Genomic DNA, 1153433 nt, shown 5'->3' on the forward strand with positions numbered 1-1153433 from the left:
ACTTTAGAAAGCCTCTCCCTTAACCTTGCAATAGCTCTAAAGACCTTACATTTCTGTGATTCTAGGATGTGCTGTTCTAGACCTACTCATTGCTTCATTTAGGCCAGTATTTGGTATCCATCTTCTGGTAGTATTTGGAACCCAATATTTTAAAGACAAAACAAAAACCTTAATGCCCCCAGTTTGTCATGTGAAATAAGAAAAAGCCCCACACAGTACTATTATTTCTTGGTTATTACCACAAGAGAGGAGAAAGAATCCTCTTCTCTTTTTGAATAGTGCTATGGGATCATTTGCTTCAATCTGGACAACTATCAGAGAGGACAGTTTGTATTTCCAGTGGTGCAGGACCCCATTAACTTCTATAAATTGTAAGTGATTCCAGTCATGATTTCTCCACTGCTAGGTTACATCCCTTGGCTTCTTGTTCTACATCAGGGTTTTGGTAAAAAAAAAAAAAAGTATATATATATATATATATATATATCATGGTCAAGCGCTAAAGAGAGTCCCATGGATTATGCAAGACTTGAAGCCAACCTTGTAAATCTTCCCTATTTTCAGTCTCTTCAGTGCTTAAGTAATTAGCTTTATCAGGACTAAAATATCTTAGGATCACAATGCTGATCAGTGTGACGTTAAAGAGAAAAAACTAGATGCAGAATATTCTCTCACACACACAATTGCCTGGAACTAAGCATACAAACTCCAGGATTTTATTTCTTCAGAATCTCCACATTAACTTTAGCCTCCAGGAGAAAACCTCCCTACATTAGTCTAATTGAAATACCAGTCAGATCAGTGGTAAGATGCAGACTAACATGCATGAAAAATAAGGATTCAGTGACCTAAATCGATTATGTTTTAAGGGCACTGATTTGGACTCAATAGGAAATATTTTAGACAGGAAAAAAGAGCTAAATTGGATCATTCATTGAACTGACCTGGAAAAAAAAGCAGAAATTTTGTAAATAAGAAGTTCAGTGCAAACAAATTTTATGTATCAGTTGGAGTTAACCCCCCCCCCACAGAGATTTATTATATAACAAACTAAATAATGCTCCAGATTTGTTGTGTACTGAAGTGAACAGTATAGTAAAAATCACCACTACCACCACAAAACAAGTGTAACACATTCCATTCCTAAAGATGGACGGTATAAAAAAATGTACTTCCAAATATAAACAAGTAATTTATAAGAACTCTGAAACCATACATTCTGATGAATGAAGACAACCCATATTCCTTGTGTATATGCAAAAATAAGTCATTTAATTTACAAGGACCTGAGAGGAAAGATTTTAAATTTAAGGAGATCAGAATTAAATACTGTAGCTAGAATATTTTATTAAAGTAATTAAATGTACACACAAAGATTGGGGTAATCAAGTCTCTTGCTTCAGGATGTTAAGGAATTCTTTCTGTGGATCTGGGAAGCATTCACCACTCACCCAATGTATAGCAGGATGGACAATACTCCAGACCTATATGTTAGCTACTGAGTTAGGCTGAGTAGCCCAACACTTCATGCAGCAAATATCAGCAATGCAATCCTAGCAAACATGAGTGTATTGTAAACAAAGAGGAAAGCGACTGCAATAAAAATATTACCAATTTTATTTAAACTTTATAATATTTTATTCCTACTGCACAGTTTCACAGATAATGGAGAGATTAATGTACCCTAATCTCATTGCCAGTGAATCTTTAGCTTCTTTAAAGATGCCTTGCTTGTCTTGGCTGACAATCAGTCTTTTACAGGAGAACCTCAGAGTTATGGGGATGGAGGTTGTTCATAACTCTGAAATGTTTGTAACTCTGAACAAAACGTTAGGGTTGTTCTTTCAAAAGTTTACAAGTGAACATTGACTTAATACAGCTTTGAAACTTTACAGTGCAGAAGAAAAATGTTGATTGCCCCTTTATTTTTTAGTAGTTTATGATTAACACAGTACTGTACTGTATTTGCTTTTTTTTTTTTTTTTTTTGGTCTTGGCTACTGCCTGATTGTGTACTTCTGGTTCCAAATGACGTGTGTGCTTGACCAGTCAGTTTGTAACTGTGGTGTTTGTAACTCTGAGGTTCTACTGTATGCATTTGTAAAGCTCTGTATACTCATGCAGTGAACAATAAGGTAATAATTACATGGTACTGAAAAACCAACTAAAGTGTCACTAAAATAACTCAGTATACACCTAGACAGACAAAGTGGATGAGGTAATATCTTTTATTAGACCGTCTGTTGGTGAAAGAGACAAGCTTTTGCGTTTACAGAGCTCTTCTCAGATCTGGGAAATGTATTCAGTGTCACAGCTAAATACAAGGTGGAACAGACATCTGGCCGTCTGACTGAAAACCAGATTAGTAGTGGTAGCCCTATTCTTTATCACTTTTAGAAGTTCTACTATCCAATATTTAGCTGTCCAAGGAGTATTCTTTGAGTACAGGACACATCTGGAGACACTTGATTGAGCTACCTATTTTTCCCACTGCAATGACTGAATTGCAATAGATTTTAACTATTGTGCATTCTTTTAAATGTGTCAGGTTTTACATAGTCTACTGTTTAAGGTGCATATTTTGTTGCTCCAGTTGCATAATTTCCTAATTCAGATGCATGCTTGGTTGATCTGGCAGGATGCTGTAGTTCAGTAGTTGAGATTTTGGATACATTGCCAATTGTCCAGCACGCTTTGTTGATCAGCTGCAGACTTTAATAGCTGAAATTTCATACACTTTACTAATCAGGCCACATTCTTTGCTAATTGAGGTGCATATTTTAGTAGTTGAATTTTTTAATACTCGACTGGTCTTGGGAAGGATTCTGCTCCCACTGGAGACTATGGCAAAATTCCCACTGATTTCAATGGGGCGGGGATCAAGTCCCTAGCTAGAGAGTCTGGGATTGCGGAAGACCCCTTTCATTTAATTTTTTTTTTTAATTAACACTCTTTTTGAATACAGCAAAGGAATAGCAGTATACCATAGGAGGGTTTGTATTTGGATAAATAGAGATCCTCTCTTTAAGAATTTTATTAACAGAACGGTACTTCACACAGAATTGGAATTTTGACTTCCCTGCTATCTGTTTGGCTTCAAAGTTACATTTTCTCCAAAATAAACAAACCATTGATCTGCAGATCTTGTTCCACTTGCTAGAGACAAACAGGAACAACAACCTCCACCACTTCTTCAGTTTCCCCTTCATTTGATTTTTTTAAACTCATTTATTTTTCTTGTTAATGTAGTGCTTGGTTAACATTCCTGGAGACAGAATTATATTTATCCACAACCAGATACAGGCTTTAAATGGTCCAAACTTCTCCACATAGGCTTGCCAATGTGCCTCAACTCTGACCTGGACAGACCACCTCCAAGGGTGAAAAGGCAGTTTAGTCCAATGGCTCACTCAATCCTTGACCTCTGTACTGAAACCAACCAGGAAGCTAGTTAGTGTCAATTTTGGTCATAAGTTTTAATGATGTGTACTAGACGCCACCAAACAACAATTCATTTCTTGCAGGGCATAATATAGTTTCCAGATGGGCAAGAGTTTTTGTCACTGCTAAACTGACTTGGATTTGAAACATCAGCCTTAGAGGAAAATTACAAGTCCCACCCTTTGAGAATCAGAATCCAGCCAAATAGGATAAAAAACAATGAGACTTCCAGGTTGAGGTTCATAACACAATCCATGACAATACCAAGCAAGTTCAGCTTTCTAACAAACACGCATGTTGCAAGACCATTTTCAAAGGCCTGTGCTGAGATTCCACTTCACAGGAAGCCGGCTGAACTCAATGAGACTTGAATAAATGCATAGATATCATTCTGAAGTAAATTGTCCCATACTGTCATGCAAATTTACAGACCATATGCAATCAAAAAGGGGAAGTTGACTTCACCAGATGTAAAGTCTGTGCAGGAAGCTACAACTGGATGCAGTTTGCTACCATTAAAAAGGCAGCTTCTTTAAAGGTCGGTACAGGGCTAGGTTAAACACCTTAAAGGAAATCAAACTATTGGATTTCAAAGTGTGTGAACAAAGGAAATTGATCAGTGAAGCTATTTTGCATCTACCAAAATATACAGCTTGCACAAACATTCCTCCATGCTCCACCCACCCGCAGAAGCATGTAACTCAACTAACACTAATTCCATCTAACTGTATGGAAGAAATTACAATGCCAAACTAATTCATAAGTATGTAAAAACTCAGGCAACTAGGAAATTATGTAGCTCAATAAAGAAAGCATGCATCTGGACCAGGAAGTTATGCACCTACAGTAACAAAATAGATAATAAGCTATGTACCTTGTTTAGTAAATGATGTGATTCCATATAGAGTATCCAATTAATTTTTACACACATTAGTTATTTTGCTATAAAATCCTAGTAGAGACAAGGCATCTGTAGTTTTTAATTACAAGATAGCTAAGCGAGATCAATGCTATGCCCTCCTACCCATGGTAAATCAGGCAAGGTCAATCCTGTGGTAAAATTACAGTGCCTAATCTCTATTATGATTTTACAGAAGGATAACTAACATGTATGAGTTATCCTGCATTTAAAAAGCAGAATTTCTTCACTACTTTAAAAAAAAAAAAAAAAAAAGCTTTACATGGAAGTTTTCTTATAACAAGGTGGCTGGGACAGAGAATGAAGGTTCCATACTATACCTCCCAGTTATCTCAGAGCCATTAACACTTGTTCCAAAAGGATCTAATCCTGCTCCTACTGAAGTCAATAGCAAAAGTCTTGTTAACCTCAGTGGGAACAGGATTTCATATTATTGCATCAGAATGGTTAGTGACCATTTCTTGTACAGGTGACTGTGCATGGCAAAGGATACATACATATTCAAGTTCCCCTAAGGAACCATAAACTGATATTTGTCTGGCTCTACCTATTTAATACGTTTTAGATTATACCTGTGTCCCTTTAGAGGAGGCACCATACACAGCCATTTACATTGTTTAAACCTTCTACATATTCTGGTTTACATGCACACAATTAGGGAAGTAATAATAAATGGCTAGGCAAGTGATTATACCAGTTTACCCACATGTCTCAAGTGCTTTATAAAGCACTAAATCAAAGGGTAGATTACTTCTACTAGTTAATTTCTATTATTTCTGTTGTAAACTTCATTTCATGTTATTGCTTTTATATGTTTTGAGTTACCTTTTTTTGGTAACTAAAAAAATGGGCATGTGCAATACCCTCACAATCCAGAGTCTGCGTTAGTCATGTTATTTTTTTCTAGCCCATTTTATACACAATAGTATATTATCATAAACTAATATTTCCTTCTCTTCAAGTCATCTCCAAAGGATAGATAAGAGGAAACTGCATGAAACATCTGAATACTCAGCCTTAGGGCTTGTGTGCCTGGAAGCTTTCTCTAGTTATTATTATGAAAGCACTATAATTTCTGCATGTGGACACACTTATTACAAAATAAAAGTGGCTTTTTGCAGTTTATCATAAACCCCTTCCAAAGTGACAAACTCACCTGGAAAGAGGCATTCTTATTTTGGAATAATTCCTCGTGGGGAGTTATACAGGTATAACCATAGCAGTTTAAATTCATATCTTACCTCATACCAATATAATGTCCCTGTATAAACAAACCCTTACTGTGTCCTGCACACCGCTCAGATGGCTAAGGTACAAACATGGGATAGGAATACATAATGAGTACAAGATACTTTACAAAAAGGGATTACATTTCCTTCATATACAGTGTGCTCTCTACAATCTCAAACTTCACCTCTTGGCATATCTGAGGTCAATAATTCAGTTGTGAAAGCAAGATACTACAAGCTAGATGTGAGTCTGGGCAAATTTGGATATAAAACAATGAGTTGTTGAGAATGATGGTATTCACAGTCGAGAATACGCAGCATAATATGCTGTTTGGAAAGTAAACCACATGATAGGTAAAATCTTTGGGACAAGGACTTCAGCTTTCTATTTTTCTGTACAGCACCAAGCATGTTTTGGGCAGGATAGTAATATAAGCAAGTAAACACATCCAAATATTTTTTAAATTAACCAGGAAAAGAGGTTTTGTGGCACAGGGGTTGAAACAAGCATTTGGGCTCAATGCTGAGTCCTGCTATGACCCATTGCTGCTCCTCTGGCAAACCCTGGCTGGCAGGTTAGCTCCTAGGGTAGTTTAGAGGCTACCTAGCCCCCTGCTGCTCTCAGCTTCAGCTGACTTTCTTGTGGCACCGTAACCTGAGCACCCTGAGCTCTTGGAATCAGAACACCAGCACTGGAATTCTGGCTCTGCCACCAACTCATTGTGTGACCAGGGATAATGTAGCTTCTCTGCCTCGGGTCCTGCTTCTGTACAATGGGGATAACAACATTTGTGCCATTCCAAAGGTTAGGGTTGGTGCAGCTCTTGGAAAATATGAAGTATTTTATATAAAGTCTGGTCATTGGGAGCTTGTACTTGGCATGACTTTTGTCTGGCAGGGCCTCCCAAGACATAGCCAAAGGCTGGGAGCTCTTGGTCAGTTTCAGAAACTAATTAATTGGCTCCGGCAAGTTCACTGTCATTTTCCCAGTCCCTCCCACCGAGCGAGCGCTAATCGGCCTTTCCAACCGCTGCACTCACCGCAAGGTGTGAAAAGCCTGTTAAATCTGCTGTGCTCAAACACTTGCAACTTAATTATTAATAATAATAATAATAATGAAAAAAAAAAAAGTCCCTGGCGAGAGATGCTCGTGTCCCAGAGGCACTTTCTGCACATCCCGGCGCAGTTTAGTGCGGAGGGGCGGCAGTGGGGTGGGGGCAGTAGTACAGAGGGGCGGCGGGTGTGATCTCAGTGGAAAGGAAACAGGTTCAATATCCCCCACCGGTGACAAAGCCTTGACAGCGCGGCAGCCCCCCCTCTCTCCCGTACACACGGGCACGATTCACAAATCAAAGCCTGTCTCCTCTCCCCCCGCCCAAGGCCCCCACCGACCGAGCCCCCCACCCAGCCCCTTCCAACACAGCACCAGCCAGGCGTGCCCGGGCAACACCTCCCTCCCCGCCCCTCCCCGGCGCAGCCCCGGCGCCGCACGTGCCCCAGAGCCTGGCGGAGTGGAGAGACGGGCAGATCCCGCGGGTCGGGGGGGGGGAAGGACCAGCCTCGTTTACCTTCCCTTTGGCACCCCATAAGCAGAGCGCCACTGCTGCCAGGAAGAGCCACCCCGAGCTGCACTGAGCGGAAGTTTTCCCCATGGTGGCCGCCTGTATCCTGATGCTCTGGGCTGCGACTGTGCGGCTAGCGGGAGCAGCTGTTCCTAATACCTACTCCCCCCCCCCATCCCCCCCAGCCTGGACCTCCCTCCTCTTCCTCTCTGTTTCTGTCCCACTCCTAAACGCCCTCCCGCCCCCTGCTCTGTGTTTCTCCCTCCCCCCCCCTCCAGGGAGTCACCTGCAGCGGAGCAGCTGGGGGCAGGAGCGGGGGGGGGGGTGTCTGGGGCAGGAGAGAGAGGTCTTGCATTTTCCTCCCCAGACGCCGCCCTGTGCTCTCCAAAGCAGCGGGATGGAAACCAAGCGGAATTTCAGCCTGCGAGATGCCTGGCTGTTCTCCTGCTCCCCCACCCTTGGTACACACGCGATTCTTGGGTGTGTGTGTGTGTGTGTGTGTGTGTAATTGAACTGACTGACAGCTCGAGGTGGGGGAGAGGCTAACAAATTCTGGATTTGTCAATAAAACAATTTAAGAGTAGATACAGCCCCCCCCCCCCCCAGCTGGGGTGGTCAGCGCCTGTTAGAGGTGGCGCTGCCGACGGATGGCTTGGCAGGGAAGTTTTCTGGCAGATCATTGCTGCTGTTGGGCCGACACTCCTCTGGCCCTACCAGTGCTGCCCGAGTTCTTTATATTGCAATAATCCGCTAAAATATCTGTCTGTACAGCTCTGGGATTGCTGAGGCTCTGCTCTTTCCCCACTCTCTGAAGTGGAACAAGATGGCAAGTTGTTTGAGGAACAGGAGAATCAAGCAAGCACAGACTTTTCCATCACACACACCCAACATCCCTGTGGTTTCTTAAAAACAGAGAATATAAAATAATCTTTCACCAAATACATAGCAGCAGCAGCCTCTAGGAACCCTAATTATAGACCAGAATCCCATTGTGCTAGGTGCTGTACGTACACAAAATAAAAAGTCAGTCCCTGCCTCCAGGAGCTTACAATCTAGTATAAAACAAGAGGCAACAGGTGGATACAACAGAACAGATATGTGGAGCACAAGGAAACCATAAGACAAAACTGCATGAAATGCAGTGTTACGACACACCAGCTGCATAACCATTGTCATGTTGCAGCCCACACAGCAGAGGAGAGTTTTAAAACACATAGTGTTTTTTGTTTGATGTAATTATGTTCTGTTTTCCACTGTATAGTCTCCCTACCTCCATAATGTAGACAGGGCACATAAGAGCCACTAATTTAGCTAGCACAAGTAGCAGTAGCAGTGTAGACATGAAAAAACAATGAGAGTCCTGTAGCACTTTAAAGACTAACAAATTTTTAATTTTTGCAGGCATAAGCTTTCATGTAGACATGGTGGCAAGGACTTCAGCACTTGCTAACAACTGAAGTACATACCTAAAATTCCTGGAAGGCTTGTTCTCTAGTTGCTTGTCCATGCTGTTGCCCATGCCATCTACACTGATATTATTATCTGTGCTAGCTAGATTCAGGTTAGCACCCCTATGCCTAGCCACACTATAATCACACCTTCATTTACAATGTCTACATCCCCATAGAGCCAAAGATTCTACGCTCCCTAGCAAAGGGTTCTAATGGACTCTGATAGCTAGAGTTAATGGTAATTGTCTCTAGAAAGATTTTAAACAGATTTACTTTAAAAATTAAACTCTTTGGTGAAAGACTAAGGTTCTTCAGAAGAATTTGTGGGGGGCTGTTGTAATTGTTGTTGTTTTGGTATTGTTGAATTAACTCATCATAAGAAACAGCTTTTGGAGGCTTCAGAGATCCAGGCACTAAATGGCTGGTTTTAGGGGAAAAGCTTCCACCTCTAGGCACCTTATTTCATAATTGTCCAGTAGGATGTTTATTGCACTTTTCCCTGGAAGCTCTAGTATTGTTTAATATTGAAGATAGAACACTGGACTAAATGGACCATTGGTCTCATCTGGTATGGCAATTCCTATGTTCTTAGAAGAACAAAAATGAATATGTTCCTCAGCCAACAGTGGACTCAGTGGAAAAATGAATAGACAATTAAGTTAATGGGGCTCTGCATCAGAGCAGGGGTCTGCACATTGTAGGGCTGGAGCCCAAGAAAGATCTCTTATGTTTCCCATAAAAGTAAAATGTATTAATATAAAATGTACCCCCATGGCATTGTATTTCTTTCTCTGCACAGATACCCAAGTCCTTCACTGTGTCAATAGAGAAGGTAATTTCTTTAAAATATTTTAAGTGACTTTTAGCAGGATTTGAATTAGGCACACAGGACTGGTGTCAGCAGATGTGGGTTTTAATCCTAACTCCGAGTCTGGCTTGCTGTGTCACCGACACCTGGGACAAGTTACTTAACATTTCTGTGCTTCAGATGTCCCATCTGTAAATCTGACATATTCCAAAGAGTTGTACAGACACCATCTAATTAACCCTCCCAAAATCTCTACGATGTAAATGTATCATTCCCCCACCCTGTCTGCAGGTGAGGGGAATTGGGAAGAACTATGGTATGAGCTGCCGAAGGCCATGGACAGTGGCAGTGGCAGAGCCATGGTTATGAATCAGAACTCTGTTTCATCTGTGCTCATTCTTCTACTGGATCATGCTGCCTCCCTGAGGAGAGGAGGAATTTGCATTTGTTGGTGCCCAGATATCCTGGTGATGGGCACATTAGAAAAACCTTGATAGATAAATTACCTGCCTGTGTTAAGACTGGCAATTGCAAGACTTCTGTGTGCACTGAATTATTATTTCACTGTTTTATTTTTAGAAAGATTCTGTGAAAGTGATATTTTGGTTCCTGGGCTAAGATGTTGTCAATCATTTGTTGCAGATCCATGTTGGTTTATGTTTGAATTTTAGATCTTCCGCCTCCTGTGTAATATTTCCATGAGTTACCTGTCAGTTACAATGTACTATATTACTATATAGGACCTATTCTGGATAATACACTCCCTGTCAGTTGGCAGCCCTTGCAGTATATTTTTTACAACAGAGCTCTCCTGCTCAAAGCATAGTCTGGTGTTTATCACGTAGGCCTGAGATGCACTGCTTTTCTAACACTCGCAGTTAAGTCTCAGATGTCAACATAAATACATGTTAAGCTTTCAAAAATCCTCAAACAAGGAATATATTATTTTCCACATGAAGCTCAGTGTGACAGAAGTAAATAATGAGATTCTGTCTGCTGCTTCCTTATGTTAAGGTTCAGTTGCTGAGGTTGTAAGTCAAGGGCCAGCAGAAAAGGGTATCAGAACAGTGATTTTTCTTCATTTTGACAGGACTGGAATAGTATTACAAAAAAAATATCTAAAGGAAAGGGGGAACATGCCCAAGTCTGGTTCTTTTTAAGGATCTTACATCCCTGTTATTTGGATTCCTTTGCAAGGGTCATCTGAGTGCAGGCACCCATAATCCTTTCAAGGCAAATAGGCTGCCATGTGGACTGTGCTGCAGTTCCAGACAGTAGACCTGTAGCATATACCACACACACAAACATGTGCTGTATTCAGACCCAGCTGCCCCTCCATTCCCATCACTATTTCTTTGCTCTTCCCAGCATCCTTCTGCAGCACAGATCTGTCTCCATTGCACTTTGAATTGTAACTTCCTAATGATTAAAGACTCAGAATTATAAATCTGAAGTTACACAAATCTGTTTACAAGTAGTTCATCTGGGGCTGGTGAATCTCTCAAGGTATTTTTATGTTCAAGTTTATGAACTCCCCCTCCCCAAATGTGAGTCAATTCTTTTTCTAGCCAAAGAGAATCCTCAGCTGGCCTGATGTCCACACTTGAACATCCTCCTTAGCACTCTCACTGCAAGTTACACCATGTGAGTAGAGTCAGTAGGCCTCCAGATGTGCAGTGGGTCTCCAGCGTGCCTTCCATGCAGAATAGTTTATAAGATTAAGTAAATCTTAAAATTCTTCAACTCTTGACTGTAACCCACTGTACCTAGAAACAAAAGTACTCTGCTATCTGCACTGGCTCCCAGTTGAATACTGGGTCAGACTGAAGGGTTCCCTGTTCATTGTGAAACCCCTTTACAGAACTGGCCTGAATTACCTAAGGGACCATTTTTCCTACGAGGATCATAAGCCCACAACTGTGACATTCACTTTTAGAAGAGATTGGAATGATCATGAACAGTAGTGCTCACAGAACTAAATGTAAAAACTATTGATTGTAAGAAGGCTAGGCCAAATAATGGTTGAAAAATTATTCTTATGACCTGGGGAATGGAGAAAGAGTTTACTTCTTTAAATATGTAAGGCACTCATATACAAAAATCTAACCCTCAAAACCCATGGAGATTCCAATGGAATTTACCACAGAAATTAATGTAGCTCTTTGCAGTTTCTGCATTTCAGAACAGCTGGAGCACCCATACAGCTTCTGGTTTAAACAGGAGGGGAGCAGTGACAAGATATTTTCAGTACTTGGTCCTTAGCTCTTACTTCCCCTCTTGGTCCACTAAAGTTTGGATTTGCGACCTTCCAGCCACATTATGGTACCTTTTTATTATCTATTTATTTTCCTTTATTTTATTTCCTTTTATTTCTGTACAGAGGAAAAAGCTGATTAGATCCAGTCTGATTCAACCTAGGGTTTTATATCAGACACTGTTATATCTGAGTGTCTTCCATTTTTATTGAAATGAACCCCTAAAGCTCACCATGTTTCTTTCTACACACACCCCCTGCTTCCCTTAAGAATGTCATAACCTGGAGAACAAACTTTTAAATGATCATTCCAGGCTAAAGCAGAAACTTAAAAATATCTTGTGTAGTTAGGGTGTAATCTTAAAAACATTAAGAAATAATCTACAGTAAAGTCTTTTATACAGTAAGGTTCTAAAGATTTTAATGAATTGGTTTTTATTTTCTACATTTAGTGAAAAATAAATGTTTTCTCCTTCGTGAGAGATGATGGGGAACTGGATGCCTGTGGCTGAATACAATGTACCAGGCTGGTTAGTTACTTAACCATTTGTGCTTTGTGTGTGGTCAGGGCAAGTTTCTTTTTTAATAAATAATGAGGGAAAGGTTCTTGTAGACTGCATAGCACCAAAGAAGAGGAATGTGTAAGGGGAAAAAATCTAATAAGCTCAGGGGACTGAAACACGCATATGGTGTTGTCGGTGGTTAAAGACGAAGATCTCTGTTAAGAAAATAATTAGGAAAATAAATCTAATCTAACTGGAAACGACACACGTCTGTTGGACTGTACACAGAGAGAGCCATCTACTGGCTCTGAGGAGTATATAGTTTTTCTTTGCATTTGATTTAGCTTTTTTGATGAGGGGCTGGAGGGAAAATTTATGAAACATTTATGATCTTTTGTCCTATGAGAATCATAACTGTGGCCAAATACAAACTTATTCCCATTCAGAGACTGTGGCTTGCTAGATTTCATAGTCCCTGCTTTACTAGTGCAATTTTGACTATGCATACAAAATAAAGTTATGGTGCAAATAAATATCTTCAAACAGATTGTATCTTAACATGCTTTACATGGTTTAAATAATATATTTACAGATGCAATCCTGCAAAGATTTGCATATGTGAATAGTCCTACTGAACTTAATAGGACTGCTCACCTGCCTACTTATTTGCAGGGTCAGTTCTTTAAGTAATAGGAGAAAAAAAGCAAATAGTAGTAAATAAAGAAGAGAGGTTTTCAGCTGAGATTATTGCAGTGAGTTACAACCCCCACCCAGACATTTAAGTCAACAAATGTCACATTAAAGTTATCAGTTTAATCTGCACAAAGAAGAGATATTTAAATTTGCTTTGGACACTTTACTAGTTCTATTCAGTTAAACATGAGGTTTGTTTGTTTGTTTGTTTGTTTGTTTGTTTGTTTTTTGAAGGCTAGAAGCTTGCTTTTGAAAATAAAGTAATCAAGCTTTACAAAGTAAAGCACTTGGAATAGGTTCTGGGAAGAGACTGCCCTCCACTGGCATTTCAGTGATACTTCTACGGTTCAGAAGGCTATTGTCCTAGAAGGGGCCTTTGTACCACATGTCTTTCCTGTTTTTTATGGATTTAGAGTTTCCTCCAGGTTGTTCCAAATTTTGGTATTGTAATTTATTTTGCTACAGAGGGTAAGACCATTGAATGGCAGCTAGAGGAACAATTTCCAAGGAAACGACTTCCTACTCTTATATCTTAAAATAGCAATACTTCAAAGTTTTGTGAATAGGTCAATACTTTTTATTAATGATAGAAACCGACTTCTTATACTAAGAAATAATCTTCCTATTATTTGGAGGGTCCTGCTCCTCTAGCTTTACATGCACATTCCTAATTTTTGTAATTTTTGTAGTGGTTTCTGACCCACACTCCTATTATGCTCAATGGATTAATCTATTAATATTTTAATATATTAGTATTGCACATTTATACGAATTTGACTTGCACACCATGTTTTGTCCAATAACTGGGTTTAAATTTTATTGACCTCATATTAATGATTGAGACGTGCCATTAATGAAATAAGTAGTTAGACTGTACCAACATTTTAACTTCATAAGGTATTTTAAGATTTTCTCACCTGCTCCCAATGAGTTGCACTTGTATATACATTATATTGTTACCTTATGTTTCAGAAAGTATTTGTCTATAAAAGGCAGCCCCAAACACTTGCATAAAAATTTATGCAGGATTGGGACCTATACTGGGAAACTATAGCTTTCCTCCTGTCGTAGAAAGCTCAGGGCCCTCCCAAATAATGACTTGAGTGCGAAGTTCTTTGAGGCAGTTTATTTCGAGCAGCTCGGAGAAGTGTCGGTCACCCTAAGGCTCCTGAGGACTTCTACCTTACAGACTCACATCACTAAGTTTTATACAGTATTCAGACAAAGAGAACAAAGAAAAAAATGACGTACTGCAGTACATTTCCATTAGCTCAACCTTTTCTACACTAAGATATACTAAGAAATTCCTCCATATTGCTAATTGATCAGGGCCCCTGATTACCATAACAACTATCTTTTGAAGCTAGCTAGCAATGTCCCGTTATCTACTGACGGCTGCAAAAACCTGCAACATCTGCAAAATGTACCTGTTTCAAGGCTGAGAAAGGTACTAAAAATCCAAGATGGAATCTTTAGCATCTTTAGCAAGATGGAGTCTTAAAAGCTTAATACAAAATAGAATATATAACTAGGTATAAAAGTAGAATACAAAAAATAAAGAATATAAAACTGTTCCTTCCACACTCCCCACTACAAAGTTGACCAGAAGTTCCTTTTAAAGTGATTTATTGTGATTCTATAGACCAAGGATCACTACCATATCAGAGGGCAGTAAAACAGAACTAAAGCGCCTGAATCTGTTTTAGAAAATATGAAGAGGAAACCTTCAGACCAATAGTTACTCAAATAACAAAACTGATCCACAAATATGCTGCAAATCAAATGGTTACATAAAAGGATAATCAGACTTTTAACAGATGCATCTAATCTGCAACAATCTATTGCACCACATAGATAGATGTATGTAGGTGTGATGCTTCCCAGGGGTACCCAGGGCTCTGAGACACCTTACTACCACCTGCCGTTTGCATGAGGAAGCTTTGTCTGTGCCTGCTGGGGGTCAGCTTCCCAACTCCACCAGCCACAGACAACACAAGCCTCCCCTTTAGGCTTCACAGGCCCATAGTCCCTCTACAGGTTAGCCATAGCCACACTCCAACCCATCAAGTGTCTCCCTGGAGTATCCCCCCTGTTCCACTGGACACTCACAGTATTCACAGATTTGCTGTTGCCAAAGAAACAGTACACCCTCCCCCCTTACCAGTTCTCCCTCAGACCACTGCTCTGCTTAACATACAGCACTTAGATATGTTTATAGTGAAATCAAGTATAAGTTTATTTAACAAAGCACAGAGATTCAAGTAACAGCAAGTAGACGTATTGGAAACAAATGATTACATATGAAACAAAATTGTAACATGTATCCTAGAGCCTAGACTTCATTAACATGATACTTTCATGTCTTGCAGAATATTGCTCACCCCAAATCCTTGTAGCATTAAATAAATAGCCAGGCTGGCTATGACCCTCCTTTCATAAGACAAACATACTTTTAGCTTGCCTCCTTAGTGAAGGACTCAGTGTGTTCCTTTGCCCCCTAAGACATACTAGTTCCATCATTAGCCTTCTTCATAAATAGAATGCCCCCTGCTGTTTTGTTACTTCCTAGAAATTTTCTTTCTGGCAGATTTTGCAATCTCTCAACTGGCATGTGGCACAGCCTGCAGATAGGTCTCCATTGTGAGGCAGACAATGCACAATACCTATATGATCAGACAGAGAGATTAAGTGTCTGTTACCTCCTGCCTGAAAGGAACATTTCCAAGGTATGTCACCTCTTGGTGACCTGCCTTAATTCCAAGACTTTAGGAACATAATTTTTAGTATAGATACTTCAATCCTTAAATATTGTGTTTACATACATTTCACAATAATTATGATGGCCAATGAGCTACTGTCTCTCGTTAGAGACCGCACATGCCACCCTTTGGTACACTATTACACATATATCTGACCCAGGGGACCCCTGTAAAATCCTATGACCCCCCATTGCCCTTTGCCAGTTGGCACTAAGAGGTCCTGAGTCACATTAGGAATCTAGGCCTTTTACTCCCATTGTTCATTCACTTGGACACAGAAATATATACAGAGTCCCACTGATTTTTGAAAGTCTCATCTAACACATTGGGCACTGAGGGTGCCCAGCATTCTTTTCTGCAGGCCACTCTTGGCACCTTGTAGTATGAGACTCAGAATCAGAGTTGTCAGATTAAACAATACATTGGTTATTTGAACAGGCAGAATGAATCATTGGGATAGTTAACTACCCAATAAGAGTGCTCTGAAGATTAATCCATTTGTACTATGAATGTTACATATACAAAACAACTGGACCCATGGGACAACTGGGGGAAGATGCAGCTATGTCTCATTGGCATTTTAATGAGGGAGTAGGCGTTTCTCCAACTTATTGGGACTCCTAAGGGGAGCTACTGCGAGTACCCAGAAACCACTGCAATACCTCGTATGGGAGCCTCATACCAGTTACCTGGTAATTGCCTACCTAAATATTATGAGTGAACTTTTGCACACAGTGTATGTTCTTTAGTAGTGGGACTCCTGCAGAATCTCAGTTTTCCTGCTGAAAAGTTCCAGAGGGGTAGCCGTGTTAGTCTGTATACAGCAAAAACAACAAGAGTCCTGTAGCACTTTAAAGACTAACACATTTAATTTCTGCAGGCATAAGCTTTCGTGGGCTGTAACCCACTTTGTCAGATTTTTCCTGCTGTCACCCTCATAGGCTCTGCAGCATGATTTTCTCTGTCTGAGGACACCTGAATGCAATCCATAGAGTAGCCTGCCAATACCACTTCAAACTTTGCCCATTCAGGTTTCTTTGAAAATTATTTGAAAAGCTCCCTTTCAGGAACTAAATATGGTGTCTCTAGATGATGTCTTGTCAGCACAGGGAGCTCAGGCCTTGAATTTGATGTCACAGGGAGCCACTTTGCAGTAGCACAGAGAGACAAACAAAGTGGCCCAAAAGGTCTTTTCCACTTTTGATTTTGAAGAATCTCTGCACTTCAACTCCTGTTTTATACTAGCTATATATATTGTTTTATACCTGGACTTCCCTTAGCTTTTTAAACAGCTAACTTTTCAGAGTATGTTGATACAATGTATATTACTAATAAATATTTTTCCATATGAACAATTCTCTTCCTGTTTCAATAGACTGTTAAGTTCATTGCAGCTACATGCTATTTATATACTGTTTAACTGTGGCAATATGTGTTGTCTCCAAGCAAATGGTTATTTTTGTGGCCAGAGTTCTCAGTGCCATATGACACACTAATATGTAAAGTCTGAACTAGTCAGAGCTTTACTCAAGCAATTAACTGTCTCAGAGAAGATGGCTCAAAGCCAAGAAGCAGACACTGGCAAATACTGAAACTGGTATGTTATATTAGTGACTCTCTCCAGGTTTTAATTTTTGTTACTTTGAGTGCTCTGGAAGAAGGCAACATTTTTTTTTACATTCTTACAAAAATAGCTAAATCAAAGAACTAGGTGTTCGAGTTTTTCCCACTGGAGGTTCCTTGACATCCTTCTGGACAGACATCCATCAGAGATCACTACTAAAGAATTTGAAACAAATTCCCATACACTCATGTTCTCAAGGGTTCTTCTCAAATTCATTGAGAATTTATTTGTTAACCCAGGGTCGAGTTTGCTGAGCATTTCTTTATTCACACATGTGAACTTCCCTTTTATGGTTTACAAGTTAATTGTCAAATGTTTACACACACAGACAGGCTGTAGTTCCTACTTGGTGGACATAACTAACAATAGGAATTAGATTGCAGCGCTTATAAGCATCTGGACTAGAGCACTGAGAATTGTAGTTCTACAGATTTTAAATAAAATCTGCCCATCATGTATTTGCTAGAAATCTACAATATAAAGTGGTCTACTGGTAAAAAAGGCTGAAGATCAGTTAATCTGAAATGGAACAATTTCTATATATATACTTGGTCTCTTCCTCCTTACCATCCATCTACATTAGAAAAAGTGACCAGACCTGGAGGAAGCTGCTATTCCTTGGACTTAAATCTAGTTAATTTAGACACTTTTATGGTCCCCTATCAACACTGTATTTGTGACCTTGTCCACAATAGAGGATATACCATACTCCTCTGAGTCATGCACTCATGTACCCTTATCTGGCAAGCACTTCTACCAAGATTCTGCTAAGGCACATCCTTCCCAACTCTGCCCTTCCCTACTTGACCACTCTCATTGTATTGTCCATGGTTTTGGTCTGCCAACAACATGAACCTTGTCGTCCCCTTGTCAGCATCTCATGACCACATCCCTGCTTCCATCCATGGTGCACCATATGCAGAGAATCCCCTTCCTGAACTAGTCTGAAGACAACTACTGTCTCCTCTTTCAAATCCTTCCTCAGGACCCTGTTTACTGTGATGCTTAGCCGAGACAATCTAGCCACTGTAGCTAGTTGTGTGTCAGTCAGCAATATCTCATTTAGTTTTCTATGTTAGGTTGAGGAATAACTTCTTAGGAATGTAATGGAAACCCCATTGCCTGCAGCATTTCAAACTGGACAAGACTCTGGAAAGTGTACCATGGGGAATAATCCTGCATTGGCAGGGAGATCTTTCTGATAAGACGATACAGTTTTTTGCCACCAGTCTTCCATGATAATCAGCATCAGCAACCCAGCACTCACTAGAAATCCTACATCAACAAAGAAAATCACTGTAAGGAGAGAAAGAGCTAAAATCTGCCTTTTCTAGGGGTGACCAACTGGCAGGTGGAGTGAAAGCTGAGGTGTACCCCAGGAGGTTACCCAAATTAAGGTTGTGGCCTGCAAGGAAACAGACAGCAACCACAGTGCCTGATCTAGTCTGTTCAGTGCTCGTAAAACTGGCTGAAAGAGAAGAGAAAGCCCCTACAACTGAGCTCAGGAACAGCAGATAGAAATGTGTTTTTCACTCAGTCTGCCAGAGCAGTGTGCACTGAACAAAGGGACATGACAGTATAGAATAAACTACCTATTTCCGTTAAGGGGAGAGAGATGCTGGGAAATGCCTCCTGAAGGGGAGAGGGAGCTCCCCCCAGCTTAGGGTCCGGAAGAGCTCGCTTTTCCTGGGGCCCTGGGCTGGAGTTCTGTGCCCCCAACAATTACTGGGGGGCCATGATCCTGCTTACTCCCCTGCATGCCTCTACTCCCAGGCATGTCTGACAATTTTGTTTCTGAAACCTACCGCTTAATGGTAAAGTAGATGCATGAAGCACGTTAAAAAGGCACCTTTAAAATGACTAAAATAAATGAGAGGTAGATGCCGAACATCTGTTATTATGGAAGGTGTGAAGTGCACCTTATTTGACGCCCTTGCCAAACGCCTCAGCTACACTCTCCTCCCATCTGTCAATACTTCCAGGTTCTCTTTTGGAAGATGAATAGAAAAAAAGCCCTGCATTTTCCTGGGAATTAGGCGGGGCAAGAGAGACTGAAATTGCCAAACTAGGTGAATGGGAAACTAAGCTAGTACCTTGTACTTCTTTTTGACAGCACGTGTGCACAGGTGTGTATAAACAGACACGTGTAAATTAGCTGCCGCCCCGAGGCCTTTGCCGGTGAGCGCTATTACACAGGCTGCTGTTTAATGAGCTGTAATCCAGGGGATTTCCACGACCGCGGTCACTGAGGTGGTGGGGAGAGGGGTGGAGGGAGCCGATAAATCCCCCTCGTTTAAAATGTCCGGTGCAAGGGGGTTTCCATGCACATGACTCGGGGGAAGCCCCGCTCCCTGGCAGGAGGGAATAAACTGGTGCCAGTGTTAACCGCAGGGATCCGTGGCGCCGCCCCACGGTAGTGCTGAAACCGAGCCGCCGGCGGGAGGAGGCCGAGCCGCTGCCACAGACCAAAGCCTCCAGTGCGCAGCTGCGATCATCGCCATGACACAGGGAGGGGATCGATCGATGGCAGCGGGGGGGCGGGGATAACAACGCCCCGCCCCCAGCGCCGAACGCCCCAATCCAAATAACGAGGGGGAGACGCGTCCAGCTCCTCCCGGAAGGGTCCGTCCGGCAAAGCCTGTCCCCGCAGCTGGGAAACAGCGCGGCCCCCTCAGCCGTTCCGCCCTGCCCCGCCGACCCCCGCTCCCCGAGCCCCGACCGCCCCAGGCTGGGGGAAGGAGGGTCTGGGTGTGAGCGGGGGACAGACCCGGCGGGGTCCGCGTCATCCCGGGGCCCTGCGGCCGGCCCTTCCGGCGGGGGAGGAGAAACGCGCGGTACCGTCACCCCCGCCCCCCTGGCTGAGGCGGCAGCGGCGCCACGTCTCGGGCTGGCAGCCGCAGCCCCAGGACGGAGGCTGTCGCTGACGGCCGGCCGCAGCTGCTGCCAGGTCTGCGAGGAGGGGACGGAGGCTGAGCGCTGGGCCCCGAGAGCCGCAGGGAAGGGCTGGGGGGACGGACCAGAGCCGGCGGAGGGGCTGGGGCCCGGGGCCCGGTGGGTCCTGTGTGAGGGACCCGGCGGGTTGGATTGGGCGAGCCGGGGAGTCTGGCTGCGTCTAGGCTCTGGCTTGGGCTGGGCGGGCCGGGCCGGGCCGGAGCGGGTTGTGGCCTGGGCAGGCCGGGGGTCTAGCTCGGAGTCGCCGGGGCTTCAGGCCAGCACTTTCTGCGTCCCGGCGGGCAGGCGGATTAAATCCCGTGCGGTGTGTACCAGTCATCGTGGAAACCTGCCTGCCTGTCCTGTGCGGAGGAGATTCAACCTCCCTCACCACGGCACTTCGCCCCACAGGGGTTTGCCAAGGCCAGGCAGTGGATGGCTCAGTAGCGCTGAGTGTCCCTAGGGTCTCTGCTGGGGTTGCTGGGGATGAAAGGTGCTAGGCTAATGTAAAATATTGTTCTTGTGTCCTCTCCCTTTTCCTGACATCCAGCCTTCTGCCTCAGAATCAGATAGGAGACTCCTGTCGTGTTAGGTGTCTCTAGCTTATGCTTCTAGTAACTCTTTTCCTCCGTCTCTAAGAACCCATTTTATTAAAAGCATATAAAAGCACAACACAGATTGACACCATGTGAAACTTAACCTTACACATAAGTTTTATCAGTGTGTTTTGGTCTAGCAAATGCCTGGCTATACACCCCCATCCTGCACTGCTTTCTGTGTAAGGTTTCTGTGATGTATATGTTATAAAGGGAGAGTTTATAATGGACTTCAATAGGAATTAGAAGTCAAAATGTGATTTTTATATCACTGGGAACAAAGAAGAGCCTTGGGAAGAGGGAGTATTATATAGACACAACCCTTTGTACAAACTTAGTTGTTATTTTTAGCTATGTTTTAAAGTCACTCTGTGCAATATGAATGTTTATATACAAGGCAGAGACAGGTATTTGTTTGTTGCTAAGAATGTGTGGTGAATCATATAATATTAGTCAGAATGGATTGTGTAAGGTGTAACTATGGTGATTGTAAACTATCTTTATGGTATTGCTAGAGCCAGGATCCCCATATGACTTCTGTGTACAATGTCTGTTGTAATGTCAACATTGGTGACTGCTATTATTGAAGTTTTAGTAAGAGTTTTATTTTTATATATACATATAAAACTTTTAAAAGTCCATTTCAGCAGTTATTTGTAATGTATGCATCTTTCTGTTCTGTGGAGGGAAACTCCACCCTAAAATTCCTACTGTAGTCCAGACACCTGCTATGAAAATAGTCTTGGATTAGCTGCTGGCTTTCTAGGGCCACTGCCTTTTTGTTGTCCGTGTGATATGGACATGGGTCATTGGTGTTGGGATAACACTGAGTCCAGTCCTGCACATGTTCAACTTATATTGATTTCAGTGAGAGTTTTGCCTACATGACTGCAGGATCTGATCTTAAATCTTGTTGTGTTTTTTTTTTTGAGATTACTGCTCTTGATCACCAAGAGACCAAGTGGTGTGTGGCACCCTAGAAGTTATAGATGTGTCCTGCAGAGATGTAGAGGGAATAGAAGGTTAAGTTGCTCAAGTTATCTGATTGTGTGTAGAAGTGTAATTAAAAACACCGTTACCTAAAATTTTGGTTTTTAATCAAGTGCTTTTTAGTGTCTTGTTTTTGAACAGCAATATATACATTTTGTAATCGTCTACATTTACTTTATATTGAATTAGTCTGTTGGTAATTGAAGTAAACACAATATTATATTTATAATTTGTTAAACAAATGATCAGTTTGTGTCTGGAGCCAAATTTAAACATCTGGCCATTTGACATATCATTTGCAGAATGCTGTGAATTTTGTTAGGAAATCCTCTGTAGCCTTACTGTAAGAGAAGGCCAGTCTTGACTGGCAGCTGACTCTCATTCTGACTGTCAACACAAGCTGTAATTAGTAGTTCATGCTTCTGCAAAGTGATGTGTGTCGGTTTCTGTGCAGGAACCTGAGCTACAACTGAATAAACAATAGTGCCATCATTTAAATAAAAAATTAGATTCAAGCCACTATTTGCATCCATACAGGTAATATAAATTAGACTTCAACTGGAATAACTCCCCAGAATGAAAAATACAGCACTGGAGTCCAGATTAGGAATGAGTATGGTGACTGTATGTCCCGTTATGGCCGGGACAGTCCCCTTTTTAAGCTCCTTCCTGACTTTTTTGGCAAAACTGGTCATTTGTCCCTTTTGTTCTTGCCAACTGATGATCAGTTGGCAAGTGCAAATGATACAAATGCCTAGTTTTACCAAAAAAGTGGCGCATGACCCCCAGTGGGGCATAGAGGAATGTTTTTTGGTGGGGATGAGCAGCAACGCCAAGCCCTGGGCGGCGGGGCTCAGGCAAGCGATCAGTTTCAGGGGCAGGGCTCAGGCTAGCTGTCAGCTCCAGGCTGCTCAGGCCAGAGCTCAGGTGAGCCCCATGTAGTGTCCTGTTTCAATTTTGAGAAATATGGTCACCCTAGGAATGAGTAACTACTGTAATTTGTTGTTGAAGTAGGACAGTTGCACATTCCCTAGTTTATTGGAACTGATACCAGGTTTAAAATATATATTTACATTAAAAAAGGCTTTAGGGTAATGATCTTAAATCAAGTGGGCGCAGAACCAGTTTCTGTAGGCTTGCACAGGTCTTTATACTATAAAAGTTGAGAAATATGTTGTTAAATAATGCATTCATTGTGCAGGAAAGTGGATACTTCATTTTATTTTTATTGTCTCCACTATCATTTCATGCCCTGATTCTGTATATTGAAGTAAATGGATTGAATGGGTTCAGAGCAGTTTGTAAGTGCTACTTACTGTCTGTCTGGTATCTTCAAAATTGTGAATGTTTTTTAAATAAACGTATTTGTTTTCAGTGAATGTAGCATCTTGGTAATTGCTTTTTTGGCTGCAGGCTATTTTCATGACTTTCTGGAATTTCTCAGCTGCTTACTATAAACCAGCAAATGAAAAACCCGGTATTCTGCTACAGTACATCTCGAGTAGCACTGCCACTGATGGAGAGAAACAGGACTTGGTAGTTCACTTGGAGGCAAATTATTCAGAAGAATTAATTTCCTTGGATCTCGGTCACTCTTACCATGGACTCGTCATCTGTTGAGCAAGGTGCTCTGTTGAAGAACAGAGCTAGCAATGGGGCCTCTTGCAGTTCTGAAGGACATCTGGATTATAAAGCCCAATCAGATCAGCCGACCGATGGAGTTGAAATTAATAGTAAGTTGTTTCATAAGAATTGGATCACTTTCTGATTTTACCAAGGCCTCTCTTTTACTCATGATTTTGTCATACGAAACATGTTGGCTATTATTTTGTTGGATTCAGTAGTGTATTGTGCTGTATAATAAAACAGAATGTCTTGTGAAAACTATAACTCATCTGTCTTAGAAATTCAGAAGAAATCCATTTTTTAATTAAAAATGCCTTCTAAATTTTGTGATAGGGACTGCTAAATCTGTTACATTTCTCTTCTCCTGTAATTGAAAGAGGTAGGGTCCTTAAGGCCTTCTCTACATCTGGAGTTATTCTGGATAGCTATTCCAGAATAACTCCATATATGGACACATTCTTAGTCCAGAAAAAGAATGCTTTTTTCTGGTTTAGCTTAATCCATTTTGGTAGTGGTTTAAGCTAAACCAGAAAAAAAGCACTCTTTTTTTGGAATAAGAGTGTGTCCCCATATAGAGTTATTCTGGAATACCTATTCCACTTTACAAATTAATAAAATAGAAAACTTGTTCACAAGAAGTTTAGCAATAGGCTGCCTAAATAGGCCTCCCTAGCATAAAGATTTATTGTTGAACATAAGAATGGCCATAGTGGGTCATACCAATCGTCCATCTAGCTCAGTATCCTATCTTCTGACAGTGGCCAATGCCGGGTGCTTCAGAGAGAATGAACAAAACAGGCAATCATTGAGTGATCATCCTTCAGTTGTCCACTCCCAGTTTCTGACAATCGGAGGCTAGGGATGCCCAGAGCATGGGGTTACATCCCTGACCATCCTGGTTAACAGCCATTGGTGAACCTAATACGCATACATGGAACTGAGTTAATGTTGGTTGGAAATGGTTGAGTTATGAATGTAGGTTACTGTTCCCACTTATACAGTTCTGTTTTTGTTGGTGTTTTTTTTTTCATACAGCTACAATAATGGGACTCCAGAGCCTTTATTTGCATTTGTCAGACAACCTTGTATCTGATTGCCAGGGTATAATTATAAGATGAATCATTCATCTTGCATGAAGTTAAAATTTAACTGTTTCCTATCCTTTTCTCTGCCAGACTTCTTCCTAACAATTATGGCTTGTAAATAGATTAAAAACAGTAGAAAGACATTCTATGTAATTACACCTTCCTGTGCTTTCAGGAGATTGCAGACAAATATAAAAAGTATTGCAACTAAATAACATTAGCAATAACATTTAGGGTCCTGTGTATTCTGTGGCTACAGAATTTGTCATGAAATCTTTCCCATGCTGTAGAATTGTGTTCCAGAATCTTGTTTTTTGTTTTTTTTTTTCATATTTTTAATAATTATGGTTGTAAGGATAACCTTTAAAACAAGAATCAGATGTAAACTGATGCAGTATTGTCTGCCTATTGAGAGAGACAGTCTGAAACAGTAGCTCAAAGTATGAACTGTTCCAGTCATTTTTGAGTTGTTATGGCTAAAGCCTACATATGACATTGATGGCTATTTCACTACTCACCATCGTAGTAAAAACACCCAGCTAAGATGCAAATTGCTTCCCATGCCCCAATGCAGCTTTCCTCTTGACCATTTCTGGTGCAGTTATGCATTGCCGATACAAACATCTGAGACTTATCAAATACTGGTACAGCTGTTTCAGTTTAACTTTTTAATATAAAAACCAATAACACAGGTGCTGCTGTAGCAGTTATGATGTTCATTTCAATATTTAATTTAATCCAAACTTGCATTGTTTATATTTAAATGAAAATGTTTGAGGAATTTCCAGTATGTTGCACCAGAGTACTGGCAGGTCAACACTAGATGTTTTTGCTCATATAGTAATGTTGATTAGGGTAGTAACTTTGTTTAAAAAAAATAAAATAAAATGTTTCTATACTGGAAAAAACCCTACTGTAGATAATTATACCAGCAAAAGTGCTTTTGCAAATATAAATTATTTTGTTTGAGGAACTGCTATTGCTATATTGGTAAAAACACTCTTTTGCAGGTATGTGTCTATACAAGGGGTTTTGATGGTATAGTTATACTGGCAAACCTTTTCTAGCACAGACTAGGCCAGGGATGTTGTTACAGAATTTAGTTCCATCTTACCTCAAAATGCATGGGACCATGACACTAGTTAACAGTAAATGTAGTGAAGCCCTTTTACCACAAGACATTTTATTGGTAAGCAGTGGTTCATTTAACTTGGAAATACACCTTTCACACGGCAATAAATCTCAAACAAACAGGCAACTCTCTACAAATGGAGTTTCACTATATCCCAATTTACTCCAAGCGGATTATAGTTATGGTGTGTGTGTTTCATTTTTTAGTTAATATATAGCTTCAGTTAATCTTTGTATCTTGAATCAATACATTCCTTTGTTTACTGTCTTTCTACTTTTAAACTCTTCTGAAGTGTAATTTGACTGCACTAAATTGGAAGTCCAGTTTTTCTGTAACAAAACAAAAACACTGCCCTACCCTGAATTCCCTCCTCCTCCCCCCCCAATGTATCTTGTTTAACTTCAGAGAGGTGCTGTAAAGGTCACTACATCTTAGAACTGTTATATTCCTGATTTTTGTGTAACTTCCCTTCTTTCTTGTCTGATGCTTGAAATGATCCTATTATATACTAGGGTATTTACTAGCTCTGCAGTAAGTTTCATATCCAAATGGAATAAGAAACGCCTTCTTTAATTGTTGTGATCTGTTTGCATATATATAGTTTCTGCACATTATCAATAATAGCCCTACTTTCTGAAATGATGAGTGTGTGTGGGAAACAAGTAGCAGAAACAATTCAATTTAACTCAAGTTTTTTTCAGCTCTTTTTGTTCAAATAAACTTTTTTGATGAACTGTACCAGCAAGGTGGCTATTTCAGCTTCCTTTTGGATAGACTTTTTGTATCTTGAGAGATCTAGAAACATGCATCTTAATTAATCATGAAATTCCACGACAACAATGTCTTCAATGTACATCTTTGCTCCATCAAGCAAAGGTCTAAAAGGCTGGAGGTCTAAAATATAAATTTGTATATTTTATACATAAGTGTTATGCTAGTGTTGAGGATGTATTTTTCCTCATGAAATATGCATAATGACACCACCAAACAGGGGTGAGACCCAGATTTAAGTTAGCTCTTTTTTATGTTATATATGAAATCTAATCAAAATAAATTGGGGGACTTCTGTTTTGTATTTTCTTTCATCACTATTTTGGTTCATGTTATCTGTTGTGCTGTATACATATGATGCATCTGAGGATTGGAATGATATTTATCTAACAAGGTTGTTATGAGGGGGCTTAGTTAATGCTTTTGATGCCCTTTGAGGTCCTCTGATGAATGTCATAATAGGAGTGCATTGTATATCTGCTTGTTCTGTTCTTTTTGAATGAAGAAATAAACTTCCTCCATCTAATTCCTCTTTTAAGTAGAAATCATAGCAATTTGTAGACATTCTTACAGTCCAAAGACAAGTCCTATTAATTTGTTAGGTTTGGTTTTGGAAGTGTGCGTAGGGGTGAATGGGATGACTTACAGGTGCCAGTGTGAATTAATGCAATGTAACTTCCTTTTCAGCAGCCAGTATTAATGCCAACAAAGCGCCAAATGAAGGAGAAAGTCTGGAGATAAACAGTAAAGGGGACACTTACCAGAATGGACCAGAGACATTCTATCCTGACCTCCCATTGTCTTTTGAACCCATCAGCAGTCCACATGGTCAAGAGTCTCCAGGTGTGGCTGGTTTCCATGACAACCTAAGGAAGCCTCAGGGAACTAGTGCTGAGGGCATAGTTCTTAGAAAAGAAGCTTTGCAGTCGCTCAAACTAAGTCTTCCCATGCAAGAAACTGAATTGTGTAAGCATCTGTTTACTGTAGAGCCCCTGCTTCTCTTGCTTCATAAAGCTTTTTTCTCTAAGCGTGTCCCCATGATATCACTTGGACTAAACTTCATTTTTGCAGTAAAGCTTTACTTCATTTTAGACTAAAATTCATTTTTGCAATAAACCATGCTCTATTCCCAGTAAAGCATGTGCCTTAACATTTAAGAAGTTTGGTTGTTCTGCTGACCTGCACATTATAGTGAATGGGAATCTAAATTGCATCAGTCTGTCCCATATTGGGAGTAATGAGATGACACTGAGAAATTGATAATTTTAGGTTAAATAGTAGCAAAAGCTTCTTACAGTGAGATGTCTTAGACTAGAATAGTCTCTCAAGGGAAGTAAGGGAAGCCACATTACTTCTTGAATACTAGACTGGACAAATACAAGAAAAAGTACTATAGGGAACAAGCTTACGCTACCCTCTGAGGGATGGGACTAGATAACTGAATAGATTTTGCCTATTTCTGCCATTCTGTCAGAATTCAGGTTCTAAAACAGTTGGGATTTAGATGGTAAAAATATGCTTGCTCTTACTGTGGAAGGTTTGATCACTTGAAAGAGTTGTCATTTGTAAATATAAACAATTGAATTAAGCACTCTAATCTCAATGCTTACACAAGGATACGTTGGAAGATGGGGGAGTATTCCTGAGCTGCATGCTAAGGGGCTGTCCTTGTGAATGATGCCTGCCCTGCTTGCGCATGAATGTTGTGTATATGTTGCTGAGGGAAGAAGGGGTTGACGTAAGGATGTTTTCCATCCTTTTTTGTGTTGTATTTACCTTTGGAGGTTTTCTGAGTGACTTTAGAGGTAACTTTTGTGCATAGGTTCAGCAGAGTCTTCGCTCCCATTGGAGAAAGAGGAACAAATCAGACTTCAAGCAAGAAGGCGTTTGGAAGAGCAACTCAAACAATACAGAGTGAAAAGGCACCAAGAAAGAGTAAGAACCTTGCATCTGATTCTATTTCTAGGTGATCTCTGTGTAGATGGGAAGCCAGGAAAATGAACCTCATACCTGCCCTAAATTATCTGTTCCCTGGCTGTAAAAATTCATTTTTCTCCTTCTCTTTTGTATGTGCCAAATTCTGCCTTCAATTGCATCATGATAATCCGTGAAGGTGGCAGGATCACACTAGTGTAATTGAAGGAAGAATTTGGGCCTATATTTCTTTTTCCTGAGGTTTGAATGATTATTTCTTGCTTATATTATTTTATCCTATTTACTTTGGTCCATGACTTTGAGTGACTTTCCCCACTCGCTAGGAATTTCACAAATAAATTGTTGCTTTTAGCTTTTTGATTGAAAATTTGGAAAGTATAATGTGAAGAATAATAATAAATGTTTGGAGTAATAGAAATTTAAAAAACAATTTTTACAATCCCTTGTTTTACAAGCGTAGCCCTGAGTAAACTGCCACTGCTCTCTTCAAAGAATGTACTGTGTAAAGCTTCCATTTAGGTACCATTTGCAATAACTACACACTTTTCATCAGACCATTATCACTTCATTATTGTTTATAGTGCAGTAGAGCCCAAAGCCCCCACTGATATGGGGGCTCCATTCTGTTAGATACTGTGAGTAAACCTTAGTTTGTAGTAACAGACAGGAAGAGATGGCACCTACCCAAAGAGCTTACAATCTAAAATACAAAAATAGATGAAGTCTGCGGGAAAGGGACACAATGTTCAAACAAATGTCCTGATCCTATGATGACAGGTGCAGTCTAAACCTGAACAGTAAATAGTCCCCACTGAACTCAAATGAGACACCTGACATGCATAAAGTTACTAATGGTTGTGTTTGCAGGATTGTGGGCAGCAGGAGCAGGATAATGATGGGCACATGCTTTATTTCCTTGATTTACCCAAAAAAAAAAAAAGGGGGGGGGTGGGGGGTAGGGGTATAGTGTGGGGGAATAGTAGGAGCAAAGGGGGATAATCCAGGGATAGAGAAATGGAGAAGGAGGAGGGATGGAGAGGAGCATGCAAGGCATGTTAAACCCTTTGGAGACATGTCTTGAGTAGAGGATTCTACAGTCCATATTTGGGTAATACTAAGTTGATCTTGTGCTCCTAATACTTCTGGTTATTTCTAAACTGAGTTTTTTTGCTCCTGTGCATGTGTCTCATAATGTGACAGTTTAATCTCCTATTTACAAGCATTTAATTGTGTATTTATGTAATCAGTGTAATTGCATTTGATTTATCTAGTGTCAACATATAATTGCATGCTGCAATTAGAATGTGGAAATCTGTTCTAATACATTACTGTGAAGGGGACAGTATTCTAAAGTTTAAATCTTTGCAGTTTCACTTTTTGTAGTAAATACTGAATACAGTTAGTCCCCGTTAATTGACTTTCCATAATTTTGTTTTTAAATGTACACACATCTAAATCCTAGATATTCTGAAAAGTATCTGAAAAATCCATATTCTTTGTCTTCTCATAAGGCAAAAAACAAAAAAACCCTTGAAAATCTTTTGGAAAGTTTATAGATCCTTATTCTGAGGCTGAAACCTTTATTAAGTTATGCTACTTTTTGCAATATCTTCTGATTAGCTTTCACAATTTACCTACATTACCTACATCCTGTCTGGATTGAGCCTCCTACATATCCAAATCTCAGCCAGGACTGGGCTAACTAGTTAATTAAGATTAGCTTGTTTGTGAAATGCTACGTAGTCCAACTGCTGTTATAAAAGAAAACTGAACCTTTTACACCTTTCTAAATACAATGACAAGAAAAAAATTGATGCGAGTTTAAGTGTAGAGTGTTAGAATTTATTGTTCACTTCTGGTTTCTTTTAGTCCAGCTATTCTACATCCAAAAACCGGCCTTCTAGTACACTAGATCCTGAGCTGATGTTAAATCCAGAAATCTTGCCAAGGGCCAGCACTGTAGCTATGACAAAAGAGTACTCCTTTTTGCGGACCAGTGTCCCACGGGGGCCAAAACTGGGTAGCCTGGGACTTCCAGCACCTTCAAAAGAGAGAAGAAGCTCCAACTCTTCCAAGTCAAGTAAGATCCGGTCCTTGGCTGATTACAGAACTGAAAATTCAGATCCTGGAAATGCTACTACGAATTTTGTAACTGCTGATATATCTGGTGGGTCTCTAAGGCAGAATAGAAGTGGTCTGACTTCCGTTGTATCTGAGATCATTCTCCCCTCTGAAACAGATGACCGACTGGAGAATTCCTCCATGGCAGGAGACAGTGTTTCAGAAATTGATGGAAGTGAATTAGGAATAAGGCTGGATGGAAGTGAGAGTGACAGCTCTACCTACAGCAGTGTGTCAGGAAGGGGGCCGTATAGTATTTTACTGAATGCAGAGGGGAAACAGGGTATTTCATACACAGTAAATGGCCAGGAGATTCCTCCAGATGGAATGGGGCAATTCCCTTCCATCAGAGAAGTATTGCAGGCTGCAGCAGCAGAGCATCATGCCCTGGAACAGGAAGTTAATGGGGAAGTGCGGAGTCGAAGAGACAGTATTTCTAGCAGGTAAGATGTTGCACAACACACACATTGCACTTCTTTGGTATATGCATCCGGATACTTTAATTCCCAACTACAACATTTTGGGTATAGCTAAACTTCTGTTCAGTATGCTCAAATGTGTGATAACTAATGAATCCTAATAGAAGGTCCATAAAATGACTTCAACAGAATACATTTTTTATTCTAGATATTTTTAGTTTACAGGAACTGTCCCTGATCAGTTGAGAAAAACAAGGGCATTGTAGACAATTTGTATGCTTTATCATCACGATCCTTAGAATATAGTAGAATTTGATCGTGGTATCCACTATTCACTTAGCCCTATATATAAAAAATGGCTCTCCATAACTCATTTCCTATTAGTGCTGGTGTGTTTGCCCATCCCATGCACTAATCACTGGCCATTTGGTTTTCAGTATCTGAATTGAAGTGATTTATTTGATTTCATAGAGAGGAAAGAATTTTGCACTTTTTTGAGGGCCATTTGGCTGAGACTAATAGTGTTATAATTTGTGGGAATGCCAGTTAGAGCCAGATATAACCAGATGGGGAAATTTGGTATCTCACAATAGCTATCATTCAGATAGTCACCAAAATGAGTGTGGGTGCAATGCGAGGAGAATGGTTACTCAGTTTTATTCTACTACATGCTGAACAGTGAATGAGCAGAATTTTTAAGGTGTGAATTTTTAATGGTCTAGGGAACAAATTTACCTGAACAGTAATATTTCAGATATTTGCAATTTCCTGTCATGATTCCAGGTTTTTAAAAGTTCCTAACTTCTTTTTAAACCTATAGAAAGGCACCTTTTGGTATATGCATACATACCTTAAAAATGCAGCAATATTATTTAAATTCACCACCACCAGTGATTTAGGCAACTTAAACTCAAATCTCCCTCTCTTCAAACAGTTTTTCTCTACTCTTTTCAAGTGCCTGGGGATAAAGATGAGCTTTGCTCTGTGTCCTGAAGGTTTAGATTCAGGATATTTTGGCCAAGGGTTGTGGGTTAGTGGGAGTGAATTATAAAACAATAGAGCCTTCATAGAGATTGCCTTCTTAGCAGCCCCCCTCTCTCTCTTCTGAAGCTTTCTTTGTTCTCAGACTAGTTATGTTATATATTATGTGTCACAGAATTTCATTGGATTGCACTGATAGATTATACAGGTTTAAGAAACAGTAGTACATTCTCTTTAGTCTGTTTATAGATGATTACTTGATCTGTGTCGAGAGGTGTGGTAATTTTGTTTGTTTGTTTCAATCCTCTGTACTTGGAAGATGCCAGGGTGCTTACCCTAGGTACCTGTATCCTCTTGAGACCTTTAGAATGGCATTAACTGTTCGATCCTCAGAAATTTGTGTCTATGACATCCTAATTATGTCTTAATATCTATGCCTTACAGGAGATCGAGGTTAGACTAGCAAGCAGAAAATTAGTCAAACTCACAATACTACTGTTGTCTAAAGATGCAGTTACCAAAACAACTTGTACAAATTTAGAAAATGCAATTACTTGTCTTGTCTTGTCTTTGGAAGAAATAAAAACCTCCTAAAATTCTTAGAGCAAAATCAGTTGTCATTAGATAATCACAATCTATGCCTAATCCTGAACGTGAAAGGAGAGAAAGCAGAAGTTCTTGCCCATTTTCTCTGAACTTCATGGATGTGCTGAGTAAAACATACTGGAGAAGGGGAATAAGGCATACTCCATGCTGAGTAGCTCTTCTTTCTTTTTGCTTTAGCTGTGAAAACTATCCATTCACTTTCATGTTGAAATAATTTTGTGTGTTTGGTGCATGTGACCACAAGAAATCTTTTCCTTGAGATGTGTGTAAATCTCTTGGCAAAGGGTTATTTAGATTCTGAGGATAATAAAGTCAGCCCGTTACTTTCTTTCCTAGAGAACAATGAAATGCCCATGTCCCATGATATGCCCAGTTTTTGGGAATTCAGATTGCTTCCAATCCAGTGTTTTTTGTACATAGCAGCTATTTCTCTATTTGTTGGGTGGCAGCGAAATTTGTTTAATACTTTATGGTGAGTCTTTCACAAAGCTAAAAAGACTGCTCAAAACTCTAGCTCATTTAGAACTGAGTTATTTAGTGGAGTCTGAACAGCTCGTAATTTCAGCTTCACCTCTCTATAAATAGGTAATTATAAAATCCTAACTTGTTAGATGTGTGTGATTTCTGTCTCCAGTGTGTCCATGGAAAGCTCTATCACAGGAACTCATGATGAAATGTTGCAGGTCCTAAAAGAGAAAATGAGACTTGAAGGACAGCTTGAAGCACTGTCATTAGAAGCTAATCAGGTAGAAAATTAATCTGAATTTCTGTATTTAATAAACTACAGCCATACACTAATTAAAATTTTAAAGTACCGCCCACACTGTGTTTGCAGAGAGATGGCTTTAATAAGTGTTGCATAAGATAAATAAAAAGGCTGTTTAATTTAAAATAAAGCTTTTAAATCTGAAGTAAAAAAACCATACCGAAGGGATTCATAAAAAGAATAGACAAAAAATGGTGTGTTAAGGAGAAGTAATAAATGTTGAGCCAATGGTGGGCTCAACATATATTAAATTTTTTCGCTTAAAGTGGGTGGCAGTTTCAGACTTTTTTTTTTTTTAAAAAGGAGAAATGGAATGAGAGAAAACTTAAGGAAAAGTGTGTGCCAAACCGAAGGGGCCATGAGAGCAGAGTAACAGTGACTTGCAAGCATAAGAGGAGTATTTAAAGCAAGACTGGCTGTGTCTAGCAGGCTATCTTAAGTACCAAATACCTGTGCCAATGTCTTTTTTTAAGGATGCTGTCTATTTTGTATGCACTTTTATCTACATTTTTCTTGCATATTTGAGACATTTACTAAATAGAGTGCAATTTTTTGTTAATTATCTTATGAGTAAATGTTATCTAGCATAGCAAAACATTTTTGGAGCACTTGATTGTTTTAGGCAGCGTATTGATATCTCTACCTCTCTTGCTAATGTGCTATATTTGTTTGTTAGTTTCTCCCAAAATTATTTTTTGTTGTTTGGACATTTTCAGGCACTTAAAGAGAAGACTGAGCTGCAAGCCCAACTTGCAGCTTTGAACATGAAGCTTCAGGCACAGATGGAGCACAGCCAGAGCAGCCAACAGAAGCAGGATTCTTTGAGCTCAGAAGTGGCTACCTTAAAACAATCTTGCTGGGATCTGGAACGAGCTATGACTGACCTGCAGAACACTTTGGAAGTCAAGAATGCTAGCTTGGCTTCCTCAAATAATGATCTGCAAGTGGCAGAGGAACAATACCAAAGACTCATGGGAAAAGTTGAAGATATGCAAAAAAATGTTCTCAGGAAGGATAGCACAGGTGAGCTGATGCAAACTTGAATCTTGAAAACTTATCTTTTTTTTTCTTTTCCACAAGCGATTTCATTTAATCTTATTTCTTGTGTGCACTATCAATTACTGATGTAACTCTCTTGCAAACAAGAAAGTGATTAACATGCTATCTATCATGACACTGTCTACAGGGTCTTACTGGATAGTATTTCCCTCTTAAGACAAGGAAGAAACTGGTTTCCATTTAGGTATATTCGGCATTAAAAGGAGAGACTAGGGTGGAATTATTAACTTGCATCTCATTGATACCAGATTATTATAGAGATTTGCATGAATATTTATTTTATTATTACTATTTCTTGTTTTGCATTATAAGAGTTCCCACAATGTGCCAGGCACTAACCAGGTGCAAAAGAAGGCATAGTCAGAGTCTGCAGTCTAAAAACTGTTTGACAATTCTTTAATTTTTTTTCAAAAAGAGAAACATATTTTGGTTAGCCTCAATTATCCTCTCCATCTCTCAGAAATATGCAGGCTCCCAAATCTTTTACTTATTTCTTCCCTTCCTTATGCCTCTAAGGAACTTTGAACATGCAAAGAAGTGACCTCAAAAGCCGTATTCTGCTAATGACCCTAATTCTGTGGGTACTGGAATTTCTTCTGGTGTGTGGGAATGGATGTTCTTTGTTACTTAAGCGCACTTCCATTAAAAAATGACTGTAGACATATATGTTTAATCTTCATTGATACACTTAAAACCATCAAAAATTGGATATTGAAATAGGATCATTTAACTTTTATTTTTCCTTTTTTAGTACACAATCTGCGACAGCAAATGGCCTCCTTACAGAACCAGCTTCAGCAGGCGCAGTTAGAACGGACTACACTGACCAACAAGCTAAAAGCATCGCAAGCAGAGATTGCATTGCTGCAAAATGTGCGGCAGTGGTACCAGCAGCAGTTGGCACTGGCACAGGAGGCACGTGTTAGACTACAGAGTGAGATGGCCAATATACAGGTAAATGTGTAAACTTTCCATACCTGCACGGCTTTCTTTCTTACATTAGCTTTAGCCAGTGGATAAATTGTTTTAAGACTTTTAAGAAGGGACCAGTCTTATTTCTGTATTTAGGTAAGGTGCATGATTAGCTCGGTCCCTTTTATCCTCTCATCGTTAGGAATTACTTCCTGTCTGACTCTGAGGTATAAACTTAACTGATGCACTGGCTGAAAAGCTTATTAAGCTTTCTTATGGATGTAAATCTGTAAAGGCATTAGGTGACAGCTAAGGCCTAGGTAGACTGAGTCATCTTCTCTGGAACTTTTTGTTGTCAACCCATGTTTTGAGTATTTGTATTCATCTGTGACTTTTCCTTCTTGTAGGCTGGGCAAATGACCCAAACAGGTATGTTGGAGCACCTCAAACTAGAGAATGTGTCATTGTCTCATCAGCTAACAGAGACTCAGCACAGATCCATCAAAGAAAAGGAACGTATTGCAGCACAGCTGCAAAATATTGAGGTAAGGTTGTAGGTGGCCTATGTGAATTGTGTTTTTTTTGTTCAAGTTTCATATTCCAGTTTAGTGATCATCAGATTCAGGAAGAGGGTATTTACATTGGTAGAAATGACTTTACTATGAGTATCTTCAATTGCTATCTATCTTACATGATCAAGGAGCCTTTCAAATTGTCTCCAGAAGGCAAGTGTTCTCCAAATTTTAAAACTACATGAAGATCTTTCTAGTTAAAAAGGAGACAGTCAATCTTTGTGGGTCACAAATTTACATAACATAGAGACGCTGTTGACAGGCCTAAATGTAACCTGCTCTGATGAAAATAAAATTGAGCATTATAGACTGGGACCTGGAGTCTGAGGCCATACTTTTATATCTGAGATTAGCCCAGCCTTGAGACACTCTGGAAAACTTAATGAGCCACACTTTGGCCACCCTGTTGTAAACTATATATATGAAGGAATGTGGCTCTGAATTATTTTCAGCAGATAAATTCTAATGAGACTTCAATCCTCATTCTTGCACTCTGGTATTACTAAATATTGGGAAACCCAGTTATTATTGTGGCTGATCTAAAACACCTTACTCATTTTAGTGTTAGTTATGACTTCCAGAATGTCATTCAAAAACAAAGGAAGGTGGCAAAGATTCATGTTTGCTATTGTTGAGTGACACTTATTTTATTTTTATAACACATCACAGATGGTGAAATGTAGGCGCTCCCATGAAATCTGGCTATTGGTGGGGCAGGGGTCGTGGTATTTGCCACCCTTCTGCACTGCCTTCAGAGCTGGGCGGCCAGAGAGTGATGGCTTCTGGCCAGGCATCCAGCACTGAAGGCAGCACCACTGCCAGCAGCAGCACAGAAGTGAGGGTGGCATGGTATGGGGTAGAGGGGTTTCATCCCTTTTTTTTTTGGAGGTGGGAAGGCTGGCGTTATGGGTGAGCAACATGGGCAACTGCCCAAGCCGCCGTGGTTGGGGTGCCGTCCTCCTCCTCCCCCTAACGCACACGCGCGCGCACACACACACACACACACACACACAGCGCCAAGGCCTTTTTAACTCCCAAGCCAGGGAGGGGCAGGACAGGGCTGGGGGAGCACCAGCTGGGGGCTCCCTCCATGTGCTGGGCTCTAGCTGCTAGTCTTAAATCCTGTTTTCAGAAATGACTTCGGAACCTAAGTCCCATTGAATTGAGGCAACTTTCAGACTCCAGTCACATAAGTGCTTTTGAAAATGTTATCCTGTCACTGCAAAAATATTTGGGCTTCCCTTCTGGTGCCTCTTATACATCATATCTTGACAATTTTTTAAAAATTAAAAGCACTTAGCCATAATTCAGTCTCTTATGAATGTGCAAGGTGCACACTAGTTATTCCAAGGGGTGTGTCCTAGAAGCCCAGTTCAAATACTGAGTGCATAACTTCACTGAAGGCTCCTGGAGCATAATACAGACAACTGAATAAGGTTTGTCTACTTTGTTCTCCAACAACTTTTCTAATTTTTTAATCCATTTCATCAGATATTTTTACCATTTTCCTATTTCCTTTGTAAATGCTTCCTGCTTTTTCTGTGCAGGCTGACATGTTAGATCAAGAAGCAGCATTCATACAGATCCAGGAGGCTAAAACCATGGTGGAGGAGGACCTGCAGAGAAGGCTAGAGGAGTTTGAGAATGAGAGAGAACAACTGCAGAAAATGGCTGATTCCTCAGCAACACTGGAACAAGAACTGGAACAGGTAGACTGGATTATTGGACAGCTTCCCAAGGCTTTCATGGGGAACACTTACCTGAGAGACCATAATACATGATTTTCATTTAACTTTGTTTAAAGCAGTGTTTAACCTGGGGTTTTAGAGGGGTCGCAAGTGCAGATGAAAGATTACTCTAAAAATGGCAGTTTGGAAAGGTTAAGAACCACTGGTTTAAAGTGTATGAAAGATTACTCTAAAAATGGCATGGAGGGATAAGCCTGTTGTGTGTCATTGAATTCCAGCTCAGACTGGCTCAGTTACATATAAAAAGATTCCACTTGTAACCATCAGCCCTTCAAACTACCTGAGATCGGAAAGTTAAGTCAACTTAAGTTAAGTTTATCTTTCTGGCTCATGCATCCTTAATAATAATAATAATAATAAAGATTTGGCAATTGGAGCTGAGATAGCAATTCTTTCGATGAATGAATTAGAATAGAATTGAGCTTCCTTCCTCCGTGACTTAGTTCTGTGGTGCCAAAGGGTATGTCTTCACTGTTGGCGGCAAATTTACTGCCATCAGATCAATTCTTCGGGATTGATTGAGCGGAAGTGGGGACCTGCTCAATCAATCTGGAAGTCGATTCAATAAATCCACCCCCAGAAAAACAGTAACACTCTGTCGACAGGAGGGATATTTGGCACAGCATAGTGGGAACACCGTGCTATTTAGGAATGCTGCCAAATTTCACGGTAAGTATAGACCAGGCCAAAAGAACTAAATAGTAGTAAAAGTTAGATGTATTAGTGAATTCTGCAGATAATGAGTCTGCATATGCACAAGGAGTACATTTCTGTTGTTAAAAGTTGTCCTTTTAGATAATCATTCTCCTGAGTGCAGCATCACTTTACACCTGTGTTTTGTAAAGGATTTCATTTTATGTTGTTGGGAGATGGTTTGCCAGTGAATGGAATGGGGGTCCGGTGCATGATATAGCTCAATGTTATGTCCAAAAAGAATGTTTAAGGGAAGTGGTATTTTAAGCAGAAGCTAACCTGTTTATATGCGCATGGACACTTAATTTAAAATAGAAATTAAAAAGGTCTCCGGTAAAACGTGTAGTCTTCTAGGATTGTCAGCCTGATCAGCATCTATTCTGTAGTGTTCTAGCTGTTGCCCAGAATGGCCCCCCACATTATCAACACTGAATAGAGAAAATCCAAGAAATTTAAGATTACCTTCAACTTTATTTACAGTTGTTTTCAGTTCTTCAAAGATACTAAGATATTTTAATTGTTTTTTAAAAAGTATATTCTTAAATAAAAGTGGATTTTGTAATTTAAAATTCACCTGCGATAGATTAAATTTTTAAAAAACATTTTTTTTTTTCTTCAGATGAAATTCACTTTGCATCAGCGAGATCTGCAGATTGAATCTTTACAACAGGAGCATCTTGAGCTCATGAAGCAGCTCACCTTAACCTTGGAAACATTGCACACCAAAGAGCAGTCCCTCAGTGACCTACAGACTCAATATGATGAGCTGGAGGCCAGGTTAGAGGAATTCCAAGGTGATGTTATTTCCAAGGATGACACGATCCAATATTTGCAGAATGAGAAGATTGTCCTAGAGGTAGCTCTGCAGGCAGCAAAAGCAAGCAAAGAAGAACTCGACGAAGGAGCAAAACGCTTAGGTGAAGGTACTGAGGCATCATCAGAAATCTTGGAGCAACTGAGACAAGAAATAGCTATAAAGTCAAGCCAGGTAATGAATTTCTGAAATTATTCTGTTACAAGTAACAGATGTAAGTGTTGACACAGGCCTGCAATAGAGTTAAATGTATGACTAGAACATTGCACACCGATGTTGTTAGTGTCATGTGCACATGAACTTTAAGATCTAGAGAGAGGGAATAAATCCAGATGTTCTATGACTGTTCTCCAGTAGTGAATATTGCTCATTTATTATTTTGTTTATATCAGTGGAATATTCCTCATTTATTATTATTATTTTATATCTGTCTGTGCTTCTGGACTCATGAAGTCTGTGATGTGCAACTGGGTTCTTGTATCTTAAGAATTTAATAGACAAAACTTGTTCTTTGCCAAGAGACACAGAATCACATCTGATATCAATTTTCAAAATTAATAGATTAATATTATTGCAACTTTTTGTATAAAGTACAACTTTTTGGAAACAGTATTTTTAGTACACTGTGTTCATGTGGCACTCTTGGCTAAAGAAAATTTCCTTATACACACAGTAAGGTTAGATTCTCTCTGGGTATTCCTTTTGGAAGATTTAATAGCTGCTTTCTGACTTAAAAATACCAGATCTCATTTTTGTCCATTACTGTATGCTGGCAGTGGTTCCCAGACTTTGGTTTTTTTTTTCCTGTACCCATTTACCAGACCAGGTTTACTGTCTACTCATATTCTGTTATGCATGCTCTAATCCATAACGGAGCTTCAGCAAATCGAAACTCTGTTCTCATAATCAAGTTTGGAACCACAGTTTGTGTAGAGCATCCCAAATATGAGAGCAAGGTAGAGCATCTACATTTCTACTGGAAGCTGGCACTGGGACCCAGCAAAAATTCCCATTTAAGGTAGGGAGGGGCATTCCAGAGTATTGGTCACAGAAGTCAAAAATACCTCTGCTGGTGGGTGTAGCATGAAAACATTGTTTTAGCTCTCTAAATTATGAAGCACCTGCTACTTATTTTGCTTTTTAACTTGAGCATGTAAACTTGAATCTGTATCATCTGGATACACTATATAGAGTCTGGTGTATCCTAGGACTTTCATGCCCAGATAATAGGAGATGCAGCATCCTTGATAGTGGCATTGGGAAGATTATCATTCTGAATCTGTACCAACTATTTAAGTATAAAATAATTGTATTATTTATATTATGGTAGTGTCTGATGCCCCAATCAGGATCAGGAGCCTTGTTAGGTATATGCATAGTGCTTAGACTAACAAAAAGACGGTTCTTGCTCCAGAGGATTTATAATCCAAGTAAGGCAATATGTCTGCATTTTTCTTTAATAGGTGGAAAATCTGCAGCAAGAAAGTGCCAGTCTGAAGAAACAGACCCAAAAAGTAAAGGAGCAGTTCCTACAGCAAAAGGTGCGTATACATAGCCATTTCAAAACTGAATTAAAAGTGAAAAAAGATTGTGTTGCAGTGAAGGCATGTACAAATAACTGAATGGCATCATCTTCTTATTGAAAATGTCACTATTTAACTTGCAGGCCATTATATCAAATAGAAGGACTGTTTTGACATAATTCATTATGGGAGATATATTTCTGTAGGTTATATATTGATTTTTAACTGTAATTGACAGAAAAGTGCCAAATCATGTTCCCATTGAAGTCTGGGAAATTTGCCACATGGACTTGATTTGGCTTAGAAAATGTTAAGATTTCTCTAGCTCATTTGTACTAGATGACAACTTTTGCAACAATATTCATTGTTTTAAAAAAAAAAAAAATTGGGTAGCCTTCAGGTGTCTTAAATTTAATGCAACCATATGAAATTCTTTTGGCCTGGGGAAATTAATTTAAAAGAAATAATTTGTTTTACTTCAAACCTTGTTCTGAATTCTATAGAATCTAATTCTAATTTTAAACTAGAGATGTACCAGGACTTCAGATGTCGCCTGTAAGTGGCACTATTGACTGTTACCATTTGCTTGCCTATTAGTCCAGTAACTGTTTTACCTTGCGTAAACTAATTTTTAGAAAATGCTGCTTTAAAAATATAAATTAAAATAACAGTAGTTTTTCATTATCTTTAGTCCTCATGGCAAAAGAAAGGTATCTTTTGTGGCTGGGCACATACATTTTCATGATTATTTTGCAAGGCTAAGTTTATTATAGTTATTGCATGCTAGTTATGTATCAATTTTGTACTGAACGATTAGGAAAAGAGGATAATGTAATACTGAGGATAATCTGTTTCCTCGTTATTACTCCTGAAAATATGTTTATTTTTAAAAGTGCTTGATATTTGTTTTACAATCACTATCTTACTATGTCTCCATAAAATCCCTCTTTGAACCAGTGTAAAATGTTGTGTGTTATGCTGCTGGGTTTTGAACCGTTTGGCACAAAGAGTTGGGAATTCCCAGTACACTATCCCTGAAAGCTGGAAAACTCAGAAGTTTCAAGGGGGCAGAATCATCCCTGTTGTAACTCTTTTGATTTCAGTGTTCTTCAGTGTTCTTTATTGCTACCTGTATCATGAATTTGAAATGTAAAGCTGTGATACTTTTGACAAACCACCTTCTCTTTTAGAAATTCTGCTCTGGTGGCTCTCTCTCTAATTTTGACATGTGCACTAGGTAATGGTTGAAGCTTATCGAAGAGATGCAAGTTCAAAGGACCAGCTGATTAGTGAACTGAAATCTACAAAAAAGAGGCTGGACTCGGAAGTGAAAGAGTTAAAACGGGAGCTACTGAAACTTCAAGGTGAAAAGCAATCCATTGATGTTGAACATTCAAGACTGAAGAAGGAAGTATTCCAGATTCACTGGCAGATGGTGGAGTTAGAAAGCCACCTCCAGTCAGTGCAAAAAGAACGGGATGACATGGAGACACAGCTACAGGTGAGGAGGAAATCTAGTACAGTTATCTCAAGGAATACACACATTTGAGCTGCAACTAATCCCATTAATTATTGAGTGTGTTGCAGGTAGCAATAATCTTTAAACTAAGGTTCCCAAATACATATTTACTTACTTTGATGGTTAAGCCTAATGATGATGTATTACTATGTATTGGTACTATATTAACCCATATTAAAGTTAATGGAATTACACTGATTTTATACCAGTAATAGAGTGGAGAATTAGGCTTCAGATCTGGTAGAGGAGTGCTGTGGAGGCCAACACTCTTAGACGGCAGCGTGGATAGAAAGTGCGAGTGTCTTATTTTGCTCAACAACAGCCTTTCATGTTAAGGACCTGTGTTAACATGTGCCAAAAGGACTACTGCCCAGTCTGTAGATGTCAGGATGGTTACTCTAATTAAAAGAATTAAAATAGAATAAAAGGGGGATGGGGAAGGAGATCATTGGGTACCTGGAAGGAAACATCCTTTTCCTCTCACCCCCAATCCTTGAATATGGAAAAAGGAAATCGTTCTGAAAATTACCCACATTACTTTGTTGCTAATTCGTTAAACTAAACCTTACCATAAACTGGTTGCCAAATATACACAAAAGTAGTCCTGGTTTTACCATTCGTATACATTCTTTATATATGGCAAACTGGAATGAGGATTTCTTTTGTGCTTACCCTTTTTTCTCCCTCACTCACCTTTTTTTCCCATCTAGTCTTTGCAGATTGATAAAGAACAAATGACATTTCTTGCTGAGGCAAATGAGGTATTAAAACTACAGGTAGAACAAATGCAAGAGGAAGCCAAAAAGTAAGTTGCTGTTTAGTATAGCCAAAATAACAGTAGCACTCACTATTCCTATTGTGCTTTTTGACTTCAGTGTGCTGTACAAAAATTACTGTTCTGTTTTTTCCCTACCCTTGTGGGACAGATAAATACTGTATGCCCATTTTACAGCTGGATAAACTGAGGCACCAAAATTAAGTAATGTAGCCTGGACGCAGAAGTTGGTGGTGGGACAGGAGCTCATGAGTTTTAGGTCCATAGACCTCTCCTCTGATCATTCCTCTGACTGACACACTCATGCCTTTAAAACAGCCACTGAATCAATGAATTAACTCTGAAATTAAACATAAAAAATATATAAAATAACTTTGTACAGTATTTTGATAAAAAGTTTATGGTACTGAAAAAGTTTGGGTTTTGATTTTTAAGTGGGTTTTTCTGGTTTTGCAATTTTGACTTCTTGCCTTACTGTATGATGTACTGTACATTTTAATGTCCTAACTTTTACACTCCATTTGTAGATAAAGTACAATAGAGTTAATGTTAGCATTAATTTTTAGGATGATTGCCAACATTCTGCTCATAATGCTCTTTGTTATGCAGCATATGTTGTGTATCATATGTGCTACTTTATCATTCTGTTCCTATTTACTGGAATTAATCTCAGTTCATGATCCCTGAATATCAGCCAAGACTTGTCAGCTTTTTGGAGTCATTCTATTAACTTTTACACTTGCAATCACAGTAAGAGATTTCTCATGATATGGTGACATGCACTAAGAATCTGAGATTAGACTCTGGCTCTAAAATGTTGCTACTTCATTTACTTTAGGGAAACAGTAATATTATATTTTCTTTATCTGCATTAGGATTTTCAGAACTCCAACAATGACCATTTTATACCACAAGTAGCTTTCTCAAAATGTAATTGAGAATGTTTTAGTTATTACTTAAGATTCCTGTGTTAATCTTGGAATTATTTAAGGACAAATATATTAGTGTTAACATAATTAACATAAAGCTCTATTGGCTTTAAAATAATCAGATTCTTTGTAGCAGGTAAATATTCTTTAAGGCTAGAATAAAGCTAGCACTGTCCATCAATTCACTTAGAGCTAATGTATTCCATTACCTGATACAAGATTATATTAACTTTAAAAATGGTCCTCTTTAAGCAACAAGGTACCACCGGGTGTTTATTACTTAGTTTTATGGGGTATGGCATAAGGCCAAAAGCACCTGAAAGTGTACCAATAGTAAACTAGTGCTTACCAAAAGTGGCTTTTTGGCAATTGGTAAATATTGAAACAGTTGTCATATAGATGGCAACATTAATAAGTCTCTTTTTTTTTAAACACCATCTTTCATAAGCACTAATTTAAACACCCACAAATATTAAGTGTTACCGTGGCTGTATCTGTGATGGGGAATGGGATAGAAGAAGACACATGTAAATGGATGTTGGGAAGGAGAAGGGGAGCAGTACTGTAGGCCCACCACTCTAAAAGCACAGTGGAGCCCTGCACAAAAGTGAGTTTGACAAACAAGGAGAGGCTCTCCTGCTAGAAGTTAAGCTCAGGAGTAGTTTTCCATTTAGTTATGTGTCTACAGTGATGCTACCCAAGTCATGCATTCTCTTGTTGCTGATGCACAACTGTGACATCACCAAGGACTGACTGTCAAATCAGAAAATGGCTTTCTGCAATTAATATATTGATTTTTGTTGGATAAACTACTTGGTATTGTCCTTTTTAATATTTAAAAAATATGGTTTGTGCGAAGCAAAAGCTGTAGTTGTTGTTCTATCAGTTTCTTTGATTTTGTGTATCTTTGGCTTCTTTGGGAATGAATGTCATGTTTTGGGTGTCTGCTATGACCTCTCGGTAGTGTCATGTTAATCTAAAAGTTTAATTCTTCAATATGGTTTTTAGGGAGTTTTTTGCTTTCTCATTCTAGGGCCATCACCGAACAGAAACAAAAAATGAAGCGTCTGGGGTCAGATCTGACCAGTGCACAGAAAGAGATGAAGGCAAAACACAAAGCCTATGAAAATGCAGTTGGCATTCTTAGCCGCCGGCTGCAGGAAGCCCTCACTGCAAAGGAATCTTCTGAAGTGGAGCTGAGCAAGCTAAAAGCGCAAATTGCTGATGGAGGAAATAACCAGGCTTCCCATGTAGGCTGATGTCCTGTAACTTTGTTAGTAGAGAGAGAGGATTATCTTGCATTACTACTAAATACTAAAAAGACAGCCTTATCTATAGGTTAATTTGTCCTACAGAGAAAAACTTTGATAATGAGCTGATCTTTGGGCAGGATTGGGCAGTATAAGGTTTTTACCTTATACATAGAAAAACCTGTAATATTTTCAGTATCTGGTATTAATTTATACCAAAAACAGAGCTTCATCCCTATAGCCAGCTGTGAAATCTCCTGTCAGGACTTAAGAAGTTAGTAACTATAGTTATGGTGCCTAACAATCTAAAATAAACTAGAAGATTGCCCTTTAACATGCATTGAAATCTGTAGTAACTATTCTATATGGTACATATCAATCATAGAGGAATTCAGTTTGTGTGCCTTGATTTATTATTTAAAGAAAACCCCTTCTGCAGTAAAGTATTACTTAAATATTCTGAAGATTCTGCCAGTATCCAGTTTCTAGACCCATATTCCATGTGCCAATGTCTCGAACTGAGAGAATTTACTTAGCAAAAATAAGGAAAATACTTTGGTAATCTCCGAATAGAAGAGTAAAATAAACAGCCAAACCCCTAGCTTTACCTACACTTCAGGAGGAGTGTCAACCCTAGCCCTGAATTCTTGTTAATTTTCCTGTTATTGAAGCGCAAGTTTTCAGTATTTTCTTCTTGTATTGAAATATATTGAAGCCTTTTTTACTTAAATAATAGTTTCTCCTTTGCTTGTACCAAACACTGTCCTCCTTCAAATCCCTCCTTAAATCCAGCTATTTCCATGTAGCTTTCAAATTCTAAAACACTTTTTTTGATGCTGTGTGAAGAATTGTGTATGTTGTGTCCGTCAGTGAAAGGATGCAAGCTTCTCAGGGCAGAGATGTGGCTTCATATATGTATATTGCATCTATGATGCAACATAAATAAGGGAATACATTCATTAAGAATAATTTCCATTATAGCAAAATATTAATCTGTTAAATGTAGTAAATTGTTTGGGTTTTTTTCTGACCCAAAACATTGTCCATTAAACAGTAGTAGACACTTTAAACTTATACCTGGCAGTGGAATAGACTTGTTAAAAAGAAGAATTGTTTCTGCAAAACAAGTGATTTACTAACTAGGCTTTTGATGTCTTTGCCTTTAGGAAAGGATACAAGCTCTGGAGATGGAGCTGCAGGCTGTTGGCCACAGTAAGATGATGCTGGAGAAAGAGCTGCAAGAAGTGATTTCACTTACCAGCCAGGAGCTTGAGGAGTACAGGGAAAAAGTGATAGAACTTGAGGATGAGGTAATTGCCTGAGCTTTTCTAGCAGACAGGGAGTGTAAAGACAGGGGGCAAAAGAGGGTTTGGGACTGTAATTTTATTTGAATAGTAAAATATGTTAGAATGTTACAAAGGGAAGATTGTGTCAGCCACACTTGCTAATTTTGCTGCAAGCTACCAACGCCTCAATTTTATTGGGCCCTTTATAATACAGGAAAAAAAGAGGAAGGGTGAAAGAAAAGAAGCTCTTACATTAAATAGACCAACTAAGCCTGGTCAAGAGATGCTTAGTACTCAGGACTCCCATTAACAACATCTTCACCTAAAGAAGAGCAGAATAAGAATCTGGTTCAACTAAATTTTAGAAGTATCTGTTGTGAAAGTTGGAGAATTTTTCTAACATAATATGTACAAAGCAGTCATGTTTAATGAGTCTACCTCACAACTTCTTACTGCAATAATATTGTGATTTTATTTTATTTTTATTTATGGTTTGGCTGCAGCTTCAGGAATCTAGAGGTTTCAGGAGGAAGATAAAACGTTTAGAAGAAATAAACAAGAAGTTGTCCCTCGAATTGGAACATGAACGAGGGAAGCTCACTGGTCTTGGTCAGTCTAACGCTGCTTTGCGAGAGCACAACAACATCCTAGAAACAGCACTAGCAAAGAGAGAGGCAGATTTGGTACAACTGAATCTCCAGGTATTCAAAGCAGTTGACTTTTTGATATGACATTTTAGAAGGGAAGGCTAATATTCTTCTTATTGCAAGGGGTAGAAGGACCTGATTATGTTTGTAGATTTGTATTCACAACATGTGTTTAAAGAAAAATTGGTGTGCTTTCTCCAGGTCTTTGTAGCTTGTTAGAATATTAATATAGGTATGGGAGGCACCTCATTTTAAAAAAAAAAAAAAATCTGTCTGGGTCAAATTATAAACTTCCTCAACAAAAACAGTAACAAATTTGCAAAAGTGAAAGTGGAAAATTTAATACAACTCTTGTTAACGTGTACATTGTATCACATAAAGATCTAATATTGTTGATGCTCTTACTAATTTAATATTTATGTCAATATAGCACCTACCCTTACTCCCATCTCCAAGCTACATACACCATCACTGAAATTTTGGGGTTAGATGGCAGTGTGCAGTGAGCGTGAATAGCAATAATAGGAATGGAAGTTTTGCCAAGGATTCTAAGGCAAACTTACTCTTTCATAGGTGCCATGGTATCTTTAAAATGTGCAGAAGAGCAGAAAAGTCAACACACCTAGTAAATTTCATGTTACTTACTTTTGAAGGTTTTGTGGCATTTTTGTTTATGGAAAAGCAGGTCCTGTCTGCACCATACTGTACTGAATTCTGAAAGTTAAATAACTCAGCATTTGTAATTCCCCACCACCTCCAAAGGGAGAGGTGGGGCGGGTGGTGGAGGAAGAGTATCTTCCTCCATCTCTGTTGAAACTTTGAGGATTCCCATGTTTCCCTCATTCCCCAATGCCCTTGAGACTCTGTCATGACAACAGTTCTTCCATCCAAGGGAGTCTGTTTAAAAACATCATTAGACTATCAAGGCCATGCTGAGTTGTATAAGAAGAGGCATTCATTCCCTCAATAGATAAGTGCACCCAGCTGAAGGTGTGGGTGGAGGGGAAGGTTGATTAAGGATTTGTGAATGAATTATTAAAATTATAGCTAAAAACAGAGATAATATTCAAAACCAGCTTTTTTTAAACCCAGAATCTTTATTTTTTTAAAATGCAGTTGACACTTCATGTCTTACACAAAATTGCATGCAAATGGACATCTCACTGGTCACAATTGGTATTGCTGCCTTTTTTGCCTTCTCCCCAATCTTCTGAACATTTGTGCATAGAGCATGTGTTGTGCCACTGAATCTCTGGTTTTGTGAATACTATAGGTTCAAGCAGTCCTAAAGCGTAAAGAGGACGAGGATCAGCAAATGAAACAACTTATTCAAGCCTTACAGACTGCCTTAGAGAGAGAGAAATCAAAAGTTCATGACCTTAAAGAGCAGGTAAGGGCTCAGCTTCTGCTTTATTACTTCATAGGTGATTTAAATACAAGATATTGAATAAGTAGTTTAAAGTGAAACCCATATTTAAAACAAGCTGCTCCCTGCAGTTGCCTCTATTGATGCCAAGCAATGTATAAGCATCACAGATGTTTTTGATCTTCTAATGTGCCCTGTATTTAACACAGTGATGTGTGAAAATGCTAACAAAAGGCCTCCTCAAAAAATCATAACTGGCAATGTGTGTGACATTCCCCACGTAAAAATACCCCCATCCCAGTCCCTCACAGAAAATTTAGCAAATTTGGTCCTTTCATTGCATTAATGAAGCTAATGGTAAAAATCTTCTCCTTTCATCTGAAATACTGTCCTTGAGTATTGCTTTTTCTGCCAAATAAGAGTAGTGTCAAAGGCAGACAAATCCATTTGGTAAATTCTGTTTGTGTGTGTCTCACCCATGTACCATCTCTACCTTTTTATAATGCTATAATACTGATAAGATGAAGAAAAGCTGTCTATTTTGCATCTTTAGGTTGCGGCAGCCAAAGTAGATGCAGCACATAACCGTCGTCATTATAAAGCTGCTGTTCTTGAGCTGAGTGAAATTAAGAAAGAACTACAAGCCAAAGAACTGCTTGTCCAAGCCCTTCAGGCTGAAGCAGACAAACTGCAGTAAGTACACAATAAAATATACTAAACGTTAAGTTTCTTAGAACAAGGTGGAAGAAATCTATGATCTACTTATGTATTTGAATTTTGGGCTTTGGCCCCTCTGGCCTGTGTGGAATTAGTCCCGAGTCTTAACATTTGCCACAAGTGTGCATTACTTGCAAAAATGCTTCTATTTTCTGTTTCATGATCCTTTTATTGTCTCTGGGACACACCTTCTTCAGACTGCCACCTGCACTTCTTACAGTTTTGACACAGATAAACCCTGCTTCATACACTAGATGGGTTAACTCTTCACACAGTATCTTGACTCTGTTGCACTTCCTTTTTCCACTTCCCTGAAACCTTACTTGCAGGATGACCTTAATAAGCAAATGAAATTTCAGCTGACTATCCACTTTTATGATATATACTACTTTGTTTTGTTATGTGGGAATTTGAACTAGCTGCCTGCTGTGGAATATACTAGTTATTCCATTATGTTCCAGTCTCTTCATTGGAACAACCTTAGAATGCAGGATGTGGTAATCTGAAGTAGAAGACCTCAGTGAAACTGCTAACTAGATTTTGAGCTCTTCAGAATAGTGCTTTTAAAAAAATGTCAAATAACTTCCTTAAGGCTTTGTCTAAACACGTGTTGTACTGTTTTAACTGTTCCACTATAGTTAAATCAGTGCAGCCCCTTCCACTGTGTATGGTATAGCTTCTGCCCATATGAGAAGGGAAACAAGCTATGCCTGGATAAGCACTATTATACAGGTATAATTGCGACCACATTAAGAATTGTATCAGTATAACTATTTTGGTAAGAAATCACACCCCTACTGAAATTGTGCTGGTATAACAAAAACTGTAGGTGGACCAGGCCTTATTCCTCCCTCCACTGTAGAATTTACTTGTCATCTCACAGCTTCAGTCCTGCAGGTAACACATATCAATACTAGAATGATCAGTATGGGAACTGCTTCTTTTAAGATATCCTACTAACAACTTTCCCTTCATACGAAATGTTATCCGCTATCAAGGCGTTTGTCAAGAAGTACTTAGTGATATATCAATGTATCTATCATCCTGAAATTCTGTTTTATGGCTAAAATCCTGGGGTGAGCATGTAGACAAAGCCTGTCAAAGTAATAGTTGACCATACCATACTGCTAATTTTATTAGACATAGACTATTTTGTGTCTCGCAGTAATAATCTGTGTCACTTACTGTTAAATATCTCATCTTAGCCATATCTGTTTTATATCATAAAGATGTAAAGATACAGACAATAGCAATTTGAGTATTTCTGCCATTTCCGTTCTAGGGTTGAGGATGGGAAACGTTCTCAAGAAGTATCACAGTTCCAGCAAGAGTTGGCAGAAGCCCGGTCTCAACTCCAGCTTCTACAGAAACAGCTGGATGAACAACTTAGCAAACAGCCTGTAGAAAACCAAGAGGTAAAAGCTTCATAGTTAATTCCTTACTCCCATACTAAATATGTGTTATTCAGGAGTATGAAACAGAAGACTAAATTCATACCACACTCAAAATTTTTGTATTATTTTGTGGGAGATGTTTGCAACAAATACATAACAATTAAAATACTCGTCAACTTTTTGATTGTAGTGAAATTTAAGGTACTTTTTTTCCTGAAGGTTGAAGACCTCAAATGGGAGGTAGAGCAGAAGGAGAGAGAAATTCAAACGCTGAAGCAGCAGTTGGACATGACTGAGCAACGCAGTCAGAAGGAGTTAGAAGGAATACAGCTAGTACTACAGGTACTTGATCTGGCCTGTAACACTCCTGATAGACAGGTGTTTTTCATTGAAAAGTAAAACTACAGTGCGGGACAGATGCTTAGTAGGATAACATTTAGAGCGACACTGTAAGGTTAAAAAGCAAAGTACTATACCAGTGTTACATATAAAACTGTAGATGATAAAACTCAAAATGTCTCTCAGTTTTAATCAGTTTCCATTTCGTTATTGTTTGCTTTTTGTGTTGAAACCAGCTTAGACAATGAGAATAGGCTAGTCATGTTTCTAACTGGCTTCACTTTCTGGTTCTTCTGCATGGGCACAATGCTATGGTGCCCAGTTTGCAAATAGCAACAGAGCGTGTGGGTGGGTGGGTGGGTGGAGGGGTGCTAGTAGTTGCCATTGAAATTAAAGAAATGATGAAAACATTTCTGCTGGGTCTTGTCAAAACTTACTTTTTATCAAATCTAAACTTCACGTGACCGCATCCCTTCAAGAAACCTTGCACTGATCAATTTATCAAACAAATAACTTGATAAGAGTAGGCACTGTAGGACTTGTGGGTAGATACTGGCATCATTTAAATAATTATCACTGCAAGGAGGAGCAAGAATATGCTGTTTAAATAGGTTGTCTTGTAACATCTCTTAAAAGGTAATACATTGAATTAAATGTTTCTGGTTCATATTAGTGGCATATCCTACACTGGCATCTGTCTTCAGAATTTAGCAAGTAGTTGAAATACTAAAACTAGTAGATCTAAAACCTCTAGAGTCATTCAGCTTGCAGTTTTAATGGTTTTTAGCAGTTGAAATATAAACACTGAACTAACCATAGAAGTGTAGGTCTTCTGTCCACTGCATTCAAGGCAGGACTAAGTATTATCTAGATCAGTCTAATCAGCTGGAATTTTCTACTTTAGACTATTCTTACAGTTTTTTAGCTTTTTAAGAGTTAATTTTTCATTCTTCAGAATATCAAGACCGAGTTGGAGATGGTAAGGGAAGATCTGTCAATGACTCAGAAGGACAAGTTCATGCTTCAGGCTAAAGTAATTGAATTGAAGAACAGCATGAAGACTTTGCTGCAGCAGAACCAGCAGCTGAAGACTGACCTGAAGCATGGCAAGATGAAGAAGGTATTTAAGTAGGAAGAGGACTTTCTCTTAAAATAATTGGAATGTGACATGGGATCATAGTTTTCTGCAGCATAACTTCATGAGAATCCTGGTACAACCATAATGTCAGAATTACACATGGGGATCAGTGGTTTTCTTGTATTTTAAACAGTAATTTCTGGGTAATTTGTTGGTTGGTAAATAGGGAGTTCATTTCTTTTTCAGTAGAATATCTTTCTTCCTGTGTATTGAAGCATCATGTTGCATTTAGGTGTTGATTCAATGCAACAAACCAAAAAGGAGAGAGAGAAATAATAGACCATGGGCAAATCTTGGCGCCTTTAGATAAGCCCTTAAAAGTGCATGTTTATGCAGCCTATCCAAGTCCTTTCTGGTCTCATTCACTCATTTTCAGCAGTTAATGGTTTCTTCACTAGTTCCCATATTTAGTACCTATAAAGAAAGGTACTGTAGCAGTGATTCTCTTTTCTTTTGCTGACTACTTGAGTAAGAGACTCTTTAATGGACCAACTCCCCTTCCAATCTCCCAGTACTTGATTCTCAAAATATTTTACCTTCAGAACACCAGGAAGGGTTCTGCAGATCACTGGTGATCCACTGACTACAGTTTGAGAATTACTGCCCTTCCATGTGACCCAAAATGTCCAAAAGGACTTCTTTGACCTATGCCAGCATTTTGTGTGAACTAGCCTCTTTAGTAACTTTTTTTTCAGAATAGTTAAACTTATCACCGAGGGCTAGGGGAATTATTTGAACCCTGTACTGTCTCAGTTCCCTATTTATCGGTCCTTTAATAATATGAGTTCTTGACTAGATCCTGTCCCTCTTATCCAGTATATAGAACTGAAAGAACCTTTGACTCCACCTCACTTACCTGTCTAGAATATATTTGTTTACTTACCATTATGGCTGACAAATTAGACTGAGTTAGTCTGTTACATAGCAGAGCCTACTCTTTGAGTAACCTTCTATATCCTCTGAACTCTGACCATCATGCAGATACGTAGAAGGATTTAAGACTGTTCCTATGGGGTAAGAGTGAAGTTGAGGAAAGTGGTTTATTCTGTTTGGGTTTTTTGTTTTTCCTTTAAATAGAGGAAGGAACTGAAGGGAGAGACTAATTCTTCAAATCCTGTGACTCCAGTGAAGATTCCTGACTGTCCAGTCCCTGCCGCTTTGTTGGAGGAGCTGCTAAAACCAACAGCAGCTGTGAGTAAGGAGCCTTTAAAAAACCTGAACAGCTGTCTCCGGCAACTAAAGTAAGACACGTTTTTTAAAACCACATTATGTCATCTTTAAAATATTTTAAAAAGTTGCCACTAGTCTGCATCAGCAAAGTGACCCATGTGTTAGTTTTCTCTTTGATGTGCTGCCTGGATTCCTGTCTGTTATAGAATGTTCTTTGAACAGTTCCACTTTTTGTAGCAGTTTTCATATCGCACCCTACTCATCTCCAAGTGAGCTGTATTGCTAAGAGAGCTCCACTCCCTCCCTATCCAAAGCAGACTCTGGAATGCCAGGTTGTGTGTGATGAGGTTTTGTCTGTTTCCTTATTCTGTATTATTTTCTGATCCTTCTTCCACCTTATAGCATTATTTGCTCTTCAGCATATTAGTATGTTAGTGTAACGTACATCCAAGTTGCTATCACCCAGCTGCTTGGGAGTGTTAAATGCCTCCACTGAAGCTACAGTTCCACTTTATTCCTGACCAGGGGAATGTATGGAAAAGAACACACTGCCATGCTGACTTCCTCTTTCGACTAAGTGTATCCTCTCCATGTTGCTTCCAGCTTCAAGATTCCTGAGTTTCTTGGAGACTTAAGCTATGTCTACACTTAAAACATTGCAGCTGCATTGCTGTAGTGCTTCAGTGTAGACATTCACTGCAGTGACGGGAGAGGTTCTCCCATTACTATAGTTAATCCACCTCCCTGAGAGGCAGTGGCTAGGTTGATGGAAAAATTCTTCTGTTGACCTAGCATTGTCTACACTAGGGGTTAGGTTGGCATGTTCAGGGATGTGAATTTTTCACACCGCTGAGAAACATAGCTATGCCAATGTAAGTCTTCAGTGTAAACTAACCGTCACTTCTCCCATATACAAGTGCATTGTGTTTCCGTTATGCTTTAGGATTAGGTCAATGCATTAGTCAATGTTTTTGAGACTAACTTTCAACTGATATTTCTGCTTTTTCCCCCACCGCTTTCAAAAGGCAAGAAATGGACAGCCTCCAGCGTCAGATGGAGGAACACACCATAACAGTACATGAATCAATGTCTTCGTGGACTCAGATGGAAGGGCAATTAATGGACCTTACCTCTACCTGTCCTGCAACAACATCAGGCGAGCAAGAAATTCCTTCTGAGGACATAAAAGAACAGAATCGCAATGCTGGTGACAAAGAAGTGTTGAAACAATAACCACCTCAGCTGTTTTTCATCACAACTGCTTTAAGTGTGTACAAGAATCTTTATCGTTATTTATTTTTCATTTTTTTCAGTGGAGTTTAGAGTTTTGCTTTTGCCTTTAACAAAGAGCAAATGAATGGTTTCAAGGAATCAGCAAAACATTCATTGCAGATCATGCTGTTTTAAGGTTTCCTATGAAAAACCACCCCATACCTCACTGAAGTAATGAAATCCATGTTGGGGACAGATGATAAAATTGGCTCATTTATGAGTCTAGGCAGAAATTCAGAGGGAGGATTTTAAAAAAATCTGAATTATTACTAGAGATAGGCCAAGAAGACAGTGTTGGTTCTAGATCTGGATCTTTTTAATTTAGTTAAGAGTGCACTGTAATCTTACAACATCAAATTATTTAAAATTTCCCATCATCTTGGGCTGCATTCAGATTGTATCTGGAAAATAAGTCTCTTTCCAGTTCCAACCATATATGTTGGGTCAGGCTTGGGGATCTGAATCCGAAACCTCCACTCACTTGAATTCAGGGTGCAGATGTCTGGATTTCAAATTTTGGTTCAAGCCTGTCTCTAGTTATGACAAACACCATGGACCTAGATTAAAAGAAATTGACTATAAAAGATGGTCAGTGCAGACCAGTAAATTTCTTTGGCAATGTTTGCCCAGGACGTTTTCTGGAGTGCCTGATTTCCCTCTTGCATTCTCAGGCCAGTAGGGAGCTTTGTTTCATTGCACAATTTTTTTTATTTTATTTTTTTGGTGCACCTTTTTAGTTAATTTCTGAAGTAGATATCCCTGGTGCAGGGTATGTATATAAATAATAATTATCTGACCTGAAGTATCTGTTTTAATTTGCTCAAACAGTAAGTTAAGATTGATGTGGGGGTTTTGTTACTGTCATTGTTTTAATATTATGACATTTGAGTTTGCTGTTGGAAAACATTGTACATAGGCCTTAGGGAAACTAGCCCCCAAAATCAGAGCTTTTTGACATGTAACTATTTTATTTGTATCTTTTTAAAGATAAAATTATAATGCCTATAAAATTTTTATTTTCCTAAGCTTTAACTTTCTTGTTCCCTTTTCTTATCCTGCTCCCAGTAGGTGCACATTGTTTATGAATGGGAGCATTGGCACTTCCTTCCAGAGGCACCCTGCTTAACCTAATGCAAGATGATTGAACCATTGCCTTAGATTAATTTCTCCTTTGATCATATCCCTGTCCTGTTGACAATGCAGGGGGATAGGTCATCCCTTCCTCCTTATTCCTCTGCAAGCAACATAGAGGCTTTGTTTTGCCTACTCTACACTCTGAATCACACTTAGCCACATGACAAACTTTCACCTAAATCAGTGGACACTCACATACATACATTTGTTTTTCGTTTTTGTTGAAAGATGTAGAAAATAGGGACAGTTATATGCTCTGTAGTTTGGATTTTTTGATCAATCAGTACAAGTAGATTAAATTAATGAAAAAACTGATGAGGTTCTCTTCAGATAAGGATTGTTTGGTACTTGGTTATTTGCATGTAATGAGACACGTTATCATCCTTATCTCTGTTCTGCAGGTGGCCAGAATCCATCTTTTTCTACAGAGGCAGTTATCTCTTTCCTTTGAGGGGGCTGTTTTTTTGCAATACCTTATTTAAAAAAAAAAAAAAAGCTAAAACAAACATCTGCCTTTATCTACAAATTAAGTTCTCTACACCTCTTTTATTAAAGCTTTAATTCTGTTGTAGGACAAACTGTTCAGCAGGGTCTAAACTGACTGATCGTGAAACTCCAGTACTGGATTATATCTTACTTTTTGCAAAAATAAAATATATGAAGGACTGAAGTGAAAAGTCAAGGATTTCAGGTTTGAGAGGGAAGGAATGGTTTAATGTGGCATTAGTTGCCAATCATGTAGGATTACTGAACTGTTTAAAAAAGTCAAAAGCTTTACTGACTAGCCCAGGTGTGCTAATGTTTATATACCTAAGTCTTATTTTACAGAGTAAATGGTACTGAGTAATTTTGCTGCTGTTCATGTCCTTTAAGCTGCCTGTATATTATGCTCTAAGAGGAAAAAATAAAACATACTGTATTGTTAATTGATTGAGTTAAAATTACATAATGACTAATATATTCAGTACAAAAAAAAATTATCAAATGTTCATGTTTTTAAGTAAAATATCATTTGTACAGGGTTAATGTTACTGTTCTGTGTTACAAATACATTATCTACAGGTAAGAATCCATTATGTTTTAATTTGTAAGTTTGGCAATGTTTATACTGCCAAAGCATTTATCTGAGATCAGAGAAGGCCGGATCATAGGGAACATGAATAGTTTTTCAGAATGTCTGTCTCTTTTTATATCGTACTAGTTATCATAATGTACCCTTTTTCAGGGCAGTGCTGCAACTTTCTCATGAGTTCTTTAAGACAACAGAGTGTATATTAATACAACAAAGTAGCCTTAAGTGTGTAGTTTTCCTCTTAAGAAAGATAATTATATTAAATTCTGACATAAATTAGTTATGTGAAAATTGACTTCTCCTTTACTCCACCCACCTGTCTCTGAGGGTACCCAGTTTCCTTTTTTAGACTCTTAAGATATCACACTTCCTGTTTTCTTTTATATTCACCATCCTTTACAAAATAAAAACAAAACCCATCCTCTTGACCAAAAACGGATGGATGCCATTTGAGGGGCCTAAATCCTACGAAATGATGAACACATCTTACTCCTAGTGAAGTCAGCGCATTTTGAAGAAAGTCAGCATGTCCTAGGAGATGCTCAGCACATCATGGGAGTAGACCTACACTTTAAAGCCAATCAGCCTTATTCCTTAGTTGTTCAGAGAGGTGGTGATTGTGTTTTTTAAAAGGTTCTCCCTTCCACTCGGGGGCTCAGCATAATGTCTCCACAGCAGTACCAGACCAGTAAAACTAGGAGTGGAAATAAAACAGTTGGTCTTGTCTGCTTGTATAAGAGTACTGACAAATAATTAAGAAGAAAATTGGTGCCTCACTAACATTGGTGTGCTTTCAGAAACTAAAGGAATAATCTCAAATCTATTTTTGCTGTGTTTTGCACTGCAATGGAATGTAATTTCTATTTATGTTTCCTCACTCCTAATAGTTGCTAGTTCCCCAGCCAAATTTTAATGATGAAAGAGAAATAAATGTTGCTGTATTGTGAAAATATTTACTAAGTGATAAGGTGTTAAAGGCTGCAGCATTATTTTTCAAAAGTGTATTGTTTTTGTTTTTAATGAAACTTGCACAGTTGACTGTTTTAAACCTATGTTGGAAGGAAGCTTCTATAGTTACTGAGTCTCTGGTGTTGTATTTTGCATGAAGTTTAATTTCATTGTCTTCCAGGTTACTTGGAGAATTTTGTATACCACATTAGATGGTCAACTCAATTCTTCCTCATCTTGTGAACGAAGTCTGATCCCATATTGTTCACTCAGGCAAAATACCCCTTTTGAAATCTGAGAGTTCCATGTGTGTAAGGAGTAGGATAGTGCCCAGAACGGAAATTATATTTAGGGCATATACATTCATATATTCTATATTCCTCCTTATACACTTGAAATTCAGTATTGCAGGTGTTTAACAGCAGTTAAACTACCCCACAGGGTGCATTGATGGTAATCTGGTCAATATAAATTTGATTCAAAGACGGCAGATTCACTACTGATTTAATAGATACACAAACTGGTGATGTATGCTATCTTAATTTTGGCAGTGAGGTGTGAATTCTTGCATGTCACCCCCACAGTGACCCAGAAGCAGTGTTTCATTATGAAACCAGTGACAGCCCAGAATAACTATTAATGCTAGCCAGATGGGATATGATAACATTGAACTCTCAATAAAGCGTGCATCATTCTAGTCATGGGGAGCTGTCTCACTTAGGAACTGCTTTGTCCCTATTACAAAAGCATAGATTTCTTGGGGAGAGAAACATGTTCTAAATATTGTAAAAGAAATGCTGTCATGTTTTATGTGAGATTTTCAATCTGTCTAATCTGATTGTATTTATAAAAACATTGTCATTTCACAAAGTTTCTGAGTGGATAACCCAAGGGAGGGAGGAGTTATAGTATGTACAACTAATGATTATGACCTTACAAAGCATGTTAATTAAAAAAATTAAGATGTGCATAGGAATTCCTGAAAAGTTTTGTGCAATAAACTATTTTTGGTAAAGGGTTTCATGTTTTTACTTTGATAGTGAAATTGGATTTATTTTCTTTGGGTTTTTTTTTTTGTTTTTGTTTGCAGTAAACTTTTTTGTATATAACATTCTAAAGATGCTGTACAGAAACTTTTTAAAAAAAGATCTGTTTATTTTAAAGGAATACTTTTATTGTATATTACTTTACACTGAATCTTAAAACATTTTAACTATTGATTGTATTTGTGTTTCCATTATATTTAATTTGCTGAGAGTTTGCATTGAACTTATCAGGAAAGATGAAAGAGAAGTAGGGTGCTTCATTGGCCTTATTTTCCTGATAGTTGAAGTCAAATGTACAAAACTGAAAAGCGGGGAAATGTCATCTTGATTTTAATTTAAATACAGAAATTTCAAATGAAAAGAAACTAATGAAAATGACTGTACCATCCTTTCAGCATTAAACAGTGTAAGATAAAGCAGGGATTCTCAAACTTTTTTTGCTGGGACTCCCTTTGAAAATATTTCAGGCTGTACTGACCCCTTCCCTTCTGCCATGTCACCCTTACCGGTATAAGCAGGAGCTGACAGCTCACAACCACCTCATAATAATCTTGCAACTCCCTGAGGGATCATGACCCCCGTTTGAGAACCCCTGAGTTAAAGGGATGTTGTCAACCTCTATTTCAAGGCCTCTCATTTAAACTTGTACACACAGGCTGGTTTATTGTTCTATCGTGCCTGTATAGGCCAAACTCTCAAGGTAGATATGCTGTACATAATGATAGGACGTGTATAGACTAGTTAACTGTGTTCTGAAACCATCCTACAATTCTGTTTTTTTGTTTTGTTTTTTAAATATGATTTCAGGTCTTATGGTTGTGCTGGCCAGCATGAAGAGGGCCTAACATCAGGTTTTTTTTAATTGTGTGTCATTCACACTGGAAACAGTTATATTTAATAAAATAGTCTTGAATGGCTCTCAAAGAACACGTGGATTAATTTGGTAACTTTTAAAATGGTAATTTTAGCAAAAGCGTACCTGTGAAAACACAAATTTACTTTCCATCATTGAAGAGCAAGCTAAAAACAATTGTAGAACTATAGCCCCAAGCAGAGCTAGCCACCCCTGAGTTGGTCAGGAGACCTCCAGACTCCAGGGAAGTTTATCAATCCATTTGGTATCCCTTTACCTGCAGAGTAGACCCCACCAACTAGCAGGTCCAGTAAACTCTGAGACATAGACCAAAAGTAACCCCATAATCCTAGGAGTCCACCATTACCAATACTTCGTCCACAGCTGGCTCCAACCTTTTCTTTTTTCAAGTTCTTCCTATAGTCTTGCTGCTTTTGTGATGATAAAACAAGAAACTATATATTAGCCCCTATACTGGATTTCATAGTGTCCTGGCTTGTGCCTGTGCCTAAGAGCATAAGCTCTTTTGGGCACAGATTTTCTATTTTATCTAGCTCAAGTACGTTGTTGGCACTAAAAAAACCATTGGAGCAGAGTAGGGCTTCTAAAACTAGTAGAAGAACAGCAGTCAGTTGAGAAAGATACCTAGTCACCAGGGGACACATACATGGCAGTATTTTCTGAAACTAGATGACCCCCCCCCCCCCCCCCCCCCCCCCCCCATCTGGTTCTTAACAAACATCAACTATCCATATAAAAGCGCTGGGGATCAGAGTCTGAACATACAGTAAATTTAGTAACTGAATAAAGGAATATTCTTTCATAATTATTTTGCTATAGGGCTTCTGCATTCATCTACTCATGTTTATGAATGGCTGAGTCAAGATTAGCGCCATTTCTTTTGACTATTTTTAAAAATAAATTGTTTATATCTGCATAGTCTTTTGGTGGTGTTATAATTCCCAAGTTCTTTAGGATCTAGATGTTAATGTGGCAGTGACTTACGCTAGCCTTAGCTGTACATTTGCAAGGGTTAGACACCATTTCCAGAAGGACCAAAGTTTGTTAACGGAGTGTAAAACTGAGTGATAAATCTTCAGAATAAGAGTAAAAAAATAAAAAACTGGACCAAATCTTTCAAAAGATTTTAACAAAAAGTTCTTAAAATAATGAAAGTATCAATGTTCAAACAATAAAGTACAAACAATAACGAAGCATGATACAGCCATGTGTTACTACCAGTGTTACTGACATAGTGTGGTACAAAACACAGATTGCAGGAGGGCAGTTCCAAGTATCTCTGTATCCTACATAATCTGGGGAATTTGTCCAAATGAGCTAACATTTTCCCCATTTCACCTCCTACATTTCAACCTACTATGTTTTGAGGCTGGGATAGCTTGGGGGAAATGGGCTGCAGGGAGGCAATGGGATAGATTTTAGGCAAGGGAAGGGGTGAGTCCAATCTAAATCCAGGGTATGCCCATACCTTGAATACTATGTGCAGTGCTAAACACCCCATCTCAAAAAAAGATATTAGAATTGTACCTTTTACAGAAAAGGGCAACAAAAATGATTAGGGATCTGGAGCAGCTTGTGCAGAGGTTAAAAAGACGGGGACATGGTGTGGAGAAAGAGAATAAGTAAGTGTTATTTACCCCAACACATAACACAAGAACCAGGGGTCAGCCAATAAAATTAATGGGCAGCAGGTTTAAAACAAACAAAAGGCAGCGAGTCTTCACACAAGGCACAGCCAACCTGTGGAACTTGTTGCCAGGTGATGTTGTGAAGGCCAACAGTATAACTCAGTTTAAAAAAAAAATAAGGTGATTTCATGGGCAATAGATCCATCCAAAGCTACTAGCCAAGCTGTCCAAGGATGCGACCCCAGGATCTGGGTGGCCCTAAACCGCTGACAGCCTGGGTGGCAGGGGCCGGATCGCTCGTCTCTGAAGCACCTGGCCAGGCAGGGCACAGGCCCGGAAGCACCAGTCCGTCTGACCCCGCCTGGAGGCCCTTTTGCCGCGCTCCCTGCTCCATTCTCCAGCACCTGCAGCCCGCTCGGCTCCTGCCCACGCAGCAACCCTAGGGCTTGGCCTCTGCCCCCGTAGCAGCTACTGGGCCCCAGCGGGCGCAGGACCCTCCTCATCCGCCGGCCCCACTGGAATCCCTGAGTCAGGTTCCAGGGAAGGCCACAGCCCCAGCGCTGCCTGAGGCCCCCCCGTGCGTGCAACGGGTCTCAGCCACCTTTTTCCCGTCAGCCACCGCAGCAGGTGCAGTAGCAGCCGGTAATGGATTTTTCCCATCAGGCACCGGGGCTGGGCGGGGCACTAAGGACCGTGCAGTTGTTAAATTCCCCTCAGGCAGGAGCCTGAACGGCTTATTATTGCGTGCCACCCCTCTGCTTTCCCAGCAAGCCCTGAGACAGGAGGCGTAGGAGAGAAGGGGGTGGGGGCTGTTTTTCTAGCAGGCAGCTCTGTGACGGGGGGAGGGAAGATCTGTTTTCCTGTCAGGCAGCGGAGAAGACAGACGGTCTTGCGCGGTTGGAGGGCAGCGGGGTCCTTGTAAGGCCCTGTGGGTGCGACGCACGCGGGGAAGGGCGGGAACGGTGCCCGTGAAGGGGGGGTAATGGGGGGAGGAGGAGACGGAAGCCGGGAGGCTGCCTGAGGTACTCGCTGTCGCTACGGGTGCTTGTTAGGGGAGTGGCTGGCTGGGCGTGAGGCGGGTGGGCTGAACTGGGCCTGGTCTTGAGACGGGACGGAGATGGAGCGGTGGCCAGGGGCTGGGTCGGGTTGGGGTTCCCTGTGGGGAGCCAGCTGGGGCCGCTGGCCCGGCTGGGAGCTGTTGGCCGCCTGCGCGGTGATTGGTATGGTTGGCTGGCTGCTCCGCTTGCTGGACAGGAGGCCGGGCGGCCGCAGGGCTCTGGGGCCGGGCGTGCCGCTCTCCTCCCAACCCCCCCTCTCCGGGGGGAGCCGGCGCTGCAGCGGGAGCCGCCCAGGTGAGAGACTCCGGGGAAAGAGAGGGGGATTTTTGCCTCCTGGCCTTCTGGGTGAACGGCCGGGCTCTGCCGGGGGAGTAGCCCAGCGAGTCTGGAGTAACCGGCCGACCCTATGCCCCTGCAGATCTCGGTGCCTTCAGGTGTTTCTCCCCGGTCCTTCATGGGCCCTTCCTTCCACAGACACCCTCGCTCTCTCGGGGAGCCAGCGCAGCCCCTCCCTGAAACCCCTAGTAGTCTCTGGGGCCTGCCCATTGAGCCCCTCCTCGCTGGCAGGGCCTGACGCAGCTGACTCCTCGGAGAGAGCGGCCCACTCGCGGCGTCTGTGTGCAGCAGCTGTTTCTTCCCGGGAAGTCTGCCACGCCCTTGCTCTTTGTCATCATGGCCTGCCCCAAACACACTCACTCTGGGTTTCCTCCAGATGCTGGCTAGACTTACTTGCTTGCAGGCAGCATTACTGCTTGTCTCCATGTTATCTGCACCATCCCCTGGCCCAGAGATCATGCTCTTTCTAAGATGTCCCTGCCCTGTTTTTTCTCTCCGGATCCTCTCCTGCGTTGTCTTCACCTCCTATTTTCTCAGTATCTTGTCAGGCACGCCCCTCACCCTAGTAATCATCTGCCCTTTTTTTTCTCCTACACATCTTATCCCAGATATATTTCCCAGTATGTTTTCACCACACACATTAGTATAAGACTCTTAGGTGCCATGTTAATAGGCATTTTAGAAATATCCGAAAACAGTTTATTCCCAGAGTTTCTTGGGTCATGCACAATGTTCTTCTGTTGCACACAAATCTCAGCTAATTCTTCATCTGATTTATAGCTAAAGATAGGGCTGAGTTTCAGGGTTGTGCAGGTTTTAAAGAGGGAGGAATTAAATGGTATAATGTCAGTCACATTTTTTGTTCAAACTTCAGAAACTCTTAAAATTCAGTTTTGAATGAGACAGCTGCAACTTCATGTATGTTTTGTTATTGTGTGTTCTGTCTCAATCTGTAAATTTTATTGAGGCGTGTATGTAGCAGCTAGTGAAATGGCAGAAAAGGTAGGAGTAGTCTGAGGAGATGAGGTGCCTTATCAAGTAGTTTTATTGCCTTAGAAAAAGGGATATGGTCTTAGCCTGTGGTTCGCTCATGTCAGTTTTATCCAATTTTGAGTGAATCATATGCTCTTCTGCTGTTTTCATACTGTTGTAAGAAGGAAAGAGGAAATGCTTCCTTTGAGATTTTTAGTTACTAATATCTTGGGTATGAGGAATCCCTACTTTGTACAGCTGTTAACACTTAAGTGTTAAGCTGATAATACTTAAGCCTCACTTTGTAAAGCCTGCTTAAAATAACTGGCAGGACCTTATACATTAAGCTAGAAAAGATAATTGCAGTAGTGCTAGCTACACTTCAGATGTTTCTATATTTAAAGTTGAAAACATTTTTTGTAAGATAACACATTTGCTTTTAAATTGTAAGGATAGATTTTTATCTTCTGATACCTAAATGAATTAGGTTGTCAAAGAGTAAACTTAAAGTACTATTTCTAGGGATTTAAATTTTAAATTAAATCTAATAAAATTTTAAACCCACAGATAAGTTTTTTATTTGGGACACACTTTTTGTATTCCATCCTGTATCAATGTTGTCACTATAATGATGGCAAATTTTGTGTAACTGCCAGTTTATACAACTGAAGGGATAATTACATGTGACAAGGGTGGTTATACCAAATGAAACATCAGTATCACTTTAGGGTAACTCACAAAAATTAGTCTTAAAAATAATTGATGGTGTAAAAACTTTTTTTTTCTTATAACGAAAATAGCTCTTTTGGTCTTGAAAATCCCAGTAGGTACATATATTGTCAAATTAAAAGTAAAATTTTTTTTACCGATGAGTTTACACAAATTGTCAAACCTTTAATTTGTGCTTTTTTAATGTATGACAGCCATATTGCTTAGGCTGCCTTTGGAATTACATTTCTACTTCCTGAACGTGGAAACAAAATTTTTTATGAAGACCTAGATGAGTTCAGAAGCTCAAGGAAGCAACAAATGTCAAAAAAGGGCTTTGAAATTAAAAATCTTTCATATCGGAATGGCTACAGTGTTTCTTTACCAGTTGGCTGCTCTTTTCCTACAGTAATCCATATGTCAAAAGCTCTTTTCATGCTAGGAATAAGACCTTGAAACTAATATTAATTACTATGCCTGCCCATTTTACCATTTCACACCACCACAGATTGAAGTGGTATAATGATAATAGCTGTAATGTGCACTAGTTGTTGCATATTTCAGAAAGGACTTAAAATTCTTTAGGGTAAAGACACTCAGTCTATCTGGAATGTATTCCTTCAGTATTCTGTGTAGAGACGATCATATTTGCTTTTACTTGTATTAATTTTAATTCACTCCACCAGGCAGAAGTGAATGTAGAATTTTTGCCTGTTCATATAATGCATAACTGTTTCTACTAGAATTCCATAAAAGAGTAAAGGAGTCTGGTCTTATGTAGCATTTCAGATTGGCTGTACTGGTTCTGGGGTTTAGAAGTAGGAGGAAGCGCTCTCGTGAGCTGAATTCATTCCTTCATGCATTAAATTACTAATACATAGCCTTCAAAAGTACTATCAATACATTCGTTGGCCATTAGTCTGTAATATTTCCACACTAAGTTTTGCTTATTTTTCCACTTGATTGCAAGTTTTCATCTTCATTGAGAAAGTTCAAAGGAAATACAACTAAGTGGTAACAAGTTTTAATGTGGCTCCAGCTCACATTGTAGCTGAGTTTTGTAACTTTTTAAAATTCATATTGTGAACATGCTTTGGAGAAGAAGAATGTTCTTGGAATTAAGATTCAGAATTGGGAGTGAGGAGATATGATTTTCATTTCCATTTTTGCTGAAGACTTCTTGTGTGACCTTGGGCAAGTCATTTAAGGCCTGCTGATGTGAGAATCCTGTTGAAGTGTATGCAATGTAAGGGTGCTCCATGCCTCAACAGATGGCCCTCCAGAACTCAAGAATCAACAATCTGCGCATGCTGAGACTTAGTTTTCCCCCACTGAAATAGGGGGAAATAAATAAAACTCCCCTACCTCACAGTGTCATAGTTACATTTGTTAGTTTGTAAAGCCTCAAAAATGGAGATATTTGACTGGAAAAATTATGTAAGTGTAGACTATTCTAATCATTTAACTTTTAAAAAGTGTTTCACAAAAACATTTTATTCTATTTGACAAAACACTTGTTTCAGATTCACTGATTGAACTGAAATACATAGTATTTGTTCCTCTGTTCTAAAATTGTATGGTATTTAGTGGACTGCATCATACAGAAGCATTCTACATCTTGTGAATATGGGTATTTTTGTAGCCTAAGTCTTTATTAATCCTGAAATAAAGATATACAAAATATATCTTGAAAAATGTCACACTGTGGGCTCTAGAATATGTATTTAGCATCATACAAATAGCGTCCTCTAATAAGATTTTTTTCTGTGAGGTTCTTTAGCTAGATAAATGGTTTAGAAATGCAGAATTTTTATAGCATTTGAAAATTCTTTTTAGCTGAAGCTTGGTATTTAAAATCCATCTGTGATTTTTCTGAATCTTAAACAATTCTTACTGTAGCCATGGTCAAACTTTTTGACTGGTTTTCTATGTAACTTTATTTTTAACTTGCAGGAATAATTGCAATTATTTCTTTTAAAATAGACAGACTTCTAATTCCTTAACTGGGAAATTTTAGGTAGTGAAATCATTTGAAATCAATTACGTTGCCATGCATATTTTGTCATTGCCTGTATAGTTTTACCAATGCAAATAGGGAAAGAAAAATTAACACTAAAACAATTTGAAAAACTATAGTTCTTACTCTAGGGCTGTGAGACTTAGCCATAAAAGCACCTCCTACCTTCACAATTTTCACACACAAGATAAATAGTTAATCTAAAAGAATTCAACATGCAGAACATTCCCACCCCATTGTTTTGTAAAACAAATTGATGATGTAATAAAACAGTATTAGTTTTCCATACATAGCTTGTTCCTGTTACAAAATGGAGGTTCTGATCTATACTGAAAGTTGCAGTCCTAAATGCTGTTCATAAAACACAAGGAGAATAATAAACTGACAAACATTCCCTAAACTGTCATATCAATTTGGCAGTGTTGTTTTGGGGAGATTTCTGAAAATGGGATGTTATCAAACTTCCAGCCTGGAAGATTTCCTTTGGTTACAAAGGATTAAATTTAAAACCTCTAAAATGCTGCATGTTTGGGAAATATAGTTTGCTTAACAAAATGGAGAGTCTTGCTAAACTTAATTCAGTCAGATAGCTGTTGCAGAAAACAAAGTTTTGACAAACTGGGTGGGTGAAAAATAGAATTGAAGACTTAATCGTTGCTTTAAAATGCAGTGTCTAAAAATCTAAGAGTAGTAAAAGCTTCAAAACAAACCTTTTTTGATTTTAAAAAAAAAAAGGGGGGTGGTGGTGGTGGTGGAGGGAAATGTGTGTTCTAATGACATAGTATGCAAATACAGCGTTTCAGATCTCCAGTTTTATTCCTACCTTCTATAGTGTAGGGACCTGGCTTATATTCATAGTAAACATGGTTTATAAATATGACCCAAACCAGTAGGATCTATTTATAAAGCAGTCTCAGCTTCCTCCTGAAAATAATTACTTTATCTAAATTTGTTTAATGATATTGTCACTTGAGGTGAAGTATATTTCAATTAAACTAAATTCTTTTATGATTTGTGCTGTCCTTGGTTTCTCACCCTAATGTGCGTTAAGTAGCAAAGTAAAGGGATAGTTTAATAGAGTAGTTGCTGATTAGGGAAAAAAATTCAGAAGCCAAAGCAGCCTGACAGTACAGCTGAATCTTAGTTTTGCCTTAGGAACAGACTCTTATAGACTGTATAGTAGGAAAAACCTGTAGCCCTTAGGTATCTTGTAGTATGCTGTGAGGTGATTTTTAAAGTACAGGTTTACCATTTAGCTCCTACAAAACTAATCCTACATCTTAAGTTTAGTTATGGTTTTCAGAGTAAAATCCCATGTTTGGGTTTTTATGGCAAGAAATATAATAATTTACATTGAGATCAAATTTGCTTGCAGCCTCTGCTTCCTGACCGAATGCAGAAGCTGTGAGCATGGGTATTAGATTCAGAGATAATAGACAGCATATCACAGTGGACTCCATTCCTGTTGTAAGAGAATTCCTGTGCTACCCCATAACTTTGTGGAGGACAGGTGGGAGGCAAAATGAAGTCTCTGGTGGAGATGGAGATCGGGCAAGGCGACCAGGCACATTTCCAGCTGTTTGCCCTGAGAACAGAGAGAGGGAATTTTAGCTTCTAAAAATATTTTTTGTGTGTGTGAAGTGGAAAAATATTATACTGTCTTTGTGCAACCTACATAATTCAAATAACTTATTTTAATTATGTTGCCCTTTTCCCTACATTTAATAAACCATTTCAATAGAAGAAAAGTGTTTGTAACTGCAGTTGCTGTCACTTGGTGTTTTTTCCAGATGAAATAACAATGGATACTATATTGTCTCGACTGAAGCTGCTAACCCCTGATGATCTTAGAGAAGAAATTATGAAAGCAGGACTGAAGTGTGGACCCATTACCTCAACCACCAGGTTTATTTTTGAAAAAAAATTGGCTCAGTCTTTGTTGGAACAGCAAGGAGGGTTGGAGATTAATGCTTCCACTGTTTCCGAGAAATCATCTGAAAACACTGCGTTTGGTAGTAGCCAGTCAGAAATACAAAGAGCTTTGAAATCTACTGCAGTGAACTACAACAGTCATGTAAACTTCTCTGAAGAGGGAGACTTTGGGTACAATATGGGTCTGAACCCCCCACAAGAGGAAGCTGTAACTCACAATACTTGTTCTGCATCAGTCTGTGGCACAGTAGATGTTGATTCACAAATAAATGCTCAGACACCATCTAGAGATCCTCCTCTGTACTATGGCGTGTGTCCAGTTTATGATGACATATTGGCAAGAAATGGTAATTTACTTTTACAATTTCATGTTTGACTGCTTTTGAAGGTCAAAGGCTGTGGATTTTACATTATATAGTACAAAAGAAAATGTTTTCCAGCTGGTGTGTTCCTTTTGTGGGTATAGTGTTATATCATCATGAACTGAGAGAGGTAAGAGGATATTTGGGCAAGTGGAGCCCTGTTATGACCTACGTCATCTTTCTTTTGTCTGTTGCCAGAGTTCATGACATGCTTTGTTTAGTTTGTTTTAAATAAGTAAAAATATCCAATCTCAGCAACCCAGTGTAAGGCTTGAGACTGTTTTCAGCAGGTTGGTCATTAAAACTCATGTAAATATCGAATCCTCAAGGACAATGGCTCGTGCAAACATCCAATGACCCAGGTAGCCAGACGTCCTCTTAGTGATTTTAATTTCGATAAGAACAACTATTTGCTTTTAGAATTTCTGTCTGTCTGTCACCTATCTGTAAAGATCTCCCCCCTTCTCCCTCCACCCTACCCCCCCACCTAGTGTAACCCTAGCATCCTTGATGTAAGTAAAGTAATTAAAAGTGTCTCTGCATGTATATAATGGCCATTATCACTGTTGTCTCTCCGGATGGGACAATGTCTGTATTTGCAAGTGAATAGATAAAGAATTTAAACGTGCTATGTAATCGATAAGAAAGGGTATATAATTGACCACTGTAACATCATGAAGCTGATTTCTCAGACTTCCTGGTATCGTGAATAAACCTTTCCAGTATTGTCTATGCTGCCTGATTCTTGGAGAAAGAATCCTTCATGCTTTACACCAGTAAGCTAGCAGTAATCATCTAGTTTGGGGTGGGCTTGGGGTGTATTTTGATAAACAAGAAGCTTATGGTTGCAAAGTATTCTTGCAAACACTGTTTTTAAATTATGAAAATTACCTTAACAGCAGCATTTTAATAAAACTAGGATGACGGTGGTAATTCTGCCCACCCAGTAGGTACTTGACATTCTATCATGCATGCTTGAAAATACTGGGGTGACAATTTCTACTTCTGACCACATTTTCTGTGAGGTGGTGCAACTATGGAGTAAGTATGTATGATGGTTGATAAAATAAATAAGAATGTAAACTTTCCTTGGAAAAATCTTTCCAAAAGGAAAATCAGGTGTATAACAAATGGTTAACAAGTAACTTTTCACTTTTGATGTAATTATATTAATAACCAATTTTGCCAGCCAAGGTATGATATTATGGACTCATTTTTAGCTTCAGTTATAGCCATTTGGACAATTTCAATTGGGATCCTTTGAACATAAATTCCATTTGGTTTTTCTTCCAGTTACTTTTGTGTATGGCGTGGGTTTTCAAACTATGGGAGGGGATTGCCATGAATTTATCAGGGGCATGAGAATCTGACATGAGGTAGAACTCTCCTACATCCTTGCTACTTTCAGAGGAGCTGGAGCAAGTGGAGGCAGTGCCTTTCCACTGAAAGGAACAGCAGTGGCAGCTGCTGTGCAAGGGAAGGCCCCAGGCAGAGGGGTTCGAGAACAACCCTGTCCTCATAATGGCTGGTACTGGCCTAGGATGGGAAGGAGTTAGAGAATAAGCTTGCCCCCATAGTGACTATTACTGGGCCCTACCCACCCCCACCATCCATCCTGCCCTATATGTCCCCCAGCCAGTGGGCTGATGGCAGCAGGCAGCCAGGGCTGGGCAGCAGCAGCAGTGTGGAGGAAGCGGCTGGCACCTGTGAGTGGAGTCAGCAGATGCAGCCTGTTAGGAATTGTGGCCTGGCCATGAGGGGAGAGAGGCTGTCTGGGGCTATAAAAGGGGGAAGCTGGCTGCGAGAGTAAGAGCGAGGGGGCAGGCCAAGCTGGGGGAGGAGGAGAGGGAGGCATGCAAGGGACATGAATTTCTGGGATGCAACAAAAAAAAGTTTGGAAACCTCTTGTCTAGGCCAATGATTTTCAGATTGTGGCCCTGGGGAGTCCTCAAAATGAAACACTGAGAATCGAATGGTAATAGGTTGTTAAATGGGGGAGGTAGGTCTCTGAGAAAATGTTATGAAGTAGTTTATAAAATGAAAAGACTTGATTTGTGCTGATCTAGAATAGTGTGGTTAATTTGAGATTATAGGGAAACAAGATTTGCTCTAATAACCAACCAGTTAGGAGTGTCTTGGTGAAAGTTTTCATCCCCATTCGTTCTTCCCTTCCCAGCCAAAATGCACACTAGAAATTAAGCATGTTGTTTCAATGCGAGTGGTGGTATCCATTTGAGGGAATGAGAGTAAAAATGTGATGAAACTTTTAATGTACATTCTGAGACTTTCCGAAGATACTTTATCTTCAGCTCTTAGTAGTGTAGGAATTTAAGTAATTCAGAATTAATGTATTAAATAAGTTATATAACATCATTAATTTACATTGTACTTTACGTTGAATAACACATTATTTTGCCCCAAGGAACATATTGTAAGTTATGTTGTAACTTCTGGTCTGTGAAACAAAAATTGTCCCAGGTCCTTACATGTGGTATTAAATTGGATGTGTTCACTTATTCTTTCATTTTCAGTGTAAAGAATTTATAAACAGGGCCCTGTGTAAATTGATTTTTTTTTTTTTTTTAGAAAATTCATGACAATTGTAAATGACAAAGTATTGAATTTTGCAGTGTTTGTGCGGAATGAATTTTACAAGTAAATTTAGTCAATTTCAAGGATGGAATGAATTTTACATGTAATATTTAGTAAATTTTGATTGATGTTTTCCTTTTATAAACAATTATGGATTGGGGGCATTTTTATGATTTACGCAAGGCCCTTCTTATAACTTGTCTATTTTTAACTAGATGAGATCTTTGTATGAGTTAATATTTTTTTAATGGCAGTTTGTCATTTTGGAGATTTTGCACCTTTTGCTTCTTTGAAGGTTTTGTCTAGAAGTGATGGAAGAAATAGTACACATCACTTTCAGTGTGTAGAATCATGGTTATAAGTCATTCCACTTGTTCTACCATAACACCTGGCATTCATTTGGAGTCATACTAGATGCCACTCAGGTGAAAGAAAAATACTTTCTCCTCTCATCAGGAACAAAAAAAAAAAAAAAGCAATCATAATAAAGAACCTGTCAAAACTTTTTATGTAGGTTTGAATTGATGGCACTGGTAGTTTATTACCAAATTCTATATGTTCCTTCACCTCTCATAGCCACATGATATTCCAAGGCCTAGATCATGTAATTCTTTCTTTTTTACTCATTTGATGCAGTGTACAATAAGATATCACCAAATTATTCAGTTCCAAGATGTCAAGAAAACAATTCAGAGTACCCTTTAATAGAAGATAGGGGCTCTTACATGCTGAAACAGTGCTAATTTATTCCTCCTCATAAAGAGTAGGGCATTCTTGACAAATCCGGTGTCCAACAGAACAGAATAATAATTAAAAAAAAAAGCTTTGGACATCATGTAAGGTTCTGTGTTGGGAAGTCTTCAAGTTTTGACAGTGGGTCACTTTTATAGATCTTCCTATATAAAGGAATATTGGAAAGAATTCATGACTTAATGTGTTAGCTTTCATTCTTGATTTGAGATCATTATATCTCACTTGGTGAAGATGGTAAGTCATCTGTTTTTGTTTCATTTTTAAAGAGAGAGAGATGCTCTAGTACTATTAATACCATTGAGTCTCTCCCTCTAGCAAAAGGTCCCGAAAACACTGCAGCGACACCAGATGTTATATTCCATCCAAGCTGACACTAGTTGGAAACGATGAAATTCTGCCCCCCTAGTTTATTAGAGGTAAAATTTAAAAAGATCACTTGCAGCATTAGCAGGTATGTTCTTTATAACAAATTCAGTCTAGTATATCCCGTTTGGTAGGTAAACACAATTTGGGAATGAAGCTAGAAGGCCAGTTTGAGAATTTTGTAATCCGATTCCATGATAAAATTTGATCTTGAAGTGTGCGATTATGAAAAGAACTTAATTTTGGTCCTACTGTTTCTGTTCCAGAGAAAGTGCATATTTATGAGGATAAAAAGGAAGCTCTACAAGCTGTTAAGATGATTAAGGGCTCCCGATTTAAAGCTTTCTCAAACAGAGAAGATGCTGAGAAATTTGCTAAAGGAATATGTGATTACTTCCCATCTCCAAGCAAGTCAACCTTATCTTTATCTCCAGTGAAAATAGGACCATTATTTAACAGAGGTGAGTAAAAGCATACATTTGTGTAGACTAAACTCATACATAGTCATATCATAACTTTTTGGGGAATGGAGTAGCGTTTTGAAATAAAAAAACTTGCTAATTAATCTGATGATAGCAAATGAGTCCTTCCCAAAAGCAGAGTGTAGTGTAAAGGTTTATAATCCCTTGGAATCTTAAACTAAAATTGTTTTAAAGCTTTGTTTTTTTTAAGGTAAAGGAAATCTTAACCCAGAATTATGGATCTTAATTTAGTCCATATGGGACTGCTATCATTGTGCATAGAGAAATGACAGCCCATGTTTAATCTGTCCATTAATATGAGAAAAAGCTAGACATATGTAACAGAAATCACATCTGTATTTCTTCTTTTGGAGTCTGAGCTTTATCTCAGCTAAAATGCTACTTTGTCAGCCTGAGAAGGGAGAATTCTGAAGTATCCTGCATGGTGATAGTTACCTGTTTCCAAGAAATTCAGACCAAGAATTATGTTCAGAAACAAACAAAAAAAACCCCAAGCATATTTTTGGTATATTGGCAACCGTACCATTGCTGTGTCCTTAAGAATGAGCATGGTATCGGTTTGGAGTTGTGGGATCTATTGAAAGTTGGCTGCTTCTTGATTTAAGACTAAGAGAAAAGGATACTATTTTATTATTTATTTATTTGTATTATTATAGTGCCCCCGAGCCCTTGTCATTGAGCAGGACTCATTGTGGTTGGTGCTGTACAAATGCAAAAGATCTTGGCTAGATTGCTTTCCATTGTCTTCAGTTGTTTTCCATCCATATTAGCATAACATAAATTGATCATTCTCAGAGTTGAGTTCAGTCATGCTAAGAGCCACACTGATTATAAAGCAAACTTACTGTGCATTATTTTTCTAAAGCTAAAAAAATATATATTTTACACAGCCCATATATATGTTGCCTATTGCTGTATGGATAGGTGTGGTAGGATTTTATTTTATTTTATGATTTTTCAACAAATATTTGTTCTTTTTAATCATTTTGTGTTTTTTAATTGAGAAGATATTTATAAAATCACAGTAATTGTGCATTCAAACCTTACTGAACTGACAAATAGATTCTTAACACATTCAGAAATAAAATCATTACATTTGATCATATTTCACAATATTCTTAACTGGTAGAATTGACAGCACAAGAACAAATCACTTGCAAGTTCAACATATATTTTTAGCTTTCTCTGTAAATTTCTGTTTCTTTTGCAAAAAAAATTGTTTTTTGGATGGAAACAGACTGACAATTATCAGTTTCACCAATTAAAATAAAAGCCTTGAAAATCTGTGTATACTACCTTACAGCGAAAGGAAGTTATAATCGTTCCCCAGTTACAAACTGCTAGTATTTATGAACAAACATCTGTGGTCTTACTCTAAAAGTTGAAAGTAAAAGCATATTTCAATGGCAGAGGATAAGAAATTAACATGTATTGGGGAAAATGCATCCAGAATAATATAAAACTTTTCGTTTTGTTAGATGGTTTATGCTCCCCTGAGACAGAAACAGCTAATAAAGAAAGAGCCAACAGTTATAAAAGTCCCCGTACCCAAGACCTTACTGCCAAACTTCGGAAAGCTGTAGAGAAAGGAGATGAAGCAACATTTTCAGAACTTACCTGGAGTAACCCACGGTATCTGATTGGATCTGGAGACAACCCAACAGTTGTACAAGTAAGAATGTTTTCCAGCCTTGATCAAAGTAGAATTGGAATAATCCCTCCCTTCTGCTCCCCTGCAGCCTCAAAACCAAATATTTTTCATATAAACAGTTAATAGAGCCAGACTCTGGTGTCCAACTGAAGCCTAGAATCAATCATGCTGTTCAGTTGTCAGTGAAGCTGGCAGCAGCAACTGACTTCTGATGCTGCACTGTATCTAGTCTAATTTTGATGCTTCTTTTAGCACATTGTAATTTGAAATTGATCTGGTTTTATTGACAGTACTAAGTTTTTCAGCCTTAGTGGATTTTGTAGTCTCTTGATTTTTCTCTTTGTCAGACTAGTCAGTTGCCAGTACCTCATGGTTTCAAGAATTTCGGCTCCCATTGTCTTGGAATCTTTGCGTCAGTTTCAGTGTCATACTCTCTCAATTTAAAACTTTGTGCTCTTTCTCCTTTTGGAGCTTTTATCACCTCTTGATTTTAGTCTATGTCAAATGATGCACTGGGCTTTGCATCAACAGCTTTTTTTCCTCTTTCAGAATGCGGAAGCATCCAAGGTTTCAAGAAATCTTGAACGTTGTCAGATAGTCTCTCTTTGACAGGCATGACTGTTCTCTGTCTTGGAAAAAAGACCATAGGCTGAAATCAGTGGGGGAATCTGCTCAATGTCTGAGATGCCTATACATAAATGTGAGGAATATGGAGAATAAACAGGAAGAACTGGAAATATTAGTTAATAAGATAATTTATGAGTTAATTGGTACTCAGAGACTTGATGGGATAAATCTCATGACTGGAATATTGATATAGAGGGATATAGCTTGTTCAGGAAGACAGGCGGGGAAGAAAGGGAGGAAGTGTTGCATTAGACATCAAAAATATAAACATTTGTTCTGAGATTCAGGAGGAGATGAGAGGCAGACCAGTTGAAAGTCACTAGGTAAAGGTAAAAGGGGGAAGAAATATGGGTGACATTGTAGCAATGTATTATAGACCAGGGGTGGCCAAACTTACTGACTTCCCACCCCACCCCTTTGAAAACCCCTTCCCTGCTGTGCAGAATCCAGCCCCACCACCCTGCTAATGGGCAGAAGCGCTGAGCTCCCCACCCCAGTCTGGTAGGCAGATAATTGGGGGGTGGAGGGGGCATAGAGTGCTCCATGAGCTATACTTTAACTGTAAAAGAGCTGCATGTGGCTCATGAGCCATAGTTTGTCTATCCCATCAGGAAGAGGAGGTAGATGAGACGTTTCTAGAGTAAATAACAGAAATAGTCAAAACACACAAGACCAGGTAGTAATAGGGGATCTGTAACTACCCAGACATCTATTGGAAAAGTAATACAGCAAAACACACAGGCAATGGTTGCGCTACAAAGCTTGCAGCAGCGCAGCTGCACTGCTGTAGCATTGCTAATGCAGACACTCTAAGCTGACAGGAGAGAGCTCTCCCATCAACTTAATTACTCGAGCCCCCGTCAGTAGCGGTAGCTATGTTGGTGCGAGAAGCTCCCACCAACATAGCACTGTTCACATCGGCGCTTATGTCAGTGTAACTTACGTTGCTCAGAGGGTGGCTTATTTGCACCCCTGAGCAAAGTAACTTATAGGGACTGAAGCTGTAATGAGTACATAGCCACAGTTTCCAGTAAGTTCTTGGAATGAATTGGGAACAACTTTTTGCTTCAGAAAGTGGAGGAAGTAACTGGGGGAGCAGCCATTTTAGACTTGATTCTGACCAACAGGGAAACTGGTTGCAAATCTGAAGATGGAAAATAATTTGGGTGAAAGTGATAACGAAACAATAGATTTCATGAATCTAAGAAAAGGAAGGAGTGAGTGCAGCAGAATAAGCACAGTGGACTTCAGAAAATCAGACTTTAACAAACGCAGAGAACTGATAGGTAAGGCCATATGGGAAGAAAATGAAGGGATAAAGTAGTTTAGGAGAGCTGGCAGTTTCTCAAGGAAACAATGTTGAACATGCAGCTACCAACTATTCTGGTGCAAAGGAAAGCTAGAAAAAATAGTAAGAGGCCAATATGGCTCCATGAGGAGCTCTTTAATGACCTGAAAACAGAAGAATCCCACAAGAAGTGGGAACATGGATGAATTGCTCAGAAGGAATACAAAAGAATAGCACAAGCATGTAGGGACAACATCAGAAATGCTAAGGCACAAAACGAGTTACACCTAGCAAGGGACATAAAAGGCAATAAGAAGAGGTTCTTTAAATACATTAGGAGCAAAAAAAGATGAAGGAAAGTGTAGGTCCTCTATTTAGTGGGGGAGGAGAGCTAATAACTGATGACATCAAGAATGCTAAAGTGTTTAATGCCTCTTTAGCTTCAATCTTCATTAAAAAGGTTAATGGTGACCAGATACGCAACATGATTAGCATTAACAACAAGGGAAAAGGAGCACAAGCCAGAATAGGGAAATAACAGATTAAAGAACATTTAGATAAGTTGGCTGTATTCAAGTTGGCAGGGCCTGGTGAAATTCATCCTAGGGGTACTTAATGAACTAGCTGAAGCAATCTTGGGACCGTTAACAATTATCTTAGAGAACTCCTGGAGGATAGGTGAGGTCCCAGAAGACTGGAGAAGGGCAAACCTGGTACAGTGCCTGTCTTTAAAATAGTGAACAGAGAGGACCCGAGGAATTATATACCAGTCAGCCTATATTAAACACCTTTAGGACAATAAGGTTATCAGGGAATAGCCAGCATGGATTTGACAACAAATCATGCTAAACCAACCAGATTTCTTTCTTCGACAGGCTGTGGCCTAGTGGATAGTGGGGAAGCAGTAGATGTTATAGATCTTAATTTTCAGTAAGGCTTTTGATACAGTACCACATGAGTCTCATAAGCAAACTGTGGTCTGGATGAAATTACTATAAGGTAGATGCACAACTTGTTGAAAGACAGGATCATTATCAGTGGTTCACCGTCTGTCTGGGAGGATGTATCTAATAGTGTCCCACAGGAGTCAGTCCTGAGTCTGGTACTATTCAATATTTTCACTAATAACTTGGATAATGAAACAAGGAGAGTATGCTTATAAAATTTATGCATGACACCAAGCTGGGTGCAGTTTCAAGCACTTGGGAGGACAGGATTAGAATTCAAAATGACTTGACAATTTAGTTGATTGGTCTGAAATCAACAAGATGAGGTTCAATAAAGATAAGTACAAAGTACTTCACTTTGGAAGGAAAAATCAAATGCACATCTACAAAATGGAGAATAACGAGCTAGGTGGTAATACTGCTGAAAAGGATCTGGGGGTTATGATGAATCAAAAATTAAACACAAGTCGTCAACGTAATACAGTTTCAAAAAAAGCTATGTCATTCTGAGGTGTGTTAACAGGAGTGTAGTATGTAAGAGACAGGAAATAATTGTCCCGCTTTACTCTGCACTGGAGTTCTGCCTCAGCTGGAGTACTGCGTCCAGTTCTGGGCACGACTCCTTAAGAAAGATGTGACCAAATTGGAGTGAGTCCAGAGGAGAGCAACATAAATGATAAAAGATTTAGAAAACCTGACCTATGAGGAAAAGCTTAAAAACCTTGATACGTTTAGTCTGAGAAAAGAAGACTGAGCGGGGACCTGGTAATAGTCTTCAAGTACATTAAGGGCTGTTAAAGAGGACTGTGATCAATTGTTCTCCATGTCCACTGAAGGTAGGACAAGCTGTAATCAGCTTAATCTACAGCAAGGCTTATTTAGGTTAAATATTAGGAAAAACTTCCTAACTATAAGGGCATTTATCTCTAGTGTGGTCTTCTAAGGGAGCTTTTGGAATCCCCATCATTGGAGGTTTTTAAGAACAGGTTAGACAAACACCTGTCAGGAATGGTCTAGGTTTACTTGGTTCTGCCTTAATGCAGGGTGGCCTCTCAAGGTCCCTTTCAGCCCTATATGTCTATAATTCTGTAACTTGCTTGGCTGTTAGATTTGTTCAAATATGTCACCATAAGCAGTCTTATTCTATAGAAAGCTCTTGAAGATGATGCTGGCTCTATTCTGATACTTCTGTAAGTCCAGCAAGGAGCAAGCCAGGAAGTATTAGTAGGCTATTGCTTTGAATGATCCAGCAAAGAGTCAGAACTGGGCTTTGAGGCTTAGTGGGGTTTTTGGCATCATTCCAGTGGAATAGGGCTTAAATTGTGCATACACAAACTATAGGCACCCTGCTAGACTAGATGAATCACCATCACCAAAACAGTTTGAAGCTGTTTCATTTTTGGTGTTTTGTTGTGCTACTAAAGTTGGTGTTGACTTCCTTGCTACTCTTGACATTCTACTCCAGTTATCTTTGACTCAAGCGAGTCATTATCTCTGCTGAAGAAATAAGTTTGATCCGCATCAAGAGGCGCCTATTTGATACCTATTGTGCAGCATGTTCTGCCCTAGACACTAAAAGCAACCAGAGAAGGCATCCCATTTTCCAATTCTGTTAGGGCTGGTGTTTTCCCCAAAGCATCCACTTCAGTACAATGAAGTAGTGTCGCAGTGTTGACCATGGGAGTTCACAGTGAATTAATGTCAGGGTATCTGACCAGGATAACAATGGGCAAATGAGTCAAAGCTCTGAACACCAGTACTATTGACATAGTCTGTGCCAGAGGCGTTGGTGCAGCTGATATCAATGTAGGCTTTGGCAACCTTATGCTTCCATCTGTGGTATTGATGCAAAAGTCAATGATGCCTGCTGCAGGGGATTGAGTGAAGTGTTCTTTCGACACAAGATACAGAGAATTGTCTGAAGCTATGCACATCTACACTAAAAAGAGAGAGAGAGAGCTAGTGGAAAAGAATGACACTATGAAATGAATCCTATCTAAGGTAAACTGAATCTCAAAACAATTAACCGTTAATATAAATAAATCCAGTAGCAGTGAAGGTTGTACAGGTCCGAAGCTCTGCAGTAACACTCTAAAAATACATTTGGCAGCTCATTCAATGTAGGGGTGAATCTAAGAGTTAGGTATTGCAGTACTTAATACGTTTTTACTTTTGTTTTCAGATCAGAACTGTGTGTTAAAATCCCTGCTAGTGTGTCTTATGAAATAACTGAACTCTTGAGCCATTATCTGTAAGAGTTAGGTTTGTAGGTATGGGCTTTTCTTAAAGAATGTCTGATTCAATTACCAGAATACGTAAAATGAGACACATACTTTTCCTAATATAAAAAATGGATTAGGACTTTTAAATATTCTTTATTTTTCTAAGTTCATGTTGTTAGTTAAATTGTAATGTACATGGACAGAAAGCATGAGTTTCATACTAGGAGCAGAGTTGAATTCAAGCCTGCAGTAGTGTGAACACTAAAGATGTTGCCAACAGAGAGTAATGCTGCTAGAACAGGATCTAATGTTAGTTGAAAGTGAACAGAAATCTGAGAATTCTCTAACTTTCCATAAGTATTGTGTTCCTATCTTTTCCCTTCACACATTATTAACCTGCAGAATTTTTTTTAAATGTTGGACTGTTGCTTAACTATTTTGTGAAATAAGAAATTAGCAGTTTTTATTTTGTTTTACAACTACTCTGGAAGGGCTGGAGTGCAGAAGTTGAGCACAGTCTCTTGAGGTTGGGGTTAGCTTCATATTGTTCAAAAATGATGAACTCTTACCAAACATGTAGTATTAAGGAAGGCTGGAATTGCTTGGAGCCCATTAAATGAAATGATTGTTTGTAACACAGGGCAAATGGTGGGTAGCTAAGCAGTCCTTGTGGTGTCTTGACTAAGCACTGCTTACCTGTTTTCCTCCTCTTAAAAAAAATAAATAAATAAATAAATAAAAAATTGCCAAAATGCTAGTCTAGACCCAGAATCTTTAGGACTGAAGAGATTTACCTGTAGGCTAACATTTATCAGAGTTAAATTTGTATGCAGTATACAGTAAAATCTGTAGTATATGCAGCAAACTGAATTTTAAATGTGTGGCTTTAATTTTCTCTTATTGAAGTGATCATGAAGTTCAGAATATGTTAGGTGATACTTTAATGCTCCTGTGAAGACAAACTTGCCCCTTTTGCTATTTAAATCTGTCCTAGGTATTTAGTGGGTTTAAGGCTAGAGTACTGTCAACTGTAAGGACATCTTGGATATCTTAAAATCTTACAAAATCGTGCAATATATCATAATAAAAATGTTTTGATACTAATTTTTAAACTATTTTTTCACAAAAAAATATTTCCTTAAAAAGCAAAAAAGTCTAAAAAATAAGATTCACTGATACCCTCACAGCTAGTTTTTGCTATCATATCCGTTAAGTTTAGTAAGGGAAGCAAGCTGTTTAGATTTCAAATGGTTCTTAATGTTTGTGCTTTATTTTCAGGAAGGGTGTAGGTACAATGTCATGCATGTTGCTGCCAAGGAGAATCAAGCTGGCATCTGCCAGTTGCTATTAGACACTTTGGAAAATCCTGAATTTATGCGGCTCATGTATCCAGACGATGATGAAGTAATGTTGCAGAAGCGCATTAGATATATAGTTGACCTTTACCTTAATACGCCGGATAAAATGGTGAGATTTAAATGTCTGCTAGGGCGCTCATTTGTTGTGAAAGGGAGAGCACGAGTTTCCTGGAGGATTGTTACTTCTAGTATTCTAATAGCAGAAATTAACAGGTTGTGTTCTGATTGAAAAATCAGATTTTTTTTTTAAAGAGCACGGTAGATTAATCATGATGATAATTCTATTTTTAAAACCGTGAAAAAAATAAAATATGAGTTTGATCACTTTGTTTTCAAATACATACTAATTCTGGGTAATGAATGAGAAGCTGGGAATATTCAATGAAGGCATATATATAATTTTTTTTTCTGTGTTGCAGGGATTTGATACCCCATTGCATTTTGCTTGCAAGTTTGGGAATCTGGATGTGGTTAATGTACTTACCTCACACCCAGACATTGTAAAAAATCCAAGAAACAAGTATGGTCAAATTCCAGCAGAAGTAAGTTTCTCCATCCACATTGGGAGCAGATCTGTGACAATTCCAATTGTACTTCAATACAGTTTTTGATTTTAGGGTTCAAGCACAGATCCCCTGACTAATGTAGATAGATTCTTATTTCAGAACCTCAGGTTATTAGGATTAGAATGTACCATCTCTAGTGCTGGAATAAATTTTTAGTATGGTTTGGATCTGTGGGAATGTTCTAGTTTGTGGCTTCCTAGAATTTCCTATCTCGAAATTGCATTGTGGATATGTTTAATGGTCTGTCCCACCTTGTGGACTTTTTATTTTAGGTTTGAATATGAAAGCTGCAGGTTTTGATTTGGTGCACAGCTCTCCATAATGGTGGAGGCAAAGCATACCGTTGTTATTGGAACATTGTCAGAAAACATATTTATAGGAAAGACTGAAATGTCTTTCCAGTTTAAAAAAAAAAAGTCGGAGGGGGGAATATGTCTGAAGGAGGAATGGACCCTTTTGTATCCAAAAAAGAAATGGGCATGGGACTTATAAGACAACTTTTAGGGCTTTGCTAATTAAAAGTAACATTTCTTCTAACAGGTAATCTGTGAAAGAAACAAAAATAAATCTATGGAATTGAAAGAGAAAATAAGAGAATATTTGAAAGGTTTGTATTTAATATGTAATCTTCATTGTATATACAATATCCAAAAACGTTAATTTTGTTGTCATTCTGTTTTATACTTTCATATTTATGTTTAGTAGTGTTCCTGTTGACCATTTGCCTTGGTTTTGATAAATAGTACTCTTACAATGAGAGAAACTTTAGAACTAACAAGGAGCAGAAAATGTCTTAAAGTGGATGTCCTTATTGATCAATATTTAGAGTATATAGCAGAGACAGTAAACCTCACAGCCTTGTGAGGTAGGTATTATCCCTGTTTTCTGATGTGGAAGCTGACATAGGGTATGTCTACAGTGACAGCGGCAAATTCACGGCCATCAGATTGATTTTTCCGTATCGACTGAGCAGAAGTGAAAACCTGCTCAATCGATCTAGAAGTCGATTTAATAAAACCACCTCCCCAAAAAGCATAGCTCTGCATTGACAGGTACTCATTTCCTGTCAGTGCAGTGTAGTGGAGATGGCATGCAGAAGGGAATTTAGGAAGTCGACGTAAATTATGAAAACTACTCTACGTAGCTTGCTTAACTCCCGTTGACGGCCGCCAAATTTGCCTGTCTGTGTAGATCAGGCCTAGTTTAGGCTACTCGCTTACAAAATGCTGCACAAGGAATCAACATAAAGTTAGGATTCATCTTGTTTTCTAGTGGTTGTCCTTAAATGCCAGCTCTGTGGGTCTACATTTTTGCAGGGTGTAGATTCTGAAAGTGCTGAAGATCCTTAGGAAGCAGATATGTCAGTACAGCAATTCCCTTTTTTTGTTGAGAAAATAAAACCTTCAACATTTAATAGGTATTAGAAGCAGTGAGTTTTAATTAAAAGATAAAGCCTTTTGCTAGTGAAATTAAGTCAAATTTTTAGTCATTCAGATGTACTGACATTTAAATATATTCCAGAAAGAGGCAGCAAACTACTGCAACACTAAGATCTTAAAAAAATCATATCTCATTTTATTTTTAGGTCGATATTATGTGCCACTCTTGAGAGCGGAAGACAATTCCTCAGCTCCAGTGATTGGTGCACCTTGGTCACCTGATCAGTCAGATGATAATCCCCTTACATCTTTACCTAGGCACAGTGGCAGCCCCAAGGATCCAGTCTTGTCAGTGAGAGCTTTTGCAGGCCCAATGACTCCCTCCAAGGTAAGGATATAATAAAGGAAGTCATACAATCAAATGCTTACCCAGTTCTCTTGTGGATTTCAAAATATAGTAATTTGAGCCCATGAAGATGACTCATTCAGTGGCATAACCTGTTACTTTTGGATACTCCAGTCAGGGTTCAGCATCAAAGCTCTTCTGCTTCAGAAAAAAATTTACTATGCAGAGAAGGAAAGGAGTGAAGGGTATATTTATACCTTTTTTGGAACTCTCTTAACAGATGGTTGTGGAGCACTGGTATTTGAGTGCATCAGGAAATTGGGAGAGATGGTAAAAATAAAGAAATAGTTGAAAATTCTTGTTTTCCTAGTGGGACCCTGCTAAATATTCTGAGACGCAGATGTTTCTTGATGTATTTCCTGGATCTGTACAGTCCTTGCAGATCAGTTCCCTCATTTCCCCTACCTGAAACAAAAACTGATTTCAGAGATTAACTACTAATCACTTATGAAAATGGAAACACAGTTAGAATTGGCAAACAATGTAGCATATTCTAACTAAAATGATTCTAACTAACTGATATTAAATGTTTGAATTAATTTATCACCACTTAATCTTGCTAGAGTAGACTAGTAAAATGTTTATCTAATTGAAAAAATAATTTGGAAGAATGTAATTGATTATAGGAAAACAAGCATAGTGACAGCAAACAATTAATTAAAATATCTTCATTACAAAGAAATCATTGTTTCTATTCGATTCACAGACATTTCATTAGTTTTACTGTCTGTACGTATTAAAGTATAACACCCTTAGAAGTACTAATTAACATATGTAACCCTTCTGGCAGATGTTATCGCCAGCAAGATATAACCACTGGTATGAGAGAGGTTTCTGATTCCATCTACTGATGAACTAGAGGATGAGAGCTTTTTCCTTTGATACTTTGACTAGTTGATGTGTCAGGTTTATTGAGAACCTGTGTTGTTATTCCTCTAAATAACCTTTATTGGTTAAATTTTTATTTACTCGTGTTAAATACAAAATTTATGCTCTTTGAAAGCTTGTGCTGTTGTGACATAAGTTACAAATAATGCATTATTTTAGGCCACAGGCATGTATTCTTAACAGTCTAAATGTAGTTGTCAGGTATTAATGTTGTCTGGACCGCTTGTCATGAGATGAAAATGTAGGTGACCATACAGAATTGACATTTGAGAAATTTATTCCCTTAATGAATTAAAAACCTTAATTTTTGTGTTAGCATAAGCAGCTGGATAAACTCAGAATAAATTTGGACACCTATAACATCTCCTAAGTTTGTAATTTGTTTTTTTATATATTAAATAAATAAATAAATAAAATCAGGTTTTTTCATATTAGAATAGCATAAATTGGCTATTGCCTTTAAATATAATTATAATGCTGCAAAACAAAGTTGTGTGTCTTTTTTCTCTCTGGTGTGCTCCAATCAATAGACTTCATTCTGTGCTGTTGCCTGGAAAATTAATGGAATAATTAAACAGCTTAGATGTACAAGTGTATGCCTTAGTGTCTATTTTTCTATGTTAAAAAAAAAAAATTATCCAAGGAAGATATACATTGCCTTCATTAAAAGAAAAACAGGTTTATGATTTGGAACTGTAACAAAAGATGTTGCCATTTGGCAAGAACGGAAAATGTAGAAAAATCAATGAAGCCCAGTATGTGACTCAATTTAGTACACAAATTAGTAATGGAAACTTTAAATTGTGGTAACATTTTTTTTTTTATTATTAGTTATGTCTGATATCCCTTTCAATATCTGATGCTTCTGAGACTTATAATGTACAGTAATAAAAAGTCTGTTTAGGGTAGAGAGAATTTTGTGTCTAAAATGAAAGATATAGACTGTAACTGGGTGTAGTTGAGCAATGTATATAGTTAAACTTGAATTGTATATATGCAACTGAAGAACAGCTAAATACATCATTGAACAACTTAGTGTGTCTCTTTGAAGCAAAAGCTTCTAGGTAGAGCCTTTTGCTGCAATGTATTCAAGGTGCATGTTGTATTTCTGTTGTCTACATTCTGAATTTGTTTTGAAGGCAGAAGAATTTCGCAGGCTTTGGAAAACTCCACCTCGAGAGAGAGCAGGTTTCTTTCACAATGTCAGGAAATCTGATCCAGAAAGAGGAGTTGAAAGAGTTGGAAGGTATTAAGAGAATCTCAGCATAAAAGATATAAGTGTAGCAATAGGCCAGAAAATAATTTTAAAAACTGCAGCACTAGAGGCATTACTAATAGTTAATATAAGGACAAGCTGCATAAAGCAAAATTCTTCTACAAACATTTTACAATGTATATTTTGAGTCCTTATTGTATCTTTATGTAAATAAAAAATAATTTCACTCATAAAACGAGACCTATGGAACCACTTCAGAAAGGGAAAAGAAATACATTTTTAACTGTTCCCTGCATTATGTCCAGAACTCTTTTCTCAAACGCCACCCACTCTTTTGCCTAATTTCTCAGAACATTTCAGATTAGGAAGAACGCTAATAATTGGGACTGTGTCCTTTTGAAAATCAGATTGTCAACTAATTGATTAATAGATTGAGCATTACCTATGCTTTCTGAAAGCTGGGAGATTGTTAAAAGTTTGGTTAAATGGAAAAAGATGTTAAGGTATACTCGTATCTTCTCTCCAGCCACACAATAAAGAAAGTGTCCATCTTTGTGAAAGGTGTTTGTGCGTATGAATGGGTCCTCACCACAAAGGAGATATTTTCTGTGTTGTGGTAACACACAAATGTAAAAACTTTGACATCTAAGTTTGTTAAAACGAGGGGTGGCGTCCATCTTTTCTTTAAAATTACCCTTTTTCGGGGGGGGGGGGGGGGAAATTGAGTTGATTGACTTCAACCAAGAAGTGTCTATGCCAGTAATTGATTAATTTCTCCACCTGATGCCTAGACAGAGTCATCTTAAAAGTCAGTCTGTGGTGTTAATAGTAAAAATAATACATAAAAATTTAGGGTTATTATAAAAGAAAGAAGTTGTTATAAAAGAAATTAGAGAGAACACTTATGGTGAAGGATACATATTGCTGATGCAGAACTTGCTTGTTACAGAATTCTTAAATTTGACAATTTCAGAGGCCTAGAAATGGTTCATAAAACATGTCTGACAATAAATTTACTTGAACTAATATGTTATGTCTTCACAAATGATTCGTTTTATCTTATTTATTGCAGGGAGTTAGCTCATGAGCTGGGGTTCCCGTGGGTTGAATACTGGGAATTTCTGGGCTGTTTTGTTGATCTGTCTTCCCAGGAGGGGTTGCGAAAATTAGAAGAGTTCCTGAGTCAACGGGAAATGAGTGAAAAGGCTCAGCGAGAAACAGGAGAAAATGAAACCTGCAACCGATACAAAACTCCACATCCTTCTGGTAAGAAAAGAACAGACATTATTATAAATAAAAAAGTGGTTACATTAGAAAAAAAACTTTGGGCAGGGCTTGGAGTTCACATTTAGTTCCCTCCCCCCCTTTTTTTTTTGGATTGCAGATATTAATCTATTACTCAAATATTATACTACTTTTAACACAGAAACATTAATTTAGAGAAATGGGGGAATTCAGTTAGGGTTACGAGATCATATCTCATTAAACACTCTCCATCTCTCATGCTGCTGTTCCCTGAAATACAGATTCTGGATTTAAATCCTGGCCTCTTTGAAGTCAGTGGCAAAACTCTCATTGACTTCAATGGGGCCAGGATTTCACCTGAAATGTTTGGTAATTCCCTTGTGAAGTACAGTCAATTTTCTAAAACACAGAAATAATTCAGTCCAGTTGTGGGCAGAGAACACAAACTAACCAAGGCTTAAAACCAAACTTTTTGCATCAACTTCATGGGCTGCAGGTTGTATTTCAGGATTTGCTTTTTCTTAATTGGAATAAAACTAAACATTTAAAAAAAAATTCCCACAAAATGGAAATTTGGTAGGGAGAGGCAGAAATCATTCTAAAAAATTTGTTTTGAAAAATTTTGGAAATTTCATTTTTCTTCTTACACTTTAATGACATCATTAATGTGTAGTATCACATCATGTCATATTATGACAGTCAAAACGTTCTACTTTTTTAAATATTAAAGGCAGCTGTTACTTTGTATAGATTGAAATATCTTTTCTTATTTTCTAGATCACTGTCTCCTGTTGGTTGCAATGTAACTGACATTTTGTCAGTGTTTTATTAAAACACATTATGCTGTGACTTGACATATGACATATAATTATGCATTACTACTGCTGACATATCACAAAGCAATGTAAACGTAATAAATATAATATAAAAGTGAAAAAATAAATTCCGAAACAAAATAAAATGAATTCGTTTTTATTTGTTTCTGGAAAATTTGTTCTTGCAAGAATTTTTTTTTAATTGATACAGTTTCACAATAGATGTTGGCTTTGTCAAAGTGGCATTTTCTGATGGATAATTGTTTTGACAGATTTTCTGAGCAGCTGTAGGCACAGACCCCTTTTCAAAGCAGTTTCCCATTTGAGGAAGTCTTTTTCCTGCAACCCAGGTTATACAAGTCTCACTGTACCAATTGTTCCCGTTTCTCTTCATTAGTTTGAGTGGATGGACACACAACCCATCCCTACAGAATTTCTCCTCTTATTAGTTAGCCTGCCAGGAGCTCGGGAGCCTGTGGGGCAGCCAACCTCAGAGCTGAGAGATGGGGTTGTCTGCTCCCCACACTGCCCCTCTTAGGTCAGTGAAAGCGTTCCTGGTGAGGACACGCAACAGCAATCCAAGGAGGGTAGTATGGACATCACCCACTACAGTAATTAATGCGGTGGCTGTAAGTCGACCTAATATAGGTTGACTTATCTTTGTAGTGTAGACAAGGCCTAAGTCTTCAGAGGTGCAGGAATATGGCAACTGGTCCTCCAGTGTACTTAAAGAGGTGTACCTTGAAAGAAAGAGCTGCTTTTGCTTCTCATCTTCCCCCCCCCCCCCCCCCCCCCCCCCCCCCCCAAAACATCTAAAGTTTTGCATTCTCAAGCCAACAGACTTGATGCTGAAGAAGATATTTAGGTAAAATTCCTAGCCTAATCATTGACCAAGTCAGTTGGTAAAGGTTTAAATGTTAATTTTCTTTTTCCCACACACACTCTTAATGTTCCTAATAGAAAAAGTGGACACTTTTTTCTCCAACAGTAAAATGTAAGTGTACGCTACCAGATTTCTATATATCTTTCAGTAATCTCTAATTTCAATATTGTAGTAGAAATAGATCTGCAATATTTTGTGTGCTCATCTAGATCCATGTTGATGAAGTAAATATATTCTGCAGTGTATATCATTGCCTATTGTTGAAAAAGGAGTGTATATATTTCAGTACCTATTCACAAGAGAACTTAATTCAGCTTCTTTTGTGGGGTTGTCTTTGTGCTAGTATAATGTCAATGGAATCTTTGATGTGTGGGAGGTCATGGCATATTTAATAGTTAGTTTGCATTGATATCTTTTTGCCATCATATTCTGTTTCTGATTTCATCTTGAAACTTGATCTGTTTCTGTGAATCAGGCACTTTAAGTGAGAAGCACAGGAAACATCTCTGATTAATAGGATAAAAAAGGATAATTGCAAACAAGATACATTTTTTCAATGATAGGATTACTTACGTTAACTAATAACATTGTTTAGATCAGATTATAAAAGGATCTCCATAAATGGATATATAAATGGAATAATGGAATTACCTTAAACCATAAAGATCATAGTGCTGTTCCTAGTTTATCTGATAGGACTCCAGTTGTCAAGCCGCTTATCTATATCTTTTATTAAAATTGTTTGTAGGCAAGAGTAAAAAGTGCTGCAATTCCATTTCTGTTGGAGCATTTTTAGATGAAGATGATGAGATGAGCTTGGAAGAAATTAAAAATAGACAGAATGCAGCACGGAATAACAGCTCACCTGTTGTGTCTAAGGAATCTAGTATAGATGCTATTGAAGACTCAGAGTGTGACATCCTGTCAATGGAGCATAAAGTAAACATTATAGAAACATCAGGTCTCTCCAGGCACTATGAGAAGGGAGTTACTTCCAGCAAAAATGGATTTTGCAGCCCTGTAACTAATGAGAGACTAACTAATGACAGAAAACATTCACGTGGAGGAGAGGAGTGCCTTATTTCCCCAGTCTCCAATTTAATGACAGAATTTGAAAGACTGTCTTTCCAAGACCAAGCAGTGGAAGAAGAATGTTCAGTGGAGAAATCAAACAAAATCACTGCAAAAACTAAGAGTGAGAGAATTTTGGCTGAAGGAATGAGCCAGGTCAGAGTATCTCAGGACCAGCTGGATAAGACCTGCTCAGCGCTTTCTGTGGCAAGCTGTTCTTCTGAGCCAAGTGCAGCTGGAAAGTCTGGAGATACAAAATTAAGGACAGAAAACAAAATACCACGAGAAGCTGAGAGACTGTCATTGGAGCCTGGTATCTGGGACAGAGAGCTACAGCAGCTTGGCAGTCTTGCGGTGCAATCGGAGTGTGCTGCTTATTTGTGCCAAGAGCCCTCTTCTCAGAGATTTCTTTTGAAGACTCCACCCACAAATGAAGATACTAAGAAGTTCTTCCTCTTTGGGTATGAGTTGGATCGTTGTTTAATATGTTTTTGTTTACTTTTTTGTCCATTGGTCCATACATGCAAAATTTGCTCCATACACTCTTACCCTTGCTATAAGCCATTTTTCAAAAAGTTTCAAACAGCAATTATAATCACTTGAAAAAATACCTCCTTAAAATGCTTTGCAGTTCCTACAATAAAGATGCAGTCCTTTCATGCTCTCTCAAGATTGTGTATAAAACAATCTGGGTGGAAGGAAAAGAAAGCTCTGCAGTTTTGTTCCATTACTAAGGTTTCAAACAGACTCCTCAGCCTTGTGAACTAGCTCCTGTTCATCAGGCAGGCTTGTTCTTGATTATGAAGCTTTCAATTAGATTAAGAAAGTGCTAAATAGCTTTCACATTCTCAGCATGTATGAAACTGAATTTAAGGACACTTTCCAAGCTTTCCTCTGATCCCAACAACTTGGCTTCAGGTATGCTGAATGTCCCTATGGATGGGCATTATTTCTTATATCAAATCATGCTTGAAAACAGTCCATTTGAATGTGAAGAGCAACTAATCCAGTTGGCACAACATGTGCCTGTTAGAAACATTATAATATCCTCACATCCCAATGTATATTTTGAAGTGTCTAAAAAATGTAACAACTCTGTTTTCATCTAGTTCTATGTATATTCTAGGGAACAGCCATCAAAACTGGATAGTGATGTGTTAGCAGCTATAGAAGGAATAGAGATTGACCCACAGAAATACCCCATTACTTGCAAATGGAAGAATGCTGTATGGTCCTACTCTTCTTCTGACAGGCAAAGGTATTTATGTAAATTCAATAGAATAAGTTGAAGAGAAACAGTTTCTTAGTGTGTTTGTGGCAGAACATCTTGAGTAGCTAGAATTTCAAGCCTTAACCTATACAAAAGTCTAGATTAAAAGTATTCAGTTTTATAGTATCTAGTGTATTTTAAACCAAGACTTGGACTTATTTATACCCATTGCTACGATAGCTCTGCTTACTGGTACTACAATGTTAAAGATTAGATATCAAAGCCAAGTTGCCTCACAATATCACAGAAGGCTATCCAGGTAGAACATATAGATCTTGAGAGTGTAGGAATTAATTCTGCCGAACTAGCGAAAGTCTTACAATGACAAATGCTCAGTTAGTAAACACATATTGGCTGCTACATTTGCCTACACAGTCACTGCAGTACTAGTTTCTAACCCATGACAGTCACGGGTGCAATATAATAAAATAATAGAATTGATTGGGATACCTAGATTGTGGAAGATGGCATATAAAATGAATTTTTAATTTTAGATTATGCTGTCTAGATACCTTCAGACATTTTGTTACCTGTCTCACCCCACTGCCATAGTATTTGCAGGTTTTGATACCTACAAATATTTGTTTAGATTATGTATGTGGAAATAATCTCAATGGTCTTCTTTCAAACTGAAAAATGCTAGGCCAGCAGTCTGAACAGTCAGCACTTCTTAGCATGACTACATACGTGGCACGAAGTTACAAATTTTTCATAAGGGGCCGCTGTGGTGGTGGTTTTTTATACTACAGTAGTACTTAGAGGCCCCAGCCAAGATTGGGCCCCATTATGATAGGTACAGTAGTGTGCAAACAGATAGTGGAGCAGAGCCTGTATCCCGGAGATCCTACAGCTTAAGTAGACAGGACAAAGTAAGAGTGGGAGGGGGAACAGAAGTATCGAGAGGTGAAGTAACTTGCCTAAAGCCAGGCATAGAATACAGTCCAATGCCCTTTCTGCCATGCTGATACCTGTTTTCTTCTGTCTCCTTTCCTTTTGTCTTAGTATAGCCATCCTTAAGTGCATTTGAATATGGCTGCTTAAAATGTGATTCCTATGTAAAATGGAAGTTTTTTCACTGAAATACTCTTAATATATATTTAAAAATTCTCTCTCTCAAAATGCATAATGTAAAAAAGAGCCACTTGTTGCTGGGGACAGTTTTAATGGTAATTTGACTTGTGGGAGGGGAAACTCTAGGAGAAGGGCTGAAGCAGCAGGGGAGAGGGTAGTGAGGAGCACAAAAAGAAAAACAATAAGGGAAGGGAGAGACACTGCCTACTGGCTGAAGGTGTTTGGGAGAAAGAAGGACCAGAGGGGTGGCAGAAGCTGAGAGGGGCTGCTCCCCAGCCTATTTTGTAGGATCAAAAGGCTTGCAGTAATCACCTTTGATCTCATTGAAGTCCAAGTAGTGAATTGAAATAAAGGAGTTTGGGTTTTTTACTAAAAAGATTTTTAAGTCACGAAGATCTTTCTGTGATTAAAGTAGTGTGGAAACAGGCTTTTATCATGTGGGGTTGCCAGTGTAACAGTTGTTACTTTTCAAACACAGCCAAAGGCTCAGAAATGGCAATTGTAAAAACAAACTGCATTTACAAGTAAACTCCACACTTGAGTCAAAGTGATGTCTTCCCTGCTTTTTAGTAAACTTTCAGGTATTTGGGTTGAGCAATCAACTTTTTAACTTCTGTGAATCTTTTCTTTAAGGAGGCAGATGTATTATGTAAGACCTTTTATTCTTCTTGTACACTGAATTTTAAAGGTGCAGTGACAAGTTGTTTTAAAATCCTAAATCAATAAGTGTTTAGACTCACTACAATATATTTATATTTTAAAAATATTATTAGCTTTTATGAGGCAAGGGACTATCTGCTCTTTTGTACAATGACAATCACAAAGCTGATGCGTGGTGTAGGTAAAAAAATATTTGGAAATTAGTTGACCTTTCATTTACTTGGCAAAACCAAAGTTTGCTCTGTTTTCCTTTGAAGTGGTGTTGGTGCCAGCAACACCTAAATCAGAGGCAGGGAGTACAGAATAATGCTCTGCTTCAGTATTGTCAGTGTCAGATTTTGGCAGGAAAAATGGGACCTGGCAGTACAGGTCTGGACAGGTAAGAAGAAATGGATATTCAAACATTTTGAAATATATGTTTAGATTCAGTTGCATACATATTTATTATTGATTTGGGATCTTTAAAGCTTTACAGTATGTTTGACTCTTTCATTATTCTTTTTTAAGGCTAACAGGGTTATCTTCAAAATCTATTTCTGCTTTCAATGGTAGAAAAATATACTGTCATATGAGATTATCTTTACATATGATAAATAGTAATTGGTGGTGAAACAAACGTGAGCAATCCTGGGTCGTTCAAGAAGATTAATAATATAAAAAGAGAGAATGTTGTTATTTGTAATGAAGTAAACTTTAGTGAATAGAAAATGTATTATCTATTACGTCTGTTGTATCTGGATATATTGCAATTTAAAAACAAAACAAAACTGAGTCTCTCCAATGGCCAAACCTACAAAATCACTGGTACAAAGCCACTTTTAACAAATCTCTTCTTTAACCATATACCGTGTCCATTGTCTTGTAAGTGTTCATGCATTGAAGAAGCATTTTGAACTTTACAAAACAAAGATAATCTGCCATTTCTTTGATGTTGCATGGTAGGCTGGCCATCTGTACCTAGAGTTCTGACATTTTATCACATGATCAACTGTAGAAACAATTATGGCAATAAGCAGATCCTGTCAATCTGGTTTTACTCAGTACCCTTCCTAATATATGTGGGTGTTGAACTGCAGTTGCCAGATGCTTCAATCAAATGTGCAATGCACAAACAACGCATTTTTTAAAATTAGCCATTTGGGAGCAAAAGACATTTGCTAGTTTCAGTGACACATCCATGTATGACCTACTATGCTGTTCCCTTGTTTTTCTTTCCCTCCTGTCTCTGTTCAATCTTTTCTGATGCATTTCCATCAAACTCTCAGATGCTATTGAGAGCCTATTTCTCACCCCATTAAGATTTTCTAAAATATTATACAAATGATGATTCTTTTTATTTTCCTATAGTTGGCCAAGTCCAGCATCGAAAGGAAGGTTCAAGTCCCAGTCTCTTGCAGCAGGCCCACCAAATGGTTCAGCGTATTCTAGCCCAGGAAGAAGTAGTCCGGTGATGTGCAGCCCGGGGAAATATGGCAATGTTGCTTCATTTTTTCCAGATCTTGGAAGTCCTGGGCGGTACAGTCCAGCTTATGCCAACAATGTCCTTTTGTTAAAACTTCATCACTTGTCAGAACCACCTGCCCATTAGAACATAACTCATCTTTCTGGCACTTCAATTATATTTTCATTTTAAGAGTGGAGGGAAAAAATTGTAGCATTGCTAAAGTGACATGAGGAAGTGTCCTTGGCTATTTAATTATCCTCATTTGAGGACAAATATACATTTAAAATTTGAATATTTTAAGTACCAGATAGATTACTGGTGATTTGCGAGAAGTTAGTGATGGTTACCTCTGTTATCCAGTAGTTATAAAATAAATAACCCTTATTTTTGTTAACAGTAGGGCAGTGATCTGAACCTTTCGCTTAGTGATTTCTGCTAGAAATGTTTTTTTTTATTGTAGGCCAAATGTGATTGTCAAAATGAACCCACAGATGCATTTATTTCTCCTGGATAACTTTGATGAAGCATATTATCAATAAACAGAATTCTAGGTTAGAGGGAACTCATGCAAGGAGTCAAATGCATTCATATTTCACTTACAACAGAAAAACTCTTAAGAACTGCAAGATGAACCTGGGCCATTACCGTTTCCCTATTCAGTCTGTTTATGGCCAACTCTTCCGTCTAAATAGTAAGAAATGACTAAAATGAGGAGGAGAAACTTTTATCGGTCACTTCTTTTTTCTGAGGATGATGATAAAAGCATGTCACAAGTTGAGAGTTTTAGGAAAAGGGCACTATAGAAATTCATGATCTATATTTGAAGATAAAAATCCTGAAGATAAAAGCTCAGCTTTTTCTTACAAAAGCTTTTGCCATTGCAGACTTCAGTAGTTACACAAAAGCACATCAGCAATAATTTAGTAAGTGTACCAGCGATGTATGTTAATGGGCCAGTTTAATGTAATATGATGGAGATAAATAGAAACCCATAAAGTGGTTACTTATTTCCTGTTAGAAGAGATGAATAAGGACTGAGACATTGTTTTTATTGAAATGCAAACTCTTATTATGTGTGTAGTCTAGATATAGTAACTCTTAGCTAAAATTAAAAATAATTTAATTCCTCAGTGTTTTTAAGGATGAACCCTTTGGATAGTGGAAATTGGGAATGTTCTGAAATTTGAAACAGAACACTCGGAGTATATATTTTGATAGTTGTATTGTTGCTTAAGAAAAGGCTGTGAGTATGGTAGTTCCTATTACATTTAGTTTCTTCTACAGAATAAAAAACATATCTTTATGATAGACATCTGCTCAGAAAAATCAAAGGTACCAAGGACATGTGGGTAGAAAGGATACAGATAATACTGTTTGGTAACTACCACCCCATTGTGAGGAAAAATTAGAACCTGGAGGAATTTTTGTAATCTGCATATCTATCTAAAAGAACCCTAATAGTAGATAGGATGTCATAGTATATTGTTATCTAGCTGTGGGACCTTTACAACATCAGAGGCTGGATTAAATTATACAAAACACAGCTGTATTGGTAGCTACACTGTAGAGTAAAATGACTTTCATACACACACTTTTCTGAATATATTCATTGTTTGGTAGAAACTTTAAAACTGCACTTATTGCTTTTGTAAGCTTAATAGTGCCTTTTGTAACATTTTTAAATTACCCTTTTAGTTTGTGGTTTTAAAAATGACATCCACTTACATGGGAACTTAGAATACTTTTCCATTCAGAGTCTTACAGGGGAAACTACATTCTAACAGTTCTTTCTATAGCTTACTGTTTTGATTAGATAACTATGAACTTCAAAGTTTTACAGATGTATGTTTTGGAACTGTTTACAGGTGGCTTAAATGAAATTGTTAATTGATTCCCATGATCTGAACATTAGAGAGAGCCACTACTTTCTAACTGACCATCATTCACATGTTATATGCCCAAGTTGCTTTATTGTGGGATTCTACTCCAAAAAAACTATATTATTAGTAAGTTTTCCAGTAGCTATTAATCTTTTTTGCCATAGGGTGCGTATAAAACATATATTTCTACCATTTCAGTTGCTTTCACTTCTAAATTATTAAAAATCAATTTCCCTAAACTTTCTGGGCTGTGTACTAATTATCCACTTGGTCCAGGTATGTAATTGCTTAAATGTTATACACACAATAACCTGTGTGCACAAAAGCTAAAAATACTTCACAAGTTAGTTGTACTGATGTTGAAATACGAACCTTAACACCAATTACTGCATCTGTTTTTTTCCCCCCAGTACTTCTGGTATCTGTGCCTGTCGGAGACAGCTATGGGTCTCTAGATGACAGATGTAAGTGGGAATTTCCATGATCTAATTCTAGGTATGATATATCTACAGTCCTGTTTAGAAATAGCTTAAGAAAAACTTAAGTAAAACAAATTCAGGAGACTGAGAAACTGATGCTTTATTACTGTTTTCTGTCCTTTTTCTTTTACGCTTATGTGCTTTTTTGTATTCAAATGCATATATCTGGCACAAACTTCTCACTACCAGTTTGTAACTTTTATTTGGGGGAGGAGGGTATTTGGAGAGAACATTTTTTTAGTGACAAATGCCTTATGAAATTTACATTTTAGTCCATTTGTTGTACTGTTTTTTAAGTAAATTTCTAATACACTATATTAACTTCATTTATTTAAAAATACAGCAATTTGTTCATTCACAATCTTGGAAAATCTAAGGAAAAGTCTTGAAGACACAATCTAGATTTGGACTGTTTACTTAGTTTTAAGTGGTTTCTTTTCTTTTGAGTAATAGTTCGCTGATGTAATGGGTCTTTTTATGTTATTTGTCAAGTATGACTTTAAAATACTGAGGTTTAGCTGCTACTCTTTCCATTCAAAGTAAACCGCTAATTAAGGTGTCATAGGTCACTAGGCAGATGGGCATATACATCCATGTTGTGAAACTATTAATGCAGTATTTTTGCTGTGTGATACAAAGCATCTTTCTTTTAGCCATCTTCATTTGTATGATGAAATTCAATTGGTGCCTCAAGTTGGAACTTGAGACTAAAGGTGGAAAAATAGTTCACAATCTTCAGGGGGTCGTTTGGTCTCTTGATCACTGAATTTTTGACATTTTAAAAGAAATGCCCATGTCAGGAGGGACAGAGGTAATTTATGGTGGTATAAAATCAGTACTCTCCAAACTGGGTTATTACCAGTTTTATTTTGTTTTTATATAGATTTAATACTTTTGGTTTTAACCCTGAGTGCCAATACAAATGTTGCTGATTTCTGTACATGTGCAAAGATGTGTTGTATATGCTCTGGCCTTCCACCCTGCACGTATTTATGATTCTTTCAATAGTGTATGTAATATGTGCTGGAGTAAATAAAGTGCACAAAACATTCGGCACTGGAGACTATATATAGATGATGGGGGGACTTTCACTATGCCCATCGATCAGGCTTGATCTGTGGAACTTGACCATGTACTGTTTTAGGCATTCAGAGCTGCTTTTAAGCAATTATAATTCTGAGTAATAGCAATGGCATTTTTATGCATTTAATATCTCTGAGATCATGAACCAGCCCCACTGGTTTTTTTGAAGGGGAGGTCCTTTTTAATGGTTCTGTTCATTACCAATAACACTTCTCTTAGCAGTCCTCATATTCTGAACTAACAGTGCAAGCCCGAAGTGTAAGCTTTTCTAATGTGTTGCCAAATTTTTAAAGACTTAAACTATTACACTGTGTATGTTCTGCTACAAGCCAGGCTTCCTTCATTTTGTGTTTTTTTTGGTCAGTGCTCCCTACTATGGGGTATAGTTAGGGAGAGTGGTCCACCTGGAAAACCATACATGCTTCATCTCTTCTATGCTGAGGCAGTTAATTAAACCTATCATGCAGAAGCCTATAGCATTGTGGACTTTGAAATCTGCTCAGTAACTGTGGTTCCACTCCTACTCACTCCATTTTTTTTAAAGTTGAGTAATTAATGGCTATGACAAACTAACCCTGAGTTTTATGCCTGTTCTTGGTCACTGTTTTTTCTTTCCTACAGCTGGTGGTTAAAAGGTAGGATGGTTGAGTTACAGAAAGACTGACTCACAGAAGATATAATGAAAATTGGCTGAAAATTTTGTATGGTCGTACAGGGCAACTGAAAGAGAACTCACCCCAGGGTTGTTGGGGTTTTTTAGGTAAATCAGCACTGAAGCAGGTGGACTGATAAAGAGCAAGCAACTAAAAATACAGTAGATGCTCATTAGTAGCAACATAGTGGTGTCCTTTTCCTCTAGTTTTAAGTGGCTGCTGCTGTTCTGGGGAGTGTTGACAATTTACAGTAGGGAAAGTTCCCAGGTGAAATGTTGCTCGTAAATGGGGGGTTGCTCTTACAAGGTGGTGTTGTGAACAGGTCAACTTGTAGTAGGTAATCAAGGAAAGTTATGTAATCACTGAGATTCTAAAATGCTCTGGAGACCCTAGTGACACTTAACACCAAGCAAAATTCAATCTGACAACCTAGTTTTGTCCTCACTGCATCAGAAGGCAGCTACAGTGAAACAATCCACCACCTGAAGTGTAGCTTCAATTTAATTTTTTTTTGTCTCAGGCTAAAAAGAATGGACAACTTAACATGTGAAGTACCAACCTCCAACTGAGATGCTAGATTCATTATCCAGCTTTAGCAATTTAGAAAACACTTTCACTATTAAAAGGGCACTGAGTTTGTAAATGTTAGTTAGACAGTGCCAGTCTCCAATAGTTTTTAATTTGGCTTACCTTTATTTCTGCTGCTGTCTCACTACACTAAGCATAGTGTAACAGCAGAGACAATGCCTAAGTGCTGTGATGCAAGTATCAAAGCACCATCACTTCAACTATAGCACCCCTCAAAGTGCTTTGATTTTTCTAAGGATCTTAATCCAGAGTCCACATACTCCTTGAGCAGCTGAAACTACATGACAAGACCACAAACTTTATTCAAATATTTTAAAAAGTTGATAGACAAAGTTATTCCAATTTCTTACAGTGATTGCAAAGACCTCCCTTTCCCCATAGCCACCACCTCCCCTTTTTCTTTCTTCCATATACAAAATTTAATGTTCTACAGTAAATAGCCTCTTTCACTTGTTTCTGGCTCAAACAGCCTGTTATGAGTTCATGGTTACAAATTTCATTTAGCTCTGAAAAGGGAGAGGTTAGTACCTAGAATATTCTTCAAGAAAGGATTCTGCACCATGACAAAAGTTGCTACAAGCTTATTACAGCCAGTAACTCGTCGAGCTGCTTAGCTTGATCCTTGTTCTACCCTGACTAGATGTAGGGTGAAGCTTTCAGTTTCCCAGATGTTTTTCTCTTTCACCTCTACCTACCCTCATAACAAATAACAATTTTTGCCCACACTTATTCCTAGTGCCTGGAGTGTCAAAAGATATACTGCAATTCTTACCAGCACTGACTTAGAGGCCTGTGACAAAGGTACTTTAAGGAGTTTAGTGCAGGGTGATGTTAAAAATCATTGTAGGCAAGCTGCTTGTGTTCTCAGGCAGCAGCAAAGCTTACATGCATAAGACAAGCATTTCCACTACATGTACTGCAGAGCCCTCTGCTACCAGTCTGTCACTGCCTCAAGCCCCATTCAGGCATAAAGACAAGGTAGAGTTATAAAACTGGCTTATAGGAGAAGTCCATATTAAAAAACTCCTTCCCTTCTTGCTCCAGAAGGAGTGTTAAGTGGCATAGCCCCTAGCTGCACTTCTGTAGATACAAAGACTCCTGAGATTGAGAGAGAGACTGTTGCTTAGACTAGGAGAATGAACTTCCCAAGCAGAGAGCATTAAAGTTGCCCTCCAACATTTAACACTACGGCTCCATGTTTCTCTCCTCCTTTCAATATGCCTACTGTGTGCTAAACACATACATGTACATAACTTCATCAACAGGGGAAAGCACTAGTAGCTGTACAACACCTCTATAGCATAGCAATCAATTCACCGAAAGCTCACCATGCTGAGAAATATCCTCACTTAAGTCTGCAAATCTAACCATCTCTTCTACCCGTTGCTTCTCTTTAATATCAGGTCCAATGTGATAAAAGATGTCCGCTGCAGTGCCTGTATGGTTTTGTTCACTAGCACAGGGACAGTAGGAAAATCCCACCTCAGGAGCAAACTTTGGTTAAAGAGGGCAGGGAAATTTTCACTTTACAGGCAGGTGGTGCTCTCAAATGCTTGAGCACAAAGATCCTTTCGTAAGTCTTTCCCTACTCCACCTCTCAGAGCAGGGAGAGGTTACTTGATTTTAAGAAGTGATACAAATAAAGTCCATATAATTCTGAAGATATGTAATGTCTTCTTTTCTGGACCAAAAGCAGATGTGTGAAGGAGGTGGTGGTGGGGGGAGTTGGTTAAAGTACAATTTTAAAACAGCATCATACCCTGATATTATAAATGGAAATTTAGCAGCACTGTACTTGGATGTACTAGTGCAGAAAGACTAGAGGCAGCTCCAAGATGGCCATCAAATGCAGAGACTCAGGTGCGTGTGATTTTATCTGGAGGCATGAAGCCTGTGTCTCCAAGTGTTCTAAGTGCCACTCTTCCACTAGGACGGATCACCAAGTGGGTTATACTGCCATTATTAAGGGACATCCGAAGCCAGCCTTCTGGAGGGAACTGTAATGCTCTATTAAAAAAAAAAAAAGCAATTAGTTAGTGTATGGTTTAATCCACAAGCATCTGTAAAGATAAACAATACTGCTATCAGCTACATGCTAATCATTTCTTCTATCTAGAACAGAAACAGAACCACCACTGTGAAGCTGTACACCAAGCAGCTCACATGCAGAATCTCTTGCCTATTGCTATCTTAGAAAAGTTGATATGGTGCAGTCACAGCTACAAAGTTAACGTGAAAGCATATATGACTGTTAATCTAGTGACCACTCCAGCAGGCTTTTCTAAGAGTGCAACAGATGGGTACGATTAATGTAGATAGGATTAGGTCAAATGGATATGGAAAGCTTAAAAAAACCAGGCTGCCATGGGTGCTTTATGTAAACTAATAACCTAAACAAGATGATGGAGCCAGTCCGAAGGTTTCAACTTTGATATGTAGTATTGCAGTTTCACCTCAAGGAATGTAAGACTCTCAGAGGAAACGCAGCTAACTTCACTTAAGTCTTAACTTCTATTCCTTCAAACAACTGATGCACAGGGAGGAAAGGACAAATTATATCATGGAGCTGGTGTAGAGACTCTTATTTAGCAGTCCTTTCCCATCTTTACTAGGCTAGTTTACCCCAAAATTACTAAATGAACTTTGGGCACGCTCAGTTATAGCACAATATCTGAATGCAGCAATAGAATACTATGCTGCAGCTCAAACTATTAGTGGCCACAAACATCAAAACCAATAAAAAGCATCAGTTATTTTATATTATAGCTTCCCAAAGAGTGTGGAATGCTTTGCAGCTGAAGTCACACTAATTTTAAACTAGATTTAGAGGGATAGGGAATGCAGGGAGGGGTGGAGTGAAGGGGAGCCACATCATCATTTAAGCAGTCCTCAGATGTGGAGAGTTGGTGGGTAGGGAAGGTTAAGACCTGGAGGTTCACAGTGAGAAGGACATAAGAGATGGGGTGAGCAAGTCCACTGACAACTTTAGGAAACCAGGTGGAAAAGTGGATTCAGTTGTGCCAAAAACTGGAATAGCCTAGGAGTGTTAATGATCTGATAGTATAAAACCTAGAAAATCAAGTCCTCATTTCTCAGTAATCTGTACCAGTCTTTCATTTTTGCTTCAGAATTAACTCAGTGTGGATGTTCAAAATTATTTTAAAATCCCTGTTTCATATCTGTAGATTAATCTTCTTATCATAGTTATTCTCTGAGCAGCTCTGCTTACCAGGCACTCATTCTCTCCAGTCACCTCAAACATGTTAACTAATCTCCTAGCTGTAACGGACTAGACAGTGCAATGCACTAACAATTTAAAAAGGTTAAAAGGTTTGACATTTAAACATACAGATGGGTATTTGGTCCATCATAAATTACCTGCAAACTATGTAGCGGATCACATTGGCATGGCAAACAAAAATCTCATAGCTGTCCTCTTCCTGCTTTGCATCAGCCCTATGAATATAATTTCGGAAAGCGGCCTCAATACGAGCCCCATCTTCATAATACTGCTAATAACAAGAGTAATTAGACACAATTAGTAATTGTAACTAGACACTGAAACAGATCAAACCAGCCCATGAAGTTGTCAGTGTTTCTCAGCCTTTTAAGTAGCAAGTACCCCCTAACTACTGAAAATTTTAATAAGTACCCTAACACTCAATTTTCCACTCTGAGAAATACAATCTTTTTCCGCTGGACGATTGTATTTCTTGTAAAGCAGGAGAGTTGAGTTCTGCAGTGCTGTGTGGCTGTGGCAGATCACAAAACCCCCTGCTATTTCTCCCCTCCTTCCTCTTCCCCTTCCTCCATATAGGAGCAAAGGTCAATGCCAGCCAGTCACTATGGCCTGATGGAAGGGTCACATGGTGTTCTCACACAGGTGGGAACTTATGAGGTATGAGCAGGCACTAGCAGCCCACCAGCGTGGATAGCAGCGCTCCCCATAGCCGTCCCTGGGGGGAGGGGGGACCTGGGGCAAATCACACTGTGTGGGCCCCTCTTATACTGGTAAAATCTGTGGCTGCCATAGTTGTCAATTCCCCTGTTCAACTAGAGCAGCAAAACTGATAAGTAAGCCTGCCAGTAGAACACTGCCAGATTACTAAGGGGAATTTAAAGTTATGACCAAATATTTTACATATAGGATGGGTAAAAGGTAAAAGTGACCTGAGGCCTACGAGATACAGTTCTGGCTCCAGGACTGCGCAAGCCACTGGGCTCTTCGCCTGGCTTTCTGGGCACCAGGCTTTGAGCCGAGGAGGGGAACTGCCATCTGGCTGCCAGCCCAGGAGATGGGCAACTGCCACCTGCTCCAAGCTGGGGCAGAGGAGACTTCTGCGCAGGCTGGGACTCGGGGATGTGGGCAGGCAGCTGCTGCCCATCTTCAAACTGGGGCACAGGAGGCAGTCTCAGCTCAGAGCTGGGGCATGGCTGGCAGCCACTCAGCTGCGAGCCCAGCTCACAAGGCGCAGGAGGCTGCCCCTGGGCTTCCACCTGGGATCAGACAGGACTGGGCGGCTGCCACCCGGCTTCCCAATAAGCCAGTGGCTGCTGCCCATGCCTCAGGCTGCCGCCTGGCATCCCAAAAAGCCAGCAGCTGCCGCTCAGTTTCCCAGGACTGGGCTGGCTGCCGTCTACCTCCCAGCTGGGACTGGGCAGGAAGCAGGCAGCTGCAACCTGGCTTCCCCAGAAGTCAGCGACTGGATTTTTTGCTGCATCTCCCCTGCTTGTGTCTCACGTACCCCTGGACCACAGTTAAATTACCTGCACCTTCAAAATAGGGTGCTGCTTTAGGCTATGGGACACTACAGTTTAAGTTAACATGTTATTTCACTCAAATGTGTGAATTAGCTACCCCCCCACCCCCGAGCAACAACTGATGCTGATTTAAGCACCGGTGTGGATAGCGCTATGTTGGCAGGAGAACTTCTCCTGCCAACATAGCTACTGCCGCTCACAGGGGCTGGAATAATTAAGCCAAGGGGGGAGCTCTCTTCCATTGGCTTAGAGCAGCTACATTAGAGAGCTTGCATCGGTGCACTCCGCTGGTGTAAGCTCTTTAGTGTAGCCATAGCCTTAGACAGTTATAACTCCTTTAGAGAGAAAATAGCTCAGCCTCAAACCTGGCCAAGTGGAGAACAGAACACTGCCAGATTACTAAGGGGAATTTAAAGTTATGACCAAATATTTTCTATATAGGATGGATAAAAGGCAAAAGTGATCTGAGGCCTAGGAGATGCAGCCAGCTAACAAACAATACAATTAATTAAAGACAGGGTGGAATATGCAGATTATATTTTTATATATAAATACATTTACCACAGCTTCCGGTTTCCAGTGAGATACTGGAGGGTCTGGTTCTATAGGAGCGCCCTCTCTCAGCAGGTCAGTACTAATTTTTTTGACCCCTGGAAATGAAGTACACATTCAGAAAGCAAAGTAAAAGCCACTTCATAGGCCAGTTCACAAACAGGCCTGCATAATTTCAGTCAGGTAGAAAGCCCTTTTACATTTATTCCAAGCTGCGCATTTCTTATCTTCTATATATTCAAAGAAACCTTCAGGTTACAGGCAAAAAATTAAGTCCAAACATTATGGTCTTCATGGCTTCCCATCAGGGACTGCAAACCCAATATACTCAGTTACCTATGGAGCCAAATTCATCCCTGTTGACATTAATGAAGCCAATGAATTCGATCCAGGAATACCTACATGTAGCCTGAACCCTACATGCATTTTTAAGTGCTGCGTTTATTATGTTGTGAATCTGAAGCCTCTAATTTATAGCAGAAAAATTATTTTAGTATGATCTTTGATAATTTGTCTACCAACTGAGCCATTCATTCTTGCAGTCCTCAGACAATTAAGGTTCAAGTCAACAAAGATTGGTATGCATGGAAAACCACTCATCTTAATGCATTCATTAAAAAAATGTATTCCCTGTAATACAACTGTCCTTAGTCTGAAGGAAAGTCTGTTCTGCTTAGAGCACGCTTTTCATTTTATTAGACCTACACTCAAGGACTACTATAAGATTAGTTCAAAGTCCATTCCTCTTCCCTTCCCCCTCTTTTGAATGAGTCATGCCTATTAGTCAGTGTTCCAAGATGGACTTATTTACTATTATACAGATACTTGTAAAATCAACAGGAGATAGGTCAGGTTTTGTGCGATCACCTTGTGGATTTTTTTGTTCACACATTTCAGTGTGAGGCATTAGAATAATTCTGGGCTCTCTTGCCATCAACCTAACCCAAAGGTTACAACCAAGTATCCACCATCAACAGGCAGGAGTGAAACCACACCTCAGAAAAGCCACTATCTCTATCTACTACCCTTTCAGTATGCCACTACTTCCTCCCCCTTCTTTAACTTAAAGCGGCAAGCACAGCACACAGTGGCATCCAGTAAGCACTTTCCATACAAGAGTTGCTAACCCAGTTACAACACTGTCTTGTAGCCACTCCAACATGCTCTGATAGAAATGATAGTCAACATTCTCTCCCTTTCAGTACAGATGCGCTTCTAGGCCCAGGTCTGGGGCACTCAGTAAACACTCTTGGTTACAAACTAGCTATTCCAGCTTTAGTACAAAGAACAAACTGCCAAGGTCTCCTACACAGTAATATATTCAGGTATACCCTACTCAGGAGTCAGCTCAATGTTATTTTTAATTGCAGCTTCATTTCTAGTTAATTTTTATGACCTTTTTATTTCATTTTTAAATTAAACAGTTACTTTACAAAGTATATACTGATCTAGCGAATGTCTACACTTCAACTGAACATTACGTGTCAAAAGCTGTACTTGAAGCAATCAAAAAACAGCATTATGCTATCAAAACCCACTTACCTGGAAGATGTTTGCTGATGATGTCAGTTGTTTCCGTTGCTCTGGTCATGGAGGAGTGGACAATTGTATCAAATTTCAACCCCAAGGTTGCCAGCCTGTGCCCAGTCAGCTCTGCCTGCTCACGACCTTAACAGTGAGATTAGCTCTAAGAAACTGCTGATATGTTGCTCTTTAGCTTTAACAAATACTAGCTCATCATCTTTTTTTATGCCAGCCTCACTAAGTAATGAATCCTTCCTTCCAGCAGGAGGCCATGCTTTTAGCAGTGTCACCACCAAGAGACCAAGCTCACTAGCTGCCAATTCCAAATTCATATTTCGTAGGCTAGAAGGGATTTCTGTTGATTAGGCCAGATCCAGTTCTTTTAGTTTCTGGTTCTCCACTTTAATGGGAAGCACTGAGGACAGGTGCTCACCCATTAGTCATGGTCCTTGATTCTTAACTCCCCCAGGGTAAGCCACTTCCTCACTGGGCCGATGCCAACAGCTGTTATTGTAGATAGATGTTCAATTTGCTGTTCACTTTCTATTACCATCCAGACATTCTAGGAGTGCAGAAGGAGGAGGAGTGAGTGTGCATATTTGGTAGTCCTGCCTGAAACAAGGGCTGTAGATATCTTAGCCTGGAAGGAAAGATGCATTTGTCCACTAGTTGGGCTTCATCAGATAAGATGTAAGATATGGATAAGTCTTTACCTACTATCTCAGGTTATTTTAAATCTTATAAGCAGAGGTGGATAGAAAAATAGATGGTTGTAGTAGCTTGCCCAGAGACACATGGCCAGACAATTGCACAGCCAAGAATATAAGCCAGGAATATGCTGTTATTGTCTCATCTTGTGACACTTGTATATTAAATATATTGACACATTTGATCAAATTTGCTTTTGAGCATGCAAATTAAAATATAGCAAGCATTCACATTAACATTTGACACCATGTTTTCAGTACCTGAAGCAGCAACACACATGGAAAACTCTTGGCCCCTCAGAGAAAAAGGGTATTAAAAAACACCAAGGATGTTCATCTCTACTTTTTAAATTAAACAGTTACAGAATTCTAGTCAGTACTACTTACAGTTTTTGATACCTAGACGTACATTAGCCAAGTACAGATTAATTTAGGTATCAGCATACAAATAGAGAATTATTCTCATCTCAACAAATGGAGATTTATTAGCATAATTCCCAGCAGCCTCATTAAAGATAAGGATGAAGCAAGGAGCATATATAATGCTTCTCTAATTATGAACACTCCAACAGAAAAGCGAGCCAGAGAAAAAGATCTAGTTATCAGCCATGAAATGAAATGAATGAAATGCCATTTAGTTATTTTAATCACCAGAGTCAAAAGATGTGGCCTTCATAATTAAATCCCACAGAGAAACCCTTTTCCAAGACTTTATGATCCAGAGGAATCACCCTGGGTCTTGAATTTAGCTCAAAATCTCAGCCAAGGGTAATTAAAAAAAAAAAACCACTATGAAAGTTTCACTCAAAGTCTCAAAGAAAGTTAGAAATCCAATATAAAGTTTTGGAACAGGATTACTGCACAAGTAGAGGCATCTTTGGTATATGCATAAACATGCATTTTATTTACAGGACCACAAGGGGAAAGACAAGCTTATTTTGGCCTATATATGTTCAAATAATCCAAGATCCTAAGTAGGAAGTTGGCAATGGGATCCAGAGCAGAACTGGTTGTTTTAACAAATCAGGTTAGTGGCAGACAAAGAACCTCTTTCTCTATGAAGTTGCACAGTCAAGTAGGGTCCTAGTCACACATACCCAGTTGGGTCAGAGTTCGGTCTTTATCGATCCGGCCATCCAAGTTGTACTGAGAATGGCGAATAAGGAATATGTGTCTGGTGGCTTTTGCTTTGCAGTGATGTAGGCGGGAAGCAAGTTCTTCTTCCCCAGTCTCTTCATTTTTCTTTTTCAGGTTGATAAGAGCCAATGGTTCACGTCTAAAAGTATTAAAATAAATAATTTGATATGTGGCAGAATGGCAGGAGGAAATGTTACAAACAGGGACTCTTGCCTCAATTGATTTCTGTACTTGGTGAATCTAAAGATTTTTTCCCCAATTATGTTAGCAAAAGTTTTATCAAACTTCTGTTTACGTAAGTAGTTTTACATTTTAACTCTTTTCTTAAAAAGCCAAAAAACCCATATAAACACACATTATAGTTTCCCCCCCCATCTGGCTGAAGTCACACTAGCAACACCCACCTACTTGAGACTCATGCTATCTATTAGTCAAAATATAGTATGGTTGTAATTTAGTTCTCAGGAAAAATATCCCTATAAACACTGGTAAGGGATTCAGCAACAGTTTTGACAGGATTTATGGCCTACATTAAAGTACATCCAAGTTACATTCTTCTAGTCTGGAGGAGAGAAGCACAAGTGGGAGCAACTTTGAAATATCTGATTTACTTTTGCCTATTAGGTTTTTACTGGAGTGTGATTGTCAGTTTAAATATTATTTTATGCTTAGAGAAAAAGAAATCTGAATGGAAGATTCAGCAAAAATCTTAATTTTACCTGTCCGATCTTGCAACATGATATGCCCTACCTGATTTAAAATGTATAGGTTAGCTTGAATCAAATCTCCCACTCTGTTGTATTGTCCAGCTATTTAGTGAACTAAATTATGAACTGCGGGTATGGTGGAGCAACACATACAGAATTATGATTGACAGATTGAATCATGTAAGTAGGAAACAACTCAGGAAATGCTAGTTTCAGACAGCATAACATCAATTTTTGACTTAAATTTGATTAACACAGAACAGATCTACATTTCTAGAAGAAAAGAAAAAACCCTGCTGGTTCATTTAGCTTCTAGCCAATAAAGCAGGATTGCCAAGAATATGCTGGTACATAGCAACCTGTATCAGGGGAAAAACTCAATCTTTTTTTGTAGTCATTTAATTCTTTGATCTTGTTTGCTAAAGCATTAGTTAAGAGACACATTGTGTCAAGAATCTGATTTTCTAGACCAGCTTTGAAGATTTCTTGCATCCTACTCTATTTTTACCTTTTCTTTGATAGGCTACTGTACTAAATTAAGACATAAATAATTAGACATATGCTCAATTAGTGTTCAGAGTACCTTTCAGATATAAAGGAAATTCAGAGTTGTTCCTAAACTAACTCACTTCTTGGCAGTGCAATATATTGCATCTCATTGCAGTACTTATACATGCAGGTCAAACACTGGTTGAATTCCCCTGCATAAACCAGATACAAGGGTGCAAGTAGAGCCCTGCAGCAAGATGGGATCCCACAGGACCCACTGCCATAACAGTGGGAGCAGGTAAAATGTACTTCATTGCAGGCAGGATTGGGTGGGCAAAAAAACCAAACCAAGACAGCAGTGATTTGTGGGAAAACACTTTTTTTTTTTTTTAAATAAAGGTTTTAATTCTTAAATTTAAGTGAGGGATAGAAAGATTTGAGGTCTATTATGACAGGAATTGAAGTATTTTTACATGGTTTAAGGATATTTGTTTTATTCTTTTAGTGGTAAAAATAGTTTGAATTCTGTTTAAATATATAGAATATATTAACAGACTTTTTTAGTAGCATGGGGGAATCTGTCTCTCGTGTAGGATTTGCGGGATCTAAGGTTTTTGTGGGTGGAAGGGATAAAAATGCAAGAAACAATTCAGGAGCGGGTGGGAGTGGAAGTGGGTATTGCAAGGCAGGAGCAGGATTTAAAAAAATTGTCCCATGCAGGGCTCTAGATGCAGGCAAACAATAGTTCTCATGAACCCTTGTATTAAGTGTGAAATCTTTAGAGAACAGATATAGTCTCAATTCTGAATGTTCTCACTCTCTTAGTTTTAGGTTCTGTGTATCTTGACCTGCAACATGCATTCTGGAAAGATTATTACAGAAATATGCTAATATCAGCATTGGCAGAATCATTAAGCTACTCCTTGAAGATCCAATACTACTATGGATCTGTAAAGATGCATATAAACTTATGCATTTGCATCACCTCTATGCTATAACTGCATTAGCACTCGTTGCGCCAATAGTATCTGCTTAGCCAATCAATGTGCATTATTTTAATATTATTCATATTATGAGCAGCGTGTCTATCTGTTATGGATACCAGCTACACAGGAGAGCCTGCACAAGTACTAGAAGAGTTATCTCTGAATTTTGTTAATTTATAGGGAGGAGGGGCTGTTTGTGCAAATTTAGCACTCACTGGAGATGACAGAAAGATATGCTGCAATCTAGACAGCAGCACTACAAGCTTCCCTCAGAACCTTACCGAAGTGCTTGAACCTGGACAAACCACCTTTAAGGATGAAAGGGAAGTTGTCTTCATGGCCCCATTCAGTCCTTTGCTTCTCTGCTGAGACTGTCAACAAATCTATTGTCCAAACAGCCTCAACACTGGGGTGGTGGGATTTTATTAACATGACCTAGACCAAGATAAAATTCAGATATGGAGGCAGGAGGAACAGGCTGAGAGATACTCCATTTTAGAATTACTTCAGCTATCTCCAATTTGCTTGTTTCCAGCAGTAAACAATATGAGCTCAGAAGACAGGTTTGTGCTTTCAGTTATAAGGTCAGCCAGGCCCTTCCAACAACACTTATTTTTAATTTAGTGCATCTATTTATCCTCCACACAGAGCACAGCTACTTTAAGCCTCCTTTTTTCGTTCTCTCATATTGCACGAAGTGTAACCCTTCTGCAGCTCAGACAGATTAGCCCCATTGCTATCCTGCTGCCAATACCAACATTGCACTCTATCACCATCAACCCTACCCAAATCTTCCACAAATTAATCCTCGTGGTCCTGTCTCTACATCAGACACATGGTAAACCTCTCCATCTCATACAAATCCTTTTACTACTCCTCCCTGTCTCAGACACACACAAAGTAATCCTCCTGATTCTAAGCACAGATCAGTTTCTTTAATGCATTACATATTTTGCTTCTTCAATTCTTTTGAATTAACATGATCTGTGTATTTGTTTCATACATTTTTATAAGGCATAGTACTTGGCCTTAGGCTGAATAAAACTAGTCTGGTCATAGAGAACTGCTGCTTAACTGAACTGGGTGTGATTTTTCAGTCAGCACCCCCCCCATGAGTACCTTCAATAAAATTTTATCAATATTTTGATTTGATAAACACACTATTCTACGAAATAAAGAATGAGCCTCATATGTTTTTAAAAGTTGAGAGATTTCTGAAGTTGTTTCCTGAGCTCTTTTCTCCAACTGTCAGGCATGAGAAAAAAACATGACCCATAATGAAAAGTCATGTCTGTAATATACTTTACATTACTACTTCTACTAGTGAACTGTGTTATAAAAGATGCATGGGTAAGACAAGATAGCAAGGATGGTTGTCAAAAATTTTAACAAATTTAAAAAGCTGATCCTACTGAGGAAGAAATCAGTGTGATGAAAAATACACAAATGAAAAGCCCAAAGAAATGTTTATATATTACCATAAAACAATTTATGCCTCAGAGAGCAACAGAAATATCGGTAATTTTAAGAACAAATCCTAACTAGATCTGTGCTAAGCCAGTCTTTAGGTTTTGATGCATAGGAGGCTTTTAAAATTACTCCTATAAGTTTGCAGCATGAATGGGTTCCTTTAGGCCTCCGAAGGAAAAAATGTAAGTTCACGAAGACCAATTTATAATCTGCAGCAGGGGCCATTCTCTAATAAAAGTCTTCTAAATTTGACTGGTCTTTGCTACCAGGCATGACAGTGCTGAGGCTCTCAATTCCAGCCTGACTGATTGAGTGACACGTGCTCCTGTTTCAAACACAGTTGTCCTTTCCCACTCCACCTTCCCAAGTCTACATGTCATTGAGGCCAATTAGCTATTCTGACTTCTCTAGCGAGTTGTATCTTTAAAGATGAGAATTCCTGGTGATGTACTTATTAATAAGTTATTCTTAGGAGACTTAAAGAAAGATTTCCAGACCTCACTAAGAAGGCGTCAAGTCACATACTGCCTTAAAGCACTGCCTTTAAGAAGCTGAATCAAAGCTACTGGAAACAATTTGACAATTCTGAAATGAGATTTTTCCTTAGGTTTTTTTTGCACATTAACAAGATTTGTAGTTCTCATTTTCCATTAAATAGAAGGTAACATTCTATATGCAGTAGAGATAAGGTAGTCTTATTTCAATTAAACAACTTAGTTCTTAGAGAACCAGATTTAGACCAAAATAGTTGTCCATGTTCAGTGAGATAGACTGTTTTCAAACTTTCATGTAAAAACTTACTGGAAGCATTAGTTTTTAATTAGTCTGAAGTTTCTAGCTTCAGAAACTACCCTTGAAAAACGTGGCAATTACGTTTCTGCTATTCCCCACAGTAGATGTTGTAATTCATGCATGCGATAATGAGCAATTAAATTTGCAAAAGTAAACTTTTCCTAGAAGCACTGACCAATTGTGTTGGTTGTGTGTGTGTGTATTTAGCAACTTTAATGATAGGTTAAGGCCAGCTCCACCTGTAATTAATTTCATAAATACTTAGATAGCTATAGCAAAGACTGCACTACGAGCTAGAGTCAGAAAGTTTGAGGCCAGAAGGGACAGCCAGAAGTCGAACCTCCTGTATATCATAGGCCACCACCACCCAACACTAAACAACTGAAATTAGACCAAGTACTCCAGTCAACAGGAAACTAGACTATTATGTGCCTCAAGCAGCGACAGGTAGGACCAAGGTGCATCAGTGCCTAACATCCACACAATAGCAGGGAAATGATTGAGATACTCCCAGATAATCCTGGCAAGTGACCCACACACTGTAGAGGAATACCAAAAAAAACCCCAAGGTCACTGCCAATCTGACCCAGAGGAAATTTCTTCCTGTCCCCATATGGCAATCAGTTAGACTGAGTACATGAAAAAAAAAACAGCCAGCCAAGCACCTGAGAGATTGCTCAGTGCAACCTGAGAGCCCTGGCACTCTTTGTCTATTGTCCCATCTCCAGCCATTGCTATCCCTGATGCTTCGGAGGAAGGAGATTAAAAAACCAAGAGATTTGGGGGGAGGGCGCGAAAAAAGTCCCTTCCTGACCCATGCATGTGGCCAGCAGCAACCCTGAAGCATGAGATTTTAGGAATATAAAACAAACCACAAATGAGAACCAGGGCTACTGAGCCCAGCCCCTACTGTCACAAGCTAATGAAAATGTCCTATCACATGGCTACATTAGAGAGCTTTAAATAGTATATCAAACAATGAAAATGTAGTATATAAATTAGCTAGACAATTTGTGACATGCAATTTGGCTAGACACCCATCACATCTCTAAACGATGTCTGCCCCCTTAGATGCATCAGCTACACTGCAAGAAATAATCTAGATCTCACAGATACAGATTGCCACAAAAAGATGTACTTTTCAGTAAGTCATTCCCCCATCCTAGCAATAAAGAGACCAGTTGAAAATCCAAGTATTTTAGTATCACTTAGAGGACCCAAGGAAGATCAGGAACCCCCTTGTGCTAAGTATAGTACATAAAATTTGAGAGCTCTTTGAGGCAGAAAGTGACTTATCTTTTTAGTTATTAAAAGTGACGGTGGGAGTAAAGAAGAGTTATAATCACTTTACAGTTGGGCAACTAAAACAGACACTAAGTGACTTACCTAAGGTCACCCAGGATGCCTGTCATAGACCTTGGAACTGAACCTGGATCTCCTGAGTTCAGCATCTTAACTTTTAGACAGGAAGGACAGACTTGCAGTTATCACAACCTCTGCAACGACTTGTCCATTTAGAAATGGATTTTAAGACACACAATCTTTTAGATGCTCTCTAAAACAGTTTGCTTTTGGAGCATAGCTTACCACTGTACTTCAATTTTGGTTACTACTCACATGGGCTAGATTCAAATTAGAAATCAGAGTAACCATCTATAGCTGCTTTGTTGTCTGTGTCAAGTGACTGGGTCTGGTATCAACTAAGGTTATAGTAAACAAATGGCTTCATCACAAAAAAGTTCACAACTGGCTCTTAGGATGTAGGTCTGAATAAAGTAGCCAAGAATGGATTGGGAATAAATTGATCTATCCTCCCCACTACAAACAGGCCTCCATGTCAGGGAGATGGCATACTAATGGGACATATTAAGTTTGATTTCTATGTGCTACCGTGGTTACATAGTTAAGTAAATTGATAGTGAAAGGAGGAGGATTGACTGAAATATTAGAAATACATTTCATTTGTATCCAGAAGTAAACATGGGTAATAATTAAGTGGATTCATCAGCACATGAAGTCTACAAATAGACATGCCATTTAACCCCCTGCATGAGGGTAACTAAAAATAACTATTTAAAAATGCATTATTGTTTTTAGATTTTAAATTACTTTATCTAGCACAATTTTTAGGCACACTTGATTGTATAATGCCTCATGTTTTGATTCTAAAACATTATACAATCAAAAAAGCCTGCTAGGACTTTAGTTTGGATTTAGTGTTATTAAACTGGAGTCTGGCATATAAATCTCTCTGGAGAGATAATTCCACCAGACAGGAGCTCAATGAGCCAAAGCTTGATACTTACATTTGCCCATTTTAACTGCAAAGTATTTATTATAATAAACAATACAGATGGTTAGTCATTAGCTGAATATAGTCAGTCCCCTAGAGAGTGTAGCCAAATTAAGTTTATTAGAATTAAAGAAAAAAACGTAAACCTGATTTGCAATTCCAGAGATTAAGCAAACCATATGCCTGGTATCTGCATAGTCAGAAGTTTGCTACTCATAAAGGCACCCTAATAGATTCAGTCCCATACAAACAAAGCTTTTTTTGATACAAGATATTAAGGTCATTTTGAAACAAAATGATTACCGTAATACAAGTTCTATAATCCAAACAGGTTAATTACTGCAATTTCTGATACTGCATACACTGGGACTTCACAGTCTCCCTATTCCAATGAATTAGCAGGATAAATTTATTGGGTCAAAAAGGATAAATGATTTGTATATGTCTATAGCATAGAGAGGACTTTGAATTGCATGAATTAAAAACACAGAAGGTATTGCTACAGAATGTTTAGGCCCTATAAAGACACAAATTACTTCTTAACATTGTTAATCTCAGTGGTTTAGCTTTATTTCAATTTGGATAATCCTACCCACCTACAGTTCCCCTTGAAAATTTCCATTACCTGGATTCACTTCCTGTTTTAAATTGTTGAGTAGTGCAGTGTTACTAAGAGCTATTAGTTGCCACGTTCCCCCCCCAGAGGAGGTTATATTTCCCTGGCAGCTGAGCAGACTCCTCTGAAGCCCTTTAGTATCAAATGGTCTGGGTATTAGTTATTAATTTCCCCTCCCACTCTATCCTGAAGTTGGTTATCGATCATGTTCTCCTAAAACATCCACCAGTAGACCTATATTTACCTCCATCGCAGAGGCCCGCAGTAATTTCACTTTCACTTATTATTGTCGTGAATTTGTATCAGAGAGGGGAATCATCAAGTAGCGGCTATCTGCAGTGACAGCTGAAAGATGTATCCTACTTCACGGTGACTTGTGTGCTCTATTTTTCTGTGTATTAGTCATTTAGGTTAGTAGGGGCGGTGGGGAGGTAATGTACGGTTTATCCGCACCCCTCTACTTCAGCCATGGCAGCATTTCCAGGATGCTTGTGTCATTCATAACTTACAAAGCCATGTAGGCAGGCAGGTGCTATATTAATGACACCAGCTCCCACAGCAGCTTTTATCCCGGCTCCCAGAACACGTTACAAAAGGGCAGCACGCGCTCCTTTTTTCAGACTGGGGGAAACTAGAGCACAGAGAAGCGAAGTGAGCTGGCCGCGGCAAGTCAAAGGCAGGAGCCGGCCTGGAGCCCCGACGCTCTACCGAACCAGTGCCTAGACCCCGCTGAACAGACCCGCCAGCGGCACGACACGCCCCCCTCCTCGGCACCAGCGCCCGACCCCCTTCGAGCAGGCGGACAGCCCCCATCCCGCAGGAAAGGCCGCTTCCCCGCTACGGGGCGCGGGAGGGACCCCGGGCTCCCCCATGCCTGCCCCACAGGGAGGAATCACGGTGCCCCAGTGGGGAGGGGAACCCCCGCTGAGGCAGGGCGCAGCCTAGGGGCCGCTTGCTGGGGCCCAGAGCGCGGCCCCCCCCCTGCGGGCAGACGCGGCTCGCTCCTACCTGTCCCAGTTGCTGTCCCAGTAGCCGCCGCCCCCGCCGGCGGGTCGCTCTGCCCAGCCAGGGGCTGCGGGGCAGGAGGCGGCGGCCGGGGCCGGGGGCAGGAGCAGCAGTCCCGGGCTGGGGGCGGCTGCTCCCGCCGGCCGGGGCTCAGCGTCTCCCCCGCCACCGCGGGCCGGCTGCTTGGCTACGGCCACGGCCGAGAAGAGCACGGAGCCGCCGGCCAGCCCGCACGCGGCCAGCGCCAGCGCCCGGCGGAACGACATGGCCCGGGCACAGCCTGAGGGAGGTAGGGAGGCAGCCCGCGCGCGCGCGGCCAAGAAGCGCCTTAGTGCCCAGCACCAAACGCAGCAGCGCGCCCCTCAGGTCTCCGCCCTGGACGGAGCCCGGCGCGGGACAAGCTTCCTCCGCGCACTGCAGCGCACTGGCCGCTGGGACAGGGGTGGAGGAGAAGAAAGGAAGAGCAGGAGGGGGGAAGGGAAAAGAGCAGGGGGGGAAGGAGGGTGAGAATGAGGAAGAAGGGGGTGGGGAAGAAGGGGCTGGGGAGGATGAGGGGGAGATAGGGGAGGAGAGGAGAGGGAGGAGGGAAAGAAGCAGAAGGGAGGGGAGGAGAGGGAGGTGCTAGGGGAAGGAGGGAGGGAAAAGGATGGAGAAAGTGTGGAAACATAGGAAGGGCCAGATGGTCCATCTGACCAATAGTCCATCTAGCCCAGTATCCTATCTTCCACCAGAGGCCAATGTCAAGTGCTCCAGAGGGAATGAACAGCACGGGCAATCATGGAGTGATCCATCTCCTGTCACCCACTGCCAGCTTGTCGCAAGAGCGTATAGAAAGATGAGATGGGGGCATCCCCAGAACATGTTATTAATTATGTATTTGCTTTGGAATAGCACCCAGGAGCCCAGTCATGGTTCAGGACCGCGCTGTGCCAGGCACTGTATAACCACACCATGAAAAGACAGCCCTTATCCTACAGAGCACTGTGCTTCCCTTCCCAAATGGCCCCAAGTTCAGAGCTGGTCCCTGGCCCCAGCCCTCTCCTCTGCTACCCCACTCCCTGCCATGAAGGGCATTTGTAGCTTCTCTCAGACCCCTTAAGCAATATCAATTGTATTTACATGCACAGCAGTAGTGCATCCCACTGCAAGCATGCTGCACAAGCTATTAGGAACAGTGACCACAGTATCATGAAACAGCGACAATTAAGGAAAATAAACCAAATAGATTATAATGAGTACTTGATTTACACTGAGTCAGTGGGATTGCTGATGGGATTTGGCCCTCATGTTGTATTGTTATTGGTCACCAGACATTGAAAATGTAGGCCTTGATCCGCTAATCGGGAAGGCCTTCCCGCAGGATTTACAAGGCTTAAAGCCCAGAGATCGGGGCATACCCCAACACCGACGCAGGTGGAGGTCCCTAACGGGACTACCTTCTCTCTTACTACAAAAGTAACTAACAACTATCTAACAACTACTTAACAAGTACTTATAAAAACAAAGGCTACAGCTAAGAGACACTCACCAACGCAAGCAAGAATGCAATTCCAGTAACCGTCAGTGGCAGAAAGAAGGAACAGAGGGGGCGCAGGGCTGGCAGCGCCTCATATACCGCGCCATGTGTGCGGGACTCCAGGGTGTACCGAAGCCGGCCCTAAGGGATCTGCTAAGGGGAAAAATTTTCTGGTAACCGTGCACAGGGTATGCACCTACAATGGAATGGACATGAGCAAGCACTCGAAGAAGAAACTTATTTGTGCTAAAGAATAAGATTTTCCATCTAAGTGTTTTTCCCCTGATCACCACTTTATGTCTCTGTCCTGCATTTACACCATGGCAGCTGAGTAGTCTGTTTGAATGCCTTTTAACGCCTCCTCCTTGGACATTTTACTGATCAACAGTGACTCCCAGGGGTGAGACAAGTGTATCACAGACAAATGTGAACATTTGCTGCCGACTAGGATTTTTTTTGTCTTTATCTTTCTTTCTGGCATGATAATCTTTCTGAACCATTTAGCTTAGTTTCTCCTTAAACAGTTTTAAAACTAAACTTAGATTTTGTTTCGGTTTATCATGGAACTATGAATCTAATTGTACTAAGGAACTGTGTGTATTTTTTCTTATAAATTACCTTCAAGCAATAAAGGCAAATGTATTTTACTTCAAATCTTCAACCCCATAAGTATGCCCTTCCCCCTCATCATTTTTACGCCATCTCTCGCCCCTAAAAGATGGACTCCCTCCCAGTTTCCTGAAAAGTACCCCTGAACCAACCCCTTCCCTCCCTGCTATTTCTCCTTCTCCCTGAGACAGCTATTTTCACCTCCCAGCTCTCCTCCAGCCTGGGTCCTGCTAGTTCCCTCCCAGCTCCCAGCCATCCTAACTCCCAGCTGCCACCTTTCCCATTGATCACTCAGGAATGAAGGGAGTCTGGGCAAAGTACCCCTTATCACGCCACAATCCCAAGAAGATATAATCAGTGCCACTCCAATCAGCAGCAGATGCTGGATGGGGGAAAATATTGCTCTTGCTAAAAGCCAGGTAATGGGCACTATGGGAATGGTTGCACCCAGTCCTGGTTCAGCAAAATGGCTTCAGGACCTGTCACTCCCCATCCACCATCACATCTACCTCTACAGATTTTACATTGTCACATTCAAACATTTCTCTTCAACCACTTGAGCTAAAGACAAAAGGCCTAGTTCACTATGGAATCTCAGTGCTCTTAAAGGTATGTCACCCACGGTTCTCATTAAATGTTCAAAGCTTAGGGTCTAAATTCTTCTCCTGAACAGACAAGTGTAGTTCTATTGATTTCACTACAGTAGCACCTGTTTACACCAGGGATGAACTTGGCCCATTGCTAGAAAAGGGAAACAACTGTTAAGCAGCAGGTCAAATTCATCCCTGCTGTATCTCCACTGAAGTCAGTGGAGTTACAGCCAAGGTGAACTTGGCTCAACTTCTGGATAACCTCATTGTGCTAGAATATGAAGATGGATACTATTGATCATTTGATTTACTACAACATTTAACTGTCACTCCAGTGTAATTACACTCAACCATCAGCAGACCATTTTGACGTTATGGCTCTGTCTCTCTCTGTATGGGTGTACCTGTGTATTTTATTTATAAAGCTCTTTGAGCGAACCGCTGATACTCAGCGCTTGATAAGTGCAAAATGTTATTTTGAATTAATACTTATTCTTAGTATTTTGTTAAACATATAACAGATTTGGAAAATTTCCACAAAGGGTTTCATGTATATATTTCAAATACTTTTTTTAAAGTGCCCTTCCCAGCCTGGACATGCCAACTTGCATGTTAACTAAACTTAATACATTTCTGTTTAACTTCTAATTGTTTTATTTTTTGTTGTTTATTTTGCTGCTGCTGTAACCCACTGTTCAGTGTGTTGTGTATTCTTCTCTAGTAGCAGGTCCACATAAGAGGCATGCGTCTACAATTGCCTTCAGCTAATAGAATTAATCTTTTAGCCCAAAAAGCGGAAACCTGTACTATGAGTGCTACAAGTCTAAGGTTCAATTCCCTCTGTTGGGGTCACTTTGTTGCATTATTGCTGTGGTCAGATATTATCATGTAATTGTTTCCTATTCTCCTGTCATTTTGTTTTCTTTACATTTTTAGTAAGGATCTCAGAGATACCTTCAGAGGTGCTAAGAAATGAAATTTGGCAGAAATGTTGGTCTGTGATAGAGTTTAATCATCAGTACGTCTGCAAAATTATCTTTAACCATTCAAAGTCATTGGCGTAAATTACAAAACAAAACAAAACAGAGCTTCTACTAATAGAGGGCAAAAGCTTACCCCTGCTCAGAAGAGCTATGGAGACCTAAGGTGTACTAGGGGAGAGGAACACGGAGGGTGCTGGCCATGTGGAAGTTCCCTGTGCCATCCTGCTAATGCAGGGCATGATGGCTGAGAGGGATCTGGGGTAAGCACACTCTTCAGCTCCCTTTACTGGTCCTCCAAAAAGGAGCTGTATGCACCCACACTTAGCACATGCCTCCGACTGCAGCGCACACCGGGGAGGGGGAGGCGGGGAGTGTCTAAGCCCTCTAAGGACTGGGACACGCCTGGAGGCAGATTAGTCATTCCCTAAACATACGGCTTATTTCCCACTTCCCACCCAGTGCAACTAACACAGCAACTGGGCAGGATTTGGCCCCCAATCCAGCCACTCCTAAGAGAATGGTTGTCTGAGTCTGTTCTCACACTACTGTAAAACAAGAGTAGCCCCATTTAAACCAATGAAGTTATGCTAGGGTAAAATGATGAGTACTAAAGTCAGGGTCTGAGTAGGGAAATTTTTCACTGATGGACAGCCCAGTGCAGAGGAATGCAAAGCAACCACAGGGCCCTTCCCAGGCAATAATCCCATTGCAGGGCCTATTTCCAATAAGTGCAAAGCTAGCTATTCTGGCTGTGCCCACCTCACGCTGGCATAGGGGTGGACTGGGACATAGCTTGAGTGTTCCTATACTCTGGATGCCATAAGACCCACAGAGGCAATAGCACAAGTTGTGGCAGCCCTCAGGGTCAGACGCAGGATCTGGGGCATGGCCCACTTCTCTTGGTACTTCTGTGGAATCTCCTGGACCATTATAGGTCTCAGTCAGTGTCTGGGTGTTCTACCATCCACTTAAATGGGAGAGGAAGCAGGAGCAGGTCCTTGGCCTGTAGTTTGTAAGTGGGATTTGTGAGCCTTCAGAGAAAAACTTAAAAAAAGGCAATTTATGGTAATAAAAACACATCTGAAAGAATGAAAATGTACTTTCGAAAGCACTTCCAGCTACCCCAGGCAGATTTAATCATCATCCATCATCCTCCTGGTATAACAAATACAGCTGACTATTTATCACTTAAAAAAAAAAAAGAGGAAATGGTGTCTGTGTCATTTGATCCAAATGTGTTCAAACATATACTGTGGGCTTATTCCTGGCCTTCTTAAAGGAAATATTGATGTCATTCTGGGCTGCTTCAGAGCCAGTACAAACTAAACATTATATTAGTTTTAACTGTTGGGTTATGAAATGGGGCTTGTATAAACTCATTACATTAAAAAAAAAAACCAGCACCAAGGAAAACATTGCATTTCAGCAACACTCCACTTGTGAGTCAGTCTGTCCACAGAAAGGAATTTTGGAGCTGAGGCTCGCCCTCTGACCTTATCTGACAACATCATTAAAAGGGAAACATAAGATATTTGAGCTGAGTAAAAAATTTTCCATGAATATTTATTTGCTTGCTTCAGCCATTGTCACACCACATTTGCATTTGCTTTTCATGAACACCTGAGAGATCACATTTTACTGGGGGAAAGCAAATTTCAAAGTTGCCGGGGGGGGGGGGGGGGGGGGGGGCATGTTTGTGGAAAGTGAAGTTCAAATATGCATGTGGCAGTACTTGTGCTATCCTACTGGGGGTAGAAATGATACAGTGTGATTTATCTGACCAATCACTACTAATTTCAAAGAGCAATTATGGAATGCTCATGGCTATCTGTTTGGACTCAATCTGTAGAGTGAAAATGTTTTGAAAAATAAATTCTGTCAAATAAAATACATATGTGTGGAAATTATGATCCAGTTGCAGGTGTACACTGAGCAGAAAGAGGCTAAATTTGATGGCTGCGTTATTGCCCTATCGTTGCAAGAAAAGTTGCAAAAACTGCTAGAAAGTATAATGGTGGAAGCAGAGAAGTTAGATCTAAAGATCTCATTTGAAAAGACAGTGGTGACATCTAAGTCTGTTGACAAGATGAAGATATTCCTACCCAAATCTGAGAAGATACTGGAGTGTGCTGAGCACTTCAAATACCTGGGTAGTAAGAGGCGCACAACAAAACTTAGAGATCTGACATAGAATTGGATTCACAGCTGCTGCTCTAGTGACATTCAGCCACATTTGGAGAAGCAAAAGTATTATCGCTGTAACTCCCCACTTGGAGTTTGCCAGCTCCTGGAATTGGACTAAGCCTATAGGGAGGGTCCTACCCTCTGGACTACAACAATAATGGCTACCAGCACTCTCTGACACCATTTCCCAGCATGCTTGGGGACAGAAATGACTCATAACTCCCACTAAGCCTGAATAGGGGGGCTTCTGCTTGGGGTGATATGGACAAGTAGTTTTCTGGGCCAATGATGAGCCAGAGCTGCTCAGCCCCTCAGTGGGAGAGGACAAGCCTGCCTCAGACAGAGTGGTTTTAGTTTCAGTTTGAGCTTTGAGTTTGGGAGCTGAAAGGGAAGCAGAACAGCTCAGGGAAACTCTGACTAACTCCCCACAAAGGGAGTCTTTGAACTGCTGTGTGATCTGGTGCACAGGTCAGGCAGTTCCAGCCCTGCCAAGACCAGTGTCAAGAGTGGCAGAGATCTGACCGGCACTGGCTACTGAGAGCCAGCCAAGAACTCTGCATGACTTCAAACCAGAAAGCCAGGAACCTGTCCCACTGAGGATGCAGACACAGTGTTGGGACCCTTTTTGTTTAAGCTGACCACTCTTCACAGTGCTGCAGCCCTCCTCTCTGAACTCAACCTCAGTGTGCCTGGGTGGTGCCGAGGAAAACAAGGGACTTGAGATAAATTGTGAATGTTGGGAGGTGGCTCATTTGTTGATTTGTTAGTGCTTAGTACTTGTTAGTTAACCTTCACCTTTTCCTTCCCCAGATCCTATTTTTCTATCCCCATTAAAGCCCTCCTTTACTATACTGTTATGTCTGGGTTTGTAATTTTTTTGCTGGGGTTTGTGCTGATGTACTTTATTGCTTCTTGTGTACTGGATTTTTTACTCCTTGACAACAGCGGTAGCATTATTCATTTTCCCCTAAGGACACACCCCTTGTGTCTCAGAAACAGGAGTCACCTTGAGTGGAGGCACCAGGCATCTAGAACCCAGGACCCAACCCATGCAAGAAGAGGGAAGAAGCTACACCAAGTAGCCAGCAGCAGGGAAGAGGCTTGAGCTACACTCATTAGAGGGGCTCTAGTCTGAAATGTAAAATTAAATTGCTGCAGTCTCTTGTCTTCAGCATCTTGCTACATGACGGTAAGACAAGAAACAGGACAATAATAGGCTTTCTGCCTTTGAGTTGAAATGCTACAGGCCATTGCTATGCATTAGCTATACTTCATATATGACTAACGAGGAGTGAGAGCTGAGATCACCAAGATGATCAGATGAAGAAAACTCACGTTTGCAGGAGATAGGTGTCACATGAGTGGAGGAAAATTGCCAAAGCAAGTTCTGCAGGGACTGATGCCATGGGGCACTTGCAGCAAGTATGGTTCAGAGATGAGACTGGCTGGATGTAGGGTGACCAGATAGCAAGTGTCAAAAATCAGGACAGGGGGTGAGGAGTAATAGACGCCTATATAAGACAAAGCCCCACATATCAGGACTGTTCCTATAAAACCTGGACATCTGGTCACCCTAACAGGATGGGATATGATAAGACTTGTTTTGCGAGGCTGTGTGAAGACCACGAAATGTGGATGAAGACTGCTGGCCAGTGACTCTCATGTGTTGTGTTTACCATTCTTGATGGTGTGACTCTGTGGTGCTTTGCACGATGGGAGAAGTGTGTGTATGTATGTAACATCCCAGGTGATTCATTTGTGCAGTTCTTTCAGATGTGATGACAAAGGCAGTGTATCAGCTGTGAGTCAAGGCTCCTAATGTTGTCACAGAACATCATGAGGCAACCACCTAATTTGCAGCAGAGGGCTGAGCTGCAAAGTGTCCTCTTGTGCCTTCCTTGCTCATATGAACTGCCCTGTGCCCCAGCCAGCCAACTCAAAAGCCTGTTTCATTGACCAGGACTACCCTATGAGAGTGCTCCTCTTAGAGGTCCTGTTGGCTGATTGTTGCAATAGGGCAACCTACAGGGTGTACCTTGCCTTCCAGGCCCCCTCTGCAGTCCCACACTCCTTGTGTGCCCTATCAATACTCACATATCTTACTGGTGTTTGAGATGAACTAATGAAAGGTGCTATCTACATGTAAAGTTATATTCTTACTTATAAAAAAGGAGTGTCACCTTCTCTCAGCGGACAGGGAGACTCCATTTCTCTGATTTAAGGATTCAACCATTTCTTTGCTTTAAAATCCCAGGCTCTGTGTCACAGCCACTGTCCTTCCAGCTGAGGAGGACTGGAAGGAACTCCCTTTAGCAACAGCCTTAATCAACTAAAGCAATTGCTAGCAATTGATGTGAGGCACTGCACCCTTTCCAAGGGCTGAACCAGACTCCATTAGCCCAGAAAATAAGAGATCTCCCCAGATTGTCCTGTACTTGTTGATACCAAGATTTCTGAGATAAGTGATGTCACTGTAGACTGGGTATGACTATTTCTTCTATGAGCTATTTCTTCTCACAGCTGCATGTAAATACAGTCTACTGAATAGAAGGGACAGGAATGGAACCCTACTGAACTGGTCGAGGGAGGGCTGTGGGGGCAGAAGTCCAGTTGCTGCCAGCAATCTATGATTGACCCTCTTGAATGCTGCAGAGAGGTTCAAGAGCATGAGAATGGATGTTTGCCCTTCACACATGGAGAGCAAGAGACTCCTCCCATCAGGAAAGTTATTCAGATGCATAAATGTTTACAAACTTTTAGTGAAATCATCATGGAAGGTAGCTCCTGCTGTGAGCTACTTTTCAACATCTTGGATTTCTGTCATTTAAAATTAAAATGTTTCTGTCTACCAATTATGAATCCAAGGGCTTGCCAAATTACTCTTGTGAAATGAAAGTTTTTCTTTAAGTTATACAGGTGCAAAAATAAAAACAATTCTCAATTGTCAAATGTATTATTTATTTTGATTCGCCCTCAGATTAAGTAAACACACCCATTTCTGCTTCTGAAACCTTGCTTCTGAAATTAAAGGTTTATTAGAGAGATGCTGAAAGTATGTTACTCAGTGTAATGCTCTAATACATAAGGGTGTGTCACACCAGAAGGGCTTAATTAGGAACAGATGGCCTAATGGATGGAAACATAAGCAAAGTATTTTAGTGTGGTCACTATCAGGGTGGGAGTGATTTGATTATATGATTCTCCATCAACAGTAAACATTTATTTTATTAACTAAGCACAGGTGCTGATGGTTCATAATTATACAGTTTTGTATAAAAAATGGTTAGACATTTTATAAATCTTCATTAGTAAGCACGATCCAGCTTTTGCAACAAGGTTTTATGAGCTTTTCAGAAATCAAAACTGTTGGGCTGACCCCTCTGCGTTAATTGCATCTTTAGTTTTTCCCTTTTAGAAAGAAGAAAGTTGGGACAAGTAAGATATTTAAACTTTAAGATTTTTTTCTTTCAGGAACAAATAACTTTTTGATGGTTATATATTGGTAAGTACGGCTGCAAACGATTAGATTAGGGTGCACTGCATGAGAAGGTGGTATACTGCCTAGGAGGCAGTGGTTAGACTATATGCATAGGGATCAGACATTCTAGATTCTGTTTCCAGGCAAGTAACTTAAAATCTGTCTTAGCCATGCAGTTCATGAAATGGGGCTAATAATAGCTACTTAACAGGGGTACAATGCTTAACCTTTGTAAACCTTTCAAGATTCCCAGATGAAAAGCTCTACATGAGTATATGTAGGGCCAACTGTGTGCTAGATGCTTTACAGACAAATAGGAAGACAAGATTCCAGCCCCAAAGAACTTACATTCCTTCCACTATTCCTAGCCCTGTCTCAAAGGCTAGTTCAGACGATGTCCTTCACTTCTTTACTTATTTTAAATGACTGCAGGGATGAGCTTGACTCAGGGTATCTAAATCCTGCTGTCTCTCTTTTGGAAACAAACATTTAAGTCCTTTCTTTTCAGATTCAAGCTGCAATCAAATTCTATATGCGAAACCCTGCAATGAACTGCTTTATGAGCGAAGTGATGCTAATTATGAGCCTGGAAAAATGGCAAAATATTCAGCCACATGTATGACATTCTCAGCTGGCAATATCAGAAAAAACAGCAGCTGCAGATAGGATTTAGTTAGATAAGCTTTTCAAACACTGCTCTTAATTTTCAAGAGACGAAGGTTCAGATTCAGCAAGGTGCTTAAGAATGTGCCCAAATTCAAAAACATGAGTAATCCCATTAAAGTCAATGGGGCTACCAATACTACCAAGCACAAGTTTCATATCCTCAATCGTATTGGAAATCATGGGGAGTTAGACACTTAAATACCTTTGAAGACCTGTGCCTCTGTATCTGAATAGGGATAACAACAGAGAGATGTATTTGGGCCAGTGTTTGTATGGATGTGGGTTTCTCAGCAGAAAAGGACTTATATGCATGACTGGTTGAAAGAGAATAAGTGAAAACAGACTCATTTGTATAAACCTATTAGGAAGGGAAAATAGCCCTATAGTTACTTACAGAACAGGAAATTGCATCAGACTTCCCCACGCTGCTCCTGCTGCCCTCCTGGAGAGATCACTTTCAGTTATGAAGAGTTAGTGCATTCTCTATGTCCTTTCAGTTTTTTACCTCTGCAAGCAAAATCCAAAGTTAAGGACAGATTCTGATCTCAGGTATACCAGTTCCATTAAAACCAGTGGAGTTATTCCAAATTTACACCAGTTTAACTGAGATCTGTCTTACAAGGGACCTCTGAAATCTGATTCTCCTAGCTTTGGTCTGTTTGTGTCCCACTAATGTTATTGCAACTGAGGATTGTTGGTTTCTTGTTTTTGGTTGTTTTTTATTTTTGTCAGCGGCTAGCAAATTGTAACAAGCTTATTCTTTTGTTACAAATACTCATTATTACATGTTGTCTTTCTGTCGCCCATTCCCAAGTCTAATAAGTGCAAGGCATAATTATTCCAATTTATAAATAACTTTTTCATCCCATCTCTGTCCCCAAAAAATTTGGCAGACATCCCAGACAGAAGATTTGAAATTATGTCCTGCCAAAGACAATTGCTGCTGATGAATCACAGCTCGCACGAGAAGGTTACTGGTTGCTGAATATATATAGATGTATTTTGAAGACAATTTGGAAACTCTACACAATATTTGACAAATGTATCATTAAGTCACAAGAAAAGCACATTTAGACTCAAACCAAGTCTGATGTGGGTATCTTTGCTGGTCAAGATTAAAATTTTATACAACTCTGATAGACTTCTCAATACAGCCAGATTCTTTCACACAGAGTTTTGCCCCCATGAAAGGGAAACATGTGGTGTAAATTAAGCTGCTGCCCTTATTGGGCCAAAGTTTTGCCCTCAGATATATTCACACAACTCCATATGTCATCAGTGGGAATTCTGGATGAAGAGTCAGCCCTATACAGAGAGCTAGCATGAGGTGCACATCAATAGCCTACACATCAATTATAGGACTTACACATCAACTTAAGCCCTCAGAGGGTAGGCTTCAGTGAGTCTTAAGATATGACTCAAGAAGTAGCTCTCTGCACAGAGGTAAATTTAACGCTGCGAGTGTCTATATGAGCACATAATTTGGTTGATTGAGTGCAGGGCAAAATTAAGGGTGAAATTTAACAAGGTTGCATGTGTATTTCAGACCAGAATGTGGCTCAGAAGGACAGCAGCATTTATGCTGTTTTCTTCATTTGTTGCTCTTTCCCCCCATGTCTTTGTGCAGAGAACTAGCAGGTCTAGGAGGTGCCCCTGTTTACACTTCAGTATGTGGTCAGTGTTTAATCCCTGTCAATAACTATTCACTGTATGGTTTACTGCTTACATCACTCTACTGCAGTGCCACTACTGGTTCAGCTGCAATAGTATCAATGGGAGCTTACTGTGGTTGAGGTCTCAGTGGCTTCTAGCATTTACTACTATGGCAATTAAGCCTACTAAGAAGCATGCTGCTAAAAAGGCCAGAAGCTAAAAAAACCAAATCAAACCTTTTTTTGAGGCCAAGACTCTGCTCATTGCCACTGCAGCTGAACTACTGGTAGTGTTGGTGCTCTGGAAATATTTCCTTAATTCCCTAGTATGAACAAGGCCTATGTGAATTTGTTGTGTGTGAAGAGTGACTTTCACTGGTGCTGAAATGCCTGCCACATGCCATGAATTTCTGTCATCTTTGGCCCTGAACCAGCAAAGCACTTAAGCACATGCTTAAATTTGAGCATGCAAATACTTCTATTAACATTTAAGAGTATGCTTTATTGCTTTGCTGGGCTGTGAACTATATGAGCAGATTCTATTATTTAACATTCTCTCACAGATAATGTCAGTGAAACAGAAAAATAAAATGGATAGTTGACATTTGCATGAGCAATTTTCATTGAATTATCCTTAGATTGTTTAACTGGAATGTACTAGTTGTGTTATGGTACAGGTTTAAAAACTGCAGCTTGGATCAAAGGAAAACTGTTCAACACTCTACGCAGTGACTTTTTTAGGTGAGGTCTGTGCCTGCAAGACTCGGTAATACAAAAAGATGGCTGAGATTTCTAAAACTGCCTAATTGACGTCTAATTCCCATTGAAAATTAATAGGAATTGGGTGTACAGACCTCTTAGATGGCAGTAAAAAACTAAACAAACAATACAGTCCACATGTACAAACGTAATCCCTTGAATAGTCAAAAACGTTTAGTTTAACGAATGGGAGAAAAATCCACTCACTTTTACTAGTTCTAGCAAAGATGGAGTCTAATCTTGCATGCAAGCAAATGTATTATAAATTTAAAAAAAAACAGTTAGTTTGGAAAAAAAAGTTCAGTCTAGATATCTTGGTTTTTTTAAAAAACATCATGATGGCTAGATCCAGAAAGGAGGAAAGATGGGTGCTGCTGAGATATAATTTCCAGAGAGAAATTATTTGAAAGACTTCTACAGAAATTTTCCCACTGTAACCAATTGAACACTAGCATATTGTTACAATCCAATATGATTCAACTGCCAGTGAGCCTGTTTCATAGAAACAGCAAGTATAATTTGAGGTGTAGTTAAAAATAGGCCCATTAGACAAGTATGACACTCGTTGACATTAATAGGAATTTATGAATGGCCTTGTCCAAATATTTGTCAAATCTAAAATAATCAGCACTTGCTGGAGCTATAACTGGAATATACTGAACATTTTGTGCAAGTCTTTTGATCGTTAATTGCAGATTGTCTTATGATTCTTTTATAGTTGCAAAATACAAAGTAAAGAGCTACTCTAAAGTCTGAGCTCAGTTACACCAGTGTTAATTTTGCAGGTTCCAAACAAAAATGTTGCCATTTCATGCATATCTCACAAAAACACAATTTTGGGACTACGAAATGGCCTGGAACACAAATTGTGAGTTGTTCTGAATTTTTGTGTGTGGTGTATTTCTCTCCCCACCCCTCAAGCTTTAGTTCTAAGCCTCTAATTAAAAGGGACCTGACAGTGACCCAGGACTACTGGCTGCTGCTTGAATTTATAAAAAAGATTGCCATTGGTTCTCTTTGTCCATTTTATCTGACTAGAAAATTAAGGCACTGATCCCGCAAATAGGCACAGGGATCCATCATAAAGAACCCCAGTTCTGGAGTTCATCCCTATTCAGCAAAGGAGTTTAGCACAATGCTTTGCTGAATAGAGAGTGACTTAAGTGTGTGCTGGAGTGCTTCACTGAAAAGGCCCTGGTTTTAAAGAAAAAGCCACTTATAGTGGGGAAGAATCTGGGAGGATCTAGAATAAATGAGATGCATAGAGCTCCATTAGACATTTTCCCCTCCAGCCCAGGAAGACCCACCACATCTCTATTAGGACTCTAAAGATGTATTTTGGTATTCCACTTTACATTCTTCCCTCCCCACGCACCTTCAAGACTGTACTACAACCAACTGTCTTGCTGTAAAACGATGACTGGATTCCAGCTGGAGTGGATGGAAGAGACCTTTTATGTTGTTAAGCGAGTCTTGCCCAACCAAGATAATCCTTTTCACTTTGACATAAATTGGAAGATAGAAGAGCTGTGCCTGTCAGAAATGAACCCCCACTGCTCTTAGTTCTATATTGATATTATATATTCCCTTCCCTGTCAACTTAAGATATTTCTTTTCTCCCTTGTCTTTAGCTTCTTCCCTGGGTTTTTGATCATGAACTGAATGGTTGGTTCTGCTCCCTAATACAGTGAACCTACACCAGTGTTTGCATGTCTATATTACATTCTGCCCAACTGTTAACTACGTTGTGATCTTGCTTCCGTGGCAAGCCATGCAGGACATAAAGCTGTATTTTACTTAATAAATTACGATTCAGATGATCTCTAAATACTGTTCAAAGTTGGTCAATATCATGCTTCAGAAATAGCTCCAGGGAGATGATGGGACTTTCCTAAAGTCACAAAGGGCAGCAGTGGCACAGCTGTAAATAGGACCCAGGAATACCCACACCCTTTTTTCTCCCTGGCCATTTCAGCAGTGTGGAGCTGCATGCCTGTATGGTCTGGGCTCTTATAGTCTACAGCTCCCCTTCCAGATTGCTTACCATAATTAGCAGACAGCCTCTTGCCTCTAACATTGCCAGATGTTCCTCAGCCAATTGTTCCCATGCACTCTGAAGAAGGGCTTGAGCTACTCACACTTCCCTTGTTAATTCCCAGTTCCCTGTTTGGGTGCCTATGTCCCCCCTTCATGTCACCTGGAGCTCTACAGTAACCCCCTGGTGCACCATTTGCGTGCCATCTTCCTCCCTTTGGATCCCAGTTTGGTTCTGATTTCTGTCTGGGGTATCTCAAACACTAACATTGGCTCGACTTCTATCTTGTACCCATCCTCCTCAGTTGGTCCCATATTGTGATCTAACTTAGCTGTGATATCGAGAGAGTTGTGCAGACCCCTTCCTCTTGCTATCGCTCTTCACATACAGGGGTCTTACAAATGCCAGCTAATATATTATACAGCATCCTGGCATTTGATGAATTGTTCCAAAGATCATGTCCCATTTCTGTCACAATTTAGCTTTTCTTGCCATCCTCAGACCATCGTATCCCCTCCCCATGGTGCCAATCTTCAAAAGGGCAAGTATTTTGGTTATGACCTTTCAACCCTCACTGGAAACAGACTTCGGAGTGGCTCGTTTTCCTCCTTGACGGGGTTAGCCTCTTCAGAGGGAACCCAACCTCCCTAGATGGCTGAAATAACTGCTGACTCAGAGACTGCTGCCGCTGCTGCTGGGTGGCAAACTGTACCTCCTGCTGCTTTTGTTGGCTCTGCAAAAGTTGCAGGAGGAGTGTCTTAATCTTTTGCTGATGCTCTGCAAATAGGCAGACAATTTCCTCCATCTCTTTTTATAATTACCTCTTCTATATCCCCTTCCCTCCTTGATGGGAGGAGGGTTTCGGGTTCTGCCACCTATGCCAGGTTGTAACAAGACTGCTGCATCCCCTGCCGGCCAGGGGCTCCCCTCTCTCTCTCAGCCCTGCCCGCCAAACAATATTCAGCCAAAAGCACCTGGGCAGGTGCACTGCACACACACTCTTTGTCTTAGGTGGGGGTTTAAGCTTACTCTTATAGTAACTGAAGAGTGAGTTTACAACTATCAGGTTCAATGGAGTTTTAACTCAACACATAACAAGGTTTCACCCATCTCATAACAACACCCTAATTGTTAAAAGGCTTGGTGGTGCACACTACACCGTGGAAGGGCTTGTGCAAAGCTGCACTGCACTAGAGGGAACACCAGGCGGCATTCTGCTGCAAGAATAAACTAATAAATAATGTTGATAACTGGAGAGGGTTCAGAGAAGAGCCATGAGAATGATTAAAGGTTTAGCTAATATGCCTTCAGAGTAATAGACTCAAAGAGCTCAATCTATTTAGCTTAACAAAGAGAAGGTTAAGGGGGGACTTGAGTATAGTGTATAAGTACCTACATGGGAAACATATATTGAATAATGGGCTCTTCAATTTAGCAGAGAAAGGTATAACACAATCCAATGGTTGGAAGTGGAAGCTAGGCAAAGTCAGACTGGAAATAAGGTGTACATTTTTAACAGTGAGAGTAATTAACCACTGGAACAACTTACCAAGGATCATGGTGGATTCTCCATCACTGACAGTTTTTAAAACAAGATCGGATGTTTTTCTACAAGTTCTGCTGTAGGAATTATTTGGGAGAAGCTCTCTGGCCAGTGTTATACAGGAAGTCAGACTAGATGATCGCAATGGCCCTTCTATGAATCTGTGAAAGAAGGCAGAATATTTCAAGGGCAACAGGGGTTGTTGGTGCACCCCTGAAGACCCAGGGAGGACTGGGCAGAAGGAGAGGTCATTGCGATTGTATGCAGTTTTCCCACATTGTCTTTATGAGTACATAAATAAAAACCCTTACAACCTAAATAAAGATCCTTCACTAACACACAGGGTGACCAGATGTACCAATTTTATAGGGACAGTCCCCATATTTGGGGCTTTGGCTTATACAGGTGCCTATTACCCCCCACACCTCCTGTCCCCATTTTTCATACTTGCGATCTGGTCACCCTATCAATACACAACACGGTGCTAAAATGCGACTCCACAATCTCTAGTATTTTAGATATATATCAAAAGAGCCTGTATAGATATCTAAAGAATTCATGTAAATAAAACACAGGAAAAAATTTATTTTGGAAATTAAATGAAAAGTAAAATACCCAGATAGAACAGTATTAAAAATTCAGTAAAAAACGAGGGAGAAATACAGTAAGTTACCATGGTATATTTTCTTACTTAGGGTTACAGGTTTTGAAAAATGCAGCCATTCTGTGCTTTAATACAAGTGAAAATAAATATATTTATTTTGCCTTTACAGTTAAATAAACTCATGCAAATTGTATTTACACACACTCTCTCACACACACACCTAACCAACTAGCCCTTAAAAGCAGGGTGTGTTTTCATATCTTAAACATCCTAAAGAGTTATTATTTCTAACCCTTCCAACCACTTTCAAATTATGATTAAAAACAGGATCCTAGATAAAGGACCATCTTAGCAATGGAAATATTTTGTACACCAATAGACGATTTTATTCCTTTTTTGATATCCTTCATGTGCTATGAATACTGGGTATCAGATAAATATATTTTATATGCATTTCTGTACATTAAAATGGACACAAAAAAGACAGGAAGTAATAACTGTTTTGTCATGGCAACATAGCAGCTTATTAGCTCTCAAAAGAAATAATAAAAAAGGTTGTATTTCCTCAGCAACCCACGCCATAGCAGTGGCTGCAAAAGCCCACTATCACTCTGGATTCTGTGCTACATACCCACAGCTCAGTAAGATGTAGTATTCCCTTTCTAAGACTACTTGATCTACTACAGTTTATTCTACTGTATTTCTGCTCATTGTTTGAAAAAACATTATATGTATGTACAGTCATCCCAATCAGCAGGCAAAGGAAAGCTAAATTGCTTAAGGCAGTCATGCATATGCCCTTTTGGAATAAATATAATACTGTAAAGCAGGTATTATTGGCAGAGAGATAAAGATTATCAGGAAATATGCAGGAAGTCAAGGAAAGGAGGTCAAGGCAGAAAGTTGCTTCAGATCTGTACTAACCTGGTCTTTCAAAGTCAGCATTTGAAATTAAAATTCCCATAAACAACATCCACCAGACAACCAACTTCAAAACACCACCACCAAGGAAATGGTTTAAAAAGATGCTAAAGTCTTTAGCTTAGAGTTGAAAATGCCCAAAGCTACAGAATTGCTCCCGGATACCTATGGGGTGTATTTATCTAGTCCCCATCACTGTAGGATTTGAGCCCCTTACAAAGATTCTTAACACCCTTGTGAGGTCAGGAGGTAGTATCCCCCACTTGACACAGGCAGACCCGAGGCACAGAGAGATTAAGTGACTAACCCAAAGTGGTTGATCCAGGAACTGAACCCAGTTTTCCTGAAGCCCATTGCACTGCCTTACCCACAAGATTATCCTTTATATTGACTTTATAACTACTATATCTGATTACTGCAAATCATAAAGCTTAATATTGGGAAAATGCCAATAAGATACCTGTGCAAAATTTGCACATTTTGTTATCTAATGTACATCATAATGTACAACATAACGTATGTTTGCATTTTGTTTAAAAAAAACTTATCTGAAAAATTACTCAGTTCATACCCTAACCCATCTATTTACAAGCATTTGATTCCCTATTTTTAAATCTATAATTTTTAGACATCTTCCACTGAGACATTTGGGGCTGATCCTGTGACCAACTGGATTATCAGGGTAAAGGTTGCAGGACTAAGTCCACAGTGTTATTCATTGAATTTACACAGACGTTGCACTGACAGCAATGGGAGCTATTCCTGATTAAGGGTTCAGGATCAGACCATTAACTTATATCTACAAAAATCCTCTCATCTTATGTCAAATGCCTTCTCCATAGCTTTAAAACAAACAAAGAAATGCAAAGGATAGGAATATTTGGAAAGATTTTTGCTGGTAGTCTGACGTGATATGTGATAATATGTGATCTCAAAAGAGGAAAAATCAGGACAACAACATAATAGGAGTCTGCCATAATAGAAGTTACAATATTAAATTGTGATCCCCTACTGCCTCTCATCCAAGGATTCTGAAGCATTTTAAAGACATTCTTTAACTCAGAACCATATGCTGTCATTCTTCTAAGATTGAGATTAAGAGTCTTTCAACACAGGGGTTAAATGTTATGGACCACACACAGACACAGTGTACGGACCACACATGGAATCTATTCACTTCCATTTGCACAATGCTTCTCTGCTCCAGTGCAGATGGTTTGAGGACATGGTATGGAAACTGATTTATCGGGCATTGCCGAGAATCCACAGGTATAAATTTCACATGGAGATGGATGCAGAAGGACAGCTGAGCATTTCTTTGCTGTTCCATTATCAAAACACTAGGTTGTGTAGGAAGGCTTCTTCCTTCCTTATCCCAGGCCCTCTTACATCCCCGGTACAAAGCCCTTGTACACAGGCTTTGTGCGAAAGGTGCAGCAGGGCCATTAGAAGGAGAGCTAGCCAAATATTGGGAAATATTCATGAAATTTTTCATAAAAATGTTGTCCATTTTTTGTTGAAAAATTTTGACCAGCTCTAATTAGGATCCCTAAATGTTGTCCTAATATTAGATAGTTTATGTCCTTAAGATGCCTCTTAACAATTACACATTGGGTGAAATCCAAACTCCATGGAAAGTCAACCGTAAAACTCCCATTAATTTTAATGGCGTCAGGATTTCATTGGGAGCTGTGCAGACTTCATTCACTGGCTTAATGTGTGGTATCATGACTCTCTGGAAAAGGGTACTTTCTCATCCGATATCTAAGAGAGTTACTTCTTTATCTCAGGTCACCAAGGCCTGTGGTTTGGTGTGGAAAGCCCTAGGCTGAGTCACCGCTGATGACCATGTGTGCATTTGTGGCTCAACACACACTCACCTAAAGGCACATTTTGGTTCCAAAACGTGGAAAGTAATTACAAAATGATACATTATTCAGATGGCAGTCTAGCTTTTCCTTACACAGAATACTCAGGGATCAACTTTTCCAAGACAAACCACAGGTATATTCTCTTAATCTTTTCCCTAAACTATCTCAAGGAGAGTTTTCTCAGGAGGCATCAAATCCAGGCAATAGTTTAAATGCATCCTCAGAATGGTACTCTGACCCCTGGGGCAAAAAGATCCCAGTAAGTGAGCACTGATACGGAGTGGTGGGATTTTAGAGATTAAATAAACCCTAGGAATTTCAATCGTGTCCTGAGGACCGTATATGGCAGGTACTCAACACACCCTTGTTACAAGAAAGGCTTTTAAAACATTGAAGTTTGAAAGGTGGTCTTTTTTTGGTTTTGTTTGTTTTTTACAAAGGGGAAATATTTAAAATACAAAATGCCTTACCTGCATTATTAATAATACCACCTTAAATAATTTAAAGCTGAAATAATTTAAGAAATCTACTCATCTTTTCACTCTTTGCTTGCTTTCTGCACTCCATCTAGATCTCAGAGTGAAAACAGATGGGACAATTTCATTTTTGTTTCCAGTCAGGTTCTTCATCTCGTTCTCTTGCATTGGCACAAGGATTGCATCGGATGTTGAAATCCAAGGAAGACCATGTTTTAATGGGAATTCTAAAGATAGCATGACTATTACCTTTGTTTGTCTCAACTAAGCTTAAATTTAGGCTAGGACTTTCACAGCTGCCTAAGGGATTGGACGTCCAATTCACACAATCTGCCTTTAAAAGTCCCAAACTTGGGGCATACACTAGCCAACAGAGTCTCTATCATATCATCAGATGGTATCTCAGGTAAGATGACCTTGGTCAGGGCAGGCAGGAAAGTAACTACATTATTTTTTTTTTTCAAATGAACAAGTACAGCAGAACTGCCAAAGAATTAATTTTGAGCCAAGAGTTTTACTAGTCACAACATAGAGAAGGCTGTGGGGCTCTAATTCACTATCACTCCAGTTTTACACCAGTGTACCTCAATGGAGTCACGCTGGCAGAATAAAGTGGTGAGTCAGACCCTGTGAACAGCCCCTGTGCAAATAGGGTGTTAGGAAATTAACAGTGTTGCCAACTCTCGGGATTTTATGGCAAGTCTCTTAATATTTGGCGTTTCACTTAAAACCCCAGCTCCTGGAGTCACAATTATGTGAGAATCACCGCTTTAATTTTAAAACAGTAAGTCCTTATGGCGATGAAGAAAAGCTTGAAAATATGAACTGGGCGTGTCTTGAAGGCTCAAAGAGCAGAATGCAGAGAAAAAGAACCCTGATTAAAAAAAATCTCACCATTTTTGAACTTTTGTGTTGGCTGCACTTCTCTTCTTTCATGAGGAGTCTTCAGATTCGGTCTGACTATTGAAAGGCCCAGGAACTGAGCAGAATCTGGCCCATAAATCATAACATATTCTTCTGCCATAGCACCACAAACTGGGTGCCTCCCCTGATGGGTTGTGCACAAGAAGTCCTGAGCAACTTTGATTAATGAGGAACAGATAGCTGGAGTATCTGCAGATATTGGCCACGTTCATGTTAACCAGACAGCCAATGTTTCCACATCTGCTGTTGCTGCTGAGGCCAGAGATACACTCCAGGAGAGGATTTACACACTAGATCTAACACAGGGAGGACAGCTAGTGTTAATCCTCTTTATTCTCCACAAACAGTTACTGTTGAAGAAGAACAATAGAGAACCCCAGTTCTATTCTACAGGTGTCTGAAGGGTCCACAAAAAGGAATGAATGTGAACAAAATTTAACAAGATAGCTACATGGTAGGAGACAGTGTCAGGGAAAGAAAGTGTAGAGGAAAGATAACATGGATAATGTAAGTTCTTCCTCACAATCACCAGAAAGGATGAGTCATTTATACCATGACTCACTTATCTTGCTCTGAAACAAGATCTAATATCCAAAAATATGTATAAGCTAGAGCTGAGCACATGTGTAGGTCTGTGTGTTTACTGAGGAAGAAATTGTTTGAGGTTAGTTTGCTCACATGAAGGACTAATGAAATGCTGCCAAAGTCAATGAGTGTCAAGGTGTCTTGCTGTTGCATATGAGTGCCCGCTTTTCCAAGGCGGCTTTGTCTGAGAAATTACTTCCATTTTTCTATTAGCTCATCCTCATTTAGGAAATGCAACTCCCCCTTCCACACTCACCCTGCTTTGTTCCTTTGAGCACCAGGCATGTTTCCCTTCTTTGTAGATCCAGTTCCAGGAAGAATGCTAATAGCCATCATATACTAATGAGACAGCCATATTGCACACATTTGAGGGATATGGAAACTTGCACAGAACAGAATTGGAACACAGGATTTACCATAGCAAGTCAGACCACTTGGATTATCATGTCCTATATTCTGCTTTCTACAATGGCTTTGAAAGAAGGCAAATACATAAGATGAGGAGCAATAGGAGGGTATACCAATGAGAATACATATATAGAACTAAGCTGAAGGAAAAAGTCTAAGATAATAACACTGGTTTTCCCCCAGCATTCATAACCATCCCCCCTTTTTGAATATTCCTCAAAAGAGTCTTAAATTGCTCTGCCACTTACTGGATTTTACTTTTCCAGAGCCTGCAAGAGAACCCTTTAACAGAGATGCTGTCTCTAATCTAACCTTCTATTGTATTTTCAGCTTGTATTTCAACAAGTATTTTTAGTACTATATATTGCAGCTGATACAGCCCCTAATTTTGTTTCTGTAAACAAACATCAGCTGCATTTAAAATATACCAGATAAGCAGATCTGTAACCAGTTTTCTTTGAATATATGTATGCACTTATGTATATATTATATATACACACACATACATACATATACATGCCATATATCTTTATAAGGCGCTGTCAAATGTACCATCAATTCTTTAGGATTCTTTTTAACTATGGAAGTAGATCATATTTCACCACAGAGTTTAAAATGTCTAACCGAAACATTTTAAAAATGTTTTAATGATACAGGTACACCAGCTGCAAAACGTCTTCTTTAAAAACTCCAGTTATTGTGATAAGACGAACAAAAATTATTTTGACAGTAATTCAAATCCACTTAGTCTATAATTGTTCTTCCCCTAAAAGCTATTTTCACCTGCACAAGTAGTTCTGATCTGTGTCTCTCCTTGTTTCAAATATTATGTTGTCATATCTAGGTTTAAAAATGAAACGAAATTTGACTCATGGAACTGAAAAAAAAATCAGAGAAATGAATGCTAACTTAGTAAATGTAGCTGTGTTTTACAGGAAACATATGAATAAGCTAGAATGGTTTTATATAAACTATAGTGGCTCACACCCTGAGCTGCTGTAAATCCATTTGACTCAACTGAAGTCACTGGAGCTATGCTGATTTAGACCAGCTGAGGATCTGATCATTACATATATAGCCTAATCTTTATCATTTAAAGAGACTCCAGCACACAAGCATGACAAGCATTTACAATGAGCACTCTTCATGAATGAATCCTCTCTCAGTCACCAGTCTATGCACTGCACATTATGACTTCAAAGATCCCACAGCAGCTGCTCTTAAGAGAGTTTGGCAACTGTATCAACTATAAACTAGTAGCACAGACCTAATTGGCATATTTTCACAGACTAGAAACTAATAGGGGTTGATAGAGGAGGTTAGACAGACTGGAATTTGGCTATATGTCAGATGTACAAATCCTGCTGTCCTGGATATCACACTGAATCTTTGGCAATACTAGTGCCTTCAGAGATTACCATAAGAAGTCGTCTCATCTTGTTTTCCACCCCCTTTTAAACATCTCAAAGACAGTATTTCAATACAATTACTTTCCTTTCTGTTTTACCACTGGCGGTTTTGCATTCAGATTGACCTTCTTTGTTCCATGCAAGACTACCACATTTCACAGACTTCTAAGTTTTACACATACATGGAGGCTGCTACTCAGGATTTGGTCCATGGACTGTGATGTAATCAATGGAACATTTACAAGGCCTCAGAAAAGGGGTAGAACATATGAGCCTTCTGGACAGTACTGGAGCTATACAGTCTGAGGCAGAAACACCATGAAAACTTGACACCTTAAAATACCAAAGTAACTCAAGCATTTAAAAATATATATATGTATGTATTACCAGAGCCACAAAAATGTTTACAGACAGAGCTCCACAAAGCCTGCACAGATACATTCCAACAATTCAAGGTGGCAGAACAGGTGAAATATAGACCATAAAAACATGTCAACATAAACTTCCCAAACTGTCTATATGACAGCAACATTGACCCCCCACCCCCACCCTTCCCTCTTCAAATATATCTCTCCAGGCTGGACTAGAGGTACAGTACAAAGAAAACCACATTGCAATTTCCACATCACTTAAGCATTATAGGAGTGCAGCCATCAGATGAAGAGGCTCCCTTATAGTACTCATGATGCAATTGTCCTAGGCAAAGTTCAGATAACACTTGGTTTGTATTTTCAAAACAGCAACACAAACAGCTCATTTGCTACATATCAGATTTTGGACATTAAAGCATAGGTCTGTGTAGCTCTTACAGCTGAGGTTAACCAAAGGAAATGATTGAATTTGGGTTTTATTTCATTTAAAAGGTAAATACAAGCATGTGCTGGCTGTGTGCTTCCTGTTATAGCTTCCCACAATAATGCATGGTAGAGATTTCTTTAATATACTTTCTCACAGGCTGACACTTCTCTGAAATTTTATTAGCCAGCTGCATGAAAATACAGAACCCTACGGTTTTTCCCCCTTCAGACAACACAAAACCTCTGCTCACTCAGTTACTTCTGCATCCAGTTTTCAACATACAGGGCCAAATGATAGTTGTAAGTCAGAGCAGAATTTGGCCCAGTTTTTCAAATTCATTGCTGTGTAGGTTTTCCTATTAAGTCAACACACACAAAGAAGTAAAAAAAGAAAAATTGTAAGGCTTCAAGTAAACACATCTCCCCTCTCACCCATTCATGGAGTAAGGTACATTTAATATCATGTTACTCTATTTATTATACAGTTAATTAAAGCTACAGAGTCAGCTCTCTCAAGATACACTGTACTAAAATGAAACGTGGGTGTTAAACTGGAATGAACAGTGAAATGATGCTAATAAAATGGGATTTGAAATAAAAACGTGATGTTTCTTAAATAAGAAATAGACAATATACAATCTACTGCTAAAAATAAAAACATATTAAAAAGATTTAAGACTTTTGAAGCATGTAGTAAGAAAGACAAAATAAGAGGCTACTTTAAAAACTTTTTAACCTGCAGCTGCAGTGGGTCTTCTGTTACCATCCAGTGGGTCAGATTCTCAATTAATGTAAATTGGCATAGCTCTACCCAGCCAATTACAACAGCTGAAAATCTGAGCCTTACTGTCTATACAATTTGAAAGACTATGCAGGTAAAAATAGCATGCCATTGGTAATTTGTAAACTGCTTGAAGAAGTGTCATTTTGGAAAGCTTGATAAAATAACATGGGCCAGATCTTGCTCCCAAAGTCAACAGCAGTTTTGCTAATAAGCAGGTAGGTCCCCAATCCACCACTAGGAACTGTGCAAGCAGATGCTTGTGCTCATGTGGCTCCAATTGTAGGATTGGGGCTTTAGATGGAAAGGGGGCGGAATTTGCTGTGAGCAATCTCAAATTACTTTTTAGATGACTACTTCCAGGAACAGGGCCCCCATATGGGGGAAGTGGGAGGAAGGGTACACTTTACTGGGGCCTGGAGGCATGGGAGGTTGCATACCCATGGGGGGTTGCAGCCTGGGCCAGGGCCTGTGTTACAAGTTTGTACTGGGCCCCAAAAAATTATGCTTGGGCCCTGTCCAGGAAGCAGATTACTGTTTAGATTAGATTAGTTCTGTTTAGATTTCTACTTCCAGGAAGGGTTGAAAAATTTACTTCCATCTCCAGGTCATTCACACTACTCTATATGCAAACTTCAAAACAGAATTTAATACCATCATAAGCCTATTAACATGCCAGATGAATCTCAACTCTAGTTAAAGCTCCTTCAGAAAAAGTATATAGAACTTGCACCTTAACCTAATTATTTGTATCCCCAATGCAATATTTTTTCTTCCTCTCTGCACGAGTTATAGCTAAATAACCCTGGCTATAAGTGTATGAAAAGTTTTTGACTCATCCTTGTCAGGAGTTTAGATAGTAATTTCAAAGGCCTATTTGCCCTTAAACACTTCTGTGGATTTTTCTTTTTTAACATAATAAAGCATGTTCAAAGTGTAGTGCCATGGGATGCAGATTTTAAAAGCTACATTGGTGCAGTATAAAAGCCTCACTTGGATGGCTTGGTTTTTTAATCACTAAGGATGATATAATCTGCCCCGTTCAGACTGTCAACACAAGATCTATGTTCCACTTAACCCTAATTTTGACGGTTTAAGTGTGATATTAAGTGGTACTTAAGTGATGCACAGGCTTTGTGTTACTCTCTCACAGGGATGAATTTCACCCTACAAGCAGTTAAATTTGTGCTGGAATTGCAGATGAGTAGAAATTAAAGATGGAAGAGAACTATAAGGCCTTCTAGTCCAGCCCCTTGTTAGTACACGATTGCTCCCTGTAGAAGATTTTTTAATGCTTTGTCCAATTTAGTTTGAAATAGTGTAAGTGGCCAGGCTTCCAGCACTTTTACTAGAAGACTATTCCACAACCCCTTCCCCTGCTATTCAGCTTAATGTTTTTCCTTTTAAATATAAGCCATTTGCTACCAGTGATAACCCCTTGTATCACCTTTGGGATTACATCCTTTAAATGAAATATCTGTAAATTCCCATTCTCTTAATCATTGCTCAGCCACTTACACATTTTTATCTCTTAATCTTCTTGTAAATCAGCCTCTCCAACTCTATATTTGTAGTTCCCCTCTGAACTTGATCCAATTTGTCAGTATCTTTCTGGTAATAAAGTGCCTGTAACTAAAGACAATATTCTATATAAAATTATACCAAAGCTATATAGAGTGATTATTACTTTTCTGCTCTATGATACCTCTGTGTATGTAGTTCAAAATGTCACTGCGTCTTTTTGCTGTCATACTGAACTACAAGCTTATATCTAGTTTGCTGTCCACTATCACTGCAGGTCTATTTCAGCTATGTTACTTTCTAGATTTCTCTCTTTAGATGATCTGGTTCAAGCCAAGAACATTACATAGAAGCACGATTAAGCCCACCATGCATTTCCATTCAATCTCTCAAAAAGAGATGTGATATACCAGAGACATAATAAGTAGATATTGTGGTGGCTGTCAAGATTTATTGAATAAAGAGGCAAATGTTAACTAAGGCAAAGCTGAGGTCAGTATTTTCCTCAATGGACAATAAATCTTAGTGTTCATGAAAACAAATCATCATTACGTATTATTACATAAATACTGACTGTCAAATATCTGGAGATCTCTGCATTATCAGCATGGCATGCAGAGGAAACATTACTCCCTTTGAAGCCAACATCCTGAAGGGGAAATACATTTAGATCTCCAGCAAAACCTATTTACCTCTGAAAAGCCAACCAGAAGGCAGAGATTCTATGTGCTATCTGCTTGGCTCTTTTTTGGTTCTTAAAATAATGTGGTTTCAAAACCCAACAAGGTAAACATAGTTTTGTGGGGGCAGGAGAAGGAGGAAATCCCAAAGAACTAAATGGATATAACTGATATTAAAAAAAGTTATTGACTGGAAAAAACTTTCTGCCCAGCAATATGGAAGGCTGGTGATCATTAGGCAGGCAGCAAATTTATATCCTCTAGGTATGTGCTTGGCTCAGTCATACACACTGCAAAGTCAAAACAGATCATGATAACCTCTCTAAGATTATACACACTGCACCACTGCAAGACAATAAACCATGTTACTGCATACATCCCATAAGCAAAAAGGAGAAGGAAAGATATTGTTTCCCATCTGAATTTTTCATGTCTTAGAGGCTAGTTTTTTGGTGTAAGAAGCCTTTAAAAACAGAGGAAGCAACAGGGAGGAATGGAAAATCATTACTTATGTGGCAGTCCTATTCCACAAGAGACAAACACACACACATAATTTCACACACAGGGAGGCGAATGGTGGACAGTGAGAAGCTGTTGCTATTCTTTTTCCCCTCCCCCCAGGGAGGGGGCGCGAGAGAGACTTTAAATCACTATATGATGCTTGAGGGCCACTGTGCTCTGCTTTATTCCTTTAAAGCAGGAGGAATACCACCAACAATGCTTTGGACACAAATTCTCATACACGCAGACTGCAAACAGGGAGTCTAGTCTTCATATCTATAGGAAAATAAGAGTCAGGCCTGTGGCTCATCCAGAGACTTTGCTGACCAGAAAACTTGTGGTGAGGAAAAATATGACCCCAGATTAGTTGTACTTCATCACAGCACAACTTTGACACAACAGTTTTGTTTGACAGACAAATACACAATGGCTTTTTCACTCTCTTTCATGAAAGAAATAATCTCTATGGTTGTGGTGCTAAGTGGTAGCCAGTTCCCACAGTTAGTTTGAGACAGTTTCTGATGGACTGTACAATTTTATTCCCACGAGAATAAGGCGGCAGCTCTTTTTTGGCCAAAAGAGAAAGATGAAAACAAAAAAACAAAACAAAAAGGACACTGGAAGCTGCTGCTCCTTTTGGGGTTGATGTTTGAGTCTTCACAGTGCATCTGGCTTCATGGCTGGCTTAGTGGATGGCTCTTTATTTTATTTAATTTTTTTTTCATTTTACACTGAAATTTCATAGGTTGTTCCACCAACACCAGACACCTTCTTAACATTTGTGTGTCTAGCAGGACTGATTGGGGGCCCCTGGGAACTTGATGTTGAACCCAGTCGACAATCTGCCCTGGAAATTCCTTTTGGCTGTCCATTTATTTTACTGTGAGGTGTCTTCAGCTGCATGTCGTCCCTGTAACAAAAAAATATAAAGCGATCCAGGGTTAATGATCAAAGTAAGGGCAGCCAGATAGCTTTGTTCTAGCAATTGTCCTTGTTACTTTATGTCCTGATACAGCAAAGCAGTTAAGCATGTGAGTAGCCCCACTAAAGTCAGTGGGACTGATGCAGGCCCTCTGAAATGAGAGACTACAGCTTAATTTTGCCTTTGGATCAGGCCCATTGGGATTACTCACATGCTTAAAATTAAGCATCTGCTTAAATGCTTTGCTGGATCAGATCTTACTGCATAAGAATTTGCTTTTCGGAAAGGTCTCTTCTGCATTGCTGGCCTTTCCTCAAACTACATTTTACTTATATTCAGAAGAAAAAAGAAAACACTCAGAAAAATTACCCAAGGAAAGGCAGTAGCAAAACACTCTTAATGAAAGACCAGAATGCTGTTACTAATCACTAAATGTCATAATAAAGGTAAAGCACAAGCCTCCAGAGCCAGATCCACAACTACAGATGAAATACACAGTGTAAATCAGGAAGGGTAGCTTAAAGCTTACCTTTCCACTCCCTTGATGATCCTGGAGCCATGTTAGCCAATGCTCACCTTTGTATTTCCTGGATTCCCTGTATCCAGCCTGAGAGATGCTCTAATTTACGATGGTCTGCAAAAGGCCTCAAGGTTGCTGAAACACAACCAAGGATAAACATAGCCCAGGGTGCATGCACCATGCCCCTTTTCTCCTGCTTATGCCAGCAGCAGGACAAGAGTTCCTATGTCACTCAATAACAGAATATCACCCTTCCATTGGAGTGACCCCTCCTGTGATGGTTAAGAAGGCTTTAAGGTTTCCCTGTAGAATCTGGCCCCTACAGAGCAATCTTGACAAATATGATTAAGGATCTTTATGAAAGAAATTACCATATTGAAAAGGTTAACATATGTTAAAATAGGGTGTAAATCCTTTGTTCATCATAATCCAGTAGTCCTCAGGTAAGGCATTAATGGAGCACGAATGGATTGTGCTGAAACAAACAAGGTTAGTTTCTGCCCTTGGGGCAGATTCTCTTACTTGGCTGCTCCAAATGTCAGTCCCATCAATCTATCAGTTTCTCAGCACTACCTTTCAGGGATAAGGAAGCAGATGAGACTGCTTCTTGGGCAAGGGAATGACTTACTCTTGTATAGAACCATGTGACTTTGAATTTTAAGGAGTACTCCTAGCTAATTTCAATGGGGAGTGCTGCTTAAAAAAGGCCAATGACATTGAACATGCTTACAAAGTATTTTTCCTGTCCCTGTCTAATGGCTAGTCCATGTAGAGAATAATAATCACCTTGCAGCTCATGGAGTTACTACTTTAACTCAAGTGGGAGTGATATCTGTAGTTGGTGTTGAAGTCCCAGATTCAAACTCAGCTGTCGCTAGGACTGCGTACCTGATGGTGTGTACACTTTCTGTCCTTCCCAAAACAGGGGTGGAGAAATATTTCTTGCTTTCATCAGTATTTTCACATAGGGCCTGATCCAAAGCCCATTGATACTAACTGAAGTTCTTCCATTGACTTCAATAAGCTTTGAATCACCCCACACGCCCCGTTGGTATCCCTGCTTGGCGGCTTTTTGGTTCCGGCTACACTGAAAAACATCTTATATGTGCCCACTATACAGAGGCGTAGCCAGAACTGATTTTCTGGCAGGGCTTGTGGTTGACACGACTGGGCACAAGCCTTATGTCACAAGAGAAACAGAGGCTGATAAAAACGCAGGATGAATTGCTTAAAATCTGATTGGGTGGGCCTGCTTTCCAAGTGGGTGGGCCATGACCCACCCAGGCCCACCCATAGCTACACCATTGCCACTACATGTATTTACTGTAGCAGAAGTAACCTTGTGTCAAGAACATTTTTTAAAAAGAATGCGCTGTCTACACTTGTGGACAATCTGCAAGCCAAGACAATTTGAACTGATTTAGAACATGGCCCAGTATGCATGGAAACAAAGCATTTAGATGGCAGCACAAGGTAAGATTTATTTCACCCAGCTAATGAGACTTTCCTTCACACTGCCACCATACGCTCCCAAAATAGTTTGTCTCTCTCTACTGGCCCAAAGCGTCACTGAATGTGGAAGCAGTGATTCATCTGGCACCTGGTTTGAATGCTCTGCCCTGGAGCTAAAGAAGCAGCTCCAGTATCTCATGCCAAACAAAGTTCTGCTATACACTTAGGCTGTGCCTAGACTAGAGGTAACTGAACTGGCAAAATTGCATGAGTGTTAAGTACCAGCATGTCCATGCGCTCCATGTTGGTTTGACTGAAGTTCTACCCTGCATCCACATTAATGCTGCAATGCTCCATTGCAGTCTCATTGACCTCCAGGTATCTATCCCCAGTTCTTAGCATAGCTCTCTGAAACACTGGCTCCTCAGAGATTTTAAAAGGCTTCTGGCAGCCCAGGAAATTGTGGGAGATTTCCTATAAGTCCTTGGTTACCAAAGCTATTTCTTATTACTTTTCTTAAAGTTAGGCCAGGTTGAACACTTGCTCCTGAGTCTTGCTTGTCAAGAAGCTTTTCAGAAGACCTGCAGAAACATAGATATGAGGTGATTACTGCAACAGTGTTGTCTGTTCTGCTATGGCCTAGATCCCTGTAGTTAATTATAAGATTATGTCACGGAGGTCACGGATTCCCTGACTTCCAGAGACCTCTGGGACATTTTTTGCAGGTCTGGAGCTGTCAGCTGGTGGAGGCCCTGCATCTCCCAGTTGCCGTAGGCAGTGGGGAGACCCAAGAGCTCTGAACCACCGCAGGCTGCAGGTGTTGGACCCTCTCCCATTGCACTGGGGCTCAGGGGCTCATCCTCCCCCCCTCTTGGGCTTCAGTCATCCCCCATCAGCCCTTCTGCCCCATTATTTTTAGTATAAGTCACAGAAATCATGGGCTTCAGTGAATTTTTGTTTATTGCTATGACTTTTTCTAAAAATAACTGTAACAAAATCTTAACCTTAACTCTAGTATTGGAGTGCCAGTATCTGTGGGGAGAGTTAGAGACCAACGCCATGAGTTGCAGTTCTTGTTGCAATGGTTGTGGACACTCCCATTCCCCTGGAGCAGTCAGATCAGAGTAGTACTTGCGGATGATGTTCAGTGGGTGGAGTGGTGCTTTTGGGTCAGGGCCAGGAGTGCAAACTGGTGGGACAGAGTTTGTTGGGGAAATAGGATGAGCAGCCAAATTTCCCCAGTGTAGATCTGATCTTGGATTTTCTATACATAAAGGCTATCGTTGATACAGCTAAGGCAAGGGATATTAGGTGATTACAGCCAGACTTAGCCTATAATTCTTTATAACATGTCACTTGGGATTTGGTGGTCTTGAACAAGAAAACTAGCTCCAGAAACCAGGTTTTGTGCGGTGATTTAAAGCCCAACTTCCCTGATCTCCTGTAAAAAGTAAACACAAAAGTCTTCACCTGCTCAGTAGAGCTCAGAAGTGGAGCACCGCACCAGAGGAAATCAAATTGTTAAAGGAAAAGAGAAGGAACATGAAGTGCTCACGTGCAGATTCTGCATAAGCTCATGTTTTTCCTGATAACTTCATTTCTCTGATCTAAGTCCCTTAAAAGATTTTAGCTCAGTAATTCACAGTTTCTCCCTCTTCCTCCATTCAGTTTCACTGGTCCCTTTCTATCAATATCTCCTCCTGAACCAGTGGTATGTTGAATTCTGGTCCTGACCTCCTGATGCAATTAATGCCCTATGGTTGCTCTAAAAAGGACTGCCTTATATTGACCGTTTGTGGGCCATTTCATGGGCAGAGAATAGCAGGAGTGCAGTGCATTGCAGACACGTTCCTTATGTTGTTTGCACAGTGCCGAGCACAATGGGGCCCTGCGGCCTCTTATAGCTACTGCAATAATAAAAATGGAGGAGGGGGCCAGCATAGAACTGTTACTTCAGTCCTATACTGGCCAAAGATCCTCCTCCCATGCTATGGGTTCTCTGTGGTACGTAAAACAGCAGCTTCCTAAGGCAAAATCAGGGATGTTTCCAGCATGCATTTTCCTTAAAGTTGCTTGTCAGCCTCTGAATCTCTTGCTCCCCAAAATCTGTATTACAAACTTTAGTGCAAACTACTTAGGATCCAAATTCTGCATTGATTTATACCAGGCTCAATCTTAATGAAATCCAAGGGATTGCACAAGGCCTAACTCAGCACTGAATTTGGTCTCAATAGTCCAGTTTCTTATCATGTAGCATAAGGGGTCTGTGTATCTCCTTCATGAAACATGAGAGAAAGGAGTTGGGAGCAAGTGGAGGTGGGGTATTAGCATCTGCAGTGTGGCTATCATGGGAGGTTAAGCACTAGATGCATTTGCAGTGTTACCAGCATGGAACTCCTGCTGCAGGTTTACTCTTGTAGGAGAAAAGTCTCAAATGTATTAATTTTGATGCTTAATTTTTGGGCACTATCTAGGCAACTGAATGGAAGTGACTCATTTTCAGAGGTGCTGAGTACCTGTAGCTCCCTTTAACTTCGGATGGAAGTTGCGGGTGCTCAGTCTATTTGGAAAAAAAAAAAGGTCAGGCAACTTGTACTGCACTTAGCATTTCTGAAAACTGCAGAGATCTGAGTTAGAATGAATTTACAGACACTATACTGCTCCATCCTAAAGTGACAGCTGTGTGATCAACAAGATAGCAGGGTTACTAAGAGACAGAGACCAAAATGATGCAAACAGCTTGTTGTATGAGCATCTTTCCTCCCCACCCATCATACTAATTACCATAGCAGCAACTGGCATCTCTGGCAAACTGAGGGCAGACTTGGAAGGGAAAACAGACAGTTCTTCTTACTAAAATAAACTCATTGGTTTAATATATATGAATAGGAGAGAAAAGGACAGAAGTTTCTTCTGGCTGAATATTCACTATTCTGCCACTGAGAAAATCATTTTAACAACTACAATTCACTCACAGGCTTTGGAGAAACTTTCTAACACTGGATTTTAGGGCAAGTGCAGTAATGTTTTTGCATTCAATGGCTTTCTTTAAAAGGTAAATTGTGGAACCTGGAAATTAACCAGAGGGGATGACAGAATGCACAAAGTATCAGGTATGGGGGGGAAAATGTTGAACTTCCCTGGTGCACAGAATTAGATCCTTCCAGGGTGCACTCAGCTGAAGTAATTACAGTATGGGCTGTGTATTGTGAGGTCTTTTCAAATCTTCAATCTCAAAACTCTTATTTTCGCCAAGGAAGAGAGAGAACCACACGTGATGGATGCTAGCACTTCAGGAAACTGCTCAGATACCAGTTATTCAAGTTCTTATTCAGATCAAGCCCAAACTGAAATCCTCCATTCTTCCACAGAACCATTATACCACAGGACGTGGTGGTACAAGCTTACCAGATGCTGCCTGCCAGTGAGCCTCAATTCTGTTTTACATGGACCACCTCCATGATTAAATTAACTCAGACTATGGGCCTGTTCATTTCTTGGTCTTTCTGCTGAAACTCATTGTAAGGTGACAGCTGTGATGGGCAAAAAAGGGGGATTTAATTTAATTTATTTATTTAAACCATATTTACTTAGTATTCTTAAAGAAACTCACTTTTTGCCATTCTCCCTGCCTCTTGTGCTTTCCTTTTGGAGGAACATGTATACAATAGATTTACTGGCAAGGATGTTTGCAGAAAGCAGATTTCAAAGTGGTAACTGCAAGTATTGAAGGAAGCCAAACTATAAATTCTCACATGCAAGTGCTCGCATACTCAACCAATCAGGAAACAGAAACAACATCATGTGCCTTAGCTGATAATCACAACAATAAAAAATGGTTATCAAACACAGCTGTTTACAGTCAAGCCATAGTTTTAAAAGACTTCTCCAAAAAAGCTCAAGTACTTTCAAATATATACGTGTGAGGAAATTCAATCTACAATCTGTTCAGTGATAGGCCTCAATCCAGAGGACTCTAGATTAATTTATTCCATTATTTGTTACCAATTGTTAAATCATCTCTAGTAAAAAAGTGAAGGAGGACCAATTTCACCTAGTCCGTTTTCAGAGCAAAAACATATTTTTACACAGAAAGAGATCACTACCTCCATTTTAGGTTAGAAGTGTAACAAGAGCAACATCTGTATCCAATACCTCATACAAGCAACATAAAACAATCTAATTTTAAATTGCGACACATGCAAACCAGCATTTACAAAACAGTTTGGGCAAACTGTCTGACTTGAATGATCAAGAGTCACACTGCTCTAGGCGTTTAAAATCAATGCTTGGACATCCCTGGCCCAATCAATCACTGTACCCACCTTCATGAACAATCCATTTGTGAGCAAGAGGAATGAACTAAGAATTAATAGTTCAGTAAACCAAGAGGAAAACTATTTTTGAATTAAAAGAGAAATGGCGATAGGGAGGAAACACTTTCTCTGCTTATGGACAATCCAAAAAATGTATGGCTGAAAGCATAACCGTAATATATATAAATCATAAAATACATTATGTTTTTGCACAGAATTTGTCTTTCCTAAAGGCAGGAAGAACACAGCAAGGTGTGGGTAGATTCTAATTGATCTGTGCTCTTTATTACCAATTCTACATTACTTGCCACCCAGCATAATCATTAAGAGCCAGATTTTATGAGCCTTATTCACAGCGTGTAACAAACATTTTATGCTGCAAGCAGTCTTAGAGTAGAAGTTAATATACTCAGCATAGGTATGAATGGCAGATCAGCCCCAGAACTTTTAAATAATGACCAAATTCATTCAATTAATTACCTAATTCATTCAAGTAAACAGTTGTTTATGCCTAACTCTGTAAGAACTTTACAACTTCATTCAATCATCAAGACATTTCACATTATAAAATTTAACTCGTCTCTCACCAAAAGGAGTTATACAAGCTCAATCACTTGTGTAAAATGTTAGAGTCAATATTCTACCATTTCTGGAACATGTTATCAAGAAAAAGAGGAAGGCCTTTAACAAAGCACTTCAGCCCACTGAAACTCATTACAACCTACAGACAGAGTAACAACAAATGAACAAATGTTCAGTGTTGATAAGGTTGTTATGAGACCCAGGACTAAAGACATCACAGTGCCTGCTATCTTTAGGCAAACAAGTAAGCTGGGTCCTGCCAATTAATAACTGCTATTGTACTCGCCTCCAAGCATGACCTTGTTACTTATAAGCTATTAAAGCAATCCATACCTTTGTGCTCCCACAGATTGTACCTCTGTTATTTCCACAGCATTAACAAATGAGACAGCCTTCGGACCTCCGTAAGAGGGTGATCTAGGCATCCCTGTAGGAGATGATGGGACCTGATGGCCTGGTGACTTGTAGGAGCCATTGCTCATCCTGCCCTGTAGTGCCTGATGGGACTGGACATTGTTATTGGCTAAATCGGCTTGAAGGGAAGTTGTGGAAGTCCTTGGTGCCCTGGCCATTGCACTTGAGAGGGAAGACACCGAGGACTGCAGTATAGGGTTCCTTGTGCTAAAACTGGTCGCAGTCATCAAATTGTCTCTAGAGCCATATCTCATCACCATGCTGCGAGGGTCTTCAGACAGCGCACTGACTTGCTGAAGGCTATAAGAGCTAGGGGTGTCATACACACCCGAGTCTGCAAACACCGAATCTGGGTGTGAGTGGAGGAGCTTCTCCCTCTCTTCCATTTCTTTCCTCTCCTGGATGGATGCCATGATGGTTTTTGAAAGATTGTCATAACGGACGGGAGAGGGATCCCGCTGGTGCGGAGCTGGGCCCCCCAGCACCGGGCTGAAGCTCTGTGGAACCTGGCGCTGTAGCTCACTCCCTCGTAGATGACACATTTTGGCTGACAAATATGGTGAATGGTACCCGATGGAGCCAACAGCAGAATGGGCTATGCATTTCCTCCCTGAGGGGGACATGGGGTTTAGCAAACTGTCATAAGACAGACTTCCGTTTCTGTTTGACAGAGAGTTGGGAGAAAAGATGCTTTTGTAGGGGGTGGACGCAGCCCCTTCCGATTTTATTGGATGAAGGGGCACTTTGTCTGTCCCTCTCCTGCTAGCAGACTTCAAGCTCAGGGATCGCGAATTGACGGCGAAGGAGTCTATCTGGAGTGGGGAGGACTGATAAGTCTTGTGAAGGGAGCTCTTTCTGTAGTTAGGGATGTCCAGGTTGGGCTCCGATTGGTAATCAAGGACTTGGTTGTTCTCTTCAATCAAAACTCCTTGCTTGTGTCCCTCCTGCATGGTGATCTAAAACAGAGATGAACATGAGAAAGGAAAGGCACACTATGACGGGACACAGCACACTACACTGGCTTGCTTCCCCTGGTGAGTGAGAAGTGTATAGTGAGAACAGAGCTGGGAATCAGGTTATCCCAAATTTTAAGCCCAAATCTGACAGAGATTCATTCTATGGGTTTGGGCATGTTACTTAACCTCTATGCCTCAAATTCCTTACCTGTAACTCAGTGATAATCATTTACCTCAGAGGTGAGAAGGATTAATTCATATTTGTTAAATTGTAAGTATTATTGATTGTAATAAACATGCTGAGGAGTGAGCAACAAAGCCCTTTGCAGACAGAGGTGATCAACCCTTCCAGACTGAACCCCTGTCAAAGTAGGTCAGATTTTGGCTGGACAACATTAACCTTGGAAAACTTTGTCCCTATAGTTTAGAGATAACATTTTCCAAGAGTAGCTTTCAGTTTCTGGAGTTCCTATTTCAGAGAGCCCAGCCACATACACTTTGGGCTAACTTTTTAATCATGCTGAGCAGCCCTAGATTCTGATTGACATCGATTGGTTTGACAAGTGCTCAATGATTTTGAAATATAGATCAAAGCTCTTTGAAGTTGAGCAGCAAAAAATTAAGCCGCCCTAAGTCAAAGGTAACTTTCAAAAGTTGTGGCTTTGATGCAGAAGTGAAGGAGTTTTTCCCATTGCATGTGCTGTGTGGGAAAGAGTGTTGTATCAGACAAGGAAATGTAAACACCACGTTTTATTTATACACATTGAAACCATGAAGAAACCTCTCTGTTGTAAGCAACTACTTCAATGTATATGGGAAATTGCCTATAATTTTGTTCAAATTTTACTTAAAGGCCATTTTCTGCTAAGCAACTGATTTTTGCTGGTCCCTTAAGACAGATTTCACCATAACTGACAATGAATTGGTTATTGGGACTCTGCAAAAGAAAGGTGATCAGTGAATACATATTTACTAAGAAAGGGAATCAATACAGCTCATCTTTTCTCTTTTCAGTTTTTTTTAAAAGGAAAAGGACCCGACCTCCCTCCCCCTCCCCCCCCCCCCCAAAAAAAAAAAAAAAAAAAAAGCATAACTGACAAAAGGAAGCTTTTATGCTCATTTTTACTTCAAGATTGTGTCTTTGAGCTGGAAGATAGAGAAATATGCAAGATAGCTCACCACCTTTCTCCATCATGGAAATAGATTGGATTCTTCTCTGGAAAAAGGAATGAGGGACTCTACTCAATGAGGGACAATGCTGCAAGTGGCTGGCCAATTTCCCCCCACGGGATGGTCCACTCTCCCTCCACCCTATTTGTGTTTATTGTTCATGAATGGTGCTAAACTGACAGGCTGAATACTGGTACAATTCAGGCAGTAGCAGCACAATCTTCTTCACATCAGTACTTCAAGCCTGAAGCAAGAGGATAGTTACTCCCAAACCCCTAGATGTGATTTGGTCACCATATCTATTCAGTCCTCTGAGACTGCCAGAAGGTTGCCAGCTGGCACCAGTTTTTGTGATATGGACTCTTGTCTACTATGAAGACCACTAAACTGATTTTACATGGGTCAGTCAGCTTAAGGTAACCTTGTCATTCTAGGCTAGATTTGAACAAGAAACCTAGCAGTTAAAAGATACTACACCCAATTACCAGACACCGCCACTCCCCTGGCCTGATTCGAATCTATATTGCAACACATCCCAAATGAAGAAAAAGGCTCATCCATTGGTGGTTATGTCATGCACTGCATCTGGACCTGGAATACTGTCTGTACTGTGCTACCTGCTTGTACACATCAAAATTGCAGGGTAAGTGCTAGCTGATGTGTAAATATATTTGGAACTCACTGGCGAATCATTTGCCAGGTAATAAAGATGAGATAATAAGCTTTTTGGATACAACCCGTTTGGTGCAGTACTCACGTTCTGAAATGCTTCCTTTCACAAGGCAATTTCTGCCTCATTATGGGGACAGATCTGGAAAGCATGATTTATAAGTAGTTCCTTCAATAAGACTAAAACCTCAAGTTTATAAAGCTGATGAAGAACGAGAATGAGCCCACACGGCCTTCATTTTCAAAGTTAAAAGGAAATTGCCAGACCTCCCTTTGCCATTATCCCAGGCAGTGCTGTTTAGAATAACCCCTTGGAAGCCTGAATCTGACTTCTGTTTCATTCCTCTACTATATTCCTTTCCTTGTTTGCAAGTATACCCTGGATGTTATTGTAGGGTGGAAGTTGGAGGAGCTGCTGAAATTAATTTTAAGGAAATAGCATTGGGGTATTTGTTTAAGGGAAAATGTCCATCCACATATAAACATTTGCATGGATTTTGCCAACGTATAAGGTAGAACAAACAGGCAACTTCTGAGCCAATTTTTGAGGACAGAGTGTCCCTGTTATGACCTTTTTTTTTTTCTTTTTTTTTCTGTTAACAGATAATAAAAAGGGTTAGTTTTTAAAGCTATAACCCAAGCTCTGAAAGTGTGTTAAGGCAATTCAAAAGTACCTAGTCTTGCATTCATTTTAACAATAATATGTACCCACAAGGAATTCTTTTTAAGCTCTTTTTTGTTTTGTGAGCTTACATGTTCAGGCATCACCAGAGCATATCTGTTGGCCTAAAGGATCTGATCCTGAGAAGTATTAAACAGACACAAACTCCTATTGATGTGAATGGGAACTGGCTTTCATGTCAGTTGAAGCTGATGGAAGTTGAGAGTATTCAGGATCAGATCCAAAATTCAGTAAAGCAACAGGGCACATTTTTCAGTAGGGCATCTTGTATTGGTCATGACAGTTACAACAATGCTGAAAAAAAATGATTTCACACAGAAAATACTGTACGTTTAATGTGTGAAACACCATTCCATATAAATGCTATTAATAGTAACTTCTGTATTGGAACATTCACAACAGCCTTGCAGTGAGTTCAAAATCAGATTGAAGTAGCCTAGTACTAGTTTGGAACAGGTTCCTCTAGAATCTGACTATTGTGGCATGCTCACCTGCTCAGCTGCAGCATGGTAGTGGACTTTGGGATTGTTGCTGAAAGCTGGTCGATACTTATACATAGCAGGAGTGGGGGGACTGATCAATTTAGGTGAAAGACCACTCTCTGAAAAAACAAATGTCAACAGATAGCGTGTATTAACAGTGTGTCTAAAATGGCACATTAATAAATAGGACAGAATTGTATACAAACCCCATAAATACGCATGGCAATTTACAAATTTAATTCCAGTCCTGCGAAGGGTTAAAACTCTGTGTATGCGTATTCATGCGCAGAGTCTCACATGGAAGTAGCTATACACATGGTTGTAACTCTTTGCAGGATTGGACAGATATACCTGACACAGTCTGTGGTCCATAGAGTTTACAATCTAAATAAAACAAGAAAACCATAAGACATAATAGGCCCTTGGCAGCTAAAGCCAGAGTTACTAACTTACATCTTCTCCCAACTGCAAAATGCAGATGGGTCCAAACTAAATACCACCACATTCAGGAGTGTTTGGATCTAGAAAGTTCAGACCAGGATCTGAACTTCTCAGCTGCCTCCTTTGGCTTAACCATAGCCCTAGACTAGAACATCGTGGGTTCTGGGAGATTTCAGATCCACATCCAAGCTCTGAGTCTAGGGATTTATCTCTACTGTAAAGCCAAACAACCCTCTCTCTGAAATTCCAAATTACCTCTGACAGGTTCTTTGTTGGATCTCATCCCAGTTGAAATGCAAACACATACGCATGCCTATCCAGTATCTAAGTGATATATTCTGAAACAAGCAGGGTGCAGTGTTTTCCTCTTACTGTCTGCAGTGGATTCTACATTTATATCAAATCTCTTAAATTAAGAATTAAGATAATTAAGAGCTATTCCCGAAAGAACAAAGAAATCCACATTCCATGAAGGTTCTGAAAGAACGATGAAAGCCCATTAAGGACACCAAAATATTTTCACAGCATCAAAAATAAAGTATTGATCAGGATACTATACCTTCACTGGTTCCCAGCTGCCCCTTTAGCTCAGAGTACTTGCTTGGATCTCCTTTGGGAGGCAGAGGTGGCTGGATGTCCATGGTTTTATCCTCCAGACCTTCCAGGCTAATTTTAGACTGAAAATAACCATGGACTCAATCATTTCCCTCAAGTGGTTTAGACAACAACATGTGCTAAAATGTTATAGATTCTACAGACTTGTCTACACTGGGAAATGCCATAGTGGTATACTGTGTGTTAATGAACACAAAGTTAAACACAATCTAGCACTCTGTGTACACCAAGCCTGTTATATTTAAAACCTAGGTTAACCACAATCAGGTGACATGATTGTAAACCCAACAGTCCTTATCTACACAGCGTCAGATCATGTTTAACCTCATGCTCATTGATACAAGTATACCATAGTTGGCATTTCCCTGTGCAGACAAGACCTCAGCAACTAGTGTTCCTTTATTACCAAGGAGGCCATTCCAGGAGTTCACTACATAAAGCTTGAGAGAGGATTCCTACTGTCTATAACATTTAGCACCATAGATCTTGCAGCACTTTCCCAAGGTAAAAGCACCATTGTTTCCGTTATATACAAATAGAGAGAGAGACACCAAGATGTAGAATGATCTGCTAAGGTCACGCTGCCAGAACTAGGAATGGAACCCAGTTCTCCTGGATGCCAGGCCTACGTCCGATGCACTGGACCACCGTGCTTGCTGTTGGTTTGAGGCTCAGTACGTGCCTCAAGTAAGCCAGCTCACCTAATGGTGCTAGGGTTCCTGCCATCAGTACAATCTGGTGGATTAATTAAAAAAAAAAATCAAGGGACAGGAAGTGAAAAGACCCGTGCCAACTAACTGCCATAAAGAACAATGCCTACCCTTTTGTTCCTCTCCTATTAGAGTGTATAAGGAGGACCTTCAGAGGGTCCATAGCTCTTGGCACTATTATTCCAAGTTTACTTTCTAAATTCAGGGCAGAGGACTTGACTCCCTTCATGTTCCTCCAGTGGTGTGTTATCTCTAAGAGCCTCCCAATAACAGAAGTTATTTTCAGCCTTCTGCTGGGTTTCACGTTGTACTCGTAGACAGAGAGTATTGAAGGCTGCTTTACCTTGCTTCGGTTAAGATTGGCTTGGATCCCATTGTCACTTATCCTCACTGTGATCTGTCGCTCGGATAGATCTGGTCTGAAGAAAGGAGGCTTCACACTCACAGCCTGCTTTTTCTTTGGCTCAGCCATGTACCTGATTGATTATTCAATAATAATTGTTAAAAAAAAACAACAAACCTAGGCATGCAGACAAGACAACCCCACTATTTGCAGTGCAGGATTTAAGAGATCTGGCAAAATCTATAGAGTAAAAGGACATTTATCTCAGTGGATGCCTGCCCAGGAGTGAATTCGGGAGCTGCCACCAATAAAAAAACCCAGCAATTTTGAAGCACTGGTCACCAATGCAGTTCAGATGAGGAAGGGGAAGAGGGCAGCACCCTGTCACACACACCCAGTAAGAGCATTTCCCCAGGATTTTGGAAAGTCTATAGGAGACATGAATAGTAACGTGCCATGACAACTGTGTTTTGGGAGATGACTTGGTTTATCAGCATCTAGAAGAGTTTAGTTCTATCAGGAGAAGAACCTCTCGGGGAGAAGTGGGAAAGTTAGACCCTTGCTAGGGATGATAAAATTGGAACACAGGAATGATTCTGAGCTGGTGGATTGCTCCATATTACTCTCCATCCTAAGAACCCCACATTTTATTGTGAAAGGAGCATTCGTGGGAGTTGGTTGAAAAGTGGTAGAATTTTTCATTGCTGCGGGGACCCACTTTAATGTAATTTAATAGTCGGGAGCCTGGAGACTTAATCCCATTGTATTTTTCATAGTGAATGCCGTTGTAAATATTTAGTGCTCCCTGTGAAAAGGTCCTTGTACCCAGACAGCAAACAAAGGGAAGTTTCACTGGATATATATTAAGGTTCACATCACCAATGATGGACATCATCCACCCTTCCAACCACCTTTCCTGGGATGTCCTGTGTATATTAATTATTACAGAAGTTGCTCATCTAGATGCTTTCGCAGTCATCACCAAATTAAAGTGCCTTGTCAACAATCCCCGCTTTCCCAGATGGGAAGAGAAAGGGACAGTGTCTTCCAACTTGCAAAACTGCCATGAAAATTCACCAGACTAAGCGTGATCTACTCAACTGCCCTTTGCCATGATTATGGATAATGAAAACTAATGTCATTTTAGACACTTATTAAAAAAAACCACAACCTTACTCCCCAGTTAAATGGGCGAGTAGAATTTTGCAAGGTTGCATTTACAAGGATGAAAACTTCCTCTTACATACTTGGGTAGGATCCATCAATCTGGCAGCCCCTGCTAAGAAATTAAAAAACTTAAAGGAGAGAAAGTTTACAGATAAATGGAGGTAAAACAATCTGATAAACTTAAAGGAGACAGCACCACCATGTGATACCCACTGACATATCAAAATATCTGCACTAGCTTCTTCTAATTTGGACAGTGAACTGGATATCTCAGCAGTGATGGTTTGCTTGCTGGCTCCCACAAGTTCACGAGGGAGAAGATATGTGACAGTTTGAATGGGCCTTGATAAAACACCAGGGCTATGTACACACTGATGGCGGCAAATTTGCCACCGTCAGATCAATTTTTCCAGATCAATTAAGCGGCAGTGAAGACACGCTCAATCGATCCAGAAGTCGGTCTATTAAAACCACTTCCAAAAAAAGCATAGCGTTGCGTCGATGGGAATGCATTTCCCATCGGCACAGCACAGTGGAGATGGCGCACTAAAGGGAAGTTATGACGTCAACAGGAGTTATGCAAGCTGCTTTGTGTAGCTTGCATGACTCCCGTCGACTGCCGCTGAATGTTGCTGGCAGTGTAGACCTGCCCTAAGACTGTGTTTTCTAAAAGTCTGTCTGAGGATGGCAATGGCATTTTAAAAGTGAAGATACTACTCAATACCCTAACCTAGCAAAGAGACTGGAAAGGAAAAATGACTGTCCAGTTTAGATGCCTAATAACACCCTGCTCTCCTAAAGTAGCTTGACCAAATTCAAGTGATTTTGGTCATTTCAGGAAATTTAGATTCCAGTACTATCACTTTAACACTAGAAACAGCCTGCTATGATTTGCTTGGTGTCTAATCAAGAAAAAACACATACAAGAGATAATAGCATATGTGGGTTGAGATAGCTCAGCACCTTGAAAAGTATATTCAATCCACTCATACTACAATTAAAAGGATGTGCGTGTGTGCTGGACAACTCAGCACCTTGGACGTCGATGTTCAATCTTTTTTGTTATATAAGCAACATTAATATTCACAATCATTGTTTCAAAGGGCAAAGGGACAAATAAATCCGCTGAAAAGTAAGGAACCATAAATAAAATACAAAATCGCAAACTGTAGCACCGGGCATATCTGTTTTATGATGATGGAAGATGTCTGTGAGATTGAAAGCCACAGCTGCCTTGAATTAATTATAAACCTAAGGGGCAAAAGGCTGGTTTTAGATACTTCATTTCTTTCCAGCAGTGATTAGAATCTTTAATGTGTACTTGGGAGGGGAGTGTACCACACAGAAAGTATCTTGTGTTAGGAAGATTACAGCTGACCCGGATCTGTCCAGTTATTGAATTTCACTGGATAAGGAACTCAATGAATTAATGTTAGAGGAAAGCAGGGAACGGGAATAGGCTCTCAACCACGATTATTATTTTTCTGAAAAAAAACCCAACAACCCAGCCTTATGATAAAATGGCTCAGTAAACAGAAAAAGCTGTCGATACGATATGGCCTGCTAGTCATAAATACTTGTTTTGGGAGTGAAGATTGTGAATTATATTAAATGTGAATGGCAAGACTGGTTAAAGCCATGCAAAATGCAGGTAGCACTGTACAAACTTCTCCACAGCTCTGCCAATGCACCACTGCCTTGACATACTGTACCTCTCCTCAGCAGATACTGCTAGTGGAGATGAATGGTGCCAGACCCTGGGCTGGCTCAGAATGTTAAGTTTTGTTTACCTTGTGACCCAAGTTTAAGAATAATAGTCTTCCTTACCTGGGAGCCAGAGGGCTGCAGAGCACATGTTCCACGTTACCACAGCATCCTCGAGTGAAAGGATTCACACCCCCGCGGAACTTACCCGTCACCTGGAAAAATATTCAGTGCAGCGCTCAATGCTCTAAATGTGTAAGAGGCACCAGTTAACACTTAGAACCCCAAGAATGAGTATTCCTGTCCTCGCTGTTCTGCATCTTCACTTTCCCCAAGTGTTGCTCCCTCCCTCTGCCAGCCCCAACAACATAAAAATCCTGAACACCTAACTTCCTAACCCCACACCTCCCCATTATGCTACCATCTGCATGTTGGCTGAAGGCCTCTGCCCAAAAGTCCAGACAACTTGAGGCTCCCTGTCTGCAATTCACAGTCATCAGCTTCAGCTCCCCGTGTTCTTCCTGTCCCAGGGTCCTGTCTGCCCTCAGTCTGACTGCCTGATCTGGCCTGCTTCCCTTTCATGTCCCCTGGCAAGACATACTCTAGTAGCTTCCAAAACCTATGGACATGTTCCTTCCTATGTTCCTAATATTCGATGAGACCAATGATTCATCTAGCCCAGCATTCCATTTCCAGCAGTGGCCAATCCTATATGCTTATCTGGAAGGTGCCAGGAAGTCCATAGTGGGCAGTTATGGAATTATGACATCTATTGGGGAATTGGCTATTTTCCTAACGGTTAAATCTCTCTAGATTGGTGGTATTCATTTCAAACTTTGTGTCCCTGGGACAGAGTTTCATGATAAGCGTCATTCTAGCCTTATAGAGGATATGGAATCATACTATCGCTGCACAGCATGGGAAGCCAAAAAAATAAAAATTGTCATATTTGAGTAAATATCAGTAAAGCCAGATTCTACAATACAGTGGTAGCCATTTGCAAATAACACTTTTAGTCACGGTATAGTCCTTACTTAGCGCTAAGTACAGGGAACGCCATATACACTGCTATAAATTTAATTACTTGCACGCACCAATTGTAAAGATTAAATGGCAAACACTGTGTTGGTGTTCATATTTTGTTGCTGGCCTTTATAATGCAACAGGAACCTATTTTCAAGACCAAGATAGGAGATTTTTTCTTCTGGAGATTGGAAGAATGGCTTGATAGCGAAAGCACAGTACTGGGAGTCAGCAGGTCTGGCTTGCATTCCTGGATCTGCCATAGACCTGATGCTAGACCTTGGGCAAGGCACCTCATGTATCTGTGCCTATTTCCTCATTTGTAATAGGAGGATATTCCCTTAGTTCACAGACTACACTGTCAGTTACATTAATTACGTATAAAGCACTTTGAGACCCTCAGGTGGAAGGCGATGTGGAAGTGAAGGGTATTATTCAGGAACTAAAAATACGGTGATAAAATGACATCTTGTGTCATTTTGGTCCCACAAATGACCTCCTGAGTCATTCAAAAAAGCTCATGAAAAATGTAAACTCAAATATTATACACCCCAAAATCATACCCTCTTTAGTAAGAATAATCAGAAACAGTGAAACCTGGCCTAGACCACACTAATCAAGAATTTCCAGCAAAACACCAGAAATGTGCACTATCAGACTATAAAATGTAATAGGAGAAAAGGGGGACAAATGTACCGTGTACATTTAGTCTTGGGCAAATGGGACAGAGAGATAGGAACTCCATTAGAGATAGATGAACTCAAGAGATTTGGCAGTTCAGGTAAGCATGCCAAGTTTGAATGCTTTAGCCAAAGCTCATCTGAACCTCATTGTCCTGGAACTCCTGTGAGTCTGAACTGCAATAATTTCTGACACTTTTAAATTTCAGCCTAGATGGAAATACAAGGAGGCTAGAGTTTTCTAGCATTTCACCTTTTTGGCCTGGATGAAATCCAAAAGGAGCATTTCACCCAGAGGGAGAGGGCCGGCATGAGACCTACGCACAGTGCCACCAAGTCTTGTCACATGATTTGAGCTCCTGCTGCAGACACGCTTGCCGTGAGACACAAAGCTCTGGGCCTCATGCAATTTTCAGGCTGCCATAGAGAAAGCCCGCCTCTGAGGACTGCCACTGCCCAGCCCCCTGGGGAAGGACAACCAATCATAACAGGAGTTAAGCAGAGCATTTCTTCCCTCCCCTTAGGAGTGACATGAGTTTTCAAGCAAGGGGTGTGAGAGTGTGTGAAGAAACAGCCAAATCATTCTCACAAGAAGGGAGGAGGAAGCAGAAGAAGTCCAAGCAGCATTATCCAGAAAAGTGGTGATGGGTTACTGCACCTTAGCCACTAGACCACTCTCAGATGTGGCGTTTCATAAGGATCCATTCTCTCTGCAGTCCTATTCAATGTCTACATGCAGCTACTGAGTGAACCGGTCAGATGACAGGGATTCAAATGCCAGCAGCATGAAGGTGACACACTATTCTTCTACCTATTCTTCACCACAGGTGACCATACCTCTACCACCAAGAGGGCCCAGAGCTTGGACAAGATCAGCTCATGGATGAACAGCTGGTTGAAGCTTAACCCCAACAAGACAGAGTTGATGCTGGTGGGCAGAGGAAAGCACTTTGAAGAGTTTACTGCCACTATGAAGTCTCCTTTGGTTGAAAGCACACACCCACAACTGGTCCAGATTCCTCACTGATGCTAAGCTCTCACAAAGCAGCATCACAAGTAATGCTTCCTAAGATGCCTGATTGGCTAAGAAACTCCAGCCTATCCTGTGGACAATGACTTGGCCTCCAATATTCATATCTTTGTCACTTCAGCACTTTGTTTTGACAACAGCAATTCAATATATCTGGACAATAAACTACCAGCCCTTAAGAAACTCCAACTAGTATAGAATGGTGCAGCACATCTTCTCAGCAACACAGGCTACAGTGAGCACATCAATCCTGACTTCTGCTCTCTGCCTTGGCTTCCCATAGAATAGGTTCAAGTTCAAGATCTTGGTCCTGATCTTCCAGGTGCTCAATGGCCAGGGCCCAGGATATCTAAAACAATTGTCTAAAGATCTAGGATGAGGATTATGATCAACAACTCTGCTCCTCAGGCACAATGGCACCTTCTACTACATGGGTAAACCTCATCTGTCCAGGAGACAAAGCTTTATCCAGGGCTGATCTGAGATTGTAACACACATTTTCACAGGAGCTAAGGGCCATTACAAACCCCACCACCTTCTGCTCCAAATGCAAGGTGCACTTCTTTGATCTGCCTTCTCTAACACACACAGAGTAACATGTATGTTTAAAAGGAATCCCCCCAAACAAAACCCTACCAAAACAAAACACTCCACTGCACACACACTTCTCCATCTGGAGAGAGAATGAGAGAGAGAGAACGAATCACATGTGACAGACGTGAGTCACATCTCTTAATACATTCTTGGAAAATAGTAAGACAAGACACTACAGTGATGAGGGCAGTATTAGAATCTATATATAACAGAGGACCCTATTGGAATAGCCCTCGTCTCCTCCCTGGAAGGATATGTGTGAAGAATCTCCATAGCTGCAAGAGGAGCAGAGATGTGTTGGGTGACACGGGGTGCAGAGGTGCAGGCACATAAATGATGTGTGCCTAAGGGCTGGAGTAAATGTTAGCAGGGCACAAAGATAACTGCTAGGGGTGCAGATGTCTGGCTGGGGAGGGACGATATGAATTAACTGGCATTTTGGGGAGATGCTGATAGACTCTCTGCATCATCAGGCAGCTCATTCTACACATCTGAGTAATTTTGTGGAAATTAAAGTTCCACTGGGTATTTTGACACAAGATGTGGGCGAGCACAGCTTTTGGAGAAGCAAAATGAGTGAGGATCAATACGTCTGTGGCAATGAGTTAGAGCAAAGCTGCTCATTGTTACACACATTGTGGGCAGGCAGGGGTAACTGACAGAATCAACAAAATCAGGACACAGAACAAAATGTGATTTAATCTTTTTTAAAAAAATGTAATGATTCTTTGAGTCTGACTCATGAATTTGGAACTTTTGGGGTTGGCAATACTCTATGCACCACTTAAACCCTGTTTTGAGGACTTAAGTAGGACTTCAATAGCACACAGGCCTGCGCTGTTCCTCTGGGAGCAGTCAAGCAGAAATTTTAGAATAAAAGTTAATCAACCTTTTTAGATCCTCGGTAAAGCATCAGTTTGAGCATTACTGTTAAGGTTTGGGTCAGCTGTTGCTTTACCTAACCTGATTTACCCATCTTTAAATACTGCATCTTCCCTTTATCCTGTTGTAGGAGAGAGATCCTTCTCAACACTTGCATCTCTAACAGGAACATGGAGGTAGAATTGTTTTCTTACCTGTTCATTGGTTGTGCGCCCTCGTGCCACTAGAACAATATGGAAACCTGTGAGACCAATGACTGGAATAAAGAACAATCCAGCCATGCACATGACCACCATGCTGCATCCCAGAGTTAAGGAAACTATGTCCAATGAAGGGGAAAAGGGAGATGAGGGGAAATGGAAGGGGAGAGAGAATTCCTTGAAATGGAAATCTAGTAAGTAATCCTCATCTTTCTTTAGGGTTTTTTAAAATTACACATTAAAGAATGTCTTGGAATTAAACACTAAAAATTGCTTCAGACTATCAGTGCTGTTACTTGTTTAACATGAGCCATAAAGTTATCTGCTCCTCAGTGTCCAACACCATATGAGTATTTGGAAACCAGGCAGTCCCCGTGCTTCCCTTACTACTTGACTTTACTTTAGTCCTTCTCTGGTCTCTAGTAGCTTCAAGGAGCTGGTCAGCTGGTCCATTCCTTTGCAAGCCAATGGAATGCAATCATCTGGGACTCATCATGTCCCTGAATGCCACGTTGGTAGAGTAGTGGTCTCTCTCCTGCATCTCTCAAGCTGTCCTCTCATTTTAAAATGCTCTCTGGAACTTATAGCACTGTGAAAACCCTGATCTATGAAGATGCAGGATCCTCAACAAAAATGTGCATGGAGACCTGCAATGACTATCACTGCCCAGTGGCTTGGACCAAACTTATATGTGGTGTAAGATGGTGTAACTACAAGCACTTCAATAGAGTTACTTGTGTTTACACTAGGTACAAATCTGGTTCGAGTGATGTAGATTCAGGTAAATGCAGACGCTCAGCTTCCTCCTCACTGAAAAAGCAGTCCCTTTACTAAGAAGTTAACTCATAAATTAATGGTCATTTTTTTGGGGCAATGCTAAATTTTACATCCCAGCCTCCTAGAATGTTGAGAAACTATTAGTCGGCATTTTTAGTATCATAAAACTATTTTCTAGCCTGCTGCTAAAATTCCATCCATTGCACAACATGCTGTGAACTGACAAACAGTACAGCATAATCTTCTGGGAACCTTGGTACAATGTCTAGTGCAAGCTATGGGGTCAAGACGTGTAAATAGTCATTTGACAAGAACGTCTGGATCATTACAGAGCTAGAATGCCAGGCTGCAGCATGTCATGCAAATTTCCCACAGCAGTCAAGTCGATCAGCCCCCCTTGAAACTACCATTGCAGAAGATCCATCGGATGCTGTAGAAAAACCACCTTTGGTGTATCAGCAAGGAGCCCCCTATCTATAGGCCTGATTGAGATGTTCTGAAGACCCGTAGCTCCCACTGACTAAATGCAGTGAGAAGACCAGTTTTCATTATTTCAGCCCTTAAATGGCTCCCCGAGGAATTAAAAGAAGCTGAAAAACAAGCAGAATGTTGACTCACTGATTTTAGTTGTAACCATTCTGTAAAGGCTCTATACATTTCGAGTCAATGAGAGTTACTGGTGATCAGCGCTTCTGAGGATCAGATTCCAGCTATGGTCTCTTATAGAATTGTGAAGATTCCTTTTGTTCTTCTTCGATCCCCTTAATTAATGATAATAGTAAGTCCTTGGTCCTCCCCTGGTATCCCTTCCCCTTCTAATTTTGCTTATTCCATCTCTTTAGCTCATTCAGATAAATTAAAATAGAGGAATATTTTTCTATAAGCCAAGACAACCATATAGAAATTTTTAATCCTGAAGGATCCCAAAGCACTTTACAAAACATACATAGGGATATATAGCCACCACACAAATGCAACCACTTCTGGGACAAAGCACTCTGTAGCAGTTGTTTTGAACACAGTAATATTACCCAAGAGTCTTGGACAAGACAAGTAGGAGAACCATATCCAACTGAAAATAAAGGGGGATTTTAGTGAGGCAGAACATTGCTTTCTGTTATGGCAGCACTGGATGGCAGTACAGAGATACACAGAAGCTAGGCTGCAACTTCTGAGGCAATCAAGGCTTCTGTAGGTCAGTCAAGAGCTGGTGAGAAATTGGGATGGGTTTTACAATAAAAGAACATGGGAATCAGAGAAAGGGAGGCAATCCGAAAATTTCCTGAAAGGCAAATCTGCAGACTCCATTCTTCTACAAACTGTTTCCTTACAGCACCTCGACTTCTTAAAGATTAAGAGGAAGGATACGTAATGGTGGTGTGAGCTGCCCCCAGCTTTTCCATATGGTTTAAAACATAGATCAGCCCAAAGGTGAACACTCCGACCATGTGTGTGCTTAAGGACAGCAAGAAAAGGAAAAAATATCGGTAGTTCCTCCGTCCTATGCAATTGTTGACCCATGGACAGTGATGGTCAAAGTCCTTGTAAAGAGATGGAAAGACAGGAAATAATATCCAAGCAGTGAAAGAAAAACATTGTCTTAGAATAAGTGAACGTTGTGCTACATCCAACCAAAAAAACAAACAAACAAACAAACAAACACCGGAACTTCAAGTAAGTTCAGATCAGGTTTGGACCTTTGTAGACTGGCTCCATCCTGGCATTGCCTGACTGCCCATGTAACATAACAATATGCTATACCCTCTGTATAAGATTCTCCTGGGGACTGAGGGACTCTTATGACTGTGGATGAAGACACACCTATAGGTTTAAAAGGGGGACAGAGGTGTACACCACAATGTGGGGTGAAAACAGTTTCTCTTCTTCTCTGGCAACTGCAGTATTGTATAATCATACACCAAAAGATATCATAGTAAGGTTATCATAAATTGTAGTGTCTTGAACCTGTAACATCCTTGCCAACTGTATATCGCCTCCTCCCCTCCCCATTTTATATATGTAAAAGTCCAATAAGGACCCAGAGGTTATTTATTTTGAGTTTTTGGCCGCCTGAAAAAGTATTTTTGGCAAAGCCCAGGCAGGGAGCAATAGCTGGCTAATAAGTGGGGAAAACTCTGGATGAAGTTTAAAAAAAAAAAAAAAAAAAAAAAAAAAAGTTAAACACCCAGTTTTTCCTGATCAAGAGTTCACATGTGCCACCAGGCTGGATTACTCTTAAAGAGAGACTTCTAACGAGGGCAGCTCTAGATGCCTTTAAAGCTTGTTTAACACCAGTTTTATATGACTGTAACTCTAGTGACATCACTGGGGTTATTCCTGATGTAGGCCAGCGTACATCAGAGCATACTCAAGCCTGGAGTGCACAAACCCAGTCTATTCTGTTCTCTTCACATCCAGTATAGTACATCCTTTATTCCTGTCAAATAGTGGCCTATCCTTTTCTTTGTAATAATGTAATATTTAGACAGATACCTCCCTCTGATGGCAAAGTAGGTTTTTAAAAAAAGTAACTTGTAAATTAGCTATAAATACATTGTGCAAGAGACAAGGATGTTTTAGAGCTTTCTCAAAACATAACAGAAAAAGACTGAGGCAATTTAGGAAAGATTGTTAAAGGCTACAATTAATATCTGGTTATGTGCAGTTCAAAATATTTGGAAATAAAGATATATTGATTTGAAATCTCAGCTTTGGGCACTTCCATGAAAATTTGTCCTGAAGTTTTATACTGTCACAAATTCATTTTTAGGTCCAGCTGGTCACACCAAGTTTTATATTTCACTTGGTTTTGTTTTTTAAGTGATGTGATAGAAAAGAGCACCTGTCTCTGAAAGCTTGGAAGCTGTACATTGGTTTGCAGATCTCCAAATCAGAATCAGTCTGATAGTTTGAAATCAAATGTGCTAAAAAAATCTGTCTCTAGGCTAAGAACTTTTATGGTGAGTTACAGCCCAAAAGGGAAATAAAAGATAGAAATTACAATCTTTTCCTAAAGGAGTATCATAACAGATATGCCAACAGACTTTTTTACTATAATTATGTCCAGGCACTACCAGAATGTATAGGTAAAAATAGCATCACAAGAATCAATAAGCAACTTGGCCTGAGACGGCAATTTATTAATCATTAATAAAGTCATTAATGCCTTTGCTTATATCTCTCAGTAAGCAATCACATTTTAATTATCATTAATCATATTTTAATTATATAACAGGAGGTTCCCCATTAGCCAATCAGGACAGCAAGTAATACTCAGCTGATCTAGGCATAAGTACAGCTCCTCAGAACTCGAACCCACCGCAGCGGAATCTTGCATTCTGATTTACTGAGTTACAAGCCATTTTATTTGTAATGGGAGGTTACTCTGGGATTCCCTCCCACTTTCCTCTCTTACTTCCCTGGTAGTTTGTGGCATCAATGCCACTGGAGACATTAGGGCTGCATGGAATTATAAGCACTTATACTAGTTAGTTTCAGGCAATCTTGTGCTGGCAACACTTCCTTTATTGAAAATGGAGTTTTCACACAGATGTTGAGGGGTACAGGGTGGGGAGACGGATTTAAAATTTCAATTGAAAATTTAGCTTCATCTAAACAATATTTATAAGTTAGAATTAGTGACAGTCTTTATGTTTTAACTCAAAGTATGGTCCAGTTTTCTGGTGAAAAATTCAGCTTCATGCAATAGCCTCCATCAGCTCAACAAAATGGCTGTCATGGCTGCTCCTGTCCTCTCTGAGTGCCCTCCTTTCCCCAGCAATTTCTTCTCCCATATCCTCTTTGCAACTTTCTGACTCTCCCCATGACAGGATAATGGAATGTTGTCCTACCTATTAATGGGTATTGGGCAGAACATAGCTTCCAGCTGACTAGAATTTAGGAATCTGCTCCTAGAGATAAAGTAAACGACATAAGCTAACCCGATTGCCTTTCTCACATGAGTAGCTCCACTGTGACTAGTCATATGATTACGGCAAAGAAGTTTTAGCCCAATATGGCATACATTGTATTCTGTCTGACTTCGAAATTCACTTAGTGAGTTTTAGCCAATTAGGGATTTCCATTATTTTAACTGCACAGTTGAATACATTTTAAAATGTGTTAAAGATTTAAATCATGCTAATGAAAAATACACCTTACAACAGAAATGATCCTTAATAAATGGAATTTGTAGCTCAGCAATAAAAATTTCCCATGGAAATAAACACCATGGTTACAGTCATCTGTATTTATGAGTTTGGGAGATGTTTATGGCCCAATAACATACTCCATTACTTTGGGTTTATTGTTTAAATACACTATGTGCTTCACTAAAACTTCAAATTTATCAACATGTGCCCAAGACTCATAATTTAGAGGAATTAGAAGCATGCATGAAGTCATGGCCATAGGACTCCTAACTGCAGTTTATAAATGGTATGTAGCCTTTTAATTTTAGACTCAGGAATTCTTATTTTATTCTTCCTAAAATCCACATGTTATGATTTACAATTTAAAAAAGCACACTCCTTCTGCTGGTCAGATTTATATATTTAATAGGGGTAAACCGGTTCTCATGAAGATGAGAGGCTGACAAAGCAGAGGGATCAGGAATCGGGCAAGCAGACATCCCCCAGTCTGCTCTTAAATTCTGACAGTGCACCATAGCCTTCCCCTGCAATGCTTCCAGTTTCATAAGCCCTAGGCTACTCCTGTGCAGAGACGGCTAGCAATACCAAATCATGGACTGACTTTGTGGAGAAAGCGTCATTAGTTACAAGGATGACACCAAACTTTGTTTCACTTGTGACTTCAGTCAGATTGAGGGCAGGATTCTTAGGTAGATCTGTCGACGTCAGTGGAGCTACAGCAATTTACATCAGCTGAGAATTTGGCCCTTTACCTCTAAATTTTTTAGGAGTGAAAGACAGGCTGGTCACACTGGTCCACCACCCAAATCCAAGCCAAAAGATGAGATAATCAAGGAGACTTTACCTCAACACAGTTGTCACAGATGCTGCAATGGGAGCAGCGGGGCGGACGATAGAAATGGCAGGTGGCACACCATTTCATCCGTACTTGGATTCCTTTAATCTCCACATTCTTGTAGAGTGGAGCTCGGAAGTCATCATCTTTATCCTCATCTTCATCTGCTGCTTGATGCAAAAATATAAATAAATAAAAATAATACTGTTTAGTAAAATAAAACTGTTAAAAAGTGGAAGATCTAGTACTGCCAGGGTTCAGGTATATGGACATTACATGTGTTCAAGTGCTTTTCAGAGTTACAAAGAGTGCTAGAAGGAATGTATTGCCAGAAAGGGGTGCCCTGACTGCAGAAGGCTCTGGGCTTCATTTTAGTAGCCAAGAAAATAATCCCAGTGCATGTATTACCTTGCTAGTCAGCCCACTCTTCTTACTGATTTTATTTGATTCTTGTTTTAGACAGCATTTTCTCCTGGAAGAATATAACTAGAGACCTAATGGTTTCAAAGTGGAAAGGAAATCTACAATGCATCCCAAGCACCTTGTTGTGAGAGGTTTGCTGCATGCATTAGCAGACTGAATCAGCTCTGACCACCACCCGGTCAGGCAACAAGAATTGCAATGAAGGATGTCAAGGGAAGGCTGAATTAGCTTAAAAACAAAAATCCAAACAAGATATCCCTGAGAAACTGATTATCTGACTCATTAGTACTGACCCAGAGCCACTCCAGAAATCTGCTTCTCCAACATAGTTCAGATCAATGAAACATTCCATTCAGAACCTATATACACACTATGGTACCAGTGACAGCCTTTAGCAACGGACCAGGCAATAGCATGCATTCCACTGTAACACACTCTGAATGCCATTACTTTAGCAAAATTAAATGTCTGGAAAGAATTCACCTCTCTGAAAGCCAGCATGGTCTAGTGATCTGAACCTAGGACTGAGATGGGAAGTCCTGAGTTCTAATTCTGGCTCTGCCACTGTTTCACTGTGTGGCCTGGGCTAGTCACTTAACCTCTGTTTGCCCATTTGTAATAGGGGAATGATAATACAGCAGAATCCTCTTATTTGAGACAACCCCATGGATGATTTATCAACCCAACTAAGTAGCTGCCCTGATTAAAAGACAAGGTCATTTAAAAAAAAGTAAATAAAAGCTGGTCTTGAAAAGACGTAAAGAAAATATTGTACTGAAAAAAACTGCAGAAATGAGAGTGACATTCATAGCATTTCATCTTTTGTTTCATGTTTCTTCATCTTTTTTTTTTTTGGCAACTTTCTATGTTAGAGATAAAACTTTAGAATTTCACACTTAATTAACATCTGGTTAAACATCACATAGGCACCTGGCTTTGTCCGAGTGGGTGCCAACTAGGTGGAATTTGAAAATATTGCCCCAGCACCAGTCACCACCATTCATTCATGTATTAAATTTTCCTTGGAAGACGTCCCAGTAGAGTGGCTGTCAGATTAAGTGCATCCCTATTAAAAGTATCCCATTCCCACAGAAGTAAGTGGGAGTTTCTTCTTTCACTTAGATGAGCATTTGATCAGTCCCATTTACTGTATTTACCTTGGAGGAGAGTTCTGAGGATTAATATCTACAAAATGAAGACGCAGAGCATGATCGTTGTACCAGCATTAAATGCTGGTACATTAATCTATATAAATTTCTTTCATTACTAATCAGTGGGACTTTCAATGGGACATAGGTGCCTACTCACTTAAGCACTTTTGTAAAATCCCTAGGTGCCTAGTTGCATCATTAGGTACCTAAATACCATTGTAAATCTGCCCCTAGGTGTATAATAAATATGAAAAAAGTAGTAAAGACAAGCTTGTCTTTGGATGTGGTCAAACCACTAAAATCTCACAAGGGGCACTGAATAGAGTCTAAAAACCGGGGGAGGGGGGAGTAAATGGGATGGTTATAAAAGCTTCAGTGTGAAATAAAACAAGCTCCTAGCTTAGTGGCACATGGGTAAATGCTTGTAAAGATGCTAACCTATCCGGACAAGAAACTGCATACAGTCTGTACACGCACATCTGTCCATCAAAAAAAACTCATGATGAAAGCTGGCACTTCACACGCACACACAGAGCTGTCAAGAGTGTATATAAACTGTCCATAAAGGAAATCGAAATGTTTCTGAACAGTGGTTTACATTTGGAATTGAATAGTCAGCAAATGGGCCCAAATCAAAACCTTAGGTCTGGGTCCCAGTTCATAGTTGGTGTCTGTGGTGAAGCAGAGTAACCTCCCTGTGGACCTGACAGAGAGAGACCATCACACACTGTTGGGCAGAGCCAAACTCGCCTCACTCCCTGTGCCGGGAGCACAGAGGCAGGACAGGAAGTATAAAGGGAGGACCCTGTAGCTCAACTGGGGCTGGGCTAGGGAAGGAGGCGAATATCTTGAGCCCTCTGTGAGATCCCAGTCCAGCTGCTGAGCCACACAGCACCGCGCCCTGCCAACGGAGGAGGCTGCAGGCAGTGAGGAGTTGCTAGAACTGATGCCAGACGACGACGAAGCAGCGAGAGGGAGCTCACTGCCAATGGAGCAACACGGAATAAGTGCGGTAGGTGGTAGCCCAAGGGAACCAACCTGTGATCTGGTTGGAAAGAGAGGCGGCATGTTTCAGGAATTTCTTTGCTGAGCCAGTGGTAGGACCACCTACCACTGTTAGGACCCTGGGCTGGAGTACCGATGGAGTAGGGTGGGCCCGAGTCCCCCAATCCATCGCCAGCGCCCCCAATCCTCCCCACTGGGGCTGGTGACCAACTCACCTATTCATTTACTGTCTGCCCCAGCCAGGAGACTGAGGCCATAGACCAGTGGTTCTCAACTTGTGGCCCAGTCAGCACACAGCTGTGGCCTGTGTGAGATCCTTAGGGCCCTACAGGTAGTATACATATTGTGTGGATGCAGCCCACATAGAGAGCTGCATATATGGCCCACAATGGTAAATAAGACTGTTCGTTGCTCTGCCCCACCCACAGGGCCAGAAACACAACTATTGGTGTCAGCCATGAAGAGACAAAGAGGCCTCAATCTGGATCTGAGAGGGAGGGACTATTAAGTGTCTGTATTTGGTCTACTGCTGAATACCACAAAATCAGGTCCCGATTTCAAACTTCGTTTCTGAGTGTTCAAAGCTGGGTTTTAATTCCTCCCATCAATGAGATACAAGGACTGATTTTCTTCTCACTTGTACTGATATAATGGCATTAATCGCCACAGAGCTACTTTTTCTTTATTCCAGTGTCATTACAAGACTCCTCAACCCCATAAAGCTCTGATCCAGCACTGGAGTTTGGATCTGGGGTTTGGTTCAAGCCGACCTCTAATTTTTTTTTTTTAAGAGTTTGTTTTGGTTTAGAACTGCCTGAGAACTAATAGCTTGTATTTTATATTCCACAGAAGCCTGTTCACTTCCCAGTGCTGAATAGGCTGTGTATAAGAATACACTGGGAGGGAACAATACCTTACTGTAAGGATTCTCTCATTCTTATTCACTGAGGCAATACTGCCAACTCTTACGATTTTATCACAAGTCTTGTGATATTCCTAAAGCCTCATGCAGATCCTGAAATCACATGATTATATGAGAAAGTCAGTTGTTTTTTTAAAATAAGTTTCCAACCCTTAGTGTTGTGGAATTTGTGGTGAAAATCTTGAGGCTCAAAAGGCTCAAAACCCAGAAAGCAAAAAAACCCCAAATTTATGAATTCAAAGACACTATGATGATTTTTGAGCCCCTGGTGCGGGCAATAGTATTGAGCCACTTTTGCAGGGTACAGCATGTGCACTGAAGAGATCCCAAATGGTATCTATTCTCCTTTCTAGGTTTGTTCGATAGATTGAGTATCTCTCAGCTTTTCCCCTTCTCAGTCTGCTTCTTCCACTCATCTAAACTCGCTGCTTTCTCCAAAATAATGGCAGGCAAGAATGTCGGAAACTCCTCCCACTTCCTGTTTTACTGTTGGCTGCTTTGTATTAAGGAAGCTGGCAAAGAAGTAAAGGTGACGAGTTTCCCACTTAAATGTTGCCATTTGACCTGCCTGTGTTGCTTTAAAAAAAAAAAAAAAACAACAGAGAAAAACAAAGACTTTTTCTAATGGGATAAGAAAAGCAGGACCGCCATTTAAGAGCCAAGTTCTGGTTTATCCTGTGAGGAAGGAGCACAGGGATCTATTTCTCCCCAGAGCACCCACACAAGATGCAGGCAAAATGGAGACACCCGTGCTCCCTGAGCACCAAAGAGGCGCTGGCAGTGCCATCCAGTAGATATTCAGTCCCATGTGGCTGTAGCTACAGCTCTCCTTCCTACAACATCTGGAAGCAGGTGCAAGGGGGGGGAGGTGCAGTGCATGCTGAAACTGTCACCAGAAGCTATCAGGAGCTCTATAAATATGTTGGCCAGCACTCCCTGAGGCACTACTCCTGTGTCTGTCTCAAGGTGTGGGTATACCATGGATTTATACAGTGGCATTAGGATATTTTAGGTTTTATTTTCTATCCCTTTCCTAATAGTTCCTTACATTCTGTTAGCCTTTTTGACTGCTGCTGTGGAAGTTTTCAGAGAACTATCTACAGCAGTGGTTCTCAAATGGTGTTCCGCGGAACCCTAGGGTTCCGTGGGCTGAGCGTAAGGGTTCCGGGAAGAAAGTGTACCATGATGCCGAATGTGGGAAAAATCCGGTGCCGCCGATCAGCTGTTGGGGCCGCCGAGCAGCTGTTTGTGCGCCGCCGAGCAGCTGTTGGGGCCACCGAAAACGGCCCTGAAAGCGCGGTGCCGAATCAATCAAACACTGCGCCGCCGAAAAGAAGATTTCCTTGACTTTTTGGCGGACGATATGGCATGGGCGGGCAAGGATTCCCAGGGTATGGCATGGTCGTGCAAGGGTTCCGTGGGTGGAAAGAAATTGAGAAACACTGATCTACAGTGACTCCAAGATCTTTTTCTTGAATGGTAAGTGTTAATTTAGAACTCATCATTATAGATGTGTAGTTGGGATTAGTTTTTTCCAACGTGCATTAGTTTGCATTTATCAATGCTGAATGTCAGCTGCCATTTTGTTGCCCAGTCACCCAGTTTTTTGAGATCCTCCTGTAAGTCTTAGCACTCAGCTTTGGATTTAACTATCTTGAGTAATTTTGTATCATTTGCAGACTTTGCTACTTCATCCTTCACTCCCTTGTCCAGATCATTAATGAATATGTTGACAGCACTGGCCCCACTACAGATCTTTGAGGAACGCTGCTATTTATCTCTCTCCATCGTGAAAATTGCCCTACCCCCAGAGCTGGCTCAACCCTTGCCTTCTCTTCTGAGATGAACCACAAGTAGTGGGAGTTAGGAGTCTTGGATTTTATTCCTGGTTAGTCACCATGGGTCAATTTTTCAAAGATATGCATGCACCTAAAGATGAAGATAAGCACCTAGGGTGGGACCCACAAAGGGATTTAGACAACTAAGTCCCATTTTTAGGCATCCAAGTTTTGTTTTTAGGTGCCACTGCAATCCACAAAACTCCTGCTCAGCTGCTGCCTCAACTTGTAGGCAGCTACATTTAGTTGGTGCCTACGTTTTTGCCTCTGGGCATGTGCACTGTAATCTCACTCTAGGCTACTGGGCAACTATCTCCCACCAGAGTATGTGTACATGCCTTATGACAGGTGTCCAGACACCTATCTCCCACCTAATCTCCAGAGTGATTCACAAACTGGAAGAGATAGGCACTTGGCTGCCTAAATTGCATGCAGGGGCAAGATCCAGTAGGCATACTAAGAGGCAGGGCTTAGCAGTCACCCTTCTGGTCAGCATCTCCCATTAACTAGCTTTGGTGGCTCCCCACCTGGCCTACTGACTTTGTGGATCGCAGTTTAAGGCGCCTATGTCTCTTCATTCATTGCATAGAAGTCTAGGCGCCTAACTCAGACTGTGTGAATGGCAGTATCGTTCCTGTGATTGTCTAGGTGCCTCAAAGTCAGGTGAGATGACACTCAAGGCATGTCTATACTACAAAGTTAAATTGACTTAATTTAAGTCGATATCCATCTCCCTCCCTTTCCCTTAAGGCTGCTGGTAGTAGTCACCCTGGACTTGCAGATTCTGAGGTCAACCTTGATCCCTGCCAACCAAACCACCGGCATGTTAGGGAAACCATGGTTGAGGGACCAGGAAATCGCCACGGGTGGGGGATCACATGCTCTATTGTTTGCAGTACGATCACTTGTAATGAAAACTTCCATCATCTCCCCTAGGTGAACCTATGCGATATTAGTCTCCTGTGGGTAACAGAGACAGCAAGAAAACAGATGCTGCAAGCATCTGGGTACAAACCTGGTCCTTATGCTGCTATGCTGTGTGCCACAATGATGCCAGCAGAGTTAATATTGGAGTGGTGAGAAAAGCGTCCTACCGTGGTGGAAGAAATAAGGCAGCCCTCCCCAGAAACCTTCTGCAAAGGATTGCAGAGTACCTCCATGAAAGCTTCCTGGAGATCTCCATGGAGGATTCTTGGGTCATCTCTGTGCACATAAACAGTCTTTTCTGGGAAGCACCTTCCGCGTAGCTGGAGTGGCCACTGGGAAACAGATCCGTACTACATCTCATTTTTTCGTCATATTGCACATAAAATGCAAGAGCATGTAACCTCTACAGTTTGATTGGAACTGCATACTCACCAGAGGTATCTTCCCTGGCATCATGGTCGGCCACCATGCTGGCCTGCAACTGGCTGGCCTGCTCTGGGGTTAAAAAATAGCTCCTGATTCTCATGGAGAATGGATTCCCCGCTCACCGGTCTCCCATCCTCATCCTCCTCCTTGTCCAGTATGTCCTGCTCATTGTTTCCTGAAGTGGCTCAGGACTCAGATTCCTGAGAGGTATCCACGCTGTGTTTGGGGGCAGTGGTAGGATCACTGCCAAGAATCACATGCAACTCACTGTAGAAGCAGCATGTCTCTAATACAGAACCAGAACGACTGTTCGCCTCCCTCGGCGTCTGGTACGCCTGCTGAGGTTCTTTGATTTTCACGTGGCACTGCTGCGTGTCCCTGGTGCAGCCCTTCTCCCCCATTCCCTGCGCGATCTTTTCGTAGATGCCTATGTTTCTTTGGCTGGATCGGAGCTGTGCCTGCACAGACTCTTCTCCCCACAGACTGATAAGATTCACCACCTGCTGTGTACTCCAGGCAGGAGCATGTTTGGGGCGTTGAGTCACCATGATCAACTGGGCTGGCGAGCTCTCCATGCTGATCAAACAGGAAATGGGAATTCAAAAAGTCCTGGGGCTTTAACAGGGAATGGGATGTTTCCTGTGTACCTGGCAGATGTGCAGTGGAGTTGAAAACGATCTCCAGAGTGGTCACAGCGGAGCATTGTGGGACATCTCCTGGAGGCCAATTCAGTCAACTTACACAATGCTGCGTCTAGACTGTCTCCCTATTGACCCACCAACATCGATTTAAGCACTATGCCGCTTGTGGAGGTGGAGTAATTAAGTCAACGTTACAGGCAAATTAGGTCAGTGAAAAGGATTCGGTAGTGTAGACGCATTCATTATTAGGTCAACGTAAGGCAGCTTCTGTCAAACTAAGTTTGTAGTGTAGATCTGGCCTCAGCATTGCAACATCTAATGGATCCCAATCCTATGGCTTTTCAAAAGAGCTTAGGTATCAAACTTCTATTGATTTAAATGGGAGTTAGGCCCCAGACGCTTTTGGAAATAGTATTTGCCTATTTGCATCTTTAGGAACCTAAATACCTTTGAAAATTTGGCCCCATGTGAACTTGGGGGCAAATTATTAACCTCACTGTGAGTTTACCCTTAAACGGGGTAATAACCTAAGTGGGGTGTTGTAATGCTTAATCAATGTTTGTAAAGGGCCCTGAGATCCTCAGCTAAAAGGAACTATAAAAATAGAATATATTTATCACTGGCCCCTGTCTAGGAAGAACTGGCATCACTTGCATGAGCAGCTACATCAAGATACTGAATGCAGGTGAGAAAATGCACTTTGCAAGGGACAAAGATCCATTCATTTCATGACCTCCCCCCAAGCAAGCTGTGTGTGAATGACTATTGGAAGAGGTACAAAGTGAGGCAGTCATTCTCTCATTTGGATGGCTTAAAAGAAATAGCCACATCACTGTTCCCATTAAAAAAGACAAGCAGTTTTTATCCTGTTAAATCAGCTATGCCCCAGCATTAAATTAAACAGCCATCTCTTTTACAATATATATATTTAAAAACCTCCACTCTAACACAGGCCTTAACCATTATCTGTTTTAGTGTTACTGCATTTGTTCTGGAGTGAATCTCTGTTTTAATACAGCCGCTTTCGGAAGCCCAGCCCTCCACTGCACTGTGCTCAGCTGCCTATTGTGAAGACAATGACTTAAATCCAATGTGCCAGCATCACACAAGGGATGCTAATCGCAATCGCATTAGTCAGGCTATCTTCTCAATGAGAGCTATGTTATCCCACGCCAGGCCCCAGTTTGCCAGTTCAAGCAAGTACAAGGGGAAAAAGAAAACCTTTCCATTTCAGAAACCGATAGAGCATGTCCACGGCTTAGCTACATCCCCACGTTTACAGCCAGATGAGGATAAAAATGGAAGGGGAAAGGAAACAAATGGCACACATGCTGCTTTGGAAACCCCACTGCTTGCCCCTGCTTGTTTTTTCCCCCCATTCCCCATTACCTCGTGGAAAAACTCCAGGGTCCATGAAAGTCGCCATGCTGAAGTTTGCAAGTACGAACAAGAACACGAGCCCATTGTACAAAGGGATGGCTGGAGAGATGGATCTTGTTAACCAGGGGCACCTGCAGAGAGAAATATTTATAGATGAGGACTTTTTATGATGTAACAAGCAGCAGCTTCGTGTTCACAGTGTGCAAGCGAGAAGCATCCTCGCTAGCCCCTCACAGGCCATCAAGTGGTTGAATTTGTTACCTAGGAGTTGAAACAACTGTTAGGGCAGGTTTCAGTGATCGACAGTCCATATTATCTACCCTCTGTAAAGCAGCATAGTTCTATAGGGCAGAAAGGACTGAATTTATTTGTAGGGCTCTTGTGTTATGGAGCAATCTTGTTGGCTTTTTTATGACTTGATATTTTACTTGTTTGTGTCGTTGCTGCACCCTGTCATGGCAGTTCCATTATCACTGGCAAAGATTCTGTTTCAGTCACAAAAAACAGAGAAAATTGATGCCTTCAATTGGGGTTTCTCCTGATTCCCATTGGTGTTAATCAGAACTGAATCTTTCAATCATCAATCTCCAGAAGATGTACAAATAGGAAAACGAATACTTTCCATCAAGCTCTCCTATTTCCTGCTCAGTTCTCCCCAATCAGAGCCCTTATGTCTGTAAATATCACCCATGGATATCATTGCAAAAACATTTCCTATGGGGAAAGTACAGGGTAAAAAGCTTTAGTCAAAACTAGTGTTAGCTCTGCAGGGGCCAGCAGAATGCAAGCATGGTACTTAAGATACTGTGCATGGCATCTGTCATGTTTTCCAAAAGAAAGGAGATTCTTAAAGGGTGTATAACTGATGAGTCAGACACAGGAAGGCTGGTTTAGCTGCAAAGGAGAAGGCTCTTGCATCAAGGAGGATGGGAATACCAGAGCAGAACACAGATACTTTTCATGTTACATAGGCTATACTTAAGGTGCTTTTCCTTGATAAAGGAATTTATTTATTCATTCTGCCATTGGAAGCTTAACTCTGAAACCTAAACCACATTTCTTTTTCTCCATTTTATATACAGATATTTGTCATTGTAGGGTTCCTAGGAAGCTTAACTCCTGAACAAAATACCTACTTTAAAAATGGGAGCAAAGAGGACCCAGGGAATTATAGGCCAGTCGGCCTAACTTCAATAACTGGAAAGATATCGGAACAAATTATTAAACAATCAATTTGTAAGCACCTAGAAGATATGACGAATAGCCAGCATGGATTTGTCATGGACAAATCATGCCAAACCAACTTAATTTTCTCTGACAGAGGTATTGAGTGGTGTGAAGTTGTAGACTTTATATACCTTGATTTTAACAAGACTTCAATCCCACATGACATTCTCATAAACAAACTAGGGAAATGTGATCTAGATTAAATTACTGTAAAATGGGTGCATAACTAGCTGAAAGACCATGCTCAAAGAGTAGTTATCAATGATTCACTGTCAAACTGGGAGGACATATTTAGTGAGGTCCTGGAGGGGTCACTCATGGGTCTGGTACTATTCAATATTTTCATTAATGACTTGGATAATGGAATGGAGAGTATGCTTATAAAATCAGCAGATGATTCCACGCTGGGAGGTGTTGCAAGCACTTTGGAAAAAACCGAATTAGAATTCGTAACAACCTTGACAATCAGAGAATTGGACAGAAATCAATAAGATGAAATTCAGTAAAGGCAAGTGCAAAGTACTACACTTAGGACAAAAAGATCAAATGCACAACTACAATATGGGGAATAACTGGTTAGGCATTAGTACTGCAGAAAAGGATGTGGGGGTTATAAGAGATCACAAATTAAATATGAGTCAACAATGTGATGCAGTTGCAAAAAAGGCTGATATCATTGAGGTGTTTTAACAGGAGTGTTATATGTAAGAGACGGGCAGTAACTGTCCCACTCTATGCAGCACCGGTGAGGCTTCAGTTGGAATACTGTGTCCAGTTCTGGGCAACACACTTTAAGAAAGATGTGGACAAACTTGAGTGAGTCCAGAGGACAGCAAAAAAATGTATAAAAGCTTTAGAAAACCTAACCTATGAGGAAAGGTTAAAAAAAACCTGGACGTGTTTAGTCTTGAGAAAAGAAGACTGGTGGTGGTGGGAAACTTGATAACAGTCTTCTAATACATTAAGGGCTGATATAAAGAGGATGGTGATCAATTATTCTCCATGTTCACTGATGGTAGGATAAGAAATAATTAGCTTAATCTGCAGCAAAGAAGATGTAGGTTAGATATTAGAAAAAACTTTCAAACTATAAGGTTACGTAAGCTCTGGAATAGGCTTCCAAGGGAGGTTGTAGAATCCCCATCATTGAAGGATTTTAAGAATAGGTTAGACAAACACCTGCCAGGGATGGTCTAATTTAGGTCCTGCCTCAGCACAGGGGGATAAACTAGATGACCACTCAAGGTCCCTTCTACCCAACATTCCTATGATTCAGGGAGGAGGGGGAGGAGAAGCACATTAAAAAGTCACATGGACTTTGCAAACGGAAGTAAGAAAAATACAGAACAAAAAATCCTCCTGAAAAAGTTTGAGTCCTCACAACTGACAAGACACCTTTAATCTCTACTAATCCTGACAGTCAAGCACTCCCGCAGACCTATAGCAGCTTAATGCCCTACCCCCATTAGTATATAACATTATTTATCCTAGGTTGTATAATATTTGACTGTTACTTACACCTATATTTGAGCCAGACTGTTTGCAATGTTGAACCCTGTAAAAAAAAAGTAATAATCATAATGCAACCAACCTTCCCCCAAATCTAAATCAAACTGTTCTGTTCCAGACATATCATTTTTAGCAGCTGTAAATGGTGCTGTTGACCTTGGAGAAAAACCATTAAAAAGACCCTTGTGGCTAGTATTAGAATGACAGAGCCATTTGCACGTTCCATTTGCTAGTGAATGAGCAATACACAGAGATTCTCTTACACTCCCCTTCCCTCCCCAACCCTATAACAGGACTAGGCTTCCCAGATTTTACTTCACAGAGTGCCTGTAAAATTCTTTACTAACCACTAAGCTAAAGAGACCTATATGCCTTTTTTAGCTTCAGTCAGCCTGTATTTGCCTGAGGGAATGAACCGCACAACTGTCATGCTAGAAAAAAGCAATACCCTATCACCAACAATGGACAGATGCTTCAAAGGAAGGTGTAAGAAATGCAGCAGTAAGTAGTTATGGGATAAACTCTCATCAGGGAACTTTTTTCTTTAAATCTGCTATAATTCTGTGCCATCCAGCTACTGGGGAATCCATTTTCCCCAGTGAACGAGACAAAATATCTCAGCAGTCAAGGGTTATAAAGTTGCTTCTCACTTGTCAAACAGGGAAGGGACAAGTCAGCAAACCAAAGAACAGGAAAGTCATTCTTCCAGATAATTGGCCACACAGAGCAGGTCTTTAACAAGTGAAACTGCCTTGGATGATTAATGTGATAACTGTTAATGTTCTTGTGTGTGATTTACCCTGTCATATTCCCAACCACAGCATAACACTAGGAAAACTATAACCACAAACTAAGCTGTCCATTTACCGGATGAGTAGCGCAACTGAAAGACTTCATAGAAGTTGAAATAAAGGGGATAGTGAGTCATCATAAACATTAGCCAGAAATTCTGGTCTCCTCCCTTCTACTTTTTCCTTCCAGAATTTCTATATAACATGAAATATTGTGTAAAATCAGATGTTACAAAAGTGGCTTCTGAGCTTTTCATCTGTAAATTAGAATAACAAGTAAAAGCAGAAACTGGGATCAAGCCAAGACCAATCTCAGTAAAGATATGTTTTTAAGAAGCCAAAGCTATCCTGAAACTTTCATACAACAATCTCAGCCTATTTGAAGGAGAACGGCTAGAAAAAAAAATCAGATGAAAAGTATAATTTGATGGTCAAAGGACTCCCTAGAGACAGCACATTCTAACTGTTCTTCCTTCAACCCCATTAAATAACAGAAGCCTCAACCCAAGTTTGGAAGTTTCTTTTGTAACTAATACATTGTGCAACAAGTATGACTTTTGGGATTTAGCAATTTTTATGCCTTGAGAAAAAGTTCAAAGTCATGTTTACACAGACACCATAAGAGAGATGTCCTTCTCTTCTGGAGACTTGGATTCAAATCTACAGCCAAGGCAATGAATAAAAATGTATTTTGTGGCCTTAGCTGCCTCTCTCCATCTTCATCTATTTACTTTCCAAAATATTTCAGAGCCTTGACAATCTCCTCCTTAGCTTAGAGATGAAAAGCTTCCAGCCAAGTTAACTATATACTTTGGCATCTTGGTGCTTGATCAAGGACTTTTTGGAGCTATGGCAACTCCTAGGGTAAGTGGTTTTGTATTTTAAACCACAGTCCTGAATTGAATCTGTATGGCCTCACTTTCAAGAGTGGACCAAGTCCAACACTGTTAAATTGGACATTTCTGCAAAGTTTGCACCCACTGCGAAAGTAATTACCTACAACTGCAATCCTACAAAATATGTCCCTGGACAGATTAGCTATATTAGAACTATGCCAATTGCCTGGCAACAGGTATATACTTTTTGGAATGACAGAACTATTCCCATTTAGGCGCCTCCAGTGATTGAATAGTTTTATTATTTTACCATGGACAATCGCAGGAGGGATAGCCAAGGGTGATGCCAAAGAAAGTAATCATACAACTTTACCTGGTGAGTTGCCGCACCTGTTGCTATTGACTTTTAGGGCTAAATCCTGGCTCCATTGAAGTCAATACTTGTTTTGCTATTGACTTCAATGGGGCCATTATTTCATTCTTAGACTACATTCACATAGCTTTTATGGATCAGAACAGAACTAGCCCACTACATGCATCATTACCATGTATTTCTTGTCCCTCTTTTCAGAAGCCAGCCCGATTTCCTATCTAGTTCAGTTGTCCAAATTCACTATATTCTAGTTACTGTGTTTTCTTTTAACTTCCCACTGTTTTTACTCTGGAGATACTGCATCTCCAGTACACATACTTTCAGTAGTAATACTAGCCAGGTACGGGTCAAAATTAGATGCCTTTGTTTAAACATTCCCCCCCAAAAAAACTTTAGGGATTCATATAAATCGGATCTGGATTCCAACCATCCCAGGCTCTGGATTGTAAACCTAAATCCAAAAGACACAGTTTTGCAGAACCAAAGCCACCTCACACGATTGCCTAACTCGAAGTTAGCACTATACATTTACCAACATTTGCTATTCTTCACAGCATCCCTATTAGGTGAGCAAGTTAACCCACATGTAAAAATTTACCTGTGGTTTGAATTATTATTTGTTAAATGTATTATCATGCTCTGTTTACCTCAGGCTTCAATGCTGTTGTGGCTTCTCCATCTCCCAGGCTAATGACTGCCTACAAGATACAATTTCACCCAAACAGTGTGAAGAACCAAATTCTCGAGCAGCTGCCTTTCTGGGTCACTTGGTGGAAAGATGCCTCATCCCAACACAAAATGCTCCTAAGTGGTGATAATGTTCTCACATATATACTGATACATCACTACTGTGTACCAAGCCCAGTGATAGGCCTCAGGCTGTGCCCTTTATAGCATGCACTTCCATGCATTGTGCACAATGGAACTGTGTAAAATTTGGGTACCATTAGTGTCCTAGGATCAAAGTAGTTAGACAGACCCATCAACACATTCCCCTGCCAGAACAGCAGATAGTCCCTGACGGAATTTGCAGCACAAAGTGTTTTCTCTGGTAGAAAATAAAACCAGGCATTTCCGAGGCGGATTTACATCCAGAAGTGGAACGATAAGGTTCAGGCGTGGCATCTTTGTTTCCTAAACTCTAGTCAATTTCCAATTAGAGGAAGCTCTACCTGCTTGTCTTCACAGAAACACCTAACATCACTGTCATTGGAGAAGCGGCAAGTGACCTTAGACAAGGCAAAAGGCAATGACAGATGTTTTATGTTTTATGACTTCACTTGGTTTCTGTACAAAGCAACCAAATATGCCTCATCTGGCACAACTGCAGTCTCAAAGACTCCCTACCTCCTACAGAAGCTATTCCTCACATAATAGTAAACATTTAAATTCAAGTTAACTGTGCTAGTTATTACCCTTATGGAAATAAAGGGCACAATAAGCCCAATGTTCCAAGTTTAATTTAAGTCTCTAACCCAAACCAGGAAATCTGCAGTCCATCGCTATTCTTTATCCTCAGCTGTGCTAGGAGAAATTTACCCAGAGAAGAGTCCTTTACATTTTTGTTTACTGCAAGAATTAGAGCCAGCACACAGCAGAAACACATAGTGTAGATAGTTATGAATCTCTGAACTAAGCACACAATTACACAGGCAGCATTTTCTGCGTAATTATACATCTTTGGCATAGAGCAATTCTGCTTATAACCACTTGCAGAGTAATTCAGGACGACAGATGTAATCTCATTTATCCTATTTGCACTCAGAACTCTGTCACAATAAAATGAAAAATTAAAAAGATTAACAAATACAACTTGCTAGGTGTCAGATATACTTAAGCATCATCGGCTGCCTTCCTTTACTAAATTAAACAGCTAATAATCCTTTTCAGTTGGTGCTTAGAAGTAGGACTCATCTGTGTCTTATAAATTACAGTTCACCTGTTATTAGATAATTGAAATGGGTTATTTGTTCCAATACCAAATTCAAATTTATTTAATTTAAAATCCTATAGACATTAAGACCAAAAAAAATAAAATAAATAAAATAAAATAAAAAAAGAAAATGAAAGGAACGTAGTGAACATCAGAGAAACATATTTTTAAACAATGAAACTAGTATGAATCCACTGTAGCTGCATGTGGTAGACCTGAGTTTGATTCCATGGTCATCATATGGAAGAGAAAATAAGCTTTGGTGTAGTGGAGGCCAAAAATTCTGAAAGTGCATAGGCAGAAACCATGGCCTACCATACTGACCAATATTGCCTCACTGTTTTTTTGTACTTCCTCCATATGTGTATATCCATTGGTTGTGTCTTGTCTTATACTTAGATTTTAAGTCTTTTTGTTCTGTGTTTGTACAACACCTAATACAATGGGGTCCTAGTCTATGACAAGGGCCCCTACACACTTTGGTAATACACATAATAATAAAATAATAATTAATTAGATAGAGATACTAGAGAAGGGCCTGAACCACAAAGGTTGGACCCAAACCCAACCTCCACACAAAAATTAAGGAGGGCTGTATCCAGGGTTTTGGTTTGGCTCATTTTGTGGCAGCCCTCTTGTCTTGATGGTTTTGACTAAAAAAAAAGCCCAGATCATTTCAGACCTAGCTACCTGACAAACCACCTCTCTTATCACACAATACCTTAGCAGGTAAGATCAACAAAGACACCTGAGATGACAATGCCCTGGTTTTAACAAGAGGCGGCTGCTTGCCTCTTATTTCTCAGGGTGGGACCCATGAATCTGGAACTTGCTTCCCAACTGGGCCAGACCCAGGAGGAATCAGCTGACCTTCAGGACATACTGAAAGGCCAGTGTTCTCTTCCAAGCTCTTAAGAAGGGGGTAGGGGTTGAAAGAGGGAAGGGACTGAATCGGTGTACGTGTTTTCTGTTCTTTCTTAATGGCTGATTAGGTGAGGAAGAATGTCTGACTTATTTGGTAAATGAGGGAAGAGTTTTGTTTTATAATACACCTATAGCAAGTTAAGCAGGTAAGATCTCTATCCAAACTCCTTCAATGTTCAGAGGTGCTTGGATGTTGTAGGCTCTTTACAACAGGCAAAAATAATTTTGCTGCTTCTAACAAAAAGTAGCGTAGGCAAATACTGTCTTGAGAAGCCTTCACTACTTTGTGGGATGGAGTGCGGAGCAGAAAGACAAGCAGAGCCCTGTATTTTTAGCAAATATGAAATAAAATGCAAAACAATGTATAAAATGAAATAAAATGACAAACCCACCCTGCAACAGCAGCTCCTCTGGTTCCTGTCCCATGGTGCTGGGCCTACCTCCTCACTCCAGGCGCTGAAACCTGGCCCACAGGGTCACAGTGCCATTCTGGTTTGGCTTGGCTGCCCCTCTGTCATCATGACAGGGGGCGGGTGGGCCAAATTTGAGTGAGTGGTACTGTGACCCTGCATGCCAGGTTGCAATGCCCAGAGCAGGGAACTGGGCCCTGCCTTGCAGGACAGGAGCCACGGCTGTGGAGAGAGTGTGGGTTTGGCTCAAACTGTGGGGTGAATAGAGGACAGGCCCAGTCTGTAACACTCCCTAGGACCTCGCACTCCTTGGGGGCAAGACCCAAACCCACACAGATAAAAATGAATAACACAAAATTCCCCCAAAATAATATGAAAAAATAAAAAGAATTTCACAGCGCTCTAAAGATAAGGCAGACCCGAAAAGTTCAGACAAACATCCAAACTTTGGGCTGCTTGTCCAAATCAAATCAGAATCTTCTGAGGTTTACTTATATGACTACTGCACTGAATCTAACATTTGATCTGAGATTAGCACACATCCTTCCTCAGGTGGAATGAAACAATTTCCTTCTGTGCAAAACACCAGGTGCTGGTTTACAGCTCAGAGAGAGAATATCTTTTAACTCAAATCGATTTACACAGTATTAGGGTGATGCAACAATAATGTGAAGTAATTGGCTCAGTGAGGTTCAGCCATGCAGACATAAGCAGCTCAGTAAGGTAGAGCCTAATTAGATAATAAGATGGGCCAACAAGATGGAATAATTTGTATAAGCACTGGTATAAACTTCATTGAAGATCTTCCAATTAGCTGTTTCCTTAAATTGCACCAGCCTGTTCTTGTTTGATAAAGTCAAAGAGTTTATTTTCTTACACTGTCTTCATTAAAAACAGATACTTACTTGGGGCGGCATTTGATAAAAAATTTGTACAAGAAAAGGGAGAGTAAAATATCACTGGAACCTGGGCAATGGTTTAACATAAATCATATTTCACTAGCACCTTGTAGCCTGCAACCGAGATTGGGACCTTATTATCCTACACATTGTATACATAATTCCTGCTCTGGAGCCCTTACAGTCCAAGTAGATGAGATGAAGGGTTGAAGAGAAAAAGGGTTTTGCCTCTAATCAGGCAGCAGGTGAAGTGAGACTAGAACCCTAGCCACTGGTCCATGCTGCTTTCCTTCTTTTAGGAGCACTTGTATTAGAGAGGGACCAAACCAAACAAGCTTTGGAAAAGTTAAGACCTAGATCTGAATTCTGCATGGCAGGCCCAGCCCTGCAATTAAACAGAGCAAAGCATTTGGAAGACAGAGTGTTCAAGAGTTGTTTGGGAAAAGTTTGATGTGGTATATTACTGTCTGCACCTAGTGGTGGGGGACACAGCAGAGTCATCTTAGTCATTAGTGCTGAAGAGCTGGCGCACCTCTTACATATCTCAGATCAGGAGGGATTTTCCAGTTGATACGCTGTCTTCCTGCCCAAAGTCATAGGTGAAGCAGCTTTCTGAAGATGTACAGTCAATACAGAAAAGTACCTCTATGGAATACTGACAACAAGTAAACATCTTCCATTTTTGATCCCCGCTGAAGATAGCTGGGGGATTATTGTACATCTAAATATATAGGACCTGATTTTCAAAGGTGCCAAGCACCTGCAATTGTAAACAAAGTCCTTTATTAAAAGAAAAAGGTGTTACTGGAATTTTTTTTTGAGATAAGAGAGTGTGTCTGAGCATCATGAACAATACATGGTCTCATGTCAAAAGCACAAGTCTAGGACTCAGGAGGCCTGGCCTTTATTCCCATCTTTCCCAGGCTTACTTTGATAAATTACCAAATCTCTGTACCTCATTTATAACAGTAAGGATAATACAATAGCTACCCTGGCATCACACCACTGCAAAGAGGTAAATTAATGATGGAAGGTGAAACAAATGTGGAGTATAAAACACTTGGGGCACTCCATAAAAAAGGGGGTGGGAGCAGGAGGAAAGTAGAAGTTAGAGAACTTAACAGTTCAATATTGAAACTGATGCAGAATGAACTCTGCAGGGTAAGGCAGAACCTGGCAATCTGAGGGTGTTGCAAAAATATCCACCTTGGACTACCAGGTGCAGTTATCCATCACGAAAAGGTTTTTTCATCACCTCTTTCCTAGTGAAATATAGCTGAATGCCAGAGCCAGAGGTTCAAATCCATTTCCAGCTTAACCACATTTAATTATTCAAAGGAAATGTGCTGGGCTGAAATTCACTGAGGTTGAGCAAGAGCTGATGGGGTTTCAGTGAACTTTCCATTATACCCTGGACTCATTCCAAAGGCTAGTGGTGCATGTCTGGTATAGTACAGATCAGAGGAGCCAAATCAATTAAAAAGTCAACTTGAGATATAATGTCCCTTGGTGGAAACTCTTATCTGGGCTATACATCACCATCACCAAGTAAAATATGTTCAAGGGCTTCTCACACAGCGGCTTGAAAATTCTGTAGCATGCTTCCTTCCCCTATTTAAATAGTTGGCCCCAGCTTATTTGAGAAAAGTAACTACTGTCATATGAGCTGAGCTGGTTAAATCATGGAAATAACTAGAATCCATTTGGACTATAAACAAGCAATCACAGGTAAGGAGTGCATTCTATTCTTTTCTCTTTGAAATGTGTATTGCCTTTTATGCAACAAAGGATAAAACAGATGGTATCTGTCTTCAGCAGTAGAGAACCATACTTATTCAAAAGGAAGGTTAAAGCCACCATAAAGCACCTAACTGAGCAATACTAAGGCAGAAGGAGAAAATCTTGCTTGACCTTATTTGATAATCACCTTAGTTTGTAAGCTCTTTGGGGCAGAGATCTTGCTTTACCTTGTTTGTAACGCACTAAGACACAGTTGGCACTTTAAGAATAATAATGTGCTAAATAAATAAAAGTATATTTCCCTTTATCCATTTAAAATGTGAAGCTTTTCCATTTCACCAAGCACTGAATGCATACCGCGTACTCTGGTTCTATGACATGTATAAGTCAGACCTCAGAACACACAATATCATTTCATAGTCCAATACAGGCACATGATACAATTCATATTTGTACATGCAGCAGTGAAGCATCACACCATTTACAGCCTCATGTGGGGACTGCCTGGTGAGCCACAGATGGAATAGCAATGAATTGAAGCCTCCAGTTCTGCCCAGGCTAACCTGGAACAGAACTCAGTGCTGCCCACAGTCAGATGGAATGGAGCTAGATGATCCAGTGATCAAGATCCTCCATGTGAGGCAAGGTGCAGAGCAGCATCGGTGGCTATACCAACTGACAGGGTAACGGAACACCTGCACAGAGGCCAGGCAGCCTGCCTTTAGGTTGGGATGGGTAAGCAGGGTGATTTTTCCAGATTACACACAGTTTTTGCAGGCCGGATGCATCACACACCTTAATTAGCACTTAAAATAATGTCATGATTAAAGCTCTTGAAAGAGGAGACAGTCCAGTGCTTCTCAGGTGCATATTTCTCTACTTTTAAAATGGTGTCTGTAAATATATGAAAAATCCATCTCTAAAGCTGTCATTCCAAAAACAATGCTCCTTTCTTCCTTTATGTTTTTAAAGTATTTCCCTCCACAGACCTTTAGTATTTCAACAGGTAAACTGGGCACACATCCGTTGACTCTGTGTCTGGCTCTGGAAACCCCCCTTTAGAACTATACCACCCTGGGAAAACCAGGGACTGTGGACAAAAGAGGACAATTTGCAAATTAACAAAACACTCTGGTGCATTTGTGCTGTTCAGCCTCTAAAAGTGCATCACTCAATGCAAGGCCAGTGCCCTAATATAATGACACTCAAATGTTTTCTTTATAGGGTCAGATCATGCCCACCTAACTGATATGAGTAATCCCATTGAATTCTGTGGGCCAAATTCATTTGGAAGGTAATTCCATTGCCGTTTATGAGTGGACGTTAGGGATGCGTGTAGCTACTCATGTAGCTCGATCGAGGAAGATTTAGCCCATTGTGGACCATTTCTTAAGATCCTCTCATGGACACCTCCTCTTCCAATTCTAATCCCACTCTTTCCCAGGAATCACTAGCATGTTTGGTAGCATGAAAATAATCAGAAAGTAATGAGAGAAAATGAAAATAAACTGACTTTAACTGATGGATGCTGCTACTTAACTATGTTTTTTCCTATCACCAGGTGTAGGGCTTTATATTTTGTAGCACTGACTCTGTTGATTTCAGGCCCCAATGCTTTGATAGCTCCAGATCACTCTGTAGTTTGGTTCAGTGATAACTGATCACAATTGAATTTACTCCAAAGAAACTCTGACCATGAAGCGGGGGGGGGGGGTGGTGTGTGTGTGTGTGTGTGGGTATACCTCTCTGCTTTTGACTTTAGTTGGTCAAATATCCCTTCAAAAAACCATAATGAAGTCCTAAATTAAAGATTTGATTAACCGGAAGCATCTCAGCACAAAAACTAACGTTTATCTAGCTACTTATACAGCTCTCACCAACACAGTATCACAATTATTAATGGATTTTAATCCCACCATACCTTTGTGAGGCAGGGAAGGCTTGTTACCTCCATTTTACAGACGGGGAACTGAGCATGGGATAGATTAAGTGATCACAATTGATTAAGTGGAATTGCTATGTAATCATTTAAAAATACATAGCGATAATAACATTATGAACACTGTATGTGACCTGGTTAGTGAGATGAAGTTATTGTACATGAGGTATAGGACTTTTCTCTCTATTATTGTAGTTTAATAGGGGGCTGAGGGAAAAACTAGCAAGGAAGCAACAGACTGGGTCCAGATAAGCAACCCAGGCTCCGAGGTTTGGTGCTTCAGTTTTTTCTTTGCAGTGTAGACATACCCACAGAGATTGCTCTGCAGAGGAGTCTGAAAGGGTTGTGTCTTTCCCCAAATCCAGGGAATGGTAATCTTTGGGGAAAAGCAGGCTTATTGTTTTTAAGAGCTGTTTTCTCTGAAATGCTTCTGTTCTAAATAAATAATACTTTGCTTTAAGAAGGCTGTTTAGGCACTGGATACCACTGTCATAGTTCCCAGGGGGGTACTGAACCTAAGTCAGATCCACTGAGGTGATCATGGACAGTACCTGGGGACTACAGCCTGCTCAGAGAGTGGAAGAATCACATGATTCCACCCAGCGACAGCTTGAGGCCTGACACTAGAGTAGGGGTGAGCTCAAAGGGACCAGGAGGGGTCTAAGATGCAGTTAGCTCACAGTTAGAAATTTGGGACAACAGGAGCTGTAAATAAATCCCTTTCAATATGACTAACAGCTCTTATCCTACAACAGAGAAGCCAAGAAGAGCAGGAAAGCCAATCCGCAGGAAAAGGAAAGTGAGCAAGATTTGCCAACCAACACAAAACAAACAAGACCAGAACGCAAAAATGGTCAGAGGTTTTTAGAATCTCCCAAGTTCTAATGTATTATTTTTACTACAATAGAATCTAAAAGCCCCACCTGAGAGCAGGGCCCCTCTGTGCTAGGCACTGTGCACACAAAGCTTACAGACTAAATGGACACAAGAAATATCAGAGCCCTGTGTAGTCCACAGCACAAAGGGACTAAATTCTTCAGCAATATTAATTTATTCAATTCTCATCCTTCCACTTCTAGTAGAACCATATACACACAATGGCTTAGTGACTAATTTTGTATTCAAAGATTATTTTTGACAATGGGTTTTCTGCATTATGCTCTCCAGATCTCCGCAGTCCTCAGCTGTCGTTATACTGTCCAGAAGCTCATCTAGAATGCCAAAGAAGAGGGAGCTTGTAGCAAGCTTTAGTGGTTCTCATCCCTGAACATTAAGCCTTCATGCTGCATTGTTCTCCAGGCAGCTCAGTTCCCCAGTCTACACTTCTGATTCCACTTCTCCCTGAATGCAAACTGCAGTCAAGATCTAGGTACACAAAACCCTGCAGGGAGTATTCACTATAACCCACTTAACTGCCTCTGGTGGGAAAATCTTGAAAGCAGGAGGCAGCTGGAAGCAAGTTCTAGTAGTCTAGGGAAAAAACAAAACATTGGGTGTCCAGCTGCTGCGAAGTGACCAATTCCACTTTGAATTCTGTGGAAAAAAGCAAAATTTTACAGCCATGAAACTGTAATCCATGGCATCCTAACGTAAGATTAATGTCTCAGAGCCATTGTTTCAGGCTGTCAGCAGACTCAGGAAAGCATTGGTTTTTGCTGTTCACTTTTTTAAAAGGTTATCTTAAAAACTATGAGGGCTAGAAACAATTCTTTACAAATAAAAGTTGAGATTCTGGATCATAATTTTCTGTCAAAAGAGGTGAATTCTGCAACAAGCTCCATGGCCACAGAGTACATGGATTATGATCTCCATTTTACAGATGTGAGACTGAGACACAGAGGAAGAGAACAGGAAGACTGTAACAGAACCAGGAACTCAACTCAGCTCTCCGAAGGCCTAGGCCAGTGCCTTAACTGCAAGCCCCTCCTTTCTTTTTACTTTATCAGAACAGAGTACTGGGCTACAGCACAGTAGGGTGATCTTGTGTTCTGCAGTACCTACTGCAGCAGGAAACTACTGGCTTTCTATGCATCAATGGGTAATATTGCCCTCAAGTGGATGGCTCACAGAGCACATAAAGGACCTATTACTGCTACTAGCAACAAGCATGCCTGTTTAGCTTCAGCATTAGAGTGACTTTGGTGCTGAAGAAGGAAAAGGGTTCTAGTCCAATCTCTCCATATATGTGGGTCACATTTCTATGGTAATTGTGTAACAATTAGATTCATTACTCAGATGGGAGCATGCATGTGTGTTGGAGTTGATACTATCTGAACCATAAGTCTGGTTTCTGGGGTTTCAGAGACCTTTAAAATCAGCAACTTATCAGCAACAAACAGGCCTACCACAACACAATCAAGGGGAAAAAGCACAAATTCAGTAAGGAGAGATTTTGGTTCTAGGCTTCCAAGAGAACTAATATAAGACCAGGTTTATTATTTTTAAAACATATATATATAAATGTTTTAAAAATAATAAGCCTGGGTGTGTGTATATATAAAATTAAAAACATATAAAATACTGTGACACTGTCAGGCCTTATAAAAAAATAATTTGTTTGATGGGATGACCTGGCAGCATTTTACCAGTAAAGTGAATTAAGTCCCATGCATCAAGGTGGTCAACCAGCCATGAAAAGCTGCTTTGTATGCTGGATAATCTGAAACAGGTTATGTTATAACCACGACCTGTGAAACAAAGCTTAACTCTCTGCATCTCTACAGGGATGCTAGACCCATGATGAATATCCATTTTGCATGCTGTGATTTCTAATAGATCAAATAAAACAGGATTCTATTCTTGACATACCTGGTGCATACAAGTGAAACAGCATTTTATGTCCATATTTATAGAATTACTTTTTTACTGTTCTTTGTGTGAAATACCCTTAGAAATTCATGGTGATTCAGAGAAATTCTGCAATGCCATATAACTATTTGACTTTAAAGTATCAACAGAGGCACAGCAACCAGCATTGCTTCCTTGGATTTTTTTTCTTGAAAATATAAATCTATCATAAGTGCATTTAGTACTGGGATAAATGTATAATAGATGCCATCATCAAGCCACAGGTGTTAGTCAGAATACCCTACCTCCTTCAGAGTGATGGGATGGATAGTAGAGAACAAACCTGGAGCAATTCTTTAAATATGGAGGTGTTTATTGCAACAGCAGACACATGCAGTGTTACACTGAATTTAGTCCCCCACAAAGGTGCTGAGTGATCACAGTACTATTTATTCCCTAAAGTTGTCCCTTAAAAGGAATCCTAGGCTTTTACAACGAAGAAAACTCTTACCTATGTACCCACAAAAGGCTATAGTTAAAGCTGATCTAGAGGGGAAAAATGGCTCCCTCCTTTCCCCAAATTTTGAAAGTCAAACATTTCATTCTTTACCTAATCAGAGTTACTTTAAAAACAAATTCTAAGCTTTTCTATTAATTTCAAGATTTGATAAACACTCAAAAAACATCAGACACCGCCAGTTAGCATGCTTAAAAACCACAGAATACACTTCCACCCCCATACACTACTTTCTCCAACAGAAATTGAAAGGCTGGAGAGCCTGTATTATACATGCCTGTGGACTCCTCCCATTCCCATCATGCCCTGTGAAAAGGAAACTAGTAAACAGTGCCTATGTACCTATCTCCTGCCTGAGCATGGGCACTGCTGCCTCATGATAAGTGGCTGGATGCCTATCTCCTGACTAAGCCCCCGAGTGATTCACAAACCAGGAAAGATGGGGGGAGAGGGGGTTTAGCTGCCCAAGTCACACCAGGGGGGCAGATCTGGTAGGCATGCTGCCTACCAGATCAGGCCCCTCAAGTAAGTTTAAACAAAGGTGCTAGAAGGACTTTTCCCTTAGCCCAGAGGCTAGGGAATGAAGTTGCCCTGGAGAAGGTCCCCAGTTCAACTCCCCCTCTCTCCTGGAGAGAAGAAGAAATTTGAACAAGGAAGGGCCCACCTCCTAGGTCACTGTGCAGAGCCAAAAGGAGAGTTTGCACAGTATGGAAAAAAATCTTTAGGACAATGGTTAATCTTGTGATGTTTTCTAGCGCTAGGACCCACCAGCTCCTTAAGTAGAGGGCGGGGGGAGCTCCAAGGAGGGATCGTGTGTGATCTCTGGGAACTAAGACTTGATTCTATTTCTCTCTTGCTGGACATATCCTTTCTCCCCCAGCATGACCTACTGCTGTGCCCTGCTAAGTCCTAACCGCTCCTTTAGGTTGGGAACAGTAGGTGATGGGGAGTCTATAGATGCAGCAGTGGCTGGGGGACGAGGATCCATTCACGAAGGCCTGAAGCCATCCTTTCTGTGGTGGAGGCTGACTGCATGTTGCAAGGAAGGTCTAGGGACAGAAGGTCTCTCATTCAAATGAGAGGAGTGAAATGGAGAAGTGGGGGGAGAAGAACAGGGAAAGAGTCACAGCTGTTGTTGGAGTTAGAGGGGAGAGAAAGGAACCATGTTTACTCAGCTCCCATTCCTTGCCTTATGAAGAGGAATATGTGGTTCTGATGGCTAGTATCCCCTGCTGTCCAGGCTGAATCTTCTAGATCTGTCAGCAGTCTGTAACCACAGGCTTTCATTGATGTGACTGCTGTTCCTCAGTGGGACTGTACATAAATGGTTCCATTCCTTCCTATCAGAGAAATCCAGCAGCGGTGGTGGATAACCGACCCTCTGCCCTGAGGCCTCTTTCTCATAGTGTTCTATTCCATCACTCAGCCTCATCAATGTGCACGTGAAGCCATTGGCCAGGCAGAGAGATGGCTCGGGCTGCAATGCCATCAGAATGCGGATGGGTGCATAGCTTGAAGGGGTACAGGGTTTGTATTTTTCTTCTGTGCAGCTGAGAAGGAGGTTAAAGAAGAGTGTATGATGCTGGATCAATATGAATGACCCATTAATATTATTGCTATCAATATTGCAAAATTACAATGCGTATGAGATATGCCATGTCAGGTACCAATGGAAAGGTTACAATTTGCTAAGATTGATAAGCACATTTATATGTATTAGTGTTGTACTGAGTTCTAAATATTTAATATGTATGATATATCTGTATCCAAACACTTGCGCTACGTTCTGGGTGACACCCCGGACAGGATGGCAGCAGCACTAAGCCTGCTTAATGGCCTATCAAGGGAACTCAAAGGTAGTGGGAGAACCTAGGGGCTACACCTTATGAGTCACCAGGGCTTGTAAGAACATGCCTAGGGACAGGGAACTCCACAGCTTTTCCATGCCAGGCGCTGCGTAGCTGTGTTTGAGACAAGCCACATGACAAAGGGACGTAAAAGGGAGCTGCCCCATCCCCATATTGTCTTCATTCCTGCTTCTTACCTCTGGATCAACTCCCCTGCAACTGAAGCTGTGAAAAAAAGAACTGAGACACATCCAGGTACTGGATGTACACCGGAGGGACTGTACAAGCCTGCAAACACTACAATTCTACTGAGAATCTGATATAGATGGACTTTACAGACATTTATATGTATCTGATTGCTTTGACCATTGAACGTTTCTCTTATCATTTGTTTTTTTTCCTTTTATAATAAACCTTTAGTTCAGGTACTGAAGGATGGGCTGGCAGTGTGGTATTTTGAGTAGATCCAAACCTACATTGATCTGGCAATGTGGCTCATCCTGTGGGGTCAGGAGAAAATTTTGGTAAAGGGAATAGAGTTTTAAATATCTTCTCTTTTCTGGACCTAGTTGCTGACTGGGACCCAGAGACTGAAATACAGTAAAGCGGGGCTATGTAATTTTTTTGGTTTAGCTTCTTGATAAGAAGAGTGGGGAATCAGAAGCACCATTTGTAACTGGTCGGGGAATCTAACTGCAGTGCTAGTCACCGGGTTAGGAGAATCTGCTCTCCTTTTTGCAGCCTGCCCTGCCTTTGGCATTTTCAGGTGGCCTACCCTCAGCACAGAAGGGTCACAGAGTAAGATGGCTTACGCCTAATCCATACAAGCTTGAGGTGATGCTGGTTAGCTTGCAGGAGGAATGATCTAGATAGCCTGGGAATGATGGTGTCTGCCCCCATGCTGGAAAGGGTCTGATAATGCTCGATCAAACAGATTCACAATGTAGGGAGACCTTGGGCCCCAAGAGACCATGGTGACCTGTGTGATTTTGATGGCCTGAATTCACCTTTTCATTTGCTGTGCCCACACCACACAAGGTCATATTCTTCATTGGTACAACCCCATTGTCTAGCCAAGGAGGAATTAGGCCCATTGTATCCTCATTCATTGTAACTCTCCACCATATTTTTCAAGAATATATTTTATAAGCCCTAATGGACTGAATGCATGACACAGTGTCACAGTTGTATGATGGAACTGGAGTACTTCAGTACAAGCTGTGTGGTCAGAAGTATTAATACAGCCTCATGCCCTGTTAAAAGGAGTGGTAGGGAAAAAAGGAGGAGGAGGTGGTGATATTAAATGAAAAGATACTATATGCCTTTGTTGAAAAGCTGCTCTGGCTTATTAGCTATACCTTTGCCTTGCAAGCTGCAGGGGAAAGACATTTAATTGAACAGGAGCCACCCGCTCTTTAAAGCCACAGAGGTAATTACATTTAATAAAAGCAGTGACTTCTAGACAAAGAAGTTCCCCCGTTTTGCTCAGAACTGGAATATCATACATCTGATTCGCACAGGATTTGTTTGGTATTAATTATGCATGAAGAGGATCATGCTGCATTATCTGGGCCTTAGATATCAAAGGTGCCTCAAGACCAAGCAGGGGTAGGGAGAATAGACTGGTACAGACAACCAGGGTTATTTTTTTTTTTGGTAACATAGCAGTGGCTTCACATACAAGGGAAAAAAAGCCTTGCGAGACTGCAGTGGCATTTTACGTTTTTCCTTGACTAGAATGCTGTGGGGTCTGCAACCATAAGCACAGTGCAAACCATTGGCAGGGCTTGATGAAAGCAGGCAACCTAGGACTCGATTCAGGGGTAGGGGGCAGCACAACCCGAGTTTCAGGGGGTGTGGCTCAAGTTTGGTTCAATTGTGTCTTTGCTGCTGCCTCCCACTTCCCTATCATGAGTGAGCAGAGGGGTAGCCAGCGCTGTGCCTCCCTGCCACTGCCTGGGGTTGGCTTCTGCACTAGGGCTTCCCCTGCTGCCTGTCTGGCCTCACCCCGCTTCCTGCAGCCTCTGTTCTGTTGGCTGTGCCCGCAGGACTCACCCAGCGACAGCCTCAAGCCCTGTTAAAAGTAAGGAGAGCTGCAATGAGCTGCCGGGGTGAGGCAGCAGGGAGCCCTGGAGGGGTGGATATGAATGGGGTTTGCCTAATGTCAGATAAAGTATGTGTGTGTTTATGTCCTGCTAAGTTAAAGTTAGAGTGGTAAAGTAGTGCATACCACGTGAAAAATTTCTGGGGAATCCTTGCTTGAGCAAACTCTTCACAAAATATATAACTAAATGAGAATAAGGATTCTTACTGACACCTCAGAAATTGCTTTTCCAGTCTGGAAAGTAATACCTGACTTCACCCTGAATAAGATGCATAAGCGCTGCTATGTGAGATCCATTATCCGGCATGGTAATGGGCTTGTGTGGGAAAGAGAAGCTGCTCCCAATGTGCGCTTTAGTGCTTAAAGACTTGTTGCAGTTTCTGAGGCCATGACTAAACAACAGGTGCTAGAGGCGTATAGCTATGCCACAATAGCTATGCCGCTATAACTCTGTAGTACAGATGCAGACTACAGTGACAGAAGGTTTTTTTTCCCAGCACTGTAGGAATGCCATACCCACAAGTGATGGTAACTAGGTCAATGGAAGCTTTCTTCCATCTACCTATCTGCATCTATACCAGTTGTTAGGTTGGCACAGAATTCCCGAGTGCCATAGCTCTGTCAACCTAAGTTTTAATTGTAGATAAGGTTGAGACAGAGGCGTGCAGTTGTCTTAGTAAATGCCCCTCACATCCACGCACCAATCATGGGAATGACACAGGGTATCCAGACAGATATATTGCTTTCCAACTGTATGTTGGATCTGACTCTAGTTGCTGTAAAAATTTAAGTCATTCTGAAAATGTGTAAGAGGAAAGTCAATTGAAATACAGTATTTTGAGTGGGACAGCACATCAGTAAGTGACAACTGTGACAGATATGGCAATTTCCTGCAATAATCTTGAAAAATTTTACAGAATGAAGTGAAATAGGCTGGTAGTCCATTCTATTAAAAATGCAAAGTGTACGTATTTTGGGGGGATTGTGCATAACTTCTATGGGAGGAGACAAAACCAATGCAACTCTGGGAAGAGTTATGTGCTTCAAAGGATTATTTGAAACAAGGAGAATGAACTTTTGGGAAAAACAAAGTTAGGTTGCCCAGGAAATCCCAAAGGGGAGATGAATGCCAATGTAACACCTTTGGTTATACAAAAACTCAGCCTTTTGAAGCTACACCCTGAAGGAGGGGACTTTTGTCTACTGATTACCTATTCCCAGAGTCTGAGGATCAAAGGTCCACACTGTATAAAGGAAAGACTAACCAATTCATCATTGTGTTTGCTCTAAGCTAAGGCTGTTATGAATTTAGAACCATTCAAAAACCCCTAGGTGAGTGTAACAATATGGAAATTTTCTGTAGTATGTCTATGAATCCTACGTCCATCTCCATTTCCTTCTGTACTTTGCAATGCTACCCAGTGGGTATAAAAGGGGGTAAAGCTGCTCTTGAGCAGGATGAGAGGCATGAGGTGTTTGTGTCACAGAACTGTCTGGGGTTGACTAGATCATTAAAGAACTGGTGGAAACCAACCCATCAACAGAGAGAGACAATGAGAGCCGCAATGATTAAACAGTCAACACACAACAGCAGAAAATTCTGGCAGGCAGAACATGTGAACTCAGCTACAGAACAAAGGAGAAAGGTGTAAAGGTAGCTGGATTAAGGGCTGCTCTTTGGAGAGACAAAGAGCACTCTCCTGGGTCTGACAAAGGGACAGACAGATAGAGAGTGGGAATGGATTCCCCTGCAGCTTGGCTAGCTGACTGAGCTGGACTGGCCAAAATGGATTGTCTCTTAATCTTTGCTTCTCTGTGATAACCTAAGGGCTTCCTGATGCTGTGTTCCAACCGATGTATAAAGCCCACTCTGTTCTGAAAAGGCTGCCTGGCATCACTGCAAATATTTTCTGAGGTGCATTGATCCTGAACAGTGTAAAGATCTCTCACCTAGAGTCTATCTCAGCTGGACTCACTATGCAGAACTTGTGGTGTGAAGCAGGAGTGCTGGAGCCCAGAGGCTCAGTGTGGGAGGTTTTGAGGCCACATGGCTTCCCTTAAGGAAGAGTGGGACCCTTCTGGAGTCTGCCACACAGAAAGGGTTCTTCTAAGGGACTGTTTAAAGGTGGAGCATGCACAGATCTTATGGATCGGTGACCACAGGGTTTCAAGGCCTGATCACCCACCCAAGTCTGTGTTGTAGTTGGGGGTGGGGGTGATCTCTGGTAAGCTTATTAATGTATGTAGGTTTTTTTGTTGTTTTTAAATGTGCTTTCTCTGTAATTCTTTAATCTTAAGAATAAATGTGCTTGCTTAGAAAGAGCTGTGTGGTAACTCAACTGCTGATAATTATGTTGTTCATAGTCTTCGAAGAGTAAGCAAAGTGCAGATACTGGCCTGGTTAGGCTAGCTGGCGCTCTGGGAAGAATACACTGTAGGCAGGGAACTGTGCAGTCTGGAAAAACCCCAGTCCAGAGGGAGAGAGACACAGGTGTCCATCCAAGACAAGGGACAGCTGAGGAGCAGGGAGCCTAGAGGGGGTGCTCCCACAGAGGGAGAATACAGATGCAGGTGCCTGAACTGTGACAACTACAATGCTCAGTTCTGGTAACCCACTCTTGAGAAGGGGAGCAAATTACTAGAATAAATGAAAGATTTCCACAGAAAATTAGGGACTGTATAGTTCAGACAAAAGATGTATTTGAGGAAATATGATAGAAGTGTGTGTGAAAAATGGGGTAGAGAAATAAATGGAGTGCTCCTATCTACCCTCTCTTACTACACCAAGCAGACATCCAATTAAAAGGCGCGCGCACACACACACACACACACAAAAAGTATTTTTAAAAATCCTGAATTAACCTCACGGTGGAACTTGCTGTTACAAGATATTATTGAAGCCAAGAGCTTAGCAGGATTCAGATTCATCTTTAGGCCTCATTCTCACTTATACTAAGAGCCCTTTACATAGCAAGAATGGTGTAAAGTACCCTCACTGTGTAAAGAAGAATCAGGCCCTTACATGAACAACATCCACAGTAACATAAAAAAGGATATAAACCCTCAGGCTTCAGGGTATCAACCAACCTAATTGATAGGGGTTAGGAAGAAAATTCCAATAAGTGCTGGTTATTCCATAATTATCCATTATGTGGCTTCTTGCACCTTCCTATAAGACATCAGGTACTGGCCCCTGTCTGAGACAGGGTATCAGACTAGGAGAACTATTGATCCAATCCAATCTGGCAATTCCTATATTTCTAAATCAGAGCAGTTGTAGCTGGAATGGTTATAACTAATATGTGGCCAACAAGGATTTTATGGCTGTTACTATGTTGTACATTACGTTCAACCTGAAAATTCACAGTGACAGCAGGGATAGAACTGAGATTCTCCTGCTTTGAAAGCCGGAGCCTCAACCAGCTAAAAGAGCTAAAGGAAAATTGTCTCTAGCTAGTAGCATTACAGGAGTTATGGTGACAGTAAAGCAATTCCCATTCCATCCACTAGAGGGCAGTGAGCCACATACAAGTCAGCAAATTACAATATATTATTGCATCTTCTTAACTCATAATAAGAGATCTAAATAAAACCAAGATTGCAATACTAAAGACAAAACAGTAAGTACAGCTGTTTCGGGCAGTGAAAACATTACATGATTCAATAATTCACATTATAAAATGCAGGAAAATCATAGCTGAAACTTGAGCACCTTTTTTGGTCCTAAGTATCATAATTTTCTTTCTAACGATCTTCAGCCACTACTTTCCCTGCACCCCTGCTGTGGAGTTTTGGGAAAGGGAGGTGCATGGGCAGTAGCAATATCAGAGCTGCCTATGTTTGGTAGGCAAAGTGCATTTCTCCACTGGGAGCCTGTCTCCCTCATTCCCCTCCCAAAACTCAAACTTTCCCCTTTCCTTTGGCCTCCCAGGAAATTCCTAAACCACTTTCAATCTTTGATTGTGCTTTGCCACCAGCTCCTGTCACCCAGCTGCCACACTAACTTGCAGTATAAATCTTTTCCTCCTGCAAAACAATCCCATGCAAATGTTGCAATAGGCTCAGCCATTCGACAAAATGGAATTCTTCATCGTCTCCACACATGCTTGCAGCTTCCAGCAGACTTGCTGCAAAAAGCCTGAGGCTCAGAGAGACATATGATGTGCAGCAGATTTACAGCGGTTAACACAGGTCCTGTCAGTAAGGGCACATACTAAGCAAATGATCATAAGGGCACTGAGGTGAGGTGGAAGTTGGTACTCACAGTGTCTCAGATTATTAAAGAGCAGCAGCTCCCTGGCCTAGTTTGAGTGCTTCCATTTTTAACCCCAGCACCAGAGCTGTGGCCCCAAGGTTTCCATGCCTGTAAATCAATAACTGTAGTAGCTCTGTCTCTTCAACAGAGAAAAGACAGGCTCTTAGTAGTATCTTCTCTTGGAGGTGAAATCATATGACTTTCTTCAAATGAAAATCCTTGTTTAAAAGAAAAACTGCCTGTATCTGCAGCAAGGCGTGGGAAGTGACAACTTTCGATCCTTCCCTCTGGTGAAATAGTTTAGCTTCATTTGGTAATTTTAGTCTATCAGAGGACGCTTTACTGCCTATTCTGTGCTCATATGTTAAATTAGCTGTCAACCTATTGTGAAGCTTTCTTTTTAAGTACTTTGAGATCCTCTGACTAAATGGATTGTAAATACCATGTAATACTTTCACTGATTAATAAAACTTTAAGGAAAAGCAAAGACTCTTTGCTGTCTGTGTTAATTGTACAAATCAGCACATCGGAAGTGAGAAAAATTCAACTTTCTACCACATTTTTAAGTAATTCATCAGCAATAACATTTAAATTACTTCCTTTTACTGAATCCATTTAATTTGAGTTTTAGTTTCTCTAGGACTTTTTTGAATAGCTTGAAAAATAATTACAGAAAAGACAATCTTTGATTTCATTGAAATAATGGTATTGAGTTAGGTTAAACGTAGGGCGGACAAATCCAAGCTGAAGGATTTAGTCTCCTCACGTGTCTTCGTTCTGAGTAGTAACAGATACCAGAAAAGCATTACATAGACTTGAATTGGAAAATAATTACATTCTTCACATTTTGTTCGTGCAAAACTAGACAAACTTTCATATTTATTTATTGAAGTATTTTCAATTCTTAACAAATCTCTCATTTTAAAGCAGGGAGAACACATTTTAATACATTTAAAAAACAGTCAGTTGAGAAAGTCTTCTCTTTCAAGGTCTTGTTTAACACCTGTTTTCTGAACTTTACCGCTTTCTGAGGCACACACTGCAAGTGCCACTAATTGGACAATGGGACAGCGTGTCACTTGCAGAGTGAAACAGTGTTAATAAAGCTGCTGCCTTATTTACAGCTAAGTTTGGTGTATACTTTTGGCAGAAAGATTGTCTTGGCAGGGGTGAGGAGAGGTGGTCAAAGAGAAACAAGTCCCTTTTCTGTCAGGGTTTTTTAGATAATTTGTAAGACAATTCATTGTGCGCACCTAGGAATGAAATAAACCTGTTATATATAACCCTGTTATATATAAAAAACCTTTTATTGTTCATTTAGAACTGCACAGCTGTGTTAAGAATAAGGGCTTAACACAATCATCTCACTTCAAATAGCAAGAAACAGTGTGGTGACTAACTGCTGTATCAGTCATTCATTTTTTCTCCATCAGTTCAATATACCCCACTGATTGTAGGACAGCTTTCTAGGAACACTGTGTACATCATCTGGCCAATTATCTGTACTAAGGTGTAGTATCTAGCTAACCCTTAACGGTTACAAATAACTTTCAAGCGAACAGACTGCTGTAAGACAACACTCGTACAAATTTTTGTGTCATATGTGTACATTACTTCCCTGAATAGTTCCATTGACTTAAATGGGCCTAACCCAGTGGCTCTCAATCTTTCCAGACTGCTGTACCCCTTTTAGGAGTCCGATTTGACTTGCATGACCCAAGTTTCACCTCACTTAAACTACTTATTTACAAAATCAGACATAAAAATATAAGTGTCACAGCACACTATTACTGAAAAATTGCTTACTTTCTCATTTTTATCATATAATTATAAAATAAAGCAACTGGAATATTAATATTGCACTTACATTTCATTTTATAGTATATAGAGCAGTATAAACAAGTGATTGTCTTATGAAGTTAGTACAAACTAAAATTTCACTAGTGCTTTTTATATAGTCTGTTGTAAAACTAGGCAAATATCTAGATGAGTTGATGTACCCTCTGGAAGACCTCTGCGTACCCCCAGGGGTACACGTACTGCTGATTGAGAACTACAGGCCAAAACTATGAATGATTGGTTCTCTCTAATTTAATGGCGTGTTTTGTCCAGCCAGCAAACTCTCTACTTCAAAAAAATGCTATCATGCATGATTTGCCTGTGTAATAGTTACTTATAACATCTTATTTTACTTACAAGCAATACTGTACACAGACAATTGCTTGCCCTGGCATCTGGTCTTACACTAGTGTAAATCAGGAATAATTCTATTAAAAATCAATGGAATTACACAGGGGGAAAATCCGTGCAGGATGAGAATCAGGCTCCTTGTCAAGACTTGAATCAAAAGAACAGTAAAAGATCTGCGGAGGAGAGGGAGAAATAGCAACCATCTGGGCCAGCCTTTATTTCTTCAGTGACACTTTACTGCATTTTTTGGTCACTTCTGAATTTTCAGAGGATATCCAATAGGTGAAGAGTCTTTTTTTCCCCTTCCTCATCAATTGGACATTTTAAGGATGAAAAAGGCCAGCTCTAGATCTTTCTATGAGAGGCTTTTTTCTGTGTCTTCAGCAAAAGGCAGCCACACTGTACAGCAAGTGTGTTGCGTTATATTCCATTTCCAACCTGTCACAGGTTAGGCAGTCATTTATCACTGGTCCCATTAACTTCAGTGCAACTACTTGAGTAGTAGTGTACATGAGTAAGGATATCACAGTTCAGCACTCAATAATTAGATCTAGTCTATATGAGAAAAATTGCACTAATGTAACTAAATCTAACATTGATCTACTTAGATCAGTGCAAACCCATAATGTAGACACACAAACTGACTTAAGCAGAGCCTTCATCAGTTTAGCTTCATTTGGTAATTTTTCTAATTTTAGTTTAGTATCTTCTGTTATGTGAAGAGTGGTAGGGATTAGAACAGGGGACTGAGCACCAGGAGTCCAGGGTTCTCCATATTTTACTACTGTAATAGGCAAGTCACATCCTCGAACACTTGTTTCCTCATTCAGGACAGTGAGAATAATGCTGGTCTACCTCAGAGTACTGAGAGTGTTTGTAAATTGCTTTGAATCCTAGATGAAAGGCGCTATGTACGTGGAAAACATTGCATTCCTTTTAATAGAATAGTACATCTACTAAGCAACTCATTTGCCAATGGCACAGCTTTAATCAGGGATGACGATAAAATCATGCAATTACAGATACTGAAAGACACTCCTTAGGCTTTCAAATACTCCTGATTATTTCCTACCTTAATATTTGTCTGGGTCATAGCCAGCCAGCCAAACTATGGCCTTTCAGAGTTCTTGCACCAGGGCTGCCACGCTATGCTATAGGGACTATTCCCTATTCACATTTAAGACTCAACAATAGGCTAGTGTTTAAATTGGATAGGTGTTCAGTTTGGAGTTCACTTTTAATGTAAAACAGGTGAAGAGAGAAACACCAAACTGAGTTCATTGGACCGGCAGTTTGGAGTTGATTATTCTACCTCAAGGAGAGGCAAAAAGTGGGAAGATCTGCAGGGTGGTGGGCAAGAGGGACCCTGAATATTCCTACTTTCTACACTATGATATTACATGAAGTGGTCTATGCATGTAGCGGCAGTGGCAATAGCAGGAGGGCAGGCAGCTAGAGGTGCAGTTTGTCTTTTTCTCAAAAAACACCCTCCCATTTATGATTCAGGTCAGCAGTCCTGCTGGAGATGACACAGCAAGTACAATGCATTTTCTGAGAAGCAAGTTGCTCTATTTTATTGGTCTATTTCACAGCTTAGTAGGTTATTTAAAAATCAGATTAAACATTTATAGGAATAAGAATAGCATCTGCACTGAAGCTAGGAAGGATAAAAATAAGGTGCCAGATTCTCCACAGCCTTGTGTAAAACAACCATAAACTGCTGCCACACTGGATTTCTCCACTTACTGCTGGTGGCGGCTTTTTATATCCATTTCACCCTGGTGTAAAGGACTGCATAAAGTGCAAGGCAGTGGAGAACTGGCCCAATAGCTACCAGTCCTCATGGTTCATGGCGTAAGTTGATCCCCAGCTGGAGATAGGAAGAAATTTTCCCCATATTAAAGTATAGAATAATAAGAGCCATTGGAGAGGGCGGGGGGAGGGAGTGATCTCTTCTACTACTGCATCCAGTGGAGTCAAGATACTAAATTAGTTGAATCAATGACCTGTTGCGGTATGTCAGATTCTATTAGGAAGCAAAGTAAATACTTCAAGCAAGATTTGTCAGAGCCGCTTGGTTTACAGAGTCCTGATGAGAGGGTGATGGCTTCACCTAAATGTTTTCAGGATGACAGATCAGAAGTCTGCTGGATGTAAAATTTTGCTTGTTGGTACAGGGCATAAAACAGCAAGTTATATTTTGGGTAATATTTCTCCAAATAATAGTGTTCTATAGTTCAACTTTACTTCACCTCACCCCCAATCGGTCACTTAGTTGTGCTCTTATCAGTCAGGACTGCCACTATTCCCTCAATGGCCAGTTCCTCCAACTTTTGACTTAAGACTTCTCCCCTCCTCCCCTCTGACCAGCATTTTATGGCACTTTGTGTTAAAGGCCACTTCCCTATCTACAGTGCATTTGCAAATGCCCTTGTCTGGGGGTTTTTGGAATTTCTCCCTATTTACCAAAAGTTTTGGAGAAGCTTCTAATTGGGCGTAAGTGGCTGTGGAGGCCAACAAAGGCTGAACATTATCCAGCATCTGTCAGCAGTGCGAGTCCCTGAAATCCAGTGCTGCTTCATGCACACTCATGGAAGACGAGGCTAACTGGGATGCTATTTGTGCACAATGGAAATGAAACACAATCAGGGTGGGGAATGAAATGGGAAGCAAATCAAGGACTTGTGTTGAAAACTTGCTGTTGTGGGAGCTGGGTCCTAGCTAGAGCACGGAGCCGATGGACTATATACCAGTGCCAGCTTGAAATAAAGGGAACTGTTATTTATCCATGTACTCTTTTGTGTCCCTTCCCACCTCCATCCTCTTGCTCTGTGGAAATGGAGTCAAGAAATTCTTTTCGGCCAACGCTCCAGTCTAAGCAGACAAAAATCCTTCAAACAATAAGGCATTCTGTTTAATGTTGCTGTTCTTTCACAAATCCCAGAGTTTACAAAATCTCCTAATTGCAGGTAGTCTGCAGCTGCAGAGTTGCAATCCTAGTTCATATTTATAATGCCCAAGGCCATAATTTCTCTGACTTTACTTTTTGGATTCAGATAATTGATAACACTGAGGAAAAAAGAGAAATTTGACAGCATGCGAGTTTGACCTGAAAATTGGGTCACCTATTTAGGTGCTACCATGTAGAGCAAGGAGTCCTGGTTTAGGCAACCAGCTAGGAAAGTGTTGGCCTTAGTGACTAGCAGCTCCACACTGCATAGGAGCCATTTGGGTCCTTTTTGCTTGGAATTATGGGAGTCTCTCCCAAACAGGAGAGATCATCAGTCCTAAAATAGGTTTTAATTGGGCCACTGTAGTGTTCAAACATGGATGTCTACCTAAAGAAATAATCGCTGGATGCAACTCCAGGAAAATGATGGGCATAGACAGTAACTGCAAATCAAGACTGCAATCTGAAACCCTTGCTTTCTAAGGAAGCCAGCCTGGTATGCTGGTGTTAATATCTCAATTTACTGGACAGTATCCTTCATTGTGGATGTTGGTCCTTTCACTTTTATCTGTACAGTATGTTAACTGGCTTAACCGTACTTTCTAATAATGCTGGAAAACTATTAAAACAGAGCTGTGGCTTAATATGCTATTTATTGATCTATGCCATCACTGATGTTAAGTCAGCAAACTAAATCTTTAAGGAGATAGTTGAATGGAAGAAATGTTAAACAAAGCACATTATTGTTCCACTGTCAACAATAAGATTCCATTGTCTGTCTTTAACAGCAGAGACTCAGGAGTATTACGTCTTGGATTCAATTAAGGAATGCGGGGGGGGGGGGGGGGTGTGTGTGTGTAAGGGAAGAATATGCCCATTTAAGTTTTAAAAATACATGACAGTCCATCAAAACAGAGGGCTCTGGGACATCACAAGACTAGTTTTGCTACCCAATGCAAACTCTTTCAATACACTGGTTTGTGAAGTCATCAGAATGCCTTCACGGAAGAGCAGGCTCACTGAGCAGAGCTTAGTCATTTGTGCACATGTATGAACCCTACTAATCTTTCCTTTCTCCTCCCCACAGAGGTCCCCTGAGAGGAGATTAACTGGCACTGTTGCTGGCAGACTTCAAAGGAGACAGAGAGAGAGAACCATCCTCTTACTAGAAGTGGCCTCTCTCCCAGGCATGTTTGTGTGCATTAGCAGGGTAAATTAAGGAAGCTGATACTACCAGTGCTGCAGTGTCTGTAGGTAGCACTGCAGTCTCTACCTCTTATTATTTATATTACTGTAGCACCTCAGAGCCCCAGTGGTGGACCAGGAAGGACCACATTGTGCTGCGCACTGTACAAACACAGAACAAAAACAGTCCCTGCCCCACAGAGCTTACAATCTAAATGTAAGACCAAAAAAGAAAACAAAACCAGACAGACTGATGGGGAGTACAAGGAAACAATGAGAAAGTGTTGGTTAGTATGATAGGCTGTGGTATCAGCGCACAACGTCTAGCCATGGTCAAATTGTCCCTAGGGCTGTTAGCTTGCAAAAACACTAAAATAATTAAAAGTTTTAAAGCCACACTGTAAAAATACTCCTCCCCTGGTTAACCCGAAGTACAAACCTTTCAATCTACAACAGTCTGCTCTTAGAAACCCGACTGAAAGGTCATTTCAGCACTAAGGCAAGTAAAACTTAACCTGAGCCCTAAAGACGGAGATCCCTCCATGAGCATCTATGACAGCATGAAACAGGTTTTAGTTTAGCAGAAGAGCATAAATATAGTTGACTGAAAACGTTGCGTTATTTTCAAGTAGCTGAATACACAAAGAAATGGAGAAAATAGTCTTCACCCAGGTCATCTCAAACTATGATCCCAGTCTTGCTAACACTGACTGCTAGGCGTTGTGCTTACCACCACCAAGAGCAATCCAATTTATCTTCATAATATTGCTCCTACCTGTAAGCACTAGGGCACCCTGACTCAGGAGAGCATGCCTAGTTAGGACAGCAATTCAGCTGTGTGTAGGTCCCAAATTGGGGCCTATGCCTGCTACTAAGCATTTGCTTGATCAAGACCAATTTGTATAATGCATTTGTGCTGCTCTAGAGATAGGCCCCTATCCTATAAGCACCCCTGTGCAGACACCTCTGTAGAGCCCACTGAAGTCAATGGAGGTCTCTTACCCAGATAAATGAAGGATTGGGTCCACAGCTTTTAATCCCTGGCACTTAATATGCTATTGAAATTGCTACAGACTTGTTGTGTAAGTAACTACCATAAGAAATGAAGCCACAGCTGGGGGCTCTTGTAGCAATACAACTTGCCTCCTTTCCCTTGAATTATTCACCATGCACATGGCAAATCCTTTGCTCATTCATTGACAAGTCTGCTTCCTCTGTTTGGTTTCCTGGGAGTCTATATTGGCTGCTTGTCAGCCAAATACTCATGCTGCCATCTACATAGCCAAGGGTCAGTGATGCCAATCAACTCTTGTTTAACTAGTGTTACTGTTTTGTAACACGTCATGCTTTGTGGGATTGAAAGGAAAAGCCAATAAAAGGAAAATATAATCTAGTGATTAAACACAGCACCCTTTGCTGGCTGCTGAAACTGGCAACATGCCATCGCTATCTGCTCTCTTCACCACCAAAAGGATTATTTCAGAAACTCAGGGTCCTGTGATATTGGGAACTGTGCCCTTAAGTGGCTTAGCTTCCCAAAGTCTGGGGCATGGGCACTGCAGAAGCCCCTGTTCTGTTATGCACAGGCAATTGGGACTGCATTACTGAATAAAGGGGACCTCTTTCAAGCACTTGGGGGCCAGAGTGATTTCCAAACAGCACAGCTCACTTGCCATGAATAATTAAAATGAGTAGTCTGGCAAGAAAAGCTGGCCAGCTATCAACGAAAGCTTTGGTCCATCCTGGGATGAGGCTGACATTTTTCATTTCCACGCCCAGCAGTAATCAGAATACAATTCTTTTGCAGGATTTCTGCAAAACATAAAGACTAGAGCTGTATGTGTTCACATTACAATTTATAGTGAAGAATTTATTCCATAAATGTCTCCTCCCTTCCTCCTAAGAATTATCCAATCAGAGCAAAACATTTTCAAGCTTATCTCATCAAAATTATTTGCAATATAGTCCAGCAGCCAATTCTTGAACCGCAGATCATTTGCAAACATGAATACAGAGGGCCTACATGACACTTAAAGCTTAACATCACTTCTGCATCACTTAAAACTTTGTGCAGGCCTTGGCAAAGAGGTGAGTTTCTTCTCCATTGTGAATATTTGCAATGGGTGCTGGGGTGGTTAGCAAAACAAAGGAGTATAGTTTTAGTCCCCGGAACCTATATAGCTAAGCATCAGTGTGAATTATGACTTTTACAACCAATTATACAATTTGCAATTTCCTTCCTGTGAATGTTGGAGCTTAAAATAAAACTTTGAATGAGTTCTAGGGAAGTTTGCCCAATCAAATGTTCGCAGAAAACCAGAACTAGGGTCATCAACACTATCAAAGCAGAGAGTTTACTTTCAGATGAACACTTGCAGGATTTTTTTTCTCCCTTCACTATTCACTATCCAGCTGTAACAGAGCTATGGCAGGAACCCCAATGATCTGACATGGTACCATGAGGGTCCTAAACCATTTCCTATTAACACCCCTCCGCCCCAATCTTCCTACCCACATCCTGTATTTGCCACAAACATTCCTCTTGGTTGGCCACAAAACACCTGGTTACTTTACACTCAAAATGTGGTTATGAAGTCCAAGTGAGTTGTGCCTAACATAGTGGTTCTCAAACTTTTTAAATGGAGCCTCCCACCCCCGTGGACTTTTGTCTAACAATCACACCCCCTTCCCCTGAATCGCACCCCCCCTTCACCCTTCTGAAAGGGGGGGGCCCTTTCAGAAAAAAACAGGAGAGCACTTCCCACTCTATAGGCTGTTTTTTTTCCTGAAAGGGGAGAGTTCGGGGGAAGAAGGGGCGCAATTGTTAGAGGGCATTTCCCGTGCTGTAGGCCTTGACAATTGCATCCCCCCTTCCCCTGAACCCCTCCTTTCAGGAAAAACACAGGGCCTACAGCGCGGGAAGCAGGGCGCGCAGCAGCAGCAACGCGGGGAGCAGCGGCAGCGGGGAGCAGCAGCGCAGGAAGCAGAGACAGCAGCTGCGGCAGCGGGGAGCAGCAGCAGCAGCATGGGTGCGTGCCTGGTAGCGGCAGGGGGCTGCTGTTGCTGCAGGAGGTGGGTGGCGGCTGCTTCCATCTCCAGGGAGTGTGGAGCTGGACCAGCTCCGTGCCCCCCCATGATCCATCTTGCGCCCACCCCCCACTCTGAGAACCACTGGCCTAACAAACACCCTTCCTCCTCCTAAGAGCCATCTATCCAAGTCAAAGCACAGAGAACTGATGTGAACAGCACCACCGACGCGAATGACAACAAGAAAAATGATGTTGTGAACTGTTCAAATAAGTGACTAAAATTCTATTAATTTCTGACTGTAATGGGGCTATTGATGGTAGTAAGCCCTATACCCAATAGTGTTTGCAGAATCAAACCTGTATATTCAGTGTAATGAATTATACTTACAAAATGGCCTCCTAAAAGACAGCTCTTCCTAGCTGTATTATGGGGCTGTCTCCACACAAATGTGGAAGTGTGGTTATTTCTTACTAATAAATCCTAAGGATATCACCATTTCCCAGAACAAATGTGATCTTTGTAAGACCATCTCTGTTTGCACAGTGCATTAAAATAACCCGTGCCTCACTTGAATTATGCTGACGGACAGCAGGAAAACCTGATAAATGGGTCATGAAGCAATTAATCTTGTTTTATATTGGCCATAAGAAAGTTTTTTTTTACTAAAGATGAACACTAAATAGTGATTTTTAAGAGAAACATCTTGAATTTAAAATGCTGTTGTATATTACATTGGTTTTATGGCCTACATGAATATGAAGGTGGCTTGTGTGTATAAATCACAGCATTTTAAGTAGAACGCGTCTTACCCATCTGTATTCGTTTTCTCTACTGGATAAATTGTAGCTGTTCCTTAGCTCATCAGGTAGACACCTGTGTGTGTTGATGCAAAGGTCATGAGTGTTATTGGCTGCTGCACAGAAATGGTTGATTGATAACCCTGCTGTCTGTGTAGCCCCAGTGAATACAGCCAGAGATTACCAAGCATGGTTATGGGATTTAGCAGCCTACATCTTGTGTTCACAGTTACTGAATATCCAACCTAGCTCTCCCTTTCCTGCCCCAGTCACCTTCCACCATAGTCTAAAGCCACACTTGTCACATTCCATGGATTCTGTTCACCTGTGTCCTACTCCCCAGCTCCAGTCATTCTTTTCAGTTCAGCTCTCCTTTACCAGCTGCAACACCATGATTATGGATACACTAGTTTTATTAGCAAATTAACACTAGTAAGATGGAAAGATGATTCACATTCTGGGGAAATTCTTTGCTACTTTCCTGGATGATGGCATGGAAGCGATTTCTGTTACAGGAGACAATTATTGCATTTAGGTACCTGTCATGGACAGCAGATTGGCTTTAGATTAATTCCATCAAAGCCTGCTTTATATTAGATTAGTCCAATGAGGTGAATTAAAATCAACACTACAAGAGTGGCTTTAGTTCCTTCACAGCTTGAATTCTAGTAAAAGCAGATCTTGGTAAAGAAGAACTGGGGATCTTTTAAAAAAAAATCTTACCTGCAAATAAGAGCATTAAGGTTGACACACAAAGGGAAGCAGAAACATGAACTGTCTTCACACACAAACACACATGGGGCAATAGGAAAGCTCTTCAGGTAGCACTCTATTGGCTATAGCTATTGGGTGCAATCTTGCAAATGTTACCGACAAGAGTACTTACTACTGTGTGTTGTTCTGTTGGTGTCTATTCACAGAAACAAGCACCCTGCCCAAAAACACATGTTTGCAGGCACAAGATTCAGAATCTAGCCTACAAATTCAAATAAGACAGTGGATTGGAGGACCTTTCAAGCTGATTGAACTCCTCTGATTGAACCATGCTGCTGCAGTGACTTAGTTTCTATAAAATGCCGTTTGTCTGTGGTCCCTTGCCAAAAATTAGAGGTGGGTGGAGAACCTCACAGCAGAGAGGAGCAGTTGCAAAGATTATAGGCTGGAGTACCTCGTTTTCTGGCCCTCTGCCATACACATCTATTAACTATACAACAGTAGCTCCATAGTGAAAAAGAAATGCACCATAAATATGGATTTACATAACCGACTGCAGTAACTCCTGATTAACAGGGGCAGCTGATGAACAGGCCTAGAGTAGGACAGTATTTAAGGCCTCAAAAATTTGACCAAGCCTACAGCACATGACTCAGCTCCCCAAACCTCCCTTACAAATCTAAAATATTAACGTATCAATTTCAACAACACAGCAGAGGGTAAACGTGGTGTAAGAAGAGTCAAGCCTCAGATAAATAAATGTAATATTTTATTGTTGAATTACATGTTCAAGCTACTGTGACAGGGCCAGACCGCACAGCTATGAAAGAGTGCTGGAGGGCATGTATATTAGCCCCAGGCTCCAGAAAGCCTTTTTCCCTGGGTAACCCAGCTGGGGCTAATTTAAGACAGTTGGGCCAATTAGGCCACCTGGGGCCTATCAAAGAAGCTGCCCCAGCAGATAAAAGCCTCCACTTCAGGCAGGCCAGGGAGGCTGAAGGGAGTTAACAGCCAGAGGAGAGGAGGCATGGACCGAAGCAAAGCAAAAAGCAAAGAAGAGCTGCCCTGCCCTGCCGCAGCGACAGCCGCGGGGCTTGGAGCTATCATCCGCTGCGGCTACCACACTGAGGCGGAGAAGGCTACAGGCCAGGGGGCCACGGACAGGCGACCCAGGGAAGGTAGTCGGTCTCAGGGACTGAGCAGGGTGAGACCACTCCTCACAGGGTCCCTGGGTTGGGGGCCCGGGGCAGAGGGTGGGACTGGGTCCCCCCCTGCACTCCCCTCCCAGCCGCACCACTGGCGTAGCCGGTAAAGTGCAGGATCCACAGAGTGGAGCAGGCGGACCCCGCCACACTACATAAATAATTATAAGGATATTTTGTAGTTTATACTAAGCCATTATGACAACTATGATTTATTGTGGCAGCAAAATGCCAAGAAATCCCCCAGGATTTAGCAGTATTCTGACATTACAACTCGTTAGCTACTTCCATAAGCAAATAAACTAAATGGCTGCATTGATCCCTGCTGTATTCAAGAGGAGTGTTTCAGGTTAATGCAGCCTGTTAAAGAAGAAAGTTGAAGATATATAACTAGTGGCTGATAAACGCTGAGCAGGTCTATCAAGTGGTTTGGTAGGAATGACTGCTATGCAAAAATTTATATATACACACACATGTATATGTATGTATGTATGTATATGTGTATATATTAATTTTACATTGAGGCTGTAAAAATTCTCTCTTCCAGTCATGTCAAATCTACCTGAATAGGAAATCCATATTCTTAAAGAGAAAGTTTGTGATCATGGAAGATGCCTGACTGGCTTGATTCTATGCAGTGGCTAAAGGAGAAAAGAAGTCAATGGAGTTTCATAAAAATATAAAATAAAGTAGTGTTCTTCCCTAGTTGTTGCCACTATGCGTGCTGAATGCAGCGTATCCCAGCTCCCGTTAGTGGCTGGGCCAGAAAAGCAGCTAGGCTGATGGCAGAAAAGAATGATGGCTGCAATATCCTAAGGGACAGGATGGGCACTAGAGAATACAGAAGACTGATGAGGATAAGACACTTTGATTAGAAAAAGGAAGAAAGCAGGAGTGAGAAGATGAATGAAAACATAGGGAGAGAAAGAATGAATGCAGGAAGTAGAAGCCTGAGAAGAGAGACACCAACACCATATAGCTGAAGGAAAGAGTGTGGTTTGGTCTACACTTACCTCTGCGGTTCAGCGGCAGTCAACGGGAGTTACGCAAAGTATGCAAAGAATTTGCGTAACTCTTGTCGACTGCTGTGCTTCTCTTCTGCGTGCAGTCTTCACTGCACTGCACTGACGGGAACCACGTTCCCCCTGACGCAGTGCTACGCCACTTGTGGGGGTGGATTAATAACGTCAACTTCTGGATCGACTGAGTGCGTCTTCACTGTCCGCTCAGTCAATTCAGATAAGTCGATCTGACGGTGGCGACTTTGCCGCCGTCAGTGTAGACATAGCCTCTACAAGATAGGAAAGAGAAAAACAAAAGCAAAGGAAACTATATTAAAAGTGTTGCAACAGAACACTGTGTCAGTGAATCCTGTAGAGTAATAATTTACTCCATATTTAAGGGTGTAATGAGTTACTGTTTATGTCTACAAGGGGCATCCATTCCAGGATATGTATCACAGCCTCATAAAGATACTTCTGAAGAGCAAGTGTGTCATTAGAATTCAGCAGATTGCTCTAGATGGCAGGGCTTGGCATCACCCCACTACACTGACTATTAGCATTTTCTTGGAGGTGCCCCAAGACTGCTTTTGGCCCAGGGCCAAATTCTAAGTAAATGCCAGCCATCTGCAGGATAGGCAGCTTCTCCACATTGATTTACCGCCAACGTTCCAACGCCCAGCTCTAGGGGTCAGAGTGGTTTCTTAGACTTGTAGTAGAACATGCAGTCTGTGGCCCTCATGGGTCTCTCTCAGCACTGAACCAATGTCAGTGGTAAAATCTGGTGTGGGTTAGTTTTTAACTATGGCTGTTTGTCCACTAAGAGCTGAACTGAGTCCAAACAGCTGATAGCTGTAATGCTTGGTCACTCCTGACCTCTTGTTACATCAGTAGCTGCTGTATACATACAGACACCTTGGTCAGCAGCCAACTGCTTACATGAAGCATCAAGAATAGAACTTGTGACAGTCTGCTCCAAAAACTAACTCTCTCCTTGGCAAGTTGAAGGAGTGATTGTACTCACTCATTATTTAAGGGAACTGGCTCAAACAGATGCAGGAGGCTGTAAAATAGGAGACTATTTTGTCCAGAGTTAAAGCAACAGGCTCTACCTCTTTGCATGGTTTCACAAGTGCAATTTCATGACTTTTTACCATAAGCAAAAGTCACTTTCTCAAAATATTAAAGGCTTGGTGAGTTGGCATTGGCACCCTGAGAGGTTTATGTTGTATGACTCTTGAAAAACTGAAGGTAGTTTGCTGATCAATTGCCAGACTTTATATCTAATTTGCTTCGACTAGACATCTGGCACGAGCAATGCTACTGCAATAAATAATGCAATGACTATTTATTTTGCCTTTTTAAGAAAACCCCATAACGCACACTATCAATTTTAACCTGCATTTAAGTTCTGTTGTCCAAATCCTGCTTTCAATGACTGGATCAAAACTTGCTTCACAAACTGTTGGACCTAATTTTTGGCCATATTCTTTCCTGAGACCAACAACTGGGGGCAATATGCCCTTGTTGTTCTCGAGAGCTGTCTTAGACCCAAAACCTACAATAACCTTAATGCAGCCTGCACTCAGATGATGCTAATTGCAGAATCAGGGCCTTACTGTAGACAGCAGGCTGAGTATTGCTGTACATGAATCATGCTTAGAGGCCTAAAATTTGTCAGCTAGCAGTTTTGGCTGGAAAAGGAGGGGTAGGACTTTAGATTAACCTGGAGCTGATTCGTTTCCCCACTGCATGCTGTCTGGCACCTTCCATCCTGTGCACTGAATGAGGCAAGGGAGTTTTGGGGAAAAATATTATGTGATCATGTAATTAAAGACTATCATAATGCAAAACAACAAGGGAAGAGGGTGTCAAATTAAAGTTGCACTGGTAACCTTAATTCTGGCACTTGCTATCTTTTGAGTTCTAGAATTTGCAACCTTATAAATGTTCTTTTAATGTACTGTTTGTGTATTTGTATTACAGTAGCCCCAGAAGATATCAGGGCCCCATTGTGCTAGGTACTGTACAAACACATCACTGCTAGAGAGAGAGTTTGACTGCATGCAGAACTAGTGTAGATTGTGCCACCATGGTGTGAATTCTATCTGGAAAAGAACCTTTGAAGAATAATGGCTTAAGACATCCCAAAAGGGGGGTGAAACTGTTTATTTACTAGTGACTTCACAAGAGCCAGCATCAGTGGTGCCTGATGGGAAAAACCTGCAGTTAAATAGCTAAATAAGGATAAGATGTGGTTTGTCAAAAAAGCTGGGCTAAGCCCCCAAATTAAGTGCCAAACAGCACTGCTGTTACCCTAAGTAAGGCAGAGGGAGCAACAGCTGGGCAGAAAGGCAAATATTGTTACAACTGAAGATACATAAAGGTAGATGAAATGAAGAGTGATTTGGGGACCTAATGAGAACCAGAACCAGTTGCCAAAAAGACAGGAAGACCTGCGATCCAAGACAGAACTTTCTTACCCCAGAGTCAAAATGGGAGCAATTGAGGAGCCAGGTAAGCTGGAGAGGCACTAGAGTTTACAGGATCCAAGAAGTCAGAAGCACAAGGACTCCATCTGGTAGTCTGACCCATTCTCATCACATTCCATTTCAGACAGATGTTAAGGACCAGGCGAAATATAGTGTAGAGCTACAGCCAGGAGGGGGAATTGTTGAAGCCATGAGCAAAGTGAACCAGGACCAGTGATGAACAAAGAGCCATCTCAACTGAGCCAGGTTTCAGAAGTAAGGTACATGAAGTTGGTGACTGGATGTGCTGAGCAGGGTAAATAAGGTGGTGATTCCAAATGACCATCTGGTTGGCTGCAGAGAAAGAAGTTGCAGATAAATATCTTATTGTTTTTCTAGATTCATATTTTTTGCTCACAGAAGATAATGATGTGTTCAAATTACAAGTGCCTATAATCCTAGTACTCCTGGTTAGTAAATGTCAAACATTCATTTCAGAGAAAGTCAAGGCCAACCTATGTTGGTTGATGGAGGTGAAGAATTATCAAAAAGGCAGAAGTCACTGCTTGATGGGTACACAAGTGACCATTTTGAATAGTGAAACGTATCATTGCAAAACACTAGGGTTAAAAAAAAAAAAATCTGTGCTTGCTCTGAATCCTACCTGGGTAAACCACAAACAAACAAACAAAAATCCCCAACCTTGTCTCATTCTAATAAATACATTAACATGTTGCAATAAAAAGTTTGTATCTGTGGGACTGAAAAAAGTTTACAAGAAAAGTTACTTTAAGGGCTATTTGAAATATAGACTGAAAGGAATTTGAGGAAGATATTTTTGGTTTAGAGAAAAAACTACTTTATGTAGAACTTTATATACCTAAACAGGTGCACTTACCTCTGCTGGAGCTAGAATTCCTACACCTACAAGAGAACAAAGGAACACTTCAGTGTTTCATTGCAAGGCTGAAGTTGGCATATCATAAAAGTTAAATTTATTTGCAAAAATAAATACTTACCCAATTACTGTGCTTCTAGGGTGTTGGTGTCCCTATAAATCCATTGGTGGATCTTAAAGTCAGAGATGGAGGGCAGGGAGAAGATAAATCTGCAGCTCAGATACTAAATGTTGATGTAAAGAGGCCCATGTTGAGCAATGGGTGCTAGCTGCTGTTGGTGTTAAGTTAACAATGGCAGAGTGAACAAGCTTGCACCTTGGATGACTAGATTTATGGTTAATTCTGACTATCTGGCAGACAAGATCTTGGGAAAGAGTCTAATGATGATGTCTGGTTAGGGTGTTTTTCTTAAAAACTATTAGCTCAATAGACTCGAGGACTTCATGCAGAATAAATTGCTCATTTGTCCCTTCCACATAAACCACACATTCTGTACTAAGCAAGTTCATCCAGCAAAGTTGTGTTTCCACTGGAGTGATTCTAAAGTCCTGGTGTTTTCTCCATTAGCAGTATAATATACCATTGTTTCTTCATTGTACCAAGTTTTTACAATATCCAGTCTGCTCTTCGTAAAACGTTTGCACCTATTAAAGAGAGTTTTCACCAAACAGGAATTGCACTCCTGCGAAAATATCTTTTGACCCACATTCCCTGGGATGTGGACTTGTTGTACTTGACTGAAGAAATTTTTCCAAACTGAGCCCTTTCAGTCTTTACAAGAGACCTAATTGCCTGGGATTGATTTCAAAGTTACCTTATGAATGAATTCCCATTATGAAATGTTATCCAAAATAGCTACAGAGAATGCCATGGTGGGAATACTGGCCATACTAGTTTGAAGTATAACTACATAACCAATGTTCTTCTGCAGCGTGGAATTCATCTTTCAAACAGTATGTCGAATTCAGTAACAATGTACACAAGCCACAGACAATGTTACCTATTACACTCATTAAATTCTGGATAACTAAGAAGGCTACATGCTCCAAACCCACTGCAAGTAAGCCAGTGCACTGCATGACTGACTTATGTTTATTTTTACATATGCTCTCTCTTTATAATGGTATCTATCCACTGTGTTGTATTTGTATGCTTCATTTTATAAATCCTGTCTTTGGTAGCTGCAAATTACTATTAACAGAGGAGGTCTTATTTCTATTGATACTGTTATCTAGTTTCTACCACTAAGATATTAGGCCAAGTTCATCCTAGTCTTAAAAATAGACTTCAATGAAATGATACCAAGAGGTTTTTTTAAAAGCTGTGCCAAGAAACTGCTGATGGATTGCTGAAGACTTATCCTGTCTCGCTTGCGAGTAAGCTGCTGCCACTATTTTAGATCTTTAAGGAAAGAATGTCATGTTTCAATTACAGCAAAATGAAGAGGTTGTTTTCAGGAGTGTAAAAAAAAAAAAAAATTAACCAAGAAAATTTTTAAGGCGGTTCCACAGATGGTCACACTCCAGCTAATTGTCTGTAATCACACCTAAATGAAATTCCTATTAGAACTGAATTTTTAATTAAGACTCCAAGTGATTATTTCAAGCCTTAGAGATTTCATAACTTTGCAATATATGATTATTATATCTACCAATAAAAAGATGGCTTTCTTGAGGTTATTTTACATAGCACCTGTCCTCATAAGTATTTATTTAAGTTTGTATTTGTGAAAGGTATGGGAGTCACAGCTTTGGGAACTGAAGATGTCTATATTCTTAAAATAGGGAGAATAGAGAGCAACAGTGATATTTCCTTATCTCATTGCCCTGTCAATGTGCCTCTCCCCTGCCTGAAGGGGGTGAGGGGGGCACGAGGGAAGCACTGCTTCTACACAATGGGGATTCTAGATCCATTCTATTGGTCTCTAATGAGATTAAGAACAAGAGAGCCCAATGGTTTTAAATAAGTAAAAACTTGACTGTGGAGATGAGCCAAATTCAAGCCAATAACTTACAAGGTGATGGAGACTGTCTTGGTAGCAGCTGTTTGGAGGGGACTAAGCCCCAATGCCTGAAAGAGTATTTTTGGCAGAGAGGGGAATGTTTTTTCCACCACCAACCCGGCATTGGTGCTGGGGTTTAAAGCTTAGCCTGCTCAGAGGATTCCCTGGAGCTCAACCTAGCAAGCACAGAATGCCTGGGAATCCTTGACATTTGGAGTTCTGTAAGCATGGCTTGTATGATCGGATGCCACTACTGGACAAGACAAAAGCCACTGCATCAACAGATACAAACCTTCCCAGTCAGAGAGGTGGTGGATCAACCGCCTTAAAACAATTACTGATTTGGTTCTAGGGATGAGATGATTTAAAAAAAAAAAAAAAAAATTATTATTTTGCCCTGTCGAATTCGTCAATTACTCCATCACTGTATAAGAGTCAGTAATAATGCCGATGGGAGAGTGCTCTCCCATCCGCATACAGCATCTTCACCAGACATGCTAGAGCAGCGCAGCTGCGCCAATGCTGCTGTGCTGATGTAGTGCTTCTAGGGTAGATCTGCCCATAGAGATCCTGTCAGGACTCCAGTATTAGAGCCTTCTTTGTAATGACCAAAGCATAAACAGAACATGGTCTCAGCATTGTAATTTGCAAATCCCAGATGTTCTAATCCCAGTTCTAATCCCATTTAAGGTAAAGTGAATGGCCCCTTAGAATACGTGCTAACTACTTATGCTATACAATCTGTTCAATCTTGCATTTAGTTGTGATGTTGGGAGTACCTTTCTGAGACCCAAAAAAGAGCTCAGTGTGGCTCGAAAGGATGATCTGGGCCAATACACTTGATAAATACTAGTTTTATCTACATAACACCCATGGCTCATAGGGGAAGGGACGGTTGGAGTACAGACAGGGTAGTTGCTAACACATTGAGGATGATAAGCTGGGGAACAGTTACTTGCCTCTAGTTTGGTTCAGAGCTTTCCCTTCCTTCCAGAGTAGAACTTGGTTTTGTATATAGCGAGATCTCCAAGTGACAAACATGTAATATAGCGCCTATCAGTGGCTGTTTTGCTAACAGGCACTCAACAGTAGCTCCAACCTGCTGTGGATGTGAGCTTGTTTTACTAAGAATCAGACAAGAGACTGGAGTTTTCTTAATCAGAGCAAAGAACAATCTTTAATTGTTACATGAGGAGTCAGAGTCCATCAGAAGTAAATTCCTGATGTAAGGAGAACACACCCACTAGCCATTTACGTTATGTTTTAGAGAGGGGTCTTATACCTGTTCCTAATGAACTCAATGGAAGCAGGATCAGACCCATAGTATAGATTCACTATGACTAGACATGTTTATACAAAATCGGTTGTCAAGAGAACTAATGGTAACTTATCTTTACATGCCATTTAAACAGTTAATAAGTTGCTTTTGTAATCCAGGACTGATCTGAAAGCAACACAGTAACAGTACCAAAACCCGAGGCCATCACACAGGATTTAGAAAAGAAGCCAGTAATTATGAGACAGCAGTCCAACAAGAACACTTGAATCAAGATGGGCTGGAGCCACAAAGTTTAGATTCAGATCTGAAGGTCAAAAGTGGTTTGGATCAGAGATGGGTTGTTTTTTGAATTAAATGAACTGCAGCCATTGGACTCTTGCTACACTAAGCAATGAGCACATTAGAGAAAGCAGAAACAGGCAGAACAAGGTATACTGTGGATTTAGGAATTTAGTGGCTACCTTCCCCCATCCCCAACACACCATATGAGCAGTGAGGTTGAGGACTCCTATGGACACAAGTAGTAGGACCAGCCCAAATGAAGTTTAGAGATTGACTCCTCATAACTGTGAGACAAATTTAATATGGGGAGATACAAACATAGTGGATGAAGGTAATTGTCTTCCACAACCTAGAATTCAATAGGGCCTCTCCCAAAAGCAATTCAGGCACAGAGTGGTAGACCTGAGGTTTAGTGCATTTCATTTTAAATCAAGTTCACCAGTATCACAGGCTTAACCCTTAAAAAGTTTTCTTGCCCCATAACCAAACAATATTGAAAACTGTCAGACAAATATCACAGATACAATATTGTAGACTATAAGAGGCAAGTAGTACACCCATTGTGCCTACAGAATCTAACATTTGCAATCCCAAAACTGATGGTTGCATACATGTTTTCTACATGCAGAACTGCAGCTTTTAGGAGAAAGTGTTCTTGAATTTGGGGAAAGCAAACCAATGTTCTAGATTAGTGTTTCTCAATGACCAGTCTGTGGATCAGTTCTGATCCCTGAGATCTCCCTGATGGAGCCTATGTGCAACAGGAGGCACTCATTGGTTCCTGCTATGAACTCCTGAACTGCATTTCTATTGGATTAAGACAAGGGATGCAATTTCAGAGCAAATCAACAAAACAGTGTTTTGTTTGACCCACACAAGTGAAGTGTTACCAATTATCTCAATGTTATTGAGAGCTCCATATTTGGTGATGTTTCTCTTGAAGCCCCAGCTCCTGGAATCACGTAATTACTTGAGAATCTCAACTTTTTAAATGAAAGCTAAGTTTCTAGCCCTCATGGTTGCACAGCACCTTAAAAATGGCATTTAAGTGCACCTTAGAGATTCAAAACCAAGAGGGCAAATAAACCAAAAAAACCCCTTCATGTTTAAAATTTCATGATTTTTTTTGGAGTCTAACTCTTGATTTTTGAAGGTTTGGGGTAAGTCTCAAGAATGTCCCAAATATAAACAGGATTGCCCCTCAATCCTTGTCTCATTAGTTTAAACACATTGCAGAGTCTCCTTTCTTTTGCAATGACAGTGGTTCATAAATATAGTGGTCCCTGTTCTGATAATGTGGAGGGGAAGATCCACTGAAATCTCAGAATGTGGCATGTTAGTGTTTATCGTAAATAGAAGTTCCATGCTCCCTCCTTCCACCCCGAATCCCCACATTTGATGTTCTGGAGACGGGCAAAACCAAACGTTCGGTTTGAGTGAGGTTTGTAAAATAAAAACTTGGTTTTTGCAAACAGGGGGTGCTAGGATGTGGCTCTCTCTATTTTATCTCAACCCTCCACGTTTTTGCGGAGCAATTAGGAAGCTTGATTTTGGCCCATTTCTATTTGTACATATGCAAGTTGTTTCCACTCCCGTCCATTTGACCATTTATTCTGAAGTTTACCACCTCTGCACAACGCTACTAATCAGAGAGAATGCAGAACAACACACACCCTCTACAGCAGTGTTACATCTCATTTTGAATTCTGCTGTCTGCTTCATAAAGTTTAGTGGTTCTGTGAATAGGGACAATTGAGCATTGGAGAGTATCCAGTTTTTGGGCCATTGTTTCTACACATAGCCTTTCACAGAAAGGCTTGAGGTATGTCTGCACAGCAGCTGGAAGGGTGCTTCCCAGAGCAGGTAGGCAGACACATGCTAGTTCTGTTTGAGCTAGCTCACTAAAAATAGCAGTGTGAGTGCTGTAACCTGGGTGGTGGGTCGGGCTAGCTGCTACACCTGGCCCCCGAGGTACAGAGTGGGTGGCTAGCCCGAGCTGCCATCCGCACCACCATGGCCATGTTGCTATTTTTAGCATGCTAATTCAAGCAGAACTAGAGCATATCTATCCACCTGTTTTGGGAAGCATGCTCTCAGATGCTGTGCCGCCCGAACCTTGGAGGCTAAAGTTCCTTTCAGGAGTGCAGAGTACTCAGTTCCCACCTGAGCTGGCATGAAATGGAACACTACTGCTGATCAACAGGAACTGGGTTTTTCCTGCAGACACTGAGTGTATAGCATCCTGGACTTTATCCAAATACAAAGTAAGAAAAACATCCAGAAATAAAGCTAGAAAGAAAATGTGGAACAGCCCTGTATATAGATGAACAGCACTTCCTCATTAACCTTATTTTAAAAAAGGTATGTCATCTCAGTCCCTAAATTACCAGAGACCCTGTGCCCACCCAACACTTAGCCATCACATTGCTGAATCCAGGTTCCCTTTTTAGGGCCAGTGACTCAACACCTCAACAGGAAAAATAGTCCAAGCTGAAATGTTTTATGTCCAGGGGGAAGGGAGAATGTTAAGCTCATTGCAATAAGGAAGGAAGGAAAAAACCATTAGTAGTTAGAAAGGAAGCACATTTCAATAAGGTTGCTTTTGTCCTTAGAAAAAGGGAAAGCAAACACAGAACATGTTCTCTCCTCTAAAATGTTGTGCTTCTGTGCTTGGAAAATCTTTAGTTTCATTAAAACTAGGCAGAGGAAGAAAAATTATTAATCTTCTTAAGCACAAAAACCTACCAGATATCAAAGGCAACTCAGATCTGGCCTGGAAGGGGCTTAATTTAATACTATCTCCTTTTATGTAACTAGAAAGAGTCAAGGACCACAAATGTACAAGTCAACAGGACAGGCGGACTATTTTTAGAAAACTTACACCTTATTACATATGCTTCAATAGCAGCATTAGATCTATAAGACTGATTGGGCACAACAGCCTGGACAATTCTTTGGTGGCAACAATCCCCTTCCCCCTCTTATTTGAGGGCTACCAGATTTGTTCTAGCTTCTAATGACCTAGGAACCACAGTAGGAAAAATACGTTTCCCTTCCATGATCAGACTTAATATTCTGGTATTATTTTTAAATAAACTTCTGGAACTATTTCAAAGAACTCATTCCCTCCACACAGCACTTTACTCAAGTACATGGATGCAAAGTAGCCCTATGATGGAAAGGTGTGTCACTGGTTTGATGAGAATTAAAAGAATCTTTTTATCACATCAGTAGGATAATTAGGTTGTCCGAGAACTCTTTTTGGATACTCTTTATTTTACCTCTGCAGTGGTCCCCCAGAACACCAAGACAATTGTCATTCATAGTTAGGATTTAAAGGAGAGGAAAGTATGTTTGAGGTCCGGTCTAAACAGTTTGTGCAATAATTAGACTAAGTCAGTTTAGCAATTAATTGTTAAATTGGAGCAACCCTCTTGTGCGTGCACATATTCTGAATTAGAGTGCCTATATCAACTGAGGTTAAGTCAGTAAAAAACAGACTTTAGTTGTCTTAAGAAGTGCCTTAAACTAAAATAGACCAAGAGTTTCCACACAAGGAAGTTGTATCAATTTAACTAAGTTCTGGTCTACACACAAAATTGCACTTGTTTAGGAAAGCTCTAAATGGGTTTAACTTTACGCCTTTCATTTAAACCACTGTATGGAGACAAGGCCTGTGTTTGTATATATGGGGTGTCCATCCCACACAGGATTGGAAGGGGTTAAGATGGCCAGGATGGCCAATTAACCCTCTAGGCTGCACCTGGAGGAGGAGCCAGGGAGCAAGGAACTAACTGATTGCATGCAGGCTCACCTGCATAGGAACAGATGGGGTGAAGAAAGCCAGGAAGCTGGCTACAGATGGGAGGGGAGGAGGGGGACGGGCGGCTACAGGAAGGCAGAGAACTAGGCTGGAGGGTGTTGGGAGAAGTGGAGGGTGTTGGGAGGCTGGCAAATCCAGACAGAGGGGAAACCAGATAAGTAGGAAGAAGCCCAGGGAAACAGCAGCAAAGGGGTAGGACCCTGCAGAGACATTGGCTGCTTGTTATGGGGTCTTTGGGCTGGTATCCAGAGCAGAGGGAAGGCCTGGGTTCCCCTACTCACCACTGGAAAGCAGCAAGGGTGTTGGAGATGCCAGCCAGACAGTATGTCTGAAAGAACTTTGAATTCCCTGGAAGGGGAGGACCTTAGTGGGTCCTGAAGGGCCAAGCCACGAAGAGCAGACTGCTGTCCCTGGAGTCAGAGGGGCGACAGGACGACACAGCACGAGGGAAGACGCCACTGGAGGGGGAGCGCAATGCCTGGCAGAGCTAATTCCCAGGTCAGCCAGCAGGAGGCCCCGCTTGCATTGAATGAAGCTCATGACAGTGTATGAGGAGGATACTTTAAGTAATCATGGCTCCTCTGAAAACGCCTTAGTTTCCCCCACTGTGCGCACTATAAACTCCCAAACTTCCTGAATCTAGCTAGGTGTCTTGTACGCATGTTACAACACCACAGTGTTTGCTGTGTCTGGTTCGTTAGAAATTCACAATGTTAAAATAGAGAAGTATCTTCCATGGACCATTTTATTCATTCTATATTAGAAACAAGCCCAAGCTGTGAGGTTCTGACATCAATCTGAACTACCCCAAAATGCAAAAAGTTGAGGAACTGGTGCTTGGTTTCAGACCATCTGTTTTACAAATTACATACTTAAGTATCCAAATTTACCTCCTCCTCGAAACCATGAGCACACCTCCATTTTCCACCATCACCATTTCAGCTTACAGAACTGCCAGAGCCCTTTACCACTTTTGTGTTGTGATTATCAGTGAGATTCTTCTTTTATGCACTCCTCACCTTCCTCTGCCGCAGGGTTTGAGAACCTCAAACACATTGAAAGGGCTCACTGGGTAGTTTTAATCTAAATCACAACTCTAGTAAAATGTGGTCATTACTCCCACTGCAGAAAAACAAGACATGAAGAGACACCATGTTTAAAACCTTGTTAGATTCATTATCTGTATTTGATTAACTCAGTCTTTGATTAGTCCCTTTGTTAGTTTTAAACTCCACTGAAAGCTGTTTTCTCAAAGTTATTCTGGACCTGTTTTCTGTGGCAACAAATCTGTTTATTGTAAGAATTTCCCATTTGTAGTAGCATGGGATGAATCACAGCCAATCTACATGGCATCTTGAATTTAGATCCCTCCAGCTTTCCCAATGGTCCATAGCCCATAAGCTAAAGTACTCGCCACCGATTATTTCAGCACCATTTCCCAGAGACTCAGACTAAGGAGGGTGGATTTTGCGCTAAACACCATGAACCACACCTGACGTGCACAAGCACATTGCTCACTTAGAAGCCAAGCACAAGAGCTGAACCTTGAGATTTCTAACTGCTATATAGAAAGTGGGACAAAGATGTTAGATGCATTGGCTTAATATTTAAGCAGGTTGCAATTTTAAAATCCAATAAATGCATACACAAAAATACATACATTTTAATGTACTACCGAATCCAGTTTGGATCCCACTTCTCTATAGTACCATTCCTCCACTTGTGCTGAATGTACTGCTAATGCAATATATCAATACTGTACCAGTAACAGTACATGCAGCATTCCTGGCTATTTTTGCCATGGACTGTTCAAAAAATAAATAATAAAAAACAAAACAGCTCTGTGTAAGTCTGCTCCCTGCTTCTGACAAGAAATTAGCAGCTTTGTTATTAAGGCAGCAAATTTAGTCCACCAGCATTTTCTCCAGAGGAAGCTGGAAACTCAAGAGCATCCCTCTGCCAGTCATACAAGAGAAAGAGCCATTCATCTCTTAGGGTACATGTACATTGCAGCTGCGAGCGTGCTTCCCGGTGCAGGCAGGCAGACACATTAGCTCTGCTTGAGCTAGCACATTAAACATAACAGTGTAGCCAGGGTAGCATGGGAGGCCGCGTGGGGAGTACAAGCCCACCTGGACCTCCGGCGTATGTGCTCAGGCAGCTAGCCCACGCTGTCACCGGCGCTGCCACAATTACACTGCCATTTCTAGCATGCTATCTCAAGCAGAGCTAGTGTGTGTCTGTCCACCTGTGTCGGGAACCACGCCCTCAGCTGCAGTGCAGACATCATTAGTTCTGCTCTGTGCTGGCAGTACACAAGTCACAGCACTGGATTCTTCTCCCTAAGATAAGCAGTCATCACACTAAGGCACTGAAATCTCCTGCCAGTTACCTGGTTTGCCAAGTGTAGCACATTTTATTCAAGATTTATTTTTTTAACCTTCTTTCCATACATGGTATACATTACTATATATGTAATGACCGCTGAGCTCTTCAAGTCTGGATGGCACAGGACCATTCATGCCTTGCTAGCCTTGAATTTTCTCTATGCCTGGATTTTAAATCAGAACCCTACCTGGCAGGACATCTACAAATTATTCCTCTGCCTCTCCCCAAATTTCCAGCTATCGGGGCCTCTGGAGACATGATCCATTTAGAAACTAAAATATGTTCACACAAGAGCATTGACCTCAGTTTTTTAGATACTTGATTCAAGCATATTAGTAGGGTAAGAATTAGTAAGGTACTGGTTGATACTACAGATTCATTGTCTGCAGTTAGCAAAGGCCCACCAAGGCACGTGCGAGGGTGGCTTACTGCCATTAAGATATATTGCTCAACACTTCCCCCATTTAAAAAAAAAAAAAAAAAAGAGCAATAGCATTTAACAAGAAAAACAGTTACTAGTCCAAGAGTAAGGAATAGTAGGGCAAGTTTATTAACACCTTCTCTATTTTTGTGATTATTTTCTCCTATCCATGTTCATTTTTAAAAAGCCACTTCAAGTCATCTCAGAGAAGGCCAGCTGCCCAGCCAGCAGTGTCTCTCAGTAGATATCATCTCACCAGGAAGTTCCAAACTGACCCTCAGAATTTAGCACTGGACAATCCGTTCCTCCTGAAATCCAGATTTAAAGCCAGCTGGCACTCTATAGGGGGAAATGGAGTTGCCAGATCTCCAGAGTCTGGATGGGGATTACAGCCACGAGTGTCCGTTCCCAAATAGCCATGCATGATATACTAGTACCTTGACAAAGCTGACTACAGTTGAGGTAAGTCAGTTTTGGAACCAATGTGTCATGACATTCCTACTATTAAGACAATATACACATCGTGTGCTCCTCCCTGCCTCTATGCAGCTTCTCACTGGCGTACATGTACTGACCGCAAGGAGCACTTCTGGAAGATTTGCTATTTAACTATAAGTCATCTGTATATGAAGAGGCAGGTATGCAGCATGCTGCAGTGACAAGGAAGAGTCTCACTGGGCTTGGTTGTGTGATTATGCCCCTATTGCTTGTCAGTCACACTCAGTAGATTAATAGTCACAAAAACAAATAGACAGCCAAAAGTTCAGAGTGCTAATCTCTCTTTCCATTATGTTTTCCTCTGACACTAATGCACCAGGAAGCCCTCCAGCTCACCACCCCTTCTACAGAGTGTCAGCAGTGTGCCTACATCCTCTGTCTTTGTGTTGGACTTCTTTTATTTAAAAGTAATCAGTTTATATAAAAAGGTGTTGGCTAATAGTAGTAATTCTCTTAGCAACCTGGTTTGTAATGGGCCAATGTTTTTTCAGCTTATGTCTCAGTTCCACTCCCTTGAAAAAGTTTCCTTTGTACTTCAAACCTCTTGGTCACATGAGTGGGTCTAGATGATTGGGTAGGCATGACGTGTGTACACAGAAGGGAAACCAGTTTAACAGTGGCGTGCTTAAGGAGAATGAACTGCTTGCCTACAGTTTGTGCTACAATGCATAATGATGGCTTCTGAAGAGGACTGTACAAAAAGATATTTGTCAGATATTGAAATAAAGTGGAGTTGAATACTTAACATTTTTAAAAAATGCAAGGGCTGTGACAAGCTGAGCAGAGGCACATTCTGAACAAAACCTTTTTAGTGAGGACTGAAGCAAGCCCACACATCACCATCTAAAGGCCTTCACAACAAGTTTTCAACTGAGACTTGATTGTACAGCACAGATCAAGATATTTTGCCAAAAGTCTGGGACAGTGAACGGCTCTTTAAGTTTGTAGTCATGGATCTGTGTGCAGGAAGTGCAATTCATCTAATCCCTCCACCCCCTAGGGATAGATGAGCCTTAAGAGAAAAAGCAACAATCTAAAATGCTGTCCAATGCAGAGATCCACCTCTGCTCACTTGAGAACAGCAAGTCTTAGCACACCAGCTAGGGTCCCTTTTGGGTTTTTTTTGTTTTTTTTTCTGCAAAGAGCTGGTCTCCTTATGTGGTGTCCATACTTTTGCTTAAAAGAGTTTAGCTAAAATGGAGTCATTGGCTCATTGAGGCTCAACCCTAATAGCTATTTTTAACTTGAGTCCACTCTCTTCTCTTCCCCTGCCCCCAACTTACACCCAGCATTGGTCTGAGTGGCCAGTACAGGTGTGGGGCATGGCACAGGGGTTGGATGATGAGCAGAGAGGAACAAACAACTCCTCCATGAAGGCTATTCTAACCTAGCGACTGAAAAATTTACACAGGCCCCTAGATACACTCCTCTCTGCAGGGAAGGGTTCTGTAGCAGCAGATCCTCTGGCTTCACCCTCTGCACAGGGCAGGGGTCTCATCGGAGGGCTGCACAACCTGCCTGGTCTCTTCCAGCAAAGTTCTGCCACCCCTTGCGCACAGAATCACACTAGTTCTACTGCCAGGCCACCTTATGCAGCCATTATGGCAGGGGCTGGATTATCTCATCAGATGCATGACATGATAAAATAAGTTAAAGAGGTGCACTTTATGGCCCATATTTCTGTGCCATTAATTTCTATGAGAGGAGGCTCTGCTGCAACAAGGTGTCTCAATTTGTTTATTATGAAGTTCATATTAGGTAAATGGTCCCAAAACAGTGGGGCGCAAGCATCCATGGGGGCGCAGTGGAACCTAGGCCAGCCCCAGTAGGGAGCGGAGAGGGATTGCCACCCAGCCCCACTCTGCCCCCAGCTCTGCTTCAGCCCCACTCTGGGCCCCAGCTCCTGGCCACAACTGCAGCCCCAGCTCCACTCTCAGCCACCGGCTCCCAGCCGTGGCTTGGCCCCTGACCTGGGGTGGTGTGGACATATTCTATTACAGGTAACTGGGGAGCACAAGAGGAAAAGTTTGTGGACCACTGCACTAGGGAGTGGTTTGAACACTGAGTTTGGGACTCGCAGCTCAGTGGAAACAAGCCCAAACCCCAACAGGTCAACTCATCATGAAGACCCACGCCCAAACTAATGGAGGGCTGAGACTTCAGAGAGGCTTATTCATCATTTCCAAAGCCAAAGGAGATCATTGTGATCATATAGTCTGACCTCCTGTGTAACAAAAATCACATCCACAAAATAATTCCCACAGCAGATCGTTTAGAAATACATCCAATCTTGATTTAATGATGGTCAGTGATGGAGAATCCACCACAACCCTTGGTAAATTGTTCCAATGGTTAATTACTCTCACGGTCAAAAATGTACACCTTATTTCCAGTCTTAATTTGTCTAGTTTCCACTTCCAGTCATTGGATTGGGTTATACCTTTCTCTGCTAGACTGAAAAGCCCATTATGAAATATTTGTTCCCCATGTAGATACTTATAGACAGTAATCAAGTCACCCCTTAACTGTCCCTTGGGTAAGCTAAATAGATTGAGCTCTTTGAGTTTATCACTATAAAGGCATGTTTTCTAATCCTATAATCATTCTTGTGGCTCTTCTCTGAACCCTCTCCAATTTATCAACATCCTTCTTGAATTGTGGGCATCAGAACTGAACACAGTATTCCAGTAGCAGTCGCATCAGTGCCAAATACGAAGAAAAATAACCTCTCTGCTCCTACTCAAGATTCCTGTTTATGCATCCCAAGATCCCATTAGCTCTTTTGGCCACAGTGTCACATTGGGAGCCCATGTTCAGCACAATGTCCATCATGACCCGCAAACCTTTTTCAGAGTCTCTGCTTATCAGGATAAGAGTCCCCTATCCTGCAAGTCTGGCCTGCATTCTTTGTTCCTAGACTTATACTTTTACATTTAGTTGTACAAAAGCTTATCTACTCTGGATGGATAAGACACTCCCCCCCCCCAAACCCACCCAGTATTTTGCATATGTTTTCTTTACCAAAATGACCTATGCGTGTCCCAAATTTTGTATACCAGTCTGTGTAATCATTTACTATCTTCCTCACGTCCTGCACTAAAGGTGGCTTTATATTGCTGATGCTGCCCACTAAAAACTGCATATAATATGCAAAGTGCATTTGGATCCCTTGAATTGAAAGGAGAGACAGAATTTTTTTCAAGTATTTATATCCCTACAGATAACCAAGGAACAATCATTTCCCCCCGAATAGAATAATGGATTCAAGACACACAGTTAAAAAAAAAAAGAGGGGTGTGTGTGTGTGTGTGAGAGAGAGAAATCAAAGCAGGTTATTTTCTTAGGTGTCACTTGGGAAACAAGTTGCCCTTCAGTATATTGTTGGTGATGGTGGACAACAAGGAATGAGCCCAGCTTTAATTTCAATTTTGGATTGTGTTTTAACAGGGCTGCCAGTTTGAAATGTGACTCAAACCTGAAATCTCATGATGGCCTTGTTGATCTCAGTGATTCCATATTAAATATGCTGTTCACAAGTAAAAATGTATTTTGAGTTGAACTGATTTTAAAGTGTGAATTTATCATCACCAAAATGCTTTATTTTTAAAGGAAGAGCAGGGAGTAGTCCACTCTTACATTAACAAGACTCCACAACATGTTCCACTCTACATTTATAAGACAGTTCATCTCCCCTTCCCCCATTTCATAGCCATCCAACACTACAAAGGTTCTCTTTTCACTTACATTCTTACCAAAGAAAGACACACGGTGGACTAATTTCCCCCAAACACTTTCAACAAGTACAACTGAAACTGGAGACGCCCACTTGAACATGACTTCATTTCATTGTTACTTGATTTATCATTCCCCATATTCTAGGAGCAGCTCAATTTGGATGACAGCGAATGATGAGGAATTAATTAAAGGAAAATATGACTAATCCTGCCTGACAGGAGTGGGTTTGGTCAGTTTGATTCTGGATAGATTTAAAGCTTAACTAGTGACTGCAGCAACACAAGAGTGGACACTGAATAACACACGTAGTCCACATCAAGTCATTCCCAATCCTGGGGCAAATTCTGCATCTCTCAAGTAGGTTGCAAATAGTTCATTACATTACAAAATCCATATTGAAAAAAGAATTCCTGCAGAGTCCAATGTCATTTAGTGCCAAATACTCACTTTTTTTATTTTTAAGTGTGCAAAAAAGTTAGTTGCAACTAGATGAGTTAATCTGAGATTTTATTTTTTATAAAAGAATTGAGGATTAGCTGGATTCATAAAACTCAGATGCTGCAATATGGAACTTAAACAGTATTCGGATAGTTTTCTAGTCAGATGAAGTCATTAATAAGAGCAGCCTATTAAAGTCTCCTCACTTCTTAAAATTTTATCACAGGATATCATATTGAATCCAGAAATATTCACACTATGATGCTGATGCTACTAAAAATATGTTTAACTACAGAAATGCACATGGATAACAAACCTTTGGGGGGTTTTATACTCTAGAAGAAAGGAGATAAAAGGCCCCAAATACAATGGAGTGATTGAGATCAGAACCCGATCCCACAAGTAAAGACTTAGGACAAGTGTTCAAAAAAATTGGTATTGTCCCAATATTTGGGACAAAAGGCAACCCTTGCACAGTCTCCTAAAAAGGTAATGTCCCCGGGAGGTGCATAGTGTAAGTAAAGGGTGGTCAGTAGGTTGTATATTTAAAGTACTGTTAACACAACACTTTCCCTCCTGAAGGGAGCTTATTAGTAAGTGAATTTCCACTTACCTTACTAATAAGAGCATTGGAAAATCCTAAAAGAATGGGTGCATTTACATAGCAGACATTTAAGGGGAAGGGTGGGGGGAAGGAGGAGAGACTTGTATGACAAATCCTGAACAAAAAAGATTGGAAGAGGATATCTTGAGCATTAGCATCCCACCTCTCCTTTGAGTAATAAGGCTTTAAAGTGCAATGTTTACTTAAAACGATGAGCAAGTCACTTTGATACCTCTCTCTAAGAAGTTACTCAATTTTAATACCGCATGTAGGATCTGCTGAAATGTGGCTTTGGAAAATAAGTGTTCCATATTTATACTTTTTTAGTAATGGACCAGGGAAAGTAAAAACAGAGAAACAATGTATTTGGGATATTTGTAAGAATTTTTTTTTTTTAAATAGACAGTTGGGTAGGTCCACACTGAAGGAAAAATGTACTCTACACCAGTGTTTCTCAACCTTTTAAATAGCAAGTACCCCTAACTTCTGAAAATTTTAATAAGTACCTCAACACTCAATTTTCTACTCTGAGAAATACAATCTTTTCCCCCTTGACCACTGGACGACTGTATTTCTCATTAAGCAGGAGAGTTCTGAGTTCTGCAGTGCTGTGTGGCTGTGGCAGATCACAAAACCCCCTGCTGTTTCTCCCCTCCTTCATCCTCCCCTTCCTCCACATAGGAGCGGAGATCAATGCCAGCCAATCACTATGGCCTGATAGTAAGGTCAGGTGGTGTTCTCCTCACACAGGCGGGAACTTGAGAGGTCTGAGCAGGCACTAGCAGCTCACCAGAGTGGACAGCAGCGCTCCCCATGGCCATCCCTAGGGGGGTGCAGGTCTGGGGCAAATCACAGTGTGTGGGCCCCTCTTAAGATTTTTATGCTGGTAAAATCTGGGTCTGTCATAGTTGCCAATTTCACAGCTGAGCTAGAGCAGTAAAATTGACAAGTAAACATGGGGGTAGAGCCCAGCTCCAGGACGGGGCAAGCCATTGGGCTCTCCGCCTGGCTTTCTGGACACTGGGCTTTGAGCTGGGAAGGGGAGCTGCCACTTGGGCAAGTTGCAGGCAGCTACTGCTAGCCCGGGAGGTGGGCGACTGCCACCTGCTCCAAGCTGGGGCGGAGGAGGCTTCAGCGCAGGCTGGGATCCGGGGATGTGGACAGGCGGCAGGCAGCTGCTGCCCATCTTCAAGCCAGGACGTGGGAGGCTGTCTCGGCTCACAGCCGGGCATGGGTGGCAGTCTTGTGCTCCAGCCCCCTAATCATTTTTGTTGCCCTCCGCTGGACTCTCTCCAACTTCTCCACATCCTTTTTGTAGTGGGGGGGCCCAAAACTGCACACAATACTCCAAATGCGGCCTCACCAATGCCGAATAGAGAGGAATAAACACTTCCCGCGATCTGCTGGCAATGCTCCTACTAATGCAGCCCAATATGCTATTAGCCTTCTTGGCACACTGCTGACTCATATCCAGTTTCTTATCCACTATAACCCCCAAGTCCTTTTCTGCAGAACTGCTGCCTAGCTCATCGGTCCCCAGCCTATAGCTGTGTATGGGATTTTTCCATCCAAAGTGCAGGACTCTGCACTTGTCCTTGTTGAACCTCATCAGATTTCTTTTGGCCCAATCCTCCAGTTTGTTTAGGTTCTTTTGTATCCTATCCCTACCTTCCAAGTTATCTACCACTCCCCCTAGCTTAGTGTCATCTGCAAACTTGCTGAGGGTGCAATCTACCCTATCCTCTAGACCATGAATGAAGATGTTGAACAAAACCGGCCCCAGCACCGACCCCATGGGCACTCCGCTTGTGACCGGCTGCCAGCTAGACATGGAGTCATTGATCACTATTCGTTGAGCCTTATGCTCTAGCCAGCTTTCTATCCACTTTATAGTACATTCATCCAACCCATACTCCTTTAACTTGCTGTTAAGAATACTGTGGGAGACTGTATCAAAAGCTTTGCTAAAGTCAAGGTATATCACATCCACTGTTTTCCCCACATCCACAGAATCAGTCATCTCATCATAGAAAGCAATCAGGTTGGTCAGACATGACTTGCCCTTGGTGAATCCATGCTGACTGTTCCTGATCACCTTCCTCTCTTCCAAGTGCCTTAAAATGGATTCCTTGAGGACCTGCTCCATGATTTTTCCAGGGATTGAGGTGAGGCTGACCGGGCTGTAGTTCCCTGGATCCTCTTTCCTCCCTTTATTGAAGATGGGCACTATATTTGCTTTTTTCCAGTCATCAGGGACCTCCCCCAATTGCCACGATTTCAAAGATAATGGCCAATGGCTCTGAAATCACATCAGCCAACTCTCTCAGCACCCTCGGGTGCATTGCATCTGGCCCCATGGACTTGTGTATGTCCAATCTTTCTAAATAGTCTTTGACCTGTTCCTTCAGCACTGCGAAATGTTCACCTTCTTCCTATTCTGTGCCGCCCAGTGCAGTAGTCTGGGAGCTGACCTTGTCTGTGAAGACAGGCAAAAAAGGCATTGAGTACCTCAGCGTTCTCCACATCCTCTGTCACTAGGTTGCCTCCCCCATTCTGTAAGGGGCACACACTTTCCCTAATCTTCCTCTTGTTGGTAACATACCTGTAGAAACCCTTCTTGTTCCCCTTCACGTCCCTTGCTAGCTGCAACTCCAATTGTGCTTTGGCCTTCCTGATTTAATTCCTGCATGTTCGAGCAACATTTTTATACTCCTCCCTAGTCATCTGACCAAGCTTCCACTTCTTGTAAGCTTCTTTCTTGCGTTTAAGTTCACCAAAGACTTCTTTGTTAAGCCAAGCTGGACGCCTACCATATTTGCTATTCTTTCTGCACAGACAGAACACTGCTCAGAACTAGCCAGGAACCTGGGTCTGTAACCAGCAGCTTTAATAGATGAGCCTAAAAGGAAGCTTTCCCCTGGCTAAGGTTGACTGAGCTGAAGTCACTCTTTGCGAATCTTAGGCAAGATGATAAATGCTTGGACAGGTTAGATTTATATTTGCAATCTCCTGGATGAAGTGGCTGGGCACTGTGCTGACCCACACCTCTCAGTGGACTGATGCTATTTTTGGGATATCATATCAATAAGCATATTTGCTTTTGGTAGCTTTATGATTTCTAAAATGAAAAGAATGTCAGGCTAAGATAAGCAGGATGTCAGTTCTATATATTCAGGTTTCTCATGGAGCCCTATTCTTTCCGTCAGATAAGAACTGAAAATTTCAAGAGTTAAGTTTCCTTTTTAATGCTACAAGCTCCTGAATGATTTTCTGGCAAGGTAAAGAGCATATGATCTTCCAAAGTAAAGGAGGAGAACACCCTACATTTTATTCTTGTTTGTGATAATGCATGAAATGCTGCATACAACTGGCCACATTTTCAACAGGGCTCACTCTGGCCTTTGAAGCAGCGCTGGCAACTATCTGAACCTGCAGGTGAAAATAATGGAATTATTTTGATTTGTGGAAGCAATCAGGTAGCTAGATTTTTGCACCTGGAAGTGATTTCACTTGCAAAGTTACAGATGCACATAATTAAAGGGTGCAATTTTAGAGGTTTTTTAAATGGCATAAGGAGCTTAACATTTAAATTATTCCAGTTGCCTGTGCACCATGAATGTTTACTTTTACGTCATCTTTGGGGATAACAGTTGCATATACTTTATCAGCCACCCAAACATTCAAGTTCACATTGACTTTTCCTCTGCACAGGAGGTAAACTAAAGTAGTACAAGTATTTCAGGGATATTAAGGAAAAATATTTTTCAAACAAGATGCATCTTCTCTACGCTGAACCTTCCCTTATCCTCTCACGCACTTCACACTATATGATTTCAGTGTCAACACTATTGTATTTCAGCCAGACTCTGCCAAAGCCAACTTAAAAACTGAGCAGCAGAAATTAAAAATGGAGTGGCTCCAAACTGTAGTTAAGCAAAATCTCTGCAATGTATTTATCGTAAGAAAAGAATAAGCTTCATAGCCTATCAGGATATATTACTTGGAAAACAATCAGCTGCTGTGATGAATATTCTTAAGCCTTTGCAGGCACAGGTCTGTACAAAAAGGGATTATCTCAAAACCTCCTTATCAGCAGAAATTCATATGGCCCATTTTACTGATTCTGTTTTACAGGGTTAAATTTAAGCTGTCTGCACAATACTGGAGAAAAATGTTACGTTTCTTTAAACTGCACTGATGATCCTCAGAACCCAGTTTTACCCTTGAGCAAATTTGCTATTTTATTGTTACTAATGAAGTCCTAAAGGAAAAGTCAAAAGAACAAAAATAGCGAAACAGGAGCTATTATTGCATACAGTATTTCTTGCTGACATCAAGAATGCTAATAAATTATAAAAAGATTTACCAATCCCTCAAAATAATTCTTAAATTATTGTATTCCTTGTGAAAAAAGAGAGGCTTTTTACCTTGAAATGAAGATTTGATCCACATTACAGTTTTAAGATAGTCATTCACTGTTAATACTTTACGGTTTTTATTTAGCTCCGTCCTTCTCTTACCAAAATGCATGTGAAGTATATACATATTTCTATAAAGGCCAGCACTGTGTCCTGTTTCCACTAAACACATGTGCCTCTTCTCCACTTTTCTATGGGAATACCCTTACTGATAGATACTAACCATCACAATGCCACTTTGATAGAAAATACAATAGTGCAGCAGCATGATCTTCAGAGCATCAAATGTTGCATCAAATCCAGGGCTTTGTCTACATACAAACAAATTGGTTTAGTTGAGCCAGTGCAAACTCCTGTCTTGAAACTAACTTTTGTTGAAATTTAGCTTAAGTCAGTTCTTAGACTTTAGCTAAACCGAAGAAAGCCTGCTTTAAACCAAAATGAGAATCCACACATCCTTTTGCACCAGTTTAACAACGTGTGGTTTTTTTTTTAAATCAAGCTCAGTTACAAATTAAATCAGTGCAACTCTGCAAGCAGACAAGCCCAAGGATATTCCAGAACCTCAACAGTATTCTTCATCAAAAAGAAAAACAAAGCAACTGAGTGTAACCAATTCTGCTTCCCCTCTCAAACTCTTGAGAGCAAATAGTTGTTAACAATGACGTCCCCTCTCTGAGACACTGGTACCTGGACAGCTGTTGCAACAGCAGTAACGCATGAAGATCCACTCACAGAAGTGCCATAGATCAAACTGAAATCCTTCAGAGCAGAACATATTTACACTAGTCTCTTAATTGAAAGTTTGTATGCCAGCCAAGGCGTTCCAAGATTTGTTACCCATAGGTTAAGCATAAATTGATGTGCAGTTAAGAGAGCTAGCTGGAACATTTATAAATACCTTTCTCTACCAAGGAAAGAGATCCTAGCAGAAGGCAGATTTTTTAAAGCAAATGATAAGCTATGACATCAAACACAAACCCTGGCTTTAATGGAGACAAGAGCTGACCTCTGCCTAACACTTGAAAGACAGATGAGCATTTTACAGGACTTGCTGCTGCCTCATTGGAAGTCAACATTGGATGATTTATTTAGAAACTCTTCTCTTCACACAGCACACGTTGTATTGTTTTCATATTTCCCTTCCCCCATTTATTAGCTATAACTAAGGGTCAACACATCATACGGGTTTTGTTTTATCAGCTCCTGCTACCTATTCACCACTTTGATTATAGTTTTTTGAAGTAAAGGCATAGGGCCAAGAGCCAGAGGATCCTGGTTAATTCCTCATTGTCAGACTCTGTGGAACCTTAAGTAAGTCCCTTTTCCTGGCATTTTCCTGCACACTTCCAATCTATGAAATAGGGATAATACTTATATGCTTAATGGAAATGTGTTGAGATTTAAGTGCTTCAACATGCTTAGGTGAAAGACGCTACAGTATATGGGCCAGTCAGCCTAGCTCCATTCGAGTCATTTACACTAGCTGAAGCTCTGGTCCAGCATGCCAGGTATTTATTCTGTGCATTGAAGCCATCATCACTAGGGTAGAGGGTAATTCAGTTTCCATTAGATCATGAGGTCTTTGGAATAGAGGACTTTTTATCTACTGAGCCTCATCCTGAAAAACACTTCCATGTGCATCCTCATGTGACTGCATGTCCACTCAAATCAATGGGACTATAAACAGATTGTAAATGGGTCAGGACCCATGTTTGTTAAGTGCTCAGATGCTACGGTGACAGGGACCATGTTAGTACTTAGATAATGCAGTCAGATTAGACAAACCTAAATTAGGCAAATCTAAAATGTCATCTCTCCTGTCTGCATCAAATATTAAAATTAATTTTGATATTATCTAGCAAGCAAATTCTTCAAGTAATTTTGCATTATTCAACCAGTTCTACAATTGGTCCTCAGTCTCTGCTAGTACTGCCAAAAATAGAGTGAAAGTTAATGTAGTATTTTGTACAAGTACAGATTATTACTTATTTAATCCTAATTTTTTTCCATTCATTTAAGTATTATATAGGTTCAAATACAGAACTAAATAACTTTGTATTTTGCAAAAGGCAATCAAATTTAACAAAATTAAGAAGGCTTCATGTACTGTGTCTTCCCAATAGACCTTTTGGGTTTGTCCTTGTGTGCTTAAAATTAAGTAGCAAATGGGCTAAAAATCCCTTTGCTTTGCATAATCAAAAATCTACTACATCATATTTTGCATAACTGGTGTAAAGTCATCGTATTTTCCTTTAGCAGAGTTACCTGCAGGCATTCACAAATGTGACAAGCTTTTTATATTTAACCCAATTGCTCAGTATTTGCACTACCAAGCTCTAATTTGTTATATAGGAACCAACGTAAGTATTTTACCAATGAAGCTAAGTATTTTAAGGGTTACCTAATCCAACCCTCATCATTCCGTTATCTGAGCACCTGTAAGATGCAAAAGGTGGGCATGTCATGCACAAACTTTTGAAATCCCTGTGTATTGAGAACAGAACAATGCATATCCCTTAGTATGAGGGTCTACGTGCCCCAAAGAGGATATGATAGAAGAATTTAAAGCCTAAACCAACGAAAATGGAAAATATGCCCAGAAGAAATTGAGATTTCACAAAAAGATTATCCTACCCATCTCTGATTATCCAACGCAGACATAATTACAAGTTACGGTTTTACCCCTTCCTCCTTAAAATGATATCAAAGTTCATTCCATCATCCTCTTAAAACAATAGAGAGTAATAAAATTTCCATTCATTTTCTGTATCATTGCTTACAAAGCTTTAGTCCAAAAAGCTTCTTAAAATTATAATTTAATGCTTCAAAAGTTAAAAATATCAAAGGGGGGCCAGCTAGCTAAACTGCTGAAAAGCTGAACAGTCTTGTATGGATAACTTCCTCAGAGTGCAAAGCATCACTACTGCTTACAGTCTGTACAGTCTGTGCACCGTTAATCACCCTTGCAAAAAACAGAGCAGACACAAAGAGACACGGGGGAGCAAGTTTAGTTTGTTACTGGAGGGACCTAAAAATCTTTATTTGCTATTGCACTCCCGCCAAAGATTTCATTGGTTTGTTCATTTTTTTAAACATAGCAACGGGGTGCTAGAACTAAGGATTCTGGGGTGTGGCAGCACCCCTGGCTTGAAGTAGTTTCCACCATATGCAAGGTTTACAGTTTGATTCAATGGCTTTCACCCCCACTATAAAAATTGTTCCAACACCACTGCATAGCAAGATGAGCAAAGTCCAGCAATTCAAGATCCCTCAAATGAGATTTGGATATTATGGATGATTGGTTTAACTGTCCACAGTTTCAATCACCTGCAGTGTACATGGTACATATTGGTCCTGATCCAGCCCTCCACATTGCTAATCAACCTCTTCTGTTAAGTGGCAGAGACTGCTGAAACACTGCGGAAACCATTTTAAGATATGGATTATTCTGCAAAGCTTGAGAACAGAGTAAGGATCATGTGTCAAGATTTCTCAGCTTCGGCCCATTTGTCAGTGAGTTTACAGTTCTCTCCCAAAATACGACTGTGATGGATCAGTGTCTCACTTTCATAGTCTCTTTTTGATATGTGAGCGTAATGAAGGAAGAGAACATTTGCCAAAACTGGCTGCCTAAATAAGCAAAATAGCAAGTGTTGTGTGGCAAACACAAGGACGATGTTCAACCGATCATCAAGCATTTATTCCAGAGCAGGAATATGGATGTTTTGCTTAGAAATTACAGTCTTCTTCCCTGGCACATCCACAATGCAGTACAGTTGTCTGTCTTTGCAGGACACAGTACTACACCTCTGTGTCCCACGCAAACAGCAGGAGAGAAACACACCACATTCTGAAAAGTCATGAGAGCAGAAAGTTGAACCCATTATGTACCACCTACAATAAAATCCTTCTGATCAGCTATTCTGCTTCGAATGCTGAACTACAGGAGGCTCTGAAAGCTTTCAAAGACCAGATGAACAGGCTGGTCTCTCAATCAGCTATGTCTAGGTTTGATAGTTTTTCTGACAGGGCTGGATTTGATCACATGAAGTGCCTCCCCTCTATTATAAGATCTATGAATCAAAGCACAGCACTGCATTTTTTCCCCAACCTAAAAGATTTAGACCAACAAATGATCCACTAAAGGATCTGTATTTTAAACAGAATGACAAATTAATTCTTTTTCTTTTGTTAGCAGTTAGATTCTACATTGCACATTATTGGAAAAAATGTGCCCCCCCCTCCTCTTATGGATTTGTGGCATAATAAAATAAGGACTGCTCTTGTGACGGAAAAGCTTTCACTCTACATACGGACACAAGAGAAGCACCAAAAAAAGAAACAGGTATTTAGAAATTTGGTCACCCAGTATACTCAGAGAAGGAGGGCTCCCTAGCTGGCAGGCTGGAATCTTTAGCCATTCTTTGAATATTATATATATTATATTGAATATCTTTAACCAATATCTTTGAATATTAACCTGATCATGAACACGGAATGTATTATATGGTATGTTAATGTTTTATTGTAACTTCGCCTTAATAAAAGCTTTTTCAAAAGATTTAGGATATGTCTACATTGCAGACTGAAGTCGATTTACTTTAAATGGACTTTCACCCGCTGAATTTCAGAAGTTGCAGGAGCATGATCACAGCACACTCCTTGCATCGGGCTCCTGCGTCCCCACTCCCCATGCTTGGGTCGACATTCAAAGCAGTGCACTGTGGGTAGTTATCCCACTGTGCAACTAGTTGCAAAGGCTTTTGGGAAGCTTGTCATCCTCCCATGATGCAACATGCTCCCTTCCCCTGCCTTCTTGTCCCAAATAAATTGCAAATACTTTTTCGTGCCATTTTTCTATGCTGAGCGCACGCCGTTGCCAGAGAGACACGGAGCCCGCTCAGCTCTGCACTATCATTGTGAGCATCACAAATACTTCACGGCTTATCCTGCAGTATTTTCAAAGGCGAGAGAGGAGCCGCAACATGGAAAATAGCGATGTTACTGAGGCTGCCCTGCTACAAGCCATAGAGCGGAACAATTGCCATTTGCTGCAGGCTGTCACGCATCATCTTCAGTCTGTGGAGTGCCGGTTCTAGTCCCAGGAAACAAGCACAGATTGGTGGGATCACATCATTATGAAGGTGTGGAATGATAAGCAGTGGCTGCAGAACTTTTGTATGCGAAAGGCCACTTTCTTTGAACTTTGCGCAGAGCTGTCCCCAGCCCTGAAGCATGTGAATACTCACTTGAGACCAGCTCTGACAGTGGAAAAGCAAGTGGCCATCACTCTATGGAAGCTGGCAACCCCAAACTGTTACCGGTCAGTTGGTAATCAATTCGGCGTCAGTAAATCCACCATTGGAACTGCTGTGATGCAAGTGTATAGGGCATCAATAGGCTTCTGCTAAAAAGGGTAGTGACTTTGGGAAATATATAGGACATAGTGGATGGGTTTGCTGCAATGGGGTTCCCAAACTGTGGGAAGGCAATAGATGGCATGCATATCCCTATTCTAGCACATGACCACCTTGCCACAGAGTACATAAACCGGAAGGGATACTTCTCAGTGGTGTTGCAGGTGCTTGTGGATCATAGGGGACATTTCACCAACATCAGTGTGGGGTGGTCTGGTAAGTTGCATGATGTGCACATCTTTAGGAACTCAGGAATGTCAATAAGATGCAGGCAGACACTTTCTTCCCTTACCAAAAAATAAACATTGGGGATGTGGAAATGCCAATAGTGATCCTGGGGTATCCTGCCTATCCCTTGCTCCCTTGGCTAATGAAGCCCTACACCGGGCACCTGGACAACAAGGAGTGTTTCAATAATAGGCTCATCAAGTGCAGAATGGTGGTGGAATGTGCATTTGGCCATTTAAAAGCCAGATGGAGATGTCTGCTTACTAGGCTTGACATCAGTGAAAAGAACATCCCATCAGTTATATCTGTGTGCTGTGTGCTCCATAATTTGTATGAAACGAAGGAGGTAAAGTTCTCCCAGGGTTGGGCCATGGAGGCTGATAGGCTGGCTGCAAACTTTGAGCAGTCAGATTCCAGCGCTACACTCAGAGCTAACCGTGAAATGCTTCGACTTTGGGAAGCATTGAAAAACCAGTTTTGCAATGAACTGCAGTAATGTATGTCTGTGCTGTGCCTTTATTTCCCATCCCCCACCCTCGCTCCAGCGGCCCCCCTCCCCTTCTTTCCCCATCCAAGTTATGAATGAATAAAGACCAATATTTTTTAATGCTACAAAGCTTTATTTGTGACCCGTTTTAAAGGGGAGAAAGGAGGATAACTTAACATTGTAAAACGTCACTGTGCAAGCAACTGTGGTTGTGTGCAGTTCTTAAAGGAGCCGTCGTGTCCTTTTGCTCGCCTCCACCGGTGTGGAGTGCAGCACTTACTGCACCCTGCTCAGTCTCCTCCTAAACCGCGTGGGGGTTGGGGCTGATAACAAAGCGGTAGGTGGCGGAGTGTTTTGGAGGGACTGCAGAAGGAGTCTTTTGTGCCACTGCTCTTCCTGGAGCTCTACAAGATGCCTCAGCATGTCAGACAGATCCCTCATAATACGTAACATCTCCTGTTGCATATCACGCTCCTGCACAGATCTTCTGTGTTCCATGTCCATGTCTAGTTTTTCAGACAAGGATATCCTCCAGGCTCTGAGCTCTGTGTCAGCAGCCGCAGAGGCGTTCACTGAACATGTCATCCTACGGGGTTTTTTTCTGTTTCCTAATCTGGGGAAAGTCTTTCAGCGGGAATTCGGCAAGGGGGACCAAAGGCCAAGGTGTCTAATGTAAGATAAGCAAAGCACAAAGTTGCCATTGTTAGCTGACCCAAAGTAGTAAAGGAAATGTTACAATGTAAAAAGTACTCCCCTTCATGTTCACAAGGCTAAACCAGACCCGCATTCCAGTCTGTACATCTCAGAAGTGTTGGACTGGCATTACAGACATGGTAAGCAAGGGGCCCTTGCATCTGTTATAGAGAGGCTTCATTAGCACTAAAATTCACAGTCCACACTTGAGCAAGGAGATGGATCACCAGGATCCCCTGTAAGATGCCAAGGACCGGTTTGGGAGGAGGAGGGCAGAACAGATTAGAGGACATTGCTGGTGAATTCTAGCGGCAGAAAACATAGGGCAACCAGTGTCCTGACCCATAATGCCCATTGCAACAGTACTAGGACTAGGAATAGTCTTGGAGAGGCACCGAGGGACCCCATCCATGGCAAAGGAATAAAACAGAGTGACTGTATTGGTTGGGTACTTTAAACTTGATCCATCTTCCCTAGGTGACCATATGTGATATCAGTCTCCTGAGGGTAATGCAGGCAGAAAGGGAAGATTTGCTGCAAGCATCAGGGTACAGACTTGGCCCTTATGCTGTTATGCTGTGTTCTGCGATGAGGCCTGCTCATTTAATAGCAGAGTGGTGGGGAAAAGTATCCTACCATGGCGGAAGAAATAAGGCTGCCCTCCCCAGAAACCTTCTGCGAAGGTGAACAGATTACCTACATGAATGTTTCTTTGAGGTATCCACAGAGGATTCTTGGAGCATACCTCTGCACATAAATAGTCTGTTCCAGAAGTAACCTTCCACTGAAGTTTGCCACCACCTAGTAAGACCCTCCCCTCAAAAACACAAATGCCTTTTAAGAAGCTGGACTGGGGACATAACGGCAAAAAAAGATTTGCCACACACACTCACCAGATGTGCCTTTCTCTGCATCTCGATCATTCCCACTGTGTTGTGTGTGGCTGGACTGCTCTGGGGTAACAAACAGGTCTCTGGCTCTCAGGGAGAATGGATACCCCCGTTCTCCTGAACCCTGCTATCCTCATCCTCCTCATCCACAGAGTCCTTCTCATTCATCCTGGACTGGGATTCTTTGGAGGTATCCATGCTGCGTAGGTCACAACCAAGTGGTGGGGTCACTGCTGAGATTTCATGCAGCTCCTCGTAAAAGCGGCATGTTTTGGGCGAGGAGCCAGAACAGCTGTTATCAGAAAACTAGGGAAGCTAAGCCTGCCTCAGCTCTTTGATCTTAACATGGCACTGCTGTGTGTCCCTGTTGTGCCCCTTCTCCAACATGCCGCGAGATATCTTTTCGTATATATCTAAATTTCTTTTGCTGGCTCGGAGCTGAGCCAGAACAGACTTTTCACCCCACAGACCGATTAGATCCAAGACTTCTGGTCAACTCCAAGCTGGAGTGTGTTTGGGCCATGCAGTCGCCATGAGCAGTTCAGTTACAAAGTTCTCTCTCCACACTATCTAAACTGGGAATGGAAATTCAAAATTTCCTGGGGCTTGAGGGGAGGAGCCATTTCCTGTTTATGTGGCCAAGTTACAGCACAACGGGGCATTATGAGATACCTCCCAGAGGCCAATGGCATCGATTTACGTTGCACTCTGCCTACACTGATGCAAATTCGACCCATGGAATTTGAATTCAGCACTACACCACTTGCAGAGGTGGCTTTATTAGGTCGACTTTTACCGCGCTTTAAACTGACAGAACTTATGTGCTAGTGGAGATGCATACTTTAGGGGGTCGACGTAAGCAGCGTTACATCAACCTCCACTGTCAGTGTAGACCAGGCCTTAGACTAATACAGAAGGGAAACAATCTCAGTATCATAACTACATCTCAGATATGGAATTTGACACAGCTAAGAGGTAGCCACTTTCCCATCTCACTTAAATCCATCAGAAACAATTCTAAATTTCACTGGGTTTATCAAATACACAACATATGGGAGGAAGCCCTTGACCAGCTATTCTATAATGATAAAATTATGGAAATTTATAATGGGTAATATTAATACACCAGCTTGGTCTTTTTGCAAGTAAAAGTTTCTGTCAAGTCCCATGTAGGAATCCTGAGTTTTAGGAGCCCATTTACAAGAAGAGAAACACTAATTATGGGAAAGGCCATGTCATGGGATAAGTACACCCCAACCCCACAAGTGTGAAAGTGTAGCAAGTGTGAAAAATCTGGACAAGGATTAAGGATTATAGGTGCCGATATAAGAAAAAGCCCCGAATATTGGGACTGTCCCTATAAAATTGGGACATCTGGTCATCCTAACAACCTGTCACCCACTGGGGTGGGGGCACTCAGACCCCGCGGTCAAGTTTGTTGGGCTGCCCTCACCCTCAGGATTGTGTGTCCTAGTGACCAGAGTCAATGCAGCGGCCCTGCTTTTGAGGTAGCATGGCCTAGTAGCCAGAGTCAGTACAGTGACCCCTGCTTTCAGGGCAGCATGACCTAATAGCCAGAATGGAATGGGCTAATCCAGGGCCCTGTCAGTGACGAGTAAATACCAATGAGTCAGTGGGGATCAGATCAAAACATGCTGACTCTTCATGGGCCAATAGGTAGCCCTCCCCTGGGCCACTTCCTACCCTGGTTCCTGAAGCCTCGGCCTGGGTGTCCTCAGGGTCTTCAGATCCCTCAGTGGGTGTAGCAGCCTGCAAATCTGGCCTCTGTGGGGCATCCACGGGCCTCTCTGGCTGGAGCCTCCACCACACGTCCTTCCTCTTTGGCATCCAGCCCCAAATGAGCTGAGCTACTTCCTTTTATACTAGCACACCAGTTGGAGCATGCACAGCAAGGACAGAGGGGGCAGGACTTCCTGTAGGGTTAACCACTTCCTGCCCAGTGCAAGGTAAGTACATCCCATCACATGCCACTTCAACACGCCTGATTGCCACATAGTATAATGAAATCATTATTGATGGATTCAGAAGATAAGACTAAATTTATGGAAAAACGGGAAAAGGATCTAAAAAACACATTACTTTGGAACAATGGCAAAATACTTGGAGGAGTGATTCTATTAGGTTAGCATCCAAAAGGAGGCTAATGCAGGGAAGGATCCACTGATAAACACAATTACTACTAGCAGCCAGATGTGAGATAGCTTGTTTCTGGAAAAAGGACAGATCCCCCAACAATAGTGGTACGGAGATATAAAGTCTAGGAAATTCTGTCACTGGAAAAAAGGACAGCCAGCCTTATGAAGATCAAATAGATTTTATAATGTATGGTTACCATTTTTGGTATTTGGAAAAAAAAAAGGTAAGAGGTTGATCAAATACAAATATGCCTTTAAAAGATAACAAATACAGGTTATTAATACAATTTATTAATACCTATATGGAAAATCAGTGTACAATAACAACAAAATAAAGTTTGAAGAAAATATAACATGTTAAAGTTTGACCAGTTCTAGCCCCTATCTTTTGTATGCCACCACTAGGCAGAACTCTGCTGCACCAGTCTTTGTCCATCAGCTATCATTTGATTGTATACTAACTTCCATTGGGTTGGGGCTGCTCCAAACCCCAGTTAACAAGTAAGGTTTTTTAAATGCAGGTCATCTAGTGCAACTTCTTTTGCCCAGCCAAAAGATTTGAACTTGGCCTGAAGCATTTTAAAGAGTTCCTTCGTATGCTAATGGGTAAAGTTTCTAGTGGTGGTAAATTTTGACATAACTGATGACACAGAAAAATATAACCATGAACCAGGTTGCATTGCTAACACAACACTAATTTAGGGTATGCCTGTGTATTTACACTTTGGCATTTCCATTTTCTGGTAGAGCATAGCCTGTTTTGTATACTATAAATTATGCAACTTTACAAAAAACAGATGCTGTTCTGTTGACTTGTAAGTAAACATCACTTATGCAAAATAGATTCCCATGTTATCACATTAAATGCCAGAGCTGAAAGCCCGTTATTCTTCCCAAAAGGAAAGCAACACAGGATTGTAGCAGTTAGAGATGAAACCCACTGTTTATCCCTCTTCAAGTGCAGAATACAGTCCCCAGTGATCTTTCTGTGCATTAACTGTTCCACAAAAGCTGCTAGCGATGATAAATAGCTACATTAGCAGGTCAGTTTTATTCTAAATTAAATATTCTTTTTCTCCATTTATTTTGGCTTAGTGAAAGATGCAGATATACAAAGCAAGCTACGATGGGACAGTCGAACTGACATTATAGCCAGCTATTGTGAGATCTGCATAGCCTACATACCTGGATTGCTAAATGCTGTTAACAACCCACCTCCACCACTTTTCACATCCACCACACAACAAAATAAGGGGCCTGTAACTCATGATTTCACATTTTGAAGATTATTTTAGAAACTGCCCACTTCATTATTATTAATTTATATAATTGTAGCACTCCTGGACCAAGATCTCTTGGTACTAGATGCTGCTCACTCTGAGTCTGTTCAGCAGTAATGCATACTTGCTAGGGGCCCCAATTTAGAAGTGAAGTTGCACAGGGTACAAGACATGATCCCCTTCTTGAAAGAAACTTGCCAAGGATGTAAAACTCAAAGGTTTTACTAATTGCTGTTCTTCTAAATCTTTACTAATCTCCAGTGATTTATCACTTTGGCAGATGCTATTTCCATTCCTTTCATTGAGCTAGAAGGTACTAATGGAGTCATTGATTAAGCCTGCACAAACCAATAGGAAATGTACCCAGGACAAAGGACAGAGCCATATTTCATCATCCTTCCATGTGAGACTAAGATATGAAGTTTTCTGTTTGCTCTATGACGGGGAGACAAGAAAAACCAGTGTCCTGGAGCACTTCAGTGTTGTCTAGAGAAGTGGCACTGTATTCACGTTTGTCTACTGTTCCACACCCCATAGCACTCGGTTAAGATACACGTCCCAGTGCACATCATTTAGCTACAGCACTGAGTTTTATATAATCTTTTAAGCCGACCATTCCATCTATGAAAGATCAGTTCACACACCCTCCATCTAGGCTAGGTATATCACTTCTGTAACATGAGGATTGCTATGGACAAAACATTAAGTAGTGGCTCTTCGGTAGCAGAAATGTTTTGTAGGGTAGAACTGGAAATAGAAGAACTAGTAAGTGAAGAGACTCCATCAAGCATCTGTTTATTCGGTTTGTCTCCCATCCCCAAATCTATATCCCAACCATCAACACCAACTATATCTGAAAAACTCACACCAGCTGCTATCAAGGAATTCAGGCTCTGCAATCTCCCAGCAGCATCCCTATTAATAGAATCCGATTAAACATAATCTTCAATTTCAACTCCATCAAACTGGTCACAGGTTGAAATTCAAAAGCCAATATTACAAAGCCCATCCCGGACAGAGATCCTGACTTAGTATTCAGTGACTGGCCAATGTAATATCACAGTTAGATTGCAGAGCAACAGCTTCATAAGTAAGATGAGCAATCCAGAGGTTTGGGAAAAAGACAGTTTTAGTCTGACCAGCTGCAAGTTCAGTGGTCAGATAGGGTATGTACTACAGCAGAGAGGCTCACAGAAAGCATCTAGTTCTGTCCAGTCAGCTCCCAGCCAGTCAGCCAGCTCCCAGCCAGTCAGCTCCCAGCATCGAAGCCACACTTTAATGCTAGTACAGTGCCACGTGTGTGTGTGTTTGTGTTTTTCAAAGCTGTAGCACTTACTCATCTACATCTTTAAAAGAATCCTGTTCACAGCTTCACAAATGGAATGGAAAATATTACCACCAGGCATAGTTTTTGGACAGACTGGAGACGGGATACGTTAGAGAAGGGTGCCAAAAGTGGCGAGTGCATCTGCATGCAGTTCAGATAAGGCTTTGTAATCCAGGCCGAATCAGGACTAGGGTTTGAGATGGTGCCAAAAATCCTGTGGTATTTCAGCCCACAACTACAGAAGTCCTTTGAGATTTCAGCCTCATGAGGCCACATGAAACAGATGTAACATATGCAAATGCTAGATAAAATATTTCTGCTTATATATTAATTTCAGCCCAATTCTTTTCCCATACTGGTATAATTCAGAAATAACTCTGTTGACGTCACTGAGTTACGGTGGTGCTCTGGACTTAGGTTAGAGTTTCTGGTTTTGCATGTCTCTAGCTTATCCAACAAAGCTAGAAAAATCCCATTTTGAGTCACTAGATTTTTTTGTGCTTACAAGAATTTAGTGGTATTGACTCAAGACTTTTAATCTCCCAACCCCTATAATACAGGGCAATCTACCTTTGTTGTAGAGTAAGAAATGCTAGTGATAATAGATAAGGTTCACTATGCCCTGCCCACAAAATCGAGACCCTTCCCCTTATTGTTTCAGGGATATCTTGTTTCTGATTTATTTTGCTTCCTAAGAGGAGATTTGCTGTTGACTTGTGCCTAATCCATGTTTGCATAGCATGTTCTATTACACCCTTGTGAATAATGGGTATTGTTCAGTATAAACAAAGATTAAAAATACATAGTTTAGCAAGTTATAAAACCAGGATTTGGAGGGAACTGTCAATATTGGCCAATATTCAACATATTTTGCTATTTTCCCCTATTCCTGTCGTCATGGTCTGGCATTGGCCTCCCCAGGCACCCAGAGGTGAGCAGCTGGAATGAGATAATGAAGCACCATCCAACAACAGCATCAGGGCTCACCAGAAGTTCATGAAAAGAGCCAGACCTCAATGCAGCTAGGGTGACCAGAAGTCCCGATTTTATAGGGACGGTCCCAAATTGTTTTTTCTTATATAGGTGCCTATCACCCCGTACCCTTTCCCAATTTTTCATACTTGCTATCTGGTCACCCTAGATGCAGCAGAGAGACTAGCTCTAGCAAGACAGTAGCTTTGGAGATGGCAATATCAATGAGGCCCAACGAAAACCATATTCAGAGGATCTTACTTTGGGAAGGAGGTTCCCAATAGTTAGGCCTTCCTTCCAGAATTGGATCACAAACATCAATTTATTTGCCTATCCCCAATATAATAAGAGAAACTGTATTAGTATCCTGTGGTCATCACCATAGTGTTTAAGTAGCTAAGGCTTTGCTCTTCAGATGCCATTGGCCAATTTCATGCTCAAACCAATATTTAGTATCCTGAGAAGCCACGAAAGAGCAGGGCAGAGAAAGCCCATTGAGGTGTTTTTGGCCTAACGCCACAGGTACCTCCTGTAGGGAAGATGAATCTCATAAGAACCAAAAGGAAAATTTAGTTTTATGCCTCGTAGATGGTGCAAACAGTGGTGTACATGGCATATTAGTAATTTGACCCATAGCTGCAGCAGAAAATCAAATGACATGCGCTCAGTGATCAGTAACTTGTAACACAGGTAAAAGAAGAGCTGGACTGGAAGCAGGAAGGGGGACCTGAAGGAGTGATCTGAAACCGCAGAGGGAATAGGAGGATGCTGGGATCCACTTGTCCCCCTGCTGAGTCTCACTGTCATGACTCCATTCCAACTGCATGCTGGTGCTTCCCAGCTCCAGAAACACAGGCACTCTGGAGTATAAGCACTAGGGATTTTATAAGCGTGGTGCGCCATGAGGTATTAATATTAGTCAAGCCCAAAAGCACAGTTGGAACAAAGCTGAATATGGCCACCATGTTCTTATGCATGTTCCAAAGGTTCCTAGTAATTAAAAAAGATTTAATTCCTTATAGTTCCTCTTTAAGTATCTTTCCTACAACCCGGTCTAAAGCAACTCACCCTTTCAAGATCACCATATTGCTTGAAATCTGTACCTTCCCTGTATTTGTGTTCCCCTCCCTTCAAAAGAATACTGTCATGCTCTGGAACCACTAACCAGTGGCAGCTAAAAATATACAAAGAGGAGATTAAAATACTCAGACAATCTCAGAGCTGTCTGCTACCTGTAGTCAAGTAATGCTGAAGATGATCAAGACTCTTGGTTCAGCAGAGTGAGCTGCCTTGTTTTATTTTTAAAACGCTGCATGCCAGCAAAGCACATTTAGTGTTCTGTAGATTTAACTGTTTGTATTCTTGCTGCAAAGGAAGGACTTTTGTTTTGCACATGCCTTGCATCCTGAACCTAGCTGAGCAATAGTAAGTCACAGCAGCCCTCTGAGGGAAGTTGATCATTCCGAGAGATAAACCCCCTGTCCACCTCCTTTCCTTGTACTCTGTATCTTCCCAACTGACTCTTCACGCTACTTGCTATGCTTGGAACAGCCACCCAGTGAGCGCAACCAAGTCCCTCCCCTTCTCTTTTTTCAAACCCCCTTCTAAAAACCCACCTGTTCCTCAAGGAGTACCAGCGAGAACGTTCTCATGCCTCTGTTCACTGTACTGTACCCGCTTGTGCCTTTAGACTGTAAGTTCTTCAGGGCAGGGATCTCGTTTTTTGTTTAGCATATTTTACCTGTTGTAAAGCGCAATATAAATAATGATGTTAAAAAAGGGGCATTGTCAAGTTTAGTCCGCAAAATGTTGAGTCCAGTTTTAAATTTGTGTAGTAATTTTACATTTCTTGGGGCCACCTGTGGTGTTTTGTCCTCTCCACAAGAGAGTTTTAACACACAACCTCAAATGCATAGGTCCAACAGAATGTCAGGGTGATACCTGTTGCTCATGTTACCTAGGTAGTCAGGCTAGATGATCACAGTGATCCTTTTAGCCTTAAAAATCCATCAACACTTGCACATGACCTCTAGGACCACAGGATGTGGGCCTTGGATCATCATAAATATGAAGTTATTTAGGTTTATTTGTTATTCATCAGTCTTTCCTACAATAATGTAAAAGAGACTTATTTTTTAAAAGTCAAGATTTTCCATACTGTAAGCCATTAAATGTGTGCCCTAAAAGCCTAACAGGACCTTTTAGCTTTTTCACTTACATGGGATGTTTGACATCTAAATTTTAGAAAAAAGTCTTTACCGTTCTACAAAACTGACAAATTGTAGCTTACCTCTAAAATTAAGGTGTTTAAAATCATCTTTAAGATGAGGGTTAAGAGCGCGCGACAGTATTTCAGTTAAACGGTGAACAAATCATTGCCAGGTGTAAATGTTGTTTTGCTAGAATCTTTATAAATGGCTCTGAAAGCCTAACGCAATCCAGTAATGATAATGTATGATATTGCATTGTTTACATGGTTTGTGTTCACTGGACAGGCAAGAGGGAAAAATTATGTGGGCAAAAAGTTCACCAATGGAATCTATCATAGCACTTCCTATGCTTCATTCAAAATCTTCAGTCCACCACTTTGTACAGAGGAGATGAATATATTGCCAACGACCCTTCTAGTATTCCTCTGCTTTTTACCTTACATCTGAGCCCAGGAAATCTAGAGGGGGAGGAGTGATAGTATTCAAATTGAAGAGGGAATCTCACTCTATATACCTTTAATCCATCCTTGACTTTTATCCCTAGTTCAAAAAGATGCTTTGAAAAGCAAATGTTTTATATATGGGATGTGCCTCATATCCTACAAAAAGAGGATACAAAGTAGGATGCTCCTGAAACTCTCTACAAGGGGTTCTTCTTTCCTCTACACCCTCTGCAAATCAAATTAAGGAACTGGATTGGGACTCTGGAGATCTGGGTAAAATTCCCAGTTCTGGCAGATTTTCTTTAGCCCTGACCAAGTCACCTATTATCCCTTAATTCCCCAACTGTAACATAGGAATAAAACTTCCTCTCTCCAATGCTTTGACTAAATGTTTTGGAGCAAAGACTTACTGTGTGTTCGAACAGTGCCTAGCATGACTGATCTTCAGTAGGCTACTGTAACAAATACATGGTGATATAATATACCAGCTAGAAGGAAACATATGTTTCTGACTGCAGAGATTTTCAGAAAACTGTTTTGAGCATATACCTTCATTAATACTGATGACAGCTTCAGCCTTTGCAATGGGGACCTATATCCTCGAGAAGTTTGCAGGACTGGGAAAAGGAAATCTGTTTATTCTTTTTTGTCTATAGCTTTGCAAAGCTGGCCATTGCGCCCAACTTAATTTTTATATGATGTGACTATTACAGAGTTCCGAACGCAACATATTTAGATAATAAGGCTTGGAGTAATTATATGCTGCGGAGAGAAAGTACACATTGTGCATAGTATTTTCAGATCAAATTATTGCTCTTTAACATGTTTTCCTTTTGAAATTGGGACTCAATGGGAAATTTTGTTTCATTTGGTCAAATTATTGTACCAAGAGCAGAATTTCTGAACTATAAATAGAGGGGTCATACTTTACAGACTCAAAAGACCAGACTACTGCTCCTTTAAAATGGATCCTTCTACTAAGGTTTCTTATATCTACTTTCCCATCTATTCCTTCACCAGCATCCTTAAAGACAGAATTATACTAAATTTTCATTAACCAAGCATAGGAATTTGAGCAATTTCAATCCCAACAGATAATCTAGTTCTCCTAAAGCAAAGCTCTGACTCCCATGAAGGGACCAAAATCTGCTCATTGACTTATGCAATCCTGTATTTCAGTAGGATTGCAGACTGGGTGACCCAATATTCCCTGGGTTAAGGTTCTGCTTCTGATTATCATTTGTATTATGGTAGCATCTTGTGGCCCAACCAACTCCAAGGTTTCATTTAATTATATTTCTCCAGTGCCTAGGATGATGGGGCCCGAATACAAATAACTGTGCTAAGCACAAAAGTCAGAGTCCCTTCCCCAGAGAGCTTATAGTCTAAGTAGACAAGACAAAGTATGGGATGGGAAACAGTGGCACAGAGTAGTGTGTCCAAGGTCACATTTGGTCAGTGACACAGAGTCATGAAAACAAAACAGGTCTCAAGTCCCAGTTTAGTACTCTATTCACATTGGGGGGCTTCTGGCAAAGTTCTCTGGCACTCCTCCTCCTCCTCCGCCAACTGCACTCCAAACAAGTCTCTTCACTCTCTCTTTCCGCTCCCACACAGGTCTCACAGTTCCTTCCAGGAGTTATTTGGAACTATCCTGTAGATTCTCCCCTCCATAAAACTGCAGTGAATGTGCAAGCTAGCAGATTTGCTGCTTTTCTCCCTCCACCACTAGAGTATCATGGGCCTGCTGAATTGAGAGAAGCTTCCATGGCACTTGGGAGGACCATTGGCAAGGACTGGGTAAGTGAGCCACGGTATCTGGGCGAAGGATGATATTTGAAGTCAACGGAGCTGTGAGCTGGAACAGCTGCCCCAAAGTTGAACACCAAACCAAGCAAAGATGGAGAACAGAGGGGAAATTATACAGAACCTGCTGCATCAGCATGGAAGAGCCATCCCAACAAGATGTACTGCTGAAATGAACCCCAGCCTGGGGGCCAGATACTTAAATGCTTTTAGTGAAGGGATGGACTAAGAGGGAGCAACACAGGTATTAAGACCTGAAAAGTACTAGCCCTCTTTTGAACTGCCCCCCTAAGCATCAAGGAAAGAATTATATTCTTAATTAACTGATTAAGCCATGGAGCCTAGGGTATTTGCAACATATTCTGCCAGTCCTACTTAATCATCCTTTTGTTTGAGTCACGCACCAGTATTTATTGGGACCAATCAGCATGGAAGAGCCATCCCAACAAGATGTACTGCTGAAATGAACCCCAGCCTGGGGGCCAGATACTTAAATGCTTTTAGTGAAGGGATGGACTAAGAGGGAGCAACACAGGTATTAAGACCTGAAAAGTACTAGCCCTCTTTTGAACTGCCCCCCTAAGCATCAAGGAAAGAACTATATTCTTAATTAACTGATTAAGCCATGGAGCCTAGGGTATTTGCAACATATTCTGCCAGTCCTACTTAATCATCCTTTTGTTTGAGTCACGCACCAGTATTTATTGGGACCTACAGGCCTAGAAAAAAGCTTAAGCACCCTTAACACTTGCCTCCAATTTATGGTACAAGGGACATGCTATCAAATACAGTGTCTGTCCTATAAGTTCTACCCTCCTGATTTGTCACTAGATCCCATTCCAGACTATATGGGTCACAAAGACTGGCTCTGCCTTTCATTTTTATGCTTTCAGAGGTAAAAATAGAAGAACATTTCAGGACATCAGTAGTAAATTACTAGACGCTTTTTTCTTTGAAAGTGACATTAGCTTGGTAACAGCTAATTTTATGTTGAGCATAAACTACTTTATTAATAGCAAGATTCCATCATGATTTAAAAACTTCGGCTTTCAGCAAGAAGCAGAATGACTATTTTAAGAATTTCAGTTTCCAAACCCCTGAAAATGGTAGTTTTCCCATCTTGCTAGCGTAATAAAATAAACCAAGTGAGAAACTACAGCTTGTATTAGAGGATCCAAGAACAAAAAGTCTGCTAGCCATTAGCTGCTATTTTAAAACATAAGGTTCAAGTACCCAGTAGAGACCAGTCTGTAGGTATTGACAGTTCTCATGCTATAATTTGACCTTCATAATTAGATTGTACCGATGCTGGCATGCACTTTTCTTCTGGAAACTATGCTAGGAGAAGGCCCAGTGAGTTCATGAACCGTTGGGATAGTCTCTCAATACCAAGAATAAAATGCTAAGATTGCAAAATTTGTTCTCTGCACTTTGGTCCTTGGGAGGAGATATGGGGATGAAGACCCTACACACACACTCAATGAACCTCTCTAAGGAAACATCTGGAGCAGGGAAGATAGTTTTAGCCCTTAGAAGACGGGCAGATGCAGCTGATCAGATCTTATCCATAAAATAATGCAAGATTATTTTTAGAATGGCTTAAAGATTTGTTTTCTGTAACTGCTAGTTAAAGAAGAGGTTCACCTAGTTCTTAAATCATTAAATCCTGGTTAAAGCTAAGACTGAAGCAATTACTAATAATGCCTAGGTTAGTCCTGCCAGCATTTGTATTAAGCTTTGCCAGTAGCTATCTCCTTTCTCCCACAAACCAACCTCATTCCCCAGACAAAGAAATGATCCACACAGCATACAAGATCTCTGTGAATATAGTCTCTGTAAATTCCCAAACCCTGTCCATTTATGGTTTAAAAACCACATAATCCCACTGGGCTATTGAAACTGCTCTGTGCCATTTGGGAGACATTCATTCAGTTCCTGGTTTCTTGCTATCCAAGAGCCCAAAGTTCAAAGCATAGAAGAGTACACTTAACTTTAAGCATATGCTCAAATTCAACAGAAGGTAATGGGATTTAAACGTGCTGAATAGCTTTATTAATATGATATGTACATGGGAAAACTTCCTAGTTGATTTGAGATCATCAGTTTAGCTCTTTTCACCCAAGTACTTTTGAGGGAGAATGGATTTCTCAGACTCTGACTCTTTAAAACATTACTTCTTAAAAAATACTAAAAACAGGAAATATTTTCACCCACCAGCAAATTACAGCCACATTTGGGATGGGACACAACTACCGTTTGACAACTCATGTTAGGCTGCTATCTAGTTGAAAATCAATCCATTAGCCAATTTTAAATCCATTTTGCGTGTGCCACGTTAATTTTATATCATTCGCATTTTTTAATGAGAATTGCAAGGCAAGTATTTAGAGAGGCAGAATTTTACCACACAAATTGACATTCAGCCAAAACACATTCACCCTTGGGAAAAGGGTCATGGGATCTTTAATGACTTAGCCAAGATTCTGACCATTTCTGAAGAACAGTACCTATTAGACTAGGATTAAGTTTAAAAGATGAAATAGGGCATTGATCCTCATGGATCCAAGAGGTTCATGTCAGATTAGTTAATCTAAGAAGTATAGCGGAGTTATAATGGAGTGGCCACTAAACTACCCCGCTCATAATATGCTATCATCTCGCCTATAATTAACAGTCCTGGGTAAGTAACTTTAGTATTAGCAATACTTAGGAATTGCAGTAATCAGTTTGAATCTTAGCCAAGAACATTTGCTTGAAGGATATCACTATTTACTCATAAGGAGAATCCAAAGAGTTCCAGATGCTGCTTTGCAGGTGTCAGGGAAGATTTTAACACCAATAGAATATTGCATGTAAACCTTAAAGGTAAAATTATGTCCCAAACTGTAATGAAAAGATAAAGATAAAACCATGCCATGGAAAAATTTACAACTAGCCAGTCAGAGGAGGGGAGGAAGAGTTATCAGTTTGCATAGCATACAAAATGCACTTCATCTGGATTTGCTTTGCTGCCAAGATTTTATCATGTTTGAGTGTGTGTTATGTTTTCCGTTTAAAAGATAAATGTCCATGCATATGGGTACATGGTATGTGTTTTGTTGTCGGAGAACATTTATTTGCACTCTTATAGTGCCGGGCACCTGATATTACAAACTGCTTCAAAGGTGGATCGATATTCTTTAGTATAAGTGGAAAAGATTCCAGAGGCGCAGTCAGGTAAATGGCCACCAAGCATCACATAAAGTATGTAACAGAGTCTGGAGCAGAATTTACAACTCCCAGTCCCATGCTTTAAACATTAGAGAATGCCTCTTCCCTACAGAATATAAAATGACAAATCCTTTAAGTTTTATTTATTTATGTAATTTGAGATCCATTCAAATTCTTCCACACAGAAACCCATGTGTTTTCTTTAACCCTCATACCTAAGATTTCCGAAATGGAAATAACAAGGTGAAGTGGCCCTTATATTTGCCAGACTCACAGCTTTTCTATGTTCCCCTGGATCTGATGCCCAGGGCTGTTTTCATACCTAGCCTTTTCAGTCTTATCTTGCAGCACAAGATGCTGAAATATGTTATCAGTACAGAAATACATGCTTTGATTTAGATCACCCCATTTAAATATTTGTGGGTAATTCTGAGTCTTTGCTGAAGTCTGAATAAACCTTCCTTCAAGTATTCATAGGAGATACAAGAATTGCCCATGGAGTGCCATATGTCTTGTCTCCACGCAACCCCACACACCCACCATAAGTACCCACTCCACACCTGTAAGCTCTGAAAGAATTACCCCTGCCCATGGAAGGAAAAAGCAGAAGGCAGGAACCATGGCCACAGGGATGTAAGGAAGTCTGACAGATGCCTTAGGAAGCTGTGTGTATTTAATAAAATGAAACGTAGGGTAGGAGGAGCCAGCAAGAATCAGAGGGAGCACATGGCTGCAGGCATGCCCATTTCACCCTGAGCTAACATCCCACCACCCACAACCTGCCGTGTCCCTTCTTATCCAACCAGTCCTCCTATCATACTGCTTCCCTATTGCTGGAAAAATTCTTCTAGTGTAAAAAAAGACTATGGTGTCTTGTCTGCCAGAAGCAGAGAAGATATAGTTCCTTAGGTCTGTGGGCAAGACAAGGCAGACCTCACTTTCATATAGGTTGTTGGAAATATCAGCATAGTATGAGTCAGCCCAGACTACTCTAGTGTCTTCTGCCTTTGCCACAAACTAGGGTTTACAGCGTATTAACATGTCTTGAGTCAGAGGCCTTGTCACATAAGTAGTGAAAAGAAAAGGACTGTCTGCCTAATAGTTTGACCAGCTCACTGGACCTTCTATATAGAAAAGGAAGACATCACAAGTCTTTATAAAGGACACCAGCCAGTGCCAGGATCAATGGGAACACTCTGCTTACATGCCCCACTGATGCTAGGAGATTGCTGAAGGAATAGCAGCTCAATTTGGAGAGGAAAGGCAATGGGCTTCTTCACAGAACATTAATGCTGTGTGCGGATACAATGTACTGTGTGCAACCACAGGATGGCTAGTGAGGTCTCATTGCACTGTTGAGCTCTGCACACCCAATCGCAACGGTGGAAGTTGCTTTAGTGCAATCCTGGAACACAATCAAGCTTGATGTGTCAGTACAGAAAGTCAAGCCTCAAACATCCAGAATCATCACAACATTTTCATTATTAAGAAGAGAAACCAGAGTATCTAATCTAGGATAAATGTACAGTTTTCTTATTAAAACCATGAGGTTCAGGCATATTTCTAAAGCAGCTCCAGACAGTGCTAGTCAGACATCAGAAAGTTTCAAAACCCAATCTATTATTCAGACATGGCTTTTCTCTTGCTCATTCCTGATTTGTAAGTTATTTAAAAAAATATCTATCTATAGTACAAACAGGAAACAGAATGAATTATGATGGGTTAACTATAAACAATGAGGAGGTGGAAGAAATGAATGATAGGTAAATGCTCAAAACACTCCCTGACAGTGGTTCCTGCACTGGAATAAAGGAAAATATATTTTGGGCACACCCTGTCTACAACTGGAGCGCCTCAGTGCTACCGAAATACAAATAATAAATAGAAAAAATAATTAAAATAAGTTGACTTTAATATATCTGAGCATAATCACCTGAAAATCTTGCTGGCGTTTGAATGACACTTCTGTACTCTTAATGAGACACCCCAAGAGACATTGCCATAAATGCTTTGGTTTGAATGGTATTAACATAAAAAACGTTTAGCAGTATTGATGGCCCATTACAGCTAATGGACCTAGTAGTCTTCTTCAAAGTCAGGAGAGTGTCAACAGCCACAATGACGCACAAAACCATTTTTTGTTTCTTAGTTCTACTGAGGGAAGCTGAAACTGAGCTCTGCAAAGAGGGATTTTAGTTGGTGGTGCAGTAAATCCTGGAAAGGTTTTGACAGATGTGGATTTTGTGATAATCTTTCCTTGCTGTACTTTATCATATTATCCTCAATCTTTTTTCCTTCCGCACTTCCAGTGAAACTATAGCACCAGAACAATGAATGCATCACAAGGCCTAATTTACCTTAAATCTTTCCAACAGATTCTCCGAGAAGTTAGTGAGTTTAGTCACTCAGAAGTAGTATCTTATGGAGCTGCAAATTAGTATAAATAAGCAATACTTATGCAACATTTTTGCTTCTCCAGGGCATTTTACAAACATTAATGATCACAACTCATTAGAGTTCAAAGTCTGCCAAGCTGTGATTAGACATCTGACTCCCAGTCCCACGTGTAACCCAGATCTAATCTTCAGGTGCAGATTGAAAGGATCCCATACATACACTATCTTAGCCCAAGGCCATTCAAAAGCAGAGCAAAAGATTATGCAGAGTACAGCTAGCAAGACTAACTACATCCTGTATATTCTTATCCATACCATCAAATGGGCCTCCAAAAACATGTACTCTAGAACATGCATCCATTCACTGTATATTTGCAAAAACATGCATTTACAATGGTAGATGAGCAAACTGCATATTTAATTTCCCAGCTGTGCAAGCAGATGCAGGACTTTGTGCTTGCAAATGAGGAGAGTATTTGTCAGTTCTGTAGTTAAATTTTTGGTGACTTAAAAAATTGCTCCCCCCTAATGTCAAAGCAGCAAACACTTAGAGGCTCGGTAGCCAGATGTTGACAAAATCTTTAACAGGTTAAGTTTAGGAAAACACCCCCACCCATAAACTATGATTGCTACATGTATTTTGGATTGACTACTTGTACTCTTGCTTTATAGTACACTTCAGGCTACAATAGTATTATCAAGCCTGCTTGCTGGTGGTGGTAGGGGGAAATCAAGCTTGCACCATAGAGGGTGGAATTGTTCTAAAAATAATGACATACTGTAGAACTATAAGAGGAAACCCAGATTGGAGACTGTCAGAAAGAATTGGCAAATGTTTGAGTGCTGCCCTTGAATGTAGCCAGTGATCTGTTGCTAGCAAATCATCTGCATCACTTTCACAGGGCTTTGGATCAGGTCCTCAAGTGAGTAGTGAATAAATAAGATTCCTCTGATTAAATAAGCTCAACAAGGGTTGAGACGTCGCACTCAAAGTGACAAACATCTGGCCTTTTATGCCAGAATTCTTTAGCTCAAAAGAGAGTTATCAAAAGTGAGCCAAAATCTGCATACTGCTGACTATTTCCATGCATGTCTCTAATCATAAACTGAACACAACAGATTATTTTCTATTTAAGTATTTAATGTATTCTTGCTTTGAGCATCTTTTATTGGTTCAATTTAGTAGACAAGGTAAAATCTTGTTTAAAAATTCTTCCAGAAAGGAACATGATGTAAAATCAGAAATTGATTAATTAAAAACATTGTTACATTGAGATAAATTGGCTCAATTATGTTTTAAAGAAGAGCATAAATGAAATGATTACTTTTTAAAAGTAAGAGATGATTGTCAAAGTTCTCTCTTTATTTGCTAAAAAATATTTTACAACAGAGGTGCTAGAAAGATCTGGAAAAATTGCCTCCTGTAATGCATATATTCCCTGGATTTACAAGTTTTATTGAAGTGTGGCTTTTATCTGGAATTATATTCTTTATGCTAGAATATCAAAATAATAGGGTATTGCTTTAAATCATGCCTACCCCAAGCAGCAGCAGTTACATTTCCATACACTAGGCAAAGTACAAAAGAATAGGCAAAAATCCCTACCAGGCCATTATTTAGCTTCCATAAAAATGCAGGACAACAAACTTTGTGGTGGATTAGTTCTTGCTGAGGTATATGGTCTTACTGCCCCAGATCTACAAATGTACTTAGGCACCTAAATCCCAGTTTTAGGCACCTCCGTGACCCACAAAACCGCAACTCGGGTGATGCCTAACCCTGTAGGCACCTAAATTTTCACTATAAATATCCCCTAGCCACCCAAGGTTCTTCCTTTGGGCACACACACCGCTCCCTCACTCTAGGCATCTGAAGGCCTCTCTCTAGCCTAAGCCCCTGCACAATCCACAAATCGGGGGAGATACGTGTGCTTCAACCTATCTTGCCTGCAGTGCCTGTTCAAAATCCATGAGGTGGAGGAGGAACCATCTCTCTCATAATTTTAACCCAGTTTAAAGCGCTCGTCTGGGGATGAGGTTCAATTCATCCCCCCCAATAGAGAGAAAGGATTTGAACAGGCCTCTCCAACCTCTGAGGAGAGTTCCCTAATCGCTGAGTGTGGAATATTCTAATGTGGGACTCCCTCAGTCTCTCTTGTGGGAGAGGTCCACTGCGTATAAATACAAAAATAGTCATTGGGCCATAGAGGGAGACTCCAAAATCTGGTGTTTAGGGCATTCATCTGTGAGGCGGGAGACCCAGGGTCCAGTCCCTCTGCTCCAAAGACTAAATTATTGATCCAAAGCGGAATGAGGCAGGTGCCTAGCCCATTCTTGCAAGAAACAACTTAGGCACTTAAGATGCCTGACTCCAGGAGAGGTGTTCCAGATCATGTGGCTCACAGTCAAGAGCAGAGATAGGCATCTCCCTGCAGGCCAGATTTAGGCACATAACTGAATGGGCAGAGCTTAAGACACAAGTGGAAGAGAACATTCTATCTATGCATGTGTGCACGTGCGCACACACAAACGCACACCGCATACCTACAGTACCCTAAAATCTGTTGCTTTGAGGAGGCAGAGATAAACTAGAGGATGGGAAATGCAGAGTCACCAATGCACAAGCAATCCTATGACATACTTAGCTTTCCCTCAGCTCTGAAATATTCCATTTCTCCAGTCTTTTCAGCTACAGAAAAACCACCCCTTTTGAAAAGCGTTCAGGCAGTTTATGGCCACACCTGCATATACATTTATAAGAATCGTTTTCTGTTTATTGTATGCAAGCAGATTAACACTGATTTTTTTAATTCTTCTCCAGGGATATAGTCTTACTGATTAACAAATAAGGAGTAACAGAACACTTCAAAAAAATTCAGATTGAAAGCTTTAAATTAACCTAACTGCTGGTAATTGTAGGAATTTCTACAATACACAGTTATGTAGCATTAAAACTTAAAGTGAAGAGACCTTTGCCAAGAATTAGCTTCATAATCAATCTATCGGTCTCTGATTATGTATACACATTCCTGTTAGAGGATCTACAGTGTTGAGGGGAAATTAACAATCATACACATTCGTACATAGCACCCTTCATATATTTTATTTCAAATTTGTCTAGTTAAGGGTAGTTATTCAAATCTCTACAGTCACTCCAGATACTTAAGAGTCAGTAAAATCCTGTGAATAGAAAACTGGACCATAAGACAATCTAGGTTCCAGTCCCTGTGCTGCCATTGACTTTGCTTTGTAGACCGTCACCTCTGTGCCTCAGTTTACCCATCTGTAAAATGGTGATAATACCTGCCTTTCTTAGCAAAGCACTTCGAGATTTCTGGTATTTGCAGGGCATAATCGTTTATTATCGTCTCAGAGTAAGCTGAAGGCTGCACTTCGCAGTCCAGTGGAAAGTTCTCTGCATTTAGGCCCTGATTCAGCAAAGCACTTAAGCGTGTGCTCAAGTCCCTGAAGTCAACGCTGAGCCCAAATATGCTTGCAATTTTTCCATTCTTCCAGCAAAGGCAACTGGGCGTTGCTACTTCTGGAGTCCAGCAGTTCCTCTTCTGGATTGTTCAGGCAGTAGCCTATATTACAAAATGAGGCACCACTCTCAACTCCAGAGGAAGGATTTCTTCTAGCTACCGAAGTCCCAGATAGTGGTACATTTAGCTACTGAACAGTTATGTCTTTCTTTTCTATGTACTGCAACGTTCAAACCAAGGACTCTAAAGAAGTGCGTGGGTGACAGCGTTAAACAGGGACAGACAGCCATTTTGTGTTCAATTCCATCCACGCAGTTAGATTACAAGCACACTCTGCTGTCTCATGGAGGCTATACTTGGGTTTCCTCTAATTCAGTGGGTCTGAATGCTGAAAGAAGGGTAATTCTGACCGAATTTCTGTTTTGTGTATGTAAACAAAACAAAAAAAACTTCCTCCAGTTCCCATGCAGTCAGTTTCTTTAGAGCCTGCCTTTTCTTAGAATGCCATGCTCAGAAGCAGTTACTGGGAGATCAGAGACCATGCAATGACTGACCAGAGATATGAGCCAGCTGAACAAGCGGCGCCATAACACAAAATATCCAAGGGACAAACTCTGAGCTACCTCATGTCACCTGCCTGAAATGCCCTCTGAAATAGGAAGTTTCTGCCCCACTGCTGCTGAGGGGTGGCATGCGGTTTTCACCCTCCAAGTTCAGCTGTCAGGGAAGGTCCCTTTGCTCTCAAAGTCCCACGACTGGGAACAGAAAGAAAGGGGGGGGGGGGGGAGAGTCAAGATCTAATAATCTTTTCCCATCACCATCACCCCACAGCAGAGCATGTTTAGCGTAAGCCTTCTTGAGGTGCAGCATTAAGTATTACGTGTGCAACAGAGAGGCAAAATGGATGGTCCTTCAGAGCAGTTTAGGTCCAAAGGTGAGGTTAAATTTGAAGCCGTTGGGGTTGCTGTCACTCCCACTAGCACTGAACTTGGCTCATATTTGTATTTACAAAGTCTTTTATGCATTTTGTTCCAACTAGGAGTTACACCATTTTGCAGACTAGGGGAGAGGCTATGACATGTAGCCAATGGCTCCAGAGCATGTGTCTCTAGAGAAAACAAAACGAGATGCATCCCTGCTTGGCCAGGTCCTCCAATGCAGGAGCCCTACATTGCGACTTCCAGCCCTGTGACTTCCAACAAAACAGCCTTCCTGGATTTTCACATTTTATCTTTATTTTTGAGCCAAATGATCTATGCCATCTTATGGAACTAATTAAGAGAGACTGTCTGCCATGACCCTAGGAAACTAACTTTTCCTCATGCCAAGGCTTTGTCAAGCACTAGTGCAAAAAAAAACAAACAAAAAAACCCCAACAAACAAACCACCACGAAAACCATGTGGGGGGAGAGAAGGGAGGACTGGGGACTTTAAACAATTCTACACAAAGTTTATAAGCACTAAGCATAAGAGCCGAGATTGTTATTTTACTGGAGTGTTATTAAAATATGGCTCAGTTAGTAAGTGGAAAAAGCAGTATCAAACTAGATATATTCACTATATGCTCAAAGAATATTCAAGCCTATGGGATCTTTAAGCTATATCATCCTACACTGGATTCTTTTCAAAAGCTAAGTTAGCATTTTTCTCTAGAAAAGTAGTGTTTCCTTTAATCAAGCCACTTTATGATAGCAATAAAATACTCCAGGGCATGCTGATTAGCTGTCTAATAATCACCACACCTATGCTGAACGAAGTCACCGTGCCATATCACCACATCCTGTTGTGACTATTACTTAATAAAAAGAGATGTTACCAATTTTTTATGGTGCTGAACTCAAAACAATTTTACATATATAGCACAATGTGGTCAAGGAGCAGGGGAGGAAGGGAGAAAAGAAGCTATGCATGTGTGATTAGGTCCAAATATGTAAGAAATAAGCCTGGGGAGATGATTTATAAGACGTGAGAGCAGATTTCCCCCAGACACATCAAAACAAGTCTTTCTTTTGATAAGATTACCACAACTGTTTTTTCCCCCTGCATCAGACAAGCATAAATCTGTGGAGGGTTTTTTTTTTTAAACTTGTAGACCATTACATACTGTATTTTAAAAAACAAAGTCACTGCTTAATTTAGCTCAGTAAAGAAATGGCTGTGAACCATTTTAAAGTCTTTCCTTTTCCATGCTGCTTCAAAAATGTAGTGTTTTATTCAAGCCAAGCAGCTGCAGGTTTAAAAATAAATTAAATAAATAAAAATATATGCTTCTACATTAGGCTGATGATAAACTAAATAAAATAAGGCCATTTTAAGTACATAAGTATGCCACTCTTGCATAACTAATTTCAGTACTGGGGCTAAGGGAATGAGTCACTGAAATGTCAGTTTATGTAGCAGCTGAGAGATGGAACTAGGTTATTTTGTTAGGCTTGTTTTGGGTAATGGAGTGGAATTGCAACCAGAATATTAATGTTACATAGATGTGAAACTGCAGTAGAAACAAGTTAGTTTTTTCACCACATTTACCTTAGTTAACTGCCATCTCTGTTCCAATTCCGTGGCTACATTAAATATGATAAGCTATGTTTCTTTGAATTTCCTGACTATTGCCTGTTCGCACCACACTATAATTTTAATGTTGAGGTTTTAACTTGCACCATTATGAGGGTGAACAGAAAGGCATGTCTGTGAATCAGGGCTGAAGAAGTACAATTCACTTCGGATTTCCTGCTTTGTTGGTTTGTATCACAATTTGAACATGTAAACATTTCCTTTCTTAACTCCCAAACCTCATTCTTCTATTAAAAAGAAAGGAAATTTTTTGTTAAACATCCAATTCACCTGAGTGATGGCAACTTCCTTTGGAGTGTCAGATTCTCATAGAACTATAGTCTGGGCTGTTTGTTTAAAAAATAATAAAATAATGTAACACACACACCACTCACCCTGGAGAACAAAGGGGCCAGAACTGTAGGTAATCATAAAATACTCTGCATGTATATAATGCCTTTTAGCCAAAAATCTCAAAAGCACTTTACAAAAATGGCAAAGTTTTTTTAGGTAAGAGTCTAAATCATTTGGCCTGAGAAAATAAGAGTGCAAAGCTGCTTCTGTATCATTATAGTTTATTAGACATTTACTGGTAATCCTTGATTAAAAAAAACAATTTAGGAATGTATGTATAGTTAGTAACTTGGATTTTAACACACAGAACTTCTGTTGTAAGCACTGTGCTCTTTTGGAACACCTTTGTGGGGACTTTCTGTAATACGAATTGATTATTTAACGGATGAATAGCTTTGTATGCAATAATCTGAAATTCTGGTTATTTAATTTTGCATAGTAGCTATGCTCATAATTATTTCAAAGGAATAAAAAAATAGATTGGAGAAAATGTAATTAATCCAGGTTATAAAATAAATCAGTTGCCAAGATAAAGTGGGTAGAACAACAATTTACAAGTCACAGAAGGATACAAAGAAGACAAACTTATAAATAAAATGTAAACACTTGTATGCAACTCAAAAAGAGGCCAATGAAGATTTTCTTCTTAAGCATAAGAGACAGAGTCTGGTTAGTTAAGCATATTGGTTTTATGGGGAAGGTACAATATTATTATCAAATGTCTGACATGTCACATGGTACCCTTCTTTAGAAGTGTGTGTTGTAACTGCCCAAATCCTAACTGAAAGAGTGATACTAAGACAAATGAAGGCTTAGAACCCCATAATTGCCATTTAAAAAAACCCCACGCACTAAGTTTAATAGAATTTATTACAATTTACAGGGAATTAAAAGGGAGGTTTGCACGCTTTAATATTTCATGCCTGCAATGCACACAGCTATTTCAGCCATTCGCCTGATGATCATCTTACAGTGAAAATCTGCTCTAGAATATCCCACTAGTCAAACTGTCTTTCAAATCTTGAAGTTCTTTCAATTTTCAGATATAGGATTTTCTCACCCTCTACTCCAAACTATTAATTTAGAAAGCTGAAAAAGAGCTGAGTCCTAGCAGGACCAGGACTTGCTTTGGGATACCAACTATGGAAAAATGCAGTATACATTCACTATTGCATTAAAAAAATTAAGAACAATAATGGTAGAAAGTCAAGCACTCAGACTTTGGGAAGTGCCAGAATTAAGGTTCACGAGCAAGTGTAATTTGGCCTCTTTGTACATATATTTTACAATAGTTTTTAAGTCCATGATCATACTTGTTTCCTACAGGACCCCTACCTCATTCAGTACACAGGATGAATGGTGGTCACTGAATGGGTAGCTATTCAAATTTCCTTTGTATCTTCACCATTCAATGTGCCCTCCTAGGTCTTATTACATACCATTTAAACCCTGCACTGAACATAGAATTAGTCTCCTCATGGGCTTTTCTAAGATTATGAAGCATTCATACTAAAATGATTAACATATTTATCATTACAACACCCAATGTGGTAAAATTATACTCTTTCTGCCCCCCAACCCCATTACTGGGGGTATTAAACTGGCATTAAAGCCAGAATTGTCAAGTGCTCACCTTTAAACTCTTATGGCCTGACTTTTCAGTGTACTTGGCATTTTATAGTCATTTATATGTTCAAAGGACAGCTGCCATTGACTTCCCATTAGGCTGAACAGCTAGCAAGTGTGAAAAATCAGGATGGGCGGGGGAGGGAGGGGAGAATAGGTGCCTATTTAAGAAAAAGCCCTGAATATCAGGATTGTCCCCATAAAGTCAGGACATCTGGTCACCCTACTTCATGTGGAGATGCAAATGCTCAGAACTTCTACAAATCAGACCCCAGGTATCTCAAGCTGGGCAGCCCAGAAGTTAGGCACACAGCTATTATCAAGCTTGACAAATTTGATTGAAATGACTAACTCAGCATCATGTAGGAACACTGTGACAGAAGCAGGGACAGAATCCAGCTCCCGAGCGTGGCATTCTACTGCCTTAACCACAAGACCATCCTCTTCTTGTAGAGCTTTGTGTCAATCCTCTTCTTGTAGTGCTTTGTGTCATTCACTACACACTTTCCATGTTTTGCCTGGTGAACTCCAACATGTTCTACAGCCAATAGCCTCATTCACTACACAACCTCGATTCATTCCCTGAGCACCGTCCATTTTGTGCACTGAATATGACAGGGGTCCTGTGGGGAAAAATACTATGTGATTGTGTAATTAATCACTATCATAACACATATACGGGGGGTGAATTAAGGCTGCATGAGGAGGTAATATCTTTCATTGGACCAACTTCTGTTGATGAAAAAGAGAATTTTTCAAGCTTAGATAAAGCTCTTCTTCAGATCTGGGAAAGATACTCAGTGTCACAGCTAAATACAAGGTGGAACAGATTGTTAAGCATAAGGAGTTAACACATGTTGCAAGAGACCATTTCAGGTGAAGTGGGCAGTTAACACCTCTGCAGTCATAGGACACAGGAGGGTTAGTGGATTACAGATCATTATAATGAGCCGTAAATCCACTGTCTTTATTTAGTCCATGATTTTTAGTGTCTAGCAAAAGCTCCCAGGCTCATCTTTTGAAGTTGTTATGCAGGTTTCCTTCGAGGACCAGGGCTGAGAGGTAAGCTATAGAGTGATCATTTTGTGAAAAGTGTTCACCCATGGCTGAGATGGTGATTGTGTCTCTCTAATTCTTCTGTACAAGTTCATTCAAGTGCGTAGCAATTGTTTTGTTTCACCTATATAGTTGTTATTGGGGCATTTAGTGCAGTGTATGAGCTACATCACAGGTTGTGAAAGGCATGTGTAGGACCCATGGAGCTTAAAAGGTGTGTTGTGGGAGGTTTTGACCAGCCTAGCAGCAGAGATATAGCTGTAGGGTTTGTATCTGTTGTTATGGCAGGGCCTGGTGCCATTTGAGTGCATGTGTCTTGATCTGTGGGGAGTTTGCTTCTGATGTTAAGCTTGACAAGGCTGGAGGGTTAATTGGCATTTCAAAACTTCTGAGAGCTTCGCTTTGCATCCTTAATGTTCTAATAAATGTAGGCTTTTTGTAATTTTCTAAAGTTAAAACAAACAAACAAACAAAACAAAAAAAACTTCAAAAGCCAGAAATTCTACCACATGGAACCAGATTGCCCCCAAAAGAGGCATCAGCAGGGTTGGAAACTTTAGATCCACAGCAGACATCTCATCACTTGAACTGAGTAACAGCTCTACACTAGAGGGGTGTTGTAATAATTGGGACTACAAATTTATCCTAAATGTAAGCTGAACTGTAAAAAGATAAAATAACAAGTATTATTGAAAAATAGGTCAAGTTGCTTTCAATAATTAATTTTATAAACGTGCAAGAGAACCAGCCAGACTAAATTACTTAAAAAAAAAAAGCCTCCCTGATATAGAATCATAGAATCATAGAATATTAGAGTTGGAAGGGACCTCAGGAGGTCATCTAGTCCAACCCCCTGCTCAAAGCAGGACTAACCTCAGCTATATCATCCCAACCAGGGCTTTGTCAAGCCTCAGCTTAAAAACCTGTAAGGATGGAGATTCCACCACCTCCCTAGGTAACCCATTCCAATGCTTCACCACCCTCCTAGTAAAAAACTTTTTCCTAATGTCCAACCTAGACCTCCCCCTGCAACTTGAGACCGTTGCTCCTTGTTCTGTCATCTGCCACCACCGAGAACAGCCTAGCCCCATCCTCCCTGGAACCCCCTTTCAGGTAGTTAAAAGCCGCTATCAAATCCCCCCTCACTCTTCTCTTTTGCAGACTAAACATGCCCAGTTCCCTCAGCCTCTCCTCATAAGTCCTGTGCTCCAGCCCCCTAATCATATACTTCAAGGACTATGTTGAAATCATGCCTGGTAAAAACAGAAGATGTAGAATTGGAAATTAATGAACCAAAACTGGTGGGTTGGATATTAGGCCTCATAGGAGGACAAAATAATAAGGGGATAGATGGGCTATTCCATCCACCACTCTTTTAAGGATTAAAAAAAAAAAAAAAAAAAAAAGAGAGGCTTTGGAAGTCAAAAAGGGAAGAACAAATGGAGGCTACCTAAGCAAGCAATTACAGCTGCCATCCCCGCCATCTCCCCAGGCCTTTTTCCCCTTAATCCTGAGAGATGTCCTGACCAGACCAAGCCAGAGAGATGGACACAGATAACATTGCCACTTCTACCAGCTCCAGCTGAATCCCAACCACCACCTGGGATGAAACATCATCAGGCTTTAACAGCAGCAGCTTCAACTCATCTCAACAAATGTTTTTCCTTCTCCCCAATAGGACAGTTATTCCCATCTTTGATACTATCTAAGTCTGAGACAGTCATACAAAGGGGGTTTTCCTTCTAAAAACTCTCTCCAGCTAAAGAGAACAGAAAAAAGAAATGTTGTTCAAATGAAAGCATTACTTAATACTTTATATTTGAAATGCTTTAACCGTTTTTCCTTCTTTTCTATGTCTTTAATAAAAGTTCAAAAAGACTGATAATGGCATGTTTGTAATTGTACAAAGCCGGCTGAGGTCTCTGTATACCAAACCTTATGTTTCTGCATTTTTTAAAAGAGAGAGTTAGTTGTTTTAAAGTTATTAATTTTTAAATATGTTAAATACTTTTTCCATTTTTTCTTTGATTTGGAGGTTTGTCTTTTTGTGATTAGTAATAATTTTGAAGGTTTAGTGAGAAGATATTTTTCACAAAGGCAAGAATGGTAAAAATGAAGTGTTCTAAATTTATTTTAACATTATGTTGCTAACACAGACTTCTATTAAAACAACATCTTAGGTAACCCTTTCTTGTTAGCAAAATTCCAGTTGAATATCAGGTCTGCTACTGCATTAAATCTCAAACCACCACAATCAACAACTCTTACAACTTCAAACTTTTTGGTGATTTTTCTAATTGTTTTGTTTTTGAATTTTTTCTTATTGTCAAAAACAAAATATTTTTCTTTTCTCCTTGTTGCTTTTGCCATCTTTGAGTGTCACAAATGGCTTATGAATGCAAAAATGGTTCCGAAAAACATAATTTTGTTGCTTCTTTTTAAAGAAAGCAACACACTTGAGTAAAAATGCCATCAGGGCTAAAGTTTTTCTCCAAGTAAGCAAGCTTAAACTATTAATAAAAGTTTCATTAGTGGTTATGTAAATACACAGCTCTAACTGTGAAGGCGGCAAAAACGGGGGAAGTTTTTTCCATTTTTGCCCATCCTGGGAGTACAGCCAAAGTAGTAATAAAAGATAGTTTGTTCTTAAACATCTTATAAACACATAGCAGCAGCAGTTTTAAATTTTGTTTTAACTACAAATAAAGTTGTACATTCTTAAGCTTTGTTAGCATCTAAAAAAAGTTTAATTATAATTTTTGTACTATTTAATCAAATAATATTTGTAAATACCAATTCTGGAATAAGGAATTTGCAAACTTACAAATATAACCAATTACTCACCCCTCCTTTTACTTTATATGCTCAAATTAAAATAAGATTTTTCTTTGTAACTGATTTTATGAACAAATGTCTGATCCTATGTGGAACTGGTTCATAAAACAAACAAAAAGGGATTATGCTGTAATAATTGGGACTACAAATTTACCCTAATTGTAATCTAAATGTAAAAGTTTATAATATGATAAAATAACTACAACAATAAATGTTGATGGAAAGTAGGCTGAATTGCTTTCAATAAGCAATGTTATAAACAAATGCAAAAGAATCAGACAAAGATAAATTACTCCTAACAGAAAAACGCCATGCTGATATTATTCAAGGACTATGATGAAATCATGCCTAGTAAAAATAGAAGATATGGAACCAGAAATTAGTGAGCCAAAATTGGTGTGTTGGATATTAGGGCTAATTGGTGGACAAAATATTGAGGGGATGGGATATGTCAGCCATTACTCCCTTTTTTGGGTCATTAAAAAAAGGAAAAATAAGAAAAAACAAACAGAGGCTCCTGAAGCAAGCTTCACCTTCATAGGTATTTCCTTCACTGTCTCCTAAAATCCTTCATCCTATAAAATGTCCTGAGCAGACCTGGCCCAAACAAAAAAAAGGGGGGGGGAAGGGAAAGGGGAAGAGGTGCAGGGGTACCAAACAACAAACATTGCCACCTCTGGCTCCAGTTAAATCCCAACAACCACCTGGAATAAAATAAAATCAAACTTTACTGGCAATAACAACAGCTTCAACCCAACTCAAACGTCTTCTCTATGGCCCCCAAAACAATTATTCCCATCTTTAACACCATCTAAAAGACTGTCAAACAAGGGAGTTTTCCCTTCTAAAAGCTCTCTCCAGCTAAAGAGAAAGGGAACAAGGGATGTTATTAAAATGAAAGCCTTACTTAATAATTCCCATTTCAAATGCTTTAACTGGTTTTCCCTATTTTCTATATCTTTAACAAATAGTTAAAAGGAATTTTAATGCTGTTTGCGTCATGGCACTAAGCAGGCTAAACTCTCTGTATACCAAACCCCAAACAATGTTTAACACTGTTTAATGTTGGACAGTAATTGGGTTATGTTAACATCTTTGGCCCATTTATTCCATCTAAATTAATACAACACGGGAGGAGACACTTCGCCAGCAGGTTTCATAGTTGTGGCTGACAGCAGAAGAACATTGGGACTCAGGAATCCTGGGTTACATTTCAGGCTCTACCTACCTTCCCGGTCCTAGCATCTATCTCTGCTCCAACGGCCTACAGCCTGCACTCCATACCGTCCCTGTCCATCCCATCTTGCCTACCTCTTCCTCCTGCCTCTCCTCACTCATGCAAGTAAGTTTGCTTCTTTCTCCACCACAGCAATCAGAGAAGTGAAAGCACAGGAGAGACTCCTCCTGCTCTCAGTTCTGGGGCCTGGTACCACAGGGAGGAGCAATTGCAGGAAAAGTCCTGCATCCCCTAGGATGGAGTATACTTATTTGCTCTATCGGGATGGTGCACATGCAGGCTGGTTGGTACACAGTCGCTGTATCCCCATACAGTATGATCACCAAAGCTGGAATGTTCAGAGAGTTTCACTGTCAGCCTCTAAAAAGCCTCCAAGTATCACCAAGTGCTATGTTTAGAGGTTTATAACTTGACCAAATTTGGGCAGGATTTTCACAAACACACCGAAAGACTCTGACACGAGAGCAGTCCCTCTAGCAAATTTCAAGTCCCTACTGCAAAGCTTGGAGGTGCTAGATTTTCTGAAATGAAATGGTGGTAAAAATTTACCATGGGCAAAACATTTTTCCCATACCAGATTCTGTTTTAGATTAAACTTTCCAAAAGAAATTCAGCATAAGGCTGAGCCCTAGCATGAAAATTTTCAGCCCAAATGGCTAATTTGGTAATGTTATAAACAAGTGAAAACGGTCATATAATCGCTTTATAGGCCACCTTAACAATAGGGATTGCTGCCAGGGCTACAGATAATTAAAAACACAAGAAAGTGCAAGAGAATCCTAATCTTAGTCTACTGATATTACAATATTTAGCAACTTCTACAATTTTTTCCATCCTCAGAGCACTTTAGTGTCCTTTTTACTGTTGAAAATCTTTTGTTCTTACCATAGTTACAACATCCAAGATAGATTGACTAAAAGATTAGAGGGAAAAGTCTCTATTTTCAGTTTTATTTTGCATATCTGACAGCCATGTGTGTGCACATATACACCCACGTTTTACATACATCTGTTTATGCAAGCCTATCTTTCCTTTCCAGCTGCTTTAAAGTTTTTGAGAAGACAGGAAAGATCATTGACTGAGAATTTAAACAGGTGAGCAGTGCAGATGAGGACAGCTGCAGTTTGGACTACTTGATTCGAAAGTAAGCTGTCCAGGAGCAAGTAACTTTTCTTTTCTTTGTCTTCATTTGGGGTTTACCCAATTCAGCTACACTGGTGGAAGGTCAGTGGAATCGAGGCAAATTCCCTAGTTAGATGGAATTCTAGATTTCAAGTGGATGGTGCCCCAGTCGCTAACCTTACCACCCCCCCATTTGTGAAAGGCAGTCTTCTCCACTTTCAGACAGTGAGGTGAATGTAGAGGTTATTTAACTCATGACAGAGGGGGACATCACAAAGAGCTAGAATTAGAACTCTGTAACTCCTGGCTCCCTATCTCTGGTCAGATCACAAAACTCACAACACAATTATTAAAATAATTGGTGCAGATTACTTTCAATATATGTATAAGTATATATTGAAAGCAATCTGCTAGAAGTAACAGCAACTAATTATACAATGCAACTGATTTTCCAGTAAGATTGTTAATCAATTGGAGATCTCAACTAGTGCAAGTTAGAAAATGGCATACTCCTTGACCTCAAATTTTACTACAAATTACCCACGTCTGAAGGTTATTATAATCCCGTTCCTAAAAGCAATCAATCCTAATATTCACAAGTTTTATGTCTGCCAAATGAATCAACAGGAACACTGCTTTATGCATCAGAATTTTAAACCAGAGAAGTTCTCCCCAATTTGATCAGTAAAGATCCATGTATTATAAAATGTTGTTTCAGACTTTTCTTTCTAATTAAAAATATGCAGATCAATAAGATTGCTCTACTATGTATACACACATAGAACTGGATTAATGAAATGATTTGATCCTCCATTTTGCACATCAATAGATAGAAAAACATTTTTACTGATTAACTAAGAACATGCTGGTACTTAAGAGTTCAAACTAAGATTGAAGCATTGAAAAGGCTAAGTAACGTACTAGTAAAACTGCAGTAACATATGGAAAACCAGGGTTTAATCTGAAGTCCTGTTTTTTCCTCCCTGGGACAAATGGTTCTGGAATTACTGTGGAGGATATTTTCAGATTTAAAAAAAAAAAAAAAAAAAAAAAAAAGAAAGAAAAAGTAAAGTCCATAGTAGAATACATGGCACTTTAGAGCATCTTAAAAGATCTCTTAGCACTTCTGCCCCATCATCACAATGCAGGGATGAGAGAGGACCATTTAAGAGGCTGAATTAGTGTTAAATTAGAAAAGGACAAAGTAACACTCCTGAAGTTACTTCCCTAATGAAAAATTACTCATTTTACTGGTGTGGAAATTGAACCATAAACACAATCAGTTGGCACCAGTGAACTGCTTGCAGAGCAACCCAACAGTCCTGAATCCCAGTCTCATGCTCTACTACAGAACCCACCTTTCAAGATACAGTAGTTCACAGAGCCAGATCCTTAAGTAGTTGTGGGGACCTGAAGCTGTCTGTTCAGCCTATTGCTCGATAGATTTACTTCACTGTATTATAGGCTACATTAGAAATAAAATAGCCCACTTTTAAAACAAGCTCATTTTGTTCTATATAGCACGTGTTTTAATAGGATTGGTGTACCCTGAAATACCAAATACACCCTATAAACACAAAGTAGGACAACTACAATCTCTTCTCTTCTTTATGTTAAGATTGAGTTCCATGACATTTTCAGTTCTTCAGGTGACACTGTTGTACATAATGCTGCATTTCTCTCATGAAGTGATCCTGAAGGAATTATAGTATGTATGTGCCTGAACAGTGGTTTCCACTGGAATTTCAAGTGCTCTTTTACACTAACTTTAGATTAAGTGAAATTGCTTTTCTAGGGAAAGAGCTGATGTCAGCACCAGATGCTTGAGAGATGGTTTGATATTTCTAAGGCATTTTAGAATAGCTAATAAAAGATGGATTTTTAAAAATAGCTTGGCACACGTGTACAAAAATATCAGTGTTAGGAGTGGAATTTTGATGAGCAGCTCTTTTTTGGCCCAGTGATTTTTTCCCACCTGTCTCTGGACACAGCAGGTCCCAAGAACCAAAGCAAGGTGCAACAAGGAAAAGGCCATTTCCCTTCCTCCTCCAAGGTCTTTGGAGAATGGGATCTCTGGGATCTTCCATAGCAAATAGGATCTTATGCCAACCATTTGATTGTTTTGCTTTGAAATCCTGTAAGAGCAAAGACCCTGACGCGCAAGGGTGGTGGCTCTGATCTTCCTTTCTGTCCTGCTCCTCCTCCATGACCTGCAGATATTCATCTCCCCTACAATTCTAATCATCTGACATCTATGATAGCTACAGCAATTGTTTCATGGAAACATTTTCTGACACCTGGAATTCAATAGCATGGTCATTTTTGGATAACGAAAGTGATTTAATATTTTGTTCTTCATTCCCTCTCCCCCTCCCACTGGTGTCCTGTTCTCTAGTTCTCCTCATCCCCCTGTACATCTTTCTTCTGCTACTCATTTCCCTTTACCCCCTGGAATAGCTGTGTAGTTCCTTCTCCCCAGGAGGTGGTTGTCACCTCCAGTGGTTGGCTCCTGTTTCCTTTCCTTCTCTGTAGCAGCAGCCTATGCTGGTTAGTTCTTGTTCCTAGCTGCTTCTACAGGCCTGCAGAAGAAATAGATATGAGGTATAGCCAGCACTATGTGACCTACCAGCTATTCATGGACCACAGTTTCAGAACCACTTGGTCAGCCATTCAATATAATCTATCCAGCCTAGGTGTGACTAGTTTAGAGAGTCAGAAAGGCAGGAGCAGAAATTGAGGTAGTGTGAGCAATTCTGCTGCATAAAAAACATAAGGCCTGGGGTCCACTTTGGCTAGGTGCTCCAAGGAGGCAAAAAAACTGAAGCTTCATGAGCTGCAGTCCTAGATTCAGGTTGTACTTCTGGTTGTTTCAGGAAGTTATAATCTATATTTGTAAGCACCTTAAATAAACTTGTTCTGAGTCATCTCCTACTTCTGTTTTCAGCTGGTGACACCAGTCATTTGGCTGTATAGAAGAGAAGCTGCCATTCTCCAAGTAACTTCAGTTTGAAGAAGCTTAGCAGGATAATAAGGAAAAAGGGCTTTACATTTCCATGAAAATAAGTCACAGATTATCTGGCAAGAGACTTGCAATAATGGCTCTGTTACTTATGGTACAGGAAGTATGTCCAGTGCTGTACAAAACGGATTAAGACAGTCCCTTCCCCAAAAAGTTTACAGTCTAAACCATTTATGTAGGTGCATTAGTCAGGGACATTCCAGTTCTGTAACTTCTCGGAACTGGATAGGACAAAAATCAGTATAACTTCAGTAGGAGTTTTACTGTCAAAGCACAATTGTTTTACGCTCTAATATAAGATAAACTAACTTCTTAGCAACATGGTTCTAGCCTAGCCTACTGGAACATTGTATAACTATACTCAGTTCAGGCTTTAAACCCAAGATATTCCTGCCAGTAACCTATCACACACATACAACGCATCACCACGTGCACAGAAGAGCATTACTGCTTCTCTACATATTGTGGCTCCACCTACGTTACAAAACCAAAAACAGTTATGTTTAAATACTATCGTAAAATGATTATGGTCCAAGTGTATTATAAGCATTATAAGGTAAAATTTTAAAAAGCATTTCAGTGACTTAGGAGCTAAGCTCCATTGGAAAAAACCAATAGGACTTAAATGTGTTTGCAAATTTTCCCCATAGTAGCCAGTTTAAAAAAAAAATCAATCCTATTAAGCAGAGTTGATCAGAAAGTTGACAAAAAATGTTTTTCTTAAACCAGTCAGCCCCAACAATAAGGCAGTGTGTTTTAGCTAACCATTGCAACATGTTTTTATTGTCCAAACAAGAAATTATATTGTTGGCTTAAAACCATGTTCCAGTAACTGTTTTAAACATTGTCATCTTTATAGTGTAGACAGGTCTTACGGTAAACAAAAAAGATAAGCACCCTTCAGAGATAAATTGGACATCATTATTCAATTCTTCTAATGGATATAGGTGCTTATTAGAATGAATGTCTCCATCCTCGAATTCAGTACCAAAACAATGCTAAGCCATTATCAACAAGCTGCCATTTATGTAAGACCAAATGTTTTGGAATACAACTTCAAGTTTATCAATTCAGTGCCTAGCATGCTACCAGTGATTTAATACAAGGTACTTGTATTTCACACATCTATGGAAGAACTACATTAATATTAGATTTATAGAAACCCACACATTTTAATAGCTTCCAAAATATTGATCAATTTAACTTAATGGAATAATTTACCTTGCAATCTATGTTCTCTCTTAAGAAAATCTTACCCTTCCCTCCTTCCACAAGGCTCTGCCTTGAGAAACACACACACACACACACACACACACACACACACACACACACACACACACACACACACACACACACACACACACACACACACACACACACACAGAGAGAGAGAGAAGGTAAACTCTGTTGCTATTGGAATCCTGTAAACATGTTAAGCAGCACCTTATTCCCAACCTCAATTTTCTACTGGGGCTAGTTGCACAGATGTACTCAAGCCAACGGGAATAACAGCATTGTCATGTGTCCCTGTTCTTTATGTCGACTCAAGTCATGTTAGCTGGAACATAAGCTTGAGTGCTGGCAAAAACTGACCTGGAATTCCTGCTTCATAGCCACAAGCATGGGACTAAAATAGTTTTACATGAAGCAATTAAGTTTAAATATAAATGACTTCATAATAATATAATTAGTAACATTAATATAGGCCAAGTGTTGCTAATTATATCATTATGAATCTGACTGTTGCAGCACTAAATGCATCAGTAACTGGCAGCATTATGTATCATGTACTTAGAAACAGAATTGCTGCTCAAGTTCTTAAGTTAAGTAGTATTAAGTAGCTGTCTACTCATGGCATTAGCCATTAGTTCAAACTAGTGTCTGTGAGAAACATGTTAGAGAGAGCATCAGCCAATCAAATGCAGTGGAATCTTATGGTGTCTTCACACACTTCAATGTTCTAAGTCAAACCATAACTAAATTGTGTTGAAATATTGTGTTACTATGAAGGGTTCTACTATATTTTAAACTGGTACTGCAAAAGGACAATAAAAATGGGGGGGTGCCCTTTTTGGTTTTTTAATGATGAGTGCATAAGGCCTGAAAGTTTACATTTATAGTAAGCTTAACAATTGGTAAATAAAAATATTTTAAAAGGCATCCAGAATGCTGGATCTGTTCTTCCCTGGTTTGCTGTCCCCCACCTCCAACAGTTATTGGCCTAGTCTTTACCAGGAAAAGAAGTACAGTTTTTAACCTGCCTTAGCTAACATATTAATATTCTGATATAAACTAAGCAAGCTGTAGCAACGTTAGCAGCTTGAGGTAAATCCCCAGGTGGAGCCTGCTGTGTCAGCGAACGCCCCTTTTTTTCCTCTAGTGTAGACATGGCCATTGTAAACTCATATTAGCTGAAAAGAGGGGCTATTAATCCCTGAGATCCATTTTCCCCAGTATCCATTAAACATTAAATAGGTGTTCAAACTTGAAGAGGCTGACAAAATTCCTTCCCTTCTCTGTTGCTCAGTCTCTTGTAGTATTGCAAATTCACCAAGGTCCTGCCCACACATCAACTTTTAACCATGATTTTGTGACAAATTAGGTGCACTATCACTTCAGCCGGTTATAACAGGTTTCAGTCTACATCCAGTCCACTCATGCTTTTGGCATCACAACCAAGTTTACCTGTGCACACCTACCATTCTATCTATAGTGTTTACATCAGTGCATTCTGAGATGTCAGGCCAGCTCTCAGTGCTTCAGCAGGAGACAGAGTGCCAGAAGGACATCCACACAGAGCAGCACCAATAGCATGTGAATCAAAGCACTATGGAATGTCACGAGGAAGGAAGACTAGCCAAAAAAATCAGTGAACACGTTATGGTTAGGAGTCCCCTCCACACTGGAAAAAGCACAGTATGCCAAGCCAGTTACAAGAAGGCACCCAAGTGCCACTTCCATCTCTGGCAGGGGCCACCGTTACTAACAGAATTTTAACAATGTGGATACAAGACAATTGGATTTAACATATGGATACAAGACAATTAATGCCAACCACACTATTAACTGGTTACACTTTCAGCGAAGTTGTAGTGTGGACAGAAGTAGATACTATGGCATCCTTCAGAATGGACAAGAGACTTTGAATGGCAGGGGTATGGGGAACAAAAAAAACCAAAGCCACCAAACCAAGCACAGGAAGGATCCCTATTCTCCACAGAGAACATAAAAATTCTAAAAGGGGCACAAGCTCAATTATTTTCTCTTTGCAAGTCGTCTTTGAAGTCCAATTCCGAGGCATGGTGGTCCCCCAACCATCACATCCCTCTGTGCTTCCAACCTTTGAGGAGCCATCCTTTCCCCTCACCCCTCTTTCCAGATGCAAATCTGCAGCTTTGTCTCAAGGTTTGCATAACTCAGTGTTTCCCAATTATATTTCGCTGCGGCACCCTTGCGCGGCCATGCCATACCCTCTGCCGACAAGTCCAGGAAATCTTCCCCTTTTCGGCAGCGCGATGTAGGCTGGTTTTGGTGGCGTGCTCTCTAAGCTGTTTTCCGCGGTGCGATGAGCTGTTCGGTGGCGCAATCACAGCTGTTCCGCAGCGCTATCAGCTGTTCATGCGCCACCAAACAGCTGTCAGCGCGCCACCAATTTCTGTTAATTTCGGCGGTGCGGTTCTGCTTTTTCACGGAACCCTTCAACTCAGCCCGCGGAACCCCAGGCTTCCGCGGAACACTATTTGAGAAACACTGGCATAACTGTTCCTTGCAGTGAGCAACGCAGCTTTTAAGCAGTCAGTAAAGACCACTGAAGCTGACCACGTCTTTCCTGAGAAGTCCACACTGAGCGGAAGGGTAATGTGAGGAAGGATTCTTTGCTAGGGAAAATTCTGCATGGTTCCCAAAGCCCTCACACCTTCAGCTGCTACAACTGTCAGTGCCTGAGCTTCAGCCCAAAACTTGTCTTCCTTTGTGGCCTATAGCCACTGCAGTGTTGCTAGAGCTAAGACTAGGTAGATGCTTCAGTTACATAAAGCCCAGTATTCCAGAGAACTTATGATATAGCCACTTGACTGGCGTCAGGATTAAATTGAGGCCTTGTCTACATAGGAAAGTTTCAGTATACCCCACTGTGTAATTTAAACTAATATAGTTATACCAGTGTAACACCACCACTAGCTCACCCACAGGGATAGTCTCATTCCTGTAGAAGGGTAGCTAGCTTATGTTGTGAGGGAAGGAGCAGAATGAGTGTGTCCACACAAGGGGTTATACCAGGATAACTATGTCAGTTTAAACTAACAGTTAAGTTATACCTAAAATCTTTTGCATGTAGACAAGGCCTTGGGACAAACTCTTTGCCCAGCAATCAGCTTTGGAAGGTGTTATTTAAACGTTGATGCTCCTGTGTGGGTGAAGCTTAGTCATACAAATGTCCCACCCTCTTCCTTTCAATGCTTGTGAAGCAATTGCTCATTACAGGCTGGTGCTTTTAAAACAGTTTTAAAATTAAAGTGGAGCCTTGTTTTCTGCTCTTGTGACTCCATTCAGTAAATGGTAGCCCTGATGCTCTGAAATGAGTCACATGAAACATGACACCAGGCAGCTTTCCCACCTCACAATGCGTGATTCAAATAGTCATTTTGCTGCTGACACTGAAGGGGCCTTAAGTTATTAATTTAAAAAACCTGAACAATGTTCCCCTTTATCCATATTAAGGGCAATTATACTATCCCTGTCAGTCAAAACAACACAGCTTCTCCCACTGTGAGTCCTCCTCTCCCAACTAGTAGCAAATACTATCAGAGAAGTATTTATCAACGAGATTTTGATAAAGAATAGATTTGGGACTTTTATTTGCATTCAAGTTTTTGAGGCTTTAAAGTATATGTATCACATTTTTAAGTTTTTCTTTAAACACGAGAACTAGAAGCTTTTTTAAAGGGAAAACCGAGGTTATTTTATAATCACAGGCCTCAAGAAGCTGGAGCTTTCAGTGTAAAAAGAACCCCCCCCCCAAAGTATTACTAGACTAACAAGAGAGAGTCGTGAGAGTTGGCCACACAACATTCACTATAGAAACAGGGAGATAAGAGAAAAGGAGCCGTTTGTTAAGAATTAAGGTGTTTCACATAGACATAACAGTTAGTCCAGCTCCCTAAAATCTTCTCCAACATACAATTAATTTTTCAGAAAGGAGAGTACCTCCAATGCTGTAAATACCACGGAAGAAAGCCTGGAAGACAATATTTTTAAACAATTTCAGCAGAACAAGCCTGCTGTATGCAATACCATGAAATTATTCCATAGGTAAGGACAAACTTCCCAGGACACACTTCCTGGTTCTTCCCCTCCTCCCAGTCTGATTGCCCTGGGGGGAAGAACACAAAGCCCTGGCTCACTCTTGTCTCAGGGCCCTAACAAGTAAATAAGAAGAATGAACAGGGGAGTAAAGCACGATCTTTTCTTCAAGGCTCTTTTCTAATTGCTGCCAGGGACAGCTCACTTTGTCACAATCCCCTTTACCTATATAGAAGGCTCTTACTGCTATCTAACAATAAATAAATGATAAACACTATCTAAAATTAAATAATTTACGTACGTAGCACCTTTCTGTCTGAAACACTATCAACTTCCAAATCTCCCCTTCTCCCTACTCCACATCCTTGGCAGTAGACAGTGTCGTCTTCTTAAAATTGTCCCACAAGGTGATAGAATCAGCAGAATCAAGTTGATCATTTTCAGAAACATGCTCAAGCACATGTTGAAACTTTGCACAAGTGACAGAGTCCTTCATGTTCATAATATTGAGGCAAAGTTTGCCTTTTGGCTTTGCCTGATGGATCTTTTTAAGATGTAATTGGAGCTCGTGATCCGTGTCACAATCAGCATTGCTCAAGCATGCACTATGTCGCAAATGTTTCTGCAATGGATCAGGATGAGGTCAAGCTGATGCCAGTGTCCGGAGTAGGGGTGCCTCCATGTGACCTTGCTGCCAGCAGAATAGATATTCGAGACTACCAGCTCACAAGCAGGACCCAAGCATAATTTTTTCAGGCCCAGTACAAACTCATAACATGGACCTCTTCCCACACACATACCACAATCCCTCATCCCATACATACAATCTCATGAGCCATGAAAATTTTCTTCCTCATGGTAATGGGGGTTGCAGCCTGGGCCAGGGCCCCCAGGGCCTCCAGGCCCCAGTAAAGTGTAGCCTTCCCCCCCAAAAAACCAAAACCTAGAATTTCTTTTGACAATGATTTACAACATTTTAAAAGCTTTTTGACATATGCATCAAACACCTTCAAAATGAAACAAGGCACGTTGCTGACAGTAAATGAACAAAAGTAAAACCAGAAATACTGCAATATTTAAACTGCAGCAGGTTTGCACGGCAATAAGCAGCTGTATCATATCTTTATTAACATGCTGTAGTTGATTATTTCCCTGTCTCTTTGGCACTCTACTGAGATGTTTTTCTAAATGCGATTTTATTGTATAAATAAATACATTTAATCAACCCTAAAAATTGGATACATTTGCATCCTACAAATGATCCCCTCAGGTAATCGGTGTAGTTGGGGCTCTTCTAACTCCTATTAAAATCTGAGAGGAGATTCCCTTTGACTACAATAGATGTGGGATAAGGTCCATGATATGGAGGTGGAAGATAAACATGACAGAGATAATGAGGCTGAATGGGTGCATTGGTCCTTGACTAATGTTCCCCAATCCCAAATGCATTTGGGCACAAACCCATGGCTAATTCACAGATAATCCCACTTGTCACTGGTGTTAAAATGTATCTATGTCTTCTCCCTAGGGCTCTGATACAAGGAAACATTCAAAGGATGGGGGCAAGGAGTTTATCTAAGCTTGTAATGCAGAGTTTATGAGTTGCAATCTATTAAGAGCTGGTGGCTTGGATTTACCATGGTTTTGGGACAAAAATGATATTGCATTGTTCGAGAGAGAGACCAAGTAGCCCTAATATTGCTGTTGTCGGTATGGTACACATAACTATGAAGGTATTACAGAATTTGAAAGCAGTAAACTGAAATAAACCTAAAACTTTCCTTATGTGCATAGACACCAGCCATTTTGTTCTCAGATTTGCTGCAGCTTGTTACAGGGGGACACACACACTGCTTTTTCATGGAGTTTGCTTTATTTCTTGTTGTTTCCCTTAGACTAAGAGTGAGTTGTTTTTTATATTAAATACATGTCTGCACTATTAGTGTGGAAAAACAACAGCAGGACATGTAGAAAACCTCTGTGCTGATTCACTGCCTACTCCTTTAAGAAGTTATTTCCAGAAGGCTAGAGAAGACACAGTAAAACTAGATGGCTTTGGAGTCCATTTATCAAAGACCATACAGTTCCCTTGAGGGCAGATGAAACATAAGCAGTGAGGAAAGAAAGCTAAATCTGTATGCAGAGCATTAATAGACAGTTAAAGAATTCAGTGCAGACCTACTGACTCTTGCCAACTCCTGCTTTCTAAAGATGTATCCCTTCCAGGCTATCGGGCCATGGAGCAACAACTGGCAGGGCAGATTATTTTGTGCATGTGTCACTCCTGACATATCCTTCCTTTAACAGCCTCCAGGGTGCCACAGGTACACCCAAGTTAGTAGGAGGCAACCATTTTATAAAGATGGAAAAACAGCAGCCCACAAAAGACACTGGGCTCAAAAATCAAGATCCCCCCAAAACACACACACACACACACACACACACACACACAATACAGTCTCTTCATTAGTTTATATTTTCTCTACACTTCTAAGCTAAAAAGAATAGGGAAAAGCCCAGGCTGATACCTGGCTGCTGTTGTTGCAGCCAGTCTCTCCCCATCCTAAATTAATTCCATCAGGATTTACAGGCAGTTTCCTTTGGAATTTAATGGGAGAGAGATTTGGTTCAAATCATTGCAGAATGAGTTCCTTATACAGCCTGTTGCACTAGATTTAATAATGTCTGTGGAGAGAGAAGTGACAGGAAAGAAAAGGCAGCTCACTGTGGCACTATGTTCTCCTCTCCTTCCTTGAATATGCTCCTTTAGGACACTGCCCTCCCTCCACCAGACAAAAGGTTTTTTTGATTGGAGGGTGGGGGTGGGAGAGGCATGGGAAATTGTATACATGCACTGGGACAAAATTTTCAAAAATGACTAACGATTTTCGATGTCCAAGTTGGAACACTTTAAAAGGGTCTGATTTCCAGAAGGTGGGAGCTCAGCATTTTTTTTTTAAATTACAAGCCCTTTAAAGGTAATCAGCTGAACCATGAAAAATGGAGACATCCAAAAATCACTAGTCATTTGAAAATGTAATAGTATGCGTTTGTGTGATTCTATATTATAGGTGTAGCTAGTAGCGTCTCCCACAGATAAGGTAGCACAACACTTCCCATTATAAGACATATTTACAGTTGCTTTTAACTTTGCCAAACTAACTGTTTGGACTGAAACTGTGCATGCTAGATGTCTGCCTCAGGCTGAATATTTTTGTAAAATTTCAGCTGAAATGATTCAGCCATTTCCAAGAAAGAGACTAAGAAGAACACCCCAAATTGATGTTTTACCCACGTTTCAGAAATCCTTTCAATAGTTTTGTTGAGAAGTTCTAGTACTTCTATGCTTTGGATCAGGGTCTTGAAATTTGGTAAGAGTCTCATCCAATCCTCCTCCAAAAAGACAGCCTTGAAGATAGTGAGTGGCTGAGAGATTTGAAACAGTGTGATCGTAAGAGAGGACTTCTCCTAGAAGGATTTAAAACCTGTACTCAAACATGTAATCAGCCAAATTTCACTTGAACACCTGGGATTCCACTGGGAATGTTACAAATTCAGCACCTCTCAGGATGAAGCCCTTATTTTAGATTTCTCTTGTTGCAATACAGCCTTATTCAGCTTACTCATTTTGCCAGGTTAAAAAAAAATCATGAGAAAATAAAGGAAAAAAGTTATGAGTACTCAAATACAAAAGGAGTCAGAGCCCAGAGTCTTGCATTTAATCAATCATCTATACTTAACTATAAAACCTCTTTCATAGAAAAAGCATGTTGCTTGCTGATCCACAGAACTATCTTCCAAGTCAAAAACCATCCCAAATACGTAAGTGGAACTCAAAAGCAAAATGTACACTAAAACCGGAGTTCCTCTAACCAAGGAGTTGGCAGGACCGTAAGTGTGCTTAAGGGAATCAAATCCTTCATCAGAGATGCATGCATTCATCACTGTGTAAGCACCATACATGCATAGTAGCCCATTTTGCATGGAAGTTATTGCAAAGTACATGGATGGCACCATCAAGATGTAGAAAGGTATTTTAATAACTGGAAAACAGGAGGGTAAGAGCAAAGTTGATGAGAAGAATCACCTTTTTCATTCTGAGCACAGATATTAAGAGCATAAGAATGGCCATACTGGGTCAGACCAATGCCTCATCTAGCCCAGAATCCTGTCTTCCGACAGTGGCCAATGCAAGATGCTTCAATGGGAATGAACAGAACAGGGCAATTTCAAGCAATCCATCCCATCCATCCAGCCCCAACTTCTGGCAGATGGAGATTTAGGGACACCTGGAACAGGGATTACTTCCCTGACCATCATAGCTAATAACCATTTACGGACCTATCCTTCATGAACTTATCTCATTGATTTTTTTAACCCAGTTACACTTTTGGCCTTCACGATATTCCCTGGGCAACAAGTTCCACAGGTTGACTGTGTTGTGTGAATAAGTACTTCCTTTTGTTTGTTTTAAACCTGCTGCCTATTAATTTCACTGGATGACTCCTAGTTCTTGTGTTATGTGAACTGTTATTTACCCCTTCCCACTTTCTCCAACACCATTCATGATTTTATAGACATTTAGTCATCTCTTTTCTAAGCTGAACAGTCCCAGTCTTCATAAATCTCTCTTCGTATGGAAGTCGTTCCATACCCCTAATAATTTTGGTTGCTGTTCTCTGCACCTTTTCCAATTCTAATGGATCTTTTCTGAGGTGGGACAAACAGAAGCACATGTAGTATCCAAGGTGTGAACATACCATGGAGTTATATAGTGGCATTATGATATTTTCTGTCTTATCTCTTCTTTTCCTAATGGTTCCTAACATTATTAGATTTTTTTGACTGACATAACATAGTGAGCAGATGTTTTCAGAGAACTATCCACGACTCCAAAATCTCTTTTTTGAGTGGTAACAGCTAAATTAGACCTATAGTTTTGTATGTGTAGTTGGAATTATGTTTTCCAATGTGCATGACTTTGCACTTTTCAACACTGAATTTCACCTGCCATTCTGTTGCCCACTCACCCAGTTCAGTGAGTTCCCTTTGTAATTCTTTGCAGTCAGCTAAGAGTTAACCTCTTGAGAAATTGTGTCATCTGCAAATTTTGCCACTATCTTGTTCACCCCCTTTCTGGATCATTTATGAATATGTTGAACAGCACTGGTCCCAGTACAGATCCTTGGGAGACCGTACTATTTACCTCTCTCCAGTGTGAAAACTGACCATTTATTCCTACCCTTTGTTTCTTATTTTTTAATTGGTTACTCATCCATGAGAGGACCTTCCCTCTTACCCCATGACTGCTTACTTTACTTAAGAGCCTTTGGTGAGGAACTCTGAAAGTCCAAGTACATTATATCCAATGAATCATCCTTTTCCACATGCTTGTTGGCACCTTCAAAAGAGTTCTCATAGATTGTTGAAGCATGATTTCCCTTTACAAAAGCCGTGTTGACTTTTCCCCAACAAATGGTGTTCTTCTACATGTCTGTCTGATGGTTCTGTTCTTTATTATAGTTTCAAGCAATTTGCCTGGTGCTGAAGTAACGCTTACCAGCCTGTAACTGCCAGGATCGCCTCTGGAGCCTTTTTTTAAAAATTAGCTTTACATTAGCTATCTGGTACAGAGGCTGATTTAAGTGATAGGTTACATATCACAGTTAGTAGCTCTGCAATTTCATATTTGAGTTCCTTCAGAACTCTTGGGTGAATATTATCTGTTCCTGGTGACTTATTACTTTAATTTATCAATTTGTTCCAAAACCTCCTCTACTGACACCTCAGTCTAGATCCTCAGATTTGTCACCTAAAAAGAATGGGTTTGGTGGGTAGTATCACCCCCACATCCTCTACAGTGAGGAACAATACAAAAAAATAATTTAGCTTCTCCGCAATGGCCTTGTCTTCCTTGAGTGCTCCTTTAACACCTCAATTGTTCAGAGGCCACACTGACTGTTTGGCAGGCTTCCTGCTTCTGATGTGCTTTAAACAAATTTTGCTGTTAGTTTTTGAGTCTTTAGCTAGTTGCTCTTGGCCTATCTTGTTATACTTTTACACTTGACTTGCCAGAATTTATGCTCCTTTCTATCTTCCTCACTAGAATCTGACTTCCAATTTCTAAAGGATGCCTTTTTGTCTCTAGCCACCTCTTTGATTCTGCTGTTTAGCCATGGTGGCATTTCTTTGGTTCTCTTACTGTTTTTTTAATTTGCTACTTATCTCAGAATGCCTTTTCTCATGTACTAAATAGACTATTTCTATACTACATCTGTTTCTCACCTTTTCTCAAGCAGTTGGAATAGCACCAGCCTTGACAACTTCACAGTCATGAACAAAATTTTATTCATCACAGTCATTTCTGTAAGCATGGTGCTATTAATGTGTTCAGAAAAGGATCTCCAGAATTAGTGACTACATAGACACTGCATTGCTTACATCACGTGTTGCTGCCTGGCCCTGGGGAGGGAGGAGAACCTGAGCCTCGGCTGCCTGCCGGTGAGGGATTAGTGGGGGCAGGAGAAGGAAAGCCTGAGCCCTGGTGGTGGTGCTCCAGCTGTCAATGCTCCCCACGGTCAGTGAAATCAGTGCAAGTGCTCCTGGTGAGGATGGGCACCGCTGACAGAAGGAGCATAGTGTAGACATTACAAATTGAATTAAATCACTGCAGTGGCTGTATGTTGACTTCACTCAACTTAATCTTGTAGCATAGACATGCCCTTAATCTTACAGCTGAAGTCATATTGAAGTTTATTTAAAAAAAAACCCCCCACCACCTCCCGTACATCAACTAATAACCTTGCTTTTGTTTTGGTACTTAACATTTCAGTGCTGATTATTAATTCCTTTATCACGCACTTCACTAGACCAGAAGCCTGTTCTACAGATGCCAGAACAATTAGAATTGGAATTCACAAGGTGGTACACACCTGATTATTTTCAAAGTAGGGACATCTTCCTCCCTTTGGAAGTGATTTTGAATTAATTCAGCAAGGAGCAGTTAATTAGCATGCATTTTGCTACAGAATTATCAAGACTTGATACCTTGTGAAATAACAATACTTTGAGCAGCTTCAGTCTGTTTCGGTCACATACCAGTTTACGTTCATGATTGTTTCAAGTAAGTTACTGAGGCAGTTTGCTGCTCATGCAAATGAAAAAAGCCTGTCTCCTGATTTAAAGCTGAGGCTGTAGATAATCTATGCAAGAAATCTCAGCACGTACCCTAAAATGCAGTTGGTATGAAATCTGCCCTTGCTCAGGGAGTTACCATTTTAAGTCATTGGATTTAAATGGCTTCTTAGGCCTGTGTTGACCCTCTGTACAAGGGTAAATTTGACTCAAACAGGGAACATAATCAAAGTTAAAGATTGTTGTATTCTAACAGGAAAGCCACGGTGAATTAAGAGGCTACACTACTATGAAAGGGTGCCTGGCCATATATAGAATGAGAACAAAACTGGAGTCAGAATATTCTCTTTTTGGCTGTTTAAGGCTTTGATTTCACTTTGGGGAGTGTGTTTTTTTATGTAGTACGTGCAATCAAACTAAAAAACATCCAGTTCCAGTGTTTTCCTACAGAGCAGGGTGTAAGTTTAGTATGCTGTGCTGATCTGCTGCTATGGGCTCTAGATATTGTACACGTCAAATCTTCTCCTGCTGCAATGAGGTGCCTGCTGTTACAGACCAGAGTCTACTTTTAAAAAAACAAAAACAAAAAAAATCCCACTGCTCTCTCATTGCTGATAAACCCTTGCATTTTGCTAAGAGAAGTGCTTTTTTGACAGACTGGTGGAAGACCAAGGGTCTCTCTCTCACTCTCCTTCCCCTCTCCCTTTACCCCCAATTTCCTTAGGGAGCATGAAAAAGATCAGCAAGACTGCTGCTGTTCAGCAATAGGAGAGCAGAATGGCGAACAGAGCCACCTTTTACAGAAGCAGGACATTACTGTTACCAACTTCTTGACCTTTTATTGCAACTCCTGCTATGTGATGTTTTTCTTAAAGCCCCAGCTGCTGGAGATACATGAGAATCTTTGCTTTCACTGAAGAGTTGCAAACCCTCATGGTTGCAGAGAAAGGTCTGGAAGTGTGACTTGAGTGCAGCCTAAAACGTTAAAATCGAGAAGGCAAGAGTCGAACTTATTTTTAAGAATCTTTTATTTGAGGGTTGTTGTTTTTTTAAACACTTGGGGTTGGCAATATTGATGTTGGCAGATTCATCTTCTGTTCCCCATGAAAGGAGGGCCAGACATCTCAATGCACCACATGCGGGGAGGGGACGGGCAGAAAAGAACTGTTGCTACATATTCAGCCTGCAGGGAAACAATGGCTTTATCTGTGTGTTAAGAGTGGGATTTGAACCCACACCTCTATCCAGAGATTAGGAACAAAGCCTTGAGTCTGGTGCCTTAGACCAGTGGTTCTCAAAGTGGGGGGCATGGGATGGAGCATTGGGGGTGGGGGGGGCAGAGCAGGGGACAGAGCCAGTGCAGCTCCACGCTCCCCAGAGACGGAAGCAGCCACCGCCACCCACCTCCTGCAGCAGCAGCGGCGGGCCACTGCCGGGCACACTCCCCAGGCAGCTGCTGCCCCTACGCTGCTGCCACACAGCCCGCTTCCCACGCTGTAGGCCCTGTTTTTTTTCCCTGAAAGGCACGGGTTCAGGGGAAGGGAGGGGCATGATTATTAGGGCCTATAGCACCAGAAGTGCTCCCTAACAATCACATCCCCCCTTCCCCCAAACCCTCTTTCATGAAAAAACAGGGCCTACAGCACTGGAAGCGCACCCCTGTTTTTTTCTGAAAGGGCCTCCCCCTTTCAGAAGGGGGGGGCATGATTTGGAGGAAGGGGGGCGGGATTATTAGACAAAAGTCCATGGGGGATGGGGTGGGAGGGGTGTCTATTTAAAGAGTTTGAGAACCACTGCCTTAGACCACTTGGCCATTTTAGAGCTTGTAAAACAGTTTGTGTGCAACCTCTTCATCATGCAGGAAGTGAACAATTGGAAGCCACAACCAGCAGTTAGAATGTACTCTATTTACCTATGCAGTCCAACTGGCAAACGTTGTGCTACACGTCAGTATTATTGGGCTCTGAGTAGCTAAACAACAGATTATACTTTTATCAAATATTGAGGCTCAGTACACCGCTGACAGCAAACTACCATTAACCACTGAGACCTACCATTTGGGAGTGTCTTAGTGCAATTGCAAAACAGTTTTAGAGAAAAACAAACATGCAAAATGAGCTCTCTCGTAACTGAAATTAAGAGTTCGGTTTTATATATAAAATGAAAATAATCCCATACAACTTTCTTAATTGAATTTGCTGTAAAAAGGAGGGTTTTTTTCAAAACCAGGCTTGCCTTTGTCAGCCAGCAGACTGGGTCGATGGGGAAGTAGTAATAAGTCAGACTCCTCATTTTAAACATCACATTGTTTGAACAAAAGCTTTTTTTCCCCCCTTTCTTTTTTTAATTCAAATGATGCTTCTTTAACCAAGTGTCAAAATTTTCCCTATTCTCAATGCACTTCAACTGTTCTCATATAGATATTACAGGGATTATTCGACAAGGACTTGAAGAGTAATGTAAATGCCAATTTAATTTTAAAAACCCACAGGAGACTAAGTTTTTTACTGGCTTAATTTACAGAGGAACATATATATTTAAGCAATCAAATTTGTTTTGTTAGGCTCTATATTAAAAAAGTCATTTATTCAAAACTGACTATTTTAGTCCTGGGGGAATTTATAGTGTGATCCTTTGGAAAAAGCAAAATACAAAAAGTTGCTCTGCGAGTTTTATTTATTGAGCACGCAAGTCCACATAGTTTTCACTCCGACATCCAGACTTGTCAAAAATACCTTATTGCTCTGAGAATGCCCGACAACCCCATAGAGTCAGTTTTACAGAATCTCTTATTTCTAATATTCCTGTCTCCATGGGTTATTCCAGAACTTTCATATTGTCCCTCACACACCAGGTGAAAAGGGTAAAATATTTTGCAATGATGTGACTTCATACAATAAAATATTAAAGGTCTGGTAAAATAGTGAGTAATGAGCTTCTATATAAAACAGCTTTTTTCATACTAATGTACAGGGACTTAGCCTTAGAACTCCTGAGAAGCTCTCCCCGTATCTCCAGTATGATGCAGGCTGTTAGGAAGCCTCAGAACACCAAAGAGAGTCTCTCTCAAATATTTAATAATGGTTTCACATTTGAAATCTAAAAATTAAGTATTTAGCTATTATTGAAAGTAACCAATACCTAAATATGAGGTAATACAAGTTTTATTTGATTTCTGCAGCCACTACATATGAAGTGATAACATTTCCAATCATATCTATAGAAGATGTATACATTAAGGTCCAGCTATGCCCAACAATAATTGTGACCTTAGTATAGGCATATTTTATTTGCAGTAATAGGAGAGCAGAGAAATCTGTGGCTAAAGAAATATTCCATCTGGACATTATATTGCAAACTGAATATTTATGTAACATGCATGATGCTGTTGTCTAGTCATCTGAGTCTATTTTTATTAACACTAAACCCATTGCTAAATAGGTAGCCTAGATTCAGTTAAAAGGAAATCTGTACTGTGTCTGAGAAACTATTAATATTCTATTGCTATTTGGATTGTAAGTTTTTTTTGGCAGAGGAAGAGAAAATGCCAATGTATCTTTATCCCTCATTATATTTTCTCTATTTACCTAATGGGTTTTTTCTTAGTGTAATTTAAGATACCTATCAAGACTGTATTAACTCCAATTGTCTAAGCTTAGATCAATTTAATCTGGCATTGCTTGATGGGTGGAAAAAAAAAACCAAAAATCATAAAACAAACAGCAAAATGTGTGTCATTGCTCCTGTGTATCACAGCTACTTCAGGCCCCACTCTCTCGTTCAGCTTTGCTTCATTAGCAGCTCATGCTGGCAGGTGGTCAGCTACTAGTACACTAGTTCTATAACACCACAGCCACAGCAAGTTTCCTTCTCCCTATCCTAAGCACGTATCTACTGGCTTAAAGGACAGTAAATCCATGTTTAGCTCCAAAATCCTTGCAGTGATGTAATGCTACCATTCAACTTGTAAGGCCTTGTTTACATGAGAAAATGTTCAGTATAATCTAATGTGTGAATTTAAACAGATATATAGGACAGGTATAACATTATGTGGACACACTTTTTTGTTATGTTACTTGGAAAGGGTATAAGATACAAGAGTGTCTTTTCAGTGTAATAGTGTTCATATGAGGACATAACAGTAAAACTACCAACTGTCCCATGCAGACAGCAGTTTTAAGATGATGAAGGAAGAGGTAGAGTAATTCAGAATTGCAAGGTCCGCCTAATTACAATTTTAAAGAATTATTTATATTTTGAATGAGCAACCCTTGTTGTTTACATTATCCCGAGACCAATGGAGTTTGTTCCCAGACTGTCTGAACATTTTCATGGAGATTGTTTCTATTTATAAAGGGAGTATGCACAGCAGAGTTTTCGAACGTGATAGTAGTTAAACAAGCATCCCATAAAAGACCCTAACCAAAAAAATTGCTTTGGTATAACCAAGTACAAAGACTGGAGGCTTACACTCATCTAGTTCAGACAGCACTTTGTTTTATTCTCTCTATTTCTGTTTTATTCTATTTCTATATATGATTCAAAATTCCTAAGCTCTGTTCATTACAAAAATAAAAGGAACTTGCTACTGACCTAAATCTCACATGCTGGTCAACCACAGCTGCAGCCAACATGCAGGAATAACTTTCCTAAGATTAGCTATTTCAATTTTTCAAACTAGATCCATGATTAGCATTCCAATACCACAGTTAGGGCTGCATCAAAAATAGCTACAGAGAGGAGATTACTGTATAGTCTCTTCTCAGTCCACATGCATGTGTTAGTGGTAGAGAAGAGAAAAACCAACACTTTTAAAAGAAGAGGGCACACACGAAGTAGTCTTGTCAAGTAACTAGGTGTCTACAAATGATGGAAAACCTAATTTGAGGAATTAGGAAGATAAGTTTCTATCCCCATTTTCCCCTCTTAAAGGGTGTGTGTACACCTGGACACTCAGGAAAAAATAATATGAATTAACTAAAGATGTGAATTGAACATGGACACGCTTATTCAGAATTAAAGTCCACTTTAATTCTGAAATGTAGCTTATTTCCAAATGTTTAATTCTGAATAGGAGCATCCAAACAGGGGGTTGATGAGTTTTATATAGTTTAAAGGTGAATTCGGATTAGTATTCATGAGCGTTCCCATGTCTTCACAGGAAATTCACAGGGAAGTTAGTGTGAAATATCTAGGATGTATATTTAAAGCATAATAGCTATTCCACACTAACTCCTGGGTAGATATTCTTATTCCACCATGCCTTTTTGAAGTTTAGGTTAGTAGCTATTCCATATTAGCTAGTCCTGTTTTTTTTCCCCTCCCATGTAGACAAGCCTCTACTGTTATATTCTGGACAAGTCACCTTTGCGCCTCAATCTCACCCCCTGTAAAATGGGGATAATACTGTTTACACAGTTTATGGCTGAAAAATATCATTAAGTGTTGTCTGTTTGTTACGACCAATGGTAGGGCGACCAGGTAGCAAATGTGAAAAATTGGGACAGGGGTGAGGGATAACAGGAGCCAATATAAGAAAAAGCCCTGAATAGCAGGACTGTCCCTATAAAATCAGGACATCTGGTCACCCTAATCAATGGGGAATTTAAACATGTGCACTGCAGACTGATGACTTCAACAGTGATTAAAACTGTTACCTTTAGAAGCCCTAATTTTTTTGTCCATTTCCCACAATCCACAAAAGTATATAAACGCTGATCATAAACATTGCTTATTATTGCACATGAATGAATTTCTACTCCTAAAAGAGAAAGTCAAGCACAGAACCCAAGCATAATTTTTTCAGGCCCAGTACAAGCAACTTGTAACACTGGCCCCCTCCCGTGTTACAAATCTCCAAGATTTGCAAATCTCACAAGGTCTGGACAATAGATACATAGATGCAGAGAAATAAGTTTCCATAAATATCCTCAGGCATGATTTACAATTTAGCCTCAATTTTTTCCTCATGATAATGGGGGGGGGGGGTGCAGCCTGGGCCAGGCCCCAGTAAAGGGTACCTTCCCCCCCCCCATGTGGGGCCCTCATGAAGCATGCTAGATCTTCTTCCACATGAGGAAGAGCCACAGAATCTATGAGAACTGACTAGAACACCAAGTTATATTCTATTATGAATCACCTTTCACACTTTAAGTAAATGGAGTTCAACATTGAGATTACTTGGATTTCTCGCTCACATGACAAGTGCTGGCTGGTCTCATTTTATAGAACCTATAAACCCACAATAAAACTACCACTATTTTGTCTTTTTAAAAGGGCACTTCTTTGGCTTGATAAAAATAAACATTTTTCAGAGATATTGGCAAGCCAGAAAATTGACACCTTGATTATTTCCCTCTGAAAGACCTCACCTTTTCCAGTAGGAAAGACAGATGGAATGACTGTGGAAGTCACAAAAAAAGAACCACAAACCTGCCACTCAAGAGGCTTTCAGAAGATAGATATAAACAATGGAAAGCTCTTAGAACCCATCTGCAGAAATACGTGACTGTCCTCAGTATTATCTAGTCATTATGCCCAAGTATGCTGTAGAATTCATTTCAAGTTCAACTTCATATTAAGCAAGAACCCTTCTGGGTCTGAGATTTGTTTTAATTTTTAAATATAGTGCTCGTTGCACCATTTTAACTGAAAGGTGTTATTTTAATATACCGGCTTAGTTAATCTGGTGCAGCTTTAGCTGTGGATACGCAAATTGATTTAAGCCCGGCTAACGATGGTTTAGCTTGTATCACTAAATTCACAGTTACAAGCTGAACTGATATAGCCACTTTCAACCCAATATAAGAGCTAGTCTACACTTAAAACCTGCAGCGGCACATGCCGCTGTAAGAGGACTTGGGTAGCCAAGTTATGTTGACAGGAAAGAGCTCTCCTGATGATATAAAAAAAACCCACCTAAACGAGTGGCAGTAGCTACATCAGCGGGAGAGCGTCTCTGCCAACAGAGCGCTGTCCACACAAGCGCTTATGCCAGCAAAACTTACGTGGCTCAGAGGGGTGGGTTTTTTTCACACCCCCTGAGCAACAGAAGTTTTGCTGGCATAAGTGCTAGTGTAAACAAGGCCTAAGTGTCCACGCAGTGGTTTGCACCAGTTTAACTAAAGGTGTGATATCATACAAAATTCATTTAAACTAGTGCAACTTGGTGAGTAGATAAATCCATTATACAGGTTTGAGGCTGCTTTCATCTAGTTTTGAATGATACGGAACACTTTTACAAATGGACTTTGATACCGACTGATTTCAAATCTCTCTCTCCAGGCTTGCAAGGTGAGCACGTACTGCTCTGGTAAATGTTACAGGGCCCTCTCTCAGTACCTGATCTGCAGAGGATAAGTATTATGCACTCATACCCACAGCTGGAGAATCTGACTCTTTAGCTCAAGCAGTATAGACTCATGCTTTTAGCTCTGGTGTAAAAATTAGGCCAAAGTAGACCTTTACACCTAGCTCAGACCCAAGCCCACCCAACCTGAGAGGGCCTAGTCGTTTTCTGATCTGACCTCCCCTCCCCACCCCCAAACCAGTGCTAGTGCCACCAATGCCTCCTGTCAGGGGATAGCGGTTCTCCTCCTGCTGTGGCAAGGCAAGGCATCAGGTGAGTCCCCTGCTCCTGCTGTCCTCTGCACACTGCAAAGTGAGAGGTGCTAAGACTCCTCAGTGCACTCACTCCACAGCACAGCGCGGTGACAGCAGCTGGCAGAAGCAAGGCACACAGCCACCACCGTGCCAAACCCATGGGCAGGAGGAGATGAGTCGACCCAAGAAGGTCCATTTGTTTTTTTTCCACCCGACCTGACCTGGACCCAACATCTGTAGTCTAACCACATTGTGTGTGGTTCAGGTTGCAGGCTCTACTCGGGAGGACCTGGTTCAATCTTGGACGCGCCTGACATGACGACATCCATTGAACAGGTAGTGAGAGTTCAGGGAACTTATTCCAGAAGAGCTAAGAAATTTCATACTTTACTTTTTAAAGTCTTCAGTTAATTAAGGCAGATTTTCCAGATACTCGTGTTTCAAAATAAGCAGGAAGAACCCTGAAGGTGAAAGCTTGCAGGAGGGAGTCCTGTCAAACCAGGTTAAAGGGACACTGTCAACTTGACTTTTGAAACTAATTTAAATAGAATAATGACACCCTGGTATCCTCTAAACAGTACCAGAATTTAAACAAAAAAAAAAAAAAATGAAAAACCAATTAATGGGTTTCTTCTGCTTCCCAGTGATGTATAAGATGATGACCCAGAAACCTTAAGAGCAGCACGCAACCCTTTTTCTCTGCTGTGTGCCCGCTTCCTCTTCACTTTCAGCTGTTACTAGTAAACACCACTTGCAGGGCCTCGAGACCAACATGCACTGAGCCAAGAGGTGCAACTAATCAAGCAAACAGCTGATCATAAACAAAAGCAAACTGAAAAGGAAAACAAGTTTCCCACCTCTTTAATTTCTTCCATTTCTAGCAATTTTATGTTACTTGCGACTACACTTGCTACATCAAACTGAACTGATTTTCAAGTGACAGTTAACCTAGTAACCTTAGGTGTAACAACATTGATAGCATCCTCTTAAGAGAGTCTAACCAGCATAAGTACATCACTGTAGTTATGTTGGCACAACCCCATAGCGTAGACATAGCCTATGCAAACAAAAGGGCTTTTTCCATCAGTGCAGGAAAACCACCTCCCTGAATGACAGGAGACATGTTGAGGGCAGCATTCTTTCTTCGACATAGCCACATCTATATCGGGGATTAGGCTGGCATAGCTACGTATTGGTCAGGGGTGTGGTTTTTTCCACACCCCTAACTAATGTAGCTTTCTATATATGGAACAATGTCACCCTTTCATCAGTTGTTATCCTTGAGAAACACTTTGTTTCAGGGAAAAAAGGATATTTTGGCTGTGAGTCATAATTTGAAGTCAGTGTTGTAAATTAAAACAACTGGGAGGAAATATTGGCGACCCTTTCCAAAGTGTACAAAATTATCTAGCAAGATTTATGATCTTCTGAATGACACAATGGCACAAATAAAACTAGACGTTAGCTCCAGGTCCTGATGCACCCCAAGTGGTAGTTAGTGTGTTAACGGATCAAGGTAAACTCTAGACTCCCCCTTGAGCAGCCAGCATGTTAAAATTGCAACTACCTTGTCTATACTCAAGACTAACACATGTTAGCTAACTTGTGGTAAACCCTGCTAACATGGCTTTCCTAGTGTAGATATGGCCTGAATCCAGCTCTAAAGCCAGTAAGCTAAGCAGTTAAATATTTAAACTAACTTTATTCCAGTCAGCATCCTTAATGCTTTCTTAAGAAGGTGCAGAGAATAGTGTGCTTGAGACTAATGATTGATGAGCTCTGTTTGGGCTCAGTTTTGAAGCTACAAAGCTAATAGCTACCTTGCTCGTAGCAAAAGCAATTTTTCTAGAGTGGAAAAAACCCCCAAAACATTTAGAACTTGGACTTTTAATCCCACCCTCGTATTTCTGTCAAAACAGCATTCTTCCATTTTTTTTAACCACTGTATTGCAGAATTGTTTACATTTCACTATTCATGGAGTGCTAACCAGGTAGGAGGCACCATATGTACTTGTAAAGGACACATTCTCTTGGTCTCAAGGAATTCACAATCCAGTGCAGACAAGGCAAAACAGTTCTGAGGTGAATACACTGGGTGCCAGGATTCCCCCCCCCCCCCAAGAAATCATATGGTATGAGGTGGGGAGGGAATTTGTTCATCGTCAAGCATCTTACAGTGGTTCCCAACATTTTTGAGTGAAAGCCCCACTAGTTAACACTAGGTAAAACATGCCCCCACAACCCCGACTCGCCCCCTCACGAGCCCCAAACAAAAACTAAATTACATAAATAATAATAAATGACTTTTACCTCAGTAAGAAGCTAAACCAACCCTGGGTGGCACCGCCTCCTTCTGTCCCTCATGGACCGAGAGTAATGGAGGCGGGCCCTGGAGGGTTTGCTGGGGCTGCTTCAGGCCCCCACAGGGCTGCTCGGCCCATGTGGGGCTGGGGGGGCAGGAGGGGTGGGGGAGCTGCTCCTCCACTCAGGCCGGAGTGGAGCTCGGGGCTGCTGCTCCCTTGGGGAGGCTGCTTCTTCGCTCCAGCCAGTGCAGAGCATGGGGGAGGGGTGGGAGGCTGCTCCTCTGCTCTAGCTGGTGCAGAGCTGGTGGCTGCTGCACCCAGCGTGGAGCTTGGGGGGCTAAATGACCTCAATATTACTGAAGCCTCAGGGACCCCCTGTGATTTTGGCACCCCCCCACCAGGCATCCTGCCCCCCAGGCTGGGAACCATTGCTCTAGATATTGTCAGAGCTAAGTGAAATTTTTCCGTTAAAAAATATCTTAAACCATTTTTTTCAGACAAGTGAAAATCTGTGGAAGACTTGGAAAAAAGGGGAAAACACAATTTTGAACATTTGCCGCTGGGAAAGGGAGGAAAACCAAATGAATTCTTCCCAGAAGATTTTTTTGAAAACAATTGAAGGTTTCTGCAAAAAGCAATTTTTGACCAGACAAGCTCTATCAGACCAGTGGGAGAAGTGAATTTAATAAGAGGACCTTTCAACTGAGAACATTAAGCCATTGATTAGTTTAAATACCCTTGGCTGCTCTTAGAGGCAGGGAACTCCACATTTTCCCTCCATTTTTAACTCAGATGGTCACTATTTTCTTTCCACTCCTACTGTGATCCAATCTTCAATTTCTTTCTCCTTGCACACCTATCTATTAGTCTTCAAGTCTATTTCCTATGGGATAGTCACTAAAAACAAAAATAAACACCCCGCGTCACAGATTGCAACCCCAGAATATCTGTGGCATACACCTCTGATTAAATTCCATTTACTTCCTCTCTTTAAAAACCAAGCTGAAGTCTTGTCTTTGGCATTTATTGAATGAGTTTCCACTTTCTGAATTTTCTCTTTACTAACAGTTCTCCAATTTCATTCACCTTGTTTAAACAGCAATATACAAGTTTTATTGTAGAAAGGACTTTTTGCTGCCTCCCACAATCTAAGTGCTACCATTTCTGCAATGTCTTTCTATTAAGATTCATGTTCCTGCCATGATTTGAAAGTGTTTGAGTCACAGAATGTCCCTAGAATCAGCATTCCATTTCAGTAAGTGGTACCACAAGAAATTTCAGGAGCTTATTATTCAGTGTGAGGACTCAAAGCTTTTTTTCTTAGTGCAGAGAAGTTAACATGTATCACCACACTTTTTCGCTGCACTTCTAGCATATTGTGCTACCTGCTATTCTGGAGATGACAGCTATCAGATTAAAATCCACAAATTCAAATCATTCAGTACTAAAAACTGCAAAAAGTGGCAAAAATATCTTCCTCTTTCCATTCTGTTCACTACAGAAACACTTCATTATATGCAGTTATGCATTTACAGCACATACACTTTTAGTACAGTACAAAGCTCTTAATTGTACAACTGCAATTATGCAACTTAAAATAAATAATGGGGTGAGAGTTCATGGCAGAAGTCTGGTTCTTTGGATGAACATTCCAATGTTTACATCACAGTAATCTGTAGTCAGAGGCATATAACCCCCATTCTCCATTAACAATAAAGTTAAGATAACAAATGTTGTATTCTGTAGCCAAAAATTACAGCTATTTGAAGAGAGCAAGTTTAAGAAAGAGGTAACAAAATTTCTGCTATAAGTGAATGGTCACTCTAGATTCTTGGAATTCTAAACATAGAAACAATTCTCCCTTCATTACCCTGTTGAAATTATTTTTTTAAATGATGGGAAAGATGGTTAGCGTACAAAGTTACTTAATACATTTTTGAATAAATGTTAGCTTTAATTACAGTGTAGCAGTCTTTTAGGGGACTGAATTAGACCAGCTCTTGAATGGCTCTCATTTATTACTGAAGCAATATACTTAGAGGAATTAAGGGCACAGAAATGCAATATTCAGTCAAATTCCTTGATTGCTAACCAATTTAACTCTCCAGGAGAGAGGATAAACAGATTCCCACATGTTTAGGTGAAAAAGATGAAGCCGTGAAAAAAATCCATAATGGAATTTGCCTGAATTGAAGCATAAATCTACTATTGATTAGTAGCACCATGGAATAAAGCTAATGCCAATGTCTATGGAGTATGTATTTCAAATGGTCTTTAATTGCTACCAATCTATAGTTTAGTAAAATTTTCAGACAGAAGCTAAAAATAAAAGTCAATTACTAAAAATCTTAGACTGGTCTTCATTTTTAAATTTTAAAGAGCTCTTCATGTAGAGGAAAAAACATTTACTGATGAACCTTCAAGCACTTACACATCTGAGTGGTCCCATTCACAGCACTTTTCACACAAGTTACTCACAAGTATTTGCAGGGTCCTGAGAGAAAAATATTTTCTGCATAGTAATTCAGTAAGTGTCTTGGATGTGATAGTCAGATTTATCTGCACCTATCTGCATTATTAGATTCTGAACAGAAAGAAGCTTAAGAGCCTGATTAGAGTGTCCTACTGACTTATCGCTAATGTGGTGTAGTACACAAGAACATTAGCTATCAATTGGTCAGTCTTGCCAGGGCAAGTTCATGTCAGAGGAATATCTGCCTTAAGAATTGAAAGTTATAAATGAGGAAACAGTGAAGTGTGGATAAATCTTAAAACTGGACCCTTCCATCTGATAGCGCATTCATGTTACCATTGTCATAAATCAAATCAGATCAGATCCAGCTAAGGTTCAGCCATCCAAGACCAGCTCCTCTAGGTGTAAATCAGAGTTCCACTCAAGTCAATAGAGAAGATCTGGTCCACAATCCCTACCTTGCAGAGATGCTGCCAAAAAAAATCGAGAAAACAAGTCACTAATGTGAGGTGTGTTGCTGGAGAAGCCAAACACTGAAGTTACTTACACTTATCCAATGCAAGTCATCTTATTTGAATTCCAAGTAATATTTATTGAAAAGTGAGTGGAAAACAATCATTATAACAGATCTGTTTATGCAAGTGTTGTCTAGCAAGGACAAATCTAAGGCTCTGTCCATTCATACCCACTTGCTCCCCCTATGATAACCAAGACCTCACTACAGCAGGGAAAGGTGTGTCTAGGACTAAAACTATCCTCAGAGAAAGGCAAGTGTGCTGGAAGCCTGCTAACAACTGACAATTACATGGTTATATTTTTTTAAGTTGTTGCTGGCCAGGTTCAAGCTGCAGTATAGTGACAGCCTAAAAATCATTCATCTGAATTGAATTGTTCAATAATAGCAGAAATAACCAGCTTTATATGTGTATAATAGATTAAAGGTGACTTAAAAACAACTCATTCTCTCATAAAAGAATAAGGATACTTGCTCTTAGCACAGACAGATGCTACAATAAGACTATGTATTAAATACAATATAGTAAGCTTGATTGACTAAGAAAGTCTTCTCCATGCACAGTTCATGGAACTACATTCAAAGTCTCTTATTCAAGCAAATAAATACTCATACTTCCAAAGTGATAGTCATTTTCCTTTGTATAAGTCAGTTGCTTACAATACAGTGAAACAAAATGGTGCACCAAAAGATCATTTAAGTTGCAAGCGTATTTCATGCAAAAGTCACAGTAAGCTTTGCTCCCCCAAATCCTCAATAATTAAAACTGGACATCACAGAGATCATTATTTTGTAAGGCTCAAGGTCATAGATCTATGAAGACTTCTTAAAAGCCACGTATCAGTCTGGAATATCTGAACCAAATCCATCACATAAACCAACTTTGTCTCATGTCTGTGTGTATACCAACTATAATTAGATACTCAAATGATGAATGACAGGCCTGTAAAACTAGTAGCAATTCTTAGACTGCCAGTCATAAGGAAGTATCATCCAGGAAGTACCATATTAGAGCTGGCAATTTCTTCTAATCAAAAGCAGTAATAAAAAGAACATTATGGTCAAAGACATTTGTGCCAATGTCAGAAGCTCCTTCTATAAACACAATACAGCCAACATTTTAATCTTAATTTAGGATTTCAGAATAAGATACCTCTAAAAATCTAAATTGCTGGTACAGTATTGAGAATCCTATTACAGTCAGTCCAAACCAGACAGACAAGCACATGCTTCCACTGTTAAATGTTAATTTTGCCGCTGACAACTTTCCGGGGCTCATTTTAAAATTCCACCATGACAAAACAGGACAGATGCAAACAAATTTCCAAAATAAAGCAAGGAAGTCTGAATCTTTTAGTTAATATGCAAGTAGAAAGCTTTTCATCTCTAGAAAAGCTAGAATATTCAGCAAAGCACATTTCAATCAGCTACCAGAAATCCACAGACAGTTTGGAACACACACACTTGGATTAAACTATTGACACCTCTTCTTCAAAATACAAGAACAAGACCTTTGCAAGCAAACTGCTGTATTTCATGCAAAAAGGGGATAACACTCTCTAGAACTCAAGTTTACCTAAAGAGAAGGGAAACAGAGCTAAAGCACCACACGACTCACATATCAATAGGACAACTGGAGAGCTGCAAACCAGTGTCTTCAGAGCCAGAGTATAATTTTGGATCCAATGGGGGGAGGGGAGAAGAAATGAGCAAAAATCAAGGTTTGCTGGGGGGAGGGGGAAGGAAGGGGACAGGAGGAGAGCAGAAACAACCAAACCATAACCTAAGTCTGCACATTAGACCCTGAAGCTTCAGGGACAGTTATGTAAAAAGAGGCACCGATAATTACCAGCGTCTCGGAAGGATCCCCCTCTACTTAAAACCAAACCCACGAGAGACTCGATACAAAAGGCTACTTCTGTCTCTCCAACGTGCACAGACTTCGGCCAAAGGTAATGCGACCCGATTTCATTCCTAAGGGCACCAAAGCTTTTCCCATCTGCAGAGCTATTTCTCTCTCGCACGCGCACGCACACACACACACACACACACACCCCGACAACCTTTTGCACATAAGGAGGAAGAGGGTGGTAATGAAATTGGCGCCTTTGGTGTGCAGAGAAAGGCGTCAGCTGGCCCAGACTGACAGGGGGTTGGTTATTCGCCAGGAGACGGTGGGTCTCGCAGTCGGACACGTTGCTATGCTTGGGAGAGAGAATAAACCTCTGCAGACTGAAGCCAGGGGAGGGATAGGAAAAGGCATGGAGCGAGCAGGGCCTGGAGGAGCTGTCAAGCCACGAACCCTCCTTCCTTAGCAACCCAGCCAGTGCAAGCCCAGCCTCAGCCAAGCTGCCCCCCAGCCAGGCCCCTCGGAGCCCCCCCACTCCAACCCGAGAGAGAAGCCAGCTTTACTTACGTGAAAACAAAAAATAAAGTAGTCGAACCCACTAATAAGGCAGCTGCTGTGGAGACAGGGATGTATTTCGTAGGTTTAAACCTCTTTCCAGTGCTGCTGAGCATCCTGTGGCTTACACATCACTGGGTATTCCAGTCCAAGAGGCACCAGGGAGGGAGGGAGGGAGGGAGAGAGATGCGAGGACCCTCCAATGCAGAGGCAAGGCGGGGAGAGAGGGAAAGAAGGAACCAGACAGAAAGAAAGGGAGTGAGAAAGAGGGATTGAGAACAGCTGACCGCCAGCACAGGAAATCCCACCCACACAGGCCAGCCCACTCAGCTGATGTCAATGAGCCCCTTAAGGTAGAACTGCTCCGAGACAGAGAGCACACGACTAAAGATACCAGAGCATGGCCACTTAGCGGACAAACACGTACAATCAAAACGGTAGTGCAAAGAAAGGCAACAGACGCACAAGCTTTCTGAGTTGCACCATAGAAGCTACAGCCACGCCACAAACATGCCGTGGACTAATACAAACAGGCATGTTCAGAGATCGACACACCATATACGCAAATTCCTACCACCCTCACCCCCCCAGGGAAAAGTCCTGTCGAACTGATAATTTTCTAGACTTTTTTTTTTTTTTTTTTTAAACCATCCTTTAGATTTCAGAAGAGATCTATAGGAACAAATAGCCTTTTTTGAACCAATATGGAAAGGATGGATCTAATTCTCTATTTCTAGAGAACTCTATTGGTTTAAATTGTAGGGGACTTTTTCCATAAGGATATTCAAAAGTTGAAGTTATTCAATTATGCTGCACAACACACTACAGACCTTCACATCAATCAATACTATTGCCTCAGTACTGCAGGTTTATGGACAAGGATCTGCAAGAGCAACATAGAACACAGCAGGGCTCTGTATAGAGGAGTCCTTGTATGCCAGACCCCTTGCAGGATTAGGGCTTGTAATAAAGAACACCAGCACCATAAACCCAAATTTGATTCACTATTAAACTGGGAATCATGATGGTTAGTATTTAAGCAACTGCTGGGTTCCTCTAAGTGTTTGAGAGTTCTTAAAGTTTAATTAATTTTTGCATGAATGATTTAATTCATCCAAAATGGTGGTGTTCACTTGTCTGTTGGTTTAAAGGTTTCATCCAATTCAGTCAGGAGGCAGAAATAATGTGATTTAAGGTGACAGAGCAGAAAGTTTGCCAAACAGTTCTATGCAGAGAATGTTGCTGTGAGCAGCTCCCACTGGTTCATATTAAAAGGGCTCAAGCACCCTTACTGGTTACAGTTAGGGTGACCAGATGTCCCAATTTTATAGGGACAGTCCCAATATTTAGAGCTTTTTCTTATACAGTGTCTATTACTCCACCACCCACATTTCTCACACTTGTTTTCTGGTCACCCTAGTTACAGTGGAGACAGTATCACATGGGAATAGAGGTGGTCTGTTAGACAGGTTCAAGACCATTTAGGATTTTATAAATCAAAAACAATATCTAAAGCCTTTACAGTGGATATGTGCCCCTTATTACAGCCAACCCAGTATAGACCACAATGTATACTGGTAGAACTTAACCTTGCTTCAACCAGGAGTAAACTACACCACTGGCATGTAATAGCTTTCCTTGTCTACATTAGAGGTTAGCACCAGTGCAGCTACACTGGTGACTAGAAGTAAACATCCCAATTTTGGTCAGGTAGTATTAATGTTGCCCATTGGAAGAGGCCAAATACATATCTGATTTACCAGTAAATTCAAGAGCAGATTTCCAGAGTTGTTTGTTTTAAAAAGCTTACCCTTGATTGCAAATAAGATGCAACTGCTTAAAAGTAATTCAGTCAATTCACCTGCCCTCCCAGCACACAAAGTGAAGCTCTTCCTTGAGTATAAGTTTCTCCTGAACTCTCATTTGGCTGAATTAGTAACACTTCCTCTTTTTAGAGAATGTAATGATCAGAAGAATCCCTTTAGTGGGACCTATACTACCCATCACATCACTGTAGCATTTCAAATTTACCACCCTCCCACTTCAGAAGTAGACTGGTTTGGTCAGATATGATTGAGATGTAGCTGCATATGCAAAGCAGACTACACACCTTTCCCGTGTCATTTTAATTGGGTAGAGGGAAGTTTTTAAACAATGCCTCTCTCTGCAGCACTCAAAGCCCATAGCAGCCTGAAGAATAAGAGAAGGAATTAAACCCAGAAGTCCTACATGGCAGCATACAGCACTACCATCCAGAGCCTCTAAATTCTACTTTGGTAGTTATAATTCAATAATTTCTAGTGTACAACTATGAAATCTCAGAATATAAGATAGTAACTTTCTTAGAACATAATTTGATTCTACACCCCTTTTTATTCTAAAGGAATCCAAAAAGAGTTTTAAGAAAAAAGCCTGTTTTTCAAGGTTAAATAACAACTTACCCACTGGATTCTGTTGTTAATAAAGGACGAAGTGGTGAAGAGGGTAGCAAGAGTATTCCTTAATCTTCTAAAGCAGTGGTTCTGAACCTTTCCATACTATAATCCTTTCAGAAATCTGATTTGTCTCGCAACCCCCCCAAGTTTTACCTCATGTAAAAACTACTTGCTTACAAAAATCAGACAAATACAAAAGTGGCACAGTACACTATTGCTGAAAGATTGCTTACTTTCTCATTTTTACCATTATAAAATAGATCAATTGGAATATAAATAGTGTACTTACATTTCAGTGTATAGTATATAGATCAGTATAAACAAGTCATTGTCTGTATGAAATAGTTTGTACTGACTTCACTCTTGCTTTTTACATAGCCTGTTGTAAAACTAGGCAAATATTTAGATATGTTGATGTACACCCGGAAGACCTCTGCATATCCCCAGAGGACGTGTACCCCTGGTTGAGAACCACTGTTCTAAAAAAGTGCTCTGAAGCCTTTAAATTTCCACCTGGACAGCTACTACCAGTAAAATGCAATGGCCATTTTCTAAGTGGCTGCTGGAAAGTTCTAAAGTAGGCAAATTTAAACAAACTAAGAAAGAGTTGTGGAAAGGGGGGAATAACACGACCCACTACATCGCTTTGAAAATAGCATTTGTATTTAAACTGTTTGCTTTAAAAATACAACAGTCCTGCACTGGACTCTTGTTTCAATCTAAACTCTCATATCTGATCAGCATTGGGAGTAGAGTTCTGAACATTTCCCAGTGACATCCCAAACTCAGAAAATTAATTACATTTATATTGCACACAGGATACATCACCCTTACCATGCAGGAGTTGACATTTGGGAAAGCATCTGCTTTACATAAGACAGCAACTTTCATTAATGTGGCACAATGACAAGACAATTTTTTAGGAAAGAGCTGGGTGGTGCAATGTTTAAGCATCCAGTATTTCATATAATCAAGTAGCTTGTTTTTAAGCAATTTTGTATTGTTTACTTCTTTATAAAGCTCAGTATTAGCAATTTTCTAATATGTATTTGCTTTATCTAAGGTATGCACAGACAGCTTAGAGCATAAGATTTACTGAATAAGTGTCTTGTACAGGAATTCACACCCATTCATGCAGACTAAGTTTGACCTTAAATTATTTTTAAGGCATTTTAAGCAGATCTTTCACACTTCAGGCCTTGGTAATTCATATAGAGAGTTCAGTTGCTTCTAAGTTGGATACAAGGTTAGTCCCACACTTTAATTCTCTCCATTCTCCTAAACAATTGATTACTAGATCCCAACAAGAAAAATGTCATCATTCTGCTCCTATCAAAAACATAACTTCTGCAAATTGGGCAAGCAAAAATTCTGTAAGTCACACATTTAAGCATGTACTGCCCTGAATGTAGTTTTTTAATCCATTATTTTTAAAAAATCTCCCAATATATTACATATTCTCATATAAAATATTTAAAAACTTGGAGGCAAGCTGGGGTTGAAAAGAGTAAATAGCTGGTTACAAAATAGAATTCTGTGAATTTTCTCACCAGGATTGAAAGTGTAAGTGTAATAGAGGTAACTACTGAATTATCTCAACTGAACTATCAAAAAGCATTTCCTTGGCAAATTTGTGTTACTCTCATTCCTATACCTGCAGTTTCATAACTGACAATTTGATGTGACAATTCAACTAGATACCTCTACAGCTGCAGAATGAGTTACTATTCCAGTTTATATTACTGCACTAATATCATATGTAGTTTCAGTCCTCTAATGCAGGTTCCTTAACAAAAAAACAAAAACAAATCTCAAGGATCTTCCCTTTCATCAAGAGAAAATGTTTCCCTTATTGAGCATGGGGGATATTTTCAGATTGGCAAGGGGGGAAAAGTTTGATTCTGTCATTCTGAGTGTCCTTCCTTCACTAAACATTCTGCAAAAGCAGAACTGTTCACATAAATGTTACATATGCGCCATTGATGTCCAACACACACCTAGTTAATAAATCAAAACAAATCCCTAAATAGAACCTGAAACTACTACCAGTGAGCTATAGTGTCATAAAAGGGCAGAGAGAATAGCAAATCGAACTGCAAAACATCCTAAGAGTATGGTAGCTAATATCTTGAGTTTATAAAAACAAGTGTACGAAGTTTTCTACACATAACTTCAAGATTCTTTTTCAAGAAACTATGCTAAGAACCATTTTTTAACCATTTCTTGCTTTCCTATTTATAGGACAGTAGCCCTATGGATTAAAAAAAAAAAAAAAAAAAAAAAAAATCAAACTTTTCTTTGAAATGCTTTTCCACAAAAATTGTTTTAGGTGTTCTACTGGGAAAACAGGAAGCGATGAGAAGACTAACAAGTCATGACCACTACAAAGGCCTAAGGAAAAATTCATACCAATTTCACTAAGAAAGAATATGGCCCACAAAGTATAAGGCTGGATCAATTCATCTGAAAAGGTAAAATATTAAGCCGTCAATAATAAAACTAAGCACACATGCATGACTGACTGAAAATCATAAAATGAAATAATACAATTAAAATAATTTGTCAACATCTAAATATTGGGATTAACAGATTTTTAAAAATGAAGTGTACATGAGTGTATTAAATTTTGAACAGCAGTCAGGCTTGACAGTAAAACTAGAATGGTCCGTTTCCTGCTTCTTCTGCAGTAGCACAAATTTATTGTGTTTGCATTTCCAACACAAGGTTTTAGTTGGTTTAATAAAAAAGCAAATCTTTTAAATGAAAAAATTTAATGTATATTTTATTTTGAAATTAGATTTGTAAACTTCACCTCCCCTTTAACAATTTAAAAACATTGCTTGTCAACTTCCATTTAAATCTACAGTGGCTTTCATGGATACGTAACATTTTGGCTTTTACATTCAGATGGCAGTAAAATTAAGTAACTGGAAACACACAACGCTATCTTAAATCAAAAACACAAACATCAAATACATCATGCTACTGAGATCCTTTACGGAGGTATTTGTTTTAGACTTATAAAGATCCTAGGGAAATAAACATTTGATATATATATCTGGTGGTTGGAAGGGGCAAATCCCACACCAGACAGTACTGTTGGAAATCTGCTGTGCTAGTAATAGAGGAAGAGAAATGAAATTTGCCCATATCAAGTTTTTTTTTCCTTTAATATAAAATGAGTACCTTCTTTATAGTTCCAGATTTGATTGATTTACATCAAAAGATAGTTATGCAAATTTAAAGCATATGTAATGCTCATTTTCCATGTAGTTTTCTTGTCTTGGATAATTTGTTTCATACATTGAGGAATCTAGACAGAGGAGTCAGCAAGCTTTTCGACCCTCTTTACTGGCATTCAGTTCTCTCTTTTAGATATTATCATCATCAACTTCAGAGGTGTGGTGACCAAAGACTACATCAAGTTTATTTTTAAATAATTTTACGGATAGTTTTGTCAACATCTTTCTACAAGGAAATTGTCTGCCAAAAATTAAGACATTTACTAAATGAAATCTCATAAAAAGGCTATTTCACAATATACATTGTGTTTTCTACCCTAGTTTAAGTCTTCCAACTCTCTAGCCGGAGTCAGAAACTAGGTAGATCCATTGCTAATAACCACTGTTAAGGGAGCAGCTTGAACTATAATACTTATTCCCATTCTGGGAGTGTATTAATATAATATTCCAGCTTGCATATTTAAATTCTAGATTTAATATTTTTGAAGTAGTGTTAGGACCTCCTCCTATCGTATAATGCATTGCATTGCAGAAAAATGCTTTATAACTCCTCAAGTCCTGGATTCTGGTAAAGCGATTGCAAGTTCTGAACATATCAGTGCAAAATTTAGAAAGTGATTACTAAAATGTATTGCCTACACCACTGGGTTTCAAACTGTAGGATGAGGTTATCTGGGGTGCGAGATAGGGCAAAAGCCTACAGATGTCCAGGCTAGGGCAGCAGCAAGAGCACACAAGGTTTGGGGCAAGACAGCTCTGCCTGTAGCCTGCTGCTTCTCCCCCACAATCTCTCACCACTGATCTTGAGAATTCTCCTGTCTGCTGCCCTGCACTGGACCAGAAAGCCATAGCCCCATTTATTTGAAACTCTGCAGGAATGAAAGGCAAGGTGAGAAGCCCTAGTCTGCTCTACTATGGGCTTACACAGGGCGGCCCAGCTGAGTTTTGCCATCTGATTGTCTCAGTGACTCACTTTCAGCAGGAGTAGGGGGACCCTCTGATGCCACTCACATAATGGTGGTGGTGGGGCACACAGCAAATAACTTGGGAAGCTTTGGTTTGGGGAACTCTATGACATGTTATACCAAATGACTAACAAGATTAGTTTCATCCCTACTTTTTATGTCTACTTAATGGTATCTCTGGTAATTAGATGGTCCTTAAGAGTCAGTGAATGGCACATCATGAATGATCTATGGTCCTTTCTACAATATAGAAAAGAACTTATAAAACCTGCTTATAACACAAACACTCTCTTGACCCTTTAGTATAGTTGAGAGCTTTTGAAAGTCATTAAGACTTGTTAAAAGTAGTTGCTTTCTTATCTTTTTGTAATTAAAGAGCCTATATGAGATTATGTTAAATTACACACAATGCTAGTTCAAAAGATGCCTTTTTCCACCACTGTCTGCCACAAGTGACCATCATGCCAGATGAGTTGTGCCAGGAGTATTATAAGTTCCACCATCCAGAATTCTGTGGCACTATAGCCTTGTAGGAAGCATAGGTACACAGGTCTGCTAAAGAAAATTGCATGTACCCAGTCAAGCAAGAATAATCCTCAATTAGCAACACAAACACACAAAACTGGTGTAAGAGGCCTGCTTAAGCCTACTAATTTAACATAACATACCATACAAGAAATGTCTGCATAATTTTACTAACAGGAAGGATTAAAATGCATTTAATCTAATCTGATTACATCACTCATATGAAGATACGCACCCTGAAATATGTAAACACCAAGTGTAAGAATTGTAATCATAAGTGTTTGAAGTGTATAGAAAACTCAGTTCTGTCCTTTGATGCTGTTTTCAAATTTGTTTTATTCACTCTTTTGGATGACTATAAATAAGTGTTTCCACTATGGAAAAGAAAGTTAGCACAGTACATTTTCATGACTGGGGAATGGATTTTCTGAAGACATCTTCAAAAGGGCAAAAGCTTAGAAAAAACAACCTGAATGCTGGAATTCAGTTCTTTATAAAGTCCCTTGTAAAAATTAAAAAAATTAAGGAAAAAACACAAGGCCCAAGATGATTTATTGCTTTTCTTCAGTTTTTTCCTTGGTCTCTTCTTTCTTCTCAGATTTTTTGCTCTCTTCTTTTACTGAAAGCTGTTCTAATTTCTCAGCAACTTTGTCAGCACTATCATTTTTCTCTGTGCCTGCTAAGAGATTTTTTGGAAGAAGAGTTACACACACAGTATGGTAGATTTAATTAACAATGAGAAGGCTGTGTTAACTTGTTTTACTAATGACAGAGTATAATTGGTTTGAGAGGATAAGGATGAAGTGTTTTTTGAATGCTTTGAACTCTGCCATACACTGATATAATTCAGTTTCTTTCCCTTGGTGATCCAGTCCATGCCAAATTAATGTAGACTCACTCCTTTCCCTTCCAACCCTTCAAAAAAATCACTACACTAGGCCATACTTGCTGACTGAACTGGATAGTACGCCCATAAACATAGTTCTTTGATTGCTACAGGGTAACTACTGACAAGGCATATCTTGTGTAATCGGATGTGCCAGTTGCCTACAACATCCAGCTCCCTAAATATTCTTATCCAAATAAGGAGTTATTTGCAATTTGGATCTAACCTCCTCTCCCCCTCCACTCCAACATCTTTGCTTGGGTGAAACAAAATTAAGACTACAATTTACAAGGGAATTCGGTTCCCTGCATTGCCTAACCACTCAGATTTACTGGTCTGCAGTTCAAATTCTTCAGGCAGAGTCCACCCTTTATTCCTTTAAACTCAGAATTCCATTCTAAATTTTAATCTCTATATGCAATTGAAGTTATTTGTTCAGAGAGCTTCTCTCCATTATATTTGTTACTGAAGCAGTCATAGAAAGCTATCAAATTAAATTGATAAAGTAACTTTACAATTTGAACAAAATGAAACAAGGTTAAAAAATTAGTTTAAAAATATTATCATGTAACTGTGGTGTTTACTTGAGGACATAGAAAGATAAAAATCAATATGGTAAAACAGTTACTCAAATGTAGTATACTTTTTAGTGTTTAAACAATGAAAAGCATTTCTATAATAACTGTCCTAAAAATTAATGTACCAGGAGCAATTGCAACGGTCTTCTACAAAGAAAGACGTGTTTTCAACATCTTGGACCATTACTCTAGCAGACTGAAAAAGCCCCTGGACTGAAGATTGCAGTCAGGCACAGAGTGAGTCTGCCAAGAGGCATCAAATATTATAGTGAGTAACCTAAGGATATTTCCTGGCTCCCACCATAGCCATTAAAAACTTTGAAAAGGAGGGGACACAAAAAGGGAAGCACGCATATAAATTCCAAGAGGAGACTAACATCTTACCCTTCTTTGCTGTCTTGTCTACCTCATTCCTGCATTCTTCAAATTTTGCCTTGAATTTTTGTGCATCTGTTTGAAGGAAATAAAATGTTTCTTCGTTATCTTGTTAGTTACAATGCCTCTATTCTTTAGATCTATTTGTTCTGAAACAGACATTTATACTGAGACAAACTCAAGTCTACGTTTTAGTTTGACTGCCTTTTTGTCTAGAAATATATACTTAGCGGATTTCATCTGAGTTCAAGCGAACTTAAGTATATAGGCTTCAATTATTTAAATACTTTCCAAAGAAGCAGTGGATGTTGCACCTTTCAGTGGGTTTTCTGCAGAGCTCTCAGCTTAGAGTTTCTGCTCCTAAGCAGCATTTTAAACTAGCTGAACTTCTATCTACACCCCAACTACTAGGCATTCACATCAGAAGTTTACCACACATACTTGTCCACAGTGAGAGGCCAGGGACACATTTATTTTCTCAAACCTAGAGATGGTTCTGTCAGGACACTGCTAAGGAGGAATGGCAAGTTTAACCATCCTGAAGGGAGAATTTCCCAAGTTGAAAATCCAGTCTTTCATAAGCACAAAATGTACAGTTTAAATAAAAACCACACATACGTACTGCTATCAGTAAACAGATCCAAGTAACATGGCTCAGGTTACACCTAACCAGAATTTATTTTGGAGACTGCATACTTCAATACATTTCAGTCTAAGTGACTGGTTCTGAATAAAAGCTCTAAGTCAAAGATAGCAGCCATTATCAAAAAGTTTCTATCAATTCAGTTACAATAAGCATCCATCCAACCCCTCCTAACTGAAAGCGATAACCACAGTCAAGCCACTTTCAAATAGAATTAGAAAGGATCATTTGAAAAGCCCAAATTGAGATAGCCTGACTAGCCACTTGAGGTCACTATTGCTCCCCAGGAAAAAGCACATTTTTAGAGACTGGATATGAAGTCAGAATTTTTTAGAATCTCTTTGGAATGTATGCCCTCTTTCTGCATTTTCAAGGGAGAATCCTTGAAAGGGAGTTCACCATGCATACTGACACCACTTGGCAGGACCCAGAACTGAACTTTAATTCTTTGCCTATGAACTCCACCAGTCTGCTTTCTACAGGCAGTGTACACAGAAAGCAAAGAAAGCCCTCCCTCAACTCCCATAACTCAGAGATAACTTTAAAATCTCAACTATAAGCTTATTCTTCCAAGTAGACTGGTTTTTTGGAGGGGATCCAGGAGTTTAAATAGAAGGCTTGGTTTCAGTGAAAATCTGATTAAGAAAGGATGCACTATTAAAAAGGTGCAACAGAAGAAAACACTGTTTGTTGTTTATTAATATATAGCCTACTTTTTACTTTTCCATCATTCTCCAAGTTCCCCCTGGATCTGCCACAAGGTGCAAAGGAACATGTTGGTAGCATTTTCACTTACTACCATCTTACCTTCCTCCTACATGCCAAGCCAGATGTTTTAACTTGGCTATCCCACTGGGCACAGGACTAGTAGCTTTCAGACTCATGCTATCTGGGATGCACAAGAAGCAGCCAGCAGTTGTGATGGTCTTTGACTGCCACACACTGTTTGCTGCATTCATTGCTTAAAAGCTAGTGAGAACAGCTGTATTGAGAAGTCCTTCACTCATTACAAGAGCTATCACTAGAATAGACAGGAGCCGGAAGAGAACGATTAAGCTGGTTGTGCAGTCACCACAGTACTCTCCTTGGATTCCTGAGTCACAGGCAGAAGGGGATTCATCAACCCCAGAGAGCAGCTCACTAACTCAGTAGCCATCTTGGGGGGACGAGGGGAAGCATGGGAAGAAGTGTGGCAGCCATTTTGTTTTCCAATTCTCATTTTATTTCTCAGTTAGTCTTTGCATGTTCTATTTAGGAGTGAATGCATAATTTGGCATTCCAAGTAGGGAATTCCAAGCAAACCACTACAATTTGTCACTTGTCTTTTGTAAGGAATTTAAAGGCAGAGAGTGCCTTCCATTCTATGTTTTTACAGTCCCATACCACTCCTGGCTGGAGTCCTCAGGTGCTACTAAGATACAAATAATTTCGCCCCCAATTCCCTAAACCATTGTATCTATTCCCTAAATTACCCTAGAGGAGATACTCCAGTGTCAAATTAGATAGCTCAAAATATCAAACTAACAGATGTGAGAATTTGCCTGTTCTGACCAACAGGAGTGTGATTCCTCCACAACGCTCAAAGCCTTTAATTAACATGAAAGAACAGAATCAGAATCTTACACCCTCTCTCTGAATGGTCTAACTATGCTAACTTTGGGAGCATTATACCAAACAATATATAGATTTTAAAAAATAACTTATCTAGAAGATTTACTATAACCCATTCTCCAAGTTATCAGGGGATGTTATGATTATTGCACTCCACTTAGTGGATATTTCACTTGATATGTTAAAAGGAAGAGGCAAATGGATATTAACTTGTTCAGTGTAACAGTCAGTAAAGTATGTGATTCTAAGGAGACGGGTCTGAATGGAAGACAATACAAGGTGATGATTTCCAGATTTGTAATGTCACAATTTAATCTTCATTAAAAAGTGGAAGTGAGGTAATTAATGAAAGGTAAATACACGGAAGTCCTGGAGTTTTACTGCATTAAAATTATTCGGAAATACTAACAAGCTCTCTTGAACACAGAATATCAGCACACTTATCAAAGCAAAGAAATGTGATAGTGCTAAGGTGGTGTTGGCTACTACTGAATGCATAACTGCTCCATTTGTCTACATATTCTGAGCATTAACTAGTTGCACTTTGATTTAATTCTGCTGCAGTGCTATTTAATAGAAATGACAGTCCTCATAGGCAAATATTAGAGTGGTTTTCCATGGGCAAATGAGGTTTTTGGACCTTATTCCTATTCTCTTTAAAAATACAAGGAACGTTTATGCTTTTCGATCATGGGAGCTAAAAAAGGTAGTAGTAACTACTTTCTGTGCATTTACTGTAAAATACTGTGCAGTATTAAATGGCCTGAGGTTACTGTGGAAGGGACAGAGTATAAGCATCAGAAGAAACTGATCTTGTGCCATCACTCACTTTCTGCATTTAGAAACCGGATTGCCAAGAGTTCAGGTTTAGGACTTTCATCTGCAAAGTCAGCATGTGTGTTCCAGACCCATGCCCTGTCACTTCCAGCATTAGGCTTCAGCTCCATTAAAGGTGTAACTAGAAAGAAAAAGGACTGATTGTTATATACAAGTAGGACTATTTTGAAATACATTTCCACACCAGCCCGCAAGTACCTTAAAAAAAGTTAGCTTTTGGTAAGATTAAGTGAATAAAAGATGTTATACCTCACCAGGAATTGTAATGCTAAGTTATTTTTAGCTGAAATGGAGGGGGAAAAAATAGGTGGTACCCATATTGTTCTGTCCCACATCCCAGAACAGCCTGCAATGGGAGGCCAATACTGCCAAACAGAGTGCTAACCACACACTTCTATTCCAATTACAAAAAAGTCTCAGGTCCTATTTAATCCCATTTTAGAATGTAAAGTTCCCCTTCTGAAAAAAATCAATGGTCTAAAAGTATTTTCTTTGATAGTGGCCAATGCAAATGCTTCAAAGGAAGGCACAAGAGCACCCAAATAAAATAGTAAAATTTCTTCCTTTCCACTGCTGGTAATCTTATGTACTATAGATAGCTCTGAGTTTTCCCTCGGAAATTATTCATTTACAGTAGAACCTCAGTTATGAACACCTCGGAATGGAGATTGTTCATAAATCTTGAAAAGTTTGTAACTGAACAAAATGTTATGATTCTTCTTTCAAAAGTTTACAACTGAACATTAACTTAATACAGCTTTGCAACACTACTATGCAGAAGAAGAATGCTGCTTTCCTTTTTTTTGTAGTTTACATTTAACACAGTACAGTACTATATTTTCTCTCTCTCCTTCTCTCTGCGGCTGTCTGATTGTGTACTTCTGGTTCCAAATGAGGTGTGCGGTGGACTGGTCAGTTCCATAACTCTGGTGTTCGTGAATCTGAGGTTATACTGTGATTTCTCCCGCCTCCTTTTAAACTCTCAAGATTCTGTTTTGATATCCTGTGACAAATTCTACAAGTATTCAATTGAGAACAGTATATTTTTAACTGCTTTGTTGCGCCAGAAAAAGGTAAACGAGTGTAAGTGAACTAAACTAGAGAAACTGTAGTTTAAGCAAAGTCACGAGCTTGATGAACCCATAGTTCCAGTTGTTGTTCATTTCTGGGCCTTTGATCTATCTAATAAGTACAGGATCCATAAGCATATAAAGAACATTGTCTATTTTCAAACACATGCCAGAATGCCATAATATCTATATTGCAAGAGTATTTGGCAAAGATCTGGATGCCATTTTGAACATTAGAACTCATCTTATGATGTCAGTATGCACTCTGCAACACCGAAATGAATTTTAATAACATTTTCTACACAAAGGTAGTGTTTATGGGAGAATGCTAAAATGCTATTTCCAATTATACTTTTCAGTTGCTTCAAACATCTCCCTTCAGCAAAAGCTTTCCACATCTGATTTGTTCAAACATATTTTTCCTTAATTCACATTAAGACAATCCTTTCAGCCATCTAAATTATTTCAGTGGGAGAGTTAACTTCTGCTTTAAATAAATTTGAGACTTTGCAGAACTTCCATACTCCACACTGCTATATCTCCAAGAAGTCTCAAGAGACTTCAGTACAAAACTGAAATATGCGACAAAGTATTTTGATGCCTGTTTAATTGATTACGGTGTAAATATATTTACCTGTAGTATTATGAAACTCTGCATAATTAGTAAGTTAAACAGGCATCAAACTGGATGCATACACAGCACCTGTATTTGCTGCTGTTAGACCATTGGGCTGTTCTTCCAAGCCATTTTAAGGGTATATAAAAACACGCATGAATCCTATTAAGGCTTGATAACTATGTTGCACATAAAAAAAAATAGATGACAGTCAAAGGAAAGTTAGAGAAGATAATGGAATACACATACTATAATGATTTGCACAGATTTTTAGGGTTTTATCTCTCCTCATGAGGAGGCGAATTGTTCCCTTCTCCTTATGCTTCAGGAGTTTTACATCCCCAGTTCCTCGTTCTTTCCACTCCGGAAGATCATTTTCTGATGCAAATCGAAACAGCTTTGCTCGCCTTGAGAAAGAGAGCAAGAGATTAGCGTTTGCATGGAGGAACACATTTACTCAAATACCATACTAAATAAGAAGGTTCCTCACAGCCCACCTGTCTTAGGTGAAAGTTTAGATTCCATAGAGCTTTTAGAAGAGAGGAAATATATCCAGACATCACCAACATTTCTGGTCTATAAAAGTTTTTAAGACTGCATGCAAGTTAGAGTACAAGATGACAGATTTTGTCGGCAAATTGAGCATCATGCTATCAATAGTCAATGCACTAGCTCTGGACAGAATACTGTATGAAAGGAGTCATTAAAAGAAAAACGTCAGTGCTCTGAAAAAAAATTTTGCTGAAAGAATTCCACGTTAGCATTGAATTTCTTCCATCAAAAATTCAATTTCATGCTTTTTTTTTTTTTTAAATCATAGGGTACAAGAATTTCAGTTATAGAAGAATTGTGTTACTGTCATATATATTTGGAATGCAATTAGTGTACTGAAATTACAACCAATGATTCAACAAAAACACAAACAAAGCCAGCTGTGTTGGCCTACTTTCATGGCAGTTTTGTTAATTAACAAACTTGTTAAAAGGGAGAGACAAACCCAGCCTCTTCCTCTAGGTAATGTTAATTTCTCCAACTATCTCACATACCACCAATAGTTCCAATTAGGAGGGTGTTTTCCAACCCAACATATGAATTTAAATGCTTTGCACTCAAAGTTAATTCAGTCTTAGAATTTTTTTCATTTAAACTTTAGTGCTTGCTTCCCTCCCAGTTTGCAAGATGAACTTCTGTGACCTTTTATAAGGGCTACAGGATCGATTCCCTAATTGGAAAGAAAAAGCAGACTGATTTACAAATAATTCTTAAAGCATTTTCTTTTCTGATGTAAATAAAAAGGTACCAAGCTTACAGCATATCTTGTTTAAGACTGTTTAGCTAAAAATGTAGTATTTCTACCAAGAGAACTTTCAAATCAAGCCAAGCCTTCTTTGTCCCCACACTAAGACAGAGCAAGACTAGATTACCTAATGATTATTTTAAGAGCAAAGGGTCTATTCCCTTTGTGTATTGGGGTCTCATATCTATGTAAATACTATATCCCCAATAAAGGGATTACTTGCCAAGTTAATTTTGCTCTTCAAACATAGCTACACTATAGGATCCCATGGCTAACAATATAACCATAGAACAATTTGGGTAGTGTTTGCCAGTTAATAGGAGTGTGCAAGTCTCTGGATCCCAATATTCCACAAACCTAAGGAATAAATACTTCACTCCCTCAAACTATCCCTAAGTTAGTTTCTTCTCTCAGAATCTCAATTTATAGTTACTCTCAAACACAGAGGGGAAAGGAAGTTGCTTTGCAGAGACAATATATTTGAGGAAGAAAAATGTTACTGTTTGTAAGTAATTCCTTTTTCTCCTTCAAGACACTGCTTCCACCAAGCCCTTAGTGTAGGAGATTAGGTAGTAGTGACCTCGCCGTAGAGATGGGCCAAGGAGCTCTGCTAATGGAAATGACTGACACATTGGCCTACAAAAAATAGTATCAAGGGAGATAGATATTAATGAAGTTGTGACTTGAAAAGGTCCAAGTACTACAATGCATTTGTGAAGTAAAGTAGGTACTCCTTGCCCCCAAAATCCTCCTAATCAGCATTTGCAGATCAGCTCCAAAGCAAGTTTTCACTTTAAAATGACATAGCCTAAAGGAAGTAGGCAGGAGTTACTGCACGTTGTTCAAATCCTACCATAGCCTTCTGGGGAGGTTGATTCCTATGCTTCTGCCAGCCAGGTTTGACATGCGTCCTTATGAAGATTAACTACCTGGATTCAAGATGGCCTGATCTTTCTTTGGAACTCTAAAATTCAGGGAACCCCAGAGTATTGTCATCCAGCCTTCAGCAAATTCTGGTCAAAGCACCTCTTTTTGCTGTACAACCTACTGAACTGCTGGCACCTTAGAGGATCTTTCCTAAACTCTATTAAAGGATCCTTACACAGCAGAATCTATTCCAGTGTTTCTTTACGGAATGTCTTTATAAGAGAATAGCTTCTTTCACTCAGACTGTGCATCAGACCTTAAAAGAATGGCTTCTTTCACTATTGGGACTGTGCCTCAGACCTTGGCACAGAGAGAAGCGTAGTGATCATACTACTCATGCATGTCAATTTTTGGAGACATTCTCAGAGAGCCATGTATTATCAAAGTCTCTTACAGGAGCACACTCTGGACCAGAGAGAGTTTGAAAAGGACTACTTTGCCCAAAGGCCTCATGCCTATTTGAAGCAGAAACATCATGGAGCAAGAGAAATGCATCTTAGCTCCTGTACTACATACACTTTTCTTCCTAGAGAAATCTCCATCTTAGGAAAGGTTCAAGGCATTCTACAAATTTAAACTTTTCAAATTAAGCCAGTTTGTCCAGTTTTCTCATCAGACAACTATTACTCTTTCCACTGTGTTAAACATCCAGTTGTAAGAATTATTTCCATGACTGTTCCAAATGGTGACAGAAGGGAACCATGGAACTGTTAGAGGGAGTGGGGCATTTACACCTCCAGTCTATCAAATATTGATTCAATAAATAAGCAGACAGATTCTACAGTGGTGGAAGTGTCATGAAAACCCAACCATTTAAGCACAGAGCAAGACATGTAAACCTGGAAAAAACAAAAACAAACACACCCTACCTTGGGACATGATTATACATCTTTAGACCCAATATTTTTGAACAATTCAAGTTAACAGGTTTTAATTTTTTCTAATCCAAACTTTTCCAATATCAACCAGATACCATTAGCGAGTCGAGATTTCATCACATTACACTCTATCAGCCCAATCAACCCCAACAGCACAGACAGTCATATCATGTGCTATTTTCTTTTTAGTAGTACTACATTGTCTTAGGCCAGTACCCCTGTGTGGTGTTTTGCAACAAGTCACCTCCCTACCTTTTATTAAGTGTAATTCAAAGCTTAAAAGCAACTAATGTTTAGATACATACCCAGTGCCATTCTACTTACATCTTAAAGAGTTCTTCCTCATCTTCCTCAAGGGTCTTGATCTCTTGTTCAGGAAGAGAAACTATGGGCTCAAATTGAGGATCATGGTTAGAATCATCTGTGTTTTCAGTGGAGGTGTCATGTTCCTCATGCGTTTCCTGTGAAAAGAATGCCCAATTGCAATAGTGGAATTTTAAGAACAGTTCTACAGTAGCAGCATCTGTATTTAACATATGTTACCAGAGGTATTTAGGAATTACTCAATGTTCAAGTATAAGATACACTAACAAAGCGTAAATATTACAACATAAAAGTCTAAACTCCACATATCTAAATTTTATTCAGCCTTTTAAAATATGTAGCATTAACCTTCTCTCTTAGAAGAGATTTCCTTCATATTAGTGAAACACAGCAATGAGCACGCAGCAGCCTAAGGTCTTGTTTACCCACTGCACAGGAGCACACCAGTTGGGGTGTGCACTAATTTACACCAGTGTGGTACACTAACTGGCTATGCAGATCTTGCTGGTGTACTAAAGATTTCCTAATACATGCTGATGTAGTTTGAAACAGGACTGTATTGACATGCACTAGAGAATTTTTAGCGTGTTTCAGCAGGGTCAACAAGGCCTGTTAGAGCACATGCTGAAAAGCACTAGAATTTGCACACCAGCTGGTGTGCATGAATACACCGCGTAGACAAGCCTGAAGACATGGTTTTTTGCTTAGTGATTCCAGTAACTTCTGTCATGCATACAAACCATAATTAACAGCCTTAAAGTACGTTAATAAAGTAGTGGTAAAATCAGAAGCTGCCATGGTAAGTTTCAGTGTACATTAAGTAATAACTCACCATTATGAAAATAAATCAATTCATTTTCCAATTTCTTCTTTGATGAAGTTGTAATCCCAGGTGTAACTTTACAGTATTCCCCAAAATTTGATTCCCCATTCATTTCAATGATGAAGTGTACCTCCTACCCCAAAGTAGCAAAGAAACTGTTCATACACAAGGACTCTAGTAAGCATGGAAATAGTGCAGACAGAAATTTCTAAAAATTATTTTACACATATAAATATTTTGGTTTGGGTGTCACAAAGCACTGTGCTAGCTCTTTGAAGACAAAAATCAAGACTTTCTTTTATATTGTAGATCTCTGCCACAAAGAAAAAGAAAGGATGCACATTTGGAAAAACAGGGAGCACATAGTCTTAGACAGTAGATGGAAGAGTTACAAAAGTCCCTGAAATAGAGCACAGTGGGAGCCTGGCATACAGGGAGCTTGTGGGGTGAGCAGATGAACACAAAAGAGCCCCCTGGTTTGTGTAATTAGCTTGTCCTACAGAAAGCAAGAGATCCCCTCTCCCACTAGCATTCTCATACCAGTGAACAAACAATTAAGATAACATAGCTACAATGTTCCTTTAAAAATTAAGCTGACCAATTAACCATCAAAAGACCTAAAGTAACAGCATTAAGTCTGTCTTTTAGATATAACCCAACATTATAACACTAGAACGATATCAGAATGTCTCAGGTTAAAAATAATGTTGGTAGTCTTGCAATGCCAGAGATTACATATTGAATATTACATTGATTTTATTTTTAAAATCTTGATTCAAGTATTGTCTGGAAATCTAGAATTAGCAAACTAGCCTGAGGCTAGGGAAAACCGTTCCCATATTTTTGGTTTTGGATAACAAGTTATTGAAGTAATACTTCCTCTTATTAGGTTTACAAAGTTCTGACAGAATAGTCATTAGAAATTAAGGCCTTTAAGGGGTATTTATTACAAGTGTCTCCATGTACAGTTAACTGTAGATGCTAAAGTTCATGACTTTATAAAATCCCAGATTATCTACATTATAGATTACAATCTACATTATAAAATCCCAGATAATTTAAGAAACATACTTATATCCATATCTGTTTTGTCATTTAAAAATTTGGTTTTGAGACACTGTGCATTCAAAACAAGGTTTTTATTCTTAAAAGACCAAGTTCTGTATTTTAAGGAAATATTAATGGTCAACATATAGCAATTTAAAAAAAACCCCAAAAATGAAATGGTCATGTCACACGTGAAATTTAAGAAAAGTGAGATTTTTAATGTGAATGTTGGGTTCAGATACACACTTAGTGTTTTCAAATTATATGACTTCATATATGCAATATAATATAGTAGCTCAGTATCAATAGGGAATAAGTAGACTGACAGCTGAGACAGAAGAGCTCTTCTATAACATCGGGTCAATAAACTGACTTTAAAATTAACATGTATCAAATTATTTGATTGCAAAATAAGAGAAAGGACATTTAGTAATACAGCCTAAATAAGTATGTTAAAAAAAGACAGTGGGAGTTTTGTAGTAACCATTCATGGCCTTCTTAAAAAATTATATTTAAAACATTAGATACACAGTGGGACGCTATCAATCTGAATGCAAGATCTCTGTATGCATTTAAATCAACTTTAGTTATAACACCTATGGTCACAATGGCACACATATGATCGGTTTCTCTTATTGAAAAGATCTTATAAACAACAATGAGAGAAGACTCAAGATGTCAGCACATACCATTTAAAGGGTGTTCTAACAGAAATTTTTAAAATTTGAGAGTACCTCTTTAATACACATGTAAAACATAGACAGTTTAGAGATTTTAGGTATGGCTTTACATAAAGATAAGAGTTAGTATCCCATATAATTGAACTTCCAGTTAAATACTTTACCCTGCAGCTATGCGGTCTTTCTTCTTGGCTTCATTTTAATATATATGTATTACTAAGAGACTTCTTAGTTAAGCAGCCCAGAAATGAAATATGGTTCTTCTAAATCCAAAGAGGCCACAAGAACATTCCAGAAGCCTAGCAAACAGTTTCTTTGTAACACAGGAATGGAGAAAGCATGATCTTAAAAACATTAGCTAGGGACTCTGTATATCTTAATTCAATTCCAGCTCTGCCACAGACTGTGTGAGACCTTGGTCAAATCACTTAATATCGGTGCCTCAGTTCTTTATCTAGAAAATGATGATAATTCTGTTCTCTCACCTTCAGCAATTTAAATTATAAACTCTGGGCAGGTACTGTCTTTCACTATGTGTATGTACAACATATAGCACAACAGGATCCCAAATTTTGGTTTTGCTTTATTACTAGAATAACAAAAAGAGTTAGTTCATAGATGCTAGAACACAGCTTTTGGTGACACCTGTTGAATGTCACCAGTGTTCTAGCACACATGAAAATGAAGTACAGCCATAATATTAAAACTTCAAGATAGGAGAATTGCTGCAGTGTTGCACCAAGACCTGACTGTTCCCAAGAGATGGGGGAAAGCATCCCAGAGAGAACACAGGCCAGGCTTGCAGATGTGATCCACTCCAGGGCAGCGAGATAAACAAACCTCATTGCAGAGATAACTGATCCCTTATTCCGCCCCCACTTCGATTTGCCGCAGGAGCCACGAGAGAATCGTAAGTAACAATAAGCACGTTAAAGGCGGCGAAAGGAAACCAACCACAGTATTGTGATCAAATCCCGTCCACCCGCGATATAGAGCACGTGGGAGCCTAGGACGACTAGCCCGGCCTTGCTAACAGCATGAAGGGGGGGGAGGGGGTGGGTGAGAGGGGAGAAGGCTCCTTCAAAAGCTCCTGAGTCATAAACTACTGTGGTGCCTGCGGAGGCTCAAACGCCCGCTTGGGGCAGAGCCGACCCCGGCCCGCTGCAGGGCTCGGGGAGCCAGAGTGAGGCGCGGATGGGATGTCACGGATTGTCTCGGCCGCAGCCGCAAAGGGTTGGGCCCAGGAGCCCAGGACGCACGTGTGTCCGGCCAGCCCCCAGGAGGCTGAATGCCCGGCCGCCCCCCTCCCCCGTGGTTCGGGCATGGTCGTGAGAGAAGCCGCCCAGGCCTTTCCCGCCAAGACAAGGCCGCCCTCCTAAGCCCCCGGCCTCATTTGCTCACTCGCCTTGGGTCTCTCACCTCCGAGTCCCCTGAACCTCGCTGCTCCCCCGGACGGCCCCCCTACTCCCCGGGGCCCTTCACCCGACAGCTCCGCGGGCTTCTCACCCGCTGCTTCCCCAGGCCCCCATCCGCCGTCTCCGAGCGCCCTAACCCGCTCCCTCAGCGCCAGGCCGCCCCGGCTCAGCCTCCTGCTCCCGAGCCCCAGGCCTCCCCGGCACTCCCCGTAAAGCCCCTCAGCGCTAAGGGCAAAGCACAGGCCCCCTCACCTTGGTCTCCGCCATGGGGCTGGGAGGTGGCGCTGCTCCTGGACTCGACTCGTTCGCGTCGCTCTCGCTTGTCTCCCCCCGCCGCGGCTTTGGCGCTGAATTTCCTGCCTGTGCTACTCGCTTCTCCGCCCCCGCCCACTTTTACCTCATTCCCGCAGCCCGCGCCGCGCCGTTGCCGCAAGGCTTGATGGGAAACGCCTACTTTACCCTGATCCCGGCCGCCTTCACCTCCGATAGCGCCGCTGGGGCAGGGTGCCCCCTCCAACCGCTGTTAACCCTTTGACAGAACTAAATCACAGCCGCGCCGCGGCGTCCGGCCGGACCACTTCCCCGCGATCCCATTCGAGTTCTCGGAAGCATCGGGAATCTCCCTCCCTCCCTCCCTCCGAAAAACCTGCAGCAGCCCTCAGTCGTGGTCGGAACAGTGCGACTCTAAAGGGAATTCATCCCCAAAGAGCTAGTGCACCTCCCCCCCATAAACCTTTTTACCCCATTCCCGAGCTGCTTCCCAGCGGCCTTTGCGACATGGCGGCGACCCCGCGTCTCTAGTACCCAAGATGGCGCCTGCGTGTGCGGTGGAAGTGTGTATGGGGGGCGGGGCGGGGTGGGGGACGATTGTAATCGTGTGTTATTACGGCTGGAGGATTTTAAAGGTGCGATAGAATTTGTGGAAAAAAACTTTTTTTTTTCCCCGCAGGCATTTTAGTTCTCCCGTGACGTCACCGCCAGAGGCCCCTCCCCCATCCCCTTTAACTCCGCCCCCACGTGCTGGGTGTGAGTGTGCTGGAGTGAGGGAGGGGAGGCCTGGGGAGGGACGGGGGGAGGTCGCTCGCGGAGATTGTAGGGCGTGGTGGGTGGGAGGCAGGGAGCGCGAGCCTGTGACTGACGCGAGGGAAGGCCTCGGTGGAGCCTGACCCGGCGGAGGCTCGCCCCAAAGGTGCTTATTGGTGGCTCTTGTCATGGAGGAAGCCGTGAGCTGCGCTAAGATGCGGTGGCATCCGGGTGTGGGATGGGACAGCACGAGGGGCGCGGGCGGGATGCCCCGGGCTAGTCTCTTGGTGCGCTGGATGCTGCGTGGGTGGGCGAGGGTGCTGTCCTGGTGCCGGGGTGTGTAGGGATCGTGCTACAGCCTGCCACTGGTGATGTTGCACCATGGGGTGGCGGCGCACGGTGTGTTGCACACAGAGGTGTTGCACCGTGACACATGGGCTCAACTGGGGTGGCGCATTGGTCACCCTTTGCTGGGGCATATGGGGGAGGTGCACGGTGATGGTGTCATGGCACATGGATAATACGGAGTGGAGTGCTGCAGTGGCACACACCTTCTTACCTGAGTATGGTATTGTGCACAGTGGCACCTTGGTGGTATGGCACTGCTATGCTGTGCTACGTTGGTAGTGTGGTATGGCATGCTGTGGTGTGTTGGTATTGGAGGGGCATAGCCATGATGACACATGGTGGTAACCCAGGTATACTGTGATGGCACCATGTTGTGATATATGGGTAGCAGGGGTCAGTGGGGTGCGCTGTGGTTCAAATGCCAACATTTTTTAATTTCAATGAGTCCTCATTCAAAAAGTATTAAATCTGTGAAACTGAAATCTTTACAGGACTGAAGGAATGATGGAAGAAAATAGTACTCTCTGTGCCCCTGAAGAAGTAGAAAGTGTGACCAAGGTGGAAATTAAGCAAGAAGACAAAGGAGATAGTAGCCATGCAGAGAACACAGCAAGTTGCCCTGATATGTACAGATATATCAAAGGAGATTTGTTTACATCAGAGATTTATAAAGTAGAAATTCAGAACCTTCCAAAATATATTGGCTTTAATGATGTAAAGAAATTTCTTGCCAAATATGGACTTAACCCTCATAAGATAAAACTTTTTGGGAAACAAACTTTTGCATTTGTGACGTTTAAAAGTGAGGAGGAAAGGGACAAAGCTATGAAAGTGCTTCATGGAGTCATGTGGAAGAACCGATGTTTGAGTGTTAGGCTTGCAAAGCCTAAAGCTGATCCCATTGTAAAAAAGAGGAAGAAAGAAGGGGAGGACACTGAACAGAAAGAGGCAAAGCGGACAGCTTTAGCAAAAGACAGTGAAGAGGAGCCTCTTAGTAAACAGATAGCAGATGTGGTGACCCCTTTGTGGAATATACCATATGAAGAACAGCTGACAAAAAAGAAGCAAGAGTGTGAACAAGTGCTGCAGAAACTGACAAAGTAATTCCTCTTTGTAATGGTACTTTAATAATGTTTGAGGTTTAATACAAAATTTGATTAATACAGCTAAAATCCAGTAAACCTTTTCTACATTCCCTACACAAATATAACAGTATAAGTAAGTCTCTTTTAATATGTAAGAATGTTTCTCCTTATATTACCCCCTCAGTCCCAGGGCTTGAAAATTACGCTGGTCCCTAATGTACAGGATTTGATATTTTTAGTCCTGGATCTGTTTGAAAAGGCTCTGCTAAATTAAGGGAAGTGGTTTTTAAGGAAAGTTATTCCATAAGCCACCAGGGTTAGAAATAAAGATATACAACTGAAAAGCTGGAATTGGCAGGTTCTCAATTATATAAGGGATAAACTTTGGTAGGTGGTGAAATGTAAGACTTCAGTCACATCATTCTGATTGTCTTCTAGCATCTCCTCCGTTCTAATTGACGTTTTATTTAATCTTTAAAGTATTACTCATGTCTAGGAAAATATTTTAAATATAAAATTACAGTGTTATCTATGCCTTATTCAGTTACATAATTATATATAAAAAGAAAACATTTAACCTTGATAGTAATTAGACACGTAACCTTGTCTGCTTTTTTTATTATTATTTTTTCTCATTTTCATGCTTAAATGCCCACCCAGGTCCCATCATCTACTTTGCAGCAGCCATTAGTTCACTCAAGCAGGAGTGGATGGGACTCCTTTTTACCTGTCAACATTATTCCTTAATTAGTCAGGGAGGTTGTTACAGAAAAAATGCAGGACTGCCGTATTTCCCTTTTTACAATGATTCCAGCTGAGGGGCGACAGACCAACAGTTCAATCTGCTTTATCCTAGAACTCTGTAATTGTTTTATGTATTTATGTAGATTTTTAAACCTGCATTTAGTAGCAGTAAGATAGAAATACTGTTTTGATTTGCCATTGACAAGACTTGTGGAAGAATATCCTTCAGGTATTAAATAACTTATTTTTCAGATGAGAAAAATAAAATTGGATGTCTGTAAATGGTCCTGTATTGTTTTGTATTACAGTCAGATAACCTGATTCAGTCATTTTAAATGCATGTATTTTTATTGAAAGGCTTGTCTTCTGTAAATCTGTTTAAACTTTTTCAGGGAAATAGGAAACAACAACAAAGCACTGTTACCTTGGTTGTTTGTACAGAAGCAGAAGTATAATAAAATGTGTTGCCCAGTAGAGGGAGTGAAAGCATCACCATTACAGGTACCTCAAAATCTAACTTGAGTATGAAGTGATAATGTGTAATACACTCTGAAAGTAAACAAACTCTGTTGTCTGAGGGATGGGGGAACTGTCTGACAGTGGCAATAGTGTAAAATCTGTAGCTTGGTAAGTGTGTAGAGGCTTGTGCTTTACTACCTGTGGCATAAATACTGCAATAGAATTACTATTCTAGGAGTAAAAAATTAGTTATACATGAATTGAAATCTTACAAAAATTAAAAATATTGGATTGTGCTTTTTCTCCATAGGCTTGTTTACTAATCTGTAATACAAAATCAGAATTTTTCAAAGGAGTTTTGGCGTCTTGTTACCCAGGTATAGCAAAACCTCGTAACTCTAATTCGTTCTTTCAATAGTATCATTACTAGACCCCATTCTTCAGAAATTAAAATTTCCATATAGGCTGAAATTTGGTATACTGGGTCTAAGACCACTGATAAAGAAATTCACTAACTAAACTTTAGTACTACAAAATTAATATTTAATTTTTTAAGACTAGTGTTCATAACAGATGTTTCAGGACAGGAACAGTTGATAACGTAGGGTTCTATGTGTATAGCTCAGGTAATTAATTTTCTTATTTTAAAATTTTAGACCGAATACCGTAACAAATGTGAATTTTTGATTGGCATGGGTTTAAATCAAGAAGACAAAACTGTGGGTTGTCGCCTTGGCAAATACAAAGGTGGAAGCTGTGCTGTAGTGGAACCATTTGACACTGTTCACATTCCTGCTGTTGCCAAAAAGGTAGTGAAGGCTTTTCAAGACTACATAAGGTGAGAACTTAAATTAGGCTGAATGGCTTACCCTTAAAGGTTTTTGCTGTTTTAAATGTGTTGAAATGTGTACAAAATTAAACATTCTGAAGAGCTGGATGATTATTTCGAGAATTGAAACTCAAAGTAAATTGGTCCCATTTTGTATTAACTCCGTTATACTTCATTTTTACACATTGTTCATCACATATCATTTGTTTAGTTTTTATTTACTTTTATTGAGCTTTTTCAGTGTGTTCTGCACTACGCAATACATAGAGGACGGTTATTGTCTTAAGGTATTTAGCATCTAAGATGGACAGGCATACTAAATCAAAATATTAAATGGTCCAATCTCAAAATAGTGCAAATATTTTCTTTTGAAAATTTTCTCATTGCAATTGGTGGATTATTTATTTATTTATTTTTTTTAAAGGATTTTCAGAGAAAAGTATTTTAAAGAGGAAGCTGAATCACAGAGAGCAATAGTTTGGCACACAAGAAAATGTGGGACTTTTCCACATGTAAGGTCAGCTTGAAGGAAAGCACAGATGAAAATGGGAGACTCCTGAGTAAGGAACAGTTAGGAAAAGGGCAAAAAGAGATTTTGAAGAAATGAGAATAGAGATGTGGGCTGAACTCTGAAGGTTAAAAAAAGAAGCTTGAAAGGTCAATGACGTAATCTAAATGTGAAAAGATACTTTTATTGTATTTTTGATTAAGTGAAAGGGAGTTAGGTAAGAATCCCGAAAACCAGAGAGGAGGAAGAGGTTGAATTCAGTAGGGGAGAGATGACCGAGGCTTGGATTTGAGATTTAGCCTTATGGTATTGCAATGGGTGTATAGATGCTTCAAGGGAGAGGATACTAAACGATTAAAAAGAGGAGCAGTCTCCTCTATAGCTGCAGTCTAACAACAACAGAGATAAAAGGCTTTTTTCCCTCTACCTTATATGGTGGATTTGTTTTACTTTTCTGAATAATGTTTAATAATTCAGATGTTTCTCTTCCATTCAGTAATTGAGCTTTTGAAAATTTCAGATCAACCCCTTACTCTGTGTACAGCCCAGAAACCTATGAAGGTCACTGGAAACAGCTCACGGTGCGCACCAGCAAAAATGGTCATATCATGGCAATTGCTTATTTTAATCCTCAGGTACTGAAGCTTTATAATGTAAGAAAAAAAACCCTGAATGCAGTGGACACGTGTTTAGTGAATTAACTGATTCTTAAGCAAAGTTCTCTGATAGTAGTACTATATTGCTCATGTTTCATCTGATAATCATTGGTGGGCCATGGCATGTGTTGTTCATAACCATTCTACCTCTTTATTACAAAGCCTATAGACTTTTTAAAAGAAAGTTCTATTAATTTGTTTGAAACCTCAGTTATCTGAAGATTTTCTTTTCATAGGCATGTCTCTGGGAAATGTTGTTTTGTGTGTGGAATCCCTGTGTGGGGCAGGGCTCTAAGATGTGACATAAAAATTAGGCAAAGCATGACCATGTATTATGTATAAGGTTGTTACCTGTAACGCAATCTGCAGTTAAGTTTGCGCAATGCTGCTCATTAAAAGATCCTTTAATTAGTTGCTTATAACTTTATCATGCTTAAAAGGTTTGGGCAGAAATTTTCTATGCCACGTGTCTGCCTCAGACTTTTTCAGCTAAAATGGTTCAGCCACTTCCAAAAACTAAACTAGGGAAAATAAGTTTGGCCCATGATTTTTTGTTGTTTTAAAATAATTTTTAAACCTCTTTCATTGACACTCCAGAATTGACATGCTTTAGAGCAAAGGTATGAAATTTCAGAGGTTTGCCCTGGTATCAGGAATGTGTCTTTTGTCATCTGTGATAATTTGCTCAAATTTGTACAGCTTGCAAGCCTCTGAAAAATCTCAGTTCACATATGCTTTGAAGGTTCTGTCTGTACTGCATATAATCTAGCCTCACACAGCTCCTGCATGTCATCTTGGCTGAACTTGTGCATCCCCCCAGAGCTATTGAGAATTCTTTATCTTGAGCCAGGCTCCTCTTGGCTGCCACGGGACCAACCGTGGAACAGGGCATGGAATAAGCATGACTCTCAATGCCCCCACAATACTGGTGCCCAGGCAGCAAGACGGAGGAGGAGCCTGGTTCAAATACATAAGAATGAGGAAAAGATGGACTGAGGAAAAGCAGTTAAGAACAAGAGGCATGGGGGGGAATGAGCAGGAGTAGAGGGAGACAAAAGACTGTAGGGGATGACAGGCAGGAGCTGACAACAGGAGCAGGCATGTGAGGAGTAACAGATAGGAGCGAGGGAGAGGGGGTAGAATGCACTCCCTTACAGAATCTGGGAGAATGTACCAAGGAGGGTCTTGGGCCTGTTACAGAGGGCATGCTGGAATAAGGAGGCCCCACTATTTAACAACACTTGCAGTCACGTGACTCTTATAGAACCCAAGCTATATTCGTTTACCATCCCCTACAAAAGAATATAGTCATTAGAATCATTGTTTTTTTTGGTTTTTTTTGTTCCTAGACGTTTCCCTATATAAGATGTGTGCCTCTCAATACACAAGCAAATGAATAAAACTGAACAGAACAAACACTAAATCAGTGTTGGAAAATAACTAAGCATATAATAATTACATTTCTTTCAACTGGAACTTCTAGAAATTAAGTAAAGAAGAGCTTGATGACTTGAGAATCTCACTGGCAAAGTGCTTTACAGAAGGAACTGGAAAGGACAGTGGGGTAACGTCTCTTTACTTTGTAGAGGAAGGTCAGAGGTAAGTTTTGTATCTGTAAAGGAAAGTTTAAGTGGCATTTCTCTTGTAACTCTACTAACCTGCATGCCAATGAATATAGCAAGAGTAGCAGTGTCATTATCATTTTATTGCTAAATTATCTACATTGGTCATGCAAAAGACTCCTAATATTTTATGCAGCATGACTATTATTCCTCTACTTGTGGATCAGGTGCCCTTTGTTTATTGGATAAAGGCAGCTAGAGCTTTGTATCTGGGTAAACCTGGCCGGTTAGGGGCACATCCACCAAAAGTGACTGCCTCAGTAGGAAGATATCTTTCTTTTGTTTTGCTGTGGAGAACCCAGGAAGAAATTTTCTGGGACATTTCTCCTGCTCTTTCCGCCTCCTTCCTTTCTTGCCAGTTTTCTGTCTGGTTTTGCTCTCTTTGCCTCTGTCCTTCACAGATCAATCTCTCTTCCTTTGCCTGAGGACCCCATTCTTTCTCCAGAAACACTAAATGCCTCTTCTAGCTGCCTCTATACAATGGCAGATGTCCCCTCTGAGAACAGAAATTGGACAGTAAGACAAAATTTTTGGTCTTTTTGCTCTTAAGATAGCTTTCCTTAACAACAGTCTGAATTGTTTTCATTTACAATATTGCAGTTTGAGGCAAAAAATTAACTTTCTGAAGACTCTGGATTGAATAATTAAATGCAATTATAATTTAATTTGTTGCATTGATAGGCCTCATCCAGTTACAGTGAAGCACAATATTGTGCTATCAGTTGTGTGTCCAACCAAATTATTCTTCAGTGACTTTGCTAGGCTTCCTATGTTTGGTAATAGTGATGGCCATTTTTCACTAGTAAGAGTAGAAAATCAGTACATGCAAAGCTTTTGTTTTTAAAACTTGTTTGTGTCTCTGAATGTGTGGGGTTTTTTTGGTTTGGTTTTGTTTTTTAAAAGGTCCCATTAACATGCTTGTCTCCCTTCTCCTCCCCCCCATCCCACCCTCCCCAAATGTGTCTGTACTAAAATTGCCATGGCTAAAACCTGCTGTAGTAATACTGAACCTAATGTGTTCGGTGGCTTTTTTTCCTTTCAGAAAATCACCCAATCGTGAAGACTTGCCCTTACAACATTTGGCTGGTGATAAGTACATATATGAAGAGCTTCTTGGTCTAAAGTTTAGAATATCTCCCCATGCATTTTTCCAAGTAATGTTGGTATTAAGTTGTGCTAAATTGTATTAGAGCTGAAGTAATAAGATGGACTGCTTAAATTACTGCATTAAGATTTTTAAACATTTCTAACGTTTGGCTAAGAACAGTAAGATGGCTAATATTGCAGGAAAAAATGCTGTATGGACAAAGAGGCTGCAGAAATACTGAGATCTAATCTCCATAATTACATACATCTGACATAACTAATTTTTAGTGGATGAATTCCACTTTTTGCTATTTTAAATATTTAGTGTCAGCATTACAGCTGAGTAAGTGAATGTTTAATAGGATCTTTTTTACTACGTTAGCATCTGGCACGTTCTATGTTAGCAAGCAGTCTGTGTCTAGAACAGAAGAACAGCTGCCAGTTGGGAAATATACTACAAATGTTGTACTTCAAATAATTTTCTTCCAGCAAATTCTTAAGCCTGAGCAAGTAAACTGCTTGTCTGAAAACACAGAAGAGGTAATGTTAGCCTAATGAAACATTTGGATGAGAGGGAAAATAAAGGGAGTGATAGCATGAGTTTGCAAACCTTAGTTTGCATGTAACTTCCTTTAGAAACCGGGAATTACATACATGCTTTGAGGAGATCTTATTGTTACCTTTTTATTCCTTACTTTAGATCTTAAGCTATTAAGTTCTTACCTTTTGCTTAATGTAGACCACTTTCTATGTTAGAGATACTGGCCTGGACAACTTCTTTCCTGACCCTCCAGTCCTGATTCTATACCTTTCCATAACTACATTTAGTTATAGGAAAAGTAATAAGACAGGCAGCATTAATGAGACAAGGTGAAAATAAATGCACTTTATACTGGGTGTAGTTGCATGGGTACGTCGTCATATTTCCGTGTGTGGGTTTTTTTGTGTTTGTTTGTTCTCCCGAGGTAGGAATTGACATCTAACAGATTTATCCCTTCATTGCCTGCACTTTGGCCCTATTCTCTGTGTTTGCTGTCCCCTCTAATTTTGGTGTCCAACAAACTTGATTTATTTAGTTAGTGCCTTAAGCGTATGCTGTATTACATGTTTGAATTTACACCAAAGCAACATCTAAAGATGTGAAGGAGTTACTTAGGTTTTTTTTAAACTTCGGTCAGAGATACCTCTGAAGTCTTGAATAAGTCCAAGTCTTTTGGGCCAGTCATACATCTCTTGTTATTGCTGGAGATAGCAAATCAAAGTTTATCTCATGGTGTCAGTACAATTTTGCTTTGAACTTTACAGGAAAAGTTGGCCTATTGTTTTAGAGATGAGGAAGGGGGAAGCACATTTTCATATAAGAGATTAATATTAAGTTCAGTATTTGTTTTACTATCTTTGCTATTGTAACAAAAAGGAACATTTTTGTTGGAATTCCATAGGTAAATACACAGGCTGCAGAGGTTCTATATACAGCCATTAGAGACTGGGCCCAGCTGAACCAAGATAGCACTGTACTTGATATTTGCTGTGGAACAGGAACAATCGGAATTTCACTGGCAAAGGTGAGCCATTTGCCTTAAATGTATTATTCAGCAAACCATATTCAATTAATACAGTGAGTCACAAAATAAACTTGAAAAATTAAGTTGCAGGTCTCTTATTGCATTTAACCAAGGAAAATACTTAAATCAAGTTATTGCACTTTGCTATTGCCATTGCATTAGGGAGTTGAGTTAACTCTGGAAATATGGCCATGCTGCATAAATAAATGTTTCCCTGCTAGATAGTTTGACTACCTTTCCTTTTAGATCTGAAAAAGTCCCATATAAAACAATTTCAGTTGACTTCACAGCAATTGAGACAACTTTCATTGTCAAAAGTACATGAAGGTGCAGGTTGTTTTGAACAGTAACTGTAAAAAGGACACTTCACTGATGAATTTACCCTGTCCCTGCATATGTTCAAAGACAGATCTACTGGAGTGACAGTTTTAAAAATATCTATAGAAACAATACAGCTAAAACTGACTGAGTTGGGCTCTATTCCAATTTGTGCATCAACATAATTATTTACTAAGTCCTAATTAGTTATATCAGTGGAAAACCATTGACCACTATTCAGTTGTGCGCACACAATTAAGAGCCTAATTTGGTCATTAGAATTTATTACTGGTAATTATGCACATAGTGGAATTAATTAATTTTGATGCTAAGACAGAGTTTTTAGGGCTGGCAGGGAGGGAGGTGTATAGACTAAACTGAGCATATATCAGGATCATTTTTACATGACTAAAATATCTGACTATGTGGGGATGGTAAGGTTAAAGGAAGTCTTTCCACCTATCCTGTTGAACAATGTGAGGGCTTGTCCAGAAGAACCATTAGTGCACAGCAAGTTGGGGTGTAAATCTACAGCGCACTAGCCTGCTGGGGCCCTGCAACTGCACACTAAAAGTTGCCTAATGTATACTGAGCTATTCTGCTTTGAAATGAGTAGATCATTACAAAATAATGAACGTTTAATACACAGGAGCAGCATCCACAGACAGCACAATAGTGCACTGTAGATTTACATCCCAGCTTTAATTTGCACTAATTGGTCATCAAGACAAGCTTTAAAGGTTACTTACATACTTTATTTTATTTTTTTAAAGTTCTGTAAAAGCAGTGCTTTTTTTTTTTTTTTTTTTCTTTGATCATGTAAAGTGAAGAAATAAACTTCTAAAACCAGGGCTGTGAGAGGAATCCATCACCCTCAGTCTGGTACTTATGTCATCAAGCATGTGTCACACCCTATTGGACCCATTGGATTTTTTTTTTCCCCTTTGATTCCACAGAAAGTGAAGAAAGTTATTGGAATCGAGCTCTGTCAGGAAGCTGTGGAGGATGCCAAAGTGAATGTCCAAATCAATGGTTGGTAAAGTTACGTGTGTAAATCTAGGATATTTGTTTTTTTTAAGGACCATAAGAGTTAATCACCTGATTCCCATTGATTTTTGCCTAATTCTTTATTTTCATCTGAAAATTCCTGCCTGAATTAATTACTTGAAAGCTGTAGTAATTTCTATCAGCTATTCCCACTGATAAAAATGCACCGAAGTTGATTCATGTGTTGAAGACAAATGTAGTATCTTTTTAAATCAAGGAAATTTACCTAGTTTAATTTTTAAAAGTAACTTAAGCAGTATAATTTTCCTGTTATACCTAATCAAATTGCTCATTTCACAGCAGTGTTTAACATATGCACCATAATGTTTAATGATGACAGTGACACATTAAAGAGGGAGAACTAGAACTTCCTTGACAAAGAATTTTAATTCATGATTACATAGTTATTCATAGGTATGGTGATTTTCAAGTTGTAGATTAGTTGAGGCAATTATAGATTTAAATACAATAGCTTTAGTATGTTTGCTTGAATATTGTACCCTGATGTCAGTGCCTTTATAAATTAATCCATAGTTTGTCCCAGGACATCAGATATTGAAATTTCTAAATGCAAAACACTAATAGAACAATTTACCTAGTAATTACCTACTTATGATGTGTGGATGCTAATTAAAAAATTCTTTGATTATGCTGATATTTCCCATCGGTTATTTTTGTATGTACCTTTCTCAGAACTGAATAACGTTGAATTTCACTGTGGAAAGGCTGAAGACATAGTTCCTTCTTTAATTCATTTATTAGCTTCACACAACTTGATCACAATTGTAGATCCACCTCGGGCAGGACTACGTAAGTTTTATTTATTTATTTGGGTCTTAGGTAAGTAAGTTAGTGGAATGGTTTTAACAAAATGAAATCAGTTAGATTGTTTGGTAGAACTTGAAACAGACTTGTACTGTAACAGATCAATCTCTCTATGCTACAGTTTTAAATGTTTTTCTGCAAATATAGTAACACACAGTCGTGGCAGCAATTTCCTTAATTTGTCTTCTAGATTCTAAAGTCATTCTTGCAATCCGAAGAGCTGAACACTTGAAGAAGCTCATATATGTATCCTGCAATCCCAGAGCCGCTATGAACAACTTTGTGGAGTAAGTTTTTGAATTGGCCAGGTAAAGCCAGCAGGCTTTGAATACACTTTCTGAAAAAAGTTAGCATACAAATAGATTAAGCATATTAGTTATAGGATTGTATAGCAGTACCTTGCTGTGGGAGACACCCACATTTGATTGTGCAGTGGTAGTCTCTCTTCCTCCTCCTGGGAGAGCCTTGCCCTCCAATATCTGGCTAAGTAGTAGTGATGAGAGAATCTGAAGAGTATGATTATCCTGTAAGGCAAGGGGAGTGAACAATGCAAGGGCAGCTCTTAGAAAATGTAGACTGGTGTTCGTGATCCAGGAAAAATAATACCATACTTTGTTTTTCTCCTAAGTCTTTGTCGGGCCCCTTCCAATCGTGTCAAAGGAACCCCTTTCCGTCCAGTTAAAGCTATGGCAGTGGACCTGTTCCCTCAAACCATGCACTGTGAGCTGCTGATATTCTTTGAAAGGGTAGAACATTCAAATGGAAACTCTACCGAAGCAACCCCTGACACAACTCAGGTCACGAATGCAAATACAGCAGATTCTACCCAGGATGTCCGTATTGACCCACCTGAAGAGAACGTAGGAATTCTGTCTTCTACCTAATGTTGTGGAAGGCTGGGCAGTTTGTGTGTATGTGCATATATATTATAAACACTCAGGCAACTCTTAACCCAGTGATTTCCTTCTAAGAATCAGAGAAGTTACTTTTGCTAGCTAAAGAACATTGCAGTTTGAGGCATCATCAGAAGCATCACACCAGTTCCTCTCTAGAACACGCTAATTACCTGACTTCCACGTGATAAAGGTTTTCAGTTAAGTGTATTGACAGCAGCATTTTTCAACTCCGTGAACAAAGATTAGTTTGACTTTAAGATGCTTAAAACAATCCACTTATAAGAATAACCTTATTAGAGTACTTGGACCAAATCTTGCGATGTTCACTCATGTGCATACTTCATTGAAGGCAGTGGGACATCTTGCAGGATTAATGCCAGCAGAACATGACCTAAACATTGTGCACATTCTTCATAAAATATGGTCTAGGTATGTTACTAGGATTCAGCCATGTGGATTCCCTCCAAAAGTTGAATGACTGTAGTTTTCTTTATGGCCAAGAAATTTTGTTTGAAAATAGTATGGCACATAATTGATATAAACAGGTGATGCTCACTAATACCCAGCGGGCAGGTGGGCAATACTGTTGACCAGGAGACTTTTGCTTTGCAGTCAAGTTTAAATAAATTTGATTTTTAAAAGCATTGTTGAATTTTCCTTAACATGGATGTTGCTTTGAGTTGGCAGTTGCAGGTTTAAAATGTATCATTCTTTGCATTAAGGCTAGCCTGATTTTTAGTCACTACTGGAGAAAGACTTTCCAGCTGCCCTGGGGTGTGGACTAATTCTTTGCCAGGGGAAGAGGGATACTAAACTTCAAATAGCTTTAACTTGAAAAATACATGCTTCCAGCTGTCTAGTAGAAAATTGACCTCTGTTTAGTGGTTTGGGTGGAGACAATGGGTTGCCCCCTTGTTTGGAGTTAAAATAAAGCTATGAGCTAAATTATTGTATTGGGTCTCAAACATCAAGTTAACTTCCAAACGTGAGTGAAGTGTTTCTTCTATAACAGTGAAAACGTGAGTGGACTCAAATGTTACTCTATTCCTGTTTCAAAGAAAGGAAGGAATTGCAGCAAGACACATGCACTTTTTTCCAGAGATGGAGGAAGATGATCACAGCAGATTAATTCATGTCTGTGTATAAAGATAAGATAATTTGTCCTATGGACTTTACCAGAGTTAGCTATGCCTCAACCTTCAACCCACAGTACTGTAATGTGAGCTTTCTTAGGCAGAGTTTGTGGGGGGGGGGGGGGAATTCTATGCCCCTGAACAATGCACAATTTCAACTTTTCCTGCAAAATTGGCACTGCAGAGTTGCTGGCCTCTGGACCCAGCTTTGCCAGCTCCCAGTATACTTACACAGATACACTGTAGTTCCCAGGTTAGTTAGGCCCCCTCCCTGCACAGCAGCTGTTAAAACCTGCAAGCTGCACCCCACAGGGAGCTGCAGGGCAGAACTTCTGCTTTCCAGGAAGGGAGACAGAGTAAGGGCAGAACCACTGAGGGGGGGCACAAACCTCTAAATTGTGGCCTACACACACACAATCAGCAGATAGGTCATCTATGCCCTGTAGGCTAGTAACAAAGCTGCACAGACGCTGGGGCTGGAGAGGATGGGAGTGTAGGTGTCTGGGGCTAAATACAGCCCCCTCAACACCACCTGTCATTGTACACACACAACGCCTTCCAGCACTGTCCTCTATTTGGGAACTTGAAATGTGGTAATTCTACAAGGCCACATGAAAAAAGAATCAAGAAAGATGCTAGAGGCAGAGATTTTTCCCCCCAAGATGTGCCCAGCTGGCATGAGACACACACCCAGTCAGGCACCTGACAGAAGCATACCAGAGAAACAGGAACTGGGTTGTGGTAGGGGTTTCTTTAACTCTACTCCCAGGGGAATCATTTTTTATGTCTGTATTGTTACAAAATAGGTGCTGACTGGTATTTTGGAATAAGTTACCAAAATAATTGAAATAGGCATGATTTTAAAATATTGTGTGGAATTTAGTTTTTTGGCACAGAATTCTCCCACAAGTAGTAGGTGCTTTTGGCAAGTGGAACAAGTTGACCTGACCAGCTAATAGCTGCTTCATGTTACCTTTTAGTCAAAGTTCACTACAACTCACGGTAAAATATCACTGTCTAAATACTTTGTGAAATTCTACCAACTTTAATGAGGCCAGGATTTCACTGCTGGAGTATTGAACACTTGTTGCATTAGCTGCACTGTCAGAATGAATGTGCTGTCTCCCCCTCACAGAATTAATTCCCTCCATTAATGCACAGGGGCTCAAGCTCGGTGACTGGGGACTCACAGCAGTACACTTATTTATATTTCCATAGCATCTACGAGCCCCCTGTTGTGGATCAGGACTCTGGTAATGCTAAGCATAGTATTGTTCCTATGAATTTAAGTAAAGCTCAATGGTGATTTTTTTTTTTTTTAAAAGAGTTAATGCCTTTGACTCACTTACTGAAAATAGCTTGATTAAAACTTCAAATACAGTAACTCCTCTATATGCTAAACAAGCCATTCAAAGCACATCCACACAGGTAGTGTTAAGTCCAGAATGTAAGAAATGGGAACATATCAGTAAAGTTCAGTAACTTAGTAGAAATAGTTTGTCAAATGAGAAATCAGTTCAGAAGTTGATAAATCAATCCAATACAGCAATTTATCCTAAAGTTTATATGTTCGCTACTGAAGTAGTTTTATACACTTAGATACAGAATAGAAGAGGGAATGGAGTTATTTATGTAGGGACAGGATTTCAGGTAGCATGGAACTTCTCTATTAATATGTAAAGGGAGAAAAACTAAACCCCCATCTCTGATTTGGGATCTTATCCTGATTGGGAACTTATCAGTGTGCTTGGCTAAAGGGTTTCATATTTATGAAAAGAAAGAGTGTAGTTTTACCATGCAAAGGTAAGTTGAAGTATTACACCTGTTAATAGATGGTAAGATGGACATATTTTGTAACAAAAATATAGATTTCAGTTCTACCTACATTTCAAAATGACCAGATGGGAGACAGCTAAAGCAAAGGGTTCCACTCAAAACAGATAGCTACAATGCCACAATATTAGTCAAACAAATCAGCATTTTTCTAATGTAATATCAAACTTTATTGCTTAAAACTAATTGTCTGAAAAAATACACATGTAGTACTCAAAGACCAAAACACACAAGCTTATATGATTGTGCAGAAAAAAAAAGCAAGCAGAGGCTCAGTGAAAATGAGGCTTTATAGTTGTACCAATTTACCACTGGCATCAAGCAACTGCACTCAATAAAATTCATACAGCAACCATTGTTATCTACTTGGGCACATAAGAATGCATTATTCACTTTTCCTTTCTCAAATACACATCAGAATACTGTTCACCATTTATTTTGTTGAGAATGGCATTAGTTCTTGCACTTTTTCTTTGATACTTACTAAAATAATTCCCACAGCAAGTTTGACAAGGAATTACCTTCCTGAACTTTGCCCCAGAACCAAAATATAGTGCATATGTAGGATGTAATCACACTTTTAAAGAAAGAATACTTAGATGTTACAAGTGTGCATTGTATGTAAAAGCCTAATAGTATCATATGAAAGTGGGAGTTTACATACAACAGCAAGAGTTTTTATGCATAACTACTTCATCTCTTGTTTAATAAATATTTAAAGCTGAATGACTTGTTTAAATAGGTAGCATTTGACTTTCACTGGAAATCACAGTAATTTTTCATTCAGTACCATAAAGATTTGAATGCACACTATTTTAACCCTTAAAGTCAATACACCACACTTCTGTCAAGAAGCACATAAGCAAAGCAAAAAAGGTCTAATTCCCAAAAGATGGAACAGTTCTTAATACACTCCATCCACATAAAATACCCATCTTTCCTAGGATAAGGAACAAAGATCAGTGACAAAAGCAGTAGTTTTGCTTTATGCATTCAAATAATCAAGATCTAAACCTTTACAGCTGGTTACCTAGAAAACACACAAGAGTTACAAGACAAATTTAGGGTACATGTTGAATCACACCTTAGTGTTCATGCAGAAGCTGAAATTAATGCAATGTTCTATCCTCTATTACAGCAGCTCATGCTTATGTGCAAATGCAAGACTGTTACACTCCAAACAATAGTAAACATTAAAACACAAGAATACTTCACAATGACAAAACAGCAGTTAAGTTGTTTGTTCCAGCAGTTATTGCGCTTTATTTTCTGGACAACTCTCCAGTTAAAGGCTGCAGCAGGGTCTAATACCATCCTTTTTTAGAATGCATAATATGTGTGAGGCTTTGGTTCACAATGAAATATCTAGATGTTTTATTTAAGGGCAATGGTCACCTTATAATTCAGATAGTGGCAGACTGAGGTAAGACTAAAGCAAAATGCTCAATACAACAATCCTCTTAGAATGCAATAAAAGCACATTTCTAAATGAGGCATCCATGGATAACCTGCAGGTAGCCTGCAAAATAGTGACATTCTGATTTCAGACAAAAAGATCCACAGGGGTGATTTGTCTTTTACAGTATTGTCCGAGGACAGATTCTTCTGCTAGAAAAACACACAAACTGAAATAACACCTACTTAACGTAGTAATACATTGAGGCAACGAAGATAAGCCCTGTCAGAGTCAGAGGGAAGCAGCAACTACTGCTTGTAAGTACTGCACCAATGTTATACACCTGTCAAACAGATTAAAGCTATACAAAAAAGGAGAGTACTTTTTATATAGGTCACTTTTAAAAATAATAGTTTAGGTATCATTTTCCACCTACCCTTATCCTGTACTGAATACAGAATTATGATTCACAGAACTCAAAAGTTGAATATAATAATGAAGATTAGGTGAGTTCATATTTGCAGAGACCTCTGAGCATATCACTTATAACAAACAGAATGCAAATACAGAAACAGATGAGACTGATCCCAAATAATCTCAAATATCGGAAATAAATGACAGAAGTTTAGCTTGGGATCAAAAATTTCCAATTCCCAAAATAGCAGAACTGATATTAAAGGTGGTCTGACAATACTAATGCCAAAATTGTTGAAATCCAGTAGGCAAAGTCATTATACTGGAGTATGCTATATTCACAATTCAAGAATGACGACTTCCAGCCAAGTACCAGACCTGCAGCATTTATAAGGATTAAGGACTGTATCTCTTTCCCTCCAATGATTTTGGGAGTGTAAAATATAGCAGTACTACTATCAACTCTTGGATAAGTCATTTGACCCCTACCACCAAACTCACTTCTTGCCTTGCCCCCTGCTTGTAAGCACAAAATACTTCCCCTCCCCCCCGTTTGAGAAATGTACTGCATTAGCCAATAAAAGTAAAGACCCTAAATAAAGGGGAAAAACACTACAACCAAAAATATTTCTGTGCATAATTAACTTAAAGCCTCAGTAGATACAATCTTAAAAAACTATCAGTACTCATATTTCAAAAATGTTTGCATATTCATGACCTTTTTCATCTTAATCCACTATTAAGATCTTATTCTAGTCTTTTTTCTATGCTGTATCCCAAATCCACATTCTAACTTCCATTGCAGAAGTTACGTTTTTCTTTGAATGCTAAAAAAATAATTTTAAAAAGGAAAAAAAACCAGTAACAACTTTAAAATGTAAAGTAGCTGCAATCAGTTATTTTAGCATTCCCAGAGACAAGGGTCAGAGAGACTTTAAATAAAAAAAACCTTTCATTTAAATAAAAAGTTATCTGAGACTTAACTGAACAAGTACCATATGGCCCAACATAAAACAAAATTACTATACTGCAGGGGAGTAAGGGTGGAACTTCTTTAAACAATGCACTGGCAATATACTTTCAGAACACCTATCAACTATCTTCAGTTATATTTCTCCTTCAAACTCTGAAGATAGCCTCTCAAATGGCAAGGTTACTTACAGTTTATACCAAATTTGCAGTGCTTCCCAACCTTTTCTCTGTTGTGTCACACCTTGAGCTCCAGGGGCTCTTCCTGGCTTGGGGGGGACGGGGGGGGGGGGCAAAAGGGGGGGGCACGGCAGCGGCTTGGGAAGGGAAAGGAAGACAGACTGATCTCTGATTGGTTGCTCCACTCTTGGAAGAGGCGGGGCAGTGAAACAGCCAGCATGTCAGAAGGCAGCACCCCCCTTGTTCTCACATGTAGTTTTGCAACAAATTCCATTGCAGGAGTGCCACAGCACTCTGGTTGGGAAACAATGAAAGAGGGCCAAATATTTTCCCTTCCACTTCGTTTGTAAACAAGCATAACTTTTCCTCTAAAATAAAGCCCCTACAATTTGGTATATCCAAACTTGTTGCTCTTAACACTACCAGGTACACGTGTTCTTTTCAAGTAAAAAACAAAAAATCTGCATACTGTGATCTCAAAAAAACTTAGCCTGGCGGTACACAAAATAAAAACAGCATTACTGGCCTAATCCTATGTCACTAGGAACATTGCTCATCACTTTTTCATGTATCTGTCAAAGTGTCTTATCAGTGCATATTATTATGTGCTGAAATGCAACAAAACTTTTCACAAAAATAGTTTTAGGCATGTTCATACAAGAGTGTGTATATATAAAAATTCATATTATATATATAATCAGCTTCAACCTGTACATAGATTTTCTGAAGTTGATCCTTAAAACACATCCATTCAAGATAAGATGGATGACTTTCAAGGAAAAAGTGCTCGCTTAAATGTATCCTGTGTGAACATGCCTGTCTTCTGTGCATTTGCCCAAGTAGAGATCTTTATGATCAATCATTTAAACATACATATCTCAGAGGTAAAAAAAAGTAATATTGCCCTGATGATGCAAAAGAACAATGTTTAACTGAAGCATCTTGGATTGTAAAGTTATCTTGCATTCTGCAGCAAATAGATTCTTAAATAATGGTTGAAAGTGTAGTTTCTCCATTTGTTATTGCTCCCCACTTGTAAGTTTTCTGGTCACACATCAACAGTACACAAAGGTTCACTACCAGGCTGAGCTGATTCTACTATTGTCATCTTGGGTTTCTTTCGAGTTTCCTCCTTTAAAGAAACAAAAGTAAACAAAAAAATCCCAAGGTTAAAACAAGGTTTAAAAAAACCTGTGAAACTAACTGGTTCTAGTGCCAAACAACACACAATTAAGTTTGACTTGATTAATTCAAATCAAATGATGCAAATGACTACTTTAAAGTCATGATGAAAAAATCTGATTGCTACAACAGAATCTCATTAAAGAAACAAATTCCAATTTTGAGTGTCTGGCCTTCACTAAGGCATTGTAGAAACAGATTCAGAACACTAAAAATAACTAACGGTTCTGTGTTCTGGCCCTACAACACAATTTTAATATGTATTTTTATAAAGTCTACAGTATATTCTCACCCTTTCTTGTGCCAATTTTTTCATTTCTTCCTGTAACTTGTTCAGGATGTGTAGATTTGGCTTGTTCTTTTTGGCATACTGCTGAAGTTCTATCACACTTTTATCAGAGGTTTCCTGCACAATAGTACCGTAAGTAGTAGCAGAAAAAAAATCAAGTCTCTTGTATATTTTTAAAAAATAGTCACACCTCACAATTTAAGCAGAGTAGTTCCCCCCCCCCTTTAAGCAATAAAGAACTTGAAACTAGTCAGCTGTGTATTAATTGCTAAAAATTGGTTTTACCATTTTACCCTACAACAAACAAGTGACCTTGAGAAAATTCTGCATCTCTAAAAGGAGAGCACTGATCTTACATCTTGACAATAGCAGGTATCAATTCAGACAGTAGAATATCCTTGAGAGTTATCAATATAGAGAAGTAACGTATAGTGAATAACAGTGTTAAGGCTAAAAAGCTATGCCAAGAAAGGAAAAGGAATGAGGAGCTTTTGTTTTTAACTGCTCAGTATCACAAGAGAAAAAGCAACTTTTTCCAGAATAGATTACAAAAGCAACCACAAAATCATGTTTACCTGTTTGACCATCTTGCTACTCTCTCTACCATACATACGCAATAAAGAGCCCCAGTTTTTCACATGTGGGTGCAGTAGCTGTAGGATTTTCTGAGATGCTAGTTGTTTCCCAACTCTCTTGTTCTTACCTGTACAAATGAATCAACACACAAACATCACACCAGAACATTATATATGGGTGTACATAAAAACTACGTTTAGGGATATATTCCTAATACTGTTCAAGATTTATGCACTGAAGGGTAGAATAAGCATGTACCAACAAAATACTCATGCTAGATAAGTGTTGAGAAGGGCAGGAAAAAAGGAAAAATAATTAAGCAAGCACGGTGGAAGTAAGATCAAGAACAATACTTACACCAGCCTCGCACTGTGTGCTTGCCACAAGTCATAACATATTCACTCTTCTGATTTTTACCAGGAATAACTTCAAACTTGATAGATGTGTCACCCATTCCATGGTTTCTTAAGCACAAAAACTCAATATAATTAAGGTCAACCAAGTAAGTTGCATAGAAAAGACCAACTGAACTGAACAATGTGAGGTCAACATAATTTTATCTGGACTTAAACTATAGTAAAATGTCAATTAAAAATTAAGCATGTGAACAGGGAGTCTCATTTTCTGGGCCAATAACTTGACTGTACTGCTTTGCAAAATCATTATTACTGCCTCTCAAGTGACAGAAAAAAATACATACAAAATTCTAAGGACCAGTTCCTACCCTGACAACAGGGGGAGCAGCAATACCAGACATGGAGCAAGGCACAACACTATACTATATACACTAGTGTAAGCCATAGCTAAATAGCAGTTCATGTCTCCTTAGGGTCACAGTAGGTGGAGTAAGTGGGCCGTCACACTGGTATTCACAAGTGCTGGAAAGGTATATTGTCCTGCTGATGCCACGATAGGAGTAGATGGGGAAGAAAGGTATAAAGGTACTCTTGTACCTTCTTGTCTTTAGTGCACCTAACAAACAGCAGAATTTAACCCCAAGTAACATTTTTAGCACTGTAATTATGTGATCCTACCTTTTAAGGCACTCATGGAGAATCTGATATGGAGACAATAGTCCAGCTTTACTGGTCAGTTCATATACCCGTGAATCCTCAATACTGATATGGTTAAAATACTACAAAAGAATTGAGAGATGTTCTTTAGCTACTGGTCAAACAAGCACAATACTGAAAGTGTCCTATTTCTCAATTTCTTCTACGTTTACATTTTTAAACAAATTAAGTTATTTTTATCACAGAGCATCTTAATGCAGATCTAGCATGTAGTTTATCGAATTAATGTGTTGGCCCTATTTTAGCATGCAAAACTATAGACCATTTCCTTCACACTCCAATATAGGATGAGAAAGATTTACTTGTTCCTCTAGTGTATATAAGAAAGGGCTTCTGACCTTATTCTTTTAAATTTCCCCATTCTCACACAATAAGATGTAATTCTCAGTTTTACTTGTTGGTATTTCATACCTAATGAAAACATGGTTGGTTACCTAATACAATGAAACTCTCAATTGTGATTTAATTCTTTCATATTACATTAAAATAATCTTTGAGCTGTCTCCCCTAGTAAAATAAAAGCTTCTTTGTTCCCATACTTATTACTTCAATCTTGTCTCAGTTTCTCTTCCTAATTAGCCTGTCCTGTTTAGGTTTTTCAGTGCAGAAACAAAAAGGTTGAGTGATGATTGTTCTTTAATTTCTACTCATGATTGACTGTATATTTTGTTGAAAGTACTAAATTAGGCACAATGAAAATACTATTTTTAATTTCTGATACTTTCTAATAGCCCTGGTGTCATTCCCCCAAATCATCTTTCTAGTACTTTCCGAGATTTAAGGTTTGTAGCCTAAAGTTTCATCTTGCAGATTTCAGAATTACTAGCCTCTTACAGGGAAGCGCTATTATTATGAAAGCTTATATTATATGAACAAGTCCAGAAGCATAGTTCAAGAGAACTCCAGCAAAGTGTTCCTTTCTAGTGTGAATCTTGGTCTTATTTTAAATCAGTATCTGTCTCTAACTATTTCAAGATCAAACACAAATTTTATAGGGATAATTTAAGAATAATGAGCTCAATTCCTCCAGCACTGATATGGCAGATTAGAACAGTGACTCCCAAACACATTAGCTGGCTCTCCATCTCTACAGATGTTTGCAACGAAGAGCACAGATGCCTGCAGAAACTGCTAGAAACAAGGACAAGAGCGAAAAGAAGCCAGCCTCAGGGACCGAAACCACTAGCATGTGAGGAATATGCAGAAAACACAAGGCAATCCAACAATGTCTAGTGAAGCAATGGAGGACCAGGTGGCTGGGAAGTATATGCAAGTGACAGAAGACCCAGGAAAGAGAGAAAGAGCCAGGGGAAAGAAAAAAAATTATGAGGGATAATGAATTAAGAGCAAAATTAGACAGTGATTAAACTTTGATCACATCAAAAAGATGCAACAAAGTGATATTAAAATATTTAATGTAAACAGTTGTTGTAGTTGCCATAAGGATGTTATGCAATCATGACCAAAAAAAGCCACATGACAATATCTCTATCAAGCAATGATCAACAATGAAAAAGTCTGGAAACTCCTGGTATAGATAACCCACAAGAAGTCACTTTCAGTGCATGTACTGGTTAAAACAGCCACATCTAAATAGTGATCTATCTCTAAGTTTCTATTAAGAGATTTTATGTACATTTTTATTTGTGCTGCTGCTTGCACTACCATGAGCTAGGCTTGAACCCCATGGATAAATGGAAGAGTTAATGGACAAAATAGGCTTGGCAACTGAAGTCTGGTCCTTTTCTGAAGTTTCTACATGTTTTATTTGTCCATTGCGCTTTTCAGCAACTCTAGACATTAATATGTTTGACTTTTCACATAACTATCATTTTCACAAATCATCAAGAGCACAAGGAAAAAATATAAGTACCCACTTCTCCATGACAAATCCCAATCAGATCCAAGTTATCAGTTTCTGCAGAATTTAAGTTTTCATTGACACTTCCAAATGTGAAACAAATTTAAGTGGATTCAGTGTTGTCTTATGAAGTCAGCAAACTAATGGCTTCAATTTGCCATTTTGCTTTTGCTTGGCTTTGCTCAAAGCCACTGACTAAAATTAACCACAATCTGAATAAATTTCATGTCTGCTATTCAGAGACCTGTGTACAGCAGTGAAATGGTCAAGTATGTCAGCTTCATGATGCTGCTCAGGAAATTTATGAGCAACACCAGAGACAGCACTAAAGTTATTCACAGGTAATGGAAGTCTCACAAAATGGAGACTGAGGAAGGGGATGAGTAGTGGAGACCTGCCTCCTCATCTTGCATCAACCAGGAGAGGCTGGTCAGAGGAATAAAGCTGCCAAGCTTATCCTTTTCAACAGCTGAAGCAGATTTGGGGTGGACTTCTTCTTTCATATCAGTTGTAATAAATTTTGATCAGAGATCCCTTTTTTCCCCTCACCAAGCAGGTTCTAGAGACAATGCCATAGGAGAAGTCTGCATTTCCCACAAGGATATTGATGCTGGACCTTGCTATAGAGAAGCCCAGACCTTCTTTTATATCACTTTTTGGCTACTAGGTTGTTACTATAAATTTCAAGCCTTCCTTTAAACTAAAATCTCCATCTGAATGGGAGACTGATTGCTACTACTGTGTAGTTAGCATCCATAAACCCTCTGCCTTTTTGGGGTCTAATGCTTTTTAAATGAAGGTATTTTATATCAGTAGGTCAAGTTAATTTATACCTCAAGTTCTTCACTGTCTTTGGGCTTTTCTTCAGAGGTCTGTTTAACAAAGTCAGGAATGAGGATTTCCAGTGTAGCGCGAGCTGTGGGAAATGATTTAATGTCTTAGTTATGTTTATTGCATACAAAGATTCTACAAAAGCATGTTCATGACAAGGAAACATCACTTCTTTTTATAATGAAAGATTCTCAGAACTCCAGAGAGGTAGCCGTGTTAGTCTGTATACAGCAAAAACAACGAGAGTTCTGTAGCACTTTAAAGACTGAAATTAAATTTGTTAGTCTTTAAAGTGCTACAGAACTCTCGTTATTCTCAGAGCTGCAGCTCACAGATAGGTAAACTACTTTCTGCTTTATAATAAAGCTTGGCAGAATTGGATTTTGTTTTATAATTTTGATAGATAAAACACAAACAAATATTTTCAATTTCTCAATTTAAATTTCCACAGCTGTCAGAAATGATGGGGGGCTCAGAAAAATTGTCAATATCATGTCAAAATATACAAAGTAAATATCCTTAAATCAAACTCTGAAGTTCTTAAGCAGCATTTTTCTTACGTTGGCTATCTATAAATTTTGATCATCGATGGAATTTTTTTTCATTGGTTTGCTCACGTACGGTGAAACTGACATTTACCAATAAAAATCTAATTCCTCCAAGCCTATATGTAGCGCACAATTTATTAATGTACAAAAAGTAGTCTCAACATTCAGAAACAATGTATTTAAAGCTTACTAAGTCAACACTGAGACTCATCACTATTAAGCTGTACACTCACCCATAAAAAACTGCTTCTGGCAAAAGCCTGAGTCACAAGAGTGATTAAGTCAAATTTTCAAAAGTGCTTAAGTTCCTATTTCAAAAGTGACATAGAAGCACAAGTTCCACTGACAGTCAATAGGACTAAGGCCAGGTCAACACTTAAAAGCTTTGCCAGTAACACTATGTTGGTTAGAAGTATGATGCTTTTATAGCTATGTGAAAACCCAAGTATAGATGCAGTTATACCATTAAAAAAGGGCTTTTGCAAGCATAGCTTATTTCATTAGCCAAACAAGTCTAAACTATATCAGCAAAAGCATATTTTGCTGGTATAAGTGCATCTGCACTAGGAGGATTTGGTTGGTATAGCTCTAGTAAAGCTGGCAAGGTTTTAAAGTGTAGCCAAGGCCTTAGGTTCCTAAATCACTTAGGCACTTCTGAAAATATTATACTTTGTCTTTATGCTAATCCCTGAAGTCAGAGTTTGAAAGCAGCAGGCCTCCAAAACATTCAAATCTAGGGAGGAGTACAAAGTTCTAAGATATCCAAGCCCCAGATCATGCAGAGATTTATTACAGAACAGAGTCAACATCTTAAACAACTGAAAGTAAATAAGGAGCAAATGGTAGTCTTTGGAAACTGGAGTAATAATTTCCATATGGCTTACACTACCCAAGCAAGACTGCTTTATTACCAAGCAAAGAGATCAAAATGACCAGAGAATTTCACAGAAGGACAAGAATTACGTAATTATATTTTACCTTTCACATTTATGTGACCTTAAATCTCAGCAAATCTTATTGCTTTTCTAGAAAAAATTACTTCATATCTGCTTATTAAAGATAAAAGATTATTATTTATGTTAGTGTCTGAAATTTCTCCAGGATTTCTATATCCCACAGTCAGTTGCTTGAGACAGGAGTCACTGTAAATTTAATAGTGTTCCCCAGATCAATTGTTATAAAAAAAATGTACACAAATACATCTCTGACTTGAATATTGAAAAGCTTAATTTAATCCTACTTGTTGTTAACTAATCATCTCCAAAGCAGAGATGCAAGCATAGCAATGCAACAGCTGGTATTTAGCAAGTATGTACGTTACCAGCTTTATTCTTGGCGAGTTTTTTGCTGCTTGCAGTTCCTGCCCCATAAGTCACTCCATCGATAATCACTGAGGCTCCAAAAGGCTCACTTGGGTTCTCTTAAAATGGGGGAAAGAAAAGTTTTTCAAAATTCCAATCTTTTAAATATAAACACACATTAAAAATATCATCAAGAATATGAGAATGCCCCATACTTAGAGATTCGTTCTCTTTCATTTGAACCTCAAGAGATCTGAAAAATAACTTCTTCCTCTACAGAATAAAAATCACTGTTCATCTATTTATATGCAAACACATGCATCTTTCCTCAGAAAGGACATCTCAACCATGAAATCACCACTATCTCATGTACTTATACTGAATTTAAGTACTGTGATTGTACTACATTCTGAGCATCTTTTTTTAAAAAAGTTTCTAACATTCAGGTTTTAATTCCATACAAAATTTCGGAGCCACCTATACAGAGTTCTAACACAAAAACTAAGCATTTTATAGTGAGCATAGTATCAAAGTGCTTTTTCGAAGAACTAGAGCTCCCAAATTGTAAAACTAAGGTCTGTAAAACAATTCCACTTTTTAGTCATTAACTGCATGCTGAATATCAGATTTTAAATTTTATAACTGATACCAAAATACAAATCCAATAAGATTACCACAATGGGTCTGAGAAGAAAAGGGTCTTATTTAAAAAAAACACATGATCTAGCAGCTGAATGCCTTGTTTATGTGCCCACCACACATGCTGGACTGGCATGAGTTCTCCATAATAGAGCTGATGAAATGGATAAAAGCAGAGGCAATAAATGCCTATGTATGCCTTTGGGTAAGGCAGACTGGAGTGTGGCTGGATGAGGCAAGGAAAACCTGGCAGATATCTGTAGAAGAGGTAGATGGTTTTGGCATAATAAACTATGATCTGCTAATTATTTGCCATTTTTAGGTTGCCTTTGTTAGATCATGTAATTTAACTCATTTATCTCTAAGGTTGAATCCTAAAGACAATTGTCCCCCTGGATCTTTATCCAACTAGGATCCTATCCGGGAGGCAGATAAACTCAGCAGGAAGTTTAAAGATTCAGCCAGGAGCTATTAGGATATGGTCTACCACCTTGGGGTAATTTGATTCTTTTTCCATCTATTTATTTAGATTTAAAACTATAAAATAAGATGCCCACGCAAAAAAATGCTCTTGGCGCTCCAATAACATCACTAATTAATTCTACAATATAATGAAATCCCAGCAGTTTTGAAATAATAATTCCAATAGGAACTCAGCCAGCCAGCCATCTACAGAATTCATTCCATCCCTTAATCATTTTGGGAAGCATGTAGTTCATCTTTACACTCTTTCTATTATTAGCTGGATTGAAACTACATTCTATAACTAACCAACTTTATTTTTGTCCTATCCATATTGGAACAAACAAAATTATAATTCCAGCAATATCCTGAAGAATTAACAGCCACTAGGTATAGATCCATTTACCACATAACAGTGGCCATTTTCAGTATCCATTCACATATTTTCAGAAGTCAGTTTCTATGTATACAATTCTAATGTTACCTGATTTATGGAGGAACCCCATGCCATACTGACAGGAATTATATGGATCAATTTCAACATGAAATGCAAGAGTTATAATGAGGATATCTGAACTTTGACTGGCCAAAGTCAGTCTAATTTTTGTGAGAAATAAAGTTCAAATTAATTCAAGTTACTTTCTAAAGCTACCCAAGCACGAGAGAGAGTAGTTAAGGATACATCTACACAGGGATAAAAAACCCACAGCTGGCTAGGGTCAGTTGATTCAGGCTCACAGGGCTCAGACTGTGGACTGAAAAATTGCCCAAATGTCTACACAGCAGTTTTTCAGCCCAGCCTGAGCTCCAAGAGCCTGAGTCAGCTGACCTAGACCAGCCACAATCATTCCGCAGGTTTTTTATTCCTGTCCAGATATACCCTAAGAAGCATTTCCTAATTAAAAGATCTATATTAACTTTAATATAAGGACATTTTGAAAACAATGTGTTTATTTTTAAAAGTATTCTTTTAGCAGTAATCAGTTCAATACTGCATGACATGCTATTCAACGGACTCCAAATCAAATCTTCTGGGTACTAAGTGACATGAGTAAAATAATCAAACACTAACTATCCTTATGACTAACACTGTCATACTGTAAAGTTAAGATTACCACATTTCAATGGTGTTTCCTTTTAGATGGAAGTCAAATTAATAGATTACCTACATCAGTTTTTATTTCAGAGTATTTTTCCAGCTCAGAGTTGCATAGTAACACTGCTTTTGTAGTGTGCACAGACTCACACACAAGTAGGGAGGGGTAAAAGGAGGCAGAAGATTATGCCACTTCTGTTGTACAAGCAGGAATTTGGCCCACAGTATACTCTCAAGATGCTTACTAGCAAAGACTTCATATCTTAGCTGCCTTTCAGGATCCCCAAGCATTAAAATAAGTATCACTGAACAAAAGCTTTGTGCTAAAGTTAGAATTCATGCAGACTTACCACATTCAAAGAAATTGTAAACAGGACGGACCTTTAGGACTCGTTGCATATATTCATGCAGTATGCAAACTTCAGACTTCCCATTGGGATTAATGACAAACTCTGGGAAAATAAAGACATTTAATTTAAATAGTTCCAGTCCTCTGAAAAACAGTCTACAAAAAAAATCCAAAACTAAACTACTGAGATTAAAAATGCTCTGCCCATCAATCATTTATACAAATGAATGAATCTAAATATTATGATAAATGCATTTTACTCAAACCTGGATTACTAAAACTCCAGAATCCATTTTTAAAGGCTTTTAAAACAATTACTAAGAAAATAAATCTCAGAGCAAGTGCTGTTAAGATTGACAAATACACTAACGTGCTTATTAAATACTCACTTTTCTGAAGCCACTAAGGTTTCCTTAGTTGAATTCTTTAAACTAATTTCAGAAACTTCAAGTTTCTCAGAAAGCACACCCAGCATGCTTATTTTGTTTTGTTTTTTTTAAATGTTCTCTGATGTTTATAATGTTTTTTCCAACAAGACTGAAAGTAGGTGAGCCCAAAAGCAACCTACAGTACATACATGCTCAGGCCAGTCCTCCCACTCTGCTCTCAGTGCATACACCTGCCTCATGCCTATTCAGTTTCAGCTTTGCTGCTGCAATTACTAGTAAACACCCTCCTACAGGTTCTTAGAAGACCATGCACAAGCTCTAGTCAGTGCAGTACCTAAGTGATGTTACCACATTAATGTACAAGATATTAGGAAATAACTGACTAGACTAAGTGCTGTCAAATACCAAAAGCAAACAAAAAAAGAAATTATTCTCCCTTAGTTGTTCTCCTTTCAGTTATAGTGGACATGAAGTGGCAGTACTCTCCGAACCAGAGGGTGACCTCTGATCTGACAAGGGCCTCACTGCTGAAGCAGGCCACATGGCCTGTTTGAGTTGTTGCTGCTTTAGATGAAGATCCCTCACCATCAGAGTCAGTTTGGTGAACGATCTGCAAATCGAACATCGCTTCTTGAAGGGGCTTCACCTAGGTAAAGCAGGCAACGCACATGCGGATCGTTGTTGGGGATCTCTCACACACGCGTACACCCCCCCCCAGACAAATGTTTAAACCCAGGGTGAAGGCATCACCAGGGAAATACTTAAAATACAGCTAGCTAACGAACACTAAATTTAACTAACACTATGCTCAGGGCAGCTCTATACTTCTGCTTAAGTCTATGTAGCTTACGTCACTCAGGAGTGTGAAAAAGACACCCCCGAGTGATGCAAATTACAGTCACCTAAGTGCTGTCTACATCAGCACTCTGTCAACAGAAGATGCTATCCCATCGGCATAGAGCACGAGTAGCCAAACTATGGCTTGTGAGCCACATGCAGCTCTTTTACAGTTGAAGTACGGCTCGTGGAACCACCCATTCATCGCTTACCAGAATGGGGTTGGTAAGCTTCTGCCGTGCGACAAGGTGGTGGGTGCTAAAGGATTTTGCCCAGTGGGGAGGTGGGTCTTGGGGAGTCAGTAAGTTTGGCTACTCCTGGCATATAGCGTCTTCAGCAGACATGCTTCAGTAGCACAGCTGCATCAGTGTAGTGCTTCTAATGTAGACCTGTCCAAAGGGTACTAATTAACTAGAAATGTCACTAAAATAGAGGTATTATGAGATGAAAGCACACAGAGCTCTGACTCCAACTATGGCGATAAGAAGGAACTCTTATCCAGGGTCCAAGCATAATTTTTTCTGGCCCAGTACAAACTTGTAACATGGGCCCCCCCTCTCGTGTTACAAATCTCCAAGATTTGCAAATCTCAAGATCTGGACAATAAATACAGGAAAATAAGTTTCTATAAATATCCTCAGGCATGATCTACAATTTAGCCTCAATTTTTTCTTCGTGGTAATGGGGGGTTGCAGCCTGGGCCGAGCCCCACAAAGACACCAGGCCCCAGTAAAATGTACCCTTCCCTGCCCCATGTGGGGGCCCTGCTCTTGCTCTACAGGTATTGCTAGGCAAAATTCTCTGGCTCTGGCATGATGGGTGTACACACACTTAAGTGGAATACACAGCTGCATCTACTCAAAGATTAAAACTGTGTGCCATACTAAGGCAACAGATTACATCTCTTCCACTAATATTTTATGTATACGTTTGGCCCTTAATTCTATTCAACTACTTCTGGCAAGCACATGGAGTATAAATTAGCCTATTTAAAATGAGTTATTTTAAAAAGTCAGTATATGATGCATTTCTGGAACTATTTCTCTCCTGATGATTAAAAACAGATGCTTAAAATGTGGCATCATCTGGCTATTACAAGAATAGTCTACAAATGTCAGTACTGCCACAGCACTTATGATCTGAAATAAGGTTAGAAATCAATCAAAATCCTCCCTTGTAGAATTCAATTTTACTTCCTTTGCAAGGGCAGGCAGCAGAAAAGAACTCGGAAAAGACAGTCCTTTACCAGGAGACCCCCAGTTATTTCCATTTAGCCTAAAAAAGGCTTCACCACCTTCTAAGTCTAGAGCAAACAGTATAAATGCTATTAGGACACATCCTACAATCTTTCTGAAGTCAAGCAGTGTTTTCCATGCAGAACAGCAGGCTCATTAGCCTTTGGTGTGTCAGAGGATTCCCAGATTCTGCAGCCAGGGCTGAATGTGTTTTTGGATGCTGCCAAAAATGTATGTATCATCTATAATTATTCAGCCTTGTTGAACTTAACCATTTTTTTAGAACTTTCTCCTCAGTATGACGTAAATTTAAATTACAAAATAAATATTACATCAAATACCACAAGACCAATATAAACTAGAGCAAAAAAGAAAGGTCTTAAGGATGAATTACAAACACCCTACTACCTGTAGCTGGGTGAGTTTTAAACAAACCTGCTTAAAAAAAATCATTGTCATTAACTGATTCAGTATAAAAGCTGTAAAGATGACATTTCATTAATGCTACACAGTGTAAGCAAAAATATGTACCTTCTACACAATGTTTTCTATAATAAATATCTGTTTTAACAATACTTTTTCCATGTCCATAGTAGGTACAAAAACAGTATTAAGACTATAAACTTTTGGCACTTTTTAAAATCATGGGACCATATAAAAATCACCACTTTCTACAATTTTTTTTAGTCAAATTTAAAACCGGAATGTGACAAATTTAAAAGATTCTAATTCCAACTAGATGTAACTCACCTTTCTTTGTCGGTGCATCTTGCACAGACAATGTAATGAGTTTCTGATTGGCTGGCAGAATAGGCCGCTCAGACTCCGCCTGCTTCCGCTTCATTTCACGGTTGAACTGTCGTCTCTCTGCCCAGGTTCTGAATTTTTTTACGGTAACTTGTTCAAAATCAAAACGCTTTTCAAGGTAGTGTCTAAAGTCATCAAGGTCTATGAAAAATAATCAAATACAATTAATTCCTATACTTCCTTATGTAAAAGAGTCATCTGTAGACTCAAAGGCAATATTAATGAAAAATTGCTTGTAATTAAATTTGTAGTCACTCATTCCTGACTTTTATTACATGTGCAACGGTTGTATCTTTGTCAAAAAAGACTAACACTCCACTGTGTCAAACACTTAATATTTTACATATTTTCAGTGACAGTGCAGTTTTATTGGATCCCACGGCTTTACAAAACTCTCAAACTTTCTGTACTTGTTTCTATAGCGTTTATTTAAAAAATCTATTTTTAATTTAAACACAATTTTAAGCTTAGTCCTTTTTTAAAAAGTTGTGTTTTACAAAATCTTCAGCCTTGATTAGGCAGGACTGGTCAAGCAGATCTTTAAGGAATGTGTGTTTATCTCAATTTACATATAAATAGTACACACCCCTGAGACAGCAAGAGAGAGACAAGGCAAATCTGCATTTCAGCAAACAGCATGAAACCTCTTTCACAACAAGATGCCAAGTCTTCATCCTCACAGCCGGAAGGAACTTTATCTAGGAATACCCCTCAGGAAAATGCATTTCAAAGTGTCACTGAAGTATAAAAGTGAGAAGCAAACACACTACAAATTCTCTCTCCCTATCCATCTCTCTTTTTCCACCGAAGAGGATAAAAGAAACAGCAGACCTTGGGACAGATCCTGAACTGAAACCTGGTCAGCAATGTTACTGGCATCTTATGATAAGAATTTCACCTTGAACTAATCTTTTCACCTCGAACTAGTTTGTTAAATTTATAAAGTGTTTTATTTTTCTGTCTCTTGCAACCATTTCTGACTTCAATGTCTTATCCCTGTACTCACTTAAAATCTCTTTGTAGTTAAATAAACTTGTTTTATTCTTTAATCAAAACTAATCAAGTGTTGTGAATTCCATTTGTTGTGAACCATAAACTCCATTTATGGTATCAAACTGTTGTACAGTAGCACCTCAGAGTTATGAGCACTTCGGGAAAGGTGGTTGTTTCTAACTCTGAACAAAAAGTTCTGATTGTTCTTTCAAAAGTTTACAACCGAACATTGACTTAATACAGCTTTGAAACTTAACTGCGCAGAAGAAAAATGCTCCTTTCCCTTTATTTTTTAGTTGTTTATGTTTAACATGGTACTGCACTGTATTTCCTTCCCCTCTCCCCCCACCCTTTTTCTTTGCTGATGCCTGATTAGGTACTTCAGTTCTAAATGAGGTGTGTGGCTGACTGGTCAGTTTGTAACTCTGTTGTTTGTAATTCTGAGGTTCTATTATACATTGATCCCCTTAGAGGGGCACTGAACCTAATATATCTGGACTGTCGACTAGAGGGCTGGACATTGCAGAACACACGTCTTTTGGGGAAAATCCTGGACTGGGAAGCATGTTGGGCTCACCCCGGAAGTAGTAACCAAGGCTACTGGATGCCATAGTGTGGCTTATGTTTATTGACAGGCTGCTGGGATTAGAGTTGCTGGACCAGAGCTGCAGCTATACACAGACACTCATGGTGTGGCTGTTTGGGGGGGGCGCCTGGGTTGGGAGCTACAGCAGCAAAGCATTGAGGCACCCCAGGTTGCAGGGCAGGATTGACACAGCCCCTCAATGATCTGGATTGCACCCCAGAATGTCATAATATGTACCTCGGTTTACTTGCACGATATTACTCTGACAACATGGAGTTTATTCAAAGGAGGCTGCTGGGGACACCAGCAGAAAACAAAACAGTGACAAAAGTAAAATACCTCCAGAGAGAAAACAATAGTCCTTAAGTGAAGGAGGAAGGGGAGGAGACTATTAACTGGGAAATGCCAACCCTCCTGGCTCCAGCCAGATTAACAGGATTTATTTTCCTTAGGTCAGAGCCTAAGGACACTAAACTGTTAAAACCTAATGCCTAGAGAGGAAGGAGGGAAGCACCTGCTGGAAGAGAGAGTCTGACAGAAAAATGCAGAGAATGCAGCAACTCCATCTATTTTTCCCACCCCAGAAGTCTTAATACCACCACCACTACCTAGCTCTTTTATAGCATTTTTCATCAGTGTATCTTAAATACTTTATAAAAGGAAGTCAGTATCATTAACCCCATTTTTACAAAAGTACAAAGAGGTGAAGTGAACATCCCCCAAGTCCCAGTCCAGTGTTTTAACCACTGGGCTGAATGGAACTTACCAAAAAACTGCAAGGAAAGGGAAAGTTTTTGGTAAGACCGTGGTATAATAGGCCTTTTGTTGTTTTAACCCTTTTCCTCTGCTTGTTACGTTCCTCTGAACGAATAAACAGTACATTTTGATTGAACTTGTCATTTTAATCAGACAGTGGTCACAGGCCCCTGGAAAGACATTTTCTTGCAGGTGCCAAATACAGTTGGGCCCATCACGTTAACAAGGCTGGGAAATAGCGAGATTAACCCAGAGATCCAGTCCAAGAGTGGATGAATCACAGTGTTTCACCCTTTAGAGGTGCAGGAAGCCAAGGCTGCAAGGGGGGTGAGAGGGGGAAGGAGGGGAGGAGAAGGCAGCGACAGCTGAAAGGGTCTGCCAAGGGTTCTAAAATGCAGGTCACCTTGTAATCATAAAAGCAAGCTTTTTTATTTTACTCTCAGCTGATACCCTGGACATTTTTAAGATACAACCACCACTGCCATCCACAACCTCTATACTATTGCATCATAGAGGTTCTCTTTACAGTTCAGCTTCCTTTGTCTGTCGGCTGAGTAGTCACTTCATTCAGCACAAACTACATCAGCACTATATACTTCTTAGCAGGAAATATCAATAAAATGACAGCTCATTGAAAGACCACCAAAACAGCTCACAACACTGAAAATATTAAACTAATAACAGGTATTTTTTAAAAATATTTTGGGCAAGACACTGAACTTAAGTTCATGTATTCTTATTTAGTTAGTATATTGTTCCATACTATTAGAAATAATCTGCATTTTCCCCATAATTCTGTTCTAACCTTACATTTTCACACAAGTCTAAAAAAGAATCCATTTTAACTTGTTGCTTAAGAAGTTTACAAAGCCCATCTTGAATAATTATATTACTTTAATGAGGTTCTACTTTAACAGTTATTCATGCTCCTGTAATCTGGAGGCTACCTCTAATGGACTCTACACAGGACTATACCATGAGACAATCTGGAAGCTGAGGCCAGGGCATATTATGGCCAAATCCTTATTAAGCAAGACATCATAGAAAGAACACTTTACTCTGGTGCTCCATAATCACCACTGGCTGCCTATTAGCTTCTAGATAGAATTTATAGTGTTTGTTTTAATCTATAAGCATGAAATAGTTTAAGACCTGGTTAGCTGAGGCACAGCCCTGTCTCCTGCACGGGATACTGTTGCAGATGCAATCAGTGGAAGCTACAGGAGCTTCCATCCCCTCAAGATATATTAAAAAGGGGGTAGATGGAAAGCTCTTTGCAGCGTGTTTTCTGAAGTTTTCAAATATGCTCTCTTGCTTGCTCTATCATTACATGAATTGTTAGCTCTCCAGTGACACTGAACCACCCATATTTTACTTCCTGCCTTTTAGAAGAGGAGCAGACTAATGGAGTATGTACAGAGGATAGTAACGGGTTATTGTGGATATTGGTCTTGTTGGGAAGTATTAGCTACGATTCAATGATGGCTTATATAGTCCGTGTATTTCATCTTTACATATACATAGTCTTATAGTTTAATGGATAAGCACCTAAAGCCAAGGATAAGTTTAAATTTAAAAGACAATGTAGACCATTTGTGGCCCATGAACCATAGCAGTATTGCTGACAACCAGCGATACACACTATTAGCACTCAAGGTAAATCACTGACAAGGTTCATAATGAGGCTTGATTGGAAAGTTGACAGGGAAGGGATTCAGACCCTGTCTTCATAGACTATATTGGTACAAAAACTTATTTCAGTTATGAGTATAATTTTCTGTTTTGTTAAAAAAACTGTTAAAGCAGCATGCCCACTAGTGGTTGTACAATTATACTAGTATAGCTTACTCCCTCAATGTACATGAATAAGCTATACCAGTTTAACTGCATGCTGTGCCTCAGATAAACAGGTTACAAACCAATATAGCTAAATCAGCATAGAAAATGTGTGTAGATAATCCCTCAGATGGGTAAAGGAATAATACTTTATAAAAGGATGACTCAAGTAGTAGTAGTTATTTATTTATTTTGTAATTTAAATCCTCTAATTAATCCTTAAGAGCATAAAATACAAGTTTACAGTACTATAGTCTGATAATTCTCAAATTTCTATAGCTAAAAGATCCTTTCATGTTGACACTCAGCAATCCTCAAAAGTATTCCACCCTTACATACCTCCATTCCACGAGGATCAAACTGCTTTACAGAATTGAGTATGTATCTTCCTTCCCACCCCCCATGCCCTCCACTTTGCAGATGAGGAACTGAAGGAGAGAGAAATGAGAGAACTTGCCCAAGGTCAAGCAGTGAATCAACATCAGTCAGAAATAAAATCTAGAAGACTTGACTGCCAATCCCCTACTCTAACCAGCAGTAGGCACTGCTTTCAGGACTTACCTACAGATTCATCTTTACACACTTCAACTTTGGCCTTAACTTGTCCTAAGGCTCCTGGTGCTGCATCACCCGCTGAAGGGTCTCTCTCATCTAAAGGCCCAGAATCAGCAGCAGTGGAGTCCGGCTCCTCTGTTCGGCAGTCCAGTTCTGAAGACTTGTCTATGTGCTTTATAGGCGATACTTCCCCATTTGGGGTTATGTCATTGTTTTGTTCCCTTTCCTCATTGTCCTTCATTTTCTTGTAATGCAGACAGGGAATGCTACTCAAGGGAGGATCATGTTTCTATAAGAACAATTATACAAGAACTTATACATTTAGGGACCAAAAGACAAATTTAGCCAGTTTCAAGATGTGTTAGAAGTAGTTGTGATACTAGAAACCTGCCCCAATTCTCTCCCTGAATCCCCCTGCCATTTTTTAAAATCGTATTTTCTTATTAAGTATTCATATCTCCCTCTGATCTATGGAGAACACAAGCAAGTAAGAACGGGAAACTAAGGGAAAGGAGAAATAATTAAATTGATTACAAACAGAGTGCTGTCAAATTAAGAAACTAAAACTGTTGTATGCAGTGTTGTGGTCGTGTTGGTCCCAGAATATTAGAGACAAGGTGGGTGAAATACTGTCTTTTATTGGATCAACTTCTGTTGGAGAGAGACCCAAGCCTTGTGACAGAAGTTGGCCCAATAAGACAGTACTTCACTCAAATGAAAACAGATAATACAAGAAAGTTTCTATTTACTAACTTTCAGTACAACTACATAATTCTACGTAGGCCCCTGTACTTCACTCATCACCAGGGCACCCTAGATGTTATAAGTGACAATAGGTAGCTATGCTTCCCCCCTCCAAAACAAGACTCCTTTTGTTGAAAGCCCTGATTCATTCAGTTTAGGCTGAAAAGTCAAGGTTTTGTTAAATTACAAATCTTATATACGATTTACAAAACTTAACAAGAACGCTTTCAGATAATTCAGTGAATGTTTGGATTTAAACTAGTGGTGTTAAGGCAAATTTAGGTTCTTCACACTCCCATTGTAATCTGTGGGAGTTCTGCTGTAGATCATGAGTAGCACATTTCTAGTTCTTGGAATTGGACTCACAAGCCATAATTTAAAGTATAATTTGACCCGCTAAACAGAATGAATACCCATGATTTAGATATACCCCTGCAGTATTATAAAACACAATTTTGCAGCATTGTGGTAGAACAAGGGAACCAGAAAGTAAAAAACTGACTAGTCCATTTTAATTACCCAAACTTTAGTGTAGTGGGGGAAAAAAACCCTATATGAAATAAGATGTTAAGAACACACAAAATTATTTGAAAAAACAAACTTCCCTATCTGACCATCTCTCTTTAAATACAATCTTAAAGGTTTGAAAAATTCCTCAAAACACAATTCCAAAACAGTTTTGACCAATTACAACAAATGCATGAAGTGATACCTAATATTTTTAAATAACTCAAAACATTAAAATTATAATTAACAGTTCAGACCCCTACCCTTATGCTTCCTGTTCCCAAGAAATAAGGTCTGGACCAGGTAACAACTCTGGATTCTCTGTGCAGATATACAGGAATGCCTGAGTTATGGAATGTCATTATCCATCCATCAGGCAATGGTTCCGTTGGAGGACGGCCACGACCTTTATGAAAGGAAAAAGACAAACTCATGCAGATTATATTCAAGAATGGTAAACAATCTGATTTTATTAAAAATTAATTTCTGATTCTATATCCTGAGAACATTCTTCCACCTAAAACCCCAAAAATCCATTACAAAACTAAGAAATATCATGGGTACTTCCCCTCCCACCCCCCACAGATATTATTAAATTTTGTTTACATCTAAAACAAAACCAAAAAAAATTCTGAACAAGAAGTAGGATACACTAGTAAATTGTGTTAGTTCCAAATTCAGTGGTGTCTGCCTATCTATGGATTATTTCCCCATATTCATATAAAAAGAAGTCTATATTACTATTCTTTTTCCAATACAAATTAAATCATTTTAATTCCCTTGTTCAGTTCCATTTCCCTCTCATTAATAGTGGCAAGCCAGTACGAAATCTAATGAAGCCCTAAAAACCCACCAATATACCTTGTGGAAAAGTATGAAATATTCTCTCAAAAGAGTTCTGTCTCTCTCTCATATGGAAAAAAGCAGAATTCAGAAAGCCCTTGACCCTCCAAGGTTTTTCTCCCAAGCAGCCAGATCAGCCAAGGGCACAGATGCAAGTCAAGGCTCAAGCAAGCTCACTCCTACTGAACCAAGAAGAGGCATCACCTACCTGACAATACTACTTACTTATCTGTGAAATTTGGACTTTATATTTCTCACACACATCACTGCATTACCAGTGGTTGCTGGCTCTACTTCCATCCAGCCTCTCTTCTACACCACTGCAATCACTCAACTGCTCAGCGTCAACCTCCCTGTACATTATGCTTTTCACTCTCCTCCCCCATTTCACTTTCATCCTCTCACACCCCTTCTCTCTCATTCCAACAAAACCATCCTTCATCCAACCTTTTCATACTTAAATCAGCTACCTTAGCCATTACGATACAATTCATTTGATAAAGGTGACAACTCCAAACAATGTTAGGGAAAGATTCTTATGCTCTCATTCAAGGTAGTACAGTCTCACTGCTTCCTACCTTGAAAGGCACAGAATGGACTCACTAAGCCAGCTGATGGCTAGAATAGTGTTGAAAAAATATTTTTTAATTTGTATATATAATATGATGCATTTTTTAAAATATATTACTCAAGATTAGACTGAGTTTAAATCTAATTTAGACTATTTTCAGTTGCATTCTTCTGGATTGGTTCTGATTTAAGAGCTTTGCAATGTCTGGATGGAGAATACTACATAAATGCAAGCAACTGACTTTTCCAATAGTTCTTTATACCATGTGTTGCATATATGAAATATTCCCTGTAAAATAAGACAACTTCAACAACAAAATTTAAGTGACCAAAGTAGCAGAAGAATATTACCACTTTTTGGCCATGCCATGATGTTAAAGATGGAAGAAAGAGTAAATTATATAGTTCATCTGCCTGCTAGTGCAGAAGCATTCCCTATATCATAAATCCACACAATATATTTGCACATTATGGAGAAGGGTTGAACACAAAAATTCTCAAACATTAAATGCTGAAGTCTGGAAATTTAGTGGGCATATCCTATGAGGTGAGGCTCTTGAACGATAAGAACTATACCAGTCTGTCTTTACTAAATTCCTATACTGAATTACCCACAATTCTATATGCACCTCAGAAAAATTATAAAGGTTTAATGAAAAGTAGCTTACTTTTAAGTACAGTTTTTATTTTGGTCATCATTGGCTGCACACTTGTCTCTCCGTCAGATGGGTGATCACTCTCACCTCCATATTTTTCATCTATTCTCCTCTTTTTGGGAGCTCGAAGGCCCTCTTCCAGAAGAGCATCCACATCATTATCAAAATCATCCTGAAAAACACATGGTCAGATACCATCCTCCTATAGCTACTACTGTCCCTTGCTCCCTGTCAAGAAAATGTATAAATTATTTATATGTAATTTTCCTATGGAGTTGGATGAAAGATTCCCAATGCCATGGTAAAGGAGACTGAAAAACAAGGAAATTTTCATAAGTGGTCTCCGGATCAGCAACTGCTATTTCATGACAATCTGAAAGAAACTGAATGAGATCTACATATACATGCAGCCCTTAAAAAGAGAGAGTCTGTTAAGAGGCAGTATATCATAATTCAGAGCTAAATACAGCACTTTCTAAAGTTTTGTGCTATATCATTCAAAAATTGTAATCACCAAAATTCTTACCATGATGAATAAATTAAAGAATAAATTAAGTTATTTAATTAAAGTTGTGCATAATAGATAGAATTAAGGGTTTTGTCAAAGAATTTTGCATTTTTGTCTTCAGGACTGCAAGCTCTTAGATGCTGTCTTTGTTACACATCTTCGCACAAGTTTTTCTAATCATTTGGTAAAAATTATTTACATACCTCATAAGAGTAATTCAAGGTTTCTTCATCCACTTTATCTCTTTGAACGATTGCTTTAGATGTGAACCCTCCTCCTTCATCAATTTCCATCAAATTGTCAGTAAAATCTTCTAACTCATCCAGAACTGCATATTCCACTCTCTTTTCCTGATCAATATCATTTTCATCATCCTTCTTGTCATCATTTTCACCCCCTACACCTATAGCTTTACCATTACTACCACCAAAAGGACAAACACACAAATCCCCATTGACATTATTAATACTAAAATCTTTATCTGCCTTATAATCTTGCTCAGCTCCAGTGTACAGAACTTTTCTGTCTTTGCTTTTGCAGCTTTCTGTAAAGCTAACACTAATTTTTACATCTTTAAGTAACTTAAGATCAGGGGTGAACTTTCGAACTGAAGGTGCATGACGAGCAGTTCTTGGGCTTTGGTCACTATTAGGGTCTATTATAAGACGAGTTTTGTAGCAAGCAGATCCCTTTGTGAGAAGCTGTGTTCGGCAGACAGTGTGCGTGTCCCCAGCAGGGGTATCTGACTGTCCATCACCACCAGAGCCAACGTCCATTACCTCTGCGTCACTGGACGTTTGCAGGGGAGGTGGTGGAGGCTGTTCATTAGGCGGCAGAGGTGGGGGACAAGTATGGTTCTCCATATTCATTTCTCTTGCAGGTTCTTTAGGGAGGGGAGGTGCATTTTCAGATGTCTCCATACTTAAGCTGTAGAACTACTGTTTTAAAAAACAAGGCTATAAATAAATGTATATAATCTATATTCCTAACATGCACAAGTCCATCAAGATAGGATTATCATGTTCTATTCAATACGCAACACTGATGATTCAGTTAAGCTGACTACATTGTTCTTTTCATTAATGTAGACAGCTTTCAGAATCACTGTCTCAATTACTGGAAATCACAATGCATTCAGCTTAAATAGCTGAAGACTAAGTAGAATGCATCTTCATTGGACAAGCAGGTCTCCTTTTCATCTTTCAACCTACAAAAAGAAAAAGATATGTCACAGAAGAGTTTGAAAGCCAACTGTCCCATCCATCAGAGGTAAAAATGGAATTTCTTCCTAAACTCTAACTTAAAAAGGATACTTGCACTTCTGTCTATTTTAACTTCCAAGTGGTTGTAATGCTCTTTTTACCAGAATTAAGAGTTTTTCATTGCTTCTTTGTGTGCTGGCACCACATTACGCCACCACAGTTCTAGAAACACCAGTTGGTAACTACTGCTGCATGACCAGCAGGTGCAAAGCATTAGTTTTTAAATGAGTCAGATAAAACACCTAGTTTTGGTATTAAGTATCTTAGTAACAGAGTGCTATTTAGCAAATAAATCAAAAGACAGTTTAGTTGCAATGTTAAAGCTGGTCAAATTTTGAGCCTACAATATTTGACCATGTTCTTAAAAAGGTACAGTAGATTATTTTGTTCCGTGTTCAATTCACTATTTGTAATATTTTGAAGAGCAGTCTAACAATCAGAAATTACTCTCTGGATACTAGAACACAGAAAATTTGATGACCTATTAAAAAGTCATGAGTAGAGCTTTTCTAAGCAGGGATGCTAGTAGCTGTGTGGTCTTATATCCATGACTATTACAAGTCACTTGAATTTCTTAGGCATGGCAGATATTTAGAGTCCAGATCCACCATGCTAAAACTGGTCTTGTAACCATTACTATTAATTTTGAACAGCATCTACTAGCCAAAGTATTTTAGGTACTTTAGACTGGCACACACATTCAATTACTCTGTGTAAATTTACAATGTTACATCAAATAGGCTCTCAACACCATCTTACTTGCTTTTTATGTAATATGGGGGAGAGGGGAGGAGGTTAATTATATTTTAGTTGTCTGTGCAGGACCATGAATACTTGGGGAAAGGAAGAGGCCACTCATGATTATTTCTTACCTGATAATTTGGTTTCTCCAAGTCCCTTTGGGCCACCCCAAAATGTTGGGTGTGTCTTCCTACCAGCAGGAAATAAAGTGATGTTTCTCCCCCTACGAGAGCCAGCTGACTGAGTCTGCTCTGTTTAAAAACTTCCCAGGCAGTAGAGAAATTGTACCCAAACATTCCAGAAGTCTTAGTTAGTAGTAACACCACACAATATATGAAGAAAACAGGGTAAGATATCTGGGTTGCCATAGAGGGACTTAGAGAAGCCAATCATAACTCTCTAATGTATCTCTATGCCAGCCCAGGCTAAGTGAATTTCAACAACAGTATCCAACCTACAAAACAGGCAGATAATTAAAGCAATGTAATGGATTACAATATGCCAGACCTACTCACCTAGAGGTAGGTGAAAGATAAAAAACAAGGAAGAATTGAAGCTTGGCTTGGCCACAAAAAGGGCAGTTCTGAGTTCAAAGCAACTGTGAGATGTGTAACACCATACTGAAGTCTCAATGGACTAAAGAAGAACAAAGCATGATTTGAATGTTAAAAATCAATTGTTAGAACCTAATTAGGAAGGATCAAATCATGGGTTAAAGGGAAGAGGAGTGACATTCAGTCAATAATTACATTATCTGTTTTCAAGTCACTGACGACTCAGAAGAAAAACAAATCTTGAATGCTTACATGTCAATGTCCTAATATTTAATCACATAATGGGGTATTGGAGTCAGCTATAGACCACAGAATCAAACTAGGGAACAAGATGAGAACCTATCTATAATATGTAAGAAAAAAGCTGTGAGATCATCAGAAACTTCAATCTGAGTGACATATGCTGGAGGTCTCATGCTGCTAGAACTGAAACATCCTCAGAACTTTTCAATTATTATAAATGACAACTTCCTAACTCAAAAATCATTGCATCCAACACAGGGAATTCTATAAAAGACATCGTCTTCAAAGAGAAGTGGTAAGCTAAGGTACAAATGTGATCAAGATTCGATCACATTTATTATATGCAAACAAAATAAAAACCTAAACTCAGTAATATAGATAGCTGATGCTTTAAAAGGGCCAGTTTCACAAAGCTGAAAGTTATGAGCCAAATGAGTTGGGGAAAATTTAAAAACAGAAAAATCTTTAATTGGGAACTGTTTAAGAACATTTTATTATATACCCAAATAGCCATAATCCCATAATTGAGAATGAAGGTCACTTGATTCAAAATCCAACCTGGCTATCTACCCGGCTACATACATAAATGAATAAATAAAAATAAAACAAACAGAAGAAAGGGGAAGCTGATAGTAATTAATTTAAATCAGAAGCTAGGAATTGCAGGAAATTGTTAATGGAAGCCAAAAGGACACAAACAGAAATTATGGATAGCAGAGTAAAGGATAAGGAGGGGTTGTTGTTTTTTTTAAGTATATTAGAAACAAAACAGAATCCTAACACTGGTAGTGATCCATAACTAGATGGAAATGGTAGAATTGTCAGAAATAATGCAGAAATGGCAGATATGTTCAATAAATATTTCTGTTCTGTATTTGGAAAAAGATAGATGATATAGTCTTGTTATATAAAACTCTTTCCATTCCAAAAGAAAAACCCAAAAGGATGTTGAACAGCAACTAGCAGCTACTGTAGATACAAATGTTTTAATCAGAAGGTGTTTCTAGTGGGATCTTGCAGGAATCAGTTCTTGGCCCAATGCTATTTGACATTTTTATTAATGACCTGGAAGAAAAAGTCACCAGTAATAAAGTTTGCAGGTGACAAAGACTGGGGAAGTGGTAAATAATGAACAGAGAGTGCTTTGGATCGCTTGGTAAGCTCAGAGCAAGCAAATAATATGCATTTTAATATGGCCAAAGGTAAAGTTATACATCTAGTAACAAAGAACGCAGGCCATACTTAAGGGGGACTACCCTGGGAAGGAGTGACTCTGAAAAAAGACTTGGGAGTCATGATGAATAATCATCTGAACATGAGTTCCCACTGACATGTTTGGCCAAAAAAGTTAATGCAATACCTTAGATGTATAAACATGAGAATATTGAGCAGAAGTATTTGGCACTCATGTGACCATTACTGGAATACTATGTCCGGTTCTAGGGTCCACAATTCAAGAAGAATGTTGATAAATTGGAGAGGATTCAGAGAAGGGCCACAAGAACAATTAACAGATTGGAAAACATGCTTTATAGTGAAAGACTCAAGGAGTTCAATCTATTTAACAAAGAGAGGTTATGGGTGACTTGTTCACAGTTTTTAAGTACCTATATGGGGAACAAAACACTGATAATGGGTTCTTCCACCTAGCAGACAAAGGTATAACAAGGATCCAATGGCCAGAAGTTGAAGCTAGACAAATTCAGACTGGAAACAAAATGCAAATTTTTAACTGGTTAAGGTAGTTAATTACTGGAACAATTTACCAGAGATTTCCAGTGAAGAATCCACCACAGTTTTTAAATCAGGATTGGATGTTTTTATGCAAGACATGCTGTAGTTCAAACAGAAATTAATTAAGGAAAGTCCTCTGGCCTGTGTTAAACAGGAGACCGTACTACATGATCACAATGGTCCTCTATTGGCTTTAAAAATCTATGAATCTGTGAAAGCCTCAATTTAACTGCTCTAAAATAATCCCATATTTTCTGGATGGGAAGCCCTGGAAATTATTACTACTTTGCTACGGAAGGTCCTAAATAGCTGACAGCATCAGCTCTCTGAGGGTCCATGTAAGTGTTTATCCATACCATCCTAAAAAGGCACCAAGACTGTTACATTTAACATTTTAATTGATCTGATTTGCTATTTTATGTCTGTTCTAATTTACCCTCTGCTTCTCATGGCTCCCTATGAGCCATGGGAAGCAAAGAATAGGCAAAGCATAGAAGCACGCCCAGCCACATCCTCACCCCCACCTCCAATATCAGGAGCTGAGAGAGAGGACCTACAAAGAGAGCCAGTGGGGAGACCCCATAAGTGGGGAGTGGGGAGACCCCATAAGCAGAGGGTATTTTCCAGGGACTGTTTCTACCCTCTTCATGCCACTTGTTTTCTAAGGGGTGGATTTGGAGGCCACTATGCTAAAAAACAGAACCACATAGAACCTGGATCAAGACGGCTTAGCACACTAGATCCAGTAATACTATTACACAACTCAGAACCTCAAAACATGCCCTCAGCTGTTACCAAGGCCAAATGGATCAAGAAACTCATCTATGATTGCATCTTAACTATTAAAATATTCCAAAAGAAACAGCTTACCTATCTAGGTAAGGGCCCAAGAGACATTAATTCCTGTGGTAGAGAAAGGAAGATTCTCATTTGTCATCCAGCTGTTAGATTCCCTGAAGATTCATGCTGACTGCTAAGCCATATGACCAACATGATCATGCTAATAAATTGTCTATGTAAAGCTGACTAAAACCATCCTTTGGGAAAATTGTAGCAAGAACTATGAGTATCTTTGAGAAAATGTGGAGGGCTGTTGTCAACCGGAAATTAAGCCCCCATAACATTCAGAACAAAAAACTGAAAACTTCTGATAAACTGGAGGGAATATAGACACATAGGTCTGTGTCTTATTAATCTAGAGGACACCTAACTACCCAGAGTAGACCATCTGAATTATGGAATGCCAGACATCCATCTGGAAGGAGAGCATGGAAAGGAGTTTATTTTCTCCATATCCTAACTGGACAGAGTCTATAGGATACTGTTGGGGATTACAGAGAACAGCACTGAACAACAAAACAATACCACCCATCCTGATTTTTGTTGCCTTTCTGAGCATATCCTTTGAAGGAGACAAATTCTTGCTACAAGATAAACTTGATGGAGTAGCCATAACACATGAAAATATCTAGCACCCAGCAAAATGAACTGATCCAATCAGAGGCAAAGCCTTAAAAGTCTTCAGGAAATTAAATTCCTTGTTAGAAACTGTCGATTCCCTGTCAAGGATGTCCAGAATGGACGAGAAGTTCAGAACAAAGTTTGGCCCTTCTTATGACTAACCCAAACCAGGGTTTCTCCTCATCCTCTGGCTTCAGAAAGCCATTTTTCAGAACAGAAGTGTAGGCCACTTGTATAATCAATGCAGTTTAGAAATCCAACCAAAGCAACACCAACCCAAACTCCACAGACTAATCCCCCCAAAAGGAATCTCTCACTCAGGATCATCTATTTTCATGTCATCAGCATCTGCCATGTCCACCTAAGGACACTGCCCTCGAGAGAAGTTCTTTTCTGCTAATGAGACAAAGATTCAGCTTTGAAGAAAAGAGGCTGAATTAACCATTGTTACAAAATCAAAACAGCTTCCAAAAGAGAAGGTCCCATAAATCGCTGCCACACAGAACAGTTCACCTTCTTCTACATTCCCAATCTTGGCAGGGAAAGATGTTTGGCAGGTAGGGAATAATCTCTGAGTAGCATAGTAGGTTATCTGGAAAAAAGCAGCACTAAACTACACCTCAAATAAGCCCCCCTCAAATAGTGAAATAGCTGCTCCATTTACAGCATGACCAACTTGCTAATGTGGTTTAAATAGCTTTGCTCACAGAAGGAGAAGGGGGGCAGTGTGAGACCATTTGTAGTTCTGCTGAATACGGGGAAGAATAAGAAAGGTTTCCATTCACCCCACACCTAAGTATTGGTTTCCTAGCTATAACAAAAGGGAGAGAACATAACCTAATTTTAAGGCACTTTTTTGCAGGGTAATTGTGGCCAAGAAATCACCACATCAGAGCCAAAGGACCACCTCCCCATATAGTGTTCATGTGAATATAAAATAAAAACACTTTTTATGAAAATCCCTACTCTAAACTATAATCGTAACAGAAAATTCCCCAAAGACTAAAAAGTAAGTTCTAAGTTCTGTGGCTGGCTAGACATCTCCACCTTCTGGAGACAGAAATGGAATTGAACAGGTTCAGCCAGCCAGCCCCTTTTTGGGGGTGGGAAATGACATCACACAGCATTGCCTGCTTCCTATCTCAATCTGATGGTAGGAGGACTTGTGCCCATGCCTGGGCTGGCAAAGGGGGGTTATAGAGGAAATGTTAGCTAGATGCCATTATATTGGGGCAGGAGGAGTCATTACAGGGGGTTGAGAGGTGATCAGGTGGTATAGAATCCTCATTTCCCAGTCAGAAAGGAATGGCCAGTTGGGTAATCCCCATTAGCTGGGGCCAAGGGAAACCTTGTTATTGCTCGGGAGAAGGATTGGGGGGAAGAATCTCCATTCCCCTGACTTCAGGGGGGAGAGCACTAATTCCTTTTAGTTACCTTTGGGATGGTCAGAAGAAGATCACAGCAGAAGAGACAGTCAGAGGAAGAAGAATTGAGGGGCAAAACCCCCACTGCTCTGGGAACATATGAGACAGAAATCCACCCCATTAATCCACAACTGGGGATGGAAAAGGTGCAGGGAAGAGTCTTCATCGTTCCAGTGAAAAAGAAGAAAGTGTAGAAGAAAAAGCCTCCCTGTTACCCCAAAGTGAAGGAGGTGATCAGGAAAAGAATATGCAGGGTCCCCCGCCCCCACCCCACTGAGAAACAAAAACAGCGTAGGTGAGGAGGTGGGGAAGCAGAAGGATGTGCAGGCTTCCCATTACCCCAATGGGCAGGAGAGTATCAGAAGAAGGAGGGGTGCGGGGGGGGGAAGAGGCAGAGTTCTCATTATATTGTCGTGACTGAGCCTGTGAATTAGGCAAACAGATATGAAGAGGGCTGCCTCCTTCCCCCATCACCATGTGTGAGTGCTGGGAGCCAGCGACTCCTTCCATTACACAGAGGAGGAGGATGCGTGCAGAAAGGATGTGCAAGAGGAAATATTCCCCGTTATCCCAGGGAAGGTGCGCACGGTGGGGGGGATCCTTTCCAATACCCGGGATGGTCGGGAGGATGTGCATGGAGGGACTCTTCCCCATCACCAGGCGAGCTGGGCAGCTGGACGTGCGGGGAGGAATTATCCACATTGTCACGGGGACTAGTTGGCAAGTGTGAAAAATCCAGACGGCTTGGGAGATAATAAACGGCTACATAAGACAAAGCGGGGAAGGCAGCGGAAAGAATCCCTCCTCCCCCCCCCCCCGGGGGTTTTGTCGCCATTACCCGAAGGGGGGAGGGGGAAGGCGCCTCCTCACTACCCGCGCCAAGGGGGGCGCTGAAAAGGAGAAGGTTCAGGACGGGGCCTCCCTCCACAGGACCATGGTGGATCTGCGGGGGAGGTGAAATAGTCCCCGTTACCTCGATGGGCGGAGGATTCCCTCCCTCCGGGGGCGTTCGAAGGGGAGGGAAAATGTCCCCATCACCTCAGCCGGGGGCGGCACCCAGCAGGCGGCTGGGCCGCAGGCCCCACTCCTGCCCGACTTCTTCGACGCGGGAGTCTGGGAGCTCAACACCCACCTGCGCCATTCCGGGTGTCCCCGCCGCTCCTCTTTCCCGGGCCAAGGGGAATGCTTCGGCCGCCGCCACCGCCTTCTCACAGGAGCCGCCGCCCCGGCCCTGCCGCCGCCATCTTGAAACGCCTGCCTCTCACTTCTCAGGGGACTCCGTCCTGTCCTGGTCCCCCGGGCGGGACTCTCCGGTTTCTGAATCAATCATACTGGCGTTTCCATCTGCCAGTCACTTCCAGTCTCGCGCTCTATTGGCTACTTCTTGGCCGTGTCACTTCGCTCAGCCAATAGATACATACCTAGGAGACGCCCTGCTGAGAAATGACCAATGGGAGAAGGAGAGAGGCGGGAGGTGGGTAGCGGAGGAGGCGGAGTCGCCGCAGGGTCCGTGAATCGGCAGCAGGGGCCCGAAGCTAAGGAAGCGGTGGCCCCTTCCTTAAGGCTCGCGGATAATGCAGGAGGGAGGGAGGCTCTGGGCCCGGCAGGAGATGGGGGCTGTTTGTCTCGTGTGTTGCCAAGGCAACCATCAGCGTGGTATCCAAGCACCATGGAAGCCCCAATCAGTTTCAGGGAAATCCCACTGATCTCGCCCACTTGGGCAACGAGAAATAGGGTGGGCTAATTGGGAGTTCAGGTAATGGGGAGGCAGGCAGTTCACCACGAAGTGTGGTTTCTGTGGAGGGTGTTTCTGCACTAGCTGCCCAAAGCCAGCTATGCCCAGGGCCCCTAAGTTACTAGACACACTGAATGATTAAATGCTCATAGACCTGATACTCACAGTCACCGGAATTACACTATGGCCCTGGGTCTCAAATTTTTTTTGCTGAGACCCCCTTGAAAATATTTCAGGCTGTGACAATCTCCCTCTCCCCCCACCCCCCAAAAAGTGATGACCGTCGCCCCCCCTGTTACCCCCACACACACACGCCATGCCATGCCACGCCACCAACCCCTGCATGTCATGCCACCCTTATTCTGTACTTCTGCTGGGGTGGCGCTGCCTTCAGAGCACCTGGCCAGCAACTGCTGTTCTCTGTCTGGTCACCCAGCTCTGAGTGTCAGCCATGCACTGGGCTGACAGATGCACCCCCCAATAATCTTGTGACTCCTTGAGGGGTCCCAACCCCCAGTTTGAAAACCCCTGCACTATAGGATAGCAGATGCTGGAAGGCTTGAGCCTCCTTCCAGTGTAGATTGTGTACTTGTTCATACACACACAGGCCTCTACCCCTGAAATAGCCTGTGAGCTAAGCAACCTCATGTTCAAACCCTTTCTCACTTAGCCTATGCTAATTAGCCTCAGTATTGGTGACCTGCACTGACACTTCCATACCTCAGCACGATTACAACCCAAGAGTTCCCATATGCAAAGGGGGAAAAAATGCTCCCCAAGAGATTTCTCCTTTCCCTGTTTTATCAGCCCTCTGATGCACCCACCTGCTTGTGTTGATGCAGTATTTACTTGTGTTACCTATTTATTCTAGATTATAAAATTCTCAGGACTGGAACTTTGTCTTATTTTATATTTCTGATATTTATTTAATTCATCTGTTCTCTGCATCTCATAATTGAAAGTAAGCTTAACTCAATCCACATACAAAGCTGGCTTATATCACTGCATGTTCACCTTCGCCCAGTTCTTCTTACTGTTTGTCTTATCTACAGCTCCTTGTCTTTATTAGTAAATTCGATTATAAATTCCCTATGGCAGGGACTGTGTTTTATGCTGTGTTTGTAAAGCACCTAGTACAATAAGGCCTGAATTTGATTGGGGCCTCTAGGTACTATTACAAAACCAATTATAAATAATCGTAAAATGCCTTACGCACCCAGTTTTTGTAAATAATAATATTCTATCGTCAATGGACACTCACAATTATGGTTCTTCCTCTATCATTTTAAAATTAGATTTTAAAATATATACCTCACTTGCTCATACTCGGATACGACATTTCAATAACTTTATATTGATGTGTAATGTAGGGCTGCCACTTTTGTGATTTGTTGCCACCTACCAGTAATTTTACATAGGCAAGATGCATGATGCATAATGGTGCATCAGAAAATTATCACACCATGATGCAACCTTATGATGCAATGACAATTCATAAGCCTGATTTGTGATTTTAAGACCCATGAACATCTGACAGATAATTTTGGCAGTCACGGGATGGCCCCGCAATTAATACTTCCTCTAGTAGGGGTTTCCACATGAGTTTGTCTCATTGGAGTAAGTCATGTCTAATAACCTCTGCTCCCTTACATATAGTCCCATTGCATTGAGAGTAGAGGGTGGGGTGTGGAAGGAGAGTAGGGAACATGAAATAGAAATCTCTATTCTATTTGACTTTAAAAAGCGGCGTATTCACTCTACAGCAGCTATTTTGTCTTGTGTTTTCCAAGTCTATGTTTATTGAGTTTCTGGAGCATTCAGCCTGACTAGATTAATGAGGGAAAACTAATAGTCTTCTATACCAGATACAAAAGGCACAAGATCAATCATGTCATGTAATGGGGCTAAGTGTTATACAATAAAAAATAAGCATTCAACACTGACCAAGTTTATGAGGCAAATGAGTCTTGTCTATCACATTATATGGACAGCTATCTTTAAAAAATATTCATATTGTACTCAAAATGACTATGGCAAAGGAGGAATAAATTAACCTAATTTCAGCAACTTCTTGCTCTCTTTAGTTAGAGGTTCCTACGTAACCTTCTCCCTGCTTTTGATTGTAAAGGGAATTGTCCCCATAACACGGGGATGCAGGGCAGGGACAATTAGTCTTGTACCATCATGACAAGGTCCTCAAGCAGTGAACACTCACCTATATAGGGAATGAGAACCTTCATATATTCTTGATTACTATGATTCTTTTCTCTTTCGGACTACTTGTATAGATTATCTTCCCGAGTTGTTCCCTTAGTTACACAAAAATTCTTAGGTATTTCCCTGGTGAAAGAAAAGGAAAGGTTGCTAGATCTTAAAGAAAATGTGCAAAATTTTGGTTCCAACTCCAACAAGACAACAGGAAATGTCTGTGTTATATATTCATTTCATTAGGAAACAAAGGGGGGTAAACGCTAACCTGGTTCAGAACAGGAGTCACTTTAGCCCACAGACATGCAAAGGAACATGTGCATGAGAAAAGTGTGGCCAAAGTTAGAGAGAATCCTAGTTCTGCAGAGCTATGCCAGCCCTGGTGCATCAGGATTATGTTCAATTAATTTGAATGTTGTTCCCAAAACAGTGGCTAATAGGCTTAAAAAGTTTAGAGGCTATAATTCTTCTTTGAGTGGTTGCAAATGTGTATTCTGCTCAGGTGTGCATGCACCCAGCACACCAAAGTCTGAAAATCTTGCTTAGCAAAATCTGTTGGAGTGGTGCTCAACCATCTGACCTTTAGAGCCCCTCCTATAGCTATTTAAGGGTAAGCTACACCTACTCCCTTCAGTTTCTTTTCACTGCCTGTGACTTGAGCTGGAGCATTCTGTTTGGTATTTACTCATGTTTTTGTTGTTAACTTGGACTTTTCTCCCCGTTTTTTGCATATAGTTAGTAGTTACAGATAGTAGTACCTTAGTGTTTGCACCAGATGCAAGGGCCATATGACCTAACATCTCAAACCTGGCCTTAAAAGCTAAAATATACTCACAATCATAGAAATGTAAGACTGGAAGTGTACCACTAGGTCATCTAGTCCAGTCCCCTGCAGTGAGGCAGGACTAAGCATTATCTAGACCAGGGTGGGCAATCTACGGCCCACAGGCCACATATGGCCATCTGAGCTTTTCATCAGGCCCTCCAGCTCAACCAGTGCTCTGCGAGCTCTATTCAGGTTGTCTGCAGAAAGGTTGCGGAACAAGTTGTTCAGTGTGGCGGTGGCTGGTCCCCCCTCCTGGCCCCGCCCCTTTCTCCCCTGCCCTTCTCCCATCACGTGGGCCCAGTGGCACCCTGACTGGAGCCACTTCTGGAGCATCAATGGCCCGCCATACAATTTCTATACCCAGATGTGGCCCTCAGGCCAAAAAGTTTGCCCATCTCTGATCTAGACCATCCCTGACAGGTGTGTGTTTGACCTGTTCTCAAAAACCTCCAATGACAGAGATTCTACAACCTTCCTAGGTATTTTATTCCAGTGCTTAACTACCTTTATGCATAGGAAGTTTTTCCCATATCTTAAATCTCCCTTGCTGCAATTTAAAATCATTACTACTTGTCTTGTCATCAGTGGTTAAGGAGAACAATTTATCACCCTCCTCTTTATAACAATCTTTTATGTAATTGAAGATTTATGTCCCCCTCTCAATCTTCTCTTCACCAGACTAAACAAGCCTATTTTTTTCAATCTTTCTTCACGGGTCATGTCTTCTAGACCTTTCATCATTTCTGTTGCTCTTCTCTGGACTTACTCCAATTTGTTCACATCTTTACTGAAGTGTGGTGTCGACAACTGGACACAATACTCCAGTTGAGGCCTTATCAGTGCCGAGTAGTGCAGAAGAATTACTTCTTGTGTCTTGTTTACAACACTTCTGCTAAGACATTCCAGAATGATGTTTGCTTTTCTTGCAACAGTATTACATTGTAACCCCCAGATCCTTTTCATCAGTACTCCATCCTAGGCAATCATATCCCATTTTGTATTTGTGCAACTGATTATTCCTTCCTAAGTGTAGTACTTTGAATCTGTCCCTCTTGAATTTAATCTTATTTAATTCAGACCATTTCTCATTTGTCAAGATCATTTTGAATTATAATCCTGTCCTCCGAAGCACTGCAATCTTCCCACCCCATTTTGGTATCATCCACAATATTTTTAAGGGTAATCTTTATGTCAGAATCCAAATAATTTATGAAGACATTGAATAGAATGAATACAGATCCCTGCAGGACCCTACTCAATATGCCCTTCCAGCTCAATTATGCAACGTCCATGTATATATAGTAAAACTAAATCCATTATGAAATACAGAGGATTAGCTCCTATAGCCTAAACACATCACATTTACCAAGCACTTCCAAAAGGGGAGAAAAAAAAACATCTAGGGCCAGGATTGTCTGAGACTGGCCACTAACCTGCATGAAGACTAACTGCTGCATCCCTACAGGCCAGATGTTAATCTGAATAAGTAATGAGGAGTTATGCTATATAAATGTCTTAGATAGACAAGTGTCTTCAGCTCTAGGTCACCAACTCAAATCCAGCCCAGGTTAGGAGTAAATAAAAGTTGTTGTCACCTGATGACTGTAGGATGACCTAACTGAAATGTTTTAGGGGGGTTCAGTTTAGTTCCCAATGAAAAGGCACCTGCATAAGTATTATTAACATCACAAAAAATACCACTATAACTGGAAGCCTCAGAGGAGGGGCTAAGGATTAAGCAGGCTGTGCAGAGGGAACTCCTTTTCTATCCCTTGTGGTGGTTGCTCCAGTTCAGGAGGCCCTGTAGTGACACATGTACTGCTGTACTCGTAATGGACAGTAAACAGAGGATTTCATTCTCTAGGACTGCCAATTTGTCATCTTTTACGAGCAGTAAATTCCCATGAAAATTATGTTTATAGACTTCAGGAAGCTGGATTCAAAATTTCTCAAGCACCCAAACCCTTAACCACTAAAGCCCTGACCCTTCAAACTGTTCAGTGCACGCATGGATCCATCAACATGGAGCAGATTGCTTAAGAATGTAACATCAGGAAATTTAATTAACAGTTAGCATTGACAAAACTCAGTTCCTAAGGCTACAGGGCTCATCATATGCAGGGCATGGAAATGGTGAGTAGAAACAAATCATTTTATAACATCCACTCACAATTCAGCATAACATTGAATTTAAAAAAAAAAAAGTCAAGACAATAATGACTCCAGATTATTCCATCCTCAATCTCTCCCACTCACAGTACATCACAAGAAAACTATCCTAAAAAATCAGGAGTTACAGGCTTGCTAATAACGTTGGCAAGACTGCTGCATTGTATCAGATTGAGAATTAGGTGGAGCTAGTGCTTTTTCCATATCTACAGTAGTGTATTGTCAGTGTGCAACCAGCACAAGCCCATCTGAATGGCAGTGAAATCATATATTACAAATCTGATTTTGCTCAATCCAGGCTGTGTACTGAAATGCAGTTTTCCCTGCTTGTGTAAAAATTATTGTTTTATTAAACTATAATCTACTTCTTGATATTATCACATCCAACAATCATTTACTTTAACTTTTCAAACCCATTTTAAATACTGAATCAATGCTAGCTACATAAAGCCATTTAAAATAGGTATTGTATATGTGACATGTAACCTGCGTACATTTTACAATATCATTTTTCTGTGAGGTTAAAGAGAACATAGGCCAAATCCTCAGCTAGCATTAATGATTAGTATTACTGACGTCCATTGAACTACATCAATTTATACCAGCTGAGAATCCAGCCACATATTTAAAAACAAACTGACTTGACTGTTTTATTATTGAATCAGAAAGGATTTTTAAAAGTCTAGTTTAATTGTTACCATTTGTGCAGTGTGTAGTGTACAACATTTACACTTCAGTTAGTTTGAACAATAAAAGAGACAGGTCAGTACTGGAATATTTTCTAGTCAGATTCTTCTTATTTTGGTTATGGTGCGCTGACACAATGCTGCAATGTTTGAATTGCAATAGCAGCAGAGGAACATTTCATCCTATGCTGCATCTCTGGTGAAGGGCATGCTGGGAAGTGGGGGCCTGAGGAGCTATATCAAGGACAGGTGTGGGAATGGCTGGAAGCACTCTGTGCTCCTGAGTCCTTAGGTGGCCAGGTAAAGGTGCTCTAAATTATAGCATCTTCTGGGGCTGCTCAACTACCCAGAGAAAAGACTTCTAGATACAATTTAAAAATTACAATCTACAAACAGATTTATTTAATTTATCTGAAAATTTATGGTGTGCTGAAAAGAGTACCTGCTGTAAGTTTGCAGAAGACATACTATATTACACATATATAACAAAGAAGTTTGATTATTGTTTTAAGGGTCTGATGCAAAATCCATTGATGACAACAGGAGTCCTTCCACTGACTTCAGTGGGCATCAGATCAGATTCCACGTACAAATCTTAAAACAACCTTAACTGGCACCACCATAATACACAGATTTCCTGACTGTATTTTGGATCATATCTTAATATAGTGCATGCCCGTGGTATCTGAAGAGCAGAGAATGGGAATGAGTATGATATCCGACTCAAAAAGAAATCCAGTTCTACAAAGCTTTGTGGGAAAATCCAAATTCTAATCCTGTATGGTTTTCTCGCTTTCTAGGCCAACCAGGGCTACCAGGCATGTGCAAGCAGCACTCTCAGGCACTGGGGGAGTGGGAAAATAGAATCTTACATAAGCGAAAGGCTATAGAGTGAGTCTGTCTCATCTTTCTGCTGATAGAATTGATGCTTTGATGGGAGGAAGTGGGAGATCTTCATGCAGTGATGTCAAAAACCCTGACAAAAATAAATTCTAGCCTTCAGCCATCCAATATAGGCTTTGGAGGCAAGCTGCATATACAGACTTCATTCATCCCCAGTGTGCTAAGTGTATACAGTCACATGTGCCAGCCAAATGTAAAGATTTCATAATGCTGCTGGTATGTTCTGAGGGAGGGGCATGAGAAGGCAAAACTGTTTTGGGAGGGAGATGGGGAAGGCAAATGTATCCCTGCTCCCATCAGATTGTATTTTATAATCTAAGTCCCAAATATCTTTGAAGGCCCATATCCGTCAGCAAAAATAAATAAACACATGACTGCTCTCCTTATCTGGCCTCCAAAAGTAACCATCTCTGTCAGCCATGGAAAGCCTGTGCCCCATGGAAAAAGATGTCAAGGAGACTCCATGGTCATGCTCAGGTCAGTCCTCTAATGTCAAACAGAGTTGTCTGATTGCTATAGAAGATAATGAGAGTAGACACATCCTTTGTCTCTGTGCTACAGGGGAATTATTAATGCTGCATGTTGCATCCCCTCTGATTTCAATGTTAGGGCTACTTGGTCTTTATTGCTGTGGAGCTATGCTGTCCACAGAAGCTCTGAAGACCCAGCAAAAATGGACCCTATTTTTCATAGGAAAACATCTACCTATAATGAATGACTATAATGTGTATGAGATTTCAGTTAATTGAATTAAAACACTATCACCTCAAATTAATATGTATTCCAAGTTATTTGGAGGGAGAAGGATAGTTCTATGCTACAACTCTGGGATGCAACACTGGAGATCTGAATTCCTGGCTCTGTCATGTACTTCTTGTGTGACCTGGGACAAGTCACTAACAAAGAAAAATTTTAAAAATGGGTTTATGGAAAATAGATCTTGTCTAACATTACTAAATTCTTGTTGAGACTACAAGTTTGATTGATAAAGATCATAGTATTGATGCAACAGACTTCTATAAGACGTTTGACTCAGTACTGCATCACTAAATCAACATTGCACATATTAAATGGATTAAAAACTGGCTAACTGATAGGTCTCAAAATGTAAATGGCAGATCATCATCATATAGGTTTGTTTCCAATGGGGTCCCACACATATCACTTCTTGGCCCAACACTTTGTAATATTTTATTAATGACTTGGAAGGAAATAAAATGATCACTGATAAAGTTTGCAGATGACACAAACATTGCAGGAGGTAGTAAATAATGAGGACACGTCATTGATTCAGTGCAATCTGGACTGCTTCGGAAACTGAGCACAATCAAACAACATGATTTAAATATGGCATTATGTAAGGTCAGACATCTAGGAACAAAGAATGTAGGCCATATGTACAGGATGGAGAACTCTATTCTGTGAAGCAGGGGCTCTGAAAAAGACTTGGAGGTCATGGTGGATAGTCAGCTGAACATGAGCTCACAGTGTGATGCTGTGACCAAAAAGGCTAATGAAAGCCTTACGGAGAATATCAAGTAGGAGGAGGGTGATTATATTACCTCTGCATTTGCAACTGGTGCAACTGTTACTGGAATGCTGTGACCAGTTCCAGTGTAACCATAATTCAAGATGGATGTTAAAAAATGGGGAGGGTTTAGAAAAGAGCCATGAGAACAATTAAAGGATTGGAGAACATGTTGTATAGTGAAAGACTCAAGAAGCTCACTCTATTTAGCTTATCAAAGAGACAGTTGGGGGTGATTTGAGCACAGTTTATAAATACCTACATGGGGAACTAATATTGGATAATAGAGGACTCTTTAGCCTGACACACAAAAGGTATAACAGGAACCAATGGTTAGAAGCTGAAGAAAGACAAATTCAGGCTAGAAATAAGGCATACATTTTTAAGTGAGAGTAATGAGCCATTGGAACAACTTACCAAGGTTTGTAGTGGATTCTCCTTCACCGGAAATCTTTAAACCAAGATTGATGTTTTTCTAAAAGATATGCTGTATTTCAAGCACAGCTATTGGACTTGAAGCAGGAATTAATTCAGGGAAGTCCTATAGCCTGGTGTTATGTAGGAGGTCAAACTAAATGATTATCAGTCCCCTCTGTCCTTAAAATCTATTAATCATATCTAACAGTTATTCAGTGACTTTTAAATTGGTGGTCTTGATTCAGTTCCTAAAGAAGCCCAAATCACACAAAACTTCCCTCAGTTCTTGAAGACTGCTCAGACCATTCAGACTGCCAGTTTCGAAGTCAGCATACAGACTGCATTAGAGATGTCTCCCCCATTGTGGTGGTCCCTGCAGGCTGGAGCTGAACCTATGGTGGTGCTGTTGTATAGCAACTGAGGTTGCCCTTGCTTGTACTTGATTTAAAAAAAACCAAAAACAAAAAAACTAATTTTCAGTGCTGCAAATCCTGCAACCTTTAAATACACTAAATTCACCTATGGGAATAAAAGAGAAGGATTTAAACTATTTCCATGAGGGAAAGAGTATCAGTCTTAATAATACTTTGCTTTATATAGGTCCTTTCATCTCAATAGATCAAAGCACTTTAAAAAAAATGGATAAATATCTCCATTTTTACAGGTGGATAAATTCAAGCATAAAGGACAACAATTTTCCTCACTAGTCAGTGGCTGCTCCATTTCTTAACATCTCTGACATAAGCAGTTTTTCAAATGTAAAAGAAAGGCCTAATTTAAAACTAGTTGTTTGTCAGGAGCTGTAACTGTTACATTCCATTAACAACCACATACTGGTATCTTCTCTCTGTAAATCCAATGCCAGGTCTGGACTACAAACTTTGCCAGCATAGCTATGCTATTCAGGGTATAAGGAGGTGTAATTCCCTGATCTACGTAGCTGTGCTAGCAAAAGCCCGTAGTGTAGACAGTTACTTGGGACAAATTGCACTGTTACTGGTATAGTTTATTTTGCTTAGTGGGGGCTGGAACAAGCTGTACTAGCAAAAACGCAATATAAGATGCATCCAAACTAGGAGTGCTTTGCCAGTATAGTACAATGGTATAACCATATTAGCAAAGTGTGCCTAATGTAGACCTGCCCGTTTATTGTTGAATGGTCACTAGAAGAAACATGTGTGCAGTTAATTGGCAAATTTAAAACTCCATTCTTTTACTACTGTTGCCTTACTTTGTTTTATGATGGCATCTGTCAGGCTCCAAGTAGGCTGCAATGTGGTTTTTTTTTTTTTTTGGGGGGGGGGGGGGAATCACTCAATGAGTTGTTCAGATGTTTGTGTTGTATTTTGTTTTCACTGCCTCTCAAACTCTGGTTTTCATCATCCTGAAATAATGTAAAGTGATTAACTGCACATTTATTGCTCACAGTGAATCAGTGTGGTGGGAAGTTACTTGATTTAAATGCATATTAAAAAGGAGATGACACAAATCTTGACCCACATGTTGTCCCAGTGATGCACAGAGCATGGTATCCAACGACTGCATACACTCAGTTTGGTTGCCACATTAAAAATATGCCTGGGAAAGAATCCTTTACACAAGAGCTAATAAACACACTTGCTTTATGCAACCAGACCCTTTCCTTCATCTAATGGATGAGATTCTCTGTATCACTATTGGACCCTGAGTATCCACCCACTTCTGACTGAAATGATTTATTCACATGCTAGCTATCAGTTATGCATTTTTCTATGTTGACTCAAGCAACAAGGCCAAGTGCCTTGTCCAACAGGATTTGTGTGTGTTTAGATAAAGTGCTAAGAATAGCCACAACCTCAAGTACTTGGACATTCACCACCAGGTCCAGCCTCCAAATCTGCAGCATCCCGAGTCACCTCTCTTTCTGGTCACACTTGCTAGTTCCTTCTCCTCCTCTCCCTGTCCTGATACTGGAAAGGGCAAGAAAGAACATGGAGCTCGGTCACAGGCTGTGAGCTTTTCTGGGTTCCTAAGAAATCACTTCTGTTATGTGTAGTTAAGGTCATTTTAGTGACCAGGGTTCCTTTTGTATGTGTAAAGCGTCTATCCCATGGCAGGGAGAGGGAGGAGGGCTGGAGGGAAGTGGAGACATTCATGAGCAAGTGTAAAATCATAACTGAATCTTAAAGGGACTCAGCGTAGTGAAGAGAATTTCATCTGATGGATGGGGAGGAGTCTATTAAGGTAGAGCTTTCTTTTGATGAGGTTTTAAATAAATCATTAAAGGAAGGATGTGGGGTGAACAACAACTTGGAGAATTTTAATAGCTTGTGCCTGCCGTTGTCTTCACTGGTGCCCACCTTTCCGTCCTGGTTTTTTTTTTTTTTTTTTTTTTCCTCTTTTTTAAAAAGCTTATCTCCAGAAGTCAGTGGTCTGAAATGAGTTTCTGTGTCTCAGTCCCATTTCCGACAGACAGATGGTCACAACAGAAACAAACTCACTACAGCTAGCTTCCTTGCTGATAGGCTTGGCAGAGAGGCCAGGAATTCAATGGGTCCATTAGCACTGAATGATCCTCTCACTGTTAGAGTTGGCCCCCCAATCTGGGATTTGGGCATATTAGTGGAGCAGTGTAGAGAAGCTTCCATAGCTGCAGCTGTCTGTGCAGTACCTGTTTTCGTACAGACAGAGGACCCTCGTCTCCAGGCCTATGAATCCAGCAGCTTTCACAAGCCCTTTTTTCGTTTTTGTTTACATGGTGTCATCTTACTGCTTCTGGATGGCTCATCATGCTTCTCCAAGCTCTCCTCTGTCTCCCCAAAAGGCCAGGGTCTCTCTCCATAGCAACTAGAAAGATAATGCTATAATGGAACCTGCCCAGGAAATTGGTACCTTATGGAATAATTTGAAAGACAGCCTATATAGAAACAATATTTCAGAGGCGTCTGCTGAAAGAGTGTGCAAGTCCCACCTGTAATTACAAACATCTGGTTTGCCTGCCTAAACTCCTATTTGTTCTTGACCATGTAGAACTTCCCATACCTAAGCTCCAAAAAATTACTGTGTAAACCACAGGCTTTGAAAGCACCTCCCCATGTATTTTTAATAGTGCTGTCAATTAATTGCAGTTAATGCATGCGATTAATTCAAAACAAATTAACTAGGTTAAAAAGATAATCACGATTAATCACAGTTTTAGTTGCACTGTTAAACAATAATAGAATACTAATCTAAATTTATTTAAATATTTAAATTATTAAATATTTAAATATTTTGGATGTCTACATTTTCAAATATATTGATTTCAGTTATAACCAGAATACAAAATGTACAGTGCTCACTTTATATTACTTTTAATTACAAATATTTGCACTATAAAAAAGATAAACAAAAGTAGTAGTATTTTTCAATTCACCTCATACAAATCCACTCGGTCCTACTTCTTGTTCAGCCAATCGCTAAGACAAACAAATTTGTTTACATTTACAGGAGATAATGCTACCTGCTTTTTATTTACAATGTCACCTGAAAATGAGAACCTGAGTTCACATGACACTGTTGTAGCTGGCGGTACAAGATATTTATATACCAGATATGCTAAACATTAATTTTCCCTTCATGCTTTGACTTGTAGGCACTAATGTTTTACATTGTTTTGTTTCTGAGGGCAGTTATGTAAAAAAAACCAAAAACATTCTACATTTGTAAGTTGGACTTTCATGATAAAGAGATTGCACTAAAGTACTTATATGAGGTGAATTGAAAAATACTATTTTTGTTTATCTTTTTTACAGTGCAAATATTTATAATAAAAATAATATAAAGTGAGGACTGTATACTTTGTATTCTGTATTGTAATTTAAATCAATATATTTGAAAATGTAGAAAACATTCAAAATATTTCATACATTTAAATTGGTATTCTATTATTGTTTAACAGTGCGATTAAAACTGCAGTTTAATCACAACTATTTCTTTTAATCTTGCGACTAAATGCGATTATTTTTTAAATTGATTGATAGTCCTAATTTCTAATTAGTGTTTTTGGGCCAGATCGAAACCTACTGAAGTTAACTGATGTCTTTTCACTGTCTTCAGTAGCAGTCAGATCAGGCCCTTTATTACTAAGCTCTTTTGCATGGTAATAAAATCAAGTTGACTTAAGAGTTTACCTACTGCCCTTGCCCATTCCATATCTGAAATTGTCCTCAACAGAATATGACAATTTTAGAGTGATTAAATATAGTATAAGTGCATGGAAGCAAATCCTGCCCCGTCCTCCATAGGTACAGAGTGCTTGACCTGCACTGGAATTGGTGTGGTTCCACCAAACAAAGCTGAAGGGTATTAATTTGAATCAATTTATTTTGCAAAATGGGCCAGAAATCTCCCAAGAAAAGCCGCTCTAGTGTAACTCCAGCATTTCTGCTGCTGGAAGCTGCCTGTAACTGCTCTAAAAATGTAAAGGGGAGTGAGGCAAGTGACTCAAACTTTCAAACTGCATATCACGTAGCCATATTAATGGACTGGGGATCATCAATGCCAAAGGGCTAGATGTGGGGAGCTTTTAAGAGTCCCATTACTCTTGTGAGATTTGGAGATAGAAAGGGGAGTGGAACAAGAGGTTGCAGAAGGAACTAGAATGGTCATTTTGTGTGACAGATGAGCCCACTTCTGTCCCCTTCCTAAGTATTTTCATTCTGTCTCATTATAGTATACATTGGGCTTAAGTTTACACATAGAAAGATGGATAACATGGTTTTAAAAAGGATACTGACAAGTTCAATATACCTCTAGAACTCTCATACCCAGCAAAAAAGTTAAAAGTGCTGACAAAACATTTTTAGAGGAGCCAAAAATATTCGGCATCAGTGAAAAACAATAACTATTTTCTAAGCATTCCTTCCATCTCCCTTAAGTGTCAGCTGATAGTAGAAAGTCATCTCAAGAACAAAATAAAATTTCTAAAGATTGTTTTCTTCCTAAAAGAAAAGACTAGATTTCTGCAATGCTTCATAACAACACTAAAACAATATAAAAACCTCCCAAGGCATTCCTAAAAACTTGTTTGATATTCTGAAAGAATGATGGTCTACTTCTGGAAAGCATGCACCAGTCATCTAAGGGATAATAATGTTTTTTTCTGAAGGACAATGTGGAAGGAAGAGACATTAGGATGCTCTAAAAAGTTCTATATCCATTGAAAGAATGGCAATTTTTCCTGAATGTCAGATGGAGGATGAAGGAGTGTACTTTACTTGTGTCTTGACTCTAGGACAACCTGCACACCACCATCCCGCCAATACACAAAGTGGGAAAATCATCCCAATTTACAGTGCTGATTTTAAAAAACTCAAATTTCTGAATCTGGGACTGTCTACTGTACAGTGTGCAATGCTCTCAATTATTCTACATTATAACACTATCACCAGAAAACTCACGATAAGCGTATATGGTATCACAGACTCCAGTCTATTATCTAATTTATCTGAATGAACCCAAGCAGAAGGAATCAATGCATGTTTATAATCTGATCAAGTTACTGGCCAAGAGTTGGCTCTCTGCCTCTAAAGGCTAACATGTCAGGTGAGATATCACTTAAAGCATTTCCTGTGTCACAAGAGACAAGCTTGTAAGATGCTTTATTATGCTAATAGACATGTTACCTTTTCAGATGCCACACAGAAAGAAAGCATATAAGCTTTTATGGACTAGACTCAGATTCAGGAAAGGATTCCTATTCAGGAGGGCATTTAAGAATGTGCTAAACTTTCAGCATGTGCTTAAGTCCCATTGACTTCAGTGGGAGTTAATGGGACCTGAGCACATGCTTAAAGTTAAACGTGTACTTAAACGCATACTAGAATAGGATGGTTTAATCATGTGCTTAAGTGTTGTCCTCAATCAGAACTCCACAGAGTAAACACTTGGTACCATGGCTGGTTCTTTGCAGTACAATATTATGTATATTCTAATAGTTAAGGAGCATTAAATATAACAACTTTCAGAGTGTAGCTATTCTGTTCCATTAAAACATGTAAAAATAGTCAGATAGAAGCAAGTTCAAATCACATACCTGGACAGTCATTTTAGCTTCAATAGACGATATGGTCCTCAGACACTATATTGGTGAACATACTATGAAAGACTGAAATCTTCAGAGGACAGACCAAGTCTTCATATGCATTTTTACAATGTTTCTCCACAATAGGGCGCTGGACACTACAGTAATATAAATATTTTTTAAAAATTAACAGTGAATGCCAATATAGTTTAAATTAAAATTAGGTAAAGAGACGTAGAGTAACAAAATTATACACAAGCCACAAAACAAGTAGAAAATAAAAATAAATTAAAAAAAAAGGTAGTTTAATTTTGCTACTGAAGTTATTTAAGATGGGGGTAATCTGGCAGAAACAATGGAAGGAGAATGACAACTTTAGCAGTAACCTTTTGAATATATGGGTTGGATGAAGAAGTGAGGACTGAGATTTCCAAAAGGGGGCTAAGGGAGTTATGCAACAATTCCCTTTGACTTTCAATGGGAGTTGGGTGCTGTAGGCCCCTCTGAAAAGTCCAGCTGAGATAAAGAGAGGAACTATGTGAAAAATACATCTTATTCTTTTTCCATCTACTCTATTAAATTTACTCCCACCTACGAAAGCCAAGATGAATTTATTTTTTTGACTTAATAGCTGTAGTTCTTGATGACTATTTAGCATCATACCCAGGCTTTACAATATACATGTTCTTTCCATGCATTACATAATTCTTACCTAGTTCTAGGATTTTTTTTTTTGACATAACTGGTGCAGAGCTCCAACCTTTACTGAAAATGCAAATGACATCAGAATGTGTGTCCCCCATTCTAGATATAAACTAGTTAATTACATCTTAAATCATCTCCTGTCAATGACAAAAATATTCTTGTCACTAGTTAAATCACACTGTGATTAGCAGCTCTTTGTATGAAGATATCACTACAATGCTAACAAATACTCCTGTTCTAGCCCCGATATTCCTAGAGTTACACTCCATCTTTGTCTTCTTGTCATATGACCAGTGCTTTTCCACTTGAGCTTCTGCAGCAACTTTAAAACATCTTTCAACATAATGATTTTTCTTCATTATATTTGTTCTATCACTGCAGAATCAACTATATTTTCCCCTTTTTCATTCCTCAAGCTTTTGATCTATTCTTTGGGATAGCACTCACATTCTGCTCCATTTATCATGCCAGTACAAACATGTCAAAACCTTGATGTGAACCAGCAAGAGAGATTGCTTTTTACTATTTTGTATGATCTCCCACTCTTCTTAACAGGTTCAAGTTCTTGTCCATCCACTTTATTTTTTCTGTGTTTGCTGTAAACTGTTTTTTCCCATGCCCATATGCCAGAACCTTCATGGTCAGTCCTTTGATCTTGAACTTTAAAAGTAGGAGGAGATTTTAGCACTCTAATCTGATCTTGCTTTTTCATTCACTTTATAAAGCTCTTCTCCAGGCAAGATGTACCAGACGGAGAGCATTTCTTTGTATATTTCGTTCAATTTTCTCTCTTTGTTTTCCTTGTTTAGCTTAAATATTACAGTATGATTCACACAGATGGGTTGTGTAGTTCTCATAATTTGTTTTTCTGCTTCCTCTTCAGTTGAGTACAATACAAATTCTGTTCCCACCAAGTCAATAGCCTTTAATAAGTCCTCAAAAATCCATCAGTAAGATGTCTCTGTGGAAAATTAAGCAGATGAAGAATTATCCAGTGCTCTGTTACTTGAATCTGAATGATGTGGAACTAATTCCTAGCAGTTAATATTCTGTCTAAATAAGGATATTTGTTAAACCAGAGGCGCAATACTTATTGTTTAAATATTTTGGCTAAATTTCAAGTTTAAGATGATTAACTTTCCTATTTACTTCCTAGATGTTTCAAGGACGCTCTTGTTTTGAGGAGACCTTGTTAAATATCGTTTTATGCTATTGTAAATGAGAACTTATGTCTCTTTAAGATAATGTCTCAAGATTAGGTTATTGATGTATTTCACTTGCAATTTAAAAAACCTAATCTTCTGAAGACAAGATTGCACGTTTCTTTGATGGTATAACTATTAAAAATTTTGATTAACAACTCAATGACAAATCTCCACTAATGAACTCCTTGAACGTTTAATATTAAGAAATACTGTAAAGCATGTAATTTAGTCTCAGCTCAGGGACATGTTAAAGAGCAGCAGAAAGACCTTTAAATCTGTCTAAGATTTAAAGCTATTCCATCTTCAGGTTGGTTTCTTGCTCTTCATTAGTGGAAAGATGAAGGGAATATGGCATCCTAGTGAGCCAACAGCCCCGTTGGACATCCATGAACTACTGTTATTGCTTTTTCCTTCACATTAGTTGTTGCTTTTGCATCTTTGGGAATGATGGTCTACCTGCTTGTCAGAAACCTGAATATCCCATAGTACCTTTCACCTAAGTTTATATTACGCCAATCCTTTAAGGCCCCAAATCTTGGCAACCTATCTTCATGCCCAAAAATATTTTGTACAGGACTCTTCAGAACCCAGCCATGGTACTCCTATATTAGCCTTAGGTCACAATCAAGCAATCTGAAGTGCAAAATAAGGAATTGATGCACAAGTGAGACCTGACTTGTGAACCACCTCAAGTTTCTTCCATAGGAGTGCAAAGTACTAGTTGCAAGGCCAGTGGATCTGACCCCACATTCCTCTGGAGAGGGGTCTGGGGGAGAGGGAATTGGTGACTATTATTTTAGATATGTCATCAGTTAATAAGGTGTTCCCCTAACTCCTTCAAAATTTATTGGCATGGCTTGATAGTTGGTCAAATAATGCTTCTTGATTGCATGTTTGTCATCTGGGAACTCAGGGTCTCCTTTTAACATGCTACTGCATTGAGCAAAATTAGGACAATTTTGTCTTAATAGTTGGTCTTCTCGGGCAACCATTTACTAGTCTTGCAACACCTCTGGACAGTTCTACCCACTTCATTTTAGAGGCAGGATTGTGCAAGTTTATTCTCTTTTGGCACCAGCTCCTATCACTTTATGAGTTTGCTTGACACATTTTGATTGGGCCCAGTTCCCTTCTCAATTACATGACTGAAGTCGATGGAGTTAAACTGATGTAAGGGATCACGGAATCAGGTCTCAAATCTGCATCTGATGCTCAAAATCAGATATTGTATCTCACTATCAAGAAGTAACAAGTTAACTTGCTTGAGTGGTCACAGACAAGAGACAGGAAGGAGAGAAACCCTTTAAGATCTTTGCTTTTAGGACTTCATGAGGGCAGAACCAGGAAAGTGAAATCCTGAAGCTAATCCTGTAGACCAGAGGTTTTCAACCAGAGGTACAGATACCCCTGGGGGTACTTCAGAGCATCGTAGGAGGTACGTAAGAGGATTAGGGCGACCACCCCGGGTCCCGCGCTTTGGGGGGGCTCCACTCCAGAGCTGGCGGGAGGCGGGCAGTTGCTGCAGCCCGCCTCCTGGCTGTGCACTGAATCGGGTGGGAGCTGGGCAGTTGTGTACTGAGGGGACCAGGCCCTCAGGCATTGGCCTGTGGGGGGACATCAGGAAGCCTCCTGCACCCCCCGTCCCTGCTGCGCATCATGAAGGGCAGGCTTGGCCCCTGGGCGCCGGAGACCCAGGGTATGCCACTGGAGCCAGGTGGGAAAACCATGAAATGGTCTCAAGGTTTCACCTGAAGTACACTAGGGGTACAGTCTCTAAAAAAGGTTGAAAACCCCTCCTGTAGGCCATGGCTGCTGTAAAAGCAGAAAAAAACCTAGCAGTCTCATTTAAAGGATTGCGCTGTACATATGTTGGCTACATTCTTAAGGAAGGCAGCACCCACAAGTGGAATCACTGTCTTTCCGGGGAACCTGTGTGCCTGGCACCTGTCTTAGGGACAGAAGTCAATCTGTATTTATCCTTTGAGATTACATCATTTTTGACAAGTGCAATTAGTGGATTTCTTATGCTCCAGCTAAAACCACTCAGTCACCAATCTAAGTTCCCCAGGGAATTTAGGAGTGGAAAAAAAATATGGAAGAACTCATTTCATGTAGACCTTCATCTTAGTCAACTGAACCTGTTCTCTGCAATTATCTAGGTCTTTAGGGTCCTAGATACATCCTTCTTCTGAGTTGGATTCTCAGGATGATGAAGATGAGGGGAGTAAATCCTCAGAGGAAGGCAAATTCCTACCTTGGTTTTGGCCTCCATCTTAAGTTTTTTTCTTGGCCCTTGTTTGGGAGAGGACTATATGGATAGCACAAGAGAAGGGAGGAAGGGAAAAACCATAAGCAGCTCTAACTGTGGGGTAGCCTTAAAAAGGTTTCTGCACCCTTTTTCAGGATGGGAGGGGGAGAGGAAAATAAACGGTAACTTCACAGACGTATGATCTTCTTTGAGATGTATTCACCATATATGTTCCACTGTTAGTATGCATGTACCCAAATTTGGATTTTTTTTAGCCAGCAGTGTCCATTGGGGCCCTGCCTACACCTTGATTGTCCTTGTGCCTCTTGCCTGAAGGCATAAAGGGCAGTGTAACCCCCCACCATCTCTCGGTTCCTTTACCAATGCAGAATCCAAATGGTATAGGACTCCACTGTAGTGAGGAAGGAGGGTGGGTCATGAAATATATAGGGACCACACATCAAGGACCATCACAATCGCTGTAATGTAAGTAACCATTTCTTCTTTTTCTTCACATTTGTCCATATATATTCCACTGTGGAGACTCACAAGCAGTGACCTAGATCACAGGAGGCAGGTGTTAGGAGCCTATCTGAACAGTGATTGTAAGAGTGCTCTGCCAAAATAAGTATCAGCTCTTGATGCTTTTACTATGGAGTAATGGTGGGTAAGTGTATATATCCAATTCCAAACTGCTGTCCTATGTATTTCCACTACTGGAAAATGTTTCAAAAATGTGGAAGCTGCTTGAGCCCTGGTGGAGTGGGCTGTAACCCTCAATGTTTGGTCTAAGTTAGCTATTTCATAACAACTTAATACAGGTATAAATCCAATTAGATACTCTCTTGGTTTAGATAGCCTGACATTTTACCCCATCTGCATTAGCTACAAATAACTGAGGAGACACTCTACAAGGCTTAGTCCTATTAAGATAGGATAGCATCCTAAGTATGTGTTAGGTGTGAAGTTTAGTCTCCCCTTTGTTGGAATGTGGCTTGGGAAAGAAGAAATGTTAGTGCATTACTTGGTTGAGATGGAAGTCAGATTACCTTTGGCAAAAACTTTGGGTAAAGCCTCAGGGTTACCTTGTCCTTATGAAATACAGTGTACAAAGATCCATGACAGCTTATATTTCTCCCTCCCACTGCTACCAGAAATGCTATTAATGGATAGGTGGAAAAGGGGACAGATAGGGGCTCAAAGGTGAGACATCAATCCTGTCAGCACCATGTTGAAATCTTGAGAACAAGCCTCTTTGATTGGGGGATGTACCCACAGAAGACACTTCAGGAACTTAGCTACTGTAGGGTGGGAGAACGTTGAATGACCTTGAATGGGAAGATAGAAAGCTGAAACAGCTGCTAGGGGGATCCTTATAGAGCTCATGGGTAAGTCTTGAATTCTTTAAGGACAAAAAGTATTCTAGTATAGCGGGTATCTGAGTTAGAGATGATAAACTGAAGTTGCTGGTCAGAGGAAGCTGGCTTGTAGAATCTTTTCTAATGTGGATAAGAACATTCTGTACCTCCAAAGAGCAGATCCTCTCTACTCCTAACCAGGCAGCTTCCATACTGTGTGGTGCAGGAAAGTTGGATCCAGATGGAAGATCTGTCCCTTCCTTTGGGATATCACATCTGGCTGAAGAGGTAACTGGACTGCAGGTTGAATGGAGAGATTTATACGATCTGAAAACCAGAACTGCCTTGGCCAAGTCAGTGCCAGTATAATGATCTTGGCAGCATCCTGAGTTTTCTGGGTTGATGAGGAAGACAGTTACCACAAACTACAGCTCGATTGCAGAGAAAGGAGTAGTGAGGGAAAGATATCAGACAGGCTCTTGGAGGGATAGGATTAGTGCTACTAGAGAAGCAAAATGTACATATGCCTGCCTCTGAGCTGAAGTGGGCAGTTAATTTCTCTTGTATCCATTCATCTACTCAAACACAATATGCAATTTCCGTCCCATTTCCAAGAGAATCTGTGTATTTAATTTTGAGCATTTATTCCCACAATCCATGGAGAAATTTACTGAAAAAGTGTATCAAACTTGTACAGACGAACACTAGCACATGACCACAACTTCCCCCCATTATGTGTTAAACTTTTGAGCCTACTGCTAGGCCAATGCTGAACAGTTTTGAAAAAGCCACCCTAAAAGAAAAAATGAACTTGTTGGAAACAGATGTCATTCTACACCTATCCTTTATTTCTACTCCCTATTCATCACTGAGTGTCTCCTTTACCTCATTTCATCAAGTGCACACAAGTACAAAACACATACACACAATTTATTCGGGTGGCAAAGATTTGGTCACTAAACAATTTATTTGGACTCTGGGTTTGAATATAGATGTACAAATGACAAAATTTAAAAGAGCTTAAAAAGGCAAAAAATGGAATCAAGAATTCTATTTATAATTTAAAATTTTCTTCTAATTATCATCTGAGTGGAAAAAACAACTGGTTGGTAGGAGAAAAAGCCGTTGTAACCTTCTGGCTTTAAAAAAGATACTCCACACACCTGTTGTTAAATTAATTTAACAGCAAGAAACCTAAAAACATGTCACCCAATAATCTGATTTGTAGTTTTACATTTGATATTCCTTCTTTTAAAAATGCCTTATGAAAATAAAATGTCTTCCCTATCAATTTTGTCTTGTCACTTAGTTACAGTTGACTTTTTCCAGTGATTGAATGCAACAAAAATTAGCACTTAGGAACAAACACTAGCTTATACCATTAATTATACCTGAATATTTCCATGTTCTATCACCATTGCTGATATCACCGCAGCTCTGTGAATAGAGGGCCCAATCCTGTTCCCACTGAGCCAAGGGTGAAACTCCCATAAGCTTCAATGACAGTAAGTGAGTATAAGCTGCTATGATACACCCAACAGAGAAACACTACATATTTTGTAGAGTCCCCACAAACAATGGTCTTTTTGGTTTTAACTCTCAGCAATTAGAAGTTGAATATATTGAACAAATGCAAAACCCAGCCATCAAGAGATTGATTTAAATTCAGGAAATGGAGTTAAGATCTCCAGTGGTCAAATCCAAGCTCCAACACTGACAATGTATTTCTGGCTAAGGTGATAAACCTCTGTCTCAATTTCCCCATCTGTAAAATGGGTTAAACAAACTTTAATACTTTACCTACCTCAAAGTGCTTTTGTGATGTTTGTACAACATTTTGAGGATGAAAAGCAATTGCAAGTATTTCTACTTTTTATGTAGGTAACAAGTGTAGATCAAATTTTGGCCATTCATATTTTGGCAGTGTTTTTGACATATATAAATATATGGTGAATGATGAGTTAAAAACACTTTTAGTAATAACAAATATTAAATACACACTTGCCAGTTGTCAATCTCAAATTTAAAAGCATTTTTTTAGGACGACGTTGACATAAGCTTAAAGCTTTAAGGCTCAACCAAACACTGACAGGACTAAATCAGAATCCTTCACCACTAGGGAATACTGACTGGTGTGGTTATAGAATCTGTTTGAATACAAGATTTTTTTTACCGCTAATTTTTGGTTATAAAATAATTCTATATATTTCTGATTATTGACGATTTTTTGCTTCTTATAGTCATTATGTTTGCAAGTACAGCAGATTATTTTTATATAAACACACACATCAGTGAATTTAACTGACAGAATAAACAGCCATGTAAAGAAAGAGCAAACTCCTCCTACAGCTCAGGAGAAAGAAATCCGGGAGTCCTGTACACTGAAACCAAGTACACTGCCAACAAGTCAGATGCATGAGACATAAAACAGGTGTAACTGTGATTGTGAGAGCTCTGTTAACAGTCCAGTACTTAAAATTTGTCAGAAGGTGCACTTGTGCGTCTCTTACACAGTATGGCCCTGACCCATCAAAGCACTTAAACACATGCTCAGCTAAGCACGCGAGAGTAGTCCTGTTATCACCAGAAATATCTAAACAGGCAAATCTTTTATCTAAAAATATCATAGGAGGGAAATAATTAATATGAATGCTGCTTTGGTATCTCCTAACAGTCATTACCCTGGAAATGGCCTTTTACAGTCCTATTGTAACCCGTCAAAAATCTGGTTTCCAGTTACACCACAGATTACACACTAAGAGGCCTCAGTTTCCTGTAAGCATTTCAATACAAAATATAGGCCCTGAGTAGAGGAAACAATTGAAACTCTCTGTGGGCAATATAGGAAATATTGCTACATTGCAATCCTTTCTACAATTCTCTGAACATCACAGTAAAGAACACAATCAAAGTGTGTGGGGGGAAATCAATGAGTCAAATTGTTATTAATTTAAGGTTTGGTGTTAGAAGTAAGTTACAGTACAACCATAATGGCAGCAAAATAATCTAGGATTTTAAAATACTTGGGACATTAGCAAGAGATTCTCTCCATCCTCCACCATTGGCACTGACTAATGGAAAGAAAACATCCATTTAAATAACCAGCTTTAGAATTTACAGCTTAAAGGAACATACGAAGTGTATTTTAACACTGGATATTTTCCAACACACTAAAACTGCAGTAATATCACCATTTAACAAATATGCTATTCTACCATAAAATATCAACAATCACTCCAGGTTTTAGTACATTAGGCTAGTACAAAGATAAGGCTAAACCCACGTGCTTACAAAAAAGCATAAGTATATATAAACTTCATGTAGTTCACTTTCTGTCTGCAAATGTATTTTACTAGTTATCAGTCTAGAAGAAAAAAGAAGCCTACATTGCTGGTTAGACTGCGGGCAACAATGTGCCACAATACACAGCAGCTGATTCCTTCACTTCAGAGAAGGAGCCCATCATACTCGAGGATGCTTTAATCTTTCCAAAGTAAGAGATTAAGAAGCACAGACCCAAACTTCAGTTTCAGTCCTTCATCAGAAACAAGTATTGAGAAAGACAGTTTACAAAATAAATCACTTTACTACACACTGTACTACTTAAGGGAAAATAGACTTATGAAAAATAACAACTCTTTTCCCTATGCAGTACACTACACCACTGTATATGTCTGAAAAATTGTTATATTACACTAAGCTACAATGGTAATATTCATTCACTGATGCCCACATCCATGATCAAAAGAAACCGTACAAGCATATGTTGAAAGGGCACAGACCAATTTTGTAAAAACTCTATGGTCTAAAATCAATAGAAATGTTTCTTTTTGTAAAATTCCAGTGGATTTTTTTTTTAAATTCACATAACCACCATTTCCCGAGATCATTTCCAGAAGTCACATTACATAGTTGTGCCAGTGCACAAAGTGACTAGAAGTCAACCATAAACAAATGTGTAACGGACTAGTTTATTGTCTTTGTCCAAGCTGAGCAAAGTGGGAAAAGTTATCACCATTGATTCTGAAGGTTTAAGTTAGATTCTGAAAATCTTTCAATTTTAATAATGTAGGACTTGATCTTCCAATGTGCTGCCTACCTTCAGCTCTGACTGAAATCAAAGGGCACTTAGCACCTTGTAAGAAGCACTCAATACCTTGCAGAATCAGTCCCCTAGATATTAACAACATTGGTTATTTTCTAGACATGATTTTTTAAACTGACTGTGTCCCTTAAATTTAAAATGAAGACTTGCACAATAAGCAACACATTTTTCATCCAGTCAAAATTTTAGTATACAAACTTTCTTCTCTTGGTTTTGTGCAAAAGGTTCTGATGGTTGCTAGGGTGTGTGATGGGTTTAATAAGCTTTTCTTTTCCTTTCCATCTCTGGGTTCTGGAGGCTGTTACAAAGCCTTCACTGGAGTTCAATGGTTTGTTCTCTTGTTTCTTTTATCATGATCCATTCAAATGGAAAGTTGTTAAGTCTGCAGTTTGAATTGATAGATACTTGTTTTCCATTGGTTGATATCTTCATTGAGCATGGTGCGCTCTGTGAAAGTAACATGCCCTTCTGCATCAATGAGAATAACTGTGTTAGTCCTGAAAAAAAATAAGGGAAGAAAAAAATTTTAAACTTCATTTTTGCCTAACCATTTACACAATATTACTTTAGTTCTAAATTTGTCTATTACTTTCTCTTGACCACAGTAGCATTACATAGAAATAGCTCAGAAAAACACCAATAAAAATTCAGATTTGAAAGAGAAGGCCTAATCGGGTCCCCCCCATTGAATCAAACTCTGTACTGTCTTGCTTCACTGGTGCACTTATTAAGGCAACAACCACACAAAGCTTCAGGCTGATGGATAAAGGGAACAATAAATAGTAGAGAAGACTAATTATAAGCTTTCTAATTGCTGAATATGTCCAAGTCAGTTTTAGCCTGAAATTAAATTTTACCTGGCAGCATTTAGTTGGCATGAATATTATCAGACACACATATCCTTCCTGATTATTTATATTAACTCACTTCTACATTCTTCCCTTTGATATCAAATGCCCATACAAATCTCCTCAGCCTTACTGCTCACAAGCCCAGAATACCACCTGACACAGATGCAAGGTCATACAAAAACCCTCCATTTCTCTCCCTAGGAACACAATATCTTCAAAGAGCATTTTCTGAACACTGAGATGCAAGTCCGCTCACACACTGATACAAAAACTGGTGTGTGTAACTTCACTGACTTCAGTGTGACTACTCCTGATTTACAGAGTTTAAAAAAAAAAAAAAAAAAGTCAGGCTTGGTGTGTGAAGGCATGAGAACTTGCAATCTACTCTGCCCTTGATTCCCAGCTCTAATTTGTACGGCCATAAATCACAGATGTTCAGGAACACCTAAATACTTGTCAACTGTACCTTATTTCAAACACAACTTAACCTCTTTTACATGAATTGGCATTTTCACACAGGCAATTTAGACTACCAATTCAAACAGGGGATTGGCCATCTACACTTCTGAGTTCCATGCCTAATGCTATCACTAATTTTGTGGCCTTGGTCAAGTCACCTTTGTTCACCCATCTCTTAAATGGGTACAATTACCTGAAAAAGATGTTGTGAGGTCTAATGTTTACAAAGAGCTTGGAGATTGCTGGATTTGAAGACCTATGGAGTATTATTTAGAACTGAAGTCCTAAATAGAAACAGCAATGGTAAAAAATAGTTTAGACAAGTTCTGCTTACATATTATGTTTGCTGCACTCTTTGTTTTATATTGGGGGTTCATTCCACTTTGACTCCCACATTTGGGAGCCTTCATTGTGAATGACATGACTCCACGTGTTCTCTCCTAATCCCAATGATGTGGCTCCATGGCTCCATGTCTAGCTGGCAGCCGGTCACAAGCGGAATGCCCCAGGGGTCGGTGCTGGGGCCGTTTTTGTTCAACATCTTCATTAAATGATCTAGAGGATGGGGTACATTGCACCCTCAGCAAGTTTGCAGATGACACTAAGCTGGGGGGAGTGGTAGATACCCTGGAAGGTAGGGACAGGATACAGAAGGACCTAAACAAACTGGAGGATTGGGCCAAAAGAAATCTGATGAGGTTCAGCAAGGACAAGTGCAGAGTCCTGCATTTTGGACGGAAGAATCCCATACACAGGTACAGATTGGGAACCGATGAGCTAGGCAGCAGTTCTGCAGAAAAGGACCTGGGGTTTACAGTGGATAAGAAGCTGGATATGAGTCAGCAGTGTGCCCTGGTTGCCAAGAAGGCTAATAGCATATTGGGCTGCATTAGTAGGAGAATTGCCAGCAGATCGCGGGAAGTGATTATTCCCCTCTATTCGGCATTAGTGAGGCCGCATTTGGAGTACTGTGTCTGGTTTTGGGCCCCCCACTACAACAAGGATGTGGAGAAGTTGGAAAGAGTCCAGCGGAGGGCAACACAAATGATTAGGGGGCTGGAGCACAAGACTTATGAGGAGAGGCTGAGGGAACTAGGCTTGTTTAGTATGCAGAAGAGAAGAATGAGGGGAGATTTGATAGCAGCCTTTAACTACCTGAAAGGGGGTTCCAGGAAGGATGGAGCTAAGCTGTTCTCAGTGGTGGCAGATGACAGAACAAGGAGCAACAGTCTCAAATTGCAGTGCGGGAGATCTAGGTTGGACATTAGGAAAAAGTTTTTCACTAGGAGGGTGGTGAAGCACTAGAATGGGTTACCTAGAGAGGTGGTGGAATCTCCATCTTTAGAGGTTTTTAAGCTGCGGCTTGACAAAACCCTCGTTGGGATTATTTAGCTGAGGTTGGTCCTGCTTTGAGCAGGGGGTTGGACTAGATGACCTCCTGAGGTCTCTTCCAACTCTATGATTCTATGAGTTGAGATACTGCAATGATCATGGACTTTGTCAGCAGCAACTTCTCAACATACATGAAAATACATCTGATATTTTCATGCAAGACAGCTCTGAATGGATGGGATAATTAAGCCAGCAAGTGCTTTAGGATTTAAATTAATTTATGTTCAGAGTTGGGAAATACCAGACCTGGCATGGACAATGGCAAACTAAAGTGACTAATGTACTGGGAATAGGTCAAAACTATGTCTAAATATTTAGCCCATTAATATCCAATACTATTTCTACTTTCTCCAAAATTGGCAGAGTACAACCAGTGAAACACAAAAACAAGTTTTTCCCTCCTTCTGTCCTTTTAGGATTTTAGTACATAAATAAACTGGTCATGTTTCTGCATGTATTTTATTACACATCAAACCAATGCTCTACATTTTGCAATGGCTTCTCAGTCAGTTCTCTCCAAATCTGTTTAAAGATTCTGAGGACCAGCTATTTCAGAGACCACCTCTCACTCATCTATCCACCAAAACAGCTACCAGCAATGGAAATGCCATGACTGACTGAGCCAGGGATTGCGTGGCAGCTAGCTTATTCTCCCTGGCAGACTCATGGCTGAGGAATTCTCTATCTCCAGGAATTCGGTTGAGCCATAACTGTACGACTATCAGGGTAGGGTTCAAGATGTGTATTGTGCAAGCCTTCTCATAACAATGCTTGATTCACCATGGTTACTGCTTTCCTGCTGGAGAGAGGAAGTGAGAATATCTCACTTAAGAAAGTGAGCACAAATTAGGAGAATATGGAGAATATGGAGGAGACCAGGATTTCTCAGATCATAATGGTTCTTAATGTGTAAATATGGCACCTAGCTCAGTGATTTGACCACAATAAATCTCAATATACCCTTTTTCTTTTGGAAGCAAGTCTGTTTCCCCACTTAGCTAGAAGAGAAAAATAAAAAGGTTTGCATTCTTCAATGCAGGGCATGTGTTTACCTCATATTTGGAATCAGAGGTTGAAGCAGATCAGTATCATGTATTATGACTTTCTGAGGTCCAATATAACTCATTGCTTGCTAGTAAATCTGTTGCTTTGCTAATATGCTGGCTCATGTTGCTAATCAGAGCAGTGTAAGCAAAGTAGAACAAGGTGAAATATTTCAATTCAGTAGCTTATTTGCCAAACAAATGTAGTTCTCAGTTGACAGAAATTACTTGCGAATTCAGGCTGAATTCAGCAAATAGTTTCAGATGAAAGTACATGAATTTTCCCCCCTAAACAAGTCTGAAGGTTTTGTTTTGACCTTTTCAAAATTAATTTTTGAGTTGGTTTTGCAATGATGTTTCGTTTCCAAATTTAGCTAGATTTAAAACAAAAATTGCAAAAATACTCAAAACCAAAATTAAAACAAAAATGAAATTTTTGGAGATTAAATGATTAGTTTCAGCAAGAAATGCCAAAAAAATTAGGTTTTGTGTCAGTCTGAAGTGAGTCACCCCCACCCCACACACACAATTTTTTTTGGTTCAGCCATTGAAGAAAGAAAATCAAATATTCACTCAGCTCTGGAGATTAGCCCAGCTCAAAACTAAACAAAACTGAATAATCATTGGTCAGTTTCCCTTTGCAGCCAACTCATGTGTAAAGTGTTTGATGCAAAAAGAAACTGAATAATCCTAAATCCATATAATTTCTGTGCACATATAAGTAGCAAAAAGGCAAACTAAAGGTTAAAATAAAGGTACAATAGAGGGAAAAAGACAAATGAAAAGGGGAGGATAAAAAAAGCAAAGAAGAAAAGTTGAGCTCAAAATAGGAAAAAAAAGAATATGGGAATGATTAGAGACTACATACTACATTGAAAGGCAACAGACCCCCTAGTGGTGGTGTGGTACATCCTCTACACTACCTTCAACCTCAGTATAGAATAGACAAAATACTCCAGTTCATTGCAGAAGGGGAGCCAAAGCCTGGATATGACAAGCTTAGGAGATTCCAAGTTTCACCTGGTTTCCCTGGAGATGGAAAGAGGCAACTGAAAGGCTACTGCAAGTGGAGATGTGAAATTTTGGCTAGAATGTCAAGTACAGCATTTTCACGTATTTAGAGGAATATGTGGCAGTAACGTGTGTGTGTGTGAGTCAGAGTGATGAGAGAGGGACCATATGATTTTTTATCTATTGAACTTTTTTTTTTGGTACATTACCCAGGGCATGGGATAATATAAATAAACTTTCTGAAGTTGGTGTTTTGAACAGGAAGAGGTGGGATAGTAAAAATAAAATATTTTTTAAAACTTTTTTTTTTTTTTAAACTTTAAGGAAATTATAGCTAGCATCATTATTGCTATAGTATAGTGTATAGTATAGTACAGCTATAGTAAGTGGCTTGACAAGTTGTAAAGCAAGTACTGATGGGCATTTCAAACAATGTCTAAGACAGAAAACCAAGGAATAAAAAAAGATCATAATAAAAAGATATTCTACTGGATTATAAATGACTAAATGCATTAAGTTTAAATTGATTCAACAAACCCGCTTTATGGTCCAGAATGTTAAGTTTTATGGCAGCATTTGACTTTAGATATATGTCTTGATACAATAGTTATCTATTTTGCCTTGAAGTATTTATTTTACCTGGTTCCATATCCCGGGCAACGAACACACACAGCTGCGTATTTGTTCAGTATAGGCTGTACATAGTCCTTTCCCTGATCCTCGATTGCAGGGTCTGGTAACTGACTGAAAAATAAATAGCACTTTTACTTATCCAGTATTAATACAAACAAACCCTCACACTTGCTAACCATAATCAACACGGAGCTTGATGATAACGATAAAAAACAAAAGACAAAGTATCAAAGTAAATGTGACTTTTGAAAGAAATATGGAAAGAAAAGACCAAAGATAATAAGTTTTGTCAACTGTTTCCAAGAGAAGATTTCTCAAGAACTTGAACTTTCATTGTATCAGATTTCTATCTGTGAAATATTTTCAGTGTTTTGACATTCCTTTTCCTTTCATTGCTATTCTTTCCTTTCTGTATTTGTGATTTCTCCTGAAATAAAAGAATAACACTTTTATGATCAAGTAACTTAAAATACAAAGTGTAAAAAAACAAGTATTTTTCAAGATGGACTCCTGGGGATTTCTTCTGGTTTGGATAGAAACTCGTCTGCAACCTTCAACAGGCATTTGGAGGAACTGGAAAATTATATAGAACAATACATTTCCAAAGTAAACAATTTTGCCAGAAGGTAACACTATTGGAGTTGTTGGCAGCAGAAGATGAGCTTGTGTCAGTCAGAGAAATAATCAGAACTTGATAAGTACCACTATCACTGAGTTTGGAAATTATTTAGAAAGAGGACCTCATGGTAAAGTGCACTGAGATCTGTAAGCTGTAATTAATGAACCCTCAACACCATACAGAAGAAGTGTCCAAGATCACAGAGTCCATAGCAGAGCTGGAAATAATACCCAGATCTCCTGCCTTCCATTCCTAATACTAAATCATGCTCTCTCAAATGTGTGTGTGTGTGTGTGGGGGGGGGGGGGGGGGGAGGGAGGAGAGGGGAGCTCATTATGTCAGTGACAGATAATCAAATTGAGATTTGTAAAGACAAATTTAAAATACTTTTTCTCTGCCTCTTCCATCCCAATCACTGCTCAGGTTTCTCCCTCCTACCATTGGCCAGCTTGTATCAGTTTCTATTAGAATAAGATGAAGTTCAGCAGCCAGTTAGGCACTCGGAGCGCCAAAGAAGAAGCTGCTTTTCTAGAGTTCTTTCTGCTCCACAATGAGAGGATACAGTTTGACGTGTACTTTATTACCTGTTATTGACACACACTGTGGAGCTGTTTTATATCCCAGATTAGGCTCATTTTCTTTGGGGAAAGTAGTACAAACGGGCTGTTCACACAAATGCGGAAAGAGGAAAGTGCTAAGAGGATACAACACCTGGTATAAACAGGGGAAATGATCCCGTTTGTTGTGGGTTTGTTGTGGAAATTAAATCACATCCAATAAACCTATTAGATAGTCACAGAATTAATGCATATGAAGTGTCAAATATCTAACGTGAAAGATATCCTTAGCTCCTAAATCCCATAGGCTGCTTTGAAAAAAAAAATCCCCTAAGATTTGAACCTTAATGTTACCTTTAAGATATTCCCCTTTTGTAACCAAAGTGATACTTTAGATGTTGCAGCTGTGGTAATAGAAACTTTGACTGTACATCTATTTGAGTTGTGCATACCCCACAGTCGGCTGTCTTACTGCTTCATTAATAGTACACCACAGAAAGTTTCTTGAAGCACATCAGTGTTTTTGATTTGTAACACTGAACACATACTAAAAATAGAACTTAAAAATAGCAGAACAGAGGTACAAATTAACACTCAGTTCAGTTTTCGAAAGTCCTCCTCCTGTCATCAGAAATTTTTCACTTTTTTTGAAGCTTTGAAAACACCACACAAAAACACCAAGTTTTGTTTTTAACCAGATTAAGCTGACAAAAGACAGGGAACTTTAAGTCTGCATTCAAGAAAATGCACATGCTATTCAAGTGGAGGTAGGTGTTTATGTTGGATAATTGCTACAGTCCTATCAATGGGCTGAGACTAGTGTTGTATGCAAACTCACATCCTGTACCGTGGATACAAAATGAGGCTGTATTTGCTATATGTGTCAACAGAGGCAGCCAAATAGTGCCAGCATGGACCCCTGCCCTGAGCCACCGCAAAACTGGAGCTAGGGCAATGACATTTTAATTTATTGTGACTTACCTACTCTGTGTCTTGCATGCTCTAGTCCTGCCCTTTAAGGGGTAAGGCACTGATAAGTCAGAACACAGATCCACACTAATGCTGCTTTTGCAGTGATAACATGTCTGTATCTGACAGACAGAGAGGTTGGGGAGGGGGGGCGGCTGAAATTTGTTCCATGAGGAAAGGGAAGTATATTATTTCACACCTTTACCTTTCAAAATCCTGGCTTTGGTTAATACAAAGATTAAGCTTTAGCATAACTCTAACACAGCTTTTGTAGGTGAGTTTTAAAATGTTTGCACTTCATGTTAAGCAAAATGTGGGTTATGTTCTTACGGGTCTTGATTATTCATCACTTTAATGAGCTCCTGCACCAGGACTTCTTTGGCAAGGTCCTGACTTTGCTTGATCACTTCTGTGAAAAGCTGCTTTCCATACTGAAGTTTCTTCCATGGAGTATCCAACAGAGAATTACTCAATCCATAAATTCCTGAATATTGAAATAAATAATAATAATAAACTCTGGGGCAGGTGAGAAAATGTTTATATTAACATATATGCAACACAGTCAAAAATATTACATTGCCTCATCCTTCATGGTTTGAAGGAGAAATATCAATCAAGCCTTGTCAGCAAACTCAGAGACCTTTTGTCATTTTTTCCTCAATAAAATCTGCTTATCTTTAACACTTATCCAATTCCACTTACCCCCCACCCACCCATTTCTGTCTCCAATACAGGAAAGGGCATTAGCCCATGTGGCAAAGAGAAGTATAGTATTCTAATTAAAAAATCTGTTAATGTAAAGTTAGTATTCTAATTAGTATTCTAATTAAAGTACAGTATTCTAATTAAAGTATAGTATTCTAATTAAAAAATCTGTTAATGTAAAGTTTAGATGCTTAATAAAATACGTAACCATTTGTTTGTTTTGGAACATAAATTTTTTGTCTCACAGTTTTACTGAAAAAAAGACTATGGATCATCACACTAAGGGTACTAAATATTAACTGAATCACAGGTTTTTGCCATAGCTATTAATGAAATGTAGGTTGAGATGTGAAATCAGGTGTAATTTCAAGAATAGATTTTTTTCAGGAGGAAGACATTTTAATGGAAGTGTTAATGTACTATATAATCTGAAATTGGAAAAAAAAGTCTCATAATTGTGACATTGCAGCTACTCCACAAAAATAAAATCAACAATACTTGCAGCTTTAAAATCCATCAAAGAAGTGGTACAAGGAATCATTAACAATAGGTTATATGTTAACTGTTTTAGATTAAAAACATCTCATGCATTCACAGAACAATCCCTATGAATCTCTTCCAGATGCATTCTACCTATATAGCTGTAGCATATTTTCAGAGGAACAGAACCTTAGTTAGAAAGGATTTTCTAGTGATCTGTAGTTGTCAGATACAGATTTCATCACTTTTAATCTTATTCAAATGATTTCCCATTTAATCTTTATCATTAGATATGTCATAAAACGTATATCCTGGAAGTAGGCAAGAGATTGGAGGACTCCTAGCACACATAAGGGTACGGTTTTGTATTCTACTGTGTTAACATGAAGTGATTTTATTTGTTTCTCAGTTTTATTCTAATCTACATCTGCAGTAATTACTGTAAACTTCTGGTTTGGTAATTTATGGAAAAGTGTCCTTAGAATTACTTTAGTACATTTTGCAATCTAGTCTATTCCAGTTTATTCCTTTTAATCATATAATTTACTTTTCTCTCTGATATGACTCTTGAATAATTCTGCAAAGCAACACTCGCTGACAGCAGGGAAGTTTCTCCTCAACAGTGCCCTACATTTCCTGGCAACAATCCAAGAAAATAAGAACTGGCTGAACAATGTAAAGATCCTCCAAAACTCAGCTCTCCCTTAGGAGGCCAGATCTACAGAGAATGAACTCTTTGTTGATATGGGGAGATCAGGAATAACTCTGTTAGATTCTGCAAATACCTAGTTTTTGTAATTCAATTTTTTTTTTAAACCTCAGCATGAATAAAAGTTGCTATTGACACATAGAAAAAAGACAGTCACTATTAAAATGTCTAGTCCCCACTTTTGTTATTGGCAGGGTGTCCCAGATTCTGAAGCTGTTTACCAAAGTAATGGAGCAGATATATATTTTTTAAACCTATGTTATCATCCTGGGTTGCTTTCTTTCTACCCGCTAACGAACAGCTGCCACTTTGACAGTCATGCTTTCATCTGGAAGAGCATGCCAGAGATTGGCAGAGAGAGAGAACACAAAATGCAACAAAAGTAGTCACTGGAGACCATGCATATCACCTCCACACTCTACATAATATTCACGTGCTCCAGGACTAAGACCTTTACTTCTCTCCCCAAATAGCACCATTGCAACCCTGTCTGAGAGTTTTTGTTATGATTAGTGATTAAATTTAGTGCTCCTGAAGGCAATGGCCTGATGGGACTGGCTTGACACATAGTGAAGTCAGGGACTGCAGAAAAATTTTTCCCAAATCCTGGCCTGCAACAATTCTGTTAACTGGGTTCTGGGTTCCTCTTGCGTAGAGCATGCCAAACATACTGAACTGTGTCAAACTAGATGGTAGTTATGTCATGTGAAAGATACATGAACAAGCAGGCTGCCACCAAACTAGTTTGTACAAATCTTTATTTAAAATGTTGGGGAATTATCAGCTCTTTTTGTTGCTGTTCAAGAGGATGTGACAGCCATTTCCAAGGAGTTAGGTTATAACTCCCATTTTAAATATTTGCTTCCTGGCGATATCATTTTAGTTTTTAGCCATTAACCTTATGAAAGGCAAAACAAAGATGCCATCAACATTAAACAAAACAGAGCAAACTATTCTTACATGCTACATTGTTCAAAATGTTTTATTTATTCTTGACCATTCAAAAAACAAAATCAGCTTTTTGGTGTTGGAATTTTGGATTTATGTTTTGTCATGTTTGCTCATGCAAGAATGACTACATATTCTTTCTACCAGCAAATCTAAGGATTCAAATAAAAATAAATGTTATTTATTACATAGCTGTGACGTCAGCCAAGTTGCAAAAAAATTGGAATATGTGAGAATTAGCTATTAGAGAATTAGTTTTGAAGTTACTACACTGAAAGTGGGATTTTCAAAAGTGCTCTGCATTTTCCTAACTTACTGTTAGTTAGCACTAGAATTACCGTAATGCCTAGGAGTCCTAGTCATGACCTAGGACCACACTGTGCTAGGCACTGTACAAACACAAAACAAAAAGATTGTAAGCTCTTTGGGGTAGGGACTATCTAATTATAAAACAAGCGACAACAAGTAGACACAGAGAGACAAACTGGGGAAGTACAAAGAAACAATGAGACAATATTATTCAGAATAATAAAGCAGTGGTCTCAGCACATCAGCAGCCTAATCATTGTCAAGTTTTTTGCAGGTATCAGCACAGGAGGGATTTAAAGGATAATGATTTTTTGGATATTTATGGGGTATTCATTCCTCCCAAATGCAAGTAGCAGCTGGTTAGAAATTTAACAAGTGGGTTGGCATCGTAGGCCAATTGTAGGCATGGGTTAACATCTTGAGAGTGAGGGAAAGATGATAGTTGTTGTCAATAGGAGAAACTCTGCTTCCAATAGGTCACTGGGAGTTTTATCACCGATTTCTATGAGAAGTCAATGCTGAGTGCTTTTGAAAATATCACCCGTAGAGACATAGGCCCCAGTTCTGTAGTACATCAACATGAGTGTAACCCCACTGACTGCAATGGGGCTCCACCAGCATGGAGACAATCGTAGGACTGGGCCATAGCATGAACTTTTTATTAACTAATGCTTCGTTTACAAATTTTTGCAAAAAGGATTTAAAATAAAAATGTTAAAAAACACAGAATGTACCACAAAATTCAAAAGTTCAGTTACTTAAATAAGTATTATCCTCACAGATTTTCCCTCTTTATAAGTAAAAACTTAGAGCAAACACATGTCACTTCTTAAAAAAAGGCAACAATAATATTCACAACTTTATAAAACAAACCCACCAGAATTTAGGAAGATAGGTTCTGATTTTCCTTTGTTTCCGTAGTAGCAAATTACATCTCCCTTGGTGGTGCTAAAAAAAATTAAAAAAAAAAAAAATTTTTTTTAAATAAATAAAAAAAAATTCTCCTTGTAAAGTGACAACTCATATCTTTGATTAAGTTCTATTTTCCTGCATCCTTTAACACAGCAAGACATTTTCCCTATTACTACTATCTGAGTCTACAGTCCAGAGATCAGTTGATTAGTTATGTCACTCTCCTTCCCTTTATATCACACATGAAATACTTGGACCAATATAATTTTTAAATGTAATTGTAAAAAGCTAATAAAATTACAAAAATACTGCACAGGATTGCTTTGTAACTTGGCTTAGCAAGCAATGTGTGTGTTCTAAATAAGTAAAGATTCCATTACTTGATAAGTGTTTTGTTTTCTTGCTGCTTGACTTAAAAAAAAAAACCTATGCATTGAGGCAAATAAAAGCATTTTTCTAAAATTTCATTTAAATCTCCAGTTTGTTTTCGAAAGCAGGTCACTGTAGGCCCCTTGACAAAAGTAATTTTTTAGATCCTCTCATTAGAAATATGATAGGACATAATATTTGTCTCTTAAAAGAGAAATGCAGCTGCAGGCACCTTTCAATTAATTGCAGCTACTGGCTGTGAACTCTATACATTTCTAATATCACTGGATGCATAGTTTAAACAGAGACACCTTGAAATAATGTCCAGACTAGAACTCTTGTTTCAGGGCAGTCCTACAACATAGCTTATGATAACTCTCCTTGGGTTGGCAGGCCTGAGATCAGCATATTTACATAGAGTTCAGGTCTGCCTGAACAAAACTGAGTTTTTAAATACCTTAGCAGATGCTGGCAGCATGTCAAATTCAAGTCAAGTGACAAGGAAATCAGGCAAGTAATCAATTCTCAAGATTTTGATCTCTTATGTGAGAGCGGGGTGTGTGTGGAGGGAAAAAAGATCATAAGCTGCCATTAGCTGATTCACTCTCAGCATCCTTCACTCCCTTCTGCTGACATGTAAAGACAATTCCTCAAACTGCTATCAGTTTATTGGCCTGGACACACCTATGAGATCATATCAAGCTGTATTTCACTCCAGTGATTTACTTATTATTTACTCTGAAAACAGACATTACTCTAGTCACCAACAAATAAATTACAACTATGCTAGATGTTTTAATTTATTATACATGAGCCTCAGAAAATCTATTCCCTGAGACAGATTCTCTTTTTTGATTGAAAACTTTCAGCAAAACTGAATGTTGTATGAGTAGGATGCAATATAGTACAGCAGATGAACCATTTCTAGTTCCTTATTTTTCCATCAGGTGAAAGGACAGACACCAACAGCTCTATGCAAATAAGTATCAATTGGATAATATCTCATGAACAAAAAAAATAATGTGCTGGAAGTTAAGTTGCTGGTGCATAAATTAGGAGCTGGAATATGAACATTAGTGACACTGAAATGGTTCTCCTGTTCAGCTACTAACATTCTTCTTAAGAAACTATAGGGCAAGATATAATCTAAACTTTCCTTCCAAAACTGGAGGTGGGGAGAGGGAGAAGAGAAAGTGTAAGTTCTTATTTATATAGGACAGAAGAAGAAATGGCAGGAGCAGGACAAAAACAAACAACAAAATACAGTTTTCTGGACCTACAAATAGAACTGAGTATTCTGGGTGTATAACAGAAGGATGACCTGGTGGGGGTGTGTGCTGAAGGAGATGGTTTTTAAAATTAACCTATTTTATTTTTTTAGTGTTGGAAGCTCCTGGTAAAGCAACTGTTAATTTACCTAATGCTATTAGAACAATATTGTTTAGACATTTTCCATTCTTTGTTCTAATCTTAGAGGCTTGGAAATATTTCCATTCCTTATCTGCATTTTTCTTTTCAACATTAAGATGCCAGCTCAAATCCAGTTGATATGACCTCATGGCTGTTTGGGGATCACTCCAGTTCTCTACAGAGAGATGATGTCGGCATCACAAAGACGTGAGAACTGACAGCCTCAGCAGAGCCTTGTAGATTGATCACTCCTTTACCCCTATGGAAGCGCTGCTGCCACTCAAGCGGTACCTGTGCTGTGCGTAAGGACTTCTCATTAAAAATGTTAGAAAAGATTGATGAATGCATTGTTTGCAAAATGGACCAGAATGAAATTTTTGTATTTTCCCATATAAATTCAAACTTTACACTCTCTCATTTATAAATTAACATAGTTGTTTTCAAAACTTATTCCCTGCCTACAGAGCCATTTGTTTAGTGGCAGGATATCTGAAGTCTGACCATCCCACTGCAGTTTCCCCCCCTTACCTTTATGGACAAGCCATGCTTAAACCATATTAGGGGACTATGTTTTAGTTTAGTTTAGGTTTTAGGGAATCATGCAATAGGGCTTGCTTACACTTGGAAATTTACTAAAATAGCTATGACAAAATCATTATTTCATGTGAACACTCTTATTCTGGAATAGCTATTTTGGTAAATTTCCACATGTAGACAAGCCCTTAGTTTGTGTATACCAAGAGTTAAAACATCACTCCAATATGGGTTTTTTCTGTCCATACAAGGAAGAGTAAGTAATGTTATAATAGGACTTTGCCATAACCATGGATTCCAATGTACTAGACATTTTTGGGCAGTCTCCAATCAGTTCACTACCACTGGTTGGATTAGAGCACAGGTACAGCTCCTGGAGTCACATGGATTACTTCAGAAGCTCAGCTTTCATTTAAAAAAGAAAACTCTTTGTAGCCCACATGGTTGTGAAGGTAAACCTTAAAAATTTGGAGAGTAAACCAATGCAGTGATGACTGCCTGAGTCTGTAGAGAGGCATACATTACTGCCATTCATCTTAATGGGTAAACTTTTAAATTTGTGCTGTGTTCCTCCCCTGCTCCTCCCTCCAGCAACACCACTTCAGCAGAGAACTGTGGAAAGAGGGGCTCTCTACCACCATTCCATCATGTGTCAGTAGGGCCCCTACTTCCACTCTGAGTCTTCTGCTAACTTGGGTAAGGGCTGAGTCCTTTTCTGTGGCCCATCTACATAGAAATAATCTATGGTGTGTGGGGAGGACCAGCCTGCTCAAAAAGGGATAGAGAAGGCCACAGCCTGCCCAGGAGTAGTTTGAGTATATGACCCATGACATTCAAAGAGAAAGGGGGACCCACTGGCCCCCAGTTGTGGTGTGCTTAGGTTTTCAGATTATCTTAATCTGCCTACAACCATTGGTGCAGCTCCATTAATGGTAGTAATAAGGATCTCTAGTGTAAACAGGGCTTCTGTGTGTTTACCATAGTCACCTAACCCTGCTCAGAACAGGTCTAGACAACAGTGGCAAAAATGCCATTGAAATTTAAGAATTCTAGTGTGGACACAGCCCATCTTATACTCGGTTACTTTTGCAGTGTTGACATGACCAAAGGAATCCAAGCCTAATGTTTGAATCTGCTCTCGTTCTACATGAAGAGTGGCTACAGAAGGGTCTCCCTGGATATTAAGAACAGAAGATTTTATCAGGTTATAGCAATTTTAAATGTTGTGGCCAAAACCTAGATATCGTCTCTAACTCTAGAGATTTTGCTTTTAATACATGGATTTTATTAAGTGACAAAGTACTAGGCTTTTAAATTACAATTCTAAAAGAAGATATTCAAAACTTGCTGACAAAACTAGACAGAATCAGAACTCCCTCTCCACTTCCACTATTGACAGATCACACACATTGCATTTATTTTCCTGACAGCAAACAGTTATAGGCAACTACTTTTATCTTAACAAGGTTTCTCTAGAACTGAACTCTAAGAACATTAATTAAAATTCAGCTCAATACTGTGTCCAACTGTATTTACATTAGAGTACCTAACACACTGGGGCCTCTGGGTGCTGCAGTAATATAAATATTAAATACATGTTAATAATAAATTATAAAGTCCTCAAGTCCTAGCATATTATCTGAAAAATTACTTTTGTTTCCTGTTACTAATGATTTCAATACTGAGAGCAACTTAGAAACTTCTGTAATATCAACAGTTTCAATGCATTCATAAAAGACTTGATTCTAACTAACAGAGACACGAAAAATGAGAATTCCTCTACTATGGTGATGGTCCCAATATGAAATAACTAGATGTATCCCATGGAGACCATTGTCAGGTCTCATTTGGAATACTTTATACAGCATGAAATTGAAAACTGAAGAGTCCAGACCAACAAGATTAATTTGATGTATATAGGGAATGCTTTACAAGGAAAGGCTTTAAGAACTAAACATGTTCCACTTAAAAAACCTGCAAGAAAATACATTTATGGTTTATAAATATCTGAATGAAAGTAGACCCCATAAGTAACTGGGCAGGAATCAGTTCATACTATGAGAGATAAAACAAGCCTAAAGTAAAGTACAGGTTAGATACCAGAAATGGCTTTTATACCCACAGGAACATATTAAGTAACTTACATGGTGATATGAACAGTGGAGGTCAGTAGTGTCACATTTTAATCTAGACTATACGCTGTAACTAGCTAATAATTTTTTGGATATTTGCTGAAAGCCAGGCACTATTTTGGTGAGGCAGAGGACGGATTATAGGCAGCTATGATTCTACATGTTTCTCTTTCTAGATTAGCCACTACACAAGTAATACAGCAAAAACAACAAGAGATCTGTGGCACTTTAAAGACTAACAAATTTAATATTTGCAGACATAAGCTTTCGAGAGACTTTAGCTCTCTTCTTCAGATGCAGTAATACAGAAAATAGGTAACACAGAGGCATCTTATAGCTATCCAGGAGCATTGAGAACAATGGGGGAGGTGGAGTCCGGTACTTAAGACCTAATGACGACCATTGAGTAGGAAGTGAGAATGGGTCTGCAAACTTGACACATTCAGACTGGGTTTAAACAGAGACTTGGAGTGGCTATCTCACTACCGAAGGTAAATTACTTTGCTCACCCATTCTCACCTCCTACTCAATGGTCCTCATTAGGTCTCAAGTACCGGACTCCACCTCCCCCATTGTTCTCAATGCACCTGGATATCTATGAGATGCCTCTGTGTTACCTATTTTCTGTATTACTGCATCTGAAGAAAAAAGCTGAAGTCTTTCAAAAGCTTATGTCTGCAAATATTAAATTTGTTAGTCTTTAAAGTGCCACAGATCTCTTGCTGTTTTTGCTGTATACAGACTAACACGGCTACCCCTCTGGAACTATTCCACAAGTAATACAGAGACTGCACTTAGTATCACCATGCACTAAAGTGTTTGAGGGATTTTACAGAAGAAAAATCTCAACTACACTATGTACTACCACTACACAAAACTCTTTTATCAAAGCAAATACTATTACCCTCAGATAAGTCCCACAATTAACCTTCCCCTAATTACTCCTCTGCCCCATTCCCCTTTTACATCCTTTCCCACTCTTCACCCAAGCTTCTCAGACTACTGTCCCTTGTCTTCTTTGCCTACTCCAAACTCTGTGCCTTTGCTCATTGCCACTTATACTTGAGACAGCATCCAGTTAATATTTCTCCAAGCCTTCTTCCCCTTCTTCTCTTGGGAAATCTAAAAGCCAAAATGTTCCATGATTTTCCAACTATAAAGATCACTATGCTGTACTATGTACACCCATCTCTCTTTAGATTGTGACCTTGTTAACAACTTCGACTATTTTTCATCATATTTTTAATTACAATACTACCCAAGTTAACAATATACATTTTGGATTAAATATCTTGAAGTGCTAGAACACAAAAGTTGCTCATTGTTATACTGTTTTTTAAATTATAATGCTTATTTTAAAATTGAATCTCTGCTTTTAAAAAAGGTGCTTTTCATTTTGGGTCTTTTTAACCACCAATCTCAGTGTTTTACAAAATTAAGCATAATTATTCCCATTTTACAGTTGGGGAAACTGGGGCACAGCTAATTCAAGTTACATTCCCAAACCAATGGCAGAGTTGAGACTAGAACTCACAGCTCCCAAATCCCAGTTTACAGTTTAAACCAGATACATCTAATAAAACATAAAAAGATCAAGTACCTGGGCACCTCACATGTGACATCCCCCCCATTCGGAACACTGGCAGGGGAGATCACCTGAGACACTTGAACTAACAGCAATCTGGTTTAATAAGGAAGGGGTAGGACAAAGCATTTTCAGTTTTAGTCTCTGGGACTTGCTCCCCTTTTTCATCTGGTAGAGCCTGAGTTTTCTGACCTTCAGATCATGCTGCAATAGGTAATCTCCACCTCTTACCCCCCACCATCTTTTTCTGGGAATATAATGGGAAAGTCCTGATTTGGGCTATATTGGAAGGATTTCAGATTGGCATTTTAGAAGAAATCAAAATAATCATGAATTAATTTGATCTATAGCCCAAGATTATTTGGTTTAATTTCCCCCCCCCCAACCAGATTTTCCCCATGCATTCATGACAATGCATTGTAAAGTGTACATGACCTGTCCTGACTATCTCAATTCATCAAAATTATGGCTGCAAATTCAGTAAAGACATTTAAAAATGTAGTTTCTTCACTGGGGGATGTTAAAGGTTACAACTTCCTTTTTTCCCCTCACTTAGAATGCTTGTACCAGTTAATCTGTAAAACTTGGGCTAAAGTAATGAGGGTAGTGAACAGGACACAGGATGAGAAAAAAACTTTCTACTTTTAATGTAAACAAACATTGCCCCCTCTTCTCCCCCTTCAACATCTCAGATAAACATAAACCCTATTTATGGAATTTGGTAGATGCCACAAAAGTTTTTTTTACTTCACCTTCTACTAGAGACACAATAATAAGGATAGATTTTAGAAAAAACTGTAAACTATTTTATGACCAACTGGTGCATATGCATTAGCAATATCATTACTAATTTTAAAAATAAAGCAACATGGTATTTTCCATGGGTTAGTAGCATATCTGAGCTGAGAAGAGTTATAGGTATTATCAACACCCATTAGGCAAGAGAGAGAAAGTATAACTATCAAACACACTCTTTCCATAGAAATGTCACCTGAGTCAGACATCTGCAAAACATTTTGTCCTCAGCTATGGAATATGCAAAAGGCTAAGGCCATATTTCTCTCAGCTGTAATACCTACCCTCATAATCACAGGGCCAGATTATTGCAATTCCCTCCTAACAAGGCTTCCAGAAGTGCTTCCCTGCTTGGAGCTTGTTCAGATTATAGCAGCACATTTGCTCACTGCTTTGAGTGGCTGATCAGATTACATCCAACCTGCACTCTTTATATTGGCTGTCTCTAAGAAATGCACTGGCTAAACAGACACTTTTTTAAAGCCCTTAACAATGCACATGTATATTGTATCTGAGACCTTCCTGTTAGTCGTATACTGAATGGTCCTTTTTAGGGAACCTACCATCAAACCTTAGTTTGAAAGGCAATTGTAATGCGGGTATGACACGCAAGTGATAGTGGGTTACTAGTCTCCATTTCCTGACTCAAACCACATGGCATGGGCCAGGGTTACAAGAAGTTATACATCTGACAGTATCCATTGGCTCTAGTCATTAGATCTTCCCTCTTCAATTGTTTAGAAAAAGGAATACTATTAAATACCATTTAGTTTAGCTCTCATGTCACTAAAGTGATGTTTTATGAAAAAAAACCAAATGCAAATAAAACAACCAAAACCAATCAACTAATATAGCCTATTAAGTATAGAAAAAGTCACCTAGGATACAGGTGAGAGCAGTGACTCTCCACTTGACAAAGGAGAGGATTATTCTATGCCTGAAGACATCTGTCAATTACTATCTGAACTTCAATAGCATTCTGAACACGATTACTTTTTCTAAAATGTTCTTTCTGCAATGGCTTATTGCATCAAGAAGAATCCATGTCTGCAACTTGCATTTGCTGTTTCCGAGTTTTCCTACCAACAGCAAATGGGTCGGCATGTGTTGCCTTTGTCAGCACAAGCAGCATTCAGTGATGTCATTATTTTTCTTGCCTAAAATTATCTGCATTAACCAATAAAAATAATTCCTGGCTTGAGTTCATCTTAACTAAAATTGCTATTAAAAAGCAATGCAAACACATTGTACTGCCATCCCTTCTATACAGCAGTATTCTTGAACTTGAGGCCCACATCCCACTAACAGTGTAATCTGTGTATCAGTGGAAGCAAAATTGTTATAACAGACTGTGTGATGAAATTTTAAAAGATAAGTGATAAGACTGCCATAGATCAATGGTGCCCAAACTGTGGTACGTGTACCATCAATGGTATGCAGGCCACCTCCCAATGGTACACATCCACCTGCTGCTGGGGGGCTGGGCAGGAGCCGCTCCAGTGCTGGCTCCGCCCCCAAGCAGCACGCTGGCCCGGCTGTTCTGGTCCCCTCTCCCCTGGACACACAGCGGCTGTCCAGGAGCTGCTCCAGCGCCAGCTCCTCCCCTAAGCACTGTAGTGACCGCCCCCCACCTCCACAGGTGGTGGCGTTTTATGTTGGTGGTATGCAACATGGTAGAGCTTGGGAACTGCTGCCATAGGCTACATTAATACTAGAACTGAAGAATTTGCCATCTACCGAATTGCTATGTAGTCAAGAAAATATGGGAAACAAATGTATTTCCTTTTTATTTATTTCTCCATTTTCTGTGAAAGTAACTCTCAAATTTGACAGATGCCACAATGAAACAAATGGATTTGAGTATGCATATCCCATTATTCATTGTGATACGTTTTCTTCTGGCTATTTAGTACATCCATGTTTTTGTATAAATAGCAATTCCTTACAAACAAATGCTGGACACAGTAGAAGAACTTATTAAATAAAAAAACTTGAATTCAGCTAGAAGAGTGCAGTGCTCTCCCCTTGAAGGCAACATAAATAAATGTGCTGCTCAATAAAAAGGCAGAATCACTTGGACTATTTTACAACTCCATGGAGGTGGTTTTGTTTTTGTTTTTGTTTTATATTGGCTACTGGATTATTACACTTTTTTTATACTGCAAATATTTCATGGGCTAAGAGAATAAGGCAAAATCATTAGTACCGATCATTGCAGTATGATGTGTAGTATCACAGTACATAGATCAAAAGTACAGGAAGGTATTATGTCTTTTTTAAAAGGCACCAACAATTTTAATGGTTGTTTTATTATTGTATAAACGCAATATATTTTCAGATTACCAAACCTCTAAACTGTAGTACAGGGCCTTTCAGGAAAAAAAGTCAGAATGATTCATATCCCCAGGGATCTGAACAGGAAAAGAGAACTAAGTTTTAATGGAAGGGGATGAAAATGCAGAAAACAGCTCTTGAACAAGCTATAAGCTAAGCGTTATCATAAATGAGACCTCCCGCTGAACAAGAAGTCGCTACCGCCTTCCTTTACTGATGGTCTTTTGTGTGAAAAGAATATTAATATCTACCATCTGCTTTGAAATTCTTGTGACTGAGTAATGCAGTAATAAGATTCCCTGGAGTTTAACAAAAAAGATGGGGAGTACATACAAACCACAAGGTCACTAATTCAAGACAGCTGTATCTTATTGTTTCTACATTCCACATTTTCCCAGTCGTGCATTTTCTATTACACATACCTCAACTATAAAGCTGCTGCCACCTTACAAGGGGAATTGTTTTGTCAAATAAAATAAGACTGAGGTTTTCCAGGAGAGTTCTTAAATGGGGATGCTTCCAAAGTTTAGCTCAATGTGCCAGTCAGTTACTCTTTCTACTGTAATTTGGCTCTGACCATTCTTTTCCTACTGTTTACAGCTACTCTGTACTGGAGCCCAGTGGCAGAAGCCAAGATGAAACATTATTGTAAGCCTGATCGTGACAACAGCACAGAAATGCTGGACAGGGTTTCTGCAGGGCAAGAAGCCTCAAACTGCCTCCCTTTCCCCTTCCAGCTCCATAAATGTCAACAACAACTGTGCTAGAGAAGCAATAAAGGTGCAATTAAAATGATTGCAACCCAAAAATGCAAGGCAGTCACATTTCTTATAAATTTCTGATCTAATTGACAGTAGCACAACAAAACCAAAATAAAAAATAAACAGACAAAAACAAACCCCCACAAAACATAGGCTAGTTTAGATTCCCTCCCTCCTTAAATATAAGCAATAACAAATTCTTTAAAGCATAAATCTTAAAGAGATATATGGCTACAGAGCAGCAGAAAGCTATTCAGAATTTATGGTTCAGAATTATTTCCTGTCACTGACAGAATATAAACAGTGTATCCTTTTGCACACCTGCCCTGCCTCCACAGTAAAGGCACATCCTTGTTGCAGTCAACAGTAATGTAACAAAGCGAAAGGTAATGAGGAAATAAAGCACAACACAGGGCATGGTTATCATGAGATAAACCATACCCCAAGGGCATCATGAGCTCTAATCTTGTAACAAGATGAATATTTTACATACAACAATGCAGCCTGGATTGTTTTACAGCTATTATAACAAATGTGCATGCATATTTTCTATGCAATGTAAAAAGAAACTGAACTGAAATTTCAGATGAGCTGTGTGGTTCACACAGATTAATCTACTTCTTTAGGATGCACATGAGGCAATCAGAATGCTCCCTTTTTGTTCAGAATCTTTTTTTAAAAAAATACTTGGCATTTTTATACATGACTGTATATACACTATCAACAAATAAGAGGACTGAAAAAGTATGGTCATATTCACAGCACACAAAACATTGCTCAGTGATTTTGCTGGCAGAGTTTCAAATAAGACTAGTGTGGTGGTGGCCTGATTTTTGGTGGGGAAGAGGCTGACGCTATGGAGAAGAGAGATCAGTTCTTTCATACCAAATTTCAGAACCTTTTTCTTCCTACCCACACAAGCGTATGGGATATTCCAAATCTCATAAAACTCTCAAATAACTGAGCACTCAAGCATCAAAGTAAACAATTCAGTGAAACTGCCACAGCAGGACCACAGACAGCTAGGTCCATGTGTTTGTTCATCATTTAAACCAGAGGACAAAGAGGCTCTGCTGTGCAGAGGTGGTAATAGGATGGGAATAAGCAAAAGGAGGAAAGTAAGAAAGATTACAGAAAGTCACGCATGACATCTGACTCTCCTTCCACTTCTGTATTCTTCCCATACGACCTCATTTTATACACCAAAGCCTCTTAGAGTACTGCCTGAGCTAGTTACTAAGTCCGAACAGTGCAAACTCTCTTTTGATGACCATGTTGAGAAAGGCATCCTGGATTCTAAACTCAGGTTCTAAACAGGACTAACATCAAAACATCCTGGGTTCTAAACAAGACAGAGTGTCTAAGATATTTTGAGGATTCTGTAACTTCTCTTATGGATACAGATTTCTCAGATTAACTCTGTTAGCTTTTTTTGCTGCATCTTAGTGGAGTGGTGTCATGACATAATCAATTAACTCTCTAGACTTCAATGTAAAAAGTCTGATTTTTCAGTCATTTGCTGTTTCAGCAGATTTCATGGAATTCAGTCCCAACCATTACCATCTCAATGACAAGTTTATTATGTCGTTATGTCTAAACAGCAAAACACAACCCACCACAGCAAGTCTCAGAGCCTAGGTCAACTGACTCAGGTTCACAGGGCTTGAATTGGGGAGCTAAAAATAGTGTAGACATTTGGGCTTGGGCTGGAGCCCGGGCTCTGAGGCCTTGCCCCCCACGTTGGAAGGACAAAACAATTCCTCTTGTAAGGGCCCATTTTGCTATATGCCAAACCCTACTTTATTAAAATGTGCTTATCCACAGGGAGTGTTTCCTCCAAGTCAGCAACAAGAGTGTTACTTCCTAAATATACCTCAGAACAGGAAAATAGGCTGAGAAGAGGTTAGCAAACTCCATGCGGTTCTGAAGTGGTATACTTAGGAAGAGGTTAGAAAACTAAAAACCACAGGGATTTTCTTGTTCACCATGCAGCCCTGTCATTAAAAATCAATAACGTTAAAGGTGACAAATACCTATGATGATATGGAGAATTGGGTTAAACTAGAAATGTCACAGAATGTGTTTTTTAAATGAAGATGCAAGCACAAAAGCTGTGGAAGCAAACAATCTAGGCTTTAAAAATCCTCAGGGTGGTTTCTCATCCAATCTTTTCCTCACATGGTTACCCCTGTATCAGACTAACAGGATGTCATGATGCCAGGGTAGAGAAGACTGAAATATGCACATGTGCAAACCTTCACCATGTTGTGGATCAGTCTATAAATGTATTTCCCACTGTTCGTAGCATCACATGCTTGGATATTTCCCTCCCACACTGACCTTTTTAGAGTATAATGAAATTAATAGTAAAGATAGTAAACGGGAATTGCAAAACAATGTGGTTACACAGCAGAAAGCGTTGAAAAAACAGTCTTCAAACTCTCTTTTAATGGCTATTTTTCTGGGCCCTATTGCACCATCAACTGCAATAATAATCATCTTTGCCATTTACATGGAAAACTAATTTATATTTATATACTACATTTCTCTCATGGCTACTTCTAATTTCTTGACATGATGAATTCACATATTTGAAAGGAATTACTTTACACCATTAACATGTTAAGAATCTTATTTCAGCAGGATACGCAGTGTTGAAGTAATATTAAGATTGAGAAAAACAAGTCAACATGTATATCTTTCATGGAGATATACCCGTCCCTTAGTGCATGGAACTCTGACCCAAAACACAAAAGCAAATTGTCTTACTGAGCTGACAGCTACTGACCTGGTGCAATTCTTTGTATTTTTTACTCCTGCTGCTAAATATTAGCTGAAGATTGCATTCCAAACTATCCTAATGTGATTATGCTAATAGATGAATGCTCCCATGAGTATAAATGTATATACATTAGAACTGACAGTTATTTTAAGGCTTTGCTTGGTCAATTTGAATCTCATTTTAGGTGCTTGTTAACAAACAAGAAGGTACCCATGCAACCCTTTCTCATCTCTTTTCAGTTACAGATGTTGCAAAACCTGATTTACAGAGGTACTGAATGAACATCCAACATCAGATAGATTTGTGGTTATTCAGTACTTCAAAAATAGAAAAAATTTTAATAAAAAAGTCAGGCTCTGCAATGTTTAAAATTCTACTACTTCACTTGTCCAGAGCAAGTTATTGTATTTGGCAGATAAAGTGTGTTTTTCAAATCCAATCATCATGGTAAAAGGTTGGGAAGTAGTTTTTGAGCCAATCCTGGTAAAATTTTCTTCACAGTTCTGCAAGGCTATAGTAAGACTATAGCAGCTGGCTCTTAACTCATCCAGAGTTTCTTTTTTGCATTTACATTTTTGGCTAGCAGGGTTTCTCAGGAGTCAAAGTAGGTGCAACAGCTTTCAATATTGTGAAGGACTTTTCACTCTCTTTACCCTATTGGAAGATAAAATGCTGTAATTTTCCAAGGGTATAATTAAATATCACTAGTGGGCTGGCTGAAAGAACAAATTGTGTAGTCAAAATCTCTGCTCCAGTACTCACCCTAAATAATTTAGTACACCATCTTTGCAAATCCTGTCAGCAATAACTGAAGTCCATCCTAAACATTAAACCGTGTCACTCTATTGCCATGTAGTACACAAACACTAGCTTACAGCCTCTTATTCAATAAGCACCTTGCATTTAAAACTCTTGCTATTCTTAGCTCCCAAGTATAACCATTTAACAAAGCAGATTTTTCCTCAAGCATTTCTTCTATATCCTTTCACACTGCAGAGCCAGCACAAGCCTGCAACTCATTAAATGAACAACAAAAAATCCTGCACATGGATCTTCCCATGGGGTTATTTCTTTTACACAGAGGCAGATTACCAGAGAGGTAGATTACATCATGGAATGGGCCATCCAAATACCCCAAAAGATGTGATTCAATATGGAAATAAAATCTCCTCCGACCACACATCCCTACTTGTCACCTAAACCCCACTCTGGAACACAGGTGGGGTATCATTAAACAGTTACAACCTATACAACACATCCTGAAAGAAATCTTTCCTAAACTCCCTCTTCTAGCCTTCAAACAAGAACCCCCAACCTCATCATGAGAAGCAAGCTCCCCACAGCCCAGGACACATTAACTCAAAGTGGCACCAGATCCTGCCAGAACAACAGATGCAAAACCTGTAGGCATATAGCCATTGCTACGATGATCTACACCACCCACAACACACTGTCCCAAGATCCATAGCTCTTACACATGCTATCACAACTTGTGGTATAACTCATCCAGCATAGTAAATGCCCCAACAACAACTATGTGGGTGAAACAAGACAATCACTACACTCTTGAATGAACTTGCACTGAAAAAAAAATCACAATATAGCTGACCTCTCTGTCCTCATCCTCACAGGAAACTTGCACAACACCTTCAAAAGACAAGCCTGGGAACTTAAATTCATAACTCTGATAGACATGGACTGAATACAGACACCAGATTAATGATTTATTATAACAATTTATAATCCACTAACCCCTTCCTGGCCCCCCACACCTTTCTTCCCCTCTTTCCCCTTTATGATTGGAGAGGTGTTAACTGGTCATGTCACCTTTAATGGCCCCTTGAAAAGTGAAAAGTCTATTATTTGCTCAGCTTTGTCCGAAAGTACCATTCAGGAGGCTCACACTGCAGTCTGTAAATTGAGAGTCTTTTATAAACTATCAGTATTCTTAGGGTAAATTAGCAAACTGATTTAATAATGCCTGATATTCTAGTTGAAAGTTAGTCAGATGGCAGCATGCTGGGAATGAGGCAGGGTGGAGGAAGAAAGAGGTCAGCAACTCTAAAGTTGAGCTAAATGAAGCAATCCAAACTAAAGGGCAGAGAAGACCCAGTGTGGGATAACGAACTTTGTAGAGCAGAGAGCACCAATGATGGGAGAAGGCGCATATACTACAAGCGTCCAACTTGGTTTCTGTGTTGGCCTCGGGGAACACTTTCTATGATTTATCCCAGCCACAACAAATCAGCTCACTAGTTTCAGCTTCATAGTAAACAGCAAACAAAAAGTCTGCCCTTGCTGTGGATTTACAGTTTCCTTGATTTGCAGGATAACAAAGTCCTTCCTATACCAATCAACTTAGCTCGGTCCAAATAATAGTTGGAGTGGGGTGCATCAAACTTGTCAAAAATTTAGTCTCTGATAAAGATACTCAGTCTCCCATGTTAAAAAATGTTTAATTAGATCATTCAAATTACTGCTTGGCGATTACTTGTTAGAGTTCAACTGAAGATACCAGCAGACCTTCAAAACACTGTTCCTCTCTCTCCAGCTGAGCTCAGGGGCTATCTGGTCCTTCACCAGTTCCTTGGAGCAGTGATGTGGGGCAGTGGTTCTCAACCTTTCCAGACTATTGTACTCCTTTCAGGAGTCTGATTTATCTTGCATACCCTAAGTCTCACCTCATTTAAAAACTATTTTGCTTACAAAATCAAAAATGTGTCACTGCACACTATTACTGAAAAATTGCTTACATTCTCATTTTGTCTGTAATAAATTTTAGTTTGTGTTGACCTTGCTAGTGCTTTTTATGTAGCCTGTTGTAAAACTAGGCAAATATTAAGATGTGTTGATATACCGTCTGGAAGACCTCTGCGTACCCCAGGGGTACATGTACCCCTGGTTGAGAACCTCTGATGTGGGGGATTGGTTTGGTGTCCATATGTATCACTGAAGTGCTTACTTTCTCTTTCTATTGTTGCAGTTCTTAGAGCCAGGTCACTTATTCCTAAGCAGGAGCAGCTAGCACTGAAAGACTATTGTGGTATCTTCACAGCTGGAGTACGTCTGCCTTGATAAAACATGTTTTTCCTTTTAAACTTCAATCAGGTAAAAAGAGTTCCATTTTCTCTCCCCACCTTATCACAGCTGTTTCTAAATAAATAGCCTGGACAAGAAAGAAGCTATGCTATTTTGCACCAAAAAGTCCTTTAAAGTGTTTATTCCTAGTCCTTTATCTAAAAATTCATGGGGGAAAAAGTGAGTGATGACCATGGAACACCAATGGAGGTCAGTTCAGTAGAGGGAACAAAAATGTAGCAGTGTCACATTTGTTCACAGTATTCTAGAAAGGTATAATATATAATTAACTTAATTCCAGCACCCACTTCTCCAAATGAGAGTGATTTTCCAGACTTGTGCAGAAAGGATAGCTGGGGGAGGAGGATTCTAATCTGTAGCTGGTGGGAAGTTTGGGGAATAGGGTGCTAGAAGTCTTGCCGTCCCAACTAGGGAACGGTTACAGTGGTGGTGCATCATCTGTGGCATATGGTGGCTCTTGTAGCAAGGTGTACGCGTAATTAGAGTAGAGGATATGTACTATTAGATGCCTTAACCTTTTATATCCTCTCTCTTGTGATACGCATATTAGGTACACATACACATTATGTAACAGTTAAGGTTGTCTGTACATAACATATGGTACCACCTATGGTTAAAGTTTGCTCAACACTTTTCAGGCACTGTTTTTAGTTGTTTAAAGCTTGGCCAACCTAACCATTTAGGCTGAAATGTTCCATGCCAGGTGTCTGCCTCAGGCTGGTTTGAGAATATCAGTGATAACAGTTCATGCATTTCTGAGAAGGAGATTAGGGAAAACACATTTTGCCCATGTTCAAAAAATTCTCAAAATCATTTCTATTAAGTTCTAGAGACTCCATGATTTGGAACAGGGACTTGATATTGGGTAATAGCTCATCCTAGTGTCCGGAATGTGCTTTCTTCAATCCATGAGAATTCACCCAAATTTGGCCAAGTCATAAGGCTCTAAGAAAAAAAAAAAAGCTCAGTTTGCACATATTCAGTAGAAGTTTATAAGGTTTTGGTAGCTAGCTTCTCAGAGATTCCATCTGCACTAGACATGTTCCATCCCTTCACAGTTCAACTGAACTGTGCATGTACCATTTCCTGTAACAAGTGAGCATGCTGCATCCTGGAGCTGAGCAGGTTTTTCCTGCAATTGCTCCTCTGCTATTGACTACTGCAGTGCTGGGGACCAGAACTGAGAACAGAGAGTCTCTTCTGTGCTCTCAATGTTCTCCCTGCTAGCATCTAGGCACCAAGGAGAAGGAGGAGGAGGAAGCAGTCACGCTAGAATGGCGAGGTTTGAGAAATGGGTCAGAAGCCAGGGTGGGGCAGATAGGCTAGGGATGCAGTGCCATAAGGATCTATGACCAGTAGAGAACACTACATTAGAGAACCTGGAATTAAACCCAGGAGTTTTGTCTGTATGTTCTTCTGCATCCTCAAATAGCTATGAAACTCTCTGGCAAGGCTGTGATATTCCTCTCCACCCCCTCTACTGACCTGTCTACCCAGAGGATAAATAGACTTCTACTGCCAATAATCACTCTGTTAGGTCAAGTGGCAGAAATCTGTCTTGTTGATCCAAACCCTGATAACCCAAATTGGGGATCAATGTGGTTCCGACTAGATGTAATTTATGTTTTCAAATTTTTGTTTAAAAACAAAAAACCATATGCACACACGAAATTACATCCAAAACTACTATGGTAATAGAATGTTAAGGTTGCAAAGACAAGCACTAACATTAGAAAATGCCTGTACAACATTAATCCAGCCTCCTTGTGGGTACACATTATGATTCAGTATTTAATTATGTTCTCATATATGACCCCTGCCTTATTAGTGAATGGGAAATTATCTGATACTTCTTTTTATCATCAACTTTCAATATGTTCCCATACCCACACACATATTCTATGACACTCCTAAAGAAAAAGTACCGATTACCAGTACAAAATGTTTCCATTTTACTATTACTTATTATTCTCAAAGGGCAGAATTGATCCAAATTTTCTTACTGGATATCTATAAGGAGAAAGACTGTTTAATTGCATTAAAAAACCAAAACCACAACCAAATGCAAACACACAGCATGTTTTAAGTTTCACAATAAAGCATTCATTCTATTGTTTCCCAATTTTGGTATTTTATTATCATGTAGGAATACTTTTAATTTTATTAAGAACTGCTGAAATCTTAGTCACACTTGTTCTCTGTATGGGTATTAAATCCGTCCTCTCTCAGCATCATAAACCAATAATAGCTATGAAATCATTCAGATTCTTGAGAGTTCTAAACAACCATGTGAGATGACACATGAACTGTGTCATAGTTTGGATTCTCCTTTGATCGCTGACAGTTCTCATTGGATTCCTGTGATGGGTTATTTCACGTCTTCAGGTAGCTTACTATTCAAATGATATTGAAGTCTTCATTACCATCCTCAACCATTCTCATTCCCTACTTATTCGAGTTCTTCCTGTTCACCTGACCTGGTGACCAACATGAATAGCTTTCAACTATTTCTTTCAGTTAGAAAAAAGATGTAATTGGAATTATTACTTTACATCTGCAGCATTACCTATTTATTATCCATTTATTTTCATCCATTCATCTCACTCAAACTTTATTCAGTATCTCCAGCAGCTCTACATTCTTATATCCCATCTTCTAGCCCTGAATTTCCAAAAGCACTTCCTTGAAAGGCTGTAGAAGCTTTAGCCATTTAATCAGTCATGTTTTCAGATACTCAGAGCTTGTCTACACTGCCTCACAGTTCAGACTCTGGGGGTACGAGTAGCAGTGCACACCGAAGTGGTGTGCTGTAATTCCCCTGTGTGAATGCTGCAGGTGCGAACCAAAAGGTTCCTAGTTTGCACTAATGTAATCCTGTTTGAAGAGGACTCTATTAATGCAAATTAGGATCCCTTTAGTTCACGCCTGCAGCATCCACACAGGGAAGTTGCACTACACCACTTTGGTGCACAATACTAGTCACACCCCCATAGTTTGAACTGCGAGGCAGTGTAGACAAGACCTTTATGTTTAATCATTGGCTTTTGCAGCTTGTGTTTTATCTACTCATCTCAATTAATTGATATTGCCAGACTCCATCAAACATACTTCGCTGAGTTAATCAAGTTCCCAGGTTCCATACACTGTTCCCTAACACTCCAGTGCCCCTGGCTTCTGAAACAAACAAAAAAAAACAAAAAAAGAACTCTAGAAAGTATATGAAATGGAGTAATATTCAGAACTTTGAATATCCATGCCTGTTAGTAAAAGGGTGAGGAGCTATAGCTTTTGCCTGTGTCAAGTCATTACAATGTGATAAATTAGTGCTTATAATTCTATGCACTTCATTGCTTTCTTGTTTCTTCTTCACCTTTTGATTTGTAAAGTTTTATAAACTTACTTCAAGTCAGCTGCTATTAAATTAAATCCATTGTAAAGGTGTCCTTCTGATGAAACTTTCTTCAGATAAGAGAAACTGTCCAGATCCGTAGTCAAGAAGTTTGTTACAAGTGCACCTAAGAAGAAGAGAAAGGATTTAGAGTTAGTTAGAATGACTTACATAAGGAAAGTGAGGATGGCTGGTTTGGCAAGTTCAGTCATACAAGCAGAAAACGTAAGGCTTAGGATTCCTGTTATTTATGAGGGGTAAAATGTGAAAATTAGGGTTTTATATAGTGTTTACATTAAACCAATACAGCAATTATGACACTTATTTTTACTCTGAGGAAGAACTCCCAATTCTAACTCAACTGCATTAGATTTATGTTGCTGAGCCTTCTGTATTAGATGTTCTTTCCCATTACCACTCTCCTCAGTCTTTTATTTCATTTCCCCTACATGTTTCTTTATAGCTTTGAGTTGGTGTAGAATAATGTGGCTGGCTTATTTGATTTATTTAATGTCATTTTTTTCCACTATAGGACCTCATGACACTGAGTTTGCAAACAGACCTAATTTTTACTTTAAAAATATAATGAGAGACTCCTAAAAGAGAAAAGTGAACATTTTGCCACTTCATATTATGTTCTGCTCACAAAAGTGACCTAAGAAAGCATCAATCTAAAAAACAGAGCTCAAGTACAAGAAATTTCAAGAAAGAGCTTTTTACATATTCAAAACTCTTCAGAGGAGGAGGACAGGGTGTACAGAAAAAGGTTTCTACAAGCCTTGTTAATAGCTACTAGTGTATAGTGTACTAGCTTCATCAGATGAGAAAAGGGTTAAAATAGTACTTCGTTAAGGTTTAAGAAACATTCCATTATATAATCTTTATGCTTTATTCACTCATTTTCATTTCCTCAATCTGACTCCATACCTCTTCCCTTTGCATTTTTATCAGTTTTTGGCTCCAGGTAGTTTGTCAAGGCTGCCATCTTCCCTTTCTTACTGATTCCAAGCCACGTCCCGCCTTCTTTTCCTTCCTCCATATCCAAACCTAGTGCAAATAAATAGTGGGACATAAGCAGAAATGAGACAGATTCATTACTTTGCTGCAACTTCATCTCTTTTCAAAAGCCTTAAATCACAATTCCTTAATGAAAAAAATTGAGTTTTCTTAGGGCTGGATAGATGCCTAGAATACCAAGCTTTGTTTGTTTGGAAAGTAAAAATGAAATGAGTTAAAACTAAATCAGTATTTTGGAATTGTGCAATATTCAGCATTTAATAAATCACGGTGTTGATAAGAAAAAAGTCAGTAAATCAAATTTAAAACAAGACTTAAAAAATTTAGACTGTGTTAAAAGAAATAACTGGATTATGTAGATCTAGAATATTTGTTAATTCAAATGCAATTATTAGGGAAGGATAAGGATTAGGGAAGGAAGCTGTTGTTTTTGTGTCTAATATTTCTGGAGGTTACAATAACTGGAACAGTTTTAAGAGCTGTAGTTTACTGAATGGAATTATTGATTCTGGTTATTATAATTATACTGCAAAATTAAAAATGCTGTTCTATCTGAATATTAGAGGAAAGTTCTCTCCTTTACTGTTTAAAGTAAAAGAGCACTGAATTCCTTTGTTCTTGACATATTAAACACTTTGTATTTCTACTTTTTTTATTTATCCATAATGTTTTTTGTTTCATCATCATGATGCTCATGTCATGAACTTTTAACTTCATGATCTTCACACCATCAGATTAGCAGTGACCTGGAATAACAGGGTTTCAATCCTCACTCAGAGTAGTTCATTTTCTAATATCAAAGTTAATTTTAGCATGCAACAGTGGCATAGCTAGGAGTGCAAACTTGGGTGGACTCCAATGCATGATGGACATGCAATGACAAACTTGCACTAGCTCGGCTAAATCTAGTGTGCTACAAATAGCAGCGTGGATGTTGAGGAACTAACTAACTGCCTAAGTCCAAACCTGCCTAACTCTCTGGGTCCAAGGTAGGGAAGAAACTCCTCACCAGCTGCACAGGGAGGAGGAGTCTGTGCTGGGAAGACAGCTCTCTATCCGGGTGGTGGGTAAAACAAAGTTCACAGCTCTGCGTGAAAGGGCTCTCTTGGTGCACAGGTCTCCAGCGCCATGTGTGTGTACGAATAGCCCACTCTCTGGGGGAGAGAGGTGTGTGTCTGTCTGTCAGTCACTGTGCAGTCTCTATCCTGGCTCCATATTGAGGGGAGGCCTCAGGGGTTGGAGAACAAGCCCACCCCACATTCACCCTGCAGTGGTGGCTCCTGTCCCACAAGATTGGTCCTGGCTCCCTACTCCAGCCCATTGAGTCTCAGAGTAAGCAGATTTGAAGAAGCCTGCCACAGCATCACATGACGCATGATCACAAATAGGCAGGGCCCTGGCAACCTGCCTCCTTCCTGGCCCTTGTGCTGCTGGATTTGGGCCTTTGCCTGCTGAGATGGGCATGTGCATGGTGCGACTCAGAAAATGCCATGGCAGAACTGCCAGAGTATAGCTTTCTGAAGCATTGAAACAAAGCTGCGCCCTAAATTTCAGGTGCTGGAGTGACACTCTGGACTACTGCACCTCTGCTCAGATTTGGGTGGGCCTGGGTGCGCTGTGGCTATGTCTTCAGCATGTAGTAGTTTTCTTGATGTCAGATCTTCACACAAGGCATTATTGCCACCTCCACTCTAAGTATAAGAAGAGTAAAGAATGAACTGCCATCATAGTTATAATGGACAATGCCTGCAAGTTAAGGGATAGCAGTATAGAACAACAAGCTTTGTTTTAAGTGTTAAGAATGATCATCAATATTCAGTGACAACAGGAAAGAATCAATTTGATATATTTACTTTTTTGCCTTTCTACTTGCATTTGAAAGAAATGCATTATTAATTCAGTGTACTAATCAGATCTGCACAGATAAAGCTCCTTGCACTAAAACTGCCTCAAATAAAACCAGAAAAAAAAAGGTATACAATAAGAGTAAGACATCAAAAATGGATTGTATTCTCTATTCCACTTTGTCACAGGCTATTATTCAGTTAATGTTACGATTTTAACATCAGTTTTGTTCCTTCCCCCATAGCCATGTAACAAGGGAGGCAGCATCCAGTGTCTGGCAGAAATTTGGAAAGTCAGCCAGAATTTCAGAAAGCGAGGAAGCTGCAGTGCAGTGGGAGTAATTTATCCTTACAGATCTCCCTGCCAATGACAACAACACATAACATCAATGAAAATTCTCTGATGAGTCAGAATCTTCTATTTAAACAATGCTTTGTCTACTTGAGTCTCACATTTTTATTTTTGGAAATACAGAGAAGATATCAAATTGAAATTGTACTTAAAGTTATGCCCAAATAAATGTTTTAGTCTTTAAGGTGCCACAGGACTCGTTGTTTTACTTAAAGATAGATTCTCTATAAAAAAAACCATTAACTAGACAACTGGATAACTCTACAGCCTAACAAAAACAGGCAGGCAGAAAGTTAATAAACCAAGATGTTATAGAACAACTTTAGTTATTATTCAAAAAATTGCAAACTGATAAGAAATGAGCCATATAGTAAAAAAATTCATTTCCTTGAGTCTTATTCCATTTAACAATCTAAGTAACTGACTACTAAATATTAAGCAATTCCATTTTCCATGGAATTATTCAGGGTACTAAATAACTAGTTATTTTAGACAATATAATACATTTTCACTACATTGCTTGAACTGTGGTTTTTGGAGAACATATGAGGAAGATGAACATTCAAGAAGATTTTTTGGTAGTCAACTACATGCAACAAAACTCAGTTGACTATATGAAATATGACCATGAGTTGTCATAGCAGATTTACAATTGTCATCAAGATATCCATTGCGTGGGTTTACTTAGACTCTGAATCATTTCATTCCAGACTTAAGGTTAACAAACCACCCATTTAAGTTTTTAAGAAGTTAAAGTACAGATTAAAGAAAACATACAAGACAGCAACACAGTTAAGCCCCAATCTTCTTTCGAGCTCATAAACTGATATTCAGCCATCACATGGGAGGACAGGTTTTCATAACCTTTACATTTTCTTGTATTTCTAATGCTGCTTTGTAGATTTGCAAAGCAAAGTATGTGGGAAAAGAGATTCAAGACAAGATTCCATTAAAAAGTTCCATACCACTAAGGATCTCATTGCTGCTATCCCAAAAGTCTGCTGATTTTGATGGTCTGTGGTAAAATTCATCTCTATTAGCAGCTAGGATAAGCCTGTAGGACAAGAGGAAGACTATGAATTTCAGATGGTACATAGATCATGCATGCAAGACTTGTAATTTGTTTGTTTGTTTCTCTATCCCCCCCCCCCCCCCAAAAAAGCACATTTTTGCAGCTGGAGGAGCTGGCCACTAAGGCACCTTTCTTCAAACAAGATTGGAAATACAGATTCCTATAACGAATTTAACACTTTACACAGAATTTCTCAGATAAATTTTAAGTAATTAGCATTACCACCAAAATCAGAACCAAAGTTGCTGAACTTCTGAGAGAAAAAATATCTCATTTCCATTAGAAGATTTTGTACTTAGCTACAAGTAGCATCTTGTATTATTAAAGAAAAGGAGAGAAAGTTTGCTTCTATGAAGTTATGTTGCAGGCCTTTCACTCCTCATTTTCAGTTGTTTAGCATGAAAATAGTAAAACTCTTTAGGTTTTTTTGACCCTTACAGACAGTGGTAGAGGAAGGTACAGTGTAAGCCAAGACTCCTATGGGCTACTGCATGCTATCATGATGAGTAAACATGAAACCCAAATGTTCCAGTCAGTTCCTGCCATTAAGAGGGAGGAAGGTAAGTCCCGCAGAAAACCAATCATGGAGAGACAACTGAAAATAAGGTGAAATAAAACCAGATTTTCTTTGGGGTAGGAAAGTTTGGCCTTCCTTTTCTTTGGAAACAAGCTCTGGAGCAGAAAACCTAAAACACATTCATCCTGGAGGCTGAACTAAGCAATAATGCTGCGTATGTGTGTTTGCATTATGAAACACTTACTATATTTCACACAGTACCCTGCCTCATTCAGCACACAGGATAGAAGGTGGTCACTCAAACAGTAGCTATTGTAATACTTCGTTTTATCCTCCTTCTTCAAAGAGTGCCCCATTCCCTCTTTACTGCACACTAGTCAAACCCTGCTCTGAAGACAGAATTAATTTCCTCATGGACTATTCTACAGCACTTACCTGAGTGCTTCATAAAGATTAGTTAATTAATCTTCACAGCACCCCTGTGAGGTGATGCAGTGGTATTATCACCATTTTACAGATGGGCAGCTGAAGCATGGAAAGATTAAATGTCAGACATTTCCACTAACTTTGGGCGGCAAATTTCAGCAATAACCAGGACCTGATTTTTCAGAGCACTTTAGCATTATATAGCACTTTATATATTCAAGAACAGATCCCACTGACTTCAGCTGCAGTTGTGAGTGCTCAGCATTCCCCAGGGAATCCAGGAGGGCATGCAAAACATGAGGTACACACAATTTGTGATCACTTGAGAAAATTTTGTTTAAAGAGACTTGCCTAGCATCACACAGGAACATTGGCAGAGGCAGGGATAGAATCCAGTTCTCCAGGCAGCATTCAACTGTCTTAACTAAGAGACTACCTCATTCCCCTGCCTCATTCACTATACACATTCCAACTTCTGCAAAATATGAGGCAGCAGTCCTACAGACAACAGCCTCCATTACAGCACAACTCTGATTCATCTCCAAATCCAGTCCACCCTGTGCACTGAATGAGGCAGGTGTCCTGGGGTGGAGAAGAAATTATGATAATGAAATTAAAGACTGTATATAATGCTCAGGGGGCCAAATTAAGGTTACACAGGCAACCTTAATTCTGTCATTTCCTAAATCTAGAGAGCTAGACTTTGCAACCTTCATCATGTTCTTTTAATGTAGTTTGTAATATATTATTATATAGAAAAGCCCATAGAGATTCCATAAACAAAGGCTAGTAGGAGATTAAGCAATACAATATGTAATTGAAAAACATCATCAGATGAAATTTTGTTTATATTTGGTAATAAGCACTTCTCACCCTATGAGCTCTCAGACTGCTGTGCTGTGCTATGCAAAATATATTGCAGCTCTTGACATTCCATCTAAATCTAAATTATACAAGTTTAAAAAGTCAAACAGAAATATTGTATTAAACCATGCTGGGCGTTACTAGGGACCAGTGAAGACAAAGATAGTAAGAATTTTTACTAGCTATATGTACTGTCTTCTGTTTTATGTAATTATAAATGTTGCTTAAAGACTTAACAGTTCAAGCTCATGTGCATTTAAAATATGGCTGGACATGCAAGAGACATATGCAGCAAGGGCATTTTTTTTCAAAATTTTTAGGCTTTATGGGAACACAGACCAGGCAAATTGAGAGACTGCATAATTTCAAGTCAGTCAGGGTGTGACACAAGGCAAGTAGAATAAGAAAAGTCAATATGTTTAGATTGCCTCAGAGGAATCCAGAACAAGTACTCTGGCTTTTTTAACCTTTAAAACATAACTTCTCTCAATTTCATTCAATACAATTATTAAACCAATATGCTCAAGTACAGTGCATTCTAACTCACTGGATCACCACAGACTGCCATTTCATCCTCATGCTAATGGTAAATCTCTGGAAACAAAATGAAAGTTTGGCTTGTGTGTACACCCACATCTTTTCTGACAAAAAGCTACCATTTGCTATTGTTTAAAATCTTTAACAGTCAGCTTGGAAGCTTAGCCTATAGTTTTAGTGCAACTAACCTGTGTTATATACATAAACTAATAAGCTTCAAGGATAAATAACTGGAGTTGGCAATAAAGTTACTCCATGTCTATATTGAGAATCAAGTCATCAAGATTACCCAAACCTCCTATAGATGTGCAATTATGCAGATTAGCTTCACTTTAGCACAGGTTAGTTCTTGCCTATCCAATACAATTTTTTCTGCTACAGATAAAACATCATCTTGGCAGTAGAACTGGTTTTGTTGAGCAGAAAAAAAAATCAATATATAAAAGACTTCCCATGTATATACATAACATGAGATAGGAGATACTTAAAAATAAAGTGTCATTGCTTACCAAAAATGAATAGTCCCTTATTCACAGAACGACTTAAATGTTTAAGTGTAACTTCATAAACAACGTTTTTACCCACCTACCAAAAAACACACACATGCTTACAACACTAAATGACTGCAAACAACTGCTTTCCTAGCGCCTAAGGATATGATTCTGTCACAGATTCCGTGATTTTCCAGGACCTCTGATTTCTTCTGGGTCTGGCCGGCCTTGGGGCCTCAGAGCAGCTGACTGGTGGTTGCTGGCCCAGGGGCCACCAGAGCAGCGGCCCCTGGCCCACTGGAGCAGCTGTGGGGGTTAGGTCAGCCTCCCTGCAGCTGGAGCACTAGCAGCCAGCCCCTGCCACAGGAGCAGCAGCAGGACTGGAGCAGATGCAAGCCCCTGCAGTGCTCTGTTTTTCCCCTCCCACTCCAGCGTATTTTCAGTAAGAGTCAGGTACAGGTCATCAGCTTCCATGATTTTTTGTTTATTGCCCATGACCGGTTCCGGCCTAAAAATACCCGTGACAGAATCTTAACCTTACTTATGCCATAGCAAATGGGGGGGCGGGGAGTAGAGGCCCAATAAGTTTAGTGTGAAAAGTTAAGTCAAGAAGCAGCAAATTTGTAAGTATTTTTAAGGGTGATCTTGTAGACAAATTGCTTTTTAAACCAGTTATTTTTAATGTATTTGTTCATTATAAAGTAACTTCAGCGATCCATAGGAGTCCTTTATTCTGAAACAATTAATTCACTGGCATACAGGTACAATGACTACTAAATGTTTGTAAAACTGGTTTAGATAAATGGTTTATGTTCAGTGTCGTAGCTTTAATATCCATTACCATTTGGCTCGCCAATAGCATTAGCTAATTTCTCTCAGACCTAGAAAATTTAAATGATTCCTGGTACTCCCTCCCCTCTCCCCAAAACAGAAATATTTTCTTGGGACCTCACTGGTACACAGTAGGCTAAGTGTATTTGCTTTTGGTTCAAAAATTTTACCGTGCTTATTTTAGCACTGCGTTGGTCCCATAAGGAGAACTTATCTAGAGATGGGTATTCAAAGAGAGAGATACACACATCCTGCAGTTACCATCTTAATTTCCCATCATTTAAAAAAAAAAAAAGTCAATGGCCAATTTAAAGTTTCATTTTAGTATTAAAATACATTGAGCACTTGCACTACCAGAAAGTAGCATTTTGGAAAGAACTTTTTTCCTGAAAATCTAGAACAGACTCAGGAACTCCTTACTAGAAGAAGATGTATGAAACTCATAAATTGCAATTCTAAGCAGATGGCACTACAAGGAAGATGTAATTATGAGTTATTTATAAGGCCACATCTATGCGTACAGCACTGCAGTGGTGCATCAGGTGACACATTCTATGCTGACGGGAGAGAGCTCTCCGATTGGCATAAAAAAAAAAGATTGGCAGTCTACTTCCATAAGCAACAGAAGCTGTTTTGGTGGGAGAATGTTGGTGTAACTTATGTCACTCACAGACGTGGAATATTTACACCCCTGAGCGACTAAATTTTGTTGACAGACTATATATACGCTACAGCCAAAGATTCATATAAGGCTCCCATTGTGGGGTGCTAATGACACATTCTGAAACTCAAGCCTTTGGTAAGAAGAGTATAGCCCTTTCCAGTAAAAGTTCAAGTGTCTCACATTGAATCCACAAGAGTGCCCTTACCTATGTATAATCCTTGCATTAAATCTTCAATTATTGATTCTTTCATGTCTTGTATCAGTGGATGGTCCTTGCATTTTTGCTGATGGAAAAAGGGAGTTTACAATACCTCTACAGATTCTATATCTGTAGGGCCATTTATTGGTGCTTCGCTTTCACAAACAGTAAATGTACTTGCATATTTAAAAGAGCTGAGCTCATTTTGTTTGTAAATATGTATATAAAGTCAGATCTCTATATGGAGAAAGTCAGTGACCTATGTAGTCTATTCCTTCCTTTACATCAAATGCAACTCTCTTAGGCAACTGCACATCTATCTATATATTTTTTTACATACTAGCCTTTGCTTAAAAGAGTTATCTACATCTATATCAAATGGATGACAATTATTGGAATGTGGAACAGTCTAGAACCACCCTTAATAATTTCCTCTGGTTCATTTCAGGACCTTGCACTGTATTCTTTCACTCCACAGAACAAGACACGTCCTTCAGATATCTGTAACCAGTTTCCCTTTTGCAACCTCACAACCAAGTATAAGTTTATATAGGAGTCTTTCATCATGAATTAATCTAGTTACCCTTCACTATATATGCTGCTTCACCTGAATATCTTTTAAACTAAGTACCTAAAACCATTCCTAAAATTCTGTAAAAGATTTTGGCATTCTCCTTCCAACAAAGCTTATTCCCTTTATGCATACATGTACATTACCACTGCTGACTTTCCTTATTGCAGGTGTGCACTGTGACTCGACATACTATTCATATTATTGTTCACCACCAGCCATTTTGCCTCTTCTTAAAAGAGAATTCAATATATACTGTATTTGCTCCATTCTTTCCCATTGTGTCACTTGACATTTCATGAAAAATGAAATGCCATCTTCTTGGTAACTGTAGATTTCCTTAGCCTATTCAAATACTCCTATTTCAATATCTTCTTCAATGTCACCTTACTACTAGCTTTGTGTCAATAAATTTTGCACACTAGAGGCCACTAGGTTCACTAGTGTAAAATGAATTCGGCCATATGCATCTAATTCCATTTTCAAAGTCACTTTGGAATATATGAATCAGAATTGGTTTCAGAATAAACCTCAATAAGACCTCACTTGTTTGTACTGTGTAAAAATCTACTGACATTATTTGTAACAAGTTTATGACATTACCTGTAAAAAGACCTCATGAGATTTTTAAATCCTGAACACGAGTTGCTACTTGATTTATATGTTAAAATGCTACATAGAAAGATTAAAATGGAGACAAGCTAGGAAGAGCAGAGAAATGGTGAGTTAATGCTAGAGTGATGTCCTTAATCGGAGCATGAGGCTTAATTATTTGCAAAATGCTTACAAATTCCAGATGAAAAATGCAAAGTATTTGTATTTTCTCTTTGAATGCCACATAATTGCCATGATAATCCTTTGACTTCAGTGTTGTCTGGTTTCTTCTCTTCTAGATATTTCTACTCTAGAATCTGCAGGCTCTTAGCTGTTTTACTGAATTTTTGTCCTCTTGCTTAGATGTATATGAACAATCATATACATTTACACAAAATTATTGTTTTATATAAATGTATATAAACATATCTAGCTTTCAAAACTAAATTGGAAAGAGTGTCAATTATGGTTTCCTGAAGCTCCAACTAGCTGCAAAAATTCAAGACATAAAACCATGATTTGTTTAGAGAAGATTGGAGAAATGCAATTTAAAATGAAACCTCTTAAAACTTACCAATAAATCAATACATTTAAAAATAAATAAATCAGTATTTATAATAAAAACTCAAAGTTAAATTCAACCACTACAGAGTATTACTAAAATTAAAACATCTTCATTTTGTCTCCTGTGAAACAGTAATCATACAAAAAAGGAGCAATTTAAATGACCCTTGTCAGCAAATAAATCAGTTAGCTATTTTTAGGATTTATATATTTCAACTGAGTTAAGTTTATGTAACATTTTAATGTGGAGGCAGAGAGATGAAAACATGAGAAATCATTCCATTAAAGCAATTTCCTGTGATATAATTCAATTCTTAAAAAAATATTATGTGATTTACAGCTTTTTGAAGCCTGAAACCTGTATTTATTCATAAGACATGTATAGTGTAGTTAGGTAAGATGTGATGCCAGCGCACCACTTTTTATTATAGTCCAGGTAGCTATCCTCTAGCATATGATACAGTGCTTCACATAATTATACTAAAAGAACATAAAGTAGCTTGGATATAAAAAGACTGTAGACAAAGAGTAAAAATAAAAGGCAGATCAATAAGTTGAGGGTGCAAAAGGACAGAGGTCCAGTAGTGTGTGACAAAGATACACATTAGGCTTTGTAATTAAAAAAGCACATGAAAGCGGTCACTTGAACAGCTCTGGAAATGAAGTCTACTAGAATGTAAAATTCTCCCAAGGGTAGCTGGGGATTTATTGCTTGAGAATATGAACTGTAGACAATAGCTCTGCACTGGCTATAGGGGAAAAGGGACAGGCCAATCCAACAAGTCTGCTCAGCCTTTTATTTCTGTTAAACCAGGTGCAGCACCTCTATTAAATTAGATAAAAAGAGTGTTTCCAAAGAAGGTCAGTAAAGAGAATAATTTTAATGTCAGTTACCATGTCTTAATGAGAAGTATATAAACAAAATATCACATGGACCTCCTGGAAGAATCCTGACACGTTCTTATGGATCTTTTTCCACATTTAGATACCCAAGCAAAAAAACAGAGCAGATTAAATGTGAGGAGAGTTGAAGAAGTGACTTTTAGACCAAGCATTTACACTAAGTTACTGTAAAATGAGAAAAGTATTTTTACATTTAATGTTTGCAATAGACATAATAGGGCAAGCTAAGATCAGAACTAAACTCTGACCCTGGCTTGCTTATGTCATCTTATTTTGCTATTGGAGTTAAAAAAAATTTTTTTTTATTTAAATTGATTTTAAAACGTATTTAGTGCTTTAAAAAAGTGACAGACCAGCAGGCCTGGAGAAAGAAGTCCTCTATTAATATACAAAGGTAGGCAATGCCATTACACTATCAATATGATGTCCCTTCATGCCTGATCTTTGTACACAAAACACACAAAACAGATCTGCATCTACTGCCTTAACAAAAATGGACAAATTCCAGACTGCATTTTGGCTAGCTAAGAATTCGATCCTGGTTATAAATCCAAGAGAAAGCATATTTTCGGTTTAGTACCTACCAATCCTATCTCTCTGAAACGAAATAAAAGCTGTGACCCACAAAAAATGTTTGTGCTCCCCTTCTGTGTCTACAATTAATTACTGCTATTAATTATGTCAATGCACAGAAAAATGTTCTGGCACTGACAAAGGAGTTATGCAAAGTGCATTTTGTCTCTATTCAGAACATAGGCGAGTGTGGAAGTTATCCATTTGCAAGAGAACAAGATTGGCAAGGAGTATTTTGATTCAAGTTTTTAAGGAAGTATTATATATAGAATACAGAATATAAAACAAGTTAAGCCTTTTAATTTATCCAACACTATTATTTCAACATAAGAAATTTAAACATATAACCCTTTCAAAAAGGGCGTTATGGAGGCAACCTGCGCCTAGCGACTAGGACAATGTACAGAGAATCAGAAGATCTCAGTTTTATTATTCCCACCTGTGACACTTAAAAGGTGTAACCTAGGGGAAAACAAGGCATAGAGATGAAGTGACTAGTCCATCTATAAAATGGAGATAATGACACTTGCCGTGTCAGTTGTAAAACTGAGATTTAGGGATGAAAAGTACCATAAGTACCATAGAGATTTTATTTAGAGGTGCCAATGAACATTAAAGAATGGCTACAAAAAAAGTATTTCTTCCATCCTTTCTTCACTAAAAAAAATTAAAGGTCTTAAAAGTACATTTTGTGTAAAAAGACTGAACCAAGACCTTGTATATTTTGAACCTAAAATTATTTTCTGCATATATTTATATAAAAATTAAAAATATTGAAAATCCTTACATTATACTGAGTATTGTGTCTGACTAATATCACTGAAAAGGAAGGATGATGCGTGGCAGTTTAGTCAAAGGAGTTGGGCAATCCAAATGAAAATTTTTTTTAGTAAAATTAGATAACAGCAGAATTTGGGCCATAATAGATCAAAAGTTCTTTCCTATTTTGACACCAATAGCCAGTTATTTTCTGCCACCAATCAATAGTTCCAAATGTGGTGTAACTCTTTCATAGCAAGCAAACAAGAAATATTACTTTATGCCACAATCAATATTTAAAGTTCACTTGTCAAATAACGTTGCAAATAAGTATGATTATAACATAGGCCTGGAGGATTGCCCTGGAGGCATCATCAAATTGACACATCTGCCTTTTGCTATCAACATGGGTAGAAGGCACAGCCTAAATGGATTGGACATCTTAATTCAATACGAATCCTAGGATTCCTGAGAATCTTCTTGCTTTTAAAGATTCAAATGTACGAAAGATGAACACAGGGCACCAGATGGATAATTAATTTTTTAATTCTCAATTCCTTTGTAACAACAGAGCTATGGTCATTTTCTTTTCAACACAAAAAGGGCAGAGACATAAATTAATACAAGGTTAAAAAGTATTTGTCCAATATCTGACTCCACAGACAGTAAATAGATCAATATAGATTCTTGTGCTTCCAGGAATGATATGCAACATTTAGTGTCAAATAGAACCAATACAGTACACATAAATAAAATAATAGTAATACAATGTTAGTGAGGCATGGTGGCCAAGTGGTTCAGGTGCTCAGTTATACCCCTAGAAGTTGTGGGTTGGAATCTTGCTCGATCTCAGACAGAAAGGCTGTCTGCAATTAACACAGCTGCAAATGGGTACCTGATCCACTGGGTTAGGAAAGTCAAATGTGGTCAGATGGGGTACAACCTACATCACTCCCTTGCATTTTGTTGGCTACGGAAACTGATCCAAATGCACCTAAGGGTAGACTGACTATTTTCATTTAAGAGAAATGTACCACCATAAAATAAAGTCATAGAGTATTATACCAGCACAATTTGAAGCACAAGACTTCGATCTGAGACTGGGCATTACTGCCCAGGGCTAAACTAAAAGTATCAAACTAAGGTTGTAAAGAAAAGCATTTTTGCTTTAACCACAACTATGATTACCTGTATGCATTTTTTGAAACTGGCCGAGGATCAAACTTCAAGAAAAGGATGCACATGGGTAAAGGCTGGTGAAGTCTTGCTTCTTTCAAATGGGTCAGTACAAGGTCATGCTGTAACAGCCTGTGAATAAAATAAATGCAATAAAGAACCATATTACAGTGCAATTTTCAAAAGCATAAGCTTACGTCCATTCTGGAGTTTAAAGTTTCTGCTGTACTCATTAACATAATTCCATATTGAAATCAACAGGACTTCAATGGTATATTTACCTTAATGAATGGTTTGTCTGCAAAAATCCTCATTATTGTCACTTCAAGTGTTGCTTAAATAGGAATTGAATTCAGAACTTTGGCAAAAAAAAACATGTAACCGGAGAATATTGATATATCCCAAGACCAGTAACTAGAGCACTAACTTTCCTATCAAAGCAGGGAAGACAAAGGATTTATCCCAGAATTTTCCACTCATTGCCAGTACAGTGATGCTCTTTAGTCTGCACCAACAAAATCTGACAAGACATTTTTGTCAAGGTTTTTTCCTTAAAAAACAGACTTAGAGAAGCACACTCATGTATACTGCAGCAGCAGATGGAAAAAGCATAATCTTAAGTGTTTAATGAGAAACTAAAAGCATTATCTTTTCCACAGAGCTACCTATTAAAAATTTGGGGAAAAAGAGGAGATATAATAGATGGGGAAAATATCAGTGGCAACAGAATATATATTTAATAGAGTGGGAACAGAACGTACATTTCAATTAACACTGTTTCTAGCATTACCAGTAACTTTAAAATTCTGGCCATGTTCAGAGGCATGACAATTTTTATTTTTTTTAAATACACAGATCAGATTCTCATAAAGGCTTTCAAATATTTTCTACATTGCCCCAATTAAAACTTGTCTGGTAATAAAACTGCACTATGATCTTATTATTTGCCCTAGTTGAAAAAATTATTAGAACTTTATTAACTGAGCATGCTTAATCCTGTTCCACTGCTATGGATAGCTTCCTCCGTGTGAAAGTTTTCAGAATACAGAGATGAGGATGAAGGGAATCAAAATCTAAATTTTGTAACCATTCTGAGTGATTAATTTATTTTTCTCTGGTGAGTGGTGACTGAAGCGAACTGTATTAAAAATAAAATTTAAAGATTTTATAAATCCATCAATATGTTTGAAGAAATATTTTTTTCATTTTCTGATACACATTCTAGTTTTAATTCAAAGTCTTTTCTTTTATAGGACCCTTACTAAATTCTCCCATGATATTCTGTGTTTCAATTTCAACAGAAGCAAGATATTTTCCATAACAATTCACACTATTTCACTTTTACCATCAAAAGCAGAGCTACAAGCACACCATTTATAGATTTAAATTAACAGCCTGATACTAGCTGTCAAGTCACAGTTCAGCATTACAACTTGCCTACTGTCACTGTCATAACATAAAAAAATTCAGTCTTGCAGTCACCAATATTCTGCAAAGGACTACTCTGCTCCTGCAGCTCATTTAATCTGAAACTGAACCAACAAAATTATATAGGACTACCAGGGGGGAAAAAGAGGGGGAGAGTAGTATTTTAATCTCTGTTCCCATAAATAAAAGAATTACTCTTTCAAGCAGTGACTTGATAAAGTGCTGATTTTTAAGGCTCTATTGGATAAGGACAGAGATAGTTTAGCTATAGGGAATATTTTCTCTGTTAAAATGGGATACCATAAACTACTGACTAAATTGCAGTCCACTTGGTATTGGAGAAGAAAGAACTAAGTCATGCAGTAGATTCTCAACCACAGAAATCAATGCAGAGATGTGTCATATATTGACAATGAAAAAATCTTCAGTGTAAGGGAAAATAAGATGTCAAAGTAAGACAACTGATCTAGTAGTCAGGTGCTAAACAGAATGCATGTATGGAGGAAGTTTAAAAAAAAAAGTGGAAATTTGAAAGGTCATAGGACTCTAGCACTTTTACAAATAGTAATTTTATTTTTCAATTTAAGAATACAAACATGTAGAGAGAAGATACATAAGATTGCAGACTGATGATATCCCATACTAGCCAGTTCATTACAGTAGAAAGGGATATACATGTTAACTACTGCCGTCTACCGAATGGAATAAGAATTGTTTGAACCTTGGATTTTAGTGGTAACTATTAAGCTTACAGAAATTCTTCATTAGCTGTCAATTCTAGCCATGCGTAACAGGGTAGCTGGCCCATTAAATGAAACTGGACTCAGAGTGCCTGTTCCAGTCCAGATGCTCCCAGCTAGCCAATTAAAGGGCGGAGCAGCACCTGGGGGCTTTAACTGTTCAGTCAGGAAAAGGGCAGGAAAGGAGAGCTGCTAGAAACAAAAGGTAGTTCCTAGGAGAAGATTGAAGGCAGGAGAGCAGAAAGAGGGGTTTGCTGGCTGGCATCTCCAAGCTAGAGATCCAGGGCTGGAGAGGTAGCAGAGGAAGATGCCTGCAGGTTGTAAGCCAGAGTCAAGGGCCAGAGAGGGTTGAAGAAAAGGGGAGTAGTGGAGGAGCCTACCAGATGAGGTCTCTGTGCCTTAGAGCTGGCTCCTGAGGAAGAGGATTGAGGGAGTGAGGGATACTCCCCTGACAAGGATGCGCCTAGCAGAGAGGATGTTGAAGTTTCTGCTGGGAAGAGCAGAGTTGCACCCAAGAACAAAGGGCTGGCAGTCCTGGAACAGGGATGGAGGACAATGGATAAGGAGCCTACCTGTGAGAGAAGACAATGAGGAATATTGAGAACAAGGACTATATGTTCTGGGACTTTTGTTACAGACTGTTTTCACAAGGCTTTCATAATAAACAATGCCCCTCCTGGGGGCCAGTTTAAGGAAGAGACCGAAGTGGAGTCCTTTGGGTTCAAAAGGCAAAAGGGCAACTGAAGTGAAGGGCCACTTGCAGAGCCTCCCTGAGGGGGCATCTGGGAGGAAGTCACTTGTTTACACCATGACATTCTCTTTCAAGGCCCAATCCAATATTCACTCAAGAGGGGAAAACAACCAGTGGAAGTGGGGATCAGGCCCTCAAGACTGCAAGGTCTCTGAGGGCAGGACTGAGTCTACTTGTCTGTGTGCACAGCATCTACCCCTGATCTTGACTTGGCAGATGTTATTGTAATACAAATACAAATAGTTCCTCATTCTTGAGCTGCTCCAGGACCTGGTCTCTCAAATCACTATGACTCACATAATTAGTCCACAAGCCACAAACCAAGACCAAGCATGGAGTTTTCAGCACAAAAGGAATATTTTGGCTGAAGTTATTACCAATTAAAGATTGAGTTTAGGATAGAAACCATCTTTCAACTTACTAGATATTACTATTGTAACACTATGATGAAAAACAGCCTAAGAACAGATTTACGTTAGCTGACTGCTTTCTACCATTTCTTTCCTTTCAACTGTTCTTTTCACAGACAATGTCATAATTTAATTGGCAGTCAGTCCTTTACTATACCTTGATTGAATACAATACTTAAAATAAAAGACAATGAATGGCAACTGTCCAGCTCCATGTTTATGCTGGACAAACAGTCTTCCTTCTCTTTTTAAATTCCAACTCTGTGGGAATATTTATAGGAGATATTTATAGGATTGAATTTGGCTGGTTCAATCCTCTGGGTTTTGTTTGGTTTTTTTAAACTGGATTCCTCAATGACACACAGTTAACTGCATGTTATCTTCATAAGCTCCGTTATAAAAGGTGCCATAAGTTTTTCTTCCTTTTTATTAAAAAAAAAAAAGTATGACTTAAGATTTCTAGTAATAGGAATCATGTATTCATGGGCAATAGTTAACATGAGTGCTATGCTCAACAACTTTTTGCCCTTCCTGTCTCGTATCTAACATTATCTTTATTGGGCTCGGGCTGTGTACTGCACTAGTATATGAGAAACTCTGGATCCAAGTGTTTTTACCAAAAAACCCAAGCCAAATACCAAACTGTAGGATGTTCACAATTGATCTAGATCTCAGTTTCACAGTCTGAATCTTTCTATCTGGTTTGCTTTCTTTCCCTTTGCAGCCCTGTCAATCATGCACAGACTATTAGAAACAGGGGTGAGCTCTCCATTATTTCCAACAGCAAGCCAATCAGCCCCCTGGTCAATTAAGAAACTTTATTTACGGACTCCAATGGGAGCCTAGTCCATCCATCTGTAACAGAAAGTTATTTACCACAAGAATAGGAAGTCAGTTAGGAGGAAATAGGGAATTGAAAGAAATATGATGAGGTCTTTGCTCTCCCAACTCTCATGAGGACTTTATACTGTCCAGCTACCTTATTACAAATATTCCTTCTGCAGTTCTCCCTTCAGATGCCCTGTCTGCTTTATTTGCAGAGTCTGGAAAAAATACTCAGCAAAATGGACAAAAATGCCTGATAAAATAAAGGGTGGACACAATCTTAAAAAGTTTGTACATACTTTTATATTTTATACTAAGAACATTAACAAAAAACGTACCAAAACGTTTTAAGTAAGAGTAACTGGAAAGTTCAGCTTTCTCTGAGCAGGGATGAGCATTCTCCTCCCTGTTTGTTGGACAACTGTTACATTACACAAGTGAGAGAACTTATTTGCATTTTGTACACTTATTAAAATTTGTCATGTGAGTGGAGAGATTTTGCAGTCTTTCAAAAGGCAAAGGACTTAAAAGATGTGTCCTTATTACCAAAAGTGACACACAGGTTTATGTGCAATGGAGACGGTCCGTAAAGCATTAAATTAAAAGCTGTATTAACTGGCTAGCTCATGGACAAACTAGTGGCCGTTTCACATTTGAGGCCAGATTCTGATCTCTGCTCCAGGCTCGAAGAATGATGGAATAAGTCCTTTTCCCCCTTTATATAGTGTGAGTATATCTGAAACTGGCATTCTTCTATATCCAATTATGCCAGCTAATTTCAGGAACAGTACTGATAACTCAGAAGGAAGTCCCTTCCAGTCCTCAGATGAAGAGTAGCCCATATGTGGTAGAGCAGGTGAGTTAGAACAGGGAAAGAATAGCATGAATTCCTGGACTAGTTTTGAAAGAATGGGGAAGCCCACTCAGGGCTGCTGCTGAGGGAAATAACGGTCACAATTTTCATTCAGTGTCCTGCCAATTAATTATTTGGATTACGCAATTAACAAACGTATTGACAGTTAATTGCTCATAACTACTCAGGGTGGATAAAAATCATTTTTTTTTTTTTAAATCATCAATAAAATACTTAATTTCTCTCTCGTTTAAAAAACAACAGTTACAATTAAATCTTATCACAAACATGCTAAACCTACATTTATAATCTCATAAAAATGAATTAATGGATCTAGTTTGTCCAGCCTAACTACCAGCTCTTGCTTCTTGAAAGTTCTGGGCTTTCAGTTTCTGTTTCAGTTTCTCAGCGGACTAAAGTCACATGTGCAAAGAAAGACAGGCTGGATAGGATTGGTGTTGTTCTGTGCTTATATGGTGATGGAGCTGAGTCAAGCAAGGAAGAGGAGTTAGTTAAATGAAGTTGAAGAGAGCTAATATGGAGGTTATAATACCAACCTCCTTCCCTTTTATAGTAGCAGTCAATCTAGGGAAGGGTAGGAACTCATGATGGGCCTTTCCTTTAGTTATGCTACATGTATTCCAGAGATACCACTAAACTAGGCCACCCACTCTTGTCAGAAGTGACTTTACAGTAACTGATATGAACATAATAGTTCAGTGAGATTAGATTCTGCAGTAGAGATGCAATGCTGAAGAATTTGGAAAGCTTCTCATGCACACAGACTGGACAAACTTAACAGGAAGTTTGAACTCTAATGCAAATTGAATCAGTTGTTTAGTTATCAGTTTTGTTTAAAAAGCATTTTTACTGCTCTTTAATAGCAGTTAATACTCATACTGTTATGACACTCAAGACATTACAACATACAGCTTTTTCTGAACAAATAGTTGGGTGGGAAAGGGAATTAGCGGATAAAACAGCTGACTGACTCAAGATTAACCTATTTCATAAGGGGAAATCTTACAAAACAGAACTATCAAAATATAATATCATCCAAGCCTAATGGTGCTTTGCTTAAATCACAGTTCAGATTCAGGTCATTAGATCTGGACACAAAGTGACCTGCTTGACTCCAAGGAGAGTGGAAGTTGCAACTAGCACAGAGACAGTCAGACTACAGAAAAGAGGAACAGGATGTTTTGTGCCTAAGAATCAAAATATTTTATTGGCTAAAGAAAGGGAAAGTCTGGTTTACTGAGTAACAAAAGAGGACATGGGCAAAAGTAAAGTTTAAAAAGCTAGGTATTTAAATAGTTGGTCTGATATTGTAAATAAAATATGGGGGAAAGGAAACCTAATTATCCAAATTTGTACATTTAAATAAATACAGTGGTTTCATCTAAAATGTTTTCTACAGTTTTCTACAAATGTTTTTAAGATGAACGGGGACAACCCTGTGAACACTATGACATCAATGGGTCCATTTTCATGCCTAAAATATCAAATTTACCAAAAACCAGATTTACACACTTTTATGGAATTGCTTTTTTAAAAATAAACATACCACTTACCAAAACAGATACAAAAATCTAGAGTGACATCTGAAAAATGAACTTCTCTACATAACATTCTATGTTACAATGGTCTTCAGTGCAGAGGGCTTATTGTACATCTTGCAATATGCATATCCTGAAGTACCTCTATAGATCAGTTACTGCCCCACCTGAACATCTGTTGTTTCAAAAAACAACTCTACTGTTACAAATAGAAAGTTATCCATTTAGGCAATTGGATCATAATGTGATCACAAACCGGGGACGCAATTGCACTGCATCCTGATGTCATTACACATTTCACGGCTTGTAATCTTTAAGAATTCATGTCGCTTTATGCAAAAATAATTTTTTCATAAATTATCAGGATTCTCATGTACTAAAGAATTGTATTTTCCAGTTCATTTTTGGATGATATCTTGTGCATTCTAAAAGTCCAGCTATAACATGGGAATTGGGGGTAGGTAGAGGGGGAAAATGCTTCTCGAGAGGAAAGAAGAGGGTAGTTTCCCTGAGCCCTCTATATTGCAGCAGCATGTTTTGTGGACTGTTACCTTGAGGAGTGAAGCAACCTAATGTACTATTCTTTTAGCAGACTCAAAAAGTGAAGGAAATTTTTATTCAAGTTCTTTCAGAGAATATATAGGTATAAATAGAACAGGAAATTCTGGAGATAGCAGAGGAGCTAATTTTTCTTAAACGTACAGAAGAAAATCCGAAGAACTCTTAAGAGCATAAGAACGGTCATACTGGTCAGACATCTAGCCCAATATCCTGTCTTCCAAAAGTGGCCAATGCCATGTGCTTCAGAGGGAATGAAAGAACAGGCAATCATAAAGTGATCCATCTTGTTGGCCATTCCCAGTCTCTGGCAAACAGCAATCCCTGCCTATCTGCCTAATAGCCATTGATAGACCTATCCTCCATTAGTTTATCTAGTTCTTTTTTGAACCTCGTTATGGTCTTGGCCTTCACAACATTCTCTGGCACAGAGTTCCACAGATTGACTGTGTATTGTGTGAAGAAATACTTTCCTTTGGTTGTTCCAAACCTGCTCCCTATTAATTTCATTCAGTGACCCCTAGTTTTTGTGTTATGAGAAGGACTAAATAAAACTTTCTTATTTACTTTCTCCACACCAGTCATGATTTTATAGACCTCTATCATATCCCCCCTCAGTTGTTGCTTTTCCAAACTGAAGTCCCAGTCTTATTAATCTTTCCTCATATGGAATTTTTTAGATGAGATGACCAGATCCGCATGCAGTATTCAAGATGTGGGCATACCATGGATTTATAAAGAGACAATATGATATTTTCTGTCTTGTTATCTATCCCTTTCCTAATGACTCCCAACCTTCTGCTAGCTTTTTTGACTGCCACTGCACATTGAGTGGATGTTTTCAGAGACTTATCCACAATGACTCCAAGATCTCTTTCTTGAGTCGTAACAGCTAATTTAGACCCCATCATTTTGTATGTTTGGTTAGGATTATGTTTTCCAATGTGCATTACTTTACATTTATCAACATTGAATTTCATCAGCCATTTTGTTGCCCAGTCACCCAGTTTTGTGAGATCCCTTTGTAACTCTTCAGAGTCTGCTTTGGACTTAACTATTGTGAGTAATTTTGTATCATATGCAAATTTTGCTATCTCACTCTTTACCCCGTTTTCCAGATAATTTATGAATATGTTGAACAGTACTGGTCCCAGTACAGACCCCTGGAGGACACCACTATTTACCTCTGAAAACTGACCATTTGTTCCAGCCCTTTGTTTCCTATCTTTTAACCAGTTACTGATCCAGGAGAGGATCTTCCCTCTTATCCCATGACCACTTACTTTGCCTAAGAGCCTTTGGTGAGGGAGCTTGTCAAAGGCTTTCTGAAAATCTAAGTACACTGTACCCACTGGATCACCCTTGTCCACATGTTTGTTGATCCCTCAAAGAATTCTAGCAGATTTATGAGGCATGATTTTCTGCTACAAAAACCAGGTTGACTCTTCCCCAACATATCGTATGCAACTATGTGTCTGATAATTCTGTTCTTTACTACAGTTTCAACCGATTTGCCTGGTACAGAAGTTAAGCTTATTGGCCTATAATTGCCAGGATCACCTCTGGAGCCTTTTTAAAAAATTGGGGTTACATTAGCTATCCTCCAGTCATCTGGTACAGAAGCTGATTTAAATGATAGGTTACATACCACAGTTAGCAGTTCTGGAATTTCACACTTCACAATTCTTGGATAGATACCATCTGATTCTAGTGACTTATTACTGTTTAATTTATCGATTTGTTCCAAAACCTCCTCTAACGACACCTTAATCTGGGACAGTTACTTAGATTTGTCACCTAAAGGGAAAAAAAAAGGCTCAGGTTTGGGAATCTCCCTCACAGCCTCAATCATGAAGACTGATGCAAAGAACTAATTTAGTTTCTTCAAAATAGCCTTATCTTCCTTGAGTGCTCCTTTAGGATCTCAATCGTCCAGTGGCTTCGCTGGTTGTTTGGCAGGCTTCCTGCTTCTAATGTACTAAAAAATATTTTTGCTGTTATTTTGGATAACTGTTCTTCAAATTCTTTTTTGGTCTTCCCAATTATATTTTTACACTTCACTTGCCAGAGTTTATGCTCCTTTCTATTTTCCTCAATAGGATTTAACTTCCAGTTTTTAAAGGATGCCTTTTTTGCCCCTAACTGCTTCTTTTACTTATTAAACAAATATGCTAATTAATTTTAATACTACAAAGTTTTTCTCCAGCTGCTTTGAGGAAAGCCCCCAAAAGTTCAACATACCTTCTGAGGTAGCCACAGGGAGATACAATGCCAACTGGCCATCCAACTTGTCAAAACACCTTTTAGGGAGTCCCAAGTCCACTCACCTTCCACCATTTAGTGAATTAGAGTACACTTCCTCCCAATCTCAAGAGATATATCCCTTATCCATCCCTGAACTCAATTCCAGGGAAGTTATTCCAGTTCCAGATGTTCAGGGAAGGACCTTATCCATTTTCTTTTGACACATTCAAATTAGCAAGATTGCTGGAGGAATTTCTGCAGCAGTCAGGGATGCGGGACAGGTAGGGTCAGGAAAGACTCCAGCACAGGTTGAAGCAGAGCCACGTCTGAAATGCTACTGCCATCATTTCCACTGCAATAGGCTCTGGTTCTGCTCAGCTATACCTCCCCCTCGCCTGGCAGGGGTAATGACAGGCTGATCTGCATGGGCTTGAATCTATTTGCTATGCCACTATCTAAAGATGAAAGCACTGTTTCCCAATCTTGATTCCCTCGGAGACACCCAGTCTTAAGAACATAAGAATGGCTATCATGGGTCAGATCAATGGTCCATGTAGCCCAGTATCCTGTCTTTTGACAGTAGCCAATGCCAGGTGCTTCAGAGGGACTGAACATAACAGGTAATCATCATGTGATCCCATCCCATTGCCCATTCCCAGCTTCCAGCAAACAAAGGCAAGGGACACTTCAAAGCATGGTTTTGTATTCCTGCCCATCCTGGCTAATAGCCATTGATGGGCCTATCCTCCATGAACTTATCTGGTTCTTGGCGTTCACAACATCCTCTGTTAAAAGAGTTTCACAGGTTGATTGTGCGTCGTGTGAAGAAATATTTCCTTTTGTTTGCTTTAAACCTGCTCCCTATTAATTTCATTTGGTGACCCCTTGTTCTTGTTATGAGAGGAATAAACAATACTTCCTTATTTATTTTCTCCACACTGGATTTGATTTTATAGACCTCTATCATATCCCCCCCTTAGTCATCTCCTTTCCAAACTGAAAAGTCCCAGTCTTAATCTCTCCTCATATGGAAGCAGTTCTACACCCCTAATAATTTTTGTTGCCCTCTTCTGTACCTTTTCCGATTACAATATATATATTTTTGAGATGGGGTGACCAGATATGCATGAAGTATTCAAGATGTGGGAGTACCATGAATTTACATAAAGGCAATACGATATTTTCTGTCTTATCCATACCTTTCTTAATGATTCTCAATATTCTGTTAGCTTATTTTGACTGCCGCTGCACACTGAGTGGATGTTTTCAAAGATGTTATGTTATTTGTTCTGCTCTTGCAAGCAGGGCAATGAAACAGACAGACAAAAGAAATATTTATCACTGTGCCTTCCAAACCTTGAAGCATAGAATTGGTGTGAGCCATTAATCTAGTACTTTTATTACTTGCATTTGTTTTTAAAAATTTAGATGGGCTTTTTATGTTTCTCTAAGATCCATTTAAGAGGCCAAATCAATAGATCTAGCTTTCAAAGTGTTTTGGCTCTCTAAAATTACTCCTTCGGGCACAAAGAATATGTCTACACAGCAAGGAAAATCCTGTGGCTGGCCTGTGTCAGCTAACTTGGGCTTGTGGGACTCAGGCTGCGGGTGGTTTCATTCCTGTGTAGACTTCTGGGCTATGGCTGGAACCCAAGCTCTGGGATGCTCCCACCATGCAGGGTCCTAGATCCTGGGCTTGAGCTTGGGCACGAGCCCGGAAGTCTACACAGCAGTCAAATTGCCTCATGAGTCTGAGTCGGCTGGCAGGGGCTAGCCACAGGTTGTACTTTGCTATATAGATATACCCAAACAGCTCGGGGGGGGGAATATAGATTTATTTCATTTGCTCAAAATAATTTCAGATAACAATTAAACAGGATCCAGACCACTAGCTTCTTATGAATAAAACGTTTAAGGGCTTTGAATTAAAGTTACAGGACAATTATTAAAGCACAGGATATGAAAATAAGGAATCAATACTTGTTTCCATACAGAACTGAGGTGTGTGGCTGAGAGCCTTGAAAAACAACTCAGTTAAGGAATGTGACTTTCATCAGGCAAGTAGTGTAAGGGAAGGGAGTTCCAGATAGTCGGAAAGACAGAAGTTGAGATATTGCTTTCAGGATGCATAACAACAATTTTGGTAAGCAATGAATTCCAATCTGACACACAGCTATAGCAAGATGCATTAATTGCGATATTAAGGGCTAGTATGATCTTGATATATATCAATCATCTAAGTTATTACGGCTTTGTAACCTTCCAGCTGAGATTGACCACATATACTTTAATCATGTTTATTTGGAGATTTTACAGTGATATACAACAGATACTGGAAGTGTGTACTAAGACAGGAGATTCCCACCCCACACAGGTATAGACAAAATGAGGCACAGATAATAAAACTGGTTTCAGTAGATGACATCAGTTGGGCTTCCCTCAACTGTAAGCATTTTAGGGCTGGGTTCTGGTCTATATTTTTATAACTACTAGTAAGTTTTGGGTTTTATATAAAATAAAATAATATAGACAGACTTTTAATGGAATTAAGAAAATTCTTCCGTATATGGGGGAGGGGAAAGAGGAGGAAGGGCTTGTCTGAGTTACAGCAGACACTTTTCTTGGGACAAAAGGACAGAACTCCCAGGTAGCTGACAATTTTAGACCAGGAGAGCGAACTTTCATTCTGCCATATGGGAATTAAAGATTTATTTTAAAAAGGCTTAATTCTATGTAAAAAAGATTTTGTACTATCTGACTAGGTTAGTGTTTTGTATCTTTCATTGCTATGTATTTCTGTAACTTTGCCAATAACCATCTGCTTTTTTTCTTTTAATTTCTCCAACGTTAGTCACTGAAGTTAAACAAAAAGTTTTAAACCAGACTACTGCTTCTTCCTCTCTCAATTTCTTAGTTTTTAGTCTCTTGTGATGTCACCATTCCACTAGTTATCCCATCATAGATCTGCCACCTTGACTGGAAGCTAGTTTTTAATGACAGTGACGGAAAAAAATCTTATTTTTGTCACTAAATGCAGCAGATAAGACTACATATATGCAGGGAGCAGAGATGCTGAATAAGATGCCATTGAGAAATTAGGTAGCCAAAGGTGTCTGAAGATGGATGTCCAAAAGTCAGCAGACACATGAAAAATTGATTGTGCATGGTCAGAAGTCTATGATGGAGCTGGCATTAGAACTCCGGGGTTCTCAACTCCCTGTCTGATGTATTACCACATTAGCTTCCATGGACTGGCCCAATCTTTTCCTCCAACAGTGGGACCAGAATGAGAAGATACTTGAAGCCAGATGCCACAGCAAGCACTACAAACTGAAAGGCCACCCAGAAGCACACTTCCTAGTTTAACTCAAATATAAAGGGAAACATGAAGCTCATCTTCACTGCACAGCACAAAATCATTCTCCAGTTTGTGGGGAGGACTTGATGGGAAAAGGTTAACCAAAATAAAGATATGACAACTTTAGTGAGCAAGATGAAAGCTATCAAGGTTGAAGTGATAGCAAAAGCCTTTTACTGCTGCAATGGAATTTTATTCTACCATTGAACTAATTACTAATTACCAATAACAGAATAAAACAGCTAGTCTGAAACAGGAGTTGCAAATATTCTGCAATTAAGTGTTCTGCTTCAAAATGCACTACTGAATCTGAAAGTAACATTAGAGTGACAATATACAGGTAACTGACATTCATATGTCAATCATTACTCTGGGATACCACGCTCAATCTGACAGCATGGTGTGTTACTCCATTATACATGATCTGGTGTCTGCAAAGGCAGGGTCTGTGCACAGAGGAGGGGGGCACTCAAAAAGTAAATGCACAATATATGTGTGCTCTTTTCATTTGGTTTAGCACCATTTGGCCAATTAGGAACAATTAGCTCACAATCTGGTATAAAACCATCTTGCTCTGAAGAACTGTCAATAGAAATGATTGAAACGTGAAGCAATTCGTTATACATTTTGTTTTTATAAATGTAAAAAGAAATCTTCAAGGATCCATCTCCTTAAAGACAACTAACATCTGTCAAAGACCACTACAATCTCAACCACTACACAACTGATCTGAAATTGTTATTTATGCTACATACTAATGGACAGCTAAAGATAATTAAATTCATCACTAGATTCTGATAGTTTTAAGTGCCACAACAATAAATAGTCAGAGAGTCTATTTTATTTATTCTTTTGAATTTGTCTCAACTGACCACTTTATCACTACAAAGGCCAAGGAAGAATCTATTTGTCTCCACTTTCTTTCAGTGCCATTCTTGGTGGAGTGAGACTGCACACTGAAATATAATTCAGACACTATGGAAAGTATGTTGTATTTGACAAGTCAAAGATTCAAAAACATTTATTCACTTTAAACCAAAGAAGTCCTTCTCGCAGCTGCCTTATGTTTGAGCCATTTCAATAATTTCCCTTTGCATTCTCCTCATGTAGCATATATTCCTTTTGTGCAGTGTGTGACAGCAGTTTCAATGGCATTTGGCTAGAGCCCAGTGGTTTGCACAGAGACAAACTGGACAAGGAAGATCTGAGCTGGTTTTATTAAAAAAAAAACAAAAAACTATGCTTGAAGTCATAGAGATATGATGGTACCATAGTAAAGCAAACGAGCTGTGTTTGAAAACATTTTCCCACCTCAAGAAGCAGTTTATTGAACAGAATGTGCTGGGGACTACACAGGCTAGCTTAATGTGTTCAAATTCAAACGCAGCTCATTTTTCAAGTGTTTACTGTGTTTAGACATTACTGTCCATTGATAATCCTAATGTCTATAGTGATTTTTTTTAAACAGAGTGGAATCATAAAGAAAAACAGTCAACTTTGGCAGGTCAGCTCTTTGACCTACTTTGACAGTAGTCTCAGTTTTCATCCCTATTCCACATATCCCTTGAGTGTGTTTTTTTTAAACCAATCTTTTCCCCTTAAGAAAAGGGGAAAGTTCAGCCTTCTAAGACTTACATACTGGGGCACACAGACCAATTTGCTTGTATTACCTTTTCTGGAATTCTTCAATCAGGAAAGATCATTTGCCTAGAAATACTGATTTAAAAAATCCATCCAAATACTCCTTTAGGTCAAGAGTTAAAAGAAAATTATGGCCTATTGCTCCAGTAGAACATGTTGAATGACTGATAATAGTAAATTAAACTTATTTAAACAATACACATTGTTATTAGCACCTAACATTATGCAGGTAAAACGCAACTCCTTACGTAAATATTGTTTTCAAATTAAACCACAACATTGATTACTCTACATAAGAGTAATGATGAAAACATAGCTATGCTCTGTATAAAAGACAAAGCAAAACAAGATATTCACATTCGATATTTTGGTCATTTACCAACAAAAGCTCAGTTCAGATTCAAACCCAAATTTCATTGAGTTCCTGCTTTTCACCCTATTTCGTAGCTGGAATAAAGGATGTACAGATCAAATTACATGCCTTGGGGAAGTAAGAGTGAGGCAAAATGGAGGATGTGTCTGTCTATATATTTTTTTCATTATGCTTCCCACCAGTGCAACTACATTGTTAATGGCAACCGTGGGAATGCTAAGGCAAGTAAGTAGCCCAGCTGGGATTAAAACTAAGGAGAGTCTATTTTATTCCTCTATTCTAAACTCTGGAGAACATGACATCCTTCTAGGTAATGTTTAGGTAACATGTCATAATACTTAGAGACCAATTACTTAGAATACTTATACCAAATACTTAGAAACCAGTCATTTACAGCAATATGCAAAAAGCACTGAATCTAACTAGAAACAGAATGAGGTTTCCCATTTAGAATAGTCAGGTTTTTCAAAGAAACAATGTTTATTTGTGACAGATAAGAGAAAGCAAGGTGTTCCAATCCAGTATTTTGGAAGAAATTGTCCCATTACCAAATACCATTCTGTCCAGAAATACTTCAAACAGTAAGAGAAGTGGCTGTCAATAATGACCTGTAATTTCTGGAGAACTTCACTGCAATCCACAAGCATTAAACTGTTTGTGAAACCAAGCAGTGAGGGATTTGGGTTTGGTGTGAATAGAGGTGGTTCCCTAAGTGGACATCTAAAAAGTGGTCTGGAAAATGTTGGAAAAGCCACTGATTCAAGATCATGGGAAACAAAACAGTTTCTTCTTCTTTCTTGCCACTTCCCTATTCCAGGTCTGCAACTTTTATAGCCATCTTTCAAAACTCATAACTGGTATGCAAGGCTGTCATGCAGATTGATCTCTCCAAGGTCCGCTGATATCCAGTCCATGTACTGAGTCTTTGTCTCCTCTCATCCATGATCATTTCAAGAGTTATCCTACTGATATAGCTTTCAGCTCTCTACTGGATACGCCCATAACAACATAGCCTAGCTTCCCTCAACTTGTCATCAGTTGGAGCAACCTTCATTAGGCCTCTGACAACCTCATTTTATTTCCTATCATAGAGCTTCCGACCATTTGACCATCTCAGCACCTTCATTTTACATGATGGAGAGCATAATGGAAATAATCGAGTTTGTTGTACAGAATTTCATGGAAAAGGACTAAATTCCCCCAAGTTTGCAAAAGTGTTCAGATCTCAAGGAGTGTCTTATTCAGCCACATCTCAAATCATTAAACTAAATATAATTTCTCAACAAACAAGATTTGTTTAAGTAACTGAAGATAGTTAATAAGGAGAAACTATAGTGGGCTTAGTTATTGGATGCCTTGTTATCAAGGAACCAGAATGTCTATCCCATGAGAGAATGTTTTGTTGAACACTGGTTTTTATTTTGCAAGTTCCCTGCTTACAAGAGTCAGCCATAAAATGGGGGAGGAAGGGAAAAGAATAAAAACAACAACAGAAAGCACATCAGCAGCCTTCCAGATTGCTCAAGAGCTAAAGAAGTACAGCAGTTGGCCTCTTGACAGTTTCAACCAAACAGGGGAAAAGTCAGACTTCCACTAAAGACCAAATTAGCTACACAAAGCAAGAGACTGCCACAATTAATTGCAGAATGGCCTGAAAGGACTGAGGTGTGTAAGATATGTGTGTAGCTTATTTACATTAATACTGTCCATCTTCAGCCAATCAACTGATCCCTCTGGAGATACCTATCGTACAGGGGGTAAATCCAGAGCACACCACCCGTCTTCCTTCCCCCCAGAAATCAAAACGCAACAAACCTGACCTGTAGGCACAAAGCATTTGGCTCTCTTGCTCCCATTTCTCAGGAATGCTACCAATCATCCTCCACTGACCACCGACGTGTTTCTGGAGAACTGTAGTCTTCTTTGCCAGATTTCCCCCTCTCCTCCTTTTGGCAGGAATAATTGAGTTATTTTCAGGTTTACCCCACTGCTTTGTTTTCTTTTAGAAATCAGTTGATGGAGCCTGTTTTGGGAAATGGATCCTTGAAGATTTCTCCCTCCAGTTACTCATCAGACAAAAAGAAATGGCCCCTACAGTACCAGCTCTGAGGTAAAAAAGAAAATCACCAAATACTCAATAAATTCACTGACACATCCCAGTCAATGTCAGATCCATAATCCTGATTGCCAACAAAATTAATCTAGCCACGGGAAAGGAATGACCATAGGGGACTGCATGATGCTTAGTGAGGCCACTTATCTAGTGGTTAGAGCAAAGGCCTAGATTCTGTTTTCCAAATTAGATGAATTAGACATATTTTAGCTGCTCTGTACATCAGTTTCCTTCTCTGTAAACTGGAGAAGACTTCCAATACATCTTTGTAAAACAATATGAGATCCTCAGATGAAGTGTCTAAATTATGTCGTATTCCACAGACAGTGTCAAAGGTATGCTCCTCAACCCCTCAGAATCAGTAGCATGCTCTGCTTGTGGAGTACAGGAAGGTCATAGCACATCCATAGACTAGGAACTGTCCAAAGAAGGTCCTTTGACTTGGATAGGCCCATTAGGCAGTTCAGCAGTCTATTTTCTATATTAGTACCATGTATTGAGTTTAATGCCAACAAGATAAACCCTTAGAAGTTTTGAGCGCGCACATGCGCACAGCTTTTTTAGGTGTCATATACCAGAATAGAGCACACATATCCAAAACACAGCGTGTAATGAAAAGTTATTGGGCTTAACAACATTATGCTGCAGTATTTGACAGTGGAAACAATAAATGTCTAGTATTTCAGCTAATACAAACGGGACAATTTGTCTTTGTGCCTCATACCTGACGTTCCAGAGTAATTCTCAGCAGACCCATAATGATAGCATTTACAGTCTATGAAAGCCTAATAAACATACCAGGAAATGCTTTCATACTATTACAGTATAGTGACTAAGGTCCTCATTTATTAACAGTTTTATTAGTAGACGCAGGCATGCAGTATCCATAGGAAGACTGGGGTTTTTCCACTGTAAGTTTTCTAAAATCCACTAATGTACCTAAAAGTAATTTATAGTTTTGTTATTACAGAAATGCAGAGGTCTAGAAATAGTTTTGTTTAACCTTTATATCACAGCTGCTATAAAAGCTACCAGCTTTCTGATATAGCAGTTTGGCCATGTTTGTTTTGTGCCAGGCAATGATGGAAGGGTCTCTTGGTAAGACTTTGACCCTCCCCAGGAACCTCCATTAATTAATGCTGACAAGATGGTTGAGTTTGCTAACATCTTAGAAGCCAGTTTCCTCTATTTGCTTTTTTTAAAGGAAGAACATCCTTTGTTTTATTGAATTAAGTCACTGATATAATAAAAGTTACTTAAAAATATCAACTGTTGCTTTTACAAAAAGTAGGTATTTAGTTGGTTTTAACTCAGCATAATCAAACAACAGCATGTAATCTGCCCTTGGTTGGAACTCAAATTTCTGCCTATTTACCACTACTAGGACATTACAGATTTTAATAAACACTCAAATAGGTTGATTTACATACTGGCCATATCTTCTTCACTGAGAGCCCAAACGTCTTTGCACTTATTATCTCTATGCATATTGCCGGAGTAGTGGCTGGCATCAATATATTTTTGCAGTCTACCCTAAAGATATTAGATGACCAATAACTACATTGCCAACTCATTACTTTATCATGTCTCGATATTTGGTGTTTAAAGCCCCAGATCCTGGATTCAGATAATTATGTGAGAATTGCAGTTTTCATTTTAGAAAAAAAATTTCTAGCCCTCATGGTTGCAGAAGAGTTTGGAAATGCAATCCAAGAGTATAAAAATGGCTCAAAAATTAAAGACAAATTAAAGAGCCCAAACATTATTATTGGCTTGAAAACCACATGGTGATTTTTTGGGCGCCTGACTCACGATTTAACACTTGGAGTTGGCAATGTTAGAGATACTTGGAAATGTCTATTCAAAATAACAACCTTCTTGTAAGGAGTAATATGGCTTCAGCTCGCCTTTAGTTCATTTTAAGATTCCCCTCCTCTTCCCAAAATACTTTTTACACACCGTTGCGATGCTGATGAAAGGTTTTGTCTGAAAAAAAAGCAGTGTTCTGGTTTTGGCAGGCTCTTTCCCCCAGAAGCTCATTACAGTGTGTGTACTGCAATAGTTTTACCCTCCAGATTTTCCTTTTAATCTAAATATTTTGAAAACACGATCTTATAAATCTATTTTCAGGAGGAGTCCAATTCGATCAAAATATGTCAGTCAAAACTACAAACTGAATACAATTCATGAAGCAGAGGCAACAGTTTCCTTTTCTGACTACTTGTGTAGCAAACAAATCTTGTAATTATGCTAGATTTCCCAGGTAGGACTGATAATATTGCTATTGTATTTCCATAGTTATTCTTGTTAACTTCCATACAACTACATAGCCAGACTTACTTGGAAGCTCGCTGTTATAGTCATTACTACTTTCATTGTTTGCTTACATATGTCAAAATTTTCTTAGTATTTGTTGACTACTCATGAACATTTAGAATTGAAATGTGCATTTATTAGTTTTAGCAAGCACATATTTTGTGATTAAAAGGAAGTAGTAAACTGATCACTTGATTTAGATGGAGATGACACCAATATTTCTTAAACTGACTAAAATAAAAAAAAAAATCAGGTTTTCATGGTAGAGCATCCTCTTGATAGTACACACAACATTTTTAAATGTGTTTTTCTGCTCCCCACTGGCATTTAGTAGCATCATTTGTACATGCCATACCAAGAACAATGCCAAACATGTTCAGGCCCACCTTTCTTCTTCTCTGTGCACAATATGCCATCTCGATATTTAGTTTCAGCTTTGGCTATGCTGCTGCTGTTACTGATAGACTTGAGTGCCTGAGAAAGGGTGTGTACCAAAGCAGAAACTGACTATAAGAAGTGCTTTTACAGGCATCAAATAAACAGAAAAGAAAATATTTATCCCTTATTCTCTCATTTATAATAATCAGAAGTTACTTTTACAAAGCTGACTTTAATCGGACTCTGCATAATTGGATCCTTTTGCTGAACTGAGATAATAATTTGATCCAAAATGTTATTGACTGATGAGGCTCATGGGCCACTTGAGAACTATACTTATGTGAGCTACTCAGCTAACAGAGATTGTTGGATCCACACTGAAGTAATGTTGATGCCTGTTAAGTAGTTTAAAATGTAAAATGTTATTAAAGGTAAACATGATTCATCAATGGATGATGCACCACTTGGCCAATATCAATTATGTTTCAGAACATTTTTATACCATCATTCACTCTAAGATCACAGAATGGTAAGTCAAAACAATAGCACTGATGCCTATAGGAGCCTACAGGGTGAGAGGATTATGCAGTTTACAATTCCCTTGTGTGAAGGTTACCACTTCTTTGTGCACTCAAACAAATGTCACAAAATATCAAAACATTCCATCACATACAGGTTTTACCTGTCACAAAAAGTGTCAAGTAGCTGACATTAAAATACTACTGCGACTCTGAAAAACAAGTAAGTGTTGTCCAAACAATCCAGTGAACCAAATATAGCATTACTTACAAAGATTCCAATAACTATGGGTGGATGAGACTAAAATGACTGTTCAACACTGATTGCTATTTTTCTGGAGGAAGGCATTTATTTCAATAAAGCTTCCTGAGCATTAACTATTTGTTGTCAACTACTTTATGTGGTGTGAAACTGTCAGTGTCACTAAATCACCATATAAAGGTCATGACATGGCATTAAAGAGACCCTGTGACACACTGTGATAGAAGACTGCAAGTCAACTTGCTAGAAAAATAAACATCCACTAATTCCATGGCACAAAGAGAGAAGAAAAAACACCCTTCCAGAGCAGAATCACCTAGGACTGTGCTCAGACACTATCTAACTAGGTAATTATATGCCAATGGAGTATGAATCATTTGCTTCATATTCATTCATTAATCTTAGTACTGCTAAGCCTAAGCATTCAAAAGTCCTGAATCAGGCCCACAAAAGTCAGACGAGATTAAATATGAGATTTTAAAAAATAATTTGGGGTTCTTTTTATTTGCTTTCTGGTGTTTGAGTCATTAAAGTCCAGACATCTCTGCAACCAGGAGGGCTACAAGCCTCCTAAAATATTTATTTTTTCAAAGCAGGGATCCTCAGGTGACCACCTGACTCCAGCAGCCAGGCTTTATGCCCTACATAACATACAGGACTGTTGCCCCACTGCATCCTCAACACCCTTGAAGGCAGAGAAATGTTCTCAGCACCATTTATGGACCAGGAACTGAAGCCCACAACTGACCTGCCCAAGGCCCCCCGGGAAGACAGTGGTGGAGCCCAGGAATGAATCCAGATCACCCAAGCCCTAGTCCACTGTTTTAACCACAAGACCATCCTTCTCTTATTGGCAGGACATCACCCAAAGCCCATCTGAGGCTGAGCCTGAAACCCCTTGTGAGAGGCCAACAGGGTCTCCTCCCATGGGTGGAGCTGCGGTAGGTGGGGATCTCAACCACGGGACCCACTCACCCAGCCCCACAAGCACAACTCTACTCTGTAGGCTGCCCCGGACAGCCCCACTATTCACACAGCCCGATAGCTCCAGGGCCTTCCCTGCATCTCCCAGAGCAGCAAGATGCTGACAGCCTCACACTCACCAGCCAGCCCAGAACCAACAGGCAGAGTGCAACTGTCTCCAACGTCTCCTCAGGCTACTACACGCTTCCGGGAACACCGCGAGCGAGACCGCAACAACAGACACACCTATTGGCTTCTTAGACCTCTCCTTCTTCGCATGCTATTGGAGTGTGAAAGACTCTTTTCTCCCGACCTCTCATTGGCTCGCTCCCGTGTCACTCAAGTAAGGATGCCGGCTGCAGCGTCCCGAATCTCGGCTCTTCTCTTCGATCTGCACCTCCCTGCATTAGGTGCGGCTCTTCCGTCCCCTGCGCTCTGCTCCCCACTTCCCTCAGCTCTTCCTCGCGCTTTGCCTCCTTCCCGCTGCTCTCCCCACCCCCCCCAACGGCTCTCCTCCGATGCCATCTCTCCTCCCCGCCTGTAGCTGTTCCCGCGCCTCAGCCCCCTGGGACTTGGTGATGGGCCTAGGACAGGAGTTACCTAGGGTTTGTGCCTTGCTGGTCCATAGTCCGGCAGCGCGGGTCAGGTGTCGTCCCCCCCACCCCCCGCTTAGTGGAGGGAGTGCAGAGCACAGCCTGCTGGGAGCCACCTCCCGCACCTCCATGCTGACTAGCTGGGGCCTGCTGGGGGAGACTGGGGCTGGCTCAACCCAGCTTTGTCCTGGTGGAAGTTTGTTCAGGTGTGAATATGTGCTCAGGACCTGATTATCCATTGCAACATCCCTTCTAGGCCACCTCAGCATCCAGATATGGCCCCTAAGGAGTGGCCCTGGTGTCAGGGCTTTATATGACCCGCATGCTCTCCTCATTGCAAGGCATGTGACAAGGGTGGCTAGTCTCACCTGCTCAACAGGCTCCTTGGGTCCCCCACGCAGCCACTTTGAGGAGCCCTGAACTTGGGTGCTTGGGAAAAACAGAACAGATAATCCCTTGATTCTAGCTGGAAGTACAGATTTAAATGTGGATGGGGTCAACTCAGTCCTTCACCTGCCCAGAGGGAAATAGCAACTCAAGGAATTTAGCATGTGGGTCTTAAACTCTTAGGTTCTGCCTTGCTTTTCTGGGCAGACAGTGGCACTAGCATGGCTTCGGTGGAACCTCAGCTGTACATTAAAGCTGCCTTCTGGTGGAGTCTCCAAGAGAAGGTAGTGGTAGAAACAATCTGCTCTCACTGGAGGCTAACACCTATCCCATGTGAATAAATCAAGCCCAGTATATAGACGACATGAAAATCGGTCTTTAATATGAAGCACTATGAAAGGAAAAGAGCTTCCAAAATAGTAAGAGCTATTCATACTATTACATTTAAAGCAGGATGCTATATCTTTATTGATATTCACAATAAAACTTCAATGTGCATAATTGTAGAGGAAAAATAGATTTCAGTTCTGAGTTTCCAAGATGTTATTTAAAACACAACCCTCTAACTTTAATATAAGGCAACTTGTACCAGTCTATCAATCTGTATCACTCTGCAACTGATTAGTTAATTGTTTGTACAGTTTTTTGAAGTCAAAGAGAGGTGAGAACACATGGTGCCTGATAGAAGTTACCCAGCAACTTGCAAAATGAAGGTCAAATATTGTTTAGAAAAATCAATTGCATTCCAGTGGATTTTATTTAACACATTTATAGGAGATCTAGCAGACCGTTTGGACATTAAGCAGAAGAAATCTTTATTGGGAAGTAATGCCTTAGAAAATGCTTTAGAACAGTTAAGAGGGTACAATACAATGTCATAACTCATAAACTATCACTCAAGAGACCAGCCATATTGGTTATTTACCACAGGTGGATCTGTAAAAAAGGACAAATATGCTGAGATACTTTAAGATAGTCTTCTTTTAAAACAGCAGGTTTCTTAACGAGGATGGTACCTTGAATATGTTTGAATATAATTTGAACAAACTGTGTTCCATGGACATTTGATGTTTTGTCTTTGTGATAGTTTGGTCATATTTTTCTATTTTAACATTTTGATGTGGAATGGAATCCTTTCCCATAATAAGACTATGTTTTTGTAAGATGCTAATAAGGTCTTTCAGTTAAGGAATCTCAGGCGGCAGTTCTTTCTTGCTGAAAGTATTTAACCAAATTAGAAATGCTTCTTTGCTTGCTACCTATTACAAAATCCGTAGATGTTAAGGCTCTGCATGTCTTCAGTAGGAGTTGCATCCCTGGGGAAGGGGAAGAGGAAGAGGCCAATCCCCTTTGGGTCTGAGAATTAAATAACTGTGTTGGTTTTCACTGGTAAGCCACATGTGTGCCTGTTTTCTATACATTTGAGAAAGGAATTAGTTTTACTGTGACATTTGAAAACTTTGTTTAAGGAGGTTTCCCAAAAGCAGACCATTAAGGGGTAGCTAGAGTTAGTGGGACTATTGCCCATTTAATCCCCTGCTTCTACTTCTTGTGCTTCTAGTATTTTATTTTCTCCCTCAAAGGCCCCAATTGCTAGTATATCCTTTGTTAACCCCTATATTTTGAGGAGCTGCATGTAGCTTCTATTACTAACCAAATTACAGTAGCCCATTTTCAAGTGGATGATGACCATGTTTGTTTTGAGTGCATTCAGTAAAAAGGTGGTGGAGATTCTGAGGCAGGATAGGCCACTGGTGATCTAGGAGCACTTGCTGGTTGTCCACAGAACTGAATTGTCACATGGTACTTGCTTCTCCTCCTTATTTCTATATGTTTCATTATATTAAAAGAACTAAAAGAATACATTATACTTTCCTAACTTTACAGTAATGGCCTATATGGAAAATTATAGCCACAGGAATGTTACATAATTGTGAATGTGAGGGGAAATGTTTCACACAACTGTGATTTAGAGAAGAGATGGCCTGTTGTTAGGCTTTTGCTGAATGTCACTTGACACTCATGGTTTGGTTAGCTTGATCCTGCAAGCACTATGTACATAAGTCCTACTGAAGTCAAGGGAAATTCCAGGCAGAGGGCTCTTACAGAATCAGGCCCATTATGTATTACACATTTTACCCATTTGCAAAGTTATAATTACACTGTCCTACCTCACACGGGTTTTGTCAATAAGACTGAGATTTTCAGAGGTGACTAGTGATTTTGGGTACCTCCATTTTTGGATGCCCAATCTCACACCTGGAAAAAGAGTCCGATTTTCAGGGGGTATCAGGTTGGGCACCCAAAAACTGAGGCCATCAAAAGTCATGTGAGTCTGAAAATCTACATCTAAGAGATACATTTTCAGGAGGTAGGAGTCACTTTTTTTGGAACTATAAATTTGTCTTCAAAACTTGGATCCAGAGGTGAAGTGTAGGTGCATCACAAATGGTTAGAGACACATGTACTCATATTTTCTTATATGGGTGCAAACTTCCAACAACTTCAAAAAGAAGTTCTGCTTCAGCTCATCTGAAAAATTAGCTTGGCATGGTGGTTTTGGGAGAGAACAAGGATATCTGGTTTTGATTTCTGACTGACACAGAATTCCTATGGGACTTTGGAAAGACATTTACATGAATAGATATTCTGTAACTGATTCAGTCCCCAACCCTGCAAAGTGCTTTTATTAATATGGTGTGTCTTTCATCCAGATATATCACATCTTGAAAAAGGCAAAAATCATGGAGGTAAATGGGAGTTTTAGCTGAATAAGGATAGCAGAATTGAACCCACAATGTATATGGCAGTTAATACGCTCAGATGAAAGGTTCGAAGTACATCAATCACAATAAAACTGAGGTCCACTTTGTAATGTTGCCAGCTCATGTATTTTGTTGCATGATTCAACATCTGGCATTCCTTATAGCCTGGCTCCTGGATTTGTGTGGTTGCAGGAGAATTTCTGCCTTCAATTGAAAAAGCAAGCCTCATGATTGGAAAAAAAGCTTGAGGATGTGAATTTAAAAAAATTTAAAAAAAAGATCTGTTTAAAAATCTTAAAGTTTTTTAAAAGACTGATTTTTGGTCTTGGTAAATATTTGAATGCTTGGACTTGGTGATGGTGAATTTGTGTATTATGCTGATGCCATGTAAAACCACCTGCAATCCTTCCACAAACAATCCTATATCTTGGCAGTGAAGTCTTTCACTGAAATCAGTGCAGATTTGGGATTTCTGAATGCAAGATCAGGCTCCTATTTGTTTGTTTGGATTTTTGGGCTAAAAGTTCTTGCTGTTGGGATGTCATGTTTCCTTTTCAGTTTGTTACATGTGTTTTAGAATCTGTGAAGTGAGGTGTGTATTTATGGTGTTTCAGAAGGATTGTTAATTCCATTTTTTGTTTTGATGTTTTGTTAATCACCACAGTATTTTAAGTGATTAAACAAATTAAAACACTAAATCATAATATATTCCCAAACGGAATGGGACCGGGGAACTTCTCTCTCACTTTTAGGGGGAGGTTAATTCCACTTTGACGGACACTCATGCTATCCAATGCCAAACTGCGCTAGCAGCCAGTGAGCTGAGTAGAGGAACTTCACCAATCAGGTAGTCGTTGCTGGGTTTAACAAAACAAAGATGTCCAATGGGAAAAATCATGGCTAGCGAGGACTGCGTCGTTTTGTTTGCCGACTGCAGACGGACAGCTGCGAACTAGGGGGCGAGAAGCAGCAGTAGCAGGACCGTTTTCTGGTTTGGAGCACAATTCATCTCTTTTCCACCCTCACGCCCCACTCCCAGCACAGAGAGACAGTAACCAGCCTTGCTTTCCCTTTGCAGGAGGGAGGGGAAACCTGAATTCCTGTTTCCATCACTCAGTATTCCCCCCCAAGTTTTACTGATGAGAAAGGATTAACACCACCACGCTATAAAAGAGTTGGAAGGATGAATAACAGCACACGTTAACTGACAAGATCCAACTGCGTCTCTGGTGGGCAGCTTATCGAGGGTCTTTTTGAAAGGGCGTGGGGAAATTAGGCGTTATACAAACTTTACAGTTGAATGTTTAAATGTAAGCGCTAAGAGGTACAAAGACCCCTTTTAAAAAAGAAACAACATTTCTCTTTTTTTGGGCTGGGTGGGGGTTAGACTTTTGGGGAGGAACTAAAAGGAAGGTTGTTTCTCCGTGAGAGATGAAGAGCACCAGACCCTGGATGTGGGAGTGGAAGACCCTATAGAAAGATAATGGCAGTAAGTTTATTTGTCCTTTAGAAAGAAGGAATGCTAAGTGTGTTTTTTAAAAAGAAAAGCAGCAAAAAAGGTAAATGCAAAAAAAGGTTAACAACTCCTTCCCTTCTTCCCCCTTCTTTGGATAAAGATATTTTCTTAGTTACCCTTTGTAAATGAAGAGGGAGGAATTTGGAGGTGGGAGGGAGGAAATTCTGTCCGAGTCTGATGCATGTACTACGTTGTCTTGGTGAACAAGAAGGAAATTGAATTTGAATCCGATGCACCCAGTGTATTCTCTGGAGAGGAATTTATGGGTGGGGAGGAATGGAAGGAAATGCAATCTAAATCAAATGCACCTACAGCGTTTTTTCTGGAGTGGGGGAATGAGTAGGAGGCGATGGGGATCTTAGAGCTGTTTTCTGTTTGTGGAAAATGGAAAGGGAGAGAGGAAGAGGTTTAATTGATCTACTGCCGATCAGTTGCTGAGTATTTTATTTAAGAGGATTTAGGGTTGTGTTTTGTTGTTTGTTTGTTTTTTTGTACACACGCTTCCTTGTGATCCTGTGAAGGCAGAAGAGGCAAGGAAAATAAGCTGAAGACAGAAATAGAAGACGAGATGGTGAGCAGATCATTGAGCTTGGGGGAGTGAGTGAACTGGACTGTCTTGAATCACAGATCTTGTAGGGTGAAGTGAAATTAGGATGACTTTGCATCAGGGTTGCAGACTGGCTTTGTTTGCTTAAGGTCGCAGTTCAGTCTTGAAATAATATATATTTGTTTGTCCTGTGATATGCAATGAGGAGTTGATCTACATGGGTGGCTAAAATTACAAATAGCCATCATACACACATGCAACCCCTAAACAAACCAGCAGTGTGTGTTAATTCTGCAACATGATGGGTAGCTCTTGTCATGGAGGGAAGTAATTTCTCAGGTTAATTGTGGCATGCACAGGAGATGAGCCTCTTGTTGTGTAGCAAAGAGCAAGCAAAACTAACCTTTTTATTTTAAATTGTGAAATGATTAAATCCTCTTACAATCTTAACATCCAAAGGAAGTATTTTTACTTTGCGTTTTTCTCTGCAGTGTTACTTTGAATAGTTTAAAAGCTAATGTTCCCAAAACTTGAGCAACTCTTTAAAATATTCAATTCAAGCATATAAATGGCAGACCATCTCTTTTCTATGTTGTATTATATTAGATGGATTTTTCTAAAACATTTATTTCTCAGTTTTTATAATGTATTCTTGTGCCTAGTTAAGTGAATTCCAATTTTTGTTCTTAGCATGTTAAAAAAAAAATTAAGCTGAATTTTGCACAAGTCATGTGCAATTTTATTAATCCTTTTGAACATTGATTGTATGACATCCACGAGTTTGTGGATAAATATTTTTTCATTAATACAGTGAGGATTTTTTATGATAAAATTCCTGATCCCAAGTGACAGAATATTGACATTGGCAGATTGTATCTTCTTCTGGATGAATGCTGCAATCTGCAATAAGTCTGCTATTTCAGCTTCTATAGATTTAAAGATATATCTTACTTACAAAACTGCAAGATTTCTGTGTTTGGCAGGAATAGAACCTGACATTTTACTGTCTCTAAAAATATTAGAAGAAACTGGAATAAGGAAAAAATGCAGTTTCATATTGAGTCTGCTTTGGAGCAAATTAGGATTTGTTATATTAAACTAGTATTGCATATATATATATATATGTTGTCTGAAGAAATTGGAAGGCTGGATAATTCATAAACAATTTGTGAGCTACGTTATGATCCCAATAATGCAAGATACTTGGATGGATGGTTGTTAAATTTGTTTTAAGCAACATCTCTGTAAATGCTTGTCTGAAATATTTAAATTATATGCCCCATTAGGCAAATAGGTTTCATTCCCCTTCCTGGCTAGAGGAATGTATTTGGTGGGAAAGGTTTAGAGGAACAATACAGTTTGACTGTATAGTTTATCCCCATGTTTTGTCTAGTGATGCTTAGACCTCATTGTATTGGACATTGGTTGTTATCCCTACAAAGTTGCCTTTGCTGATTTGATATTACTACATGGTTCCTTTCAACATAAATAACTAAAACAATGTATTTAACCATAAATTTGATATATTATTTAGAGGTAACTGATGAAAAATTGTTTCCCGTTGCTTGTTGTTTTCATCTGTTCATTCAAAATCCCTCCAGTGGATTTTTGTTTCAGTAGTTCTTGATTATTGGAAGGATCAGTAAGTTAGCAAAATGCAGAGTTATTTACAGGATATACGCAGTTTGTCAGTAGAGCACTGACAGGGTAGAATACTTCCTTTTAGTTGTACTTTATATTTTGTATAAGCTATAGGGAAGACTGACATTTTATACTGAAGTACATGTGTATGCATATTACAGTTATATAAGTTTAAGCATCCATGTTTTATTTTATGCAATGCAATAAACAGTATTTCTCCATTGTTTCTGGTAGATTTAAATTTGCATCTGAAACTATACTATCAGAAAATCTGTTGGAACTGTTGTAGTACCAGATTTATAATTTGCTGCTCTTCATATTTTATTATGTGGGTATAAATCATTGACACAAATGCTGTAAACAAATGCCTTTACAGCTAAGAGTGAGAGTACATTTAGCTTATCCCCTTCCAATTTAAGGGAAGTATGACAGAATGTTATACCAAGTGGATTGCACTAGTAATAACTATCAGTGTAATCTCCAAAGTAGAAATTCTGATCAAATATTGCACCCCTGCCCTCTCCTCTGCATAGGAGAACAAGGGCCAAATTCTGTTACACCAATATAGATTGGATTCAGTGATTACTCTTGGTTTACATCAGTCGAATTGAAAGTAGACTCTAGCTCCTAGTCTTTATTCTAAGTTCACATCTCCTTACAGTTCAGAAGAGCCAGTGATCAAAGAACATTTATCTTCCTAACATAAAAAACTTAGGACACATACAACTAGACAAACATTGCATTTTTTCCAAAAATGGAGATAGGAATATGATATTGCTATAACATTAAAACAAGAAAAAAAGATAGCCTGAGATATTCTCCTGTCAAGTGCCAGATTGGGTATGGTTTACCTATGTCCTGTAATCAATAAGTAAGGCTAAGATTTTGGCACAAGTATTTTTAGTAAAAGTAATGTACAGAATGTGGGCAAGAAACAACAAATCACGTAAACCCAAACCGTTGCCCAGGGCTGAAGTCATGGAGATTACGAAAAATCACTGAATCTGTGACCGACTCATAGCCTTATTGATAAGCACAACCATGTATCTCCCCAACCTTTGGAAAATAGTGCTACTTGATGTATTTATGAAAAATACTTCCCACCTGTCTTTCCCATCTATTTCAAAGAAGCCAAAATAAGTCTGAATAACAGTGGCATGTGCATTTCATTTTCTGTTAGCCCTTTCTACTTCCTCAACAACCAAAACCAAACAAGCCACAATACACCTTAGGGTTCTGTTATACCATGGTTTGGGGCTGTAACTCCTGTGGTCTAGCTCAGTATGAATCTCTGTGAAGTATGTAAGACTGGGGTATGTAAATGAATCATATTCCTTTTGTTATCTGTCTATTTCTCTGTGACAGTTTAGGAGCAAGCAGCAAAGTTTAGTAAGCTCCAATTTTCTGAAAGGCTGGTAGCCGGCCAGTTGGCAATCAGATTTTCAAAAAGTGGCCTATTCGTGTATACAAATAGTTTATAATTTAATGTTAAATGAGCAGCATTGTAGTCAGGGGGAGTGGCCTCCCTCTGAGACGGACAGGAAGAGCACCCTACCTGCCCCCTGTGGGTGAATCCAGAACAGCCACTCCCACCCTGCTGGAAGCAGAGGGTGGGACAGGAAGTATAAATTGAGAGCCCAGCAACTCAATTGCGCTGGAGTTACTGGAGGAGAAGCATGTCTGTCTGTCATTGCTGGAGCCCAAGCACTTCAGTATCAAGAATCAGAAGGCTCTGCCAGAGCTGCCTGCCACCTGGGATGCCAAGGAGCTGCTGGGGCTGCCGCTAGTCGTCTACGCCGGAGAGACCAGCAACGATCCCAAAAGCCAGGTACCCTACAATGAAGTGATAGGAAGTTGCCCAGAGAAAGCAGATGATAGTCTGATTGTGTTGTGGCCTGATTCTAGGTCAGCGTGGTTCGGAGGGAACCTCACTGATGTTAGGGCCTTTAGGCTGGGACGCAGTGGAGTCGGGCGGGCCCACATCCCCCTACACCTTGTCATCCCTGCCTGGGGCGGCAACTACCCCACTATAGGCCAGGAGGCCTGATTGCTTGTGGTGCACGGCCAGAGCCCACAGACTGCTAACTTCTCCCATTTAGAGTGCCTTTGCAGGGATGTGACAGCGTGGGGGCATGGCCTCCCTCTGAGATGGACAGGGAGGGACGGCCTCACAGCCCTACAAGCATCTATTGCCTTTCATTGCTTTATAAACATAGTATATGAGACAGTCTCTTTCATATAGCCTTGGTTACGTTCATTGACTACTATTGTTTCACTGAAGTTTTCTACTTTGACCCCCAAATATGCATGTCTCTTCCAGTACTTAAAGGTTAACCGTAAGAAACTATGAGAAAAATGGTGGGAGAGGGGTATGGGAAGCCCTGGGGAAAATGAATGGGGACCCCTACGTTATTTTCATCTGTTGTAAAGGACATTTTAGTTTTTTAAATCTAGTTACTCAATTCCTACTCCAACTAAGAATCAACTGAATAGATCTTCTGGTAAGACTTGTCGTTACTGGAACTGTATCACTGTTGATACTTTAGTGGTCAGTCTGTGAAAATAAGTCTAACTACTGAAGGTATTATCATACCACTAAAAGTTGTTTGGTATCTTGGCCAGTCACTTAATTATTTTAACTCATTATTGTAGTCTTAAATTATATTAAAAAAGACTCAGGGTGCTCTCATTGAACATATTCTCATAAATTTAGGTTCTTATTTACATAAGCAATCTACTTTGATGAATACAGAATTGTATGGCTTGTGACTTCATCACCCTCTCCTCTTAGAGTGAACTCCAAATGCCCCAAATTAATGGAAACTCCAATTTTTCTATCTTGAGTTGCCTAAGGTTTGAGGAGCTGAGCAGCCACAATTCCAGTTCAAGTCAATAGTGCTGCCAGATGACAAGCACCTATGAAAATTAGGACCCCATGTGTGTCAAACTGGGCACTGAAAATTGCCGGATGATTTTGAAGAGGTTTGCCTTAGTGTTTACATTTTTAGAAGTGTGAACTCTTGTACAAGCTAGAAAACACTTAGTTTCTTTAGCATAACAATGCCTGATATGCTTCTAAATCTTTACAGTGCAGCATCTCTCTAAATATTCCTTTACTAATCCAGCTAGCCCTTACTCATGTAAGCATTACTTACCCATGTAGTGTAGTTCCTGAATAATCAGTTGCAATGGCCTGCAATGAGACAACTTGAGTAAGGATTTGCAGGATTTTTTTTTTTTTTTTTTTGTAATTTTACAAAGCAAAAATTAGGGTTCTAGGTCACAGGACCAAATCTGACTATATTAGCTTATAACCAAAAAATAACTACCATGCAATACTTGTGAAATGAGAAGTTGGTCTATTTTCTGGTGGATGCGTGCAATCCTGGAGATCCATAGATTGCATTGGCATGGAGAAGTTAGAGAATAAATGAGTTTTGGCATAAGAGATGGTTTCTCCATTTTAGATTTGAGGCAGATTGTGGGAAGCTTTCATTGCTGCTGCACTGAGTCTGTAGTTAGAAGATTTAAATCTCCCATGTTGTAAATATAGCACTATCCATGGGCACTTAGTCCACTTAAAATAGGGAAACTATGCAATTATGTTCTGACATAATAATCTAGAAGAGTGGATACATGTAAAATGAGTCTATTGCTGCAGCCCCACGAAGACTGGCACAAACCCATAATTTTAAAACACTATGAAGAATTTGATGGAATTGAGGCAATATTTCAGTTGGTTAAAATAAATGTTTGTGAAAAGTTGCCTCCCCCCCAGAAAATCTCCAATAACTGATAACAGTTTATCTTGTACAGCATTCAATGTAATCAATAATCCTCAAGTAAGATAAAAGTGTAATGGCAAAAAGACCTCGTCAGTGAGGACTGTCTATTGGTTTAAGTGACTAATTTGTGTGTTTGGTGTCTGCAATGGAAAACTGTTTAATCCCATTGTCTTTTATCTGTGCAACATACCTGGTGGAAGTTTATAAGGCAGTAAGACTAATTAAGAACACATGGGGAAGACGGTGCCACTCTTATTTCACTTCTCCATTTTATATTGTACTGGAAGACCATTTTGTGATATTGAAAAATGTGCACTATGCTGTGTCTCACCAAATATGACAGCATCTTTAGATATTTTAAGATCTTTATTTCATAAGGCACTTGACTGTATTGTTTTAAATCTTCTGTATCTTTTCTACCATTTTTTCTAATTATGGTTTTCCTGCATCTTTGTGCACATGGTTTTTTATTTCAGAAGCTTCTACAATGCTTGCATGAGCTACAATGTGGAAATATTCCAGTGCACCACTGATCTACTAGCTTATGATTTGTAGGTCAGTGAGAAATTGAGATTTTGCTATCTAAGCAGTATCTTCTCTTTTCTGCTTCAGTGCTTACATGACATCTCATGTTGGCTAAAGATTAAAAGTACACAGTTGAGGAATCTTTCACAAATTATTTTTTTATTTTTTATTTGTGTACTTAGTTCTGTGAAAAGACCTTAGAAGCTTGAAATCTGAAGCTTTACCAAACAACTCGTCCTCTAGGACAATGGTTTACTGTGTGCCTTCTTATGGTTTATTTAAAAATACTGAAGCATTTAGTGTGTTAGGGAAAACACTAATGAAGAATTAGCATGAACATTGCAACTTGTAAGGAGAAAAAGCAACTAGATCGATTTTGGATCTGTGAACTTGACATTGTTTAATTATGGTAAAATTCAAGTACTTCATTTCCTCTCTCCCCTCCACTCCTTTATAACTGTGCACTTATTAGTCTTGAGAGTGTATTGGTAGGAGTCTTTCTCCTCATGTACTGGCATTCTTATCAATAGACTTCCCAGACCTTCATTCTCAGTTGGATACATTTTAAGTTATTTGAGCATTCCTCACATGGATCCTTACAGCTACACAGTCTCATTGAATCCATTTGGGTTCCATGCAGCTGTGTGCTCCTCATGGACAGAACATTTTGCAGGATCAAGGCCACACTCTATATCTTGTACGTTATGGTGCTCAGGAATGGATTATTTCTAAACTTATTTCTGACGGCACAAAGAATGCATTAGCTGCTTTCCAAGTAAAAAAGGGAGTACAGTCCATGTCCTAAGGACAGGGCCCACGCAAAATTTTTTCGGGCCCAGTACAAACTTGTAACACGGGCCCGTCACGCACACATACCACAATCCCTCATCCCATACGTACAATCTCATGAGCCATGAAAATTTTTTTCCTCATGGTAATGGGGGTTGCAGCCTGGGCCGGGCCCCCCAGGGCCTCTGGGCCCCAGTAAAGTCTACCCTTCCTCCCCTCCCGCCCCCCATGTGGGGGCCCTGCCCAAGGAGCTTAAGATCTAAAGACAAGCGGGCATGGGAGGAAGGTTATTAAATTATATTCTGAATGTATGTTAATATATAGTTTAAATAGAATTTGTAAACTGTGTGCTGGCAGTAAGTTTGAGGAATAATTTTCAGTTCCTCATAGTTACCTTAGCAGAGGGTAGTATTCGATGAAAGAATTCAATGTGGAGAGAGGAGGTCTGAAGGATGAGCTCAGGAAGGTTGTTATGCGTGGGGTTGGAAGTTCTCCTTTAGTCCAAGAGGCAAGGCCTGTGCTTTTGGAATAAGATGATCTAAATTAATTCCTATAGTCACCATAAAATTCTGAGTGGCAGTGGTGTGCAGCATAATGACAAGGTCCTAGGTGGCCACAGACTTGGTATAGCATTGTGTAAATTGTTGTGTTTGTGTGCTTGTTTACATTACAAAATGTGCTTTTGAAGACCTAATAAAAGTGCACACTTGGTAGTTTTGACAGTATTCAGCTCTCTGAACATTTGTTAAAACAAAATCTTCTAAAAAATCAAGATTGATACATTTTTCTGTAGGTATTAGAAATGTTTAAAATCTTGACCATGATTTTAAAAAAATGTATTTAAAGAGACTTCCCAGTTGGATCCATTTTGAATTGCCTAATTGGAAATGTTAACTGCTGGGAATACTGCAAGTTCAGAAAGGTGTATATTAAATCAGTCCAGAGCAGAGTTAGTTGAACCTGGATTTTTTTTTAAATATATAAACTAGATGGAAAATTATCCTTGCAAAAAACAGCTGCAGGTTTAGTGTGGATAACAGATACGTGTAGATGTTTCTTAGGTTCTAAAAATTCATCTGATTTTATATACTCATTCAAATATAAACAAATACTTTGCTTTCACTAAATAGCTTCATTGAAGCTGTTTCTTTGTAGGGAAAAGACTACGTTCTCTTATCACTGTAATAATGTTTTTGCTTAATTTATCTAAATTTTTTTGCAGTGTTAAACAAGTTAGTGAAACCAAAGCCACTCTAGCCAGGAATTTAATAGTCTGTTAATCAATTGTTATGGCAGCATAATTTCTGCACGTGACTTGGAAGCATATCAGTGTAATTCCTCTATGGGGCTTTTCCCATTACACAATTCCTGCTTAATGTGGGTTATGCAATGAGAAAGTGTCACCTTTATTTTTCACAATTAAGTCCTTGATCATTGAATTATTCAGATTATGGAAAACTGTAGAAGTGCTTATCTAGGTAACTATAGTAGTCCTATGAGTAATAGATGTTACTATCATGTGATTTAATTAAGTAACAGTGTCCACCATTGCTGGGTCCACTGCTAGGTAACTAGCTGACTTGTTATGAGCTAAATGTACATAAGAGGATCATATTAACTGATTTCTTGAGTATTTTAAAATTAAAAAATGAAATCCTTTATAAACATATTTTAGTAGCAAAAGTTGGAGATCCAAAATACCCCAAACTCATGGCAGCCTCATTCTAAACATGGTTATTAAAATGTCGGATATTTTCGGGTTTGAGAATCTCAGTCTGAAGCTGAAACTTCGGCTTTGTACTTGAAAAACATTCACTTGGGTTATGAGCAACTATAGGTAAAGCCCACTTCTAAGATTAATTATTCTAGAAAAAAATTCCATTTGGTTATTTTGTTAATTTGACCACACTTTGTCAGTTTCAGGTTAGTTGATAGTCAGTTTAACTTCTTGTGACATGCACTAGCATGACAATATCACTCATGTACTGACTTGAGCTCATGTACATGATTCTGCAAGAGAGCATTTACCAGTAGCAGTAAAGCTGACTCTGAAAATTGAGAGGCATTCGGCAGGAGTATACACAGAGAGGAAAGAAGTTCCAAGCACTGTTGGGATTACTGTTCTGGGGTTTACAAGAGAACCTGTTGAATATCAGCATATATATAGAAAAACACTTAAAATGTTGATCAGAAGACATTTTTTAAAAATTAGTGATGGGTACTTAAATGGTGCTTTGGCAGAAAATTGAAGTTTTAAAAATCTAACTTGACATTGTCCCTTTAATTTGTACTGAAGAACCCTTTTTAATTATTAGTTTAATCATTTTTAGTGATGTTCTGCTCTTCACTTTGAGGCATCTATCATGTCTTTCTAACCATTTATATTGGACTGTTTAAAGGTTAAATTACTGGAAGTAGAAAACCTTTTCCCTTTTGTGCCTCAGTCTCCACCTTGGGACCTGAGTGACATTGAAGTGTGTCACCACTACACAATAGTTCTTAGTTGCTACATGTAGCAGATTCAGGTAAGCTGTAAAATCCTTGGGTGCAGAACGCTTGTTTGTTTTCTACACTTATGATCATACCACTTTATCACTATTAAACTTTTCAGTAGTTATTACTCTGTCACTTAAATTAGCAAGTAGTAATCTGCTGCAGTATATAACACGAACATTTGATTTAAATGTAAACTCTGTTAAAAAAAGAACCGCCATTAAATATCAGTCTAACATTCTTGACAAAGCTCTAAGACAAAAGTATGATGCAACAAAGCTTTATTCATGTCAATTTGCAAAATGGCTATACCCCATGATGAAACTTGTTCTGTGTCAATTTTGCAGCTATGTAAATAATAAACATACAATGTTCCTAAGGTTTCAAAAACATAATTTTACTGTATGCAAGACCAATAGATGCAAGAATTTTCCAGTAAGTTTAAGATGTAATCTTTCTGTCATTGAATAAATATCACATTTAAATTTTTTTTTTAATCAGTAAAATGCCAAGTGTAGTATCAAACATGAATCCTAACTGAAACTGCCGTAGACTGGGTCATACCATGCTGGTATAACTCCTCCACAAATATTTTAGTCTAGCTCTTCATTAATTCACTGTGACAATACAAGTAGTGAGTTATTGATGGCAGCTAAAGTGACACTATTATGACTGTAATCAATAACACACCTGCACAGAATAACAGTTGCTACCAGGAACATATTTTGTATTGATTCAGAAATCTATGCCTCCTTCATTTCCCCCACTTTATTATTATACATACACAACAAAATCTCTACTTTAGAGAAGCCGTTACAGAGTTAAATACGAAGAAATGATAACATATCCAAAATGTAAATTACCCAGTAAAGATTTCACTACAAACAGAAATACCAGTTACTAAATTCCTGTGTGTTCTGATTCAGGACCAAGATGCTTCCCTACGACAGCCTGCAAGATAATGTAAGTGAAAAGCCATATTTCGACAGTGGTTTAAATGGGGTTTGTGACGATGGAAGCCACTAAGTGGCCTTTCGAGATCAAACAGTTCATAACTAAGCTTGAGATCTTGGTAAGATTTCCTGATCAACAGGAGTAACCTGCATTCCAGCTGCCGCCTCAAAATTGCACATCTCCTCACCCCCAACTTCACTTGTCACCTTTTTCTTCTGAGTTTCTCACTAGTTGAAGAAGCTCTCATAAGAGGACACCATTTTAAAAGATTGTTGCTCTCTAACTACCTCTTCTATGCCTGAAATGGCTGAAATTCCACAGGAGGTACAAGTTATGTCCAGGATGCCAGGAACTACAGCATTCTTGAGAACAAGCTGTTTCTGGCCCCCTGAAGACACATCCTTACCCTCCAATATCTGGTTCATTTTACTATTTAGCTGATTAGGCAAGTGAGCCCGTTGGCAAACTACCATACAGATAGATGTATTAAATGGAATAAAATCAATTTATGGACTTTTAGAATTTGAAAAGGAAACTTTCTTTAAAGATTTATTGTGAATAATCTTAGCATGTGAAATATTCCCTCAGCTGCAGATACAGTGCTTAATTTGCATTTAAGCAGTAAACAGAGACATCAAACAGGAAGGGGAAAAAGGATGCTCAAAGAGGTGAGGGGAAAAAACAGCAGAGAACCTCCTTTCACACAGACTTTTTGTCTCCTAGTATCCAGATGGAAATATTTTTCAAGAGGGGGGGCTGAAACTATAAAAAGGAGAGGGGAAACCCACAAGGTACCCCTCTCTTTCTTCCTGCCTCTAGACTTGCTGCTTACTTTGTCCTTTCAGGTGCAGTTTTTTGGACTGGGAGGGGTCCTGACCTAAGAAGTTCGGTCAGTAAGACTGATGGAAGCATGTGGTGGAAAAAGCTTTGCTTTGAATTTAACAGTTTGTTAGGCACCAGTTGTGTTTTATCTTTATTTTTCTTGTAAAAGTTTGATTTTTATACCTTATTACTTGTATTCAAAATCTCTCTCTTTGTATTTAATAAACTTGTTTTATCTAATCTAGTATGTTTAAACTGAAGTATCTGGGAAACTCCATTTGGGATGGCAAGTTGTATGCATATTAATTCTAATAAAGAAATAATGGACTTAATGTAAATTGTATGTCCAGGAGAGGTCTGAGCAGTAAAGGGTATAGATTTTCCCCCCAGAAATTTAAGACTGAGGGTGTGTTGGGGTCACCCTGCGGTATAACGAAGGCTGGTGAGAGCCAGAGTGTAACTCAACTGTAGCTTGGAGGCTGTGGTTGCGCACAGACACTCAGGGTGTGGCTTACATGCTGGAAGACAGCGAGTGGCCCAGGTGGGAACTCCTTCAGCATGGCATCGTAAGGCATCCAAGGTTGCAGGGCAAGGGTGGCATAGCTGTGGATTAGTCTAGATAGTACCCTGGTATGTCACATTCACCCACCAGGATGTGAGAACATATTTTCTGTTCATATCTTGCTCTGTGCAAAAGGAAGATGTGTTCCTGGAAAAAATATTTGCCATGTTAGCCTTTCCTACTAATTTTTCACTTTGACATGCTCCGATAGGTGATAAATGAACTTTTCAGGCTTTACAAAATGCTCGTTGTATTGATGATTATTGCATTCCCTACTCATGAAAGACTACCTGGTCAAAGAAACAACCAACTCATTTAACTCGACACAGGAAAGTGTTCATCAGGGTTTCAGAGCAGAGAGTCATTATATTGGCACTACTGAATTTCAGAAAGATTGAGGTTTACATAGCTGTTGATGTCTTACGACAGAACTGTAGTTTGTTACATCATTAAGAATGAAGGAATCCATAAGCCTTCTCAAGGAGGTTTTTAATACAGGAGGTGAAAGTGATGTGCCAGATAGCATTGTTGTTTCTGTTTCTAAAAAAGTTAATGGTTTTGAAAAGTAGAAATCAACATAAACACAAAGTATTATTGATCCTTGTGGATTGAAAGGATAACCTGTGAGTTCACTTGCTGCTTTAAAAAAAAATACCTGCATTCAGCTAAATAGGAAGTAGATCAGGATTCTCTTTTCCAGGAGATGTTTCCTGATTAGACTGAAAATATTTACTACCTTCCAAAATGAGAAGTCCTATTGTCATTTCTGGACATCCATCTCCAATTCTGCTGAGATTGACTGAGGAGACAACAAACTGATAGAGGCATTTCCATAGCTGCTCCACCTTCCAGCTAATGAGAAGTTTAACTGTGCGAATTGTTCCAAGTTTTGTTAACTTAACTTTGAATAAACAGGATGTAATGCATTTTGATCAGATAATTCAAATTTTGTTGAAGGAAGATCAGTGGTGACTGGACAACAAAACGGCAGATGAAATTCAGTGTTGATAAATGCAAAATAATGGAAGAATGCCAGAAGCCTTACCTCAGCTTATTACATCGAACTTGATTTCTCTTTTTTCCTGGTTTATATCTGTTTTACTCTATAACCCAGAGCATTCCTTCCCATCTGCTTGATTGAACTTAAAAATAAAAGTCAGCTCTTCGTGCTTTGGGTGTCACAAAGGTGATTAAATGATATGTAGGAAGAAGTTGAAAGTTTCACAATTTAAAATTTTATAGTTTGTGAAGGACAACCAAGATGGGACAAAATCAACAAAATCTCATTCTATGAACAAGGAATATACAATCTGAGACTTCCATGTTCAATATTTCACCTCCCATCTCACAAGCAGCTACTACAACAAGAGGTGCAACACCTTTTACAACTGGGAGCAATAGAACAGGTCCCAACAGAGTAAAGGGATTCTACTCCTGGTATTTTCTAACACCGAAAAGCACTGGTGGTTGGAGACCAGTACTGGAGCTCAGGAAGCCCAACAAATTCATCTGTGTTTAAAAGTTCAAAATGGTCACTCTAGCCACTATAATCCCAGCACTGGAATGGGAAGATTGGTTCTCAGCCCTTGACCTAAAGGATGCATATTTTCATGTTACAATACACCCAGCACATTGGCGATTCCTCTGATTCACAGTTGGAACAGAACATTATCAGTACAAAGTATTTTTCTTCGGCCTCTCCACTGCACCACAAGTTTTCTCGAAGACACTTGCAGTTGTTGCTGCACACCTACGCAGACAAAGCATAATCATCTTTCCATATCTCGACAACTGTCTTCTGCGAAGTCCCACACAAGCAGACGCCATACAAAATACACAGAAGAACATAGACCTCTTCCAAAGCCTAGGTCTTCAACTAAACAAACGGAAATCGATCATGGTACCTACTCAACAACTGGAAGTTATAGGTGCAGACCTAGATTCCAGCATTGCAAGAATGTACCTTCCAGCACAAAGATTCCTAGCACCAACGAATCTCATCTCAGAAGTCACAAACAGCCCATACATTACAGCACACACCAGCCTCTGGCTACTGGTCCATATGGCAGCCACTACATTTGTAGTGCCGCATGCCAGGCTACACATGCCTTGCCTAAAAGTATGGCTAAGATTGATCTGCATTCCAAACAAACTCAGCTTAAACAGACAACTAGCACTACCGAACAAGATCAGGGACTCCCTATGATGATGGACGAACTCAGACAAAGTCTGCATCGAAATACCTTTCCAACCAAATCAGCCATTCATGATAATCACAACATAATCCCTTATAGATTGGGATGCCCATATGCAGAACCTTATCATCCAGGGGCAATGGTCTTTGCCAGAAACTCTCGTGTGTATCAACCTACTCAAGCTCAGGGCGGTCTGCAAGGCCTGCGCACATTTTCTACCACAAGTAGCAAACAAAACAATCCAGATAATGACCGACAACATAGTTTGTGTATTCTACATAAACCGACAAGGAGCCATCTCATTTGCTGTGCAAGGAAGCCATAAGACTCTGGAATTGGTGCATAAGCCACAATATAAACATCTCTGCATCACACCTCCCAGGCCGTTTGAATACCCTGGCAGGCATGCTGAGCAGACAGTTCGGCCAGGAACACGAATGGGAAATGAACAACAAAACAACAAAATCCTTCAGGACAAACGATGCAGTGTGTGAGCAGTAGACTTGTTTTGTCACTTCGATGAACTGCAAACGCACCCAATTTTGCTCAAGGGCTAGGTTAGGTCATATAGGGGATGCCTTCCTGCTCAAATGGGAAGCCACACTTCTATATGCATTCCCGCTGTTATCAAGAGTAATTCACAAAATTCGGTGACATCAGGCCTCTGTGTGGCCCAGACAGCCTTGGTATCCTTACTTGATGAAAATGTCGATTCGGACTCTTCAGCGACTTCCGAACTGAAAGACCTCTTATCCCAAGACGGGGGAAGGATACTCCACCCCGATCTGGACAAGCTCCATTTAACGTCATGGCTCCTCCATGGTTCCAACAAGTAAAGATGAGCTGTTCAGAACAAGTAAAAATGTACTACTCAGTAGCAGAAAACCTTCTACTTTGAAAACATACACACAAAAATGGAAAAGATTCAATACGTGGTGTCAAGCAAAATTTATGAACGTATCCTCATCCCCACTCCCCATGGTGCTTGAATATCTATTAAAACTGAAAACATCAGGCCTCTCATTGAGCTCCATCAGAGTACGCTTAGCGGCCATTAACACATGCTATCAAAAAACAGAAGGGCTAACAATATTCTCCCATTCTATCACTAAGTGTTTTCTAACTGGACTGCAAAACATATACCCAGAAATCAACGACCCCACACCAACATGGGATTGAACATAGTACTCAAAGCTCTCACACGTTCCCCGTTTGAACTACTAGCCATGTGCTCACTCCTTCACTTATCAATTAAGGTCTTGTTCCTAAACATAATCACCTCAGATGCAAGAGACATTTCCATAAGGACAGAGAGCTTAAGCAGAAGATTATCTTCATGGAAGCAGCTCTCAGACCCCACAGGCTCCATATCATGAGTCCCCAGGCAGGCGGGAGTCTTCTCCACAGCTCTCTACAGCTAAGTATACCTACCATGGAGCACCCTAAGGGACATCTCAAAGAGCCATCGTTACTGCATCATTACAAGGTGAGTAAATTCTTCTTGTGAAAAAAACTTTTGATAGTCAATTCTTTATGGAAAGCTAGGTAAAATACCTTTTGAGGTTACGGAATTGAAAGAAATGAAATGATCATGGGGAATGTCAAGACCAAGATCAACAAGTATAAGGGATCTTTAATATTCTGGGGTTGTTCCTTCAAAGAGACCTGCTCAGTGCATCTTTGAACTAGCCTATGAGAGTTTGGGACAGCCATTGAAAGATGAAGGCACCCTACATTATGCAGGATTGGAAATGGTCTGTGGTTACTAATGTGATGCAGACATGCTCAGTTCATGTTTATGTACCTCACTATTGTGTCTGAATACTTTGATTTAGGAAGTTCCCAATAAGTTAGGATGCTATGATAGGCATCTTAGCCAAATATACTGGAGAGCAGCTGGTGGGTTCAAAGTGGAGAAGGCTTAACCAAAAGTTGTGTAGGAATATCTTTATTTACTCTTAGTTTATGCCATCTTCTGCTGCAGAATCCAAGTTGCAAAGCCCACAGGATAGGGGTCTGAGTGGTGCAAGCTCATGAGGCACATATGACTGATCAGTGCAACTCCAAAAATCAGCAGAGCCAGCCAGCAAGGGCTGGCTGTACAGGATAATGGGCTAGGGCAGGTGTAAGCAGTGATTTGGTGCATCCCATGAGCTTCATCCATCAGTATTTAAAGATATCCTCCCATAGCTCAAAAGTTTGGAGTCCACTTCTGCAACTAAGGGTATATTGGAGAGAACTGCATTATCTGGATAAGTGCAGAGATAAAGCCCTCTAGAGTAGACTCAAGACAGGTTACTCATTTACCAATTTAATTGTATCATTTGAAATTATTTAACACAAACTAGAAATTAGCATTTAGCAAAAGGCAGGGTTCACAAAGGCTCTTCTAAAGTTGCAGAAGTTCCTGCTGTCACTTTGTAAAGCTGGTTACAAAGCATAGAGAATATAATCTTTTAATATGTTTTGGTCCACCAGTATATACATTTTCTATAATCTTTTTTGTTTCTATCAAATATCTCTCAAAGTGTTGAATATTAAGCATTGCTTTTCTACAGTAGTATGTTAGTGACTGCTGCAGGAACCCTTAGTTAAATTAGTTGGAACATCTTAGCCTCTTCCTGTTCTATTCCGAGAAAGAAATAACTGCCTGCTTGTGTGGTATTTGGAGTCCATTCTTCCCCCCACCCTAAATTGTTTAGGGTTATTTTACAGGCTAAACTTAAGACGGCTGTTGGGAATGATACACAAATTGATTGTAAAAGATATTGTCTGTCGTTGGCATATGTACAACTGAGAGGATGAGAACAATGGGAGGTTAATGTTTTGGACAAGTTGGAAGAAGTTGTTTAAAGTAATTCACAATGTTCCTGTCTTTTAGGGTGAATAAAACAAAATAAAAATGTTTTCTTCCCTGTTTATACACATTTTTCAAGTGCCATAGGAGCTGATGTGATGCTGCATTGAAGACTAATCCTATGAAGGGGTTCAGTACCTTCTGTGATGTATTAAGTACCATCTTCCTTTTTCTACCCCAATCATATTGGAGGGAGGAGCATGGTCATGGGACTAAGAGTCATAAGACCTGCCTTCGATTCCCACCTTCAACACTGACCTGCATCATGCCATCTAAATGAACCGATTTGTAAAACGGGGGATAATGATTCTTGCCCTCCTTTTCATATGCTATATCTATGGAAAGGAGTTGTTAATGAGCAAAGATTAAGCATCTCACAAGTGAGAGTCCTATTAGATCTGTGGAAGAAAAACCAAAGAACCTTGGAAGTCATATTTAGTATCAAGAGAAGGCCATGGGCTTGTCAACCTACAGTGATCCAACATAATACAGAAAACTTTTGACTGAAACTTTTATGTCTAGATCTGTTCTATAAGACATGCACCCTTTAGTATGTTGAGAACAGCTAATAATATGGAGGCGCTTCTGAATATTTATAAGAGACTTATTAAGCTAGTTCTCAGTGCAATTGTTCAGTGAATATACTCATTACTTCCCAATAAGTGCTGTGCTAGAAGATTGTTAGAGCTTATGATACACCGCTAGATTGTGTTCTTTTCCAACATTTTTTTTTCATTAATGGTGTTAAGCAATGTTACTTATTCAGCAAATTAAAATTACATCTCCACTTTTATTGCTGTTGTACTTCTAGTTTTGGCTTGGTTCCTATGAAATCCATACCTTTTGGGAGCTGGAGTTTGGCAGACTAAACTTTTCTAACAAGGTTATAAATAATGATTGGAAGGCTTGTTTACCTCTGTTGCTGCTTGACTCATACAACAGGGCAGGACAGAGGAGGTCCAAAAACATGTTTGACATATATCCCATGTAATTTTAACACCAGACTTTGTGAGACAAAGGTTAAATGCAAGCTTTCTCAGCAGATGATTGTATCTGTGCAATTCACATACTGTTTATTTTGTAAAGCAGAATCACACTACTATTATGATAGACTTGTAACTATTAGCCTATTCTAATAGACTTGACCCAGTGTTTTGACTGGGTCCAGTCCTGATTAGAATATTTAGTCTTTACTCAGATGAAAGTTTCCAATGCTTCAATAAGAGCTAAGATTGTGGTATTTGGCTCTTGTCACAGTGAAGTAGGTCTAGCTCCTCCGTGGCAGAACAGGTACTCCCATTTGACCAATTAAGACAAAAGGGCAACAATTGGGGGCTATAAATGCTCAGTGAAGGAGAGACCTAGTGAGTCAGATGGACTGTCAGCTAGGAGGAAATAGCTGCCAGAACATGGAGACTGTGTACTTCCTGGGAGAATGCTTTGAAGGCAGGAGAGCAGTGGAGGAGCTTACCACTGGTATATCCAGGGCCAGAGAACAGAACCCAGAGAAACAGAGAGAGGGCCAGGGGAATGAGGGATGCTTTACTGGTAAAGATGATCTTCCAGCAGAGAGGCTGTGAGGGTTCCAGCTGGGAAGGACTGGGTTTTAAGGATTATGTATGCAGGAGCTGATATGGATTACATCTTGGGGCTTGTTGGAGACTATTTGCAGTATATTTGGTAATAAAGTGGTCCCCAAGAGGGGGATTGTTTAAGCAAGAGAGCCTAGCACAGAGTCTGAGGTAACTGAAAGGGGAAACTGAGGCAGACATGCTGCAGAAGGACATCCTGGGTGAGGTCACTCTGATAGCCACTGGTCTGTAAAGCAAACAAAGGGACATTCAGACATGTTTTATAAACAGAACTTAATATGAATGGTTAGCAAAATGTTATGAACCTCTTAACAGGCATGAATAATGTGTTACAGACAGCTATACGCATGTGCTTGTAAGTGCTACAGGTTATCTAACCATTCTTATAAACAACCTGTTGATCTGCTGGACTTATAACAATCTACAATTGATTTTTATTAAATAATTTTACTCTTTTTAAATTTAGTGGGATCGTAATATAAATTGTGACCAAATATTAATGTGCAAAAATCAACTTTGAATTTTCCTGTGTTTTGTTTGCTTTATTCTGATTGGTTCAGATTATTTCTAGTTTTTTAGCTAGACTGAACCCACATGCTTATTTCCTTGGGAAAATAAAGTTATGTGCATTTCACACAGTGAGAGAAGAGTCCAACCCATGTAAGGATAAGAACACAGAGTTACCATTCTGGATCAGACCCATGGTTTATCTAGTCTAGTATCTTGTCTCTGACAGTGGCCAAAACCAGATGCATCTGAGGAAGATGCAAGAAGCCTCAGGGTAGGCAGAAGTAGGAAGGTCTGTCCCTTCCCCTCCCCACTTTGAGTGTTTCATCCTAACCCCCAGTAGTTTGAGATAGGCTTAAACCCTGTTGCATGATGTTTAGTATCCCTTCCAATATGTCAGTATTACGTTTGGATAGTCTTGTTACACATAAGTGTTTAGTTCCTCTTTGAATCTTGCTGAATTCTTGGCTTCCTTGTCACAGGACATCACTAAGTTCCATGGTTTATTTACATGTTGTGTGAGGGTTTTTCCCCCTCCTTCTGTCAGTTTTGAACTTGCCACCTTTCACAGACACCCTTGTTTCTTGTGTGATGAGACCTTCTCTATATTATATTTAACTAACATTAAAGATATCTTAGCTTTTGTGAAACAATGGAATATCACCAGCACAAACTTCCTTATGTGTGTGTGTCTCTGATCTGCCTGGAATGGACTAAGGCCTTTGGTATAAAGGGCCCCAAGCTGCCCTATCTGTTGGTGGAAGAGTGAGCCTACTAAAATGGCACAAGTTATTGTCCAAAAGAACTGCAAGAACTCTTAAATACAGAGTGGTAAGGCCAGAACTGCAAGGCTGGTGAACATACTCCATTCCAAAATGGACATTTCTAAGCTGTCCCAGCCCTAAGTAAATGAGGGCTGGAGCAGCAGCAGTTGCTGGAGCAGCAGCAGCTGCTGCTGCTGCCACTGGGTAGGTTGGCCTGCACCTTCCCTAATGCATTTAGGATATTTATAAAGATTTAGATTCTAGGAACACAATGAAAGATGTGTCTGTGTGGGGAAATTACAAGTGACCCCTTCCCCATCCTCCTCAAACCCACTATGGGAATGCCTGCACAGTTGGGAGCAAATGGACAGTATTCTGGGTACTAGTATGCTACACAGAGTAATGGATTTCCAGCCACACATACTTTTAAGAGCTACATTCTTGTAACAAGAGTATGATAGGGACACCTTGAAAATAGAGTCTGGAAAAAATGTGATTGTTTGGTAGAAATTTCTCTCTGAAATAAATTCTTCCCCCTCTGTGATCAGATTTATGTAGAATAGCAAGGAAGGACCTGCTGTGGTTTTCATGTGATGAGTATCTGTTTATAGGCAGTGTTGCCAGCTTTTGAAATCTTATCATTAGTCTGAGGATATTGGTGTGGGGTGGGAGGTTTGTTTTAAGTCCCAGCTCCTGTAGACATAAGTTCAGTTTTCATTTAAAAATGTTTCTAGCCCTAATGTTTGCAGAGAAATGGGATTCCTAAAGGCCTCAAAACCACAAGAGAGATCAGATTCTTAATGGTGATTTTTGTATAGGCTACGCATGGCATTGATTTAAAAAACAAACAAACTGTGAGCATCTTAAATATGGACTGTGCAATATGGCCCTAATTTTGTATTTCTTAATTTAATTAACGTTAATATAAAATTTTTAAACTTCAGCAGGTTCGTACCTGTAATATTGCCCCACTGAAGTCTGTTTTTATTTCTCTCTCTCTCTCATTGTTTTCACTGTTTACTTTTTTCCTTTGGCTAAAAGAAGTGAAGTGTATGTATGTTTTATTTCTGGAAAGTTAGTTAATGGGGACCAAGATGTTCTAAAGTAAAGCTAGAATTCTGTCTCTAACCTCCAGATTGAATTGCTCAGCCAGAATTCTGCCTCCAACTTCCAGATTGAATTGCTCAGCAGGGAAAGTTTGAATTGCTAATAGAAATGATACTTTGGGGGAAGATTCTTGCCCCAGGTTGGGTTTGTACAGACTCAATACATTTCTCTATCAGCTCTCTTCAGTGCTGTTTCTGGAACACAGTGACCCTATAAAACCATTTTCATTTTGTGACAAATACGTTTTCTGTGTACGTGCTTAACTTACCAGTATGTTTCTTCCATTTCTGGTGGGATTTTTCCTTTGTTCTCCTATTGCTAACATGATGTGGGACTAAATGGCACTTACTTATCAGAGCCGATGTAGATAAATAAAGCTTCCTGTTCACTAATTACATCAAATAAACCTGCATCAAATGTCTTCCTGCAGTTATTGGAAGTTGCTATTTTAAGACATGATGTTGCTTGCCCTGTACTTATAAATTGCCAAACGAGACAGAAAATTTACAAGGGAAGGTAGATGCACTCTGAGACACTCAAGTGCTGTATGGTAGCCAAATTCTGACTAGCCTATGAGAATGGAAAATAACTAGGCCATATGTGGCTTTACTGTATTATAATTTGGTTCATAACAGAACAGGATTTGTTGTATTACATTATGCAAACAGCCATGTTTGTTATTACTAGTCATTTTAAAAGGTGTTTATCAATTGTTCTGTACAGCTATTGATTTTGTGTTTTATTCGAGTTATGTACACCTGTAAGTCTTATCCTTGTCATTCACATCCATGTTTTTCCTATAGACTTTAACAGGTGAAGCGTTAGGCCTCGTATTACATTAGAATGAGAAATAGCCACATTGGTCTGAATTCTGATATCAGGTACGGAAATAATTTCTGTAGCAATACACTGGTGTAATCTAGTGTTACTGAGGTAAGAGTCTAATCTGGTCAGTAATAGATGTGCCATAGATTAATGACATATTGTCTGTGGATATAGATCTAGTTGTATCTAGATCTATGTGTGTGCATATACTCAGTTAAATATTTGATATTCTGTACAAGCTTGTAACTGATATTTGGATTTTTTCCAAAATACACGTTATGAAATTAAAGTTCTAACTGGTCTTTTATTCCTCCATTTCCTCTATCTTATTTTTTGTCAGCAATATAGTAATTTCAGACACTTTTTTATAAGTAGATTAGAAAAATTATCTTGTAGCTTTTATGAGTGTGTAATGTGGGAACACACAATTTTGTTAATTCCTGCAGCTAAAGCCAACACATGGATCATGTTTTGACATTTACACTGGTGCTAAAAATCACAGGAGCAGACAAAGCACCTTTCTTAGAATAACTGAAGGTTTATTTATGTATGTGATTCAAGAAGAGCTTCATGATGGCTGTATTCTGGTAGTTTTAATCAATTATGGGGTTAATGTAATCTACCACTGGGCACTAATGTTTTTTCTCCTGGTATATTTTTCCAGTCTCACTTCAGAAAGACTGACTTATCCTCTCTCCTGTGGTAAATTATCCTTAATGGATTGGATTAACTAATACAATTAAACAAGATATTTCTTCTGAATAATAATTCTAGCCAAACAATAATCATAGAATCATAGAACTGTAGGACTGGAATGGACCTTGATAGGTCATTTGGTGCATTCCCTTGCACTGAGGCAGGACAAAGTATTACTTAGACAATCTCTGACAGGTGTACGTGCAACCACTGGCTCTTGCAGGAGAAATGCCAAAGTTGTTTGTTTTTGTAGGCAAGGTTATTTATTTATTTCTAATATAGGGCTATTTTAGCATATGTTTACAGGGTATGGAATTTTGGTTTTAAAAAAATCATGATTGTTTTGGCTATTAGTTTACCTGTAAATAATAATAATAGAACAGACCACGATGTGTTAGGTCACTGTTTTCAAGTACAGGCCTACCATTCTCCAATATATATTTAATAAAAAATAGTGGAGACAATAATCTATTTTGTCATTTTTCAAGTATTGAGGGTTTTTTTAACTTTGTTGTAAAGAGGTTTCAGTAGAAGCCTGCTCAGAGTTGCCTAGCAGCATCTGAATCAAATGGGAAATGCCTTCTGTGACTGCCCTGTGATAAGCAGTAACTCTGAAGATCACTGAAAGTCATATAATTGCAGCTTTATTCCCTGGGTACAATACTGGAATTTTAGAAAACACTTTGGGTGAGAAATTCTATGCTGAAACACGGCTCCATAGATTAGTAGTTCCATTATTGGCACAGTTTCTGGAACAATGGTGTTTCTGCCTCTTGTGTTTTTCAGGGACATCCGCATGCTTATTAAGTTCTGCTTTGCGAATGGTAGCAGAAGAAGGTTGTCAAATTGGCTGAAAGCGTGGTAAGAACTGTCACAATTTTCAAAGATACAAGGATGTTTTTCAGTTATTAACACAAATTTTCACAGCTGTGAAACCTAGAATTGCAAAATTGCTACTTCCCTGTCTCCGCTACCCCTTGCTGTTCCAGACTGTATGACAAATGTCTTTCTTTGCCTCACAAGAAAAGCAGTGAAAGACTAAATTCATTTTCTGGAAATATTCATTAGTGGCCTTTCTGCCAACAGGACCATTGAATTGAGTATATTTGTAAACTTAAGATATGCAAGGGTTTGAATAAGTTTACTTGGCACAGCAAAATATTATGGAAAAACAAAAGCCAGACTAATCAAAATGTTGGTTAATTAACAGACTATTGTAACAGTAATAATAAAGCCTTCAAAACTTTATAAATGAACCCTTTCAAAATGTTTCTGTTGATATCCCACATCTAGATAAGAGGTGAATTGGTTTCCTGCCTCTTCATCAAAGCTATAATTTTAATTGCTCTCAACAAACAGCAGTTTTGGGTCCAGTTGTAATGGTACTAGCTGTGTTTGATGGTGTCCTCACAAGGCAAAGAGATTTACCACTACTGCCAGCTAGGAGAGATCTTTAGCTCAAGTGGTTGAAATCCTATGTTTTTGAAGTAAAAGGATCAAGCTTTAATAGCTCTGCAGGTGTCATTTATCTAATAATTGAATTTTTCTACAGCACATGAATGTTACACAGGTATCATCACAGCAGTTATTTGTGAGGTAGCATGTATGGTTTCCTGCAATACTTGACTCCTAGGCTGCTTATCTAGTGAGAACTCTTCACGGAACAGTACACTCAGAGTTGAAGACCAAACATTTTACTTTGAATACCTTCATTCTGGGGAACCATTCCTGGGGTAGCAAACTCTACCCTGCAACCAGACTGAAGTTTTCTGACATTAGGTAAAACTATTAACAGTCCTTTGGAATAAAGTAGGATCATATCATGTTTTGGGTGTAATTTAAAGATTAGTCTTTAGTATGACAGAAGGCAGCTATGCTTACAAAATGAAAAGTTGGTCATACAAATCTAAAGTTTTTAAACTGTTCAGTTTTCTAATCTTTCTGAAGTGTTCTCTTGATAACATTATCTTTAGAATAATCAGATTGGATAAAGTGGAAATATTGTTAATATGGAGGGATGAAAGCAAGACTAAGAGTTAGGACTTCTTAACCTGATAGGTAATTGTACCAAGGTTGGCCGTCCCTCCCCGTCAGTCTTGGAGGGGAGGCCACACCTCCTCACTACCCTGCCTCGGCAGGGGCAGTCTCAGCTTGGGGCGGGGAACAGTCTCCGAGCTGTAGTCAGTTCCAAAGGCCCCCGGGCGGGGCAGCAACCAGTCCAAAGGCCCCCGGGCGGGGCAGGGAAGGGGGAGGGGGACGCAGGCCCACCTGACTCCACTGCGTCCCAGCCCAGGTCCCTAGCTGTGGCCGAGGGGTCGGCCACTGGGTCCGCAGGGTATGCCATGGAGTCAGCGGGGTCCCAACCACAACACACTGAGTCACCATCTGGCTCCCCAGTCCCTGGAGCGTGTGGCCCCTCCCCTGGGCTACTTCCTTCCCCCTGTCCCTCGGGTACCTGGTATCCTGCCGCCCAGTCTTTCTCGTCAGGGTAGGTGCTGAGGAGCAGGTTGTAGAACCCCTCTATCTCGTCAGGAGGTGGCAGGTTGGGCAGCTCTTTAGGGCCGTCTGCAGGGGGCCATTCTTCCAGGTCTGGCCCGGTCAGGGCCCACGCCTCACCATCATCCTCTTTTAATTCCAGGGGCAGCTCCTCCAGGTCTGGCCCCGGTAGGGCCATGTCCTCTGCGTCTGTGTCAGGCAACTCTTCCAGGTCTTCGCCCCTTGGGACTACCGGGCCCGATGGGGTGGTGGATCCGGGGATACCACTGAGCCCCAGGTCTCACGCTGCTCCTTTGCTGGCCCGGATGTCAGCCCTGGTCCGCCTCCCCGGGTACCTGGTCTCAGTCGGCTCGCCAGGGTATCAGGTCGCAAGCAGAGCTGGAGGGACGTCCTTTCCCTCCGGGAGCTGGCCACCAACTGAGTGCCTGGGCCTCTCTTTTGTACTTCCTGTCCCGCCCCCTCGTTCCGGGTTGGCAGACAGGCAGTCTCTGGCTCCGCCCCCACAGGCCCAACCTGTTGGTCCCCGTCAGTCTTGGAGGGAGGCCATACCTCCTCACTACAGTTATATATAGAAGGCAGATAAGTTCTGAGGAGATCTTGTACTGTAGTTTTTGGTTCTACATGAGTTTGCAAGTGCATAGAACCATTAGAAAGCTACTAGAAAATAGAAGTGTGACAGCAACTGTATAGAGGTCTCCCCTACCAAAGGGCCTCTTAATTTGTTCAGAATTATGACAAAGCAGCAGGCAGTATAGCCATTGGCATAAAAATCAGATGCTGTTGGTGTTGGCATGAATAAGCAACCTATTATTCCTTTAGTGAGTATTTGTGAACAAAGGGACAGGCCTGATCTACACCTTTTAAAACATTGCTGCTGCATCTGCATTGGAAAGGGCTTACCAGTGTTACAACATAGTGGTTAGGTCCCTGGGTTACAACTCTCCCCCATCTTTAGTGTCCCTCGGTAGTGGCCAGTCCAGCCCAGTGGAAGTCTCTCTCTTAGTAATTCAGCCCTCCAGCCAGGTCACCATTGAAGTCCACCCTTTCCTGGTAACAGAGTCCAACAAAGTATAAATGTCTAGCATTTCCCCTCCTCTCCTCCTCCCTCTGCCCCCCCCCCCCCCCAAGGAGTTTCTGGCCCAACCCTGGGTCTCCAAAGACCTCACACCCTTACATCAGGGCTTACAATATCTTTATGCCCCTTATCTCCAGAGGGTGTGTATTTTTCCCACCCTCATGGCTGGCTGGTAGGGGAACCCAGGCCCTCCCTCTCTGCTGGACTCTGACCCAGGATCCTACAAATGACATTAAGATCAAGCACCCAGGAATGCTTGGAGGCTGTCTCCTTGGATCACTTTCTACCATTTCCTTTCCCAGTCCAGGACATGGTCACAGTCTAACAAACATTCCAAGACAAGATAGAGTGAAGCATTCCTTAAGGACAAGCTAGTCCCTCCTTCAGCACCTGGGATAGCTGCTGCTACTTGCCAACCCCTCCGCCATGGTCTCCTACTATACGTCACTCAGGAGCTATCCTCACCAGGGCTATCTGGCTCTGTTTTAAACTCTTCCTCCAGATAGAGCAGGCTCTCCAGGTGCAGTGGGGTGGGCTGCCTGGACCCAGAACAGCTCATTAACCCCTTCTATCCTAGTGTGAATTTTATATACCTTGTCACTGGCAGTAATTGTAGGATCACTACAAAAGTTATTTGTTATAGAGTTTGTGACTCAGACTGATTTGCTTTTTCAGGAGTTAGGTGTGCTCTTTTCTCATTTTTAAAGAAGGTGTCACCTTTAATCAAGACAACCATACATTTTCTGAATGATGGAGTACAATGACCAGTTTCTCTATAAGTGCAACCTGCTTGTTCAGACAGCTTACTTCTAAAATAATTTTAGGTTTATTTTTGTTGGTCATTGATTGGTGGATAGTAATCTTAAAATTTTATTGAATTTTCCTCAAGCCATAAAGAACTTGATGGAAAATCTCAAAAACCAGAACCATTTTGGTCCTGCTTGTACTCCCATCAAATTTCAGTTGTTTAATTTCCATTGCTTTCGGTAGGAGCAGCACCAGTCCTATAAGTGTAAAAGTTGTCATTCCTTTAAAGAACAATTATAATAGTGTGCTACTGCTGAACTCCTACGAAAAGCTATGTAACTATCTACATGGTTGGTATGAAGAAAGGAGTTAGCTTTCATACACAGTTTGGATAGTGATAGGGCATTTTAGGTACCGGTACTTTTACCATGCCATCCATATTGCCCTCTTGTCCATTTAACTCCAAAATATATTGTACCATTAACAGACCAAGCTTAGAGAAAAAAATGTTAAGTGTTCAGACTGCTTTCCATTTCCTCTACTGCTTGAAGGGCTTGATCCTGAGAGGTGCTAAGCACCCTCTTCAAGTTGATTTCAGTCAGATTTGCAAGTGTTGAGCTTTTTTCAGGTCAGGTCAATAGTGAACAATAATGGCTAAAATCTGTAGCCCCAGACATCACCAGTCACGTCTTCAGGGATTCAGAAAGAGAGCTTCAGAGCTGTTCTACACATCTCATTTCTATGCTAAAATTAAAAGGAAGAATTCAATTTTAGCTGTAGGTCTTGAGTTTTCTAAAACTGCATATTACTTCAACTCTGCAGTCTTTCAATCCAATGTTATGAAAACAACAATTTCATATGTCCTAACCTCATTCTTGCGTAGGCAGTTCTTTTTCAATAGTGTGCACTTTTCAGCCGGCAAGAATATATTGACTATATAGTAATAACTTCCATTAAATATTTAAGAAGGAAAGGTGCCATTACAAGTAACAGTTGTATAGATGTCTCCTGCCAGTGCTCATCCTGGAATGATCTTTGAAAGAATAAACATTGCTGCTTCCTCAAAAGTTCAAAATATATAGGTCTGTCAGATGAAATAAAAATTTAAGCTGTATTGGGTAAAGAAGAATTTCTTTATTTCTTTTCTGTATCCTTTATGTGTTGCTTAGCTGCTTGTAGTCAAAGCTACTATTTGCTTTAACGATTCAAAACTATAATCTGAATTATAGCAAAGTGTTTTATATCAAACACTTGACCTCAAACCTGGGCATTAGACACCTGAATTCAGCTCCTGTTGATTTCACTAAATGCAAGTTTGGCCTAATCCTGGGACCATAATTGTGTGATTTCAGTGATCGCTTTGTATGACCTGCAAAAGCAACTCCAGATTTTTCTGGGAAATAGATATTGGGCTGGTTCTAGCACCATGTATTCTAAGAGATTGATGATAATAAAATATTTTACCAAAATTTGGAGGAAAAAAGACTTCCGGATTGCCTGACTTCAGACATGCTGATGTATCTTCTGAATGTGTGCTTTTCATGATAAATTTGATTATAATCATAATTGTCCATGTAAGACAGTTTATTGGTTCTTTTGTCTCATCTTTCATTAACTTATGACCATGTATTTTGGCTTTCATCGCTGCCACCTTTTTTGGGAGACCCAGGAACTGGGAGTTAATCTTCCTGAATTCATAGATTCTTCTAAATCATGCAACCTTTAATTAATTTGCTCAATATATTTAGTTGATCATCTGTTTCTAAAAATTCTCCTCATTTGTAAGTCTGTTCTGAAGGACTTGGAACAAAGTCTTGAGTATGTCAGATTGGATTTCAGCATCTTAATTTCACAGTTGTAATTTCCAAAGATAGTGCAAACATTTATAAATTAGGGAGCTATTTGATAAATTGGAGCCAAGTATTTTAAAAAGGAACTTCTTTCCCTGAATCTATACCAGGTGTATAAATGAGTAGCTGCTCCTCTTGTGCAGCTGTCAAAAATTTTTAAACAATTAAGAAGGGCTAGTTTATTTGGTATTACGGTTTAGGTATCCAGAATTTAGCATTTTCTGGTTGTCTCTGCATGAGATTACTTACAGTCCAAGTCTCATGGATTCCTGTGGGATCTTGTGCCTGGGGCTTTTACATCTACATGAATATTTTCTTGCTGTGGTTACACAAGTGTTCAAAATTTCCTTACAAATACAGATTCTTCAGTATCATGTATGCAATTCCAGTGCCTTCAATTAAGGTTGAATGGATGTAAATGAGGGCAGAGTTTGGAGGATAGTTCTCTTCCTACAATAAGTAATGGTCTCATTTGGGTCATTCTATTTATATAGAGGGAATAGAGTGAAGTCTAAAATAGCTGCTTGTTTGAAAGCCCAAGGAACTTGTCCTGGCCTGTTTATGATCTAAGGCAGTTTATTCAAGTTAATGGTAGAAGTGTTTTAATATCTTGAGACAGGACTAGAGTCACGTGAAAGCTGTCAGGACAAAGTTAGCATTATTTCATACAAAGAAAGGAGTTACTCAAGCAGTAAGCTAATAATACTTTTTTCAAGTACTACACTGAGTAGGAAAAAAATACCTGACGAATGGCTATTGAAATAAGTTGAAGTTGAACATGGTGGGTATTCAGACGTAATTCCAGCATATATTTATAACTCTTAAGTGTGTGTAAACCAGGTGTTTGAGAGAGAAGGTGGCTGAGGTAATATCTTTTATTGGACCAACTTCTGTTGGTGATGGAGATGAGCTTTCGAGCTTACACAGAGCTCTTCTTCAAGTATGGAAGACATACTGAGTGTCACAGCTAAATACAAGGTGGAACAGATGTTTTGCATAAATAGTTAACACATTTCAAGGAACTATTCAAGATGAAGTGGCCAGTGAACATCTATGTGGGAGAAACCAGACAATTACTACACACTTGAACTTGCACAGGAAAATGATAAAAGATAAAAACACCACATCACCAATGGGTGAACACTTTTCACGAAGCGATCACTCTGTATCTAACCTATCAGTCCTCATCCTCAAAGGAAAACGGCACAACACTTTCAAAAAATGAGCGTGGTGTCTTAAATTCATAACTTTGCTAGACACTAAATTATGGACTGAATAGAGACTGGATTTATGACTTATTACAACAATCTATAAACCCAATAACAACCCCCGTGCCCAGTTGCTTCTGCCCGTCCCCCCCCCCCCCCCCCATGACTGGAGGGGTGTTAACAGGCCACTTCACCTTGAATGGTTCCTTGAAATATGTGTTAACTACTTATGTAAATAATCTCTTCCATCTTGTATTTAGCTGTGACACTGAGGGCAAGTCTACACTACAAAATTAAGTTGACCTAAATTAAGTCAACATACTTAATTTGTTATTTTATTAGACATATATTATATAATAAATATATATATTAACTTATTTATTAATTAAATTAAGTCAACGTACAGCCACTGAAGTAATTGATTCGGTTTTACACATCCATGTCGGCGGTGCATGTCATCACTAGGAGCACTTGCATCAGTTTGACTGCAAGTGTGGGGCATTGTGGGATGGTTTCTGAAAGGCAGCAACAGTTGATGCAAGCAACGCAGTGCCTACAATGACACTGTGTCAATTTAACCACATTGACTTAAGTGTTGCGCTTCTTGTGGAGGTGGAGTTATTAAATTGGTGTAGTGCGCGACTTATGTAGGTGGGAGCTACATTTTAGTGTAGATGCTTACAGACTTAGATCAATGTAAGCTGCCTTTCCCAGACCTGAAGAAGAGCTTTATGTAAAAACGTGCTTGTCTCTCTCACCAACAGAAGTTGGTCCAATAAAAGATATTATTTCACCCACCTTATCTCGCTAATAGTCTGGGACCAACACAGCTATAAAAACAATGCATAAACCAGGTATGTCAGGGAGAGTTGTTAAACAAATCTATCCTAAGCAAAGGAATGTGAGTTTACCTCAATTTACATAAAGTGGAAAGAGGACCATAAAAACGTTAGGGGGAGAGATGGCAGGAAACAGGACAATTTGCATTTCAGCAAACACAAATAGGGGAAGAAAGATTATGGAGCTTCCTTCACCAGCAGACTCCATGTTCCCTTTGTCATAGCTTGAATAAACCCTCAGAAGAGTCAATTTAAAAGATTTATTGATCTATAAAGATGAGGCTGACCCTCAAGTTATAAGCAATTGAATCAACTGATTGTATATAATATTACTGTATTAAAAGAGTGTATGAAGTGAGGTCTTTTCTGAAAGCTAATGGCACACTGGTGATTAATATTATTGTGAAATGTATTTAACAACACTATGTAAGGAATAATGGTTACTCATTGATATTAGGCTGTACATTCTGCCCAGACAGGAGGGAATGTCATTGCTATTTACCTGTCTCCTGTGTAAATTAAGCATGGTGGAATCAGAAATAATGGAAGCCCCATTTACACAAAAATTATATAGAAGGGATCGGAAGCCCACAGGACAGGAGGAACGCCATGAGGTCATCCTGTCTTCTGAAACAAGTTCATTGAACTTTGGAAGATATAATCATGGACAGAAACTGTCTTTGGCATCCATCACTAGGCAGACACAAGGGAACAGAGCTCTTGCCAGCTGGGAAAGATAGGTTCTTCAATGAAAGTGGGAACTGAAGTCACTGGGGCTAAATATAGGTGAGAAACCTGCTTAGGTAAAGATCTTTCACCTAAAAAAACAAGATAAGCCAGACCTTGTACATTTGTGGAAGGTTCTGACTGAGGTGAAGTCAGCAGTGGCTGGAAAGAAGAATGATTGGTGAGATAAACCATCTTGAACAAAGCCTGTATCTTGCTGGATTAAGTTTTAGATATTGCATGTTTTCATTCTTATTTGCTTGTAACCCCTTCTAGCTTTATTACTTTTACTTGGCATCACTTTACCTATGTCCTAATGTTAATAAATTTGTTTTATTTTACTATAAACAAACTCAGTGCAGTGTTTAAAGGGAAGGGTGTATTCATCCCTGTTAAGTTAATAAGCTGTGATGTGTTTTTGTGTCTTTTGAGGAACAAACGAACCATGTTATCTTTCTGAACTCTCCAGGATAGGGCTGGACATTGCAGCATACACAGTTTGGGGAAAATTCGGGACTGGGTGTGTTGTGATCATCCTGCAAGTGGAAACCAAGGCTGGTGAAAGCCAGAGTAGGGCTGTAGATAGGTAGCTGGGGTCAGAGCTGCTGAACTAGGGCTTTCTAGTGCACACATACTCACATACTGGTATGCTGGTTGTGAGCAACCCAGATTGGGAGCTACAACAGCAAAGCATTGTGAGGCATCCAGGGCAGGTGGTAATACAACCCCTCACTGGCCTGGAATTGCACCCTGGAATGTGACACCTACTGTGGAAGCAGTTATCAGTTTAGGCACTTTGAGCTGTCAGCAGAAATTGTCTGGTTCATCATGGCAGCTTTCCGTGTGGATTGGTGGCTTGTCAGGTTGGTGAGTGATCAGTTAACAAGATGGATATTAGTGCTTACTAGCTATGAACCACTAGAAAGAATATATTGTGTAATATATAGAAGTCTCAAAAATGTAAACCATAGTTCACCCATGCTTTCCTCTCGTCTGAATTCCTATAATCTCTTCACCCCCTCCCTGACTCTTCCCTCGTTAGTGCATCCAATATGTTAAAATGTTCTTCTCTCCTGCCACTCATCCTTCCATTAACTTTCGTTCTCTTAATTTTCTGTCTGTCTAATGTATTGTTTTAAATTTGGTGCACAGAGGAACATGAGCACTGCACTTCTATTTAGGTTGTGTAGTTAGGCATTCCTCTCCACACCTTGCAAACTCAGGTCATTTGGGATAGGGTGCAGAACATGGCCCTTTCTCCTCCTACACCTTAGTTGTGCTTTATGCAGTCTTTGCTGTGAATTAAGTAAAACGACCCCTCCCTCAACCTTTGCATAAACCAGTCATAATCTGGCCTTTAGAGTTTAAGTTGTTTTTGGCAGGATTTTTCATCTTACTCCTATAAAGGTTCATGAATGCATGTGGCACTAAATATTTTTTAAAAAGACTATCGTTACTCAAAGAGGCAGGATTTCCTGGTTATGGAAGTTTCTGTTAGTGGTCAGGAGCAGCATTCACAATATGGCTGCTGTGCAGTTCCTTAGTTATTACCATACAGTGAAATATAATAAATCAAAACATCTATTAATCTTCCCCTTGTAAATATTGCAGTGACTGAAAATGACTTTGGCCTCTTGTGACATATTCTCCCTCCCCTCACTTGTGAAGATTAAAGTATTATCCCCCTGCCAGTAGCTCTGTGTATGTTATATAATTTTCTATTACTTTTCAGGAAGACCTTTGATTTTAAAAATTGGCTTTTGTTCTGCAGCAACTGCTTTTTTTTTTTTTTTTTTTTTTTTTTTTTTGTTCCTAAAGCAGAGAATAAATGCTTAAATCTCTCCTTTCAATGACATTTGTGAGAAGTGGAGAGGATTCACTGCTTGGACCAAATGTGTGCTGAAAATCTATATTAATAGTCCATAATCGTCACAGATAGCGAAGACCTCAGCTCTATGTCTCTCATAAAAGAAGGCAAAATGCTCCTTAGCACATTACTGGGGTGTTGCTTCACACCTGGAGGGAAGAATGTCACATACCATCATGATAGTGAATGTTAGTATGATGTATTTGACATGCTAGTATTAGAATCTGTTTGTAGTAATAGCACAGCAACCAAAAGAGTTTAAAAATAAAAGTTTACTATCTCCTATTAATCTATCAAGTCTATATTTTGTGATAAAGGTCTAGTGTAACTTTGCATGTTTGAAATGTGGCTTTAGTTGAACTACTGCTTTTCAAAATATTTCCACTTACCTCTGAAGTTATGATGACGGCATTCATCCCATTTGAATATAATTGCTTCATTTGCATTTTGTTCAGGTAATAGGATTTAAGCAAAGAATTCATCTTAACTGTTTTCCTGCTTAGGAATGTGCTGTCTTAGATTCCCCCCCACCCCCTTTAAATGCCACCAAACAAAGAATCAGCATGGTCAGTCATGATGAAATCAATGTCACCATTTATGTCACATTGTATGCTGAGGAAAGGACTGAGCTTTACAATATTTGTGAACTACGAAATAAAAATATGACAAGTATGTATCTGGAAGGCCATCTTCTACTGAAAGCTACCTAGGTTTCTGAATAAGGTAACAGGCACAATTTGTAGTTTCTCATATTGTGGTACATTTAATCCTACTGCATACAGGGCACCTTTGCTAAATTACTTCATCTCTTTGTGCCATTTTCCAATCTGTAAAGTGAGAAAAATCTATGTCACAGCCTTTATTTAATTGATATTTGTCAAGTGTATTGCTTTATAAATGCTAAGTACTAACAAGCATCTATTCCACAGAACACAGCAGCAGTGAGTGTCTTGGTAAAATATGCATGAAATACCATTTTGTCTTAAAACACTAGGGAATATGTCTCTTAAAAACTTTAACAGAACAACACACACAATTGCAGTATCAAGAGTTACATGTTACAGATAGGATGCTGCATTGTGAGTAACATTTCAATATCACCTTTAGTCCCATTTTCAAAAGTGACTTCTGCATTTAGGCTTGTAAGTACCATTAGGCTCCTAAGTACTTGGTACTTTGGAAAATGTTACTCTGTATGTCCCTATTGCTGTGAACACAATATGTTTGTATCCCCTTGCCAGGACAATGTATCATACTCACAGTGTATAATAGCCTTTGCCCAGTTGTATAAATTAGATTCTTGAAGGTGATTGTAGAAGGGTGAAGGTCTACACAGCTGAACAGAAATACATCTGAGTCCTGGGTCAAGCAAATCCCTTTCTGGGGTTTCAGGTTTACATTATGGCTTTATTGCTGCAAGCAAAATAAAATAGCCTAGTAAAGCATCTGGTCATATTCACTTCATTAAGCCAAAGGGTCTTAAAGCTTAAGCTGTAAAATGAGCTGCTCCTATATTTCCAGAGCTCCTTGTCTTAACATATAGGTAAACTCTGTTTTCTCTCTAAAATGAACCCAGTGGCATCAGTTACCTGAGTTGTGGCTTAGGAACATAGGCCTTTCTCCAATTACTTTTAATTTAGGGAGCCATTCCCATATGGGAGTCAGAAAATCTAGTTAGAAAACATGGCTGTGATTTAATCTTAGATTCCCCATGCTACTGTCTAGTTCCCTTGAGGTATGACTGAAGATGGATACTTAGCATTGTGGACTATTTTATTTAAGAGGGAAGACCATTTTAAATGAAACAGCACAGCTGGATACTGTTCTTAAAATGGAAGATGGAGGACTCCCATTTGTGGCTGCCCTCAGTGAAGAGAGCAATGTGCAAATCAAAGGAAATGCAGGAGAGTATGGGCCCTGAGGCATCTGTGGAGCATTATCAGCTCTTTGCATGCTAGTTAGCCAATGGAGGAGAGACGGGGAGCGGAGCACACTATTGGGCATAAGGATTGTTATTGGTTTTTAATTTTTTTTCTCCCTGAATCAGTGTCTTCACTAGGTTTCTTGAAATATTTGGGTCCATGGGAATTGTCTCCATCTGCAGCCTTGCTCCTGAGCAATTTCGGTGAACAGTTTAACCCTGTTTCTTCAAGAACTAGGTTCTTGACTGATTGTAGAGGAAAAACAGAGATTGCAAATGGTTTCCATGCTATTAAAGCTCTAAAATAACCTTGCCACTTGGATGTATGTCATATTACACCTCAGGGAACGGGGGAAGAAGCCTTTGAACCATAAAAAGCTTCAAATACCGAAGAGCAGGATCATGTTGTCATATCAGCCAACTTGTAGTGTCAGCTCAGTGCTAACCATTTACTCTAGTAATCTTATGTGGAAGTGAGAGACAGTTGTTAATGGGCACCATCTCTTCCCTACAGCATATAGGGCTGCTTACTTCATTACAGCCGTCATTCTCGTGATTATTTTTACAGAGCACTGTCAGTGCCTGTGATTCTATACTGCAGGTGAAGCCTGTCAACCATATAACCAATACCTTCCCCAAGGAAGATACAATACAAAACTCACAGAATGGTGAAGGATGCATTATGGCCAAAATGCCAAATGAGAGCAACTAGGACTGCTTATGTGGCAACAAATTGACATTAAGGGGCCAGGCTGTGGTAGATTAGGTTAGAACACAGCTTCTCAAATGGAGGGACATGACCCAAAGGTGAACAGCAAGGGGGCCGAGGGCCAGGTAGCACTGCGCACCTGAGAAAGTAGTGATAGTCCACGTTTTCTAGGCCCCAGTAGAAATCAGGACAGGAGAGTAATAGCTTAATATTATTAAAAGCTGTTGTAAAGAGCTTCACAAAGGAAACCACTAGCACCATAACAGCTACTTTACTCCCCCTGCCACCATCTTTGCTCCATCCCATTCACTACCAAATATTGATTCTGCTCTTTAGCTCACCTCTTCTACTGGTTCTGGCACACCACTCAGCTCTAGAGGAGTGAAAACTCTGCTTCAAGATCCTGTGGAGCTGCTTTGCAGCCTCCTGAACCGGTACAACCTCCTCATCCAGCACTACTATCCCAGGAAAACTCCCCCCAGTAAGAAGCAACAGTCCCAACATCTTTCAGTACCCACCATTTCCCCAATGATAGCCACACTCAGCAGCTAAACCATCCAGTGATCCCTATCCCATAACCTTGTCAGGATGGAAAAGAATAGAGGTTTGGATAGGCTCTGGCAAGGAACCACAGTAGGTCGGTAGAAAATGATTGCAAACTACAGGTCTAGAATAATAATGTTTAGTGTTGAGCTGTTCCCCAGTGTCACAATTCAGGGTGACTGCACCTGTATTTCCCCTGCATGGTCCAGCAAGAACACCCCTCCAAGCCATCACCTCTTGGGTGGAGACATATGTCTCTCTTCCTTCTAACTAGGGCTTTTCCAGGCTGGACAGTTTTGTGGCTATACTGTGATATCACCAGCAAAAAACAGTCTGCTTAAGTAGGCTTGATTCGCTTCTCTCCTCAGAGGCAGCACACAGTGTAATAAAGCCACAGTTAAGCTACCACACAACTCTTTTTAAGCAAGTACATTTATGCTTAAGGTAAAAGCATTATTGAGAAAACATATTAAAACAATAAAAGAATGTACATGCATGCTAATCAGCTTACCAGAGATCACCCCAACTCCAACAAAGGCTTTTGCCTGTGAGCAATCCTTCAGATCACACATGGGTTTTTCCGTGGTCACAAGTTTTGAACAGCTTTTGCCCCGAACAAACAACCACATGAGTAAATCAGTTATTCCTTTATACACTTTGTCTTTGAACTGCCCTTATGTAACAGGTGTTCAGCAGACAAAAGGTCCCCACCGAGTGAATCTTCAAACTCTGAGTCCGTAGTTGGGAGTTTGTAATCCCCTGTTCCCAAGTACTTCCTAGGAATACCATTTTACCTGTGTTGTCTCAAAAGATCATTTATCTTCAAGTGCTTGCTCATGTCCATTCCAATGTAAGTGTAGGCGTGTCACTGAAGAAGGCGAGGAAGGCCGATAGGGGTCGTTCCCCATCTAAAAGAGCACAACGGGTGAGATCCTGCGCTGGACCACCTGCGCCCCGGGATCTTGCAGTTGGCAACGTTGACTCTGGATCAGACTGAATAGCTGTTGAGGCCAGTGCACCAGGACTTCTCTACTGGGAGCCTTGTGGGAGATTCTACCCTGGTTCCCTCAACTACATCAGAGGCATTTGAATTGGCAAGGAGCCTGATGTCCCTCCCAGCACTTCTTCCACCCCTGCCCCCTCCTGAGGCCATGCACTGGGGGAACCGGCTCAAATGCCACAGGACCTTACAGACTCATGGCAGGGCCTGAGCATGGGGAAACCAGCTGCTATGATGAGGAGAAAATCCCTGTCATGGTAGACTTCTAAGAGCACTCCTCGACAATACTCCAGGTCTCACTCTGGGTGTTCAAGATCCAACCGCCAGTTACAATCGCGGCACCATTCGAGCTCTTGAAGCCAATCCCAATCTCTGTATCGACCACATTCTCTACACCACTCAACTTCAAGGCACCGCTCTACTACTCCACACTGATTGGACTCGCAACGCTGATCCACCTCTAGGCACCGACTGACCTCTTGGCACCACTCTTCTCGATGCCTTTCTCCATCTCAGCACTGAGACACATCATGGCACTGCTCTGCATCAACTTGGCACCAATCGGCATCTTGACATCTCTCAACACCGCAGCACTGTACCATGGCACCGAAAGGCACGGTGCCCCCATGGTACTCTAGAAGTGGATCCTCAGACTCTGGGTCTGTTGCAGGATCCTCTGCATCACGGAGAGACAGGAGGCAAGTGCCTGTACCATTGTAGCTATCACCCCAATGGCAAACCCTGTCACAGTGGCCAGTATGCGCACTGTGGGCAACTCAGGCCCCCCAAGGATCACTGACAGGGTAGTCTCAATCAGTGCCCTCACAGGCAGGACTCTAGAAGGAGGAGCAACGGGTTTTTGCAGGAGACCTCAAAACTCCTCAATCTCTACTTCTGCACCTGTAAGACAATAGGCAGGACAGAGGTAGAACTTTTGAGGGTGCACCGGAGGACCAGTCAATACCCTGGATCCACTCCCCATACTTGGGGACCACTTAGCCCACTTTTACTATGCCTAGTCCAGTATTACATTAGACCAGTGGGTACTCCACATGGTAAAGGTGGGATATACACTCCAGTTCAATTCCCAGCTCCCATCCCATCCCACCCTCCTTCCCTGTCCCTCTTCAGGGACCCTTCTCACGAGAGACTGTTATCACCTGTCCTCCATTATCTCGTCCTTGGATCCAAGGGACTGGAATGCCATCCTTGACCTAAAAGACACATACTTTCACGTGGGCAACTTTCAGGGCCACAGGAAATATCTACAGTTCATCATAGGTCATTGCCACAACTAGTTCGCAGTGCTCCCCTTTGGCCTATCTGTGGCTCCAAGGGTCTTTACAAAGTGCATGTCAGTAGTGGCAGCTTTCCTCAGGAGAACGGGAATTCAGGTGTACCGATACCTGGACAACTGGCTAGTCAGGGGTCGGTCCAGGGAGCTGGTGGAAAGCCATGTAGATTCATTCTGTCCACTTTCAAATACTTGGGTCTTCTGGTGAATGAACAAAAGTCCACCCTGGCATCGACACAGAGAATAGAGTTCATAGTAGCTGTACTAGATTCCGTCAGATCCAGAGCCTTCCTCCCAGAGGACCGTTTCAGGACTATAGTGGTTCTCATACTCAACTTGAGTAAATATCCCACCATGACTATGAGGCTTTGTCTGAAACTCCTAGTCTGCATGGCCTTCTGCACGTATATTGTACAGTACGCTCGCCTCAGAATGAGATCCCTTCAGACCTGGTTGGCCTCAGTATATATGCCAAGTCAACACCTTTTGGACAAAATTGTGACAGTTCCATCTATGGTTATATGCTCCTGTCTGTGGTGGGTGGATCCAGTAGAGGTATGCAAAGGTGTTCCCTTCACGAGACCCACCTGTTGATGTCACTGGTCATCGATGCCTTGGATATGGGATGGGAAGCGCACCTGGAATCCCTAAGAACTCAGAGCTAATGGATGGTGGAGGAGCTGAACCTCTATATCAACATGAGAGTTGAGGGCAAATACACCTCACCTGTCAGGCTTTTCAATCCACTCTAAGGAGGAGGTGCATCTTCATGCTCATAGACAATACCACAGCAATGTTTTATATAAACAAGCAAGGAGGCGCCCGCTCGTCGCTTCTATGCCAAGAAGCGCTGAACCTGTGAGGGTTTTGCATAGCCCAGTCCATTCACCTTGAGGCCTTCTATCTACCGGACTCCCAGAACACCTTAGCAGACCAGTTGAGCAGGGCCTTTGTCAGCCATCACAAACTGTCGGGATGAATGGATCTTCTCAATGCAATTTTCCAGAAGTGGGGGTTTCCCTAGATGGATCTGTTTGCAACCAATATCAACAGGAAATGTCCCTAATTCTGCTCTTACCTGGGATATGATCAAGGTTTGCTTTTGGATACTTTTCTTTTCCCGTGGGGGGAGAGGCTAGTTTATGGCTTTCCCCCTATGGCTCTGATTCACAAGATCTTGCTCAAGGCCAGGAGGGACAAGGCCCAGATCCTCATAGCCCCACCATGGCCGCTGATTCATATAATTGGTTCACAATGTTATTGAACCTTTCGGTGGATATGCCTATCGACGTACCATTGCTTCCAGACCTCATCTCTCAGGATCACGGCCACCTGTTTCACCTGAACTGTGCATCTCTCCATTTGATGGCATAGAGACTATGTGGCTGAACAAACTGGAATGAGCAAGCTCAATGAATGTTCAAACTGTCCTTATAGGGAGTAGGAAGCAGTCAACTAAGAGGGCATACCTCGCAAAATGGAAAGGTGTATGCTATGGGCAGTGAGAAAGGGTATCCCCCTGGGTGAAATGCCCCTCCCCCTTCTTCTGGACAACCTACTTCATCTGAAAATGGAAGGTTTCGTGCTTTCATCCATAAAGGTCCACCTCCCCATGATATCAGCCTTCCATCCACTGGAGAATGGCCACTCGGTCTTTTCAAACCTGATCTGTTTGCAGTTCCTGAAGGAGCTGGAACGCCTATACCCCCAGTTGCACCAACAGTTACCACCATGGGAGCTCTTTGTGGCCATTGCAGGTAGGATGCAGGTGAACCAGTCTCTGCTCAGAGCATCTCCTCATGGATTACGTAGTGTATTCGAGCGTGCTACAACCTGGCTAAGGTTCCGCCACCCCAATCTCTCAATCTTTACTGTTCAAGCTGTTTCACTTTTTATAAATACTTAAACAGTGATAGGGTCAGAGAGCGAAAGCTTGGCTGTATACAGAGAGAGTACATAGTAGGCTGGGGTGTAAATCTATAGTGCCGTAGCCGGCTGGACACTTCTAATTCATCTGAATCTTGCTACCATGCACTGAAAGTTCTGTAGAGTGCTTTGATCTACTGTGTGAAAGCACACTGTGGAACTTTTAGTGTGTGGTAGTAGAGTCCACATGGTTAGTTAGTGTATGGCAAACTATTATGCTGTAGACTTACACCCCAGTTTGTCACTCACCATCTTGACATACAGACAAGCCCGAAGAGAAAGAGAGAATGATGCTATTGCTCAGTGGTTAGGGCACTCAGCTGGGAGATACAAGTTCAAATCCCTTATTCCACAACAGGTGGAGAGGTGGAATTTCACACCCTACATGAATGCAATAGTCACTGGGCTAAAAGTTATAAGAGGGTGTATCCTTCTCCTTCTCATTTTTCCTTGGGGAAAAAAGCTAATTAGTCTTAGATGCCTTTCTCCAGGAGAGTATTCATGGCTATGAATCCCAAGTGGAGAAGAGTGTCTGATTTAGGCACCTAAATCCTTTTGAGGGGTGGAGTTTAGGCCACACCCCTCTCTTCATATTTCCTAGTGGCTAGTTTAGGCAGCTCCCTGCTCAGCATGGTGGCTTTTGTTTATTCTATCCTTAAGGGCCTAAGCCTCCCATGCATTGTACAGGGAACTCAGGTGTTTAACGGAGGGTTGTAAATTCCACTAGGCAGCAGAGCAGCCAGTATTGCAGCACTTAAACCTCCCTTGTGAATTCCATACTGAGATTTATAATTGATCATTTGAGGACTACTAGTTATGAGATGCTGAGGTCACATTATGGAAAGGTAAAGAACCAAGAGTCAATTTTTTGACCTCCCATTTAAGCAGTAAGACTGTCTTGCGTAATAAAAGCTATTTACAAATGGCTCTATTATACATTCATATAGTACCAGAAATATACATAGCACTTTGCAACACATAAAATAGAAAACCAATCCAGTGATGGGATTCAGTGGGAGATTTTAACAACTGTTCTTGTACAGATTGGAAGGTTAAGAGGAAGGTATGTTGGCAAAGAGGGAACAATAGAAGGGCAAAGTAATGGAACCCTTAGAGGAGAATAATCCACTGTTTACTGAAGTATCAAGCCATATTGTTTCAGCTTTTCTTTCTCAGTTATAACTCGAACTAGTAGAATTTTTTTCTTTTGTTTTCTTGAAAATTTTTACTTTTACAACCAGCTCTTATTGAAACACTGATATCAGCCATTTCAAGTTTAACCAGCACAAACCTCTTAAATTACAGTATTTATCCCAAAAGGTCTTGATGTACCAGTCATGAACAGTTTCTGCCAGAGATCTCTCTCTCCCTATTACAACCTAGCAACCCAAAATCTAAGTATCCTAAACTCTGATGCTGGGAGTGAGTAGACTATAGTAATGATATTTGGAGTTTATGAAGCTCTTGACTTGGTAACTAGTCTATTAAAGAGAGAGGCTATAAATCCATACAAACTATTATTTTAATTGTACTGGCTAAATAACTATTCCTCAGCAGAATACAATGAATACACTTTAATTCTAAACAGATAAGTCAAGTAAAGGTCAACTGAATGTACTTATTCTTTGTAACACTGTCACAAAATGCACCTGCATGCTCAGTGTACTCTAAAACTACAAAGTACTGCAGTAAGACAAATCAACATGGGACTAGAATAGATCTTTTCTGAGCCAATGGCTGGAATTTGCTTCCCAATCACTTTTTATTCCCTTTTAAATTTTGCAGTAAGTTTTTATATATTGAGTTTAAAACTGGCAGGTGGAATGTTTAAAACTGTGTGGCTGGGCTTTGAAGTGTCTGCTTCCCCCTATGTCTGATGTATTCTATATGTCTTACATCTGTGAGGCTTACTGCCAAAAGCAATAAAAAAGAAATTAAAGGGACACAAGATAATCATTGAAAAAAATTATCTTACCTGGCAGCGATTTTGAAAATATATCCTGTCAATGATGGTTTTCTGCAAGACTGGCCTCTAGGCTTCATGTAGTTTCTTCATGCTGTATTTCTTGAATACTTGAAATATAGGACTTTTCTTCTGCTGTTGGAAAACTGCAGTGCTTCTCTTCTTCTCACATGGAAATAACAGGAAAACAGATGTACCCCTGCAAACTCCTTTGCTGTATCATGCCCTTGGCTGTTTAGAATATTGTTCGTTGATTTATATCTTTGCTGAAGTCCTGCAATATCATTTATTTTTTGAGGTGGGTTGCCCTGTTCCAGCTATCTCTTGTTTTCTTTAATAGGAGCTCCTTAGCTATGAATCTTCTAAGTGTGCCTTTTAAATATTCTTGATTGTTTGCAGGGCATGAGTTTTGGTCTAGCATTCTATGTGCCCTCTATTTCCAAGTCAGTGCCTGGTGAGGGTGAAGGAACTGTGGGGTAGAACTTGCTGCATAGAGCCCTTGTTCCTTCTTTGTGGGGTATAACACAATTGGCATGGATTTCCCTAGCCTTTCATTCCAGAAATATCCGCAGATATGCTTCTCAAAAGCCTCAAACTTGATCATGTTCTGCAGTACTAAGCTGCAGATTCCTACTGCTTCTCCATTCCTCTGCATTTGTGTGGTGAGGCTGGAATTTGTTCTGCATTCCTGTACTTTCTAGACTTTGGTGCCAAGCTCCTATTTTAGTCATTTTATTAAGAGGATATTTCTAAATTGTGGAATAAGGGAGCTCAGTGCAGGATCACTTTAAGTTTCTGCCATGACCTCTTCACAGGGAAACAAAGACAAAGGATCAGAGCATCCTAACATGCTCCCTTTTTCCCTCAGAGAAAGGAAGCTACAATTAGCAGAGACCCAGAAAGCAGGGCTGCCAAATTAGCATTCCCATCTCTTCAGAGAAAGGAAGTGGTGGCTGGTGGAGATACAGGAGCAGAGCCTCCAACTCTCTCTACCACTTCCTCCCAGGGTCAGGAGCAACAGCTGGCGGAGATATGAGCTTTTTGAAAGTTTTTTCCATTTTTTAAGAACTGGAAATGAAGGAAGGGAACAGTTCACAAAGAAAATGACTTATCTTACAGATGGATGAATACAAACATAGAATTTTTTTTTTGCAAAGTCAGTAGTAGAACTGGGCAATATGGAGAGGTAGGAGTAGACTCTCCACGCTTGGTTTTATGTGAAATAATACATATTTTAGGGCCCAACCCTGAAAATATGCACTTGAGTAATTTTACATATATGAATACCAATGAAACTGCTCACATTAATAAAGTTATGGGTATCTTTGCAGGATCAGGCCTCTAAACTATAATCTGTCCACTCAGCTCACTTATTGCTCACAAAAATTATTAAATGAATGAGTAGTTTTGAAAGAGCTTATCCTCTGGTGTATTTGAAGAAGCACACCTCACAGGTGATGGAAGATGCCCTTTCTAGGATTATATATTTGTCTCTTGTGACTAGAAGGTGAGTCACCATCAGCATTCAAACACACTAACTCTTTTATTTATATGGAATGATCAATACTACAGGTCAGATATTATAGGTCCTCATTCTGCCTTTGGATGCAGTTCTCCTTGAAATCAAGGGCCCACCTCAGAAAAGTGAACTTTGCCTTTATCACTTTGGAAACTCATGTTTGCATCATTATAGGAGGGAATTAAGTATTTTCACCCCAAATTTGCAAAAGGGAAAACTGATGCACAGAATGATGAATAGCTTGCTACATAAAATGGTACCATAGCTGGGATTAGAATTCAGAAGTTCCTGACTTAGTACTGTGCATAGACCTTAACTCTTTCTTATAAACAGTTGAAGCACTTTCATACAGTTCTTTAATATTAAAGAACTAATTCCAGGAATCTTCTACATCTCTTCACTGAGGCCCAGTTCCACAAAGATATTTAGGCTCCTTACTTCAATGAATATCAGTGGAAGTTAGGAGCCTAAATATCTTTGTGGAACTGGGCCTCAGTCCATCCCTTCCAAAAATCAGACTTTTTAAAAAAATAGTTTCTCTTAGCTGAACTGGATAAAGTAAGAAGCCACATTACCTGCCTAGCTCACCAGTGAACTTAAAATGTTTTCATGCAAACCCAGGCAAATTGGAGATGGAAGAATACCCCTTTCATGGGCTGTTTAGGAAATCTCCTTTCAAGGACAAGGAGGATTCATTACACATCTTCCTACATCTCCAGAAGCAGCATAGTAAATTCTCTTCATTCTGACCTGTTTCAAAAGGCTGATGGAGAGGTTTGGTATGCAAAGGTACAGAAAGCAGGGCCATGTGTTTCTGGCCCAAGATTATTCTCTAATTAAGACTGAAAGGCTTCTCTACATTATTCTCCCATCACCATTTAAACCAGTTTAAAATGGAAATGAGGAAATTATCATGTTAGTCCGAAAGGAGCATGCTACTCACAACTTACTGTGATGTCGATGGTTGTAACAATAATGCTGACCTGGGTCAGGTCACTGGCTAAGGAAGGTAAAGATCAACCTTATACTAGTACTCCTGTGTGTCAGAGTAACTTTTATTACAATGGGAGATGAAAACACTTTTAGTGTGATTAATATTTATTCTGAACCTTCAGAATTCCTTGCAAATGTATACAAGGAGAGGTAATTCTAGCTCTTTCTAGGTTTAATGTGTTCACCTAACTCAAATGGTTGAGGAGGTTTGTATTCTGACTTCTCCACTGACCTAAAAAATATTAATCTTTGGACTGAGGATCAGACTGGTGCAGTCTCAACCCCCTCTCCCCTCCCCCAAATGTGTTGAGAAAGTTAACCTGAAAATAGAGGCGTAGGACTAAATACTGATGCAAACACTGAGTAATATCATGAGTTAATTTGCATGTGCATTGAAGTAAATGATGAGATTTTGAACCTTAAAGTGGAATGCCCTTCTCAGCCTTAACTATAGTATTACTGCTATATTATAGTATATATGCTTTACTTTGATAGTTTTTAGCTGCTTGGTAAGCTGGAGGGCTACAGACATGTTTGGAACGTCTGTGCTTGCTGATTACAAATCTCAGAGGTCCTTGGCTGTACACTATTCATGAGGAAAAAAAATCTGGTCTGCATATTTTGGTTTTACCCCAAAGGTTATTCTTTTAAATTTATTTATCTTGGTAATAATAACTTAAGTACAGAAACCCATAAAAATGCACTAATTCTTTAGAAAGTAATTAAAACAAGAACATATGTATTTGTACACTCCTAAGGTGCGATGGCCTTGCGTTCTTTTGTTTAGAACAGCGGTTCTCAATCTTTTTTTCCCGAGTACCACTCGGGTCAGGTACAGTCAGGTCATGTACCACTTGACCTGACTGTACCTGACCCGAGTACCACTCGGGGAAAAAAGGGGGGGGGGGGACTTTCGTTGGCGGTGGGGTTTTGTGGCGGCGCCGGGCTGGGACTTTCAGCGGCGGCGGGGTTTCGCGGCGGGCTCCATGGCGGGAACAATGCCCTTCGCCGAAACCCTTCTGCCGTTTCCCCTTTTCGGCAGCAGAATTTCACGAGGGTGTGTGGGAGGGCCCTTGTGGCGGATTCGGTGGCGCGGTACGGCTCGTGTACCACCCAATCATCTTCGGCGTACCACCGGTGGTACGCGTCCACCAGTTGAGAACCGCTGGTTTAGAAGAACAATTAAACTAATGTACTGATTTCACTGAGTGGTAAAAGACAGGTATATTTTCTCAGCCAACTGTGACTTCTGCTAAGATCAGTATGATCTGGTAAACTATTCAACATAGAACCTTTGCTCTCACTAGTCATATAATTGGAAATGAAATCTGAACACATTAGGCACAGTTTTTGAGTGGTCTGTTCCACCACCAAAAGTACAAGATGGTCAGAATCAAAGCAAAAGCATTGGCTTTCTGCCCTGGTCTCTAATTGAAATTGATTCTTGAGGCAGAGTTTATTTCTGGGACCCTGGTATTGGCAAGGGCAGTGTTCCTGGGAAAAAAAGGGATCCTCTGCATGTTTGTGTCCATCTCTGTTCTACAACTGGTATAAATAAAACCAGAACTCAGAATAAATTCCTGCTCCATTTCATTGATTTATCCTCCACTAGGAAGCCAGCCTTCAAGGTCCTCACATCTGCTACCACTCATCCGAAGGGCAATCATACTTAATTCTTATAAAGACTGAGTAATTGGGGCTAATGTGTATGAAGTGCATTATAGCTAGGGGAACTGGGGTGAGATTGAAATCTTCTTCCACATCCCAGCCAAGTTGAGAAGCTGCAGCACAGTACCTTTGAGGCCATGCTACTCCACTAAAATCAGTTATTTCAGATTCACAGTGGTGTATGTCAGAGCAGAATCTGGTACAAAGTGTTTACTCACTTATGCAAGCTGTGCCTGATTCTCCACTGCCTCTCACCTTACAGAGTTAGGTACAGGAGTGCAAAGTGAATATAAAATGCCACCATCCTGATTTGGTAGCATTTTACAACCACTATACACAGGTGTAAATGATTATGCAAGATGTACAGCAGTGGAGAATCAGACTCATTGGTAGTACTTGTAGTGAGTTGCTGAGCAGCATTTGGTCTTTATTGTTGAAATTAGCCTGTTTAGGCTTATGGAATCTGGAGTTTGACAAGATGAATGAATTAACATATTTAAATTCACATCTGATTCTCAGATTTACTCTCAAATACAGTAGTTTGGCCAAGGGATTATTTCTGTCACCAACATATCAGTCTGGGAAATACAACTAATGAGCTCCCAAGGCTTGTGCTTATGATTGCTCTTCTCCTTCCTCTGTAGATCTTCCAGTAATGTGTTCTCCTTCCACTGCAGCAGCAGTTTGCATGTGTTTTTTAACTTAATGGGGTAGACAAACTATTGGTTTGTATCAGGCGTGGTGTTAGAATAGCTCTTTTTAGCTATTCTGGTTGGTTGGTGGCAAGCCTCCTAATGTTAAAGTGGGGGACATGGGGAAGAGGACTATAAAGGATTCCAAGAACTTATCAGTTCTCTATCTAGGACTGTGTTCTGCTTTTTTGTCATGTTCTTTGTGTTTTGGATGTATGTAGCATAGATGTTAGACTTGTAATGTTGGATGAAAGTAACTTTTCATAACGTCAGAGTAATGGAGCTTTGTAGGTAAAATACAGACAGATCAGACTTTGTGGGTGGAATGCAGGAAACAGGACAAAAGTCACTCCCGCTTGATATAGTGGGACCTTCAGAGGCAAATACTTTTAAATCTATTTTCTGCATACTTAAATATTACAAATTAATCACTCACCTATATCCTATATGTAGAGTCCCTAACATCAGAGCTCCAAGGAGGGAGTTGGGCGACAGGAACAGGAGGATTCAAGCACTGATGCCATACATGCATATACCTCCAGGTATATGGTCTGTGTGTACTCTAGGAATTTAGGATCTGGAGTCTGAATCTGCTGTTTCTTCTGCAGTAAATGTAGTCAAACTGTGCAGTAAGTAAATTGCACGGGGATTATCCCAGAGTTTTCCTTCTCCATTCTCCCCTCAAATAGGTCAGTATAAACCTTAATTACTTGGATTTGTAGCAAATAAATTTACTATTAATCCTGTTGTAAAATTAACATCTTAAAAGAAGAAAAGCCTTCTCCTTTGTTGGGGAACATTTTTACAATAGTAACGAGGGCTGGATGAATTTTTCCATAAAAAACAATTCTTTTCTACAGAATTGGGCTTTTGACTAAATCAAGTTTTCATTAAGCATCTGCTTTTTTTTTTTTTTTTTTTTTTTTTAAAGAGAATTTTGACTTTTAATGAAAAAAAAATTGAACACCAGAAAACTGGAAAGGGCTTGACTTTTTGGTTGAAAACACAAAATATTTAATTAAGAAATGCTGCCATGGGACCTTGTGGGGATTGTAGTATGGGTGCCTCCTATCCCATTCTCCTTTACAGGCCAGGTTCTTCAAACAGATTATATCTCCCTGTGGTATTATCCAAGATACAATTTGGACTGCTGAACAGCTGTATCCCCATAATTTTCAACCTGGGGTGCCATTTACACTGCATTGCAGTGAGAACTACCACTCCTGGTCTGTTCACATACAGCCTCTAGCATATAAAATCTCTCCTAGCTGAATTATATGAGTGATTCTAGTCAGCCACTCCTGAATTATATTGCAGAGTGACATCGGCAACTCCCAGTCCCAGGCTTGTTCCCAGACGTGCATCTTGTATTGCCTAGCTCTTTCCTTCTGGACAATACAAGCTCATAGAAGGTCCATCATTTCATTAGTAGAAAATGATATGCACAAATCTTATCTCAAATAGAGATTCCCAAGCACTCCAACCAAACACCCAGATATAGTTAAAACAATAACACAAGTTTATCAGCTACAGAAAGATAGATTTCTATGATTCTATAATTTTAAGTTATTACTAGTAATGAGTCATGAAAGTCAGAATTGGTTACAAAGAAATAAAAGGTAAAACACAAACTAATACCTAGCTTAAAAAGCTTAAGTGGATTTAAAGCAAAAAAAGCTTTTCCTCACCATATGGGTACAGCAGTCCGGCTTGATTTTTCACCTGCCCCAGTTCAATTATGTTTCTTTTGTCTTTCTAATGTTGTTGATGCCATGAGGAGAGAGATAATTTGGGGCCTCTGTTCCTCATTGTTAGATCTTTTCTTCCTCTTTGAGAATCATCTCAAGCTGGTGTTCAGGCAAGAGCCAGTCTGTTTAAATGGGAATCTCCAGCTGTTCTATTGCCAAGATGTAATTTTCTTGCTCACACCTAACTTCCTACCAAAGAATGGCTGCTTAACCAGGTGATAGTCCATTTCATTTGTTGACAGCTGGCTGAGGCGTCAGTGTGCCTTTATTCTCTGAGGAACTGGCTTGTGCCTTCTTTTCTAAACTTGGAGCATGTCTCAGCAAAGACATGCATACAATCTTATAATTTTACATGAACAATGTTGCCACACATATTTTATCGGGACAGTAATGATCAGCAAATTGAGTTTTCAAATGATACCTCACAGGGCATACTTTGTACAAGATTTACTATAGTCTTGTAAAAAGGATGAACATAAGGGTACAGACTGTCACACTCCCACAATGCACTGTGGTGGCTCAGCAGGAGGGATGCCCATGGTGCATCATTGGAAATGTTATCCAGCCAGCGAACGTGGCCTATAGAGGAGAATGCGGCATGACGCACACGAACTATGACTACCATGAGGCATTGTGATGACATTTTCAAAATTAATCTTTTAATTTTTGTTAATTTTCCATGGGGGAAGACCTATTTTCTGATTAACAACCCCTAAATTCACAGGGCACTTACATTTATCATTTTGATACACCTGTTGAATCACACACTGAGAAAGTAAAACTTTTTTCTCTTCTGCATTGTAATTGCATAAAAAAGTGATGTGTAAATTTTAAAAAGCTAAATCTTCTGTTGTTTTAAAAATTCCAGTAGAAAGACTTAAGTCTGAATTTCGTGCAGTGCTATGGCTTGTCTGCCTGTACACTCGATCTAAATAATTATAGCTGTAATGATAGCACGGTTAAACAAGGCTGGGTAAGCTTTTTGTGATGGAAGTTCTGTTGCTGAGGCTTTGATAGCTGGAGCATTTCAAATAGCATCATACTTGGTCTATAGCTTGTCAGAGTTAATACAGTTTTAAAAAAAGATAGTTTTAAAAGTACATTCATGTTAGGAAGCTTAATGGAATGAGTTTGTATTTAATGGCAACTCTGCTCAGAAAAGTGACTAAGCAAAAATGGTGCCTTCTTAAGCTTGGTCAAAACACAAGTTGCACTGGTTTAATTAAAAGTGTAATAGTGCATTACATTTGTTAAACCGATGCAACTTTGTGTGTGGATACCACCCCAGTTTATGCCTGGCTCACATAGGTTTAGTTTGCCTGTGTTGTTTAGATAATAATTTAATTAACGGGCATGCTAAACCAATGGGAGTCGTGTTTAAACTGGCATAGTGTTCACACACAGAGTTGTACTGGTTTCACAAAATTACATTTTTAATTAAACCAGTGCAACTGGTGTGTAGAAGAGACTTTATTGATCTGGTCTCAGAGGGTCTGGCTACCCTGCAGCTGGGAGCGAGCCCTCTCGTCTGGGTTGGCAGACTCGAGCCAACATGCTAAAAATAGTGGGGTAGACTTTACACTTCAGACTGCAGCTCGGGCTCTCAAGCTTTAGGGGGTCAGGTGGGCTTGAGAGCCCAAGCTGCAATGTCCATACTGCAGTGCAGATCTGTCTACAAGGGCTAGGAAGCTCACTCCCAGTTGCAGTGTAGACATGCCTGGAGCAGTTCTCCACAGCTTTGCATCTTGTGTAGTTGCTTGCCCCTGTTCTAAGTGGATGTAAAATGATTCTGTATAACCCCAGAATGATCAGAGGACTGTGGACTGAGGCAATGATACTACATGTCAATTAGAGCACCCAAAGCCAATCAAGGCCCTGCCAGAGACCTAATAAAACTCCCCGTTCTGCAGCTTGACAGGGGAGAGAGTGAAGAGAGCTAGCGGCAGTGTTGGAGAAGTGCTGGAACTGACTGGAAGACTAGGAAACGGGGTGAGGGAAATGCCGGGAGGGAGGGTTGCCTCCCAAACCCCTCACCCAAGGGTACAGAGACCTGGCTGGGGAAACCCTGCTCAAGTAGGGCGGAGGGACTTCTCAAGCACAGAGGTGTGGGGGGAAAAGAACCCTGCTACAAAGGGGAGCAAGAATGAGAGACTCTGACCAAGGGGAAGGAGGGCAGGGAACCCAAGAAGTTGAAGGGGCAGAGTGGGAAGTAGACCAGGGGAAAAAAATCACAACCTCAAGTACTGGGAGCTATTGGAGCGGCCAACGCCAGAAACAGAGACAAAAGGTGACGTCCTGACCCATCACAGGAGAAAAAAATGCAGGACCCACTATAGTAGTTTGCCACAAGGGCCAGTAGGTATGGAAGAGTGAGCTGTATTTTATGTGGTATTGTGCATTGTAAACAGAGTTTTTAACCAAAGGCAAACTTTCAGTAGTGAGGCTAATTAACCACTGAAAGATATTACCAAGGGATGTGATGGATTCTTTATCACTTGGAGTCCTTAAATAAAGATTTGGGTGTCTTTCTGAATGATGTTCAGTCACAAATTATTTGGTTTAGGGATTGCTAGGTGAAATTTTGTGTCCTGGGTTTGTGCAGAAGGGCAGACTAAATGATCATGGTGATCCCCCCTGGCTTTAAAATCTTAGAAATGTGACAAGTTGCAGAGGATTGCCATGTCCTTGGCAAACAAAAATGTGATAGCAACTTAGATTCTTATAGGTGTTCCAGAGAGGCCATAAAAATAGCTGCTCCCTGGATAGAAAGGAAGAGACTGGGGAAGGTTTGTCCGTGAACCCCATGGGTGGGTCTGAAAACACAGAGCTCGAGAGTGTTTATTATATTTTTGTGTATCTGTTTTTCTGTGACCAAGTAATATAGTTTTCCCTGGAAAAGAGAATTAACGAAAAAGCGACCCTGCTTTTTGTGCTGACTTGTTTCACTTGTTAACAGGCCCACTCAGGTAGAGTGCTGGGGCTTTGGAGGAGGTATTGAGTACCCTCAGTTCCCCCCAAAAACAAGAAGTGCCTAGCGTGTTGCACCATCAGCCTTCACATTCCAACAGTATGGCCAAATTTTGCCTTCATTTGCACTTGTGCAACCCCTTTGAAGACAATTGGTCTGCACATATGTAAGAGGGACCAGAATTTAAGCAACTGAATCTTTATTATTATTGATGATTTGTGAGCTAGGAAGAACTCAGTGTAACTAAAGTCTAGGTGGAGTTTTTATGGCTGGCTGTTAGGAAACTCATCTTTTGACTTGTATGACAAATAGGTTTTGGAAATTTGAGGCAATAAATGTGAAATATGCCATATTTTAGTCACCCTTCAGGGTAGAAACACAATTTAATACAGATTAAGGTTGCAATTAAAACAATAAGTTTGTTGGAACTGTGTTATAAAGAACTGTATTATAAAGTTGCCATAGCTAGGTGCTGATGTTTTGTAATTGACTTACTAACTATAATGTATTCTCCCATCAGTGCTTCCTTAATGCTATGCTCTGCCTTGCATGTTAAAGAAAAAATAGACCCCCTAAAAATATAGAACTTGTTTCCCAAGTACAGTGTACTAAAAAGTTGAGCACATACTCAGTTAAGACCTGATCCTTCAACCCTTACTCAGGAGTCTAGTCTCCATAAAGACCTCAGGATCGGTCTATAAAGTACCTGAAAAGAAATGCCTGTGCTGCAGTATAGGCAGCCAAAACAATGCACTAGCATGGAGAATCATTGTGCTCATATAGGGCCTCCTTCTGCATGCCTTTCTTAACCGGAATTCTATGCAGAAGGCATACTGGATCGAGTGCATAGCTTGGAACATAAAATAGGAAAGACACTGCACAATGCATTGTTCAGGAGCCTGGGAAGTGGCTATCTTTAAGAAGGTGCTATCTGAAAATGTAAGATATGCTAGCTATTATGTTATATAATGTGTTTTTTTTTAAAAAGCCAGTAAGTATTTTAATCCTAAAATCCTTGAAATGAGCGCATTACACATGTCACTTTTGTACACGTAGATTTGTTTTGCTCTTGAACTGGCAAATTAGACTTGTTTTGGTCCAAAGCCAAATAATATATGAGGCAATTTCATGCCTCGTGAATTATAGAAGAGAATGTTTGGTACGTAAAGTTTGTGTCTTCAGCCTGCTGGCTCCCCTCCAATTTCTCTTAATCCCTTTGGGAATCTTAGTTTGAACCATCTTCCAGAGCCTGAACAATTTCTAAAAGCTGGGAGATTGCTCCAGCGGAATGGAAGGAATTTCAAATATGATCCCTTTCCTCCTTGATGGAATTTCTTTTTGCTAATTGCAGATGGTGCCAAAATATGCTTTGATCTTAGCATAATGGTCAACCCTGTGTAAAACAAACAAACAAAACAAAAACCACTCTCTCAACTTGGGCTCAAAGGACACTCTAGACAATTACTTTAAAAATATTTTTCTGGACCTTTGTAATAAACTTTTAGAAGAAAGAAATTAAGATCTGTTTCCTTATTAAAATGCATCTTCCGCCTTAATTTATGTACACTGACAAATTAGGGTAATGCACAGGGATGAGGCTGCTGGTCTTACATTTTTTTTAATTGAACAAAAAAATCAGTTGTAAAGTAAGAGGAAGAAATAAGTAATTAAACTTTCCTAATAGTTGTGTTTAAAATATGTGTATTATGGGCAGGTTTTGGTTAAATGTGGGGGTACTGTACCAGTTTTGGGCCAGATCCTACAAACTTGACTTATGCAAGTAAACCCAGTGACTTCAGTGGGACTGTTTAGATAAGGGCTACTTGCATGAATAAGGATTGAAGCACAGGGCCTTTGACAGATGTCCCATAAGAATCCAAAGGACTTTTAAAAATGCACTAACATTTCTGCAGTTCAGGACTTTAACAAGATTTGAAATGTGATGCATTCATACCTCCCCATCCCCATGATTATTTTAAATGTATCATGCCAGGAGCATTGTATGCAATAGGGCAAGAGAGGACAGTTGTCCCCTCCAACTTAGGCCTCCCCCCCAACTTTTCATAAGTCTATATGCTCCATTATGTCTTCCACTTTTGTCCCCTTCCCTTCCTGATTTTGCAGGATGTAATACAATCACCTATAATGTTCTGCATGCTGACATAACTTTGCTCCCTCCCCCTAAAATTTTTTCTTAAATGACATCCCAATATATGTAAAGGTGAATCCAGACATATATTTGTAAAGTGCTTTGGAGCCCTTTGATGAGATGGTATAAATATACATCATACATATAATTTGTCACTTAGTTTCTTGTACAATTTTTATACAAGAATTTCCTAAATATGTCCTTAATGTTACTCAGAGTATCTGAAAAGAGCAGCATTTAATGCACATAACGCTTGATCACTTAGCTTAATTTATTAAGGAACAGATGTCCAAATCTTGCTTACTATATTGGTATGAATAGTCCCCTGAAATCAGTTAGGGCTACTTGTATGAGTAAAAGGAGCAGGATTGGCTCCATAATTTTAAAAGGAGCCATGAATTATATGAAAATGCTTAATATCTAAATGTGTTAAAATGTTTATGTAGTTTTTCCTCTTTCCTGTCCCCCATGTAAGATGGTAGAGTGTGAAAATTTTGCTTTAGTTATTGATGTACTGTACAGAGTTTAACAGTTCAATTTTGTTACAGCTTGAGCCTTTTACCATGGCAACACAAATCCCATGTTGCAAACATGGGGCCCAATCCTGCATGCTTTGTAGTCCATGAAAGTTCTGCTATTTATTTCAATAGGATCAAAATCAGGTCTGTGTTTTCTGACAAAATTGGAAAAAATTAAATATAGAAGGAAGCAGAGCAATGTTGCTCATATATAAAATCCATGCAAACTAAAACCAGAGGGAAATCACTCCAGATGTACAAATCAATCAGGATAAAATTGCCAACACCTAACATAGAAGAGAGAGAATCCGTGTTTTAACCTGCAGAAAGTGGACTGTTAAAATGCAGTAACGACCTTTAGGGCATGTCTACACTGCATCTGGGAGTGAGTCTTTTTTTCCTAAATGACATGAAACCAGCAACAATTTTGTTGCAATAAAAACTCTTTGTTTAGAGGCTTTGGATACTGATAGAATTTTTCTGCAGTGCTTAAATCGGTCTTCTTTGCTTCTTGGCTTTTCGGGTTTTTTTAAGCTGCTGAAACGAGAACCAGACAAAATGTATAATACATTTTTATTCCTTTTATGAGTCATGTGAGCAATAGTGACTAAGCAATAGCACAAAGAGGGGCTTCATGCTAATGAACCACAAATATACTTGTGTTTAAAATGTGGTGAAATGTATTTGAATTTTTTGTTAAGTTTCCCAATCTGGCTTGTTAGATACCGATTATGTTTTCACCTATCATTATAGAGTTCTCAATCATGTGTCACATGGAACTAGCATCAAGTTAAAAAACCTGATAAGGTAAGACATTAATTACCATAGTAAATAACCTTATTCTTTGACATTAATAAAGTGCAATGTAATAGGGAATCCTGAGAAGATGACCTGAAAAAAAAAAAGCAACATTTTATTGTGATAGCATAGGCAGACCTCATTTTGGATCTGTTCGTTTGTGCATAGCAATATATCGGTTCAATATTTATGGTATAGTCCACAAGGTAGAAGGGATGCCATCACACTGTCCTTGTGATGCAAAATGGCAGGCACGGATAAAAGGTTTGCATCAGTTGGTTCATTTCTGACTGGCGATAGCTTTCCCATGCTGCACTGTAATGAGCTTATCTTCCAGTGTGATTGTATGAAGGCAGGGGAGGGCAGAGAAGGGAACAGGAGGGATTATATAGAAAGCAAAATTGGTGATAAAAATGCTTTGTGAGGAAAAAGGCTCAGGGATAACTTGTTTTCAAACTCTTGGCATGGTTACATTTTTAGCACTAGCTGATTCCCTAACTTAGCTTCGTATGCCAGTTTCCCTGAATGCTCAAACAGAAATGAGCAACACTCCACAAATCTGAGAAGTGTTACCCATGTAGATTAAAACGTGTATTTGTGTCTGTTCAATCTAACTGATGTAGATCATCATAATGATGTAGATGTTGTGTATAGGACACACTGTTAGGAAGAAAGAGGATAATTAATATAGGGTCTTATATGTACCAAGTACACACAGAAGAGCATTAGTTCTATTTTAACTGAAGTACTAAATGATACAGTGAATGATTAATAATCCAGTATCTCTGCAAAACTTGATAGTAATAATGACAACTGTTCATAAGCCATATAATGCACTGTTCGTCTTTTGTTTAAAATGAAGTAGCAGTGGCACTTTATAAACAAAAATGCAGTGTTCCTTGTCCTTTTCTATTACTTCGGAGACATGGATAATCAAGTTGGTAAATGTCTCCCATTAACAGAAAATTAATACAAGCGTAGAACAGTTTATAGTTTTCTCATTGTTTATCACTGAAGGATTGTTTGGGGACATAGTTTGTCATACCAGAAAGTGTGCTAAATATCAATCAATTTCTTCAAACCCCCTTTGTATTATATATGGAAGAAAGTCTACCAGTTAGAACACATAATTGGTAGTCAAGAGACATGAGCTATATTTCTGACTCTGCAACAGGCCACTTACGTGATTTTTGGGTGATTCACGTATCTCTGTGCCTCATTTTCCCCATCCATAAAATGGGGATAATACCTACCTCACAAGTGTTAGGAAACTAAATTTTTAATGTCTGTAAAAGTGCTTTGAGATCCTAGATTAGAAGCTTTCTGGGGTAGGGATCGTGTCTTCATATGTGTGTTTACAGTTTCTAGAATGAGGAATCCTCAATCCTGATTGGGTTCTCTGGATATTACTCTAATGTATTAAATAATCCTTTCATGGATTGGGTATAGCAATATAGGTATTTTTTGAAAAGACATAGATGGGTGTAAAAAGTTGTGGGGGAAGCCCCAGAAGAAATACACCACAAAAATCTTTCAAAAGGTAAAAATAAGAACTTTCAACTCCTTATATTTCCAGCTAGAGTTGGTATTTGTCAACTGCACCAGCAGCTCTCATCATTGTATCATCTTGATGTACCTCTCTTGGACAGAAGCACGTTTTTGACTGCTATTCTGGGTGTTGATGCTTAGCAAGTTTTTTTTTCTCTTTAAAAGCTGAGTCTTTTGTAAGAGTAGCAGTTTCAGTCTGAGATATTTATCTTCTTACTGGAAAGTACGGTGGAACATGAAAAAGCAAGATCCCAATATATAGTGTTCTTATTACACTAGCTGTTCACACACTTCATCCACTGGTGAAATGCAGCCACGTCTGGGGTGGAATGCTACTTAAAGCATAGCATGTCACTATAGGATAATTTAGGACATGAAGTAGTAAACCAACAGAGAGAAGTTAGGCTGGACATCTATTCTTCCAAAGAGTACAGTGGGATCTCTGTTGACCATGAGTACTGTATGATACCCCTAAAGGTGCATTGTCCCATGCTGGGATGTATATTTGCTATTGACTGAAAGAGAGAATGACATCTTCTGAATACCCAACACCATTTCCTACAGGTTTTCTTTGTAGGGCCTTCTAAGCACTGAGCGAGGCTGGCACTTGAAGAAGAGCTCTGTGTAAGCTTGAAAGCTTGTCTGTTTCACCCACAAAATTTGGTCTAATAAAAGATATTACCTCACTCATTTTGTCTCTCTAATAACATGACTACAACACTGCATACAACTATTTTAAATTGTGAGGCCTGATGAGATTGTGGTTCATGATACAGTGGCTGCAGGGTGTATATGCATTAGCAGAATACCAAGACAAATGTGCTTTGTTTATTGATGTTCTGTTTCCCTATTAGAAAATAGCTTATTTAATAGCAAGAAATTTCAAAATGTTTTATTGTATATATTTTAACAAATAAAACTCTTACCAAGTCAAATCTTGGGTTAATTTTGATGTAATGCTGTGAGTTTTTTAGATTTTTAGCTCCTGTCCTTTATTGATGTCTGAAAATATTCATTATGAATGGATGGTTGATCTTCACACGGTATTCTCTGTATGTTTTCCAGTTGCAGCAAGCAATCCATGCCCTAAAAGAATATTTAAGCTAAGCAGGGAGTACTAGAACAGTTATTCGGTAATAATATACAACTTTATGTACTTTATATACACCTCTGCAGCATTAGTGGCTGCAGTGATTCTGTTAGCAAGTCTTTGTGAACAGCTCAATAGATGCAATAGTTCAGCAAGAAGTTGAAGAGTAGTTGTCTTTATGTCTCCTCATGATGAACCATCTATCTGGAGCACCAAATTATCTTTATTGCTTTTATTGAATTATCCCAGGCTAGTGTGTGCCCTGCTAGCTTTTGCTGTCCTGAAGTACTGTGGCTTCAAGATATTTAGATTAGGATGGCGTCTGCCATTCATAGCTAGAGACAGTTGGAGCGCTTCTATAATGGGAGGCAGAAATGGTATTTAAATTATGATTCACTGAATAGGCTGCAACTTTATAGCTTTTAGCTTGGAGCTCTCCTGTTTGAGATGAGCATGCTTCAGAGGCCTTCATTTGCCTGGTGTCTCACTGATTTTTTTCCCATTCTCACTCTTGTCAGTCTGTCACTGCATTCGCCTCCCACCCCCACACCCCATTGTTCCCTTTTATTTTTCTTTCTAATTTTGTTTTTATGTTTTTAATTTTTTATTCTTTCTCCCAGTCTTCTCCTCTCTTTTCTCACCTCAAGTTTCCTCACCTGTTTTTCCCTCTCTTCCTTCCCCCTTTTTGTTCCTGTTCCTTGTTCTAGTTCACTCCCATGGCTTCATTCTTTTTCTATTTCTATTCTCTCTGTTCATGGTGTTTAATTCTCTTGTAATATTTTCCACATAGTATCATTTCTCCTATAAGCATGAGGTCTAAGGTTTTCCCAGCTCCAGCCAATGGATAGCTCAGTGGGTGTATTTTAGAGAATTGTAGGTTATTTTCTTAGGAAGCAGGAGGCCACTATACCACTTCTTACCTGGCTCTGTAGGGTCCTTAGAGCCTATTAGTTGCAGAATCGGTGTCAGTCATCTGTAAAGAGTCTGCTAGAGCATCTTTCCTGTTTTCAGTGATAATGAACTTGATTTGCATACTGTTGCCATCCTATATCAGCATTGTAGGCCACTTCCTAAATATAATCATGTGAAAAGGAGAGCCACAAGGCTTCTCCAAGGATTGCTTCCAGATTCTGAATGGGGCAGAGAGAATAACTTTTTGGCACCTTTGCCATGATTCACCACTCTAAGTGCTGGGACAAGTTCCAGAACCATGTGGTCTTTCATGCACAGCTCTGACCTATAGGTATTGATATGTATGAAAATACAGATACAACTAGAAAAAGTAGCTAAAACCTTGAATAAAGGAGTTACCAAAGATTTATTTCCTCTCAGCTTTATTTATGGGGTTCTTCTGAAATTACTTCAGAAAACCTATGCAGTTTAATAAAGAATTAGATCCTGTCTGTAGAATTTTTTAAACCAACCTGTAGAATTTAATAGAGATTTTATCCCTATATATAGGGATTATATATAATTTAATAGTTTTGTTTAAAAATTCTATAGAAAGTCTCTTATTCTCTATTAATAGAATTACAGAAATATAGGCCTGGAAAGTACCTTGAAAGGTCATCTAGTTCAGTCTTCTATTCTGAGACAGGATCAAGCATACCTAGACCATCCCAGACAGGTGTTTGTCTAACCCGTTCTTAAAAACCTCCAATGACGGGGATTCCCCAATCTCTCTTGACAGTCTACCTCAGAGTTTAAACAGTCCCTATAGTTAGAAAGTTTTTCTTAATATCTAACCTAAATCTTCCCTGCTGCAAATTCATTTCTAAAGGATTTTTCCAAAAGGGTTTTTTCTCTCCATTTTTTTTTTTTTTTTTAAGTTATTCTATTGGCAAATTGGGAAGTGACAGCATTCCCAGCATGGAAGAAGTTTAAAAACTGAAGCTAAAGCTCTGATAAGGGTCTTCTCTGTCTTTCTTGTTCTTTATCTATTTACATGTAAAAGGCTGGGTTATTGACACTATCATATTTACTGTAGGTTCCTGGATCTTGTTGTCATAGTTACAGCCTGGTAGTCAGAAAGAGTTGAGCTGGTTTCAAAGTTATGCTAATTGACAGTTTCTTAGGGAAATCAATCCTCAAATTTCAGGCGGTAAACAATCATTCTTGCCCTGCTAGCACTTGGGCAACTGTTTTGTGTAGTTGTTCCTTATTGACCAGACTACATATGCAAGCTGACTTTTTTGGTGAGATCAAGTTATCTTTACATGACTTGACTGCCAAAAACCTTCAGTCAGTTCTTTCCTCTCTCCCCAGAACTCTGAGAAAGCTACATTCATTTGGTGCTGACATAAATTTTCAAGAGAAGTCACAGCGATAAAATATTTCCCTATATACTTCCATTGATCTGAATTTTGCAGGAAATGCCAGACACTGCCTATAGAATGGCTAGAACCCATGAAATTCTCTTCATTTTTATATTTTTTCCCCCAGGAATTTATTGTTTACTTTATTTTGTACATTTTGTTCATGCCAGGAGCTAGTGGGTAGGTTGGGTCCTGTCCCTGGGAAGTGCACCCACCGGGGGTGTGTCCTGTCTGTGGGAAGTGCAAGTTTCAGAGTAAGCCCACTCTGAACTCACTTTGCAGAAGCAAGTCCTGTCCTGGAGAACTAGGCCCATCTCCCAGTTCCGGGCATTGCAACCTGGCATATGGGGTCACAGCACCACTCTGGTTTCACCTGACCACCACTCCGTAATGATGACTACACTGTCAGGATAACAAAGGGCCACTGGCCAAATTTGAATGAATGAGTGGCACTGTGACCCTTTCCACCATATCACAATGCCACTCATTCAAATTTGGCTAGCCTTACTCCATCATGACGGAGGGGCAGCTGGGCCAAACTTGAGCAGTGCAGTGAACCCCATGTGCCAGGTCACAATTCCTGGAATGGGGACAGAAACTGCAGGGGCCACTGCAATGTGAGTTTCTCATTTTATGTGTTTTTTTGTTTTATTTTATATTATTTTGCATTTGTGAAAAACATGGGCTCTAAGAATGGCACCCAGATTAAACACGTAGAAGGGCACAGCATTGGTAGTGTTAGCCTACCACTCTACCCTTCTAAAGTGTTTTAGAAGGAAGTTAAACCAACATATTTTGACTCCTTTAATTCTATTTTTTGACTTTCTTCACTTAAATGTCTTTGGGCCAAATTTTGCTCTCTTACACCTGCAGAAGTCTGAGTACTCTGAAATCAATGGGGCAAACACTGGCATAATTAAGTGCAGAGTTCAGCCCTTAGTATTGAAAGTTCATTGCGAACTACCCACTCTTCGTGTAAACGGCACTAAGGTCTAAAGGCAGGCACTGTAGACTGATCGCTAATGCGTATGTCAGTTTGAACGATAGTTCATGCTCATTTAGATTGTTTGGAGATTAAATCAGGCCTGGTGTATGCTGACATTCTGAGCTAACAGTGTAGTACAATTTACAGAAGGGAACAGTGACTTGCACTGTTATAGCGTACCCTGGTTTCAAACAGGTATAAGCTGCACTTGAGCAAGTCATGCTCCCTGAGCGTAAATCATGTCTACACTACAGACTTGAATTGACGCAACTACTCCAGTAGCTAAATCCCAGTGCAGAAAAGGACATATTAACCTAGATGTCGTGGACATAAAATTAATAGTGCTAGTGTGCAGTAATGCTGACAAAAGTCCTCCTTACTTCCATTACTTAATAGACAGGGGAGAGGGAGGAACAGCTCTTAATCCCACTCCCTGGTAATGTCCACTTAGTGCTATGTATTCAGACCGTCTTAAATTGAGTGCTCTGTTTTAATGTCCAGTGGTTATCCAATTAAAAGATAAAACCCCAGGCACTTCCACATCACCAAAGTTAGCAAAAGAACTTCCAGTACTATCTAAAATTTGATTTGTGTCTATTTTTTAATGAAGAGGTGATAAAGGAAAAATTATTAGTGCGATCACTCTAAATGGCTCTGATGTAGAAACTGATTTGGGAGCACTTATACACATTCTTTGGGCTAGTGGTGACTGTGACCACTGTATAGAGGTGAAGAGACTATATCAGCTACCCCTGTCTTCAAGGATGTGGCTTGATGGGCAAAAAAGGTGTGCTTCAATTGTGTCAGATCAATGGAATTAGTTTAAAATAATTGAAAAGCACTATTAAATTTTTATTAAGCTGTTTTGGCTGGCCATATTTTAGCCTAGGCCCCCCAGTAGGCTAAACATGCCCAACTAAAATTGCTTCATATATATGTTAGCTTCTATCTTAGTGAAGCTTTTCAGTTGTGTTAAGCTAACTTGATTGAGCTGACACAGTTGAAACACTCCCTTTTTGGCCATCAAGACGGGGTCCAGGAGAGCACTCTTGTTTGGCCTTACATCCCCATACCTTTCTGAAATATTCTTGGCTGGCTGGCTGTGAACTAACTTTGGAATCCATCTGAGAGGGGGCAGATTGCCTCTGCTTTCAGCAAGTTAAATTTTATACTGCTAGCTGTCACTGCATTAATTTCAAAGTACTTCGGTTTATGAATTGCTCAGGCAATGTCTAGTGGCTGAAGTACAAGATGAAGTGCCAAGGTCAGATTCTATTTCTGGCTCTGCCACTGACTTGCTGTATAACCTTGCACAGTTCGTTTAATCTTTCTCTGGCCCTGCTTTCCCTCATCTGTGTGTGGGGTTTTTTTTGTTCTTTTTTTTTAAAGACTGGTAGTGGTGAATATTTTCTGTAACTATCTCATAGAAAGTAATGTGTATTAATGTTTGTAAACTGCTTAAGATTCTCAGATGTAGGGCTCTATAAAATAATAAATATATAGTTTTATTTATTAGTATAAATTGTTAAGCTTGTTGAAATGACTGAATTCAGTCTGAAGCTAATGTATTCTGCCAGCCTAACTGCAAAATATATTCTCCTATCCTAACCTGTAGCTTTACTTTTTGCTGTTTGGCTGCCATTGTGCACACCACACACCCTGCAAAAAGGCTGTATATCAAAGGTAGATGGAGTAACCATGTATATCCAGTGGCTTGTATATCAGATCAAGTTTGTAAATTCCTTTAAAACTTAATGATACAAATATATAAATGTAAGATTATCACTACACGTATCCGACTTTTGCCATAAATGTGGTTTAAACTGTAATCTCGTTACGTTTTGTTTGTGAGATATTTTTTCCTACTTTCTCCAGTGTGGTCTTCAAGTGATATGTTGGGATAGTGCTGTATGGCTGAGAAGGTGTCCAGACACACCCCTGCCGCAGAGAGCTTGTCTAGAATTAAACAGAAAGTTAAATGGCCTGTAAGGCAGTATTAACAGTTGCTTCACAAAGTGTAATAACTTTCCCTTAACTAGCCTGGCTAATAACATTAACTTCATAGATAATAGGACAATTAGCGCTCTCTCGCTCTCTTATATAAAATCTATAAATTTGAAAAGACATTGCTTATATTCAGCTACTGAAATATCTGGAAAAAATTTAATGTTTATGACCAAAGCGTAAACTTAACATCTGAAGAGTGCTATATTATTATGCTTATTCAATTTCCAGCCAACTAAAATTCCTGCTCCATTCCCAATGGATACATTCTTTCCAGATTTCCCAGTTTTGGCGCAGGCTTTGCCTACATTTTCCTGTGTACTTTGGTGGTAGTTCTCTTTCAATATTTGCATAAAAATAAACTGCATAGGTCTTGAGGAGACCATCCTAAATGTTTCATGTTCCCAGATAAGGGTTTCTGTAGCTTTCTATTGCTGGGATATTGAAATGGCAGTTAAACTATAATTTTCTGAGAACCCTACCTATAAATGCCAATAATTTTCTGTCTTAATTAACCTCATTAGCAAGCCCATCCTTTTTCCTGCTTGTTTCTGAATGACTTATTATCTCCAGTTAGTGATACAGAAATGTGATGTCTTTGAAGATTTATATTCTTTTTTAAAATTTACTAAGGTTAAATGACTGGATTTTATACTAGTCTGAAATTTCATTAGTCAATAGGTCAGCAGAAAATAGAATCAAATCCACATTTAAACTGTATGCTGTTAGAGTTGAGTTTGGATCTGGAATTTTGGTCCAGACCTAACTCCAGTTAGGCACTATATAAAAGCTTACTAGGTTTCTCTCCTGTTACTACATTGAACTGCAGGCATTTTCCCTTCTCATCTAGCCTGTCAGATTCCTGCATGGCTTCAGTGAATTACTTGTATCTGGGGCGGAGGCAAGAATAGCAATATCAAACTATACTGCCCAGGCTAGATCCCACAAGCTGCTGAGCATTCCTGCTCAGTAACTTGCAGATTTGAGACCCTGTGACTTGATGGCTAATCTGGAAGGATGAGTGACATTTGCCAATGTAAAAGATTTAAAATAAAACCTGTAGCCTGAAAAAAAAATACAGTCTTCTGTGACAAAGATTATAGTTCAGTAAAATAAAGGTACACAACACCTATTTTCAGTTTGATTATTAGATTAGTCTTGTTAACATGGCACATTTAATTTAAGGAACCTTTGTCATTTTGTACAAGTGGTAGAGCCTATCAAGTTATTTTTTCCGTTTTGAATGCCCCTAATTTCCTTCAACACGTGATATATTATTTTTCAGTGCAATTTTTCTTTAAATAAAAATGTATGGAAATGAAGTTGACTTTAAAGAATGAGAGAATGTACTTCTAACTGGTTTTTAACCTGTGCATGAGAGCTCTAGCTATATTATCTAGATTGACAGAGTTCCGCCTATAGTGACCTGCTTGAAAAATTGGTTTGTGTGCCTGGCTGATGATTTCCTAACCATGTTATGGAGGTCACACTGTCAATTGGCACAGAGGGCCTATTGTGGTACTTAAGTTATGGCCTCAGTATTTATTGTATTGCGTGACTTTGATACATGACTGTATGATCATCGAGTAAGTTACAGGGTGATTCACGAGACCCAGTTGTATAGTGCTTATGCTGTTACCAAAGTCAGTGTTATAGTCCTTGCATTATGTGCTATGATTTTACCTCTTAAAATATTGTCAGTGCATCTATATGGAGAATCTTTGCTTGTCCTTAAATTGACACCAAAGTTTAGTTTTTTATGAGCATGGTATCGAAATCTGAGAGGACATTGTGGGATTGAAACGCCTATACCCAGAATGAGACTGCTGGTGGGCATTTAATAGAAAATCTGAATATCTAACATAAATTACCCCAGGTCTTGATAACACAGCAGAACCTTGATAATTCAAACTAATAAGTAGATTCATTGAGAGTTAGTAAGTGAACTAACTAACACTGTAAAATAATCAAGGACATTGCATCACAAAATGTACTTCAATTCCTTTATTTTGACAAATTCAGTTTAGTTTTAATTATTTATGATTCTTCTGGTATATTAGGATAGTCCATACATGTAATGAAGTCTTAGAAACGTGAGATTTCTCATAGCTGTGCTGTTTTTTGCTGAGAAGTAGGGTGAGACGGCCACATTATTTGTGAGAATTATTGGGTTTTATATATTAAAGGAGAACTGCAGAGGCTCTGCTATAGTGTGGTCTATCTTTATTTGGTGTTAGTTCTTCAGCCTAATCAATTCTACTCTCGATTTGAACAAAATCACTATTGACATTAATGGGAGTTAAAGTATATGCACATGTCAAAGGAAAAGTGAAAACTGAAGGGTCAGGCAAACTGGACTCCTTGAGAATAGCAGTAGTCAGAGAGAAAGGGCTAAATTCTGCCCTTTGTTGGATGTGTGGGTCTCTGCCCTGTATGGCAATTGCACATGCACATCTTAAGGTACAATGTGTCCTAAAGGTTCCTTTTTATTGATTGCATCAAGACGAGAGTAACTTAGCTTTAAGCACGACTCCTTCAAGCTTCGTAATGACTCTTGGCACAATTCTGCCCTCAGTTACACAGGTATAGTTCCTTCTGAGAATTGTGCCTGTGTAATTGAGGACTGAGTGGGCAGTAGCTCCCGTGAGTCCTGCCTTTAAGGTAATTCTAGGCAGGGGACTGCAAATAGCTTTTTAATTGAGTAGCTAGAGTTCAGTAAGATAAGGACTGAAGACTACAGAAAAACCCTGAGGGTGCACACCACCTTGAAAATCAAATGCGGTGCCTTCTATTGGAGTAGACATCAACACTCTAGCTAGTCATTAAAAAAACAACAAACCAACAACTTCCACTTACACCTATATGCATCACCTCTGTCTTGGGCCGAACAGGTAGAGTCAAGATAGTGTTGTAAACATAGAGTGTTGTAGAGGCAATGACAGGGAGACTTAATGAAAGATCAGTCAAGTGGGTCAAGTTAATCATTGGTGTAAGCTGGAGCTAGAATTAATCACAAGTGTAAGACTATTGAACTTAATGGATTTAAATCAAGGACAATTTTGCTTCAGTGGAGGCAACTAGGAGGCCTGAATTAAGAACAGATATAAATGGCAATGGATGAAGATCAGGGGTTTGGTAGGTAGCAACATACTGATTTGAAGAAAATTAGATTGAAGTCAAAAGCTTATTTGATTAAGGTACGCAGATAGGGTGAACTACAGTAGTTGTTTAAGAGATATACAGTTAAATATAAAAATGAACTTAATGTTTTGAATTTCACTTGTTACTTAAGGAATTTAGCACATAATGTTGAATATGTGACTGAATTCTGCAGCTATTCATTTTTAAAGTCATTAAAAGGGGAGCTGGTAGAAAAACCCCATATTTTAAAGTATTCTGGTGCTTTTCATTAAGATTTTTGTCGCATTATTTAAAAAAAATGCTAATACCTCTATTGTTTTCAGCAGGCTTTTGAAGTATAGCAGGAACCAGGCTCTGGGGCTAGAGATATGCCTTGTCCCATGAAATTCTGCTCAGGTTTTGCTAAGTTATAAATTATTGGTATGATCTGGTGAAACCTTATTATGGGATCGAGATGGATAGGTATGGACTCACCCTTCAGTTAACATAACTGTAAGCATAACCCCCACATAAAACAAAAGGAATGTGAACAGTTCTGTATAGGTTGTGAATACAAGGATGCATTCAGTCACAATGTGGAAGGCAGAACAAGGAGAAACTCACAGCAGATGAGAGCCTAAAGGAATAGCTGAAAGTAGGGTGGTTGACCTTGGAAGAAACCTGGAGAGAGATTTTTGGATCGGGGCACTGAAAAGAGTGCCCTTGGTGTTTTGAGCAAAAGATACTGTTTCCTGCTATTTGATTCTTTCTTTGTTCAGACACAGGACTTTGTACATTCTTGGTAAATAAACAAAATTGCATCAAAGAAAATACCAGATTTCTTCAATTTCTGCTTCCAACTGGAGCATCCCCCAGGGTTCTGAACTTTGACTAGTCACTCAAGTCAAATTAATCACAATTTCCTTCATCTCTCAGTTGCAATTTAGCAGCACACCAGAATAAATGAACACAAACATTCTAAAGAACTAGGCCACTACTGCAGCACACACTGCACTGGGAATGTCTGGGAACTGTTAGAACAGCTGGCCTTGACCATACTCTGGACCCTAAGCAATCCATCTGAGAGCCTGATCTGGGGCAGGATGAGGGTGAGGAGAGAGAACTAGGTAGGGCTAGGTCCCCTCAGGACCTAGGATATGGTGCCAGCAGCCCATCCACACCTCCATAACTGTTTTCTCCTGCTGTCCACTAATGTATTTAGTCTTGTAGTTCAGCTGTGTTGTGATGTTGAAGGTTCAGTATTCAAACCCTGCGGATGATTCACAATAGAGGTGCGGGGGTTCTTTTTCCTTTAAAGATAAAAACACTTTGGAAATTACACATCAGTAATTGTTTTAGGTTTAGATTTAGGTTGCAAAGTCATTAACATGAAAGCTAGGAAATGCACAGGTAGCTGTAAATGTTTGGCAACCTTCTGTCTCCTTGCGCATGTGATGATATTGAATTACGTTATCTAATAGATTCTAAGGCCAGAAGGGACCACTGTGATCATCTAAACGTGCTCACATGCTATTTTCTCCTTTGTCTCCTGCTTCATTGATTGTAGACACACAAGGGGGTAGAATTAGGGGTAAATGGGTCACACTCGTTTTGGCATTTTGTAACTTTACAATGCTTGACTTTGCAATGTATAACTTTCTCAACAGTTTTTTTATATGTAATCAAATATATAATTTTAGAAAACTCTTGTGTGAATTTAAGATTTTTATGAAGATATGATTAACTGTCTGTATAGATTGCAATCCAATACAGAAAAATTAAGTTAATTGATGTTTAATACTCAAATAATTATTTTCATTACCAAGACAGCAATATGTTTTCATTTTTTAAATTTGGAATTTTACTATTTTTTGCTATCATAATTTATACCAACTTCTTTCCTAAAGTAAAGGAACCTTCCTAGATTAGAGAGTTCAGGGTCATTCAAAAGTCATTTTTACGTTAAGAGTTTACTTTGAATAATGAGTGTTCTATTAGATATATTTTATCCTACAGTATATATTTTGCAGACAAAAGATTCAGATTAGTTTAAATTAGACATGGGAGGGGGAAGATGATAAAAGGAAAGGGAAGGAGAGTTCTTAAAAATTAATGGTAATATGAGTTTTACAAAAAGATATGTTTTTTAAAAGGGTATAATAAACCTACCAGAATAAAAGAGGAATGGTGAACAATAAAGTAGGATTTTCAGATGTGAGGTGTGCAGTTTTGCATGTAAAAATATTGTGTCTAGCTACTATAATTGCATGTGCAACTCAGGTAAGTGTTTATGCAAATACATATATAACTGGCCATTTATTTGTGAATTTACCTGATGTGCTAATGATCATAATAATGATTATTGCAAATAAGGCACACCCTATGCAGGCACAATTAAAAGGCAGGTCCATAAATTGCAAGGACTGAGTTGACTGGTTAGTTGATTATATTGGAATAGCTAATTTTGTACATACTTATCTTTTGGTTATATAGTCAAAAAGCTGCTTCTGGTCACAAACAACCAAACACAGAAAGTATTTTTTAAAACTTGTATATATGAGGTTATAAAAGATTAAATTTAATTTGCAATTTAGGCTGGATTATTTTAACATGCTTAAAGTACAGAAACAAAAAGTGGAGGTTGTTCAGAAGTCAGTTGCAGATTCTCTGTCTGTCTTTAATACGAAATAAGAATCTGGTGTCCATTTAAGATGTAATCCTTGGTTTACTATTATTGGACCATGTCCAGCTCAAGAATGCCTGTGTAGTTCCATATGCTACACTGCCATATGATGTATGTGTTTAGATTATCTAATTAAATGATACTGCTTGTTATCTAGGTTGCACATTAAATTCTTAGTCTAGTCATAATTTATGTATCATATTTCAGATGTGAGGCTACAAAAAAGCCATTAGGGTTCTTTTGTCCTATTAGAGCTTTAGGTTTCTCAGTGTTTCACAACCCAGGAATGGCAAAATGTGTGGTGGCCTATGCCCCATTTAGGAGAAAGGTATGTTAAACAGTATGACTAAGGCTGAGGCTAAAAGGCTAATAATACAGTGGTGCTCTCTTGAAGGAAACTGCTCCCATTTTGCTAAACAGTATTAATCTGATAAAATATGAAGTGAAAGACAGTTTTTGCTATTTTTTGTGGAATTCAGTCCAAAATTATTAAATTATATTTAGCATTTCTGAGGCTCTTTGGGGCAGAATGCCCAGTGTGCTTGAAACTGAAAGCGTCTTGATTTGGGTAAGTTACCTGTATTTTTACTTAGCTGGGCAGAATTATTAATTATGTGCAGTCAGGCATAAGTATGCTACTGGAAATTCCAGCTGAAATCTTTGTTGGTTCCAGTGGACAACTAGGTTTTGGGACCATGCAGTGGATTTACTGGGCTACTGATTGTGTGATTGGAAACAGCAGGGACTAGTGATAATGAGCAGAAACCAGATGAAGAGTCCTAACAGAGTCTGCCAGTATTTCCAGGAGGGTGCTAGGTGTGTGCTAGACAAGCTTCTTCTGTTCCCTTACAGAGGAAGCAACTAACTGTTAAAACTGGAGCTACTGTAAGTGCACCTGGTGTTGGGGCAGTTGTTCCCATTATTCCACCAGTAGTACCCCTACCCTAGGATTATTACCTACTGGAACCAGCATTTAAAACATGCAAAAAGGATGGCTGCTTGCATTGGAAAAGTGGGGAGGAGGACAAGTTGGTTGTATGCCTTGTGTATGATTAGTTAAGAGGCCTGGTTATGCACTAGGGAGTAAGATGATTGGGGTGGAACTGGTTTTGTTGGAGAGGAGGGAATGGTTTACAATTTGGGCAGTAGGCTGCAGACTGAATATTCAGAATAATGTATGGAGAGTCAAATATCACAAGGAATAGCATGATGCCCTTTCAGATTGAATACCTGATTTGAGTTTTAAGTCTCTCTCTTCTCAAACGGATATAAGACCTTGGAGTTGTTCAAAGGACATTAGTCAGCAGAGACTCTTTGTGCCCTTGATTACAGGTATGTGCTATAATGCAGCTGCTGAGCCATGAAAGGACAAGTGAGGTGGGTGAGAAGAACGATGAGTTACTGTGGGAGTGGCAACAAAGGTCTTAAGCAACATAAGTCTGGAGCCACTGCTTTGGCCTTGGTGCGTTATCTTACAAGGGTTTGTGTTCAATGGAGGTATGATGTGATGAAATCTTGAAGGAAATTGCAGATCAGAAATCCGTCTACACTTTAACCAAAACTGGTAAATTGTTTGTCCCTTTGTGTGTTAGTAATATGTGTAATTCCAACCACGGAAGCAATCCTGGGTTAAAATACTGATTCTTATATCTTGAATCATTGCAAGTAAAGAGAAAATATTCTCATCCAATACCTCTAGTTGAATAGCATCAGAGGAGATCCTTTGACACCTCTCTCCTGCCTTGCACTAAAGCAGTGCCTGAGAGGCAGTTCAAGGCTAAGTCACCCAGCTGTTTGAGGAGAGGCACAGTTATCTTTTTGGAAGGGAGAGCTGAACTCAAATATCTGGCCTATACCTGACTTAGAGAAAACAGTCACTGACGAGCAGGAAGATTCAGATAATATGCATGGATTTTCAGACCCTCAGCGCACCAGCCATGAGTACCTTTTTCCATCAGGTGGTCAAGGATAAGGCTGTCTCTCTTTTAGTACTCATTATCAGGATCTTAAGTAAGATATGCAAGCAGAGAGCCAGCTGTGCTCTTTCAAATACTGTATCTGGATGACAAAACTCAATGGTTCCTTACTCCCTTAATCTGGTCCTGATCCAGGGTAATTCTGATTGCCCTCTGGTAGAGTCCTTTAAACTGCTTATCAGACCTTCATCTTCTTTCTGGTCCTTACATCAGCTGACAGGGATCCATGTTCAAGACACAACCCACAAAACTCCTTTCTAGTTTCTTACAAGGAATTCAGCATTCCTAATCAGACATGCCCTAGAGCTAATTGTTCCTTTCTTTTATGTGACGGTGATGCATAATACAGTTTTACACTGCTTAAGGAATTTGGGTCAAATTTTGGTCATGCATTTCCACTGATGCTATTTACAGGCACAATCAAAAGCAAGAGCTGGGGATAGCTTTCTTCTCATGCAGTCTTAAGTACATATGCACAAATAGAACTCTTTAATTGCTTACACTTAGTGTCCATCTTTCTGACAGTGACTCACTGCCTTGCTATCTTTGTGTTTATAAAATATTTGTAACAAGAGAACTAATGTGTATTTTGGAAAACAAGCAGCCTTCTAACTTAATATCGTGTAAACCTTCCTTCCTTCCCTCTGCCCATTTCACCTCATCATATCCTGTATCTAAAGTAGAGCCCAATTCCAGTGGGAATCATTCACAGTAGTAACCACAGTGCCCATTGTGTGTTTGTGCCTGTTGATTGTAAAATTCTCAACAATAGGAACCAGTGTCTTGATAAGGTATAGCAGACAACTATAGCACCAAACATTAAGTAATAGTAATTAATCCTGCCTGCAAAGAAGATCTTATTCAAGATACCTATGTGTTTTACTCCTTCAGTCTTCAAGGTATTATCATTGGAACATAAAAGTGAGGAATCTCATGAATACTAATATCAGGTTTTCATACAACAGATACCATAGCTTATGTACATATGTATAGTACCATGGGAATATGAAAGACATTTTTAGATGAAAAAGAATTTTGACAATGTCTACCTCTGACAGATTAAAGGAATGTTTAGTTTAATGATTTCTCCAAGCATCCTTAACTCATAATGTACCCTAGGACACTGAAATAGAGGAGAAAGTTCTGATAATTCTGTGTAAGCCTGTGTATAATGTCTGATATACCCAGTTGTAGCTGAAATCTTTAACAATACAGTCTGTTAACAAAATGGTTAAGGAAATGTGTAAATTTTTTTACAAGGCTATCAAAATAAATTGTCTATTGAGCCAAAGGTAAGATGTTTGTCCATAAATAGCAAACATTGCTGTAGATGATACACTTCAGGTATATAATAAATGATTAAGAAAAATGGTGTTTCACTTACATGGGCTTTTTATTGCCTATTTTAATATGTTTGTTTTGGAAATCATAGACTGCAGATCAACACTTACAATACAATAAGTGATATTTAATCAAAAAATAGCCGCGGTGATGTGCGGTTTAATATACCCCACTTTATGATCTGCTTTTAAGCAATCTATTGTAAATTTTTATTAACAGGCATCAGTCACTCTAGCTTGTATATCCAGTTACCAGGGCAGCAAGGTCCAGTTGATAAAACAAAGAATTAGGAGCCTGGAAACATGGGTTCTGTTTTAGGCTCTGCCATTGATTTACTATGTGCTGTTTAACCTCTTTGTTTCATTTTCCCAGTCTGTAAAATTGAATGTAACAAGGCAGCCCCTACTGTCCTCCTGCAGAAGGCTACACAGAACTGGTGAGCCTGACTCGGTATCGCCTGGGAATTCATCCTTACAAAGGAATATGGTCTCTTAACAGCAAATCCAAACCTGTTAACATAAAGTGCCATAGCCTACAGATCACTCATAGTAAAAACAGTTTATCTTAAATCCCCAAAGTAAAACAGGATTACAGCAGCTCTTCAATCACTTTCAAAGGTCATCATTCTCAGGTCACCCACCTGAGTGTGATTAACCACTCAGTCTCATTTCCTTTCGCCCATACACCAGGACCCCACTCTCTAGGCCTGCCTGAAAGTTCCAGGACATGCTTCTCTCTCACAAGTCTTTTCTTGTCACCCAAAGTCAGGTCTCCTGCAACAGAACTTGCTCCAGTATTCCATTCAGGCAGGCTACCTGCCTCCAAGGCTTTCCCTGTTCAGGGAACATCCATCCAAGATCAACCCCTTGTTCTAGACTTGGCTTCCTGCAGCCTTCCACTCAGGTCTTCTGCTCTGTATAGTTTGAAAGTGTGTCTCTTTCACCAACAGAAGTTGGTCCAATAAAAGATATTACCTCACCCACTTTGTCTCTCTCATTTCCTGGGACCAGCATGGCTACAACATCACTGCAAACAGAAATACCTTGTGACATTTTTCTTTCAGCAACATATTTTGGACAAAATGTTTTATACTACTAAGACTATCTGTTAGCAGGGATAGAATCAGAGGACTGACATATTATTGACCTTGCCATTATGACTGTAGTAAGACTTACAGTGCAGCGTAATAAAAAGAAGTTTGCCTTGCAGTGATTAACAGTCTGTGGATCTGTTTTTAACATCAGAGCAAATTATAATTTGTCTTTAACTGGCTGTGAAATGTATTTGTAAAAATTGCAGAATTAAAGGCCCTAGTTATCTGTCAAGTCTCTTGGGGGGCAAATCCTGCTGATAATGTTTAGTCTTCCAGAAAATAGTCTCCTTGTTTAATTGTGAAGATTTGAACTACACTAGATGCTGTACATGAAAAATACAGAAGTTAAATTGACCATGTACTGAGCTCTGTGCCATATGTTTAGAGAAAACTGTCTTAATATTTTCCGCAAATTTGTAAAATGTGTTGTGTCAAACATACCTAAATATGGACAGCCTGTCATTCTTGGACAGCTGTACATAAGTTTCCATGATTTTTGGTCAAATGCTATGACGAGAATGCTAAACTTGCAAAAGAAACTAGTTTTTGGCTCATGTAATTGAGATTTTGATCATAGAAACAATAAAACTGAGAGGGAAACAACTTATTCATAATATTGTTCATATTATCAAACTATTAAAGCAGTATCTGTATGTTCACCCTGTCCCTCCCACCACACACATGAAAACTAAGCCATTAGTTAGAACAATGCACTGCTCAAATAAAGACCCACAGATTTTATTTTACATGTCCATATTTCTTCCTTAAGTCCCGTTGATTTGTAAATAGTCTGGGTCAGAAGATTCTTTGGTATGCTAATCAGTTTTTCAGAATTACAAGGTAATATCTTTTTTCACTGATGAAAGTTAATCATTACCTTAAGCTGTGCTAGAGAAACCTGAATACATTGGTGTTGCTATGCCATATCAATTGGCAGACTCAGAGAACTGGTAGGTAAGATCCCATGGGAAGCAAGTCTAAGGGAAAAAAGAGTTCATGAGAGTTGGGGATTTTTAAAAGAGATATTTTTAGATGCACAAGTGCAAATTATTCCAATGTGTAGAAAAGATAGGAAGTAAGGTAAGAGACCACCCTGGCTTAACCGGGAGATCTTCAACAACCTGAAACGTAAAAAAGAGTCATACAAAAAATGGATGCTGGGTCAAATTACAAAAGATGAATATAGAAACAAGTATATAAAATTAGAAAGATCCATGCACAGACCGAGATTAAACTAGCTAGGGACATAAAGAGTAACAGGAAAATGTTTTACAAATACATTAGAAGGAAGAGGAAAGCCAAGGAAGACCAAGGACAGGGTAGGCCCACTTTCTTAACAAGGAGTGAAAGACAATAGCAGAAAACACAGCACTGACCAAAGTGTTAAATGTCTTTTTTGTTTCAGTTTTACCAAAAAGATTAGCAGTGATCAGACGACTTCTGTGTAAGGGGGTAGGGTCTGAGGCTAAAATAGGGAAAGAACATGTAAAGAAATACTTAAGCCTGGTCTACACTGCTGCACTGGGTCGACACTTAGTCTACGCAGCGTGGTGTCTTAACGATGCTATATCGACGAGAGTGTCTTCTGTTGATGCTACCTTCGGCCTTTCGGGGAGGTAGACTAATTCAGTACATGGGAGAACACTCTCCCATCAACTGAACGAGTCTACACAGATCCTCTCAATCAGTGCTGCTGCATTGAACTGCCACTGTGGCAGTGTAGACATGCCCTTAAACAAATTAGATTGCTTCACGTTGCCAGGACCTGATGAAATACATCCTAGAATACCTAAGGAACCAACTGAAGAGATGTCTGAACCATTAGTGATTATCTCTGAGAACTCATGGAGGATGGGGGAGATTCCAGAGGACTGGAAAAGGGCAAATATAGTATCTATATATAAAAAGGGGAATAAGGACAACCCACGGAATTATAGACCAGTCATCTTAAATTCAGTACACAGAAAGATAATGGAGCAAATAATCAACAATCAATTTGTAAGCACATAAAAGATAATAAGGTGACAAGTAATAGTCAGCATGGATTTGTCAAGAATAAATCCTGCCAAACCAACCTAATATCCTTCTCTAACAGGGTAACAAACCTTTTGGAGAGAGGGGAAGCAGTAAATGTGATATTTCTTGACTCTATTATTAGGCTTTTGTTACTGTCTCGCATGACCTTCTACTAAATAAGCTAGGGAAACATAGCCTAGATGAGCCTACTATAAGCCAGGTGCACAAATGGTTGGAAAACTATACTCAGAGGATAGTTATCAATATTTCTCACTCAAGCTGGCAAGGCATATTGAGTGATGTCCTGCAGAGGTCTGTCCTAGGTCCATTTCTAATCAGTATCTACATAAATTATTTGAATAATGGCATAGAGAGTACACTTCTGAAATTTGTGGATGATACCAAACTGGGAGGGGTAACAAGTACTTAGGAGGACAAGATTAGAATTCAAAATGATCTTGGCAAACTGGAGAAATGGGCTGAAATAAGATGAAATTCAGTAAGGACAAATACAGAGTACTACATTAGGAAGGAATAATCAAGTGCACAAATACAAAGTGGGAAATGAGTGCCTGGGAAGGAGTACTCTGGAAAAGGATCTTGGGATTCTAGTGGATCACAAACTAATTAGGGGCCAACAATGTAATACTGTTGCAAAATAGGTGAATATCTGGAATATATTAGCAGGAGAGTTGTAAGCAAATCTTGGGAAGTAATTCTTTCACTCTACTCTGCACTGATAAGGCTTCAACTGGAGTACTGTGTCCAGTTCTAGGCATAATACTTTGGGAAAGATGTGGACAAGTTGGAGAAAGTCCAGAGGAGAGCAACAAAAATGATTAAAGGTCTAGAAAATGTCAGGTTAAGATTCTGTCATGGGTATTTTTAGTAACAGTCAGGGACAGGTCGTGGGCAATAAACAAAAATTCACAGAAGCCACAACCTGTCCCTGATTGTTACTAAAAATACCCTGGGGGTGAGGGGGAAAACAAAGTTGCTGGGGCTTTCAGCTGCTGGCTAGCCAATCAGCTGTTCCACAATGGCAGCCCTAGGGCTGGCCCACTGATCAGATGTTTGATGGAAGCACCGGAGCTGACAGCTGCTCCAGCCCTGCACCAGAAGTCACAGAGGTCCCAAAAAGTCACGGAATCTGTGACCTCCATGACCAAATTGTATCCTTACCTATAAGGAAATACTGAAAAAATTGGATTTGTTTAGTCTGTAGAAGAGAGTACTGGGGGCAAGGGGAGAGAACATAATAATGGTAAATATATAGAAGGTTGTTATAAAGAGGATGGTAATACATTGTTCTTAACCAGTGAGGACAGTACAAGAAGTAATGGGTTTTAATTGAGGCAAGGGAGATTTAGGTGAGACATTTGGAAAAGTTTCCTAACTGTAAGGTTGATTGTTAAGCACCGGAACAAATATACCTTGGGAGGTTGTAGAATCTCTGTTATTGGAGGTTTTTAAGAACAAGTCAGGGATAGTCTAGGTAATATTAAGGTCCCTTCCAGTCCTACATTTCTGTGATTCTGTGCATGTGTAAATTGCCTTAAGAGTTGGCTTTATGAGAGACAAACACTTGATGATGGGGAATAGTTTCTTAATTTTTGGACTCCGCTCTGCCTTATGAGATAGTTGGCAGAGCTGAGTTCAGGAAAATTATTCCATATTATACTTGATTGTGGCTGCTGCTATCAGCTTCTATGAGAGCTGGAATGTACAAGTTCACCACCATGATACTGGTGCTGGAATTACAGTGAAAACGTTGGGGTGGGTGTTTGCTGCTGTTTCAGCTGTAGCTGTGATATCAGTGGTAACTACAGTGATTAGAGTCCTCTTTCACTTTCACAATGCCATGAAGATTATGCAGAATGAGTCACTTCCTTCTGAGCTGTTGACCTCTGGTTGCTTGTTTTCCTTTGAATATGTTTTGTTTTGGTTGTTTTCAATTAAAGAACCATTTCTTCCAGTTAGTAAGTTCAAGCTGCTCTTTGAAAAGGAATGTTATAACATTCATCTCCTGTGCTAGGACCCAACTTAGAGGTTTATGAAATATTAGGATTTAATAGCTGTTACCATTCTTTCGATTCCAGTAGTGGGAGTTGTTCGCTCTCAAACAGGAGATGGATGTCACACAGGCCCAACACCCCTGGGAAGCAAGAATAAATATATGGTGAAAAATTCAGGAATAATGAATTGTGTAGGGTTTGTATTATATTTATTTTTACAGCACCCACACGTGCTAGGCATATTGTGGAAGCTTAAATTATGAGCGCCAGTTCCTTTTTAATTTTTTTTAAACTTCCAATACAGAAAAACCCTTTTATTCCTTGCCATGGTTGTCTTAGTTGAGGAAGAAAAAAATCTAGGAATAATGGTGGTGTTGGATGATGTCAAACTAGATGTCCTAAAATATCAATCAATGTTCATTGTTTTGGGAATGGGGTGGGGTGTGGAGGAAAGTATATTGCTTCAAGATTAATATTTTTCCTCAGTGACCTTGAGATACTTAGACATTTTCTTTTCTGAAAAGCTGCTTACAAAAACATTTAAGGGTCAAATCATGAGCCACTGAAGCCAATGGGAATTTTGCCAGTGACTTTACAGAGATTATTAGACTATGGCATTATAGGCATATGTTTCTAATTCAATTGAAACAACTCTTTCAGTACAGTACAAGGCACTGAAATCATTTATAAAGTAAAACTGCTGAGTTCTAAAAATCCCTTTTACTACATTTGGATTAAGAGATCCCAGTAATATTTAATATTCTGTTGTAAAGCTCTGCACACACCTCTGATTTAGCGAGCATGATGTCAGTAATGTGTCCATTTTTAATTCCTTCCTTCAATTGATTTGTTGCCCCAAGATCAGGGAAATTGTACAATATGGAAAATTGGCATCAAGTGTAAATGTGACTTAACAAAATTGTAGCCATTGCTAATACAAAAGAGCACTTATTAGGAAATTCAAACTGGAATTTATGATAGGCATAACAAACAACACCAGATTAATGTGGCCCTGGGTCACTCAATGTAACTAGTCACATGCCTTAGATTTAACAGAACAAGTGGGATTGTGTGCGTGCAATTGAGAGGCGCACTTGGCCCACTCTGGACAATACTCTGCAGAGGTCAATGCTATTTGTTTTATTACAGCCTAAGTAAACCATCCAGAAGTGTGGGCAGTTGCACAAGATAATTGGAAAAAGGCCAGGTCTCAGAGTTTGTCAGACTTTAAGTATTTTTTAAATATTTTTTCTACCGAAGAAAGTCCCTTTTAGAATAAAAACTGAATGAGCTCAACTTTAATGCATTTTTGGTAAAATCTAACTTTATCCAGAGTTATCTACCTCTTCAGAACAATGGCATTTTGATCCTATTCCAAGTGGATATTCTGCTTAGGTGTGCAGAACTCTGTTGTCTTTGAGCCAGTGTTGACTTTGGGAATGAATCAATCAACTGGTGATAAAAGTCCTAAATACAAAGAAGGGCCAGGAGGTTGCTTGTCTTGTACTCTCTCTCACTGCCTAGAGTCTAGAACATTCATATCTTTGTGATTTAAATTTTTTTTTTTTGTAAAGTGTGGCTTCAGTCAAAATCATCTACTTAGGTGCAGAGAAATGTAACCATCCTCAAAAATATAGTTGCAATAGAAAAATTTTCAGAGATCTAAGCTCTTCGCAGGTGACCCCCTTGCTAGCGATGGTAAAAGTAGGGTTGGATTTTTTAAAGTATTTGACCAGTTAGCTAATATGATCTGATGCTGGAACCACAAATCTCACTGTCATTTACAGTAAATGCAACAGCAAAAATAGCTAATTTTTCCCATTTCAGGCATTGCCCCCCTTACTCACCTCCTACTGGACTCGCATGGTGCCAGCCTATTTGTGGTGGAACTGTAGAAATTCAGGTGCAGCTTGTTGTCCTGTTCCTCCCCTCCCACAAAAGTAAAATCTAAACTGCAAAGTGAACTTATAAATGTCTTGCTAAGATTCCGATTTTTAACTTGAGGTAAAATTGCAATTTTTCCCAACAGCAGGTCACTGAATTCTAATACATTTCTGAAGAGGAAGTAGCCTCAAAAATTGCCCAAGGTGTAGTTAGATTCTGATTGGGAAATAAAGTTGCTTCAAAAGTTTGTGCTGCTGGTGCTGCTAAATCTGTTGTACATGATCTGCAGCTAAGAGATTTTAAATATAGGCATTCAGCATTGAAAAAGCCAATGCCTCCGTAGGGGCAGCTGCTTTTTAAAGTCTTGATTAAACTGAAAACAATATAATTTCCCTAACATAATTGTGACATCTCTGTTGCATCATTCTTCCTTTTACCTTTTGAACTTGAAATTATTGTTGCATAAACCAGGAAACAAACATTGAATTTAACAACATGGCTTTTTATTTCCTTGCCTATGCACTAGTGTAATCTATGGTGGTAGAACACTTCTGAAAATAGTTTTTTTGTTTGTTTGGGGTTTTTTTGCTGTTGCTTTTTAAATCTTCAAAACGACAATTGCCAGCATTATTTGAATTAAAAAAATAGAATTTTTAAATTTAGATACCAAGTAAATTTCTTTCTTAAATAGACACTGTATGTCTTCACTTAGATGACGTAACATTTCATTATTATCTTTTTCCTTCTATCCTCCAACTTTAAAGGGTAGTGACTTATATTCAGTTACTGTTTCCTATGGTTTGAATGGCAAAGATGTGGCTACTAAATCAGTGTCTTCTTCCCTTTAAACATTTCATGATTATTAATGATAATTTGTGGTTTTAATGAAGGATAGCTTCTAATTGCAGAGATGTGGTAGTCTTCTTTAAGGCAAGGAAAGCTTATATTTAATTACTAAACTAATTTCATTTAAATATACTTAACATGGCAATGAGAGCCTGCTGTAAACTTCAGCCTGCTACACTCTATTTAGCACCCAGCAGTACATTGTTCCACCTTTGAAGATGGAGGTTGACTTTTAAACTCTGCTGCCATAGCCACATCCTTATACAATAATGAGAGCAGCCACTCTGCACAATAGGATATGATAACTGGAGGACATTCCTCAGTAGATTAAAATTTCAAAATGGCAAAATTGCATCATAAATGGATAGAGGAAAACTATGGCAATGCTGCCAAACTTCTATATCCCTGTCTTTGAAGGGTTGGTAGAGCAGGGCCAGATTGAGCCTATTTTCAGATGACTGAATTTCTGTCACGAGAGAGTGAGTAAACATGGTTGGCACTGGAAGGCAGATTAAAGAGAGAACCTCCAAAAATTCATTGTCTCCGGCAAGAGCAGTGTGGTTTCTCTACTGTGCCTAGTAAAGAATGCCACTGTAGAGGCCCAAACCTGTTGACTTTAATGGGAGTTCTGCAAGGATCAGACCCTCTCTATGTCAAGATCAGGCATTTAACAAAGTTTTTGCTCATTTCATAACTGATATACACAGTGAACCTTACTGATCGCCTCGGTCCAAATTAATTATAAAATTAATTTAGAATTGACTGATTTTACAAAAACCTCTAATTTATAATTATCATTGACTATCATTATTTCTTAATGCATATTTGTAACATTACATATGAAGATTGCTTTTAATAGCTGACAAATCTAACTTGAACAGATTGTTAAACTACTTTTGGCAGGGGAGCGGGAAGTTATAGCATCTATAATTGAGGGTGTTTCATACTTTTTGTTATGTATATTTAAGGGTTCCTCCCTTAGTGCTCCTGTCTTATGTTATGGAGGGTATGTCTACACTGCGGAGTGAAGTCGATTTATTTTAAATCGACCTTCACCCACCAAAGTTTAGAAGTTGCAGGAGCGTAATCACACCACGCTCATTGTGTCAGGGGATTGCATCCCTGCCAGCCATGCTTGGGTTGACAATCAAAGCAGTGCACCGTGGGTAACTATCCCCACAGTGCAACTACCTGCAGAGGCTTTTGGGAAGCTTTTCGTCCTCCCATGATGCATCATCCTCCCTCTCCCTCCCTTCTTGTCCCAAACAAACAGACTAACGCTTTTTCGCACCATTTTTCTAAACCCTTCAGCCTCTGCTGCGCACATGCCATTGCCCAGAGAGACATAGAGCCCGCTCAGTTCTGCACTATCATTGTGAGCATCACAAACACCTCATGTCTTATCCTGCAGTATTTTCAAGGGTGAGACGGGCTGTAGCGCTGAAAATTGTGATGTTATTTAAGATGCAATGCTACAAGCCATAGAACGAAACAATTTTCGTTTGCTGTTGGCTGTCCATGCACCATCTGCAGTTGGTGGAACACCACTTCTGGTCCTGGGAAACAAGCAGTGACTGGTGGAATCACATTGTTACGAAGGTGTGGAATGTTGAGCAGTGGCTACAGAACTTTCATATGTGAAAGGCCACTTTCTTGGAACTTTTCGCAGAGCTGACCCCAGCCCTGAAGCGCATGAATACTCACTTGAGACCTGCTCTGACAGTGGAGAAGCAGGTAGCCATCACTCTGTGGAAGCTAGCAACGCCAGACTGCTACCAGTCAGTTGGGAATCAATTTGGAGTTGTAAATCTACCATGGGAGCTGCTGTAATACAAGTTTGCTAGCCCATTAACAGACTTCTGCTAAGAAGGGTAGTGACTTTGGGAAATGTGCAGGACATACTGGATGGGTTTTCCGCAATGGGGTTCCCAAACTGTGGGGAGGTGATAGATGGTACACACATCCCTTTCTTAGCACTGGACCACCTAGCCACAGAGTACATTAATTTAAAGGGATACTTCTCAATGGTGTTGCAGTCCCTTGTGGATAACAAGGGATGCTTCACTGGCATCTGTGTGGGTTGGTCTGGAAAGGTGCATAACGTGTGCATCTTTAGGGACTCAGGTCTCTTCAAAAAGATGCAAGCAGGGATTTCTTCCCTGACCAAAAAACAAATACTGGCGATGTTGAAATGCCAATAGTGATCCTTAGAGATACTGCGTACCCATTGCTCCCCTAGCTGATGAAGCAGTACACCAGGCACCTGGACGGCGAGGAGAAGTTCAATAATAGGCTCAGCAGGTGCAGAATGGTCATGGAATGTGCATTTGGATGTTTAAAGGCGCGCTGGTGTAGCTTACTCACTAGACTAGACCTCAGTGAAAAAAACATCCCAGCAGTTATCTCTGCACGCTGTGTGCTCCATAATGTCTGTGAGACAAAGGGGAGAAGTTCCCGTTGGGCTGCCCATTTGGAGCAGCCAGACCCCAGTGCAACGCTGAGCGCCAACCATGGAGCGCTGCGCCTCAGGGATGTCAGTTTTGCAGTGATCAGTTTTGCAGTGATACCTAATCAGTATGCAAAATCAGTTTTGCAGTAATACCTAATGTTGCTCAAAAAACTGTGTTCTGTCTTCCCTACCCATCCCCCACCCATTCCCCAGCACCATAGCACTGTGTTAGCCCCCCCGCCCCTTTCTTCAGCGGTAATTCCCGTGGTCTCAATAAAAAAGATGAATATCTTTAAAGCACTAAATTTTTATTGTTTATCATTAACAGTGGAGGGAAAGGAAGTTATTTCAACATTTTACATGCGTTGTAATGGGGCTTTGAGGGGACACAGAGCACAATTTCACTGTGCAAACAGCAGACAACACATTCACATTTCTTAAAGAAGCTGGCACCTCTTTCTGCTCACTTCATTCGGTGTGGAGTGGAGCACAAACTGCACCCTGCTCAGGCTTCTCCTAGATCTCTGTCATGGGGCTAGTTTAAACAAGCTAGGGGTATAAAGGATAACAATAAAGCATTTTATAAATACATGAGAAACAAGAGGAAGACCAGGGGCAGGATAGGCCCATTACTAAGTGAGGAGGGAAAGACAATAACAGAAAATGCAGCAATAGCCAAAGTGTTAAATGCCTTTTTTGTTTCAGTTTTTACCAAAAAGGTTAGCAATGATTGGACGACTAACATAGTTAAAGTCAATGTAAATGGGGTAGGATCTGAGGTTAAAATAGGGAAAGAACAAGTAAAGAATTACTTATACATGTTAGAGGTTTTCAGGTTGGCAGGGCCTGATGAAATACATCATAAAATACTTAAGAACTGGTTGAAAATCTCTCTGAGCCATTAGCAATTATCTTGGGGAACTGGTAGAGGATGGTAGAGATCCCAGATGACTGGAAAAGGGCAAATATAGTACCTATCTATGAAACGGGGAATAAGGACAACCCAGGGGCCATTCAGGTTGACTTTGGTACTTGGAAATTGTAAAATTTTTATTTTGAGGCTAAACGCATTTACCCTGTGGACTGAAATAGATTCTTTGGCATCTTTCCCATCAATTTGATAAATAACAGATTTTTAAAAATTATGGTAATTATATATTTAGCCACACTTCATAATCATTTGTATCCACTAGGCAAATGACATGTGTTATTTAACAGCCAAAAAAATCCATGTCTTTATCAGAGAAGAAAGAGCATAATATGAATTCTGTGCTCATTATTAATGTTTGTACTTAAATGGCATCTCTAATTTAGGAACCACAAAGCTTTTCAGAGATAGGTATATCTGATTATCTCTGTAATACAGAAGAAAATAACGTTCTACAGAGTTGGTATTCTACCTATCCACCACGCTCACCCCATCCGTGGCCCCACGAAGTCGCGGGACCTCCTCGTTAACCTCCTCCTGGCCCAGGCCAAAGTGGCCATCTATAACACCAGGGAGGGGAGGCTGGCTGGGGAGGCGCCCTGCGACTGTGGGGCTTACTTCCACTCCCTTGTGCACTCACGTACCCGGGCAGAGTTCTCTTGGGCGGCGTCCGTTGGCTCCTTGGACACCTTCCGGGAGCAGTGGGCGCTGTCCGGAGTTCTCTGCTCGGTGTCCCCTTCTGGTTCTCTCTGTTTAACCCTATGACCCCCACGCCCCCTGCTGTTTTCACATTTGTTATCCCAAGCAATCAGTTGAGTTCTGGATCTGGTGGCTCCTCCCCCTCCAGACTCAAATAGTAACAAAAAGAAGCAGAGCAGGGAGGGAATCCTTGTCAATTAACAACTTTTTGTTTAACAAAGAGAGGGGTGGCTTGATTACAGTCCTTTAAGTACCTACATGAAGAACAAATATTTGACAATGAGCTCTTCAGTCTAGAAAAGAAAGATATAATACGATCCAGTGGCTAGAAGTTGAAGCTAGACAAATTCAGACTGGAAATAAGATGTAAATTTGTATCAGTTAAGGTAGTTAACCATTGGAACAATTTACCAAGGGTAATGGTGGATTTTTAAATCAAGATTGACTGTTTTTCTAAAAGATATGGTCTAGAAGTTATTTTTGGAAAGTTCCATGGCCTGTGTTATACAGGAAATCGGACTAGATGATCACAATGGTCCCTTCTGGCCTTGGAATCATTTAATATATATATTTTTAAAGCTATTTCTATTAGAATTTTTTAAAATTCATGTAAACATTCTATTGATCTTTCTTCTTGTAAGACTCTGTTTTTGCTAAACCAAAATTCTGATCCAGATTTGTTTTAACTCTCAATTTCCTAAAACTTCTTGGTTTGTTTTAACTTTATTTTTCTAATGCCAATAAAGCAGCCTCCAAATAAACCATTGGCTTGCAATATTACTTTTTAATTGTCTGGACTCTCTCTTGCAGTGCACAGTGGCTGTGCCATCACCTGCTAATAGTCCAGTTGTAACGCAAGAGAGTAAAAACAGAGAACATTGTACCCATAAGTTTATTGCAAACAGCGAGGGACTATGTGAATGTTCATATCTAGCCTGCAATTCTGTGAAGTGAGGCTGATAACCAGAAGTGGGGTAACATTGATATCTAGAAGGCAAGATGGCTGCTTTCCTTTGGTAAAGAATAGTTGCACCTCAGAGCTGGTTTCATGTCTGCGATGGCTGTGATCCCCCTATATACAGAGCTTGATTAACTCTAGGCTGTGGCCCCTAGTGGTGGAATGTAAGCTCAAAGTTCAGTTCAGTGACTCAAGTCAACCAGATATCTAGCTCTGTCAGCAGACCAGCTGGTGTAGCTCACAGTGGGTAGAACACAAGGCCAGGGAACCCAGTGAATCCCCAGGCAGCCTGCTGGTGGTCCTCCTATGGAGCTCCAGCCATCTCTCTGGTGGAGGGCAGAGATTGTACTTCCTGTCCTCCACTGTGGGAGGAAGAATCCCTCTTTGAATTCAGCTGCTGCAATGCTCATGAGGGTGGATAAAGTCCTCACAGTTTGTAAGGCTTTTAGGAAATCAGTCAAGGTGCATTTTGTGTAATATGTGTATCATGCAATATATTTACATATATAAATAGTATAATATATGATATAATATATTACACAATAATATAGTAATTTTAGTACTAACATGGAATAATCATTAAATGTGCAATTTTTGCAGCATGACTCTAGAAAATATCAAGCCAAATTTAACATGAATATTTGTGAGAATGAGCCTGTAAGACTGGATGAAAAAGAATGAACACATACCAAATTGTACTGATGAACAGAAATTACCTTCTGAAGTAATGTGAACTTGAGATGACTTTTTACTCTTTGTGTAATGATGGGGAAATGGTTCATTTCTGCTCTTTTAACAGATGCTGCCTTTGAATTGTAAAAAGAAAGAGGAAAAACATAGATAATGATTTCCAGTGAAGCCCAATTTGTTAAAAGGCACAATTAAGCTTTGAGATAAATGATTTAGCTTTTAAAAGAGTTAGAGTAAAAGAATTAAACTCTATTCGTAACCACTGCCTGTAGGGTAGCTTTTTTGGCTTCCTTAAAAGAAAGCATTGTGCATTCTAAAATTCTGTTTCATGATTGTATTTTGTATCTCTTAAACTGTACATCTGCAGTGACAGCTATTTTGCATCCATTTTAGGGCAGGTTATCTTATTTGAACCAGTGGGAGAAATTTCTTCTCCAGAGAAGTTAAGCACGTTGCTATAGCTACTGAGCTTGTGGCTCTGGTAGGATTTTTTTTTTAACCAATTTCCTAACATAATTGTTAAATAAGGCTATTATTGCCTGTAATGTTCTGGTGCTGAGGCTGCTTGGAAAATGTATTTTTTTTCTTCTTCCTGGTAACATAGGAAAACATGCATATATGCCACTTGAGTGTGAATATATGCAGGCATCAAATGGAAAGAGTAGATGCACAGCAAACATTCTTTCTCAGCTTATGTTTGAGATATCGCTCTTGATTTTCTACCTGTTTTGGTTTGGGGGCAAAACTCTATTCTAGGCTTCAGGATAATAAATGATATTGTAAAATGTGGCATTTTTATGCAGCGTATGTTAATACTGTGCTTTCGAAAATTATCTGTTCTCTTATATCTGTACTACAACTAAAATAAATGCACTAATAAAGGGTGAATATGAATTGTATATTTTTATGCACGTTTAAAATGGTCCAGTGTACATTGAAAATAAGTCTCCTAATCTACTGAGCATCTTCTAATTTAGAAAGACTTCTTCTCTTCCTTAGTCTTATCTGCAGTAATTTCCACATTTTTTTCTTGAGTCTCCATCTACAGGGGTCCCAATTATGTGCCTTTTGCAGTAGCATCCCAGCTGTGTTTGCAAATCCCTACTCCCTAAAAGATCTTGCTGATTATAGAGAAGGGCTTATTCTTGGAAATAGTCCCATTGATTTAGGAAATGCTTGTTGGCCTATGAAGCTGACATCCAAATGTGTATGCCACTTCAAGTGTGTAGATAAAAATGTGGTATTTGTAGTTAGCAGTAATTACGTTATTAATGCATAGAACTTGAGTTGCTGTACAGAATTTTGTTCACAGATTTCATTGATAGTATTCACCTAAGTGCTCAATTTGAGTGTAGTTATCATATTTGGGATACAATATTTTATAAGGCAATATGACATGTGCATGTTTAACAGGTCATGGTGGAACTAGTATTTGGAAATGGAAGTGAAAACCTTGAAGTTAACTTCTGTGGCAAGACCAAGGTGGCAGATATCAGCTGTTAATAGCTTTCTCTCAGGGAGCTGTAACATGCGGTAAAGTGAGATGCTATACTTGGAAAGCCAAGATTTATGGTTGTAAACCATATTTAGAAAGTTATTTAGGTGACTAAAGACATAGGCAGGTACCTGGTGGGATTTTTAAAAGTGCCTAAGTGAGTTAAGTACCCAACCTGCTTACGTGCCTTTGAAAAATCTCATTAGGTCTCAATTAGGCACCTAAATCCTTTTGTAAATCTGTCCCTTATCAAATGCCACTAAAGTCTCTAATAGTAATCCTGTAGTGGATCACACAGCAGTGGGGTTTGTCTGTTATTTGCTGGGATAACAGAATATGTTGCTATTGTGCCACTTGGGAAAGTGTACATTTATTCTTTATACTGGTTTTATTCAGGCCAGATTCCATTTAGACAGCAACATCTAGTTCTGTATTACTGATTGATTCATTTGGGATTCATAACTTTGTAATAAAAATTATGTATAGACTATTGAAATTATTATGCTGTTGGGTAATATTTGGGAGATGTTTCAGGAGCAATGCGTTAAGTAGTTATAAGCAAATAAAAATATTGAGGGAAAATATGTGGTAGTATCAGAAACTCCGTTAAAGGTTGTGACTAAGAACAAGTGAGGAATGCAATACATATTTAGCACTGTCAGTGTGCTTAGTGCTGTGCCAAATGTTGAAGACAAATTGCTACTCTGGGGAAATGCCAATATAAGGGCCCAGTCAGACAAACCCCACTTAGATTGCCCTCACATATGTGAGTCATGGGTGTCAAGACTTTATAAGCGCCCTCTATAGTGGTATGGGATAGGCTTCATAGCATGGCTTTTGTGCCTGCAAAGTGTTGAGCTAGTTCCAGTGTATCCATCACTGAATGACACTGACACTTCAGTGCTGTTTGTGCTTCATCTTGCTATTGAACTCAGAACTTAGATTTTTAGTAAACTCCGACCAACCCTGCATGCAGGTATACGGAAAGGTATATAGGAATGGTAAGCCTGTTAGGCATTATCTTCAGAGGACAGTTAGAGTAAGTAATGATCTTTCTTTCTTCATCTTTTTGCCAAGGAATAAAGGTTTTAGATTATACAGTTTTTCTTCGAGTAATCTCCCTATGGGTTCTCCACTTCTGCTACACATGCATCTCTTGAGCCCTTGATCAGAAATTTGCCATTAGCTGTGTCTGTTTGGCCCACACATGCGCTTTGTACAACTTCATTCTGCACTCCGAGGCTGCAGAGGCTCCATATAAGACTGCATGGGGGAACCACCTTCAGTTCCTTTTCTGCTGCTTCAGTCTAAGATGGAGCTCTACTGTGTCCATCTTGGGTGTGCCTCAGTTTGTTTTGAAATTGTTCTGTAATTAATCTAGTGTTAGTTGTTGTTAATGTAGAATTAGATTGTAGTGAGAGATTTGGATTTTTTGCTCTGCCTTCCTCCCCCTCCCCATTCTTTTTTTCTGGGGAGCTTATTTGGCCTGGCTGAGTATGCCTGGTTTGCCAGGTTTCAAAATCTGCCTCTCTTGTTAGGAAGCTATCCCGCTCAGCGATGGATACTCTAAGTGAATCCATTGCTTGGGAGAGGCCATATCTTTCAAAAGTGTTACTTTTGCCTGGCGCTCAGATCTAGAGCATGAAGACTTGGAATACCAAATTGAAGCTTCTGTTGATGGTATGCTCTCTTTGACCCACTTCCGAGCCAGGTCAGCAAACTCCATGCCCTCTGTACATCTGTCTCTGGGCAGATCTAGTGCCTCTTCCACCTTTGCTAAGGTCTTCCCCTAAGAGGGGGAAACTTAGGAGGACTCAGGGAAGACTCCAAAGAATAGAGTAGTCACCCAACACATGGACCCAGCTCCCAAAAGGCCCCAATCTCCTGTAAAGTCTATGGTGTTAGAGTCCTTGACCTCTCAACTTGGTACTGTGGAGGCAAAGGACTCTTCCTCAAGTATCAGTGGGGCCAGGAGATCCCAAAGCACATGGGAGAAGTACAGGTCCAGCAGGCCCCCGATACCATCTATTTATGTGTATGCTGTTAAACATTATCAGAACAGACTCTTAAAATCCACAGCAGGCTTCTGTCAGGCCTAAATATGCCTTCACTTCCAACGCTTGGGAGTCTCCTGAAGTGGAGCATCAATAGGGACACTACTTGAAGAAGACAAAGAGGTGACTTGTGCAGAAACTGTAGACGTGTGTCTCTGTGGGTGCTCCACTGCCTGCCCTCCTTCATCTCCACTTCGGACTGTTCTTTGTTGGACATTCAGATAGAGAAGGAACTGCGGACAGTTCGCCTGCACAGTCTTTATATACCCTCAGTGTGTGACATGAGGTTGTATAGAGTGCATGCGCTGGCCAAATGATGCTGCCAATGGAAAATCTCCAATCAAGGGCTTGAGATGCGCATGGAGCGGAGCACCCATAGGAACATGCATCTCAAAGAACCATAGTTATTGCAGAAGGTGCGTAAACTCTATTTCCTTTCTCTCTCATTGCAATTACTTGCATTTTCTGTTGCAGCTTAATAGTTTTTGACTATTCATATGATTTAATGCTATTCGGTTAGAACAAAACTAAGAAATGATATAATGATGATGTTTAGAATCTCAGGGATGAACATGTGATTTTGTATCCTAGTGACTCCATAGACAGCTGGTAACTTGCAGCAGCCAAAATATTTTTCAGGTAGAACAATAGCATTCCTGACTTCTGTCTGCCACATTTCATTTGAAATCAATAATCCTGCAAATTATCAAAATGTTTGCAGCCTAATCTTGGTATGTCAAAAATACTGGATTACCAGTTTGTTCACTGATGAATATTATAATTTACAATAGACGCACGGGTTTCTTCATGTATATGTAGAAATATATGATGTTTATGTAACTTTTTTTAGAGGGGAGATCAGTAAGTTTACCTGGGGGTTAAGCTTACATTGTATCTAAGTGTTTACACCCATGTTAGCTTCAGTTATACAAGCCACTTCTTTCTCAATTAAAATCTGAAACATTTCAGTTTAGTTTCGTATTGAGGGATTGTTATGATAATTTTGATAAATTATATTCCTAATACCTTTAAAAATAATTTGGACATTGCCATTGATGAGTAATCACTTAAGATGATTATCTAGTAATTTTCTGAGTGATTGTGACCCTTGACCTGGGAATTCTTGGCTTTAAAAAATTCCAAGCTTTAATCATTGTTCTAGTAATAGTATTAACAACAGAGTTTAATCAGCATCTGAAACAAAAATATATTAAATTAATACTTTGTTAGCTCCTGCCACTTATCACGCTGTCTGGAGTGGCTCACAACTGTGTGTGCCTATCTGAAGGCAGACTGTCAGAACCAGGGAAGACACCCCAAGATGGTGGCGTGTTCTATAATTAGATTTCACCAAGCCAGTAACAAATGTAAACTCCTGGGTCACTATATCATGGAGTCACAACAATCCCCTTAGACTCTCCATTCTGCCTTGCCCAGCCAGACAAACTGAACATAGTGATAATGGTCACTTAAACCAGAAATCACACCAAACCAGGATGCTGCTGGCCCCAAGATACTGGTCACTTAAACCAGATCAAATGATATTCCAGATCTTACACCCACACAATGCTGGCAGCCAAATCTATAGTATACTAACTACAAACAGGTTTATTAGCTAAGAAAAGGAAATGAGAGTTATTGAGAAGTTAAAGCAGGTAAAATATGTTAACAGGTGAGTGTCACAGCTTGTAATTCCAAATGGTGGCAGTGATGTAATAAAATGCCAATTTCCAAAAAGTCTTTTCAGGGTACCCAGATCGTCTCTGAGGGTCTCCACTTTGCATCTGATAGGCTTCCCTGTAAGAGTCCAAACAGTCCAGAGATGCAGGATCTTTGCTAGAATCTTCACACACAAAGCAAGCTGCCAGTGTCTCTACCCACATGGGCTTTTCCTTTGATGGTGAGGAATGCACTTTCAGCCCTTGACCTCCTGTCATCATACACAATGGCCACTTGCTTTGAAATTAGCATTTCACAAGGCTTCCTTGATGGTTATTCCTTGTATTTAGTTACAGAGGTATACACAACGTAAATGTTTGCTAGTGCATTATAAGAGGATGCAGATAAGTGAACACAATGCAACTAAAGTCTCATTAGTTTTCATGAAGCTTACACATTCAACCAACACTTTGATCTATATTAATACACAAGTGAATTGACTAAATACACTCTATCATGACCTGGTCTGCCAGCTACCACTCCCTTACATACTTTAATATCCTTTCAGTAGTAAAGAATCTGTATCAGATTGTGGTTGGGAACTGCTGGTTGGTATTAATACTGTAGAGAACTAGTCATTTAATGGTGAACAGAAATGACGTGTGTACTCACCACTTTCTTGTAAGCAAATTTGTCTAAAAATATTGAGTTAGCCACTAGATCATTTTAATGTGCAACCAGTACACTACGATCAGTCCTCTTCAACCTAAATGCAGCCACGATTGGGTAAAATATGGAAGCACCACTGCATAATAGATTAGGGAAGAAAGTGAAGATACTTTATCCACTTGAAACTACAAGAGGAATTTAGCTAGTCTAACATGCTGCTTAATTTGTTGTGTACTTTCTCTGGTGGTGGGTCTGCATAGTGGATAAGAAGCTATTACTGGTTCTAGCTAAAAGAACTAGTCCTGTAGCTCATGCGATGTAGAGTCTGTACTAAGATGCTGAAGATCTAAAGTGCAGTGCCCACTGACAGCCATTGTGGGCTGGTTATTACACTTGCAAGAGTATGAGCTGAAAGTTGCTCATGACATCAGGTTAACATTTCTTTTCTTAGGCTCATGCTATAGGATCACTGTCCACAAGCCCTTGGTTTTTCATGTCATCAAGCATTGCAGATGAGTTACTAATGTCTGTCTTGCCTTTGAGCAATGTGGAGGCAAGAGGCAACCACTCAGAAAGAGAAGTTAATTTTTCTTTAGTATTAAGCAAATTTCTGGCGCTCCATAGTAAACACTTTTATTCTTAAAAGATAAGAGCTATTTTATTCTGATGTAGTTTATATTAAATATTTATATGTATTTTGATTTATAAAATTCTGCCTATCTTAAAGTCTAGCTGTTCACAAAATAAAAATAATTCAGAAAAACAATTCAAGTAACAAATTCAACAGCAAATAGCCTACCCAAAAAACTCTACCCACAAAATACAAATAACCAACCAATCAATCAACAAGAATACCTCACTTGCTGTAAAAATGAATCACACTTTAACCACCCAGTGCTCTCCAAACCCTTCTAGGATATACAAGAAAATAGGTGGTTTTTAAAGCATAGGATGAAGGGGAGGAGAGTTGTGAGTTGTATATTCAAGATCCCTGTGGGCAGGCCTCTCCCTTTTGCAGTGAGGGGGCTCCATTTCAATTGCGTTCGTAATCACTTCTGTAGCAATACTGCATGGGGAGAGATGTGGTCCCAGTGACAGGAAAATCCCATGCTTAAACTTTATCCCACAATCAATAAGCAGATAATGCAGATCCTGAAGCACCAATGACTAGAGTGCTGTGATTCCTCTGAGATACCCTAGTTAACAAGACAGAGCCTGCGTTCTTTTACATAGTAGCTTATGTTATCTGTTTACATTTGGATTCTTTGGAATGAAAGTAGCTGTGTAATCATAAGACTAGCATAATTAGATTTATTTATTTTACTTTCCAGTGTTAGTAATTCTCAAACTTTCCCCCCTTACTGTCTTTGGCCTTGATCCTGCAAAGGGATCTCTATATGCAGAGTCTTACTTCTATGTGGAGTCCCCTGAAATTAGCATGCACCCAGACTAGTTTGTAGGGTTGGGGGTCCTCTGTCTTTTTCTGGTAGTCAGTAGATTTGTGTTTTTCCTGTATTTACAATAGAGCTTGAAATTAGTAGTGTACTCTATGTTCCATCTAAACAAGCATGGAGCTTGATATTTTATGGCTTTTATTTCTTGCCTCTTTCTTGCACAATTATAATCAATGATGTTAGCAGCAAAGCTCTGATTATATAGGCTTTTCTTTGCTGTTATAGGGCCAGCATAGAGACTACAAAAGCATAATATTTTGGTTTTGTCTATGTGCTTGAGACTTTTTTTTTAATTAATTTATCAGCAACAAAGTTGGATTTAGGATTGTATGAAAGGGAAATTATTTTAAAGTAAATCAGATTTTGGGCTTTTAATTAGTATTTCATACTAATCGACTTTTAAAATAGCAAAACTTTTACAGCAGTGATCCACTCATGGCCATACACAGCAATCAGAAGGATCAAACTTACAACTATCAGCACCAAAAGCATCAGACCTTCCCCTTTTTAAGGAATAATATCTGCACTAGCTGTTTAAGTAGTATGCTTTTAGCCTTACTAAAGCCAGCCACTTGAAGACATACACTAGATCATTGTTGAACAGTATAATAGTAATCTTGCATACTATCTTATCATTGTAATATTACAAATTAAGGGTTAAAACAGTTCTTCACCTATATGGCAGCTGGTGGAATAGGTGCCTGTGGAAATAGAACTGTTGCACCTGATTTCTTCAGTGATTGAAGGGACCATCAATTGGAAATACGTACTGTTACATATAGTAAATTTCTGGGGTGGAAAGAAAAAGGTATGGAGGAATACAGGTGGATGGATCCTTCTGTGTCTGAAGACTGCAGATAACCCACAAGAAGAAAATAATCCGTAAAGTATGTCAGCAATTTTGGCTTTAACAGTCTTACTTTCTCTCCAACCTGTTGATAATTCACCACTATTAATTGCAGAAACCTCATCAGTGTATATGACTACTGTTCTCATGTTTTAGATACAAATATGTATTCTTGAAGTCACCCATGTAAATGGATGATCAGTTAGGAATTAATTTAATGGGAAAAAGCCATCATGTTGATTATAGTGAGTATTGTTAATTATTAATTGGTATGAAATCTGCTGCTGCTGAAGTCTGGTGCTTTACCTGGACATGTTAGAGTTGAAATGACCCTTACTGATTTTTTTCCTTCAGTTTGAAGCTGATTTGTGGCAAAGAAAACTGTAGCAAGACAAGGTTCTAGGATTCATACAGCAAACATGTAATTGTTTCTATGCCTCTCCAAAACAACTGCCCATCTTCAGCAGTAAGTCTCATAGCCAGAGAAACAAATCAAAACTACTCAGCTCAGTACAAGAATTTTTCACTTAGTCAAAAGAATATATTCTTGCTGCAGAGCCTGTTGTTAGCCCCAAGGGAGGCTGGGGAGTGACATCCCTCCCTCAAAACAGTTCCCTGCAGGTGTGGATTAGATGGGCACAAAAGTGAATACCATCTGGTGGAGGGTTGTGGGATTAGGGAAGGTGTGTGGTGCAGGATTCCCAAAAGGGCAAGGAACAGCCTCGATATATTTCAGTTGTGTGGAGAAGGGAAACAGGAGGGGTGAAAGTTAGTCTTTCCCATGGTAAAGAAAAATAAACCATTGGAGTGAGATTTTGGATGCCGTTACGTTGTATATCTCTTTTCCTGTATATCTCAATACACCCTGGCTCTTGTCTATGAGGATCTCAACAGGCTGTCATCTCCCTGCCCCCCATAAGTCATTAATGACTTACGATACAGCATCCTTTATAGACGCTGCAGGCTTAGCTGTAATTTAGATCACAATAGCAATATGCATAATTGGCTGCATCTCCCATTGTCATTTAGACTCTGTATGTCTTCTTTGCTTTTTCTCTTGGGAACGAATCCCGTGGTTTATAGTCTTGAAGTCACATAGTTGTAAATGCTCTTTTATGGATGGCTCAGTTTATAAATACAGCACATTTTTTGATGAATTGCTCTCTCACAGAGGTGGTTCCAACTGCATTTTCAGGTCGTTCAGCTCTCCCTGTCTCTCTGCTGACCTTCACCAATCTCCTTGGGGCACGGTTTGGGGAGGGAATCTCAACTTTGTGTGGGACCATGCACTGAAGCTACTATCTACTATTGATTCTGCCTGTCTTGGGGGGCAATTGAGGAGCTTGACGTGCCTTGCAGTGATTGTCCTGGACTAGCAGGAACTATAACTTGGGTCATGTCCAAAATAAAATCTGATTTTTATTAGCCAAATGCAGAAATAGAAATAAATTAATCAACTAAAGATACTGTAGATATGAAGCTCCATTCACATGCACAAATGCTATGGAAACACAGCTAGATAATATTATTAACAGCAATGTTTGTTTATATTATGGTAACAGGTCCGAGACCCCATCAGGGATCAAGTTTGCATCATGGCAGACATTGTATAGCCCCAGTGCTTAAAATGTAGATGTCAGACAAATGTAACAGGTGGATATTAGAGAGGGTTTTGGTGTGGGGGGGAGGTGGTGACAAGATGAATAGACTTTAGCAGACAAAAAGGTAGGCTGGTTATGATGTCTAAAGTACATGAGGGAGTGGCGCCATGCCTCTGTATGAGAAGTTGAGGGAGGCATTCTGATCTGAGCCAGATCATGTGCTGGTGCTCCCTCTGGGATGAGACACCTCCCTTTATCCTTTACTGAGGACTGTGCCCAAAGATTTGGCCTAGAGAAATCATGTAAATTGTCTGTGGAGTTTAATCAACTATAATTCATGCATACAGACTGAGCTATCTATTGCATCAATACTTATTGCCAAATAAAAACATTGCAAAGGGATATATATTTAGCCTGCAGCTACCATACAGCACCAGCTGAAATCATAGTAAAGAACAGTTGTTTTTATTTTACACAGTACTGAGTTAATGGTGATGTTTAATTCATGTTCAAATCCTTCAGCCTCTAAATTTCCTTGTTTCATTATAATACTTCTTAAGCAGACTTAATAAGAGCCTCAATTCCCATGATTACCTTTTTGGAGATGTCATAGTATATCCCAACCACAGAGAAAGTTCTGCACAGCATTAATTATGGACTAAAAACGTAATGAAAGCACTTGACATTTTCCCCAGATCCATATAGTATTGTTTTACTGTTTTGTTTGCATTATCTCTATTGATTGAAAAACTATGGCATAATAATTTGTTCCAGAATAAGCTTTAGATACCCCATGGTAGTTTCTTCCTACCATCCATAAGGGCTAAAATGCCTTTACCATTTAGTAGTCCCTAAAATAAGATTGTTCAAGTCTGCATCTAAATGACCTTAACCCAATGTGACTAATTAGATCATTGCCAGTTATTGCTTTGCCTGCCTATTTTGTGCCTCCTTATCTGCTGGCATGGAAACAATGTGTTCCGTATCATTTGTTAAATTCATTAGTCACTGATTGCATCTTATTATCTAAGGCCCTGTCTACACGACAAATGCAGTAATGCAACACTATTCCCCAACATGGTTAAACGACAGTTTAATTTTATAGTCTACACAGGAGCTAACCATTTAGGAATAGTTAATTATTTCACACTTCTTTCATCTTCCTAAAGATCTCAAAATATTCACTAACATTAATTAATTTGTGTAGGCATCTTGTGAGATAGGTACTATCCCCATTTTACAAATGAAAAAACTGAGATACAGAAAAAAATCTGAGGTCACAAAGGGAGTCAGTGGCAAAGCCAGTAGTAGAACCCACATATTTTGACACCAAATCCTCTTTTGTGATTCAAAGGAATTTAGCAGTAGGTAGTCACAAAACATCATTTTTCTGGAGGATAAAGTACATGCAGAAAAACAGCCATGATTAAAGTTTCCAATCTATTTTTAAAAGTAGTTGCTCCTCTCATGTCAAGACAGATGGAACCATAAATGATGAGCAAAGGACATTGGTCTCTATAAAGTGCATTTTAACAAATGTTTCTAAGAAATGAGTATGGAACTATTGACAATTTCTAACTCCTCTAAAGGGACAAGATAGATTACTGGAAGCATGTCATGAGTTCTGTTGAAAGTGTTAAATAAACAACCCATGGGAGGGAGCCAGAAAAATCTGGTAGATTCCCCTTGTGCAGTTCTCAGAGAAGCACCTCCTTTCATGGGAGCAATCTGGCTGTGAAGTTGGTAAGGAACATCTTGTCTCTACAGTGTTGCAGAAATACTTTGAAAGTACATATTGTACCTTCAGGTTTGTAAACAGATTTCATGTCAAGTTAAATTAAAAAAAAAATCAATATATCAATTAATAGGCTGTTGGAGAAGATGACCTCCTCCTGAAATCTGTGTTATTTAAGTATCATAAACTGCTGCTGAAATGAGATAAGTTGCTTTGAAATGAAAAGCTATCACTTTATGCAAACCTAGGCTTAGAATTAATAATGCTGAGAGTTTTTATCTCATTTTTCCTCTTATGATTTTTTTAAAATAAAGCTTCAAACTAATAAATGCCATCTAAATGAAAGGGAATAAGTTTCTTTCTGTCTCTTCAGTTCACTCGCTCACCTCTGCCTGGAGGAACACAGGAGAAGTAGAGAAATCCGATTACTATGGTGCCAGTTCTGAGCAAAAGAGCACACAGGACTATGTTGCTTTATGGCTCTCTCACATTGGGGGCATACAGTTTTGCATATTTGAAACTTCCTATAAAAAATAATTCTTGCTCCCCAGGTGAGCAGGATTTTTTGAGTGATACAGAGGCAGCATAGTCAGTCCTGGAGAGTTTCTGTGACATTTCCTGGCTCTGATTCTTCTTGCTGATCAGAGATGATGTCATTTGTGAGGGAACACTGGGACATAATCTGACTGGATGGTTAAGTGCAGGGGGTGAGGAAATGTAAAAATAAGAGGTGTGGAGGATAAAGTAAAAGAAACTAAGTCCTAATCTTTCAGTTTTACTCACATGATCAGTCTCACTGACAGTGTGAAATACTCTGAAATGCTGAGCACTGAAATTCATTTATTTTAGTAGGAATTGTAGCTGCTCAGTATCTGTTAGGATTTCAGATCCGATAGCTGATCAGGCTGATGCATCAGGACTTGGCCTCAAAACTTCATGCATGAATAAGGGCTGCAAGACTGGATCATTACTATGAATTATCTGGATCATTACTATGAATTATCCAGATTTTGTCCATGGAACATGTTAATCTCTGGTAACATAATAGATGAACCTTTGGAAATCCTAGAATGTGTTTGTGTTCTGGAAACTTTTAGGTCCTCATGTAAGTTTGTGCATATGTGGATTGTTTGACATTGTGTGTAAATAGAACTGGACTAAATAACCTAACATAGGACAGACATGGACTAGAGTTGTGTTCACACACAGGAAAACCAACCAGAGTTCCTCGTAACTGGAAGAGAGGTGAAGAATAGAGCCCAGCATCAATGTCCTTGCTGGCTAGTGTACAGATTTAATTAAGTATGTTTGGCCTCAAACAGAACAGTGATGTACACAATGCCATATATGCTGCAGGACTGATTCTGTTGGTGTACACCTTGTATTTGCTTTCACCAGTGAAAAGTGGCTGTAAAATGGTACACTTCTGACAGTATTTTTTTACCGCCACTATGTAAGTGACTGCAAGTGCAAGGCAACAGAGAATCAAACCATACAAGGTCTAAGATTCTGTAAAGAGCTTTAACTCTACACACATCTGGTGTGTAGAGTTAAAAAGCTGGTTAAAAGCAATAAGTTAACCCACTGTAAACAGACAATCTAAAAGAATAATGACCATTATATAGTATTCAAAAACACTAGTTAATGAAATATTGTAACCTTTGAATAGATTTTTGTTTTTAACTTAAAATCCTACGTCTCAGAACAGTTTGAATATATGCAAAAAGCTGATGTTCCATTCTCTATCTGATATATAAACAACTTGATTTTTTCCTGGAAGTGGGGGAATCAAAAATGGGAGGACTACCATAAAAATAATGGGAGGAAATGAATGCTAAAAATTATGCTTGAAGACACTACGTAAATCTAAGGCAGAGGATTTGAGAACAAATTCCTAATCAATTACTGATCTGACACACACTGCATGTGTTGAAAAATTGAATTTGCACACCTTTTCTGATGTGAAGGAAATATAAGTGTCTAATGCCAAATATTTGCGCCATGATTTCTAGGAATAAATTAATTTAATTTACACATTTACAGAATAGCATGAAATGTGAAGCTGAGCAATAATCCTAATTTATTTCTAGTAATTTAAGTTTGGGCCTCTGCTCAAGCCATTGTTTTGGTCTTGCTTTAATCCTCATGTACAGAATAGATAAGAGAAGAAAATGTCTATGATTTGGAGGATTACTCTAGTCATAAACATGGCTTTATGCAGGACATCTGCCTGTATTGGCATTCCTAGATACTGTAAAAATTCAGTTGCTATTCTTACATTTAATCACATCATTAAGAAGTTGTCAGGACCCTGCTACTGAACCCCTTCTGCCGAGTTCCTAGAAAGCATCCGTAACCTCTGTGCCATGACTGTACCCTGAACTATTGCCAACAGTCTGAGTGCTCAAGGCCTGCTGCCTCACGGCAGTCATGCCCCAGCTCTGGATTGCTGTCTGTCCATCCATCCTCCATGGATACCTGGACTATATAAAGAAAAGACCCCCAACAGGAAAAGGAATTTGTCTGAGCAACAGGCCATTGTCCACTGATTGCTACCGAGATAGCCTTGCCTTGCCGCTTTTGCCTAACCTTGTCTTGCCACCCTGCTGCCTTGCCTGCCCCTCTTTCATTTGTCGCCGCATTGCTGTTTCACCTGACCTTGTCTTGTCGCCTTGCCTGACCTTTCCTCCCTAAGCTGCTGACTTGGCCCCTTAGATTGGATCTCCTGGCTACTGATCCCTTTGAGAAATCTGACCCTTGCCCTGGACTGCCTGTTATACTGATTGACCACTTGGCTACCCAACCACCTAGGCAAACTTGACCACTGCTGTGGACTGCCCCTAGCCTGCTTTGGCCATCGGGCATTACAGATGTTAATGAAAGGTATGTTTAATAATCTCACATGCTCTACTGAATAAGAAGAATTGAAATTAATTAGCTGGACATCAGAATTTTGGATGCTATAAAATGTATATGTACACACATGTATAGAACATGAGGAGACCAAATTCTGTTCTCTTTCTCTGGGTTTACACCAGTGTAACTCCATTGTAATCTATAGTTATTTGCAGTTAACACCAGTTTAAATGGCAGCTGCATTTGACCCAATGTTTATTTTTTTCTGATATTCAGTAAACAGGCAAAAGCAAAACAAGTGTAGGGATCAAATCCTTATTCTCTTTGACTTCAATAGGCCTACTGAAGTGAATAGAGGGAGCAGGACGTATAACCCCCAATTTGAAAAATGGTGTTTAAAAGTAGTCTTCATATATCACTGTTGTGATGCAGTGAGTATCTTGGGCCATGCTTGAGGTCTTGAGTCCTTGCTCAAATATTTTCTTGATAGTCCTCCATGTAGTAGAACACATTACAACTAGAATTGCTGAGTGGTCCATCTTTCTTTTCTTCAGAGTTTAATCAAATACCTTTGCAGAGGTTAGAGTTCTTGTTTATATTGCCAAATAATAGATCTTTCATATGCCTATGCCCTAAAAATATATATTCTGTTCTCTTCAAGTCTTCTTCATCTTCATGGTACCAAATCATCTTCCGGAGGTGTGTTAGGTAATATGCTTACACATCCTGTCATGTGTCATTCTTCCTCTTTGGATAAGATTGGAGAGTTTTTTAATGTATTTAAATTTTTGTGTGCTATGTTGTATTTTAGTGAAGGTAAGATCAAAGGAGTATGTCTTGCATTTGGAAAGGACAATAGTTAGATTTGAGGTGGTTCTTGTATCCTGCTAGGAATTCATTCCATAGTTTTGGAAAGAAAGCTCTCTCCTGCACAAATGAGATTTACTCTGGAGGGGGACAGTTTTGACTTGTCCTCATCTTGGAGCTATACATGGTCTTTTAGGTATCTTGGTTCTGATTATTGAGTCCGTTGAACACAAGGATAGAGCCCATGGTTTTGATGTGGTACTCTTTCGGGAGCCATTGTAGTGAACTTCAGTGTGGTTTTATCTGTTCATGGTAACTTGTGTGTCTGAAGATATATGCTGATGTGTGTTGTACTAGTTGTAGTTTGTGGAGGGCTGACTGCTTTCTGCCTGGGTAGATTGCATTGTTGTAGTCCAGCTGGGATGGTAAAGGCATTTATTACTGAGGCCAGATCCTGGTGCAATAGGGTGTGATCTCCTAGATAGCTGAAGATGGTAGAATGTATTACTTGTGGTCACTGCTATGAGAACTTAGTGTTCCTGGTTTCCTCACTGATGCTGAACTGAAGATTGCCTTAATCAGTTGTAGGTGTGCGTCTTCAACAGAAAGAGACTGTACCGTGGCTAAAAACTCTTCCAACTGTTTTCCTCTGCTAACCAGTATAACCTCCATATTATCTATATCCATGACCTGATCTTGGCCAAACAATTGGGGTAGTTCAGTGACATCGAAGTTTGATATTGTGAAGGACAAAATTGTCATCTGCAATAGTTCTGTATTTTGGTTTGTAAACTGCAAGGTGGGTGACATGGTAGTTAAAGTAGAAAACAAGAACTTGAACATGTATTATTCTAGGGAAGATATTTCAAGGATCAGTTTGATTCAGCATTCTGCAATATGTCTGAAATGTCGAGTTTTGGAAAACAGGTAGCTGAGCAATTTTGTGGTCAAAGGAAAAGTTGAAAATGAAGGCTGATATTTATAGAATCATAGAAATGTAGGGCCGAGAGGGATTTTGAGAGGTCATCAAATCCAGAGTCCTGTGATGAGGCAGGCCCAAGTAAACCTAGACCTTCCCTGACAGGTGTTTGTCCAACCATTTCCTAAAATCCTCCAATAACAAGGATTCCATAAGCTCTTTTGGAAGTCTGTTCCAGAATTTAACTATTCTTACAGTAGAAAGCTTTTCCTAATATCTCACCTAAATTTCCCTTCCTGCAGATTATGCCCATTACTTCTTGTCCTACCTTTAGAAGATGAGGTTGCAGCTGGAATATTATATCTAGTTTTGGGCATCACACTTAAGGAAAGATTCAGACAAACTGGAAAGAATCCAGACAAGAGCAACAAATGATAAAAGGTTTAGAAAACATAACCTACGAGGAAAGGTTAAAAAACTTGGGCATATTTAGCTTTGAAAAAAGAAAACTGAAGGGGACCTGATAGTCTTCAAATATATGTTAAGGGCTATTATAAATAGGACAGTGATCAACTGTTCTCCATGTCTTCTAAAGGTAGGACAAGAAGTAATGGGCATAATCTGCAGGAAGGGAAATTTAGGTTAGATATTAGGAAAAGCTTCCCAACTATAAGGGTACTTGATCTATGAAATAGTGGAATAGGCTTCTAAGGGAAGTTGTGGAAGCCCCATCATTTGAGGTTTTTAACAGCAGGTTAGACAAACCTGTCAGGGATTGTCTAGTATACTTGGTCCTGCCTCTACAGGGAGAGTGGGGGAGGGGGACTTGACTAGATGACTTCTGTAGGTCCCTTCCAGTCCTATATTTCTATTACTCTGTTTCTGGATATTTCAGTGGTTTAACTTCATGTCAGCATGTTGGTCAATGACAGAGTGTCTCTTGTTTCCTAAGACTGAATTATTTTGCAGTGAGCACATTGCCTGACTTTTTTTGTTAATTATTATTGATTGTATGATAAGGACCCCACTGTACCATACAGATGAGTAAAATGAAGAGTATTCTGTCCCCACAGAACTCAGTCTAAGAAAGACTAGATGTGATGACAGTTGCTGTTTGTCTTGTGTGTATGGACACCTAAAATGATAAATCAGCACCTGTCATATGCACTACACAACATAAAATATGAATATTTCTGTTCTGCTGTCTGTGATGTAAGTAATGTACAACAGGAGACCAGCAGAAGAACTTAGTCCAAAATATTCAAGTGTATGTTTATTTTACTTGACTACCGCTTTGAAAATAACTGTATTTGTTTTTTTTAAATCTAGCGCACACTACAGTCAAAACTGCATTCCCTAACTAATTCTTAGTGTAAACACTGTGTAAAATATCTGACTTGGAGTGGGTAGCATGGCTATATGTTTATTTCCGCCTTTATTTCTCATATCTTCAGTATTGAGCAAGGGATGGAGCGATGGCAGCAGTTGCTGGCTGCAGGACTTCATCATCATTGCAGGTTTTTTCTGTAATTCCTCTCTACATTCTGCTCTGAAATCCCACTGGGTGCCAATTCAGCAGTGTTTTGACTCGTGAATATAGAAACCATCAGGTATGGTGGGAATTGAATATTTTAAACTAAGCAGAAAAGAAGCATAAGAGATGCTTGGTGCCATTTATAATATCCAGTACTGTCTATGGTGCAATGGAAAAAAAAATTAGAGGGTCACTTACTATGATATATTTGTTTATGGAGTGGTAACTAGGCCCCATAGGGTATGCAATATATAGTGTACTGTATCCGACTGTGATAGAGGTGAATGGTAACTTGCATAGTTCTGAAAAGAAGAGAAATAAAATACTTTCCTGGACTGGTATTTCAGCTGTTGAGACTGATAGGTCCAATCATTAAAAAAAAAAAAAAAAAAGTTTTGTACAGATGTGAGATGAGTAATTTCTTTTATTAGTTATGGAAACTTGTGCGTGAGGAGACTGCTGTACAAATTGTAGATTACTATGAGAAGTGTTCATCCTTTACATTAAAATGTTGGTTGCAATGTGATTAGATTGTACACAATGTTCAAAGCTTTTTGGAACAAATTGTGAGATTCAGATGAAATTATGCAGTAGGAATCATGTAGACATACTGGATTTGGGTGGGTGGGGCAGTAGGAAAGAAAAGGAAACAGAGGCTAGGATACAGCTGCAGTAAGGAATGATTGTTGTTGAGATTCCTTGTGCTATTATTTTTCTGGGAAGTAGGTCTGCATTCGTGTTAGTGTATGGAAGCTGAGAGAATACTGTTTCAGTGTTCCATATCTGGACTGCAAAGTTTTGCAAGTGCTGGTAGTGCCAGCATGTTTAATGTGGAGGAAAGAGGCTGGAGGGAAGTGCCTCATATCACTGAAACCCCCCTCCACACACACACTTCCTGCTGAGTCAAAGACACTCCAAAACACCCTTCCCAGCTCTCCAGTGATCATTATGGAAATTAAGGTTTTGGTAATAAAAAAATTCTGCCTATTTGTTACACTTCACTTCTTTGCATATTTCATTCACTCTTCACCTTAAAATATCCTTAGACTGCTTGTCCAGGTAGTTTCTTGTTGCTTTATTTGTGTTTGGATTGATTTTGCAGGCTTCCACTCAGTTCTTCTTTAAATAGAGGTCTGTGGCTTTGTAATAAACCCTTATCAGCAGGGTTTTAATACTCTAAATGGAGACCTGTAATGAGAGTGGAGAAGCAGTACTGTAATACAGTTGGCCTGTATGACTAATCAGTTAGATAAAGAATTCAAACTGCAGAATACCAGAGCCTTCATGCCTGATTGATGATAACAGCAGCCAAATGACTTATTGCCCTTACTGTTAGCATCCTCAACACTATTAAAAAGGAGATTTCCTGCACTGTACAATAGATTTATCCTATTGAGCACAATGCTGGCTTTTGTAGCACATTATATCGAAAACAAAAACAAAGGAGGTCAAACTGGATGGTTCCCTGAATTTATTCGCAAATGCAGTGACCTAGGAGTGTGAACCAATGCTTGTTATCTCCCCTTCCCCCCACACACATAAGAAGCAGGCCTATGTGTCTGAATTTATCACAGTATGAAGAATTTAATGTCTTATCCGTAATACCTTGGATCATGGGGTTTGTTTTGTTTTCTTTCAATAAATCTCCCAGAGCATAGGTGGGGCTAACTTCTGTAGATTGTGGCTGTTGTTATAGTGTAGGTGACGTGTAAGCATAGAATTGAATGAATGAAATAAAATCTCTTTTAATGGAACAGTGGGAAAAGAAATAATTTGTTTTGTTTAAATTTAACTTAATTTGTTTTGCCTTATGGTGTAAGCTGTAAATAGTTCTTAGAGAATATTTTGATTTTTGTACCTACTAATTTGAATCTACTGTGGTATGCAGAAAAGTATGAAGCAATATAGTTGTGTTGGGGAGAGGGGAAGAGAAGGTCCGGAGGAGGGAGATTGTGACCTCAGGACATTTTCTGCTGTGAATGAAAAGATGGAGATTCTGTCCTTACAGAATCCAAGCTCCAACAGTAAACTTCAGAGTGCCACTCCACTCACTGTTCTGCAAGAAATAACAAGACAGAGGCTATGCAGGAATTTCTAACAGATAGGTGTGGTAACGTTTCACGGGAACTGTGAATTCATCATATGTCTAAGTCCTAGGGCTATTTGTTTTGAAGTATGTGGCAGAATAATGTGACTTTCTCAACACTGTAGCACGAATAGCTGTGTTTTCTCCATTTATGAGAATCGGCCACTGTTGCTAGTATTCTCACCAAAACAGAGGTGGAGGATGGCATCTGATGATTGAATGCTTGATCTAGTAAACATGAAGCATTCTTGGAACAGAATTGCATTGATAGCTTGAACTGCTATTCCAGGTATTCCCATAGTTTCCCAGAGTCACTTTGACAGATTTCCTATAGAAGGTGCCCAAATTATAACTACTTAAGGGTCATTCCCAGCCAGAAATTGATCTTGGTACTTGGCAAAGACCCCTAGACCCTGATATACTAGGAGATAAGAACTAAGATAGTGTGCTGATTTTGAATCCCTCCAACATGGATGGCCCATCTCACCAGATTTTATCACTCTTTTAACTAAAAAGGGGCTCAAATCAGAACAGCAGGCCTGAAGTCCCTTTAACTTTGGAGAAGATTGGATCTGGATCAAAATTTCTTAGCTTGGCTCTGACTCTTAAATGCACACATCGCCTGGGAAGACAGTCTAGGACTCTCACCAGAACCTGTCAGTCAACAGGTGTGTCTGTTATTAATGGGAAGCTGGCATTCCTTGATTCTTCCCTTCAATTATTGGATGAGTACACTGGGATATTATTGCAGTTACTCTGGTATGTACTTATAACTTAGGGGGCACTGTTGGTCCACAATTTCTATAACAATGCTGTTACCATTAAAGACTAGCTATGATTCTTTAATACAAACACTGTTGAATTGTTTATACTGGGAAGCACTGTTCTTGCAAGAAGTATTAGTGCTAAGATAGGATCTTCAGAATTACCCAATACTAAGAGGGGAAAGGGCCTCAAGCATATAATTTAGTTTTTGAGCTATCACTTGTTTCTCAATAGTTTTTCTTTATTTCTGGTTCCAAAGATTTCTATGTAAAAGGGAACTTTCCTCCTGCCCACTTCATTCAGGCTATTGAAATATAAGAGCAATATTGAATAACTGGAATTTAACTATCAGATTATTTGGTTTTGGTTAGTGAATTTGGCACTGATGAGGGTGAGGAACTGTCAGCCACGGCTGAACCCAGGCACCTTTGGGAAAGGTTGCCTCACACCTACTCCTATCAGTCTTGTAATGGACAGACTGTCGGTTGTGCTGCATTTTGCAATGTCTGGTATGGATAAATGACCATCAAATTCAGTTTTCTTTTGATCTAAATGGCACAGTGAATTTGGTCTCCACCTTTATATAGATGTAAGTGAGGCACAGAAATCCTATCTAATAACCACCATTTGGATGGTGTCAGATACAATTCAAACTGATATGAGTAATTTAAAATACAACAGACTGTCTTTAAGATTCTGAGATCTCAGATAGTTTAAACTCTTTATTTGCCATATTGATATGAAATACTTCCCCTGATTTGGTTTAAAAGCAAGGCCTGAATTGATGAACCTATCTTATGCTGTACCTCCTGAACAGATGCCAAATAAAGATGTGATAAATCTGGCACAACCTAGGATGCTGTACTGTTCCCTAGACTAGTAGCACTCACTCCACTATGAAGACGTCACTGCTTGACGTCTATGTGTCACCTAAAGGATCCTAGATTCAAAGTGTGAAGGTTGTGCCATTTTACCCAAAGGAAGCAAATATACAGCCTGTTTCATACTCATTTCTTACATTTTTTGCAGGTTAGGCACATCTTACAGACAGATCAGGATGGTAAATTAGTTTAACCTGAGGCCTCTGTGATTGAGTTGCTCCGCTGGGGTTGTTGATCAAAACAATTTATATTTAGCCTGTTTAAAGTTCAGACCTGTTTGAACTGCTGGCCCTGGCGACAATTTTGGCTGCAGAGCTCTGCAAAAACTGCAAACAAATGAGAGAAAAAATGGGGAAACATACAAATGGGAAATCACGATAATCTTGCAAGGATGTGTGCCATTCCCTGCCCCTTTGATCTCATAGCAACATGTTACATGGTCTGCACAGATGGACACATTTGTGCTATTTGTATGGTGGCTAGGATCCAGCAGCATGTATAATTTTGTTTAGAGGACACACACAAATATGTCCCCAGGGAACTCCAGAAATTTTGTAATAACAAACATGAGAAACAAAACCAGACTATACTTAGGCCACCCTATTTTGAGGTCGTGAGGAGAGAAAACAATCTGTATGGGTGCTATGATGGGTAGAACTCATAGATTTGCAGTTCTTACAACAGAATAAGAGTCATAACTTTCAAATGCTGGAGAGAGGTCCAACCAGGAGAGAGAGAGCTGTGTTCCTGTTATGCCTGAATACGATTTTGCTTGGTACTGTGTGTTTCTGTGGTGCATTTCACCTCTGGAAATCTTTAAAAAAAATTCTTAGTTCCAGAGAAAAGGCTCTTATACATCTAGAAGTCAGATCCTCTGACCAGCCCACACACAGCTTCCTACTGCTGTGTCTAGAAGTCCCTCTCTGTAGCTGACCTGTTTATTAAGTCCAGGGTGTTAGAGTTCACTATCAGGTGAGCTTACATTAACATTTCCACTAAGGAGTGTTTGATCCAGGAACACCATCTGGAAGAAACAGTCTTTTCCCTCCTCATATGAGGACTGTTGTGCCCTCTTTACTTCTAGGAGATTCTTCCACCTTCCTATCTCTAATTTCACAGGCCATTTTGATCTCCACTCCTTTGATACTCCTTACCAGTCAAGGTGATTGATATTTTGGTTTGTATGTCAGTTTTTCTTGGCTATAGGTGTTGAATCATGTCCTCATGATGAATGTGTCTTGGATGATCAGAGGTAGCATGGATTTGACTCTTTAAATCCTCTTATCAGTTTGCCTTTACTATGAAATGTCAAGTGACAGATCACAGATCCTCTATCACAATGTGTTTGATATTCAGAATTCAAACACTAGTTTTGATTGGGCACATAGGTCACATATTTCATTTATTGATTATAACCCAAATAAAATTGTGCTTCTGCTGCAAATATGTTGACCAATTCAAAATTTGCTTTCCATAAATATCTTTAATATTTACTTAAAGCTAGCCGTTTACTGACAGGAATGTTCATACAACTTGTTTGCTTAAATATTTTAAGAATGTAGAAACAGTGCATGAATGCCATTCAGATACATTCAATTGTTCAATTTAAAGAAATATTTAAAGAAAATATTTGGAGGCCCTGGGGGTTTTTCATCTTCCTGTGCAGCGTGGGGCACGGGTCACTTGCTGGTGGATTCTCTGTAACTTGAAGTCTTTAAACTATGATTTGAGGACTTCAATAACTCAGTCATAGGTTAGGGGTCTATGATAGGAGTGGGTGGATGAGGTTCTGTGGCCTGCAATGTGCAGAAGTCAGACTAGATAATCATAATGGTCCCTTCTGACCTTAAAGTCTAGGAGTCAATGAGGTATTCACCATTCACTATTTTAACTGTAATGTTAAAAAACAGTGTATGGGTTCTTCTTACCTTCTGTATTAATCTTATTGCAAGTAAATGTGAAGCAGTTCCATTCAGGTTTACTGAGTTGCTCAGTGGAACTACTTCAAGACATAGTAAATAAATCTAAAATGTTGTTCCAGAGGGGTAGCCTTGTTAGTCTTAATACAGCAAAAACAACAAATTTCTGCGGGCATAAGGTTTCGTGGGCTGCAACCCACTTTGTCAGATGCATCTGACGAAATGGGTTGCAGCCCACGAAAGCTTATGCCCGTAGAAATTTGTTAGTCTTTAAGGTGCTACAGGACTCTCGTTTTTTTTTTTTTTTTAATATATATTACAGTGACTCTTCTGTCCTAACCTGCTTTTACTGTTCTGCTTGCTCCCATAGTAATGTGAAAATTATAGAGCGAGCCAGTCCTTCAGATTGGCAGGAGCACTAGGGCTGAGTATGAAATTAGACAATAGAAAAGATTGCTTTGCTTGTCTTGCAGGGTGAGATATATGAACCCTATGGAACAATTCCAATGTTTAATTAAAAATATTAGAAACACAGACAGTCTTCTAGTTCTTACCTTATCTTTCTTTTTCATGCTCATCTAGTGACTATCTTGATAGTCCTGTAAACTAGAAAAAAAATCAGTGGTGGCTCTTTCTGTTGTCCTAGCTCTTGGTCTAAGGATACATGTCCCCTGATACTTTCCTATACTCTCACATGTTGCTTGGTAATTAATACTGCATGTTCTCCTGTGAGAGAGATTAATTTACCCTCCACCTTTCTCCAGTGTGCTCCTTAATAGCACACCTTTGTGGGAGTTTCACTGAAATGCCAAACTACTTAAGGTATTTCGATACAGTTGTGTTAGGACTTTAGCTACAACTCACTTTCTATTAATTCTCTAAAGAAAAGTTTTTAGTAATAAACATTAGTGTTTTTTTAATTAATGTACAAGTTATTACTATCAGAGGGCTGCCATTTTTCTTTCTCCTTTATCCAGACATCTACCCCCTATCCTCAAAGCTCTTCCCTGGCTTGGTCCATTCTTCAGGGTTGCATCCTAAAATGTTGCAGAGATTTGTCAGCAGAGGGCACCTTCAGTCCAATGCGTATGATATCTCCCACACAGCCATTCCCCATAACATATTACTGTGGGTCTACAGCTAATGAAACCTCAGCCATTAGCCCACAGCAAAGCCTGGAATTTCCCAGTAAGTTCCTGAGATCAGGGCTCCAAGACAGCTTACTGGGCTATTGCCAGGTCCTGACATACCCAAAGGCTATCTGATCAGTCATCTTAAATGTTTAGTGGTGGCCACCACAAAATGAAATTTAAGATTAACTGCAAGAGCTTTTACTTGTCATATGCTACTGTTTCCTGGGTTCTTTGCAGGTCTAGTTTTGTTTGTGTTGTCTGAGGTTAATGGTTTCACAGGTACACTGATATTAATAAGTAATTCTTCATTCAATGTTATATTGAACTGCTGCAGTTGGAGGTAGCTCTCTGCTATGACAATTTTATACATAAAACAGCTAACCTACCAAATCATAAGGGATGATATAATAATCTGCATAGTCAGATGTTTTGAAGCCACAGAGGAAGGCAACAGGATTTGATTGTAGTTGATTCACATATTAGAGGAACCTAAATACAAGCAGCAAATTCAGCAAAACAATCCACTTGTATGTCAATTAAATCTTTCTAGTAAATGATCCATACAAGTGAGATTTGGCTTTAGGCTTTTGATGCTGCTTCTATAGCAGTAGTTTATTCATCAGTAGACAATTCTAATAATCAAATAATACTTGGTACTTTAATCTTCAAAGCACTATGAAACATTAATAGAACAGCCCTTGCAAAATAAGTAAATATTCCAATTATCCCTGTTTTAGAGACAGAGCCTTGTTCAAGGCCACCCGGCAAGCCTGTGTTAGAGCTAAAAGGACTGACTCCCAGCCCTGTGTTTAGACCACTAGATAACACTGCCTCTCATGAACCTCTTTTAGAAAGAAATAGTGCTTTAGATTATTTTATTTTAGCCACTTTTATTTAAAGAACTAGGTAGGAGGGATTGAAATTTTGATTACATTCAGCAGGCAACCCTGGCAGATATTTTATTTATTATTTGCAGTAGTGCATTGGAGTCCCAATCATGGAAAGGACCACCTTTACGTTCTTGAAGGAAGGTACTGATAGTACCTCCCCAAAATGTAGGTTCAGACGCTGAAGTTACATTGTGAGGGACAAATTGCAGGAGATGTAGTTGGGAATATTCCATGCCACAGCAGACACACCTTGCGTCTATATTTTTATACTTGGTTTAGATTTTCAATTATTGAGAAGTTAATTGTTGACCATTTTTGCTGTCTAAGGAAGACTTTTAAATTTTAATATAAAACTAGGTGTATTAATGAAGTTCACAAATCAAGTAAGGGTCACTTTATAGCTAGCCTTAATGTGGGTTCATCCTATGCTGCACCTATTAAAGAGGCAGCCATAACGTGGCTGCAAAGTGCTGGTGAACAAAGGGAGATTAGTCACCCAGTGCTACCCCATTGGTGGAAGGAGCACAGGAGTTAATGCAATAGAGGGGAAACCTGCATGAGAACACTGACTCCATAAGCAGTCTGCCATAGTCAGGCCATCCCCACAGGTCTTCTGTGGGGGGACACAGTGAAATTGAAGAGTGGCTTCTACCAATATTTAGGGGAAGAGGGCTGAGAGGTAAATTATGTTTCAGATCCAGATTTCATCCTCCCAGGTCAGCTCCACTAAGTCTAATTCTCCTATTATTATAGAAGCATAAAGGGGAAAATTGGGCTTTTAGTATGGCCTGATACTTTAACTCTTCATAAAATGATACCTCATGAGAGAGCCCTCTAGACTACTTTAGTTCCTTTCAGCGTTTGTAGGAGTGAAGATGTGTTCAGAACTGTGAACATGTGTGCTTCCATTGCATCATTACACTCTGAGAGTTGAGTTGCCACCTTGTTTCCTATCCTGGAGAACTTCCTAAACAAATTAATGAAAGTTTGTTGCAGGCAAGACAGCTCTCTTCAGAAACCTGTCCCTAGTGTAAGGACTAGAAACAGTCTAGCTTTCAACAAAACCATATTTTCAGTGGCATCCACTTCAAATTTTACAGATGTATGACCATATGCTCCTACATCTAGCTTGCTAAAAATGTAGCTACTTACTCCAAAATCTGCCTCAGAATTTTCCTATTGGTTTGACATCATAAGAGCTTACAGCACAGTGCCACAAAGAAGGTCAAAACAAGATCCACAAACTCAAAGTTACTGTAGTGGGATGAAGACAGGGTAAAGCCAAAATATACCATATACTCCCATGGGAAATCCGGTGTACAACATCACTACAGGAAATATACAGCAAAGTGATGCCGTATTCACTAATCCAGCAAACTTTACAAGGTAGTGCAGCAAAGATGTCTAACCTACAGTGCATGAGCAGCATTGATTTGCTCTTTACTGATTTCCTCAGTCTAAGCATTAAGCATTAAAGGGTCACTTTGCAAATGGTAAGGTCAGCTCAGTGCGCTAGATTGTCCTGGCGTAAAATGAGTGCAAAGTACTACATTTAGGGAGGAAAAATCAAATGCACAACTACAAAATGGGGAATACCAGGCTAGGTGGCTGTAGCACTGAAAAGAATCTGGAGGTTATAGTGGATCACAAATTGAATATGAGCCAACAATGTGATGCAGTTACAAAAAAGGCTAACATCGTTCTTGGTTGCAATAAAGGATTGTCATATGTAGGTAATTGTAGGAGGCAACCGTCTTGCTTTACTCCGCACTGGTGAGGCTCAGCTGGAGTATTGTGCCCTATTCTGGGTGCCACAGTTTAGGAAAGATTGGAGATAGTCCAGAAGAGAGCAACAAAATTGATAAAAGGTTTAGAAAACCTGACCTATGAGGAAAGGTTACAATACCTGGACACGTTTAGTCTTGAGAAAAAGAAGACTGAGGAGGGACCGATAACAGTTTTCAAATATGTTACGGGCTGTTATAAAAATGATGATGATCAACTGTCTCCATATCCACTGAAGGTAGATCAAGAAGTAATAGACTTAAACTGCAGCAAAGGAGATTTAGGTTAAATATTAGGAAAAACTTTCCAGCTATAAGGATAGTTAAGCTCTGGAACAGTCTTCCAAGGGAGTTTGTGGAATCCCCATTATTGGAGATTTTAAAGAAAGGTTGGACAAACGTGTGTCAGGGCATGGTCTAGGTTGACTTGGTCTTGCCTCAGTGCAGGGAGCAAGACTGGATGACTTATTGAGGTCCTTTGCAGTCCTACATTTCTATGATTCTATATGATTCCGTGATTTACTTCAGCAGATTTACACCAGGATTGGATTTGTTCCAGGATGAACAGTTTTAAAAAATATTCGGTGAGTATTTCAAGCCATATCCACAAACATTTGGCTTAGTTTAGTAGCCCTTACTCATACCTTTAGCTTGATGTTTGGCAGGTCAAGTTTTATATATATATATATTATTTTCCCACCTTTGTAAAGTGTATTGAGATATTTGGAAGGAAAAAGATCTAAATGCAGAATATTTTATTATATATAAATGTAATAATCATTTGTTAAGTTCTCCCTCAAGGATGGAATCATAAATGTCCTTCCACTCTCCAAATATGGAGTCTGCTTCATGTGCAACATCATATAGATTCATAGAAGATTAGGGTTGGAAGGGATATCAGGAGGTCATCTAGTCCAACCCCCTGCTCAAAACAGGACCAACTCCAACTAAATCATCCCAGCCAGGGCTTTAACAAGCCGGGCCTTAAAAATTTCTAAGGATGGAGATTCCACCACCTTCCTAGGTAACCCATTCCAGTGCTTCACTACCTTCCTAGTGAAAATGTTTTTCCTAATGTCCAACCTAAACCTCCCCCACTGCAACTTGAGACTATTGCTCCTAGTTCTGCTATCTACTACCACTGAAAACAATATAGTTCTATCCTCCCTGGAACCCCCTTTTAGGTAGTTAAAGGCTGCTGTCAAATCCCCCCCTCATTCTTCTCTTCTGAAGGCTAAACAAGCCTGGTTCCCTCAGCCTCTCCTAATAAGTCATGTGTTCCAGCCCCCTAATCATTTTTGTTGCCCTCCTCTGGACTCTTTCGTATTTGTCCACATTCTTTCTGTAGTGGGGGGCCCAAAACTGGACACAGTACTCCAAATGAGGCCTCACCAGTGCTGAATAGAGGGGAATAATCACTTCCCTGGATTTGCTGGTAATGCTTCTGTTAATGCAGCCCAATATGCCATTAGCCTTCTTGGCAATAAGGGCACACTGTTGACTCATATCCAGCTTCGTGTTCACTGTAACCCCCAGGTCCTTTTCTGCCGAACTGCTGCCTAGCCAATTGGTCCCCAGTCTGTAGCAGTGAATGGGATTCTTCCTTCCTAAGTTCAGGACTCTCCACTTGTCGTTGCTGAACCTCATCAGATTTCTTTTGGCCCAATCCTCTAATTTGTCTAGGTCACTCTGTATCCTATCCCTGCCCTCCAGCATATCTACCACTTCCCCCAGCTTAGTGTCATCTGCAAACTTGCTGAGGGTGCAATCCACCCCATCTTCCAGATCATTAATGAAGATGTTGAACAAAACTGGCCCCAGCACGAACCCCTGGGACACGCCGCTTGTTACCGGCAGCCAACTAGACATCAAGCCGTTGATCTCTACCCGTTGAGCTCGATGATCTAGCCAGCTTTCTATCCACTTTATAGTACATTCATCCAACCCATACTCCTTTAACTTGCTGTTAAGAATACTGTGGGAGACTGTATCAAAAGTTTTGCTAAAGTCAAGGTATATCACATCCACTGCTTTCCCCACATCCACAGAATCAGTCATCTCATCATAGAAGGCAATCAGGTTGGTCAGACATGACTGTTCCTCTCTTCCAAGTGCCAAGACACCTTCCTCTCTTCCAAGTGCCTCAAAATGGATTCTATGAGGACCTGCTCCATGATTTTTCTGGGGACTGAGGTGAGACTGATTGATCTGTAGTTTCCCGGATCCTCCTCCTTCCCTTTTTTGAAGATGAGCACTGTATTTGCCTTTTTCTAATCATCCGCGACCTCCCCCAATTGTCACGAGTTTTCAAGGATAACGGCCAATGGCTCTGCAATCACATCAGCCAATTCCCTCAGCACCCTCAGATGCACTGCATCCAACCGCATGGACTTGTGCATGTCCAGCCTTTTCAAATAGTCCTGAACCTGTTCTTTCAGCACTGAGGGCTGCTCACCTCCTCCCCATTCTGTGCTGCCCAATGTAGTGATCTGGGAGCTGACCTTGTCTGTGAAGACAGAGGCAAAAAAAAGCATTGAGTACTTCTGCTTTTTCCACATCATCTGTCACTAGGTTGTCTCCCCCATTCTGTAAGGGACCCACACTTTCCCTGACCTTCTTATTACTAACACACCTGTAGAAACCCTTTTTGTTACCCTTCATGTTCCTTGCTAGCTGTAACTGCAGTTGTGATTTGACCTTCCTGATTTCACTTCTGCATGCTTGAGCAGTATTTTTATACTCCTCCTAGTCATCTGACCAAGCTGCCACTTCTTGTAAGCTTCCTTTTTATGTGTGACCTCACTGAAGACTTCTTTGCTAAGCCAAGTTGGTCATCTGCCATATTTGCTATTCTTTCTGCACATTGGGATGCTTGTGATATTTTCCAGTTAAGTATTTTAAATTTTGCCTTTTGGCACCTGCCTTTCTGACAGTAACCTATGCAGGTTGTGAGAGGGACTTTGACAAAAGAATTCTCCAAGTTAATTATCCTCTTCAGTTGTCAGTTTGGAATGCGTGCAAAATGCCAGTTGTCTTTACAAGATATGTTTGCTTTTTGACCCAGGTGTGAAATGATTGATGATAGACTTCATAAGTGGTTAAGTATATTACTTTTATCCTACAGTTGTATTTCACACTTTCAGTTAAATAAAGCTAGAATTGCAGGTGCTATTTACCATTGTGCTACAGTCTGACTTTCAAAATCATTTTATCTGCTCTTGTAATCATTTTCACTTTGTTGGGGGCAGAATATCACACTTGGACACTTATGAATTAATACTACTACTAATTATATTGTGCTCTTCTCAGAATGATTTGCAAGCATGAACTCAAGGGCAATTATCTCTGAAAAGTGATGGCTTAATAAGAAATCTTGGTGTTCCATTATTCACGGTGCCACAGTCATATCCAGATTACACATAAAAATGTTCACCTACAAGCTCCTGGGAACAGTATCCGTGCTCTGAAAGTCAAGCTGGGTTCTTTACACTTTGCACGTCACCAGTAATACGGATTTTGTAGGCTGAATGTTGCTCTCCCTGACATTTATGCGACTCTTCTGCCTTTAATGACTTTCAGAGGTGTAACTGACTTATTCTCAAGAGCCACCCAGCCTGCAGAGGGGTGCTTGTTGCAGCAGGTTAGAAAGAGAAAGTGCAGCAGTATCGATGTTTCCTCCTCTTGGGTAGCTTGTTGGGATGAGGGCTTTTGAAGACTGCCATTGGGGATGAGCAAGATGATTCGATGGCCACCCCAAGGGAGTGTTGGACAGAGGAGGAACCTAGAAGGAGATTCAAAGCCGGCTGGAGACTGAGCTGCTTTCCTCACATTCTGAGAGCACCAGCTCTTTGCACAGAAGCTGGAGAGCTCAAATGGCAAATGACTATTCTGCTATATTGTAGTTCTGCTGCTATAACTTGGTTTAAGGAAAACTCTGCAGCAACTTTAATTGTGGAACAGTTTTAAAACATAACAAATCCCTGAAACATTACTCCCTCAGTAGGTCCCACATAATCCCTTCATGTAGTTCATGAAAAACATCTAGTAACCTAGTCAGGACATGGCTAGTAGACAAGGAGATAGTCTTGTGCTCACATATTTATGTGAACATATTTTTTTCAGCAACTGATGGGGTGGAGGGGAACCAGTTATGATCCAGCAAATATGATTGTTAGGCAAAAAAATCTCCTTTTTTGGATAGCAAATTCCTGATTGGCTCACCTAGCAAATGTTGAGAGACAATCCATTACTTACTTTGTAAACAATCTCCTCGTAGATGCTTAATTATAAAATGTGTGAAATCTGAATGAGTTTTGTAAACTACCCTTAGACAAAAGTAGTGCTGTAGCTTAAGGGTAGGCCTGGTATTTGGAACAGAAATTGACAAAAGCATGGGTTTGTTATGGAATTGAAGCACATCCTGCAACCTAGTAGATTAAGAATATCAAAATAATGCTTATTCTCTTTAGAGACATTCATGTATTAAATCCTTTTACAATCTTGGCAGAGCACTGCTTCAAGCAACAGGGCCATTACTGTGATTCCATTCAGCTTAATTTATGCAAACTTGACAGTTTCAATAAATTGAACCAATAAAATCTTTGTTCCCAGGAAGCCAAGTTTTAGTTTAATTCTTGACTCTTCAGAATGACTCTGGCTTTCCATGACAGTTGGAAATAGGGTCTATTTGCTCAAAATTGGATCCCCTGTGATAGACAGATGAACCAGTAAAAAGCCTTGTCATTGAACCTTTTATTTCAAAGGCTCACTATTAAATATTAATCCACATTTTAAAAAAATACCTGCATTAAAGGAATGTTCAGGTTGTGACCCCAACCAGCAAAAGGATTGAAATTCATAGTTAAGGATCAAAACTCTAATAACTTAACACAGTGGTTTTCAACCTGTGGTCCGCCGTACTCTGGGGGACCGCAGACTATGTCTAAGAGGTCCATGAAAGATTGCCATTACCATAGAACAGTGGTTTTCAGCCTGTGGTCCACAGTCCCCTGGGAGTCCGCAGACTATGTCTGAGATTTCCAAAGGGGTCTGCACCTCCATTCAAAATTTTTTAGATCCACAAATGAAAAAAGATTGAAAACAAGTGCCTTTACACAATGGAGCACAGCAGAGTAATATTAAAACAGGGCCCATTGTGGCCTTTTTATTATAAGTTAGATCCTTATCTGTGAATTTCCATCCTCTTATTGGTTTAGGTCAGAATGCTTTGGGTGGATTTGCTTTGAATTCACACTCAGAGCCAAATCATGCCATCTTTGGACAGTCAAATTTCCCATTGCCTCCAGTGGGACTTCTGTCTAGGTAAGAATTGGGAGAAGACTACAGCATTTTGTTCCAAACATTAGTAATATTGTAATAGCTATGGTGCATGTACTACCTATAAGGGAATTTGTGTCACAGTTCTAACTGACAGAAAATAGATATTTAGAGTGGAAACCACAATGCATGCTTAAGGGGCACTGCCAAAACATATACAGAATTATCAAAACTCTGTTGTACAATCGCATACTTATACTTATAGAGTCAGCTGGTGGAAACATGTTTTCAATGGGGAAAGCTTTTTATTTATTTTCCTCATTTTTTCCAGGCACAGTGCAAAGCCCATCTATTTTTTTTCCACTGGCCCTCTGGAGAATGGAAAGGGTTGAGGATTAGAGATTATGGCTGCTTGCATTATTCTTATGATGGGTAAATATTAGCATCGTGACATTGTGTGGGCTGTCCAATATATTGCAGTCTTGCAAAATTCTGTGCACCCGCTTACTTAGGGTGATTAAACTTTTTTGGACAAGAAAGTAAAATATCTGTTTTTTTGTATTACCGTCAGTCATCATGGTAAAGTGTAAGCGGGTAGATTTTGTGCCAAGGATGGTAAAGTTTCATGTCAGTTTTGTCTCTAGACTCATAATTCCTTCACTGCAGATCACCTGTGATGCCACAAAAAAACAGACAGAAACTGGTAGAAGCAAGAAAGAACTTGTATCAGCACATTAATAGCTTGACGATGTAATATGGTTTTATCATTTAAAATTTAGTTTAAAAAGAGTGCTCCAAAATGGATCTGGATCTGTTGCCTTTACAAGGAAACTTAGACCTTGCTGACTTTCTGGGCCCAAGTCATGGTATGTTAAATCTCAGAATGAAACTACTAGCACATATATAGAGGCAAGTACTTGATGTAAATGTACTAATCAGACGCTTTCTTTCATACAGGTTCCAAATTTTGGTAGTGCTAATCTACTTGGTTTTTTCCCCTTTCAGCATGCAGTGTCTCTCTTCCAGGAGATGTCATTCCAGTTTCAAGAAACCCTCATGTAATGCATTAACGCACAGGTTTTCAAAAGTGGCCTCTGATTTTGAGTGTCCAGCTGGAGACACCCCATGACCTGATTTTTCAGAAGTGCTGGGCATCCACACTTCTGACTAAAATCAGTGATAACTGCAAGGGCTCAACTCCTCTGAAAACTGGGCCCAATTTTCATTCACACGTGTCACCCAAAATTAGAGGTTACTTTGAAAATGTGGTCCTAAATACCTTGCCATCAACGTTAACATTTAAGAACCCATGGATATCACAGTTTTTACTGTTTCTGAGGATACCAAAAGAGGGGAATAGAGAAGAGTGGAAATGACTAATCTATAGCCTTCCCAGACAATAGGCTGAATCCTGCTCCCCTCATTTGAGCAAGTACACCTTTTTCAATCTCTGGTATTGCTTGTATAATTAAGACAGACAGGATTTTGTCCTTATATGAGCACTTAACATGAATTATACAGAACTCTAGGTGATAAGTATCATGTGGCTTAAAACCCATGCAGCTACCTGAAAACAAACCTCTTATATATCTTTGTCATTTTAAACTGAGAAGTTTAAAAAATATCAAGCATTGCAGAACTGGCTCATCATTAAAAATTTGGTCATTATACCATAGTAGGAATTACAACGGAGCATTGCAATATTTTAACACTGTCTCTGTCTCCTCCTCCCCAAGTGTCACACTAAATTCCACCATGCCTGTTATTTCAGGCACACTTAATCTACTCCTTTACCATGATTACTGGTTCTCTGCAATATTGCTCCACCCAGTGTTCGCAGAGAGGAAAGCACAGCACAGCTTGTGACAAAACTGCGTGATATGCCATATCACCGTTAATTAAACACTTGCTTAATCCACTACATAGTCATCTGCCCTCATGGTGCCCATTGTGGATAAATTTACTGGGTGAAAAATTTACAGAAGAGGAGATGTGAGCTTCATGGTCTGCAGAGAAAGTGACAAATAATTATCTTGTCTTGGACCCCAGTCATTGTCAACTTGCGTTTGATTTACCATGAAGGCAATGGAGCTTCTGAACTGGTTTTGTACCAGATATGAATTTGTGCTGCAGGAGAATTTCGCTGGTGTTTTAGAGACAGTTCACTATGTTGATGTGGCCAGCCCCAAACTATGATACCCATTGTTGAGGACAGCAAAACAACTCAGCTTCCTGGAGGTCTTCGTGCCTTCAACATCATTGATAAGAATGCTATGGCTTGGCTTGACCAGATTGCAAATGCCAAATAAATAGTGACATACATTATCCTTCATCCACATGCCTAACTCTCATTGATATGAAGGAAGTGTTCCTAGTAATTATAGGCTGAGATTTTTTTTCAAAGCTATGTGATTTGAATGCCTGATTTGTACTGAAATTAATGGTTTTCTAGAACCCCAGGCATCTTTGAAAAACTCATCTGTAATGTTATAGCCAGAAATGGTGTGGATTATTCTAAGAATTATTTTCCAGATTATTTTTTTATGCAATCCCCTCTTTTCTTTCCTATCAAAGTGGCATGATTAGTAGAATGGCATCGGCTGCATCTTACCATAGCCCTTCACTTCACTTGTTGCCCTTCTTATGTATTCTTTTCTAGCTATGATTTCCGTAGTAGCTAAATCAGGAACCAAACTGATATCCTCAGAAGATCTCTACTTTCAATCACTTATTTCAAACCTTGTTATACTCTTTCTAGGCAAGTTCTTGTAATAGCCACATGACAGAAATGCACTCAGAGGGATAAATACAATGATTCAGGCTCTTATTGACACTATTTCTGTTTTAGTTCCAAATGCACATTGGCATATGCACACATTGCCAATTCTCACTTGGCATTGCTGCTTCTGTTGACAGAGTGAAAGTGTGGATCCCTTAGGCTCATTCCTTGCCAGTTTTGCTGTGTTCTTTCCACTCAGAAGATGAATTTGTATCAGCAAGTTTCATATGCTAGAGTTTCTGGCATGAGCTGCACTTTTCAGTATTAGCATCTGGATATTTACTTGGATTCTAGGTTAGTCTTTCAAAGAACTCTTTGATCTCTTGTTCATGCCTCCAGTATTAATAAAATGCTGTGTTAGGGACAGAGTGAGATCAGGCTGCCATTGAAGTTAGCTACAGTCAGTTTGCTATAATTACTAATTTTGTTGTGATCTATGATTTGATAGTTAAAGGACTACTGGCAAATATTCTAATAAATTATTTTGTTACTATTGTTTTAGTATAATCTCAGAACCTGGAACACATTTTTTTCTGATAAATTTTGTCCATTTAGCAGACAGATTTTCCTCCTAATTTTCGTTAAAGAAACCAACTAATCCTTGAAATTAGCAAGGTTAGTCATTATCAGCACAGCTCTAAGAATATGGTGTGTTAATCTATTCTCCCATAGCTGGCTCAGGAAATGAACATACAACCTTGTAGATCCTATGAAAATAGTTTAAAAGTCTGCAACAAGAGTGTAATACATTTCTTATATCTGCACAGGTAAACTAGATAATGAATATCAGATAACATCCCCCATCAAGGGAAAGGAAACAGTATGGTCCAATGGATAGGGCACTGTACTGGGGACGAGGACGCATGGTTTTTATTCTATCTTTGCCATTAACTTGCAGTACTAACATAAGACAAACTTCGGGTTGTGTCCCTTTAAAAAAAAATCTTCAGTTTATGAGTTTGACAATGTACTTCAGGTGGAATAGTGATGACCTGTTTTTTCCCCATGCAGTTATTGAATATAGTATATGCAGATGTGTGTTTTGCTTATTTACTGGTACTGACCAAGTGAGGCAGTGTGTCTCTGTAATTTGATTTTAGTTTGAATTTCCTTTGAGTTTTATTACAGAATGAATAATGCCATGTGTAGATGAGATAATTTAGCAAATGCTGCTGTTTAAGTTTGTTTCAAGGTATTCAGATTCCTACTTCTGTACACATATGGTACAGATAGTAATATTGCTTTGACTTTTTAAATTAATGGATAGAACTCATTTTGTTGTTTAACCCAACAGATACACACAATTCTATAGCTACTGAACTCCCTGATCTGAGAATCTGTTAGAAAACCGGAAATGTTTATATATTTTTTTCAGTAGATAATATATTTTAACAGTTCAATATATTTTAAGTGATCCCATATTTTATTTCTTTAAGATCTGGATATTTTCACACCTGGCAGTTAATATCTCCTGATCCAATTTAGTAACTCTGTTATAAAAAGTAATTGAACAAAGCTATGCCAAATGTCTTAATGTGATAGTTTCCCATTAAGTAGTCTACAGTCACCATCATACTAGAAATGAAACATATTGCTTACACATGTTCTGGACTTGGCACACAAATATATTTTGTGTATTCTCTTTTAGTGAGCTTTGTTTTGTTTGTGTGATTTTTGGTTTTGTCAGTTAGGGTTAGTAAACCCTGATCCATAGCAACAATAAATTATTAATTTCTTCTTTCCTTACGTATCCATCTAGCCATTTATTTTACATTCATGGGGTTTAGTGATTGGATGCTCTTTATATCTCCTTTCCCTGGCAATTGTTTTTCAGTGTAGATTGCTATAGCATTTCATCTTTAATTTTCACCTTTATCCATGGGACCATTTATATTAGTGATCTTAATCTGTGACGATGTAATGCTGCTCTGTGCATACGACTGAAGTCCAAGGTAGAAGCTGCCTCTTTTGCTCCCCTTCATGTGAACTTAACATCACCTTCCCAATCAATGTTGATAAGTATACCCTTTTAGATAATTTTTAACAAAAAACAAAGGAAAAACTTTTCTTGCAATTAATATATACATCTTTTTGTGTTAAATAAATACTAGTATAATCTCTTTCAATTCCTTGGATGGCAAGTTTCACATGCTTGAAACATTTATCTGCTCAAAATTCAGCAGCAGAATATCCTCCCCTGATAGTAAGAAGATTGATCGGGCAGCACTTTATGGGGAGTTTGGAAAGGGCACTTGAAATGATCCAGCTCATGGTTATCGATACAGTCTTTTGATTTCATAATTATTTGTTACTTGTGACATTTTTGCAATTGGTCCAACTGGGACTCATTTCTGTAAAGTTCCTTGTGAAAGCACAGTACTCCTTGTGCTCCTCCATGGAGATGCTTATTTTGATTTGGCCATTCTCCCACCACATACACACAGTCGCACTCTGTTGGCACTAAACATAGGCCAGTTGAAACAGTGAAGTGGATTCCACTGCCTTGATAACAGCTTTGCAACTGTTAATTTCCTGTTTTCTTCAATTGTGCTAAAAAATGTTGCTTGACATATTCCAGAGGGGTAGCCACCATGTTAGTCTGTTTTCAGCAAAACAGTCAGAGTTCTGTGGCATCTTAAAGTATAACAAATGTATTTGGGCATAAGCTTTCGTGGGCAGAAACCCACTTCGTCAGATGCATGAAGTGGAAACTTCAGTTAGGTGTGTGTGTGTGTGTGTGTATATATACCAGCTATATATATGCAAGGATGGGTGAGATACGTCACAGTGAGGAGGGCAAGTGTTAACAAGGTAATTCAGTCGGGGTGGATGAGTCCCATTCACAACAGTTGATGAGAAGGTGTGAATACCAGAAGAGGGAACGTTGTTTTTTGGATTCCTGGACACTCAGTAACAGACTTGAATGTTGCCATACTTCAACAAAAAATACTTCAAAAACAAACTTCAGCGCGAAACTGCAGAGTTGGAACTCACATGCAAACATGACACTATCAGACTAGGTCTGCCTAGAGACTGGGAGTGGCTAGCCCACTACAAAAAATAATGTTCCCTCTTTGGGTTTCTGCCCACGAAAGCTTATGCCCAAATACATTTGTTAGTCTTACGGTGCCACAGAACTCTCGTTGTTTTGCTTGACATAGATAACTGTAATAAGTGGCAATGAGACTGAGCCCTTATTCTATCACTTTTTATAAGAGAGAAAGGGATGGTTTTGTGGTTAAGGCACAGGTTATGAATTGGGAAATCTGGGTTCAATTAATGCTTCTTTTTGATCTTCAGCAACTTTCTTAATCTCTCTCCATCAATTTCCATACTTCTGCTTCTATGTTCTATTCTCTTGTCTGTTTAGAAAACAATGGGAAGGTAGGGACTATCTCTTTGCTATGTTTTTGTACAATGTATAGTATGGGGGTAGGGCTAAGTTAATTGGGGCTAAGTACTATTATAATACTAATTAATGCTATTGTAGTATTATATATATTATATTATTAGACTATAATTATTAATACTACTACCTAGTGCTAATGTACCCTTGAAAAAAAATACAGTTCTTAAGGTAAGGAAGGCTTTTTTAATTAAACCAATAAAATGCTGTTAAAAGTAAAATGTTTTGCTTTTTTCCTGAGATAATATGGGGAGTTCCTTCTTCCTTTTGTCTATGTAAAAAAAGAACTTGATTTTTTAGTACATATTTAAAGTAAGAAATAATCCAGCAAAATAAAATATCTGGTAGCTGCCTTTTTGTTCAGAGTTGAGACCTTGCCAGCTTAATTGCTAAACCGATAGATGTTAGCCATTGGCAGCCAGTACAGCATAATTAAAATTCTAGAAGGATGTCAGATAAACACAGAAACATCTGACAATGTTGACTGTAGAGTGCTTCTGGTTATTGTAATTATAATGAAATTGTTACAGCATTGTATGGTTTTATAGCAGCTAATCTGTGTTGTAAGAATACAATAAGGAATAGATTGGAAATCACAGTTTTCTTTGTAAATTAAAATGTTGCGAAGATTTCTTTTTTAGAGTTTACTACTGAAAAATCCAGATGGCTTTAGAGAAGTCTGTCTTCTGAAGGAGATATTTGAAACCTCTTCCTACTTTTTGTCTTTACTTATACAGTAAACCTTTCAAAGCAATTATTTGAATAGTAGTGACACAAATATATTTAATTTTACTTTTTCTGTAGGAGAAATCTTTCTATTTCTTATCAAAACCCGTTGAAATGGCTACTATGGTTCCATGTGGCTACCAACTGAACTAAATTACAGTGCATTGGTTTGTTAATTTCAAGAAAGTCAAATACACTGCTGGGCAAAATTCACTGCTGGAGTCAATGGAGCTTTGCCTCCTGCAATCAGTGGTGAACTTGACCATCCACCCTAAAACTAAACAGTGTGTTTCTTTTCTTCTTTTCACTCTCTCCTATGTCCTCTTCTGACTTTTTTTTTTTTTTTTTTTTGGGTAGTTACTTCCTCTCTAGTTTTCTCTCCTGATCTCTTCTCTCATTTTCATTCCCTATCTGTCCTGCACATGGCACTGACAGAGTGCATAGGCAGTAACCCTGATTATGGGGAGCTAGTCTCTGAAGCTGTTTCCCTCTCCTAAACTTCAGTTGGGCTTCTAGATTGGCTGAAGAACTGAGTAGGGGTGGAGTTAAAAGCCTTTGCTCACCAGGGAATCAACTGACCATTCAGAAGAGCAGGATTTTCCTGCTGGGAGAATGAGTGGGTAATGCTGGGGTAATTTAGAAGCTGTACAGTTCCCAAAGTGCATTTAAAACAATGTTTTTAAAGTGATATTTGATCTTCAGTAGAAACTTTTCAAGTTGAGTTTCATCATGTAAAGCAACTCTGTTTTTCGTATATATGAGATAGTCTTTTTGTATATATATCTTCAAACAGAAAATATACCACTTGTAAAAGTTACTAGAATTATTTTTTTTAGTAATTATTGGCTTCATTGCAGAGCACCATGAATCAGATGTCTACTTCATGACTTGCTGTTATTTCTATTGTACAAAGTTACCATCATTCTTATACTGAAATTTAAATTTATGGCCCTAGTGTTATATTTGTGTTGAGATCTGATCAAGTTGTTTTAAATAATGAAGTTCTGTTGAAAAGAGCAAAGAAATATGTAAGCTGTTAAAGTAAGAAAAAAATTAAACATTTATACTGAGGTCTTTCACAAGTGGTAAATTCATCTTATTGATTGACTAACTATTCATGACAAAACCTTATTGCATGTGACATTCTATGGAGAGCATATTAAAGAGGAATGATTTTCAATACTGCTTGTTCTTGGCAAGTATAAAATTTTTTTAATTTGTTGGAAGTTGTTACTTATTATAACTTCCACATGGTGATGTTTCTATATTAAAATTTTGTCATATGGGTAGTTCATTTCAGATAAAAAAACATTGTGATTAGTAATGGATGTGCTTATACAAGCACAGACGTAGTATTTTCCTGAAATGACCCTAAAGCTGTTTCCCGTTACAACCTCTCAGGCAGGCCTTGATACCCTCCTCATATCTGTCCATTAACCATTGGTTATGCTTGACTGCTCAATGTGTGCTGAGCCTGGTGGCCATGGCCTAGCAGAAAAGTCAGCTAGAAATACTAAGTTCTGCAGTGGGATCTTCAGAGTTAGGAAGGGATGGGGTGTTAGGGGAGGGGAGGACTGTGATTATTGGAGTATAACTGCTGAGTAAAGAGGGGATCTTGGCTTGCTGGAGGAAGGGGAAGTTGAAGGCAGGAGTTCACTGTAGTACACAGAGGGAATGGGAGTAGGAGAGATCTCAGTGTTCTTCCAAACTGAGATACAGACTTTCTGATACAGACTTAGCTCAGGGGACATGCTCTGCTTGCCTTGGAGCAATGCTCCATGGGAATTTCTGTGCTGTGGTAGCAGCTGGGTCTGGGATGGAACAGAGGCAGAAGCATATCAGACAAAGGGAGGGAGTGGTGGTGGGAAGGTAAAGAGCCATTTCCCCCTTGCCTTTTTAAATGAGGCCATTTCCCCCACACTTTTGAGAACATATACTCAAAAGAGCACATGATGGGAGGGGGAGCAGCCCAGGCTCCCTTCTGGGCTCCCGAATAGATCTGGGTGGCATAGCAATGGAACCCCTTCCCTGCTGGCATGAGGGAGGAGCGAGTGGGCCAGATTTGAGCGGTGCTGCGACCCCATGCACCAGGTTGCAGTGCCACTCAGATTTCACCCATTTTGGTTGCTTGGCCCCATGATTTTTGAAGTCCTTCCAGTCAGTGCCTTTGGGGAGAACCTGTAGGTCGTTAACTACACAGGTCCGGTAACCAAAATCCCCTTAAGGAGTGTATGTTCTCTTTATGCCAGGTTTTGCAATATTCCATGTTCTTAAAGCCTAAGCTCCTGCAGAAATGCTATTTTATGTAAGAATTTCAGCTTTTGTTTAGGAAACATAAATTTCTAGCCCTCATGATCATGGAGAAAAGTTAGAAAATGTGAACCTTAAAAGTTCAAAAAACACAGGCAAATAAAAAGACCCGAAAACTTATTTTCTTTTTAAATGTCATGTTTTAAGCCAATCTCCTATATTTTTTTAAAAAATATTTGTGGTTCGCAATACCATACACACCAGGCTAACACCCCCTGTGCAAGGCTGGGCTACTTGAGAGATGGGCAGGTATTCAGAATGCCGCTCATACAAGCTAAGAAACTCCTATTTACACATCTTTTGGCAAAGAGAAAAAGAATTCCATATATGGAAGCTGCTGATGTTCAGTGTTGTTGGCCTGAACTTGCTAAGTGGTAATTAGAGGCCGGATCCTTCAGTCCTTACTTAGGCAAAAATCCTATTGAAATAATAACAGCCCTACAAAGAAGAAATTCTCCTTTGGAGAATATAACCAACTAGTTGCTGCCATAACCTCCTTCACTCCTTAAGAACTTCATTGACGCTAAATTATAGCACCACCAAAGCTGAGCTGTCACATTTTCTTATTTTTCTTTTTTTCTCCTCTTCTCTTTTTTTTTTTTTTTTAAAGTTTTCACGGTTAAAATTTATTTATAATTTAAATGGGGAGTAAAAAGTGTTCCTTCAAGAAAATTTAATACTTCTGTGGAGTTCTGCCACTATATCTGTGGGTATAAAAGGGTCTGTTTATATCATGAAGAATTATAATTCTGGAATGGATTGTATTTACTGGGCATCAAAATAGGGTAATTCATCAACTAAATTAAATTAAATTTAAAATTATGATATAATATAATAAAATAAAATTTCTCTTAAAATTTGCATAAAAGATTATCAAATGTTGCATTTTAATTTAATTAGGCCTGATGAACCCTTGTGCATATTAAGAAAAGATATTAAAGTATAGTTTAATTGCCTACCTAGACATTTATTTAGCAATCTTGTTTACACAGTTTTGGTTTTATATATAATTATTTGAACCTGGTTATTAAAACATTACTATGTCCCATTATGCATGAAACATCTATTTGCTTTTCAATTTCTAGATGTCTTTTGTGTGTAATCAGTAACCTTACAAAGATAATGATCTCAGCGTTCAGCAGTATCTTCACAAAAGGATTATTGTATATTAGCTTGAAATTTATAATTCATGGCTACTTACTTGTAAATTTTGCAAATCTCTCAGTTCTGTACAGTTGCTAATATGTATGGCATATCGGAAAACAAATGTTGGGAAAGCTGCCTTTTAGGTATTGAAATATCCAGAAATTGTTAGTTGTGGAGAAGCTTTTCCATTTCATGTTCAGAAGAAGTCTGTCCTGACCTTGTATTAAAAAGCACAAAAATGTCTTGGCTTCTTAATTTAAAAATGCACAAAAATCTTTGACAATTTCTTTATTGTCTGGGATTAGTTTAAATTTACTTGCTGGTTTCATATTAAGTTAAAGTGAAACATTGCTTTCTGGCTTTATAGTTATAGATGGCTTCTTACCGTTCCTAGAATGTAGAAATATGCTAATCTAAAAATTACTGTTTCAGCAAATTACTGTATAAATCTACAGTAGGAAATAGGTGCATTTAGTTTTCCAACCTTCATTTAGATAGCATTTCCTTAATAAATGATTTACACCCGTGCCATCTTGTAACGACTTGGGTGACATTTTATAGACTGCTATGCATTTTAAGTCCTGACATTTTAAAAAGCCATGGTTCTTGTTTATGGCGTATGTGTATGTTGATGTGCTTTTGTTCCCTTCTTATGTAATATTAATATACAATTTACTGGTAATAGCTACTCTCACCCTTACCATCTGTTTTTGGAAGGTTTGGATATCTATCCAACAGGCACTTTTAGCTAGGGAATGAACCATTGTTAAGGTTTCCTGTAATTTTCTAGGCGTTTTGCCACTGCTTTCTTTCTAATCTTTGTCCAGGCTTATATCAGTTGATTTAATTTATGATGGCCTTCTCCATGTTAATTCACCAATTTACATGATAATTAGCAGTGAGGAGGAATTTGTAAGAGGGAACACAATCATGAGTTGCACAAAATAATTTTTAAAAAATTAATTAATAGTAATAATTAAACAGGTATTAGCAAATGAGGCAGCTTGGAGTATGCCTCTTCTGGATGAAAGGCATTATACAAATGTGTGAGGTATTACAATTTATAATCTGTATTGTGTGATGTACATAGTTTGTATTTGTTGTGACTTGTTTTCTATATACTGTACTTTTAAATGGAGAAATCTAGCTCCCTACTATCATTTTGTATGTTCTTCAGATGCAGCCTGCAACAGAGGCCACACACCCACATTTGGCTGTATTATGGGGTACCTTACAGTTGTTCTTCCTTTTTTAATTGATATTTTAATATAAAGGCAACCATATACTGTCAGTCAGAATGGCCTGAGTCTATGAAATAAAATAACAAGAATTCTGCCAACAAGGGTGGAATGTGAAACGAGAGAGGTCAGAAGAAGAAGCAAGGAGACTCCCTCTGTTTATCCCTTTGTCTCCTCATTAAAAAGAAAAAAAAATTACAACAGACAGAAAATACAGCAAAATATTATGTAGTACCATGGACACATAGTGATTGTCACTTGTTTAGTTCAGCTCAAAGTCTCTATCTAGCAAGCTTTACAATTTGAGAACATGAGTTGGTTACAAAGAGAACAAAAACAGAAGGCCAAATTGATCTCTGGTGCAAATAAGCATGGTTCCTTTCTCATACCAGTTTTCCAGTGGTGTAAATGATTGGGGAATTGATTCATTCTACGTTGCAGGTGTGAAGTGAGTCCTGCAGTTGTATGGGTAATTTTAGTGAAACAGCATAAATTATGTGAGCCAAATTTTCCATTAGTTTTTATGCCAGAAATGCACAAGTGCAGACAGAAACTTATCTGAGTGACAGCAGGAGATGCAGGTTATTTAGCCACCCCTTCCCCATTCTCTGCAGCAGTGACTCACTGCGGTATTGGATGCTTGCTTGTAAAAAAAAACACAGCCTAAATTTTTGCTAACCATACCATTTGGATTTTACCACTCATATCAAAGCCAGTTAGCATAAGAACCAGTGGGACTGGTACCTGTTCCTGTAAGGCTACCAAGCAACCAACATCCTCATGCTTCCACTAGCAGCAGCTATAACCAGGCTGCTCCGTACGATCCACAGTCCACAGGGGTTACATATTATGGGAACTTCTGCCTTGAGTGATCTGACTGCCAGTTATGTTAGCAATCTCTGTTTGGCTCCTTGATCCTAAATAAACCCATGGAGCATAGCAGAAAGTGTCCAGGTACAATGTGAATCACTAGCTAGCTGCCACAACCATGTGGCTTCTCTGCCTCTGAACTCCCAGTGTTGACCTCGGCTCAGTCTTGGATCCTGACTCCCAGTTGACCTCCAGAATCCCAAGACAGACTCTGATATCTGTTATTGATACTCAGGCTGATTCCTGACTCCATCTCTTGCTCTGAATCTCAGCTTGGCTCCTGACTTAGACTCCAGCTTTGACCCTCAGCTTCCCTCTTGACTCCCCCCTGGCTTCAGTTCCTGGTTCCCAAGATCCTGCCACGAGTCCAGTCTACTTTCTCCCAAAATCCTGACAGCTAGTGTAATTGCAATTGCACTACTTTGCACAGAAGAAGAATCAGGAGTGTAGAGTGGGTGCAGTTCACTAGTGATGTGGTTTAATATTGAGCCAATGCCAGTTCTGTGTAGGCACAGTTGCCAATGCATATTAGTGTAAAACAAAACAGAATTGAGCCCATTGACTTCAGTGGATTGGCACGTGCTTGCCCCAGTGCTAGATCTGGCACACAGTGATCACTCTCCATGATCCTAACAAGCAATAGGTGCATTTTCAGAATCTTTTTGGAGAAGATTAGCTTAGTTCTCATGCTGTACCTTGGACAGCGTAGAGGCCATCAAATGTATGTGCCTCCATGATGCTCTGTCCGGATCCTAATTGTGCATTACAGGATAGGATGCCTGTGAGGGACAAGTGTCTGATGCCATCATGTTTTAGGTCTTTCCATCCTCTATTCATTGCGTCAAAGTCTAAGATGATTCTCACAGAAAAATTGGTAGGCATATGGAGCAGATGACCATATCACCTCAGCGAGCATTGGGCAAACGTTTGAGAGAAATGGTACCTGTGTTAAAAAACTGATCTCTTCATTTGACTTGAATTAGTACCCTTTGAGGTTTTTGATCATTCCAAGATGCTTCATCTGGATGGCGTCCAGCTTCTTTTCAGTCTTGACAGTGAGGAGCCATATTTCAGTCACACAGGTCAGAAAGCTGATTACTGATACATATATCCTCAGCTTTGTCTCAGAGATGGAGAGGAGTGCTTACCACATCGTATGGACTGGGAGACAGTTCAAGGTAATCAGGGCAATGCAAAAGAAGGCACAGATTGGAGAAAGGGAACATGCATGGACAGAGTATGAAGTTGTAGAAGGAGATGAAGGCAGAGGTCTAGGCAGGGACAAAAGTTATACATTGAAGGTGATAGGAAGTTCTTAACAGATACATATTTATTTGCCATCCTTTTTGCAATTCAAAGTATTTTGATGTTCTGGTAGTTTCTTCTGTCTGAAAATATTTATTTGCATCAGTTGTCACAAGGATGATTTAATTGTCTCTAATTTCTTTTTTTAATACTGTAGATGTTTGTGATTGAGAGAATGTAAAAAAACTAAGAATCTTGTAACGGTCTGACTGGGGTAATTAGTTACAAGTGAAAGAGAACAAGCAATTAGAAAAGCCATTACAGGTTTCTCTCCACCTTTGTCATCTGACTGCTGTAAGATATTTGATATTATCTCAGATGTTAAGTATAACATTGGAATGGAGCAGCATTTTTATAATGAAGTACAGATTGTGTTTTATTAAATGTCATGTGTTCCGAGCTGGTGTGTGTGTGTGTGTTTCTGTCTGTCTGTCTCTCTCTCTCTCTGACTCTCTCTCTCGTGTGTGTGTGTGTGTGCGTGCGTGCGTGCATTCCCCAGGTCATGTCATTAAAATGGACAGCAACCAAGAATTGAAAAAGGGTCTCCCAGCTATAATAATGAGCTTCAACAAGCTCTAGGCTGGTAGTGACTCTGGGCTTGATCTCTCCCCTCACATACAGCAGTGTAAATAACAAAGAACTCCACTGAAGTCAGTGTTACAGCAGTGTAAATGGGGGAGAATCAGGTCCTCTGTAGACATTTTCAGTATAGTGGATGGCAAGTGAGGAAATGCCTTTCCCAAAAGAGGCCATGTGGTGTTGTATCCAACATAAAAGAATGAGGGACCCCCAGTAGGCCTAAGTATGGTTTGATTTTTAAAATGCCAGACTGGCAAGTCCCAGCGACTGATGTCCTATGTTTATCCACAGGATGGATGCAGCGCATGCATTGGAAATGTAGCCTTCCCCATGCTTGCTCTGTCCACATGTCTAATACTGACCTGTGATAGAGTATATTCCCCATCTAAATGTTATTTTGGGAGACAGATGAGCCTATATAAAAAATCCCTGAACTCTTTGGGCAGTATGCAGGGCAACCATGTCTCTTCTCATTTTGAATCAATGCTTTCTTTCTACTTCAGACATTTCTTGCTTCTTCCTCCTTTAGGGCCTGATCCAGTTCCCATTAAAATCAGTGACCTGTTAGGTTGGAGTGAGTATTTTATCAGCTAAGGTGTTACTCAGCAGAGGCTATGCACTGTAGGGTAAGGGGAGGAGAAGGAACTAAGTGATGGAGAACAGAACAGAACATAGTGTAAGTGAGATTGAAAGCTAATCAGACCTCTATTAAAACTGATTCTAGCATCAATCTCAATCTCACTGCAAGTGGAAATAACAGAGGGACTTTGCTAGAATCCTCTCTCAAAAGGAGACAATTGGATTGCTGGACATCTTACACAGCCAGAGAGCTCAGATCATTTATTCCTTTAGTTGCCAATATGTCATTAGATTTTTCTTCTCAAATCTCAGAAACCTCCTCTTTTCTACTTATGTCTGGTAAATCTCCCAAAGATGGGATGGGAAGCAGGGAGCCAGCCAATAGTACAGCAATATCTACTTTGGATATCATTATTATTGCTGAGTTCCAGAGGGGTAGTCTTGTTAGTCTGTTTTTAGCAAAACAGCGAGAGTCCTGTGGCACCTTAAGGACTAACAAATGTATTTACTGTTGCTATTACTGGTACCACATTAGTTATTACTGCACTAATAATACAATTACTGCTACTTTGGATCTAACTCTATTAGGAGATATAATGCATAAGCAGTTCAGCAGTAAAGGACACTTGGATACCAGCTTTGCCTCTAAAACCTGTCTTTACTATACCTAATACTCAGATATTTCTCTATATTTATGCTTGAAGAAAACTTAACAATTAACTAGACTTGTATTTAAAACAACATACATTGTCTTCTTTTTTAAAAATTCCAAACATTGCAGACTTTGCAATTCGATGATCACTAAAAGTTTTTCTTTCTGTCTTAGATACTGATATGTGCCTCTGCTTTCCACTCGCCATAGAATCTGAGTGCCTTATAATCTTTAATGTATGTAGACTTTGAACACACCTGTGAAATAGGGAAGTTCTTCAAGTGCTTGCTTATGTCCATTCCATTGTAGGGGTGTGCGTGCTTCCGTGCATGGTTACCAGAATTTTTTTCCCTTTAGCAGTACCTGTCGGACTGGCTCCAGCACCCCCTGGACCCCCACGCACATGCCACGTTGTATAAGGCACTGCCGGCCCTAGGCCCCCTCAGTTCCTTCTTTCCGCCTGTGATGGTTGCTGGAACTGCTATGTTTTTGTTCTCCTTAATCATTTGTTTGTCTTAGTTAGATAGATTAGTCCTTAAGTGTTGTTAATAGTGGCAGTTAGTCATTTAGGATAGTCCCAGCTGGGACTTTGCTGGGAGCGGGGCATTCCCCAGTCACCGGGCTTCAAACCTTGTGCCTCCTGTGGGAAAGCCTTTCCACTGAGCCACCCCCATGATAGTTGCCTAAAGTGCCTGGGGGAAGCTTATCGTAAGGACAAATGCAAGATTTGTAAGGCTTTCAGACCTCGAACCCAAAAAGATAGAGAAATCCGCTTGAAAGCCTTACTAATGGAGGCAGCACTCAAACCGGCCTCCGAACCAACCCGTTCTACCTCGGTACCGAGCATGCCATCGGTGCAGAGTGCACTGTCAGCACTGGTCCTGCCTTGGCAGCAGACTTCTTCCTCTCCCTCGAGGAAGAAGCAGCGAAAGCAGCGCAGAGTGGGGTTGCTCCCCCTGCACCATCCAAGAATGCGGGATCGAGCACAGGGCCGCACCAAGGTCAGACAGTGGAGACTCACTCACCACTGCCGGAGATTATGTCTCCAATCAGAGAGCCACCCCCAACTCCTGGGAGTGGGAGGACGTCTCTGCACCTGCCGGCACTGTCGACACCAGAGGCGTTTCATGCGGCCCAGACCTTGTTGGCCTTGCCCATGTCTCCTCCGCTCCGGCCTCCACCCAGATAGAAGTTGCTGGTGTCGCAGGTGATACCCACGTTGGGCCCCCCTGGTTGGCTTAGGCGATCCCCGGAGCCTGGGGGACAATCTCCAACAGCCTGGTCGCCCCGAGTGGAAGGGTCGACACGGCGCCACTCCCCGAGAAGTCATTCCTGGTCACGGTTGCCGGAGCACCCCACGTCGGCAGGGCACGGAGGTGGTGCAAGTACTGATAAACAATATAATGGCCATATATTACATCAACAGACAAGGTGAAGCCCGTTCCTCAGCCCTCTGCAAAGAAGCAATTTGTCTGTGGGACCTGGCGATGAGGCACAATTTTCACATCATAGCCTCTCACCTACCTGGAGTGAGGAACAATGAGGTGGACCACCTCAGCAGGTCATTCTTACCCTGCCATGACTGGTTGTTTCATCCAGAGGTGATCTCTATGATTTTCCCAAAGGTGGGGCTCTCCCCAGTTGGACCTGTTTGTGTCAGCATGGAACAGGAAATGCTCGCAGTTCTGCTCCCTCTGTGGTCTGGAGGCCGGGTCACTCTCTGATGCCTTCCTTCTGCAGTGGTTGGGGAGCTTCATGGATTCCACCTATTCCTCTTCTTCACAAAGTCCTGCTGAAAATCAAGAGGGACAAGGCGGACGTTATCTTAATTGCACCAGCCTGGCTGCACCAGCACTGGTTCAGCATGCTGTTGGACCTCTTGATCGCCCCCCCGCTGGAGCTACTGAGATGGCATGATCTCCTGTTCCAGGACTGCGGTTGCTTGCTACATCCAGACCTGGACTCCCTACACCTCATGGCATGGAGGCTCTGTGGCTGAGCGCAGATGAGCGAGCCCGTTCGGCGCAAGTCCAGCAAATCCTGCTGGGTAGCAGGAAGGCTGCCACACAGATCATGTATTGGGCAAAATGGAAGTGGTTTACCTGTTGGGCAGAATCCGGTGACCAGAATAGTCAGTGTGAGGCATTATGGGACAGCTGATGGAAGTCAGTAATGGTCAATGTAAGTAATGCAGTGTCTATACTCTCACTGTCAACTAAAGTAGATCAACTGTGACTCTATGCTACTTGGGGAGGTGGTTTTATTAAATTGGCATAGCGGGGCATTTATGTTGGCGGGAGCCAAATTTAAGTGAAGACTCATCCACAGCTCTGTCAACTTCAGCTGCTTTACATTGATCTAACTGTGTGGTGTAGACCAGGCCTTAATCTACCTAGCTACGTTCCCTCCCTTCAGCTTGCAGCCAGGGTGTAAAGCTAAGAGGGGGGCTTTAGAGTGGAACTGTATGTGTGTGTCTGGTATTGAAGGTAGACTGTAGAATGTGAGCAATCAAGAAAGGATGGTCTGGGGAGTTGTCTGGTCTGAGTATACTTGGCTGAAGAAGCAGGGAAGGAGAATGGAAATACTAGAAGCACTAGTTCTCAAGGAGGCTTGGTGTGGGTTATGTGTTTACATCTGAAATTCCTAGGCACTGCCTAGTTGTAAAATAAATACCACTTAAGTTCAAACAAAAGCAAAGAAATTAAAACTTGTCTAAAATCAACATACAAAAGCCAGTCCTTTTTCCCATCGAGCTCAAAGGAGGATATAAAATATATATTTTTAAAAATGCATTCAGCATTATCTACAAGGTTATTGAAACCTGGTTTTCAGTAAACAAAATTACTGAAATGATTATTGAAATGTATGGTTGCCTTTCTCATGATTTTTTTTCAACATTTTTATTAATATTTTGTGAAAAATAAAATATTTCTACAAACTTGACAGTTTTGGGAAATATGGGCCATTATCTGACTCATTTCATTTAAAAAATGGTGATCGATTTTAATATTTTGCAAAATTTCTCTTATCACATTCTTATCTTGTAAACGGAACAGGGACTGTCTTTTTATTTTGTGTAGAGTACCTGGCACAATGCTGCCCTAATTGGGACCAGGTGGTGTTACTGCTCTACAAATAAATAATTACTGTAAAGCACTTAATAGGAAAGCACTCATTCCTTCCTCTCTCTCCTTTTTTGGGTTCTTTCTTCTACCTGATTTTACTGCAGACAAGGGAACCAAACTGAACACTTCAAAAATCATCATCTTCATTTAGGCTCAGACACAGACATTTGTGTGTAAACTGAGTAGTTGAAAAATTGATGCAGTATTGGAGTAGCTGTCTCCATATTGGTTCTAGATTAGCTTTCTCTGAACCAAGGTAACTGTTTTCCTGAAATTAAAAGTATATATGGCCCTTTTGATCTGTGGAAAATGTCTGAGGTTTGCACAAACTAGAATCACCAAACAATGTAGCTGGATGGTAGTAATGTATTTTTATTCAGGTTGGAAGAAAAGCACCTTTCATTACAGCACATGGGACTCATGGACAAACCCTTTACAGACTAGCAGAAATGTTTAACTACCAGTATGAAAAATGCTGCTATGCTTGTACTTTCTATTAAGGATATTTTCAAAGGTACTTACTGAGCTGCTGATATTGTTACATGGTTTTTAAGTGGGTTGTTTTCTCCTAGGTGGGAATAACATGTCTAGGGGAGTAGAAAAACTGAGTTAGAACTCACATATTTGCTGCAAATTTACTTTTTGGGGAGGTTGGTGTTTGTTTCCCACCACTGTGGAGGAAACCAGCATTTCCACCTTCCCAAGCCAGTAGATCTTGGGGATCCTTCAGAAGAAAGGGATATCTGCATGGAGGCTCCTACCCAATATCCTGCCACTTGGCTCCATCATGCCCTTGACAGCATGGTTTCTGCAGGAGTCGCAGTGCCAAATGTGCCTGAAATCTTCAAATGTTTCCACACAGCGTAGGGGGCAACAGCCTATGTTATAGAACACATACTCTACAGCAATTTATCTGGTGTTGAAAGAGAATTGAAGGGAATTTGACTGCCTACTTCCACAAGTTATACCACTTCCATAGAAGTTAGTCTCTAGAGAGACTCTGATGGATGTCCATGAAGTCCAGGGGGAACAGACTTTTCAGGCAGCTTTCCCTTCTGTGTCCCCCCTGCTCTCTCTACCCCAAATTTAGAAGCACGGATTCGCATTTGTGCACAGAAGCAGGGAGGAATCAAGGACATTGAAAACTGAAAGATTTTTACTATATAAATTTCATTCATTATGTAAACATAGTTGTTTCCTCTCTTGGCACAAAATAATAAATCTTTCTTTTCTCTGACAGATACAGTTATCATCAGATATTCCCTGGGCTTAATACCAAGGGACCACTTTTATTTTAAAGCAACTACAAGAGGGGGACAACACGAAAGGTATTGTATTTCTGCAGTTGACTACAGTCTATTCCTCTTGTGAAATTTTTTGCTTTGATGCCATATAAGGATTCAATTAATTATGCCTTTTTTTAGTTTTAAGTTTAATTCTCTTTTTTATTCCTGTTTTAAATTAATTAATTCTCATCCAACTAACGATCCTAAATATATTACTAGGGCAGCATTGTAAAAGTGGGTGAGAGAGGAGGAAGGGGAGGTTGTAGTCAAGGTGAGAAACCAAGCTCTGAGAGACAAACAAAATAGATTGCAATTTCAATTTTTGGTTCAGAAGTCTGTAGTAACTGAGCCATGGGTGATGAAATTCAAGCCCTAGGCAAGAACATTGCCTCTCTTTACTTCATGAAATTAGTTTCCCCAGCTCGTTCTTCCTTAATTCCACCCTGTCTGGTTTCCTAAGGTGTCCATCTCCTCTCATTCCCAGATTTCTGTCTCCTCTGAAACTCACCATATATTTTCCATTCACCCTTGATAGGGCGGTAATATGTCCTCTGCCCATGTGACCTCCCCCTGCAGTCATGCTTCCAGGTGGGTTGGGTACAGAGTCTCTTAGGCAAGGTGTCTTTTCTTGCCCTCTTTTGCAGAGAGTCCACTCTGTGCCTAAATCTCGCCCAGTGAAGCCAACTAAAACTGTTGCTGAGTCAGTCCCAAAATGATGGTTTTGAAATCAGGATCTTAATCTGATTAGTGCGAGAATTGAAACAAATAGAAATGAGATCAAAAGCCACGTCCTTTGTCCAACATACTAATTAGAGTAGGAGCACTAACATTCTCAGATACTGTGATTTCAGCTTCCTGTATCTTTTTAATCTGATGCTTGTTGCTGAATAATGGAATTTTTGAAGCACAACAGTGCATCAAATATTAAAGTAGTTTCTGTTTGTTTTCCTGAAATATTATTCCATTCTATGCACTGTTTTCCTTGTCTCTGTCTAGGTGAATTAAAGCCTTAGCCAAGCATTCTTCTACAAATAATATGGCTGTGAAATAGCTATCCCAGGTCTCTAAATTACCAAGTTTCATATGAAGTTACTGATTTTACTTCTTCCCCCTCGCATTTGATTATTATTTTTGTTAAACATTGTCTCTGGCTTATGTGTCAAAGTTGGAGGTGTATGTAATTCATATTAAAGTTCTCAAACTCTTTGTAGGAAGGATTTTGAAGAGCTTATTTTGCACTTAGTGCTTGGATTTTCTTTGCTAAAAACCTATTTAAACAGCCCAGATTTTTGGTGTAATAGTGTAGAGAACTTATTATTAAACATTTGAAGTGGCTAGACAGTAAATGCAAAATTTAAAACTTTTTCCATTCCTTAACATAAGCATCAACAGAGTAATTATTAAAAAAGGATGTTTAAATCCAAAGCCAGTTTCTTTGAGCAGATCTTAGGTAGTCATCCAGAAGCTAAATATCTCTACTTCTAAACAACTGCAGTTAGGCACTAGTGAAATATTCAGCTGGAAGGAAGACAACCTGCTGATGGGAAGCTTCAGCTATGAAAAGAATTGGGAGTTAGTCAAAAGAAACCAAGATTAAGGTACAAAAATAAGGTAGCTATGGAAGGAAAGAGGTCACTGTGTGACTTCAGTAGCCTGGAAGGAAATAATTGGGCTTTCCAAAAGGTTAAGTGGAGCTGTTCTCTAGTCCAACCTGCTTCCCAAAATTGGGGGTGTTTTGGACTGGGCTCTGAATTCTGTGGCTCAGGCCAATGTTTAATTATAATTGATCCTCACTTGGATCCATGCTCCCAGTGCACTACTTCCAGAAGCTTCTGTAAACATAGTACTTATAGCCATTAAACAAATTTGCCAACAGGGAGTGATGTTTGGGAGATGAGGTGAGTATAGCAATCCCTACTGCCATCAGTTCTTTTTTCACCAGAGATGGTAGTGGAGCTCCCACACATAGCTACTGGATTCCTTGGCTTTCAGTTGAAGCTGTGATGAAATAGGAATCTTCTCTATGCTTAGTCTCTCTTCTGCTAGCCCCTACTGGGGAAACCAGGCAGCCCCTAGATCGCTTCTGCACTCTGCGTTTTGCAGAGCTATTTGGTGATGCTTCTCTGCAATAGAAGCAAAGAATCTATCAAGGATAGCACTTTGTACTCAGTGAGAGAGGGGAAACTCTTGTAACTGAAACAAAAGGCAGCTAGTGTATAAATCAAAGGAATAAATAGATGGGGGTCCAGTATATGTATGAGCATTGTACTTGTAAGGAGTCAGCAGTTTTCTAGATTGGCCAAATGGCAAAGCTTCCTGCTCTAATCTTAATTTTCTGCTGTCAGGGATTGCAGTCCCTGAGAAAATGGATGTTTTCAAGATAGTTGGTTAAAGTGAGCCTTAAATACATGCTCCTGCAGCCTGTGGCTCCCTGAGATACCAATTTCTCTGTGCAGCCAGATACACTAGGAATGAGTAACTAGCCTTATTTTTGGCTACTTTATAACTTGCATGTTGCTGTTTAACTTTGTAACAATTTACTATTTAAGTTTGTACAGAGGCATCCCTGAAGTATTTTAAAACGGTTTTATTATACTCACTGGGTGGAAGAAAGAAAACATCTCACCTGTATTCTTGTTAACTGAAGTTTTGTTGTAATAGTTATGTCCCAGCCATTCATCTCCATCTTTCTCATACAGTACACATTTTGCATTCTTCATGCTTTTCCAACTTCCGCGTGAAAATGGATCTGATTATTATAGGTTGCAGGTTTTGCTGTATTACACCAGAGCCTGGCCTGCATACTCAACTGAAAAGGCAGAGCCATGATTTCAGAACACCCACATTTTTCAAAGTGCTCTCTAATTTTGAACATGGCAGATGCTGAATGTCCAACTTGAGATGCCTATGGCCTGCCTGTCAGAGGTGCTGAGCACAGACTGCTCCATTTGAAATGAATTGTAAGTTGAAAAAAATTGAGCCACCCAAAGCTAAATGAAAATTTAAGTCTAAGACTGTGGGAGTTCCCCAGGAGCAATTTCCCCACATTCCTGTTTGGGATGTGCAATGCATGCAAACATGTCCACCATGATCACACCACTGTGCACATGCCTGGGCTGTGGATTCGGGGGAAGTTTGTTATGTAAGTATGTGAGGGGTGATGGTGGTAGGATTGTACACCTGGAGTGCAAGCATATAGCCAGAAATAAACCTGGCAAATCTGTGTAAGTATTTACACATGTATGTTCATACATATTTATATCTATATTACATACAGAAAAGAAATTAAAAGAACAATAAGGCTGTGAAGTCAAGCATTCAAACATTTACAAAATGCCAGAATTCAGGTTACTCATACAACCTTGTGGATATGCATTGTGAAAATCTTTAGTTACCCCTTCTCTCCCCATTCTCATCCCAGTCTCTCTTCCCTTGTCTCCCTTCCTTATTTTAGTCCTCCTTCACCCCATCCCTTCTCATCTTTGCTGCCTGATGCCAGCAGTGAAAACATTGAGAACACAGGAGACGCAATCTTCCATCTCTCACTTCCCGTTTAGCACCACAATGATACCTGATAACCAGGAGGAAAAATTGCAGGGAAAGTCCTATTCTTCCCAGCAGCCTTGGCCTGAGACCATGCCCAGTGCAAGTGAAATATTGGGAGAATGTAGCTCCAACTAGTCTCTACTGAGTATGTGTGAACTGAAATTTTCAGAGGCTCATAACTTGGCCCAATTTGGACCGATTTTTGCAGACCAAAAAAAGATACATTCTTGACTCTGGGGCAACCTCTTCCAAATTTGAAGTGCCTGTTCCAAAGTGTGGAGGCATCAGAGCTTGTCAACAAATAGTTGTAGGAGTTTAGTATAACAAAACAAATGTATTTTCCTCTAACCTCGAGCTAAGAAGTACCTGAACCATGGTAGCTGAAATTATCCAAACAAAAATATTCAGCCTGAGGCAGACACTTGGCATGGAAAACTTCAGTCCAAATACATAAAGCTTGGCACAGCTGGAAACTCTAGAAAAAAGGGTCTTAAAATGAAAGTGTCAGGCAATTTTAACTAAAGGAATTATTACCTGCACTGCCTATAATAAAAACTGTTTCTGTTAAATGTTTGAGTGTAATATTTTGCAGCCTAAGCATTGGCGCATACCTGTGTTTCAATCAAGAACCAGACAAATCCTGCATTAGTGAAGGATGGGAAGTTCAGGGCATTTTTTCAGCGCATTTATTTGAATCTACACTGATCTGTGGGATCACTATGGCTCTTTGACTTGCCAAATTGTATGAATAAGGCAGAACATTATTCTCTGAAGGCTAAATTCTGTTGTTGGTGCAACACTTACGTCAGTGCATTACTAAGTAGAGCAGACCTTGGCCCTGTGCTTGGAAGACCAAGTGCTAAGATAGCTGCTTGCAGGCACCACCTGTGTTTTGTTCCCAAGACCAGTGAAGTTAATTGCCAGGGTTCATGGTACTGTTTCTGCCCCTCAGACAGGCAGCTACACTCTGGATCAGGATGTTGTTATTGTCATCATCTGTAACAAAGACTATTCTGTTGGCAGTGTTAACAAGGTATTTATGTGCCAGAATCCATCATATGAAATGATGGGTCTCTGAGACTGTGATTAAAATGTACCTGTTTTTCCTGCTTTCGGACGCTTATGCATGAACAAGTTGATTATTTGAGTTGTTTAGTGAGCTGAGTACATTTGCTTCTTGCACATATTTTACATTAATTCTCAAATATATATTTGTCTTGTGAAAATAAAAAGCTGCAGTGTTGTCCAGTGGAGAACTGGACTGTACTTTAAATGTATAGGGCTAAACTGAGGCCTGGGGTATGCATATGCATCTCTGTTAACTGAAGTGGAGCTGCCCCTTGCTTACCTCAACTCTGAATTTGGCCCATAAGATAATAGAAAACAAGTAAAGTACTGATCTGTATGTGTCTACCCAAGCTGGAAATACAGCTCCAATTCCAGTGCAGATGTATCCTTAGTACAGGACAGATGTTACTGGAGAGATTTAAAGCTATTGGGTCTTATTCTGTTTTCACCCTAATTTTACATTGGTGTAAATGACTTCAGTGACATTGCCTGGTTTAAAACAACATCAGATCTAAATTTGTTCCTGTTCCTCAATGAGAGAGAAGCTGGCATAAGGGAGAATAATGCTATGGGAGCGGTTGGTAAGCAGCTTGATTTGATTTTGTAGCTTCAGGAATTCTAAGCATGAATATTGACTTTTGTTCTGTCGGAGGTATTATTTGTACCTGGTTTTTTTCACTCATTCCATGGGATGGTGAGGGAGAGATTTAAAAAACAAGACACATATTCAAAGAAACAGAAAAAAGGAATATTTTTTTCTCTCTGTAATAAGAACCATTAGAGAAACATGTTCTGAACTCTGCAGGACAACAATTTTTCTGGCAGTACAAATTTGTTTGTGGGAGAGAAACACCATGACAGATATTTAATTGATTCATACTTGTAAAAAAATATTTTTCCCTGGATACATTTATTTTCATTACTCCTGTAAGCGTTAATGGGAGTTGCCCTCATGAATCCTCTGAGAACAGAGTTCTAGAACTACAAAACATTTGTTGCTAGTTAAGAATATATCTATACAGTTTTATTGGAACTAGCCTTTCTTCCAGGCTAGATCTTATTTATCTTCATGCAGCCCCGCATTTCCAAAACATAAAAAGAAACAAATCATTCAATAGCCTGAAATCAAATTGTCTGTGTTTATCTACATGTAAAACACCCGAACCACCCTGCCTCCCTTGAATACAAATAATTTTACTGATAAAGCTAGACTGTGTGCTTTGGATCTGAAATTAAGTAGCTTTGTGTTTTTATCTACCCTGATACTATTTATAGAATCAATTAACTCCTCATCATTGGGATAAGTCGTTTGACACATCTGTTGCTGAGCTCAGACACACTCCTCTGTAGGTCCACAGTTTGATTTGTTTCTCTCCCCTCAAAATAACCACTTTCTAATTAGTATCTATTAGCTTAAATTCCTGTCTATTGATATTATTATTGCACTGTTTGTATTATGTAAAGCAGGTTGCTGGCCTGGGTAACTACATGGCTTGCCTGATCCCTGCTGCTTGCCATATTTTTTTTCTTTCCCATTACCATCACATTTTCTATGAAAGAATGAGGCTGCAGGCTTTCCATATCCTGCTGTAGTGTTTTTGTTACTGTGCTTTGCTGCAGAAAGGGTCTACTCCGCCTGTGACTGTTGAGATCACTCCCTACTTGCCTACTCTCTTGATCTTGAATTTTTCAAAATGGTGATTAATTATAAATGTCTGGAGTTTAGCAATTCACAGCTTATAGGCAACCCTCGATTGTGATGACAGAAATTTTTGTGTCACATTTCTCCTTGGAATTGTGGTTCCTTTCATACAACGAAGTCTTGAGGCCAAAACTAATGGGTGGCACTGGTTTAACTTTTTAATTGCTTACACAGTCTTATTATTTTTGTCTGAATATTTATCTCTAAATATAATCACACTTTATTCAATTTATAAAAAGCAATTTGACCACAAGCAGACAAATATTAATGAATATATGCTATCCACATTCCTTAAAGTGCATGGGCTTTGACTGATACAAGTGAGAGAAATGCAACGTGAACTAAAGACTGTGAACCTGATCCCGTTATCTTTTCTCATGTGAGTAGTCCTTGTTCCAGGAGTAAACCCATTGATTTTGATGGGACTGCTTGCATGAGTAAAGGCAGCAGAACCAGGCCCCATTCCATCAGAGGGGACCATCCTGTGCAGATGACATATTTTAATTTAATATAACATTTTCCAGAATTAATATTTGCTGCACTACTTTTGGGTTATATAATTATTTTAAGGAGAATGTTCTGATGAACAGTAGAAAAATGGTTTGTTCAATTTGGCTGTCTTGGGTGGATATATCGTTTTGAGCCATGCCTGATGGCAACACATGTAGAGCTTTGCATTTCCACACAAAAGACCAGAACGCCATCTTCTGGCTGATCACTGGACCACAGAAGACTACAGGTACCACAGACTCCCTTGATACCGATGCCTAGATAGACTCTTATCAGTACCAATTATCACCACGGTACTGCAGCAATTCTGTTTTTCCAAGGACCTCTTGATCTCAGAAGCACTGGAATCCCCACTTCTCAGTACCAGCATCGTGGTACTGGCCATATCTTGGTCTCCTGAATTCCCCATGGTACCAAGAAGTTCGCCATCGATTGCTTTATCTGCTCCACCTGTATCGGGCAAAGAAGAGGGCTATGATGATAACTTATATTTGGTCTCAGTTCAAAGCTCCCCAGGGCAGTGTCAAAGGGCCAGTCACCTAGAAATATTTGCAGCGCCACAATATTGACATGACAGGTAAGGGCTCACCCACTTGGTATGGACATATTTGGGTAACACCACCATGCCCTTTGCACAACCCATTGGCCATATTGGGACCCATGGACAGCCTATAGACACCAGTTCTCTAGAACGTCGAGTGTCACATAGGGATAGAGAAAATCGATCTCCCTCATTTTCCTTTTCTAGATCCCCTGATCCTCAAGAGGAGACTTGTGGGGAACAGGAGGCAAGACTGGATAAAGAAATTACTCCAGAAACAAACCTTTCATCATCCTCTTCAGAAGAAGCCATTATGCCTCCTCCACCAATTGAGCTCACAGCTGGAGCCCCCCCACCAGGGCTGACAGCTGGGAACCCTGCCCCCAGTTCAATCAGTGGAAGCATTCCACTGTGCACCACCGACAGAAGGATGTGCACCACTGACAGAAGGAGCTAATATGGACATGAAAAACTGCAGTAATTACTGTGGTGGTTGTACATTGACCTAACTTAGGTCAACTTAATTTTGTAGTGTAGACAAGGCCTCAGTAAAGTGTGCAGATCTGTGATCCTCTGTCTTACATGAGGAATGAAGTAGTTAATAATGTTGACATTTAAGTTGTCATAACTGAGTATGTGAATCTGAATTAACACCTCAGTGAAATAAATGTGGCAGTTCACACTTCTCAAGCTATTGTTTCAGGCTGTTTTTGGGCTTGCTCACATATCTCTGCATTGGTGATTCTTCATATTTTGAGGTTTTCTTTGTAAAAATTACAGCTAGATATGTGACTTTGTATGTTTTAATGGAAGTTGAGATTCTGGAGAACAAAATCTCAGCTTCAAAGAGGTGCTGGTATGATGTACCAGCCCATGCAGTCTCCTGCATAAAGTGTGTAAATATCAAGAAAGGACGTACATTGTTATAGTATTCCCAAGGGTATAAATAAGGCATGGTCTATACATTACAATTGTTTTAATCCAGCTATTTTGGTTAGAGGTGTAATTTTTTTTTTACTGAAATAGTTATGCTAGTACAGCTCTTACTGTGTATGCAGTTATAACAGCAGAAAGGCACCTTATACTAGTATAATTTATTTCCCTTCCCATAGAGGAATAACCTATACCAGCATCACCACTCCTGTACTAGTAGAACTAGGGAGGTGATACTGCTTTAACTATACCACTGTGATTAAAGATGTACATCTTTTATGTGTAGACAAGCCCTAAGATGCACTGGAACTAAATTGCATGAAAGAAAATTTAGTCTGAAAAACAGGAGGAGGAGGGGGGGAATCCTAACAGTGAGAGCTAGTGGATGGTGGAATAATTTCCCAAGCCAATATCTGTGGCTAGTGTCTTTTAAAACTGCACTGAATAATATATTCTATGCAGGACAATCCTGTATTGGCATGGGATGGACTAACTAATATACAGTAATAGTTCTTAATTTCTATATTACAGTTCATCAACGGGCAAAGGTTATACAGTGCCTTTTTCATCCAGTGACCTCAAAATGCTTTTGTAAATATGAATTCCTGTCTTGTGAAAGTGTCAGAAAGCTAGTTACTATTGTATTCAGACAAACGGATGCACAGATAAGTAGGTTGAGTAACTTGCCCAAGATTTCACAGCCTGTATGTGGATGAAGTGGGAATAAAACCCAAGAATCCTGGTTCCCAGCCCCCTGCTTTAACCACTAGACAGGACTACTCTTGTGTAAGAACTTGAGTCCAACCATGTTTGTTTGTCCTACACTAATGCTGTTTATCTAGCCATTAAAGCTTTTCATGAGTTGATATGTAATTGAGAGGTTTATTAGGGAAAAAATCATTTTAAAACTCACTGGGAAACCAGTTATGTATCACATCTGACTATTAAATTGCCACTGACTGAATTAATGAAGCTCCTTTGAACCTTCTGATTGTAGAAATCTCAAGTGTCATGTATTGAAATTTTACATTTTCTGCTGGCAATAATGAAGCTGGTGAACTGCAAACTTCATTGACTTATTCATACAATACAAATGGTAAAGATCCAAAGTTCCTTCCCAAGGAAGTGTCTACTCAGTCTTTCTGTTAGTACTTCCACTGCCCTTGTTCCTTCCCTGGTTGAAGCCTTGTTTCACAGACTGCTTCTGTCTGCAGAAACAAAAAAATCCTAACCAGCCTTTTTGTTTCTTTTGACACCAACACAGTATGTCAGTCTGTGCCTATGAGAAAGCTATATTGAAATAGCTTTCTTTGTGAATTTCTCATTGCTATTCATGGGTGGAGATTGTCGCTTAAGGGTCAAATTAGAACTCAGTCAACCAGAGCGGCGACAGCAAGTGGAGCCAGTTTCCAGCTAGATTCCCCTCTAAGTTCTGAAAAGCTGTTTACTTGGAGTTCTTCACATACGTTATATATTTGTTTTGCAAAATGTTGCTCTTTTCATATGCACAAGCTGAATTCTGCTTTCTTTGTTCCTCGTGGTCATTTACTTTGAGAGCTAACCTTTTGCCCTAATTCCTTACTTTCATCTTGGTCTGCATTTTAAGACATTTGTGCCCTTTCTGATGAGCTCTTGATCATTGGTGTTGAACTTCCATCATTTTAAGGAAAACTATTTATTTGAGTGAGATGGCTTTTCTCTTATCTTCACTGGGTATTATACTGTAGTAAACTTGTAACCTTTGACCCAAAGGAGTTTTGGCCCTGAATTCTCCTACAGGCAGAATTTTATAAAGGGCAGATTAGATTCTTTGAGCCACATGTAGGTTGTTAACTCCAAAGAGCCACCTTCATTCGGGTTCCTTGTAGGACTGGAATTCACATAGTTACTTTAAACACAGAAGGGATTTTTTGGTTGTAGGCTGTAGCACAGCGTGTATCATAAACTTGACCAACATCAATGGACATTATGTTGAGCTTAAATTTCCAACATGGGTGCCTAAAGGTAAGCACCTAAATAAGTGGCCTGTTTTTTGTTTCCCATTGTTGCTGAGCATCCACAACTCCTGTGGAACTCAACTTGGAGGTGGGATATTCCACCACCTCTGAAAATTGGATAATTTATTCTAGTGCCTAAATATGAATCTGAGTATCTAACATTAGGCCCCATGTTTTGACATAGGTCATAAAGTCAAGCTGTATGACTTTCTGAATCCTGCCTGAGTTCCAGAATTTTCAGCCCATGTAAGACACTATCAGTCAGTTTCTCCAGTAACAAGGCAGTATTTCTGTTGACAAAATGTTGGCCAATCTGATTTTTTTTTAAGACTCTCAGGATTGGCTTCTCTAAATGTGGTTGCTCTTTTTCTTCTGAGTTATGCAGAATATGCTATATAAATATATATATTTAAACTGTGACATTCATACCACATGTAAAGGAGAACATATGGAATGACTATGTTTAGAAAGAGGCTCTTGAAGCACTAACATGTTAATAACTAACTTTTCTTCTCCTTCCTCTTCAGTGTAGCTGATTCGGCTTGAGGCTGATGTCCTGCTTTCTCTTCACTTTTCTAGTCTTAGTGGGTGATGTTACAGCATCTTTAATATTCAGACCCTAATACTCTACTAGGTGTGTATTGCTTGGTTTTCATTGCATGCTTTCCAGTGTTGCATGGGAGATAGCATTCACTCCAATGCTGCTTGTATACTCCTGCAACTTTTAGCAAATAGACTGTGAATCAGTAGACTTTTTTAACCTGAGTTTTCTGTTATGTTATGCTTTCTCTCCTTCATAAGCGCATAACTACTATGCACATACCTACACATACATCTCGTGTTCTGTCTTGCTTTCTCTTATTTGTTCATATTCAGGAGGCTTCTTGTTACTTCATACAGCAATATTCCGTTAGTAGGGCTCATTCCTGCATGGATGCAAACTGGGTTGTGAGAGCAGCAGCAAGCCATCAGTGGGTGCATAGTACTTAGTTACTCATGGGGTGAACAGACTATGCAGGCTACTGGTCACACAAGAGAAGTGTCACATGCCATGAGGTACTGAGAAGCTCTCTGAGAAGCACCCGTTCCTCAGAAGGTACTGACACATTTCTGCCACTGACTGGCCTCTTGGCTGACCCTGCTCAGTTTCTAAATGCAGCTCAGTCAGTAGCCACTATTCTTCATTGGCAGGAGGAATAATTGCAAATCCTATACCTACATTCACTAGAGTGTTCAGGCTAGGATCTTCAAAGTAGTGTAGGGAGTCACAGAATTTCAATATACCTCCATTGTAACTGCAAGTGAACCTCTCTGTGGGTAGACAGACTCATGCTGGCAGGGCTCAAGCTAGTGTGCTAAAAATAGCAGCATGGATGCTGCAGCTTGGGCAGCTGCTCAGGCTCCCAAGCCCTCCTGACCCCCTGGGTCTGAGTTTGCTTGCCTAGCCCAACTTCTGCTGGAGTTGCAATATCCACACTGCTATTTTTAGCATGCTAGATCACAAACTGCTAGCACAAGAGTCTAACAGGGCTGGGAGGCTTGCTCCCAGCTGCAGTGTAGACATATCCCTAGAGATCGGTGCCTAGATCCTTCAGGCTCTTTTGAAAACCGCAAACAGCATTCCTCATCTCCAACATACCCACTCCCCCATGAGTGAAGAGTGCACAGTTCAGTGAACAATTAGGGCTTTACTCACATTGCTGAGCACAGTGCAGAGAAACGTACACAATCTGGAAGCCTCTCTGCACAAATCCTGAACAAACATAGAGGACTACACACTAGCACTTTGACTCTTCGTACTACTGAATTCTTAGGGATAAAGCTCCCCTTTGCAGAAGATTAGCAAAAGGCCTGTGCGCTCCCTAAGTCCCAAAAGAGAGACACCTCAAAACAGAGCATCAGTTGGATATAAGTGGTGCATAGCTCTTTTGATGGTCCTTTGTGTAAGGGGGAATTTCAACCTTAGTGGTCACTTAAACAACTAGTTTTTCTTATTTTGACCTATATGAGGTAGCTTGGTGCATTGATTCTAAATATGAGCAATCAGAAAAGACAGATCAATTTACGACAGGTCTGTATTGTAGCTGTAATACAACATAATGGGACATTTAGAATCACATAGGTAGGACAAAATAGATTTGCTTTTGTCAGCATAGCCTTTGACACTCTTTAGGCAATTGTTTGCTGTGTTTAGAGTAAGTCTCTAGAATTGCAGCACAAGGAATAATCTTTACCTGGCTGCTATAGTTTAAATATTTTTCATTTATTTATCAGGTTTCCAGCACACTTTAATTTATTTACAAATGGTTGCAAATTGCAAGTGGCAGGCTGAGTAACTTCATGAGTCAGTACTTTTTCCCTAATCTAGACTGCTGATAGTGTAAATTGTTGAAACACTGGGTAAATAATTGGAAATGCAATCAACAGCAAGCAAGTATTTATCTGCTAATAAATCATTTGAAATGCATAAGTCTGTCTTTGTCCAACCATTCTTAAAAGGCATTTAGTGGTCCTGCTGCTGTTTCTGTGTAGCAATCAGGATTTTTATGGTTACTAATTGTGCATTTATTTTCTGCCTGTGTTTCTCTTTGCAGGAAGAAAAGAAACACAGTATTTATTTATGGTTTTGAAGAGAGTCACATGTTATTTCCTGCAAAAACACCTATAGGATTCTCTAGAGATTGATATTCTTCATATAATCTCATTTTTGCAGAGGGGGGAGGTTCTGAGTTGTATGGATTCTGCAGCCATCTATATTTATTCAAGGATTTTCTGAAGGGGAATCTGTTATATGTTCTCAAGGCATGGCTTGAAAAGTATACACCAGCTCACTGATAAACTGTTTTTTCCTTGCATAGTAATGACACTGCTGCTTCAAGTCATCAGTTGGGGAGTGAGAGGGGGACTCTATCTTTCAAACTTTAGTTGCTAGATGTTCCTTATAAGAAAGACAATCTGAATTATCTAGCATTTTATTTGTGTACTATTAGGGTTTTGAAAGTAGCTTTGTAATTTGTTTAATGTAATTTATACGCCATTTTGGTGTCCTCTTCTTCATCCCACTCCAAACTAATTCCCTTTTTGTAATTGGACTATGGAAGCATGTTGTAGGAATATTTCCAGTGTACCAGAAAGATACTAGAAACGGGTCATGAGCGATGCATTATGTGTGTTGGAGAAAGCTTTGTTATCTCAGGATAAGAGAGATGCTTGTTGATCATTCAAATCCTACAATGTGATATAGCTGCAAACTTCATTCTGATAAAGGCTTAATTATTTTTATTTTCTGAAAGTCATTTCCTTTCTGAATACCTAAATTTGGAATGAGCTTTAATTCATGCTAGGTTCATTTGCTAGAAGCTCTATTTCAGAAAGATCTTGAATTTACTGTTTCCCCTCTTGGAGACTGTTAGAGAAAGCAGGGTACGCTTTACAGTGTTGAATTTTCCACAGGAACTCAGCTTCAACCTGCTTTTGAGTTGAGGAATATAGGGGAACATTTGGAGAGGTGATACCAGCATTTTTATTTTCCTCACATAAGGCAGTAGATCTTTATTTGTAATCTGTGGACCACCGTACAGTCCATGAACCACTCCCAGGTGGTCTGAAGAGCTGCTTACAGTGATGAGGTATCTACCAGTTTTCAAACAGTGATTTTTTTTCTCTACAGCGATGTTGTTTTAACCAAGTTCAGGCCTCTTAAGATTTCAAGAGAATTTTTGGATCAGTTAAATGATCCTAGTTTGTCTCTTTGCCAGGTGTCCCTTTGACATAAATTCAGCCATGATCAAACTTGTGGATGACTCCAAAATTGGAGGGGTACCACATAAAGAAGGATAGAACCAAACTGGACTGCAATGAAGGGAAATAAGAAATGTGACGGCTTCAGACAACAACCAGGGGAGGTTCGGCACAATCCAGCCCAAAGTCTACAAAATACTATGAAGACTATTGTGAAATGCTGAAAAAGAAGAAACAAGCTATTGAAGAGAAATTAGACTTGTTATTGTGACATTAGAGGTCCTCTGATTTTCAGATGAGACTGAAGAAGAGTGAATACTTTCCCTTTAGGAGACCTTTGCTTTTCCATCCAAATATTGATCGTGGGCTACTCCTTAGGAGTTAAGAATAAGTTGCAGGGCTGCAGGAATAGGTGGTGGTTTTTTTGTAGATAGATAACAAAAGGAACTACTGGTTTATAGGGTGAGCAGGTAACTGTACCCTCTGAATCACATATAAATGGGATATAGCCTTCTGAAAAGACATATTAAGAATTTTTTAAGTACCGTAGCTCCTGACAAGACAGGAAACTTGCTTGAATTGTGAGGAAAGCAGATAATATTGCCTTGTGACTGCTTGAGTTAGATTTATGTAAGTAGGTAGTTTACCCATGATAGTTTCATTTCAATAAAGAGACTGAGTTGAAACCACCATGTATCTTTGCATTATGTTCATAATTCTTATATCAAAATATTTTGATTCCCCATAAGCTATATGTGTTTGCAATGTCAGTGAGAAGTTGAGTTTCACACATTGCACACATACTGAGAGGGTTTAATATGGAGAGCAACTTGAAAATGATGGTCAGTGCAGAGACCTCTCAAAAGAAACTCGATTGATTTGCTGTGTTGTTCCAACATGTGGAAACACACAGACCAGTACATTTTCCATGGAAAATGTCCCTTTGTTTTTCCTCATTTACATAAGTTGCAAGCACCTGCATGACTGATTGCTGTGTGTGAAAATTTTCATTGGCTACCATGCATGCAAATACCCTGGTAATAAGATCTAAGAGAACGTGCTGAAATCATGGCTTGAAGCTTCACCTGTAATTGTGCTGTCTGCATTTAAAAAGCATTTTCTGTATTATAATTTGCCACCTTTTCTCATTATAGCATGAAAATATTTTCACCCAACTTGCTAAATTTACTGGGATCCTTTTACTTTTTTGTTTTTTTCTAAAAGATCCTTCAAAATGTGTACCCAATTAGTGAAGTTGCTAGGATAAATGTAATTTAAAAATAATAAGGGTGTGTTTGAAAGTCTTAACTATTATCGTCCATGCTGTCAAAGATAAAGATACCAGATGAATAGTTATAAAGAATATGTTCTTCCAGCAAAAAAGAGGAAAGTAATATTTTTATATCCTCTTAAAAGTACATTATTGTTTGCACAGTGAAATTAGTTTTGCAAGAAGCTTCAAAATCTTTTGAGACACAGAAGTTTTAAAAGAGAGATCAAAGGAATTAAATAATTCTATCTAAGGTGAGTATTTTTTTAAAACAGGGGAAGCCTTGTATTAATTACTTTTAATTTAAAATCAAATCATGGATGGAAATGAAGTCTTTTCAAAGAGCAATTGGAGTTTGCGTCTTAGAGTGAATGCTATTTAATAGAGTAATTAACATGTGCTTTTTATTCTTAACCTCTGACCTATGCCCTCCCATCCCTTTACCTAACCCTTTCCATTTGCCCTGGTCAGTTAACAGGCAGGAACATTTGAGAACAATCATGGATGAGTATGATATCAGGTCTGCTGCCAGCATTTTGGCATCTGTTAAAGAGCAAGAGGCTCGTTTCGAGCGGCTCACCCGTGCACTTGAAGAAGAGCGACGCAATGTCTCCTTGCAGCTTGAACGTGCTAATCAGCCCTCAGAACGAATGAGCATGTGCAACATTGGCAGTGGTCAGCCACTGGCAACCGCCTGGCAGCAACTTGTCCTGCAGGTAACAGCCTGCTTATCTTACCAGTCACTAGAATTCACACATCCCAAAATTTCCCATTCCAGAAAGTCAAGAGCCTCTCCCAATTTATTTTTCATCAGCATTTCATTCCACAGTGTGTATTATGAAACAGAAAAACACTGAACTAAGCATATTTGATTGATTGATTTTGAGGTAGCATGGATTATAGAACCTTGGATAAAATGTTACCCTCATTTCTTTTTACTCCTTAGAATGCTTCCTAAAAATGATAGATTCCTGATAATTAAACCCCAAATAAAGACCTTAACACCAGCTTTTATAGCTATGTGCTTGCTACATGTGTGGTGTTATTGCTATGCTTTTAAAAGCAGGGCCAAACCATGATGCTTTTAGCAAGTAACATTTTCTTTTGAAGTCAACTGGAATTTGATAGAATATCAATTGGGTAAAAATGATGGATTTCCTGTTATGGACTGCAGACCTGCTCCTTGAGTAAGGACTTCAGGATTTGGCGCACAGTGTTTATTCTAATGAAGGACTTTGTTCTAAAGTGACAAGCTCTGATCTGTATGTCTGTGTCTGTTCATAATTCCCAGCCACAGTTTTGCCTCTTGCTTTCTCCTTAATTCTTTTAATGTGAAATGACTGTTTGTATTTCTAACAGATTCTTTAAACTAGCAAACTATTTGGAAGCCTGAGCCAAGTAATGCAGCAGCAATAGTGGTATTGAGAAGGTTCTGGTCCATATTAAAACTCTGATATGCTAGGGGCTTTAGAGCTTGTCTCAATCATACCAGAGTCTTGCATTGATCTTACATGGGTAGGGTTCATGTTATGTCAAAACAGCTTTATGCTAATACATTTTTGGTGGGCAGTATTTCATGGAAGCTGTCCAAGTCAGAGAGTTCTATAAGGGTCTTCTGTAACATTCAAATTCTATGGGTGGATGTAGGGGAATTTATTGTGTGAAAGGCAGTTATACACAAAATAGTTACCTTGTTACTCCACGTAGTCACTGTTTAATTATCTTTAGCTTCGGTTTTCAGTTGTTTGAATGTAGGGCATTCAGCAGAAAAGAACTTTCCTTTTCTGCTTGGGCAAAAGGAGTAACTCCATTAGCGGTTAGCAGTTGTAAGTTGTTATCGTCATCACTAGTCACTAGAGGGGGGGATGCTGCATACATTTTAGAAGTATGGTATACTTGCACCTTTGCTTTTTCTGAGTGACTCTGTGAAAGGTTCCAGATTAACAGGTCCAGAATCAAGTTCCTAATCCACGGATCAGTAAGAGTTTTCCTGCACTGCCATGCTTTAAAGCCCAATCAATAGAAGGGTTGATGTAACAAGGCCCTAACATATTCTTCTGGAAGGGACTGCCTGAATAAATGAAACCAGAGTTCAGAGTCCATGTGTGTTCAGTCCTTCGCCTCTGTGAGGGACAACCATGAAATGCTTCATTTGTAAATCATTAGTGTTCAGCTTTTTGAGAGTTTGTACAGAAAAAATGCTACTATCTTTGAAATAATATTTTTAATTAGCTAAATATGCACAATTAGAAATTCACAATAATGTGTGGTTAACGTTTATATAAAATACATGAAAACAGTGAAGGCCCAATTAATCCCTGGTGCAACACCACTGACCTTAATGGAGTTTAAACCATGGATGAAATTTGCCCCTACAGCCTCATGAAGAATATTTAAAGAGTGCAAATACAGTAGCATTACATTCACTATGCCTTTCATCATGAAGGGTTCACCCAGCACTTTACAGGCTATACGCTACAGTATATAGGAATCAGTCACTCACCACTGAAATGCAGCCATTTCTGAATGGCTGCAGTTCACTGATGGATCTCCATGAACTACACCATCTCAAAAAAGATATTAGAACTAGAAAAGGCATAGAGAAGGGCAACAAAAATGATGAAGGGTATGGAGCAGCTTCCATATGAGGAAAGATTAAAAACACTGGGATTATACAACTTGGAAAAGAGACAACTAAGGGGAGGATATGATAGAAGTCTATAAAATCATGAATGGTTTGGAGAAAGTAAATAAGTAAGTGTTATTTATCCTATCTCATAACATAAGAACCAGGGGTCACCCAAAGAAACTAATAGGTATCAGGTTTAAAACAATCATAAGGAAGTACTTCTTCACACAACTCACAGTCAACCTGTGGAACTCAAAGCCAGGGGATGAAGAGAAGGCTAAAAGTATAACTGGGTTCAAAAAAGAATTAGATGAATTCATGGATGATAGGTCCATCAATGGCTATTAGCCAAGATGGTCAGAGACAAAACCTCATGTTTTGGGTGTCCCTAAGCCTCTGATTGCCAGAAAGTGGGACTAGATGACAGGGGATTGATCACTTGATAAATTGCCTTGTTTTGTTCATTCCCTCTGAAATGTCTGGCACCAGGCGTTGTCGGAAGTAACTTAACTTTGTAGAGTTTTTCCATTTGAAACAACAAAGGGAATTACATACAGAATCTAATTATCCCATCTGGAATTCGGGCAAGAAATGGGGATTAATGCCCCTTTTCTTATGGAAAGTGCCATATAATCTGTAATGAGCCCTGTGACCAGGGCTTCTGTTTTACATCTTGTCTCACAGTTGGGGTGGAAATTGACCGAGAGACTTGCTCAGTGAAGTGTCTGTAGCCAAAGCTTTGCTTATGGCTGCAGCAGTGTCACTCTGTGCTCTTCCTTGTAATAACACACTCCCAAGCTTCTCCCAGATATCATTTTCTTTTTTTTCTCTTCTCTTCTTTTCTAAAATAAAAATGTTGTTAAAAGGGGAAGAGGACAGAGGTCACATGCCAGTATTGTAACAGTTTCCTGAAGCCCTTAAAAGACAAAATCAAGGACTTACACAAATATTGTTTCTAATTCATTCTAGATTCCTTGTCAGTTGCACTCCTTTTTTCAATTTTACACCAACCTTAGGTTTCGGTAACTCAACAGTACCTTCTTGTTCTAGGCTGCAAGCAGCTCAGCTAGCCACTTCCCTCATTTTACTAAATGGAAAGAAAAATAATCTTATGTCATTCTGTCTGTTCAGCGTGAGCTTGGCGTGCACAAACAACACATGCAAATTGTACTCCATTTGTCAACGTTTACTGCGTATGCTTCAGGCATTATTTAGTACTGTACATCATCGCTTCACCACCAACAGGAAATGTCAGATGGGCAAATGATGTCAGAGATGCACTCTAATTGCAGAAAGATTTTAACTTAAGTGTAGCTATGTTAATGGGGGAAATGTTTAGTGTTGGTTTTGCTGAAAGCTTTTAAAAATGTTTGTTTTGATGTCCAGGGAAGTCATTTCACCACCTCTCCCACTGTAAATACTGCAGAAAAGTCTTGCTCAAATGTTAATTGGAAATGTCTGAAATTATGACTTTTTGTGATATTATATACCATGAAGGAGAAGATCTGCTTAAATATTGTTACCACACTGTGGACCCCCCCACCCAAGAGCTGATAAACAATTGTGAGTCCCATTGACTTCAGTGAGTTTTGCCTGAGGAAAAACTGAGGGGGCTGAATTGTGCCTGGCTTGCACAGTCCTTTGTTGGAGGCAGCATGCCTGCCAAAATTCCTGGGTGTGCAGGGGCTGTGTGCTTGCCTCTACTTTCCTTGGTTGGGGGATGATTAACTAACTCCATGTGGACAACCTGATCTGCTGGCAAGTTTGATTCCTGGAGACAGGAGTAACAAGTTCCACATAGTTAATGCTGCTAAACCAAAAACTGGCATAAATGCATTTTACACCATGTGTATCTTCCAAGTTGTCTCTAAAGCAAACTTCATGTAGAGTGCATTGCAGTAATCCATTCTAGAAATCCATAAAGCCAGGGCTCACAATGGCCAGGGCTAGATTCAAAAGAGGAAGTTGTAAACATTTGCTTAGGTGCTGTTTGAAAAAGGGCTCTGTAGACCACTTTAGATGCCAAGAGCAGTCAAAACAAGAGCAAACTGGCAGATAGTGAGGCTCTGGTACAAAGGTTGGCTAGCCACTGTCAGGCTGTATGGAGTGGCTCACGAATGTGAGTACCAATCTCAGGGTAGACTGGGAGGAAGACAGGGTAGACAGGGAGGGCACAAACCCCAAACTGGTTGTTAGTTCTATACTTAGATTTCACAAACCAGGTATTAAGTGTGAATTCCTCAAATGTTATAACAGCCTTAACATGGAGTCCCCACAGACAGTCCCCTTGGGTACTCTGGTCTGTCTTGTTACTCAGGCAAGCTTGTCCTTATGATAGATGGTCCCTTACACCAAAAAACACAGCAATACTCCCAATCCCAAAGGACCAGTCATTTACCCCAGGTCAGTTGCAGCTGAGATCTCAAACCAAAGACAACACTTGTAGCCAATCCTAGAATTAATTAAATATTTATTATTTATGGAAAAGTAATGAGAGTTATTTACAAGGTTAAAGCAAGTAAACATACACACTTGACTTATAGTCTAAGATTTCAAAAGATGATAGAAACTGCTTGTGACCTGTTATGTGCCTTGGATAATCCATCTGAAAATGCCAAGGTCAGGGCAGGATGCAAAAAGGAGAGCAAATTCTCCCAATACTGGTGGCTAACACTGAAGTTAGATTCACCAACCAGTCACAAACAGTGCTCTTGATTCCCCACACTGGTTATCAAAGAGCTAAAACAAGAAGTTACACAGACCCATTTATTGCATTTCAGTCTCTGGCTCCCAATCAGCAAGTAGGTCCAGAAAAGTGAGAAGTTATTTAAAACTCTGCTCACTGTATAAAATGTTCTTCTGATCCCCAAAGAGTCAGACACATTACAGGTCAATATTATTTGGATTTTACCCAAAATATCACACTGCCAGGCAATCCTTTAGTAACTAAAACTAAAGGTTTATTATAAAAGAAAACAAACAAACAAGAAGAGAGAAGTTAAAGGATCAAAGCAATCAGATACATACAACTAACTTCAAAGTCCATATATATCAGATTCTCGGCACCTTGGTGAGTTTGCTGGCTTGCAAAGTTCCTCTGGTGTATATCCAGTACCGGAAGGGTACTTTGTTTCAAAGCTTCAGATGTAGAGAAGTTGATCCAGAGCTAAGAAGCAGGCATGAAGACAAAATGGAGATGGTGCAGCTGCCTTTTATAGTTTCTGCCATGTGGCTTTTACATCCTGTGTTTCAAACACAAGCTGTTCAAACATGGGGGCAGGAAAAAGCTCTTTGAGTTCCTGTCCACAGGCATGTCCTTACATCTCCTGCTGATTCATAGGTGTAGCCCCTGGTTTCTCTCTTGGGTGTATTGTATAGCTGATTAGCCTTGATGAGCTATCAAGCTGGATGGACATAGCTGACGCTAATTTGCTGGGGAGTGTCACCCAGTAACACAGCCCAATTTTAGATACAGACATATCACACATATTCACAACTTACAATACAAAAATGATGCATCCATATAAACAAGATGATCATACCTACCAAATTATAACTTTTCCAGTGATACCTTACATGGCATATCTTGTAAGATTTATTGCAATTTGGTGATATTGGTATTAATAATATTATAAATGGTTATTCATACTTTATGCAGCATCACAGTGCTGTAATATGCAAGCTCTGTATGTTCTTAGGGCTAATCCCAGCTAAGCAGCCGGGGATCCCATGCTTTTGCATAGAAGTTTTTGCCCCTCAGAGGTCAAGCATCATAGAGATAATTTCTTAGGGATTTTTATTCCATTCAACCAGAGCTCAAGATGGTGTGATGACTGTTTGCACACATCTCCTCTTCATGGGTGTGGGGGAAGCAATCAACAAAGTCTTTTGTCCACTGATGTTCCGCAATGGCATGTCTGGTGTCTGTCTGATGACACCTCTTGTGGTAAACTAATGTTTCACACTTGTTAATGCTTCCCCCCGACTGTGTGTGTGTGTGTGTGTGTGTGTGTGTGTGTGTGGGGGGGGGGGGGGGGGGGAAGGGAAGGGAAGGAGTCACAGAGCAAACACTTTAAATATTACCTTTAGACCTGGATACATATGTTGTAAGTGAGATTAATGCATGCAGCAACATACAAGCATTTCAGAGAGCCTAAACACTAAACAAATTTTATAAATCAAATACCTATTTTATTTTAACAATAGTAACACACAGGTGAGCCAGACTGGTTTTCAGCTATGCCTTTCTCAGTGTTCAGTCAGGCTTAGGAGCCTTGGCATGAGCAGTCACCTGGTCTGAAAGCATCACCCCCTTCCCCCCCTAAAAATGGTGTTCCAAACCTTTCCTGCCCTACAGAACTCTAATAAATGTAAAGTTTAAGTGCATATTTTAATCTTAGGGTTTATTCTGTTAATAGAAATTCTTGCTAAAACCCACACCACCTGTAGCTCCATTCTGATCAGTGTATTCTTCTGTAGCTTTGGGCACTAGAAGCTATGTGGCTGGCCCTGGCTATATGTTACTGAAACTGAAATCCAGTTGTACTCAAATGAACAGAGCCAGCTATCCATGCATCCTTGTGTTTGCTTTCCTAAATTTTGCTGTAGAAGACAATGTAAAAAAGTGACTGTGTAGGTTGATGTCCCAAGCTGTCAGAGTACTGGCAGCACCGATGGATTTGGCCATTTTGTCCTTTTACCAATGCAGACATGGCACAATAACCTTTTAAATATGGCACTTATGAATAGTGCGTATCATGTTTCTTTCACAAATGTTAAAGACTCCAATGAGGATGTGATTTTTTTTATAAGCTCGATAAATCTTAATGCCCTTCATGTGTGAGGGATTTTATTTAATCTGCCTGCTTCTATTTCACTTCGTTTCAAATCAGACTTCAACTTAGTTCTTACTCTGAGGATGGTAGAATAGGGAAAAGATATGAAAGTGCACATGTGTAGGGTCTTTATTATAGAACCCTGAACTGCAAAGAGCTGCAATATTATCATTGGATCATGGCTAACCATTCAGAGCATTTTTTTAAATATTAAAGAACATTATTTTTAATAAAAATAGCTCACACGTGAAACGTGTTACAATAAAAGGTCACATCCTTAGGTGGTGTAAATTGGCATTAACTTCAGTGGAGCCATGTCAATTCACATCAGCTGGAGATCTGACCAAAAATGTTCACATTCAAAGGCCTCCTGCCCCTATCAATACACTGACAATTTCTATTCATGTTAATGTTTCATAAAAAAAATACAACACAGTTTTCTCACTTAGGCTAGCTTATCCCAATGAATACAGTACAACAATACTTTGATCTCTCAAGTCTTTTTTCCAGTGATCTTGCAATGCTTTTCAAGGATTTCAAAGTGTTTTCTACTCATGCCAGATAGGCAATTAGTCCTGTTTTACAGATTGGAAAATTGAGACACAAAAACTAAGTGACTTGGCCAAGGTTTTACAGAGAGTTTGTGGCATAATTTGCAGTAGATCCCAGATCTTTTTAACTCTGTGTCCTGTGCCTTGCCTACAAGACTGTCCCTCCTGTACTTCAAATTGAGACCATTAAAATGGAGTCCGAAAAGACTTAAAATTGACTAAATAACCTACTGAATTAAAATATTCATTGCATTGCATGTCTCTGATGTTGATTTTTGATTCTTTTAATTTTTATTTTTTGAATTCTCTACAAGTGGAGCATAGAATTTTCTTTAATAGTTGGTTAAAGAGACACTAGGAGGTAGCTTATACCCAAAATGGAGATTTTATACGTGTGCATATACAATATGTAGATTTACAAAACCTGGTATTAAAAGAAATGTGGGCATGAATTTTACCCATTTGCATTCTTGCTGTTTAAACTAATACAGTAGTGTTATTACTGTGAGTTTTCTGGATCTCTGCTGTGTTTTATGGAGTACTTTTACATGGGAAATAATAGATCCCTTGGGAAAGGAAAATTGGATGTAGTGTTGTTCAGAGAATACGGAATTGGCATATATTGTTCGGGAGTGAACATTGACTGCACATTGGTTGTAGGGTAGCTTTGTGATTCTATATCTATTCCTCCTAGCAGCAGGTGTATTGTTCATGATGTGTTGTCTTTGGATACCTGGGATTGGAAACTATAAATACAACTAGTATGTTGATCTTGTTTTCAATGGCCATTTTCACCCTGAATGGAGTGGCAAAGTAACTAAAAATGCAGTTGTTTCTAAACACAAAATACAAATACTGGGTTTTTCACATTTTGAGCTGATAACCTTAAACTGCTGTCTGGTGTATGTATTAGTCCAGCAGCTCCATAACTTCAAAGATTTATTTCACCCTATAAACTGTTGGGGTTGCAATCACACCATGTGAAAACCCAACACCATTGAGATTCCCAAGGAAAAAGTGCAAAGATGGGCAATGAGTTACATTTTCAAAGCAATGCTCTAGGATTTGCTGTGTTGCTCTTGCTATTGATGGAAGTTGGGAAACTAATCCTTGTGCACCATTTTGAATATGTCCCTCTAGTTTAGTTAAGTGTTTCAGAGCACCTGTCTGGATGCAGTCATATTGCTAGATACTTCTTAACTCTCAAATCTGATTTTATTCTTGCTTTTAGTTACATGTTTAAGGGTCTGATCCTGCACTTAGACTAATGATGAGCATCTGTATGCCTGTCTTGTAAAGTCAGCACCTCTGAGCAGTTGTGCAAATGCATTAGCTAACACTGCATGCCCATACATCTGATGGTAGGATTGAGCCTGCTGTTTGTACCTGTTTGTTATATAGCACACAGTAATTTGCTCTCTTGAAGCATTTCTCTGCAGCAGGGTTTGTGATTATCCTGTTTGTGGAGGCTTATTAGAGATTCACCAACGCCGGGTCTACACAGTTTCCATACAGATTTAACTATTTCACTTAGAGCTCTGTGAAGGGGTGGACTTATTGCTAGTGCTGCCTCATGACCAGGCATGGCATAGGAGCTCTCGCTTTGCTGAGGGCCTCCCACCCGTGGCTGCTCTCTCTTTGCAGTGGCCTGCCTCTTCCTGTGAATTGGAGAGGTCACTTCAAAAGTCTCTCCCCTTTTGGGGTAGTCCATAAGCAGAAAAGCAAGGGGATTAATGCAAAGAAACTGAATTAATAAGAGATAGAGGGGAATCTCCCTCTCAGTATCTGGCCCTTTCTTCTCCCAAGGAGGGGGCTTAAGGCAGTGGTTGTCTGGGACGCTCCTGCCTTCAGTCAGCCCTTTCCTCAGAAGCAGAGGGTTGAAGTTCTGTTCTCTTCCCTGGCCTGCCCCCAAGTGAGCTGTTCTGCTCCCCTTTTAAACAGCTCCTCCAGTCTGTGCATGAGCCCACAGCAGCTCCTTAACCCCTTGTTGTCCAGTGTGGGGTTTATATACCTCAGCATAGGCTCTGATTCGTTTTAACTGAAATATTTAAATCAGTACCAATCTGAGTGTGGAAGCAGTTATACCGGTATAAAAGTGCCTTATACTGGTATAACTGTATCCATATTAGGGGGATTGTATTGCTTTAACAGTTTCAAGCTAGTATAGTTAAAGCAGTACAACAGCCCATATGTAGACCAGGATATTTCTTTAAAAAAAAGATTCCCACCATTTCAACTGAGAGTGCTCTAAGCACATGGATCTTTTGTTACTGCCATTTTGATTAGATTTGCCTTGTGGCAGGTTTAACTAAAATGGTACTACATAGTAGTAAAACAGGTCCAGACTCTAGCCACACTAGGGTTTTTGCCTTAAAACTAGTGAGAATTTTTTAATAAATTTCTCAAAGGTGTATCCTTATGCTATACATAAATTAGTAAATAATTTTGGCGCTTGCTTTGCCTTCTTTTGAACTTAACCAAGGCACAAGGGAGATGTGGGGGTTTAAGTGAACATGAGGGAAGAACTAAGAGACTTGAGAGAGATCCCAAAGTGGTTGTGTTTGTCAGGAGATCTTGAAAACCCAGCTCGAAATGCCATTAATCAACCAAGTAAAGAGTATCTCCAGTTCATTCTTTTTCCACTGTGCAAATGTGTTGCTGGCTGCTCAAGCAAAACCAACCTGTGAAAACAAAGCTACAGAATGTTTCATGTTTAAGATTTTGATCGCTTATTTTTCTGGAGCATGCAGTTTGCCAGCTGAAACAGAAGACAAATTAAAAATAAGCAAGCGTGGATTTTTTTTTTTTTTTTGGTAAGGAAGTTTGCTGTCTGGTGTATTTTGTGTCAATAATAGAATGCCAGCATTTTTCTGTTCCATATTAATACTGCAGTGCCTTTGTGGTGGAACACAAGCTCCTGCCAAAAGTGACATTCCTTTTTGGGAAGTAAGGCAAGCAAAAGATCAGCTGAAAAGTACAGCAGAGCACACAGCAGGAATGCAAAGATACAAGAAAAAATTAGTGCAGATGTTTGCTGAGAAAAAAGCCACTGCTGAAATCAGTGGCGTTACACCTGTGTAAAATCAGGAAGATTGACCCAAATAGCATGTATGATTCTTGATAGATTCAGTAAGCTATTGGATCACTTTTTTGTTCCTTGTTTCCAGATTACAGAGATTAATCCATTCCTCTGAGAAAGGCAATAAAGCATATCTCTTGAGATTCTCTGCCCTAAACTAGAGTAGCATAGGTTTGTAGAATTTGACTGTTGAAATGTAGGGGCCAGCTTTGTCATCTTGATATTATAGGTGATAGATGCATTAGAAATGCATATATAGTTACAGCTAGCACAGCAGTGGAAAAAATATAGCCGATCTAAACAGGGCTTTGCTTGAGTATCTGAGGAGTCCTCTGCTCCTTCCATTTCTCCCCCACTCCCCCATTCAGAGTTCAAGTGGTTTAATCCTAGTCTAAACTCATCTGACACCCTAAAAATGTAGGAGCTTGATCCTTCAGTTGTTACTCATGTGAGGGATGACACTTTGATTTTCCAGGAAATTATTTGGGTCAGATTTTGATCAGCTCCTGGATGGATGCATAAGGAAGTCCCACTCTCTACCCCTCTACTGGGACTGGCCAGAATCCCAACCAGGAATCAGCTTCCTCTGAGCGCATCACAGCTGGTAGTGTCTGAAATGAGGTGATGTCACCACAAGGCCAGAGGTGGTGTGATCACTGCACTGGTGTGTACAGCCTGGGGCCCTTTGAAAGGAATTACGTTCGAGTCAGACTTCCTCCTGGGGATCCCAAAGCTTGCATGGCTCCTTCATAATTCTTTTTGCACTTCTGACAGTGCAGAGGGCAGAATCTAGCCCCACAGGAGTGGGCCTTAAATTAATGCAAGAACTTAGATGATGAAAATGCATGTCCAAAAAGTCGATGGGAGTGTTATAACTGATTTCAGTTGGAGCAGAATCTGACCCTTTGAACCAAAGCACATGACATATAAAGAGCCTTCTGCAAGGAGGTTTCCAGTATGAACACTTTAAGTTCTACTGAAGACAACTGGAGTTGAGAGCACTCAGCACCATGCAGGGGCAACTTATTAGGATCAAGTACGTTACCTACTGAAAATTACTGTCATCAGACTGCGAGCATGGCCTGTACTGAGTCAAGTCACTGTATGGATTTTAATAGTAGGTTGCTCCTGGAGAAAGTATTTTGAACTAAAAAAATTAGCAACTAAATTGCTGAGAGCTTAGTCCTTGCCCTTTTTGGGAAGAGTGATGATCTTCATTTTCCTATGACAGTTTAATTTTGCAAGGATAGCTCATATGTAGTTAGTACATCAAAGACATATTCTCATCTTGATTCTTACAGGCTCTATTAATAGTTGAAAATAGGCACCCATTGTTAGACTCCATTGCTGTTCTCCATAGTCACCAGCACCTATCTCATTTTCACATTTGTGGGGCTTCATCTCACAAGACTATACCCTTCAACTTTATAAGGTAACTGCTAAATTCCAAAGTTCCATCCGTTGTTTGTCAGAAAGACCACAGCTGTTTTTATGCTAACAATTATAGCTGTTATATTAAGGTGTGTTAAGCCCTCAGAATCTGAAGGAAATCTAGGCACTGCTGCTGTCTTAGAGACTCTTGGCACACTCTCTGGCTGCAGATCTTCTCTATGGCACCTCCTCCAGATAGCTGCAACCACACAGCCCCCTGTCCACTCCTTAAAACCAGTGTTGATCTCTCAGACTTTCTTCATAACTTAAACACTTCCTCTCCTAAAACTCCAGCTGTGTGGTGTTGTGGGTTCACTGATTAACTCCTCAAGGGGATAAAGCACACAGACACTTTGCACAGGATTCTAACACCATTGCTCTTTACTTAATCACACAAGAAATACACAGATCTGTACAAAAATAATAAAATCTGCATGCATTTCTCTGCTGTACTTACCACTCTAGAGCATTCTTTGGGTTGGGATGGGAGTTGTATGAATTCTTCTACTGCAGTGCATGGATTGTTTTGTGAAACATGCAGCCTTCTGACCCCAGTTTGTCTTCTCGGACCTTGACTGGTCTTTCCTCTTCCTCTCTCCTGCCCAAAAACTTCCTGTGTGGCTCTGAATCTTCCCTCTATGAGTCCTTTTTAAAGATTAGAATCACCACATTGGTGTCTTTGTTCTGCTGCTAGTGACTTTCCACTCCCCAGTATGTCTGCTGGAAGAGGAGAAGTGGAGAAAGTATCTTCTGGCTTCAGCTAACCCTTTGTCATTCAGGTATTTCCACCTAGATAGGCAGCCATTCAATTCGAACAACTCACTATTGTCCCTTGCAGAGACATAATACAGCCCTGTTAGCCAATGGTGGATTCTTCAGTTATAAAGAGGCATTCAGTGATACAATTCTTATAGTAACCATTTCATAATATCAGCCAGAATTAATAAATTGTACAGCCAGTTTTTCCAAATCTTCACATCTCCTATTTGGTTCAGTTCTGCAGTCATGAAAACTCAAAATGAACTGTATTGTGAAAGAAGTTTGTAAATGAAATTGAGGGTTACAATTGACATTGCTGAATTACTGAATCTGTTGCTAGCCTGGGTTATCTTACTAAAAGTGATGGCATGCTTATGGGTTAGATTCTACTAGTAGGCCGGGTCTACACTACAGACCTATATCTGTACAACTATGTTGTTCAGGATGTGAAAAATCAACATGCTGACCTAACTTCTCATGTAGACAGTGCTGTCAACAGGAGAGCTACCGCCTCTTGAAGAAGTGGATAAACTATGCCATCAGGAGAAGCTCTTCTGTCAGTGTAGCAGCGTCTTTACTAAAGCGCTACAGCGGCGCAGCTGCATCAGTGCAACTGCGCCGTTGTAGCTCTGTACATGAAGACAAGCCTTTAGTTTCCCTGTTGCAAACCTGGAATAATTCACGGAAGTCAGTGGACTTGCTCTGGTGTAACTCAGAATAGAATGGCCAAAGATGGCCATCAATAGCCTGAGGCAGAGTACCAAGTATAATTACAGCCTTTATTTTAAAATAAATATCACAGTTTATTCATGGTAAAAAGCTTCTGTCCTTTTTAAACTGCCAAATTGCTGGGCTGAACAAATTATTATTTTAACTATAGCTGTGGGGATGGAAAGTGCTACATAATGTTGCCTAAGTGCTTTTTAGCAACAGGACTTAAACTGAAGATATATCTTTAGCCAAAGACATAGTGGTGTTTTTAGGTCACTATAGTTAAAGGTGGCATTTGAATTTCCATTAATTCTTCTCTTCCTTTGCCAGTCTATTTTCATGTGTGAGTATCTCAATTGCACAAAATTTCCCAGGGCTAAAATTTAGTACGCAAGGACTTTACCCAGGAGACCTTAACCCTCATTTCAAAAGATAATGTAGAATTGTTTGAAATGGTTCCATGTATTTTTGCCATTATGATACAAAAACAGGTTTTGTTTTTTAATAAAAAGAAATTGGACTAGATCAAAAGTTAGTAACATGCCTAACTGCTTTTGGCATTTTGAAAATGATCAAACCAAACTAACCACCTTCTCTCAATGAAACTTAGAAATTTGAGAAATTAAAGATATCCCAGAGAAGACCTATCACCGGACTGGTGTCCCACACAATGTACCTCAGTATATGCTCCCAGAATAGCATGCAAGAAAATCAATCCAGGAGCTCTTTCTCTATGATCAGCTGATTTTTTACATGTACTGTATAAATATTTTTCTGGATAATTATTAGGTATTCTGCAAATAACTGCTCTTCACTCTTAAATCTTATCCTGAGTAAAGAGTACATACCGCATTACAATAATACATCCTACTTGAAACAGGTGCTCGTAAAACTCATGTAATTGTTCAAGCATATTGGAAATAATGGAACCTCTAACAGAGAAGAGGATCCTTCTGGTGTGTGACTTGAAGATACAGTTCTTTATTTCCACTTGCCCTTATTAAAAGAATTAAAATAGGACACATTGACCCATTCTGGTGTATCAGTATTTAGAATTCTGACTATCTTTGCTGCTTTTTTGTATATATTAAATGGAACAAAGGAAAGCAGTTTATCCATGACATTAAAGTAATGAAAAAAGGCTGATTGGTATTCAGGGCTGTGATAGGCAACCATGATGTTTCTGTATGGGAAACCAGGGTTTTTGAGCTGCTTTGGGACCTCTTGTTCTGCTGGCTTTATGGAAGCTACATGTCACTGAAGTCCTATGCTGAGTCTTGAGGCAGAGTTGTAAACCATTTCACTTTTACTCCTGAGCAGATCAATCCATAGAGCAGCAGTCGTGATAGGGAAGATTTTTTTAGGATGGTTCACATGGGTATATCTAGGGATAGTGGGATGAAATTTAAAAAAGGAAACTCTTTGGCTGAACACCAGGAAAAATGTTATGGTGAGATTTTATTGTGATATAGTCTCCAAACAAGTAATTGAAACCTCTTTCTTTGGGACATTTAAAACAAGCCTGGAAAAAACCTAGACAGACTTTATAGTACTAAAGAAAGTCCTATACTGGGATAGAGCTTAAATTTCCTATTTTTTCTCTAATTTCTAAAGGAGAAAAAAGGTTGCAGTTGGATGAAAGGTGGTATCTTAAAAAGAAAAAAAAATGAAAGGGCCCAGAAGTGTAGGAAGAATAGAGGCAAAAAAGCAACCCTTAGAATGAAAGAGATGGGCTATCATCAACACTCACATGGCAAAGGACAGGCAGTCTGTTGCCAAAATTTAAAATTCAGAGTGACTCCTTTAGGGGCTTAATCTTGCAAATGCTTCTTAAAATGAGTAGTTCCATTGTTTTCAGCATCAAACTCAGTATTGCCAACCCTAAGTGTTAAAAAATTAATGAGCTGAGCCCTCAAAACATCATGAGATTGGCTTAGAAATCATGAGACCTGAAATACATTTTGTGTTTTTGATTTGCCTTCTGATTTTTGAGCCTTCAGGATTCACATTTTCAAGCTTTTCTCCAGAACCGTAAGGGTGACAAATGTTTTTTTTTTTTTTTTTTTTTAAAGAAACACTAAGATTCTTACATACTAGCATGACTCAGGAGCTGGGGCTTTAAGAAAAATACCAAATATCACAGGCTTGCAAAATTATCTGAGATCTGGCAATATGGGAGACCGCTTATCTGAGTCAGAGCTGCCAGGGTCATGCCTGAAATTTTCAGGTGTGTTGGTTTTCATGCAAGAGTAGCTGTTTCAATGCCATATGGCTATAGACTTTACACTCAATAAAAGAAAACATTATAAAGGACTGGGCTCTGGCACATACCCCGCACGTCTGATATAAATAGCACTTTTCTACATCAGGGTGGTGTCAGCAGAAGTTGAACTTTTTATTTAGTTAACTAAAGAAGGGGTTGCTTCCTGTCCTTCCTGTGCTAGTAAGATGCATTCCTTCTTTTGCCTTGCCATGACCTTTAAGAATGTTTTCAAAGCTCATTGCCAACTTGCCTCTAAACTGCTCCATGTTAGATGAACTCTGAATATTTCTCACCTGTTGGAGCAAACTGGGGTGGCACAGATAATTAAAGAGCCCTGAAAATCTGTGGATATCCGCAGACCATGTTTGTAGATTTTGGATAGAAATTTTGTATCTGCGCAAGGTTCTACAGATAAGAGTTTTAGATTGGGATGAAATTTTGTGCAGCATCTACCATTGAAGTCACCCAGAGGAACTTTTGTGATGTTTATTTTAAACTAATATCAAAATTAAGCCACATAGTTCTGCTCAGTTCTTTGGCCCCTAAAATGCAAAGCCAAAGGCAGTTGTCCCATAACTCAAGTGTCTAGCTCAAACTCCGACAATGTTTGATAGTAAGAGGAAAGCTGAAGTTACAATTAAATAGACCCTGTGACCCTCTGTGTTCTTTTCTGTTTTTGAATATCGCTGTGGGAGACACCTCTTTCTGATTTTTATGTTACAACTAATGTTAGTTAACAGGTTGGTAACACTGACTGGAAGCATTAGAATAGAGGTTGAGATGTGTGAGAAACTGTGGGATAAGCAAGCTTGTGTGTGAGAACATCTGCTCTGAAAATGCAAAATATGTAACTGTGACCCTATTTTCTGATTCTCTGTTTGGTAGCTGGCTCCAGACTCTGTTGGTGACTGTTCCTATTTTCCATGATCACGCTCTAATTTGAGGTCTGGTGCCCAGCAGCACAGCTAGCAGTCCATCCCTAATTACCATTGTTCAGACCACTGGCTGTTGAGTGGTGGATTTATTTATTGCAAGGGTTGTTTGCTGCAGGAAGCTAGTATGAAAGAGGAAAAAATATCCTCAGCCATTGGCTAGTCACTGAGAGCAATGCCAGTTATTTAGCATGGGAGGCAGGGCTTAGCTGGCTGACTCAAACCCCATTGATTGCTTCCATCCGAAGGGCAGGGTTTCAGTGTCAGAATGCAAGTTAAATATCATCCTTTTCCCTGGTCGTGGGTCAGCAGGTGATAAAGCAGTCACATTAGTTAAGGTAGGTTTCCAAGGGAAGAGCCTTTCCCAGGGGACTGAATGTGCTTTTGAGGTGTATTAATGTGTATTTCTCTTGCTGTTCCTTGCAAGGTGAAGAAAGAGGGGTCAGAGCCTAGTTCTGGGAGGTATGGGAGATACTTTTCCTTTTCAGTAACTGGGCTCTCACCAGAGCAACTGAGATGTTGGTTGAAAGGCAGGTGTATAAATTAGGGCAGGTTGTTTACATTAAGAGTATCACAATCATGCAATATTTTGATGTAAAGTCTTTGTTTTTCTATTGAACAACATAAATATGAAATATAAGAACAGCTAATTTTTTTTTGCTAAAATTTACCACAAAAAAGTGCAAAATTAATGTATTTTTACATGCATACATATATATATTATGGAAGTGCCTAGCAGCAACTCCCAGGTATGAATAAAATGATAAAAAATAATTTGATGACCTTAGCTAATTGTAAATCCCAGTTTTCCTGTGCTGGGAATCTAAGAGGGGAGGAGACTGTGATTAAAAATGGATGATCTTTTTTTTGTGTGTGTGCTACTGCACGACTGCTGGCTAGTCAATTTATTTTCACTGTCCAAAGTGAGTGAACTGCAAACAAGCGGGAAGATTTCCCTACTCAAGTTTTTAAAATGTTGAGACCCCTCGTAGTTCATAAAAAAACAGGTTAGTTACTCTTCAGGTTAAGGGTGTTCTGTTTTAAGGAACTACTTCTGAGGCTGTTAGACCCCGTTGACTTTAACAATCTCCCTTCTGTCCGGGAACTTATATTTATTCTTGTTACAGGTAACCTCCTAAAATAACTGGGGAAAAATAGAAGGAAAATGTGGTGGTATTGAGATTTTTTGAATGGGTAACTTCGTGCTGTTGACTTAGTTCATAACTATTTTCACGGTTACCCGTGTTGTTTGTGTGGGTCCTTCGAACAGCAGCAAAAGCGAAGAGAAAAACATTTTAAACTGGAAAAATGTGACTGTTAACCAGAAAGCTTGGCGGGGGGTGCTTGGAGGCAGGCATAGAACTTGAAACTATTTTTAACTTCTTTAAAAAACGGACTAGATTTCAAACTGCCAGGGTCCCTTTGCAGTAAGATAGGGAACCCCTGCCTTTTCTGTAAGGTTGTGGCGCTTGGAAGAACAGCAGCATGCAGAATCCAGCAGCAAAAAGCGAGCTCTCTCCCCCTTGAGCTATGGTGTTTTACACTGGCTCCAGTCTGTGTCTCACTCGACTCTCAGGCGGCGGCGGCTGCTTGCTGGGTGTGGCTAGTGCCTGCTTTATTGGAGCTTCCAGCTGTGAGTGTCTGTCAGTTTCCGCCCCCAAAGAGGACTGAGTTTTCAGAGACTGGGTGGGAGCTGCGCTTCGTTGCGGTGGGAAGAGCAGCGGCACCAGCACCAAAAAGCAGCAGCACGAGGAGATTTGCTTTCTTTAGGGGATTGGGAAAGAAAGAAACCATCTGAAGAAGCTCCTTCTCTACTACCATCACCAGTTTTTCTTCAGAGCAACTTTGATTGTGGGTTCTTTTCCCTGGATTGGTTCTGTGTGTAGATAAACTCTCAAACTGCAATTGATCAGATTACAAAGGGGGGGGGGGGAAGAGTGTCGATTCATTCAGAAAATAGGCTGGGAAGGCAAGTGAACCGGACCGTCAAGCAAAGATCTGAGTCCGCAAAGAGCCTGCCATAAACCGGAGTCTGCTTAGTAGGGACTGTAAAACTGCCACCTTTCATAAATGCCTGCAGAACTCAAACAGGTTAGTGCAAAACTTGCATTGCTTCCCTCCTCCTCCCCCACACCCTCTATAGATCGTCTGAATTTATTTATGCGTGTCTGTTGGTGGCTTTGTTAGAGTGTCTGTCTGTAGAGAGGGAGAGGTTTTTGGTTTATTATTTTTAATCAGAGGGCTAGGCGAGAAATCTAAGCTTCTTTTCTAACAGACTATTCGAGAGAGATTTTGCTTTTGTCTCTTGTGTTAACTGTTGAACCTCCCCCCAAAAGCAAGCTATTGTTTACTTTGACCTTCAATAGGGTTCAATAAATCCAGGGCACCCTTTGGCACTGAACAGCTAGAAATAGTATTCTTAAAAAAAAAAAAAAAAAAAAGAAAAGAGAAACTCTGCCATTGTTAAAGGTTTGTTCTCCACACACCATTCTTTTGCTTTCTCTTTAATTTTGATATTGGCTGTAGCAGAGGACAATGTTTAAAACAAAAGAGTGAAGTTGGTTTAAATAGACCCCCTCTTGCCCATAATGTTAGATAATGGTATTATAGCGCTGGAAAAATTCAACCATTATACCATACCTTGGAGTGTCATTGGGCATTGCAAGGCAAAGCTTTTGCAAGTTAAATAGAGATCATGTAGACTTCTGCTTTCCTGGAATAAAAAGAGTAAAACCTGCAGATGACACTTACATGTATTAATATGGGCTTGTATGTTCTAAGTGTTGGTGATTCAGCTTGCTTTGATCATCTTAGCTGGAAGTTGTCCATGCATTGTAGCAAAACAGTTGAACTGGATTTCTCAATGCAATCAGGGTATCAAAAAGTCATTCTCTTACCTGGCCTTTGTGGGATTACTTGAATGATTACTGATATACAGATGGTTCTTGCGGCCACTGACCTTTCTGCTAGAGATGGTACGATTCCTATGATGTTTAGATGCTTGCTTGTCTGTATTTCTTGTGTTGTACATCACCTGTGGACTTCTCAGGGAGGAAAGCATGGGGTTTTTACCTTTTTTATATGCCTGACCTGAAACTATTGTGGCTGTCAAATTACATGTGATTGGTTGTTGATGTACATAGAGTTAGCAAAAGAAACCCGTCTCCTTGGATATTTTTCCACTGGGAGGAAAAAGCTGGATGTCAGGAGCAGAATGCTAACTACTAAAAATGCACATCTGAGATGAACAGACTTGGTATTTCTGGATGGGCAGAAAGGAGAGAGAGAGAGAGAGAGAGCACAGAAGGGTAGGGAATATTATCCTTAACTGCACTAGTAATACATTTCAGTTAATTTTTCCATGTAAATCTGTTTTCAGTGTCAGGATAAGATGATAATATGGCCTCAATTTTAAGCGAGCTTGTGCACGTTTAGGATAGATATATTTTCTTTCTTTCTTTTTAGATGGAACATAGATGCTGGGTTGATTGAAGTCATTTTGCAGTGTAACTTCAGATGCTACTGTAGTTGGTTAGAGGGCTCTTTATTTTAAGAATGATGATAGTGGTTCCAGAATTGTTTGCTGTCAAAGTAACTTATTGTGCAGTTGCAGAGAACATAGAATGTCAGATTACTAAAGGAAAAATTACTTAATGAAGTCAAACTACACTCAGAGGTAAAAAGCCAATCTACAAAACAAATACAGGCAAAAAATTGAGATGAGCCAGAGAATAATCTAAAATAATTAGAATGGGGGCCCAAAATAGGCATATGTGAAGTGGCAAGAATAGATAGCCTTTTATATGTAAAAACATACTGCAGTCACATGATGCATCCTTACTACAGTTACTATACTGAGGATAGAGATCGAAAAGGGCACCAAATCTAAACTGTGGTCCAGGCTCTAATCTTGTATATACTGGAGTTACTCCTGGTATATATTGGTGTAACTAAGAGCAGATCTGGGTCCTAACTGATTGAAGGCAATTAATGGTTTTTGATTTATTTTAAAACTACATGGTTACACTTTGCTTGCATTTTCACTGGCTGAAAATTAATTCTAATCTTTCAGACAAATGTTTGCCCAGCAATACCACTGAAACTTTAACAACACAGCTGCTGAAATCCTGCCCAAAAATCGTGGATCTTAAATCCATGATTAAAGGGACCAATGGTAACCTTCAACCATCCTCTCATCTCTATGAAGTGCTGTCAGCTGCCTCCCAATTTGAGGCAACAGCAGCCTTACCCACAGGGGAACAGTGTCAGATGACATATGTACTGGGGGATCCCTTTTCAGTCTTGAATGTAGTAAGCAGACATTCAGAGCTTTCTGGTAATATGGCATGATTACTAGTACTGGTTTTCAGCTCCTACGGGTTTCCGTAGGCCCACCCCATCACCGTTTGCAGTTGAGTTGGTCAGGGTCAGAACCCCAGTTTAAGTCCTGATCAAAGTTTGCATCTTGGAATTAACTCTTTAACTGGCTTAAAGTAATACGGAGTCTGAAATTGGAAAAGTTTAGAGTTAGTTTTCAAAGCCCCAAGGCACTGTGAGTGTTTGAGTGCAGGGTTTTGGTTTGGCCACTACAGTGATGTGACATTTGGGCCCGGATTTGAAATATGGGATGGGATGTTGCTTCAGGCCTATCTCTGGCTTCAAACACTGGATCAGGCACTAACGTCAGGCCATATATCAAAATCCACAATTCCCTGTGGTTCCAACTGCTCTGTTTTCTACTGTATTCATCCTCAGTGATACTGCCTTCAGTGGGAACAGGCCAATTATGTGAAAATAGTTATCACACATATGAAATACCTTCATGTTTAAGTGTTAAATAATTCCTGTGCAGCAAAGGATGCATTTCTCTGAGCACTGGGGATTTTAACATGAGTTCTCAGTAACTTTTTACGGCTTGCTAAATTTTTCCTCAGATATACTAGTTTAATTTTTTTCCTTGAGAGCATTTGCAAAATTCTGGAACTGTGTGCAAAGAAAATTATTTTGACAGACCTGCTGGTTTATATGAAGTATGCTGTAACTTTATCAGGAGCATTTCATAATACTATATACATTTGTATTGTTTCTCTTTTCCCAAATATTGTGAAAGTACCTAATTTGCATTATGGGGCGGTGATAGCAACTTTGCAGTGAAGGTTGAAGGTAACTTCCAATTATATTTTGACTTTTTAACACCCCTATTTTTTTCCCCCTAAAAGAAACCACTCCAAAATTTTACAGAGCCTATTTATTTCAGAGTAAAGTTTTCTCAGAATTTTTATTTATAAATAAGAAAATAAGTTTAAAAGTGGAAGTGTCCTGAAAATTTCCCTGTCCTTCTCTGGCGTGTTTCTAAGTCTTTTTGGTGCATCAGATCTCCAGAATGGTGTGGCCTAGAAACTCCAAGTGTATTTGATTTGGTTAGCTCTTCTGAGGAGCAGTGCACTTGGAAATGGCCATTCTTTTCTTGCCATCTCCCACTGACTTAAACTGTCCAAGAAATCTTAACTTTGCCCCATAACAACTTGTTTTGATCTCTGTATAGTTTTTTTTATAGGAGACAAAGTTAAAGTTGTACAAGGTAGGATGATAGTGAGTGAGATACGTAGCTGTGGGAACTGGTTGTGCCCTTTCCCTGTTCGTGCCCAAACTTTTTAATTTGTAGAATTTTTTAAAAGTACAATTTCTTGAGGGGACAAGAGGAGTTCATTGACACATACTTTCAACCTTAACCTTTAACTCTGCATGCGTGTGTGTGTGCGCGCGCGAGCTTTATACAGGAATCCTTTACTCACCAATGAAATGCTGCTATGTCTGGTATGGAATGTGGCAGCTATTTAACCGTGTGCTGTAGTTTGAGAAAGTGAAGACTGCCCCTTCCTCAGCTCAATGGCAGAGATGTTTGATGGACTAGCAGCAATGAAGCCAAATTCCTAAAAAAGGCTGGGGAAAAGGGGAGAGCTCATGAACTCAGAAATGCTGGAGCTGAATGCCTGAATCTGTTCACTTCTGAAACAGGTAGAAATATAGTGAGGGGGGAAAGGGGTTTTCTTTGTCTTCCATTGGCAAGCTGGCTGTCAGGGAATAAGGGTGCTGATTGGCCCTCATGCTTCCTCCTCACCAATTTAAAGCTTTCTTGGAGGCCCTTTTGACTGGCTCCACAGCTGTCCCTCCCTACCGCCCATTCCCCTTCCTTCCCCCATATTGGCAGTATCAAACCCACAGCATCCTGGAAATGATCACCTGTTTTGGGGATCAGGAAGGAATTTTTTTTTTTATTAGACCAAACTGGCAGAGGTCTGGTGGGTCTTTCTCCTTCCTCACGGTGTTGTGGAGCCACAGTCAGACAAAGGAGTAGGAATAGGAAGTCTAACATCAGCAGATAATTTACGAATATTTAGTTAGTTACTGCTTGAGCTGGTATAACGCACAGATAAATGCTAAAAGAGCTAGGTCCCAAGGATAAAGGAGACCTAGTGATTCACTGGTGGACTTTGTCTCTGTCACAAGGGGAGGCATGAAGCCTATGCAGACCAAGAGTCTCCTTGGTATCCTCTACTCCCCTTGAGGGAGGAAGGTCGAGTGGGTTCAAAAGTGAGCTGAGCTGAGTCCTAGGGATAGACTGAAGGGGGTCTATCCTGAGGTATTGGTTATGTGATGGAAGTCCTGTCATCCCATGCTGGATCCAGTTAAATGTCTGATGTGGAAGGTGGGGGGGTTGACCTTATGTACCCCTTCACATTGTTAATAAAGTTGTGACCTGTCACTCTGATCCTGTGTCAGTCCTTCATTTGTCTGTGTCCTGACCAGTGCCACCAGTGGAAATTGAAACTGTCACAACAAAGTAATCGTACCTGTGAAGGGTTTTGTCAGCACTTGAAGGCTAAACCCCCCTCTACTCTTAAGAGTGCCGTGCAATCTTTCATTTCTATAGGTGTTCAAAACCTCTCTTCCAGCTCATTCAAAAGAGGCAACTCCTGTGCACAGTGGTCTCCTAACACTAGCTTAGGGCAATGGTTAATTACTTTCGCTGATATTTTGTGCCCATTGGATAATGACTAGTCCACACTTTCCTACAATGGGAAATTGAAGAGTTTGCGGTTTTCCTTTTGCTAACTCTACACATTTATCCTTCCCACCTTTCTCATTGGCATGGGGGGAGGGGAACTAATCAACATTTGGCCCCTGGAGAATATTTGGGCTCAAGACCTGTCCTCTTTGCAGCCTGCTTCCTTGGGCTAAATTGTTCCATTTTCCCTTTCCAATTTTATTCAGTAAAACTTTCGTGATTGTGGCAGCTGTGGCTTCTGACAGTCCTGAGATGTTGGAGGCATTCCAGGACACTTAAGAAATCACACAAAAGGCTGACGTTAAACAGGAATATCAGTGCCTTTTTTAAATTACCAAGAGTGTACTGTATGTATATATTTGAGGAATTTAGACATACTTAGTGAAACCCAGAATCAAGGCCACTAAGTGGGGTTCCTCTGGATGTATAACAGATCAGAATCAGGCCTCTCATCTAGATGACACTCCAAATGAGAAACCAGGTTGTAATTCATTAGGGGTCTGATATGAGACAGGGCAGCTCAGTTTGTTTATGTTTGGCAGAGCCCTGAGATGCAAATAATCCTGAACATGCATGGGAACTTTATTCTGGTACTCAAAATGTAAACCTTTTTAAAAAACAGCAAACTTTGCATCTTTAGCCATTTAAATGTCTTTTTCTTGATGATGTGATTGCCAAGGGAATTTACAGTTGACAGCATAAAGGCCTTGTCACTTTCAGGCACATCAGTTTGTGGGCCTTATCTGGCTTGTTTTCTGATGCACTTAACAAAGAAGTAAATCATAAGTACATACAAAGATTAGAGCTTTGCAGACTTGAATGAAATGGAGCTATGCAGTTAAAGAGCTTAGTAAAGCCTATTGACAGTATGTTAAATGTTTTTAAGTAGCTGTGGAGAAAAATTTGAAAGGGAAGCTGGTATAAAGCTATATACTATAGTTCTCACTGTATAGAGTTACATCTACTGTAGGTATTGATTTAAACAAGGGAAGGTTGAGACTAAAACACATTCTATTCTTCCATCCAGACAGAAGGAAGCACATACATTTGTTTATGAATGGGTTGTACAGGTGGCTGTGATTTTTATTAACTCCTTTATGAACCTTTATTCCACATTAGCAAATGCATGTCTTAATTCCGTAAATGGAAGTGGTTGCCTTGTATTTTTTAGGGAGTTAGAACTTGACCTGTAAATTGTTAATCCTGTATGGGCTTCCCTCTCCCCCTTGGGTAAAGGGAAAAAGTTTGTGAAATCTTCTTGAGCAGTTGTCTTACATAGCAATAATTAGGCTCAGTTCTGCTTTTCTTGTCTAAACTGGGAGTTTAGGGTCCTCAAGGAATGTAGTTCCACTTCTACTTGTACATTATGTTCTTGACCACCTGAAAATGCTCCTATTACATTTAATAAGATGTATATCACTAATATTAATGTCAGCATAGACTTCTTGGAGCTAGCTTAGGTCTTGATTCAACAAGTTACTTAAATGTGTGCTTAGTTTTAGGCACGTGAATAGTCCCATTGAGGTCAATGGAGCTACTTACAAACTCAGAGTTAACCATGTGTTTAAATATCTTACTGATTGTCATAAGTGTATCACCTGTCTTAACCCTTCTTGCTAACATTAGGAGACATTATACAGAGCTATTCTCCCATTTCTCTATATGCTTTAAATTAGGGGATGAACACTATCTTTATAACTTAGTTTCAGGGTGGATTGATTTAAATCACCAAGAGAAAATCACTGATTTAAATCAAGTTTCCCACTGATACTTCTTCACATTTCTTAAACAGTGGTGCAAATCTGATCGCTAAAACATGTTAATTTACAACTCAGTACATCATTTTACAACATCTAGGAGGGTATACTTTGTGTAATTTTTTTAGATAACTTGATTTTATTAATTTAAGAAATAGTACATATACTCATTACCTGTGTCAAGCTGCAGATGTAGCAGCAGTACATTAGGAATGGTAAGAATTAAATCACACACACAAACAGAATAGCACTTATATTTTATTAAACTAAATCTTAAATGTTACATAAATGTTTCACTTTTGCAATTGCAACAGTCTCCTGAGTTGCCAGCTGACAGCTGTCCTTAAACTTTTTTTTTTAATTTTCAAATTTTATTAACTCTAACAGACAAGTCATCACAACATTAAATATACACGGTCCTTAAAACTTCTACAACTAGCTCTCATCTTCCCCACTCCCACTGTCATTTTTATTCATGGACAAACAGAAATAAGAGTTTTCCTGCTTTTTCAACTCCCAGTCGATTTCTTAACTTTGAGTGAATAATATCAAATGATGAAAATATTCTCTCTGTGCCTGCAGAGGAAGCTATTGGTGTGAAAAGTTGGCTTAGCAACTGAAGGAACTCTGTTTCAAGGTGCCTGGCTTATGATTTCCACCAATTCAGGGAAGTGACTTTGTTCAAAACATCCCCAGTAAACATGTACTGTTTAAATGGTTCTGCTCCAGCCCTGAAATTTATTATGACTGGCATAACTGAGGAGTGATTTTGAGATGCCCATGCCATGGCAGCAGCATCTTTATCAGAAGTTAGGCATCTATCTTTATATCTGGGGTCAAGAGTGTTCGCAAGAAAAGAAAAGTGCTTGATCCATTCACTTCTTTATTTCCTGCAGTTTAACTTCCTGGTGAGGTATTTCTTTCTTCAGTGTCTCTTGAAGTGACTTCCAATTTTCGACAGCATCAGCAACGCAGCAACAATTTCTCTGAAGTTTGTTTAAGGCTATGGATATAGGCTTCAGCATACTGAGCATATCCTCTACATTCTTCTTTAATCCAATATTAGCTACTTTGGATGAGATACTTCCATCTATTTTATCACGGTTTTCTTCGCAAAATTTTATGAGAATAGGCCAGTTCTTAATAAATTGTTCAAAACCATCAACCACAGAATTCCATCGAACATCTTGAGGGAGAATTAGTTTGGATCCTCCTGCTCTCTTCAGTGAAGCTGAAGCAAAATGGTTGTTACGGAAGTATTTTGCGACTTCAACAGCATTTTATTTTATTCCTGAAGAAAACGTATTTAAATCTTTGGCTCAAAGATATATTAAATGGGCACTGCAGCCATATGTTATTAAGGAGCATCCTTCCGTTTCTTCTTCTAAGTATCTTCTCATCTTTGCTACGTTTGCAGCATTGTCTGTGACAAAACTGTGCACCTGACAGTTGAATTTTTGTTCACCGTTTATTACAGCTTTCCTTGCCACTTCTTTTTAAATATTCTGTTATGTGGGCATTTCCCGATGTAACTATTGTTTCTGAAAGATATGCAACCCCATCTTCCGTTGTCACACAGGCACATATTACTGGATCATTGTGTACATTGCTCCACCCATCAAAGCTTAAACTGGCAAATTTCCCCTCATTATTTCTTGCACACTGTTCAAGTTCCTTCTCATACACTGTATCTAGCAACCTTCCACCAATGTCTGCTCTAGCAGGTGGAGGGTAGCCTGATTGTAAGGACTCAACAATGTCAATAAACTGTTTTTTGTTAATGTGAAAAAGAGAATTTGTGGCATAAATGAACCAAGCAATCTTTCCCTTATGGTGTCTTCTTGGTATTTGCTGGTCCTTACTACAAACCCATCCATGGTGGTAGTTTTACTGGATGATTGAAATATTTTGCTTGCTACTGATATTTTGTTGTCTGATATATGTTTAGTTGCTGCACTGCTGCTAAAAGTACCAACGGATGACTCTGAAGTTGTTGCAGATAGACAGTCACAGTCAAAGTCTCTTATGCTTAAATGGGATCCCGAAACAAAATTCAAAAATGATTTTGAATTGTCATTCTTCTCACTCTATTATTCAGTTAATCATTTACATTTTTTTCTGCAAGGGTGAAGTATCCGATTCCAAATTACCAAAAAAGCTAAGACTGACTGTATTTAGAGTGCACTTAATTTTGGAGTAAGCCCCATAGGGCTCAATGGCACTTCTGTTTTTTGAGGAAACAAGTATAGGATGAGGTTTCCTTGGGAAAGCTGAGTTATGCTGAAGTAAAATTGGGAATAGACTTATGGCATCACCATTATGTTCTGTGGCCATGATGTTCCAAAATAAGGGGCATGTATTCTGTAATATAAAATAAGAAAATGAAACCCAGTGGCAACTGACAACTCTAGATTTCTCTTACTGCAGCTTTCTGTACCATATACTTGGGTGATAGATTCTAAACCTAGTTAACTAATTAAATTAGCCAAGGATTTGCTAAACTAAATTTTTTTTCTAGCAACATCCAACATAGCAAACAGCTTGACATTTACTTATTAAATCACACTTATACTAGAAGGCAGAGAGAGAGTCTCGAAGAACGATGCATTGCAAAGTGAATTATTTAAGTTACTAACCAGTTGATCCACATTGTTCTTCAGACATATGCACATCTTCATCCACATAATTTTCTCCCAATAAGCAGTTTTCATTATGATGTTTTATTCTTGCAACTAGGCCCTGCATCTCCTTCTTGAACTGCTTACACTTGATACATTTTCCTTTTTTACCCAGGGAAGAAACTTCTTCAAAATATTCCCAAATAGGGTCTATCTTATGCCCAGAAGCCATGACAGTTTTTCTGTGGCAAAAGTGTGGGGGGATATAGGAAGCTGTATGTGTACTGAATAACATCTTCCCTTTTTCTTTCCGGTCCATTCCACTGTTCCTTTCTATTCTGCCTCCATCCTTTGTCTCTCTGTCAGTTAAGAGACTGTCTTATAAACTCCTCTGTCTTGCTTGGCCCAGCTCCTCCATCACATAAGCACAGAACAACAACAATTGTATCCAGCCTGTATCTTACTTTGCACATGTGATTTTAGTCTGCTGAGAAAAACTGAAAGCCCAGAACTTTCAAGAAGCAAGAGCTGGTAGTTAGGCTGGACAGACTAAAGCCATTAATTCATTTTTATGAGACTGTAAGTGCAGGTTTAACATGTTTGTGATGAGATTTAATTGTAATTGTTGTTTTTTAAACGAGAGACATTTAATATTTTATTGATTTAAAAAAAATAATTAAAAAATCAGATTTTTTTTACTTAAAAAAAAATCATTGCTCTTTATCCACCCTGCTTAATTTAGCATATGCTGTATTATTGGCCTTAGTTCCAGATATGCTCAGCACCTGTGAAAAACTTGCTATAAATTTTGGAACACCAATGATGGCCATTTTGGTGATCTTTCCCCCATTTCTAAATCTTTTATGAACCGTAGAATGTGGTTTTCATCAGCCTTCCGTCTGAGCACAACTTCTTTTACGGACTGTATATTTAATATGTTGCTTATGTAAGTGATATTTTAATAAGGCCAACCGTAATACATACTATTTCTTCCTCCTCTTCTAGGAATTTAAATATTGCAGCAGAATACTAAATGCTATAGAAGTATATAGCAGCTGTAAGTAGTATTTCTAGGTTTTTTTATTTGTAAATAAAATACCTATATGGCAATATTGCTACTAATTATAGAATTTTACTCTAATGTTCATAAATTAATTCAGATCCTCAGCTGAGATCAGTTGGCACCAGCTGAAGATCTGGACATAAAACTATAACTAACATCATTGGTGAATTGTATTTGTCTGCTTCTCTGTAATAAAACAGAATTGTATTTTATACCTTATAACTTGAAAAACAATTCACACTTTCATCAGTTCATTTTAGTGTTGATTAGTTTGTGTGTTATCATAGCTTAGCCGTTTCTGTTGAGTTGATAATATTTGAAATTGCTGGAATCGAGCCAAAGAAATTCTTTACTCGGTACTTCCTTATCACCTTTTTCTTTTATTGCTGCCAGTTCTTATAAAATGCAGTCATAAATCAGTATTTGAGAAGAAAGGGCCTTCATATCGCATGAGCTCTGAACACTCCTGAAAGAGAGATTATTGGACTTCATGGGTGAGATATTCTGCTCTACTGGGTGCCTTGGTTTTCTCATTCACTACTCTTCATGTTTTTGTGTTTGGGAAAAGAATGTGTACTGCAGATGTAAGCACCCCCGGAAATGATAGTTATTAGATAATACATTTTTCTGCTAATGTACAGTATATCTTCCCTACATTAATAGGTAGCACAATGGCAGTATTTAAAATGTTCCTCCCAAAACTTGTAAATGCAGTCAATATAACTGTAAATCAAGACACTGCTCCTAAGCCTAAATTCCATCAATAATAGCTTCAAAAGATTTTTGCGTGGTTCATGGGCTGTACGGGTCTCTTCAGGACATGGGCTGGGTACAGGTCTCCGCAGGATGAGTTTGAAGTGGGGCAAATGATCAGAAACACTAGTAGAAGTTTGGAGATGGATAAGGTGAAGAATGGTCATCTCTCTGCCCTTGCACTCCCCATCCCCATGTGAGCAAGTTGACATTTTTTGATTAAACTGGATTATGTGCTGTTGCCATCTAATAATAACAGCATATTGACTATGAAGCTAAGCACATTAAAAGCTTCCGGAATGTATTTCGAAAGAGATCTCATACACAAAGCTGTCTTATGTTAGAAGCCTTTCTTTTCTGTCTAGCATAGACTAGGTAACTTGGTGAATATTTAATAAAGTACATTGGGGCTGTCTTACAGATGCTGGTCTTGTTATTTAAAGCATTTCTGAAGGAAGTTGGTTATCACAATGATGGAACGGTATAAGAACCTGAATAGAATTAGTACAAGTGATGGCTATTCAAATATCCACAAAAGTACAATAAATTATTTTCTGTGGACAATTTGGTAAGAGAATGGACTGAGAGGAAGTTACCAAGATTTTATTGTAAATAATAAAAGTTTACGTTAATATTTGTAAATGTGAATAAATGTATGCATTAAGAGGAACATAACTGCATTTTATTTTTGTCCTTAGCAGTTTCATCTTATCTGACTCATTTATCCCCCTTTCCTCGCCAAATTCTGTTGTATTTCCTGGGGCTAACTGCATCTTGGTCAAGGCTACACATTTATCTTGTATTTTATGATGTGATCACATCACCTCCCATTTCTCTGCTCTTTCCTGTTCAACTTTTCATCAGTCAATGACATCCCGGCCCTGACTAGTGGCATAGCAATACCAGCGCTGTGTATTACTGGGTACAGATGGCAGTTTTTCAGGGTGGTATCCTGCTTCTGACATACAATATGCTTTTTTTAGCAGGTTATTTCTGGAGGGGAGAAACATTTGTAATTATATAAAAAACATCAGCTATCGATCACTTTTTGCAACAGCAAATAGCAAAAAGAATGACAGACAGTAAATATGAAGAAAATAAGAGATGACCTTCTCCTCTACTACAAGAGGAGCCAGGGAATTCTAATTCTGTTATTTATTAAGTATCAGGAATGACTTTCATACTGTACAACAACTGTGGTTTAGTGCCATTATTTTATTATATGTATTGTTTTCATCAAGTTGATAAAAACGTTAGCACGGTAGAGGGAATTCTATATATTTACATAAGTTCCTGCCTAAAGGCGTTATGAAGGTCTGCAGGAACTGAAGTGGCTTTTTCTTTGTTTTGTTTTGAAGAGGAGCTCTGCTGCCATGTAGGCAACTAAATAAGGGTCAAATTTTCAGAAGAACTCGGCCTGTCAGCTCCTAATATGGTACTTTAGTCAGATTTTTCAAAAGAGTGCTGAGCACTTCTGGAATTCTGCTACTTATTTTGGTGTCAAAATAGGAAGTGAGCTCTTCTGAAAAATCTGGGTCCAAGTCGCTTTAATTCTGGTGTAACACACTTTTGATCTAGCATGTTTTTCTCCTTTTTAACTGAGGCTCAGCAGCTAATTTATTTTTCTTGCGGGGGAGGTTGGTTATTACACAGGATGAGATTCTTCTTTTTATTTTTGTCTGTAGCAAAGCTGACTTTTTTAAAACTCCAGCTTAATAATGCCAACACAAATTTAAGACCCACATAAAATATAATCTTTCTGCTTTGCTGTCAGTACCAGAGGCATAACAAATATTGTATAAAACTCCCAAAGTCTGGCTCCAGTCCAAAGACTTTCCAGAAAAAGAAACTTTGATAAAATCAACATCTGCCAAGAACGCTTCAGAAAGACTTGTGTCTACAGTGGCTCAAATGTGTGTGTAATAAATATTATGCTTAAATGTGTGGGTGTGTTTCTAAAATTACTGCTCTTTAAGATCTCTTGAGTCCAAAGTCACTTGGCTGAAGAGCATTTTCTGGATACTGTTTTGGCAGCTGGAACCACAAAAACTGCTTACAAAATAACTTGGGTGCTTCCACACACCCCCTTCCTGTTTTTAAAATAGAATGTTTGTGGGAATTTTATTCCTCCCTGAGGTGTTTGAAATCTAAGGGTTTATTTCTTTATTTATTTTAAAGAAAATAGACTCAAATGGGGGTTCTTATGAGCATAAACTATAGCTGATTTAAGCTTATGAGCTTCTTACTGTTTTCAAGGAGAGTTAGGGGCAAAAAGTAACATTAAAAACAACATCGTATTCAGTGTTTCTAGTTTCTCCATGGCTTCCCAGGTTTGTTTTCTTAGAATATCAAATAGAAACATGTCTTCCTTCCCCCCAATTTGTACTTCATTCTCTGTTGACCAAAATCAAGTTGTTTTCTGTTTCATTCAGTGCATTGTAAACCGCAATAAGAATCTGGGAATTAGGTTTTGTTTTGGGGTTTTTTTTTTTTAAGTTAAATTATATGAATTATAATGCAACAGGCTCTCTTGTATTCTGTGTACTGGTGGTAGTGAAACTGTGGGCTGTCATGTATCCCTGGCTCCTCTGCCCCCAACTGCCGGAACCAAGTCCTTTCCAGACCAGCCAGTGACTGCAGTCGAGTTTCACCAAGGATTACAATGGCCCATGATCTTTCAATACACTAAACTGATATGGCTCAGACACTCACAGTACAGTGGAAGATGGTGAAGGCTGACTGTTGCTGAGCAAAGTATACTAAACAAATATTGGGACTAGAAAATGTCGAGCAAGCCATCTATCTGTATGGCTTAAATTCTAGCAGTAACCATACGAAACGTTGGGTTAGTTTGAGAAATTTGCTTTTAAGTTGTCTAAGAGGAGCCTTCTACAAGGCTCTTTTCTTTATTCTGACCATATCAATCTGTCTATCCTGTAAGAGCATTTGTTCTCAGGTTTGTTTATATTGGCAACCATTGATATTCCAGTGATTTAACCTAAAGATATTGCATACTGAGCTAGGGCCACACTCAGCCATGAGAAAGACATATGCAACTCTACTGAAGTAAAAAGTTTCAGACCAAGCACATGCTCTTGATGTTAACAGTTGTTAAATTTTGATCAGTACTGTTCTGTATCCATTTTTCTTAATGGGTAAATAACTGTTCTAAGACGTTCCATATTGTGTGTTTCTGAGACACAGGAGTTCATAATGGGCAGTTTTCATCTACTGAGGAATGATGACCTTGTGATTCAGAGATTCTTAAATTAAGACCAGAAGGGACCATTATGATGATTTAATTCTGAATAACAGACTACAGGATTTCACCAAGGGGTTCTTGCATCAAGTTCATAACGTCTGGTTGAGCTAGAGTATATCTTTTAGAAAAACGTGCAATCAAACTGGTTAAGGCACTAGGCTAGGACTCTAGGTGATAGATTCAATTGCTGGCTCAGCAACAGACTTTTTAAAACTTTGGACATCACTTAATCTACCCTGGGCATAATTTTCCATATGTAAAATAGAGATTCCTTTGTGCACCCCATACTTCTTGTGACAATAAAAATGTATTGACAGCAAAGTGCTCAGTTACTGTGGTAATGAAGGCTTTAGTTAGATGTTTATCATTGTCCCAGTGTATTCATGTATCCCTGGGTTTCTGTATAAGTATTACAATTGTGTTTACAAGGGGGATTTCAATTCTGGCACTTCAGATTGCAGTGGAGAACATTCCATTCAGTCTTTCATGCACTGGGCTGCAGTTGCAATGTATTTTCCCTGACACTATTGTGCTGCTTGGTTTAGAAGATCATAGTCAGCTGGTCATAGTACAGAATTGCTGTTTTCAGAAGAGCTCTAATACCAGGATACTGTTCGTAAATGTCACCAGAACATGTCCTCTATTCAAGTCATGTTTATATTTAGTAAGAATGACCACATCTTCACATTGCTATGCTCTTCCCCTCTTTCCCTCCTTCGATTCTCCTCTTACCCATCACAGACACAGAAGATTCTAGTCTGCACCCCTCCTCTTAACACCTCCACTTACCCTAGTTACATGATCCCATCTCATCTCTTGATTTCTCTCATCCCCTCCCTTACACTTCTCCTTAACCTCTCACTCTCCTCTGGCTCTTCCTGTCACAACACATATATTCTCTAGTCTCTCTCATCTTAAAACAAAGAAGAAAACCTCCCCAAAACACCACCCTTGACCCCGGTTGCCTCTCCACCTACTGTCTCATTTTTCTTCTCCTTTCCATCTCTAAGCTCATAGCTGACACTTTTCAATCACCACCTGGAGTTCCCAAATCCACTCCAGTTTGGCTTCTGCCCCTTGCACTCCATTGAAATTGCTTTCACGAAAGTCTGTAAGTCTGTAAGTCTGAAAGTCTCCTTCAACTTTAAGCTCAGAACCAGTACTCTATCCTCAACCTTCTTGACCCGTCAGCCACCATCGACACAGTTGACCATCTTCATTCTTCAAATCTGGTCTTCCCTTGGCTTCCATCACTGTGTCTGCTCCTGGATTTCCTCCTACCTCTCTTAATCGCTCCTTCAGTGTGTTCTTTGGGATCCTCTTCATCCCATCTCCCCTCCAACTTTCCGTGGGAGTTCCACAGGGCTCTGTCCTTGGGGGGGCCCCCCCCCCTTTTTTTTCCTCTCTCTACACTGTGTCTCTGGGCAATCTCAAAATTGAAAACACAAATTCAACTACTATTACTGTGCTGATGACATAGAGATTTATCTCGCTACTCCAGATCTGCCTTGAGACCACTACCTATCATGCTGATCAATACTGTCTCATTGTTCACTTGTTTTCCCACATCTGTCTATATGCATCTTTTGCATCTTGTATTATACTTAGATTAGAAGCTCCTTGGGGCAGGGACCATCTTTTTGTTCTATGTGTGTACATTGCCTAGCAAAATGGGGCATTGATCTCCTAGACACTACAGTAACATTAATAAAAAAATATATTTCTAGGGTAGGGATGTAAAATATCATTTAACAAAGCAACTGTTTAAACTATTATATCAGTTAAATGTTTAACCATATAATTTTAATGTTTTACATCCCTAGGGGTTCATGGGGAGGGAAGGGGGCGCATGCCTGGGGCTGGATGCTGTGCATCCCTCCGCGCCTCAGCCCCGCCACTGTTCAGGGTCCTGGCTCCTTCAGTCACCTCAGACCGGACTCTCCAGAGCAGGGGTGCTGCCGCCCCCCAGCCCGCAGGAGGGTGCAATAAGGCACCTCCACACCCTGCCCGCTCCCCAAGCTCAGCCGCCCACCCCCCTCCACACTCCTGGCCCTGCCCCAGGACCAGGGGCACCCTCTATGCCTGCCTGACCCTCCACCCAGTCACACCTCAGCCGCTGCTGCCCAGCTCATTGCTCTTCAAGCTGGTGCCGCCACCAACGCCAAACCCCTCAGCCACCAGGGCTTTCCCCTGCATATGCATGAGCGCATATCCCAGCCTCGTCCCTCCCTGCAACACCCCGTCCCTATTCACCCCCCACGTGCACAGCCTCCTTCCCATGCAGCAAATGGTTAAACTGTTAACTCAATTTGTAACCGGTAAGATTAATACTTAGTTTAATCATTTGATATTTTACATCCTTATTCTAGAGTACTAGCTCGAAGACTTAGCTGCACATTTCTCTTATTTATGTAACTTTAGTTATAACAAAGGACCAAACTGAACTATTGTGAATTACAAAGTGTATTCAGTTCCTACCCGGAAAGACTTTGGTTCCAGTGCAAATTAAATCAAAATTAACTTTATGCTAGTGTATCTCTGACTTCAGAGACATACTGATTTATGCTTGTGGAAGTTAAATTAGAATCTGACCCTTTGGGCTAGTAGATACGAATATCATTGTCATGTTTTGAAATGTGTGGAGAGATTGAAGTGGCAGAGGGAATTATTACTTATGTTGATAAATCAATTTGTTGGAAAATAAAGAGTTAAGAATATAAATGTAAAATTACAGCTCTGAACTCTGTTTTGGGTTTGTGGTCTCTTGAGAGACAATGCCATTCAGCACCATTGCACAGAGTTATTTCATTCTTAATTTTAATTGACATATCCCAGAATGCAACCTTTGCTTATGAATCCTCAGCGGTCCCTTGTACTTGTAGTGCAAATTGACAAGTGGGTGTTTTGTTTTGTTTTGAAACTCCTGTTCTGAAACATGTGGGTGCTTGTGTGATTCAGGAATATATATTTACCTGCTCATTTTATTTAAGATTTCAGTCAATAATTTCTTTTTGATTTCAAAGTCCTGTCTAATAACTTTACAAATGTCTAGACATTTATTTAAGGAAAGATTCATTCAAATTTCATTGGAAGCTGGTTACCTCTTGGGATTTCAGTTTGCTTCAGCCTAAATTAATTAAAGCTCTTTTCTGATGTGGCTGTTGGCTTTGTTGATCTGGTGGCTGTGACTCTGTCTCATGGAATTGTTAGTCCCAAGCTCTGGTGACAAGTGTATCATATAGGAGGTTTAAACAATAGAATATTTAAATATATTTTTATAGTGGTAAAGTGACATCAGGGTTGCACCTTTTTGACAGTTTGTTCTGGCAAAAGTCAAATGTTTCGTTCCTCTTCTGCACTTGACTCAAGTTATAAACTATAAGTAAACCAAAATAGTAGTAGCTGCTTTTCATGACATTTGGGGTGATGCAGGCACTTGCAGTTCCATGTAGAGTTTTACAAAGTATTTACTACCCCAATAATACATCATCCAAAGAAATTAAGTTCTTGCTGTTCTTTAACAGGATTATCCCAGTCACTTTTCTCAAGCCTCTTCCTACTGTCTCTTTCCCACACTATGCCCTGTGAGTGATAAATTATGATATTCTGTGTAGTCTCTTGTGGACACAAACACAGTGGATGGAGGCTTTTTACTTAAAAAACAACCTGGCATTTGCTACCTTTTTAAAAAAAAACAAAAAAAAAACCCAACAACAACAAAAAACCTCTGTTTAAAGATGCATGAACCCACACACAATATCTGAATGCTTCTTAATTTTAAAATTTGATCTCGGTCTGAACTCTGTAGTTGTCCACTTGGGGTTGAACCAAAATTTCAGATCCAAACACCCTGGAAATTTGAGAAAGTCCGGAACTGAATTTTGTTGATTCACGCAAGTCCTGTTTTGGTAACATAGGAATACCTAGCAGTTCAGTTGCTTAAAATTATTCCCTAGACTGCTCAGACTAGCAGTCCCATATTACAATATTTTGCTAATATGAACGTGCTAGTATGCAGAGCTTTGGAGAATAGATTCTTAAGGGCTCTCAAAGCTTTGCACAGCTTAACACAAATCCATTATACAATGTGTAATAACGTCTTTAGTGTTTTTGTTTAGCCAATTACACGAGTGTGCAAGTGATTTGCTAAGGGAGGTATGTAGCATTAAGGACAGTAACTCAAGTCTTCCCAAGGCTGTAATGTCTTCAATTAAGTTCTCTGCCACCTGACTTTTCTGGAAAGATGGATCAATGGTAACATGAGTAGACTAAATAGGAAATGACAGCCAGAGGTCATGACATACTGAACTCCAGTTAGAAGTAAGTGATTATTTTTTTCTCTCAGGCATAAATAGGATTTGTGTTTTTTAAAATTGGAATAAGTGGTTTTAAATTGCTCCTCTTGATCAATCTTCGTCTATCAAACCACATATCAAGAAAACAGAACCAAGGTAGCATGTTTCTCTGTTGGCTACCCATCTCATGGAGCATGTGCTCCTGACAGTTAGTCTTAACATAGATTCCCTCATAAAAATTCTCGTGGCAGAAGTTAAAGCTGTTTTTCAGACAGGTGTGGTAACACAGTGGGGAGTATTAGCCCCACTGTTAAGAGTTTTTAATGGGAGCAAAAAGAGGAAAGGAAACTTGGAGGCATGGGGAATGTTATGTATCTGATTATGTGATGTATGAATGAGAGGCACAAGAAGACAAAACTGACTTCCATTATCTTAGCTGATGGCACAGCCAAGAACCAATGCCATTAAATGCAGTGTTCCAAACGATAGATTGATTCAAAAGTGATTGGCAGTGCAGTGGTGAGCATGCTCCATTGACCATTCTTTTTAATGGCTCCCTATAAAATGGTTGGCTGTTTATCAGCAGGCAGTACTTGTTTTAAACCCCTAACCACAGCTGGGGACCTCCATCTAAAGCTCCATGAGTCTCATCCTGTGAGGTACCTTCACTCGGAATACCACCCATCATTATGGCTGACGGAGGCAAGTGACTGGTGCCTTTGATGTGGTGGTTATGGTGTAATTCTCTTCCCTGAATGCAGTCTGTAACAATGAAGCATCTGAACACATTTTCCCCTTCTGGAGTGCTGATTGAAAAAAGTGATCAGAATTGGCCCCATATCTACTATGAGTGGCTGTTTTGGGGTTGGGAAGATGAAGTCATGCTGCCTATCTAAAGCTTTATGTCCTTGGCTGTTTTTCTGTATAGGTTATGTAACATGCATACAGTTTTATGATAGCCACAAGGAATAAATCTAAATAAATTTATTACTTTACCCTCCATTTCCAATTTTAACCTGCTTTACAGTCAGATAATTGGCTATATCTATTTGAGTTTTAAGATAGTGCTTATTGTATTTTAATGTTTATCATTGCACACACAGCCTAGGGAAGGCAGTGCTTTATAAACAGTTAACGTTCAGGCAGGCTCGTTTTGCCCACCTTCAAAGCAGGACTCCTGCTACTTAGCTTTTAGATTGAGGCAGGTGTCATAAGTTCTGTTTTAAGTTTCTATTGTTCGTGTGTCTCCATCTTACTTGTACTGGTATGTTTCTTCCAGAAGCTTAACCGTTTCAGAACCTACATATATTGCCTAAATAGTAACACATTTTATGTTCTGTTTTTGAAATTAAATATTGTAAATGTTACATATATGCCTTTAAAGTCATGTACAGTAAAGTCGGGATGTATCCCTATGTATTTTTTTAGGGGAAAGGGTGTCATTCTCCCCCTCCCCCATTGGCCCAGGGTTCTTATAAGCTAATAACCTGGAAAGAATATTGTTTATGTGCATCGTATGGTTCAGTCAAACAATATACATTGAGCATGAACAATGTGATTTGCTTAAATATTTTAGAAGATCAGTGGTGGTTTGCAGGCTAACTGTGCTGCATTCCTTGCTTTGTGTGTTCTTGCATTGCCACATGCTCTGATTAGCAATTTAAACAGGCTTGAAATTTATTTTTAGTCAGTTTTTAGAGGATATTAGGTTTCGAATACATTCTGTTGGGAGTGCTACTCTTTGTGCTGCTCAAATTACAAAAACCTGGAGGAATAAGAGAAAGAGTTTAATCTCTATGCTGCACAATGCAGATATAGCATGTAAAGGGTTGTCCTGCTGCTGTATGCTCTTGCATATGTAGGAGGAAACAAATCTGATGCACGTCCTTAAGGTGAAATTCACCACTTCAACTCTAGTTAGGTCATAAAGGTAGTGGACTTCTTCTGCAGAAAAGGACCTGGGGGTAACAGTGGATAAAAAGCTGGATATGAGTCAGCAGTGTGCCCTGGTTGTCAAGAAGGCTAATAGCATATTGGGCTGCATTAGGAGGGGCATTGCCAGCAGGTCGCGGGAAGTGATTATTCCCCTCTATTCGGTATTGGTGAGGCCGCATTTAGAGTATTGTGTCCAGTTTTGGGCCCCCCACTACAAAAAGGATGTAGACAAGTTGGAGAGAGTACAGCGGAGGGCAACAAAAATGATTAGGGGGCTGGAACACAGGACTTATGAAGAGAGGCTGAGGGAACTGGGCTTGTTTAGTCTGCAAAAGAGAAGAATGAGGGGGGATTTGATAGCAGCCTTTAACTACCTGAAAGGGGGTTCCAGGGAGGATGGGGCTAGGCTGTTCTCGGTGGTGGCAGATGACAGAACAAGGAGCAACGGTCTCAAGTTGCAGTTGGGGAGGTCTAGGTTGGACATTAGGAAAAGTTTTTCACTAGGAGGGTGGTGAAGCACTGGAATGGGTTACCTAGGGAGGTGGTGGAATCTCCATCCTTAGAGGTTTTTAAGCTGAGGCTTGACAAAGCCCTGGCTGGGATGATATAGCTGAGGTTGGTCCTGCTTTGAGCAGGGGGTTGGACTAGATGACCTCCTGAGGTCCCTTCCAACTCTATGATTCTATGATTCTTTGACTTAAACTCAGCATCCTCTGAGGTGTAATTCCCCCTCAGCCCAGTATTCAGTGTACAGTAAGAATGTATATTTCTGTAACCACATGCCCAAAAGCCTCTGTGACCCTTAAAATAATCTCAAAATATAGCTAGAAATCAAGCATAGGTATTAAGTTGTGATCACAGCAGCACTCCCCTCTTACACTTCATCCTCATGTCACAACAGCCTAGTGTCTGAGCTGTCTCCATCTCCTGTACAGATGGGGCGATAGCTAGAAGTGAGTGCAGAACTACTTTCGTGTATCGCAGGAGGAGAAGGAATTGCATTGGGATCTACCTCACTCTGAAAAGCAGATGTATTGTCTTTCAACTGCACACATTTTTATAACGCTACTGCTTCTTCAGAAACTGATTTTGAGGTGCTAAGCACCTGGCAGCTCCTATTTTAATTGCAGGAATTTTTGAGTGCAGCACTTCCTAGAAGCAGGCCCCTAAATCAGGTCTTGTGTTTTTTTAGGAAAGGACAAAGTAGTTCCAAGAAAAATAAGGGACCACTTGAGGCAGCCTTTCCTGAGGCTAGGTGAGGAAAGGTTAGTTCACTTCCTGTCTCCTACACCGAATAATCTTTTGTGGGTTTTTTAAATGTCTGCACTTTCTCCTTCTGGGAGGAACCCCTGAAGCTAAGTACAGGTGAGACTACTCTTTTGGCATCTCTGGACTGACTTGAAATAGGAGGTAACAGACATCTTAGCAGAGAACCTATTCTCAAGACTTGCCTGCCTGGGTGGGCAATCCTGTATTGCTGTTGTTGATGGGAGTTTTATGTTGAATGTGATTGGAGCAGGATCGGGCCTTTTGTTTTGAAGACTCATGAAATCTGCATGAGTAAACAAACTTTTGGGTGTTGTCCTGCATGACTGAAGTTCACCATCACTGAACATGATTTATTGGTACTGGCTTAATTGCACTAGTGCAGAGTTTCAGTTTTAATTGGCCATATATATATATATATATATATATATATATATATATATATATGACCGTTATTTCTTTGAGTCAGTACACTGAACGAAAAGCCACTGCTTGCTTTTTCAGGTTCAAATTCCAGACTTTTAAAGTGCAAATTGTTGCCTTCACAAGACTGGTTTCTGTTTCTTTTTCTCCCTTCTTCTCTCCCACCCTCTTCAGGCATGTCCAGTCAAATGGATCTCAGTGCTTTGCTGAGCAAAAGCTTCTCTAAAAAGACAGTTAAATTTACAGCACACGTAGACAGCTTCTTGTACAATATGCCTGAGGAAGATCTGAGTGACTAATTCACCTGAAGGAAAAAAAGAGTCTATTGGGGATGTGGGAGGGAGGGAAATTATTACTTAAAAGATCACCAGTGACATTTTATTATATTTATCTATTGCAATTATCCGTGTACTACAGAGAGGGCAAATTCTTGCAGACCAGTTGTCCATACATTGGAAGGGCAGTACTGTTTTCTTTTAAAATATGTATATTTACCACTTTTCTGCTCTCTCAGTAAAACTCTTCCAGTCCACTGCATTTCCACAAGTGGGTGGGATTTTCAGAAGTGCCTAAAACAACTGAAAATTAATGGGTGCCTAACCCTCTTAGGTACTCTTGAAAATGTCAACTTGTCTTTATGTGTCACTTTCAAATACTGGCAGGCATCCTCTCCAACACTTGAGACAGAAGAATGCAGCCCCCTTCCCTGGAGGCTCATCCTCTCTTGAACTCTGTGCTCACTGCAACAGGCAGAGATGCCGTTTGAATGGCAAGCATGGAATGCTGCAGGAGCATGCACAGGGAAGGTGGCTAGGCTGACAACTTTCTGGCTGGCTCTCTTCTCTGGCTCCCTACCAAGGAGTGCTTCAGCAATGGTGCTGGGTTAACTTTGGGCCCTTCCCTGATGTGTTAAAGGCGGAGAGTGCTGAAGCCTTTGGAGAGCTACTCCCTTTTTATGTTCTGGCTCTTGATGCAGAGAGCCATCTGGTACAAATAGCTAGAATTGAGCACGTTTTGAACTATCGCTGCCACTCTGTAGAGAACCTTGGAAACAAGTAGGGAAATTTGGTATCACTGGGCTGTATGGGTATGGCAGTAGTTCTCAACCTTTCCAAACTACTGTACCCATTTCAGGTGTCTGATTTAGTTTCACCTCACTTAAAAACTACTTGCTTACAAAATCAGACCTAAAAATACAAAAGTGTCACAGCACCCTGTTACTGAAAAATTGCTTACTTTCTCATTTTTACCATATAATTATAAAATAGATTAATTGGAATATAAATAGTGTACTTACATTTCAGTGTATAGTATATAGAGCAGTATAAATAAGTCATTGTCTGTATGAAACTTTAGTTTGTACTAACTTCGCTAGTGCTTTTTATGTAGCCTGTTGTAAAAGTAGGCAAATATCTAGATGAGTTGAAGTACCAGTTGGAAGACCTCTCTGTACCCCCAGGGGTACATGTACCCCTGGTTGAAAACCACTGGGGTATGGTACCCAAAGCATGGAGGGAATTTATCACTGGGCAGTATGGCTATGGCAACTCCCCCTCCGTGCTTTGGTGTTTCATCTCTCTGTAGCTACTTTAAGATGTACTATGTACCCACATCTAATGCTGTTTCTTAAATAGCCTGCCTAGGGAGAGTGCCATGAACTGACATGGTAGATCGAGGTTCTATATTTTCTTGCTTGTGCGGCTGGCAGGCAGTTCACAACTTGGCACAGCTGACTGTCTCTAACCAGAAGAGACTAGAATAGCAGGGTTGTGGCAGGTCATGATTCAGGTACTTTGGAAGAGCTATATTGCAAAATTACAGTACATACCCATGCTGTGCTATATCTGCTTCTAGCTAGTGATATTAGTCTCCCCCTTTCATGAGGTCTGAAAATCAGTTAATTTAAAAAAAAAAACAAAAAAAACCCCAACAACCTACAGTAGTTGGAATGTGTAGAATGAAGATTGCAGTGTGCAACATATTGAATACATATCTGTGGTTGACAATTGCAAGGCCAGGGGTTGAGTTAGTGTGAGGCATATTAGGGCATAATCTAACCCTAAAATTTAAATCTAAAGGAGGAAACAGTTTCTCATGAGTTGGTTGCGGATGTCGACTTCTCAGATTACAATAGGTTACGTCAACGTGGTAGGTAATGTGTTAGAAATGGGGTGGAATTAATTGTGGAAAAACAATGTGGACAAAGTTAGCAACACAGAGGTGTGACACAGCTGACATCTCTCTGGCATAGAACTATCTTTGCATGTTACATTATTTCTTTAGCATCGTAAGTTTACATATCACTTTTACAAACCCAGGTCCTAATCCTGCAATTGGAATGACGTGCACCAGGGTCTTCCTGTGTGGATCTGATTTTGCAGGACTAGGGCCATTAAGGATGCATAATTTTTGCCTCAGGAACATATAATCTTAATTGGACAAGTCACACATTTGCAAAGGGAGGGGAGGGTATGTAAATAATTATTGATGAAGAGAAAGGAAAAGGGCCTATGTGAATAGCTGAGTTTTGTGGGAATATTTGAAAAAGCAGATGTAGTTTATATGTACTGTGGCTCTCACATGTACATACACTAGTTTTTAAAAGATATTTTTTGCTTACTTGGTAGACAGTGAAAATGCACTTTAGAGCTATGATCTATTGGCAAGTCTGACAAATTTATTGTGTTCCAGGTAAGTAGCAGAATGCTAGATATAATAGACGCTGCCCTGTACAAAAAGGAATGGGTGAATATGACCCTTAGATTACTTAGGGAGCAACCTAAGTATTTAACAGGCACTAGAGGAATCTAACTGTAGGACAACAGTCTTAATACTGATGGTTTTGGGTTGTGTGGTTTTTTTTTTTGTTTTTTGTTTTTATTTTGCCAAAAAAAACACAGCAAGAGACATGTTTTAACCCTCAAACTTCACTGCTTTAAACTCTGAGCAATCAGATGTTCTTGAACCAGATGAATATCAAATTTATTAGTCATTGGACAGTGTAATTGTTTTCTGTGTTTGAGTGAAGCTAAGACTCTCCTACTTCACAAAGTCTGGCTTCTAAGCATTGATCTTCTACTTATTTAAAAAATTGTATTTTTGTGTGGGTGTAAAATCCTGTCAAGTCTTTCCTTCTTGACATAAATGATGCTTTTTTGTGCGGTGGTTTTTGGACAGCTGTATTGTGAAATCAGTAACAGTATAGTAGATGGACTGTACTAAAAAGACTTTTTTTATCTCATCTGCTGGCATTTTTCCTGATTGTTCTATGTCACAAGAATGTTATACTGGGTAAAGTCCCTTTATTTAGTCCTGAGTAAAGATCACTGGTATTACCCTTGCGTTATAGTCACTATAGGGCTGAATACAGTTGGAGGCTATTCTAAGAGTCCTTGCTTGTTTTTTTTCTCTCTTGGTGTCTGTCAGATGGGAAGACTTTAGAGAAGAAGGGGATTCAGATTTATACTTCTAAAAAACAAAGCTTGTGCTTAACAATTTCAGTGGCTAAAACATCTTTCAGCATATTCTTACTGCTATTTTTAGGTGACGACCCAGACCTGTTTTGAGCATGCCAACAAAAATCAGCAAGTCTTAGGCATAACCTAGAAAATCCTATATTACTTCCTAAATTTAGGTGGTTTTGAAAAACTATTCAGGTTACGTTACAGTTTAGGAGCTGATATAGAATGGCACTTGTTTTTTTTATGTGATTTGGAGCAAAAAATTAGTTGTGCTTGTGGGTTTTTGTCTTCCAAAACCTCTCTTCTCTTCCATGTGAGATAAAAGCTTCCCCACGGTTCTCTGTCATAGGCCTAACCTGGAACTGACGTAATCACATCTTTCTCCATCACTGGCTCTACTTAGTCCCTACTGAATATTGGTCATTCTTACATTTAGATAGCACCTGGTTTTGTTTGAAGACTGATCCAAGAACATCAGAAGATATAAGAGATCATTGAGATCCCAGTTCGGTAAAGCACTTAAGCATCTGCTTCAGCCCCACTGATTGGTTGGGGCCCTAAATTAATTTTCAGTGCACTCAAGGGACTTCTTCTGGGGGATGATGATGCATTCATTATTTACATAAAGATGTTAGGTTCAACAGACTGCTTTATTCATTTGGCAGAAAAAATGAGGTGGAAAAAAGTCTACAAGGTAGTCTTGATCATTACTTTCCTTAAGGCTCTCTGCCTCCCGTATAGGGAAAGATGTCTGCAGTTAGCCCAGCCTCTACCGGATTTACAGGCTTAACCCTAACTCTAATCAGTGTCTTTTCTGTCGCCTTTCTTTGAGCCTTCTTCATAATTGACTTCAATAATTATTCATTAAATATTTATTTCTATTACTATTGTGCCCATGAGCTGTACTCCTGGACCAGGACACCATTGTGTTAAGTGCTGTATAAACAGTCATGTCAACTATCCCATTTTATCCATCAATATTTTGAAATGATTAAACTATCTTTCTCCTCTTAGATACACACGTTTTAACTTCTGAAAGCCTACATCAAGCAATTTTAAATTACAGGCCAGAAGTTGAAACTTAAGTGCCTAAAGTCAGGTGGCTAAATCCATTTTCTGTGTTCTGAATAAAAATACTTATCTTTCAGAGAAGCTGCATATCCCACAGTGACCATGTATGTTCCATTTCACACTAGATTTATAAGGGTAAACCTTTCTATATACCCTTACTGGGTATACTATACCAAACGTTGTCCCATTGGGGCATTATTAAATCTCTTGGAATACTGAACCACAGCTAGATTTGAAATGGTAAACTTGCTTTCCCTTGTGGTTATATGAGGGGGCAGCTCAGTTGAGTAACTTGGAGGAGAAACATAAGATACCTCCACTTTCAGGTATTGGTATCTGTCATAGTTCACTATTTTTGGTCTTTTTAACTAGACTGTTTACAATTTCTACTTGAATGGCTTTTTGTTTTTGCTCAATGAAATCTAATTTGACTTGATTGTGAAATGGTGGTTAGGCCATTGTTCTATGGTTCTTTTTATTCCCTTATTAATTAGCTTTGCAATTTCTCTAGCAGAGATATAATATTTTGCTTTAGCTCATCTCTCTTGAGAATCCTAGAAAGGACCACACTTTGTGTTTAATTTCTTACACAGTTTGTGAGGAGGATCAAATTTACAAACAAACAAATCCACCAAGATTATGTAAAAGCAAAGCGTGTGTTTCTGTGTGTCTATAAAGTTGGGGGAGGGGGTAGGAGTGGGGAAATCCATTGCTGATTTGGAAAAGTGCAGGTGGTGTGTATGTGTGTGTGTGTGTGTGTGTGTATATATATGTGTATATATGTGTGTGTGTGTGTGTATATGTATATATATATATGTGTGTGTGTGTGTGTATATGTATATATATATATATAACAGCAACATTTTGGACTTCCTGAAAACAGGTGCAAAAGTTAAAATGAAATATGTAGATATCTTTCCAATACCCTACCACCTTTATCTGGACAACTGGCAAATAAAATAAGACCATATGCTTGTTAAGGTCTCGGCATTGCTTCTTATCAGCTAGTTTAATCAGTGAGAATTACTTTTTCTCCTTTCATGAATGTGGAAAACTCAGGTGTCACCAGTACCTCACAGGCTAATGGGTAATTGTTTTTTCATTGCCTTAGAAGAGAACCTGCTTGCCTTTCACAATGGAGAGAACTTGTTTATTTCAGAGATGTTTAAAGGTTTTGCTGATTTAAAATGGAATATTTTACAAGTGCTTGTGGGGAGTGATGGAGAGAAGTTACCATTATTAAAGAAAACTAGAGCACATCATTGCAGAAGTGTGTTCAGAGCTAAGGCAGAAGATTCAGCCTAAGATGTCCTAATTTTATTTTTAGTGACAGTGAAATAAGGAGAGATCAATGTTGGTTTTGTGTTGGTATTTTCAACCCTAATGTAGAATTTTTGGCATTAGGAGTCTGACAGCACAGGGTTGTGTTTTTTGTTTTGTTTTTGGCTGAATTCCAGTTTGCGTTCTTATAAATATCGTTTTAAAAACCAGACACACACAATGAAAATGTACTTCTGTCATACTGTAAGACATTTTAGATCTACCAGATAGTAGAAACTGTCACATTTTTTTGAAGGGGATAATAATGATGGATCTGTTCAGACAAAAACAGTTACATGTAGATTTTTGACATAAGTCCTCAATGGCTCTAGACATCTATCATGCTGATCTTATTTTGACCCTGAAGAGACTCTGCTCCATGGATCATCAACCCAATAGATTTTAATGGGCCCCCTTTGAGCTATTAGGGTCTATCCTGTCGGGGGAGGGGTGTATGCTTTTGATATGGGGATCAGTAGGAGTTCAGGTTAAAAACCTTTATAGACCCTTAATTTGTGAGAAATGATTTGGGTCCATCAGTCTTCATTCAATTTGAAAATGTCTGAATTATATTATCCAAGGCTGAAATTGGGTCAAAATTGTCATGGGCTCACAGAACCAAGGTTTTGTTATGCTTCTATTCATATTTATATAGGTTTTTCCATTTTAGATTAGTGCTAGAGCTCTGTGTCTCCTTTCTGAGGCAGTGGAAGGGACATGACAGTGATGACTTATATGATAATGAGGACAGAGTTCTGATAATGGCAAAATGGCCTATGGTAGCAGGAAAAAATGCAAGGATATGTTTTTTTGCCATGTTGGGAGCGATCCATGTCAAATCTACTAGATTAGCTGAGTGTAATTTAATGGCTGGTAATACTGTAAGTTGGTCACTATTTTCTTAGCCCTCCTCAAAGTTTTGTTCAGCAATTTTTATTCTTTCATTTCCAGAATTAGCATTGAAAGGAAACTTTTGCTAGATTCAGGAACATGTTGCAAGTTGGGTTGGAGCAAAGACTTTTCTAGCGGTTAGAATGGAGAAGGAAAGCTCAGCATATTTGCATGTCATTATATTTTACCCATTTACAGTATCCTCATTTGAATGTAACCTTGTTTCTCCACCTCCTCTTTCAACTACTTAAAACACTGTATTAAATGCTGAATTGTAATAGGCCTTGTCTGCTCTAAAGATAACTCTGGCTCAGCAGTGACTATAAGAGCAGGTAAGAAAGGCACAGGGTAATTCTCCCATAACAAGCTGAGTGAACTCTCATAGTGAAATACATTCTCATTCCTCTTTCTTTGAGTGCTAGAGTTAAGGACACACCAACATATGGTGCTATTGTGGTTTGAGGTGGGGGAGAGGAGGCAGAGAGCTTGGAGATAAAAAATGGACTAAGGAAGGTCCTCTCTCTCTCTCTGTCCATGAGCAGAAGAGCAAAATTTATTTACAGTGTGCATAAGCAATTTTGCAGTGTAATTTTGTTGCAGAAAGACTCTGAAAGTTCCAAGTCTGCTAACTGGTGAGTGGAGTGCTGGAGGGGCATTTTTGGAGCGGGAGTTGTTGTACGGTAATTGCAGAACAAACATTATTTGGTAGTTCAATAGCGGGGTTGAACACTCGCCAGCTTTTAATTGTGGTATGTGGATCCTGCTGATGTTTCCAGAGGCGTTTGGAATGGCAACCAACTATTTAGCCAAGTGTAGAAGAATCATTGTTGGGAAATGCTCCCTGTGAAATTTCTGGCATTTAAAGGGACAGAAAGAGCTCTGTTTGTCCTTTTAAATGTGACATGCTATTCAAGTGCAGGAACATTCTCGCTTGTTCCTGGAACTGATAAAAGCTTCCTATTCCTGTGGGGTTGAGTACTTCCAACTTCATTTTTCTTATCTGACATGTAGGCACAGGTAGTGCTCCTGCTGATGTAACAGCAAGTTAACTTGCTTACCTGCAGTGAAGTTCTTGGAATATGGTTACTGGCATCATTGCCACCCATATTAATGTTTCTGTTTTTTTTCTCCTATACTTGGAATAGCTACAAAGTGCACTGAGATCCTTCTGTGAAACGGAGCTCTTTAGTTTGTTTCTTCTAAGGGAGAAATCTGACAGTGATGATCTTGCATCATGGATTTTGTTTTCTTCTCTACTAAGCTGCCTCCCAGTGTTTTGCTTCAGTTTAAAACACTCTTTTTAAAAAATACACACTCACAGAGGATTTTACCTTTGATGTATAAAGGATCAGCACAAGTTCTGTATACCACTTAAGGATTGAAGTGGGACTTAGCCAGCATCATGTTCATGTTGCTTATTTGTACACTCTAGTTGATATCTGTTGCAGTTATTTATTAATCTGCCCATCAGTTTTGTTTCTCAGTGCTAACTCTGCATGATACATATCTGCTAGCCAATTTTATGAAAAATAAAAATGAGATAACAGTGTAGCAGAAGGGGTGTCATCCTAACGTCCGGAAAACAGTCCCAACTTTTACCTTCTCTGTTCAGAGCTTTATGTGCAGAATCTCAGCATCCATAAGTACAAAATCTGCAGTTTTGATTTTTCTGTTTGAACAAATGGCAAGAAAGTAGAAATGTAAAAACTGAAACCTATACTCAACACCTGACTTTGTAAACACTCTGTCTCACCCCTCAGTGAAATGGGTTGATGGACTTGTTCTCTCCTCTGTTCCGTCCAAGGCATCTGGGATGTGCACTGGCAGGAGTCTCTTCAGAAGACCAGCCATCACCAGCAGACTCTTCTCCCTGATCCTGAGAAGAGGCTGTGGGGGTTCTTCCTTCCCTCCCTATTTAAAAAAAAAATAAGGAGCACTAAGGGGCTATTTCTCTTCTCCCCATGGAGGGAAGCAAGTGAATCAGGGTGCAGCCTTAGGGGCAGATCAGATGCTTGTGGATGTTTGGAAAAGCAGTCTTAGATTAGAGCGGGCAGAGTGCCAGGCAGATTGTCTATGGGGCTGAAGGCTGGCCCTTAAGTTGCTTCCATGTTCCAGCAATGATAACAGCGCTTCATCAAGTGCATGCATGAGGCAGATGTGACAGATGAAATGCTGCCTGTGAACATCATCCACAGAAGACAGGTACTGAAGATTTTTGGAAGTATCCAGTGCACTAAAGTCAGACTTGCCTGCATGGGTAAGTCAAAATGCCTGGGAAAAACTGCAGACAATATACATAAAATTTGCATGCAGTAGGCACAAAATACGCATAAAATTTGCAGAGTGGGTTCCCTTGTACACAAACTTCCCATTTCCATAAAAAGTTAAAGCTTTCTAACTGTTAAAACACACATTGTGTCAGTATCACATGTCAAAGTACACAAAGTAAATATCTGTTAAATCAAACTTGTTCTCAAGCAACATTTCTCTTATTTTGCCTATCTACATTTATTTATCAATATAAATATTTTTTCATCTGTTTGTGTATGGTGAAATCCCCATTTACCAATTAAAAATCCAATCCTTTTAAACCCGATTATCAGGTAAGGGGAGTATGTCTTGGTAACTGACCCCACTATTGCAATCATCCAAAAGCCAGGAGTCTCTATATGGAAGTTGGGAGCCAGAGACCAGACCTGAAAGCTGAAGGTTAGGCAAGGCAGGTCTGAAGATAAGACTGCATATACTCTGCTGAGAGTGTGCTCTGAGATGATATGTAAATCTTTGTGGAAACCTCTTGGTGCAAGTGGGATGCCTCGCATATGCTGCTATTTTGTTATTTTTTCTAATACAAATAGAATTTAGATTATGAATACTTGTTTTTTGCAACATTTTAAAATAGCTTATTGAAGATACCATCAAGGTGTTATCCCCGTGACATTGATGAGATTTTGGTTTGAAATCTCTCATCTGCATTTGAATAGGATATTATAGACCATTTTTATGCATTTCTCTTTGGGTTTTTGACTTTATCAACAAAATCAGAATCACAGATATATTTCCCTGTCACTCATACACCTCAAGTACACAAATCAGCAATTCAGTATATCATGGTAGATAGGAATCTTTTTCTACAAAGCACCAACAGTGTTGTAGTTGTTACAGCATCTCTAAGTCACTGGTAATGTGCCAGGTGTACCACAGCTCAGAGGCAAACACTGTAGGTGCCCCAGATGCTAGGTCCTGGAAGCACCAGTCAGGCATGGTGGATCCTAAAAACAACTCAGGCATGTAGCTAAATGAAAGGGTATTTTACTAGGATTGGCAGAAAGGGGAAGGTTGCAAATAATCTAGGTGCAGAGGCTTAAATGTTGCAAATTGAGGGAAAACCAGAGTGGTTCCTATTTGCGTACCTGCGAAGACTCTGTATGCAGTTCCCGAGCAATTTTCCCTGCATTTAGATTCCCTGCTGCTCCATGTTTTTCATGAGGCTGCCGCAAGGTTCTTTCCTAGGTCAAAGTCTTTCCTAGTGATTCTGTCTCCTGGCCAGTAGGGGCAGGAGACAGAATCACTAGGAAAGGGGATGTGCTTATGTGTCCAGCATAGATCAGTGGGGAGAGAGTTAAATGTTAGTTTCCTGCTTAGCCAATTAATCATAGTAGCATTGAGCTCAGACCTCTGCTCATGCACTCTTCATTAAAATGAATGGATGCTAAAAATATGAAGATTACCTTTTATACAGTAATGTCAATAATTAGTTGCTTATACATCATTTGAACATTTAATGTGATTCAACTTCTTTTGCGGGTTGCCTCAAGGGCGTGTGAATGAGTTATGTCTCTAAAACAGCCTTACTTTAGATGTAGGATTATTTGAATGAAAACTTTTAAAACAGATTTTAAATATATTTCAGACCGTCCATTCCTCTCTCCTATGTAGACTGTAAAAACGGTGCATGCAAGTTTAGGCAGTCTTCAGCATCTGGGCCTCTCCTTCTCACTTCCTGTCAATTTCATGCCCAGAATTGGCATGAAACATACCTGACTGAGAGGGAGATTGAATACTTCCCTGAACATTCCTGGTAAAAGTTGATGTGTTATCTGGAAAAGATACTGAAAAATGTATGTCAAATGTGCTCTGCTTGTTACAAACTGAAAGCCTTATTTACATTATATGAACTCCTTTTACTGTCCATAAAACCATCTCTAATATCATACAAATGAAGGAGTTTTAAAAAAGTTTCTGAGGTGGAAGGAAGCTAAATTTTTCCATGTAGTTTCCATGAATAATTTTATCCCAGTGATATTTGTCTTGATTTAGTTTAAGTAGGTGGTCCAAAGTTGTGTTTTTGAGCCCACGTTATAAACTTCATTGTTTGTTTGTTTGTTTTCTAAGTTGATTAGCTAAGGTGCTGTTCATGGATAATGGAATGTGAACTTAATACATATTCTAATGGTCTTGGCTAGGGTTGAATGGAAATTACTCAACTGAGAATTTCCAAATGACACAAGAGCCTGAAAGTTTGTGGGTTAGAATGAAGCGGCTTTACTGGAATACAACAAAAAACACAAAATTCTAGGCAAAAAAAAAAAAAAAAAGCAGCTTTGATCGTTTGTTTTACACATATCTGACTCAGAGGCTTGGAGTACTTATTACCTAATGGCTATTAGGGCATCCTTTTGGGATCACTGTAGTGGATAATTTTATTCTTACCGTCTACTAATATTCACATTCAGCACACAAAAACTAAAATGCATTTGTATGCTTGCAAAGAGATTCCACAACCAGCATTGAAGCAGTCCATTTTCTGGAATGGACAAGCTGCATCCATGCAGAAGTTTCACCACCCTCCGAAAAAGTATTATATGGTAAACTTTTAATGGGCAAAAGATCAGGAGGAAGGCAGTGGTAGAAATAAAAATATGCCTAGAAAAGAATCTTGTCCATTGTGCCATTGCTAGTAATGCATGGGAAATGAGGGGCAAACAAATCAGTTCAGCAAGCCAAAATAATAGCTGTTGTGGAATGTTTTTGTTGTAGGATGCAAGTCAACAGCTAGAGAAGAGAATGGGAATTAAACACAGTGAGCACACATTAGTATTTCCCTTTCTGACCTGAGGGGAAGGGCTGTAAATCAAGAATTGGGCTTTCAGCAGTCTACAAGTCCACAAAATCTCTTGCTAAGTCAGTCATCTTCTGCACAGATAACTGATGAGTACTTGAATAAATACTGATCTAATCATCTTAGTGGAAGGTCATTTTAGCCATATCTAGTGAAATATTGATTTTTGGAGAGGTTTTCTATTATGTGCCACAGTACTTCTGTTTCAGTACATAGCTTTTGATGCTCAGACTGATTCTGCTTATTCACTCTTTGAAGGTAGCTGTAGTTGTATCCCTTAGGATAGCCACAAAGGAAGGTACAGTTTGAGCCTAGTAGACCACTGGATATCGCTGTGATCCACAGTAATGCAGCTGCCAGTACATCTGTTAGGCTGTAAATAAGATAATATGGAAACATCAGTATTGTGTAAACTAAGCCAATGCATGTTCAAGCAGTGTACAAATACATGGTGATATGACAAAACCAGTGGCAGTCAAAAGCCTTTGGCTCTAATGTGTCTGACATGTCTCCCTAAGGCACCAGTGAAATGATTTTACAAGGTAGGGCTGTCAGACTTTCAACAAGAAGCAAGAGGGTCTGTTAATGATCTCTTGCTTTGTTTATAATTTTGCCACATCACTTAAAATTTTGTTTTCTTCTGTTGCCAAAATGTTAGTTCCCTTTATTAGGCCCTTTTCTATTCCATTCCTTTTACTATGCATTATAGATATTTGTGGGACTTTACCTCAGCTCATGCTAAATACCCTGAGTAAATGAAGATCGAGGGTAATGATTCCCAGAAAGATGGAAGGGCTTTTAAAGAGAAAGTGAAAGAATGATGAAAGACTTCAGGTTTCATGAGGATGATCAGTTGCACCAAAAATGCTCCATTTTCTTTTGGTCTTGTACATTTCCATATGCTTTCATGTGGCTGTGAAGAGTATCGGATGGAAAGGTTGTTCTGTGCAGTTTTTAGTCCCTAATTGGTTGACTTCTCGTTTGCTGTCTGAAAGTGCCAGACGTGATTTGCTGCAAAGTGATCCTGTTGAGCAAATGCCTACATCATACAAAGAGAGATTAGGAAGAGCCCTGACCTTAACTTTTTTGGGTCATGCTACAAGATGCTTCTTTTCACCATAACATTTCCCCAAAGAACCAGAAAGGAAGGAAACTCAATAATGTTATCAAATAATAGCCTAGTCTTGATCCTGAACCATGTCGGAGTGCAAACATAGCCCTCAAAACTAGACATGCTGCTTAATCCTGAAGTAGGAGCAAGAGCTGATGTCCCTCATTCTACTTTTAATCCTTGTGCAGTATTTAAATGCTAAAATAGGCACTCTGTGCCTGATTCTCCAGTGCCTTACACCCATTTACACCTGGGCAAAGTGGGTGTCAAATAATTACCAGATCAGCATGGGATAGTGTTTTATGCCCTCTTTACACTCACTTTGTATAGATGTAAATGACTGTACAAAGGTGCAGGACAGTGGAGGATTGGGCCCTTTATAAATACTTAGTGTTTTCTCTTTAACACATATGTGGGAGTCTACAATATAATATAGGTACACACGTAATGGGCCCAAGGCTTGTTTTTCTTTACAGACACACACAACGCCAGTCTTATTTTAAAGTCTGCATGTATCAATCAATTGCAAGATCACCTGCTGTTCAGGGACCCCCATAGCTAACATTTTTCTGGCTTTGCTCTCTTGTTGTCAGACCCTTCACATTCAGATAATACTAATTTTTTTTTCTGGTTCAATTTGGGTAATTTTCCTCACTCTCTTGACATGCAGATATATTCATGTGTTTTTCCTGACACTAGTTCTGATTGTTGAGAGTAGGCACAAGTGATAATAGGATTCCCTGCAGATGGCTGGAACTCTGTCAGCGAGCTGCTTCTCCTGGAGTGGACATTCCTTCTTTGCTAGGCCAATGGCAGCTTTGTTGGACCTGTTTACTTGTTTTTTTTGTGACCAAATACCTCCACAGCTGAAATCTGGAAACTAGCCACCCAATCAGATCAGCATCATGTAGTGTGAATTTTTGTGAATTGAAATGCTGCACTGAGCTTACTGTAAAGCTAAAATGCAACCGAATGCAGGAACCAGTATTAGTGCTGGGATGGTATGCCCAAATGTTCTTAGAGAGCATTGTTTTCATAAGCCTGATGAATTTATATCAGCTCTGCATACCAGGGTATCAAAGACGCAGGATTAAGACATGGCTTCAGTCTCTCTAGGTTATAGAGAGGTTATAGGCTCATAGGTTAAGGTCACTGTGGAGGAGGAGCAGTTAGACTCTGAAGGTTTAGGTTGGCAAAGGTGGGTGGTGATTTCTAAATTACATAGCTGTTGCCTGATGGTCTTGTGCAACAATGATGACTTGCACAAGGGAGCAGCCAATACAGTCAAGTGGCTGGGGTTGGAACTTAAGGGGGGAAAAACTGTTCCTCTGTGCGCATATCCCCAAGGCTGAAACCATGCAAGACAGAGTTCAGCGTTAGGGGAAGAGGAGGGGGATGCTCCCATTGGACTGATGTATAAAAGAACCCAGTTAGTTTCCATTTTACCATCCTCTAAGTTCAAATAAATGTGTTTTACTCTTGACCATACCTATGTCCTTGTTTCACACAGCTGCATCTGTCAGAGGTTTATGAAAAAGACGTTTGAATTGGTGCTTGTACTTTTGAAACTTAAATGAATGGTTCCCAGTTCTGTTAGTTTTGTTAACTTAAACGTATTTCTGCCTTTTTTTTTGTTTCCCCCAGAGGTGGTCCAAGTGTGTTAGAAACAACAGAGCCAACTAAAACTCAGTGAATAATTCAACTGTTGCCTGAAGTAATAGCAGAAGGAGAAAAACCCATTTAATAAATCAACCATAGCAAAAAGCTCTGTGGTTTGTGAAAATGTTCTTCTGCCCTCTCTATGAACCAGCTGAATTTCACTTTTGCAATTTATTGTTCCTTTCTCTAATCTGAGTTTTTGCTTATTCTTCTGGCATCCTCCCAGAATTACCTGCTGGCCTCCTATCCTATTGTTTCTAGACAGAAGGTTCTTCAACCACAAATCAAGCAGTTCCCTTAGGGAACACCAGGCTATTTGGCCACAGCAGGGTGGGAAGTGAGGCTTCATTAAAAGCTGCCAGGCATTCCCTCTTTTTATGCAGATTTTCTTGCTTAGCAGTGCTTTTAGTCGTCATTTCCAGGATGAACTTCCTCAGGGCCCACTTTGTGTTGTTCATGCTGTATGCCAAAGATGTACACAGTCCTAATTTCTGAGTACCTAGCAAAGGCCTCTGGTGCAGTAAGGGGACTTTTCTCCAGGAGCAGCCTTAACTTCTCCAAACCTTCCTAACTTGAGAAACAAAGGCCATGTCTACATCAGAGTGATTATAGCAGCGCAGCTGTAAGATTGCTCATGTAGCCGCTTCATACCTATGGGAGAGAGCTCTCCCATCGGTATAATGAAACCACCTCCATGAGCAGCGGTAGGTATGCTGGCACAACCTCTCCTGCCGACATAGCGCTGTCCTTGCTGGTGCTTCTGTCAACATAACTTATGTCACTCGAGGTGTATTTTCACTGACAAAAGTGGTGCTGTAGACATAGCCAAAGAAATTAAAGCCCCTGAAGTATTAACAGCATCTCCCACTGCTGCTGGAAGTGGGAAGCAGACCTGACCTGTTATCCACACCTTTCTCCATCCTAATTGTCAGAAGTAATGATTTATTGCTTCCTTTGCAGCCAAAGCTCCTACTTCATCTTGAGATGCAACTGTGACTTGTGAGTTTTGGATTGTTCAATTTTTGGTTGCCATGATGACATGTTAAGGCCTGATTTTGAGGAAGTGCTGATCATTTGCCCTCTGAAAATCTGGTCCCTTGATAGTATCTCAAGGTGGGCACCCAAAATCATTAGTCACTTTTGAAATATTTAGGGCTTTTGCCTGTAGTTGAAGTGTGTGGATAAGAACCTGTGGGATTAAAACCTGGGACCAGGGGGTTCTGGGCTACTGACACTTCCATTGTGCCCTTGCAAGCTTAGGCCAGGTTTCACCTGGAGACCTCTGTGAAGCTAGATGCTGCAGGAAGTACCACCCAGCAAGCCCTGAGTAGTGACCCCTCAGAGCCCACTGATTGGCTCATGCTGGTATATAAACCAAGAAGCCAATGTGGGGAGTTTTCTGAGCAACAGCGCAGACTACGTGCTTGCCTCTGCTCCAGACCTTGCCTTGCTGTGGACCCCAGACTCCAGCTTCTGATCCTGATTTGTCTCTGACTTTGCAAATTACCTGCTGTCCGTGATGTAGTGCCTGACCCTGACTCCCTGATATCCTGACTACCTCCATAAGCAGCGGTAGGTCTCCACTCTCCTGACTGCAAGGTGATAACCAACGGTTGCACACAGGCTGCCTGTGGCCTGGCTGTGAGTGTGACGTGGTGCTGAGATTAGGGGGGCCAGTTTTGGGCGTGGTCTACACTGATAATGTAGGTTGAAGGAAATGTGGTTTCCGTCAACCACATAAAATATGCGTCTCCATTGGCATGTCAGTTCCGTTGACCTAAATCGCAGTAAAATTCGACTTAATAAAACCACCTCCGCAAGTGGCGAAGCACTGAAGTCAAATTGTGTGGATCAAATGAGTGTCAGTGTAGGCAGAGTGCAATGTAAATCAATGTCCTTGGCCTCCAGGAGGTATCCCATAATGCTTTGTTGTGAACGCTCTGGATGTTTGCACTCTGTTGCATCATGGCCACATACACAGGAAACAGCTCTTCCCCTCAAGCCCCGGGAAATTTTGAATTCCCATTTCCTGTTAGGTCAGCATGGAGAGAGCTTGCCCGCACAACTGATTATGGCGACTGCATGCCCCAGACATGCTCCATCCTGGAGCAGACCTGAGGTCTTGGATCTCATCAGTCTGTGGAGCGAAGAGTCTGTTTTGTCTAAGCTCTAAGCCAGCAAAAGAAATTTGGATATCTACGAGAAAATATCTCGTGGCATGTTGGAGAAGGGGTACAATAGGGATGTGCAGCAGTACTGTGTTAAGATCAAAGAGTTGAGGCAGGCATATCAGAAAACCAGGGAAGCGTTCTGGTTCATCACCAAAAACATGCTGCTTTTATGAGGAGCTGCATGTGATTCTTGGCGGAGACCCAACCACTATGCCACCATGCAGCGTAGATACCTCTGGGGAATCCCAGGCCAGGATGAATGAGGACAAGTCTGTGGATGAGGAGGAGGAGGAGGAGGAGAACAGGGCGCAGGCGAGTGGGGTATCCCTTCTCCCTGAAAGTCAGGAGCTGTTTGCTACACAGAAGCAGCCCAGCCAGATGCAGGAAACTGTGACTGATTGGGATACCAGGAAGGCATATCTGGTGAGTATGTACTGCAAATTGCATTTCTTTAGTTACATCCCCAGTCCAGAATCTTGTACCTGCGGGAAAAAAGTGGTGTGTGTGGTGGTGGGACTGTGCTTCCTTGTAGTTGGCATGCTTAAGCAGTGGCTTCACCCCAAAGATTATTTATGTGCACAGGGATGCTCTGAGAATCCTCCATGGATATCTCCAGGAAGCTTACATGTAGGTACTCTGCAATCGTTTGCAGAAGGTTTCTTGGGAGAGCAGCCTTATTTCTTCCACCGCGAAAGGACACTTTCCCCTGCCACTCTGTTATTAATTGTGCAGACATCATTGTGGAACACAGCATAGCAGCAAAAGGGCCAGGCCTGTACCCAGATGCTTGCAGCAAATCCTCCCTTTCCACCTGTGTGACCCTCAGCAGACTGATATCACTCATGGTTACCTAGGGAAGATGATGCATGTTTACATTACCTGCCAAAGAAAGTTTTTTGAAGTGTGTGTTATTCCACAGCTGGGGGTGGTTTCTTGGTTCAGCACACCTCAAGTCCCTAAGCAGGATGTTGTTGCAATGGACCTCGGGCATCTGCACACAGGTGCCCATTTTTTTCCTCCAGAGACAGTTAACCCGTACCCACTCCATGCCCTTTCCACCGCCTCTTAAAAGCCTGATTTAGGGAGGACAATGGGAGCCCAACACTGCTTTGATTGCCGACATAAGCGCGGATGGTGGGGATGCAATCCCCCGATGCAATGATCATGGTGTGATCATAGTCCTCCGAATTCTGCAGCTTGGCGGGTGAAGGTCAATTTAAATTAAATTAAATTCACTCCGCAGTGTAGACATACCCTCGATTGACGTATTCCTGGAAGTTTCATCACACGACATAATCTTTAATTCTTGGAGACTACAGGACAATCCTGGAGGGTTGGCAACTAGCCAGATCTGCTATCTTGTTACTGGCAAATGGGGAGCTAACTCGAGCTCTGCTTCTTCCTTCCCACATATAAACACTTGGGGAGGATAATGAGGCAAAGTTTGGAGACTGATGGCCAATTGGGCTCCTCAGCAAGCAGCTTCTTAGCACACAGGGCAGTGTTAGAGCAAGGAGGACTCAACACTCTGTAACTACAGGGCTGAAGAATTAACCCAGACTGGGTTTTGTCTGTTTTCGTTTCTACCTGTATAGTAGTATTTGTTGTTGTTGTTGTTGCATTGTGAGATGATTGGGAAGTAACCTTGAGGAGTGATAGGCTGTTCTATTTTTGAACGTCTCAATTGCTGAAATATCTCACCCGGTTAGAGTGCTTCAGTCCCCCAAAGTGCTTTTATTGGCCAAGCAATTAGGGGCCGGATCGGGAACTTTTAGGGCATAATTTTTATCCATACATTTATAATACCAAAAAGTGTGAAAGGCTGATAGCAACTTCAACACAAAACTTCTGTTCCCTGGAGATGCTGCAGTCCTCCAAAAATGCACATTGGGGCCATGTGTGTCTAATGCACCCATACTCAGAGATAAGGAAAATGCAGCGAAGTTTAACCAAAAGTGGGAGGCTTTAGGCAACACATTAGCTATTTTCATACTATATCTGAATTTAGAATTTTGGTAGTATGCTTCAGAATCATACTATATGTAATATGCTTGCTGGAACACAAGCCACTTCAGATGCATAGCCAATAGGGAGCTGCTTGTGTACATGGAATTTCACACATCTCTCAGCTCAAAGATCTGAATGCAAAATATTGTACTTGGGGACATCATAGAGATATGTGACACTCAGGAGAGGAGGAGGGGGATTTTAAATCCATAAACTCTTGACAAGGTTATACTCATTCATATATGGTGTTTTCAGCTGTAACTGTAATAGTCTGTTTTAAATTTGTGACATTGCGACGGGGATCTTCTAGCACATCGCCATTGTGGTAAATCACCACGCACTGTGATAGTGCTATATAAATAGCCTTTTTTATGTCTTTACTTATGAGTGTTGCAATCCATAAAATAGTCAAGTTACTACCATATACTTGGTCAGTGATCACTGCATCGCTTTGCAACTGAGAGAGCATCTGACGTCGGAGGCATATAATAAACTGGCATCTTGGCGTGGCTTAATTAAAAACCTGGTTTGGTGTTCAGTTTGAGAGACATGCTTCATGCCTCAAAAATGTTGCATTCCCCCTTGTGTTGTATGCAGCTCTCCTTTGATTATTTGAATTTTAGAAAAAACAGAATATAAACTATTGGGCATAGTGCTGAAACTGTATGAAGAAAGAATAGGTTGCAAAGGTAACTTAGTACTGAATTTTACTTGATTTTCCTATACAGGGCCTCATGCTTCAGTGGGACCATAATTTGATCCTATATAGAGAATCATCCATATAATCAGTTACAGATGAAACTACTGCATATTGTTAAATGTTTTTAGACACACAGTCGCTATCCTGGGTATAATATTCTAGTCATTGCTCCTGTCTATGTTTGCTAAGAAATTTGAAGGCAGCAGTTCTAGCCAAAGTATGGGTTTTTTGTTTGTGTTTTTGCTTTATTTCTCATATAATGCTAATCTGTTACTCTGGTAATCTGTTTTTAACATGCAAAACTATAGTTAGGTATTTTGTATCAGATTAGACAGCAGGATCAAAACAGAAGAATGCATAGACACAGCTTTGTGACCATATATGTGTGTTAAACAATTACCATGATATGGAAATTCCTGTCACACCCTCCTGCAAAAGCAAAGAAGAAAAGTCTCATCTTGCTTGGGAGGTGCTGAGCACTCATCACTTCCATTGAAAGTGAATACTTGGCACCTTTCAGAGTCAAGCCTAGAGAGTGCACAGTGTATGCTGTTTTGCTGTTCTTGCAGTGCACAGTGAGACTTTTTTTTCCAGTGTGTGTGCAGTTTCAAAGAGTCCTGAGCTGAATCCTTAGTCAGGAGCTAGAGCACATTAAAACTTTTTAGTTCATAATTTTAAGGGCTTTCAGTAATACTTTGTAATCCATTTTGTTTATTTCTTGTAAATTACTTGATTGCTTTCTTCTGTATGAAGATGCCTGCCTGAACATAAACCGTGTCGGAAATTGACATGCTGTAAAAATTTGATTTAAAAATCATTAGAGTTTAAATGTTTGGGATCTTCTGATTTGCCTTCAGGTTGTTGAGCCTTGAGAATTCGTTTTCAAGCTTTTTTTTTTTTTCTCTCATCACAAGGACTACAAACCAATTTTTTTTTTTTTTTTTTAAATGAATGTTGAGTTTCATGTAATCACTTATCTCCAGAGGCTGAGGCTTTAAGAAAAGCACTAAATATTGCATGACTTGTGATAAAATTGCAAGTGGTGATAATGCTAAATGGGATTTATCTGTCATACTGCCGAGGCTGGAAGGATAATGAGATCTTCTTTGTCTAGTCATACTGGGAATTTTTGCTTTTTAGTTCCTGATTTATCCTGCACTGCATCAGTTGAAGACAGAAATGTAGATCCCTTAAAGTGACACTTTCAAGCTGTTGCATGTAATTGCCTGGCAAGGGGTATATAGTACAGTTGCAAGGTCTACACTACTGTTCCTGGAGACAAGGCCAGGTATGTACATCTGCCTTAGCTTTGAACCCGTTTCATATCTTAGGAGCCACTTACGTGAAAATGTAGTTAATAGGGAGATGTTTTAAAGAGCATTTCTCTAAGAGAAGTTGGAGTTTTGAACAGATCCATTAAAAATTAGCCTGTTTTTGGTGATCAGCTTAATTTTATTTTCCCACTTACCATACCGTGTATTCTCAAAACTATGACCAGGCCGAGTGAATAAATTCTAAATACATCTTTTTTTTTTTTTTTTTTTGGGGGGGGGGTCCTGCCTTGCACACTTCTGAGATGATTGAAGAGCTCGCTTAACATGAGCTCGGGTGAGCTGGTGAAATGAAACTATTTGGTTTTCTCATAATACCAGTATACTTTGGTCTGAATTTACAAAATATTTTTTAAAAGATCTCTCAAAACTATCCAACTAGGTTGACCTGCCCTAAATTATCCCCTTCTGTAAGAAAAACTCCTAGCTATTCTGAGAAACTCAAATCTCACAGAGATCCTGAAACGTCATCTCCATCAGGAAGCAGTTTGTGTTACACCAAGGGAATGTGGCATGGGGACATAGGTCCATCTGTTCTGGTATTTGATAACCTCCTAGAGTTTGGGACATCCCTATCAAGGACCATGCCCTCCATACTATTTCATGTGCTGACATAGGGAGGGAGCCTCATTTATACTTGTTTACGCCATCACCTGAGGAAGGAAAGGGGACATTTCTCTTTATCTCAGAGATAGTCCCACTGAATGTGGGAAACTGGTTTGCTGTGGGATGGTGTGATATAGAGTAGATGCTCCATGACTGTTTCCACCTCATCCATCCTTGCTTCTAGGACTCTTAAACTCCAGCTATTCACTGATCATATAGATAGATAGGCTCCTACAGCCTGAGGGAAGTGGGAAATGTTTCCTAAGCTTCTCTCTTTTCCCTCTTTCAACCACTTACTGGTCAGAATTTGCCAGTTTGTGCTCCTTTCCTTTATTTCAGCACCACACAGCATAGGTGATGGAAATATCCCATTGTCATAAGTCACTTTCAGTAAATGAGTCTGACCAAGAATATCCCATTTGCATTGGAAAGAATGAAATTCTTTCTGGATGAACGTGGCTAGATAAATAAGCTTATTTTAATTGGTAAAGACAATGGGTATAATTTTCCAAAGTACCTTATTGATTTAGGAGGCAACGAACAACAATGGGACTCAGGCTTCTAAGCTTCATAGGCACTTTTGAAAATTTTTATCCAATAAAACTCTGGATGAAATTTTAAACTAAAAAAAATTGAGTCAGTAAAACTTGTAGTGCAAAGAACATCTTATATGTACCCAAGTTACATAAGTTAGTATCATATATTAATACCCTAAATATTTTTACACTTCCCTTACTGAGCATCCAAATGGCTCTTTACCGTAGACAACTGGTACTGGCGAATTAAACTGTCATAGTGACTGGTGTTAGGCTATTTTGTGTCTGGCATTGACACAGCATCATCATTCAGAACAGAATGCCATACTCTAGGATTATCTTGAGTTAGCTGGGTGTCTACATGGAATCCCTCATTTCTCCTTCCTTTTCATTCAAGTTTCTACACTTCTGAAAGTGTGTTTGTGCTTATGTAGCTGAGAGAGTGGTTTGAATGCTTTAATTAGAAAGAACTTTCTGCATCGTGGGGAAAGATATTCTGTCAGCACATGGTGGTTCTAATGGAGAATGATGACACAATTGTATGGTAAAAACTCATTTGGCTGTGTGCCTCATAGACTGCCAGCAGAGCCCGTTACACAAGCTTGCTTTCACCAGTGAGCCAGATGGCGAGACCAGTGCTCTGGTGGCTGTATAGTAGCAAAGAATGAATACTTGGAGTGAATGAAACCAGAGTCCACTGATTAATTTATACAGATTTCAGCAGCTAGGATTCAAAGAAAGTATTAATTTGACCAGAAAGGCTTGATTGCTGTAGGTTAGATGAGTAGACAAATGGTGGTCTGGGGATACTAAAAATGGGTAGTAGATACTTAGTGATAGATGTGCATATGATCAGAACTTGCAATGAGACAAGGTCAGCAGAAGTATTTGTGGAAGTGTGCTGTATTTTGCAACTATGCTTCTAAGCAGGATGCACGTTCACTTGACTGGGAGCATTCTTCAATCTGCTGTACTTGTTATGCCAGACACATTTCTCTCTCTCATGCCTATAATAAAAAAAAGCAAGAAGTTGAGGTTTGACCTGTGGGACTGGATATACAGATGGCTGCAGTTTTGAGACCTGAACAGGGATTTTTGTTTCTGTGAGGAAAAAGGATTCTCAAAACATAGTACATTCATATATTAGAAAAATATTTGAAAATCACACTTTAATTCATGGTGTGATGATTATATGAACTGCATGTTTTTAATCTCATGGAACTGAGTCTTTTCACTGTATAGAAATGAGAAATGTTGGGATGGGAATGTTTCTTCAATATTAAGATCTACCCTTGTGAAGAACTAATGATGCTTTATTTGATCATCAGAGCCATTGCTCTTTCCCAATTAAGCAGATGAGCAGAACTTTGCTGAATTGGATTAACTAGCCTTCACACTTTTGTCTACCATTGTTGTGATGCAACAATAAAATAAGGCCAGTATTAGAGAATTGGTAAGAGAGTTGGCTCTAGTGAGTTTCAATACACAGGTGATATTTCCCTAGCAGGAGTTAAACTACTATATGTGATGTAGGTTTTGCAGAAACTTGGGGAAAACAGGTGTTACTTATGTAGGAAAGTAAGATTCTCACACAGTGCTTTTCATCCATAGGATTCAAAGCGCTTTATGCGGAAGGGGTTACTTTCATTATTTCCATTTTACAGATGGCGAGATGGAAGCCCAGTGAGGTTAAATGATTTAGCTACAGTCACCCAGCAAAGTAGTGGCAGAGCTAGGAATAAAAACCTGTCTTTGGAGTCCTAGTCCAGTGCTCTATCTACTATGCAATACTACCTCCCTTAAAATGAGCAACAAGTATGGTCAAGTGAAAAGTAGTCACCGGTACAGTAAGATTAGCTGTGATGGATAGTTCCTACTCTCTCCAGCCTACTACGTATGTATGTATCTTGGTCCTGTGTTTAGATTGAAAGAGGATGGCAATAAAACTTAAGCAGAACTTCTGTGAATTGCTGTGCAGGGGAAGAAGAAATTGCTCATGCTGTCATATTGGTCAAAAGAGCTGGCTTTTCAGAGTTGCTAAATAGGAGACTGAATGCTTCAGACGGGCACTAAGAGGAGGATGGGCAATAAAGAAACAGAGAGAATGTTTTGAAAATATCTGAAGAGGAGATAACCACAGTGCTGCTGAAATGGAACCTTATGTATTCAGAATTTAAGAAAATCAACAGAATATCAAGGACCAGGGGTGCCTGCAGAGAAAAGAATGCTTATGAAAACTATAAATGAAAAAGCCTGGGCTGTAGAAAAGGAATAGAAGGGGTATGAAGAGAGAAGGACAAGATAGTGCAGGGCTTTGTGGCAAGGACAAATTAGTGGCATGGCTTAATTGAATCAATTTGTGGCCATTTAAAGACTGTGAGATTTCATGTTCTCATCACTATGCAGAGGGAATTCTGATCAGCACTAATAGAGTTTTGCATGTAACTCCTCACAAATCTAATCCTTTAGATTTGAGACAGTCCAACAAAATTTTGTGTAAACAAGAGCATAAACTGATGTGCAACATCTGTTAGAGCATTTCTGAAATTCCTAACAAACGAGTTTCAGAGGCAGCTAGTTCTACATTTTAACCTCCCTTTTCTGTCATTTTACAAAATTTGCTTACTCAAAATAATTAATTTAATTTGCAAAAAGCCTGAAAGATTTGTGTGTCACTAAGGCGCAGGACTGTGAGTCAAGAGAAGAGCTTGGTTCTATTCCTGACTCTGACAGAAACTGATGTTTGGTGTTCTGTGTAAGCAGTAAGAGGCTGAGATTAGACTGTGATAAATTAACACATTAGCTACACCCAACCTAAACTTGACCTCTTTCCTAATCTAGACAAGCTCTGTGAGACCTTAGGTAGATCATTTACCAATCCTTGACTCAGTTTCCTCATATGTAAAATGGAGAGAATACCACTTAGCAGGAATGTTGAGGCTATACTTTTATGAGCCCTCAGGTCCTAGGAAGGCATTTTCTCTAGAACTGTAAAATATTAATGAAAGGGACTGAGAAATATTGTTAGTTCCACCGTGTGAATGAAAACATGGCCCTTGTTTGGTCTGGGACATCTCCTGCAGCATATCAGGGCTGTTCTCCCCGCTTCTTACCAGGGTCATTCTGTCAATCTCCTCCAGATGTGAATCCTTTTGGTCTGTCTAAAAGTGGCTTTCCCTGTGGGATGTTAATAGCTTTTGCGCTGGCTTCCAGCAGGGTCCCACCCTAATGTTTTCACCTCCTTCTTTCAAGTTTTCTATCTTCCTGCTGCTGCTTAAATTATTTGCGCCAAGCTCTTCTGTGACTTGATAGTTAACTGGGGAAGAAATCTCACCCATATTCTATTTCCAGGAGAAAATAATTAAGGGAAAGGGTCCACAAAGCAAATTATAGTAGGTGGAGGATAGGAGAGACTCGTAAGGTTCACAGCAGTAACAGTATCTGAGAAATCCTGTAGGAGATAAAACTGCGGCCATCAGTAATCTATCTCTCCCTCTCATATACTTTACAATCTGACACATCTACCATACAGGCTAGATGGGTTAATGTAAATATCTTGGTTAAATACAAAATTAAAACAAGCTTCAAGCCTTTATGCACATCCCAAATTTACCACCTGATTTGGCAAAGCAGGTTTGAATCAATATGGCTGTGTGAGCATGCAGTGGACCATATCTGCCCATATTTCAGCTGGCATTAACCACCACTGCTGTTCCCTCACATTGATGAGCATCAAATGATGCTATGTAAGTTCAGAAAAAGGTTATGGAAGGGTTCTTTTTCCCCCTCATAAAATGTGTGTGCACTTAGGGGTGAAACCAAGCCTTTCTCTGAAATGTGCAGTATGACTGTTTTTGCTCAGGGTGTTTTAGTGCTAGAGTGTAGTAGATAGCAGCTTGGGTGTAATCCAATCACAGCTTCATTTTCCCCCTGATTATGTTGGCCCAAGCAAGTAGAATATTACCCAATTCTGTTTTTATGTCTCCAGGATAAACTCTTTTACACTCCTGTCTTTCCAAATATTTGGATTTAAATGTGTTTGAGTTCTTACACTAAATATGTGTTTTGTGGACATCTTGAAAAAATTTTTTTGAGAGGTATAAAAGTTCAGGAAAGAATTCTAAAAGCTTCCACTTAGATTTGTTGTTGTTTCTAAGATGCTTCTGTTTTTTCATTTTTCCTGGCAGGCACATGGAGGTTGGGTCTTCTTTCACTTGCACTGGTGTAATGTCATTGTTTTCAGTGGAGTTGTCACTGATTTACACCAGTATGAGGCAAAGCCAAGCAAGGCCTCATCCTGAAACTTATTCTACAGTACTTACTATACATGCTGCTAAGACAATAAAATGTTCAGCTTTTTTTCTTTTTGGGTAACTGATGTAAAGATCGACCTGAGTCAGATCTGAATTTTCTCATAGCTGTGAAGACTTTTAAAACAAGAACGTAGTAAAATATGTCCTAGTTGAACATAGATCAGTTCAGGTTCCATGTATGGATTTTGGGGTGGGTGGATGGAAGCGTGGTCCAGTGGCTAGAACACTGGAATGAGGGGTCAGGAGACCTGGGTTCTATTCCGTCTCTGCCACTGACTCTGTGTGACTCTGGACAAGCAGTTTTCACCTTTCTCGCTCCGTATACCCACTATAAAATAGGAGATGATAATGTTTCCCTCCGTTTGTGAAGTGCTTTAAAATATAGGTGTAAAGCTGTATATAAAAGATGATCTTGTCAGCTTGGGTTGTCGTCCAAGTTTGAACATTACAATCTAAGGTTTTCTGCCTCCCAGTCTCGCACACTTTTGCAACTTAATCCTGCAATAAACACCTGAAGAAAAATTCAACCCTTAAATGAATGCAGCTTCATTGAAGTAAATGCAGATGTTGCAGAGATGAATTTTGCCCCTGTGTTAAATAAGTACAGTGTCCTAAAATCAAGATAATTCCTTCACTGCAGCTTCAAGCAGATCATGTGGGATTTTGATTTAAAATACTAGAAAGATATAAAATTAACATGGCACACATTAAATGGATTAAAAACTAGCTAACTGATTAGGTCTCAAAATGTAATCGTAAACAGAGAATGGTTATCAAGCAAGTGTGTTTCCAGTGGGGTCCCCCAGGAATCAGTTCTTGGTCCTGTGGTATTTCACACTTATCAATGACCTGGAAGAAAACATAAAATGATCACTGGCAAGTTTGAGAGGATGCAAAAATTGGGAGAGTAGTAAATAATGAAGAGGACAGGTCACTGATACAGAGTGATCTTGATTGTTTAGTAAACTGGGCAAAGCAAACTACACATTTAAATATGGCTAAATATAAATGTATACCTCTTGGAACAAAGAATGTAGGCCATACTTGCAGGATGGAGAACTCGCTTTCTTGGGAAGCAGTGACTGTGAAAAAGATTTAGGGATCGTCATGGTTGATAATCAGCTGAACATGAGCTTCCAGTGTGATTCTTTGGCCAGAAGAGCTAATGTGATCCTGGGGTGCATAAATGGGAATCTCGAGTAGGAGTAGAAGTTGTTTTAACTCTGTATTTGACACTGGTGTGACTGCTGCTCGAATATTGTGTCCAGGTCTGATTCCTACATTTCAGGAAGAATGTTGATAAATTAGAGAGGGTTCAGAGAAGAGCCACAAGAATGATTACAGGATTAGAAAACATGCCTTGTAGAGAGAGACTCAAAAAAAGTTCATTCTATATAGCTAAACAAAGAGAAAGTTAAGGGGTGACTTGATTACAGTGTGTAAGTGTCTACATGGGGAACAAATATTTAATAATGGGCTCTTCAGTCTAGCGGAGAAAGATAACACGATTCAAGTCTAGACATTGAAATTAGACAAATTCAGGCTGGAAATAAGTCATAGATTTGTAAAGTGGTTGTAATTAACCACTGGAACAATTTACCAAGGGTCATGGTGGATTCTCCATCACTGACAATTTTTAAATCAAGGTTAGATGTTTTTCTAAAGGGTTATGTTCTGGGAATTACTTGGAGGGAAGTTCTCTGGCTTGTGTTATATAGATGATCACATGGTCAGACTAGATGATCACATCGCCCCTTCTGGCCTTGGAATCTATGGATTGTGTGTGTGGTCTGTTTATAACACAGCTCCCTGAAACTGTGTGCCAAAATGGCAATTGGAATACAAAATTTACAGGCCAAGAAGATTGGCAATATTTTTTCATTGGCATGTACTGCATTGTATAAATTCTTCTTAGAGTCCTAACAATATTTTACAATATTTTATCTTTTCTCGCCTTCCTGCTATTGTCATATCTTTCCAAAAATGTATTGCTGTGTATAAAATCCAGGGACACTGCTCCACTGTGTTTCTGCAGCTCCTGTATAGTAACTTTCTTCTACCTTGTCCATAAATCCTAGTGCTAACATCCCTGGTGTTTGTTGCAGGTAACGATCCGCATCGTCTCAGGTGTTGGATAGTGTTGAGTAAATTGTTTGGCAGTTCCACGTAGTAAACATGGAGGATTAAATGAACTTCATTGCTTTTTAATGTTTTAGTTCATTACTAGCTTAGGAAACATTTATTTCTTAAGTATAAAGAAGGGAAAGTAACTCCACAGAAAGATGTGTAAATGGTGTTAATCTCTGTGTGCATCAATTGAGTAGTGTACTGGTAAACGGTTATTCCTTTTTTCAGTGCTCGTCAGATTTTGGATGATCCTGTGCCTAAGAAATGCTGAGCAGGGAAGGATGTTATTCAGCTGCTTTACAAACAGCTTGTACTGAAGGTGTTGTTTTTCCTTGAAAACAGAGCTCCGATTTGAAGTGAGCAAGGCTTTGCTTAATGGGAACCAGCATGTAAATTGATTTTTTGTTTGTTTAGATTTTTGTTTTACCAGCTCAAAAGTTGCCATTGTGATTGTCAACCTGATAGCAGACTGAAATTCACTTGCAGTTAGACTGCTCTGTTTTATTCTTATCCAGGGCTCCAGCTGTTGTACTGTGGCTCGAGATTAGGTTGCTATGCAGTAGTTGGCAGCTCAAGAACCATTGTCTTCAATACACCACCTCAGTCCAGTACATGTGCTAACTCCAGTTACCATTGCCAAGAAGTTCCCAATTCGATGGAACATTTAATAATGTGTTAAAGTGATCAGCAAATCTGCAGCCATCTTCCCAGTTGATATAAATACAAAACAGAAATGAAGCCTAGAAAGGTGAAATGAGTTTCATCTTTGTGTTAAGAGAGTGTTGTATTCTGTGTAGGGAAGGGGAAGCCTAATTGCAGTTCCCAGTGCTCTCTCAGTAGTTATTTTGTGTTAATTCCCCAGTGGAGTTTCAGTATTTCTTAGTTACCATAGAAGCCCTAATTCTCAGGGCAGCAGGTGTCAGTGAAACTGTTTTCTTTCCATCTCTATGAACAATATGGAGAATTCTGAAGCAGTCAGAGGTCAAAATGGAATCAAAGTGGTGGAACTTTTCTCATGCAGACCTGGTTGGTGACTCCTACTCCCTTTCCCCTTGGTGTAACTCATGTGTTGCCCTGGGATGTAAATAGGATACCACAGTGAGGACTGAAGTGTAAGCACCCAAACAGAGAATTAGGATTAATGGGTGAAAATCAAGGAAAGGAAAAATTAGACTGAAAAGAGAATGAGGAAATCCTTCCTAATGGCGAGCTCTGTTAAACACTGGAATGGTTGCTGGAAGGAGGTGATGGAAACCCAATTGCTTGGGACATTTGTAGACAGAATAAAGCACTGGACAATACTGCCGGGAACAACCCTGCTATGACAGGACAACACATTAGGTAACCTAAGCGGGCCTCTTCAATCTGTAACTTCTCTAATCTAAATCCATGTGCATTGCATGCACAAATGGATGTGCTTTGGTTTTTTCTACTTGTCCCAGGGTGCTCTACTCACCGCTGGAGCACTTCCTCCTGGCTGCGTCTGGCAATTAGCTCTGCCAGTATGACGCCCCTTCCTGTGCTTACTCACTCAGTCTCCCTCTCTCTATCTTGCTGTCTCGGGACTTGACTGCTGCATCTTCATGGCATGGCCCTCTGGCCAAGTCACTATAGTTCTCCCCTTTCCAAGAGGTTCATGTGCATCAAGGTCTCTCGGGACCCATTGTCCTAGATTAGCGGTTCCCAAATTCTACCACATTGCATACCACCACCACCTGTAGTGCCACCACCTGTAGGGGTGGGGGGAAGGGGCAGGGCTGGAAAGGGAGGAGCAGCTGCCTCACTGTTTGGGGGCAGGGCCGGTGCTGGAGCGGCTCATGGCCAGCTGCTTTGTGTCCAGGGGGCAGAATGGCGGGGCTGCCGCGCTGCTTAGGGGCAGGGCCGACGCTGGAGCGGCTCCTGGCCAGCTCCCCAGCAGCAGGTGGATGCATATCATTGAGAGGTACCACAGTTTGGGAACCGCTGTAGATAGTCTTCCCTTTTACAGCCCCTTAAAGGTGCTACTTCCACAGTAGTGGGTAGATGAAACCAGACCTGCCCTCCACACCAGGTTCCAGCTCAGGGACCCTAAAACAAGCAACCCAGGACTGCATAGTCCTAAACCTTATTTATGTATCCCTGAGCTATTTCCTACCTTGCCTTCTCTCACCCAGAGAGTGACTGCAGCCTCTCTCTGCAGCCTCCTTCTACTCTGACAGGCCCCTCCTGTTCCTGCCCAGCTGAGTTACATCTCTGATTAGTCCTCCTTGCTCCCTGGCTCTCCTTTAGATGCAGCCTAGGTGGTTAACTGGCCCACCTAGCCACCTTAACCCGCTTCAGGCTGGGTGTGGGGTGGACACCTCAGCACACCCTGAATTTGATAATTAGTGAACTAGTTAATCAAGTTGACATTTAAAAGTGTCATTACTAGTCTTTAGAGTTAGTAGACATTGAGATGAAGGGGGCAGCTCACTCTTCCTTTAGTTATTGACACATCACACTATCAAAAATCAGATCTTTTTTTTAATATAGATCACTAATACTGCAAATACAGAAGATGCACCATGGTCACCATTAGTAAGACACCTGCTTATTTTGGATAAAGGTACAGATGGGAGTTAGGTGCCCAACTCCTGGGTGTGCTTTTGAAAATATTCTCTCTCTTTGTACTTCAAATCTTGCAGTATCTCCAGCACTACTATGTGATAAATAGTAAAATGTTGATGTTTCACTGAAATAGATTCCCACATATAGCAGTCATCAGTGCCATAAAATGATTAGGCAAATAGTGTTAGGAGCATATGTGCAGCTCAGATCTGTATTCTTCCACCCTCTGACCTGCTGTTAGCGGTTCGGTTGATTAATCCTGTATGGTGCTGACTATCTTGAGCTCTCATAACTGTTGCCTTGAACTGCAGAAGGCTTTTATAAAAGTTCAGAGTGCCACCTTGCAGGATTAGTTCCCAAGCAAGCTATGAACTCAAGGTTACAACCTTATCCTTAAGGTCTTTCAGGCTGGGACTGTATCAGCTTCTTTAGAACATTCAGTCTAATGTGTATAGATTTAACTGAACCTGTCTATTTATCAGACCTTCCTTTGTCTGCAACTTGTTACTTTTGGAATACACACAGTAGCTTATCTGAAGAAGACTTGCAAAAAATAATGCATCACCTCAGCTTTCTCCCCATCTGCCTCTCCTCCTCTGACATGTCCCACTCTCCTTCCCTTTTTTTCCCATTTAGGTGATGATCTCCTCATAAGCCCACCCAACTAACATGACATTTGCTGCCAGCACATTGCCAGCTCTGCTTGTATGTTCTACTGATTCCCTCACCCTATGTTTATGTCATCTATTTAGATAATATTGTCTCGTTGTTTCTTTGTGCTCCCCTGTCTGTCTCTTGTCTTATACTTAGATAGTAAATTCTTTGGAGTAGGGACCACAAATGTTTTGTTCTGTTTGAACAGTGCCTAGCACAGTGTGTGTGTGTGTGGGCGGGGTATCCTGATCTATGACTAGGGCTCTTATGCTCATGGTAATACAAATAATAATAAAATTTGGCCTAAAAAAGCCCGTTTAAGAACAATAGCCACCAGTGATGAAAATCACTGTTGTCAATTCTGCAGGTTTTTGTCGTTTTATAATACTATAGGGAGAGATTATATAATGGTGGGATGACACACTTTCTAAGGATGCAAAGGCATTCAGTCTACAACAGAATTTAGACAGTTTTCTTTGAATACATCTAGCAGAAGTGAAATCTCTTTTTATGAAAATAAAATTTACAGTGTTGGTTGTGACGAAGAATGAAGTGCATAACCTAGTCATTAGGGTGGTTGCTGCTACATGCACTTTTCTGGAGTTGAAAAATAAATGTTACTGGAGATGTAAAGTGAAGGTGTCACATGAAGTCCAGCCTAGGAGAGCATTAAGTGTCTAGAGTTATTAAGTATTTTCTCTGTGTTAAATCAAAGGGAAAGAAAGTTGGCTTGATAAATCTGTGTATTGTGTGCTATGTGTACTCGCTCATCTGGCCTTTCATAATTAAAACAATCATTATCTATGCTCCAGCCATTTGGTATTCTGGATTCCACAGTCTTCTGATTATTTTTGCTAAGGTGGTTACATCCTGCTGCTCCCAGAAATGTAGAAATCCAGAATGCTAATTGGATGATGGGGAATGGTTGTTGCATGACTTTAGAGAACATTTCACCTGGAGGCAAATCTCCAACAGGAGAGACAACCTTTCCTCACACTTGAAATACAGCTGCTTAATCCTTACATCATCTCTCTTCCCCTAATTCTTCTGTTTGGAAAATTTACTTTAAAAATACAAATAAAACCATGGTTTACATAGGATGAAATGCTGTTCATCACTCAGCTTCCACTTCCACCTTCAGAACTTCAAGTTGCACTTCACTGGGGCATAGGCTTTGTACTGGCACTCTGCTCAGAGATGCCTTGTTTGCATGGGGGGAAAATAGACCACCATAGCTATTCTGGAATACACTGAAGGGTAAACAAAGTAGTTAATCTGGATTAAAGTTGCGTTTATTTCAGAATAGTGTGTCCATGTCAGGGGAGTTATTCTGGCATAGCTAAATTACACAAGAATAGCTATAGCAGTTTCCCCATGTAGGCAACTGGAAATGAGGGGCTTGGAAAGGAAATAGGGGGCTCATTTGACAATCCCATACTATAAAAGCAAAGGATCAATTGGGGAGATTTCCTGAGGGATTCTTTTGGTATATTTGTATCCTGCAGGAAGCAGCTGCGGTAATGTGGTGAGTAACTAGTTGGTTTTAAGTCTAGGGAGACCTTTTATTTCTATATACTTTTATAAACTCCTGGAAATTGTTAGGTGCAGTAAATCTAAATCAAGCGGCTTGGTTCTGCTAACTACACAATCTGTGGATATATAGATAATTGTAAATGTAACTGTTCATTTCCCCTTGTTCTCCAGTTCCTGAATTCTTTTTCCCTCCTCTCTCTTCCTCATTCACTCTAATTTTGGCAGTCTGAAATGCTTTGGCTTCTCATAGACCACTTGAGTCACTCCATCTGAAATAACTTTAGAGAGAGAGGTGGTGAATTGGCTCTCATTGAAGTAAGCATGTAGCAGATTCTCTCATTAAAGCTGGCTTTGATTGGGCGATTTTAGTAATTCACCAGAATTGTGTTGCATCCACGAAAATAACTGGTGGGTTCTGAAAATTCAAGATGTGACATCCTTCCATGGGCTGTTTTCTTTTGGAAGTGGATAGCAGTATATGTAACATGGATTATAGTACATGGGTGCTCTGTTAGCTGAATCATTTGTGAATATGGAGTGTAATCTCCTTCTGTGTGTAGACTTCAGAACTGCTCACAGGATATTTATACTCGAAGGGTAAGTTGACGGTGCAAAGGACTATTTAACACTTTTTTTGCCCAGTCTGATAGGAATAAATCCAGTTAGGTGGAGGGAAGGTAAGTTGCTCTTGCTGTGTAATGGTTATGTTGTGTGGCACAAACACCAAGAAAGAATCTTGCTTTTGTGATCTGATCTGGCATGTATTGTGTCCACTTGAAAATATTCCTCAGAAACCATATTTTTTTAATTATAACCTTTAAGTTCCAAGATATTGTGCTGAGAATGAAAAATACCACAAGACCTGTCGCTCAGTGTGTCTCCAGCTGGATTTTACATATTTTTGTTTGTTTGTTTGTCTTATTAAACAAAGAGAGGGATGGAGGGAAAAGAGAGATAAATAAGCCCTGACCGCTGTTTGTTTTCTTTTTCTTGGAGATTAACCATTTATAACTTCTGGATTGGCACCAAATATATTTCCAAGCATGGCTCTGTCAACATATATGGTAATCCAGAGTCAATTGAAGTTAGTGGAAAGATATTCATTGACTTCATTGAACTTTGGATCAGGTCCCGCTGCAGAAAATAACAGGTACCTTTATGAATGGCTAACTCTTATGTACACAAGGGGTTACTAAACCATATATTGATGTGGCATTGTAGGCACCATGGTTACTGCACAGCACTTCATCAAACACTTTTCAGTGTCTGTGCCTATGATCAACATACCTAAAAGCCATTTGTCAGTCTGTTCCGGAATCTCTCTTTTTAGCTAGTGTCTGAAAGAAATATTTCCTCCTGAATGGTATGTCAGAGTTTTAATCATTGGAAGGGGCAGAGATTCTGACTTGAAGAGCTGCAGTTCACAGGTTTATGAGAGATTTGCCAGGCCTCAGAAAATGCCGTACCCAGTTCAATATGGCATGCTGCGTATCTTTCAAAAACTTTCTACCCAGTGATGAGAAGTCTTGTCATCTTGTTATTTGCTGCATTACTAGCCACTGCATTGTACACTAATGCTCCTTGCTGAAAAATTCAAAAGTCGTCTTTTGCATGTGCCCAGCATCAAAAGCAAATATGTTTGCCAGACAGGTAACACCAAGCCTATTCTGTCTCCAGTTTGCAGCCCATATGATGAGCAAACATTGCTTTCACCACAACTGGCTTGAATATTATTTTACATTTTAAAAAATATTAACAATGTGTGAGAGGGAACAGTGCAACGATTAGAGAAGAACTTTGATTACAAATATGAAATAAGTGTCTCTCCACCCCCCCTTCATTTCTTGTGAGCACAACCTACTGCAGTTTCCTCAGCAGGAGGGCTAATTTTGGGTACATTACATAGCTTCCCAGATTAATAAATAGATTTATTTTTGGAGCACTTTAACTTCATTCACTACAGCAAAAAGCCTTGTTGGGAGATCACAGAGCTGCACTGCTACCAATGTTTGTTTGTTTGTTTCTTTTTATCCAGGTCTTAAATGAGGCTGGTTTCTGTGCTATGTTCTTGGTGGTATGTGGAGTTTTTTTTCCTTCTTCCCCTGGAATCATATGCGGATGTTGGTTAGCAGACAACCATCATTTTAACTTGCATGATGTGTTATAGCTTGGTGAGAGCTCAGAGCACAGGGGGAGTTGTTTGCAGGGTAAAGATTTTGAACCTGTATGCAGCAGTTTCAGTCAAGACTGGTCCTAGATTTTTGCAGTGACACATACAGGAGCTCTATCTAGTTTTAGCTCTAAATAAAGGTCTCCTGTAGACATCTGCAATTAGCAGGGGGCTTGAATGAGCCGTTACGGGATTTCTAGATGACCAAGGGCGTGTGAGGTACCATAAGTACCTCAATGTTCAAGTTCTAGAAAAAATGAGGGCTTAGCCACGTATAATTTTATGTAGTCGTTGGCAAATGCAGGAAGGAGCACTCGTGAGCACCCCGACTAGGTCCATTATTCAGGATATAGAATGCTTCAATTTATTGCAACTTTCTGAGTTTGGTTTGCAGTAATAGTGTGTGAGACTACTCAATTTGTGTTTCATACGGTATCTGGCATTGTTAATTTGTCCATGTTGTTGCTGTTTATGTTACAAAACAGTGATTAGAGGCCAATACTTAGTGGTCTCATGCTGTTGACAAGTTGTTTTTGTTTGTTTTTTAAAAAGATCTGTGTCGTTCTGATGTAGGCCAATCCATCTGATTAAATAAGTGTCTCTAACCATTACCTGCCATATGTGCCTGGAGATGAACTGGCTGTAACTAGCTATACTTCTGAGCCTCCTGGATATGCTGGTACAGCTATCCGTCTAAGCAGTGGTCTAGCATCTGGTCTCTGGGCCTGGACAGCTTGTTTTAAATAGTATATTATTATAGTGGCAATGTGGTAGTCAAACCTTGGAATATGATATCCTTATTTAGCTAGGATAAAATTTCTGTCCCAGAAATATTGACTTAAAAATATATCTGAAAAGAAGACAGGAAGGCTAGCTTTGTGTGGTGTGGGAATACTACTGAGCTTTAGACACTGCAGCTTGAGTCCACTACTGGGTGTGGTAATTATAGTTGTCATGTTTCTGAATTGGACTAAATGGACGCTGCCCAGGTGAGAGAAAGTTGAAATTAAAGAGCTAGACTAAATTAACATCCACGGCCTTGCACTAGAGACCTTGTGACAGTATGGTGTTCAGTTTCAAGCTAAAACAACTTGAGTTCTGTAGCACTTTAAAGACTAACAATTTTAATTTCAGTAGGCATAAGCTTTCGCGAGCCTCAGCTCACTTCCTCAGATGTAGTTGGTAGAAATCATTTCTGAGGCTCACAAAAGCTTATGACTACTGAAATTAAAATAGTTAGTCTTTAAAATGCTACAAAACTCAAGTTGTTTTTGCAGTATACAGACTAACACGGCTACCCCTCTGGAACGGTATCAAGGAACATGGTCACATACAGGAGGCTAAGAAAGGCTTTAATACAGAAGCCTCTGATCTGAACTTTATTCTAGAGAAGAACTTGTGTATATGGGTGAGAACATACACTACCTGTGCTAGTACAGTGTTTACAGAAGGAAAATTGTAAGACAATTTGCCCTGTGCTCCCAGAGTCTGGGCTGATACAGACAGATCGATGAAGGAAAACTCCTACATCAGTAAATGAAAAGTCACGGAGCCTGCCAGCTGACATTATTTGTGTGTTGAAAAAAGACTCTCTGAATGAAACCAATAGCATTGGAAAATGATATCACCATATATGCTAGTGCCAGGTACACAGTAAGAATCCAAAAATACTCCTCCTACACTGCATGCTGATGAAAGGGAGTGGGAGTGAGAGGATACATTGGATTTAAAGCTTAATTGGATAGCGCTAGGAACAGTTACTACAAATAGATTTTTATTAGGAGTCTAAAGGTAAGTATTTGGAAAGAAGTTCTCTGTTGTGATAGATGCTTAACTCATCGAAGGGGATGGATCCAGATCAGTCTTCTCTGTCTTGCATCCTAAAAATATCCTATATTGGAGGCTGTACTTGTATCTGAAGTAAGAGCATAGGTTACTTTTATGTAGTTTGTCTGGATTTCTTTTAAGAATTTTTAATTTTCTCTTAATTATGGAGGGAATGCTTTGTACCTACCAAAAACAGAAAACCGGATTGATAGGTTTTTTTGACTGACTTTAGTGCCCTCATGAGTCTCTTAATTAGGGGCCATACCCTGACACATTTCAGTACTATTTATAGATCCACAGCCTCTGGGAGTATGGCTAATAATTCAATAGATCAATTAACGAATACATTTGCTGTGAGGGAAAATCTTTTAGGCCCACCTCATACTTGGCTCAGAGGTGGTGTATGTGTCCCTGTATACTAAATACGACATTTTCTAACTTTGCTACCTGTTTTCTTCTTGCTACCTCTTTCTTAATAGTTTTAGGAGCTTCTTCTCTAGGACTCAATTTTTTATTTACTGTGTACAGTAAATTGGGATAATCGAGTTTGAGTATATGCATTTCGTGTACTTTAAAGAAAAGAAAACCCTTTTTCAGGACAGGATAGCAATATGTCAGTCTCATTATTAGTATCAAGCATCTGTGGTTGCAAATATGCTTGATAGTGCATTGATGATGCAAGCATTGCAGGCTGGATAAAAAGTAGTTCCCACAGAATTATAAGGATGGATTAAAATTTTTAGTTTAATGTCTTATCTCACAGCATGAAAACAATATTGATGACAAATCAACATATATAGCTGTGATAAAGAGAGACCAATAAAGTAACACTTGAGCTCTAGTTGGTGGTTGACAGTAAATATCTTAAAATGCTGCTGCACCTGTTCCTAACAGCTAATTGGTTATTTTGCAGATCTTCTCAGTAATAACCAGATGCAAATGGTTACAAAAGCTATTTGTGCCTGCCCACCTGAATCTTCTGAATATCTGAAACTGCAGGTATTGCTTAATGCTTTAAGAAAAGGAAGAAATAATTACAAAATTTGTTTACAGTTTGGCTGCTGATACACAGCTAATGTTCTCAGAGTAATTCTTTTGGCACTTTTTTCTGGATATTTAATTGAATATAAAATCCAACTAAACTAAATTATATGAATTTGTACTGATATTTGATGATATTTCCTGATTTCAAATTTATTAACCAAATATTAGAATGCAAATAGCCTGTGTTATAGGATCACCTTCATAATAAAATATTTGTATTCTTGCTTATGTCTGAAAGGGATACTTCAGAATAAGTAAAATAAAGAAGGCCTGACTCTGCAGTCCTAGTACTGGTGCAAATCTCCCATTGAATTAAATAAAACAGAGACCTTACAAAATCAGCAAAGGAAAGATAGTGACTTTTGGTTTTCTTTAACAATCCCAAATGGTTTCTATCCTTGCCTCACCTGAAGAATGCTGGAAGTTTCCCTGAATATAGGATCAGGTCAGGAATGCTTAGTTATCTATCCATAGTTTCTTAAACTTTGCTTGTGATTTAAATTTTTTTTTTCAGATACAGATGTCTGCTTTTAACCATTGGAGCTTGGTGCAGGGAGAGAACAGGAAAGAGAACTTACTATATATATTCTGTGCAATACACATCTGGTGTGCAGTTCCCTTTTTGTCCTTTTTATTGAAAAAAACCAGACCAACTTGTTTTGTGATTGGAAGAATGTACGGCATTGTGTTTATGAGAATTAAATCTATTTTTCTTCCATTATGTGCTTTTAGAATAGTATCTTGAAAATTAAGAAATGAAAACATGGCAAGCGTTTCAAATGATGAACGTTGAAATGTATAGCATTGGACTTCATTGTATGTGTGTTTAGAATAATGCAGTGCCACTGCAATGTGTGTGCATTGTATGTACTCATATGGTTTCTGCAAATTCCTGGACAGAAGTTGACTGCAGAAAGATCTATTATTATTACAAGTATGCTAATTGACCTCTTCCTTAAAAAACAATCTTATTGTGAACCCAGCCCGTTTTCTATTTGTGAATAGCTTGCAAACTGAAATGATTTCTGCAAGTGTTAGTAACTATTTGCATAATAGGTTGAACAAACAATTTTTAGCCCATTGGATATTAACCAACTGTTCATTTAAACTGTTCATTTTCTAAAGTATGATTGGTCATCTGGGTCACAAGCTATTGTTTATGCTCCTTGATTGTATGACTGAGGCTTTTTAAACAAGAGTTGTGAATAATGAATATTTTTATTCATGAGCGAATACATGGGTCACATGTGAATGAGTATTTCTAGGAGAGGACAGCTCTCCCAAATAGTTGTGCAAACAAAACCTATGCCCATAGATGTTTGTGGATAGCAAATGATGAGATGGCATGAATGTGGCTGAATCAGTGGTTTCAGAACCTGAATGAATGTTCACAAACTGCTTGCAGTGTTCTGTTACTTTTTTGTGTGGTATATGTATATACCTCTATTTCCCTACTGGAAAGTTCCCCAGTTTTCATAAGTAGAATATATACTTTTACAATTATCTTCAGTAGCATAAATATATTATATTAACTATCAAAATGTCTCCTATCTCTTTCAGGCACATAAATACTTTTTCTACTTTGTATTTTCAGCCTAATTCTTTAGCAGTGAAAATTATTAGTCTGACGATTGCAACTGAAATGATACATAAAGTCAGCAAAAATCTTTTCACCCAGTGAACAGGCAGGGCAGGCTTATATGCCAGCAAACTGCAGTGCTTTGCAAGATATTATAGATCCAAAGCACAATGAATTATGTTTACAAGATTTAAAAAGCCAGGATTAAGAATTGCTGTAATTTCTTCTACCACCAGGGTCATAGAGCAGGTTATCTGGTATTCTTCAGTTCCAAAACACTTCTATAAGAGTATACTGAGCATCTTTTACAATATTGTGGTTTATAATCAGACTTGAATGATCTGGTTACCCAGAGGATTTCCTTTAATTTACCAAATGGAGGTCTACACTATGTAAGGCTCCTTGCTCTTGGCAAATAAATATGTTGCCAGTTTTCTGCAAGCTAATTTATTGATGTGCAACTTTAAATAGATTGTTTCTGAATAAAGTAATTTGATTTCTGCTTATGGGTAATTGATAAATACTAGTAAACTACAAAAACTAAAGTATGTGAATTGTTCACACAGAAAATTGAATTAACTGTGAGAGAAGTTGAGTTTTCTGTGTGTATGTGTGGAAGCAAACTCCAGATATTTTGCGTGAATAGGCATTTGCTGAAGTGGAGTGAATTGTTGGAGTCACTTGCTCAAATAGGTGTAGTTTATACGCTAAACAGATTGATGCTGTGAGTTCTTTGCGCAAAACATTCCTTTTCTCAGGGCATGTCTATACTGACAGCGGCAAAGTCACTGGTGCCAGATCGATCTTTCTGGATCAATTGAGCGGTCAGTGTACACCTACTCAATCGATCAGGAAGTTGACTGAGTAAAACCACCCCCTCAAGTAGTGTAGCGCTGCAGGAACTGTGTCGGGCACAGTGCAGTGAAGACTGCGCGCAGAAGGGAAGCACAGCAGTCAACGGGAGTTACGCAAAAAATAAAAATGTATTAATAGATGTTTTTCTCCAGCATGTTGACGTTTGGTATCTTGACTCTGGAAACTTATTCTTAATTAGTTGATCTCTCTCATCTGAGCTGTGTGTGTGTGATTCTGATTCTTGTTTAGATTGGGAGACTCAGATCAGGAGAAATTGCTGTAGCTTTATGAAGTATAGGATGTGACTGAATTCCTTGTATTTGTGTTGACAGTCTCTTCCATGAGCTACTTATAGGAGCAGCTCTGCAATGAGAGAAAACATTCTTATTGCACGTGTTCCCACTCTGTGTGCTGAAACTTGGATCATCTGATAATTTTTAAATAAAAGCATACTGTACTTTAAAAAAGGAACCGAGTATTTTGAAGGGAGGCTTTTGGCTGGAGATAGTGAAGTCTAACTTTCAACTTGATGGCAGAAAACTGCATCAGATTAATTCCAAAATTTCCAAGGATGTTCTAGTTATCAGTGGGCACAAGCCTATTGATTTTTGGTGCAAATTGTAACAGAAAAGTTTGACTCTCTTTAAAAAAAAAATCTCTCTGCTTCTCCTTACTGCTGCCTAGACATCAGAGATGAGCCCTTCTTTCTTCATGGGAACATTGTCTCTAGCCTGGTCTACAACAGAAATTAAAGAGCCTTACAGGCAGGGCTTGTGTGGAGGAGGAGCAGCAGGGACTAGAGGGATGGGGGGAAAAAGGGACCTGGAGGTGGCGGGGGAGTGGGTAGTTGGGAGTAGGGTGCAAACCTGGTACCCACAAAGGATTGAAGGGTGAGGAGTGATGCTGTTGAGGGAAACAGGGACCCAGAAGGGTGGGGGAAGTGGTTGGGTGAGTGTATAAGCAGAGATACAGAGTAGGGGGGAATGGAGGTATGAAGGGAAACAGAGGATGCTGGCGTCGGTGGGGAGAGGGAAAGATGAGGGGCACACAGAGAGCCAATTATGGCGGGAGTTAGTATGGAATCCTGATATGGGGGAAGAGGGTAATATGGGTGTGGGGGGGCACAGAGCCCCTGGCATAACAGGGCAGTGGTATATGGGGGGACAGGGGAAACACGGAGCTCCTGTATGTCAGAGGGGACATGGTGGAAACACGACCCTGGCATGAGGAAAGGGTTGGGGGGAGTTGCAGGGAGTCCCTGAAATAAAGGGGCATGGAGGGGTGCAAGGAGCCCCTCGTGGGTGTAATGTCCCCGGCCTACAGAAGCTACAAAATGCATGACCCTCAAATATTTTTTTTATTTCTACTTTTCTTATCTTGAGTCCTCCAATCCTTAGGAACAACACTTCAGGTAGTAGTGAGTGTTGGTTAAGCTAAGTTGACTTAAGTCGACATCCAGCTGCTACAGTAATTAAGTTGGTCAAGCATATCCACACCATGCTCATTGTGTCGGTGGAGTGCATCCTCACTAGCAGTGCTTGCATTGATGCACAGAGCAGGACACTGTGGGTAGCTATCCCGAGATGCAACTGGCCACAGGGATTTTTGGGAAGGGCTTGCAAAGCCTCATGTGACCAAAATACTGTCATGGGGTCTTGCCCACATGCTCAGGGTTTAACTGATCACCATATTTGGGGTTGGGAAGGAATTTTCCCCTAGGGCAGATTGGCAAAGGCTCTGGGTTTTTTTTCGTCTTCCTCTGTAGCATGAGGCATGGCTCACTTGCTGGTTGATTCTCTGTACCTTAAAATCTTTAAACCATGATTTGAGGATTTAATAATTCAATCATAGCTCAGGGGTCTGTTACAGGAGTGGATGGGTGAGGTTCTGTGGCCTGTGTTGTGCTGGAGGTCAGACTAGATGATCATATTGGTCCCTTCTCACAGACTCTTGTCCCCACAGACAGATAGGATCCACCATCTCCTGTATATTCCAGGCTGGAGTGTGTTTGGGGTGTTGAGTCGCTATGATCAGCTGGGCTGGCAAGCTCTCCACGCTGATCATACAGGAAATGGGGAATTCAAAATTTCCTGGGGCTTAACGGGAGGGGCTGTTCCCTGTGTTACCTGGGAGCTGTGCAGCAGAGTTGAAAACGATCTCCAGAGTAGAGCATTGTGGGACATGCTCTGGAGGCCAATTCAGTTGACTTACACAATGCTCTGTCTACACTGCCTCTCTGTCGACTCATCAGCATCAAATTAAGCACTATGTCTCTTGCAGAGGTGGAATAATTAAGTCGATGTGACAGGTGAGTTAGGTAGAAGGGACCTGCTAGTGTAGATGCATACGTTATTAGGTTGATGTAAGGTGACTTCCATTGACCTAAGTTTGTAGTGTAGACCAGGCCTAAGCAGGTAGCTCTTAAACATTGGTATGCCAGTGTTTCCCTCCATTGATGATGATGAGGAGGAGGATGATCCTGTGTGCTGAGCTCTGAAGGGTCATTGTTGTCTCTTTCCCATTAAACTTTTTGTGCTTGTGTTCTAGCCTGTCATGGAGCTTGAGGTGATACAAGCCTGATGAGATGCGCCTGGTACGGGGGAGGTCATACTCTGAAAAAGATTGGAGAACACTGGATTAAGGGACAGTTTCCTGAAAGAGTTACTTGCACAGTTGTATGAGGCATTACAGCAGCACTCAATCACCTCCCCCTCTAGAAGAATCCTATTCATTGATTCTTATGAGTCTGGATCAAGGAAACAGAGTGCATTTTGAGAGGGAAAACCAGCAGTCATGAAGAAATGTGATTTGGTTTGGTGAGATAGTAGTAGCACAAGGCTAAATACTGATTTCCTGAGCTTAGTGGGAAGATGCCATGAACCCCCTCTGACACGTGTGTGGTTGGAATCAATGCAGGAGCAGAATGACTTTCCTTTTTTTTTTTTTTTTTTTTAATTTTTTTTTTAAATCTTCATATATGTGCATACACATGCTTTTCAGTGCAGTTCAGTAATACTTTCCTGGCATGTCTGTCTTGTCTGGTTTACCATTCATGTGTGTATGCTTTGTGCCTGTACACAAAATTTTAAATAAAAGCATAAACTGGGCATTGTACCATGTTCATGCATTTTCAAACAAAAAAACTGGAATCATACAAACCTCAGTCTCAAAATGAGCAAGACAATTTTATTTTACTCTACCTTTCAGTTTCCTAGCTTACCACTCTGCTGAATTCAAGATTTCAAATAGTTAAATAATCAACAATACCTCTAATTGAAATGGCAGATGTTGATTTGTTGATAGATGCTGATTTAGTCTTTCTGTTATTTTCCTGTTTGTTCATGCTGGTTGCATAAAATTGAAAGCAGGGCTTGTGTTCAAGGTTTTTGTGCTTAATCTCTTCCTTCTCTGGGGGTACCCCAGGACATGAGATGCTCCTAGTGAATGATTGGAAACACAAAAATAACATAGACAAACCACATGTAAAACCTGTTTGGAGATCTTGGGGAAAAACGCTATTGGTAATTCAGTTTGGTAAATGTCATAGAAAGTAAAATAACAAAAGCAACATTAACAAATAACGAAAAAATGAAAAAATTAAGGATTTATTAGTTGTCCTTCATTTTTATCTCCCTCTCTCTTTCCACCACTTTTCCATTCAGCTTTCTTCCTGCATTCAACCTCCACGGCCCAACATCTCCTTTTGTTTTTTCATTCTCTCATGACCCTGCATGTGGGTCCTCCTCTGTGCTGACTCTTCACGCATTCTTTCATGGTTCTCATCTCACCCATGTTCTTTTCTGGCCTCTCCCTCCTATTCCCACAATTGCTTTTTATTTATTTTTTCTTCCCTGCTCTATTAGTCTGTTGATCTCACTGTCTGATTTAACAGGCTGGACTGCAGACCTGTATTGCTGTTCTGCTTTGATTGCTTCTCCCGTATTAAAAACAAAACAAAAAGCAGTGGCTTTAGTAGATGGTATAAAGCAGTAACATGATTACGGATGCCAGCCATGGGCTCAGTGTAAGGAGGTTAGTGAATTAGTGAAAACAAAAACACATGGCAGACGCTCAAGCTTGTTTTTTCTTCTGTTCTCACAAACCTAAGGCCAGCTGCCTTATTTAACAGGAATAGAGTGTGAAGTTTTGTTGGAGGGCATTGATGTGCCAGTTCTTCCCAGTGATTCCATGACCACTTGGCCTTGTCTCATTGAATGCCATTGATGTGTGGGTCAAACAGAACGTGTTTAGATTCCTTCTGTGAATAAAAACTGGGAAGCCTTTTGTAGCTGTTGCCAAAAATAACAAGGAAATTACAGAAGATAATAGCATGACTGCTATATTTGTGCAACTCCTGTTGTTGTTTGGGTTCCTGGTCAGCATGATGGATGGAATGACTCCCCTTTTACAAAGGAAGGGAGCTTCCTACAAAAAATAAACATGAGATAAATATTTTGTTCTCATGCCTTGTTAGTGAAGGCTAATGTCATGTTGCATTTGATTGTCTTCCACTATAGCAAGAAAATAGTAAGTTAGATTTGAATTTCTATCCTCATTTCACCCCATTGGTGCTCCGTCCTACAGTTTTTAAAGGTGTCTCCAGTTTTAGGAATCTCATTAAGAATGAAAGCTTAGCTTGAGTTCAATGGAGTTGAATCATGGTTCAGCAGCATTTTTACAGGAGTTATTTATGTGCTAGATGTGTCAATTTCTTACAGTATCTTTGGGAGACATTACTGTATTAAGTTTATGTATCATTGTGGGTAAGAAACTATGTAATTCCATGGGGCAGGGTAACCTTAGCTTCTCCTGGAACTAAGAAGGGGGAAAGGGGAGTTAATAGGCAAAGTCACTCAGGTTGTAACACCTTTAGAGAAGTACCACCATCTGGAGAGACTTGCATTTATTCTTCAAACTTGATTCTCTAGAGACTAACTGACAAAGAAAGGATAAGTAGTCAGAGTTTTTAAACTGAGTCACAGCCTTTTTTCTGATCCAGCACTTGAGTCCCAACCTTGGCAGAAGGACTGGAAAGACTTTTGCCTACTGGGGCCCCATAGGATTGATGGATGACCTCTGGTAAACTGCTAGCATGGGCATAGGAATGTTTGTTTCTTATGTTTTTCTCGTTAATGTTTTTACCTGAGGAATAAATGGGCTTGCTTAGGAAGAGCTGTGTGGTAACTTGTTATTGCTGGCAATATGCTGTCCATAGTGCTTAGAGAGAAAGCAAAGCCCAAGTGCTGGCCTTTTTAGGCAGATGGTCTTGCTAGAGATACTGCAGTGTAATCCAGGAGCTGCGCAGCCTTAAAAATCTCTGGTCAGGATGGAGTAAGAGGCAGGTCTCTGCCCAAGAGATTAACGGCTGTGAGTTGGAAACCTTTAAGTGTGTGCTCTTGTTGGACCACACAGAGGGAAAATGGTGCAGTTGCCTTGAACTGTTATAATTTATATATGCTCCAGGAATGCATCAAAAAGTGCCATTCTATTTTAAGAACAGAGCAGCAGTCTGACAGCCCAAAACCTAATAAAGTGAACTCTGCTTGATGTATGGTCTTGGGTAAATTATCTGTGCAGTACCCATGGAATTAGCCACAGAACATGGATTAATTTTAATGGCAACCAAGCAGTTTACTCCATAACTGGAGGGGATCTTTCATTTCTAGATTCTTACTGGTTATTTCTGGCTTTTTTGGGAAATGTCTGAAACCATTAAAACTACATAATCCTCATTTCTTTGTGAAGAGTTTTTAAAAACAAAAATTACATCAATTTAATTCAAATTCGAAGAAGAAAAGTCAGCTGTTTTGTATATTTCCGGTGGGTAAGCATAGATGGGTCATGATGCTTTGCGGTAGTAAAAATTCAGATAAAAGTTTTTGTCTTCTCTGAAGCGCTTACAGTTTAAGGTCACAAATGGGGGGTGGCATAAAGGGTCACACAGAGGTTTTTCGGAGCCTTAGGCAGAATCCAAAACTGAGGACCCCACCCTTCCGAAAAATTGCTACTGAGGGGAGGCCAGATTGCAGTGGGGTGGTGTTTGGGGGTTGTAGAGCAAGTCTGCCCTGGACTTACGCCACAGCAGCATGGGGCAGGGCCTGGCTCCCTGCTCCAGGCATCGCTATCCAGCACACGGGGTCACAGTCAGGTTTGGCCCAGCTGCCCTTTCATTGTGACAGAGCAGCTTCTGGGCCAAATTTCAGTGTACACTGTGACTGGCATGTGGGGTCACAGCGCCACTTGGTTTGGGGGATCTCTCAAATGGGGGGCCTGAAGCAACTCCCCTTGGCCCTCCTCTCCCACGGCTCCAGTTGGGTCTACATCAGACAGTGGAGTTGTGCTAGGGTGTTGCTGGAGGTGGATCTTGTAGAACCAGGTGTTCGGTATGATATAAAGAAGAGGAGGTTGCATTTTTGGCTGAGAGGAAGGTACAATTTCCACTGTGGCACCTAGGATAAATCTAGCCTTCTGAGTGAGTTTGGGGATGGATTTTTTTCCAGTAAATGAGTTCCTAATTCCTCTTGTCGTCACAGTGTCGTCTTCTTATCTTTACTGTCTGATTAATTTATAAGTGGCTTATTGAATGGTCCAAAGTAGTTTGAAAAGAGGTAATTTAGAACACGAACTCTCTGTGCACAGACCTACCCCCTTTTTTTTTAGCTTTAGAATTTTTAAATTCCCCTCTAAAAGTGAGAGACAAACCTTTTGTGTGATAGAAATAATAAACAATAAAGGAATTTATGTAAGTGAGTAGTTGGCAGATGTGGCTGGACTAAATGTGGCTGTGACTAAACTGACTCACAAATGGAGCAATGAGTACATATGGTGCAGATAAAAGAATGTGTTAGATTTATTTTCAAAAAGCACATGGAACACTAGAGAGAGTAAATATAGGTAATATAAAGCCACAGATGAGAATCACAATTAGGTGAGAGATTGTGACAGTATTTTTAGGTGATCCTTTTGTGGGTACAAAGTGTACTTTTTTTCTAGTGCTGCTTTTGGACTGTTGACTTTATAGTATAAAAAAACTTTTCTGTTTGTGGGCAATTGACATCTATATGTTTGGGGCAGCTGTGGGTGTTGCAGATTGTTCTCAATGTTGACAGTCGGGCCATTTAGGATTCTGTTCTTGACTCTGCCATTGCGTCAATGTATGAATCACTGAGTTTCCCTATCTGTAAAATGGGGATGATGATGCTTACATGCCTTTGCAAATTTTTTGAGATCTTTGGATGAAAAGTGCTAAATGCACTGAAAACATCTGGAAAATCCATTCATGACTCTTAAAGGGGATATGGTCGTAGACCTCAGATTATTAGGTCAGAAAATATTATCATCTACTCTGACTTCCTGCATAACATAGGTCAGAGGGCTTCCTGAATTAATTTGTTTGAACTAGAGTGTATCTTTTAGAAAAAAAAGCCAATTTTGATTTTAAAGTTGCCGGCATAAGTGATGGTGCAGACAAGGCCATAATCATCCTCTTCTCTAGAGTGAATTGTTGAGCTGTAGCAAGCACCATCTTGTGCTTTATTTGTTAAAACTCTGATCCATCAGCGTTCAAGATCATTTGCATCTGAGTTGTTGGTGACTTGGAAATGGATAATGCCATTTTTACTTAAATTCCACACACCCCTTTTTTCTTTTGCCCGCTTGATCCTTTCTAAATGGGTTATAACGGATGATTTTAACGTTCCAATCATATAAGTCTTCCTACCAGGTTTCAATAGTACCAACTAGGTCGAATTTGTATTCATAAATGGACCATTACAATTCCTCTTGTTTATTACCCAGGCACCTAGCATAAGTGTATATGTAATTCAATAATTTCTTCTCTCCATGTCCCTTGGTGCCTCAGTTGCTTTTTTTCCTCCACATCATGATTTGGCAATAAATGAGTATTAATTTGTTCCCCCTTTTCAGCCTCTCCTTTTGTTGTTAGTCTGTTACTAGTTTAGGGCCTAGTCTTACAACCCTCCCTCATGTGAATCATCTTGACTTTCCCAAGCAGTCTCTCCTGTGTGTGTAAAGACTGTCTGCTGACCTAAGTTGCAAGATCAGCACTTTACTATATATTTCAAGGTGGATGAAAGTAAGCAGGATAAACTGGCCTCAAAGGAAGCAAATGAAAAATTGTCAGTGAAGTCTCTTGGGTTGTTACAATAGTGCAGTAACTGCCATTGCATTTGGTAAAGTGGTCTTTCTGCTGGAATCCTTTTCTTTTGGAAGATTTACAGCAAAAGAAGCAGCCCCCAGGCTTTGTTGGCTTGTTTGTGTCTCTTGGCTCTTAGCTGGACTTGTAGTCATCCAAAGATCTCTGTCACCTGCTGTCACGTTTTTACTCTCTGGGGTTACGTAATATTGAGAGCCAGGCTTGCGTTAAGAAGCTCATCACACATTCCCTGCTATGTTCGTTTTAGAAAATGGTGGCCTTTTTGGTTTAAAGAAATGTAACGTGATTGAACATGAATCATCTTCTGGGGAGTTATTTGGACTGATGCTGATCTGGCTTCTTAATTCCAAGCAAATCTGCTTTGGTACTGAATAGTGGGAAATGTTGGCAAGTTCTTTCCTTATGGGATAGCGGCTGAGATTTATCACCAGTCACTTCGTACTCCCCAGAAGAAGAAATGATTTATTTAAGAAATGCCACTTTTCAAATTTAGGCTTTAGAACAGCATTTCATTAGTGATCCACTTATTCTTTCTTTTCTGTTTGCAATCGTGAGGGTTTGGGCTTTTTAATTATGTAGTGCAAACATCATCCATGGGCAGTAGTGGGGGTGGGAGAAGATTACATTGAGTTTAATTCTGATTTTATATTGCCACAGGTCATGTAGAGAGACTAAAATCAACTCTCGGTGATAATCCACTTCTACATCCTCTAAATGAACTGCCTTGTAATTAATTAAGCATTTTGCTCATGTCCCTTATACCAGTGAAGCCTGCATAGTTACTCCACCATACAAACTATCTGGTGTGCTGTAGGTGTCTATCTAGACACCTAAAACCAAAGTTCATTCAAGTGTAACTTTTTGGCTCTGTATGACCGAGTGTGCTGGTGTTTCGTGTGTGTGCACATGCACACTACTGATTGTACCCTCTAAGGGACTACTTCATAAAGAGGAGAAGCTGTCAAGCTGAGTAGAAGACCTCAGGTGCTCCCATGTATATGTATGCTTGTGGATTTGGTATATATACCAATACATGCATCATCTTAATTCCTGACTGTAAACCTGAGGAAGGAGTGGGGGAGAAGGAGAAATGTATCTTAAATGTCTGACAAAGAAAGGAATGCGCAAAGAACTCATCCTTCCCACAAGCCAAGATGGAGGTGAAGAAAATTCTGCTGGAAGATAGTAATCCTAATGATTACTAAGTGATATAACCTTATCCCAGGAAACTTTCCGTCCGTGTAGCTTCTGCTAGGTCATCTGAAGACCCTAGGAAGACAGCAAGTAGGAGTCTATATCATATTGAACTCAGTACACAACTGGTGTTAGTTTAGTCAAATATTAGACGTGCTAGAATGTATGGTGTTTTAGCTACTGATTTCTTTTCTTTTCTTTTTTTTTTAAATCAAGTCTCTCTGGTGTTCATTTAACATGTGGCTTACTAACATCACGTGGCTAGTGAACTACAGATCTATAGTGGTGCAAAGGAAAGAGAGCATTATCTATGCAATCCCCGTAAGATACAGTGTTTTCCCATTAATTTAATATGATCTCATGGTGGACAGATTTTCCTGATTAAATGCTAGCCATGCAGCTGATGTCACTGTAGCTAAGAGAAGTATGATTTACCCAGGGTGAAGTCTGCCTTATGTCTGACAGCTGAGTAAAATGTTCAGAAATTGTGTATGGAAAAAACGTGCTGCTGAATCTAGTTCCTGAAGCTGAGCTGATGGACCATTAAGGAGAAAGGATGGTCTTGTGACTAAGGCACTGGAGTATGAGTCAGGACACCTAGGTTCAATTCCAGGGCCTGTCACAGACTTCTGACCTTGGGAAAGATACTAAAGCTTGTTGTGCCTTTGTTTCCCCGTTTGTACAGTAAGGATAATATCTGCCTCATGTCTTCTTTTTCAGGAATATTAACCTAAATTCATTGTCTGAAAATCCCTTTGAGCTCTTTGGAATGAAGGCGCTATAAAGTGCAAGTGTTGTTTTTAACAGTTACTTACTGACCTTTGTAAAAGTTTTGTCTAAGGCTCAGTCTAAACAGCAAACAAAAACCAAACCCCACTGCAGCGAGTCTCACCCCCCTGAGTCAACTGACTTGGCCTCATGCTGCAGAGCTAAAAATAGCCGTGTTGGCTCCATCAGGAGCCCAAGCTCAGAAACCTGGTGAACAGGGAGAGTCAGAGCTTGGGCTTCAACCCAACCCTGAACAAGTTGAGCCCCAGAATGTGAGCTCAAGTCAGTTGACTGGGACTCGCTACCGCGGGTTGGTTTGTGTGTTGTGTAGACGTACCCAAAGAAACATCTTTTTCTTTGCACTTCTCAGAACATGTGTTTAGTGTCTCTCCCAGTGCTACTTTCTATAGAGGTCAGAAGATCTGTGCTCTCTTGGCAGAGTAAGTTGACTCCACCAGAGTCACAAAGGGAAAGGCTCCTCTCTTAGCGTCCTTTTCATTTGATTCAGTGTCTGATATTCCTATGTAAATACACCAGCTTCAGTTTCTCTTTGACCCTTAGTGGAATTTGAACCACAATCATACTTACTTTATGGCTGTTTCATTTGGTTCTTAATGCAGCTTTCAAAGCCTTAACTTGAATGCTCATCAAAACAGATTGTTTAGATCATTTGCTCCAGTACATGCTGTATGTGGCTCTTTCCCAGTTCAAAGACTGTGGGTAACTACTGTGTTCTGAAGGTCACCGGCCACCATCATTCAGCATAATTTAATTTACTTTTAATGCAGTTGGGTGATTAACATGTGTATATATATATATATATATATATATATATTACCCGCTTTGAAGCAGGCTGGGATTTAAAGCCTCAACATATTTAGTTAGCATCAAAATGATCTGAAAAAATCCTTGCTGTGGCAAGACCAAGTGATAAAGAACTAAGAGACATCTTTCTTGTCAAAGTGACAAATTGCCATTTTTGATTCAGAGGGCCAGCTTGCATGCTAGAGCTGGGCAGCACATTAGCCTTCAGCTAATGGAGAAAAGGGGGAAGAGTATGGGGGGAAAATACCCTATTTATTGCACTCTACTTCGATATTGCGTTACTGCTTTGGGTTCAGGGTTTTTGTTTTCTCTCCTCCAAAAACAACTTTGCAGCAAGCCTGTAATTACCTGGGTCATTCAGCAGGTTAAGAGGAAGGCAGTGTCTCTGGAAGTCCTCTACCCCTCTGTCTCCCCTACTTCCATTCTTAAAACACTGTTTACAGTCTTCTGCAGTTTTCTAGCTTTGTGGAAAAGTTCAGTGGGTCAGCTTCCCCTTTAGCGTCATCCATCATTCCAGTCAATTAGAAATAGTTGAGGGCCAATTGACCAGTCTTCCATTAACTGAGACACTTCAGATTGTTAAAATAGCATAAAAACCCTCTTTGTCGACTATTGAGCAGACACTGTAGATTTCCATGTTGATGGGCAGTTACAGAGTTGCTGAACCTCTGTCTATTTTGCTGCATGTTAGGGATGAATATTACTACTACTTTTCTTGTTCTGTTTGATTTTGTTTTCTTTCTTTCCCTGAAAGGTGTGGTGCCGTGTGGAGAGCTCAGATCATGAATTGCTATGGTCTTTTACAAAGTTCTTCTTTGTTTGTGGCTGAAAATGCTTTCTAAAATGACATCTTTTTTTTTCAGCTTTTTCAGTTATTGAAAAGTCCCCTTTTCACACTCCTTTTTAAAAGCCTTCGACATAATTCTTTATTCACCTATTTATTATGTGTTTGTATCTGAAAGGCAAGGAGAGTGAAACTGCTCTGAGAACAGCTAATGCATTGTGGTGTTCAGCTGGGTTCGTTATGGTATCCCATGCCAGGTTAGTTTATTTTTTGATTAGAGGAAGCATTTTTCTTTTGTGCAGACTTGACTGACTTCAGGATGTGGCTTCTGCGAGTGCCCATGTCATAGAATTGAAAGGCAGAAGGGACCACTGGATCATCTAGTCTGACCTCCTGTATCACACAATAGGAGGGCTTAACTAAGACCTAACTTGGTTTGGGCTCCACATCAGGTGGTAGTTGTTTTAACTGCAGAACTCCCTGAACATGAGCTCTTACAAGATAAAGTTTCCATTTATTGTTAGTACATTACAGTACGACCTAAAGGCCTCAACCAAGTGTAGGTTCCTGTTGTGCTAGAAAATGTACACATATAGAAGCCCCTGCTCCAAAGCGCTTACAGTCTAAGGGCTTGTCTACACATGGAGTTATTCTGCAATAGTTATTGCACTTTAAATTCACTCTCTAGCTTAATCTGAAGTATGTTTCTAAAGTAGACAAGCCCAAACGCTTGATTCTGCAAAGACTGTCTTGCGTGCTTAATTTTACACATGTAAGTAGTCCTATTTTTATATAAATCCATTGCAAGGATCAGGGCTTCAATAGGAAAGTCAGACAAGGGGTGGGAGACAGGAATTATTCTCATTTTTATTCAATTGGAAATATCATCTGAGGTTAAATATGCCCAGATTTCTAGTGTATTTCACAGTTATCAACACATTTTGGCTTCGTCTACACTAGGCTTTTGGACAAATGTCCCGCTAGTGAAAACACAGCTGTGGTGTCTTGCTGAAACCTACAGACCTGCTGTCTAATGGTAACCTGTAGTAAGCAGTCACTTGAATAGCCTCCACTGCAGGAAGGAGGATTATTAAATGGACATGCTTTGAATGTTTTTGAAGAGTAACTGTTTTGGTTGGAAGAGGTAATCTCCTGTCATTTAAACTGTTTCATAAACCAAGAATAAAATACTTTGTTGTCTTAATGCAGGATGTGTGATCCTTCTGAGAGAGGTTATTCTTTTATTACACAGATATAAAATAGTCACTTTGATGGAAAGATAACTCTGGGAATCAAAATGATGATGGTTCTAGGGGAAGCAATATTCTAATACAAAGTAGGAGGCCCTAGGAGATATTTCTGTATGGCACATCACTTTGCTTTTAACAAAACAAGAATTACTATTTTGCAGTTCTTGCCCAAAACGTCTAAAGATAGTTCAACTGCACTAAACTACCACTAAGACTAGTCATTGAGGGAACAATATTTTAAGCCATTAGAAGTCTGCACAGACTAGCAAATACCAAAATGTCTATCAAGTCAAGTTTGTACCAAGTACTTAAATAATTGAGCTCAACTGGTTAAATGTTTGAAATAATGGCTTCATCCAGAAACCTGTTAATTAAAGGAGTGTCCGGGCTATTTTTGCAGCTGTGCAGAGAAATTCATTTCTGATGCCTTTTAAAGTATTTGACAGTAGTATTGAGTCCTGATTTCTGTGATTGAAACACACAAACCATGATAATTGAAACTACCCTTTTTTTCCCCCACATTGTTGCTACTTTATCAAAAACTTGAGAGTTAAGAACATTAATAAGGCTTTGGAGATCTCTTGGAAGTAATCTCAGGGAACAGGAGGTTAGATGACATTCCAACCTCATCACTCGTGTGTCCCTGGATAGTTCATGCAATAAGAAGAAGGTAGATCTATGCAAACACAGGCTGGATGGCTGTCTGCCTTGGGAAATCTACCTTGAACTAGGCAGGCTTTTAATCTTTTGATGCTCAGGATAGTCTTTTCCAACTGATCGCGCACTACTTTAGGAATGCAAATCCATATCAAATCTCTCAGGATCATCATTTTAGAAGCAGCCACAGGATAAAAACAAGTTCTGGTGTTCATTTAAAGTCAGTATGCTTTAGTTTGCAGTTTGCTCATGTTTAAGTGCCAGGCTTTAAAGATTTCCTTTGCCCACAGGCAGCCTGGTTACAAAGGGAGATTTTTATTATTATTTTTTTTTCCTTGATTTGTTATCACAAACCAGAGTTTGCCTCACAAAAATGTAGGGACAGAGGAGAGAAACTAAGTAATCCAGTAGCCTCAAAATGCAGCTAGAATGGTAGGGTGTGTGTAAGGGTGTGTAAGGGTGTGTGTGTGTAAGGGTGTATATGTGAGAGAAAAACAAGAAGTTTCAACTTCAGAAAGTATGGGCACTTGATGCCATCTCAAATCTGGCAGGGAGAGTTACAGGGAAGGGAATACAATGGATTATGTCAAACGGGCTTGGATGTTGTGTAAGTGTGTTATAGAGAAGAATAATGGAAGGCCTGAGTGTTCAGTGCATTACAATGTGTAAATTGCCTTCTGGTTATAGAAAATCTTCACTTTAAGGTGAAGCTTTTATGTGGGGTGGTGGGGAAAATGGCTTCACTATAAGAGATTGGAATTAAAACATATGTTTTTGTTTTGTTTTGTTCTGGAAAATATGCAACTCTGAATATTTTTGCCACAGGACTTAGTTTCCTCTTTAGCCAATGGTGATAAAATATAAAATGACCTTTAAACACCAGAATATTTGCAAGATTCAGTATGTACTGCACGTCATTGGCACTAGTGATGACAGAGATGAAAGCTTGCAAACTGAAATGTGGGATTTAACCATATTCAGGCTGACAAATTTTGTAGTCTTAGTTGTGCTGTGATTTCAATGGGAAATGGAGTTGGGCCTGCTTACACCACTAGTTAATTTGGCCCAGTGTGCATATTCTTTTTATGATTTGTCCCCCTTCCAGTTTGATCAAGATGGCTACTTCCAGCTTCATGCCTGTACTGAAGTCTGTGATGGAGTTAATACTAATGTCTACCTGCACATGAAAACTATTCACTAGTTAATACATAAGCCTGAATTGCAATAACAGGTATTTTCCAGAATGTCAGAATATAGCTGTAAATAAAGTAAGCCGAACAAGGGCACCTTAGCCAGCTTGTTTTAAAAAAAAAAAAAAAAAAAAAAAAAAAAAAAAAAAAAAGGTTACAGATCATATGAGGATTAAATGAAATATTTTTCCCCGTGGAGTCTAACAAGAACATTTAAAGCCCTGCTCCTGTTCAGCTGCATAAAGTCCATTTGAAAGTATCCTCTCCTTCGGGACTCAACAGAAGGCATTGAGGATGCCAGTCAGCATACCATGGAGATGAAATGTAATTTCTTCAATAAAATGCTACAAAACAATATCCTGTAGTTTCCTAGTGATGACACTGCTCACAGGTGCAGGATATTTATGTCTTAACATAATTAGACTCAACACCTGCATGGGAACAGTTTCATCCCCATCTTTTTGTTTCCATATGAAGTGAAAAGATACTGACTTATCCACAATCATTTCTTAAGAGGATTGGTTAATGTTGCAATTTATGGCCCTGTTTATTTTACTCCTATTTTTTTTAAACCTTTCATAATTGAAATAATTATAGAAGGAATATCATAGATTTCTTCTACATCTAATAGGACTTGGTAAGCATAGGCCTGATTCTGCTTTAGGATTTGCACTTTTACCCCTGTGCACAACCCATTGGCTTTATTCCTTTCATTGTTCACCCTAGTCTGTTATACCATAGTACCTAGTCAAGGATTGAAAATGTATTTCTCAGTCTGTTAGCCAGTTCTTCATTGCCCAGGTATTGGGACACTTCTAAAATTCATTCATCCATCAGGAAGACCTTTTTTGACACACAACTTACACAAGGAAAAACACAATAGAAATTTCTGCTTGAGAGGCAGAAGAATCCTCTTCGGATAGCATTCCTCAAAAGAACCATCTTCTGTAGAGAATTTTCATTTTGTTCAACAGTTGACTGTGTTGTGTATATGCTACAACTTTTAGCTGAGATTGTAACCAGTTAGGCCTCGTCTATGCTGTGGGATGTTCTGGGGGAAAATTCCCACTATTGCCACCACCAGTTCAGCTGTGAGTTTCTTTAGCTAACTATATTTGCTTAATTATAATTACTTTTGGTCATAGAAGGTATGTGTTAGAGTCCTGTATAACTAGAAGGTCTTGACAGATCATTTATAGCCTTGTTATACATTGCTACTCAGGTCTGAAGAGTGTGATTTATCATTTGGAAATAAGTTTTTAATAGTAAATAAGATGAACTGCTCTGAAACACAGTCCTGTTTACTATGGAGCATGATGTGGTTTTTTTATGCACAGATATTCCACTCATCCTAGATTGAGCATAGCAGGGAAAATGCAAATCAAATGTAAATATGAAGAAATAGTCTCCTGTAAATGGGCAACAAATGCAGAGTCCTTGATGTCGGCTTCAAATGATCTCGTTAATGTGGTTACTCAGTCAGGGCAGCATATCCTCAGCTTGTTATTCTTGGGTCAATAAAGCCCTCCTTTCTGAGTCTATATTCCATCTGACAGCTGGTACATTATTTTAAAACAACAACGAACAAACAAAAATCCTCATAGGCAGTGCCAGTATAAATCACAAACATGTTCCATTTTTGTTTTTTAGGAGCAAAGCCCCAGCAACCAGACATCAATAACCATGATGCAAGAACCTCAGGAGATGATAGAGGAGACTGTTACTGTGGAAGAAGATCCAGGTACCCCTACTTCCCATGTGTCTGTTGTGACTTCAGAAGATGGAACCACAAGGAGGACTGAGACCAAGGTAGGAATTTCTGGCCCATGCTGAGTATGATTTTAGGGCCATCAGAAGGGTGATTTCAAAGGTAAGGCTTGCTCTCTTCTTTCATCCGAGGTCCATAGGGGAGAAATGTGAAAACCTCACCCTAGTCACACAGGAATAAAAAAAATATTAGTGGCATGCAGAATAGAGCAGGAAGGTAATTGTGCCTCTGTGTGTGTGTCTCAAACTATTTACAATCCTTACTATTAGTAACAGTGTGGGTCTGTCTATTGCTTTGTTCTTCAGCAAATAGTTTTCCAGTTTCCACAGATTTTGTTTTAAATTTCATCACAATTGCAAAGTTCGGTGATAAGAACTGAAATTGGATATCTGCTCCTCCATGCATATGGGTGATTCTGTATGGTCTCAGGCTACCTATGTGGTATTGACAATCAATTCATTATGAGGACAGATGTTCTTCTTCGAGTGCTTGCTCATGTCTATTCCTTTGTACGTGTGTGTGTGTGTGTGTGTGTGCCCCACGCACAGTTACCAGAAAATTTTTCCCCTTAGCAGATCCCATAGGGCCATCTCCGGTGCCCCCTGGAGCCACGCGCGCATGCCGCGGTATGTGAGGCACTGCCAGCCGTACCCTGCGCTGAGCTTTCTAATGGTGGAGATGGCAAATGAAAAGGACAGGCAGGGACAACCTGGCTCAATCCCCAAAAACAAGAACAGCAAGAAACTGGACTTTTTTGGGAGAAAAATTTATTTAACTGCCAGTCTCCAGTTCTGCGTCGCCAGCCAACAGGTGTTTAGTTATAACTTGTGGGACTCCCTCAAGCGGTTTGGGGAAGCCATACCTCTGGATCAGGCCCAAGACTTCTCCACAGTTTTAGAGGAGAACAGGACAGTGGCCAGAGCGGCCTTACAGGCTGTTTCAGACGCAGTCAACTCGGCTGCAAGGGCAGTGGCCTCAGGGATCTCCATGCACCGTTGCTTGTTGCTCCAGTCATCCGAACTCTCCCAGGAGGTGCAGTAGTCCATACAGGACCTACCATTTGACGGGGCTCCGCTCTTCTCGAAACAGACGGTTGCAAAGCTCCATGGGCTTAAGGACTCTCAGGGAACTCTGCGCTTGTTGGGTCTGTACATACCGCAAGCTTCCAGGAGGCAGCAGCAGCAACCCAGGTTCCCAGCGCAGTGCCTTGGGACCTACAGGAGGAGGAGAGAGAGAGAGAGACAGAGAGGAATGTTAGGTGGTGTAGGCAGTGCCTGCCTTCTTCCTCGACCACACAGCCACCTACCTCCCGACGCTCAGGCAGTCAGCAGCACTCATTTTGATGGTTTGCAAGAGTATAGCATTCCAGCTTTACTGCTGGGTCCTGGGAACCATTGGAATGAGCTAAACCCTCCAATTTTCCTCTCCTTCTCCCTGCACCTTCCCATCCCTCTTCAGGGACCCCTCTCAAGAACACATCTTGTAAGAGGAGGTGCGCAATCTTCTCATGCTGGGAGCCGTAGAGGAGGTCCTGCTGGATATGAGAGGATGAGCTTTCTACTCCCAATATTTCCTCATCCCAAAGGAGGTCTCAGACCCATTCTGGACCTGCAGGGCCTAAACAGGTACATCAGAAGGCAAAAATTCTGCATGGTTTCCCTGGCCTTTATCCCCTCCCTGGATCCAGGAGACTGGTCTGCTGCCCTTGATTTGAAGGACTCATATTTTCACATACCGATCTTTCCGGGTAACAGAAGGTTCCTCAGGTTTGTGGTGGGGGATTCCCACTACCACTTTACAGCCCTCTCGTTTGGCCTATTGTCAGCCCCGAAGGTGTTCACAAAGTGCATGGCAATGTTGGCTGCTTATCTCAGGCATTGAGGGGTACAGATTTACCCCTATCTGGACGACTGGTTAATCAGAGACCGGTTGAAGACTCCGGCCCAAGCCAGTCTGGACTTTGTTCGAGCTACCTGTCACAGGCTGGGCCTGCTAGTAGATGAGCAGAAGTCTACTGTAGTGCCTGTGCAAAGGATAGAGTTTATCGAGGCAGTTCTCGACTCAACGTAGGCCAGAGCATTCCTGCTGCAGGCCTGGTTCGAGGCCATGTCCAGCCTAATCAAGAACCTCTGTGCCTGCCCCCTTATAATGGCACGAATCTGCCTGCAGCTACTGGGCCATATGGCAGCATACACCTATGTGCTCCGCCACACCTGCCTGACGCTCAGACTGCTTCAGGGATGGCTGGCCTCGGCTTATGCCCCAAACAGACACCCCATGGACAGGGTTGCTACTGTGCCCCCACAGGTCCTGGCCTCCCTAGAGTGGGGGTTGGATCCCCGAATGGTGATGAAGGGAATGCCCTTTGCAGAAAGGGGCCGTGCAATGACTCTAGTGTCAGATACTTTGGATCTGGGGTGGGGTTCTGGTCACAGTATCCAGGGGACCTGGTCGGAAGAGGACCAGGAGCTCCACATAAACGTCAGGGAGCTCCGAGCGATCTGGTTAGCATGCACGGTGTTCCTTCCTATCTTGAAGGGCAAGGTGATTCAGGTCCTAACAGACACCACCACCACAATGCATTATATCAACAGTCAAGGCGGCGCTCATTCCTCAGCCCTGTGTCTGCAGGTGGTTGGTCTCTGGTCTCTGGAATCTGGCAGTAGGTCACAATTTTCACCTGGTGGCCTCTCACCTCCCTGGTATCAAGAAGGCCACAGCAGACCGGCTCAGCAGGTCCTTTGTACCATTCCACGAGTGTTCTCTCCACCCATCAGTCGTCGACATGATCTTCCAGAGGTGGGGATTTCCCCAAGTGGATCTCTTCGCCTCCAAGGTCAACAAGAAGTGCAGCCAGCTTTGCTCCTTTCAGGGGCGGGACGAGGGGGGCAATGTCAGATGCCTTCCTCATTCCATGGTTGGGCGGGGCTGCTGTATACCTTCCCTCCCATTCTGTTAATACACAAGGTTCTATTAAAGATCAAGGAAGACAAGGCCAAGGTCATCCTTATTGCACTTACGTGGCCCAGGCAGCACTGGTTCACGATGCTCCTGGATCTGTTGGTTGCCCCTCCCCTGGAGATACCAAGGTGGCACAACCTACTTTCCCAGGACCAGGGGCGCCTTCTGCACCTGGACCTGGAATCCCTCCACCTGACAGCGTGGAGGCTGAATGGCTGAGCTTGGAGGAACAAGCTTCTTCGTCTCAGGTTCAGACTGTGCTGATGAGTAGCAGGAAGCCCTCCACGAGGGCATCATATTTGGCCAAGTGGAAAAGGTTCACTTGCTGGGCCGCAGCGTGGCAGGTTATGCCCCACCAGGCACCGATTCAGGTGGTCCTAGACTACTTGTTGCACCTCAAGCTTCAGAGTCTAGCTACTGCCTCACTAAAGGTGCATCTGGCTGCCATCTCAGCATTCCATCCCCCAATTCACGAGAGAGCAGTTTTTTCTCATGCCATGTTGGCAAGATTTCTGAAGGGCATAGAAAAGTTCTACCCACAGGTCAGGGATCCCGTACCGCCCTGGGTCTTGAATTTGATCCTCTCTAGGCTCACGAGGGTGCCATTCCAGCCCACAGCAACTTGCCCACTTCTGCTACTGTCACGGAAGGTGTCGTTCTTAGTAGCTATCACATCGGCTAGGAGGGTGTCTGAAATCAGGGCACTCACCTCAGAGATGCCCTATATGATTTTTTTTATAAAGATAAAGTCCAGCTGAGGCCTCACCTGGCCTTCCTGTCCAAGGTGATATCACAATTCCACACCAACCAGAACATTTTCGTGCCAGTGTTTTTCCCGAAGCTGCACGCTTCTGAAGAGGAAAAGAGATGGCATACGCTGGATGTACGCAGAGCCCTGGCTTTCTGCTTGGAGAGGACGAAGCCATTCTGTAAGTCCACGCAGTTGTTCATTGCAGTGGCTCAAAGGATGAAAGGCTTACCTGTCTCGTCACAATGAATCTTCTCCTGGATAACCACCTGCATACACTTCTGCTATGAGCAGGCAAAGGTTCCACTATCGAGCAACATCACAGCTCACTCCACCAGAGTGCAGGCATCTTCTGCAGCATTTTTGGTGCGGGTGCCCATGCAGAACATATGCAAAGCTGCTATGTGGTCGTTGGTGCATACCTTTACATCCCACTATGCCATTGTGCAACAGGCTAGTGATGACACCAGATTTGGTAGGGCGGTGTTGCCGTCAACCAACCTGTGAACTCCAAGCCCGCCTCCAAGGTACTGCTTGAAAGTCCCCTACAATGGAATGGACATGAGCAAGCACTTGAAGAAGAAAAGACAGTTACTTACCTTGTAACTGTTGTTCTTCAAGATGTTTGCTCAGGTCCATTCCATGACCTGCCCCCTGTCCCTGCTCTTGGAATTGAAGGCAAGAAGAAACTGAGGGGGCATAGGGTCAGCTGTGCCTCATATACTGCGCTATGTGCATGGGGCTTCAGAGCGCACTGGAGCTGGCCCTATGGGATTTGTTAAGGGGAAAAATTTTCTGGTAACCGTGCACAGGGCGCACACGCACCTACAATGGAATGGACATAAGCAACAAATCTCAAAGAACAACAGTTACAAGGTAAGTAACTGTCTTTTACCTCTGGCCTTTCTTCCCCCTCACTCACTCTGCTTTTGTTTACTCCCCTCACTTTGTCTGGTCTCAAGTTAGTTTATATTTTCCATGAGACAAGTGTTATGTGTTTGGAGATGCCCGGCATACTTTGGGGAGCTCTTAGAATAGCTCTTGTATCTAAATATCTGGACCTCAGCAGTTAAATTGACATTTTTATTAGGGTTTGGCCCTGTGAAGGGTCAAGGGTGTTTCCATTTTCAAAACTATTAAACAGTGTTAGTTAAAATGAGATTGTCCAGCTGTTTTCTCGTTAGATTGGATGTAAACGGACAGCCAAAAAATGTTGTACAGAAGTCACCATGTGGACACTTGTATGTGTTTACTGGCATTCCAGAATTGCAATCCCTGAAAATATCAGTTCAATGTGTCAGTTCTCAAACTGGTGGTATAAAGGGGCACAATTCCACTAAAGTTAACAGAGCTGCACATATTTACATATATTGAGGATCTTAGTGTGTATGTTCTTTTGGCTGTTCTAAATACATTTTTAGATAGAGTCCAAAAAAACCTGGTCTTTCCTAGTAAGTTTGTATATAGGATTTAAAAACCACCTCAGCCTCCTGCCATTTTATTTAAAGGATTTAAAATACTGGATTATAAGATTTAAAAATAGTGTTACATCTTTGAATTAGGTGGGCTATGTGTATTGTGTTTTTTCTAGCAAAAAAGTATACATGGAAGAAGTAATATATTTAGACACTGATGAAATAGAGTGACTTTTTTATAAACTCATTATTATGCATTGCTTTGAGGCTATAACCTAAGCCTTACAAAGGGATAAAATGGTAGATGTGACCTTTAAGGATAATGTAGTTTGTAAAAATAGCAGAGGCTTCCTTTCCATAAAATGGCTGCTAGATAAGGGGACTACATGGATGATACATTTTGTCCAAAATAGTAATACTGCTGATAAGCAACGTGTTTGTTCTCATAGCATGAAGAGAGTAATCTTATCATACATGGTATACCTGCTATTTCACCATTTTCTCCACATCCCTTAAACAAATACTGTACCTGTTCTCTCTCCCTCCCTCCCTCCCTCCCTGCCTCTCCTGTATACTGAGATACACAAATGCACGTGCACGCACCCTTTTTTCCATGCACTGAAGAAAATCCGATACAGAAAAACATTGCAGATGTTTAAATTAATACGTAATATCAAAGAATAAACTTTTATTCTTTTAAATTTCAGGTACATCCCAAGCACCATAAAATTGAGTAGAAAATTGACATGATTAAGAGTTGGGAACATAGTCTTTTCATTTACGTCACTGTAAATCCACTTCAGTGTATGTACTAGTCCAAGGGGAATTTTGGAACATAGGAGAGCAATTTTACTAAAGGAATAGTTCCGTTAAAGTCCAATTTTGATTCAAGAAGTGATGTTGAAAGTCAAAATGCAGACTGGCCAAACCACTTGTCATTCTGTCAGAAAAGGCAGTGTGGTTTTCATGAGGATCACTGCTATCATTGAAAGTGTATATTTTTTAATTCTATATTTTAATATGGTTTAGATTTTAACAGTCACTTAGAAATCACACTGGTCATCAGTTTATAGATGGCTTGGTAGCAAATGCTAAAACAGAGACAGAATTCTTCATTTGCATCATGGTAGTGCGATGCTCTGGAAGTTGATTGGCATTATTATAGCTCCTGGCATTGCAGTTTCTGAGCAGCTCTCAAAGAAAATTAATTTTGTGGTTTACTGCTGTAAGGTAGGGGAAATACTGTTCCCATTGTACAGATGAGAAGGCAGTGGCACAGTCACACAGGAAGTGTGTGGCAGATATCCTGACTCCCAGTCTTGTACCATAAGACCACCCTTCATCCTAGAGGTTAAAGTTGCTAGCCTGGTACTCAGGAGACCCAGGTTCAATTCCCTGCTCCACCGTAGTCCTCCTATGTGACCTGTGACAAGTCAGTCTGTCTCTCTGTGCCTCAGTTGGAGATAGGGTCCTCATAGGATGAGGATAAATATCTTAAAGATTGTGAAGGGCTCAGATACTACAGTTATGGGCATTACGGTTATCAATAGTAATAAAAAGCTAAAATAAACTCTCCCAGAGCCACTTTCGCACATGCTGGCTCAGGACTCCTAGTAGTGGAAAGTCAGACTGGAGGGAGTGGTTGCAGCAGCACATGTCATCTGTAACCTTCCCCTATATTAGGGAGCTCCCAGATGGCCAATGCAATTCCACAAGTGAGGGTGGTATTTGATGGGAAGAGAATACAGCAGTTTATGGATATGCTAATTTAGTGCATCCCCTAGAAATCTACCATTACCAAGATTCCTATGGAGTTGCTGTTACCACAGAGTCTTAAAACAGTGACTCTAGCCTTTCTTTAAGTGTGCACTCACTTTTTTTCACCCTTTTAAAAAGAACAGTATTTCTTCTTCGAGTAGTGTCCCTATTGGTGCTCCACTGTGGGTGTATCTGCATCCCTATGCTACTAATTGGAGAACTTTGGTAGAAGTGTCTTTTAGGCCTGCACATTTGCTGTCTCTCCTCATGCTGCACCATGAGCTAACTGTCCTTGGTTCCTTCTCAACTGGCCCCAGCTAGAGACGGAGCCTTTTGCTGTCCATTAGTGGATTAACTCTCCTTTTAATTTGTTAATATTCCACTTTAGAAACCTTTTAGCTTTCTTCTGACTCTTTATTTGGCCGTGCCCGGAAAAAAAAATCAAAAAGAAAGAAAAGACTTTGTTCTTGTGTTAACCCCTGGGAGGGGTACTCCCCCCACCTCCGGACAAGGGTGTGCTCGGCTCTCCGGGCTTCAAGAAGTGTCACACTTGCAGCAAGATGGTCCCGGTCATAGACAAGCACTCCCAGTGCATTTGCTGCCTCAGCGAGGGCCACGTCCAACACAAATGTTACCTCTGCCAGCAGCTCCAAGAGAGATCACAAGAACAGAGAGCTCCACCAGAAAATCATCTTTATGGAGGCAGCTCTCCAACTTCAGCCCATTGGCGGGTATGAGTCTTTCCCTAACCTTCAACTCTGAAGGACAGTGAGTTGAAGAAACGGTCTGGGAAAAGTCGAAAAAGAGAACAGGAAGTCTCCTAGGGGCCAACCTAGATGTGTTACAGGCCAAAGCCTTCCTACCTCAAAACAGATCCCTATCCCTGATCTGTCTCATAGACACTACTCAATGCAGCCCTCAGGTGCTAACCAAACTCTGTCTCCAATTCTTGGGGCATATGGTAGCAAGCACAGTGGTGATTCTGTACACCAGACTTTACATGCAATGCCTGCAGCTGTGGTTCAGTTCTGTTTACAGACTGAACAGAGCCAGTCTGGACAAACCCCTGTCATGCCCACCAAGATCAAGAACTGCCTGGATTGGTGGAAATACCCGGTGAATGCATGCAAAGGGACTCCCTTTTCTCAGGTGCCACCTTCACCACTTCTTACCACTGACACATCCCTCATTGAATGGGGTGCACAGTTAAATGGTCTCACAACACAAGGAAAATAGTTATCTGCGGAGATATTTCTCCACATCAATCTCCTCGAATTGAGAGCGGTCAGGAACCCCTGTGCCCATTTCCTCCTGCTGATGACAGGATCACATACAAAGATCCTAATGAACAACCAATTCCTTCATGACCATGAGTGGGAGATGCGTATGTTAATACTTCACGACTTCTTCGCATGATGTGGAACAATGTCCACAGATCTGTTTGCCACTTACCGGAACAAGAAGTGTCTGTGATACTGTTCCAGGGTGGGGATTAGTCAGCACTCTTTGGGTGATGCTGTCCTCCTTCCGTGGGTCAAGGACTTTCTTTACGCTTTCCCTCCATTTCCTCTTCTGCTGAAGGTCCTGCTAAAGATAAAGGGGGACAGTGTTTATGTAATTGCTCGCACGTGGCTTAGACAGACGTGGTACCCTTACCTGATGGAGCTTGTGATGTCCCCACCAATCTCCCTTCTGACTACTCCGCACCATTTCTCTCAAGACAAGATACGTACCATACATTCCAACCTGGGGATCCTTCACCTCAAGGCGTGGTTCCAGCACCTAGAGAGCTAAAAGGAAGAACAAAAGATTCTACTACATACTAGAAAGTCCTCCACGCAATGCACTTACCTTCAGAAATGATCCAGATTTCAAATTTGGTGTACATCCCAACAAATTTCTCCAGAATCAGCAACTCTTCCACAGATTCTGGAATATGACCAGACCCTTAAAAAAAATTAGGGTTATCCTTGAGCTCTTTTAGGGTCCACCTAGCAGCTATTACAGCATTTCACCAACCCATTAAGGGGTACTCAGTACTATCGCACCCAACCATTAAAAGGCTGCTAAAGGGAATAACAAACCTCTTCCTTCAACCTCAATTTCCTACCCCCTCGTGGGACCTAAACCTAGTGGTGAAAGGGCTGACTAGGCCTCCCTTCGAACTTATGGCCACCTGTTCTCTAGAATATCTATCAATGAAAAAGGTCTTTCTGATTGTAATTACCTTGGCTAGAAGAATAGAGGAAATAGCAGCTCTGACGGTGCATCCCCGATACACAGTGTTCTTCCCAGATAGGGTTGCATTTAGGCCACATCCGAGGTTCATCCCTAAAGTGACCTCCTCATTTCACCTTCCTGCCTTCTACCCAAAGCCTTATCGAGACACTTTGGAAGCCATACTGCATACCTTAAATGTCATGCTCTGGCATTCTACCTTGATAGCACAAAGACCTCTGGTAAGTCCTCTAGACCAGTGGTTCACAACCTTTCCAGACTACTGTACCCCTTTCAGGAGTCTGATTTGTCTTGAGTATCTCAAGTTTCACTTCGTTTAAAAATGACTTACAAAATCAGACATAAAAATACAAAATTACAGCACACTATTACTAGGAAATTGCTTACTTTCTCATTTTTATCATGTAATTATAAAATAAACCAATTAGGATATAAATATTGTACTCACATTTCAGTGTGTAGTATATAGAGCTATATAAACAAGTAATTGTCTGTATGAAATGTTAGTTTGTACTGACTTCGCTGGTGCTCTTTATGTAGCCTGTTGTAAAACTTGGCAAATATCTAGATGTTGATGTACCCTCTGGAAGACCTTTGTGTATCTCCAGGGGCACACATACTCCTGGTGGAGAACCACTTGGTTGAGAACCACTGCCCTAGACTATTCCTTTCCATGGTAGAAAGATCTAAGGGCTCAGCAATATCTGCCCAAAGACTCTCCAAGTAGGTCTTGAATTACATCCGACAGTGCTACCAAATTCATAACATGACCCTCTGGACTTGTTTCATACACATTCCATGAGATCGATCTCCTTATCAGTCGCCTTCTTTAAGGATGTCCCCGTCTTAAAGATCTGCAGAGTGGTGACGTGGGTGTCAGTCCACACCTTTGCAGAACATTATGCAATCACCAGGGACTTTGCGTCTGATGCTCCACAGTACTATCATCTGTGACTAACCCAACTCCTAAGTCCCAGCCCTCCAAGGGAGATGCTGCTTGGGAGTCTCCTACAGTGGAGCACCGATAGGGACACTACTCAAAGTAGAAGTTACTCATCTTGTTCAGTAATGATGGTTCTTTGAGATTTGTGTCACTATGGGTGCTCTACTCCCCTCTACTTCAGAGTGCTCACTATGACTCTACGGAGAGAAGGAACTGAGGATGGTTAGCCCATGTGTGCTGGCTAGCCTTGTGGCGCAGCACGAGGAAACACAGCACGTGTATGGGCCCAGCAGACACCGCTATCAAAGTTCTGCAGTCAGCAGCGCAGGGATGCAGACACACCTACAGTGGAGCACCCATCGGGACACTACAGCGGAGCACCCATAGGGGGACATATCTCAAAGAACCAGCGTTACTCCTCAACGTAAGTAACTTCATACATTAGAACTAAGTTTGTCTTCAGGCACACAAATGTTAAATCTATTTTATGTAATGTTTAATGCATTACTTTAATAAAAGTGGTATTAAAAATTGATATGGTTCCTGTGTTATATCTGTATGTGCACACACTACATCCCACTCTCCACACCTGTCTCAGCCAGCAGCTCATTACCTTCCCTTGCAACTACCCCAAACACTGTGCAAAATATGCTCTAGCCCAATTTAACCCTTTACTCAAATAAAAAATCATCTGAGACGTTAATCCTACCCTGTTCTGGGGTAGATCATGTTCCATTTCCCACCTAATGTATTACACACCTACATTTCTCCCATGTTCCAACCAATTTTCCACCAGATTTCAAGGCAAACCATCAATCTCCAGTTCAGTTCTGCCCCATTTTCCCACCAAATGTAGGTCTCCAAGTGGAGACACAGATGCCTTTCTCTCTCAGACAGGAGCTTCAGGGGATGTCTACACAAGACTTTTTTTACCTTGAGTTAACACAGTAATTAACACGTTTGTAAAGGCTAGTGTTCTTTCCAGACTACACCCTTTGTTCTTTGCCCAAGGCTGAGCTCTCCTACCTGGGGCCAGGCTTCTCTTCTACTTTCACAGCAGGAAATGTTCTTCTGGGAAGTTGGGCCAGCCACTTCCCTCAGTTGGACATTCTTTCAAGAGAGTAGCAGTGCCAGGCTGCTTCTCTGACTGACTAATGTGCTGGATGCAATGTCTTAAAGACCAGAGAACCCAAGGATCTGCTCCTCCACCAGCCAATTGCATTTGAGGGAGCTTCCTAGGATCCCACTTCCTCTTTTAGGATACCTCTTCAAAGACAGTTTTGACTGTGTGTCTGTGACTGGCATAACAAGCTCATGCATGTATTACTTGATTTGTTGTGCTATTTAGAGCATGTTTTTGGGCTTCACAGATCGAGAGTGGATTTTAACTTTTAGATTTTGGTTCCCTTTTCATTCACTTTAATTTTGCATTTGAGACTTTGGAGCTAGAATTGATATCTTGTCTGATGTGAATGCTCCTGCATAATGCTGTTCCCTTATGCTTTCTTTTATACCTGTTATTTCAGAGCCAAAATATACAGCTGTCTTTTTCAAAGTATAATCAAAGTAAAATAGCCTCAACTCAGAGGCACTGAAATTTGACACTGTGGATTTTCTTTCTTCTTCTCTTTGGAACCTCCTATTGTAGTGAGTGGTGTTAAGAAGAAGGGTTAATAGAACTGAATCATTGCCATCTTTTAAACTGAGAAAACCTCCCTTCATGCAGCATTTTGAAATGCACTTTCTATGGTTGCTCTCCAAACTAATTCTCTGTTGTTTAATCTACATACCTTGCTGGCTTGATCTCTGCATACCGTTCACTGCACAAAGGATGTATCAGATATACTCCATCTCAACTTTACAGCCTCTCCTGGAAGGCAAATATCTAGCATGTTAAAACAGCAAAGGTCACCTTGGGAGGAAGCTACCAGCTATCACATTTAGTTTCTAGCATAAGAAGCAGCAGATTAAAGGAAGTGTGTTTTTAAGTGGTTGAAGAGCACTTAATAAACTAAGCCAAATTATTTCTGTGTGTTTATGTGGTGTGCGCGTGCACTCTCTTTTCTCTGCTTCTGGATATTTCTTGATGAAACAAGGATTCCAAAGAAATTTTATATTTCTGGATATTTATCCTCATCTGCATTGAAATGCGAAATGCTTTCCAAGAGAGATTTTGATCCTCATTTTTTGTATTTGCATGAAACAATGTACATATCTCTAGATAGCATTTATTTTTAAACCCAAAACCAAATAAAGAAGCCTATCAGTTGAGAACGTACACACTCTGCCTCATGCTTTTCAGTGTTCGCCAGATTCTGCAAAGTGCTGACCGCCTGCTACTCCCTTTGAGGGGATTGAAAGTGCGTGTTATTTAAGCCCTGGATTCCTGAGATGACACTTAGTCACACAGTGCAACTATACACCTAAGCAGAGATTTTTGAAAGGGCTTTAAGGTGCATTAGGCATTGCAGTTGGAATGAATTTCAGTGGGAGTTGTACTTCACTTGCTTAAGCGTCTTTGAAAATGTCAAGTTTAAGGGGTGGGGGAGTTTGAGCCTTCTTTCTGAAAATCTGTAGGGCCAGCATTTACCCACCAGCTAACAGAAAGGTAAAGACTTGAACCTGGTTGGCCTGATAATTTTACAGACTATAGTTCAAAAATAAGCACTTTGAAATGTCAGTGTTTTTATCCTTGAGTTCTTCCTTCTTTTCTGTTTCTATTTTATGACACAATTTCAGCAAAATCTCCATCATCCTGTCAGCTTCTATAAAATATTTAATTCATCTGAGGTATTTTTAAAAAAAAACCCTACAACATGGAAGGTAGGAATTATAGGCACTACTTAATCAGGTGGCTTCATTTGAACAAAGGCAAACCATTTAGATAAAATCCTGATATGATCTTTCTCTGTATTTAATGTTAGTATGTCAGACTCTTTGAGGGACTAATATGCACTGTGAGCTTATCTATCCAGTCACCTCTAATTTGTAAAATAATTGCTGTAGTTTTTTTCAGTTTTTCTCATTTTCTGTGCCTGTGATTTCAAGGCAGGAAAGAAAAGAGAAGAGAAAACATGCAGGTTTGTAAAGTATGAATGGTACATTAGGTTCTGTTGGCAAATGTATTTCCAGAAAGAGAACTGGAAGAAATATTGTTAGACACTACATAGGCCTCAAATTAAATATAAAAAATTATCACCTTGTTAAGTAGATAGTGTCAAGGCTGACAAACACACAACTTAATTGACATTTTAATTTTAAAAAAATATTAACTAGATGGATTTGAAATAAAATTTTCTAAAGCGCCCATGGGGATGTTTATGTGAACACTTACTGTATGGCAAGCTAGGGTGTAAATCTACAGCACTCTAGCATGCTGTGCATTCGCTGTCCATGTGGATAGCACACTAGCGAACTTTCAGAGCACAGCAGCGGGTCCACATGGATATTTTGTGTGCGGCATGCAGGAATGCTGTAGATTTCCATCCCAGCTTGCCCTACACTAACTCCTTATTTAAACATGCCCTGATCTAGGAAGCTAAACTTCATATTTGAAAGTGAATTAGAAACTCCTTTTTAACAGTGATAGGAAGCCTAACAAAGTCAGTTAGGCATTGCAATTCTGAGCAGAGCAATACCCAAATATCTTTGAAAATGGGAATTAGGTACTTATGAAAATTCTACCCCTGATTTAACCTAAATATAATCTTAGATTAGATCCAAGATTCTCAGTCTGGAGATTGCAAACAGGCTCTGTGGAGTTGCAACCACCATCTATTTATGGAGAATTGTCCCAATTTTTTTTTTTCTGATATACCATGGGGTCTCAATATGGAAAAGTTTGAGAACCATTGGATTAGGGAATCTATCCAAAAACTACACTCTCTGGTCCACTCAAATGTATCTTCCTGGGTGAAGCCCTTAGGCATTCCCATAATACAAATTTTAGACCTTCCAGGATAAGAGTTGAACAGCTGGTTGACCAGTAAAAAGCCCAGTGCAATGGCAGTTGGGATAATGCATTCACAGTGTGCTCTACTGTTTTCTCCGTTCTTTTGCTACTTGCAAATTTGTGTGGAATATCTTTTTATCTTAAGAAGACTGAGGATACGCTTTCAGTTGATTAAGTTGATTCCAAGCTGTTTGCTATGTTGGATGTTGCTAGAAAAAACGTTTAGCTTAGCTAATCCTTATGGCTTATTTAATTAGTTAACTAGGTTTAGAATCTATCACGCAAGTATATGGTACAGAAAGCTGCAGTAAGAGAAATCTAGAGTTGCCAGTTGCCACTGGGTTTCATTTTCTTATTTTATATTACAGAATACATGCCCTTATTTTGGAACATCATGGCCACAGACCATAATGGTAATACCATAAGTCTATTCCCTATTTTACTTCAGCATAACTCAGTTTTCCCAAGGGAATCCATCCTGTACGTGTTTTCTCAAAAAACAGAAGTGCCAGTGAGGCTTACTCCAAAATTAAGTGCACTCTAAGCGCAGTCAGTCTTGGCTTTTTTGGTAATTTGGAATCGGATCTGCATTCTTGCTGAAAAAAATGGAAATGATTAACTGAATAATAGAGTGAGAAGAACGACAATTCAAAATAATTTTTGAATTTTGTTTCGGGATCCCATTTAAGCATAAGAGACTTTGACTGTGACTGTCTGTCTATCTGCAACAACTTCAGAGTCTTCCGTTGGTACTTTTAGCAGCAGTGCGGCAACTAAATGTATATCACACAACAAAATATCAGTAGCAAGCAAAAGATTTCAATCATCCAGTAAAACTACCACCATGGATGGGTTTGTAGAAGGACCAGCAAATACCAATGAGACACCAGAGATGAAAAGATTGCTCGGTTAATTTATGCCACAAATTCTCCTTTTTGTATTAACAATAAACACTTCATTGACATGGCTGAGTCCTTATAACCAGACTACACTCCACCTGGTATAGCAAACATTGGTGGAAGGTTGCTAGATACAGTGTATGAGAAGGAAATTGAACAGTGTGCAAGAAATGCTGAGGGGAAATTTTGCCAGTTTAAGCCTTGATGGGTGGAGCAATGTATACAATGATCCAGTAATATGTGCTTGTGTGACAATGGAAGATAGGGTTGCATATCTTTCAGAAAAAATAGATACATCGGGAAATGCCCACACAACAGAATATTTAAAAAGAAGTGGCAGTGAAAGCTGTAATAAACTGTAAACAATGCTGCAACTTCGCAAAGATGAGAAGATACTTAGAAGAAGAAATGGAAGGATGCTCTTTAATAACAGATGGCTGCAGTGCCCATTTAATGCATCTTTTAGCCAAAGACTTAAGTACGTCTTTTCCAGGAATAAAAGAAAATGTTGAAGTTGCAAAATACTTCCGTAACAGCCATTTCGCTTCAGCTTCACTGAAGAGAGCAGGAGGATCCAAACTAATTCTCCCTCAAGATGTTCGATGGAATTCTGTGGTTGATTGGTTTTGAACAATTTATTAAGAACTGGCCTATTCTCATAAAACTTTGAAGAAAACCATGATAAAATAGATGGAAGTATCTCATCCAAAGTATCTAACATTGGATTAAAGAGGAATGTAGAGGATATGCTCAGTATGCTGAAGCCTATATCCATAGCCTTAAACAAACTTCAGAGAAATTGTTGATGCATTGCTGATGCGAACATTTTCGACCCCAGATATAAAGGTTAGATGCCTAACTTCTGAAGATGATGATGCTGCCATGGCCTGGGCATCTCAAAATCACTCCTCAGTTATGCCAGTCATAATAAATTTCAGGGCTGGAGGAGAACCGTTTAAACAGTACATGTTTACTGATGATGTTTTGAACAAAGTCACTTCCCTGAATTGGTGGAAATCATTAGCCAGGCACCTTGAAACAGAGTTCCTTCAGTTGCTAAGCCAACTTTTCACACCAATAGCTTCCTCTGCAGGCACAGAGAGAATATTTTCATCATTTGATATTATTCACTCAAAGCTAAGAAATCGACTGGGAGTTGAAAAAGCAGGAAAACTCTTATTTCTGTTTGTCCATGAATAAAAATGACAGTGGGAGTGGGGAAGATGAGAGCTAGTTGTAGAAGTTTTAAGGACCGTGTATATTTAATGTTGTGATGACTTGTCTGTTAGAGTTAATAAAATTTGAAAATTAAAAAAAAAAAGTTTAAGGACAGCTGTCAGCTGGCAACTCAGGAGACTGTTGCAATTGCAAATGTGAAACATTTAATATTTAGTTTAATAATATAAGTGCTATTTTGTTTGTGTGTGTGTGTGGGATTTAGTTCTTAACACTCCTAATGTACTGCTGCTGCATCTGCAGCTTGACACAGGTGTAATGAATACTATGTACTATTTCCTAAATTAATAAAAATTATCTAAAAAATTACACAAAGTATACCCTCCTAGATGTTGTAAAATGCTGTATTGAGTTGTAAATTAATGTTTTAATGATCAGATTTGCACCATTGTTTAAGAAATATGTAAAGAAGTGTCAATGGGAAACTTGATTTAAATCAATCAACCCTGATTGGGTGACACTGGTGTTAATACATAAAAGACTGCTGATGTGTTGTGCAAATAGAATGAAACAAAAAATGCCAAATTCTATTTAGGTGTGGTTCTCTTTCTTTTAATTTATCAAAACACAAAAATAGACTAAGCTGCAGATAAGACGCTAATTACTAAGGAAAAACCTTAGGATGCAGAGAAAATCTCCTTCAGTTCTTGTCTTAATGACAGAAAAGATCATGTTGATACCTGGCTATGCATCATTCAGCTCATGATGCTGTTTAATTATGCTGTTGGTGGGGAGCCATTCTTGTTATTTTACAGATTTACAGGACTTCATTATTTCATTAGGTTAAAGTACCATTTGATTGCAGATGTCTCTGGGAAAAACACTGTTTGGTGAAATTTTCTTATTCCCAGTTTCCGTGTGAAATCATCTTGCGGGAGGATATCTCTGAAGCTCCTTCAAAAGATGTACTCTAATTTTGTTTTTAACAGTGGTTTGGTTAATCTGGTCAGATATAGATATTTTTTTAAGCAAAGACTGCAGATCAGACTGTCTCAATTTGGACTTCTGGTTTGTTCAATGGCTCAGAAACAGATTTAATATCTGCCATTCTACTCAGTGTACATACAGCATTCTGCGGTTTAGATTAACAAAAGTGTAACATGCTTACACTTACCCTTTTAACTCTCTCCATAATTTCTAGTATTTGGTTTTAAAAATCTTTCTGATTTTTGTTCTTTTCCAGTGGGCAATACAAGCTAGTGTATTAATTCTCCCTTCCACTTGAGTGTTTGAGGACCAAAATTAACATGACTCTTTATAACCTCCTTATATGAACAACAGCATCTTCACTGATGCTAGCATAGCTTTCAGAATAGTGTATATTAGCCAGTTGCTACTGCAGGTCTAATACGAATCTCTCACTTTTTCCTTTTCTTATTGTGGGTTACACATGTGTTCTGGAAGAGAGAGAAATCTTTATGCTTCACAGATAAAGTCGACTTTCATTCGGGGTTAGAAGGAAACTTTCCATAGGGGCAGCTTATCTCAGCACTCCTATGGCAGGGTTTCTTGCCTCTCCTATGAAGCAGCTCTTACTGGTCTATTGTGATAATTGGGCCATAATTTACCTTAATGGTAAGCTCATCAGTAAAAAGTGAGTAAAAGTTTATAAGATGTCACAATAATCTATATCAAATGTTGATGAGAAAAGATGCAAAAGAGACTGAATTAGCCCAAATAAAAAGACCAACTGATATAATTCAAGGCTTGTGATAAGATCACAAGCAAGAGAAATGTGAGACCTGAAATCAGTGAACCAAAACTGGTGTGTCAGAAATTAGGCCTAATGAGGAATAAAATAAGACAAGATGGACTATTCCACCCAATGCTCACTTTTGGGATTCTTAAAAAGAAAGACTTTGAGAGAAAAATGGTCATTCTCACTGTCCCCTGGGACTCTGGACCTTCATCATTCTGATCCTGAAATATATCCTGAGCAGACAGGGCCAGAGAAAGTGTCCCAGGTAACACTGCCACATCCACCGGCTCCAGCTGAATCCCAAACATCACCTGGGATTTGAGATTTTATTCTTACCTCTCTCTCTCCTTTCCCCACTACATTTCTTCTTTCCAATCCCTCTGTTTCCCTTCTGTGTACTAAGAGTCTCGTTTAGCCGACAAGACTATATTTTGCAATGCCAGCTATAAGCCAGTAACCAGAAAGAGGCAGCTGAAGTAATGTCCCAAACAGCCAGAAGCTGGTACAAGTTTTCCAGGCCTCAGAATGGCTGATAAGACGTGTGATGTGTCTGCTGTCTCTAGCAGTGAGGTTGTAAGTAAGTTAGCACCAGAGACAGAAGCTGCATTTTCTATCTTTGCTGATCTTTGCTGTTCCCTTTGTGGGTATTGGTCTTGGTTTGCTGCTAGGAAATGAGATCAGAGTTTAACAACAGTAGTGGCAATGACAGCTTCACCCCATCTCAATTAACTTTTCTCTTTTTCCTCAAAAGGACAGTTATTACCATCTTTAATATTGTCAGACAAAGGGTTTTTTCCTTCTAAAGATTCTCTCCAGCCAAAGAGAAGAAAGGGAAGAAGGGATGTTGTTAAAATGAAAGCTTTATTTAATAAAGGCATTTGAAATGTAAAGTGTTTGCTGTGTCTTTAGTAAAGATTCCTAGTGTGTTGGCCTATGTTGACTGGAATCTCTGAATACTGAACCCTGAACCTTGTTTAACACTGTTTAATGTTGGGCTGTGACTGTGTCATGTTTAAACCTTTGACTCTTTATGTCCCTTTAATCCATCTAAATTAATACAACAGGCCATTAATAGAGAAAGATACAGAACTAGATGGACCTCAGGACTGATCCAGAATGTTTTTTTCTATCTTTGTTTGTAAACGTGCTTACTGTCACCTTATATCCTCCAAACTTTGTTCTCATATGTGGTTATTAGACATTTCTCATGTATTCAGAAGGACCACAGCCTGGGAAATGTCACACCTTTTGGCAGAGGACTCCTTAGTCTGTATCCCTTTGGCCAGGAATTCTAAATGGAGTGGGCTCCAGAAACCCTTCCTTTTTAATCTCCTCTTTAGACGTTGAAATTTGTTTTCATGTTTTTGGATGATCAATGTGAAATACCCAACGCTCTAAGTCTGATTGGGTTGGAATAAACATGATTTATAAGGAGGAAAAATCATATGAAAATAAAAGTAAAGTATGCATAAACATAACTTCAAAAGAAGCGTCTGAAACTCTGCAAAAGCTCCTCTAGACAGGTACGGTTTGGGATGGCTGCAATAATGAAAGTCTTACATGAAGTCATTTTAGATTTCCACCAGTGTAACTGAGAGCAACCAAGAGTTTTTGGAGGGGTTCGATCTGAGGGTAGAAAAGTGGAGCTTATGGGAGAAAGACTTGTATTAATTATAATTAGAATCTTAACAAGCTTAAATTCTTTCACCTTTGACTCTCCACCTTTATAGAAGATCAATTTTCTAATTGTTAAAACAGCAACATAAGGCTAGTGTGGAATTTTATAAATCAGTTAGGTAATCTAGTGCCTGCCAGGAGTATGTTTTCTAAGTGCCTTTTCTAGACTAATTTTAGATTTCCTCATTAGGAATTTTTCCTTGTACGCATCCTAAAACTTAGAGCCAGACAGAAGGAAAACATTAACATCTGTATTGGTTTCTGCTTCACAGGTCACAAAAATGGTCAAAACAGTCACCACTAGAACAGTACGCCAGGTCCCCCTTGGCCCTGATGGCCTGCCGGTAATGGATGGCTCATCTCCCATGGGTAGCTACACAGATTCAATAGACAGAAGATACATGAAGAATGGAGAGCGTTACATCACACCACAAGCTTCGTCCACATTGACCAGATCTTACAATAGCTACGATTCTTATCCTGACGGCCACGACAGCCAGTATCGCCCTTTTATCAGTCATGATGGATATGGCGACCTAGCCGACAACTATGGCAGCTTGTCCCGTGGCATCAACTTCCGTCCTCGCTATGCCTACATGCCAGGAAATAGTTACCGGCCAGAGGATGGTAGTTTCACCTTGCCGAGCAGGAGGGATAACTATGGTCCCATCGCCCAGCCCCAAGTGCCAACAGGCAGCAACGTTGACTTGAATCGCTCCCAGCCAGAACGTTTCCAGCCAGAGCCTTATGGGCTGGAGGATGATAATCGTAGCCTCGGGGTTGACGATGAAGGGTATGAACTGGATCCAGATTACTCCACGGTGAACCGAAGGACATCTGCAGGGGTGCCTGAGAGAGGAAGACCTCACAAAGGAAGGTAAAATCCTGTGCCTGAATGTTTGTGATCCAATCTGCAACTATTTTATTGATTTATTTTTAAGCTTAAAATTTTAACCTTTAATAGTCTACATAAGCTTCTGGAGTGACTGAGCAGCAAAAACAGCCACAGTTGTAGTCAGTGTGGTCTTTCCATTAACGACTAATCTTTTATAATCCCAACAAATCAAAATGACCTGACATGAGCAAAAAAGAGGCATGAATGTAAAACTTTAGCTTCTGTTTCCAACCTAGTTCTGATTCTGGGTGTGGAGATGGACTTTCCCAAAGGAATTCTGTGTCTCCAGGTCAGCCACTCTTACAACTCTTCCCTTGTGCACTGTGGGATGGGAAGTTTGAATGGGTTCCTTTGGAGAAAAGTGGGTCTCCAGGAGGCAGTGGGTTTTCCTAGGGAAGATCAGCTTGCTTACCACAAAGCAGACAGAGACCCTACAATACATTGTCACCAATACTATGTGAAAAATTATATATGCTCTATGTGCAACGATCCTTTCTCCAAATTGCGGGGCAGCTTAGTTTTAGATTATGCAATTCAGCCCCCTCTCTTTCTAAATATAGGGGCCATGTTGCATTTTTATTTGTAAAGAAAAAATTAATGACTATGTTATGTTGTCTTCCTCATCTAGTACTAACAAGGGAAAAATGGACTTATACCTTATAAGAATTTTGACAGGGCCAGAATGTATCTATCTGCAAAACAGGAATGTTAAAATTAACAACTGGCTGGTTACAGTTCTAAGAGGCTTAGTGTCTGTTGTTCCATGTTGCTGAAAGAATACCTCTTCTAGTAATTACACTCCTGTGAGATACTCTGTACCCTCTACTCCCAATTGAACCCAGCTAAAAGATAAGGGTACTCAGCACTTCACAGGAAGTGCTCAACATCATATGGTTTGACAGTGCTAAATAATGGCCCAATTTTACATGAAGGGAAGAGGAGAACATATGCATTACCCTTAGCACAACTAGGGAGGCTATTCACAAATTACTTCTGCTCTAACCACTTTCCTGGGAGTTATAGACTCATTGACACTCTAAGGTCAGAAGGGACCAATCTGATTATCTAGTCTGACCTCTTGCACAATGCAGGCCAGAGAACCTCACTCACCCACTCCTGTAATAAACCTCTAAGCTATGACTGAGTTATTGAAGTCCTCAGATCATGGTTTAAAGACTTTAAGGTATAGAGAATCCACGTGTTCCATACTACAGAGGAAGGCAAAAAAAACCCCAGAGCCTTTGTCAATCTGCCCTGTGGGAAAATTCCTTCCCAACCGCAAATGTGGTGATCAGTTAAACACTGAGCATGTGGGCAAGACTCACCAGCTGGACACCCAAGAAAGAATTCTCTGCAATAACTCAGAACCCACCCATCTAACATCCCTTCACAGGCATTGGCGCATCTACCATCAGTAGTCAAAGATCAGTCAATTACCAAAGTAGGCTGTCCCATCATACTATACCCTCCATACATTTATGAAGCTCAGTTTTGAAGCTAGCTAGGTTTTTTGCCCCCAGTTCTCCCCTTGGGAGGCTATTCCAGAACTTCACTCCTCTGATGGTTAGAAACCTGCATCTAATTTCAAGTCTAAACTTCCTGATGTGACCAGTTTATATCCATTAGTTCTTGTGTCCACATTGGCGCTGAACTTAAATAATTCCTCTTCCTCCCTGGTATTTATCCCTCTGATGTATTTATAGAGAGCAGTCTTATCTCCCCTAACCTTCTTTTGGTTAAGCTAAACAAGCCAAGCTCTTTGAATCTCCTCTCATAAGGCAGGTTTTCCATTCTGCGGATCATCCTAGTAGCCCTTCTCTCCACCTGTTCCAGTTTGAGTTCATCTTTCTTAAACCTGGGAGACCAGAACTGTGCACACTATTCCAAATGAGGTCTCACCAACGCCTTGTATGCTGGTACTAACACCTCCCTATCTTTACTGGAAATACCTCGTCTGATGCATCCAAGGACCGCGTTAGCTTTTTTCATGGCCACATCACATTGGTGGCTCATAGTCATCCTGTGATCAACCAATACGCCCAGGACCTTCTCCTCCTCTGTCACTTCCAATTGATGCATCCCCAGTTTATAGCAGAAATTCTTATTAGTCCCTAAATGCATGATCTTGCACTTTCCACTATTAATTTTCATCCTATTTCTATTACTTCCGTTTACAAGATCATCCAGATATTCTTGTATGATATCCTGATCCTTCTCTGTATTGGCAGTACCTCCCAACTTTGTGTCATCTGCAAACTTTATTACAACGTTTCCACTTTTTGTGCCAAGATCAGTAATAAAAAGGTTAAATAAGATTGGTCCCAAGACCAATCCCTGAGGAACTCCACTAGTAACCTCCCTCCAGCCTGACAATTCACCTTTCAGTATGACCCGTTGTAGTCTCCCCCTTCTGCTTTATGTCCCAGCCCACCTTTTGCTAGGCATTCTTGAACTCATGTCATACACATTGGGCTTGCAGAAACAGGCTTTTGTGAGAAGAATCAAGTTTGAGAACAAGGGATTCCTTTTCAGTTGAAAGTCATTATTGGCTTTATAAACCTTGAAAATTGAAAGTGTGTGTCATTTTTGGCTATGAAACGTACTGACTTTTCATTTGTTTTGTCCCTCCTCCCCCATCCCCCTTGTGGATTAATCTAGTTCGAATACAAGCCTGGTCTGTCTCTGATGATGTGTTTTAATTTCCATTATTTCTCGTTTAAAATAACTTTAAAATCTTGAGTACAATGTCTAGTTTCATCGCCTCCTACAGTTTTTGGAGATTCCTTCTGAAGATGCATATAAGCATATGCCACCAAACTGGCATGAGGACAAACTGGAAAAGAAGCCAGAGCCTTTGCAAATTCTACATGATGCAAGCCTGCAGTCTCACAGGCTAGCCCTTTCTCTCACACTTACATACATTGGGGGTTGAAATGAACACTAATCTGGCAGCTGGTGGGTACTGAAATATTGATTGATCTACAAAACTTGAATAACCTCTCTGTTATCTCGAGGCAAAAATTTTATTTTACAGCCCTTGTTAAAAGTATTCAGGCAACAGAGGACTTTAATTTTTTCTGCCATTTTGCAAACTGCAGCAGGATGAATAACTAAATACTCTCTTAGAACCTATCAATTTGCATTTTCAAAAGTTTTGAAACATCCCTTTTGATGTATTGTTCCACAGCAGTCTTGATAGGACCAATTTACAGTTTTTGTTTTGCATTTCTTTTGTTGTTTTTCCATATTTAATATGATCAAGGGGCTTTGACAAGCAATTAATCTGAATGTGGCAGTAAAGTTTAGCTCATGAAAACATAAGAGGAGTGAATGAGGTCTACTTCATAAAATGGTTATTCTTGAACATTTACAACTACTCAAAGAAATATTTAAACAATTAAACTTATGTCTCAGTTTCTTATAGATCAAGGGCATACCTAACAGCAGCAAATTCACATTTAATGATGAAACCCCAAAGTAATTAGTGCATGATTATAGCCTTTTAATTCTCTCTTTAATCTTTTCATCTTAAAAATGAAGTTACTGCCAGTCAAACTGTCTGAAGTCTGAAGTGGCTCATGACTGAGCTTGCCAACTTCAGGGCAGACACCCCAAACTTGTGGTATGTTCTATAATTAGATTTCACCAACAAATGTGAACTCCTAGATCACTGTAGCAGTCTTACCTTGGAGCCACATACAGTCCCCTTGGGTTTTCCAGTCTATCTTGCCTCCAGGCAAGCTGGATTCAGTGATAAATGGTCACTTACACCAAAAATCATAAAATATTTAGGCTATTTCCAGTCCCAAGAGACCAGTTACTTACCCCAGGTCAATTTGTACCTTAGAGCTCACCCCAAAGACCTGTATCTAATCCTGTAATAAACTAACTAAAGGTTTATAAACTTGGAAAAAGTGAGGTTTTATTACAGGTTAAAGCAAGAAAGCATGTATACACAAATTGGTTTCAGTCTGTGATTCAAAAGGTCATAGATGTAGTAATCTATCTGCACTGAATGTCTTTTTAGGGCTTTTAACCCAGGTCGACCCTGGAGATCTCTGCTTTTTGTTTCTTAGCTCCACCCCTTGTGAGAGTCCAAACAGCAAAGAGATGAAAAATCTTCATTAGATATTTTTATTTCCCTCTTCCAGCATTCAAACCAATGGGACCAGGCCTTCAGCGATATTCCTCTATGGGTGGAAGGAGCAATTAACAAAACTTGTGTCCTATGATGGCCCACTTAGTTTTGATAGTCCTCCTGGTTGGCAGAAGGGAGCCACTTTTCCCACCTGAGATCACAAATTCAGAGCAGGCACTTTTACAATTATAAAACAAACTTATATTTTACTTTGTAGCATGAAATACAGACATACAAGTAAGATTGATGCATGGAGCACCTTAAAAGCATTTTATAGGGTCTAAACACATCCTCACAAGTCTAACCACTATCTTGAACAATATTAACATGTCGCTCAGCTGGTCTGGTTTCCAGCTATGAATTTTTCAATGCTCAGGTGATGCCTACAGACTTGGCAAGAGCTGGCACCTGGTTTACCAGCATACAGTGCCCGTGGAAGGTAATAAACTGATGGCACTTGAAGTTGAAATCCTCTGTGCACAGAATAGGATGATGATGACAATAGAAGCTTCACCACATAGGTCAACCAGTGTGCCTCAAAGAAGAATTGGAGGGATCCTTTTAAATTTGAGATAAGATGGTGGTTTAGTTTCCATGCCCTTTTAATCTTAGTCTGTCTGTTAGAACTACCACCCAAGTTTGCATATAGGTGGTAATTTGTGATGTGGATACTTATTCACTAGAAACAGGAGCAAGATCAGGTTTCTTTTTATATAGACCACTGAATGGCCCTGAGATGTGAACCAGTCCAGTTTCCACTTAGGCCTAAATAAATAGCGATGGAAGTGTCCAATAACTGTTTTAATGTCCAGTCTTTGGCAAGAATCAATACCTGATTCTTCAGAGGAAGGCAAATCCCCAGTGATGCTAGTGGTGCAATGTTGCATATAGTGGAAAAATTAAAGGATAAAAGCACATCATAGCACATCGTCTTCTTAAGCAGGTAGAATAAAGGTTGAGGTTGGTGGTGCCTATTGTCAACCCACTCCGTACCAGATTTTTCTCAGCACATGAGGACCAGGCATACAGTGATCCTTATCAGTACCTGCAGGGAAAGTACTGCTCACAGAGGAATGCCAGGGAAGGGGTATTAAATAGGGGAATGGTTGAGCCCAAACCAAAGTACACCTGGAATTAATCACTTCAACAAGAGAAACTACAAAAACTTGTGTACAGAGGAGGAAACTGGAATATATTTAATCCAGTCTGCATAGGCTCTTTTAGGACTGGTGGCTTTGTCTGAAACAGGCACAGGACCTTTTGCATTTGGCAGTGACCTTGGTAATCTCTATTAGTTGAATTCAAACATGCCTGTGATAAATGCTGTAGAAATACCTCAGATCAACTCTTGCTTTGCCAACCCTTTTGCTGCTCCAATTCCCACATCCAGTTTTTCCTAAATAGGAGTGAATTGTGCAAGGGATGAATTGTGTATGGCAATTTTCTAGTGTCCACAAATACTCCCTGGAGCTTGGAAGAGACCAGCAGATTTATTTTGACCTGTGTAATTTCCAGTACAGATAGATAATTCTAGGAATAAATGAAACATAACAAACAATATACCAACATGTAGCAATAGAGCGCTTAAGAACAGATCACTGTGTTCTTCATTAAACCACAGCATCTTCTGCTCCTTCATTGTGTGGAGTTGGGAAGAAGCTGGACTCTTGTTTGGATGCCTACCCAGATCATGGCAAAAATCCAAACGTAAAACTTTTTTTAAAATGCAATGTCTTCTCCACTATTGCTACATTAAGATGTTACTAGAGCTCAAAATAATAAGCATCTTGATCTAATAGTGCCAGATTACTGGACTCACTTCCATTCCATCCCATAAAACTTGGATAAAACCTCATCATCTAGGTCTGCTGCATTGTGTTTTCACCCCTGTGCATGTGTTGAAGTGATTTAATTCTCTATGTGGAGGATCCTAGTCAGGTGGATTACATCTGTACATTGTCTTTCCCAGTTGGTGGTGTGGATAAAAAGTATCTTTTCCTCACCTATTTGATCAGCCAGCTATTGACAGTGCTCTCACTCTTCTCTCATCACTGGCCTAATTTAAACCAGTTGTATTTGAATATAAATTGAAAAAAGTTGCATCTTCAGATCTTCACAGATGAGTGTACAAAGGCAAATTTTCCATCTGTTTGCACTCCTGTGCATGTGGCTGTGTCTGTTTTGTAAAGTCAATCCGCCATTCTGGCTCTTTATATTGAGTGTTTGTTTAAATTGTACGCATTTTTAAAATGGGATCCTCATTCAGTCCCTAAAATTCAGAATTCAGACAACTTTGTTACTGATATTAATGTTATGTCTCCAGTACTGGAGTTTAGATGACAAAACTGTTAGTTTGCATTCTCTTGAAGGAAGTAAAACAAACATACATAGTGACAGGTGCAAAACTCAAAACCTCGCCCATAGTAATGTGTGCAATTCTCCCGGCACTATCACTTGCACTGATGAATGACAAACACTAGATCGTTTGTCCTGGCAAATGAAAGCTGGCAGAATTTTAGACTGATGTTCAAGACCCTTTGAATGTGTCCTTGTGTGTCTGAAAAATATTTTTAAAAAAGGAATTAAAGCCCCAAAATATGTCATGTACAAGAATAATTAATGTCTGCCTGCATTCCACAAATTAGTGCATTGAGTGAAGGCTTCATTCCTAAAAGGACACCGTCAAAGTTAGTACACCTAAAAATGAAACTTCATTAGCATTTGCCCCATATAGGTTTTATCTTGTCCAGTTACAATGGATTTTCTTTTTTACCTGGTCTTTGCTGCAAGATGAATTGCTGTTAAAAGGAGAATACCTCCCTATTGTGTTCTGTTCATGAGGAATGTGCACAGGTTTGTTTACAGTGGGTTCCACAGTAAGTTGGGATGGGAGAAATGTACTTAGATTCTTCTGAATGATAGTGCCTGATTCTAGAAAGTAGCAAAACTGGATTTGATCCTTTCCTCGAATTGTAAATCCATTTTACTAGAATTTTAATTTATTTGAATATTTTACCCTAATAATAATTGTAATATAATATTTCAGTATTGTGAGATACAAGAGTGCATGGTGCTTTTGTTTGACTCAACACCATTACAGTCTTCTATCTGATTCCTGTGGGCAGACTTGATGAAATCAAGGGGACTTTATTTGGGCATATGGGGGACTGCCCACGCAGTATGAACTGCAAGGCCGATTCTGAGCTGAAGAGAGGTTTCACTATGGTGAGTCAAACAGCCATCATCCCTAGACAATAATTATCTTCACCTTCATGCATGGAAGCCCCATGGTTAGGGAGAAGAGAATAATACTTACTTAATTTTACAGTTCAATTGAAATGGAAGGTAGTTACCTTTTGTAGACAGTTGATATGGCTGACTCTTGCTGATTGACAAGTTACCTAATCACAACAGCAGCCATAGAGAGGGTGACTATTTAAGCTTGTCTCTGTCTCCCTCTATTGCTGTGCCTGGTACAGTAAAGATACAGCATTAAGAGCAAGATTGAGACAAAGAACTAGCACATTTTCACTGTATCCTAAGTACAGGTTGTACTCAGTGTATGTAAAAACAAAATCCTGCTCCATTGTGGTAGAGTTCTGGTGTTTTCCCTACCATTTTTGTCTTAACATTAAAATGATTTATTTTTTATGTAAATTACTTCCCCTTATAATGAAGACTGAAAACAGCTTTGTTACATAACGGGTAATTTAATGGCTGTTCAGACACTGTAAATTACAGCCTGAAGAAAATAATGAATTATGCATACACAAATAACTGCATCAATAAAAGGATTTTTTCAAACAGCTGCCCATTTATATCCTACCCCTATTTCTGGTTAAGATCAGAATTAAAGTAACTTAAAGTTGGAAGAGAAGCTTTTAACATATGGATATTAATTGTACTACTCTGAGTTCATTCTCCATCCCCAATTTCTTTTCTTCCCAGGTTTCTAGTTTAATTAGCGGTTCCTTAGAATAATACTGTGTTCCTTCTTGCAAAGTATTAATTGTCTATATTTCATTCTGCATGACATCAGGAATATTTCAGTAATGCACAATGTGTGCCTAAAATCAAAGTTTAAGGACCTTTTTCCTGCAATTAAAATTGCTTGCTTGACTGAGATAGTCACAGTTCCAAAATAGTAGCTAATCTGCCCAGAACAATGGCAGCTGGCAAAGTCTTCCACTGTTTAAAAAAAGCAAATAAGCCGTACTTGCAATTTCATGACTGTTTTTAAAATTAAAATTGTAGCACATGCACACAATGTGTGGGAGGGACTGTGTTGTCTTGGATTCTGCAGGGCTTTTCTAATAGTAACCTTAATTTCTATTGATAGTCATCCCATCTGTCAGGTTTACTGAGCAGTGAAAGAAGTAATATAATTAACTTTGAAGAAGTTCCTTTATTTTTGCAGATACAAAAAACGCTATTGATTGAAACGGGGGAATAGAGGCAGAAAAAAACCCGTTATGCACCATACCTGTATGGATGGCTTTGTAATCTTAAACATCTGGTTTAAAACAGTTAAACATAGGTTCAGAACTTCATAGGACTAACTCTGCCCTTCACCCTTCAGAGATAGATAAACTGAGTTCACTATGTGTGGCGCTTGTGGATGAAACTTGGAAAAAAACAAGGCCCTGATTCTGAAAATGCTTGTGACATTCATAACTTTATACATGAGTCATCTCGTAGGTCAGTGGGTTGCCCTTTGTACATAAAGTTAAGAATGTTCCTGTGTTGTCAAGATAGGTGGACCCAGTCTCCATGGCTGATTTTTTTCCCCTTCACCCACTGTTTTGCAGTGTCTTATGGACTGGTGGGCTTTTACCCATTGCCCCACTGGTTGCTGCATTTTACATGTGCTGTATATAGTTTGTGAAATGCTGAGCCTACAGGATGAAAGCAGTATGTGTTGAGCAAAAGGATAGCTATAGTTCATTTATCTCTCTCAGTAACACATTCTTAAGCTGAAAATTTATCTCATTACAAATATATTGGATAAACTTCACAACTGGGTGCCTAAGATATGATCTTTTTCAAAGCAGGAGGATAGAATTACAGTGATTGCCATTAAAAAGTCAATTTCAACATACTGTTCTTAGAATAAGGGCTTTTCTATAGAGGGCAAATGCATCGTATTGAAAATGCGTTAACATGTTTTAACTAGCATATCAAACATGACTTTGTCCTAGTGACAAGAATAATCATATTTAAAAGAACATTGGTGGTTGTGGCTGGCCTTATTTCACAAACTGTATACAGTAAATTACCGCACTGTTAGAGAGAGATCAGTACAGTTAATCCTAATGGACAAAATGACTGCAATGGGGGCCTGCGTCTAGGCTTAACCACTGTCAGGGAGGGAAACAGAAGCACAGGTGGTGAAGTGACTTGCCCTATGTCACACAGCAGTTCAGTGGTAAAGCTGGGAAACCTTGGCCTCCCAACTCTCAGTTGAGTGCCCCAATCCTGGACCATTCTGCAGAAGATCTATTTGGTCTGAGTTCTGATTCCAGAAATTGGGTGTGCCACCACCTTTTGTAAGCAGTCATTGATGAACTGAGAGAGCTTGTCTGGGCTCCAGTAACACGTGCTCTGAATTGGAAATATAATGGACCTTGTTATACTTGCTAAAAGGTGTGTGTTGGTGCAGTGTTTGGAGAGGGACTACAAGTAGTTTAGAGGTGCTTTCTGTCCATATCTTGGATGCCTTTAATTCAATTTCTGTCTTGTCATAAGAAGAGTGTCATCAATGAGGTTTAGTGTTTCCTACTAAGCGTAACCCAGTTCTATCACATTGCTTTGCTAAGTGACCTAAATGAAAGCAGTGTCTCTGACTTGCAATTCTTGTCATCATTTTACTGCTCACCAAACAAATACCATGCTATGGTCTCATCATTGCTGAATGGTGCTTAATGCTGCTTAATTTTGCTAAGGCCAGAAAAACACTACTTGAAAAATGTAAATATGCTACCAGGAATACATATTTGATGTTTAAAGAATCGATCATCACCCAGATGTTAATCCTGGCTCAAGAGCACCGAATGTTAAATATGCTTTTTTTTATTTTGGAATGTTCCTCTCTTTGCAGGGGCTACGATGACCCTGTTGAGACAGAGATGGTTGATGAGAGGATCCCTTACCTTCATGGTGGCTACGCAGCACCATTAGCACAGCCAGAGAAGGGGAGCATGGCCAGCATCGACCGCCTGGGCAAGCGCTCCCCTTCCATTGACAGCATCCGCAAAGACCCCAGGTGGCGGGACCCTGACCTCCCCGAAGTGATTGCCATGCTCAGTCACCCCATCGATCCAGTCAAGTCCAACGCGGCAGCATACCTGCAGCACCTGTGTTATGAGAATGATAAAATAAAAAAGGATGTGAGGCATCTCAAAGGGATTCCCATCTTGGTGGGTCTGCTAGATCACCCAAAGCCAGAGGTTCATCGCAAAGCTTGTGGGGCTCTCAGGAACATCTCTTATGGGAAGGATAATGAGAACAAGGTGGCTATAAAGAACTGCGATGGGATCCCGGCGTTGATCAGGTTATTGCGGAAGACAAATGACATGGAAGTCAGAGAGCTCATTACAGGTCAGTGTCTGTATTTTTCAGGGGAAGACTTTGAATTTCGGGAACAAGAATTTTTGAAGGTTGCAATATTGTATAAGAGTTATGAACCACTGACTGCAGTCATTTGCCTAAGTGCACGTCCATATGTACGGCAAGCGGGGGTCAGGAGTGTGGGAGGAGGAGGAAAGACATTTAGATGGAGACCAAAAATAGCTTTTCCAGGATATTCTAAGCACTTGAAAATAGGCCAGTATGACTGAAACTGTTTAGCTACCTCATCTATATTGGGAACTGCCAAATAAACTTGATCATAAATGTGGTACAGTACATTGGGAGGTAAACATTATAATGTTATAATCACCTCAGAACTCATTGTGGCAACTCTCCAGGCTTTTACTACTCAGCATCCTTTGAGATAGATACTGGTACTGGGATGCTTGCCCTTCCCTCAACCATTATTATTTATTCAGCAAACTGGGCCTAACCATGCAACCCACAAATTAGCTTCTTCCTTTCCCCCAGTTCTTCTCCAGAGAGCTGGGGAAGGGGAGCCTTTTGTTCAAGTATTTGGTTCAGCGTGATGGCTGACTTTGTATTATGTAAGTAAAATGTGTTTGTTTATCTGCAGTTCTGGTTTGTCAAAACTCATTTCCAGAGCTCTGCCTAGGAATACATTTATTTTGTCAGATTCAAAAAAGAAAAAGCTAGTCTATAATTTACTCTGTAGGAACATTATTATAATGTTAAATGGTAATCAGTCATCTCAGAGATGGAGAAAACAAACTTGAGTTTGCCCCCTTTCCCTTTTAATTTTACAGTGTAAGTATGTTCCATTTGATTTTACCTCAGCAGTAAAATTAGTAATTTTGCTCTGCGTCCTTTTGTAGGTATAGTTCCTACTTGCTATTTTAAGCTGTTTTTTCTCTGGTGAGAAACCCCTGGAATGTTAAAGGTATTAACCTAAACAGATGACCAGCAACAGATGATGATTAATCTCCATCTAAGCGGGGCTGTATTTAATTCTGTTCTTAAAGCAATAGTGTCAGAACTGGGTGTTAAACATTCATGCAGTAATGCTGAAGGGAACAGTATTCCAACAATGTCTGTGTGGGCTGAGGCTGGTGGAATTGCAGCTGATACTCAGACTGCTGAGAGAATGAACTGCCCATAGAAAAAGAATTCCAAAGGACAGGACCTGGGATAAATAGGAGTCAAGACTTTAAAACAATACAAGAGGAACATTCAGCTAATGTTACTGCAAAAGCACTCCATTCTGTGCAGCATTACATATATTAGTCGCAGTTCTGGTGCTCTCATAATAATAATAAGTTGACTTTGTATCAGGATACCTTCCCACTATAGTGGATCAGAGTATCTGTTTGCCACGAATGCATTTTATTCTGTCTGGAATTAAACCTTTGGGAATTTTTGCAGCCATGCAGAAGTTTGTTGTTCAGATGGAGGTAAAGAAGAACAAGCTCGATTGCTTCTTTTAAAAGGCTGCAACTTCAAGCCAGTTGTTACATGTTACCTAGACTGATTTTCTTGAAATGTGATAATTATTGCTATTCAAATCTGAATTGTGGACAGCCATTAATTGGCCATTCTAGGTGTGGTTGTATTATAAAATAGGGCTGAGATTTCCAAAGTGTCTCAGTGAGGTATGCTTCCAAATCCTATTGGAATTGGGGCACCTGACTGCCTTAAGATCCTCTAGGAAAAACACCAAAACTCCAGCCTAGATGTATCTCTCTCTCTGTCTCCCGTTCCCTCCCCCAGGATGCTAACTCTGAAAAGACACAGGTTAAACAATCACCAGGAACGTCTACACAGCAAAAAACCCAACAACCTGCAGTTACAAGTTTCATTGCTCGGCCGTCTGAGTTGGGCTTGCATTGTGGGGCTAAAAACTGCCGTGTAGCTGTTTGGGCTGGAGCCCAGGCTTGAAACCTGACAAGCTGGGAGGATCTAGCCCGGGTTCCGGCCTGAGTCTGAATGTCTATACTGCTATTTTTAGCCCTGCAGTGTGAGCCCCACAGTGCAAGCCCCACGAGCCCAAGTCAGTTGACCCAGGCGGTGACACTTGCTGCTGGGGTGAGGGCAGGTTGCTGTGTAGACCGATCCATTGTGTTTCAACCCAGCAGTCTACAGCCAGGGCGTAGTGTTTTGATATCACGCTATTGCTAGACTAGGTAAGTCAGTGTAACTTTTTCCTTCTGATAGTATCACCCTCCTCAGAACTGGAAGTCTCTTGTTCCTTGACATCATAGCTCTTTTCCCTGAAGTTCTGTATATCTGGGAATGGCGTTAGAGCATAATGGCCTGCAGTGCAGGCCAGGTATGTTAGGCATTTAAAAGTATGTACAAACCCTAGCTGTACTCATGCTGTATCTTCTATTTCACTTTTTAAAAAAATCTAGGGTTGCATAAACAGCCTGTACTTATTGCACTATGGAAATCTCAGTTTATTAAGGCTTCCACAGCTACACCATGAATTGAGCTGCAATCAGAAATTGCTACTCTGTGGAACTCTTCCTTAAATTAGTCCACAGTTGGGGACTCTTGGGACTGTGCAAAGCTACACATTCAGTGGATCATTTTCTGACTTCAGAAATGGAGAGAAATGAGAGCTGAACTGCTGAAGAAAGAAATCTGCTCTGATTGGGAAAGCTGCAAAGGTTTTTATCTTGAACGATAAGGTTTGGTGTAGAACAAATGTTCCCATCAGATATGCAAGACACAAATTCTATTACACTCTTTTGACAAGCAATCAGAAGTTAGTAGCTTTAATGAATTTTTCATTTTTTGCGTGCTCATTGAAATGTAATTTTGTTGTTTAACAATACTGCATGATATTTTAAGTGACGCAGAACATTATTCTCCTGACACTCTCTGTATTGGCAAATTGGGTTTAACTGAAAAATGATTGACCTTAAATGCTCTAAGGAGAAAATCTTTTGATCTAATACTGTTCTATAGTAGAAACTTGTTAATTGATACAGCCAATCAGAATCCATTTCATAGAATCATAGAGTTGGAAGGGACCTCTGGAGGTCATCTAGTCCAACCCCCCGCTCAAAGCAGGACCAACCTCAGCTAAATAATCCCAGCCAGGGTTTTGTCAAGATTCCACCACCTCCCTAGTAACCCATTCCAGTGCTTCACCACCCTCCTAGTGAAAAACTTTTTCCTAATGTCCAACCTAGATCTCCCCCACTGCAATTTGAGACAGTTGCTCCTTGTTCTGTCTTCTGCCACCACTGAAAACAGCCTAGCTCCATCCTCCCTGCAACCCCCTTTCAGGTAGTTAAAGGCTGCTATCAAATCCCCCCTCATTCTTCTCTTCTGCAGACTAAACAAGCCTAGTTCCCTCAGCCTCTCCTCATAAGTCCTGTGCTCCAGCCCCCAATCATTTTTGTTGCCCTCCGCTGGACTCTCTCCAACTTGTCCACATCCTTTTTGTAGTGGGGGGCCTAAAACTGCACACAATACTCCAAATGCGGCCTCACCAATGCCGAATAGAGGGGAATAATCACTTCCCGCGATCTGCTGGCAATGCTCCTACTAATGCAGCCCAATATGCTATTAGCCTTCTTGGCAACCAGGGCACACTGCTGACTCATATCCAACTTCTTATCCACTGTAACCCCCACGTCCTTTTCTTCAGAACTGCTGCCTAGCTCGTCGGTCCCCAGTCTGTAGCTGTGTATGGGATTCTTCCGTCCAAAGTGCAGGATTCTGCATTTGTCCTTGTTGAACCTCATCAGATTTCTTTTGGTCCAATCTTCCAGTTCGTTTAGGTCCTTCTGTATCCTGTCCCTACCTTCCAGGGTATCTACCACTCCCCCTAGCTTAGTGTCATCTGCAAACTTGCTGAGGGTGCAATCTACCCCATCCTCTTCTTGTGGGTATTAATGTATGTTAGAAGCCTAGCAGCTAATCAGAATTCATTTCAGTGGGCATTAACTCCTCTTGGAAGTCCAGTAATATGATCAGCATATTTTCTAATTACAGGTAAATTTACTCCTTTTCTCTGTTTTGAAACCTGTCAAAAGAATATCTATTTCATGGTGCACTTTGTAACCCAGTCATTTATCTTGAGGTCCTCTATTTGACCTCTTTCAGCTTCGGATGCACAACACCCATCAACAGAGCTCAATTTTTTTTTAAAAAAAGACTGCATATGTAATACATGGCAGACAGGTGCCTACAAGATCAACTTACATCAAGAGCACCCAGCGAATATATGCAATTTATTTTAAATGACAAATGATTCAGTGTGCTGCATAGATGAAAGAGTAAATAGGTTCTTGGTTTGTTTTAATTTAATAGTAACACTGGATTCTGCAACTAAGCATAAAAAGAAAGAAGATTCTGCTTGGGTTTCAAAAGATGTTGACATGTCTGTGTTTGACATACTTTCTTTAAATATGCCCATCATAGGCAGCTACTGGGAGGTGGGGCCCACAGCACTTGGAACTGTGACTTAATTACTTGTATATGCTGTAAAGTGAGGATTTATAACAAAAATGATAGCTTTTGCTTTCTTTATTACAATTTATATCAATCAAATTACTTTAAAAAGAAAATCTTGTTGCTTCTGCCTATACTTGATGCCTTGGGTCATGGGAAAATGTTTTACTTTGAAACCTACATGTATAGTCAAGCTAGCTCTTATGAATGAAAGGAAAAATTGATTAAGATTATCTTTTGCTGGGCAATAGGATATCTTCTTAGTTAAATCCTAAAATATATGCAAACCACTGATCAATGCTCAAAAAGACAAATTCTGTTAGTAAAAACACATGAAAAATGTTAATAGATGTTTGTCTTGCAATTACTGTTTTAATGACTTGATTTATCTTTAAGATAATTTTGATGAATGGATAAATTGACATGAGTTTTTAAACTAACAATGTTTTCAGTTTATTAGATAATGTTAATTATGCTAATAAATGCAGTGAGTGATTTTTAATGGCAGAGATCAAATTATGGTGATTTTAGTCATTGTCACTCTTGGGCTACGTTTACACTGACGGCGGCAAAATCGCCGCCGCCAGATCGATCTTTCAGGATCTATTGAGCGGTCAGTGAGACCCGCTCAATCGATCAGGAAGTCGACTGAGTGAGTCCACCCCTTCAAGTAGCATAGCGCTGAGTTAATGGGAACAGCTCAGCGCAGTGTGAACAGCGCGCAGAAGGGAAGCTGAGCAGTCGACGTTAGTTACACAAACTACTCTGCATAGTTTGCATAACTCCTGTTGACTGCTGCCAAATTGCACGGTCAGTGTGAACCAGCCCTTGTTCTCTATCAGGTTTTATGTGCAGTTTAAAAAGCAAATTTAAAGTGAACTTAGTTGTTAAAGATTAAAATCATGTTGTTATGGCTGCCACCATGAGAACCTCTTCCCTGAGGTTGGTTCCGCAAAACACTGTAGGGATGCTGGGATGTAAAGCTCTGATGTAATCGCCATCTTGATTCATACCTTTGAAAATAAAAAGTTTTGTTGCTGTTTATTATCTGTATCTCTTCTTAAGAGGTATTTTCCCTGCATAGCCAATCAGCAATCATCAAAAGTTGCATAGGACATGAACAAAGCCCTGCCTATCCTGGGCCACTCTTTCCATGTCTTCTGTGTTAAGTCCCATAAGTTTTCCCTCCCTGAGTATTTGATAGAAAGATTATTTTGATCTGTATTCCACACATAGCAAACAACTGGAGTCTAAATTTAAAGTGTTTATATTTTCTGAACATTTTTAAAGATCCTACTTGCATATTTTTGGTATAATAGAGAGTATGTTTTGTGTCTCTCTCTATAGTTCAGCAATGCCTTCTCTGGAGCATCAAAAAAGGATGTGCGATAGGGGAGAAATTGAAAACCTTGCAACCGTAGTTGCATCCCTGAGTCCAAAGGGGCAGAGGAAATGAGGGGAAGGAGGTTCTCTTTGGTGTCAAGTTATTGTCTTGCTGCCGCTACAAGGAGCAGCTGAATCCACGTAGGTTTTAGTCTCTTCAGAAATAGCTACCAATAACTGACAACATAGAACAGAAGAAATTTGGAAATGAGATCCTTGTTTTATAGATCTGGGGCACATTAAAATCTATAAATAAATGTCTTCATGGTGATGTTCAAGCACAGGAGAATTTTGCAAAATCTTGTGATATATTAGGACTGTTGCTTTTTCTGAGGTTTTAGAAGAGGTTAAACTTTTTGATAAGTTTTGTTCTATGTTGAAATCTACTGCTAAATTGAGACCATCCTATCCTAATTCCAATATTAAGAAGATTTCAGATATCTTTTAGACTTTTAAAATATTTCCTTAGATGATTCTTCTCTAATGTCAAGAAATGAAATTATTTACTCTAGCAGCATTGTAGGTGTAATGAATTGTCAGTTGTCTTAGGGAGGTGAAGAGAGGTAAAATTCTGTTTCAGAGGAAGAAAGTTTTTTGTGAATCTCTAAACAATGAAACCACTCAAACATGAAGGGTATAAACTTTTAATGCTTGATTCTGTCTGTGGCCTACCACACTTTTGTATTGGTCCCTCCAGAATGATTTATTTTTAAAATCTCAATATGCTTTTTAGTTATGATGTTTTCCTCGCTCATGTTAAGTAGATAGAACTATAGGAGAGTAGAAAATATAGGAATCCTAGGAATTGTCCTACTGCATCACACCAGTGATTCATCTGTTCTGGTATCCTGGTTTTGCCAGTTGCAGGTATCAGGTACTTCAGAGGAAAGTATAAGAAACAGTTATACAATAAAAATGCCCACAGAAATAGTTTGAAGGACCAGAACCCAGGTCTGCAGAGCCTGGTGTGGCTGATATTCCCACAGTGCCACCAGGAGGCCAAACAGAAGACAGGGAGCACTGTGAAGAGTAGGTACCACACAAAGTACCACTCAGGCGATTCAGAGTGACAGTACCCTGTGGCCCTCTGATTGACCAAGTGCCCCTACTTAACCTCAGAGGATGTTCCAGGAAGTTGTTTGGGCAACCACACAGACCTTGGCCTGCTGCAATCCAGAATTTACCTTGTCTCCTGATTTCCGATCTCTGACTCCAGCCTGATTTCAACCCCCAAATCCTGCCTCTCAATCTAAATGGGTGGACTCCAGCCTGACTCTCTTTTTTACAGGATCTGGCCTTGTGATTCCTCCAACTCCTGCCTGGTGACTCCCATCCCTGGTGGGCAGTCCTCAGCCCAGCTGTGACTGCTAGGCCAGACCGTCTATGCTTTGGTCTCTCACATAATTTTTTTCTAAATCCCCATTAGATAAAGTTAGACTTTGCCCAGAAGCAATGAGGGGTTATGTCCCTTATGTATATTATTCTGCCTAATGTAACAATGTGTGTTCTCATTTTCATATAGATCATATAAGCACTGATCTAGCAAAGCACTTAAGGACATTCATGTTATAAGCACATTGGTAGTTTCATTGAAGTCAGTGGAACTATTCATGTTTTGCTGAATCGTGGGTAAAGAAAGGATAATTTGTTAAAGGGTTTGATGTGATTCTGATGACAATTTATTGAACAATTCTGTACTGCCTGATTTATAAATATTTTATATTGACTGTTATGTCGTTGACTTTGCTTTCTTTACAAGGTGTCTGTGTAAGCTGAAGTAGAAGAAAATTAGTTTGGGGTTTGGTTTGGTTTTCTCAGAACTGAGTGAAAATATTTAGCTTTTTTCTTTCCTGTTTCCTTTTTTCTTAACTCCCAGGGTATTTAGTAGATTCTGTAACAATGAGGATAGGTTTAATGTATAAATTGGTAACACTGGAAAGCTAATTTATATGTGTCATTTACGTTACCTTGTTTAAATGCTAAATAAAATAATTTCCAAAAAGCCACACAACTTATACTGTGCCATCTATGTACAGTAACTGAAGTGTGCCAAGCAAATAATAATAAAGTATATATCCAGAAAGAGATTAAAGTGAAGAAAGATAGGTGTTAACATATGGGTAAATTCTTTTGTTTACTACTGGATTTGTTTAATAATTAATGTGTTCAATTACATCTAAACAGGTGTCTGGGTTTTGTACATGCCACTTTGAATAGGAGGCATCATAAAGTGACAGTCTTAAAGCTCTGTTAGTTGTCAGTCTCCTGGGTTATAATTGTCACTCACTACTGGTAGTGGAGATAAAATTCCCTTTCCAACCTGGTATCTAACATGACCCTATATGGATCGTACACTATTAAAATAGGACAAAAGACATTTGCCACCTCTCACTTGTTGTAATGAAAGCTTGAGCATTAAGCATTCATTCCAACCCACATAAGGGAGGATTCAATATTGCAACTTTATTTTTCTGTTTGTTTACAGACAGGTGTAGTGGTCTTGGTCCTCTTTCACATACACCAGTTTTGCAATGGTATTGACTTCAGTGGCATTACTCTTGATTAATACCAGTGTATTGGGCATAATTGGCTCCAGAGAGTCAATATCTGCTAGACAGTTTAAGAAGACTTTTGGAAGAGGAAATTGGACCCAGGAAAATTGCAGGCATTGTAACTTTGAAACTTGGAAAGATTGATGTGTGACTGAAACAAAAGTCCAGACATGACCATTATTGTTCCTTGTGATTTTTTTTTAAACATAAAGTGTTAAAAGACAAATATCTGCAACTTAAGTTGTTGGTATGTAAAAACGTGTAGATCTAATGATGCATGCTTGGATGCATATTAATGGTACATATTATTTAAGAGTGTGTGTCTGGATATTTAGAAAAGTCTCTACCATTTTTTTATTTAGTCTCTCCAAAGAGCTTCTTAATTCTCATGCATTTTAGTGGAGATGAAAGCTGTGTACCTATTTCTCGCCTCAAATATTCGTATTTATAGTTTTGAAATGTTACCAAGTAGGAAAACTAAATTCTGTATCTGTGTGGAATGAAGGTTCCATTTTAGTTCCAACTCAGTAAGGAATATCCTTGTGTAAAACTGAGATTTGGAAAAATATTTCTGCTTCTGCCTTAGTTTGCATGGCAACCTCTGGAATATGGATTTCAACTTTGTCCTTTGATTTGGAGATGTGATTCTGCTGAAAGCATAAAGAGAACAGAATTAGGTTGTTGTCTGCCTTTCTTGAATTATCCAGCTTTATGGAGATTATATTATTTCTTCCCTTTATTAGCAGAAACAGGCAAATAGTCACAAAAATAGACTTCACCCGCTGATTTCAAAGAAGAGTCTCTATTACTGGCTGTTTAAGAAAAAAAAAAAAAAGTAACTCTAGAATCCATTTCTTGAATCACTCTGTTTTAAGTTGAAATAACTGATGTCTAAATGTTTTGCCTTGTACAGTGTTGAATTTTTCCATGAACCATTTTTATGGGCTGGTCTTACTCTTCAAACTTCTGCCACTTTATCTATGCTGGCATAGTTCAAGCAGCAAACCCCTTGAGTGTAGATGCTTTTATACCGACGTCAAAGTACTTATGCTGGTGCAGGAACTGAAATAAGCTATAGTGACATAAAGTAACTATATACCAGTATAACAGCATCTACTAGGGTTTTTACCAGCAGGACTGTTGGCAAAAAATCACACCCCTAATTGGCATAGTTCTACTGTTACTACTTTTAAGTGTAGACTAGCCCTAAAATATTTTGCATTGTTTACAGTGTGAAACAACATTTGTGACTTCTGCTGCTTTGATTTGGTATTCACCTTCTTTTTACAGCTGTGAATCAAAATCAAGGTGAAGTAATAAGAAAAAGAGGGTGCTAGGTGCTCTGCCTTCCCTTGGAACAGCGCCCTCACTGCACTGTACCTGCCTGTGACATAGTGAATAATATGAAAGTAAACATGGAATGCAAATGTCTGATGTGAAATTCAATCCTGTGTAGAGGTCAACACAAGGACTATGTGCCCCTGAAATCCAATTTAAGCCCTATTTTGAGGATTTATGTCATACATTGACCTTTCACAAGGATGAATGGTTTTTTTTAAGGCATAGTACATTTGCGAGTTTAATGATATTAACACTTTGTGCAGAATGAATACTATCATATTGAATTTTTACATACATCATTTATGTAGCTGATTAATGAACACGTATTGTATGCCTCCTGTATACTACGCGGCCCAGCAGTTTCAGCCACTCTACCTGTCTTAAATATAACTGCATTTAGAAAGGTGGCTTAGCTTTCTGTTTTGATAACTGCTGAGTGAATCCTAACCATGTGGCTATATTGGATTCTCAGAAATTTTGTCAGGCCAGTAATGTCCTCTGTTCATATTGTTTTATGATTTAATCTTTTGGAAATTCTTTTCTTGCATGAGCTGTGCATGTGAACTAACTTTAACTTGGCTAATAACCACTGTTTCTCTTGAAGGCATTCTTTGGAACTTATCATCCTATGAGCCCCTAAAGATGGTGATCATTAACCATGGTCTTCAGACACTGACAAATGAGGTGATTATCCCCCATTCTGGATGGGAGAGCGAGCCGAATGAGGACTCGAAGCCTCGGGATGCTGAGTGGACCACTGTCTTCAAGAACACATCTGGTTGCTTGCGGTAAGATGGGAGCATGGATTGTGCTTCTGTTGTTCATGGCATATTAACATATGTTTAAGAAAGTGGTTTATTTGCCTTGACTTTGAAAGCAGATATCCTGCATCTGTGTTTTGCATAGGTGCACTTAGGAGCCCAATGTGGCAGTATGGGAGGCTCTCTTTTTGCCACCGTTTCACTTGTACTAGAGCCTTGTAAATGCTGATATTCCAGTAGCGTGTTTGTAAGTGGTCGGTCTTTTGTGTAAGATGGAACGTCATATATATATATATAAATATGAACCTTTCCCCTAGTGGGGGCAATGCTTGGTGGAAGGGTGATCATTTAGTTATATCCGGAGAAGGAAACATGCCTCTTTAAGCTTAGACGTAAGTGCTAGGAATCAAGCTCTAATCCTTCAGGTGTGCTGGGATCAATAGGCTGATTCTGGTCACTCGTGGAGTCCTTTTCTCAGCTGCCCATTTGAGGTTTGGTTTTTTTAAGACAAATTTTCTAAATGATTCAGTTCTTTGAAGCTCTTCCTGACAAGTGGAATTTTATGCCCAGCTGGTGATGGAATGCGTAATATCAGTGTTAACTCCTTTTTTTAATTGATTTAAGCTAAATCTAGAAGAATTCTGCTTCAGATTTATCTGAAAACACCCTAAGTGAAGCTATAGATTAACTTGATTTCAAACTGCAGTGAATGAGGAATACATATTATGAATCTGTCAGAGATGCACGTTCAGCGTAATTTATAGGTGTTAGCTTTAGATACAGTTTACCTGCTGAACATTTCAAAACTCAGTGGTAGTAGATGACAGAACAAGGAGCAATGGCCTCAAGTTGCATTGGGGAAGGTCTAGGTTGGATATTAGGAAAAACTTTTTCACTAAGAGGGTGGTGGAGCACTGGAATGGGTTACCTAGGGAGGTGGTGGAATCTCCGTCCTTAGAGGTTTAAGGTAAGGTTTAACAAAGGCCTGGCTGGGATGATTTAATTGGGGTTGGTCCTGCTTTGAGCAGGCAGTTGGACTAGATAACCTCCTAAGGTCCCATCCAACCCTAATCTTCTGTGATTCTGTGATTGATTCTATGAATCTTTTGCCAGTGTTCCCAATAAAAGAGACCTCTGGTTAGGTATTATTTTTTGCATTTTTTAAATCACTCACAGGTGGACAGTGTGTGTTAGAACACAGGGTCTGAAAGAGCCCTCAGCACAATCTGTAAGATCTGAGGTACCAACGTTCTGTATAGATAGAGTGACTGGCTTTCATTTTGATGTGTTTTTCCTTGAGATTTTTGTAAATAGTCTATAAAAGATTAAGCAGTGTATATACACTGTTAAATTCTTCAATTTTATGGTGAGGTCTAATAGTTCAAATAAAACTAATAAAGATTCTGCATGGCACCTTCTGGTGCTCTGAAGTGTACTTCTGTCAGATTTCCACTGATTAATATATCTTCAGAAAGTTGGTTCATTTCCGTTCCTTTGGCTTGCGGTCTCTAAATTGCACTAACTATTCCCATGAGTAACTTCATGAATGCAGAAAGTAATGAAAAGTGTTCTGAAAGGGCCCATTACTGAAATTATTTGCAGTCCCTCTGGAGATGGAAGTCCTCTGAGTAGGATCCAGACCTAATTTTTCCTTACTAGTGTCTCATTTTCTAATGGTTCTGCAAGAGGAAATTAGTTATGGTGAGGATAAAAGGATTATCTGAATGAGTATGAGATTCTCTAATGATTGCAGACAAAAAATTGATTGTTAATGGATTAACCTGATCCATGTCATAAATTTTCCATTAGCACCTGCAATGCTCTGATCTACTTGAACTTCTGTATTCCAAATGATTTTTTTTTTAATTAAGGTGCTGGTTTTTGGGGAGGAAGAATAAGAATTTTAGTTACAGGACCCAATTTTCTTTAGCACAATAAACATGGGTGTACAGAGCTAGTGTAGTATTAAAATTTGCTAGCTGCAGAATTCCACCTCACTTTTTAGATAACTAAGTTGGTCCTGTTTTAAGAAAGTACTTGAATTACATTGTGGTGGCACTCTGTGATAAACATAAGTGGTGCCTACTGTTATAGTTGAGCATGAAGCGTATTGTACTCCTCATGTCTGCAGTCTTTCTTCTATCACTATTGGGTAATTTTTTTTTTTAAATAAATTGAGAGAGAGCTAGTGATTGGGAAGGGCTAAGTTTGTGATCCAGAGCAGTTGTTTTAATAAACGAGGGGAAATCTGGAACAGTTAAAGAAGGCAGTTTATCAGTCTTTTGTTAAAAAATGGCTATTGGAATGAATAGCCACTATGTGTGGGGAGGGGAATTGTAATGATGATAAAACCATTTTTATCCCATTGCTATCAGGAGGCACTAAAGTAGAGGCAGGATGATCCAATGCATGGAGCAAAGGATTGGGAGTGGGGAGACGTGGGCTCTTTCCAGGCTGTGTGGGTTTCGCATTTGTATTATGTGGGTAATGATACTTGTCTTTTGTAAAGCACTATGAGATCTATGGGTAAAAAGGGCTACATAAGAACAAGATTATAATAGTTGTAAATCTGTTGGCATCTATAATAAAGCCCTCTGCAGATCAACATTAAATGTATCACCAAAATAAGATGGTTAATGCCACCAATAAATTATGTTGTTTTAGCTGGCTTGGCTGCAGCCATCTGTTTGACTGACATCCACATTAAAGCCCCTTTTCCTGCTCTTCTGTTGACACAGCTGTTGGTTGTAGAAATTCAATTTTTGGTGAATGAAGCTAATTCCAAACTGTAAAGCATATTTACCTTTTGCAAAAATACACGACCTGATTTGTACCTTGGAGGTTAGTCCTCTTGATTGTTTGCCAAGCCCACCTCGTCTTCTCTGCAGGTGATTCTGAAGGGAACACTGCACTGCTTTCTGAATGAAGAAATTGAAAAATGAGCAGCTATTTTGACTGCATTTTTAGAAGTAATTAAGATCTCTTGGACTCAGCAATGTCAGTGCACAGAATGCTTATTACACATGCACAGCTGCTTTCATTTCAATATTTTGGTAATGTTAATGACATTTTCCAACAACTAGATTTGTGTCAGACTCCTTGGTTCACTATGAGAATTGCCGCTATAAAGTCCCTCTGTGTTCAGAAGCCTTAATAAAGAATCCCCTTGTTGTTAGTTTCACCCAAGTCCTGTCTCTTCTCTGACATAAATCACATAATTCCTGGACAGCCAGTAACCAGATGAAACACTACTCTGAGCTACCAGAAACACTCAAGATCTTGAAATGCCAACTTGGGACCACAGGAAGACAGGGCTTCCTGTCAACACTTTTTCGTTGACTTTGGAAACAGGTATTTTGGTTTTTTTGAGGGGGGGCTCTTTTACATTCATGGGGTAAGTTCATATTGTTTGTATCCCAATATCAGACTGAATGTATGAAAAGATGCTTCTGTCCCTCACCCTAATCCTAGCTACTCCACCTTCATTGTGTATGCAACTTGCCAATGGTTATGTCTTCAAACTGATGAGAAGGAAAACATCAGATTTCATTCTGTTGATGCAAGACTTGACAGTTACAAGACCATGGCCGGTGACTGGGGTTGCTACATGCTTTTCCTCAGTCTATTTCACCTAGAAACTAAGTCAAATATTCATGAATTGGTGGAGATGATTTTTCTCTTCTGTTTTGTTCTTTGAACCAGGAGGAAGATGAACAATAATGTGGCCCCTTCCCTTGCCAAGCTTTACTTATTGGGTCAGATCCATTATCCGATTCCTGAAACAGGGATGATCACTTGATAACTCAGAATAGTCATAAGCCTTTTGATACTAATCAGGAAGTTGCACAAAATGTTGTAGTTCCTTATCTTGGTGACCATGCTAAGAGAGAAAGGAGAGTGTTGAAAATCTGGGAATGCTGATGTGTTCAGCTTTTCTCCAGAAGTGTTTTTGCTGGCTTCTTGACTTCAATGTTAAGGAAGTTGGGTATCACATAGGGTCAGACTTTGGGATGTTGTTTCCATTTTGTCAGTGTTTATTTGGAAAACCCAAGATGATTCCATAAGTAGTCTGAACCAAGTCCGAGTGATATGAGCAATACTCCCTATTGGGAAGGTTCTATTATAGGGCATGTCTGTATTATGAAAGTGTTGTTTGTGATGGAGTATCTCCAGATTTCTTAAATAACATGCCTGATGATATGAGCTGTAGAGCACCTGAATATAATCACCAGCTCATTGCAAACTTCATTGTGTGGGCAACTTCAGCCTAATTTCCTTACAAAACAGCAAGTATCTCCACTGTCCTGTTGCTGTCCTTTTTCCCAGCTGGAATTAACTATGTACAGCTCTCCTCCCCTAAAAAGTTGTTCTGCTGAAACTATTCTGATATGTAGGGCTGAAGAAGTGGGACTAGGAAGGAAGAAGGGACCTTGCCAGTAGAATCAGTAATAAGCGCAAATGGTTCTAATGCGAGTGATTGCTCATATCCATTCCAATATAGGTGAGTGCGCGCCACCGTGCACTGGTTCCTGGAACTTTTTTCCCCTTAGCAAGCCCCATAGAGTTGGCTTAGGCGCCCCCTGGAGTGCTGCGTTCATGCCATGGTATATGAAGCACCGCCGACCCTACGGGCCCTCAGTTCCTTCTTTCCGCCCGTGACGGTTACTGGAACGTCTTGCCTCTTACCTTCGCAAGTAGCATTCCCTGTTTTGAACTGTTCTCGTTATTTGTAGTTGATTGATTAGAGTTAAGTAGTTGTTAAGTATAGTTGTTAGTTAAGTATAGTTAGTTAGCATTAGATTAGATAAGAAGCCCTTAGGGGCTTAGGGTTGGGCCATGCCTGGCTCAACCTGTTTTAAGTCCCGCGCCGCTTGCGGCAAGTCCTTCCCGGTGAGTGACCCTCATGACCGCTGTCTCCGCTGTCTGGGAGAGCAGCACAGGAAGGACAAGTGCAGAATCTGCAAACCCTTCAAGCCACGGACCCAGAAAGAACGGGATGCGCACTTGAAGGCTATCCTGATGGAGTCGGCACTCCGCCCGGACTCTGAACCGGCGCGTTCCCCCGTGGCACCGAGCGTCTCCTCAGTGCGGAGCGCTCCACCGGCAGTGGAGTTGACCCATCGCCAGTCACCGGTGCCGAAGAAGAAGACTCGCCAGGGCACCGAGCGCCAGGACTCCCCCGCATCGCCTGCGCAGCCTGTGGGGAGTCAGGAGATACACCAGCCACGGGCCGTTGAGTTTACTCCAGCACCTGCATCTCCACGCAGGGAGCCTCCCCCGACTCCTGGGGGTGGGGGAGCGCCCCTGCAAAGGCCATCAATGCCGGAGGCGTTCCACGCAGCATATGCCCTCATGGCCATGCCCACGCATCCGTTCCCCCCTCGGCCGAGGGTGCAGGGACCAGTGTCTCAGAGTAAACCCGCGCTGGGTGCCTCTGGTGGGTGGTCGAGACTGCAGTCCAAGTCTCCCCCCAGATGGTCAGAGAGGGTAGAGTGTGCTGGCTCCCCTCGCAGCTCTGACTCTGGGTCATCCAGCTCCTCCGCAGCGCGGTACTGAGGACAGTCCAGGGCACCGGAGGTTTTGCGCTCGAGGCGACGCCGCTACAGTTCCGACGTCAGCACCGAGGAGACATGCACAGCACTGGTCTCGATCCCTGGACCATAGTCCGGCGCGGATCCCAGTGCCGAAGGACTTGGTACTGGCAGTGCAGACCACGGCAGTGCGCCGCCGCTCGCGCTCTTCGGAATCGGACTTGGCACCGAGGAGACACGGCTGGCGCCGCTCCCGGTCCCTGAAGGGGAAGCGCTGCCGCAAGACCTCGGCACCGAGACAGAGGTTGTACTCCAGCTTGTCGATCTGCACGCCTCCCTGTCAGCACCATGCGCAACGGCACCGGCGCTCCTCATCTTTGTCGGCGTCATTGCGGAGCAGGTCCTTGACGAAGGCAGGCAGGAGCCACAGACACTGCCGACACTGCTGTAGCGGCTCGGGTCCCGCAAGGGCACGCACCACCCAGACGCGCCGCAGCGAGCACCGATGCCGGCACCGGGGGGGCCACAAGGGCCGTGGCAGTGGCCATACTGGGGACCATGGGGGGCGCAGATGGGACAGGGTACTGTCTCTGTCCTGTTGTCAGTGACTCAACCGGCACCACCTCCTCCTCCTCCCCCCCCCAAGCCAGCCAGCTAAGGGCTATTCCTCAGAGGAGGAATCGGACCCTGAGGAGGGACCCTCCACTGGGCCCCTCCCACAATCTTCCTCTTCCTCCCCTGATGAGGTGACCGCCAGGCACAAGGCGCTCTTCCCAGATTTTAAAGCGCACCATGAGCTCCTTAAGAGGGTGGCCAGCAACCTCAATATAGAACTAAAGGAGCTGTCCGAGGAGGAGGACCCCCTTTTTGGGGTGGCTGGGTCAGCAGGGCCATCCCGAGTGGCCCTGCCAGTGCACGAGAGAGTCCTGAAGCTGGCCAAGGCTCTCTGGCAAACCCCTGCCTCAGTTGCCCCCATCTCCAAGGGCACTGAGAAAAAGTACTATGTTCCATCGGAGGGGTTTGAGTGCCTGTACACCCACCCAGCCCCTGGCACCCTAGTGGTGGACACGGCCAACCAACGGGACAGACAAGGTGGCCCGGGCAATATGCCCAAAAATAAAGACAATAAAAAACTAGACCTGTTCGGCCGCAAGGTCTACTCCACCGGGGCCCTGCAGTTGAGGATCGCAAACCATCAAGTGCTCCTCAGCCGCTATAACTTCAACCTCTGGACCTCCATGCAGGTTTGCAGAGGGGCTGTCCCAGGACCAGGCGGCAGACTTTGCAACAGCTCTAGAGGGGGGCGCCACAGTGACAGGGGCGGCTCTGCAGACTGCCAGCGACGCTGCGGACACTGCCAGCAGAGCTATGGCCTTGGCTATTGCCATACGGATGTGTTCGTGGCTGCAGTCTTCTGGGTTATCCCAAGAAGTGCAGCAGTCTATCCAGGACCTTCCCTTTGATGGGGCAGGCCTCTTTTCAGATAAGACTGACGAGAAGCTGCAAGCCCTGAAAGACTCGAGGGGCACACTCAGGTTGTTGGGCCTGTACACCCCACAGGTCTTGGGCACAGTCCCAGTGCCAGACCCAGCTGCCCCCTAGGCCGCTGCCCAGGTCCTCTCAGCCCTGGAGAGGACAGAAACAGGCTTTGGCCCCGCGACCGATCAGGGTCATCTGCGGCCTCCCAAAAGGCTCCAGCCAAGGGGCCCGACAACAAGTGCAAGTACCCTTCTTCTGGATCTGTCCCTTCCATTTGCGGAAAGGCTCAGGCCCTACTATGCCGAGTGACAAAGGATTGCATCAGACTGCTGGGTCCTCGGCGTAGTTCTCAGGGGCTATGCCCTTCAATTTACGGCCTTCCCCCTGGATTCCCCCCCACCCCATCCCTCTTCAGGGATCCCTCTCACGAGCAACTCCTGTTGCAGGAAGTGAATTCCCTCCTCCTCCTCAGGGCTGTGGAAGCAGTCCCTCCTCAGGAAATAGGGAGGGGTTTCTACTCCAGGTATTTCCTCATCCCCAAGGCAAAGGGGGGACCTGAGACCCATATTAGATCTTCACCATCTGAACAAGTTCATCAGACGTCTCAGGTTCCGTATGGTTTCCCTGGCCCAGGCCTCATCGGCGGCCTTCCTGGAGAGAGTGCCCCTGCAGGACATCTGCAAAGCAGCTACCTGGTCGTCGGTGCACACCTTCACGTCCCACTACGCCATCGTGCAGCAGGCGAGAGAGGACGCAGGCTTCGGCAGGGCCGCGCTCGTGAGAGCAGCTCGACGCTGACTCCTACCCACCTCCAAAGTATGGCTATTTAATCACCTATATTGGAATGGATATGAGCAATCACTTGAAGTAGAAAACAGAGTTACTTACCAGTAACTGTTGTTCTTCGAGATGTGTTGCTCATGTCCATTCTACACCCACCCTCTGTCCCCGCTGACGGAGTCGGCTGAAAGAGGGGACTGAGGGCTCGTAGGGTCAGCGGTGCCTCATATACTGCGGCATGAGTGTGGCACTCCATGGGGCACCTAAGCCGACCCTCCGGGGCTTGCTAAGGGGAAAAAAGTTCCGGGAACCAGTGCACGGCGGCGCGCATTCACCTATATTGGAATGGATCTGAGCAACACATCTCGAAGAACAACAGTTACTGGTAAGTAATCCTGTTTTCTCTTAATTCATTTCGTGTGCAGCTTTGGTGTCCTCAAACTGATTTATTCTTTTAGGTGTGTGGAAAAGGAGATGTCTTTTTAATTACTGTCTCTTTTTTTTTTTATTATTTAATTCCTGCCTGCATTTCCAATCTAGAAACATTTGCTTTTAAACTACACTATAATCCAGTTTAAATAATGTGATGATTTGACGTGTCTTAACAAGGCCATTTAGCAACCCTTCCTGCAACTTTGACTAAGACATTAAGGCTCATTAGTGAAAGGGTACACTTAATGGGATCATTCCATGAGAGAGATGAAACTTAGGTTAGCCTGCACTCATTAAACTCAGTGCCAGAGACCTTCAGTGTTTCTCCTTGTTTATGCTGAATTGTTTCTTTCTGGCATGTTCAGATAATACACTTTTTGCTCTTGGTCAGGAATGGAAATGTGAGACATTTCAGTCAGAGAGTTGCAATCAGACTTTCTTTTCATTTCCTGTACAATTATACATTATAACTCTGAGTCCTATAGAAGCAACCAGGCTTTTAACTGCTTAAAAATTAAATTAATACTGTGCTTAATTACCATTTCCCCCTATTAAATTACCATTCATTCTCTCTTGCCCCTTGCAGATGTTTTCAGTTTTGAGTGGAGGGGGGAAAGAGTACAATTTAGTTCCTAAATTGCTGATTTTATAGCATGGATCTTGTGCTAACCTGACCTGCTGTCAACAAATATTTAAATTTGTTCACTTGCATGGTAAGCAGATGAAAAGTGCTACTTCTCCAGGTTACTATCTGCAGTTGGCAGCTTTTCCTGTCAATCCTTCAACTATACAGAGAATCCTACTCACAAACAGCACCAGGGTTCAGAACTGGCCATGGATGTATATGTACATAAATAAAGAGGCCCTGCTTGACTTGCACCAAAAAATGAATTCTCTACAAAACAGTTGTGCACAGAAGGCAGATCACCTTGAAGTTGTGACGGAAGGATGATCCAGTGGTTGAAGCCTTAGCCTGGGCTCTGAGAGATCCAGGTTCAGTTCCTCCTCCACCACAAATATCCTGACAGACCCTGGGCAAATCACTTAGTGGCGCTCTGTCACATCTGTAAAATGGGGATAAGGAGGGAATACACATTAAAGATTATGAGGCACTCCAATACAATGGTGATAGAGGCTGTATACATACCAAAAGTAGGTAGATGTTAATAGCCCACTCTTTTGGAATCAAAATACATAAGAGAATGTTAATGAACAGACTGTCTAAAACCTGAAAACTAGTAAAGAAATTTGAAGACTCATAATAAATCACTGAAATATTCAGGAGAAAAAAGAAATACACAATACTGAACGAAACTCTGTGTGTGTGTGTGCGTGCGTGCGCGCACGTGCACGGACACGTCTGTTTATGTGTAAATAATCCTTGTACTCTAGTCCTTGGACACTATTTCAGATGGTGATGAGAAAAAAGGGGCTCATTGGCATTTGATAAATCACCATATTTTGGACATATTTTGTTCCAGACATGTATTTAAGTGTGACAGTTTATCTGTCTTCTGCGAGAACATGTTGTAGTACATGAAGATTGCCAAGCAGAATTAGTTCATTACTATTTGGACCGATGAGTGTAACAGTAGTGGTAATACAGAATACTATCTGTGAACCCTATACCACAGCCTTAACTTTTCCTAGAATTTTTTCTTGGTGTGGGAAACATAGTGAGCTACTAAACTCTATGGTGATCTCTAGTCTTCCATAGAGGGGGAGTTGGTCAACATGAGACTTTACAATGTGGACCTGTAGAAAAGCTCTGTTCAGAGATCACTAGTTACCAGGTCATGGTGGTGCTAATGAATAAGTAAGAGTTAATTCTTTTCTCTCTCCACTCCATCCCTGAAAAGGAAAGCCCTGTTCCAGTTGTTTTGTTGGAAAAATGACAGGGACCATCCGAACTGAATGGGGAAGTTTGGCCTATACATGTATAACAAGGAGATGGGATTGAGTGTTCAACTTAAGGTTACTGTATGAGAATGTTGACGTGTAGCCATTTTGGAAACTAGGCTGAGGAGAGTATTCTCCTGTCCCTTTGCGACTTGCTGTATAGCTTGGCTTTTGCTACCTAGTGAAGGTATGCTTTCACTGGGGGCCAGATCTGTAATAAGGCTATCCTAACTAGTCAGTCTGTTGTCTGATTTGTGTGGGAAATGGTTCTGTCTGTCTGACTCATTTACTCACCCACCTCCAACCACTCCCCCCTAATGTCGCCTCACGATGCTCCTTCCTCCAACCAAGGAAAATTGGGAGCTGATCTCTCGAGTTTGGCAACGCAGCAGAACACTGGCCAACTAAGGGCATGGGTGCTAGAATGTCACAGGAGGTTCATCTTGCCAGAGGTTGAGCATGCTGTGCTCCCATTCCTGCGGTGGGAGACCACGTTCAACCAACCAGATGGCCCCATTCTGTTAGCTTTTTTCCCTCCTTCCTTTGAATTAAACATACCTTTTCCGATGTCTGTGAATGTCAAAATGAACCAGTTATACCTTCCTTGCCTATTAATGATGATTAATGTATAGCTTTTCTCCAAAGAAAAGTGACTGAGAATTAGAGTTTTCAAAATGAATTACTTTCAAGCTTTATCTGTCTTCCAATCCTGCAGGCATGATAATAAGTACATGATAACAGTAGCGTTATATTTCCCCTATCCGCCCTCCCACCCACATGAGGCAGCGTTGATCTCAGACTGACAGAAGTGGGAAAGCAACAAAGCATAAATCTTGGATTGGAGAGAGCTGGTTGTGTGAGCTTCTTCTAACTAGCTCTATCTGGTGAAGGAAAGGACGTGGGAGGTGAGACACCGGGGAGATCACTACAGTGCTGTCAAGCTGCCTTTGGCCTGTGTCTGGGGAGCATTGACTAATTTGCTTGTTGAAGCATGGCAGGACAGAGAAGGTATTTAGATGCAGGTTTTCAGATGCAGGCTTTCTGTCAATGACAGTAAATTAATAATTAAGCTTAAGTAGTCTGTTTTATACAGAGAAACATCATTCCATAACGACTCTCTGGGGGCTAGGAAAGGGTCCAAGATGCAGTTAAGGAGGTTCTTTTCCCATCCCCTCTCGAAATGGGATCCTGTGACAAAGCCCTTTGGATGATCTCTGTCCATTTATCACCATGTTCCCTTATGCCACTATGACAGCATATTTCAGCTGGCATCCTTTTAGTCTAGGAAGACTGGATCAGGGCCCCTTTCAAAACATATCATTGCATTACATTCACAGAGAAGGGTAGTGGCTGAGTGACACAGTGCCACTGGATCATTGTGTCCCATCTCCACCTCTAGAGGCCACTGTTGCCATCTCATCTTCATACATGCTATTGACTGTGGGGCTTTGGGCTAGTCACCTGACATTGTACCTCAGTCAGTGTACTAGAAAGTGGAGTTTAAAAAATATATTTACCAAGTTTTTTCTGAGAAGCAGGTACATTTTGAACTGAACATTCATTAGGGAAATAATTTCAAAAAGCTAGGAAAATTGAATTGGTGACATTAAAATAATTTTTCCAGGCAACTTTCTCTTTAGGGACAGCAAACACTGAACAAACTGGGGAGAGAGTGAGGTTTATCTGTAGAATGCAGGTTCAAAGAACAACAATTAGGCTTCTAAGGAAGTATAATAAAGAGGAGCAAGCTAAGGCAGTTTCTTAATTAGCTTACTGATACTGTACAGGATCATCGCGTATGGCTGTCCTGGGGCTTATATGATGAGTAGAGCATTTAATTCCTGCTAGTAAAGAGCTGTTAGAGTTCTGCCTGACAGTTCCTGATGTTTAGCTTGTAATATAAATAAATTATGCATAGATTTTAGTAGCAGAGACATAGCCTAGTTACATGCAACCTTAATGCTTTACACCCAAGTCTGAGGTATAAATTAAAGTTGTACACTTGCTTATTGCCTTCTGTCATTCTTTAGGAATGAATATGGGTTCCTTACCTCTTGGCACTAAATGAAGGTAACTAGGAAATGTCTGTCATTATAGTTTGATGAAAAGTGAGTTCACAACAAAACTCACTGATGCCAATGCCTTTGATATAGAAACTGGGCATAGCTTATTTTGTACACCCAGTGGATACAGAGGCCTCCTGCTTTTACACAAAGTAATTCAGAGATCCTTTTCACATTGCAACAGATGCACATGGAGCACAGGCTTAGCTTCTTAGCCTTCTCTCAGAATAAAAAATGGAAATATAATTTTGAAGCCATTCTAGTGTTCTCTTGCATCATTTTTCGGAGCAGCTCACTGGTACAGAAGAGCAAAACAAGGCTCCCACAAATAGGTCATATTAAAGATAACCGGTAAATATTTTACCAAAAAAGTAGTACATGTATTTTTATGTGCTGAATGCCCCAAATAGCAAAGGGCAGACCTCACAACTGTAATTGAGCTTTGTCCAGAGAGAACCAGAGAGACAGTAGCCTAAATTGGGTGGTGGTTGGCAGAACTCATGCACTGTCATAGGCACAATGAAGTCAATAGTTTCAGCTCTTGTTCAGACCGTGGTAATTCTCCCAAAGAAACAGCACAACAAATGAGTGTCTTCTATGCTATACCTGTGCCAAAAATCAAAGTATTGCTTGGAGTGTGTCAAAAAAAAAAAAACCAAAAAAAACAAAAAACAATTTACCTGTCTCATCACAAAAACTATCATCTCCCCATAGAGAGGTACAAGGGCCCTCTCAATAAAGTATTTTTCATGATTGATGAACCAGAACTGAAGTAGGATGATGACTGTTATTCTCTAACATTCTGTTCCCTTGCTGCTTGGACAGTTCTGCATGATAACACACACTACCACTTTTAAGCAAGATGGCTGACACCACCAGTCATTTTGGAAATATGAGTTTTACTAAAGAAGATTGTATAACACTCTGGTTACTTTCTCCAGACCTTAGGAAGACCTCTGTGAAGCTCAAATGCTTGTTCATTCACCAACAGAAGTTGATCCAATAAAGATATTCTCACCTGTTTTTCTGTAAATTTTAAGTCTTTCTGTGACCCTATCATCCCTCCATTTTCAGATGTTTCTGCTGAACCTTTGTAAAACATGCTGTTTGCCCTGTGAATTTTCAGATTGCTGGGGGGAGAGTAAAATTGGGGGTTGCTGTTCTTCAAAATACCATTGATTTTTTGCATTGAAAGAATACAAATTAAGTGACATGCATTTAATCACTTTAAAAATCTTGCTGTTGAGGATAATTGTGTGTGGCTCTGAGAGCAGGGGCTGCACACCTATCCCTGAGATGGTGAAAGTCAACCCTGTTACTGCAGACTTAAATGTTACATTGAGACTTGCATATAATTTAGAGGCCTATGTGATTGTCGTTATATTCATATCAAAAGCAAGGATGGATTCCTCACATCCATCTCACTTTCCCACGTCTTTCATACCAGCAGACCAGATTCTTAATCTGATGAGTTTCTACCCTGGTAGGTATTTACTTTTATTTAACATTTACTCAGTGTTCCTCTCTTTTGTTTTCCTAGAGAAAGCAGATCTTTAAACAGCCATACAAATCCTCTTCCATTAGTCTGTGTGCAAGACTTGAGATGTGAGAGAGAATCCAGGTCACTTTCTCCTTCAGCTGAAAGGCTTGGGGGGAGGGGAAGTGGGGGATCTGAAATCCAGGTATGAGATTCTGTACAGTACTGTTTCTGAGCTGTGCTGCTTTTACATGAAATCAGTCATGCATTTATACTAATGTGTAAGGTGTTTCAAGATTTTGCCACTAGCAGAATCATTCATTAGAGTGCGTTCCTGGCCATGTTTGTCCTAAGAATATCTTTATTTGTTAAGATTAACATTGTCCTTTGTATATTCCAATGTGATTTAAAGAGATATCAGTATTTTTGAAGTGTAATATTTGTTGATGCTCTCTATTATTTATACTACTGTGGCCCTTTTTGGGGGGAGGACTGAAGAGAGGAATCGACAAGAAGACAGTGTCACTTATGCAGGAAAAGAGATGAGTGAAGTATTGATGGCAGATTTGCTGTTCAGTATCTCTTTGCAGAACTCTGAAGATGAGAACTCCTCTGTGATCAAAGGGTTAAGGAGATTCATAGCTTAAGGCTAGAAAGAACCATTAAATCTATGCTCCTGTATAACACAGGCCATAGAATTTCAACCAGTTACAACCTGTATTGAGCCCAATGAGACTCCTCACCAGATTTAAATAACTGGAGTTTTCTCTCAAAATATTTTCTGAGTTCTTTTAAAATCAGTTTTCATGCAGCAAAAACTAAAAAGTTTTTGCTGCATTAACAGCACTGGAGACCGAAGTCCCCTCTTGACAGCCAGAGATGGTAGGAGCGAGGATGCAGCCAGTCAGATATGTAGCAGCTGGAGTCTCTTCACCAGTTAGTCACACTGGCATGTAGAAGAAGCTGAAGTATCGTTTTTCTTTCTGTCCCCATCCATTTGGACAGGCAGTCAGATTTATTTCCATCTATAACAGGATTTTGCCCTTCATGCATGTTTTAAGTCACACAGGGCTCAGAGCCCTATATCTCCAAGTTCAACAATAGAAAACCATCTCAGACTTCACTAAGACCTATGTTGAGCCCAAATACCATGGGCCAGATCCTCAGCTTGTATATATCAGCCTAGCGCTATGCTCCAGCCAAAGTTCTGACCCCATATTTTATCCTGTTTTCTCTCTTGTGCACCATGAACACAGATTTCAGTTGTCCTTTGGTTGATGTATAAAAAGGGTGTGTGTGTGTGTGTGTGTGTGTGTGTGTGTGTGTGTGTGTGTGTGTGTGTGTGTGTGTGTGTGTGTGTGTGTGTGTGTGTGTGTGTGTGTAAGTAAAAGATGTGTTGGCAATGATCCACAAAAAGCATGACACTGTACCTGATACAAATCTGGTTGCCACATGTTGCATACATGTCTATTGCAAACCATTCAGAAATTTCTGGCTCTGTAATCACTAAGCCCTAGTGAAGCTTTCTTCTTTTTCTCCGGAATGTTGCGCTGTCCAAGCAGTCTACAAATCTTCTTTTATGCTGCTGCATGCTGTGGAGTATTCATTAGTTTTTATCACTCTCTTGAAAGGAGTTAGTTTTAGAAGCTTTGTTTAGAGGCTTTCTTTTTGAGCAGAGATTGACTACACTTTGATTTTATCCACATGATATAAATTGTTAGATACATGAACATAAAGTTTCAGTATAGAAGGTTAGCTGCACAACTTGCTTTAACAAAGAGCTGTGGGACTAAATCTCTGTATGGAAATGTACATTTGAGTGATGTGTGCGTTAAAGAGGATAAGATATGAAGTAGTAATCCCACATCAGTTTCTAGTGAGGTGAGATATACAGTGAAAGGGGGTGAAGTATACATCATTATGATGATATGGGGTGTGGTATAAGGTGATAATTCTGTTGCAGTTTCTGGTGTCTTGAACTACAATAATAACCAGAGTCCTTGAAGTATAATTTTATCAAAGCCATAATCAAGGCTGGTTGCATGCCCTTCAGAGCAGTGACTAGCACAGTGTATTGAAGTGTGAGAGATAATGTCTTCTAGTGCCTGCCCATAAAGAAGACAGAGAATTACTATTAATACGAGCTTAAAGATTGTGCATTCGGCTTCTACCATGGTCTGGTCCACGCAGTCATTCCCTTCTCCACGTTCAAATCCCTCCTGAAGACATGCTTCGCCCAGGACCACTACACAAAATTAGCCGACTGGTAACGACAAGGTTGAGGGACAAGAACGGCACAGAGGTGGGATAGGTATTTGTGAGGAAATGTGGACAGGAGAGAGAGGAGGTAGAACTGGGAGATGAGAAGAGAAGCCAAGAGGAACTCTCCCTCTAGGAACTAGTGCTGAAGGCCATGCTGCACAGAGGATTGGAGACTCTGCTCTGCACACTTGTAGATAAGGGCCATAAAGGTGGCATTTCCCCAACTTTCAGGCCTCCCTATCCCAATCCTGGGGTCAGTTGAGGAGCATTTCAGCCCCAGTGTTGAAATTAACTCCTCAGGGCTGCTCTAACTTGTTTTGGTTTGTAAGGACTCCTATGAGCTGTTAAACTGAGATTGCCAGAGCACATCATGTTTCAGACAAGGCCCTTCCCACTCCACCAAACCCCCACATTCTGGGAGGCTCCAGCTACATGAGGCATAGACCTGTCCCCTGTGGAAGGGGAATCCCTGTCTGCTTTTTATTTGCACTGCCTGAGCAGCACAAGGGGCACTTAGTTTACTCTGGGCTCTGTGGATTTAGTCTACCTCTGAGACTGTTTGTGCACTCTCCTCTGGGGCCCAGGGTGTTTGCTGTGAGCTGGAATCAAACCCCTGTTTCATGCCTTCAACTGTGTTGTCCCTTGCTGACTAGCCCCCACAATCAGCTGCAACCCAGTGACCTAGCTGAGCACAATCCTAAATACCAGGTACCTACAAAAGCAGGTAGTTAGAATTAGTTATAAAAAGGGGATACATCCTGGAAGTAACGTTCCAGAAGGGAAGAAGGAATGTAAGCACTTGTAGCAACCTTGCTGTGTGCTAGTGATGACATTAAAACCCTAACATCAGATGACACTCAATCCATTTTCTTTACAGCATCAATAATATACTAATTTGATTATTTTTATCTTATGGTTGCAGTGTTGTAACCATGTTGGTCGCAGGATATTAGAGAGAGAAGGGGGGTACATTTTTTTTTAAATTGAACCAGCTTCTGTTAGGGTGAGACACAAACTTTTAAGCTACACTCTGAAGAAGAGCTCCATGTTGCTTTAAAGTTTCTCTCACCCACAGAACTTGGTCCAATAAAAGATATTTACCTCACCCATCTTGTCTTTCTTTTATTTTAGTTCATTACATGCTAATGCACTGTTGTGATATATATGGAATTTACTCTTAATGCTATTGTGGCTTAATTTTCAACACTTTTTTCATTAGTCCAAAGTACACAAAGGACTTCTAATATTGACAACTTGAGTTTTTCTTTATAGATGTATTTGCAAAATATGTGTCTATACATGTCTACATTAATTTTAATCATAAAATATGTAAATAAAAAGAAAAGGAAATACAAAATCTTTAACATTGCTGAGAGTTAAATCCATAAAAGACATGAAATGAACATTATTATAAGGATGGTATCATAAATGAGTCATTTAAAATTCTCTTCTGAATGGGTGATGGGGGAGGGAAGAAATTCTTGTTTGGAGTAATTTGATCATTTCTTCATTACTATTCTGTCAGTTTTCCTTAAGTTTAGAAATAAAAAGAATTAAAATATATGATCTGGCAATAGGACATGCAATTCCAGGTGATCCATTCTCATTGTATTTCTGCCACCCTCCAGCTTAACATGTTCCATTTTAATGTATTTTAAGGTGGAGCATCTATCATCATCCTTCTTATAACTGCTGTAAGGTACCATAGAGAACTTGAATCCTAATTTCATTTTCATAAAGACTCGATGTTAGAATTCACAGTTGGGCTTTTGATGCTATTGGATTAGTACAAGAGGAGAAAAAATACCATTCAGAATTCTATTTTCCATGCAGCCAATGGAATCCTGTCCATGGTATTCACTTTTCCTGCCCCTTTTCAGCAGTTACCTGCTGAGATGTGTGTGATGTTTGGGGAAAATGATTTGCTTATCAGTACATTTCACTTGCATTCTAATTGTAAAGAGTTAATGTGCTGTAACAACATGCAACTTACAATTAAATGTGTATTTATATTTTAAAAGGTCTCTGAGCAAATGTTTCCTTCTAGTTGTCTAACTAATAACTCAACGTGCCCAGAAAGATGGGGGAAATGATTAATTTGTTAATTACATTGAACGATATTGGCAGTACTTATACTTGAAGAAAAATTGGCTGCGTAGTCCAAATGGAAAAGGGCAGCGGTTCCCTAAATTGTACTCTTGAGAGCTAACATTTTTAATAATGGTGTTGTGAAATTCAAAGACCCTGAAGTTGACACATTGGACATCTTTCTATTGATATTAGTAAACATCTGTCTTTAGAAACCTCTCTCCATGTGACTGTCACCAAAGAATGCACTAAAACATGGTGCAGAAGCATTTTGCCAGAAAAGAGTCGGTCCTCATCTCAAGGAGTTTACGGTCCACGGAATTCTCTTTGTTGCATTGTTAGTTTATTTTGAGGTGCTGCATGCCAGCTGGCCTAGCTCAAACGAGAGTGGCCACACTGCAAAGGGTGATTTGAGCCATGCTCAAGTTTCTGCATGTACACTATCACATTACTGACTCAAGTGGAGGTACTTGCCTTCTGGGAGCATATCCCATGGTTCTTTGCGCTGCACTGTTCCAAGTTGTTCCTTCCAAACTGTGTGATGTATTTCAGGAAAATGTTTGTCAGCCGTCTTTGCCCAGCAATTTATTGTGTTTTGCCCAGCAATTTATTACAGCACAAAATTTCCATTTGTGCTGTTTGTCTGCATTCCGGTGGGAAGCCATGAATCCAATTCTAAACTATGAGCTTTGCAAAATGCTGGTCTTAATACAACAGTCATTTTGGACACTGAATGGGGTACGAGATGTAGTGAAGCAGCCTTTCAGCAGTGGCTTGTCACCCTGAGAAGGTGGCGATATGCTTTCCTGAGGAGAGCACACAAACTACTTGCAGATGTGATGGAGGAGTGGAGATACACAATGCAGATGTTCACTGCTGTGCAATGTCTGTGCAAACTGGTGGTTCTGGACTAGGATCACAAGCACTGAGTGAATGGTCTGGTAGCATGACCGTGCTTCTAGAAGCTGCAGCTCATGGTAGCATGGTGGGGAGGTGATGGCAGCAGACTGAGTCTGAACCTGTCTCTTGGCTGGTGCCAGGACTTGGTTGTTCACTCACCTGCTGGCCATAATGCCCAGTATGCGTTTGAATGTGTCCATTTGCTGCTGGTGTTCCTCATGCTACTCCTGGTGGCCCTATCTGGTTCTGGCAGATTGGCTTATAAAGCAAACAGACAGTATGTGGCTTTGTGGGGTTTTTTTCTTTTGCCTATGACAGAAAAATTACTCCCCTTGACTCTGCATCACAGCAGGCAAAAGTTGCAATTTTTTTTCTCAGTGGCATCTCCTATCTTTTCACTCCGAAGCTGCAGGATTCCAGGGTTGCTGGCCTTCTTACCAATGGCAACTGCTTTGCATCTATTCTCTTTTTAAAAATAAACCTTAAAAATGGTTTGGGGGAGCTTGGGGATGTGGAGGTGGGGGCAGGCCTGGGGCAGCAGAGCAGTTGCTCTTAATCCTTTCAGGCTGTGGTGGATTTGGAAGATAATAACTCGCTTGAGATTTCTTAGTGAAAGAAAGGCCTCTGAAGGAAGACCATTGATATAGGCCATGGAGCTGTTTCGTCATCTCGTGACTGTGGTGCAAATTCATGACTGATGGTGCATAGTGAGCTACCAGGGAAGATGTGCAAAGTTCGCTCTGCCTAGAAACTTCACAGAAAGACCAGTTTAAACCCTGCCGTATGAGACGTTCTACTACATAATTCCACAGGAATGGAGTAAAATTTGAGCCAGCATAAACAACTACATATAGAAGCAGACAAATGACCCCCCCAGCCTCTCCGAGCTTATCACCAGAAGCAAGCTCTCCACGACCAGGATACACAAATTCAAGGCAGCCCCAGACCAACAAATGCAAAACCTGCAAGCATATTTCCATGACTACAGTGATGCACACCTTTCAGCATCCATAGGTCCTACGAATGCATATCACAACATGTGGCATACCTCCTCCAGTGCTTTAAATGCCCCAATAACAACTGTGGGTGAAACCAAACAATCATCGCACTCTTGAAATGAACTCATTCAGGAAAATTATAAAAGACAAAAACACCCTATCACCTGTGGGTGAACACTTTTTTCACAAAGCAATTACTCTAGATCTGACTTATCAGTCCTCATCCTCCAAGGGAACCTGCACAACATTTTGAAAGATGAGCCTGGAAGCTTAAATTCATATCATTGCTGGACATGAAAAATCATGGTCTTAATAAAGACAGTGGATTTATGGCTTATTAGAACTATCGGTAACCCAGTAAACTCCTGTTTTGTTTGACTAAGGGGTGTTAAAAGGCCAATTCACCTTGAATAGTCCCTTAGAATATGTGCTCACTACTTATGCTAAACTATTTGTTCGACCTTGTACTTAGCTATGACAATAAAGTACATTTCCCAGAGCTGAGGAAGAACTCTGTGTAGCTCAAAAGCTTGTCCCTCTCTTCAACAGAATTGGTCCAATAAAAGACATTACCTCACGCACCTTGTCACTCTAGAGAAACAGAAGCACTCATCCAATAGAGAAGTTCCTTTCCCCACACACACCCCCTCCCCACCTCTGTGGCAGTCACAGCCTTGTTCTGTATTTCCGAGAGACTTTTCATGTGCTCTGGACTTCACACCAACAAAGGCTGTGCAATGGACTTGTTTTCTGGGACAGTGTTGTCTTTAAAAGGTTAGACTGCCTCTTTACATGCTTAAGTGCTAGTGCCCAGTGTGAGAGAAAGCAGACTGCTCTAATATATGCACCCTACAGTTGCTTGTCCCACCTTGACCTGCATACACAGGCATTTGTAAGCTTGTATTAATAATGCTTGTTTTCATAGAATCATAGAATATTAGAGTTGGAAGGGACCTCAGGAGGTCATCTAGTTCAACCCTCTGCTCAAAGCAGGACAAACCTCAGCTATATCATCCCAGCCAGGGCTTTGTCAAGCCTCAGCTTAAAAACCTCTAAAGATGGAGATTCCACCACCTCCCTAGGTAACCCATTCCAGTGCTTCACCACCCTCCCAGTGAAAAACTTTTTCCTAATGTCCAACCTAGACCTCCCCCACTGCAACTTGCCATCTGCCACCACCGAGAACAGCCTAGCCCCATCCTCCCTGGAACCCCCTTTCAGGTAGTTAAAGGCTGCTATCAAATCCCCCCTCATTCTTTTCTTTTGCAGACTAAACAAGCCCAGTTTCCTTAGCCTCTCCTCATAAGTCCTGTGCTCCAGCCCCCTCATCATTTTTGTTGCCCTCCGCTGTACTCTCTCCAACTTGTCTACATCCTTTTTGTAGTGGGGGGCCCAAAACTGGACACAATACTCTAAATGCTGCCTCACCAATGCCGAATAGAGGGGAATAATCACTTCCCGCGACCTGCTGGCAATGCCCCTCCTAATGCAGCCCAATACGCTATTAGCCTTCTTGATAACCAGGACACACTGCTGACTCATATCCAGCTTTTTATCCATTGTTACCCTCAGGTCCTTTTCTTCAGAACTGCTGCCTAGCTCGTCGGTCCCCAGTCTATAGCTGTGCATGGGATTCTTCCTTCCTAAGCAGAGGACTCTGCACTTTTCTTTGTTGAACCTCATTAGATTTCTTTTGGCCCAATTTTCCAGTTTGTTTAGGTCCTTCTGTATCCTGTCCCTACCTGCCAGGGTATCTACCACTCCCCCAGCTTAGTGTCATCCACAAACTTGCTGAGGGTGCAATCTACCCCATCTTCCAGATCATTAATGAAGATGTTGAACAAAACCAGCCCCAGGACTGACCCCTGGGGCACTCCGCTTGTGACTGGTTGCCAGCTAGACATGGAGCCATTGATCACTACTCATTGAGCTCTGTGCTCTAGCCAGTTCTCTATCCATTTTATAGTCCATTCATCCAACCAACCATACTTCTTTAACTTGCTGATAAGAATACTGTGAGAGACAGTATCAAAAGCTTTGCTAAAGTCAAGGTATATCACATCCACCACTTTCCCTCCATCCACAGAGCCAGTCACCTCATCATAGAAAGCAATCAGGTTGGTCAGGCATGACTTTCCCTTGGTGAATCCGTGTTGACTGTTCCTGATCACCTTCCTCTTTTCCAAGTGCCTTAAAATGGATTTTTAGTTTTGTACATATGCAGCAGTGTTATACATTAGTCAGTGTTGCATGTTTAAAATTTCCCCCCTTCTTGGAATCCATCTTGGATTCTGTGTGGCTGCGTGGGGGGGAGAGGGTGGGAGAGGAGAGAAATGGCGATTCCCATCTAGAGGCCCATGTACCAGCAGCATTAACTAAAGCCTGCCCTCTAGATGCAGTGGGGAGGAAGGGAATGTTCGTCAAATCTCCATGAAAGTTACAAGCAGCAATTTCTTTAAGCCTACGCAACAAACATCCCTGTACAGCCAACGATGGGCTCCTTATGTCATAACAATAACAACAGTGGTGACTGGAGTCTACATCCAGCTGAGGCGATGCTATTTCATCTGCTCCTTTTTCTCTGTCCCCTTCTGCCTGGTGAATTCCTCCACCTCCTCCCCGAAGTCCTAGGCAAGGGCAGGGAGGCTGTAGCCACCCAGTGGTGAGTGTTGGTGCTGCATCATTTAGACTGTCATCTAGGTCGCTCATTAGCTTCCCCAGCGTCGCTTGAGCTGTCCAGGAGGTGGGACAGGCTTTGTGCAAGGGGTGCTGGTGAGCACTCAGCCGAACAGATTGTAGTACAGAGTGCTCTCAGGCTTTTACTAAGCTAGGAGTTGTGCTCCAGTTATAGAGTTCTCAGTGATTTGATCGTCTCCCAGCACTGGTGGCCAATCCAGTAGATCCCTTCCTCAAACGGTTGGCATGTGTCGTCATGAGCTTGCTGACATCAAATCACACCTACATTAGAAGTTTTGGTGTGAGCTTCAGGCCAGCTTGTCACATGCTGGAAGGATGGTTCCACCACGTACCATCTGATTGAACAGGTAGAATAGATGCTATTCATGCAAAGAGCCATGTGCAAGGCAGTGTCAGAAAGTCAGAATGGTTTAAAGCACCACTTAACTTGAGCTAGAGCCATTTTTGTGTTTCAGTGGGGGTTGCATTAGGAGCAGCAGTTGTTAGACCTTGAGTTAACAATGCAATGAAGACAAGTGCTAAATCAATCCACACATGTCTGTCTGACTTTCCCTTTTAATTAAGGTAAAGGTTGTACCAGTAGAAGAATAAATGTGATGTGGGAGGAGTTCAGCGTCGGAGTTCTATTCCAAGTACAGTCTACTGCATTGTTTGGTACAAAGTTTCTGCACACTAGTTATATCTCTGCATTGACACTGGCATGATTAAGTGTTGAGACAAAAAGATGTCCTGGTTTTGGAAGCAAATTCTAGTTTGTATGCATGAGAGACCACAAGCTTGAGCTCCGTAATTGTGCAGTTTTCAATTTTGTGATATGTGCTTTTGTCTAATCAGAGATCATGTAGTGGAAAATGTCATTTTTAGTTTTTACAGGTAGTCTCTGGCTTCTCTTGGTGCAAATTAGTGCCAATGAAAGTGAAAATATACTCCATGTGTAGACTCTGATTAAATAAACCTTAGCCCTTTGTATTTCTGTTAATCTTAATATCTGTTGTTTCGTGAAACTGAAATTATGGTGTACATGAAGAGGCTTGTCTGCTTATTTTTAAATTCCTGAGGATTCATTGGAAATACGCTGCTACTCTGGAGTCTTTGGTTTGGGAATGAATGTAGCTTTGTAAACTTCTTAGAAAAACCTCTACAAATGGTGTCTGATTTAAGATAATAAAATTCACAAAAGAAACACATCTGGTTTGAAGGCCCTGCTCTCACTTCAGATGAATTGCAGGGTTTGGACCTGTTATGTGGAATAACTGGAATAAATGTTGTGAATGCAACTGTGACACACGAGGTTTGAGCTGCACTGGAAGCCCAAGAGAATGAGCTGATCAAACTTCCTGTAACCATCTAATTCAGTTTTCATTCAAAATTGTTAATTTGCAGGTTCGTGGTCCATGCTTCAGACACTAGTTGAAGAAGAACCCATGGTTTGTCAGACTTTTCCCAGCTGATCCCCTTTTCATTACCAGAAAACTTGCAGGGTCAGTTCACGTGTGTTGGGTTCTTCAAAAATGTAGAACAAAGCAGTGTAGATTTGATCTGTACTGTAAAGGTTACAGTGCTAAATGTTTCTTTTGCATTTATTCTTTGTCAGGAATGCAAGTTCAGATGGAGCAGAAGCTCGCAGAAGACTAAGAGAATGTGATGGCTTCGTGGACGCTCTCCTTCATGCTCTACAGTCTGCAGTAGGCAAGAAGGATACAGATAACAAGGTGAACTTGTGCACTACAATTTGGATGAATGTTTGCATTAGTTAAGGGGTCAAGCTGTAACTTCACTGGAAGCTGAGTTTGGTTTGCTTGTGCAAAATTAGGCATGCATTTGTTTAAGGACATTCTGGAAAAATAATCCAGTTTCATAAATTAGGTCATCAGAGTGATACCATTGTTAGTGTCTGTCTGATGCGGGCAAGGAATATTAGAGGGAGGAAAACAAGTGGAAGGATAATGCTCCAGTAAATAATATTGCATTTTATTACTATAGTTACTCTTCAGTAATTTTATGTTTGTGCCCTAAGTCAAAATTGGTCCCCATTATGTTGGGCTCTGTGTAAAATACAGCTAAGGAGACAGTCCCTGGCCTGAAGAATTTAGTCCTGTAGAGACAATAGTGTACATATTGTTCCGAGGCCAGATTCTGTTCTCACACAGCTCCCTCTGAAGTCAGCAAGTGTTGTGAGTGCTCTCGAAGGGTACAACTTGCCCCATATGGTTTAACCACATCCCATGACATGTAAGTAATTTATAATGCAGAAAGTCAAATGCCTTCATGTACTTGAGAAATCAGGGAATGTAGTAGAACTTTATTACTCTGAATGTTTTGTTGGTTATAAAAAATGTCTTAGCTTTATAAGGGTTCCACACACACACACACACACACACACACACACACACACCCCAAACTAATGATTTTCAGTGTGTATGAGACCTGTAGAAGCAAATCGCACTTGGAAGCTTTGTCACTTAATCAGAGACCATTTTGTGAATTGATTTTGAAACCACCTAATGTTTGCCTTTGCAACCCACAGAGAACTCTTCAGGATTAACTATTACTACGAGGCCTGCTTGTAGTCTCATTGATTTCAATGCAAGCCTGAAGTTTGGGCCAAAGGAAGTTAAGTTAGATGGGTCTCTTGATGTGGGGGGAAGGATGTATCTGAAAACAAAAATGTTTGATGATATAGTAACTACCCAGTTCATACTTTATAGTCAATTTGAACTTCTAATAAATCTGTATTCTTTAAACAAGATCAGGTGGTGTCTTTGATCAGAGAACCTGCATCTTTCATAAGTGCTATTTATGGAGGATGTTAAATTTAAAAAATTGGTTTAATAACATAGAAACTTAAATTAAGTACATTTTTGATCAAATCCACTTTGAAAACTTCATTCTTCCCTCAGGAGGGTTTACAGTGTTTTATTTTCTTCCCCCTGTGTAAACATAGAAGTTTGCAAATATGAGGGTGTGTTGGGTTTTTTTTTTTTTTTCAATTTCAATCTCTTCTAACAGTCTGTGGAGAACTGTGTTTGCATTATGCGAAACCTTTCATATCACGTCCATAAAGAAGTCCCAGGAGCTGACAAGTACCAAGAGCTAGATGCAAATCAGCCTACCAGCACAGGAGGCTCTCAGAAGAAGAAAAAAGAAGATGCTGGCTGCTTTGGAGGGAAGAAAGCTAAAGGTTTGTGTCGTCATGGTCTCATAAATCAGAGTGATTCTTGGAGTCATATTGCTGTATGTAGCCCTGCTCCTGCAAGCAAGTTTGTGTAATTTTTCCAACGTAAGTAATTTCACTGGAGCCAATGGGACACTCACATGAACAGAATTATATAGGTGCATGTTTTCTAACCCTATGATTCTGTGTCTGCAGGATTGGGGCATGTGTTGATCTTCCTTGTTCATTAGTACTAAATATTTTAGGATCTATTCTCTCATTGATATGTATGTGTAACATCCATTTAACAATAGTGGTTATGTGCATTGAAGACCCCTTCATGTCCACTGCTGGCAAAGGCTGATGTGTTCTGCGTCTCATTCATGTGCCAGTGTTGCCTCATTCATCGAATCCCCTGAAAGTTTCACATTAGTTCCATCCATCTTGCTCCATAGCATTTGCTGATTTATCTGGAAGCAAGCCAAGTACACACTAATTTCCATGCATGGCTAGCCTGTCTTTGCCTGTTTCATATTTTTTAATCTATCACATTTTTTTTAAAAAGCGCAATGCTGTCACTCTAACAGTCATTTAAATTGCAAATGTGATTCTAGTAGCTTTTAATTGTCAATCACTTTAGAACTGTTCTCTCCCTATTGGGCACGAGTGTCACAAATGTGTTGTATCTCAAGAGGGGATTAATAAAGTCTCAGTAAATCTCCTTTTTATCTTCCTTTCAAATACCGACACTCAATTTATCTATTTCCTCATTACTTTAGGAAATTCAACTTCCAGGCCAAATTAAGAGAGAATATGCTAAAGTTTCCAACTTGAGTACCCGGTTCTTCATTTATGTGTACCTAGATTACTTTAAGTAGACAGATACTGTTTGGGTTTGGGGGGAGTTTTTTATGCTGAATTGCTGATAATTAGCCAGGTATGGAATTGCTCTAATTTGAGTGCACAAATCTGAGGGCCCTAATCTTTGGTCCTAGATTTAAAAATTTGGTTCCCCCACATATACTGAACTTAAATATCTGGTGTCAAATTCTACTTTGGTGTACTACAGCAGTTATTGTAGTATGTATCACAGTAACTACAGTCTGTCTTCAGCGTGATCAAATGTAATATTAAATGAGAAAGTAGGTCTTTAGCAACTGGAAGAACTCTTTGAGGAGGCAGAGAACCTCATTGCCTGGCCAGGACATATATACAGAGCATATGTGAAAAGGTAATACGATTTTCTTTACAAACAATTAACTTATGCTCATTTAGGCCCTCTACTCTCTCCATTTGTGGGTGCATATTATCCTGCCACTTGAGAACAATGCCGTTGCGGGGAAAGCATGTGAAAAATAAATCTGATGTGTGAAATATATTCCCTGTGTAGAGAGAGAGAGCACGATTGCTGAGGTCTAATGATTTTCATCTCAGTGAGTGAAGAGACTGAGAACTTATACATGGCTGCTCCGCTCTTGTGTGTCAGACATCTGTCCACTTCCCTTTGGACCCAGCCCTATATATGTACTGTGTCTGTATATGGTTTCTGCATTTATCAGCCAAATATTTTGGGGAAATGGGGGCCAAAATCATGAGGGACATTGAAGGCAAACTGCCATTGACTTGAGTGAGAGATGCAGTTATTTGGTGGCCTCTCAGGTTTGGCTCAAAATGTTCAACGGAAAATCCCAATTATTTTTCCCAAGCACGTTTTAGCACTTTTCCAATGCAGCTCTCAGCTGTAAAAATTCATGCTGTTCTCTAGGGTGGAATTGACAAGTAGCAATGCAGACCTCCCAGCTGGTGATGTGCTGATCAGAAGGGTTGCGAGGGGCAGGCAGACTTAGTATTTAAAAAAAACAACAAACCCATTAGTAAGTCTGCTTTTAAAAACATAAATAAAATAACCCTTCTTTTACTGGTAAATTTCTATGAAAATCTAGACTAAAACCCCCTTACTCTTCTCGGTCTAGCACTTGAAAATAGATCATTTCAGGTTTTTTTTTTGTTTTTTGTTTTTTTCTTTTAATGTTTTCTCACTTATTTTGTTTCATGGTCATTGATCATAGCATTTCAAACACCTCTGCAAAGGGCTAGTCTGCCTCCTTTCCCCCTCTACCTTCAGCGTCTTTGGAAATAAGCAAAGGAAAAAAAGTACTCTTTCAGCAAGAACAAGAGGGGGAAGAGGGAAGTGTTTTTATTAGTGAGAATTAGTGCAGCCCTGTAATTTTCAGGTTTGAATCTGTGCTGTGAAATTCTGCCTCATTGTAATTGTTCCTTTGTATCTTCTTCCTCTCTGTAAACTTTTGTTTTTCCTTTACTGCTTTTCTGGTAATTAGAGGAGTGGTTCAATCAAGGTGAGTCCTTCCAGTACTCTCTTTCCAGCATTGCCATAATCTCCTTCATTCACCTTTTACATGCAAGGATAAGAGTTGGCACAGCACCTGCAATACAGGGATTAGCGCTGTGTTTCCCTGATGCTCATTTCTGCTGCTGTCACTTGGAGATCTCTTCGGTGCATGCAAACTGTCCATCAGATGAAGGGGCTAGTTCTAGTCTTGGGGCCCCTTCCAAACAGCACCAACTCTCAATAAAGAATGCAGGGCCATATTTTTCCTAGGTGTAAGCCCACATGGAATTGCACCTGGGAATTTGGCCCTATATTCAAATGCTAAGGGGTCAGGTAAAGGCACATGGCCAAATTTGTCTCACCAAGCTTAGTGAGAGACACAGTCTGATGGTCTGAATGTGGGACTAGGAGCCAGAAATCCCTCTGTTCTAATCTCAACTCTTTACTAACTCCATTTGTCATCCTAGGCAAATCACTTAACCTACCTGAGCATCTGTTTCCCCTTCTGCAGAATGAGGATAATGCTTACTTCACTCACCTGGTAGTTGTGAGGATTCATTAGTTCATATTGTGGCTTGAAGATGAAAAGTGCTTGTTCTGTTTATTGCCATTGATTTGATGTAGGCCACAGGAATGGGATAGGTTTCGGGTAGTGGAGGGTGGCAGTTGCTGCCGGTGCAATGCACTGAAGAAGGCAAAGGTGACAAGCCAGTGGTGGTCTGCAGTGTCATTAGGGAGACCCTGCTTTCTAGCTTCCCACTAATCAGGCCATGGAACAGGAGTGTTGCTAAGGTAAAACTAAGCCCCTGGGGAAAAGCAAGTGCATGGTGTCATTTAAATGGGCATCTTGCTAGCTGATGAATTAGCAACATGTTAATGACTGGCCTTTAAGGGGCTCTTTCCCTTTCAGTTCTTCTCACCCAGAAAGATGATGGCTGAGGTTTCGTCCTTGAGGGAAGTGTGGTGTGAAATGGGATATCCTTTTGGCTTTTGCAGGGAAGCAGAGGAATGTTGTGGGAGGAACACTGAAATACTAGTCATAAATAACAATAGATCACATCCTGAAGTCCTCACCAATTTTTTACAAATCATTTGACTCAGTAAAGATGACTGTAAATGGGCTGGAGTAATGTTTTTGATAACTATTTATGTGACGGAAGAAGCTTTAATTTCACTGTTTATATGATTGTAAATCCTGTATTACACTAGTAAGATTCCTACCAGGCTGCTTTCCTACACCAGAAAACTGTGCCAGCTCCTATAGCCAGGCCCCATAAAGCAGGTGTCTCAGTAGCTGTATTAAAAGCTGTCTGTCTTTTGGCGAGGTTTTGGGCTGTGCTTCAGATCTGACAATATTCCTCGTCTTTCCTCATCTGTGTGCTGGGGGCAGGAAAGGAAAAAATCCATAAGCACAAAATATGTACTTTAACACTTTTTGTTGTCATCTGCTATTGGGATCATTAAGCATCACTGTGCTCTGTGACTGTCACTGCAAGAGTGGCCTTAATTTAGGGCTGAACTTTTGCAGAACAGGGCTGATCTTAATGTTGTAAGTTGTCAGTTGTATGTTGTGAATTGATCTTATGTTGTAAGTTATTCCCAGATGTCAGCTGGGAAGAGACTCATGTGACCCAATTTTGTAATTATGATAAAATTATAATTGGATTTTAAAATGGATACATTTAATCCATTTTTTTAAAAGTGCTCATCTTCTGGTGTGGGTGTTGTAGAAACCAATTTAAAGCAATACAACTCAATGGTTCAAAAAAGGCCATAATTATGTGAACCTCCTCATCTCCATACAGACTTCTCCCCTACATCACAGACTTCTCCTCCTAATCAACTCCTCCCCACAGGAAAACCTCTGGAAGCTTAGATGCCTTGCAACATGATCTGCAGTTTCCCAATCCTGGCATTTGGTGGACCAAGGGAGAAAAGTAAATTTCCAGAATTCTGGACTCCTCTCACTTAGAACATAATGCTTTCCCTTTAACTGCCAGCTGATTACAATGGCTGTTGCATCACATGAGAAGAGAAGCTGTTGCCAGGAGCCAAACCCCATAGGTGAAAGCCAGTACCTATACCTTGATCTGAAATTGAATGGCAGTCAGTGAGGATCACAGAGCACAGGTGGAATGCTCTGCCTGTGTGAAATATTGCTTAATAAACAGCCAGCTGCACTCTGTATCCCCAGCATTATAGATACTGCAGCCTAAATTAAGCTCTGTCTCACCTGTGTAAACTCTCTCTCCAGAGATCATGCACAAGAGTATCTTGTTTGAATTTAATTAACAATTCAATTGATGATGCACAAAAAGGAATGGAATCCAGCTCATTTTCTTACTGTGCTAACTCTGCAGGGCTAACAAGAATAACAAAACAAAGCCTTATTTCAAAGTAAATAGATATGGCTTTTAACAGGAAGCAGATCTGTGAAGTAAAGTGACACTTTTTCCAGCTTTTTTCAGAATAGAACTGTCCTGAGTTTGAAACTTGCAATGCTAGAGACACAAAACGTAGTGGCCTGTAATAAAATTATTACCCAAACGAAATTCCTCAGATAAAATAGAGGCAAGTTCCTCTGTCTGTATTTGGAACTTATCTTTTCCCTACACTAATTTTAAACCAACCTCCCTTCACTGTCCCTCTTTCCCTCTGTTGTGGGACTTTTCTTAGTTCTGAGCAGTGACCAGCAGAGTAGGGTTTTCAGTTGAACAACCAGGTTCAGCTGTCACCATAAAAAGTAGCATCCTATCATACTGCCTGACATTTTGTCTTCCTCTGTGTGTCACTTGCTCCCCAAGCAACATATCACTTTGTTTTTCCATGGCCTAAGAATTGGAGTGAAGGTTTAGGGTTACCACTAATTCACATCCTTCGTTTTAGTAAAGACGTTTTTCAAAAGGAATGGAACAAAATGTGGCTGTATGAACTTTTGGCAGATAAGAAAACTGGGCTTTATGATCTGGTACAACTAAGAAAACATACTTTTTGAACCAACAAAGCTTTAAATGCATGTTTCTAGTGTCTGACACATGACAACAGGGCTAGCCATATGCAGTTGGTGTTGCGGCAAACTGTAGTTTGTCATGATTAATTTGGTCGGCATTTATCACATTGGTAAATGTTCTCTATGGGACTGATCCACTTACATTGACGTAAATAGAAGGGGCCCCACTGATTCCAGTGGAAGCTGGAACAGGCCCTAAATAGTTTTGGAGCTGTTAGTTTATTTTGGAGCCAAAATATTGACAAGCCAGTGATGCTTCTTGCATTTCAGACTCATAGGCCTTTCCCATCTCATGACCAAGTCCTACAACAGAGCCAGGTTGTTCACTACATTATATTTTCAAGTGCTTTGTCCTGTATATTTGTAAATATCCCAAGTAATGCAGTTGCCAGCTCTTCACATGAGAGATTATTCTACAGTCCAGTAGATGCACTGCTAGCTTGCTTAAATTGTATTGTTCTGAATTCCCTCCCATTGCTTCTGGTTAAATCTGTTTGTACCATCCTAAATAATTCCCTTTCCATCTTGATGATTATGCGTTGTGAAAAGTAATTATGCTATTGCCCCCACACTTAGTTGTTAAGCAAAGCTACACTGTAAATATTATAATATTTCCTCATAAGCCCTCCAGCCTCTTGGTCTTCTTTTAAACTCTCTCTCTCTCCAGTCTGTCAGTGCTTTTCTGACAGGTATCCTGAAGTCAACACAATGTCAAGGTGTGGTTGCCCCAAAGCAGACTGTTTCTTCCCTCCCTCTTGGTAGGGGGAAAATGGTGAAAATTAAACCATCCTCCCCCATCTCATCTCCCCTCCTCGTTATTTTTAGAATAAAATGATTAAATTAAACAGTAATAAGTTACCAAGACCAGATGGTGTTTACATGAGTTCTGAAGGAACTCAAATAGGAAACTGCAGAACTACTAACAGTGTTACATAACCTATCGCTTAAATAAGTTTCTGTACCAGATGACTGGAGGATAGATAATGTGATGCCAATTTTTAATAAAGGCTGCAGAGGCTATCCTGGCTATTACAGGCCAGTAGGCCCAACATCTGTACTAGGCAAAATGGTTGAAACTACAGTAAAGGACAGAATTATCAGATACATAGAAGAATACAATGTGTTGGGGAAGAGTCAACACGGCTTTTGTAAAGGGAAATCATCCCTCACTAATTTACTGGAATGTATTGAGGGGGGTCAACAAACGCAGAGAGTGGATATAGTGTACCTGGATTTTCTGAAAGCCTATGATAAGGTCTCTCACCAAAGGCTCTTGAGCAAAATAAGCAGTCATGGAATAAGAGGGGAGGTCCTCTCGTGGATTAATAACTGGTTAAAAGACAGGAAACAAAGGGTAGGAATAGATGGTCAGTTTTCAAAGTGGAGAGAGAGAAATAGCAATCTCCCCCAGGAATATATACTGGGCCAGTGCTGTTCAACATATTCATAAATGATCTGGAAAAAGGGATAAAACAGTGATGTGACAAAATCTGCAGATGATACAAAGTAGTTAAGCAGACTGCAAAGAGTTACAAAGGGATCTCTCAAAACTGGGAGACTGGGCAAAAAGGGCAGATGAAATTCAGTGTTGATAAATGCAAAGTAATGTACATTGGAAAACATAATTGCAACTATACATACAGAATGATGAGGTCTAAATTAGCTGTTACCACTCAAGAAAGAGATCTTGGGGTCATTGTGTCAGGTAGTTCTCTGCTCAATGTGCAGTGGCAATCAAAAAAGCTAACAATGTTAGGAACCATTAAGGCAGGGAAAGACGATAATTATCAAAAATTATAGCACCACCATATAAACCATTGGTACATCCACACCTTGAATATTGTGTGCAGTGCTGGTCATCCCATCTTAAAAAAGATGTATTAGAATTAGAAAAAATACAGAGAAGTGCAACAAAAATGATTAGGGGGATGAAACAGCTTCCATATGAGGAGAGATTAAAAGGACTGGGACTATTCAGCCTAGAAAAGAAATGACAAGGGGGGACAATATGATGATCTATAACATCATGAATGGTGTGGAGAAAGTGAATGAGGAAGTGTTCCTCTTCGAGTGATTTCTCATGTCCATTCCAATATAAGTGAGTGCAGCCACTGTGCATGGGTTCCCAGAACTTTTTTCCTCTTAGCAGACCCTGTAGGGTCGGCTCTGGTGCCCCTTGGAGTCCCGCACGCATGCCACGGTATATATGGCACTGCCGACCCTACAGCCCCTCAGTTCCTTCTTTCCGCCTGTGACGGTTGTTGGAACGACTCTTGCTCTTGCAAGTACCATTCCCCTTTGTTGAACTGTTATTATCCATAGATAGTTAAGTAGTTGTTAAGTGCTGTTAGGTAGTGTTAGTCTTGAGATAGATTAGAAGCCCTGAAGGGCTTAGGGTGCTGGGCCATGCTGGGTCACCTGGCTTTAAGCCTTGCGTCTCCTGCGGGAAAGCTTTCCCAATCAGCGACCCCCACGACCGCTGCCTTAGGTGTTTGGGGGAACAGCATAGAAAGGAGAAATGTAAAATATGCAGGGCTTTCAAACCTAGGACTCAAAAGGATAGGCAGCAGGTTTAAAATAAACAAAAGGAAGTACATCTTCACACAATGCACAGTCAGCCCGTGGAACTCATTGCCACAGGATGTTGTGAAGGCCAAAACTGTAGCTGGGTTCAAAAAAGAATTAGGTAAGTTCATGAATGATAGGTCCATCAATAGCTATTAGCCATGTTCTGGGTGTCCTAAGCCTCTGAGTGCCAGGTGCTGGGACTGGATAGATAGGGGATGGATCACTTGATAATTGCCATGTTCTGTCCATTTCCTCAGAAGCATCTGTCATTAGCCACTGTTGGAAGACAGGATGATGGGCTAGATGGACCATTGGTCTGACCCAGAATGGCTGTTCTTATGTTCTATTTTGAGAGCCCTGAATTAGAAAATTCAGTTCATGCATGCACCAGGAAGCCCATTTTTACATGGGTTTTGTCAAAATGTCCAGTAGTCTTCCTTCTGTTAAATCAAAATTCCTTTAAAGTTAATGTAATGGTATGAAGCTGTCCATGTCCCATAGCCAAGTATTTGAAGCACTAAATCATTTCCCTTAGTTTCTAATAAGCAGCCGAAATTACATTGTGTTGATTGAAGGGTAATTTAAGGTTATTTGCCGTCCTCTTTGCAATATATTAAATCCAGGGCTTCCTGCAGAACCATTTCAGTGAGTAGTGTGAAAAAGGGGGCCTATTCTTCTTCTCTCTGCACCTGAATTTGTGCCTCATTATTGTTCCAATGTATAGCTATTCACAGTGAATTCACTAGTCAAAGTGTATCTTCTATTAAAAACCATGCAAAAAGCCTCATGCAGCTGGAAGACATGAAGCAAGAATTTTTGTCTACATTTTTTTATAAGGGTACAATATGCTGGATTTATGAGCGAGGAAAATAACTTGGCAATGAAGCTAAATGGCCTGAATTTCAGAGGAGCTGAGCTACCCACAAGACTCATTGAATTGAAGGAAACTGCAGATAGTCAGAACCTTTGTAAATCAAGCCAGGTGTGCAAATCTGTGTGCAGTTTTGTACCTAAATTTATCATACAGACACAATGGCTACACATGCAAATTGAAGGTTGAATATACACCAATAGAGGAGATTTTATATTCTGGTATTGTTACCACCTTTCATACTGTAGAAGCACAGTACAGTGACTGATCTATCCATGCACTGAAACCCTTTATCATTTATTATCTTATTTTATGAACAGGAAAGAAAAATGGAGATCTGGACAGGAACTTTGATACACTTGATTTGCCCAAGCGGTCTGAAGCAGCAAAAGGTAATGCACTAATCTAGGTATGTGGTCTTGAACTTAAGAAAGTGGGAGGTGGGGATTCATAAAGGGATATGCAAAATGAACAGCATATAGTACATATACCTTGATTTCATACTCAGCCTGACATTCATCTATTATTTCAACTATGTCTACACTACAGAAATTTGTCGACGTAAGATGTCGACTTTCAGCCCCCGCTGTAATCGTAGTGGTGGCTGATGTCCACACTGCTCTCCTTGGTTCGGTGGAGGTGCGTTCTCACTAGGACTAGGCAGTGTGGGGGGAGCTGCCAGGCTCGCAGCCAGGTGGCAGCTGACCGCGACTCGCAGCCAGAGCCTAGCAGCTTGCGGAGCTGGGCTCCAGCGCCCCCTCTACTTGTCAATTTCACGGCTCTAGCAGCCCCTCCACTGCTCTAGCAGCCCCTCCATTGCTCTAAGGGGACACAGTGTCTATGTCTATACTGACACTGTGTCGCCCTACCTCTGCAGACAAAAGCCCTATGCCTTTTGTCAAGGTAGTTTTATTTTTGTCAACAAAACAGGGCAGTTTTTTCGACAAAATGGTGGTTGCAGTGTATACACCAGGATTTTGTCGACAAAAGTCACCTTTTGTCGACAGACCTCTCTAGTGTAGACCAGGCCTCAGTGTGCTGCTTTTATTTCCCATGTACAATATTTGATATAAGTTTCTATTGATTAAACTGGCCAGAAGAGATAATGAAGGCAGATTAGGCCCAGGGTTGGGTCAAAGTGCCTCCATCCAGGAAAAAAATGATGTGATCCGCTCACAAAACACAATTTTGCAGTTGCTCCACAATAGACACAAGCATAGGATGCTGTGTAGAGCAGGAGACATGGAGGGTTATTTACAAGAGTGCTCCTCTTTTCTTCTACCCTTTCCTCATAATCCCCGGTTCACTGGCAGCTTTACAATTCCCCACTGATTCTTATTAGTTGTCTTTTGGAGGCTTTATGTGATCCACTGCTGGTTGACCTTCCCCTGAATATGGTAATTTGTCCCGCTGCAGTTAGCAGCCTTTTAGCTTTTCAGGTCATCCAGAGACTGGCGGTCCATAGGCAGATTTTTGTGGATTGTGCTCTGGTTATCTTTTGCATTTTGTGTGTGTGTGTGTATTTCAGCTGTTGGGAGAAGTGAAATCTCTTCACAAACATTTTGGGCATAGTGGTCTTTTTAGAGTTAATTTAGGAGATCATTTTGCATTCTCCTGTCATTTTTGCTGCTTACTGCAATTTTCTGCAAATCTCAAGCTTTCATTTAAAACAAAAATATTTGTGTTTCCATTGCAAAGATACAGCCTCTGCCATGCAAACTCTGCCCTGCAGAAAATTGTCTTCTGTTAACACCATGCACCTAAATGAGATGTGACTGCCAAGATCTAAATAGGTCTAAATGAAAAAATTAATACACACAAGCATTTTCCTCTTTTTATTTATTAAAAGAAAAGAACAAAAAGGTAAGGAAAATGAATGAAAGAAAATGTTAGCTCCCTCCCATTGCACGTATGGTTAATATTGTATATAGAGAGGCAATGTGACCTACTGGATACAGCACCTAATTGGGATTCAGGATACTTGAATTCTATTGCCAGCTCTATTGGTGACCTTGGGCAAGTGAGAGTGCCTCTCTGTGCCTCAGTTTCCCCCATCTGTAAAATGGGGATACTGCTACTGCTCTCCTTTATGAAGCATTTTGAGATCTATTGAAGCAGCATATAAGATTGGGGTGGCGGTGTTATATGTGGTTAAACACTTAAATTTTTAACTAGGAATCAAGTATTCTCTCTTCGAGTGATTGCTCATATGCATTCCTATATAAGTGAGTGTGCGCCCCATGCACGAGCCTCCAGAAGCTTTTCTGCCCCTAGCAACCCCCTGCGGGTCGGCTCCTGCGCCCCCTGGAGTGCTGCGCTCATGTCGCGGTATATAGGGCACTGCCGACCCCGCGGCCCCCAGTTCCTTCTTTCCGCCCATGACGGTCTTTGGAACGCTGCCCCTTGCTCATTCGCAAGTAGCAATCTCCAACTTAGTTTGTTAGTTGTTAGTTAGAAAGTTCATAGTTTTTTTATAGTAGTTTTATATATTAAAAAAAAAAAGTTAAGAAAGTTAGTTGTTCATAGTTGAAATAGTTTAGTTAGCCCTTAGGGGCTAGGCGGAGCCATGCCAGGCTCCACGGGGTTCAAAGCCTGCGCCGCGTGTTCGAAGGCTTTCCCGGTCAGCGACCCGCACGACCGCTAATTTTTAACTAGGAATCAAGTATTTTATGGGCAATGAGACTGAGTTATTAATGAACTGATACATTGGCCTCATTCTATACCCTGGTTTATACAGAGACAGTTTGGCTCTCTTTGCTAAGGAAACTGTGGCTGTATCTTGCTAGACTTGCGTGTCATTACCAGTTTTGATATGGGGGTCTAATTATGCAATATACTCAACATTCTTCGAAGATGCAAAGAGCCTTTAAACACCTTTGATTCAGGGCTGGGCCCATGGCTTGGTCATTTGGTTGCAGAGCAGAGAGGCCTTTTAAGGATAAAAAAATTTAGGCTGGGTCTGACATATGTTCCAGGAGTTTTTTAAAAAAAAAGGCTTAAATGAGCACTCTGCTTTTTGGACAGATGGGCTTGATAACTACTTGTTAGAGGATTGAGAAATCCAAAGTAAAAAAGGAAAGGAAAACAAACTTTACACAAATGGCATAAGGCAGGCCTCAGCCCTTTAATTTACTGCTAAATGTGGTTGCAATGTGGGTGCCAGGCAGGGAAGAAATGAACACAAGATTTCTACAGAGAAATGCATCTTGTGTAAACACTCTATTTACTAAAAGAAGCCGGGGGAGGACTTTGCTGACATGTTCTGTGGCTGTGCCTGCTGGAAGTCACGACTGTGTCGCATTGCCTGTGCAGTGTGGTTGTAGTCATGTTGGTACCAGGAGATTAGAGAAACAAGGTGAGGGAGGTAATATCTCTTATTGGACTAACTTCTGTTCAATAAAAGATATTACCTACCCCCCTTGTCTCCCTAATCTCGTTGCGTACGCAGCTCAGTACCGTATTGGGTTGTGACTGCTAAGATTACATGCTGTTCAAGAGATTTTCTTTAATTTTGAGGAACCCAAATTTAATCTATATAGATAATGCTAGTATGACTACATATCACACACTAGATTAGGAGAAGATTAATCATATTGGCATTTTGATGGATGATGCTTCTTGGGAAATGAGGGACATGAAAAACCATTTACTAAAGTGTACTTTTGAAGGAAAAACAAATTAACTTTTTTTTTTCCCCCTACAAGAAGTTTCCAGCAAAACAGCTAGTTTTCCTGATAGTTCCTGGGTCCTGAAGGTTCTAACAAGATTGTTGCTACGCTGAATGGTTTGAATGATATGCAAAATAAAATTGCAGTTTCAAAACAGTTAACAGCCCAGGTCAGATCTGTGCCATGGAGCATAACTGGGTCTGATGAAATCAGTTTTCAGCTGAGGCAGTCTCATTTTGAAGATTGAAAAATCATGCAAGTTTTAATGATCAAATGCATTTGGTTTGAGAGACACAATTAAGTGCTTTTTCAAAAGCCAACAATTATAGATTAATCTGTTTAATGTATTATTAAAGCCGTATTAAAATGAGTTTTCTACTGAAATCTTTGTGAGCAAATGAAACAACGATAGCTAATAAGAGTTGTTCATGCAGAGTAGCAAATGAACATTGTGGTAGTTAACAGAGGCAGTGCTGTTAGGTTTTCTAAATCTTAAAGTCAACTTCCCTGTTGTTTCTCTGGCAAGCTAAGAGCAGCCTTAAGAACTGCTGGACATGATTTTCTTATAAAAATATCTCATAAATGTGATCATAAAAGTTGATCAAGTGTTCAAGATGGCTTTAAGAAACTGTGAACAAAAAAAGAAGTCCTATTTCCCAATATCTCTGGATTAGTTTCCATAGGACCTTAATCACAAATCTCTGCCTAATGAACAGCTGAATGTGTTTAAATGGAAACAGTCATAGGTTTTGGTACCTTTTCTTCAGTCTCAGGTCATGACAATGTATAAACAGATTATTGTATTGGAAAAAAAAAAGCAGGTTCGGGATGTTTGCATGGCTATATGCTAGGGTATTCTGCCCTTTGATATTTAATTTGGTTGCCATGTGGAATGGAACTGGTGATGTAATGCAATTTTTCAAGCAAGGATCTATTGTCTTAAAAATGGTGAGCTATTTTTCACCAATGGCTATTTCTTTTTAAATGCATATCAGACTAGACTTCTAAGGACAGAGTTTGATTAGCCTTGGATCTCATTGAACACCTGTGATCTTTCCCTGCCAAGCTCTCTGGCTGGAAAATTCTTCCAACTTAAGGCTGCTTATTTGTGGATAAATCTGTTAACATGGTGTCTGACAGTGCACAGTGTTTTCAGAAATTGTCCGATCTAATAGAAAAAGTCTTCTGTGGCAGTATCCAGAGTGCTCTGCTCATAGTGGGAAAAGAAGTCTAAAGAGCAGCTTTTCCCTGTTTCCTCCTCGTTGAATGGATATGACACATATTTCTGACAGGTGGGGGTTGGAAGATAAGCTTCTGATTGCTGGAACTCAGGAGAGATTGTGTGAGTCATATGGGAATGGGATGGAGCGCTAATGGGAAAATAAGATTGTTAAAGTGGGGCAAATCCTGAGCGAAATGCCCATTTCCAGTCCATTGTAAGAAAAATGATGTTGCTAAAATACCCCATCATTATAAAGTAGGTTGACAGAAATTCTATCAGCTAATTCTCTCCTCAGCAGAGCATCCTTTTTGGCAGTGAATATCATAAACAAAGCAAGTATTGATTTTTCCTGTGTGCGCCAAAAAAAAAAAAAAAAAAGGAAATACAGCACAGCATGGTCCCTGGGTTTTGCTTTTAGAGCCCTTACTTCTACAAGTGTTAAAGTGAAAATAAACTGAGCAGATGATGGAGCGTAGATCACAAGATGTGTGCATGGGAAATCAGGATTCATTGTATCAGTGAAGGTTGCGGCTGAAGTCGGAAGCAGGGTTTCAAATAGCAGATTGGTGAGAGAACCAATTATTTTCTAGAAATCTGTTGATGTACTTAAGCCCCTTGGAGTTGGTTTAAAGTTTTGTGACACTTATTGTCCTGGAGTGGTTAAAACCTTAAACTGTCCATCTTTTGGACAAGGGGCAGGGAAGTCCTGGCCAATAGTTAAATGGGTCTGATCTGCTTTTCTATGCAGTCAGCTGGTTAATACTAATTAAATTGAAAACTACAATTTATTTGTCTTAAACAAACCATCATCATTTAATGTGTATAATGGCATAATATAGGTTGCTGTTAGATACTCAGGTATTAGAGATGAGTCCAGTTCTGCGGTTTGGTTCATCCCATTATGGAGACTGGAAGTGTTTGGACAAAAGCAGGTTTGTTCAGGTCTCTCTTTACCTGATACATAAACTAACTTGTACTCTTGGTAGGTCATTTTAAATTAGTGGATAAAATTAGCTTGTTTCTACCATTCAAGAACAAATCATGCCAAACAAACCTAATTTCCTTCTTTGACTGGATTACTGGCCTAGTCAGTAGACATGATATATCTTGATTTTGACACAGTCCTACATAAGTCTCATAATCAAAGTGAGGAAATGTGATCTAAATGAAATTACTATAAGATGGGTGCATAACTGGTTGAAAGACTGTATTCAAAGAGTTACCAATGGTGTGCTGTCAAAGTGGGAGGATGTATCTAGTGGGGTCGCACAGGGGTCTGTCCTGGGTCTGTTACTAATCAACATTTTCATTAATCACTTGGATAACAAAGTGATGAGTATGCTTACAGAATCTGTGGATGACTCCAAGTTGGGAGGGGCAGCAAGCATTTTGGCAAACAGGATTAGAATTTAAAATGACCTTGACAAATTGGAGAAGTGGTCTGAAATCAACAAGATTAAATTCAATAAAGATAAGTGCAAAGTATTACACTTAGAAGGGAAAAATCAAACTCAGAATTACAAAATGGGAAATAAATGTCTGGCCAGTAGTATTGCTGAAAAGGATTTGGTGGTAATAGTGGATCACAAATTGAATCTGAATCAACAATGTGATGCAGTTGCAAAGAAGGCTAATATAATTGTGGTTGTATTAACAGGCATGTCATATGTAAGATGGGAGGTAATTGTCTCGCTCTGCTCAGCACTGATTTGAGGCCTCAGCTGCAATACTGTGTTCAATTCTGGGCACCACACTTTAAGAAAGATGTGGACAAATTGGAGAGTGTCCAGAGGAGAGCAATAAAAATAATAAAAGGTTTAGAAAACCTGACCTGTGAGGAAAAGTAAAAAATAACCCCAATCTCTGGATATGTTTAGTTTTGAGAAAAGACAACTGAGGGAGGACTGATAAGTCTTCAAATATGTTAAGAGCTGTTGTAAAGAGAATGGTGATCAATTGTTCTCCATGTTCACTAGAGGTGGGACAAGAAGTAATGGGCTTAATCTGCAGCAAGAGAGATTTAGGTTAGATGAACAACTTTCCAGTGATAACGGTAGTTAAACTCTGGAATAGGCTTCCAAGGGAGGTCTCTGTCACTGGAAGTTTTAAAGAACTGTTAGACAAACACCTGTAGGGATAATTTTAGGGATAGTTAATCCTGCTCAACATAGTGGGATGAACTAGATGACCTCCTGAGGTCCAATCCATCCCTATATTTCTGAGATTCTATGATTATTTTATTCTTAATGGCATTTTAATCATAACATTTGCCTATAGAGTAGGATGAAAGTATGTAACTAGGTCTTGAAACTAAAGCTATTTAGGACTGGAACAAGTCTCTAATGTCATATTAACAAGTCTGTGCTGCTGTAAGAAGCTGTTTGTGAAAATGCTGTGTGTATTTGAAACTCCAGTTTGAATTTGTGCATGTGCATTTCTCCTGGAAGTTTATGGATATTGGTGAATGAGGCTTTGGATTAAATTGCCAGCCGGTGAATTTCTTCTCCATATATTATCACAATGATCAGTTGCTTTCTGTCTAGTCTGATACTATGAACAGATTTTCTATTCCAGAAGGTGAGTGTTGAAACTCGCTAATAAATCTTTGTGTTGCTGCCCCTAGGCAACTGCACTTAGACTTCCTGACAGTGTCGGGTAATGATTTTAAAGTAGTAGATTACAAAAATGCTAATAATTTCTCTTTGACTAAAGGTGACACTGTGTTTATGTGCAGTGGGAGAGAAAGAGAGAGAAACTTCGAGATTTATTTAAGAAATTTCACTAAGTTTTATCTTAATTATGGGTTTGTGAATAAGATTAGCTGCTGTTCTAGCACTTACTGTCACTTTCATTTGATTTCTTTAAATCGTTGCATGTTGACTCAAGTGTTTGTATGCCCTTTTCGGACTCCTTTCAATCATTAGTTTTTACTGCAGTGTTGTGAATAAATGACTACAACTAATTGATTAATGGTACCATCCCCACTCCTCCTTCTCCTGCCAGTGGAAGTTGTAAGGCAAGTTCATCTCAATCCTTCAGAATGACAACATGTCACGTGTTATTACATTAACATCTTCTAAGTATTAGGCACATGAAATTGAGAATTCCCATCAGAATTATTAAGCATCTCATATTTCTGTTGCTTTACTAAGTACAATGTTCATTTTAGTCCCCTGTGTTGTTCATAATTTACAAAGCAGTGAAAGACTGCTCATCTGTCTTCCAGTATCTTGAGTCAAAGAAGCTTTATTACCTTGGATAGGAGAATCCCATGTGGCCTTCCCTTGATAAACATTTTTCCATTCTAATACATGCAAATTCTCACCTCTCCTAATCTGCCAAGAATTTAGAATGTGGGAACCAGTTGATTTCTGCTTCATAACTCCATACTCATTCAGTTAACCCTTGATTGTAATTTAAAAGTTGGCTGATTTTATTCTGGAATGTTTTGTTTTTACTTTTTCATCCCCTCTTAGAATTCTTCCATTGACCCCATTTCTTCACCAAGGGTTTGAAATATGGCAGTGGATTGCTGCTTAGCCCACTGAACTTGGGTTATGGAGTGCCATTCAGATGGAAACTTAAATTATTTTGCAGACCTTTAAGAGTCTCTCAAAATAATTACACATGACATATGTGATATAAATAAAATATATGATTGAAACTGTTCTAAAGTGTCCAAAGGACCATAGACTACCAGGTGAGTGAATGGTTGTCCATTCTGAATTGGGTGTCCAATTCAGTTAGCTGCATTCAAAACAAATTAGGGATCTGATCTAAACCCCATTGAATTAAATGGGCTTTAATCAGGCCCTGTATTAGTTTGAAGACAGTATCTAAGTCGTTTGTTCAACACAGCCACCTGTGTGTGCACCGAGCTCTCATTAGCAGTAAAGACTAGGCAAAATTGATTTTTTTGAACTTCTTTGCCAGTTGATTTTGTGAGATTTTCTGTCCTCAAAATTCCACTTCCGCACCACGGCCCAGCAACATGTAAAATTACACTGCCTGAACCATAGTCAAATCCTATCACAGCTAGAGATGTGCTAACTAAAAAAAAAAAAAAAAAGATGCCAAATTTGGACACACAGGGTCCTCAATCAGTGGAAATATTATACCTATCAAGCCAGATGTTCCCGCATAGCTCTGCCAGGGCTGGCATGTAGAATTTAATGGCTGGATTGCTCTCCTTCCCAATGTCTTTGGGAGGCCACTGGACTGAGATATAGCTTCTCTTCAAATCTTGGGACTCCTTCTGCAACACAGCATCTGGGAAGGTGCTCTTCTGACTAGCAAAGAATATGTTAAAATACAAGTGCAAGAATTGAATTGAGTTTTAAATAGCTTCTACTCAACCTCAGCCAATCAGGGAGCTAGGACTAATATAATCTGACTTACAGGACTCATTGCAAGCAACCCAGCTCAAAATTTTAAAAAGTGCTGCAAAAATTTGTTGTAACCCACATTAACACAATATGGCATTGTTTCCCACCCGCCTTCCCCTCTCCCCTTAATGGCAAATGATTCAGATACCTTTTACCTGAGGCAGGTACCTGCCACTCTGTTAGCATGGGTTACATTGGTCACAAAATATTGAGTCACCTTGATCTCACATTCTGTAGTTAATGAACAAAGCATCGTAAACAAGTCAGTTGCATAGAATTGTTCCACTTGCACAAACTTTTCATGAACTTAGGGCCAGGCAAATTTTGATGATCGATTTCTTCTGTAACCAATATTTTGTCCAGTTCTATTAGTAGTCCCCAGAGATGTGTACACTGCACGCTGAGAACATGCGTCTCTATTTTTTGCCTTACCTAATGTTCCTAGTTGTCTCCCAAGCCATCCAGCTGCAAAAACAATGCTCTATTTTTTCTGAGTTGAATATTTTGTGACCCTTGCTTGGGTGATAGCAAAGGGACAAAGAGAAATCAAAGCAGAAAAAGCTACCTAAGTATGTGTGGAAGGTGCAGCTTCTTAGTAGGAATCTATTGAAACAAGCATTCTTTTTATAGCAGTGAAAGCTAAATTCACTGTTGCAGTTTAATATAGTGACTGTATGTTGCGAATGACTACCCACAGCACGATTGTTTTCCATTCCACTCAGGGTGTATTCTGACATAAATGGATTTTACAATCACTAGTATAACTGTAGTTTTTATTAGGCTAGTTAATTAGGATTATCTTTCTGACTACACAGATATCATCACTAGAGATGGAAAATGCCATTATTTTGTCCTGATGTTCTTTGTTTGTTGTTCTAAATGCTTTATTGTCCTACAGTACAGTGTCAATATTAGCCAGTAGTTTTCTGGTAGATTTCTGACTGCATCTTAATCATACAGGGCTGTTGAGCTTCATCATTAAAACAATCGTACTGGGTGCTAATTCACAGTCTTGTCTTGCAGTGAGTTCCCATTGCTACACAGATGTTGCATAAAATAAATCATTAGAGTTCTTAAAAGAAATGCTCTTTGCTTGTTTGCTTTTAGGCAGGTAGTAAGCCCTGAACAGCTTGGGCTTTGAAGTGTGGCGTCCCTGGGATGACCTCCATTTTCCTCATAGATCAGCTTCGTAGCATGAGGTTTAAAAAACCAAAACCCAACAACTGTGTTTAACAGATATTTAACTAGCTGGAAGCAGCTGGTCGTCCCCAAGTGGCTTGTTTCACCAAAAGAGTGTAACCATAGGTTTTTCTCATACATTTTCAGCAACTAAAAATATGGGCTGTGGGGGGGAGGAGGACTGGGAGAGACAGCAAGGAGATGCTTCTGGCTGGCAAGAACACAAGCACTTCTGAAAGGTGATTGATGCAGTTTCCGTGCAGCAGTGTTGTAAGAATCTTGCTTTCTTTTTGCCCTCATGTGCCCCAGGGGTAGTGTTGCTGCCGCTGAATCCCCATGCAACGGATTCCCTCGGGGTTTCAGCTCTGCTAAAGTCAGCAAGAAAACGCACTGTCCTGGCATCTCTGTTTATATAACCTAATGCTTGGTTGTGTCTGCTCCTGTGGTGGGAGACCGCAGGGGATTGCCAGCCACTTGCTGGGAGTCACTGTTCTTGGCCATCCCTGCCCTTATAAAGTACTTTCCAAAACAATGTTTTCCATCTTTAATCTCCACAGACTGCAAATAAACCCTTTCCTTCCTTAACCACAGAGTGGCGTCTGATCCCAGGCTCCTTTCAAAATGCAATGCAGACTTTATCACACAAGAAAGTGCAAATTCAAAGTGGGTTTTCTTTTTTTTGTTTGGGGTTTTTTTACATGAAGTTGCAGGGTTTTTAAACTATTAACCACCAAACAGAGAGCATGGTCACCAGGTCCTATCCTGCAAGGTGCTGAGTGCTTGACTCCAAGTGAAGTCAGCGGGAGCTGAGGGCCTGGTACAGAGCACATGGAATACACAGCTCCAAGGAAATGTGCAGCCCTTGGATGCCAGAAGAGAACTAGGAGAAAAATAAAACCCAGCTGACACTTCCTATTAACACTGCTTCAGAGAAGCCTAGGGAGAGGTGGGGCAGGTGGCTCGTGCGGTTGCATTCTAGAAATGCAGCTTCAGTAAATGTTTAATAACAAAGAAATAGCAGATGAGTCTATTCCAGTTTATTCAGGTTTTCGTATCTTTGTCCCTTGCAGAATAGCTCACCAAGCTCCAACAGTCACTCTCACTGCCCGCCTCCACATTTTTAACTATGCATCTGTTGTTTCCTTTATGATCAGAAAGTGCGAGCATTCGTTCTTCTCACTCTTACCAAAGCTTGCGATGTTTGTGTGAAGTGATGGGCGTAGAGTTCTGTCTGAAATCTCCCAGCTGCCCATTGAGAATGGATGCTAGCATTGTTTGCTATTGTCCTCTCATTCCTCTTCGTGGGAGGCCTCCTCTAAAAGTCTTGTTTACTATTGAGATTCTGTTCCTCATTTTAGCATTAGGGTCAGATTCAAATCCCAGAGAGATGGTGTTAATCTTCCAAAATGACCTTCTCTGTACAAATATTCAGGGACAGAGGTTTTGGGGACATATCTTAGGCATGTCTGCATGAGCACTTACTGCACAGCAACCTGGGGTGTACAGCACTGCAGTGTGCCACGCACTAAGTGTACGTGAGGACCCTGCTGATGCACACTCCAGGTTCCAAGTGCACTTTGATGTACTGCTATTTCAGATTGCAGTAGGTCATTGCATAGTAGGGAACTTCTAGTACGCATCAGCCAGATCCACATGGACACTTAGTACATGGCACATAGCAGTGCTAGAGATCAACATCCCAGATTGCTGTGCAGCAAGGACTTATGGAGACATGCCCAATATGAGTTTAACTCCTAGGGGAGGAAATACTAAGCAAGGCTACTTCAGACGTACACATGAAATAAGACGGATGGGTTGGAAAAGATGTGAATTGCAGCACTCTTCCATCCAGTGGAAGGTAATTCCAAAGATCCGCCTGTAATGTCCAGCTGAGAGCTCTCACAATGAGAACTTTAGAACAACCAGAGACAGTGAAGGTACAGCCACACTTAACTTATTCTTCTCTCAGATTCTTAAATGGAAAAATTTCCTTAGTGGAAAAAAGAACTGAGAGTCTGAGACTAGATATTCCCTCTTCAGGTCCTATGACTCTCTGGGGGCTATAAAATAACTTTTTACTTTGTAAGTCACTTCCCAAATCTCCTATGCTGGCGGCTGACACCCAAGACTATAGCACTAGTATAATAACTAGCAGTGCCTTTGAAAAGCAAAGATCCCCAGTGGTAAATTTTCTTTTTCTAGCATGATGTGAATTTGTGCCAAGTTATAAATTCATGGAAAATGAAATTTATAATGCATGCATTTATAACATCTTAAACTAGCATAGCACAAGTACACTCCTAGAATAAAACAGCCTATGAGTAACCAAACACCAGGCCCTCCACTGCAGCACAGAGTAATTATGGTAGCCATAAAGGAGGCAGCACGGAATAGGGTATTCAGCAAAAAAGGGTGCTAGGGGCAAGAAACCCCTGAGTTCCGATACCAGCTTTGCTACTGACTTGGTGAATGGCCTTGGGCACGTCCACTGACCTCAGAGGCTGTGTCCGTATTGAGCATATTCTTAACATTTTGCATCATTGCACTAGACTGGTATTTATACAAGTGTGTCGTCTAACCTTGTCAGAGTAAGTAGATGACATGATAGTAAAAACAGCAGCAGCTGCCAGTGCCTTATCTATAGCAGAAGCCCCACCATTGCTACTGCTGGTGGTACTGTAATGGTGGAAACTGTCAATAAAAAGCTCAGTATAGACAGTTTCTGTCAGTCATGGATGATGCTTATTTACAACGAAGAGGTGGTGTGAGGCTGAATTGAGTAGTTTATGGTACAAGGACTTTTTTGAACATGTAAAATGATATAAGATGCTTAGTATTCTTACTGTTCAGCTTTTAATGGTTTTCCTCTATATTTTTCTGGGTAGATAGTGTCATTTATGATGCTCTTGTGTCTGTGTTTGTATGTGTGTAAATCTATAAATTTAATTAATCTTTAGAAGATTGACTGACTGTCCAGGTAATGTATTTAATTTAGCTATGGCAATACTGTATATGTTACCTTGCAATTGAGACAATTGACAGTATTTTAAAATTTGAACCACTAATGTGTGTTTGCATTTCCTTTTTACTTAAGATTGAGGCAATTGGCTACTGTTTCTGATGATAAAATAGATGCCACTGGAAAGTGACAGCTGCCAGGTTGCCACTGCTGTTTCTTCTGTTTTCTCCTCTCCTCTCCTGTCCTCTCAATCTACCCTGTATTATGCATCGCTGCCTGCTTTGGCTGAGAAGGGTTAATATTTTTTCCTCTTCCTTGGTTTGTGTGTGTGTTTTTGCATGTCTCATTTACCACTTCCATTCTACAAGCAATTATAATAGTTACTCTAAAACAGAATGACTGTTATTACAGAGCCCAGTTCATTATACAGATGCTCTTATAGAATTGTTTATAAAATGAGAATTTGCCAAGCAAGTCTTGGAATAAAAACAGAGGAGTTGGAGGGAGAAGTGCATTTTCCGCATCACTGCAGCTGCCTCAGTCTTGGGACTTAGTCACAGTGGTGGAAAACTCTGCCCATCCATCCAAAACTGTTGGATTATATGAGATTTCTGCCATGCCATTTCTTCAGTTTCAATTAAACAGCAACAACAAAAGATCTACAGAAGACTATTCCGTTTAGCATAAGCGTATTTAAAAAATAAAATGACACAATGAAGTTGATGCTTCTAAGAAGGGTGAATATCAAGAAGTTGCCTGGTTGCCTAGCTAACATTATCACAGAGAAAGGAATAAGCACCAAGCTGCTGCTGCCAATGTGTGGAAATTAAATTGACTTTACTGAAGTCAATTGCAAAAAGCTTGTTGCACAAAATTATGGGTGTCTCCTACCGTCCAGCAAAACTCTGCTGACAAAGGCACTTGTCAAATTCAGAGACTGGCAGAAAGTTTCAGAACAGCTGAGGGTTGGCAGATGGATGGCCTGCTAGATTATCAGAAATACTATGCACACAAGGAATAGAAGCTGTTAAAACTCTAGATAAGATGCTAAATGGAGTCCTTTGGCTGTCCAGATGGGAATAGAAGATCCTGGATAACGTTTCAAAAGGGTCTGAGTTACTCAGGCACTTTTGAAAGTGGGACTGAGGTTCCTAAATCTCTTTAATCTTTTTTAAAAACGTTATCCCATGACATCTCTCTGGAGAGTATGGGACACCCTGACTTTCCTGACCGACATTCTCTAGCATACTGAAGTAGGTTCTGCAATCCCTGGGTTTGCATGAAGTATGGCTGCACACTGAGCAAAATTCTCAGCACAGCCACTGATGGTACTGAGCCATTGCAGCTGGGGATGTGAACGGCAGCCCACGTAGGTGTAGTCACACTAGCTGTAATCTAGCTAACTCGCTAAAAATAGAAGTCAGGATGGTATGGTGTCCTCGCTTCTGTTTTTAGTGAGCTAGCAAGAGTACATAGCTAGCTTGGGTATGTTGCATGAGCAGCCATTCACAATCCCAACCCCCAGCTGCATGGAGATTTACATTGAGAAGAGTATGTTTCCAGCTACATCTGAATCTGGTGCCAAGAAACCTGCATTGTGGATTTCCCAAGGAAGAAAATTCTTCTGAAAGGGACGACATTGGCGAAGTTAGAGTTAGAATTGGCAGATGACCAAGGAGGAGACCAAAAATGCTCCGTGTGGTACGGACGGATATAACTGCTCACATCAGCGACAAATGTGTTTTTATTGCCTTTCGCTTCAGTTGGCCCTGCAGAGCCAGGCGAAGGACCTGAATTCCCTTCTGCCTCACACGTCAGCAGCATGCTCACTAAGGGCATGTCTACACTACAGAGTTGTCGATTTAATTTGTCGACATCCAGCCGCCTCAGTAATTAAGTTGGTCGGGCATGTGCACACCACATTCGTTGTGTCAGTGCAGTGCGTCCTCACTAGCAGTGCTTGTATCAATGCACAGAGCAGTGCATCATGGGTAGCTATCCCACAGTGCAACTAGCCGCAGGGGGTTTTGGGAAGGGCCTGCAAAGCCTCATGGGATCAAAACAGGAGGGAATTGGAACATGGCTTCAGCCTCCTCCATGATGCAGTTTCCTCTCTCCCTACCCCTGATATCAACAGCAAACAACCCGTAAATTTTTGCGCTTTTCTTTGAAAGCCTGGCTTAGCCGCGTGTACTCCATAGCCTGAGAAGCACGTACCCCGCTCAGCTGTGCGCTCTTGTTGTGGGCATTACAAACACCTCACACCTCACCATGCAGTATTTCCAGAACTGAGACAGGAGCCGCCGCACAGAACATTGCAATGTTGTTCAAGCAGCCCTGCTGCAAGCCATAGAACAAAACAATTCTCGGTGTCTGCTGGGAGTTGTGCAGCAGCTGAACACAGTGGAGCACCATTTCTGGTCCCCGGAAACAAGCCCTAACTGGTGGGATCGCAGCGTCATGCAGCTAAGGGATGACGAGCAGTGGCCGCAGAACTTTTGAATGTGGAAGGCCACTTTCCAATAATTTTGTGCAGAGCTTTCCCCAGCCCTGAAGTGCAGCAACGCTAAAATGAGACCTGCTCTGACAGTGGAGAAGCAAGTGGCAATCGCTCTGTGGAAGCTTGTAACGTTAGACTGCTACTGGTCAGTGGGGAATCAATTAGGAGTTGGTAAATCCAGAGGGGGAGCTGTTGTGATCCAAGCGTGCAGGGCCATTAATCGACTTCTGCTAAGAAGGATAGTGACTCTGGGCAGCATGCAGGACATAGTGCTTGTACCGCAAACAGAGCATGTGACCCCCACCCATGGCCATTTCCGGGTCCCTCAACCACATTTTCCCTAACGTGCCAGTGGTTTGGTTGGCAGTGATCAGCACTGCTCTCAGAATCCGCAAGTCAAAGGTGACTACAACCAGCAGGATCAAAATATAAAATTTCTGTTCTTTCTGTATTCATAATACCTAATGCATTTGCCTGCACAACCGTTACAGTCCTGTTATGTGACATGTTACTTCGTAAAGCACTTCGTGAAAGGTGTTCTGTAAAACCAAATTCAGCTGTGAAACTTCGAGTGCTCTAGGCAGGCTTAAAAACTTCTCTCCTGCCACCGCCCTCTACCCCCCACCGCTCAATCCTGGCAGGGGAATAATATGACACATGTTGCCATATACTGATGTCTAACTGTGTATTAAGGAAAAATGACCTTGAATTTTTGAGACAGAAATTTTATACAATAAAATGGCCATTCATAGCTGTCTGTCAACTTAAATACCAAGCTAAGCTCCACGTAGTTTGGAACCTAGTATCAGTCCAACTATTGTTTGCTTTGGAGCCAGGGAGAAGTTGATCAATAACAGACTGTTTCAGACAATCAGCATGCATTGCTGCACAGGGGGAAACAAACCATCTGAACTTCAGGCTCCTGGGCCATTAGTATATAGCTGAATGTCCTGAGTCTGTCTCACAGGAGAAGCTGGCAAACTACAATATTTGAAATGCCACACGTTCATTTAGGGGTAAACTCTGTCTTGTGCTTACCCAGAATGGGAAAGATGCAGGATTGGTCACGGTTGCAGTCTTTGTGGTCTCCTGGGCACAGGGGCTTCACCCGCTAGTATGCCCAATGTGGGCACAGACCACCTCAAAAAGTACTGGGCAGGAGATGGGGCTGTAGCTTTGCCCTCTCTCCACATCAGTCAGCTGGCCAGCTGCAGAGAGGTGCACATTAGACACACTCGCCATCTATGCCAAGGAACTCCCAGCCTGGCTGCGGTGTCAGCCTTGGTTCCCGGACCCTCAGCTCTGGCTGCCGCAGCCCCCAGAATCTCCCAGCGGCAGCACCTGACCATGCGCCGGGAGGGGAGGCCATGAACAGGGGTAAAGGGGAGCACGATGTAAAATGTTTGGGGACCACTGGACTAGACCCTCAGTGTCCTGATTCCTGGACCAGTGCCCTAGACCATGCTGACAAGACATGCAGATAAAACTCCTCATTCAAGACACTCACTTTTTCATGTCGACTCTGCATCCAAACACAAAACCAGAAAGAATATTTAATGAGCTCTGCTTTGAGACCTTTGAAATCACAATCATCAAAGCTGTGATCATGATCCAGCACCTAATTACATCATGCTCTGCTGAGAGCTTAAAAAATGATGAGAGAAAAGCTTCTCCAAAGACTCTTGTAACAAATATGCAAGGATAGGAACATGAAAAGATTTGGAGAAGGGGTAGGCTTTAGCTAGTTTCCCAAATGACTTTTAATACTTAAAAATGGAGTCTTTGGACTTCCTCTGCAATGTGATGTTCCTGTTTCCCTTCTTAGTGGTTCCGAATAAGAGTGAGTCATAAAATGTGACAGCACTAGCTGCACGCATGAAAAGGCAGCCAGCAGGTGCTTAGGCGCTGAGATTAGGGGCAAGGATGACTGTGGTGCTGGATGCGTCGTGTGTGCTGGGATTTTTCAAAGAAAGAACACATGAATGTTAAGAACCCTAATCCCACTTACCCAATTAAATGAAGACTGCTCTAGGAGGAGAGTGTTTTCTTTTGTGTTAGGGCTAGGTTATAAAATTTAACAGGTTCAGAAGGGCACATCTGACTCCCAGATTTGTGCAGCACTGTAAGGCTTTCCTTAGTAGGGACTACAACCAGCTTCCCTTCTGAGTTCTACACACCCACCCACTGAAAACAAAACTCAAGCTAAATCTGGTGGGGAGAAATATTTTTAAAGCATTTTCCCGCATGGCCAGACATCACCCTTCCTAGACTGCGCTGACGCCATGGTGCCCCTGACCTGCCTCAAAGCCAGTGCTTCAGATTTCTAAATCCAGCTGTTAGCCAGTGAGGCCAGCCCAGTGAAGAGCTGTTCAGGCCTCCCAGCTGTGGTGTGTGTTTGTCAATGTTTAAAAATTAATATAGGTGCTAAAATGATGGAAAATGCATTGAACATACATCTGACGATGCTCATCAGAGTTCCCATCACAGTGTTTTTATTTTTTCAAGCTCCATACAGATATGATTAGCTTCTACATAAAATTACCAGTTTTTACCTAAAATCTATAAAACATCATTTTAAAAATTTAGACCTTTTCATCCAAAAAATCACTGTATAATTGCATAATTTTATCAGATTTTAAAAAAACGAATTAAAAATAAAAATCCTATCCCTAACAATATGGCTTTCCTGAAGATGGGGTTCTGACCATCTTTTTTCAGTTGTGGTGAAGTGAAGTGGTTTAAGGATCTATCAGAACTCCAAATGCTGCTCTGTGTGGCTAAGTCTACACTGCAAAGAAAAACCCACAGCACTGAGTTTCAGAGCCCAAGTCAATTGATTCAGGCTCAGACTGAGGGGCTAAAAATAGCGGGGTGACATTCCTGGTCAGGCTGGAGCCCGAACCCTGAAATCTGATGAGTGGGGCTCCAGTCCAAGTGAGAATGTCTACACTGCTATTTTTAGCCCCCCAAGCCTGAGTCAAATGACCTGGGCTTTAAGACTCACTTCTGAGGGTTTTTCTTTGCAATGTAGACGTGCCCAAAGTACACTTGCTTTGCTCTGTTTCTTTGAGATATTCCAGAACATAGCAGCAACAGAGACTCTCTCTTGACTTGACTTTCTTGGTGGCTTGTCAATCTGAATCATGACACTGAGGCCACTGTAACTCTAGATAAGATAGATTCTGGTTTGGGGTGCTCTGAAACATTTCTATGTGCTGTATCTGGAAAAATGTCTGTGCACTTCCTCCATGTATCTGGCCAAAGAATCTCATCTATAGCTACCAATTTGGGCTCCAATCCTGCTTAACTTCACTACCATGACTAGTCCCATTGACACACGTGTGTTTGCTGGACTGGGGCCTTAGCTATTTCTCCCAGATTATATTGTCTCTTCCCACACTGCTATCCAAATCACATTTAACAGTGAGCTAGAACAGTTTCCAAAGGATCTATAAATTCATGGGCAAAGCTGTTCGTGTCAATTTTGCCTACGATTATTGGGCATTTAGCGACTCTGTCCAGTAGCAAGCATGTGGGTTTCTGTCGTCACATTTAGCATTAGCCTTTCCATTTCAAAGAAAAGTTTTTAGTAATATTTGTGGCAGCAATCCTAGCTTTGGGATTCCACTTGAAAGGAGGTTGAGTCTGAAGGGCGTGAGTGGAGGTCTCTCTCCACAGAGGGAGAGCACTGGCAGGAGGGGGGAGGAAGAGCAAGATGAGGTAAGTAGGCAAGGGTGGTGTAACGTGAGTCTTGATAAAGCATTTTGAATTTGACACTGCAAAAGGCAGAAGCCAGTGAGAAGATTGAATGAGGATATGGCTGGAGCGCATGTAGGGAGTGATGATTGTTGGTTGTGTGTAGAGTAGAGTGTGAGCAGTGATGAGGAGTAGGGATATAGGAGAGGACAAACTTACAGTAATCAAGGTACGTGGGCAAGGGATTCAGAGGTGCCGTTATGATTTTGTATTTGTATGATGATAGTGTCCAAAGGTTCCAGTTGTGATTGTGGCCCCATTGAGGTGGTTCCTTCCCCCAGAGAGCTTAGTCTAAATAAAGACAAAGAGTAGCAGAGGGAAGCTTAGGTGCAGAAGTGATGTGACCTCCCCAAGGTCACACAACAGGTCATTGCAGAACCGAAATCTCCTGAGTCCCAGTCTGGTGCTCTGTCCATTAGACCATCCTACCTCCCAGTCCTCAGGAAAGTGCAGATTTTGATATCAAACAGGTAACTTTATTTTTATAGTCACCTGCACCCATGACTGTGTAACTCTCTTAAGGTTCGTATGGAAATTGAAGGTTGTTTGTCCCAGATGCACAGATGTTGCTCTTTGATCAGAGTACTTTGAGGATGGATCTAAAATGCACATTGTCTTCAGAGAGTTTAAAGGCAGTCTTGTAATTGCTGCCCCCTGGCAGCAACTCTGACCTGGCAGCAACTTGATGCTGAAAAGATATTTTATTCCGGTTATTGGGAGACATTCCCATTGTCTGACAGCAGCACAGAGTCGATGTAGCGGAGAGGGGTTTAGAAGCACAAGCCATCCTTTGGGGACATGTGACAACTTTCATGAAATGCAGAGAAGAACTTAAACATACTTTTGACTTTGGAAGTTGAAGTGGGAACTAATTAGCAATTTCAGATAACAAACAGGATAGGAGGATGTATTTGGATTTGCATATGGTATCTTATTAAACACTGAGCAAATTAGGAGCTTCTCATAAATGCATCTGATTGTTAAACACTTTTGAATACAAAAGGATAGAGGTGTAGGTGGGCCTTTTCATAGTACTTGTATCCATTGGTACCAAAATGCTTCAATTCACTTTTGTCATTATAAACTTCTTCTCAGTGCAAATCTGCAGCACTCTGCCTGCAACAGACCAAATGCTACCCCTAATGAGGAAGCAATAGTGCCCTAGATATATTATAGGCTGAGATTCAGGTTGCATACTTTTTCCCCAGCACAAAATATGGCTACCTTTCTCACAGAAGTTCCATATTATCTTTGAAGCATAGACATTCCCTCCAGCTTGCATCAGAACACTTCCCAGTGCAAATATCCAATAGAAGTCCGAAGAGATTCCATTGCTGACATCAGCGGAGTCTCTCCCAATTTACTTCAGTGAGTGATAATGCAGGACTGGATGTAATCCCTCCTTCTTTGGTATGGCAACTTGAAAAGCAACATTGAAGGTCGACATCCAAGTTTGTCATCCACCCTGTGGCTTTCAGTGACATGGAATGCAGTGCGGTTTTCCCTCCAGAGAATGATTTTGAATTAGGATATTAGGATTAGGTGTTCCATGGTTTGTATGTCTTCTCCAGGTTTGCATATCAGTCTATCCTTCATTTTCCATTTGTGTAGAAGGTAATTGCAACATCCGTGTGAGGTTCTGATGCAATTCATTGAAAGCCAAAGATGTAGAGTTCTGTTCACTCTTGTTGCCTGATAAAACTTCTAGATATCAGGAGCAACTGAATTAATATTTATGTTTTGAAATGAGAGAGTCAGAGTGAGTTCCCTGAAGCATGAGTAACCTAGAAAGCAGCTTTTCAAACCCTAAAGTTAGCTGCCAAGCGTGACGTGATATGCGGATTTTGAAAGATCTGTTTTCTTTCCTAAGTTGCCTTTCCCAGGGCACTGAACATGAAACTCCGACAGCCAGCCTGTCAGAGTGAGAATCTGACAGGTGCCAGCCCTAGCTGAAATAATGTCCTTCAAGCTGCATCTGTTGAGGCTCTTAGACAGTGCCCATCATTGTGGAATCTGAGCACCTTGTCATGGGTGTACGTGTCTTTTATACAGGAGTAGAAAGTCCCTGTTGTCCAGGTGAGTGTTTGAAAAGTGATGAACAGAGGGTCCCGTAGTCCTGTGCCAGACAGCACACAGTCCCATTTCTCCAAATTCCCAAGTGACCTTTTATTTTCTTCACATTGGGGCCAAATATCAAATTGTAACTAGCACCTTCTATGAACAAAGGCAGGGGGCCCAGAAGCGCAAGGTGCTGTGTACTCCCAGAGCCCACGGGCTCCCAGGGGCCTTTTGAAAGCCATCATACCTCTGGAGGCCCAGTGGCATGCAGGGAGTGGCACCATTTACAGCATCTATGCAATAGGTGTAGCCAGCAATTTCTCCCCAAAACACAACCACTCTGGCGCACAGGAAGAGGCTGTGGCCTCTCTGTAATTTCCCCATCTAATGTCACTTGCGCTGCCAGTATTGCTAGCTGCTCCTCTTTGCTTTCATTGGCTGAGAGCCAGATCATGCCGACTCAGCACTGCCTGAGCACACTAATCTGAGGAGCTCCTTACGCTAGCTCCTTCTCCTAGCTCATTTTTGTAGATGATGGCAAAACTCAGCCTTTATGTTGTGGGGTTTGTGAGTGAGCATATGAATTTGATTTATCTATTTAGTTGAGGCACGAGCATAATGTGTCTTCTTTTTCCCATGCCCTCCATGTGTCTCTCACAATCTCTCCTTTTCTCCTGTCACATTTTGGGGTGCAATTCAGATCTATGAGAGATTGTGTCACTGCCTGCCCTGTGACCTTGGGTGTCTTCAGTGCTCTGCTGCTCTGGCTCACAGCCCAGATGCCAACAACCAGCAAAAGAGCATTCAGTCCCTGAATGTCTATGTGCTGTGCAGCCTTGTTCAGCACTCTGACCCCAGCAGCGTGCCTATGACACAACAGCCTCACCATGGTCTCCACCAGCCTTTGCTACTACTGGCCAAGTGACCTCAGCATACCCCAAGTCCCAACTTTCCCCAAAACGGTCTGCCCTGAAATGTCCAGCCCTCATTCAGAGGAACAATAAGGTCCATTGCTCCTTTAAAGAGATGAAAGCAGACAGCTTGTTGCCTTAACTGGAGTTAAAAGTCACTTCAATTCAAACGCAGTGCTGGGTTGGTTTGGATTAAAAGTAAAACAAGTTTATTAACAAAAGAGAGAGGTTTTAAGTGAGCTCAAGTACGAGGGATAAAGACAAAATGGTTACAAGCAAATGAAAGTAAAATACATTTTACTAGTGGCTAAGACTTGACTTAACTCACTGCAGCTGTGGTAAGAAATCTACTTTGAACCAATCTTTTTTCTTCCCAGCCATAGTTGACTTCCTTCAGTCAAGGCCTTCCGCAGAAGGTCTTGGTGCTGGTTTCCCTTGTCTTCCTAGGTGAAAGATGTTTGCCTAAGCAGGTTTCTCACCTATATTCAGTTCTCGGAGACTTTAACCCCTCCGGCTGAAGGACCCATCTTTCTCAGCTTGCAAGAGCTCTGGCCCCTTGTGTCTGCTCAGTGATGGATCCCAAGATAGCTTCTCTCTCCTTATATCTTCCCGAACTCACTGTTTTGTCCTCAGACTCCGGGTGACCTCATGCTGTTCTTCCCTTCCTGTGGACTTCCCATCCCCCAGCGATTTGCATGTAAATGGGGCATCGTTGTTTTTGGTCACCCCTTACTTAATGGTAGATCACTTCCTTCCCTCCTGTCTGGGAGAAATGTTTCTCCCTGTTTGGTCACAGACTGTAAAGGATAACATCAATGAGTATTCATAATTTCTCATAAAGTGTTTAATACAGACATTTTACAATGACATTAATCACCAGTGTTGTTAGCTTTCATAAAAGAGCTTACCTGATACGTTTTTATAATACAGTAATATAGTATACAATCATTTGATTCAATTACTTATCGTTTGAGGTTCAGACCCCCACAAAAGGCTATCTTCCCTGTTTGCTAGGTTGATGGCTTTGTTTACCTTTTATGTGAATGTGCCTTCATTGTCCCTGCTTGACAACAAGCAAATATACGTTCCCTTGCCTAGGTAGACTGAGCTTATGCATTGCTTGCCAAACACATTTTAAGAACCTAATTCTAGAACATGTCCATAGCTCTCTGCACACATCTGTACATACATTATGCAACAATATTAACTATCAGTGAGTTATTACTTATCCAGTGATATATTACATGCTACCTTTTGGGTATATATCATGACAACAGTGTGTGCGGCGTAGTGAGTGTGTCAGGCCTGAAAAGAGTTGCTGACACAGAGCAGTGAACCACCAGTGGGCCTCTGTGTCACACCTCATATATGCTTGTCTGCTCACTAGGATTTTCTGACAATCTGTTTATAAAACCCTTACATGTTTAAGCAGTCAAGCAATCCTGAAACCTTTTTATCAAAATGAGTTCACTTATGTGCCATCTGTAGTAAAACAGTATGTACATTTTCTCTCGCTGTAAATATTTCTCTGCAGATGGGATTACAGAACTGAAATGGGAAGGAAGGTAAAACTTTTTAACTTCTTGGAGCCAAAACAGCCGATATGCATCTGCCAGTACAGAATTGAGGGGGCAGGGACCCAAATTGAGACCAAGAAAATATGGGATTTGGAACATCTGGTCCCTAGTTAAAGATGCATAAAATAGTAGAGGAAACAGAATGATAGGTCCAAGCAGCCTGAAGTGAAGGAAAAGAGTCCCTTAATGCGACCTTCTCAAGCTGTTGATTTGCACTGCTGACTCTATTTGTAAGAAATTCTAATGTTTATACAGTTCTTGGACTTGCTGATAAGAGGCTAAAAGCAATGTATTTGTTTTATTATTGAAAATACCTATGGCTTTTTATGGCTGTTCCATCAGAACTGTTCAGGCTCTTGCTCTCTGTCCAAGAAATGCATTGGCTAGCAAACTTAGATCTTTTGATAATTAGTTTGGACAATTAGGCATCACTGTTAGATTAGTGCATCAAACTGATTTCTATAAACAAAAAAGTGATCGCATCTCTTTACTCAGTTCTGTGTGAATTCTGACTCACATCTGATGGGTTTTGTGAGGGGAAATAAATTTTTATCCCATTTGTTTTAAGCAAAAATCCTCTTATGACTTCTAGACACAAATACACACAACTGTAAAACCACATCAACCGACTCAACTACTAACAACAAAAATTCCTCAATCTTGCTCACCTCCACCCCACCTATCCCTTTCTCCACCATACCCTCCCCGCCCTTGGAAAGCCTGAAGAAATAGACAATGTGTCCTAAAAGTCATTGAACCTAAGCTCTGTCATATCACGGGTGCAGAAGTGAATTCCAAACTAGAGGACCCTCCCCTAAGAAGGAGGGAGATGGTTTCTGAGTTCACTTGTATCAAGTTTACATTTTTTCAGCATTTTCTGATTACTGCATTTTCCAGAGTAACTGATAGGTTGCTTTCTTTGAATGCTGCATTAATGACTTCAGTTAGCATGGAGTCCTGAGGTGTTCTTGGTTTGTGCTCAAGGGTGGTGGACAGACGTCTGTCAGAGCTTCCAGGTTTTCTGCTTGTGTAGCTGGCCCAAACTCCAGGAAGGCAGATGGACTAGGCAGTGTTCTTACTTCTGGTTTGTTTTTCGCAGTCCCTGTAATTGCTATGTCTGACTGAACAGGAAGGGTGACAAAAAGAGCTGTGTGGCGTACTATACATGAGGCGAGAACCTTCAGGGCAAATGAGCAATGACCAAACTGTACCATCTGCGTCCTTTCAGGGAGAAAAGAAGAGAGCCATTCAAGTGTGACTCTTCCTATTCCTGCCAGGGTCCACAAACATGTCAAAAAAATCCTTGGGTCAACAGTAGTGAAGACTGCGTATAGATAAAAATCTATATTTTATAATCAGCATGGACACTTGATCTTTGTCTGCCAACAGGAGATCATCAGCTAGCGAGACCATTCTAATCTCCATGTCATGCCCCAGACTGAAAAGGTTCAGGAAAAGGTTGAGGGAAAGGTGTGAGATAACTGACAAAATTGCCAGTATCAGGAAACCTGGAGCATGGGCCAAATTGCCACTCCCTTGGTTATCATGCCCCTCTGAAAAGATGCACTGATAATTCACATCGCTAATGGATCCAGTTTCCTCACTAGATTTTATCAGCTATCAGGAGGAACACGGGTCCAAATCAAAAGTTGCCGGAAGACTCTCCCAAGAATTTGGGAGTGAGACTGGCAGTAGTGCGGAAGATTTTGCATTTATACCTTTCCTCCCTTCTGCTGCCTCTTCTCTTCCCCCGACCCCTCCTCCAAATTGATCTTCAGTCATTGAGGTCACCAGCCTGATGAGCCTGATCAGTCTTTATCCTCAAAATAAATAGAGAACTCCTCACAGCCGGAGAATAATTGCCTCTGTGAGTGAAGGTACCTCAGATTCATTAGGCTGCACACAGTGAAATGCTGCAGAGCCCATACAGCTATGGGAGAAGGAGATGGATTCTACTCTGGCTCAGGTACCATCAGTAGAATTTTTAACTTAGTTCCATTTACAGTATCTTTTTGTCTTGGCTGGGGATGCAGGGTCTAGAAAGAACCCAGCTTGACTTTCAAACTCTAGGGTGAGTTTGCAACCTGGTCAGTTAGAGGAAAAAGTCTTTACTTGCAAACAGATCACATTTGATATGCAGTTAACTAAGAGAGAAACCCCAGGATGTGTGTCTATTGAAAAGTGTCCCCTTTTCAAATAATAATCACACTTTAAAATTGTTTGTTTTGTAGGCAGCACATTCTGTCCTCCCCTCCACCCCCCCTTAAAATGAAACACATTTTGCTACCAGTGAGGAGGAGAAGAAAATCCACAACTTTGGCAAGAAAGAAAGCATTAACATGTGATGTACTGTACTTAAAGAATCCAAGGTCAAACGTGAGTCTTCAGAGACTGTTAGGGGAAGAAAGCCATTTACATGAACTGTGCATTTTAGTCATTCAGCGAAAGGACTCAGTGCTAACTCTGGAACTGAAGCAGGTTCAGTTATTTTGTAGTGATGGAGGGGCATTTTTACAAATGCTAAATGTATGTATTTCACCAGCCTCACTGGTGGGAATTTCTTGCCCTTCCACTAGCCAGGCTAAGGGGGACATCACCTTCCCTTATAGATCTGCCATGCTGGGGACACTCAATACTTCCATCAGTTTCATGTCCTGCTCTCTCCCTGCTAAATATGCTGATGGGACTCTCAATCCCCTAAAGCCTCCCAGTCCTGATTAGTTGTTATGAAAGCTCCTTGAAACCAAGAGGCCTCACAATATGTGCTGAGCACTAGTGGGCAGTCAGAATAGGGTTGAAATAAACACCACTTACAATGTTTCTTTGCTGGTTATTTGAAAAGGGAGAGCAGTATTAGCTCAAAGACGTCGCCTCATGGAAAAGATTGATTGCTGTGGTGTTTTATTGACACATCTTTTATCTAAATAATGTATATTCTCTCTATTTTATCTGACTAAAACCCAAACTGGGTGTCCTTGTCCTGTACAGTCTCTTTCTGCTACAAGAGTCTCTCTCTCGAATTCACTCACCCATCCCCTTGTGTTTCCTGGGTGCCTCTCCCTCTGCTTTATGTTCAGACTGGCTCATTCTGTTGTCCTTTTGCATTCCACTTTCGGAGTATATCTGATCACTTATTCCATATGTTTCTCTAGCATCCTTTGTGTGTCAGTGGTTTTCATGCTGACATCTCTTTTGAGTGTGGATATAGGGGTAAATTGTAGAAGAGTTTGTTTAGTTTTAGAAATGTTGTATGCAACTTACTAAAATTGTTCAGTAAGGTCATACATATGCTCTGATCTTCATTTTCTATGTAGAAAATCCCTCCTTGACTTTCCCTTATTATTTGAGTCACCCGTATCAAATTTTTGGTAGTTCTTTTCTGCATTCTTCAAAGGCTATTCTGTCCTTTTCTTCAGGGATCACAATCTGTACTGGATACAGTGCTCTTGATGAGATCTAGCCAGTACCTATAATACCATGCAATGATATGTATTACACCTTGAAGTGAAGGCTTTATGGATTATTCAGGACTTTCCTTTTGTCATTTCTCCTTCATATGCTGCAGCATTTTTCTATCCAAAGGTATCTCTTCTCCCATCCCTCTACTGTTTGGCATTCTGTATTCTACATTGATCTACACTGAGCTGCATTTTCCATCTATCATTCCAAGCACTTGGCTGTTAGATCTGACTGCATTTGTGCTACCTTAAAACCCTTCAATTCAAAGAAGCTTGCAAATATATCTTGATATTCAGGTTGTTTTTTGCACCATGTACTGAAGCACAGAATACAAAGGAATGGAGCTGATGTTAATTTTATAAAAACACTAATCATGTTTTCAGTCCTTTTAAAAAAATATATATTCAAGGAGATTTTTCTCAAAATGCTATAGAACAAAGTATTTTGTTGAACTACTAGAATGTTTTGCTGCTTACATCTTTTGAAAGTGCCCCAGTTTCTATTGAAAATGACCATGAACTCTGGTTTTACAACTGTTTAATTCACAAACAGTGAACTACCCAGTTTGTAATGAAGTTACCATCCCATTGCTGAAATAGGGCAGAAATCCAAGATTTGGTGAGTTTCTTTTTCTTACAGAATAAAAAATGTTGGTTTTCATTACTGACATGATTGTTTCCTTTTGGCTCATTTTCCTAGTTGCTTAGGAAACCATTCGCTTTCTCTACAAAGTATTTTTCTGTGACCTTGCGGAGGAACAGCAGTTCCAGTTTGGGATTCCTCTTGCACCATCTGCTGGTAGCTATCCCATTAAGCACTGTTTGAACTGGCTGAGATAGACACCTCAGAAATGGATAACCATCAAGCTACTGTTAGGTGTTCTTCAAAGATTGATGGGCTCACTGTATTGCTTTGCCAGGGTCCCATATGCTATCTTTGTATAGAGTGTGCTCCTCTTCTTTGAAACAGTGAGCTGGAGTTTATGCAAGGATAGAAAATAAACCAGCAAAGCCTTTTCTGCTCTAATAACCATTCTTAGGTGTAGTCTGTCATCTCAACTCAGCACAGCACATATGTGCATAATTTCCCATGCCTGTAGGGGCAACTAAACTGTTGAATAAATGAGGGAGGAGGGATAATATGGCAACCTTGCTTTGAGAATAATCACCTTGATTTCGGATTACATTAGCATGCCAGGGTAATATACCTACTACAGTCATTTGAAAGCCACTATTGCCAGAAGGTTGCTTTTTATAGGTGCAATATGCACATAGTCATAGGTAGATTTCATGGAGGAGCTGATTGGTGACTCAGCAACAGTGCTATGCAGAAGACCAGGATGTGATTCCTAATCCTGATTTTTTTTTTCCCCCCTTTCCACCGTTCACCCATTGTGATGAGATAGAAGTGCTACAGAATTTACACCCTCCGCTGCTATGTATGGAAAAAGGTGCTATGTGATGGTCAGCAGTGACCCTACAAAGAGGGGACTGGATGGTTCAGTGGTTGGTATGTGGATATAGAACCTGTTCACATTGTCGCCAAATATTCATTCCAAACTGCTGGCTGCTTGGGGGCCGTGCATGGTGGTAAAATGCACTCTGTAGCCTCTGTCACATCATAGGAATCACCACTGCAATTGTCACTCTTGTTGGCAGACTTAGCAAAGAGACTGAGGATTGAAAGGGCCATGGAGACTGAATTCCCCTTGTCCCTCAAGATGACCACTCCAACTCAGGGTTGAAGCACATTGTGAGGCAGTGTTGGGAAGTTTGCATTACCTCTGACTATGCTGCTACTCTTCTGTGGATAAGGAAAGACCTGTCAACTTGGCACCCCTGGAGGGTGTTATAGTCACACAAAATAGGCCCCTCTGCCAACTAAGGAACAATATCAACAGACAGAAGAGAAGCTCATACAGTCCTTTTCAGTTAGGAAGGTGGGACTGCAACATTTGTAAAGAGGGGCTGGCACGAGAGAATCTCAGACGCCCCTGAAAAGGGGGACACCAGCCTGGAGAATAGAAATGTTTTAAGGAGGGAAAGGAATATAATTCCTAAGTAGCCATTCCCATACAATCCCAGTAACTGCGTGGGGAGCCTCTGTACTCAGTGTGAATGCTTCAGTACCACATCGCCATGTCACCTTGATGTTTCTCCTACCTCCTTAAAAGGCAAAAACCAACAGCCAGTTAACTAACTTCTGTACCTTGGTTTTTGCAATGAAAAGGATATAGATAACCTATGTTTTTCCAGGAGAGAACTCAATAAGTTCTGATTCAACACAGTGCTTAACCACATGCAAAAGTCTCTTTACTTCCATGGGATTGTGTGCTTCAGTGTTGCTGAATTGGGGCCATAATTCAAAGGATCTTTTACTGAAGCAAAAGAAAAGCAATTGACATTTTTGCCTTGTTGACTCATTACCAGTCTTCAATTTAACCTCTCTTTTTTATTTCCATTTTAAAAATGGATATAGGCAATTATCCATATATTAAACAAAAGTACCTGTAAAAATAATTAACATGGTCTTGAAATTCAGGAAATAGGTTTAGAAGAGAAGCGGGTGCTTAATGGAGGTGAGGCCAGCTGTGCCTCCCAGGAATGTACTAAAATGTTTCAGGAAAAAAATGTGTGAGGCCTCCATTTACCATTGGAAGGAAATTACAATAGTTCAGTCACAATCTATCCTGTAAATAGCAGAATTGGCTTCGTTAGGACAGAAAGGCAGATGGAGAAAATACAAAAAAAATTTAAGGTGCATATAATGCTTATGAAAAGTGAGAGGTTGAAACAAATGAGGAAAATCCCTCCAGTAAAATGGTAGCATTTAAGGTTCTCTTCTTTGCTAATGTGCATCAGATCACGAGGGGCACTTGTAGGCCTGTTTCAGCACTCCCCGCTCAGCGTGCAAGGCTGGTATGGGAGGCCTTTAGTATGAGCAGTAATAGGGCAGAGAGACAAAAATATGTGGGGGTTATTTTTGGGTATGGGGTCTTCACCAAATTGTTTGTTTAAGAGATTGCATCCAAAAGCAGAAAGGTACTAGTAACTAATAAAGGAAATTCAGAGAGTTTATTGGACATAAGAAGAAAAGGAATGCTCCTACACTTGTGTAGAAGTACAGGGAAACAAGTAGGAAAAACAAGAGGCTCTCATGCATGAAGAAAAGTAATGACAGAGGCATGGTGAGAGATACATGACTGGAATGCCAATATTTAAGGCAGGTTCTGTCTGCAATGGTGAGATGTGGAGGGAGGAAATGGAAGTGATGTGGTTACTGTATATCAATAAGACGTATGCAATAATGTGTAGCGATAAGGAAGATGAAAAGGGCTCTTATGGGTTCAGATAAAGGATATAAAACCTGGCATTGACGATGAGAATAAATTATAAGCTACGTAACTGGGAGCAGGGGAAGATGAACCTCTCCTGGAGTTGTTTCCAAGAATGTCAAATTATGACTGGACTATATAAAGCAATGCTCTTAAGTGGACATTGACTGAAGAATTGCCAACTGTTTAACCACAGACCGCTATGAGCTGATATAAAGACTTGATATCCCGTTTATGATGATTTCTGTCTTGTAATACTACTTTTATCCTTCTGGCTTGTCTGATTTCTATGTTTAAAGTTGAAATTTCAATAAAAAGATTATATAAAGTATCAAAATTCCAATAAATGATCACAATGATCACAATGAGAAAGTTCAATTCCTGAGATTAGGTAATGGAAAAAAGTATGCAATCCACATACTGTCAAAGAATATTTGTACTTGATGTTGGCTAGTTCCCTATTTCAAATGTGGAAGCAGCAATACAAGATCTGAAATGACGGTCTAAGCAGCAAGTTGGGGGATGACAACCTTAGAGAATCTGTGGTGCAAATGAATTCTAGAAATAGTCACAATAGTGATTAAGTTATTTTCCCTTCTGTAGCAGATTGTATCCACACACCAATTAAATAACCTCACCACACTCCCATGAGCTCAGTGTTATCCTCATTTACAACTGGGAAAACTAAGGCACAGAATGATTGGGTGATTTGCATGAGTTCAGTCATTCAGTGTTAGTCAGGAACAGAGCCACAAATCCTGGTTCTCCCAGCCTCCTGCTCTAGCCATTCAGTGATACTATATTCTGTTAGGACTTTACCTGTCCATAAGGATTGAAATGAAGTTTAGTGAGTAGCGTAAAATCAGCTTTGGAACTAAGTGTAATGTGTAGAGAAAAAAGAGGTAAGAATTTATGTAGTATCATAGATGAAAACCCAAAGACCAACAATACCAAGAGAATTTAAAAATACAAGGAAGATTTTTTTTTTTAAAAGATGGTTAAAAGGAAGGTAGTAAAAGACCTGAAATACAAAAAAGGGATTGTCTGTGGGATATGGGTAATTGTAGTGAGTGGAAGAAATAGATATAGGGTGTGCAAGAATAAAAGAAGGGAGGCTAAACGGGAAAAGGAAATATTCCTGTCAAGGGCAGTCGAAGGAGAGAAAAGAGTTCTTCAAGTGCTTGCTCACGTCCATTCTGATTTAGGGGTGTGTGTGTGCCACATGCACCGGATGCTGCAAGCGTTTCCCCTAGTGGTACCCGTAGGGCCGGCTCTAGCACCCTTTGCAGCAGCACACATGCACTCACATATATGGCGCTGCCAGCCCCCCTCCCTTCCAGGTCCTTCTTACTGCCCGCGATGGTGCTGGAATGACTCTCTTGCTCTCGCAAGTCTCTGTGTTCCTTGTGGTTTCTGTTCTATCTCGTGCTAGTGTATATAGTTTCAAAGTTCTAGAAAGTTATTTGGTTAGTAGTTAGCTAGGTTCACAGCTAGTAAGCTCTCAGGTTCAGGGCATGTCCCGGTCCCTGGGATTTAAGCCCTGTGCTGCTTGTAAGAAGCCTATGCCACTGAGTGACCCGCATTGGAGCTGTCTCAGGTGCTTGGAGGAAGCCCATCTCTCTGCAAAGTGCAAGATTTGTAAGATCTTTCGCCCGAGAACCAAGAAGGACCGAGATACAAGACTCAAGGCCCTTCTGATGGAAGCAGCGCTCAAGCCGGTGTCGGAGCTGAGATTGGACTCGGGACCGAGAACCACGGCCTCACTGAAAAGTGCTCTGCCAGCATCGGAGCTCTCCTGGCACCGTTTGTCATTCCCGGTGCCGAAGAAGTGCCAGAAGAAGGTGCACACAGAGAGGAAGCACTTGTTGGCATTGAAGCCGGCTAAGAAAATCTCAAAGAAACTGGAGTCAGCCCGGAAGGGGTCTCCGTCCAGACAGGCATTGTCCGGCTACTGCGCCACCACTGACTCCGGGAAGCGGCAGACGCCCATGCCACCTGTTGGTTCCTTCCATGCCTGAGGCGTTCCAGACAATGAAGGACCTGTTGGCCTTGCTGGTGTCGCCTACACTGTGAGAGGGTAGTTCAGCGCACCAAGGAGCGGACGCCCCAACCGAGGGTTTGCTGAGGCACAAGAGCCCTGGTCCTCGTCCTCTGGTCACCCTTTGCCGACCTCTAGGTGCTCGTCAAGCTCTCAGCACTGGTTGCCGGAGCCGCACGGGGACAGATTGAGATCGAGCCAACAGTCGCTGAGTGATAGTCACCAATCTCTAGGGCATCACCATTGATCTGCCAAGTGTCGGCACCCTTCGGGGTCCTGAAGTTCTTTGAGCCCCAGGCCTCATGTATCGGCGGCACACAGCAGGACACCGGAGCCATGACCCCGCATGAGTTCTTATAGGAAGCCTAAAGACAAGACACGATTGAGGCATGACCAACGATCCAGCTTTGGTCACTGCTCCCCGGCACCGGATCTCCAATACTGAGATGCGGAGAAGCAGATGAGGTCGGCGCCCCAGTGGTTACCAGAGCGTTCTTCCTTGAGTTCGGGAGATGAAGTTGTACTTCCCCCAAGGGGACAAGCTACAAAGCCGCCTACAAATGTCCCCATGCCGCCACAGATGGGGGGTTGGCCGCAAGGGCATTGGTCTGGACCCTGGCCGTACTGGAACCCCTGGGGGTTCCCCCACCTTGCGGTGCCATATCCACTCGTTTCTGCCAGAGCTTCAGTGCCACACTCCTCAAAGGGCATCTCTGCGGCACCAGCCTTAAATGTTGTCTCAGACTGAGGAGTCGTCATCAGGCAGCCCGTACGCCACCCCATCTCAGGAAGAGGTGCCCGTAGCTCCTCAGCTACTGGCCTCCTCCTCGTCCTCCCCAGATGAGGCAGTAGCAGGCCCCTCACAGGCCCCGCTGGACGATTATAAGTCACATCAGGACCTATTGAAAAGGGTAGCAGCTAACCTGGGCCTTAAGATAGAGGAGCTCAAAGAACCAGTGGATGAACTCTTTGGCGTCCTGGTATCCCCAGCCCCTTCCAGAGTGGCCCTCTCTGTGCATGAGGGAGTGGTGAAACTGGCTAAGGCCTTATGGCAAACCCCATCATCTCTGCCCCCACATCCAAGTGGGCAGAGAAGAAATATTACGTGCCCACTAAGGAGTTTGAATACCCGATACTGCTGGTGCACAGAGTCCTGGTGAAAGTCAAGAGGGATAAAACTTGAGTCATTCTGGTAGCCCTGGAGTGGTCTCGCCAGCACTGGTTTGGGATACTGTGGGATCTCTTTGTGGCTCAGCCATGGTTTCTACGGCTACGCCCAGACGTCATCTCCCAAGACAACAGCCAGCTACTTCACTTGGACTCCTTACATCTGACGGCTTGGCTGCCGCATGGCTGAGCGGGGAAGAGCGCCACTGTTTGGCCCAGGTCCAGAGAGTGCTACTAGAAAGCAGAAAGCCTTTCACTAGGGCATCTTACCTAGCGAAGTGGAAGCATTTCACTTGCTGGGCAGCCGACTGCAAAGTGTCACCGACAAAATCTATACAGGTGATCCTGGACTATTTTCTTCATTTGAAACGGAGAGTTAGCCTTTTCGTCAGTGAAAGTCCACCTGGCAGCAATATTGGCATTCCACCTGCCAATTCAAGGCAGATTGGTTTTCTCTCATGAGATGACTTCTAGATTCCTCAAAGGGCTGGAAAGACTCTTCCGTCAGATTAGAGAGCTAGTCCCCCAGTGGTACCTGAACCTTGTCCTGTCTCGGCTCATGGCTTCGCCCTTTGAGCCGTTGCCTCCTGCTCGCTCGTGCATCTGTCCTGGAAGGTGACGTTCTTGGTAGCAATCACTTCTGCACGCAGGGTTTCAGAGATTAAGACCCTGACCTCAGAGCCGTTGTATATGGTGTTTTTCAAGGATAAAGTCTGGCTCCGCCCTCATCTGGCATTCTTCCCTAAGGTCGTCTCCTGCTTTGATATTAACAAGGACATCTCCCTGTAGGTATTCTGCCCTAAACCTCACAGCTCTGGTGAAGAGAGTCGTCTGCACTCACTCGATGTAAGGAGGGCTGTAACCTTCTACATCGATAGGACCAGATCGTTCTGCTACTTCATGCAACTCTTTATAGCAATTGCAGATAGGATGAAGGGCAAACCGGTTTCCTTGCAGCAAATATCGTCCTGGATCACAGCCTGCATTCACGCCTGTTATGAGCATGCAGGGGTTGTGCCTCCAGCGTTCCTGTTAGCTCATTCCACTAGAGCTCAGGCATCTTCGGTGGCATACCTGGCACATATACCTATTCAGGATGTTTGTCAGGCCGCTATTGGTTGTCCATACATACCTTCAATGTGTCCCACTCAGCTATCACGCAGAAAGCTTGGGACGATGCAGGATTCGGCAGGACAGTTCTGCAATCTTCACAGCCATGAACTTCGCCCACCTCCAGAGGTACAGCTGGTGAGTCACCTACATCAGAATGGACATGAGCAAGCATTCAAAGAAAGAACGGTTACTTACTTTTTAACTGTTGTTCTTCGAGATGTGTTGCTCATATCCATTCCACAACCCACCCTCCGTCTCCGCCGTCGGAGTTCTGGCAAGAAGGAACTGGAAGGAAGGAGGGGGTTGGCAGCTCCATATCTATGCAAGCGCATATGCACGCCACTGCAGAGGCCGCTAGAACTGGTCCTATGGGTACCACTATGCAAAAAACTTCCGGCACCGGTGCATGTAGCGCACACACACCTAAATCAGAATGGACATGAGCAACACATCTTGTGAAACTACAGTTATGAGGTAAGTGACTATTTTTTCTATAAATACATTGCGAGAGATACTAGGGGAAAATACAAAGATGTTAGAGACAAGGGGGAACAGTTGAAAGAGAATTCCAAAATGCCTAAAATTTCAAGTAGCTATTTTTTTGCTTAATAAAAAGGGCAATGATATTGCAGAAATTTGTACCAGGAATCAAGGAACTTACTAGAGACGAGAACAATGGCAGAATCAGGGTTTGCCAGCCATGGTGGGCACACACTTGTCCATGGAATGCCATGTAACAATGGTTGCTGGTTGCTTCAAACCTAGTTTCAGACAAAGAGCAGGTGAATCCTTCAAGGGTATGAAACCATGTCAGAACAGCCTTGAAATGCTCAAAAGTGTAAAAAAATAAAACAGCCCATCAGAGCTTTTTATTGGAGCATGGAGCCTAACGCGTAGCTCTTGCTCTAGGTATGGGGAAAAGAAGGCCTCTCCTGCTGCCAACAGGTATTTTCCACTGCAGGAAATGAACTAAATTTCACAATATTTTTCTTATTGCTGATTGGGATGTACACACAATTTGATCAGCTGTTGATTTGACTAGATTCACTAAAAGCAAATGAAAAAACTGGAGACAACCTGTAAAGAACATAGTAGAGGTACAAGAGAAACATGCTTTTGTGTAAAATCAAGAACAATAAAATAATGATCCCCTCCTCCCCATCAGCCATTTGGACCCCACTGGCTTTGGGATTTGCTTCCCACATTGGTGTGCAATAGTCCAAATCTGATGATCTTCATTTCACGCTGCAAAGCTCATTCCTGTTTGCTTGGCACTTTAATGGGGGAGGTAAAATTTAAGGCTGTGGGATTTTTTCCTGGCTTGCTGGTGGAGAATTATATTGAATTGTGCTGATGCTATATTTATTACATGGAAACAGTGCCCTTTCTAGCATTTGTACAATTTTAAATAGATTCAACCTGCTTATGCCAAGTCTTAAATTGTCGCTTTGTCTATTATGCATCTTTTTTGCTTCCTCTCATGTTATTAAGACCATGAATGTGTTGTAACCCTCCCTTGTGAGAAACTTACACTATTCTGTGTAAAGCTTTTCAGATACAATTACTAGCTGCCATTCTGTGTTTACCCCAATAGTACCTCTCTTTAGTGTATTGTACCATCCCATGCTTACCAAAGCACTTTGAGGCATAGATTTTTTTCTTTGTTTGGTATATTTCATGTACAGTATCACTCTCCATTGAAATCTCATTGGGTTGGCAAGTCTTTGTACTGGATACCCTGTCATTAATGTAATGTATCGTATCATCCCTCCCTGCTTGACGACTAGACCTTGGGAGAAGAAAAGAAACAGCCACAAACTATATGACATTCTACTACTGACTCAGAAATAATAATATAATATGGATATGCTACATAAAAAAGCTTGTCACCATAGTGAAACCTGTTCTTAACAATACTGCCATAGACTAAAAACACATGTGATCCTCAGATTTCAGTGTGTGCTTATATGAACATCATTTAACTTGATTAACATGACACAATCTCTCCAAAGTGAATAAATACCATCCACATTGCACAGTGCCAAGCACAATGACTAGGGCTTGGACAATGACTAGGACAATGACAAACAACGCATCATAATAATAATTGTCTGGATGAAGATACTGAAGATACTGTCAGTAACATGCCCAATGTAACTTGGGAAGTCTGTGGCAAAACTGAGAATGGATTCCAAATCTTTTAACTCCAGTTGGGTGCCTTAACTACAAAATTGATGTAGTAACTCTGTGAATGTTCTTTTTAAGTGTATTCCATCTATCTCTGCCTCTAGGTTTAATACACCCAGTATAGCAATGCAGGTATGAATTTATGTAAACAAACCCAATCTTGTGTCACTCAGCTGTGCACACACATGCTCAACGTGTTAATTAAATTTATGGAATCAGAGTAACACAAAGACTTCTAAACCTTCATCCGTGAGATGGGATCTCCTTCCTGATAATGAGCAGAGTGAATTTGAGTTACAGGGACTCTCAAAAACTGCAGAGCTGATGAGTTAATATGTCCTGCTTCTGAGTTCCAGCATACGCCACTTTCAGCAGGTGGGAATAGAATAAACTTGGTTTAAGCGAAATGCTCCTTTTTGCCCTGGCAGTGTAGTGTGTTCTCACATGTTCCTCATACATAGTGAAATAAAGACATGTCAAATATTTATCCATGTGTTGCCTCTCCTATTTTTTCTCCTTTAGGCTTTGAATTGCTCTACCAGCCAGAGGTGGTCCGGCTCTACCTCTCTATCCTCACGGAAAGTCAGAACTTCAACACTTTGGAAGCTGCAGCAGGGGCTTTGCAGAACCTCAGTGCTGGAAACTGGACAGTGAGTACCTTTTCCTTGCTTAATCCAGTTAGAAATTGGCACAATGAAAATTCCCCTTAAGCCCTCTAGGAATGAAGTCACTTGATAGCATGCAAATTGCACTTTGTTACTTTTCATTTGTGACTCTCTTCGGGGAGATTTTAATCTTTCACTTTGAACAAAGTCTAAATTACTAGCTTTTAAAAATGGTTTGTGTTACATACAAGTATTTTTAAAATAAAATAAACTTCATGTCTACTTCTGTTGAAATATTCATCAGAGACCTGAATCTGCAGGTTATCAGGCATGGCTAATCGAAAGTTAAAGAACAAACTCTCTCTCTTTTCAGGCTCACTAGCTCTCCTCTTTCATGGTATCTGGGTAGAATTGTCAAGTGCCTCGGGACTTTGAACTTCAATGAGATTTAGATGTTAAGTTATTTAGACGCTTTTGAAAATTTTGCCTGCTGTTTTTACCTGTAAACAGGGAGGACTGAACTCCAAGCAGCCAAACTGGCATCTTTAAAAGCAGTCCGGTCACTCAAGCAACATTGGAGATGAGACACACACTGTGACAAAACAGAAGTAGAATTGCTTAATTCTGTTGATTTTTCAGTTGTTTTGACATTTGCTGTCTTTCCTGTTGTCAGATGAGCTAGATGCATGGGAGTTCTGTTTGGAATTTGCAAACAGTATTTGTGAATATTATAGTATTTGTGAATATTGCCATTGTACAAAATTATCATGGGAATTTACCAGCCCAGGCACAAAATCTGCTCTCCCTCTTTACCATGATGATTGATGGTACCAGAAAAGCTGCTGCTATTTTACTTGTCAGTGGAAAAAAACAATTCACTTGCCCCAAGCAAGTAGATTTTTGTATGGCTGGAGTGTTGTCATTGAAACTGAAGGGAATGCGAATCTTAAAATGAGCAAGTGTTACTTTATAGACCACTTATCTGCTGCTGTTTTCATTCTTGGGTTTCTTCAACAGTGCTGACTTAGCATGCTTACCCAGGGCCCAGAGCAGGTTATCGTCCTGATTAATCAAATAACACTGGGAGTTGCATCCCAAAATTGCCCGGTAATCAGTCCACTCTCAGAAAAGAATACTGGATTGTCTCTGGATGTGACAAAGTGAGGTCATCCACAGCCGCTACAAGTCTGTGGAGCAGCAAGTATTTCCCCACTCCGGTTTGAATGGGGAGTCATTTTTTAAAACATATTTATTTACAAAAATGCCTGAAACAAGTAAGTTTTTAAGAGCTAACAGGAGCTTTACATGCCTTGCTATTCCCTCTAAGTGACCTCTTTGCTGATGGAGAAGGATACATTTTCCATTGAGGTGTATACAGTAGCCTATAATCTTTCTCTGCTGCTCTTAAATTTTTATAGAACAGATTATATTTCTTCCCCAGTACCTATCCTCTCCTCTCCTCTCCTCTCTTCTCCCTGCCACCAGCTTAAAACATCTACCTCCTTTTCGTGCTTGGTGCACAATGAACTTGGATGGTGGGATGAGTCATAGACCTTTTACCAGGCAGAGAGTAAGCAGGAACTGTTTGCATAAGGGGAAATTCTTTAATTTCATGCTGGAAAAAATCAGGCCCCAGCACTGAAAGACATGCAGGAAAATGAGTCTCTAAATTCACGATATCATGTGTTGCTTTTCTTCCTGTATGCTCATGATCAGTGGTCCACGTACATCCGTGCAACAGTACGAAAGGAGAGAGGCTTACCAGTCCTCGTTGAGCTTCTCCAATCTGACTCTGACAAGGTTGTGAGAGCTGTGTCAATTGCACTGAGGAATCTCTCTATGGATCGTCGCAATAAGGATCTCATAGGTACCTTCTGAACTTCTCTTGCAGGAATGTGACCCAGTAAACACATAGGCACTGTAAAATTGTTTAGGCTTCTGTCAAGTATTGAAACTGAGGTTTATTCTGCATACAAATCCCATTAGCATTTTATAGGAGTCTTTTGCACACCCCAAGTGGAAAATTGCCATCTAAAAATTCAGTTTCAGCCCATCCAGTTTCTATACATGCACATGGTGTGATTTAATGGAAATTAATCTTTACTTTACAGCAGATCTCAAAATTATTTGCAAAAGTATAAAGGCTTTTTGTTATTATGATCCCTCCTTTGGCCCCCTTTGCTCTGTCAATGAACCCCGCCTCACCTCTCCCACCCTCAGCCTTTTCCTGTGCTGTCCCCTATATCTAGAAGCCAGGCACCCAGGTGCTCTCCATTCAGATGATCCCCCTTAAAACTCAGCTCCTCTGGAACGCTCACCAACTCCAAACCACATTAGCAAAACTTCACTCACCTACTCATTAGATGAAAGTGCACTCTAAGTTAAAGCTTTTGTGTGGGTCTCCCAGTATATTTCCTGGGTGGTTTGCATGATCTGTTTAAACTGTAACCTCACTAGGCAAGGAATTGTGTGTGCCGCATACAGAGCACAGATGCTGGTGCTTAATAAATGCAAATCTCCAATTCTACTTTAATTTGCCCACGTTTCATAAAAACCACAGCCACTGTAGATCTATAGCTACCAAATGGTACAGACACACACCTGGGCGTAATGGGCTCCAGACTCAGGTTTTTCTTCTGTGCTGCCTAACATGAAGGCCAAATGCACCCTGGAGGGGGAATGTTCATTCTTGCCTTTCTTTCAGGGGATGGTTAAATAGATGCATTATTGCATACCTTGCCCCTGCAGACCTCTTACAAGGCTATGTTGAGTAAATGGTGTGTGCGTGCATTAGCATTAATATGTGGGTATTAGCTGCAGTTTCTGAATTCTTGTTTGCCTCAAGCACAGCAAAGTGTGATACACGTTGGCTGTGAAATTCCCATAAATGTTTCAAACTTCCCCCTGATACCTATAGTATTGATTATGCAAAATGAGTTTACTTTGGATATCAGTTCTGAAACACCTTGAGAAAATTGATGATGAATACAATATGAAATTAATCTTGAGATTCAAGGAAATTACATTGGAAGATCTTTAGACATTGGCAACTTCCTTACATTTTAGCTTTCAGGACAGGAAGCTGCTTCTTGAAATGATTATCCGGTCTGACTAATGGTAGCTTTTCCCCTTATCTAGGTAGTTATGCCATGGGTGAACTGGTAAGAAATTTGCCTAGCAGGCAGCAGAGATCTGCTAAGAACCTGGAAGAGGATACAGTGGTTGCAGTCTTGAATACAATCCATGAAATCATTACTGACAGTTCAGAAAATGCAAGGTCTCTGATCCAGACACAGGGCATTCAGAAGCTGGTAGCCATCAGCAAGTCAAGGTGGGTTTCTTACTATAATAGAAAACAAAGTAAAGAGGATACTGTACACAAACCCCACTCTGATGCTTTGTGATGGTGCCCAGACATCTTGACCCTTCATACATGCAATAAAAACAAATCCTAAATCAGTGCCTTTAATGGGTTTAGTTGGCTTAAGAGCTAAAATCAATAGGATAAAAAGTTCTGTCATCTCAGGATACAATCTCTTTGCTTGATGTGTGACTTAGCATTATGCATGCATTTATCAGACATTTGCAGCGGAGGCTGAGACCTTTGTTTGCAAAGTGGGAGACCTTTATACTGTGACATGCCATTCCTGAAATGCCAGTGATGCAACTTTATTTCTGTTAAATGAAATGGTTAATGATTGCAGTGATCATTCTGTCTGAAGGACAGTGGTAATAATTTAAAATGATGCTTTTGTATCATGTAGTCCTGTGGAAAAGTTGTATCCTGATTGGAGAAGGGCTTCCTTCTGTACTTCAGCCAAATAGAAATGAACTCATTTATAAGTGCCTTTTTAACAAACTGTTGAGAGGCTGGTTGAAGATTTCTTTAACCTTTTGCCTTGTCATTAGTAAGGGCTTGTCCATACCAGAGGATACAAATTTTAGTTTGTACTGGACTGTCACTCACTACTGGGGCAGTGTGGAACCTGCTGGTATGCACTAAAGGTTTCCTACTCTGTGTTGTTGTAGTCACTGTATGGAACTTGATGCGTGCCAGCAGGGTCCACACAGGTCAGTTAGTGTGCGACATGCTAATGCAGACTAAAATTTGCACTGAAATTAGTCTGGTGCAGACTAAAGCACCATGTAGACAGCCCTAAGTAAGAGTCAGCCAGAAATCTAGCATGGTGTTCTGTATAGCAGACTGGTACTGACTTGGCAATAAAGAGAAATGCTTTTCAGGTGAGAATTAGTTATGTTCGTTCTCCGATCCTTTTTGCGCTGTGGGGTATGTTTCAAACCACTGGGTGATTTCAGCTAAATTCAGTTTATGGAGATTATATCCACTTGGGGCAAAATGTTGAAAAGTGGCCTCTGGATTTGTTTTGGCTCCCCAACTTTAGACATTAAGTTTTTGTTTTCCAGAAGTGATCGCGCATTGATCTCTTTTGGAGTTTTGGGTGTTCAGCGCTTCTGCTTTGACGTATCTAAATGCCTGTTGAAATCCAGTAGGCAAAAAGAAAATGTTATCAAACTGGCCTCTGTACCCGCATGCTATGCATATGAAAATCAGACATCTGCATATTAAAGACCTCTTGCTCATGCAGATATCTTTTGTCTGAGCAAATGTGTGTTTACACATGCAGATAGATGGGCCCACATTAATAGAAGCCACTAGAGAATTTGGCCCAAAAATGTATTTTTTGAGCTGTCGCAGGTTTTAGTCTTATTGCATCGCTTCTTGGGAAATAACAGACCTGCTAGGAAATCACAGGTTTAGCATTCAACAGAAGAATGAGCTTGTATTCCTAATGTTTGAGGCTCTCATTTTGTCTCACAAATTAGCCAGTCGTCCAGGGAAACAAAGGCAGCCTCTCATGTTCTTCAGATGGTCTGGAGCTACAAAGAGCTACGAAACATCCTACAGAAGGATGGGTGGAACAAATCCCATTTCCAGGTAAAGATGCAGAGTCCTAGTCCAGGTCAGTGGTCAGAGAAAGCCCCATGAAGGTGCTTTATCCTTCCCTCCATGTTCAGGCCCTGCTCCCACTAATGGCAGTGGTAGGCAGACCAAGAACTCTGTCTGTTTTCCACTGATAACAAAAATTCTAGTAAAATTATGATTTTATAAATGCACTTACAAGATGCATATCTGTAACATCTGTGGCATGTACCTTCCATGTTAGGAGTTAGTCCACTTTAGATGTACCATATCGAATCCCTACAAATATACATGGCATGAAGGAAAGACTTGGCCCATTTTCATCTGTTGCTGCTTCCTTGGGACATAGTCCAAGTAGCGTGTTGGGCAGCTGACTGTTCTTCATGTGAAGATGCTTCTCCTTCCTTTATCTGAAAAGTAACTGACTTTCACCATGGCAGCCAACAGCTAGTTGCTTGCCCAACCAGATGAGAGAAGAAGGAACCATCATCAAAACTGCAGTGAAACGAAAAATATCCAGAATCCCAAATTAGTTTCCAGCCAAAGATCAATTTAGCAAGAGGGGGTGGAGTCTCAACCGAGTTTCCACACATTTTTTTCAACTTATTTTTTAAAAAAATTGGTTTTACTTCTTGATCTGTTTGCAGCAGCTTCTCAGAACATAATGGTCCATTATGCGTCAGACTAATGCTCCATCTAGCCCAATATCCTGTCTTCCGATAGTGACCAGGTCAGATGCTTCAAAGGGAATGAACAGAACAAGGCAATCATCAAATGATCCATCTCCTGTCATCCAGTTCCAGCATCTGGCAGTCAGAGTTCTAGGGACACCTATAGCATGGGGTTGAATCCCTGCCTGTCTTGGCTAATAGCCATTGATGAACCTATCCTCCATGAATGCATCTAATTATTTTTTGAACCAAGTTATAGTTTTGGTCTTCACAACATCTCCTGGCAACAAGTTCCACAGGTTGACTGTGCGTTGTGTAAATAAATACTTCCTTTTGTTTGTTTTTAAACCCGCTGCCTATTAATTTCTTTGGGTGATCTCTGGTTCTTGTGTTATGTGAAGGGAAATAACACTTCCTTATTCACTTTCTCCACCCAGTCATGATTTTATAGATCTCTATCATATCCCCCCCTTAGTCATCTCTTTTCCAAGCTGAATAGTACCTGTCTTTTTAATCTCTCTCCTCATATGGAAGCTTTTAATCGTTTTTATTGCCCTTCTCTATATCTTTTCCATTTCTAATACATCTTTTTTTGAGACAGGACAACCAGAACTGTGCACAGTATTCAAGGTGTGGGTGTACCATTTATTTATGTGGTGGCCTTATGATATTTTCTGTCTTATTATCTGTCCCTTTCCTAATAGTTGCTAACATCATTAATATTTTGAACTGCCACTGCACATTGAGTGGATGTTTTCAGAGAACTATGCACAATGACAAGATCTTTCTTGAGTGGTAGCAGCTAATTTAGTCCCATCATTTTGTATGTTTGGTTAGGATTATGTTTTCCAATGTGCATTACTTTACATTTATCAAAATTGAATTTCATCTGCCATTTTGTTGCCCAGTCACCCAGTTTTGTCAGATCCCATTGTAAATCTTGGCAGTCTGCTTTGGACTTAAGTATTTTGAGTATCCTTACTCTTCCATTTTGTCTTTTAGTCTGTGTCTGCAGCACCAAAGGGATCCAAAGGTACTTCTGGCAAGTCTGGCTATGATGACAGTACTCTGCCACTAGTGGATAAAAGCCAAGGTCAGTTCTGCTCGTTGGTGTGGACCATAATGATTTTCCTGGTGCCATTTGCTATGTCTGTGCAATGTATTTCTCTCATTGGATAAATATCAGTTACTTTTTTTTATGAGTTCCAGGGGGGTAGCCGTGTTAGTCTGTTTTTAGCAAAACAGCGAGAGTCCTGTGGCACCTTAAAGACTAACAAATTTATTTGGGCATAGGCTTTCGTGGGCAGAAACCCACTTGGTTGGATTTTTTTTAATGGTGTCTTTCATCCAAAGATCCTGAAGCAATTGACATTACAGACTATATAGACAATGATTATTTCCCCTGTCATGAAATGTATGCTAGCCAGTTCAGGATGAAAAGTTCAGTTGAAGCCTATGGGGAGAATTTTAGACAGGCATGCAGTAACTGTCTGGTTGGAATTTAGGCAAGGAACAGACTAACTATTGTGATAAGGGAATGGTATTTTTATTAACCACAAGTTATCAGATCGTTATATCTCACGCAAAAGCATCACGTCCAGCAATGCTTTGGGACATTTGCTGATTTATTTGAAAGCCATGTGCCCTCTGTTGACTTACCAGCCTTGTTTCCTGTGTCACTTAGCTTTGCAGTGGAGGTGTTCTAGCCAAGTCCTGAGCAGATTCAACTGTGCTTCGTTTGTCAGATTTGACAATAATTACAGCACTGGTGCCATGGCTCCAAGCCATGTTGAATTCCTCAGTCTTTTAATTTTGATCATGATGGAAATAGAAACCAATATTAAAATTACCTTCTTGAGACCTTTGATCACCTACTGATTGCTCTTCTCTCTGGGCAAAGAAGGGAACCTCATCCCATCTTGAATGGGTCCAGAGATAAATTCTAGATAGCATAGGTGGTTCAGAGCAGGCACAGAGTTGGTGGCATCCTTTGGCTAGAGGAATATATGTGATGCAGAGCCATGGCATGAGAGATGTCAGTTCAGGGTGCTCTTTGGAGGCCTAACTCAGAACCTTCCTTTCTGAATTATCAGAACCTTAGTATTGTTTCATCATAGCCGCTTGAGTTCAATAAATCATGGTCTCCTCTACTTCTTCCAGCCCTGAGAGTAATCCCAGCTTCCTCTGCTTTCATGTCAGTAAACATGGAACAACTAGTTTCAATGCTTCTGTTTTGTAGATAATGAGAAGGCTGGAAGTCGTGATATGATTCCTATGGATGAACTTGGTCCAGGTAAATGCAATCCCGGATCGACCCTCTGTCTATTTCAATAGAGCACCCTGTCACTCACGAAAAAGTTCAGCTCTTTCTCTGGGAGATATTCTTTCATGTGGATAAAGTTGACATTTAAAAACAGAACTTTTCCTTCCAAAAGATCAGTTGTCTGGTTTTTTAAAAATGTGTGTGCTGCATACACACCAGTATCCCCACTACTTTAACCATACAATGGAAATATATCAAGAGTTTCCTGCATTCAAATCTCTTTGCTTTGAAATGGTTGCATCCTGCAGTCAGAGATTCAAAATCCATCTGATTTCCACTGTTACCTTTTTTTTTTTTAAATGGGACACTAATTTTGTGAGCTTTAAATCTACTTAAATATCATATTCTGTCTGAAAATGTTTTGCATGTGGTTTTTATAGATTAGTACTAAAAATGATTCTATCTGAAGGAGGTTAGAGGAAAGAAGAACTTTATTTTTCAGTGTCTAATTATTTTCACTGTTTCCCTGAATTCAGTCAGTGACTTAGTCAGCCTGCTGCACTTGTGAATTTTTCATACAACGGGATAGGAAAGAGGAACATTTTTCAAAAACAGGAATATATGATTGTAAAAGTCTCCCAAGAGTGATAGGAGTGGTGCCAGGGTTTTCTGTGCGCAAAGTAGAGCTTAACAGCAGGTGGACATGATCAGCCCAACAACTTTAAACTGTTCCTCATTGGTGCATTGGGGGTTCTGTCTGGGTAAGGAAAGCATAACATTTGAGTACGGAATTACAGACTTGTCCATGTACCAGTCCATCAAGGGCATCTTTCGAAAGCCAGGCAGAATGGCTTCATTTTCTCAGTACAACTTACGGGAATGGTTCCCTTTCACCAGACTTCTCTAGAGTCTCTTATGGACTTGAGACCTGCAAGGACCAATGAGGAACAAGATGCTGCAGGCCATAGCACAATCCATGCAATCTACCTCACTAACACTGGCATTAGTATGTGGTGTGGGCATCCAGCTGCCTTGTTCACAGCATCCAGTACTGGACAGAGGGAAGAGATTTCATCCATACTTGGGAAAACCTCCACCCTGGTGCTAGTGCACCAAATATGGCAAATGCAACACACGCGTCAGCAGAAACCTGCCCACCAGGATCTGCAGTGAGAGATTTCACCAGGGCCCCTGAACTACTCAGCCATCCTTGCATGAGTAGGTGAACCAGTAAGGGCCATGGATAGATTCAGAAGAGCTGGGTGGGCTAGAGACTGTTGTCTCTCAGATGTAGAGAAAAGCAAATCTGAATCGGGGCAAAATGCTCTTTCAAAATGCTGATTAAAAACTGTAAGGCATGGATGTGAAAACAGTTTATTCAGGTGCTAGGGCCCTGATGGAGACAAAGGATAATTAAAAGCCTGAGGTGCTTCTTTGTCAGTGTGAATTGGAAGAAGCACGGGGATCAAGCCCAGTGACTACTGACCTCTCTCTGGGAAAAATAGGGGATTTTCCTGTTAATTTTCCTGTTTCCAGTTTCCCTGTCTATAAAATAGGGATGAGTACCTATTTCTGTGAAGTGCTTTGAGACTTATAAGTGAAACGCACTGGAATCTGGGCAGACAAACTGTTTCCTTTTAGTAAAACAGCATAAACGCTCCGTTTGCTTCAATTTGTCCAGCAAATCTTTGTATTTAAATGTCTGCATTTGCATCTGCAAATCAGATAGTTTGATGTCTCATTATTCATGTCCGCACCTGCAAAAATGGTGATCAGATTGAGCTGCTGCTGAAAATCAAACCGAGCATTGCCAGAAAGCCAGAATAACAAAAAGGGTTTGTTTACCTTCCACGACCTCAGCTGACAGCATCATACCAGCATGAATAAACTGTCCAGATGTAGTTTGCTTAAGTGAAGACTGAAATATTTGTCCTCACAATGGAAGACAATAACTTAAAAGAACATCACACGATGGGAGAGCTATGTACTAACTAGTCCAGCAGTCAGGTGCACGGGACCAGAAGTTTTGTGCCCAGATGACTGTAGTTCAGTATTCAGAGAAAAATATTCATCATTTGCTTCATTTATTCCAGGAGTTAATAGTGCTTTGGCTGTAGTAGGTGAAATACAAATTGATCTTAGGTAGGCAGTTTGACAGAATCGCTCACCTAGGAGAATCCACCCTCACATGTATTCACCACCTCTAGAAAATAAGGTTCCAAGGTTTCTGTCAAATTTTCTAGATCCCTGTTCTTGGATACTTTTAAATCAGCTATAGCTTGCCACTGGGACGTCTCTATATCTCATCACCAATACCTTCAAAGGTCAACTCATAGGGAATGCACTAACTCTAGGTAACTGGTTTGCTCCACTAAACTCCAAGAAAATGGATAATGTTAATATTTGACTTTCCATTCCTCAGGCTCTTCCAGCCAAAGTCTTAATGACTTATACATTTCTAAGGCACACTCCAGATTGCTTGTTAATTCCATATAAACTAAATTAAATTTGATCTTTATAATTAATCTTGAAACACTGAAGCAACTGAGTTTGTTAATTCCACCACATAGGCATTGCCCTGAAGGCACTGAGATATTACTGCACTGGTACAGCCTCCTTCAGGATATTTCTCATTTTAATAAGTCTAACCGTGAACTTCCTATCTCAGTTGCAAGCTTATCCTGATATATTCCTAGTACAGCTCCAAACAATTTGACGTGTGACCCCATTAACAAGAGATCCACGGTGTTCAACTGACTAACAACATGAACTACAAAATACCTTTTAGCTCAGATGTAAACCCCAACACCTGACTATTTTTTACCACTTTGCTTAAGATTAGGGTCCTTAAAGCAAGTGTATTGAGTAAATACTAGTTATTGGCCCACTTAAAATATCCACTTCCCCCCCCCCCCAGTTGTATATGGTGATATTTACCTCCTGTCCTAAACTACTGTGAAATGTTAAACACTAGACATGCATCAAGTCAGTGGCTGTTGCATTTCATGGGTGGGTGAACAGTTCCCTTTGTAGTCTATCTGTCAGTTTGTTTATAAAGTGGTTTGGGATCCTTTTTGATGAAAGGTGCTACACAATGTAAGTGGTCTGTTATTTGTAAGTAAATGTGATTAAATAAATTTTCAAATGTAAAGGACTGTTTCTGAGTTGACAAGAGTTTGGTAGAGCGGATTTTTGAAAGGCATCATACTATCATCATTTAAATGTGCAGCATCTACCCATTTCTTTTTACTATTAAGTGTATATCAGCATGTGAGTTACTAGTTGTGTCTGCATGTTTGTAATTGGAAATTGAATGACTTATTGTACACTCCCATAGGAGTGTTGGCTAGGTTGATGGTAGATGGTTGGGATTTTTTTTTTTTGATCTAACTGGCACAAGCAGGGATGTTAGGTATCTTAACTGTCAGCAGAGAACTGGAAGTAAAGAAAAAAGCTGTATAGTAGTGGTTCTCAAGGTTTAAGTTATGCACCACATAATTCAAATGTACTTGATACACTGCCTTAGTCATTTTAATCAGTGTAGTTATGGGTTATTTTTTTAATAGTATATCGATCTTAATTAAACATATGGACCATCTCAAATGCCTGGCCTTTCTGCAAGACTTGTGCATGGGTTGATTTACTGAGCCAAGCATAAAGACTAACATCTTTTTCTAAACTAACTGGATTGCAGCCTGCATACTCCCATTTGAGAACTGCTGCTCCATAAAACATGTTTGCCATGAGTCACTCCGTTTACAAAGCTTTTCATGCTGCAGCTCAAAATGGCTCACTTTTTATTTCACCAGTAGTCCACAAAAAGGACATCTGAAGTGATTGATTAAGTCATTCATTCATTTTAGAAGGCCTATTGTATGCAAGCAAAAAACTAAGACATGAGGGATTCTGAAATGTATGTAAAATCTTTTTGGAGAGTTTGGAGAATACAGTTTGACAGGAAGTGGAACCTGTAATGATCCCTTAATTACCTGGAGAGAGACAAATCTTACTAAGAACCATAAATTTGACTGTCACTTAGCCCGGATTACAAAGCTGTCAAAGCAGGCAGGAGAATCTATTTGTCCCTGATAATGAGGGAAACTTGATGCACCAAGAAAATTAATTAATATTTGTAGCCTTTGACAATGAATCCAAGCAGGTTCTGAAATAATTACAGCATTTCTTTATAAAGCCCCTCTACCCTCTTCTTTCCTGTTCAATCATGTAGTCACATTGCTTTTCAGATGTCAGGGAGAAAAATCACCAACAGGTGTCACTTCATAATGAGGGACAGGTCCGGCACAGCAGGGTTCTCATAAAACTCCACGGGCTGCATTTTTTATCCTTCCAGAGGGGACATCTCCAAATTATTGTCATGTCCTGCTTGTAGTCAAGTTCAGAAGGAGTGGGAACATGTTGCATGCCACTCGGAGAAGGAACACAGCCAATTAATCAGACGGTTAAGCCCAGAACACAAGATTTCAGATGGATTTGGAGCTCATTAGTCACAGGGCATGAAGTAACAGCTTGCTGCTTTCCTTGGACAGACTCCTATTACACTGCAGCAGGTCAGAATGGAAACAATGCTGCGTGGTAATGAGATACCAGCACTGGATACTGAGGTGGTATTATAAAAGAAGATTTTTTTTTTTAAAAGAAAGGTTGTTATTAAAAAAAAAAAAAAAATTCTGAGCATCAGCCCATGAGGAAGGCATACCTCAGTGCCTTTGGTTTAATTCTTTGTCTGTCTCTCTAGTTCTTTGACAATGCAAAACAGCCAAATCCTACCATGGTGTTGCTGCTGTCTGATTGTCATGTCATTCCTTCACAGATGGGTACTCCACCATTGATCACCGAGACAAAGAGCGCAAATACAAGATCAATGACAATATAGGGGATGCATCGGAGAAAGAACCTTTAAAAGTAAGTTTCCAGCTATTCCAAAGGCTAATTGATGCCATTACAGACTGGGACATCCAGTGTCAGGCAGTAAGGAATGTGTGTGTCACAAATACGCAGCAGGGGCTTCTAAATGGTTTTATAAGATATAAAGGCATCATTTCATAAGTGATCACTGGTTAACCTTAAATGGAAACAAACGCTGCTCTCTAATAAGGGAGCAACTGCAGGAGATGGTTTTATAAGCTAGTATGTGCTCAAGTTCCTGTAGGTAAATAACAGTTTTAAAAAAGAATGTGTTCGCTTTATCACTTTCTGTTCCTCCATCTAGGTACATTCCCCAGCACTAAAGTGTATAGCTGTGCAGCAGACTTTATTCTAAGAATAGTCACATCAAGCCGTGACTTCTCACCATGAAAACCATAAAGGTGTAGATGGAAGCGTGTGTGTCTTTGTAAAGCAGTGTGGTGTATAGTATACATCTCCCCCGCACTCGTTCATATTATCCCGCACATGGACTCTGTATATGGGTCAGTCACCCTCACTCTCAGAGGCTTCTTTAAAATGAATTTTCAACACTCTTCTTCCCCGCAGTTTTTTCTCACTGAAAAGTCATACTTGATGTATCTCCCACTTCCATTGTGGGTTATTGAGTTTGCCAAAACAGGCTGCATGCAAATGTGATTTTCACTGATTCTATGCAATTTTTCTTACGTTCATGCACAATTTTAGCTAAGTTTTTATAAGTAGTTGCTTTATGCTTGCAGCAGTGCAGTGGCACATGGGACTCCTCCCTACCTTGCAAAAATTCATGCACTCTCTCCTGTGTCTGTTAGCACTGGGGAAACCAGATAATGAAGAAAGTGTTAGTGACAGAAAACATAGTTGCCCGCCTTGGTGCTGGTGTTGGAACCCTTAGTGCTAGGGAGCCTTGGGCATTTGTGGTGAAATCTCCTCAGTGTTTTGTGGAAACAGCAGAAGATCCAGATGCTCCAGATTAAATGGCCAAGCAATTGAAAAGGAAAGACTCTTTCCGATTAGTGCAAGGCATTGAGCAAAGGCATGCAGACGTGGGCATGTAGAAGTAAGACACCGAAAAACCTTTCCACAGACTGAGCCAGTAGTACACCTCCCTAGTGATGGTCTAGCTAACATGTGGAGATACACATTCACCATCAAGACTGAGCGTGGCTCCCCCTCCTCTATCAAAGACAGAGGCCAGCTGCAGTCTGCACTTTCTTGGTTTAAACACAAGGATTTTTTTCCTCTTTTTAGTTCAAAGGCGATTTAAAACCTTCACCTTGTCAGAAGCTTCTCATCTGGCAACCTCATTAGTATAATCCATTGTCTTGTGATAGCCCTACAGTGCCAAACCTTTCAAGCTTGCTGTTTCATTAGCCCGCCAGAATGAGTAGGAGTCTCAAGTCATGTGACTGCAGTGTGAGTGAAACATTGATTTCTACCCTGTGGCTTAGCCCAGCTCCTATGTTGCTTTAATATGACCTTCTATTATCCAGGACTATAAATGGGTGAAGATTATGGCTGTGCACAGATTAGGAGACCTCAGTGACCCTGTACTGCAAGAGAACAGCCACTATCGTTTAAAACTAGCTACCCTATTTAGTCCATGTACAATCCAATTCCTGAGCCTGCACCCATGGTGCTATATAGGTAATGGGATTTGATAGCAATCACCTTTTGGTCTGAACATTTAGAATGCTAATTCCAGTTATGTTTTACAGTCACTGGTAAAGATGGAAAGGAAACAAAATCTTTGATTCCTCTCACCTTTGCCTTTGGAAGTGGTTGGTGTGCCCTTCATCTGTTTTTCATCTCTGTACTTTCCTGTTTTACTGTGTAGTAGCCCTGATCAAACTGGGAAATTTCTATCTTAACTGTTTAGGAGCAGTTCACTTAATATTATTCATGGTCATGTTTCAGGGTAGATATCCAAAGGGCTACACACAGATTGCACCACAAGGCTCTGAGATTGCCACTAATGGGAACTGGGTGTCTAAATCCTGGTTACCCACTTTGGAAATACCCTTTGATTGACACAGTGCACCCACATGTTATTCTGAGATGGAAACAGATGGCCCTGCCTGAACCTGAATTTAATGGTGTAAACTTTCAAGTCCATCTATCCACAGTTTAGAGTACACTGCAGGATGCTTAGGAGGTGGATGAACTAAGTGAGGTGGCTGGAAAGATTAGGATGCTATTCTGTTGGAATGACAGAAAATGCTTCTTCCAGAGAAAAGGGGGATAGGGTAGGAGGAGAGAGAATTAGCAGGTGCTTGTTACTTTTACCATGTGATACACAAAGGAAGCCAGATACAGCCTACAGAGCTGTACTATGCAGCCCAGGGCCACCTTCATTTTTCCCAAGATTGAGGTGCAACTCACTAGGCAAGTATTGTTTCCATTGTGCAGTGCTCTGTCTTGATTGGAGCAGATGTTACTTGCATCAAGATGGAGCACTGGGACCTGTCTCTTCCTCCCCATTAAGGATGGAGGACAGTTCAAATCCAGTCTGTTTTATGCCACTGAGGTGGCTGTCTTTCAGATTCCTGTCAGGTGGTTGAAGAGCCCTTAGTTGGGCAAAATCAAGGTGCCCCCTGTATTACTCCCTCCAACAGAAATGTGCACGCTGACTTCTAGCTGGTGAACAATCCAATAACCATGGCTCAGAGGTTACACAAGTGACTAGGACTTGTGAATAGTGATTGCAATGAAGTGAAGTGCTGCCGCTTTGGAACCCGTGAATGCTTTTGTCAGTGCCTATGGAATAGCTCCCGCCTTTGCCAGTTTTGTTTCTTTCTCTCTCTCCACTAATTCCTCCTTGCAATCCTTTGAGCTGACTTTGTTTGTTTGTGTATGATTAATCCGCTCTGTTTTGCCTTTAACTTCTCACCTGGTTTGCTGCAGAATGACACAAATAGGAAAAACATTAACAGGAGTAACAGGGCTTCGGTGAATCTGGTGGATGCCCGTGACATTAAACCCCAGCCTGTTGACTCCTGGGTCTAATATGCATGCATGGTAGGTCCTTTTAATGGTAATTGGTGCTAGTGATTACCTTGTCTCATTGTGCATGATCTGTATCGCTGCAGAATCTTTCTGAGGCTAATGGCTAACTGGGTTCTTTTAGGCAAATGAAAATGCATTAGAAAAAGGATGGTGTTTATATTGCACACTATCTTTAATGAAACACAATAAACCACTGTTGTTTGATTAAATAATAACCTGTCAAATAACCAGACAGCGAATTAATATCCTGACTGATGGGCTGTTAGCTGAAATGTGAAGGATCTCTGCTATTAGGCCATGGGAATTAAATTGAATAGCATTTTCCTGACTGATCTCAAATGTTTTCAGCTGGTTTTTTCCCCTCCAGTCTCATTACCAGGTTTAGCCTGAGCCCTCGGGAAAAGCATATCCTGACTATTTATGGATCTCTCCTGAGGCTCCCAAGAATTGCATGGTCATCTCCCCCTGACGGAAAGCTAGAGGCCACACACACAATTAAATTTCAAGGGGGGAGAACCTCAGTCACTTGATAAACATAGAGCCACAAGTTCCACCTCCTGCTGCTTCTCCACAGTTCAAGACTTTTTTGTCCCCTTCTTGTTCTCTGCATATCCTATGTGCCAAGCTCCTTAAAACTGTGCCAGCTTTTACCACTCTTGCTGCCACTAATCTGTATCCTGCTGCCCAGTCTATTATCCATGTTACACCTCCTGGCAGCCTGTCAGACATAGCATTGTGTATAATGCTACAGACTGTGTTGCTGGCTGTTGACTAAAGGAATATCTTCAGTAACCATGAGGATTGCACTATGCAGCTTCTCCTTACCAGTGTCTGATAGTCCTTTAGGTCTGATTTCCAGAGATGGTGAGCATCCACACTTCCTATTGCTCAGCACTGCAAAAAATCAGTCCTTTTTTCTACATGGAAATCCCTTTAATCAGTGAGAAGGAAACTCAAGTCATGAGGAGGGTGCAGTACGGTACGAGGGATCAGAGTTCATGACTCATTCTTGTTTCCTTGGTGGGAAGGGCTGGAACCCTCTGGTCACCCCAGCCTGTAACAATCCCATATAAGGCCTTTCTCAGCTAAGTGGACAGTTCTCCCAGACCTGAAGAAGAGCTCAGAGTAGCTCGAAAGCTTGTCTCTCTGACCGACAGAAGTTGGTCCAATAAAAGATAGTACCTCACCTGCCTGGTCTCTCTCATTCTCCCAGTGCATGCTCAGTCTTTGGCTTGCACAACAGAACGGGTCACACGAGGCATTCCTAACCCTCCCTCATCTGGTCTTGAATTGCTGACATGCTGTGGGAGCCAGCAGACCACTGTCTCTCCTGTTCCTGGCTTGGAGATAAATGTGTCTGTGGGCTGTCAGTCTGGCACCTTTCGCTGTCTTTATGTTGATTTCTAAAAGAAGCATTTCTTTAAAGAATTAAAATTTCTGATGGGCTGCTTTGCTGACCCCGTTCTGGGTGCTAGTTTCAAAGAGCAATTATTCCATGACGCGAGAAAACATGGTAGACCTGCTCTGTCTTGGCACAAATTCCTGATGGTAACAGATGAAATAAAGCATTGGGGAGCAAGTATAGAAGGTGAATTCACAGAGCTTTGGGGACACCAGGGAAATGTTTTTAAATCGCATGTGAAGCTGGCAGAGTAACTCTGCAATGTAAACAGCCCCTGGTGATGCTGCACCTCTCTGTTCCTTGCATTCTATTGGCGGCTCTTAGCAAATAACGTTAAACCTGAAACCATCTGAGGTCTCAAATTTAAACTCAGTTTGTTTCTTTTCTAAGACCTTAAAATGATCAGGAAGGAAATCTCTTAATTCTCTTTAAATGTATGTTGGGCCTTAAATGTGTATGAAGGTGAGGTGTCAGAGCACCACACAGAGCCACTCGGATCCTTTGCCACTGCAGCTCTGCACCTCGCTCTCTATCTGCAACACTCTTACTGTTCCAGTCCTGAGTCATGCCTGATGGGAGAACACCCACTGGAACAAACTATGTGGTGATTTAATGATGTGGACCAGGATATGACCATCAGACTCCTGCTTCCTGGATTGAAGATTTGAGCCCAGCTCTCCAAAAGTGAAAGTCCAGAGCACAAAGCCACTGGACTTCCTGGTGCCCCCGTAGGATAATGCTTTCAGTCTGGTGCATTAGGAAAAAGGGGCCTGACTCTGAAGTCCTTATTTAAGAGAAATTCTCATTGAAAACAGGTGGAATTCTCTCCAGAGTAAGGAGAGCAAGGTGAAACACAATTCATGGGGTTGTGACATCTGATTCCCCTGTGCACTGCCCTGACAATTCACCCCATCTAGCTACTACACATGAGAAACCCCAGGGTCTCTGATGTTGCCATAGATTAATTATTATTTGTATTCTGGCAGTACTCCAAGCAAGATCAGAGCCCCAGGGTGCTAGGTGCTGTACAGATAACTAGGAAGTCATGGTCCCTGCTCCAAAGATTGAGATTTAAGGCTTTGACAGGACATAGGAGTCCCACATTTGTGCAATGTTCCTTCAGAGTGGAGAAGGCCTTGAGGGTGGGTGAGAGCTCCTTTTTAAACATATGCTTCCTTTTGCTAATTTCTGCACTTAAAGAAACTATGATACTGGGGCAAGGGATGAAGGAGTGGAAATTTCCAGCACTTGGGCTACCTGAGCTCATACCGTATGTGCGGGAGATCATCAAGGGTGCATTATTTCATATATTAATCAGCTCTGGCTTTATTTTCCAGGGCTAGAGTCCAACCACTTTATTTTAACTGAGGGGAAAAAACAAATTTGAACCAACACAGAGGATCTCATTAATCACCACTGCCATTCAGATTCAGAGGGCGCTGCATCATTGAACAGTCTGCAGATTCTAGGAGGGTGTGTGGAGAAAACACAGACAACTGCCATCAGCCAATCCCGAAGCACCATGCCTTACAGCAAGACAATTTGCTTTTTAAAACAATTACATTCCCACCAGACACAGCCACCTCCCTCTGCCTCCCACCCCCTCAAAGAAGAAAGAAAGAAAGAAAAAGAATCCAAGCTTACATCTAACTGGTTAGGTTCTTAGATGACTCTTGAATGAGGATGGTGCTAAGTATGAGAAGAGAAGGTCACGTGGTGGGAAAGAGGACAGCTTTGCAAGTGAAAGAGGAACTGCAGAATATTTGAAATATACCTTAGGTGTAGTCATGAGGAAAATAGCACTTTTCATTTTTGTTTTTGTTTTTTTGAACTGTGAATTTAATTTTTAAAAGATTTTTATTTTAGGGGTTTGTTTCTTTGGTTTTGAGGTTTTATTCATTTTCACAAGAAATGCAGGAATGTTGAGTGGATTTGTTGGATTTTAATGAAAGCAGGAAAAAAACTATTAATGCTGGTTGAACGAATGGGAATGTAGACAGCGAAGTTGATGTGAGTTGTATAATCTGCTATTAGAATAAGCAGTATCACACTGCTATGTTATCATCATAATCTGGTGTAAAATACTTCTGCCTTTTGTCTTCTGTAATGGTTCTGTTTTTACTTCCACATATGTAAACAGCTTATTGAAAGTTTCACTGTCCCAATTCAGAAATCTGTGCTGAGAAATGGAGTTGGTTGCTGCCTTTTTATTTTTGTTGCTCATAATGATTGCTGTAAAGGAGTTCCCTTTTTTTTCTTTTTTTTTTTAAAGTGTTGATGTTGGGTTGATGGTGATTTAATCTTTAACATAATTTTTTTGGCCATAGTTGTTAACACATGGGGGAGGAGTGGAAGCTTCCTCATTAGGGAGTTCCCATTAGAACACACAGTAATCTTCAGATGGGTCAACTCCTTAGAGCCCGATGAAAAGTGCTACAAAGGGAACTGATTTTTTTTTTTTTTTTTTTTTAAATCATCATCCTGGTTTTGTTGTGTTGCTTTTTTGTTTTGAAATTGTATACATAAGGAAGGGTAAAATTCAGCCACTTGCTGAGGGTCTGCTCAAAGCCGCCTGATAGGCCCTAGCAGACTCTCTGCACAAGGTGAATTTTCACCCCACACAGTCACATTTTAAACATACGCTATCTGGTAATGCTATGTATTAAATACAAATCATTGATTTCCTTTGGGTTTTGGTCCAATGAGGGAGAAGGATGAAAACAAGAATCAAATCTCTGTCTCCTAGCCTTTTACTTACTTTGTTTAGTTACCATTGTCATTTGGTTGCCATGTTTACACCTGCAAGTTCTTAAATACAATGTGACTGGAAAGCACATTTTTGAATCAAGCAAACTTAATTTTGGGTTTTCAGTGCCTGCCATTTCCTTTGTAATTTAAAAATAAAAAAAAAAACACAACAAAAAACATTACTGTAATAGTAAACGTCTAAATTTTTTTGTATAAAATTAAAAAACTAAAAAAAAAAAAAACAAGCATCAAGAGCTTTGTATCTTCTTGAGTATAATAAAATTTGACAAATACATATATAAATAAATAAATAAATAAATATATATATATATGCACATGTAGTTGTGCAGGGGATAAGTTGCCAAAACTCTGTAAAATAGTATGCAGGAAAACTGTTGATTCAGGGAAAGACTGATGCCCGAAGCTGCCAGCAGTTTGGATGAGGCACATGCTAACTGGCTCCCCCTTACTATCCCATTCACGCACAGAGGGGTTACTTCTGGCTTCTGAGAAAGGTGAAGTTGCTGGGTGCAAAGTAAGGTTACAGTCATTGGTTATCTTTACCCGAGTGAGAGAGTTCTGTCGGGTCTAACACACTTCCCTGGTCGAGATCCATCTATGAATATTTGGATTCTGATGGATTGGGGGAGGGGTGGATTTCTTCATGTAGATCTAAAGCATAGAAAGTAAAACTAGATGCATAGTTTTACTGTATATTCTAACAATGGTGCTCTTTTCATATCTGTTCTACTGATAAGTGGAGACCCTTTTAACCAGGCTGTTACACAGAAGAGTTTTATACTGCTTTGGGTTCTGTACCTTGTGTATTCTTTTTGTATATGAAAGGATTTTTTTTTTTAAACTTTCTCCAGCTATTAGCAATGGAACCTTCTTTGTAGCCTATTAGAAGTGCATTAGGAAAGGTCCCAGTTAGACACTGGTGTTTATCTGTCTCACGTTACTTTTATCAAAGTATTGTATTTACCAAAGGAATCACAGCAAGATTACTGAAAATAACTAGCCAGATGTTGTAAAGCTTTTCTGATAAGACTTTGCAATTTAGTTATTCTACAAATATTCAAAAGCCAGGAAGAAGTTAGGAGGAAGAAGGGCAAAAGGGGACGGCTGTAGGAAACACCCTATGGAGTGGAGACTGGGCCAATAAATGTAAATGATCTCCTCCCTAGAGGCAGGCCCAAAACAAAAACCTAGAGCTAAACACACATGCTATGGGGATGTTCAAAAGCTGGATCAGAATGCAGATTGGACAAATGGCCTGTCTTTACAATGGGCCAAACCGAAAACAGAAGGTGTTTGAGAAGCAGATTGTATTTTGTATTCTAAGCAGAAACTACCCCACCAGGTTAGAAGGAATGAAACTGGCTGCTTGGAATCACTGTGGCTGATTGTTCTCTTTCCTTGTTTTCTGCTTGTTTTCGTTATTTGTGACTGCTTTGTTTGCAAGGCTTCTTGCTACTAAGAAGTAGAAGACCCCCCGTCCCCACTTAGTAGTATGCAATATTTATACCAAGAGGTGAAATATCAGGACTGTTAACAGGAGTGATGTGGCTGACTACACTCAACACAATGAAGATTTACTCCGACTTTGTAGCAATAACAAGAATTTAATCCTGTACATTTCACTGCTTTTCTTCTGCTCTTCTCCCCTAAGCCTTTCCCTGGACATTGAGCAGAGAGAGAGGGATCCCAAGGCTGACTGACATGAAAATGGCCTCCAGTGTCTGCAGCGCTTCCCACCAGCCATAGACTAAATCAGGAAACTCCCTACTTTAAAATGACTCTGTTGATCAATCCTAGCATCACATTCAATCAAGCTGCAGTTAAAGCATGTTGCAGAGGGTGGGCTCACCTGTGGGAGGCGCTCTCTTGCAGAAATGTATTGGGGCAGGGCTGATGTTTGGGAACTATAGCTAGCAGATAACATACTGGGACCTTTCAGGATGTGTCCCCTTACCCACCTCTACCAAACCCTCCCCTTACAGCCCACCTGTTGCTTCACAACTAGGTATGGGCTTTGTTTGAGAAGTTAGGAAATGTGAATGGAGGAAGCACTAAGCGTTTTAGTAGGGTTTGAATGCAGAGGAGGGAAAGCAAAAGTGTGTGAGACACCAGTCTAAAGTCAAGCAGCTCCAGGGACCCCTGTAAAAGTTTTCAGTTCAGTCAGGGCTCAAGATTAAGCATGCAACCTCCTCCCTGCCATTTGCTTGAGACTCTTGCACCATGACAGCTGGAGATCAGGCCCACAGAGGGGCAAGAGCTAGAAAAAACACCAGAGTTTTTAGTGTGTCTTTGTGAAGGAAGCTAGCAGGATAGTGGATGCAGGCCTCCTGTTGACCAGGAGGAGGAGGGAACCAGTGTTGCACCAGCTAGGGCTGTGATAAAGTGAGGGATAGTTTGATTCCCTGATGGACTCAAGTTATCGCACAGAGCTCTGTCCCCATGAAGCAGCTGTTAGGGTTGGGACTCTCTCTCCCCCCCATGCTTTTGAAGGTGTTTATACATGTATAGTTTCTGGCAAAGTCTCTTCACTGTTCTGGTCCTAAAAAGCTGATGTTTCCATACCTTTCACAGAAAGGTTTTCTCTGATTATCGGTACAATAATTAGTCTAGTGCTTTAAGGATAGCGATTCTAAACGTTTTCTTTCTGTCTTAAATTTACATTGGGGTAGAGTGTTCAGAAAGATGACTGCAGGATGAGTGATGAGGAGAAAAGAGCATATGCTGCAAAACCTGCCAGTCCAGTTGAGGAAATAATTGTTCAGCAACACGGAAACATAACTAGACTGAGAAGCTTACTGGTAATTAGTAGCTAATGTGTTTGTAACTATCATGTGCCTTAAAATTTTCATGGTAGGAAAAGAAACAAAAAAAAAAATCACCAATGTGTTTTCTGTAATATTACTTGACATTATTGCTGTAGTTTAGGCTGGTGGGTTTTTGCATTGTATTTACACTGTACTATAAACTGGAACACTTAGAATGGTTTTATTTTAAGAGTTTGGGGGGAGGGGGAAGGTGGATTATGCTTTCATAGAACAAATGTTACCATAACAGAATGTATTATTATAGGAACTTTCCATAACACAGACAAGTAGAATGCTTGTTAGAAACCAGGTGTGTAGGATAACAGTTTGGTGTGTTTTCAATAAACCATGCCTGGAAAGAACATGTGTGCCATTGGTTATTTGTGTTTGTTACATCAGATGTCCTAAAAATTCTCTGGATATATAACAGTTTTCAGCCAAGGCACGGGGTGGTGGGACCCTAGCAACGTGTTGTGAAAAGGCCTTTGGTAATGAAAGTAATTGATGTATGCTTTAATGAACTGCAGCTGGAAACAGTGATTCCAGTAACTGTAGGTCAGTGTTAGCAGAAAGCCATATAATGACTTCGGAGTGTAGATCACGGTTTTATTAAGATACAAAGATGCTTCTGTGGGGGAGACAGACATTTGCATGGGTCTGTTCAAAGGACTGCACATCTGGGTTGATAAACATATCTTACTGAAGGCTTTACCATTTGTGAGGTAACTGACCTTTCCCAACTCTTGCTGATAAAACCTGTATATTATAACACACCACATCACCTGTCTGTAAAGTGTGTGTGTATGTCTGATATTATTGGTTCCCTCTCTTTGGCCTGGATTGGCCAGGATAGCTTTCAGGCTCAGGACAATGAAGGCCTAACAGTGTTGTGGGGAATCCTGGGGTCCCAGGAGAGGGGGTGGCAGCCATGATGATAGAGTTCTCTCTTTCCAATCCACCAATTCCCACCATTTTGATTCCCCCCCTCCCCCAAAGACTTCAAGGATGCCCTAAAGCAGGTGGTGAGTGACAGGCCATCTCCTCTGTTTTTGGTCCACCAATTAGGCCTAATTTTTGACACACCAGTTTTGGTTACTTAATTTCTGATTCCATTCTTCTTTTGTTTTAGTCATGATCTTAACACAGTCCTTGGGTGGTATCAGCAGATCTTTTTGTTTGACCTAATCTAGTCTTTCACTTTTGTCAACTTGAATATAACAACTGTATTCAACAGACTGAGTTGCACATTTGTTACCTTGGACAACATAGAGAACAGGCCTCTGCACAACAGATTTTCCATGAGCAATACCCTTGAAGACTGACTGTCCCTGGCAGGTGCATCAGTGCAATTGAGATCAACAGAGATATCGATGTGGCTAACAAGTGTCACGGTTCCTGACCTGCAATGGTCAATCAAGGCAAAGGTCCAGCAGTAATAGTGCCCTGCAGTGAGCTGGTGATCAAGAGGAAGTGAGATTTTCCCAGGAATTTAAACAATGAATTATATTACTGGTCATGAGAGACCAAATGTCTCTTATAACTTGTTCAAACTTCATTATATCATTAATTAGCTTATCGGTTTTGAGATTCCGAAGACCTTTAGCTATGGATGCTTGTTAACAGCAGCACTAGGGAGCTTATCTTCAATTTGCCATCTCTCTTTAGATCTCAGATGTCTAGAATGCATCCCAAGCTATTGTGTAAAATCATCTGCTGGTCTTGTAAACACAGACAGAACATCTAATTTTACATGCGATGTGGCTCTTAACCTCAGAATCTGGCTCGGAGGAGGTATTGCCGGCATTCCACTGCAGGAAATAATCAAACTTTTGTTTTCTTTATGGATGCCCTAAAGTGGCAATGAATAGTAGATGTGGTAGGTAAGAGACTGAGCTCAAACAAATAGGTGGTTTCTACAGTTGACCTTTCACAGCTGTCAGAGTAATTTCATTTTCAGCTCATCGTCTTCTGGGAAAACTGGAGAACTGAGTCTCAGAGGTTAAGGTTAACATGGGAACAATTGACAGGAAATATCACAGCCCTGGTCTGTTTCTGATTTCAACAAAATCTTCAGTGAGCTTCCTGTCGTCATAGTGGTGTTCACCAGTATTTTTTGCTTCCTACTGTAAAAAGCTTTATTTGTAACTAATGCAGAGCATTGGTAATGCAAGGTTAACAAGTAAATAAAACGTTAAAGGGACACTAGCAAATTTGATTGACCCCTTCTCCCCCAATCTTTCAGCTGCCTTCTTACCTGTTTAAAAAGCCAGTTTAATCTGTGTGTGTGCATGTGTTGGCCCTCAGCCACAGTGGGGGAGGAAAAAGGGGGTTGAGGGTGGAGTATGGGGTGATACTGTTATAGGAACTGACCTGTCTCTCTCTCATAGCATGGCTCACTACCACTGGGCCCTGCCAATCTTTTTCATTTGGCTAATTTATCTCAATTAGGATTGATTAGGATTGATCATTTGCAAGGTGAGTTGTGAGATCTGGCTGGAGGAATGTATTTAATAGGTAGTTTCCTTCAGTGGCACTTTGCAAGCGGACAGTCTTTGGTCAAACACTGGAGCTCAGATTTACTGTTCCATGAGAACAGGATTGTGAATATTGGCTTGTCTTCAGCACCCACTGTGGTAGAATGATAGTGCCTTGACTCTCGATAGATGCTGGGACTTTTAGCCCACTGAATATTCTCTTTAGTACAGAAATAGATGGTTAGCCTACAGCCGTCTCTTCTTCCAAAATCCAAAGTGTGGTTTTACTCTGAAAAGCTGCTGTGTTTGCCAGTTATTCAAACTCAGCGAGGCTCTTTCCTTTTCATCCTTGGTCACCACTAATGAACAGTGTTTCATGGGTACAGCTCAGGGCAAAATATATCCTTGCATTTGGAACTTGGTTAACAATCTGATGATGCATGAACAGAAATAGAATTTTGCTCCTTCCATAGCCATGCTGGCTCTGTAGTTCTAACAGGAGTAAAACACTTAATTTTGACATTAAAAGAAGGGGCTGTGGCTCTGAATACATACACAGAGCTCATATTGTCTCTCCCCCCCAAAAAAACTGCCAAGCAACATGAAGGAATCCACTTTGTGTAATATCTACACTCATCTAATAGCTTCTCTCTGCCACTTCCTGCTTTCTTGATTATTCTGCTTACATAAGAAGTTATTTCAGATCCACGTATTTTGCCTGTAGGGTAAAAAATGAGAACACTCTTCCTTAATTCTGAACTGCAAAGTAGAGCAAAGGACAGCATCTATGAGCAGCACCTAAACTTTTGACGACATGCAAATGATCTCACAGCAGTTGGTTTGCTTCAGAATTCTTACATGCAACAACATCACAGTACAGAGCTGCTGAGCAGACCAGGCATGCAGCCTTTGACATGTGTTGGGATTCATCAATATCAATAAGTCACAGCAGCCTGCTGTGGTGAAGGGGAGACTCAACTGCAATCAAAGGCATGTAGGTTAAAAATGGAAGAGATCTGCCAAAGTCCTGCTTCTATAAAACAGTGGTCACTCATTCCAGAGTGGAGATGGGCTTATAAATGTGTTCTCTAGGAATTTTGTAAATCGCCAGAATGGCTTCGGTATAATGCCACTGCGTTACGCACATGATCACTAATGGTATCTACAGATATGCACTTATACGTTGTTTATATGTCAGGGTGAGAGATGGCTGCCCTCAAGGCCAGAAAGAAATCATGCACATACCCATGCACAGCGGAGCATTGCACAAGTAGCTATGGGCACACTGACATTTTCATCTCATGAAGCATCAGTTATTGGCCTTTACTGGAGACTGTATACTGGAGTGGATGGACTGCAGTCCTATCCAGCAGCACTTAAGGTTGAAAAAGGCATAGAATTCGCTATTTTCCTTATCAAGATAAATTTATGGTGGCTTTACCCCATTGTGTCTATTTGGAAAGTGAGCGTCAAGAGCTGGCTGGATGTCAGAAACCATGTTAGGGATGATCAGTCCTAGTGGTCAGAGCCATGGCAGTAAGTCAGAACCATGGGTCAGAGATCCAGAGTCCAGAGCTGGGTTTGAGTGAGGCTGGAGTTGGAGTGAAGCTGGAGCAGGACTAGGATCAGGATAGAAGCACAAGCAAGACTGGAGCAGGCTAATGCTTGGAGAGTCTGTTGCCACTGTCAGGCAGCAGAGCGTTCCAAGCCCTGGAGTGACATTGAGCAAACACAGCAGCTGTTCCTCCTGTGAGGCTTATACACCTGTCCTGATAGTCACCAGACCCTTAGTCACCAGACCCACTTCTGGCTTGGCTGGAGCCTACCAGAGGAGTGACTCATCACTTTGCACTGGATTCCTGGATTTCGCCTGTCCGTTTTCAATCTGATTTTACAACTGTCGTTAACTTGCTCTCATTTGCAGCTGTACTGTTCAAAGAGTCTGCCAGGCTCCAGCGCCAAAGTAAACACTTCAGGGAGGCAGCCTGCAAAAGCAGCTGGCTAAATCACCTGCCTGTGAGAATCCGAAGTGGAAGGGGAGGGAAGGGACGTTCGTATCCACTGATTTTAGAATACAGGATCCATTTCGGGAGCTGCGCCAGGGCTTGAAACCTCCAGTGGAGTGCTGTGCAGAGTCCATGTGGAATAAAATGGAGTCACACATTCAGTAACTGCACAAGACATTTTCCCCCTTCATTTTTATTTATAAATTTTCAATTTCACACAGTTGTACCATGGCAACGGAAGTGCCTGCCCGTGGATTATTGCACCATTTGGGTGAATCAAATCACTTTAAATTTGGTCTTGTATCTTAATAATAATCCTTAGTATTTACAGTAACGTGAACACAACCCAGGGGGTACAATAATCGCCCAGAAAGGCACAGCCTGTTGTGCCGTTATAAATCATTAGTCAGCACCTTACATTTATGCAGCACTTGGCCTACAAGAAGAAGCGTATTCTGCCCCCAAAGAGCTTACATTGGTTATGTACAATATAAAGGGTTGGAAAATAGCAAATTTTCAAGGTCTTAGTGGTTTATGTGCATTTGATAGTTTGTTATAAAGAAACTGCTCCCTTAATGCTACTTGTCTATTAAAAGGACTCTGCGCGTGTATTTTTTCACCCATTTATTTCAGATAGACTTCCTGACCACTCCCAATCACATTAATTATCTTGTCTGCCTTGCCCACTGTGTTTTATTATTTCTCCACCAAAGAACACTATATTTTTACTGGTAGCTACCAAGGAATGTGTGTGATGTAACTGCAGGGTTCTTCACAGTGGGGCATTGCCAGTTATTTAGCAAAATCAGTGCTGCTGAAATATTCTTTCCCTGCAAACTGGGTCTGTCTCTCTCTGAAAAACGATTAGTCTGTTTTAGCTTGAGGACACACACTCAGCAGTCTCTGTGATTTTCTGTTTCACTCTTGGCTGTTAGGGTTTGAACTCAAAGTAAACAGATTCGTTTTGCTGTTGGCAAGAAGCAAATCACCTTAAGGGAATGTATATCATCTTGGATGCAGATAGCCACCTGAAAAGGAAAACAAAAGACAGGCCTCTCCAGCTGATCTTTGGCTAGCTACCCTATATATATGCACATGCTCTTTAGGCCTTGGTTTCCATCTTCTCTAAACCCATCTTCATTGGATCTTGCTTTAATTACAGCCCCAAAAGTACAGAAAGCTAAACTGGAAGCATGGGCAGAGGTAACGTGTGCAGTTGCATTTATAACACTTGAAACAACAGTTGGGTACCAGTGGCTCCCTTTATCCCAAAAACACGGCCTTTTCCATTGCATCCTTTGCTTTCATGTACTCCACATGCGAGGGATAGTTGGTACATTCAAAACGATTATTGCGGATATACTGAATAAACTCTGGAGCCCCAGGGCAGATGACATTGTCAGCCACGATAACAGAGCCCTTCCTCAGCAAGCCACATTCCTAGAAAGAAGAGACACTTGCACTTGGTGAATCTGTTCATGTCAGAAAGCGTTAACGATTTCTAAGTGCATATGCAATGCACTTTCATATTCGTGACATTTCATGCTAAAGTGAATTCCTGTAACGAACATGGGTTTGATTGGGCAAAAAATAGCAGTGACTCTCTATCCCACCTCTGCAAGCAATAGCTGAAAACATGATCAGTAGTAAAAGAGTTAATGCTGCTGATAGGGAAATTGCTGTCATTAAGATTCAAATTCAACAACCCATGGCAATGAATGCGGGAAGGTCACGCCTCTTAGTTATGGTTTCTGGCTGTGTCTGCAAGGTTAATAGGACAGCTCTGCATGATTCACATTTGGAAGGATTTCTTCACATGTGTAGGCACTTGAACATTCCTTTTATTTTAAATTAACACTGAAACTTTGCAGAAGCTGTTGAAGTCACCAGAAAGGGGACTGCTTGGTATTCTGGTCAGCAAAGTCCCAACTGGGTTCTGGCCCATGAATGGAAAAATGCAGATTTTAGGACTGAGGTTTCCTGTGCTCACTCTTCCTGAATCTCATTCACCCTTCCACTGCTTTATTCAGCAACAGGGGGTGGAGCAGGGTTAGTGCCCAGAGAGGGCCAGGCTGGCAAGTTACCAGGAATTTGAGGGGCATAATTAACTTGCAATATACATGTACATCCAATGTTTAACAAAAGTAAAGCTGCAACCATAACATTTGTTGTACTTGTATCTTCCTTGACAGACAAAGAGACGTTGCTTATCTGAGTTCACCAGCATTTTAAAAATGAAAGCCTGCATCTTATCAGCTTTGTTCCCACCCTACAGATACAGGCAGGCTTGCAGCTTTAAGGTTCGGTGGATGGCTTTTGTCCCGCACATCCATTTTGTAGAGACCACAAGCGGTTAGCTCATCATGCTCACCTCTTGATTTTATGCCAAACAGAAGAGAAGAGGTGCTTTGGGAGGTATGGCAATATCCCCTGGCCTGTACTTCCTAGTAATCAGATCAGAAACACGAGTGAAAATGGCACATCTCTAGCTGTATTTCCCAATGCTAACTGCTATGTCATCGTGACTCCAATGATGTTTGCCAGCTGCTCCTAGTATCAGGGATGCTTTCGAGAACTGTATGAAGGGGGAACTGCTTAGAACCCCAACCCGGGCCATCTGAAATGCTTGTCAAAAACAATGTTCAAAATGCTATGCTGGAGGCATGTTCAAGGTGTTCCCTTCAGCCGTTTCATCTAAAATCCCCTGGTGATGCTACACTGCAATGATTCGTGAGAATAAGCAGAACAATGCTATGGTTTACGGTCACATCACACTGTTGACCAAGAAGCTGGAGCTAAATGACTCTCAATCCTTTGCTTTAGCAGTTTGTTGTTTTGGTTTTTTTGTAAAAGGTTCAGCGCTGGAAATGCTGCTCTAGCCGTCCAAATAGCTGGGAGTTTGGCAACTGTTACAGAGCAAGTTTAGAAGTTAACATTCACAGAAGGCAAAGGAATTTCAAACCAAAAATTTACTCTCTCTCAGCTACTGATGTGGAAATTCAATGGTGGGTTTTTTGTTTTTTGTTTTTAAAGTCTCAAACAAACCCTCTTCTTTTTGAACAGCTGCCCACAGGGAGGAGAGAAGGGCAAAATGAGAAAATATGGGAGCCTAGGATAGAATGCTTGAATTCTATAAACAAGTGACGAAACTGGTGCTGAGTGAAGGGAGAATGTGGATAGAATAAAGCAGTCAGCAGAGAGGCTCCCATGGTCTTAATGCAAGAGGAACTCATAAAAGAGGGAGTGGGTGGATAGCTGTGGAGAATGTAACTGAAAAATGGCATTTCCCTACAATTAGTCATTTAGTTCTGCGATAATCACAGGTATAATAGTGCTACCGAGCTGTGATTGTATGTGCTGCTTTTATAAATACAGAGGCTGTGATTATCACTGGGTTATTTGGTGACATTTGGGAATACCGTGGGGTCCTTAACTGATCAAGTTCATTACCTGGCTGTTTAATGCCAACCCATAATTTGCTATTGCTATTAGAGCCTCCTAATTTTGTAATGACGTGTCATTAACTGTTACCTTTGTTGCTGACAAAATCCGTCCCCACCTCTAGCGGTGGGTGGAAAGAGTCTGAATGGCATTTCCTGGAATGAGTGTCTAGGAATGCCATGGTCTTAGGAATAGTTTTCCCTCTGCTAACAGCCGCTTTATAGCCAATCAGATGGTCAGGATGCCCCAGATGTCCACAGAAAGTTGGTACAAATGTGTTACCAAGATAGAATTTCATTAAGGGGCTCTGGTAGCAGCACAAACCCAGCCAGCAGAGTGAAAGGAGTTTGCCATCAAGAAATTAGAGATGTGAAGGCAGAGTCTGGAACCTGAACTTCTCCAAAATTCAGGGCATTTGGATCAAGTGTCATGGGTTTAATCTGACAGATAAAGATTTAAGTCATGACATTCGGACTCAAAGCTGTGCTTCTCCAGTGTTAGAGGGTGGTTCTAATTGGGTATTGAGCGTCAGGCCTTTCCATACAGGAAGCCCAGGGTCAGATCCTGCAAGGACTGAGCAATACCTGGGAAGTGCTGAGCACCTTCTGCTCCCACTGACCATAACGGGAGTTGAGTGCACTTAGCACTGTTCTAAGCCAGCCCTGAAGCACCATTCTCTCTTTTCACCACATTGCTTGTTGCTTGTTAAAAGTTCTCCTGGACAGTGCCATGCTATAGTTATAGAAAATACTCGCTTCCCAAATGTTATGGGCAGATCTTACCAACAGCTGGATATTCACTATGTGGTTTTTAGGGCTGAAATCATTCCAACTCACTAGCAGCAGGATGGTGTCTGGCATGTATCTGTCTTTCCAATGGTCGAGAAAGACAAAATCCAGCGTGTCCACTTCATGCTTTTTCTTCAGCTGTGGAATAATTTCCTCTGAAGGGCCTTCTAGAATTTTCACCTGAAAAGCAAATTCAGCTAATGTTGATCTGTATGCCTTTTTTTTTTTTTTTAGCACACTGTCCCTAACCCTTTAAGTGGCAGTCAGACTTCCCTGATGGTTTTAATAGCTATGATGTATAACTTCAGCTGTTGGCGGCTTTGGATTACATGGGCTTTTTTTGATAAATTGACTCAATTATTTTTTCTCTGTGCAATTATAAGAAGTCTGTGACCTTGGCTCTACTGGGTAAAGTGACTCTCTGCTGGTGACAAGGGAATCCCCTGCTGCAAACTTGTGTTTTGGCTCGACTTGGAATTTCAGTTACATCTCAATCGAACCTTCTTGCCCAAAGGAAACAGAATGTACAGACGAGAGGTTAAAAAGACTGGGATTATTTAGTTTGGAACATAGTTTGAGTGGTACAGCATGTAAAACAATGAACGCATTCTCCTTATGCAGAGTCAGGCCATGTCTACACTAGGAGCACTTTGCTAGTATAGCTGGACTGGTATACTACGCCAGCAAACGTTCCTAGTGCAGATGCAGCTTATACTGACAAAACGGCACTTTTACCAGCATAGCTTGTTCCAGCCCCCTGAGTGAAATAAGCTCGCTCAGTAAACATGCACTTGTACCGGTATAATTGCGGCTACACAAGGGCCTTTTGCCAGCCACCTATGTCAATCATAATTGCACCTTATCACACCCCTGATGGATATAGTCATACTGGAAAAAATCTGTAGTGTAGACCCGGCCTCGGAGGAAGATGCAAGCAGGTGAGTGGAATTCACACCCTGATTACAGGTTCATCAGCAGAGGCTCTGTTCAACTGAGAGGAGCTGTGGCACCTGTATTTGGTAAGTGGGCACCATATGGTTTGAGCAAAAATGAAAGGGGGGGAGTCTGATCGTTCTGGCTGCTGGTTTGTGCCTCAGAGCTGGTCAGTAGTTTAACTCGGATCTAGGAAATGTAATTTTAATTAGAGCCATTATTTCAACTCCTCTTCAAGAAATCGAGAAAAGCATTGAAAGGCATTTGGAATCAAGTGTAAAGGACAGTTATCCTGCTGCCTTTGAACCTGCAGTGGACCGGATTTTGCGGTCCATTTCCTTTGCTATATACAACCTCAACCTTAATGGGACACTTAGAGTACCATCATTCTGGCTTAGTCTATGGTTGTGGTAATCGGAGCACTATTGAGGATATCATCCCCTGACAGGTCGATAGATACATGACTGTAAACCAGAAAAGCTAGGCATTCCCAGTGCAATAAACAATCGTCTGCCTACACTGATAACCAGTTACTAGAAAACAGGTCAAACCCAGAGAATGAAATCTGAATGCTTTCAAAGCATTAGGGAGCTTTGGATTTAAGTCATGGTTCCTGTACCTGCCGCTGTGTATCCTTGTTCTGGCTCAGACAGCTGGACATTTGTGAGAATAGCTCATGAAATTTTGGGAATTTCAAACTCTAATCCCTGCTCTCTTCTGAACCTCAATCCCTTTCCTAACCCCAAATTGGATCTGAACCACACCACTCTGCCCCATCTTTACTAACTACTAAATTATCTTAAATACATTGTGTGTGAAAAGGAGTTAATGACCTTGTCCCAGTCCCTAATAGACATTCTCCAACTTCACGCACCTACCACACCAATAAGCCCAATTGCCAGGCTCAATTCACTGCTAAAATAGCCTGGCGTATTGCAATTGCGATGTTAGCCCAAGAGGTGAAATTCCAGTATTTCTTCTGATACCTCTGCTTAGTCCCTTCATTTACCAGCCATAGAAGAATAAGATGTACCTTATCTTGCACTCCAGCAAACTCAATCATTTGTTTGGCAATAGCAGCAAAGTCAGGGTTGAATTCGATGGTCATAAGGCATGTGCTGGGCTTTAACAGCCGAGCAATCCTCACAGCTGAATAACCACAGTATGTTCCCAGCTCCAGCAAGACTGATGGCTTTGTCTCTTCCACTATCTTATCTAGAATCAAACCTGAACAGGAAAGAAATGAGTTAACTTTGGACTAAATGAAACTGTATCAAATAAGTAAGGGTGGGAAGTTAGTAGATGGAATCTTACAAGTTTATTTACTAAGCTGCTATAAGGAGATTCAAAATGTGATGGTTGATAAGTTACACAGGGCTTCTTTTGCAGACTGATTCGCACTTAAAATGAGATTCGTTTTAAAATGTCAGGAAATTTTGGAAAAAAACACTTACAAATACCTCAAATGAAACTGCTCCTTATTGTATCAATGGGGCCCATGTGCAACTTAAAATTGCCTTGTGAATGCTTTCACGATTTCTTGTTTGCAGTGGACAACTTCAGGAAATGGGTTGGCTTGCATCATACTGTGAAAATTGATCATCTGACCTCGGCTTCAAATTGTAAATTTTCCCAAAAAAATGTTTTGGTGTGTTTAAAGAAACCAATTTTTTCAAGCGAAGATGGGCCTGTATTAAATAAAATTTAGCACACCTTTGAGTGAAAAATGCAACACTTTGCAAAGGAATTTAGTTGTTGCCAAATTTGTCCACAGTCATGAAATGTAGAGTTCTTAATCTTTGAGAGAGTTCAAATTTTGTTAATATTGCATGCAGTGGCCTTAATGTAAGATTTTTAAATTAAGAAATGCTCATTACAAAAGGAAAAGTCTAGCTACCTGACAAAGGCTCCATCCATTTGTCCTAGAAAGACTAGGAACCATTAGCCAATTGTTATAATAAATAAATAAAATGGGGAACTATATCCAATCCTTGCAAAGAAATGTACTCAGGGACAGAAGTCTCTTCCATCTCTAACTTTAGTAGTGCAAATATACTAGATACCTAAATCTGAATGAGTATATGAAGGTATGTGGCTGCATGAACCACATGACCTGTGTAGTTATCCAGCATTTGCATACAGCTTGTTCTGTGCGATTTACTTACACATCGCTTGTGTACATATTGGTGTAATGCTGCAATTTGTAATTGAGCGCTTCTGTTTAGTCTTCCTAATCTTAGGAATTAGAATAAAAAAAATCCCTGTCAGATCAGTTAATTTTCATCTATTAATGGACATAAAGAGAAGGAACATAAATAACTTTGGGATGTTGCCTATCTTACGGGAACCGTGCTTTTTGGCTCCCACCACTCTGCAAGCTTAGTCATCATTTCTACTAGAAGTCCCTGTTCTCAGAAAGCTGCTCCCTTCCCTTAGGGAGAACTCCGCCCTTCTGTTTTGAGGACTGCCACCCTGATTCCCACCCTTTACGCTTGTCTCATCCACGGCCCTGTAATGCAGCCACAATTTTTGCAGCCCAAGAAAGTACAAGGCTGGGTGGGCTTACTGCTGGGCAGTGTGAAGTAATTCCACCTGCCAATCTTAAACCTCACCTAACCACTAGACTGTGAGGATCTTTTTTTCTATGTAGGTTTCAAACTCCCAGCCATGGGCCAGATACAGCCCCATCCACGTACATCTCAATTTAAAAATCACACTGCAATGTGTGTCCACTGCCAACTGCAGCGAGTGGAACAGCCCTTAAAGGCGAGGGTCAGAGCGGACTGCAAAGACGAACTGTCTGATCCTAGCCAGTTTCTCATTTCAGACCATGTATAAACGGACTAGGACTGGTCAGTTTGCTACTGTATGAGTCTTCTGCTGATGTAAAGGAAACCGACTAGGACTGCAGAAATCCACTCAGTCTCACTGTGCAGTCAACTCCCAATTCTAGACACTTTCAGACCATTTCTCTATTTTCATGAAGTGCTGCTTTACATATGGAAAGCCTGCAGAGGAAAACATCATAGAAAGCTAATCAGTTCCCCTCTGCAGCTTTTCCATATGGGAAGTACTTTAGTACCTCTGCAGAGACTGAAAATAGAAAGGTAGGTTGAAAAGTGCTCCCCCACCCCCCTCCAAAAAAACAAAACAAAACAAAACAACACAAAAACAAAAAAAGGAAGAAAGGGTGAAAGAGCAGACAGAAATGAGAAAATGGGGATTGAGAATAGGACACAAAACAGGATAGAGTATATAGATCAAAAGGAAGGAGCAAAAAAGAGAGAGAATGCACAGGAGGAGATGCACAAAGAAAGACAGGAAAGAGGGAAGGAGAGAACTGGGGAGAAAGGAAAAGGGCTGATACTGGTGAAAAACGCATTCGGCTGCAACAAATAATGCCAATGTTAAACTGACTGACCAGTTAACTGCCTAAATGCTACCCTCTACCCTTAATCCTTGTGCAAAACTTTCATTGATGTTACTGGACGGGCTCTTGGTATGGCTCTACTCTCATTGACCTAGCCCAGGGATCCTAATTAACAGCATAACTCAGCCTTCTCCTGTCACCCAGCTTTTACTGGCACATCTCTGCAGGGTAAGTGTATGTAGTGTATGTATCTGTGTGCTGTTCAAAACCACAGAGGTGACTGCACTTTACTGAGGGGTGAAGTAACTCCTGTCAGGTGCTTTGGCACCTTTAAGATGAAAGATGCTAAATGAAGCCACGATGGTGTCATTATATAATTCAATGAATCATGGGCTAAATCTTAAGATCCTCACTCTGTTTTCACTCAAGCAAATTTCTACTGAAAGCAGTGGGAATTTTGTCTAAGCAAAAACTTTAGAATATAACCAGAGTCAGAGCTTTAACAATGTGTGCATACATACTGGAAGCTGCTGCTTTCACCCTAAACCCACTACTTATGGAATCACAAGAATTGTTTTCATAAACTAGGCCTAAAATATTGATGCCTCTGACAGCTATGTAAACTACAAGTTTACTAGCTTGGTTAACCTTAGACTACTATGGTTAACCTGCATCTGATGAAGTGGGTTGCAGCCCACGGAAGCTTATGCCCGCAGGAATTTGTTAGTCTTTAAGGTGCTACAGGACTCTTTATGTTTAACCTCAAATTCTCTGCACTGCCTCCAAAAACAAAAAGGGTCATGTAATTCACAGGAAGTGTTATGTTAGAAGTGTGCTACTACAGTTGTCTGAGTAGATAACTGAACTTTTTAAAGGGTCAAATGAGCTAAGACTTGCTAGGTGGTAGTAATGTCACATTCTCCTATCAGTATATGGGACAGCTTCTTATGTATATTACATCTATATGATCTCTCTTCCATCAAATATACATTGCCTATAACTATTGTTTATATATGCAAAATTCCTCTTATTTTAAATGCTTGTGATTTGCACTTCTTTCTATAACACATTTCAATCAAGGATCTCAAAAATGCTTTATACACACCAATGAATTAAGCCTCACAGACATGTCATGCTGGAAGTAGGATATGATCCATTGTAACTGAGGTACGGAAAGTCAGTGACTTTTCCAAGGCTATGTGGCAGGAAACTGGCAGGTCTACACATCAGGGGCATTTTGTTTCTCAACTCCTTTCTCTATCTACTAAAAGCCTGCCCTCCCTCCCTTATAAAACAATGTGCACAGTGTATCAAAAAAATCACATCTGGCCCCAGGACTCTACAGTGCATCAGCTGGATTCTTGCAAAAAGATTTACACCACCTTGCATGATTGTTTGCATAAACATTTTGGCGGAGCACAAGGTTGCTGTGTTTTTCCGATGACAGCAGTGACTAACAGAAAAATCTATCCTATAACATGCCAGTCTCAAACTCACAAGTAGTCTTGAAGAGCTTAGCGCTGGTGTGATTACCTTTTTCATCCCCCACATTCATGGCCCATTCTTTCTGGGAGCAGTATTTATCTATGGTGTCCACCACACTCTGGGGGTCCCCTCTGATTGCATTCTGCAACACAAAGTTTAAAATCCTCTGTTCTTTGCTCTGAGCCATGATGAAATTGGTTATTTTCTGCAGGACGATTTCGTTCCACAGAATGGCTGCCCAGCCGTTGTTTCTGATAAGCACTGCAAGCAGCAGCAAAATGAAAAGCAGGCTGCTAACAATGGACAAAAGGAGTGGACAGCTCTCCAGCATCTGGAATGAAAGAGACAAAACAGGCTTTTGGTTAAGTTGGCACAGGAGAGAACCATCTTTCGCATAAATGTGAAGGTTGAATAACCCATAAGCAATACCCGGGAGAGGACTATATAGAGTTTATCATTATTAATGTACAGTATGGTTGGAAAAGGCTTCGTTAGATCCAGGGAGAGACATTGATCTGTAAGTTCTCTTTCAGGTAAATTTCATAGCCAGTCAAACAATTAATTTCCTACTCTCCTCCCCCAGGTAGCCATTTAGTTCTGACTCCATCTCCAAACACCATTGCACAGACTGGCTGTGACCTTAAAAATCCTTAAAAAGTTGCTTTAACCATTAAAAAGGATTTAAAAATCCTAAATAATTGCAGTAGATGTGATTTTCCCCCCCTCCCCCTTATTTGGGTGAGGCATGAATGTTGTTGAGACTGGTGAAGAAATACGGAGCTTTTTACCTTTACTTCTGAGCACTGTGATCTGTAGAAATCCAAGGTGGCTATGCAAAGTCCTATGTGAAATGAGCGTTAAGTAAGGAGCGCTGGTCTTCCAACCGCCAGTAAACACACAACAAACACCATCACTACCTGCCCCCGCCTTGCTGGCACGCTGCGGAGAAGCTAAGGGTTGAACTACCCTCCCCTGCTTCAAGGTCACAATTGAGGCACATGTGTGGAGTGGGTCCAAGGAAGTTGGCAGTACAAGCTCTGCCTGTGTTGACCAAGCCTTTTCTGAGCCGTCAATCTGGCACCTTTCACAAACACAAAAGTCACTTTAACTTTTTATTTGAAAGCACTGATTTTTTTCTTCTCCAGTTATCAAACACAAAGTTGAATCCCTGCCCTAGCACAGAGGAATGCAAGCACATGAAATTCAGGGGATGTAACAAAAGAGTGCGTTGTATTTCACTGACAGGCTGGATTTTGCAGCCAGGCTGTGCCTATTGTTTCCAAGAAACACGGTTTCTTTGCTGAAGATGTCTGTGTGTACATTGTCTAGACGTGTGTCTCAGCGTTTAGGGCATTAGGACTTGAAACTCACCAGATGGGATGCATGTCACCCTGTACAGCTCAAGCGATAAATCCCTTCAAAGCCATTTACCTGAACAGACATAACAGACAACTCTCTACAGAAAGGTTTTTTTTTTTTTTGAAGGGAATGATTCATTGATTTTGAATCTACCATAGCACAAAAGAGTTGCTAGGGAAGGTTTCTTTAAATGAAAGAATTAATTTACTCTGGATGGAAGTGCAGAACTAAAAGCACTGACTGCGCAAGGCTCTGTATAAATGTCTCCCATGCAGCACTGTCAGTGCCCCCCACTTCTGATGATGCAGCCTGTAACAACTCGGTTACTCCACTCCTGCACCTCCGCTTGAGCTGGGGCTGACAATGGCTTGAGGGGACTGGAATGTGCACAAGTCAGGACAAGGCTGAGTGCAGGCCAGAGTCATTTTCCCTTGCAATTTAATTTGGGATTTGCACAGATCTATGGAATTCAGCAGCTACTTCCCCAGCCCACCCCTCCCCTCCTATGCAGTTCTGCACTGAGAAGAACATTGTTCTCAAAGCCATTTTTAATAGGAACAGTTTACCCCCCCCTCTTATTTATTTAACCCATTCTACTCCCTCACCTCAGTCCAATGAACTGCATTCAAAGGGCCTGTTGCAGGGCTGCCTGCGCCCCTCCCTGACCTACTCTGGTATTGCAGGAATTCCCTGCCTCAGTCACCCTTCTCTCAGGGCCCCTTAAGAGCTCCACACAATCTAAAGGGGTGTGAGACAAAATCCCCCTCCTGGGGTTCTACTTTATTAAATCCTAAAACAAACTTGAAATAAAGTGTCTCCCCTTGGCTCAGGGGTCACACAGCCCTCCTCCTTGGGGCCTGTGATCTGGTCTCCCTTAGGAGAGCTTCTCTCTCTAGGAGCAGCTCCCTGTAACTGAGCCCTGCTAGCCTTTTATCCGGCTGAGGGGTTCATTAGTCAATTAACAGCCTAGATATGCTCCTTCCCCCTCAATTAGCTCACCATGGGTGGTCTAAACGGAGCCAGCCCCCCCCCCATGAGAGGGCCCCAGCCTGCTAGGCACTGAATTTCCTCGACTCCCCCTGAATTCAGTTAAAATAGATAGCACCAAGGCTAAGCTTTGGAAGAAGAGAATTGGCTCACACCCTCCGAGGTCGTTGATTTCTTTCGTCAGACCCCTTCTTGTCCAAATCTCCCAGCCAGACCCAACCGCGCTGGCGGCCCCTGTATTAACGTCCCACATGCTCTGAAGTGCCTCCCAAATGGGGCAGCCACAGCCGGGGGCCCAGCAGAGCACCTACAACAGGGTCCGCCAAGGCGTGGTCTAAGTTCACAGCTGTGCGGTTACCTGAGAACCCTGTCCAATCCACACCTCCCCCTCACCCCCACTTTTGGTGGTTTTTCCCAAAATGAACCTTTTGAGGTTATTCCTCCATTTTAGGGAGCCCCACGTTTCCTTTCTTGAGTCTGCTCTTCATAAGTATGGCTCGTGAAAAAAGCCACCTCATCGCTTTAAAACTTTACATTACCATGCAGAACACATTTGGAGTTCAGAAGACGATTAGGTTGCCATGGAGATGTGCTCAACTCATGATACAGTTGATGTTTGTTCACTCATCCACTTCTCCGTTGCACAGCACACAGAATTTGTTTGGAACACTTCAACAGTCTGTTTCTTTGGCCTTCAACTAGTTAGCTAACATTTGTAACAGTCTGACTTGCCCATTGCAAAGAACTGACCTGAGCTGCTGTTTTTTTTTAAGGACTCCGGGCATTGCTTGGCAGGGAAAATCATGTTTCTTTGCCTTTTAATCCAGATAGCAAGAAGCTTCTCTCACACCTTAAAGGGGCATGCACACCAATCTGACCCATCCTCCCCCAGGCGCACGTAGTTCTTCCTATGTTCTGCACAGAAAAGAACGAGCACCTTTAGGCTGGTCTTTCCAAACCTGAACGAAGAAGCCTCTTTCCACTGGTGGAGCCTGAATTGGCCTCTGAGGTTGTTGCTTTACAAAACCCCTTTTGATTTGACCTCCTTACTCATTCGAGTGGCTTAAAGTCAGTAGTGTGGTTGTCATTGGTGGACTGTATTATCCCGTTATTGGAGAGGTACTAAATGTTCTTAAATGTGCATGGGCTTATGGGCCCTCCTCAAGAAGTCATCCTTACGGATGCCAGACTGCTTGCTAATTACAACTGGATGCCTAACTTTTCCTTTTATTGGGGAAGGTGTTCCAGGTGTATCTTGGATACCAATGACATTCTGGGTAGCATCCAGTCGGCACTGAGGGAATCTTTTGAATTAGGGAATGCATTTGTCACTATTATGATTAGTGCCAGAGATGGTCTTTTTGTTTATACATTTCAGCACTTTCAATAAGATTCACCATAGGCTGTTGCTTTGGCAACTAACAGATGTTGCCAGTATGGTCAGGACTGCCCTTCGAAGGATCCACACATACCTGGAACTCAGTCAGTTATGGATATTAACTGAGGGATGTGCTAGGTGGCATCTTTCAGAAATGCAACCATTCTCCTGTGTTGCTTAATGTATGTATGAGACCTTTTGGTGAGATCGTTTTTAGACACAGGATGAAACGGCATCTGTATGCTGATGAGACACAGCTGCTGTACACCTATTGCCCCATGCACTCTGCTAACTTCGTCTCTGAATCTCTGCCCTGGAAGGATGCTTGGACAATATCTGCAACTGGATTCACCTGATTTATATCATTTACATATGCAGGAAAAAAGAGGAGGCTGCTTTCTCCTCTTTTCTGCCTTCACAAAAGGACTTATTTGGAGGTAATGAACCAAGGTCAGAACCTTAGCATCCCTTTCATCCCACATTCAACACAGGCTTTGAGTGGGAAAGATCCTGGTGGCGAGTGGTTTTCAGTTATGCACTTTTCTTATGCCATTATCTGTATTTATTTCATGACAAACTTGCCAATGAACATGTGCCATCAAAACCACTCCCTTCAAGTAGGACGTCCAACAGTGCTGCTTCATTACCTGAAGTTTGGGGAGCACAATCACTCAATGGGTGAAATCACCCTACACTTGCCATATCTTCTCCATATTAGTAGCCTTGAAAGTAGTGAATTCATTTTACAGTCTCTCTGATAGTTCTTATGTACTTACTGATATAGGTCTAGTGTATCTGTATGCAAACACCTCCAACTTGGGTTTCCTGCAGCTGGATATTTGCATTCTGTCTTCAGTTTCCTTTTAGGCATTTTGCCATTGTGGCTCAGCTTGGTAGGTGATCATAACTTTATAGCTGACTCCCCCACTTTTAAGAGACACTGAGAACTTTTCTTTTCCAAAGACAGTTTTATTTTGACCCCAGTATTACAACTTGTGGTGCATAACATCAGTTTTAAACCTCATGTTAAAATACACCTAGTTCTGACTTTTGTCAGGCTAAGGGAAACTCTCTGAACCACAAATAACGCAACCTGAAATCCCCTCCAGCCAGCCTTTAAGCAGGAGGTTGAATGACTAGACAGGCCTTTCCATTTGCCCTGAAGTTGAATAAATTCAGGCTCATTTGAACCAACTAGGGAAGCAAATTCCTGAGTCAAAGGCTATGAGTAATAACTTAATTCACTCCAGATCTCACCTATGAATCTGTGTTTGAAGCTAAAATTATAACTGTATGGTCTCACATTGTCATAATGGACCTAGAAAAGGAAGCTGTTCTTCTATGCTTGTAACATTGATTCCATTTTGTGTTTTAGCTAACAGAGATTTGGCAGGGAAATCTAATAATGTAATTCAAAGGGCCTGTTATTTTGGGATGGTGCCAAAAGCCTGACCCCACAAACTCTTAATCTGCTGATTAACTATTAGTCTTTACTTGCTTCATATGACTAAGGATTTTGAAAAATTGGTCCCTTATAATTATTTTAGTTGGACATCGACACATGTAAATTCCCTGCCTGAGGGTTACAACTGGTTAAAGGCTAGAACTCCCTTCCTCTCCAGATCCCAGTTAAAATCTGGGGGATTGCTGACCAGAGCCTATATAGAATATAAACCTCTTATGCATCCCCATCTAGCACACTTGCTGTTTTTTCCTTCAGGATTTGTTTGTTTTGTTTAGGAAGGTTTCTAACATTCAACTGGGTATTTTACTGTGGTACAGCACCCAAGCACATAGGAAAGCTGGCAACATAAAGTTATTAACAGAGTTCCTTTGCAAGACAATTATCCTGAAAGCTGCATTCCAGAGAAGGTGGGTTTTAAAAGAAGCAAACAAGCTTTGTCTAGCTGAGTGTTCTTCATTGCAAGGCCCGGGAGCCACTGGCGGCTCCCTTCAACCCTAAGTGCAGCCCCCGGACCCCATGCTTTGGGGGGCCCTACTCCAGACTGGGCAGGAGGTGAGCAGCTGCAGCCTGCCCCCCAGCTTTGCACCAGGACCTGATGGGAGCCAGGCAGTCATGTACTGAGGGGGCCAGGCCCCTGGGCACTAGCCTGCGTCAGGGGGAGGCACCAGGCCGGCCCTTCACAACACGCAGTGGGGGTAAGGAGTGCAGCCAGTGCCCCCCAGAGCCTCCTGCGCCCCCCACCCCTGCTGCATGTCATGAAGGGTCAGCCCAGTGGGCTCCCCCCACCCAGGCCGGGGGGTGAGGCTGCCCCATCTGAGCTAGCACCAAGCTGCGGGGCTGGAACAGGAAAGGTGAGCACTGCGCGGCAGGTAAGTGCGGAGTGGTGGAGCCTGGCCAGGGCCAGGCGCTGCACAGTGGGTAAATGGGGGGAAGGGGGAATAGTGTACAGGAGGCAGTTAGCGGCTCTCACATTAAAGGTTTTTTGCCAAAGTGGCTCCCACTTGAAAAATAGTGAAGATCCCGATCTAGCTTAATACTTCAGTAGAAATCTTAATTTCTTTTTTAACCTTCATGTCTTCTAATCTGAAAACACCCACTCCCATTTTTCTTGGGATGTGTGAAAGAAAAACCTCTGCAATATCAATTCAGCAATCAAAGCAACTAATTGTCAAGAGTCAGGTGCACAAATATTGAGTATGCCCCCAAACTGAAATGGTACGGTCTCATACCAGAATAATAAGCAGTTTGTTTTTTTCCTTTGCTAACAAATATATGGATGTGCAAAATTAAAAACCAGCACTGCACAAGAGGACAGATCCTTCTTCTTGAGTTCATTATGACATTATTAGAAAATGCAACTATAATGCCAGCTTTAATGTATATAAATAGAACACATGAAATGTATAGAGAAACTGAAATGTGAAACACATCAGTGATTTATAACTGAATATTAGAAGATAGCTACTGCTATTATTTAATACTTGTATTACAGTAGGGTCCAAAGGCCCCAGTTGACATTAGAGCATCTGTGTTACAAACACATTGGAAGATATGGTCCCTGCCTAAAGAACTTTAAATCTAAACAGAGAAGACAAACAATAATAGACAACATGTAAAATGTTTGCAAGGGAATTAAACAAACAGACACCATGACACTGGAGGAATAACATAGTCTAAAATAATGAACAAATTTTGTCACCAAATTCACATTCAGGAAAACAGATTTTTCAAGGACACCAGATATTAAATGTCCCAGCACGTCAGATCACTGATAATCTTTCTCCACATGTTATGGTATATAGATGCAGAACCTTGTTTGTTTAGATTATACTGTATAAATAACTCATCCTTTTATGTGGAGTATATCATATCCTTTCATTCAGATGATTTATCTCGTGTATCCCCAAATTTACAATATATTGGCTGTCTTTTCTGCATATAATCTGAAAGTATACATAAATGTCTTCAATTTTTTCATCAGATTTTACCACATAGGTTCCATTGCATTTTTGCTCCCAAACAATCAAGATTTGGCCACAATGGGTAATGTTTACAGTTTTGGTGGGTGTTAACAGGTGCTGTTCCCAGTCTGCTCCACGAACACAGTCCACACAGTATGTAAAGTGCAAACGTGGCCTTTTCTTATTGGCTTTGGCTTTTAAATCAGCAATAGGATAAAGATCAGATTAACATTTCTCCCCACGTTTAGCTACTCCTAGAGCTCCTCCCTCATGACTGCTCAGCCCATACCCGCTTACCCTTGATACAGAAGGATCAGCATCTGTTAGCCAGGTGGAGTACTGCAGGTAATGCAGCCTATTCAGTTTTGATATTTGGAAATGGCACAATAAACATGTTTAGAGACTATGAAGTATTAAAACAAAAAAAGGAATAGTGGAGATCTGACACCATTGGGCTTTATAATGTTCTTGTATTTATATAGTACAGAAGCATTCCCCAGCACTTCACAAACCCTGCCAATGGATTTATGAAGTATAAGGAATACTTCACCAAACACTGAAGTGCAGCCATTTCTAGGGTGGAAGGTGGAAACCGATTAACAGTACACATCGACACTACACGATAGTTTAGGACAGGCAGTGAACACCTTCCCTGATTTGAGAATGATGGGGCTGTGTAGGTAAGAGGCAATTTGTTGTTCAGTTTGATACTGGGCAAGGACATCAGGGTTAACACACCCTTATGAAAAGTACCGTGGAATGTTTAATGACAATGTCATCAAATTCTCTTATCCTAAAGATGGCACCTCCACATATGCAGTGTGCCCTTCAACCACATTGTGACATTTAGTCAGTGCTGGCTCAGGTACTAAATAATTTACTATACATTCTTCAGCGCCTGGGTCTTCCTTAAGCACCTGACCCTATTCAGTTTGAAAGATCTGATGGGATCACATCCTGACTTGGGAAAGCAACTCAGTTTTTCATCTAGAAAAACTCGACATCGTGCTCTTTTACCATGCAAAATCCAGTAGTACAATAACCGTTTCAAAGGAGAGTAAATTTCGTGTTTGGGATTGAGTTTACAAAGTCTTTAAAATAAACCGCTGGCAAAGAAAAAGGCACTTACTGAACAACCATATAATCAGTTTTTTTCATAAAAACAAAGCAAAAAAGCCTATGGGATTGCATACATTTTAACAGAGAAATGGCTACATGTATAAGGTGCAGTCAAAGCAATTCATCCTAACCTGTGGTCTACAAAAGTACAGGTGACTCTTACTACCTTAACCAAGATGCCTTTTATTAATATTATTCTTTACCAGTCACCTAGGGATGTTTCTTCAATCAGACTGCATCAGTTAAAACCGGTTTTACACTAGAGTTCTTTGATGTACAAAACTGACTGACTTTACCACCTGGTCTGAGCTATTATTTTAAGGTGACTCGAAGTGATGAGATTAGTTTTTAAAGCAGTAATGTTTCTATGCTTCATAAAAAATGTATCATGCAAAGGTGGGGGTGGGGTTTGATGTAAAGTGATGAATAGTGGCAATCATCTATTTCCCCTTTTACCCCCCCCAAAAATATCTATTTGCTGAAAACTGAAATTTGCCGAGGAGAAAAGTAAACAACTTGTTTTATAAATATTGTTTGAGGGCTCATACAAATGTGTGCCTTAGAGGCTTTGGCACAAGAAACGCAGGATTTAATTATGCTTAAAAATGAAACATTAAAAATTTAATGATTAAATGAGATTAAAAGAGGATTATTTAAATTTTATGAAGGTTGATTTCTGTAGTGATAACATTTTGAATAATTGAATAATTCTGCTGCAGAAATGATTTGATAATGAAAAAATACTTGGAAATGTCTGTTCTCCATTAATGTTTGTTTAAAAAAAAAATCCAAACTGAATCCTAGTAAACCCAATTATATAATAAATCATCAGTTTATCCAAGATAAAACTACACAGCTTTGCTGCAAAGACATCATGTGCCCTTAGGCTGCTATATTCCATGAGAGATGGCCTCGTGGTCTTGGGTCAAGAGGAGCTATGTTTTACTTCCATTTTAGCAGCAGTTTACCTGCGTGATCTTGGGCAAGTCACTTAACTGCTGGGTCTCTGTTACCCAACCAGTAAAATGCCACTTTTCCAACTCACACAGGGTATTGTAAAGCTTTGGTCTTTGAAAGGTATACAGATATGTTTAGACAGATGGCACCTGAGAAGGCAAAGTGTTTTTATCTATATTTACTAATGAAATCCATTTTGAGGCACTTTGATAGCATATAGCAAGGTGACACATTCATATTCTTGACATTATGAATAACTGGTGAAAACGTGGACGCAAACAGTGCTTCAAATGCTTCCCTTAATTGATTTTGTCCCACTGATAAACTATCCCTTTGTGGGAAGACAATGATATTACATCCAATTCTGCTATAATCTTTCATACATTTAATCTAACTGCCAATTGCCTGGTTGGTTCCGAGTTTATGATGAGTCTCTGAGTAGCCAATTGGTACTGTAGTGTTCCAATACATGGGGGTTTATAATGCAATCTAGATTTTATTAGCTCACATAATTTGGTGAATGGAGATTGCTCGGTAAATTTATACCATTCAGCTTTCCTTCACAAAAGAATCTCTCTGCTGGCCTGATGGTATTGATGAACAGACTGTAATAGAAGAAAGGCCAGGGACAATGGGGCCTGAACTCATTGCAGAAATGCTGCTGCTAATACCCAGTGTCCACCAGAGGATAATGTAATAATGCTAAGCAATTACATAGCATTTTTTTTCAAAAGGCCCTGCACATTAACGGATTAATCCTCCTCTCACCCCTGTGAGGCAGGTAAGTATTATTATCCCAGTCTTTCAGATGGTGAAACAGATTCAGAGAGGTTATGTTTGAAATTTTTAAAGATTCATGCCCATTTTGTGCATCAAAACACCTGCTGCACTAGTGAAAGTCAAGGATATCCATGTGTTTGCAAGTCTGATTCAAACTTGGGCATTTTACAGCTGCATTTCGTGAGTGTTCAAAAGCTTTTGCACAGACGTTTAAAATCTCAGTTAATTACTTTTCCGAATGCCACAGGGAATCTGTGTGAAAGCCAGGATTAGAATTCAAATTCCTGGCTCCCTGTCCTACACTAAACTGACTAAAATCATCTCTCTTTCTATGGCATTCAGTGGGTTCTTATTTTCAGTCTTTTCCATGGAGCAAGACCAGCAAAGGAGTTTGACTGGAAGGTTCAGGTAAGTCTCTGCCAAAGATAACATATTGCCTCGGCAATCGTAAATTTAAAATTTTCTAAAAAGGAAAAAAACCAACCAACCAAACAACCACCTTCAATCTGGTATTTAAAAATATGAAGTATATTTTTACTCCGTTTTCTGGCAGATGTAACAATAAGACTGAAAGTCAAACAAGGTTTTCTTTAAAATCTTTTACTTGCATAAATCCAGCATATTCCCAAATGTGAACAAGCCATGTAGCCAAGGAAACTTAATCTGGACTTGTCCGCTTTTGTTGAGTACAAAGTAATTAGGTTTTCCATCAACATCTTGTTATCAAGCAAGAGGCACTTTTCACCTTTTTTCACTGAGGATTTCCTCACTTAAAATCTAAATTTCTCACTCCTTGTACTCTCCTAGTACTATAACTCATCTTCATTGCCATTTATGTAGTCATGCTAATCTTCAATAAATGCGAACTTCTGCTGGTTTAGGGATTTTGTAAATCTGTTTCTTTTGTCTTTTATACTGCCTTTTTCCAGATTGAAGGGAAACAAATACAGGTTTCTTCTCATTCTTCTGGATGACAGGAAGAGGGCAGCAATTAATAAATGCCTATTGTGTACTAGAATCCCCATTAATGAGGCTTCAAAAGGGTGTTTATCTCCATTGCACTAGACAGATTTCAATTAAAATATTTATATTCTGCCCTCCTAAAACTGCCTCTGCAGTTTCTATTAGCTTTAGGATATTCTTCTCCACTCACTGTCCTAAAAAAGCTTTGGAGTGGTCATGGCCCTGTAAAATGGATTCTGATTTTGTTTGGTTGATATTCTCCATCAAGCCCCACCCATCCAACAATCCAATCCAGGCAGGTGTAAAGGTCCACTCACACGTACCACACTGAATGATTAGGGCCATAGTTTGTGATTTAAAAAAAATGCTTTTTAACTATAATATATATCTATTATAGTATGCCCTGAATAGTAATAGTTTTACTGGGATATAATTTTTCTAATTGTCTTAATTATTTCTAAAGGCTCCTTATTTCTGTTTCTTAATTGTTTACAATTTTGAGCTACTGTTTTGAGCTAACACAGATCCCTTGAGCTGCTGAATGTACCATGTGCAGCCTAACATTCCATTGACATGGATGGAATATTGAATGAAAAGGTAAAACTAGAGCTCTGGCCCTTGGTTGCAGATGAGAGTAAACCAGAATGACCACACACATACTGCTGACTGTGTTAATACTCAGTATGACCAGCACGCTTTTGGGCATGCAGACAAAAGCCATCAACAGATGATTGTAATGGTATACTATGAATACTGCAGCATTGCACTAGTGCATGAAAACCAGAAACCAAAGTTAAACAGTCTATTATCATAGACCCTGGCTGAGCAAGTGCAAAAAGCAAACCTAAAACGCAGAAATCTTGAAGTAATTTGATATTTAAAATTATTTTAGCTTTAATAACCTGAAGTGGTGTTAGTAAGGAAAGATGGGTTTGATTTTTGTAAATGTCCCATCAAGGAAAGATAACCACCAAGGACAACAAGCAGATACCGTGAGGCAGCTGCAAAGGTACTGGCTCGTCTGATCTCCCTTTTCAGACAGAAGAAAGGCACTTTGTAGTAGCATTCTGTAATCAGAATGCAAACCAGGGTGAAATATAGCTACAGAAACACATTTATCAAAGCCACTATTCAGCACTGTAAATATCACTGAACATAAGCTTGACTTATGTTCAGCTTTTTCTTGAAAAAGTAATTCTAATGAGTATTAGCTGCCAGCATAGGTATCCATCATTTATTGTTTCAACCTAGTCAGGATTATCAACTCTTGCTCTTTCAACTGTTGGGGTTTACAATACAATATGAAAGCATTACATATAATATGTCCTACTCTTCTTTGAAAACTGTTGCTGCCCACAAACTAGCTTCACTAAAGTGACTGCCAGTCAGAAACATGGCAAAAGCTTCTTCTTCCTACCCAGCGCCATCTGAAATAGTGACATTTTCTAAGAGCGCATAGCATATCACGTCTATGAAATAGGAAAATATAAACATGTACCTTCATGAACAGAACAGAAGCTGTTCCTTCTGATCTTTTCCTGTGCTGCAGTGATGTGGATTTTACAGAATACGAGTCCACCAGCCTGCAGTAGTCTCAGTCACATTTGATCACATCACTGGCACGGCTTATAACGTTCTGGTATACAGGAATTCTAAAAGGAGCCGTGTCCTTTCCCCCCCACTCTTTCTCGCACAGAATACAGCAGCCATTTCTGAAAGGTGCTCAGCACCATGATGACCTCCGAGGACACAACACATGTTGGCTCTATCCTCTAGTGACACTGTTCTTGTTACTTAGTTACCGCACGGAGAATGCTGACAGTCAGGCATGAGCCAAATTCATCCGCAGTGTAGATCAGTCACTGTGCTCAGTGGAGTTACACCAGGGGAGAATATGGCCCACTGGGTTTAATTCCCCCCGCCCCTCCCAGTTCAGACCTATCACCCTGTAACCAATGTGTAAAGGGGAGATACAAGTCCCATGCACATCCATACACTGTAGTGCTGCTGGGGACTTTTGTATAATAAAATGAGTAAGACCATGAACTGGAAAATGAGGGGGAAGTGATCAGTGCATTACAGAAAATCAAATACCACAACATTCTGCAAGACGCAGACCAAAGCTTACAGAAGAGCCACACTAACAAAATTCTTCTTTTGGCTGAATGCGAGACAGATCATAAAATAAATCCAAAGAGTGTCTGCTCCCTTCACAGCAGGAATACTGAAGAGAGCTGAACTGTAACTCATTCAGATAGCGAGAGAAAAGAAACAAAAGCCATTTCAGCATACAGCTATAAATAGACACGACTGTGGACCGTTTTATTCCCCCTGAGAAGCTCAGCAAAAGTAGGAGTGAGCAAATTCTATAACGCCGTCATGGAAACTGCTCTAAAAGGGCTGCAGAGAAGAAGGCGCTCACCCCAACAGTGGCCAAATGGTGTGGAGGGACAAAGAAAGGATTTATGGTAGATGACAAGGTCACGAATGAAGGTCTATGAAGTAGACTGGGGCTAATTCACAAAGTTTAAGGAGAAGGAAAAAATATAAAGAGCAAGTGGATGAAATGAATAAGGAATTGTGGGAGGCTAAGGGTGTAATGTGTGAGGACTGGGTGGTTTTGTACTTCTTTAAGCAAAAAGTAAGTGAATACTTTGCCACATATAACATGTTGTTTATTGTGCTATTGATAGAGAACAACTTTAGAAGGCCAACTCCACCTGTTAGAGTTTCAGCTTAATAAATATTTTCCTATAGTCCAGATGCCAAACAGAACCAATAAAAAGCAATGAATTCCAGTTCCACAAGCAATAATCTCACATTTGCATCTGAAACCTCCCCCCAGTGTATACAAAATTAAACTTGATCCCATTATTAAAGATTTCTTAACATCGACACCAGCACTAAATCTAGATGAAACCTTTAAAAGAGACCACAAACAAGTTAAGATGGCCAGTGGCTGCAGGAAGATCAACAGTACCAATTGTAATGAATCTTAATTCGGAATATATTTTTCCTTTTTTTATGGTCAGAAGAGCTGCTAACTGTTCAGACCTTTGGACAGTAGGGCTAAACCAGATAAGGACTCGAGCCACACATTGACCTTATCCTCATTCTCTACTGTAAGCACTACAGTATTCGTGATGGCAGGTAGGAAAACTCGTAAACCCTGCTGTTCTTGATGTGTTCTGTTGCATATGTAAAAGCATAACAAGACAGAATCTGAAACACTGGATCAGAGCAGAGGTCCAACTAGTTTAGCACCCTATCTTTGGTCAATACCAGCTGCTTCAGAGGAAGGTGCAAGAAACACTGTAATGAGCTATTATGGAATAATTTTGTTCTGAACAACAAAAAGACCCTACTAACATGCCAAAAGTTTCTGATATTACAAAACTTAAGGAAAGAGAAGTTCTGAAAAAACAAAGTATGCTGGAAGGTTTCTAAATAAAACAATTCTCTTTCTACAAGCTGTAAGCAGATATTTCAAAACAGTAGAAAATATTTTTAGCCAAAGAAAACTCTTGCCACACAACTTTCAACTGAAATGCCTCATGCTAAAGTGATACAAGCCATTTTGACTGGTTTTCCAGAGTTTTTAATCCGTGTTGGGTGAGTAGATATCCCTATTTACCAAGCTAGCCCCCACATTAATGTATTTCCCACACACTAAGCTGGTTTGACGGTTATCCAAGATTTTTGATTTCAGAAGAACCAGCCAGGAGGGCCACTAATCACCTCAATCCTGATTTCATTGTGCTGTCCCACTGCAGCTCTGCCTCTCTTCTCCTGCCTTACTGTTCAACTCACTTCCACAGATAAACCCATTCATTTCACTTATACCACATGTCATTCCTCCCTCTTTTTCTTCAAGGTCACCAACAGATTCTATTTCTCCCTCACCCCCTCCTTTGTGCCAAGAAGATCAGGCTCTACACTGACAATTGACCACAGAAAGCAACACACGTGGAAAGAAACTGTAGAGTCCTCAATCAATGAACCCAGCTCCAGCCACACAGGACATTCAATACAACAATAGTCAGATGCAAATGCTTTAATTCACCCCTCTCCCTTGCAAAACAGAATAATAATGTAGTAACTTTAAAAAACATTAGCTACCCAATTTGGCTGTTTTCTTCCTCCTCTTCCTAGCTAGTAGAGTTGGCAAATACTATTTAAGTATAAGGAGAATAGAGCCAAAACAAACAGGAAAGATAAGATAATATGTTGTACCAATCAGAGAGACAAGGTGGGTGAGGCAATATCTTTTATTGGACCAACTTTGATGGGTGAGAGAGAAGCTTACACAGAGCTCTTCTTCAGGTCTGCTAATGTAAGCTCAAAAGCTTGTCTCTTTCACTCAGAGAAGTTGCTGGTATAAAAGATACTATTTCACCCACCTTGTCTCTCTAATATCCTGGGACCAACAACACTGCATTGTACCAATCAGAAAGTTACAAAACTGTCTCTCAAACTGATTCTCTCCATGAAGGAGACTTTAAACATCTAATTGAAAAACACAAATATACAATCCTTCATGACAAAGAGGGACAGACTTTTAAAAATGTCCTTAAAAATAATCCCCAAATGAAAGTCGTCTTCTTGGCAGGTCTTTTATTGTCTTACAAATACAGAGATTACGTATATGGGTTGGTTTCTTGATGAATTTATTTTAAAGTATTTTTGAAACATATCACACTAAGTCCTTTCTCCATTTTCATAATGTATTGTTTACAATCTGTTGAACAAACATCTCCCCTCAAAATAAACTAAATGCCATCCAGAATATAAAATTAACTGTAAAATGTTTAAATGTCTCGCTACAATTAACAAAATTCAGAAAATATGAAGCAATAACATCTTTTAAGAAATGTGTTTGCATCCCAAGATAGTGTTCTTTCATAGCTCCATACCAAAGCATCTTGGGTGTAGGAGATACATGCATTCAACTGTCAGCACAAAAGACTTTTCTGAACATGACTTCAGGTTTGCTTTTCTAATACCTGATCAGAAATCCTAGTACGATATTTACAACAGCTGAACATCTTAGGGTTAACCAGAAAAGAAAAAATAAAATAAGAAATCTGCCAGCCATGCTTAGACAGGTAGTCCAGCCACTACCTTATAAGCCATCCCTTAATACCAACAGTCTACCAATTACTGTCCAGTCTCCTATTCCCAGTACTTGAGTAAGCTAACTGCAGTCACATCTAATCTGTGCTGATATTTCAGACTCTTTCCAGCTAGGCTACAGACATAGACATTGGACAAAACATTGATTGCTTTCATGGACAAAGTACAGCTCCCATTTCTGATATTACAAGATCCATGCATGACCTTTGGGACCATAGAATCATAGAAATGTAGGGCTAGAAGGGACCTTGAGAGTTCATCAAGTCCAGCCCCCCTTCCTCCACACTGAGGCAGGATTAAGTATACCTAAACCATCCCTGACAGATGTTTTTCTAATCTGTTCTTAAAAACCTTTAATGTCAAGGATTCCACAACCTTCCTTGGTAACCTATTCTGGTACTTAAGTATCTTTATAGTTAAAAAGTTTTTCCTAATACCTAACCTAAATGTCCCTAACTTCAGATTAAGCCAATTACATTTTTCCTACCTTTGGTGAACATTGAGAATAATTGATCACTGTCCTCTTTATAACAGCCCTCAACATACCTGAAGGCAGTATTAAGGTCTCTCTCTCTCCGTTTTCTTTTCTCAAGTCTAAACATACTCGTTTTTTTTAACCTTTCCTCATATGTCAGGTTTTCTAAGTCTGTTGTGACGTTTGTTGTACCATTGATCATTGGATGTCTTGTGAGAATTTAAGAGTGGATGGAGTAGTGCTAAATTAGCTTCACTTTTGTCTCCAGATAGGTTTAAAGTCCCAGAGGGTCATCATGGGGAAGTTCTCACTGATAGCATCCCCAAGGCCGTGACTGTTTCACATCTGTTCAACATCTATGGAGATGCCTCTGCATTTGGTGGCATTTCACCATCTCACAACATGGCAAATGGCACATATGCCTCTCAGCAAGTATGGCTAACACTGTATCCCAGCTGACTCACAGCAAATGAGGCAAGCGCACCCAGAAAAGTAGCTGGCTCAGACTCAATCCAGGTTAGAAAGAGGTGATGCTGAGATGTACAGGAAACGTTAACAGAACTCATAGGAGATACAACCTCCTCAAGTCTGGCATGCAGACTCAGGGTTCATTTGGACTCCTTGATCCTCCTGGATACTCAAACAGCAACTGTAGCTAGAAACGATGGCCTTGGGGACTGCACCCATTCCTCTAAAATGAGGATATAGCCATCATCCTGTCAGCTAAACAAATCTGATCATTAGACCACAATACACTGCTTTATGATGTCTCTTTTATCCCCAAAGCCATCAGTGAGGCAAGTTCTCTTCTCACATTGTGACCCACCACTGCAAATGATACTGAAATAAATGATATTGATGGTCCTGAGAGCACATTTCTCCAGGACTGAGGATCAGAGCATTTTCTGCTAAGGATTCCTAGCTATGGGACATGCTATCAACTATGTCTTGCCACTTTAAAGTCTTTTCCTAGTAGCAAAATAACATAATGGTCCAGCAACATTTTCCCATTGAAAACAACCATTAAGGTAAATCCACAGCAAGGAGAACTTGCTCCACCTTTTGGACATATTGAACTCTGTGCACATCACCTCTCTGACATTCAACAGGCAATACCGAGATCTTTAACACAATAATACCAGACTTTTCAATCCTTTTATGAAAGTGTTGCAGTTTCATGGTGTGTGAAACTACAATGAGCAAAGAAAGTTATGCTGTATGCAGAGCATTTTTGCCCACAGTACGTGGGGTCTTTAGTTTCTCAAACCTTTCTTTTCCCTGTTTTAGTTCTTCTCCCTCCCGCCTCTTCCCCCACCCAGTGATACCCTTCAGCCCTGGATGGGACTTACCATAGTTCAAGCACAAGATCACTGGTGGCAATTTTCTCATAAGCTAATCAATGCTGTTCCTGAGCTAACTTAAGGAAGCACTAGACTAGAGACTGGCTCAAGATGGTTCCTCTCTGGGGCTGCTCCTCCATAGGAAGTAAGGACTTAAAGTCCCAGCGTTGGTATTTGTAACACATGAATCACCAAAGTATCTAGATTCCCATAGTCTACAGTTAAGGCATGGAGCTAGACAATTGCGAGAACTTTTGAATGAATTAAACCTTGCAATGCTGGTCCCTCTGGCATAATCTTGATTAATGACAAGTTTGTATTTCTATAGCACCTTTTACCAGAGGATCACAGAACACTTTACAAACTAATTAAATCACTCAATAATATCATTATTGCTGATTTACAGATGGGTAGCAGGAAGCACAGAGAGGTGAAGTGCTGCCCAAGGTTGCACACTGAGACACAGGATCAGGATTCAATCCCACTCAGAGCACTAAATTGCTTCCTTAGAGACTCTCCTGCCTTCACTTGAGTGGCTGTGGAGGGGACCCTGGTAACAATAGTGTAGGGCTGTTGTGCCAAGGGTCATGATATGGTCATGGGAGCAGGGCCCAAGCCTAATTTTTGCAGGCCCAGTACAAACTTGTAACACGGAACCCCTCCCACACACATACCTGTGGGGGTTGCAGCTTGGGCCAGGCCACCCAGGGCCTCTGGGCCCTGATAAAGTGTATCCTTCCCCCCATGTGGGGGCCCTGAATGGGAGGAAAGCTGGGGTGCACACGTTGCATAGATCCTCATCTTGAAAAGGTTGTGTGCTAATGACACAGTAAATAGTCCAGTCCCTCATCTACAGTAGTGTTGATGGGCTGGTTCTACAACCTCAGAGAAGAGGGAGGAATTCTTCACCCCAACCGCCATCCCCAGAATATCAAATACCAACCCTTCGAAGAAATCAGTTTTGCTCTTGTTTAAGAGGTATTCTTTGCTCAAACTGCTTCCAATGCTTTTATTTGTTTGTAACCTGACCCTCCTTTTGCAGAGACCGTCCCTCTATTTCTTTTTCAGGGGGGCTGCTGACGCATGTGTGCCAATTCCAAAAAACTGCTAAGTGAAACAGAAAGTAAACTTCCTAGATTGCCAGAGGATCTGTTTACAAAAAACAAACCGGTCTTAAAACTAAGTTGGAATGAGACAGGGAAGATGTGAGGACAACACCAGGGGAAAGGGGCTCCCCAGCGAAACGCTCTGGTCATGGTAAAGGCAGGGCAGGTGGAGTGTGTGTGTGAGGGGAGGGGGGGGAATGTCTCAGGTTGACCTTACAAGAATGCAGCAATATTTCTGATACCAAACTAACCTGATGGCACTGCCTGGTTTTCTCTCCTGCTGGGCCTGTGCTTCTGACTCAGGGAGCTGTCAGGCTGGCCTACGAATCAGGTGTTGCTCACACACCCCGGCTTTAGGCACTGAACCTCACAAGATGCTGTAGAGCAAAGCTGCTCTCGCCGGGCACACAGAGGCTAAGTGACTTGACCAAAGGCACAGCACCTCTGAGGGAACAGGGATTCGAACCCCGCCTCTCCCACCTTCAGCCCCTGAGGCGGTCACCAACCCTCACCGGCCCCGCCCGAGCTAGCAACGCACTGACCTGTGCTCCACCCCGGGCGCTGCCGCCCGCCTGACTCACGCCCCCAACTACCCCAGTGCAACCTCCCAGCGGAGCCTACTCTGGGAAGGGCAGAGTCCAGCCCCGGCCCCTGCGCCCCAGTTGCCTCCGAGGAGCTGGAGCGCATGAAAGTAGCGGCTCCTCCCCGTGCCTTTCAGTCAGGCTCTGTGATAGACAGGCCGAATATCTGGGGTCCTGCCTGGGAGGACCACAGCAGCCGTTTTTTGCCGTACAACATGGCGGCGCTATGGCGAGGGCGGAAGAGCTTCCTATGGGAGCCCGTGCTTTGCCGTACGGCCCGGGTTCTGTCAGGTACGGCGGCCCCCATCCCCCCTGCCGGCTTGTCTTACCCTCCGCTAGGGCGGCGGCGATGGCTTCCCACTTCTGCCTCCTAGCGGGCTGCTGCGGGAGAGAAGGGAGCGACTCTCCCCACGCTCCCTGCCGGGGGAGCAGCTGCTGGGGCAGGGGCAGGGGCAAGGACAAGGACAACAAGGACAAGGAGGGGCGGCGGCGGCCACCCAGTCCCCACGCTGCCTCAGCCCGCGGGGCAGCGGCAGTGGCCGGGGGAGGTGAATGAGACCTTTAAGGGGGAGGGGGCGTGAGCTCCTGGAGCTAGGCTGGGGGAGGGGCAGCTAGGTGGCTATCTTCTCCTGCCCTGGAAATGTTGGGTTGGGGGGAGGGAAGGAAGAGAGGACTGTGCCCCCCACCTCCCGCCAGCTCTTACCCCCCCAAACCACGTATTGTCCAGGAGGGAGGTGACACCTTATCTGAAGGCAGCTAACAAGTTTTTAAGGACACCCCTTACCTTATAGAGGGTGGTCGGTGGGCCTATGCTCAGTTTCGCTCTATTCTGAGTCAAGAAAACTCTCCCCAGGCTGAAACTCCTTCTGAGACAGCCTGGAAATAGGTTTTTCTCGTATTTCGCACGTTGTTGAGTGCTATCGATTGGTATTTATTTGACTGCAGATCAGTGGCACTCTGTAGCTTGAAAATTAAAGCTGTTAGAAAACCAAGTGGTTTGGCTGTTTTTGAAGGAAATGACTTGTTTTGGACATTTGTATATTTCTGTAAGTGAAAAATGAGTTATTAAACTACCCAAAGTTGTTTCACACCACTAGATTGTAAAGTAGATTGCTGCTTCTGCTTGCTTAAGAACAAACATTAAATAGTTTGGATAGAAAAATGTCCACCCTACCTCGGCAACCACTTTTTTTTTTCAACCAAAGTTTTATAAGACTATTTATCATGGTGCTTTGGCCATTGCATGTATGGAAAATTCAGTCACATCTTTTACACTCTTGTCAATAAAATATGCATTAGAGTTTTAATTATAATGATTTTGTCATTCTAGTAAGCTAGAGACACTACGATTTATTGTGTCAACCCACTTTTTGGTGGAGAGTGTCAGTATATTATCTAATTTACTTTTCATCCCATTTGCTGTTTGTTTTACTTTTTGTTTTTCATTTTGTGAAAACAGACTGGTTGGGTTTATCTGCTGATTTTCATGCACTAGCACATTGTTGTTTTCGAGGGTTGAACATTTTAGTGGGTAGAGTGTTACGGGACACTGATAGGATGTAATATTTTAGTGTAAAAAAACAAAAACCAAACCTTCATAATGTACCTTTGCCATCTTTCTCATTTCTGCTTCTGTTTTTTCATGTCTTTTTATTTTTTAAAGGGAAGAATGAATATGATCTTCTGGTGATTGGTGGAGGTTCTGGAGGCCTTGCTTGCGCAAAAGAAGGTTTGGCTCTGTAAAGAAATAATAACAATAATAACTAATATTGTCATAATTTAAACAAAATATAGGACTCCGTATCTCACTACTATCTCTGCTGGTCTCCTTAAAGCATTCACTTCCTACAAAGAATGTTTTCTTAAATCATTAATTCAGTCCCCTGCAGTTATATTTAAGTAATTATTCATAGACAGGAACAGGACATATTTTTTTTTAATCTTTCTTTAAACTCTGGCTTCATTGCCATCTGAATTTTTCACACAGAACAGCAGTGAAATAAGGGTTAAGTTATGCTGAATGCTTCAGTAGATAGTATCCTTTTTCCTTTACTCTTTATTACACCTTTTGCATGTTTACACTCTATAAGAACAGTTGCTGAAATTAGAAAAGCCAAACAGCTGTTGGAAATGTGAGGGAAGTCCTCTTCTTACTAACTGTATTTATCATGTCTAATAACCTTGTATTTTTCTCAAAACTGCAGCACTATAATGAGGTTTTTCTTCGTGTATTTCCCCGTTTGCTAAATATGATTGTTCTTGTTTTTGTTTTGAAGCTGCCCAGTTTGGAAAGAAGGTGGCTGTTATAGATTATGTGGATCCTTCACCTAAAGGTACGAAAGTAAGCCAGGATCACTTTTTATATCAAACACTCTTTAAATAGGCCTGTTTCTAAACACATTAGTGCCAGTGTGTTGTCGGTGGTATTTGGCATTGTAGATGTACACTATGAGTCAAACCCTTTGCCCATGAAAAGTCAATAGCATCACTTCCCTTGACTTCAGAGGGAGCAGAATTTGGACCTAAAACTTAGAATCATTGTCTCAGTTAAAACATAACTGTTAGCAAATATAGTTTACAATTCCGCTTATATTCCTTATCTTATCTATAAAGCAAGTAGCTCTTGATTTTTTTCAATGGTTTATTCTATCAATTAGAAGGTAGTTACACAGACATTTGAATGTGATTGTATATAGCTGGCATTGCTGTACTTTAGATCTTTTGTGCCTTGAGCAGTGTTACACTTAAGGTATTTTCAGTACTAATTTTAAACTTAAAAATAATAAGTTACTGTTTAGACAACTTCCACAAATACTGTAAGCAGAGTTAGAAACACAGCAGCAGCAGATTGTTACAGTGTAAGTGGTGTCTGTGACTTCCAAACTAACTGCGTTAGTTTTAAATGATCTGTTTGGGTTTTTTGTATGTTCTCTTTAGGAACCAAATGGGGACTTGGTGGCACTTGTGTGAATGTTGGCTGCATTCCTAAAAAGCTTATGCATCAAGCAGCTCTTTTAGGGAGCACCCTTAAAGATGCCCAACACTATGGCTGGAATATATCCCACCCTGTTCACCATGACTGGTAAAGAATATTGTACCTATGCATTTTTGTTTCCTGTGGATATGTAATAAAAGTACTGAAATTTTCCCTGCTGCTCTTCACTCTGAGACTGCAACAGACTTGAATTTCACTTGGACCATTCTTTGGCCACTCTTTGGAAAAAGCAAACTTGCTAGTTTTACAAGGAAGATTGTGTGTGTGTTAGTTTTGCATTTTGTTCTAATGTCTTTTATGGTACAAAAATATTCCTAACATCCATCAGTTACTTGTGCATCAGTCTTTGAGTTGCATTTTCAGAATCTGTAATATGATGAGTTAACACTTAGTGTCTTGTTTCTTGATAGGTCTGTCATGGCAGAAGCTGTTCAAAATTATGTCAAATCCTTGAACTGGGGACACAGAGTGCAGCTACAAGAGAAGTAAATGAAACTCTAAATTTCATCATCCCTCACAAAATCAAGCAGCTTTTCTTCTCTTTGTAGACCAACTTTGAAATTTCCTGCAGAAGCAAGCATTTTTGCACGGATTGAAACTCTCTAGCTAAGAATATGTCTGTTTGTTAATGTCAGTTAAATGAGTAAAAAATTTTGCCACTTTCTCCTTCTTATGTACGAAGTGATTAGGAGATAACACTAGACAAAAGCTGTCCTGTGACGTGTAGTCATCCCAAAGATTTAATTTTGCAGTGCTACAGAGCTTAAGTTAGGAATTTGATTAGAAATCTTTCTGCTGGGATGACAGAGTAGTACTGATAAGCTTTGGAAGGAATTGTGCCTAGCCTCTTCTGGAAGGAGCACTGCAGTAACTTTAAGGGTGAGTGCGAGTGAATGGGATGGTTTTTAGGGATCAGAAAATCCCCTGTCTGATGTGAAAGGGCATTTATATTAATATAAAATAGACTGGATCTGGGGTTCCTGTGAGAGAATTTTGGATTTGTCCACAAGGGTATTCACACAACACCAGTGAGCCTGTAAATAATATTACTGAACTAGAAAAATGAATGTGTAGTTAACATCATTTACTGAGCAGAAAAAACACTATCCCCAACTTTTCAGCCCTCAGGCCTTTCTCAAGGCTGTCTAGACCCTTGGCAATGTTTCCTCTGTAGTGAAGAAGTTAATGGGTAACTTGGGAGGTGCACAGCTATGTGACTCCAGTTAACTTCTGAGGGAGTCACAAAGCTAATGTTCCTAAGTGTGCACTATAATGAAATATTAATACTATGCACTTACATGGCACCTGTCATCTAGTAGGTCAGTGTTTCTTTTCAAGCATTAAACCTTGAAACATCTTTTACAATATGTATTTATTCCCATTGTATAGATAACTTTTGTGCCACAATTTACTTAAATGACTTGCCTGAGGTCACATAATAAGTCAGTGGTGAAGCAACAAATAGATCTGCTGCTTCCCTTCCGTTTACTCTCCTGTTTTGCTGCCATTTACTATCTTTGTCACTTTAGGTATGATGTTCTTAAAAGAGTGGGCTAGCTGATTGTATGTCCCATGGATTCTTGTTCACTAAGTATGTGTACTTTTTTTAAACAGAAAAGTGAAGTATTTCAACCTCAAAGGCAGTTTTGTAGATGCGCACACAGTCCGTGGTTTAACAAATGCAGGTAAAGAGGTGAGCAACATCACTGGTTATTATAGCATCATCTCATAGAACTTCCAAAACTCTAGCCCCAAGTCTGTTGTTAGCTGTCAAATCTACCAGGATCTAGGTTTTAGTTTGCAGTTATCAAACCAGAATCTCCTGCAGAGGGAGATTAATAGGACTTTGCAATTGTAAAGCACGCTTCATCCAAGCATCTCAAAGTGCTTAAAAAACATGAATATATTGACTATTGAGCATAATAAACCCCACTCCCAACTTCCAGTTAGCTTGTATTATTATTTTCCCTTTACAGATGAGAAAACTGAGACACAAGAAGGTTAATTGTCTTGGCCAAAGTCCCATAGTATTGGGAGAGCCAAGATAAATGGCAAAGGTATAAATAGAATTTCACTCTGTTAGTCTGTAACCACTAGACAAAACTGTCTCCTTGTATTGTCTCCCAGGTCATCTAAGAGATGCTTTTCCTCCATTTGCAAAATTGGAAAAACATTGCATTCTTTTTTTTTTTTAATACAAACGTATTGCCATTTGACTTCAAGCACTGAGCGGAGTCATGGATGGTAGTCACTTCTTCCCCTTTAGCAAAAGATCTTGAATAAAATTATGTAAATGTACCAAAATTTTCAAAAGTGACTTCTTGAGGCACTTTAAAGAGGCCTGACTTTCAGACAGCGGATGCTCAGCACTTTGTGAAAATCAAATTCCTTTTAAGGTGTCTTGATTTTGGTACTCAAAATCACTTGTCACTTTAGAAAATCTGGTCCTGGTCTCTATCTTTTCATAGCCAAATTAAAGAAAAACTAGCTGCCATTAGTACACAACTACTGCATCCAAAAGGAATGTTTTAAAGTCTGATCAATATCATAAGAACAGTTCAAAGCCTTACCATATTAAAAAGACAAACTGGTGGAGAAAGTGTAGGAGAAGCGTTTTTGTGCACGTACTTTAGATGAATACAACCTTTGTTAATATGGTACTGGTTGGTGCACCAGTTTACACAAATAGCATATGCTAATACCATTTTGTTTTAGTTCTTATCACCCACACGTATGTAATTAAAAGCTAATGCCAGACAATATGATTGTCTCAGAATAAAGCAGGCGATTCTTGGAGAGATTGGTAGGAGAACTCTGATAATGATGATCCTAACTTTGTATGTTTATTTGCAGACTTTCATTACTGCAGAAAACATCGTTATCGCCACTGGAGGGAGGCCAAAATATCCTACACACGTAAGTCATGTCTGCCATGAGACATCTCCGATAGCTTTACTTTTCCTGCTGCAGATTATACTGAATGTTTGGAGGACTTAATAAAGGACATAAATGCACAAGTGAAGTTATAGATGATAAACTTCTGTGACTGACTGAGCTAGAACAGTTGTCTTCAACATAACGTGAGCTTTCCAGAAAAAACTAAAATAAAACGCATGAAGTTAAACTGAAATTGTGCATCAACTTAAAGACTTAAATGTTGCTTGTTCTGTGAACTCAGAGCTTTGACCCATCCAGGATCTGGTCAGTCTGTTTTTATGATATGTGGGTAACTCAAGGTCTTTTTTATCCCTTTTAAAATCAGACATAACCTCTTGCCCTGTTTCATCACCCTGAATGCCCTGTATCATTTCAGCTAATGTCCTTGAGTCTCAAAAGCCTCCTGCTAGGAGTATAGCTTTTTGCAGTTTAAACCCTCAACTTCTAAGACAGCAGAACAGATAGAAGTAGCATATGGCTTATGTAATAGCTTCCATCAGGCTGCCAAAGGGCTTCCATGCCAAGTAATCCAGTTTTATGAGATGTCTCAGGGCCATGCGTCTGAAATTGGAGAGCAATAGGCAGGTCCTGCTTTCTTTAAAAACGTGGTTTTAGTGCTGGTAGAAGGTACCAGAGTGACAGCTCTTAAGACTGGAGTCATCTTTTTATACAACAGACAGTTAAGCATGACCACTCACCGTGCAAGCTTTCCTACACTATCCTGACAATGTGTATTTACCTTGACTGGTAGGTACCCCTCTAGGGATCAGGGTGACTTACTTTCTTTGGACTTTCCTGAAAATGCCAATTAGTTTTAATTGTGATGGTGACATTGAGAGGTAAAATACCTGGCCACTGGAAACTGAGTTGAGACAACTGAAGTCCTTTCATATAAGCCTCTGAGCAGCCATTGGTCTGTTGTCAAATGAAGTTGCTATCAACCAGGGATGGTTTCTAACCATTAACCTGGTGTTCAAGGGTCCATAGCACATTAGTTATCCTGAGGCCCATCTGTGTTATTTATCAAAGGCTGATCTCACTGAGCCTTAAGCCACTCAGAACTAGTGGGAATACCTATATCACACATGATGTAAATCCCTTTGATAGAGTACAAAAAACAAAAATAGGCTTTCTTTGTGTTTTTCTGGAGGTGTAACTCCCTATTATGTAATGCCCATGTGAAAGAAGGGTCATAGCATGACCTAGTAAGTCTAAAAATGGTTATAGCCCTGCAAGAAGAAACAAGAAATGAGTTTCTCTTTAAGAGCTCTGGATGTGGTCTTGAACATCCTTTTGTGTAGACATTGCTGTTCTTATCATCTATGTTCAGGTCAGTAAGTCATGTCAGAGGTGTCTGCCCATTTCCTTCTATTCTCATAGAGGGGTACTGGTACTTCGGTGCAACATCATTTGCAAATCTTTAGTGGCAGCTGCTTCAGTGGCACTGATGGATGACCTCCTCCTGTCAATGGATAGAGACTAGCCATCCATTTTTGTCTCTGCAGCATTGGACACCGTTGACCATGAGATTCTGCTATCTTGCCTGAGAGAGGTGCCAGGGTCTAGGGTAATGTGCTAAAATGATTAGAGTTCTTCCTGAAAGGATGCTCACAATGAGTAGTGATGGAAAATTGCACTTCTACCACTAGGCTCAATTCTGTCTATTCCTTTTCAACATCTACATATAACCTCTAGGTGAAGTGTTCAGATGACATAGACTCGAGTGCCAGTGATATGCAGATAATATACACCTCTACTTATCCTTCAACACATACAACCATAGCACAAGATGGTCCAGTGTTTGAATAAGATCAGCTCTTGGATGAAGAAAAATTGGCTGAAGCAAGACAGATGTGATGCTGGTGGGCAGAGAAAAGTATTCTGAAGAGCTTGTAGCCAAGGTGCAATCTCTGTTGGTTGAAGATGCACACCTCTAATTGGGCAATTTAATCCATAGTTTAGGAGAACTCTTGGGTTTCTTGCTGATGTTGAGCTGTCACGTAGCAGCAGGGGCATGCACAAGAATAAAAATTTGACCGCTTTTGGAGGGGCCCCCCTCAGTCCTTGGCTGGAGGAGCTCGCTCTCTTCCTGCTGCCTCACACCCTCCCTCCCCTTCTCTCCCTCCCCTCTTCCCACTGGGACCAGTGGAACTCACTCTCCCTGCCACAGCCAGAGGAGTTTGCTCTCCCCCATCCCCGGCCCCAGAAGAGTTCTGTGCCCCTGCCAGTAATTGGGGGGGGGCATGCCCCTGCTTGCACCCCTTTGTGCACACTCCTGCATAGCAGCATCCACAAGTAATGCTTTCTGCCATCTCCATTTTGTGAGGAAACTCCATTCCATCTTGGCAGACAAAGAACTGGTCTCAGTTATTTGTGCCTTCTTCATCTGTTGGCTGGAAAACAGCAATGTGATATACCTGAGTATGAAACCCTTCAGCACTTCAGAAACTCCAGCTAGTACAGGACACTGCAGTGTGTCTCCTACTGTGAATATATCAAACCTGTTCTTCACACTCTACACAAGTTTTTGATAGAATTTTGAATCAAGTTCAATGTCTCAGTCCATATCTTGAAAGTGCTCCATCATTGGGCCCAGTATATGTAAAAGATCATCTAAAGCTCCAGGATGAAGACTGTGATCAGCAACTGTGCTTCTCTGGCACAATGGAACTCTCTACAATAACAGTAAAGCTTGTCTGTGTGGGAGACGGAAGCCTCACTGGGGGAGGTCCAAGACTGTGAAATGAACTCCCACATGAACTCACCACCTTCTGCTCCAAGAGCAGGGCATATTTCTTCAACCTTATCTTCTTTAACATAAATACAGAGCAACGGGGTGTATGTGTGTATGTGTACACACTATCAAAACCAGAAACTCCACTGAACATGCTTCTCTCTCTGGGGAGAGGATGAGAGAACAAACACATGACTGACATATAGTCATGTGGATTAATACACTACAGGAAGGCTCTCAGATACTATGTTGTTGCGCATGGTATAAAAATCTACATAAACTAAAATAGAAAAATTCAGAGTCCTTGCTTCACGATCATGGTTTGAATAGAACTTCAGCTTCTGGATCACACCGAAAAGCTTGCTAATTGCCTTAGATAACTTACTCTTAATATTTGAAGCATTCAGGATTTTCCTACATATGGGTTAAAATAAAGAGGAGTGGACCGGCGCAGAACAGCTCCCATTCCTTTGACAAAAGAAGAAGAAAATTTCCCCTCCTCTGCTTGGTTTGGGTAAGCAGCACTCAGTCTCCTTCTTGGCTGGTGTGATGACAGTTCCGCCTTCTGTTTCAGTCAACATTAACCACTGTTCCAATAGTATATGTAGGAAAGTACATTATACTATACTACATACGATAGGTCAGAGCCTAAACTTTCTAAAAAGTCACAGCACACAATGAAGAACATAGAGTTGATGCCTCACAGAAGCAATGGGAATTTCAGGAATTGTTCAATGTATGATAGATCTGTTGATTTTTAAACCATTGGGAATGTTACCAAATGCAGTAAAATTTTAAAATTTAAAATTTAAAAATTTAAAAGACACTATACTGTTTCCATTAGATCAATTTTTCATTTATTTAATGTGTAATATCCACTTCAAAATTATCTACACATTTTATTCATAGATTGCAGGTGCATTGGAATATGGAATTACGAGTGATGATATCTTCTGGTTGAAAGAGTCTCCTGGAAAAACGTAAGCTATCCTACCAAGACTTTAATATATGCTGTTACTTGCATTCTTACCTTGCTACACTAAGGCAAAATAATGGTCTAAATTACTGCTCTTGCATTCCACCTTCTCTTCTGATTCTATTTAACCTCTGAATTCTTGTTGCTGAATACAGCTATGCTAATTTTGTAAAGCTATTTTGTGTCTATTTCTGCAACTCTCTCAGGAAAGTTTTGCATAAATAACCTTTGAAAAAGCAAATTGAATTTTCAGCATCCTGACCTGGATGAAGATCATTTTTATTTTATTTTAGTGGTTATAAAGAGAAGCCACAAGAGGGCAGCAAGTGCTTAGAATTTAATGCTGTACAGTATTGTAACTCTGCTGTGAATCTTGTGTACGTTTGAAATAAGTTTTAAATTGGTAAAACATAGTCCAGTTTATTTTTGCTACTCTTTACTCTTAACTGGCACATCTACCTTGACAGCAAGTCAAAGAACATAGACCATAATGAGGTTTTTCCAGGTTACCATTCTCTTACTTTTTGGCTACTTCAAACTAGAAATACTAGTTTGATATATGCACTTAATACATAATTAAGTTAGATAAAACTCTTTCATCTATACATTGCAAACTAATTATAGTGAAAATAGTAAAAATGTATTCATAAAGAAAGCTCCCAAATTTCAATGCACAACAGTGTTGCAGTTACAGTAAACATCTTATGGTGAAGTTCTGTGTGTAGGTGAAATAACTACTAGTAGAGGTTTCTGTTCTATTTAAATGGTAAGCTTTATGGGACAGGGACTTTTTGTTCTGTGTTAGTACAGCATCTAGCAGAGTGGGGTCTTGATTCATGCCTGGGACTCTGAGATACCACCACAATACAAATAATGATAGGAAGTGAGTGATTGCTAGTGCTATAGCCAAATAAAGATAATATTTTTAACTTTCTCTAGTGAGCTAATTCCAGGAAATAAATAGATCTGTATCACTTGAGGAAACTAAAATTGCTATTTTCAAACATAATGTAGCTGCCATTCACAGTTCTGATTACTCTGAATACAGAAACACAGTGTGTCTTCAGTTAAACATCAAATAGATAAACAGAGCTCTTTGGTACAGTTTAAAAGGAAACTAAATCTGCAGTTGTTTGCAGTATGTCAGTCACCTCTTGAATTTTGAGAGCATGATTTATGTGAGGAAATTGTTTTTTTTGTTTTTTTTGTTTTTTTTTTTAAACTAAACACAAGATTTATCCCTGTAAGATGGTTCTGTGAAAATGTGGCTTTTGTCCAGTCGCTGTTAATGCAAGTTGTAACAGTGTAATGTGGGAGTCTAGTGTTTATATGTTGCATTCCTAAGCTTTAGTCAAAATAAGCCTTGAGGGGCTACAGTAGCATTTCTGTACTTTATCAGCCTGTGTTGAAGCAGATGAAGGAGGGAGCTATGCACATTCAGAAGGATTGTTTCTGTCAGATTTATTTCTCTTATAAATATTCCCAAGGTTCAGTTTAACGCCTTTTGTTTGCATTCTGATCTGGGTTCTCATTATTCTGCTATTTTTGCATATCTCTTGTATTTAGCAGCATATAAATTACAGGGCTGTCAATCTTCAATTATTTTTCTAAGGGAGACTTAAAAAACGATCAGACCAAACCAGAAACCAACTAACCTAAGAGTCTTAAAAATCCCCTAATACATACACACAACAAGATCCTTCACCCCAATAGCAAGAACTGAAAGACTGCCATAAAATCAATACAAACAGAAGGAGTTGTCTTCCAAATGACAGACTTGGCAGGTGTGAAGGGGCTGTGTTCTGGCTTTTAATCCTGCCTTTCTGACATGGAAGATGCCAGGGAACCTATTGGTTTGTGGGAAGGGCTGTAAATCAGATTAACTGCTACTGTTATATATGGCCACTGACTTGCATCTACTTCTCATCTAATGAAAGAGGGGAGCAAATGTATGGCCGAAGTAGGCAAGTTCTTGTTCTACTCCCTGTGAATACACAGTGACTATTTCCTTACAGACACTGCAGCATTTTTCAGCATTTGCAATTGCTATAGGCGATGTTGGCCCATTGTGTGCTAGAAAAGGGAGGTGCACCTTCCATTCAGAGATAAATCAGGTGCTTCAGCATTGGGCAAGTTTATCTCATACAGTGATAAATTTACTGACCTTTGTCATGTACCACTTTGGGTTTCCCTTTTAGTTCTACCTGTTCCCTCAACCTCTTAACACTGTTTAAATTGTAGTGGGGATTGTGTAGAGATTCTTCAGGACCATCTTCCTCACACACTCTGTGTGCCAACTCCACTCACTGGGTGATGCCGCCCTTTAATTTAGCCTGAGATGTGGCTCCTGAGTGATATCAGACGTATTCTTCCTTGTTGATTCTCCATCACCCTTGCTCCTGCCATAACAAAAACCCTGAAGTGGAGAGATTTGCACATATTAAACCTGAGTTTCCCTCATGGCGGCAGAGAGTGGGGATGTGACTTGCCCAGAGCTATGCAGCTTGACCCTGAGTTCAGTGCCCTCTCCACTGGACCATGTTGTCTTATTGATGTTTAATTGTTTTGAAGGGCAATGTTTATTCAAATTTTATATATTTTTTTTAAAAGGCTTTGTTGTGTTCTGAAACTAAATAGTGTTAGTGTTTTGAAATGTTCAAACCAGTAAATTTTCATGAGAGATAATGGCTCTGCCAGTTTGCAAATTATTTTAAAACCAGTTCTCTCTTTATGCAAAAAGGTACATCTATGTGCAGCATTTTATATTATATGTATTTTTAATATTAATGCAAAATATGATACAGCCTTATTTGACATGGGAATAAGCCATCAAGCACCATGCTGGAAAATTCTGCTTAAACCAACAGTTAAACAAAACACAAAGGAAAAAAAGAATACAGATGTTGCTGTTGGAAATGTATTGGCCCTCTTATGATTCTGTCTCTTTAAATGTTGCGTCTGTATGGTTTGCAGCAAGGGAGCATTGTGTTGGCACTTGAAGATTTAGAGTTAACTGAGGAAAACAATTGGTGTAAGAAGACCTCCTAGTCAATGGATTATATTCAGGCAGCTGTTGCCTCCTTCTGCCTTCTCTTTGCTGGCATTGCTCCTTATGTTCTGAAAGCCTTACCTTTCTAGAAACAGAAAGAAGAGAAGTTAGGTGGCTGTTAAAAAAGCCAAAACAGATGTTAGGAATGCCTCTGACCTCTGCTTCAAATACCATTAAAGTTCTTTAAAAAGCATGGATGTTCAGCTAAAGATCAATGTAAAAAAGGGAGATTACCTTAATTCTTCTATATTGTATCCCATAATACCTATCTAGGAATTTTGATCTTAATTTCCTTAATTAGTGAATTTAAGATAGAACTTTATTGTTTAAATATAGTTTTTGTTAAATTATATGAGTTGGTTGAATTTATTGCCAGACAATGGGATTTAAGAATATAAAAACAGTAACAAAGAGTAGTACCAAATTTCACTCCCAGGTTCTAAATGGGATGTTGTTTAGTAGTTGGCAGTCTGCATAAATCCATGATTGTCTAAGCTCTTTGTAAAAAGCTAAAGCAAGAAAACTCTGAAATATATCATCTTCAGAGTTAGGCAGACCACATATTTGATTGTTGTCTAAAAATAATATGGTAAAAGCCCAAATATATATAAATCCAAAATTTAACAAGCTAACAGCTCATATAGAATCCATGAGACTGTGTTCAGCTCACACATAAGATTAAGAATTTTTAAAAGGCTAACTTTTGATGCAATACATCTGTATTATTATATTAACTGTTCTCTGAAAAATAAAAAATCACTTCTTCAGTAAACATGAGCTTCTTAAAAAGCTTTCGAATAATATTTATAAGCTCAGCCAATGCTGCTATTTTGTCCTGTCCCCATTTGCATTCAAACTGCATTCTTCGCATTCAAATTAAGCAAACCCCTCACTCCCAGTACTACTTTTGCTGTTCTATGTTTTTTGTTTGTGTTAGAATAATAGCCTGATTTTTCAAATCTCCTTTGAAAACCTGAATTAGTTACATAACCTGGAATTTAAGTGTCAGTCATTTTCTCATAGACAGTTTATTAAGCTTTTTGTTAGGATTATTCAGACTTGATACAGGAGTGCTTAGTAATGTACTACTTGGGAGACCAAAAGAAGCCTAATACTCTGCATGTCTTCTGCACTGGATAGTCTATCCTTTTCAGATTTTTTTTAGTTAACCAAATCTTAGGCTCATGGGATCAGACCATCTATTATAAAAGTTAAGTAATACTTTACATTAACTGGACAGTTGCAAGCTTCAACTGTCTTCACAGGATTCATCAGCATTGCTTCAGATAATAACTGCAGGCACATTCCTGTCACCCAGCTCTCATGATGTTGGTGAACGTGAATTGCTTTCTGCAAAGCAGCCAGAACATTATTCTGAGAGAAACTGCTTTTTTAAATGGAATCATATTATTAGTACTTGTAGGGATTAGCACCATCATTAGAATTATCCATTCTAGAATTGTCTTGCCTCTTCCATAAAAACAAAGAGCTAATTTCACTAGGCCACCCACAACTAAGGTTTTTTTCTGTCTAGAATTTGTCTTTTAATATACAATATTTGACTGATATTTAGCAGGTTTTTTAAAATGTATTTATTTAAGTAAAAGGTTTTGTTACTTAATATATCTTAAATTCAAACACAGCTACCCTATCAGATTTCTACTGTCATGGTGCTCTGATAGACTGGGAGGTAGGCAGTCTGGCCTAGTAGTCAGAGCAGGAGTCAGGTCTTGTGGACAGAGCAGGTGTCCAGGTTTGGAAATGAAGAAAAGGGCCAGCACCAGAGTCAACTGCCAGTTACTAGAGCCAGAGGTCAAGCCACAGTCAGAACCAGGAATCAAAGCTGAGGTCGTAAGAATGGCCATGCTGGGTCAGACCAATGGTCCATCAGGCAAAGTATCCTGTCTTCTGACAGTGGCCAGTGCCAGATGCTTCCGAGGGAATGAACAGAACAGGATAATTTATCAAGTGATCGATCCCCTGTCATCCAGTCGCAGCTTCTGGCAGTCAGAGGGTTAAGGATATCCAGAGCGTTGATGCATCACTGACCATCTTGGCTAATAGCCATTGATGGATCTAGCCTCTAGGAACTTACTTAATTCTTTTTTTGAATCCAGTTATACTTTTGGCTTTCACAACATCCCCGGCAACAAGTTCCACTGGTTGACTGTGCATTGTGTGAAGAAGTACTTCCTTATATTTGTTTTAAACACTCTGCTTATTAATTTAATTGAGTGACCTGTGGTTTTTGTGGTATGTGAAGGGGTAAACAATACTTCCATATTCCCTTTCTCCACACCATTCATGATTTTATAGACCTCTGTCTATTTTATCCTTATCCTTGGAGGAGGGAAAATACTACAGAACCCACCAGAGTAGCATTTAACTTCAAAAAGAGGAAGTTGACAAAAATGAGGAGGCTAGTTAAACAGAAATTAAAAGGAACAGTCACAAGAGTGAAATGCCTGCAAACTGCATGGAAGCTTTTTAAAACACCATAACAGAGGTTCGAACTGTATGTATACCCCTAATTTAAAAAAACCACAAACAAACAAACAAAAAGTCAAGAACAAAAAAAGCCACCATGGCTAAGCAACAGAATAAATGAGACCATTAAAGGCAAAAAGAAAAACTTTTTTTTTAAATTGGAAGTCAAATCCTAATGAGGAAAATAGAAAGGAAAACAAACTCTGGCAAATCAAATGTAAAAGTATAATAAGATAGGCCAAGAAAGAAGTTGCAGAGCAGCTAGCAAAAGACACAAAAACCAACAGAATTTTTTTTTTTTTTTAAGTATATCAGAAGCAGAAAAACTGGCAAACAATCAGTGGGGCCACTGGACAATCAAGGTGCTAACAAAGCTCTTAAGGAAGACAAGGCTATTGCAGAGGAGCTAAATGAATTCTTTGCCTTAGTCTTCACTGTAAAGGATGTGAGGGAGATTCCCATACCTAAGCCATTCTTTTCAGTGGCAAATCTGAGGAACTTTCCCAGACTGAGGTTCAATAGAGGAGGTTTTGGAGCAAATTGATAAATTCAACAGTAAAAAGTCACCAGGACCAGATGGTATTCACCCAAGAGTTCTGAAGGAACTCAGATATGAAATTGCAGAACTATTAACTGTGGTATGTAACTTATCACTTAAATCAGCCTCTATACCAGATGTCTGGAGGATAGCTAATGTAACGCTGATTTTTATAAAAGGCTCTAGAGGCGATCCTAGGCCAGTAAGGCTAACTTCAGTACCAAGCACATTGGTTGAAACTGAAGTAAAGAACAGAATTATTGAACACACAGGTGAGCACGAATTGTTGGGGAAGAGTCAATATGGATTTTGTAAAGGTATATCATGCCTCACCAATCTATTAGAATTCTTTGAGGGTGTCCACAAAGGTGAGCCAGTGGATGTAGTGTACATTGGAAAACATAATCCAAACTATACATACAAAGTGATGGGGTCTAAATTAGCTGTTATCACTCAACCAAGAGATCTTTGAATCATTGTGGATAGTTCTCTGAAAACATCTGCTCAATGGGCAGTGGTAGACAAAAACCTAACAGAATGATAGGAACCAATGGGAAAAAGATAGATAAGACAGTAAATATTATAATACCACTATATAAATCAATGGCATGCCCACACCTTGAATACTGCATACAGTTCTCGTCACCCCATCTCAAAAAAGATATATTAGAATTGGAAAAAGTACACAGAAGGGCAACAAAGATGATTAGGGGTATGGAAAAACTTCTATATGAGGAGAAATTAAAAAGACTGGGACTTCTAAAGGGGGATGTGATAGAAGTCTGCAAAAGTCCATGCCTAGAAGTGTCACAGATCCTCTACTTTTATTTCAATCCCATTTTGTGCCTCTGTTTATTAATTGTATTGTGATAGCACCAAAAGGCCCCAATATGGATCAGGAACCCGTTGCACTATGTGTTCTACAAATACATAATATGTGATGGTACCTTCCCTGAAAGCTTACAATCTAACTTAATATCGAAATGTACCTTGGAACATGTGCAAAAAACATTTGTGCTCCAAGGACCCAGCTTTTACCTGTAATTTGCAACCGAATAAATAATTTTAGTCCTGATTCATTTTAACCCCTAGTTATTCCTACCTTGTGTGTGTTTTTATCTGTTTTTGTTTTCCAGAATGTGTTTTAGATGTTTTATTTTATAAGGCAAACTACTCCATTTTTGATAAACCTATCAATATTTTCATTAATAAAATAGGTTCAAAATGAAATCTGACATTTTTTTAGCATGTTTGTCTTTATGCTGGAATTTGCAAACCACACTCCTACTCATCCCGTCTAATATCAGACATCCAGATCAAACCTGTAATCTAGTAATCATACCACACTCCAGAAAATAATTTGTATCTATTTTGCGAAAGAAGCACAAGCTCATTCCAGTGCTATATTTTTTTTCCTTAACAGGTTGGTGGTTGGAGCCAGCTGTATCCTTTGTAAAAGCTGTAATGACTTAACGTTATGATTGGCATATTTTATCTTTTCTTTGAAGGCTCAATTGTCTAAATTTCACTGCTCGTGAGCTGTTTACCTGCATCCGTGGTTAAACTACATTAATAGCACTTTGAGCGTTATAGTCACAAGAATTCAGATCAGTGGAGGATGCATTCTGAGAGCCTTGCAAACATTTATCTATGAAGTTTCTGTAACATGAACACTAGCTCACTATTGTTCTTTCTTTATAGAACAGCAATGTTCTTGCCATGGATATTTCATTCATTAGAATAATCTAAGTCTCATTGTGGCAATATCCTTATTTTGGTTGTTTTTCATCTGAAATCATGTAACCTATATTCCTTTAATTGATAATTCACAAGATGTTTCCCTTGAGTGTGCCGGTTTTCTCACAGGCATTGGACAGGATACCACGGTCATGATCAGAAGTATCCCACTTCGGGGGTTTGATCAGGTAAGCATTGGTACAGCTTAAATCTCTTGAGCTGTGTGGGGTGTTTTTTCTCTCCCATAGAAATAACAGCACTTTCCTTCACAAAATACTATCTTGTAGATGTTATAAGTATTAACTCCATTTTACAAAAGGGAAAGTGTGGCGGGAAGGTTTGGTGATTGCTCAAGGCTACAAAAAGAATTGAATCAGAACTGAGATTAAAACTTGGCTGTTCTTCACTCAGTCCTGTATTCAGATCACTAGATGATTTTTTTTGATTCTGTCTAATTCAGGTAAGAGGGAAGTGGCTGATTGATTTGCTGTGGTTATCCCATGCCTCAAAGCATCAAAGGCTCTCTCTCCAAAATTAGCCTAGTTTCCACTCTTGTACTGGCTGAAACATTCTTGCTTAAATTTCCAAGTAATTCTCTCTCATACAGATAACAAGCCTAGAAAATTTCAGTCTGAATGGTGAAGCCTTTGGAAAGTTAATTATCTGAAAACAGGCTTAGAATGGAAACCAATATGCAACACAAGCTATAGCGGTCATTCCCACTATAATTAGTTGGATTTTTTTTTAAACAGTTGTATATAGTAGATGTGCATAATCTTTGCATGTTAAAGATGATTATGATTTGTTTATAAGTATGAACCTTTTTAAAATAATGTTTTCTATATTTTTGTGCAAATGAGATGGGGCAGATTTTAAAATATGGCTATATCTCAAGAATTTGAAACCAGGCACAAGATATATCAAGTCTAAACTGGCAAATATCCTGGGATTTATTCTCATCTTGATATGAGTTCTACACCTGTAAATCCATAAGATCTTTGTGAGCAGGGTATTTATAGAGTGCCGTAAATGTGTGGGCCCTTTACAAAACAGAATATCCTTTCCCTTTGTCTTATGTGGATAGAAACAGCACATGGGATAACAGTTTAAATGCAAGGAGGAGTGGAGGCGAAATAGATGTGGAGATAGGTGCAGTCAGATTGTAACTAGGTTGAGCCTGATAGAAACTGATGAGGCAATATTGATATGTCAGGTTTCAGAAGAGAAATAACATTGGCATCTGCTTTACTTTATTGCCAGCCACAAATTTTAGCTTGAAAATAAAATGTTGCGTATAAGCCAAGAACTAGCACGTCTTTGGTGTTGGTGTTTTTGTGATAATATCATTGTATAGACGTAATAAACACATCATATAATAATGTGCAACCGACTTATTACAATCAAGAGCAAAGACATCTTTGAATAAACCTGTCAGTGGGACAATTCACTGTTTGACAGCGGTGTGGCATAGGTTCAAACACATTTATCAAAGGTGTCTACTGAAAAACCACTATTTCCTTTTTGTAGTAAAGCTTTTTAGGATACCTTAATGATTCACATTTATTGCAGAGATGAGAGATAGGTGTAGAGGCAGCAGGAAGCTCTGTGCTAGTTGAGTTATGTAATACCAATTGAAATTCTGACAATGTTAAGTTGAATTAGCTATTTTTTGTATAACCTTTTGATATATATATGTATATCTCAAATGATGTGGAGAACAACCAATCTAGCACTCCAGTTTTAAAAATGTTAAGCAAGATCTACAAACTTAAATCCACTCAAAGCTGTCCTATTTATGTCCCACTGCTAAAGGCCCTCTCCCAGCCTAAGGGGAGGAGTCACTGGCCCGGGATTCAACTAATTTGCGGGGGCAACAAATGAGAAAACAGGAACAGGCATGAGGGTCAAAGGGTCAAATGGAGGGAACTGGAAGCAAACCCTGAGCAGAGAACCCCAGACAGCACCCATTGCACCCTGAAGGTGTCTAGGGAGCCAGTGGACACTGCCCAGAGGAACTCTGCCCAGATACATGAATGGATAGAGGAACGGAAATAGCTCCACAATCGCAGAGCATCCCCTCAGCCAACCTTGTCTCCGTGGTCTTGTAGATGGCTACTTTGGCCAATGCTATGAGGAGCTTGATGAGGAGGCCCTGTGACTTTGTGGGGCCACAGATGAGGTGTGCATAAAGAAACAGGTGTGGGGAAAAGTGCAGCCAGAACCTCAGTAAGAGGTTCTGGAGGAGCTGGAACAGAGGCTGCTCTGACTCACTCGAAATAAATGTGCGCCAGGGTGTCCCTCATGCCGCAGAAGGGGCAGATGTCAGGGAGAGGGGTGAACTGCGCCAGGTACACACCCATGCTCATGGCTTCATGAAGGAGCCACCAGCTGATGTCCCCGGCAGGCTGTGGGGTCAGGGTCGAGTAGAGGCTGGTCACTGGGATTCCTCACCTTCCACAGGTGGTATAAGATCCCACCACTTGGTGTCTGGGTGGAATACGAGGGTGAGGAAGTGGAGGGTGTGGCGCACGAGTGTGTACAGATGGTCCCTTGGCATGGTTCGGAACCGAACCGGCTGCAAGTCTCACAACCGGCTTGGTACATGCAGAGAGAGGGTGGCTGGGGGGCTCGTGGGGCCAGGGCCCGATGAAAAGATGCGGAGAGCTAGGAGTGAGGAGTGGGTAGGGAGCACCCTCCAGCAGGAACCACTCAAAGTAAACCTGAGCAGCAGCACTCAATGCTGTAGGAGGCAGGTAAGTATAACTTACTCCCTTTTTACAGATGGGGAAGCTGACACACAGGCTAAATGACTATCACAAGACCATGTCATAGGTCTGTCAACAGAATAAGGATTACATTTTGGGACTTACTGGCTCTCTGGTCTATGCTCAGCGTAGTAGATCATGTTGGCCGTCTACACAACACTGAATAGTTTTAAAATCCCAGTCTGATTATTTGGAATAGTTGGCTGTAAATGGGATGTCACGGGTGCCATGCACACTGCATTCTGTATCTGAGAGTAAGCAGCAACGTAACTCAGTCCATTCACACATCTGTGTTTCTCCAGTTTCAGACATTTGGATTTTGCTCACTGCTTGTGCAGCGGGGAGTGATGTATGTATGACAACACTGGTCACCTTCTGCAGAAGCAATGCTGTCTAAGAGCAGCTTTGTTAAAGAGAAATAGTAGTCATAGGCACCCTACAAAACAAAATAGAGGGTACATCTAGTAAACAAGACTGGAGTTAGTCACTGGGTATAAAAGACTAATACGGTGTATATATATATTCAGATCTATAAGGATGATGACATGTTTACAACTTAATTGGTAATATACTGGGTCAAATATGCATCAAAAGGACCGTGGAGGGTAATGAAAATACATGCATGTAAACACCAAAAGACAAAATCTAAATTAAAAGGAATTTTATAGCATTTTGTTGTCTCTTTTGACTTGGTCCTTAGTTAATAGCAAAATGATCATGCATTCAAGCCCTTTCAGTCCTCTTGGTGTCGATTAAGGCCCCTTGGACTGTGCAGCACATTAGACTTAAAGTATGTGGCAAGGCCCCAACCTGATGTGTACAAGGGAATTATACCACATTGTGCCACATCACTATTTGAATATGGACTCTTACAAAATGCTCTCTTAGAAAACCAGATCTTGCCAGGGATGAATGTAAAGGCTTCCCTTCATGATTAGCCCAATGTTTGGCTTGTAATCAGAAGGTGTCAATGAATCAGTGAGATCTGGCAAAACAAGAGAATTAAAAAATTGAGGCCAAAGTGGGACCTGTGCTGTAAGACAAGACTTGCTATGGATGTAAATATCCTGATTCTTAAAATTACTGTGAATCTGTATCCTGCCACTGTACTTTGTCAGGACCTCATGAATATTAGGTTTTCTGTTCATGCAAAAGAAAATTCTTAATTGTATTTTTACACACTGATATTTTGCTCTCTCTCTATTTCCTATGCAATTTGAATGAGGCTGGAGGTGTGATATCCCTTTAAGGCAAGGCCAGCCAAAACAAAGAAAAAGGTCTTCAGGAGACAGCTGTTTAAATCCAAAATTATCAGGTTTTTTAGAAAGCTATAAAGTTGTATAGGTTTGAAATAACACTTGACGAGGTAGATTCATTTACTAAGGCCTGGTCTACACTGCTGGTGAAATTTGGTGGCAGTTGACTTCATAACTTCCATTTAGCATTCTGTCTCCACTGTGCTGTACCGATGGGAAATGTGTACCCGCTGACACAATGCTACGCTTTTTGGGGAGGTGGTTTTATTAGATCGACTTTTGGAACGATTGAGCATGTCTTCACTGCAGCTCAATAAAACGATAAATTGATCTGATGGCGGCGAATTTGCCACTGGCAGTGTAGACATAGCCTAGGTTTTAATGAGCATGAATGAAATGTGGATTTTTTTAAAAGACTTGAAAGTTGCTTGTTTTTAAACTTAAAAAAATGTTTAGATTTTTTTTTTACTTCACAGCAAATGTCCATCTTAGTAACCGATTACATGGAATCCTGTGGTACGAGATTTTTAAAGAAGTGCACCCCAAGTAAAGTTGAAAAGCTGGAGAATGGCAAACTGCAAGTTACCTGGAAATATGCTGATTCAGGGAAAGAAGAAATGGATGACTTTGACACAGTGATGTGGGCAGTAGGTAAATTTGATTTTAAAATAACTATTTCTTAAAAATGAAATCCCCCACCCTTTGCGTTGTATGGTTTCAAACAGCCTTCCCCTGTATAGGTCTTAGCACCTGACCATCGATTCACACTTTCCCATGCTTGACTTGTTCAGTTACAGTCCAAAAATTCCCTTTTATCCTGATGTTCGAGGGGGCTGCCATTTCTGCTAGCCGGCTCCAGGTTCCATGTTCTCCAGTGCAGTGGTCATCATCCAGTTAGGAGACAGAGAAGCAGTTTTCTCTTAAGAACCCCAGTGTGCCACAGGAAATCTGGTAGCTAGAGGTGCTTGTGGATCTCAGATCCTCCCCGTGAAGAGCTCGGCTGTTTGTCCTCCACACACCTGAACTTCTGTCATCTGAGAAGTGAGAACCAATACCTGAATCAGTCTTATATATAGAAATGCATTGCAGCCTACAGGCCATTAAACTAGTCACCAAAAACTTATAATCAAGAATGAAATGAAACAGGTTTTCCACTTCCACATCAGACGTTATAGAAAATTCCAAGCATTAGTTCGTGTAGAGACCAAAGTGCTCAGTAATGTATAATATAAGGCTTCCAATACATGGAATGGAAAACATTCTTTCTGCCTCACCTCACACAACTCCACCATCACTATTTTTGTCAATTTGCCTTCACTTGCCTCAGTCCCTTATTTAAACTATACTCTCTTTACAGTAGGGGACCTATTGTCTTCAATTTTGGTAAAACTCCATGCATATCTATGGCATTTATAGCTGAATCTGGGAGAAATCTGGCTAACAGATTGCATTTAACAGACCGGATAAGGTTTAAACTTATTGCCCAAGAAATCTGTCTGACATTGAAAAAGAATCAGTTTTACCAAGATTTAAAAACAATTTCTAATTAGAATAATACTTTTATGATACTCTTTTTCCTCCATAGATATTGTATTGTAATGGTTGGGTAAACATTATCCCCATTTTACACATGGTGAAAAATGAGAACCAAAGAGATTGTGATTTGCCAGCTCACCAAATGGGTCAATGACAGGAGTCATTGATAGGAACCGGATGATAGGAACCGGATGTCTTGACTTACATCTCTCAGTGGTCTGTCCGATGGACCACAGCTGCCATCCTAGTTCTCTCTTCTTCTGGGTTAAATTAACTTTTTGTATCCCTATAACTGAGAAGGGGTGTATGTTCTAAATCCTGAACAACTTTTGCTTTGTTGAGCTACTATTATGGCTCTCCACCTGGGAGTGATGGGGTTCTTTAAGATCCATTAAAAACTGTTTTAATAACTCATTCCTTTTCCTCTCTCCCAGAACTAATCAAAGGCACCAGTACTTGCCAAGACCAGAAAGGTCTTGCTGTTTGAAAGTTGTGACAAGCCTGAAACCTTTAGAAAAATGTTCAAGAACTGAGATCATTTCATTTTTCACACCTGCATGTTTCCCAAACATCTTATCTGATTTGCCTCAGACTTTTCAGTAAAATTCTACCCTGGTGTATAGTCACACCTGTGAGTTTCTGGTGGATTGAATTACTTTTGGCAAAGTTGGAAGTGGGAACTGTTTAAAATTGATCTGATAAAAGAAACCTGGTTTTAACCTTAACCATAATCTATAAAGCTGACTAATAGACTACTGTAGGTCAGTTGAAATGTGAATCCAATTCACTGGTTTGATTCAAAGAAAAACATATTAGAAAGCAACTTTAGAATAACAAAATTTGTTTTATATTCTAGAACCTAACAACTGAAGTATATTTTTTTCAGTGTTCATTTTTGCACTCCACCTTTTAAGAATTAAACACATTAACAGTAAAGGCTGGTTAATTGATGTGCAGTCGAGGTATGATTCATTGTTTTTTCTCTGTATCAACACACCCACACCAGGTGTCTTGGATAATAGACTGGGAAACTTAGTAGTGTTGAGGATTTCCTGTCTGCAGATGTGCCAATTACAATGCTGATTGAAAAAAGTCAGCTTGTAGAGTTAGTTAGAAATTAGCCTTTACAGTTAACTAGTTGTGACCTGAATCATAGTAAATATTTCACTGTTTAATGTTTACATTGACAGAGTGGCATGATAAAACTAGGATTTTATTAATTACATTAAAACATAGAAAATATATTTATTTTATAGTGTTAGTTCTCTCCCAATGTTATCTTCGTAAATAAACTGGATACCTATTTATGAAGGGAAATTTGATAGCACTGTTCCTGAAGTTTATCCTCTTTGCTAAAAATGTATAATTTGCAATTTTATATCCACTGTCCTAGATAGTCATTCACCACTCCAGCTAGAGCTTCTTTTTTGAAATTGTTTAACTTTTCCACTTGTATGGATCGAACCACCAAAACCTGGTTTATATTATGATCTAACCAGTTTTAAATCTGGTTATGCTGAACCAGGATTTTAAACCAGTTAGAATATTTGGGAGAATTGACCTTGTGTAGATTACAGGTCCTGTAAGAGACAAGGTGGGGAAGGTAATATCTTTTTATCTTGAACCAACTCCTGTTGGTGAGAGAGAAAAGCTTTCGAGCCATACAGAGACCTGAAGAAAAGCTTTGTGTGGCTTGAAAGCTTGTCTTTCTCGCCAACAGAACTTGGCCCAATAAAAGATATTCCCTCACCCACCTTGTCTCATTCCCATAATGTCATTTAAAGGCTTCAACCCAAAATCTTTGCATGCAGGCCTCAAATGGGACTACATTACATTGCTGAATAGATGCATTGGAGGGCTTTCAATGACATGGAAGATTAATCTTCTACCTGTGTTGGCAATTATAGTGTTCATCATCATAGTAACAGAACATCCATCAGAAGACTGTCATTTCAGAAGAATTCCTACAAGCTCAGAAGACAATGGAACTCGACTGAAAAGACAGTCTTTTGAAATCTGCTACGGTATTATGCAAATAACTTTTTAATGTTTATATATCATCTTTTCTTTCTGAAAGACTCTAAAGCACATGTGCCATATGGGCCTGATTTCACCACTGCTTTGTATCTTAGATGGTTATTTGTACCTGCAACAACTAAGTGTAAAATGCTGCCTAATCAAAAGGACAATGATTTAAACCTACAGTATACATGCATAAATGAAGTTTCAAGGTGCAAAGCTCTGGAGAATCAGATCCCACATGCTGAGGTCACTTCACTAGCCACTGAAATGCTGTAACCTGTGGGATGAACGCAGCAGCTGTTTAGCAGCAAAGAGCAATATTTCATAACCATTTATAACAGGAAGTGAAGAATAATGTATCTATTTGAAATTGCAAGGGGAATTTAAGAAGGCAGAACATATTACTCAAGCTAGAATTTGCCCAATTTAATTTCTGCAAATCTTGGTGGGAGCTAATAATCCATGTAGGCAACTGTTTATAAAAGATAAAAACACTTTTTCTTCCAAGTTTGATTCCTGTTTAGCAAGTTGGACTGTGCAGTGGGGTTGGATCCTCAGTTCAGACTGGTAAAAGGATAATTTTGTATGCCTCCCTTCCCTTTTCCAAAAATAAACCACCATATGTTAATAAAAGCTTGATACAAAGATGTCTACATTCAGAGATTTTTTTTTTTATATTATTCAAAATTGGGAATTAAATGTGCAGAAGAAAGGAACTCTGAATTAATGAGCTGTTAATCCATCTTTCACTCACTATTGTACTGGGATTGTGATAATGATGTATTGTTATGCTATAGCACCTAGATGCAACAGGGTAAGTTAAGGATCCTGGATATTGTATATTTGCTTCTGTTATTCAAAGCCTTAACAATATTTGAACATATATTTTTGTGGTTTTAATAGTTTTATGTCAAATTCTGCCTAACTAAATTTCCCCTGTAACTCTGTTGGAGATACTAGTATTCACTTCCTGTTCTGAAATATTTTTTGTTCATTTATGCTGTTAAAGAACTTCTCTGTTCCACCCCAAAGATGGCTGTAGCATTAGATGGCTCCTGCTAACAGGTTAGGTCAACAGAAGAGCCCAGCATGTGTGTTTGTAGATCATTGAGTCTCTGGCACTTGGCCACTCCTCTTGATTTTATGTGGAAGGTGCTCAGATAATGAATAGGGTGATGTACAGCAGTATAAAACCCTAAGATGGGCAAGATAGGCTCAGAGTGGAAGAGACAAGACCAGAGATAAGAGAACCAAATAGTTTTAGTTTTTAAAGGTGTGGTGAGAGATCATATCTGAGTCCTCTTGGCCATTCAAATCAATGTTGTGATGCCAACATCTTAAGAAGCAGCTCCCTTAAAGTGTCTGCTTTAATAAATGACATGGCATTCTGTGTATATTACTCCCCAGCCCCCGGTAACCACTATTACAAAATAAATGTTTCCCCCTTCCCAGCATCTTACGAAGGCTCCTCTATGTGGCTCCATTGTCTTGGGGCTGCTCTTTGCACGCACAGTGATGGCAGCTGATTTTCTTCCGGCAGTCTCTAGCTATGGGCTGTCTGGTCAGGTCAGGAGTGGGTTCTTTCTGGTAGAGGACTGGGTAGTTGCTTGGTGGGTGGAGGGATGGATCTACTTTGATTTTTGAGGTGCATAGGGTGCTTGTGACCTCCCCTAGTTGAGGGGGTTGGGGAATCTCTAGTGGGAGAGTAGGTTACTCCTGCCCGGTGGACGTCAAGCGGAGTGGGCTTTCCTTGGCTAGTAGTGTTGCAGGGTAGAGGAAACATGGCTCCATATTTTCTCCCAATGCCAATTCTTCAAACTCCATCATGGAGGCACTGGCAAAGAGAGGGCTAGTGCCTGCAGGACACTCACTGTAACAGCATCTTGGCGCCATCTTCTCTCTTTTGATCTTTACTGTAGGAGCCGTGGGGGGAGGCGGAGCTATGCTGTGCAATCCCTGTGCACCCTCTGAAGTGATGGTTGGGTGTTGCAGGAAGAGAGTTGCCCTTGTGAAAGCCAGCTGTAAGCCTGTGCTTAGTCTGAGCCTTAGAGAGGGCTGTAAACATCAGCAAGCAGTGTGTCTGAGTATTTTGGGTAGGCCTGCAAAACAAGTCTGTGTAGATTTTCTTGTTCACTGTCACTCCTCCACCTCCCGTAAGTATTCGTATCCATCATGCACATGCCATTATGCACAGGACCAGCTGGAGGATTTGAGGGAGGGTCAGTGAGATGGTTGTCAGGATACACCGCAAATTGTGCTGCCTCATTTCACATACAGTATGTGTTGGTGGGATGTTTAGGTTTTCACTGCTGCACTCCTGTTGCAGAAGGGAAGGCCAGCTGCTTTTCCTACAAACCTTAGTGCTCAACTTGCATTGATTTCTATTTTCATGAGGAAAAGTGCTGGAAACTTAACTTAAAAAAAAGAGAGAGAGATTCTCTTTCATGCACCCAAAGACCTGCTTTCTTAACGAGGGGGCTTGCATGAATCCCCCTAGTTCATTAGTAGCTTTGGTTAAATGTTAGGGAACAGGTTTTCTCTCCTTCAAATCTGTTGGAAGTGCTGTGGAATGGCTCCTGCTAACATACACATGAAAATGTCTGACTTGAGTTCCGATCTGTTGACGAAGACAAACCGACTGTGCGAAACCCCAAAGTTACTCTCAGAGGTAAAGTGAGGTGGTGTTCTGGTAAACTGCTGATGCAAAATGAGCAGCATAGAAAGAACCAGCACCAAGAGCAGTGGGAGTTTTACAGGTTAGCCTCACAAAAGAAAGCATTGACTCCCAGATGTGTGCAGTGGAACAAGCATTTTCGAGTCTCTGTGCTTGCTGTTATGTTTGCACTTACTCAGCACTGAGATATGGGCACCATGCCTTTGAAATAAAATCACCTTTACTATGAAAATAATTTATTCCTTTAAGCTCTTTGTAAAACTGAAAAGATACCAGTTAGTGCTTGTTATATGTTCTCAAGCACTATGCCTTATGACTCTGGGCACCAGATGATCTCTTTCCTAGCGTGTATGACTGAAGAATGATCATTGACATTCAGTATTAAGAAAGGGTTAAGCATGCCTGAATTGTTTTTATACCAGCTTTCTTCAAACCTTACAACCACATCAGTTTGGATTAACCAAGAAAACAAATTTTGCTTTGGAGCTTTCCTTTGATAGTTCCCCTATGTTGAAGTATTGTCCTGATCTCCTCTGGGTATAACCCTGCCAGGCCCCTGTGCAAAAGGGATGAGCTTGAGAATCCTCTTCAGGGACTAGGCTGGCCATCGGGTTCTTAACCTTTGAACTATTTAGTGCAAAATAATGCACCTCTGTTAATCTCAGAAAACCGTTACCATTAATGTGTTGTAGTTTGCTGAGAGCCTGGGTATTTTGTTCTGAATTCCCATTACATTTTGTTTGTCTTTCTTGTTAATTTTAATTCCTTAAATCTCCTAGCAGGATGTGATTTCAACATTCTCCTGCTGGAAAGTTAAGTGTCACTTCCATTAAGTGTTAGCCAGAGAAGGAGTCTTTCTAGGTTTTTCCCAAGGCCCCACTGCAGTGACATGCAACTAGACTATCTTAGACAGAATTGTTCGTAAAATGACGTTCATGTATTCTTATCTGGCATGAGAGGGAATTGGCTGATGCTAGATGTGATACATATTGTTTCTGTCCTTTATTCAATGCACAAATATGAGGGATCTGAATTTTGTTGCATGCTACTTACATTTATCATCCGATGGCTACAGCAATCACTGATTAATGTTTTGTCAAAGCTAGGAAACAGAGTGTAATTTACACTCTGATCTGTGTGTGCGAATGCATTTTTGAACAGCTAGAGGTTTGAGTTGATGAGGAGTCCCCCTTGGCAGTTTTCAGCTTTGTAGAATCACAGAAATATAGGACTGAAAGGGACCTCGAGAGGTCACCTAGTCCAACCCCCTGCGCTGAGGCAGGACCAGGTAAACCTAAACCATCCCTGACAGTTGTTTGGCCAACCTGGTCTTTAAAAAATCTTCATTGATGGGGATTTCACAATCTCCCTTGGAAGTCTATTCCAGAGTTTAACTACTCTTATAGTTAGAAAGTTTTTCCTAATATCTAACCTAAATCTCCCCAGCTGCAGATTTAAGCCCATTGCATCTTGTCCTACCTTCAGTGGAAGTGGAGAAGAATTATCACAACCCTTAACTGAAGACTGTATTCAGTTCTCCCTCCCCCTCAGTCATCTTTTTTCAAGACTAAACATGCCCAGTTCTTTTAACCTTTCCTCAGAAGTAAGGTTTTCTAAACCTATCGGTTTTTTTATTGCTCTCCTCTAGAATCTCTCCAGTTTGTCTACATCTTTCCTAAAGTGTGGCATCCAGAACTGGACACAGTACTTCAGCTGAGGCCTCACCAGTGCCAACCAGAGTGGGACAATTAACTCGTGTCTTTTAGATATGATGCACTTATTAATATACCCCCGGAATATTAGACCTTTTTGTGATTTGCATCATATTGCTGACTCATATTCAATTTGTGATCCATTATAACTACCAGATACTTTTCAGCAGTCCTACCACCTAGCTAGTTATTCCCCATTTTGTAGTTGTGCATTTGATTTTTCCTTCCCAAGTGAAGTACTTTGCACTTGTCTTTATTGAATTTCACCTTGGTGATTTCAGACCAATTCTCCAGTTTGTCAAGATTATCCTGAGTTCTGATCCTGTCCTCCAAATTGCTTGTAACCCCTGCCAGCATACATTCATGACTTGGATGTCAGTGTGAAAACACTGTTTGGTGAAAAATGCTCCAAAGTAATTCCATGCCACTGTTATAACTAATGCTACATTTCCTTCAAAGTTTTTAAAAGTAAACAAAAGGGTCTATTCTCTCCTTACCATGGTGGAGATAGAAGCTGGTGACTAGCATTAGTAGTGATCAGTCAGAGTATTGCTTTACATGAATATCAGAACCAGCCTTTATAGACCCACAAAGTCCTTGGTCATTGCCCCCTTAAATTGGAAGACTTAGTAATGTGAAGGAGAATCTCAGCTTTCATTTTTTTACCTTTCGAGGGGCCTTAAATTTCAAATGTATATAAACTACTCTCTAAGTCTGCTTGTTAGTGATTTTGATCCTAAAGATCACAGATAATCCACCAGTTATACAGTTACCCGGAAGTCCAGTGTCCAACAAAACCAAAGCCATAGATGCTTTGATTTTTGTTGGTGGTTTTGGAAAGACAACAGATCACGTCTCAGTTGTAGTGGATGGTGTTGTCCAGTCTACTTTTGTTGGCACTAGGACAGCAGCAAGCTCCCTAACAGCCACTGAGCTAGTTCCTGTGATGAATAGCTAATATAATCTTCCCCAGAAGGATGGTCAGTTCAATCCCACAAGAACAGTATGGCATAGCAAACTAAGCAAGGAGCTAAGCATAGCTCTGACAATGACTCTGTCTGTGGTCTTTGCCAAGTCTCACAAGCAGAGCTGACAAGAACTTACAGGCCCACATGGGTTAGATTTTCAAAACTGCTTTAGTGACTTTTGAACACAAGTGCTTTCATTGGCATGCACTCCTAAAGCATTTAGGTGCTTTTGAAAATCTTACCTACAATCAATATTTTTTGCTATTTTCTCCCCCTTTTAAATATCAGTTATTCCCAGCTGATCTCCTTAGGCAGTGTTGGCTGCTTTCTTGTAGGCATCATAGTAGATGGAGAAGAAAGGTAGCAGCCTTTAAAGATCAGTTCAGGGAGAGTGGTCCATGAATTTAGGGTCAGTGTGGAAGAAAATGCAAGTTGTGGGAGAAGCAGACAAATGGGGGATCAAGACAGCCATCACTGGTTGAGTAGAGGGTTAATGCAATAAGAGACCAGAGCAGAGAGAGACATGGTTGTGAAGGAGCAGTTAAGCTTGGTGTATATGCCAGAAAACCATATTGCTAGTCCTCCTCAAAATCCTCTGGCCAGTGCTATGTATAGTGGTGTGTGATCATGTTAGACAGGATTCCTTTACTTCAAAAATGCTTTGGCGGTTCCTGGTATGAAGCTGTCAAAGAAACAGTAGTAGGCAGAATAATTCCAATTTCTAAGGAAGTGATAAATGAGCTATTATAAAGTCCTACTGAGATGATATAAACTACCGTCTTTATCACCAGTAGGAAATCTTCAGTGAATAGACTGCTGTAGGCTTACCCACATACCTATGTTGGGGTTTTTTGTTGTGTTTTTTTTCCCTCTGTCTGTACTCATTACTGTGACTTCTACTGACTATAGTAGGAAGATCTGCCTACATATGACGGTGCATCTGCGTGCCTGTATGTGTGAGGAAAGCTCATTCTAAGAGCCGCTCATTGGGAGATCTCATGTAGGCTAGAGTGGCAACATTTAATGTATGACTGACCTGGTGATGGTCCCAGAGGGAAATACGAGATTTACCTGTTGATTTCACTAGCTCAGTCAACAGACAAGTTTCTTCAGGAAGCTGCCCTTCTGAGACTTACCTAAAACATTATTTTCTGTACAGAGAGCAGGGGAATAGGAAGAGGTATATATCTGGTTTTCAGGGACACATGGTTACCCTATTTATTTATTAAAAGCGAAATTATCATATTCATTCACATATATTGCAGAGTTGCATATGATTATGGTGGGTAAGAGTCAATTAACGATTTTTTAAATGTGGGACAGGAGTCTCTCTCTATCTTTCTTTTTCTAGGATGATGGTGTAATATGTTGCAGTTCTGATTTTTTAAAAAGTTACAGCCAACCCTGTGCCCTCATAGATTCATTGTTTTTCAGAGTTCAAGGCAATGGTCATCTTCAGTGTTTGGAACTGTGATTAAAAGCATGTGTGCTGACTTGTAAGAGAGGCCATTTCTCTGCTTTGATTGGTGGGGTTTGGCGTGTGCTTAGGTTTCCTCTTCCTGGGAAGAAGGTGTAAACTGATACTTTCCTAAAACTGTACTTTAAAAAAAGTTTAAACAACCTTGAGAACTTAAGAGCAATTTATCAAAAACAATTAGCCTTACTACCTAACATTAGGAAGAAATGTTAGCAACTGCTTTAATATTGCAGATAGGTGACTGTGGGAAAATGTTAGGGCTTCCTAAATTTAGGATTAGAATTTATCAAGCTACTTGACTACATGTGAAAGAATTCATGAGCCAAAGGCTAATGCAGTTGAACTGAAGTAAGATAACTAAATGTCATTCTAGTTTGTGAATGGGAGCCAGTGCAGCTGAGAGCCAATAAAAATTCAATAATATTTTATTAGTGCTTTCATAACTGCACTTGGGCCATGTAGTTGGAGGTGGAGGGGAGTTTCAGAATGACCAGCAAAGCATACTTTCTGTAATTCTTTAGTTATTAATACAAATCTATACGCATGTTAAAATAGATTGGAATTGAAAGGCAAAGTGTTATCCTGCAGATTTGATAAACTTTGTTGTTGTTTTTGTCACAGTGTTTTAAACTAATCTATTGATGAGGTGAGGGGTGGTTTTTTTTTAAATATCTGCTGTTGCGTGCTAAGCTTTCTCTTGGCTCTGCTTGGGCAGGAAAAAGGGGAAACTAGAAAACCCCATTAGTTGTCCATTTGCAGAATATCCAGGCTTTACTCTCAGTATACAAAGAAATACAACGGTAGGAAGTTGTTTCACATCCGAGCCAAGATAAGGTCCTGGAGGTTTATTATTTTTGTTGCCTGATAGCATCGGGACTGCGGAGCAAGGGGCAGAGAAGGAACAGCAGATCAACATCCCATGGGGACAACAGAAGGGAAGACAGACAGATAGCCAAGTGCCGACAGCTTCAGTCAGTGCTCCCAGAGGAAGTGTTGGTTTCACCAGATGAAATTAATACACAGAAGTCCTTACTGAGGCATTCAGATGTGACATTGTTTGGGGGGCCGGGTGATATGGCAGATGTGTAAAGCAGTGAATCATATGTTTACATATAATTAGATCTGCATTGACAAGCCAGGTTTTCCTTTTGTTTAATAATTTCCTACATCAACATCAAAGACCTTGTTTTTTTATAATGCAAACACATTACTCCCTTTTTGTTTTGCTTTGCTATAGCTATGCATTAACATCAAACGCAAAACCGTGGGTCCCACACAAAGAGAATGTAGCCTCCAAAAAATGGATACAACTTTAATAGGAGAAGGAAACTTTTCTCATTTGGATTTCTTCTACTAATCTATCCTATGTGATTACATTTGCCCTCGCAAACTCTGGTGATACCAGATAACTTGATTCTGCGTGTTATCATTACAATATTTTATTATTTGTAGTATGGTAGAGCTTAGGAATCCCCATAAAGGATTAGGGCCTGTTGTGCTAGGCACTGTACAGACTTCTCAGTGGAATGTTGTCAAGCTTTTGATTGACAAGTAGAGTGCTTTCTGCAGTATTTTGCCATTTAGATTCTAAGCCATAAGCATTTTTTATTGGTTATATAACTTAAAGGAATACCATCAACTTAAATTTTTTCCAAGATGAAAACTTTGTAAAAAGAAGCTGTTATAAAATCTATGGCCAATAGAAACATTACCACACATTTTAAAAAAATACAGTGAAACCAGTTGTCTGAAATTACACAATCATTCCTATATAATGTATGAGACCCAAACATTACATCACTAAGAATTTGAAAGTGAAATGAAGTGAACTGATTTTCTTCATTGTCCAAGCTGAGAGAAATGCAAAGGGTAAACAAGGATTGTAAAGAGTGAGGGGGGAGGGAATAGGATTTTTAAAAATTCTTTCATTTTGTGTTAATGCTAATTTTCAGAGAAGATGACACTTCAGTTATAAACAAAGTATATGTTGATAGCTTCATTTAATACGTAACATTAAATCTTCTGGCTTCTGCATATAATGGAATGGTCTTTTGTTTTGTTATGGGATAACTTTCTTGAAAATTATCTAAATTAAGGCACTTGTAATGGTATTTTCCTTTCACAAAGAAAAATTCAAGAGAAATACATTGTCAAACACAGTTTTTTATTTCCTTCTTGTTAGATTATTAAACGGCACCAAGTTCTTGGAAACCTTCAATAAAGAATGATAGGGGGTTTTTTTAGATTAAAGCTGGTGAAGAAATATTTTAATTTAAGTTTGTTCATTTCCTTAAGGCCGAGCGCCTGACACTAAAACTCTGAATTTGGAGACGATTGGGGTGAAAATTAACTCTGAAACTGGAAAGATCATTGTTGATGCTAGCGAAGCTACTTCTATTCCTCACATTTATGCAATTGGAGACATAACAGAGGTACAATGTCTACATAAACTATTTTACAATAACAGGAAACCTTACTTTGTTCCTGACTTATACTAGTAACCAGATGTTGTCATGCTCTAGCATATATATCAGTGTTTTGTTCTTTTTCACTTTGTACAATGTTATGCCAGCGATCTGGACCAGTTATTTTCTTGACCCAAATCTTGTGAAGTATCTCTGTATTAGATTATTGCTGATGATTATCAGAAAATGAATTACCAAGCAGAATATCTTTAATGTTGTTTTATCTCTTCAAATAAATGTCTTCATGCAGTCCATGAATGTTGAGTTAAAATATACATAACTACTAGAGTTGAATGAATAATTGTCAATATGTCTATGGAAAGACTGTGAAAAGTTCAGTAAATATTTGATTTTTAGAGTTTTATTGGTTAATTCTGATTAGCCACATAACCCTTTCTCTTCCCTGATATGGAACACTTCTGGCACAAGTATTTGCATCTGTGAATTTAAAATTTGACTGCCCCAAATATTCATGCATGTGGTTCTGCTATTCATTCTCTGTGAACATTCACGCCAAGTAAAACTCAATTGCTCAGAAGTTCATGGCAAGAGAACATAAAAGGGGCACAAGCATTCTTGGAGCTTATTCAGTAATTAGTAAAACAAAATGAGCAAAACAAATAGTCACAGAGTCTTGCAGCATTAACCTAGTTCTAATAATAATCTACAAAATGTGCTATGACGACAGTTTCTTGCACCTGTCAGAGTGTACTTTGAGGCACAAAGCCAGATGTTTTCAGTCACGTAAAATTCGGAGTATCCGGTATAAATTGAGCATCTAGAAATGTGTTGTCTTCGTAAAATATTTAATTATGTATGTCTGCATTGTAAGCCTTACAGTTATAGCAAGTACTCTCACCAATAAATCAGATTGCTTTTATTCCCAAAGCACATTTTATAAATATTTGAGAAAGACAATATGTGAAAATACGTGGGCCTGGTACAGTGTTCCCTCAGCTACCACAGAGTTTAGTGGCAGTTGAGTGCATCAGTGCTTTTCAGGATTGGTCTTGATATACTTGAGACATCTTTTTTTCAAAAAGGTTTAAATATGATGTTGATATCCAAAGGATATATATAGTATAAATTGACAGATCTTTACATGATTCATGACTGCCACATTTAAGCAATACCGTTGTCTCATCTCTTCCAAGAATTACACAGGTACATTATGTGATAGGTTACATAATGTCCTGAGGATACTTGTCCACATTCCTAATTGGGACTCTGGAACCAGACACACTTACATCTCCTAAATCTACCTTTCCATCTTTGACCTCTTCCCCTCCATCTAGGCTCACATCTCTTCCTGTTTGTCTCTCTCTGATGTCTTCTCTGGGATGACCTGTCACTTCCTTTAAACTGTCAAATATTGAACTACTCCTTTTCTCCTAAACCTTTTCCCCTCCTCCTTTCTCCATCATTGTTGACAACTTCACTATCCTTCCCCACCACTCAGACTCACAACTTTAGGGTTATCTCTGATTCCTAACATCCAGACTCTCACCATATCTTATCTGTTCTCCCTCTGTGACATTTCTAGAAGTTCCACTCAATACCTCTGTCAAATCTCTGGTTCATGCCATAGTTCTCTCTCCTGACCTCCTGATTCCCCCCTACCCCTCTCAAATGTATTCTATTGTGTTTGGTTTTTTTGTCTCTTTCCTCTGATCCGTTAAAGATGGCCACAACTTAAGATGGGACACTGCATATTGGGCTGCATTAGGAGGAGCATTGCCAGCAGGTCGCGGGAAGTGATTATTCCCCTCTATTCGGCATTGGTAAGGCCACATTTAGAGTATTGTGTCCAGTTTTGGGCCCCCCACTACAAAAAGGATGTAGACAAGTTGGAGAGAGTCCAGCGGAGGGCAACAAAAATTATTAGGGGGCTGGAGCACAGGACTTATGAGGAGAGGCTAAGGAAACTGGGCTTGTTTAGTCTGCAAAAGAGAAGAATAAGGGGGATTTGATAGCAGCCTTTAACTACCTGAAAGGGGGTTCCAGGGAGGATGGGGCTAGGCTGTTCTCGGTGGTGGCAGATGACAGAACAAGGAGCAACGGTCTCAAGTTGCAGTTGGGGAGGTCTAGGTTGGACATTAGGAAAAAGTTTTTCACTAGGAGGGTGGTGAAGCACTGGAATGGGTTACCTAGGGAGGTGGTGGAATCTCCATCCTTAGAGGTTTTTAAGCTGAGGCTTGACAAAGCCCTGGCTGGGATGATATAGCTGAGGTTAGTCCTGCTTTAAGCAGGGGGTTGGACTAGATGACCTCCTAAGGTCCCTTCCAACTCTATGATTCTATGACTGGTGCTCTGAGGTGGTACTGAAAGTTGTCTCTTTCGGCTGGCTGGTTCTTGCTTATATGCTCAGGGTCTAACTGATCATATGTAGGGCTGGGAAAGAATTTTCCTCCAGGTCAGATTGGCAATGACCATTGGTGGGAGTGAGAGGGGGGATTGCCTTTCTTTGCAGCGTGATGCACAAGTCACTTGCCAGAATCATCTTCTGGATATATCTCACTTAATCAATTCCCTGCCTTGGATCCCTCTTATTAGCTGCACATGGCACACAATAGTTTAGTCTCCTGATGGCTGTGTAATATTTTGGTCTACTTCCAGTGGTTGGGTTTAGTGTACGGGTGGTTGGGTGATGGTCAGTGATATGCAGGAAGTCAGACTAGATGATCTGGTGATCCCTTCTGCCCTTAAACTCACTCTGTGACTCTAAACTTTCCTCTCTTGAATCTATCCAATTCAGATGCTAGAGGTACTGTGGGTAGAGTACTGGACTGAGGAGACTCAGGAGACTGGATTCTATTCTCTGTTCTGCTGCCGATCTGCAGTATGACCTTGGGCAAACCACTTCAGCTCTCTGTGCCTCTCTTCCCTTCCACACATTGTTTCTTTCCCATGTGACTTACCCTTTTGGGCCGGGTGCTTCTCCCCTTTTCCTCTATCTTAGTCTCACTGTTCAAAAATGTCAGCACTTAAAAGCTTCATTCACATTCTCTTATGACTCATGTTCTCTCCTTTCTTAGAACACTTCTCTTCTTTTCCTACCCAGATGCTGTTTGTCTCATTTAGGTTGTAAACTCTTCAGTTTAGGAACTCTGAACTAACAGTGATACTCCCATTTTTACTCTGTGCCAAGCCCACTGTGGGACAGCACTCTGGGAGTTTAGCCACTGCTCTCCAGAGATGCTCAGTTAAGCTCATATTTATGTACCTCTGTACAATCTAAGTGCCTTCATTTAAGTAGATCCCTATAACCCAAGACATAATGGGGTATATTGTTCTTAGAGTCCTAGAATTCAAGGCCAGAAGGGACCATTTTAATGATCTAGTTTGATTTCCTGCATAATAAAGGCCAGGCATAATAAAGGCCAGGGAATTTCATCCAATGTAGAAGTGTTTCTATGGTCAAATTAAGTGATATAATCATTTTACTTGAATACCAAATTGTTTGTTAAAGTATTCATTTACATAGTTGAAAACTGGCAATGCTGTAGGCTCAGTGAGCTTCTCGGTGAAGTGAAACTTCCAACTTAGTTGAATTTCTCTAGCAGATCAAATATCAGGCTTGAAATCCCCAGGCACGCTAAAACCATTGGTTTGCATCACAGCAGAGTCAGCTCGGCCCTTCAGCATGTACTAATTGAGAACCATGGATTTTAGTGTGTGCATATCCTTTGGATAAGACCTTTTAAAAGAAGGAAAAAAGCCCTGCTAAGATTCTTCTTGCTATATGTGGATATCAAGGATCCCCCACTCCTGCCCATAAAGGTAGGGTTTGCCACACGGTCCTTGGCCAGCGTTTCCCCTCCCTCTACCTTCATACAGGGACTTGCACACTGGTTTGCCACCTGTCTGCTCCCCCTACACGTAATTGGCAGCATTTCAGTGGAACTGTAAGTGTATAGTTTGTGACATGCATTAGAGTCCTTTGAGATGAAAGGTGTATCTGAGAGCTGTTATCTCTTAAAAATCATTCTTGGCCCTCATTCACCAACCTTGTTGCATAGACGCTAACTTGCCATTAAATATTAAGAGCTCAATGGGGAGGTTTATCCACAAATTTAAACCCCACTCACCTATTCAGAATGAGTAATGTCACTTTTAAGAGACATAACTGGTGGGCGCAAATGTAGAATTGTGTTGTGTGCACGGGTGCCTTGTTGTGCTCTTGTTTGGAAAATTATACCTTAAATTTATCTGAACTGTTCATTTGTATAAGCTTCCCAAGTGTACATCTATTGCTCTTGGAAAGGTCTTGTAATCCTAAGTGAACAGGGTTTTTTGTTTTTGTTTCAGTTTTTTTTAACTGACAAGTGAAATCTCATTATTTTCTTCATTATCGATAATCGCGAGAGAGGTGGAGGCGGTATATTTTATGCCTAAAATGGAAAACGTATGTGGCAGTTTTGCAAGTCTGGTATAAATGTTATGCTTGTTAAAATCCTTTCTTCAATATCATTCTTGCTGAAAAAGCATACTACATGTTACAAAGAAGTGCTTTTATAATCATGTTTAACATATGTAGGAGTCCCTATAAATCCTCCCTTTTTCAAAGGGTGTTATAGAAACTGTAAAAAGGTGGAAGGTACAGTATGTTGCTTTGATAGAGTGTTCTGAATAGAAATAAGACCAAAATAATGAGTCATGTTAGAACAAATATACAGCACTTCAAAGCTTTTAAAATTCTTCTAGGAAGCCTCTAGTTTAAATGTATAATATATTGAAAGGATTCTTAGGAACAATTCAAATCAATGATAATCAACTAAGTAGTTGTACACATGGCTGCAAAGTGAGTGTTTACTTCAAATACTTACCAGGGAAGGTCTTAAAGCTGTTGTTTTATGAGAAATTGTACTTTATCTGCATGGATGTTTTAGTAATTAGTTGGGTTTTGTGGAATGCATGGCAGTGCTTTCACAATTTTATCTCTCGTTCCAATCTTCTATTCATTTCTGGAATGCCAAAACAACATCTGTATTTCCTGCTACAGAAATGATTGGCAGACGTTTTTCAGGCAAATGTGTGTAAAAAAAAAAAAACAAATGGCAAACTTCATCTGGTAAATGACATTCACAGATCTTGGAAGTTAAAATTCTATGTTTGAAAAGCCATAACTTGATGGATCTCAGAAAAAAAGAGCCTGGGTTTGCAGTTTTATGATTTGTTAAGGGCTGAGAGAAAAATAATCTAGTCTTCATTAATGTATCGAGCATGCGCATCAGGTACACATAAGCGTTTATAATACTAAATTGTTTGGACTTGACTTTTGGTGTGGAAGTCTGTGACTCCATCACTTACTCAGTGAGCATTAACATAGAGAATCCAAGTATAAAGGAAGTAAGTGAATGGTGAAGAAGATAAAAAGCTAAGGAAAGCTACAAGAAAATTTGCAGTTCAGTTGATATGCGCAAATGCACAGAAGTGATTTACAACTACTAATATACACAGGGGGTGCCTATATATCCATAGAAAATTTATGGATAAGCTTAGAGGAGGGAATTAATCCAAGTGTCATTAGATACCACAAATGTTTTAGAATAGTTAATAAAAGTTTGAAAAACTTGGGTGGGTAGAGTGGGAAATCTTGTTTTTGAGATTTACTGAAGCCAGTTCCAAGGGTGGTGGTTAGTTGGGAATGCCAGGAAGGAAACAGAGTTAGATTGCAGAAGTACTGGGAAAGCCACTTAATGGCTTTGTGTGAATCTGAGAAGTATTAAATTTAGATGGGATCTGGATCCACCAAAATGCCAGGGTCCTTTATAAAACATCAGCGCTACCTCAGAGAAAATCTTCCAGTTATTGTCTCTTCACTTCCCCCCATATCTTCTTGATCTCTTCCCCACTCCAGGCAGACTTTTCCCCTGTCCCTTTCCCCTCATGGTTTCCTTGCCCTTGGATAGACTCTTCAGGCTTATCTTGACTAGAACTTAAAGCTGTGTTGTTAGGACATGTTAGCTCACACGTTCCAACACAACCTCTTATCCTAGATGAGACAAATCCGTGAGTATTCACTGCTGTGTTTGGACTTCAGACTTCTGAGTTGGGATCCCAAGCTCTTGCAGCTCTCTAGCTGCCATTATTAGGGAAAACGATGGCCAAAGCAAACTTTTTTTAAAATCTCTTCTCAGGGGCGCCCTGAACTAACGCCTACAGCAATAGCTGCAGGAAAGCTGCTGTCTCAACGTCTGTTTGGCCAGTCTTCAGAACTGATGGATTATGACAATGTGAGTTATTACTTTTTTCAGTATTATTTATAATGGTGAAAAACAAAACCTGACATGCTACTAAATAGACAATCGTTTTTTGTAATTTGGGATCCAGCTTTTCAGACTAGGTGCACTGAAACTAGAACTTGTGTCTCTATTGCAAAAGTCTCCCTGTCAAATCTCCCATTTGTATAGCTGCTAAATACCTAAGGGGTGTCTTCATTATATGGTTCGACAGTAACATTTGGAGTTGTTTTATGATGTGCCAGGTACCCACTACAGTTTTTACTCCTCTGGAATACAGTTGTGTAGGACTGTCAGAAGAAAAGGCAGTGGAACATTATGGATTGGATAACATAGAGGTATGAAAAGATTTTTAATTGTGTAAATAGGACTTAGTTTCAGCATGGAGAGATGGGAACTTTCCCCTGTGGAAATTATGGTAATATGTAAAAGTGATTTTTGTATAGCCATTGGTCTAGATCCACAAACTACTACACCACATGGGTTCGGAAGATTGAACGTAACTGCTCCAGAGAAGCCGAGGAATTCAATTTCAAAAGCAGGTAGTGTAACGTATGATTGGGGAAACTAGAAGTCAGTGTGCTAAAAAGAATAAAATCTGACAGTAAAGATATTTGTTAAAACCTCATTACTATTTTAATGAGCTATAAGGGGCAACAGTCATTAAATGAAACTGCTATATCTCGTTTGTCTTCAAAGTTAGCTACACAGCTGCCTTATTCACTTAAAGGTTTCTGATGTCCCCTAGAACTTCCAGGTAAACAGGGTTATGCTATAGTTCTATTTGTTTGACTGAAAATACACTGGTCTGGTATACTTATGTACTGCACCCTGGGGAATAAAACTGCTTCAGAAATATATTCACATCCACGTAGACCATGGTGAGTTGCATGTGAATTGTGATGCACCATTGCTGGTGAGGAAGTTCAGAATCATTGTTTCAACTGCTGCACTATTATAACAATTCAAGATTTCAGTGAGCCACTTTGGAAAAGAAATGTGGGGTATCTTTATTCAGTCTTCATAGAAAAGTCATCTAGGTCTAATTCTTTATGTTGTGGAAATGGAAACTGCAATAATTGGCAGCTCTCTAGGTCATGTGCAGTCAGTTACTGATACATTTTTAGTTACCCCAAAATTCAATTTATGCTTTGAAATCAGAATCAGGCTTTAGTGGTTTTATCACTTCAACTGTAATGTATTGCTTTCTGGGTCTTAGCACCACCTGAAGGAGTAATTGTTCTTTCCAAGCAGTTGATTTTTGCATTCAGCATTTGATTTAGCCATGGCTATAGGTGAACCTGATATATTGACATCCACATGCATACAAGAAAGAAATTGAGTAGTTTAAATTGGAACCTCAGGCAAAATTAACAGGTAAATAGTCACAAAAATCATTACTAGGCAGTCTGCAAAAATTACCCTTTCATTTCTCCCTGCAGTATATGATTACAGATCTGGAGAAGCTTATGGTTTTTCATGTGCTCAAAAATTTAGGAATTCCCTATCCTTTTAGTCAAAAGAAGTCTGAACCAAACTAAAATCTTATGATTACTTTGAATTCAGGACCCTAGAAATGAGTAATCTGATTGATTTTTTTTTTTTTTTTTTTTTTTGGGGGGGGGGGAGGGGTGAGGAAGGGAAGGGAGGAGTCCAGTATAAATAGCTGAGCTTTCTATAAGAAAGATGTTTTCAGCTCTTGGTCATGCTTTCCATGTGTACGTTTTATCAGTAACTGCATATCTTGTAAGATTTAAAAAGAAATCTAGCCCACTAACTAATGCTGTTATAAACCCATCTTGGTCTATTTTTCTGTTAATTCAACACTGGTTTATAAAATAATAGTAATAATGGTGGTCATGCCAAATGTCTCGTAGTTATAGAATTATATATTCTAAAAAGGAATCTTTATGTGCATTTTCCCCAATCAGGTATACCATGCATATTATAAACCTTTGGAATTTACTGTGACTGAAAGAGATGCAACTCAGTGTTACATAAAGGTAAGTGTTCAGAACTTTTTACTTTTATTAAAATGAGATCTGGTCTATATTTTACCTTAGGAACAAGAAGCATTTGTCAGATTGCGGAAAAACTTTCTCAAAATTGATGGGTTCTTTTCCCAATCAACAGCCTTTTTTCTCTAGTCATAGCTTCACAGTTTTGATATTCGTTGCATAACACTACTTCTTCAAAGCACTTGACAAATGTTTACGAGTTAGGAGGTGTCACTGCTGATAGAGCAGGGAATTTTTTTAATATTCTTTTAGATCAGGATATTATTGTGCGCTTTTTTTTTTTTTTTTTTTTTTTTTTTTTTAAGACAAGCGAGGCAATTCTTCATCAGCTAAATGTAATCTTTGAATTGTTGTCCCATTTGTCCTTAATAAACAAGCCATTTAATTTTGTGGCATACAGTCAGAGGCACAAAGATGTCCCTGTTTTAGACCAGAGCTTCAGACCTGAAGCAAATCTCATTTTTGGAACAGTTCATTTACTCTGATTGTCAGAAGGTTTGCAGACACACTTGACTGTAGCAAAGAAGCTTGGTTGGGTTGAAGTGTAGAATCAGTGGAATATTTGATACATATTATGTTAGGGAACTAACTTCTGCCTTTGCAGTGGGATGAATGTGTTGACCTGATAGGTCCATCTCAAAGTATTATGCTCCTAACATCCTATGGCTAGAATATGCCAGACATTGATAGTTGAAGGAATTCCCCTCTATACATTTTGTCAAATGCAACCTGTAAAAATAGCTAGATTGCTATTGTCAATTTCTCTTCCAGCATAAGACTCGAAGTATCATTAAACTATTACCTTTAGATAGTGGTAATGGTAGTGCAGTATTTGAGGACAAGATGGCAGTGATATAATATCTGCTAAGAGTCACTTTGCTTATTATTAAACTCTCTCACAAAACAAGTGAATAAACATTAAACTTACAGTTGACTCTGTACCTGAACCCCTCTGAACCTCTGTGAGGAGTTTTTTGTTGTTTACAATCCTTTTCAATATTAAGAGATGTTTTATCGGGAGTACTGCTGTTATACAGCAGTGATGAATGAATCTACAGTCCTTATGCAACCTTTAACGCTCCAGGCTGGCAGGTTTAGCAGAGCCTTTTAGACCTGTGGAGATTCAGTGCCTGATAAAGATTCTCAGCTACATAGGGAGATAGCACTTTCACGCTAAGAACAGTGACAAAGATGCTGTCCTGTATAATCCACTTTCCGACACTGTTCTGGAACACAGGTGAGCATTCAGTGAGTCAGGCCTCCACACTCCTAATTACCAACCAGCAGATGCAACACTCTTGGCTCCTTCCTGGGCTAGACTTTTATTTATTTAAAATAAATAAATAAATAAATCATCTTGCATATATGGTGAATGTACCTAGCCAAACAGGCTTCCATAAATGTTTTTTGACTGAATTATAATGACACAGGATGACCTGTAGTCAATGGTGGCCATCTTTGGAAGTTCAGCTAATCAGCTGCCAGGAATCCTCATGTAATCAGCCTGTATCTCAATCAGAGAAGTGCTAAATTGGCCAATCTGGGTCAAAATGATGTTAGGCTAGAATGGGTATTGGATCACCAAGGGCATTTGTAGGATGTCATCCAAATGACAAACCTCAAAGCATGTCACTTACTTTAAATAATTGTTTACTAATGGCTCCCTGAAGTCTGCAGGATGTGGCACAGAGAAACCCTAAAATTTGGGAATCTGGATTAAAGCCTCAATTCAGCAAACCATTTAAACCCATGTATAAATTGCAGTGGAGTCAGTGGGATTTAAGCTTGTGCTTAAATGCTTTGCCCCTAGGGATAGGTTGCTGAACTGGGGCCTTGGGGAAGGCTAGTTCCATTTTATCCAGCTTCATGCCCTATCTTCAGACTTTCTAAGAAAAGTTCTCTCTGTGATGTTTTGCATTCAGATGGTGTGCTTACAAGAAAGAGAGCAACGGATCCTTGGCCTTCATTTCATTGGACCAAATGCAGGCGAAGTGATTCAAGGATTTGCTCTTGGAATAAAGTAAGTACAAAAGAATATCTCAGCTTCTAAAGCCTGCTTTTTAATTTAGTGTAAAATTATAAAAGAATCTGCTGAATCTTGGCAACACTATAAAGAATCTATGTTTTATGTTACTTTCATGTAGTTACACACATTTTCACTAAAATACAGTAGTTCTTCGTTATGATATACTGGCCTAGTTAAAGAAATTAAATAATGGCTATGGCTAAGGAACAACTGAGGCAAATTGTACGGTTGGCCAGACATTGTTACACCAAAAAGTCAACTTGAGCATCCACCTATGAACATTGGTTTCTTCAAAGAATGACAGAGAAGTCTTTCCCAGCATTCCACACTAGGGATGTAAATATTGTTTAAGAGTGTACCTGTTTAAACTATTAAAATTATATTGATTAACCATTTAACCAATATAATTTTGTGTCCCCCCCACACACCCTATCCTCTATCTTCAGCCCCCAGGTAATGCCCCCAGCCTGGGTCCACAAGAAGACCCCCCCATCTTGGATCCGTGGTCCCCGGTGTTCTGCAGCAGGGTGCTTCGCAGCACCTGCACCAGGGTCTCGGCCTCCCCAGGCAGGAGCAGCAGCATAGCTGCCTCTGCCATGGCCCGATGCTGTCACCATGGAGTCAGAGAGCCCATGCCACTGGTTTACCCTTGAACCACCAGTTAACAGATCAGTATTAGTCTTAACTGTAAGACTAATACTTATCAGTTAACCATTTAGTATTTTACATCCCTATTCCACCCACAGAGAGGAAATTGTTTTATAAATCCGCACAAGCCTTTTCTTTTTTTTAAAAAAAAGTTCACTTTCATGTGTTTTCCATGAGGGGCCTCCATCTACCAGTCAACTCTCCAAAGGATTCCTCCATTTTTCTGCCCTTTAAATGTGCCACCTTCTGGATCCTGATTCAAGTCTAACCATCATCTGACTTAAATGAAACTAGACAACTCCTTCATTGCCTGGAAAGGTCACCCAATATGAGCTCTTATGCTTCAGAGCATAAGATAGCTACTAAACGAGAAGGTGAGGAAGACGCTTCAACTATGTGGAGGGAATTATTTCATAATTTCCTATTATTTGGAGATTTTACACCTGAAATGTTTGGTACCAGCCACTGAGACAGACAGGATACCAGATTAAGTGAACCATTGGTCTAATGCAGAATGAGAGCTTGTGTTTTCATAGATATTGAGGCACTTTCTCCTTTTGGATTGAGTCCACTGCTTTCCACTGCCTCCCTTTCATTCCTAGCCTGAAGAACATCCTAGTGTCCTCTCTCAGAGTGCAGAACATCACTGCTAGGTCCCAGGTGTGCCTTAATGATTTTTTTCATTCCTCCCTTTATCACTGACTTGCATCTTCAGAAATGTTGACTATAATGTCTACATTTATAGGTCTTAACTCTAGTCTATTTTATAAAGAAGGCAAATTCTATTCCCTGAGAAACTTTTTCTTGAAGATGATGTCAACTAGTTGTCTTAATGTCATTACCATATTATTATGGAGTTGTTGGCTTTTACTGCTGAGTGACTAGCATAAAAGAAAAGTAGAAAGGATTAAGGCAGAAGAACCACAAATATCATGCGAGGAATATCTTGGAAATCATTGACTGCAGTATGCCCAACATATTTGTAGTTCATTTGCTAGTATTGCATTTTTTAGGATGTCATTGTTTTGAAGTTTTATCCAAAATAACCAATACAAAGGAAGTGCATGAAACTGCAGCACTTTTCTGTCTTGCCTTTAGCCTAAGCAACAGGTTTTTCAGAAGGTCAAACGTTGGGGCTGGTGTATTGTTGTATTTCACAAATCTTGGGTTTATAACATAGAATATAGATGTAGTAAGTATGAACTGCCATTTCCCTTTGTCTTATTTTAGTCCCCATTTAAAAGGATGTTGATCCGTCCCCCCGCAACTCAACCCCCCAAAAAATCTGTGTTCTGGTAACATCTGTGATCTGTGCTGATTTTTCTCCTGCAGGGATTCTTGGATGCATATGAGAGACTAATAAAGATTTCTTCCTCTTTTATCATGCATCTAATGGGAAAAACACTTTTCCATCAACAGCCTGAAATGATTCTTAAATGTAGACAGTTGCTCATGTTGCAGCATTTTCAGAAAATGACCTGGTAGGAATAGTAGCACATTTGGGGGATGACTACACTGCAACTGCGAGTGTGCCTCTCAGCACGGGAAGGCAGACTTGCGCTAGCTTTGCTCAAGCCATCATGCTAAAAATAGCAGTGTGGAGATGGCAGCTCGGACTAGCCATCCAAGTCCAAGGCCACCCAACCCCCTTGGTCTGAACTTGGGTGACAAGCCTGAGCCGCTGCTTGTTCTGCAGCAGCCACACTGCTATGTTAGTGTGATAGATCGCACAGAGCTAGCACTAGTCTGGTATCCAGGCTGCAAGGCACACTCCTAGCTGCAATGTAGACATCTTTTAAAAGTCATCTTGGTCTAAGCCTCTTGTGGTCAGAAGACTGAAGGAATTAAGCAAGTAGGATTGGCAGGTGCAGAAGTGCAAATCGTGGATACACTCTATGTACTTTTGGAGAAGTTTTCTCTTGTTTGCACTACAGGAAACTGCACCATATACCCTCTAATATAATGAGAGGGCATTCTAGTATTCATCTTTCTTCCAGCTGGATTTTGCCTGCAATTCAAACTATGATTTTTTTCCTACATGTGTACCTCAGTAGCAAAACCTGATGTCCAGCCTGAAAAGATAATCTTGAGGTTAAAAAACTGGACTGTGACTCATGAGATCTGGGTTTAGTTCCTTGCTTTACCACACTTGCTATGTGACCTTTGGCAAATGAGTTAATCTCTCTGCACCTCAACTCTTCATCTATAAAAACAAGAATAATAAACCTTCCCTATCTCACAGTGTTGTGAAGGTAAATGCTTGAATGCTTACAATGTTAGTACCTTGGTAGATTGTTTTGTGTTGGTAATTGTCTCTGATTTGCTTTTTTGGACAATAGCTTTAAATATAACTCCTTCACTGGCTATTTCTCTAGAAAAAGAGAATAAGGCAAACCCAGTCTGATGCTTTGTGCCAGTACAGATGTGTTATGTGGACAGAGTATGACTTTGTTCTCTTCATTTTCTTTTGGTAGATGTGGTGCTACATATACACAGCTGATGAAGACAGTTGGCATTCACCCTACCTGTGCTGAGGAAGTAACCAAGTTACGTATCACAAAGCGCTCTGGTTTGGATGCAAAGGTCACAGGTTGCTGAGGTTAAGTACAATCCCTGGACAGACGTTAAAAGCACACAGGAGAATTGAGAAGGAAAAGAGCATTCTCAACTGATACAGCTTTGGTAATCATAGTTCTGCAGCTCAAGGTTTCCCAGATATCACTCCTTCAGTAGACAACACAAAGTGAATTTTACAATCCTAGCCATACAGTATCTACCTAAAGAACTGCCCACACACATCTTTAAAATCAATTCAGTTCTTACCCTTCAGGGAAATAGGATTTATGTTAAAAAGTATCACTTCTGAAGTGCCTGTACTATCCTTTGTCTTGCTGGGAGCTAGAGAAAATCATCATTTTCTGTACATCAAAATGAGTCTGTTGCCCATCACTTGGCATCTACAGCCATATGAAACTTAAACAGATGTCACTTTGTTACAGGAATGATGACTATCACACCACTAACCATTCCCACCCTATGGCAAATTAATCCACTTGGATGCATAACCCTCAGATAAATGCATTATCAAACAGAGGTGTCTTGCAATGTGCTCTCAAGGATGCCAGCTCTCTGACAGCGTATGTATGACTTCCAAAGTCAGAATTTTCCCAATAGAACACTTTGCTACTGACATCCTCCTCCCTCTCTCTCCCCCCCCCCCTCCCCCCCCCATATTCCCCTCCCAAGAATTCATCCATGAGGAACGATGTTCGAATCTCACTGAACTGAACCAAGGGCCCAGATCATTCAGGTCTTTATAGTGAGTAGGAGACACGGGCAATAATTCCTTCTCAGCTCTGGCAAGACGGCTCGTTGCTGGTGGTAATCACAAGAGTTCAAAGTCAATGCTCATTGACAGAGGACACATCCCAAAACATGCAGCAGTAAGTAAGCAGCCTTCAGTGTTCCAGGGAAATGCACCATGTACCGGAATTGGTAAGAGCAGAGAATGTAAAGTGACAATTAGAGCTGTCATGCTGTTGGGTGAGTTCATTGTCCGCACAGGCAGAGAGTGTCATTGTAGAAGCTCATAGAATTCCTTTAGCAATGAGGACCTTTTGCCATTTAAACACTTACAGAAAGAGCTTGGGGTCCCTGCACGTTTTTTAAATTGCCAATTAATTTTAGCTCAGACTGAACTGGCATGTCACACACATTACTGCTCCATTGCCAAACTGCAGGCAACACTGCAAATTGCACTTGAACACAGAAATATAGAAAGCTGTGTGCGCGCTGTTCACATAGCTCAAACATTTGACATTAATTGGAGTCTGGTTTATATGATCTGTGGGTTTTTTTTGTTTTGTTTTGTTTTTTATAGATTTTCATTAATAAACTAAACTCCTGTAACTCTCACAATTAGCTTGTGGGAGTTGGGATCTGAACTGCAGTATCTTACAAATAAAACCAGAAAGGAGATGTGCCTGTTCAGAGCTCACCTTGAAGATACCTGTCTGCAAACTGTTCTTTCAGCACATTGCCCAAACTTCCGGTAGGAAGAAAGCATTTACCTAGTGTGAGCTGTTTCTTATTCACATTGGCCAGAAGGGGGAGATGCAGACTAACATATGGCAATATAAAAAAAGATGGAAATTCAATAGCAGAGCTGCTTTTGCCAACCACTGTTAAATAGGTAGCCTGACCAATGCAAAACAAAAACCCAAAACCTCAGAATTTCAAGTTGCAATTTATTGCTAATACTGTATTTTGATAAGTGCAATCACATATTTACTCAGGACCCTTTAAACCAGTGCATGTGGGAAGGGAAGGGATTTGTTATGATTGAAAGACTAAATAAAAGCCAGTCTTTCATGCTATTTTTTTAAACAGCAATATTTCTGCAAATAGGTTTTGACAGTTTCCTAGCCATCTAGCTCTGCTGATTGCGAAGTTTTTAAGAACCGTTTGCTATGTGTATCTTTCGAACTTTTTTCTTAGATTGTCCATTTTAAGACATTGTTAGTTTACTATTTCACTGGGGTTATACTATAGGCATCACATCTGTAGATTTAATTTCAGTTTAAAATATATCTTGCTACCAGAACTGTACAGCACATGCTACAGAAGCTATTGTAAAATTCTAACGCTTCAGCAGACTTATCAAAACAAAGGTAATAGTACTTATCAACACATCAGCAAGGTGGTATTAAAATACATTCCTTTCAGAGATCTGACTTTTTGAAAAAAAAACAACAAAACCCCACCACCCTGTACTGGTTCTAACTGCATCATTTCCAAAGTTTGATACTGTCAATCTTAAATGTGTTAGAAAAGTATTAAGTCTTGATAGTCTACGTGAAGCAGATAATATATCCCAGCAGTGCAGAAAGAGCAAATAGGTTCCCTACTGCTGTCCAAGAAACATAAAAGCAAAACCTGTATATGATGGGTTATAATATTTCTAAGTTGGTTTCACAATGCTAGAGTTTCGAGGTACAATTCAAAGCCATTGCTGCTTTTCCTAAAAAGAACATCATAGACACAAATTATGGATAAGTTGCTTCCCAGATTTGTGGTTCCTTACATTACAAATTTCAGAGTCGCATGTTCAAAGCAGGATTTATATTTGCGTAGTCCATGAAAGAGAGGAGTGGTGCAATGAAACAGTGTTGCTTAATGAAAGCATTCTGCATTTCTCATCACATCTGTTGATTTATTTGATTCAGTACTTACAAGTCTATGAACTTGCAGGTTAAAGGGAACATTTTGGGAATGAAAATGTATTTGGTCTATTGCCTTTTTGTTGCTACACCTTCCATAAAAAATGCTTTGAAAGTGTCATGTTTACACACGCATAACATACGTACAGTCAAAAACTCCCTATTTCCTCTGGTAAGAGAGGACATCCTGTGGAAATATAATATTGGAGCCAGTACATCTCTGTACATTTTTGAGGAATTGGGGGGGGGGGAAAAAAAGTTACAGTAAACTTAAAATTCATTCAAAATATTTTAGTTGATTTACATGTTGAGCATTTCAGACCAAAACCTATTTGGTCTTTTGCTGCTGATAGGATATAGCATCTGCTTCACCTAGTGCATTTCAGTTTGTAAAAAGCTTACTAGGAGAAGCTAGAAGCCTATAATACTGGTTATAAGGTATATGTGTGAGATTTTCTCATGAGCTGTTATGCCATAGCATTGTTCATTCCCTTTTGCCTGCATTATTTAGGCAACCACTGGTTCGGTCATGTGCCATGATACTGTTCTACTCTGTCCTACTTGTGGACCTCATAGGTTGCATTATGTGCCAAGAGAGGCCTGTTAGGTGAGATGAGTTAATATCACAACTATCATGAGACTGCCAATAGAAAAAACAACTTGCTATACTGCAACCAGTAGAGATCTGGTGGGAAACTGTCCAAGATTTTATGTGGGGTTTGAAATTAATCCACATCATCACTGTCTAAAGTAGCCTTTTCGTGGAGCCTTTTTTGTTTTCAAAAATTTATTGTCTCTGGTTTAGAATCACAATATAGGTTTTTATAGACTCCATGAAAATTGATCTTGCATGTTAAATTGCATCCTTGCTCTGATCCTCATTGGCTACAAGGTGTTGTCCACTGAAGTAAATCTCAATGTACGTTCATAGTGACAAAACACTGATGTGTCAGAACCAAGAGCGAGGCAGAGTAACTGAAAACTACTTGGATTCATATTATTTTCCTGGTAGATTCCTTGTGTGCTGTCCAGGGATGGCCCTTTGTAATAAAATCAGCCTGGCTAGTGAAAAGTCTGATAGATGCTGCAAATTATTTACTCTGTGTGTAAGTGAAAATGTTTGTTTAAATGAACACACGCAGTCAGGCTCCCTCTCAGGATGCCAGCTAATGATGGCTTGTGTGTCAAACCACGCAGTGGAGTAGACAAGTCTGAGAATTGCTGGATCCTTATTAAATAGATATATGATCCTGATATTTATTGTTACATTATGGACAAATAAATGATTTTTTTTTAAGAATATGTTGCAGTGTCTTTGCTTAACTTAATTTACATGCACTTAATTTACTGTGCTTACTGAAAACCTCATCCTAGTGGTCATCAGTTAAAAGTGAGGCCTTTTTGTTCTAATGTTTCTGTCGGTGGGATGCTGATTGGTTGGGAAACTAAAAATAGTAGCCAAACAAAATTAAAAGCCTTGAACATGGAATCACAGACAAGCAGACTCAGTGTTCTCTGTATTAAGGGAACTTTGGTTTTTAGCTTTGCATACAAGAATTTCTTAATGCTGTTCTAGCAAAAAGGCACAGCATGCACATGTGTGCAGTGTTTCTGGCACCAAACTGAAATTATAGTGGGGGGGATTAAAAAAACAGGGTTTTGAGGTTTTTTGCAAGGCAGCACATACACATTTTGGTGTAATTACTTGGTTAAAATTTTTGAGCTGTTCTGTCCATAAAACATCAACTATCTAATGATATTTCCCTTGTGTCACTCAGTCAATATTGTCAGCTCTTCTTAGTTCTAATCCTTTACATTGAAGTTTGATGAGTCAGGTGAAATATTCCTTTCAGCACCTTATTGTAGCTCTTGTCAATCATCTTGCCATGAGAAACATACACGTTACAAAGGCCCTGGCAGTGTTGTGGTATTACGCAGCTGATTTAACGGTGTTTAATCTTGTGTACACCTTAAGAAAACATCATTCAGCTTACTGGTGCTCTGTAGACAAGGATGGGACCCTACTTGTGGGGGGAACAAACGAAAATGATCTAATCTTTAATGGGTATAATGAAACCCTTAAGACATGCCAGCATGAAGGATCGTGAACTCTCCAATCTATGGAGGAGGCCACAGTTAGGATAGTAAATTGATGCTAAAGCTGAGCACAGTGTCCTTCACTGTCAAGTAAAATAATGTGATTTCCTAGCTCTTTGTACAATATGCAGGGGTAAATCTGGATAAATCTAGGAATTATTTTGGGGAAGTTCTCTGGCCTGTGTTCTACAGGAGGATGATCACAATGGTCCCTTCTGGCCTTGGAATCTATGAATCTATAATATGCATGCTAATATTTCCCATTTAAGGAAATATCTTTACACAAAGCTAGTCAGTTTGAGGTCTTACCAAATTTCCTAAGCCATATAGCTGAAGGCCTGTGGTGTAGTTAAGGCACTAGACTGGGTGGCGTGAGATCAGTATTCAATTTCTGGCTGTGTCACAAACTTACCTTTGTGACGTTGGGCAAATCATTCTCTTGCTCAGAATTCCCACCTGTAAAATGGGGATCATACTTTTCCCCATCTTTTTTCTTGTTTGTTTACATTCTAAGATCTTTGAGGAAGGGACTGTCATTGCAATGGGGGTATTCACCCCACACCAGGCTGGAGAGGGTTAATGAGGCTGAGAAAGGAGCCAATTAACTGGATAGGGCCTCACCTGGGAGGAATTGCATGGTTTAAGTAACCCCTGATTGATGATGGAGCCCATCTGAGAAGGAGCAGGTGAGGCTAGTATAAAACCAGGAAGCTGGCAGTAGAAGGGGAGGGTTGTAGTGAGGAAGTCTGCAGTGACTCTCAGGACCTTAGAGAGGAAAAGGAAGGAACCCAGTGGGTGAGTAGAAACTCTGGGGACCCAAACCCTGAGGGACGGTGAAGTGAAAGCCTGAGAAAGGTGAAGTAGGAAAAGGCTTAGGGAAACAGCAGCAATGTAGGATGTTGCAGACCTTGGTTGCTGATCAAAGAGTTCTTCAGCTGGAACATGGAGTAGAGGACAGGCCTGGGCTTCCCTACTGGCCACTGAGGAAGTGGTGCAGTCAGGGCAATGGGTTTGGGGTCTACCTGGGATGGTTTGTCCTGTGCGATTTTGATACCCCCGAAAGGGGAAAACACATTGACCTGGCTGGAGGGCCAAGCCACGAAGAGAGAGCGAGGCGGTGGGGCACACAAACAAGTGACAGAAGGGGGTATTGGAGCAGGAAGGTGCTAATCTCCAGAGCAGCCAGGAGGAGGTGCCTGAGCACGGCGTGAACCTTGGGACAGTTTAGTGGAGAATACAGGCTTCCTTACGACAGCCTCCCCCTCTCCCCTTTCTACTGTTAGGATCATAAATTAGTAAAAGATGCCTGACGTTATTCTAGCCCTGCCTGACCTAGACCTCCTCAGCAAGGCTCCATCCTCATTCAGGAGTTAACTTAGACCATGCCTGAGGGGGAATTAAGTGGCCTAGCTGGTTAATTGGGCCCTTCTCCAAATGGAACTCAGATAGTCGCGTGAGGCAGTTTTGTGTAGTGGCTAGAGTACAGGACTGAGAGTTAAGACTCCGGATTTGTACTTCAAGACATTGGCATCTGACTTACAGGTCCATTATCTGTGCCTCAATCTAACTGTCTGTATAATGGGTGTAATAATACCTACCTCATCCAGGCTTACAGTTTGTAAAGTGACATGAGGTCCTCAATCAAACGGCACTAATATGCCATTGTTACTGTATAAGTTGGACAAATAGTCTATAAACAGTTAAATAGTTTGAGTCCTTCTTTGCTACCATAGATTAGTGATTTAATGGCATTTAAGGAATGCCAAGAAATCTCTCCTAGATATACTGCTCCTGTGCTCACTTTTGTGGGTGCTTAGTACAACCACTGTGACAGATCATTGCTCCTGATGAGGATGTGTATCTTTAAATTCATACATTTGCAATGATAACTCAGGATCAGACTACTGATTAAAGACCCTTTTAAAAATACACCTTTTCAGGATTATCCTATAATCCTATCTTGGAATCCTGGGAAGATCTTTTTAGGTTATCTAATCTACCTCCCTTCCAATCCAGCACTGTTCCCTGCCATGCATTTCTAAGCACAGCATTGAAGTTCTATAGGTGCCATCATATTTTTCTTCCTATAGGCAAGATCTAGCACATTCAACAATTACTAGTCCTTAGTGGAAAATTTAACATCATCCCTGGAAGGCTGAGATATAAACTAAGAAGGCAGGTTTCCAGAACCTGATTGCATCAGTCAAAGTTATAGTATGATGAGAAAACTGGATATTGCCTGGGGCAAGAGTGGAAATGGAAACCAGTCTTGTTAGAACAAGGTTCTCTGTATTAATTAGGTAGAGGTATTGGAAGTCTGTGGCCTGTCACAACCAGCGTCTCCAAGGAAAACTTTGTTATGAGGTCTCTGCAATTCTTTGTGAGGGACATCCAGATCTCCCAATATATTAATACCCAAATTCAAGGTAACCGTTGGATATTCTTTCTAGCCACTAACTACAAAACCTCCACAAAAGGGATTGAAACATGTCTCTGCCCCTCTTCTTTTTTTCTTTATCATGTATGAAGGCCAGTGAGAATTTGTTTCATTTTTCACTTGTTTTCCTATCTTGGAAACAATGGGAGAATCCAGTCTGGTTTTCCTTGCCTGGGCTGGAGGAACAGCGAACTGGAGTGTGGGAACTTGCTCAGCCCTGAGTTGACTTGGCAGGGCTGTTAAGTCTTTTACAGGCAGCACTGTTCTCCCAAGTCTTCGTTAGGAATTTGAGTTAAATAGGTGTTAACAAAAACTGAACCAAACCCCAAGATTTTAAATGATAAAACTACAGAATCTACAGATCTCTTCCCCACACAACTGCTCATATATTTAACTCATGTGGTGATAATACCCCATTAGTTCTCTAGCAAAACCATGAAAATAAAGACCCATGGCTTCTAATGTAAGAAAAATAAGCACTGGTGGGTGGGGGCCTTTGAGACCTGCTAAAATGTATCTAAAACATAGAAAACCAAGGACACAAACATTTGTCCCCTTTGCAGGTCACCTATAAGAGACAGAGTCCAAACATATTGACTACCTTGTTCTAACATGCTGTTTAATGACCACAAGCTGTTTATTGAAAGTAAGTTATTTTAGTTTGGTTTCTTCTTAAAGTGTAAACAGACTTAAATGAAATGAGGCAAGCATCTGTTCAAGCTTATATAACTGGTTCCTGTAGTTGTTTTCAGGTTTATTCAGGAGGTTGAATAGTCTTATGTGGGTATGGAGTCTTTAAAGAAACTCAGAACACACAGGAATCTGGAATATTTATTTAAATAATTTTATTCAGTAGGGGCTAAACAACTGCGACTCAGCATTTATCACCCTTGATCATGCTGCGTTGTCCCTTTCTTATAAAGGCTGAAGAGGAAATACATTATTTTTCACCTTCACACAAAGGCAAGTTATGCAAACACAGCTGAAAACATCAGGAAACCCAGGCTTTTTCCTTAGAGAAATGTAACTAACTAATGTTCTGTTGGCAGGAGACTTCTAAATAATCCAGAAGACATTGTTCTTAAATGCAGCGGTTTGGAAATCTAACCATTCTTATTCTTTTTATATTGCTGTTCGCTTTGGCTAGACCATATGAATGGTTGCAGTAATGTATTAAGCAGCAATTATAAAGCATATAACAGGAAGCAATTTAAAGAGCACAAGACACTTTAGAGACATGAGAAATGGCTATTTAGATTGCCAAAGCCCATCTCTTTATTTGTTTTAGTACTTATTTTGCACTTGGCTTGGATCTAATGAGATCTTGAAAGGCCTTTTGATTTTTGCCTCAGCAATCTCCCCATCTAGTTTGCATCACACACACACAGAACCTAGGGATGAAAATCAGCAAGAATTTCTTGAGGCTTTGGACTGTGCTTTCTTTTATTCTTAGTCATGTCCATGTGTGGCTGGGTTGATTGGAAGCGTTAGCTCAGTAGTTTCGGTCCAATTCTATTCAGAGTTTTTCTTGTTCTCCAGTTGTTCTTTTGAATCACCTCCTAGTGTAACTCCAGCCTTTAGAAATAATGGAGGAACAATCTTGCATTGTTCTGTATCTTCCTTCTCTTCTACACTAATTCTCTGATCCCTGCCCAGTGCTATAGTTAGATGTAGTCAGTCTAACTTCAGTTAGATTTGTTCCTGTTGAGTGGGTGCCTTTTCTGGCAGGCAGAGGGGAGGATCCTCTTTAGCCCTCCCCAACCTCTAAGATATTCCCATATTGCTCCTTCCTCTTAAGTCCCTTACCTCGGTGGCTGTATCCTTCCAACTAAGCCCTGAATCGTACTCTCTTCACTACTCAGCAATGCCACAACTCCAGAATGGGCGGCTTTTAAAACCATGCCTGGCATTTCCTCCCCATTTTGTGCTGCATGGACTCCCCATGCAGTACACTCAGCCTCCAGCCTGCCTGAAGTAGAAGGGACCAGAGCAAGCACTGACACCTAGCCTTTGGCATGGCACGGCTGGATCCCCTAAATCCAATCCAAGACCTGTCTGATTCATCAGTTCTAACAAAAGTTCCTCGAGATTGTAATGACGTTGACCTGTGGCAGAGCAGAACATCAGCCAAACCCATTTTGCTCTGTTCCACTGAAGCACAAGCCTTTCTCTTCACCTGTCCCCTTGGTTACTGTGACTTCATAGCTCCCTAATTCTCATGATAATAAATAGTAAACTCTCCGATACAAGCATGCAGCGCCCCTGGACTTCAGTGGGACTGCATATGTGTTAGATCTAAATGCATCTCCTGTGATTGTTTGTCACCTTGCTTTGTGATTTTGGAAGCATTGTTAATCTTCTAGTTTACAAAAGCAGGTGAATGTTCCTCCCAAGCCATTGGCTTGAACTCCAGCTAGCAAAGAGGAGATCGCTTGAGTTTGTATTACTGATCTCAGCTCTCTCCTAGCTCTGAACGTCAGTGTAGTGTGGCCAAGAACAATGCAATAAGAGTTAATAATATAAATGACAAGGGAGTTTCTCAGTCTGTGCTGTTACAACATTAGCCTGGCTGAAGAGAAAAGAAGCTGATACTTGAGTCTTTTGAGCTGTAAAGGGCCTGGTCATTCCTTGAAGGGGGAAGCACATGAATAGCTCCCTTGTCATCATGTTTTATTTTTCCTCCAACTTTGACTAATGGTGCATTTCCTCTGACCTCCCACGGGCTGTCTGTGGCTGACTTGCTTTGTCACTCTTCACGTCTGGTCACTGCCTTCCTTGTCCACCCTGTTCCCATGGCAGGAACGCAGTGTCCTCCAAAGAAACACCCAGACACAAATCGTCTGTCATTCTCCCCACTCCTCTTTCAAATGGCCACTTCCCACATTGTGTGGCCTTGCAAGCAGAAAGCAGCGAAATCCCCTGTCTGCCTCCCACCCGCATGCCTGGAGTGCATGCCAAGTCTCCTTGCTTGATAAGGGAGCGCCTTCCATTAGTATGCCTGGGAAAACACTGACGGGCATCTCCCTGCTGATAACACGCCTTCCCTTTTTATTGTGTTTATAGGATGATAAGTTGTTTGGATCAACAAGGAATTGTCCCTTTTAGCCTCTTTGAAGCTGACATTATGAGGGTCAAATTAGATTTTACTCCAGAAATAAATTATTCCAAGAACAAATAGACTTAAAGTCCTTAGCCACCCTGTGTCAAATGTAACACAACCAAAGAGGGGAGAGGCAGATAAGAGGACACCAGAAGAATAAGCATCAAGGGCAACAGGGGAGACCAACGTGTGGGAAAGAGGTTGATGGGCAACATGCAGAGGTGCTGGAACAAATTCTATAGTGAGGGTACAGATGGTTGTTACCATTTCAAGGGGATGTGGCATTATCCTTAATTCCAGCACCACTGGCAACATGCAAGTGCCCTCCTGAGAGCTGGTGTCAACCCTGGAGTCAGCTCCAGGCCCTGGCCGTATGTCCTGTGCTGGGCTTGGTCTCCTGCAGCCACAAATCATGAATCGACTTACAACTGTGCAATGATTGTATTTTGCTTGGGAATCTGACTTCCTCCCGTAGAGGATGCACTTGGGAGAGCAGGATATTTGGCTTCTCCTTCCTGTAAGACTGGATTTGAGTGGATTTGCAGTTACTTTACTTTCGCATCTCTGGCTACAGAGCTGGTAGAAACAGGCTGTCAGGGCTACTAATAACGGAGGCCATTTCTCTTAGAAGACTCTGATCGCTCCACATGAGTATGGCACTATGGCCACTGCTTTATTGCTCTACACTGTGTCATGGCCAAGCTGAATATGGAAGGCCGTTTGGGATTTATTAATACTATAGATGGTTGGAATATGTTTGGTGTCTGCATTAGTGCCAGGAAACTTTACAGGGGCTTATTTCAATTATTCTTTTACTTACAGTGCAAAAATTGTAACTTCTTTTTTTTTTTTTTAAAGAACATGTTTAAGCCTTAGAGCTAATTTGTATTAGTTCTGTAGGCCCAGATCTTCAGATGGTGCCACTCCATTGGAGCTACAGCTGATTTACATGAGCTGAGGATCTGGCCCTTCATTTTTCGGTAGCCCTTCAAGATAGTTTTGTAAGCAAACCATGTCGTCTCACCGAAAACCGTGTCCTTCTGAAGCATTAGTTTCACTACCCTACACTCTCTGTAGCATTTCATTATCAGCTGCCACCTGCTAATGCAGTAACAGTAGTTACTCTGACAACCCTAAGGGAGAGATTAGGGGGATACAGTGTTATGTTTCTTTATCTTACTCCAGCAAAATCCACAGTTAATAGAATTCAGTGAGAATGTCGCATAATTCATCTTTGCGATGATGCAGACTGTACAAACACCGATTGGCCTTTTCTAAGAAGGGCCTGATTTGGATTATACTTAAACCCAATTGACAGCAGTCTAAGTGGATTTACTCACTGTCTATACCAGTGTCACTGACTGCAGAACTGGTTCCTAAAGGATATTATTAAGGCATTACCCTGGTTACAAACCATTTTTAAAGGCCAGTCTGCACTACAAATTGGAACCCTGCTATAACAGGTTTAGGGAACAATTGTTGTTTCACCAGGCCCGGAGCAGACAGTGTCTAGCAACGTAAGCTGTGCTGCCCAGCTAGCCTTTCTAATGTTTGTGTTCCTGTTGCTTCCTCTTTGCCAACACTCTTCATCAGGAGGTGATTCTGCTAAGGGCTGGTCTACACTTACTGGTGGGTGAATGAGGCTGCTATCCAAGGGTCAAATCTGACTCTCTTATACGTGAAAGCAAAGTCTACTAAAGTTACCTGAGAGCTGTGTGAGTATCTGGTTCTAGAGGCTCCAACACAAGGGGAATATGCTGTAGTACCCTGAAGACCTGCACGTGAGGATTTCTCTTGCCTATGGAATTCCACTTTGGGTACATTTTCACTGACAGCGGCAAAGTCACCACCATCAGATCGACCTATCTGGATCAATTGAGCAGTCAGTGAAGACTTGCTCAATCGATCCAGAAGACGCCAGAAGTCGATGCAGTAAAACCATCCCCTCAATGCGGTTCCCGTCGACGCAGTGCAGTGAAGACAGCTTGCGTAACTCCCGTCGACTGCCGCCGAATCGCTGGGTAAGTGTAGACCAGCCCTTATTAATTTCCTGAAGTAAAAGCTATGACACCTGAGCCTATAGAAAGCAAAAACACAAGGTGTGTTGGATTTGCTCAAAGCTCTATTCATTTGCTGGCAACAGTAGGAGACTGGCCTTTTTCCATGGCTAACTCCCACTCCCTCAGCCAGCCAAAACAGAGCAATGGGAGAAATTCACTCATGTTTTCATCTCCTGATACTTATTGCATCTACCAAGTCAGCACCCAAGACTTTGAACCAGGGCCTCCTAAGTCTGCAGCACGATCTTCTGCAACAGGAACCGTGTTTTGAAGGGCTTTCCCCTTCTCTTACCAAAACTAATTTTTAATCTCATCTCCTCGTCTCCTGATCTAGCTCCGCCTGCAACGAACTATTGCCTTCAATGCCGATGAAAGATCTGTTCCTGTGCTATCATCCAGGGTTCTTTTGCCATCTCAATTTCATCCTGATGATTGCCTCTGCCTAGAAGCCAATACAGCAGCAACAGTTATGCTTGGCCAAAGTAGTCTCTTGAAAAGGAGGATGATGGATGGCACTGAAATTATTTCCTTTGACACAGCTGGGGCACTGAGGATGTGTGAAATTTTTTTTTTTTTTTTTTTAAATCTTGCCACATTTTTTCCTTCTTCCATGCTGAGATTTTTGAAAACGAATCACTGTGTTGATGAATGAATAATGCAACTCAATTATGTTACAATAACTTGAAAAAACATGTTTTATGGCACTGCCACCATGCATCATCATGTCTCAAAATCAAATTGCTGTGAAGGATTTTACTATTGTAGATGGCATAGTGGGTTAGTACATGAGGCTTTCCACTGTGCTGGCCAGGCTAGCACACAGGTGGAAATGAATTTGATTACCTGAACCTAGTTACTAGTGGGCACTTGTTCACACCATGAATTCTGCTTCCTTTCCTCAACACCATACCCTGTATGTAGAGATGAACAATTTCACATGTTGGCAGTCTTTGCTCAAGAGATGCCTAAAGCCAGGGTGTTGTGGCTCTGGATTGGAATACATAGCTGGAGCTATAGAAGGAACAGGAAGCCACACCCTGCCCACATTACGTGCTTGTCTGTGTTAGGGATTTTTGCACCAATGTAGCTACACCAGTGCAAAAGGCAAGGTAGACATGTTACACCAGGGCTTGTATTAGGGCAACTCACCCTGTGCTGTAGCCACACTAGTGTAAAAATCACTAATGTAGATGAGCCCCATGATGGTTCCCAGCTGCACTAACCATCTCCCTCGTGTTCATGTGTATTAAAATACACCACAAGGCTCCCTGAAACCCATCTGGATACTCAAGGAGTTTCATTAGCCAAGTTCATATTTCTAAGTTGGGTCTGTCGTAATACACTCCTGATCTGGTTAATATGATAATATGGGTTCAAAAGGTCACAGAGACCAACTGTATGTAACAGCTTGATCCATTTTATCCAGATAAGTGGTGTGACTATTGGACGTTTATGGAGAACACGAATATTGAGGAGTCACAGTAAATATTAAAAACTAAAACAGGTGGTTTGGAAAAGCAATATATCCCACAGCCACCTTCTGCAGGGGCTTCTGCATCTTCTGTATCATATGGATTGCTGGAAACAGGATACTGGCCTATATGGACCACTGGTTTGATGCAGTGTTGCAATTCCTTTGTTCCAATGGAGGAAAAGAGAGGCTGTGCAGAGGAGTTATTTCTAGAAGCAGCGCCTCCTGTCCTGTTGGTCATGGAGGAAGCATGGCAGGAAGCAGGCAGAGTGGGGAGGAAGAAGGAAATAGCCTTCAATCAGGCATCTGGAAATCTCCTCCGAGTTGTACTGCACTGCAGCGTGATGGCGTGTGAGAGCTCTGCTAGTGCTGAGGTAGCTAGAGCGGAAACGTGTGTTTTCCATTTTGCACTTGGAGGATGCCCAGGTCTGACTTGGCCTGTTCTCTAAGCTGGGCATCAGCAGCCCAGATGTGGAAACCACAAACCCAATTAATATCAACCTAACGTAAAAAAACCCTCAAACTTCTAAATACAACCAGACCTGTGGATTATTTGTTTCCATATTTGTCTATAACAGACCCCACTCAATATGTTTGTTTGGTTTGGTTTGGTGACCAACACAGGTATTTATATTTCCAATAAAAATTTAAATCAGAATAAAATGCACCAAATAGCTAAGTTAGCTGTGCAGAAGATGATTGCAACCACCTGACTTATGTAATTCCTTACATGAAATGTTAGTCCACGTTGAACAGAGATTTAACAAACTCACCATTTGGTTATTGTCAAATCTGAGTCCAAAATGCTCGATTTATGAATGAAAAGGGATTTCAGGCACAGGTTAGGCCTGCAGGATCAGTCAGATTGAGCTGGATGAGTTTGTGTTTAAGGCACAGGGCTGGGACTCAGTAGACATGGGTCCAGTTCTTGACTTAGTCACAGACTTCCTTTGTGACCTTTGTCTCAGATCCCCATCTGTGACACGGGAACCTTCATGTGGGATGCTGTGAGGCTAAAATCCACTAATGATTGTGAAGCATTCAGATACTACAGAGCTATGGGCTATACATAAGCACTTCTTGTTCAAGACATTTATTTGTTTCTTGCTTCCCTGGCAGAATCCATGACATGACATCCATGACAGAGAGACATATCTAAGAATCTCCAGTCACTTATTTCCATGCTTTTCTCTGCCAAGTCCCTGCACTAAAGCCACCAAATTCCAGGCAAAGAAGAGGACTCCACAGTGACCATCTGAAAGATTCTCTACCAGTGCGGCCAAACGGCTTGAAGCAAGGTGTAGCATGATGTGCTGGTGGGACCTGTATCGCCAAGGGCCATGGCTCTGCATTGAAGGTGAGCTTGGCCACAGTTACCTCCATATAAACATGGATTTGTGTGGGCTTTGGGCTCCCGGCAGGTTTCCATTGTGCCCGTGGTTGGGCAAAATTAGGGCCCCCTGATCTATTTCAGTTTATTTCATCTTACATTTACTGTGGAGTGCAGGCAAAGTCACTCTGTGCATAGGGCTTGCACAAACCCCAGATATTACACAAGGTCCTTTGAAAGCTCAAAGCGAGAGTCTGGCTCTGTGAACGGTGCATAAAACTAACCCGCTTGTTCGGTGCACGAGGTGACCTTTTGTACTGGACTCACTCTAAGACAAAATACAGCAAGAGCTCTCTTTTTCACTCTCTGAAAAATAACAAAGGAAAAACCTCCTATAGCCTTTGTTAGAATGTTAGCAGCAGAGGAAAGATACCAGAAGTTGTTCCATTAAAATGTCCAGTTTTTCTTTCCAATTGTTTCTCTGTGTTCCTTTTTAGTTTTTTTTTTTCCCCTTCAGCTGTTTGAGCAATGAACTGTGCTTAAGAGACAAGTTAAACATCTCTTCAGCCTCACAAAGGCCCTGACATCTCATTGTTTGAAAGGCAATAGGGTCACTCAAAGTAAACTCTCCCTCGCTAGATGTTTTTTCCACATGGAAATGTTGGAGGGTCACTATGTACTGCCAGGTTAGAGAGGCCAGAAGATGCCTTCAGAATCCCCAGGTGCCTTTTTGTTTGTTTTTTAATGTTATATCACATGTAATATCATTAATATTACGTCCACAGCTTCTCGGTTTAAGTATCCTCAACACGTGCAGTGCATTACTCAATCTACTGTAGGAAAGAATTTAGGGATGAAGTCAATGCCATAATAGCTTAACCCCTTCTGTCTCCCAGAAGAGACTAAATATGAAATTCCAGAAGACTAGAAGAAAGCTAATGTTATGCCAATATTTTAAAAGGATAAAAGGGATCAACGCTATTACCTTTATCAACTAAATTTGTAATCTCATCCAGAAAAGATACCAAGTTAGTTTCACAGGATCTATTTTCCATTTTGATATCTTTTTTTGGATGAGGTTACAGGTTTGGTTGATAAAGATAATGGAGTTGATATAATACACTTTTAACTTCTGTAAGACATTTGACTTGGTACCACACAACCTTTTGATTAACAAAACTGAATGATATAAAATTAACATAGTACGCATTAAATTGATTAAAAGCTGGCTAACTGATAGGTCTCAAAATGTAATTGTAAACAGGGAATCATCGTCAAATTGATGTGTTTCTAGTGAGGTCTGTCAGGGATTGGTTCTTGGTCCTATCCTATTTAACATTTTTTTTAGTGACCTAGAAGAGAACAGAAAAACATTACTGATAAAGTTTGCAGATGACCCAAAAATTGAGGGAGTGATAAATAATGAAGAGTACCAGTCGCTGACCCTGAGCAATATGGATCTCTTGATAAGATGGGCACAAGCAAATAATGTGTTTTTAATATGGCTAATGTAAATGTATGTATGTAAGAACAGAGTGTAGGCCCTACTTACAGGATAGAGTCTCTTTCCTGGGAAGCAGTGACTCTAAAAAAGACTTGGGGAATGGGGTGGAGAATCAGCTGAATATGAGCTCCTAGTGCAACACTTTGGCCCAAATGGGCTAATGCTATCTTTGGATGCATAACCGGGTGAATCTCGAGTAGGAGTAGAGAGGTTATTTTATCTTTATATTTGGCACTGGTGCCATCACAGCTGGAATATTGTTTTCAATTCTGGTGTCAACAATTCAAAAAGGATATTGATAAACTGGAAAGGGAAGAGCCATGAGAATGATTAGAAAACATACCTAAGACTGATAGATTCAAGGAGATCAATCTATTTAGCTTAACAGAGAGAGTGATGTGGGTAAGGGGTGATGTGATTACGGTCTATAAGTACCTATATGAGGAAAAAGGGTTTGACTAATGGGCTGTTCAATCTAGCAGAGAATGGTATAACACGATCCAATGGCTGGAAGTCGAAGCTAGACAAATTCAGATTGAAAGTAAGATGTAAATGTTAACAGTGAGAGCAATTAACCATTGGAACAATTTACCAAGGGTTATGGTGGATTCTCCATTACTGGCAATTTTTAAATCAAGATTGGATGTTTTTCTAAAAGATCTGGTCTAGGAATTATTATGGGGAAGTTCTATGGCCTGTGTTTATACAGGAGGTCAGACTAGATGACCACAGTGGCCTCTTCTGGCTTGGAATCTATTATGTGATCTGGTTAAATCACAACTTCAATTAGACAGTGTTCCCTGACATAGCAGAGAAGGATAATTCTCTCCAGTGCAGGAACTGCTGGGTAAAAGCTATGCCCTGTGTTATGTAGGAGGTCAGACTAAATGATTTAGCCTTAAAACCTATGCATCTTAAGATGTTGCTCCCTTCCCTATGGCCCACTCCACCTAAGGGCAGGAAATAAAAAATGTGCCCTATCCCCTGTAGGGCTGCCAAGCATGGAGTTTGGCAAATAGACACAATTTCAAGTATATGCAAGACTGCATTGCACAGAGTGTCCAAGTGCTGAGTGAGCGTCCAATGAGCCATAACGAAATGCACGACTGAGTCAAAGGAAAACAGAAAATATTTCATAAAATCCATCTTTGCATCCCTTTTCTTTCTTGATATATTGCCCCTTATTCATGGCTGCCCAGGCCTTGGCCCATGTGTAAATATGTCAGTGCACCAACGAGACGGAACACTGTCACAGGAGAACAGTCGACTGTTACTAGATAAAATGCTGAGCTGGAGCTGAGGCATTTACTGTAAATAAAGGTCAAGGCAAAGCAGGGACATTCAAGTTTGTCTTCAGGCTCCAGGGACTCTTAGTCCAGCTCCTTTCATGACCACCCCATGTACGTGTGGAAATGTATTTACTTCCAGAATGCAGCATACTGATTACGTGACAATGCCCCATAATATAGTAATAATCTGTAGTCACTTTGGACCTCGTGGTTCTCTCTATGCTGTTCTCCATGACCACTCAGAAATTCACAGTGGTGGCAGGGGTAGAAGTTGGAGCTTGGAGTCTGTGCTCTGAAACCCCAGCTTGAGTTAAAAGAGAACCTCCATAAACTGGTAGCAATATGGGGCCTGTGACACTATTGAGCAATCCTGGTTCTGTTCAGTAGAGGGCAGTGGTACACACAAATACATTTTGGCAGGAGTGATCTTTTCTTTCTTCTACAGTCCAAGCAACAGTACAGGGGAGCAGTAGTTGTTCACTGTTTCATGTTCTGCTTGCTGATTGGTTGAGAGAATACCCTGGAGTGCTTCAGTCAATGATACCGAGGTGTGTCCGGAGCTGTGTACGTTTGTCGTTTTGGGAGTTGTTTTAGATTATACTTTGTGGAAAAAAATGACTTTAAAAAAATTAAACTTGTATCTATGAAAATCAGCCAAAGAGCATCTTGGCTAGCTACTATACTTGCCAGTTGGCATTGTTCTAAATAGCCACACTGGCCACCTGGTAGTAACTGGGGAGAGGCAATTGCCTATAAACTGGAACTCTTTTTCAAGCAGGGTGTGCTGGGGAAGAATCTGGTCAGGGTTTATAATCCAAATCCCCTTACCCTGTAGTGGTGCCTCTTGAGGAATTTGAGGAATAAAACCAGCAGCACTTCACAGGCCCAGACTTAAAGTCCCATACATTTCACTATAAAATACGCTAACTTTTTGGGGTTCTTACTTGTCCTTAGTAATACATAGGATTGCTACAACACATTAAAATCTCCTGTTCCTCTGTCACAGGGACCCGTCTCTGCCCGTCCGTGCCTAGGGTAGCCACCTGAAAATGCCAAGATCAGGGCAGGCTATGAAAGGAGAGCAGATTCTCCCAGCACTGGTGGGTGACACTGAAGTCAGACTTCCCAACCAGCCACAAACAGTGCTTCTGATTCCCCACATTGGTCATCAAGAAGTCAAAACAAAAATACACACAGCCCCCTTTACTGCATTTCAGTCTCCGGCTCCCAATCAGCCACTAGGTCCAGTAAAGATCAGTTATTTAAAACTCTATGCTCTTTACCCAAAAAGGTTTCTCGTGACCCCAAAGGGTCAGCCACAGCACCAGATCAATATAAGTTTAGATCTTACCCAAAATACCACGCTGCCAGCCAATCCTTTAGTAACTAAAACTAAAGGTTTATTATACAAAGAAAGAAACAAATTATAAGAGAAATGTTAAAGGATTAAAGCAATCAGATACATACAAATGATTGGAAAGTTCATATATATCAGGTTTCGAGAAGAATTGTGGAGTTTGCAGGCTTGTATAGTCCCTCTGGTGTACATCCAGTACCTAGATGGGTCTCAGTCCTTTCTTTCACAGCTTCAGTAGATGAGTTGATCCAGAGGTAGGTGATGACTGAAAGACAGGCTAAAGACTGGTGATTGAAGACAAAATGGATCCTGGGCAGCTGCCTTTTATGTCCTTTGGTCTTTGCCATGCTGCTTGAGGAATTTTGCAGGAACCAAAATGGAGTCCAGAGTCCCATGAGTAAGTACTGGTGACTCATCAGGTATATCCCTGGCTTCTCCCCTGGGCCCCTTGTACTTGTGAATTTCTTAATGGGTCATTAAGTAGGCTTTTGTTCTGCAGCTATCCTGTCTGGGGTGTCGCCCAGACACAGCACAATTTGAACTACAGATATATCAACCATATCCATAACTTCCATTACACACATAACACATGAACATAAATATTATCATCTTACTTAGCACATTATAGCCTTTCTAACAGTACCTGACATGGCATATCTCATATGAATTATTATGATTTTGACATATTAATGTTAAATAATATAATAAATGCCCTCCCCCAATCCAGCCAGCGTGACACTGCTGATTTCTGGATTTTGCAATCTCTTCCCTCCACTGTTCCAGAATGCTGTAAATCAAAGATCCTAATGGAGAATATTAATAATGTTGGTCATGATGAAGGTAATTTTTTTTTGGTTAGTTAGGTCTTGTTCATACATAACATCTGATTTCTATGCAATCAAATTTTAATATTAATATGGAGCACATTAAAAACACCTTCATAACTCCTTCATGTGGTAGTCTGACACGTTGTAGCCTTGAATGAAGTAACTCATATGCAGACTGACCGCTGAAATAATTTATATGCAAGACTGAGAGATCACCAACCTACACCCTGGAGATGACTCTAAATGCTTTGTTTGGAACTGGAGCTCTTGCTTACCTATTTACAAGAAAACTGGTCTCTGCAAAAGAAAACTAGTCTTTTCAATAAGAGAAAGCAAACCAAAAAGCAGATCTGTTTCCCAAAAGGTAGCTGCTGGATCAGTGGTCATTGAATGTTCAAGAGATATCATAGACTAAAGGACTGATTTGCTGCTGAGCACCACCGTTCCTACTAAAGTTAATGGAAATTGTGAGCGCTCAATGCCTTCAAAAAGTAGGCACACTGGTCCTAAAAATGGCAAGTATGCTTTCTCTGGATTGGATGGGATGCTGTTATGATGAAAGATCATAGCAGACTAGGCTTTTGCATCCTTTCACCTGCCCATAGTAGGTCCTGCATGTTCCAAATAGAAACTGGCAGAATATTGCCTCAAATATGGAACTCGCCTCTCTCATAATCATAGCATCCTGGTTCCCTGTCCTGGGCTCAGACCTTAGCTTGCTTTCTTGGAAAAATCTGCACTGAGAACTACTATCTTCATGCAAATGGGAGCTCTCCTGTTAAACAGAGAATTTGTTTAGTCTTCAAATTGTTTTGTGGGGGAAGGCGAGCCATGGATCCCTTTACTAATAGGCTTGTTCTTGAAGAAGTAGTTCTTAATGTTTCCTGCTAGGTAGACCAGCCCGTGTTTTTTGATCCAACTTTCTTCACCCCTTGCTGTGGAGGCCTGGCATTTTATCTTCATTTCTGCTGTTATAATATAAATCATTATTTCCTAATACCATCAAATTGTAGGCATGGATAGATGATAGACTTGCTCATAAATTGATTCAATAGCAATATTCCCCTCATGTTTTGAAGGACGTTTTTGTTAATGGCTTTTTGGAAGTTCAATGGGTGCATGTGGATTGGACCTAGGAAGCCCAAGAGTCTGGGGAATTGCCAGGCTCAGCCCTTCTAGCAAGAGAAAGGAATGACTTGCATCACCCCCCCAGTGATTTTCTGATGTTTGCTGATGGAAAATGGCCCCATTTCACCCTGAAGGGCATTCATGAATTCTCTTGGGTGTCTCTGATTTATATATTGGCAGAGCAGAAACTAGTAGCATCATCACTATCCATAAGATCTGCTTCTCATGGTGAGGCTTTTCGTGTTCGCTTCAGCTAACACCCAAAGCGAGTGCCATAGTTAACCCTCAGAAGGCCTGACATCAAACTCCTTAGATTTTGTTCTGCTAGAAACTGATTCAGAATGTGGGGCTGTTATTATCTGACATTGGCTGAAACAAAAGCCAAACGCTGATGAATGTCTTATCCGAAATGTAAACAGTTTGATTTTTCTTTTTTTGCGAGTCAGGGACCCTCAGGGGTTTTATCTGATTTTGGCAATCTCATGCACATTTTGAGGCCCAAAGCATGTTTTTAATTGTTACATCACAAAACTTGCCAAATATGGCTTAAAAACTCTTTCCATTTTATGAAACTTCTCAACAGCTTGACTAACACAGTAATTGCTGGAACTAGGTTGTATTGCCTGGTGGCAAATGGAATTTTTTCATAATGATGCCATCTGTCATTAACAACAGCATTTGTTCTTTTCGCTACAAGAATGGGGCCAAAAATCTACAGTATCCTTTTTTATTACAGCTAACAGCAATGGATAGGGTAATCCATTATAACTAGAGATATACCAAGCATAGTTTATCATGTCCAAAACAAAAATATGTTTAATTGGGCTGTTAATCATTTTGTAATTCTAAAAAAGTTAGAGATGTATAGGTTTATATTTTGCTTTGAGACATCGCTAATATTTCCCATAGTATTTGTTGATATTATTATTTTTTCAATAATAGTGTTTAACAGAAAGAGTCCCAAAAATAAAATAATATGGTTACTCCATTCATTAGCAAAACCCTTAACAGGATGCAATTTACATGCCCTTCTCTTTTTATTTTTTTAACCTCTTGATTAAGCCAGGAACAATAACACACTACTCATCCTAAATAGGCATCTCTGATACTATTCTAGCAAGTGATCTTTTTCCTTGATTAAGTTTCTTCCTCACTGTTATTATTACATGAAATGTCATGGAGACTATGATTTTACCAGGAAAGAAATGTTGCCTAATGATTACCAAAAAAAAGACTGGAGGTCAGGAGTTCTGGTTTGAATACCTCGCTCTCCAACTGACTATTTGTGAGACCTTAGGCAAATCACTTAAGCTCTGTGCCTCAGTTTCCCCATCTGTAAAGTGGGTATTAAGATATCTGCCTCATAGGGGTGCTGTGAAACTTGTTAAAGAGCTTTTGAGATCCTTGGATAAAAGGTGCTATAAAAATGAAAAGCATTATGAGTCAATGCCCCTATTACATCCTGTCTGAAAGTCTTTGAGTTAGTAAAGGAGCTTTCACATTACATGATCCAAGTCACAAATGTGGAGATTATAATAGCATCAAAACTCCTCCCCACACTACAGCTGAAACCATGCTAGCAACAACGGCATGTTTCTGGCTGTAGTGGGGACAGGGCCAAAGGATTTGTAGCTACAGGAGAGTAGCCTAGCAAAAGGGCACTTTGATTTTCCTCTTCATCGTTGTTTGTTGTTTCGGTCACTGTACCGTGAGTGCTCAGTTGGGATCAGGGCCCCGGTTTGTTAGGTGTTGTGCGCACATGTCTGGAATGTAATTTTCACATAAATGAATCCTGGTCATGTTGGTATTTGAGAATTGATGTTAATATGTTCACTCTCCCTTTATCTCGAAGGTTTACAATTATATGCATGCTCCACAACTGCTTTGCACTGGCACATCAAAATTGATCCTTCTCAATAGGGGAGATTTTTGGGGCCTGGCTCATAAAATGTCTATCTGCCTTAAACTGAGGGCTCCCTTCTACAACCCCTATTTTGAACTAAAGTCTACTTTTGTTATTCAGCATTGCCCGGTTCCCTTTCAATATCTTTTTTTTTTTTTTTTTAACCTTCATTATGCCGCATGACTACATGTTTAAAACAATAAGCACTGCTCCTGCAATTGGATCTGCATGGTGGGAAGGATGTTGGCTTCGGTGGGGTTTTAAGTGGCCCTGATTACAGGATTGAGGCCATGGTTGGTACGGGTGGGAGATGATCTGGAATTGGTTCAGCTAGGTACATGAACATTCAGAAAATTCCCAGGGAGACACTTTGCACAACTTAATGATGCCTACTCTTCACACCTGGGCAGATTTTATGTGACTGTAACAATCGCATTAAATAATAATGAGACCTTGCTATAATGACAGCAACAGCCTCTGATGAAGAAAATATGCTGCTACTTTGATACAGATCCCCTTTTAATGAGTATGCAATAGAGCGGGAGGGCTGTTGTCTCCATGTGTTAGATGAAACCTACAATTCTCAGTTCATAGATATTGACTTCCTAGTTTTCAGTGTTGGATTAAATTATTTTATTGTGGTTATTTATTATTTGGTGCTGTGTTTGCCATCTCATTCCCTTGATTTTACCACTTCTCTCTGTCAAATGAAAAGATGGGAAAAGGGGACATGAATTGGCTGGTGGGGTGTAAATGAAACAACTGTTAGTGTGAAGTGTCTGCTTTCTAATTGCTGCTGTTGGAATTCGGGGGGGGGAGGGGGAGAGGAATGGCTACACTTAATTAATAAGGCAGGACTGGCATAAACTCCAGCTGTGAGCCTGGGATCAGTCTTTAAAAGATACATTTAGGAGGAGGGGCTGAGGGCTTTACCCCAACTCATGCTGCTGGGTACAGAGTATGTGTCCACTTAAGCCTTTAGACTGTTCTGTTGGAATCGGACATAAAGTATCCATTGCCACCCACGCACCCCTGCTCTGGAGAAAAAAATAAATAAACGTGACAAAATCAAAGGTAGTAAAGCTATATTTTAGCGTTGGGATAAAGCCACTACCCGTATAACTACACTACACTATGCTCTGGAACGCCTAAAAAGTTTGGGGAATTTTGGATCCCATGTTTTGGCTCTGCCTTTTTATAAAAAAAAAAAAAGTGCCATTTGCAAAATATGGATCCAGCTAAGGGTTTGGATTTCAATCATCTTCTCTGTCCACTATAGAGGTGTGTGTATATATATATATATAGAGAGAGAGAGAGAGAGAGGTTTCAGATCTGGAGTTGTAGTCTGGACCAATCTCTAATTTTTATGAATAAACCTCACTTCTGTGGTCGCTGGCTGAGGGGTGCTGCTGTGAGAGAGAACCTGGTTTGACTGTCCTGCAGTATGACTGGCAATGCTGCGGAGGCACTGTGGCAAGCTTGTGGAGGACAGGAACAGAATGTCTTAGCATCATTTAGCAGAGACCCCTTCAAGGGGAATTATACATTCCTTTCTTTCTCTATCTGAAAGATGGCAGCTCTGACTTCAGTACTTGATTAAGGGTGCAAGGGGATCATCAGGGAACTGCCAATAGTATAGAGAAGCCCCAAAAAACTCATTAAAACAAAATGTTTTTACCATAACATTCCAGTGTGTATCTTGCTATCTTCCCACTGCCACAAAAAGCAAACAGTTGCATGATCTTCCAGCCTGACCACCACCAGTACAAGATCATTCTGAAACCAAAGGTCTGATTAAAATGGTGTCACGCCATTGATTTCAATGGAGTTTCACACCCAGGTCAGTGGGAGCAGATTCAGACCCTGAGTCTCTCATAGGGCAATGTCATTGTGTTGGCCTTCAGACTTTTCAATTCATACGCTGGGAAATTGCTTATCACTGGGGGGGGGTCATTTCTGAAAAATGGTGTGTCAGTAGATGGAACATTACCTGTGATTATAGCATGCAAAGTTGTGGCGGGAGGGAGAAGCAGAAGACATGATGGTGTATATACACCTATGAAAAGTTGGGGGGAGGAGCAGGACCAATTATCCCCCTTCCCCATAGCAAATGATGCCCCTGCTTATAATTTGGGTTGAAGGATTCTTCATTTCTGCTTTAGATTTTCTGATTTCCTCTTTCCACTCCCCTTTATTTTGAATCCTCCCCCAAGCTCCCGGGGTTAATGAAATGTTTCTGCTGGGACATGTCAGATTTCTGACTAGACTTTTTGTTGTTGTTTTGAAGCGTAGTTTGGAGGGGCGGAAGCCCAAGTCCAACTTCAGTCAAATTGGCTGCAATAACACTAGCCTGTGAGACCTTCTGCCATGCAGAAAAACTAATGCTAAATATTACAGCATGTTTCCAACAAAGAAAGGTGGGGCCCCATTTTCCAAAGCTGTATAAACAGCAGCTCTTTTTTCTCTGAGCGAACTGTGTTGCTATTTTCAAAGGTTGGTTTCAAAGTGCTGACTCAGAGCAACGAGCTGGTATTGTTTTATCTGACTGAGATTAGGACTCAGAATGTTGTGGTTTTGTAACATGGACTCCAGTGGAACCAGCTGCATATTTGCCACAGGATTGTTATTCAAGATCAAATAACCATCTGATTTAAAATTGAGGTGATTATATACAAATATGTATGTTTTTTTTTTTTTTTTTCAAGAGTAGAGCAGTCATGTATGAAACAGGACTCCTACTCAGCCTCCCTTGGTTCCTAACACTTTCATTTTCATTATTCTGGTGTTCTTTATTTTATGATTATGGCCTTGACTGGATAGTTGATAATAATTCCCTCTGGCCTTTCTTATGCACCCATTATGGAGGGGGAAAATCCTCTTATTATTTGAAGAACTTGTATCTAAAAGTCAAGCCAAGGGCAGCTCCCATACAGTTATCATGTTTATTAAATCTTTCCAATTTGCCTCCCTCTTACCCTCCTCTGATTTGAGAGGATGCATTATTTGGAAAATAGTCTTGCTTTTTCATTTCTCTCTTTATTTGTTTGCAGGCCAACACACAAAATATGGGCTGCATATGAATAAATAATTTGTCAGAAACGTGCAAACAATAGTCAGATGTGTGAGCACTGATTAAAAAGTGCCCTGTAAGGTAACTTTGAAGGAGACGCGATTTTTCTGAATAGACAAGTTTACAATTGTAAATGAGATCAATTTGTACATCCCACCCACCATGTTTTCTTTAGATCTTAACTTGGCATTCATTATTTAAATAGGTATAACAATTTAGGCCCCAGTTCAACAGCCCATCCCTATTCAGCAAAGCACTTAGCAAGTGCTTATCTTTTTGTCCTTATTTACTTGCCATTGACTCCATGTGCTTAAATACTTTGCTGAATTGGGGCCGAATGCAGTCAAAATAAGACCGCACACGTATCCTGTGGGAACTCTTTTTCCCCTTTAACTCCATTTCTGACAACCTGTACAATCATAGCATCACATAATGAAACAGTCACATATCACTTGCCTCTCTCTTTCACTCTTGATTGCTTTGAAATGCTGCACTACTTTGGATTATGCGTCTAACTGTGTTGATGGAAAATCACTATTTTTCACCACCAATAGTTTGGGGGGAAAAATACATTCAAAATGAGTTTCTTTTTGAGGGCTGACTGACTCATGGATTGGTAAAGGGATACACAGCCTATCACCTTTTGGTTTGAGTTGGATAGTGATCAAAAGTGGTTACCATATGAGGACAGATAGACTTTATGAAATGAGTGTGTAGTCTCAGTTCATTGCCTATAATGAACCAAGGTCATTAAACCTCCTGTATATGGCACCCATAGAATAATGCTCCTCAATCTCAGCTGAACCTCAGCTTCAAAATATGAATAGAGCATAAACGGATGTCGTATTTTCCTGCTGGAGTTTAACAGCCTGAAACTATAGCTATGAGATGAGTGATCTGATTTTATTCACCCCAGTGAAACCTACTCATCTCAATCCGTGTCTAAAACACTACCTGGAGCCCTGTCTACCCTAACATTATCACTGATGGAGCTGAATTGATGGTGACAATGGTGAGAACTATTCCGATTGCAAGCAGACAAGGTTAGTGGGCAAATTACTGATAATCCTCAGTTTAGAAAAGGCCTGGGAGTCTAGGTTTATTAATCCTAGTTGTTTATACTGCTCAACTTTTTGCTTCAGTTAATTGATTGTCACTGATGAACTAAGTGTCTCTGACTTTGGAATCAGACATGGTGATGCTCTGATAAACTCATAAGCATAAATGTGTTGTGTTTCTCTGCTTATGAACTGGCACATGCTGTCAGGGCTTTCCATGCTTCAGAGAAAGAATACAATGTATGCAATATCAGCTGCTTGCCAAACTTTAATATACATTTGCTATAAACCAGGCAGCAATTACCAAAATGTGATACCCAAATCAAAATCCTTGATCCATTTGCACAACTGATCTTCAATTTACACCCATTCATGCTAGAGACCCCCATAAAAATGATATCCATCCTTAAAATCACTTAGAAGCGCATTCTGAAAGACCCCACAATTGCAAGCGATACTCTCGTATTTAGCTAATGCTCATGTTTCTATGGCTTTGTCTTCACGATTCTTCGAGTGGTTCCTTTATGTTTTCTGGTATTCTGCCAAACACCTGTGAATCAGTGTGCAACAAATATTCTTGCTGTTTAATTTAGCTTTGCACAGAAAGGCTGCATTAGGCCTGATGCAGGCCTAATCCCAAACCTCTAAAGAGGTTTAAGGAACTCTAGTTTCACCTAATCCCGAAACCTAAACCTAGAGTCCTCAAAAACCTCCATAACACCACAGGTCTGGGCAAATAAAGGTTTTCCACTATTAAATTATTAAAAGGACACAGTGTGTCTTTTGGATTTGAGACCTAAAGCTTTACCTAAAAAGCTTGGCACTGTTCACAATACAAGAGTGTTTATTTTGAAGATAATAGGTTAGAGGGTTTATTTGACTGGAAGTCTTATCACTAAAAATCTAGGAGTGATATCCCCTGAAAGAGATTAAAACATGTACATGAAAAATGGGTAATCAAGTATGGACATCACAGCAAAGTTGCAAAAGAAAATAAAAAGCATATCCAGGTTTCTGTTTCTGTATAAACCAAATTAAGGCCCAATATTAGGAGCTGATAGAATAAGACCCTACGCAGGGCTGGTGCCTCAGACACTGAATGTTGCTTACAATAAACATTCAATAATATTACAGATACAATCTTGTCATGAAGTATACGTTATTGTTTTTCAAAATTTGGAATCCTGCCAGTTTGGGGATCTCTAATTCATGATCAATAACATGTAAAAACCTGTAACATAATGGAACTTTAAATTACAAATTGCATTCAACTGCAATAAATCCTCGCTTAGGTTAATTCATGTTTAGTTAATTGAATTCTTCCATTCCAGAGGCTTGGTAATCACTTTATCTTGCCATCCAACTCATTAACTTTGTGCTGTGGAAAGGGGATGTTTAATTTTCAAACAGATTGTGGGCTGCTAACTGCATCATATTCTAATACACATTATTTTTTAACAAATGGAAAACCTCACGATACACTGAACATGGGGTTTTATAATACATAGGTTTTTATAGCAACAAACTACAGTTTTACATCTTAATTCATGTCACTTCAGGAAAAAAAGTAAGAAAATAATACATGGAACCTATTTGTGCGCTGTACAATGCTGAGGATATTGTCTGTGCTTAACAAATTATTCACAATGAGAAATACCGAATGTCACCAGTGTCAGTGAGGTTGTATAATCATTTAAATATGTTTAGAGGTTGCTCTAGTAATTGGACTGGGTGATGGGTGTGATATAAGAACCTAAATAGAATAGAAAAAATTACCAGCCTACTCTTCTGGCCCAATGCCTATTTAAGTATTTATCCACTGTGGAACCATCATTGGGCTGAGATGGGGGGGAGAGAAAGAGAGAGTGACTCTGTAGACCACTGGTTAAGGCACTCATGTGGGAGACCCTGGGTCCAGTTCCCTTGCTCTAGCCACTCGGTCATTTTTTATCCAGAGTTCAACAGCTTCAGCAGGAGAGATTGCAGAAGCCCACATCAGACTATCCCAGAGCTCAGTGGTTAGGTCATAGTCCTGAGAGACGGGAGAGCCCTGTTCAGAATCCTTTCTCCCCCGTCTGGCAGAAAGGTCTAACCACTGGGATAAAAAAGGTGGACACCTTCTCCCCTGGAGGATTTTGAATGGAACCCTATCCAGTAGGCATGCTCAGATGCCACCTATCAGGTCAGGCCCCAGGTGTGACTTAGGTGGTCAAATGCCTGTCTTTTCCTGCTTTGTGTATCGCTTTGAGGTTTAGGTAGGAGACAGGTACCTAGCATGAGGCAGCAGAATGCTTATGCAGAGGCAAACACTTAGGGGGCAAGTGAGTTTAGGCATCTACAAGGTTCTGTGAGAGTTTTGAGGATTGCAGGGAAGCCAAAACGTAGATGCTTAAACCACAGACTTAAATGACTAAGTCCCTCTGTCAGTCCCACCCTGTTTGTCTTTGTTTGCCCCTCCATACGCAGGATAGAGTATTGCTTATCTGCCAGTACAGTGGTGGTAGCTTTTGAAGCTAAGCTCCTTAGATAAATTGCATTGAAATACAAAGCATAATTATAGGAATACAGATTATGGGGCATTTGAACCTCCATTTGAACCTCATTTGAACCTCAATGGAACTATAGCAATTCACACTAGCTGAGAATCTACCCCTTAAATGCTACCTAAAACAAGGGTCTTGTTTTCATCTCTGTGATCTGGTGTCATAAACAAATGATTCAGGGTTTCTTCCCTTTTTCTTCCCTGTTGCAGTCCCAATGATCTCTCCTATTTTGCCCTTCATTAGACCTTGCAGCATAGCAACCCTCTGTGTGCTTGGGAAGGCTGGAAGTAGGTCCCTCAAGCTTTTCTGTGTCCTTCCTTAAGTGAGCCTAAGTGTATTTGGAGAGTGATATGAGACACTCCCACTTTCCAGGGGGGGGGGAATAATATGCCTTTTTGCACAGCTGTCCACTAAGGAGCAATGGACTCAGCTTGGGTTCTGAACTTGTCTGCAGATTGCCAGAACAGCTGCTTTGGGAATACAGCTCAGAATACCACCAGAAACCCAGAGTACAATTACAGTCCCACATACAGTATTTCTGCTAGAACAGCAACAATCAATTTACTAGTCTGGTCATTTTAATTATTGCCCAATACGTTACGCTCTTTTACCTGCTCATTTTAACAAACTGATACTAATTGCCCTCTGACTCAGAAGTCAACTTGCCACTGAAAGTAGTTTGTTCTGCAAGACAGCTTTAGTAAATTAATGTCTAAAAACGGTTGTGCTGGCCTGAAATGTCTTGTGACAGTTAGTTTAATGGACCTGCTGTTAAAGGCCTACCTACAATTGAAATTATCCCACAAAAATTAGAATGGGTGGCAGCCTCACATAGGAAACAAATTACTCCCTAATTCAGAAGCAACAACAATTAGAAAGAACCTCTGAGTGATGCAATCAACTATACAAAGTTCCTAGTAAATTACAGCAGTAAGAACAGTGAAGAGGCAGGGTTAACTTACAGCCCACACTGATCAAGTTTGGTAAAGCCTCAGAACTTTCACATATAACTTATATGTTCAAGACTTGCTCAGTATATGCAGTTGTGGTTCCATCCAGTTGCTGGCCCCAATGACTATAACAGCCCTATTACAAGTAAAGGAGTTTTCCTTTTGTTCTAGCACCAAATCCCGGCTTTTGGTGCTAAAGATCCCAGATTCTATCCCTGATTAGAATGGTGGTGTCTTGGTATATGTGGCCACATTTTGTTCATGAAGACCATCTGAAAAACCTAGATTCTCTGGAATGTAAAAGTTAAGTTCCAACAGCATCAACTTGCCCCTTCATCTTTCCAAGAGAGATCAAATGAATTCCATACAGGTCACTGCATGTGGTCTTTTGGAGTAAACTTAAAAGCAAAGACCTCTTTGCTATACTTGGACATTAAAGAATCCACTGCACTTCTCCTAAAAGGGGAGTTTGCCCCAGTGTACTTGGCCAAAATTTCCCTTCCACCACTGTTAATTATTCTCCTACCTGCTGCTGTTTAGCCTAGAGGTGGCTGCACTACAATAGTGCTGTATGTCTGCAGTTTTGAAGTGTTTTGGGATGAAAATTGTTATAAAAAGGTAACAAGTTATTTATTAAAACCCCTGTATGGTAGCTATGAGCAGCATTGAAGAGAACTGTGTAAAGGAATGCTAACTGGTATTATACTGTTTGACCATCAGATAACACTGTAAAATATCTTATTTAAGTGAACCTCAGCTTTACCAGGCAGAGAATTAAAGGATCTTATGATAAACACAGCTGGAGTATATTAGCAAGTTCTGTGACCAGTCCATATCTGATACAGAAGTACATGACATGGTGTCAGGAGTAAACTAAGAACAGTAACAGAAGGAAAAAAGCAACAAAAGTTACAAACAGAAGGAATAAGCAACAAAGGTTGTAGGATCTCATTAACATGCCACTCCAAATGAAATAAGAGGTGAAATCCTGAACCTCACCATGAAGGACATCATCATCAAGAATTAACTAAATGCTGTGAACTGACCAACCAATCAGTATGGTAGCCGGGCATCAGCAAGGACATAAAGTATCTGCATGTGAACACTGCAGAATTAACAGACCAACACAACACAAAGATCTTTTAATAACAATACCTCTACTTGACAGACCTTAGAAGAGAAAAGTTGCAGATTTATGCAAATTCAGAGGACACCATTACCTGGTCATCATGGACTATTTTTCCAGATATATAGAAATAATGTACTTGAAAGATATATCAGTGTTATCGAGAAACTGAAGTGCACTTTTCTCACTTTGGTATTCTAGAACAAATAGTGATGGACAACAGACAATTCACTGCAGCAGAAATTAAGACCTCCCAAAGAAAACATGATATTGATCATATTAGTAGCAGCCCACACTAATAAGCAAATGGAGAGGCTGAGAGAGCTGTTCAGACAGCCAAGAAAATCCTACAACAGGAAGACCCATCACTTGTTCTTTTTCTGAACAATCAATACCAATAGCAGCTACTGGATACAGTCAAGCACAGCTTCTGATGGGTAGACAGTTTAGAACTACTGTTCCAACTTTGGAAAAGAACTCTTTTTCAAAATGGACAGACGTGTCAGCAGGGTTTGAATGAGCTCTCCCTCGCTGAGCAGGCTGGAGGGAAGGAAACAAGTGCCAGGGCCTGACAGTATTTGCATGAGCACACCTACCCTTCTTAGGTGCTCAGCATGATGGGACTGCTTTGCCCAAATGATCCCTTTGGCTGGTGTTGGGTTACAAATCACTCTAGTGCTAAATGCCAGGGTAATGAAATGTTCTCACTGATTGAAGGATCACTATCATCTGAACTGAACTGATGAAACAAGGGGCTTGGATGCCAGAGCCCAGGTTGATATGGAGTGTGGACAGGTATTCCTGCATGGAAGTGTGGGCTCTGCCTACGAGCCTCAGGCATGGTGTACCCTCCCCTTCCCACTGTTCAAAGACCGAGCTAATTAAGATTCCATTAGGAATCTTTTGTTAAGTGATCACCAGAGCTGAAATCACTTGCCGTGGGACAGTGATCCTGCCCAGCTCCAGCATTGAGGTTCAACCACTAAGAGCGGACAGTCGCTAAGGGTATGTCTATATTTATGGTGGCACTGTTGGCACCACCGGATCCATTCTGCAGGATTGGTTGAATGGCAGTGGCGATCTGCTCAATCGATCCAGAAGTCAACGCCGTTAATCCACCCCCACAAAAAGAGTACTGTTGCGTCAACGGGAGGGCATTTCCTTAGGCGCAGCATAGTGGGGACATCACGGTAGGTAGAAGTTAGGAAGTCGATGGGAGATATGCAAGTTGTTCTGTGTAGGTTGAGTATCTTCTGTTGACTGCCACCAAATTTCACCAGCAGTATAGACCAAGCCTAAGAGCTGAAATCACTGAGCTGAGAATCAGAGAGCTGGGTGGAATCTCAAAGCAGCAGAGGACATAGTAGAGAAGCAGGTGCTAGCAGAAGGTGATGGTGTACAGATCAGATGGCAGGGCGACTGGTCGGAACGCAGCGGCCAGACAGCGGAGCGAGCAAGGTGCCTTCTTTTCCCTTCCTCCCCCAACTAGAATGGGAGGTGAACGCTGTGGCTGCATCTCTAGATTCTGGGTCTGATCTGACTAAGGACAACTATGAGTGGGATGCTGTGAATGGAGGGGCACATTAAGAAACTTCTTGTTGCTGGACTTAAGAACCCGAAGCACAACTGTCCAGCGTCCTTGGGGTGGGTTTTATTCATGGTTTTATGTGTGTGAATCCTGATTGTGGCATTTTCCCAAGTTTATTCCTGGTTACTTTTTCCCTTTTTTTTAATTAAAAGTGTCTTTTCTACCCTGGGTCTCTGTGCTTGTGAGAGGGGAAGTATTTTCTCTAGAGGCACCCAAGGGGTGTTGTGTAATTGTCCCAAGTTACTGGGTGGGGTCTCAAGCCGGGTTTGTGTTGTGTTGGTGAAAGGAACCCTTAGATATTGAATCTGGCCCTTGTTGCTGCTGACTCCGACTGGCAGAAGGGTTGCACGTGAAGACAGTAGCCAAATCAGATAAAAGCATTAAAAGACCTTATTCACACTTTTACAACAGATGTCACTCAGAAAACTGCCAAGTCTAGAAGCCAGTGACCATGTTCACATCAAATTGGATGGAGAAAAAGGACAGAAACCATCAACATCTAGAGTTTGTTCCTCAAAAAGAACAATTAATAGAACAAACTCTATATATGGCAGATGCAAAACAAGAAGACAACACAAGAATTCCAAACTAACTACAGCCACTCATTGCAAATAATGGACAGCCAGACAGCCAGTTGTTATGCACTGGAATTGTGATTAGAAAATCAAACGATGCAGAGACACTTAACATACTGAACCATACTGAACTTCAAAGACTGAGTGATAGTATAAATAATGTAACTGGTAGGAATGTAGAATTTAAAGGGGGAGATTTGATGGCATGCTAAACTTATTATATCAGCCACCAGGTGACACCATGTGTAAAATACTTTATTTAAAAGGAACCTGAAATAGCATGAAAGGATTGTATGATGAACACATCTGGTGTTTATAAGTAAATTCTGTGACCAGCCCATATCTGGTAAAGAAGTACATGACAAACTCTGCCAGGCAGTTGCTATTATAAATGAGTGCAGGCATTTTTTTTCCAGATTAAAAATACACAACTCAATACTACCCTCAGGATTGCTGACATGTATTTTCTTTTCAAATTGACCCACGCTGATGGTGAAATTGTTTTATTAAAAGAGACATTGTCACATATTGTTAAATTGGTTAAACTTTATCATTATGTTCTGGTAAACCTAGTACTCACACGGGGTAGATGTAATCTGTAACAGAGGACAACATCCGTGTTAATGGAAGTCTAATAATAGCATCCAGTTTACTGGAATCAAAAGCTATGTTTTGCATCTGCTTTTGAAAACAAAATTTTTGAAGATGTTTGTCTTGGTAGGTTAATCCTTGGCCTAGTAACTTTGGCAATGTCCCTGGAGGGTACAGTACTCTGAATGCTGTGTACCTGAAGGCTTTCAAATGTGCCCATCACTGTGATATATAAGTGATCAAAAGGACCCCTCAATCAAGCTTTCTGAGACTTAGACCTTCTGTGTGGTCTAATCACCCTGAGCTCATGAAAAGGAGCCAGGTAATCCTGAGTTCTAATTCTCTCTTTGACAGTGATTCCCTCAGTGGTGTGGGGCAAGACACTTGATTTCTCTGCCTCAGTTCTCCGCTTTGTAAAATTGTGATTCTAATATTTACAGGGATGATGTAAGGGGTGATTATTAGCAAAGCATGAGGAGAGGTAAGTATTATTTATTTTACAATTCTTGACCATAAACTATAGCTCTAGAAAACTACCCGGAGTACAGGGATTGCTCAGCTCAAATTACACATCATTCAGATTGATTACAATGTAAATACACAGTGTGTCAGATTTTGAAAGCTGGCTACCCACAAAATTATGTAAAAGCTCAAATTGGGAAGCTGGCTTTAAAAATCAGATCTGGAAAGACTGTGGCCAAGATTCTCAAAAGCGATTTAGGGTGTTCAACATGAGACACCTTAAAGCAACCTAATTTTTCTTTCGAAACATTGCATCTGTTTTAGATCTCCCAAATTGGGCCTCCCAAATCACTAGTGGGCAGCCTGCTTTATGCAGAAACAAGCAGCAGCTGCACACAGTCATTATTTCCTCACCTTTGACGAGGATAATCTTATTATTCTCAGACTGTTAATTTATTTACTTTCTTTAGATGTTAGAGTGAATTTGGTTTATTAAAGGAAACAACACAGAGGACCAGAAAGCAAAGGTTTTCCCACCCAACTACACACTCTGCTAATGATACTAATAATGGGTGCATCCATACGACTGGCTGAAAAACTGCTTGTTTTATTCTGGTATCTTTGGCAGGAGGTCATGTCTTTATTTCTATAGAAAGGGAAAAGGAAAAAAATCAAGCTTTTCTCTCATAACATGGTAATAGGTAACTAACTTCACTATTGGATTTTAAGCAGTTCTATTTATGTTCAGCCTTCACATCCTTATGGAAGAAAGTGCACTTTAAAACAGCATTGTCGGGCATATCAGGTGAAGGTCTACACCAGGGGTTCCCAACCTTTTTGGCTCGAGGTCTACAGATGATATTTTCACGACCCTGAAGGGCCACCAGTCTCTGCCAGCAGACCCTTCCCCCCACTCCACTCCACTACAGCCAGACAGGAGTTCAGGGAGGATGCTGCCTCCTTGCTGATCTCCTGTCTCCCTGGCTGCAGCAGCAAAATCACATGCATGCTGTAGCCCTGTGCGCTCCACCTGAGTCCCTAGGTGCTGGGGGTCCCTTCTGCACCCAGGGTGTCAGAAGATCAGTGCTCCCTTCCCTCTGGCTGCAGCAGGGACCCCAGGGACCCAGGCAGAGCGCTTTGCTCTCTGCTGGAGCTGGGGGACGAGAGGGCTTATCTCCTGTCCCGTTGGCTGTAGCAAGGATCCTGCACCCGTCTTTTAGGCCCGGAGAAACGTGCTCCGCCTGGGTCCTTTGCCAGCAGGAGGGGAGCCACAGGCCACTTTGAAAACCCCACGGGCCACAAGTTTGGAACCACTGGTCTACACATTAGGATATAAACCTTAAGAGGTAAAGTTTCAGGTGTCAGTTTGTTGGAGAGAGAAATCTCTTCCTACCTGCAGGGCCCCCTTCTGCTTGTTGTAAATTACAAACATATTTTATTTATACCCCAAAGCAGGGGTGGTCAATAGGCAAGAAGTTTCCAAACTGAGGGGCATGCCCCGGGCACCTCCAACCACTGCGGTCCTGCTCCCAGCCTCAGCCGCTGTTCCCGGCTTGACCCTGGCTGCCCCAGCCCTGCTGCTCCCAGCTTCTGCCCGACAGCCGCCCCGCTCAGAGCTGCAGCCCCTAGCCCTGACCGTGGCCCTGCACCTGGCGGGGGAGTGGGCATGGACGGGCGGGAGGAGGGGAACACGACCTAAAAGGTTTGGGGACCATGGCCCTAGGCAGACCATGTGCCAAATCTGGACCGCCCGCTGCTTTTGAGCAGAACAGAGGCTGTAATCTTTTTATTTATTTTCTTTTTTAATGACTATTTTCTCTGGAGTTTGGACCTTGACAAAAAGCAGAACCAAGGCAGCTGCAGCAAATACCATATTCCCACCCTCTACTGCTGCAGCCGGGGGAGCCTGCGCTCCACACACACCCCCATCAGCCCAGGGCCGGGGCAGAAGACGCCGGTCAGCTCCTTGGGCCAGGGCCCAGCTGCGCACACTCTGTACAGCACCTGGCACCGCGCGCTGGTCCAGGCGCGGGGTCCCAGGTGACAGCTGACGCTCGCGCTGTCCCCAGTCCGGGGGGGGGGGGGGGCGGCGGGGGGAGGGAGGCTGCGGCGGGTGCGCGCGGTGCGGACCCACTCACCCGCCACGCGCCGCCCTACCAGGCCCGGCCACACACAGCCCTCGCGGCGCATGCCCGGCGCCCACCTCTCTCCCCCAGCGATCTCAGTCACGGGGAGGCGGTGTCTCGAGCGCGAGCCGAGTGATTGCCTATCCCGGCCGCCTCCGAACGCCCATCTCAGCGTGGCGCTCTGCTGCCTCTGTCTGGTCGGTCCTCCCCATGAATCCTTAGGTGGAGCTAGTGGAGCGCCGAGTGACCGATCCATTTCGCTTTCCCACTCCCCGCCCTTAAGGTACACCCGGGCCCGGCAGCGGAGGGATGCCAGTGCCCACCCCCTGCGGGCAGGCTGGTGAGGAGCCTGCGCGCGCCCGTGTGTGTGTGTGTGTCTGTGTGCGCGTGTGCGCGCGCGTGTGCTACCCCGGGGCTCGGGGCGCACGAGGGAGCCGGGTCAGTGCTACCCGCATCCACGTTACCACCGTGTCACTCTTGGGGGGGCTCTGTGGGGGCCAGGGTCTGGGTCGCTAGTTGGGGGGGCTCTGTGGGGGCCAGGGGTCTGTGTCGCTATCGGTGGGAGCCGTATGGGGGCGAGGAGCCGTGTTGCTATTGGGGGGACCTGTGGAGGCTGGTCTGTCTCGCTGGTGGTGGGGAGCCCTATGGGGTGAGGGGGTCAGTCTGGCTGTCAGTGGGAGGGGCGAGGGGTCTGTGGTGCCGGTGGGAGGACCCCTATGCGTTATATGGGGATGCTGGGTTGTTGTCACCTCCGAGGGGAAGAGGGACTGCGGCACTGCCACTGGGGGGACCCCCGTGGGGGCAGCGGGCTGGCAGGGCTCTGTCACTGTTACTGGGGAAAAGTTATATGGAGATTGCTTTTCAGGCATGACCTAACTGAATCCTCACTACACGCCCGGGACGCTGGTATCCTCATCTCCCTTGTAAAAATGGGGAGACTAAGGCACCGAGAGGTGAAGCAACTTGTGGAAAGTCACACAGCTGGTCAGTGGAAGAGCCAGGAATGAAACCTGTGGGGCTTCCTGTCTAGCAGGCCTGCCTCATGGCAACACATTAACTGCACATATGTTTAGTAGAAGCCCTTTGGAGCAGGGATAGGCTTTTTGCATAGCCCCTAATACAAAGGGGTCCTGATATGGTTTGAGGCTTTTGGATGCTATTGCAATACAAATACTAAATAAATAAAATAAATACTAAATACAAATACAAATACTAAATAACAGTAATTTATTATACAATGATGCCATCAGATATTAATTAAAAACTAAATGAGGTCCTCAATATTCAAGAACCACGCTTCACACCACGTCTTCCCTCCCACTCTCATCTCTCTGTGGATGGATTCTAGGTTGTTTCCTATCTGGAGCTTTTGAGCGTCTGTCCATAAGAGACAACAACCTGGCAGCAGTGATTCTGGACACTGGGCTATTGTCTGCTACTTGATCTTTGACTCTGTTCCCTCTAGGATCTCTCCCACAGATTATGTGATCTAGATCCGGCCTTAATCTATCCCTACAGATCGTCACATTTAATTTGTTTTGTGTACTCTTTTCAGTTAATAATATTGATGGAAGTGCCCAGAATTTTGAGCTAGAGGAAGAGTAAGTGGAGATGGGGAAATACTGTGGACAGGACAAATGTTTGGGAGGGTGTAGTATCTTTGTCCAACATAAGGACAGTACTGGAGTAAAATAATATTTTGATTACCATCCAATTCTGTGTAATTACAGTTAAACAGTTGTTCTGAAATATTCCAAAGTTGCTATTGTGGGTATTTGGAGGAAACAGCATCTTTGGAAAGCCTCAGATAATGTTTTCTTCTAACGGCTGGCAGTTATGATGCTAGAGCCTTGTGCATTGAGTTCAGAATATATCCCATCAGATTTTTAATATCAGTGAGCCATAAATATAATATCTTATAATTTTAGTGTATTGGATTTTACAAGTTCTATAATATCTCTGTGAATTTATTTTATGACCAGCAAGAATGAATATTTTGTCAGGTTTTAAAGGGTAAGATTGATGACCTAGGTGGATTCTCCCATCTTTAAAAGGACATTGCCACATGAGGAAAAGTGTGGTCTATTGGCTAGAACAAAGTGGACAGAGACTGTCATTTATTGGGTTCTGTACCCAAATCTGCTACTAATTTACTTTGGGACCTGGACATGTAACTTACCTTCTATAAGACTCAATTTTCCCACCTGGAAAATTGCAATAGTAATACAGTACTTCACAGGGGGGCTGTGAAGCTTAATTTATAAAGTGTTTAGAGATCCTCAAATGAAAAAAATTTACAAACATATAAAGCTATAATGTACAAAATATAATACTTTTTAGTATCAAATTTAGCCCAGGTATAACTCCACTGAGGTCAGTGGAATTGCCCCCATTTACAGCAGGATTGAATTTAGCCCATAGACTTTTACTACCTGTTACTAATCCCTCTCAGAAGCTGGAAAATACTCTTTCCTTGCTAGATTTCTCATCTTCCATTTGGTAAAGAATGCTTTCCCTCATCTCCTTTTTATGTGCTATAAACCAATGTGGCTTTGCTGTACTTCCTTCCTCATTAGGAGCCTCATAGATATTGTCAGTTTTGACAATATGCTTTATTTACTTTTGCTCCCTCTACTGGCTGCCTGATTCTACAGCAACGGCACAATCTACTAAAGATCATACATAAAATAAGTGAGGCCCAATCTACGAACAGGGGGAAGGCATGCATGAGCATTTGGATCATCGATTAGAAATGTAAATGCCATTTCATGAGCCTATCAATTTGAGCACACAGATACAGGATTTGGATTTGAAAGTTAAGTGCCCATGTCTGAAATTTGGGTTCTTTTCTTTGTATCTATTTTTCTGTGGGAGTGGTTGATATTTTTATTTCTTTAAAGAATAGCCTGTACAATCCCCTTGTTTACAAAAAGGGGAAACTTTGCAGCTCCACAGGGGTCACTAAATCTGTACATCCTCCTCCCATGCCCTGATCCACAGGACTAGCAGGGTGCAAAATGGGCAGGATGTAAGACCCAAAAGAGATACCAGCCCGTGTTATCCTATATTCTTAGACAGAATTCCAAACCTTGCAGAGCAGCCTGCAGTGTTGGAGGAATGTGCTTTTTACTGCAGCTTCTTTCTGACTCACCTCTATCTATCTCCCTCCCCCAAATCTCAACCCTGTTAACTTTTTCCATGACTCCTATTAGAGGGAGCAATGTGACTAAGAAGCATTGGTGGGATCCACAAAGGGACTTAGGCGTTGTAACAGTGAGCATCATGGTGCCTAACTTTTAGGTGCCTAGAAAATTCAGGAACAACACTGCAATCTACAAGGCTGAATTAGGCACCTAGGCTCTCAATGCAATGAATGGGGGAGAGATAGGTCGATCTGATGGCGGCGACTTTGCTGCTATCTGGATCGATTGAGCGGTCAGTGAAGACCCACTCAATTGATCCAGAAGTCAACGCTGGTAAACCACCCCCTCAAGTGGCGTAGCGCTGCGTCAACGGGAACTCGGTTCCTGTCGGCGCAGTGCAGTGAAGACACTGGGCAGAAGGGAAGCACAGCAGTCAACTGGAGTTATGCAAGCTACTCTGTGTAGTTGCGTAACTCCCATTGACTGCTGCCGAATCGCCAGGTCAGTGTAAACCAGGGCTAGGAATGAGATCCATGGAAGCAAGCCCACTCCGTGGGGAGTAACCTGAACTAGCCAATAAGAGATGCCAAGAAGAGGGGAGTGTGCTAAGTCCCTCCCCTCTCTTGGAGATAGATGCTTAAGTCAAGTCTGCAGGGAGCTGCCTAGCTCTTCTTAGTGATCAACAATCAGGCAGCTTAGGTGCCTAAGATGTTTCTTGCAGCAATGAGTTATGCACCTGCCTCAGTCTACACAAGACAGCTAGAGGAGGAGGAGTCACCCCTTGTAACTTTTAGCCCAGTGGTTAGAGCATGTGCCTGGAACGTGGGAGACTGAGGTTCAATTCCCTCCTCTCTGCCAGAGGGGGAGAAAAGATTTGAACAGGGATCTCCCACCACTCAGAAGAGTGCTTTAACCTCGGGGATATTCTGATGTGGGGCTCCCAGAATCTCTCCTGTTGAAGCTGGTCTACTGTGAATAAATAATGAAAGAGTGGGTAGAGCAGGAGAACTTGATGAGGGGCCTCCTCCCTTCCAGGTGGGTGCTCTAACCACTTGTCTGGAGAAATCTGTCTCTTTCTCCTCTCTCTGGCTATTTAAGTATTTATCCACAGTGGAACAATCCTTGGGCCAGAGAGAATGAGGATTACTCTATAGACCCGTGGCTATGACAGTCACCTGGGAGATAGGAGACTCTGGATGCCTAAAAGGTTTGGTGAGAGTTTTGTGGCTTGCAGCGAAGCCAAAACTGGGTCTTAGGTGCGTAACAGAGGGACTTGGGTGCCTAAGTTTGGGGTTTAGGTGTCTAAGTACTTTTGTGGATCCCATACCATCTTACCTAGTCACTTGCCCTCTCTGAATGGGCCTACTCTTCCCCCCCCCCCCCCTCCTCTCCTGCACTGCATGCCAGGGGAAGCATATGGGCCTAAATTATTTAGATTGAAAAGGACATTCTTTGTAAGAATTTTAAATTGTAATTTTGAAAATGATGTTTTGGAGTACTTTTATTATCGATTAATGATGTGTAATGAAATTTGCTCAGTTTACAAGAAAATGTTTTTTCGTAACCAAAATCATTCTGAGAACAAAAGCTGGGCCCCTCCTGGCTTGTATGTTGACATAAGTGATAAAGATTCTGCAGTCAGAAGTGTTAATTGTGTTAATCCATGCAACAGAATAGAAGCCAGCTCCTAATCTCTCATGTGTTGACTCTGCAGTGCTAATAGGAATAAAAACTTGTTTTTGTTATTAAAATCAGCAGACTGAAGTCTTGATATGCATTGGGAGCTAACACAGTGAAGAAGAGGATGTCTTTTTTGCCTGACCATATTTGCATTTTAAAGTGTTACAAATTACCTTTTGCAATCCAACCCTTCACCAATGTCCCTTACATGTTCTTACATTCCTAGCCAAAAAACTGCTTTGTACCATGTATTGTATCTGGCTACAGCATGTCTTGTGTTTGCATTCTTTTATATTTTAGCTTGAATACTAATTCTCCATAAGTTCAGCCATAACAACACACAGTTCCCTGGGAATAGCAAGAACTGGGAACCAGGCAGTTGTAACTAGTTTCTCCACAAAAGCCAATTAAAACAATACTCTCAATTCCCTTTTTCCAAGATGCGTGTATTTTGTCAGTGTTAAAGGAAACTTTAATGCTGACAAATCAAAGCTTGAACTTTTTCTTTTTGGGTTGTTATGCTGTCATGTTGCCATTTGCACAACTTTGAACCTAAGTAAAACGTGTATACTAAAAGGAAAAAGGTAGTTTAAATTAAATGACAGTAATAGCACTTGGTCAGAAAATGTATGTAGGTGGATTTATGGATTGTTTTTTAAATATTAAAGTTTGATCCATTAAAATGTGTTTGGTACACAAATGAAGAGTTCAAAATTAGCAATGGCTCACAACCACTAACTGCTGAGCAAATTCAAAATTATTGGTCTCTATGGAGCAGTAAAAGTGATCACAAAACAATAAGAATAAAATAAATCAATGACAAAGCTGTTAAGTTTTTGCAACATCTGAACGCTGAAGAAAAGCTTCCTTTGAGTTTAGTATTGGCACACTGGAATGTGACAAAAAGTGGACTCTTGAGGCTTTTGTCATATACCATATAACTGCAGTAGATTGCCACTGTGATATGGCTCATTTAATACTTTGTTCCACTTCTGAAATCAGAATAACTCATGTTATTACAATAGCTAAGAACACAACAAACTTATTTTCAAATGGTGGTGGAGTGCATGTGTATGTATATATAATTTTTATATGTATACACACTTTGAAGTTGCATCCAAGTGATGATGTGGTAGAAAGATTTTATTAATTTGAGTTTCTTATAGCTGTATACTTACGTGTGAAAGCCATGAATGAGGTCATCCCAAATGATCTAGAAACCTAATATTTTAGTATAAAAAAAAAAAAAAAACAACAACAACTTCCAAATATGTTCCTGTAAGTATTTCAGACAATTCAAAACATGAATAAAATCCCTCCTTTCCCCCCCCCTCGGTAAAAAAAAAAAAACAAAACAAAAAACTAGTTTCTTCAGAAAAAGCCCTGTTATGATGCATTTTAAATATGTGCTTCTTATGGTGGCTCTATTCAGTATTGCTTATCTCAACTGGGCGATAGTAATACATGACTTACTGTAAAGCATGGATATATAAAGGAATTATTCCAAAGAGCTGGGTCTGACATTTCTGAAGCTAGTATAGGTCTACCTTCTGGAGAAAATGTGACCCTATTAAACTACAGTTATGAGATGAACCATGTTGTAAAAAACTGGACATTTAGGTCCTATGTATGCTGCAAATCCTACTGAGTAAGGGGACAAAAAGATAGTTCCTGACATCGTTAAAAAAGTGTATTGGCCTTGCAGCGTAGAGGGGACTAGTTAACTTTGTTCTCAAACTGAGCAAAAGTCCAAGCTGTAGCATGGTTCAGAAAACATACTTAAAACATGATTCAGTCTCATCTACACTTCTGGAATAAACTCTGTTATCACTCTGTTGCGAGACAACCTGTGCTGTAAGCAGGTCCCTCAGCATGGTAGGATTTAGAGTGTTGATAGGAACTTAGATATACCCAAATAGAATGATAATGTCAGCGTATAAACTAGTGGAGAGACTCAGAAGTGGAAAAAGTCTTACTCAGCAAACTCTTTGTCTTGATTTATTGTTAACGGTCAGAAGGTGTATTTTACATACAGAGAAAAAATACACAGGAAAAAATCCTGAACTGAGGTTCAACCCATTCCTGAGTGTGGAGCCCAGCCTTTTAAAGACATTTGCTCCTTACTCTTTCCCAAGTAGCTACTCTTAGGGTATGTCTACACTGCAGTTATGCCAGCTGACTTGAGCTTGCGGGACTTGGGCTAAGGGACTGTGTAATTGCAGTGTAGATTTATGATACTGTGAGTTGGGAGGATCCCAGAGCTCGAACTGCAGTCTGTGCGTCTATACTTCAGTTAAACAGCCCCTTAGCTGGCACGGGCCAGCCACAGGTGTCTAATTGCAGGGTAGACATTCCCTATAGACCTTCTCCTGAGCACCTGTGTAGTGGGAGGTGAAGCTGAACTGGAATTAGCTGAGGAGGAATGCAAACCAATATTTCTCAGTATGAGAGTTACTCCACAACTTTTCAGTAGGAGCCAAAGACCTTTGATATTATGAGTGGGTGGGGGGTTGAATTCTAATCTAAAAATGTACCAGATGGGAATTTCAGGGAAGACTTTCCACATTCAGACAGCTGGAACAGTTGTAGATTTCCCCACTGAAATGTAAAGGCTGTGCTACAAGATTTAAGAAGGCAGAAAGTGTGACTAGTGCAGAGTTTCTCAACAGCTAGTCCGTGGACCAGCGCCGGTCCCTGAGATCTCCCTGATGCAGATTAGTAAGGCAGCAAGGCATTCCTTGGTATCAAAAAGGTTGCGAAACACTGGACTAAAACATTAAATAGAAGGGCAATATGATATTAAGAGGGTCAAAATTTGGCTTTTTGTTCATCATAAAGAAAATCCTGGTGGTTCTTGTTTGTTTGTTTTTTTAAATTGTTCCACCACTTTCTGTACTTTTTCCTCAGGAGAAAACAGACTATAACCTAGGTAATAAATCTGTTTTATGGTCCACATGAGAAAGGGTAGAGAAACTCCCTCTATTCTGTTTTCTTCCCATAAATTGAAACATGCATGAGATATGGGAGATGCTGGGATTTTTATCCAACAAATGCACAGCTGGATTCTGCTTTATTATTTCTTTAAGCCTGATAATTTGTTACTTGATTAGCTGCTGGCTGTCAAAACTATCACTTGCTCAGTCTCCTGTCTGTGTAGTAGGTGTGATGCAGAAAAGATACTGTAGCACATACATAGAAACATAGCTCAACTAGTCCAGTTAGTCAGAAATTTCTACCTGCCTCTCCTTAAAATGCAAGTTTCCATCATCAAGAATGGAATTTGAACAGCAGAAAGTAGCTATTTGAAGAATAATTATGCGAACACATCCATTCTGTGAATTTTATTTTGCATCAGATGTGGATGATGTTTTACAGGGCCTGATTCTGCTATCTGAAATCAAGGGGACTATTTGTGGAATAAAGTACTATACAATGGGAGTAGAGGTGGGAGAACAGAATGCTGGACTGGACAACACAACAAGGATGGATGACAAAGAAAGGAATAGGGCAGGGAAATGCACAAATTAGAACAGGGAAAGATTGAGAGAGAGCTTGTTATATATGCATTTTAATTTATTGAAATTTGGGGGGGGATTTAGTGTCCAGAGTGAGAGCAGGATGAAGGTCAGTGATGGTAGGTTGACCAAAAGAGAACTAAATTGTGAGGGGGGACTTGAAGTGGGAGAGTTTGGTTGTATGCTTTAAAGGGTCAGTGAGGGTGTAGTGTAGTGTGCAGCATGGAAAAAAGGCCCGGCCATACCTCTGGGCAAAGGAGAGCCGGGGAGCAACAAGCTGAGCTGAACTGGCTAAGCATGGATATAAGTGGGAGAATAGGTGACAGCTAGAAGTGAGATAAGCTGGGACAGAACTGCGCCTTATAAACAAAGATGAGGAGCTTGAATTTAAAATAGGAGACAGACTGATCCATCACAAAGTTGCTCTGCCTTAAACATTTTATTTTATATTTTAGAATATATACCAGAGAAATTCCTAACTTTTTCCATTTCATGTCACATGTACAATGTCAAGGGACATACCTGTCTCTACTCTTAATTGCCACCTCAGCCATCCAAGTGCACAAACTGACAAGTGTGGTTAGAATGAGTCACTGTTGTACTTAGGATAGCAAAGGCAACTTGTTTGCTTGAATAAGAAGTGGGATGAGGAATGATGCAGCTTTGTCTCAACTCAGAAGCCTGATGTGGTATAAACACTTAGGCTTTGTGTGCTTTAAATTATTATTATTTTAAAAAATTAAAAACCAATTTGACACATTTGTGTGTCTACTCTTTCCTTTTTTTGTGCTGACTAAAATCTGCTCCGTTTCTTGTTCGTCAGGGTGTAGAAGGTAGATGCAGCAAGTAAATGAAATCAAGACCCTGGTAAGAAACCATGAGAGTAACTATCAGATAGTTTTACAATCTATTACATAAGTGGATGGATGGCTAGGGAATGATTCTTTAATGGTCAGGGCTTGGCAGACTATGCTCATACTGATACATTGCCCTACCATTCTCTGATTAATGGCTGATAGTTCCAGCCCCGTAACCAGAAAATTGACTTTTTTTAAACATAATGAGCCAAAATATGCCTGATACAGGGTAAATGGCATAGATAGTTTTGTAGCATTACATTTGCTGTACATTAGCTCTGCTTGAGACTATAAGAACTTAAGAATGGCCATACGGGGTCTGACCAATGGTCCATCTAGCCCAGTATCCAGATGCTTCAGAGGGAATGAACAGAACAGGACAATTATCAAGTGATCTGTTCCCTGTCATCCAGGCCCAGCTTCTGGGAGTCAAAGGTTTAGCGATACCCAGAGCATGAGGTTCGTCTTGGCTAATAGCCATTCATGGCCCTATCCTCCATGAACATTTCTAATTCTTTTTTTACCACTCCTTTGGAGATTTTATTTCTGCTAAGATGCCTGTGAACAGGGACTGTTATTTGCTCTGAGTGGCTACATGTGCCTATGTGCCCGAGTAAACCTTGGCTATTCCCCATTTAGATAATCCACAGTGGAAATTGCAAGGGACCCACATAGCAGTCCATCCAGAGCAGGCAGAATCAGGGCAGCCAGCTTCCATAATGCTCTCCCAGTGCTCCACTCTCAATCTTCCTGGCACTCATTTATGTGCCTTGCCAACTAGAATTTAGTTCATCATTGTAGGACGGGCTCCTGCCCGGTCTAGTCCTGGTGGCCCTTCCTCAGGCCCAGGCTCAGAGGAAGGGCACTGCGCCTTCCTATATCCAAGGGGAATGTTAGCGTTTGCAGGCTTTTGCCCCCAGCCCTCAGGCAGGGTGGGCAAGCAAGGAGCAGTGACCTCAAGTCAAGTGGGCGGTATTCGCTCTTTCGGGTTGGCAAGGATCGGGGGAGAGGAGGGGGACGCAGGCCCACCCAACTCCACTGCATCCCAGCCCAGGGCCCTAGCAGTGGCAGGGCATTACCACTCAGTCGGCAGGGCTCCCGCCGCAACACACCAACTGGGCTTACCCCTATTGCAGCCACGCCTCTGGCTGTCCCTGGGCTTCTTCCTCCCCAAATTCCCCAGTACCTGCATCTGCCAGCTCCTCCGGGTCGCCGGGATACACCGCCCAGGGTAGACCAGTCAGTCCCTCTTCATCCACAAGGGGGTAGAGTGGGAAGCTCCTTGGCAAGGGGCAGCTCCTCCAGATTGCAGGGCTGGGGGTAGGGTTCAGCCTCCGGCAACTCCTCCTGGTCTGGTCCTGCCTCCAGGGGTTGGGCATCCGGCAGCTCCTCCAAGTCCAGACCAGCTTCCGGGCGGAACTCCCAGCTCTCCTGTTCAAGGGGCTCATCCCAGTCGCTGCAGCCCCGCAGCTGGGCCCAGCGCTTCGGGCCTGTAGGCCTCAGCCAGTCAAGTGGGCCCGGAGGCCCAATCCAGGCCTTAGAGGCGGGCCACCGGGGTCACTCCTGGGGCCTCAGGGTCAGGAGAGGGTTACCTGGGGCAGAGGCCTGGCATGGCTCAACCCTTCACTGCAGCTGGCAAGACAGTGCATCTGCCTCCAGCAGCAGCCTTCCCCCTTCTGAGCTACAGGGCCTGCTTTTTATGGCTGCTGTCCCCCTGAGGCCCCGCCCTCCTGCTGCTGGGTTGGCCGTCTGGCAGGACCTATCGGTGGCCAGCTGTCCAGTTGCCGGGCAGACTGTGCTGCCGGCCTGTCTAGAATCTGATTGGGTGCTTGCGGCCCTTCCTCGGGCCCACACTCAGAGGAAGGCCACTGCGCCTTCCTACAATCATGCTAATAAATCTGTTCTTTTTGTATGATTGGCCCATTTTTACTTCTTGAACTTAATTTGTCTTTTAATTTTATCATTTGTGCCTCAAATTCTAAAACCTGTTGACAGTTTTACCTTGTTGAACTAGAACAATGAATATGGGGATAATTATGAGCAGGTAGAACATTCAGGAATTGTTTCATTTTCACTTGTTTTTGTAGTTGCATTTACAGACCCCCCACTCCTCACTGAACAATTGAGGGTGTTGGTTACTTCCTTTTGTGTTTATGTAAGAAAACTTTTTATAGTCAGTTTTTCCAGTTGGCATATGTACTTCCTTGATTGCAGTTTGACACACCATTCCTCCCACTCCCTCTTTAGAAGTGAAGCTAATGGAAGTCCTTCCTTTTTATATTATTTGTGTGATTGTTGGTGTTACCATAGAAGTGGCTGCCATTCCAGCTTGGAAGTGTGCTGCTTGACTTACTTTGTTTTGCTTGTTAATTCCCAGTGGTTGGGAAACAAAGTGGGTAATACAGATTAATCAGCCATGTACACTTTACAGGGTGCTTGAAAAGCTCTGTAGATCTTCACACACATGCTTGTTTAGGTGAAATGAGAGACAAAATGGTTTATCGGGGTGCGGGTGGATGAAAATGGATTTTTTTTCCTTTTTATTGCATGAAATATTTGAGCTTTTTGTCAGGTGTAAGACATTTTTCACAGTGAGTAATAGTTCAGTCCCTCCCTGCTGGAGTGCACGAGTTGGGGTGAGAGGATGTAAGGAACTTCCTTACCCACCTGCCCTTGTGCACCCACACAGGAGCTTGGCTCAGTGGCAGCATTTGAGCTCGACAGGTTGCAAGCTGTGCTTCAGGCTAGTGCCCACAGTAACGCTAGCTGCCTTATAGAGGGAGGGAGATGGCAGGGCCATGCTCCACTTTACTGACTAGCAAGTAGCCTGTTCCAGGAGAGCACACACTGCATCCTATCCAAGGATGATGCAATGTCTGACTCCCCCTCAGCTGAGGTAGGCCTATAGGTGCTCCTGCTCATTGTGCATCCTTGCTACCTTCTACTTTGAACTGCAGCTTAGTGCCACAATCGAGTCATTAGAATTTATCTGTTTTATCATCTGTCTTTTTTCTATGACATCATTTATTTAAATTGTTTGCCAAAGAAAGGGTTGTGTATAATTTCCGACACTTTGGATGGTATTCATGATTAAGAGGTAGGTATTGTAACTCATCTTCCAGCATAGAAATGCAAGATTTTTAATATAATCATCAAGGTGATTTACATCATTAATCAATTGAGCCCTGACCCTCCAATAAGATGCATGCAGGCAGACACTTGTGCCCATGTGGAGTCCATTTATTAGATGAAATTTCATGTAAAGGTGAACTGAAATGCCTCATAGTGATTAAATACATTATTCAGTCTTCAATATCTTTGATATTTTCATGCCTCACTGTACCTCAGTTTCCCCAGGTGACTAGCCTTAAGGAGAGACTTGTGGCCGAGTTAGGAAAGGAACTCATAGCCTCCTGACTATCATTTTCTGCCTCTAACCACTAGACAACACCGCCGTCCCACAATTAAAAAAAAAATTCTGTGAGGGACGGGCACAGCCTAGTGGTCTGATCACAGGAGTGGGTGATAGGAACTCCTGAATTCTAATCCCATTCCAAAATTGCTGCTTTTGAACCCTTAACAAGTCATTTAAACCTCGCTTGGACTGTTTCTCCATCAGCATAATGGGGGTGAAACCTACCTCTATTTTACTGCTCTATAGTTATATAACAAACACACTTAATTGTGGTATCTTTTACACCAGAAATGCTGTGTAACTGGATCCCTCCAAAACGTAATTAAATATTTTAAATGTACCCTATATTTAAAATAAATAAAGACAATCTCTATCATAGCCATGAAATGTGAGTTATTGTGCTTAGGTACTTGAAGTGTATCTTCTTAAAAGCATTCTTCTGTGTCATGCTAAAACCAGCATTGGGCTAGTATGTCTCTAGCCCTAGCACAGCCATTTAGGGGAATAGTGGGAATGTCCCCTTCCACCATCTCCCCTCCTGACCCCATGTCATGGCTGCTTTTGACTGCTTTGGAGGGATGGGGGGAAGGAGGGACCATAAAGCCTGCATGCTTACTATTCCCACCACCACCACCACCCTGAGCCGAGTGGGGGGAGGGCAGGAAATGGGCTCCTCTCTACGTGATGGTCCTCTCTACGTAATGCTGGCTAGGAGTAAGCTGTACCCTAATTTACTCTCCCCCCAAGCAAGAAGGGAGCAGGGAAGGAATTGTGGCTCTCTGAGTCACACTTTCTTCCGGGTGCTCCTCCTGCGGTGGTGTAGCTACCTGCCGCACTGACACAGGGCTAAGCCTCAAGGCACAATTTCGCATATTGTGAATATTTTAGAGAAGTCCTATTTTCTGGTGATTACTTTAATTTGATGTAATGTTGCTTCTGTCTAATCTTGTTGATGATTTTTATACTTTGTCCTGGTTGTTCCCTTCTTAGTTCTTCCAGCAACTGCAGAGGATGCACCTTTGGCAGTCAGTGGGAAAGAGGCTGTTGAATACAATGGACTGTAAATGGGTCCTTGAAGAAAAAAATCTGACATTGGACCTGTTCCTGAGAAGTGCTGAAACCACTGACTTCATTGGGAGTTATGGGTGCACAGCAGCTCTCAGAATCAGGCTCCTGATGCTATAAGGCCATTAACATTCCTGTTGATTGCCTGAAATTACAGCTCTTGTGGATGCCTGGGACTTTCTTTCCTAGCCAAGTGCTGTATATAAATGAATCTAAAATGCCCAGTGCTGAATGGGTATGTGAGGAATAGCTAAGATTTAGATTCCAGAGGGTCTTCAACACTATTTATTAGTGACTGGCAGTAATATGAACAGACACATTCCATACCAAGCTCTCCAGGGTTTTAAAAATCCAGCCGGAACTAGCTAAATACCCAAAGTCCAGCCAGTGAAATCCAGCCAAGTTTTATAAAGGATATAGTGGTATAAAGGCTTTTATTAAATATTATCTGTGCACTTAAAATGTACAAACTATTACTTAAAGGAGTTATTTTGCCAAACCATACATGTACCAATAACTAAAGCAAGGAATAACAGTTTAGAAAATTTAAATTTACAGATTTAAAAAAACCCCAATCCTCTGCATGAATATGCAATCCATATTTAATCCTGGTTATATTGGATTCACATTTGTATATATGTTCATAGTGGGGTACATGCTTCACATGATGTATTGACTTGTCCACATTATCACAATGTTGGCTTGGGTTTAGCTATTTTGAGCTCTTATTTAGAATACTGCTCTCTATTATATTATCTTTTATATGCATTTTTGAAATCTAACTCCTACTATATCCATAAGAAATTTATGAACGCACATAATTCATAGCATCCAATAAAACTTTAGAATAACATTCTGCAAACATAAACAAAAGTCATTTATGTACAAAAAAGGACCTAGCATCAACCCTGAAGAATCTATTGCAATAGCAGATGTAATACGGTTGGCGCAGAATTCTTCTGTGAACTCAGGACTTGCAATTTTTGCACAAACATCTTTATTCATGTGAATAGTCTTGTTTAGTTATTTTTGTATTGTCAGCATTTGGAGGATAGGGCCCTTTTACCACTGAGGAAACTGCAAAAGGGTGTTTCCTTCAAATATTCTCATATGCAAATAAATACACAGTTTTGTAACTTGTGCAGAGGTAGGTCATCAGCAATTTAACAAACCTGGGCCTCATTTCTCCCTGCAAAAACTGTCGTGGAAGTCATATCTGATCCTGTTATTCAGGTTAAACTCCAGGGTTTTTTCTGTTTGTTTATTTATTTTATTTAGGAAGTTTTAACTAGCTTACCAATCCTTGCCATGTAAATATCAGAAACAAAGCAATCATTACACCAGTTTGCTTTTGTTTAAAGAGAAGTTGTACAGGAATATAGTCATTAGCACTTTTTTTTTTTTTTAACATGGTGTTACCATCTTACAGAGTGAGCATCATTACAACACGTGTAGTATGCTGTGTCTAGTGATTTTATTAAATTGAGTGAAAAATTTGTTGGGAGTTTAACCTGAATAAAGACTGCAGGATCAGTCCCATAATCATTTCAGAGCCAGGGCCTTTCTGAGGCAGGCCATAAGAGGAAGAGAGGAAGAGGCCTGGCCTTACTGCACCCTGGTTGTTTCCTGCTGCTGCAAGACCCATAGATGCTGTGAAAGCTGGGAATGTGAGTTAGGCCTGGCCTGCGCCAGTGGCCGAACTGCCCTGTCAGCCCTGGAGTCGGAAAGATATGGGCACCCTCTCCTCAGTTCCTGAACTGGCCCTGGAGCTGTAGCTTGGATGACTTTTCTCTTTCATCCTTCATGATTGTGCCTATTTTTCTTTTCAAGGCTACATTGTGTATGCCTGTTTATATAATTATTTCTTGTTTTTTGATCAGTTAGTTTCCATAAAAATGCAACTAAGAGGATGTGAGGCGCATATGAGAAATATTCATTCCACCCCTAGCTTTTCATATGGCACAACGTAGGGCAGGAGCTGTCTATAGAAAAATACTCTATTGAAATGCAGCCAACTCCGGGGTGCAGAGTGGTAGCCAACTGGCATGCTTCACTGTAGTGGGGTGGAGAAGGATTTGACCTAGGACACCAAGGCAAACTCTTACTAAAAGTGCCGAGGGTTTTTTAGTGTTGATGCAGAACAGATAGGACCTTTAAAGATCTACACTGAAAGATAAACACGTGGTAGCTGGAAGTGGGCTGTTTAACTTGGAAGCATGAAGGACTGAGTCAGTTCTGCTGGGATTTTAACTGGTAGTTCCAGGAAGTCCAGGTGTTTTTAAAACTATTTAAACTACTATGCTATTTCTCCAGCATTTGAACAGTACAGTCACCCTCTGCCTGCCCAAGTACTCACCTTCAGTATTTACCTGTTTTCTCTCTTGTTTAGCCCTACTATAGAAATCCAAAAACTCTTAGAGCTCAGGAGAATCTTGTGCTGGGTAGACTAACTGGAATCATATTTGTTCAGTGGAGAAATGCCGTCTCCCTTTAAAGGCACATCTGATTTTGATTTTTATAAAGGTTTTTTTTAATGATACAAGTGACACTGTAAGGGAGGAAATCCACTTCATGCTGCAGCTCTTAGTTTAACCATTAGAGCTTCATAAAGGGAAATCTAATAAGAGTGTTTGGTACTAACTGTGCCTTCGTATGCTTCTATATTATGAATAAATATAGCATAAAAGGATTATTTTAAAATGTTTCTAAGGTAAAATAGGAGCAGACAAAACATGAGGGACATCATGTCTTATGTCCCTTGTTTTTGTTGGAGGATTCACGCTTTGTCTGCACTGGAGTTTTTGCATGTAGGTGCACTGCTGTGCCTTCATTGGTACAAACCCTTAGTGTTGCATTGGTGCAAGTCATAGCCTGCACCAGTGCCGTTTATACCAGTGCACCTTGTCTAAGCTAAGGGTTTGCATTGGTTGCTGAAAATCCCATTGTAAACAAGGCCTCACTAGTGGGCTCAGATGTGCATTGTGATTACATGCTCTACCTTCCAGTGAAAGGGAAAAGGTGCTGAGTCCTTAACACAGACACCTTTTTCTTTCAAAGAGTTTTGGTTAAATATATGTTAACAAAAACAAAGGCTTTTCTCAACTAATTGTTTCACTTCCTTGATATCTGTGATTATTGTAACCCTGTAAGTTTTCCAGACATCTAAAGCCTTCCAGAGAAGACCAAATCTGAATTTCAAATATAGGGGACACACAAATAAATAAATAAAAATCCATCAAGCCTTCTTTATACAGGCACAAGCCCATGTTGAGGGTGGGAGGGGTCATTTTGTTTTATTTGTGCAGGTCCTCCTTTAAAGAAAAAAAAACTCTTGTTCCAAATTATAGCAATATCTCATTATTATTCCTTAAACATGTGAAATTGTTATATTTGCAGCCGGGATGCCATTAGCTTCCCTATTAGTATTTAGTTCAAAGGAAGACTTCTAAGCCCAAAAAAGTTCTTTTGTATAAAACTGAATATGTGTTTGATATCACAGTGGTTTAGGGAACAATGTAAAGGTCAGTTATGTTGCTTGCTCTCCTGTCACATGATGTGGGTGTGTATATGAATGCATCTCTGGAATTCCACTGTGGGATCTGCATCTTTGAAGCTGATGCTAAAATTACTGCCTAGGCTCTTGCGAAGGCGGATACTGATAGAAAATTCAATGAAATCGAAGGTCGCTGGTCTGGTAGGTGTTGAAAGATACCTGGCTATGATACTATTTCTGATTTAATAATGCGAATGGGAGGCTAGCCCTTTGTAATAATTAGGACTAATTACTGAAGAGGTGTTGACAGATGGGCTAAGAGGAAACAAACTGCCTTTATCCAGTGGCTTAGAGTCAGATTACTGGTCTTGTGTTATCTGTTTCACAGAAAGTAGAAGCTTCAATCATTCACTAAGTCTTCAAAGGGGAAAGGGATCCTAACAATATACAGGATTTGGGATGAAGCTATGAAATAAGTCTTTGACTCAAAATGGCTAAATTAATCCCCTTTCCGTAAATTATTATAGTTTTTAAATTTGAGTTACAGATGGAGAATCTGATTATACTTGGAAGTGAGTCAAACCAGTATTGGTGACTGTCTTTTTTGTTGTTGTTGTTCATGGATTAGTCAGTACCTAATTCCTTCCTCTCGTGAATGCTCTGTTTTCTCTTCAAAGAATGATATCTATGTCTGATATCCATTTGGAATGGGGAGGAAAAGGCAATTGCTTAGGACTTCTTAATACGTGAAACATGAGGGTTTATAGCACAGACACTATATCTGTGTATGAACAGTAAAATACAACATGTTTACAATGGCACCAGATTTTAGTTATATAGCTCTTTATACACACAGACAAGAAGATGGAAATTTTAGCAAAATTTGGCAGACTTTTATATAGTTTTGTTAGTCTATGAATTAATTTTTTTACCATAGAATTTAAAAAAAAACATTCTTCCTCTCTTATTCTTTCTGAGGTGACTTCCATCTCCTCAATCTGGAGCCTCTCACCTAAATAGCTGACATTTTCCGTCAGATCTTTGTCTGATAGGAAGGAGTTTAGTAAAGACGTTACAGGGTTAACAATCTTTCATTGAAATGAGCATTTGGAGTGGCTTACTTCAGACAAATTATTTAAAACTCTAGCTATCCTCCATGTTCTCAAATGACTCCCTTTTAAATGCACTTCTTCCCACCTCCACCCAATCTTGACCCTGATTTTCTGTGAAACAGTGGATAAATATGGTGGACTTGGATAGTTTTATAAAGAGAGGTAGCTTTCAATTATTTATTTGCTTTTTAACAATAGAGGCACTTTAATTAGTGTTTAAATATTTATAATCAGTTTTATTGTGCTGTAAAATCTGTTATACTTTGATCTAGATTTTCTGGTTTGAGATAATGATGCTGGTTAAGGTTTTCTTAATGAATTTGGTCAGAATTTGACATAATCTGATTATCTGATGAAAGACTGACACTTCAGTTCCTGCCAGCATATAAAAGCAGTACAATAGGGACTGTTCAGAGCCCATTCAAAGGCTGGAAGTTCAAGTTCAGGTACTGCAAGCTAGTTCAAGATTCAGAATCAAGATGGTGAAATAGTTTTGGATTTCACTGTGGGGGATTTTTTTTTTTTTTTGGTCAATTGTGGTTCATATTGGACAAGGGGACTGAAGCTTTAAATAAGTAATAACACTTCAGACATGTTAACGGTCTTCAGTAGCTTTTGGTTTAGCAAGTGAAGAGAAATAAACAGCAATTGTAAGACATGACCCCTTAAAAATATTGAAGAGCTAACTAATCAGAATGTACCAGGCATCTGTAATGATCAATACTAGAAATTCTAGTGTGAAGGTCATTGAAGAATTACTAAACTGGTATTGCAGTTTTTCACTTACTTTTTTATTAATATCCGTCACATTTTGACCATTTACTTGTTTTTAATATCTGATATTGTTATCTCAGGAATGTGGAAAATGAGTACTGCAGTGTGGTTATAGCTATGTTGGTGCCAGCATATGAGAGAGACAAGGTGGGTGAGGTAATATCTTTTAATGTACCAACCTCTGTTGGTGGAGAGACAAGCTTTTGAGCTGCACAGAGCTGTTCTTCAGTTAGTACCAAAGTTATTAAATATTTAAAATATAACCTCACCCAATTTGTCTTTCTCAAAATGAGTATATTTAACAACTGCACCTACATGGTCATGGACAATGGATCTAGAATTATGTGATAAAGTTGACATGGAAGAACAATTATGATTTTGTATCTAAGATTAGGCAAATCAGTTAAAATAAATATTTGTTGTATTTGATGATCAGGTAACATTTACCCTATACATGTAATTCCTGTTTGCACCAGAATTACCGGGCATTCTTGTGAGAGTTCTTGGACTAAATTGCCATCTGATAACTAGGCTTATCCAAATAACATCTACTTATATTGTATCTGATGGGAATCACAGTGGACATAAAGGAGATGCTGATGCCTATTAATCTTGAATTCTAGTGAGTTCTTGAATGCTTTATTATCTGCTTCTCTGAATCCTAAATTTGAAATGGTTGATGTGCATTACATTGGGCCTTTTTAAAAAAATAAAGTAAAAATTTGATTCTTAAAATAGTAAAAATTATGGACCAAATTCTACAGTTCTTATTGAGGCAAAACTCCCACTGACACCAATGGGTCTTTTGCCTAATAAAGCCTGCAAATTTTGACCTAATGAATTAATGCAGAGTAGAGGAATGTCACACAAATTTAATTCCATAATTTAAAGGCCTCTCTTTTCTTAGAAAACTTTTAGTGAGTTCACTTTCATTGTGCTTACAGAGGGATTTGAGCATAGATCTGGGAGCCTATGAATTCTATGCTTATCCTGGCTCTTGTTATCTTGGGCAAATCACTTAACCTCTCTGCCTCAGTTTCTTTGTCTGTAAAATGATTGATAATAATACTTGCCTCAAAGCTGTACTATGGCTTAGTTAACAAGCATAAAGATTCTGAAGAAGGAATGAGTTTATAGATATTATTTCTGCACCTGAGATTAAATAATTAATACTTTGTTTTAAGAGCCTAATCCTGTAGACCTCACTAACTTCAATGGGATTGTTTATGTGAGTAAGGATTTGCAGGACTGGATCCAAAATATGGACTAGGAAAACAAGGCTGGATAGCCATCTGTCTTGGATGGGTTAGCTACAACAAATCCTGCATCTTGGCAGTGGTTAGACTAGATGATTCTTGCAGTCCCTTCTAATCCTATGATTCTATAAGCACAACAGCGGATTTACTATTTGTTTACTTATTTAAATTTAATACTGTTGACTATTAGTCACGTAGGTAGATTTTTTAAAAAGTTGTTTCCTGAAACAAATCTATAAAATAAATCTTAGAAAAAGAAACCTTGTGAAAGTAGTAAATACAGTATTCTGGTGTAAATGTATCCTGTAATATGACAATGCTTATAGGATTGCTTGCTTGAGTTAACCCTAAAAATACTTTCCTTCCTCTCCACCTTTTCCAATGATTTTGTATTTCGTCAGTGCTCTCTCTGTGTGTTTTAGAAAATGGGAGAACAAGGATAAAAGAAAATATTTTGGCAGCCTTGTTAGAGAGAGCTCAACTAGGAGATAGTCAGTCTGGGTAGAATTTTTTACCGTGCACAGTGAAATAATTTGTTTTCTCTAGAATTAGGATTATTTTGGCTAAGTGTATCTGTGGTAAATGCTGTAAATTTTGTAGCAGAAAAAATAGCATAAAATCCAGTAACAGTTTCACAAGATTTAAAAGAATATGAACATGTTGGTTCCATATATGTTTAAAAAGAATCCCTTCTCAATTCCTGTTCCTGCAAAAAATCCACACAGATCCACAGAGGTGGATTGCCAACTTTGACCAGACAGCAAGTATTAGGAATTTGAGAAAAGGGTACACTGAAGGAAGTTTAAAGGCTCTTAACAATAAAGGGGCATCAGTGGCTTGTGGGATTTTTCAATGGATAGTTTTTACCTCTGAAGTGGTAAAGACGGGAACAAAAATGTCACTGTTACTTCTATTTGTAATATTTAAGTTAATTTGTGCTATAACATTGTTTGCTACAGATACCACTCCTCCGCAAATTATTATTTATAAAACAAGGTGTGAGAGGGTTTTTTATTTGACTGAATCTCATGTAACTCAATTTTTCAAATGGAGGTTAGTTTAATTCAGGTAAAACTGATCGAGACGTTAAAAGGAATGGAGTATCATGTACTTCCTTTGTAACCAGGTTTTTGGACTCTTCCCTCCATTATTGTCAACTATCACAGGCCAGCTCATGTGCGGGAGATTGGAGTAGAGTTAACCCCAGTTTACTGCAGCTGAGGAACTGGCCCAATATGTCAATAGTCAATTGACTAGCCATTTTGTGATATATATGTTAGAATTGTAATGTCATTTCCTAAGAGTTGCATTTTTATTATACAGTATCATATTGCGGATGCATTTATATTGAATTAAAACAAGTTTTATGTTACATTTTACATTTTGAAGGAGAAAATCTATAGAACACAAAAAGTTATCCAGTGCGTATTGTGTTTCATGTTCATGTGCCCCTGTGGGAGGAAAAGAGAAGTAATAGAACAGAGAAATAAATAAATGTGGTGTTGAAACTGGCATTACAGAGTCTGCTGTTGCACAATGGAATTGCAATCCGCATACTGTCTTTGTTGGTCAAATGCCAGAAAAATAGTATAATATTATACAAGGCTAGAGTAATTAAAGAGTAATTAGAAGTGAATAAATCAAGTAATCATAAAAGTTTGTCATGGGAAAAATATGTGTCTAGAATTAATTAGTTTTCAAATAAAGTATATATTTTAATTGCTCAGAATTATGGAATCCTTAATTGCAGACACATAAATTTGGCCTGATTAATTTCAGTTGCTGTCAGAACTTGATATATTTCTTCTCTGTCAGTTTTTTTTTTCATAGTTTGCTACTAAACAAGGGTATTTCAGGAAATGTCTGCTAAAATGTCTGGAAGGTGTTTAATTAAACCTTTGCAGTCTGAGGACAATATTAGCGAGATCTTGCTGTTGGAAGCAAGAGATTCATGCCTGATGCTGGAGTGGGCAGCACCCCTAATTAAGGAGGCTGGGTAGACAGATCTCTGTTGCTGACAGATTGCTATGCATGGCTGAACTGAAAGGCTACTCAAAACAACCTTTTGATGGTCCTTGGCTTATCAATTTTCTGCTAGATTGCAATGATTTATCAAGTGTGCAAACTTGAATTCAACTTTAAGCCTGAATGTTGTGTTATACAGAGACAATTGTGTGAAGCCTTTTTTCATTTATTTTGTGCATTTTCACATTCTTTAATTTTTCAAGGAGATTTGGTTTTAGAGGTTCTATATCTTTTTGCATTAGCCATATGGAGAGTCTGTTTTGGCATTGAACTACTGTGTACTTTGTGTCAGATTTCTTTCTCCTAAAACAAGGCTTTCTGTAGTTTTATCATTGCACTTTACTGAGCAATTAATGGCTTCGTAAAGCAAAACAGATGGGTTTCTTTTTCCTTAATCTGCACAATGAACCTGTTTATGAAACACTAAAATTTCATCAGTTTCAGCTGTGTTTTAATGCTGTATTTTAGCCTGACATTAAAAACAAGTGCAATGGCATAAGTGTAGCCATGATATTTGGCTTTCTCAAAAATGTTTACTTCAGTGAGATTTGCAATGCCTAAAATGTTTAACTGTGTTAAGAAAGGTCAGCCAGCTGATAGCTGAAGGCGAGCATGTCAAAATGAAAGACTGAAAAAAAATTATCATTCTGACACACTAGGAGTATTAGAATGATTAATGTTTATGTTAATTTATGGCTTTTACATATTGATTAATAGCTTTTTGTTTCAGTGACTAAAATGTATAGGGGCAATGAGATCCATATGCTAACTCAGTGTTCTTAGTTTTGTTCCCATGCTGAATCTGTGTTTTCATATGGAAAATAATTATAGTAAGTGTTTTTTAGTTGCAGATGGAAGTATTTGGATCCCAAATACTCAGATCCCAAATATTTCTGAAAGTCGTATGTTGAAATTTATGTACATTTTCCTTACAGACTTAATTATTTAAAGACATAACTGTATTGTGTTTTGGTCTCTATCAGTTAGATGATGACTAGTTAAAGGAGAAAAGGTGCTAAAACTGCAACTAGTCTTTCTCTGACTGAAAATGATTGAAAAAAATCACATGGTATTGCTATTAGTAACCATTTTTTTCCTGCTCTGATTGGATTTCTTGGCATATATTTGCACCAGTGGCTGATAAATACATCAGTTTGCTCCATACCCATTTATTGGCTCTGACGATGAAAATGTGGAAACGACCATTGTTCCCTACATGGAGGAAGGAAAGAAGCTAACTTTGGGGCAGATCCTGAAGGAGATTGAGCTCCGAACCTCCTGTTGATTTCAGTGGCAGATGGAGCTACTCTGCATCTCTCAAAATTAGACTTCTTGTTTTGAAGTATTCTTCTGAGCAATCAGTCATTACTGGTCATTAACAACTATTTTGTGGCCAGTTAGAATGAAAGCTCTGGCAGCACTGAGTGTTCCCAACCTGTAAAAATCCGGGCCTTTAGTCAATCATAACATAGGATGTGTGGCAGCAGGTTAATGATATCAGTTAATATGTTATTGTATAGCTTGGTCATATAAATCAGCAAGTCCTGTTTGATGCTCTTATGTCTCCAAATTTAAAGTTTTAAAAGCAAGAGTGTTATGTCAGTATGGAAATCTCTTGATTATGTTATTTCTGTGTTCAGATTTCAGTTCACACTAGTGCATTCTTCCTTTCCATTGCCATGTTTTTATTTTTGCTTAGTTTTTAACATGAATCCTTTAAGATACAACATCATGCTTAATTCCTACTTTGACATTGATATCTGAGGACAAACATAAAGAATAAATATGCTAAGTAATTAGCTAATGCGAATGTAAAGCACTGGATATACACATTGCTAAAAGGAAGGAAACTTTCATTTGTACTTTTATGTGTCAAATCATTCTATTTGAAACCCACTGTATTTTCTTAATTAACTTTTTAAATGTGAACACTGAAGCAAGATATATAGAATTAGTAGTAGTATAATATTAGTAGTATAGCAAGAAAGATATCAAACAGCCATGTAAAATAAAAAAGCTTAATTGTCACATTTATTAGTTTTAATTGAAAGAGATGATTTCATGTTTTGCTTGCAAATTTTTCAAAAGTCAATGTAATGCTCACATGTCTAAAAGCAAGTCAAGTGTCACATGCAGGCAGTTACTCTGCAAGCTTCCCTCCTACCCCTAGTTCTTCCAGTGTACCTCAGTTCTCACTTCAGCATATTGTGCAGTTTGTGTCCTGTGTTTAACTTGAGGAGAGACTGGCAATTATATCAAATTATGTGGTGAAGGTGTGATATGTACAAATGGGGTCCAGGATGAGAATGCCAAACTCCTGTTTTGTGTAGCCTGAATCTGGATTTGAATTCCAAGTTGTTTCATTTACCAAAAAAAAAAAAAGGAAAGACAAAGAAAAGGTCTTGTTACATTTTTGGTTTGTGATGGCATACAAACTAAACATCCTTTTACTCAGATACTTCTCCCATTTAAATGCTCTTCCTTACTTCAGTGTTTTATTTTGTAAAGATCACAGGATTTATAGAGTCAAACTCAAAGGCAGTGGGCTGACAATTTACCACAAAAGGCTGGTGGGCGTTTGTGTTTACCAAATATTTAACCTGCTTTTGGAGCACATTTTCTTAGTATGCTGAAAACTGCAAATACTTTGAAATAAGCAGTTCATTTGCTTTCTGCAGATATATCTGAAGCTGCCAGACCATCTGTATTTTAGTTATGTTTGGATAAAATGGATACTTGTAATCCTGGACTCTGATCCCTTGCCTGCTAGAAATGCCACATGTCAATAAAGCATTTGCCCCAACTACTGTTGTCTGGGATGTGTGCAAGTTCCATTGTGTTTTGGCATTTGAAGTAGAGTAGATTGGCGGAAGGCCGTCAGGTCATCCAGCCAACCAGTAAGATGGTAGCCAACTGATTTGGGGCAGGCCCACAATTTTTAAATGCAGTCATACAGTATGGGTACTGCTGGAAGGGCCCCACCATGAGAGCTTAGTTGTCTATTATGATTTATAGTCAGAAAGCATGGACAAGATTGGCCCTAGGGCCCCTCTAGTTAGCTCATATTGCAAGGGCTACCTACTATATTTTAAAACTGAAAATGGAATTGGGTGTAATGTAAATTGATTATTTATGCTTTATATACTATTAACTTAATTAAATTGTTCTTTCCACCAGTTTTCTTTGAAATTATATACAGTGTATTTTTATTGAATGTGGATGCTATATAGTTATAGCTACAGTTAGTTAGCTATAAGATGTGGGAAACTTTTCTTTAAAATCATTATGAAAGGAGCAAAGTTACCTTTGGACCTAACAAGTGGAAAAGACAGAAGTGCAGTCTGGAGAGCAGCTTTCATACCTGAGAACGGGGAAGAAAAAAGGTTATTCATATTTTTACTGACTAATTCTTTAATCTTACTCTTCTTTGGGAGGTTGGCACCTGGTAGACTAGGAATTTCCAAAAATTAAAAGGGATTTCATATATTTGATCATGAGCACACCTGGATGTGTCGAATATTTTGCAGTAATAATTATGTCTGCACACCTGCTAGTTAGAGTCCCAAGTCAGTTTGCCAGACGTGCCTAGAGAGATTTATCTCTGGCATACCTGAAAAATCTCTCTTTAGCACCAACTTTTTGCTACTCTAAATGAGTACAAAATAGAAAGCCTTTTTTTAGTCTTTGCTCAAGTTGTCTGTATCTCAGATTAAATTGTGGGGTGGTGGGAGAAGGGGGTGCTTGGATGATAGTTTAATAGCAGTTTGTTTTTGCTTCAATGTGTGATGGAAATACAAACGACAGGAGTGGGAACAAGAGAGTTGTTGAATTCAGATGGAATTTTTCCTGTGGGAATCTGTTAATGTTTTAATTCTCTGAAAGGTAATCTTTCTCACATTTACATATTTTAAATTGAAAGCTCAACTTTTTTTCTATTCTTTTTTTTAATATATATATATATAAAATGCTGAAGTCATGGTGCTTCTAGAAACTCACTGCATAGAAACTCAAATAACTTAAGGAAAGTTCCCTTATAGATGTTTTTATTGGTGATTTGTTCTCTCAAATTATGTAACTTTACATTTTTTAAGGCAACTAAACAATTCCCAATTTTAGTAGAAACATGTCTTGCACGGCAAAGCCTTTTACAGTATAACATGCAATGTGCACAGTCATTTGCTAACTAGAATACCAGTCTGGACACCTGGGTTTTCCAATCAGCATGCAGTTGGTGGTGGACCAAGAGTAATCAACATAATATATCTAGGGTTTGTATTGTACCTTGTCAAAAGTACTTCTGGAGCACAGTTTGGTCCCTGAAGGAGGATACTGTTACCAGAACAGGAAAGGCTAGAAAAAAATAAGAACAGGATTGATGTCTATTTAAAAAAAACAAGACCAAAGTACAGCAAAGATGTGTTGCATCTCTCAAGGCTGGTGTCCTCTTGCAAACCAATAATGTCATAAGCAAAACTTAATTCATGTACTCCAATGTCCTGTCTTGAAGCCAATGGGCACAACATCTGGGTGCCTCTGGGTCAAGCATATAGTCTAGGACAGAGAACTTTTTAAAAAGTATTTTGATACATTTCCTTCTGTGGGACTTTCTTTGCTGCTTAGAGGACTGGGACCTGATTCTGGCCTCACGCCAGTGTTAGTCACTTTTGAAAATGGGACTTAGCCCCTAGTGGGATTTTTCAAAAGCACCAAGGTGCGTAACGTCAAAATTTTCAAAAGTCCCTAAATGATTTAGGAGCCTATTTGGGTCTCTAGGCACTTAAATACCTTTGAAAGTTGGTCCTTAAGTGACTTCAGATTCACAGAGGGAATTAGCCACAGAGTTGGGATTAAAATTTAGGGGTTCATGGTTCCCTGACCGTTGCCCAAACTGCTAAGTCACAGCTGGTGCAGAGAGCAGTAGAAAACTTAAAATTGTGACACTGCCACTTCTTATCAAGCTGTGCTCGTCTTTCTTGCCGTGCAGCCTCTGATGGTTTGGCAATAGCAATTAATAATAGAAAATAACCTCATTCTGTCGCAAAACACAACATGGGGCTATTGTAAAAAGCCATGTACTATTACATCCAGATTTCCGGATTGGTATATATAACTAGCAAACTCCTATTTCCAAAGAGCTAAAACTTGCTTTGAATCCATAAGAGAATAAAGTATGTTTACTATTATTTTTTCCTATATCCCAGTCTGAGGATTTTTCTACAGTATTGTCCTTGTAAAGACATGCATTAGGAGCATCTGTTTCATGCCAGCTAAAACCCTCCTCACATCCATGCACACACTTAACAGTCTGTCAGCAAAACTTCTGTGTTGGCAATTAGAAAAATGCTATTAAATCCTGTCTCATAATCCAAATAACCTCTGGGCTGATTCCCTCCCTCTCTTGGAACTATATTTTGGAATCATTCCCTCATAAAAAGGGACACCTCCCTATGACATGCTCTGTGTTAGCTACATTAAATGTTCAGAGGGTTCCAAAGACAAATTGTCACTTTGAGGGTGATTAAATGGTTTCAGGTACAGTTATGGAGCTCTGATCAAGTGACCTTCAATAGCAAAGTGCTTATTGTAACAGACAGCCTCATAATAAGGATGAAGTACGTTACAGATAGGCACTGAAGGGTTGGATCTCACCATGGGGAAAAACCTCGTACAAGCGTGTAATCCATCTGAAAATTTATTCCAGGCTTGTCATGAGTTTGGCTCATCAGACAACATCATAAAACAGATGAATCATGCATTAAAACATGGAAGTTACACACTGAGATCATCATTTTTGTAGCTTACTGCTCAGTGCTATTGAGGAAGAGAGACATATTACACTGTAAAAGCCTGTTTCATGACTAGACCTAAAATATTAGTTTGTTTAATTACAAATTATAGATACTGTGGTGATCACTGCTATATAAATAACAAAGATATAATTAAATCTCTCATCTCAACTGAGGTTCAGTAGTCAATGCATCCATTAAATAAAGGAAGAGTCTAAATCTGACAGGGGATGCATAATTAATGTCTACTTAAAAACTAAAATGTTTTAATGTTCCATGTAATGCTTAGTTTTACTTCTGTGTTCCGGTTCTCTGTGACTTCTCTACTGTAACCCATCTGGAAGAAAGAAGCCTGTTGGCCTTCATTATTTAACATAGAGAGTGATTCTTTGGGCTCGTGGAACACATCAGTAAACAGCTTTTTGAAAGAGTCATGATGATTAACATCCATCATGACAAAGTCCCCCTTTTTAGTCTATTCATTTCTTAATGTGTATACAGGCAAGAGTAAAGTAAGAGAGAGACACACAGGCTATATGAACCTGGCTTCTAGTTTCACACAGAAAGGACTCAGTGAAAACCTGCTTCTAATGCTCCCTACTGTGTCATTTTTCAAATTAAAGTGAATTTATTGCTCATAAAGGCTGCTAAATTAATAACTATTTCGATGGGCATTTTCCTAAGTGCTTAAAAATGCGCCTAACTGGATCACCTGAGTAGCTCCGTTGAATTCAACAGGATTACTCAAGTGCTTAAAGTTTTATGCATATGCTTAACAGCGCCATTGAATCATGGTCTGTGATCAAGGACTTACTTTACATAGTCTCCCAGGCCCAATCATCAAACGATAATGTTTTTATTATTACTGATGCTGGGCCATATTTGAGCCAGTGACCTAAAGGTGAAAAGATCTATATCCACTTCCTAATCCTGTGAAGAATGCAATCTCCTCTGAATGCAATATTTAACATAGTGTTCATAAAGTTAAAAGGAAATAATGATTTTTTTTAATAACCAGATCTGGAACCAAAAGTTGGAACACTGGGGAGTAATGAAATTCTTGTGTAAAAATGATTATAGCTCTTATCTCACCTGAAATCCTTTTTAGTGGGTATATGGTCCATTGTCAGAGAGCACAGTGAAAGAATTATTTTAGAAGGAAGGGGAAAGAATTGCCAACGGCCTAACTGAAATTATAAATGTGCTTGCTCCACTAAATTTGTGCATCAAGTTCCTTCCATTTTGTAGTCACTTGTCAATCCAGTTTGCAGCATGGAGAGTAGCTGAACACATTTGTATATTCAAATATATGATGGGTGCATATTCATGTAGCAAGCTCAGCACTTGTTAGAGTTTAGCATGGATGGATAGAGATGAGAAGCAGATTTGATAGATGCTTGATCCATTAAGTGTTTGGATATATGGCTAATAGCCTCAACATAACATTAGCTTTAAGGGGGGAGCATAGACTCTTAAAGGAAGCAAATGTTTGAAACAGAGCACAGTTGCAGTTCTATTATTCACGATATATACTTCTTAACACTGTGTGATTAAGAAAATCTTGTGCTTTTCTCTGATTTCTCTTCTTGGAAAGGTGTGTCTAGATTATTGCTGGTATGACTCTTCCACCTCCAGACCCACAGTTTGTACTACGGGGTACTAATGCTGAAATCCAAACTCTACATTTTTACTGTGGAGGCCAAGAACCCAATTATCCTGTTCTCTTCTCTGGGTGAGTAGAGGCCTTCAAGTAAATTTCCCACCACAAGTTGTTGCGGAGATGAGCATCCTTCAAACCTTTTTTTTAAAAAAAGAACATTTACCTTAAGTAAATTATAGCTGGGAAAAACAACAAACTGTATTCCCAGTAAATGTTTGGTGCACTGAATGAAGCTTATGTATGTACATACAACTTCGGAGTCAAGAAGGTGGAAGAGCAGCAAAATTTCTTATCAGATTTTATATGATTGTCACAGAAAAGACCATCTATTTCCTCTATCAGGTCTTCCAATGGGCTGATCCATATCTGGAACCTGAAGACACGCAGGGTGGACACAGTACTAGATGGTCATGGAGGAAAGTCTGTGTACTGGGTGGAAGCAATCTATGGCAGAGACCGGCTTCTCAGGTCAGTGGAGTAATCAAAAGGGACAAGAGATTGTGATGTTTATATTAATCTTGTTGCTATAACATAATTTATAAGAAGGCATCACTTATTTCTGAAGTCACTATAAGTCTTGTCTCTGAATTTACAAAGCAAAGTGAGACACAATTTTCAATAAAGGAACAAACTTAAGAACCAAAAAATAAAAATTGAGAATGCCTAAAATAATGTTATCAATTTCTTCATAATAAATCCTACTTCGTATAAGTACAACATCATAATTCAGTATTTCTAGTGTCATTCAGTACATTAATGGAAGTGAGGTAACCTGAAGCCTTTATGTGAAGAAAGTAAATTCGGGTGTAAACTGACAAATGTTCCATAACAGTTTTATAAAAATATAGAATAAGTTTACAAGGGAAAAAACTGTAGAGACAAAGGCAATAAGTGAGCTCAGGAGGTAGAAGTAAAGGATTGGAGGATGTGGGGAAAGATCAGGAATGGTGGCTTGGTATCCACCAAAACTGAACAAGAATGCTGGGTTACATATTCTCACTCCATTACAAAATACGTTATGTTCTCCTGCAAGAAGGGATGTTTGAGAGGTTACTGTGTACCTTGGAATACACAGGTGATCAACCTTCTCTGCATCAGATGCCAAAGCATCTGTGAGATTTTGAGGTGTTCTGACATGTTTATCAGGAAAAGACATCTCTTGTAAAGTACTATAGAGCTCATTAGCATTTATATTTGTTGTCTGCTTAAATTCAGTTAACACCCTGAAGAAATTTGGTATTGAGCTAAAATTGTTCATCTAATTATCCAGTTTTCGCCCTCACCTATTCTCTGCTGTGCATTTATAGTATTATGACGCTTTAAGTATCGAATTTAATTCCAGGGCTGCAGTTACCTGTATTTTTCCTTATCTTTCTGCATCTAAAATTTAACCAGAGCAAACCATTTTCCCCATCTCTTGATAGATTCTTAAAATGTAAAGTCCCATGGTTTACAGAACTGTTCATAAGAATTCCTGTTTTATGAAATAACTGGGATTGTGGAGTTTATAAAATCAAGGTTCATAAAATTGAACATCTCAAAATTACAGTAGATACAGAGCATAACTTAATTTATTAATTGTTCAGTGATAATGTACATTGGCAAATGTATATGGTGTCCCTGATTTTTCTTTTTTTGAGAGAATAGCATCTCTTCTTTGCTGCCAGAGCTGTCTTTTCAACCTATACAATTTAAACATTGGCTGTAGGATTGAAGTCACATTTTATGGTAGGAAGATTGTCAGAAGCAGAAAATGGTTCATAAGAGGGATATTCATAAAATTGGAGTGCTATTGTACATGACAATTTTACTTAACACTTCTGTTAAGTGAGAAAATTGTTAGTAAGAATTTAAAATACTTGAATTTGTATAATTTAATGCATGGAAAAGAGGTTTTAGGGGAATTGAGAGTAGATACACTAACTATTTGGATACTTAATATAGAGTATATTTAATTAATTCATTGTTTCAGGCTTGTTAACAACAAATATTGGGTATGCACCTGCAATTGCTTGTAACTTGACCCTGAAATAAACTAAGTTTTTGCTCTTACTTATTGACTATGTATGTTCCATCTTTAAAAATGATGTGAAGATTTGATTTATGAGAAGCTGGGGGGTTCAGGATATTGGTGATGGAATATTTCGTCAAATAGGATGCAAGTTTCAAACTACCCCACATCAATAGAGACCGAAAGTTATTACCATCTGATGGTTTGGTGATCTATGTTAGATGAGAATGATCTCAGTCCACTATTATTATTTGATGTATGCAGTCCGGACAAGCCAAGCCACAACATTCTTATCAACAATGTTCAAGGCGTGAAGACCTCCACTTCCTAGGGTTAAATCTGTTCTATCTGCATAAAGCTTTCAATATTCATGTTCTATACCTGTGACGTGCAGAAGGTAGGGGAGGTAAAATTCATCCCCATGATCCATAACCAACATACTGTGCTGTTTTAGCTTATGGACTGGAATAACAACCACATCTTCTGTACACCAGTAGTGTAGTGTGATGGGGCAACTGGATTCACATACCGATGGAATTGTTCATTCCCTCCCCTGCATTGTGACTTTCTGTGTCTGCGTATGTGAGACCAGCACAGAGCCTCTGTCTGTGGCACCTAGGAGGTGTGACTCCTGTGCATCCATTGTATCAGCAGATCCATGATGCAGCCTCTTCTTTTGGCCCACCACACCAGGGGAAATTTCAGCCTCATGCCTCCAATTTGTTAACCCTTGTTACACATCATTTTACTTGTTTGTTTCTCTCCCATTAGCTCTCCCTAAATATACAATAATCCGAGAATCTTTTGACATAGTTTTTAACCTCTTTGCATGTATGACCTTTGTCTCATTTGCCTTATATAGTAAACGGTGTTTTTCTTTTGTTTTGTTTTGTTTTTCCCCTTCTTTTACATGGTCTGTATAGTATAGTCATTACTATTTGCCTGGTTCATCTGATGACACACCTGGGAAATTTTTATTTCATTTCAGGGAGAAACTGTGTTATATAAGCTATGTGTGATTCTGACCTTTGTAGTTATGTTTGAATTATATAACTTGTTTTTATTGCAAAAACACTCATTTTGTAAAATATCACTTAGTGTATTTATTTTTTATTGTAAAAGCCAGGGTCGTGACCAAAAGATCTGCCTCTGGGATTTGGCAGAAGGAAGGAACACAGTGACAGATTCTGTTTTCACTGAGAATGTGGGATTCTGCAAATGTTCACTATTGAAAGTGGCACAGGGACATTGGTTAATGGCCATGCCAGGAAAAGACCTAGATGAGGTAGGAAATCTGTTCCTTTCTGTTGCGTGGAGGAGGGAAACATTAGCATGCTTTGTTCCTTAAATTAGATAGTCTGAAAAGGGGAAACATCATCCATGTCAGATAATCTGTTAGAGAAGAGGCATAAGGAGCTCTTTGTGGCTACTAATTGGACCTGCTGGGGGTATGATTGAACCATAAATCATGCTCTAATAACAAAGCATCTATCCTGGCTTTATCTGACATTTAAATATTTGCAGCTGATGATCCTATATATGCAGGAGTTTTGAAAACCTTGTGTTAGTACAGCTATCTGAATAAGGGGGAGCTAGTGATCTGCTGGCTAACTTTAATGTTCAAATAGTTCATCATATTGAGGTTCTGTTGTTTCATCTGAAATTTAAAGTAACGTTATGGTGGGAGATTTGAATGGCTGAGGTGATTGGTAACACTAAAAATAATCTTTCACTCTTAGGTTAAAGGTTCTACTAAGACCAAGTTGGAAATAGTTGAAAGTTATCACTAACAGATGGATGTTTGGTCTGTGCGCCATGATTTGGTGGTCTCAGTCCAGTTCCTACTGGACACACATCCATAGCTCAAACTAATTGCCAGTATTTGACAGACTTCTTAGTGATGTCAATAGGGAGGCCAAGGACTGAATGGATGTGGAAGCTGAACCCCTCCTCTATAGAGGTGATCCTTTCAAAACAGGCTTGAGGGACATTGGGCATTAGTTTGAACTGCCACTGCCCCTGGTGTACTTGTTCTGGACTTTTGTGCTCTTAATCTGATCTCGAGTGAGCACTAAATTCAGCCAAAATCTTTTTAAAAAGTAATCTTAAATTGAGTTAACTTTTGTGTTTGTATAGTGTCTATTTTATCAATTTTATATTGTAGAAATCTTTAATTAATTTGTATTTTGTTTGGCATACAATCTATATCTCTATTTTTGAGGGAGGTAAACAGATAAATATTAAAATACATCCTCATCCACACACGACATTAGAATACAAAAAAACTGAAATACAGAGAAAATGACATATAATGTCATATATAGATAACAAAAATTGTGTCAAAACATCACAAATAGGCATCAAAGGACAATTGATTTTTTGGGTTTCAAGGCGCGCGCGCACACACACACACACAAGGTAAAATTAATAAATGGTACCCAGATAGCAAGAAAATCTGGATTATTTTATTCTTTTAAAGTAATGAACATACTTTAGTGCTTTGCTGGATCAAGGCCAGAATGCTCAGTGCCTTGCAGGATCAAACCCTAAGCCTGTAAGTAAGGCCATGTAAGGTTGTCCCATATTTGTTCAGTAAGAATGAAGTACTACAGTCATTTTATAGCAAAAACTTCACCTTAAATCTGAAAGGAACATATTCTGCTGGGAGGGTTTGGGGGAAAGGTTGGTCCTTATATACACACACTTTCTCTCTCTCAATGAAGAATGAAATAATGAAAAAATCGCCTAATCCAACAAGAGGAAAGTTTTTTGCCTTGTCTTACAATTCATCTTTGTTTTATTTGCATTTGTGTGCATGGGCCCTGCAAACTGATAATGATTTGCTATCTTCCAAGGTAAAAAAAATTCCACTCTCTGTGTGAACCTTTACATTAGACCTATGTCAAGATTCCATAAATTCACATAAGTTTCTATAATATATAGTACCTCCAAATAGGCAGAACTGTGTGAGACACAGAATGAGAACTTTTGTGGCTTATGATTAAAATAAGACTTAATAAGTGTTTATGCTTGGCTGTTGCCCAAAAAAGAGTAATTTTGTCTTAAAGCAGGTTCAGTTCATAAATAATAAGATCTGCACAGGCATTTATTTGTTCATGATTGCATTTAAATCACCAATTATGCGTTACATGCACTTCTCTTGCCAATTTGCCAGAAACATGTTAAAAGCTTTATTAATGTGAAAAAGAAAAAGGGTGTGTTTCCTTGTGGCCAGCTTTAGCCACCCAGGAACACTATTAACCTCAGGCAAAGGCAAATCTTTCTTCTATTAAGCAAAACCAATATAAACACAGAACTTCAAGTTTTAAGTTACAGTTGTCAAAATACATGAAACAATATTTATTTCTGAAGCTCCATAGCTATTAATGCAGACTCCTTCTCTGGAACTGTCAATCCAGCAAAAGCATATTGTGCCTTTTCCAGACAGCTCTTCTAGTCATCTTGTTGCCCTTTGCCCTTGGCAAGAAGTTTAATTCTCTTCTGAAGCATGCTATGGTGGAAGTAAAGGAAACTTTAAAAAGATGCAGCAATGCACTTACCACAATGACAACTCTTTCCTCTTTCTCTGAACACTGCAATTTCAGTCTCCTTCCTTTGCTCTAGGAGTCAAAGCATTTTCAGATTCAGAGACAAAAGATAAGTGCAATTCTTTCTGTTATTTCTTGTCCAGATATTCCTACATCTAACTCACTTAACTCAGTTACCAGTGGTGGCAACTGAGTCTCCAGAAAAGAGAATTTTTAATGATGCTGTGATTCCAGTTAACGAAAGCTCCCAGCTGGCCGAAGTTGAGTGTGCTCTCTGTGGTTGTCCTTTTCTTGGGAATGGCTCCTTGTCACTGCAATGTGGAAAATAGTCTCTTCCATTGTTGATTGGCCTTAGATATCTTCCTTATGTTGTTTTTAGTACATTCTGGCTTCCCCAGGGCTGGAGAGCAGCTGGCTTTTGGCAAACCAGCTGACAACCTGCAGAATTGGGGAAGATGTCCTGGCAGGCTTTGAAGTAAAGATATGGAAATCAAAGGAGACCACAGCTGTCTCTGGCTTGATTGATGGCTCCCAAAGGAGAGAGAAACTCATATGTGGCCAGTATCTCAGATTGGGATTTGCAGAACTCGCACTGACTAGAGTTGAAGTTGTGTGCTTATATTTGAAAGCAAAATTTGGCCCTAAAATATACCAGAATGACCGAGGCTGGTAACCCTTGGAGATACCAAACATTTACATTCCTTTTTCATTCAGAAGTTCAGCTTGCAGGCCAGTGCTTATTTAAATAAAATGAAAGTAACTTCAGTAATTAAGTGTGCATTTGTGCCTGGGAAATATGGATAATGTTTCTGACAATGAATATTTGTTACCTAGGAACCTGACTACCTCAGTGAAAATTGACATGGACAATTTTTGCCCATTTATCATGTGTTGGGACATGCACAGAAATCAAAATTCTAAGGGCTTGATCCTCAGCCCTTACTCCAGGGGTTTTGCACTGCTCATGCAGCACACAGTGGCTGGAAAACTGCACTAAACAGACAGTCAAGGATTCTCCCTGCTGTGGGAGAATGCTCAGATAATATAGAGCTGGCTATGTTGGCTTTACACCATTTCCTCACTCTCTCCATATAAGGGGTGTGGACAGAGGCAAGCAATGGGCAGGACCAGAGCGCATATCCCTTGGCCAGTACAGCAGCCCTTATGACAGCCACAGCCAGCATAATTTTGATCAGCCTAAAGGGTTCTGCAGAGTTACAGGGGTTTATTTCAGACCCTCCTGGACTCAGAATCAGGGATGGTAGAAAGATTAGTTTAAAACCACCATCCTGCCAATTATGAGCGTAGAGCTGCTGAGGATACACCCCTTGTGAAAGCTCATGAGCTGACTGGAATTATGCAGTAGGATCTGAATAGTTTGAGGTCTAGAACAATTATTATAAAGAGTTGATTAATTCTGTGCCATTCTAATCCAATCGCTTGCAGACCCTAATTGAGTTATCTTTCTGTGGTTAATATTATGGCACAAGCATTTTAACATAAAAGTTTCCATTTTCAGTGTCCATGCGTTTCTTGGGTGTTTTGTGGTTTGGCTTTTTTTTGTTTGTTTGTTTTTGTTAATTTAGTTTTACCCAATAAAGGGATTTGACTGCTTTCAACTTTTGTGATATTATAGAAGAATAACAGTACTTCTGTAGATTATCAAATATATTGAAATAGGGTTGTTAATTTTCTTCTGCTTAAATTCACAGCTATTTAAGGCTTTGCTGTGTGTGTGTTATAAACTTAGACTTGAAATATTGATTGTAAAATAGATTGAAAAGGGATAAGGGATAAGGGGGTTTCTTGAAATAGTTCTTTAAATGGAGATTTAATTTTTTTTAATAATTAAGGGTGTATTCAAATTTTAAATCCCTTGTGTTATTTTTTCCAAACAATACAAACAACAATAGAGTGTAAGAATCAAATAGTCCCGAATGCTGTCTCCAGTGCACAGCCTGAGCAGCTCTATGGAGAGAAGGAATCCTCCTCTTGTCCCCAGATTCAGAGCAGCAATATCCTTTGCCTCTGTTCTGCCTTCCCTTCCAGCTTCATTGCTTCAGTAGGCTGCACCGCATTTGTGTCCCTCTACACAAGGGGAATGACTGGTGATTCTATGTAGTGGCAGTTCTCTTGCCCCAGCATGCATCCCAAGACGTATTGTACAGCTGGGCTCCTCAAATTCTACAGCACTTCCTTTCCTACAGCACTGCAGTGGAACTGCACTAATACCATTGCAGACAGCATCCTCTATACCCAGGCAGGAGAGGCTAAGATTTGCCCCATAATGATCTTGCCACACTAGGAGAAGTCAAACCTGTAATTCACCACCATTTGTGCAAACAGTGATGGAGGCTGTTGTGTAGACAGGGACAAGTATTTAACACTGTATTGTTTGACCCTATTCAAGACAGCCAATATGGTAGTAAAAATGCCTGTGTCCTATCAGTGCTTCAGCTTGCACCAATGGAGAATTACGGATCTGAATTTTGCCAATGTAGACTCAGCCAGAGGAAGCAGCTTTGTGAAATCACTACGATGCTGTACCCCCACACATGATCCTCATGTAGCCGTAATATATGGGACGAGGAGGAGATAATACAAGCATCCACTAGTAAATGTAGCAGACATGTTTAACAACAAAAATAAAGGAAGAGGAAACACGGGGAGAAAAGGGAAAATTTTTAAAAATAAAATCAGCCTGCATAAATATCCAGCTGTATGGGAGATGATTGCAAAACACAGAGGAAATAGCAGAAAGTGGAAGAGGAAATTGTGTTATATCCCAACAGCTTTGTATCTTTCTCTTCTAAAGCAATGTGTCTATTTAGATGAGGAATCGACAGCTATCAGGCTGCCAAAAGCAACTTAGATCCTGCTTAGATTTAAGACTCCTTCCCAAGTTCCCCCCAGAGTGTATTCAAAAAAATAAGAGCTTACACCAGCCTTAATCACTTTAAAAGACTCATGTTTGTATAGCAAAATTGTGACCTGGAGCCTGACCAAATAAACTTACTTATCTAATGTCAGGTTCAGGTTTTGGAGCTGCCATCCAAGACATCAGTCTGTACCTTGAAGCCAGAGGCAGATGCCAAACCAGGCATGCCCATGTGTCTGAAGCTATGGCAGGTAAGGTAACCAGGCTTGCTAATTGTGAAATGTTTTCCCTGTGATTCATTTTTACAGAGCACATGAATCATTCTTCACTCAGGTTTTGATTTATTGTCAAACAATCAAGTAATTATACTATAAAGTGAGCGGGGAGGTAGGTACTTGTGAATCTCCTTAGTGTAACTTTCTGAGTTTCCTAATCTTTAATGGAAGGTACATGACTTGCAAATGGTTACTGGAGTCTTTGCAATGTTAGAATAGACGCTTTTTTATTTTTTGCATCATTCAAGAAGAAAATGAGTGCAGTATAAATCTTTTAATATGGTCTCTCATGGGAAAAAAGGGTGCTGAGTAGTGATTGGAGTATTAAAAAAATGGATAGCAATTTTAATGGTAGGTTGCACTTAGCCACTAAAAAAATAGCTTATTGAACATTTTTTATTCTAGACATGGCATATGGACAAAGTATTTAAGGCTTGTATTTTACATTTGATGAAAAAATAGAAATAAAACAATTATTTTTAGAAGTATTTAGTAATTTGCACAGTGTAAGGTAGGTATGATACCCCATCTGACAAAAAGAAAGTTTGAGTGATTTGCCCTAAATCTCACAGTGTAGTGATGACAGTACTGGGAATAGAATCCTGATTCACAGTTCCTTACTCTAACTGCTTAGACCACATTCCCTCACAGTATTTGTTAGTGCTACACCACTGGAAATTATTTGCAAATTATCAAATGCTTGCAACCTGATGCTACCATTGATCCACACTCAAAATTCCCATTGACTTCCATGGAAGGAAATGCTTTACAAAGCAATTGTGGGAATGGAGCCTTCGAGTGCTAGGACTGCATCCTGCTTCCCTTGAAATCAAAAAGGAGTTTTGCTCTGGACTTCAGCCAAATGAGGATGGGCCTGTAGATCTAACACATGGTGAGTTTAAGGATTCATGTACAATCGGAAATAAATTAAAATAGTATTACTGCATTTTTATTAGGCAAAATAAGTTTTTAAAAGGTCTAATAAATGGTCAGCATTTGATAGCATGAATGTAGGTTTCCATCCCTTGGATTATTAGGTTTAATTCATTAATGATAGTAAAGCTGTTGGAGGCCCTGGGATGGAAGGTACTTTATTATTATTATTATTATTATTGTTTATTATAATGAAATACTTTCCCTTCAGTTTTGTGCTTTCATTAGAAGCGTCCTGGTGGGTTTCCTCGTTGTGAGCTTCTGCATTAAAACCATAGACTAAATGAACACCATTCCATGTATCTTACCCTCCTGCATGGTAATTCAAAAATGCTCTGTGAATCAGTGAAATAACACCCCTACTGGGAACAGCTTTAGTTAGAAACTCAGCTGTAGAATGGGAAGAAATTGAGGCTTAGGTTAGGCTTGTGGTTTAAGAGACTTTGTCTTCTTCTAAGCAATTAAAAAGCGGGCTTCAGCATATTTTGTTGTGTTGAGGGCAGAGTAAAAATTAAGATCTAATTTTACTAAATCTATATTTACAAATATTGATCCATGATTGAGACAAGTATTTTTCCCCTCACAAAGGAGCATAATCATAAATGCAAATGATACACAGTGATTGTCTCTTGAGCTTCACACCTTCCTGACATTACTAGCTGGGTGTGGCAGGATTTGCAAGAGTAAGGGTAGTCTTCCCTTACATTTATTTTTTGCACTCCCTGGGAAAGGCACCATCTTGCGTAATGGGACAAACAAAAAAAACTGAACAAGGATAATACATGTAGAAACTGGAAATGCAGAGTTATTGCTTTATATAAACTATAGCAATTATTTCTGCCGAGTTGACAGCAGATCACCTTTTCTTCCTTCCTTGACAATTATCCAAGTGCAACAACAACAAAATGTTCTGCTTTAGAGGAAAAATGTGACTTATTTAAAGAAAAATTTCCCCTGAAACCAGAAGATGAGAGCTGAAGATTTTTCTTTAATGGTGCCCATTACCGAAGCAAATAGGTTGTTGAAATTTACTGTTTTGTAAGTAAGGGATCAAACCTAAAAATCCTGCTGATTTCAATAACTATATCATAACATTGCACATACACAAGCATGTGTACTTGTTCAAATATGAAACTTAATGTAATTTGTATTACCCTGCATAAACTTTGTTTATTTTTAAACGAGACCAGTTTTGGCTGTAGTCAGTACATAGTGGCTATTTTCACTAAGGGAAAACTGAAAACTTGGGGCCAGGTTTTCCTAAAATGCTCAGCACCCAACAGTTTCTAGTATTCTTAGTGGGAACTGCGGGGTGATGAGCACATGTAAAAGTCTGCCATTAAATTATGAAAAGGACAAAGGACCTACAAGCTGGCCCATAGATATCTTGCTTCATTGACTAGCGAAAGTTATCGACATCTTGGAGATATTGCTCTAGAAAGGTCACATGCTGGCGGTCTTCACTGTATGTGCATCTCATAGTGGACAGTTCCAGCCAGAGAATAAGCCAAGCCTTGCCTTTGCAGAAGAAAGAGGACCCTGTCATTTAAAGGATGAATCCTTTAAATGAAGGATCCCCGCCTTCACTTGGAGCCACGGTCAGCTAGGGAGATCTCTCTCTTGTATGCACGCATGCACGCACGCCTAGGCACTGCCCCTTCATAAGAGAGGTGTAAGGGATTTTGCTTTATTTTCTGGTTGTTTTTACAGGCCACTCTCAGTCCAGTTCTGTGGTTTTGCCAGCCTTGATACTTACGTCAGGATTAACTTCCCACAGTAAGCACTTCCTTAGATTGAAAGAATATATATCTTGAGGCTATGAAGAAAGGATGAGGGCTTTAATTGCAAGCATTCATGAAAAGCCACTTTCTTTCCCTTCTCCTATCCAGGAGAGCTTTTACTAGCAGGACCACCCATTATTTGTTAGTTTAGCTACTCCTAAAATGAATGTTTTAATAACTAGTGTGAGAGTAGTCTGGAAAATTAATAGAGACAGTGAAGATTTGGTTACTACAGATTTGTGTCATGCTAGTGAATCTCTGATAATTAAAGAGTGTGTGCATATAGCGACACACAATGCTAAGTGATAGTTCATTCTTTGGAAACTTCCTAGAATTTTCATTTAAAATTAAACACCAAACACATTAGGCCCATAGGGTCAACAGAGAGGTGTTTGAAAATAATAAAATAAAATAGAATGTGCATTATTGGGACAAGACATCCCTATAGATGGTGTTAAACGCTGGGCCTATTTTGGTAGCTTTTCTCCTATTTAGCATTTACAGGCGCTTGTTTTTCAGTTGCTTTTCATTGGGGATTTGCATCCTAGCTCACATGACCAGTTACCGATTACGGGGTCATTAGCCTTTTGGCTAGTGCAATGATGAATATTTTCCTTAAGTGTGACATGTAATCCAGTAACGTTCCCTTCTTTGAGTTATTTCAGAGGCTTAAATAAATTAGGTGTCTGCCCAGGGTGCCATGCCCTTTGGCCTGTGACATCATTAATCAAAATATCTCTCAATTGGTTACAGTGGGATTCAAACCTCTGTTAACTCTTTAGTAACTAACAAAGAGGTTTTTTACTAAAGGTTTAGCTGTTGGGTCTTAAACAGTGCAATGTATTTGGAGAAATTATCTTCATGCAGGACTCTTGATTATTTTCATTTTGGCAAGATGAAAGTGGAATCTAATTAGTGGACAAAATGGACAAAAATAATCCAAGAGATTATGTGAGACTGGAAAGTGGTATAAAAACATACTTCTGTAAGAAGATGGAACATGCATTTTGGTAAAATGTTGAAAATGTAAATTTGGTGTTCTATCTTCAGATTTCTGAAATAACTTCCTGAGAACAAAATCAATTTGGTTCTGATAGCCTGGTTATGACTTGATTACTGTGTCTAAACTATGTACTGAAGAGCCCAAACCAAGCCCAAGCCAATGAACTATCTCACTACAAGATCCTGAAATTTTGTGGGTCCTGATGTGGCAAAGTGGTAAAGAGGAAGATTGTTTAGAATTTCAGGAAGAAAAGTAATTACGTACTACAATGATGGACACTTCAGAAATGATCTAACAATAATTGTTCTGGATAAACATGTCTGGTGTACCAGAGGTTGCCTTTAGCAGCAGCCTTCTGGAGCTCTCTGCTCTTTCACTGTTCACTTCAATGTTAGTTACTTTTATCATTACTTTTCTTGGTGCTTGGGCTTAAGTCTGTCTGGAGGATGGGAAAAACAACAACAGTTCTTGTAAAACTTTGTGTTACATTTCTGAACAGCCTGACTTTGGTTCGTGTCCTTTTCTTCTGGCTGGCTATGAGGATGGATCAGTGATTCTGTGGAATTTATCCGGGGGAAAAATATTAAGCCGACTTGCTTGTCACCTGGAGCCAATGATGAGCCTTGACTTTGACTCGGAAAAGACCAAGGGGGTCTCGGGCTCATCTGAGAAGGTGCTTAGCGTCTGGAGCCTCGATGAGCAGCAGAACTTAAAGGTCAGGATCATCCGCCCCTCTGTGTCATTTATCCCGCTTTGCACTAACAGTTGGATAGACTAAAAAAATATTTAGTCATGAAGAGGAGTTGTTGCAGATCTCTAACTAATTAATCACAGCCTGGTTAGGATGCAGGAAGGCTGTCTGTGTTAGTAGGCTATAGCTGAAGAAAGGTGGGGATTTTTTTTAAACCTTTCACATGTTTTTGGTTTTACCAAAGCTGTGTTTTAGCAACTGGCATATAGGCTTAGCATTCCTCAAGTCACTATTTTTTATTTTTTTTAATCATTACATTATTGTCATATCCTTAGAATACTTAATAAATGAAATGATTACAAATAGAAATAAAGGGTTGTTTTCCTAAGTATTCTGCTTGAGTGCGTAGAGCTTTCCCTTTTAATGTAAGAAAGAGAAATGTTTTAGGAAATTTACAAATAAAAGATTAAGACTGGAGTAAGTGATTTAGGTGCTCACCTAACATTGAAAATAAGTGGGATTTAGGCACTTTTGAAAATTCCATCCTAAAGCAGGAAAACAAGGTACTAATATAAGTTTAGGTACTAGAACATTCCACATACTTGGGCTGGCTGCTTTGTTTTAAGAAACCAGTTGAGCCTAATGATGGTGAATGGTGTTGACCATGGCTTGATCTGGATAACATTAATAAAAGTTGTGCCAATACCAAGGGGTTGAGTGATAGTTAACCAGATGTGGAAATTCTAGGATCTTGTATTCTAGTACAGAAGTAGCCAAATAACAATTGTGGATAAAATCATGAAAGTGTATCCCGGGTCTTCCACATTGCCTGAATATCGCTCATCCTCTTCAAAACATATTGGTAGAAGGGTCATAGAGAGGGACCTTTGCAACTCCTGTGTGCAGCAGAGGGTGTTCTGCATTAGTCCCAATAGACCAGTCTGCAGGGATCCTTTGGAGAAGGAGCTACTGGATTTACACTTTTACTATCTCCTGGAGGAGGAGCAGCTGCTATTCAAGATCATGGGTGTGGAAGATCATGGGTGTGTTTCTTCCACATGGGTTTCCTGCAGCTTTATGTGCATGCAGAGGGGGAAGTGAATTTCACCCTAGAAGGAGGAATAATTTGTTTTTATTCAATATCGCTATCTTACTCTGGGTTTTCTGTATTGATGTTAGTCTGTGATAAATCAAGTAGGAAAGAAAGGGATGCTTCCCTCACAATATCCTCTCACTTATGTGTTGTGAATTAAACTTAATCGGGGATTACAGGTGTGATATGAGGGGAGAATAAACCCTGAAGTTGTTCATCTGAGGGTATTTCAGATATGGTTTTTTATGAGTTATATTTCCAAATTTATATTCCCAATAGATGCACAGTTGGTTACTGCAGCTTTAACTGACAGTAGTTTTCCTTGGATGAAGTGCTATTTAAGTGCAAAGTATTAAGCCATAAATAACATTTTTCACTTCATGCATAGTGTGAATCCACTAATAAAATAAATAAAATGTATCTCCCACACGACTGCTAGAAATAGTCAAGGACACAGATTAAGTTTTTTTTTCCACTGTTGCATTAATAATACAAACCAGATGGGGATTTTTTCCTGACATTCCAGGTACCTGAGGTAATGGTAGTACTTGGAAAGCCACTCAGTGGCACACTATTTTTACTCTAAAAAGTTTTAACAACTAAACTTGGTGCACAGCTATCTGCCTTTGGAGAAATAATGAGGCAATGATGGTACTGCAGTGCTGTTTTATGTGGCAGTGTTCCAGTGTGTCAGTGAAAAGACGATGAAGCTAACTACATGGTGTATCTAGCCACAGGAGGGAAGCTGGCATATTGTCTGGTGCCAGTAAGTTGCTGAAGTCATCACTGTCAGTGACTGGCTGAATTGGTTATGAGGCATTTGATTTGGTTGAGATAGTATAAGTTTGCGGCAGAGGAATACAGAAGGCGATAAACAACTTTTGCAGGTGATTAATCAGCAAAGCAGATCTGAGGCATTCAATGATTGCAGTAGCTCTTTATTGCTCATAAACTCCACCTTGTTCTGGTGATAGGACAAAAAGGAAGATTCAACAAACCACAATGTAAATAATCAGAAAATTTGTTTTTCTTGCCTGTTGAGGCTTTAAAAGCTTAGTGTTACTCCTGCCTTCTTGACTAGAACAGGGGCCCAGAAAAAGGGCAGGACTTGAGGGAATACATGTTTACAGGTGAATTTTTTTTAAAAAGTCTCCTGACTGAAAAGGAGGTGGCTTGACTATTCATACAACATGTCAAAAACTCATGTCATAGTTCAGGGGTGGGCAAACTGCAGCCCACTTGAGCTTTTCATCAGGCCGTCCAGCTCAACTGGTGGTCTGCGGAAAGGTTGCGAAAAAAGCTGTGTGGCGCATCGGTGGCTGCTCCCCCTCCCAGCCCTGCACCCCCCACCCCTCTCCCACCATGTGGGACCAGCGGCTCCCTGACTGGAGCTGCTCCTGGCCCCAAGCAGTGCCACGCGGTGGCCGCTACCCTCGCACAGCCCCACCCCTTCCCCCCACCCCTCTGTATGGCCCACCATACAATTTCCATACACAGATGTGGCCCTCAGGCCAAAAGATTTGCCCACCCCTGGCATAGTTGGTAAGATGTGTGACTAACCTTGGCCATGATTGGCTAAAAGCATAGAATCCAGATCTCTCTTGGTTCAATTCTTTCCTTTCTGGATCATGAAATGATTTTCTACTTTGGAAACTTTGCTGTTGTATTTTTGGTTATATTCATTGCTTAGGGCTAGCTAAAATCCCTTGACCACAGCATTATCAGGTTACTAGTTCTAAGTGTTCAGGAGTTCTATGGTTGGTCTCCTCTTGTTCTGCTGGATCTGTAGCAGATACTGATACTTTCTTACCATTCCTTAAAGAACATTACTGTTACAGTCTTTATTGTTAACTTGTAACTTGATGTTGACATGTAATTCCAATTATCTTCCCTAGACAGATCTTGTCTATCTCTATTGACATTAGGTCTGAGAACTGTAGTACCAGGCTTTAGTTATGCCCACTAATTCACAACCTCAGTTACTGAGGCCAGGTCTGCAATACAGACTTTTGCTGGCATAGTTCTGTTGGTCAGGGGTGTGAGGAGGTGTGATCCCTGACTGACATAGCAGTCTCAACAAAAGCCTCTAGTTTAGACACAGTTATACCAGCAAAATGGTACTTTTGCTGGCAGCATTTATTACTCTCAGGGAGCTGAAATAAGCTATATTAGTGGAAGTGCAGTTTTCTAAGTATAAAGTGCATCCACACTAAAAGTGTTTTACTGGTATTGTATAAAAATGGTTCTAGTGTAGATCTGGCTTTAAAACTTGTCTACAATAGAAAGGATTTGATTCTGTAGATATAATAGTAGAGCTATAATGACAAAGGATCACTGTGGAGAGACAGCTTATACCAGCAAAAGAGTTCTTCTGGCAGCATAGCTTATATCAATTCCCTGAACTAAAAAGCTATGCTAGCAAAAGGGCTTTGTGACAGCATAACTGCATCTACACTAGGGCTTGTGCTGGCAAAGCCATGTTAATTAGCGGTGAGGTTTTTTGCAAACGCCTAACCAACATAGCTATTGTGCCAAAACTTAAGCATGGATCACACCTCAATAACACTTCCAATTTTGTTTTCTTACCTCCAATATTCCTTCTATTTGGGTCTACTACCTTTTCTTCTCAGGACATCTCCATCTCTTGTCTTATTTTGTATGGTGGATGCAGGAAGTACATGCCAGTTTTTGAAAATTACCAATCTCTTAAGGCATTTACATTAATATATATCATTTAGGTATTGGAGTGCTGTTTTTAAAAAAAAAACAAAAAACCAACAAACTAGTTCTTGGGTAATTATTAGAATTTAATAATACTGGAGCTAATTTTGGATCTGATCCTGCAAGATGCTGTGGTGTCCTCAGCTCCCAGTGAAATCAGCTTGATTCTTTCATAATTTAAGTAAAGGATTGATCTACATTAGTAGACTAGTTAAGGAATTAATGTAATTTTAATTGACCTCATTCTCTGTGTAATGTACCAATTGTGCATCATGGAATGCTTTTGCAGAGGAAAAGTATACACATTGACGAACAATTCAGTACAACTTTCTGCTTAGGAAAACAGCAACCACTCGCAAATTATATAAACTATAAATTGAATTATGTTGTTATGTTTTTTGTTTTAACAAGAGAGTTACTCCCTCAGGAATGTGTTCTCACTTCAGTTTATGGAGGAATGTATTTATCATCCCCTAGTATAAATGGGAGTTATGCATATATACATGCATAAAAATTATAGCATACTGTAGTCAGAGTATACCCCAAAGTCTTTTCCTCTTCTACTTGCATGTGCTGAAATGTACTAACTTTCTCATATATTGACACTGCCTAAACAATTATAGCATCTGAACTAGTGATAACGCAATAGATACTAGTTTGATACTCAGCTTAAGTCTGTTTCCTGTTCACTCTCACACCCTCTCTGTAACTGAAACACTATTTTTTGTTTCTAAGGGCTCAATCCTGCAAAGTGCTCAATGCCTTGTGAGGGATGCTAAATGCCCTCAACTGTTGCTAAAGCCAAGTTATACACCTCACAATTTTGTGCCCAAAGAATGCTCTAACAGCAGCAACAAAATGCTTCAAAGTTTGAAATCAGTAACTTGTTCATAATCCCCTTCTCACTATGTTTGTGGTGCAATCAAAAATCTCCTGGGAATGAGTGCTGGAAATATAGATTTACTGACATGGTAACCTAATTCTTGGAAGCATTCCTTTCTCAGGGCTCTATGTAGAATGCCATCACAGCCTATTGGTGATTGAGGGGACCACATCAATAGAAATGAGTAGCACGTGCTTTAACACTAGAACAAAAGCCCTTCATAGGAATACCTCTGAAGTCCAGAAACAAAACTGTGGCTCTGAACTTTGCAGCTCAGGCCCAACTCTAAGAATAACTAAAGTGAGAGGGCTAAACTGTATAGTGTGACTATTCTCATTTAAACCAATTTTTCAGTGATGGCAGAGTATAAACAATTTAAATTACAAAAAGTTTACAATGGACATTTTTTTTTAAAGAGACCATGGCGAAGGTGGACTCTTGTGGTCTACTAGTCAAGAAAATCGTTGCAGTTTCTATCTACTGTTATCCTAACTATAGTATCACCCCCACATGTGGTTTAGAAGTTGGATACCCACTAACAGGCTAATTGATAACTGTGTGTTTGTTGCTTTCTCTAAAATCACAAAGATTTAATTATCTTGAGCTCAGTTTAAATAACTTTAACTTTATCGCTCAGGTTCAGAAAACACATGAACTCGTCAATGCTGGGATTGCTGATGTTGCCATCCGCCAGGACAAGAAGATCCTGGCAACTGCAGGGTGGGATCATCGCATCAGGATCTTTGGTTGGAAGAAACTGAAGCCCTTGGCAGTGCTGACTTATCACACAGCAACTGTCCATTGTGTGTCCTTTTCAGATCACAGTAGGCCAAGTGAGAGACTGCTGGCAGCTGGTTCCAAAGACCATCGCATTAGTATCTGGTCAATCTATAATCAGATATGAGGAGCTCTGCACTGTCCTTTGGAGAATAGAAAGCCAGACTGATAAACCAGGAATTGTTGTGTGATTAAATCTGGGGATGGAGAAATATTAGACCATTTACACTTTGAGGTGCAAGTCCCCAGAAGGATCTAGGTGCATGTTATGCCACCTGTTCGCTATAGAAAATGTTTCATTGTGGAAGGGAAAGCTGATGCTAGGAAGGAAAGACTGGATGATCATGCAGTTAAGGCAAAGGCCTAGCAGATTTGGATTCGGTTACGTATTCTGCCACATACTTCTTTTGACAAATTGTTTTGATTTTTTGTGCCAGTTTCCTTGTCTGTAATATGGAGATAGATACTGTTGCTCAGGCCTGATGTGAGCTAGAGTACACTGATTTCTAAATCATATTGAGATCCTTAATGTATGTAAGTGAAAATAATCTGTTTTATGTGCATTTGAGCCCATTAAACCATCCACAGTGCTTTCTCATGTCAGTTACTTTTTCTTCTCCATAACTGAAAAGCTATCAGACCAACCTTGATTTGTTCACACTTCTGTCAGTTTCTAGCTTAAACCAACAGCCAAGAATGTGACTAGGGATGGCCTTTGGCACTTATGAATTTCATTTTGTCCCCTGTCACCTCCAGCCTTGCAATTAATCACAGAAAGAAAAAGGAATCTTTCCATGCACTGCATTGTAAAGCTATGTAAAGCCTTTTTCAGAGCCAGTGCTAAATCCTTTCCATAGACTGACTAGCAGAAGGATTTAAACTGAGCAATCCAATTAGCACCCTCCTTGGAGACTTGGGGGTAAATTTTCAGTATGGTGAGCCAGGGATTTTTTAACATTAATGGGAATAGCCTGGATAAATCCTTATGCACTACCCTGAAAATGTACCCTTTAGTTTGTCATCTTCATGGTCATGAAAGCTGAAATCCACTCCAAAAGTTTATTGTTTTTGTTTGAGTCATGGCATGGTACTAGCATTCTCCTTTTAAAATATATTTAAGCAGTAACAGTCTGTTCCCAGACCAGGAGATCTTACTTCTGGGTTAAGGTTTGCCAGTAAGATGCACCTACATGTACACCATAAAAGCAGTTAACAGTGTGACTTTAAATAGACTAATTTAGACATGATAGGTGGTTCTTGGCATCAGAAATATTTAGCATCAGAAAATAAAGTGTCTGCTCTACAAATGGGATGTTTAGGATACCAGTGCAGTTCTGTTGATGTTTTATTGGAAATGCTTGTCCATCCCTAGAGCTGGACATCAAAGGTGAACTTGTCAGAAATGTACTGGACAGCAGCATCAAAAGACTTCAGAACAACATTTAAAAAGCCAAACTCATATAATGCTGATGTACACGCTAAATATAAAATCTGGACCTACTACGCATCTGTGCCTTACATGCAAGGCTGATCTTGTTGAACAAGTGCTTTCTAATTCTGAACAAGAAGTTTTTCTCAAGTGCCACGCCCCAGTGTTCTTTCCATTACAGAATATAAAACATATTGCAACAAGGCTTATACTAATAAAACTCCGCACTTCCCAATGTTTAAAGTGGTGTCGCACTCTGAAATGTGTTTTTGTATTTCTTTGGTTATTTCTCCCTATACAATCATCTCTATGGAGGTTTATTCTACACTTGTGAGTCAAATGAGGCCTGATCCAGAGCGTCTTTGAGCTAGTCATTGAGAGTTGCAGATACTCACTACATCTATAAGGTATACATATATGTGAAATGATCATGCCAGGATCTCTACAATCTTCCACCTCCCATGCAGAAGAGAGGGGCCTGGGCTCAGCAATCTCCACAGCACCATCTTCCTCAGATCCACAAAGAGCCTGACTGAATGATAAAAGGAACCTCACACAGCTTTCCTCCCCACAAAACAGATGGGGACTTATAGTGGAAAGAAAACCACTGTTGCTTATTCTGTTGTATTAAGCCTACGGCTACACTGACGGCGGCAAAGTCGCCGCCGTCAGATCGATTTCTCTGGATTGACTGAGCGGTCAGTGAAGACCCGCTCAGTCGATCCAGAAATCGATGAATTAAGACCATCTTCTCAAGTGGCGTAGTGCTGCATTGACGGGAACGCGGTTCCCATCAGCGCAGTGCAGTGAAGACGGCGCACAGAAGAGAAGCACAGAAGAGAAGCAAGTTTTTGCGTAGCTTGCGTAACTCCGGTCGACTGTTGCCGAATCTTGGAGGTAGGTGTAGACAAAGCCCTAAATTGCCGTGATACCTTCTCAGATCTCACAGACTCACCTAATTCTAATACAGGACACCTGCTGCTGAATTCACATGTATTGAGGTCTTGCACCTATTGAGATGAATGGCAAAACTCCTATTGACTCCAGTTACACACGATCAATCCCTAAGAGATCACCCTTTCCCAGAAAAGTCCTCGGTTTTGTTTGGAGTCTTACCAGATTAAAGATCAGGGCCAGACCGATAGTCACTGATTGGTTGGTTTGTTTAAATATCAGATAAAGAGGGGCTGGGAGTGTTAAGGTGAACACTAACTTTCAGATCCAATTCACTTTTCTCCTCTTTATAATTCATGTTTCCTATATAGCTGCTGTCACTTTGTTTTGGAGTTGATGAACTCAATCCATGTCAACAAATACTATTTTGAGTATAAAGTGAGTTCATCTGTGCTAAAGATTCCATTGCAGATGGAATATCTTTTTAAAAAAATACTTCCAGCTTTTTAAAGAATTCTAGCTGCATTGCTATCATGTGGGTATCCGAAACGTGCTCATATATCTCAAACTCTGATCCAGTACCTCCAATGGAAATTGTAGGGTGACATGACACCTTAATCTTATTGAACATTCATTATTCATTAACAGCTCTTTCAAACCTTCTGCAAGCAAGGATTAATATGCAAAGTACTTGCTAATTGAGAGTACTGTTTGATCTGGTGTTGTAGTTGAATCTCCGTTTACTGACAAACTTTCTGGTGGTCTACTGGCCTTGAAGGCAGCCTTTGTAGTCAGAGTTCACTGTCTATCATAGTTGTGGAGCTGGTCAAGGAATTCTTAAGGTAGCCTGATATTTACTAATAAAGCTCTTTTCAAATATTCTTATACATTCCTTCATGATCAAATTGTCACCCTTTGCTGCAATAGATGTTTATATTTGTTTGACTAGGTATTTATAAAAAAAAATCCCTGCACAAGAACAAATTAAAAATAAAGAGTCAAATGCACATCTTAAATCCCACAAACAGATACACACATCAGAGCACGGAGGTTTATTGACTCTAACAGGTCCTGTTAAGTGAACCTGTATGTGCAGATCTGCTTGCGGGAATATGACTCTACTTTTATTTTGATTTTTTTGCCTCTACAAGCTGCACATAACAACAAGTACTTCATAGGTGAAAGGGTTAATCAACACTGTACATTATCAATAATCTTTTATTTTTAGCATCCTAATAAATTGAGGGGGCTAAATGCATTTTTAGTTTTCACCTAAGTTACTGGTTCTAGAGATTTCCTTGGGTACAATGGTTTGACTTAAAGGTGGGCCTAAACTGCACTATTTTGATCTGGATCACAACTTTCCTGAAATGTATCAAGTTATTTACTTCAGGATCAAGACATGAATTTCAGTTTCAGACCTGAGCTTTCCCAAAGTAAAGAAGTGTTGGTTTGGGTCCATCTCTGTTAATACAGAACTATAAAATGTAACTACCTGATCACATCTAAGAAATCATAGAGTAAAATAGTCCCAGAAGAGTTAAAATAACTTTACAAAAATGTAATATGGTCATGTTTATTCCACCTAAAATTTCAGCTGACTCATTTGCTATCATAAAGGTTTTTGAGTAAAGACCCACCACAAACTGGTGGAGTTAGTTCTTGAATCTTACCTCTCAGAAAGGAACAGGCCTAGCCTGTACCTGGCCTAAAGGAGTCAGGACTAATGGTGATGACAGCTAAATTACTGCAAAAAGTCTTCCTCCCAAAAAGTGGTGTGTCTGCCAGTCTGGGGAAGGGAAGCAACCAACATTCAAACGCTAATTAAAATAAATCCTAAACACTAGCATTTGTACAGCAATTACATGGAATATTTATCACCAATGCTGATCTCTGACCCTCAGATGTTTCTTGTAAATGAATCCATTAGTTCCAAGCTCATCCTCTGATCTGCATGTGGTGGGGAGGGTGTTCTACTGCTAGGTGGAGATGAGCTAGGGAAGAGGAAGATAGATAGCCATAGTTACAGCAAAAAGCTAAAAAGAAGTGTGAAGGCCTGTGAAAAGAGCAAATTGTAAAACCATCCCTCCTGCACTCTGAAATTGAATTAGTGATCAAATCACCTATGACACAAATTACACACTGGAGCTCTACTGGGACTGTTGCAACTTTTTTTTTAAAAGATGCATAGCTTTAAAGTCGATACTGTTATGGTTTCTAGTATGTTTAAAATGCATCTACAAATAATAGATTTTGTCCAATGCTAGCAGACAAGATTACAGACTCATAAACCTTTTCTTCTGTTCATTGTCCTCAGTAGAGGTGAAGCAACTAGCACAGCAGCAAGACTAATTATGTGAGTGAAATGCAAGAATTACTGAGCCATAGATCAATGCATTTCCTTGTCTAGCATTGTCACTGTGGTGTGAAAATGTGGATCACTGGGTACTGCCTGGATTCATACGACGTGAAATGTTAAGCTGACAATATGTTTCAGAAAAGAGGTGGTATATACAAAACCTTTAAGCATGACTGTCCAGTGTGCTACCAAGTGAATTATGGAGATGAGCTTGTTAGAAATGCAGGGACTTTCTGTTATTCACAGTGTTTTGAAATTCCAGTCTGAGTCCCAGTGCTGGAGGCATTTTTCCATCTGAGCATGGAATATTTATCACCAATCTCATCTGCAGGGCCCGATTCAGGAGGTGAGCTCTGAGCACATCACACCCAAAAGATGGTGGGGGGGATTAAATATTAATTGGAGCAGGGATGTGACCCCACATCTCTTCCACCCCAGATAGGTGCACTCACCACCAGGCTATAAAGTCATTCTTGGTGTCACTTTCTGGACTGATGCCTGTTTAAGTATTTCATGGAAGAGATTCAAAAGGAGAGATTGAGAGCAACTGCTCCCATAATAGCCCTGGAAGCCTGTCTTTTAGGGTTGTCAACTGTATCACCACTATGGTGCTTGTTTTCATTTGGTCCCTAAAAATGTTTGCATAATGTTATCAGATACTGGGATTATTTGGGTTAAAGCAGCTGTTTCCTCCTTTTGTTGTGTGTGTGTGCTGCTTAGATTCAGCTGCATTTACTCAGTCTAGTAAAAGGAAAATCTTAGACTAAGAAGTTTGTGCCAGAGAAATGACCCCTGTATATTTAATGCACATGCCTGAGGAGGTTCATTCTAACTTTTAGCTATTAGTGGTTTATTCCCTCTCAATCCCATCCATCATGGAACCTTTGGCACTTTAATGTATTATTAAACCACATAGCTGGGATTGTAGCAACATAATCCCTGAATTGTGAATGTTTTGCCCATGTGATTAATGGTGTGAAATGTATCTGTTCATGTTTTACCAGCATTATGATGTGTGTTGCTTTATGCTGACTATGCCCCAAGGAATCTGATGCACAGTTCAGTACTGTGGCTAAAAATGTGTCCCTTAAGTGATATAAAAATCCTGGGAAACCTTAAAGTTTCCCAAAGAAAACTAATTCTGCAGTATCCAGAGGTACCAGATTCTGATCACAAGCCTTAAGAGGAGCATTAGGGTGAGAAAGAAGACTAGCTAGAGGTTTGTCCTGGAATTTAGCTGTCCTTTTGTACCAGTAAACTAACTCACTTCATCTTCATACTCATTTGCTCTTTTTATTATGTTTGCAACATATTAGGAAATGGTGCAAATTGCAACCTGAAAAGAGTTTTTTGGAAACCATGCAAACATCTGACAAATTGTTGTGACAAAACTGTACCTGCCTGAAGGACTTCTGGGTTGCCACCATACAGCAAGCAGTGGCAAATCCAAATTTTATAATAATATTGGTGATATTCCGGCTCCGGAAAGCACAGGCCCAACCCTTTTCACTACAAAAGAATCTCCATTACCTCTTAGGCGTGTAGAACCTATGACACACATTTGAGCAGTTCTGACTCCTTCCAGTAGGAGAGAGTGCTACACGTACACCCTCGCCAGGTCGTTACATCATGTTACATAGCCTAACCTGTAATAGATGAGAAGGGCAAATTATGCTTTCACATTTATGATTAAGAATGCTTTGTTTAGAAGTTCTAATTTAGTAACACTTACTGAAAGCTAGAAATTATGGGACAACGTCTGCTTCACTTAAGTTTCCCCCTGGAATGTATGTACATTAGAACTGCAAAAAAGCAGCATTAATCACATGCCAGCATTCTGGACAACCATGGCCCTATCCCTCCCAGCTGTGAAGCTTATCCCATCAGGACCCGAAGTAACCTGTGGAAACGTGGGATTGTAGCCAGATAAGGGCACATGCAGTTTGTGCCAAAATGTACAGCCAACAAAAAACAGGATATAAGACTTCTACCCCGGTTACCAACCCTAGCAATGGCTTTTCCCGTGATGCATAGGGACAGTCCCCCATCATCTGGCAACATCTGCTGGCGAGACGTCCCGGCATACATGTAGCAGGCAAGATTAATGGTTGGTTTTATATGATCATTTTGAACTTGGTAGAAAATGCAGACATGGCATCCCTCTTGATTGTAATTAAAAAGACTATAATTGCTGGTATTAAATCTTAAGTGGATCCCCACCTAAACCGCTTTTAACTTAATGCCTATTGTAACCATTGTCTTTTACTTTTTGCCTTGGATTCTTGATGGCATGCAGACTTGGCACCAAACTAACCAGAGAGAATGAATCTTTAAAGGTTTATCTCTTGAGCCCATCTGGTTTGAAGTAGCTCACAACAAGCAGGAAAGGGAATTGAATCAAAGATTGGCTTTATGTTTGCTGAAATAAAATAAATGTGCCAAGTAGTGCTGGAAAAAGAGAGCTGCCCCACTACACTTTCTCAGTGCTACCCCCTCCCCTTTTAAGGGAGTGAGGCCTACAGAGGGGTGGGCTTGTTCTGCGTTATTTTGAACCCCTCAAAACATGGTGGGGTTTGAACACATGACCTGACTGCCACTATTATCGGGGTATGTAATCTACCCAAGAGGGACTTGGGAACCAGTGAAACACTGGGACAGTGAGCGAATAAAGAATGAAATCCACTGAAAGGCGCAAGTGACTGGGCAGGGAGCAGCAGTGTGAAAAGCAACTAGCAAGGCTGAAGCCTGGCCTGTACTGTAAAGGTGTACCAATTTAACTAATGCCATCTAAAAACTGATGGTGCAAATGCACATCAAGCAATATAACATCTTGCTTATACTGACTTAGGTTACTTTGAGAACTGATGGACATGTAGTTCTAGGCCAAGGCAGTCAGAGCACTTTACAAAGGTGGATTAAATATTAGTACCCATTTTGCAGAGAGGTAGCATGATGTAAAAAGACTTTATGACTCCTCCACCATTAAAATCACCTGTTCTAACTTCTAGGCAAACTACCTTCATTTATTATGGCCATATTCTGTGTGACACATATGCATATAGTTCTCAGCCTACTATGTGGGCTGCAATATATGACAAAGACTGCAAATGAGATAGAGGTGCAGGAAACTTAAAACGTGATGGGATCCATTCATAGAAAGGACTTTCCCTGAGCTCAGTTTCATGATTCTTTATTTCTCACTCCTGAAAGGAGGGCAGTGCTGTGCTTTGAAGTGGGACCAGAGTGCTCAAGTGCAGGCTTTACTTTAAACCAAGTGGCAGCCCCAGCACATGTTTAATATATTCAAGCATCTAATAGTGCTTTGCTGCACTGAGATTGAGGCATTCAGCCTTACAGGACTGTGCTCTCATTCATTTTCAACAATAAAGATGAAAGGACATAAAAAATGTAGGTGGAAGACAGGGAGCGATGGAACTAAAAAGAGTGGTATCCCCCAAAATGAGGTATGGACATATGGCTTGGGTGATCAAACTTACTGAACCCCCCCCCCGACCCATCTCCCCATTGGGCAGAACCATCTAGCCCCACCACCCTACTGCAGGGCAGAAGCTTGCTCCCCACCCCAGTCTGGTAGGCAGAGACTGGGAAGGAGGGGTGTCCACAGGGGCCTCAGTGAAATCCATAGTATTTAGGAGCTTCAGTACCCGCTAGCCTCACATCCTCAAAGGTCATTTATTAATGAATGATGGATGTAAACACACTAAATTCATGGTAATGGTAGCTATTGGAAGGTTAAAGACATTTTTGCTTTTACCAGATCATTTCAGTCACACTTGTAAATTATATATCTAATTTATAGACAGACTGGACCAGAGTAATCATAAATGGAAAAAGTTAGTTACTTCTGCATAGTTCAGTTTCTCAATGGCTGGGCTATGATTTGACTCGTATTGTCAGCCCTCTGAATTTTTTTTAATAACATGAAATAATGTATAAACACATCTGAATGTTGCTGTTTGGCCATATATTTCCTTACTTAGGCCACTGTGAGACACTACAGATCATTTTAAGGGTCACCTCCTATTGTTAAAATGTGTTTTTTTCCAATCAGTTTGTGTATGTGTAAATGCAAGGGTTGTGCAATGCACAACTTGCTCTGTAGATGGCGTTTGTTCTTCAGCCACAGCTCTGGGACTAATTTCAGAGCCAGCCAACTGCACGAAGGACAGAGTATGTAAAAGACTAGGTAGAAAACAACCTAATTTTCAAAACTGATCTATCTCCAAAGACAGTTCTAGATCTAAAAGTTCTGTCAGACCTAGCAGCCACTCAACTGCTTCTCAAACAAACCAATTTCTGTGTTCACCTTCTTATAAAGCAAAAGCAGGAGGGCGAAAAAGTAGCAAGACTGCGAAGGAACCCAAAGGTTGCCTTTGCTCCGGCTGAACGGGCTAGAAGCAGAATAAAAATAGTCTGAGATCCTTGGGTGGAAGAGGCCGGACACTTGCGTTACACATCTTAATCCACTGACCTTCCCAGCACTCCTGCTTGCTTTAGCGTTGTTTCACCAGTGGGGACAGGGGCGCAAAGAGGGTGGGACTTGCCCATGGCAGCAAGTGACAAACTCCTTTTACTGAAGCGCCTTGTCTATTGCCTTCAGTGGCAGCCGGAGCCATGCGTGTGGAACAGCACCTAGGCACCACAACGCCCTAACCCTGGGCTGGGACTTCAGCCCAGCCCCTTTGCCCGCCACCCCTGGGGGGCTTTGGAAACCCCCTTAGCAGCCACTGAGCTTCCCTCGTGTCTTTGCTGTGCTCGCGGACCAGCAGGGACCCGCCACGTCCGGAGCGGCCCGCACCGGGGCCAGGCCACCCCACAGCGCTCCCTGCCCGCCACGGAGCATGGAGACCGGGAGCTTCTCCAGCCGCGGGGCTCGGGCTCGCCGGGCCTAGCAGCAGCAGCTCAGCCCCACCCCGCCGCCCCACGAGTTCGCGGGCACTGCCGCGGGGCCGGGCGCGCTTTGCGACCTCGAGGAAACGCTCCCTCTTGGCTGGTTTCCTGCCCCGAGAATGGATCCGCGCCTCCCTCCTCAAGCCTGGCGGCGCACGAGCTCAGCGCCCAGGCGCCTAGGCACGAAGCGGGCGAGGCCAGCCGGGCCCTGGGCAGCGTCGCGTGCTTGGGGCGCCCGGCGGGGCTCGGCGCAGGGTGGGCACGCCCACGTGTCCTCGGCCCTGGCCCGCTCTGGATCATGGCCCGAGGATCAGGCCATGGACGCCTCCCCCGCCCACTCCAGCGCTGTGTCTGGCGTCCCACCCCACCCGGCCCCCGCTCTGCCCGTGGCGCTCCCTCACACACCTGTCAGTCTGTGTGTGTCTCTCTCACACCTTCACCCCCGTCCGTCCGTCCGCCCGTCGCTCTCACACCTGTCAGTCAGCGAGTGTCTGTCTGTCTGTGTCACACACACACACACGCCTGTCAGTCTCTCGCGCTCTCCCTCGCAGCCCGCCACACCTGTCACTCGGGCTCACCCCCCCACACCTGTCAGTCTGGCTGGGTCTCGCTCAGACCCACTCACCTGTCACTGAGTGTCACACATACACACACAGTAAGTTAGTCCCTTCCCCCCACCCACCCTGTCTGGCGCACGCGCCCTCTCTGGGGCAGGGCAGGCCGCGCGCGCCCCAGCTAGTCCAGGCCCCGCGGCAGCCCCAGCCCAGCCGCCCTGGCCCAAGGGCTCAGTGTGTGCGCGAGGGTGGCGGGCAGGGGCCAGCTGGGCCCCGCCCCGCTGTCCTCGCGGCTCCGCACAGCAGCGCTAGGAGCGGTCCCCCCCCCCGGCCCCCTGCAGCCGGCCCCGGCGGCGAGGCGCGCTGCGCCGAGGAAAGGCCGGGAGAGAGGCTGCGGCGTGGCGCGCGCCCCTGGCGGCCCAAGGGGCGCCGGGCCCGCAGCTCCCGGAGGCCCTGCCCGTCACTGGTTTGCCCACCGGCCTGCAGGGCGGGCCACGTGTGCACTCGGCTGGCGGCTTCCTTCCAGCCTCTGGCGCTGCCGCGGCTGCTCCAGCTTTTAAAGCCCGTAACGCGAGGCCTGGGCAGATGGGCGCTGAAATTGCCGGAAGCCAGCCCGAACCTGGCCCCGGCGGGGCACTAAAGCCAGAGCGAGCGGGGCAGCGCTGACCCGTGATAGTGAAAAGCGCCGCGCGTAAAGCTTCCGCCCAGCTGCGCCCATGACGCCTCAGGGAATCTGGCTCCCCTTCCGCTGCCTGCAAGAGCGCTTTGAAAACGGAAGGAATGTTGTCAGTCGTTCGTAGCGAGTCACGTTCTCACCCCGCTGTCCCGTTTCCATCAGATCCTGATCAGATCCGCAGCCAGGAGTCGGACAAAGTGGCCTGCCTGAAAATCTGAGCGGCCCTGAGACCTTCGTGTATTATTAAGCAATGGACTGCGAGCCAAACTTTTCAGACGTGGGCGCCTAAAGCCAGGTACCGACCGCCAGATTTAGCCAATGAAATAGGTCACCTGGTTGTCAGAGCTGCTAAACACCCACCAAAAGCAGTTAGTACCGCTGAAAATGGCACCGCCCAAAGGGGCGAAAATCCACTACCGTGCCCTGTTTGGGCGATTTCAGTGGTGCATGTGCCTTGTGTTCAGGGCCATAGTTCATCAGCACTTAAACCTTAGCCATCCACTTTTGAAACTGTTGTCCAGAAGCTCTCTATCGTACCTCGTTTAAAATCAATCAGCGTTTTGCCACTGACCCCCAATAACAGCATCGGGAGAGAAGTTAAACTTGACATAAATTAGGTGCGTCGAGGTAGCGGTATGTATTATAGTTTAATAATTGGAAAAAACCAGAATGCCCTTTTATAGTGTACATCTTGGTTAAACCAGATAGTTTACAGCTAGAAAGATCACATGACTAGCGTGATCTTTAATGATTCCTGTGCTTTGCTATAACGTTTAAAAGGCTTATCAAGGCAATGCATAATATACAACCATAGGGCTGAAAGGGAACCTGAGCAGTTATCTATCCCCCACCCCACCCTATGCTTAGGCAGGAACAAGAACCTAGACCATCCCTGACAAGTATTTGCCAAACCTGTTCTTAAAAAACCTCCAAAGACAGTGATTCCACAACCTCCCATGGAAGCCTATTTCAGCACTTCACCATTTCTATAATTAAAAAGGTTTTCCTAACATCTAACCTAAATCTCCCTTATTGTAGCGTAAACTCATTATTTTGTGCCCTACCGTTAGTGGCCATGGAGATCAACTAACCACAGACCTCTTTATAACAATTTTTAACATATTTGAAGACTCTTTGGGAGTCTTCATCCACCCCATCTTCTTTTCAGAAGACTAAACATAGCCAGTTTTTTAACTTGGCCTCGTTGGTTAGATTTTCTAAAACATTTAATCATTTTGTTGCTTTCCTCTTGACGCTGTCCAATGTGTCCACATTTGGTGCTTAGAACTGGACACAGTATGCCAGCTGAGGCCTCACCAGTGCTGAGTAGAGCAGGACTTTTACATCCTGTATCTTGCATAAGACATTCCTGTTGATACACCCCAAAATTGTATCCATTTTTTCCACAATGGCATCACATTGTTGTCTCCTGTTTAGTTTCTAACTCACCATAACTCTTAGAGCCTTTTCAGCAATACTACCACCTAGCCAGTTGTTCTCCCTTTTGTAGGTGTAACATTTTATTTCTCTTGCTTAATAAAGACAAGAACAAATTACTCTTAAGCATCTTGAGAATTGGTCTCTAAACAAGCTAATTTTGAATTCTAATCCTGTCATTCAAAGTGTTTGCAACCCCTCCCAGTGTGGTGTTATCTACAAATTTTATAAGCATACTCTCTCTCTCTCATTACCCAAGTCATTTGTGAAAATATTGAATAGTACCAGACCCAGGAGAGACCCCTGCAGAGCCTCATTAGCTAAGTCCTCACAATTTGACAGGGATAACAGTGATAACTACACTTTAAGTATGTTTTTTTCAACCAGTTGTGCACCCATTTGTAATAATTTTATCTAGATCACAGTTCCTATGCAGGAGGCTATCCATGTCCTATCACAGAAGGTCTCTATGACAGGTCCAGTAAGCCAATGTGCTCACTGTACACTGTATGTAGCAGAGCAGCAGCTAGCCTTTAGAAATATCTGTGGGTTTATGATGCAGTATCTTTTCCCCCTTAATTTCTCTGTTGTGAACGACTTGGCCAGTTTCTTTTAGCGTATCTACACACTCCTGGATTATGGGATGGACAGAGTGATTAGCTATTAGTGAGTCACAAGTCATAAAGGCCCAAATTCAGCAAGATATTTAAGCATTGCCTAATTTTAAACATGTGAGATCAAAGTGGATTACTTCAATTTGCTTAAAGCAAAGCATGTTCTTAAATCTCTTGATGACTCAGGGCCTAAATCTTTTAAGGTCTATAATTCTAGCCAGTCCTAAAACTACATTGTCTCTCCCACCCATTCAGATGTAGACTTACTTGGTGGTTCCTGTTCTAGAAGAGCTGAGGCAATAGTAGTTTAGTGATCTAAATTTCATCCTCAGATAGCTTCCCAGAATCAAAAGTTCAAGCCATGACAAGGGCTTCATCCTTCTAGAGGCAATACATTGAATTCCGTGCAGTTAAACCAAGGGATATTTGTTCTGCATGGACATTATAGAAACCAAGCACATTTTTATAAGCAGGGATTAAACCTGGTGTCCTTACTCAAAGTTTCCTCATTCCCTTTCCCCATGCTGTGAAGTGTTTTGGGTTCACAGGGTTGTTGCCAGTCTCTACTCCAGAACTGGCTGGATTTCTCTTCTACAGTAAGACCATAAGAATGGTCCCATGATGCCAGACCAACGGTCCATCTAGCCAAGTATCCTGTCTTCCGACAGTGGCCAGTGCCAGATGCTTCAGAGGGAGTGAACAGAACGGGCTCATATATCAAGTGATCCAAGTCCTGGCTTCTAGTAGGCAGAGGTTTAGGGACAGCTGAAGCACAGGGTTGTGCCCCTGCCCATCTTGGCTAGTAGCCATTGATGGCCCTATCCTGCATGAATTTATCTAACCCTTTATTGAATGCAGTTATACTTTTGGCCTTCACAACAGCCCCTGGCAATGAGGTCCATAATGTGTTGTGTGAAGTAGTATTTCCTTACATTTGTTATAAACCTGCTGCCTATTATTTCATTGGGTGACCCTAGTTCATGGATTTTGTGAAGGGGTAAATATCACTTTCCCCACACCATTCTAGATTTTATAGATTTTAATTTACCCCTTTCTCCAGATAATTTCTGAATATGTTGAAGAGCACTGGCTCCAATATGTATGTATGTATTTGGGGAAGAAAGCTGCTATATACATGCAAAAGAGTTATTGTTCTAGTTTTACTTATAAATTAGAGCCGAATCCTGTGAATTGTTCCACACTGATATATCACTTAGGCCTTTCAAAGCTGCACAAGGGTTTGTCCGCTTATAGAGAACAACTTATACAATCAGGGCCTAATACTGCTTTTTTTCAAAGTGATCTTACTTTGGAGGGGGAGGGATGGTTTGACTTTAGAACACACAAACTGACCAAACACACCCCCACACACAAAAAAGAAGGAAAATCATTTATAAATGTCACTGTCCGAGGTCTTTTCACTTTAACTATAATAAGATTATCTACACATATCTATAAATATCTACAAGTATCTACAGTATTTGCAGATATGACTCTTTGGTTGTCTTGCCTTTTTCCTACACTGCAACGATGAAGAAAACAAAAACTTTTGTATAATCTCTGAAAGAAAAAATAAATATAACAACTTCATTAAACATTTGACCAAATGTTTTGGCACTAATAATCAATGTCCAGGTAACAAATCATACTGAAAACTCTGAAATAACAGCAGCAAAGCAACAGGGCATGTCAGAGAGCAATTTCCAGCTGGCTAATAATATGCACAAGTCTATTTTACATCAACCTTTTTGCGAACAGTTAGTATGGGGTAGTCGGACACTAAAAATTTCACAATTCACTGCAAATGTCAAATACAAACACATAGTTCTTGCACAAATCTTCACAATTGATCCAGATTTTTGTAATGGAAAAATGTTACAGAAAATATTCACATCTGCCTGTGTAGCTTCTTGATCAAGCCTATTGCTGAAGACTGGATAGCCATTACTATGTGATCTTAACACTTGCCACCTTCACAAGGCAAGGAATCCCCTTTCAAAAAGATACCAAGATAACACTGTGGAATTTGCAATGTAGAGGCACAAATATGGATGAATCAAGAGGACAAAACATAATCCATCTCTTTCCACAGAGTTCTGTGGTGCAGGAGGAGGAGGCACTTATAAACCCACATGGTCAATTAGCTGTTAAACCCTTCTCTGAAATACAGGACTGGCCTGACAATCGGTGGAGCACCAAGGAAGGACATACTCTGAGTTCGCATAATGCGTAGCTGGAGATGTATGCTAAAAGCTAAACTGTGGGGAATGGGCTATCTCAGGGAAGACATAGAAAGGACTTTCCCAATGTAAGAAGGGACATACAGCAAGCAGCCAGTTCCAAAATGGTCACTTTAAGACTGCAGCTGTTTAGCTCTGCTGATATAAAGGGCCAGCCCCTGAAAGGCATGCTGGGAAAAATTCCTCTAAAAGGCAACACTGAGCTAAAGAGTATTATGAGACCAGGAAATCACCCAGTAAGGGAGTGTTGGAGGGCTACTTACGGGGTGTTCTCACCAGAAATCATGACCCCTCCCCCCACTCAGGATATGAAAATATGACCCAAACTTTGTCCTTTTTTCCCCCTTTTAACTACCTTAATACCAATTGCTTGTTAAAAAGAAAAATCTGTAGCAATGGTCTTGACCATGGGCTGCATTCACAGAAGCACAAGGCCCCAAGCAGTTGCTTGTGTATAGTTTTCCCCTACAACCTCATCTGTCAGGATGGACAACCTCATCTGTCAGGAAGGACCTAGCTGAAGGTCACTGGGGACCATCAAAACATTCTCCTACTTTAAGCCCTGCTTCCATCGATAGTCCCCTAGAAAACACAGTGGGAAGAGAAAAGGGGAGACGATTTAAAGCAAAGGGATCCTCTGACTTCAGTGAGTCACTGCTCTTAGGTTGATCTCAATAGAGAAAGCGCAGACCTAGGGACTGCAACTGCCTAGGGTCATCTCCAGAGCACACAACACCCTCTCATTCAATGTTAACATCATGCCTCCCAGGCCAAGTTTCTTTCCAGAGGCCTAATAGGCTGGCAGAGGAGGACTGGGCCAGGTCTGGGAGTTGGGAAACCGAGATTTTAGGGCTGGCTTTGCTCCGGCACCACTCCTTCCCAGGGGCTAATAACCCTGGCCTGCCTTCTTCCTGGGGGTCATGGCAGGATGGTGGCTGCGTGCCTAGGATACGCAAAACATCAGTGTGATGAGTTGTCACCGTTCCTAACACAGGAGGGGGCAGCACCCCTTATGGCTTCATTGCTGGAGCAAAGCGAAATACAGTGGCCAGTTGCTGGATGCCTTAACCCCTGCCTGCCTCGCACCCTCTTGTCCCGGTCTCCAGCCTGCCCGCTCTGTCTGGCGAGCCAGGGGGTGGGTGGGGAGAGCCGAGTGTGCGGTGGCTGGGCCCGCTGGGCAGGGGGAGGCGCTAGAGGGCAGGGGCAGCAGGAATTCTCCTCTGGGCAGCTGGGGGCTCTCCAGAAGCGAGGCAAGGGGGAATGCACACCATGCAGAGAGTGCCCACAGCAGGGAGCGCGGGGGTTACCGTGGCCCATAGTCATAGCTCGGCGGTGCGCCTGCTGAGGAGTACACGTTGGCTGCCGGTGGGCCCATGTGGTGGTGGTGGTGATGGTGGTGGTGGTAGCCATGGCCCCGGAGGCTGGGTAAGGGATAGGGGGCAGGTCTACTCTTCGCACCCAGGTAGTGGTCATAGGCTGCCGTTGGATACTTGTAGGGGTGGTGGTGCAGAGGCTCTGAGGCAGGGGGCTCCAGCCGCAGTTCGTGGTGTGGGGGGCTGGGCCGGCTCCCAGGTGTGCTGCTGAGTGGGACGAGGCCCCCCGTGCCGGGGACAGGCAGGGCTGGGCTCAGCACCCGTGACATGAGCTGCTGGTGTGTGGGGTCAGCATGGAGGGGGGTCCCACTGGCTGCTTCCCGCTCATACTCCCGTCGGCTCTCAGCAGCATCTGCAATGGGACACAGAAGGGGCAGAGCAACCAGTTACCTCCTGGCCAGGGCTCCCAGCACCCTCCTTGAGATGCAGGGGTCCTACCAGCCACTGATACTCCCATCACCCTCCTTCAGAACCAGGCGGCCCCTGCCACTGACCCCCCCCCCCCAATCACCTAGCCAGGCCCCCCAGCGCCCTCCCTGAGATTAGCCCCCCATAGCAACTGACACTCCCATCACCCTCCCTTAGAACTGGGGGGGCCCCCACTTACCAACCCCTCCCATCATCTAGCCCCAGATCCCAGGACCCTCCTTGAGAACCACTGACACCCCCCCAGTCACCTAGTCAGGGCCTCCAGCACCTTCCCTCCAGTGCCCACAGACACTGACCCCGTCACCTAGCCACAGATCCCTACACCATCCCTGAGCCGGGGGAATTCCCTGTCACCTAGCCATGGTCCCCAGCGTCTTCTCTGAGCCTTGTCCCCTAGCCACTGACACCTCACTCAATCACCTAGCCACAGACCGCAGCTGGGGACATCCCTGAGCCTCCTGGGGGTTTCCCAGACGCTTAATCAGCTCTTACTTCTGCTGGAGATGTTCCTCATGCACTGAGCCCAACACAGAACCCAATATATTTCAGGCACACAGAGAACAATGGTTATTTTGGAATTCAGTCACTTTTAATACCCGCTGGTGGAGGGCTGCTCTTAAAATTATAGAAATTAGGAAGATTGCACACACACAAATCCTAGGGAGAATGTTCACGCTGCATGGAAACACCTATTGCAGAAACGGTTCATTTTAAGCCTGAGAAACATTTAAAACTGCCTTAAACTTAATCCCAGAATGAAAAGAGCCTCCCTTGGAATGAAAGGAAAGCAGAGTGGATCTGAGACTAGGAGTGTCACAGACTTCCAGGGAGTTCAGCGGATGCCCAGACTATGGCGGCACAGAATGGGAGTTGTATTATTTCATGTCCTCTGTAAAAATATATGACTGCAGTATGCTACAGCAATAGTCCAAACCACCAGTTACAAGAACATTGCTACAGCATTGTAAAACCTTCCCATAGCATTTTCTTCCTATAGTGAGGTCAAATGCTGTCACCCTAACTCATGTTCAAAGTACCTTTGTCTGTGAGTAGTTGCATTGAAATCAGTGGATGGGTGTGGGTGGCACAATTTGGTCTGATGAGTGTGTTTATTGTCCTGGACCTTTTAGTCTGCACCAGCCACAACAATCACAAAGAGGGAAGCTTAAAAATAACTTCTCTCCCTCCTACTACCCATGTAAGCTTTTTCATTTAATGCCACCACTTTTAAAAAAAAAAAAAAAAAGAAAAGGAAAGGAAAGGAAAGCCTTCAATTCATTTTACTGCAAAGACTTTGTGTTAAAAAAAGCAGGGGGAAGATGGGAAAACCCAGAGGGAAAAAAAAGCAATGATTTTTAAATGAAGTGTTTAAACATTGTGTTCAACAGAAATCTGTGCTCCTGGGACAATACATTCTGACTGTGATAAATAGAGCTGAATTGACTGACAAGTTTGTACACGCTTGAAATTTTTGCAATTGTGTAACACTAAACAAATACAGACTTCTCTTTATTTTAATAGGCCTGGAGTGTGCTGGGAGAAAGGCCCCTGGTAGTCTTTGCAGTTGTTTACTCTGTGTAATGGAAAAGAAATCAATGAAAAGTTCCCAGTGTGTCCGCTTAAACCATGCAGTAGGTTGAATACAGCGCCTGAATATTATGGGATTTACACTGAAAACATAACCACTGTGCTTTTTCAAAAGGGCAATGTATGCAAAGCGTCTTTAGGCTATGTCTCCATCTGTAAACTAAACATTTTGTCAAAATGCCTGAGTGAAGGAAACTCAGAAATTAGAAGCATATTAGGAAGGAGGGTGAAATATCTTATTTTAAATTGGAAGGAAAAGCTAATGTCAAATAGCTTAGATAGCATGCTCAGATACTACGATGGGTGTTTAAAAAAGATTAGATTAGGCCCCAAATGTATGCTTTGTTTAAAAGGAAAAAGTTAAGATTTTTTGGGGGGGTCGGGAGGGAAGCCCAAGGGTTAATACAAATATTTTAAGTTTTTTTATACGTCAAAATAATTTGGATTTAAGCATTCATTTACCGCCTTTTCTTAGTGCGTGAAAACCCCAAAGTGAAACGGACTATAAACAAAAAACAGAAATGAATTTAACTTGTGCAGTTTCACAGCCCTTATTGGTGAAATAAACCAAACCAAGCAATCCCCCTCTCAATATAAATGGTATATGAGATTTGTAAGCCTCTTGATTTTGATTAATTATTAATAATAGCAGTAAGAAAATATACTGAATATTTATATGACCTTTTTGTAAACTGAAAGTGTGTCTGAGTCTGTGAAGATGGAGGAAACTCACCTTTCTCAGTTCCATTCTGATGTGCAGGGGAAGATACTGGATTCCTGGACCTGGCAAAAGCGCTCATGAGAGGAAGGGCCCCTGGTCTGTGATTCCTGGGCCTAGAACAAGAAGAAAAGAGTAGGCAGAGCGCTGTAATTGTTTCAGTATAAAGGGCACTGCCTACACATGAGGGAATTATATTGCTCTAACATGGCCCTATTAATAACGCCACTGTGCAACTAGGGCCTGATCCCAGCCCACTGTAGTCAATAAGACTACTCAGGCGCTAAGCAGGTGCTTAAGTTCCCTTGCTGAATGAGACCTTTAATATGGTCAGTAAGGGACAGCAGACTTACCAGTCTTCTGGATCACAGTCTCTGAATCCTTTAGCGAAGGGGTTGCTGGCAATCTTGAGTTGTGTAATCTGAAAGGAAGGGGGGGGGAGGGAAGAGAAGGACTTTGAGTGGCACTCACAGATATCTTTGATTAGCGAGTGCCCCTGCTCCTTTAAGTGAGTTCTGGGACAGAAATCAACTCAGTGTAAGGGAGGGGGGGCAAATAGGGTGTGCAGGCCTGATTCCTTTTGGAAAATTATAGGCACCAGCAGGTTTGCGAGCATGCGATAACATAATGGGAGCTCTCTTTGCTTTGGAATACAAACATGTGGTTTCCCTCTGCCCGAAAATGCAGGATCGTACGCTATCTAATACGAGTTCAAGGCGAAGGGAGAGGCAGGCCGAGTCTGCTGCTCCGGCTGTGTAAATGCACTTGTAAGAAACTGCCACATTATATGGGTCACCACCAGAGCAGCTAAGACAAATCACTGGATAAATCATACTTATGTATTTATTTAATTCGCCAGGGAGAAGGCAGGACATTTTCTATATTTAAGCAAATCCACGGATAAAGCATGTGATTGTGAGTTTCCGGAATGGGTTGAAAAACAAACTTTAAGCCCCTCAGTGACAGTTCCAGCCTTAGAGGTCAAACTGATAGAAAGCAGGAGAGACAGAGCAGCTGTCCTGAGCCATCAGGCAAATGCCAACTTGGGAGGGACGCGGGAGTCCCTTAAAGGCGCAGCACCCAGCTCGCAGCCCAGACGTCTTCGCCTGTGTGGGTTTTGGAGGTGGGCCAAAGAAGAGTTGTGGAATTCTTTTATCCGTGTAAATTTGTTTATTTTAAAAGCCTGAAACAATTACAGAGGGTGGGATCTACACCTTTTGCTCGCTGGCTTGACTGTGCTAATAAAAACGGAGCAATGATCAAATCCTAGATAACAAAATAAGCTTTCTAAGCTTCATGCAAGACCCAAAGGCATTAAAGGGAACAGGGAACGTGGCCTGCAATCAGTTTGCAGGCGCGGATAGTGTTTTACCATGGGAAAGACCCTTAATTGGACATTATATTTATAGATACGGGTTGTTCCTCGGTTTACAGTAAGTTCATGGTATTGTAAAACGCGAGTGGATGAAATGCTACCCAAAATCTTTTATTTCAGTCCCTAACTAACAGACCCAGGGTGGCAAAAGCAGATAAGTACAACAGCAGATTTGTCCAGGCCAATTCTGAGTGACATTTCGCAGCGTGGAGGCTGTCGTTCCCATCGAGCCCGGCTCTCGGGTTTACATAGGTAATGATGTCCCTCTGGCTTCGAGGAAGTTTTCTATGGAGTTAAAATTGCAAATCTGGAGCTCACGCAGCTTCCTCGGAGTGCACCAATGTAACTTTGGAGCCGGGCTCCCTGCGCTATCAGATTCCTCGAGAAGCCAAGGAATGGCTTTACCAGATGCCGGGGAGGAGGAGGACATCTCCCCAGACACCTTCCACAGCTCGGAGAGAGACTGACGCTTAAAACCCCCAGTTCAGCTCGTGCCCCAGACCTCGAGGCATCTTCAGGGATGCGGAAAAGGCCAGCAGCTTGCTTCAGGGAGAGAGTCAGACCTCGGCAAACCGGGTCAAACGGAGGTGTTTGCCCATAAACGCTAACGGAGGCCTGCTCCAAAATCCAGTGAAATCGGCTTCAGCGGGTTTGGAGCAAGCCCGAAATGGTCTGCAGTTCAGAGACTTCTTGTAGTATTTGGTCACCTTTATCCCTTAGATAACGCCGTGAGGAGTCTCTGGCCCACAGGCTGTGCGGGGACTAGACATAATTTAGTTGTCGTACACAGGAGTAAATTAATTCTTAATATGGAAAGTGTGTTTCTAATACAAACAGCAATTTCGCTTTCCTACACTTGTCAATCACTCCGATGACTGTTTAAATACTAAAACGCTAGATTTTAAAGGCTGTATATTATCATTCCAGACGAACTTGTGTTTAGTCTGACAGTTCAAATATTAAATTGGCGTTGGATCCAATGATCAACCCAAAGCAATGGAAATGAATGGCCGTGTTCTCTTTGTTATAATCAGATCTTTGTTTTTAATGGTTTATTGGTTTTCCCATTGAATGCTTAGTCATTTCAGCTGGATCGATGTCAAGTATACATATTTCCCCCTCTTCCCTTAGCAAACACACTAGACTACCTCTATTATAGAGACAGTTAAGAAGATTTTCCCAGAAACCGTCCTTACGCTTTACTGCACACGGGGCCGTGAGACGCACACCAGTTCTCTGGCGATCGGAACAAGAAGTGTCTGTCTAGCAAGTTTCACTCGGTGCGGGTGACCCCACAGGGCTCTTGCTTCACAGTGGCTATAGACTTCATAAACATTTTTTTTCCTCTTCCAGAATCCGAAATGCACATTTGAAAGGTTGCTTTGGGGGAGGCTGGAGGAGTAGAGAGTGTGTCTGTTTCCTTTTTAAAAAGCTCTAATTTTTCTAATCGAGAGAGAAAACAACCCAGTATGACTCTTCGAATACGTGTTTTATCAATTTGATGGAAAAAAGGGCTTGAACCAGGAGTGTCTATCGGCTCTGTGATTAGAAACGGAATCTGAGCTTTGCAGATCTGACATAAATCATTTTGGTTTAACTACTTTTTTTTTTTTTTTTTTGCATAAAGTTGCTTGAAAACCTCCTTTAGAAAACCATACGATTTTTTTTTTTTTGTTAAATTAAAGAGATGTGTTGAAAGGCGATTGCATTTACCCAGTTCCAAGGAGCTAAAGACCTTTTCCCAACCCAGTCTATTTATTTGTATACCCACAACATTTCCATTGGCTGGGGAGTTACTTTTTAAAGCACTGACTGCTCTGAATTAATATTCCCCCCGGTCCCCCGCCCGGCTCTCCATCCATCACGGGGAAGGTTTTGATAAATGAAGTATCGGAGGGTTTGTGTCTCAGTAATAAACTCCAGATCCTCACCCTGTGATTCTGATAGGCGGTCACCGCGGTGAAGCGAGTCTCCTCGAACACAAAGGTTTTAAAGTTCTCCTCCGCATACTTCTCGCTGTCTTTCCTGGGGTCCACGTAGACCACATGAAACCGGGGCTGGTATCTGTGCATGGAGTTCAAAATGATCTGAATGATAAAACGAGCAAGGAGATCATAATTGATTCATTCTACGCAAGGCAGCGCGCTGAGAGGCGAGCAGCGCGCTACGGGAATTGCAGCCCCCCCCGTCCCCCCCCCAGCACAATGGCAGCCTGGCAATGGGTTCTTTGGGGGGTGGGGATGGTGGGCTCAGGGTTTCTTGCACAGAAGCAACAGGTTTGCAGACCCTCTGCGGCTGCTCCAGGGCACGGCGTTAATTAGGGTTAATTAAGGAGTGATTATTGCGGGAGGCTATATGCAGCGAAACGCTCCACACGGGGAGGTCCTGTGCGAAACCCCGGCAGGGGCACTTCTCAGACCCCGCCGAAGGGGTTTCCAGTCTGAGAATGCTACTAAGCTGGGGAACCAGAGAACCGGCTTCCTTCGAAGGGGAGAGAGACCTCACTGGGGTCTAGCCGGCTGTGAAGGGCAGGGAGAGGAGAGCTGCTGCGAGCGTGCATGACTCACGATGAAATGTGGGGGCCGGCACCTGAGCTACCGAGGAGCACTGAACTGCATGGAAATAGGCGGAACAATCTGTGGCCAGGCCCAGTCTATGGAACAGGCACGGCAGGATCAAATGACTGTGGCGAGAGAACAGCAGCAACGTGTAGTGAATTCTGGGCTCGAGCCTGTTTCCCTTAAACACACATTCTTCCCAACCACGTCAACCCATCCCCTCTCTGCAGGCCGGGGGAGCGGTGTGTTTGCAAGGAATGGGGGGACCGGGCCCTCAGGGAAGAGGTCAGCGCTGTGACTTACTGGGATCCCTAAAGTGTCCCATGCCTCCTCCCGACGGGCCCTGGAGTCAACTGGCCCGACGTTGGCAGAAAATATGACCTTTGGGGTCTGTGATCCGCCCCCCCCCCATGGGCACGAATCAAACAGCGTTTCCAGGCAGCTCGGGCCCCTTTCAGACATGTTGACACCCGGGTCTTATTGTGGGTTTTCTGTGTGCGCCAAGCAACACTGACGTGCTGAAGATTTCATGGGCCATCATCCTCCCCCTTCAGTCCCCGAGCTGGTTCCCCTCCCGACCACTTACGTGCCCATTGTCATCCAATAAATTGTTGGTCAGCTTCAGTTTATCGAAGGATACTATTTGTTTCATCCACTGGGCGCCTTTAGCAGGAGAGTCTGGGTGGTAATGAACTCTCCCTGGGGTAGCAGGGTCCGCTTTGCCGGCCACCAGCCAGGAGGAGCTGTGGAAGGCATATCTGCAGAGGAGAGGCAAAGCGCTTTCAGTGGTAATCGTGATCCCGCTGGTTAAACGGGGGCCTGCCTGGGAATCCAGAGCTCCAGCCAGAGTTTCCTCTGAGCTCTGTCACAGACTAGCCCGAGGTTTGATCCTGCGCCTATCCAAGTCACTCTTTAAACTCCACTGACTTCAAAGGGGAAGGATCAGGTCTAATTAACTGCTGAGTTAAGGCCAGAGGCTAACTAACACTCTGACTCCTGCGGGATAATACCCGATAGAGTGAGCAGTCCCATCTAGAGCAACGCAACCACCTCACAATTCAGAAGCTAATATTCGCTTCAAGTATTATTCCTGTCGGTGAATCCCCTATAAAGCCTCAGCGCTGCTCTGGAAAATGCAGTTTGCAAAATGAAGTCTGGCTGTAAAATGAGTGTGGGGAGCAGAATGATCCAGCTTCCGCAGCTAACGAATGTAGTCTCTCATTTCTAGGAAGCCAGTAGGAAAACGCCAGACTTGTTGACAAACAAAATGTTTTCTTTAGCTCTCTGGTGCAATTTGCAATAGGAAAATCTGCATGGCAGGGAAAATGTATAGCTACCTGCACAGATTTGGGGTGGAAGCCAGAAATGCTACCAACTACATAAAATAAAAAAGTGAAAGGAAACCCTTTACACCGTAATGTTCTGGCTTTACGTTAAAAGTGGAAATTTATGTGCAGTTTAATAGCGGATCCAGAGTTTAGCCGCCTTGTTTCAGTCTTTCAAAGTCCATATTCAGTAGTACCATTAAAAACAGAGAGCCCAATCTTCTATGCATGTGTTTACTTTAAAAGCCAGTGTATGCACAGGGGGAATTATACACCATTGGAGCTGAGCAGAAACATTACTTAAAAAAAAAAAAGAAAAGAAAAGAAAAGAAGATATTCTCAATTGGATGTTATATATCCCATTTCCCCTGACAAGCAAACATTTCTGCAACGCCCTGAGAATTTGGATATCTGTCTAAATATTTATATATTCGACACGGAGATTCATATGCACACTGGCTTTTAGGCGTCCTGATCTGAAGTGAAATGTATAATGCGCCTTTCACCGTCTTCAAATTAAAGGTGTTACAAATCAAACCGCATAACTGATTCGTGAGCCGCCTATTTCCTAGGTCGCCTTCCTACGTTCTCACTGGAAACAGAGAAAGGATTCTGAGCACGATGCAGTTGGTTATGTTGGTGATTTTCCAAAGCGGCCTCAGGCTAGGACAATACAAGCTCTTTTGCACTGAAACAAAGAAAACTAGTAGCTGAGGTGCGCGCGCACACACACACTGTCTCGTGCTCCGACCCATTCCCGTGCGGTACACAGTCACCCCCAAAAGCCAGGCGAAGATCGGACAATGAAATGTGATTCTTCAAAAGACGTCTCGTTCCCCGACGTGGAACTGCAGCAGCATTTCCAAATAGCTAATTCTACAGCCCCTTGTCCTCCTAACATCTCTGGTCTACAGATACTGCGCTGAGAAAGCCATTTTACAGTCAGCGATTAGCCTGATTGAGAAGATGGACATTTCTCTCTGCAGATGCAGTTTCTGAACATCATTTTAATTTTTTTTTAATATGAAAATTTGTTTTTTCCCAGTTAGGGTAAGTAAAAGTTTCCTAATAATCGATTAAAGGGATTTTTTTTTACCCAATAATGTCTGTATTTTGCCTGTGTGTGTACCTGTGGAATATCCTGTTAGGCTGAGGGAATATTTTACTTTAAAATACGGTGGGCCAAATTCTGCTCTTAACTACACCGACGTACATTCAAAATCATTCCTCTAAAATCTTAACGGAGTGATTTGGGATTTTCAGCGAATCTCCCAGAATCTGGCTTGCTGCCCGCGGAGCTAACTACAAAATTGGGTGGCACCCTTGTTGTTTATTACAAACTAGGTACTGTATTTTAACACAGACACCTCCACCTCATGTGGGGTTTGGATAAATCCTTCCTTGCACCAAGGAAGCCACAACGCATTCAAAACAACAAATCGAAGGTTTAGAATCGGATCGAGTTCACTGGACTTTTAACCTCAGCCCAAACTTAAAATGCAGCTAGATTCAAGCTAAGTAACTGTCCCCTCGAGAGAGAAGGATGCTTATCATATCCTGCTATTCCTGGGGCTTCCAGGTGATGCAGTCACTGAACATGGAGATTTGAAAGATAGGTCAAAAGGGGAGGGGAAATAGTGTGAATCCCTTCATTGCTGGACAAGGAATTATAGTTGCAGAAGTCAGCCTAGACCCAATCTATTTGTAATAAATAAATATTAGACCCTTTTCTGTGAGGATGACTCCCAGACTGTTGTGCTTGAACTCTAAGCACAGGTATAACTGTAACCAAGTCTAGTTTATGAGCGGTTTGAGATATTAGGAATAGATTTTAAACCCCTCTCCCTCAGTTCAAATATGTTTCAATTCAAATATTCTCTCTCACTCCACATCTTGTGCGGAGTAGCCTGCGGTCACTGGTGTGCGATTCACGATGGTTTTAAGCTCGTGGTTTTAAGAATAAGACTGGGAGAGGAGGGGGGGAATCGTGCTAACGCTTCTGTTCTCCTGCCCTCTGCAATTCAAAGCCGGGGTGAATACACTGAGGTCAGTGGAAAGCCTCCCACTTGCTTCTTTGGACACTGAGTCAGGCCCCACTTAGGAAAATGGAATTTCAACGTGTCTCTTTCCCTCGGCCCCCATCGCTGCCCTGTCCAGTCTAGAGGACTCAAGGAAAAGCTTATTTTACTTGCCGATATCTTTTGTCGTCCACTGGTACAAAATCCATTAACAACATGTAATCAGCCATTGGGTCCATTCCAAATATCTTCACCTGGAAGGTGGGAAACATGCGCCTGGGGCAAGAGAGAAAAACCACAACGAGTGTGTCAGTCAGAACAACCCCCACCAGCTCATCGCCTGCAGTAATCGGGGCTCGGCTCTGTTGACATGTGGCAAGAATTTCACTCGATTCTCTCTCTGCTTCGGGACAGTTTCTCTCTTTCAAATAAAACCCTTTCCTGCTTTCTGCCTATAGAGCGAGGGACCCGAGCACAGACGAGGTGAGGAAGTAGGGTAGTTTAGAAACAAGATATTCACCCCCTGGCACGGGGAGAGCTGGAGGACTTGACAGATCAAATATGTCTAATATTGATGGACTGGAATCAGGTCATGGTGCCACTGAACATTATGCAACAGATCATTGGATGCGGAGTTCCAACTTCACAGCCCTGGAGAAGACACAGGGCCCGATCCTGAACGCCTTACCCAAACAGACCCACCAAGCTCAGGCCCCGGGGTATGCATGAAGTTAGCCAAGTATTTTTCCACTGATGTCAAATGGCCTTCTAGGAACCGCTAACATTTCCCTGTTTAAAGTCTTATTAGAAGTCACCGAGGGACATGAAAGAGCTGGGAACCACTGGCAAGTTAGATTCAGTCAAAACCCCCTCTCTGGATGAGCGCGGCTAGATGAAGCGAACACAAGGCTCCTGTGTTTTAAAAACGAGCTGTTATGGGGGTGTCAGAGATGCGCCTGGTGGCGGACAAACCCGAGCGTCTCTCTAGAAAGCTGCAGCTCTTCGTGGCGTTGTCTATGCCCCCCCCCTTTCCATAGCGGTTGGACGCGGGGTGACTTTCCCATCCCCGCATTGGGCAATGTCCCCCCCGCACCCCTACGCCCAGGCTGTTTGCACGACGTTGTACGCTCAAGAGTTCCACGCCGGGCTGTGCACAACATGCCGGAGAGATCACGGGGGGGGGGGCACTTCAGAAAGGAGTTACCAGGGGAAATCCGTCTGCCGACGGGCCCATGTAATGCTGCCTTGAAGAGGAAAGTTCGCGGGAGACTTATTTCCAAGTCGCTACACACACACCTCGTGAAAAGTAACCTGGAAACCCGTCCCGCCCAGGCCCGCTGTTAATATAATAATAATACCGGGGCGATTCTTTGAAATCGATCGGAAATAGCTCCACGGTTCCTGCTGGCTTTCCAAAACTAGCAACAACCAGAAACACCGACCAACTACCCCCCCCCTAAAACAGCCGAACCTGGGGGGTAAATAGCAGTGGAGTACACCCAGCCTCTCTCTCCCCGCACAAACACACACATGCACACACATGCACACGCACACACACAGCCCCAGCAGTCACGAGGCCGTTTCCACGTTGCATCTCTCCTATTCTCCAGCCCCACAGCCCCAATCTGAAGCCCCGCTGCGTCTGTTGGCCATTAGCGGCCGCTCGCTCTCCTCACCCGCGGCGCACACACGGGAGCGAACGGGGGAGGCCCCGGGTTTGCTGCTTCTCTCTGAAACCCGCCAGGAATTTCTACCTTTTCACACCCACTTCGCTCCGCTCCCTGAAGGCGAAGCGGGAGCAGTGACGTGTGCGCGCGCGCCGCGGGCTCTCTCTCCAGACCCCCCGTCTCCTCTCCCGGACTAGCTTGACTGGCACCGTCGCTTCGACTGCGGCAGAGCCGGGACGCGGGACAAACGCCCCGGCCGGCGCACTGCAGCCGGCGCTGCCCCGGGGGGCTGCAGCTGTCCGAGCGCGGGGTCCGCCTTCACCGCCCAAACCAGGTCAGGGGGTAGGTGACATTCCAGCCCCGCGGGACCGAAAACACACCGGCTAGGCCAATTGGCAGAGCGTGTGTGTGCTTGTGTGTGTTGGTGTGTGTGTATGTGTGTGTGTGTGTGTGTCTGGGGTTACTGGGTTTTTTTCCAGAGAGTTTCCCCGACTCCCTCCATTTCCGTACGTGCCAGTCTCGCTGGGTTTCCACAACGCTGCGTTCACGCCGAAGCGCTCCCAGCTCGGCGAGCAGACGCTGGTTCCCAGCCTGGAAGCGGCTCCCGGACACACAAGCGCTGTGACTGTTTCCAGCCGAGTGACCAAACCGGGGCTCAGCATCTTGCCGTGGCCGAAAACAAACGGCGAAATGCGCCCAGCCAAACGTGCGCTCCGCTGGACTGTCGTCCCCTCCCCAAGCGAGACAAACCAGCCCGGGACATCTCCCCTCCCGGGCAGGCTACAGAGGAAAGTGGAGAGGGGCTTTTGTGGGTCTCTCGTCCGCATTTTCCTTTCTTGAATTACACCAGAAAGGGACTCGTTCTACTTTGACCCGCACACACAAAACCACTCATCAGTGCTCCTGGAGGCCAGACTTTTCTAAAGGCTGCGAGTTAAACTTGAACTCAGCTGCGCTAATGAAATGTAATCTCAGCCCACCATCCACCCTCCTAGGTAACAAATGCACCGATCGCCTTTGTTCCATTTAGAGTCAGTTCTGAGAGCTGGGGTCCAACTCTCTCGCTGTTTATCCCCAAAGCTTCCCTCTGCTTTTGGTTCTGCTTTAGGCTTCTTGTTTGATTTTTTTCCCCCTTGAGCTTCAGTGTGATAAATTGAAATGCCGATGGGTTAAAACTCCCTTGCACCGGCTTTCTGCAACACACACACGCTGCTTCGTCGCCTTGCAAAACAATCCACATTTATTTAGCAAGGAGGTTGACCAAGAAATCTAAACGTTCCCCTTGACTTCAATGGAACAAGCATTCAAACTCGTTGGAATTGCAGTTATTTCTCTTACTGATTTTTTATCTCCAGTAAATTTTGGTCCGGCTCCAAAGCCATAAATTCAGGGATTTTTTGTGACAATTACTGTTGCTTATTCTAAACAACCTAAAACGCCACAATCCTCCAGGAAAATATAAGGCGCTACAGAATTCAATGGGAATAGCAAGCTAGTTAAGAAGGCCATTGTTATGCTTTTTGTTGTTAAAGTGACACCAGCTCCTCCGAAAGCGTACTATTTTCATACCTCTCTCATTGGTTTTAGCAAGTCAACACGGACATTTAAACCGTCCTCTGCTGAAAAGATTGAAACCCTATTAACCTTCAACTCCCGTGTTTCTCTCTTTTTTTAAACGAAGCTTTAAACAAACAATTTAGTCTGATAAACCCCCGCTAAAAACAACACTCAGTGCCAACACAGGGACTCGTGAAAATAAACGAGGCCGTTAATAGCGCACAGTAGGGCTATCCGGAATCAGTAGTCTGCCTTCCAGATTTGTTTGCATGTTTTATTTTGCTTTACCACCAGGTCTACACGCCTTGCCCGTTCAATTCACCCTGTCCTCATTTCAAACCTACTCTTTATTTTCATATCATGTCTGCACCTAGCACATTATTTCGCAAAGTCCAAATCTCATTTAGAGTCGTTGCTGAGTTACTTATAATGCCACAATTCAGATTTCTCCCTCTGTCTCACAGAAATCAGAAGGACGCTTCAGATCTAAAAAAACCCTGTTTTCCAGAAAGGCTCCGTTGTTCGCTAAAATGGCCTTTTCCGTTTGAGAGAGAGAGAATCGGATGTGCTTTGTATTCAGTGACTGGAGAATAATGGTGGCACCAAGCATTTAGGGAGATAAAAGGAACGATCCTAGGTAACATATCAGAGGAGCGAAGAAGTCTCCAGTAGGAAGGACTAGTCAAATGCAAAGCCCAGTGCAAAGCCTGGCGCTGTAGGTCCAGGGCTGGGCTGAGAAATGTCTTGTCTAAACGAGAACAAACAACGAGGGCTCTCGGCTTTTGATTCTCCTCACTTACCCCCATCACTGTAACCGTACCAAAGCAGTGAGAGAACCTGCAGCCTTCTGCTTCTTTTATGAGGCGCTAAGGTTTGGAAAATATTGATTCTCCCCGCTCTCCTCCAATAACCCTTAAAATCAACAGCCGCATCTGGCCTGGCGCTGGGCGAGAAAGCGACAGCATGGCTTGGTGCGTGCGATAGAGATTCTGAAATCGTGTACCTATGTTCATAACAGCAGCTCCCAGCGCACTGGGAATTATTTGCTGGAATCCACAGCCTTTGAAACCTTTACAGGGTGCCATTTACTAAACTGCTTCCGTCTCATTACTAAGTGATAGCATCTATAGCACTATTAACGACCGGGGGAAATCAGTCAACATAATACAAGACACTCCGATTGCTAAAGTAAAGCCAACCTGGTTTTGGTTTTTTATCGTTTGAACAGAAGAGAGAGTCTAAAAAGGCCGCACAAAAAAAAAAAAAAAAAAGGTGACACTAAGAGGTGTTTGCATACACAAACCCAGGGGGCAAAGGTTTTATGAAGTTTTACAAGGGACCAAGAGAATCCAGCGTAATGAATGGGCCGATCTGTTAACCCTCGCTTCTCTCTCTCAAATGTTGTACGAAAACAAGACTTTACTTTCCCTGCAGGAGCTCACAGCAGATCAATACCAATGCAACTCAGAGTCAGTTTAGCTATTTCACCTGAGATCACAGTTAAATGGTTCTAATTAACAGGCGCGATAATTAACCTGCCCCCCGAGGAGCTGTTTAATTAGCTGTAGCATATAGCTTTCCCTTTTAACGGGATACAACGTTCGCTTCCTTTGTTAATTTCTACGAAGGAACTTTATGCTAACTGGATGTGCAGCCTTTTTTCCTGTGCTTGCATTGGTGGGGTCGATCCTGCCTTCCTCAATCTGGTAAACTACCCACTGACGTCGATGAGAGATGTACCGGAGTAAGGGATGCTGGATTGGGCCCCATAATTAATACTCTCAATGTTGGTAATTTGTAGATTTCAAAAGGAAATGTGGAAAGTACCGCGAGGTGTAAAAAAGCTATTGTGGCTTCTTATCTATAATCTCTTCAAGAATGCTCTAAAACCCCAAAGTGGAGATCCATTTCTGTCCCATCAATGTATTTGACCAGAGGTGGGTGTTAAACAGACCCTGTTAATCTTGTTCGTAGAGAACAGTGTCCTCTAGAAATAAATCTGATTTTAAATCTCTCGCTTGAGAGTCAAAGGCAATTAATGATACTGACTTGGTCATAGTAAAACTAACCAGTCTTTTAATTTGAAGACTCATTATGTTAACCCCCCCCCCCCCCAAAAAAAAAAAAAAAAACCAACAACAAAAAAACGCTACGCTTTCCTATGCCAAAATCGAAGCCGATGGGTTTGCCGTACAGTTATGTCTATTGATGTAACCCTCTCCCCATTTTAAATATTTGAATGCACTGCTTTAAAATCAGGTCTGTCCTTCCACATAACATCCAAACCCTTCGCTCCACAAGAAAATTGCCGAGTCTGCTCCTAAAGAAGTGCAGGGCTCAAATGACTGAAATCCTCCTCAGTGTTTGGGTCTAGGAAGCAGATTACCCTGAAACAGGGGATTTTAAAAATATTCTATTTTCTTTTGAAGAAAGCAGGACAGAACCAGCAGAGGTTCTTGTGAGCTAACATTTCACAAGAATCCCTGAAAGGGGGTTCTAGCGGGAGCCCTGCATTGGCCTTCCATGGAGTACGAAAATGTACGAAGCCTGAGTCCCAGAGTAAAAAAGGACCGCTTCTCGTGTGTAGGGGCCGTAACCCCGCAGATCTGGGCAGGAGGGACCTAGCACGACATCTGCAGAACTCCCGGCAGCAAACGGAGCGATACCGACGATTCCATTGTCCTAGCTCGGCGCTGCACACACTCACACTCACACGCGCCCAGACAGTTCCTACCTGCACCTCCCTAAATGTCACGGTGCTGCTTTAAACGTAAAGCGCGCAGTAAATAAATAAATACATACATAACAATTCTTCCTGCCCTCCTCAAACTGATCATAAGAAGAGCAGAGGCCGCTGCAGGGTGCAGGAGGAGCTGCGGGAAGCCGGCTTTGCTGGGCTGACCGTTCGCTCTCCCGGCGCCCACTCGAGGCTCCCTGTGTGTTCTCTGGGCCGCAGAGGGAGAGGGACCCAGGCGGGCGCCTTGCTGCCCATCTGTCTGAACCCGCGGGCCACCCTCTGGGATTTGAGGGTCTGTGGGGCTAGGAGGCGGCGTGCCTGGGGGCAAGGGGGGGGGGGAACTGAAGCAGTTGCTTTAAATTCCCCAAGCATTCACCTCTATCTATTCACCAAAAGACCATTGGCACTGGGGCAGGGGGTGACAACTTCCACCCCGGGCCTGCCCCAGTCCCTGGAAGCCCGGCCGAGGCCATGGGAAGCGGGGGGGACGCCACTGACCTGCCGGCCTTGGTGACGATCATCTCGGTGCCCAGCTGGTTGAACTCGTCCCACAGCGCCTTCATCTCCAGCTGCACACTGACGTTGGCCACCTTGGGGTTCTTCTTGACCGGCGCTTTGGCCGCCGTCGCCCCGGGCGCGGAGGCGCAGCTGGAAACAGCCGCAGAGCCGCCGCCGCCGCTTTCGGGCGGCTCCGGGCCGGGCGGCGGCGGGTGGGGGCCGGAGGCCGGGCCTCCTCCGAACGGGTAGCCGTGCTGGTGCGGGTGCTGCTGCTGCGCCGAGCAGGCGTCGTAGTGCGGCGGCTCGGGCTGCCCGTAGGGGTCCCCCGGGGAAGGGGAGAGGTGGTAGCCGCCGGAGGCGCTCAGGCTGCTCAGGCTGTTGGCCGTGAAAGCTGCAACATCGCAAAAATGGGACAGCTGGGTGAGCCAGGGGCTGGAGATGGCTGAAATCATTCCAAAAACAGGCGGTCAGCGCTCGGCTCCGGCTCCGGCTCCCCCCTGCTCTGCGCGCCAGCCGCCGCCTCGCCCGCGTCTTCACTGGCTCCCCGGGGTGCCCTCCCTCGCCCCGGCCCCGGCCCCGCCTTCCCCCCCCCCCCGGGGGACTGCTTGGCCCCAGCCTCGCTCGCGGCTCCCCGGGCAGGCGGAGCTCGCTGCGCCCGCTGGCTGGCTGCCGCTGGAGCCGAGGCGCTGCAGAGCCGGGCTTATCTCTGCAGAGGGCCTCCCCTCGCCGCGGAACCGGTTCTTATTTCTATTTAGATAAGGCGCTGCAGGGAATGTGCCTTTCCTCGCCTCGGGACCGGAGCCCTGCCGAGTTGATTGACAGAGGAGTGCGCCTTTTCCAGAGGCCGGCCCGACACCCATTTTTCACTCCCCAGCCGACCGGACCTTCCCCTAATAAACAAGCCGAAGGCACACTTTGCACGGCTCCCCAGCCAGGCAGCCCAGACAGAGAGTGCCGGCACAGCCGCAGCCGGGTCCCGGGGTAAGCGCCGGAACTTGGCTTTTATTTCAAGGACGAATAATAACGATGGATACAAAATGATTTGCTGTGGCTAATCGGCCGCGCGGATTACGCAGGCAGTCTTGTCTGTCTGGATGTCTGTGTGGGTCTGGGGGAGGATAACAATCCAAGAAACACACACACACACACACACACACACACAGAGGAACGATTTTTAACCCAGTCAATGCATCTGCGGTTGAAAAAGTTAGAGGATGCCCCAGGATCCTTTACAATCCGCGGTTTTCAACCTTTTGTCATTTGCAGACCCCTGCAATACCTTGCCTGGAGCAGAGAACCCCTTCGGAGATCTCAGGCCCAGCCTGCGAGCAGACTACAGGTTGAGAACCCCGGTTGGAGGGTGACAACCGCCTTTCCCAGGCGGCTTAGACCGATAGTTGAGAAGCACTGCTCTAAATGGAGCTGGGGGAAGCTACCACAATTGTCACCCCTTGGGCTAACAGACTGATAGATACTGGGATGGGGTTTTTTGAAATAAAAGGTGTGTGTGCGCGGGGGGCGAAGAACTATAACGATTTACAAAGTCTAGGGCGGCCGGAGCTCGGAACAGCCCTGTTCTATCAGCACGGCCTTGTCTTCAGTCGCCGAGTCGTGACTTTACACACAGGCTCCAGGCTGGGGGGTTTGATCCAATCTCTTGGCGGTCAAAAAACTTCATTCAAATCAGCCCAGACCTTTCACAGGCCTCTGCGGTTTTCACCTCTGCTTGTCTCCGAAACACTACGGTCCCTTCCGCTGGGATCATGGTTATTTGCTCACGGCAGCTCCGGGCTGGTCTCCCAAGTGCGGAGCGGCGTCTGGAGCCATTGATTTATTTATTATTTATTGATTGATTTATTGCCCTTCACCGGCTGCAACTTTTTTTTTTTTTTTTTAAATGTTTTGGCGCAACCGCGCCCGGGAAATCGGCGGCGAGAACGCATTTCCCGCTGCCGCTAAAGACAAAGCCACGGCCCCACCGGCCGGCGGCAATCCCCCGAAAATGCGGCAGCGCCAGGATGTTCTCCGCCCGGCCGTGCTCCGGTGCCTTCCCCCCCGCGCTCTCCGGCGGCAGGCGGACTTCCCCGCGGCCGGGCTGCGCCGCGCTGCTCCCCTCCCGCCCCAAGGTGAGTGAATCGCCGGTCCTGCCCCCCCGGCCCGCCGGCACCTACCTTCCATGTCTCTGGTGACGGTGCTGAAATGCATCCTCCGGGGCTGGGAGCCGAGGCTGCAGGGCTCGCTAAGGCCACAGCTGGGCTCCTCCAGCGCTTCCTTCCCTGCGTGCTGGGCGGCGACTGAAATCAGAGAGGCGATACTGAAAGCGTTTGCCTTGGGAGACAGAGGGCTGTTCTCGTCCATAGGGGAGACCGATGCAGCAGCCTCCCCCACCCCCGCGCCGAGCGCTCCCCCGGCTACCACACCATCCAGCCGGGCACGGTGCAGCGCCTCGAAGGGGGCCCGAGGAGGAAGCTTTCAAAGGGGGGCGGTGCGAGGGGGGGGGGCCCGACCCCCTTCTGCCCTCAATATCCCTTCCGAGGAGGCGGATCGGGCCCGGCCAGGCGCGGCTCCCCGGGCGAAATCGGCTGGTCCCGCAGCGTCTCCCCGCTTCCCCCTGGGTGATTTATTGATTGATTTCTCGCCTCTCTTCCTTCCCCGCCTGCTGGCAGGGAAAGTGGCTCCCTTAAAGGCGCACTCCCCCCCCCGCCAGAGGCTGGGTGATGTCACGCGGAAGCCTAGCGCGTTTGCCTGCAGCAGCAGCAGCAGCAGGGGCGGCGGCGGCGGCGGGGAAGTTGCTGCCGGGAGTAGGTCCAAAGGCGTGGGAGGCTTCCACGCCTCCTGGGCACTGGCGGAGAAACAAGGCTGCGCGCATGCTGTGGGGTGGGGGCACGTTGTATTTAAAGGGACCCCTGTCAATCACGCAGCCCAGTCTGGAGATAGCAAGGGAAGGGGGGAAAGAAGAAAAGCTGAACGTCACTGCGGATGTCCGGTAGAGCTAAATACTCTGTGGTTCCCCCCCCCCTCCCCGCCCCGCTTTCCCTCCTCCAGTCAGTAAGAGAGGAGCTGATCAACCCAGCTAAGGTGGAGAAGGGGGAGCTCTGAAACGCTCCTCTGCTTAGCGCAGCTCTCAGCAGACTCCTCATAATCACGACGGTAACAATTCTGAAGTTCTTCCTTCGGTAAAAACTCCAGCCAGGGCTTCGGGGTTTTTGCTCAGGACCTGAAAATAATGCCCATGCCTTCATTCTTGTCATTATCCCCACCGCTTCCTCCGGCAAAACTCCAGGAAGGACGTGCAGGCTTTTTGCTCAAGAAATAATACATTCGTCAATAAATAACAAAAGAGCAACAGTTCCTAATGATCAGCAGCGTTGTCACGGGCTGCAAAAAACCCACTGTGTCCTGTCATGCTGTGTGTGTGTGGGACAGATTATTATAAGAGCAGAGAAGCCTCGCCTTTATTGGTTTTTGTTAATTTAAAGTCATTTCCCTCCGGCTGAAATAAAAAAAAAAAAGTGTGACTGTGGTTTGTGCTTTAAAATACAATCTCTTGATTTAAGGAACTGAGTGAGACACATTTGGAAAGTTTGCAAAAATGGCTGGGTGAACCTGCTTTGTGGTGTCATAGTATAATTCAACTGGATTTAAAAAAAAAACGCCATTCAGGGAAAAAGGACGTGGTTAGAACAGGAAGTTACAAACAGGTATTCCATAATACACTGTACTTAGACTGTATTATTAATCTACATAGCTAGATCTATAAATCTGCTTAATTGGCAGTCACGTGCAAAGTTATCCTTGAAAGGGTTTCACCTTTATCAAATGCAACATTGTAAGGCCAAGCAGGGAAACAGTATCGCCTTTCATTGCTATAACAGACACACCATATGTGCAATGCGATACTCACTCCAACTATATCAGACCATAGGATAACCTAAGGAAAACACAACTTGCTTAACAACCCCCCACCCCGCCCTTCTGCATCAGAAAGGGTGGGGCATTGGACCTGAAAGAGTCAAACCTGCACCTCTAGCTGCAAATTGCCGATCACAACTAAGATCCTGTCAAGTTTCTTCCAGGTGTGTGTCCAAAACGTGACCGATGGGTGCACTTCAGAAAGTCACAAAGCATCGGGGAATGCTGTTCCTTCTCAACCCCCCCCTTCCAACCCCACCCTTTCTGAATATCACCCCAGCAGTGTAACTGGAAGATGCAGTGAATCAGAAGGGAACGCAATGGTGATTGCATAACACCATCAATGCAAAGGAAGCTGTAGCGAAGCTCTGGGTTTATGTTTAATTGCCCAGTATATAGCCTGAGGGGCTTGATTCTCATATTGGAATATTATCTTTGGATGTGGTAAAATAGTTGCAGGGAGAAGCCTAGAATGCGGTCCCAGATAGGACCTATGGTTCTCAGCTGAAGGCATCGGGCATAACAGTATATGAATTATTACTGTGGATTGTTATTTCAGCCAGCAGCTTATCAGTTTCCCCGTCTAATAACTGAGCGATGGAGGGGGAAAAGAAAATTGTATAATTCTTATATCTTTTTGTAGACGAGCCATACAGATTTTATTGTAAAAGAACAGTGTTTTCCATTAAAAACGAGAACAGTCACATTGTAGGAGTGACGACGAAACAAATCTAAACTTTCTTACTAGACCGTTTCTTCTAACCGAATTTCAGTGACGTGGGGGTGGAGAGAAGGCCGTCACCTAGAAAATAATTCGGGGTCCGCCTCTGAACCCGCTCCTGTCACTCACTGATTTCCGTTAAATGTCCGTTTTACGGGAGCTGAATTTACAAGCATCCCATTTTATCACTGGGACGAAAAATCGCTAGATGAAAAGAAAGTCGATCCCAAGTGAAAAACCAAAAAACAAACAAACAAACAAGTCACCAAATCCAAAGATCCAAGCTGCTTTTTAAAGGAAAAACATTTCAACGGGCTTTAGTGTTTCCTTTTATCGCTGCCTTTTCCACTTGTCTGTGTGTTAACTGCAGGTCGGCTTATTAGCTCTGCGCCCTTTTCCATTATACGCTTTTCTACACGTTAAATAAAGGGTCTCGACACCACCCTATTCCCTGGCAATCTCCTCTTTTACTTCGTGTTGGTACAAACCTCATGTTGGAGCGCTCTGGTTTAAGCTATAGGGCATTGGGTCCGATCCTGCTTAGTCAAACACTTTCTGATGTGAGTGGGAGCTTTGTCTAGAGTAGGATTGCCACCCCCCGTTCGTCCATCACGATCATTAGGCTTAAGCGAAGTCTGCAAAACCTCGGGCAGAGCTGAGCCGCCTATTTGAACCACAGAAGCTCTTCGCAGGTTTCAAAACAGTTCTTTTAGTTTGACACCAATCAGCCCATGGTAGCGGGGATAGAGGCAATTTCAGCTAATATGTCAATTGCCAGGAGATTGTTTAAATGACCCCCCCAGAGCTATTTTTCTCTTCCACTCCATTGCAAATGTCCCAGCCCGGATGAGCCTAAAAACTCAGCCTAGGGCACGCGTGAAATGAGCAACCACTCAGCCGTGCGCCCTTCTTCCAGACACAGGCGCAAGCTGTCTCAGTCACTTGCCAGTCGTTTGCACTGGATTTCCCTGAAATCCGCGCTGGACGAGGAAGTCATAAAGCCATCAAGAAATGGAAGAGAAAGCCTCTGTGTTTAGCCATGCCCTAGAGGTTAAAAGTCATAAACCTATCGACAAGCGGAATACTTTCACTGGGCCCGGCCGCTCGCCAGCCGCCCTGTGTTTGGGTTTGTGGCAAGGGGAACGTTCCCGAATTTACCCTCTCCACCTCCCCAAATAAACCCGAAAGACCAGATCCAAGTACAGCGCGCCATGGACAATTCCCCAGCGGTTGGGGAAAGATTAGTTGCGCAGATGGACAGCGGCAGGCTCCCCCAGACTTTCCACTCAGCCTTCTCCGAGCTGCTGCCGAAAACCCCGCAGTTCTGTCCTGCGGAAACACCTGAGGAGGGGGAGGATATCGGTGACACGTCAAGAACTGTAGGCCTAAGACCGCGAAACCGGCGGAACTTCGCGAGAGAGGAGAATCGGCCCTGCAAGAAAAGAAAAGAAAAGAAAGGGGCTCCGTTCCTGTGAGCAGGGACTGCAGGACCGGGCGCCAGAGTGCTAGAGCTCGGTGGGAAATAGGCCTGCCTCACTGCTCAGCTCTGTCTCCCTGCTTTGCGGGGGGGTCGGGGGGGGGGGGCGCCTCTTCCACAAACCTTGCAGATTGGCCTAAAATTCTTCGGCCTCAGTGTGGCCTACATACAGCGGGCAGGTCGATGGGCTGCGCCGGGAGGGATCCAGCCCTGCGTTTCTGTACAGGCCCAGGGTTTGGAAACCTACCCGAGATGAGACTGACAGGGTGATGCGTTCATGTCACGGACCGGCGGTTACAAAGCCCCTAAATCATGAACTATCCAGGTGAGAAAAGACAAAAGTCAGGCCTGGCCTAGCAGGGAACGGCCAGGGGGGTAAGGTGGAAGGGGCAGGGTCCAAAAGGAGCCAAGCCGAAGGAAAGATGCAAGGAGCTGGAGTTGGCATTTTTATCAGTGGTGTCATTCCGTGATAGAACGATCCCCGCCAGATCGATACAACGGGAATTCCTCGCAAGAGCGTCTCCTTTTATGTCCTTCCGAAGTGGGTGACGCAAAAAAGCCACTTTTTCTTCCAAGGGGAACCACGTAAAAATCGCTTTTTTGGTGGTTGCCTCCCGGCCCTGCGTGCTTTGGCTTAGTCTCCTGGACCTGTGCAGCTTCCCGATCTTCCCCGGTTGATTTTTGTTAAATCAATCCAGGCTGGGTATTTGGTTGGGGTTTGTTTTTTTTTCTTTTTTCCCCGCTGAGCTATTGATTTTTGCGGCTCCGCATTTAGAGCGCTGTTAAAAGGGGCGGAAATCTGAAAGGAGCGGGGATCGATCGGACCCAAAGACAAACAGCGCGGTTAGAAGAGAGCAGAGGATGAGAATGAAGAGCAGAAAACTACACCCCCCCTCCCCAGTCTCCTGCGATTTCAGCTCCGCTTTCCCTGCGATCGCTTGAATTGTGTCGATTTCACTTTACTCTCGAAACGCCTTTCCGGCTCCTGCCTGTTGGTAACTGACGTGCTGCGGCAGATACCTCGCACGGTAGATGGGTTTCTGTGTCTTTAGGCAAACAAACATTTAGTAAACAAGCCAGGGGAAAGTCTGGCAGCGTTCAGGGCCGGAGCGAGTGTTTAACGCAAGAGGAACCTGCCATGCCCGTGCTTTGCGGAGCAGAGCTCGCACTACGCGCGGGGCAGCAATTCCTAGTGTGGATGTTAGTGCTGAGAACGAGTAACCCCCACGGGCCGTGTTCGGGGTGCCCTGCTCGTCTGTTCTCCCTGCTTCACTTTTGTTTGGTTCCTGCAGCGGCCGCAGGAGATCGGAGTCGATCCGCCTGTAATGTTCACATCTGAAGGCTCAGAGGACTCCCCCTCTCCCTGTAACTAGCTATTGCAGACGGAGGACGGCTGTGTCATCCTCCACCCAGCACGCAGGAGTCCCTTGATTTCCCCTGACAAGGTATTTCCATTTATTTCATTTCGAAAGGTGAAACTAAGGCGGGAAGCGAAGTCGCGCACGTCCAAAGGAGGGGTCGCGGGGCGCCGCCGCTTCGCTCCCGAGCCGCCTTAGCTAGCCCGGATTGCCGGCGAAAGGAATAACCACCAACCAAGTCTCACACCATGCACTGGCTAGCTTCCCCTTCTGCAGAGAGGCCATCACGGACACGGAGGTCCTAGTGCACGAGGCAGAGGACATTTTAAGGGTACAGATCTATCGGTGTCTGGCCCAGAATTGCACGGCGTCTAGCGAGCAGCAGATGTGTTCCTAGTGTGCACAGGATCCTAGCAACCGGTTTAAAAGCTACCCCCCCCCCCCCAGTTGTTGCCGCTCTTAAAGCAGGTAATTGTACATGAAAGGGCCGCTCGCGGTTAACCATTTCCTTCCCATTGCGGATGGCACCGTTTCAATTCCACCGCTAACAACTGACAGACAGTGAGAGCGTCACAAGCCCCCTCCGGCCTTTACAGAAGGCGCTAGGCGCCTTTATTCCGGACAATCTCTCCAGATTCCCAGGCGGGGACACAAAAAGACACCCTTCAAAACACAGCCGCGGCTATTCCCTGCCAAGGCGTCACGCCCGACCGAAACGTCTGCAAAGGGAGGCGGGAAACCCGTTACAAGCCAGAGCAGATTTTCGTTTGCATTTGCATTTCCCCCCCCCCCACACACACACTCCTTTCTTTTCAAAACGACCTTAATCCCCCAACTCTCACCCCTGACCAAGGCAGAGAGCGACACCCCCCCCCCCCACCCACCCACCCAGCGTGGAAAGGGTTAACGCGGCGCCTCCCAGGGCTACTCACTGCGCTGATCGCAGAGCCCCGGCAATGCGCCGAGCGAGCGAGCGAGGAGTCCGAGCCCAGGCCCGCGGGCTGCCGTTTTATTGGCCCGCTCCCTTCATTCCGCCCGGCTGGAGACGGAGCCTCAGGACTCCCTGGTCCCCATTTGTCCCCAGCCGCCGAGAGACGCTCTCCTGGGCAGCCGTCAGAGCCCGCGGGCTCGCCGCACGCCGGTCCCAGAGGGGAAGCGGGGCGATGCACCCGAGCTGCGGCGGGGCGGGGCCCCACGCCGTGTCAGCGAGCGAGCCGCCCCGCACCCGGTCACCTGGCAGGGGGGGGCCCGGCACGTCCTGTCCGCCGCGCCTCTGGCGCCTCTGAGCTCCGCAGCCAGGTGCTGTGTGCCTGCCCCGCCATCCCGGCCCCGGGTCCCTCCTGCCCTGCCCTGCCCCCCCGCACTCTTCCCCTCCTAGCTCCCGGGGCCCGCAAGCTGGGAACCCGCTCTGCTCCCCCCCCCCCCGCCACCAACCCCGCCCCACGTCTGCAAAAGGGATGGAGGAGGGGGGAATGGATGGGGAGCGAGGCCTGCAGCAGTCACCCCGCTTTGGGGGCAAGGCGGACAGACTGGCTGGGGGTCCAGGAGAAGGGGGGTTGGCGCTGAGGAAAGGAAGGAGCAAAATCCTGGGGAGTGAATACCCGAAGGCGAAGCGGAGTGCCGAAGATGCTCTGCCGTTCAGTGGGGTGCCCGGAGGATGTGGGTGAACGGGATCGAATCGAATCGAATCTGTTCTCTGCTGATGGGCTAGCGTTCCTCCAGATTCAGGCAAACCCTTCGTTTAAAGGGCTAGGCACCGGTTAGCCAGCCTTAGTGTTAATGCGGAGTGCTTGGCCCCTTGAAACGCGTTCTCCTCTCCCGTTCACGCCACTCCTTGCCCTACATCACCGAGGCTGCTCGGCTATTCGTCTCCGACCAGTGAAAGAGGAAGATTTACAACAATTTTCGTGCTGACATCTGAGCTGAGGCGCTGGGGAGCCGGCTAGCCCAGACCAACTGCGCTCGGGACATTTCAGGACAAGTTCCTGCCATACCGGACTGTGAACCGGCCTCAGGCACACAGACCTGGGGCAATAACTCTATTCCGGCTGCTTTTGCAGCTACAAACACACAGGGGCAGATGTCTGCCACAAGCACCGAAAACTACGGGTTGAGAAACGATTAATACTAACGGGAGGTTTTCTAGGTTCTTAAAAAAAAAATAACCAACAGAGCAGGCGAAGGCAAACCAGGCGAGACTGTCACATAACGTCCAGTCGGCTGGAGCGCAGGAGATGTCCGCTGTGTCTTTAAACAATTAGTCCCCGAGCCCTCGCTTTCTGTTTGTACAACATACGGTTGCTGTGTGAAATCAATCCCCGGTCCGCTGAAACGCCACTTTCCCATTTCAGGAAATCTGGACAGAACCATGTGAGACGCTTTCGCAAGCTCAGGGTTTGGCTCACTGCTGGAGTTGGGTTTGAGGCGTTGACTGTCCGGGGAATGGAGGGGGGGGAGCCCGACTGTATGACCCTGCTCTGGGAGAGCAGGAGAAAAGAGGGCTTAGCTCGATTTGAAAACTTCCAGAGAAAATGGATTTGGTTTAGCCCCATTCTCCATGCAAGCAGGAGGTTTCAAATCACATTCGTAAAATAAAAACGAACCTGATAGTAGTGCCTTCAGCTTTGACATCGGTTTATATAAATATTAGGCGCGCACACCTAGCTCCTTCTTCTTTCCTGCCGCTTCCCTATTCAGGGTCCAGGACTTTTACAGCCTCTTCCAAAACTCATGGTCCTACGCCTGCCTACTGTGCAAATTGGTCTCTCTAAGGTCGGCTGACACCCTATCCACGTAGCTAAGTCTTTGATCTTGGTACTCGTCCGCCCAGGACCATTGCAAGGGCCATCCTACCAATACAACTCTGCATTTCCATCCCAACCTAGCCTAGCCTTCCTCAGCTTGTCTTCTTCAATTGGGACAACCCGTATTCATCTCCTTCTCCATATACATGTGTGTGTGCTACGTGTATTATTACATTATATATACCACACGCACATATATACTTATCCATCTATAACATTCTTATACCTAACACACACACAACACTTGATAATAAAATTCACACTCATGATTAGTGTTTCCAATCACTAGTCATACTTGAAAGCGATATTAAATGACACAGACAGACGATTAAAACCCATCCTCTTGCCCAGCATAGCTACAAGTATTTCTGGGTCTGTACAATTCTCAGCAGCCCTTCTGTTGGTGGACTATTATTGCAAAGAGCATCAGCCGGACATGGGGAGTCCAGCTAGTCAAGACTGGATTTTTCTCTCGCAATACCTTGAAAAAATACCGCCAGGTCGTGGTGCTAAAAGGGAGGGTTGCCTTAGAATGATTTGTCCTTCATTTGAAGTGGGGGCGAGGAGGGAATTTCCTGCCATGTGACGGTGCATGGACCTCCGCCCCGCAGCCGAGCACGTGCCGAAGATGTGTGTGTTTGCTGTGGTTAGGTATACTGTTATATCACTGCGTGTGCAGCGATCCTTCGTTTCTTGCGTGTGAAAGAGAGGAAACACCATTCAAAGCAGTTACAAATAAATGAATAAACCGGGGCTTTGGGATGAATTGCACTCTGACTCGACCATTTCTTTGGCTTTCACTGGTTTTATCTGCGCGAGTCATTTAATTCGTGATCTGTTTAATTTTTCATTGTGGCTTTATGCCTAATGGATTCCGGTGACATATTCAAAATAAGATGTTTTGTCTACTAAATAATCCCCTCCTCCAGAGGTAGATAAACATCTAGCTGCAACTCTGTCAGGGCTTCTGATCATAAAGCCCTTCTGAGTGATGGGTCCTTAGTGATATTGACATATTCCTCCCCGCGACAAAACGCACTTTCTTGGTCATGTCTGTTAAGGAGGGTGGGTCGGAGCCTCTGCTCAGGTATAGTTGACTCCCGGGTCCCATTCACTCAGATATCCACTCGTGTTGTTAGGAAGACGACGCGTGGGGGGAAAACCCGACCTTTATCTTAAATCCGTCGCGTAACTCCCACTGAGTTTTCAAGGGAGAAGAATTGTATCTTCCCAGCGAATCTGCTCGCATAAACCTCAGTTTTGCTGCAGACAGCCTGCGCTCAAACATTTATCCTCCTCTACTATTTGCGTTTAGCAATTCGTGGCGAGCAGAATATATATGTTTTACAAGAGCATCGTTTCGATCTGAGAGGTTTCAAATGAGACTTGATTCCAATTGACTATTATGTAGGAATCACTGCTGAAAATCTGCGGGGAATTTTCAACCAGCGATCGCTTTGACACCGACAGCCCGTGGAACAAAAGATTTTAAAAGGATACGGAGCACTATCTCTCCTTCAATGCCTGAACTATATTTGAAATTGCCTGCTTCCAGTAAAGCTCAGCATATGTTCAAGAATGTCATTTTAAAATCGAACTTAATATATAGGTTACTGTAAAGACTTTCCCTAAAATCACCATTACCTAAGTATTTTCATTTCTGTCGAGGAGTAATTTCTAGGGGATTCATTGCTCGCTGCGAAATCAACAGCAGAAACCATTCATGGGAAGCTGAATCTTTCTCGTTAACAATCAGAAGAATGTCGAGAAAACAAAACCAGAATTGGAATAGTTTGGCTGGCCACCCGATTCATGAAATCTGTAGTTTAGAATGCGCTCGTATAATTTCTCCGTGCATTCAGATTGCTAAATCCAGTCTTTCTGTGCTGAATCCTACCTGAAAGCAATGCCTTTTAAAAAAAGAAGTGACTGACCCCAGAGCATTTCACTACCAGTGGCGGAATAGTTCGCTTTACATTCTGTTTAAAAGCAACCAACCGACCACAGCAATAGATACTTTCGGAAATTACACGGTACCGTTCTGAGTAGTTTACAGTGAGCAGACACTGGGAAGCCTAATTAATCGGGTTATTTTCTCATTCCTTTCCAGCTCTGAGGGTTTTGAAACACACGATTTCAAAACAGTCAATTTCTAACAATCACAATCATTAAAAATTCGTGGCACTTCTTGCTCATAATGTCAGGGTTTTTAAAACAATCATTTTCTTGCATTCTTCATCTGTCGCAGTTCTTTTCCTTCTCTAGCTATGTTTGCAGAAGGGTAGGACAGGCCCTAAGAAATCCCCCGGAGCTTGAACTGCTGCAGATCCCATATGCTCTAGGCAAGAACGAACCTAGGAGCGGAGTGTAAGGTATTAGCACCAGGAGATCTTTAAGGTTATTTCTCTCGGTGCGGTTTTGCAACTGGGGTAATCTGCCGTCGTTTATTTTCGTAAATCGTCCCAAATAACGGTCAACGCCTTCCACTGTATAGCTTCCTCTTTTTTTTTTTTGTTTCCACTGAGGGGTATTTTAATCTAGATTACACCCATTGGGAGTACACTGCACGTTCTGTCTCGCAATGGGGTCAACTGCTCCCCTTAGTTTTGTCCATTGTGTGAACTGCAGGGTTGGGCAAATCAAAAGCCCTATTCAGCTCGGCTTCCTAGCGCAGCAGGCGTGGGGCCACACGCGATTTGCCCTTTTTAGTAAGTGTTTGTTTACCCCCTCCGCCGTTGTACTGGTGTTAATCAACACTGCCCGGCCCGCCTTTCACGTGTCGACCTTCAAGAATGATTCATGGATTCGTCCATTGTTTCCTGCGGAGCCTTGATAGTCAGAGCAGATAACGGGGTACCGGGCACAAAGCGAGCCATGGAGAATAACGTTAGCGTGGAAAGGACAAACAAGGACTGGAGGGGCGGGGGGAAATGCGGGGCTGGCACGATGAGCGTGAGTGATCCCGGTGCTGCGCCCCGCGTCCGGTCAGACCAGGTGGGGAGATGGGACAATCGAATCCGGGCTTCCCAGCATTCCCCAGGCACCAGCTTGAGAAGCAGAAAGTTCAGCCCAGTGGAATATCTTAAGCGAGCCCTTTAATCCCCCCTCTCGGGTCTGGACAGGACCATGAAGTCCCGCAAGCAAAGAGCCGGGCGCCTGGCGAAGGAAGCGGCCCCGCCGTGCTCACCTGCCAGATCTCTCCACAAACCCCTGCGCGCTCCCAGCCCCACTGCCCCGCCGTCGCTTGCTGATTCCTCTGGTGCTGGGCGCCTCGCCCTCCGCCCCAGACCTGCTTACACCGTAGCGAGACGCTCTGCGGGGAAAGAGCCGCGGGCCGATCAAACCGGTTCCAGGCCAACTTGGCGGAGAAGCCGCGCACTGGGAGAGTAAATGCGGGCGCGCGTTGTTCTGGCCCAGCGCTGGTCCCCGGCAGACGGGCTGCCTGCCTGTCTGCTCCCCGGCTACAGCGCGGCTTCCAGCAGTTTGGAAAGCGCAGTTTTGGGTGTAAATAAAAACCAAAACCATCCCGCGCTCAGCCCGGGGGTGGGCGAGCTAAGCACAACAAATACTAACGATCCGTATGTCTGCCTGGCATTTGCACCGCGCTCTCCAGCGTGCTTTGGAGACATTCGTGAATTTAGTTTCCCACTCACAAGATTCTTCTCCCTCATTTACGCGGGGGGGGGGGGGGAAACCGAGGCACAGAGCTGCAGTGAGTAGCTCAACCTCGCACGTTTGATGGCGGACCCAGGCACAGAAATCCCGGCCCGTGGCTTCCAGCCCGTTGCTTGAAAGCCATGATATAACCTTCCTCGCCGTTTGAGTTGCTTAGCATTACCCAGCTAGGAACCGTGGTTCTTTAAAGAGGATACCGCCTCCGTTCCCTCTCCGCTACGATGTTCTGCCACCCACAAGCAAAGGGGCGATCTGGATTTAATAAAAGCGTTATCATAAGGAGCCTTTTCGAGTCGTGGCTGGTGCATTTTCCCTATTCCAATACTCCGCGGCAGTGTAGCAAGATCCGAACTAGGACGTGTTTATTCCTTGCCAGGGCACTTGCCTGATCCATTTTGGCTCGGTTTTATTTGCTACGGGGATTTTGTTTGATTTCATTGCGCTACGAGGCTTATTTCCTACAGACACACACCGGGGCATTCTCAGAAGTAGAACTGTCAGCCGAGCTTCCCCCTTGTCACACACTCCAGCACACACAGTTACGCGGATTTCTTCTTCTCTCTCTCCTTACATGAAAAGACAAAAGCAAAAACACAGGGAGTAAAAGCTTGATTTTTGGGTTCACACTTTTTAAAGCGGATTGCTTGTCTTTCCACCAGAAGCCTGTCATTTCGGGGTTGGGTGTTGAAATACTACCGGGCGTTGCGCTCAGAAATATACAAGGCAGGTTTGCAGAGAATGCTGGGCTCTGCTAATAAATAAAGACACCCCCGCCCAACAGATCAGGAGGGTATTGACCTCATTTAGTCACCTTCAAAAGCCTAGATCAACAGAAAAAGAAACAAACGAGACTTCTTCGGGACAAGTACATCTTTCCACACTCCCATCTCTTTAGCTGCCGGGTCTCTGTATCTCCCGTGCAGTCCCGGCTCTTAATCCTTATTGCTACTTTTTAAAAGCAAACTAAGAATGGCTTCAGTATGGGAACGAAAAACCCACCCTTTAAGGTTCTTTGTGGCAATTCTGTGTCTTTCATCATCTTCCTTGGAAAATAAATGACCATTGTTCAGAGGTCTTGTGGGGGAAGGGAGTTTTTAGGGAAATTGCTTTTTCCCTTCCAAATCCAATTCCCCAGGCAGGTTTTATTTATTGATGTATTTTTATAAGGAGCCCGGATGTTTGTAAAGCCAAACATTTCTTTTAATTATAGAAGCACACACCAATCAATGGTGTATTTCTTCGGACACTCTGGCATCCTGTACAAATACTTCTCCCTGTGAGATCGCTTTGTACAATGCGGGAGGGGGGAGAATATCTCATTTTATTTTTAACAAATCCTTTCCTCCGCCCTTTAAACGAGAAGCTTGGCCCGCGGAATACACAGTTTAAACGGAGCACAGCGAAGGAAGGTGAATGTAATGGCTGAGTGGCTTCGATGGAGTTTTGCCTGAGAGCGAGAACGGCAAGATGTAAAAAAAAAAACAACCCCAAACCACCCCCAAATCAAAATGAAACCAACCAAAGAAAACCCCAGCAAAGCAACCCGCAGCTCGCATTTAAGTAAGTGGTCCGATTTTCCAAAAACACTCAGCCTCCAGTTAGGCACCTAAATGCGGTGGCTGCATTGAATTACTGGAAGTTACCTCTTTTGGCTCTTCACTTTTAGAACCCACAGCAATTTATTCCTGGCCGTTGGGAGGGAGCCAAACCTTTTGCACGGGCTGGATTCTAATTGTTGTCAATGAGTAGTAATTATAAAATGGCTGTGACCTTACAACTTCCAATCGAGGGAGTTTATAAGGTAATGAGCCTGGATTTGCGGAGCCCTTTGGAAAAGAAAAATGTGTCGGTGGAGAGTAAATTCTCTTTACAAAGCACTGGAAACACGGGTTTAAAATGATTTACTGGCACTAGGAACAGACAGAAACCCAAACCAAGGGGCTAGATAAAAAATACAAATTGCACTAGGAAAAAAACCAGCGCCAAGACGATCCTTTTAAAACATCGGTGCTGGCATTTTTCAAGCTAGGTTGCCTCCCTGTTGTTATTCAGTATTCATTTTTTAAATAATGCTCTGTCCGCCCGCAGTCCTTTGGCCCTCAACGTCTTCTGCCCGTTCAGATGATCAGCATTATACTTCCATAATGCTTCTGCACATAAGTGTACACGGCTAAGCAGCATCCTCGCGCTCCATGCTCGAGAATAGAGAAGCTTGTCTGAGCAAAGGCTGGCTGGTGGAAGCTGGAGTAACATTTGCCTGTTTTTTACCAGTGGAACACAAGGCAATTCATAGGGAAAAACGCAAGGCCTGGCTCAATGGCCAGACAGAGAAGGAGCCAAGAGAAACGAGAATACATTGAAAACTGATCCTGCTGGGAGTTGGAAGAGGGATCCTTTAGCACGGCAGAAACATTCTCCACACACTGACACTGTCCTATATATAAACACACACACATTCATATTAATTTTGTTTTGGAGCTAAGTCGCTTTTGTGAGGGAAAATTGGTTCCAAACCGTTTGCTTTCCTCACAGCACACACCACACAGGTACGTTTGCACTGGGATCTGGAAAGCAACAATAGCGAATAGCTTCAGCTTTCTTATTGCTTTCCCCAGCAAGTAGAGCATAACTTGTTCTACATTCGACGTACAATTCGGATCAAAACTTGCAAGCCCCGCAGGACTTGTGACAGATATATACAACTGTGTGTGTGTGTTTTTGTGTGTACACAAACATGAACACACACAGATACACACATGGAGAGTGAGAGTCAGACATAAATATTGCTATTAATTGAAAGCCAAATTCGATATAGACCTCGGATTTATATTTTATAGAAGGTTGAACAGCGCAGGAATTGTTTCAAACGACCAGGACTTTATTAACTCCTCTTCCTTCTCCCCTGTTTCCACTGTATCTGGTTGTCATGCCTGCAGATAGAACCTTTTCATCCCTACCATCGGAGGAGCGAGGAAAGAATTCACCCATTTGACCCAGTGACAATTCGGGGAGGTGTCAAAACCTGCCGGCTGTATTAAAAATCCACTGCCCTAGAAACAAATAATCAACCCAAAGAGGGGCCTGCTGGACTTGTGCCGGGAGCTGCGAGCGCTGGGAACCCCTGCCCCGCGAGTGCAAACCGAGGTATCACTTAGCTGCTGTTAAACCGCAGCGGGTCGGGTATTAATTGGGAACGATCAGTTCGCACGTAATAAATCATGATGTCTGCTCGGCGCGCTGCCTTCCGAGCCCGGCATTGTGCTCGGGGACAGGGCATGATCCCAGGATTAAACCCTAGACTGTACAAATATTTGTATTTTAGCCCAGAATCAGAGAAGCAGGAAACACCGTCTGAGAAGTGACAGGAGGGAGCCGGTCCGCAGGAGAGGCGCGATCCCGGACGGCCGGGTCACCCGGGCAGCTGACTGGAGCCCAACCGGTTTGCATTAATAAGCACATCCTCCCAGGGCGGGCGACACCTCCACAGTCACCACCGGCAACACGGAGAGCCCGCGTCTCCTTCCACCCGCCGGGAAACACGCGCCTCTCGGGAAAATGAAGCCCCTCCAAAAATATGGGAATCTATCCAGTCAGGAATGAACCTCAGGTTTAGTTTAAGTGGATCGGGCCGGTCCAGTCCCGGGGTGATATTTAATGCCGCGGGTATCAAACGAGTGAATCTGGATTCCGTGCCGCAGCGTCCTATTTTATCTCGGTCCCGCATCAGAAGCTGCTTTGCTGGAAAGCAGGCTGGGGAGAAACCGGCCGGCCAAAGGATTGGCTTCTTGTTCAGGATTGCAATTAAACAACAGCCCAACACCCGCAACAACGCGGCGTTATTTCCAGGGCGAAATATCAAGAGCTCTAGAGAAAGATAGCGGCCGCAACAAATGTAAAGGCATTAAAAGACAATGCATTAAAAGTTACGAATATGACCAGAAGGAATTTCCTAACAAGAAAAGGGGCAAATGGAATGGGTTGATTCCCACTGAGCAGAGCTACCTCGGGAAGGGCAGACAGAGTAAATTCGATTTTAGGGTGATCTCGCTCGGAACCGTGGAACAAAAGTAACTGTTCCAAACGCAGAGGTGTTGTGTAGACATGAACTGTTGTCCGATCACTTTTTACAACGACTCACCGTTTCCTACGTGCTATTGTTTTAAATCGTTAACGGGAATATATTGCCTAGGAGCCTTTTGGACATTAAAATATTATTTAAAACGAAAAAGTCCGCTCGGTACAATATTGTATCTTGTGGGGAAATTGGAGTGCAAACCTGACTTTTCATACAGACAATTCGCGTCTTCACGGAGGCTTTTCACGGGCTGTGTATACACCTGATAAACTTATCTTTAGTGGGTTGTTTTTTAAATCAGCCATTTCCCAGGAAATAACAAGATCCGGAAGAACGAAAAAAAGTAGCAAGACAACTTTCCAGTCCTTGAAATCGAGTCACTGGAGCTGCGGCACTTCTGTAGTAATTGCTGTCTGGAGAGAGGGCGATTGGAGTCAACCTTCGCTAAAGAGTTTGCTGCTGCTTCCCTAATTAGTCCTAATGAACAAATAAAGTTCCTGAATCAAATCAAACCTACAAATCCAGCTATCTTGATTTAAGCTCCCTATTTCCTCTCTCCAAAAGGGGCGTAAAACGCGACCGCGTGGTCTGTAATAACGCTGGAGTCGATCTATCTTCGCATTAAAGCAGACATGAATATGTGTGTGTACGTCATACATTGTTAATCGGCTTGCTACAGGATACACACGTAACATATTTACGTACATATCCACTTGTAAATTCAGTGTGTAGGAGAAACTAAGATCTTTAAGGGGTCTTGGTAACCTATGGATCGCTTTCTTGCCAAAGAACAGAGATTCCTCCATATTTTGTGTACAAATGAATACTATAGTGTACACACACACACACACACACACACACACACTCATTTCTGGGGAGTTTGCCACAATTTTGCTGCTCCCCTAAAGATTTCTCCCAATTGTCCCTACGTGGTGGACCACATCGTGCATTTTGTAAGAGGAGGCACGTTGTCTTTACCGGGTCACCCAGAGACAGCAGCCGGAGTATTTCTAATCTGACCTCCCCCGCTCGTTCCGCGCGGACAGATCATTCGGGGTTTCGCCTTTCCCTAGCCCCGGTGGGCAGGAGACGAAACCCAGACGCGCAGCGAGGTGAGGCGGCCTGGCCCCAGGTTAGTGCCAGGGCATGCTGCAGGGACCTGCTGGTCCCACGCTCCCCAGCTGTTGATATATAAGCGCTAACGCCCAGCTACACCTACACGTGCTTCTACGAAGTCCCCAGATCGTGGAAGAGCCGGATTGTGTCTGGAGCCGGATTTTCATTCAAAAATAACCCGCTCAGCCAATTCCCTCCCTCCGACTGTTCTACTAGAAAAAGGGATTTGCAAAGGGCTAGCGTTTTTGTTGCCACCCCTGGCCCTGGCCCTGTGTGTGTGTGTGTGTGTGCAGGCATGGCCTTATTTTAGTTTGGTTTGGCTTCTAATGCAAAATGAAACCCCAGCAGCTCGGACTCAACAGCGGCCGGACCTGCAGAGCATCTTAACGCGGCGCGTTCGCGTTCGCACCTCCTGCACCCCTTCGAACTTCGCTTCTACCCCGCGCCTCGCCGGGACGTGCAGGGAGCCAGTGGCAACGCCACGAGATGTGTGTGTGTGTGTGTGTGTGTCTCTGTGTGTGTGTGTGTGTGTGTGGGGGGGGAGATTGGGTAAATTTTTGTCTTCTCTGAATATTTCCTCTGTCCTAGATACCGAAGGGAGAGAGGAACGAGGATTTTCGCCCCCCGCCCCCCTTCATCCACAGCTGTTCCATCTCCCATCCGGCTCCTTTCCACCGAGAGCGGAGCAGCGGCAGGGCAAACAGGACAGGCCGGTGGGGACGGTTCCCAAACCAGCTTGGAAATAAGATCCTCCCCTATCTCCTCGTGTCCTGGGGCCCAAACCTGCTGCCGCGGGGCTCTGCGGTGGGCGCAGCCGGGTAACAGCGGGGAGCGTGGCAGCGAGCCGCCCGTGTCCCCAGAGAAGGTGGGGCGGGCAGTGGAGGGGATGTAGCGGCTGGTTTTGGGGGGTCAGGCTCTGGTTTGACGTTACCCCGGCCCAGCTCTGCGGCTGGGCTGGCGAGCCGGGATCGTGGCGTGCGCCCTTCTTTGAACGGGGACTCTTGGGGGGCGGATGGCGGAGGCCTGCGGAAGCCCAGGGACGGTGGGACGCGAGGGGACTGGCCGTGCTAGACTCTGCCGGGCGCACACGTGGGTTTCCGATTAGAGCCGCTGGCACCAGCCCGGCTCCGGTCTGAGCCAAAAGGAGATCTGCCCTTTCCCTAGCCTGGCTGGAAAGGCCCCGTGCCCGAAGCACCCCGGGCCGGGCGCTGCCCCGGGTGGAGCCGTCCAGCGGCAACGTGTGAGGAGGCAGGGCCGCCTGCCTGCAGACTGGCCGCCCGCCGCGGCTGAGTTATTGCCGACGCGGGGTGTGAACGGCGCTGCAGGCTCCGATCGCGGTTTCCTGCCCGCGCTCCTCGCTTGCCCGCCTCCCGCCCTCCAAGAGCCGCTCTGCGCCCCCGCTGCATGGGCCTGTCGGGCCAAGCGGCCCCCGCCCCAATCGTCCCTCCCCAGGGCTTGATTCGGCGCGTGGGGGACGGGAGAGAGACAGATCCGCGCCGTGCCCGTGGAATGCCCGGGCTCTCCGCTCGGCCCCCTTTGCACCCGCACTTGCTGGTTCCCCTTTTGCCCCGTGGGGGTAAAGGTGCTAAGGGGTTTGTCTGACACGGCCGCCCGCAGGCCCAGTGCACGGCGAGGGGAGAGCTCGTCCCAGCAGGAGATCGGAGGCGAAGGGGGGTGCGAAATAGACTAATTCGGAGGGGAGGTGAAAGGGGCTTAGACGTCAGCCCCCCCACCACTGACCTTCCACTAGTCCCAGGGGGAGACTAATGGCGCGGAGACGAGGCCTCACCCTGCAAGTAAACCTGGGGCCGCAGCGGGTGGAGCTGACGGTGGGTTTCAAACGGGGAGGCCCATTCCCTGAGGCTGAGCTGGGTCCCACAGGAGCGTTTCCCGATCTCTTGCCGAGGGGAAGTGGAAAGCAGCGACCAAGCCGCGCTGGGAGGGCGGGGAAGGGGGCGAAGGACAATGGGCAAAGTTTGTCCGAAACTTTTCTAGCGCAGCCACTAACCACAGGGGGGAAAGGCCGTTTGCTGATGCTGACTTATTCCGTCCGGTCCCCCGGCAGCACCTGGCACCAGCCACTGTGGGAAGACAGGACCTGGGCTCCAGGGACCAGCTCGGACCCAGCCTGGCGGCCTTAGGGGAGGTAGATTGGCTCCGATCCCCGTTCCTTGATCTGTAGCCAAGAAACCTCTTCGAAAAGACCGAGGGGCTCGCTCCCCAGCTCGGGAATCAGCGCCCTCGCCCTGCTCCTTCACACCCGCCCCCTTTTCATTCCCGATCGTTACCGGCCTCGGGCAATAGACACCCAGGAGCCCCGACGTGTCCGGATAACGGATCCAGGACACGGGCGGTGTGAAGAAGAGTCTGTTCTGGCCCCGGATCCGGGGTCCCTCTCTTCCCCCGCTTTCAGCCGAGGTGTTTAAACCAGCCCCACGTATCTGGACCTATCCAGCGCCCCGTGCTTCCACGTCTGTTACAATCCCTAGCGACTGGGACCAACCGGGCATCGCACAATCAGGTCACGTGTAAACGGAGCGCGTGTTAAAATACCCTGAAATGCAGTCAGGGTCTGGGGCCAGATCCTGTCAAGCGCCCAGGATCATAGCTTGGACTAGCTGGGACCTGCCTGGCGCTGGACTGCGGCTGGGGGCTTGGTCATTTGATTGAAACCTGTCGATTCAATGAACAAGGAGAAGTAGGCGGAGAGCAACAGCGGGGTGCGGGTCTCTCTGCCCGCCTGGCGGACGCACAAGTCTGACGCCTGGGACGGGCTCCCTCCTGTTCCCCGTAGTCTGAGAACCGCTCAGTGAGTCTGCAGAACCAACGTGCCTTAGCGGTAGTGGCAACCTTTCTAACCAAGCCACGGCTGCTCCCATCGACCCGAGTCTCTCTGCGCCTCTCCCAGGGACCGCGCCCGGATGACAGGCAGCGCATCCTTCGGCCAGGCTGACGTCCGACCGGCCGAGCTGTTTTGGTAGTTCTCCGCCCCCGAGCGGCCGGCAGGACGCGGGGTTCCAGGGAACCTCGCTCCGGAATGGGCCGAGATCCGCTCACGCACCTCGTTTAAACGCAGGGCGGGACAGTCTGTCCGTAGCTTGCTGCTGATTTCAGACCCTGATCCTCGTTCCCACTGGAGTCGGTGATAACAACTCCAGCTAGAGGAAGGTCTGGCGTGAGGAGCCCGTGGAAGCAGTGGGGGCAGTAACTGCCCCATGGACTGCCCCGTCTGAAACAGAGAAAGCCTGACGCAGGGCACGTTTGTTTCTCTTTATTTCCCTCTGGGTTCAGCGTTTACTGTCTTCCCAGCTCCTGGATCCTGGCCAGATGTCTAGAGGAAGCATAGGTGCAGCCCTGTCATTTTATACATGTGGGAACCTGCTGGGGGGCGAGCACCGGGCCCTGAGACCGAGCCGCAGCAGAGACCAGCCCGCGGGTGGGTTTCACTTCGCACCGTCTCCCGCTGGCGGCCGGGCTGGCGGCGGGAGTCCTCGCTCCTGCCCTGCACGCTGGCTAGAGGCTCGTACTTCATCGTCGCCGTGCCCACGAGGCGAACCTCTCGGTGGTTTACCGCGGTGACCCCCCCCGCTGCCATCGCGCTTCTGCAGCCTGAGCCGGACATTCCCCCCCCCCGACACGTGTCTGCGCTAACCAGATAAAAGCGGGGCGCGCCGGGGTGGGGGCGACAGACGAGCTTCCTACAAGCAGCTGAGCTGGCATCGGCCGGCCTGGGGGAGCCGGGCCGCGGGTTCCAGGCCGTCCACACGGTGGGAAACGAGCAGGGCCCGGGCTGACACGTGTTCTCAGCGCGGCCGCAGGGCCCAGTAAGCTCCCGAGTTAGTCCCCCCCCCCCCCCCCCCGCCAGCTCTCTGTGCGCGCGGGGTACCGGCGCTGGGTGATGCGGGTGGCCCATCGCACCGGAGCGACAGCCAAAGACGTATCGTTAACCAGCCCCAGGCCGCGCCGGCCAGAACTAAGCCAAGCCCCGGGGCCCCCTTTCAGCCACGTTGCTGGGGTTTGGGGGTGCGACCAGGGCCTGGCGCTGCAAGTAGCGAAACCGAAGCGGAGGAAGCCCGGGCCCCGAGGAGCAAACCCGGGGAAGAGGCAGGAGTTTGCTGAGGAAAAACCAACAGGCGCAAAACGCAGCCCGAGCAAAGGCTTTGAACCCGGGGCCGGGCCCGGAGCGCCGGGCCCAGCCGCCCCCGCGCGCTCCGGCATTGCGCCGTGCCCAGGGTCGGGCCCGGGCGGTGTCACACCGGGCGGTGTATCGCAACGACCAGCCCCGCCCGGCCTCTCGTGGGATGGGACGCGGCAGCGGCTCTGGACACGGCCCCGGGCGGCTGGGGAGAATCGCGGCGCTTCTCGGGGGGGGGGGCCGGTTGGCCTGTGCCAAGGTGCTGCCCCGGCTCCCCGGCCGCGCCTTGTGTCCGCTCCGGCCCGTCCCGAGCTGTGGGTTTGGGCGCTGTTGGCAGGAGCGGCAGTGACTCGGGTCGAGGAGTGACAGGGGCAGGGCAGGGAGGGGTTCACCCCACGCGCCGGGCGGGAGCCTCCCCTGGGTGCAGTCCCAGAGAACTGGGGCGGGGGAGCCAAGACTCTGGGGGGGCAAAGTGACTTGTGATAACGCGGCGTTCCCCGGTGCTGCTGCTCGGACGCGTGTGTCCGTTGTATCTCCGCTCCTCTCCTGCTTGCAGATGGATGCCGAGGGGCTCCAGAGCTCGGGCTGGCAGCGGAGCTCAGGTAAGGCTGAAAGCTAAATCAGTAGCTGGGCCGGATCCCGGCTGAGATCGATGGGCTTCGGCAGCGTCATTCCAGCCACATCAGCAGAGGATTTGGAGAGGGAGAGAGAGGAAATTGACTAATGTGGAGTCTGATCCAAAGCCCTCTGAAGCCATTGGGAGACCCCCATTGGACCAGGCGCTCACCCCGTGACCTCCCCAGGACCTACTCATGTGCATGGCCAGCTTTTACAAACAAGTGAATACAAATACAAATATTTTGGGGCCCCCACTTTTGCTCTCAGCTTTAAATGAGAATATTGCCTGGGCTTCGAGAGCCAGCTACACACCAGGCTGGGTGAGGGGCTGTGCTAATAATGGCACCCCCACAACTTTTGTTTCCTCCAAATACCTGTCTCCCCTCACTCCTCCCTTTCCACCCCCCCATTATTTATTATGATAAAAGCATTCTAATGTCTTCAAAAAGTTATGTACATTACTAGTGCCTATCGCTGCCTTACAGGTCCTACATTAACTGTTCTCTGTGTAAAGAAATTCCACCTAAATCCCTTTCTGGCCTGACCCCTTCTGTAGCTTCGTGCCTTCTAGTTTCTGTATTTGGCACAGACCCAAACTTTCTTGTATAGCGTCTGTCCTTTCCATTCTCTTTAAAACTGCATGGAAAAAAAGACTTCAGCTAAATGAAATAAGACACCTTTATTCTGAAATAAGAATGTCTACCCACAGACTTGCACTGAAATAACAAAAGGGATGAATTCAAACCTAGTTATTTCTGTATAAGAAATGGACCAGCCTTGAGACACTGCAAAATTCAGCCTGGGTGTGGGATGTAGGTTCCTAATAAATCCTACTGTCAGGTTAGGTTACTGAGAACAACAGTAAAATAAAGCTGTTGGTATAGCTAGAGCATGTCATCAGCGCAGATAATTTTCAGGCCATCAACGAGACAGATTGAAACCTAGTCAATAGGGGCAAAAGGGCTTTTTTACATGAGAAAGTTGCAGTGTTTTAACTAAGGTGTGAATTTAAACACATTTAGTTACAGTGCAAATCCCTGTGTAGACACTCTTATCCTGGTTTAAACCAGGCTTATTTCAATTTAGCTTCAGTTGATTAGGTCTGGTCTACACACTTTTTGTATTGTTCATTTCAGCTAGGGATGCAATTTTTTAACCAAAACATATACTGGTACAACTATAATCTGGACACAGTTATATTGATATAAAGGCATATTATAACACTATAGCTTATTCTTCCTCCCTCATGGGAATAAACTATTTTGGTATAAATACCTTTATACTGATATAACTGGATCCACACTAGGGGGGCTTGTACTAATTTAACTAAACTGATATAGTTAAAGTGATACATCTTGTCCCTAGGAACACGTTTATGACAAATCAAAAATAAGCCACTCTTACTTCAGTGTAAGAGTGTCCACCCCGGGGTTTGTACTGGTTTAACTAAATTAGTTTAACATCTGATTTAAGTTAAACTGGTGCAATTTCCAGGTAGGTAAGTGCTAAATTAGAAAGCATTTCAGGTCATACCTTGAATCCTCTGCCAGCCAGTTTGTGTGGCATTGCAATTACATATGACTAATTTCAGAATGTTTTTTTCTCCCCTGTTGTTGTATGAAACACTGGCCTAACCAGGGAAAACTGAACACAGAAAAACAGCACTGAAGTTCTGTCAGGTGCTCAAAGTAACACTGAGAACACAGAGACCAAGACAAATACAGAAAATAGAGACAAATTCAGTAAGTTTAGGTGTTAACTGAGATTGATGTGTAGAGATAGAAGTGGGGACACAAGTGTGTGGGTTTTTTTAAGTTGATCAGTGTCCTTTTAATGCCTAGCATTCTAAATCTTCTGGGAAATTTCCACAGGGATCTGGGTAGGGAGTTCTGGCTAGTCGTTAGAGCACTGAATTAGGAGCCAGGATTCCTGTGTTATATTCCAAGCAGTCCTACTGATGTCCTGGGTGATTGTGGGCAAGTCAGTTTACCTCTCTGGGCCTCAGTTTGCCCTCATTGAACAAGAAATGATACTATCTGTCTTACAGAGGTATTTGTGAGACTTATATGAGAAGCTATGTAAAGTATAATTAATAAAGAATCTGAGGCCTGAGCTTTCACACTAAACTTGTCATTTACACTGGTGTGAAAGACTAAGGACAAATTCAGCCTTAGTTTGTAGTCTCCAAAATTGTGTCAGATTAAAGGTGCACGTGCAAAACTACATGCACATTCAGCTGTATTCAAAGAACAATCAATAAAATAATAAACAATAATAATCTCTTTTCTTGTTGGCTATTCTTATTGCAAAGAACATTGCAAAACCCTACTCCTTCTATGGCTCCGGGTGAGTTATGCATTTTAAAGGGGAGACTGAAATTATCCATAGGATTTTTTCCCCCATTATCTTTAATTGACATGGTGAAGGGCAGACAGGCATAATTTATCCTTAGGCTGGTAAATTTTCATGAGAATTTTGCATGGTTGATTGCATCATATGTGGAATTAGTACAAAACTTGGCTATTAATGATCAGCAGAGCTCAGCTGATCCATGCCAATACAAATGACAGAAGCAGCACAATTGACGTGGATCCCACTGGTATAAAATGTCTGAGAAGGATTTGATGAGTGTTTCATTTGAAACACCACTAACTTGACCCCAATACCAGAATAAGCTGATTGCTTAGTCAACATCAGCTGCTTCTTCTGACCAAAATCCAGCATAAAAACTAGCCAGCTATATCCCAGACAATGTTCTTCTCACATGAATCATATAGCTGATTATCTGGAACTCAACCAGCTGAAAGGCAATCAGAGGCTCACCACAGGCAGCACATGCATATTAAAAATGCTGGGGAAAGTTGAAACGTTAGAAGTTTAGATCAGAGCTAAACAGCAAAAAGCCTTGTTAGCCAATGGTCCTCTATTGGAATCCATGTTGTTGCATTTGGTTAAGCAAATAATGTTATTTTGGAAGATGGTGTTAATAGCGGCTCCCAATGCTAACCACCATGCTACGCTTAGGACTCATTTCCATTGACACCAATAGGACGTTAGCAGCCATTCAGACCAGATGACATTCGGATCTGAAGGCAGCAAATAGCAATGCTGGCTTTGCACATGTCCTTGCACATGTGGATGTGTTTGTGCGGGGAACAGATTCATCAACACAATATAGTTGAATGTAGATGAGAGCCAAGATACAGAAGAGCCTATAGTAAAATCCAGTGCTATAGAAAGAGTCTGATATAATGCAATCCAACTTATTCTTCTGTGTAGCGCTCTTTGTGCAGAGTACCATTAAATGCTATACAGAGAGATAAAGACAGCGATGTACATCAGTGGGGTGTTATGAGGCTTAATGGTTATAAAGGGCTTTGGATGGAAGGTGTTATGTAAATGCTAAGTATTATTATTGTTGTATAGGAGGAAAAGGGGGAGTGATGTATGAAGATGGAGGGAAGGAAAAGGAGAACAAAGAAAACTACAGTTGCTAAGTGGAGAGGATGAAGTTGGCTTTTACAGTGAAAGGAGATTTCCTTCAAGAATATAATAGTTGAGGAAGCATTAATTTGAGCCTATAGCAAACTGAGAGGATTTAAGGTGAGTTTGGGAGAGATGAAACAGCTCCAAGGGATCCCCCAGCATAAAAGTCCAGGGGTTGGTGTGGATAGGAGGTCAAGCCAATCAGAGCAGAGTGAGCAGGTGGGGGAGATGGCAGACGTGAGGGCAGAGGAATGGTGAACTAGGCCTCAGAAGATTTTTTAAAGTAGGAGGACAGAAATGAATTGATTTACATTCAGAGTTCTATTCTATTCTGGTCTTATATGTCTTCATCATGGTAGTATCCGAGCTCCTTCCAGCAGTGCATTAAGCAATGCGATTAAATTCTGACAAGTGGTTGGCTCTTTCTGTTTTTCTCTTTCCATGGAAAGAAGAAGTGTGGGTGTGCAGTGGAGTGTTGTGTTTTGGTAGGTTTGGGTATGGGGTGGGTGGGTGGGTGGGAAGCCAGTGAAGATATTGAGACATGGGAGTTGAGAGCCCAGAAAATATGGTGATGGGCCCTCTAAACCTGTATAGAATAAATAATAAATAAATACAGGCCAATCCTTTGAGAGGTGCTGAGCACTTGTGATCAATGGGAGTTGTAGGCGCTAAGAATCACTCAGGATTTGGCCTAAATAAGTACATGGTGCTGCTGTGTGAGATGTGGGCACCACCTAGTCACAGCACTCTGGCCCCGCTGATGATTAGGGAGCATGGATCTGGGGAGTCTGGTAAAGAAGAAATTGCAGTCGGAAAAATGGAAATGATTAAGCCATGACTAACCGTTTCAAAAGGAGCAAAGCGATGGCAAGGGTGAATTACAATAATGACTCAGAGGTGGCAATAAACGGCAGATATGTCCGGAAAAAGTAAGTTTGGAAAATTGTGATGATGTCCTACTTGCCCCTAGGGTATCAAATTCCAAGGAAAATTCCAGGATTTCTGGCCTTTGGGGCAAAGTAAATATGTGAGTTAAGGAGAATGAAACATGGAGTGAAACATGGAGTAAAGAGGACTTGACTAATCTAATAGCTACAGCAGAGAATTGACACCGAGATTTCTATTTTTGTCTCTGCCAAGGCTCTGTGCCCTTTATCTCCCCTTCTCTCTACCTGCTTCTCCCTCTATGACCCCCATTCTCACCCTATCTGAGCATCTTCCCATTATTTACAAAATAGAAATAGCCTCTTTCTTCTATTTCTCCTGCAGGCTGGCAAAGCATGATTACTTTATAGTTGTATGGGGCATGGTCAGTTAGGGGGGGAGAGGTAGAGTTTTGCAGGTATGTTGCATGTTTATGTGTGTGTGAAGAACCTTGCTTCCCTTTGCCCATTTGTAAAATGAGCATATTATTAACTCTTATGAATACTATTTATTATTTGTATTATCAGAGCATCTAAGAGCCCCAGGCATGGATAAGGACCTTGTTGTGCTAGGTACAACAAGGAGACCAAAAAGACAGTTCCTGCCTCAAATGTGTACACTACAGCTGGGGGTCATCTTCCCTCCCAGCCCCAGCAGACAGATTCTCGTGAGCTTGCCTCAGGCTAGCACACTAAAGATAGCAGCGTGGATGTTGCTGCACTGGCAGAGGCTCAGGCTAGTCACCCAAAGTTGGACCTGAGCTTGAGCAGAGCTAGTGCGAGTCTGTCTACCCACACTCCAAAGAGTGTAGACACCCCCAAAAAGCTTACAGTCTATGTAATAACAATCTCACTGGGATGATCTACAATATGATCAGGAGAGACAGCAGAGGTGAGGTCAGAGGGACGCTGAGAAAGGCCATAGAGAATCTGAAAACCAGGAGGCTAGAAATGGATTTACGTTCAGAGTTCTAGTCTAGTCTAGTCTAGTGTAATTAATTAATGCTGGTAAAGTACTTTGAAATCATTGAATGAACAGTGCTACATATGTACACAAGATTATGTGAATCTTCAGTCATAAAATGTGGTGTAACCAAGAAAGAATTAATATATACATGCGAGCACACATATGTGTGTGTAAAGGTATATTCCATAACCTGTTGCACATCTATCTATTGGTGCAACAGGCTATGGAAGGTACCTATATACACAATAGGTGATGGAGTATTTACAATATATATTGATTTCTTGCTTTTGGCTGTAAAGGATTTTGTGTATGCAGGGATGGGCATGTTCTAAGTTTATGAAAGAAATTGACTAAGCTGGAAGCCATCGGTGTGTGTGTAACAAAGAGCCTGTGACGGCCAGCAGCACAGTGTTCAGATAAATAGACTTCAAAATTCACTTTTTCAGTTTAAAAAAAATACAAACAGAAAATGTACTAAGGACAATACAAACCCTTTAAACTGCCAGCAAATTACAGCCCAGTGCTTGTTTACTTTCTTCCGCCAGCTGGCATCCTCGTGGGTTTGAAGACGCTGAATATTCCATCTGGGCACTTCCTTTGGGGTGGAACACACACTGAGCTGTGACCCATGGGGCAAGGAGGGGAAGTGAGACAGAGACAGAGAGCGCGCAAGTAGGAGCAGGCTAGGAGAGCAGCAGAGCAGCAGTTAAAGTGCCAGCATTTCACATGTACTAAGAACAACAGACTTGCATTTCAGTTTGCTGGGATTGCATGGATCTTGTTTTGTTTTGTGTAAAGAGGTTCTAGATTTCATACAACAACCAAAGCATTAGTGAACTAGAAACCAGTACTGCTCAGAATAATTACATGATTTCCTCTACAGGGAAGCAATGTTTATCTTCCGATTGGAACATCCAAGGCTCAGAAGCACTGGGCTAATTTTCAGGGTAAAAACAAATTCTTTTTTCCCCTTTTATGAACCTAATGACTGTTTAGGGATTAGATCAAAGCAGGATGTGGATGTGTGATTGTTTAGATGAAGCAGGGTTAGTCACTGTATAACTGCTATACAGTAAGTGGGGATGCTAGTATATATATGGCACATGGGCTATTCTTGGCTCTATTTATATATCTGGAACTATAGAACTCAGAGCCTGTATCTAGCGTTTACTCAAAGTATAACTAAAGACTTTGGCCTTCTTGGGGCTTATAATAAAGTTACTGCTGTTTGTGGCTAGCTGAGTGGCCAAGCAGTTAAACATTTGGGGCGACATCCTGGCTCCGGTGAAGTCAATGGGAGTTTTGCCGTTGATTTCAGTGGGCCCAAGATTTCACTCTTGGGCTTTAGATTGATATTTAAAACCTAAGGGTGTATTTGCAGGTGCTGGGGTGAAAGGTGGCAGAGAAAAGAAAGCCACGGGACTTCTTTTTAGCATGTGTGCAAAGTGCCGCAGGTGGCACAGGAGGGCACAGGTCACTTTTGATCATTGATACACGTCAATCGTTTTAAAAGAGGCTGCTTCAGTTTGTTTCCAGACACATTCACCAGGCTTTGCTCTATACCATCTTAGGGTTAAATCTTGCCCTGCCAGGGATCTTGTGGGGGGCTGTAGCTTCCCCACACTTTGGCACTGGGCATGCCATAGTTGCATGGCTGCTTTGCTGCCACTACTACGGTCCAGGGGCCTGAGATCTCTGCCAGCACCCCATGGAGTAGCAGATTCACTAGCCACACCAGCCCTGCTTCCAAATCTCTCCTTTCTGCGCTAGCAGAATCCCAGCTGGGGACAGCCAGCCTCTCCCTCTGGCAGCAGAAATGCTGTTTTGTTTTTAAGGTACATGCCATGACTCCTTGTATTTGATACCCTTGGGCAAATGGAACCACAGAAGTGATGGTGCCATCACTCCATCTCCAGCCATCAGACGACTAGAAGAGCGGGGACTTACATCCTATTGATGTTGAGTCAGCTGATGTTTAATGTATGTTCTAGCCCATCCCCTTGCATTAGAGAAGGTGCCGCCTAAGCAGTATCAGAACCATACGAGGGCCAGGAACTTATCATGAAAGCAGGTCCCCAATCACCCATCAGAGCCCTAGTCCAATTGCGTCTGTTGAATTCAACTTTGGAGCTGAGTCCTGCCCCCACCGGCAAACACAGAGAGTGAAAGCCTGGTCCCGTTGAACATAATGGGAGTTTTTCCGTGGGGGCAGCACGTCACCAAGAGGTGACGCCCATTCCCCAGGGGAGGTGTAGGTATGGGAACCAAGATCGGAGAAGGGACCACACTCGCTACTTGGATGCCTAGCTACGAGTGATGGGCGCATTAGCAACATCTAATGAAGACCGAGAGATACATGATAGGGCCAGCGGCTCTCATTCTGCCAGTGCTTGTTGCTGGGAGTGGAATCACTGGGGTTTAGCACTTTAGCACCGGACAGACATTACAGAACAGATGCTTGGTAATGAGTGACATAACAGCTTAACATTTGTACACTTCCCCCTCGGCTCTCGGGGGCTCTGCCCATGGGCTTGCTGAAATATTTCTTTTATGGTCCCCGCCTCACAAAGCAGACAGAGTCTCTAAGTTGTTTGCTTGGCACGGGGCTGAATATATCCCCTCCAATGTGCGACGAAGGTGTCAGTGTAATTTATTTCCCTCTAGCTGTCAGGGAATTAGGTGGCAGACACAAGCAGTGTTGCAGTGACTCCGGAGGGGGATCTCTAGCCAGAAGGCTGGTTTTGATAGTGTTTTTTTTAATAAGGGTGGGCAAAGATGACCTGAGGCATTTTGAACAAGGGTTTAAAACTATAACTGATTTGTCTTTATCATTTAAATATACTGAACATTATAACTTCCAAAAGGGCAACACGGGCTAGTGGTTAGCGCCCTGGACTGTGTTTTGAAAGACTTGGGTTTGACTCCCCACTGTGCTATTCACTCAGTGTGAGGCTGGGCAAGTCACCTCACCTCTCTGCTCAAGATTTTCCAATGTCATTCTGGGTGCTTCCGTTTTTAGATGGCTAACCTGTGACTCCTTGAAAGAGCCTGACCCTCAAAGGGAATGCTTAGCATTTTCTGAAAATCAGGCCCTTTAAGATGTCAAAACACAAACTGGGGAATATCTGGCCAGGTGGTAGTGCTGCGGAGAAGGATCTGGGGGTTACAGTGGACCACCAATCGAATACAAGCCAACAATGGGATGCAGGTAGGAAAAAGGCTAATATGGTTCTGGGGTGGACTGTCGTACATAAGACAAGGGAGGTAAGTCTCCCATTCTACGAGGCATCAATGAGGCCTCAGCTGGAGCACTGTGTGCAGTTTTGGGCATCACACTTTAAGAAAAATATGGACAAATTGTAGAGTCCGGAAGAGAGCAACAAAAGTGATGAAACATTTAGCTAGCCTGACCTATCCGGAAAGATTAAAAAACCAAGGTATATTTAGTCTTTAGCAACGAAGACTGATGAATGACCTGATGATAATCTTCCAATATGTTAAGGGCTATTAAAAAGAGGACCGGGATCAATAGCTGGCCATGTCCTCTGAAGGTAGGACAAGAAATAATCAGCTTAATCTGCAGCAAGGGAGATGTAGGTTAGCTATTAGGAAAAGCTTTCTAACGCTACGGCTAGTTAAATACTGGAATAGGCTTCCAGAGGAGTTGTGAAATCCCAGTCATTGGAGGGTTTTCAGAACAGGTTAGACAAACACCTGCCAGGGATGGTTTAGGGGTACTTGGGCCTGCCTCAGTATGGGCGGCTGGACTGGATGATTTCTCAAGGACGTCTCATCCAGCCCTACATTTCTATGATTCTATGTCTCAAGCTGGGCGCTCAAAAACGGTAGCACCCAAAATCAGTCACTTTTGAAAATCTTGGCCAGTCTGTGTTTCAGTTTCCCCATCTGTGAAGCAGGGATAATAAAGCTTCTCCACTTTTGTAAAAACATCTGACAATAGGCGGAATCCAGGATTATGTTTTATTAACCTCTGTCATGCAGCTTATTTTGTGTCTTTGGGTCTTGATGTATAAAATCCTGATACACCATTTATGGCTCTTTTAACGCTGCACCTTTGTACTTATTAGCCCCAATAGTTCTCATTTTAGTTACAAGCGTCAGCCCTTGAGCTGGTCACGAAATAGTATATATTCCCAGAAGAAGTTTTGATGAAAACAAAAAAAAATTTCAGGTTTTGACAACAACTGATTTTTTTTTATTGGGGGGGGAGGGGGGGAACCAATAGATTTCAGCCCAAACCATTTTTTCATTACTGAAAACTTAAAAAAGGGGAGGTTCAATGAACCCCCCCCCAACATTTAATAGAAAATGGATATTTCCGGTAGAAATTTGGTTTTGATTAAAAAAGTCACTTTTTGTCAAAGATGTTTTGCTTGAAATATGTTGACCGGCTCTTGTCCCCCTCTCCCACTCTAACATACCTGCGTGAGGTGCAAAAGAACACCTTGCAGATTCTAGGCTTATAATCCCCACTGACAGATGTTTAAGAAATAATTGAAAGGAACACATTAAAACTCACCAAATTCACTAGCAATCAGAAGGAAAACAATTGCTTTACTCCCATTGACCCTGAAGTCTTATGGTCACAGTCTGGTCTCATTTAAGTCAATAGCAAAACTCCCATTGATTCCAATGGGACCAGTGTGTATTCCTTAGTCCATAAATAACGTGATGCTAGTGGCACTGACTCAGACCCCCCTTTAGAAAGAATATTTTAATTTCAGAACTGTCTATATGTTCTTTTCCTTGCCAGTACAGCTCAGCTCACTTCTTCCTCTACAGAACTAGCACAAGGACAGGTTAAAAAAAATTTCCTTTCTCATCAAATAATTCCTTCTGGAGCAAACAAACCCATGAGCTCTGAGCTGTTGTACTAGTGGTTTGCTGTGGCTGGAAGAGGCAGCTTTGGAAAAGCCCAAGCCCATTTCCTGCTGCACACACTGCAGTGTGTAACCTCATTTCAGTCCTGGAAATGCTTTGATGGATATTATTAGGCACGGAAAACATTTGGAACTCTCCTCTTCCGTACAATCCGACCAAATTAGTACAGGATGAAAGGGGGCAAATTGGAAGGGGCTGTGGATATGGCAGGAGGTTCTCTCTTTTTAGAACCCCGTGTTGGGCCTGCTGCATGCATTTCGGGAACAGCTAAAACAGCCTTTAGAGCCCCATTGCTAGCGCCTTTAGCCCCTGTGTTTTTGGGCTAGAGTGACATTTCTTTCAGGTCTTCCTATCAAGGGAGAGAGAGCAGTGGTGGGAGCTCCCAGTTTCCAAAGTCCCTTCCCTTCTTGTCTTGGTGGTTGTTGCTGTGACTCAGTCTGTGCCGCATGCTGGATTTCAACTCAGGGCTGGTCCCTTTCAAGATGTGAAGGCTGGAGATGTAAAACGAGACTCGTCATTCCTGATAATATTCCTGTCTAGCTGGGTTTCAAATACTCGGATACTAGGAGGAGAGTTAAAACCTCCTGGATTGTGGTTTGCAATGGCTGCTCTTGCTGAATATTATTCCTTCCTCTTAACTGCTGATCGGAGAGCCAAGAAGGAGCTCGGAGACGCAGCATCAACCGCACATTGATACCCAGGCAGGCCCTCTGGGCAGCCCAGGTGCTCAGTCACCTAATCCTATAGGAGCTCGTGCCCAGTGGCTCTCATGCCTTGCCCCAGGGATGGGGCTCTGGATCTGCACCCGACTCTCTCCCATCTGGAGCCATCCTTGCTCCGCCCTTGTAGGTGCCCTTGGAGATGTAACATCCAGCGACTGTTGCAAACGTTGATTTACTTTTTAAATGTTTCTGCAAGAAAACAAAAAGCCAACAATTTTTGAACTTTCTTCCTGTGTTCGTTTTCTAATGATTTTTTTCATTGTATTTCATTTTATACGTTGTTTCCTTTCTTTCATTTTATGTTATTTCAAAGCTGCAAAAAAACTTGAGGCTTTAGCTGGGAGTCTCCTTACATATGACACGTGCACTCGGTAAAACGAACGGGGAGCAAATGATGAAGAGCTCAGTGGAGCTCAAAAGCTTGCGTCTCTCACCAACAGAAACTAGTCCAATAAAAGACACACCTCTCCCGCCTTGCCTCTCTCTGTCTAGGCAGAATGTGATGTGAGGCAGCAGAAGAGCTAAAGAAGCAGAGTCTAGGCTCCGGCAAAGGGAGGCATAAACACGGGCACAGAGAATGTTAAATAAAACTCCATCTTCAGTGATATCGGAAATGTCTTCAACATTGGAGGCGTCAAAGATCACCCAGAATGCAATATTCCTGCTCCCAAAGGCTCCCTGATCTTCAAAGCCTGCTTCACTTTGGGTCCAGTCTCCACTGTAAACTCCCCTTTCAGTATAGGCTAATGAAGAGCAGGGGATGGTGCCAACAGATTTGTGTGCTAAAAAACGATCCTAACAGGTGGGAGATGCTCTTAAAAATGGCGTTTCCTGCGGGTTGTGGGTTTCATTCTGTGTTGTCCTCAATCTTTGATTTGGTTCCAATGAATGTTCTCTACCTAGAAGGTTATTGTGCTGATTTCAGTTGTGATACTGAATATGAAGGTGGAAAAGGTGCTGGATGTTGATAATCAACTGCTTGGTTCCCCCTTATTACATGACTCTGGCAGTGGGCACAGAAGGCTACAATCATCTGATCCAGAACAGATTCAACAACTGGAGATTAAATAGTGGAAAATTCAAAAGACAGCTGAGGAAGAAGCTTAGTATTCATAGACCACATTCTGCACGCTAACATTGGAGGAGCAGTAACAAAACCTAGCAATCAGTAAACAGAGATGTTGTTATAGTGATGGAAACAGGGCTGTCGAGGGAATGTAAGGAAAGGAGGGATGAGATTTAGAGAACAGCCCTCATGTGCTTAATGCCTCAAATCCTCTGGTTATTGTGCCCCCTTGCTGTCATTGATTTAATTTCATTTTAACTCTGGAGTCCTTGCTCTGCCGCTTCGCTTACAGCAGGTATCTCTCTCTGCATTACTACAATGTGATTAATCTACTTCCTGAGGCTGCTCTTAGCCTCTCCCAGAGGTCACTGTCCATCAGCTGGAAGATGATTGAGCTAGAGTCTGATCGTGGCTACATCATGGCTAATCCAGAGTCACACCACAGGGAATATGGATTTACCCCTGGATAGTCATAAACAGAATCTGGCATAGGTGATTCTGAGACTAATTTATTTACCTATATATGAAAAGGCTGTTCCCAAAATGAATGTGAAAGGGCCATACCCCAAAAATGTAGATCCAGAGTGCCTCCACTGAAAAATATGGGGAAAGTTTGACTCTGGATTACTACAATGAAAGGGTTCTGATGTCAGTTCTATAGAGTGGAAATCCATTGACTTTAGTTACTACCACTGGTGTAGTAACCGGGATTAGAATCTGTGCCATAGTCTAGTCCTGACATTCTGATCCAGAGGAGGCATCAGATCTGGGGATGTGGCTCAGGCTAATCTAAATCAAGGAAAATGCTTTGGAAAGCAAAGAGCAGCTTTAAAATCAAGCTAAATCAGAAGGTTTGAAATAGGGATTTTTTTGTTATTACTATTTTTAACTGTAACATAGAAAGGGAATTTAACAAGGATCTGAGCTCCTGGAAAGTGAGTTGGTAACAACAGTAATAATATTCTGCCTTATTTTGATTTGGAGAGTTTTACAAGCATTAATTCATTAAGCTCCACGCTATCCTTGTGAGGTAGACAATGTTATTAATCCATTTTACAGATGGGGAAACTGAGGCACAGAGAGGCAAAATGACAAGTTCAAGGCCACATCAGTTGCAGAGTCAGGACCAGTCCCCTGTTCTAACCACTGTAGATCATTAGCAGTGTGATCCTCAACATATCATGATTACCTTCCCTTTCTGTATTGCTAGAGAAGAACAGGGGCCTCACAATTTTTTTCTGTTGTAGCTTGAGATCATGGTATGGAAATATTTGAGAACTGCTGCATGGGACAATACTGCCTTTCAATGCAGTAGTCATAGAAGCCTGGTAATGTACCTGGTGACACTGTGGGGTAGTTTCCAATAGAGTTGGCTTGTACTGAGCAAACACCACTTTTTAATGATTTTGAAGGACACTTGTGTACTTAAAATGACACCCCCATGTTTAAACCAAACCATCTTGACCTCTGTCTGAGCTAAACCTCACCTTTTGGACCCTAAAACTTAACCTTTTGGACCCTCCATTAAACCATGGCTTGGACCCTAAACCACTACAGCTAACCTAAAGCTAACTGGACTCTCCATTAGGTTTGATGATGTGCTTCCATATATAAATGGACATGACTCACTGCAGGATTTCTGCTCTTCAACTGGAAAAAAAAATTAATCCCAGGTGTTAAATACGAGCTAATCAGAAAAACCTCCACCAGGACTTTCAAGGCTTTATCCAGCTAAGGTGATCTGTAGACACAGAGACTTCACCTGTGATTTCAAAATACCAGAAAGTTGCTACTTCTAGAGATGGATGAATTAATAGCATCCTGTCCCCCAGTCACTCTACTTATTATCTATTTGTCCCAAGAGGACAAAACTTTGAGAGGCTGAGGAAAAAAAAAGATGACTGTAATATTAGTTCAGGGCATTTTACCATGCATAAGTTCGGGAAACATGGGGTTTATCTCTTGAGACACTTTAAATCATTCCTCAGCATTTCCAGTTATGGGGATTAGTAGGCAGGACACAAACCAGGGATGGTGTGGGTATTTCAAGAAGTTGTTGGGGTTTTGCAAAATGTGAGGAAGTTACAGAACTTTTTATTTTTTTAAACAATTGTTTTCCATGGGAAATTTCCCACTGTTTCCAAGCACACTGCAAAATGGTCTGGAAGGCTGTGAGTTCCAGAACCCACTGCATCCAAAGACTGTGAATTATTGCCTTTGTAATCTCTCAATTTGAATAACGAAACCAAGGCCAGACGCTCATGTGCACAGTAGGTGGATCCAGTGACTTCAGTGGAGTTATTCTGCTTTACACGAGCTGAGGATCAGGCCCAATGCCTCCATCAAAAACCATTACACACCACACCACCACTGCATGCTATAACATCAGATATCCAATGGCCTTATTGGTCACGGGGAACCCATGTTCTTGTTGGACATGGAGGCCTCTGAGCCCACTTTGTTACTTGACTCAGTGAGATTTTCTTTGTATTAACTCTGAGTATATTTCTGAGGGCACACACACTTCTTTCGCTTTTGTACACACACCCCCCCCCCCCCCCCCCCCCAATCCGCTTTCCTATTTGGCTTGCTCAAACACATGGCTCTCTCGTTCCCTCTCTTCACAGCCGGAACGTCAATTTTCTGTCAAGATTCGTCTGACCAAACCTGGCAGCTGTCAACACGCCACTGTTTATTTGTTCAACAGGAAATGGGGGAGAGGTGAGAGGGAGCTCAGTTTTGGGTGAATCATCAACAAAACCCCAGGAGGAACGCAGATGAGGACTTCATGGGATAAAGAGAATGAGCCTCACATACCACGGAACAGTCTGGGAAATCTGGATCTAGCAGCTCCAGTTGCTAGGAAAGCAGAATCTCCTTCCACTGGATGGTCATCCCAGCCTGATCGGAAGAGCCTTGTGGTGCCACAGATGGTGCTAAATAAGAAATGCAGATTTGCTGGAAAATCAAAGGAAAGTCATTGTTTTAAGGCCTGTTCCAAAGACCATGGAGTTTTTCCATTGACTCCACCAGGCTTTCGATCCAGAATGATTTTAAAATCATCTCATGGCAAAGTTGGTGCAACAAACATGTCACTCCAGGAAACTTTTATGTACATTTACAGAGATGTCTCAATAAAATTTAATTTTATCAATCTTAATTTGTTTACTTAACAAACTGATGTAGATTGTGAGCTCTCTGGGGCAAGGAGCATCTTTGTTATGTGTCTTTACAGCACCTAGCAAAATAATGACAATGATGATCCATAGCTCTTACATGGCATTTTTCATCCATTGATCTCAAAGTGCTTTACAAAGAATGATGGGGTCATTAAGAGGCCCTGATCTATGATTGGAGCATTTGATATAGCATGGTGGGCTTGTAGTTAGCTGGACTGGATCATCTATCCACCGCACAGGGATGTGTACAAGTAAAGATACATTGAGTGTTTCAGAGGAGAATTCAATACTTGGTCAACTAGGGAACGTTACATTCATGGGGGCGTTATTGTCATCTCAGTTACACCTGTGCAAATCTGTAGTACCTCCCTTAAAGTCAATAGCATGCTCTAACAAACTTTTTGAAGACATCCTACAAGCACTCCTTGCTTTCATCAAAGTCTATGGGTAGGTGCTCTGCAATCTTAGAATCAGAACCTTTCTTACAGTTTACCAAGGGTTGTGGTATATTCTCCATTGCTGGCAATTTTAAAATCACACGTGGATGATTTTCTAAAAGATCTGCTCTAGGAATTATTTTGGGGACCTTCTATTTAGGGGAGGCCTGTGTTATGCAGGAAATTAGATTAGAAGATCACAATGGACCCTTCTGGCCTTGGAATCTATGAATAAGGATGGCAAAGCATTTTACAAATGAAACTGAATCAAATCCTTCAGTACTTAATTAGACAAAACTCCCAGATGGCCTGAACCTGCCACTGGGCACATCAGGACTGTAGAGAGTTTTACCTGAGCAAGATTCGAGTAAAGACTGCTGGGTTTGACCCATTAATTCAGCATAATTTCAGTGAAATCAAACTGTGGATGACACATCAGGGACTATCTTTTCAACCTTGATCTTCTCGAATGACTAGAAATACATCTTGAAATGATCCCAGTTTGGTTACTCAGAAACATAAGATTGGCACAATACCTTTTACCCAGGGATCTCAAAGCACTTTACAAATATAATTTAAGCATCACAACATGCATGTTAGGTGATATTACTGTGCCCATCATACAGATGGGTAAACTGAGTCACCGAACATTAAAGTGACGTTCCGAAGAGCTAGGGAATCAGAGTGAGGAATTAGGCGGTGTGACTCCCACTCCCCGTCTTGAAGCACAAGGCAATACTCAAATCCTCGGGCCTGCAAAGTACAAAAAATACTCAAAGCCGGACATTTTTGTGAAATGTGCCCCTACAACTCTCGTTGCTTGGCACATAAAAATGGTTTCTATAGTCTGTTCTCATGTCTTCGCTAACAAGTTGGACAGCTAGTGTCTATGATGCATTTCTAGTGACGGGGTGAGATGTCTCTAGACTGTTCAAGGCATGTGCTGAAAATTGGACTCTTGGTCAAATTATTGGGGAGGAGGAAATGATTATTTTGCCATATTCACAAACGTCTCTCAAAATATTACTATTTTTTGCCAAAAATGTTTGTATTGGTTCGTTATGGGAAAAATAGTTTTGAATCCTATGAAAACTACCCCTTTGTTTTAGCTAGAGGACGTGCTTCCATTGGCATCTTTTCTTTCATTGAAATCAGAAAACGTTCATTGTGCTAATATGGACCCTGGCTTCACATCCCAGAATAGGCACATTAATCTGCTCTGAGGCAGCAAGAGTTCTAACGAGCCAGGTCTGACTTTTACATGTAATAGAGGGGGAAGGTGGAGCAAGGAGTGGATGTTTTGGACCTTTGTTTAGTCCCTGGGACTGTGCCAGCAATGCCAGCTGAAGGACGACTCCCAGCTTCTGGAAGAAAGTAAAGGAACACAGCCCAGGCATTGAGATGGTTATGTTTTCCGTACACACAGAATGTATGGAAATAAGAATGGCTTTTAATCTAGACCAAGGGAAAACAACTGAAAAAGAAGGAACAAAAGTGAAGCCTCCATAAAGAGTTGAACCTTCTTAGTAAAAGGCTGAACACAATCCGGCAGCTGTCCCCGGTGACAGTTACCTCCTAGAAATGCAAAGGTGCAGCACATACAAAACAAAATCTGCAGCACTACACACACCCCAAAGAGCCCAGCTCTGGCCTAAAGAACTTAGATTATATGTCCTCTGTCCAGCTTCTCCCAGAAAAACGAGTCTCTTTAACTCTCCTCTCCTCCCTAGTTTATTTTGTAAGTGAAAAAGCACATGCTCTGTTTAAGATCTGCTAACTAGCCTCTGCATGTTAAGGGCTTTTTATCCCGTGTCACTGCTGAGTCCGGGAGACGTGAAAGGGCTGGCTGTTGACGGCCTGCAACGATCCCCCTTATGTCCCTCACTCCTTCCTTTCCTGTTGCTTTCTAAAATGATTCTCTCTTCTCACCCACATGGAGCCTGAATGGACATCATCACCTTAGCCATCGCCTCTTCTGATTGGCTTATCTGCAAATAGCTTGCATTCCACTCTCAAAGAACCGATGACATGGGTTTGGGGCCTCACCATCTCCCAGATTAATTAAGGCTTTTTTCCCTGCTGAAGCCAACCTCCTTTACTTGGTATTTTCCTAAACCATTGGAAAATATTGTTCTTCTATGAGGCAGAGCCCACAGCCTGTTCCATTCCCCCCCCGTTTGGCTTCACCTCCAGGGCTAAGCAGGCTCTTTGCACGCATCTATTAAGAACAGCAGGCCACACATGTTCAGACCTGCAGTACTGCGAAGAAAAGCCCCCGATAATGCTGCCTTTAGCTCGAATTCTGTTGAAATGGAAACGTGCCCCAGTCAAACAGCAGATCTCAGTACTCCCAGCTTTGAGGGTGTGTGATAGCTGGGAATTGCAGCTGAATTCTGCAACATGGGCCCACCTGGAATCTAACTATCATGCTCATTCTGTTGGTGGTAGCACATGGCCCTGTGCAGATATGACTTTGGGTATTCTGTCCGCAGGATGTACACAAGGCTGACCTCAACTGCCTGAGTCAGTAATTAAGCAAAGAGTTACCTGGTCCAAGTGTGTGTGTGTGAGACCTTTCACCCTCACTTTCATTCTACACCACCAGATCCCTGACCTCCACTCCCCCTTTATTGTAGGCCACTGGGTCAATACCCCTACTGTGGGACTGACTGATTTGACAGCCATCAAGTACATTACGGTGTTTAGTGGATAGTCCAGTGAACTGCTGGCTGCAGCCAATGGCATGAAGCCCTGGATTGAATGGTGCTGTGATGTCTCTTTCAGAAGTACACGGTGAGTGGATGGGTGACTTGAAAGATGGTGACCCATGGTACCCTGGCAACCTGTAAATAGAGACGCTATTTGGGAGGAAGACCATGGACAGCTGTGTGAAGCTTTGGCCTTGCCAAACTTTTCCAGAGAAGCAGATTTTTTTTGGAACTTTGAACCCTCTGAGAAGACAAATGGGTCTCGATCAAAGTATTTTCATGCACTTTAGTGTAAACAACCTGATGGACAGCGTCAGGGAGCCAGGCAAACTGATACCCACTCTCATGTTGGGAGTGCAGACTGAGCATGAGGGTGTAATAAAGTAAGAGAAATGTCAAGATGCCAACATGCACTGAACATGGCAAAGAAAAGAAACATACAACAGACCTGGCTCTGGGCATCAACTTTTAAATTCCTAAACATGCTACTGTTGATTTGTGTTTACATTTAGGAATTGTGAAGGGTGCCAGCCTGACTGACAGCCCTGGGGGTCTGACGGCCACCTCTAGCCCCAGACTAGGGCATTTTATATGTCTGATTGTCCCCAGAGTTACACCCCAGCATCTCCAGGCTAGGCAGTGGAGAATCAGCCCCCATAAAGTGCGTTTCATCCCAAGAACCCTAGAGCATTTTGCAAATGTTTAATGAATTAAGCATCACAACATCCCAAAAGCCGGGTTAGGCTTCTTCTCTACACTAGATATGGGAAACCGAGGCAGAGAACAGCTGAATGACTTGCATAGCATCATACAGCAAGACAACGGAAGTGCTGGCAATAGACCCCAGATGTCCTGACTCCCAGGCCTAGTTGTGAACCACATAACCACCTTTTCTTTCTCAACACAGCACAGACAGTGTCATTGCAGTGCTCTGCCCTTGCAATGGACTTCAAACTTGACCCGAAGGCTCCTTAGGGGGCTAGGAGTGATCAGCCTTCGTGGCCCCATTCATTCAGTCCTGGGCCACGCTCCCGAAACTCAGAGCTGCCAGTTGGCATCCGTTGTGATGGGGTTTTTCAAAGTGTTCTACAAACACCAGCCAATGACCTCTCCCCCCATCCTCATGAGGCAGGCAGGGAAATGATCATGAGCCTAATTTCACTGGGGGGCCCAGGGCCCAGCTGGGATCTCCCCCTGATGTAAATTGGGAGTAATGCCCCTGAAGTCAGGATGTCACAGTGTAAATAGCTCTCTGAGAGCTCAGAATCAGGCCTGCAAGGCAGTTAAGTGATTTGCCCACATCGGTGGTGAAGCGGGGATAAAAACTGAGGGGTTCCCAGCTGTGTGCTCAGTCTTGCCACATTCATTTTGGACATCCAGCGCTGACTAGCTGTCCTGCCGTTTACGCAGCCCCTGAATGCCAAACAGGGGTGACTTGCAACCTTTCATCATCTACCCCTTTTTTCTGGCCAACTTTTATCCAGCATGTAACTCACACACTGCCATTGATTTCATTGCTAACATTGGCCTAGGGATTCCCATGGCAGCTGTACCTGCTTCATTCAGGGCTGAATTTGGCTCTAAGAACAGTGACCTTAATTATCCGGGCTTCAGTAGTTCACCAGGAAAGCAGAAGGGAAAGAGCGGCCTGCAAGTAGCTTTCCTCACCACTTGCAAAATATCTATGGCCACGTTCTGAGCCGCTGGCCCCCGGGCGGGGTCTCCTTTCCTGCTCGCCTTTAGCACACATCCATGAGGACCCAGCAGAGCCCCCAGGGTTGTAGTCTTCTCAGCCTCACCATGGAAGCAGGAGGAAGGGGCTGGCTATCTGACTGCAGTCAGCAGGTGATTGCTGGGGTTCTAGTAGCACGGGTGCATGGCAGGCAGCAGACTAGCAGAAGTGGGAGGCCGGGGGATAACTGGAAGGGGAGCCTATCTTGGTTCGGAAGGATTAGCGGCAGCCCTTGCAGCTGACTCTGGGTAGTGAGCAGAGCAAAACGTTTGATGCAGCTGTTGCTGCCGCCCCAAGTCTTGCTTGTGGCTCCTGTCCCGGCTGCTTCTGCCCTTATTGCATCAGCCTCTGCCCATGTTGCTGCCTCGGGTGCGTCTGGCTGCAGGAGACGCTACCATTGTTGCCTCTGCCGCAGTTCCAGAAGAGGCTCCTGCTGCCTTTTGCTCTGCCTCTGGAGAGAAATGAAGCTGTGGTGAAGGGTCAGCACGCATGGCATGTGCTCTGCCTATGGACGTGTGCAGGGGCGCATGCTCGGCTGCTTTGCCTAGCTTTGCTGTGATTTGGTGGTCGTCAATTACACCTGCACCCAAAGTCCTGGGTTCAACATCCTTCCTCCACCAAGACTTTCTGATTTCAGTGGGCTTTGGATCCGGCCCCTGTGTGAACTCTGCACGAGACAAATATGAAATGTTATTTTCAGAAAATGTAGCATTGGGAATGAATCATCACATATTTGAATATCTGATACTGGCATGACCTTTGTTGAAAAATATGGAGACATTCTTTATATATGTGTTACTTAGATTCCTAGGCCAGATGGGTCCATTGTGATCATCTAGTCTGAGCTCCTGTATAACACAGGCCAGAGAACTGGTTAATAAAACAAAAGGCCCCACTCCTACTTAACTTTGCATACACGTGAATTGGACCACTTTGTGCTAGGGCAGCACTCACAGGACGGAGGACTGCTCAGGGGAGGAAGCATTTGTCAGATTGGGCTATATGTAATTATATAAAATACAGTTAAACTTACACAACTAGTCACTTCCTGGTAACAGTTAAACTCATTGGTATAACACAATCTATAATAACTAGAGCTAAGCGTGTCAGCTATGTATTGTGCCACTCCAGACTTTTAAGGCATTACGGCATTTATCAGCGTAAGTGCAGTTTAAATATGTTTGAATCAGTATTATCGGACATGTATGCGTATCACGCTGTCTCCGCATGTATGAATCAGTGTAAGAAGAGCCCTGGGTGACCTCAAAAGCTTGGCTTTCGCCAACTGAGGTTGGTCCCATAAACGATATTGCCTCACCCACCTTCTTGCTGTCTCTCTCTATACACGCGGATGGCCCTGATCCCGCTTTTTGTTGGTATGGACAGAGCTCTGCACCGGTACAGAGCCCTATTGGCTTTAGTGGGATGAGACGGGGGTGGGGGGCGAGGGAGGGTCCGCCTGCCTGGAGTCAGCAGGATTGAGGCTTATTTTTATTAGCACAGTGTCTGTATCAATTTATCCACGGCCCCCATCCTGCAACATTCATTCGCATGAGCAATACTTACTCACAACCAGACTCATTGACATTAAGGAGTTTTACTTCAAAAAGACAAGCTGCTTGAGTGACAGTTCCGGACCAGGCTGGCTGGCTGCAGGGAGAAGCTGATCTTCCTCAGGAACGACCCTGGTTTAGTGTCTTTAATATGGAAGCCACAGGAGAAAGCAATTAGTAAAAGCCATGGCGTCTAGCTACACATGGAGTTCCACAGTGCTTCTGCTCACAATTATTTGTATCGCGTTAGTGCTTAGGGGCCTTAGTCATGGGCCATGACCCCCTCGTGCAAGGCGCTGTACAACCCCAGAACAAAATGACGGTCTCTGCCTCATAGGGGTGCTGCATCTGCTGAGATCCTAGGTTCCTGGATTACCTCCGCGTTCTAATTTTCAGTCTGGAAAAGAAACAAAACCAAAAACTCTTCTCCAACACGACAACTAACCCCAGAAGAATGAGGCAGAATGAAAGCAGGTGTTGGTGCAAGCCCAAAAGGCTGTTTGGCATGAAAAAGGAACATTCCAGTGACCCTCTCTTTTCTGACCCCGGCACAAGCCTAACAGACATTATCTTAAGGCCAAAAAAGAAAAAAAAAAAAAGAAAGAGAAAGCTTGAATCCTGTAGATAGCTTCCTTCTGGAAGGAATAATGTTGCAAGCGGCCTTTCTTTTCAACAGCTGGCCCAGGGAGGGACAGATCTAATGGCAGAATCCGTCACGTAAACATGAAAGGGGGGTTGCTGTTTCAAATGGGGCAGTCCTAGACTGCTGCAAACAGATGAGGCTGAAACTTCACACTAAGCATGTATAAGGACATTAAGCTGTTGGAACTAAAGGATAATTTGAAAAGTATTTTTCTTAATACTGGCATTAGGTTTCCTCAGCTTTACAGTTGGTAAAGAGAAAAAGAATGTCCTTACTAAGGGAAAGAAGATGAAAACTGAAACTGGGAGGAATTAGCCTATGGTAGATTCATTTATTTGGATGCCCTTTTTCGCTCAGTGACTGGGCTCATGCCCACGGTGATATGAAAGGAGCATTTTGTCATTTCATGACATTACTGGAGACCTAAGATACACTCCCGCTCCCAGTTAAGACACTGGCGAAACACCCATTGAATGCATCAGGACCTATGAGGCGCTCTGCACATTTGAAAACCAGCATCTTCGGATTTGACTTCACACAGAAGTTGCACGAGTTTAACAAGTTTTAAAATTGATTTAAGTTAAAACAGCACAAAACCCTGGGCAGACACTCTGATTTCAGGTAAGAGTGATAAGTAGTAATTGTGGCTCATTTTGGTTTAGCTCAAAGCTGTTCCTAATTGATTTAAGCTAAATCAATATAAGCCAGGTTTAAACTGATTTAAGGGTGTCCACACAGCCTTTTGTACTGGTTTGAGTAAAGTGATTTTAAAATACACCATAAGTTATATGGGTGCAGCTTTGCATGTGGACAAACCCTTATTGAGGTGCCTATGTATGGATGTAGGAGCTTAACTTTAGAACTTTAACTTTAGAAATTCATACAACGTCCCTGTGTGAGCTAGATGCATATTATTAGTCCTCAATGGGCAAGCTGGAGTCCAGGGAGAGGAAGTGTCTTGCCCACAGAGCTCATCAGAAGAAGAGGTAGGAAGAGAAACCAGGAATCGAATGCATTTTTGCTTTTAAAAAAGTGTGTATTTGAAGTTGGGAATGCTATAGGAAAAGCGGTAGCAATGGGACTAAAAATCTTTTTTGTTTTAACCAAGGCCCAACTAGAATTAGGCTATTGCATTTCCGACTTCCTCTGTGGCAAGTTTCCTCCATGCCATCTCCAGCCAATGAGCTCAGTTCTGACTTAGACTCTCTTTAAAGAGATCCAAGATTTCTGTCATTCGCTAGAATCAGTCAATCCTTGGCCTCCACGAACAGAGACAGGCAGCTGAACTGATGCAAATAGTGTGATGGGGATTCCTCTTTCCTGGGGTCCTGTTTTGAGATCTCTAAACTCATTTCACTTAGCGCCCCAGACTGTAAACCACCTGGTCCCTATTCCACTGTATGTCAGTGAGATACAGATTTAAAACAATGGGTTGAATGTGGGCTTTTCATAGTGTGTCAAGTAAAGCCAGTAACCACAAGTGGAATTCTTTCACAGTATACATGAGTGAAGGTGGATTCCAATTTGCGCTACTATCAGGTAGAAATGCTTGGTAACACTATAAAGATTAGTCATTATTCTAGCCTGAAGCTGCATTAATTAAAGAATCAGCTGGTCTGCAAGCTGGTGACAGAGAGCTACCATTGAGATCTCGCAGCATTGGGAATCGCTTTTTGTGTTCAATACAATGTAAGCATTTTGTACACAACACGCAAATGGCATGAAGTCTACTAATATGTGGATTCTTGGAATTCCTGCTAACGTGAATGGTGCTAAACTAGTTGGAAAAATTATCTGATTTAGTGAATTTGTGTTGCTGGTTCAGAATTCTTTATTCAAAGCTTAACATTTTGCTGTTCCCCTGCTGAGACTTCTCTGAACACTCCTGTGGTTCTGTGCCATCCCCTAGACTGGCTACGGTGCCACTAGGTTTTGTGAATGACAGTGAATGGGCCATGAGGTTGGAAGCGTAAAGGTAAGACGTCAGACTCACTGCTGGTGCAAAGTGAGGCAGTCCCACCGCCTTCAATGGAGTTTTACCTATTCACCCTGGCAGAGAATTTGGTCCAATCAATGAGAAGTAAAATCATTCAGGCAGAAAGTTGCTTTTTGCCTTCTGGATGGAATTTCAGTCTTTTGGGTTCTGCTCTTTAGCCTTGTTCCCTGCAAATTTTAGACTCGAAACCGGGGTTTTCATCTTTGATCAAATCCTAGAATTTTTATTTCCTTAATTACACAAAAAAATGAAGATCCCTCAGCTACTGCTAAGAACATGACACCAGTTTGCTCTCATCTAACACTAATGAATTAGAAGTTTGGGGGTGAGGGGGAAGCATGACTGGCTGCATCCTATTAATATGTGTGAGCCAGAACTTCAGCGCAAGTAAAGAGGCATAACGCCGATGGAGTCAAGCTGAGAATCTGGAGTTACGCTGATTTGCATCAGCTGAGGATCCGTCCCATTGTTTATTAGTTCAGTTTTCAGTGAGTATTTCTCTTCCTGCAATGAGGAAGAGTGTGGTATTTGGAGATCCCCATGCACAGACCACTTGAATCCAAAGCACACCTCAAACATGACAAAGTTCACGGGACAAACAGTGACTGCCTGATGGCAGAGGCGCACCATTGTCCATCTCTCCGTCCATTACTGCAGCTCTTTGCTCTTTCACACACAAAAGGGCCCAATGCTCAGGGATCTGCACCACTTCTAATGTACCTTTCTCTCTTCCACCACCCCCTCTGGGCCTAGGCAAGCGGATGGAGAAGCCAGGCAGCCTGCTGAACTGAGAGATCCTGCGTGCAGGAAATTGATAAGTTGTTCATTTGCTAAGCTCCTGACCAATAGTGGGAAGGATCAGAAGAGCCAATGGCCCTCATAGAGGAATTCCTGTCCCCTTGCGAACTATACGTGAGAATGGACGGAGGCAGGAACATTAGCTGCAATATGGCTTTTTGTGATCCCAGAGAAATTGCAAAAGGAAGGAAAATGAAAAAAGATTCTGTTTTCCTTTCTCTCCCCTTCCACGCGACGATGCTGGAAAAGCTCAGGAAGTGCCCAGCCATCAAGAACAATGAGAAAAAAGGCCACATCATTTTCCCTGGTGAACCTGGCTAGATCCCAAGCAGGGTTCGTGATGCTCCAAAGGGAACAGGAATCAGACGTGCCCTTTGTGGGTGTTCCATTCTCTTTTCTTTTTTTAAACGCACTTATCTCTGGGCTGCACTAACGTGTCGTTCTCTGTAACCTGGCCAAGGGATCCAGCTTAGAGAGAGCTTCCCAAAAGGAACCTCTGAGAATCACTCATTTACAACCAAGGTCTTTCAGCACCAGGGATTGCAGCCATTGCAGACCAGGACTAAGCATTATATTTGTCTGAACAGCCTTCCCTCACGCCTCTCCCCCCGTCACAAAGAAGCTGGGTTGTAAAAAGACTCCCATTGCTTCCCAGGAGTGCCACAACTGCAGCGACTCACAAGAATATTCCTCACACCCTCCATGTCATTCTTCCCTTCAACAGGAGCTAAAGCCTCCAACCCATGCTCAGACAATGAGAAGGCAATGGCAGCTTTGCCTGCATAAGTTCAGAGTGAAACTTCACTCAGTAAGGGCTCCAGGATCTGGCCCTGCAGATTTTAATCACTGTAGTTTTGAAATAACTGCCAGGAAAACAGAAATGTAAATGTTCAGTATGATCACAATGGTTCCTTCTGGCCTTAAAAACCCATGACTCTATAAAGAAACCAGCTTTCCCACTGCAGTCATTTCTTTCACTCTTTCTTTTCCAGAGTAGAAAGCATAGATGGAGCTTTCGCAGAGATGAAGTCCCACACTGGCCCGGCATTTCTGGCCTCCATGAAAATAACCATAAGGAATCCGACCATAGGTGTCTGAATGAACATTACAAATGTCCACTCCGAGTCCCATGGGATAACGAACCTCAGAAGCTGATCGGCTGTGAGGGCCAGGAGGGAATTATTTTTACGCCTGTGATAAAGAACTGGTGCGCTATCGGCTGTTTTGGGTTCCATTGAATCAGGAGGTATAGACCACTGCCAGTGGCAAGATATAGGATTAGACAAACTGGCTTGCCCCACTGTGACACTTCTTGATACCAATATATTTCTATTTGGCTTCTGACCTGATCATTAAACAGCAGCAAATGGCAACTCGCAGACACAACACCTTGTTCTTTGATCCTCTCTGATCTCATCCACTAAACATGCTTGGATCCAGGTGAGAGTTGACTGGAGGACCACTGAGGAGAACCTGTGTGCTGCAGAAAAGTGTGACTAGTTCCACAGGTGGAACATTTCCCTTTGAGTCAGTCCTGAACAGCAGTTGTGATTCTGAATTGGAAATCTGCTGTCCAGGAACATTCTGCAGCATGTGCTTACAATTGGCCACTCCAGCAAATACTCCTGGAAACTTGCTCACTAAGATAGTCACAGAAATCAAACAAACATGGAGAACGAACAGGGCAAAATGCATTGATTTAAAACCCTCCAATGACAGCTAACAAATAAACATTTGCCGAGCTAACTCTCCTTCTGACCACTTGTGCTCAGGGAAGTTCCCAGGACACTTTTAGGATGATGAGTGGGGTTAACCCCGGTGCCTTGGTCAAATTCCAACTGGGGTAATTACATTCTGCCTATGTAAATTCCTTCTCCAATTTCAGCTGGATACAGTGTTCTTCTCTGGCTGTCCATGTGCTGGTGACCAATTGCCACATCTCGTCCCAGCAGCGCCAGCATTTCAATGGCAGGTGAAGTGGTTCCTGAGTGTAGTTTGTGTATCAGCTTTGGATCCTTGATGGTGAAAGGCACTAGATATATAGAAGCATTGGCCAGAGTTCTCAAACCTGAGTCTTTACAGTCAGGCTCCTAAATAAATACTAAGGCACCTAAGTCGAAGCGACCAGACGCTCAAAGGCACTGAGCATCTACAGATCCTCCTGGAGTCACTGTTAACAAGTTCATTGACTCTTCTAGCCTAATTGTGATTTCCTGTTTCATCTCATCCCGGCTTAGAAGAATGGTCCGGTAGTGAAGGTGCTGGATTGAAATTTAGGGGATCTATGTTCCTCTGGGACCTCAGGCAAGTCATTTACACTCTGTGTGACTTGTTTCCCCATCTATACAATAAGATAATAATATTTCCCTTCTCCAACCCTTTAACTTGTCTGTTTAGAATGTAAGAGCTTTTGGGGCAGGGACTGTGTCCTACTATGTGTATGTACAGCACCAAGCACAATGGGGCCCTGGTATCAATCAGGGAGATTAAATGACTTGGCCAAGCCCATTGCCAGCCCCAAGAATTCAGAAATCATGAGTTGGGCCCTAAAACATCATGAGACTAGCTTAAAATAATAAAGTGTTAAAAAGAATAATGTGGGGGTTCCTTATGTTTGCTTTCTGGCTTTGGAGTTTTTAGGCTGCACTCAGGTCCCTGTTTCAACCTTTTCTTCCCAGCCAAGAGAATTAAAATGTACTTAAAAAAAAAAAAAAAAAAGTTGAGTGTCTCACTGGGTCACATGACTCCAGGAGCCAGGGCTTTAAGAAAAACACAACTGCAGGTGTTGGCAACTTCCTGGAAGCTTATGGCAGGAATCGAATCCAGAGCTCCTGAGTCCCAGACTCGTGTCACAGGCCATCTTTCCTTCAAAATGTGTAACACCTTCTGATGTCACCAAAAGTGGAAAACACATGACTTGATTCCCCACTGCTTTGCTCCGGGTGCAAAGCAGTGCAAAGAGAGTGCTATGTGGGTGTCAAATGCTCCCATTGGGGTGAGTGAGTAGCAGCATTTTACAGCTGCTTTGCACAGATGTAAAGGACTACACAAGACAGCGGAGGCTCTGGCTCAGAGCCAAAAGATATCCAAGGGCAGAATTTGCCTCCCTGTATTCCTACAGGACTTCATCTCTCTCAACAGGCGTATTTGTGAATGTTATGTTTCCTCAAATAGATCTCTTTCTGGGAATCTCTCTTGATCACATGGAGGATAGGCGGGTTGGCATTTGGTGGACAGAGCTATTTGCAAGCTTCCATTGTTTCCTCGAGGCGGCTATTAATAGTAAGAGACTACAGTAATAATATCTGATATTTATAACGCACCTTTGGCCCCAAGAGAACCCAATGCACTTTGCAAAAGTGTAAACCTGTGCCCAGTTTGTCTCTGGTTTAAAGGCAGGAAGAGAAGATGAATGCTATATCCAGCTGAACCGGCTTTGCTGTAAATGGACTGGAAGCCTCAAGGATGGCTGGGACTTGGCAAGGGTTAGGGAAGGGAAGCATCTTGTCTGCAGGCTTGATCCTGACTGCATCACAAGAGGATGGAGGGTGCACTGAGCCCAGCCAGTCACAATTGCTTCCCTGAGAGCAAGACCTGCCCTAAGCACCGAAAAGCACCGCCCTAAGCGGGACGTGGCATTACCTCATCCGTACAGAGGGGAGCACACCCGCTGCACCCTTTCAAGGGGTATAGCTGTAGTGTGGAAGCATTCCTCTTCTTGCATCTGAAGCACAGCGCCCCCCCCCCCAGGACCTCCCACTCAGGCACTGCAGATCTGCACTGTGCACAGCAAGAGCCACTGTCTGAGAGGCACCGCTGAGCCCTTACAAAATGAAGCCAGCGCTCTCCAATCATCCGTCCTCAGAACCAACCCACTCCATACAATGAACTCAGCTACTTGCGGCGCAAACCACGGCAGCCGTTACTGAGCAACACGATGCATGGCTGAGAAGGAAAACGCAATGTAACTGAAAATGAAAGATGAGCCTGACCCATGGCGTTTCGATCCGTATCCAGACTTTCTGCAGGTTCCAGGATAGGCCCATCGCTACCGAAGCTGTAACAACCGGTATGGTAGGACAGATACTGCCTTGTGCCTCCACCTCCTGTTCTAACATAAATCCCCATCCGCAGGGCCTTGTTATTCAGCTGTAATCTTTGGTCTGAAATGAAATTGACCAGACCGGGTCCCAGTTCACCAGCGTACTCTGTTTCCCAGAATTTGAAAATAATAGCTAAGAATGCATTGCCCTTATAGCGAGCACTGACTCGCCCAAGGTCGGGACTGCCACTGAGGCCCTGATCCTGCAAAGAATTACACACACGCTTAGCTTTGCACACTGCGACTAGTCCCAATGGGACTGTGCCTGTTTGCAGGATCGAGGCCTGTGTATAGTAACTAACGCCCTGATTCAGCAAAGCACTTAAATATGTGCTTACGTGCCTTGCTGAATTGGGGCCTAATGGAATTAGATCAGATCTCAGAATGCAGAGCCGTCACCGCATTGAGTGCGTGCAGTCACCACAGTGACAGACACGGTATAAAAGCACAACGAGGTTGGTAGGTAGCTGTACAGTTGTTTCGACACCATAAGTCTCTGCTTCCAGGAGCTAAACTAAGACCACCTACTCGTACCACCTACTCATGTCACACAGGCTCCCGCACACCCGTCGTGCGGTAACGGCCGCTGGGCACTATTGAGCTGGGCTGGATTTGAAATGTAAGTTAGAGCTCAAGAGGTAAAAGACTCCAGCGCTCACTACAAATCTCCTGGGCCATTCAGCTCCCTGGGCAAGTATTGATGCTTTGGCCTTTATTTATTGCTATTTGTCTAGGATTTAAAACATCGCCATGGTTTGCATTGCTGGCTAAGCAGCTTAAAAATAACCTTTTGCTCCTTACCTGTTTTATCTCAGTGAGTTTTGTTCTTGTGGGTTTGTGCAGTATGCTCTTTTTATACCTGGCATTGGCCACTGTCGGAAGACAGGATACTGGGCGAGATGGATCATTGGTCTGACCCAGTATGACCGTTCTGATATTCTTATGTTTATAGGCTGTGTCTCAGTGTTGTCAAGGTCCATTAGCAGCAACTGGTTCATCTTGCTCAGATACTATAGCGAGAAGGGCCATAGAGGTTCCTAAACAGACAGGCAGACTGGTAGCACCACTGTTTAAGGTTGACATGAGCTTATTGTTTGAGACAGATTGATCGATCTGCAAAAATAATGATCCATTTAAACATTTCTTAGTCACAGAGTCAGGGACCTTACATCTAGTGATGATTACAATTCAGATTACATTTCTTGTCCGATAATTAACCCCTGAAGGCCGGAAAAACACTTTACTTGCCCTATTTGGCTTGATCAAGTCCCTGTAAGTGATTGTGGAAGAGCTGTCCTTAGTCAGAAAGCAGCCTTGGAGACTTCTATTGCACAGTCTCTTGCCTTGTACTGATCGTTGGCTTGTTACAGTTCAGCTGGTTTGTGAAAAGCCAAGTCTGAAGATGTGTGAATTCCTTTTTTTAACTGCAAAAACAACCTCTTGGTGTTCTGTGTGTTTCTGAACATCGGAGAGCTCAGGCTGCGGAGACGGTGCAGGAAGGCGTTTAAGGGAAATATATGCGAGATATGGGAATGATCTTTCTGTGAAAGTTCCCGCTGGCCCGATGCAGGCAGCTATTACTTGTGCTGGATCAGCCCTTGAAATGCACCAAAATGTTCTGATTGAACAATGGGGTTTGCAAAAAGATGTTTTATACGAGAAGTTTTAGCACCCCTGTGTGGCATCACTCTGCTATGATGCTCAGCAGCACACAGCAGACCTGCCTGATGCTCGGGGCCTTAGCAGCAGAATGCATCTGTCGATGGAAATGTGAGTCAGGCTGCAGAGAACCTGAGCTCGACTGATTTCCCCATTAACAGCTCAGCTGCCACGGCTGATTATTCAAAGCCTCATCAAGGCTGGGCGGGGAGGAGGGGGCTGGTTGCAGGCTCAGTGAGGAGAATTTTGTTTTTAGGGCATGTCTAGGCCTCTTGTAGCATGGCCGACTTCTCTAGTGTGTATAGATTGGAAATGTGATAAAGTAACGTGTTTTAGCTGAGCTGAGTGTGAAACCAGATTGTTTTATAGCACGAACAAGAAAAATCCCTTTACTTCTCTTCATGGTCTATTTTGCAGGCTGAGCCAAATCGGTAGCTGGTGTAAATCAACCCAGTTCCATCGAAGCCATTGATTTACCTCATCTGCGGGCCTGGCCCTCCACCTCAGACACACTGCGGGTAAAATTGTCAGAAGTGCCTATGGATTTAGGAGACCAAGGCCCCATTTTCAAAAGGGATTTAGGCACTGGGAACCCAAGTCCCACTGACTTTCAGGTATACTCCTAAGTGTCTAAGGGTTAGATTTACAAAGGGACGTGGGTGTCTAGAGATGCAGATGGGACCTAGTGGGGTTTACAAACAGATTAGTAGGTAGGTCAATGGAACTGAGGCATCTCCACTGCTCTGGCACCCGTCTGCATCATTAGGCACCAGATACCTTTGTTACTCTGACCCCGAGTCACTTTACTGCAGCGTTAACCTGGACTGTGACCTGAATTTTAATCCAACCCCCTTTATCATCCACACACAAAACCTTTGACCTGGGTGTGGCCCAAAATAGATCACCCAGATAGGAGAGAGTTCAGCGCCCACTTCAGTTTGGGCTGGACCCCAGCCAACTTTGCAGTGAGCTGCAGGCTAAATCACTCGAGTGCTGACAGTCCTCCAGTGTGTTCCCACAATTCCCTTCCGCCCCCGAAGGATAGACACGTTCTCCCGCAACTGCCACCACTGACTGGGAAAGAATCTTAGAACACCTCAGCACAAAGAGTCTTTAAGCTATGCCCCCAGACATGCCTGGGTGAGTGCAGAAACAATGAGGACACAGTAGGTGCAGTGGAGATGCTCAGACCCAAGCTAGTCCAACTGGGTCTCGGTCAATCACCTCAGCTAATGCTGCAGTGAAGACATACTCAGAGCCTACTTGGTCACTTAGGCGCTTTTGAAAACTTTGCCCCATCTCTTGCAAAGTCAAGGAGATTTAGGCTCTGAGGTGCACAGGTCACTTTGAAAGTGGGACTCGGGCACTTGTGACATGTTTACCTTCTCTCTACAAGACGGCTCCTTTCCCATATGGCAACTTGCACTTGCATGGAGTCCTATTAGCCTTCTCTTGTAATCCCAACCCTTCTGAACAACTCCCCAAATCCCTGTCCCTGGGGGAAAGTTTCCAAAGGCCATAACACCTCCAGCAGCCCCAAGGATTTGCTATTTAACAGGTCAAGGCTACACTGAAAATAGTTAATAAAGGACAAACGGTAGAACAAGACGTGTAAAGAGCGTGTACGAAAGAGAAACACAGATTGATGCAGCAGTAATGGAAAATCCAAGCCAGCCAGAACAATGGATCTCACCAGTAGCTGTTCATGCCCTAATTTATTCCAATAAACAGTGTCACCCAATGGTACCTTGCCAGTGTAACAACGAATCTATTGAATAGGATACATTTTAGACTGTAGGGAGTAAACAGAACCTTTGCAGACAGTGCTGGATTATTCTGACTCTTCGTGTTATTGCAGCCTGCATTTTCCATTTTCTGTTTGCTTTTTTAACATCGGCACATTGTGGTCAATGTGAAATTACAAGCTTTGAAAATACACAACATAAACTTTTAGATTTCACTGAAATGTGAGTTAGTCAAATATAAATAACAATTACGCTGTTTATGATCCTAACATTTAGATTGGCTTATAGTTAAAGTCACATTTCTGTCCCACATGTTTGTTTTTGTTACTTATGTTGGGAGTGGAGTCCAAAATATCCAAGACTATATGAGGGCCTTGGGAATATCAAGTTTGAAACCAATTGGCTGGATCCTATGATCATTTTAGAGTTCTCGAAAACATGCATAAAACATAAATTGCCTAAACAGAGGCAGATTAAAATACAGAGTAACTTTAACAACCAGTATATTAAACAATTAAGAAGTTTCTTCCAAGGAAAATATGCATTTCCTATCTTTTTATTGGTCCCTATGTAGTGATCAGACTTCCACTCCAATGTTAGGTATTACTGATGTCTGTGTTGTTCTCTGTTTTGAAAAGCCACAGAGTGGCAGTTCCTATAGCACAGTATATAACTTATTGCTTATTGCACCATAACGGGCAATGTTTTCTGAGGTTGATGAGAGGCATGAATTCGTGTTTAACTCTAAGCTCAGCAACAGTGAATCTACCATGACAAAGACAACAGGCACAGAGCGAGTTCTGTAAGAAAACACTGGCCAAGTTTTCCATTAGCTTGCACCACACTGCAAATGCACAGTTTTTTCCCTCTTTGGAGTGGCAAACTTGCTCTCCTACAAGTCAGCTCCAGTTCCTGTCCCAGGGAAACCCACTTCCTTGCTGCGTGTCTCACACAGCACAGGTTCTACCCAGATCACCACTGTACATAAGCTCAAGTGTCCTTTCTAGATGTGATTAATGATGCCACCAAAAGCTGCCAGTTTCTGCCCCGGGATCTCACCGTGGCTGCACATCGTGCTTTGGGTTGATCACTAGAACCATCATTTATTTATTACACATGGAATTTTTATTTTATTGAAATAAAATAGAAAATCAAGAATCCCTGGCCCAACATGTTTGCCTCTCAAGAAAGTGGTGATAGGTGGCAGGAGGAAGAGATGCTCAGACACTAGGGTTATTCTGATAGAATATGACAAAGACCAGGGTATCTGGTGGGGTCTTATAATAGCTCAGTAGCAGAGAAGACATTCACTGTTTCCTTTGCCTTTCCTGCCAAGATGCTCTAAACCCTGTGTTGACCTCATAAGCATGTGAACCACATGAAAGAGACCATGAATAAGCTGTTGTTAGCCATCATTTTTGGTGCTTTGTCATTTGTGCATAAGCCTGATTCTCTCTCTTCCATGTGATTAAATAATATTGCAGCCTATTCCTGTATCCCTGGCTTTAAATGGATGTATCAAAAATGTACATCTAGATGTGACATATAAGTCTATACATCATATTGCTGCATCTCTTGAATGTATCAAAAGTTTGTGCCACAAGCATGAGTGGAGCAAGCTCAACGATTGCATACTGTATGGAATGAACTTCCGGGTACAGTCCTGTAAAAACTGCGATTTCACGGACTGTGTGGAAATTGTGACATTCTGCCTTAGACACTCGCATTGATCATCGTGGGTAATCCCTCTGAAATCATGAAATCACTGGGGTTGTTCCAGGTGAGTAAGGGAGGCAGAACCAAGCCCTAGTGAATACCGCCTGAGTTCAGTATGTAACCCTGTGTCAACACTGGTTTCTTCAAGTGCTGCAAGGAGATCATTTTTTAGTGAGCTGAAGCTATGGAGTTAAATCCCAGATCACCTTGGAAATGGAGATATGGCTGCAGAAGACAAAACCCATGGCCTGAACAGAGCGTGCTTCAGTACATCCCAGTCCCTTCCCCCAACACCTCCACTTCTCTTTGATTTCCTCTCTAGTCTTGGTAGAAAAGGTGCAAAATGGTGACATGACAGAAGTTTAAGTCTATTTCTGAAAGTCCTCATGTTAACAAATACTTATCTGGGTCCCTCCCTTGTGTTAAATTAGCAGTGCAGTCTCCACAGCATATTTGTACAACTGATCCTTAATCTCAAGTGCTTTGACTGCCTGAAGAATGCATAGGCCTGTTTATATTAAATAGCCTCTTATTTTCCATCCTTTTCTGTAACACACTAATCCTCTCCTCTCCCTCCCGCTCCCCAGACCTCTGTGGCTTTAACAGACACACATGCACTTTTATCTAGCGGTGGAACCTCTCACTTTAGATCAATGCTCTGTTTACAGCACACTGTGGAGGACCTTATGAAAACAACCCCCATACTCTAAAGTCATATCATGTTATGGGCCCTTCTCACGGCTTTTTCATCCTCATATGAGAGAGAGTGGATGGAGACAAACTAGCTCATTCCAGCCCAGCCCATCATCTACCTGGGTGGTAGCTTGCAAAAATTGCACACATGCTCAGTTGCCATGGCAAACACACCTATGACCCAATGGCTTTGTTCTTGACATGTCTCAGGTTAGGGGGCCTTTGCTTCAAAGGCCTGTTGTGAAGGAGGGAGGAAACTGCTGACGCGTGCTGTATTCCTCGGAGCCAAGACCTCAGCGGTCACAAAAGCTAAGCGGGTTCAGGATGCAGCACAATCTTGAGGACTGTATAAATTGCAGTGACCCAATGGCCAAGAACCATGTCAGGATTCTATTCCTTTCTCTCCCAGAGACTTCCTGTGTCACCTTGGGGATGTCTCCTCTGTGCCTCAATTTACTTTTCTGTAAAGAAAGGGGATAATAGTTACCTAATTCAGGGGTGGTGTGAACCATCATTAATGAACGTGTGTAAAGTGCTTCGATACCTGTGGAAGGACCATGCTATATCACTGAAATGATGATGGAAGTTATTAATACTTATTATTAACAACATTTATTTGCAGTGAGATAGCCCATTCCTTCCAAAGTTATCAAAGCACTCTTCAGATGTTCATGAATGAGGTTCCACACCACCCCTGTATTCAGTAACTATTATGACTATACAATTAGATATAGTTTATTATTAATCATTATTAACAATCCAATGGCATTTTGTTGCAAAAGTAGGAGAGTTTGACCCAGTCTCTAGGCCAAGTTCAAACCTGGGTAATTACATTTCACTTGCTTAAGTTGGCCTGCCAGTTTCAACTGGGAAAGATGTTTTTCTCTTCCTGTCTGAAACTGCTGTGAAGAGTTGTTACTGTGGGCTGTCAGACAGCTGCTGTGCTCCACGTCAGAGGCAGCTGCCTTTCAGTGGCGAGTGAAAGAATTCTTGTACTTTTTTTTAACGTGCTTTGAGCTAAAAGGCATTGCAATGTAAACATTAATGATTATTATTTATTAATTAGTGCAGCTGGGGAGTGAATACATTCGGACAATAGGTACAAAAGCTCAGCTTCAGAAGCATTTCTAAGGCTCTGACTTTTATTCAGGGTTGGATGCTGCAAGGTGCTGAGCATTCTGGCTCCAGTCCAGCAAAGCACTTAAGCCTGAGCAGTCTCAGTGAGATTCATGGGACTATTTAGGTGCAGAAAGTTAAGCAAGGGCTTGAGTTTTACTGCTCCAGGGCCAGGGTGCTCAGCACCTTACAGGATCAAACCCTCGACGACCACCCAGCAAAGTTGAACTGGGAAGTCTCATATGGATGGATCTTGAGGTCCCCTCCACAGTATAAGCTGAACCGTGGTGAGGACCTGGTGACAGCATGGTCGTTGTCTGGAGTAGATGGGACCTCTGGTGTGTTCATGCTACAACCTGGGACTGTCCAATTTGGCAAATGAGACAAAATAGGAGTTTATAATGGGTTGACTCAATGCCCTGAATACCCCAAAAGGTTTTGCAAATCTCGATCCCTCTCCTAACCCCAGACCTTGGTAAGTGCAAACATTCTCAGCTAATTCTGTCTTTAAATGTGATCAAAGCATTCACATGGCTGCACAGGGGTTTTAGCTTCCACTGGAAATCCAAGGTCTCGTTTAGTAATGGAGCTTGTTAAATAAACAAGTCGTTACCCAAAGACACAGTGCTGTGACGATGGAGGAGATCCGGCATTATCTTCCCTCCCCTGAACTAAACTGTCAATTGACATCTGTCTGTAAAATATGCTTTTTTTTTAAATGCAAGAAACGCCTTTCCTGAGAGACTGGCACTGTGCACTGCTTCCCCAACACAGCTCCTTAGCAATCCAAATAGAGCTCAAGTGAGCAGGGAGGGCCTGTTTCCCACACAAAGTCCTGCTGCTGCCACAAAAAGTGTGTGTGCAGTGAAGGAGGAACTGGGGGAATGCGGGGGTGAGGTGCTGGGGAGCGGGTTTCACAGAGCTATGGAATATACCATTTGAAAAGACATCAGAGAAGTGCCTTGATTTGATTGATAATGGGCCATTCCCATTTTGCACCCATTCCCTACTAAGAAAAATCTCTTCGTGAAGAGCGCAGAGGTTTGGCCAACGTAATGATTGCATAAGGACTACAGGATTGGCCCAGATATTTGGCTTCAGCTCTCCATAGCTTGTTCAACTGGCAAGAGATACGAAGGGCCACATTATGCAAAGAGGGGAGGGAACATTCTCTTTTGTGGGGGCCATTTGTGGCCGTGCAGTTGAATCACTGGCATAGACATGAGCCCCCAGCACCTCTGCTGATTTCACCTGCAAAAATAAAGCCCACGTCTCAGTCTATCTGGAAATCGACCCCTACACACGTTACTATTTGGAACTTAGCATCTCTTTGGGCAGAGGGGAGGTGCGATGGTCTAGGTTGATGGTCATTTATCAGTGGCAAGGAGCCATCCTATCATAATAGCATCATCTTTCGCTTTTGCTCAGTTTTATTTTGCTAAGAAAACAAACAATGCAAATAACCAACAGGGTATTCTTATTAACTCAGTCCCTGAAGGAGACTCCCCTTATGCTATCAGAATGCAGCCGTTGCCTTTGTTATTTTGCACAGAGTGCAAAAAATGTGCCAGGCACTTACAGAGTAGAAAAACCAGGTTGCACCGAGGGAGGGACTACTGCAGCATTACTAGCATGGATTCATTGGCCCCGGCCTCCTCAGAGGTGGTACAGAGAGACTCCAGATGCTAATCTGGCCCCGTGCCGTGCCTATGGCTGGGAAAGGCCAGCACTGCAGTGCCTTGCCTTGGCTGTGGTGGATGGAACCTGTCCCCCACCCTCCACTGAGTGCCCAGCACAAAACCCACTTATTTGCGCTCTGTGTGTGGAGGGGCGAATATCGGCCTGGCCCCCAAAGCCAGTCACATCTGCAAACCCTTCGCAGGTCGCAGATCAATGTCCAGGGAGACACGAGCGGCTCTTGCTGAGCAGAGCAGTTGTCCAGCAGGTGCACTGAACTCCTGTGGTCTAAACACCCAAATGCTCTTTTTTAAACAATAACATACAGATTAGGTTTGGTGCCTCAGAGCCCATTTGGAGTAACCTCAGACACAGAGAAAGCCCCTGAAGTAGAAGGGGAGCCAGCACCTGGCTTGTTTTATTGCCTTACAATGTGCGTCTTGGACACACATTTCTGGGAGTCCAATAAAGGAGGTTTTTAGCTCTTTCTGTGGGTTTTGTTACACAAAGTGGCCATAAAAGGTAGATTTTTGGAAATGAGTTGGACACGTCTATTTTTAGGGGATCATAAATCAGAACAAATTCTGAGTCACTTAAACTATGCCAGAGAAAATTCTACCTTGGACCCAGATCTAATTTAATTTTGAGGCTATGATTTTACGGCGGGTTTATAAGGGTATCCAAAATTGGGTTTATACTAGACACTCAGGGGCAATCTCAATGAGGGAGCAGCTATGCCGCTCCCTTTGCATGCAGTTTTGACTCTCATAATGATGCGCATGTTCATCCAGGACAGTCTATACATTTAACTGTCCCTTTGTGACCCTCCTTTGAGAGGGTGATTGGTCTAGTGGATTGGGGGGAAGCGGAAGATATGATATATCTTGATTTTAGTAGGCTTTTGACACAGTCCTACATGACATTCTCATAAACAAACTAGGGAACTGTGGGCTAGATGAAATGACGGTTAGGTAAGTGCACAAATGGTTGAAAGGCTGTACTCAAAGAGTAGTTATCTATAGGTCACTGTCTAACTGGGAGGGTGTATCTAGTAGGTTTCACTGGGGTCAGCCCTGGGTCTGGTGCTATTCAATATTTTCATAAATGACTCGGATAATGGAGTGGAGAGTATGCTTATAAAATTTGTGGATGACACCAAGCTGGGAGGGGTTGCAAGCACTTTGGAGGATGGGTTTGAATGCAAAAGGTCTTGACAAATTAGAGAATTGGCCTGAAATCAGCAAGATGAAATGCAATAAAGACAAGTGCAAAGTACCGTACGTAGGAAGGAAAAATCAAATGCACAACTTCAAAATGGGGAAAAACTGAGTTGGAGGAAGTACTGCTGAAAAGGATCTGGGGGGGGGGGGTCATAGAGGATCACCAATTGAGTATGTGTCAACAGCATGATGCAGTTACGAAAAAGATGAATATCATTCTGGGGTGTATTAACAAGAGTGTAAGGCACATGAATGTAAGGCATGGGAGGTTTGTCCCACTAGGCACTGGTGAGGCCTCTGGTGAAGTACTGTGTCCAGGTCTGGGTGCTACACATTAGGAAATAAGTGGATAAACTGGAGAGAGTCCAGAGGAAAGCAACCAAAACGATAGATGGTTTAGAAAACCTGAGCAATGAGGAAAGGTTTAAAAAAAAACCTGAGTATGTTTAGTCTTGAGAAAAAAAGACTCAGGGGGAACCTGATAGTTTTCAGATATGTTAAGGGCTGTTATAAAGAGGACAGTGATCAATTATTTTCCATGTCCACTGAAGGTAGGGCAAAAAGTAATTGGCTTAATTTGCGGTAAGGATGATATAGGATCGATATTAGGAAAAACTTTCTAACTAAGGGTAGATTATGTGCTGGAATAGTCTGTCAAAGGAGGCTGTGGAATCGCTGTCATTGGGGGTGTTTAAGAACACATTGGACAAACACCTGCCAGGGATGGTCTAGGTTAACCTGGTCCTGCCTCAGTGCAGGGGGCTGGATTTGATTACTTCTCCAGGTCCCTTCCAGCTCCACATTTCTGTAAGTCTAGAATGACTTTTAGGTTGCATTTTTCTGCAGAAAAAGCTGACTTTCCTATAAGAAGTTTCCACAGTATTTAAAATGTAATGGCTCAGCGTTTTTTTAATCTTCCTCTTTCCAAAAACAATTCAATGGCGCTAAGGATTATTTTCTCCTTTGCATCTTAAAGGGTGAAACGGCAACAGAGTGACATTTCCAGATACTGCAGTGACAAACCCCACAGAAATGCCAATAAATAAACAGAACTAAATCACACGATCACCCTGCGAGCATGAAATGGAAGAATTGCTCCCTGAGGTGCAGTTTTTAAACGGAAGTCTTATTGAACCATTCATTAATGATGCTTAGCTCTTTTCCCCCTGATCCTACTTTACAAAGTCAAGGCAATATCATTATCCCCATTTTGCAGATGGGGGAAATTGAGGTATATATAAGTGAGGTGACTTCTCCAAGTTCAGTGGCAGAGATGGGTATAGAACCAGGACGCCTGGCCCTGTCTGCTAGACCACGCTGTCTTTCCCACCTTTTTCAAAGATGAGAAGAACTACTTGTTCTTGACACTTAATATAACAAGTTTCAGCCTGGAGAAGGTTTTTTTCCCCAATAGCTGTGATAAAAATAACCCCCTGGGGGAAAAAAATCAAGTATTTAAAAACATGAAGTCCTGATGCAACCGACAGTACCTGGCACATTCGGAATGACAGCACCATAATAAAACTCAGATGTGTTACAAAAAAGTGAAGGGGGAGGGAAAAATCCAACCTCTTCACAAGCCTGCTTGACTTGTACATATCTCTGTTTCTTTAGCCTCGACTGTTAGGCTAGATTGTGATGCTGCATTTTCTGTGCTGCAGGTATTTATTTTACACTCTGGCTCTGAGTCTGAGCTGCCGCGAGTAAAAACAATCAGAAGGATGAAGTGTAAATTCTCCCTGCTGATTTATTTACTGTTGTGTTTTTATAGGACCACATGGCTCTGAGTTTGCACTAGGCCCATTCAACCAAAACCCATGTCATACACTTCCAGAGAAATGAATGACTTTATAAATTCTCTACAATAATAATCCCACGTACAGGAATGCATGCAGAGAACACCCAGACAGGGCTGGAATGTTTTAAGAATATAATATTGTGCTTTTTTGGCCAGGGAAACACATTTCTCTCAGGGATATGTGGTATGGCCTAGGCTCCAGGCCTGTCTGCCTACCACCTGTAATGAGCCCTCTGGGAGATTTTAGTTCAGGCCACCCAAACTGTGAGCTGGGCAAAGAGACATCAGCTCTAGGATGTTAACAGCCTTAATGAAGCCCGGCCCATTGGAGACTCAAAACATCCATGTTTAAAAAAAAAATAGAAAAGAAAAGGCTTTGATAGGAAAAACATCTGATATGGGCTCTCTAATCTTTGCTTTGTTAGTTAAAGCATCTTTAAAGGGCTTAATATCTTAGGAACAGGGAGCTCATTCTCTTCCCAGAAAAATACCAATTAGAAAAGCAATAAACTGTTTCAAGAAAAGTGCTTCTCTTTAAAGGAAACTTTTGCTTTAAACTGACGGTTTCAGTTGCTTCTGTTTGCCATGGTTTTTTTTAGCCAACTGTGTGGCTGAACTCGACAGTGTGAAAGCAACCCCTGCTTGGCTTCTGTCAACAGAAAGCAAACACCGTGGAGCCAGGGTATTGAGAAAGGAGATGGAGACAGGGGAATCAGATGGAAGGGCCTCAGAATAAAGGGACAGGGATTATTAATTATTATTATTATTGCAAGCAGTAAAGGATTAGTTAACAAAACAAAGGCAGAATTAAAATATTGAAGTGATGCAGGCTTGCATGGTCGGTGCACCACGGACATGGTGGCTAATAACATGTGGTGGCTACAGCAGCATGCATTACTCGTAGACCTTTAGCAGTGTGGCCTAGTGGTATGAGCCAGGGACGGGATGTCAGGTCTCATGGGTTTTATTTCTGGCTTTATTGCTGACTTACCTTGTGTGACTTTGGCTAAGTACCAATCTGTATTTGGGCTTCTAAATAAAAGTGACCTGATTTTCACAGGTGCTCAGCACCATGGAAACCAAGATTATTTGATTTAGGTGCCTAACTTTAAGCACTCAAGTTGGTAAAGTTTGGCCTCAAGGCCTACAATAAAGTTTTCAGAACCACCTATGGGACTTAGGAACCTAAGGGCATGTCTACATGGGTTACAGTGCTGTAGTGATGCCACTGCAGCATACCTGCTCCTCCATTGACAGAAGGGGTTTCCATCGATGCAGTAAATCCACTTCCCTGAACAGCGGTAGCTTGGTTGACAGAAGAATCCTCCCATTGACCTAGCCTCGTCTACACCAGGGTGAGGTCAGCTTAACTCCGGTGCACAGGGTTGTGAATTTTTCACATGGCTGAGTGACATAGCTAGGTGGAGCTAAATTTTAAGTGTAGATCAGGGCTAAGTCCCATTGACTTGCAGTGAGTCTTAAGCGCTTACATGTCTAAGTCATTTCTGAAAATGGGACTGCGGCTCCTCCTAAGTCATTTAGCTGCTGTTGAAAATTTACAATTTCAAAGTGCCCACTAATTCTGGATCTTTTGATTTTCGAGTGCAGGATTGGAGCCGGCTGGGGCCTGATTGTCAGAGGTGCTGAGCACCCACACCTTCAGCTGAAGTCAATGAGCGCCGTGGATTTCTGAACCTTCAAAAATCAGGCTGTGTCTCAAACTGGCCCCCCAGCAATTGTGAGCACTGTAAAAACGTTGGGCCCATGGTCACAAAACAAATAACTGTCAGATTAGGGACTAGAGCCTAGGAGTCCTGCCTTCAGTCCCCTGGATCACGCTGCTGAGCTAATGCAGGTTGATTTATCATTATTTGTATTACAGCAATATATAGAAGCCCCAACCAAAACCCATTGTGCTAGGTGCTGTACAAACATATAGTAAGAGACATTCCCTGCCTTGAAGAGGATGAACCTAAAAAGACAAGCTGGACAGAGGATGGAGAGGGAACAGGCACAGAGAGGTGCCAGGGTCACCCAGCAGGTCAGTAACTGAGCTGGAAATAGACCCCCGGGTCTTCCAGCTCCCAGCGCAGCACACTGACTACTAGGCAATGCTGCCTCCCTTTGCAGCCTTTGTCTTTTCTCGCTGATTTTGGTCAATGTGTAGAACCAGGAAATCGCTACAAATACAGAACAGCTCACACCTGGATCAGACTCTATTAGAAAAAAAAATCAGCGGGTTCAGCCATCTCCAAATTGCCATCTCCGATGCTGCATGTGTCATCCTCAGCAACGTGGATTTGATTGAGAGCTAAGTTCACACCAGGGCCGCTGAGTGACAATCGGCGTGTGTGAGGCTGGGGCTCAATGGTTCAGCGATGTGGTCTGACTCCGACATCGTCACGTCATTCTACGGCCAGTCCAGTGGGCACGCTGATGGAGGCATGTGCAGGTGTCTATCATCAAACCTCCTTTCCCTCTAAAGCCATCATTCGGCTCTGTTCTCTGTTCATTTTGTTGCTGATGCCACCCATAGGGCAGGAGCAGTAGAGACAGCAAGTGCTGATCTAAAAGGCAGCCAGCATTTGCCTGGCTAATCTCTCTTTAGCATCGTGATCTGCCCTTTGGTAAGATCAATAGCTTCCCTCTGCCCCTCCAGCAAGCAGCATCGGACCAGGGACTGTGGCATCAGGTCAGCAAGGAAGCAGTTCTCATCTCTGCCCACGCAGCTGATTTCACCTTCCTGAACTTTGACCCCTGTAAAACTCACACCTAACGCAAAGAGGGAGAGAACTTAGCAAGTGACCAGCTAAGCCTGGGAGTGCACAGCGAAAACGACCTTCGGGTCGGCTGTGTCCAGAACCTCTCCTGCTTCGCAGAACTGTGAATACCAGGAAGAGAGGAGCAAGCGGCCCACTAGGCAGCCGTGATCGTGACCATTCAAGGGCTACTGCTTGGCACAGCCATTTCATGAAGCCAGAAGCTGCTTGGATCTGAATCCATTAACAAATGGTTTGTAGTCTAAGCATAGCACTTCACCACAACTGCTGCCACCATGGCCCTAAGGGCCATGTGAAATAGTGCCCAGCTGGTACAAAAAGGGCTGTTGCTACCATCACAGCCCTGGTGTGGGAAGGTCTGGAAGTCCACCTGCTGCTGTTCATAGTAGAGATGTAACAGTGACCCTCTCTGGGATGGTCAAAGCTGTTACAAATGACAAACTCCCTCATCTCCACCGAGCCTATAACCCAGTCCCTAGAGGGGAAGCATCTGAATAAGGTCTCGGCTCTCAAATTCCTGGACATATTCCATACAAGATCTCTCTTTCTCTAGAGGAGAATTTCTCTTTGGACCTTGGGGATGTTACAGCAGCTGTTTGTAAACACTGCACAGCTAAAATTAGCAAGGGAGCAAGCAAAAGAATCATTTATCATCTTCTGCCCTCTTGCGCATCTTAAAAAGGTTGCAAACACATTGGCACTTCTGTTGTGGCTTCAAAAAACCAGCTGACCAAGCCAATAGCCATTAGGACAGCCTCCCTGCAGGCAGGCAGACGCCAGTGTCAAAAGACACACGGGCTTGCCTCAGAATGGCCGTTAAGCCACACATCTCGGTAGGGCAAGCGGAACAAAGTACGGGCCCTTGTTCAGAGCGATTGCATCTTACAGCCATGCTGTGTCTCGAGATATTCCCTGTTAGCCCAGCTAGGCTGTACATCAAGAGCTTTTCTTTAGGTTAGACGTAGGGCTTAGACCCCCCCAGAGCCTATGCCAGCTTCCATCCGTCCAGATACTGGCAGCAGAAAGTGTTGCCCAGGAGAAGAGGAGGTAAGAGTGGAAAGGGGCTATGGCCTCCCTGGGGGTCAGCACTACCCAGAGAGGGGCCGGGAGTGGGGCATGTGCCAGTTCAGTGCCTCCCGACAGGGACTCTGGGCTGCAGCTCTCCTGTGGCACTTGGCCAGGAGTTGAAGCTGCTCCCCCCAGCGGGAGCTGTGTGGATGGATGGCAGCGGCATCCCCACTTGTTGTCAGGTTGAATCCCCCACGGGGTGCCAGGGGCTCTGCTAGCACCGGGCCATGTCATTGGTGCAGCGGGAATGCATCGGTCAAACATTTGGGACCCCCTGACTCCATCCCAGAACTGAGCACACTGCTCAGCGCTGCCTACGCGGCCCTAAGGGCTAGAATGGAAACGCAACTGGCCCTGCTAACTCCCGTGGGGCGAAGGAGAGCGTAACTCCCTTCAACCAGCACCAGTGCAGACCACGGCTAAGAGCACAGCACTTCCCGCCGGAAGAAGACAGAGGCGGCAGCTTTGCTCATGGGGTATTGCGGATATGAGGAGCAGGGCTGAGCATGGCTGCGTGCTTGAGTATTAGCCCCAAAGCCGTAGCTCGCCTTACGCTCCGCAGAGAAAGACCAGAGGGGACAGATGACTGAATATTGCGTAATGGGAGATTCTTGGCCCATCTCAAGGACCAGTCTGAGGGGAAGTTTGAGATCATCCACTGTGGCGCGTGCCGTGGATTCCACACATTCGTAACTCTTTGGATGACAAGTGCCGCATTTCGTGCCCCAGTAACGGTGCTCCTGAGTGACAGATCGGACCCCACATTCATCAGTCCTTCAAAGTCACCGTACGTATTTCTCGCCCAGAATGGGGCGTTGTGAAGAGAGGCACTGACAGGCAACGTTACGCTGGGTTGAAGTTATTACTAGTCTGGGGGGAGGGGGCACAGACCAAGATGAAACAATCCTGGCCATCTTGGGAGCTCTGGGTGCTAAGCACTTTGGAATATCCACCAGTCATCTGCAGCACGCTCATTTGGAGGGCACAGATTGAAATTAAAGATGGGCTTGAACCAAAGACCTGGTTTCAAACATCCCTGAAGTTTGGGGAAATTCCGGTTTAGATCTGAACCTTGCCGTATCCCTGCCAAGACTATTTGAGAAAAGAAAAATTCAGAGATAGTCCATCCCGCACAAAAGTGACTGGCTAAGCTTTTCCCCACCCACCCACTGGGGGTTTACTGTACAAAAGTGTAGTTGGTAGCTCAGATGGCTCCTGCATTAAAAAGGAAAACAGAGGGGGTTTGATTTCACTGAGACCCACCTACCATTACTGCTCTGGATGCTGATTTGTTTTCCGGTTCATTTTAAGATGTTAGTTTTGATGGATAAAGCCCTAGTTGGCCTGGAAGCTGCCTGTCTTAGGGTACGTTTACACAGCAATGAAGTGCCTGTGCCTAGCCTGGCTCCGCTGGCTTGGGCTCAGGCTGTGGGGCTGTAAAACTGCAGTGTAGACATTCAGGCTCAGGCTGGAGCCTGGGCTCTGCCTCTGGGACCTTCCCCCCCCTTGCGAGGTCCAGAGCTCAGATATCAGCCCAAGGCCGAATGTCTACACTGCAATTAAACAGCCCCATAATCCGAGCCCAAGTCAGCTGAGACGGGCCAGCTGCAGGCGTGTCATTGCAGCGCAGACATCCCCTTAGAGACCACCTCTCCCGCGTTATACCGACTGAGCTGGGATCAGCAGAGGCACCTGCTGCAGATGCATGGGTATGAAAGAGAGGGAGCTGCTTGCAGGGTGTGGCCTTAGTCTGGAGTGGTGTGAGGTTCTTAGCCGGGGGGGCCATTAGGCCTCTCTTTTCTCCCTGACCTGTAGGGCACTGGGAGATGGTTGAAGCTGAGGAGCAGTGGGTAAGGAGTGGGCTGTGTCGGGGATTTTGCCACTGGGTTTATTCTATTGATGGTGCCGCTGGGGTTGCATTCCCCCTGGCTAATCGCTGGGAGCCTGTTTATTTTATGAGATCTGTTTCTCGAGGTTTGCCAAGTGCGCCCAGAGATGGGCCTTCTTCCGGGGAGTCTGGTATAAATTTGACTCCGTGAACAAATGGCAGCTTTTCAGAAGGCAGGAACGCACTCAGTGAGTTGACTTTCTCCTCTGGGGACTGACCCAGCCGTCCGATTTTTTCTTTTGTTGCAGGCAGTGGAATGCGTTTCGTGATCCTTCCCGTCGGCTCTGATTGACTGGCACAGCATGTTGGCAGAGCCCAGCCATTTCTCTGTGTCACAGAATGTTTTTAGGACTTGATTGATTGGCATAGTGCATCAGCAGAGGCCAACATTTTTCTTTCCATCCTTTGCTGGCAGTTGTTCAGTCAACGTAGGGAAGGACCTTATTTTCCTTCTCCTTGGGCTAACACTTTCCCTTGGCACTAGAAATACCAGTGATGGTGCTGACCCTGGCAACAAACCCAGAGTACTTTTTCCATCTCCACCGAGAAGGTGAGTTATGATTCACTGTGTTCTGCCTGCTGCCAAATTCCTCTTGGGGTACATGTGTGAAACATGTTAAAGTATTTTATACACCTCTTCTGCTTGTGCAGTTTGTTTTCATTCACTCCTGTGATGTCCAAGGCAGCCCAAAGCGAATCACAGAAAGATAAATCACATCCTCTGGCATAGTGAGAAACTGGAGCGAGAGGTCTTTGCAGGTGAATATTCTTCAAGCCAACCTAGTGCAAAACCGCCGCAGCTGGGACTCGTCTGTTCCTATGAACATGTGTCTTTTATGTTCCTCTCCATGTAAAGGCAGCGGACCAGATCCTCAGTGGGTGTAAATCAGCATAGGTCCACTGAAGTCAAAGGAGCTATGTCCATTAACACCAGCTGAGGGAGTGGCCCGGAGTTGGTTCTTCTGTTCTCACATAAAGGATCATTAAGAGATGATCTGACATTCGGCATGTGCAGAGGTACTTCCAGCGGTTGCCATGCCCTTACTTAAATAAACAGGCATATTGGAATAGGCCGAACAACATCTGAACTGGCAGGGAGAAATAAAAGGAAGAACTAGACCTTAAGCTTTCCCAGGTGAACGGACTTGCCAAGTGAGCTGTGTAGCCTGAGCCAAAAGCCGAAGTTCTTTATTTGTCCATGTTACCCACAATGCCTTACGCCAGTATGTACATAAACCTGTCCGTCCAGCCTGGGACTCTTTCATACCAACCCTTCAGCAGCTCTCATTCCAGAGCCACACAGCAGGCCCACTCCGCGCCGACGCTCGCTGCTTCTCAAACACTGCCTCACTGTTGCTGCCCGCGCCCTTTAGACCTATCGAAACAAAATCAAACATGTTGTACAGAGCCCTTTTGCAGCGGGGGGTAGAATTTTGTAATTTTATAGTGCTTGTAAACGGAACTTGTAAAGTCCTGGAAAGCCACAGCTTGTGCATTTCAGCCTAATGATGTCTTTAGACATGACTGGCCAGCTAGACACAGTGGACCAAATTCATTCGTGGCATAACTCCATTAACTTCATGCACTGATACCAGGAATCAACTTGTCCCGATTCCCTTTAACTCTGCATTGTTATCTCGATATAATTAGCTTGAATCGTCTCTCCTGCGCTCCTTTAGATTCCCTTAGATATAGTCATGCCCACTCCCTGGGAGTAGGAAGGAATTAAGTTGGCATAACATTGACACCAAAGGGGCCAAAACAGGGTATAAATTACACTATCAATTCCCTCCAGACTTATTTGGACTCATTGCTGAATTTTGGCTCTCTGTGTCCTTGGGAGATTAATGTATTGCTTGGGATAGCAGTGTGGTTTTGTTCCTGTCCCATGCATTTCCACCCTATGGCTTGCAGTGCTGCAGGAATTTAACATACCTGTCAAAACAGCCTCAGTGAGGGAGTAAATAAACTGCCTCTCACAATACACCAGGCATGAAAGTAATTGGAGGCAAATGATAATAATAGTGAGCATGAGAGAAAGAGTTCTAGTAATGCCTGCTCTGTCTATTGAGCCAAGCACTTTACCTGCTGACTGGTGTTCTTCAAGGTAATTATTACATGAGCAGCCAGGATGATTGATGGCTATATTCATTAAACACAAACCTTACACTTTGCTCTCAAAGCCCCCATAATCCAGCCAGGCTGCTTCTGAATAGGGTGCACTCCATTTGTGCATTTTTAGCAAATGCTTTCAAAATAAAACCACTGGTGAAGCCCTGGAGTTCAGACTCAACAGGGGATCTCCACGCACTTCTGAGGGGCAAGGGCCTTTCCATAATGCAGGTGCACTGGCCCGAGCCAGCTGTGCACACAAGAATTCCAAGCAGAGAGTATTAAATTGTGACAGCTGCAGCTGACTCTTAAATAACCATCAAGCATGAAGAGATTATGATGGATTTTCCCTGTATTATGAAACTGATTTTACATCATATGCTGGTAGAAAATATCTGTCTCCCGAAGGACTTGAGACCCTTCAGCCGTGCCCGCCTCATGCATACATGCATTGATCCAGGCTCGGCAGCCATTGGAAAACTCATCCTGGCAGAGTGTCTTCTCAGTGCAATGGCTTAATGCCAGCATGAGGCACATAAACAAACAAATGGTTGATACTGCGTCCTTCTGGTAGACAATCAAATGGTGAATGCTGCAGTAGGGTCCGGGTTTCTTTTCCTGTGCCACTGAAAATAATCCTGCTTTCTCATTTCTTTGGTTAAATTTTAAAGTTTGTCGACTAAGACTTTGCTGACTTTGAAAAGACAGAACAAGAGTGAAAGGATGTGGTCAAAACCCAGGAAACAGCTTGGTCCCTTTGAGGTTGGGTCTGACACACCACTCTCAAGAATGGTATTTTAAAATGCTTCTCCCCGCCCCCCCCTCTAGTGCACATTTAGTCTGTGGAACTCACTGCCACAAGTTACCATTGAAGCCAAGGCCTTAGCAGGAATACAAGAAAGGACTGGACATTTATGTGGTTAACAGAAATAGTCATAGATATCAATAGTCGATTTATTATATTATTTAAAAAATAACCAAGAGTTTTGGAAGGGACACAGTCCACGTGCTTCCTGGCGTGAGTCAGCCTCTACTGAATGGGGGTTAGGAGGAAATTTTCCAGGGAAGCAGGTTATCCCATATCTGCTCATTACTGGGTTCCTTCCGCTTAAGCAACCGGTGCTGGCCAGTGTCAGTGAGAGGATACAGTAGGTGCACAATGGGGCTGATCCAGGCTGGCAGAATTCTTTCCTGACATGCTCTTAAATACTTTAAAACCAGATGCACTTACCCACTGCAAAAGCAGCCTTAATCTGGGCCGGTATTACGTCTAACAGTAGGCCTCTGTGCAACCTCCGATGAATGAGCTGTCGGGGGCAGGTGTGGGTGGCATTGTTGAATCCGTGCACTTACAGCTGTACCTGAGCCCCAGCCCAGATTGCTCCCCACAGCTTCGGGACCCAAAGAGTGGGCCCCTGGCAGGCTTGGTGGAGGGATAATGTAATGCACCACTCCTAATGTCACCTACTAACTAACGATGAAGTTCATTCTGGTTCAAAACCAGAAACACGTACAGTATTGAGTGCACGTTGTTATGACACATCCTCTTTGATGAATCACCTGCATGGATTCAGGTGCTTCGTAGCTGCAGAATGTGTGACTTCACGAATCTGAAGCCCGATCTAACTCCAGTGATGCTACAAAAGCAAGGAGTGGAGCATAAGAAGGGTCAGGTACTTAAAGGACAGCCTGGGCCTGCCTAACTGGTATGTCAAATGAATACAACATGATTGATGACTCTGGAGACTCTAAGAAAACCACATGTGCCCTGACAAGGATTTTGATGGCTTTCTTCAGCACTCACTTACCCATGCTGTGGGTCCATATTTTTAACATATTTACAGGGAGTTGTCCTCAGAAGATGATGCGATTCCAAATGATATGTAAAAAGGGGTACAAGATATAGGTTGGTAAGTGAGTCTGAGTGTAAGGGAACCTCAGCAGCTGTAATTTACACTTTCTGTTGGCCCCGTAGACTCCCTTAGGGCTGTCTATACTGGGGATATTTGAACTGGTTTCAAATCAAAGTAAGCCACCCTTGTGCAAGCTCCATTTTACACTGGTAAAGCACATTTACATCAGGCGGCAGAGGTAGTTGCATTGGGTTAGCTACTTTGGTGTAGCTACCCGGTAAAACTCTCTCCGATGTAGACGGGCCCCAAGGCACTTCCACTACACCTTCCTCCTCACCTGTAATTTGGCCTGAGGTCATTGTTTTGGTGTTCGGAAGACATGTAAGTGGTAATTAATAAAGAAAAATATAATTCCTGTAACTCTAAGTAATGTTCATTGCATAATTCCTATACCACATTAGTCATAAAGCGTTTGCAGGTCTCTTAGTAAAATGGTTTTAAGAAAATAATTGATTCAACTTCAAAAATAATATTTTAGTAACTTTTTTTATTAGTACCCTGGCAGCTATTGAAGTGTCAGAACAGCTAGTAAAGAGTGCGTATCACTTGGTAAGAGACTATACAGTGGGTTGTGAATATTTTTGACGACTTGGATATATGTCACTTTGAGCCAAAGGGAAATTGCTCCGTTTCTGCGAGTGACCATCAGTTTTTTTGCCCCAATAGCAACTAAAATTCCACCTCTGTTAAAATCATGAAATTGGGCCCACATGGACATTTCACACAAAACAATGAGATTTCATGCTGAAATGCTAATGAGTGATCAAGTCAGTTCCCCCACACACCCCCAACTCACTTAGCATGTCTTTGAGGCTAGTATAAGCCTAAATTTTCTTTGTCCCAAAAGTGAAAATTTAAGACAAATCTCAAATCAAGACATATGAAAAGCCTAGCCTGGGACTGTCTTTTTCATGGTTAGCAAAATTTGGATTTGCTAACCAATTTATTGCTTGGATTATACTCTTACCCGACTCTCAGAGCTACCAATTGTATTATTTCTGCCCCATTTCCATTACAGAGAGGTATGAGATGGGGCTGCCCCCTTTCTCCTCTTCTGTTTGATTTAGCTCTAGAACCTTTAGCCATTGCCATCCGAGCAAATCAATATGTTCATGGTACCAGGGTGGGCCAGATAGAATACAAAATTATGCTCTGTGTGGATAACACTCTTGTATTTGTATTTATTCCTAACTGTTGAACCATTATTAGTAAGTTTGGACTCCTCTCAGGTTATAAAATTAATTGGGGTAACTCAGGAATCTGAAGCCTTAACAAATATGCCCACAAAGGCCTTTTCTCAAGCTGGGACTTTCACTGACAATCCTCTTATATGAATATTTAAGAATACTGATTCTCCAAAATATTCAGGACAACCCTAAGATAAATATAGAACCAATTACTGCTCACGTGGCTAATGATTTGGGGAGACAGTTAAAATGAATATACTGAAAATGAATGTCCTGCCCAGAATTTTTGTATATCCTGCCTATTTCCTCAAACTTTCAGAATTTCAAAAATATTTTCAGAAAGTTCCTTTGTGGCCCAGGTAAGAAACCCAGACTGGCTCTGAACAAATTACAGCTGCCCCAGTCTCTGGGAGGAGTTCATTTTCCCAACTTGGAAAATTATCATATCTCCTTTTTGTTAAGCCAGGCATCTTTGTGGCTGTTAGATATGACCACACAGACCCCACCTGGGGTTCAGATTGAAGAACTGGTATATCCTCCTTCCCCTTTCAAGCATTGTAGGCTCAAATTATTATAGATTTGATGGTCCAGATCTCCCATTATAATGATTGTGAAGCAAACTTGATCAAACTTGGCTAGAAAGTTCTGCCTCCATACATTCTTCCTCCAGAGGCAATCCTATCCTTAAAATCTGTGTCAAAACCTTGATGTGGAGGGATTGAAAGGACAGAAGAATTATATGTATTTTAGCTAAATGAAGATGATAATTTTAAACCATTTATAGATCTTTGGCAACCATTTGGCTTGCCTTTCTCCGGAGCATGGAAATATCTCCTGTTAAAGCATTTACTTAGGAATGTATTTGGACCAGATTCATTGAGAACTCTAGAACCTCTAGAATGTTTATTATTCTGGAGGAAACTTCCTGGATTTTCTTGGCCAGCTGTATCCTTTTACGATTTTCAGGCCCAAAAAACTCTGCCAAAGATTGATAATTTGAAAGTTGCTTGGAATAGAGATTTGGATACGCTGCCATCTCTGACCCAATGGAATACAGTTTTATCTAATGTTTAAAAAAACCACTTTAGAGCTAGACTATGGTTTATTCGCCAAAAGACACTTTTTTGAATATACTGGTCCCCACGTAGGCTGATGGTAACAGGCCTCAAATGCTGACCACTGTTGGAAATGTAACTCCATTGGTGCTACACTAGCTCATATGTTTTGGGAGTGCCCCTGTATCAAGAATTTCTGATATGAGGTGGTTCAAAGGACCAATTTGATATTGGATGCTAAGTTGGAGCCCTCCCTGTTAAGTTCACGCTTGGATCGATTCCTGATACCTGGAGATTCCTCGTAATAAGGCAGCATGGTTCCAATGTGCAGCTTTGGTCACTAAAAAATTAATCCTGCAAAAATGGAATGCCTGGCTCAGTGATGTGGCTGACTTTGCAACTAATGAAAAATTCAAAGGCATTTGGGCTGCGTTTTTGGGGGTCTATGATTAACATACACTTGAAGATAGATATGTCACTTCCTTTATCCTATCTTCTTCATTCACTTTGATTTTCAATGGATTTGGTATTTTGGTTTATTTGTTTTATTTGTAAAAATTAATACAAAATCATAAATAAATAATAAAAAGGACATAAGAAAAATCCTCGTGAAAATGTGATTTGGGTTTGCCATCTTTGCCAACAGTGACAATTTTCCAAACAGCTCTGGTGGGAACTGGCACAAAGATTTGTTTGGCAGTTGCCACTTTGCTTTTAACAACAGCTTTTCTCTAGAACGAGTAAAAACTCTGTTCATTACTCTTGTGGGGCTCAGTTCTGCAGTGGGAGTTTAACCCTTCAAGTCAATGGGAATAACAGTTGGTGCAGAATGTGCACTACTTTAATTTGCACTGTGACCCACTGTCCTTGCACGTGTGCGTTTCACTTCCCATTGACCTCAATGAGATGCTGCTGTCTATATGTCAGGACTGAATCTGGTTCATAGCCGAGGTGACATCAGCAGGCTTTCTGTGATGGGAGTCTGTCACAAACTTTAACAGGAGTAGGATCAGGCTCGTTCTCTTGATGGAATAGGATCAGGCCTATTACCTATGCCTTTGCAACAGATACAGGATACAGACATTGACATTGCTTCACAGGCTACACATTGTATTAAACTGGAGGAAGCAGAGAGGGAAGGAAACGTCCTCATTGGGGAGAAAAATACACATTTCTTGTCACTTTGGTTTTCATACCCTAATGCCCAAATTCCTGTATTTCTCACGGCAGCTGTGGCTGCACACTTTATGTGCCATTTTCAAGCTAGAGGTGTCATCAGAATCACTTTTCAATATGTGCATTTTTAAGCATGCTACCCCAATACAGACAATTAAGACATTCCAGGGCAGAGCCCGACAATTTACACCCACTGAGAATCTTCCCCTTGGAGACATAAAACAGCCCCAACACCTGAAAGCCGGCAGAGTAAAGCACGAGTTCAAACATGATCCAATCATGCCAGAGAAAACACATAAAGGGCCTGATCCAAAGGCATTGAAGTCATTGGAAAGACTCCCATTGGGCATTAGAAGGCTTGGGTTCTTACTTATGCTGCTGTAACTGCACTGACTTTAATGCAGCTCCTCCTAATTTACACCAGTGCACGTAGGGATCAGGCAGCATTGCTGTAGTAGTGAATACACAGTAGTAGCCAGGCTCAGGGGCCTTCCTGACTAGTCTCCAGCTCATTGAGCTGTTCTGTGCCCTCTCTCACAGCAGATAAAGTTCTTTTTACTATCCTTGATGTTGAAATAAAAGCTGAGAACATTTTAGGGAATAATTGCTCCACTATTTACTGTAATCAGTGGGTCAATGGATCCACCACTGGAAAAATAATTAACCGTGGTGAATACAGAGAGTATATCAGAGATTACAAATCCCTGTTAAACAAAACGGAGAGATGAACTCAAGACAAAATGTTGTGTATGAACAATCCTGAAATCTGGGATGCTCGAAACTTGGGTCATGGTTGGAATTGGGTAGCTTGATCTCGTCTCTAGCTGGAATTGCACACTGCTGCTTGCAACATGTGATTGTTCCCTACCAAAATATATTTTCAGGATCAGGGCCTAAGTCAGCATCTCTCTACGGCACACTTTGCTCTCAGCCAAGCTAGCTGCATGACTCCATTAGGTGTAGCAGAGCTGGGCTCCTGTCTGTAAGCCTGACAAAGAGCATAGCTGCCTCCCTAGTCCCTGTGCACCTTACAAGGGCCTGATCCCTTTGAAAGTGATGGAAGTCCATGGGAGTTGATGACATCCAGCACCTTGCCCAATCAGGCCCTGCATACAGGAGTCCTTACGGCAAATGCACGGGGTGGTAACAGAAATGTGCAGAGGATTTCTTTTGAAGAACTGTGAGTTTCCAAAGGCTCACGGAGCATACGTGGTATGTCTGCGCTGTATGTTCACTTCCTGTATGAATGCCAGGTGTCAGTCAAAGCATCTGGGGAAATCCGCACTGGGAAGCAGGATGCATCAGAGGTTTTCAGGATCACATCTCTGTATTATTTAGTCACTGGGGTTATGGGAAATAGATTGAACTATCCTGACAATGACAATGGGACCCCATCCTGTTATCATGCTATATGATCGCCCGTCAGGAAATGACATAAGTACCCTCATTACTCTTCATTTTATTTTTCACTATTACAGCGCATCTTTCTTTGTTTTGCTGGTGGCTGGCGATCAATCAGGCAGTGCCCTGTTTCCCCACATCCTGCAGGACAAGGTCTGCCTCTTTCCCTCCGAGAGTCATTAGAAGGATGTCCCCTGCTCTCCTGTGGTTTTTCTAGCAGAGCCACTGATGTAGCCTCTGTCAGGAAATCGGCCTGTTTGGAAAAGGGCAGGAAGGCAGGTGTTTATCATGTTGTTCACAGTGAATGGGAACAACAAGGCTGGCACAATTCTGTCCTACCCTGGATAAACAAGAGGAGTGTTTGCCAAAAACAAGGCATGCACATAATACACAGTCACAGGCATCTTGCGGGTTTGATCCAAAAGCAATCCCAGCTGATTGAATCTAACTATCTAGGTTGCTCCTTTCCTTGAAAAGCCCCTTCTGCTCCAGGTTTTGAGCACCGGCGGAGGGGAGAGGGCGATGGGGGATGTCACCTTCAGTTATACTTATTGACTTGAAAAGGCACCACTCATATACCTGAAGGGTGTCCCCCTCCATTAGTTCCGCCACACTGAATCTTGCTGGTTTGCATATAAAATCCATTTTGTTATTTGCCGTCCCTGACCTCTGTCTGTCTGGCCTTAGTCTGTGAACTCCTCAAGGCTTCTCTTCCTTATGTCTGGAAAATATCTAGCCCATTTTGGGTACGGCTGCAAACCAATCACTGTGCAACAGTGATACCCCAAACCGCTGAGATGAGACTCAGGAGACGTGGGTTCTGTTGTCAGCCATGCCCCTGACTCACTGTGTGACCGTGGGCCAGCCATTCAATCTCTCTGTGCCTCTTGACTTGCTCCAGCTGTTGAGATTGCAAGCTCCTCAGGAAAGGGAGGGACTGCCTCTCACTGTATGTATGCATGTACAGTGCCTAGCACAGTGGGGCCCCAGTCTTGGCTGGAGCCTGTAGGCACTACCTCCAAACAAGTAGATTGATGGCTCCATCTTTAAAGATCCGTTAGCCTGTGAATTCTTTTACCTATCCACAGCTCTGGGTGTTGGTCCAGGGTATCAAGAGCAAAGCAGACCTATTTTCTGATTTATGGTACATGGCTGTAGTCGAGCATTTCTAGCTCAGTTAACAGATGTTTTGTTAATTCCAAATTTCTCCCATAATCTGTACATTTCTGCCCTCGCTCGGGCATGGTCTGCGCTAGATGATGGAGTGCTCATTAATTAATCATGAGCAAGTGGAAGCGTAAACTGCTTTTATTAGTTTCCAGAGCGCCACGTCTCATAAATTAACTGAAGCGTGTGTTGAACCTGTCTGGGGCAGCTTCTCCTACCTTTCAGTGTAGCACAACAGTCCCCACAGAAATGATTCTATTTGCTAAATCTGCATAGGAAACAAAATCATCGATTTCATTGAGCCCAGTGGAGTTACCCAAGGGATGAATTTCCCCCTAGCCCTCCCAAGGAATTTTAGTTGGTAAATGTAGTGTTTGGTCAGGTACCTGATGCCCAGGTCCAGAGCACTGAGACTTCTGTGAAATGTGGATGGGGGGGAAGGGAAGGCCGGGAAAGGCAGGGCTGATTGGTTTCCACCTGTCTCGTCCAGGATGGCACAGTGCAGAAGGCTCCACAGTGTGGTCTGCATTCCCAGTTTGTTCCAGGCTGCTGGTCTTCACATTGCTGAACAGCACAAGCCAGCTCCACTGCTAAAGCCAGCGTCCTTACCTTGCTGGCTCTACCAAGCCACCTAATGGCCAAGTCAGGCCAGCAGGTAACAAGTGCTGATAAACGACTTGCTCTGGAGTTAGGCTGAGAGGTTGCACATCCAGGTCTGCAGTAGATCCCGAAGGACCCACTGCCATAATAGCGGGAGTGGGTAAAATGTACTTTGTGGTGAGAGGGATCGGGCGGGCAAACAAAACAGACTGCGGTGATTTGTGGGAAAACCCTAAATCTCTCGTCAGTTTGGCAAATAGAATTTTTTAAATAAAGGTATTCAATTGAAGGGAGGGATAGAAAGAGAGTCGATGTCTTTTACAACGGGAGTTCAAGTATTTTTTTACACGGTTTAAGCAAGATGTGTTTTATTCTTTTAGTGGTAAAAATGGTGTCTGACTTCCATTTCTATATAAACTGACCGTCTTTTTATCTTGTTTTGTTTTTTAGCAGCATGGGGGAATCTCTCGCAGGATTCGTGGGGTCTAAAGTTTTTGCAGGAGGGAGTGGGATAAATTTGCAAGCAACTATATGCAGGAGCAGGTGGGAGTGGAACTGGATATCGCGGGGCAGGACAGGAGTGGGATTAAAAAAGAGTCCGGTGCAGGGCTCCAGTCTGCAGATTACCTGAGAGGCATGGGGTGACCGGCCAGAAATAACACACAGCATCTGGCAGAGAGGTCTGCTCAGCGGGAGAGAATCTCTATAAACCCTAGTCAGAACTGGGTAACAGATAAAAACATCCCCAGGATGGGGATCGACCCGCCTGGGCAGGGAGCCCTGCCGTCGCTGGAGGCATTATCTCCCTCATGTCTCTTCAGCAGCCCTTCCCCTGGGCAAGGGGAGAGAAAGGGTAGCAAATGGTGCCCCTGCTCCCTCCCCCAAAAGATCACAGCGTGCAGCCCCCCGCTTGGCAGCCACTGGCTGTGCTGCCATTGAGGGGTAAGGAGGGAGGGGGAGGAGGTACCCAAAGGGAAAGACCCAGAGAAACCCTAGCTGTAACCGTGCAGATCCCCAGGCACACTTCAGCCTCATGGCCCTGCCCGTCTGGTTGCTTCATATTCTCCCCGGCTAGAGTTCAACCCAGGAGCCACACTTCGAAAGGTGCCTGGATTTTGTGCTTTACTGGGCTGGAAGGAGAACGAGGTAGAATGACATGGCTACGGATGCACTCTCTCGCTTTAATCTGTTTCAAACACACCTACCACCGTTGCATCTGGGTGCTGTGTCAAACATTAAATGAAGGCAACGTTTTCCATAGAAGAGACCCAGGCTCCTGGACCTAAGTGCTCTGCTAGGTACACCTCCGACTGTACAACCAGAAGCACTGTTCGGTTATTGGGACTCCAGAATTATAATGAGCCTAAGGCAATATAAAATGGAAATACAAGGCGAATTAGAACAATGACCCTGTTAATTGTCTTTCTGAGACAGCTAGTTTCCTAGAACTCTGAAAGGAAAAAGGTTCTTCAATATTATTACTTGTATAATGATAGCAGCTACAACAAAGTTTGGGCGCTGTTGTGCAAGGTGCTGTACACACATATTGTTACAGACAGATCCTGCTCCCAAGGACCAATGATGTAAAGAGAAGCAAAAGACCTATTAGTAGCCCTAGATGACAAATGGGAAACTGAGGCACAAAGTAACTGGTCCACAGGAAGTTTATGGCAGAGCTAGGCACTGAACCCAGGTCTCCTGAGTAACAGGCAAGTGTCTTAACCACAGGATTGCTCAATGCTTCCCAAATTATTTTAATACAACCCAATGTGCAAACTATAATTCTCTTGTTCTCTAATTCAGCTGCTGAGGGTGAAGCTGCTCTGTGAAAAAACAACTCCACTCCCAGAGGGTTCCACTGCATTTTCTTTTCCATGGTACATTCAGATTATAGCTAGGAGGAGTTTTTGAAGGAAATGGTGTAACCAATTCATTAGCTGACCCTACTATCCCAGATTTGCATAGAACGCTTTGCACTGTAACTCTAGAATAATGATGGTGATTATAAACACATGACAAAGGGTGGCCCGAGTGGTGAAAACCATTGTAATTACACATGGGGTAATGTGCTGAATGACATGCTGTGGTTACTGAGTTACATGGAGCTGTGCAACTCTCTGAGCTCCCATATGCTGCCAGAATTCCACTGAAGCTAGGAGGCTACATTTGCAAAAGGAATTCTGCAATATCAAGTAAATGTTACTTGGGCAATAAAGGAAAAATATTGACCTTTGAAAATCTTCCACCTGATTTTCAAGACAATGCAAACTTTTGAGACCTCACGTGCTGTATATTCAGCATGGGTCTCGGACCTCCAATTCTGCTGAGCTGCACTTGGCACAAAACCAAAGGAGCGGGGTGGGGAGGGACAAAGGTGGCTACATCATCTTTGTGTTCCCCTGGTGCTGGAGAAAGCCAGGAGCCAATTCAGCCCCTGACACAAATTAGAGCAGTCTCGGTGCTGCCCTAACCTACTCTAGCTGAGAAAACCCCTAGAGTCTGTTTCACTGACCCCGGGCCACTGGAGTATGGTGTACTCTGTACATGCCATCTCTCAATGCAGAATGTCCCCTACCTGCCAGGACGTGTGGAACAACGGAAATCTCCAGCTGGCTTTCCAAGCCAGCTTCCTATCCCCTTTGTGCCATCAGAGTGATACAGAGTGATGGATTGGGGCCCTGCATCTGAGCCCATACGTACATCAAATCTCTATCTACTCTATAGGTAGATATTTAGACACACACATACGATGAGTCCACGTACGGGGATGTGTGTATAATAAACTGATAGTTATGTAAATCCTGGAGCTACTGTTATTCTTGGCAGCTAGTTCCACAAGCTGGTGCATGACAGATTCTTTCTTTGAAGTCAGCAAACAATTCTCTGTATCTCAGTGCATGCCATGTGGGATTGCGCAGGCTGAGTGCAAGGGGAGCTAACTACAAATGTGAAACAACCTGCCCCTTATTTTAAGGAACTATCCGATTTTTTTTCGAACCTTGTTCCAGACAAATATGGATTTCTAGGCTCACCCATATGCCTCGCTGACACCACGGCTATTGGGTCTCCGGTGACTTCAGAGCTTCCCTCTTTGAGGAATTTTTGCCATGATTTTTCTTACTGTTATCCCCTCCTTTAGTTTTTCATTTGTCTTATAATTGTACCTGCTTAGCCAGGCAAAGTGAGAGAAGAGACGTAACAGTTGGGGAAGATCATTCATTGTTAAGCTTTCTTGTTTTGCTTTCAGGTTATGCTTGTTCTCCCTTTAACTGAAAGTCGGATAAACCTGGAAAAAATTGTTATCTGGGTTAATGATGCTCAAAGTATTAGCTAAAGTGTCTATTTCAAACAACTCTCTCCATGAAGTCTTCTTTTATTCAGTGGAACGTAAGAACTCCTAAACTGGATCAGACCAATTTAATCCAGTATCCTGTCTCCAACACAGGAGAATATCAGAGACAAAAAAAGGAAGGTGCGAGAATCCCCACAGCAGAATTTAAATGAAATTATGGAATAACTTGCCTATCTGGGAAGTTTCTTTCTTAACCGGGCAGTTAGTGGTGGCCTTACAATCTCTGAAACAGGAGGCTTTATAACCCATATATAAAAAACCCAGTCGAACAACCGTAGATGTTCACATTATTGATGTAAATGACTGATCTTTTGGGGAATCCTGGCAAGGTCTTGGACTCAACAGTATCTTGCAGCAGTGAGTTATGTAGGTTAACTGTGCATTGTGCAAAAAATATTTCCTCGTATTATGTTCCATTTCCTTTGATCAGTGAAAATAATTTAATTCTCAGAGCCTTAAGAGGGTTTGGTGGGAGTCTTGGCCCACAAGCTAACGTGTACTGACTTGGGGTTGCCTTATGTTTTCAGAGTGCAGATTAAAAGAGGAAGGGTGGCTCTTCCATACGGATAACTCAAGTGGAAAGGTCTGAAGAAAAGGGGAGGATGATGCTGTTCCTTTAGACACACCCTTAGGCTTATTCCCACCTCACGTTGCTCCCAGCTTTCTCTATAAGCTTTTGTTTTCAGCCAGCTCCCAATACTTCTCTTCTCTTGCTGTAATGTTTCTATTGCAAATGTTGCCTAATTTGGAAGCTATCTGCAGCTGCTCCGGTTTTTATTGGCTGGGCTTCCCCAGTCTGAGCTGACATTATTGACTTGTAGAGAATTTGTTCCTCAGTTTGAACGGGCCTTTTAACTAGTAGAGACACAGACTGCCTCGATCGTGGGTTCCCGGACAGGTGTGTTGTCACACACAGGAGAGATGGCACTCCAGTTTTGTCACTGGGTGGGTGACTCTGGTCTCATGTGCGACAGGGAGTCAGGAGTCACCCCAGCCATGTCAAGGGAGCAACACCAGCACAGAACTGATGTGAGTCTGAGGAGAATCAGAGCCTTTCTCCTTTTTTCTACCTCAAGGGATTTTTATTTGGGGGTTTTGCTTGTTTGTTTTGGGGTCAAACAGATATTCATTTAGTCCAACCCACCCAGTTCCTGGGTCTGACAATGGCTCACTGCCTGCCTCTGCCTCTGTTTTCTCATCTGTAAAATGGGGACAATAAAGGGCACTGGCCAGTTTAATTTGTAGATGTTGTTCACAAAGTACTGTATTCAGTGAGGCCTTTCTCAGGTGACCACCCAGGAGCCCCCAGATGAGTCACCTAGTAGAGCTGCTCTTTAACTAAAGATCAAACAAGATCATGCTGGAAACTAGGCCCAGATCCTCAAAGGCATTTAGGTACCTAACTCCCATTGGAATCAGCTGGAGATGTTGTCTTAATACCTTTGAGGAGCTGAGCCCAAGAAGATATTTCAAACTGGTCTTTTAAGACAGCATGTTATCCATGTGAGGTGCAGACCTTTACTAGTTTTCACGGGTCTGGGTCAGGGTCAGCTATCCACCTCTCTTCCCCCCAGATCTGCCCTTCCCCACACCTTGCTGACTGCCATTTTGGCATTTAATTTATGCCTTGGAGGGCAGCATGTCTTCTGGACAGGTGTTATTGGCACTCCTTAAACCAACGCACAGGGCTGCCACTCAATGTTACGTCGCTGTCGGGTGCCCACCCTCTCACAACCAAGTGCCAGCTCATCGATCTCAGGGACAGAGTATTGAAGTCAATTCCCAGTTCTAGCTCTGTTGTTAAAAACTAGGATCTCCATGCTAGCGAGAATGAAGCTCTTGATGTTGCCTGAAGATCAGGGTGGGTTTGTAAGCTCATTTAGGGTCTGATCCGAGACCCGTTGAAGTCAGTGGGAGTCTTTCTGGGCTTTGGATCAGACCCATAGATGCTGTACCTTCATTTATGAAGAACCCAGAACCACTGTTGGCTTGCCTGAATTCTAAGAGCTGACCTGAGTCCCAGTTGCTTAATTTTGGTCCAAGCCACTCAGGTTTCCTGGGCTGCTATGAAAGCCAGATGCCAGCACTGACAAGTCCAATAATCTGATGTCAGAAGCGTTTGACCAACCCCAAACTCAGCACCCAATGAAGGCAGCAGCTTCCAATAAGATAAACATCCATGCATCGAGAAGTAAAATACAATGAGAAAAGGGGCTGTGGGAGGAAGAGCTCTGTGAACTTAATACACGGTTTGTGGCTATGGATTATGTGTTTAACAGATTTCTGCTCCATTGTCATACAATTCCCCTCCATCAAGAGGCTTATTCTAGCCAAAGGGGTCACATTTTCCCTTGTTTTTTTAAGAGTAAACCATATGTGCATCAGGGAAGCTTTTATGGGCAATTAAGGAGCACTTGTAGGTGCAACGTATCAACATTCCTGTAAAAGTTAAATTAATTACCCTTCGAGATTGGGAACAAGAACTCCAGTTTCCAAGCTTTGGCTGAAACTCCCAGATCTGCCCTCCAATTCCCTCCCAAAGTGGGAATTTAACCTGATTAATCAAGGCTAAAGGTATTTCCGCTTGCTATTCAAAACACAGCTACTCCCCTTTGTCCTTATCGTGGTGTTATTCAATCACTCACTGCCATGGAGGAAGGGGCTTGGCTGGGGGACAGAGACACAGTGTATAGATTCCTTCAACTCAGTTCCTAGCTTCCTTTCCTTTATAGCCACTGCAGCATCTTTCATTACTCAAAGTCCAAGAGCAAAGCCGCCTCCTCCTCCTCACAGCACAATGAGATGCTCAGAGCGGACAGCTACTTTTGCCAAGAGAAAGACAAAGGGATCTGCATTATAATTTCACAGACTCATCTTTCGTATGTGAGGGGTCCGTGCCTAGATACTGCCTGGATTGCTCTAAGAATGATGTATGGCTCTTCCTACTCTTCCCTCTTTAGGTCATTATCGGTTAGAACATACAGGCTGCTGCCATATTGTTTGCTTCACTCAGGGTCCAATTTCCAGTCCAATACGCAAAGCCTGGGGGAAAGGAACAAGGAATTCTCTTCTCAGGCTGTGGAGGAGCTTCTGCAGCCACAATGTGGTTCCCTCAATGGAAGAAGGGAAGGTCCATGTTACAACAGATCCTCCAGTTCACTCCTCAGGGCCCAACTCCAGCCCGCTTATGCCTCTCCTCCACCTGTCATTACATACCAGCAGGCAGCTGAGCTCCATGTCATGCAGCAGCACACACCTGTTCTGCCGCCAGGGATCACTCTGCAATTGAGCTGGGAAGAGGATTTGCTCCTTAGTGCATGGGCTGTCAGGGTGAACTCTCCAGCATTTTGCATTGACAGTCTGCAGCCTCACCAAGGTGATATCACAAAGCAACAGCAAACGTTTTGCATTTTGAGAGAAATATCCTCCAAGTTCAACGGAGAAGACAGCAGAAGCAGCCTTAGGCACGAGGGCATGGAAGCAAAGGAACAAAAACTGGA

At 40.9% G+C, this 1153433-nt stretch overlaps 12 protein-coding genes, 1 long non-coding RNA gene and 1 other non-coding gene across 51 annotated transcripts; 6 read left to right on the top strand and 8 right to left on the bottom strand.

Annotated features, from left to right (window-relative positions):
• Positions 1-18390: 18390 nt before the first annotated feature.
• On the bottom strand, positions 18391-19448 carry LOC137147370 (uncharacterized). The gene is made up of 2 exons (XR_010918196.1): positions 19336-19448; positions 18391-18517 (listed from the first exon to the last, which is right to left on the bottom strand). It is a non-coding gene; the product is annotated as an uncharacterized lncRNA (long non-coding RNA).
• Positions 19449-19595: 147 nt separating this feature from the next.
• Positions 19596-58493, top strand: GOLGA3 (golgin A3). Of its 4 annotated transcripts, none has more exons than XM_067539812.1 (24): positions 19596-20189; positions 23173-23492; positions 27061-27339; positions 28196-28308; positions 30178-30872; positions 33070-33181; positions 33918-34224; positions 35012-35214; positions 35580-35717; positions 37292-37453; positions 38805-39173; positions 40463-40540; positions 41760-42023; positions 42752-42846; positions 44779-44995; positions 46162-46305; positions 46785-46982; positions 48202-48318; positions 48848-48987; positions 50294-50426; positions 50625-50747; positions 51700-51864; positions 52960-53123; positions 54078-58493. In XM_067539812.1, the coding sequence occupies exons 2-24, from the start codon at positions 23360-23362 to the stop codon at positions 54283-54285; spliced, it is 4557 nt and encodes a 1518-aa protein (XP_067395913.1). In that variant the 5' UTR covers positions 19596-20189; positions 23173-23359; the 3' UTR covers positions 54286-58493. The 4 variants fall into 4 exon arrangements, with proteins under 4 accessions (XP_067395913.1, XP_067395916.1, XP_067395915.1 ...); XM_067539815.1 differs by having other exon boundaries at positions 27061-27216; XM_067539814.1 differs by having other exon boundaries at positions 27064-27339.
• A 3516-nt stretch (positions 58494-62009) lies between these two features.
• On the top strand, positions 62010-97378 carry ANKLE2 (ankyrin repeat and LEM domain containing 2). 3 transcript variants are annotated; one of them, XM_067539819.1, is made up of 13 exons: positions 62010-62048; positions 67908-68396; positions 72386-72580; positions 74080-74273; positions 80615-80803; positions 81114-81236; positions 81801-81867; positions 82846-83027; positions 85073-85179; positions 86222-86415; positions 88841-89624; positions 90290-90421; positions 93512-97378. In XM_067539819.1, exons 2-13 carry the CDS (start codon positions 67919-67921, stop codon positions 93750-93752), a joined length of 2886 nt encoding a protein of 961 aa, XP_067395920.1. In that variant the 5' UTR covers positions 62010-62048; positions 67908-67918; the 3' UTR covers positions 93753-97378. The 3 variants fall into 3 exon arrangements, with proteins under 3 accessions (XP_067395920.1, XP_067395918.1, XP_067395919.1); XM_067539817.1 differs by lacking the exon at positions 62010-62048 and adding an exon at positions 62084-62378; XM_067539818.1 differs by lacking the exons at positions 62010-62048; positions 80615-80803 and adding an exon at positions 62084-62378.
• Positions 97379-97862: 484 nt separating this feature from the next.
• ZDHHC8 (zinc finger DHHC-type palmitoyltransferase 8) lies at positions 97863-307959 on the bottom strand. 5 transcript variants are annotated; one of them, XM_067539823.1, is made up of 15 exons: positions 307817-307959; positions 178863-178984; positions 170150-170307; positions 166523-166695; positions 164372-164474; positions 160092-160183; positions 157098-157230; positions 155989-156106; positions 154998-155107; positions 150949-151985; positions 106933-107111; positions 105147-105272; positions 103614-103702; positions 101670-101803; positions 97863-100298 (listed from the first exon to the last, which is right to left on the bottom strand). In XM_067539823.1, exons 1-15 carry the CDS (start codon positions 307918-307920, stop codon positions 100148-100150), a joined length of 2829 nt encoding a protein of 942 aa, XP_067395924.1. In that variant the 5' UTR covers positions 307921-307959; the 3' UTR covers positions 97863-100147. The 5 variants fall into 5 exon arrangements, 4 of the variants coding, with proteins under 4 accessions (XP_067395924.1, XP_067395923.1, XP_067395922.1 ...); XR_010918246.1 differs by lacking the exons at positions 97863-100298; positions 101670-101803; positions 103614-103702; positions 105147-105272; positions 106933-107111 and adding exons at positions 125792-125863; positions 131352-131506; positions 137918-143733; XM_067539820.1 differs by lacking the exons at positions 97863-100298; positions 101670-101803; positions 103614-103702; positions 105147-105272; positions 106933-107111 and adding an exon at positions 137845-143733.
• Positions 307960-312993: 5034 nt separating this feature from the next.
• On the bottom strand, positions 312994-329572 carry RANBP1 (RAN binding protein 1). Its single transcript, XM_067539852.1, has 6 exons — positions 329231-329572; positions 325014-325150; positions 321837-321994; positions 319894-320022; positions 316820-316885; positions 312994-315650 (listed from the first exon to the last, which is right to left on the bottom strand). The coding sequence occupies exons 1-6, from the start codon at positions 329243-329245 to the stop codon at positions 315523-315525; spliced, it is 633 nt and encodes a 210-aa protein (XP_067395953.1). The 5' UTR covers positions 329246-329572; the 3' UTR covers positions 312994-315522.
• LOC137147610 (small nucleolar RNA SNORA77) lies at positions 316551-316682 on the bottom strand. Its single transcript, XR_010918256.1, has one exon. It is a non-coding gene; the product is annotated as a small nucleolar RNA SNORA77 (small nucleolar RNA).
• On the top strand, positions 329531-342937 carry TRMT2A (tRNA methyltransferase 2 homolog A). 4 transcript variants are annotated; one of them, XM_067539846.1, is made up of 12 exons: positions 329531-329645; positions 330841-331449; positions 332571-332679; positions 333294-333475; positions 334495-334609; positions 336114-336229; positions 337295-337406; positions 338781-338903; positions 340178-340253; positions 340962-341078; positions 341284-341380; positions 341722-342937. In XM_067539846.1, exons 2-12 carry the CDS (start codon positions 330851-330853, stop codon positions 341975-341977), a joined length of 1902 nt encoding a protein of 633 aa, XP_067395947.1. In that variant the 5' UTR covers positions 329531-329645; positions 330841-330850; the 3' UTR covers positions 341978-342937. The 4 variants fall into 4 exon arrangements, with proteins under 4 accessions (XP_067395947.1, XP_067395948.1, XP_067395949.1 ...); XM_067539847.1 differs by lacking the exon at positions 329531-329645 and adding an exon at positions 329858-329883; XM_067539848.1 differs by lacking the exon at positions 329531-329645 and adding an exon at positions 329984-330004.
• Positions 342938-345101: 2164 nt separating this feature from the next.
• Positions 345102-378640, bottom strand: DGCR8 (DGCR8 microprocessor complex subunit). Of its 3 annotated transcripts, none has more exons than XM_067539824.1 (14): positions 378495-378640; positions 370147-371150; positions 369448-369607; positions 367630-367772; positions 366122-366404; positions 361333-361530; positions 358123-358224; positions 355596-355694; positions 353729-353811; positions 350996-351096; positions 350319-350425; positions 349961-350088; positions 349389-349502; positions 345102-349046 (listed from the first exon to the last, which is right to left on the bottom strand). In XM_067539824.1, exons 2-14 carry the CDS (start codon positions 370861-370863, stop codon positions 348963-348965), a joined length of 2319 nt encoding a protein of 772 aa, XP_067395925.1. In that variant the 5' UTR covers positions 370864-371150; positions 378495-378640; the 3' UTR covers positions 345102-348962. The 3 variants fall into 3 exon arrangements, with proteins under 3 accessions (XP_067395925.1, XP_067395926.1, XP_067395928.1); XM_067539825.1 differs by having other exon boundaries at positions 377974-378638; XM_067539827.1 differs by lacking the exon at positions 378495-378640 and having other exon boundaries at positions 370147-377937.
• A 21701-nt stretch (positions 378641-400341) lies between these two features.
• TANGO2 (transport and golgi organization 2 homolog) lies at positions 400342-469836 on the bottom strand. 3 transcript variants are annotated; one of them, XM_067539850.1, is made up of 10 exons: positions 469669-469711; positions 450787-450978; positions 448251-448370; positions 438463-438551; positions 435212-435331; positions 434297-434411; positions 415061-415131; positions 411363-411516; positions 408894-408998; positions 400342-403995 (listed from the first exon to the last, which is right to left on the bottom strand). In XM_067539850.1, the coding sequence occupies exons 3-10, from the start codon at positions 448304-448306 to the stop codon at positions 403875-403877; spliced, it is 831 nt and encodes a 276-aa protein (XP_067395951.1). In that variant the 5' UTR covers positions 448307-448370; positions 450787-450978; positions 469669-469711; the 3' UTR covers positions 400342-403874. The 3 variants fall into 3 exon arrangements, with proteins under 3 accessions (XP_067395951.1, XP_067395952.1, XP_067395950.1); XM_067539851.1 differs by having other exon boundaries at positions 450787-450974; positions 469669-469692; XM_067539849.1 differs by lacking the exon at positions 450787-450978 and having other exon boundaries at positions 469669-469836.
• Positions 469682-865356, top strand: ARVCF (ARVCF delta catenin family member). Of its 16 annotated transcripts, XM_067539832.1 has the most exons (23): positions 474262-474832; positions 475315-475360; positions 485496-485532; positions 498237-498311; positions 613628-613715; positions 624498-624604; positions 629453-629697; positions 727781-727939; positions 747697-748301; positions 758555-759054; positions 769387-769570; positions 793744-793861; positions 795159-795330; positions 804423-804494; positions 842138-842265; positions 843937-844087; positions 845359-845551; positions 847066-847177; positions 848836-848926; positions 850073-850126; positions 854928-855019; positions 857924-858037; positions 860765-865356. In XM_067539832.1, exons 7-22 carry the CDS (start codon positions 629482-629484, stop codon positions 858023-858025), a joined length of 2949 nt encoding a protein of 982 aa, XP_067395933.1. In that variant the 5' UTR covers positions 474262-474832; positions 475315-475360; positions 485496-485532; positions 498237-498311; positions 613628-613715; positions 624498-624604; positions 629453-629481; the 3' UTR covers positions 858026-858037; positions 860765-865356. The 16 variants fall into 16 exon arrangements, with proteins under 16 accessions (XP_067395940.1, XP_067395933.1, XP_067395934.1 ...); XM_067539833.1 differs by lacking the exon at positions 485496-485532 and having other exon boundaries at positions 474262-474762; positions 475311-475360; XM_067539834.1 differs by lacking the exons at positions 475315-475360; positions 485496-485532 and adding an exon at positions 530623-530676 and having other exon boundaries at positions 474262-474762.
• A 4286-nt stretch (positions 865357-869642) lies between these two features.
• Positions 869643-899065, bottom strand: COMT (catechol-O-methyltransferase). 4 transcript variants are annotated; one of them, XM_067539857.1, is made up of 5 exons: positions 898772-899065; positions 879546-879828; positions 875676-875869; positions 873758-873889; positions 869643-870920 (listed from the first exon to the last, which is right to left on the bottom strand). In XM_067539857.1, exons 2-5 carry the CDS (start codon positions 879826-879828, stop codon positions 870744-870746), a joined length of 786 nt encoding a protein of 261 aa, XP_067395958.1. In that variant the 5' UTR covers positions 898772-899065; the 3' UTR covers positions 869643-870743. The 4 variants fall into 4 exon arrangements, with proteins under 4 accessions (XP_067395958.1, XP_067395957.1, XP_067395954.1 ...); XM_067539856.1 differs by lacking the exon at positions 898772-899065 and adding an exon at positions 894586-894610; XM_067539853.1 differs by lacking the exon at positions 898772-899065 and adding an exon at positions 891965-892147.
• Positions 899066-899271: 206 nt separating this feature from the next.
• Positions 899272-950882, top strand: TXNRD2 (thioredoxin reductase 2). Its single transcript, XM_067539858.1, has 17 exons — positions 899272-899392; positions 900765-900830; positions 901378-901434; positions 902039-902183; positions 902507-902581; positions 903711-903789; positions 904950-905012; positions 908677-908747; positions 916241-916260; positions 916651-916742; positions 921052-921226; positions 933260-933396; positions 939570-939665; positions 939917-940009; positions 941603-941674; positions 943612-943709; positions 946838-950882. Exons 1-17 carry the CDS (start codon positions 899317-899319, stop codon positions 946959-946961), a joined length of 1539 nt encoding a protein of 512 aa, XP_067395959.1. The 5' UTR covers positions 899272-899316; the 3' UTR covers positions 946962-950882.
• Positions 950883-984414: 33532 nt separating this feature from the next.
• GNB1L (G protein subunit beta 1 like) lies at positions 984415-1033139 on the top strand. 3 transcript variants are annotated; one of them, XM_067539861.1, is made up of 8 exons: positions 1008545-1009892; positions 1010314-1010391; positions 1013890-1014027; positions 1014298-1014423; positions 1017089-1017251; positions 1022545-1022643; positions 1026884-1027099; positions 1032410-1033139. In XM_067539861.1, the coding sequence occupies exons 3-8, from the start codon at positions 1013912-1013914 to the stop codon at positions 1032674-1032676; spliced, it is 987 nt and encodes a 328-aa protein (XP_067395962.1). In that variant the 5' UTR covers positions 1008545-1009892; positions 1010314-1010391; positions 1013890-1013911; the 3' UTR covers positions 1032677-1033139. The 3 variants fall into 3 exon arrangements, with proteins under 3 accessions (XP_067395960.1, XP_067395962.1, XP_067395961.1); XM_067539859.1 differs by lacking the exons at positions 1008545-1009892; positions 1010314-1010391 and adding an exon at positions 984415-984514; XM_067539860.1 differs by lacking the exon at positions 1010314-1010391.
• Positions 1033140-1046799: 13660 nt separating this feature from the next.
• On the bottom strand, positions 1046800-1068175 carry TBX1 (T-box transcription factor 1). 2 transcript variants are annotated; one of them, XM_067539863.1, is made up of 8 exons: positions 1067677-1068175; positions 1065506-1065896; positions 1059221-1059322; positions 1056290-1056461; positions 1055077-1055232; positions 1052124-1052191; positions 1051786-1051886; positions 1046800-1049388 (listed from the first exon to the last, which is right to left on the bottom strand). In XM_067539863.1, the coding sequence occupies exons 1-8, from the start codon at positions 1067861-1067863 to the stop codon at positions 1048967-1048969; spliced, it is 1599 nt and encodes a 532-aa protein (XP_067395964.1). In that variant the 5' UTR covers positions 1067864-1068175; the 3' UTR covers positions 1046800-1048966. The 2 variants fall into 2 exon arrangements, with proteins under 2 accessions (XP_067395964.1, XP_067395963.1); XM_067539862.1 differs by having other exon boundaries at positions 1065506-1065947.
• Between the last annotated feature and the right edge of the window lie 85258 nt (positions 1068176-1153433).

This window comes from Emydura macquarii, unplaced genomic scaffold, assembly GCF_026122565.2.
Source record: "Emydura macquarii macquarii isolate MOO-44397 ecotype Brisbane River unplaced genomic scaffold, CSIRO-AGI_Emac_v2 contig_554, whole genome shotgun sequence".
NCBI lineage: Eukaryota > Metazoa > Chordata > Testudines > Chelidae > Emydura > Emydura macquarii.

What these genes read in the sequence shown, in the direction of transcription:
- ANKLE2 (XM_067539817.1), top strand. Translation starts at nt 62,144, where the DNA reads ATGGAGCGGTGGCCAGGGGCTGGGTCGGGTTGGGGTTCCCTGTGGGGA. An exon ending in TTAATACGCCGGATAAAATG is followed by an intron (nt 80,804 to 81,113) that starts GTGAGATTTAAA and finishes TCTGTGTTGCAG; the next exon opens with GGATTTGATACCCCATTGCA. An exon ending in AAGAAGTTCTTCCTCTTTGG is followed by an intron (nt 89,625 to 90,289) that starts GTATGAGTTGGA and finishes TGTATATTCTAG; the next exon opens with GGAACAGCCATCAAAACTGG.
- DGCR8 (XM_067539824.1), bottom strand. Translation starts at nt 370,863, where the DNA reads ATGGAGACATCTGAAAATGCACCTCCCCTCCCTAAAGAACCTGCAAGA. An exon ending in GTGTAAAGATGAATCTGTAG is followed by an intron (nt 361,531 to 366,121) that starts GTAAGTCCTGAA and finishes TATTTTTCATAG; the next exon opens with ACCTTGATGACTTTAGACAC. An exon ending in CTCCATGAGTGCCTTAAAAG is followed by an intron (nt 350,426 to 350,995) that starts GTAGGATCACAT and finishes TTTGTGCTTAAG; the next exon opens with AAACCATGGAATGGGTGACA.
- ARVCF (XM_067539828.1), top strand. Translation starts at nt 629,353, where the DNA reads ATGCTATTTAATAGAGTAATTAACATGTGCTTTTTATTCTTAACCTCT. An exon ending in TGGAGGGAAGAAAGCTAAAG is followed by an intron (nt 795,331 to 804,422) that starts GTTTGTGTCGTC and finishes TTTTATGAACAG; the next exon opens with GAAAGAAAAATGGAGATCTG. An exon ending in GCGGTCTGAAGCAGCAAAAG is followed by an intron (nt 804,495 to 842,137) that starts GTAATGCACTAA and finishes TTTCTCCTTTAG; the next exon opens with GCTTTGAATTGCTCTACCAG.
- TXNRD2 (XM_067539858.1), top strand. Translation starts at nt 899,317, where the DNA reads ATGGCGGCGCTATGGCGAGGGCGGAAGAGCTTCCTATGGGAGCCCGTG. An exon ending in CCTTGCTTGCGCAAAAGAAG is followed by an intron (nt 900,831 to 901,377) that starts GTTTGGCTCTGT and finishes TTTGTTTTGAAG; the next exon opens with CTGCCCAGTTTGGAAAGAAG. An exon ending in GGCCAAAATATCCTACACAC is followed by an intron (nt 905,013 to 908,676) that starts GTAAGTCATGTC and finishes TTTTATTCATAG; the next exon opens with ATTGCAGGTGCATTGGAATA.
- COMT (XM_067539853.1), bottom strand. An exon ending in GAATGTGGGGGATGAAAAAG is followed by an intron (nt 875,870 to 879,545) that starts GTAATCACACCA and finishes TTTCCTGTTCAG; the next exon opens with GTTTGATTCTAGATAAGATA. An exon ending in CAGACACCATCCTGCTGCTA is followed by an intron (nt 870,921 to 873,757) that starts GTGAGTTGGAAT and finishes TCTTCTTTCTAG; the next exon opens with GAATGTGGCTTGCTGAGGAA.
- ZDHHC8 (XM_067539823.1), bottom strand. Translation starts at nt 307,920, where the DNA reads ATGCTCAGCAGCACTGGAAAGAGGTTTAAACCTACGAAATACATCCCT. An exon ending in GCAGCTCACACCACCATTAC is followed by an intron (nt 164,475 to 166,522) that starts GTATCCTTCCTC and finishes TCTGGGATGCAG; the next exon opens with CATGGTGGTCATGTGCATGG. An exon ending in CCAATCTTAACCGAAGCAAG is followed by an intron (nt 156,107 to 157,097) that starts GTAAAGCAGCCT and finishes GGTTATTTTCAG; the next exon opens with TCTAAAATTAGCCTGGAAGG.
- TRMT2A (XM_067539846.1), top strand. Translation starts at nt 330,851, where the DNA reads ATGATGGAAGAAAATAGTACTCTCTGTGCCCCTGAAGAAGTAGAAAGT. An exon ending in GCTTTTCAAGACTACATAAG is followed by an intron (nt 333,476 to 334,494) that starts GTGAGAACTTAA and finishes TGAAAATTTCAG; the next exon opens with ATCAACCCCTTACTCTGTGT. An exon ending in TCCACCTCGGGCAGGACTAC is followed by an intron (nt 341,079 to 341,283) that starts GTAAGTTTTATT and finishes TTTGTCTTCTAG; the next exon opens with ATTCTAAAGTCATTCTTGCA.
- TANGO2 (XM_067539849.1), bottom strand. Translation starts at nt 448,306, where the DNA reads ATGTGCATCCTTTTCTTGAAGTTTGATCCTCGGCCAGTTTCAAAAAAT. An exon ending in CAGCAATGAGATCCTTAGTG is followed by an intron (nt 435,332 to 438,462) that starts GTATGGAACTTT and finishes TATTTGCACTAG; the next exon opens with GTTTGGATATGGAGGAAGGA. An exon ending in GTGATGAATAATCAAGACCC is followed by an intron (nt 408,999 to 411,362) that starts GTAAGAACATAA and finishes TTTATTTTTCAG; the next exon opens with TCAGTTACCAGACCCTGCAA.
- TBX1 (XM_067539862.1), bottom strand. Translation starts at nt 1,067,863, where the DNA reads ATGGACGAGAACAGCCCTCTGTCTCCCAAGGCAAACGCTTTCAGTATC. An exon ending in ATCGTCACCAAGGCCGGCAG is followed by an intron (nt 1,059,323 to 1,065,505) that starts GTCAGTGGCGTC and finishes CTCTTGCCCCAG; the next exon opens with GCGCATGTTTCCCACCTTCC. An exon ending in GACTGTGATCCAGAAGACTG is followed by an intron (nt 1,051,887 to 1,052,123) that starts GTAAGTCTGCTG and finishes TTCTTGTTCTAG; the next exon opens with GCCCAGGAATCACAGACCAG.
- RANBP1 (XM_067539852.1), bottom strand. An exon ending in GAGGAAGAACTCTTTAAGAT is followed by an intron (nt 321,995 to 325,013) that starts GTAAGTAGAATG and finishes CTCTTTCTCAAG; the next exon opens with GCGAGCAAAGCTGTTTCGAT. An exon ending in CCGGTTTCTAAATGCAGAAA is followed by an intron (nt 316,886 to 319,893) that starts GTGAGTGATGGC and finishes TCCTTCAAACAG; the next exon opens with ATGCACAAAAATTCAAGGCA.
- GNB1L (XM_067539859.1), top strand. Translation starts at nt 1,013,912, where the DNA reads ATGACTCTTCCACCTCCAGACCCACAGTTTGTACTACGGGGTACTAAT. An exon ending in TATCCTGTTCTCTTCTCTGG is followed by an intron (nt 1,014,028 to 1,014,297) that starts GTGAGTAGAGGC and finishes TTCCTCTATCAG; the next exon opens with GTCTTCCAATGGGCTGATCC. An exon ending in TGTGTCTGAAGCTATGGCAG is followed by an intron (nt 1,022,644 to 1,026,883) that starts GTAAGGTAACCA and finishes ATTTCTGAACAG; the next exon opens with CCTGACTTTGGTTCGTGTCC.
- GOLGA3 (XM_067539812.1), top strand. Translation starts at nt 23,360, where the DNA reads ATGGACTCGTCATCTGTTGAGCAAGGTGCTCTGTTGAAGAACAGAGCT. An exon ending in TGAAAAGGCACCAAGAAAGA is followed by an intron (nt 28,309 to 30,177) that starts GTAAGAACCTTG and finishes GGTTTCTTTTAG; the next exon opens with TCCAGCTATTCTACATCCAA. An exon ending in GAATACAGCTAGTACTACAG is followed by an intron (nt 50,748 to 51,699) that starts GTACTTGATCTG and finishes TTCATTCTTCAG; the next exon opens with AATATCAAGACCGAGTTGGA.